The sequence below is a fragment of the Rhineura floridana genome, chromosome 9, assembly GCF_030035675.1.
Source record: "Rhineura floridana isolate rRhiFlo1 chromosome 9, rRhiFlo1.hap2, whole genome shotgun sequence".
NCBI lineage: Eukaryota > Metazoa > Chordata > Lepidosauria > Squamata > Rhineuridae > Rhineura > Rhineura floridana.
In genome coordinates, this window is record NC_084488.1 from 49,193,977 (window position 1) to 50,347,409 (window position 1,153,433).

Here is a 1,153,433-nt window from a genome sequence, read left to right on the forward strand (position 1 = left end):
CATAGCCATAGTCATATAATAAGAGTCTGATGGGAATTTCCTCTATCCCAAATATTTTCTTGCCATCCATTCTGAATAAGTTGCTGAAATATTGTTGTAAAGTCATATCTGTGTTCTTCTTTTTTACAAAATGCACTGGCTCATCTCTTGAAAGTTTTTCCATTGTCACATGGCTGCAGTTAATTCCATAGATTTTCTCTATATCAAGCTCCATCACGTCATTCCAGTCCAGAAAATTATCCAAGCCATTGATAACTTTATCTCTAATATCTTCATTAATTTCTTCAGAGATAACGTTAAATTCCAAACAGTAGATTTTATTTCTAATATCCATAAACTCCAGATCTTTTTCCAATTCCACATTTGTTCCAATCTCCAGGGCTTGTATCTTCCCTTTATTTTTTCTTTTCTCATCTCTGATCTCATTCTCCTCTCTCACAGGATCCCCTATTTCTTTAAGCTCCTGCGTCATTTTGCTCAGTTCAATTTTCAGCTCCTTACTGCCCTGTCGCAGGGTTTGTTTCGTTATCTCAATCTCATCCATTATTTTCTGAAACATAATTACTTCCAGATTCTCAGCCACTTTCTTGATTGCCATTTTTAAAACCACGAAAACAAAACAAAACAAAAATAAAGAAGAACCACTTCTTATTTCAGCAACAATTGGGTTAATATTCCAGGCTTGATGACATCACAGTATAAACAGAGCAGCCTGCCTTATCTCTCTATGTTCAAGAATACAAAACAAATTTAGTTCCCAGCATCAAAACAGTTAGTGGCGTCGTGAAGAAGCAGATTCGTCAAAATAAAATAGATCAAAAAGAGAATAGTCCCAGACAATATAATGTTCCAAAGTCCATATTTTTTATTTTTTTCTCCTCGGAATAGAAATCCCTCTTCTGTTTATATCTTTAGAATGCACTTCCAGGACAGCTTTTTGCAATAGAAACAGAGATAAGCTGTTAATTTCGTGAATAACAGAGAAGAGTTATAGCTCACCCAGAAGTTCTTTAAAGCTGATTCATTTGACAAATCTCTTTTTGCTGCAACAATTTAAACCAAGTAAAAAAAAAGATAGAAAGAAGGGTGCTTGCCTGTTAGTCCGTTTTGTCTTTGAAGAAAAGATAAACGTGTCGCATTAATCAGATAGAGCTTGTTCGGAAGTCCGTCCGGCATTGCTGGCTGGACCTTTTCTCATAAATTAATGAAATCCAGTCCTCCCAATAAAAACAGGCTTTTGAGGTTGATCTCTACGTTTCTCCCTGCCCGGGAGAAATTTCATCAGTCAAAAAAAAAAATGTTCTGACTGATTTATATCTGAAAAAGCTTCTTCTGAGGCGGGAGCCGGTCTCAAAAGCAGGCACAAGCGAAGTCACCCTTCCCGGAAGTGAATTGTTAAAACATTTCTGAAGGAGCAGACACACCACCGCCTCCTTCAAGGCAGATGGTATCTCCCCCTCCTCTTGTGAAGCATTAATCACTCCCTGGACCCATCCAGTCACCATCCTATGGCTAGCTCTAAGAAGCCAAGATGGGCAAGGGTCAAGGGGGCAGGTGATTGGCCATACTTCAAGCAGATTGTCCACATCCTCAGGCCACAATAATTGAAACTGATCCAGTACGGATGGAACAGACAGTGCTCTGGATGCCTTTGTTGGACTTGCTGTAATTGTGGCATCCAACTCTGTTTGAATCAGTGATTTTGTCCCTAAAGTGCCTCCCAAAGTTGTTACAGTAGGCCTCCGTCAGAGCAACGCTCTTACCCAGATGACAGAAGCCCATTTACTACTCTGAAAAGCTCTGCCAGATGGCTACTTGCGGATGCAATGGTGGCAGAGAAATAAGTTTTCTTTGCCGCCATCATTGCCATGTGGTAGGCATGATGGTGCAACCTTACCCATGTTCAGTCAGGTTCAGACTGAGATTTATGCCACCTGTGCTCCATCTGCTGATCCTCCTGTTTCATCACTGACAGGTCACTGGAGTACCAAGGAGACCTACATGCTCCACAGCAATGGCACTCAGGAGCTATCGTGTTGCATCTTGCCATACCACAGTGAGACAAGAGCCTCAGCAGGAACATCAGCTGTGTCAGTCACAAAATCTCCCAGAGCATTCTGGAATCCATCAGATTCCATAAAGTCTGAGGGTGGGCCATCTCAATGAGTCCCTCACCCTTGCAGAGTGGAGTTGCTACATTCAACCCATACCTTACTAGGGAATGATCCATCCATGACAATGGACTCACAGCAAGTGCCCCAATCAATGGAATAATACCAGTCCACTCTGTGACAAAGACCAGGTCAAGCGTATGCTCAGCCACATGTATTGAGCCACTGGTGTATTGAGACAGCCCCTTGGTTGTCATGGAGGCCACGAAGTCCCAAGCTGGACCATTTGAGGCAGTCTCAGAGTGGATATTGAAGTCCCCCAACTCCACAGTGAAAGGGTTCTATATCCAAGTTTACCTCCAACAGCTCAGCTAGGGAGGTTGTAGTGCAGTGTGGTGGATGGTACACTAACAACATCCCAGTTCTGTCTCTCTGGCCCAATACTACAAGAATACCTCAAACCCAGATACGGTGTGGATTGGTTTCTTGGAGAGGAAGATGGAATTTTTATGGACGATTGCAACTTCCCCTCCTCGCCCCTCTCATATGGAATGCTCCTGCACCCAGTACCCAGGCAGACACAGTTTATTTATTTATTTATTGGATTTTTATACCGCCCCACTAGCATAGCTCTCTGGGCGGTGTACAACAAATATAATAAATACAATAGAATCACATGGAACAATACAAAAAATATAAATGCAAATCCATAATCTAAAACCAGTTAAAACATATTTAAGAAAAGCTAAAATGCCTGATAAAATAGGAAGGTTTTAACTTGGCGCCGAAAGAATAGCAATGTCAGCGCCAAGCGCACTTCTTCGGGAAGACTATTCCACAGTTTGGGGGCCACCACTGAGAAGGCCCTAGTTCTTGTTACCATCCTCTGAGCTTCTCTATGAGTCGGAACTCGGAGGAGGGCCTTCGATGTTGAGCGTAGTGTACGAGCAGGTTCATATCGGGAGAGGCGTTCCAAAAGGTATTGTGGTCCCGCGCCGTATAAGGCTTTATAGGCTAAAACCAACACTTTGAATCTGGCCCGGAAGCATATAGGTAGCCAGTGCAAGCGGGCCAGAACAGGTGTTATGTGTTCAGACCGCCTGGTCCTCGTTATTAGTCTGGCCGCCGCATTTTGCACCAGCTGTAGCTTCCGAACTGTCTTCAAAGGCAACCCTATGTAGAGCGCATTGCAGTAGACCAATCGAGAGGTTACCAGAGCATGAACAACTGAAGTGAGATTTTCTCTGTCCAGATAGGGACGTAGCTGGGCCACCAACCGAAGTTGGTAGAACGCATTCCGTGCCACCGAGGCTACTTAAACTAATTAAACTAAACTACTTGAGCCTCGAGTAACAGAGAAGGATCTAAAAGTATTCCCAGACTACGAACCCGCTCTTTCAGGGGGAGTGTAACCCCATCGAGAACAGGATGAGCATCCACCATCTGATCAGAGAAACCACCCACCATCAGCATCTCAGTCTTCTCTGGATTGAGCCTCAGTTTATTAGCTCTCATCCAGTCCATTATCGCAGCCAGGCAACAGTTCAGCACATTGACAGCCTCACCTGAAGAAGATGAAAAGGAGAAGTAGAGCTGCGTGTCATCAGCATACTGGTGACAACGCACTCCAAAACTCCTGATGACCGCACCAAGCGGCTTCATGTAGATGTTAAAAAGCATGGGAGACAGAACTGACCCCTGTGGGACTCCATATTGGAGGACCCACAGCGTCAAGCAATGTTCCCCAAGCACTACCTTCTGGAGACGACCCGTCAAGTAGGAGCGGAACCACTGCAAAGCAGTACCTCCAACACCCAACTCCACAAGTCTCTCCAGAAGGATACCATGGTCGATGGTATCAAAAGCCGCAGAGAGATCAAGGAGAATCAACAGAGTTACACTCCCTCTGTCTCTCTCCCAACATAGGTCATCATACAGGGCAACCAAGGCTGTCTCAGTGCTGAAACCGGGCCTAAAACCCGATTGAAATGGATCTAGATAATCGGTTTCATCCAATAGCGCCTGGAGCTGGCTAGCAAACACTCATTCCAAGATCTTGCCCAGGAATGGAACATTCGCTACTGGTCTGTAGCTATCAAGATTTTCTGGGTCCAAGGAAGGTTTTTTCAGAAGTGGTCTCACTATTGCCTCTTTCAGACAGCCAGAGACCACTCCCTCTCGTAAAGAGGCATTTATCACTTCCCTGGCCCAGGTAGCTGTTCCATCCCTGCTAGTTTTTATAAGCCAAGAGGGGCAAGGATCTAGTGCAGAAGTGGTTGCACGTACCTGTCCAAGCACCTGGGTCACTGAGCTCATCCACCCAGGTCTCACATACATGCCAGGTCTGCCCCTTCATCCACAATCAAATTGTGGATGATAGATATTTTATTTTGGGCATACCTGGCATTTAACAACACCATCACCAGGTGTTGGGTATCCTGTCAATTTCAACGGAAAGAGACAATCCTGGAATACAAAGGAATGGGAGCATCTTGTTCAGTCGAAATGAATGGAATGCTCTATACCAGTTGTTCCCAATATTTTCCCCCATGGACTCCTTTAAATACATAAAGGTCCTGGAGACCTACTTAATTATTTTTCTGCCTATTGTAACAATTTTAAGTTCATAGATTTGAAATAATAATACTATAAAATACAGTTTAAGAAATAAAAACAATAAAAATACAATTAAAAATCAGTTTGAACATTCAGTGCATTGGATGTGCCATCTCCCGGCTTCAGCCTCCAATCCACAAACATGCCATGAGCCACCCAAATGAAACTTACAGTCCTCCGTTTGGGAACCTCTGCTCTATACAAATGGAACAGATCGCTGAATTATGGTATTTGTCTCTATACTGCATGAAGTCTTAGCATGGAACTACACTTTATGCATGGGACAGGACCAATACCAAACAAATGGCATTCCTGTGTCAGGTTCTCTCCCAGTTCCCTGTAGCATAAAGGATCACTTACCTTCATATCGCAAGATCATCACATTATGTGTTTTCTTGTTCTTGCTCCACATCATTGGTTGTCACTGATGGAAAGTGGACAGAAACATATCAAATGGTGATGTCATAATGAATGGAAAAATATCCTACATGTTATGGGAAATGAGGAGAAGTTGACACTGGAATACCTTTTTCATAGTATAATATGTAACTTCACCCTTAGAATAGTTCTGGCTGAATTTGAGCTTCAGCCTTGTAGTTCTGGTATGTCCCTCACAGTTCACTTCTTCCTGTACCTCTCATGCATTTTATTTTACTATATCCATATGCATTAGGTTCTGCCAGACTGTCTGGACAATTTGTCAGGGTATGTGAGCAGACACTGCATCCTTCTTGCTCCATTATAGTAAGAGCCTTGAAATTACTGTAGCAAATTTCAAAGTTTCAGATTTGGATGGACAGGCAGTCGCACAAGAAATAAAAAAGTTGGGGGAACCCACCACAAACTAGGCAGAAAACAAAGATGATTATATGCATTATTTTTTATTCAAGGAGAGGTAATTATACAGCCACAAGAGTGGCTGTATACTATAGCCAGCGGGGGGTTTTCACATTCCGCAATGTTAAATTGAAAATATCCCCCATGCCATTCTGATGCTTCCCATAAGCTCATTTCAAAACAAAACCTTACAAAACATAGTCCTTAACTCAGAAACACTTGCTTAACAACCCTCTCAATTTTCATGGTGATGCACAAAACAGTCGGAGAGAATAGACAGTTCAAAGTGTAAAAAGACAGAAAAAACCTCAGAGACCTTTAGACTTTTTCTCTGAGAGTTCTCATAATCTGTTGAACTTCATTAAAAATCAGCCATGTTCACAGGGTACCTGTAATCCTAATACTGACCTTGCCCCATACTCTGACCTTCATCTTCTGAAGTTTAAAAGTTAAAAAAATGCCTGGCTGATTTTTAATTAATAAATTTTGTCTGGAAGCCAGTGATAAGGGCGGGCATGCTCAGTAAGAACCAACTGTCAGAGTTCTAAAAGCCTCACAGCTGCTGGGCTTGGCTAATTAAGGGGCCACACCCACACCAGACTTTGATTTCACTTAAAACAGTCATGGCTTCCCTCAGAGAATCCTGGCAATATATAGTTGGTGAAGTGTGTTGAGAGGAGACTCATGTTCCATTGAGAGAGCTTCAGTGGCTAGAGTAGTTTAACAGTCAGCCACTCTGATTGAAGTCTGTGAGGGGAACTGGGTGTCTCCCAGCAACTCTCAGCACCCTTCCCAGGATTCTTTGAGAGAAGCCATGACTGTCCAAAGTGAAATAAAAGCCTGATGTGGATGTGGCCAGGGACAGCTTTGGTTTAAATTTGGGTTGGAAGCTACATGTGTCTGCTGTAGAATAAAAGGGTGGGGGAAAGGCTGAAAAGCAATGATACTGTTCACAATGTTTTCCTTTTGGGAAGGAAAGGGGCTTCCCTTCTGCCCAGTGCCCACCCACCCAATCTCCTCCCCTCCCCTCCCTGCCCCTGGTCAGTGTTGGACTATGTCCTGGGAGACCAGAGTTCAAATTCCCACACAGCCATGAAGCACACTAGGTGACTTTGGGCCAGTCACTGCCTCTCAGCCTCAGAGGAAGGCAATGGTAAAACTACCTCTGAATACCGTTTACCATGAAAACCCTATTCATAGGGTCAACATAAGTCGGGATTGACTTGAAGGCAGTCCATTTCCATTTTCAAACATGATTGCACAGAAATAAATCCCATTGACCTCAAAAAGTATGCAAATGATCAAACCCACCCTCCCTTCTCCTTCCTCCTAACCCCCCTCTTGCCCCTTCCCTCCCCCTTCCTTTGCCCCTCCCTATCCATCCCCATCCCCTTCCAATGCCCTCCTTCCCTTCCCCCTCCTCCCACTCCCCCTTCTCCCGCTCCCCTTCCTCATCCCCAGTTTTACCTATCTAAAGCATGACTGCAGGGAAGTAAATGCCATTGAACTCTATAAGCGCGCAAATGATCAAACCTGCTCTCCCCTCCCCCTTCCTTTGTCCCCCTCCAATACGCTCCTTCCTGCTCCTCCTCCCCCATGGTCAGTTTTTCCTATCCTAACCATCATTGCATAGGAGTAAATCCCATTGAACTCAATAAGAATGCAAATGATCAGACCTGCTTTTCCTCTCCTTCCCCTCTCCTCCCCTCCTCCCCTCCCCTCTTCCTTCTTTCTCCTCCCTGCCCACTCCAGCTCTCCCTCCCTCCCCCCTGGTCACTTTTACCTATCCTCCCCTCCCTCCTCTCCCCATCCCCTGTGGTCAGTTTCACCTATCCTAAGCATGATTGCAGAGGAGTAAATCCCACTGAACTCAATAAGCATGCAAATGATTGATCCACTCTCAGCAAACTTGCACAGGATCCCATTTCTTACCTCCCGGATTAAAAAGCAGGGAAATTCACTAATAGGCAAAAAACCTTGCTGTTTAAGAACATACCTATAGCCAAGAGATATTTCTATCAAACTTTAAAAAGCAGGGAAATTGCGCAGCTATAGTGAATGCACCAGGGGAGCAGGAGACCTGACCTCCTCTCTGAGATATTGGACTGCCCTACAAAGTTGTCAAAATGCAAACACAATTTGTGTTGGTCTTTCACAGTGCAATCCACTTCCTATGTAGCTTGGAAGAATTTGGTAACATGTGCCTCTGAGCATATGGTGAGTGGTGGCAACACCTGTAATTAGCCCAAATAATAGAAAGAAGATATGTCCTGTGCTGATCTTGTTTTAGCTGGGAGGAAGCAACATTATTAAGACAGTTGATATAGTTCAGATGGTCACTTTAAATATGTCTGATTTACTTTGCAATTTTAGTGAAGTTTCCTATAGGAAATCATTTTCTTTTGTTTCTGTTTCTGTGAAGATATGAAGTACAGCAACACTTTGCAAAATTTAAACTAAAAAAACTCCAAACAGCTTACCTGAGGAGATACGCCTGGCGCCTACGGTACTTTCTTTTAGGCGCCAGGTTAAGACCCGGCTATACTCCCAGGCATTTTAATGTTTTTACGTTTAATTTTTTTGTTAGTTAATTTGCTGCTATGTGTTATTGATTTTATTATATTATTGTATTTTAATCCAGTTTTGTACACCGCCCAGAGAGCTACTAGCTATGGGCGGTCTAGAAATGAAACGAAATAAAATAAATAAAATAAATAAATTATCGTGGAATTATTTGTTTATTTATTTATTTATTACATTTGTATACCGCCCCATAGCCGAAGCCCTCTGGGTGGTTTACAACAAATAATGGCACTGACTTCTGCAGAATAGTCTCCAGTGGACCTCAGGAGTGTCTCAATTTGCACAAGGTAAAACAGTGGGAGGTGAAATATATTGTAGCAAAATTCTAGGTGTGTTCTATGTGCCCACCTTGCCTTAAATAAAGTGGTGTAAACATAGGAGGCTGAAAACATGCACCCTCTTTTTTCCAACAGGTAGAGTCATTGAAGTAGCAACATATTGTAATCGGTCTGATTTTACATCATACTGCAGTTTCAGATTCAACTGTTAATGCACCCAAAATAGAAATAGAACATAACCTCCAATTTGAAACACAAAAGGCTGTCTTCACCATCGTATGACATTGACCAATAAAAAGGCTTTGAAATTAATAAAAATACATTTGACACAGATTTCACAGATGAATAATGAGGGAAATAAAATTTTCTAGTTAGATTCTCTGTAGAAACATTAGTAACACAGGAAAGAAGCAAAGAAAGAAGAACACCAACAAACATACAAAAATATAATTATCTTTGGAGATGACAAGTGTTGCCACCACTCACCATATGCTCAGAGGCACATGTTACCAAATTCTTCCAAGCTACACAGGAAGTGGATTGGACTGTGAAAGACCAACCCAAATTGTGTTTGCATTTTGACAACTTTGTAGGGGAGTCCAATATCTCAGAGAGGAGGTCAGGTCTCCTGCTCCCCTGGTGCATTCACTATAGCTGCCCAATTTTCCTGCTTTTTAAAGTTTGATAGAAATATGTCTTGGCTATAGGTATGTTCTTAAACCACAAGGTGTTTTGCCTATTAGTGAATAAAGACAGAGAGATAACAATGTACTATAATGGGGATCACCAACCTTTTTGGGCCAGTAGGCACATCTGGAATTTTAAGAGAGTGCCATGGGTGCCAGTCACAAAATAGGTGCCATGGGGTTTGGCATACCACAAAATGACTGTCACATCTAAAAGAGCAGAAAAAGAGGCAGGACTACAAAAAGACTTGGGCATACCCCTTATCAGCTCCCTCCCTCCACTCAAAGAGAAAAAAGCACCTAGATCAGCCATCACATACTCATAGACAAAAGTTATTTGCACCATAGGAGGAACTGGTAGGTGCATTGGTGCCTGAGGGTCCCACGTTGGTGTCCCCTGTACAATATATACATGTTGAGTGAACTTTAACCTTTCATTGTAGGATAGTTTTAATTGTGGTCACATCTTTGCAGGAGATCCACATCTCATTTCTTATTCTGGAGGGTTAGCCAGTTAGCAGCAAACCCCACAAATTATCTTACATCACCTTAAAGTTGTTACACTAACAAATTTATTGTGGCATAGGCTTTTATATGACAGAACCCACTTCCTCAGATGCATGTAATGTTAACCTTAGTTGGCAGGTATAGATTCACAGAGGAGTAGAGAGACAAAAAAGCTTGGTGCTTAATGGGGTACAACTGCCCCTGAAAGACCAAGTCCGCAGCCTGGGGGTCATTCTTGACTCCCAGCTGTCCATGGAGGCTCAGGTCTTGGCTGTGAGCCGGGCAGCGTTGTATCAATTCCATTTGATATGCAGGCTGCACTCCTACCTTCCCAACCATCTGCTCCCATCTGTGGTACATGCCCTGGTCTCCTCTCGCCTAGACTACTGTAATGTGCTGTACGTGGGGTTAGCCTTGAAAATGGTCCAGAAGCTGCAACTGGTACAGAATGCGGCGGCTCACCTGATTAAGGGTAGCCGCCGGCGAGACCACATTACTCCAGTGCTGAAGGAGTTGCACTGGTTACCAGTTGCTTTCCGAGCCCAATTCAAGGTGTTGGTTTTGACCTTTAAAGCCCTGTACAGTTTCAGCCCAGTCTATCTGAAAGAGCGCCTCCAGCATCATCAGTGTTGCCGCCCAACAAGATCAGCCTCAAAAGACCTCTCCATCCCACCAGTTAAAACAGCTAGACTGGTGAGAACAAGAGAGAGGGCTTTTTCAATCGTGGCACCCAATTTATGGAATTCCCTCCCAAATGACATCCGCCATGCCCCCTCCATGATGAGCTTCCTCCGGACCCTGACAACCTGGCTCTTCAGGCAGGCCTTTGGAGTGGGTTAGATTTTAGTGTTATTGTTGGAATTTTAAGGCTCTAATGTGAACTGAATGTTTTTATGTTGTGCGTCGCCCAGAGTGGCTGGACAACCAGCCAGATGGGCGACTAATAGATTAGATAGATAGATAGATAGATAGATAGATAGATAGATAGATAGATAGATAGATAGATAGATAGATAGATAGATAGATAGATAGATAGATAGATAGATAGATAGATCAACGGGAGATGTAATGGAAGAAAGACAACTTCTAGTCATTTCTCCTTTTTTGCCATTTCTGATGTCTCTCATCTGTTCCTGAGCTGTTCTTTGTTCTTTTAGAGCATGTGGTCTTAGCTGACTGCTGACCGTCTTGACTATTGACTATCTTGGCTCCTGCAGTGAAATGTGTAGGTTGTAGACATTTGATACATTTCCTTGAAAAACCACAGACATGCCCTGGTTTTGTACTGGAGAGAATATTGCTTTCCTGTGCCTGCCCAAATGAGCCATTGTGAGGCCTTCATTTGCCTCCTAATCTCTTGACATATGATCACTGTGCCTCTGTTTTTGTCCCTGTTTTTGCTCCATATTGACATTCCTGTCATAAAGTCTAGTCTTCTAAATTCTTTCATGACTCATACCTTTTCACTTTCTGAATCCCCCTCCCACAACATCACCTCTAGCTCACCCCATATTTCACTGTCTCTTAGTAGCAATGTGTATTTTTCATTTTTGCATTTTTCTGTAGACTGCAAGCTGTCAATCTTGTGATGTGCTTCCCCCCCAATAGTGTGTAGTTGTTAAGACATATGGGGTGGTGTGGGGTGGAGGTAAAGGAAATCTAAAGAAATGTTCTGCAATTCTTTTTCATGGATTGGATAGCCATTGCTTAGCTGAATGTTAAGCACAAATATTGATGTTTAATGTCACTATTATTTTTGTAAATAGTATCTTATTTTTTCAAATGCAAAGCTGTATCACTGAACACTAAAGTCAGGATCATTCAGACCATGGTATTCCTGATCTCTATGTATGGATGTGAAAGTTGGACAGTGAAAAAACTGGATAAGAGAAAAATCAACTCATTTGAAATGTGGTGCTGGAGGAGAGCTTTGTGCATACCATGGACTGTGAAAAAGACAAATAGTTGAGTGTTAGAACAAATTAAACCAGAACTATCACTGGAAGCTAAAATGATGAAACTGAGGTTATCATACTTTGGAGACATAATGAGAAGACATGATTCAGTAGAAAAGACAATAATGCTGGGGAAAACAGAAAGGAGTAGAAAAAGAGGAAGGCTGAACAAGAAATGGATTGATTCCATAAAGGAAGCCACAGACCTGAACTTACAAGATCTGAACAGGATGGTTCGTGACAGATGCTATTGGAGGTGGCTGATTCATAGGGTCGCCATAAGTCGTAATTGACTTGAAGGCAACAACAACAAATCTTGATTTTTAGAGGAAATTATGTTACTTGCTAACTTCATTTTAGACAGAAATTCAAAGTGTATAAGATCATTCATTTTTATTCTCTAAGTGTTGCTAACATGGTGGCTGCAGAGCACTTACCTGGTGCCTAAAGAATCTCTTCTCTCTGCCGCTACACTGCTGAAATTGGGCTTGAAAGAAGCATTCTAAGGTTGCTGCAGGATACTGGTTCACCCTGAAGTTAAATGACCTTTAGAGGTTAGTTGTTACAGATCTAGTCAAGGAAAGACTGGAACTACTTTTCTCTTTTGGATGGAAGAGAAGACTGAAGAACTGAACTGTTCCCATGGGGAATACTTGAAAGAGAGAATTGCTAAGCTTTCCTAGCTGAATTGCTACTTGCTGAAATCACACCTAGAAGGGGAAGCTTAGAGCTACCCTAATACAGGCATACCCCGCTTTAACGTTCGCAATGGGACCGGAGAGTATACTTTAAGTGAAAATCTACTTTAAGTGAAACAATTGTCTTCACTTGTACTGCACGCAGTCACCACTAGATGGCAGCGGCGTCATGCCAATAAAATGTACGTTATTGCGAAGCGCACGAACGTTAAGCGGGGTATGGGGACGTATGGAGCATGTACGTTATAGGGAGGCAACATTAAGTGAAGCAACGTTAAGCGGGGTATGCCTGTACCTTGAACCTGGCTCAGCAATTCCTATTGGCTTGAAGCTGCAGAGCCACAGAAGCCTCTCTGCTGCCACCTGCTGGTTGGAGTTTCTTATTATCACCTACTACAGTTGTTGCCATCTGCTGGTTGGAATACCTCATTGCAACATAATAATAATAATAATAATAATAATAATAATAATAATAATTTAATTTTTAGGCCGCCTATCTGGCCGAAGCCACTCTAGGCGGCGTACATATTAAATTCAATAAAATACAAAATACAGTAAATACAATAAATACAATAAAATACAAATAATCATCAGTGACAGAATAGCAGCAATTGTAATACATAGCAGCGGGGATTGAGTATATAATTAGCCCATACCGATAGTCTCAAAGGCCTGACCAAACAGCCAAGTTTTTAATGCTCGGCGGAAGGTATCCAGGGAAGGGGCATGTCGAAGATCGAACGGGAGGGAATTCCAGAGAGTGGGGGCCGCCACCGAAAAAGCCCTCTCTCTAGTCCCCACCAACCTAACTACTTTTGTTGGTGGGATTGAGAGAAGGCCCTGCGTGGCAGATCTTGTCGGGCGGCATAGTTGGTGACGCTGGAGGTGCTCCTTCAGACAAACCAGGCCGAAACCATATAGGGATTTAAAGGTTAACACCAACACCTTGAATTGGGCCCGGAAAACTACTGGAAGCCAGCGTAGATTAAATAATACTGGTGTAATATGATCATGGCGACGGCTGTTTGTAAGTAAATGAGCCGCCGCATTCTGTACCAGTTGAAGTTTCCGGACCATTTTCAAGGGTAACCCCACGTAGAGCGCATTGCAGTAGTCTAATCGAGAGGTGACCAGGGCATGTACTACCAGTGGGAGCTGATGAACAGGGAGGTAGGGTTGCAGCCTGCGTATGAGGTGTAGTTGGTACCAGGCTGCCCGGCTCACTGCCGAAATCTGAGCCACCATGGACAGCCTGGAATCAAGAACAACCCCCAGGCTGCGGACCTGGTCCTTCAGGGGCAATTGTACCCCATTAAACCTCAGGTCAACAGAACCCAGCCTACCCCTGTCTCCCACAAGCAGTACCTCGGTCTTGTCAGGATTTAGCTTCAGCCTGTTCCTTCCCATCCATCCACTCACGGATTCCAGGCACTTGGACATGGTCTCCACAGCCAACTCTGGTGAAGACTTAAACGAGAGATAGAGCTGTGTGTCATCCGCATATTGGTGACACCGCAGCCCAAATCTCCTGATGATAGATCCCAGTGGCTTCATGTAGATGTTAAATAGCATGGGAGAGAGGATAGAACCCTGTGGCACTCCACAAGTGAGGGGCCAAGGGTCTGAAACCTCATCTCCCAATGCTACTTGTTGGTGCCTGTCAGAGAGAAAGGAACGGAACCACTGTAAAACAGTGCCTCCAATTCCCAGTCCTTCCAGGCGATCCATCAGGATACCGTGGTCAACGGTATCAAAAGCCGCTGAAAGATCTAGGAGGACAAGAAAGGTGAATTCTCCCCTATCTAATGCCCTCCTCATATCATCCACCAGAGCGACCAAGGCTGTTTCAGTTCTATGTCCAGTCCTGAAACCCGATTGGTATGGATCCAGATAATCCGTTTCATCCAAGTGTGCTGACAATTGGTTAGCCACCACTCACTCCATGATCTTGCCCAAAAATGGTAAATTCGAAACAGGGCGGAAGTTGTTCAGAACTTGGGGATCCAAGGAGGACTTCTTTAAGATAGGTTTTATAATTGCCTCCTTGAGGGCCAGTGGCATCACACCCTCCACTAAGGATGCGTTTACCACTGCCCTAATCCCTTCGCCCAGTTTCTCCTTGCAATTCACAAGGAGCCATGATGGGCATGGATCAATCAGACAAGTGGTAGGCTTCACAGATGAAAGCACTTTGTCCACTTCCTCAGAAGGGAGACGCCGAAACTGATCCCACTGGACCGGATTGCAAATGGTCAACTCTGGTTCATTCACTGCATCCACGGCGTACGGAATTGAGCTCCTTAGGTGTTCGATTTTATCAGCAAAGTGTTTTGCCAATTTGTCACAGGAGGTCTTAGAATGTTCCAGGGGTACCTGAGCAACTGGACCGACCAGGCTTCGGACCACCTGGAACAACCTCCTGGGACAACACTCTGCGGATGCAATAGAGGCAGCAAAGAAATCCTTCTTTGCCGCCTTCACTGCCACCTGGTAGGCAGCTACTGCTGCTCTGACCTGTGTCCGAGCACCTTCGGAGCGAGATTTCCGCCACCGGCGTTCTAGTCGTCTCACCTCCCGCCTCAGATTGCGCAACCGTGGTGTATACCATGGCGCTATCTGAGTTCTGTTCAGGGGGAGAGGACGTTTCGGGGCAACTCGGTCCAATGCCCTGGTGATCCCCTCATTCCACTCCATCACCAGGGTTTCGACCGAGCGACCTTCAGCAGGTTCCAATTCCCCAAGCGCAGTCAGGAATCCATCAGGATCCATCAAGCGCCTGGGGCGGACCATTCTAATAGGTCCTTTGCCCCTGCGGAGAGCGTGTGGCAACGAGAAATCTATGTTCACCAGATAGTGATCTGACCATGACACAGGGGTATAAGAAATAGCCCCCACTTTCAGAACACTTCCCTCCTCTCCCAGGACAAATACAAGGTCGAGAGCATGACCGGCTACGTGGGTGGGCTCAGTATTATTAAGGTGCAGTTCCCAGGAAGCCATGGTTTCCAGGAAATCCCGAGGGGCTCCAACGAGAGTGGTCTCAGCATGCACGTTGAAGTCCCCGAGAATTAATAGCTCTGGGGACAACACTCGTACATCCGAGATCACCTCGAGCACCTCGGCCAGGGAGTCTGCTGTGTTGCAGGGTGGGCGGTACACAAGCAGAATCCCTAAACTGCCCTTCGGGCCCAACCTCCCATACATGCAATCAACAAACTTGGTCCTCGGGAGGGGAGGTCTGGTAAAAACCAAAGATTTCCGATAGATACATCAGTTGCTGCAGCCTCTGCTGAAACAAAATATTGTTGATGGACATGTTGGACTACAATATTGTTTGTAATGTTCCCTGTATTGCTAATCTGTTGTTGACTCACTGTTTGTTAGCTGAATAAATATGATTGCTTGCACATACCTTAGGAGTGAGTGTGTTTATTTTATTTATAAACGTATTGGTATACTGCTATTTCATTTAAAAAACATCAAAGCTCCTCTCCTGAGGGCCAAACCTTTACAATCGCTTTTGGGATTGCATTGATTGGATTGCCAAAGGCCATATCCTGTGCATATGTCTTGCAACATTCTCTTATTTGAGATGACAGACTTAACTCTTTCAGCTGCTTTTTCCGTCGGGTCTCAAGCAGCCTTTTTGAAAAATGAACCAAATCAAAGCCATTTTAAAAATCATATAGGCCATGTTAGGGTGGAGTGTCTCTCAGGTTTATAGGCTCGTAGCTAGCCTGCCAATACTGTGCCTCCTAACTGCCTGGTTGCAGGGCAGTAGAATTGCACATCCTTCCTTCGCCTTATGGCCTTTGCCTTTTACCTGGCAAAAGGATGGTTGTTAGCAGTTTTGTTGCTATCTGTATTTGTCCTGCCAGGGAGTCCTGGAACTTGTGATGGCATGAGCTGCTGTTTTCCTGGCCACTAGCCTATGGTATTAGCTGTGCAGGTGCTATGGGCTCTTCCTGACTGTGCACTTGTGCATTGTGCAGGAACATGCATGGAACCATTTCTGTGATATCATCTGATTCTTCCCACAATCAACACATATTGAGTGGTGCCTTCAGTGCATGGCTGTTTGAGACATTGGCTGCAATGATGTCATGATTGCAACAGAATTGGCAAGGATGCTATGAGGGGGTTTGTCATTGCTGCTATATTGCCTCATTTCTCCCACTGCTTTTACTGTGTTTTCGAAGTTGCTGCTGGGAGAGCATCAGATAGCTGTGCCAGAGTAAGCTCAAAGTGTAGTGGTGGTCATGATTAGAATGTGCTTTACCTGAGTGTCATATTTTTGGATGTCACTAATACATCTCACTGTTTTGCTCTAGTGACATTCTTTTTTACCCTGTCATATTTTTTTGGGATGAGTCAGTAAACACACACTCCTGTTTTCCTGTCACTACATTAATTTTTCATCATGTTTTCCATTTAGGCAGAACATTCAATTCTTGAGCTTCCACCCAAACATTTACTGTGGATGTATTCTAAGCTCTATCAGCATGACCTTATCCTGCTATCGCTTTACACTGTCACTTGGATCCTACATTAACTTAAAGAAAGTATAATTGATTTCAGTACAGCATACTTCCAAGTAAATGTGCTTTGTATGGCAGACCTAGAGTTCATCGTGCTGTTCCTAAAAAGTTGATTTATCAGTCAGTGGTTCTCCTTCTAACTAAAGGTCTTCATGCTTAGATTTCAATTATGGATTGGCACCCATTCATTACTTGGAAGTAGGTCCCATTGATTTCTCGAACTTCCATGTGTCTGGCAGTGCATGCATTTCATGATGAACAATGTAAGAGCTGTACTCATCTTTTTTTATAAAGCACATATACATTGTAAGCACATGTATACACTGCATATACCACAAGCTGGGTTTTTTGGCGATGTGTATACATAGTCTTCTTTGCAAGGTATAGGGAACACCAGTGCTACATGTGAATATCTATTACATGTGTGAAGAAAGTGGGTAGAGAAGGTTTTCTCCCTCCCTCATAATAATAGAACTTGAGGACATCCAATGAAGCTGAATGTTGGAAGATTCAGGACAGAGGAAAGAAAATGCATGGAATTCACCCCACAATAAGTATTGATGGCCACTAACTTGGATTAGACAAATTTATGGAGTATTAGGCTCCCTCCACTGTCAAAGGCAATATGCCTCTATATACCAGTTGCTGGGAATCACGAGTAGGGAGAGTGCTGTTGCATTCAGGTCCAGCTTGTAGGCTTCCCATAGGTAACTGGTTGACCACAGTGAGAACAGAATACTGGACTACATGGGCCTTGGTCTGATCTAGCAGGTCTCTTTTTATTATTTATAAAAATATTTGTATACCGCTATTTCGTTAAAAACATCAAAGTGATTTACAATATGTTAAAAATGACCACAGAATAAAACATTAAAAAATACAATAAAAACAAAGGTCAACTGTTGCAAAAAAAAAGCATCTTCTTAATTGCCTGCAAAAGCCTGGGGGACCAGAAAGGTTTTCAGCAGGCGCTTAAAACAGAAGGCACCTACTACATCTCTGTTGGCACAGCATTCCAGAGCAGTGGGCTGATGACACTGAAGGCTAGATTTTGTGTTGATGTTAAATGAGCCTTGCCAACTTGGGGGACAACCAAAGCCACTCCTGCCGATGATCCCAGTGATCGAGCTGGGATAGAAGGGTTCAGGCGGTCTTCATCCCTATATCTATATATGCATCATGTTTACAAAAGGGGGAGCTTTGGCAACCTGTGGGGGGGCAGGTGGAGGGCCTTCACAACCAGTTAAGGGGAAAGGGGGAGGGCTCTAGAGACCCAGGGGGAAGGGTGTAGCTTTGGTGATGGTAGGCGAGGTTGGTGAATGAAGCAAGCAGGCGCAACTGCCCATAGTTCTTACTATCTAACTTCTATAATGTGAAACTCAATCCTAACAAGACTGAGATGCTGTTGGTGGGAGGACCCTCTGCCCAGATGGTTGACGTTCGACCTGTCCTAGATGGGGTTACACTCCCCCTAAAGGAACAGGTACGTAGTTTGGGGGTCTTATTAGATCCGCTTCTGTCACTTGAGGCTCAGGTAGCCTCGGTGGCACGGAATGCATTCTACCAGCTCCGGCTGGTAGCCCAACTACGACCCTATTTGAGCAAGGAGCATCTTGCCTCAGTTATCCATGCTATGGTAACCTCTAGATTGGACTACTGTAATGCACTCTACGTGGGGCTACCTATGAAGACGGTTCGGAAACTTCAGCTAGTGCAAAATGCTGCGGCCAGAGTTCTCACTGGGACAAAGAAATTTGACCATATAACACCTGTCCTGGCGCAGCTGCACTGGCTACCGATATGTTTCCGGGCCAGATTCAAAGTGTTGGTTCTTACCTATAAAGCCCTAAACGGCATCGGACCGCAATACCTGATGGAGCGCCTCTCTCGCTATGTACCTACCCGTTCACTACGCTCGACGTCGAAGGCCCTTCTCCGGGTCCCAACCCATAAAGAGGCCCGGAGATCAACAACTAGATCTAGGGCCTTCTCGGTGGTGGCCCCCGAACTATGGAATGCCCTCCCAGACGAGATACGCCTGGCGCCTTCTCTGTTATCTTTTCGGCGCCAGGTAAAAACTTACCTTTTCGCCCAGGCTTTTTAAATTTTGTAAATTTTTAAATATTTTAATTTAACATTTTAAACTCAATATGATCTTAATTTAAATCTCAATGGCAATTTTATTAATGTTTTATAATTGTACTATATATATATATATTTTCCACACTTGCTCATATTTTAATTGTGATTTTATTTGTTGTACACCGCCCTGAGAGCTTTCTGCTATAGGGCGGTCTAGAAATGTAATTAAATAAATAAAATAAATAAATAAATAACCTGGCACAGAAAGTGCCTAGGATATCAGTCTCTCTTTTATGTGTTTCACATAAAAACTGGCAATTCAAATGTTTTGTTATTTTGTCTCATAGAGTAATACATTATGCGACTCATAGATCTAATGGACTGATTACCTATGGGGCTGTCAGCATGTAAATATCAGTAGGGATGCGTTGTTAGTACTGATGAAGAATATGAACAATCTAAGTTTATATCTGTTTTAAAACTGAGGTTTAGAACTCATGACAAAAATATTATTCATATTTATCTCTTCTTATACTTTTTCTTCTTGACAGTGTCTTGCGACATTGACAGATGTAGCCAAAGAATACTTACTCAAATATTTGTTCCCTTAATCCCAATGGGGACTACAAAGTGTGTTTAGGACTGCAATAGGGCAACGTTGCCCTGCAGACTGCCAACAAAAGCGGTGACTTGCTTTGCTGCAACTATTGCAGCACCCTAACCGATCAGATCTGCAGTGTCTGATCCTCATATGTCAGTAAGTTATTCTGTAATGAAGCAGAAAAAACACACAGTTATAGAAGCAGCCTTGCTATGTGTGGGTTTGTAGACTAGGAGGAGCTGGAACAATGAGATGTAACTCGAGTCCCATTCCTCGACCCAAAGGGAAATATGCACAGACTATTTCAGAGACATTTACACATATGCCCCATTTGCCCCTAGCCAGGGCTTTAATGTATGCTGGATGGACAGCAGGAGAAGCAAGATGGAATCAGAAATTACACATGAAGCATGGTCAAATCAGGGTCAAACAACATGTTAAGCATAATGCATATTTATTAATTTATTACATTTATATCCCACAATTTCTCCCAGTAGTAGCCCAGGGCAGCAAACAAAAACACTCTAAAACATCATAAAAACAGACTTTCAAATGTATTAAAACATGTTTAAAAATGTCTTTTTAAAAAAAAGCTTTTAAAACATCTTAAAAAGCAATTCCGACACAGACTGGGATAAGGTCTCTACTTAAAAGGCTTATTGAAACAGGAAGGCAGCCTTGTCTCTTATTTTTCTTTAATTAATTGCAGCCATGCCCCTCCCTTGTTATCTGGATCACAGTGCATGGGGAGGGGAGGGTTAATTCTTCCTTCCTCAGACACAATTCATTTCAGAATTATCTCCCACACAGCTATGAAGCTAAGGAAAAAGGTTTCCATTGGCAGCTGCTCAATGGTGACTTAGGGGAAGGATGTAGCTCAGTGGCAGAGCACCTGTTTTGCATGCAGAAGGCCCCAGGTTCAGTCCCTGGCATCTCCAGGTGGGGCTAGGACAGGCTCCTGACTGAAACCTTGGAGAGCCACTACCAGTCAGTGTAGACAATACTGAGCTGTATGGACCAATGACCTGATTCAGTGTCAAGGACTGACCACCAGTCCACTCTCACAGGACGGCACTCACCGCTTTCAGGGAGGTGGCCTACCTTTCTCTTCTGAGGGATGTGCCTGAGGAATCAGGCAAATGGCATCTCAGCCCTTTTACCTAAGCTAGCGGGGGGAGGGGGAGGCGGGCTGAGCTGGCCCCTTCCTATACTGCGCGGGACATTATGGAGTGGAGGACTGGGGCCCATAGCTTTTGTGGTAAGCCGCCCATAGAGTATTCACTGATGGGCAGCTAGAGCCATCTGATAATTAACAGCAAGAGCAACGTGCAGGATTTCCACACTTCCTCTTGACTTGGTTAGGGACCACCCAGAAGAGCTGGATGGCTGCTGGGGATGGGCCTACTTTTCGCCTCCCCAGATGGCTGGGCATAAAGCTTCCCCGTAGAGAGATGGTTCAGGATTAAGCCACAGCATCCAAGGGCCAGTTGCATCTAGACTACCAGATCAGTTCCTCAGAGGAAAATGACTACAGAGAAAGATGTCCTTCTTCCCCCCTCCCCCCGATACATACTGGTCCCAGTGGGTCATTTGATGGTTGTAATTAGTCAATAAATCCAATTGAAATCCCAAAGTCAGTGCCCTCAAACCCCCAAAATTCCTTTCTATCCACAACTGGATCCTGGCCGTCTTCCAAATAGTGCTCTTTCCTGAAGCAATCTCATGGGAACTCTTGCAAAAGGGAAACTGTGTTAACCTCATTGAAACGGCATTCCATAGGATTCCTCTTCTACTCAAAGACTAGCGGGTGCAGGACCAGGGCGGGATCTGCATCCCCACTTCAGATCCACCTTGCTAGTAACATTCCTTGACATCCACTGTATTCAACAAGAAGCCAACGTCGCACTCTCCTGTTTCCCAATTGAGATTCAGGGAAGCATTTCAGGCCGAGCTTATGTTTGCATCTGCATGGAATAGCGTTATGTCACACCTACTTGTCCTCTGGGAATGGAGAGTGTTGGAGATCATACAGTGTGTGTGATGTCGTTCATTCCCATCAAGCATTGTCTTAAACCTCTTGCCTGATATGCCCTCTAGTTCTTTTTATCTACGTAGAGCTATATAACAGCTCCCTGGTCACCTTTTACACACCATTCATGGCCGTATGTATTTCTCTCAAATCCTTTTCTCAGCAATCTCTTTGATGAAAAGACCTTATGGCACATGGGCAAGCACTGTACTAAATCAAGGTTTCTTGGGAACTGGAATCTGAAGACTGAAATAAAACCTGCTGACGGTCCCTTTTAAAAGAGGATGGAGGCCATTCTAAACCTCTATACATAATGGATTCAGGACTCTTATTTACAATTCAGCTTTGAAAAGGGAAGTGCTATCTTAAATGGAATGAAATATTGACTTTGACGTGATGAACCCTCCAAAAATGGGTTGGAGAGAGGCTAGCCGATGGTGGCTGGTGTTCATTGGGATTGGCAGGGTGGGAGGCATGGAGCGAAATGGAACATGGAGCCACCCAATGACAGAGGGAGTCAACTAATTCTAGGTTTGTCTCCATCCTCCTCCCTGTTGAGTTCTACAAGGTCAACACCTGAGTCTAAGGAAAAGAAAGCCGACAGCAGTGCCACCCCTTAGACTGGTTGTAAGTAAGAAGACAAGCAGAAAGGGGATGAAGTATTGTTTTTTATGTGATGAACATCCCAAAAATTGGTTGGGGAGAGGCAAGACACTGGAGTTTAGGTTCTGCCTTCCAGTACATTTTGGACTGGACCCCAAACTCTTCAAGTTCAAGCCAGTGTGGATCGGTAATCGCCAGAGTCCTGTCTCAGCATTTCATCAAGCCTTCCTCACCATCCCTGTTGGAGGTTGAAAAAAGAACATGGAAGTCAGAGGCAGAGAAGGCTTCAGTAAACAGAAGCCGCACGCAACTGGTCTGCAGTAACAAGGATATCATCTTGTTGCAGAAGCTATTGAGCCAATATACCTTTCAGTTTGGATACGTTTTTTTTTGTCCTAATGACAACACTGCAATTGAGCGGGCCTTCTCATCTCTAAATATGAGGGTAAGGATTATTTTGTTTTATTAAAAAATCAACAAGCCCCAAATGTTATCAGAGAAGCCACCAAACATAACATGACTCAGTGGTAAATAGTGGCATTCACATTTTGAAATTTTGCATGAAGGAAATCCTGACCCGACTAAACAACATTCTCTATAACAAAAATCAACAGAATTTACCTTTTGATTCCATCACATTGAACCCCTTCCAGTAAGATCCTGCATCTCCAGGATCCAACCGGATTGGCTCCTTTTTGTATGGTTCTCCACAGAAAATCTGAATGAAGTGCTGCTGGAGTCCACAATGCTTTCCATGTTTCACCAGCAATCATTGCTTTACTTTTGGTTTCCACCTGTGAAAGTGACCTCATTTTAATATGTATATAAAAGCAGTGCTGAGATAAGTCTGAGTAAGTCTTATACTGTGTCTCTTCTTGGCTATTACCCCACCTATGTTCCATCACTGCAACATTAACTGTATCCCCTACTCAATTATTCACACATTTTTCTTCCTTTGAAAAATAGTTGCAGTGAATTTGTGCCATTGCACCTGTGTACTATTCATTCCTTTTTTCTTGTGAAAGCAACTAGGCTTCAGCATTTTGGAAGCTCGGTAAGTTCCCTCACCAGTTGGTCCACAATTCTTCAAATTTGGGGGCAAGCGTCTTTCTCAGTGCAAGCTTTTATGAAAAATGGTGGGCCTCCAAAACTGATAGGAAAAGGTTTCTGCACATGGGAAAATCCATGGAGATAGATAAAAGGACAGTGAGAGACTGAAATGAAATTGGTGTGAAACATGGCAGCAACCCTTGTTTGGATGCATGAACAAAACACCAGAATAAATACCCCTACAGACTGCCATGAGCCAGTTTGGTCACTTGCATGCAGTGCTAGTTTCAGTTTTTGCAGGGCCCTTCGGCTAGATGCTCTCAATGGCCCCCCTTCCTGGGCAAACATCCTCCTCCTCCTCCTCACTATTGTTGTCCAGCCCCCACCACCTCCCAGAGAGAGAGGGGAAAGCATGCAGATTTCCAACTCCTTCTCCTTGCACTCAGAGAGAGTGTGTATGCAAGTGGCTAGGTAACAACTGCAAGGAAAATCAACAGCATGCTCCAGGGATCAGTAGTGAACCCCTTACTTAGGTCATGGGCCTCCACAGGTACCCAAACATGCCCACCCATGATGCCATCCCTACTTGCATGTAATAATACTTGATATCAGAAGGAGGTGATACATATTCAGAACCTAACACAGATAGTTTGTGGGCTTTAGGAAACAAAGGGCCCCTCCTTTTTACTGGGGTATTCTACAACATGACACCGGCACGATAATAGTGCTGTAGTGATGGATTTATGCTGGACCACCCACACATCATTCTGCTTTAATTGTTCTGCAATGCTTCCCAAATTTTACCACATTGTGCCACCTGGAGGGGCACACTTGCGCTCAACAACAACAACAACAACAACAACAACAATAATAATAATAAATTTAATTTCTTCGTCGCCTATCTGGCCAATGGCCACTCTAGGCGACTTACAAAATTGTTAAAATACAATTGATAAAATACAGTAATACAACATAAAAAACAACACATCTGCAGCAACAATATTAAAACTGGGCAGGAGGAATTTCAGTTATAACAATTAACCCTCCCCGGATACCCCGAAGGCCTGCTGAAAGAGCCAGGTCTTTAAGGCTTTCCGAAACACATTTAGGGAAGAGACGTGCCGGAGATCTTGTGGGAGGGAGTTCCAAAGAGTGGGGGCCGCCACTGAGAACGCCCTCTCTCTTGTACCCGCCAATCTGGCTGTTTTTGTTGGCGGGATTGAGAGAAGGCCCTGTGTGGCCGATCTTGTCGGGGGGCATAATTGGTGGCGTTGAAGGCGCTCCGTAAGATAAACTGGGCCGGAACCGTGTAGGGATTTAAAGGTCAATACCAACACCTTGAATTGGGCTCGGAAAACAACTGGTAGCCAGTGTAGGTCGAACAACACTGGTGTGATGTGATCTCGGCGGCGACTATTCGTAAGTAGTCGAGCCGCCGCATTTTGTATCAGTTGTAATTTCCGGACCGTTTTCAAGGGTAACCCCACGTAGAACGCATTACAGTAGTCCAAACGAGAGGTGACCAGGGCGTGTACCACTAGTGGGAGCTGATGAACAGGAAGGTAGGGTTGCAGCCTTCGTATGAGGTGTAGTTGGTACCAGGCTGCCCGGCTCACTGCTGAAATCTGAGCCTCCATGGACAGCCTGGAATCAAGCACAACCCCAAGGCTGCGGACCTGGTCCTTTAGGGGTAAACTCACCCCGTTGAACTTCAGGTCAATGTCGCCCAACCTTCTCTTGTCCCCCACAAGTAGTACCTCGGTCTTATCAGGGTTCAACTTCAGCTTGTTCCTTCCCATCCATCCACTCACGGATTCCAGGCACTTGGACAAGGTCTCCACAGCCAACTCTGGTGAAGATTTAAACGAGAGATAGAGCTGAGTGTCATCCACATATTGATGACACTGCAGCCCAAATCTCCTGATGATTGCCCCCAGCGGCTTCATATAGATGTTAAATAGCATGGGAGAGAGGATAGAACCCTGTGGCACACCACAATTGAGAGGCCAAGGGTCTGATACCTCCTCCCCCAACGCTACCTGTTGGTACCTATCGGAGAGAAAGGAATGGAACCACTGTAATACAGTGCCTCCAATTCCCAATCCCTCCAGGCGAAGCAGAAGGATACTGTGGTCGACAGTATCAAAAGCCGCTGAGAGATCGAGGAGGACAAGAAAGGTGGATTCTCCCCTATCTAATGCCCTCCTCAAATCATCTACCAGAGCGACCAAGGCTGTTTCAGTTCCGTGACCAGTCCTGAAACCCGATTGGTATGGATCCAAATAATCCGTTTCATCCAAGTGTGCTGACAACTGGTTGGCCACCACTTGCTCAATGACCTTGCCCAGAAATGGCAGATTCGAAATTGGGCGGAAGTTATCGAATACTTGGGGATCCAAGGAGGGCTTCTTTAAGATGGGCTTTACAATTGCCTCCTTGAAGGCTGATGGCATCACACCCTCTTTCAAGGATGCGTTTACCACCGTTTTGATCCCCTCGCCCAATTTCTCTCTGCAGCTCACAAGGAGCCACGAAGGGCAAGGATCAGTAAGACAAGTGGTTGGCTTCACAGATGAAAGCACCTTGTCCACTTCCTCAGAAGGGAGAAGCCGAAACCGATCCCAATTTACCGGCATGCAACTGGCCAACTCTGGTTCATCCACTGTGTCCACGGCGCACGGGATCGAGCTCCGTAAGTGTTCGATTTTATCGGCGAAGTGTTTTGCTAATAAGTCACAGGAGGCCTTTGACTGTTCCAAGGGTTCCTGAGCAACTGGACCGACCAGGCTTCGGACCACCTGGAACAGCCTCCTGGGACAGCACTCCGCAGACGCAATAGAGGCAGCAAAGAAAGCCTTCTTTCCTACCCTTATTGCCACTTGGTAGGCAGCTACTGCTACTCTAACCTGTGTCCGGACATCTTCGGAGCGGGATTTTCGCCACCGGCGCTCTAGTCGTCTCACCTCCTGTCTCAGACTACGCAACCGTGGTGTGTACCATGGTGCTAGCTGAGTTCTATTCAGGGGGAGAGGACGTTTCGGAGCCACCCGGTCTAATGCCCTGGTGATCCCCACGTTCCACTCCTTCACCAGGGTTTCGACCGGGCGACCTTCAGCAGGTTCCAATTCCCCAAGCGCAGTCAGGAATCCATCCGGATCCATCAGGCGTCTGGGGCGGACCATTTTAATAGGTCCTTCACCCCTGCGGAGGGGGCATGGCAACGAGAGGTCCATATTTACCAGGTAGTGGTCTGACCATGACACAGGAGTGGCAAGAATCACTCCCAACTTCAGACCACTTCTCTCCTCTCCCAGGACAAATACTAGGTCGAGAGCATGACCGGCTACATGGGTGGGCCCAGTATTACTTAGGTGCAGTTCCCAGGAAGCCATGGTTTCCAGGAAATCCCGAGGGGCTCCTATGAGAGCAGCCTCAGCATGCACGTTAAAGTCACCCAGCACTAACAGCTCTGGGGACAATGCCCGTACAGCCGGACCACCTCCAGCACCTCGGCCAGTGAATCTGCTGTGCAGCGGGGTGGGCGGTACACCAGCAAGATCCCTAAACTGCCCTTCGGGCCCAACCTCCAGTACATACAATCAACAAATTGAGTCCTATGGAGGGGAGGTCTGGCAAAAACCAAGGACTCTTGATAGATGACTGCCACACCCCCTCCCCGCCTTCCCACCCTCGGCTGCTGTGCGTAACGGAAACCTGGAGGACACATGGCCTCAAGAATTGGAGCAGAGGCTTCGTCCAGCCAAGTTTCCGTAATACATGCCAGGTCTGCGCGCCCATCCAAGATCATATCATGGATGCGCGAGGTTTTCTGAACCACAGACCTGGCATTACATAACAGCAGTCGAAGGTGAGTAGGAACCTTGCGTCCCCCAGTTTTCATCTGGTTCTGAGCAGACCCGGAACATGGGATGGATATAATGCATCTGTCCCGTGTTCCCCTATTCCGGCGTGGTCTGCTAGCAGCACCCTTCCAACGCCTGCCGCCCAAGCTTCCTATAACTTGGCCCCCCACCTCCCTCTCCGGCTTGCACATGCCTCTATCCCTACCTGCTTATCAGCAGGCCACCCACCCTAATAAAATTCGTCCGGAGACCCGCCTCCGTACCCTATAGCAGCAGTATTTACCAATTTAAAATAAATTAATTAAACCAATTAATTAATTAATTAAACTAATTAAATTACATCAAATTAAGTTAATTAACTAAAACAAAAACAGGACACCACCCCAGCCATGGTACATTTGTGGTACAAAAAGTTTCAGGATTTCAGTAGGATTGTACAAGAGATGCACCAATTGGAAACATGAGTACACTGGTCCCAAAACTTTTGCAGATACAAATAGTACTGAAGCAGGATCTCTTATAACTGACCTGATGCCATCATGAGCACAACTTATTTTGAATACACAATAAAAAGAATGTCTGGAGGGGCTCAAAGGCTTGCAGCTTATTCCTTTGTATGCTTACACAGAAGTAGGTGTCGCACGGTTCAGAATTATTCCTAGGAAACTGTACACAGGACTTCATTCTTACTTTGCAATCCTATCCATCCCACTATGTATCATGGGGCTAAACATGTTTTAAAAAATGTTCAGTGGTGCTTACTTCCCAGTAAATATGCATAGATTTGTGTCTTTGATCTTGCAAATTGCGAAGCACCTCTTCCCCTCCCCAAAAGGGCACAGCTCTAGCTCTTCCCAAATAACGATATGGAACAAATGCTTGGATAGCTATGGTGGCATCATTTCCAAGCAGCCAGCCCATTCAGCTTAAGTAGTCAGTCAAATTATGCAATCCCTTACACATCGGGGGAACTGCCTTTTTTGTATTCAGAAACAAACCTTGACATCCATAAATTGACATACCGCTAAACCAGAGTAGTTGCTTATATCTGCTTCCTATGAAGCTACAGGAGTGCACCTGCACATCTCGAATAAAGCATAGTTTTTTTTAAAAAAAAATTATTCATGTATTTACCAGTAAGAAAGGCTTATTTATTGTCTCAGGATATGTGTCTTAAGTGGTAAATGCAATGGGAGGGTCTGTCTGTCATCATGGAGGATGGAATAAAGGGGTCTGAATCCAACAAACACTCCCTCCTCTGAGCAAAGATATAAAAGCAACCCTCTCTGTAGAAAAGGCTGCAGCATTAGTATTTGCAGTTTTCAGCCCTGCTCCCACCCTGTTAAATGGTGCTTGCTCCCAAGTAAAGTTGCATTGGAATGCAGCCTTGCTCATCCTGTTGCCCAGCAGAACCTTTGTTCACCAATTGAGAAAAGGCTAAAAAGTATTTTTTTGATACATATCCTTCTTCCAAATGACTTGCAGGCCTCTCCCTACCAAAGATCACCCTATTTCATTTCCTCCCTAGGGATGGATGGGTGGGTGTGTATGTTTGTGTGTGTACATATATACACATGTGTACATATATACTGTACATACATATAGAGAGACTATTCAATGCAGTGGGATGGTGTAACCTTCCCCCCCAAGACCTGTAGGAATGGCTTTTCTCCCCTTAAGACAAGTAGGAATGGAACAGCTGCCCTGTCTAATGCTAGCACAGTTTGCTTGGTCTCTAGAATTCACTGCATTATTTATTTATTTATTTATTTTTAAAAGAGGTGTCAGCACTCAATTCTCCATTAAGTTCCAGCGTTTATCATAGAAGGCTGTGTTTTCCCTCTCCCTGATCTGGTATGTGAGACTCAGTGTGCTAAAGACACTATTTACATGCTCAGACACTACTCTCTAGTTAAGATGATTGACTGAACTAATAATAATGAAATCTTCATTTCTATCTGCATTACAAGTTATAGTGGTGTGTTAATTTCACATTTCCTAATTGTTGGTAAACAATCTCTAGGTCACACAATATTGCTTTTAATTGATGCTTTGCTGGCTTTTTGTTTCATGCTGGATTTTTATACTGCTGCATTGACTTGTTCTATATTTATTTCTGTTTTGTGTTTTTATACTGATTGTGTATTTTTATTGTTTTTATTATGTTTGTAAGCTGCCCAGAGCTTTGTTTTTAACAGTGGAAGGGCAGGATATAAATTCTCTTAATAAATAAATATTCCATAGTGTTGGAAAGTAGAGTCTAGCCATTTAATGCTGAAAATGTAAGTTTTTTTTTAAAAAAAAGACTCCTCATATCCTCCCCCAGTTTTTGGTAGAAATTACAAGGCACAAAATTACTAGGCACAAAAACAAAACAACTGGACAATGCAACCATGAATATGCTTAATTTGCATAATTAGTAAATAATCTGCATAATATGCAAATTAGCATGACCTAACTTGTGGAACTGGAATATGGCAACTCTATAGTGAAGGCACTACAGAATTATTTGAAGGCACTACAGAATTATTGCTGGTGAATGACTATTTGAATGCTCTGGCACATCACAGACAAGTGAAATGATTAAGATCCATGTCCTGACTCAACTCGGATTTTGTAAATAGTAGAAAGGGGAGGAAGGCCAGTGATTGGGCCTTGCCCTGGCATTGTAATGGACTAAATCAGGGGGAGGGAATCTTGGGCCCAAGGCCCAAGTGTGGCCCCCTAGGACTCTTTCTTTGGCCCTTGGAACTCTCTCTCTCTCTTTGGCCTTGGGACTCAGGCTACACCTGCTCCCACAGGCCACCCTCTCAGTGCATGTGTTTGCTTGGCTTGGCTGTAACCTTGAATTGTAATAATGCCACTTACTTGCTGGGAAGGGAAGATATATGGGGTGGGTGTCTTTGTTGAATTTTTGCATGGCTGGAATGTAACCTACTGTACAAAAGCAAGAGTCACATCTATTGCTCTGTCCACTGTTGCATCTGGCCCTAGTCACTACTGGTATGTGGCCCCTGGAAGGTTGACCACAAGGGAATGTGGCTCTCACCCTCAAAAAGGTTCCCAATCCCTAGACTAAAATGTAGAATCCTAGTTCTGGTAACATTACTGTCCAGATGACACATGGCATCTAGAATTTGAGCTGATCCCTTTGGTTCAAGTTTGTGGGATGGATTCTGTAGAATTCTGCCTTGTAACTTAAAATTAACCCTGGCACATAATCAAACTGTGATTTCTTTGGCCAGCGAGCACAGGGTAGGTATAACAAAAGGAAGACTCCTGCCTTGCCCCAGCAAAACAAATGTCCATCATTAAAATGTCACTAGAAGTCCTCCAGTCTGAAAGCAATGTGGAAGGTTGCCAGTGTGATCTAGTGGTTAGAGCTGTCTTTCTCAACCTGTGCTCTCCACAACTCTCATCATCCCTGACCATTGGTTATGCTGGCTAGGGATGATGGAGTCCAAAAACATCAGGAGGGCACCAGGCTGGGAAAAACGGGGGAGATTCTGGCCATGAAAGTGACACTGGGCCAGTCTGTACCTCTTAGCCTAACCTATCTCACGGGGGGAGGGTGTATGTTGAACAAAATATTGGATATAAAGTAAACAAATACAATGTTCCTGAAGGGTATTCAGGCTTGGGTACTGATGAGTCTGCACTGAGAGGGAATTCCTTAGATATAAACGACCACCGATGGGTCTCAAGATGGCCTTGACTGCTGAAGGTGATGTCCAGGTGGGACCACTAAGACCCAGTTCAAAACAGGTACTTAATAATTAGTGACATATTACAAATTGAATCGTTTTAACTGTCAGTTGTGCACAGGAAGACACAACTAGCACCAAAATTGTCCCACCTCCCAGTTTGCAAAAAGCCCTCTGTTATTTTCATATAAATGATGCATATACATTTAAAATAGCTCATTTCCTAGCACTGATACTGAGCTAGGGAAAAAAAGATAACCTGGTTAGATAAGAAAAACCAGCTTAACTAAAATCAGACAGAAGGTAACCCTTATTACCGCATGTACCTCTTTTTTTTTAACCATTGATTTATGAAAGCATTGTATTTGGAAATGTTCCATCTCTTTCTGTAAGGAGAAAAAAGCACCTGTTTTAAATGTCTATTAATTACGCATCAAAATAACAACAACCCAAACATTTTTGTAGCATGTGTGATTTTTATATTTCCATGACACTTTCTGTTTTGAAATGTATCAAGGAAATCTCAGGAGTTATTTTTAATCAAATGTTTTTGTTGCATGTTAAACAAGTCAGTTGTCAGAGTTGTCAGAAAAAAGTGCTTTAAATAGCTTCAGGTGCTGGCTTTTTGAATTGAAAAATATTACAAATGTAAATAGGATGCAGATTGTTTTACAGACTACTTATGCTTTTCCCCATGTTGTTTAGAGACAGGAGAAGTGATTAAAATATTAAGATTTCATGGCTGCATTTCTTTAACTGTCAAATGTCAGGAGCATTGCAGAAAAGAAAGAGCAATCTTACTGCAACAAAGTACAATATTTTGCCTAAGTAATGAGTGTAATTGAACTTGAGTATGGGTCCATATGCCATTAACAACATGAAAACAGTTCAATGTGCTCATCACAGTCCCCTTGAATTCAAGTATACTATGTAAACAATGCATTTCTATTGACCTGCATATTGCAGTTGCAGGTACATGCTGCATTCATATGGAAGTTGGCAGGTAACACCTCTGCTCAGAGATCTGCACTGGCTGCTGCTTTGTTACTGGGCCAAGTTCAGGGTGTTACTATTGGTATATAAAGCCCTTAACAGCTCAGTACCAGTATACTTGCAGATGTGCCCACTCTACCACTTCGATCTGCAGGATTGGCACTGTTACAGGTGCCACATAATACTCATTGTGCACTTGTAAGAAATTGTTCTTTCACCGTGGCAGCACCCAAACTTTGGAACTCCCTCCCTAAGCAGGCACCTTCACTGCATCCTGCTTAAAACATTTCTGTTTAGGTAAACCAATCCAGATGTAGATGTTAATGTGTTTTAATCTCTTTTTAGTTTACCACTGTTTTTAATTATCCTTTAGATGTTTTTATTACTTATCTTTAACTGGTTCTATTGATAATTTAAATGTTTGTTGTAAACTAGTTAGCATTTTTGTGGGGGTTTTTTTACAGTCAAGTGGCATATAAATTTTGTTAAATAAATAAATACTCCACAACACACACCTCCCACTGCTACGTGAAGCAAATAAGACTCATTGAGCTCAACATGACTGTTTGTGACTAGTTGCATCATTTTGGTAAATGACCAATCAAACATGGGATTTTCAGCAAACATATTTAGTATGTTTGTATTCACATTTCCTCCAAGAAACTCAAGGTGGTGTAGACAGTTCTCCTCCCCCTGTTTTATCCTCACAACAACCCTATGTGAAGTACAGTAGATTAGGCTGAGAGATACTGTCTAGTCCAAGGTCACTCAATGAGCTTCATGGGTGAGTGGAGATTTGTCCCTTGCCCTAGTCTATTACATACCACACTAGGTATTACAGTTAGTGAGATGTGTGTGATATTTATATGCAATTCATTGGGTCCTTTATGTTTGTTTATATGTATTTGGTTACAATATTTCTATACCATCCAAACATCAAGCTTCTCTGGGCAGTTTACAGTAAGTATTTAAAACCAGAAGAAAAATACAGCCATGAAGTCTAAAATAGAATAAAACCACAGCATAACACCAAAATAAAACCAGCAACATGAGATAGCATTAGTGCAAAGAATGTTAAAGCATTACACTTTTTTTAAAAGCCAAAATGCCTGGGGGAAAAAAAAACTGCACCTGGCACAGAAAAGGCCACAATGAGAGCACTGACCAAGTCTCCCTGAAGATGGCATTCCCCAACCAGGGAGCCACCACTGAAAGTCCCTCTCTAGTAGCCACCAGTCACACTCATTTGGAGGATGATACTCAGTTCTTTCACATGCACAATCCTATGTATGTTTACATAAGCACAAGTCTAACTCTGCCTAGCAGGGCTAACTCCCAGTGTGCAGAGGACTGTTGCCTTAAATCACAGCCATTTCCTATGGTACCATTCAGTCCCTTTCAGCTTTCTTCTTAACATTTTAAACTTTGTAATTCTTTCCTTCCAAATGCACACAGATCCTTCTTGCCTTTTTTAAAAAATTAACTAATTGTTAGAAATGGTTGTAGCTCTTTGAAATCATGTTCCTGACTGTTCTTTGGTATGTTGACTTGGAAGGCTAAGCAGCTTTTCAGATAATACAATTTGCCTGCAAGGCTTACATACATTGCTTTGAAGATTTGCACCACTAAAAAACTTTCCCAGAAATCTGTTTCTTTGCAATGGTTCTTCGCTGAGTAGAAGGCCACTATGAGGTGATCAGTAGAGAGATTTTTCTGATACAATCATGCTCATTGGAAAAATGTGTAGTAGAGCCTGTGATCTTTGGGAGTACCGTCCCCTACTGTAAGGTTCACCAATGCTACTATGAGCACCAATGTGCCTGACAGAATGTCTTATGATGCCAATGACAGGTCTCAGTAAATATCCCCACAAAAAGATACAGTGCATGAGAGACTGCTCTTCCTGCTCAGTTCCTTTGCCCTGACTCAGCCTCTCCTACATCCCCCTCCAAGCAGCCATTTTGTGTTATGTACACCCCACAGCAGCCATTTTGTGATTGGCACCCACGACACTTCCTGAAAATTCCAAAAATGCCCATTGGACCCAAAAGGTTGGCAACCCCTTCCCTACGCCTGTATATCTTTTCAAGAGAAGTGTAGAGTCTTTTTCTTCCAGTTTAATTTTTGTTGCCCAATTTTCCTACTGTTTGTTCACAAATATGTTATAGGCTGGGGTAGCCAGCATGGTGCCTTCAGGATGTTGCTAGACTACAATTTCCATCATACCTGACTAAGGATGGGCGAGAATTCAGCTGAATTCAGATTTAGCATTGGATTTTTCAATGGTCCACTAAGGGCTCGTCCAAACTGACATTGATAATCCATGTTTTCCATATGTGCTTTGTCATCTGACAGTCCCCACTAGCCTGTTTGTTCTCTCTTTGCCGATATAAAAACAGCGCTTTTTTGCACCCGCACACGCAGCGGGGAGGACCCGTACTTCTTCTTGCTTTTTCCCAGCTCCGCTCCTGATTGGTTCACTTTTCCCGGGCCTCTTCCTCTGTACATTCGCGCACATGCACAAAAGTGATTGGACAGGAATGATGGAAGGGGTGTGGGGAAATGGCCAAGGACCACCCATGAACCGCCTACATCACTAATGTACATCGGGGTATTGCATCCTAGCGCTTTGTTGAAGCGGGTGATTCCCGGTTTAAAAAAAGGAAATCACATTTTTTGCAATACTGCAGATGCGGATTTAAACAATATAATATCCGCAAAAACAGGCGATGTCGTATGGACCATGGGAAATTAATGAAGACACAAAGCGATCGTGTCGCTGATTAAACAGTCGTTTGGATGAACCCATGTTCTCCATCTTTGCAAATTGATCCCATTTACTCTGAACTTCAGTAGCTTTCTCCCAACACCAGATTTTTTCCCCTCCAATATTCCCTGGGGTTCTTTTATTTATTTTACTTACAGCGCAGCACAGCTGTCTCTCTCTCTGTCACCACCCCATTCAAATAATCCAAGCTCCAAGTGTGAAGAAGCAAGCCAAACCTGTAATAGAGATTAAAAGGCAATCTTAGCCCTAGAGAGTCTCTAGAGAGTCCTTAACATGGGTGAACAATGGAGGCTGGTGGAATTTAGAACTGGTGGGGTGTCTATGAGGTCACACAGGCAGAGCCCATGAGGTCACTCCTTGTGATGTCCCCAACCTTCTCTGTTGCATAAAAAAACAAAAAACAAAACAGTAAACACTTAAGCAATACTGTTGTACAAATACAGAGCACTGAAAAGTTGTGCAGGGGGAAAGGGAGAATTCCACCTTGTGGTTTTTCCCATTACAGGGTTGCAAGAACATCTGCACTTGGCTGACTTTCTCTTCTCCTAAAGATACAGGATCATTCTCAGGCCCTGAACCTGGCAACCCTAATTGCAACCAAGATTTCTTTTTTTAAAAAAGCTTCTAAACAGCTCTCCTGTGTCCCTTATGGTACGTACTCATATCAAACTGTTTGAATGACTGGAAAATATATAACTTACGTAGAAAACCTATCAAGGTATTTTGTTCTACAAAGAGAAGTTGGTTAAAAGGGCTGCCTTTTGTGGGTTCAGGTGGCAAGTGAGTAAGGGTCGGGGAGGTGTTGTAGCTCAGTGGCAGAGCATGTGCTTTGCATGCAAAAGACCCCAGGTTTAACTCCTGGGAATTGAACCATGTCTGAAACCCTGGAGAGCTGCTGCCAGTCAGAGTAGATAATACAAAGCTAGATGGGTACAATGGTTTGACTTAGTTTAAGGCAGCTTCCAAGAGTGGACCTGCCCACACATGTAATAGGAAGAAAGGAACACTGACCTACCTTATAAGGTTGTTGTAACGTTTACAGCCAAAGTGTATGTGAAACACTTTGATTATTTAGGGAGGAACATGCTATGTAAATAATAAGCAGTTAGTCTGGGCTGCTGGATTGCTGCAGATGAAATGTGTAGGAGCCAATGCTTGCCCTTCCTTTTAAAAATATTAGCAAGAATGTAGGTATGTGACTGGCATCAGAGACAGTTTATAGAGTTTATGTTCTTCTCCTTATGCCCTAGGATTTGAGTCTTTAACACAGCAGAATTCTGTTTAAAGCCTGGAACAACAATAACTATATCCTCCTCCTCCCCCTCCTCCTCCTCCTCATTATTATTATTATTATTACATTTGCATAGTGCATTTTGTGTGTTCAAAGTATGTCACATACATTTTCTCTCATCAGAAACTGCTGTGAAACTGGTGCTGCTTTGTACATGCTTCTGATTTGACACCTGCAAGCTGTGCAAGCCAAACATCTTTTCCCTGAACCAACTGCAGATTTATCAGACTTCTTATGAACAACAACTATGGTGAGAAATGGGAGGATAATGATGGGACAATGACTGCGGCAACACAATCACCTTTCTGCAGATGTCGTGGAATCTTTGCAAAATATTCTTCATCCAGAAATAATCCTCCACACAAAGGAGACAGGAATAAAACAAAAAAGGGACAGAAATGGAAACCTCAGTGTGGGGTGATTTAATGCACCTTGGCTGGCCTTAGCTCATTTCCACGCTTCTTTTATTTGATTTCTTCTCACTCTGAACCTATTACAGGTGTGACCTTCTTTTCTTCTTAAACAGCTACAGTAGTCTGGTGATCTTTTAAAAAAGATCCTTAAGATTTTATCTTACAGCTAAAAGGAACTGCTGCCCCCCCTTTTAAAATCTTTTATGGCAGATACACATATCTATTCCCACCATTTTGCCTAGAGATCAGCAGTGTTTCATAGATAGATGCTCAAAATCCAAGCAACATATCAGAATGCTTTTCATGTGTTGGGAAATTAATATTGTGATGCTAAGAGTTTGCTTTAGCAGCAACTGAGCAATCTGGGCAACCTGAGGTTTACTGCTGCTCTGCAGCTAAACTAAATACAGCCACTGGCTGTGCTCCTCAAGCTATAAACTGTCCCACAACACATTCATTAAACTCACAGTGAAATGCCTCCACCGTCATAAATTGTGCCGCCCTGCAAGATCTGCCACACAGGACCTGCTCTCAGTCCCGCCAACTAAAGTGGCTAGGTTGGTGAAGACTCGGGAGAGAGCTTTCTCTGTGGCGGCCCCCTCGATCTGGAACTCCCTCCCAATAGATCTTCGACATGCCCCTTCCCTCGAAATATTTCGCTGGGGCCTGAAGACTTGGCTCTTTAACCAGGCCTTTACAACCTCTGAGACTTCTAGGGTAAATTAGCCTTGTATTGAAATGCTGATAATTTATTATACTGAACTTGTATGTAATGTATTGACTATATCTTACTTATTGTATTTTATCATATTTTACTGTAAGCTGCCTAGAGTGGCCATTGGCCAGATAGGCGGCCTATAAATTAAAGTTTATTATTATTATTATTAATGCCCTAAATCTTTAACACTGTTTTGCACTCAGTCTTATCAAAGATAAGAAAGCTCTACTGGATCAGAGCAAGGATGCATCTTGCACCCGGTTTTTCACAGCCAGATGCTTTAAGAAAGCCTTGAAGCATAGCATAAAGTAGGAGCAGCTAATGTGGAGTCTTCCAGACATTGTGGACTTCTCCCATCTGCTCTGAACATTGGCCACGCTGGCTAGGGCTGATGGGAGTTGCAGTTCAGAGCCCATGAAGACCCCTGTTGGTCCCCCCAGACAGGTGCCTCAGACTCTGAACTTTTTTTTTAAGTATGTCTCTAGCTAGCCCTGCTAAGAAAAGAACTATGAAGTAGATAAGAAGGGCATAGGCAACCTTCTAAGTGATTTCTTTGAAATGAGTCAGGCTGGCTGCTCCAGCTTAGCAGCGTTTTTAGCCAATGAGTGAAATCAGAGATGTGATTGATAAGTGACTTGTTTGGACACCAGGCAATAGGAATCCCTCAGGTCCCAAAGAACTTCTGTTTTCTCCTCCCCTTTAGTGGACTTTTCTTGCTTCTGTCTTATTTATGGGCTCCTGCTGGAAGGAAGGGCGGGATATAAATCAAATAATAAATAAATAAATTTTCTAGTAGTCCTTGGAATCTCCATATTTTATTCTTCCTTTTTTCCTAGAAACCAGGCTGCTTCTTTTCTGTGGTGGGTTCATCTGAGATTCGATACACCCTAGAAGTTATTTTCTGCAAATACCACTACACAATAAGTATGGAAGGATGTTAAAGAATATCCTCTACAAACGGTAAATGCAAAATGTGAGAAGTTTCAGAAGATGCTTCGGCATGTCTCTGCTGTGCAGGAGCGGATGTCCAGGCACTTAAGAATTCACTGTATAGTTAACTTACAGTACAATGGTAAACATGTCCACTTCAGAAGTCTCTTTGTGTCTAATGGGCCTTACTTCTAGGTAGGTGCAGACTACACTTAAGGATTGGCATTGGGGAAAATAGGGTTCTTGTGGCTTTAATAGCTATATTCCCACAATCAGGACCAGCAGGACACAGCTGATTTCCCATGGTGAGCTTGAGGTTGTCCAGCATTGAGAGTGGAAAATCAGCAATAACTGTACTCTCTCTAATTTTGTGTTGTGCCATGCCCACCACGTTGGTTATTCCTGGCATGAAGACAACAGCCTTCTAAAGTTGCTCTCCAGCAAATGGTATATGCTGCCTCTGAATATAGAGGATCCATATAGCCATCATGACTAGAAGCCACTGATAGGACTTTCTGCCATGGATCTAATCCCCCTTTAAAGCCACCGAGGCTAGTGGCCATCACATCTTGTTGGGTTCATTTAAATGGCCATTCTTGCCACCAGTTCTGCCTCTAGCACAGGGGTGGGAAACCTTTTTCAGAGTGAGGGCCACATTCCCTTCTGGACAATCTGGAGACCACATACCAGTAGGAAAAAGTGGGTGGAACAACACATGTGCATTTTATCTTTGTACAGTAGACTAGAGAGGCCTTGAGGGTTGCATTTGGCCCCCAAGCCTGGCGTTCCCCACCCCTGGCCTAGTACATCTGCAGGCCTAACTACACATGATGTTAACTGTGTGACTTGCAGCCACAGCAGGGGATTTAAAAATGTAATCCTAAGTGTGCTGCCTACACCAATGTGCCTGCGGACTGCAGCATGTGGGCAGGTGAGTTTTCACCCTTCCCTCTCCCTAATCCTGACAAAAATCAATTAGTGAGAGGGCCTGGTTTTTCTTTTCTATAACTGCAGCAAGGGAGGGTTTCCCATCAGCATCATGACTGGGGAATAAAGAGAGAAGGGTTAAACCTTCCCACATGCCCAGTGGATATGGGGGGAAGGGGGAGTGTGTCTATGATTATTATTTTTTAAGCCTCTGATGTGGCTTTAAGGCATGCAACTACTGATGAGTATTGCATGAATGGGGCGAGTTTTAAATAAAAGAGGATATTTGAGGCCTCTTGCACCGGAACTTTACACCAAATCCCAGGAGTTGTTAAAAAAGCCTGCAACTGTTCTTGTAGCGCACAAGAATTTATTGCATATGACGAGCAGTTACCTGACACAATATTAGGTGCCAGCAAAAAGGAGTGAATCCTGGTTCCTGTTGAGAGTTCCGTGTTTAGAGTTCAATAAACAAAGGTGTGTTCTGCAGTTCTATGAATAAAACCTGTCCTTGATTTAACCTTTGTACTCCTCTAATGTCTTATGTGGAAAGGAATGTGCATTATGCTTCTTCCTAGTAATGACAGTTAAAAAGACATTGAAAAGTGCTTTTGTGTACAGCTACATAATAAGCAACCATTATCTCACATTTCTTTTTCCTGATGCACAAAAATAAAATGTGTCATCATCACACAGAACATTCAACATTACTGACTGTCTGTGCATAAAACAGTTTCTAATTGCTAGTCCTATGTTACTCATAAAGTGAGGATCATGGCCCTTCTGTAAAGAGATCTCCTTATAGCCCCTTGCTATACGGCAAGGGTGAGGAATCTTTTCTGTCCGGGGCCACATTCCCTCAGAGGTAATTGCTAGGGGCCACATGCCGGGGTGGTTGAGGCCACTCCTTTTTTCTCACTGTCACTCTGCCGACTTTCTATCACCTTGTGTCTGTCTCCCTTTCTGTCAACCTCCTCTCTTGTAAAATATGATGCAAGAGATTAAGGGCTTATCCACAAGGGAGCATTACTTCGTGCTAAAGATGCTGTTTTTACCTCTGTTTTCTATTTGCACCGTCCACAGTAAGGACTCAATGCCAGCTGAAAACACGATGTTTTCTATTCACAGTGAGGGGAAGGATCAATCATACCATTTCTTAATGACCACACCGTCTAATTTCACATTTCTACTCCCTCTGGTTACCTGGCAACCAAGTATGCTCAGTTTGTTCTATCAGTTCGTTTCATTTAAAAAATGACAACCCAGAATTGTAATTATTTGTATTTTCACTGGTACAATACAGCTGAAATACACATCTTTGTATGAGCAGTGTTATACTTTTGCGCACAGGTTGGGGAAACAGAAAATAAAGGCACAGTTTACAGCAACATAAGAAAGGCTTGCAGAACAGGAGAAAGCAGCCATAAATTGCTCTTCAGCCCACAGGAAATGAAATGAACAAAAGGCGGAGGAGGGAGTGGGTACAGAGAAGGGAACAATTGACACACCCACCTAAAAGCATCAGAGCAAAGCGTCTTGCAAGCACTAGAGATACAGACTGAATATTTTTTTTCTTCCCTTTTTGTATTATCAGAGGATTGGGTTAGTACAGATTTACAGGGGGGAAACTGCGTGATAGCTTCTGTTTGCCAGTAACGTTATGTGAACCATGCGAATTAAAAGGGGATGTGAGCAGCACCAAACACACACTAAATCACCGTGCTTCAACACATGCAGGTGCCATCACAGCATAGGATAAGGTCATTAAAGGAAAGAGGGTTTTGTATGTGTGAGTATTGCAAAATCATTGATCTCAAGTTAGATTTTTTTTAAAAAAAATAAATGCTAGCTTTGTCTTCTCCCCTGCTTCCCAAAGCAAACCAGCAGGGCCGGATTATCCATTAGGCTTAGTAGGCTGAAGCCTAGGGGCCTGGAGCTCTTGGGGGCCCGTGCATAAGCTAAAAAAAATTATCGCAAGACAAGAGCTTCCGAACCGCCCGCCATCCCCCCTCTTCACTTACCTTTTTCTCCACTGCTTTTTGCGGTTTGCCATCAATCAAGATGGCGGCCAAGGTTTCCTTAAGGGGCAGAAGCCTCTGTTGCCATCTTGGCTGACGGCACACATGCGTGCTACACGCGCGCATTGCTGCCATCAACCAAGATGGTGGCAGAAGCTTCAGCCCCTTAGGGAAACCTCGGCCACCATCTTGATTGATGGCAAACTTGCGTGAAAACAAGCAGAAAGGTAGGGAGAAGAGGGCCCCAAATACCAATCAGCCTAGGGGCCCTCCTCAGCTTAAACCGGCCCTGCAAACCAGGGCTCCTTCTGGGAGGAAGGGTGGGATATACATTTAATAAATAATAATTAAGAAGTCCACTTTTGTGGACTGGGAATGGTGGGGGACAAGTAGTATTAATTCAGCAGTCATTTTTCTGCATTATTAGTTCATTAAAACCCTAAACTAGGGGTGTAAGGAGGCATCAATTTCCATTCTAACCCATGTTTGTCACACATAGTGCTGTTTTATTCCGCTGCAAGTCAGCTTCCAACAAAGACTACATTATTTGTCTTGGTGTCCACTGCGGCAGAATTTTATGTAATTAATTACATAATTGTTATGTTATTCCACACCATTCAGTGCAAAGCAAACACAATGCAAATAGGGAGAAAGTCATCAATTACGTATTGTTTGTGGACTGAAACCAACAACAAAAGCAAATATAAATTGTATTGGCTGGACTGATTTCCATTCTGGGCATGGGATGAATAAGCGAATACTTGCAATTTCCACTCCCATTTCCATTTCTGTCAGTATCCTCCAACATCCCTACTCTAAACCAACCCTGTGTGTCCTCCTAGTAATGACTTAAGAACACAGCCTGGCAACTTTGAAAAGTGTGCTGTGTGCTGCCTTCTCCCTGGAAATACTTTGATGGCTTTACAACTGAATTCAAATGTTGCATGTCACTAATACTCAGGTAGGAGGAAACATATTTTTCCCAGGAAAAAATGTCCTATATTGATATTAGTACAGAGCAAAGTGCTGTAGAGGAACTACAAGTAGGCCCTGCATCAAAATGTTGCAGTGTGGAGTGTGGTTACTTAGGATTCCAGACATTCCATTTGATTCCCCTCTTGCCGGTTTTCCATCTCCCCTTACCCTGCAACAACCTGTTAGTATTCCATGGACACTGAGCATGCTCATTCCTAACTGAGGTATTTTGGAGGACTTTCTCCATTTAGGGATCTTCCCCCAAAATATGGTGTGTGTTTTTCTGCAAACCTTGGAGTTTCCCCAAGCCAACACTACAGCCTCCTTTGTGTGCCAGTGGTTACATAAGCAATTACAACCCAGAAATAGCGGGACTCCTGTTTTGGGGATGGGTGGCAATTCTCATCATTTGAAAATGTTCTGCTGTAAGTCACTATACACGACACTATCCAGGTGAATAAGAATCATCCTGATGACTACTGTGGCACTTTGAAGAGCAGTTATTTTCTCTTTAGCTTGACCTTTTCCAACATCAATGATTGTCCCAGCATGTCTCATTATCCTGCTTGGAGAAGCAGTCATACCAGCTATGATGGAAACTACTGGCTTGGCATTCTGGCCAAAATTAACTTCCTTTAAGATAGTAGCAGCATCCTTTTTGGCACTGCTACTGGTTTCTCCAATCAATATAATCCTCTCTGTTTGAATATCACACAGGAACACATCAAGGCAATCAATAAAATTCATTCCACTGAATGGATGTCCTCCAATTTCAACCCGAATAGCTGGCCACAATCGAAACTTATGGCAGCTGATGAACAGCTTCGGCTGTGTCTGCAAGGTTCTCCAATTATCTTTTGTGTTTTCATTGCCTTTTGTCCTTTTCCATGCATATGTAGCCAAGCATCTCTCTTTTATACATATAAGCCCAAGCTGAGTGATTTCAGAGTTACCCCGCTGTTCCTCTGAATGTTTTGTTCAGCTGTTACTCTCCTGGAGTGACCTTTTAAATATTCACACAATAATTTTAATTTAATTAATTAATATCACATCTATCCTCTAAGGAGCTCAGGTGGCTCCCTTCCCACCCCATTTTACTCTCCCAACAACCCTGTGAGGTAGGATAGGCTGAGGGAGAATGACTAGCCCAATGACTAGCCCAAGATCACCCAGTGAGCTTCATGGTTAAGTGGGGATCTGAATCTGGCTCTCCCCAGCCCTACTCCAACACTTTAATCACTCCTGGTTATAATAATAATAATAATAAAATTTTATTTCTAGGCCGCCTATCTGGCCGAATTAACGGCCACTCTAGGCGGCGTACATAGACTAAAATATAACATAGAGTAAAATATAACATATAATACTAAACAAAACCCCAGTAGTCTATAGACATCCCGAGCAGCAGGTTCACGCACACATACACACACACGGTCTCTGGCCCCTTCAGCACTTGCTGCTTTTGTAGCTGGAGAGAGACAGGGCCCCACCCTTCCAGGCCAGGTGGAAATCAGCCAGAAATGCAGGGAGCAGGTCTTGCAGAAACTCACACAGGTAGATGGTCTCTGGCCCCTTCAGCAGTTGCTGCTTTTGTAGCTGGAGAGAGACAGGGCCCTGCCCTTCCAGGCCAGGTGGAAATCAGCCAGAAATGCAGGGAGCAGGTCTTGCAGAAACTCACACAGGTAGATGGTCTCTGGCCCCTTCAGCAGTTGCTGCTTTTGTAGCTGGAGAGAGACAGGGCCCCGCCCTTCCAGGCCAGGTGGAAATCAGCCAGAAATGCAGGGAGCAGGTCTTGCAGAAACTCACACAGGTAGATGGTTATGCTGTTATATAACAGTAATTGTACTGTTAACATGATCACCATTGATTTTCTTAAAAAAACTGCATTAGCATTTGATTGCCAATGTGCATGGAGAAATGTGAAACAGGTGAAAAATGCATGTACTCACCAGGTTCTTGAATCAAGGAATTTTTTCATAAATGGAAGGGAAGGCTGGAGAATAAGCAAGGAAAACAGAGGACAACATCTCTCTCGTACCAAGCTGAAAACAAAACTTTTTTTTTTTACTTTAACTTGCATGCTTTTTTAAAAAAATGACTTTTCAACCAGTTTTGGAAATTATTTCAATTACACATATGATTGCCCCAATCCAGAGGACTGCAAGAACAGTAGCATTCATGGGCCTCTCACTTCCTCTGCTAATGGATGATGATGGGAGATAGAAAGGGAATGTTTTGCACTGAGATCTCCCATCCCCAGCAAGCTGGAAGGGCTGGGACTTCTTATAACAAAAAAAGAAGGATAGAACAGTAGCTGGGAGGGTGGAAGTTCCAGGATGTTTGTCCTGATTAACAAAAGGGATCTCGCAGGAAGGCAAAAATCTTTTTAACGAGGCAGTAATTTTTACAGGAAGAAGGCAGGAGGACTCTTATTTAACATGAAGAAAGCCAGGGACAGGATTCTAGATACAATGTTGATTGCACTCAGCAGCTACAGATCATAGGACCAAAAAAAAAAAAAGTGTGCATGGGGGGGGAGGCATAACTTTAATGGGCGCTGTGTGAAAGCTAGAAAGGATGTCTGCTTATGTGGGATAACTGGAGAACGGCCTTTAAGGACCCTTGTTTCCACGTTCTATGTACGTGCCAGCATTAGCTGATAGCTGAGGAGTTTCCATTGTGAGTTTATGCGTATGAAAAACAGGTGCAAGATAAAGCGTGCATTGACTCTACTTATCCAAGCTTAAAAACCTGATAACATGAATTTAATTAAAAAGAAGGCAGGATGACTTCCGGGAAGGGTGACTTAGCCTGTGCCTGCTTTTGAGACGGGCTCCTGCCTCAAAAGAAGCTTATTCAGATATATCAGTCAGATTTTTTTTTTTTTTTGACTGATTAAACTTCTCCCGGGTAGGGAGAAACGAAGAGATTAACCTCAAAGCCTATTTTTGTTGGGACGACCAGATCTCATTAATTTATGGGACGAGGTCCAGCCGACGAAGGTGGGACGGATTTTCAACAACAAGCTCTATCTGATAAAGCGAACGTTCATCTTATCTTCTAAGAGAGAACGCACTAACAGGCAAGCACCCTTCTTTCTATATTTTTCTTTTACTTGACTTAAATTGTTGCTGTTTAAAAGAGATTTGCCAGATTGATCGGTTTTTGACATCTCACTGGGGAGCCATAACTTCTCTCTGCTACTCACTAATTAATAGCTTATCTCTGTTTTTGTTGCAAAAAGCTGTCCTGGATTTGCATTCTAAAGATATACACAGAAGAGGGATTTCTATTCCAGATTTTTATTTTGAAGAATATTATATTGTCTGAGACTACTCTCTTTTTGGTCTATTTTATTTTGACGAATCTGTTTCCTGACGACCGCCATTAATTGTTTCGATCCTGGGAACTGCATTTTGTTTACTTAAGCATGGAGAGATAAGGCTGTCTGCTCTGTTTATACTGTGATGTCACCAAGTTTGGAGTATTAACCCAATTGTTGCTGAAATAAGAAGTGGTTTTCCTATATTTTTCTTTTAAAATGGCAATTAAGAAAGTGGCTGAGAATCTGGAAATAACTATGTTTCAGAAAATAATGGATGAGATTGAGATAACGAAACAAAACCTGCGACAGGGTTGTAAGGAGCTGAAAATTGAATTGAGTAAAATGAAGCAGGAGATTAAAGATATAGGGGTCCCTGTGAGAGAGGTGACCCTGGAGATTGGAACAAACGTGGAACAGGAAAAAGATTTGGAGTCTATGGACTTTAGAAACAAAATCTATTGTTTGGAGACACAGGAGATTAAAGACATAGGGGTCCTTGTGAGAGAGGAGACCCTGGAGACTGGAACAGGGGTCCCTGTGAGAGAGGAGACCCTGGAGACTGGAACAGGGGTCCCTGTGAGAGAGGAGATCCCGGAGATTGGAACAAACGTGGAACAGGAACAAGATTTGGAGTCTATGGACTTTAGAAATAAAATCTATTGTTTGGAACTCAATGTTATCTCTGAAGAAATTAATGAAGATTCTAGAGATAAAGTTATCAATGGCATGGATAATCTTCTGGACTGGAATGATGTGATGGAGCCCAATATAGAGAAAATCTATGGAATTAACTGCAGCCATGTGACAATGGAAAAACTTTCAAGAGATGACCCAGTGTATTTTGAAAAAAAGAACAGAGATATGATTTTACAGCAGTATTTCAGCAACCTATTCAGAATGGATGGCAAGAAAATATTTGGGATAGAGGTAATTCCCATCAGACTCTTACTATATGACTATGGCTTTGACAGCAAGATTATTATGGAATACTGATAATGGAAGATTGGATACTGAAATTACTGGACTTAACAAGACTACTGAAGATGGAAGATGGAAAATGGAACTAATAGGGATAATAGAACAATGGCTACTGAAATTACTGAACCTAACAGATTCTGATGTGATGGATTAATTGAAATGTTTATTTTGACTATGGTTATGACAATAAGATTATCATAATTAGTAATGAGATGGATTAATCGATATGCTTATCTGGAAAAAAAAATTGATAGATATATTTCTTAAAGAATTGAAACCTCTCTTTGACTTTTTGTGGAAAGAATAAAGTAATGTTTATGAGATTTGATGATTAAGTAAGATAACTACTGGAGGAAAGTGATTTTATAATATGACTTAAGAGACAGGATTGTTATATATTATAGACTTATAACTGATTTGATCTTTGACAAATGGGAAGTCAATATTTTACTCTTTATTTTTTATTTTTGTTTTTTTTTTCTTTTTTTCTTTTTGTTTAACTATTTTTGATTTTGTTTTTTGTCTTTGAATGTTTTATGATTTCGTCTTGTATGTTTTATGAAAATCTGAATAAAAATTATTGAAAAAAAAAAAAAAAAAAGAAGGCAGGATATGTGCATACCAGTGAATCTCAGCTTCTTTCTTCACATGTCCCGGCAGGCTGCCAAGTCCAAAGAAATTGACATATTCCAGTACTAGAACAACATTTTGGCCTGTTCTCAAAAATCTGGAAAAGGATCCCTGCTGCAATTTGCTGTACCTGGTGATAAGTGCCATTAAAACAACCCACCTGCATTTATCATGCTAGACTACTGTAGTTTGCATTTCCAGCTAAATGGCAAATAGATTTATTTCCACTTTCTCTCTTTCTGCCTGTAGTCTTCTCATGCCCCATGAGGAAACTGCGTCATATTCCAAGCCCTCTAAGATGTATAGGATTTCCCTTAGACTCAGCACCATGTTTCTATGGGTCTCAGCAGAGCTTGGAAAAGTTACTTTTTTGGACTACAACTCCCATCAGGCCAATCCAGTGGCCATGCTGGCTGGGGCTGATGGGAACTGTAGTTTAAAAAAGTAACTTTTCCAAGCTCTGCTCAGGCAGGAACTTTGATGAAACCTCTTGCGGACCAACAGTATCGCATCCCTGAGCTGACATAACACAAAAGGATATCCTTTGATGCAAATCTTTCTGCTGCTCCCTCTCTTTAAAGCTGTGCTGATTTTCCCCGGACAAATGAAAGAGGACATCTTTTAAAATGTAGAAAGCAGCTTTATACCGAGTCACACCATTGGTCCATGTAGCTCAGTACTGTCTACATTGACTGGCATCGTCTCTCCAGGCTTTCAGATGATGGCTTCATATCAGCCCTGTCTGGTGGAAGCTGGTCCATAAGGGTGAATGGGGCACTGCCTCACCAACCTTCCTCTGCCTTCAGATAACCCCCTTCTGCTTCCCTTCTTCCAATCTAAAATGTACTGGAAGGTAGAACCTAAACTCCAGTGTCTTGCCTCTCCCCAACCAATTTTTGGGGTGTTCATCACATAAAAAACAATACTTCATCCCCTTTCTTACAACCAGTCTAAGGGGTGGCACTGCTGTCGGCTTTCTTTTCCTTAGACTCAGGTGTTGACCTTGTAGAACTCAACAGGGAGGAGGATGGAGACAAACCTAGAATTAGTTGACTCCCTCTGTCATTGGGTGGCTCCATGTTCCATTTCGCTCCATGCCTCCCACCCTGCCAATCCCAATGAACACCAGCCACCATCGGCTAGCCTCTCTCCAACCCATTTTTGGAGGGTTCATCACGTCAAAGTCAATATTTCATTCCATTTAAGATAGCACTTCCCTTTTCAAAGCTGAATTGTAAATAAGAGTCCTGAATCCATTATGTATAGAGGTTTAGAATGGCCTCCATCCTCTTTTAAAAGGGACCGTCAGCAGGTTTTATTTCAGTCTTCAGATTCCAGTTCCCAAGAAACCTTGATTTAGTACAGTGCTTGCCCATGTGCCATAAGGTCTTTTCATCAAAGAGATTGCTGAGAAAAGGATTTGAGAGAAATACATACGGCCATGAATGGTGTGTAAAAGGTGACCAGGGAGCTGTTATATAGCTCTACGTAGATAAAAAGAACTAGAGGGCATATCAGGCAAGAGGTTTAAGACAATGCTTGATGGGAATGAACGACATCACACACACTGTATGATCTCCAACACTCTCCATTCCCAGAGGACAAGTAGGTGTGACATAACGCTATTCCATGCAGATGCAAACATAAGCTCGGCCTGAAATGCTTCCCTGAATCTCAATTGGGAAACAGGAGAGTGCGACGTTGGCTTCTTGTTGAATACAGTGGATGTCAAGGAATGTTACTAGCAAGGTGGATCTGAAGTGGGGATGCAGATCCCGCCCTGGTCCTGCACCCGCTAGTCTTTGAGTAGAAGAGGAGTCCTATGGAATGCCGTTTCAATGAGGTTAACACAGTTTCCCTTTTGCAAGAGTTCCCATGAGATTGCTTCAGGAAAGAGCACTATTTGGAAGACGGCCAGGATCCAGTTGTGGATAGAAAGGAATTTTGGGGGTTTGAGGGCACTGACTTTGGGATTTCAATTGGATTTATTGACTAATTACAACCATCAAATGACCCACTGGGACCAGTATGTATCGGGGGGAGGGGGGAAGAAGGACATCTTTCTCTGTAGTCATTTTCCTCTGAGGAACTGATCTGGTAGTCTAGATGCAACTGGCCCTTGGATGCTGTGGCTTAATCCTGAACCATCTCTCTACGGGGAAGCTTTATGCCCAGCCATCTGGGGAGGCGAAAAGTAGGCCCATCCCCAGTAGCCATCCAGCTCTTCTGGGTGGTCCCTAACCAAGTCAAGAGGAAGTGTGGAAATCCTGCACGTTGCTCTTGCTGTTAATTATCAGATGGCTCTAGCTGCCCATCAGTGAATACTCTATGGGCGGCTTACCACAAAAGCTATGGGCCCCAGTCCTCCACTCCATAATGTCCCGCGCAGTATAGGAAGGGGCCAGCTCAGCCCGCCTCCCCCTCCCCCCGCTAGCTTAGGTAAAAGGGCTGAGATGCCATTTGCCTGATTCCTCAGGCACATCCCTCAGAAGAGAAAGGTAGGCCACCTCCCTGAAAGCGGTGAGTGCCGTCCTGTGAGAGTGGACTGGTGGTCAGTCCTTGACACTGAATCAGGCCATTGGTCCATACAGCTCAGTATTGTCTACACTGACTGGTAGTGGCTCTCCAAGGTTTCAGTCAGGAGCCTGTCCTAGCCCCACCTGGAGATGCCAGGGACTGAACCTGGGGCCTTCTGCATGCAAAACAGGTGCTCTGCCACTGAGCTACATCCTTCCCCTAAGTCACCATTGAGCAGCTGCCAATGGAAACCTTTTTCCTTAGCTTCATAGCTGTGTGGGAGATAATTCTGAAATGAATTGTGTCTGAGGAAGGAAGAATTAACCCTCCCCTCCCCATGCACTGTGATCCAGATAACAAGGGAGGGGCATGGCTGCAATTAATTAAAGAAAAATAAGAGACAAGGCTGCCTTCCTGTTTCAATAAGCCTTTTAAGTAGAGACCTTATCCCAGTCTGTGTCGGAATTGCTTTTTAAGATGTTTTAAAAGCTTTTTTTTAAAAAGACATTTTTAAACATGTTTTAATACATTTGAAAGTCTGTTTTTATGATGTTTTAGAGTGTTTTTGTTTGCTGCCCTGGGCTACTACTGGGAGAAATTGTGGGATATAAATGTAATAAATTAATAAATATGCATTATGCTTAACATGTTGTTTGACCCTGATTTGACCATGCTTCATGTGTAATTTCTGATTCCATCTTGCTTCTCCTGCTGTCCATCCAGCATACATTAAAGCCCTGGCTAGGGGCAAATGGGGCATATGTGTAAATGTCTCTGAAATAGTCTGTGCATATTTCCCTTTGGGTCGAGGAATGGGACTCGAGTTACATCTCATTGTTCCAGCTCCTCCTAGTCTACAAACCCACACATAGCAAGGCTGCTTCTATAACTGTGTGTTTTTTCTGCTTCATTACAGAATAACTTACTGACATATGAGGATCAGACACTGCAGATCTGATCGGTTAGGGTGCTGCAATAGTTGCAGCAAAGCAAGTCACCGCTTTTGTTGGCAGTCTGCAGGGCAACGTTGCCCTATTGCAGTCCTAAACACACTTTGTAGTCCCCATTGGGATTAAGGGAACAAATATTTGAGTAAGTATTCTTTGGCTACATCTGTCAATGTCGCAAGACACTGTCAAGAAGAAAAAGTATAAGAAGAGATAAATATGAATAATATTTTTGTCATGAGTTCTAAACCTCAGTTTTAAAACAGATATAAACTTAGATTGTTCATATTCTTCATCAGTACTAACAACGCATCCCTACTGATATTTACATGCTGACAGCCCCATAGGTAATCAGTCCATTAGATCTATGAGTCGCATAATGTATTACTCTATGAGACAAAATAACAAAACATTTGAATTGCCAGTTTTTATGTGAAACACATAAAAGAGAGACTGATATCCTAGGCACTTTCTGTGCCAGGTTACACATTATAGAAGTTAGATAGTAAGAACTATGGGCTGTTGCGCCTGCTTGCTTCATTCACCAACCTCGCCTACCATCATGATCAGGATTACTGTCTGTAGTAGGGGTTATCCCTCCTCCCTCCAGGCAACTTAGGAGCATGAAAGTTGCCTGACATTGAGTCAGACCATTGGTCCATGCAGCTCAGTATTGTCTACACTGACTGGTAGCAGCTCTCCAGGGTTTCAGTCAGGAGCCTGTCTTAGCCCCACCTGGAGATGCCAGAGACTGAACCTGGGGCCTTCTGCATGCAAAGCAGGTGCTCTGCCACTGAGCTACACCACTTCATCTTTGCAGTTAATTCATTCCTGCCATTCTAGCTGCTAGCCAGGAGACCTCTTACTTATGTCAGCGGCCTCCATAGTGGTCTCCAAGGAGGGCACTACAAAGAGGCTCTTCCCAGCATGAAGCCTACTTCCTTGGTCACAAATGTACTGCCTATAGTCCTGCTTGATTTCCCAGAGTGCTGTGTTACTTCCTTTTGGGCAGCATTCCCACTCAACTGGACAATAGTTTTGATTCCAGCTACTTGATAGTATTTCCATTTCAGGGTCTGTTAAATTCTAGTTACTGAACAAGAGGTGAATTAACTATGATTAGTAAACGATTGACTTCTGGATTGCATTTATCAGTACTATATAAAGAGGCATGTGTAACAGGCAATGTGGTATGGAAAGAGTATAAGGCTGCAATCTTAAGCACACTTAGGCTGTGAGCACACTAGTCACCAGATCAAAGCATTTCCATTAGCCACTCCTGGAGGGGGAACAGGTTGATCTGCCGATCAGTTGCAAAATCTCTGTAAAGCTTAATCTTTTTTTTAAAAAGCACTCAAGCGGATCTCACCAGGTGTTACAGTAAAAAGTGGTGGGGTTTGACTCGAGTTGTGTGCCCCTGTTTTCAGGTGGAGAAGCACTGAAACCGGTAGAACAGGGAGTGTGTTTCTACCCCCAAATTCCAGGCCCTGCTCAGCTATGACGCTCATAGGGTAACTTTGAGCCAGTAATTTTCTCTCAGCCTATCCTGTCTCATGGAGTTGTGAGGATAACCATTGGGAGGAGAACACTGCATGCTATCCTGTGCTCCTTGCAGTTAAGGTGAAATACATATATAATAAATAATAATATATATCAGGTTTATAATGGTTCCTCTTCTTAATGTCTATCTTTTTTCCTCTCTCTCTCAAGCTTGCCCTCATCTATAAGATTCTTTCCCAAGGCTTTCCCTAAAAGGCTGCTTTTCTTACTAAAGTAATTAATTAGAAGATAACTTTTTATCTAGAGAAGTTTTTCTCCTTACATTTTGCACAATCAGTTTATCCAAGCTATGAATTCCAAACCACACAGAAGATGAATGCTTTCATTATCCTAATATGGTCTACTTCAAGCTTTGTTATTCTCTTAACTGTTTTAGATAGATCTGATTCTAAACTAGATTGTTATTATTTTCATAACTGATCTTTCTTCCTACTTATTAATTTGTGAAAGGAAGCTGAGCAATCATAATTCCTCCGGCTTCCTTTGGGACCCGCTGCATATTTTTGTGTTGGCTTTGTTATTCACAAAATGTCATTGTTTTAAGGCAACCACAGCGATATTAATCAAGGCAAACACAATTGAACTGCCTATAACAAATTAGGCATAGACAATTGAGTAATTGGAGTGATTAAAATGGCTGTCAACTTGATAGTTATCCTTCATGACTTGCTGATATTTTTAGTTAGTGTTTGATTACAAGATCCTTTATGGGTGTCTAGAAAAGCATCAATGTGTTATCTTAATGGGAGTTTCTAGCTACCTATATTTTTAAAAGGTATTGATAACCAATGCTTGCTTAATTGAGGCTTCAGGAAAAAATGCTGCTTTAAACAAGCAGTAGCTAAAACAATGCTAAGTTAGTCTATGAAGTCTAACTGAAGTCAATAGTATAGGGAACTGCCATCCCCCCACTCCTGGGGAAATATAAAGGGGTAGAGCAGAAGGCACGTCAAGAACCAGGAATTGTCTAGCACAGCTTTCACCAACCTGATGCCCTCCATATGTTTTGGACTACAACTCCCATTGGTCCACACCAAACAGCATGGACAATAGTCAGGGATGATGGGAACTGAAGTCTAACAAGAGCTGGTGAGCATGAGGTTGAAGAAGGCTGCTCTAGCACTAGGCTTTGACATGAGCTGCACTGCTTTATGCAATACTTGCTGTTCCACCTGCGCTGATGATCTTTCTAAGTCTGTTACAAACAGCAGTGATCAGCATGGGAACTATCCAGTGACATTTAGAGCAGCCTTTCCCAGCCTTTGGATCCCCAGATGTTGTTAGGCTGTAAGTCCCAGCAGGTCCAGGCAGCATGGGCAATGGTTAGGAATGATGGGAATTGTAGTCCAGCAACATCTGGGGACCCAAAGGATGGGAAAGGCTGACTGTAGACATTTCTACAAAAAGCTGGGAAAGAGCCCCCCCCTCCCTGAGGGGAAGCACAAATGATCAGACAACAGGCAGCAATTGGCCTACAGGCTTGAAGATGTGCATACCTGCCATAGATTCCGAGATTGGCATTATTGTCCTCTGTTGTATTGCTAATGTTTTTATCATTTTGCATGTGATTTTTTTGCCATTTTATTCAGGGAAGGGGGAGGGTTGTAAACATAAGGAGGAGGTTGCAAGCAAATTGATTATACATATATTATGAACACTTTGTAAGGAACACAATATGCTTGCAGCGAACAAATGAGTTTCAGTCTTTTGCTATCAGACACTCTAATGTAAACATGCCTGTCATCTACAGATTGTAAGAGGTTACCATTGAATATATTCAAGACACACATGTTAGTGGGACATGGGGACTTTCTGCACTAGCTATGGTGTAGCTATTCTGTTGGAAGGTTTGCATCAAGGAGGGCAGAAATGCCTTTCTGAGCAAATAGTTTCAGGAACAGAGAGAAAGCAAATGAGCTATGGAAGGTGGTGATGAAATCTTGGATAGCCACAGTAGAAAGCTGTCAATATTCAAAATCATTTATCTGAACAGTTATCTTACTGCTATAGAAAAGCATACACTGCCCATATGTTTTGTAAGAAGGCAGTGTATTAATACATTTATAACTATATATTTAACCTGGAAAGAATAAATAAATATTCTGATTTTGGAGAGGTATTCATTAATTCAAAGCACATCTTGCAAACTATCCTTAAATATTTTTACTCCTTTCTCCTTCATCTTAACACAGTCATATATAAGATGAGGGACAGAGTTTTTATTCCATATTTCAGGATGTTCAGTAAGAATCTAAAACAGGAATGTGCTCTTGCTTAATCCTTTAAGCTTGTCATTAAAATGTTATTTTGAAGCAACCATTCGTCATTGATCAGTTCTCCTTCATCCATTATTTGCACTAACGTCTAAGCCAATTCGCCAGCCAATCACACTTGGGTATGTTTTCATGTTTTGCATTACAAGGTCTATGTGACTGGACGGAAAACATTCTAACACCTTTAGTGTATAGTCCTGAAAAATTACATTTCCCTCCCCCATATCACAAAATTGTATCAAATAAGTTGTTACAATAAAAAATTGCTCAACTGGTTTGGACTCACAATGGGCCAATTTGTTTTTCTGAAGGGCACCAATCCAGGGAGACAAATGAAACAACCTGGATAGGATCTGACCTGGGCTGCAGTCTTTACAAATGGACCAGAATGTAAGCCCCTTTGCAGTTAACAGGATTTATTTCTAAGTAGACTTGCATAGAATTGTACTGTTAATTCCCCTGATTTCATCAAATGAAGCTGCTTTATACCGAGGCAGACTAGTGGTTCATCTTGGCTTGGCTTGTCCTGTGATGCCTATTCAAAGCAGAAAGGACTCGGGCGTCTTCCTTGGGCCTGCTATCTAGGATCCTTTGTAAGTGGAGATGCCAGGGACTGAACTTGGGATGTTCAGCATATGAAGCATGTGCTCTTCCATTCAGTGGTGGCCTCTTCCTGTTTCCATACAGCGGCTTTTCATACATCTACATTGGCTCAACTCCAACTCAAGATGATTTGAACCAGACTGTGGACAAGGTTTCTCCGCAGCTCTCTGCCTATGTTGAATCTCTCCTAGATAGTGTGCTGCTTTGGAGTAAGACTGGGCTGAAATCCCCTCTCTGTATCCTGAAAATATCCCCCTCCCCTTGAAACAGGCAGGGGGTGTTCTGCTGCTTGTGTGTTTGTGTGTGAATAGAAGAAATATCTCCTTTGGGGAGGCTGCCACTGACCTTACTAGGGATTCATACACACCACACATTTAAAGTACCCCCCTCTCAAAAAAGAATACTGGGACCTATAGGTGTGTGAGGGGTAAAATACAATTCCCAGGATACCTGGGGGGGGTGTGCATTAAATGTGCGTTAAATGCAGCCTGGGTCTCACCAGGAAGCAGCTGGTAGGAACCTCACCCTGTTTCCTGCCAGCCCACTCATTAGCTTCCCATTTTCTTCTGCCTTTTTATCTGTGGAACTCCTGGCACATCTGTACAATGGCAATTTGGGGGGACAGGTTCTGGGAGGAGAAAGGCATAATCACTTTGATAATTTATTAGGTGGGGCATGGATCAGGTAAATGTACTCTGATTGGTCTGGGGAATAGCAGACTCTGATTAGCTGGAGGTTCCAGCCAGTTGAAAGGTGACTGTCAGTGGGAAAGAGTCAGTTGATTTTGGTCAGTTAGGGAATCACTTGGGAATTGACAAGACAGGGAGTTGGTTCACAAGGGTAGGAATAGACCAGAATAAAGTTGAGGAGAAAACTGAGGCCTGGATATTTACTCACCAATAGGAAAAAAAACCCTTGTAGTTTAAAAACGTATGTATAGCCAACAGATATTTCTATCAAACTTTAAAAAACAGGGAAACTGGGCAACTATAATGAATGCACCAGAAGAACAGGAGACTTGACCTCCTCTCGGAGATATTGTATTGCCCTACAAATTTGTAAAAAATGCAAACACAATTTGGGTTGGTCTTTCACAGTCCAATCCACTTCCTGTCTAGGGGAGGGGGAAGGAGAGGAGATTGGGTAGGTGGGTGGGCACTGGGCAGGGGGAAAGCCCCTTTCCTTTCCTAAAGGAAAACAACATTAACAGTATCATTCTTTTTCCGGGTTTCCTCCACCTTTTTATTCTACAGCAGATACATGTAGTCTCCCACCCAAATTTAAACCAAAGCTATCCCTGGCCGCATCCACACCAAACATTTATTCCACTTTAAACAGTCATGGCTTCCCCCAAAGAATCCTGGGAAGTGTAGTTTGTGAAGGGTGCTGAGAGCTGTTAGGAGATGCTCTATTCCCCTCATAGAGCTATGGTTACCAGAATTCTCTGGGAAAAGGGGCTGGCTGATAAACCACACTGGCCACTGGAGCTCTCTCAGGGAAAGAGGAGTCTCCTAGCAACTCTCTGCACCCTTCACAAAGTACACTTCACAGGATTCTTTGAGGGAAGCCATGATTGTTTATATAAATGTCTGGCATGGGAGTGGTCCCCTGATTAGCCAAGCCAAACAGCTGTTAGTCTGGTTTTTAGAACACCGACAGTTCATTCTTATTGAGCATGCCTGCTCTTATCATAGACTCCAATATTAATTTTCTTAAATTAATTAAAAATCAGCCAGGCAGTTTTTAAACTTTTAAACTGCAGAAGATGAAGGTCAGAGTATGGGGTAAGGTCAGTAATAGGATTACAGGTACTCTGTGAACATGGCTGATTTTTAAATAATTTCAACAAATTATGGGACCACTGACAGAAAAAAAGTCTACCGGGTCTGAATTTTTTTACTTGTGTTTCAGACTTTGAACTCTAGACTTTCTCTGAGTGTTTTGTGTATCACCATGAAAACTTAGAATTGTTAAGCAAGCATTTCTGAGTTCAGGACTATAAGTTTTGTAGGAGTTTGTTTTGAAATGATCTTATGGGAAGCATCATAATGGCATGCATGTTATTTTTAATTTAAAATGGCGGAATGTGAAAAATCCATGCTGGCTATTGTATATATACAGCTACTCTTGTGGCTGTATAATATCCAATGAGTTATTATTAGTAGTACTTGTCTGGGAATGATCAAGGGAAGGGAACTGTTCTGTGTAAAGATCTTATGAGAGGAAGGTGACACAAGTGGGGTTTTAAAGTTGGCTAAATTTTTCCAAACGGCTAGGAGTACAACCAGAGGAGTTTTGGGGTGCAGAGACAGATGGTTCCCAGTAGCTGAACTGTGCTGTGGGAATATTTGGCTAGGGTGGAAGTTTAGGGAAATTGGCCTGAATTAAAAGCTACTTAAAGATTGGTATTAACAACAGTGTCTCCCGAGTCTTCAGAAACTGGCAACAAGCACTTTAAAGACCTAATATATGTATCAGTATTCCCTTTTGTACATAGTATCCCTTTCAAAAACCAACAAGCTTAATTTAAGGGATGGGATCTGTTGCCCGGTGGTACTTCGAAAGCATTCCATTGACCTAACAGGCAGTATCAATTTGAGTTTGTTCTTCGTCCTCTATCCATTTTTTTTCCAATCTGATTTTTCCCCTCCCCCAAAATATGCATAAAGCAGATATTTTGAAAGGAATTATCGATATTTTGAAAGGAAAGCTGCTTTGCATCCTCCTCATCGTCCGCTATTATAGGCTTGGCTTGCTGCCTCCCCACTTGGAACTTGGATTATTTGAATGGAAAGGGGTGGCAGAGAGCAAGAGAGACCTGTGCTATGAGTAAAATCAATTAAAAAAATTCAAGGGAATATTCAAGGGGGAAAATCAGGTGTTGGGGAAAGCTGCTGAAGTTTGGAGAAAACAGGATTGCTCTGCAAAGATAGAGAATATGCAGACCATTGACAAATCTAGAGTGGCCGTTAACTCGGCCAGATAGGCGGCCTAGAAATAAAATTTTATTATTATTATTATAAATCTGGTGCTAAATCCAAATTCAGTGGAATTCTCACCCATCCCTCCTTGTCTTTAGTTGTTATCCATCTCAAGCCTAAGCCTAAAGCCTGCTATATACACTATTAGGAGGTTTGGAAAGCAGTCTGAGTGAACTGTGGCAGTGGAAAATTAAAGAGGTGCAGATGCCTAAACGGATGTTTACATAAAGTGAGGCTGAGGGAACTGGAATACCTGACATGTCCCCACTGGCCAAGTTTGATAGGTGAGTGTGGTTTGACCAAAATGGCCTCACTGGGTAATTGGGAAGGCTTAGAGGGCCTAATTAGGTTCCCTACCCCCATCCTAAATCCTGGAAGTTCTGTGTGGTTTGCTCATACATGATGGTGGTTGCCCACGTGGGGTGAGATCATTTGAATTAGTCAGCCACATTGGAGATTAATTAGACATCAGAGCAGGTAAAAGGTTTCATATGGAATATTTTCACCTTAATTTGACAAAAAGATCGATTTATCATGTTTTGCAGTTTCTGCAGAGCACAAATTGAAACCTCCACCAGGGCTTGATTTCCAATTTTATTTTATTTTAAAGAAATAATTGTAACTGTGCAGTCTTTTTTCTTTCTCAAAGAAGCCTGCTGGATGTATGGGCTACTGCCATTTCTCTCCATGTTATTAACGGACTAAACACAAAAGCTTTATAGGACAAATAATTCAAGTTTTCAGGAGTTAAACTCTAGGAAATGTACTCTTTACATAAAAAGATCTGTGATTCATCTGCTCTTGCTGCCTTGGCTCTCTGTTCTTCCATGTCATCTAGCAAGTTGCAATCATAACCACCCACATTTAATAAAGGCTTCAGTCTAGGTCAGAGATTATTGAAGCTGGGTGCATACTCTTATTCCTGAAGAGCAAATGGAAGAAACTTCCTCTTTAGTGTTATTGTGGCAATATTGCTATCCAGCTACGGTAAACTATACAGACATAATTGGGGGAAGGAGAACCTTGCAAAGGCTTAATTTCTAACTGTAGCCACTTTGCCTGGGCCCAGTTGGATATAATTGAACTTAGAGTTATTTCTCCCTCTCCCCAGCAAACATTTTATATTTAATAACACTGAATCACACTTCCCAGTGTAGTTATTGTTTCATATTTATTATATTGAACCATTCAGAGAAATCAGAGATCCAAAAATATAAAAATCACTCATTGGAGAAAAAATAATATTTTTAAAAAGATGACACCCCCCCCAAGTCTTGGTTCCAAGAAAGTAATATTAGGCAGGCTGGAGTGGATGAACATTCCTCTTCCAAACACTCCCCTTATCCTTTTGGATCAGACCTTAATCAGACCCTGCCTTTCATTTAGCCAGTGCCACTCAGAAGACTCACCAACACCATTTTGCAAACAGCAATGGCTTCTCACCTGAAAGACCTCTGTGATGGAGACATCTCCAATAGAAAGGCTTTTATATTCAGCTGCTCTCTGCATGATTCCGGTGACATCAAACATACCCACTGCTATTTTGCACATATGTTAACCTTGGCTCTTTGCATCTTCAGGAGTAAAAGTGCAATCTGCTTAACCTCTTTTTGTACAATTTGTCTTCATTTCAATAGGACTCATAAGGGAGTCTTGCATAGGATCTATTGAAATGAATGGAGATTGCAGTTCAGCAGTAGTATTTGAGGGAATTGCATCCTAATTTGATAAACACATTTGGCCTAGTTCTGATATGTATTGCTAAACAATGGTTTAGTTTTATGTGCATGAGCCTTGAGTTCGTGAGGTCTCTATCACCTTTCCTCCCCTGGCATGGCTGTGAGGAGATCAGAAGTTTTTGATTCACTTCAATTAACACAGTTTAATGTTATGCCTGTAAATGAAGGTTTATTTTAATTTTGATTTATTAACTTTAATTAGCACAATTTAATGTTATGCCTGAGCTGTAAATGAAGATTTATTTTAATTTTGATTTGGGGGGAAAAGCCAATTTCATAAACCACAGTTTGAAGTTCGCCTGTTCAATAAACCTTAATTAAGACTAACTGCAGTTTGGGTTTGGACACTATGTTAAACTATGGTTAATTAAAAATGGGAGCGAAGGCTTCTGATCTCCTCACAGCTGTACTAAAGGAGAGGGGAGACAACAAGCTCAAACTTCACTTATGTAACACTAAAACTTATTTTAATGTTACCTCTGAAGAAAGCCTTTAGGTTGAATCCAAAGGCTCCCACTCTCTGACAGATGAAGATGCTTTCCATGCATAGAATGGAACATATGGATCCAACCCATTTATTAAACAGAATTATAAATAATAATGTGCTTTTGACCATGAGCACATGGACATAATTTAAAAGTCGCATAGTCTTATTGCTTTAAACCCTTTCATGTTCCATCTGTTGGTCTGTTACTTTCTTCATTATATAATTAGGCTTCCAAGTGTTAGGGTGTGCAACTATAGTTTCTTAACTTTGCAGTGAGGCACCTATATGATCTAATAGCCACCATGAAAAGAACAATGATAATAGGTCTTTTACAAAAGCCTGTGACCTCAAAGAAGATCAACTTAAGATTACTACCTACTTCAAGTAAAAGTTGCTTCTGTTGATAGAGACAAATGCTAAAGCAAAAGTATTTGATAAGGACTTATCCTGTGTGGATGTAGCTTGTATCATTACCACACAAGACATGGAAGCTACCATTACTAGCAATCATGATGTAGTAGCAAAATATCCTCGACGCTGCCCTCTCAACAACATGGAGTTTTGGAAGCACCTGGAGTATCTTTTGGTTTGTCTCTGGGCAAACATTTCTGCTATGCTAATGGGAGGGCTGAGGCATAAATGCTAAACTGTGTTTTAACATTACTAGGCAGAGCCAACAGGAGCCTTGGACTTGAAAGTGTCACCTCTCTCCTTTTCCAGCATGATGATGGGAAGATCAGAAAAAGATCAAACTATTATTCATAGTTTAACATTAAATCTGCATTCTAAATTGTGGTTAATTTTAACTATGGTTTGTTGAAACAAGCTTCTTAAATTACAATCTGAAGTTAGCTTGTTTGAACAAACCATAGTGAAGATTAACCACAGTTCATCTGGGTTTTGGATAACACAGCAAGCCTGTGAATTAATTGAAAATGAAAGCAAAAGCTTCTGAACACCTGCTCATGGCTGTGCTAGATGACGAGGGGGAAGTGCATGAGTCTGAGATAGCTCTTCTCACTGTTAGAATCTAACACTAACACTATATGTTAGTGTTCCATCCAAAGCACTCCACGTTGTTCTTACCAAGTTATCTTTCTCTGGGTTGCATACATAGACTAATTATAGAGGGCTGAAATACAAACATTCAAACATTTAGTTGTTTCACAAACTTCAAATAAAGTTGACTACTGAACATGATGATTTACGCCATCTGCTAAAGTTCTACCATACTGTGATATAGATGCAATGTACAGTTCATATACCCCTTCACATAAAAAAAAGTTCAGTGATCCAGAAAAAGATTCCTTGGGTGGACTCAAAATACGATGCATGGGGGGAGCTTTGGGCTCAAGTTTTTTGAACAGCAGTGCACAGCAGAAGCTGCATGCAAAACTTCTTTTGAAATTAGAATTTCAAAAGCAGTTAGTGATGTGGCACAGGGGCTCAAATTTTTTTAAAAGCTTTAAAATCCCATTGTACACACTGAAGATTTTGGATTTATTTAACATAGCTCTTTGTATCCCAGTCTATGTGCTTATCTGCACCATCCTATATACATATCTATAGGATGAATGGGACTTTCTCCCAGGTAAAGGTGTACAGTATAGAATTGCAACCTTAATCTTATGGACATTAGTGAGATTTAGGAACACGTAGCTCTCTCTGGATTACAGCCATTATTTATGTAGTTATAGGGCTGCATCCAAAGAATTATAGCGCACTTCCAGACTCACTATTTTTGGGCAGAATTCAGTCACATCCTGACAAATTCAGGTTGTGCAGTTAAAGTTGACTTGAAGCTCTTGTGAAACAAACCCACTTACCCAAAAGATCAGACTTTTTCTGATAAGGAAAGTGATGGGAAAATGCACTGGAAAATGTAGGATAACACTTGCTTTGATGCAATGTTGTCTAGCCTCCCCAAAAACAAATCAGGATGAATGCTCATCAAATAGCCAATGCCTTCTAATCCCTCCATAAACAAATCAGACTGAATGCTCATTGAACAGGTCAAGCAAACATAGATCCATGATTCGTGGATGGAAAATAGCTGCTAGTGTTCCATATATGCTTGTGTGACAGACAGGGGCAGGTTCTGCCCTTTCCCGTCATTAGCCAATCCTGGAACTAGAATGTTCAGAAGGGGAAGAGTGTAAAAAGACTGTTTTGTCAGTTAAGCACGGGAGTTGAGATTGGGGTTGTAATGAAGTTATTTAGATGAGTTATCAGTTTGGGTTGGGATTAAAGGTAGAGAAGGGAATAGGCAGGAATGACAAATGTTAGGAGGTACTAGGATAGGGGAAAGGTTAAAAAGGAAAAATTGAGAGATAGGATTCAGGGAAAGGTTGAATCTGTAACAGTGTAACCATCATGCTTATGTGCCAGCTATACCTGGTTGTCCTAAATAAGTACTTGGTTTAAAATAAAAGTTTTCTCTTTGCTTTACCATACTGTCTGGATCTTGTTAATGCTGGGGTTTAACAAGTTTTAAAAATAATACGGAGGCACATATAGTCTTGTTCACGCACATAAAGACATTTATATTACTGCTCCTATTTTGGGCAGTCATCTCATAGGTTATCAGTAACCTAGGAGAGGTTACAAAAGGCAAGTGAGGTGAGACAGCTAGCTCCAGTGAGGGGAGAATATAACGGGGGGGGGGGCAAAGCTGGTTGTACTCACTTGGGGCTTAGAAAAGGGCTATCACAGCTTGTTCATGAGCTTACGTTATAATTCATGCAATGAAATAATAGGTAGGTTCTATAGTAGTTCTGATGCTCCTGTTTGCCAAGAGGCTGGCCAAACTGTTGCTTAAGTGGAAGAATGTCTTTGGCTTTAGTTTCACTTTTCTTACACAACACTCAAGTGTGAGGTGTAAAAATAGCCCTTCCATAAGCAGATGACATCTTCCACATGCAGAAGGGCACCTTTGGATCCAACCCAATGCTCTTCCCTGGAAGACATTATGGAAATGATGTTTGCTGTACACGAACCTACCCTAGAAACGGGAAGACAGAATTTTCTTGGTAAACCAAAATCACATCCATACTATACGTTTAAAGCACATCACTTTCCCCAAAGTATCCTGGGAACTGTAGTTTATTAAAGGTACTGGGAATTGTAGCTCTGTGTGAGGGGTAAACTACAGTTCCCAGGATTCTTTGTGTGAAGTCACACACTTTAAATGTTTGGTGTGGGTGTGACTCAGCACCACTATTTGCAGTTTTACTATCACCATCTTCAACATAGTCAACCTTTATGGCAGTCCAGTTCTCCACCCAGTTAAGCTTGAGTACTTGGATTTCATGTTGCATTACTCACCACAAAATGATTGGGACTATAGTATAATAGGTCATGTTCCAACACTTTAACCTAACTGGGGTGAGAACAGACTCATTTGGAACATTTACAATTCTGTCTTGAAGTGGATGGGAGCTTTAAAAAACATTCTAGCCTTTGTGCTTTTTGTGCAAGCAGATGTAAAACAAACCTGGGCAGCCACTAGGCAAGCAACGTTTTCTTACAATTTTTCCTGGCTTGACCTACATTACTGTACAGACACAACAGGAATAGAATGCTAGCAGTGGCTACAAAACAAAATGCTGTAGTTTATTTCTCAATTTCACTATTTTAAAGAGATGCCCTTGTAGCCTACAGAGGTTGCTTCTCTTTAAAACATATTTAAGATTGCTTTTTGTTGGGTTTCCATAGAAACAGATGGACATCAATATGATATCAAGACAGTTTCAACTTAAGGAAGACATCATGAAGTGTGTAAGCAAAAGAACGGCCCTGCCCCCAACATTGCTCTGTGATCTGTTGTCTCCCTAAACCTGGCTACTCACTGAAAACAGGTATGCATTCCTTTCGTTTATTTGCTGCTGGTGATAACACCAGGAAATGTAATGCCTAGTTGGTGCTTTTGGATACCTGTCCATGTATAATAGACTAACAACACCATATTCATTTCACTGAGCTAGTATACAACCGTTGTAAAGGTGTCAACTTGTCCAAGAAATCAATGGCAATTTTATCAGTGCCTATCTATTTTAAGAGAATCATTTTTATCACTGAAAACAATTCTGGAGAATAAACACTCATTTCTTTAAGAACATTTCATCTATACCCTGAGCACTGATGTGTGAATTGCAATTCACTATTCAGGTATCCAAGCATGACACGTGATATCAATGCCGAACAGATTGTCTTAAAAAACACTTTAACTTTTCTACAGTCAAATCATTGCTAATAAGTATGGAAATCTTGTTACAATGTCATGACCTGGATAGCAAGATAAGCTACCTTGTCATGCCAATCACTTGCACAGTTTAAAAAGTTGTTAGTATTGCCTAACTGAAAACATTTCAAGTGTTTTATGTTATTTGCAGGATGGAATCTTTGCAACAAAAGAAAATCCCCATTTCTTAAGTGGTTCAAGATTTATGCCTATCTCACATTCCTAAGGAGCTTTTTCTGGGTTACCCTAGGATTTCAGCAGTAATCAGCTTGGATGCCACACATCACACTGACATGGTTAATAGGTATGAGGAGCTGATAGAAGTGTATGAAATAAAACGTATAGTGCTGCACCAGTACCAGAACACCTTTAATGGTGGCAGTATTTAGATATCATCATCTCAGACAGTGGCTATGATCCAACATGGATCATGTAAAGCTCACTGAAGTCCACTGACTTCAGTAGCCCTAAGCAAGCCAAACATTGATTTGGAAGTGCATAGTGTGTCTGTGTGTTCAGTGGGTAAACTTGATTATTGTAAATGAATACAAATGAGTGGTTATGGATATTTTGTTTCTAAGTATGATAGTTCACTAGTCACTTATTGGGTCTCCAGATGACATATTTCTAATCTTAAAATTTTGACTTTTCCACTGGACTCTAACTCTACTATCCTTCCATCTTTTTCTACTATGTCATAGTGACATTAGAGATTCATTAATGTTTTCTAATCTCAGGAAAAACTAGAAGCCATAATTTAAGGAACAGTTTTCTGATACGAGGTGTACCTGTTTAACTCCCATTGTAATTTATGTTTAAGAAAGTGAATTCCTGCATCGAACAGGGTATTGGACTAGATGCTATACGAGGCTCCCTCCAACTTTATGATTCTATGAGTCAGTCTAAAATATATCCACAGCCACTGTTTGAAAGGGTGAAGCTTGGGGGTTTCTATATTACTTTGACGAACTGGCTTTCTTTTGGGGTTCTTCTGAAAGGCTTATTTTAATGTTGAAGATGGCTAAGATTTATGCAGGGTTTATCAATTCTGCACATAGTTAAGCTGCTTAACTCCCATCACTTCTATGGGACTTAAGCATCCCATATGCAGGATTGCACCCTGACTTGATAAATATGTCTCATGGTGATTTGATATAAAGCTATACTTTCTTGATGAAATAGTTAATCTCACTTTTTACATTGGGTATTTGGACATTCTAGCATACGTATCTGAATGACATAAATATAACACCCTCCTACAATGTGGTGACCTAGGGTCTATGCCCACCCTGCCAGTGTTATAGAGCCTTCTGCCTGGGCACTTCCTGTTTCAATTTATTTGCCACAAGCAGAATCTGCTATTGCAAATCTCTTCTATGTTGTACTCAAATCTGTGTGTCCTGTTCATGGCAAATGAGTCAGATGAGCCACTAGGGGTAGAAAGGGGAGAATGCAGTTGCTGTGAACAAATGGGCTGCGTGTGCCAATCCCAGCAATCTGGAAATTCATATATTCTACACCACATGCAAAAGTTTGACCAGCACTGCTGCTCTATAGATATAGCCATTGCCAAACATGTACATGACTAAGGAACATAGACAGATGTTCACAATGAATTTGACACATGATTATAAGTGAAAGTAGCATTTTACCCATCTCTAATGTCAAATTATCTGCATCCTTGGCTCTTTTAACTTTCAGCTTTGGATTTCAAGGACAATTGAGAGATGTGTGCTCTGCTCTTAATTTTAGGAACCTCAAAGCTGTTTGCTCATTCGTCACTGCCAAGGAAGGACAATGGTATTGCCAAGCAATTTTTAGCCTGCTTAAAAATGAATGCTTAAAAATATGAAGTCTCCAAGATATGAAGGCTTTAGAGGAAGACTTCAAATAATGGACTATTAGAACAAGAACATTCTGACTTGAATTGGAGCAACTGAAAGTCGAAATTACCTTTCAGATCTACAATTTGGTTTGATAACTGTACCATTTTTCACTTCCAGCTTCTCATTTTGCCTGAATCTTAGGGCAGCTTCAGATGTGCATTTACTGTGCTATAATCCACACTTTTTGCATCAGTGGTTCTTCCTACCACATATGCTACCACACAGCCAAAGTGAATGTCTCTGTAACAACATGCTTAAAGAAAACGGGCACCCACAATCAACAAAATCACATGGTATAACTTCTCAGTATCCATATTGCAGACTTGGATGCTCACTCAAGCCAAGCTGCACAATCAGCAAAGTCATGTGATGTAACTCATCAGTATCACTTGACATTGCAGATATGAATGCTCAACCACATAAAATCCTCCCTACACATGTGGGGGAAAATAACATCAAGAAAGTTAGGCACCAGTTGTTCTTATATACTTACTTTACACAGGCAAAATGATATTTTTTAAAAATATGGAGCATTCAAATATGATCCCCTACCTATGGTGTGCAATGGTATTGTTTAATAAGTGCACCATGTAATTCTGCTGATTGTGAAACTTGGTTCTCAAAAGCAGGTTGCTTTTCAAGGGAGCAATATCTTTAAACTATTCCCAGAAAAGTCTTGAAACGTGTACTTAGGATGTTCACAATCTGCAGCTATAGAAAAGCTGCAGACTGATATGCTAAATTTATTTCTACCCCTACAATGGCATTAACGGAAACTTTTAAGTTGTCCAGAGTTTCAACTGCTATTCTACATAAAGCCCAACTAGTTTCATAGAAACTCCACAACTGCCTATACGTACCTTCTATAACCATTCCTGCAGCTCTGAGTTAATACTGGTAGAAGCCAACATCAAGACAGTATATCCATGCATAGTTGGCTACAAACCTGCTTTGTCATGCCTCTTCTATTGGTGATCGTATTGATCTAAGTCTACTTATACATCTTTTAACAAAAGGTGCCAGGAAAGAAATGCAGACTTCCAAGCTGAAATCCTTTCTGCAAATCTTCCATTGTGCTGCTATTACAAGTAACATATCCCTTTTTTAATGATGGAGGATGTGGTCCCTTTTGGCTCATCGCATTAATGATGATTGATAGGTATGAATGATTTCAGATGATTTTTCAGCAACGTGTAAAATGGATGGAAATTTATTTAATTGCTTTGATGGAAATTATTCTTTCTTCAACTGCAGAAGAGAAATGGTTGTTTGACATCTTACAGCCATTTTCATGCTTCATTCAAAATGCAACTCTAAAATTACTCTTACATTGTTTTTAACCATTCCCATTTCAACAGTGAAAGGAATGTAGGGAGGTTCTTAACATTATCTGCTATAACACCTTATTTAAATAACCCTCTTGAACCTGATTTCCACCACGGGAATGGAATGACACTAGAACATATGTCTTGTTTACAGTTCTGAGACACGAACAGTATCCCATTAGTGTTGCTAGTTCTATACCTGTGGCATCTCAGGAGTCCCATAGCACTCATGCACTCCATACATCCCCCATAAGTAACAGCAACTATTCATAGCTACTCACTATAGCAGGGTTTGACCTGAGAAACTCTAAAACTTTTTAAACTTTATTAACACTGAGAATTTGGAAACTTTTTTTAAATAAAGTTTTCCCTTGACCAGCAAGGGAAATTACCAGCCAGAAGGCAGCTGGTGAGGTTCTCAGCCAAGTTCTTCAGATATTGTCCATCCACACTGACAGCTTGTTGGCTTCTGCCCTGGCATTTACTTAATCTTCAGAACAGATTTCTTGGCTCTAGGAAACTTAATTTCTGACTTTTTTGACCCAGATGCTGGCCAAAATGTTGTTTGCAATCTGTACAGAACAGTCTGTTTTCTTCTCTCTAAGAGCTGTTTTTTTTGCTGTTAAATTTGTCTAAAACAGTCATATTAACATGTTCAAAAATCCACTGTTGAGTTTCAGATAAAGGATCACATCTGTTCATGAAAATCTTCTTCTCTGCCGGGTTGCAATCAATGCAGCTGCTGCTCACCGGATGGAACAAAGTTTTGTCCTGTGGGGATGAGAACAAAAAAGCATTAAGAAGCAAATGCCAGCTGACTAAAAATGGCCATGTTTTGGGGAACAGATTTAGCACAACTCAAGTTAAGCTTCTTTAAGATTTGGACAGCTATTCTGCACAGAATAACATAGTGGTGGGAAATGCTCCCAAATTATTTCCAGTGTATTGTATGTAGGTGGCATTTACATTTATGAATGAAGCCACTGATACTAAATACAAGTAGTAAGTTCTTCTTTTTACTTGTAAAGGATCTACTCCCCTATTTTCCACAACCTCTACTCTGTGGCAACATTCCTCATCACTCTGTGCTGGGTTGGTTTAACTCCTGTACCATGTTTGTAGTCTCATACCTTTTAAAATTTTTGTTCCCCTTCCATATACTTCCAAATCCAAGTCTGTAGTGCTTCAGAGAGCCAAGGAAGTGCAACTGACTTGCTCTACCTCCAGAAGCCCTCCAGCATAGTAAGGCAGCTTCATTTTGGAAAGCCAAATTTAGTTATGATTTGGTTTATATTGTGTGAGGTATCTCTGTTCTCCACGGATAGCAAAGCTAGAACATAATGCAAAGCTCCAGATGCTTTTGTAGACTATGTCCTCTTCAAAGTTACTACCCTCTTGCTTCAAAACAGCCTCTTAAGGGAGATATACCATGATCATAGGGTCCAAATGCACTAAACTGAACTGAAACAGCTGTTGAAATGGAAGGCATACAGAATGGTGATGGGAAAATGCAGGATTCTTAATATAAACAGATACTGATTTTTTTCAAATGGACAAGTCAGCTGAAAATGCACTGTCTTAAGATTCTCATTTGTCACAATGAAATTATACTCATATATCTATGAGTTGGGAGATTTTTAAAGGTTTAGGGGGTGGTTCACACATGTATATATGCATCATTTGATCATTCACAATGGAATGTGTGAAGCGACTCCATTGAAAAGCTCTCTGTGTGAGGAGATACGACCAGCTGTGAATGTTCTGTTGTGATGTTCAATCTGTGATGGCTCTTTTGACCAAGCAAGCCACTATCTGATGCTGCAGCCACAAAGTAATGCACATGTATGCGTGAACCAGCTAATATTTGTTAAGTTGATCATAAAAAGCCTATTGGTTTCACCTGGGAACTTCCTATTCTGCAATAAATTATTGAAGAGCAGTCTTGTCCGTATTGTCATAGGACACTTAATCCCATTGGTTCAACACTAAGGAAATCCAAGTATTTCATTCAGACCAAGTTAGGTAGTGTCGCATTCTTTCCAGAACACCCAACTAATTTCACAGAAATTATACAACTGAGTTTACATGTCCTAAGTAAGGTTTAGGTTTGCACAATATGTATCATTTATTTGATTTCTAAGCTAGTTTTGCAAGCACTAGGATGACAGAAAGTAATCAAAGAGATGTGAGTAAAAGCGGGGACAAGAACCATTATCCTTTGGGGTGGCATCCTGAATCCTGTCCAGTAAGCCCTGCCCTCTTTATTTATCAAGAACTGCCTGTGCATTTTAAACCTTTTCCTCAAAAACTATCCTGAGGGTGTTTTTTTTTTAAAAAAAACCCCGAAGGTCCTGCTTGAGGGCTTCTGGTTGGCCACTATAACAAGAGGATGCTGGACTAAAGGGGCCTTTAGCCTGATCCAACAGGACTCTTATGTTCTTATGTTGGTATTGTTCTAATCCCCATTCCTCAAACTCAGAATCAACTATGCAAAAAGAGACTGTTTCTTAACATCACATTCTGTAGCCACTACTGTGGTCATACAAGTGTGGCACACTCTCCTATTCAAACTCTTTGTCTGGTTTCTTCAAAAACTTCAGTTTGCAGGCATTCCAAAATATGCTGCAGTCATTTCTTTCAGACCCATGTCACCAGGTAGCATCCTCAAGCAGTTATCAAGGGCCCACTGCTATTGTCACCAATGCCTTGGGGCCCTTTTTCCAGCACTCTGATGAACCCCAGCCAGCTGCCATTTTAATTGTGTCAGGAAATGATGACCACTGCCCCATGTTTATTTGTTACATGTCTCTTCTCTTCCTTCCAGTCTGGAATTCAAGGACATATATTTAGGGTTTCCAGGTGGTTTGGTATCCAGGCACTAGCTAGATTCAGACCAGCTTAGCTTTAGCAGACCATGCTCTGGGACTTGAATCTTTCTCATTTGAATATCTTCAAGGGAACAGACTCTAAAGCATTTCAAGCCCTATTTGGGTGTTTCACTCAGGTGTAAATCCTACACTGCAAGCAGGATGAGTGTGCAAAGCTCTGTCCCATTGTTGCTACCCCCTTGTCCTCCACAAGTTGGAGAATGAAGTGAGGAGCCTCTTCTGGTTGTGGAGGCTTCCCGCACTATTTGGAACCCTGCTAAATACAGGGCTGTAAATTATGCAGGGAGCCTCCACAAATAGAAGAGGCTCCCTGCTTCAGACATTGCCCTTGTGGATGGCAAGGTGAATTGCAACATGGACGGGCAGACCTTAGTGTATGTAGAATTTCCATGAGAGCTGTTGACTCAAATAGGGCTGGAATGATGTTCCTCCACACTGATGGTATAATGTGCCTCTCTTGAGTGCTTCCTTGCACATTTCCACAACAATCTCTTTCCGTTCAATAGTGGATTAAATTAAAAGCTATCTCTAGGGTGCTAACCATTTGAACACAATATAACTGATACATGTGGATAAGGAATGTGTTTGCTCCCTCCTTGATCTCCCCACCTTTGCCAATTGAATCACAGGAACAAAGAGGTTGCAATCTCTGTTATCTTTTTGGTACTACTGAAGACCTTCCTCTTTCAACAAGCCTTTTAAGTAGAGACCTTATCCCAGTCTGCATCTGTGTTGGATTTGCTTTTTAATATGTTTTTAACACTTTTTTAAAAAGATGTTTTTAAAGCTTTTTTAAAAATGTCTTTAAAATTTTTTAAAAATATGTTTAAAGAATTTTTTGTTTTAACATATTTTAAAGTTTGTTTTTATGATGTTTTAGAGTGTTTTTAGTGCTTTTGTTTGCCACCCTGGGCTCCTACTGGGAGGAAGGCTGGGATATAAATCTAATTAATAATAATAATAATTCATAACCAAGCATTCCACGTAGAAAAAAATGTAGTGATCAGAATGTCGGACTGGGACCTGGGAGACCAGGGTTCAAATCCCTGCTCAGCCATAAAGCTCACTGGGTGATCTTTGGCCAATCACTATCTCTCAGCCTAGCCTACCTCACAGAGTTGTTGTGAGCATAAAATTGGGAGGGGGAGAACCATGTTTGTATGCCACCTTGAGCTCCTTGGAGGAAAGGTGGGATATAAATGTAATCATAAATAACCAACCAACCAACCAACCAACCAGTGTGGATAAAGGAGACTGTCTCAATTTCTACCTCTTCTCAACTACACTTGTTTCCACTTACTACTCTGGGAATGCCTAGCTTGGAGGGAATGGCTGGCTGGCACCCTGACAAGGAACAATCCTGTTGGAGGTGAGGATATATGACATTTCAGGCTTTTCATAGACATCTGGTTGGCCACTGTGGGAACAGGATGCTGGATTAGCTGGACCACTGGCTTGATCGAGCAGGCTTTTTATGTTATTTCATTAAAAGTTCCATGTGTTTAAACTAGTATTACCAACAGTCTTTTAAAATTGTCATTTCACAATTATGAAGAAATAAAATGAACAAAAATGAAGCTATTTCATGTCAAGAAATGAACATGTGCATTTTAAACTAATGTGTGTTTCTTTCTGGATTTTTTTTAAAATCCAGGCAGTTACAAGATGCTTTTAACAATCCCTCCCACCTCCCACTTTTTAGCAACACTCCAGCTGACTTTGATGGAAGCAGAACCAAACCCATGAAGATGGGCAGCATACTCAACCACAGCCAATGCACTCCAGGAATAAAAAGCAAGAAGGAACTGCAAGCATTTCCTCCTGTAAATTTCAATTATTTCTGTGAAGGGCAAAGAGTCCCCCTCCCTTATTTCTGAAGAGAAGGTAGATTATTTCAGAGTGACACCCTTTCCATAGGATAATGGACTTACAGACAGGCCTGGGCAGTTCAGGTAATTGGTAATGAGACAAGGTTCCTATCCTTTCTTCTAGGTCATTGCTTTAACTATGGCCAAGGTCAGTAGTCAACGATAGTCATTATCAGCTGATGGTTGCAGTCATTTCTGTGAAATGAGTTGGTAGACTCACTGTAGTCCCAATAAGACCAAATGTCCACATGATAAAACGCACCATTAGAACTGATATTCACATCAAGAACCTTAAGCAGGGAAGTAAGGTGCGATCCGCCAGCCACTGCTGCTATGCATCCTTCTCTATTTGTTACAAGAGAGTTTGATTTAATGGAGCTAGAGATGGAGGACATGTGGCTGCAGTGCTTGGTGGGATTGCAACTTAAGAGCCTAGCATGGTCTGAATTGCTTGTCGTTGTTGCCTCTGCAGCTCTCTCAGGAGCAGCATAAAGAAGTCATTCAGCCCTCACGAATGAATGTCTGAATTTTCTCTCACAACTTGTCAGCACATTCAAAGCAGAATGAGATTATATAGAAATTGTGTTGTACAGAAATAAGAAATCATGTGGCAAGCATTTGTCATGGGCAAGCCTATCATATGGAAAACCATCTTAAATGCATATGCCTTAGTCTTACCATACAGTTCCATCATGGGATAAAAATCCAAGGCTGCATGTTCAGTGATCTTTGCTGAATTGGTTCTGCACACAGTCCTCCTAAAACATATTTGGTGTGGTAAGCTTTGAGCTTTGCTGACCATATGGTCGTAATAAAAACTATCTATCTAAGCTTTGAGGGCATTGAGGACTTGTTTGGGGGGTAGTGCAGGGACTGAATCTAATCTGGCTTTCACCTCCCAATGGGTTATTAAGATTGACTGGATTGAAAGCATTGCCCATCTTTGATGGATAGGTGTATGAAGGTCCTCATATGCAACAGTCTGTTATGTGTGATGACTGGTGCTATTAACAAAAGAGATGTACATAGATTACTGAAAAGAATGACATCAGAACTTCACACTCTTCCAGAGGTGTCAGGTAGGATTAAAATTTTGATTAGTATTTAAAAAATTAAATATGTAATTAATGAATGAATATAAGTTATTATTACTATTTGACTTATTGCCTTATATCTTAATGCAATGTATACTATAAAAATAGCACATTTCAAATGCAGAACACAAATGGTTCAAAATGATAAACACAGAAAAATATTCCATTCCAATGAACACACACTACAGTTCACCTAAATTGACATGATCACTAGATAATTAATCTTTAAGACTGACTCTGCCCCAAGAAGCAACAGTCAAATGCTCAGCAATACAGAAAAGTTTTTGCATGGCACTAATATGATGTCAGATGGGTGCCAGGCGAACCTCCCTGGGGACAGCATAAATGAGGGACTGTGACTGAAAAGGCCCTCTCCTTGTCACTACTCTACAAAGTAAAGGCTCATATGGGAGAAGGCATTTTGTAAAGTATTGCTGTCTCAAGCCATGTAAGGCTTTATTTTCAACTCTTATTTAGTATGTGAGTCTTTCTGTGACTCAAATAATTTTTTCATTATTACAATAGACTTCTTGAGAACTGAATGTAATAGAGTATCTCATTCTTATGTTATGTTTCAGGTTCTTACAGAGATTTCAGGGACCTTAAACATTTAGCAGAATAAATTACTAGACCATTACAACTTTATTCAAATATGATTTGAATACCATGATAGTCAAATGATATTCAAATGTGTGTGTGTGTGTGATGCAGTTTTTCATGCACTGTTGACACACCTGACTTGCCATGTGTTCAGGTGAATGGCTGCTTAGGTAGACATGATGTGTGCACACTGTACAATTGCAGGTTTTGTACAACTCAGAAGCCTGGAGAAGCAGGATTCCTGGTTGCATGGAGTGTCCCATGTTCGAGTGATTAGTCCTTTGGAGTATAGGCAGGATAAAAATGAAATCCATACACATGAGCGATACAGAAGCATTCATAAGGGAAAGTGCTTGATTCAGTTCACATTTAAAGCTGAATTTATAAAATTCACACTTTCTGAAACAATATGAAAACACAGCTATCCTTCCAAATTTGTACTTAACCAAATTTTGCGATGCAGTTCCCCAACCAGTGTTTATTAAAGGACATATTAGGGGGAAATGTGCATAATGATTATATTAGTGAAAATATAATACAAAAATACATTGTATTAGGAGAAATTGCTTATAAAATGTGTATATTTGTCAAAACTGCATACAAAAATTGTGTTTATTAGGTGAAATTCACACTAAAATGCTGACGAATTTTCATGAGGATTTTTTTTTTAAAAAAAATAGATTGCTACAGAAATGCAAAGAACTGAATTTAAGACTGGAAAAATATGAAATGGACAGAATCAAAATCGGTAACAGGGACCAGACAGTAACAGGGACCAGATGGTTTGAACACATTAAACCGATTCTGGCCCGCTTGCATTGGCTGCCTATATGTTTCTGAGTTCGATTCAAGGTGCTGGTTTTAACCTATAAAGCCTTACATGGCTTAGGACCACAATATCTGATGGACCGCCTCTCCCAACATGAACCCACCCATACACTATGCTCAACATCTAAGGCCATCCTGTGGATGCCTACTTGGGGAGAATCTGGGAGGCTGGCAACAAGGGAGAGGGCCTTCTCAGTGGTGGCCCCCAAATTATGGAATGATTTCCTTGATGAGGTGTGCCTGGTGCCAACACTGTTATCTTTTCGGACCCAGGTCAAGACTTTCCTCTTCTCCCAGGCATTTTAGCATGTGTTTTTAAATTGTTTTTAATTTTTTTGTGTGTTTTTAATTTTTTTTGTGTGTTTTTAAATTTGTATATTCGTTTTTATTGTTTTAATTTCTGTAAACCACCCAGAGAGCTTCAGCTATGGGCCGGGATATAAATGTAATAAATAAATAAAATTAACAGATCCTTCCATCCCTACTGATAAGCAATCAGCTTTTCAAGACTAGCTATCCACATCTTATCTTAGATGCTGGATACTATCCACCTCTAAACCTGCATCTGTAAGACAGCATCGTGTAGCACTTTTTGTTTCTGTATGTGGAATTGCCTATACACAGCTGGATTTTGTGTGTGTGCATACATAGCTTATAATCACATTATCTATGCACTGAACATCCGCAGCTCATCTCTCAGCTCAGCCATATACTCAAGGCCATGAGATTGGGATTGGGCAGCCATTACTTCTCAGCCTCAGTTGTAACATGGGAGAATAATAACCTACCTTTAATGTTGTAAGGGTTACTGAGAATTCTATGGATGCTCAGAAAGTTCTGTATAAACATGACATATCATTGTCTATCAGATATGTATATTAACCCATATTACAAAAGTTTTAATAATGGGCTGATGTAAGTGAGGTGAACAGAAAACTGAGAAAACAGCTTAGACCAAAGACCAACTAAGCGATTTAGGCTCTATTTTTACAATGGTTGTGGCTCCTTGTCTGAACAATTTATAGCCAATCATAAGCATTTGCCAAACTATATACACTAGTTTGAGAGGATTGATCGCTACCAGATCAATGTGATATAGCTCTAATTGTGTCAGCAGTGCACTTTCTTTATAAAAACAATTTTTGAATAATTTCTCACTCACAAATATAGATTTTGCCTTGCAGCAAGAAACTTCATGTAGTGTCTCAGCCCCACAAGGAGTAAAAATAAATCAGCAGAGAGAAGAGTGCTTTATTCATTGGCCACTGTCATATGTTGCATGGTTGTTAAAAGTGCTGTTATTTCATTGTGATCATCTACTGACTTCCAGATTAAAAATATGATGGGCCAAAATCAGAAGACAGTGCAAGAATTGTGCCTTATCTTTACTCCCCCTGCCCATCCACCCCACCCCACAGCCACAGCCACACACACACACTCCCCTGGTAAATTAAGTACCAATGAAGTGTTTCAAGTCATCAGGCTTCTTTCCAGCAGCTTGGATTAGCAAGGAAATAAATTGACTTTGGTGTTTGAGCAAGAGGCTGCAGCTGGAGCAGTACAAAGTCAGATCCTATCTGGCATAAATGGAGCTTTCCCCTCTGACTTCAAAGGAACTGTGCCAGTTTGTGTAATCTGAGAATCCAGGACATCTCTTCTAGCTGCCTTTCAGATGGCACCTTAGCTGGAATGAGAATTCAATCCACCCTACAAAGTCTGATCCTTCTCTGACTGCAGTGTAGATACACTAAACAAACTGATCAACCAAAGGCATAGGCTGAATGGCAATAGAGTCCCCTCTGTGTAACCTGCACAAAGTTTTCATGGGATTCATACTTGCAGACAAAAAACCTCCTTTCCCTTCCCTTCCCTGGTTTCAGACAATATTAACCTTGAAAGATTCACCATCTGCTATTTTCCTCCTCCTCTGGGAATATCACATCTCATCCTAAACCCCTCTGTATGCTAGGGATGGGGGAGAATATCTGCTAAATCAGACTTAGTACCAGATTCTGACAGAATTCAACAGCCTGCTATCTTTTCGGACTGGCACTAATTTCTTGCAGTGGGCTGTGGCTGTAATCGGCACAGATTTTTTGCGGCAGGCCATGGCTGTAATTGGCACGGATTTCCCCCCCGAATGTTTTTTCCAATTTTACGTAATTATCTTCATAATTTCCTCTAAATTGATGCATTTGTAACAGTGTGTAGGTGTGATAAATAGGAAAACATAAATCATGTGGAACATCGTGATCATTTACATAGGTGTTTATGTTAAAAATTATGCAATTTTTTTTCACAACCAAAATCAACAACAACAGTGGATTGAATCAGCAAGTGCCAAAGCAAGTGGGAACAAAAAAAGGGAGGATCAGAATTGAATGATGGACTGTCGGAATACAAGCAGATCAGAACTAGGCAGAGAACCCCATCCCTACAGTATGCTCCCTTGATATCTTAAACTCCATTTATACTGCTTAATCAGTTATTCTCTCCCTTCATCTAGCTGCACAGTAGTAGTCTTATTCAACTTTCACTTCTGTGGCTTTACCCCCGAAAGCCTGGAGAACTGTAGGCTGGTGAAGTGTTGATAATGTGGTTCAAATTCCCTAGTCCCCATCTACCCATACCACAGATCTAAAATTCTCATGGTTCCTTGGAAAGAGTTAATGGCTGTCAAGAAGTCTGAAGTGTGTAGTGTAGAGATCTACATTTAATCTATTTCCTTATTGATGAATCTTTGGTAAACCAGAAAACCCTGGCACGATGAAAGCCAAAATTGTTTTCTCTCTACAACTTTAGGTATGAACCGGTCCCAAGAAAGATACAGCACTCATGTACAAAGGTTTCCTATACAGCTCAATAAAGTGCTGCCCTGTTTCAAAGCAATGAAAGAAACCTCAGTGCACATTGATATCATGTGCTCATATCCCCATCCAGCCCACTGTCTCTGTAAGAGGCCATCTGGGGCCAGGGGGCGGATAAAGAAGGTGATACAGACCTCCCATGCTCTGTAACGACCCACTGGACTACAGATGTTTGAGCTTGTGTGCACATATCAAGGGGCATATAATGAGGAAACACCAGCGCACATTGCAGTGGTGGCGGTGAGGACACTATTGAACTCCTTGGGAATCCTTCACGTGAAGGTGCTACGTCTAAAGCTGGACTGGATCAGATCCATGCAGTACAAGCCTATGTATGTTTACTTGAAAGTAAGTCCCACTGTGTTCAGTGGGTTTTACCTCCCGATAACTGTACATAGGATTGCAGTTTTAGTAATTTGAAGGTAGTTGATGCTAACAATGTTGTACTATGAGATGGTGATGGATAGATGAAAACAGAGCACCCGAATTTCAAAGACTACAGCCATCTAATGCAGCTCCACTGAGGCCTGCAATGAGAAGGTTAATCAAGGTCACTTGCTTGGTACCTATTTCAAAAGCGATCAGTCATGTCACTCCAAAGCACTGTTATGGTAACTAGTAAAATGTGAAAAAGTAAAGGTCATGCACAATTTCTGTCACAGCCCACCTATTTTTAGTGCTATTTACAATGGCTTGAAATGCAGTCAGCATCTTGGCCCAATGACCCTTGAACTGTAAACCATTTTGTTTCATTAGATATACAGGGCTGATTTTTCCAGTATTTTGTGTATCTGCCAATTGCAATCCTTAAAGTACGGAAATATATTATACTTAATTCATTAGAAGCTTTTCTTGTGCCTGTCACATGAAATTAAAACATTTTCAGGGCTGCCTTTGTTAAAATGACTCACGTGTCTTGAGGTGCCAGAATGATAAAGCATCTTTCCGAGGAGAAGTTCTTCATTTTATATTGGATGAAATCCATTTTAATATTAACTTTGACCTATATAACGACAGACCTTCAGGAAGCCAATAAATAGCACTTAAAGGAACATATTCCGTAAAGATTCACATTTCAAGTGCTTTTGTTTTTAACTGAGCCAAGATGGGGTATAACATGAATTATTTTGATGGAACAAACATAGCATTCTCTTCTGTGAGTCACCCAAACCCAGAAGTGGCCAGCTGGTAGGGGTGCCAGTATGGACTTGACGTCCCACCAGCAGTGTCATGGCTGTGCACTAGGATGGTATGAAGGCAGTGCACAGGTGAGGGTGCAAAGGTGCACGTGTACTGGTGGAACCAAACAAGTGTTCCTGCCAGGGCGCTTGTCTCCCTTGACAGCACCTCTGTCCTGCACCAGCCTCACTATTCTGATAAGCAGCAGCGACTCTGGTGCCAGGAGGCCAGGTCCATGGTCCCATCCATCCCTGCCTGTCACTGCTGCCAAAAACTCAGGGTAGCTGAATGGCTTTGAAACAATCTAATACCGACCTTCCTGTAACTCCAGTGCTGGTTGCCCTTCATACCGTGGCAGTCATAAAGTGTGACAGGACTACTGTGTGAAACAGCATCAAAGCAGAATTTTCTGGTGTGAAGAGGTTCTCCTGGACGGATGTCTTCTCTCCAACCAAACGTGAAGAGCTAAGAAAAAAACATTCAAGCAAAGCAGTGCTATAACGTGGCCTTTGAATGAGAGACCTGATAACAGGACAGTAAGCCTTCTAGTTTGGCTTCACTTGCGCATAACGTGATAGTTGACTCCAACCAACCATTAAAAGTTATTTGGCTTCAGTGTAATAATAACAGCCCAGAATACGCCTAAGGAACAGAGGCTAGGTTTTGGCATGGAATCAGAATAATTAAATGGAAAAGATATCCTCAGTATAAAAAGGTGCACAATGAACACAAAGAAAATGGGTATTCCACTGAACGAGAAATTAGAAACAGCAACCATTCTATAGAACTAATCCAAAGACTGTCTAGACAATGGGTGATAAAGCTGGGAGACAACCCCGAAGGGTAGTGAAGGACCTCAGAGATGAGCCCTCACAGAAAGAACTGAGGCCTAGTTCTCAGTGAGGTAATAAATCTGTGTCTAGGCAATACTACTTCAGACCAAGGGGAAGGAGCTTATATTATTAACTGGTCCCCCATGCAAGCAGTATCCTCCGTGTAGAAAACTAGGTATCAGGGTTGTAGCCTAACCTTCCTGACATATAGGAGATTTTCAAATTTTGTTTTCATTTTATTTGGAACAAGGAAGCATTAAATCACATGAGACCACACCTGCTGTCTGAAGTGATGCAGCCCAGTCAGAGATTTGCCACCTCAGCAGAACTAGACATCAGCTTATTCAAGAAGTGGGACAGATCAGTGTCACCTAGATGTTTCACCAAGAAGGTGCCCTCCTGGTACACACCCAGAGGCTTATTACAGTGACTAAAGTCTGTTTATGCAAGGTGGTTTCCAGCAGGGAGAACCGTGCTCAGTCTTGCCCTTCCTGAGCATGACTAAGAGATGAAAGCCAGGAATTCATTCACATATACGCACAATTTCTTTTAACAGGCATCACATCATGCAGCAACAGCTAAGTGCATACACAAAGCTAAGATTTTCTTTGTTTAGCACAAGTCATGTTTCTTAAATCTTCACTCTAAGCATGTTCTCTGAAAATAGTTACCTTGGCAAAACATTGTGGATCAATGAATGGTAGAAAGTCCATGTATACATCCACATTAATAAACTGCCTCACTAGCAGGGGTCCCCAACATATTTGGGCCTTGGGACACATTTGTAAATCTAAGAAACTGTCATGGGCACCCCAAAATACCCACTTCAGAGAACTGGCCATGCTCAGATACCCACACACACACACTTCAAGCAACAAGGAAAATACCCACAGACGCTCAAAACAAATAAAACACTGACAAAAAAGCCAGTAAAAAAACCCTCCCCTCAACAGGAAACCCTCTCAAACAGCCAACCTTCCCCCAAAATTCAATAAAAATGAAATAAAAAACAGAAAGGTCAGGGGCCTTGGCGGGCACCAAGAGGGATGTCTGAGAGCCCTGTGGTGCCCACAGGCGCCACATTGCAGACCACAGCACTACTATGGGTTGGAATATTTGATATAATTGCAACACTGGTTGATCACTTGTAATGTGGACAAGATAAGACTTCAATGTATTTTAGCCACTCTTTCATTCACATAGTCAGGTTGGTTAAAGTTTGTCAGAAAGATGGATTTTCCTACTCTAGCAAACATCCAGTGGTACCACAGGGCCAGAGCTTGGAAGTAACTAGTTACAAGTAATGAATCACTTGTAATTTATTACTTTTTTGAGTAACGAGTGGGTAACTTCATTACATTTTGCTGGTAATAGAATGAGTAGTAACTTCATTACTTTTGAGGAGTAATTGTAATGTTTCTAGCATTACTTTTGCGCATTACTTGGGGGGGGAGCAGGGGAAGTCTTCTGCTCCTCTGATTTGTGAATAAAAATCATGTGCTTCAAATTGGGCTTCTGTGCAGCGTTGTTCTTCCTTCATGCTCTTTGGGTGCTTAGGAGGCGATGAGGGAGGAGGTGGAGAGCGAGACTGGGTGGAGAAAACAATTGTTTAATAATTGACAGGAGTGGAAGGAGAAAAGAGCTGGAGGCAATATATATATATACAAAAAATATGTGTGTTGGGGTACCATCATTCCTGGGGGTGGGGTGAGGGGATGTGAGATTCTGTTATGCCATTCTGTTAATCTTATGGGAAAAAATTCTACTACCCTCTGTGTGTGTGTGTGCTTATTTTTAATGTTGTTTTAGGCTACTTAGATGTGCAGCAGCCAAGGCCAGCACCTTGTAGGCGTATTTAAAAAAAAGTAACTGAAATGTAATTGTAGTGATTACTTTTGAGTAAAAGTAAAGTAATCAGTTACTTTCAGAGCAATTGTAATTGTAACAGTAATTACTACTTTTTGGGGCCATGTAACTGTAACTGTAATTTATTACTTTTAAAAAGTAATCTTCCAAGCTCTGCACAGGGCACAACTGAGGTAGATTCCAGAGCCCCACATTTGGAAGTGAAGCAACACACATTACCATGTAAAGAGGGGGTGGGCCATATGACCATTCAGTGTCTATAATTACCTATCTGCAGTAGTGCAAACACTGTGAGTCATACAGGGCCTTATATATAACCATGTACATCATTTGATATCTGATCACTCTTTGGTAGGGACAGGGGCACACATTATACAAAGACAACTTGAAACAGCTTTTGAATGATGATTTTGTTTTTTGTGGCTGCAACAAATAGTGCTAAGCACTGGCCTAGTTCAGACACAATGATCTTGGTCCAATAAACCATGATTTAGCAGACCATTCTCTCTCAGTGAAGTGTGAAGTGGAGCTAGAGAACTGGTGGGGCCTACACTTTAACCTCACACATATTCATGTGAACACCTGAATAGGGCTCGTATCTTCCTTGAAACCAGTGCACAAAGCAAGGAGGAAAGGAGGAGCAATTTGGGAATATGGGGGGGGAGGAAGAGTAGAGCCGTGACTGATAGAGCATATGCTTTGCACGCAAAAGGTCCGGGATTCAGCCCCTGTTCAGGTAGAGTGGGTGATATTCCTGCCTTAAACTATAGAGAGATCTGCCAGTCAGCATCAACAATACTGAATAAAATGGACCAATGGTCTGACTTAGTATAGGACAGCTTCCTATGTTCTTATCAATATAAACCATGGTTTACCAGTGATTTTGTTATATCTAAACCAGGCCAATGTGTCTTTCTGGTACTTGACACAGAAAGTTTCAGTACCAGGACTATCACTTCTTGGTGGAGGTTTAGATTAGTATGGAAATTTCCTGTAGCAGGGGCTTGGAATGAGCTGATTGGCTGGTGTGAAGAATAATGTTGCACCCATGGCAGAGCTTGGAAAAGTTACTTTTCTGAACTACAACTCCCATCAGCCCAATCCAGTGGCCAAGCTGGCTGGGGCTGATGGGAGTTGTAGTTCAAAAAAGTAACTTTTCCAAGCTCTGGGCAGACCCCAATCTCAGAGAAGTGCAAGACTTCCAGGGGTTCCTGTGTTTACCCAGGGTTTGCTTTTCTTGGAATAAAGGTCAGTGGAGACTGATATATGGTTCATTTACACATGCATACAACCTGAGTGTAAGATGGAAGGGTTCACAGCATTAACACTCCAACATATCTTGCTTCCCCATTAAGTTTCTAGGGGACTCTCCAAAACCATACTTTGGAGTTCAGCACAGGGAACAAGCAAATCCCTCTGTCTCTCTTCCAACTTCCCCAAAACTAGCTCAAAATCTATCTCCTGCCCAGCCAGGTGAGGGGGGAGGGATACCCTAGTTCCTATGGCAACACATTGTTCTCATGGCAGAGTTCTTCTACCATCTGTTGTCATGTAGATCAGCCACTTAACAGGCTCATAGACTCACGGCCTGGTCTGGCGGAAACCATTAGCTTATGAAAAGAACTAGTCTGAGCCCTTCCGCAGGTCTCTCTAACATAAATGGTATCTTTTACAGGCACATGATTATAGGCTGGGAGGGTGATCCATAGAAAACATCCATCCCAACCCCACAAGCCTATAACAATAACTTTATGACTGTAGTGGGTGGTGTTGGACAGCCACAAGACAGAAGTTGTTTCCAATTTGTAATGTCTGCTCAGACTCAAAGGCTTTTTGATGACTCAGAGATGATAATGATAATAATAACAACCTATAATAACTAGAAGGCCTGTCTGGTGTTTGATCTACAGTGGTCACTGCCACAGAAATTGGCAACATATGTGTGTGAACTCACCTTTCTTCAAGATAAATTAAATTAGAGTGTTCCTAAAAGCATTCTTTACCCTTCACTATTTAAAATTTAAAGCTTAAACGCTCTTTGGAAAAGTGAAAAACACACCACTGCCCTTTTACTAATTTAGCTGTCCCTGATGGTGTGCCATAGCGGGTCAGAAAAACGGACTAATATGTGTTAAGAGCTAATTAGTCCACCTTAAATAGTCTAGTAATTCTGCCCACTTCCCAGCTGCCTTTCTGCTTTCCTGAGAGAGATAAGGTTCCACATGTAGCCTACAGTTTCCTTTATTCCAAAGGTGCTGCACATTGCTGAGCTTCATTCAACCTTCTCCTCTAAATTGTGCTGGGATCTCTCAAGGCTATGAATTGTCAGTTTAATTTCTCTCTGTTGTCACTTCCCTCTCTGAACCACAGCTATAAAACTCACTTAGAATACCCTCTTCTGCAGCTCCTGACTCCATTATAGCTCATTAGGGCCTTTCATGTGCTCGTTTGAGCGATCATAGAGGTTTATGGGGTAGGAACAGCATCCCACTCTACCAGGCATTTTAGCAGGATGCATCACAAAACTTATAATTAAAAAATGGACGATGGAGATCTGTTGACGCTGAATTTAAAGTTTTGTCATGGATAATGTGGGACAAACAACAATGCATAAAAACAAACAAAAACAAACCTTTGGACCTTTCTTTATCTGGACTTACATCCCTTCTGGTGTTTACAATTAGATATGGACTACATCTGCACTATACACTTAAAGCACTCTTAAACCACTTGAAACAGTCGTGGCTTCCCCCCCACGGGCTGGTGCCAGGCATGCTGGGGCCCTTAGGCACCAGCCTGCTCCGGGCCCCAGCACACGCACACATGCTCCACCTACCTACCTTTCCCTTGGTGCATGCTACCTGCACTGTGCGTGCATGCCTGCCATCAACCAAGATGGCGGCTGAGGCTTCCCTAAGGGGCTGATGCCTCCGCCGCCATCTTGGTTGATAGCACGCATGTGTGCTATGTGTGCGCATCCCTGCCATCAACCAAGATGGTGGTGAGGCAACAACCCCTTAGAGAAACCTTGGCCGCCATCTTGGTTGATGGCAGGCTTGTGCCTGCAGTGCAACCAACATTTACGTCAAGGGAGAGGTAGGTGGAGCATGCAGGCGGGTGCAGCAGGCCTGGGTGGTAGTAGGGGGGGTGTCTGGGAGCTCCGTCTCGCGATCTGTGGCAGAGTTGGGAGCCGACGGTGCCATGGATTGCAGAAGGGAGCGCTACCCACTCACCCTAAGTTTTAAAGTGGCTTAATAGTGCTTTAAATGTATGGTGCCGATGTGAGATCACTAACCATGTCAACAACACTAGTCTACCATTGTTATAATTCTATGGCAACTTTCTAGACTTACCAATTTATAGCTCTATAAATGCATGATAAATTCTTCATTTGTTGTCTGGGTTTAAGGTGTGTTTCTGTAAGTGGTTGCCACATTTTCCTAGCCACTCAATCGGCAAAATCAGAAAATGCAATTTCTTCCTCATCTCCTGGTGAATGCTTCTATTGTTATTAAGTGCTACTAATGAAAGTCAGCAATGTCTGTGGTATAGTTACAAAATCTCTTTTTCTCTCTGTAGATCTATATTTTATTATTTCATTATTTATATTTATTATTACATATCCAACCTTTCACCCAAGGAATTCAAGGGAGCATACATAGTTTCCCCACTTCTTCTTCATTACATTTATACCCCACTCTTCCAGAAGGAGCCCAGGGCGGCAAACACTAAGTGATAAAACACTAAAAAAACTTTTAAAACATCTTAGAAACAAACATCTAAAAAGAAATCTTTTTTTAAAATATTTAAAACATTTTTTAAAAACATCTTTAAAATCTTCTTAAGCATCTTTTAAAACATATTAAAAGCAATTCGAATACAGATGCAGACTGGGATAAGGTCTCTACTTAAAAGGCTTGTTAAAAGAGGAAGGTCTTCAGTAGGCACTGAAAAGACAACAGAGAAGGAGCCGGTCTAATATTTAAGGGGAGTGAATTCCAAAGGGTAGGTGCCATAACACTAAAGGTCCACTTCCTCACAACAACTCTGTGAGGTAGATCAGGTTGAGAGACTGTCACTGGCCCAAGGTCACTCAGTGAGCTTCATGGTGGAGGAACTAAACTTGGTGTCTCAGGCCATAGTCCAAACCTCTACTACTACACCACACTGTCTATTTGCATATTCTAATTGCTGTGAAATGCCTTGAGTATTTTTTTCCTGAAAAAGGCATCTAAGAGATTTAATCTGAGAGCTTTCTGCTATAGGGCGGTCTAGAAATGTAATTAAATAAATAAATAAATAAATAAATAAATAAACCAAACTAAACTAAACAATATCACTACTGTGCCTAAACCAAAATGGCATCATTCTATCCTCCCACTAGCAAACAGCTTTTCTGTATGGACAGCCTGGATAACATGTCTTTTTCTGATGCTTTATCATACTGTGAAAGCCAGGCTTATATTATCTTGAACTGATCCTCACGTTGTGAATGCTGTGACTATTTTCTCATTTTTCTGTTGGCATCTGAGAAGACAGCTCAACGGAATCTGCTGAGGTTGTTTATCATGTCTACAACAGAGAGAGCACCGGCAGCATATGAGCCTGAAGATAGCAATATGCCTTTTTTTCTGTTCCCATTTAGTTCTTGCATGATTTCTCTAGCACTGAAAGTAAAATAAAGCTACATATAGCTTGCAGCATTGTTATGGCGATAGTAGATAGCCTAAGGCTGATACACTGACAGTGCAGGGCTACAGCAATAATGAATCCCACCAAAGGTCTTTGGCTGTTGCTAAATGGCTGTAGAAGTGCACAAATCCCCAGAATGCATTGGAGTGGGGATTAGTACCCAAGATGCAAAAAAGATCCAAACAAAATATTGCCTGATGGGTTGAACTTGTCCCAGTTACGATCAGTGTTTTCCTGACTGAAGAATAGTAAATTTTCTATTTCCAGGAGCAGAGCTGGTTCCAGCGGGTCCTTACCTTAAAAAAGGACTGTTTTGGGACAAGGCCCAAATTTGGCTTGGATTGAAGACCCCAGTTACAGTGCGGTGTATTTTTCCTCAATTGGCTGTGGCCGGGTTGGAGCCTTCCAACCCTACACAGTCATAAACATCTATAGCTTTATGGGCAACCTGTGGGTTTCTGGATGTAGTTAGATTACAACTCCCTGACCATTGACTATGCTGGTTAAGGCTTATTGGGGTTGGAGTCCAACAGCATGTGGAGAGTCACAGGTTCCCCAGTCATGATTTAGAGGGACTCTACTTGATATTTCTTTGCGGATGGCCCCTTATATAAAAAGAGGTGTTAGTTGGACTGTTGGTCTAATAAGGATTGTTTCACACATCACAAACTGTCCAGGGGCTCTGACCAATACTGGCTCCCTGGTGGGTGTACCTGTTTGAAGGTTGGAATCCCCACACAGCCATGAAGCTCCCTGAGTGACCTTGGGCCAGTCACTGCCTCTCAGCTTCAGAGGAAAGCAATGGTAAACCACCTCTGAATACCGCTTACCATGAAAAGCCTATTCATAGGGTCGCTATAAGATGGAAATCGACTTGAAGGCAGTCCATTTCCATTTTTCACCAATAAAATGTGCAATGTGTGAAATGGCCCCAAGGTTAATCAGCTTCTGAACTGAGAAAGACCAAGCCCCAGAGAACCTCCAACCACTACTCAGAGAACATGATATACATGGTCTGGACCAGCTTTCCCTCAACTTGGTGCCCTCCAATTCTTTTGGATTACAACACCCATTATCTCCAGCCAGCTATGATGTAGTCCAAAACAACTGGAGGGCACCAAGTTGGGAAAGGCTGGTTTGGACAATTCAGTTTTCCTAAATTCTGCCAGGCCTCAACCAAGGTCCAAGAGGGGCTGCAGCTGGGGGTCTAGTTCTGGCATTGGCAGAATGCCAGAGGTAGAAGGTATGGTTGAAGATAAGCTGATGGTTACATTCTGGATCCAGCCAGCTCTAGGCTTGGCTGTTGTTGTCATATGCCTTCAAGTCGATTACGACTTATGGCGACCCTATGAATCAACGACCTCCAATAGCATCTGTTATGACCCACCCTGTTCAGATCTTGTAAGTTCAGGTCTGTGGCTTCCTTTCCGGAATCAATACATCTCTTGCTTGGTCTTCCTCTTTTCCCACTCCCTTCTGTTTTTCCCAGCATTATTGTCTTTTCTAGTGAATCATGTCTTCTCATTACGTGTCCAAACTATGATAACCTCAGTTTCATCATTTTAGCTTCTAGTGGTAGTTTTGGTTTAATTTGTTCTAACACCCAATTATTTGTCTTTTTTGCAGTCCATAGTATGCGCAAAGCTCTCTTCCAACACTATATTGCAAATAAGTTGACTAGGCTTGGCAGGGGAGTCTATCCAACCAGAATAGGTGACCTCAGAAACCAACTGTTGGTCCAGGCTTGGTTCCCCAGTCTGAGAAACTCATCTAATAGACTAGGCTTGGCAGGGGAGTCTATCAGATGAATTTATCAGACTGGGGAACCAAGCCTGCACCAACAGTTGGTTCCTGAGATCTCCTATTCTGGTTGGATTCATGAGCACAGGAAAAATCAGGCCAGTCATTTCTTTAGCCTATGAGCTGTCCTGATGGCACAGAGAGGTGGCACTTGGGCCCTGCTGTTTATGTCCCCGGTGCAAATACCTGTTGCCTTACAAATTCTTAGTGTAAAAACTGTTGCAAATTATTTCATGATGAAGGATCAAAACTATGTATCATGTAAAAGAAAACTCATTCTGATTTCCAAGGTGATAAAGACAGCCTGGCCAGTATTCATGTTCTGGTGACCTACAGCTTAGACGACTACAATGTGTTGTACATGGGGCTGCCTTTGAAGACTCACTTCAGTTGGTCCTGAATTGTGCTGCAGGACTGTGAGCAGCCAAAGGGAACACATCACACCAATTTTCAAACAATTTGGTTATCTACCAGTCTGTTTCAGGGTATGAATTGCTAGTTCTAACTTTTAAATCCTATAAGACTTGAGAAGGGCCACAGTTCAGTGGCAGAACATGTGCTTTAGACACAAAAGATCCTAGGGAGCTCCAGGAGACTCCTGTAAGAAATCCTAGTGAATCGCTAAATATTGCACCCCTCCAGAAGTACTACTGTTGCTCTGAAAATAAAAAGGGGTGAACATCACGTACACGCCTAAACATATTAAGCACATGACTATTGTGCTTTTAATCAATATGTCTATATCATTCCAAGCAATGACAAACTTTTGTTAAATTTATACTTCAGAGTATATAATATATTATTTTAAATCAGAAAGCCTGAATCAGCATAGCTTCTTATCACTGACTTTGGTACAACAGAATTCTGTGTTTGGCTGCAGAGAAGGTTTTGTTTACTTGTTGAAAAATAACGAAAGACTATATTAACCAGATTCATATTAAATTGAATTGTATTATAACTGTTTTACTCACTGTCTCTTCCCACACCCAGTCTGCTTTAATCTTGGATAATCCCTCTTTTGTGGCTTTGGAATTTGAAAATCTCCATTTTAAAAAACAAACCAACCACCAAGTTGTCTATATCATATTGGTCCAGAGTGGAGCTCTTCTTGTCTAGCAGTGCCCTCTGCTGATAGTTTTGGAAACTACATGCATCAAATCAAAATTGCAGGTAGCCACACATTATGTAACTGGAAAAGGGAAAAAAGAAATGAGGTCATCTAATCAATTGTAAAGTTCAATTGCTTGAATACATGAAACAAATTGGTAAGGTAATTTAGCACACCAGTAATTTCTAAATGACTAAGGCAAAAATATTTTGATTATGTACACAGAATTGTGTTTTACCTGCTCCTGATTGTAATTTATAGTTTGCAAATTAATTCAGCTTAGTTCATGAAAGCTTACTCATTATTCTGTAACATTTTAGTTAGTCCTGATAAGGAAGTCACCATAACATTACAGACAATAGACCAAAAATTAAAACATTACAGCAACTGGTTACAGCTGCTACATCAAGGAACGAAAGACAGATGCAACACAAAACAAACTGATCACAGCAACCCATAATAACCTCCACAAGGGAAGTTTCCAGGATGAAGAAAATTGAGCTATCACTGAACAGCTGCTTCCTATCCTTTTCTGCTACCAACAGGGATTTTGCCACTGTCAAGGAAACACCAGGAATTTTATCTGCTAATAGGTAACTTACTTTAAAAAAACTTCGCTGACTTATCAGGCAAAGAGGCCAAAACAGGGACAATCAGTTGCTTACAAATTCCAGAGTAGAAATTACTGAAAAGGAAGACATAACCCCCACCCTTCACAGAGGATTAGACAAATTCTGGCAGGATAAGGCTATCGCTGGCTGTGTCCTACTTCCACTGTCAAAAACAGTGTGCCTCTGAATACCAGTTGCTAGGAACAGCAAGTGGGGAGAGTGCTGCTGCACTCAGGTCCTGCTTTCAGGCTTCGCACAGGCATCTGGCTGGCCACTGTGAGAACAGGATGATGGACTAGATGGACCTTTGGCTTGTTCAACAGGGTTCTTCTCACATTCAGCCTGTGCTGTACATCGTGGCATGAGCAGTGCCTAATCCTAGGAATTCCTAAAATCCTAGGAATGCCTGCATATCTCTCTAATAGAACTTGGGAAGGCAGGACATTAAGGCTGCACTAACCCTGCTTTCCTGGGAGCTGGAGTGGTTTGTCTGGTTGGAGAAATGGAAGTAATAGCCTCTCGGCAGGGGCATCACTACCACTTACTGGGGGGAAATGGCAGCATGGCTGGGGCTATGTAGATGTGCCGGCAAGGCCAACCTGACAATCCTGCCAGTGTGCCTGCACAGCCCCAACCTCACCACCACCTCCTCCCTCCTCCTCCCAGTAAGTGGCAGTGATGCCCCTGCCGGGAGGCTATTACAGGTCAGCCGTTCCTATCTGGAAGTAAACCCCATTTAATTCAGTAGGATCTACTTCTGATTAAACATAGTTAGGATTGCAGTGTAAGTCTAGCTGATGAAAAGCCATAGACTATCTTGCAACATAACAATTCTTCAGATGACCACACAGTTGAAAACAGTCTATCATACAGATGCCAAAAAAAGAAAGAAAAAAGCAGTGATCAGAACACGAAGAGCTGCCTTACACCATGCCATGCCACCGGTCTACCTAGCTCAGTATTCTTTATGTTCTCTGGCAGTAGTTGAGCCTCCCTTATGGAGCGACTCCCTTACGAGGAAAGGTTGCAGCATTTGGGGCTTTTTAGTTTAGAGAAAAGGCGGGTCAGAGGAGACATGATAGAAGTGTATAAAATTATGCATGGCATTGAGAAAGTGGATAGAGAAAAGTTCTTCTCCCTCTCTCATAATACTAGAACTCGTGGACACTCAAAGAAGCTGAATGTTGGAAGATTCAGGACAGACAAAAGGAAGTACTTCTTTACTCAGCGCATAGTTAAACTATGGAATTTGCTCCCACAAGTTGCAGTAATGGCCACCAGCTTGGATGGCTTTAAAAGAAGATTAGACAAATTCATGGAGGACAGGGCTATCAATGGCTACTAGCCGTGATGGCTGTGCTCTGCCACCCTAGTCAGAGGCAGCATGCTTCTGAAAACCAGTTGCCGGAAGCCTCAGGAGGGGAGAGTGTTCTTGCACTTGGGTTCTGCTTGCGGGCTTCCCCCAGGCACCTGGTTGGCCACTGTGAGAACAGGATGCTGGACTAGATGGGCCACTGGCCTGATCCAGCAGGCTCTTCTTATGTTCTTATGTTCTTATGTTCTCTCCAGGGTTTCAGATAGGGGTCTTTCCTCCGTGGAGATGCCTGAGAATGAACCTGGGGTGTTTTGTATGCACAGCACATACTCTGTTACAGATACGTGACTCTTCCCCAGGCTGTATTGGCATGAGCCAAAAGCTCTTGAAAGGCCACATCCCTAGGTTTTTGTATGATTAAATCTATTGCATAGTTTAATGCAGCCTGAAGAAAGAATAAGGGGAGGGGGAGTCTAAAGCTAGAGGGAAACAGATTTCATCCATTGATTGTTATAACTGTTACTTGGAGCCACTTCAAGCAAGGCTTAGATGTCCTGAGATATTCTTAAAAATATGGATTCTGAGCCAAAGCATGCCCTAATCTCTAAGGGTGATTAGTCAGTTCTCAAATAAAAGGTATTAAACTACTGTTGCTTTTGGACATTTCTAATAGCTGTCATTAAACAGAGAATGCAAAACTTGACTTGGTTCCAACAATAAAGGAAAGCCATGGCTTTTACAAATCATAGCAATTTGCATGAAGCACTATTTCATCTCCACAAAATAGAAATGGAAAGAGTTTGTCAAATGTTGCCAGGTTTTGCTATGCTTAAAAGGCACTTCTTCCTTCCATTACAGTCCATCATTTTGCCTCAGTTCAGCATGGACATTTCTCCTGCAGACTACACATTATGTCACGCAACACATGCTTGTATTAAATCTCTTACTATTGGCAGCAACCTAAGAAGCATTTCTATCTGTAGCGCAGCTGTTTCACGCAACCTTTTAGCTCTTCAACCAATTTATATGTAACAAAACACAGCTCATGTGTTTGGGACTCTACACAAGAGGGTGTACATGTTTTATTCTAGACGGGTGGTTAATGTATCGGGGGAATGTTAGCACAAGGGAATAATCCTGAGAAAGCTCTTTAAAATCTTGACAAGGGAAGAAACCATGTGATACCTGTTCATGTGACCAGGTCCGTTCAGAGCCATCCTTCACACAGATGTCCAGCCTGAGCTCGGTGCCGGTGCCTCCATGCTTACTGTCCACGCAGAGATTTGCTGCTACATTTCGAATCTGCAAAAATTAGCCAACCAACATTATTCACTATGACACAACTTGGAAAATACTGATTCCTTCAAAAAGGAAGAGAATAAATTATCCTGTGGGGCACCTGTCTAGCACCAGTGCAGACATTATCTCTGGTCTGATATATATTTTAGGGTTACTGTAAGTCAGAGCTGGCCCTGCCATTAGGCATTGAGAGACAACTGCCACAAGCAACAGACTTTGGGTCACGAATATGGTTAGTTTTCAGTGTATTTGTAGTTATTTCTTTTGTAGTGATCATGTTAACTTAATAGATCAATTAATTAATTTTGATTAATTAAAATAATTAATTGTGTGGTTTAGTGGTTAGAGTGCTGGACTAGGACCTGAGAGACCAGTTCCAATCCCTACTCAGCCATGAAGATCATTGGGTGACCTTGGGCCAGACACTGTCTCTCAGCTTAAAACTACCTTGTAGAGTTGTTGTGGGGATTAAATGAGGAGGAGGAGAACCATATATGCTACCTTGAGCTCCTTGGAGAAAAAGTGGGATCTAAATGCAATCAGTCAGTCAGTCTATCAATCAAATGATTAATTACTGTATTTTTACTTGGGGAAAGGGATAGGTCAGCTCTATAACCAGCCTTCCTTGTTAGGTGGGACAGCCATGTTTCTAGGGGGGCATTTGAGGGGGCAGGCACATAACACAAGCCATAAACCCCCCCCACACACACACATTGGTAGAGAGGACGTGAGGGTCAGGACATGGGAAGAGAAAGGCAGTGACCTTCCCTTCACTCCTCCTTCATCCAGAGAGTGTGTTAATTTACATGAATGAAGTTTAATCTGTTGAACTGTCTCATCCTTTTTTGAGAGATCTCCAGGAATACCAGACTCAAAAGCTTGACTGCCTATAGCTACAGTTTTCCTTTGCCTGTGATCTGTCCCTGTGTTCTGATTCTTCATGAACTGAACTTCTTTGGTAATGACAATGAGCTCCTGAGCTTGGCTTTGATGCTGCATTAGTAGTACAGGGCCGGTTCTAAAGGGTGGCCAGGTGGGGTACTGGGTGAGGGCCCCTGGGACTACAGGGGCCCCTGCGGAGCCCCTGAGCTCCCGCAATCCGCAGCAGGATTGCTACAGTGGATAGCAGGGCAGGAGCTTCAGAGCCGCCCGCCATTCCCCTGCTTCACGTACCTTTCTGTCTGCTGTTTTTTGCAGCTGCATGCACTGCGCACGCAGGTTTGCCATCAATTAAGGTGGTGATTGAGGTTTCCCTAAGGGGCTGAAGCCTCTGCCGCCATGTTGGTTGATGGCAGCAATGTGTGCATGTAGCACACATGCGTGCCATCAACCAAGATGGCAGCAGAGGCTTCAGCCCCTTAGAGAGACCTCAGCCGCCATCTTGATTGATGGCAAACCTGCACATGCAGTGCGCGCCACTGAAAAAACAGCACAGAGAAAGGTAAGTAGAGCAGGGGAATGGTGGGTGGCTTGCGATCCGTGGTACCAATCCTGCCACGAATCACAGAAGGGGAGTGCCGGGGCCCAGCGCAGGCTGGTGCCCAAGGGTCCTGGCATGCCTGGGGCCAGCCCTGATTAGTAATCTCAGTTTTTCTTTCCACTTGAAAAACAAACTTGTCCATGCTATAAATTTAGGGAAGGCAAAAAGAAAACAAATCCTTTAGGTTGTGATTGTTAACTCCTTGAGAGTCTCTCCTTCTAATCTTGTTCCAAACCTTTAGATTTTCCTTCCTTTTGGACAATCAAGGGAAAACTTTTTAAGTGGCTGTTACATAAAGGACTAACAAAGCAATTGGAAACTAATTGTGGAAAGTGATTGGATTTTTTTTTACTGGTTGCTGGATTGATTTTTCTGTAGAGAAACCTGAAAAGGTCTCACACTGAGCTGCATATATTGGGAAAATCAGAAAATAGGCCTGAGTTACAGCCTAGGCGGCTAGCCGGCCAGCCAGCTAACTGTAGTGTATACAACAGTATTTCTATTCCTCTATGGCTGTTTTCATCATTTGCCATCAAGTACACAGGAAAAAGAAGAAAAAGTAGCCACTATGACTGTGAGTACAGTGAGTGCTTTAAAAGCATAAAGGGCAGCCACTTTTTTCAGATGACTTTAAATTATCTCTATATTGTACCCTTTAGCAATGAGTACCCAATCCTGTTCTGCTCATAATAACTATAGAATAAACAAACTCTTACTTTTTACTGCAGGCGAACAAACATGCTTCTTTATTGTTGGATGGATAGAGAACACAACTGAAGCTAAAACTGGAAAAGCATAGCAAAGGAAAGTCCAATGGGTAGAATTTAACTCTAGCCAATAATACAAAGTTCTAATATTTAACTCTTCAATGGTCATTCAGAGTGGTTTTTTCAGGATCACTTAAGTTTTCATTATTATTATTATTATTATTATTATTATTATTATTATTATTATTATTATTATTATTTCTATCCCGCCCTTCTTCCCAGAAGGAGCTCAGGATGGCAAACAAAACAAAACTCAAACCATCTTAAAACATCTCAAAAACAAAAATCTTTAAAACATTTAAAAAATAAAACATCTTAAAAACATCTTTTTAAAAAGCTTTTCCAATTTCAAAAAACAATTCCAAAACAGATGCAAACTGGGGTGATTGTGTTCATAAAAAATCAATTGTCAGTGAGGGAAAGACTTGAGTGACCAGACTTTGGGGGCCTCTTCCAGATAAGGCTTTCATTGTGCCCTCTTCCTGCACTGAATTTTTCAGTGTCCTATTGTTAAGTTGCTCCTGTTTTTAAAATAAGCTATCTTTCTTTAAACGGAGGATGTCACTGTCTGTTATATCACAAATTAAAAAGACAATTTTCCCTAACCCGGCCCCCGGGGGGGGGAAGCACAGCTCTTGGGGATGGTGAGCACAGCTCTTGGGGATGGTGCCACCATTTGCCCCCTCCTGCCTACAGGCCTGGAATTGATTCTGTGGGATTTTATGTTTCAGCTGCTGCTATTTGGCTGGGCTTTGGGTGCTGTGGATCTTAACCTGCGAGGTAGTGGTGGGTGTGAGGGACGCCATTTGCTGCTCTGTCTCTGGTAGCAAAATGTCTTAGGCAAGCCCTGCTGTTAAATTGACTGGTGAATATGCATAAACACCAGCAGCTATGAACATTCACATTAGTGAGTAGCACCAGCCTACAGGATTGTCAGAGGATTTTGTACCTTGCCTGGTCAATATGGATAAAAACCAACAGATTTCAGAAAATGTGAATGGAGTGGATCAGTGCGTGTGTAAGTGCAGAGGGGGGCTGAAAATACAGCATGTCTGGAATCTAGTCCCAAAACAATTGATATTCATTTAGCTTTCATTTCCATTACTTTAGAACAACATATTCTTGCTAAGGGGTAAAATGTATTTTTGGCCTTTTAGGATTAAATCACACACAGAAAAGAGGAACTGGGGCACCATTTCTTTGTATCGAAGCACTCCTTGGAGCAAAGCTACTTTATAAATTCAAATACGTTTAGCATCATAGGCACCTTTCCTTCATAATTCCTCCTAATAACTAGAGCCTCCCACAGCTGTTATTCAACATAATAATGATGGTGGCAATTATAAATAGGAGACTGTTCACATAAATTTGATGCGTAACTCCTAGTCTGTTCCTTGGGTGCTCAACAATTAAGAGCACTCCATAGAATTACACCAGGAGAGGGGAACCTTTTTTCAGCCCAAGACCCACATTCCCTTGGGAAGAAATGTCTGAGGACCACATACCAGTGTGTGTGTGTGGGGGGAGAAGAGGCAAAGGTAGGTGGAGCAATGGATGTGACTCCTTCATTTGTTCAGTGTAAGTCAGAAATTTAACCACGCCACTCTCCCCATCCCCGCAAGAAAGAGGCATTGTCAGTTGAAGGACGCACTCCACTCAGGCAAAAGCAGTTAAGGAAAGCATGGAGCAGGATTGGCCTGGGGAGGACCATGGCCCAGGGAGAGTCCTAAGAAACCAGATGGAAAGGCCTGGAGGGCTGCATTTGGCCCCAGGGCCTGAGGTTCCATAACCCAGACATTTATGTAAGTTAGTGGCCAACCCAAATTACTAACTGCTATACTGATCTAGGAGTAAGCAGTTCTAGTTCAGCAATGTTCTCTTAATAAACAATGAGTTAACCACACACAAGGTGCATAAGTTTTCCCATTTTCCCCCAACCTTGTTTTTAGCTGCCAAGGTTGAAGTCGTCTACCAAGACTTCCTCGCCAGATTATCTACCTGATTGGGAAGGGCATGGAGCAGAACCGCCTGAGAAATTTGCCCTTCATTAGCCAGAGGGCAGATCTGAACAAGTATGATCACAAAAACACCTTTCTGAATGGATCAGAGTAGCTATGAAGCTGAGGCACAGGGCTTATCCTTATTTTGTCATTACGTCCCCTGTACATTTGGCTGGATCCCACTGTGAATACATGTGGAGGTTTACAGAGCAGACAGTGGATATGTAATGAAGTTGTCTTTGGACCGAGGCTTGCCAGATGCCTCCAGATAAAAGTCTTGAGAAAGGGCTGCTTGCTGCCATGGCTAGGCTTGAGAGGTGGCAGGGGAAGATTGCTAGGGTTCAAGGGGGAGGAAATATCAGAGCTTGGAAGATTACTTTAAAAAAGTAATAAACTACAGTTACAGTTACATGGCCCAGAAAAGTAGTAATTACCGTTACAGTTACAATTGCTCTGAAAGTAACTGATTACTATACTTTTCCTCCAAAGTAATCACTACAATTACATTTCAGTTACTTTAAAAAAAACGCCTACAAGGTGCTGCCTTGGCTGCTGCACATCTAAGTAGCCTAAAACAACATTAAAAATAAACAAACACATACAGAGGTAGTAGAATAATTATTTTCATTCATAAGATAGCAATGGTGGTCTCTCTGCTGGTAAGGGTGGTGGGGAGGGAGGCTGAGGCCACTACTCAGATCTTTGCACGTCAAACCAAGTGCAACCCCCCCCCAGCCAGCCAGCATAATCTCTCTCATTTAACCACCTCCCAGACCCTGCCCTGCCACCAACTAAGAGACACTCACTCAAGCAAACATATTCCCCTGAGATGCAAAAAAGTTAAAATACTGCAAATGCAGCACAGTAGCCAGAGAGGGTGGTGGAGGCCACTTTGTGTGCCAAGTGCAAACACAGTATTCTCTCTCTCTCTCTCTCTCTCTCTCACACACACACACACACACACACACACACACACACACACACACACACACACACACACACACACACACACACACACACACACACACACACACACACACACACACACACACACACACACACACACACACACACACACACACACACACACACACACACACACACACACACACACACACACACACACACACACACACACACACACACACACACACACACACACACACACACACACACACACACACACACACACACACACACACACACACACACACACACACACACACACACACACACACACACACACACACACACACACACACACACACACACACACACACACACACACACACACACACACACACACACACACACACACACACACACACACACACACACACACACACACACACACACACACACACACACACACACACACACACACACACACACACACACACACACACACACACACACACACACACACACACACACACACACACACACACACACACGTTGCCATCTTTCACCTCCACAGTTCTTTATCTCCATTCTGCTAATGCCTCCTTCTCCTCCTTTATCCATGTTCTTCACCTCCGGATCCTTTTTCCCTCCACTCCATTCTTCACCATCACTATCCGTATTTTAAAATAATTGTTTTCTCCACTCCACCTTGTCTCACTCTCCGCCTCCTCCCTCGTCGCCTCCTACACATCCACAGAGCATGAGGAAAGAGCGACACTGCACAGAAGCCCAGTTTGAGGCACATGATTTTCATCCACAAATCAGAGGAGCAGAAGACTTCCCCTGCTCACCCCCACAAGTAATGCCCAAAAGTAATTCTGGAAACCTTACAATTACTCCACAAAAGTAGTAAAATTACTCCTAGTTCTATTACAATCAAAATGGAAAGGAATTACCCACTCGTTACTCAAAAAAGTAATGAATTACAAGTAATTCGTTACTTGTAACTAGTTACTTCCAAGCTGTGCTCATGAGAAATTTGACACAATGCTGCCCAAAGAATTGGCAGTGCTGGTGAGAGATCAAAAGCCTAAGTCGGTGCGGGAAGCAGGGTTAATTGCAGATGAATTGGCCTCCCACCGAGAGAGAGCCCCAGGCTTGCTTTTGTCCAGAAGTCGGAAACTTCAAAGGTAGCCAACCTGTGGGGGAAGGAGCAGATTGGAGAAGGAAGACCTGGCAGCCCCCGTGAAAGCCGAGAGAGAGGGAGAAGGATCCTCTTCGGTTCCAGCAGCAGCTATAACATCAAATAAAGCAGCTATGGAGGGTTTATGTTTTCTGTGCCATGCCCTGGGTCATTGTAAGGATGCCTGCCCACGTTTGGTCAAGACTTGATGTAATAATCGGAGATTGTGCCATGAGGTGTAGGCTATCAGAGCCAGCCCCAGGTGATCCCTTTTCCATATCCCTCAAGTCTGTAGTTACCACCTGTAATTTGTTTGTTATCAAGGAGCTTGCCGAATTTTCTGCTTGCGCAATCTCCTGGGCCAAAGAGGGAGTTAAAAAAGCAGGACTTTTCAGTTGGATTGCTCCATTTAAATCCAGAGACCAATCCATAGGTGTATCCAAGAGAAGGCCCTTTACAGTCTCTTTCCTTGTATTGCTGCTTTCAACATTAGTCCAAGTTTTAGCAGACTCAGGGCCCTTTTCCTCCAAAGTAAGCTCTTGGCCTTTTTCTTTCATCGTACCAGATAAATTTGTCTGCTCTTTGGGAGAGAAATACTGGGTGATTTTCAACTTTTGGGCTTTTTTTCTACTGTTGATAATTCCAGAATATCAAGCCCCTGAGTCAGGTAATCTCTTCTCGTGTATACCATGTTAGAGTGTTTGGGTATTACCCCAGTCTAGAACTGAGTTTTTGGCCAATTCTAGTTAAAAAAGGTTTAACTTCTACTCACTTTCTGGTGTCTCCAAACCTTCTCAGAGCCGGGAATTTCCTTTATTTTCCTTTTCCGTTTGTCTGTTGGTTAAGTCCAGATTTTTATTTTCACAGTCTCATTATTTTCTAAAAGAGCAGCTATCTTTGTTTCTCCCAGACAGCCGGTTATAGGAAGCAAACAAACACCAAAGGAGATAACGGGAGACAGACCTGCAGAATCTAAACGCCCAGCCAACAAAAACATCCCATAGAAAAAAGCAACAAAATGAGTGGGACAGAGATTATTCCCCTAATTCAGTTTGGTTTAGCTTGATGTTTTATATCAGGGTTGAGAGCGACCAAACTTGCTGTTATCTGCCAGACGCCATCTTTTCCAAAGCACTGTAGGAATGACAATATATTCATCCCACATATCTCCTTCCTGGCCTACTAGCCTACTTCATCCCCACCTTCGGGTAAGTCTCTTCTCTTGCTTCCAGGCCCACTTGCCTCCTTTCACCCATACCTTTGTGTCTCTTCCCTTACCTTGAGGCCCAATGGCTTCCTTTACCCCTACTGTGGGCTCTCTTCTCTTCTTCTGGTCTCCTCCTCCCCTGTCCTGGGGTTGCTTATCTTGCTTCCAGGCACTCCGGCCTCCTTCATTCTGCCCTGTGGTCTCTTCCTGTACTTGCTATCTCTGTTCCATAGAATAAGGTCTCACACCAATGTCCTCTACCATAGATTCCAAAGAACAGCCATGGATTCTGCAGCAGTGAAGACATCTCTGTCAGAGTCTGGGGATTCCACTGATATTGTGAGAGAGTCCATTTGAAGCTTGTTTGCTGAATTACCTTTGGAATCTCACCTTCCCTGAAACAAATCAAAGGTGATCCTGCAATTGCGTGGCATCGGAAACCTGTGATATCATCATCGCACATGCCAATGAACAATTTGTATTCACCAGTCATCTTTCAAGTTCATCACTGATACAGGGGACTTTGATTCCAACACACAGCCAAAGATTTCCACAGCAGGCATTTATTGCTGGAGAAAGATTGGTTGAAGACAGAGCTCTTCCTCCTACACCAGACAACAGAACTGTACAAATGTAGGGATGTTTCCATGCTCCTATACCTTCTTTTGGAGAACAATCTGGAGCCAGCATTGGAGCAAACATTACTCAGAATCCTCATGACTATACCTATGACAACAGCAGAAGCAGAAGACGATGAAGCTCTGAAGAGGATGAAGACGATGAAGCTCTGAAGAGGATGAAGACGATGAAGCTCTGAAGAGGATGAAGACGATGAAGCTCTGAAGAGGATGAAGACGATGAAGCTCTGAAGAGAATGAAGCTCTGAAGAGGATGAAGACGATGAAGCTCTGGAGAGGATGAAGCTCTGAAGAGGATGAAGACAATGAAGCTCTGAAGAGGATGAAGAGGATGAAGAGGATGAAGCTCTGAAGAGGATGAAGCTCTGAAGAGGATGAAGACATTCTAGAGGAACGCTGTTTCAGATGACAGCCTTGGTAATGCTGTCAGTTGAGAAATGACTGAGCAAACTTTGTATATATGACATCATGAGAAATCTTCTGAAGAATTGGAGGATAGGGGTGGCTGTAAGGGGTGGTGGAGGCCACAAACCAATAAATAAATAGCCAAGTGCGACAGCACGGAAACCTTCTGAACCAATGCTCCAAATAGTGGAAAACTTGGAGGAAAGGGGTGGCTGTAAGGGGAGGTGGAGGCCACACACAGTTTCTCCCAGCAGAGAAGCAGCTGTGACAGCAGAGACCCCTTCTGAACCAAGGCAAGACTCTTTAAGGAACCTTGAAAAGAAATGCTAAGCAATTGTACTATTGCACTACTTGTCTACTGTTTCTTGAGAAGGGAGAAGGAGGATAGAGAGAGAACCAGAAGAGGTAGAAGCCACACACACTTTCTCCTCAAATATCTCCTCAAAAAATGTTAATAAAAATAACCAGGATTAAATTAACCTGAAAAGGAAATAAATGTATTGATAAATACTTTTTGACTCCTTTGCCTTTTTCATTATATGATCTGTACAAAGTCTGGGTTTATTTATTTATTGCATTTATATACCGCCTCATAGCCGAAGCTCTCTGGGCGATTTACAGTTAAAAACATTAAAAATAAGTATACAAATTTAAAACCATACCAAATTACAACCCATAAAAACAGATAGGCAAGTTAAAAACGTGCTATTTAAATGCTGTTAAAAATGCCTGGGCGAACAATCTTAACCTGGCGCCAACACTGTTATCTTTTCGGCGCCAGGAACACCTCATCAAAAAGATCATTCCATAATTTGGGGGCCACCACTGAGAAGGCCCTCTCCCTTGTTGCCAGACTCCCAGCTTCCCTCAGAGTAGGCACCCGGAGGAGGACATTTCATGTTGAGCGTAGTGTACGGGTGGGTTCGTGTCAGGAGAGGCGTTCCATCAGGTATTGTGGTCCCAAGCCGTGTAAGGCTTTATTGGTTAAAACCAGCACCTTGAATTGGGCTCGGAAACATACAGGCAGCCAATGCAAGTGGGCCAGAATCGGTTTTATATGTTCCAACTGTCTGGTCCCTGTTATCAATCTGGCCACTGCATTTTGCACAAGCTGCAGTTTCCAAACTGTCTTCAAAGGCAGCCCCATGTAAAGTGCATTGCAGTAATCTAACTTGCAGGTTACCAGAGCATGGACAACTGAAGCCAGGTTATCCCTGTCCAGATAGGGGCATAGCTGGGCCACCAACCGGAGTTGGTAGAAGGCACCATTCTCCCAATGAAGGAATGTAGAAAGCACCTCCCCCAAGAATTAGAATTTGCATCTGCACTTTTAAACTTGTTCATAAACCACCTGGAGTTTGGAGGCAAGCAGTGAAGTTTCTTTCTTTGCTGGTGACAGCAAATTGGTCAAGGTGTTTAAAACAAAATTGGAATGCGAAAAGTCACAAAAGGATTCTTCACTAAACTGGGTGAATGGGAAGTAAAATAGAAAAGGCCATTCAATGTAAGCAAGTGTAAAATGATGTATATCGGGGCAAACCTCCAGCATTTTAGTGAGAATTTCTCCTACTAAATATATTTTTGTAGGCATTTTTCACCAATGTACACATTTCTGCAACCAGTTTCTTGTCATATAATGCATATTTGCATGTTATTTTCACTCCTGTGTTCATTTGTATGCACACTTTCACCTATGCCCTTTGGTAAACATTGTTTGATTAGTGAACTGTGATGCAAAATTTGAATAAGTATGAACTTGGAAGGATGGCTGTATTTCAGTCCTCATATTGTTTCAGAAAGTGTGAATTTGTTAGAAATGCAATCTGAATTGAATTTCTCACCCATCCCTAGCCCTCCCTTGGAATACTGTACACAGTCCTGGCTGCCTCACCTCAAAAAAGATATTGTATTGTTGGAAAGGGATCAGAAAAGGATAACCATGTTGGTCAAGTGGTTGGAGCAATTTGCTTATCAGAAAAGGCTATTGTATTTGAGGCTTTTCAGTTTAGAAAAAAGGCAACTGAGAGGGGACATGATAAAAATGTATAAGATTATGCATGGAAAAGCAGGTAGGGAGAACTTCTCTCTTTCTTACAAGACTAAAACTCATGGACATCCAATGAAGCTGAATGTCAGAAGATTCAGGACAGACAAAAGGAAGTTCTTTTTCATGCACAGCCCAGTCAAACTATGGAAGTCACTCCTACAGGAGACAGTGATGGCCACCAACTTGGCTTCAAAAGAGGATTAGACAAATTCCTGGGGGATACAACTACTATGAGCCACAATGGCTATGTTCTGCCTCCATTGTGAGAGGCACTTTGTCTCTGAATACCAGTTGCTGGGAATCACAAGCAAGGAGAGTGTTGTTTCACTCAGGTCCTGCTTGTGGGCTTCCTATTGGCTTCTGGTTGGCCACTCTGAGAACAGGATGCTGGACTAGTTGGGCTATTGGCCTGATTCTTATGCTCTTATTAGCCTATGCAAATTCTATGCAGACCTGTGTCTCCTTTTGGCCTCTTTATGCTCAAGTGACCACACTATCTACAGCAGGGATGGGAAGCCAGTGTCCCCAGTAGCATAGTGGCAAATTCAGAAGTGCAGGGTCCCTTCATGATAGGCACAGCCACACCCCCTTTTCAGATTATCCATCCTAAATTTATAGAATAATCTGGCTAGGCTTGACTGTTGCTTTCTGCTTCTCTACCACTGTCACCATGTGACTGTCCTTTCTCACTGTCAAAGATATTGCTTGAATTACTGAATGTACTGGTAGCTGAGATTTACTTCCACACTGACAATGGGCAGTATCCTCCAGTTCACTTGAGGGCAGCAGATTAGCCTTCTCCCACAACAGCAGACATCCCTAAGAGCCAATCAGCATGAAAGGGGAGAATGTTAGCTACTACAAAGAGTCTTCTCAGTGGATATCTCATCTTCTTTTACTCTGATTTTACTCTTTCTCTCTCTCTCTCTCTCTCTCTCACGCACTCACGCACGCATGTCATCTTTCACCTCCACAGTTCTTTCTCTCCATTCTGCTGCTGCCTCCTTCTCCTCCTTTATCCAGGTTCTTGACCTCTGGATCCTTTTTCCCTCCACTCCATTCTTCACCACCACTATACATTTTTTTAAATAATTGTTTTCTCCACTCCACCTCGTCTCACTCTCCGCCTGCTCCCTCGTCGCCTCCTACCCATCCACAGAGCATGAGGAAAGAGCAATACTGCACAGAAGCCCAGTTTGAGGCACATGATTTTCATCCACAAATCAGAGGAGCAAAAGATTTACCCTGCCACCCCCCAAGTAATGCCCAAAAGTAATTCTGGAAACGTTACAATTACTCCACAAAAGTAGTGAAATTACTCCTAGTTCTATTACAATCAAAATGTAAAGGAATTACCCACTTGTTACTCAAAAAAGTAATGAATTACAAGTAATTCGTTACTTGTAACTTGTTACTTCCAAGCTCTGGGAAATATGTCCTGCTTTATAAGCTTTGGTCTGTGACTTCCCAGGGCTTTGCATGGCTGTGAGTGAGTGATGGGAATGAGGGTTGTCAAAGCCTGCTACCCTAGAGTAAGCAGCTGGATTGGGGAGGGAGTTGGCACAGAAGGGCAAACCCTGGCTGGCTGAGCCTCAGTACCTCTTCCTTCCCTTTTGGCAGAGAAGCTTCTTTCTGCCTGGATGGTCTCTTGCTCATCTCATTGTGCTTTCTTACCCAGCACATTAATTGTTCCCTCCCCTCCAGTCAGATTAAAAATCTTGAAAATATACCTTGACCTTTGGATTGCACGGTCAGTTGAGCCCATACTACTCAAATCTTGATATCTGAGCCTCTGGGGGGAAAATGAAGCTACTTTGCATAAGTTACACTCATGCAGCATTTATCATTTGTTTAGGTTCCCCAACGGGTGGGTGCTTTGTTCCTATATCGTAAGAGAAACTGGCTGTAGTTCCTCCCTGGATGATTTTTTTGCTTTGCAAGAAGTGAATTATCTCTTGTCACTACTAAAAGTAAGCTGGAAACTAATCAGAAAGAATCAGAGTTACCCTCTGGTAGGTATTTAAGAAGGCACTGTTTTCTGTTCCACCTTGCATTTGTCACATGCAGCACTATTTCCATTCTGCTGCAGTTCATTTTCTGCCAAAAACTATGTTAGTTGTCTCACTGTCTGCTGAGGTAAAACTACGTAGCTCACATAATTTATGTAATTATGTTGTCATTAAGTTATTCCACCCCATTCATTTCAATGTAAATGGGGGGGGGAGTAGTCAATGACACATGTAACCCTGGAGAGCTGCTGCCAGTCAGCACAGACAATATTGAACTAGGTGCCCCATTGGTCTGACTCAGTATAAGACAGCTTCCTATGTTCCTGTGTATAATTGGCAGACCAAAAGCTAGACTGATTTCTGTTCTGGACATGGGATGAATAGGCGAACATTGGCAATTTCTACTCCTATTTCTATTTTTGTTGGAGTTCTCAGACATCCCTATCTACTGGGTATGACAGGGGTGGGGAACCTTTTTCAGCTTGAGGGCTGCTCACAAGTGTGGGGAACCTTCCAAGGGCCACATAACGGGGCTGTGTGGGAGGAAAAAACAAAACAAAAAGTGGGTAGCTGTGACTCTTGCCTTTGTATAGTAGGCCTCCTCCCCCCCTCTCTCCTCCAGGCAAGCTAGAGACATTACCACAGTTCAAGGTCACATTGACACATTCCAGAAATGCATTTGAGGAGAGTGTGGACTATGGCTGGTGAGGGGTATGTCCTGGACAGAAAATATGAGGTCTGGGGTAGATGGGTGCAGCCTGAGGACAGTCCCAATGGTCAGATAAAGAGGCCTGTAGGGCCAGATTCAGCTGCCCCCAGGCTTGAGGTTCCCCATGTTATGTACTGAGAGTCCAGTTGAACAAGCTGCCTAACTATAATTTCTACATCATTTCAAACCCTGTGTTCTGTGTATCCCAACAAGAGGGGATAGGTATGGCCGCTGAATTTCCTATCATGCATTGATGTATACAGGAATACCTCGCGTTAATGTACTCAATGGGACCAGAGTGAGTACGTAAACCGAAAATGTCCTTAAAGTGAAGCACTACCTTTAAAAACTTTTTTTACCTCTCCTTCATGCGGAGCCTCAAAGCCTGGCACTAAAGCCTCTGCTGCTGTGCTGCCACGCCTCTCAGCTGATTGCGATTGCGTCTCCCAGCTGATTTGTGGTGGCATGATCGCGTCTATTTCCACCCCCATGCACTGTTAAGTGTCCATAAGTGTGAAGCAAGCATACGTAAACAGGGGCATGGTGGAGTATGGAGTATGTCCGTAAAAGCGAGTGTACGTTAAGTGAAGGTCCGTATAGCGGGGTATTCCTGTAATAGACATCAAGCAGTGTTAAGACTTTGTTGAGGAAATGGCAGCTTAGAATTAGATTTACTAGGTATCTAGGGCTGATTCATGCAAACTTTTAAAAAAATAGTATAGCCATGATGAACCTATCTAGAGATAATCACAGTTAACCCTCTAGGGGAATCCTGTTCCACAAGCCACCTAAACTGTACTTTTTGCAAGATGACTATTTGTTTTAGTAGATTTTGTTCTGTGGGACTGATTTTCTGTGTCCGTAGCGAAGATGGACTTATAACATTCTGAAATGCCTGTCTATTGACCCAAAGACTGTGAGTCATGATATGGGTGCCTGTTGAGGGCATTCATATAACTCATTCCATGGGGTGGGGGGAGCATCAATTGAAAAAATAAACTTGTGTTGACTTCCTCTGGCATGCTTGGTAAGCCAAAGTGTCAGTCATGAGCTGCTTGTGGGTCGAGGAACCAAGGGGTCATGGATAAGTGTGAACACACCTCAAGGCTATAGTGCCCAGTATATTTAGATTGAAGATTGATTTCCACATGACTGCAACCATATGGAAATCATTTTATTACATGGGAAGCCATTTATTTAGATCAGCTCACAAAGTGGTTGAGGTGATTTTTTTCCCCCTGCCATGTGGCAACAACCATCACATCAAGAGATTTAAACTGCCCTCCACCTGGAAGCTGTAACAGGGTTTGGGAACCTCAGGCCTAGTAGCTGAACGTGGCCCTCCAAGCCTCTCTTTTTGGCCCTTGGAACTCTTCCCAGGCCACACCCCCTGTCCACAGTCCCAGTGGCCCTGACTCAAACCCTGAATAGTTTTGCCTGACTAGAATGTGTCCTTGAATGCTGATAATGCCTCTTGCTTGTCTGGATGGAGGATAGGCAGTGGTATATGAAATGTGTAGAAACTAGCCTTGCTGTATGAAAGTAAAAATTACATTTCTTGTTCCACCCAGTTCTGCTTCTGGGCCCACCCACCAGCGGCATGTGGCTCTCAAGAGGTTGTCTAGAAGGAAACGTGGCCCTGAGGCTGAAACATCTTCCTCACCTCTTCTATAACATGTAAAATGGCTCTTAGCAACTCATGTGCAATATAAACAGTTTCTGTCAAGGAAAATTTCAGCCTTAAGGCAGTCCATTGTTGAGAGCTTAATTGGCCCTATAACTTGCAGACTAACCACATCTGAGGCTCAGAAGCTATTCTAGGGCGAGACACTTTAAAAAAATAACTGTGTGGCAAGAATGGCCAGGGCCAGGTTTATTGTATAATTACACACATGCACTTTTTTGAATTATGTAACTATCTCGATCCTTACACAGCCAAGGAATGGTAGTCTGACAACTTTCCAGGCCAGCGCAAAGTTGAGATAGCACAAGTTGTGATAGCATCTTGCAAGGACATGCTCAGGAAATGCACACTCTTTGGCTCCTTGGGAACTACTTTTGCAAGATGCAGCTTGGGAGCGGATGAAGGATTACTGATCTGTAATTCTGAGTAGAAAATTGTGTAAGCATGTCCTGTTGTCAGCCAGCGTTAAGGAGATGAAAGCACATTCACTTTAAATACTACATATCCATGAAATCAATACGCCAACTAAAAAAAAAAAAGAGTATAGCATCTCTTGTTGCCATTTGTCAAAGATGATGGGTACTGAGTAACAGCTGCACAGAACAAGAATCACAGATTTGTAGGAGATAAATGGAAACTAATCCAGCCTCATGAATAAAGGTGAGGTTCCATATCCAAACATTCCCCAACGTGGGGGAGCTGTGACCTGCAGATGTTGTTGGACTTCAGTTTCCATCAGCCCCAGTCAGCATGGCCAATGCTCAGGGATGATGGGAATTGTAGTCCAACTACATCTGGAAGGCCACAGGTTCCTCATCCCTACCTAATAGAAATGTCATATCCTCATTCAGTTCATATGAGGTACTATGAGCAAAAGATAAGATACAACATGGATGACAGGCCAATAATTGGATGCTGTTGCTTCACTACAATCTAAGCATTTGGCAAATTAGTAGAAATAGGTTTCCCCAAACTTTTTACCCCACAGACCACTTGAAAATTGCTCTGGGTCTTAGTGGACCATTTAATGATTCCTTTGTCTGTTCTCCAATTGTAGTTCCATAGAATTAATATTGTAACACAATAAAATACAATATAAAAGAAGTAATAAAATACAATTAAAAACCACCATGAATATTTAGTGTGATGGATGTGCCATCTCCCATCTTCAACCACAAATCTACAGACACACTTGAATGAAGCTCGCAGTCCACTGGTGGTCCATGGACCACACTTTGGGAACCTCTGTGTTAGGATTATTTGCAGCAATGTTTGAAATCAAAATTAAGGCCAAGAGCATCCAGTCATTCTGTGAGACTAGCACGGCTACAGGTACTTGCTATAGTCAACATAGCAGTAGTTAAATAGTTACAGTTTCTATTGAGAATTCTGTATTTCTTTTCTCTATCCACTTTCTCAATGCCATGCATAATTTTATACACTTCTATCATGTCTCCTCTGACCCGCCTTTTCTCTAAACTAAAAAGCCCCAAATGCTGCAACCTTTCCTCATAAGGGAGTCACTCCATCCCCTTGATCATTCTGGTTGCCCTCTTCTGAACCTTTTCCAACTCTATAATATCCTTTTTGAGATGAGGCGACCAGAACTGTACACAGTATTCCAAATGTGGCCGCACCATAGATTTATACAACGGCATTATGATATCGGCTGTTTTATTTTCAATACCTTTCCTAATTATCGCTAGCATGGAATTTGCCTTTTTCACAGCTGCCGCACACTGGGTCGACATTTTCATCATGCTGTCCACTACAACCCCGAGGTTTCTCTCCTGGTCGGTCACCGCCAGTTCAGACCCCATGAGCGTATATGTGAAATTCAGATTTTTTGCTCCAATATGCATAATTTTACACTTGTTTATATTGAATTGCATTTGCCATTTTCCCACCCATTCACTCAGTTTGGAGAGGTCTTTTTGGAGCTCTTCGCAATCCCTTTTTGTTTTAACAACCCTGAACAATTTAGTATCATCAGCAAACTTGGCCACTTCACTGCTCACTCCTAATTCTAGGTCATTAATGAACAAGTTGAAAAGTACAGGTCTTAATACCGATCCTTGAGGGACTCCACTTTCTATAGCCCTCCATTGGGAGAACTGTCCATTTATTCCTACTCTCTGCTTTCTGGCTGCTAAGCTTCCTCAGAAGTCTTTAGTGAGGTACCTCGTCAAAAGCTTTTTGAAAGTCTAAGTACACTATGTCCACTCTTGGGCTATTGTTCTTCTATGCACAAGATGACTTCCAGCCAGGTAACGGAGGGGGGGAGGCCTACTCCCTCCTAAAAGAGCATCACCAGCCAGTTGTTCCTATAGCAAAATGGCCAACTCTTTAGTCATGCAGACAAAGTACTTTACAGACTTGGCCAGGGCCATTACCTTAACAAAGGAACTGGCTTACCAGTTTAGTGGTTCCTTCTGCTACAAGTTCCACTCTTACAGATACAGAATTTCAGGCTTGGAGGGGATGCAAAGACATCATCCAGCCACCCCCCCAATCCTATAACACTATAATCTAACAGACTAACCAATTCAATCCAGTTGTTTCCATTTACTCCAGGTACAGTGTTCCACAGCAACTGACATTTCAAGTTGACATCAAGTAGAATGCATTGCAGCAGTGTCATTACAGATCCCAACTACAATAAACTGGGATGGTCACATGACTACAACTAGGCCTGGATCAGGGTAATTCAAGACCTGGATCTGAATATCTGAACTAGCCACAAAGCGGGCATAGATCTTGATGTAGATCTTGCCAATTGCTACTCTAGGCATAGCCCATATGTCAAACTGCTATCCTGGACCAATTCGGAATATTGTGTCTATGTGTAATATATACAAAGGTTGCTGTGGATAAATGTATTGGAATAATCTATATCTGGAATATGTATGACAGCAAATGAACAGTGGAAATAGCTGCAAGTGTACCAGAAGCACAGCAGTGGTCAGGAATGGTGGCACAGAGCAGTGGATAGGTGGCCCTGGTCTGCAGTTGGCATAGAGTTGGAAATCTCACACACACCTCAAATGCTCTAAACCAGAAGCGGGAAACATCTGGAGAACCTTCTGGAGACCACATCCTAGTGGTAGGTGAGGCCAGAGGCAAAAGTGGGTGAAGGAATGAATGTACATTTTAGCTTTGTGCAGAAGGGTAGTATCTATACACACTCTCACACCCCTCTCTGTCCTCCATCTAGACAAAGAAGAGGCATTATCAGAGTTCAAGGACATGTCTCAACCAGGCTGAAGCACTCAAGGAGGATATGAAGTGGGACTGGGGAGGGATGCGTCTGGGCAGGGTGTGTGGTCTTCAGAGAATCCTGAGGGCCAGATAGAGAGGCCTGAAGGGCCATATTTGGCCCTCATACCTGAGGTTCCCCAACCCTACTCTAAACCATAATTTTACTTTCCCCTCCCTCTCATCATATCCCAAGGAAGTGTCATATTTTAACTATAGGTGAAAATAGGTGTTATTTTGGTCTTCATAATTTTAAAATCTTAGGCAATTTATGGTCTTTCAGTGCAGTCCTGAGTGAAAAGTAAGTCCCATTGTTTTCATGGCTAAAGGAGTGCAATCTTTAAGTATTGCCTTATTTGCCAAAGGCAGACACATTCCTCCAGACAACCTGAGTACTTCTGAAAACCTCTCAACATGCGTCCCTAAATTCCTTAATTATTTTAAACCTCTGTCATAAATCCTTCGGAAAAAATTGATCCAATAACTATAAGTGAGTGTTCTGCATTTAAAAATGATGATCCACAACATCAGCCAGCTAATCATACAGTGAGAGCCATACATTCTTTGATTTATTTTGAAAAACCAGTGTCGCACCCCAACTATGGTCCTAATTAAGCAAATTTGCTTTAATTTAAAACAAAAAATATCTTGCCAGAAAACAAAAACAGAACTATCAGGCCACCAGTGGTAACAACAGTGAAAGGTTCCATTGATTAGATGGAAATATTAATGATTGTGTTTATAATCCAACGCTTTTAAATGCTAACATTTTTGTTTCTCCCCCCCCCCAACTTTTCCAGGTTTTTTTTCTGGGCCTTCACATCTCTACTCTGACTCACTCTGCCATGTGTATTTTAATCTCAAATATTTAAAGCCTGAATCACACTCTCAAGAGTCACTTCCTGAGTAGAAAAAGACATGATGAGGATATAAATGAATTATGGTGGCCAGATGCAAAAGATAGGGCTCCTGCATCTTTAATAGCAGTGTAGAAGTCAGAATTTTACCAGATGCAGTTTGTCATGCAAGCTACACCTCCTGATGTTCTCCCTTCTAAACAACTATTAAAGGTGATGGAGCCCTATTCTGTTTTGCATCTCCCTACCCTATGGTGAAAACAAGATTAAGCCAGTTTGTATGACTGGTTGTTCCTTAGCTCAATCCAGTCATCAGTGTGGATCCATGAGAATATACATATCTATGTTGTAGCCTTTAAATGGAATTGCCCATTGTATGCTAAACCTGTCCATTTCCTGACATGAAGCCGCATAGAGTAAATGACACTTTTTGTTCAGTAACTGGGAGTGAATTGCAATCCATGTCATAAAAAGGAGACCCCATTTCTTCACTTAATTCAGCTCTTAAAAACTGCAGCAAGAGGGCAAAGGAACCATTTAATGTAAAGGAGACCTGAGGAGCCTCTCATCATCTCTAAGACAAACCCACCTCCCAGGACCATTATGAGGAATAGTCTCCTTGGGAAAAGGGTAGTATATAAATGTGATAAATAATAATCTCAGTGGTAGTAATCTGAAACCCCAGATGGCTGGTTGCAATCAACACAAGCTCCATTTTTAAGCAATGATCAACCATGAATTGGTCAATCAAAGTGACAGAACCGTGACTGTTTTCCACCCTGATAAAATTAATTGAAACCAAGCTTACACCGTATTAAAAAAATACCAGGCTTCTGTCTAGCACCATTTAACAATGACAAACACCAGATACAGCAAAGGGCTGAAGCTTCTAAATGAAGCAATCTCTAGTGTCTGCAATGCACGGCAAATCAAGTCAGAAATGCCGTTCAATTGAATAATCTGTTCAAATAATGTATTGTCCTTGACTATCAAAGTCGGCGCCTTGACTCTCTTGTCAGTGTCGCCACAGTGCAATCTGGCATCATAAAAGGCTTCCAAACCCCACAAATATACAGAATGCCTTTCACATAACAAAGCAGCAGTGACTTGAATGCACAAGTGGCTGTGTTGCAATTGGACAGCATTAGAAAGATTTTCAAGGGTGCATAATACAAAAGAAGGAAGGCTGCCACCACTTGCCCTCTGCATTTCAATTTGAAGCAGCGCACAGACTGCTTTAACTGACTTACCGACAATGATTAGCGAGAGAAAGAAAGCCGTACATACTTCAGATACCAGCATCTATAGGCTCAGTGCCTAGCAGTAAGCCATTTTTTAAGCCAACTGGCATCTAATAACTTTCTAACACACACACACACACACGCACGCACACACGCATGCACGCACACGCTTTGTGCAAACCATAAAAAGGAAGAAGCTATAAAAACAAAGATGTAGAGACCAGAAGCTGAAACACAGATAAAACAAGGGGCTCTGCCATTCATAAGGACATCAGGTTTGATAGTGGGGATATGAGTGTCATAGAGGTGGTGCAGCATTCAAGATGCGATTCTTTTTAAACTACTGCCTTTATACCACCACAAATGTGACAACTTGATGGGCTGAAACTGAGTCATTAAAGCAATTGAGCTTGTGTTGAAACTAATGTCGTAACAAAGGAGTTAGTCAGGGTCTAACACTTCGATCCTTTCCTGCATTTGTTACTTGTTTCAACTTCAGAGTTCTCCCTTCTGGACCTTCACATCACTGCGGTACAAAAAAGAAAAGAAACGAAACAGTCATGAAATTCATGAGTTGAGTTGTCTGTAAAGATGAAGCTAAAGTGGCCTATTTTCCTTACATTCTGCTCTAGGCAAGTTTGGAGAAGCCAGTGGGATTTCTCACTTGACCCAATGGGGCTGGGCATTGCTGAAGGCAGGAGAGGCGCAAAAGAATACAGAAAGGTCTAGAGAAGGGAAAAGGCCCCAAACCAATCCTAATTGCACTTTGTTGCTTGGGACAATTGGCCTTGGATGAGGATGTACATCCTCACCCGCATCAGATGCAACTATCAGGTGCAATGAAGGCTGAGTGAGCATCTGTAATCGGAAGGGCAGAAGCATTACTTTTGCTGTCCAAGCCTCAGTAAGAGCAAGGGTGCCCCCACACTGTCACTATTCAAATGCATACTGTAAATGTAGGTTTGTGCAATTAAAGTGGATTAAAGTGCTCTGTTGCCCTAACGTAACAAATGCACTTTAAAAGAGAAACTGACTTTTTGTGTTTAGGAAAGTGACAGAGGAACACATTGAAAAATGTGGGGTGAGCAAATGATTAATGGGAAGAGGCACTCAACAACCTCCCCCACAAGTAAATCAGGATGAACACATATTGTCGTATAACCTCCCCACAAACAAATTGGAAGGGATGCTTAATAAAGGCTGGACGTAGTTTAACCTCCACATAAGCTTTGTACAAGCATGCATGCTAAAGAACAAAAAAAGGTCACCAGGCATAGTCCCAAGAGCTGGATGACAGAGAAAAGCAATTGCTGGATGAGTGTCAGCACCCTATATGCAGGCCAGCACACTGCAATGTGCACAGACCGAGGGTGAGGCAGTAGGGAACTTTGGTAACCTCTGTGTCAATCCTTCCAGAGGTTGGCAGTTGCATTCATGCCAGGATGAATCACGCCGTTGCTTTTTAATGGAAATGCTGAGATTCTGAGGAATCCAAATTTTGTGGCCACAGAATCACAGCAGGCACACATGCCAGGGTCTAAGTCTGCTGTATGTCAAATGGATAGCAATGAATTCATCAAGTAGTGACTATATTTCAGGTCACATCCCTCTGTAGATCCATCTGCCTATCTGCATTTGCTTCAAGCGATGAAAAGGCAAAAAAGAGCAGATGCAGCATGTTCCCTTCCAGCACATCATGGCTAGAGGCTCAAAGAAATCCAAACGAGCAGGTTGCCTCAAGGGTACACTTGGCTATTTTCAACATTCACTTTAGCCTTTGCAAGAATGCATAGTGGCCATCGATCTCTCATTTGCACCAGAGAAAGCTTTGCAAGAAGAAAGGCAAAATTTCATAAAGGGGTTGCAGATTTGCCACTCAGGTATCAAACTACTACCCTGACTCAAGCAGGGACAGCACTTAGCTTTTTCCCCAAATGGAAATGGAGAAGGCATTGAATGAGGGCCCATCTAGGTATGAAACAGACTCCTGGTGGACACCAGCTATTACGTGCCCTTGAGAGAAGGAGGGATAGATATTTCCTCTCTCTTTCCAGTTTCTAATTATAACATCTATTGATCTTCAAAGTCAAAATCATTCATCATTGGAAGGGGAGACAATCAAGCTGTCAGATTAAAACAGAGGCATCGGAGATTATGTCAACTGAAAGATGGGGAGTAAAGGGGGAAAATGTGCCATCCTGTGCTCCTTCTGGGAGGAAGGGTGAGATATTAATACATATATGCATATGTACAACATCCATCCATCCATCCATATTCACTAGGTGCCACTATTTAGGCTAGGAACAAATAACATTTTAAAGATCTGTGAGAAAGCTTTGCGCTGCTGTTACCCAAGCCCCAATACTGCAATGGCAGTACAACCATTAGTTAACTGAAATGGAGGATGTGCACATAAACACATTCCACGATGGAAAAAAACCAAGCAAACTGACCATCCCATTACAGGTGGAGAAATGTGGGGCCCCTTGTCTGTGTCTGCCACTCCCCTCCTGTTAATGTGCTAGCATGATCGGGCAGCACACTTAAGTTCAGGCCACCCTAGCCTTACAGCAGGTCTACAAAGCTGGGAGGGGCTGCTATGGGTCATGAATCTACTTCACTGTTGTGAGTGCCAGGCTATGCCCAGTGGGAAAGATGTTTGGTTTGTTCTGATACATTTCCTAGGTATTCAGTTGTGCACTACAACACCAAAAAGGTGTTTGCATGGTATCTTGATATACAGTAAGTGCTTCACAGATAGTCTATGAGGGGTGGTTAACCTGTGGTCCTCCAGACATTGTTGGGAGTCCAACTCCCCATCAGTCAATGGTCGGGGGCAATCAGAGTTGTAGTCCAGCAACTTTTGGAGGGCTAAAGGCCTTCCTTACCCATGCTACCAGCTTATAAAAAATGGTTGATATATGGGCAGGAGAGGGAACAAAAGTAATCAGCTGAACCTTGTTCATGTGCATATGGGTTATGCTTTAATCACTTACTATTCTCCCCTACCCAATAGCTCTCTGCCTTTATTTAATACACAGTATATACAAAGAAGGTAACATTACAATTATCATTTTGGCAAGATTTCATTTGGCATATCTGAATGCCAGACTAGACACAAGGTTACATGCATCTTTGCATTTCTTTTGTTTTACAGTGCAAAAGCGGCTACTGGAGTGGGACTGACAATGATAAGGATCACAGCAGGAAGGGAGATAGAGTCTAACTCTTTCATCCCGTCTTGTGGTCCTGATGAAAACTCCCAGTGAGAACTTTCTTCCCAATGCAAACAACAGCTTTGAATGTGGGTTAAACTCTCCTCCCTGCCCTGTGATCCCAATAATGATCAATTCTTCTCCAGCAGCTGCTATTTGCATTTTAAAAAGCATGCATATGAATTGCAGAGACACATTTAATGTCACATCTAGTTTGACTTGAAGAGGCAGTTCACAAATACATCTGATGACCATTTCCTCCCATGCCACTATTCCTGAGCATCCCACGCAGAAGAATGGAACCTGTGGTCAGAAAGTAATTTCTATGATTGCTGCAGCCCCCCACAAAGTAACACTTGACAGCAGAAACTGCTCCTGGAATGTACCATCAAACCACATGTTAAATTTCTCCAGGTATATTTGGGAGCAATCAAGTGGGGAAAAGCCAGCGGGAAGCAGGCATGAATTGGCTCCATATTTACAATCTAAATAGTGTTCTTTCAAAAGACTTCCACCCAGCTAGAACTGTGACTTTGAAAACATCTTCCAACTATGGACTGAAACCCTAATAGAAAACCACCAAAGGTCAAATGTCAGAAGGGACACAGAACTCGGTGGAGCAATAATATGGCAGTCTCCAAAGTCCTCGACCCACCAGTTGGAGTGCATTTGGTGGGGCAGAGCTGCCCTCCTCACACCTGCACTGCTGCTGTTTATCTGGATGAACCAGGGTGGTAGACAGGTTGGGGCAGGGCGAGTGCACCGCGGGAAGGCCCTTGCCAATCTGGCACTCCCACCCATGCACTCACCCCACCCCAGCCTCACCTCAACAAGCAGCAGTCATGTTGGGAAGATGGCTCTGCAGCCCCGCCCCACCACATGTGCTACTACTGCAAGTCTGCGGCCCACTGCAGTAAGTCTCTGTGCATATTGAAAACCTTTCTGCTTGTGCCCACAGTGTGGTGCTGCTAGATGGTGCCCAGATAATTATAATGGATCACACATAAAAGTTTCTTATTTTAACAACGGCTTCCTCAGAGGCTCCAATTGCTCCCTGCTCCCTTAAAGATCTTGCTGGTCCTGGAAGCTGGAACTGATTTTGTGAAAGCTTTGTCATAACAGCAGCAGCTTTGCTGGGAATGCAGTGTTGCCCCTGGCTGCGCTTGATGCCACTAGCTTGTGTTCAAGTGTATTCCTCACCTCTCCCCAGGAAGCAGGTGGAGGCTCCACCGGAGGGAAATATTTAGGAACATCCCAAGCCACCGCAGTCATGAACCACTTGAAGTCCTTGCACTTAAGGTGCTTGCGAAGCTCCTTCTGGGCTGAGATATCACCGGTGGAGAGATGCCTGTACTCGGGCCGCCTCTGGTAAACGTACTCTGCGAACTCATCCATCCATGTTTCTGCCACACGCTTCAGGTTCTGAGCAGCAGAAAGCAAGAGTCAGTCATCTCTTCAAGCGTAAGACTGATTGTTACCATTGATACACACATAAAGTTACAATATGCCATTCTCTTATGTTTGGATGGTTGTGCATTAAGCGAATTGAAGCCTTTCACATTGAAAGGCTATTAAGAGCCCTGATAAAATTCAGACTGATGGCTTCATTCCTCCTTTTAAAAAAAACTTAAAACAAAACAAAACACTACCTCCACACACACACACAAACACACACACACACTACATTGCAATTGCTGAAAGGGATTTAATTAAGTAGATACACGTAAGGGCTCATTTAATTATTTCAACAGGATCTTACTGCAAAGATCTCTCTCGCTTGTTTTTTGATTGTCTGAATTGATTTTCCACATCGTTTCCATGCAGAAATATTTTGGAACTTGAGGTTCTTTTCTGAAAGGTAATACTGAGTATAATCTTATGTCTTAATGTTTTCTCTTCAAAGCCCCAGATATTCCTGGGCTTGCAAAAAGCCTAAGTGAAGAAGGCCTCTGTTTCATCCCTCCAATTAACACATCGCTAGCTAGTCATTACAAGTGGATGCTGCAACAAAATGTTGTAATGTGGACTGCTCCTGTTCAGAGTTCCAGCCAACTAGTCATGTTCCCTTTTTCAGGATGCTCCATTCTATTTCCCCTCAAGCACTTTGGTTTTGCATCCCCCCTTCCTACAATTCTGTGGTCACTGAGCATGCTCAGACCTCACTGGTTGTTTTGGGGCTCTTTGTCTCTTAGTCTCTCCTCCTCTCTCTCTGTATTTCTGCAAATGATTGGATTTCCTTGACCATGCTGATATCTTCCTCTTGTTTATCAGTGGCCCTGTTTTGCTATATAGGCACTGGCACTCAGCACCTGAGTTCACTATTAGAAAAAGTTATTCCAACTTATATGAGACTTGCTCTGTACCAGAATTCAGCATAAAATAGAGATAAACTCCATGCCCTGAATTTTGACCGTTTGATACAAAACATCCCTTCAAAAACCTATTCTTATAATAAGGGTTTCGTGAACTACATGTGAACCAAATTTTAAAAGCAGCCAAACCATTTTGAATATATTTAATGCCCACATTACTATACGTTTTGAAATGTTCTCTAGTAATCAAAGTATTTTGGATGTGTTTACCCAAGTTCACCTCTCTGGGCATTGTGTGAGAATAATCGAACAACTAGCTCCTGTGAGTGAGTTGGTCAATGAGTGAGCATGGCCACTGGATTGGGCTGATGGGAGTTGTAGTTCAAAAAAGTAACTTTTCCAAGCTCTGAGTGAGGCCAACAGAGAGATAGAAAAGAAGCTTCTGACTAACACTTCTGACACAGTGAATATTCACTACTATATAGTTAAACAATCTGGGAGAATAAGCTAAAACTGGATGTGCACATAACAGGAAACCAAGGTTTCCTACTATGGCACTAAATTGTAGCAAGCTTTTGCTTTCCATTTTAAACTAACCACAGTTTCCTGTGATCTCTAAACACAGGAAACTATGGTTTGAAATAGGGCGATTGAGATGGGGGCACAGGGGGTACTGCTATACTGGAGCCAGGGCAGGCAGGGGCCCAGACATGAGCTTTCATTTTTCTTTGTTTCTTTTTAAAAGTGTCTCTAGCCCTTGTAGAATAAAAGTTATAAAGTGCTTTGTGACACGAGCCTGCTCCCACCTTTCAGTGTTTTTAGTCAATGAGTGAAATATGATTGACAACTATTATACATAAATTTACACTCATACAAGCCAAAGGGAAGACCCAAAAATGGCTTCAAAAAAGAAGTCCTCCTGACAACAGAGTCTCTTGCTGTAGTGTCTTTTATAAAATTATTTTTAGGGAATTGTAATTACTTTTTCCCACCCTTGGGGTGGAACTAGGGAAATTCTTGGGGTGGAATGTTGCTGCTGGGTTCCTAAAGGTGGGATATAAATCTAATAAATAAATAAATGGAGTTATTTACATGTGACACTGAATGAGTGTATAGTCTGCGTGCCTGCATACACCATAGCTGAGCTGAATAAATCAACAAGGGTACACTCACTCACACAAAACATTTGTTTATGTGTAAAGACAACATGTACCCATGTTCAGTGAAACATGCAAACAAGCCTTATGTCATGTGCCTATATGATGGCATTCTGTGTCCCCTGCTGTGAAAGGTTAACAATTCAGTTTAGCCTTCCATTTTACCTATGCATTTCAGCCAATGCAAAGCATTCTGAGTGCATGGCATGTTTTTCCTTCTAGAGACCCCAGTGAAAAATGTTGGAAGTGGGGCAAGAGCAACTCCTGTTTGGGTTCTTTTGTTTGTATTCCAGAAGGAAAATAGAGTTAGGGTCCTCCAGCTGGCTAGGCTTGTCTACCCTTACCTGTGCTCTTCTCTACCTAACTTCCTTCCATTGTAAACTGATATGCTCAGCGAAGCTGACCTGCCCCTTCTTCCTGTGTCTTTTTCTTTGATTGTCCTAGGAGAGAGGAGGCATCTCTGTCTTTGTTCTCTCTCCTGAATCATGAGGGCAATACCCACGTCTGAGCACTGCACCTCCAATTTAGGTGCAAACACAATAGGAAACACATCTCAAACTGCTGGGTTACTCTCCATATGCATAACAAAAAAGTTCAGCCTATGTATTCAAAGCTATCTTGCTGGCTCACAGCTTTTATGTTTCCAGAAGTGGGGCCTGTTGCAGTGTGGAGTGTTCTGTTTGAATATTTCCATCAGTTTGCCATACCCTCCTCTAGGATACTTCATTCCATTCTGTCTTAAAAGCATTCTGCAAAATCCACATCTAAGTGCAAATTCTCTGGAGTTTAGACCAGAGGATAAAAGATGTGAGTCAATTCTAATGTATTTTTATTTGATAGAAGAATATCCATCAGGATAGATTTTGCATTTGTGCTTATTTATTTATTCAGGATATTTCAATCCCATCCTCGGACAAAGTTTTCAGGGTGGATAACAATGAAATACTAAAGTTAAAAACAGAAAGTACGAAACATCAAACATGCAAAATAGAAGACAAAAATGCAAGTTTTGCTAGCATCCAAAGTGTGAAGTGTTTTTCCTCACTGTTCCAGGTCAGCCAGCTGTTCCCTCTTCTGGGGTACTCCATTCTACTCCCTCTCAGACCCAATTTTCCATCCTCCCTCCCTGAAGATTCAGTCAGTATTCTGTGGGCACTAACCATACTCAGTTTTCATTGGGCCAAGCCTCCCCTTGTGGGTTTTTTCTTTTAAAAAATGTGCAATTCTGCAAACTTTAAGGTTCTACTAACTCTGCCGCTATCTCCCCTCTTGAGTGTGGGTGGTACTGTTTTGGCAACATAGGCAATGGCACTCTCAGCCTAAATATCAGAAATAGAAGGAATGATGGTACAGCAATATTCACGACTAGTTTCAAAGAAAAGATCAAGGAACAGAAATAGTTCATGGTGGTAACAATCCTACCCTCATTATATTTCTTACTGGGAGGAAGGGCTGATCTACACTTTCAGCAAAATTGAGCTGTACCACATCATAAAGCAGGTGGGAGGGTCATCTTTTTGAATGGGTCCCTCCATTTTTTAAAAAGCAAAACATCTCATTGTGACCAGGGAGCTAACACATCAGAGTTCTATCTTAGAATTTTCTACATGCAGATTTTTAAAAAAAAAATCCCCGATACAACCTTCAAAAATTTAGTTCCCTACCTGTCATCTGAAGTAGTACAGTCCGCGAAGGGCTCTGTAATTTACCTGAATGTGTAGCTCACCTCTAATTTAAAGGAGCACTTACAAATTCTAAAAATGAAAATGTGGCAAGTGTTAACTCCAATGTTGCTGTTCTTCTCTCTCCTTGTTTTCTCCCCACGGGATGAAGTACATTTTCATAAAATTATTTTTCTTCTTAGTCAGACTCCAAATCAAATCATTACATATGGGGAATGCATCACATACAACCCCACTACAAAAATAGCACTTGCAACCTTGATAATGTTAGTTCTTTAATAGAGTACCAGTCAATGTGCACTGAAAGGCATCTTCTGCAGGAAGATGAACAGCAATGCAAATCTCATAATTTGTGGCACAATATAATGTTTCTCCTTGGAATGGATTCTCCCATTGTGATTTGCTTCCAATGTTCATTTAGAAGCAGCTCTCCTGAATTTAATTAATTTGCTTTTCTCTGAGCATCTGAACAAAGCTAGATATCTCAAAACCAATAAGACTTATCTGCACACAAAGAGAGTGAGATACAGAACAAATGGAGCACATTTCATCTGGCACAGCAAGATAGGTTGCCACCTGTTTTGTCTCCACAACACAAAAAACAGTAACACCAGCAGGAATTGGGTACGTGCAATCAGAGCAGTTTAAGAAATATCCTGGGAGTCCTTATTCCTTAATGACTTGTGCCTCACATCAGGTTGTTTTTTGTTGCATTGTTGTGAGAAACAATACAAGTTGATTCTTCTGAAAAATTTCTGAGCCAGTAGCTTTCAATAGTATAGCCAGAGGAAGGCAAGGGGACAAGAGCTAGAAAGCGCATGGCATCTACCCGTATATCTCTTTCAGATTATTGTAATGCAGAATTCTTCAAGCCACCTGAAGATGCCATTGGGCCAGGCTTGCATATATATGCTTGCAACAGTTTGGACCTCTTGAGCACATTCACAAATGGAAATCTAAAATTACTTGTGTCATGTTATTTTTGCAATTTGCCAGTCCCTCATAGTTTTGGTGCTCGAGAATAGGCACATCTTACCGTTTGACAGTTATTTAACACATCAAAACCATGTGCAGAACCCAGGACTGAAGGAGCCCCTCTCTGTGAAGCCTAATATCTACATTAAAGTGGCCAAAACAAAAACACCAAAAAGGCAGAAGAGAGGCTGGGATCAAGAGCCAAGCTTTGAATATAGGAGAATTTGATTCCCGTGGAGGGGGGAGGCAAATGAGTGGAGCTTTGGCTATGAGGCGGTATATAAATGCAATATATAATAAATAATAAACTATTCTTAGAGAGGTTGGAGAAAGAAAAAGCATTGCTGAAGAAGTGAGATTTGAAGAGGAGGAGAGAGTTGGGCTGATTGGCTAAAACTTTTTTTTTAAAAGGCTTGATTGATAAAATCAATGCAGCAGTGCCAGTTCGAGTTTTATTGGAGCCCTTGGGAAAGGCAGGGAGGAGGTGCATTGAAGCCTTGGCCTCCCAGCAGCAGTATTGCTGCCACATAGCAGGATGGTGTAGAGGTGGAGCAAGGTGGTGGTGGGGTTGGGGTATTGTGGGCAAAGCCAATCTGGCGCTCTGGTGTTCCTGCTGGTGCATGGGGAAGGGCCGTAGCTCAGTGGTAGAGCATCTATCTTGCATTCAGAAGGTCTCAAGTTCAATCCTTGGCATCTTCAGGTAGGGCTGGGAGAGAACCTGCCTTGAAATCCTTCAATAGAAGGCAGTTTCCTATGTTCCACTTGCTCACCCTAACCTCACTACCACCCTGCCCTGACCCTGCAGTGTCCAGGTAAGCAGCAGTGACACCAGGGCCAGGAGGCCCAGCCTTCAGCACCACCCCTCTCCACCGACTGTTCCTGGGGAAAGATGTCTTAGGACTCAGGTGGACCCTCTCCTGGAGTGAGACCACTTCCTTCTCACTGCTCTCCCCACTGCCCATTTACTTGTCTTCTCCCTTTGGGGCAAAACTGCCCAGGTGCCCAAAGGGAGAAGGCCAGGTGAGCAAACGCTGCTGCTCCTTCTTCTTGCTCCTTGTTTAGAGGGGACAGGTTAATAGGCAGAGACAGCAAGGAAAAGAAAAAACTGGGGCAGGGGTGTCCAGTGGTTGGAACTAGGTGGACTCTTGTCTGTGTGTGGGCCTCGACAAATACCCAGCAATGCCAACTGCTGCTGCTGGCCCTGCTATCCAGTGTCTAATCACTGTACTGGAGTTTGTTCTATACATTTGGAACACCTAAATGCAAAGAAAAGTAATGCAAACACAAGTCATGACAGAAAGAGCTAATAACATTAATGAACCATTCCTAAGCATTTTCCAGTGCAAAATGCAAGATAACGTTGCATTGGCTGAAGTGTGTTAAGGAGACTACATATCCCAGCATATTTTAACTCTGATCAGCTCTCCCCTGTTGCTTTTGCCAAGTCTGGCTTAAGATGATTTGCAAAATGAAGGGTACTTTGTGAAGTATGAGATTTTTCTTTCATAAACTGATTTTACGAAGGCAGCAGAAGAAATGTATTGAATTTTGCTCTCTCTGCTTTTCTGTGCTTTAGAGTGCTGCCTAATCCACATGTACTATGTGGAATATGTTTGGAGGAGGCTGACTTGATGGGCCCAAGGAGTCATTCATAAAATATGACATTCATGAATGGAGAGGATGGGGGTAGCAAAGTTATGTTTTGTGTGTTATGTTCGTGTATATGGGGTTCCTTGAAATGTGGTGTCACACTCAGGTCTGTGCTTCTCCAGTATAATTTAGATAGCTGAGCCACAGAGCTGCAGGAAAATATATGTTGCGCTCAAAGCTGCTGGCAGATGCAGCCAAGACTGTGTGGTGGCTCCATGTTCACCTTCCATGTGGAAACGCTAGTTCATAAAATCACCTCTGCATAATCCAGTCATGGAACTGTCAACAGCCCCATATGCCCCTCAGAGACCATCATTTGTTGACTCTCTGAATTAGTCAAGAGTGTACAGTACATTTCTTTATTTCCTATCTACTTCTTCACATTACCATCCTGATTACTCATTCTTTCTGTGATCTGTCTGTCTGCCACATGGATATTTCTGTCATTCTCTGCAATCACATGCAGCTGTAATTCAATCAGGATGTAACATATAACTGTAGCCCAGTCAGGATGGAAGAAGTGATGAGTGGGAAGTGGGTACTCAAATCTATCCCAACCCACTTTTCCCCTGCTCTAGACTTTCCCCTCAACCAGCTTTATTGAGGGGAAGGTTGTAGGCAGAGCAGAGCTTGGAAAAGTTACTTTTTTGAACTACAAGTCCCACCAGCCCAATCCAGTGTCTATGCTGGCTGGGGCTGATGGGAGTTGTAGTTTAAAAAAGTAACTTTTCCAAGCTCTGAGGCAGAGCTAGTTGGGGACTATTTGGAGTGGGAACACTGTGGGTTAGGAAACAGCTAAGCACCTCTTCTCTCTCTGATGCTATTCCAGTCCCCATTGTCCCTTACAGAAGTAGCTTTTCCTCTACAAAAAAGGGCTGTCATGCTTGAGTTATGTATATTTGCCTGTGCATTAGGTCCACAGTTATACACTGCAGGCATTCAAATATGTATTGGAGCTGCCATGATACTGTGGCATACTTTTGTCAAAATGGTGTTTGAGCCACTAGACCACAGGAGGCCAGACTATATCCCTAGGGCCACATGGGGCTCTCTACCTATTTACAAGTGGGCGGCAAGGAGGAAAAATGGGGGAGGGAGGGAAGAGGGTGGAAGAAAGAGAGAAAGGAGGGTCCTGTCCCACTTTTGGCTCTGGCTTCTGCCCACCACTGGCATGTAGCCTCTGATAGATAAGCCCGGAGGGAATGTAGTCCTCAACAAACATTCCCTCACTAGGCTGAAGTCTTTATCCAATATGGCAGTTAACTGTGTCCCAACTGTTATTTTAAGTCTAGCTGAAGCCTTCTGTGGAAAGTCAGAATAGTCAAACCATGGGTGGGGAACCTGTGGCCTCCAGATGTTGTTAGATCTTCACTTCTTTCAGGTTCTCATTTTTCCAATGTTAAGTTTAGTTCTTCACATTTCTGAAGCAGTTTGCAATTTTTTTAAAAAAAAATCCCCATGAAAAATTTTCAGCCTCAAATTTCTCCTAACAAACACATTTTTGTATGCAATTTTGACTAATGAACATATATTTACAAGCAATTTGTCCTCATATGAAGCATTTTTGTGTGTTGTTTTTACTCATATATTCATTTTTATGCACACTTTCCCATTACATAACTATTTTTGTAAACAATGTTTGGTTGAAGAACTGCATTGCAAAATTCTCATAAGTGCGAATGTTGAAGGATGGCTGTGTTTCAGTTCTCATATTGTTTCAGAAAGTGTGAATTTGATAGATCTGTATTGAAATGTGAGCTGAATCAAATTTCTCCCCCATCCCGAGTCCCAGTCAGCATGGCCAATGGCAAGGGATGATGGGAGATGGAGACCAACAACATATGAGGGTTGCAGGTTCCCTATTTCTGGCCTAAACGGTAGACTTTGCCACAGAAAGATCTTACCGTTCAGAGGACTATTGTTGTTCTATCAAATGTGTGGCAACTGAGTGATAGTAGCTGAAGTCAAGCATCAACTGTCAATGTTTAAAGACTAAATGATAATAAAGGCACCTCCTTCTGTAATCTTACCCAAAATATTCCTTTTTCCTTTTGGACACAAGCCTTGAAAACACATTGATCGATGAGTTTGCATTTCATTGATTCAATAAAGCAACCTTATGAGATTGCTTCATGTTAACTGAAGCTCTTTTGTTCGGCAACTGGCTCAGGAAATGGAGCATGTGGGAACTGATTGGACAATCAGCTGAGTTTTTACCCTCCTGAACTGAAACCAAACAGAGCATCAGAGCAAAATGAGACTTGCTGACTCGGGGCAATTTCTAGCATAACCCTTCACAAATTGCAGCAACCTGTGCCAAGGTTGTTACATCCAATTGGGATTGATTTGGAGGTAAGTACCTATCACTGACAAAAGTAATGTTAGAACCAGCCTTACACTTAAAATTCTATGGAAGTTTTTGTCAAGCCATAAGTCAGGACTTAGTCCAATTCAAGGGCCAGGCGCACATCTGCTGCAACCTTTCTCCCAGGAACCACTTTGTCAGACTCACTTTGTGGGTCCTCTGCTTAAGGTGAACTGTCTCCTTAATTATGTTGAGTAGCTTCTAGGCAATAAATAGAATATTTTCTATCCTGCTTATCAGTCGTTGTTTGTGCTTCCAAGCTACTCACAGAAGATATAGCCCATGTTGACCAATCTTGCAACAATGTACTTTGGCCAGAATACTTTTTCCTTAGCAAAAGCAAATTAAATCAGATCATTTGGTAGTCATGAAAATGGAGACAATGGCCATATTTATTCCCCATTCTCCAAATCATGGTTCAGAGGATTGGGAATAAGCACCAAACAAGTGCGCCATCCTTGCACTTTGTGTGTGGCTTAGTAGAAGACTGCCTATTTCCTTAAACCACCATTTGCCATGTTGCTCAAAATGGCAAACTATGGGTTGAGTGAACCATCCATGGTTTGTAGTCCTGATTTGGAGGGAATGTGCCAATGCTTGAATTAAGGGGGAAAGAGGATAGGTGGCCTAGCATCCTTACTTACTTAGCTACTGTTCTAGATGGTACAAAAGGGCTATAGTTAAAATTGTGAGGTTTGGGGTGAACATACAAAGCACCCTGCTGGATCAGGCCAAAAAGCTTATCATTGCCACAGTGGCCAACCACTTTAGGGTTGTAGATACCCATAGCTTTTCTGCCATAATGGATCACTCATGCTACAGTTAACCAGTTTGGATGTCATGACAAACTGTGGTTTGAGGAAGTCATCTTTTGAATTGCATGCAAGAGGGGAGGAAGGAATGGAAGGAAGGAGTTCTTAAGATTGTCACGTGTTCCTGCTCCAAACTAAGGCTTGGAAGTTAGGACTGTGATGTTTGAAGGTGACCTCTATGTTGGGTTACAGGTTTTCTGGACAAAGCAACTGATTTATACAGTCAAGTGCTTCCAGCTGAATAAACAGCAAAGCCTAGTTACTTACTCTTGCTAGGCTGGTGCCAGATGGGACTTTGTAAGGGACATATTTCCTGTAGATGTGCCCAACTCTAGAACATGGTACATCAAACATCCCACCTCCACACATCCAGACCTGAGAGAAAAACAAAGAAGAAAGTGAAGAGTGTGAATGTGAAAAAGATGGGAATGTGGTTTATCAACAGCTGAATGAGAAAAGTCAATGGCTGAAAAGCACACATGTATGAAAAACCATTCCATTGTGAGCGGATTGCTCTTTTTAATTATTTATTTAGAAAGTCAAATGTCAAAATATGCAAAAAGCAAGCAAACAAAATAGTACGTATAGACACCTAGTTAAGCACAAATATAAGGTCAAAAAGAAAAGAGAAAAGGAAGCTAACAAATAATTGTAATAAACTGAGCCTGATAACTATTGTTAATATAAGAATAGAAGTCACATTTTATAAAATAGGTATTAGAAACACTAGAAATATAAGAAATACTGAAAATATTAAGAATAGTATATTGAAGATACTAAGAATACTGTGGTTATTGCTGTTGTAATGATGATTAGGAGTGGGGACTTATTGCTTTGAGAACAAAAATGTTTTCTGCAAACAAGTTCTTTTTTTTTTTTTAAAGTAGCGCGATAGACAACATGCAAGACAACAATTAATACACAACCAATTTTGTTTTCTACAGGATAAAGAAGTGGTCTTGTGGCCTGGCATTTTGAAATCAGAAGGTATCAAACACAACCTCCTGACTGAGCACTTGAATTGTACTGCAAATATTGCAGCATCTTCTGGACATACAGAGAGTGACAGAGGTATTTCTGTCATTCTCTTGTTTTCTGGCCAATCAGCTCTCTGCACCACTCAGCCAAACCTAATCCAAAAGTATAGCTATAGTAAAGAGAACCATCCCATGACTTCTAGCTTTTCAGTCCTACTCCATCTATTATTATGCAGGCTATCCAGAACAGCCACTATAGCAGATTATGGAGGAGTCAGGACTGCTTCAAGAACATCCGCATGTAGCTTTAGCCTATATCAGAATCATACATTGGTTCTGAGCATGCTCAGAGTGTTTTCTTGAAGGCTGCACCTACCCATCCTAGGAGTGTGCTTGTTCCCTGAGCATCCTTCATGCTGGCTTCTTTTTATTTCCTGTTTTTGTGAGTGACAAAGCACCTCTGGATACACAGTAAATCTTGTTTGTGTTTTTTTAAAACGTATACCATTTTTGTTTCATGGATGGGGATGTTGGGAGGATTTATTATTTTTAAAATGTGGTTGTTGATCCTGTAGCAGTTTAGCCTGATTCAAAGCTCATGTAATTAAAAAGCTGAGACTGAGGGTAGAAACACTCACTGTTCTGCCAGTTCCAGTGTACTTCCACCTCACTCTTCTGAAAAAGGGGGCACATGACACTAGTTAACCCCTGCCCCTTTTTATTGTAAAACCTGGTGGGATCAGCTTGAGTGCTTTTTTAAAAAAATTCAGCTGCAAAGAGATTTTGCAATTGATCCGACAGATCAGCTGGTTCCCCCTCCAGGTATGGCTAATGGAAGTGCTTTGATCTGGCGACTAGAGTGTTTACAGCCTGAGGGACAGGTAGATTTTTAGCCTGCCCCATCATGAAAGCTTAGGCAGGGTGACAAAATAAAACAGAATAAAAGAAAAATATAAATTGAATCATGTTAATTGTTACCCCAACCTTTCTCACCTTAACTCTGAGACCCAAAGGTGATCCAAAAGAGGTGGGTTTCACAATGCTTCCAGTAAGTGCTTAGGATTGGACTTGGAAAAGTGGGAGGCAATGCCTGAATTAAATTGAAAGCAGCCACCATAAATGCTTTTTGTGTGTGTGTCATTGCTTTCAGAACATAAAAACATAGGATCCCTGCTGGTCTAGCCCTGCATTATGCATCCTGCATCCCCACAAGCAGGCCATAATTGAGCATAACACTTTCCTGCTCACGACCCTCAGCAACTTCTTCAAAAGCATCGTGGGTCATGTATTTCTTTTTGGCCCACAAACAGATGTTGCGGAATCATTTTATTAAAGACAAACAGAGATTTTCCATTGGTGTACAGGTGCACTCTGTACACACTCATGCCATTTATTTCTGCAGCTCATAATTCCTAAACATGACTGCACATAACATGAAATTCATCTTTTCCACAGCTGCCACACGCTGGGTTAACATCTTCATCAGGCTGTTCGCTATGACCCCAAAGTCTCTTTCCTGGTCAGTCACCCCCAACTCAGACTCAATTAGACTATATGTTGAGTTAGGATTTTTTTTGTCCCAATGTGCATCACTTTACATTTGCTTGCAATGAACTGTGTTTGCCATTTTACTGCCCATTCACCCAGCTTGGAGAGATCATTTTGGAGCTCTCCACAATCCCTTTTTGTTTTTGCCACTCTAAACAATTTGGTGTTATCAGCAAACGTGGCTACCAGATACATGTAATAAATACTGTAAAGAACTTTGAAAATCACAGGTGGTGTAAACATTATAAATCGGACAATATTGTATATAGCATCTTCTTATATCAAAGTACTAGAATTAGAAAGGGGTTGATGTAAAAAAAAACAATTAGTAGGAAATATCATTTGGCACATGTACTAGATATAAAACAAAAATCCAAACTGTAGGACACATCTAAGGTGCATTTTGTAGAGTAATTGAAATCATTCTCAGACTGGCTTGTAGGACATTTAGCAGGTGTTTCTGTTTGCTTATTAGTTTCAGTAAGATTCCAAAGATTTACTTCTTATTTCTTTTGGAAGATCAGTGCTCCTTTAAAATGTGTCATCTGGACTACACACAGCAGTAAAATGGAAAAGTAGCCTGGATTTACAAACCTCTCATGTTCAGTGTAACAGACCCAAGGGGACTTCTGCTGTGTGAACCTATTGACTTAAACCATAGAGCTGACATTTTGGATAGTCTACCACATTCACACCAGACATTTATTCCACATCAAACAGTCATGGCTGCCCCCCAAAAATCCAGGGATGTGTAGTTTGTGAAGGGTGCTGAGAGCTGTTAGGAAACCCCTATTCCCCTCCTAGAGCTACAATTGCTAGTGTAATAGTCAGTCCCTCTTCCTGGAGAATTCTGGGAATTGGAGCTCTGTGAGGGGAATAATGGTCTCCTAACAACTCTTAGTACCTTTCAAAACTACACTTCCCAGGATTCTTTGGGGAAGCCATGACTATTTAAAGTGGAACAGTAGTGGAATAAATGTTTGGTATGAATGTGGCCTAAAAGAGCAATCTGAAAAACTCACATATTGTCTTTTATAGCAAGGAATCTGCAGCCAATATAAATAATGAAAGATGTTTTCCTTAAATCCAGCTTAGAATAAAGGCATTTGTCTGTGTAGACTGCAGAACTGTGTCACAAGTTATTATCCTGTTCTTTATGGGCAGAACAATCCAAACCAGCCCCTGCGGTTCTGCAGAGGGCAGAGCTACCACTGTATCCACAGTCCAGCCACTCATGGCAGAAGAAAGGGAGCAGGCAGAGGGTTTTCCATTCACCTGCATGTTTGTTGGGCAGAAAACACTGCAAGTACTGCACATGAGCTAGGAAAACAAAACAAGACTTTCAAGACAGAAAGTAAATCCAAAACCAGGCTCAGCTTTCTAGATTTGTCATAAACTTTAGCCATTTTCAAACACTGACGGGACTGAGTGAATGTATATGGAGGGCATGACATTGGGCAGCAGCCTCTTTTTCTGACCTATATGTGTTCGCTCATTACATCATGTGTAGAAAGTCCCCGCACATAGGCTGGGAAAGCAGCCTGCAGTTGTGATGCCACTCCTCACCACTGCCATCACAAGCATTCATTTAGCCCACCATAATGTTACCAACTTGGATTCTGTATTCTGAAACAGACGAAGTTTACAAACGGTTTTGAAAGGCAGCCCCACATAGAATGCACTGCAATAATGCAACCTGGATGTTACCAATTCCTAAACAATTCTGGCAATTTCCCCCCCTTTCTAGAAGGAGTTGAAGTTGAAACACCAACTGCCATGTGAGCTTCTAAGAGGAAGGGATGGATCGAAAAGCTCTCCAAAGCTATGGACCTGATCCTGGAGGAATTCAGCTTCGAGGTACTTTGGCCCAGGACTAGAAAGCCACACACTCTTTCTTTAGCATTGTTTCTGGAAGCGTTGGGGAAAAAACCTGGCTTGATTTTCAAGTTGTCTGTAGCTTGGGAAACTCAGTGGCGCTGTCAGGGCAGGACTCCCCTATAAGACCATTCAGTCCAGTGTCTAAAATTACCTAAATGCACCACTGAGGAAGTCTGCAGGAAGAAAAAGACATTGCTCAGTTTTGACACAGTAGCCTTTACCCAAAAAACTCGGATGCGGCTCTCTGCCCTGAGCTGACCTGCCTCACCAACCTGCTGCTTGTGATTAATGTGTGCTGTTTTCATTGGTTTTCCACCAACAAAAGCAATATGTCACTACAAGCGTACACCTTGTGGCAATAATAAAGATATATCCCTCTAAGCTAACCAGTTTCACTGTACATATTTGGGGTGGGTGGGTGGGGAGACCCACAGCCCCCTCTTATCGATTTGCATAGCAATTTTGCTAGCCTTTCCTAAAAAACAGTTGGGATGCAGAATTAGCATTTTTATGCTGTTTGCTGTATTATGCTAATGAAAATATATGCCGACATTTCAGTGCCTTTGTAATTGGCTTCTGCTAAATAGCGGTGCTGAGGTAGGACTGATAAGGGGAGAGAATGCAGTTTGGCACCTAATACGAGAAAAGTTGCTGCAGCCCTATAGAGGCTGATCTAGGCTACTGCCTGACACTGGGGACATCAATCACCACAAACTACAATATATATTAATCTCTTGCCTACCTGCGATGTAAATGCAATATAAAGAGAATCAGAGCTGGGGAGGGGGAGAGCTACTTATGCCATCTTGGAGGCAAGCTGGGATATAAATGGTCTACAGAACTTCCATCTCTGACACCAGGAAATCACTCTGTCTCGGAGCCGGCTGTGAGGGCCTGTACCTGGTGTCAGGCCAAGAAGACAGTAAACTAGGGTTGCTGCTGGTATACTGTTCACCTTGCTGCCCAGCAGCTTTTCTGACTGAGCTGGCAGTGGCTGTCCATGCTAAGGCGGCCTTTAGTGTTCCAGCTTGGGACTTCATGGCCCCCATGATGACCATGGGTCTGCCTCAAGTTGTCACTGGCCCAACACATACGGCAGGGCACAACCTCGACTTGGATTTTGCTCCAGATGAAGGAAGGGGTGTTCTGAAGATTGTGGGGTGGATGTCACTCCATTGTCATAGTCAGACCACTTCCTGGTGAAGTAAGTCTAGCTCTTATCCTCCTCTGCAGGGGTGGTGGACATATTAAGATGGTATTTAGGATTCCTGAATGCCCTGGGGGAGTTCCCAGTAGATAGAGCAAGTGACCCTGTTGAAGCATTTGTCATGCTGTGGAACAACAAGATGCATGAGGCTCTTAACATGGTTGCCCCTGGGTGCCCAGTCTGGCATTGTGCAGCCCGGTTTGCACCTTGGTACACCAGTGAACTAAGGGCAATGAAACAGGCTGGACGACAGCTAGAGTGCAAGTGGCAAAAAATGTGTTGTGAAGCTGATCGGGCATGAGTAAAACATCATAACCATGCCTACTGTATGGCGCTGATGGTGACGAGGAAGGATCATTTCTCTGCCACTATTGCATACTTAAGTAGCTGTCCAGTGGAGCTCTTCCATATTGTCAGGGGTCTGTTGACATCAACTCCAGAAAATGGAGTTTTAGATCCTTTGGAGGCCCATTGTGAATTGTTTGCAAGGCACTTTGAGGGTAAAGTTGCTTTCCTCTGTAGCAATCTTGATGACCCATCCACGATCGCTCCCGACGAATGCAATTATGCACTGGTTTGTGCTTCTACCAAGCGGTATGTAGGTGCGGTGAGGGCGTCGAAGAAACAACATTTCGCCGCCACTGTTAAGTCATCTCTCTCCCGCCCAGCGGAGCTTTTTAGAGTTGTCCGAGGGCTACTCCACCCTGGCCCACAGGACATGGTAGATACATCGGTAGCCCGCTGTAATGAGTTTGCTAAGCACTTCCAGCATAAGATCTTATGCATTCGTCGGGACCTAGATTCCCATTTTATGACAGTTAGTCCTAATGAGGTGTCTGGAACACAGTCTAGTCATGTTTTGTTGGATGAGTTTCAGTCGGTTCAGTTCGAGGACGTGGACAAGGTGCTTGGACAGATACGTGCAACCACTTTGGTACTTGATCCTTGCCCCTCCTGGCTGATAAAAACTAGCAAGGATGGAACAGCTGGCTGGGCCAAGTAAGTGATAAATGCCTCTTTACGAGAGGGAGTGGTCCCTGGCTGTCTGAAAGAAGCGGCGGTGAGACCACTCCTGAAAAAACCTTCCATGGACCCAGAGGACTTTAACAACTATAGACCAGTGGCAAATGTTTCATTCTTGGGCAAGGTCTTGGAACGAGTGGTTGCTGACCAGCTCCAGGTGCTATTGGATGAAACCGATTATCTAGATCCATTTCAGTCGGGTTTCAGACCTGGTTTTGGCACTGAGACGGCCTTGGTCGCCCTGTGTGATGACCTATATCGGGAGAGAGACAGAGGTAGTGTAACTCTGTTGATTCTCCTTGATCTCTCAGCGGCTTTTGATACCATCGACCATGGTATCCTTCTGGAGAGACTTGCGGAGTTGGGTGTTGGAGGCACTGCTTGGCAGTGGTTCCGCTCCTATTTGGCGGGCCATCTCCAGAAGATAATACTTGGGGAACATTGCTTGACCCCGTGGGTTCTCCAATATGGGGTCCCGCAGGGTTCGGTCTTGTCTCCCATGCTCTTTAATATCTATATGAAGCCGTTGGGTGCAGTCATCCGGAGTTTTGGAGTGTGTTGTCATCAGTACGCTGATGACACGCAGCTCTACTTCTCCTTTTCATCTTCTTCAGGTGAGGCGGTCGATGTGCTGAACTGTTGTCTGGACGCGACAATGGACTGGATGAGAACTAACAAACTGAGACTCAATCCGGATAAGACTGAGATGCTGCTGGTGGATGGTTTCTCTGGTCAGATGGTGGATACATACCCTGTCCTGGATGGGGTTACACTCCCCCTAAAGGATCAGGTTCGTAGTTTGGGAGTCATTTTAGACTCTTCCCTATCACTCGAGGCCCATGTAGCCTCGGTGGCACGGAATGCGTTTTACCAACTTCGGTTGGTAGCCCAGCTACGTCCCTATCTGAGTAAGGAGGACCTTACATCAGTGGTTCATGCTCTGGTAACCTCACGTTTGGACTACTGCAACGCGCTCTACGTAGGGCTACCTCTGAAGATGGTTCGGAAGCTACAGCTAGTGCAAAATACGGCGGCCAGACTGCTAACAAGAACTAAGCGGTCTGAGCATATAACACCTGTTCTGGCTCGCCTGCACTGGCTTCCAATATGCTACCGGGCCAGATTCAAAGTGTTGGTATTAACCTATAAAGCCTTATATGGCGCGGGACCACGATACCTGCAGGAACGCCTCTCCCGTTATGAACCGGCTCGTACACTACGGTCTACTACGAAGGCCCTCCTCCGGGTCCCGACCCATAGGGAGGCCCGGAGGGTAGTAACAAGATCTAGGGCCTTCTCAGTGGTGGCCCCCGAATTGTGGAATAGTCTCCCTGAGGAGGTACGCCTGGCGCCGACACTATTATCTTTTCGGCACCAGGTTAAAACCTTTCTCTTCTCTGAGGCATTTTAATCTAAGTTATTTATGTAAATGTTGTAATTGGTATTTTAGATGATGTACTTTTATATTTGTTATATTGATCTTGTAATTTTATTATTGTATATGTTTCTATGTTTGCCGCCCAGAGAGCTGTTTGCTAGTCGGGCGGGATATAAGCTGAATAAAATAAATAAAATAAATAAAATAAAATCTACTGTAGTCCCCAGTGAGGTGTCCAGCTGCAACATCTTGGGATCAGTTGATGTGGCATGATGAAGTGGACAAGATGTTTGCGATGATGTGGCCAGCAACATGTCCTCTCGACCCTTGCCCTTCTTGACTTATTAAAGCTTGCTGAGGGGGTGTGACTGAGTAGTTCCAGGGTGTGGTCAATGCATTGGTGCAGGAAGGAGTGGTCCCAGCTGCCCTGAAAGAAGCGATGATTCAACTGCTCCTGAAAAAGCCCACCCTGGATCCATTGGTTTGTGACAACTACTGTCCAATCACAAATACCCCCCTTTTAGAGAAGGTGAACAAGAGGGTTGTGGTGCAGCAATTGCAAGTACTCTGGGATGAAACAGATTATCTTGACCCATTCCTGGTTACAGGACTGAATCTGCCTTTACTTCCCTTTATCAGGAGAAGGACAGGGAGAGTGCAACCTTGTTATTCTTACTTGATCTCTCGGTGGCTTTTGATACCAGTGATCATGGTATTCTTCTGGGCCAACTTGGTGAGATGGGTATTGGAGGCACTGATTCCAATCCTATCTCTGGGGTCATTTTCAGATAATAGCATTGGCTTGTAATGGGAAGATCCGGATAATGGCTTCAAATATGCATATACTGTAATGTGATTAAGTCATTTACACATGCTTAGATTTACTTAGAAGATGCTTAAGACTTATTGAATTAGTGTATAAAATTCACTATAGGTACAAGAGCAAACAGTGAAAGAGGAGTAGTTTGAAATTGCCCCCCCCCCGAGTTGGAGAAAAGGCATTTTAAAAAGACAAGCATTTCTGTACCTCCAGGAAGTCTAGGAGTACAGCCAAGATAGCAGATTCAAAATAAACAAGTCTGCATTAGAAAGTAAACAATGAAGAGAACAAGAAAAACCTTGATAAGATTTTCTGAATGGCCAGCAGTAACCTGGCCAATTTACCTATGAACTGATATGAATCTCTGAGGGGTTGTTTATGAAACTAAATGTCTATGAGAATAGAAAGATGTTTGTAAAACTGTCCCACGACAATGTGTATGACCAATCTGTGGGAATGAATTCGTGAGAAAAGACCATGGGAACACACCTTCCCACAGAAAAGAAAGTGTACAAAAAGCCAGGTTTCATAGCACTCAGGGCCCCCTCAGCTCTGCTAGAGTGGGGCAGTCAAAGAAAGGAGAACCATCCATCTATTCCATCCATAACATCTGATGGGTGATGTATCATGACATGTATTCCTATGTCCTTTGTACTTTGGCTCTGTGATATGACTTAGAGTTTAACTCAGTCCTTCAACTATTGTACCTTGTTTTAATTAAGATGTGCCTTCAGAGTTTTATACTTTGACGTTACATGCATATCCAGCAATTTCTTTCATGCTGATATATATATTTCTATTTTTCTGTTTTCTGTTTCTGCAATGATGACTAAGGCCACCTAGAATGTATTGTATTACTTGTAATGTGCAAGATAAGAATAAATAGCATATATTTGTTCTGATGTCTGACTTCCAAACAGAAAATTTCTGGTACCTCCCAAGATTCAAGAATTCTTCAGTGAGGTCTCCTCTATTCTATTCTCCACCTACACTAGACGACTGCTGATGATAACCTGTGAGCTTAGGTGACCAAATGTTTGACATACAAGGACTCTGTGTAGATACAGGGGTAGGGAAAAAGCAAGAACCCTCAACCCTATGCATATACTAGCAAGGGGGTAGTCTTGCCGGTAACTGCTAGCCATTCAGAAAATCTTACTAAAGTTTTTATTGTTCTCTTCATTGTTTACGTTCTAACGCAGACTTGTTTATTTTGAATCTACTATGATGAATACTACTATAATGATTTCAGCATATTATATGCATATTTTAAGCCATTATCTGGCTCTTCCCATTACAGGATGATTTTCTTTCAGCCCCCTCGCAGTTGTGCTGTGGGGTGCCGCAGGGTACCATCTTGTCCCCGATGCTGTTTAACATCTAGAGGAAGCCCTTGGGAGAGGCCATCTGGAGATTTGGGGCAAGATGTCAGCAGTACACTGATGATACCCAGCCCTACTACTACTACTACTATTGAAGACCTTTCTCTTTCAACAAACCTTTTAAGTAGAGACCTTATCCCAGTGACGCTTACAGTGTGTAATAGACAGATAATGCATACAGTATGCAAGAATTGTTCATATTCTTAGAAAAACCTTGCTTCTCAGTGAGATCAAGGAGGGAGATGGGCATTGAAAAATATGTGAGAATAAGCCCAACACTTAGATCTTCAGAAAATCCCAACCCTATTCTGAGCAGCGAATTGTTGGCACAACCTCTTCTATAGCACAGAAGGGCTGCTCACAAGAGAGCCTTCCACATGTAGAGCCAAAGCCAAGTGTGGAGGAAGTGGGTAGCAGGTCCACCGCCCCTCTCCCATCATCTGCATACCTAGACCAGGAGCCCAGTCTCACTGTCTGAAATCTGTATGTCGAGTGGAACACTGGCAAAAGGATACATATACAGCTATATGTACACAGGCACATGTTCATGAGTTCTCTATGCTGTGGGAATTCTGACTACACAGAATAAGCACTAATGTGGAGATATTTCACTCATACAGGTGTATGCATGTAAGCTCTCCTTTGGCATGTTCTTTTCAATACCCCAATATTGGAGATGCGACTAGCAGGCATATCCTGCTAACCCCTTCCATGAGGTTATAAACATGAGTGGGACAGAGAGAGAGAGAGAGAGAGAGGTATGTCATCCCATGTGACATGTTCTCTCAAGAATGATGTCCCAGAGTCAGCGGAGGCTGGTCATTAGGGTGAGTGGAGCACTACACCACCAACCTCAGCCTGCCCTCTGCCTTCTTACTCACAACTAGCCCAGGAGGCGGTACTGTCTGTCAGCTTACTCCACAGTCCCTGTAGAACTCAGCAGGGAGGAGGATGGATACAAAATGATTTTACTCCACCTGTCATTGGCTCATGCTCTGCCTACTGTTGGCCTGCCTGCTTTCCACCCTACCAATCCCCATGGGCACCAGCCACCACTGCCAGAGTTCCTTAATTCCTGCTAGCATTTTCTGCTAATTGTAGGATAGTGGACTGGCAGTAGAAGGTAGGCAAAAGAACCATACAAATCAGGGGTATTGAGATCCCAAGGACAGCAGGAGTAATTGTTGGTGACTGGATTGGCAGGCTTCAAATCGTATAGTACATGAGCTAGGCCTCTTGTCTTCAGAGTGCATTGATGGGCTGATGCTAGATCCCAAGGACAGGAAACAGTAGCTGAAAAGGCATTTGTCACTCATGTATAATTAAGATACATACTGCTGTCTCTGGCTATAATTACAGATCAGGCAACCATAAATGTGAGGATCTTAAACAAATGGAATCCAAAGAAGCTGAACTACATTAATAAATCCTTCCAATTGTCAAAACAGAGAAGGAATGGAAGGGATCATAGAATCAGAGAGCTGGAAGGGGCCTATATGGCCATCAAGTCCAAACCCCTGCTCAATGCAGGAATCCAAATTAAAGCATACCTGACAGGTGCCTGTCCATCTGCCTCTTGAATGCCTGCAGTGTTGGAGAGCCCATCACCTCCCTAGGTCATTTGTTCCATTGTTGTACTGCTCTAACAGTTAGGAAGTTTTTCCTGACGTTCAGTTGAAATCTGGCTTCCTGCAACTTAAGCCCATCATTCCGTGTCCTGCACTCTGGGATGATAGGGAAGAGACCCTGGCCCTCCTCTGCGTGGCAATCTTTCAAGTACTTGAAGAGTGCTATCATATGTCCCCTCAGTCTTCTCTTCTCAGGGTTAAACATGCCCAGTTCTTTCAGTCTCTCCTCAAAGGGCTTTGTTTCTAGTCCCCTGATCATCCTTGTTGCTCTCCTCTGAACCTGTTCTAGTTTGTCTGCATCCTTCTTAAAGTGCGGTGTCCAGAACTGGGAACAGTGCTCAAGATTAGACCTAACCAGTGCTGAATAGAGGGGAACCAGTAGTTCACACGATTTGGAAACTATACTTCTGTTAATGCAGCCTAAAATAGCATTTGCCTTTTTTGCAGCCACATAACACTGTTGGCTCATATTCAGCTTGTGATCAACAATCCCATGATCATTCTTGTATGTAGTATTGCTAAGCCAAGTATCCCCCGTCTTATAACTGTGCATTCAGTTTCTTTTTCCTGGGTGTAGAACATTGCACTTATCCCTGTTAAATTTCATTCTGTTGTTTTCAGTTTGTTGCTCCAGCTTATCAAGATCCCTTTGAAATTTGTTTCTCTCCTCTAGGGTATTAGCTATCCCTCCCAATTTTCTCTCATCGATAACACTCTCAACATACTACATGCCATTTAACTTTTTAGTATTGCATTGTTCTTTAAACCTTCACACTTTAGCTTAATGCCAAATTGCGTGAGACAATGGGACTATGATAGTATCTCTTGTCTCTTTAATATATGGCCGATATTAGGTGTGGGGACCTGCTGTGCTTGGAGAGGGTGGTGGGAGTTTGCCTTGTACTTTTCTGATGATGAAAATGTTGCTCCAATCTGCTATCTGCTCCTTTAGAGAAAATATATGTGAACTAAGCCCAGCAAGATGGTACAGATCTGGATTGCCTTCTCCCCCACCCTGCAGCTAACATTTGCCATTCATTCATTCATTCATTCATTCATTCATTCATTCATTCATTCATTCATTCATTCATTCATTCAACTTCTATCCCACCCTTCCTCCCAGAAGGAGCCCAGGGTGGTAAACAAAAGACAAAACATCTTAAAACATCTCAAAAACAAAACAGCTTAAAAACATTTTCAAATAAAACATTTTTTAAAAATTAAAAAAACAATTCCAAAACAAACACAGATTTAAAAAGGTGGGAGCTCTGATCATTGATCTACATTGCTGTTTCTAGTTTGGCACTTATTTATTTATTTATTTTGTATATTTGTATGCTGCTTTTCATCATCAGGTGACCTCAGCGTGGCTTCCATAGCAAAAACAAAATATGATAAAAACAATTCAGAAATAATAAAAAGTACAACAGTATCAATAAATAATACCACAAAATATAAAACAGGCTGAAATATCAAATCAATCTAGTCTGCAAAATCTAGAGATATATATGGAGAGAGAGAGAGAGAACAAATATACAATAATATATATACTTAATAATATACTTATTTTAAAATAATATAATTATTTTATGAATTTGTTGAATAGTGGATTCAAGGACAAGGACCTGGCTAAGTTCAAGGTTCTGGTTTTGGCATACAAAGTCCTATACAGGTTGGGACCAGGATACCTGAAATATCGTCTTACACCTTATATACCCAGTCGATCACTGTGCTCTGCAGGTGAGCTCCATTCTGCATAACATAGGAAGTGGACCTTTCCTGTTATGGCATCTACCCTTTGGAATTCCCTTCCCTTAGATATTAGAGAGGCACCATCCCTGTTATCTTTTTGGTGCCTACTGAAGAGCTTCCTCTTTCAACAAGCTTTTTAAGTAGAGACCTTATCCCAGTCTGTGTCTGTGTTGGAATTACTGTTTCAGATGTTTTAAAAACTTTTTTTTAAAAAAGATGTTTTTAAAGATTTTTAAAAAAAGATTTTTTAAAAGATGTTTTGTTTTAATATGTTTTTAAGGATGTTTTGTTGTAATATATTTTAAAATCTGTTTTTACGATGTTTTAGAGTGCTTTAGTGCTTTTGTTTGCCGTCCTGGGCTCCTAATGGGGGGACGGGCAGGATATAAATCTAATAAATAAATAAATAAATAAATAAATAATAAGTAAGGGCAAAGTACATATTACGTGTGCATTTGTGTAATAAAACTCAACACTTTTTAAAATGAAAAGCAGTTTCAAGACTCCACACAAGTTTGAGTGGAAAGGGAGAAAGGGGGAAGAAAGGTGATGGTGAGTGCAGCTTAACCCTTTCCCCTGTGTTTCTGCTGAAAATGCTACTTTTTTGTTGCTTTCCCTAGGGAGTTCCATATGGAGAACCGAGGGGTGGGGAAAGCAGCTAGGTGTCCAGTTTGAGCAGAAGAGCAGCAAGCAGAAAAAGGATTAAGCACTTCCTAAACCCTCCCCCCACTGGCTTCTTCTCTAAACAGTATCTCAGCCTCCTGAGTCATGAAGCTTTTTCGTAAAACAATATCACCACAATGTCAGGGTGTTACATACATTTGTGTATAATATGGTTTGACCCTAAGTCTCCCATTAATAAATTCTTTTAGGCCTTTCACAGAAAAGTAGTTGGGTACTTAATTATGTAGAAAAGATAGAAATGGCTATTTCTGGTTTACAAATTTAGTCCTTTCCCTGCATTTCCAAAAGAGTGTTCTGAGCCACTATCCAAACCACAATACAGAAGTTTGCTAAATATCTTCTTTGTATGATCAGCATGCCTATTAATAGTACAGGGAGCCTTTTAGAACTTCTGCCTTTTCTTTGCTTACTGTGGAATTAGCACATCAAACTTCTCCTTCTATATATGTAAAAAAAGTTGCTTGAGCAGTCGCTTTGTGTTAGTTACAATAAAACTGTATGAAACATATTTAACCTGGAAGTTTTAATCAGCTTTTAAACAAGATTATTTCAGGAAAAGACTTTGAGATTTTATTTAACTATTCAGCTGAACAATGCATTGGGCTAATGCTAAAGGTAGAACCTAGTTTGTTATTCTGTGCTCTGCAGTTACTTCCTTAAACATGTATCTCAGGGGCGGGAAAGTGGATTCAGTGGTGAGCTGGCTCCACAGTGAGTGGCCCACCTTTTGCAGGACACTTTGCTGAGCAGGCCACTATACTGAATCAATGTTTTGTTCGTTTGTTTTGCTAATCTTCTACTTTGCAAACACTCTTTCATCTCCAAACTGGAAAATGGTAATTACCTATCAGTTTGTCTTCTTCAAAACATATGGTCTTGCCCATAACATATTCTCATCAGTTTCTTTACAGCCAGAATGAAACCCTCTCATCTTGCAGATAGGTTTGATCATGGCCTTATTGTGTGCTGACAATGAACATGTGTGAAGTCTGATCTGACTTGAAGGTAGTGAAGCGTAATGATATGAGCAGTGAGCCAGAAAGTCTCCAGCTGAAATTTTTGTCTCAGTCATAAATGTACCATGTAAGCAACCATTGTCCCTTGGTCTCCCATTTACAATATGTAAATGATAGTGCTGGGTTACCTTGCAAGGCTGTTGTAAATTCAGATAACATGTGAAATGTTTTGAAGATTCAGTGCAGGGCTCCATGTCTGAAGTGCAGAGCTTGGAAAAGTTACTTTTTTGAACTACAACTCCCATCAGCCCCAGCCAGGGCTGATGGGAGTTGTAGTTCAAAAAAGTAACTTTTGCAAGCTCTGCTGAAGCGGCATGTCCTGGCAAAGTACCCTGTTGTGGGCCACCTTCTAGCAGCAGCAGCAGTAGTAGCAATAGCACTCTAAACATAGCTGGAAGCTGCCATTTTAAATGCCCACAATATCCCATACTGAGGTAAATTAAAGTGGTGGCTCTCAGACTCAGCCATTTCACCTGAGGGGCTCAGGTTGGAAAAATAATTAATTGCTTCACCAAGATAATCAGCAATTTTCAAGTGGTCCAAGGGGAAAAACAGTTTGGGAACCACTGGTCTACACAAAGAGATGGTTCTCACACAACACTAAGCCAAATCATGGCTTAGCATGAACACATGTATGTGAGGGTTCCTAGAAAGCAGACAGTAGCCCTTCTGCTCCTCTGCCATTTCTGCTGCTGTAAGCTAAGGCAACGTTTGGCTTGGTGTGTTGTCTGAATCTGGGTTTGTGGTTTGTCTTGCCCCAGACAACCACAAGCTGTAATCAAGGTTTGTTCTTGGGTTGACAACTCGTGTTTTGTCTGGAGAAGACAAACTATGAGTCCAGGTCAGATGACACACTAAGCCAACCCATGGCTTAGCTCAAGGTAGTGCTGCAGCAGCAGGAGGACTAAAGGAGGAGTGCAGCAGCTGCATTCTCTCTGAGAGCCTTCTTGAGGTTGCATTAAGCCATGGTTTGGCTTAGCATTACATGTGAACCACCTCAATTTTAGTTCACTTCCAAACCCCATCACTTCACCCCATCTGTTCTCCAGGAAAAATAGTGCCTTTCTGCATCCATTTTCTTTCTGTTGAGCTGCCTGCCTACCCCCACCTCAGAAAGAGTTATTATTTCTTCTAGCCAAATGCTACAAAATTCTGTTGAAAGCTGTTTCCATATATATTCATGCAGAAGGATACAGACCCTTAGTTCAACTCACGGTAATGAGATTAATGAAGAGATATGGCTGAAATGAGGCCCTAGTTTAGCACAGTCCTCTCCAAAGAATCTGTCATTTGGACAAAATAGGTTGGGACAATTTAGTATCTAAGCTTTCAGTACCGTTACCATGGTTTCTGCACAGAGAGGAATGGACTGCCTTGCAATTGTATTCCTTCCAATGACAAATAAAAGAGAAATAGGAAATGGGATAATACAATCTTTAGACCTCTTGTCAGAACTGTGAGATGCAAGAGGCAGCGTTGATTTATCTCTGAAACACCCTAACAAGAGAGAGTGCAAACTGATGTACTCTAAGCAAACGGCTATCCGTTTAGCTTGTGGGTTCCTGTTGTCTTTCAGATTTTGTTTTCTTTTAGTATGGAATTGATTCAAAGTTATATGACACCAGTTCAGTTCATGCAGGTCATTTTGATTCTGCTGAAAACACCCTCAAATCCACACCGGCAGTCTGGAGCAGAGATATCCCCTGGCAGCTTCTGTGCATTTCATTCAGTGCATCTTCTTGACTTCAGTGTGTGGGTGCACATAGTTGTAAAGGAAGGGCTTGTTTTATGCCCCTTTAATGCTCAAAGAAAATAACTGGATTTGCAATAAAGCCAATGACTTACGTACTAAATTTATTCAGCAGTAAACACAAAGCAGGCATCACGGAGGATTAAATCAGGTGATGGAAGGTCTTGGAGCTATAAGTGAACCGTTGCCACAGAAATGTATTACAGTATAGGAATGCCAGATGTGGGTGTCATCAAGCCTGGCTGTTGTTTTTTCAGATGGTACAATATGGAATGCTATGGGTTGTATGAAACTAAGTCCTACTCAGAATAGACCCATTGAAATTAATGAACCTAGGCTAGTTGTGTTTTTAATGGGTCTACTCTGAGTAAGATTAGTATTGAATACCACCCATACCCTACTACATAATAATTTAAAACAATTCTGCTTTTAATTGTGACACCACTGGATTTGCCTTGTGTACTTTCCTAATGTGTACGGCTTAAAAACCACATTGTTTTGCCTTGGCTACTCTCTGCCTTACAAGAGACACAAATGATACTTACAGATGTTCTACACTTCCATAAATGTATTCAAATAACCAGGGTTATAGCTAGGAAGATAGGACGCTGCCAGTGGTGGCTGATGGTTCCATGGGAGTGGAATCCACTCCAGGTTTTAGTCCGAACTTTCAAGGAGCTGTCCAAGGTGCTTCAGCTTGAAAGTTCAGTCTAAAACCTGGAGTGGATTCCACTGCCCCACTGACATGGAGCCACCAGCCATCACTGGAAGCTGCCTCACATCAAGTCAGGCCACTGGTTAATCAGCTCAGTAGGATCAACACTGACTGATAGCAGCTGTCCAGGAATCTTACTTAGCCCTGCCCAGAGATACCAGGAATCAAGCCTGGAACCTGCATGCAAAGCATGTGCTTTACCTCTGAGCCAAGGCCCCTCATCTAGAATTGCAGCTGCTTAGCCCTCAGATGCATATCAAGGGCTGATTAATTGTTGCTGTTTATTCAATATATTGTTTTCAATAAATATTCAATAAATGGGTTTTGAACCCCCCTGTTTTTTGTAATTGAGTGTAACAAGTTCCCTTATAATAGATTATACTATTCATCCATCAAGGCCAGTATTATTCCCTCTCATGACTAAAAGAGTTGTGCATTGAAATACCTACCAGGCAGCCTCACACTCTTGTTTTTCTTTAGGAGCCCAATTCTATTGCATAGGCAGCTGTGTTGTAAGGGAAAACTTATATCTTAACACTTTTCCTGAGACTGGAATGGAGATCCCCCTTCAAGGCTTGGAGTGTTTTTTTTGGGGGGGGGTAACCCCTTCCCATTGACACCTTCTGCCAGTCTGCCTAAGGTTCAGACATTTCCACCTATGACTCTGCACATAGATGAGTGAGTTGTTCATATTCACTTGAAAACATTCTGTATGCACAATGTTATCTGAGCAAAAGTATCATGGTGGAGGATATCTATTACTGCTATTATTACACCAACTACTAAGTTTATATCCCAGATTTTTTCCAAATAACTCAAGGTAGCATATTTCAATTTATATACAAAATTCTCTTCAGAAGTTCAAGGTCTCCTCCCCCACCGGTTAACCTCAAAACAACCTTGTAAGATAGGTTAGGTGAAAATATAGGGACTGTCTCAAGCTCACTCTGAAAGCTTTGTGGCTGAATGAGAATTTGAACCTGGGTCACCCCAGGACTACTCTGAAATTCTAACCCAGGGATAACCAATGTGTTGCTTTCCAGATGTTGCTGGACTCCAACTCCCATCAGTCCCTGCCAGCTTGGCCAATTATCAAAGATCATGGGAGCCATCGTCCAGCAACATCTGGAGGGCACCATATTGGCTACTCCTGCTCTAACCACTACACCACAGTAGCTCTCGCGTCTCTTCTCATATGGGAAAGCAGTCAGTGGAAAAATACACTTGACTGCATCTCATTTAGTTTGGCCTCTAGAGATACTATATAATGCATGCCCATACCATACAAAAGCAGTGTGTACCATGAAGAAACATTTTGACTGCTTACCTTGAAGGAAATTTCATACTGCTCCCCTCCCCAGATTTCTAAACCTGGATCGTAGCCACCGAGATCCCAAAACCACTTTCTGTTAACAGCAAACAGACCTCCAGCCATAACAGGGGATCTGACGAAGGAATATAACAAACTGTCAATGACAGGCATCATCATGGCATGCTTGAAAAGCTGAAAAGACTGGCAAAATGTGCTTGACAGAGACTGATATTGTAGTAAGTATCAGTATGGTATGTGTATGGCAGGGACAGCCAACATGGTGCCCTCCAAATGTTGTTGGACTCCAATTCCCACCACCTCTGACCACTGACCATGCTAGCTGGGGCTGATGGGAACTGGAGTCTATCAACATCTGGAGAGCACTGCATTGGCTGTTCTTGGTGTATGGTGTGGCTTTCATCAGCATAAAACTTGGGGAATGGGAATTTCAACCATGAGAAATAGTGCAACATTTCTCCAAGCAAAAATAGATGGGGTGATACTCAACATTAGTCATACTCAGAGTAGACCCATTGAAATCAATGCACTGTAGTGTATTGATGTTGATGGGTCTGTTCTGGGTATGGCTTTGTTAAATGCCCTTTGTTAATTACCCATGGTATGCAAAAGATAATTCATCACATTCAGACGAAGCTGAAACACAGATATCGTGGTTAATGGTTGCACATCATATCCATGGAATATTAATGGTGTTTCACCTTGATTGGCTTTTCTAAATACTGAGGACCTTTCCTATATATGAATACATTGAGTGGCATTTTACTGAATGATTTTACATAGAAATTTCGATTTCAACCTCACATTTTCAACTCTAGCTAAAGTAAGCAAGTGACATCATGTTGTTTTTAAATGCCATTGAGCCTCAAAATAATACAAATATTATGCCCATTTTGTTCACAGATGAGCATGTAGCCTTTGGCACAACCCTTAGTTCCTGAGTCAGCCTACAAGTATGCCTAAGCATGTACAACTAAAACAATCACATAAGCTTTCGCTGTTTACTAATAATAGCTAATGATGCCCTCAATCCAGCTATGGCTTGCACTTGAATCCAAGGGAGGAAGTGACTTGCAACCAATTCAAGGCTATTGCTTTCAATGGATTGGGGTCAGTGTGTTAGTTACCCTTTTTCAATGGAGTCAGTCACCCTCTTCCATCTTTCACAGCTGCTATAAACCAAAAGAAATACACCGAATCTCCTCAATTGGCATCCTGGTTTGATGGTTGACTTAATGTGTTATGTCCACATTTAAAATACTAGTTATTTATTTTATTTTATTTACAGATCTATAAACCACTTCATGCCCTTTTAGGGATATTTAATCTCATTTTATTGTATTGTATACCGCTTCGATGGGTATAAAGCAGTGTACAACACGATGAAATGAGACAAAATACAAAAAAGAAACCCTCTAAAAACAATAAAATCATACCTATGAAGTCTAAAAAAAATCCTACCATTTCTACAGATGTACAATTAATATTCCATAAATGACTGGGTCACACCTCAGGGAAAACCTTCTTAAACACAAGCATCTTCAGTAGGTGCCTAAGCATCATGACATTAGGTGCCTGTCTAATTTCACCTGGTAATTGATTCCAGAGCGTTGGAGCTGCAACACTAAAAGTACAAACTAAGCCCACCTTGGGGGCGTGCAGTACTCTCAGAAGTCTCCTTCTGAGGAACGCACTTGATGGATGGGGATATATACAGAGCAAAGGGGTCCCTTAAGTAACCTGGTCCCAAGTTGTTTAGGGCTTTAATGCTACAAGCAAAACCTTGAACTGCGCCTGGCAGCATACTGGCAGCCAGAGCAGCCCTGTAGAGGTGTTATATGGTGCCCATGGTTCCCAAAGTTTTTCTCCCTGCAGACTCCTTGAAAATTGCTGAGGGTCTTGATGGACCACTTAATGATTTTTATGTCTGTGATGGCAATTTTAATGCACTGTGCTAGGTGCTATATGATTTTTAATTGCATTGTTATTGCTTCTTTTATTTATTATAATGTATTTCATTGTATTACAATTTGAATTCCAAAGAATTCAAAAGGTAAGTGTTCTTCACTGACATGCTACGGACCACATGAATGAAGCTTGTGGTCCACGGTTTGGGACCAGACAACAACCTAGCAGCTTCATTTTGCACCAGCTACAGTTTCCAGGTTAAGCCAAGGGAAGCCCCACATAGAGTGCACTGTGGTTATCCAGTCTTGAGGTCACCAATGTCAAGAACACAATGGACAAGCTATCTCAGTCCAGGAACAGCTATAGTTGTCTTACTGACTGAAACTGGTAAAGGCACTCCTAGCACCAAGGCCACTTGTGCCTCAAAGATGGAACTACATACCTGGGCTCCTTTTGGGACAAAGGGTAGGATACAAACTTAAATAAATACACAAACACCTGTTCCTTTAAAGAAAGAGCAACTCCATCCAAAACTGGTAACCGTCCCACCTCCGAGACGTGGGAACCACTCACTGACAGGGCCCCTGTCTTGCTCATTTATTGGCCCTCATGCAGCCCATCAGTGCCCAGACACTAGCCCAGAGCTGTGTTTCATCAGCATAATGATGATACTTGGGTTCAAATTCCCTAATGACCACTCCCAATGTGACCCTATATATGTTAAATATGCCAGAATAGCAGCGTTTGGAGGTAATTCATTACTTTTTTGAGGAACGAGTGGGTATTTCTGTTACATTTTGAATGTAATAGAATGAGGAGTAATTTTATTACTTTTGAGGAGTAATTGTAATGTTTCCAGCATTACTTTTGGGCATTACTTGGGGGGGGGGAAGCAGGGGAAGTCTTCTGCTCCTCTGATTTGATGCTGAAAATCATGTGCCTCAAACTGGGCTTCTGTGCAGGGTAGCTCTTCCCTCATGCTCTGTGGGTGGGTAGGAAGCGACAAGGGAGGAAGTGGATAGTGAGACAAAGGTAGAGTGAAGAAAACAATTGTTTCAAAAAATGGACGATGGTGAAGAAGAATGGAGTGGAGGGAGAAAAGAGCCGGAGGGCAAGAACATGGATAAAGGAGGAGAAGGAGGCAGCAGCAGAATGGAGATAAAGAACTGTGGAGGTGAAAGATGACAATGTGTGTGTGTGTGTACTGTGTTTGCACTTGGCACACAAAGTGGCCTCCACCACCCTCCCTGGCTACTTTGCTGCATTTGCGGTGTTTGAAATTTTTTGCCATCTCAGGGGAAAATGTTTACTTGGGTGGGTGTCCCTTAGTTGGTGGCAGCGCAGGGTCCGAGAAGTGGTTAAGTGAGAGAGATTATGCTTGCTGGCGGGGGGGGGGGGGTTGCGCTTACTTTGACATGCAAAGATCTGAGCAGTAGCCTCTGCCTCCCTCCCCGCCTCCCTTACCAGCAGAGAGACCACTACTGCTATTCTTATGGATAAAAAGAATTATTCTACTACCTCTGTATGTCTGTGTTTATTTTTAATGTTGTTAGCACCTTGTTGGCATTCTAGGTTTTCTTAAAAGCAACTTAAGTGTAATTGTAATGATTACTTTTGAGTAATGGTAAAGTAATCAATTCCTTTCAGAACAATTGTAATTGTAATGGTAATTTATTCCTTTTTGGGGCCATGTAACAGTAATTGTAATTTATTCCTTTTTAAAAGTAATCTTCCAAGCTCTGAGTGGGTCTACTCTAAGCATGACTAAGTCTGGATCCAACCTGATATTGCAGGGAAGACATGGCCATAGGAAAGAGAGACTGGAAAGAACACATCAGATACATATTTCCCCTTGTGTGTCAAAGTTGGGAAAGGCTGTGGCTCAATGGCAGAAAATCTGCTTTGCATGCAGAAGGTCTCAGGATCAATCCCTGGCTCAGAGAGACCTCTGCCTGAAACCCTGAAGAGCCCTGCCAGTCAGTGTAGATGGACTAATGTTCTGACTCAATCCTATATAAGCCTTCATCAAAGATTGGGGCAGAGTGAGAGAAAGATATGTCTCTTGCTTGCACCTTCATGTTCTTCAGATTGTTATTGTTATGTGCCTTCAAGTCAATTTTGACTATTGGCGACTTTATGAATCAGCATCCTCCAAGAGCATCTGTTATAAACCACCCTGTTCAGATCTTGTAAGTTCAGGTCTGTGGCTTCCTTTATGGAATCAATCCATCTCTTGTTTGGCCTTCCTCTTTTTCTCTACTCCTGTTTTCCCAGCATCATTATCTTTTCTAGTGAATCATGTCTTCTCATGATGTGTCCAAAGTATGATAACCTCAGTTTCACCATTTTAGCTTCTAGTGACAGTTCTGGTTTAATTTGTTCTAACACCCCATTATTTGTCTTTTTCACAGTCCATGGTATCCGCAAAGCTCTCCTCCAGCACCACATTTCAAATGAGTTGATTTTTCTCTTATCCGCTTTTTTCACATCCATGCATAGAGATCGGGAATACCATGGTCTGAATGATCCTGACTTTAGTGTTCAGTGATACATCTTTGCATTTGATTCAGTCATTTGATACATCTTTGCATTTGATTCTTCAAATAGTTCCATCCCTTTGCAGTCTCTCCTTCCTGCTACCCAGGGATATGAGGTTGCCTAAACTGTTCTATTTGGAACATATCACAAACCATAAAAAGATCATTAACAAAAGGGTGTGGGTGTGTGCATGCACACCTGCACACACGTACGAATCTGAGACAACTAGAACAGTGCAGTGAATAGACTGGTGGGCTTGGAGTAGGGAGGCCCAGGTTCAAATCCTCAGTTAGCCATGAAGCTGACTGGGTGATCTTAAACCAACGACCAAAGCCTAACCTACTTTGCAAGGTTGTTGGGGATAAATGGCAGTAGAAGAGGAAGAACAAATGTGCAACACTGAATTCTTTGGGGAAAAGGTCGAACAAAGCGGGGAAATAAACAAATAATGTACGCGTATGCACAAACACACGCACACTGTGTGGCTATCAAGTTTCAGAAGCATGGGCAAGTGGTTGGCCCAAGTTCGATATTAAAGTTCCCATTAGTTAGATTATGGGAAAGGCTTTCTTAGTTCAGGAGGAGGCAAAGATAAGGAGCATAGCACAGTTACTAGCATCTCCTCTGTCTATTGAAATATCAGGCTGGAATGATAATGAAATGCCGAAGTACATGTGAAAAGGAAGAAACAAAAAAAAAAACACTTCTAGTTAAAAAGACAAGCCTGTAAATGATTTTTCATTATACCCATGTCCCCTTAAGACTAAAGTTCTACTGCCCAATACAAGTAAGGCCAGCAATTTTCTGGTCAGATGATCCATCTTTAGTTGTAGGATATTAGCTCTCCTCCCCTTACTGTGCTACAAGCCTTAAGAAAGATGATCATAACTAAGTAAATCCCATCAATATTATTAATAGAATCAATGAGAGAGAGAGAGGGAGAGAGAGAGAGAGAGAGAGAGAGAGAGACTGTATTCATGGGGATTAATATCCAATTACAACAATATCTACTCTTAACTGTAGAGAGGAAATGAATATTTCAAAGGACTATCTGCCTTGCCCAGAGGTTTCATTTTGCTTTGTTTAAGATTATAGGTACCTCATAACAATTTCATGAGCAATGCTTAGACATGCAGATAGACTTGGGAAGCTTCTGCTGAAAATGGTTCCCTGCAAGTAAAACAATACCCAGATTAGGGTTGCCAAGTAAGAAGCATCCCAAATCCTGAGATTTCAGAAGGGCGCCTAGTGATGCCATGGGGCAGACCCTAAATGATGTCGTTAAACATTTATTTATTTTTATTCATTATTTAATTTGTATACCGCCCTTCCTCCTAGCAGAAGCCTATGCAACAAAATCTGGCCGAGGGGCTGCAGTTAGGGCAGAATGCTGCGGCATGATTGCTGACATGAGTGAGACCTTGTGATCACATAATAGCTCTGCTCTGAAATCTGCTCTGAAATTTGCTACTAGGCCAAGTTCAAGGTGTGTTTTCCCTGTGATGGGTGCCACATAGTACTTGTTCTGCTCTTGAAAGTGATTGATCTTTTAGGGTGGCAGCACCTATGCTTTGGAACTCCCTGCCTACCTGACATTAGGCAGGTGCCTTCATTGTACTTTTTTCAGCACCTGCTAGAAATGTTTTTGTTTAGGCAAATCTACCCAGGCATGTAGATGCTATTATGTTTTTATCTGTTTTAAACTCGTTGGTTTTATTTTGAAATACCTGTCTTTAACAACTTTTGCCAATAATTTTATTATTTTAATTCCTTCTGTAAATCTCTTTGAGGTTTTTCTTACAATAAAGTGGTATATAAATGTTGTAAATAAAATACATATATAAATTTTGGAGTCACTGTGCCCCTTGGGTGACTTTCCTGTTTTAAGGACAAAGGAATCTGCCTTATACCTACTCAGGCCATTTGGTACCATCAGGCTCAGTACTGATGACATGGACTAGCATTGGCTCTCCAGGATTCCAGGCAATATTCTTTTCCAGAGACTGAATTTTGAACCTTTGCATGCAAAGCATGTGCCCTACCACTGAGCTACAAACCTTCCCTTGTTTAAAAAGTATCTTTTTAAATTACTCTTTTCAATTCATTAATGAACGTACAGCATACCTAGGGCAGATCCACACCACATATTTAAAGCACATTCCACACACATTAGAAGCATAATAATTCCACCACAGAATCATGGGAACAGTAGTTTGTTAAGTGTGGTGGGAACTACAACTCTGAGGGGGACACTACACTTCCCAGGATTCTTTGTGGGAAGTCATGCACTTTAAATGTGAGTTGGATGTGCTTTAAATGTATGGTGTGGATCTGCATTACTTCATAAGCTTTGCCTGCATATACATTGTTTTAATTAATTTTTTAAAATGGAAATCAACTACAAAGTTTATTGGGTAGCCATGGGCTACTCACCATGTCTCAAGCTAATCTTCCCCTCAGGGTGAAAACAACAGAGGGGGACCATGACCACCTGAAGGAAGAAGGGCATACTTAAAATGTAGAGGAAATAATAATGTACAATAGCGTGACATCAGATACTTATCGAGACACAGTATGGAGAAATATTTACATAAGTACAACTGTCAAAGATGTTTATTATTTAAATAACCCATAAATATATTTATAGTGCAATCCTATGCATGTTTACTCAGAAGCAAGTCCCAATGTATTCAGTGGGGCTTTCTCAAACAGGGAAGTGTGCACAGGACTACAACCTTGAGTGACAAGGAACTTTACTCACCCAACCCACAGCCACACAGGGCCTTCTCTCAGTCCCGCCAACTAAAACAGCTAGGTTGGTGGGGACTAGAGAGAGGGCATTCTCAGTGGCGGCCCCCACTCTCTGGAACTCCCTCCTGTATGATCTCCGGCATGCCCCTTCCCTGAATGTATTCCGCCAGGCCTTGAAGACCTGGCTTTTCAGACAGGCCTTCGGGACTTCCGGGGAGGGTTAATCCTTATGACTAATTGCCTATTACTCTGAACTGTCATTGTTTTATAATTTTATCGTTTGTATTGTATTATTATGATGTATTTTATTGTAACTGAGTTGTACGTCGCCTAGAGTGGCCACCGGCCAGATAGGCGACACATAAATTAAATTATTATTATTAATTATTATTATTAACCCAAAATTCAGAATCAATCCGCTTTAAGCTGTTTTGCAATTGTTTTATACTTCTTTTTATGTTTATTGGATTTTAAATACATTTATGTCTTGTGAACTGCCTTCATTTCCAATTGGCAACCCTACTTCACAGGATTGTTGGAAAGGCTCCATATACACACACACTGGAGTTGTAAAACTACATACACCCCATATAATAGTTTATTATCAAAGCCAGTTGGTCATTCCACAATTTGTTTTACAAAATTTGTATCTCTTTTCTTATATTAAATTTTGCAAACATTCCTGCACAAAACTCAAAGTTACATTTCCCTGAACTTGAAGTAAATTAATTTTTCCTTCATATTCTGGAGAAAAAGTATTGAGCAAAAGGCCAATCTTAGCTGGCTCAGGTAAATTTATCTCCTGTTGCTCCAGTTCTGTTACTGTTCCCAAGAAAGAGCTGATATGCTCTGATAGATAATTTGGATCTTTAAGCCTCTTGTTACAGAGTTTGAGCATCAAGGAAACTTGAGTATTCATTGTATTTTGTTGAAAAATTTGCCTCACCCTTTCCCACATTTCACTTGCAGTTTGCTTATCTGCAATATGGTAAATTAAATTATCACTTACAGCTAGAGAGATATGTTGCATGGCTTTCCTGTTTGCAGCATCCCATTCATCTTGCTTATTTCCAGATGCCTCTGGCCTTGGTTCTTTGATGACAAAGGCTAACCCCAAAGTATTCAGCAGCATTTTCATCCAAAAGGACCATCTTCTGTAGTTTAAGTCATTTAGCAGCTCAATGGCATCAGACCTCCTAGCAGATTCAGAAGTAGCCATCCTTTATCTAATCTGTCTGCATTACAGACTCCACAGACTCCTTTTTCTTTTTCTAAACCTCCAATTATGTCTGAGCCCATAACTCTATGAAAAGAGCGGCTTTATGCAGCAGAGTTCATTGGAGATATAAAAAGGATATGAAAGGGAGTGGTGTTTATTGTAAACAAAATAAACTCATTTTATTAAGAAAGTACACGTGGATAGGAAAATCTAACCATCTACACTAGCTGAATTCAAAGGGTAGGGAGAAAGAGAATTGTGGGAAGAAGGAGGAGGAACTGGAAATGAGAATATGTCTAACCAATCAGAGGCATGCTAAACTTGAGGAAAGTAACAAGGAGAGAATTCAAGCAGGGGCCCTTTCAACTGACTAACTATATCTATTGCCCCTAATGGTCAGTAGATGCAGTGCACACAGCGAGACAATGCATTGTTTGAAGTGAAACTTTCAACAGGTGCCACTACAGACTGCAGGTGAAGCTTACTTCTTTTGATAGAAATAGAGACCTAACACAACAAGGAGAAAAGTTCTAGCCCAGTCCTCTGCCCACTATGCTGGCCTGGTTTTCTATCTGCAGTGTGTTTTTGCAGTCTAAAGCTGCTCAGTCCATATTACCACCTTAGCATTCTACCGTCATCTTCTGCAGCATATATAGACTACACTACCCAATGTACATTGTGTAGCAAAACTCTGAAACACAGCAGTTCCTATAGCTTTCTGTGATGTGTGCTATAGTAGCACTGGATTTTCGATATATATACCATGGAGTTAGCAAAGTCCTTCCAAGAGAAAATAATAAAAAACTAAATTCTAAGATTCCTCAGAAAAAATATTTAAGAAAAAGAAAGACTTCAGATAAAATACCTTTGTGTGTGTGTGTGTGTGTGTGTGTGTAGGGGGCAGAGAGAGCACAACCATATCAGCTATAGGGCTTGAGTTACCAGACATTGCATATATCAGCAGGATGGCCACATTGAGTTTGTAACAAAGTTGTCTCCAACTAGAAGGATACAAAAGGGTTCATTCCATCTCTATCTTCTTCTCTCTCTCTCTCTCTCTCTCTCCCCCTGCCAGCCTATTTCTTACTTGAATAAAGTAAAGCTTGATCAACCCACTCTTTTTCATCAGAGGAATTCTTTTAAAACGAGTTGTACCGCACACATTTTCAGACTGACAGAGCCGGTCAACCTTTTTTCCAGGCACTCTCAAATCTGCACATGGTGACACTGATTCAAGCCGACAAGGGCCTCACACTTTGCTAAATGGATGAGACACACAGTTAATGATCTGGCCTGTGATCTGCCACGGAGCAGAGAACGTGGGGGAATATTGTCCCTTTGATCAGCAATATAGTCAGGGACTGCAAAGGCACTGCATCCCCACTTCTTTGCCCTAGGCCATACTGGGGGGGACAGGGACATGGGAATAAAAGACAAATGTTCATATTTCATTTACTTCGAAGTCTCTGGAGATTAATATAGCCATCAGAAGCAATTATGTGATGGCAAGGATGAAGACCAAAGCTCATGCTGCTCCATGTCGCAGCTACATAAAAGTGTGTCAGCCAGTTATCACTGGGTAGAAGAAAATGCTGTAATTAGGCTGTGGGAAAGGCAGCAGCCAGGGTGAGATGAGAAGGCAACTTGGTGGCCCAAAGTAATCTGGCTTCTTGACATGTGCTCTTACCATCATACTTCCTATTTTGTTAACGCTCCATAATACGCCCTGTTACACTGTTATGGAAGGTAATAGGGAGGCAGGCACTTAACTGTAATGAAATTAGATTCCTCCTCCTTTGCACCAGAGGCACAAATACATTTTCTTGTAAAAGCTGTGAAAGCAGGTTTTAAAAATGGAAGTGACAGAAAAAACACTGGTACCCACTTCCTGGCAAAGGATAAAGGAGCTGAAAGCTGATGAGGTTGAGCACTTAATTGTCCGAAGCAGCATCTGCTTTTCATTTGAAGATGAGGCAAAGATGGCTAGGCAGTGCTCTCGACACCAAACGAAATAAACCTTCCGCTTCTATCACCCCACAAAGAGAGATTGTTTTCCCATTTCCAATAAATAAAATAAATAAAAAGGGGCTCAGTTTTGTAATAAAAATAAAATGAAAGCCATCTCTCTACATTTACACAGGCTTATTTGGCTGGATGTGGAAATAGATGGAAATAACCTTACTAATGGCATGTGTTATGAGACAGAAAGGAAGAGTGGCACAGGTTCTACACAATGATGCCTGGCATGTGAATGCCTCTGAATAACACCATCCAGGATTTTAAGCTACTGCTGAAGGGTTTCAATAGTGCTTCATTAAATTTGACTAGAATATCTATGCCTTGTGTAGGACAGCCAGACCAAAAGATCTGCTGCATGGCAGCGGTAGAGTAATGGATCAGGTACTGGACTCAGAGCCCTGGCACAAAGGAACCTGCCATTTGTGTCTTTGTCCTGGGAGGTGGCTCTATTCCCAGATGACAGGGCAGAAGCATCCATCAATATTGTTCTGTCTGCACCTACAAGATGAAGAAACATTGTACAAACAGATTCTGCCCACTCTCCGTGGAAGGGAAAGTAGGTAGGCATATGACATGTATGGTACAGCAGCAGCTAGTAGGTATAGATCAGGTATGAGGAACTTTGTCCCTTCAGGTTTTGCTGAACTACAACTCCCACCATCCCTGGTCATTAGCTATGCTTGCTGGAGTTGATGGGAGTTGTAATTCAGCAACACCTGGAGGACACATTTTCCCTGCTCTTGGGATAGATGAATCTGTCAGTTTTGGTTTCTCTCAGTTCTTCACTTTTCCAGGTTCAACTCATTTTCCATCAGTTTGTGAACTTTTTGTTTAAAAAGTGCATCTTTGTGTGCATTTCTAATATATGCACTTTTGCAAGCAATTTCTCCTAATAGAATGCATTTCCACATTACCTTCACCAAAACAACATTTTAAGGCATGCTTTCCTCTGATATATGCTTTTTTAAATTGGAGAACTGCATTGAAAAATTTGGAGAAGGGCAAATTTTGAAGAATAGCTGTGTTGCAGTTTGTGCATTCATTCAGGAAACACACATTAGGTTTGCATTAAAAAGTGAACTGAACAAATTTCTCCCCCATCCCTAGCAGCTAGTCCATATTTATTACCCCTCACATTGGTCTTCTTACAAATGAGGGAGAATACTTTCAGTGGTGACATCTTAATTTTGAGGTTCCTGAACTCCCCACCCCCATGAATCACTTGAAGTATGCTGAGGGTCTTGGTGGATCACTTTATGATTTTTATTATTTATTTATTTATTTATTTATTTATTAAACTTATATATCGCCCGACTAGCAATAGTTCACTGGGCGGTGAACATTTTCTACCTGTTGAAGCAATTGCAATGTGCTGTGCTACAAGCTGTATGATTTTTAATTGTATTTTCTTTCTTTTTTCCTTATATATAGTGTTTTATTGTACTACAGTTTGAGAGCTAAGGAATTCAAATTGAAATACAATAAAACACAATATATACTACAATTTGAATTCCATATATTTCAAATTGTAACACAATAAAATACAATATATAATAAATAAAAGCAATAAAATGCAATAAAATCAGTATGGATATTTAATGCAATCGATGTGCCATCTTCCATTTTCAGTCACAAATCCACAAACATGCCATAGTGGACCACCTGAATTAAGCTTGTGGACCATTGATGGTGCATAGACCACAGTTTGGGAACCTCTGTCTTAATTCCAATAGTTTTTACCAGACTCTTTAAAATAGCCAACAGAGCTCAAGAAACGAAAGAAAGCTTACTGGTCCATTAGGGTGAGTGGGACATTGCCCCATCAACCTCATTCTGCCCTAGCCATTCTCAGCCTGTCTGCCTTTTTACTTACAACCAGTCCACCACAGGGTAGCATCCCACCTCCTTAGTCTCAGCATTGCCCTTGTGGAACTCTACAGGGAGGCATATGGGAACAACACTAGAATGAGTGGGCCCTGCCTGTCATTGGCTCTTGCTCCAACTCCTGTTGGCCTCCCTGCCTTCTGCTCTACCAGCCCCAGTGGGCACCAGCCACTACTGAAAGCTTATAGATCAATACCACCATCCAGAATTGACACTAAATTCTACTCAGGGAACTGGATATTCAGAAAAGCCTGTGGCACAGTTGAGAATTGAGGGCACTGCAGCAAGATGGATTTCACAGTGGGGGAGTGTTCTGCCCTTACCCGCCATCATAATGTTTGTAGCAGATGGGGACACATTTATTTACCCAACACACTCTTATAGCAATGCTGCTACTAGGGACTGTGCTATATTCCCTCAGCCCTTGCTATAAACAACCAAATTTACAGGCAAGCCTCACAATCCTGTGTCACTTTGTCCTTTTAGAAGATCACAGCTATGGACTGCTCCCTTAACCTGTTACTGTTTCTCTGAGGTAAACTCCACTGCCACCATTGATACTGTTTCAAAACCCTTGTTTATGTTTAGCCAACACTTATGCCCTTTTTGATAGCTGACCAAGAACTTGTTCGGTATTATGAAAATACCAGAGAGAAATAGGAACTAATTTGGTTGGTCCTATTTCTTAGCAGAGATATAAAAACACAAGCAGCAGAGTGAGAATGTAACCAGCCCCACCTTTCTCTATATAAATAACAACAGACACAATCTTCTTACGTAAAAGACAAAAAACATTTACTCACGACCTCCTCATATGTTAGAAACATAGGCTGTAGCTTAGATGAAAGAAAACAGAAGCTATTCAGTCCATCTTAGTCTTGGTATTGATACTCTCAGCAGAGAGCATCATTTGCCATGCGGCCTGTCCCAATGGTGGATTGATCAGCAATGGAGAATATGCAAGAAATCCCCCAGGACAAAGGAGGAGGAAATTAGGTAACTAACCCCACCCACTAGGAAGTTACATCATGGTAAAACAGGTACATGGGATATTCCCCAGAACTAAGCATGTCTGAAAACTAAACAGACTTTATTGAACAGAAAAACTAAATAAGATTACTTTAACTCAGTTCTTAAATGTGTGGTTACAGTTAGTTGTTCTTTAGATCAAAAATAAAACACTTAATAAATTCCTTAATTACTATGCCAATAACCTATTTCACTACCCCAAGATAAACCACCCAGGTCCTATCTCTAAAACAAGCAGCACCCTCTCCACTCACAAACTTTTTCCTGTTTCACTCACAAACCTGTCTGTCTCACCTTCAAACTATAAACATTCAACTCTCAGACACTCAGCCAATCACCATACAGCACACACCAACATTCTACTCACTCATTCTCCCCTTCCAACCTAACTACTTACCATATACACTCTAATTTTAAAAAATTACCCTATTTTCTCTATTACATAAGCAGAAAACATTAACAAAGCATACAACATCACAGGGCGGATGGGTGGTGTTCAGGGAAAGAAGAAGAGTAAGATTGCTAGAACAGCAGTGAGCATTTGTGGAACATTGCATTAAATCATGACAACCTGGTGGATGCCAATCACAAGTGTCTTTTTTTGGGAGGGGGGTTACAGGAAAGTGAGGCGGAGCTTAACAGTGAATGGAGAGGCCAGGATCAAGCTGAGAACGTAATTCCTCATCTGACAGGATTAAGCTGTAAAGCAAAGGGATTATAAAGGATTATGTTAGTTAATAGAAAGGTATTCACTTTCTTCTGTCTTTCTGTGACAGCTATAATTCCCAACGCTTACAGCCTTGATGTCACCCTTTCAGTCCCTGGAATAAGGTGAGTTACTAACAAAAAATGAATTCATAAATGAAATGGCTAGGTCACTGAACCACCATCAGGGATAGGGAAGCTTTTCAGCCTTCTGAAAGGCACATGTCACTAGTGGGTGGGGCCAGAGGCAGAAGTGGGCAGAGCGACAACTGAAAAATTTACTTTTCTACAATAGGATGCATTCTAAACACACTCACATAGCCCTCTCTCAGTCTTCCACCCAAGCAAGCAAGCAAGATCATACTTCAAGGACACATTCCAGCCCGGCAAAAACACCTGAGGTGCAAAGCAAGGCCAGTGAGGGGTGTGGCTTGGGAAGAGGGTATGTGGTCTGGGTAGAGTTCCAAGGGCTAGATGGGGAGACTTGGAAGGGCACATTTGGCCCTAGAGCCTGAGATCCCCCACCCCTGGTTTAAAGGTATCTAGTACCCTTCAGGTCAAGTTGTCATTCTTTCCTAATGCTGGCATGACAAAGTGAAGACATAGCAATGACATCCACAAGTTGATGCACCCCAGTACCCTTGAACTATAGATAAAGGAGAATGCAATGTAACATTTTCCAGTATGCATTTATGTGAGATTTATGGGCCAATGTTCACTTCCTCAGTGAACAAATTTTGTTTCCTAGCAACAAGAGCTAAAAATTGAAATCATCCTTTGATGTAAATATTTGTAATATATTCAAGACAAATTATGAATAAAGTTGAGAGGAAAGTCCAAATCAGATGACATATCTAGTGTGAGTGAATAAGCATGATGGACCCATATTCATGTCCAGTTGAATGTCTGCATAGACCCTATGTTCATACAACTGTATGTGCAAAGGCACTTTGCCTATGATCAGAAACTCAGCTTTTCCAGGATTCCGTATCACTGTGAGTTGTATGCACATAAGCACCAACAGGCAGACATTCAAGTCACATAGGTTGGGGGTGGGGGCTACTGCACCAGCCCTGCATTCACTCAACCTGGGTATGTTACCTGAATAGAGTTGAAAAATATTTAGACATTTAAAGGCAAGTTATGAAGGGTATCAATGCAACACCAGTTCTTGAAGTTTATGTCAATTTCCTGAAGTGTGCATTTTGTTTTCTCATAAGAATGTAATGTGGTGGTGTGTCTTAAGTCTGTAAATGTGGTTTCTGCATTTTTCTCAAAAATAATTGAATCAGATCAGATTTTAAAGGCAACCACTCATGACGAATAACACAATTGGCTCTTTAATATCTACTTCCTGGTCTTATGCATATACTTGTTCGGGATCTACCCCTGTTGATTTAAAAGAGTGTTCACAAGATTATACCACATTGATCATGATATGCAGGGTTATATATTTTTAATTAATAAAATTATTTGTATGCTGCTTTTCAGCTCTTTCTGTCCAACAACAACCATCCAAGCATGCCACATAAAAAACAAGATAAATACATTAACAACTAATGTAGATATTTAGATTTAGAGTTAATATTTATACCCTAGTTCTCTCTTACAGTAACTCTCAAAGCAGTTTACAATACAAAACAAATAAAATACAGCATAAAACAAATGCAATATAAAATACTAAAATTACATATTTGGGAGTAATATATTTCAGCTGCTGTTTTTCTTGTTGCCAGCAGAGCAGTCTCTGGGATTCCAATCCAGTTTCCCGAAAGGACCACCCCATTGTGGTGTCCTCCCTGGTATTGTCATGAATGTAAATGCAACAAAAGTTAGAACAAAAAACAAAGCAGCCTTCCCAAACCTGGTGCCTGCCAAATATTGTTGGACTACAACTCCCAGTGTCCTTGACCATGCTGGCTGAACTGAAGTCCAACATCTGGAAGGTATCAGGCTTGGAGTGCACCAAAGTCTATCAGCAAAAAGAGACAATTTTTCCCAAACTAAAAGCTGATTGAAATTTCCAAAAGAATATATGTTTCTATTTTACTAGCAAAACGTTTTGGTATCTGCCTTCATCAGCTGCTAACATACAAATGCAGCATTAGATGGGCTTCATTCGCAGAAGCTAAGTAACGTTTGTACTGGCCTCAAGGTTAAGACCTTGTGATGCCAATGTGTCCAGGGAGTATATCCAGAAGTTCTCCCTCTTAGTCAGTACTGTTGGATCTGTGGCCCTTAGTGTTAAAATGTTTTGCTACTGATTGCTCCACTTTTGAAGTCAAAATTGCCGATTTGTGGTTTCTAAAGAGTGTCCATAGGTCAGTTGTAGTTTTTCCTACATATTGGATATGACATCCTGGATTTTTGCATTCAATGACATAAATTATATTGCAGGACCTGCAGGTGATGTCCTGTTTGATGTAATATGTTCTGCCTTTTGAAAGTAGTTTTTGCTTTTGAAAGTAGTTTTGAAGATTATATCTGTATCTATCTATATCCATATATCTCTATATACTGTACAGACATAGTATTTGAAAGGTACAGTGCCCCAGATCAAAGCTTTTTGGATTATAGTGCAGAAGCCAACATTTTAAGAATCAAATAACAGCCTTCCTCAACCTGGTGCCCTCCAGATGTTTTGAACTACAATCCCTATCAGCCCTAGTCAGCAGCACAGGTTGGGGAAGGCTGAACAAATGCAATGCTCTGTTGCTGAACTAATACTACTTTGTTGCTTTCTTTCATCTCAGTTATATTATTTGCAGAACAATCCCATTCTATGCTGTAAATGCAGACATCATTGTTAATACTTAAAAAAATGCATGGAGAATATCCACACGAGAATGATGTCAACAAAACTTAAAATAATTCTGTATGGAATTAAAGAGTCCTTATTCATAATGTTGTCTGCCAGGGCTCAAGCATTCACTGGAGACACAGTCAAAATTGAGTTGTCTTTTGGGGTCATTTAAAGTGTATTCTCAACAAAGTCTTCCCGTCTTTTATGGGCACAATGGTCCTAGAAAGGCAAGACCTTTATTAGTTGGAAGACTCAGTGCCTTGGCAAAGAGTAATAGAAGGAAAGAGATCAACTACATTTTCTTGGAGAAAAATTAGTCTGGCCGAAGTCAGAATTCTGTCTCTGTCTGTTCTGTTCCCAGGAAAGAGACAACAACTACAAGCAAATCTGACATAGCATGCTCTGTTTTAGTGATTTTTCTCCCCTCATATGTCACCCTGTCGGCACCAATACCCTTTGGATACCCTTCCTTTCTTATGGGAGTGGCACGGAGACATGCATTTCCCAAGGTGACAACTCTGCCAAATCAAGAGCTCTCTGCATAGAAATCTAAAATGAAAGAGCCTCCCCTTCTCCCTCTGCTGAGAAATTCATCCTGAGGCTTGATTTCAACATCTTGCTGTATTGGCAAGATTAGCAAGCAATTAACCATGGGGACTCATTAGTCTCTTTTCCTTTGGGTTCCATTTTAGAGATCAAATGAGAATACCTAGGAATCCAATTCTGGTAAATGTGAACATGTTTTCCAAATGAACATGGAAATAATAATAACAAAAAAGATACAGTAAAGGCTTATTCAGTGCCATCTTCTGTAACCTGAGTCTACGCTTCAGGTGGGATTTAAAAGCCAATAGACAGCTTGTTGTGAAACACGAGAAAAGTGATAAGCAGCTGAAAGCAGCAGCAACAGACCCACTGTTTTTCTAGGAAGTCAAGAGAATTAGTATCCAGATATCCTGTAGCCATGGAACATCAGCTAGGACAATTCCATACATGACCCAGAGCAGAATTTCCCAAAAGTTATGTTCATTGTAACTATGTGTGTCACCCTGGTCCATGGGCAGCAGCAAAGAGTGGTCAGTGTCTGGGACAGAGGTAGGTAGGGTGAAACAGAACATAAGAAGAACCCTGCAGGACCAGGCCTAGTCCAGCATCCCATTCTCACAGTGGCCAACCAGATGCCTGTGTGAGGCCCACAAGCATGACCTGAGTGCAACAGCAGTCTCCCCACTTGTGATTCCCAACAAATGGTGTTTAGAGGCAGAACATAGCCATTGTGGCTAGTAGTTATTGATAGCTTTCAAGCTGGAAGATCAGAATCAATGACCAAAGGATCCAGCCAGAAAATCAGAAGCCAGGACTATGTAGCATTGCCAGGCAGAACTGTAGGACAGAGTCAGTATGAGGACTGAGCCAAAAGTTCAGATGCAAGGCCAAAACAATACACATATGTGCATGTAGGTGTTTTTGTTTGTTTGTTTGTTTAAAAAGACCAAGCCAGGAGTCAGGATCACAGAGGGAGAGCCAGTCTGCATTCAGAGAACTGACAGTGACCAAACAAAGATCCTAGCTATCTTTGGGCTTCTTATACTGTTTCCCACAAGAGCTGGCCAATGGGAGCAAACTCTAGATATGGAGCTTGCTTGGGAAATAGGAAAGACCCAGATCTCAAGAGTGCTGTTTCAGTCTCTTCCCATGGATTTATCCCAGAGGTCTGAAGTGCTGAAATCCAGAGGCATGAGACCTCAGTACATCAACTGAAATCCAGAGACCCCTTCCCTCAATAGTTAGACAGTATGTGTGTGGGAGAGGGGTGGGGACAGTGATTGCCACGGGATAGCCAAACGTTTCAGATACGAAGCTCCGCTCGCCGCGCAGCTGACGAGCGGGGCATGATTGCAGGTGGGGGTGAAGACGCTGTCCCCATCTGTTAATGGGGCAACATCGCACGTCGCGCCCGTGACGTTAGCGCGACATGCAGTGTAAGGGGCGGGGTCTATAGGACTATTTGAGTCCAGCCGCCCCTTCCACCTTCCTGTCTCTCAGGGCTTTATGGCTCTAGGGCAGGATATGGGCTGCTTCTGGGGCCAACTTATCCTCATCTACCCAGGGGTTATATGGCCCTGGGTGGGGATGATGTGGGAAGGCCCCCCTACTCACCTGCAGGGTGTGGCTGGGGTAAAGGGTAAGCAGATGGGCTTGCCCTTGCCCCAGCAGGGGCTGGTCGTCCGAGAGCTGTATGGCAAGCTACTTGCTTATAGACAGTTCCCGCACCTAGGTTTCCCTCTGCAGGTCACTTTAAATTGGGTTTTGTTCTATAATGTAAATAAAGTGGCCCTTGTTCAACCCAAGCTGACGTCTCTGTGTTTTATTTCACCCCTCAACTGCAATATGTATATATTTAAAAATTAACACCTGAAAGCTCTGGATACTTCATGCCAGTCTCCTGTCTTTCTCCCCCCCAGTTTCTCATTTTTCCAATCTCAGATTCTGTTCTCCACATATCTGCAGCAATTTGTGTTGTTTTTTTAAAAAATCCTCATGAAAATTCTTCAGCATTTTAGAGTAAAGTTCTACTGATAAACACATTTTTGTATGCAGTCATATACAGTTTTGCAATTTCTCCTACTATAATAATTTTTTGCATGTTATTTTTACTAACAGAGACATTTTTATGTGCCCTTTCCCCTAATATATGAATTTTTGTAAACATTGTTTGGATGGAGAATTGCATCGTAAAATTCCAGTTAAGTGCGAAGGATGGTTGTGTTTTGGTTCTAATATGGGATCCTGCTGGGAGGAAGGATGGGATATAATAACAACAATAACAGTAACAATAATAATAATGTTTTAGAAAGTGGGGATTTGATAGATTCGGCTTTAAATGCAAACTGAATCAAATGTCTCCCCCATCCCTAGTTAAAAGGAAGCAGGAGCACATGTGGTGAACTATATGGCCAGGCTTCTTGGCAGAAGATCTAGTTACACATTTCCAGACAAGCTATAAAATACTCAAGGCAAAGTCCTTTCATTGAATAAAACAGGTGTCTGGCCACACCAAGGGGCAACCCCCCCCATCTCCAAGCTGTGATGTTAATACATGACAACAGGTTCAAAGGGATACTTTAAATGCAACATGTGGAAGCTCTTCCATGTAGCAAGCTATTCGCTTGTGTGGCTCACCATGTGAATTTGGCTGCTAATGAATGCCCATCACAAGCCACCCAAAAGTGGTTACATTGTAGAAAGTTGCCAGTTCATAGTCATGATCCACTGCATATGAAGATCTTATTGCATGAAACAGCTTCCATGTGGTTGCATTTCAAGTGGCTATAGATGCTTGAAGAATTTGATTTCTGTTAATACTGATGTGAAATGACCTGATCTCTACCTACCATATTAATGTGCAGATTGGAACGAAATTATTCTTTGGATTTAGAACTTCTCTAGTTCTCAGCTCAAATTTAAAAAAAGTACCAAGATGAATTAAAATATGTATTTTAGGATAAAATACTTTTAGAAATGCATACATTGAGATAAAATATATATTGAAATAAGCATTTTGTAATAAAATATTTATTTAAATACAGATTTGCCTACAGATTTTTAAAAAAGTAGATCAATGTGAATTCATACTTATTAGTTAACGCATGTGCAATATATTCATTAATGCACACATGTAAAATTGATCAATGAAGCTCCAAGTTCTTGTCTAGAAGGCATTTAATCCAGATTTCAAAGAAGAATAGATCCTCTCGATTTGGACAGCGTTAAAAATGAAAACATAGGCAATAACTGTATATTATTTAATACCCTAATGATCTATCAGAGATTCCATTTGTTTCCCAGGATGTAAGTAATGTCCATTTTCTTTCAAGGAACTCCCTACTTCTACTTGGATAATTCATCTTTCATTATTTTCAAGCGCAGACAAGTGCATCTGGGGTGATACAGAATGCACATTGTTGCTGAAGATAAATATAGCTTCTTACATTTTTCTAAATTAAAAACTCATTATCACCCTGCTTAATGCAGCACCATTTAGATATATACGATAAAAGAAACAATACATTTGAAGAGGCCCATTGCTAGACTAGCAAGGCCATTGCAATGATACTTCCCACACATGCTAAAATTATCCTTACAATATCTTACTGGGCACTTCAGATTGGTATTTCGATTTTTAATCTTAAAAATATCACTTTGTGAAATAAAAGCTTTCACAGAGTGGTGAACTCTGTAGGGTGGCTACAACTCAGAAGGTCTAATTGCTATGCTGGACTCCCTCCCCCTTGGAGACATCCTCCATTAATAAACTGTTTTAGTGATTTCTGAAAGCTCCATTCACACAAATCTATTCCAAATTATGTTCCTTGATTGTGTTAAATAGCTTAACAAATCACTACAGGCTGTTCTTTATTAAGAAAAGAAGGTTGCATTCTTCGTGAAATGCATGGCAGTCTGATGTGAATTAATGACATTAGAAACATCAGCCCTTCAGGCAACACTTTTCAGATACCACCTACACAAACTCAGGGTTCCTACCTTCAGCACACCAAATATTATTTTGCCTCCATGTCCTAAGTTGGTCAAACTCTACAGTGCCAGCCACAATTACAAATGGGTATTAATAGCCTACTTAAGTACACCGATGTATAGAGACTTCAGACCTTTGCATCTCAGTTGAGCTTCTTGCTATCCATTTGCCTTGACATCCCAGTCTAGTTGAGTATTGTACCTGCATGCAGTTCATTCTTCTTCCTGCACATGGTAGCATTTAGCTTTCCAGGGTTGAGGGTACAATGATGGGAGTGGAAGAAATGAAGAGGACCTCTGTAGATGTGTTTTGCATTCGATCTGTAGTACTGACATGGGCTTCTCCCTTTCATAAACAGAAGGTCCAGTAATCTGCTGAAGTGCCAAGCAACAAACCAAGGTGCTTATCACCATGGTTTGAAAAGTTGAAAAACCTGACAACAAATATATATCTGCACTATCTGGCCCTGAGGACTCTCCCTAGGCTGCACTCCTTGCTAGCCCCACCTCCATGTCCCTTTGGGGCACTTTTCCTGGCTGGAATTGGTCCTTTAATTGTGTAATGTCCTTTCATTGTCTGGATGGAGGAAGGGGAGACATGGTGAACTTGTGTGGGGGTAGAAACCACTGACTTTTGTGTGGCTGGAGTCTATCCACTGTTTAGTTTAGTTTAATTTCATTTATAAACCGCCCATAACCAATGGCTCCCTGGGCGGTGTACAACATAAGATAATACAATAAATCAACAAAAATCACGAAATATAAAAAATACAGATACATAATAACAATAATGTAATATTAAGATCACTAAACCATTAAAACATTAAAATACTTTAACATGAATTAAAATGCCTGGGAGAATAGAAAGGTTTTAGCCTGGCGCCGAAAGGATAACAACGTAGGCGCCAGGCGTACCTCCTCGGGGAGACTATTCCACAATTCGGGGGCCACCACCAAAAAGACCCTGGATCTTGTCACTACCCTCCGAGCTTCTCGATGAGTCGGTACTCGGAGGAGGGCCTTAGATGTCGAACGAAGTGCACGGGTAGGTTCGTAGCGGGAGAGGCATTCCATCAGGTATTGCGGACCCGCACCGTGTAAGGCTTTATAGGTCAATACCAGCACCTTGAATCTAGCCCGGAAACAAATCGGCAACCAGTGCAAATGGGCCAGAACAGGTGTAATATGTGAGGACCGATTGGTCCTCGTCAACAGTCTGGCTGCTGCGTTTTGCACTAGCTGCAGCTTCCGAACCGTCTTCAAGGGCAGCCCCACGTAGAGTGCATTACAGTAATCCAATCTAGAGGTCACCAGAGCATAAACAACTGAGGCGAGGTCGTCACTGTCCAGATAGGGGCGTAGTTGGGCTACCAACCGAAGGTGATAGAACGCATTCCGAGCCACCGAGGCTACCTGAGCCTCCAGTGACAAGGAAGGATCGAAAAGAACCCCCAGACTACGAACCTGTTCCTTCAGGGGGAGTGTAACCCCATCCAGAACGGGATGAACATCCACCATCTGTGCAGAAAAGGCATTCACCAACAGCATCTCGGTCTTGTCTGGATTGAGTTTCAGTTTATTAGCTCCCATCCAGTCCATTATCGCGGCCAGGCAACGGTTCAGCACATCAACAGCCTCACCTGAAGATGAGAAGGAGAAATAGAGCTGCGTGTCATCAGCATACTGATGGCAACGCACTCCAAAACTCCGGATGACCGCACCCAGAGGCTTCATGTAGATGTTGAAAAGCATGGGGGACAGAACCGATCCCTGAGGGACTCCACAATGGAGAGTCCAGGGTATCGAGCAATGTTCCCCAAGCACTACCTTCTGGAGACGATCCGCCAAGTAGGAGCGGAGCCACTGCCAAGCAGTACCCCCAACTCCCAACTCCGCGAGTCTCTCCAGAAGGATACCATGGTCGATGGTATCAAAAGCAGCTGAGAGATCAAGGAGAATCAACAGAGTTACACTCCCCCTGTCCCTCTCCCGACAAAGGTCATCGTACAGGGCAACCAAGGCTGTTTCTGTGCCAAAACCGGGCCTAAAACTGGATTGAAACAGATCTAGATAATCGGTTTCATCCAAGAGCGCCTGGAGCTAGCTGGCAACCACCCGTTCCAAGACCTTGCCCAGAAATGGAACATTCGCTACCGGTCGATAGTTGTTCAAATTATCTGTGCAAAGGTAAGAGTCATATCAATTGCTCCACCTGCTATTTTCTTCTGGCCACACCCACTTTGCTCTGGGCCTGCCTACCACTGGCAGACAGGGCCCAGAAGGTTGCCTATGAGGGAATGCAGCCTCAGACTGACAAAGATTAATGACGGTAAGTTGGCCGATTTCACCTAGCAATAATTTCTATTCAGCTGTTTTCTGATATATGGAGTTTATCTTCCTATATTATATTTTTGTAAGCATCATACTTACAAAGGGAAGAGCTTTGGTGACCTGGGGGGGGCGGGAGAGGTCTGGTGACCCATGGGGATGGGGGGAGCTCTGACAAGCCATGGGGGGAGAGGGAACTATGGCAAACCATGGGGGAGAGCTCTGGAACCTGTGTGGGGAAGGGAAGGGCCTTGGTGACTTGTGGGGGTGGGGGAAGTCTTTGGTGACCCATGGGTGGTGGGGGAGCTTTGGCAACCTATGGGGGTCGGGGAGAGCTATGGTGACCTGTAGGAGGTAGGAGGTGCTTTGCCAACCTGTGGGAGGGGAAAAGGGCAGCTTTGGTGACTCATGAGGGGGAAGAAGGTAGCTTTGGTGGCCCATGGGGGGAGGGGGAGCTTTGGTGACAGTAGGTAGGGTAGGTGAGAAAAGCAAAGCAAGCCCTTAGTTCACTTTATAAGTACATGGGGAAGACATAAAACAGACACATGATGATTTTCAATATGCCATTTGCAGCTGAGCTGTGGTCAGTCCCATTCATTGGTTATGGAGAAAATGATACGTCACCCTGTATTCCACACAGGCACGGAAGCTGCACAGTTCATGGAGGAGTTAGGCCAGAGGATCTCACAGTACTGTGAAAATTAATGATTCATTTGCATATGTTCTATTTTTCTATGTGTACAGTAATAGAGGTCATTTGGCTGCAGAGATTTACAGAGGCAATCTTTTTTTAAAAAGCCATGACAACTTCATGAGACTGCACTGGCAATGAAGGGATTTTTCTTTCTGTGATTTTAAGCAAGCAAAGATGCATTTAAGGCAACACTGTAATTTTTTTTTAAAAAAACAATAGATTTTCTGAGATTCTTTCTAGCTTCAGAATTCAATACTGTCTCTAGGCACCCTTGCTTATTTAGCCTCAAGGCATTCTGGGATGGCTTGTCTTTTGAAAGGGCCCTTTAAAACCTGTTCAAGAATTCACACTATGCCTATAGCATCTGTATTAAAACGACTTTACTTTAAAGCTTTTCTATGAACAGCATATTGTTTCTAACTGCTTTATATGTGAACTTCAAGGGTGAATTCATTTTTGAAGTGGAAGAGTCACCTCAAAATAATTTTGCTCCATTGTATTGACCTTGCCAAATGATCTTGTAAACCACAGTTTTCTTTTACACATTGGTTACCTCATAAGTCTTGCAGATGAAGATGTTTTCAAAATGTTATTCACCTTGCTTACCTATATCCACCTCTTTTTTCCTTCTTCAAAGTGCTCCCTCTATTTTTTTAGGCAGTAGATAAATGGGTTTTTTTTGTCTAACATTACATATCCATGCATTAGTGACATCTAGGTTAGATTCCTCTAATGCGCAGTACATGGGGATGCCTTTGAAGACTGTAAAAAAACCTGAAACTACACATCAGCTGGACTGTTGATGGAGTTGGCTTATTTGATCATTTCTCACCGTTTTAAAAGTTCTACACTTTCCAGGGGCAATCTGAAGTGTTAGTTTTAAGCTTTAAAGACCTAAAATAGGTAACTGAAGGACTACATTACCCCATGCAGACCTACCCAGACTTCAAGGTCTACAACACAAGTTATTCTCAGGGTTCCTTCAGTCTTCAGAGGTCAGGCATGTAGTGATTAGGGGAGCCTTCTCAGTGACGTCACCACATGTATGGAATGCCCTCCTCAGAGACATTAGAGGTAAATCTTATTTTAGGTGCTGGTGAAAACTATTTTGTTCACTAGGGAGTTTAACAGAATTTCTGCAATCTGCTGTTTTACTTGTTTTTGCTATTTTACTGCTTTTTTGGGTTATACAGTACTGGTTTTTCCCCCTGGCATTGCTTGTTTGCTGCTTTGGTTCATTTTTTTCTTTGTTCTATGGTTCCATTAAAAGGGATTTAGGTTTTTTTTGTGTGTGCGTGATTTAATGTAATTATTAATTTCACTGCACCCACAGGCACCAATTTGCCACCAGTACTTCCTATTGTGCCACAAAAGATCTCAGTAAACATGCCCTCAACAATCCACAATGAATGAGAGACTGTTTACTCCTCCTGCTCAATTCCTGTTTGCTCTGTCTTGGCCTCTCCTACATTGAACCCCCCCCCCCTTAAGCATGCTGACATTTCATTGGATGCCAGGACTGGACACCCACCCTACCTTTCATTCTAAACAGAGGAGAGATGCAAAAAGCTTATCTGTATGAGTAAGCACAGAGATGGCTGCTGTAGGTGCTTTTCCCCCCAGTGATGGGGGCATGTCAGCACCATTTCATGATTCTGTCTTTTTCTGCTCTCTTAGATGTGGCAGACATTTTGTGTTATGCCAAATCCCCCACCATTGCCATCTTGTGTTCTTCCATACCCCCATGGTAGCCGTTTCATGCCTGGCACCCATGGCACTTTCTCAAGGCTCCACTAGCCCCAAAAGGCTGGAGACCCCTTATAGGTTGTGAGCCACTTTGCAGAGTGTAATGCAGAAATGCAGCACACAAATACTGCAATAAATAAAGCTGCATGATTTTTGAACTTCACTTGGGAGACAAAGTTTTTCTTGCCAAATGGTGGATGGAAGCATTTATGTGTCTAAGTAAATTGTGCATGGGAGATTTTTCAAATTTGTTGAGAACTCTTTTACAGTGAGAATTACTTAACAGCATTATGGACTTGGATTAAATTTTGGGTGTGGTCCGCTTGTTTTTTTAGGATTGAGAGGGGCCATGGCTCTTGCTGTGCTGTCTGCTCTGTGTGAAGCACAGGAAGTCCTTGTTTCTCCTTTGTCCTTGCAATTATAATGATTCGATATGAGGCTGCTGTGCAAATTCACGATGGAAGAACTGCCCCATCGCACATTGTCTTAAATATGTTCTGTTTACTCCAGAGAGCTTGTTAATGTCACGAGAAGGATGTGAAGAGCTTAAAAAAGAATGCCTAAAGACTAAGAATCTAGGAACACACTCCCCACTGAGAAAGGACAGAGGAACAATCAGCAGACTCTGTGCGCTTTCCTTAAGAGAGGAAGAAAACAACCATCTTGACTCAGACAATATCTCATTAGAAGACTACCGAGTGGATAGAGCGACCTGCTTGCTCTTCCTGGTGCTGGGAACATCAGATCACACAGTTCTAGCACTGCGTAGCAGCAGCAGTTTTCCTTATTGCCTAGCCACTCCAACTACGCAATGCAATCCTGCATTGTTTAATGGCTACTAGTTATGATGCATGTATATTCCCTCTAGTTATCAGAGGGATACTGCCGCTGAATACCATTTGCTAGGGGACACGAGCAGGAGAATGCCATTGTGCTCATGTTCTTATGGCTTTTCCATAGGCTTCTAGTTGGCCAGTGTGGGAACAGAATACTGGACCAGCTGGATCTTTGGTCTGATGCAGCAGGGCTCTTCTTATGTTCTACAGGGCACACTCAGAATGTAGGTGCGGCAAGGTCACTGCCAGACCCCTTGCAGTATCCAAAGAGCTGTTGAAGTGGCCCCAGAGCCAGTGAGCTAGTTCCATGCTATACCAGGGACCTGTTTTCTGCTCTGCAGCCCCATGTATGTGGGCTTGTGTATTAGTCCCATTTAGTGGAGCTGGCTCTTAGGAAGAAGTGTATAGGATGGCAGCTTCAAAATATTGGATATTTTATGGGTTTGCTGATGGCAAATGGGGCACAGATGCCTCAGCTGCCTATCAGAAGATATTACTGTTAATTACATCTGGGACTATCCATAATAAGGAGGAAACAAATCATTGACATAGTTTATACATATATTTGGGACGGGTGGAATAAACTTTAATAAGCTTATTAAAAAATCCAAATAAACTTCAATCCATTCTGCCTTCAATATCAAAATACAGGTACAAGAGGAGTGGGGAAGGACTTCTGGAGATAGACCAACAGAAAGTATGCTTTTAAAATAAAGAATAATGAAGCTGGGTTATTTGTAGAATTGCATAGTGATGCTACTTTGTATGCCATACCTACTCTGAAAAAAAAAGTGCCTATGCTAATAAGAAACTGTAACAACCATTAGGCAAAAGTGTTCTGTTTTCTTTCTCTGTAAATAATAAAAATAAGTAATTCATTCTATATTTTTGTCATATTTTATCTCAGAATATTCATTTCTCAATGTATTTTATATCAAGATATGCATTTCAAGAGTATTTCGATACATATTTTCAGCCAAGAACTGCATCTCAAGATTCAGAGAAGTGCAATATCAGAATAACTACTGATCTGGACTTTGGTGTGGGAGGTGTGGATCAGGTGAACTGGTATCAAAATTTGCAGAACCCAAATTTCTCAAGAATTCCTACTGGACTCATTAATGGCAGTGAAACTGAGCCTTCAGCATCAGTTAACCCTTCACTTTATGCTTCAGGTGAGTATTTGTCAATCAGTCTTAGTTGCATTTCCTCACTCAAATGGTATGCTGTGACTGTTCAGTTACTGTAGGGGGCACCAAAGAAAAGCTGATTAATCAAATAAGGCTGCCCTGGAAGACCTCTTCTAACAGGTCATAGTGAAAGGTATACGCACATGCATGGAGCCAATAAACCAAAGAGCTTCTCTTACACGTAGTTCCCTTTGAAATCACACGAAGAAAAGCAACACAAGTCTGGAGCCTTAAAGACAGAATAACGATTCCCTTAAAATGCCAGACGACTCTCCTGAGAACACTTTCTTCTCTTGACTGACTGCATATACTGTGCTGCAAGCCAGAATTTTAAAGGACTGAATCTTTAATGGAGTGGATTTGTGCCGAGAAAGTCAGAAGTAGCATTGAGGGGTCTGGATAGCCCATTCCACATCTTGTTAACACAATTGCAGGGCCAGTCCAGTGATTCGAATGAAGGTCTCATTCCCGGAATCTTTGGACAGTCTTACATTTTTAGCAATCCTGGATTACCTATTGCTAAACAATAGTGCCACAAAGGTTTAACTCAATATAGGGTTGATTTATTAAGCGCATTCAATCAAAAAGGAGAATTTGACATTGTCTTCTGTAGTTTAACTAATTTCTAGCTCCTATCACTATGGGAGGTTCTTTATATTTCAAGCAATTGCAGCACTAAATAATTTCAATGCTGGAGGGCACCAGAAGATGAAAACACAAGATGCCATGAGATCCATTTGATATTCTGTCCTGGGCAAGTAAAGCTACAGACACTGCACTTCCAATAAACAGCAAAATGAATGGCAGTTTCCCCCCAGGGCAAATAGTGGGTGGCAGGGGAAGCAAGTTGAGGAGGGATCCAGATCAGGATTGCACAGGGGCAAAGGGTTAATGTTTGCCCCCCTCTCACACACACACTGTGGTCTCTACCCGGATGCCCCCAGCTGCTATTTAGTGAAAGAAAAAAGAAGCACGTGAGAAAGATCAGCCGCGCCATTAATTATGTCGCTTTGCTTTGCTGACACATTGCTTTGCCATGCAGCTGTTTGGGATCAGGGTTCCCTGTACTGCATGATGCTGGATTTTACTTTAATCAAGGTGGTTCATGTCCCTACACGTATAGCCCAAAGCCATAGGGGTGAATCCAATGGTGTCATTCTGTTCACAGGACAACCTTTGATATGGTGCTAACAGAAGAGAAGGAGAGTGATTTTTGCTCTGATAATGTGGATCTGGGAATCTGTGGAACAGAGTGAAAAGTGGCACAGGAGGAATCAAGCAAAATCACCTGCCTTCCTCTCCTGTTAGTGAAGGCCTTCAAAAGATTAAAGACTCTTCTGCAAACAGAAGGACTCTCTGGGTGATGTCTAGTGTTAGTCATATTCATATTTAGAATAGACCCACTGAAAGCAGTGGACAAAAGTAACTTAAATTCATTTATTTCAGTGGCCTACTCTGAGTATGACTTAAGATGGACATCACCCATGAAAGCTAAAGCTAGCCTACAGTATTAGGCATTAGTTCTCCAATGACTGAGGCCACATCTGTTATACATTTAAAGTGCTATTATACCACTTTAAGGGTCATGGCTTCCCTCAAGGAAACCTGGGAAGTGTCGTTTGTTAAGGGTGCCGATAGCTATTAGGCGGCTCACCGAATTACAATATCCAGAGTTTCCTGGGAAGAGGGATTCATTGTTAAACCATTCTGATAACTGTAGCTCTATGAGGGGAACAGGGGTCTCCAGATAGCTCTTAGCATCCTTAACAAACTACAGTTCCCAGGATTCTTTGGAGGAAGTCACGACTGTTAAAGTGGTATCATAGCGCTTTAAATGTATGGTATACAAGTAGTCTACTGTGCTATCTGGCCTAATATTGGCTGATTTGAAAACAGCTCAGACTCATTGCAGAATCTCTTCTAGTTTGGTCGATTTCGTGTTGACTCAGGCAAATAGAAAGGAATTCCAGTGAGCAAAGAAACAGATCATGACCTTCTGCTTAACACCCCACTTGACTTGAGCACATTGAAAATGTACAAGGTGAGCCAGAGTCTCATAGCATGTTTCATTATCAAAACCACTCTCATATAATAATATTCTCCCAAGCACATTTCCAGCTGGCAAGATAATATCTGCAGTGAGCCATTGGCGCAATGTGTCAACGTTGTCACCACCTTTACAGCCTTCAGCAAGATGAATGGCCATAATTCTTTCTTCACATAACTGTACAATATTAACATGTGATAGGTATAAAATACTGTTGCATGCCACCCCAATCTCAGAGCGGTGAGAGATCTCCAGGGGTCCATGCGCTTGCCCAGGCTTTGTTTCCTTGGAAAGAAGTTCAGCTGAGTCTGTGGTGTCTTTATGAAATATGGTTTATTTATTTACACACATTCCAACCTGAGCTTAAGATTGAGAGGTTCAAAGCATCAGCAGTCCAATATCTTGCTTTTTCATCAGGCTTACAAGAGGCACCCTAAAGCCGTGGTGCAAGGAGCTAGCCTCTCTGCTTGTCTCCAGCTCCCAGCCTTTCCTCAGATTCAACTAAAAACACAAGCCTCTCTTTTGGCCCTGGCTCTCCTGAATGAGTAGTTTTACCCTGAGTTTTTCAACTTCCAGCTAAATTTTTTCTATAACTGCTCAGAGTAGTGGTGGCTCTACTGGTACTTCTCTATATACCAGTGGCCACAGAATCTCTCTGAGGCAGTTTGTAATCTGGAAGAAGCAGAGTTCACAAGGTGATTAGAAAATCTAGCTGAATCCATTATGGCAATAGGCAAGTAACTACCCTTTCTGAATGAGAATTCCACTTTAAATTTGGTTTTGTAATATTAAAAACCAGACTGATTTTTCTGAGTTTTAAATTAATGTTTTCCTTTTTCGCCAGTAGGTGGGGGTATAACCCCATCAATTTGACACTCTCCAGTTTTCTGGTAGCCACCGCTGCCTTGCGTCCACAATTGGACATGTGAAAAATAATTGAGTTTAGACTTCCTTACAACAAATAGTTGGGGAAGGTGAGCTTTGCCTACAATTTAAGCTTGTGAGTCATATGTGGTAAATATTCTGACACATCACCGAGACTTCTTTTCAAATTCAAAGTAATTGCTCTGATTTGGGGGCAGGAGGATAATACCCAATAAGTCAGATGCTTAGTTCTTAGGTTTAGGTCATGTGTTATATGTAATTCAATGGCCTTACAAGTGTCAATGTAACTTCAGAGTCATCTTGAATTAAAAGGGGTGCTGCCTGAAGACCAACATTTATGAAGCTCAGATGGTTGAAATGGTTTACATGAGTTCCTAACAGATACTTTGTCAGCTTGGAAGAGGCCTTAGGGATGGTCCTGCCTAGTGAAGCAGCTCCCTTAGGTGTCATGAAAAGGCAGCAAATATTTATTTGTTACTGGATTTGTACCTCCAGCTTCTGGGATTTTCTGACTTAGGTGCCAAAAATAACATGACCACCTTTGAGTTTGATACTCCTTGACTCGGGGGGGGCACACTGCCATTTTGTTTCTACATCTCAGACAGCAAAATCTCATGTCCCATCCCTGCACTTATGCCCTTGTATAGTGCTTCATATCTGCAGAATGGGCTGTGCTGTAGACAAGCCATTTTCTCATTCCTCCAGTGCTGAAGATTTGATTTATGCTGGAGGCCTCAATCCTGACACACACCAGTAGTGACTAATGTCCACCTTTCCACTTCAGCACCAGTAATTCCCACCCCTCACTGCTTTCCAGCCAGATCTACCCAAACTCAGATGCCACTTAGGGTATTGACCAGGCCAGTAAAAGAATGGATGCAGTCTGTACATAACACATGAAGTGGAGTCCTTGCAGATTTGCACAAAAGTCTAATTTCCATAGTAATATTCTGCACAAAATAGAAATGACTGAGCAGCAACAATAGCAATACATGCACAAATACTTAAGACAAAGAAATAAGCAGGAGCTTACACACTCCCACTTACTCAGCATCCGTTACTCTCACAGCTGGATTGGGAAGCGGTGTACATACGTTAGCCATATCTGTCCTATTGTTTCTTATGAAATACAGTGTTTTGATGTGTTTCCCTCAAAACCAGCTTCAATCCAAAATGAGAAAAAGAACAACCTAGCTGCATTTTAAGCTGGTCATTGCCTCACTCCCCTTCAGGAGACTGCGGAGCTGACTCTGTCAACAGGAGTTAGATTTCAGCCTCAGCCAGTCAGTTGAGCAATGGCAACATAGAGGAAGGAATATCCGACAGCTCTGTACAAATAATGTTTTTGGGGGGTGGGTAGGAGGACAACCTGGAACTCAGTTAATTTGAATGGGCTTCCCTGAATAACAAAAAGAAGTATCCCTGCAAGGATTGTTCATTTTTCTTCTAGTTCTGCATCTTTCTATCTGTTTTGTACAGTTGCTTAGAAAAGATATATATTGGTGAAAGTCTCAAATATCATATCCTCTGTGTTTCTGGAGTGATTCCTCTCCACTATTCTAAATCAAAGCATAGCCCACGTGCATACACTCAAGGGATCACAAAATCCTTTATGCCTTCAGGAAAAAACAACAACTTGAGCAATTCTGCAGGATCAGCCAATCTTTTTTTTGCTGTGTGCAGGCAGAGACAGCGAGAGCGAGACAGAGCGAGAGAGCGCAGATATGGGCAATGAGCTTTCCCTCTCATTACCCACAGGTGCTCGATGGGTGACTAATTGAACCAATGGGTAATTAAAAGCAAACAATGGCTTCAGACACTAGAAGGAATGTGAATACACAAACACAAAAATTAAGAGACAATGAGACATCCCAGACGTGCTGATCCTTAAGCTTTTGTTCATCTTCTTGATGTATGCAGAGTTTCAATAAACTGGATTTTTAGAAATGCAATTAGAGCACAGTAGAAAGAAAAAGAACACGAAAGAACAACGACAAGAGAGAAAGTTACACACACAGATGAATGGCCTTTCAGTTGTATTCATCATCATCATCATCATCATTGGAAGCTGCTCAGGCAGTGGAGCAGAGCCAAAGCACTAGCCTCCTGGCAGAAGTGTCACTACTGCTTACGGGAGAAGGAGAAGGAGGGAGAGGGGCGAGGCAATGGCAAGGTTGGGCCTATGCAAACACACTGGTTGGAGTGCCAGATTGACTCTGCCAGTGCATCTGCACAGCCCGTCTTGCTGCCATCTCACCCCCCTTTCTCTATAGTAAGTAGGAGCAATGCTTCTGCTGGGAGGCAATCGCTGCAGCTCCACCCCAATGGTTGAGCCACTCCTGATCACCATCTAACACTTCTGTTGTGCTTTCAAGTGTTCAGAGCACTTCACATGCATTGCCAGGTTATAATTCTTAAACAGCCCTGTTAGGCAGGTGTGGAGAACTGATGGCCATCCAGACTGATGGAGTCCAGCTCCTGTTAACCTCAGGCAGCATGGCCTATGGTCGGTGATAATGGGAGTTGGAAATCACCAACATCTCGAGAGCCATGGGTTCCTCATCCCTGACAAACAAGAGTGTTTGTAATGCTTCTGGTTAAGAATACTTAATGTGATTGTTACATACTGATGTTGGGATTTACAGCCAGCCTTCCAAGAGTGCCAAGCTAAGTCAGTGTTATTATCTCCCAGTATTACAGCTGAGACTGAGAGAGAGTGGCTTAGCTAAGGGCACATAGTGAGCTCGTGGCAGAGAGAGGTGATATTCACATGGGAGAACTTCTCATTCATAGCTCAGTCTCTTGGCCACTATGCCATGCTGTGTGCTATTATGGTGTGCAGTAGGGCAGGAAGTGATCTAGATCAGGGAGTTCCGTTCAGGCAGAAGCAATAAAGGAAATGGAGATTTAGACCCTTTGGAGGCCCACTGCAAGGCTCTTTTGAATGTAAAGTTGCTTGCCCCATAGCAAGCTTGATGCCCCATCTTAGAACTCATCTTAGAATCCAAGCTGCAGTAACTAAGTAGGCAAAAGCTTCTAATGAACAGCAGGGAACTCTGCATTTTGAAAACTTCCTGCAGATCAGCAGAGAAAGCCCCGGTATAAAGAAGGGCTTGCCTTCCAAACATTGAGCTCTTTCATAGGATCACATCATGTAAGGAAAATGCTGAGTCTCTCCCTTTAATTGATAGCTATTTCTGCAAATCAGCAGAGAGCAATGTTTGGGAGAGGAGGGAGGGTTCTTTGCTGTCCAGTCATGCTTCATATGGCTGGATGAGACCGATTCTTACTTTCTCTGCATGGCTCAGTATGCTGTAAGTTCTCCCTCTGAGCAGAATGCAATGCTTTAGCAGAGCCCCTGTACTGTAGCAATAAATCTTGTCTCTTAAGACCATCAGCTTTATCCTTTTGCCTATTATAAATGTGTGTGTATTTGTGTTAATGCAGTGGTGTCACTAGGGTTGGTGTCACCCGGTGCGGTAACTCATGGTGTCACCCCCATGGACCTCCTCCCATACCAGACCTAGGGTGCCTAGGGGCAGGGCGGCTCTGGGTGACACCCCCCTCCCATGGTGTTACCCTGGTGCGGTCCGCACTCCCCGCACTTGGTTAGCGATGCCGCTGAGTAAACCCATTGAAGTTTAACAGGCACAACTACCTGTAGGCCATTAATTTCAGTGGGCCTACTCCAAACAGGGCTTCACTGGAGACAACTCACAGGGTTCAGCTAAATCCTACTCACAGCAGACACTCTGAAGTTAATGCATCTAAGTTGGCCATGTCTACTAACTTCAATAGGTCTACTCTGAATAGGCCTAGCATGGAATATAATCCATGGTGTGTATGCTGCCCCCTCCAGCCATTCTTGCCAGTACCTTTCAAGCACCTTCCCACCCCTTGATGCCACCCCAATCCCAACATGGTGTAGCGGTTAGAGCGCCGGACTGGGACCTGGGCAACCATGGTTCAAATCCCCACTGGCCCATGAAGCTCACTGAGTGACCTTGAGCCTGTCACTGGCTCTCAGGCTAACCTACCTCACAGGGTTGTCCTGAGAATAAAACGGAGAAGGAGGAGACCCGCATAGGCCTCCTTGGAGTAAAGGTGGGATAGAAATGTAATAAAGAGATAAATAAAAAAACAAAGGTGCGAGTTGCCCCTTGAGCACTTTCCTACAGAACTCCTGCAGGTTCTTGAAATACTCATCCTCCTCGTCCTGGTCGTGGACGAAGAGCGAGTCAAGCAGCGCTTTCCGGCCACACACCTCCAAGGCCCAGCCCAGGTACCTCTCCAAGTGGCGGCATAGCGCCTCCAGCTCTGCCTCAGCCAGCACCGGACTGCTGGGGAAGAGCAGCGCCCACAGGCCGCTGGAGCCGCCCAGGGCCAGGGCCAGGGCTGGGAAGCAAGGCTCCAATGGCGGGTTCAAGGCTGCCAGCTGCCAGTGGACGCCCTGCAAGGCCTGCGGGGAGTACAAGCCGGCCCAGCTCATCTGCTGTGAGTCACCGCCGCCGCTGCTTGCTCCTCCTGCAAGGTCCGGTTGTGGCAGGTTGTCACTGCGAACTTGCTCTCGACACCGTTCGTGCCATTCCCTCACTGCGTTCACTCCTCCCTCACATGTTAGCATGCTATGTGCGCCTGCACAGACAGGGCAGCTCTTCGCCGTCCGCCTGCCCCGCTTCCCGGTGCCTAGGGGCGGGGCAGCTCTGGGTGACACCCCCCTCTCATGGTGTCACCCTGGTGCGGTCTGCACTCCCCGCACCCGGCTAGTGATGCCGCTGTGTTAATGTGTGCATCTTTTTAAAAAGTTCCTAAGTTTGTTTTCTTTTCTACCACCCCCCTTCACTGTTCTGAATCTGATTTGTTTTTGCAGCCTAATTCTTTCATGTTTTAGGAGCCAGCCACACAATATCAGCCATGTTTGTTAGTCAGCAACACCCACAGTTGTAATCTTTTTCTTTTGTCCTATTTACAAAAAATGTTAATAATTTTTTCAGAGGGTACCTGTAATCCTATTACTGACCTTATCCCATACTCTGACCTTCATCTTCTGCAGTTTAAAAGTTAAAAAAATGCCCAGCTGATTTTTAATTAATTTAAGAAATTTAACATTAAAGTGAATGATAAGCCTGGGCATGCTCAGTAAGAACCAACTGTCAGTATTCTAAAAGCCGGACACACAGCTGTCTTGACCCATTCCAGTCTGGGTTCAGGCTTGGTTATGGGACTGAATCAGCCTTGGTTGCCCTGATGGATGACTTTTATCAGGAGACAGACAGGGGAGTGTGACCCTGTTATTCTTACTTGATCTCTCAGGGGCTTTTGATATCATTGACCATGGTATCCTTCTGGGCCGACTTGGCGAGATGGGTATTGGAGGCACTGTTTTTCAGTGGTTCCAATCCTATCTCCAAGGTTGTTTTCAGAGAATAGCACTGGGTGATTGTCTTTTGGTCCCCTGGCAGTTGTGCTGTGGGATGCCACAGGGTACCATCTTGTCCCCTAATGCTGTTTAACATCTATATAAAGCTGTTGGGAGCAGTCATTAGGAGATTTGAGGCAAGGTGTCAGCAGTATGCTGATGATACCCAGTTCTGTTTAACATCTGAATCAGGAGAGGCCATGCAAGCCCTGGACTGGTGCCTGGACTCAGTGGTGGGCTGGATGAGGGCCAATAAACTGAGTCTGAATCCTAGCAAGACAGAGGCATCATGGGTTGGTGGTTCCTGAGTTCAGATAATTGGTCAATTGCCTGCTTTGCATGAGGTCATATTACCTCTGAAAGAGCAAGCTGGTAGTCAGGGGGTGCTCCTGTATCCATCTTTGTTGCTAGAAGCCTGGATGACCTCAGTGCCTAGGAGTGCCTTTTACCATCTTTGGTTGGTAAGATAACTGAGGCCGTTTCTGAACTGGGATAGCCTGACCACTACTGTAATGCGGTCTATGTGGGGCTGCTCTTGAGGTTTGTCCAGAAGCTGAAGCTGGTGCAAATGCTGCGGCACGACTGTTCACTGAGGTAGGGTATTTCCAACATGTTACCCCGCTGCTGAAGAATTGTACTGGCTGCCCATTGGCACCTACTGAAGACCTTCCTCTTTCAACAAGCCTTTTAAGGAGAGGCCTTATCCCAGTCTGTTTCTGTGATGGAATTGCTTTTTAAGATTAAACTTGTTTTTTTAAAGATGTTTTTGTTTTGTTTTATGATGTTTTTAAAGGTGTTTTGTTTTAATATGTTTTAAAGTCTGTTTTGATTATGTTTTAGAATGCTTTTAGTATTTTTGCTTCTCACCCTGGGCTCTTTCTGGGAGGAAGGGTGGGATATAAATTAAATATATTTTTAAAAAAACTTTAAAACCTCTTGGGCTACCCAGTTGAGATCTGGCACCCTTGTGCTACCCTGCTGAAATCTGGCACCCTTAACCCCCTCTTTAGGTGCTACCATGTCTCCAAATTTCATGTCCCTATGCTAAAAAACAGCCATTTTTGTTTTGCAATGCACATTAATGGGATTTCTAGATATTTGTAATATCTGGATCTAGATTGGGTCAGAATGGATACAAATATGTACAGATTAAATTGGGCTTTACTTGTGTTTACAAATCGAGGCCACACATTGGGTTGGGGGCTCTATGCACAGCTCTAGCTTCTAAATCATGCCACTTTGAAAACAATATAATTTAGCCCCAAATTTAGTTAAAGTTTTAGGCCAAAGTTCTTAACAAAGATTTATTTTAAAAGTGGTATACTTTACCTTTATTCTTAAAGGAGATTGCAAATCTTATTTTCTCTATCTGGATTTATTCATTCTTTAAATTTGGAAAGCCAAGCCACATAAATATGTTATTGATGGATCCAAGTAGTTTCCCTATGGCAACAGGTCACCTATCCTTGTCTGAATGATTCCCCCCCATTTCAGCAGAAAATGTGTTTGGCTCAAGTAATTACTCTGGCTTCTTCAATTTAGAAGGCATTCATGACAGTTTAGGCAACCAATTTTTTAAATGTATCATTGCATAAGGAAAATCATCCTTGGGTTCTTCAATTTAAAAGGCATTTACAAAAGCTTTAGGATACATAATATAGTATAAAGAAAACCAATTTCATTATGAGGCAAATCTTGTGATTTGGGATCTTGACATGGAAGATCAGCAAATTGACTGCAACTGGTCCCTTGACCACAGTTTTATAATTCAGTGGAGTATCTGTCCACTACTATTCAATACTACTACTAGGTTTTCAGTGGTTTCTAGCTACCAGTGCATAGTTAGCCAATGCCTGACAGTAAAGCCACATGAACCATTGCCAGTCAAACAAACCCAATGGTTATCATGAGAGCCACCTCATATAGCAGAGCAGCAACTTTACTGCTTTGATACACACAAAAATTGGCCAGTGGAGTGCATGTGCTGAGCTGATTCAATGCCAATAGCGTGACATATGAAAGTACCCCCAAATATCCTTCCAAGTTAATGGAATGTAGCAGGAAATTGACAGCTCTGGAAAGAAGCAATTTATTTTTACTTAGAAAGGGAGAAAGCAGAGCCATGGAACCATGGAGAGTAGAAACAGAAACCAGGGAAGCTTCAGTGCTTTCCCCAACCCATCAACTTTTTATCCAAAGGGCATGCTACCACCGAAGAGTTTTGGAAACCTTAGCTTCTGAGTGTACATTTTCCTTTTATTTAGGAAACAGATTTTTTTTACACTCTATTTTATTACTTAGCAGATCTTATCAAGGTAGCCCCCATTAAATGAGATTTTCAGACTCTTCAAACTTACTTTGTAGCAAGGCACTTCAGTTGCTTGGCAGTACAATCTTACATATCTACTCAGAAACAAGCCCTGTGGTGCCTTCAATGACATTTAACACAGTGGTGAGAAAATGGATATTCTACTATCCCAGTGGATGCCTGTGTTCCATATGCTCCAGGATCAGAGCTTGGAAAAGTTACTTTTTTAAACTACAACTCCCATCAGCCCCAGCCAGCATGGCCACTGGATTAGGCTGATGGGAGTTGTAGTTCAAAAAAAGTAACTTTTACAAGCTCTGTCCAGGATCACCTACAACTATGATGCACACCAGTAACTGGTAGAGACACAGTGGGAGAAAAATGCCCTAGCACACAAAAAGACATAGCATACTGTCCTGCTGGGCATAAAGTACTGCATAGTCTTCAAAAAGTGATCATAAAGTTGCCTAAGCAGACTTAATGATTGATTTCATGCAACACACTAATTAACCTAGACAAGGAACAGTAAGAAGATGAAATGACATGGATAACAGCTCAAACCAAGCTTTTTATGGCTAAGATTGACTTAGAGGAGTGACTTTTTGTTTGTTTGTTTGTTTGGGACACTGTGGGCTAGCAGCCCTAAGGAGAACCTGTGTGAGCCTCCAAGTGTGCTGCACACAGTCTACTAGAGGATCTTCTTTTCTACACCTCATTGCCTCCTATCACAAGCTGTAACCAGAGTGATACATTCTGGAATGCCTGAATGCCTGGATCTACATTCCAGCATGAAAGAGTACATAATCTGGACAACAAATATTCAACCAAAACTCTTCTTTTATCTTCTTTATAATTGCACATGCATGGATCAAATGCTTACTTACTTAAATGCAATTTTTCAGAACTGTTAATATTTCACCTAAAACATCTTTGAGCAGATCATACAAGGGGTGGGTGGGAAACCAAGACCAAAACCATTTTCTGCAGCTGGGCTCTTGTTTGCTGTGTAATCAGGAAGCAATCTGCTATCTGAGCAACAATGTGGATGTAAGTACAATATGAAGTAACAATTTGTATTTCAAGGGCTAAAAGTATCCCAATTCTCTACAATCACACATTTTTGCACAGGAATAGTGTCCAGTAGGAAGCTGCTGCTCCCACTGGTCATCAGCTGCCAAACAGGATGATGGTCAAAAGAGGTAATTTAATTCCAAATGTTTCCTCCCCGGCTGCCCGTGGTGTTCAGCAAGCTGCCTAGGACTGTCATAGCAAAAGTTTATCTCGCAAAATAGCTCTGATTGTCTGTGTAAGTGCAAGACATATTCATACAATTTTTTCTGCTGGCATCCTCTGCAGTAATAGTTGGGCAGACAGTTATCTTTTTTTTTTAAGTGACCAGACACTGATTGTTGTCCCTTTTCAGATGCATGACACATCAGAAGTTGATGGTGTGACCTTCTTATGTTGAGGCATGCCTTGATTGCAATATCTATTTTAAAACAAAACATAACCCACACTATTCCACGCTTCTCTCCAAACACCAGGCTTTCACTAGGTTTGAGCCACAGTAGGATAATACCTCTATTAGAACCAACTAAAATGTGCCAGGGGCTTCTACGCAGCACTTTATTGTGGTCTTGGTGTTGCATACACACGTCTTTTTTTTTACAATGGCCATACATCATCCTCATCAAAATCCCTCCACCCCCTTTAATATAGACCTACCATTTTCATATCAGATTTCCTGCCAAACAGGAAATCCAATTTAAATGGATTAAATCAGGAAATGGGGAAATAATATGACAGCATTTTGATGAGGGCAACGTCATGTAGAGGTTGCACAGAACTTGTATACATGAGCCACACCTTGGCCACAATAAACTGCCAAGTAGAAGCACCTTCAAAGTAGTGAGCACGCATTAGAGTTCTCCAGGAAGCTTCTTTAGCTGGGAGGTTTTGCATAACAACAAAGGGCAGGGGACAAAAAGCTGGGCATGGTGTTGAAGTCCCAAAGTCTGCAGATTATAACAAGCTGCAGTCGTCAATACACTTGCTAGAAAGTAAGCCACATTGAACACAGTGGGACAGACTTCTGTGTAAACATGCATAATATTCTGCTGCACAGAGTTCTGGAGGTGTTAGGTGGACTCAGTAGATTAACCTTCTGCCTATTTTTCCCTTCTGCCCTTGCTGTTTTGCTTAACATCCAATCTAAACAAGTGTTCTGGAGAACAAGATAGCCTACTCACTCACCATGGTCCTCATAAAGGCTTTATTCTATGGCTACATGTGATTTTTGTGTTATTATGTTTAAGAACATAAGAAGAGCCTGCTGGATCAGGCCAGTGGCCCCTCTAGTCCAGCATCCTGTTCTCACAGTGGGCAACCAGATGTGCATGGAAAGCCCACAAGCAGGACCTGAGTGCAAGACCACTCTCCCCTCCTGCGGCTACCAGGAACTGGTTTTCAGAAGCATATTGCATCTGACTATAGTGGCAGAGCACAGCCATCATGGCTTGTAGCCACTGATAGCCTTATCCTCCATGAATTTGTCTAATTTTCTCTTAAAGCCATCCAAGTTGGTGGCCATCACTGTATCTTGTGGGAGCAAATTCCATAGTTTAACTATGCATTGTGTGGAGAAGTACTTCTTTTTGTCTGTCCTGAATCTTCAGCTTTGGATGTCCACAAGTTCTAGCGTTATGAGAGAGGGAGAAGACCCTTTCTCTATCCACATTCTCCATGTCATGCATAATTTTATAAACTTCTATCACCTCTTACTTGCCATTCTCTAAACTAAAAAGCCTCAAATGCTGCAATCTGTCCTCATAGGGGAGTTGCTCTAGCCCTCTGATCATTTTGGTTGCCCTTTTCTGAAACTTTTCCAGCTCTACAATATCCTTTTTGAGATGAGGCAACCAGAACTGTACACAGTATTCCAACTGCTGTAGCACCATAGATTTATACAACACCATTAAGGTATCAGCAATTTTATTTTCAATACCTTTCCTAACGATTCCTAGCATGGAATTTGGCTTTTTCACAGCTGTTAAACATTGGGTCGACATCTTCATTGAGCTATCCACTATGACACCAAGGTCTCATTCCTGATCAGTCACTGTCAATTGAGACCCCATGAACATATATGTGAAATTAAGATTTTTGCTCCAATATACATAATGCTACACTTATTTACATTGAATTTCATTTGCCATTTTACCACACATTCACTCATTTTGGAGAGGTCCTTTTTGTTTTAACAACCCTATACAATTTAGTGTCATCAGCAAACTTGGCCACCTCACTGCTCACCCCAACTCTAGATTGTTTATTAACAAGTTAAAAAGCAAAGGTCCCAATACCATTCCTTGGGGGACTCCAATTTCTACAGTGGAGAATGATCCATTTTTCCCTACTCTCTGCTTCCTGCTGCTTAACAATTCCTGATCCACAAGAGGGCCTCTCCTCTTATTCCATGACTGCTAAGCTTACTCAGGTGTCTTTGGTGAGGTACTTTGTCGACAGCTTTTTGAAAGTCTAAGTACACTATGTCCACTTTGTTGTTGTTATGTGCCTTCAAGCTGATTTCAATATATGGCAACCCTAGGAATCAGCGGCCTCCAATAGCATATGTTATAAACCACCCTGTTCAGATCTTGTAAGCTCAGGTCTGTGGCTTCCTTTATGGAATCAATCCATCTAGTTTGGCCTTCCTTGTTTTCTACTCCCTTCTGTTTTCCCCAGCATTATTGTATTTTCTAGTGAATCATGTCTTCCCATTATGTCCAAAGAATGATAACCTCAGTTTCATCATTTTAGCTTCTAGTGATAGTTCTGGTTTAATTTGTTCTAACACCTAATTATTTGTCTTTTTCGCAGTCCATGGTATCTGCAAAGCCAGGGCCGACCCCGGACATGCCAGGGCCCTTGGGCACCAGCTTGCCCTGGGCCCTGGCATGCACACTGGAGCCCTTGGGCAAAAGCCTCCCCCAGGCCCCAGCACTCCCCTTCCATGACGTGTGCACTGCGAGAGCTTCGGGATCCCACCATTCCCTTCCTTAACTTACCTTGTTCTGCAGTTGCGCACGCAGCGGTGCCCTTAAGAAAGATGGCAGCTGAGGTTTCCCTAAGGAGCTGAAGCCTCTGCCGCCATCTTGGTTCATGGCAGGGGTGCGAGTGGTCAGAGATGATGGGAGTTGGAGTCCAGTAACATTTCAAGGGCCATAGGTTCACTATCCTACCAAGATAATCCCTAGCAGAAAGATTATTCAAGACCTAAGTTTCTCTAGGTTGTACTTACTGAGATTCCAAATTCTGTCTGTGTTTAACTGAACCTGAAGCCCCTTTTAAACATAATTCTTAGCAAAATAAGGCACTCTACAAAATTGTTGTTTTGAGTTTTTGGAGCAAAGCCAGAACTGGAAACAATATTTGCTATGTGCCTTTTCTCTATTTTTTAGAATAGGAAATTGTGTTCTGTTAATGTATTCCGTTTTGCTTTTGTATTCATTAACAGATTACCTTTGTGGCTGAATCCTAGTAATTTTTTAAAATAAAGAAACCAATTAAAATGTGTGTGCTGTCATTAGGCTTTATTTTTAACTTCTTTATTTAATTTTTTATACCATACTTTAACTAATCCTATTAGAAGTTTGAAGCCTGCTATCAAAAAGTGGGAGCAACCTTTTGAAATTTCGGAATCCTTAGTAAGCTTATTAACCAAAGGAGATTTAATTAAATAGAACCAAATGCAGTGTTTAGCATAAAATCAAAGTAAATTTACAAAACGGTGATATTAGATCTATTTCAACTAATTACTTCCTCTGCTTTATGTTGGTAATAAGGACAGGGTAGAATAGTTAGAATTAGCAGGTTTTATACTGAGAGCTTCATTTCAAAGTCAGGCCTCATGTTCTAGGATGCAGCAGACAAAGAAGTGCTCTAGGCTGGGTCACACAGAGCCAGTAGTACGGGTCTGGAGCTACTCACAGCCCCTTTAAATTTGCATGGATTACACGACATTGCACGCAATCAGCAGGTAGACCGCAGTTTCCCCCTTGAAATCCATAGTAAACCAATGCTCTTTAAATCCGAAAAGGGAAGGTAAAAATGACTTCAGTTCATATCTCTAAGTGCTTGTAGACGCTCTACTTCGATGCTTTAGGTGGGCATGTCAATCGTTCCCCTCTCCATGCCCACTACCTCCTCCTCCCTTCTTTCATTTCATTTCCTGTTTCGCTGCTGGCTCCCATTCCGTAAGCTTGCTGCAAACTGTGCTTTATTTTTCTTTCTCCCCTAATTTGTGCACAAAAGCATAACACTGTTCAAACAAATATTTGCATTCCAGCTGGATTGTAGCATTGAAAATACAAATAATCACACTTTATGAAACTCTGGAACAAACTGAGCATGCTCAGTTGCCAAGGTAACCAGAGGAAGTGAAATTTTGACCTTAAGAGGGTGTTGTCATTAGGAAGGTGCGTGATTAATCCTTTCCCTTCAGTGTGAATGAAAAGCACTGGGTTTGCAGCTGGCTTTGAGTCCCTTATATCCCCTTTGGGAGTGGGAGGGACTGCATGGCAGTGGTTCCGCTCCTACTTGGCAGGTCGCCTTCAGAAGGTGGTGCTTGGGGAACATTGCTTGACACCCTGGATTCTCCAGTATGGGGTTCCGCAGGGGTCAGTTCTGTCCCCCATGCTGTTCAACATCTACATGAAACCGTTGGGTGAGGTCATCCGGAGCTTTGGAGTGCGTTGCCATCAGCATGCTGATGACATGCAGCACTATTTCTCCTTTTCATCTTCTTCAGGTGAGGCTGTCAATGTGCTGAACCGGTGCCTGGCTGCGACAATGGACTGGATGAGGGCTAATAAACTGAGGTTCAATCCAGACAAGACTGAGATGCTTCGGGTGGGTGGTTCTTCTGACTGGATGGTGGATGTCCAACCTGTCCTGGATGGGGTTGCACTCCCCCTAAAGGAGCAGGTTCGTAGCTTGGGGGTTCTCCTAGAACCATCTCTGTCACTTGAGGCTCAGGTAGCCTCAGTGGCATGGAGTGCCTTCTACTAACTTCGGTTGGTGGCCCAGCTGTGTCCCTATCTGGACAGGGATAACCTGGCTTCAGTTGTCCATGCTCTGGTAACCTCCAAGTTAGATTACTGCAATGCGCTCTACGTGGGGCTGCCTTTGAAGACGGTTCGGAAACTGCAGCTTGTGCAAAATGCAGCAGCCAGATTGGTAACAGGGACCAGACGGTCCGAACATATAAAACCAATTCTGGCCCACTTGCATTGGCTGCCTGTATGTTTCCGAGCTCGATTCAAGGTGCTGGTTTCAACCTATAAAGCCTTACACAGCTTGGGACCACAATACCTGATGGAACGTCTCTCCTGACATGAACCCATCCATACACTACGCTCAACATCAAAGGCCTGCCTCCAGGTGCCTGCTCGGAAGGAAGCTGGGAGTCTGGCAACAAGGAAGAGGGCCTTCTCACTGGTGGCCCCCAAATTATGGAATGATCTTTTTGATGAGGTGCACCTGGCGCCAACACTGTTATCTTTTTGGCGCCAGGTCAAGACTTTCCTCTTCTCCCAGGCATTTTAGCATGTGTTTTTAAATTGTTTTAAATTTTTAAATTGTGTTTTAAATTGTTTTTAAAAGATGTGTTTTAAATCTGTATATTTATTTTAATGTTTTTAGTTACTGTAAACCACCCAGAGAGCTTTAGTTATGGGGCAGTATATAAATACAACAAACAAACAAATAAATAAATTATGTGGACTGTGGAAACAGAAAACGGTGGTAAAAGCAGTGTCTTTAATATGATGCTTTGCTCCCATGTGGATAAGCCCTCTGAAACAGCCCAGCAGGTGAGGCAGACCTATTTTGCTAGCTTCTCTGCAGGTGGCTCACTGTTGCTTTAGAGGAGAAAGAGGAGGAGGGGCAAGGCGTTGGGGAGGATGATGTGGTACAAACCAGGGTATAGCTGTCCAGAGTCTCAGGGGTCTTAGACCCCTTACATTTTTGGGAGCCAGGTCCCAGCAGGGTCCTTATATCTCCAGCACCCTATGAGCCAATCAGCATGAAAGGGGACTTAGCCACTGAGAAGAGTCTTCTAACTTGCTTTCTTATCATTTCCTGCTGATTTGAGCCAATCAGTTCCTACTTCAAAAAGCCAAGTTGTGGAGAGTGAGAATTCTGTAATTGCAGACAAAGAGTGACTCCTGATGATAGCACCCCATCTACATCATCAAGCAGTTTGGTAGCAGCAGGAGATAAATGTGTAGACGCTGAATTCAGTAATTCAAGCAATATCTCTTGACAGTGAGAAAGGACAGTCAAATGGCAATCATGACAGAAAAGCAGTATTCAAGCCTGGCCAGATTATTTTAGAAGTTGTATAATCTTAGAAGAAGGTGTGGCTATGATTGTTATGAAGAGACCCTGCTCTTCTGAATTTGCCACTATGCTGCTGGGTTCAAATACCCTGGCAGGAGTGCTGGATCAGCTCCACTGATGTGTTTATACCAAGCCAACCTCCCTCCTCCCCCTGTCTTCCCAGTAAGCCACAGCGACCCACCTGCCAGGAAGCTAACGTAGTGGCTCTTCCCATGCTGCTTCTGGACTACACCATCCAAAAGCACACAGAAAATTAGGGAAATGAGGCTTACTTTACATACTTCCTCTCAAATTCACAACTGGGAGTTCTCCTTCAGTTGTTTGGAATCCAGCTTTCAGAACTGTCTCACAAGACTTTGGGAACTGGTTTACCATCTTCTTGCTAGTATTCTCAAAAAGAAAAAACAAGCTGTGTCATCCTAATGCAGCCTGATTCACACTCCACATCCTTTGTGAATATGTTCCAAAAGTATCAGTTCTTCCCACCCCACTTCTTTGCTTGCTTCACCAGCAGCTGGACCCCACTCTTATTAAAGATGGACGATGCTGACATAAGCAAGGGGCTTCTACCTATTCTGTTGTTTTAAAACAGGACCTACACAGGGCCAGCTGAGATATTTTGCTGCCTGAAATACAAGATGGCACCAACCTCCATTCCATGCAGGCCTCTGTCCTCTTATTTAAGAATAAACACAGTGGGGCTTACTTCTGAGGAGGCCTGCATGGAACTGGGAATTCTAAATTAGCTAATCTGAAATACAGACTGCCTTGTTTCAGTTTCCACTATGGCCACCTCAGATGAGAATTCCCATTTCTGGTGAAAACTGAAACAAGGCAGTCTGTATTTCAGATCAGTTAACCCAGAATACTTTAGTCTTTGGCACCACCCATAATTAACTCTGGATCTGTCCTTTGTCAGCATGTTCCCCACCCCACCCCCACCCATTATTTCTGAGGGACTTCATCCTTAAAATGTCATTTTACAAGTGGAGGTCGGGAAGACAAGGAGGTTGCCTTGTCTCCAGCAGGACTTCTGCCTTGCCTCCAGCCTGAGCTTGCCTTGTCTAGCTTTGCATTCAGCCAGACTTCCAACTTGAGGCTACCTTGCCTTGCCTGACCTTGCATCCAGCCTAGGGATGGGGAATATGTTCATTTCATTTTCTCTCATTTTTAGTTCGGTTCTTCAAACCTTCACATCAGCTTGTGATTTTTTTAAAATGTCCTCATGAACATTCATCAGCATTTAGTGCCAATTTCTCCTGGTACACACATTTTAATGCAATTTCGCCAAATATACACATTTTTGCAAAACAACTTCCCCAAGTATAATACATTTCTGTATCTTAGTTTCACTAATATATACATTTTTATGCACACTTTACCTTAGCGTATGCATTTTTATACACAATACTTGGCTGGAGAACTTCTTTGCACAATTCAGAGAAGTACAAATTTTGAGAGATGGCTGTGTTTTGTTCATGTATTCTTTTGGAAAGTGTAAATTAGGGAGGTTTGCCTTGAAGTGCACACAGAATCAAACTTCTTCCCCATCCCTAACCCTGATAAATTTGGTTTGAAATATGAACTGGATTGAAATTCTGGCCCATCCCTACACCAGGCTTTGTTTTGCTTGACATCAGTGCTCCCCTCATAACAGTAGGGGTGGTAGTGAGTAGTGTTATTGCTGCCACCATGGTGGCAGTGGCAGAAGAAAAATTCTTTTTTGGTCATGTTGGATGGATGTGTCTGTGTGTTGAGGGCTGGGAGCCCATCTGCGGCACCATGCCAAGGACCCCCCAAATTCTGGCACCAACCCTGCTTCCATTCACAAAAGCCAACTGGATTGGCAACTGAGTCTTACTTCAACACTAGCAACAGGACTGCATTCTCCACTGCAACTGAGAGCAGAAATCCAGCTTAGATGATGCAGCCTCACCACTGTGCCCCATCATCTGCTGCCTAACGTGAACACCACACTCTGCATAATTTGAGGGCTGGATCTGATGACTTGCGTAAGAATATATACCATACTGTTTGAAAATGAAAGGATGGTCTGGGTGGAAATCAAAGCACATAGATTCCATATATTCAGTACAATGATATTTCTGACCTTGACATGTGACCATTCCTTTCCTGCCAATTATTCCAACTTTTAATAAAAATAAATTTAAAAAGGGCTATGTGTCTGTGGAGGGTGTGTGTGTTGCGTGGTGAAGCTGCATATTGTTTCACTGCTGTATCTAACCAAAGCAAAGGAAATTATTTTAAGACCAAACTATCTCTTGATCATATTGGGCAGAGTTAAGTTTGCAATATAGTTAATCTTGCTTTATTGCACCGGAGGTTGAGCTGCATGATCTTTGATTCTCCATTCAGCTCTATGACCTTTTAGAAAGCAAATGAATATACAGAGCTTTGGTGTACAGGATGTTGGTGCTATTTAGATGCCCTGCAATTGTATGCTTCTTATTTTATTGCAGCAGGTAGATCTATTGAGAAGTGAAATGCAGTTAAAAGCTAGAAGTGCCTGGGGAGGCATTAATGGTTCTTGGATTTTGAAACAGAAGAAACAGATTTTAATCTCCCTTTTAAGTTTCATTTTTATCTCCACTGGGAGTTATGTACTATCAAACATTAGGAAAATAATGTAAATCTGAAACAAGGAAAACTCCAGTCTGCATTGCTTCCTTTAGGAAAAGAGCAAGCCTTGATAATCCCAAACAAATTGACTGATCAATTGTGCTTAAGGCAATCGAGCACACATTCTGACAAAGTGCAAGCTTCAAGGCTTGGAGATGAAATTTTCTTGATGTTCTGGAACTGAACTTCAGCAAGGTAGTCTAGTGACTAGAGACCATTGGATTAGGACTGAGGAGAGGCTGATTCAAAATTTCCACTTAGGGCACTATGTTCCCTCCATCCTCGGTGTCTGGGAAGTGGGCACACCTCCATCCTCTGACTGAATGCTGATTTCAAGGAGCACCGGCAGCTGGAAGGGGCATCCCTCTAATTCCATGCCATGTCCAGAGTTAGCAGGAGGCTTCTCACCCACAGTACAAACCTCTGGAATAAGGTACAGCCCCTTTAAGCCCACATAGTTTTTCTCCAAGGAGGAAGAAATTGGGATACTTGCTTTCTCATAAGACTACTTAACCTTGGAGCTGGCTCCAGACCTTTGCTGAAGCAAAAAGCTCCCTGCTTGTCAGTTACATCCAGCTTTATCTTGTAGTCTTCTCTCTTGTCCTGACCGCTGGCAGGCTACTCTGGACTTTGTCAATATGGTATGGGTCAATATTTGCATTGGGCTAGGGATTCCCTGCTTTCCCAGAGCCTCAATATTCTTGCTGTAATTATTACAGGAATGCAGAGAACTTAACCCCAGAAATCATATATTATTGCTTACCTAATCATAATTATAAAATGGAAAGGAACTAGGAAGATTGGCAGCAATCATCTCTGAATGCTCTTTGGTACACCAATAACAGTAACTACAAACAGTGTCTATGCACAGATTAATGGTGTTCAATTACATTCGTGTTATTTAGTTGTCTGTATGGGACTTCATTTAATTAGAGCATCTTGACCTTTGCCTGATTTAGTCCCACTAATATAAACAGACCCAAATCAGCCTTTGAATACTAGCACTTCAGTTTAACTGGGTTGTGGTTTCACTAGCCATAACTTCCTCTCCCTTGGTGCCCTTTCACTTTGTCGGCTGATAAGGATAAATCACCTTTTGCATGACAGGCAAAAATATAATAAAATAAAAATGGAGTCAACTTTGTGGAGTCTTGGGAGATTGTTACTGTGAATTATCTGATTCACACAATGCCAGGGGTAAGACGATGGTTTATCTGAGATTATTCACACATCAGTTGCTTTATACCCCTGTGTTTAAATTATAGCAAGATGTATATGGTAACAATACCACCCTACTGGGAGGAAGAGCGGGATAGAAATATAATAAATAAATAAATAAATAAATAAATAAATAAAACACCATCAATCATTCATAGAGCCTTTGCTAGTTGAAAACAAGCTAACTTTTGATTCATCTGTTGCATCAGTCTCCAGCAAAGAAATAATAAACTAATGTCTCTTCAAAGGCTACTCTATGGAATAGTAAAGAAAATCAGCACAGATACATTTATTCTTCAGTCTCTACCAATATTTCTTTCCTGCTAACTGTAGAGAAAAAGTATTTTGCTAACTGGATCCTTCCCAGCTCAAACAACAGTACCAGAGGCAGTGGAGCTGTAAAGATTAATCAACCAATTTTTGGTTCCACATCTTGACCTTTCCTACTAGAACCCTGCTCATTGCTGCTTTCCGTTTGCCATCTTTAATCTGAGGTTAATTTGCTGGTAAGGCCCTGACTCTATTGCTGCAGCCACAGTTTTCACAACTGCCGTCTGTGTTGTCTCATTCCAATGCTTGGTATCGCTGCTACTTACTCAAAAGGGTCACTGGGATCAGTCCTCTGGAGCTCTGGCGGAATTGGTATTCTTTTGTAGTACATTTCCCAGTCGAAGGCTCCTCGCATGGCATCTCCCGCTTGCGCCTCGTACCCAAAGTGATTGTGGTCAATGACATCGATCATGGGACACACAATGGTTTTATGCTTTAGTGCAATCTGGTCTGAAAGATTAAAGCAGAAAAATACAAAACGATAGCCTAGTCAAGCCATCTATCACATTACTGCAAAGTGAATTAGGCTTCGTTTTTCTCCTTTTTGTAAAAGATTGCCTAGGCATCTCACCATGGCCCTAAAATAATTTCAGTTTTCAAATCTGCATCCGGACTCTATCTCGAATAGGCTTGATATGCTTGGCCAGTGATTAGAAGCAATTATAGTTCTTCAAAGACAGTAACATCCTGGCAAGACCCAGAGAAGTCAAGTTGTCTATATCTCTGTCACTTTGCTGCTCTAAGCTGTCCCCAATCTGTCACCCAAGGAACCACTGAGAAAGCAAAAAAATAAAGAGAAGCAAAAAAGGTCATTTTAGCTTTCAGCATGAACAGCAAGGACATGCTGAGAAAAGCTGCACATTCTTGCTCTTAAAATAGGAATATCAGACTTTGATGCAACTTAGCTTTTTCTCATTGAGGGCAGAGGTTAGAGATGTGGGAATCTGCCTCTTTACGCCCTGTGTCACTTTAATATTTTATCCAAATTCTGTTCTGTTAGCACATTAATCTGCATTTTAAAAATATAATTCAAATATAAATATAACAATATATATCAAACTGAAATGTTTATTTTGTCTCAAACATTTCCATCTTAATATTTAAAAAGCATATTTTTCTCCCCCAAAACATATTTTGATAGTTAAACTGCTGAAAACTGCACCGAATCATTCGTAAAAGTGCAAAATCAGGTGGATAGATAAATTTTAATCTGCACATTAGTTCAAGAGGTGTAGATTAGAGATGGGGAGAAATTCGATGCAGGTTTCATCTAAAGTCGAATCTATTAAACTCACACTTTCCAAAACAATATGCAAAACAAAACACATCTATGCATAGAAATTCTTACTTGCAGCTTGCCAACCAAAGAATGTTTACACAAATGCAGATATTAGGGAAAGGTGTGCATAAAAATGAATATATGGGTTAAATAACATATAAAATTGCTTGCAAAGATGTGTTCATTAGTCAAAACTGCATACAAAAATGTGTTTCTTAGGAGAAATTTGCCTTAATAATGCTGACTAATTTTTTAAAACATCACGAATGGTTGCAAAATTTAAGATCAGAAAAATGAGAGAACTGAAACTGACATATCCATTCATCCCCAGTGTACATTAGGTCATTTCATGTAGGAAAAAAGATCTGATTCTCTTTCTTTTAAATGGAGCTACTAATTTCATGTTTACTTTATCCAAGCTCTATCTATCTATTCCTCTACTTTAAACTTCTGGGTGCCTACTCATATGCTCACTTGCCAGGGAGCAATCCAACCCCCTTGTGTTGGGCTGGGAGAGGGGGTTGAGTTGGGTGGAGGTATCCATCTGCCCAGCTCTCTCAGCTCAGCTGGCCTCCCACAAGCCCCCACCAATGGACCTGCAGAAAGAGAACATCGCCGCCCAGGGAAGGAGAGTCTGCTGCTGCTGCTGCTGTGGGATCACCACCTCCACCACCCTTCCCTGTGGGACTTCTGCCTGGCAGACCTGCATCCTGCAGGACCAGGCCCCAGGTACCCAGCCAGCTGGGACTGATTGCTACCACCTGTCCCTCTTTGGAGGGATACATAAGCCGGCTGGCTGGGGTGGCCTGGGAGACCCAGGGCCTGCAGAAAGAGAACATCGCCGCCCAGGGAAGGAGAGTCTGCTGCTGCTGCTGCTGCTGCTGCTGCTGCTGCTGCTGCTGCTGCTGCTGCTGCTGCTGCTGCTGCTGCTGCTGCTGCTGCTGCTGCTGCTGCTGCTGCTGCTGCTGCTGCTGCTGCTGCTGCTGCTGCTGCTGCTGCTGCTGCTGCTGCTGCTGCTGCTGCGGGATCACCACCTCCACCACCCTTCCCTGTGGGACTTCTGCCTGGCAGACCTGCATCCTGCAGGACCAGGCCCCAGGTACCCAGCCAGCTGGGACTGATTGCTACCACCTGTCCCTCTTTGGAGGGATACATAAGCCGGCTGGCTGGGGTGGCCTGGGAGACCCAGGGCCTGCAGAAAGAGAACATCGCCGCCCAGGGAAGGAGAGTCTGCTGCTGCTGCTGCTGCTGCTGCTGCTGCTGCTGCTGCTGCTGCTGCTGCTGCTGCTGCTGCTGCTGCTGCTGCTGCTGCTGCTGCTGCTGCTGCTGCTGCTGCTGCTGCTGCTGCGGGATCACCACCTCCACCACCCTTCCCTGTGGGACTTCTGCCTGGCAGACCTGCATCCTGCAGGACCAGGCCCCAGGTACCCAGCCAGCTGGGACTGATTGCTACCACCTGTCCCTCTTTGGAGGGATACATAAGCCGGCTGGCTGGGGTGGCCTGGGTGTTTGTTTGTTTTTTGTTTGTTTTTTGTGTGCTGCTTTTTTTTTTTTTTGTGGGATTAAGGAGGATTAATTTTATGATGTTTTAATTGGAAATTGGTTTTAAATTGTTTAGGACTGTGGTTTGTTTTTGTATATGTATATTATGTATAGCTTTTTGTTATTGTAAGTCGCCTAGAGTGTCCACTAACCTGGACAGATAGGCGACCAATAAATAAAATATTATTATTATTATTATTATTATTAATGCAAACACTACTCCCTTTCACCCACCGAACGTTCAGGTAGGCGATGCCTGCTGGTGGTAGCCAGCAGAAGGCTCCAAAATGGTCCAATCTGGAGGCAGGAAGGGGCAGAGCTGAGCTGTCCTGGGATGCTTTGGCTCCTAAGCCTAAGCCAGCTTTACTGGGGTTGCACAATAACTGGCACAGCAAACTTCCTGTCCTCCCATCTTCCACCTTGGCTGACATGCGTGGCAGCACTGAGGATGCAGCAGTGGCCCTGCCACTCCATATAGTCCAAACACAATGAGAGGTGGAGGAATTTGGATTGCACCCTAAGTCCCATTGAACTCAACGGAGATTACTTCTGAGTAGATATGTATAGTATTTAACTGTAAGGCTATAATGCTGTACTCACCTGGGAATAAATCCCACTGAACTCAATTGGGGCTTAGTTCTAAATAGACATTATAGCTTTGTACTGCAACCTTTTTGGGCTTTGGGTATCCATCTGCCCAGCCCAATGTGAATTAGATAAACACATATTAATGCAAACACTCATCAGAAAGCCAAGCCTGGCTGACTCAGACTACACACTTCCTTGGAGTAAGCTCCACTGAACTCTATGGGACTTCTGAGTAACAGATGTAGGACTGAGCTGTTAGTTGCAGACCTAGAATTGCCTACAATGTATGAAATAGCTTCTTATGTTTAATACCAGTTCTGAACTCAAATAAATATGGAAAGGGAGCTTCTAATGCACATTTACATTGTGATAACTCCTGCCCTCAGGGTTTTTTTTTTAAACAGGCTAAGGAATATAAACCGAATTCTATAACTCTTAAATAGTAATACAGCTGTCATACCACCCCTTGTCAAGGACTCTGTAATTGGAAAACCCCAATACTGTGACTTGAATAAATTATGGAAACTTGTGTTTATTTTTTTATTCCCTCAGCTTCATGCTAGGTTTAAAATGACACAATTCTTTGTAGGCTGTGGGGTTTCTTGTGTTCATTTGGTTTGGTTTTGGATGCTGAAGAAAAAGGATTTTTGATTTTAAGAAAGGAGAGAAAAAAGGAAATAGATCTGAAGTGACATTTACTGGGAATAAAAAGAATGGGCTGATAGTTGTCCTAAATGAAGAATCCTATTCTGTCATTTAATTACTGAAAATCTCACTTGCTTTCTTGTCCCCCATTTTATTTGACTACGAGAGCCAACATGCTTTCAATTTTTCTCCTGCGACATGCATAATAGTGCATTATCTGTTATTAGTAACAGCTGCAGTTACTAATCCTGTTTGGGGAAAGGTCATAACTTGATGGTTGAGCACATGCTTTACAAGCAAAAGATCCCAGTTTCAATCCCAGGCATTTCCAGGTAGAGCTGGGAAAGACTCTTTTCTGAAACCCTGGAGGACTGCTGCAAATCACTGTAGGGCTCAAGCCTATAAGCCATATAGCAGTCTGTGTTGCTTGAGCATACCATACAAGGCCCTTTTTGGACATACACATGCCTGATGTGCAAGGAAGCTTTGTGTATCCAGGTTGCTGCTTTGGATAACCAACTACCTGGCGATGTTGAAGGCAAAATGAAAGTTGTCCTCATGCTATTTAACATCTATGTAAAGCCGCTGGGGGCCATCATCAGGAGATTTGGGTCGCAGTGCCACCAATATGCGGATGACACTCAGCTCTATCTCTCATTTAAGTCCTCACCGGAGTTGGCTGTGGATACTGTGGATACTATTTCCAAGTGCCTGGAGTCCGTAAGTGAATGGATGGGAGGAAACAGGCTGAAACTGAACCCCGACAAGACCGAGGTACTGCTTGTGGGAGACAAGAGAAGATTAGGAGACATTGACCTGGTGTTGAATGGGGTAAGATTGCCCCTAAAGGACCAGGTCCGCAGCCTCGGGGTCATTCTTGACTCCCAGCTGTCCATGGAGGCTCAGGTGTCAGCAGTGAGCCGGGCAGCTTGATATCAATTACATCTGATACAGAGGCTACGACCCTACCTTCCGGTCCATCTGCTACCGCGGGTGGTGCATGCCCTGGTCTCCTCTCGCTTAGACTACTGTAATGCGCTCTACGCTGGGCTACCCTTGAAGACGGTTCGGAAATTACAGCTGGTACAGAATGCGGCGGCACGGTTGATCAAGAACGGCCGCCGGCGGGATCATATCACTCCGGTGCTAAAAGATCTACACTGGCTACCAGTTGTCTACCGAGCCCAATTCAAGGTGTTGGTGTTAACCTTTAAAGCCCTATACGGTTTCGGTCCAGTTTATCTAAAGGAGTGCCTCCAGCATCACCAAATATGCTGCCTGACGAGATCAGCCTCACAAGACCTTCTCTCGGTCCCACCAGTGAAAACAGCTAGGCTGGTGCGGACCAGAGAGAGGGCATTCTCGATTGTGGCTCCCACCCTCTGGAACTCTCTCCCATATGACCTTCGCCATGCCCCCTCCCTGGTAGGTTTTCGCCAAGGATTAAAAACGTGGCTGTTTCAGCGGGCATACAGGATTCCTAGGTAATTTTAGTTTTATAATGTACAGATGTGGGTGGGCTGATTAACTGAAGACTGATGTTATAATTGTATTTATATGTTGTATCTTATTTTAATCTATGTACGCCGCCTAGAGTGGCCATTCGGTCAGATAGGCGGCCTAAAAATAAAATTTTATTATTATTATTATGTTAGTAGAGGGCCTCGCTGAATGAAAATAGGAAACAGCAAGAGGATGAGGGGTGGGAAGGCATTGGCCATAAGGAACACAGGGAAGCAGGAAGGAAGATGAATGGGAAAATAAGTATAAACCAGGACACAGAATGAAATAGTGATGAAATGAATATAGGCACAGACAAGTCATGCAGAAAAGTTAAGGAACCAATTCCTATTGGGAAGTTACAAAATAAAATCACTGTTAAATTTTACATTTCTGACTAATTGACAGATAAAATTACATGAACTCTTGTTGACTTGCTGAATCTCCTCTTATTCTTCCTTCTGTTTTCTCACTGACTAATATTTCATGATATAGCTGTAGAAAGAGGAAATGGGCACCTGTATTTAGAAGTATGCAACTGAAGCAAACCCCAAAATATAACAGCTTTGAATTATGTTCTAGGCAAATGTAGCAGAGTCATCGAAGGATGAATGTCGTCTTCCTAGTTTTATTGTGCTGTGTTTTCCACTGTTCATCCAACCTCACCAGGGCTAGACTAGTGGAAAATAACTGAATTAAATTAAATGGAGAAATGTTGAAGTTTTAAGTTTTTCTTAACAATGTGTACTGCCTTCAAGTTGAACCGACTTATATCGACCCTATGAATAGGGTTTTCATGGTAAGTGGTATTCAGATGGGTTTACCATTGCCTTCCTCTGAGGCTGAGAGGCAGTGACTGGCCCAAGGTCACCCAGGGAGCTTCATGGCTGTATGGGGATTCAAACCCTGGTCTCCCAGGTCGTAGTCCAGCACCTTAACCACTACACCACACTGGCTCTCCTCTACAACACAAATAAATTATTTTACAAATAGCACAATATGTGGCCAAATGTTCTAAAGACATATTTCCTTAAACCTGCTGTCCTCATGATGTTTCAGACAACAGCTGTGCTGGCTGGGGCTCATAGGAGTTGCAATCCAAACATTCAGAGGACACCAGGTTGGGGGAACCTGATTTTAAAACATTTAGTGCCTCCTCCAGATCCACTAGTGGATCACTGAGGCTACCAGTGCTGGATCCATCCCAAGTGATCAACAGTTCAGTCCTAAGCATGTTTAGTTAGCTATAAGTCCCAGTGAGTTACTTCCTGATCACCAAGTTTTGCATTACAGCCTAGGACATTTCACTTCCCAGTTCAAACATACAGGTGAATCATAAACACACAATGCTGCAATGCTCTTGGTGGGTTGCCCTAAATAAAAAATTGGAAGTCACATTTTACATCCTAAATAGATTCATGAGATATGGTATATGTTTGAATACCATAAAAATCCTAATGTTATAAATGGCAGTGTCACTTACTAAGTAAAGGAGGCAACCAGTTCACATTGACTTCACAATGGGAGTCCAGAAAGGTTAAGACTTCTCCTTTAGCTATTGAGGCTCCAAGGAGTCTGGTGCGAATGAGCCCTTCTCGCTTCTTGGTGCGCACAATTCTCACTTTGACAAAACGAGCCATATATTCCTCCAGTTTTTCTTTCAAGTGTTCTGCAAAAACAGGGAGAACATGAAAAGTTTGACTGTGATGGGTTGAGCTGAGAACATACAACATTGTATACCACCTATCTATAGCACTAAATAGCTTTTTTTCCTAGTTCACTCAGAGTTCCTCATTATTTGCAAACCCGTTCTGAGATGCTTCATAAATTGCAAATGTTCTTTGTTTAAACACACAGAGGATGCCACTGACATTTTAGACCTTTTCACGGCACATTCGCTGCTGGCAACCTTCCATCTACTAGATAATCACAGCCCAAATGACTGCAGAATGTTCATTGACCCTCCAGTGCCTTCTGCCCAAGGCCAGATGAACATTCTGGCATATGCTTTTGTAAAAGATGCCCTTTCCAAGTAGGCTTCCAGTCCTATGCAAAAAGATATATATACAACTTTACTGAGTACATCTATAACAAGGAACAACACTGCATGAAGCCCCTCTCCTTATCCAATTCATTTTCCTCTTTCAATAGAGCAATCTGTATGTGTCCCCAGTCACCAAGGGCCAAACTACCCATGACATTAATTGGGTGAACGCAATTAATGTCTACACTTTTTGTTACCAAATAGCAGCTACCAAGATGCCTGAGCTGCCTCTAGACTGTGGAGACTTCCCACATGATTTAGAAGTTGTCATACTACACTCATTTGATATCATTTTAACTGCCATGGTTTCCCTCAATTGTCCTTGAGAATAGTTGTTTGGTGTAGTAATTCAGGGTTGTAGCCAACACAGCACTAAGTAAGCAGTTCCATCAGCACAAGGATTTCTGCTTGGAAAACAGAACTTCCCTCTCTCCAGAGCAGATGGGGGCAGGGGAGGGAGGAAAGGCGGGAAGTCCCATTGCACTAGCAGTAATTCTTGTGCGGAAGGGATGAGTTAGTCAAATACCACCCTAGATTTTTGTTAGCACTCCTGAAGTGTTCCTGCTTAACATACACCTCACAGATTTATAGTTGCCAGTTGTCTCTGGCAAGAGGGAGTTTGTTCAGAGCATAGAGTGTTTGCATGGAAATGTCCCTAACCATTTCCACGGGATGTACACTCAAAGCTGCCAAAATCTAGTGTTCCAGTAAACCTACACCCTCTCTGTCAAGAGCAGAGGGAGAAGGGAAGGAGGGAGGTAAATGTCCGGACACATATTCTGGAGAAATTATATTGTTATGTGGAAACGGGATAGCGATCTGAAATGAAATGATCATTAAATCTTCGGGAGACAACACATCCAGGCTATTTATTCTCAGTGGAATCCATTCAGGAAAACTTGCCATGACAACATAATATTCAGCTAATATGCTTTCATTTATATGCTGGGTCACTGCATAAATTTCATTTTCAGGGACAGGATGAAGAGGGGAGAAACCAGGCAGTATTGTCCTCCCCCCTCCCCCTCGGGGCAATAAACTGTGCACCTCAAACAGAGAAGCCAGGGCTCTTGTCAGTAAAAAATGGAGAGAAGGTTCCTAATTTGTAATTTTAAAAGAAAACATCTCATTCTTTCCTTCATATTGTGTATTAAATGAGGTAATAAATCATACGGCTGATATATGCCAGGCATCTGCCAGGGTATGAGTTGGCACAGGAACAGACAAATAAAGAATTATGCAGGAGCAGAAGTTTTATAGGTTGTCAGTGGTATGACAAGACATGATAAAGGGCAGCATTATGGCCCCTATACTGATAGCCTATAAACAAATTCTCCATTGTAATTTTTGTGTGTGGCCCTCTTTATCTTTATTTAAAACAGGCAGGAGTTTGCCGAAAGAATAGGCAAGAGGCAGTTGCCTTTTCTCCTGGTAATTAAGTGTGCCCAAGCAAAATGCTGAAATGCTTTATTCGGATACCCAAGATGCTCTTAAATCAAGGTTGCCAGCTTATATGTTACTGTTACCAACTCCCCCGGCCCCAACATGGAGTCTTGGTCCTTTAACAGCAACATTGTCAGTAAAAATTAAAATAGTGCAGCATGACACAATCGTGAGAGTTTGTTGTTGTTATGTGCCTTCAAGCCGATTACAACTTATGGCCACCCTATGAATCAGCAACCTCCAGTAGCATCTGTCGTAAACCACCCTGTTCAGATCTTGTAAGTTCAGGTCTGTGGCTTCCTTTATGGCTGAATTTCTGCCTGCCATGTAGGTGTTAAAGGCGCAGAGGTACCAAAAGGAAAATTAGTGGCAGCTTTATTTGAAGTTTCCTCTCATAATTAATCTGAACTGAAGCAAATTCAGCAAGAAAATGGCTCCTATACATTTGTTATTATTAATAATAAATTTATGTACTGGGCAATTCTGTAGTGACCAACATAATATTAGTAAGCTTGTTTACATAATATTTTGCGTTTTAGCTAATATTATTTGAACTCCAATTAACATTAAACTATTTGTTTGTTAACTGGACTGATCTTCCCTACAAAAATAATTACGAAGTATGGCACAGGTAATTTAAATACTTCTTAAATTGTGTTTTAAAAGATGTGACCAGCACAACAGGTTTGCAGCCTCAAGAATTTATCTGTAACTTGAATAATTGTATTCTCTAATGCATGACTAATAATAATAATGAAATCCAACTGTAGCAATATACATAAAGAGCTAATGTTTCATGGACAAGTGTCAAATGTATGGTAATGTTTATTGGAAACTATGGGAAAAGGTTTTCTGGTAAATGACTTGTGACCAACATAACATGACCAACAAAACATGTGACAATTCATTGACAGACACCCACAAATAAAGGTCTCCAAAGAAAGACCCTGTGCATATGACACATTACCATACATTCATAAGTTGCAGGGCAGCATCAAGTCCATATGGGAACTTGAAATGCCCACAGGAATTTACATGTGGCTGTGGCAACACCCTAATTATTTGTTTCTTTTCAACCCAACATTTATCATCATTTGCAAAGAAGATAAATGTCACAGAAGTTCCCTTTTAAAAGAAGAGGATTTAATATTGATTATCAAACAAATTTTCACATAAATTTTTGTCAATAAATTTTCATTTTCCCTGTCTCAAACTCAGCAATAACAAAGCCGCCAATTGACCCCAGTACTTCAGTGGATGTTTTTGCTTCTGCACTTTCTTTCAGGATAATAATATTTCCTGTAAGGGCACTTTTCCCTGTATTTATGGCATTTATTTTAAATTATGTGAAAAATTAATTTGTGTTCAAGACTGCCTTGAACTTTCTACAGGGTTGTGCTGTTCCCTGATGCAAAGCAAGAGACCTTCAGTACCTGAGTGAACTTTGTAGCTCTAGATGATCCCACCTGGGGATCGGCGATCCATCACCCGCAGGCACCATGTCACCTGTGAAGGCCTTCAGTGGTGCCCCCAGCAGGTAGCCCAGAAGCTGAACTTTCTTTTTTTAAAAATTTTTTAAAAGTAACTCTCTAGCCCTCCAGAGAGAAAGATACGGAGCAAAAAAATGTGCAGATACCCTTTTAAGTAGGGTTACCAGGTGTCCCATTTTTGGCTGGATTTTCTGGTTTTGGGGGGTCCCCTCTGGGTCTCCGGCTAACTCACTTTAATCTCTGGACTCTCAACTTCAATTAAAAAAAAATGTTTCTAGGTGGTCTGGTTCCTGAGATATACACCAAAATGTCAGCCATCCGCCCACAACTGTTAAATCTGTTCAACGGATCTGTATAGCAGCTCCTAGCTCTAACTCTGCCCTTTCAGGATTGTAGCCAATAAGTGAAGCCAGGGTTGTGATTTGTTGACCCAGGCAGTGTCTAGACTTCATTGCAATGTCAGGAAATGGTGTCTTTGAGATCTTCAGTTTGAATAAGTAAGAACATGGCTTAAAGTTTTTTTTCTCTTGTGTGCAAGAGTCAGACCGTGGGCTGTTGGGCAGTGCTTTGAAAACCTTGGCAATATGAACGTATTTAATCCAATACTTGCTTTTCTGGGAGTAAAGCAATGCTAATCCCATGTACCTGGAGTAAACCCCATTGAATTCATTAGGACTTACTTTTGAGTAGACATGGTTAGGATTGTGCTGTAAATTAATGGGACTTTTGAGTAAACATAACAAAGAATTGTGTTTGTGTTGTAAATCTTTCCCTCCTTCTCCAATCCTATTTTTAAAGCAATTAGGCAGGATTTACCTAGGTATCACATTTTTTATTATGTAGGAAACTAATACTGATTTTTTAAAAAGAATGTTCTGCAATGACCAACTGGTTTGACAATAAACTATTATATGGGGTGTATTTTTACAAGTGTGTGTGTGTGTGTGTGTGTGTGTGTGTGTATGGAGTCTTTCCAACAACCCTGTGAGGTAGGGTTGGTGATTGGAAACCAAGGCAGCTCACAATAAGAAATAAATCCCTTTAAAAACCAGTAACCATAAAACAAGTATAAACAGTTGCAAAACAGCTTCAAGTGGCATGATTCTGAATTTTGGGTTGGGTGAATGAAGTTTATTTATTTATTCTTATTTATTATTTGATTTATATCCCACCCTTACTCTCAGTAAAAGCCTAGGGCGGCAAACAAAAGCACTAAAAACACTTTAAAAATCATAAAAACAGACTTTAAAATATATTAAAACAAAACATCTTTAAAACATTTTTAAAAGCTGTGACTCCAAAATTTATTTATGTATTTTATTTACAACAGTTATATACTATTTATTGTAAAAAATCTCAAAGCGGTTTACAGAAAGAATTAAAACAATAAAATTATTGACAAAAACAGTTAAAGACATGTATTGAAAAACATTCAAATTAATAAAACCAACAATGAGTTAAAAACAGATTTAAAAACACTATAGTTTCTACATGCATGGATAGGCTTGCCAAAACAAAAATGATTCTAGCAGGTGATGAAAAGAGGCTTCTGCGTAATGTCAATAGGCAAGGAGTTCCAAAGAGTAAGGTGGTGCCACTTCATTGTTGTTATGTGCCTTCAAGTCAATTTTGACTTATGGCACTCCTATGAATCAGTGACCTCCAACAGCATCTGTCAAGAACCACCCTGCTCAGGTCTTGTAAGTTCAGGTCTGTGGCTTCCTTTATGGAATCAATCTATCTCTTTGGTCTTCCTCTTTTTCTACTCCCTTCTGTTTTTCTGTATTGTCTTTTCTAGCGAATCATGTCTTCTCATTATGTGTCCAAAGTATGATATGTGTCCAAAGTCAGAAGAAGGCAATGGTAAACCACCTCTGAATACCTCTTACCATGAAAATCCTATGAACAGAGTACCCAAAATTCTGCCACTTTACAGGACTGATTTCATACAAGAGCAGAACAAGTACTATGTGGCATCCATAACATAGAAAGCACAACCTGAAGTTGCCCTGGTAGCAAATCAGCAACCAATGCAGATTTTAGAGCAGAGGTATTATGTGCTGATAGGATGTCACTCATGTCAGCAATCATGCCACAGCATTCTGCATTAACTGACTGGCTGCAAGGATTTTTTTAGTTTTGGTTTTTGGTTATAAATTCTGACTGGTTGTAGGATGCTAAGTTGTCTGCCTTACTCATAGGAATCTTGTTGTGTTTGGTATGGTATTGCATTTAGGAAAGCATCACTGTATTTTCATTGCTAAAATCATTTCACTTCTTTCCATTTTCTGTTTGCATTTCATATACCTTTAATCTCATTCCCTTACATCCATAGAAGCAACAGCAGTGGTTGCATGTGCTCAGCTCAACCCCCTAAAATCCACTGATGATGCACCTTGTTGGTTGCATGGCAGTTTGTTTCTTGCCCAATAGTGGTAAAAGAGAATTCACATATTTGAAAGTGTGGCTGCAGTTGTTGTTCCCAAGCTGCTGCCTGTGAAGGTAGACCAAACCACGTGTGTTTTCTCTCTGTCAATTATTACTCACTGGAATTTTGTTGGTTGTCAAAGTGAGTTTATAGCAGCCCACAGGGTAGACAGAAAGGGTAGAGAATCTTCATACTCTTACTCATCTCTCAGACCTCTTTCTGAAGTGAAGGGTCAAATCTGTAAAGAAGTCTGGAGTAGCCACATTAAAAGATAAGGACAGGGCATTCCGGGCAGGGCATTCCAGACAGGGGGTTGCCAACCCTGCTTGGATATGGATGTCTTTGCAGAGTATCCCTAGTCAAGCTTTACCAACAGCACAATCCAAACTATATCTACTCAGAAGTCAGTCCTGGAGTTCTATGGGGCTTAGTCCCTTAGTAAGTGTGTTTAGAATTGAAGCCTTCAGGGGCATCCATCTTTACTCCCGAATGCTCCCATCTAACATCTCCACAATACAAGGCTCCTTTCTTCCTACAGTGGCCTTCTGGTGACTGGCCTGGCCCGAAGGCACTTAAACCCTTCTTGCCGAAAGCAAGTAGGCTAGATTAAATGTTCCCTACCCAGGCTCCATCTTTTAGCTAAGATTTCTAGCTTTATTTCTAATCAGATATATTTTTTTAATTGTATGCTCCAAGCAACTGTGATTGATGCTTAATGTATCATGCTTAATGATATCACCTGGGCCCGCTCCATGACATCACCTGGGCCCGCCCCATGATATCACTCGAGCCCGCCCCCATGACATCACTCGAGCCCACCCCTAAAATCTCAGGTTTTGGGATGCTTCTGACCTGGCAACCCTACTTTTAAGTGATTTATGTGAAATGAGCAGCCTGGCTGCTCCTGCCACACCAGGCAATAGGAATCCCCCTGGGGACCTAATGAGCTGCAGTTTTGGCCTCCCTTGTAGTGCAGTTTTTCCGCTTCTGTCTTTCCCCCCCTAGTCTTTGGAATTTCCATAGTTTGCCCTTACTTTTCTCTCTTGCAACCAGGATGCATCTTTCCTGTGCTGGGTTTGCCTGAGTTCAGGTAATGCCTAGAAGATATTTTCAGCAATTACTACTACACAACAAGTGTGGGTGAATGTTAAATAAGTCCCCCTCCCCACAAAATGCAAATGTTCAAACTTTGCAAAGAGGCTTAGGCACGACTTCTGCTTTGCAGGAGCTACAGACCAGGGACTTATTAAAAGTTCACTGTATAAACTTACAGTACAATGCTATAGATGTCTACAAAGAAGTAAGTCTCTTTGTGTTTAATGGGGCTTACTTCTGGGTAAGTGGGTACAGGATGGCAGCCTATGTTTTGTTTTATGGTTGGCATTGGAAATACATGGTTCCTCTGCCTTTAACAGCTGTATGGCAAGCAGAAATACAATAAATCAAGCATTTTCTAGCATGGACATTCAATCCTGGGAAAAGCTTCAGCATGAAGTGTGGTTCAGGATGTCATGGCCTGCATGACAACCATGGGGCTGTCTCAAGTTGTCACCAGCCTGACACATAGGGCACAGCACACCTTTCACTTGATTTTTGCTCCAGATGGAGGAAGGGGTGGTCTGGAGAAAGTAGGGGTAGATGTCACCCCATTGTCATGGTCAGACCACTTCCTGGGGAAGTTTAGATTTACGACTCCAATCCTCCCCTGCAGGAGTGGTAGACAGATTAAGATGGTCCACCCTGCAGACTAACCGAATTCACAGGATTCTTGAATGCACTGTGGGAGATGACCCTGTTGAAGCCCTTGTCACGCTGTGCAACAATGAAGCATGTCGGGCTCTTTACACAGTTGCCCCTGAGGGCCCTCTATTGCATTGTGGGACCTGATTTGTACCTTGGTATCCCAGTGAACTAAGAGCAATGAAACAGGCTAGATAACATCTAGAGTGCAAGTGGCAAAAGATGTGCTGTGAGGACAGGGTTCTGTATTGTGCATATGCTCCCCCTTGTGCATTTGCTTACATGCAACTAAACTGCATGCCTGATACAGGGCTAGAATCTCTATCTCATCTGTAATAGCCAGCTTGTAAGAGGTTGCATGCCAAGATAGATTGTATTTTTAGGACCAGTGCAGGCATCACCAACCCTTTTAGGTCTGTGGGCACACTTGGATTTTTGAGCAACTGCCATAGGTGCCATCCCCTCTAGCCATTTCCAGTAGAATTTTTTATTTTTATCTCTATTATTGTTGTTATTGTTGTTATTGTTGTTGTTGTTGTTGTTGTTGTTATTATTATTATTATTATTATTATTATTATTATATCCCGCCCTTCCTCCCAGGAGGAGCCCAGGTCCAGGGAATTAAGGTGAGCATTGTAAAGTATATGGAACTGAAAGAGGAAGAGGGGAAGAGAGTCATTCTTCTAACTTTCTAGTTTAGCTCTCTGCACTTTTCAAGGGAGAAAAGGGTAACCACCCTCACCACCTCATGACCAAGGGATCAATGAGTGGGAGAAGGGGGTTGAGGCTTTGCAGGCCCCAGGGGAAGATTTCAAGGGCACCACTGTGCCTACCTGTGCCATGTTGGCAATCCCAGAACTAGTGGTTTGGAGATGAAAGTATCTGCCTTGGGCTAAGGGGCTCTTGGACTCATAAAGTCCCTGGTATCCTACTGCAATCAAGACTACACTTTACTACTAATTATTTGGTTCTTATGTGATCTTCCAATTAATCCAAAAATGCTCCCACCTAGAGTAAAACAGGGGTGCCAAAAGGATTTCCTGGGCCTGGTACACTGTATGTAGATTTGGCCCCCTACATTCCCATCCACCTCCCTGCAATCTATGTACATATTTATGTACTGCTGCTTATGTACATACATTGCTAACATGAACAGTTATTTTGAATCCACAGTTTTGAATTAAAAGGTATTTATTTAATAGATTTTTAACCTGCCTTTCAGAGTTCCTGCCCTTACAAGACATTTTGAATAGTTCAAAATGAATAGTTATGAACAGTTCAAAATATAATCATGTAATTATTAAATAACATTTAAACATTAAAATAGCATTAAAAGGAGCAGCTAAAAAATACTTGTGCAGCTTGACTGAACCAACTCTTAGCTTAGGCTGCAATCCAGTACATGTCTAGTCAGAAGTAAGCTCCATTGGGTTCAATGGGACTTACTCCAGGTAAGTGTGTACTGGACAGCAGCCTTAGCCTACCTGACAGAGCTGTTGCAAAGATAAAAGGGCAGGGGAAGGGCCCAGAAAGAAAAGTGAGGTGCAAACATGTCATGTCATATTCACAAACCATGCAGTGAAGGAGAAAAAACATGCACAAAAACATACCCCCCAACTGCTTTAACTGTAACATTCCACAGTAATTGTACAGCAAACTACCAACAAAAAACCTTGCCAACTCTCTCTCTCTCTCTCTCTCTCTCTCTTTCAGCCTAATCTACCTTACAGGGAGTTGGAAAGACTCCATATACACAAACATTGGAGATGTAAAAATACATATACTTCATATAATAAAACATTGTCAAAACTAGTTGGTCAGTGCAGACCGTTTTTTAAACAGCGTTAGTCTCCTGCCACATAACAGCAGTGACACGTAAATAAGCCTGCCTAATTGCTTAAAAATAGGATTGGGGAGGAAGAGAAATATTTACAACACAATCTTTTGCTGTGTCTACTCAAAAGTCCCAAGAATTTACAGCACAATCCTAACCATGTCTGCTCAAAAGAAAATCCTATTGAATTCAATGGAGTTTACTCCCAGATATGTGGGATTATTATTTTAGCTTTACTTCCAGAAAGGTGAGTCTAGCATTAAAGCTTCAAATTGGAAAGGTTTTCAAAACAGGCTATGAATTAGACACATAAATTACCCTCTTCAGCAGCCCAAGAAAATTTAGATTTGTTTAACTCCTTATATTTAGAAAACTGTAACACATTGTAATGGCATCATAAGCGGCATGTACACATTTTATTTCTGTTCAAAAATAATTTAATATGCTATTTTTTTTTTTTCAATAATTTTTATTCAGATTTTCATAAAACATACAAGACAAAATCATAAAACATTCAAAGACAAAAAACAAAATCAAAAATAGTTAAACAAAAAGAAAAAAAGAAAAAAAAAAAAACAAAAATAAAAAATAAAGAGTAAAATATTGACTTCCCATTTGTCAAAGATCAAATCAGTTATAAGTCTATAATATATAACAATCCTGTCTCTTAAGTCATATTATAAAATCACTTTCCTCCAGTAGTTATCTTACTTAATCATCAAATCTCATAAACATTACTTTATTCTTTCCACAAAAAGTCAAAGAGAGGTTTCAATTCTTTAAGAAATATATCTATCAATTTTTTTTCCAGATAAGCATATCGATTAATCCATCTCATTACTAATTATGATAATCTTATTGTCATAACCATAGTCAAAATAAACATTTCAATTAATCCATCACATCAGAATCTGTTAGGTTCAATAATTTCAGTAGCCATTGTTCTATTATCTCTATTAGTTCCATTTTCCATCTTCCATCTTCAGTAGTCTTGTTAAGTCCAGTAATTTCAATATCCAATCTTCCATTATCAGTATTCCATAATAATCTTGCTGTCAAAGCCATAGTCATATAGTAAGAGTCTGATGGGAATTACCTCTATCCCAAATATTTTCTTGCCATCCATTCTGAATAGGTTGCTGAAATACTGCTGTAAAATCATATCTCTGTTCTTTTTTTCAAAATACACTGGGTCATCTCTTAAAAGTTTTTCCATTGTCACATGGCTGCAGTTAATTCCATAGATTTTCTCTATATTGGGCTCCATCACATCATTCCAGTCCAGAAGATTATCCATGCCATTGATAACTTTATCTCTAGAATCTTCATTCATTTCTTCAGAGATAACATTGAGTTCCAAACAATAGATTTTATTTCTAAAGTCCATAGACTCCAAATCTTGTTCCTGTTCCACGTTGGTTCCAATCTCCGGGATCTCCTCTCTCACAGGGACCCCTATTCCAGTCTCCAGGGTCTCCTCTCTCACAGGGACCCCTGTTCCAATCTCCGGGGTCTCCTCTCTCACAGGGACCCCTTCCAGGGTCACCTCTCTCACAGGGACCCTTATATCTTTAATCTCCTGCTTCATTTTACTCAATTCAATTTTCGTTATCTCAATCTCATCCATTATTTTCTGAAACATAGTTATTTCCAGATTTTCAGCCACTTTCTTAATTGCCATTTTAAAAGAAAAATATAGGAAAACCACTTCTTATTTCAGCAACAATTGGGTTAATACTCCAAACTTGGTGACATCACAGTATAAACAGAGCAGACAGCCTTATCTCTCCAATAGTTAAGTAAACAAAATGCAGTTCCCAGGATCGAAACAATTAATGGCAATCGTCAAGAAACAGATTCGTCAAAATAAAATAGACCAAAAAGAGAGTAGTCTCAAAACAGTATAATATTTTTCAAAATAAAAATCTGGAATAGAAATCCCTCTTCTGTGTATATCTTTAGAATGCAAATCCAGAACAGCTTTTTGCAACAAAAACAGAGATAAGCTATTAATTAGTGCGTAGCAGAGAGAAGTTATGGCTCCCCAGTGAGATGTCAAAAACTGATCAATCTGGCAAATCTCTTTTAAACAGCAACAATTTAAGTCAAGTAAAAGAAAAATATAGAAAGAAGGGTGCTTGCCTGTTAGTGCGTTCTCTCTTAGAAGATAAGATGAACGTTCGCTTTAACAGATAGAGCTTGCTGTTGAAAATCCGTCCCACCTTCGTCGGCTGGACCTCGTCCCATAAATTAATGAGATCTGGTCGTCCCAACAAAAATAGGCTTTGAGGTTAATCTCTTCGTTTCTCCCTACCCGGGAGAAGTTTAATCAGTCAAAAAAAAAAGAAAAAACTGACTGATATATCTGAATAAGCTTCTTTTGAGGCAGGAGCCCGTCTCAAAAGCAGGCACAGGCTAAGTCACCCTTCCCGGAAGTCCTAATATGCTATTTTTGTAAATAACTTTTGCAAGTAATTAAAAAAACATGATTGTATACTTTCATTATCATCATCACTGAAATTGTGTACTGTGAATGCCTACCAAGATCCTGCTGTGATCTGTTCTGGATGTGGTGCTGGATGTATGCATACAGAGAGAAAACGGAGAGTGGGCAGGGACATGTGCTCTTATGTGATGTGCAGACAAGCAGGAAAAGGTAGCTATTTTCAGAACTTCCAAGGGGTTCTAGCTATTGTCTGGAGATCAACAAATCCCTAATAAATCACAACTCTGACTTCACTTATTGGCTAAAATCCTGAAAGGGCGGGGACTGGAGCAGCCAGCTACTAATTCAGTTTTTTAACAGAAGTGGTGGTGGTGGTGGGAAGCTGACATTTTGGTGTGTGTGTCTTGATCCAGAGCACTTAGGTACTTACTTTTTGTTTTAAATAAAAGCTAAGAGTCTGGAGCCCCTAGTGGCTCTGGGCCCAGGAGAAACTGACCCTTTTTACCCATCTGTCAGTGGCCTTGGGTATAATTTATTCAGAAAAGAGAATAAGAAAGTGCAGAAAGATTTAGTACTTCCTTCTGTCCACAATTAATTTTCTTCTGCAAATGTTCTCACATTAATCAGCTGTAGGGTTGCCAGGTCAGAAGCATCCCACACCCTAAGATTCCAGAGGCAGCCCCTAGTGATGTCATTAAGCATGATACATTAAGAATCAACCACAGCTGTTTGGAGCATACCACTCAAACAAAAACAATTCTCTGACTGGAAATTATGATATAAATCTTTGCTAAACAAGGGTGTTCCCAGGTCCAGCTGAAGTGACAGGATAATTTCTTTTCACCTGCTTAGGGAGCCTGGGTAGGCAACATTTAATCTAGCCTACTTGCTTCTGGCAAGAAGGGTTGAAGTGCCCTCAGGCCAGGCCAGTCACCAGAAGGACATTGTAGGAAAAAGGGACCCTACAGTTGTGGAGATGCCAGATGGGAGTACTCAGGAGTAAAGATAGATGCCCCTGAAGGCTGTAGTTCTAAAAACACTTACTGATGGACTAAGCTGCATAGAAATCAACAGGACGTACTTCTGAGTAGATATGGATAGGATTGTACTGTTGGTAAGACTTGACTAGGGATCCTCTGCAAAGATATTGATATTAAAGTAGGGTTGGCAATGCCCTGCCTGCCTTTTATCATGGCTGCTCCAAATGTCTTTACAGACTTGACCCTTCACTGCAGAGAGAGGTTTAAGAAATGAGTAAGAGTTAAGAAGATTCTCTATCCTTTCCTGCCTAACCTGAGGGCTGCTATCAACTCCCTTTGACAGCCAACCCAATTCCAGTGAGTAATAATTGACAGAGAAAAAAGACACATGGTTTAGTCTACCTTCCCAGGCAGTAGCCTGGGAACAATAGCTATGAAGCCACACTTCCCAGTATGTAAATTCTCTTTTACCACTATTGGGCAAGAAACAAACCATCATGCAAATACCAGGGTGCATCATCAGTGGGTTTAAGGGGGTTGAGTTGAGCGCATGCAACCACTGTTGTTGCTTCTATGGATGTATGAGAGTGAGGTCAGAGGTAAATGAAATGTAAATAGAAAAAAAAAGACAGTGATAATTTCCTAAAAGCAGTACCATACCAACCACAACCTATGAGTAAGGCAGAAAATTCAGCATCCCACAGCCAGCCAGTGTTCCCAACAAAAACTAAAAAAAGCCAAGGATATAGCCTGTGATGTTCCTATATTAATGTATATATGGTAAGTGTTGGTTGTTTAGAAGATACATGGTAAGTGGAGTGAAAGAGGAGGGGGAGTGAATGGGCAGTAGAATGCTAGATTTATTTTATTTATTTATTTATTTAATTTAATTTATATACTGCCCTAAGCCCGAAGGCTCTCTGGGCGGTGTACAAAAAGATAAAAAACAAGCAATATATAAATACAATAAATCAAGAAAACAAAACAAACAAACAATAAAAGAACCAAACAACATCCAAAAATACAAATAATGATGAAAATACCATTAAAACACACATTAAAATGCCTGGGAGTATAAAAAGGTTTTCACCTGGCGCCGAAAAGATAGTAGCGTCGGCGCCAGGCGCACCTCATTGAGGAGGCTCTTCCACAGTTCGGGGGCCACCACAGAAAAGGCCCTGGTTCTAGTCACCACCCTCCGAGCTTCTCGATGGGATGGCACTCGGAGGAGGGCCTTAGATGTTGAGCGCAGTGTCCGGGTAGGTTCATATTGGGAGAGGCGGTCCACCAGGTATTGCGGTCCCATGCCGTGTAGGGCTTTATAGGTCAAAACCAGCACTTTGAATTTAGCCCGGAAACAAACAGGAAGCCAGTGCAGACGGGCCAGAACAGGTGTTATATGAGCGGACCTTCTGGTCTGCATCAGCAATCTGGCCGCTGCATTCTGGACTAGTTGTAGTTTCCGAACAGTCTTCAAGGGCAGCCCAACGTAGAGCGCATTGCAGTAGTCCAGTCTAGAAGTTACCAGAGCATGAACAACTGAGGCGAGGTCGTCACTGTCCAGATAGGGACGTAGCTGGGCTACCAGGCGAAGATGGTAGAAAGCATTCCGTGCCACCAAGGCCACCTGGGCCTCAAGTGACAAGGAAGGATCAAAAAGAACCCCCAAGCTACGCACCTGTTCCTTCAAGGGGAGTGTAACCCCATCAAGAACAGGATGAACATCCTCCATCTGGGCAGAGAAGGCACTCACCAACAGCGTCTCGGTCTTGTTTGGATTGAGCTTCAGTCTGATGATTGGCTGAGTGTTTAAAATGGCTGAACGTATAAAAGGAAGAGTGAGAGTGGAATCTGGGGGGGAGAAGAGAACTGAGTGGGTTGCTTGGTGGGGTTTAGAGAGTTGTTTGCCAGGAGAGAGTGGAGAAGGAGTGGGGTGGAGTTCGGATTAGTATTGAGTAAAACCATATGCTTATGTGCCTTAAGAAGAAATCTTGTTAATCTTGTTAGCTTTGTTATCTTTAATAAATACTTAATTTGGTTTACCAAAGGCCTGATCCTTGGCTGGGGTTTCACAGACCAGAAGGGAGGGTAAGGTAATGACCAAGGCTGAAGAGAAACTGTAACAAATGGTGGCAGCGGTGAAGAGAATAACAATACCAGTATTCAGAGTCTCTGGGAATACTAGTATTAGGACGTGACTGGTGGTTGCCTAGCAGGGGGATCTGTTGAGATCTATGCTAGAGCGGGGAGAGAAACAATAAAAAAGGACAGTCCGGACTGGTGGAGTCCCTGGTGGTGCCTAGTGACAGGCAGTAGCCACGCGCAGGTAGGAACCTGACAGGGAGAGCCAGGAAAGGTTGTCACATAGCCCATGCAGCACAACCTGACCTGGGGGCTGCAGTTAGTGCAGAAGGCTGTGTCACGATTGCTGACATGAGTGAGACCCTATCAGCACAGAATACCTCTGCTATGAAATCTGTACTGGTTGCTGATTTGCTACCAGGCCGAGTTCAAGGTGTGTTTTCCATGTTATGAGTTCCACATAGTACTTGTTCTGCTCTTGTAAGAAATCGAACCTTTAATGTGGCAGCACCTACATTTTGGAACTCCGTCTATTGATATCAGGCAGGCACCTTCATTGTATTCTTTTGGGCACCTGCTAAAAACATGTTTGTTTAGGCAACCCTACCCAGGCGTGTAGAGAAGCTATTATGTTTTTTATCTGTTTTTAAATTGTTGGTTTCATTATTTTGAACATTTTAAAATATGTCTTTAACTGTTTTTTCCAATAATTTCATGGTTTTAATTCCTTCTGTAAACTGCTTTGAGATTTTTTACAATAAAGTGGTATACAAATGTTTTAGATAAAATACATAAATAAATTTTGGAGTCACTCTGACCCTTGGGTCTCTTTCCGATTTTAGGGATAAAGGAATCTGCATGTGCTTTAAATTTACTGTGTGGATCTACTTAATAAACTTTGCATGCATGTATATCGTTTAAATTTATTTTTTTTAATGGAAATCAGCTACAATGTTTACTGAGTGACCATGGGCTACTCACTATCTCTCAGCCTAATCTGCCCCTTAGAGTGAAAACAACAGAGGGGGACCATGACCACCCCCAGGAAGAAGGACACATTTAAAATGTAGAGGAAATAATAATGTTCAACCATAGTGTGAAATCAGATACTTATCAGGACATAGCATGAAGAAATATTTATACAAGCATGACTGTCAAGGATGTTTATTATTTACACAACTGGTAAGTATATTTATAGTGTAATCCTATGCATATTTACTCAGAAGCAAGTCCCAATGTATTCAATGTGGCTTACTCAGACAGGGAAGCATACGTAGTACTGCAACTTCAAGTGATAAAGAACTTCACTCACCCAATCAAACATTCGGAATCATGCCAATTTAAGCTGTTTTGCATCTGTTTCATACTTGTTTTATGGTTATTGGATTTTAAATGGATTTATTTCTTGTTGTAAGCTGTCTTGGTTTCCAACTCTACCTCACAGGGTTGTTGGAAATATTCCATATACACACACACTGGAGATGTAAAAATACACACACCCCATATAATAGTTTATTGGCAAAACTAGATGGTCATTGCAGAACATTTTTTTAAATAAAATCAGTATTAGTTTCCTACAAAATAAAAGCAGTGACATGACGGTAAGCCCTGCCTAATTGCTTGAAAAAATAGGATTGGTGGGAGAGAGAAAGATTTACAACAAAAATACAATCTTTTCCTATGTTCACTCAAAAGTCCCATTGATTTCCAGCACAATCCTAACCATGTCTACTCAAAAGTAAGTCCTATTGAATTCAATGGGGTTAGCTTCTGGTATGTGGGATTAGCACTGCACTTTACTCCCAGAAGGGTGAGTATAGGATTAAAGGTTCATATTGGGAAGGTTTTCAAAGCAGACTATGAATTAGACAAATAAACTGCCCTCTTAACAGCCCAGGAAAATTTAAACAAGTTGCATATACACTTTTAAATTTGTTCAAAAATTAATTGAAAAATAAAATGTATAATATGCTATTTGTGCAAGTAATTTGAAAACCCTGCATGTACACTTTTATTATAATCATAACTGAAATTATTTATAGTCAACAATTGTCTACCAAGATTCTGCTGTGATTTTTTTATTCTACATCTCCTGATCTGCACAGAAGAGACTTTTGCTACTGTTGAAAGGTATAAACCAGGAAACATAACAGTTTTCTGGCCTTGAAATGGGTTCTAGCTATTGCCTCGAGGCAAACAAATCCCTTGTCAATCACAACCCTGACTTCACTTATTGGCTACAAACCTGAAAGGGCGGGGTTAGAGCAGCCAGATACAAACTTATTTAACAGATGTTGTAGGGGGCTGGGGGCTGATGTTTTGGTATATATCTTTTGAACCTAGAAACTTAATTTTTTTAAAATGAAAGCTGTGATTGGGTGACTCAGCTGGAGACCCAGAGAGGACCCCAAAAATCTGGAGTCTCTGGGTGATACTAGAGACCTGGCAACTCTAATCAGCTTATACATACTTGGGGAAAAATGGGTTTTCAGGTATAATATGTAGTTCTACACAAAGGAAAATGAAGGTGTATGTATAGGTGTGAGAAACTTATTCAAAATCTTACTCCACATTAGCTATTCAAATAAACTGAAAGATTAGTAAATAAACTTTTGTTTCTGGGATCAAGACATTGCTAGGTTATCAGTTTACAGTAGCAGACAAAATAAGCAAAGTGGCAGTATTAATGTAATGTTATAAAGTAATTGGGGAAAAGCAAATTTGCAAAACATACTTAAAGGAAAGGAAAAAATGGCCAATGACAAATGAGCAGTTGCATAAATACAGGGCATAAACCAGCCAGAACTTAGAATAATTATCCCTTGGTTTCAATGGAAGAATATGCTGAAATCGTTATCCTCAAAATCAATGAGAGTTTGCTTATTTTGGCTGGATAATGCCCTCCCATTTTTTTTATTTATTTCTTTTTTAACAAACAGCTGAATGTTCCATTCTAGGAATAATACTTCATATTTGTCCAGATCTTTCAAGCATTCAAATGTACTTCATATGCATTATCTAATTGGGAGTCACCAACACTAGCACGGGTAGTGTTCCTGCCATAAATATTCCCTCAAAAATTCACAATAAACGTTTGGGTCTTCCTGCTCTGATCCTATTTACACTGGTTCAGCCTCTTCTACACTGGACATGCCTTCTTAAACAGATTAGATTCCCACCTTACACAAAGAGCTTTTCTCTTTGTGAGAGCATATTGATGGCTGATGTAGGTTCTTTCCCTCCATTGATCTTGTGGCTGATGGGGGTAGAGGTGGTATGCCTGCACCATTTTGTGGACCTGTCTGTTTTTCTGCTCTTTTAGATGTGGCAGCTGCTTTGCCATGCCCCCATGGCAGCCATTTTGTGCTATTCCATACCCCTGGAACAGACATTTTGTGACTGATGTCCACCACAATTTCCCCAGATTGCAAATGTGCCTACTAGCCCCAAAAGGTTAGTGACCCTTGATGTAGCTGTAATCTGAATCCATCGTATTCTCCATATTGCAGATGGGAGGGTGGAAGCTAGGAAATAATGTCTTGCCTAAGGTCACTGAGTGAGTGAGAATAACAGAATCATAGAATAGTAGAGTTGGAAGGGGCGTATAATGGCAGAGATGGGGTTTGAACTGGGGAGTTCCTGATTCATAGTTCCATCTCATAGGGTTGTCATTAACTAGGTTCTACTCAGAGTAGTCCCACTGAAATTAATGCACATAAGTTGGTCATGTCCGTTAACTTCAATGTGTCTACTCTGAGTAGGACTAGCATTGAACAGCACCCTTAGCCACTACAGTACACTAGCTGAAGAGAAAATGTCAATACAAACACATGAGGACTATTACAGAGGGACCAGGGAGGAATATAAATGAATATAAAATGTGAGAAAAGTGATGGCATGGACACAAGCTGAATTTTTTTTAATGTAAAGCTAACGTTTTAACATTTCTATTAACAACCAGTGTCAAAAAGTGCTTCAGGAATTGCATGTGGCCTGTAGGGCAAATAACTTCCACCTCAGGGCTACTATATGATAAATAAGAAAGAATACACAATAAGAACATGTTAACAAATAAGGTCTGTAGCTGGCCCCATAGGCCTCTCTCCACCTGAGGACAATTATCTAACATAAGCAGATTCATCATTCTTCGTTTCTAAAGTGTGTGTGTATGCCCTACTCATTATACAAGTAATTTCTACACCAGCTCTTTCCCAAGGAGTTCAGAATCTAAGGTGTTTCAGGACACAAAATTAACCAAACAATTGTGTGACCTGCAAAACAGAGGAAACATGGTTTTCTGTGATAGAAATAAATACTTCGTAAATATCATACATACATTATTCAATCACTGTAACATGCAAATGCCTAAATAGCAACCATATGACATAATTAATGGTAACAATTTCAAATTGTTCTTGACAATAACATGTCAACTAAGCCAAGCTTTACATATTTATGACATTGTGAAAAGTCACTCCAATTTTGCAACCTGTCATTTTGCTGACATTTTCTTTGCTTTACCTGAAACCCTCTGACATATTTCTAGTTTTTTCCCTCTCTCTCTCAAATGTACCTTAAGCTACTCCTGCATTGGAAAGAATTGTTCCCTGCACTCACACCACTCATTTAACTCCTTAAAATCAAAACGTACTCAATGTACACTCTACAAATTTCTACCATCCTACAAAAATTAACAAAAATTGCTGACAGAAAAAAGACAAGCTAGTGTTTTAAAATGTTTGTGTGGGTGTATGAGAGAATACCTCTTCCCAATACCATATGTAGAGATAATCAAAATAAAAACGGCTCCCCCACATAACCAGTCCTGAGAAATGTTGGCAATTTTATTGAAGTTATCTTAACTTCCATCAAAACTCCTACAGATAGTTTGCCTGAGCAGGGCTATCCAAATTTGCCTTGAACTTTGCTCTAGTCGAGTTGTGCTGAATTTCACCACATTGTTTTTATTTCTTTATTTTATATAGTAACCCCACGATAATAGGTGTTTGAGAGGCTCACAAATTAAAACAACTTTTTAAAAAAGTTTTTTTGTTTTTTAAAAAAAGATGATTTGTTTTTAAGATGTTTACTGTTTTGCCATTTGTTTGCTGCCCTGGGATCCCATCATCATCATCATCATTAACAACAACAACACATTAAAATACAGTATTATACAACAAAACTATTACAAAATAATGTAAAAGCTGAAGCAATTAAAACACAATTTAAAATACATTTCAATTTAATTTGATTATGTGATCCTAAGTGTTAAAAAACAAACCCCCGCTATCATTCAACTTTTTTCTAAGATAAAAGGAAAAAAGGTTTATCTTTTTTCTAAGATAAAATAAACACATTTATTTATTTGTTTAGGTAAATTGAATATTGTGTTTTTTCAATCTTTTGGGCAAAATTCTGCAATGTAGTGGCTAGAGGTTAGACTTAGGAAAGACACAGGTTCAAATCTCTGCTCAGTCACAACACTTACCAGTGATCTTAGGGCTGCATTATCTAAGCCTAACCTCCTTACAGGATTGCTGTGAGGACAAAAGTTTGTGTGGAGAAAATAATGACATCTTCCTTGGGGGAAGAACTGGGCAAATGTAGGATTTTACTGAGCATTTCTGCACAGCTACTATTTTTGTGCAAGCCTATATATGTTTGCTCAGAATAATTCCATGAATGTTTACTCAGATGTCCCACTGTGTTTACTGGGGCTTACTTTTATGTAAGTGTGCAATTGCCCTTTTCTGTAGCTTTGCCAGCTCTATGACATCCTCAGCAAAGCTTCTTCCATGCTATATTTGTGATTCTTGACTTGTGGTTAGTTGATGACACCCTTCCCCCCCCCGAGATACAATTAAGAGGGGAGGTTTCACAAGAAAAGATATTTGTGTGCCAGACTAAAGTTTATTTTTACACAGACACAAACTATAAATACATTTTAACTGTAAAACAAAGTTCACTTTTAATAGAGCTCTTTAATGAGACATTCATGCTTTTTGGCATGGGTTCATTCCTTTATGTTGGGTTGAATCAAAGAAACACACGGCAGCAGGTTATTCTCCACGGACAGTTTGTTTCATTGCTTTTTTTTTATTGCAGCTACCAATGAGGATCCCATTACGTGTGACATTGCAACTGGGATCAAAACTTTCAAAGCTTCAAAGTTCAGCATACTTGTTCCTTTGCGCCATCCAAAATATGCACAAATCTTCTTATGAAAATGAATATCCCAGACCTAGTGTTTTCCAGACATTGTTGGACTCCATCTCCCATCAACACCAGCCACTATGGCTGATGGTCAGGAATGACAGGACATGAATGCCAGCAGCATCTGGAGGGCCTCACAGTAGCCACCCCTTGTCTAAAGCCTTCTTCCTATTAAGCATGTGCATACATATTCTGCTCAAGAAACAGGGTAGTGTTCTCATTCAACAGAAGATCCTAGGAGTAGGGATGTATGAATGTGCCTCAGTCTATTCTGACATCCATTCACACTTTCAGCTGTTACTTTCTGTTCCACTGCAATTAGTTTATTTTGCACAAGTTTTTCTTCTGTTTCATCATCCGCTGATGCAAAAACGTATGTATTTGTTTATATATATCACAGTGCACAATGGATGCACATGCCTCTGCAATCAATAGATAGAGTGCCTTGCAAAAATACTCAGACCCCTGACCCATGCTGTCATATTACTAAATAACAAATGGTACATTGTAATTTCGTCCTGCATGATATTTTATTTTGAAACACTGAAACTCAAATCAATTATTGTAAGGCAACATTGGTTTATGTTGGGAAATGTTTGTAAGAAACATAAAAAACTGAAACATGTTGCTTGCATAAGTATTCAACCCCTGTGCTGCAGAAGCTCCCAGTTTACACAGATGAAAGAAATTGCCCTACCGAGGACCTTACCATTGACCTCCAGCTGTGAACCACTGAAGTTGCTGTCACATTGTCAAGATAAACCCCCCACTGTTGATGGATCATTGGTCAGGCTGTGGATCTAAAGGAAAATGAAGACTAAAGAGCATTCTACAGAAGTGAGAGATAATGTAATACAAATGTATGTATTAGGAAAAGGGTAGAAAATAATATCCAAGTGTTTGGCTATCCCAGTGAGCACAGTTGGATCAATAATCAAGAAGCGGAAGCTGCCTCACATCAGCCAGGCACTGCCAAGAAAAAGCCATCCCTCAAAACTCAGTGCTCAAACAAGGAGACTTGTGAGAGAAGCCACAGAGAGGCCAACAATCAATTTGAAGGAGCTATGGAGTTCAGTGGCTGAGAGTGGAGTAATGGTGCACCAGTCAACCATATCAAGAGCTCTGCATAATACTGGCCTGTATGGGAGGGTGGCAAGAAAGAAGCCATTACTCATAAAGTACCATCTAAAAGCACATCTGGTGTTTGCCAGAAAGCATGAGAGTGCCCCAGCTATGATGTGGGAAATGTTTTTGTGGTCATATGAGACCATGGTAGAGCTTTCTGGCCAAAACTCAAAGCACTATGTGTGCCACAAACATAACACTGCCCATGCCTCAAGACACACCATCCCTACAGTGAAGTATGGTGGCAGCAGCATCATGCTGTGGGAATGCTTTTCATCAGCAGGGATGGGGCATCTTGTTAAAAAATTGAAGAATGAATGGATGGAGCAAAATACAGGGAAATAGTGCAAGAGGACCTGCTTCAGTCCACTAAAAAACTGAAGCTTGGGAGGAAATTCACTTTTCAGCAAGACAATGATCCCAAACACAAGGCCAAAGCAACACTGGAATGGCTGAAGAACAAAAAAGTGATTGTCCTACAGTGGCCCAGTCAAAGTCCTGATCTCAATCCGATTGAGAATCTGTGGTGTTATTTAAAAACTGAGAACCACAAGAGACATTCAACCAACCTGAATGACCTGGAGCGAATCTGCCAAGAAGAATGGGCCAAAATCCCTTTGACACTGTGTGCAAAACTGGTACATACCTACTACAAAAGACTTAAAGCTGTTGTTGCATCGAAAAGTGGCTCTACCAAATATTAATGTGTGGGGGCTGAATACTTACGCAAGCAACATGCTTCAGTTTTTTTATGTTTCTTACAAACATTTCCCAATATAAAACCAATGTCACCTTACAATAATTGATTTTGAGTCTCAGTGTTTCAAAATAAAGTATCATAGAGAATGAAATCACAATGTACAATTTGTAATTCAGTAATATGAGAGCATTGGTCAGGGGTCTGAGTACTTTTGCAAGGCACTGCATTTACAAATCAGTTTACTTTCTACATGCACAGATAAAATCTACAGATAACAAATAATAGAGATCACTTCTTTCCATGTCAAAAGAACAATAATTATCAGTGCATTCCATTGGTCTTTAAAATGCACAGTAGAAAGCAGATTAAGGCTGCAATTCCAACTTCACTTACCTGGGGAATTCCACTGAATTCAGTGGGATTTATTTCTGAGTAAACATGGTTAGGATTGCAACCTTACTGCAAATCAAAGATGCGAAAACCTAGAAACCCCCCCAGAAAAGTTCAGAAAAAAACTTTTCCTCCCACCAATTTTTCTGGAAAAAGCAAACAAACAGAAAAATGCAGAAAAAACAGGGAAAACCTACCCTCCCATTTTTCCAGTTTTTTCTGAGCCTTCATATCTCTACGCAGAGCTTGGAAAAGTTACTTTTTTGAACTACAACTCCCATCAGCCCCAGCCAGCACGGCCACTGGATTGGGCTGATGGGAGTTGTAGTTCAAAAAAGTAACTTTTCCAAGCTCTGCTCTACTGCAAATAGACTGCCTCCAGCAGTGAACAACTTACACAAAGTCAATGACCAACACTTAAAAAAAAGGAAAACAATGAGGAACCAGTCAGTATAGCAGCAGTAATATCTCAATGAATATGTATATAACATATATTGCAAAGCAGTTTATGTATCTATTTATGTATGCATGTTTTTAAAAAAACCTTTTGTTGTAGAGAACTAAGCTGAAGTGCATTCATAGCAACAGTCTATTGAATGCATGGATAGAAGGGAAAGTCTTCTGGCATCCCTGCCCACGAGTATGCAAACAAACAAACAAACCCTTGTTCTGATGCTCTATTTTTTTGTATAAAAATCTGGTTTTATTTTGTTATTCACTTGTTAAAATCATCTTTCTTTCATTTTGTCAGACTCGCACACATTTTATCACTTGTATTTGTTCCCACCCCCTGCTTTGCCTTGGATATTATCTATGGCTATTTCACTTTATTTTACCAGAATGCCTTAGATGCTGCATTGTTCCAGGGAATTTGAGGAGGAGGAGGCGGAAAGGTGGGCATCACAAATAATAGATCCTCAACTTTTTTTTCTTTAGAAGGCTTTGGAATAATACAGTATCTGGGGCATCCTGGGGAAAAAACAGAATAGTGGGTGAAGGAACACCCACAGAAATAAGGCATGGTGCCACAACCATTGCTGTAGAAAAATAATTATTTGGCTCCTGAATATACACCTGAATGAGTACCAAATGGGTATAATTGCAAGTAACATAAATCATACAATTTCACATCCATTTGCTACTTTGAGCAGCCTTTGGGAATGAATGAAAGTTGAACTGAATGGACCCCATTTGGTTCAATTTTTCATTCATTTTGTAGGAATGCACACACACCTAGAAGGTCTTGGCTTTCTAGAAAAGGGGCACAGGTAGCACTGAGAACAATGAACGGCAGTTCACTAGGTTGGCGTGTTGCCCCAGCAACCCCTGCTTCTGGTGTCAGCCCATTGGGATATGGATTTCTCTATCTTTATTTGGGAGGAGCACACTACATGTTATGCTATAGCCACATATAATGAAGCCCCAACAGAAACATGAATTTGGAACCCCAAGAGGTAGGCAAAAGTGTCTGGGGAAGGATGTGTGCAGGGGGGGGATTATGGCCATTTTAATGCTGGGCACCAATCTCTGGGCACAAAATATATTAGCAACCAAAAAATTTATAACATTCTGCAATATGTTTAATTATAATCAGAAAAAAATTAAGCTACCTGCAACAGACAATATGGAATTGCAGTCATTTCTAATACCAACAGTCCTTACTATACTCTGATATAAACTTTACCAAATGCCATACTTTTTATCAACCCCTTCCTGACAGGTCTTTTTTTTGCAGGGGATGTAATAGCAGTGGGAGGCAGACTGGCCATTACAGGGGAAGGGATACAAGACATCTTCGTGCTAGCATCCCTTCCGGTCCCCTTCCAACCCCTGGGACACTGGTAGCTATGCTGGGTACTCCCTAGATCTAACTGTCCTGCTGATGAATGCAAGGTCAGTGACTAATAAAACCACTCTAATTCAGGATTTAATTCTGGATGAATGCGCTGACCTTTCTTGTATTACCAAAACCTGGCTAAATGACCAAAGTGGAGTAGGTCTCTCCCAGCTCTGCCCACCAGGTTTTGTGGCACTCCAGCAGCCTAGATCCAGGGGATGGGGATCTTAGGGTCGCAATTGTCTTCAGGGAATCCATCTTCCTTGTCAGGAACCCTGTCCCTAACATCTTCAGTTTGGAGTATGTGTGCCTGGGTCAGGGAGACAGAGTGGGGATTCTGTTGGTATACCGTCCACCCTGCTGCCCAACAGTCTCCCTCCCTGAGCTGGTGGAGCTGGTCTCGGTGTTGGTGTTGGAGTTCCCCAGGCTGGTTGTCCTGGGTGACTTCAGCATACATGCTGAGGTTAGATTCATAGGTCCAGCCCAGGACTTCATGGCTGCCATGACAACCATGGGGCTGTCTCTAATATCACCTGGACCAACACATGTGGCAGAACACACACTTGATCTTGTATTTTGTTCGGGACAGGAAGAGGTTGATCTGAGGGTGGAGGGATTCTTAGTGACTCCTTTGTCATGGACAGATCACCACCTGACTTTGTGCCCCTGTAACCTTCGCAGCCTCCTCTTCGGATGCACACCTTAACATAGTGAGGGGGTTTGAGTGTGTTGAAGAAGCTGAGAGCAATGGCGTCAGGAGTCTAGACCAAGAGGCTAGACTCCTAGCAGGTGCAACTACAAAATATTTTATGCAGGAAATGAGAAACTAAGAAGAAATGGGGTTGCTTTAATAGTGAGAAGTGCTACAATGCAAGGTCTGAGCGAGTGATATCAATGAGATTAAATGGGAAACCTATCAACATAACCATCATCCAAGTCTATGCTCCGACAGCAAACACAGAAGAAGAGGGATTGGAGAGATTTTATGCAGAAGTACAGGAAGAAATTGATCACACACCAAAACAAGATGTGCTGATAATCATGGGGGATTGGAATGCAAAAGTAGGGAACACACAAGAATTGTGGGGAAATGGGGCCTAGGAGACACAAAAGAAGCAGGAGAAAGACTTATTGAATTCTGTGAAGCCAATAATTTGTTTCTTGCAAACACATTTTTTGAACAACTGAAAAGACAACTGAAAATACATGTGGACATCACCAAATGGTCAGTATAGGAATCAAATTGATTATATAATTGGTAGCAGAAGGTGGAGAAGTTCCATACTTTCTGCAAAAACAAGACCAGGAGCAGACTGCAGTACAGATCATGAACTAGTCGTATCGAAAATCAGAGTAAAGCTAAAGAAGACCAACAAAGCAATCATAATGCCAAAATACAATTTAAATAACATCTCAGAAGCATATAAAGATCAAATAAGGAACAGGTTTGAGACTTTAAACTTAGTTGACAGAGAACCAGAAGAACTATGGAATGAAGTCAGAGACGTTATCAGAGAAGAATGCAAAAAGGCAATACCTCTAGTTAAAAAGAGAGAAAGACCTCAATGGATGACTGAAGAAACTCTTCAAATGGTTAAAGAGAGAAGGAAAGCAAAAGCAAAAGGAGAAAGAAACACAGTCAGAAACCTAAATGCAACAATACTGCAACTAGTACGTAGGGACAAAGAGAACTATTACAATAGTTACTGTATAGAAATAGAAAACAAAAAGGGTAGAACAAGAGCCCTGTTCCAAAAGATTAGAGAAATGAAAGGGAAATGTAAACCAAGAGTAGGGATGTTGAATAATCAACAGGGGAACACACTGAATGATGGAGATGAAATAAAAGGATGGAAGCAATACGCTGAAGAACTCTATAAAAGAGATGACAGGATGACATTCATTCACGGAGGAACCATATGATGAAGAACCAGAAATTTTAGAATGCGAGGTGAAAGCTGCTCTTAAAATACTTGGAAGAAACAAATCATCAGGAATAGATGGCATACCAATAGAGTTGCTACAAGCTATTGAGACTGAATCAGTCCAAATTTTGACTAAAATCTGTCAAGAAATATGGAAAACTAAACAATGGCCCACAGACTGGAAGCATTCCATATACATCCCAATTCCAAAGAAAGGGGATCCCAGGGAATGCAGTAATTATCAAACTATGGCCTTAATATCCCATGCAAGTAAAGTAATGCTCAAGATTCTACAACAAAGGCTCTTGCCATATATGGAGCGAGAAATGCCAGACGTCCAAGCTGGATTTAGAAAGGGAAGAGGTACCAGAGATCATATCGCAAACATACGTTGGATAATGGAATGGACCAAGGAATTTCAGAAGAAAATCACCCTGTGCTTTATAGATTACAGCAAAGCCTTTGACTGTGTAGATCATGAAAAACTATGGAATGCTTTAAAAGAAATGGGGGTGCCACAGGAACTGATTGTCCTGATGCGCAACCTATACTCTGCACAAGAGGCTACTGTAAGGACAGAATATGGAGAAACCGATTGGTTCCCCATCAGAAAGGGTGTGAGACAGGGGTGTATTTTATCACCCTATTTATTTAATCTACACGCAGAATATATCATATGGAAAGCAGGATTGGACCAAGAAGAAGGAGGTATGAAAATTGGAGGGAGAAATATCAATAATCTAAGATATGCAGATGATACCATACTACTAGCAGAAACCAGTAATGATTTGAAACGAATGCTGATGAAAGTTAAAGAGGAAATCACAAAAGCAGGACGACAGCTGAACGTCAAAAAGACTAAAGTAATGACAACAGAAGATTTAAGTAACTTTACAGTTGACAATGAGGACATTGAACTTGTCAAGGATTATCAATATCTTGGCACAATCATTAACCAAAATGGAGACAATAGTCAAGAAATCAGAAGAAGGCTAGGACTGGGGAGGGCAGCTGTGAGAGAACTAGAAAAGGTCCTCAAATGTAAAGATGTATCACTGAACACTATCATTCAGACCATGGTATTTCCGATCTCTATGTATGGATGTGAAAGTTGAACAGTGAAAAAAGCTGATAAGAGAAAAATCAACTCATTTGAAATGTGGTGTTGAAGAAGAGCTTTGCGGATACCATGGACTGCAAACAAGACAAATAATTGGGTGTTAGAACAAATTAATCCAGAACTATCACTAGAAGCTAAAATGATGAAACTGAGGTTATCATAGTTTGGACACATAATGAGAAGACATGATTCATTAGAAAAGATAAGAATACTTGGAAAAACAGAAGGAAGTAGAAAAAAAGGAAGGCCAAACAAGAGATGGATTGATTCCATAAAGGAAGCCACAGACCTGAACTTACAAGATCTGAACAGGGTGGTTCATGACAGATGCTCTTGGAGGTCACTGATTCATAGGGTTGCCATAAGTCGTAGTCGACTTGGAGGCACATAAAAACAACAACAACAACCTTCGCAGGGGTGAAGGGCCAATTAAGATGGTCTGTGCACAGAGACACATGGATCTGGATGGTTTCCTGAATTCTCTGGGGGATGTTTCCAGCATGGCTGGAGATACTGCCGAAGCCCTGATCAATCTCTGGAATACAGAGGTGACCTGGGCGATGGACACTATTGCTCCAAAGTGCCCTCTCCCACCAGGGAAGGCCTGTAATACACCTTGGTTTACTCAAACCTTGGGCCTGATGAAATGGCAGGGATGACGGCTAGAGCGATGATGGAGAAAAACTCAATCTGCTTCCCACTGGACACAGGCTAGAGCTCATTTTCGAGCCTATCATGTGGCAGTGATGTCAGCGAAGAAAGTTCACTTCTCTGCCATCATTGTGTCTGCTCAGTTTCGTCCAGTGACACTTTTCTGGGTGGTCTGGGGTCTTCTGGACTTTGCCCCTACATTGGACTTTGAGCCCTCAGTCACTTCTTGTAACATGTTTGTGAGGCACTTTGCAGATAAAATTGCCCACATTCAGACTGACTCCTCATTAACTACCTTTGTGCCAGATGTCCCCGAGGCTTCCTCTGGCCATTTTTCTATGGATACTTTTCAGCTTGTAAAGTCTGAGGATGTGGACAGGACTCTGGGAGAAATGAGGGTCACTACTTGTTCTCTTGACCCTTGCCCATCCTGGTTAATCAAAGCTGCCAAAGGGGGAGTGGCTGACTGGTTGGCCTAATTAATTAAGACCTCTCTAAGGGAAGGTTCTATGCCAACATTGTTGTAGCAGGCTGTGTTAAGACCTTTGTTAAAGAAGCCTTCATTAGACCCTGTGGATTTTAACAAACTGAAACTTAATCCAGACAAGATGGAAGTATTGCTGGTCAAGGGGATAAGGTTGCAACCTATTCTGGATGGGGTTGCACTCCCCTTGAAGGGTCAGGTCTGCAGTTTGGGAGTCCTCCTGGATCCTGCCCTGCTTCTTGAACATCAGGTGGCTGTGGTAGCCAGGAGTGCTTTTGGCCCGCTCAAACTGGTCTACCAGCTGCATCCATTCTTGGAAGCGGTTGACTTGGCCACAGTGACACATGCATTGGTGACATAAAGGCTTGATTACTGTAACACACTCTATGTGGGGCTGCCTTTGAAAATGGCTTGGAAATTACAGTTGGTTCAAAATGCAGCAGCCAGAATGTGAACTGGAGCATGGCTCAGGGAGTGTATCACCCCTGTGCTTTATCGACTCCGCTGGCTCCCAATTTGTTTCCGGGCCCAATTGAAAGTGCTGGTTCTGACCTTTAAAGCCCTAAACGGCCTTGGACCAATGTACCTGAGGGACCGCTTACGCCCATATGTACTTGCCTGGGATTTAAGATCATCTGCCTCTGGTCTCCTCTGTGTGCCTGGAATGACTGGAATGAAAGATGTTAGACTGACAGGCACGCGGGAGAGAGCCTTTTCAGCTGTGGCCCCCAAGCTTTGGAATATGCTACCTCAAGAAGCCTGCTCTGCTCCCTCCCTGTTGGTTTTCTGGAGACTTCTGAAAACCATCTTGTTCCAGAGAGCCTTGAGGAGGGACTCAAGGTAGAGCCTGAACTCATTTTAGCCTTCTATTTTAATTTTACCTCTTTAGTCCCTTCAGTACCACTCCACTATATATGTATATATATGTGTGTGTGTGTGTATAATTTTATGTATTTTAATTTATTTCAATGTTTTTGTGATCTTTATTGTGTACAATTTTATTATGTATGTGTTCGATTTTATTTGTAAGCCGCCCTGAGTGCCCTATTATAGGGTAGAAGGGTGGGATAGAAATATTTTAAATCAATCAATCAATCAATCAATCAATCAATATTTTAAAAGTTTTTTCCACCAATCTGCAGAGGTTTATGAAGACTGATTGACACAGAAACATCACTGTTTACTTGTGGGAAACACAAAGGTTGCTGTCCAAGTTTGCAAGTAAACAACTGAGCTCCAGCTGATGTTAATGGGGCTACACCTATGTTATGAATTGCCAATCAAAAGTGATATTTGTTCCCAAACATGAGGATTGAGACAAACTATGCCAAGTCAAAACATATCAATTTAAGTTAAGGCTTTACATGGATAAACCTGAGTTTTGGCAAGATGAAATTCTTCACACAGGAGCTTTGTTGTGCAACTGCCTTTGAAGAACCTCAGCATATTTGGGGAAGCTGCAGGGTACATGAGGCAACTTTTTGATCTGTTGCGGTTCTCTTTGAATGTGCAGCCTTTTGGTTTTCAAAAGTATTTATTCCAATAATACTGCACAGGGGATTTTAGCTTCCCTGGTTTGTAGCAAAGTATTACAGAATGTTATGAAAATAAAAAAATCAGTAACACCCTATTCCATCTGATCCATCCATTCCAGTATTACCCTGATTTGCCACCACACCAAAGAAGACTCGGGACACAGATATGGTATAATGTTATATTTATTAAAATATAATAAATATTAAGCCAAAATCCAATTCAATCAAATTAATCCAATTTAACTCCTTCGGGCAGGTGAGGTGCAGACTAACTAGTAGGGAATACTCCCTCAATCTTAAAATAGGTCAGTCACCTTGGACTGTAACTCCCCACCAAGGAAGGGGGAAAAGCCATCCCTCCTTGCTATTGGAGTCAGGTATGTGGTTCCAACTTCCGCATCCTGGGCGTTCACCATGATGCGGAAGCCGGTCCCACTAGGACACTCCCCAGATCCGCACCAGACATTAAGCACTGATGGTTCCCTAGGGAGTGCCCTTTACCAAAATGGCTCAGCCTCCTTACTTTTTCCCCAAATACCTCACCTGCCCGAATTCCATGCCAGCCAAAGCAGAACAACCCGAACTGCTCCCAGAAAGCCAATCAAATCAAACCAAGCAGTATGGAGTAGGCAAAACCAAAGGGATTCTGAAATCAGGCAAAAAAGGCAGGTCTTCCAGGGAGGAGCGGTCTTATATACCCGCTGAGCCCTGCCTCATAATTGGCCCTAAAAATACCACCTGACCCCCTTTGCTTTCTTCACAAACCTTCCCGAGCCTTCTATTAATTATGGGTGGCGGCAAACACGCCCCCTCAAATCGGGGATGCCATTTTTCAAAGCTCTGCAGTCACAGAACAAGACACTTGATTTTATCAGATAGTGGTGTAGCAGGGGATGGTTCAGAAACTTCAGAATCTTGTTAGAATGGAGATCTGCTATGAGCAACATAGATTTTCTAAAAAAAAAGGTTAGTCCATCATATTTGAAGAAGAGACTGCCTGCCTCTTTAAATAAGACATTTATGAAGTCCCTTTAAACAACAGGATTGAATGAAGGCAATTCATATAGTTGTTAAGGACTTGCCTACTGTTGCTTTTTAGCAAAGTGGCTGAGCGTGTGCTTGCAGGATGCAAACTTTTTCAGTCCTTTCCAATCTGGCTTCTAGCCTGGCCTTAAGAAGTCAGTGGAAGATGATAGGGATAATATTACTCCATGGATTATTAGCAGACCACCCAGTAGCTTTTGATATGATCAATCACCAAAGACTGATAGCATCCTATAGTGCACCATGGACAAATCAGACAGGAAGGAACCTAGTCTCTCTATGCTAGTCACTGCAATCTACAACAAGGCGGATAAAATTGCTCTTACTGTAAAGAGTTATAATGCCTTCATGCTTGGGTTTCTGATTCATATAATATGGAGTTAAAAGATTATTGTTAGGGAATAGGGAGATGGTTGTAATGGTTCTGATCATCATAAGTCTTTAGCTGTATAGATATTCTCTCTGCATACACTGCGATTACAAACATCTGCCTGAAACAAATTCATATTAGAAAATAATTAAAGCAAACTTTAAAAAAAATATAAACTACATATATGGCTGCCACAAATCTGGAAACAATACTGTGAGAACAAATCCACATGGAATTTATGTTTTTCATGGAAACGTTCAGTCTCCATAAGCTGATGAGTGTAGCTTATTAGAGGAGGGGAAGGTGGAAAAAGAACAACATTCATTGAAATCTAGATGCTCTTTTAGTGATGTTGTTGCTGATAATAGCAGCGATTCCAAAACAGTTAAGGCATCATCAGTATGAAACAGCTGTGCAAAAACCTCATTAGACCTGAATGGTCTGATCAGCCTTTAACTGGCTGTGCTATCTGTAATAGTCTTCCAAATATTTCACTGAAAGTATTTTGAAGATTGCAGTTACCAGTTCGCTAAACCCTCAATTTGATTAATTTCATATTTTATTAGCTTCCTTTTCAACAGCTAATAGAGGAATAGGCAGCTTGTTCAGACATAAGGAACACTGGGATTAAAATCATGAACTGGGGAAAGATGAAAGGAGAGTGGCAGCTGATCTGTATATTTCAATCTTTTTAATGTTCCTGGAGAATGCAAGGCCTCCCCAATGGGTATGTTACATTTAATCTATGACCTTTATATTCCTTTCTCAATAGATGGGGATAAACACATTAATTTACTCCTACAAATCTCATGAAAGAGGCATAGAAATCATAACATTGAAGAAACACAATGTATTTGGATTTGTGTTTACTTTCTCTCCCCACTTCTCCGCTTCATATCTCAAACCACTGAAACTGCTCCAATGAATTACATTGAGGTCTTGTGTGAAATCCCAGGAAGTCAGCACATCCAGTCATGTTGGCACCAGGATGTTGACTATAGCCAGTGCTTTTTTTGGTGATGAGTACCTGCACCTCATTTTTACCAAAAAAACACACTGACCACAGCCATCATTGCCTGGTATATTGCTGAAATATCACACGTGATGGTTGCATGACAAGCATCAGATAACGCCCTAAAGGCATTTTGGAGACCATATGTTTTTATGAAAATATATATTCATATAGTGTTTACACAAAAGTAAGTTTTTGCAATGATATCAGAAGATCTGAAGGTACATGATGCAGCAAAGTTGCTGGACCATAGTAGACCTGGATTTGGTCAGTGCCTTGATGAGAGACTACCTGAGACAGTTTGTATGCTACCTTGAATTTCATTGTGCAAGAAAGATGGGGTATACACGTATAGGTAAATAAAACTGCAGGACAGATCTATCCCTCTCTTCTAAAACAGGGAGCTGAAGGGGTACTACCACTACACATTGCATTGTACACTTCAAAAAACAACAGTGTCATGGTCAATTCACCACATGTCAAGAGGCTACTCTCCAGTCTCCACCACATGGTAAATGCACTGGCTGGCCCTCATGAAAGTTGCCTGACAGCCATACATATGTGATTAAGGCAGCATCATTTTTGGCCATATGTATAGCCTTCTTCATGGAGGCATCTATTCTTATGAATGGTTCCTCTGTGCTGCTTGGTGATGGCTGCCATGCACTCTCAAGGCATTTGTGTGGGCAACCATCAGTGTAAACTAGCCCACTGTTAGTAAAGAAGCATTGTTTACAAGAAAATGCTGTAGTTTCTAATAAAGAGTGTCTTCTCACTTTCAGAGTATGTAAAATTCTTTCTATGGGATAGTAGGGGTTAATATCATTTCCTCTTAGTTCTTCTAGGAACCTGAGCTTTCATAGGGATAATCAGCACGTAGTGGGTTATCACACTTGATGTTTCCCCTTTAGTTTTAAGCTAATTGCAGCAGCATCCTTATTAGTCCCAATTACTTTACTTTAGGCTTCTGTAGAAATACATAAAAATAAGTAATGGTAGGAAATCCTCATAAAATATATTTCACTGGAGATTATCCAGTACCACAGATCAATGCACATGGTAGTTACTGGAGGAAACAGATAATATATTCCATTGTTGCATTACCATGTTCTGTTAGAGACTTTTTATTATATGGTGCTAAATCCTATATCTAAAGACATGTAACACAGAGTAGTGGAAGGAAAGCCTCTTTCTTCTGTATCTTTTACAGATCTTTATGGATTATTAAAACATTAGTTTCAAGCTGATTAATTACACTTAATGTATTTTATATTTTCCATTATTAAACATAAAGATCAAACAGGCCCTTTAAATGAGATTTTAAGATTATGCTATTATGGCAATGATTCTCAATAGCAAAGTGTCAGAGGAGAGTCCTCAGTGGCTTATCACCATTTGTAAAAACAAAAATAAAACTTCTGGGGATCAGTGGCAAATCACTCAAAATATCATTGTAATAATAAAAAGAGATGTTAGCAACTACCACAAAGAAATGGATGGTAGTAGCTAGTTGCCTCAGAAATTATACACTTATAGAAAACTTATCTTGATGATCCATGACTTCCTTGCTCCCCCACCTCCAATGACTGAAGGTCTGTGCCACAGGCAGTAGCATGACAAATTCAGCAATACATAGCAACATGTCACACACAAATACATGCAGCAACATGCTCCTACAGGTCTGTTGCCTATCTTATGGAAGAGGAATAATCAGTGGAGGGAGTTTATCTCTAAACCCTTCTATGTTCATTGAAAATGTGGAGGGATTCCTTTGAACACTCCTCAAGATGCATTTTGGATAGGCACAACAACTTTTGTCTTCCAATGAAAACATTTTAAGCTACTGTAATTCATCATGAGCATTTTCTGAAATCACTTCTCTCACAAGGTATTCACCTTAATTGTAGAGCCACCCCTATAAAATAGAAAAGCCAGTTCCCACTATTTCATCATGCAGCAGAATGATGTGGTAGAATCCTGAAGGTGGTGAAGTGGACATGAATACATCAGGCTGCAAGGTAGGAGATGCTGATCTGGAATCCTTACTCATCTGCATTCTAAAATGGTGCAATCCATTTTACCACTTTAGACCTCATTCTTACCTTGGTCTGCTACACATGTAGAGCAAGCCCAAGATGAAGGAGCAAGACTATGCAAATAGAGAGCAGCTAAGTTCTCAAAAGATCCCATTGAATTTTACCATACAAAGTAAGTGGGCTGTAATTCAGAACATGCTATGAGTGTGTTGCCCTTATCTATTTTAGTTCCCCCACTGAGAACAGGTGTTTGTCCAAGCAGGATGGAAGTGGAAATGCCTAAGACTGACTAAGTCAAGGTCAGGACCCTGGACAAGGACCAATGTGCTGATTAGGTTCAGGACCATGTTTAGCAGTCCTGCAGCTGAGGAAGAAGTTATCTCAGCACTTTCCTGAAACAACCGCCAAAGCTGTATAATCTGAGCTAGGTTGTTAAGATTAAAGCGTTGCCCCCGAATGCTGCATATAGCAAGCTAAAGGGCTGTTGCCTTTTTCTGCAGCCTTTTCTGCAGTGGGATTTCAAGTTGTGGGGCCTTCTTGGGGGAAGATGCATAGAGCTATCCTGAAATCTAGTGGCAGAAGTGCCTTCTCAAACTTCAGGGGACAAAATGCTGGCTCAGGTGCCAGTGGATCCATATGGGAAAAATTGGGGAATACATCCACCTCCTCCTCAGGACAAGGAGAACAGGCCCAAGGAGGTCTTATTATATACACTTATCCTGTCCCTCATATGTGCAATTCACTTGCCTTAAATATTACCTGTGATTTAATCAAGCCCCTGAGATAGCCAGCATCACTTACATCCCACTCTCTATAATACAATGTCTAAACTTGTCAATCAATGAGAGAAAGAGCTGCAAGAATGGGCAGACAGTATCACCCACCCACTGATTTGGCTTATTTGTTCCAGTAGACACACAGTATGTGCAATTGCTATCCAACATTAGCTTCTCCCTGAAGGCAACATTCATCTGCAACATTTATGCACAATTGTTCACTATCTCACCCTCAGATCTCAGTTCTTTGACCTGAAAATGCATCTTGTATCTCTCAGACCTCTTTGTTGTTATTGCAGTCCACCAGGGATTGCAGTTCCATTAGTTCATCCACACTTCTTCAGTGATTAAATTCTTGGGACTCTGGAGGGCTGGCTTGCTAGTCCCCAGCATCAGTCGGTAATGGTCACACCAAATATTCTGAACTAGAAGCATTGCACACAGTCCTATATATGAGGGATGCAGAACCTCAAGATGTTGCTGAACTACAACTCCCATAATCTCTGACCATTTGTGAAGGTGACTGAACAATTAAACATAACATAAATTTGTTGGTACATTTTTTTCTGACTCAGATCTCCCAAAATCATATAGAACTTGATTCTTTTATGGTAGAAAAGTCTAAAAATGTTCCTTTAATCCCTTACAAGAATTAACAACAGCCCAGTCCTAAACACACTTATGTGAGAGTAAGCCTCACTGAACATAGCATGTCTTCTTTTTGAGTAAACATGTATACGACTGCCCCACATAGATAATTTTGGAAATTCAGCTTAAGCCTATTGCTGAAAATAATTGCTTCCAGTTCCAAAGATTCAGTCTATATGTAACATGAAACGTGCCTTTGCATCTATTGTGTGCCTTTTTAAAAACTCAAATTCCATCAGATGGGAGGGGCTGATAATTAATGGGATCTGAGTTGGAGTGGTAAAATAATTTAAACATTTTGTTTCCTGCTATAGTTCTGAGGAAACATTCTCTTTTGAAGATAGTATTTGCACTGGGGAGAAATCCCTAATTGGTAGCTTCAGTGGAAAGATTTTCCTCAGGATCATAACAGGGGTAGATAGGGTTAAATTACTCCTTGATGGTGTGCTGATTCAATTACTTATCAACTTATCTCAGCTGATGCAATTAGCATTTTTAAAAACCTGCATTTAGATACAAAGATGCATTTAACAGTTGTCCATGCTCTGGTTACTTTCTGTCTGGACTACTGTAATGTGCTGTATGTGGGGCTGCCCTTGAAGATGGTCTGGAGGCTGCAGCTAGTGCAGAATACAGGTGCCAGGCTGCTAAGTGGGGCAGCCTGATAGGACCATGTGTCCTGAAAGTGCTGTACTTGTGGTGGGCCCTGCTGGGAGGAGGTGGACGGATATGGACAAAGAAGGGGGCGAGAATGCAGAGTGGAATGTTCAAGCCGGGAGGGGCTGAGCAGGAAATTGGACTCAGGGGTGCACCCACTCCAGACTTTGACAGCTCAACCCCCACAGCTGCAGAAGTCCCTGTGGAGAGCCAACCTGACCAGCCGGTTGGCTCCCAGCCAGATGCTTCCCATCTCCCTGTGCCCAGCCTCCGTCGTTCAGAGGGGGAAGATGGAACGGAGATGGAGGCTCCGCTCTCGCCTCGCGCTAGGAGGCGGATGTGACGGGAGATTCAACAGACAGTAAGTAAATAAATTTATAAGTAAGTAAAACAGACACAGTTAAGGCGGAGTCTTCACCTGCAGGAGTGCTCCTGACAGTGACCATTGGCACACATGGAGCCTTCACCTGTGGGCACTCTCCCAACAGTGACAGTTGGCACACTCAAGCAGGGTGCCTTCCCAGCTCTGCTTAAGCCAAGTTGGGAGGGGGGAGTAGTTGCTGAGTCAATGTCTTAATGCCACAAAGTAGTGCCTAGATAGTCCTAGAGAGATGCTGAGTACAGAGTAAGCTGTAGGTAGATTCATGAAGCACACTGAATTGAAGCTGTCTCTTACTGCAATAAAAGAAAGAAAGCACAGCCGTTTCTGAGTGCGAGTTTTTCGAGTATGGGCAGGACAGTACTGGGTTCCAGTAAGCTATCGGGCACAATTCAAGGGGTTAGTACTAGCATATGAAGCCCTAAATGGTTTGGGACCAAAGTATGTAAAAGAGTGTCTTCCCCAGTATTGACCATCTCAGACCCTATGCTCAGCAGGTCAGCCCTTGTTGATAGTGCCGCTACCAGGAGCTATCTGGTCAGTGCTGATCTGTGACAGGACACTGTCAGTGGTGGCTCCCCATTTGTGGAATGCCCTTCCCAGTGAGATTAGGCTGTCTCCATCATTGTTGATTCTTAGGAGCAATTTGAAAATATTCCTATTTACCCAGGTATTTGATGGCAGAAGTAGAGTGTTCCTGGCAATCACTGGATGAAAGAATATTTTTAACTGTAAATACTCTTAGAATGCTTTTAACCATAACTGTGTTTAGATTTTTTTTATTGTTTTTAGAATATTTTTTGTTGTTATTGCTAATTTGCTTGGTTGATGCATTTGCCACCCAGAGCTCCTTCAGGAGGAAGGGTGGGATATAAATTAAAGCAATGACTATGACAACAAAACCAACAACAATAATGCCTGCTTTGGCCCTAAGTCAGAGGTGGCTAACTTGTGGCTCTATATATGTTGCTGAACTATAACTCCTATCAACCCCAAACAGCATGGAAAATAGTAAAAAATGATGGGAGCATAGTTCAGCAACATCTGGAGGCCGCAAGTTAGCCACTGCTGTCCTATGTGATTGCTCTTTCTTTTCATCTTCTTGGTATTTATCCTGAACAACTGTTGCCTTCACCACATTCGCCATGTACATCAACTCATTTCTCATTGCCCACCTGACAGCCTCTTTGAATTAAAGCATCACCAATTAGCTACTTCTGTAGGCACCTTGCTCTGAAACATATCCATTTTTCACATCATCTGTATCAGGTTTGATTTGAGAAATCACTAGCACTGGCAGTGGCAATGAAATTTTGACTGGAAGTTAATGCATTAACTAAGACTAGTTAAGTTGAGCTCTAAATACTTCAGAGCACACTCAGCAGTAATTTTAGCTGATACATCATTGAGCAATTACACAGAAATTATGCCATGAGGGCAAGTCTCTCTCTCCCTCTCTCCCTCTCCCTCTCCCTCTCCCTCTCCCCCCCCACACACACACAACACACACACACACAACACACACACACACACACGGCAGATATACTTCGTAAATGGCTTCATTCTAGCAGATTGAATGTAGTTTTTATTCTTTTTATGAAATGGCTCTGATCATAGAAATAATACACAGAATAACTGCATTTGTCTTAGAAGGAGGTTGCTGAATTTCTACAGAAATTTCAAGATACAAGTCCATATACTAAGGACCAAAGCAATGTTTGCTAGATACATAGTATGTACCTATATATCTTTTCCCCCCATAAATCACAGGTGTGCAGAGGGAATCTGTAAAGTACAATGTGTGGGGAGGGCAGGCTGATCTTTCCTTCCCAGTACAACCAAACTACCCCCACTCCCCCACCCACAGCTGTGCAGAGCTAAGAGCCTCTGGGGGGGGAGTTCCCATTGACACCAATAGGGATGTTTTCCCTAAGGTTCCTAGCCACATACCAGAGTTATGGTGATGTTAGTTTCATTAATGCTCGGGGGGGGGGAGGGAAGATGCACACCTCCTCTCCCTGTATGCTATGTTCCTGGTACAGATTACTCTCCCATGCACCTGTAATTTAGGAAGGAAAAAATGGCATAGTTACATAGCTGCACACTATGTAGTAAATGTCTAGTTTAGCTGTAAAATGAAATTCTACGTAATGAGCAGCCATTCTGTAATTGTCATATGATACAGTCTACAGTACAGGATAGCAGAAGCAGGAAGCGAAAGAGAAGGAATCCCTATGAAGGAAAACAATAAAAAAGAAATGGCACAAGGAAATAAAGGCTGCTTCACATATGACTTTTCAAAGAGATACATGTGTATTGTACCTGAATATTTTGATGTGGTTTTACACATTAATTGTAATGTGCTTTTGCTAGAAACATGTGTTACTACCATGCCAGCAGTCTAAGGCTCTGCCTTAAAACATTATAGGAATAAAATAGGAGTTCAAAATGCCAATGAGAAGAAAAAGTTTTTTGCTGGGTACCAACACTTTAAAGCAGGCACCAGTGGAACCTCTCTGGGAAAGGGATTCCATATCTGAGGGACCGCTGTAGAGAAGGCCCTTTCTCTCAGGGCCAGCTGCTTCATCTCAGGTTGGGTTGCCACTTACCTTACTGTCAGTCAGTCAAATTTGTTTGCTAAAACCATAGATTAGCACAAAAACACAAACAAATCGATGTGCATTTCCCTTTCTGGGTCTTGCCAGGAAGTGCAGCTGGTAGAAAGCTGTGGAGAGAGGCATGGGACTTCAACAAGAAACATCATGTCCACTTTGCAAGGCTAAGGAAGGTAAGCAGAGAAATTTCTCCCCATGATTTTTCAGGAGGGTTTCATTTTGCCCTATCCAATCTATAACTAGCTGGAAAAGAATTTTGCAGCTGAGCTTTAATCAAACCACTTGCTGAAGATATGCTTGCATGTCTGAAAATCAGTCGAGCATAGGTTACTTCAGAACCACCTGCATGTGTGTATTTTTGGCTACAACATGTCTATAACATGTGGAGATGGTGACTGGATGACAGTAGCTGTGATCTATCAACCCACATAAATCCACAACATTTGCATCTGTCCCATCACATAGTTCCCCCATCTTTAATGTATATACGGAGAAACCATTTGAATGCCCAGCCTATATTACAATCTGGGATTAAACAGGTAAGAATCACAGAATACAGTAGAAAAATAATGATGATGTATTCCATAAATGTTGCCTAAATAGGATGAAGAAACAAATATGTGCCCATGGAATTATCTCAGTGGCTTCTTGACCCCTATTAATATTGAGAAGGCACTTTTAAAAGGAAAGTCATTTGGTTTAGGAAAGAGAATTCTCAGATGTTGTGTCTCTTTACGATTTCTGTTACACCACAGTTTTATTCTCAATCTGGCTTTGAGACAGCTTGTTGTAGCAGAGCAGCTTCATTTGTGATTTGAGAACCCTGTCGGCTGATACCACACTCCCGGCAAAAACAAGATCAAAAGCAAAGCTTAAGCTGCTTGGTCTTCTGAAACCCTGCCAGAATTGTGCGATATGCTGCCCCTTTTGGGGGGGGGGATTCTTATTGCTCTGCATTCTGTGTTGCGCACATCATTAAAGGAAAAAAGACACAGAGTAGCATTCTAAGAACAAAACTACCTCCAATGACTCGCAGTGATAGAAGAAAGAAAAGAAGAACAAAAATCAAGTCACAGACTGTATTAACTATTCAAAAGCCATTCCTCCCACTCTATATTCAGTGTCAGACAAGGGGTTACAAACTCTTTCAGAATAAGCCATTTAAGAACATAGACCTGGGGGAGTGGGAGAAACCTTTGTAACCTCTGAGTTTAACCGGCACCCTGAGCTCAAGATGCCACAGCACAACTAGCAGTGTGAACTACTGCAACTGAAACACAGTACTGTGAATGGTATAGGCAGCCCTGAGAGACTTGTCCATTATCAAGGAATCCTCTTCTCTTTTACTAGCTCTCTGTTATTGATCACACAGATCACACACAATCCCACACACACAGGAGATTTGTGCCAGCCTCTTTGAGTCCTGGGTGAACAAGTCCATCAGATGCTACACAAAGAGTTTTGGGGACACTTACAAAAGCGTAGAACTGTATTCATATCTCTGTGCCACATATTCTTATTGTATTTCATATTAAATAATCAAATATAATATGAATATATGGCAAAGGGATATAAATTTTAAAGGTCTATGGGCCAAACGATATGTGACATTTATCATGTACTCTACCCTTGAGCATAAGCTTTTTCTTTCATAAATTGCCAGGGAATCTCAATCAGCTCCCTTATGCCTGCAATTTGCACTGGAAAAAGCTCCTAACACTTGGATGAAGCAGATTATTTGGATCCATTCCAGTTGGGCTTCAGGACTGGACATGGAACTGAAACAGCCTTGGTCGCTCTGGTAGATGATTTAAGGAGGGCGTTGGATAAGGGAGAACATGCATTTCTCGTCCTCCTGGATCTCTCAGCGGCTTTTGATACCATCGACCACGGTATCCTTCTAGATCGTCTGAAGGGAATGGGAATAGGGGGCACTGTTTTACGGTGGTTCCGTTCCTATCTCTCAGACAGACATCAACGAATGGCATTGGGGGATGAGGTTTCAGACCCTTGGCCTCTCAATCGTGGTGTGCCACAGGGTTCTATCCTCTCCCCCATGCTATTCAACATCTATGTAAAGCCGCTGGGAGCCATCATCAGGAGATTTGGGCTGCGGTGCCACCAATATGCGGATGACACCCAGCTCTATCTGTCATTTAAGTCCTCACCAGAGTTGGCTGTGGAGACCATTTCCAAGTGCCTGAAGTCAGTAAGTGAATGGATGGGAGGAAATAGGCTGAAAATAAACCCTGACAAGACCGAGGTGCTGCTCGTGGGAGACAGGAGAAGGTTGGGAGACATAGACCTGGTGCTAAATGGGATAAAATTGCCCCTGAAGGACCAGGTCCACAGCCTCGGGGTCATCCTTGACTCCCAGCTGTCCATGGAGGCTCAGGTCTTGGCAGTGAGCCGGGCAGCTTGGTATCAATTACATCTAATACAGAGGCTGCGACCCTACCTTCCTGTCCATCTTCTCCCACGGGTGGTACATGCCCTGGTCTCCTCTCGCTTAGACTACTGTAATGCGCTCTACATTGGGTTCCCTTGAAAACAGTCCAGAAATTACAGCTGGTACAGAACGCGGCGGCGTGTCTGATTAAGAACAGCCGTCGCCGGGATCACATCACTCCGGTGTTAGAAGATCTACACTGGTTACCAGTTGTCTACCGGGCCCAATTCAAGGTGTTGGTGTTAACCTTTAAAGCCCTATATGGTCTCAGCCCAGTTTATCTAAAGGAGCGCCTCCAGCATCAACAAATATGCCGCCTGACAAGATCAGCCACTCAAGACCTTCTCTCGGTCCCACCAGTTAAAACAGCTAGGCTGGTGCGGACCAGAGAGAGGACATTTTCAATTGTGGCCCCCACCCTCTGGAACTCTCTGCCTTATGATCTTCGCCATGCCCCCTCCCTGCCAAGTTTTCACCAAGCCTTGAAAACCTGGCTATTCAGGCAGGCCTATAAGACCCCTGGGGTAGCCTAATTTTATCTGTTATAGCTGTGGGTGGTTTTAGTTTAATTTTATATTAGATTTTCAGTTTCTATGTGTATTTATATGCTGTATTTTACTTGATTTTGTACGCCGCCTAGAGTGGCCGCTGGTGCGGCCAGATAGGCGGCCTAGAAATAAATTTTATTATTATTATTATTATTATTCATCTACAGGTGTGCAGAGGGGGAGCATTAGATGGAACATGCTTTTGTCCTTCACTTTGTATCATCAAGAAATGATCTCTTTATTTTGATCTGCCATTTAATAATTATGTGTGTAGTCTACTGAAAACAGTAGATTCATTGGGACCCCGTAGATCATGCTGTGTTTTTAGTGGAAACCTAAGTCCTTACTATGTTACCCATTCGTTCTCTATCATTCTTTCTCTATCCTGTTTTGTAATGCCCTTTGTATAATAAGTAGTTTCCCCAAAGGTACATCCTTTATAAGCTTCTAAAATTCCTTGTAATCCAAAGTACTTAAATATATTTGCCTCCAGAAGTAAGTTCTTAAGTGTAGTATTCAACCTTTCCCATCCAGCTAATATAGTTAATAATCCACAGCCGGCTTTATCTGGTTGAAAAATGTACAAAGAAAATAAAAGTTAAAAATAAACCTGCATTCATTTTAAATCACCCTTTTGCATAAATCTCTGGCTTTCTGATAAATGTGGTTGATGCTAAAAGGATATTTCCCAATCAGGGGAGACTGAGATCTTAAAGCTATTAACATGACCTCCAGAGGGAAGTGTGCTGACATTTAACTTTAGATAGGAAGGCACTTCCATGGTGATATTTTTGAAGGTTGACTTTAACATGTAAGGATGTATTTGTCTACAACTGCAAAGATATGCAGTGACTTTTTCAGCAAGTCATATGGCAAAAAAAAAAAATCTTTATTGAATCAGCTTTCCTGCTGTCTGAAAAACAATACAGGGCCCTAAATTCAACACAGTTAGGCATTCTTGTGCCCAGTGATTTCAGTGGGCTTAAAGAAGCTTAGCTCCATGTTGAATTTAGACCACAATCTATATCAATTATGGCACTAAGCTGCACAGCAGTAGTGACCCATTATGTATAAACCCCTCCCCATGGACCTAAAGTAATGTGTCATGCAGGTACTTAGTTCATACATATGATGGCCTGGTTTATGTGAATCTCACCCTTCAAAAATTGTTCACTGGCTATGCACCTCTGCAGAGGATAGCTGAACAATGAGAGTTGTGGTGTTATGATGGTACCTCAAAGGATAGGTAAAAAGAGATTAGCTCATTATGGCACTGGTGAATGGAAAGTTACTGACTGGCCAACTATCCCATTTAAAAAGTCAGTGCCTTCCTCCCCCCTGCTTTTTTAAGCTATAGATGGAGTTGTGATGACAGAGGAATTACTTTAAGTCATATGACAAAGCTGCAAGAGTTAAGGTGTGGAGATAGCCAGCCTAGCTGATGAATGAGGGGGGAAATTTCAGCACCTTGGACAGCTCCTTGAAAGTTTGGACTAAAACCCAGAGTGGCTTCCAGTCCCCACATGGATCCACCATCTGCCACTTCCAACAGGGCAGCAGGCTAACATAGGGAAAGCAGGACAGGTTGTGTGGCCCCTGTCTTCCAACACCTCACCACAATTTCCCAACCGCCAGCATCAGCTGCCTGAGGTGGATGCCTAATGGCAGGGCAGCCCTATGGCAAAATGCATAGGGTAGTCCTGAAGTGTAAACTGTGTGTGTGTGTGCGTGTGTATGCAAGGCACACACTACCAAAGGGGTGACACATGTGTTTTTTTTCTACTGAGCTGACAAACGGGAACTACATGGGAAAGCAGCATTCTGGTTGATTATTTTTTCTATCTGTACATGAAGAGAGCACCTGCACTCTGAGAAAACTATTTATTATTTACAGTGTTTCATCTTGTCCCCAAATATCAAGCATTTCCTTCTAATTCTCCACACAACAGCTAAGCTGCTAATAGTTCCATTTTAAAGAGGAAGAACTGGGAAAAGAAATCAGTCAGTTCTTTTGACAGGGCTTCTAAGGCTGTAGTCCTATAACATTTATCTAGAATAAGCCCTGTTACATTCAATTAGGATTACTTCTGAGTAGACGTGTTTAGGTTTGCAGTGTGAGTATATCAGTAGTTGAACCAATACTTATATCCATCTCTCTCAGCTCTGAGCCCAAGCTCTACCCACTGGACCACATAAGTTGTGAGCTCAAACTATTCAAACGTGGCTTTCATGTCGCCCTCCTGCCCCCTCATTCATCCAGGCGCTCATCATTGACTCTTTGCATTGAGAGATATTCTGGTCAAGATTCAAAGGGAGGCAAAGAGCTCAGCAATATTTCTGTAAGAAGCCTTTTTCATTTGAAACATTAACACTGCAAAAGTAAACACTGTAAGAAATGACACATAAAACATAAAACACACACATCTTTGAATAGAAAATTGCACATTTTGCCAATGTTATTTAAATAACAATACATTAATATTAGTGTGAGAGCCAGTGTGGCTCAGTGGTTAAAGTGTTGGACTATGACCTGGAAGACCAGGGTTCAAATCCCCACATAGCCATGAAGCTCACTGGGTGACCTTGGGCCAGTCACTGCCTCTCAGCCTCAGAGGGAGGCAATTGTAAACCACCTCTGAATACCACTTACCATGAAAACCCGATTCATAGGGTCGCCATAATTCGGGATCGACTTGAAGGCAGCCCATTTCAATTTTCAATATAGGTGTATTGCTTCATTCTCTACTGAATGCAGTATTTCACTGGCAGAGGATTTTTATGCTCCTTGACACAATTTCCTCCCACAGTTGTTCATCATGGATTTAAACAGTCCTATACATATCCAGAACTATACAGTTCTATCCTAATAGGATAGAATCATTTCCCGAGAGTGTCATGAATTTTAGGGCCATACTAGATGAGATGCCACTCATACAACTGAATGAATTGTTTTTCAAAAGTAAACAGCAGGTGGTGGTGGATCTAATACAGATCAGGACTACAATGGAGGTCAAAAGATGACTGTCTTATGCCAGGATTCCGAACTAAATTGGGGCTCCCATGTCTTCTATTTTTTAAAAGGTTTTCACAGAATTGCTAATTGGATAAATGGTGACTCATCTAGTTTAGCCTTTCAGAACCATGCTGAAGCTAAGCAGGGTCAGGTCTTGTCAGTGCCTGGATGGGAGACCACCTGGGAACCATATGTAAGCCGCCTTGGATTTCTATCATGAAAGAAAGGCGGGGTATAAATGTAATAAATAAATAAAGATTTGTTGAGTTCTATTATCTTCTTTATCAATATACGCAAATAGTATAGCCACACTGTCATCAAACATACTTTTGTTATGACAGGAAGTCATAGCAACAGGCAGATAGGTAAGTCATGGCAACATGAAGATGGAATTACTAAAGATCACAGCTAGGGAAAAATGCAATAAAAATGCAACCATAAATCTTTGAGACCCTTTGTTTTCACTGCTGTCCTGAATGGCTTATCAAACCGAAGATATGATTCTTCATCAGAGGTCTAGATATAATTAAACGTTAGTCACAAAACCCTAGGCTTTCTCAGGAACAGTGAAAAGTCTTATGAACCAATAAAAAGAAGAGTCACTGAGGGCTCTTAGTAAAAAAAGGGGGGGAGATTGGAGGCTATGAATTTTCTCCCCATTAAATGTTTATTTGGAAGTACTACTGGATTCAGTGGGAGAGCATGCACAAATCTAAATTATGAGTAGGAACTCATGAGAAAAGCATATAATAAAACAATCTTCTGCATGTTGCTCAGAAGTAAGTTGCTCCTATTGTGTCACTGTACCTTATTCCAAGAATTCACAGAACTATGGCCTAAATTTTTTCTGCATTCCATTTTTGATGCAGCAAGGATTGCATGAGGTAAAATGCAACTTAGAAAGTGTTCTTAAGCTATGGCTTGGCTCACCTTATGGCCTGTGTAACACAGAGAGAGTGCAAATGCCTGGAGGATAATCCTGCAAACACGTAGTACATGTGCACGTGCCCTGAGACTAATACCTTAAGAGAATAATTTTGGTTCTTAAATTTGAGTGAGGCTTTAAAAAAAGGTGTTATATTGTATTAAGGATGCCCCTTCATTTAGAAAGATTAGATGGGTGGAATGAGTAGATGAGTTGAGTTCTTGACTCAAGTTTCCCAATTAAATATAACTCTGCCTATAAAAAGGTCTCTGAAATATTTTTGCAGTGAGAACAAAACAAGTAAACACTAAAAAATGAAAAGAAATAGCCTATAAGTATTAGTCAGCAAGTGCCTGGACTTAGAGCAATTTGAGAGGTAATACCTTTAATACTGATTTATTTTATTCTATGTAACATGATACTGGAAGAAAGCCTTTTTTTAAAAATGTTGACAATTCCACCAAGAGCAATCGAGGTCAGTTATAAAATTGGTGACTATGGAGTATCCAGAAGCCAGGTTTTGCCAATGTTATATTGCCAATGTTATTTCAGAGGTTCAGGGATGCAAGCCCACTTGCAAATAATATCCTCAGTACTTTAATATTTCTTAAATTAGCAAAGTTGGTAGTGTTATCTAGTAGCAGTTTAACAAAACTAGAAACATTGCTCAAAGCATCCCACCCTCCACCTTGCTGAGGTTATCATTGGATTTTGCCAGCAGTCAAATTTGAATACACGTGGAAATTCTTCCTTGAGCAAAAGAATTAAAAGGATTTAGGCAGAAGCCCAGAGACTTTGAGATGAGCAAAAATATTTCTGAGGAAGATTGTGCACATTCTTAATGTCAGCACATCATTTCAAGAACTCAACATTATAATTAATTAATTAATAGCTTGGACATTGTAGAGTAACCAGTCATCAGTTGCTCCGACAATCTTGTACTTCTGTCAAGAGCTGTGCTTTATTAGCTCAACATTTTGACCACCTATCTAGAGCCCCAGGCCATTTATTGTCTTTGAAAGAGGCAATGCTTCATGCAAGTATTAAAATATGTATTGCTCAGACTGACATAATCCAACAGAGTGGAAAGCAGAAACTTCAAAGCCAATGACACACAAGGCTTAAAGAGCTCTCTCTCTCTCTCTCTGAAATAATTCAATGTCTAGTTAAGCAAGATCTCCAAAAAGACGGGAAAGCCAGTTTTTGGTTGTTATAAAAAAAGAATGTCTTTAAAAACCTGGAAAGTAATAGAATTACCCTGGGGCTCAAATATTATAGCAGAATAAATGCAGGGGTTGCCTATTATAGGCAGGAAAGGATTTGAATTGCATGTGTCACTAAAACGAGTAAGTTCCTGACACTGAGGCAGAGCTGGCTCCAGGTTTGAGCAGGCAACGTGTTTGGCTTCATCCTATTTTGATGGGACCTGTCAGGCTTACTTGGCAGTGCCAGTGGCAGCAGCAACACTGAGGAGGTGTTACTGGAGCTGCCATTTTAATTTCCTATAATATTCTCATCTACAGAGTGTCATTCTGAAGCACTGTGTAGAAATTAAGATGGAGGGTTGCAGATCCAACTGCCTGCTGTGGCAGGTGTAAGCATAGTTGGGCCCTGGCAGCTGTCCTAGGATGCCAGACACTGACACTGGGCCTGCCCTGATGCAGAGAAACAGATCTAGACAAGCCATGAAGAAAGCTTTTCTTCTTCACCAAGTCATTAGTATACTGAAAAGCCATCAGCAATCAGCAAAACACATCTTCTGCCATATCTCAAAACAGCCAAAAGGTATACCTAGTTTTCTTCTTCATAGTGGTTAGAGCGTTGGACTACGACCTGGGAGACAAGGGTTCGAATCCCCACACACCCAGGAAGCTCACCTTGGGCCAGTCACTGCCTCTCAGCCTCAGAGGAAGGCAAGGGTAAACCCCCTCTGAATACCGCTTACCATGAAAACCCTATTCATAGGGTCGCAATGAGTCAGAATTGACTTGAACGCAGTCCATTTCCATTTTCATAAGAGCATACGAAAATCCCTGCTGGATCAGGCCAAAGGCCAATCTGGTCTAGCATCCTATTCTTACAGCGGCCAATCAGATGCCCATGGGAAGCTTGAAAGTGCAATCTCAGTGCAATAGCACTCTCCCCAGTTCTTTCCCAGCAACTGGTATTGAGCAGTATACTACCTCCTCAACCCATATATATACTGTTACCCAGAAAGGATGTCTGAACAGAGCTGGTGTTCTGCTTCTAGTAGAACTTTATTACATTTCTCCCTACATATAAACCAACACTTTAATTACCAGCATTAGTGCCAAATTTTAGCTTCTTTTTATCTTCCACTCGTCTCTGATTCTTTTTGCTGCTCTGAGCTAAAGACGGCAATTGAGGAAAAGCTCATGCTGAGTGTGCTTGGGGCTCTGTTTACAGGTCTGAAAACACACAGTTGTGTTCTAGAAAGAGAGGAAATCAAGGGGTTTTTAATATTTATGAAGCTGTGAATATCACAGATCATTGTTGTCCTCAAGTGCCTTCACACAGCCTTAAGTAAAGGAAAGAAATGTGATATTCTCTGGTATTTGGCAACAGTAACAGCAAAAGAAAAGGAAAAAAAGAGACAGGTTATCTTAGCTTTCCTACTCTCTCAAAACAGTTTGTACAGCCTGAAGAAGAAACCAAAGATTTAAATGCTCAACAAGTCTGTCAGAGAAATGTTTGAAGCTCTTGTAGGGCTCTCTTATTGTATGCACTGCACAGCCACATGTTAATCTATGCTCTGCATTGAAACCAACCTGCACAAGAGATATAAATAAACAAAAGCCAACAGCCTCTTGCTTTCTTCAAGAAGTTAAAGGCCATGTATACATAATATGGCCTTCTTTAACTTCCTGAAGAAAGCAAGAGGCTGTTGGTTTTTAATGTATATGTCTGTATGTATAGTCAAGTCACTTTGAGACTTTTTAACTGTATAAAGTGACTGATAAATAAATAAATGTTTATTTGCTTTGACTTGACTGGATATTTGTTATATGAGGAATTCAGGTCATAACCTCAAGTAAATAACCCTATATTTATTTATTTATTTAAAATATTTCTATCCCGCTCTTCTACTCTACAATAGGGCACTCAGGGCGGCTCACAATAAGATCATACACAATAAAACCATACACAATAAAATAACATTTTTAAAAAAAACAGATAAAAATACATAACATACAGTTAAGAAATATAGGGGAGTGATATTAAAAGGGACTAAAGAGGTAAAACTATAAAGGGAGGAAATAAATTCAGTTTTAGGCTCTACCTTCAGTCCCTTCCAAAGGCTCTCCAGATCAAGATGATTTTCAGAAGTCTCTGGAAAACTACCAGAGAGGGAGCATAGTGGGTTTCTTGGGGTAGAGTGTTCCATACTTTGGGGGTCATGGCTGAAAAGGCTCTCTCCTGTCTGCCTGCCAGTCTGACATCTTTCACTGCAGGCACACAGAGGAGACCAGAGGCAGCTGATCTTAAATCACAGGCAGGTACATATGAACGTTAGCGGTCCCTCAGGTACATTAGTCCAAGGCTGTTTAGGGCTTTAAAGGTCAGAACCAGCACTTTGAATTGGGCCCAGAAACAGGGAAAGGATAGAATTGCTTTTAGGGTGATTTTGTCTACCCATGGTTGGTGGCAGCAAGTGGCTAGGTGGAACATTGTCTGAAGGCCCAAGGACTCAAGAGGGACCGTAGCACATTGGGAATACCGCTGCTAATTCTGAACCATCTCTGAACATGGAGATTCCATTTAGCTATAATGGCTAAGATACTGATCTCATTCTCTAAGTTCCTATCTTTATGTAGATAACACAGTACCATCTGCACACAAGAGGGAGGCTTAGGGAAACCTCAGGTACTTTTGAAGAAGTACAAAAGAAACATTGAGGAAAAAACCTAGGGGGTAGAATCCTTGTGCTTATTAGAAGAATACGCATGTTCACTGTAAGCATGGATCAATTTATTTAAGACATTTATATAATGCTTAATCTTTTGCATTTCTAACCTGTGTTCATAAAAACAAACCATACAGAAAATAAAACAACAAAAAGTTATCATGAAATCATTCACTGCCTACTGGAACAAGAAAGTCTTAGTCATGCACCTAAAGTTCAACAAGGAGAATTTATGAGGAGGGGGGAATGCAAAACTAGGAGGGGGTACGGGGAATGGAATAGCCTCAAGACGGGCATGGCTGGTTGGCTAGCGTGGAAGCACTGCAACATTTTGTTGCAGTCTCTTATATTGGCTAATAACCAGTGGCAGTCATTTTCTCTATGAATTTGACTCAGCACCTTTTAAAGCTACCTTAATCAGTAGCTGTCTCAAGTATCTTGTGCAGGAAATACCACAAACACTTACTAGGGAGTAAGCTCTATTGGTCACAGTGGGACTGACTTCTGAGTAAACATGTACTCTTCATTATGCACTTCTAAAGAAGTACTTTCTGTTGTCTTTCCTGAATCCAGTGTCATATCCATTTCACTGGGTGACTACAACTGCAACCATATCTTTAAAAAGAAAGACCTTGAGATTGAGGAGGGAATAGGGCTTTGCCTAGTGAAAGAAAATAATGATAGAGGCATGAATCCACATTTCTATGTTTTCAGAAAGGTTCATGGTAGAGCACACAGTGAACAGAATGCAATCAGTCCTTGGTTCATCTGTGGTTGCCTCAGTTCAATGTACAATTGGTTTCAGTAACTTTTGCTGCTGAGTGATTTAGGTTAGATGGAGGAAAATACAAGATTACTGGGGTTTCTTTAAGTTTGGGAGAGCAGTCATATATTTTCCTGCACTTTCACTACTGGCATACAGTGGCTAAATATTTACTGCCAATATTCTTCACAGAACACTTTGTGAATTTAGGTGAGATGCTAATGTACTTTTTGCTAAAGAATCATGCAAAGAAATCAGACATGAGTGTCCAAATCACCGATCAAGTTTGCACTCAATTAATGAAGTTTTCATAAAAACACTCTGAGAGCTGCAATTACAGTCGCTCGGATGGTACTTGCCTTTGTTCCTCCTGCACCCATCCCACTTCAGCATGGTCCTTGGGAGTCTTCTATTAATTATTTGATTATAAAGGGCTTTAAAAAATAAAATACACTTACACGGCTAAGTAGTTAAAGTTTAATTTAAAAACACCAGACCATGGCATAATTTGAGTTGAAAATGAACCTCCAAGCTGAGGCTAATTAAACTAACTTCTGGGTCACGAGGTACACACTTCAGTACTTAGAGACTACTTATAAATAGCCTAACACATTTTGCCTTTGGGCTCTTTCATTTTAAACAGAAGAGAGCTCTGTTAATCAGAGGAGATTCATGCACTGCATTATTGACATTCTTGAGCTAATTTTCACACACAAAGCTTAAACAGGTTTCTGCTTAAATCAATCTGTAATGCGAATGTAAAACATGCAGACACATATAAGCGATTTCTTCTCTGCATTCTACCTCACGTTAATGACATGCATTAGTCCTCATTCTCCCTGTGGGTGAGTGGGCTCCTGTTGGGAGGAAGGGTGGGATATAAATCAAATAATAAATAAATAAATAAAATTCTCAACTTTACCAAGCTTTTAAGTATGTGTAACAGCATTTCTCTTCCTGTTCCATCTCTCCCTCCCTCTGTTATTTCCCCATTCTCTATTTAAGACTACACGCTTTTTGGACACAAGGATCTGTTGCCCATTCAACTCTGTAAGGCACCATGTGATGTGATGGTGTGATAATAATGATAAGTGGGAACTGCAAAAAATATTGCAGTATGGAGTGCCCTGTTCAGGATACTGCATTCCACTGCATTCTGCAAGAGTCATTGAACATTCTTTGCCCACTGAGTATGCACACTCTGCACTGGGCTTCCTCTGTTTAGTTTCCCCTTTCCCCTTCTCTCTCTCTCTCTCTCTTTTGGGGGGGGGATGTGTGGTGGACACATTCCCAATCCCAGCTACATTAAATTCTTTAATTTCTCCATTGGTATCTTTCAGCTGCTCTCTCTGCTGCCCCCAGAGGTTATTGAAAAATAGCTTCTTAGTGTGAACCATGAAATGATCTATCCAGATAACAAGAGAGCTCTTTCTACCCTGTACATCTATATTGTGTCGTAAGTTCTTGGATACCTTTGGGTATCAAGAGACTAATTAATCCAAACAACAACAACAAATTTCCCACTCCCATTCAGTTCTCAATGTTTTCCTCACAGTCTCAACATTTACTTATTTTATTTTAATTTATTTCAGAGTTTATAAAAAGCTCTACATTTACAAAATACTCAAGCTGTTTACAAAAATTTAATATAAAACATAATACAAATAATGAAACAAATAGGGCTTTATACACAAGTATTAAAACCTTGAATCTACCCCAATATGAAATTTGCAGCCAGTGCAATATTTTCAGCAGAGGTGTCACATGTTGCCAAAAGGTTCCCCTAGATAATAACCATGCACTAACATTTTGCACTAGCTGCAGCTTTCAAATGAAATTCAAGGGCAACCCCACATAAAGCTCATTGGAGTAATCAAGTCTAGAGATTACCAATGTGTGGGTCACTTTCTGCAAGCTATACTTGTGCAGGAATGGTCATAACTTGCGTACCAGTCAAAGCTGTCAAAAGGCACTTCTAGACAATAAGAGGTAGTGTACTGCACTCACATCCCTGTGAATAATGTGAATGCTGTGCATGTCTGCCTGCCATCAACTTAGATGGCAGCCGGAACATCAGCCCCTTAGGAAAACATCTGACTCCATCTTGGTGGATGGCAGGTATGTGCATGCTGCATGCATGTCTGCCATTAACCAAGATTGCAGTGGGGTCATCAGCCCCCTTAGGGAAGCCCACCACCACCATCTTGGTTGATGGCAGGCATGCGCACACAGCATGCTCGTCATTCACAGGGACAAAAGAGATATGTGGGGCATGCATGTGGGCATGGACTGTATTGGGGAGGTGCATGGGAGCTCCCTCTCTGCAATCCGTGGCAGGATCTGGAGTGGGTGCTGCCATGGATTGCGGAACAGGAGCCCTACCCTCCCATTCTATGGAAGGGACCTTCAGGGGCCCCTCTGGGCTGCAGGGGCTCTCGGCCAGGGCCCAACCTGGCTGCCCTTTGGTGCTGGCCCTGCCCCTAGGTTGCTGTTCTTGTTGTTTTGAAAACTCAGTGGCAAATATAAACAAGAGGTTTATAACAGCAATTTATTAAGAGCAGAAAAAAATAAATATTTGCAGATAATAAATGTATTCTCACCAAGACCTTGCAGTCAACTATGCTATTAATTTATAAAATGGAAATGGAAATGGACTGCCTACAAGTCAATTCTGATTTATGGATGACCCTTTGAATAGGGTTTTCATGGTAAGCGGTATTCAAAGGGGTTTACCATTGCCTTCCTCTGAGGCTGAGAGGCAGTGAGTGGCCCAAGGTCACCCAGTGAGCTTCATGGCTGTGTGGGGATTCGAACCCTGGTCTCCCAGGTTGTAGTCCAACACACTAACCATTATACCTCTCTCTCTCTCTCTCTCTCTCTCTCTCTCTAGATTCTCCTACACTCTTAGGGTGCATTTTCAGACTCTGGTGGTTGGGACACACATGCAGGGATTCATATGTACACATGTAACAGTATCCTTCTTAAAGTGCGGTGTTCAGAGCTGGATGCAATACTCAAGATGAGGCCTAATCAGTGCCGAACAGAGGGGAATCAGTACTTCACACAATTTGGAAACCATATTTCTGTTAATGCAGCCTAAAACCAGAGCTTGGAAGATTACTTTTAAAAAGTAATAAATTACAGTTATAATTACATGGTGCAAAAAGTTAGTAATTACCGTTACAATTACAATTGCTCTGAAAGTAACTGGTTAGTTTTTCTCAAAAGTAATCTCTACAATTACATTTCTGTTACTTTTTTAAAAAACACCTACAAGGTACTTGCCTTGGCTGCTGCACACCTAAATAGCCTAAAACAACATTAAAAATAAACACACACATACAGAGGTAGTGGAATAATTGGTCTCTCCGCTGGTAAAGGAGGTGGGGAGGGAGGCAGAGGCCACTACTCAGGACTTGTCAAACCAAGTGAAACCCCCCCCCCAGCTAGCAAGCATAATCTCTCTCACTTAACTACCTCCCGGACCCTGCCTTGCCACTAACTGAGGGATACTCTCCCAAACAAACATTTTCCCCTGAGATGCAAAAAAGTTAAAATGCTGCAAATGCAGTTACAGTAGCCAGAGAGGGTGGTGGAGGCCACTTTGTGTGCCAAGTGCAGACACCACGCACACACACATGTTGTCATCTTTCATCTCCACAGTTCTTTATCTCCATTCTGCTGCTGCCTCTTTCTCCTCCTTTATCCATGTTCTTGCCCTCCAGCTCCTTTCTCCCTCCACTCCATTCTTCTCCACCACCATCCATTGTTTTCTCACCCTCCACCTCATCTCCCTCTCCACCTCCCCCCTTGTTGCCTCCTACCCACCCACAAGCACGAGGGAAGAGCGATGCTGCACAGAAGCCCAGTTTGAGTCACATGATTTTTATCCACAAATCAAAGGAGGAGACTTCCCCTGCTCTTCCCTCCCAAGTAATACCCAAAAGTAATGCTGGAAACATTACAATTACTCCACAAAAGTAATAAAATTACTCCTAGTTCTATTACAATCAAAATGTAAAGGAATTACCCACTCGTTACTCAAAAAAGTAATGAATTACAATAAATTCGTTACTTGTAACTAATTACTTCCACGCTGTGCCTAAAACAGCACTGTTGGCTCACATTCAGCTTGTGATCAACAATTCCAAGATCCTTCTCACATGTAGTAATGCTGAGCCAAGTATCTCTCATCTTATAACTATGGATTTGGCGTCTTTTTCCTAGGTGTAGAACTTTGCACTTATCCCTGTTAAATTTCATTCTGTTGTTTTCAGCCCAATGCTCCAGCCTATCAAGGTCACTTTGATTTTTTTCCTGTCTTCCAGGATATTAGCTACCCCTTCCAATTTGTATCATCTGCAGTGATCTGTATTATAAGAAGTCTCATCATGTAACCAATCCTGTAGCCAGGGTGTGGCAAATGGGTGCACCACCACCTCTAGAGCTATGCTTCCCTCCCCCAGATTTTACTTTTAATTGTCTTTTTAATTTGTGACATGACAATGCTCCAGCCTATCAAGCACACTTGGGATTTTGTTTCTGTCTTCCAGGGTATAGTATCCCTCCCAATTTTGCATCAACTGCAAATTTTATAAGAATTTCTTCACATCCTCATTTGTGTCATTCATAAAAATGTTGAAAAGCACTGGGCCCAGGACTGAGCCCAGTGGTGCCCCGCTTGTTACCTCCCTCCCATTTTGAGAAGGAACCACTGGTAAGCACTCTTTCAGAATGATTTTGTAACCAACTGTGGATCCACCTGATAGTTATTCCATCCTCTAAAATGAAACCGTAGTCCATGTCACAGGGTACAGGGTTGTGATGTGGGCAGCTTTCATGCATTTAGATTATAAATAACTTTGCACAATTAAATGTGGTACATAGGAGCATTGCACTAGTGGCTCTTTCTTCACACAAAAGGCTATCTCTTTTATTCATTCCAAAAAGTTATATAATAATACTCCTGGAAACTTTGTCTCTTTTTTAGTTTTCCACAAGATTAAAGCTTTGATCTGTACCCAACTCAGTGGGATGGGTCTGCAATTCAACAAATCTATAGAAGTTTTCTAAGAAACAGAGTCCTTCATCTTTTAAATAGGCTCTACATTGTTAAACAATAATGCTTTGCTCTGGTGCTGCACGATATTATCATACAGATGTTGATCATCTTTGTGTTCAGCAACTGGCTCAGAGACCTTGCAACTTTGATGCAATCATATGCTCCAGTGGTATCTTGATGTGTCAGTCTCTCCACCACACATTTCTCAATTGCTTTCCACATTATGAAATTCATACTGAAATAGTTGTGAGAACAGCTGTTTTTCAGCTTCAAAATATTTTCGCTTGAATGTTATCTATAATTTAAATACAGTGCTCTGCTGATCCATGCATTTTTAACCTCCAGACTTAATTAGTGCCATTCTGTCTGATGGACTACAGTACACCAGTTCCAATTAATTCAGGATCCGGCAGGTCAGAGTCTTCCATTCTTAATGCAGCTGCCACATTGCTACTTCACTGCCATCATCTCAGAGGTTCAGGTTCAGAAACAAGTCTTGCAGTAACCCTCTTCAGTACGGCTCGATGAAGGGCAGAGAAGTAGCCTTCAAGATGCAGTCTCGCTTTTCTTGCAGCTATGCTAATAGTCAAGAGAATTTCAAAAGCACGCAAGAGACAGAAAGAAATTGAGAATACGAGAGAGAGAGAGAGAGAATTTTATGGTTGAGTACAGGAGAAGAGAATTTGAAGCTAATTCACAGAACAATTCACTGATTAGAACTAAAATTATCTGGGCTGTAGTGAAATCATAACTTCTATAATTGGTGATGCCTGCTTTAAGTGTTCCTAATGCAAGTTCAAGGTTTCTCTATGCCCCTTGAAATTTCAGTTGGTATATAATTAAGGACTCTGCAGCTGATCAGTTATAGAGCACTTTTAACTTGTAAAAATCTTGTAGTAGTTACTCCTTATAGCAGAAATTCAAGAACCAGCTATTTTCTTGCCCATGAGGCAAAGCAAACAGGTGATGCTGCCTGTACCTGATCCTGGACTCTATATTTAAGTTTCCCCTATATTAAGTGAGAGAGCCAGTGTGGTGCAGTGGTTAAGGTGTTGGACTATGACCTGGGAGACTAGGGTTCAAATCCCCACATAGCCATGGGGTCACTGGGTGACCTTGGGCCAGTCACTGCCTCTCAGCCTCAGAGGAAGGCAATGGTAAACCCCCTCTAAATACCGCTTACCATGAAAACCCTATTTAAAGGGTCACCCATAAGTCAGAATTGACTTGAAGGGAGTCCATTTCATTTTTTCATATTAAGTGAGTTCCACATCACTTCTGAACTTCCTTACAGGAAAGTTAATAAAACTGCTTTAAAAGAAGTGCAATGTCATATACACAGGGATACTGGGAGCTGATTTATACCATTGGTCAGACCATTGGTCCATCTAGCTTAGTATTGTCTACAGTGGCAGGAGTTCTCTAGGATTTCAGAGTCGCTCCCAGCCCTACCTGGCGAAGTCAGTGGTTGAACCTGGGACATTCAGCATGCAAATCAGATGATCTACCACTGAGGTTTGGCCCTTGCCCATGTAATTCCTGCTAGTCTAAATGACAGACCAGGGCATAAGCTGTGTCGGCATGTAGGCATAATCTAAAAATGCACTGTGACAGAAATATTGAGCCAAATCCCACACAAGCATATAAACCTTTTTGATGGTAATGCCACATATCCAACTTAGTGCTATAAAGTATGCAACCAGGAGTGCAGAAAGATGCCTACTGTATTTACCCACACAGTTGTGTATGGCTCAGCTCTGAACTCACTTCTGACTACATCTGTCTGGCTGAAAATGACAGTCTTCTCAGGGCAAAATCAACCTATCTCTCACTTTCCTCCATATCTAGTTTCTTATAAAACTAAAAGTTCACTACAGAAATGTAAATGTATATAATTATTTCTGTTAATACATGAGGTAAGCCTTTACGTAAATTGGTATTTGTATGCCTAGCACAGAGTGGTGCCATCAGCACAGGACTTTGGGGCAGATGTCCAGGGATTCACTCAGCAAAATGAGGAAGGCCCCCATATGTGGCAGGGCCTTCTTACTGCATTTTGAAGTACATAAAGTAATACTAATTATGATCTAAAGAAGATGTCCCCCATAAGCTAGAGTCTAAAACTATCCAACTGCCCCATTGTTCACACAACCTATGATAATTTACCTATTTATTGCATTGGAGAAGAGGAGAAAGGAGAGGCAGAAAGGAGAGGCAGAAAGATCAAAATGCTCAGGGAGACCTTGAGATGAGATATGAAATTGAGGAAGCATCCAAACTAGGAAATGTGGTAGTAATGGGTGACTTCAACTACCCGGACATAGACTGGCTGCATATGTGTTCCAGTCATGACAAAGAAGCAAAGTTTCTAGATATTCTAAATGACTATTCTCTAGATCAGTTGGTCATGGAACCGACCAGAGGGACGGCAACCCTGGACTTAATCCTCAGTGGGGACCGGGACCTGGTGCGAGATGTAAGTGTTGTTGAACCGATTGGGAGCAGTGACCACAGTGCTATTAAATTAAACATACATGTAACTGGCCAATTGCCAAGAAAATCCAACACGGTCACATTTGACTTCAAAAGAGGAAACTTCACAAAAATGAGGGGATTGGTAAAAAGAAAGCTGAAAAACAAAGTCCAGAGGGTCACATCACTCGAAAATGCTTGGAAGTTGTTTAAAAACACTATATTAGAAGCTCAACTGGAGTGCATACCGCAGATCAGAAAAGGTACTGCCAGGGCCAAGAAGATGCCAGCATGGTTAACGAGCAAAGTCAAGGAAGCTCTTAGAGGCAAAAAGTCTTCCTTCAGAAAATGGAAGTCTTGTCCAAATGAAGAAAATAAAAAAGAACACAAACACTGGCAAAAGAAATACAAGAAGACAATAAGGGATGCTAAAGAAGAATTTGAGGAGCACATTGCTAAGAACATAAAAACCAACAACAAAAAATTCTATAAATACATTCAAAGCAGGAGACCATCTAGGGAGACGATTGGACCCTTGGATGATAAGGGAGTCAAAGGTGTACTAAAGATCGATAAGGAGATTGCAGAGAAGCTAAATGAATTCTTTGCATCTGTCTTCACAGTGGAAGATATAGGGCAGATCCCTGAACCTGAACTAACATTTGCAGGAAGGGATTCTGAGGAACTAAGACAAATAGTGGTAACGAGAGAGGAAGTTCTAAGCTTAATGGACAATATAAAAACTGACAAATCACCGGGCCCGGATGGCATGCACCCGAGAGTTCTCAAAGAACTCAAAGGTGAAATTGCTGATCTGCTAACTAAAATATGTAACTTGTCCCTTGGGTCCTCCTCCGTGCCTGAGGACTGGAAAGTGGCAAATGTAACGCCAATCTTCAAAAAGGGATCCAGAGGGGATCCCGGAAATTACAGGCCAGTTAGCTTAACTTCTGTCCCTGGAAAACTGGTAGAAAGTATTATTAAAGCTAGATTAACTAAGCACATAGAAGAACAAGCCTTGCTGAAGCAGAGCCAGCATGGCTTCTGCAAGGGAAAGTCCTGTCTCAGTAACCTATTAGAATTCTTTGAGAGTGTCAACAAGCATATAGATAGAGGTGATCCAGTGGACATAGTGTACTTAGACTTTCAAAAAGCGTTTGACAAGGTACCTCACCAAAGGCTTCTGAGGAAGCTTAGCAGTCATGGAATAAGAGGAGAGGTCCTCTTGTGGATAAGGAATTGGTTAAGAAGCAGAAAGCAGAGAGTAGGAATAAACGGACAGTTCTCCCAATGGAGGGCTGTAGAAAGTGGAGTCCCTCAAGGATCGGTATTGGGACCTGTACTTTTCAACTTGTTCATTAATGACCTAGAATTAGGAGTGAGCAGTGAAGTGGCCAAGTTTGCTGACGACACTAAATTGTTCAGGGTTGTTAAAACAAAAAGGGATTGCGAAGAGCTCCAAAAAGATCTCTCCAAACTGAGTGAATGGGCGGAAAAATGGCAAATGCAATTCAATATAAACAAGTGTAAAATTATGCATATTGGAGCAAAAAATCTGAATTTCACATATACGCTCATGGGGTCTGAACTGGCGGTGACCGACCAGGAGAGAGACCTCGGGGTTGTAGTGGACAGCACGATGAAAATGTCGACCCAGTGTGCGGCAGCTGTGAAAAAGGCAAATTCCATGCTAGCAATAATTAGGAAAGGTATTGAAAATACAACAGCCAATATCATAATGCCGTTGTATAAATCTATGGTGCGGCCGCATTTGGAATACTGTGTACAGTTCTGGTCACCTCATCTCAGAAAGGATATTATAGAGTTGGAAAAGGTTCAGAAGAGGGCAACCAGAATGATCAAGGGGATGGAGCGACTCCCTTACGAGGAAAGGTTGCAGCATTTGGGGCTTTTTAGTTTAGAGAAAAGGCGGGTCAGAGGAGACATGATAGAAGTGTATAAAATTATGCATGGCATTGAGAAAGTGGATAGAGAAAAGTTCTTCTCCCTCTCTCATAATACTAGAACTCGTGGACATTCAAAGAAGCTGAATGTTGGAAGATTCAGGACAGACAAAAGGAAGTACTTCTTTACTCAGCGCATAGTTAAACTATGGAATTTGCTCCCACAAGATGCAGTAATGGCCACCAGCTTGGATGGCTTTAAAAGAAGATTAGACAAATTCATGGAGGACAGGGCTATCAACGGCTACTAGCCATGATGGCTGTGCTCTGCCACCCTAGTCAGAGGCAGCATGCTTCTGAAAACCAGTTGCCGGAAGCCTCAGGAGGGGAGAGTGTTCTTGCACTCGGGTCCTGCTTGCGGGCTTCCCTCAGGCACCTGGTTGGCCACTGTGAGAACAGGATGCTGGACTAGATGGGCCACTGGCCTGATCCAGCAGGCTCTTCTTATGTTCTTAAAGTTATCCTGATGGTGGAATTATTTTAAACCTGCGCCATAGTATTTCTTGTTGTAAGCCCTCATTTTTCAATGACTTCAAAGGCTTTGGATAGAATTTCAAAACTAGAGAGGAGAGGAGAATTAAGTGTTAACTCTAACCTCATTATATCTTTTGCTCCACTCTGTCTTGTCCTCTAGAACATGTATTTCTTTGCTGCTGAATTGTTGCTGCTGCTCATGATTAATTATACAAAGCCATATACAAAATCCACCATGATGGATCACCTTCTGACATCAGCATAATTACTGGCTATAATCATTGACAATTTTTGTACCGCTGAGAAGGCACTTGCCAGCATGCAAAGTTGAGGGGAAACAAGAGCTCAGGAAAGAGGATAAAGTTAGGGAATCCAGTTTTAATTAGACCCATCTACTACAGACATCGAGAGCCAGTGTGGTGTAGTGGTTAAGGTGTTGGACTAGGACCTGGTTCGAATCCCCACACAGCCATGAAGCTCCCTGGGTGACCTTGGGCCAGTCACTGCCTCTCAGCCTCAGAGGGAGGCAATGGTAAACCCCCTCTGAATACCGCTTACCATGAAAACCCTATTTGTAGCATCGCCGTAAGTCGGAATCGACTTGAAGGCAGTCCATCATCATCATCACTACAGACATCATGTACATTAAACTGTACAGCTCCAGTAATCTCTCCCCAGCTACAGCAACAATCTCTCTTTTGACTGTGAGAAGTGCAACTTAGTGTCCCAGCACAAGAACATAAGGAGAGCCCTGCTGGATCAGATCGAATGTCCACCTAGTCCAGCAGTCTTACATCCTCAGAAAGCCCGCAAGCAGGACACGAAGGCAACTGTTGCTGCTCCCTAGAAACTGGCAGCAACCTGAAGGGTGCATATTGTCACTATAACCACTGATAGCTTATTCTCCAGCTCTGCTCTCTCTAAAAAGCTCTCTCTCTTGTCTGCTCTCTCTGTAAAGCCATTTAATCTAGTGGCCATCACCACATCCTGTGGAACTGAATTCCATAGATTAACCTTTTCTCTATCCTAAATTTCCTGCCAATGCATAGATGACTTCCCACACTCCCCCAGTACTAGTACAATGAGAAAGGGAGATAAACCTGTCTACTTTCTCCACACCATAATTTTATAAACCTCTATTATGTTCCCCATTAGTCATCTTATTTTCACTAATATATGAATTGTTATGGACACTTTACCCTAGTATACGCATTTTTGTACACATTACTTGGCTAGAAAACTGCACTGCAAAAATGGGAGACGTGCAAATCTTGAAGGATGGCTGTGTTTTGGTTCATGTATTGTTTTGGAAAGTGCAAATTTAGTAGGTTCACGTTTAAATTCTATTGGTGTATCCTTTATCACAACCTACCCTGAGCTGATGGGACTGAATTGGCAATAAATCTAAGGGAATATATTACTAAGTCAAAACCCCCACATCAGCTGTTTGTTCTGGGATATATCCATGCTCAACAAAGTTGAAGACCCCTGCTGTCCAGGGGGAAAATCATTGTCAAAGATGTAAGAATTAGTAAGGTTTTTTTTGGGGGGGGCAGTTAGCTATTTTTTAACAAGGTGCAGAATACACTTAAGACAACATTATCACCCCCATACTACAGATGAAGAGAGTGAGCCTAAAAGATGGTGGCTGGCCTGAGAACTTCCACCTCATAGCATTGTCATGTAATCATTTTACTACACTTGCTTTGCATGCCTAGTGGCAATATATTATTGCTAAAATAGGCAATCCATATGCATAGGTGTGAGGGTTTTTGTTTTATAAAGTGCAAATTTAATATTGGATTTTATTTCTAAACATCTGCTAAGCCAACAAATAAATTAGCTGTGATGAAATCAAAATGTTTTGAAGGCTAGATAATGAGCAATCATCCTCTGAAAAGTGACTGTAATAATGTTTCTGAAACTGACAGACTTGGGTGTTCTAAAAATGTTAAGATATGATTCTGTTGCTCTCTTGTCAGACCTGTATGAAGACATCAAATGGGGAGACTGGAGCTTACTAGAATGACAGTATTAAAGATTTGTGCTGCAACTTCATAACAAAATTAATCTCATGTTTTACTTCATAGTAGGCTGAATGATTTTTCTCTGTAGGATTATCACCCCTCTGATTCCATTGCATGTTGTCATTTGAAGGATTTACTTGGCAAGGAAATTCATAGTTTTGAAACTGAAGTTCTTCCAAATTAAAACTGTCATCATTTACCCTGTGATCTGCCTAGACTGCAGCCCATGAGAGAGGTTGTCAGAGGGAGTGGAATGCTGCCAGAACAGGTGCACGTAGGACCATATGAATATCGAGTGAAACCAGTGCCAGCTCCAGAGCTTGGGGGGGGGCTTTGGCAAGGCACCCTCCATGGCCCTCCCCCCTTGCACAGTGAGTCTGCCTCCTAGCCACCATTATGACCAACTGCTCCTGCTCTTCTTCCTCATCATTGCTACTACCTGTTTGCTTGCCAAGCAGAGAGCTAATGAGCAAGTAGGCACTGTGGGCCAGATAGTAGCAGCCGAAGGTGCAGTACAGAAGGGGCTGTTTTGCTCTCTTGGCTTCCCAGCGCTATGCATTGCTGCCACGTACCAAGAGGGGGAGGGCTGAGGAGTGGGGAGTTCAGTGTGGTGTGATGTGTTGTGGAGCCAGGAGAGCAACACAGCCCCATCTGTGCCACACTGCCAGCTGCTACTGGAGCCAGAGAGATGCAGGTGAACAAATAGGTTTCAGTGGTGAAAAGGAAGAGCAGGTCCAGTGGGTTCTTGCCAGTGGTCCCCAAGCAGGGATTTGGGCCCTGGGCAGATGTCCAACTATGCCAACCTCTGATGCTGTCTCATAGTATTGGTCTATGCAGCTCTGTTAGCAGCTGCTCTCCAGGTTCTCAGGCAAAGGTCTTTCACAGTCCTGTTAGCTGGAGATACTAAGGCAGAGATGGAGAATCAGGGGCCTTCCCAATAATGTTGGACTCCAACTCTCATCACTCCCAGCCAACATGGCTCACAGTCATGGATGATTAGAACTGAAGTCCAGCAACTTCTGGAGAGCCATGGGTTCCCCATTCCTGTATGTGAGGACCGAATCTGGGATCTTCTGCCTACAAAGCATGTGCTCCTGTCATTGGCCTATGTCTCCTCTCTGTGCTCTCCCTCCCTCTTTCACAGGTCCTACAGGTAGCATGAAAACATGGTGGTGAGGGTCCCTGCTTTGCTAGTAATGTATGACTGTTTTAATCATATGGATAGTCCAGATAACAGTAACCATGACAGAAGAGGAATGCTAGTGTGGAAAGAAATCATATGGTCCAGGCTGCATAATGCTCAGAAGAGTCTTGCCGCAAGTGCAGTTATGAAGCTTACTTGGCCACACAGTTGTTATGAAGCCAGTTGTTATGAAGCTTACTTGGCCACACAGGTATCAGACACCCATCTACCATTGATTCCCTCAAGAACAATGGAAACCTTTTGCTTCTGTACTTGATTACTGTGGAAATTAAAAATATTGAAATGTTGATCCTGGCTAATTAATGACACAGCAGAATTCTGCAATGCAGGCAGGGGAGAGAGATAGAGATAGGGGCAACTCCAGGCCATATATGATTGAAGAAAACCTCAATGACTTTTGTCCAAAGTCTGGCAATTTAATCTCCTCTACCATGCGATCTCTTGCAGAGGAGACCAGATGGAAATGTGAAGTTCACAAGCAGGTATAATGGAGGCACACTGAAAATCATCCACAGAATCTGATACACTGCCTTGGAATTTGGAAGTTTTGTTTTAATCACTATTGCTAAAAGCTACTGAAAGACCCTTTTCTCCATCAGCAACCTTTCAATTACACAATTAAGAGCCTAAGAAGAGCCTGCTCTATCAGGCCAATGCCTGTCTAATCCAGCACTCTGTTCTCACAGTGGCTCACCAAAAGCAGGACCTGAGCGCAACAGCACTATACCCATTTGTGATTCCCAGCAACCAGTATCGGCAGTGGAGGAAAAACATAGTCATCGTTGCTAGTAGCCATTGAATCTGCCTAATCACCTCCTCTTGTGGGAAAACATTCTATAGTTTAACAATGCACTGTGTGAAGGAACACTTTCCTTTGTCTGTCCTGAATCTTCCAACATTCACCTTCATTGGATGTCCACAAGTTCTAGTAACAGATCCTTATAGGGGAGTTGCTTCATCTCTTTGAATATTTTGGTTGCCCTTTTTTGCACATTTTCTAGCTCTACAGTATCTTTTTTGAGGTAAGTCAACCACAACTATACACAGTATACCAAGTGTGGTTGCACCATAGAATTGTATAATAGCATTAGGATATTGGCAGTTTTACTTTCAACCCCTTTCTTAATGATTTCTAGCATGGAATTCACCTTTCTCACAGATGCCACACACCAGGATGACATCTTCATCGAGCTATCCACTACGACCCAAACTTCTTGTTCCTGGCCAGTCACCTCCATTTCAGACCCTATATGCATATACTGTATCTGAATTGCATGATATATCTTTGGATATATTCTAACCAACTAGGAATTGTGACAATTGCCCAGATGTTATGAAGGTAAAATGGCATGTCTTTGTTTGACAGTTAGGCATAGTTCTCATTGAAGTGTATATCTGTGTCAACCACTTCAGGTTGCAGGTAGGGGATCATATGACTGAATGTATTCCTCCATATAAAAAAACTTCCCTATACATAGACAAGTGGTGTTAGGAAGAACACTTCTAACATAGCCTTCTTCGTGACATCTAATTTATTATAAGGAGATCACAGAGAGAGAGAGTGAGAGAGAGAGAGAGAGAGAGAGAATGTGTATGCATGCTCCCACTTGCAGTCTAAAATGTTACAGACTACCAGCTCGTAGAGAACTGGGACTCTGTGAGCTAACTCAACAGGAATTCACTATAAAATCTATTGCACATCTAGTTCTAAGTGTTAGAGATGGGAAAGGTCTTTAAATATCACCTTGGATTAACTTAGAAATGATCCAAATTCTTCTGGAAAGAAATTGGAAGAATTTGGATTATCTCAGGATTGGAAAAATGACACTTCTCTGTCCCTGCCAGCTCTTCCCATCCCTGAAAGCCATCTTTGCCTTCACCGATAAAACATACCTCCCTTGCCCTGGTGGAATCAAAAGTGGTGATGCACAGAGAAAAAAAGAGGAGAAAAGTTTGTCACTTCCCCCCCCTTCTTGTTTATTTGAAAGTACTTACATACCGCCTTTCACAAAAATTATTACAAGATGGTTTACAACAGGGGTAGACAATGTGGTGCCCTCCAGATGTTGTTGAATTCCAAGTCTCATCAGCCTAATACAGTTATCTCAGCTGCCAATGGGGAGCCCTGACCTGGTCACCACCCTGCCTCAGTCATGTCCAGGTAAGCTGAGGAGATGTTGTTGTTGGGAAGGCAGCTCCACAGCTCCACACTAACTGCTACTGGCCAGGAACCTTTCTCTTGGAAAATCTTGATATTAGTGTAGGAGGATCCTGGTGCTCTAAGTGGGTTTCTATTCACCCTGAAGTTCTTTTCTGAGCCTGGTTTGGCAGAACTTTGCAGCAACTCTGCTTAGTTCTAGTTTGTTTTAGTACCTATTACCAGAGCTTGGAAAAGTTACTTTTTTGAACTACAACTCCCATCAGCCCTAGGCAACATGGCCACTGGATTAGGCTGATGGGAGCTGTAGTTCAAAAAAGTAACTTTTCCAAGCTCTGCCTATTACCTACCCACGCACACAGAGCACAGTACAAAGTGAGATACAGGGATGATTTCTGGTTGCTTTCCAAACTGCTTTCACAAAAGGGAACAAACTTCAATGGATATTCTTGTCTCCTCTTTTCTTTTAAATAAAAGTGAAACAATGATGTGCGACTCTTTGTCACAGCCCTGGAAATCAAGTGATTCAATATTAATCCATGAAGAGAGTCACATATCTGAAGACTGACATCCCCAGCAATATACGCTATTCCTTTATGAAGCCTACGGTTGACTACAGGAAGAACAAAGCATAGCATTAGCACTGCAGGAGCTCAGGGATTGCTGCAAGAGATCAGGCAGACAATTGCTGCAGCTGGATTTTTTCCCTTGAAAACACACACACACACAGAGGATAATTGTATGGCACTGTATAATGGTGCAAGCTAGGATAATAAGGGTAATCAAATCTCATACTTCAAGGTGTGAAATAATTGCCTAACGATCAGAGCAGAATTCTTTCTCCTCCCATGTCTACAAAGATTGAGCATTGTCTGAATTAATCGTAGGGCTGTAAAGATAAGAGCTTTTTCAGGATGGAGGGTGGTGTCATCAGTAATATTTGCTTTATAGGTCAATCCTAAATATGATTTCTCGGAAGCAAGTCCTACTGAATTAAATACAAGTTACTTCTTATAATAAGCCCTGTTAATTGTGGCTACAGACTTTGTCAGTTAAGTCTGGCACACTGACGGATCTGGTCCCAGCAATACTACTGGAATAGAAGTAGCATTTGGCACTCCTATAGTATTGGCTAGTTTCTGCCAGAACCACTCTATACCTATGCCTCACTTGCCCAGGTAGCCTGGTCTTTGGTAAGCAGGAAAGAGTAGCTCTCTCTTTCTAACCCCTTGCAAAAATGACAATGCAAATATGGTGGTGATGCTTTTCCAACAAGGAATGGGAGGGGAATTTCCTGACAAACTGGACAGTCGGTTGATTCTGCTTCATCTGCGAGGCATGGACTAGGCTGTAGTCTTGGAGTTTATTGTTTCTATTGTTGTCATTAAAGCTGATCCACAAAGAGCAAGGATATCCTGGTTGACATCTCTGGCCCAATGACTAACCAACAGGTAGGAGTTTGCAACCTTCCCCTTTTTCCCAATAACAGGAGGTATTGCAACTGCCAGCTGGTCTTTGAGAGCTGCTTCTTACTGGATTCTTTGTATTTGTATACGTAATACAAAATCTACACACTGCCAATGAGTATGAAGGGAATATTTCACATTAAAACGCATGCAGACAGCAATTTGTTGCAGAGAGCACATACAAAACCCAACACATGAACGTTTCTTCCCTGACTGATAGCTAGACCAGGCGGAATTCCTCTGCCCCCTTGCCGACGGCATTCTTACTGAGAGAAAGAGGAAGACTGTACAGTCCCAGGAGCAGCTCTCCTTCTTTTGGCAAATGACTGGGGGCTATTTTGGGGTGGGATTCAGTCATATGCTGGCAAATTCAGGTTGTGGAAGTATAATGGATTGGGAGGTCTTTTGCAATTAGGAAAATGATGGAGATCAGTTGGGGGTTTGGATGGGTTTTGTGAGGGATGCAGGAAGAGTTCTGTTGTGGGGTTTTGAAAAGGGAGAGAGTTGGGTGCTGGGTAAGAGTAGGTTAATATAGAAACATTGAGAAACAAAGTTCAGAGAAAGGTGAATAATTGTAACATCATAACAGTCATGTTGGTGCCAGCTGAAAATGCTTGCTTTAAAGAACTTCTTGGTTTACAAATAAAAGTTCTCTTTTTTGTTTCACGCTAATGCCTGGATCATTTGAATGCTGGAGGGGTGATGTTAAAAATAATACTGGGACCCATATAGAACTTGTCATGCATATAAGGACAAAATGCGACACACTCTTAACATTTATAACACTGTTCCTATTTGGGACAGACACCTCATAGTCTGTTAGTAACTTGGCAGAGGTTACAAAAGGCAGGTGATGTGGGATAACCAGTTCCAGTGAAGGGGAAATTGTAACTAGGGGAGCGGACCTGGTTGCACTCACTTGGGGCTTGGAAAAGGGCGGTCACATGGACATTTTTTTTAAAAAAACCAAATAGACACCAGGAAGGTTGGTAAATTTTGGGATAGCAGCAGAAGGGGAAGGGGGGTTAAACCCTTTTCTCTCCTGCTGCAGACCTGATGAAAATTGTTCCTTTATAGAAGCTCTTTGTATCAGGAAGAAAGCTGCAAATGGCACCAATCAGAGCCTTACGGGTATCAACTGAATAAATGATGAGGGGTCATAGCTCAGTGGTAAAGCATCTGCTTTGGATGTAGAAGGGAGACAGGTGGGTCTGATGTCAGTGCGGCAGTTAATCACCTCTGAGTTTTTGTCTGAACTTTCAAGGAGCAATCCAAGGCACTCTCAGCACCTTGGACTACTCCTCAAAAGTTTGTACTAAAACCTGGAGTGGATTCAGTGCCTCACTGACATTGGAGCCACCCATCTCCATTGGATGCATAAGGTCCCAGGTACAATCCTAGGCATCTCCAGTTAAAAAGGAGCAGCTGGTAGGTGGTGAGAATGACCTCTGTCAGTGACCCGTGGAGGGCTAGCCACTGCCAGACAAAACCACTAGATAAACCACTATATGGCAACTTTTTATCTTCATAAGCCTGAATCATAAACTGATCTGGAGTCCCCACCAGACTATATAGATAAATGTTATTTGTTAATTAACATTTTGCGTGGCTTTAGAAATGACAGTCATGGTCAGCTCTCCCAGGTTTTAATGGAATTGAACTGCACCATTAATGAAGTAGGATTGCATCCTTTGTGTCTGTACAAAACATTAGAGTTACATTGTTTATCCTTATTATAATTGTACCTATCTAAAGCCTGGCCCTATTAAGAAAACATAACTATTATGCCCGTCTCAGCAAGAGAAAATAGGAATCACATTTATAGTATGCTAGAGGTCAACCCATCTTCATGAAAACCCACACTTGAGTGGACTTGTGGCCTGAATCCAAAATAGGCTAAATAATGTGGCACTTTTATTTTAGAACATACCGTTACAATTGAGTGTATTTTTGTGTGACAAGCTTCATCATGGTCTGAGCTGATGGCTTAAAAAAAAAAAAAATAACGGCTGTAATTTCTCCAGTCTGTGGAAACCACATACCACACCACCTTCCTGAACCTTTGTGCTGCTGGATACACTCAAAGCCATTCCCTCTGAACAACCCCTTGACTTCAATACATGCTGTCTTTTCTTTTTTGTATTTAAGGAGAGGGAAAAATACCTTCAAGGACAAAAGGAGAAAAACATCTTTTCCTCCCGACATAATCTCTCCTCAATGCTACATTTAGGCCTTTTTGTCCTAGTCATGTTTTTGTGGCATCTTTTTTACAATGTTAAATGATACAAATGTGGCAATCATGGTACAACTTATGCAGTTGGAGGATTCTACTGACTAACTGGGAACACTTCAGAGTAAATGTTTTCTGCATCAATCTTTTTGCTTGTTTTCCATATTTCGCAACTGAAGCAGCTACCTTTAATTCAAGCAGATTTGAGTCTCCCAGACAGCTTTGGTTTCCTTTTACCCTTTCACCCTATTTATAAAGCATGTTAGAGCTTTGCATACCTTGATATTTAAATCCTTCTCATTTGTTTTAAGGATTCACTGTGCTTGGAGCTCTTTTTCCTACAAGCAAAATCTCACCCTCAGAAGAAGGACTGATAGTTAAACCACTCTGGAAATTGTGGCTTTGTGAGGGGAATAGAGGTCTCCTAACCATTTTCAGCACCATTAACAAACTACAGTTCCCATGATTCTTTGAGATAAGGCATGACTGTTTAAAGTGGTATAACAGTGCTTTAAATGTATGGTGCAGATGCCACGATAGTTTTAGCTTCAGCGAAGTAACGTGTCTATCCTGAGCAAGACTGTATAGATTGCCAGTGCAATGTGGTCCCTGCATCCTTATCAGGACCAGTCAAAGACATTTTGTTGTTTGAGGGAAAAATAAGGTAGTATCTCCCTCAATTCTACTTACAGAAGCAAACCAGACTGGCAGTTGAATCTTACTTCTACTGCACCTGAGGGTACCAGGCTAGCTTAGAAGGTTTAGGGTTGCCAACACAGCTGTCTTTCAAAACTTGCTGCCATTATTTGCCCCTAGCACCTGCTGCCTGTTAGTATCACTCTGCCCTGATCTGTATTTGTATACTCCCAAAATTGGAGAAATGTAGTCTGACATGAAACAGAATAGCATCGCTATAGATGAAAATTTGCTGTGGAAAGCAAATAACTGGCATTAACCATTTGTTTTGGACTCATCTCCTGCTTTCTAACTGCAGTTTTCTAGGTGATGGTGACCAATATGATTAGAGAGTGGAAATATATTGTTTAGAGAGCATGAGGTACTTTTGCATATTTGTGGGCTGTTTACAACTAAGTTCTACTCAGAGTAGACCCATTCAAATTAAAGGACCTAAGTTAGTCGTGTCTATTAATTTCAATGGATCAGCTCTGAATAGGACTAACACTGAATACCACTCAGTATCTCTGATGAGACATGCCATCCCTCTTTGACCTTCAGATAAATGAACAACAGTTGCACACTTTGCACAACATCAAACCTATTTTCCCTCTACAATCCTTCCTGCTGAACAGCTGGTGGCCAGGAGGAGACTCAAGGGGCTGGATGGAATCCAGCTGTGGGATGTACCAGCCCCACCCCAATCTAACTACTATGATGTTTAGGGCATTTAGAGCATCCTGGTTTCTGAATGCAACAGAATTAGAGGGTTGGATTTTCCCACCCTTTCAGAAGAGGACAGTTGATGAACTGGAGATCCTAAACTTTTTTTAAAAAAATATTATTTATTTATTATTTATTTAGTTAGTTAGTTTCATTTATAAACCGCCCATAACCAATGGCTCCCTGGGCAGTGTACAACATACAAAAGTACAATATAAAATACAAGTGCGCTAAACAATATCAAAAACAACTAAAGCAATTAACACATCAAAATACTTAAAAATATATTAAATATATTTAAAATGTATTTAAAATGCATTTAAAATGCCTGGGAGAATAGGAAGGTTTTAGCCTGGTGCCGAAAGGATAACAACGTAGGCGCCAGGCGTACCTCCTCGGGGAGACTGTTCCACAATTCGGGGGCCACCACAGAAAAGGCCCTGGATCTTGTCATTACCCTCCGAGCTTCTCGATGAGTCGGTACTCGGAGGAGGGCCTTAGATGTCGAACGAAGTGCACGGGTAGGTTCATAGCGGGAGAGGCGTTCCATCAGGTATTGCGGGCCCACACCGTGTAGGGCTTTGTAGGTCAGTACCAGCACCTTGAATCTGGCCCGGAAACAAATTGGCAGCCAGTGCAAATGGGCCAGAACAGGTGTAATATGTGAGGACCGACTGGTCCTTGTCAATAATCTGGCTGCTGCGTTTTGCACTAGCTGCAGCTTCTGAACCATCTTCAAGGGCAGCCCCACGTAGAGTGCATTACAGTAATCCAATCTAGAGGTCACTAGAGCATGAACAACTGAGGCGAGGTCATCACCGCCAAGATAGGGGCGTAGTTGGGCTACCAAACGAAGATGGTAGAACGCATTCCGAGCCACCGAGGCTACCTGAGCCTCGAGTGACAAAGAAGGATCGAAAAGAACCCCCAAACTACGAACCTGTTCCTTCAGGGGGAGTGTAATATATTAGATATATATCCTGCCCTTTCTCCCAGTAGAAGCCCAGGCTAGCACTTTAAAAACAAAACAAAACTTTTTTTATGTTTGAAAAGTAGGTTAGAAATAATAATAATAATAACAATATAGAAAATATAGAAAATAGTGATAAAATATAATGTATTAATTTTTATTTAGGACAATAATAATAGTGTAATAATAATTATGATAATTATGACACATAAACATGGAAGTTTAACACCACCTTATCAAACATGAAATGTTTGCACTTAAAGGCACCATACTTTTATTATTATTTTTATTTAGAAATCAAAATTAAAATATCCACTGCCCACAGGTATATCATTATAACAGCTGTGAATTAACAGAGAAGCGGGTGCTGGGCTGCTGGAAGGGAACAGCTACAAATACTTGGGAGGAGCCTTTAAAGAATCTGTTGTTAAAAGATGAACAAGCTGAAAAGATGTGCAACAGAATAATATAACTGTTGCAGTTGCTTGAAAGCTGACCATGGTGATAACCCTATCTCCTTAGCAGACCTCTGAATAAAAGTGTTTGTAATCAAATATTTATTGAGCAAGACATGACATCCTGGAGTGGGAATTTACAGAGATATTTACAAACTGTATTAGCCTGAATTCACAGCAGCAACAAAGGGTGACAAGTCAGGCAGGCCCTATGTTGGCAGGATGTAGCCATCAGCAAGGATGGCATTAATACCGTATTCTGCCGCTCTGAGACAGATCAGAAGGCCTTTTTTAAAAAAACAATTATTTTTTAGCCTTTTTAAAAAAAGATGTCTTCAAAGCTTTAAAAAAAATGTTTTTAAAGTTGTTTTGTTTTAATGTATTTTAAGGTCTATTTTTATGATGTTTTAAAGTATTTTTAGTGCTTGCTTTGCCGCTCTGGGCTCCTGCTGGGAGGAAGGGCAGGATAGAAATCAAATAAAAAATAATAAATAAATAAATAAAATAAATAAGGAAAGAGGGCAAGGCTACCTCCAAGCTCCCTGCTGTTATACAAAGAGCCTTGCAAGCAGCTTCCTTCAACTGTACCCTATTTTCTCATTAGAGAAAGCTGCATCCCATGTTGATGGGACAGAACTGTTCTATAAAGGGGGCCCTAGGAATTTGGGACCCATTGCATGAGAGGGAAGAAGCACTCAGTGGAGGCTAGTCCATTAGGGAAGTGGGCACTGCCCCACCAACCTCATCTGACCCAGCCAGTCCCCACCTGCCTGCCTTCTTACTTACAACCAGCCCAGGGGCAGCACAGCCTGTCAGCTTCCTTCTCCTTAGTCTCAGTGTTGGCGCTGTAAACCTCAGCTGGGAGGAGGATGGGAGCAAAGCTAGAATTAGTTGGCTCTGCCTGTTGATGGCTCTGTCTCCACCTACTGTTTGGGCTCCCTGCACTCCCCTATTAGTTCCAATGGAAACCAGTCACCAATAGAAACATTGTGCCAAGGGAAGTTGGCCTGTGGGGAGTTGGCCTACAACATGCTTTGGCATTACTACAATAATGAGAAACATAAAACATTAAAATTTTAAAACTTTTTCTTTCCTCTTCCATAGGAGGTGGAAAGGCCTGGGGCAAGAATTGCTTGGGGCAAGCCTATCCGTGCACTCTAAGTCTATTCTAATGGAGATGTTTAAACATAATCTACAGACATGCACACAAACACACATACAAAACATTGATTCTAACATCCCAACACTCTGACCATCACAATGAATTAAAAAAGAAGCTCAGGCCAACAGAAACAACATCCATGAAGAATCACTAGGAAGAGTAAATAAAAATCGGCAAGGTGATCTGATGAAAATATATTTATCAAACCATTATTTTCTCAGAAGAAACCCTTCTAAAGAGCCTGCAGGCATTTGGTTCCCCTCCCTCCTAATCAAGAGATGCTCTTTAGCAGAGGCAGTGCCTCTTCAACCTCTAAGCATGTTTCTGACCACATGTGTTTATGTCAGAAGAACACCTTCAGGTCTGGTGGTGAAATAATTAGTGGGCATTATTGAGAACTTTCCTCCTGTTGCAGATGGGAGGAGTGTGCAGCCCCCCTGACAAGTGACTTTTATGTATAGGATCAGCATGTTGAATGGGAGTTTGGCTCGGGGCTATGCATTTTGCACCACTCCAAAGTCGCACTCCTCTGGTCCCCACCTTTGCTGCAGTCATTTATACAGAGAGGCTTCCTGAGTGATTTAGAACCTTTGCTAATTACAGTTGCAAAATTGCACAGGGAGTCAACACACATAGAGAAGGCTTCCTCCTGCAGGCAAAACTGTTGTGTCCCACCCTGGGACGTTTGGGTGAAGGGCGGGCACTAAATCTAAATAAATAATCCTGAACATGATTATGATAAAAATGGGGGCAGGAAAAGAAATGCAGTTTTCGGGGCCACGGCTAAATGTGTGGCCCTGAATCTCTGATTACCATTCTGACCATCTACATGAAGGTAACACATTAAGAAGGCTTATGTGTGATCATAATTGGGATGACAACAAGGGCACAAGGTGAATGTTTCCCCAGTTAGAAATTTAAGGGATGCATTTTGAGGGAATATGCAGCATACATCAGCTGATACACTTAGCATATATAGACACAGGTAAAGGCTTCATGATGTGAGTTAGGCCTGAGTTGGCATATTACTGTAAAAGGCAGAAGCAGTAAACAATTACTGGAAGATATGACAAAAGATTGCAGCTGTGGTCAGAACACAGAAACTTTGGTCAACTTTAACCATAAGAACTTCGGTCCTTTGTTAAGATATAAAGGTCACATTACTGTCAGGAATGGGTTGAAATTAATAAAGGAGGAGATGTTATTTAACCAATCAAACTGGCATGTTTGCATTAAAATAATAATAACAACAGCAACAACAGCAGCAGCAACAACAACAATATTTATAGTGATTATGAGGTGCATTATAAAAGGTGCAAGCACACTGGCAAAAACATTCCTTTGCCATCCAAGCCTTGGGCATAGTCTTCCACCTGTTGAAAATGTCTTCTTAAATGGCTTTTGCTCTGCCTAAATCTTGTGTTAGTTCTTGCTATGAAAGGGTGTGGAAGGTATGTGTTTATTAGTTTTCTGGCTATGAAATAAACTTCCCAATCAGCATTTACCTTTCAGCGTTGATTGTGTATCTACCCAGTGGATGTGTTTGCTAAACCCTGACTCCTACAGAACTGGGGAGTTCCTAGTTGTCCCTTCCAGCTCAGGGACAATCAGTGACTTAACTCTTACACCCTCCCTCATGCCATAGTCCCAGTCTGCAACTCCCTTGCACTGGCTCTTTAATAAAACAAAACCAAAGGAACAACCACTGCCACCCCAGGCTCCTACTGGGAAGAAGGGCGGGATGTACATTATTGTTGTTGTTGTTGTTGTTATTCGGTACTATAAACTAGGAATGCTTGCCAAAAGCAAAATCTCTTTGCTTCAAAAAAGGATGCCCCTTTGTCCTGTGCTGATAATACATTGCTATGGTTATTATGAGAAAGAAAGAAACAAAGAAGAAAGAAATCTTGTAATCTTTAATACACTTCTTTTTCATAATTTAATACATCCAAGAGTAGGGCTGGAAAGATTGAGAAAAAATGGGATGGTGGAGGGGGAGGAAAATTTAGGCAGCAAAGAATCAACAATGAGTCAAGTTTCCATTATGAGCTAGGTAATGATAAACTTCAGCAACATCCCTAACCCAAAGCTTCCACAAATCAGTATCTCTAAGTTGCTTGTCTCTGGAGTAGGGATGGATAGATCTGTCAACTTAAGTTCTCTCAGTTTCTTATTTTTCCAGTCTGAAATTCAGTTCTCCGCATTTCTACAGCAATTTGCATTTTTTTTAAAAAAAATTGTCATGAAAAATTTCCAGCATTTTAGTGCATATTTCTTCTAGAAACACATTTTTGTAGGCAGCTTTGTCTAATGTACACATTTTTGCAAGCAGTTTCTCATCATATAATACATTTTATGTCATTTTCACTTATTCATTCATTTGTATGCATACTTCCCCCTAACGTATGCATCTTTGTAAACATTGTTTGGTTGGTGAACTGCATTGCAAATTTTGAATAAGTGCAAATTTCAAAGGATGCCTGTATTTGGTTATCATATTGTTTCAGAAAGTGCGGATTTGATCAGTTCAGCTTGAAATGTGAACTGCATCTAATTTCTCACCCATCCCTATCCAAGAGTATGAATTATTGTATATGATAGCGTCAAGTGAGAGTGGTAGAAATATGTCTGAAACTTGTCCTGCTTTAACAAATAAGCCAGTAAAAAGATCAGAGATGCAGGCATGGATTAATCAGACAACACCACCCCCAGGAACTATTGTGATTCTCCCCAATACAAATCCTAGATTTGGAATATCTCAAAGATATGTAGCAGGAGCATATCAGACCTCGGGCGTGACCTTTAACTGAACCAGACTCATCTCCTCTCCCTCCTGAAGGGTTGATGTGTTAAGAAATATAAAAAACAGCTTCAGAAACTCCAGATCTAACAGGAAATAATGTGGTCCAGCTTGAGGTAGCAACTTTTTAGAAAAGTAGGAAACAGCTGGTTTTTAGTATTATGCTAGCTTTATGCAGGAACCGCAAGATGAACTTTGAATGACAGCAAACTGCTTGACCGCACTCTAAGAAATAGAACCTTTTTCATCTTAGTGGTTTGATGGCTTATTAGGTAAAGAAACCAATGTCTTAACCACTTTTTATAGGAATATTATTAGCACTATGTAGTGACAAGTTATGTTGAGGTGGCTTTTAGACAGGGGAGAAGAGTATATAAGGAGCTTTTTAGATTGTAAGGGTGCTCTGCTCTCTCTCTAACTTGGTTGCGAGATGGAGACCCAGGTTGGTAAAGTATACTTTTATATTGTAAGACCTGATCAATGCTCTTTTAATCATTCTTAGGGAAAGTATTTTCTGTATTAGGGATAGATAAATAAAATAGAGTTGTATTATTCGTGGTTGTACTTGCTGGCTCTTCTTCAAAATAAGTTGTCTCTCCTATAATACCAAGGAAGGTATCGGAGGCTCTTTTATAAGGCCTTACTTACTGACAAAGGGAACCATTGTTCTTAGGAACAGTAACACAATTTAGGGTACAAGTTCCTGAATAAGAGGTTACCACGACAATATTATTCTTCGTTAAGAAATAAAAAATAAACACCAATAATTTCAGATTGAAAAAATAATTAGCTCCTTCAGAAAAGAAGTAAAAGCAAAACAAGTGCCTGAGAGCAATTTCAGTGGAGCCTCTTTTTACCATGGACTTGGGTTTGAACTTAGATTGCAGAACTTTAATGGTAAAGAACCTTCTAAGAAGTTGAGTCACTTTTTGCCTCTCTTCAAGTTATGTGACATAGCTATTTTGAGCAGTAGAAAGCTTCATAGCCACAAATCTGCAGGGCTGTTGGAGCCAATGTTTCTTTTAAAAATAAGCATATCTAATAATAATAATAAATAATAAAATTTTATTTGTTAGTCGCCTATCTGTCCAAATTAACGGACACTCTAGGCGACTTACAGCAGCAACAAAATACAATACACAATACAATACACAATACAATAAAATACAACCACATTCATCAATTAAAACTAACATCAAAAACATCAGTTAATACATTACAAACTAATCTAGCTCGAAGTTCCTGTAGGCCTGCATGAATAGCCAGGTGTTTAAAGCTCGGCGAAAACTCATCAGGGAATAGGCATGTCGAAGATCATAGGGGAGAGAATTCCAGAGGGTGGGAGCCACTACCGAGAACGCCTTCTCTCTGGTCCGCACCAGCCGAGCTGTTTTGGCCGGTGGGACCGAGAGGAGATCCTGCGTGGCTGATCTTGTGAGGCGGCTTAATTGGTGATACTGGAGGCGGTCCTTTAGATAAACCGGGCCGAAACCGTATAGGGTTTTAAAGGTCAATACCAACACCTTGAATTGGGCCCGGTAAACCACTGGTAGCCAGTGAAGATCTATCAACACCGGGGTGATATGTTCCCGGCGATGGCTATGCGTAATCAAGCGTGCCGCCACATTCTGCACCAGCTGAAGTTTCCGGACCGTCTTCAAGGGTAACCCCACATAGAGCGCATTACAATAGTCTAAGCGAGAGGAGACCAGGGCATGTATCACTCGTGGGAGTAGCTGTACAGGAAGGTAGGGTCGCAGCCTCTGTATCAGATGTAATTGATACCAAGCTGCCCGGCTCACTGCCGAAACTTGAGCTTCCATGGACAGCTGGGAGTCAAGAATGACCCCGAGGCTGCAGACCTGATCCTTCAGGGGTAATCTCATCCCGTTAAACACCAAGTCGATGTCTCCCAACCTTCTCTTATCACCCACGAGTAACACCTCGGTCTTATCGGGATTTAGCTTCAGCCTGTTCTCGCCCATCCATCCACTAACGGACTCCAGGCACTTGGACATGGTCTCCACAGCCAACTCAGGTGAGGACTTAAATGAGAGATAGAGCTGAGTGTCATCCGCATATTGGTGACACTGCAGCCCAAAACTCCTGATGATGGCTCCCAGTGGCTTCACATAGATGTTAAATAGCATGGGGGAGAGGATAGAACCCTGTGGCACTCCACAAGTGAGAGGCCAAGGGTCTGAAACCTCATCCCCCAATGCTACCCGTTGGTACCTGCCTGAGAGATAGGAATGGAACCACCGTAAAACAGTGCCCCCCATCCCTAATCCCTCTAGGCGGTTTAACAAGATACCGTGGTCAACGGTATCAAAAGCCGCTGAGAGATCCAGGAGGACAAGGAAGGTGTATTCCAGGTTTTGCCCCTGTGCACTTTATGCACCCATACCCACAGGGACTCCCCAAGACATACACATATATGCAGAACGAGGGACTCCCAAACATACACACACATACACAGAGGCAACTCTCAAAATGTCCCACCTACCCCCAGACAACCCTTAAAATGTCCCTCACCCCCCAGCAACTCCACAAATGCCCCCACCTGGGCAACTCCCAAATCGTCCCCTACCCCCAGGCAACTCCCAAAATGCCCTCACCCCAGGCAACTCCCCAGATGGCCCCCAAGCACTTGCTGCTGCCCTGTTTAGGCAGCTTACCAGCCTCCTGCCTGACCAGGTTGCTGCCCAATGCTACCTTCTCAACTGCTTACCTGCCTCCTGTGCTGACACTGCCACCTGCTTGCCTGCCCTGATGTTGGCTTGCACCTACTGCTGATGGTCACTCGACCCAACACTCGCCTGCTTGCCCCCGATGTTTGCCTGCCTGCTCACTTGCTTGCCCTCCTGCCCCGACACGTGCCCAGCTTCTCACTCACTCGCCTGATGGCCACTCACCGCCTGCTTGGCACTCGCTCACCTGCATGCTCACTCACTTGCCCACCTGCCATCCTTGCTTCTCTCACTCTTTCGCCTCAGTTGCCTGCCATCCTACCACCACTCCCCACCCCCATGTGTGATGACTTACAAAAATATTGCATGGTTAGCCATGCCAGAGACCTGGGTGTCTCTTCTTCATTGCACCACAAAATCATTCCAGGACTCACCATGTCAGGCCAAGTCCATGCCAAGTCCATGCCATCTTTTGACTCACAAAGTTATTAAAGATGAAATTACTTTAAGCACTTGCCCGATTTAAGAAAAGAAAAAGGACAGATTATGATATTATGATTTAGGTCTATGCAAGGTACTGTGAATAACAGGATGATTTTTCTTAACCACCTTCTCTGTTGGACACGGAGCATACACAGCGGAGAACACAATCTGCGTCAGCTTTTTGAGCAGTGCAATAAAACTCCCTTTCACAAGCCGTGGTTTGTATGAAAATGTTCCTCCATACTGGAGAACATGTCTCTACTTTTGTTTTCAAACTCTCTGAGTAATATTATCTATCTATCTGTCTATCTTTTAAAAATTCTAGTTTACATTTAGGTGCCCTTTGTTAATTATGATTAATTATATACAAGAAGCAAACCTCAGGCCTGTTCAGAACAGAAGATAAATGCTGGGCTTAGGGGAAGGATAAATGTTATAATTAGCACCACAGAATAACAATGATATTAACCCTCAGGCTGTGAGCTGACATTCAATTACAGGTTAAGTGGATAAAAAAGTGGATAAAAATTACAGATCGCAGATTTCACTTCAGTAAGTACAAGGAAAAGATACAACAGAAATATCAGAGGAGCAAACCTTGAACCTTAGCTTACCATCTGTATATTCCTGTGATTTTTAACTGATAAAATGCTTAAAGGGCCTCTGTACAACTGTGAGTGACCATTTATTCAGCCTTAACACTACAAAGTCCATTATGCAGTAAAAACATGGGTGCCACATACATTGGCAAAAACATCCCGTGTCTTTTAACTAAATAAAAAATGGGTAATATTGAATGAATTAATGGCAAATGTAACTGGATTACTATAGAAATGTGTGCATAGAATAGGGACACTTTTATTCTGCACCAAAATAACTCCAGTGATACATTTCAAGTTATATAAGATAAAACAGTTGGTGAGAGAAACAAAGAGCTATGAAGAGTATGAAGTCCCATTATTTGTTCTCTAAAAGACCTAGTTGGTACTCTTCTAGCTACTGATATTTACAAGGATGAACCGCTATAATGCAGCTTCACAGGATTTCAAGATTATCTCTACAGACTAGAGATCTGTTTCCCATTAAAAAAAATGAATTATGCTAAAATTGATTCTATATTAGAAGTTATGTTCTACACATATATTATACCAGAGATAGGGAAACTGTAAGCATACCAACATTGAACTCCATCTCCCATCAGCCCCAGCAGAATGGCTAATGATCAAGGATGATGGGAGGTGGTCAATAACAATATCTTGAGGGCTATAGATTCCCCATATACATTTGATAAAAAGGATGGACAGACCCAAGAGTTGATCAAATCTTACTAAAGGGCATGCAGTATTTCCTTTGATGAGACTATGAGACTATGGCTCATGAGATGAGACTATGGCTGCATTCAGACAGCACTTTATTCCATTTTCTCATGTTTCCTTATCTGTTAATTTCCATGTGTTGTGTGATCTTGCACACAATATAAAAGCCAATTCTGGAAATTTAGTGGAATTAAGTGGAAGGTTAGTGCTCATTTCCGTGTTAATTGCTTACAGCAAAAAATCCATTTGCAACCCTGTTAACTTGGAAAATTATGGGAGCTTGGTGTTTTATTTTCCCTGTGGTTTTCTTGGGATCATAACACCACCACTCATGTAACAAAACTTGGGGCAGTGTTCTGCAATATAGAAGCATGCATGCACATAAAGGATGGAGGGAGTGACACATCCGATGACATCTGCTGTTGTAGTGGCACATCATGGCCACTGGTGTGAATGAAATTTAACATGACATGGCTGTATATTGATGAAAAAACCAGAGTTTCATAATGTGACAGGTACTGCAATGTGAAAGTAACATTAGAAATTGGGACAGAAGTGCTAGCATTATAATAAGGAAAAATAACACAATAAACCCCACGTCTGAATGCAGCCTCTGTCTTATTTTGCAGAAAATGTGTGTCATATTGAAAGAATTCTGCCTCCTCCAAAGTTCAATGCAACATGAGACTGTCCCCCTCCCCACTCTTTAGTATTCCAGCACATACAGAGAACTTGAGAGATGGGTGTCTCTTATGCTACACTTAGAGATGAGCAAATCTGTCAACTAGTTTCTCTCAATTTCTCATTCTCCCATCGTAAATTCAGTTCTCCACATTTCCATATCAGTTTGTGATTTTTTTTAAAAAGTCACCATGAAAATTAATTAGCATTTTAGTGCAATTTCCCCCTAATATACACGTCTGTATGCAATTTTCTCTAATATACACATTTTTCCAAAGCAATTTTCCCTAATGTAATGTACTTTGTATGTTATTTTAACTAATAAATGAATTTTTATGTGCACTTTACCACAATATATGCACTTTTGTATACATGACTTGGCTGGAGAACTGCAGAAAAGTGGGCATTTCAAAGGACAGCTGTGTTTTGATTCTCATATTGTTTTGGAAAGTATGAATTAGGGAGGTTCACCTTTAAATGTGAACTGGATTCTCCCCCATCCCCAGTTGCAGTGAGTGGTAGAGCAAGCAGAAGCACCAGCAGCAGTCTCTCATGCTACTTCTGCCCACTCCAAAGCTCTGCAGAATATCAACAGCAGAATACCAACTCTGACCTCCGTGTGTGAGAGAGATTACTCAGGAGAGGTGAAGTGGTAACAGTGCCTGTGACAATCCCACCCGTGGCTACCACCAGGGAGAAACTTAGTTTTATTTTTCTCTAGCTCGCCCTAGCACAGATCTCGCAAGACCCCACTGCTAGGCAGCACTACCAGCCACTTCCTGTAAACAATACTGCCTGAGACTTCGCCTTTAGTCTCCTTCTGGCTTCTTGTTACTATGTGTCTGAGTGCCCTTGCCGTCCACAACCCCCCTTGTATCTTTGTCTATAAAGCATACAATCCTGGGTTGCTCTGGATACTTGATGATGATACAATATCTCCCTTCACCATTTATTTGATACTGTTTCCCTCCAGCCTTGGTAATTACCCTGCCCTCCCTTCTGGTCTGTGAATCCCCAGCCAAGGATCAGGCTTTTGGTAATCCAATAAAATATTTATTTGATAACACCAGGAAATAACAAGATTACTTTAGGAATGTTCAACAAGCGTATGGTTTCATATAGTGTCACTCTTTATGTTTCCAGTCTTATATATTCTGCCTAAATACCAGCCAAATATAATCCAACCCACGACCAACTCTAATCCACACTCCACAACCAATTGCCAACAACTCCCCCCCAACTCAACTGTCATCCTCTCATTTATACCTTCAGGCATTCAAACACTCAGCCAAACATCATCCAACATTCTCCAGCATTCTAGCCCATGTACTCCCCCCTCTTACTCAGTCACTTACCATATATCACTTAATAAACCCACACTTACCATATTTACAGATATTAAAATACAGGGACATCACAGTGCCGAAAAATAAGTTCTAGACACTGCACTTTAAGGATGCAGACAAATTGGAATGGGTTCAGAGGAGGGCAACAAGGATGATCAGGATAGAAACAGCCCTATGAGGAGAGACTGAAAGAACTGGGTATGTTTTATTTATTTATTTATTTTATTTATTTATTAGATTTTTATACCGCCCGACTAGCATAGTTCTCTGGGCGGTGTACAACAAAGTGCAAAAATATACAAAAATTCCATAGTAAAATACAACAACAATGTAAAAGAATAAGAAAACTAAAAGCAATTACAACACATATTAAAACTAAATTAAGTTAGATTAAAATGCCTTAGAAAAGAGGAAGGTTTTGACTTGGCGCCGGAAAGACAGTAACGTTGGCGCCAAGCGCACCTCATCAGGGAGACTGTTCCAGAGTTCGGGGGCCACCACTGAGAAGGCCCTAGTTCTAGTTATCACCCTCCGAGCTTCTCTATGAGTCGGAACTCGGAGGAGGGCCTTCGATGTAGAACGTAGTGTACGGGCAGGTTCATATCGGGAGAGGCGTTCCAGCAGGTATTGTGGTCCCGCGCCGTATAAGGCTTTATAGGTTAAAACCAGCACTTTGAATCTGGCCCAGAAGCATATTGGAAGGCAGTGAAAGCGGGCCAGAACAGGTGTTATGTGTTCGGACCGCTTGGTCCACGTTATCAGTCTGGCTGCCGCGTTTTGCACAAGCTGTAGCTTCTGGACTGTCTTCAGAGGCAGCCCTACGTACAGCGCATTGCAGTAATCCAATCGCGAGGTTACCAGAGCATGTACCACTGATGTGAGGTCCTCCCTGTTCAGGTAGGGACGTAGATTGGGCTACCAACTGAAGTTGGTAGAACGCATTCCGTGCCACCGAGGCTACTTGAGCCTCAAGTGACAGGGAAGGATCTAAAAAGACTCCCAGACTACGAACCCGCTCCTTTAGGGGGACTGTAACCCTGTCCAGGACAGGGTGTATATCCACCACCTGATCAGAGAAACCACGCACCAACAGCATCTCAGTCTTGTCTGGATTGAGCCTCAGTTTGTTAGCTCTCATCATCTCCACGAGCTAGAGGGAGCCCCAGCTGACGAAGCGTCAAGGCGAGTTAAGGCGAGTTAAGCAGCAGAGCGAGTTCGGCAGCAGGCCGAGGAGGCCAGGGCCCCCTACTCTGCCCATCTGTTCCCTGACCTCAACTAAACCGCAGTCTCCAACCCATTGACATAATAAACCTTAAACAAAACTATGCAGGTAAGAATATGTGGGGGCTTTCCAGTGTTTTGCACCGCCTGCAGCATGTACGACTATCTGCCTGTTGGACAGAAGTCGTGGGTGTGCTCTCGGTGCAATGAGCTCCTGGCTCTCCGAGAACGACTTCATTTCCTTGAGGCCAAGGTGGCGGACCTGGAAAAGCTGAGAGAGGCAGAGAGGTGTGTGGAGGAGGCCTTCAGGGATGTTATAGCTGTGTCCCACTCCAACGATGATAGCTCTCCTGCTATCATGGAGAACGATGGTCTCGGGGAAGGAGAGCATCCAGCTGAGGAAGAGGGAAACGATCCCTTAGAAGGGACCCATTCCTTGGGGGATGAGCAGCTATCCTCTCGTGCCGAGGATATATCTCCAGGGGGTGGAGGGATCCTTGTAGTGGGTGATTCGATCATTAGGAACATAGACAGTGGGGTGTGTGATGGGCGTGTAGACCGCAAGGTGTTTTGCCTGCCTGGTGCGAAGGTTGCGGATATCGCCCGTCGTTTAGATAGTTTGGTAGACAGTGCTGGGAAGGAGTCAGTGGTTGTGGTGCACGTTGGCACCAACGACATGGGGAAATGCAGCCGTGAGGTCTTGGAAGCAAAATTTAGGTTGCTAGGTAGGATGCTGAAAGCCAGGACCTCCAAGGTGGCTTTCTCTGAAATGCTACCAGTTCCACGCGCAGGACCAGCCAGACAGGCCCAGCTTTGCAGTCTCAATGCGTGGATGAGACAATGGTGTCGGGTGGAAGGGTTCGGATTTGTTAGGCACTGGGGAACATTTTGGGACAAGCCGGGCCTGTACAAAAGGGACGGGCTCCACTTGAACCAGAATGGAACCAGACTGCTGGCACTTAAAATTAAAAAGGTAGCAGAGCAGCTTTTAAACTGACTGAGGGGGGAAACCCGACAGGAGCTGAGAAAGGTCCGGTTTGGAATAAACCTCCCCCCTGGGATAAAAACCAAAGGAATGATGAACTTTTAAAAGGGGTAGGCCTAGAAGTAGGCATTGTGAGAGCAGGGGCACAGGATATAAATTCAGAAGAGCAAAATTACCACAGGCCTAACCACAAGTGCCAAAGACACTTGAAGAGAGACACTGCTTACAAGTGCCTGTACGCTAATGCTAGGAGCCTCCGAACCAAGATGGGAGAACTGGAGTGCTTGGTCTTAGAGAAGAGCATTGATATAGTGAGCATAACCGAGACCTGGTGGAATGGAGAAAACCAGTGGGATACGGTTATCCCTGGATATAAACTATATCGGAAGGACAGGGAAGGACGTATTGGTGGCGGAGTCGCTCTATACGTGAAAGAAGGCATTGAATCCAGCAAGCTCGAAACCCCAAAAGAGGCAGACTCCTCCACAGAATCATTGTGGGTGGTGATACCGTGCCCCAGGAGGGACTTAATACTGGGAACGATCTATCGTCCCCCTGATCAAAATGCTCAGGGAGACCTTGAGATGAGATATGAAATTGAGGAAGCATCCAAACTAGGAAATGTGGTAGTAATGGGTGACTTCAACTACCCGGACATAGACTGGCTGCATATGTGTTCCAGTCATGACAAAGAAGCAAAGTTTCTAGATATTCTAAATGACTAATCCCTAGACCAGTTGGTCATGGAACCGACCAGAGGGACGGCAACCCTGGACTTAATCCTCAGTGGGGACCAGGACCTGGTGCGAGATGTAAGTGTTGTTGAACCGATTGGGAGCAGTGACCACAGTGCTATTAAATTAAACATACATGTAACTGGCCAATTGCCAAGAAAATCCAACACGGTCACATTTGACTTCAAAAGAGGAAACTTCACAAAAATGAGGGGATTGGTAAAAAGAAAGCTGAAAAACAAAGTCCAGAGGGTCACATCACTCGAAAATGCTTGGAAGTTGTTTAAAAACACTATATTAGAAGCTCAACTGGAGTACATACCGCAGATCAGAAAAGGTACCGCCAGGGCCAAGAAGATGCCAGCATGGTTAACGAGCAAAGTCAAGGAAGCTCTTAGAGGCAAAAAGTCTTCCTTCAGAAAATGGAAGTCTTGTCCGAATGAAGAAAATAAAAAAGAACACAAACTCTGGCAAAAGAAATGCAAGAAGACAATAAGGGATGCTAAAAAAGAATTTGAGGAGCACATTGCTAAGAACATAAAAACCAACAACAAAAAATTCTATAAATACATTCAAAGCAGGAGACCATCTAGGGAGACGATTGGACCCTTGGATGATAAGGGAGTCAAAGGTGTACTAAAGATCGATAAGGAGATTGCAGAGAAGCTAAATGAATTCTTTGCATCTGTCTTCACAGTGGAAGATATAGGGCAGATCCCTGAACCTGAACTAACATTTGCAGGAAGGGATTCTGAGGAACTAAGACAAATAGTGGTAACGAGAGAGGAAGTTCTAAGCTTAATGGACAATATAAAAACTGACAAATCACCGGGCCCGGATGGCATGCACCCGAGAGTTCTCAAAGAACTCAAAGGTGAAATTGCTGATCTGCTAACTAAAATATGTAACTTGTCCCTTGGGTCCTCCTCCGTGCCTGAGGACTGGAAAGTGGCAAATGTAACGCCAATCTTCAAAAAGGGATCCAGAGGGGATCCCGGAAATTACAGGCCAGTTAGCTTAACTTCTGTCCCTGGAAAACTGGTAGAAAGTATTATTAAAGCTAGATTAACTAAGCACATAGAAGAACAAGCCTTGCTGAAGCAGAGCCAGCATGGCTTCTGCAAGGGAAAGTCCTGTCTCAGTAACCTATTAGAATTCTTTGAGAGTGTCAACAAGCATATAGATAGAGGTGATCCAGTGGACATAGTGTACTTAGACTTTCAAAAAGCGTTTGACAAGGTACCTCACCAAAGGCTTCTGAGGAAGCTTAGCAGTCATGGAATAAGAGGAGAGGTCCTCTTGTGGATAAGGAATTGGTTAAGAAGCAGAAAGCAGAGAGTAGGAATAAACGGACAGTTCTCCCAATGGAGGGCTGTAGAAAGTGGAGTCGCTCAAGGATTGGTATTGGGACCTGTACTTTTCAACTTGTTCATTAATGACCTAGAATTAGGAGTGAGCAGTGAAGTGGCCAAGTTTGCTGACGACACTAAATTGTTCAGGGTTGTTAAAACAAAAAGGGATTGCGAAGAGCTCCAAAAAGATCTCTCCAAACTGAGTGAATGGGCGGAAAAATGGCAAATGCAATTCAATATAAACAAGTGTAAAATTATGCATATTGGAGCAAAAAATCTTAATTTCACATATACGCTCATGGGGTCTGAACTGGCGGTGACCGACCAGGAGAGAGACTTCGGGGTTGTAGTGGACAGCACGATGAAAATGTCGACCCAGTGTGCGGCAGCTGTGAAAAAGGCAAATTCCATGCTAGCAATAATTAGGAAAGGTATTGAAAATAAAACAGCCGATATCATAATGCCGTTGTATAAATCTATGGTGCGGCCGCATTTGGAATACTGTGTACAGTTCTGGTCGCCTCATCTCAGAAAGGATATTATAGAGTTGGAAAAGGTTCAGAAGAGGGCAACCAGAATGATCAAGGGGATGGAGCGACTCCCTTACGAGGAAAGGTTGCAGCATTTGGGGCTTTTTAGTTTAGAGAAAAGGCGGGTCAGAGGAGACATGATAGAAGTGTATAAAATTATGCATGGCATTGAGAAAGTGGATAGAGAAAAGTTCTTCTCCCTCTCTCATAATACTAGAACTCGTGGACATTCAAAGAAGCTGAATGTTGGAAGATTCAGGACAGACAAAAAGAAGTACTTCTTTACTCAGCGCATAGTTAAACTATGGAATTTGCTCCCACAAGATGCAGTAATGGCCACCAGCTTGGATGGCTTTAAAAGAAGATTAGACAAATTCATGGAGGACAGGGCTATCAATGGCTACTAGCCATGATGGCTGTGCTGTGCCACCCTAGTCAGAGGCAGCATGCTTCTGAAAACCAGTTGCCGGAAGCCTCAGGAGGGGAGAGTGTTCTTGCACTCGGGTCCTGCTTGCGGGCTTCTCCCAGGCACCTGGTTGGCCACTGTGAGAACAGGATGCTGGACTAGATGGGCCACTGGCCTGATCCAGCAGGCTCTTATTATGTTCTTGGTCCATTATCGCGGCTAGGCAACGGTTCAGCACATTGACAGCCTCACCTTAAGAAGATGAAAAGGAGAAGTAGAGTTGCATGTCATCAGCGTACTGATGACAACGCACTCCAAAACTCCTGATGACCGCACCCAACGGCTTCATGTAGATGTTGAAAAGCATGGGAGACAGAACTGACCCCTGTGGGACTCCACATTGTTTGGCTTTGAGAAGAGACAACTGAGAGGAGATGTGATAGTACTCTACAAACACATGAAAAGGTGCCACACAGAAGAGAGCCAGGATTTCCTCTTGATCATCCCAAAGTGCAGGAATAATGGGCATGGAATAATGCGCTCAAGTTACAGGAAGCCAGATTTCAACTGAACATCAGGAAAAACTTCCTAACTGTTACACCAGTATGACGATAGAACTAATTACCTAGGGAGTTGGTGGGCTCTCCAACACTGGACGCATTCAAGAGGCAGCTGGGCAGCCACCTGTCAGGTATGCTTTAAGTTGGAAACCTTCATTGAGCAGGAGGTTGGACTCAATGGCCTTGTAGGCTCCTTCCAACTCTACTATTCTATATTCCCTCACCACTACTCCTGACATTCCCGAGAGAGGTGGGTGAAAAATAAGAAGTAGCCTCTTCCTACCATTAGAAAACTATGTTTGAAGAAGGGAGGTGAAAATAAGTATATTTATTTATTTACTATACCATGAAGCTAAAACTTGGACTAGTCACTGTTTCAAGATTTATCCTGTAGGTGGTATTTGGTACTGGTCCTACTCGAGTAGATCCACTGAAGCTAACAAACATGACTAATGTAGTTTCATTAATTTCAGTTGGTCTACTTTGAGTAAGGTTTGGTGGAATACAAGCATATGCTTTTACCATATAGGTAATATTATATAACATACCTAGTATTTCCTAAGTATGTAATGTAGTGTAGCTTGAAACTTGCCTTATAGGCAAACTACATGGTGTAACTGATTGCCACTGAAGCAGAACATTGTTCTGCCATTTGTAATCAAGAGAACAAACTTGCACACACTTGTAAGTCAGAAAGTAGAAAATTCCCCTGGAACATACACATTGCTCATAATTTCCACTCATGCTTGACCTCATCTCTTTTGTTTAACAAAACTCATTAATCAAATATATCCCAGAGGCAGCTAATGATCTTTGAGAATTCTAATAGAAGAAGAAAGTCAAGGTCAGCACAAACTGATCCACATCACCTAAACTGTTAGGTCCCTGGACAGACAATGCTTTCCATACCTTACTTCAAGCTGCAGCCCATCTAGTTACTCAACTTGTTATTTTAACAATTAAATATTTTTCATGAAATAGATTTCCAGCAAAGTGTGGGATAACTTTCATCTTTTATACAAAATAATATACAGCTATTCTGCTGCGTTGGTTGGGCCACATCTGGAGTACTGTGCTGAGGTCTGGTTGCCACCATATGCTCAGAGGCACGTTACCAAATTCTTCTAAGCTACACAGGAAGTGGATTGGACTGTGAAAGACCAACCCAGATTGTGTTTGCATTTTGACAAATTTGTAGGGCAGTACAATATCTCAGTGAGGAGGTCAGGTCTCCTGCTCCCCTGGTGCATTCACTAGAGCTGCCCGATTCCCCTGCTTTTTAAAGTTGGATAGAAATATCTGTGGGCTATAGGTATGTTCTTAAACTGCAAGGTTTTTTGCCTATTAGTGAATTATTTCACATTTGCAGTGTCTAAAAAGTAAGTGTGTGTGTGTGTGGGGGGAAATGACATACTCTCATTCCAAAGCAGTAGTGAAAACTGAGCTGTACAATTTGAGCAAAAAAGCTTGAACTTCAGTATAACTGACAAACAATGGAAGCCTTAATATCCTTCACACCCAGTGTACTTCTTACATTTCAAAAACTCATCAGTCAGTCAGCTGGAAGATGAGTAGGAAGTTATCTGCTAGAAAAACACCTAGTAGCACAAAGGATCTAAACTGTGTGACTAATTCCCGCCTTCAGTGCATTGGGTTATGTAGGCAAGACAGTTCAAAAACATTCCATGACTTCACACTTACAGTAGCTTGGTTCAGAAATGTGAACCATGTGAATGAGTTGAGCGTTATGGAAAGAGGAAAATCATTGTAATCAACACACTATTCTGCAAACTTTATGTTGCATAAAACAAACAAACCCACAAAACCTGTTTCTGCTTTCAAAGAAAAAAAAATCTAGAAACAAGAAGCCACACTTTTAAATGCCATTTTTCAAAAATGTTAGCTGTGTTGCAAGATAGGATTAGCACTGGGAAGTGCAATTCCTCAAGGAGGAAATTTCATAGCTGATATTTTTGCTTATATAACAATTGATGCAAAGCAGCTACAGATTTAAGATAACAGAAGTAACACAAACCATTCCTTGACAAGTTCCTGATGTATACATTACATACTTTGTGCATTGCAGACTACACTCAATGTTAAAATCCCATTAACATCCTTTGCTTAAGGAGAATCTAACTTGATAGGTGGTATTAGCCTTTAAGTCCAGGTCTTCAATATGGCTGAATAAGCATTTGATTGCTTTATCTACTGTTTCCATCAAATGCCTGAAGCAGGAACTGATGGTAAAGGGCAAACAATTCCTCTGCTGCTGGATATGTATGGGTGCATACCTGCTGAGTATCTAGTAGACTTCTCTGAGCTTAAAATCCTGGTCCTTATCATACTACCTTGTCTCTGCAACTGAGCAGCAGCCCATTATCTATAAAATGGCGATGCTATGCCAGTGTAAATTGTAAATGTTCAGAGTCTGGAATACATTTAAAATATCTTAGGATGCAATCCTATGCACTCCAGCTCAGAAGTTTTGTTGATTCAATGGAATTCACATCTCAGGAAATTGGACTGAGAAATAAACAATATGGGGTTGCATCAACACTGCTGTTGCACAAGCAGAACAAACCTCTGCTTATGCAATAGGATTTTTCCTTTCTAGCCTCCTCTCTGCAGTTCTCCATGTGCCCCCCCAAATCTGCTCTGAATGGTCCCCCAACCCTCTGAAGTAGATTTTGAGGGTGTGGATGTGTGTGTGTGTGGGGGGGAAGGGGCTGCAGGAGGAAAGAGAAGAATGGGAGGTCTCTTCTGCTTGCTCAGTGGCATTACAACCCATAGATTTCATGGATTTTTTAAAAAAATGAAGATCTCTTGCTGTATTGCAGAAAGAATGCATATAGTTATTATTTAAAGAGGTTAACAGTGCAAACATAGGCATATCTACTTAGAAGTAAGTCCCACTGAATTCAGTAGGACCTCCTTCCAAGTAAGTATGCATAAGATTGCACTCTAAATGCTGTTGTGGTTGTCGGTGATTCAAGAAACAGTTTTGGGGGGCTTTGTATGATATAACATGATTAACAATCTGTACTAACCCAAATGCAAAATTAAGAAGTATTTTAATGAGAGAACTGTATTCCAGCATGCATTGAGAATAATTTGATATAAAGCAGTTTCCAGAAACAAATGGAAAGTAATCAAGTTACAAAAAAAACAACAAAATAGAGTTGTGCACAGAAGAGAAACCATGTCATGCCCAATTAATGTCCCATGGTAGCACATCTATTAGGTTGCTAAATAAAGCTCATAGGGAGGCACACTAATGAGATGCATGAGATATTAATTATGTGTAGTAATGTTTATAGAATTAATATTCACATTTATATTATTAAACTACAATTTTCTGCTAGCAATTTATTTTGGAAACTCCACCTAAGGACAAAAGGAAGAAAAACAATACTTTCTAAAAAGAAAAAAAATCTAAGGAGTTAAATTGCCACAGTCCTTGATAATCAGAAACAAAAAACCATAACCCAAAATTCCTGGCTCCACATTAGTGCTTTGGGCTGCCATCAACCCTGCTAAAGTTCTGAAGCCCTCTTTTTCCTAATGAGCATCAAATTGTTAATGAAATAATAAAGCTTAATTAGAGCATAGGCTTACATTATGAAACTCTGGCTGAGTTAATTGAAGATAATCTTTCATAGTTTTTTTTACTTAATGCAAGATGATATAAAAAAGGGTCATTAGGCAAACTTTTAAATAGCTGAATCTTCTATGTTATTAATAAATCACCTATATCTCTTTCCTCCCACAAACCACAGGCCAATTACTTGTGCTTTATCACTGTTTAGTCTGCAGAGTAATGTGACTTTGAATCAAATGCAAAGGCTTAGCCAACTTAATGTTACTTTTTGTACAATGAAGATTCATCTCGATGTGGGAAAAAGTAACATGAAACAATGCTCAGCTCTGCCAAATCTCTTCAAACAGCCATCAGCTATCTAGTTAAATTCAATGTTTACATGTTACACAACATGTTACTTTTGAAAGGGTCTTAAAAATGGCTGTTGTTGTGCATGTGAGCAATATGCGACAGTAGCAGTGCAATTGTGACCACATGCTAGGCCATAACTAGAACACAATCCTATGCATGTCTATGCAGAGAAAAGTGCCACTGTGTTTAATAGGGTTACTCCAAAGTAAGCATGAATAGAATTGCAGCTGTTATATTTATTTATTTTTAAATTATAAATATTATTTATTATACTTATTAGGTTACCTAAAAACTCTCCAAGCAACTTACATTTAAAAACATGAACACGGGGAAAATAAATAAAAACATTCGTATTAAACTACTTGTACAGCACCTACAATTCATTAATATACATCTAACACATATAACAAAACTAAACCTCCCCCCTTCCTATAACAGCCACAGAAAGCTTTGGCAGCACAATAATGGTAAAACAGTATCAGTTCAGTTTATCAAAGGTCTGGAAAAAAGGGTAAATCTTGACCTGGCACCAAAAAGTTGTCAGGGAAAGTGCCAGGCAGACTTCACTGGGGAGAGCATTCCAGATGGGGAAGCAGAACTGAAAAGGCCCTTTCTTTTTTCATTAGTACATTACTACTACATTAATACCCCACATTTCCTCTTTCTTGTAACTCAAGGCAGTGTACATGCGGTTCCTAGATGATCTTCTATCCAAGCACTTATCAGACCCAGACCTGCTTAGCTTCAACAAAAAGGTTAGTCCATGTTACCTCCGACCGTACCTGGGAATCTTATGGCTCACTACAAATCTTCTATTCCCCCCCCCCAGATATTTTTCAATGACATTTACAAGGAATAGGGCTGCCAGGTGTCTGGTTTTTGCCTGGAGACCCCAGATTTTTAGGGTACTCTCCAGGTCTCTGGGTGAGTCACCTTAATCTCTGGACTCTCAGCTTTCATATTTAAAAAAAGTTTCTAGATGTTTTGGTTCCTGAGATATACACCAAAACATCAGCTGCCCACCCCACAACTTCAGTTAAATGAGCTCATAGCTGGCTGCTCTAATCCTGCCCTTTCAGGTTTGTAGCCAATAAGTGAAGTCAGGTTTGTGATTGACAAGGCAGTAACCAGAGCCCTTTGCAAGTCAGAAAACTTGTTTTTTCCTGCTTTTCTGAAAATCTCATCAATTGAGTAAGTATATAGCTTTCAGCCTTTTTCTCTCTTGTGTACAGGAGTCAAACAAGTTTAAATTTTCCTGGGCTGTTGAAGAGGGCACTGTTTTGAAAACCTTTCCAGTATGAAGCTTTAATACAGTACTTGCTTTTCTGGGAGTAAAGCTGCGATGCTAATCCCACATTAGCAGTACGGCCCCGCTTTCCGGCGTTCTGCTTTCTGGCATTCCGTTGATGTGGCGGCTTTCAATCAGGGGAAATTCCCCGTTTTAAAGCTGATTTTGCAGCTTTACGGCATTTTCGCATCATTTTTGTGCGGTGCAACCCATTAAAGTAAACGGGTTCCGCTTTACGGCGATTTCCGTTTTACAGTTGGGGCCTAGTCCCTAACCTGCCGTATAAGTGGGGCCCTACTGTACCAAGAGTAAACCCCATTGAATTCAATAGGACTTACTTTTGAGTAGACCTGATTAGGATTGTGATGTAAATTGATGGGACTTTTGAGTGAGCATAGCAAAGAATTGTGTTTGTGTTGTAAATCTGTCTCTCCCCCTCCAATCCTATTTTTTCAAGCAATTAGGCAGGGCTTACATAGATATCACTGCTTTTATTATGTAGGAAACTAATACTGATCTTATTTTTTAAAAAATGTTCTGCAATGACCAACTGGTTTTGACAATAAACTATTATATGGGGTTATGTATTTTTACATCTCCAGTGTGTGTGTGTGTGTAGATGGAGTCCTTCCAACAATCCTGTGAGGTTGCAGACTGGAAACCAAGGCAGCTCACAATATGAAATAAATCTCTTTAAGATCCAATAACCATAAAAACAAGTATAAACAGTTGCAAAACAGCTTAAAGTGGCATGATTCTGAATTTTGGGTTGGGTGAACGAAGTTCCTTATCACTTGAGGTTGCAGTTCTCTGCACGCTTCCCTGTTTGAGCAAGTCCCACTGAATACATTGGGACTTGCTTCTGAGTAAACAAACATAGGATTGCATTATAAGTATCTTTACAGGTTGTGTAAATAATAAACATCTTTGATAGTCATGCTTATATAAATATTTCTTCATACCAGGTCCTGATAAGCATCTGATTTCACACTATGCTTGTACATTATTACTTCTTCTACATTTTAAGTGTGCCCTTCTTCCTTGGGGTGTTCATGGTTCCTCTCTGTTGTTTTCATCCCAAGGGGCAGATTAGGCTGAGAGATGGTGAGTAGCCCATGGTCACCCAGTACACTTTATAGCTCATTTCCATTTTAAAAAATTAACTAAAACAATTTACATGCAGGCAAAGTTTATAAAGTAGATCCACACAATATGTTTAAAGTACATCCAACTTGCATTTAAAGCACATGACTTCCCCTAAAGAATCCCAGGAAATGTAGTTTCACCCTCACAGTTATAGTTTCCACCACCCTAAACAAACTACAGTTCCCATGATTCTGTGGTGTGATTCATGTACTTGAAATATGTATTGAATGTGCTTTAAATGAATGGTATGGATCTGCACTAGGTATTGTTAGGGTGACTTTTTGTTCCCACCTAAGGTGGGCTTGCTCACCTCAGTATCCCGGGAAGGAGTGCGAGCAATGGGGATTCCAATTACCTGCTTTGGATGTTCAGCCAGATACCAAGTAAAGACACACGTACACTTCTTGATCAAAAAGTGGGTCTCAAGCTCACACAGACACGACAGTCTGGCGAGGAAGAGAGCCCTGTTTATTATCTGTTTCACCATTTTATAGGTTTCTTAAGCAAAAATATTAGCAGACAGAATATAACATAACATAAAAGAAAAATAACAAGCTGAAGTTACATATCACTTGTTATATTTGGAAGTCAGGATGTTGTTTCTTTGAAAATCAGGACTATGAACAGTATTCTAAAGTAAGACAATGAAGAAGGGGCTTGGATTGATGCTTAGAGATCATAAACATGAAAACACATACATACAAAGGGTCACTCTAACTGCTACAATTTTAATGAGAACTATGGAATTGTTTTGCTGAATTTGCTAGAAAGAGATATGTGGGTGTGAAAGGAGTGTAAAGGGCAAGGAGAGTAGAACAGAATGTAGTTATCTTCTCAAAACAATGTTGCCGCCTCGGAGGCACCTCTGAGGCTGGGTTCCCACACAAGGGAAAGACGAAACCCAGAGAGCTTAAGCTCCCTGCCTCCTCTGTGTCCCGTTGACCCTTATAGCTTGGTTCAGGATGTGCTGATTAGAGTCTCTGAGGTTTTTTTGTATTTCAGGCCCTGGGCTCAATTTTTCCCAACAGTATGATGTGCATTCGTTGTTGTGGTGGTTATGTGCCTTCAAGTTGATTACGACTTATGGCGACCTTATGAATCAGCGACCTCCAATAGCATCTGTTGTGAACCACCCTGTTCAGATCTTCTTAAGTCCAGGTCTGTGGCTTCCTTTATGGAATCAACCCATCTCTTGTTTGGCCTTCCTCTTTTTCTACTCCTTTCTGTTTTTCCCAGCATTTTTGTATTTTCTAGTGAATCAGGTTTTCTCGTGATGTGTCCAAAGTATGATCACCTGAGTTTCATCATTTCAGCTTCTAGTGATAGTTCTGGTTTAATTTGTTCTAACACCCAATTATTTGTCTTTTTCGCAGTCCATGGTATGAGCAAACCTCTCCTTCAACACCACAATATATTTTTTTAAACAGGGGAAGGGCTGTAGCTCTGTGGTAGGCCATATGTTTTGCATGTAATGGTCCAAAATTCAATTTCTTGAAAAGACTGTTGCCTGGAATGCCAATGCTAGTCCATGTCATCAGTACTCAGCTAGATGGCACCAAATGGCCTGAGTCAGTATAAGGCAGATTCCTTTGTTCCTAAAAATGGAAAGAGACCCAAGGGCCACAGTGACTCTAAAATTTATTTATGTATTTTAATTACAACATTTATATACCACTTTATTGTAAAAAATCTCAAAGCAGTTTACAGAAAGAATTACACAATATAATTATTGGCAAAAACAGTTAAAGGCAGGTATTTAAAAATATTCAAAATAAAACCAACAAAGAGTTAAAAAGAGATAAAAACACAATAGCTTCTACATGCCTGAGTAGGCTTGCCTCAGCAAAAATGGTTTAGCAGGTGCCAAAAAGAGTACAATGAAGGCACCTGCTAATATCAATAAGCAGGGAATTCCAAAGTGCTGGTGCTGCCACATTAAAGGACTGATTTCTTACAAGAGCAGAACAAGTACTATGTGGCACCCGTAACACAGAAAGCACACCTTGAACTTGGCCTTGTAGCAAATCAGCAACCTGTGCAGATTTCAGAGCAGAGGTATTATGTGCTCACTCATGTCAGCAATTGTGCCACAGCATTCTGCACTAACTGCCGCCCCTGGGTCAGGTTGTGCTGCATGGGCATCTCTGTGACCTTGGCTAACTGGCTGCCAGAATTTTTTTAGTTTTGGATTTTGGTTAGGAATCCTGACTGGTTGTGGGATGCTGAGTTTTCTGCCTTTCTCAGAGGAATCTTCTTGTGGCTGGTATAGTATTACATTTAGGAAATCATCACTGTCTTTTTCTATTTGCATTTTATTTACCTTTATCCTCACAAAAAGTGGTTCCAAACAAAAGTGGTTCCATGTGCTCTGCTCAACCCCCTTAAACCCACTGATGATGCACCTTGTTGTTTGCATGATGGTTTGTTTCTTGCCCAACAGTGGTAAAAGAGAACTCACATACTGGGCAATGTGGCTGCAATTGCTGTTGTTCCTAAGGTGTTGCCTATGAAGGTAGACCAAACCATGTGTGTTTTCTCTCTGTCATTTGGAGATTGGGCTTGGACCACCCCCTTTTCTATGCCAGGGTGTCCTCACCTAATTGGGTAAGATTTAGGTCCCACATTTTTCTCTGCAGATCATTTGTGTATGCAGGGTGCCTTTAAGAATAGCAAATGTTAAGTAATGACCAAGGTCTAGAGCAGAGCTTGGAAGTGTTACTTTTTTGAACTACAACTCCCATCAGCCCCAGCCAGCATGGTCACTGGATTGGGCTGATGGGAGATATAGTTCAAAAAAGTAACTTTCCCAAGCTCTGGTCTAGAGTTCCACATCTGTAGATTTGTATTTTAACTATTGGCATGAGTTCACCACATAGTATTAAAGCACAGATTGACCAAACATTTTATAGAGTACGTGAATTTCAGCTGACATACAGTTCAAACCAGCATACTTTGAAATCAGTCCCTTTGATATCAGTGGAGCATTGGTGATATAAATGGAGCTAAAACCCAATACTGAGACTTAGTGCAACAGCAAAGAGATATCATAAAGCATGATATCCTAACATTGTGGGTAGAAATATTGCAACAAATGTTTAAAATACTGGGTGTATGATCACATTGTGCCATTACTTTATCAGTTGTATTGGCTTCAGCTCTGTTTCTAGACCCAATTGAAAGTGCTGATTTTAACCTACTAAGTTCTAAACTGCTTAGGACCAGGTTATGTGAAGGTCACCTCCTCCTGCATATGTCTTCCTGAACCTTAAAATGCCTTTCATAGGCCTCACTTTAGGTGCCCCACCCACCAAGTATAGCAAGGCAGGCATCTATCAAGGAGATGGCCTTTTTGGTATTGGCACTCCCAAATGGAACAGCCTCCACAGAGAGGTTTACCTAGCACCTTCTATGTAGTCTTTTCAGCATCAGGTGAAGACTTTTTTTAATTAACCCAGGCTTTTAACCTGTGTTTTAAATCCAGGCTGTAAATTATCTTATGCTACATTAATGCATTTTTGCTGTTCTTTTTAAGTGCTCATAGCTGGTTTTTAATTATTACTGTGTATTGTGATTTTTCTGTTTTGTTGTAAGCCAATAGGTAGATATATAAATCTAACAAATACATACATAAATTGGCACAAAACTAAGTATTCCATTGGTTTGTGGACTTACTGCTCAGTTTTTTTCAGTGTCTTTAAGAGCCATGATTCTTAAGGCTCACTTCGGTTTAACAAGAACAAAATGTTAAATGAACTTGCAACAGAGAACATTCAATTTGCTTTTCAATTTCACAGTAAAATATTAAGCAATGAGTGGAAAATGTTAAAAAGTATTCTGCCACACCAAATATGATTTTAATATTTAAAATGTTTACTTACCTACAGCAAATGCTCAGAAATGAGGTCTCAGCTATGTGTATGTTAAAACTACAAGACTTACTTCTGCTTGGAAAACATCAGAACTATTCTGATAAAGAAGAGAAATTGTAGCTTTGATCCAATCTAAGAAGTTCGTACACAAAGTTGGATGCAGTGATGCATGATGCACATAAAAGAAATCATACAGGTTCTGCCTTGTTGAGGCTGTACCATCAATTAATCTGGAAATGCACAGAAAGATAGAGAAAATAGAAGGAACACAAGCACTCGTGAACAGCCACCTATTGAATTCCCAGAATATTTGCAGAGCTTGAAATAAGAAATGCATGCCCTGACAGCTCAGTTTGCTGATAGAACCAATATAAAATAGATTGGTACTCTCTGCCCCTCACTCTTTTTTATTGTACAGAGTTTATTAAGAGTAGGAAAAATGATATTTCCATCACCTTCAACTTCGCTCTAAGCATCAATATTTCCAGACACCATAGGCTTGACCTGGAGTTGCCACCATTAAGAGCATCCTCCACCTGTTGAGTATAATGTTTATAATGTGTAGATAAATGTTTTTTTGGAAGTACCAGTAAATTGTTTGAAAAATTATTATTAATATTATTAATAAGTTATATCCAATGTCCTCCTTTTCATGGAAGGTCCTTTGCTACAGCAGATTTTTCCATGAACCCAAAGAGAAAATTAGGTAGCACCTTCCTTCACCCCAATTGCCTATAGAGTGAGGAAGGCCAGAACTATATCATTGTCTAGTTCAAACTGATGTACAATCCGTCTCTAAAGCCTCCATCAAGTTGTGCCCAAAGTCTCCTCTCTTTCTCCCGAGGTATGTGTTTGTGTATCTTGGCCCATGCCTCCCTCTCAGATTGGACAAAGCTCTCTAAGGATGAGTATGAGGTGATCATCCAAAAGGCCAAGAGTCCCCATTAATTAGGTTTCATCAAGAGTGACCAAGCTATGTAAAAACTGAAAGGAACCTCTGAAAAACAGCACGACATAGCTCATAGCACTACCATTCATTTTAGTGCATGCTATACCAACTGAGAGAACTAGTGTGGCATAGTGGTTAGAGTGTTGGACTATGACCTGGGAAACCAGGGTTCGAATCCCCACATAGCCATGAAGCTCACTAAGTGACCTTGGGCCAGTCACTGCCTTTCAGCCTCAGAGGAAGGCAATGGTAAACCACCTCTGAATACCACTTACCATGAAAATCCTATTCATAGGGTCGCCATAAGTCAGAATTGACTTGAAGGCAGTCCATTTCCATTTTTTCATACCAGCTGAACATGACAGAGGATTTCATTTAACAATGAGACTGCCCAGAACATTAGTAACACTTCAGACATAAAACATGTTTTCTCAATAACTGTCATAAAGAACAATGTGCACACATTATTCTAAATACATGGGAGACATTATGTGCACCATCCTTGTTCCTGACCTCCACATGTTCAGCTCAACATATATATAGATCCTACTACGTGCATCCTACAGGCTGTTTCTGCACAATTAGAAACCATGGAAAGATGTGAATGGTAAACAAAATGTCTATCCACTAGAACAGTTATAGCCTAATTATAAATTTAATTAAGCACAGAACAACAGGCTGATATAGTATCTTGATCATCTTTTGCTATAATTTTAAACTGCTGATGTAAATAATTATAAAAATAGGATCCATGTTATTTTTAAAAAGAAAATTTCTATAGAATTTTATCCCGCAAAATTTTCTGTAGACATATAAAAATTATTTCCCCTGATGCTATGTTATTTCTCTGACATTCTTCCAGCTGTTGAAACATGTTTCATTACCAACCACCCAATTCTTTGTTTCTGTTGAACAATGAAGATTTTGAATAGAATGTCTTCCTTATCCAACTCCATTGTCACTTTGTTCTCTGAGTACTTCCCTAGTAATGCAGTTGGTTGTCATGCATACATACACATTACTGTGCTTCACACACACACACACACACACACACACACACACACACAAACACACACACACACATATGCGCCAGAGTAGGATCACTTTCAAAGCCACTTTAGACGTTATCAAGATTAACACCTGATACAAGGTACAGCCCTGCATGAGAAAAAGCAGTCTTTAGCCCACAGTGTACACTGCAGAATCCATTCATTTTTCATGCAGTCCTCACATCAAGGGATGAACATGAACTGAAACATGCACTGGTGTCTTCGCGATACCTTTTTTAGATTAATGATTCTGCTTTAAAGACACCTACCACTGCATATTTTATTCTCCTTTTTTAAAAAAAGAGGCAGGAGAGAGGAAACTGTAGAAGCAGATAAGTAAAAATTCATTCAGCTTGAAGAGGATTTTCACATAAATATTAGAAACTGGAAGGGAGGGATGGACAAAAATGAGCCACGTATAAAATTTTTCTGCACTGAGATCCAGTAGGTTGTATCCAAGGGTGCATGAGCAGTGTTCTCCTTGTGCAATGGGATTTCCTCTTCTTGCCGCATGGGGGGCTGCAGGAAAAAGGAGAAGAGGTTCCATTGCAAAAGTAGAAGTCTGTTGAGTGAGCACTAACTTTTCCAGGAACATAACAGAATTCACATTAGCAGGATGGGTCTCCCTCTTCCCTCTGCAGTCCCCCATTCCATGATCTCAGAAAATCTGTATCTGGAGGTTGGGAGACTCTGTCAAATAATGTGGAATATAGGGGTAGGAAGGGTAGGGGTGAGGAGATGGTTAGGATGAATGTACTGGCTGAGATAATCTGGCACTCCCAAGAGTGTGCCCACATAGCTGGGACTTCGGCCCTTCTGCAGCAGCAACATGCTGCTGGGAAGGTAGCATGAAGGCTCCGCCACACTAGATGAGCCACTTCTGGAAAGCAATAATATTATCCTGGAGTATCACCTGGACTAGTGTCCAGTTCTGAGTGCCACATTTTAAGGATAGTGGCAAACCAGAGCATATCCACAGGAAGTCAACCAGTATGGTGGTGAGGGGATCTGGAAAATAAGCCCTGTGAGAAGTGTTTGAAAGAAATGGGATTTTAGCCTTGCGAAGAGAAGAATAAGGGAGATGTGATAGCTGTCAAATATCTGCAGGGCTGTCATACAGAAGATGGAATAGACTTGTCCCACCCACTAGAGCAATCTTTCCCAACCTTTGGGTCCCCAGATGTTGCTGGACTACAGTTCCCATAATTCCTGTCCATTGGCCATGCTGGCTGGGGCTGATGGGAGTTGTAATCCAACAACATCTGGGGACCCAGTGGTTGGGAAAAACTGCACTAGAGTAACAAAGAACTAGAACTAAGGTGGTAATTGCTGAATAAGCTGAACATAAGGAGAATTTTCCTAAGAATAAGAGCTGTTCTACAGTGGAAAAGGCTGTCTCAGAAGGAGTTATCTCTTAGCAGGATTATTTAAGCAGAGCAGGGATTTGACTAGATGACCTCCCAGATCCCTTCCAGCTCTAAAATTCTACAATTCTATCCAACTCTGTGAGAAGGCTGGAAGGGGACACAAGAAAATAAACAAAGTTTTTTTTGGGGGGGTGCAATGCACTATTTCAGAAGCAGTTTTCAAAGTACTCTTTTTATGCATCTATCAGCTTGAAACCACAGTCTTCTGATCTAACTTTCCAGAGCAGTGTCCTCTCCTCACTACTCTCTTTCATCTGAAGTCCATAGCTTGGACAGCAAGGGATTTATTTCACGTTTGAAAGCCAAATAGTAGTGTTAATTTGGTGTCTTTACCTGGGTGCAAATTTGCACTTTTATTTGTTATTTTGTGTAAGAGATGTATGCTGCATTTTACTTCTGTGAAGAATTATCAAAGCGGTTTACAACATAAAACCAGCAATACACTGTATAATAAAATCTAATCAATAAATCCAATGAAGCAACTAGGGGGTGAAGTATATCCAGCAATAAAGTGCACACCTTGTTTCTCTATTTTGAGAGCTGAGGAATACAGATTTATCTATCATTTCCATCAGTGTCATCATTTAAGTGCAAATCCATACTCAGATTAGATCACAAAATTAACAAACAGTTTAAAGATATGAAGTAAATACTTTATAGCACTTGTGATGAATGACAGTACTTAAAGCAGAGTACTTTCACTTAAGACAAATAATGCAAGTGAGACTTAATTTGTCTGAAGAGGATGGTTGAAAGAAGGGACTCTGTGACTAGACCAAAATTTATACTGGGTTTCACAATGATGCTCTTTGTATGTTTGCAGCTGGCGTCAACTGAAAAGTGAGGTGCTTCTGACCTTTTTTCATTTTTTCTGAAGGATACATTAATCTTGATCTTGCTGACTCATGAAACAATGAGTACATTACTATGTCTTGGTTATTTCAATGGTACACTGTCAACAGCAAGGTTTATGGATGTGATGAATGTGCATTCATGCACAATAAGGAAAAGGCCACATTAGCATGGAAATTCAAATTTTAATTGTGCTTTTTTATTATTGATGTTGGATGAATTGGCTGTGTAAAGTGCCATTTCCTCAGCTGAAGAAATTTGACACATAATCTAGCTGTATAAACATTTTCAGCATAATTATAGCACTAATTAATGTCTCTGACACATAAGAAAGAGCAGGCCAGGTTTACATTTCTTGTTGGAAATACACTTTGCCATGCTGAAAAATACCCACCCCAAATGTACTCCTCTTACCCTCCCAAATTGCCACATTTCTAGCATGCATATAGGATCCATGGAAGTAGTTTGCATAGGATCCTAGGAACATAGGAGGCTGCCTTATAATGAGTCAGACCATTGGTCTATCTAGATCAGCCTTTCCCAACTAGTGGGCCACCAGATGTTGTTGGACCACAATTCCCATCTTTCCTGACCATTGGCAATGCTGGCTGAGGCTGATGAGAGTTGTGGTCTAACAACATCTGGTGGCCCACTAGTTGGGAGAGGCTGATCTAGGTCATTATTTTCTACACTGACTGGAAATGGCTGTCCAGGATTTCAGGCAGGGAGTTTCTCCTACCAGGGATTAAACCCGGGACCTTTTGCATACAAGGCAGATGCTCTACCACTGAGCTATGGCTTGGTGTAGAGATTGGTGGACTGAAATTCTTCCCTCTGTCATTCCCCTTGGCTTTGTAATGTATGCTTCTACTGTTTTTAATCTTCCTGCCTTTTCTCTACAACAGATATAGCTATAGATGCACATGCAGATGTGTGCATACAGAAAGATGCCACAGATGGGAGGGTCAAAGAAAGGGAAGAACACTTTCTTTCCTTCTGTTATCCTGGTCTTCGTCCATCTTGTTGTGTGTGTATCTATGATTGTGCGAGAGTGTTATCCATGTATGTCCAAGAGTCTATGATTGTGTCTGCATGTGGAAATGGGTGTGTGATTGTGCCAGAAATTGTATGTCTGTGAGCTTATGGAGATAGTTCTTACAGAGGCACAATCAAACTCAAGTAATGTTTTGGTGAAATGGCTTCTAGAGACCTGCCAGTGAGGACTTGTATGGTGAGTGGAAGAAACTGGCAAAGGAAAATGAGTTCTTCTCTTCCCATATGCTTTTCTTCCATCCACTCTCCATAATTTAACTTGTTTAACTTGCTTGTTTAACTGTAGATTTGTACTATTTGTAGTTGCAGATATTACTTTGGGTGCTTTTTGTTCTATGTAGTGCTAGACTCCATTTCTAGGCCCTATCTGCACTATTTAAAGCAGTATATCACTTCCCCTAAAGAATCTTGGGGACTGTAGTTTGTTATGGGTGCTGAGAGTTTTAGGAGACTCCTATATACCTCACAGAGCTACAGTTCCCAGAGTTCCCTGGGAAGAGGAATTGACTGTTAAACCACTATGAGAATTGTAAGTCTCTAAGGTCAATACGGGTCTCCTAACATTACAGTATGTTACTATAAAGTGTAGTACAAATGGGACCCCAGATGGATAACCATATTACAAATGGATGAGATGGACATATACCTTTGTAAAGTAATGCTAACCAGAAGAAGAAGAAGAAAAGTTTTTTGCATATTAGCCAGAAGGAAGAAAGCAGATGGTTGTCACTACCCAACATCCTTCCTCCCCCACATATCTCAACTTTGTAATTCCGCTTCTAGATGCAACAGATGAGACTCAACATTCTTTATCCCTTAACATTATTATTAATTACCTGTCCAGATTAGCTGTAGAGATGTGTTTAATTAGCACATACAAGTGTTGAGTATTTCAGGAGCAGAAATACAATTAATCTTTTAAAACCTTAGAGGGCTGATGTATAGGATAGTCTAATGGGGGAAAATAAAGCTTAATGATGCACAGTAATGCACATGGGTATATTAGCATTATCAGAGAGAATAACAAATAGACTGTGATATTAAAGAATAAAGGACTGATTAGAATACTAAGGTGAAAAATGAAATCCAAGCCATTGCATTCTCACATAAACTAAGGATTAGTTGTTAAAGTTTCCCATTTTACTAATGCTACTTTTGTAACCTTCACACAAGAAACTCAGTATCTTGCCAATATCACAACTTACTCTTAAATTTTATTATTTTGACATTTTACCATGAAAATCCACATTACTACCATAACCATAACATGGTAAAAGTAGTAATTTACCATGGTAATGTATCATCTACCATAACATGATAAAGGTAGCTCTCTACTTACAAGCAAACAATCACTTCTATACGTCATGAACATTTTTTTTACCAATGTATTCTAGGTAATGATTGTACATTTTGCTGCTGAAACTTTAAAGTTGAAATAAGCAGTTATCCTCTTTCTGTGATCTCTCAAAATGGTCTCTTGACCACTTATGGACATTTTCAAATATGAGATGTATGACTTTTTTTCTTATTTCATTATTAGTTTTTTGTAGGAATCAGTTACAAATTTTTATCTTTGGGGGTGGCAGAGAGAAGTAAGCCGTGATAATTCATGGTTTTCACCTGCCATCAAATCCATATACTAAGATAAATTATAGAGTGCATGAATGTGGGAAACATCCATGTGTTTCTGCTTCATGCTTTCATTATTTTTTTTCTGACACATAAATGTACAATTCCCACATTGCCAAAATGCAAATTGGTTCTAAGCAATATTAATGGTTGTGATTTGCAGTCAGCTCAATGAAACATCAGCTCTTCACTAAATTTGCTTTACTGAAGTTGGTTCCATTTAAATATACCAAACAGTGGACAGCAACACCTGCCCTACAGTTCTTACATTGGCTAGAAAGCAATGCTATTCAGACTGTGCGCATTCTAGTTAGGGGTATCACCAGAATCCAAAATTAATTGCATTCCAGTGGCAGATGTTGGAGTTCTGGTCCATCAGACTTTTCCTGGGGGTTCTCCATATTCTGGAATAAGAATGTGCTAGAATTCTACCGAATTTAGTACTGAATTTTGGTACCGAATTTTCCATTAATTTGCTTGGTCTCTATAGTTGTAGATCAATTTATTATGTAGCGATTTTCTGTTTTGAAAATGGATTTTTTTAAAAAAACAAATCTGCCTCTAAAATATTGATATTAAGAATGATAATTTTATTAATATTTCTTTTCAAAATATTGAAATTAACAAATTTTTTTTGAGAGAGAAAAAGCTAATAGGTTGGAAAAGCAGCGGCTAGCAGATTAAGAATGAATGTGAATCAATACTGGCTTGTTAGGTTGATGGAATGCTTCAGAACCGTCACCAGCCAACAGATTCCTTCCCTACTCTGGAATGCATCTAGGAACTTCTCCATTCCCTCACTATTCCTGGGTAATGGCCTGGGTTGCCAAGATAGGCTGATGTGTAGGCCTAAGCCTAGCACAGACAATGACAGTGTACCAAGACTCCAAGCAGCCCTTACTTCATAGTATTTGACAACTGAATTCTAATAAACTGGGGTGGGGAGGATCTTAAGACTTTTTTAAAAATTTGTTTACCATCTAGCCCCAGGAAGAGTTCTGTAGAACTTGAAAGTTTGCACATGATTTTCTGACATTTTTGTTGGCCAAATAAAGATATTGTCGTAATGTGAATTTTATTTTATTTCTTATGGGACTTGGCTTTTTGTGTGACTTGGAAAATACTTTCCTACATTATACTTCATTAATGCTTTTTCACGAAACAAATAAAGTGTTCACTACAAACAGTCAGCAAGAGCCAGTCGGACTTGGTAGATGAAACAAGACATTCTCAGCGGTCACATATAAGTTGTGGAATTTCCTTCTCACCAAGAGACCAATTTTCTCTTTTTTTTAAAAAAAAAAACACTGTGAAGATCTGTATTTGCATGATGTCTCTGAATCCTGGCTTTTATTCTGATGGTATAAGGTATTTCTGTCTTATAATGGAAGTCTGTAATTTTAATTTATTTATTTGACTATATGTTGCCTACTGATTTCATTAAGTTATTTCTCATTGGTTGCAAAGTCATATGTGTGACAGAAAAGCAACATAAAATGCTGATATAAATAAAATAAATTCCATGTCAAATGCAACTTCTTTAAATTTTTCACTATAGAACATGCTAAAATAAAGCTCTACATTTATAACTATAGAACAGGCTAAAATATGAAGTTTTAATTACATTTATTAAACAAAGCATTCCTGACAAAATAAACAGGTGTACACCACGATACATTTCAAGCATAATTAAAGCACACGCCCTCCCCCAAAGAATTCTAGGCACTGTAGTTTGTTAAGGGTACTGGGAATAATAGTACTGTGAGGGACAAACTACAGTTCCCTGGATTCTTTGGGGAACATAATGTGCTTGAAATGTATGGGGTACACATTGTTATAATGTAGGAAAGAAAAGTGTGAGGAGAAACAGGTAATTCCAGAGGGTTTTTTTTTTTAAAAAAGTAAATCTGAAAAGCAGGGGAGCATAGTGTGAAAAATGAAGAACCTAATCACTTTCCTGGGGGTTAGCTGGCCTCTACTGACTATTATATAGTTCCTTCTGAAGACAGTTGCTGACATTTTTTGCCACCATGTCTGTCAACAGAACTGAAATTCTGCAGCCATCTGTTGGAAGTTATTTGCTACTTGCATCTAGTACATAGCAAGCTCTTAACAATTACGACTCCGTTTTCCCACAGAAGACATCCCTTGTGCACTGATAGCTCATGTTGTTTGGATACAAATGGTCTGAATTTCTCCTCAAGCTTTCCTACTGTCCATCCCCTCTACACCCAATTGAAAACACAGGCAAGAACAGGGCCCTTGGTTGATGCAATGGCAATATCTGCAGCACAGAGGGGTGGCTCAGGTAACGACTCCAACAGTAGCACCTCTAGAGGAGGGGATGCATCGACTGCAGCATAAAGGAGAGGAGGTGGCTCATAGAATCAGTGAGGGCAATCCAATTGCCAGGGTGATGTTGCAGGGTATAGTCACACGCATTCAGGAAAATCATCCACTGCGGCATGCGTGGAGATAATATTTGAGACAGCTGATGATTAGGGCAAACCATCCCAACAATGGCTTGTGATCTATAGCAATAGTGAATGGGTGACCTTCGACATAGTCATGGAATTTCCACAACAGCCAGGGCCACCTTATCAATTTGGGCATAGTTCCGTTCTGTTCAAGACATTGTTCTGGAGTAGAAGACGACAGCCCCCAATACCATATGGAGATGCATTATATCTCTTTATCATAGTAGCTCAACACACTATCAGATAACAGACATTTTACATAATGGAAAACCTTATCATATTGGGCTGTCAATTGCTATGCAGGAAACCTGTCAAGAAGGAAATGCAATGGTTCTGCTACCACAGACGTATGTTGCAAGAATGTGTGATCAAAAATCCCAGGAAAGCTTGGAGTTCCTGTTTATTACGAGGCACTGGGGCTTCATGAATTGCTTTAACTTTTGCTGGGGTAGACCAAATGCTCTCAGCATTAATAGCACAGTCAAGGAATTCAGTCTGGGAGACACCTAAACACACATTTCTCATATTTAATCCATCAGCAAATTGGTGCAATACCTCCCACACTCATGTTGCAACTTCATCAATGGATCTGCCAGCAATCAAGGCATCATCAAAATATGGAATGACACTTGTTATTCCCTTAGCAATGTCCTCTATTAAACTCTGAAAAATGCCTTGGGACACACAGACACCAAACAGGAGGCGCTTTACTTTGAAAGCTCCATGATGAGTGATGATAGTCTGGGCATCAGCAGTGGCATCATTCACAGACAGCTGCTGATGGGCCTGGGCCAGATCTTACTTGACACAGATTTTCCCTTGGGATAGTGATGCCAAAAGATGATGCACCACTGGATTTGGACAGGGATGCTGATGCAGGGCCTAATTGATAGTACACTTGTAGTCACCATAAATACAAATATCACCATTGGCTTCAAAGGGGTGACAATGGGCATCTCCCAGGCAGAATGTGTCACTGACTCCAAGATAACTTGCTCTATGAGATGATCACATTCAGCATCAATCTTTACTCATAGTGTCATGCACCAGTGCCACCACCCTGGCACTCTGTGCAGTCTCAGGACTCAACTTCCCACCCAGGGCAATTGATCCTGGCAAAATATCTCCCCTTGTCAGGACAAAGTAAGCCAACAACAAACCTGCAAGGTAGGTAGACTGCCACCCCTCCTTAAACTGGCAAGCACTCTGAGTCAAGGGAAAACCCAGACCCCAGAAATAAACCTGCCAGGGATTCCAAAAAACAAGAGCCAGAAGAGCACTCCTTGTCCTATAGCCTTAGTCAAACCAAATACACAGTAGACTGTGGTCAGTGGCTCAGGTACCAGATTCAGAGCCAATTTCCCCTGCAATGAATACACACTGGTAAATAAGAAGTAGCTTTATTGAATAAAATATAAGTGCACAATTAAAGGCAGCAAAATGGTTTCTAAAACCCACACCCAAAAAGGGCCAGGTAAAAATAAAAAGAGTTCAATCACAAACATAAAACAAGAAAACTAACTAACCTATTCTCTACAGTGTGGCGTAGTGGTTAAGGTGTTGGACTATGACCTAGGAGACCAGGGTTCAAATCCCCACACAGCCATGAAGATCACTGGGTGACCTTGGGCCAGTCACTGCCTCTTAGCCTCATGAAAATCCTATTCATAGGGTCGCCGTAAGTCGGAATCGACTTGACGGCAGTACATACATACATATTGTGAATTCCCACATCTCCTTAGAGATGCACAGCTTGGGTAGTAGATGGCAGTGGAACCCACACAGGTACCCACCTATAGGCAAGATGGAACCCAGGGGAACAAAGGCTAAAGATTTTACTCCTATATGTATGGAAAAGTCCCTAGTAACAGTCCAGAACTAATTAGCCAATCAGGGGGCTTTCTCATGATGTAATACTTCTTCAAGTCTTCGAACCTAACTGGCACGTACTCCCCACCATTCCCAGGCCAGGCTGACCTTGGGTACCAGGCTCTTAACAGATAAGCAGGTGTTCTCCTCAGGCCTTCTAATTAGCTGCAGCTGGGATCTTTGCTCTCATCCAGAGGCCCCATTTTTAGACAAGATGAAATCCCACAGTACTTTGCACAAGAGCCATGTTATATTCAAGTGTTCTTGACATACACAGCAAAACAGGACACAGCAGCATTTCATAAGGATGGGGCCACAGTAGGATCTATGAACAATGAAATGGGGGGTGTTGTACTGTCCAAGGCCTTTCTCAAATATGGCTTTGAAATCAATTTAGAACGCTATCAAACCTGGTGGACACCGGTGAGACCAAACCCAATGGCTCAAACCAGTCTAAGCTTGGAGATTGGTACGAGAGCCTTGAGCAACCAACAGTTTTAAGGTCTGATGGAAAGCTTGGAAATGCATACCAATTTCACAGTTGCTTTGTGTTAGCACTTGATTTCTTGGTAGTCAGAAAAATTGGAGGGGAAAAGAACAATTTCTTGTCCCTCACATGGAAAGATTTGCTGGTACATTTCTGATGAGACAATAGCGTATCCTGGACCAGAATCAACTTCCATGATGCAGGGAGTGTCCTGGATAGTGACAGTCATCCTCACTTTTTTCACACTGGCAGAGTACTGCAACCTTGTTTATCATCTCCTCTGTGTTCTCATATGTGGAAGACCTCTGTACAGTGTGTGTGGTACTGCTTGGTGTCCTTGATGTTGCTTTCCCTATTACTGCACTCCTAAGGAAGGCTGATTTCACCTTGGCTTGACACACACTCTTAATCTGCCCAACTTTTTGACAATATTGTCCCTGTGCATCTCTGAAATGGCGAGCACGCCATTCATGGAATCTGCCACAACTCTTACACTGTACTGGGAAAGTTTGTGTGGATATCAGAATTCCTGCAGTACCTCCTCTGGTTGATGAACTGTTGCGCTACACCCTAGGGATGTTCAGAAGTTATTAAGATCTTTAGCCAGCTAAGTTTCTGAGCATGATGAATTCTTTGCCAAACACACTTCTTGGATGCTTGCTGCTTTGGCTTCAGTAGTCAGAGCTTCTTCTAGTGGATTTTTGAATGTGAGCTATCTTTTTGCAATGCCTCATCATACCTCATCATGCAGGCCACAGACCAGGCAATCAAGCATCTCCTGAAGGTTTGGAAAATTACAATGCTGTGCAAAGCGTCTACAGTCAGCAACATACAGTGAGCCACTCTCTGTTGGGCCCTGGTTACATTTGTAGAAATAATTACATTCTGTTATTTCAGCCAGTTCGGGGTAGGTGATGTCGTTATATCATCCATAATTCTTTCATAAGGAATATTTGCAAGTTGTGCTAGTGGTAGGAGGGCTTGGGCTAAGTCAAAGGTGTTTGCTCCACGGACAAACACAGCCCACTTCTTATCTGAATCTGTAATGCCATTTGCTGCCAAGTAAAACTCCAGCCTGGCTGCATAGCTTTCGCAGTTGCTGGGACATGCAGGGTTAAATTCTTCAACATGCCTTCAGGTAGCCATATTCCACACAATATGCACACTGACCTGGAATGCTTTGCAGTGACTTTCACAAGGCTCAAGATGCTTGCCTAATCAGGACTGTTCTATGTTTCTCTCTCTCTCCCCAATCTCTAGTCCATGGGGGAAAAGCACCTCTGTATGCCTCAAAGGTATTTCACCTCTATTGGCAGTGAAAGTTATCATGAAAAGGAGGCTACATAGAGAATATATGAGAACAACTCACTGCTTGTAATGCAGAACTGACACTAAACAGCATACTGACTGAGAGCTGACTCAGCATCCTTGTATGGCAAGGCAGAAGAGCCAATACACTACAGTAGATATGATCACCAATTTTCAATGTCTTACCTAGTTTGGCCTTAGTTTCTTACCAGAGATTAGACGCAGTAATGCCCCAACAGGTCCATGTATAGTCTCCTTCTGCAGAGTAGTTGGAGAGTTACCTACTTCTTCTATCCCAAAAATTCCCTTCATTGCCTCCTAAATGCAAGAAATCCAGGATTCATATGACCCACCTATGTTTACTACTTACCAAGCGGCATTAAAGCTATATAAAAGGGAAACTGTGTGAAATACCATAAAAATAAAATATATTGCATTTGCTTAAAAAGACAGTGGTACCAATTCAAAAACAGAATAATCAGGAGTACTCACATTAATGCTAACACAATTTCTTGAGAGTAATTGGTTTGAGTATTGCTTTGGAAATATAGTAATTAGGCATTTAATGCATATTATGCACCTGAAACCAGAACATTTCTTTATGAGCCTATCTAATCTATGCAGTAAAAAGGCTTTATCACTCTTTTGGAGGCATCTCTGATATTTGCTTGAAATATGGAAGGCCAGGGGAGCCGTTTAAATCTAATAGGAAAACACATGTTTTGGTATTGTAAAGAAAAGTTTAGGCACAGAGCATTTTCAAATGCCATAGGTGACAGATATACTTTGCAATGGTTTAAGGAACCTGAATGCTGCAAATCAATCAAACCCAGGGGGTTGGACTCGATGGCCTTGTAGGTCCCTTCCAACTCTACTGATTGTGGCATCCAATGATGGCTTTGCACTAACAGAAAGCACTTGTACTCACAGGGAAGGATACACTATTTCACCAATTTACCTTACTTACTGCAGCTTTCTGCATCATATCCAATACTGTTTGAGAGTTCCCAATTCACAGGAACAGCTTTTTAAAGAGGGGGATGGTTAGGGGCAAATCACTGAAAATCAGGTGCCTACCTCATGCAAGCTGAAGTTATTTCAGCCAGTGTCAAGTCATTATTAAATACAACCTGATATATTTATAATTTTAGAAACAGCATAGAACAGAGTTCTTATTTTTACAGTAGACCAGTATAACAGTCTTGTGATTTTCTGTCACATGTGCGGGGCTCTTTTGTGTAGGACTGCTGTTCCACATGCAGAAGGCCATGCAGGATTCCACTGTGCATGTGGAAAAACATAATGACAAAATCCTTGTCAAAATTCATGTAATTCACAATTATGATAATTAGAAATATTGTTAAAAAAAACCTTCATTTAAAATAATTTCTCAGGACAGCATACAAGAAAATATCTGATCAAAAAGGCATTAAAATCCAACCGAAAACAAAACAAAAACGAATTACAACAGGAGCAGCTATCCACAGTAGCAACAACCAGTCATTTTTTTAAAAAAAAATCACTAAAAGCTGAGTGATTAAAAAAGCAGCAAATGCTTGTATGAACAGGTAAGTCTTTAAAAGGTGCCAAAATCATGCAACAGGTGGGACCTGTCTAACCCCAGGGAAGAAGTAATTCCAACGTCTGGGCAACACAGCAGAAAAAGCCTGCCCCCTGGTTACTGAAAGATATACCTGCGGAGGCAACAGGACAACTAGGAGGTCCTGAAGAAGTTCTCAGTAAATGGGTAGACCAACAAGGCATTCTCTCAAGTAACTGGCTCCCAAATTGTTTAGAGCCTTACATGTTAATGCAAAATTCTGACCCTGGTTCAGTAACAGACTGGCAGCCAGTACAGCTCCTTGAGCAAAGGTGTAACAGGCTTATAGTAGGTCGCCCCAGTCAGCAACCCAGCTGCTGAATTCTGCATCAGCTACAGCTTCGAGCCCATCCTCAAGGGAAGCCCCACATAGTGCATTGCAGTAATTCAGTCTTGAGGTTACCAGTGCATGGACTACTGTGGTAAGGCTATCCCAATCAAGGAATGCCTGCAGCTGGCACATCATTCGTAGTAGGTGGAAGGCACTCCTAGCTGCTGAGGTCACCTAGGCTTCTAATGACAATGATGGGTCAGCAAGTACCCCCACAGTCTATAGGCAGGGATATTTTACAGCTTTGGGAAACTGTGACCCTCCCAATGTTGCTGGACTACAATTGTCATCATCCCTGACAATTGGCCACAGTGGCTTGGGATGATGGAGCTGGAGTCCAATAATATTTAGAGGGCCACAGTGCCCCATCTCTTCTTTTACCGGAGATGCCAGAAGTTTAACCTGAAGCCTTCAGCATGCAACACATGTTCTTCTACTGAGCTATGGCCCCAACCCAAAAGATATCATGTCCCAGTTGGATGGACCCCTCTGAGATACAAACCTGGGCCCTAACACCTGAATGAAACATGGATCTTGCTATAGACTAAAAAGCTTCTTGCTTCCATACCATGCAAGCATTCATGTATGCAGTCTAGGAAGTACATCATCACTCCTTGCTGGAATCGACCATCTGGGAGCATTTTTGGCTGAAGAGCAGAGTATAAGTTCTTTAAATAAATATATATGGAATAATTACTAACAGTACTATTAACATATCTAGTGCATCACTTCACACATTTCCTTCTCTTGTTTTTAATCAGAGCACACTGGACTTTGATATCTTTATGTTGCCATTTCATTAATGCACTGTCTGCTTTGGGGCTATACCACTTAATAATGATAGTACTGTGGTTTCTCCAGCTCTGCTCAATAAATTATTAGAAACCAGCAGAGAGCAACTTGCATTCATCAAGTAAATTTGTTGAAAAGATAAAAGCTGCAATCAAGTGCAGGATAAGCATGCCTTAATTCCATTGTAAATAATATAATTAATAGGTTTAACAATATGGATAATTTCCACTTGTTTAAAATGAGAGAACCAGTGTGATGTGGTAGTTAGAGTGGTGGCTTAGGACCTGGGAGACCAGGGTTCAAATCCACACTCAGCCATGAAACTCTTGGGATACTCACTGCCTCTCATGTAAACCTACCTCACAGAGTTGTTGTGGGAATTAAATAAGGAGGGGGAGAACCATGTACACCACCTTGAGTTTCTTGCAGGAAAGATAGGATACAAATATAATAACAATTTTGGCATGTGCAACTTTTGCAGACTTTTAGATCACATTATAATGCTGAAACACACATATGCATTAAAGAAAGAGAAGACAAAAGGAATAATGAAAGAAAATAGGATAAGATTACAGAATAAAATATTTGAAGTAAATCCTACACAGTGTTGAGTTGTTGCTTTTTTAAAAAAAAAAACCTGGCATTTCAGCTAATAAGTGTGTTTTTAGGATTCTATGTGTCACTCTCAAAACCAATTAGTTAAGACACAAGTCATTGAGCAGTCATGGAATGCAAACAATTTAGAAGAAATATGTCAAACCTGTGTTTCAGAAAAAGCAGGTTTATGACCCATGACAACATTATAATCTTCCCACTGCAACTAATAGGTGATTAGCTACAATTAAATTATGGAAAGAATCACAGCTCTGTGTTTATGATAGGACATGACAAAATAGCAAGAAGGAAAGAAGAGATAGAAGCATGGCTTGAATGGTAAACACAGAGGTTTCAAAACCCTTCAGAAATCCTCTGCGCACGAGACCAAAGCTAGACTAGGCCCAAATCATTGCACTACTGTGACCAAACCAATGCACCAAGGCAGGAGTGGCTCACCTTTTTTGGCTCAAGGGCTGCAGTCCCCTTAGTCAACACTCCGGGGGCTGCATGCCTGTGTGGGTATTGCCAACCGCTCTGTCTCATGCACATTCTCGCATGCACAGAGAGAGAGAGAGAAAGAGAAAGGCAGACATACACATTGGCACACAGTCCCTCCTTGGCCTCTCTGCTCATCATATGGCCAATGTGAAGATCGAGGAGGGGTGTGATTTGCATCCCTATCAGGATGCTGAGCTTTACCACCTCAGCACCATATCTAGAAATGTGAAGGCCCAGGAACACCCCCCTCCCCCAAAAAACAGAAAAACACTTTCTCCTGAATTTTTCTAGTTTTTTTCCAGGCCTTAATATCTTTAACCATACCTACTTTTTTCTTTTTGCTGTTACCACCAAAATTGGTGAGCTCTTGGGAGAGCAGAAAAAAATGCTTGTGCGTGCTGGTTCAGGTCCTGGAACTGGGGATTAGGCACCTGTGCACCACAGCTACTATTTTTATGTTCACTTGGCATAAAATGTTCTTTTGCTGTTAAACATTAGTTGAGAATCCAATGTGACATCATCCAGAACCTTTTGCCACCCCAGCATCAGATTCTGCCTCAGTAGGTGGAATTTCTGTAGGCATCCAAGGCACCTTCATTAAATTCTTTCAGTGTGTGTGTGTTTGTGCGTTATACATCCTTGCTGCTAGCAGTAAAAATGTTGATTGCATGTAGCAGTTTACAGTAGTAATCAGAACAAAAAAGACTATCTCAAAAAAGAGAGAGTGAAGGAAATGGTGGAGCTTTTTCTTATGTCTCTAATCTTGCATTCTAAAGAAAACCAAGGAACATGCAACAGTTGTTTTGCTCCAAGTACTATTACTAAATATCTGATTTATGTTTCCAAATAAGCCTTGGTAAGTCCTTTGAGACAGTGCCTGTGAGGAGCCCTTTCATTTCTTCTGCATGACCACCTCTGTTAAACCCGACACAGCTTTGGTGTATGAGAGATAAATTAGCCACAGATGATAACAATGAGGTGCTTTCCTAAGAAACAGCTATACTGCAGACAGTTTTTTTAAAAAAGCCTATCAAAAGGTTGAAGCCCTTCTTGTCTGCACAGGGATGATAACTTTGCCTGTTACTGTTGTCACCAAACTACTGTTTATATTTTAAACAAGGTCTGCAAATTGGCAAAGGTCTTTTTTTTCTCACTCTTCAGCATATTTCTTTTCAAGTACGTATTTCCACAAGCACTCAAAAGAGAGGGTGGGAAGGAGGGACAGAGATCAATGCAGACACAGTACAGCAAAAATAAAACTCCTAGATGCCTTGTCAGCAACTAAATTTTCAACAGGGCCCATATTTTTAATTGATCAAGGAGCAAAGGGCTAGGAATATTGGCTTTGATTCCAGAGAGACTCTTGCATGGGCAAAGATCCAGGCAAAGAGTTCCTCAACCTACTATTTATCAGAGAAAACCAACACAGGCTTTGACAGAGACCTCCCTCCACATACACCTCAAGCTGGAGCCACACTTTTATGGCTGCCTACATTCTAGTCTTTTCTCTAGAATTGCCATGCATTATTCACACTTCTTCTTCATGGAGAATCTAGACAACATCATTATCAAACAGATGCAGTGCAATTAGCCTTTGACAAAAGTGGGGGTCACACAAACCCCTCCACTCTTCAAAAGAATTCATGGAAAAGGTTGGGGGACCATATAGGCTGGCTGCACCCTCAGCCACTCTGCTCCCCCCTCATCTATACATTTGATGTACGTTGGAAGGAGTATTAACGGTATGCGTACCAGGATAAACACATGTAGAATTCCTTCCAGTATATATCAAATGTATACATGTTGGGGAGTGTGTCTGCTAATGGGATGGTGGAGATGGCTCACATGGCCCCCATATCCTTCTTTTCATATGTTAGTGCCACCAATCAGAGTAATTATTAGTACTGGGGCCCTCTCCTCTGGTAAACAAATGAGGTGATAACAAGGCTTTCAAGGTTTACTATTGTTTGTAACAGATTACCTCCAATTCAAAAGGCGTAAAAGCAGAAGAAGCCAAGCCAGTATTTCTGTAGGAGATGTTCAGTTATCTTATCCATTCTGATCAGTTGCAGCAAGCAGAGAACTCAGATTAAAAACATGGCAAATGGAATGGAGATTGGACCTTGATTCTGTCTTTCGGTCTGTCACTCATGCAGTCGCTGAGAAAACTGAAGGTATATTACCTAAGTGATGGGATTCCTACTTCAGGCTAGCAGCTTAAATGGAAATATTTCACTCTGTAAGATTGTTTGCTGGGGAAAATCCTTTGTTAAATGTCAGTGTGTTTTACAAATTGAACTTATGCATTCAGAAGTAAACATCTTGGAGCTTACTTCCAGGTAAGTATACATAGAATTGCAAAAACGCTTAAGGCACGTCACACATTCTTCCTTCAATTTTGAAGGAAAAAAATTATTTAGGCAGAAAATTAAAGAAGCAAAACTACTAGCCAAAAACCACATTTCCCCATACTTTGGGGTTTGTACTAGAAAAAAACCATTAAACTGTTTAATATTTAATATTATTATTTGAGCATATATATTTGTATGTGAAGAAAAAATACTTCTAAATATTTGAGGGCAGGTGAGGACTGTCAAAAGCCATTTTATTTTAAAAGGAAAATAAAGGATTAAAAATATAATCTGGTAATTGATTTACAGAAAGTCTTTCTGTGCAATCCGACACATCCTTATTCAGATGTAAGCCAAAAGAGTTAAATGGGGCTAGCTCCCAGTATAAAAAATTGCAAACTAAGTGATATAACTTCATCAGCTTCAAAAAACAGTATCTGTGTTAATAATATAATTATTATATGTATATAATATTGTCACACTATTATGGTGGGACTGGATTTTGAAGTGGCTAGTAGAAACAAATGTTTGGCTACCAGGTTCAGCCATAATATATAGAGTTTTCTCCATTGACCTTGGGTAGTATTCAACTAAGCTCTGTTCAGAGTAGACCCATGGAAATTAATGAACCTAATTTCAGGCTATGGTCTGAAGGCACATGAGACCTGCGCCCTGCTGAAGCTAAGCATGGTGAGGTCTGGTCACTGCCTGGATGGGAGACTGCCTGGGAACCATCTGTAAGCTGCCTTGGGTTTCAGTCATGAAAAGAAAGGTGGGCTACAAATGTAATAAATAATAATAATAGTTTAATTATGTCTGTTAACTTCAGCGGGTCTATTTTTATTTTGAGTAGGACTGACATTGAATACTACTCCTTGTGCTTTTTCAGACTGGATTTGTGATTTGTTTGAGAGGGAGTGGAATGGCAATAAATGTAATTGCAGAAACAGGGTGCTCAGTGGGGACAGACAGGGATCTATTGAAGCTATTCAAGGCCTCCTCCCTGAACAAAAATAGACACTGGAACAATCAAGAAAGTGCATTCAATTTAGAGGGGCAGTTTAGAGACTATTTGTCCCTACTCCCATAGCTGCAATCAACAGAAAACAATAAAACAGAGGAAACTTTTAATTAACATTGGAAAGGGAATGGGACTTACCTGCACACAAACATTATAGAAGGATTTCAGCCAAAGAGAAAGGAATTGATAGATAATATTGTTGCATTAACTGCAGTGTGGAACCTGTTTTAATTCTACTTCCAGCCAATTACAGAAAATCAATGGCTCAACACCTCTAAAAGGTTCTGTGGTAGAAGCAACATACCAGAAACCCACAGCTGCTGCCAAAAACAACAGTCTCATTCTTCCTACCCCTGCTCTTCAATATGCAGCACAAATTACCTTCTGTTACATCCTCAGGATATTGTACATTTCCCTACTCTCTGTTACATTGGCTGCCATTTGTGGAGGCAGAGAAAGAGTCTTGATGTCCCAACAAGAGATGAGTAGTACTAAAAAGTTACAAACTAGGGAAGAGGAATAGGTCTGCCTGACATTTTGGTGGATGATTCACAGTTTTAGTAATGTCAGCCTCACATTCAGGCAAAATAAACAAATTTCTTTCTCTCTCTATTCCCCAGTATGGATGCTAACAAAGGTTCCATCAGAATTTTCTCCATAGCCCTTTCACACAGCATATCTGACTGAAGATACATGAAGGAAAGAGGGATTGTTATAGCAGGGCTTGCCCTGACCTCTGTTATGTGTTGCTCAGTGGGCGGTGTGAACAAACCTTATGTACAAAGAATATGCATGCACGATCAGAAATCCTACCAAAATCCTCACTCTTGCTGACAAGCCTGTGTGCAGTATATTGCACACATATATACACATATAGCACACTGAACATGCATAGGTAAGGGATGTACCCTACTGCCATATACTTGTCCCTACCATGGATGCTCAGACATCCTAGATAAGGTATGTGAAAAGGCTTATTTGACCTAGAATAGACATACAGCAGTCATCCAATCCTGTCAGGCAAAGGGATCCTACTATCTCACTAATAAGCTATGTAAAGCAATGATTGCTTTGCATTCACCACCTCAAAAAGTCTGCAACTTTTCAAAAGTCCTACCCAGAAGACCATTATATTTTTCTGACATAGAACATGTCCAAAAAATGCAAAACAATTTCCCCCATGCTAGTATACTGATTGGGCAGTGACTGTCCAATCTATGTAGTGAAAACAGTAATCTCCTTGAAGGGAAAATGTTATATTATGTAGTGGTTTTCAGTGACCATTTTATCCACGTACAATGCCGTTTAAGTAAGCAAAGTAATTCATTGATCATTTGAGCTCTGTTTTAAGAGTATAAACAAAAAAACTGAAGGATTCCTTGTGTAATTACAAGGTCATAGAAGGGGCTGCCAAAATGTCAGAGTCACACAATCCCTCAAGGATTATTTTAAGTAAAAAATAAACTAACAAAGACATTCCCAGCCAGCAGCACTCAGCAAGGTGTCAACATTTGTAGTTCAGTGTAGGAGAGCATCTGGCTTAGATTAACCTTTTACAACTCTGCTGTGGAATGAAATGAGAGTCCTCCATTTAATAACCATTACAAGTAAAGCAAAAAATTAAAAATTAAAAATAAAATAGAATGAAAGCATCTCAGCAGAAGTAATTGAAAACATGTAAATAAATAATAATAATAAAAAGCCCATTAGGGTGACAGTGTCCCATGGCTGAATTTTTGTATTGTTGTATTGTCAAAATATGCAGAGGTTCTTATCTTCTAGAAACAAATGTCATATATAAGGAATCAGATTTGACTACACAAAAAACCTTTAAAATAACAAGATGAATTTTCCATGAGACTGAACTCAACATTTCTGCATGCTTGAGGCTTCGGTATGGTTGCAGCACCATGTCATAGTGGTAAGCAGTGATGGACAACTGTATTTTCCATGGGCCACTCACTCTCAAGAGGGGAGGAAGAGATCAGATCCCTCCTTCCTTTTTCCATGGCCAGGCACTGCTGCTTCCCCATCCGGGTTTGATTTAAGGGGAAAGGGGAGAGAAGTTTAGGGGTATTATTTATTTATTTATTGCATTTACATACCGCCTCATAGCCGAAGCTCTCTGGGCAGTTTACAACAATTAAGAACATTAAAAACAAGTATACAAATTTAAACCATACCAAATTAAAACCCGTAAAAACCAACAGGCAAGTTAAAACACATGCTGTTCAAATGCTGTTAAAAAAAAATGCCTAGGAGAAGAGGAAAGTCTTGACCTGGCACTGAAAAGATAACAAGTGTTGGCACCAGGTGCACCTTGTCAGAAAGATCATTCCATAATTTGGGCCACCACTGAGAAGGCCCTCTCCCTTGTTGCCAGACTCCCAGCTTCCCTCCGAGTAGTCACCCGGAGGAGGACCTTTGATGTTGAGCGTAGGGTACAGGTGGGTTTGTGTCGGGAGAGGCATTCCATCAGGTATTGAGGTTCCAAGCCATGTAAGGCTTTATAGGTTAAAACCACCACCTTGAATCGGGCTCAGAAACATACAGGCAGACAATGCAAGCAGGCCAGAATCGGTTTTATATGTTCGAACCGTCTGGTCCCTGTTACCAATCTGGCTGCTGCATTTTGCACAAGCTGCAGTTTCCGAACCATCTTCAAAGGCAGCTCTGCGTAGAACACATTGCAGTAATCTAACTTGGAGGTTACCAGAGCATGGACAACTGAAGCCAGGTTATCCCTGTCCAGATAGGGACACAGCTGGGCCACCAACCGAAGTTGGTAGAAGGCACTCCATGCCACTGAGGCTACCTGAGCCTCAAGTGACAGAGATGGTTCTAGGAGAACCCCCAAGCTACGAACCTGCTCCTTTAGGGGGAGTGCAATCCCATCCAGGACAGGTTGGACATCCACCATCTGGTCAGAAGAACCACCCACTAACAGCATTTCAGTCTTGTCTTGATTGAGCCTCAGTTTATTAGCCCTCATCTAGTCGCAGCCAGGCACTGGTTCAGCACATTGACAGCCTCACCTGAAGAGGATGAGAAGGAGAAACAGAGCTGTGTGTCATCAGCATACTGATGGCAATGCACTCCAAAACTCTGGATGACCACATCCAAAGGTTTCATGTAGATGTTGAACAGCATGGGGGACAGAACTGACCCCTGCAGAACCCCATACTGGAGAGTCCATGGGGCTGAGCAATGTTCCCCAAGCACCACCTTCTGCAGCCAACCCACCAAGTAGGAGTGGAAGCACTGCCATGCAGTCCTTCCCACTCCCAACTCAGCCAGTCATCCCAGAAGGAAACCATGGTCGATGGTATCGAAAGCCGCTGAGAGATCAAGGAGAATCAACAGAGTCACACTCCCCCAGTCTCTCTCCCAACAGAGGTCATCATAAAGGGCGACCAAGGCTGTTTCTGTGCCAAAGCCAGCCCTGAAACCCGACTGAAATGGATCCAGATACTCGGTCTCATCCAAGAGTGTCTCAAGCTGGCCTGCCACCACTCATTCAAGGACCTTGCCCAGGAATGGAACATTTGGTACCGGCCTATAGTTATTAAGATTTTTTGGGTCCAAGGAAGGTCTCTTCAGGAGTTGTCTCATTACTGCCTCTTTCAGGTTGCCAGGGAGCACCCCCTCTCGCAGAGAGGCATTAATTACTTCCCTGGCCCAGCTGGCTGATCTGTCCCTGTTAGCTTTTGTTAGCCATAATAATAATAATATAATAATAAATTTAATTTCTTCGTCGCCTATCTGGCCAATGGCCACTCTAGGCGACTTACAAAATTGTTAAAATACAATAGATAAAATACAATAATACAATATAAAACAATACATCTGCAGCAACAATATTAAAACTGGGCAGGAGGCATTACAGTTATAACAATTAACCCTCCCCGGATACCCCGAAGGCCTGCTGAAAGAGCCAGGTCTTTAAGGCTTTCCGAAACACATTTAGGGAAGAGGCGTGCCGGAGATCTTGTGGGAGGGAGTTCCAAAGAGTGGGGGCCGCCACTGAAAATGCCCTCTCTCTAGTACCCGCCAATCTAGCTGTTTTTGTTGGCGGGATTGAGAGAAGGCCCTGTGTGGCCGATCTTGTCGGGCGGCATAATCGGTGGCGTTGAAGGCGCTCTGTGAGATAAACTGGGCCGAAACCGTGTAGGGATTTAAAGGTCAATACCAACACCTTGAATTGGGCTCGGAAAACAACTGGTAGCCAGTGTAGGTCAAACAACACTGGTGTGATGTGATCTCGGCGGCAACTATTCGTAAGTAGTCGAGCCGCCGCATTTTGTATCAGTTGCAATTTCCAGACCGTTTTCAAGGGTAACCCCACGTAGAGCGCATTACAGTAGTCCAAACGAGAGGTGACCAGGGCGTGTACCACTAGTGGGAGCTGGTGAATAGGAAGGTAGGGTTGCAGCCTTCGTATGAGGTGTAGTTGGTACCAGGCTGCCCAGCTCACTGCCGAAATCTGAGCCTCCATGGACAGCCTGGAATCAAGCACAACCCCAAGGCTGCGGACCTGGTCCTTTAGGGGTAGACTCACCCCGTTGAACTTCAGGTCAATGTCACCCAACCTTCTCTTGTCCCCCACAAGTAGTACCTCGGTCTTATCAGGGTTCAACTTCAGCTTGTTCCTTCCCATCCATCCACTCACGGATTCCAGGCACTTGGACAAGGTCTCCACAGTCAACTCTGGTGAAGATTTAAACGAGAGATAGAGCTGAGTGTCATCCGCATATTGATGACACTGCAGCCCAAATCTCCTGATGATTGCCCCCAGCGGCTTCATATAGATATTAAATAGCATGGGAGAGAGGATAGGGCCCTGTGGCACACCACAATTGAGAGGCCAAGGGTCTGATACCTCCTCCCCCAACGCTACCTGTTGGTACCTGTCGGAGAGAAAGGAATGGAACCACTGTAATACAGTGCCTCCAATTCCCAATCTCTCCAGGCGAAGCAGAAGGATACTGTGGTCGACAGTATCAAAAGCCGCTGAGAGATCGAGGAGGACAAGAAAGGTGGATTCTCCCCTATCTAATGCCCTCCTCAAATCATCTACCAGAGCGACCAAGGCTGTTTCAGTTCCGTGACCAGTCCTGAAACCCGATTGGTATGGATCCAAATAATCCGTTTCATCCAAGTGTGCTGACAACTGGTTGGCCACCACTCGCTCAATGACCTTGCCCAAAAATGGTAGATTCGAAATTGGGCGGAAGTTATCGAATACTTGGGGATCCAAGGAGGGCTTCTTTAAGATGGGCTTTACAATTGCCTCCTTGAAGGCTGATGGCATCACACCCTCTTTCAAGGATGCGTTTACCACCGCTTTGATCCCCTCGCCCAATTTCTCTCTGCAGCTCACAAGGAGCCACGAAGGGCAAGGATCAGTAAGACAAGTGGTTGGCTTCACAGATGAAAGCACCTTGTCCACTTCCTCAGAAGGGAGAAGCCGAAACCGATCCCAATTTACCGGCATGCAACTGGCCAACTCTGAATCATCCACTGTGTCCACGGCGCACGGGATCGAGCTCCGTAAGTGTTCGATTTTATCGGCGAAGTGTTTTGCTAATAAGTCACAGGAGGCCTTTGACTGTTCCAAGGGTTCCTGAGCAACTGGACCGACCAGGCTTCGGACCACCTGGAACAGCCTCCTGGGACAGCACTCCGCAGACACAATAGAGGCAGCAAAGAAAGCCTTCTTTCCTACCTTTATTGCCACTTGGTAGGCAGCTACTGCTGCTCTAACCTGTGTCCGGACATCTTCGGAGCGGGATTTCCACCACCGGCGCTCTAGCCATCTCACCTCCTGTCTCAGACTACGCAACCGCGGTGTATACCATGGTGCTAGCTGAGTTCTATTCAGGGGGAGAGGACGTTTCGGAGCCACCCGGTCTAAAGCCCTGGTGATCCCCACATTCCACTCCTTCACCAGGGTTTCGACCGGGCGACCTTCAGCAGGTTCCAATTCCCCAAGCGCAGTCAGGAATCCATCCGGATCCATCAGGCGTCTGGGGCGGACCATTTTAATAGGTCCTTCACCCCTGCGGAGGGGGCATGGCAACGAGAAGTCCATGGCAACGAGAAGCCAAGAAGGGTAAGGATCCAGTACAGAAGTGTTTGCATGAACCTGTCCAAGCACTTTGTCAAAGTTCTCAAGTTGTACCAACTGAAACTCATCCAAGAAATCAGGACAAGATGGTGCTCTGGATACCTCACCTGATTCACCTGCTATAACACTGGACTCTAAATCCTGGCAGATGCCAAAGATTTTATGCTGGAAGTGCCTAGCTAATTCATTACAGCAGGCCTGTAGGGTAGGCTGAATAAGATGCCAGTTTTCCGACTCAGTAATTCAATCTGAACCAGAGAAGAATTCAGGGGCCTTGTAATGCTCATCTTTTCTTTGAGGTGATAATAACATGTCTCTACAGCTTGTATTTAGGACTGAGCCTGTAAAGCTTTGAAGGAATCCTGTAAAGCTTTGAAGGAATCTCTTGTGGTAACATCTGCAACCAGCAACCACATTAAAATGGGAAATGAATTAATTGCCCTCCGCCATGCCTATGCACACCAGAGGCAGTTTCTCCATCAGCAGTTCTGGCACCACTCTCCCACATTGCTCTTTATAAACACAGTTGACATATTTTCTAGAATGGAAACTACATTGACTTAATAGTTCTTTTGAAGGAATATAAAAATATTACAATACATGAACATTAATAAGGGGAATGGTGGGAGGGAGAATCGATGACAAGGAAACATTTAACTGGCATTGGCATGCTGTATGCATTTTGGAATTGACCCTCAGAGTTGTGATGTAGCCAATTATTAACCTTCTATTTGTGCCATTATTGCAACCAATACCATGGGTACATTACTGAAAAAAGCATATGGAAATATCACAACAGTTGTTGTGGAACAGGTACAACCTTAAATGGCATTGATTGAACTTAATAAGCTTCCATCGGAAATCTTTTTATGTTGTTTTGAATAGAAATTTACATATTCTCCGTGACTATCTGCACTTTAAACAGTTTACCATACCACAACCTAATCATATCATTTCAGAACCAACTGAAATGTGAAAGCTAGTTTAAAGAACAAAAGTGAACATTTAGCAGCTGAGAGATAATGTATGAATGTAGCCTATATACTTAAAATATTTCTATACTTAAAAAAGAAAAGAAAAAAATGGCTGAATAGTAATGAAAACCAATTACACCAAAATGGTAGGGTACAAAATGTTTTTGGTCCAAGGTAAGATATGTAAAATAGATAAGATTCTCTTTCATTTCTTTCATTACAACAGTGTATTTTGGTGACAATATATGCATGAGTGAAAAATAGGAGGGCCAACACTGAAAATTAAAAGTTCATTGGAGAGCAGAAAGATGGTCCTTGATGCTGAGAAGAACAGGAAAACTATTTGGACAGATCAGAAAGCAGAAGGTGCCCAGCTCATTTAAAAATCTTTCTTGTGGCAATGCAAAGAAAACTTTCTTCAGATGCTCTTTCCTAGAATATTTATTCAATCAGAAAAAGCCATGCGGGCCCTGGACCAGTGCTGGGTGCAGTGGTGGTATAGATGAGGGAAAATAAGTTGAGCTGGAATCCTGGCAAGATGGATTAGTAGTTCCTGTGTCCGAGAGTCTGGTTAATTGACTGCCCTGGATGGGGTTGCACTCACCGTGGAAGGCTTCTCTGGATGCGGTGCTCCCATGGACCACCGCAAGCAGTGGGAGCTAAACTGGCATGCTGGAAAAAGTCCCTCCTGTACCAGCTGGTTGTGGCAGAGGCCAAGACTGAGCTGTACACCCAGGCTGGGAGCATTGCCAAGCAGTGGTGACACAAGTGGTTTGGCACCGCCGTGGCCCAGATCACTGCTCTTGGCAGGGCAGTCTGCATGGCCGAACCCTGCCACCACTCCTGGAACCATACCTGCGGGAACATCTGCAGGTGTGCCAGGGTGCCTGTCCAGGAGACCATGGAGCAAGTCCTGTCTCAAGATGGAGGAGATCCTTGGTCCAATGCTGACTGCAAAAGCTGTCCATGGTATGGGCACAGATTCTCTCACAGGTGAGTGCATCTGCACTGGGAGGGGAGAGGCATGTTAATGGGAAGCAGGGCTTTTGAGTTGTTGGCAGCTGCATGGCATGGGGAGCCCAGAGTCATGTTAGCTTGCCTTCCCTCCCCCTTCTCCCCCATATGCATCTCCCCTCCAGCTGGTCCCCAATGGAAGCAGTAATGACAGCTAGCCACTTGCCAAGGACCCAACGCTTCTGGCCAAGCAGAAAGTGGCTCCTGCAGTTGCCCAGAGGGCAATTCCAGGCAGGAAGCACCCTGAGCAGCAGCAGCAGCAGCAGCAGCAGCAGCCATGATCGTGGGAGTAGCACAAGTGATGGCTCTGGGAGTGGTGGAGCAGGGCTTGGTGGTTGCACCTTCTCCACTGCCTCCCCATGAGACCCAGGACATGGGGGTGGGGTCTGACTATGATGACGATGAGGTGGAGGTGGATGAAGATGCTGATGTCAACAATGAAGCTGCAATGCTAATGATGAAGATGAGGGCAACAGGGAGGATGAACTGCATGCCAGGGGTCCTCACCCTGTGCAGCCCCTCCCTCAGACAGTGGCTGGGCTAGGAGAGAAGCTGGGCGCCTCTGGCAGGATGCCACCATCGCCTCAGCCATAGCAATGCACACCCCCTGTGGCAGCATTGGGGAGGTGGCAGCCCAACTACAGGTGATGGTGATGTCTGTGCGGGGTGTTCAGGGTGCGGTGGATGGAGGCTCTGCCCCCCGCAGCCAGTCAGTGACCCTCCACTGCCGTGTCCTGAAGATGCACCAGGACATGACTGTGGCAACTGCAGGAATCCAGGAGTTGCCCTTCTCCTCTGCACTCTGATCCAAGTGGTGGTGGTGGTACAGGGGCTTGTTGTGGCCTTGGTGTGCAGACCAGAGGTGAGGTCACAGGAGCAGCAGGCCAGGGAGGTCACAAACACACTCCCGTTGCTGTCACATGGAAGGAGGTGGAGGTGGGGCCAGCTGCTCATCCCCAGGGCCGTCCCTACCATAGTCACCTCACCCCTGAGGTCTGGTGTTTTTGGAGTGAGCTGCGTATATGTATTTTCTGCTCTCTCACTGTCACTTGTGTATCTTACTTGTGTATCCTGAAGGAGCGGGTTCGTAGTTTGGGAGTGTTTTTAGATCCTTCCCTGTCACTCGAGGCTCAAGTAGCCTCGGTGGCACGGAATGCGTTCTACCAACTTCGGTTGGTAGCCCAGCTACGTCCATATCTGGACAGGGAGGACCTCACCTCAGTTGTCCATGCTCTGGTAACCTCTTGACTGGATTACTGCAATGCGCTCTACGTAGGGCTACCTTTAAAGACGGTTCGGAAGCTACAGCTTGTGCAGAATGCGGCGGCCAGACTGATTACGAGGACCAGGCAGTCTGAACATATAACACCTGTTCTGACCCGCTTGCACTGGCTGCCAATATGTTTCTGGGCCAAATTTAAAGTGTTGGTTTTAACCTACAAAGCCTTATACGGTGCAGGAACACAATACCTGCTGGAACGCCTCTCCCGATATGAACCTGCCCGTACACTATGTTCAACATCGAAGGCCCTCCTCCAAGTTCCGACTCATAGGGAAGCTCGGAGGATGGTAACAAGAACTAGGGCCTTCTCAGTGGTGGCCCCTGAACTGTGGAATAGTCTTCCCGATGAGGTGCACTTGGCGCCAACGTTATCTTTTCGGCGCCAAGTTAAAACCTTCCTCTTTTCTCAGGCATTTTAGTCTTTTAAGTATGTTTTAATTGATTTTAGATCTGTGGATTTTTACTTACGTGTTCCTCGCATTGAATTATAGGATTTTATTGTATATATTTATATTTTTCTGTTGTACACCGCCCAGAGAGCTATGCTAGTCGGGCGGTATAGAAATTCAACAAATAAATAAACAAATAAATAAATAAACTTTTACTTTTGCATCTCAGCCTGTTCTTCAGGGTTGGTGGGGTGGTGGCGGCAGCAGCCTGTGTGTGTGTGATTGGGATGCTTGCGGGGTGTGCGATGTGGGTGCAGTATGGGGTGCAGGGTGTGTTTGTTGGGTCCATGTGTGTTTGTTTACCTGGTCGTGCTGTGTCACACTGCTTGTGCGTGTGGCTGTGTGATTGGCAGAGTATGTGGTGGGCATGCCTAGGGTGCATGGCATGCTGATTGGCTGCCAGGGTGGTTGTTGCTATGACTGCCATGTGTGCCCCGCTCGGGATTTGTTTAGATTCATGTGCTGGCGCTTCCAAGTTGTTTCCCACAGGCTATCTTTGCACACTCTTGCTCTTTGTACACAGCAGATACACGTGCTTGGGAACTTTGTGCACAACATCAGGTGGCTAAGGTTCCCATGGTAACGCTGGTTTAGCCAGTGCTCTGGCTTTTGCTGCTTTTATTTTCATTCCACTGGGCCCTGCCAGTTGAGCCAGCATTCTGAATGGAGTTAGGATGTGGTGAACTTAAGGCAATGTAATTTCAGACAGCTTACATTACATCGGCTTCCTTGGTGTAGTATTGCTCTGCCTGTCATGTCCATTCATTTGAATAGGTCTACTCTGAGTAGCATTGGATACCATGCTGTATTGGCTGTGAATTATAGAGCATAATTCAAAGGGGTAGTACTACTCTGGAGAGCCCTAGACAGAGCTTGGAAGATTACTTTTAAAAAGTAGTAAATTACAGTTACAGTTACATGGCCCCCCAAAAGTAGTAATTACTGTTACAATTACAATTGTTCTGAAAGTAACTGATTACTTTACTTTTACTCAAAAGTAATTGCTACAATTACATTTTTGTTACTTTTTAAAAAAAAATTGCCTACAAGGTGCTGGCCTTGGCTGCTGCACATCTAAGTAGCCTAAAACAACATTAAAAATAAGCACACACACACAGAGGGTAGTAGAATAAAAATTTTTATCCATAAGATTAACACAATGGCATAACAGAATCTCACATCCCCTCACCCCACCCCCAGCAATGATGATACCCCAACACACATATTTTTTGTATATACATGTTGCCTCCAGCTCTTTTCTCCTTCCACTCCTGTCAATTTTTAAACAATTGTTTTCTCCACCCAGTCTCGCTCTCCACCTCCTCCCTCGTCGCCTCCTAAGCACCAACAGAACATTAAGGAAGAACAACGCTGCACAGAAGCCCAATTTGAAGCACATGATTTTTATTCACAAATCAGAGGAGCAGAAGACTTCCCCTGCTCCCCTCAAGTAATGTGCAAAAGTAATGCTGGAAACATTACAATTACTCCTCAAAAGTAATGAAGTTACTACTCGTTCTATTACCAGCAAAATGTAATGAAGTTACCCACTCGTTACTCAAAAAAGTAATAAATTACAAGTAATTCGTTACTTGTAACTAGTTACTTCCAAGCTGTGGCCTTAGATGACCTGGGACCCAAATACTTTAAGAAGTGCCTTCTTTAGTACCTTCCAACCCAGATTCTGCAATCTGGGGGAGAGGCCCTATTCGTGGTCTTATCTATAGAAATGGCAAGTACAGGGCATTCTCAGTGGTGGCACCGAATTTATTGAACTCCCCATCAGGTGAAATCAGGTGAAACCTTACAGCATTGTTTGGAGTGCGTTTCAGTACTGAGGGTATTAACTACTGATGAATGAATGAATGAATGAATAAATAAATAATACATACATACATACCAGCACCTAGAACAGCCAACTCTAGTGTAGAGTGACACATGAAAAATCCCACTATATTAAATGGAACTTTGGTTGTAAAAACTCTTTGAGCACAGTTCTAATACATTTGAACACTTTTCAGTGTCCTTCATTTGGGGGTCATAATACTTACATTTCACCCCAAGACAGGCTGCTTCATCTGTTTATGCTTCCATGGCAAGAGTTTAGTATGCTAGCAGGTCTCTCTCTCTCTCTCTCTCTCTCTCTCTCTCTCTCTCTTTCTCTGAATACTGGGAACATACTCTTCTGTATTCACTGAATAATACATGGAAACCAGGGTGCTGCACTTCTGGCTGCTACAACAAAATAAATAGTCACTTTTGGATAAAAAGCCACTTTTTAATCTCACAGTGTCACTGTATTACTTTCAAGATAACAGCACAGCGAAATAATAGATCTGGAGATTAATTTATGAAAGCTAGCACCATGACTGAGAGAGAACAAATATGTGAGGCCATATTTCACATGGTGATGGTATTCCATGCCAAAACTGTAATTTGAGGAGAAAAGAGTACTTATAAATCTGTAACCAATGCGCTTGCCTTCCAAGAACAATGAAATGATGAAGCGCTGCTGGTGGTTCTATATATTAATATAAAGCTGTTAAACTCAAATAGAAAGAATATTTAGAAGTCATGTTCAGGATACGAATTACAGGAGGAAAAGTTAAACCCCAAGAACCTTCTGTTTTTTAGTTTTTCTTCTGAGGAAGAGGCATTTGTATGACCTTTATTGTTGCATCTCTGCTTTTTTTCTGTTACTAACGTATCTGATCAAACCCTGTCTTCTGTAAGTTTCATCCATGTTTGGAACTGCAGTGGTGAGGATCCAATATTTCACTCAAGTGATTGGATTTTTGGCACATGGAAACACAGACATGCCCTTGTCACATATAACTTAATTAAAAGAGCTTAGCTGAACTGTATCTAGTATAATCAGACATGTCTATTGGGATGTGATATAGATTCAGAGGAAATCTTGGCTGCACGTATTTATGGCTTAGAAGAAATGAGTTTAAGGGAAGAATAAGGATTTTGATGAAAATGGCATGAGGATTTCTTTCAAATTCATTTATTATTGCTTTAGTAAGAAAGGCTTTACAACAACCTTACTGCTATCACTGGCTGTACCTGACTTTATTTTGTAGGAGAAAAATGAAACACTAGAATGACAATGTGCTTGTAGCTCTGTGTTCAGTATAATTTTCTTTAAAAAAAAAAGTAAAAAGCAATTAGTGTCTGCTTCAGTTCCTTTTACCTCTGTTTTTTGAGCTGACAATTAACGACTGGGCTAAAGTCCCAGTAATATAGTACACAACATAATTGTTTCCTCCTATGATTGTGCTAAAGAAAATCAAATAAGATGAATTCTAGTGGAAACAATAAGTATCCATCACCTCTCCCCATATTACACTGACTGCTCCATATAATTTCATTTCAGAACCATTTAACATAAAATAAAGAATTCTATTATCTGTGCCAATGCCATTTCTCTTTATATTTGAAATATATTTAATTATATGTGGTCACATCTGAAGAGATAAGAGAAAGAAATTGAACTTTTCCGTATCAGATCTATTCTGTCTCTCTCTATATAAAAAGAAAAATGCTTTATAATGCTAAAATTACATATGTCTTATTTTTGTCTTGCACATTCCTGGAATTAGGCTGGAGGATAAAAGAAAATGAATTGTTTGGAGAATTGGCTGTTCCAAAGAGTACACTCCTTCATTACTTATTCTTTTTAATTGGCAGTCCACAGCAGGAAAAGAAAGATTATGCCCATTGCATTAGGAGATCAGAGGTATGACCTTTTCTTTATGATGTAGCATAAAAAATTATAGCAAATTATAACAGCTGTTACGGATGTGTTAAAACTGCCAACATTCTGTTTGTACTAAAAGATTTCCTTCCAAATTCTAAATTTAGAGAGAATTTGCCAAGTACTGAAAATACTCCAAGCTTAGAAACATGTCACTATTAAGAAAACCACTAGAAATGGCACAGCAGGATAAAAAAGAAACCCATGCTCCCATTTTTTAAATTGAGAGTACATTTTTTCTTCTCATGTTGAGTAGCGGAAGAGTAATCTAAAGCAAAAATGGGTGATGGTTGCAAATAGCAGCAGCTTTTCCATCACAGAGACTTCACCTGTCTAATTAAGAGGGCCAGCACACTACACTGGTTTCCACTGGAATTCTATCTGACGTTATCTATCATGTTTTTAGAAGGAAGCAATGTAATATATAATGTATTGTTGCTTGTAGACTGACATTTAGCTACATTAATTCTGAAAGAGAACACACATAAATCAATACAGAACCTAATTGTTTGTTATTAGAGTAATTTCCAAAACAGATCTGTCAAGTACTCCACAGGAGGTGAGAAGTGCTTGTTTTACAAAAGGCTGTGAATTCACAAGAAAGAGTGTCTTTAAAAAAACACAGCTGTGGTATGTTTGTGTCTATATTGAACATATTTATTTAGTAGTTTAGACTGTTATTGACAACTTGTTTCCTGAGAATCAGACTAACAGCCTTTTCCTAAGGCAATTTTCATGTGGGATATTTATATTGGTTTGTATCTCTCATTTGTAATTCAAGTGTAAAATGGCTAGTGCTGTGAGCGAATGTTTTTAGATACAGTGATGGCCAGGAGGAGAGGGACTTGATGCAAATCAGGAGTAATCTGTGATGGAGGCTTTGATTGCTCACAAATATTGATGACACATTCCTATTGCGAAAATGATGGTAGTCTTGAGGAGGTTTCAACCTCTGATTGTGTTCCCTGAAGCCATTGAGCTGAGACAATCAGGTTAGGATCTCAAACTCTCTTCTCCATCAATATACCACACACACAAGGTCCATCTCACATGTAGGCTTCTGCTTGAGAAGCTAGAATTTGAACCGGCAGCCACTCAGCAGTGGAGTGCAAGTCTCCAAGCTTGAGCCCTTAACAGAGATTTATCAGTAATCTGGCCTGCTCCAGGGATTGTTTAAGGCAGGTAAAAACATAATAATATAAGAAGAACATTGCTGGATCAAGCTAAAGGCCCATCTAGTCCAGCATCCTCTTCTCACAGTGGCCAACAAGATGCCTATAGGAAGCTCCCAAGCAGGACCTGGTTACCAACCATACTCATTTAAGAGTACATGTACTCTTTTTGAGATGGTGCAACAGCATACTCTTACTTTTCACTTATCGAAGCCAAATGTACTCTTTTTGAAACGACAAAATGATGGTAACCCTACCTGAGTGCAACAGCACTCTCTCCACTTGTGATTCCCAGCAACAGGCATGCAGAGGCATACTGTCTCCAACAGTGGAGGTAAAGCACAGCCATCGTAGCTAGTAGGTACTGAGGAACTGATTGTTGGAATACAGTTCCTACCCCCTCTGACCATAGGCCATGCTGGCTGGGGCTGATGGGAGTTGGAGTCCAACAACTTCTAGAGGGCTGCAGGTTCCCCTTGATTCTCATAGCAACATCTGTGTTCCTTGGGGAGTTCTCTGCAGACCATTCTTCTGACCGACTGGTTTCATGTCACCTTCTCCTAATGACTGATTCTCTTCATTCTTGAGTTTCACCCAGCAATTCCATGGGCTTCAGCTGAGTAATACATATTTGCTTTATATGCGTACAATCTCTATTGATTTATGTACCTATCTATATCATACAGCCCAGAACCTAATTGCTGAAGAATATAATTTTGCCAAGTGTCAGAAAAGTTTAATGAGTAAATGAATGAATTATTGCAATTTAACATTTTCTTTTCAGGCAAAGTCATCCAGTGTTTCATACTATTCTTGTGCCCATACCAAACATACCTTAAATCTATCTTTTTGGCAGTTTAGATGATGTCACTAATACAAGGGTATTACAGTTAATTCCCTTTTACCACTTTAGTACACAGCATCTGTGTGTTCTTAAAGATATCATACTAATGGGGAATTCTTATATTCAAGCAATAAACATATATACTTGGGAATTATAAGGTTATAATATTTTAATAGGATAGTAGGCCAGAGCTAAAATCCTCTCCCCCTCTGCTTGGTGCTGTCTCCTTAGGGCCTCTTCTTGGTATGCATAGTATGCTGGTACAGCTTGGCCCAGGGAGATAAGATAAGGAGAATAGGACCCTGGTACAGCACTCTCTGTGCCCTCCAAGGCTTAAGAGGCGTCAGCTCTGCAATGTGTTAGGTCATAGAAGAAATGGGCTGGTATTAAATGTACTGAATATTACCTGGTTGGCTAGTACATAATGTAGGCAGCATAATATCTATGTAATGCTTATGTGTAATTTCTTCATTGGTATATGCTAATGTCTTTGTCCTTGAGTGTATAAAGGATCCAGGCAGCAGTGCCATGGGGTAGAGCTCCACCAGCATCATGGGAGGCTGACCATGCGTACGCTCACTGCTAAATAAAGGGCTTTTTGCTGCAAGCCTGTCTTCAATTTCCTCAAGGACCCCCAGTCCATTGGACCCCAAAATTCCCCATCAATACAAATATCAAGTATTATTGTGACATAGGTATAAGAGTGTCTGAATGTTAAGACTGGATGTGTTTTTAAAGGTTCTAACATTATCCTGCCTCAACATTCTATTCTTTACTTAAAGACAGACAATTTCTCCTGTCAATATGACATTTGGCATACAGAATATGTCTGAATACACTACATTTAATGCACAATGGTACAGCACTCAAAACAATAGCTCTATTCATGTTTACTCAGGAGTAAGATACTCACACGTAGCAGCTGGAGTGGGACCACACTCTGGGCCCTCAACCTGCCACTGTGCTACCTCTGACCTTCATATCTTGAGTGCAGAGATCTGCAGAAGGAATCTTTAGTGTGAGCAGCTTCTTGGGCATATAGGCTTCACACAAGCAGCAGACCCATGCAATTGCATGTCCTGCTCCTGTGGAACACCTATATGTGAGCAACTGCTCAAGCGAAAGGTTCTCTAGTTCTCCAGCAAACATGCAGAGATCAGGTGAGGTGCAGCAAAGGGGATTGCCTTGTTAGGGAAAGGGCTACAATTGCTGCTGAATGTGAATGCCCTTCATGCAAGTACAAGCATGAACGGGGCTAATATTAGGAAAGAAGAGACATCTCAAAGGCCAAAGCTGCAACTAAGCTGATCCAGCATTGTGACAGTCACTGTCTTAGTTCTGCAGATCTCTAAGGGATAGCATGACTTTTGTTGTTTAACCTCTGGTAACCTCTGTTGTTGTTATGTGTCTTCAAGTCAATTTCAACTTATGGAGTCCCTGTGAATCAGCGACCTCCAAGAGCATCTGTTATAAACCACCCTGTTCAGATCTTGTAAGTTCAGGTCTGTAGCTTCCATTATGGAACCAATCCATCTCTTGTTTGGCCTTCCTCGTATTCTACTCCCTGCTGTTTTTCCCAGCATTATTGTCTTTTCTAGTGAATCATGTCTTCTCATTATGTGTCCAAAGTATGATAACCTCAGTTTCATCATTTTAGCTTCTTGTGATAGTTCTGGTTTAATTTGTTCTAACACCCAATTATTTGTCTTTTCTGCAGTCCATGATATCAGCAAAGCTCTCCTTCAACACCACATTTCAGTTGAGTTGATTTTTCTCTTATCCACTTTTTTCACTGTCCCAACTTTCACATCTATACATAGAGATTGGGAATACTATGGTCTAAATGATCCTGATTTTAGTGTTCGGTGATACATCTTTGCATCTGAGGACCTTTTCTAGTTCTCTCATAGCTGCCCTCACCAGTAGCCTTCTTCTAATTTCTTGACTATTGTCTCCATTTTGGTTAATGACTGTGCCAAGGTATTGATAATCCTTGACAAGTTCAATATCTTCTTTGTCAACTTTAAAGTTACATAAATCTTCTGTTGTCATTACTATAATCTTCTTGATGTTCAGCTGTAGTCCTGCTTTTGTGCTTTCCCCCTTAACTTTCAACAGCATTCGTTTCAAATCATTACTGGTTTCTGCTAGTAGTATGTATATGCTATCCTTTCGGCGTCAGGTGAAAACTTTTTTATACTCCCAGGCATTTTAAAGTGTATTTTAAACTGTTTTTAAAGTGTATTTCTAATTGTATTTTACTAGTGTTGTATTATGATGCTGTTTGGTTTTTGTTGTTGTTTGTCTGTTTTTGGCTTTTGACTTTTATATTTATTGTAGTTATATATTCAGCTGTTTATCTCTTATGTACACCGCCCAGAGAGCCGTTAGGCTTAGGGCGGTATATAAATGAAACTAAATAAAAATAAATAAAATCTGCATATCTTAAATTATTGATATTTCTCCTCCAATTTTCACACCTCCTTCATCTTGGTCCAATCCCGCTTAGGGTGATAAACTACACCCCATCTCACACTCTTTCTGATTGGGAACCAATTGGTTTCTCCATATTCTGTCCTTATAGTAGCCTCTTGTCCAGAGTATAGGTTGAGCATCAGGACAATCAGATGATGTGGCACCCCCATTTCTTTTAAAGTACTCCATAGTTTTTCATGATCTAGTTTCTGGGATCAATTCAAAGTGCTGGCTTTGACCTATAAAGCCTTATATGGCTCAGGACTCCATTACCTCAAGGACTGCTTCTCCCCATATGAACCAACCTGGGTCCTGTGTTCAGCATCTGAGGCCTTTCTTAGTGTGCCTCCTCTGAGGGAGGTGAGGAGGATGGTTACACAAAAAATGGGCCTTCTCAGTGGTGGCTCCCTGCTCATGGAATGCTCTCCTCAGTGAGGCATACCTGGTGCCATCAATATCTATCTTTAGGCACCAGGCAAAAACATTCCCAGACATTTGGATCTTAAATTTTGGAGAGTTTTTGACATTGTAGCCTCTTTTAGGAGGTGGGTTGTTCCACTATCTTATCCATATATTGTGTTTTTTTTTAAAAAAACTTTTTTTAAATTTGTGTTAGTTTTATATCGGTTTTATATTGGGTTAATTTTTATGAGGAAAAGCAACTAATACATCTAATACATAAATAAAATATAATAAATAATGAAGGAAATGATCTCTAACTTTCAAGATTTTTTCTAATGGAGATAACTGAGGAACATAGAGCACTTCCTCTGGGCCCTGGTATCTTTTCTCACCCAGGATTCTTCATGTCCTTTCACCCCCGAATCTTTTAGGAGGAGGGATGAAAAGCGAATTGATCCAACATTGTTGATTTCTGCTGCACTCTTGCTATATTCATATTTCAGAACATTGTTCCTCTTTACTGCCAGCTTCTCTGAGAAGTGCAGTGCTTCTTTCACAGTATATGTATTATTAAAAGCCAGCCTGTCTTCTCTGTGTTTGATTCAAGCCAGTGGAGATTCAACACATTAGTTCATGCTTTGAATTCATTGTTTCCCCCATTTGTTTCTAAACTCAGTTAATGCTGTTTTTCTCTACCCCTTAATATCCATGCAACAGTGACATAGTGTACACAGGTGACTTCTAACTAGGGATGAGAGCAGAGTTCCACATTCAACACAGTTCAGACCAGACCAGTTCTAGTGAGGAAAAAACATTTCTGGATTGGGCACTGCTGCTTTCCAGCAGATTCCGGATCTGCTCCAAAATACAGGGATGGGACGTATTTTGCTCTCCCATCCTGCCTCAGAGGCTTGGTCATGTGAAGCAGGGTTCTAGTGCAGACCCTAGGCTGAGCTATTGCCCTCTTTCACATCTCAAAAACCTTCAATGTCTTGATGGATATATAAAAACATTGCCCATTATTGAGATACCTGTGAAGGAGGGGGGGGGTAAAACCAAGGAGACATCTCCCTTTTCCCAGTTTTCCTCCAATCAAGTGAGAATGTGGTTTTCATTACCTACCCCTTAAACCATTTACAAAGGTACCATTTGGGACAGGGAAAATAGCTAGGCTGAGATGGTGGACAGACCATACTTAACAGGAAATATGTTAATAGTTTTATTTATTTTTTTATTTATGGGCTAAAAAGATTCCAAAAACAGTGAACAACATATTTTCCCCATCCCAAGGGGGTGGTGTTACCTTTGTTTCCTGACCAGGCTCATCCTGAGTGGAGATGTTATCATCCTGGTGAGCTGAGCCTTATAGAGCTAGATATACTAGATGAAAAGCATGAGATTGAAATGAGTGAGATGTTTCAGAGCTTGGAACCTCAAGAAGAAGCCTTCTGAGACGGGAGTATCATAAAGAGATTTCACATTGTGGGATAACGTCATTCCATACCATAGACTTTGCACCTGTTGGCCCAAATGGACTCCCTGTGATGGAGCAGCAGATCCTGAAGAAAGCTATGTTTGTGTTTGGACTTTCCGGTTATATGAGAAATGAATACCATTTTTTGTTAGTTATGATCTGGTTGTATGTGGGTTAACGGTTACAGGAGGCTTTCAGGTGCCCCTCGCCTGGAGGCATTATAACTACATTTAAACCCTGTGCAGATGATCATCATGTAGCAATAATCAATGTGTGGAGGAAGGAATTGGATCCTGCCCTGCTCCTGACCTCTTCCTCTTAACATCAATTCCAGGAAATGGAGTTTTAGACCCTTTAGAGGCCCACTGTGAATTGTTTACAAGGCACTTTGAAGGTGAAGTTGCTCGCCTCTGTAACAATCTTGCTGCCCATCCTACATCTACTGTAGTCCCCAGTGAGGTGTTCAGTGCAACATCTGCTGCAACTTCTTGGGATCAGTTTCACTTGATGTGGCCTGATGACATGGACAAGGTGCTTGTGGCAATGCGGCCAGCAATGTATCCTCTCAACCCTTGCCCTTCTTGGCTTATTAAAAGTTCCCAAGGGGGTATGACCTAGTGGATCCAAGGTGTGGTCAACACAACTTTGCGGGAGGGAGTGGTCCCAGCTGCCCTGAAAGAGGCAGTGATCCAACCACTCCTGAAAAAGCCCACCCTGGACCCATTGGTTTGTGACAACTACCACCTGGTCTCAAACACCCCCTTTGTAGGGAAGGCGATTGAGACGGCTGTGGTGCAGAAATTGCAAGTACTCTTGGATGAAATAGATTGTCTTGCCTCATTCCAATCTGGTTCAGACTTGGTTATGGGAATGAATAGGCCCTGATCACTCTGATGGGTGACCTTTACCAGGAGAAGGATAGGGGGAGTGCAACCCTGTTATTCTTGATCTCTCAGCAGCTTTTGATACCATTGACCATGGTATCCTTCTGAGCAGACTTGGTGAGATGGGTATCAGAGGCACTGTTTTACAGTGGTTCCAATCCTATCTCCAGGGTCATTTTCAGAGAATAGCATTGGGTGATTGTCTTCTGGCCCGCTGTTAGTTGTGCTGTGGGGTGCTGCAGTGTTCCATCTTGTCCCCAATGCTGTTTAACATCTATATGAAGCCCTTGGGAGCAGTCATCAGGAGAATTAGGGTGAGGTGTCGGCAGTACACTGATGATGTCTAGCTCTGTTTCTCTGTAACATCTGAATTGGGAGAGTCCATGCAAGCCCTGGACCGGTGCCTGGACTCAGTGGTAGGCTGGATGAGGGCCAATAAACTGAGCCTGAATCCTAGCAAGATGGAGGAGCTGTGGGTTGGTGGTTCCCGAGTTTGGATATTTGGTCAGTTGCCTGCTTTGGATGCGGTCGCATTCCCTCTGAAAGAGCAGGTTCGTAGTCTGGGGGGTGCTCTGGATCCATCTTTGTCACTAGAGGCCCAGGTGACCTCGGTGGCTAGAAGTGCCTTTTACCAGCTTTGGCTGGTAAGACAGCTGTGGCGTTTTCTGGACTGGGATAGCCTGACCACTGTTGTCCATGCACTGGTAACGTCCAAATTCTTCCAAGCTACACAGGAAGTGGATTGGACTATGAAAGACCAACCCAAATTATGTTTGCCTTTTTACAAATTTGTAGGGCAGTCCAATATCTGAGAGAGGAGGTCAGGTCTCCTGCTCTCCTGGTGCATTCACTAGAGCTGCCCAATTTCCCTGCTTTTTAAGGTTTGATAGAAATATCTGTTGGCTATAGGTACGTTCTTAAACTGCAAGATTCTTTTGCCTATTAGTGAATATATAGTTTTGTTCTGTTTTTACTTAGTTTTTAGGAAATTATTGAATGGTACTGTTTATTCTTTTACATGAATTGATACTGATGTTTATTTTATTTTTTTATGTAAACTGCTTAGAGATTTTTATTATACTAAATTGTATTTTTATAAATACTTAAATAAAATAATCCTGAACATTTGTGCTGTGACAAGTATTCCTACAGTCAGCCTTCTAGAAGGAACTACTGGGTCCACTGATTAGGGGACTCTTAACTGATCCCGATGTTCCCCCCTCCAAAAAAAGTCTTTAGATTAAACACAGAAGAGGGAAATTTGCTATTATTTCTGAATGCAGGACTATTCCTTCCCAAGACACAATCTGGCAAAAAGGAACAACTCTCACTCCGCTTCTCTTGCCAGTACAACAAATTTGTTCTGCAAATGAAGTGGAAACACCCAGGCTTGTGCAGGATTCCTATCTACCTCTGCTATCTTTTTTCAGGGATTTGCCTGCAAATTCAGTGTAACAAAAATGCCATGCTTGTGACATTACAGTTGTGCAGGTATGTGTGTGCCCATCTTATGTATTTCTTACCTCCACCTTCATCCTAAGTATTTATGTACTTTTAGGATGACAGTACACATAAAATCAAGGATTAAAAGAAAGCCTTCTATTGAAGAAACAAGCTAAGGCACCTACAAACTCTCTTAGATACAAAAAAGCAAAGATAGTATCCGGTTGTGTCCCTCCACTCACAGAAGATGCTTCAACCCAGAGGGTTCCATAAACAGAAGGGGGAAGGCAATTTTTGCCCAAATCCCCATGCTTCTACAGCCCCTAATACTCCTCCTTCAGGCAATTCCAGAGGTGTGGAGACTCTTTGAAATATCATGGGATAGGTCATAATGGGCTGCAGGAAAAAGGAGGAATTTGCAAAAAATACACCCTCTCTCTTCTGTTCATGGAAGCCTCCATGAAGCGACAAGCCTTCCATGAGCAGAGGAACATAGTTGGACACCATGATCACACAACAAGGCTAGAGTTGCTCACATATGCATTTAAAATGGATTAGCAGGATTCATGGAGGATATGTATAGCCATGAAAATGAAATGAAACCTCCAAGTTTAGAGGGCACAAACTTGGAGCAACAGGTTGCCATATGCTGGGGGCAAACAACTGGTAAGCAGCCATCATTTTTCATAACTTGCTTATGAGCTTCCAAAGACATTAGGCAGGCTGCTGTGGGAAAAAGCATGGTGGATTAGCTGAACCTTGCTCTGATCCAGCCAGGCAAATTTTCATTCGTACATTCATCTGTTAATTTGCATGCCACTTTAACAAGATTGCGCCCAAAGCAGTTCACAACATATAAACAAACCGCAATAACTGTTTTAATTTTTTTTAAAAAAAGAACAATTACAAATAACAAGTAGGGATGGGGAACCTGTGACCTTCCAGATATTGTTGGACTACAACTCCCATCATCCCTGAACACTGGCCATGTTGGTTGAGACTGATGGGAGCTGGAATCCAACACCATCTGGAAGGTCAGAGGTTCCCCATCCCTGACCTATAGTGTCAATAAGTAAATACTTCATTGAGAGAAATCAACTCATTTAGTCAGCATGTAAGATTTGTGTTCTGTTTCCATGGCAAACAAGAAATACTTGATTACCCCAGACATCATGCCTGAATCCCTTTCATTTGTATCTTTCATCTGTTTCATTCCATTTGTATTTCTTTTGCACATTCTGCATGCATATCAAAACCTAGATCCAATATACTTTATGCCCTTTCATGAACAGGAACCACTGAACCCCCTTAAGAGAGAAGTTGCGGATAATAGGAGTCATGTTACTTTGCTTGGACAAATGTGTCTTTCTAACGCACTGATGGACAAAAACTATAAACAAACCCTTCCACTTGTGTGCATGAAACAACAGAACAGGAGCAAACAAAAACCTACAGCCAACCAGGCCAAAACCTCCAGGACAAAGGCACATCTTGCAAAAGCAATATGTAATTGGCACTCTGCCAAACACCTATTTTCTTTCTGCTTGATTTCTCATGAACAGTGTTTTCTCGCTAATGGGCTCAAAGTATTCAAATAGAAGAATTCACATTTAACTGTCTAAGTGCTCTGAGCTGGAGGGGGTGGGTGGCTGGGAACAGCATTTATGTTAAATAAAACACACATTTCAGGGGGAAAAAATTCTAAGATCTCCATTAGGACCATTTATTTCAAATTAGAATGCACTTTATTTTTCGGTACAGAAACAGCATAACTAGAAAGCAAAGAGAAATGTGTGACACACTGTTTTATATACTGATTGATAATGCTGGCCAAAGGCATTTTGACTTCTGAAATGAAACTGAAATTGTGCCCACCCCTGCATGTTAGGTCCAACACTTTTCAAAGTCTTTCTGCACTATTCAGACACCAATTTCTGACTTCACCTATCCCCTGATTACTACTTTCTAAAGCTGTTATCCTGTGAACAGTTACCTGGGAGTAAATCCCATTGAATTTCTACACAGGACTGCACCGTCTCTCTACCCCCTCCACATCCAGAGACACCATTTGTCACTCACTTATCCAGGTGTCTTGCTCTCACCCTTATAACATGCCACAGTCACTCCCTGGCAGCACCTAGTTCCTCCTTCCCTCTGCTAGTGCTGGTTGCTAAGCCCAAATACCTCCACCTCCTCACTGGATCAGATGGAATGGCTGATTGGGAGGTTTGAGGAGCATGTAGGAAGTGGAGCTTTAGTGTTGTGGCACCTCCCCTTTGGAATTCCTTCCCCTTAAATATTAGACAGGCACAATCTTTGTTATATTTTCAGTACCTATTGAAGTTTTTCCTCTTTCAACAAGCCTTTTAAGTAGACACCTTATACCAGTCTAAGTCTGTGTTGGAATGGCTTTTAAAGATGTTTTCAAAGATTTTGTTTTTTAAAAAATGTTAAGATGTTTTATTTTAAAAATGTTTTAAAGATGTTTTGTTTCTGAGATGTTTTAAGGTGTTTATAGTGTTTTGTTCTTTGTTTGCCCCCGGACTCCTTGAAGGAAGGGCAGGATAGAAGTTTTTATTATTATTATTATTAATTATTATAATTAATATTATTATGGGCAGGATATAAGTTTATCATCATCATCATCAATAACAACAACAACAATAAAGCACCACTGCTTTTCATGCCTTGTGATTCACCACTACTGTCCATGACAGAAAATACAGAGGCATTACCAGGGTGCCACACTGCCCCTCTCAAAAATGATGCCATCTGAAGCAGGTTGCTTCCTCCTCCTGCAAGGCAGGGCTGGCTCTATTGAATGCTACCAGATGTAGAACTGTGTGTTCAATTCTGGAATATCTTTAAAATACAGGGAGGCAAAGGCTGTGACCCTTGTATCTTGGAAAGGACATCTGCATTAAAAAAAAAACAGCCCAAACCACATTCTCATAACAGACAGCTCTCCATATAGATGGATGGTTTCGCAGAGTTGATTCACGTGAACTCCTACACAAAAGGTCTTTCTTTATACAAACAGCAGGTAGTCTGTGCATGGATTGTCATGCTTACTGATCTCACATACATGTATTTTACTGGGAAGTTAGGAATAGCCACAGCTTCCCAGTATATGTACACAAACAAGTGCAGTATGCAAAATCAAATATGATGCCGCACATACTGGGTTGTATTCAACTAAGTCCTACTCAGACTTGAAATTAATGAGTTTACGTTAGTCATGCCTATTAACTTCAATAGGTCTACTCAGAGTAGGGCTAGTATTGAATACCACCATTTACTTGCTGCATCCTGGATGGAATTGCCTTCCACCTATAAATTGTGTTATGTTTGCGGCTGTCCCCAGTCCCAGGATTAATATGACAAATCTTTTGATATTCCGGAGGTGGGGCAGGACGTAAAATAAAGAACTCAAGAACTGTATAACGATTAGCCAATATGCTGGGGTGAAACAAGAAAAGATTATAATTCACCTACTACAAATACAAACATTGGGTTTAAATGCTATGGTTCCCTTCCCCCCAGCCAACCTCTAAAATGCTTATTTCTTTCTGGGTGAGAATGGGAAATCTCAGTAGGAAACCATAGAGCGCATATATTATTCATATATCTAAAAACCTGAGGTAAGAACCCTATGGATTCTTTTTCAGAAATTGGTCTCCAGAGGCCTGGAATGCGCCATGCTCTAGAAGTCCTTAAATATCATGGGAACGTAATTCCATCTGTTTTGCCAGTTGCATATGATGAAACCTACAGCGGTATCAGCAGCTTCTTTCCCCCCATGTTTTTACACCTTTCCACCAGAATCTAATTATTCTATCTCTTACGTGCAGTGCCCTACAATTTAAGGTAGGCTAACACAGCAGCCACACACAGTGCACAAATGAGATGATTGCTGCATTATTTAAAAATCCATTTAAAAACTCTCCAACCACAAAATTCGTATATATTAGTCACAAACTGGTAAGGTGTCTCATTGGTTTCAGACTAAGTACACTGTTGCAAGCAAATTAAATGTCGCAGGTGTGTTTATAAGGTGTTCACACAAAGGACACCTTACCTTTACAGGAAAGGATTTGTAAATATTTGCTCTCAGGATCTGATTTATTAAGGCACTTAGTGAATGCATAAATTAAAGAATACGCCTTCCATCTGCATCTGTTTAATAAAATGTGTGCCGAATCTTATTGTACTCAAGGACGTTACTGAATTAAAGTGCCTTAAACCATGACTACTCTTCTATTTCTCACTTAAATAGTGAAATATATTTCACAGAGTAACCTTTCAGACAGAAACTTCATTTTCCATTTGCTTGTTTGATGCTTTCAAGCATTCACATGTTCTAGCTGTGAGAGCTCAACACACAAAGATATATCAGATCCTGTCAGCAATAAGCTCTTCATTTCTTTTAGGTGCTCTTCAGGGGCACTATTTAGAAAGGCGAGAACTTCCTCCCTTCTCATCACATAGCTCTATCACTTTCTTTATTCCAAGTGTCTTCTAAAGAGCTCAGGGTGGGTAAATGATTATTTCCTCTATTTCTTACAACAACCCTATGAGGTAGGTTAGGCTGGGCAGGATATTCTTTAAACATAAAAAAAGAAGTGGGGAAATTCCCTAGCCCTAGTGAATTCTTTGCTAGTGATCTTAAATGTCCACACCAGTAAAGTGCCCTTTTCAGTTCATTCATAAACCTGAGGACGACAATCCCTTTTCTCCATCTGTTCAAACAGGTGTCATCTCTGTTATCTGTTATCATTTTGGTGCCTACTGAAGACCTTCCTCTTTCAACGTGTTTTAAGTAGAGACCTTATCCCAGTCTGTGTTGGAACTGCTTTTTAATGTTTTAAAAGCTTTTTTAAAACAGATGTTAAGCTTTAAAAAAATGTTTTTAAATATTTTTAAGGATGTTTTGTTTTAATATATTTCAGTCTGTTTTTATGATGTTTTAGAGAGTGTTTAGTGCTTTTGTTTGCCGCCCTGGGCTCCTACTGGAAGGAAGGGCAGGATATAAATCAAATAAATAAATAAATAATGCTCTGTCAAGTGCCCTTTTCACACTGCTCTCCTCCAAAATTTATTGTTCTGACAGGGCTGTAATAACTAGAAAGCCATTTAGAAAAAAAACCCTTGTATTACTGTCTCTTTCCTACATTTTAGTGATGAAGGGGGACAACTAAGGAGAAATTTAATCTATGGTCAAAACGAAGGCTCTCTGACATGTTTGCAGGCAGCAGTGAAACTGCAATGGTACTACCATGATTTAATTTTGAGTACTAAACAATGCCACTGCATGTTGCACTATACAGATTGAATGAATGGCAAAAGCTACTTTCAGAATGATAGCACTAAAAATTCTGCTACGAAATGAGTCAAAATGGAGGAGAAACATTGTACTATAGTGCTATACAGATGCTCAATTGACTCACCTCATACCATGGAACATAGGAGGGGAAGGCAGAGAATGGATTCTATGGTGTCCAGATCTCCGGTTTTTGTCCAGAGATTCCAGTTTTTTGGGCTCCTCTCTGGTCTCTGGGTGAGTCACCTTATTCTCCGGACTCTTAGCTTTTTTTTTTTTTTATTAATTTGCTAGGTGGTCTGGTTCAAGAGATACACATCAAAATATCAGCCCCTCCCCCTCAACTTCTGTTAGAAGCCGGCTGCTCTAATCCCGGCCCTTTCAGGTTTTTAGCCAATAAGTGAAGTTAGGATTGTGATTGACAAGAGATTTGCTGACCTCCAGGCAAGAGTCAGAACCATTGTAAATCTTGAAAACAGTTTCCTTTTCCTGTTTGTCTGCACATCAGAAATTAAGTGAATGTATAATATGTTATACTTTTCTAATTATAAGGAGTCAAACAAGTTTAAATTTTACTGGGCTATTGAAGAGGGCAGTGTTTTGAAAACCTTCCCAATATGAAGCTTTAATCCAATATTCACTTTTCTGGGAGTAAAGCTGCCATACTAATCTCACATACCTGGGAGTAAACCTCATTGAATTCAATAGGGCTTACTTTTGAGTAGACATGGTTAGAACTGTGCTGTAAATCAATGGGACTTTTGAGTGAACATAACAAAGGATTGTGTTATAAATCTTTCTCTCCCCCTCCAGTCCTTTTTTAAAGCAACTAGGCAACTTAGAACTATTATTAGAATTAGAATTTATTACCCGTCCTTCACCCAAAGGTCCATGCTTATATTTGGTAAGAAACTAATACTGATTTTAAAAAAAAAAATCTTCAATGACCACCTGGGTTTGACAATATAGAATGTATGTATTTTTACATCTCCAGTGTGTGTGTATATGGAATCTTTCCAACAACCCTACGAGGTAGGGTTAGAAACCAAGGCAGCTTACAATAAGAAATAAATCCATTTAAAATCCAGTAACCATAAAATAAGTACAAAACAGTTGCAAAACAGCTTAAAGTGGCATGATTATGAATTTTAGATTGGGTGAGTGAAGTTCCTTATCATTTGAGATTGCAGTCCTGTGCAAGCTTCAGTGTTTGAATACACTGAATACATTGGGAGTTGCTTCTGAGTAAACATGCATAGGATTGCACTATAAATATCTTTACAGGTTAGGGTTGCTAGGTTCAGGGCCTGAGACTAATCCTGTATCTTTAGGAGAAGAGAAAGTCAGCCAAGTGCAGGTATTCTTGCAACACTATAATGGGAAAAACCACAAGGTGGAATTCTCTCTTCCCCCTGCACAACTTTTAATAAAGATACAGAAGACCTCTTGGAGCACATGGCTTTCCCTAAAGAATCCTGGCAAGTGTAGCTTCCCCCTCACAGTTATAGTTCCCACCATTCTTAACAAACTACAGTTCCCAGGATTCTGTGGTGGGATTCATGTCCTTCAAATGTGTGTTGAATGTGCTTTAAATGAATGGTGTGGATCTGTCCTAGGTATATTGTGCATTCATTAGTGAATTGAAAAGAGCAATTTTAAAAGATAATTTTTAAACAGGGGAAGAGCTATAGCTCAGTGGTAGGGCACATGTTTTGCATGCAAAAGTACAAAATCCAATCTCTGGAAAACACTATTGCCTGGAATCCTGGAGAGCCAATCCTAGTCCATGTCATCAGTACTGAGCTAGATGGTACCAAATGGCCTGCATTGATATAAGTCAGATTCCTTTGTTCCTAAAAGAGGAAAGAGACCTGAGGGCCACAATGACTCTGAAATTTATTTATATATTTTACCTACAACATTTATATACCACTTTATTGTAAAAACCCTCAAAGCGATATAAAGAAGGAATTAAAACAATAAAATGATTGGGAAAAACAGTTTAAACAGCTTTTTAAAACATTCAAAAGAATAAGACCAACAATGAGTTAAAAACAGATAAAAAGCATAATAGCTTTTACATGCCTGGGTAAGCTTGCCTAAACAAAAAATGTTTTTAGCATGTGTTGAAAAGAGCACAATGAAGGCACCTGCCTAATGTCAATAGGAAGGAAGTTCCAAAGTGTAGGTGCTGCTACACCAAAGGATCAGTTTCTTATAAGAACAGAACAAGTACTATGTGGCACCCATCACAGGGAAGGCACACCTTGAACTTGGCCTGGTAGCAAATCGACAACCAGTGCAGATTTCAGAGCAGAGATATTATGTGCTGACAGGGTCTCACTCATATCTGCAATTGTGCTGCAGCATTCTTCACTAATTGCAGCCCCCAGGTCAGGTTGTGCTGCATGGGGATTTCTGGGACCTTGGCTGACTGGCTGCCAGGTTTTTTTAGTTTTGGTTTTTGGTTAGGAACCCTGACTGGTTTCAGGATGCTGAGTTTTCTGCCTTGCTCATAGGAATCGTGTGGTTGGTATAGTATTGTATTTAGGAAATCATCACTGTCTTTTGTTTTTCTTTTCTATTTGCATTTCATTTACCTCTGACCTTACTCCCTTACATCCATAAAAGCAGTAACAGTGGTTCCATGTGGTCAGCTCAACCCCCTTAAACCCACTGATGATGCACCTTGTTGTTTGCATGATGGTTTGTTCCTTGCCCAATAGTGGTAAAATAGAGAATTCACACACTGGGCAATGTGGCTGCAATTGTTGTTGTTCCAAGCTGCTGCCTATGAAGGTAGACCAAACCATGTGTGTTTTCTCTCTGTCAATTGGGAATTGGTCTTGGACTACCCCCTTTTCCATGGCAGGGTGTCCTCGCCCAACTGGGTTAAGATTTAGGTCCCACACTTTTGTCTGCAGTTCATTTTTGTATGCAATCAAGCACTTGATTTGCTTTGTTTAAATAAACATGGCCCTTGATTTACCCACACTTCATCTTGTCTCACCTTTTCATTTCCTGACTATGGCTGCAATATTATTCACTGGAATTGGGTTGGCTGTCAAAGTGAGTTTATACCAGCCCACAGGGGAGACAGGAAAGGGTTGAGAATCTTCTTATCTCTTACTCATTTCTCAGACCTCTCTCTGTAGTGAAGGGTGAAGTCAGTAAAGAGGTCAGGAGCAGCCACATTAAAAAGCAGGCAGGGCATTACAAGCAGGGGGTTGCCAACCCTGCTTGGATATGGATATCTTTGCAGAGGACCCCTAGTTTATTTATTTATTTATTTTATTATACTTGTATACCGCCCCATAGCCGAAGCTCTCTGGGCGGTTTACAGTAACTAAAAACATTAAAACAAATACAATTTAAAACAGATCTTATAAAAACAATTTAAAACACAATTTAAAAATTTAAACAGTATAAAACATATGCTAAAATGCCTGGGAGAAGAGGAAAGTCTTGACCTGGCGCCAAAGAGATAACAAACATCATTCCATAATTTGGGGGCCACCACGGAGAAGGCCCTCTCCCTTGTTGCCATCCTCCAAGCTTCCCTTGGAGTAGGCATCCGGAGGAGGGCCTTTGATCTTGAACGTAGTGTACGGGTGGGTTCGTATCAGGAAAGGCGTTCCATCAGGTATTGTGGTCCCAAGCCATGTAAGGCTTTATAGGTCAAAACAAGCACCTTGAATCGAGCTCGGAAACCAGTCCATTGTTGCAGTCAGGCACCGGTTCAGCACATCGACAGCCTCACCTGAAGAGGATGAAAAGGAGAAATAGAGCTGTGTGTCATCAGCATACTGATGGCAACGCACTCCAAAGCTCCTGATGACTGCACCCAAGGGTTTCATGTAGATGTTGAACAGCATAGGGGACAGAACTGACCCCTGCAGAACCCCATACTGGAGGGTCCAGGGTGCCGAGTAATGTTCCCCAAGCACCACCTTCTGGAGGTGACCTGCCAAGTAGGAGCGGAACCACTGCAATGCAGTACCTCCCACTCTCAACTCAGCCAGTCTCCCCAGAAGGATACCATGGTTGATGGTATCGAAAGCCACTGAGAGATCAAGAAGAATCAGCAGAGTCACACTCCCCCAGTCTCTCTCCCGACAAAGGTCATCATACAGGGCAAACAAGGCTGTTTCTGTGCCAAAACCAGGCCTGAAACCCGACCTGAAACCTGACTGAAATGGATCCAGATAATCGGTCTCATCCAAGAGTGTCTGGAGCTGGCCTGCAACCACTCGTTCAAGGACCTTGCCCAGGAATGGAACATTTGGTACCGGCCTATAGTTATTAAGATTTTCTGGGTCCAGGGAGGGTCTCTTCAGGAGTGGTCTCACTACTGCCTCTTTCAGGCAGCCAGGGACCACCCCCTCTCGCAGAGAGGCATTAATCACTTCCCTGGCCCAGCCGGCTGTTCCATCCCTGCTAGCTTTTATTAGCCAAGAAGGGCAAGGATCCAGCACAGAAGTGGTTGCACGAACCTGTCCAAGCACCTTGTCAACGTCCTCAAGCTGCACCAACTGAAACTCATCCAAGAAATCGGGACAAGGCTGTGCTCTGGATACCTCACTTGATTCACCTGCTATAAGTCCTGGCGGATGCTAAAGATTTTATCCTGGAATTGCCTAGCAAATTCATTACAGCGGGCCTCAGATGGTTCTACCTTGTCCCTGGGGCCAGAGTGTAATAGCCCCCGGACAATTCTGAAGAGCTCCGCTGGGCGGCAGAGTGATGATTTGATAGTGGCAGCAAAATATTGTGTTTTTTTGCTGCCCTTACTGCCCCTAAATACAGCTTACCATAGGCATTTACCAGTGTATAATTGCATCCACTAGGAGTTCGTCTCCATCTGCACTCAAGCCGTCTCCAATATTGTTTCATCGCTCTCAGCTCTGGGGTATACCATGGAGCCGTACAATCTCTACACAGGAGAGGGTGCTCAGGAGCAGTCATGTCAACCGCCCAGGTCATTTCTGTATTCCACAGCTCAACCAGGGTTTCAACAGGAGCGACAACCCTATCAGCCGGAAAACTCCCCAGAGCCCTTTGGAAACCATCCGGATCCAGTAGTCTCTGGGGGCGGACCAACTTAATAGGTCCCCCACCCTTGCAGAGGGGAAAAGCTGCTGTAAGTCTAAACTTCAGCAAGCAGTGATCTGTCCATGACAGAGGGACTGATGTAAGGCCCCCCACATTCAGATCACCAACTCCATGTCCAGTTGCAAAAACCAGATCTAGAGTATGCCCTGCTACATGTGTTGGGCCAATGGCGTATTGGGACAGTCCCATGGTTGTCATGGAAACCATGAAAACCTGAGCCGCCCCGGATAAGGCAGCCTCAGCATGAATGTTGACATCCCCCAGAACCAACAGTCTGGGGGATCTCAACAGTACACCCGAGACCACCTCCATCAGCTCAGCTAGTGAGTCTGTTGGGCAGTGGGATGGGCAGTACACCAACAGAATCCCCAGTCTGTCCCGTTGACCCAACATAAGGTGCAAACACTCCAGACCAGTAGTCACATGGACAGGGTGCTTGCAGAGGGAGATGGAGCTCCTATAGACCACAGCAACCCCCCCCAACCCTCAGGTCTACCCTGATGCTGAACCAGGTACCCTGGTGGACATAGTTAAGTCTTACCAACAGCACAATCCTAACCATATCTACTGATAAGTAAGTCCTGTTGAGTTCTATGGGGCTTAGTCCCTTAGTAAGTGTGTTTAGAACCTTCAGGGGCATCCATCTTTACTCCTGGGTGCTCCCATCTAGCGTCTCCACAACACTAGGGTCCTCTCATCCTACAGTGGCCTTCTGGTGACTGGCGTGGTCTGAGGGCACTTCAACCCTTCTTGCCAGAAGCAAGTAGGCTAGATTAAATGTTCCTTACCCAGGATCCCTAAACAGGTGAGAAGGAATGATCCCATCACCTCAGCTGGACCTGGGAATACCCTCCTTCAGCTAAGATTTCTATCTTAATTTCCAATTGGAGAATATTGTTTTGTTTGAGTGGTATGCTCCAAGCAACTGTTGTTGATGTTTAACATATCATGCTTAATGGCATTACTAGGGCCCCACCCCCATAACATCACTAGGGCCCACACCTGAAATATCAGGGTTTGGGATGCTTCTGATGTGGCATCCCTAATGGATACCTTTTGAGCAATTTTTAAAAATTTGCTTACATATACTATTTAAATATTGCCAAATAAAAAAGGTTCTCTGGATAATATACACTAAAACAAAGAAGAAGTGAAATAAAAAGATGACATGAACATAAAATCTAAAACCAGCAGCAGAATAAATTCAGATATAAAATCAGCAACAGAAAACAACACCAGGACAATGTTTTTTCAAAAAGACTGGTTTCCAAACATCTTTTTTGGTACATTTACCTGAATGGAGTAGTACAAAAGGATAATCCAATATTGGGCTCTTCCGCCTTACACTTTGTCACTGCCCCCCCCCGGTGCATGAAATGAATCCTTATCTACCAAACCCTAATTATATACCTATAGGCTAATCTTTGCTTTTTGCTGGAAATGTATATCCCCATCCAGCCTCAAGTTTCTGTGTGTGGCAAGCCACTCCACAAATAATTGTACTGGGACACTTGGGACATTGACTTTGAAGAAAGTGCCATTGAAAAGGAAAGAAAGGAATATTGATGTGATCACATGCATGACATGAGCTACAGTTGTGAAAGGGAGCTATAAAGGAACACTGATACAATGGTACACAAGTGCATTTCAAATAACAGTGTGGTATTTCATTCAGTGCATGCAATTGCTTATGCAGCGTTATAGGAGGCATCCAACTGACATGTCGAATCAGTGCAAGGATGTATGATGGTCAAAAGGAACTCCCCCCCCCCCAAAAAAAGTCAAATCGGAAGTCAAGTTTTTTCTTTTTCTTTTTGCTGTATTGTTTTTGTTGTTTGATTTTGTTGTGTCTGTTTTATAAAAATTTGAATAATAAAAATTATTACCAAAAAAAAAAAAGGAACTTTCCCCATGTCTCTTCCTCTCATGCCTACCCTCCATCCTCCCCAAAACTACTCCAGAAAGATGGGGGAACCCATAGAAGGGATTTAGGGGGCACATGGGGAGGAGGAGAGGAGGAAAAGTTTGGTTGCATAAGCATAAATCCTTGTGCTGATAGAGTGATAGTTGCATACTGCCCTAAGGTTGGCTTAGAAGCTGCAGCTAGTGCAGAATGCAGAGTGGAGAAACCTCCCATCAGAATGTAACACCCCTGTTTATCTATTTATTTACTTATTAAATTTATACCCCGCCCTTCCTCCTAGAAGGAAGCCCTAAACAACTTACAAGCAGGTCACCTGCGAAGACGCCTTGTCCCTTATAAATCTGCTGGGTCTCTAAGATCATTAGAGCAGGCCCTCCTGGCAGTGTCACACTTTCATGAAATTCATCTTGGGGTCACTTGGAGCAGAGCCTTGAATGTGGTGGCACCCATCATGTGGAACAGCCTCCCACAATAAATACTACATGTGCCGTCTAAAGTCCTTCCTGTTCATCCAAGCACTCCCGCGTTACTAATAGTGGTTGGTGCACTTGTTTGGTTGCCATGGAGATTAGAACTGTATTACTGCATTTTATAGCTGGATTATGTTTTTATTGTTCATTGTATGATTTTTCTCTTTTGTAGAGAAAAAAACATTCAAATGAATGGAAGGAACAAAAAGCTGCAGCGAGAGCAAAATGTGCCTATGCCAATTTGAAAGTATAGAAATTTTCTATGAACAAACTGGAAGCCTTCCAAATGCAATGATGGAAATCCATCCACCCCTGGGAGATGACCGTGTACTACTTTTAGTGTGTAGGCACCTTTCTGCCTATGGGAAAAGGCAGTTGTTGTTGCTACAGTAGGGATGGGGAATCTGTGGTCCTCCAGATGTTGTTGGACTCCAACTGCCATCAGTCACAGCCAGCAAGGCTAATGATCAGGGATGGTGGGAGTTATAGTCCCGCAACAGCTGGAGGGCCACAGGCTCCTCCCCATTCTGTTACAGTAAGCCAGACATTGGTATCTCTTAATGTAGGGAGATATTTCCATCTCAATTCTTCAAACACATGGATTAGGTTTTCTTGCTTGTATTAGTGAGTTCCCTATCTTTTGTGAATTTTATTTCCTTTTATAACAAGCAGACCGTTCACTTTTTGTTTTGTATTGAGAAAATCTCCCCCTTTAAAATAGAGACTGAACTGCCTGCTTTTCATTCATGAAAGGAAACAGCCAATGTAACACTCAACAAGGAAGCAGGAAGCCACTATTAGAGGAGAGATTTATGTGGCTGAGGGAATACAGATATGAGCTGAGTTGAATACAAGATCAGGTAAGGAGACAAGATGTCCTACAATCATTTTATATCTCTTTAATGACAACACAGTAATAGAAAACTGAGCTAAAAGCAATCAGATTCATTTACAGTGCTGCCAAAGTATAAAGCAAGAAGGATAACACTGGCAACAGGATGCAAATATGTAAGTAAATAATTAGTTTCCTTTGCAGGATTGCAAAATAGAAGCAAATAAATACTGAAAGAGAAAGGGGAGAGGCAGTGAGGACGTCGGCATTGTGCAGACACAGCAGTGGGAACTCCTCACTGCCTTGCCCTTGCCCTTCTCGGTTACCAGCAGCAACCTCCATATTGAGAAGCCAGGTGACCAACATTGCCCAACTCTGCTCCGATGAACACTATTGCACATATTCGATTATCCACATATATGTGTCTCCAGGTAGAGGTGGGCAAGAATTTTGATTCAGTTTGCATTTCAAGCCGAATCTGTCAAATTCACACTTTCTGAAACAATATGAGAACAGAAGTGCAGCCATTCTTTAAAATTTGCACTTATTTGAATGTTGCAATGCAATACGTCAGCCAAACAATGTTAACAAAAATGCTTATGTGCATAAAAATGAATACATGAGTGAAAATAATATGTAAAATGCATTATACGGTAAGAAATGGCTTGCATAAAATGTGGACATTAGTCAAAACAACCTATAAAATGTATTTATTAGGAGAAATTCACACTTGAATGCTGCAGAATTTTCATGAGGATTTGTTTTTTTTTAAAAAATGCAAATTGCTGCAGAAATATGAAGAACTGAATTTCAAATTGGAAAAATGAGAAACTGAAAGAAATGAAATTGACATCCCTACTCCAGAGACAAGAAACTGAGATACACTGATGTGTGGAAACTTTGGGTTGGGGGTGTTGCTGAAGTTCATCATTACCGAGCTCATAATGGAAACGTGACTCACTGTTAATTCTTAGCTGTCTAAATTCTCCTCTCCCTCCCCCATCCCATTTGGTCTGTGGTCTCTCTTGTCTGAGCTCCTTACAATCCTCCCTGCCAGCTCCCTTTCCTATTCACTTAGCTGGCAGTGAGGGAAGGACTCACTGAAGGCCACAGTGTGATGCTTCTTTCTTTTGTCCCATGGAAAGTATCCTTGGGAAATCACATTTCTCAGGGTCCCTGGGATGTTGCCATTGTAACATTTCAGGAGAGAGAGAGAGAGAGAGAGAGAGAGATCTCCAACTGCTGCCTCCTGGTAAGTGGGACAGGAAAAGGGCTATGGAGGAAGTGGGGGAAGCACTCTCATTCTGTGATGGAGGTCAATGGGGGGGGGGCACACACAACCTAGTGTAGTTTGCCAAGCTGAACTTCAAATCAACTTGGTGGAATTTTTCCATAACGTCTAATTCTGAACTTGATCTATAGCTTTGTGGCTGACTAGTGATTTGAACTTGAGTTTTCAATATCCAAACCAAATATTTTAAGGACTGGGCTACACTGCCTTATCATAAGAGATATTCCTTGGCCAATCTATGCATTTACGAAAACAAACATATGCTTCTCTGTCTCGCCAGCAGTGGATTGAGCACTATGCCACCCTGGGCTCCTGCTGGGAGGTAGGGCGGGTTATAAATCAAATAATAAATAAATAAATAATATGCAAATTTTACTATAGACGGTTTCCAGGGCAGTCGGGAGGCACTCACTATTTTGTCTTTGGATTAAATGCACAGCTCTTTTGCAATCTAGAAATGGATTCAGTGCCACTATGCTTAACCTCTCATCAAAATACTTACCTGGTCACCTATTAAAAACCAATAATCAACATGTTTTACAATGGTATAGCTTGCTGGTCATGGACCGAAATAAACATTCATTCATTCAATGGTATAGCTACATACTCATTTAGCTTCTGCAATCAATGGTTTCTCATTAATTCTCCTTTGATTGTGCTTCCATTTACCAATAGTCCCATTACTGTAATTACTTACAGGAATCATTTTCATCAAGTAATGAGCAGACAAGAACTGTAAAACATTAGCACACTCCTAATTAAGATTGATATTAACATCCAGTTACATTAGCCACATAGAACAGCAAAGAGAAATAAATGTCCCCAATCTTTTGTGCTGCAAGATCTATCTTACACTTATTGCTAAGAAAGTAGTAGAGAGCTTCATAATACCAGTTCAAGGCATGGAGGCCATCTACATAACAATGATGGCAGCAAAGAAATGTTTCTTCTCACTACCAATTGCATCTGTGCAGTGTAGAGGTATTCTGAGTAATTTACATATGCAAGTCCCACTGAATTCAATGGGACTAAGTTCTTAATATGTAAATTGAGGACTGCAGCCTTGTTCCTCCATTTTATAAGGTATGACATCACTGGTTTGATTCCTGAACACTGTGGATAAAACTGTCATGTCTGCAACCCAGCATCAGAGGGGGAAAGAACAGACAAATGCAGGGGTACCAGTTTCCAAAAATGATTTATTCATTTTGTTTATTCAAGACATCTCAATCATGCAACATACTCACACATGCTCTGCAGGGGTATAGATAGTTACCAAAGATAATTGTTCTATCTAGCTAGATGGCCAGTCTAGTGTCACACAGGCAGGACCAGCACCAGCCTGCCCCAGGTGTGCGGCACCTGCCTTTTCCACCTACCTCTCTCCTGTGTTCTGATGCTGTGCGCACAGGGCTGCCATCAACCAAGATGGCAATGGAGGCTTCTCTAAGGGGCTAATGCCCCTGCAGCCATCTTGGTTGATGGCATGCATGTGTGGTATGCAACGTGCCTGCCATCAACCAAGATGGCGTTAGGGGCATCAGCCCCTTAAAGAAGCCTCCGCTGCCATCTTGGCATGTGTAGCAGCAGAACAAAGGAGAGGTAGGTGGAGCGAGCAAATGGGAAGGTGGCCTGGAAGCTCTGTCCGTGCGATCCTGCAGCAGCTCGTGGAAGGGGAGTGCTACTTTTCCACCCTAACAAGTGGAGCCGGCCCTGCACAGAGGGATGGTCAGAGGGTGGACTGCTCCTTGGGGGTTTTGCCTCCAAATGCATATTCTTATACATGGCTGTGTCATTTGATAATGTGACATGGTCTTGATTGCAGACATTCTTTGGATTTCAAGTCTGTTGCATTATCTTTTAGGCCTTATAAGGGTACCTCTAGGCAAACAAGTCACACAGTCATGAAATGTGACATTTCTTCTCCAAGGAACATTGTTTCATCATTTCATCATCTGATATTTTCCACTCCTGTTTATTTAAGATAGCCATCAGCAACCATTCCCTCTTTTGTAAGATCACATTCATTCCAAATATCCATTCATCCTCCTCAAGCATTCAGTTAATAATTATTTACATTAAAATAGCTGCTTAGTTATTGCTATTAATTTATTTAATTTATAAATATATATTCCTTTTGGGAGGAAGGGTGGGATATACATTTAGATAACAGCACCACAACAATTGAATTGCTTCCCATGAGGCATCCTGAAGCAATTTACAATTAACATAACATATGAGGGCACATAACAACAACAAATAAAACAGTTACCTATATATAAACACTTTAAAACATCAGCACATACATAAAATCAATTCAATTCCAAGATAGACACCAAATGAAGTAAAGTTTTTAGAAGGTTCGGTGAAAAAGGAGCATCTTTAGCAGGTGCTGGAAAGATGAAAGAGAAGGCGCCTGTCTGACATACAATGAGAGTTCCAAAGGGTAGGTGCCACCACACTAAATGCCCAATTATGGCATCATGTGGAACAGACCTCCTGACAGGATGGTATCTTCATGATGCTTTCTCCTGCAGAACACAGTGGTTGGTTATGTAGGCGATGAGGCGATCTTTTAGGTAACTTGGTCCCAAGTTGTACGGGGCTTTGTACACCAATACCAGCATTTTGAACCTAGCCTAGTAGCTAATTGTGTTTGCATATATACACACTTTGTACACACAATGCAATCGTGGTGGCTGATATACGTATCCATCTGTCTGCCTATCTGTCTATCTATCTACATTAAAAATAGCAATAAAGCTTCCAAAAGATACATGAATGTATTCGCAAAATCTTCAGAAACTCGTTGTGCAAAATCATAAGTGCATGATAAAGCCACACACATTTAAAATATTGTATGCCAATATTCAGTGCTTTTTGGGGGGGGGGTAGAAAATGAGATGCCTGTACTCATATCTTGATAAAAGTGTTGTGGATACCAGCACATAATGCCTCCCATGGGCAGCAAAAAAGATGTGCCGGTACTCCATACTGGCGAGTACTGTCACAAGAAAACCCTGCCAATATTTAAGTAGAACCTGGACCAAATGTATGCATGGTGGCTATTTATTGTAGGGCTGTTGTTTTTGTTGTGTGAGGCTCTGCTGGGAGAAATGCAGCCAGCTGTATGCCCCACTTGACCCTTGCCTATCTATCAGATGTAGGGTCTCTAACTGTTCTTTGGTTTTCCATGATGATGAGACAGACAATGTAGGTGATGGTCTTATCAAATGAATAAAAGCTAAATTATTTAAATTAGAGGTATGAATGCTTAGCATTAATATTAGTCTGACATATGCAATAGAAAAAGATGTGTATGTATCAGGGTGCCTCTGGGTAATGTAGTGTTTTGGAAATTAATATATAAATAAGAAACAAGTAAGCACAGCAACACTGCCAACAGTTTTAATATTAATGATTGTCCCATTTCCATCTAAAATAGAAAGCTGGGTTTGTGTTTTAAAGGAATTGTTGCCATAAAATACCCAGCTGTACAGGCAGTGCTTTGATAAGCCAGAACAGTAGCATGACACAGTAAAATTCACAGCTGAAGCTAACCTTAAGCAACAGCTTTTGAAAATAACAAGTAAACAAGTACAGAAGATATAGATCCAGAGTCATGGTACTGCAAGTTCAGTCAATACATTATTTGTCAATAAATGTATTGACACAATTCCCACATTACAAAAAAAATAAAAGGGGGATGAAAGATGTGAGATTCTCATATTAGCTGAATAAAGGAAAATCTGGAAATTCACCTCTAAATTGTCATGGATGGTGCGAATGTAAACTTTCCAATTCTGTATCCAAGATTAAGAGATCAGGGCTTGGGACATAGGAGTGCACATTCCCCCAATATGAATTCCCTCTGGCTCACAGCTGCTGGCCTTAACCATGGTTAAAGCATGAATCCAGAATTTACTATTAACTAGAATTTGAAGCTAGTTGCCATGGTTTAAGCTGGTGTTGGTTTAGGCCAATGTGGGGATTTGTACCTGGAGATAGGAAGGGCTGCTGGGAGGCAGCATGCAATCATGTGGCTTATTATCAGTTCTTTAATAATAAGGCAATAAAGAGTGCTAGATCGGCGCCAGCCTGCCAGAGTTGATCATCCCATTAAAATCTCATAAGTGCCATGGAATATTTAAGCACGCAATATGTAAGCATGCAAAAGCACTTTAGAAATGCATCTTTCTTTCTTTCTTTCTTTCTTAAACATGTTGGCTATTAAACCGAAGAAGCAGAGGTTAAATTTCCACAAGTGAGCTACGTGGATTAGAAGCGAAAGTTGGCAGAGCTCGAGCCATCTTCAAGGACACGTTGCTATGCAACCTAGGCTCGGGCAGCTGGCTTTATCTATATAGAGGGCCAGCAGACACTTGTAGAGTGTGGGGGTCGAGGAGTTTGTACAGAGAGAGAGCTTGTGATATATTCTATTGTCAGTAAAGTGACTCTTAAAACTTATTACTTGTCTGGCTCATTGCTTCAACTGGCATCTAGCCTGTCACTATACTGTTCTGCATCCTGGGCATCTGCTTGCACCAGATACAACATCCAACAAGTGTTAGCAGAGGATGGTTACCTGGTGCTGAGGGTTACCTGGTGCTGAGGATTACCTGGTGCTGAGGATTACCTGGAGCGGAGGATTGCAGAAAAGCGGCAGAGAAAAGCCAGGATTGCAGACCAGCGAGTAAAACAGCAGAGAGACAGAGAAACCGAAAGCTGAGCTGAAAGCTGTGAGAGAGCCGTGGGAAAAAAAAAACCTGACTGAAGGACAGAGGTGAGAAGCTCTAATTACAAAGGCGGTGAACACTGGCCAGGCAAACTACAGAGTTCCATAAGTGGTATTCACAAAGGAGGAACTGCTAAATCTCATGGCCTCAGATGGCAGGAGTACTTGCCAATGTTTCCTCTGATGTTCTTCAAATATAGAGACAGCGGCAGCAGCAAAGGGGGGGGATAGAAGGAGAGATGGCACTCCTCAAGATAACCTAAAAACAACAGCACCTTGATTTGTATCTGGAAGCCAACAGTTAACCAGCTCTTTCAGAACTGGTGTAATGTAGTGTGCTTCTAGACAGCAGTTTATTCCATCTTTCTTATTTTTTCTCTCCCCCCCCCCGGATCTTTCAGATGACATAACACCCAGTTCCAGAACTGTAGTGCAAGTTTGCCAATCATTTGCATGTTTTCAACTCCCCCCCCCAAAATAAAATCTGTTTTTAGTCCCAGGAAGTGCAATTTGTGAGTTTTGTGACCTAAATTGCCCAAGTTTTAAAATATCGCACACACACCATTGCCCACCCAACATGTATTTACAGCAGACATGATTTTTCAGTATACCGCACATAAATTCATTAAAAAAAGGGGCTGATCTGCTCAGGCATGTTGCAAGGAATGTTACCTTGAAGATTGGGTACCTGTTGTTGCAAGAGGAGAAGTGAGAGGTGGGTAGGGAAAAAGTCATCCAAAAGTGGGAAATGGGCAGCAAGGAAAAAAAACGAAGATCACGTTCCTCCCATCTCTGGTTTGCAGTTGAGGGGTGAAATAAAACACAGAGATATCAGCTTGGGTTGAACAAGGGCCACTTTATTTAAATTATAGTAAACAAAACCCAATTTAAAGTGACCTGCAGAGGGAAACCTAGGTGCGGGAACTGTCTATAAGCAAGTAGCTTGCCATACAGCTCTCGGGCGACCAGCCCCTGCTGGGGCAAGGGCAAGCCCATCTGCTTACCCTTTACCCCAGCCACACCCTGCAGGTGAGTAGGGGGGCCTTCCCACATCATCCCCACCCAGGGCCGTATAACCCCTGGGTAGATGAGGATAAGTTGGCCCCAGAAGCAGCCCATATCCTGCCCTCGAGCCGTAAAGCCCTGAGAGACAGGCCTCTGGAACCGCCAATCACCTCCAAAGGTGCCTAAGGGGGCCACCTAGCTGTCCTTACCTATTTCCCTTCCCGCACCTTCCCACCACAAAAGGGGGACAAATATCTATTTAGTCCCCCTTTACCCCACTGCCAAGAAACATCTCTCGCAGACACCCCTGCAGGTCGCCCAAAATAAGTTGTTACCTGCATGAGACAGGTGAACACCATCGGCCCTGTACAGTTCACCCTTCCAGTGCTGAATGCGGGGATGCAGAATGGCCAACCCCCCCTGCCCAAGAAGAGCCCACCGAATTTGCCGGTTGACCTTCTTCCATGCATGATCAATTCCAGCTGGATCCCATATGCCGCGCCATGTCTGACCACATCAGACGCACCAAAGGCCAATGCTGCCTTATCACTTGCATGTCCTTACATGCCTGTACGCTGAGGGCCTTGCCCTGCTTCACGCTGCGGTCATTACCACCGAGGTGGATGACCATTGCCTGCGGAAATATCCGCACCACACCTTGCTAGAACAGAGCGGGTAGGAGCCACTCCCCATGCATTCCTTGCCGGTCCTGCCACTGCACAACAGCCCCTCTACTGAGGCCCAACTGCGAGCCCATGCTCGAATTCGCTGCCCTCCAGGGTGCCCGGAAGACCATGCTGTGGCCGCATATTAGGATGTGCATCTGCTCTATCCCTGTCCAGCAACCTGTCAAAACAATGAAGATTGTGAGGCCGCTACATTCCCTTGCCCTCTAAAAGTGGGAAATATAGCCCTTGTACGCATCAGAGGACCAAAGTCCCACGCCCTGTACCAGTGCCTGTGGGAAACTAAAACCTGCTGCCATAAAAGCAGCCCCAATTCAAGATGAATAGGTTCCAACTGTAAGGTGTCGTACCCCAGCCCCTACAATGTTCGTTTGTGAGGCCGCCGCATCCCCCTGCCCTCTAAAAGGGGGGAATATAGCTATTATATGCATCAGAGGCCCAAAGTCCCACGTCCTGTACTAGTGCCGGGAGGAAACCAAAAACCTGCTGCCATAGAAGCAGCTCCCATTTTAATTGAATAGGTTCCAGACTGGAAGGGGTCATACCCCAGCCCCTGCAATGCTTGTTTTGTTAATGCCAAAACTGGTATTGTTGATCCAGATAGGCATATATGGCCTATAGCTAGGGGGTCCAGATTAGCCTGGGTGAATAAATATCCTTCGGCAGAGGTTGGGTGCTGAGGCAAGGTCAACCGTACATGCCTTCCCTTACACCTGTTCTAGACCTTCCACGTTGAGCAAGCATAACACCCCCTCCTTGGAAACATCAAAACTGGAGGGCATGTCGAAAGAGGTCTCACGTAGAGCCAGCCACCACCTCTTTTCTCCTGAAATCCCCAAAACAGTGTATGAGCCACTGCCTGGAATAGCTTGGGTCTTAACTGAAGGCACAGACCGTTTCCCACTGGTCCACTACACCCATAAAATGTCCATCGAGAAGGGTCGATGGGGATAGGGAAAAAACCGCCAGCCTGGCTAAGAAAGCTTACCTTGAAGTGTTCACACTGCCATGCCCCTTCTCCTGCCGTGCCGTCTATCAGGAATATCAGCAGGTGACTCACCAGAAAGGCCACTCTGGCATATAGCCCTTGCCGGCCCAGAATTCCTGAATACCTGTTTTCTAGAAGCTGGCGAGCACGCTGGGGTAATGTAACCCATTGAATCCAAGGGAATTCCAGTGCGCAGCTCACGGGATTAGCCCCCCTTCACACTGCCCCTGCTGCCCTATTCTGCATTCTGATAGCTGGTGATCATGCTAGGGCAATAGATAGGCTTATGGCCTTCTCAGACTCCCTGCATAAACTTCTCCCAGAACAACGGGACAGGCAAGGGCCATGAATCCTAGTGTTCCTAATTATAAGAGAGTTATGAGACCCGACACCAGGCCATGAGCCCTTCTGTCCAAAAGTCGCCTTCCAACCCCGGAAAAGAGTTAATGAAAGGTAACATTCATAGTTAAAACCCCTTCCCGAATCCAGGCTTGCAACCGCAGGAAAGGGAACCACACGGCCAGGTCGGTGCATAAGGCAGCCATAACCCTGAATTCATAGTATGGGTGTTCAAGCCCCATCATAGCATAATAACCCCCTTAAAAGACCCCTAACATCAAGAGGGCCGAAAGGAAACACTTCATGGTCCCAATCCAGGATCTCATCTGGGCCGGTTCAAGCTTGTCCCTGTGCAGCTTTCAGCTGCCATACCTATGAACATCCACTCAGACAGATAGTGCCCCACTGCTTAGGAGCCCACTTGTCTCCTGACTGCCCCCTCACGGAAGGCTCTGAAGCACTCCATGCGAGAATTATAGCATTCTGTAGGTAATGTTCTGCCACTACAAATGCATAAGGCCTATGTGCGCACTATGATGATGAAGTGCAGCTCACTGACCCTAGACTAACTAGTGTGAACCCCTCACTGCCTGCCCCTTTGAATAAGACTGGCGTGACCAAGTGTACTTCTGTACATTCTGACCACAGCCGTTATTGCCATGACTAAACGGGGTGAAGATTGTAGGCCATGAGGGCCAGCCGTGAGTTGGAGGCCATGAAGGCCAGCCAGGAGTTGGGGTATGAGACTGGGAAACAAAAGGCAAACACCCTAACATAACAAACCTCCCCTTAAACCGGGTAGCCTGCTAACCAAGTTCATAGTACCCGGAGTCTAACTGGGGAAGGGACACCTGTCCCTAAGCAGCCGGTAGCTCCTTCTTACCCTTTTGAAGGCCTCTTGCCTCCTATCTCCCTGTTGCCCATATCCGTCTGCAAAAAGGAAGGAAATCATTTATGAGTAAGTACACTTTATCAACTATTAGTTCATTGCAGCTCACCCAGTTGTGCTAAATCACGGAGACTAAAGATAGCCCTGTATCCCAGCCTTGGTCCCCCCTGCCCCAGCTTTCTCTTAGCGGGTGTCAAACGCCAATCAAATACAAGTATCCATGTAAGGGTTGCATGTTATGCATGACATCAAGTAATTGTGGTGAGAAATCCCACACAGAAAGGTTTTGTTATTGTGAAATCCTCAGGAAGGGGTGAAGAGTCTGCCTGGATCTTAAAATGCAGCCTCCGCATCAAACAGCATCTAAGATTCTGTCAAGGTAACACATGTTTCAGAACGTCTAAGATCCCGTAAATGATCAGAATCCGATAAGTATTCTGTCTTTTCCTCTGTATTCCTGTCTACTGCTCCAGCCATACTATCGTCTGTTAGACCTTCAAATCCCTGCAGACATTTGCATGTCCTTCCTTAAATATAATTAATGCCATAAGCTTTGTTGTTGATATGAGCCCAAGTTCTTGGGACCAAATTCGAATAAATGCCAGTTCTGCCACAGAGTTAACAAGAAATGTGTAACTGACACTTGAAAGGATCACTGTCCTTTCAGCCACCATGTAATAAAATTAATAGCACAAAGTACCTTGAACCTAATATAAGCCTAACCAAATAGAACTCGCATCCAAAGGCTTGTGCCGCCTTCTCTCTCGTAATTGATTCCAAGCCTACAGCTGTCGTATGGGGGGTGTGGTTCAAATTGCCCAAAGGCCCGCATTTTATGAGGGGACCTTTGACCCCCCCGTTTTCCTGTCTTGGTGGCATTACTGCTTTAAATTATTATCTTTTCGGCGCCAGGTAAAGACCTACCTCTTTGCCCAGGCATTTTAAATGCTAAATTTTAAATTTAATCTATCTTAATTTTAATTTTTTGTCTTAATTTTGTTTTCAATATGTTTTCATATTGTATTGTACCCACATCTGTATTTTAATCTGTTTTTATCTTGTTGTACACCGCCCTGAGAGCTTGTTGCTAAAGGGCGGTCTAAAAGTGCAATAAATAATAATAATAATAATAATAATAATAATAATAATAATAAATCCACCCTTGACTTATAATTATAACATTATTATTATTAATTTTATACCCAATGACTGTATGTGACTCCCTCATTACCAGTCCTTGGCTCCCACTTATAACTATGAATTCCATTATGATAGTATTATTATTAATAATACTAATAACATAAGCCATCGACTGTCCTGACCATAGAATAATGGATACAATTACAATCATCAGTCATAAGTATTATAAACAGTGCATATAAAGTAGGATTTCTCTAATTAAACCCCCCCAGCTCCTGTTATCCAATCCTTAGTTCAAAACCACATGTACATTATTATTATTTATTATTATTATTAGCCACAGAAAAGACAAGCACAATTTAATATTAGAAACTACCAACTGTAATAAGTCACTGCCTGCAAAGTATGATTAATCTTGCAGCTCTTTCGCTTAAAATTATTTTGGTTACTTATACTACTGTAGGTGTGTGTAATCTTGCTTAACCAACTGGCTAAATTATAGTTATAATATAATTACCTATGTGAGGACTATACTAAGTTAATTACTGTAAAAGTATGAGCCACCACCCCTGAAGGTGTGATCTTGCTTAAACCAGCTGTTACCAGCAGCCGTGAAGCCAGAAGCCTCAAACCAGCCGTTGGGGGTTGTTATGATCTTGCTTAAACCGGCTGCTAAAAGCCGCCGGGTAACAGAAACCTCAAGCCAGCAGGGGGTGAGTGAGTTCCATCCCTGTCAAGCCTTGCAGGCCTCGCTCATGAGACCCGCTCCAGCCGCAGCCGCTCCTTCTACAGCACCCCCAAGCTGGAGCCGGCTCTACCCCCCCATGGGGAAGCAAAGCAGCTGAAATCGGCCCCTAATGAGGCCCATGTGCTGCAGAAACCAAGTGCCTAAAATGGCGCCGACCGTGCGGCCTTAACAGAACAGCCGCTGCAGTTTCACCGTGCTGCATTCCACTCTGTCCCTCGTCGTCCATGTCGTCCACGTCGAGCAGCAGAAGAGGAAGGTGGAAGGGGCGGCTGGACTTAAATAGTCCTATAGTCCCCGCCCCTTACACTGCACGTCGGACGTCACGGGCGCGACGCGCGACGTTGCCCCATTAACAGATGGGGGCAGCGTCTTCACCCCACCTGCAATCATGCCCCACTCGTCAGCTGCACGGCGAGCGGAGCTTCGTTTGTAAAAGTGTGTGCCTTTTTGTGTATAAAAGTGGACACAGAGAGAGGTTTCTCAGGGAATGGGAAAGGCTACAGTCCAAGTCCTGCACATGTTTTAGCATGCTCTTCCCACTAGTTTGAATACTCTGCTCATCCAGTGCTAACTTTAGGACAACATCAAGACCTTTGTACTCTTTTCCTATGACTTGGATTAGACAGCCCATCAAATAGAGGGCCTTCAAACAGACAACTGTCCTCTGTAATACAGATTACATGCCCATCCTACTCATCCAATGGAAACTGGAGCTAAAAAGTTGGGTTTGGAGGGACAATTTTCAAAATGAAAATAGCTATGAAATAGTCATACCAAAAGCATTTACATAGTTAATTATGTTATACTGAATGCATATATACTTGTCTTAAAATGTAGATAATTATTGTACAACATATTTTTATTAGGCAAGTATAACTGATACGTAAACTTTAGCATCGATATGCATAGGAATTTCTTTGAATGTTTTTGCCAAATGAAACACATTTATCCTTATTTTCAGTATCAAGTTGTTTAGTGTACATAGGGTAAAGACAAATGCCTCCTTGACATAATCATTTAAAACTGAAGAAGAAATTTTACTGCTGCCATATTTTCTTAACACACAATTGAAATTTATAGTTTGCAGTTGTTGGCACAGCAAGACTCCTTCACTCCTAATAGCGCTTAGCAGGTAGTGTATATTAGGACTGCTTCACACACTATAGGAGATGAGCATTTTTAATGTGATGTGAACAAATTGCCTTGTAGATGCATGCAATATGAAATAATATTCTGTATACATGGAGCATTCACTGAAATTGAACACATTAGCCAGCATGGTATAGTGGTTAGAGTGCTGGATTAGGACTGAGGAGACCAAATCCCCACTCTGCTATGAAGCTTACTGGATGACCCTAGACCAGTCACATCTCTCAATGTACCATACTTCATAGGGTTGCTGTGTGAGGGGTAACTCGCAAGTATTCAGAGTATTGTTTGTAGCACAATAGCCAAAAATGGCTACTCTTCTGGACAGGGCCTCACTAGACCACCACAGGCCCTCGGACAACAGACTGCCATGGTCTCCCTGCTCACAAACACGCATGCTTTAATACACCCGTTTGCGATACCTCTTGTCAGTGTGCATGCCTGCTATCACCCAAGATGATGGTGGAGGTGTCAACTCACTCCCACCGCCATCCTGAGTGATGGCAGGCATGTGCTCTGATGCGTTGCCACCATCTTGGGTTATGGCAGGCATGCAACAATGCACAATGTGGTGCACCTGGGCATATTTAAGCTCATGCCAGCTGTGCACACATGCAGGGTGGTATTGCCACCCTTGCTCTGCGATCCATGCCACTGTTTGGTCTTGGCACATAACCCGATGCTGGTGGGGATCATGGAGTGGGAGCTTCATCCTCCAGCCTCAGGGGCCCTCGGCCACTGCAGGGGCCCTCGGCCACTGCAGGGGCCCTCGGCCACTGCAGGGGCCCTCGGCCAGTGCCTGACCTGGCTTCCCGCTGGAGCCAGGTCTGCTTATGGAAAGTAAGTAATTGCACGCACAAACTTTACTTTTGAAATACCAATACTGATTTCCTCATTTGGGGGAATTAACAGGAACCAAATGTTAATCTAAGTGAATACAGAGTGTTTATTTACACAAAAGGATAACCACTGAGTAAATAGTTTAACGGCTTGAAGCACCAGTACAATAAGGTAGAATAGCAAGTTGGTTTATTTTTACAAGTTACAGAGGCCATGCAAACCCTCATTGCCTGGACCATAAGGTTGAGACATATCTCTGTATCTGTAATAAACAGAGATAAGTAGCGATGTGCTTCATATATGTAGATGGGCACCAGGGAATCAGGCACAGTGCAATGGAGGGCTAAGTGCAACAAGGAGAAATGCTTGAATGCAAATGACTATGGTTTGGCCTAACATAGCAATACTGGGGAAATAAGAAAGGTAGAGAGAAGGAGGGCAAAGAGAAGCAGTTTCTCAAGTTTCACCATGACCTATAGATGTACAACCATAGCTAGATCTGGGGTTACAGGCAAAGGTTAAATATGAATTCTTTGGTGGATAATCTACCTGGATATCATTGATAGCAAGCATTTGGGCTGTCAATAAATGTTGACAAAACAGTTTGTAGAACCAAATAATGATGGTGTAGCTGAAGGTAGTCTAGTCTTCACTAGTCACACTTGAGCTAAGTCGGCTCACCATCAAGTCTGCTCCAAGAACCTCCCAAAAGCTTTTAATTTACATAACACTGGCTGCTGCTTCCCACAGGGGTCCTGATTAATCCTGAGAGAAAACAACCAGCATGACTGAGAAGCAGGGGAATTGGCAGAGGAGGAAAGGATGAATGATCTAGCTAAACAGAAGAAGTCTAGCTCCCAGAGGCATCCATGGGGTTGGAGAAGGCTTGAAGAAGAATTCATGCTTCTTTTCAATCAATGAGTGCAATAACCAAATGACTAAACAAATCAGAAGACCTCTGGGCAGAAGACTGAACAAAGTGGAGACTGAAAGGGGGCCAATTATAGGAGTCTTCCTGATAAATGTTAGCTTGAACACAAAATATGATCTCATTAAAGAGAGGGCTGGATAAAAAGGACATTAAATGTTAATTAACTCAAGTGCCAGGTCATATCATATTTCCAGTTTCCTGATGCATAGCGACAGAATGACTACTCACTGTTAGGTGACTAAGGTGTTCCTTGTAGGGAAAGGTAGAGACTGAAAATATATCAGTCACATAGCATGCAAAGAAGTCCATATCTTTCAAAACAGCATTTCACAAATATTGCATGGAGCTGAGACAATAACAAACCTTTCTGCGACTAAACATAATTTTATATTTGAAGACTGTTTTACATTTGCACCATTTAAACATTTTATCTAGAGATCTTCTAGTAAGCATTTGTTCATTCATTAATTTAATGCATTTTCACTACATATGTACATACATATGTGCATACATACTTATTATATATATATATATAAAATCTGCTCACAAAATCAAAAGAGATAAATATTCTGCAAAATAATATCTGTGAGTTGTGACATTCTCTGATTGAAGCTCTATGCAGAAGGATAAATCACATATTATTTGCATTGCATTGTCAGAATGCTATACATAAGGGATGTTTCCTACAAAAATCTCACTTATTGTTAGTTTATAGCGAGCCTTAGTTCTATTAATCGGTCAGTTCATAGCATTATCATATTGTTGATTAAAAGACAGATTTTCAAGCACATCTACATGAAAAAACTTACAAGATAATTAATGCAGGGGCTGTAGCGTTTAATATTTTTTTTACTGTGTGTACTTGGGCTATTTTTATAGTTACTGAAAGCATGTTTCCATTAGATGCACAGGGTATAGTGAATTTAGACAGTGAAAAGGTCCCCATACTTCACTTTCTCCTGCATGGTGTAATTCCCCAAGAATGTATGCCTGACAGTATCTTTAGTAATAGCTGTCTTTCTTCTTCATATTGGAATTATGCCATTAACTAAATGCAAATCTTTTTAACGCGATCTTTTAAACCTACAGAAACAAAAGGAAAAAGCACCACGTAATGGATAAAAAAGAGAGGCAGGCTCTGGTGCTTGGTAAATTTATTGAGGCTCAATGCGTTTTGGAGTAATCCTTCCTCAGGAGCTACAGACATTAAAACAAACTAAAATCAACAACATGGAGACAACATCGTGGTCTGAGACTTATAGAAATATATGGCAAAACACTTTTAAAGACCACATTCCATATAACATATTTCACATATGTAGAAAAAAAATTGTCATAACGTTAAAACTTGCATCTCTTGCATCTGTGTAAAGCAGCTCAAACAAAGCGAATGCTACTGCTAGCCAGCTACAACATGAAACTCTCCCGCCCTCCCCAAATACAACAAAGATAAGACCCTGTACTGACCAATGGAGATCTGTTTCTTTTTCTCTGCCTGCACAGTTCAAATTCTTTATCCAGCTCCACACAAAACGAACACCACAGACCGAATTCTGATACCGCTGTTATTTATATTGGAAGTACGGATCAGCTCAGCTGCTTAAATACTGCATTTGCGAATACAGCTGGTCCTGCAAATACTTGCAGAGAGTAACTGGCATACTCAGAAGTTGTAGTAAATCAGCCCAACTTTCATATAGGACCCTTTTTGTAGATTTCATTTGTATTCAGAGAAATCCAATTCCTCATTTAACCCCAAAGGAACCAGACTTTTTAAAGAGATAATCCAGAATAATCTGCCTTTGCAATCAGATTTATGTTGGGAAGACATCAAGACCATTAAAACTCCAAATTGGTGAACATCTCTGCAATTTAAGACATCGAAGAGTGGGTGCTCCATTGGTGAGACATTTTGTTGAGAAACATCACGAGTCAAATGACATAATGTTTTGGGGCATTGAAAGAGTTGTGGACAATGAGAGACTACTCAACAAGAGAGAATTATTCTGGATCCATTTATTTTTGTCTTTCTGCTGTTGTTTGCTCCAGTTATGATTCTTGCACTAATACAGGTTTAGCTTTGAATATCTCAACTGTACAAAGTGCCCTGATGAAAATCAAATCAGTCTGACTTCAATACCGGGAAAGATATTAGAACAGATAATAAAAGAGTCCATTGGCAACTATCTAGATGACAATGCTGTGATTAGAAGGAGCCAGCATGGGTTTGTCAAGAAAAAATCCTGTCAAACTAATCTCATCTCTTTTTTTGATCAGGTCACTAGCTTAGGAGATGGTAGAAATGCTGTAGATGTCATCTATCTAGATTTCAGCAAGGCGTTTGACAAAGTCCCCCACGACCTTTTGATTAGCAAACTAGTCAAATGCGGACTACATGGAAATACTGTCAGGTGGATTCACAACTGGTTGGAAAACCGTACTCAAAGAGTGGTCGTCGGTGGCTCTGCTTCGGACTGGAAGGAGGTCTCGAGTGGAGTGCCACAGGGTTCTGTCCTGGGGCTGATACTCTTCAACATTTTTATCAATGACTTAGATGATGGGGTGGAGGGAAGTCTTATGAAGTTTGCGGATGATACGAAACTGGGAGGGATAGCTAACACAATGGAAGACAGGAATAAAATCCAAAGGGACCTGGATAGACTAGAAAATTAAGCTGAAATTAATAAAATGACATTCAATAAAGACAAATGCAGGATTCTGCATTTAGGCCACAAAAACAAAATGCACGGGTACAGGAAGGGAAATACCCGGCTTAGCAGTAGTGCGTGTGAGAAGGACCTTGGAATTGTAGTGGATCGCAAGTTGAACATGACTCAGCAGTGTGATGCTGCGGCAAAAAAGGCAAACGCAGTTTTGGGCTGCATAGACAGAGCTATAGTTTCCAGGTTGAGGGAAGTAATAGTCCCACTATATTCTGCATTAGTCAGGCCTCATCTGGAATACTGCGTTCAGTTCTGGGCGCCTCATTTTAAGAAAGATATAGACAAGTTAGAGCGGGTTCAGAAGAGGGCGACGAGGATGATAGCCGGTATGGAGAACAAGTCTTATGAGGAAAGGTTGAAGGAACTTGGCATGCTCAGTCTGGTAAAGAGAAGGCTGAGGGGCAACATGATTACACTCTTTAAGTACCTAAAGGGCTGTCACATAGAGGAGGGTACAGATTTGTTCTCTGCTGCCCCAGAGGATAGGACTAGGTCTAATGGTTTTACGTTGCAGGAGCGTAGATTCAGATTGGACATTAGAAGGAACGTCTTGACAGTAAGGGCAGTTCGGCAATGGAACTGACTGCCTAGGGAGGTGGTGGGATCCCCTTCGCTGGATGTCTTCAAGCAGAGGCTGGACAGCTATCTGCGGGAGATGCTCTAGCTGTGGATTTCCTGCTGTGAGCAGGGGGTTGGACTCGATGGCCTACAAGGCCCCTTCCAACTCTATGATTCTATGATTCTATGAAATCAACTAGCTACCAGAACATACATTTCATAAAACTGTACATTAGATTTTTGTATTGCCTCCATAACTCTGATCAGTGAAGTCAAAATTGTACCTGGCAAGATCACTTTCTTTCTAGCACCACAACACACTCAGAAAGACAAGGAGAAAGTAATGGGTCTTTTTAATTAATGGTATTATGTATGTTTAGCATGGGTAGGCTTTAAAAAAGCAAAAGGAAAAAGAAAGAACTGCAAGTTTTTATTGTACTAGAAAAATGGATCCTTTCACTGGGAAGGTCTGTCTTTTGCTCCAGGCATCCTTGAAGCTACTGAACTAAGCAGCTGAGAGGGGACTGTTGAGCTGCACTTTGATTCCCAACATGAAGCTACACTTTATCGCTCTACTGAAGGGGCCTGGGGCAGGCTCACAAGAAGCACAGAAGGAACCTATGGAAGAAACCTGCAGCAGGTTCACTAGGTATGTATCATACTGTCTTGGGGTAGCAACAACTAAAGCAACCCTTACACACACACACTTCAGGAAAAAAAAGTTATACTGTGAAGAATTAACCCACCCTTGCTCCGTTAGTAGTGATAGGCATGGATAAAGAAGAGCCTTTGGTCTTCAACATAATGCTGTTATTCTCCATTCAATCTGGGGAGATGTAAAATGTGGGACACAGAAGTTACAATACAGTGTAGGTGGGCATTCAGGGAAGCCAGATACTTTGTGGCAAACTCTGATCCAAACAATCACTGAAGCTGTTAGGTTAAAGCTTGCACTTCTCTGTACAATTCACAATGATCCTGAATTAAGTTCTATGATACATAGTTTATTATAGAAATTTATTCTATATATTCTATACATTTTTAATGCAACTCATCCTGGGAATTTTTATTGAAGGTCAATATAGAAATGTCTATAACATAAATGAATAAATAAATCTCCATGAAATGTTGTGGCAGCTTCTACTTAGAATACGTTTTAAAAGTATTGATCCAATAAATGTTGGAAAAATCTATTAATGACAATGTTTACTGGCAATATATATTTCACGGCTGGAGGCAATCCCCAGTGGAGGCTGTCTCTATGATGCCTAGAGAGGAACATCACACAGACTTCTGGCAAGCTACTGTTGGAAACTAATTAGACTGACCTATGGTTTGTTTGGTCCAGCAGAAAGACTTACATTCTCCATGTACTTAAATATAGTACATGGCTACAATATCAAGGGCTGTGTGCAGACCCTGAAGTTTGTTGTAGGCAGTGGTGGGAGGTGCCCACTGAGATTGGTAGGTTGGAAGGTAGGGAGGCAAATGGTAGATGGAATCAGTGACAGGTGGACCCAACTAATTCTAGTTTGTCCCAATCTTCTTTCCTGATGAGTTCTACAAGGGTAACAATGAGACTAAGGAGGAGGAAGCTGACAGCCAGGGTCATCCCTTCACTGGTTGTAAGTAAGGAGACAGGTAGGTTGGGGCTATCTGAGGGCAGACTGACGTTGGTGGGGCATGTACCATTTTCCCTAATGGTCCTGCTTCCATTGATTGCAGGATATATAAGCATAGTCTCATCCTGATCAACAGATTCCACCCCACCAACATGAGGCAGCTTCACAGATATACAGTGTGCTGTTGGGTGAAGAATAAGTTGCCTCAATGTATACACTAGGTGTCAAAGCATTTTCATGTGAGAGAAGACTCTTCTTAAACAAATTCACTCACACATGTGCTATTCCATGAGTGTAACAGCCATAGCCTGAAATATAGCATTTTATTTCTGGTTTCAATCTGTATAATGAAAACAACAATGGAAATGGTCTTAAACAGTTGAACATGGACACAGACAAGCATTTTAATTATACAACAAGCTTTTTCTGTAATTAAAAATCTATACCATTTCAGTGATCTGAATACTAATTAATTCCTTTAATTAAAATCTGTTGAATAACAAGACTCTGGTGAAATATAGGAGGAGAGTAAAATCTGGAATAAAAACAAAGCAGCAGCGATATAGATCTTCAACCAAATTTTCCCCCTCCTCACAGCAAAATGTGCCTGTTTTTAGTGCTGCTGATTTTAGTGGGCCCAACTTTGGTAACAAGCATGGACTTTTGTGCCCTAGTTTTTCATTAGATCAAGCATTCCCCATATATTTACAAGACTAAAGGAACACAAATAAGAACTTTGTAATCTGGGCAACTAATACTATTTCATTAAAAAAAAAAAATCCAGATTCTAGTATGACCCAAATGCTTCTCCCCCCAATAATTTCAAAAGGACACTATTCAATTCAGAACACAGGGATCTATAGCGTGTTTCTAAAGACTCCCTTGAAAACCTACTGCCCAGCACAAAATTATTGACAATGCTGTGTGTGAGAGACTTACTGCATGCAGTTTAGCCAGAGATCAGTGAAGCATGTGGAGACCACAATTCTACTTCCCTGACAGAACTGACACTTTTCTACTCAGAACAGATTGCGCTAACATCTTAGGCAAAGGGCCCCAAAAGTCCTAAGTCAGGGCTGGGAAATCTGTGGTCCTCCACATGTTGTTGAACTACAACTCCCATTAGCCCCAACCAGCATGGGAAATGATTAGGGGTGACAGGAGTTATAGTTCAACAACATCTGGAAGTCCCAGGTTCCTCATTCCTGTTTTAGGTGATCTATGCTGCTATTAGTGCCTCACTGAAATCCAGATTAGCTTTCTTAACTCACATGTGAGCCCAAAGGGGGGATGTCTGCCTGTGGGGTCACCTACAAACATTGTCAATTGCCAATATATTCTTATATTCAGGGAGCATTCTTCGAGTTCAGTGCACAGTTGCTTTGTACAAGAGATGAAACAATGAAGCATTAACACATAATAGTTTACCTTTTGAAGGTCAGCATTCTAAATCAGAACATAAGGTTGCCAAATTAAGTTATGTAATTAGTTAATATTATATATATTTCCTGAAGATTTAATTTAACACTTTAAAAGTGCATTTGAATTTCCTCATTCGCAAACAGAGAAAAACATGTCAGTGTGCTGAATGAAATATCTTCTCTGCTGTTAATGGATTTTTATAATTCTGTAATTGCAGTTATTACATTATGATAAATTTGAGGGTGCACTTTGCATGGAGGATATACTCTGACCCACATTAAGCAGCATGTTCTTTTCTCTACCTTTAATCTTGAAAAATCTATATAACTACTTATATAATGGCCTCTTGAACTCAGGATAACACAACACACTGAACCATTATTCTTGCATTCCAATTATGAGCCATAAAAGCATTTTGTATACTTCAGAAGACTTCATAAAACCATCATTTACATTTACTAGTCTTAGCTGGATAGATTTATTATGGCAAGAGTTATGCCACCCTTGCACTAAAATAAAGGTATACTCCCCCCTCCAACAGTACTAAGCTTTTACATCTTATTCTAAGTTATTTCATATTAAATTTTATATTAAATTAAATAATACAGTATTAAATTAAATTACATCATATATTAAAATCTTACAAAATATGATGTCATGTGTTTTCTGTATTTTGTACTGGAGTCTGGGAAAGTTTTTTTAACCATTTATTTGAAATGGTTTTTATTGCTGCTTTAAAAATCATATTAGATATTCTAAAAGTTCTTTGAAATTATATCTTGTTCATTCAGCAGTTTCCACATGTTGTATATCCTACTGATACAGTATCAGCACACAGTAAAGCACATTATAAGAAAGTATGTCCACTAAAAACTGTTGAGCCTGTGACAAATTAGTTAACTATCCAATTGAGAAGGAGAAATTAAGCACCATTTTCAGGGAAGAACTGCTCAATGTAGTGACCCCAGACTAGGAATCTGGGGTTCCTGGTCTGGAAAGGGGTTCCTGGTCTGCCTACAACAGTAGCCCTGAGGAAGAGATGGATCCAGTCCTCAGTTCTTCCCCTGTGAATCCATTGGCATTGGAGATTGCACCTCATCCCCTAAACCCTGAAGTGCCACCACTGCCACCAGATTCCAATGAGTGGGCCACAGACTCTTTGGATGTGCAGGAGAGCCCGTAGCAGCTTCCCCATTGAAACCCCACTGCCAATGGAGTACCCTTCATATTCTGTTGGACTCCCAATTCCCACAATCCTTGGCTATCCGTCATGATAGCTGGGGTTGTTGAGAACTGTAGTGAAACAACATCTGGAGGACACCATGTTGGCTACTCCTAGCCTAGAAAAAATGTATTATTGAAATAAGTCAACAGCCCTTTAACTGGACAGATGCAGCACTCAGGTGGAGCTCCATCTTGACTACCTAGTTCAGAGTATAAAGTTCTGCCAGTTGCCCCAAGGCACTACTGAGATAACTGGTATTTTCTTCCTCAGCTGCAGGGCCTTTAACATTTGGTTCTGATCTAGCACCCTGATACTTATCCAAAGTCCTGATCTTGTCTTGCCTTCCCATCTGTTCCAGATCCCGGGCCTACTGATCTCCAACTTGCTTACAACATCCCCTTCGCTAAGTGGTGTACATCACCCTGGGCACAAGGGCTAACAAACATGGTTTGCTGCTGAAAATAGCAGTCCCATGTCAAGTCCTGCAATAAAGCATGCTGTGATTTTGTGACACCGGTTCTCTGGAATTCTTTTCTCCTAGAAGTGAAGCAAGCCCTGACCAGGGATGTGCTTGAATTTTACAAAATTCAAATTTGACACCGGATTTCCCGTATAGTCACTCTTTTCTGGTGCTTGTGGATCTGGTTTTTTCTAGCAGTTTTTCGTGGCTGACCCAGATTTTAAAAAAAATTCACCTCAAAAATATCTATATTAATATTGATATTTTCCTAAAAAAATAAATATTAAACAATATCAATATTTTCCTCAAAATATCCATATTAATATGAATATTTCATTTAAAATATCAATATTTTTAAAATGATATTTGAAAAATAAAAATATTGATATTAGTATCAATATTTTTGCGGGGGGAAAACACACATTGGTATTTATAGCAAATAGCGAACATTGATAGCTGATGAAGCAGTACTGGAAGTAATGTCGACTGAGTGAAAATCAAAGTGACACTGAAATGCAGATTCCATCCCTAGCCCTGACATGGTTATGTTGTTGACATCTGTTGAAAACTTTTCTCCCAAGCCTTCCCAAATTAGTCTATTTTATTTCTGCAGTTTTTAATCCTTGATGGCTTTTAATGTTTTAATATTGTTTTATGATCTGTATTGTGGTTTACACTCTCTTTCTATACTTCATTTTTTATGTTGGTTTATTGTTTAGTTTTATATTTTCTGTTTTTCTATTGTTATGGGGAGTTGGTTTTTACTGGAGAATTTAGACTGCTTTGTGGGGAAAGTGCCTAAAAAAGTGAGGTATATATATATTTTAAATAAATAAAAGCTCCTCTAGTAATGTGTAGTTAAGGAGAAACAGGACATAACCATGGGGCTATTCATATGTATGTAGCAATATTGTGCCGACTGACCATGCTTGTCCAATACCATGCCTACTTGCCATACCCCTTGGAGGCTGTACATTTCGCATTAATGAAAAAGGGGCTATAGGTACGTAGGGCTCCTCCAAGCAGTCAGGAACCCTGATTGAACTGGGTTCCTAATCAGATGAAGGAGCTCTATATGCATATAGCTGTGTGTATGTACGAATATCACAGGAAGCTGCAAATTCAGCACATACAATAAAGTGGATTTCTGTTTCTTCTCCTCCCTCCCCACACCCCCAGATCTGCTCTGGAGGGTCCCCCTAACCTTTGGAGCTGATTTTGAGGGCACACAGTTGCTGGAGGGGACAGGAGAGGAAGAGGAAATTCCATTGTGCAAGCGGAATGCTATTGCACATGCGGAGCTGCAACCCTGGATACAGCTTAGCATATTTTTATACTTCAGTACAGCATATTCACATATCTCCCTCACAGCTTTATTTTATGCCTCTTGAAACCAGCTCCACATAGCCTGAGGTTAGGCCAAACAGAAGCAAGTTAGTGATGTTTTAAGTAAACCAATTCTCATTTTTAGTTTTGCTGATATATTTTCAATTAGCTAAAACGAATCCATTAGCAACTCTTGAACTGTGGCTCGGTAGCAGTCATTAGCTGTAGGGTGTCCACATTTAATGACCCAGAATCACTTTTAGTCTGATGGAGCTCTGGGCAAAAATTGCTGACATATCCATCCACATCCAGCCATGTGCATTACTTTATGAAATTGTGGTTTGTCTGCTTTTAGAGCCTTTTAAAACTATTATAGGTTAACAGACTTCAGAAAATTTGTGACAAATGCTGTGCTCTTTGGCTTCTCTGTTTGATTTCAAAATATGCAACAGGCAGGAAATGAACACGCTTCAAGGAGAGGTATAAGTCACGGTCCAAGAATAGTAAGAATGGGTACTCCTGTCTTGACTGACAGGAATCCTATCAAATCCTAGGAAGTGGATGGGAATACTATTGATTGATAGGAAACGGTAACCCATTCTATTCACAAAGGCTCAGTGGATGAGAATAGGTGCTTAGTTTCTGAAAAGGAGATGACGAGAAATAAAAATTGGATTTTGGCTTTGCTCTTAAGTTGGCTAGATCTGGAACATACACATATATTGCTTTGGGACTAACACTGTCTGAAATGACTGCTTCAACCTTATCATCCTTTCTCAGTTTGTACATTTGTAAATAGAGTTTCACATACACCATAAACTGTCCATTGGGTTCTCCTCCAAATGAAACTAATGGGGGGGGGGAAGCTGCCTTCAGCTTCTGAAGATCTGGGCACAAAGCATCGCCTTTATGTCGAAGAGGGAGAAAGAGACCACTACCTGACTCTCTAGCATTTCACTGCAATAAAATATCTTGTAGTCCAGAGCACTAAAATAATAATAATAATAATAATAATAATTCAGAATTTTCTAATTTGCCTCTGTGACTGTTACGTTTGAACTCACAATAGCATCTAGCTTTACAAACAACGTAGTTGGTGCCTGCTTTTCTGAAAACAATGCAGGAATAGCAACATATCTACAAAGTCATTTACAGGGACCTATCTGAAGGAGGCTAAATATTCAAATAGCAGTGCTCTTCTTAGCGGCACTGTATTTTCAGCTACTTCGCCAGCAAGAGTCCCGCAATTGTAAAAGGTACTCATGTTTTTAATGAACTTCTATTTGATGCTTAGAAATATTAATATATAAATGTGTTGAAGGTAGACACACACACAAAATGTAACTGTTGTAAGGAATTAAATATTGGGGATTTTTAATCTTTGATTCACCTCACTGAACCAGAGTTTGGAAAACCTGCAACAGCAAAGATTCCTGGAAAACATCCTCTCTGTGACCCCGACCCCTGAGCACATATCTTGAAAGCCTGATGATATAGACTTCCTGACTCCTATGGAAAAGTTGCCCAGTAAGAATCAGGCGCTCTTTTCAAACAGTTTACATAAGGATTATCATAATCTTAACCTTTAGGAGAAGACAGGATAACGATTACCTGAAACATCAGGAATTGTCAGCAGGGAGATCACACCTATTATCTGGGAACTTATCAGGGAATGGTTTCTGGGGGAAAACAGACTCCTTCACCAGTACTCCTAAACTCTTTCATTGTTCTTATCTGTCATGTCCACATCTTCCTGGGGATATTTACATTGGGTTTATATTGGGGTCAGTTTAGTTAGAAAAAGGTATAAAACAAGAGGGATTTGAAGGGGTCAGCTGTTCCTCTTCTGGAGGGTCCCAACAGCTGTTTTTTAAAAAAATCAATGCTACCTAGCATCTTTGGGACAATTGCAGGCCTTCAGAGCTAAGGACTGGGTGAAATCTTTCAAATCTAGCGCTGGTTACACAAGGGTAGAGCTTTGGCTCATTGGGCTAGATACAAAAGTCTCTCTCTCAGCCTTAGACTTCCAGCAACTCTCCAGGAAAGGTATACACAATTTCTGGGTTTCTTTCTTTCCTTTTCTTTCTGTGTGCGTGAGTTTGATGTGAAAGTGTGCATAAGTTTAGTCTCTTTGTTTTAGTCTATCCAGTGTTCCTGAATTAATGAATAATAGCTAGAAAGCTGCTCATTGTTAAATTGTAACTGTACACTGCAGTATGTTTCCTTGTTTCTTCTCTTAACAAAACCACTCTTTATTTTACTTTCTCCCTGTGTGTCATTGGGTTAAGGGTAGATTTATACACACTGTAGGTAACTCCAGAAAAAGATCCTGCTGCACTCACAATAGAGGAACTTGCATTTCTAGTGAGCTATGCTCCTGAGGAAGTTCAAGGTCCATTCATAACACTGTGTCATGTTCCAGCTGTGGAGGTATCTTTGAGAGTACAAAGGTCTTGCCCTTGTGTGCTTTGCATACCACCACCCCAACGATGTCCAAATCTCTCTCTCTCTCTCTCTCTCACACACACACACACACTCACACTCACTCTCACACTCACACACACACAACCAGGCAACTCCTAAAATGCCCTCCACCCCAGGCAACTCCAAAAGTGCCCCTCGGCACTTGCTGCTGCCCCATTTAGACAGCTTACTGATCTCCTGCCTGCCCAGGCTGCCACCGCCATGTCTCAACTGCTTACTGGCATCCTGCATTGTCGTTCCTGCTCAGCCCCCACTTCTGCTTGGCTCCTCACTTGCTCACCCCCTGCACTCACTCACCTGCCCCCTGTGCTCACTCTTCCATGCACTCTCATGCTCACTGACTCTCCCCAGTCCCCCACTTGTTCCCTGCTCACCACCCGTGATTCCCTCACTCCTTTGCCTCGCTTGCCTGCCATCCTGCCACCATGCCCCATCCCCATGTGTGATGGCATGACAGCTCACAAAAATATTATATAATTAGATAGACAGACACTCAGGCATTTATCACTTGTGATGTCTGAAAGTGCTTAGTAGCACAAGGCTATTCATTTCAAGAAGGTTTCAACAAACAGCATGCCCATACATATTCAAGACCCAAGTGTTAGAATAACCCAGTTTTACTAGTGGAACTAGAAAGTGTATCTAAATATGTTGTTTGCTTCACAGCTGTACAATTTATGGCAAATGGAGCATCAGTTTGGAAAGACAGAATTGCCAGATAGCTAGTACACCAATCTTGCACTATAAAATGGCTGCCTGTTGCTTTCCACATGCCATTGATGCAATTTACACTGATCTAAACAAATGTATTTGCAATAGCTTGTTAACGTGAATAGCTCTTAAGAGAGAATCTCTCGAGTTTTGGGGAAAATGCCTTTGATAGTTGATACTAGGAAGTGTCTTCAGTAAATTTCATTTCAGGGATAAAGAAAAAGATTCTGCATTGGACACCAGTCTTCAGTGATATTGCAGGCAAACAGCAGTTCACATTCAATCCTGCAGATAAGACTATCACACTATTTCTCTTAAAGCTATACAGAAAGGAAGAGAAGGGGAAAGCAGATCTTCTATCCTTTGCCACAAATCACTGCATAATAGATGGGCTCACAGGCCTTGTAAAGACAGATAAGTCCTTATAGGTAAACCAGTTCTTCGGTTTAATTTGGAAAGCATCATGTTCCTTCATTTTAAAGAAATTAACAAGCTGGTCTGAGCTAAAAAAAACCATCCTTATTAGAAATTTAGAAAATGATACTGTATTGGCTAAAGCAATAAAACAAAAATCTTTTAAAAACCACTTTTATAACATCCCACTTGCCATTCCTTATCACATCACAGTTGGGTTCAGTGGTTTGATACATTTAAAATGGTACCTGTAATATTGTCAACATATTTCTTTATAACCATTTGCATCTTGTTTTTCCTTTCATCCATAAATCAAAATATACTTCCTTCAAAGGAGCCCCATAATTTCATATATAGTGGCAAGACTATAGTAGATACAAGAGAGGGAGGACTCATTTATATACCTCAATGTGGATTGTGTGGTGGGGTCATAATGCCAAAACTAAAAAAGCCTTTGTACTCCTGCCCAAATTTAACCTGCTCAACTGGATAAAAGCTATTTGTTTTAGATCATGCATTGAATCAATATTAGCTATGTTAAAATGCCATGTTATACTGAAAAAATCCATTAGCTTTAATTCTGCAAAGCACAAGGAGTAGAAAAACTTGCCACTCACCAGCATTTCTATTGGAGCTAACAAACAAATTGTCACTGACAGAGCAGCATTCAAAGGGGTCTAACAACTAAATGCATTGCCAAAATACTGAATAATATACTCACTTCTCTCTTATGATCATCTTATTAGCAGACGTTGCATGAGAAGCCTTGTGAGACACAGGAGTTCTCCAGGGTGGCCATTTTGACAATTGGAAACCTTCATGCAATTCATTAATTCTGATAATTACACACTTTCAAATCCTTATCTCCTTCAAGCAGTGTTCCTGTGAATGTCTCAGACCTTTCAGTGTGAAATGGACCTTTGAAAAGATAAAGTAAACTAAAACATTTTCCAACCTTGGCTGTTACTGGCCAAAGGACTAGATATGCATATGCAGCAGGTGGGCTAAAGCCTGGCGGCATCAGTTTGCTTGGATGAACAGAAACCTACAGCACAAACAGAGTGACACAGATGGATGATAGGAAATGCACACAGGTCTGGCTGTGCAAGTATGTGCTCAGCTGTTCAGCAAAGGGCTCTGTTAACTAAAGTCAGCAGGGACCCATCAATTTCACACATGAGAAGACAGAGCATCTTTATGCCAAACCTTCTCAGAGCAAGAGTTTGAATTTGGCGTGTCCCTATTTTTGTTAGACTAGACTCTGCTAATGTTTCTCAAGGGTGAAGCATATTAATCAGGACCCTGATTAAAAAGGATTAGGAGACCTTCTACTAGAGCTTTGGAGTACTGCAACACATGGAATCTTTTCGACAATAGGACCAGGGCCAAATACTACTTGATATGTCTTGATTCAACTGACTGTAAGGATACCAATAAGCACTGTATCCAGAATTTTGTGTGTCTGAGAGAGAGACAGGGAGAGAGAGAGAGAGATCTATAAGATTAGAAGTATATCTTAACATTCCATCAAATATGCAATAAGGAATTAAAAATGATTTTTCTGAATTATATGGAATAAAAGATATATATGTAATATACAAAAATAAATGTCATATAAATTAAGGCACTGGAAAGCAATATTAATAATGTACTGCTTACAATTAGATATTGCTTGGAACATATACCTGCAATGCTTAACTGAAAATTGTATTATGCCTATGCTGGCAAATTTCTTTCCTGACTAAGCATGTTTGCACTTATTTTTCTTTTCCAGATATAGTTAAAAAATTGCATTGTATCAGCATTAGATATTCAATTTCCTTAGCATGTCTCAAGGAGAAGGGCTCCAGTACAACCTTTCGTCTGACTGGCTGGTTTTCTATGTACCACCCATATTCTCAAATGGCTCAGTCTCAGTTGGTTCATAACATGTGATTTCACTGAATGTGCAGAACAGTTATAAGTTATTTATTCTTTGATTCCCTTATGGGTAAAGGCTACCCTACAATTAGATGAAATGGAGACAGAGATGGAGAGGGGGGAGAGGATATGAAAGCTTCAATCTTTATACCAGTATGGAGAATTTACCACTGTTGTGGTTGAACTGTAAAATAAATCACAGGTCTTGGGGATTACAGGACAGACTATGGGAAGGATAGGAAGCCCCAACTCTCAGTGTTTGTCAGCAGGGAAATATGGTGGTAGAAATTGATCAGACAATTAAGGGCTGTTTTCTAACCCTCTCCCAGACAAGGCAACACCAGTTGTCATGTTAGCTGTCGACCAAGTCTTCAGATGATGTTATGTGATGCCAGCTTGAGCATATTCTAAAACACTTTTCATCCAGGTCTTGATCCTGGATGCCAGATTGGCTGGTTCATGGATTACAGAAACCTGGCTGGATGAGTTGCAAGGAGTGAGCATATCTGAGTAGTATACAGGTGGGTATATAAACATAGGTTCAACCTATATAAACATAGGTTCAAACATCAGAGAGGTAGAGCTCTTGTAGTCCAGCCTTGGACCACATAGTGTCTTTGTAATTTTGAACTACCACTCCCATTATTCCTGACTACTGGCCATGCTAGTTTGGGCTGATGGGATCTGTAGTCCAAAACATCTGGAGGATATGAGGAATATAGAAAGCTGTTGTAGTCTGTCTGAGTTCCAACTCTCCATATGTCACATCTGGCAGAAGCCCAGCTGGTTTAGGCCCCAAACTAAAAGAAAATGGTGGCTTGGTCTTCACTTAATTTTGTGGACTTCCATATTTATTTTTTGCTTGACATGAATCAAATTAACTAGACATGAATCATATGAGCACTTAATGACTTTGTGCTGCAATTTCTTTTAATAATGCTGTGTCACAAATTTTATGGCTCTAATCCTGTAAAGGTAAAGGTGTCCCCGCACTTGTAGTGCGAGTCGTTTCCGACTCTTAGAGTGACATCTTGCGACGTTTACTAGGCAGACCATATATATGGGGTGGGATTGCCAGTTCCTTCCCTGGCCTTTCTTTACCCCCCAGCATATGACAGGTACTCATTTTACCGACCACGGATGGATGGAAGGCTGAGTGAACCTCGACCCCTTTTACCAGAGATTCTACTTCCTCCTTCTGTTGGAATCGAACTCCAGCTGTGAGCAGAGCTTTGACTGCGTTACCGCCGCTTACCACTCTGAAATATTTGACTCTATTGGTTGTTGTCTCTAATATTTTTCATCTTTGTGGGCTTTAGCTCTTATGGAACAACTTCCTTCTTTCTCTTTTTGTTTTGATAGCCAACAACAGCTAAATCATTTCTGAGGAATAATATTCAGTGTGGTAAAACAGCACTGATGCTAGAACTACTCTAGGTCATCTTCACTTCTTCCAATTCAAGTCATGAGCCCAAAGGTCAATAGTGACATTGCACAGGATTCTGAGATCTAACTTTTTGCTCATGTACAAACATTTAGCTACGTATGAAGCAAACAGAGAGCTGTACCTCCCTCTCTCATAATACTAGAACTCGTGGACATTCAAAGAAGCTGAATGTTGGAAGATTCAGGACAGACAAAAGGAAGTACTTCTTTACTCAGCGACTCCCTTACGAGGAAAGGTTGCAGCATTTGGGGCTTTTTAGTTTAGAGAAAAGGCGGGTCAGAGGAGACATGATAGAAGTGTATAAAATTATGCATGGCATTGAGAAAGTGGATAGAGAAAAGTTCTTCTCCCTCTCTCATAATACTAGAACTCGTGGACATTCAAAGAAGCTGAATGTTGGAAGATTCAGGACAGACAAAAGGAAGTACTTCTTTACTCAGCGCATAGTTAAACTATGGAATTTGCTCCCACAAGATGCAGTAATGGCCACCAGCTTGGACGGCTTTAAAAGAAGATTAGACAAATTCATGGAGGACAGGGCTATCAATGGCTACTAGCCGTGATGGCTGTGCTGTGCCATCCTAGTCAGAGGCAGCATGCTTCTGAAAACCAGTTGCCGGAAGCCTCAGGAGGGGAGAGTGTTCTTGCACTCGGGTCCTGCTTGCAGGCTTCCCCCAGGCACCTGGCTGGCCACTGTGAGAACAGGATGCTGGACTAGATGGGCCACTGGCCTGATCCAGCAGGCTCTTCTTATGTTCTTATGTTCTTATATTCTTATAATCTGCATTGTGACAAGATTTAATAGCCTAGGATGTATTACATCATCCCACCTAAATCAGGCCCCTCTACAAATCTACCACCCAAGCAGATACAGTCAAATCATCATCAGATGACCCACAATGAGAAAATTCTGTCAAATAAAAGGGACAGCCCTAACACTATGTTGGCATATCTTTTATAGAATAAATGGATGTGACTCCATTCCAGTGTACACACACCTGATACATAAGTGTGTCCAATGATAAGAGAAACCCAAAGTATCTGGAAAACAATTACAGCTACAAAGCACAATCTTCTCTCTGTTCTCCTGTTTATTGCAACACAAATGTCATGCCTGTTGCTAATCAGAACTTCACTGCCATGAACATAATTTACAGGTCAATGACTGGACAATTTAAATGGTGTGTGTGTGTGTGTGTGTGTGTGTGTGTGAGAGAGAGAGAGAGAGAGAGAGAGAGAGAGAAATTCATTATCTGTTGCTATAGTCATGTATTTAGCTAACAAAGTGAATGAGAACTACCACTTCTAACTTTTGCTTATTCTGGCTTTCCACCTTTAAACATCAATATACAATAAGCCCGGATGCTGGCACATCATAGATTTATAACCTACATATGTGAAGAAAGAACCACACCATTGGCCTGAGTCTTGATTCTCATGCATGTTTCTATGTTCTTCACAGCAGAAGAAGAGAAAATGTCAACAGACTTCATGGGAGGTGAGAAAGACCTGGGGGTGGAATAAGGCCCTCCATGCACCTCTGTGCAGCCCTCAGGACACTTCCCAGCCCACAGTCTTACTGCTCTGCACCTTCCTCAAGGTTTTGATCGGCTGGAATGTGCCCCTGAACTAATGCATCTTTCTTGTCTAGAGAGTGGATGGAGAGGTATGTGTGTGTAGAAATGTGTGGCTGGCTGGAATGTAGCTGTACAACCACAAGTCACATCCTTTCCCCTCTCCACTTTTTGCCTCTGGCCTCATGCACCACTGGCAGGTGATCCCCTGGAAGTTTGCCTGCAGTGGAAGTTGGTCCATTTGGGCTTATGGGACATCACCCCACCAACCTCAGTCTGCCCTCCACCAATCACCACTTGCCTGCCTTCTTACATGCAACCAGTCCAGGGGTTGGAACTGCATGTCAACTTCCTCCTCCTCAGTCTCAATGTTTCCCTCAGCAGGGAGGAGGATGGGGATAAAATTTGAATTAGTTGGCTCTATCTGCCAATGGCTCTGGCTCCACCTACTGTTGGGCTCCCTGCCTTCCACCCTACCAGTCTCAATGGGCACCAGCTTCCACAGGTTGCCAGGGAGGAAATGCTACCCTTAGGCTGAAAAAAAAGGTCTCTACCCCTGCTCTACATAAATTGACTGACACAAGTATATTATATTTCAAGAGGTCAGAGGGAGTCAATACCATTTTGGACTTTAGAAACATAAAAGATACATGTTTGGTTACAGGTTCTTATTATCATCAATTTTTCCATCATACTTAAGATTTATTATTTATTTATTTATACTGCATGAAGAGACCAACACCATGTACCAAAAGATAAGATGGCAAATTCCCTTCTTAGGATGCTGAGCTGAATCATTTATTGAAGTCTAGGTTTTTAGAATGATCACATTACAAATTTAAATGAATAATTTAATACCTATTTTATTTCACTGTGAATAATCAAGATAGTTAAAATTCTATTATGCTTCTGTATAGATTCAATAGCTGTCAACTTTAAGTTATAATTAGAAGGAAAGAAATTTCCATCCCTTTCTATAATCAAAATGATACTTATTGGATGCAGAGTCATCAAAAGCTGTTATCTATTATTTGAACTGCTAAATTATTATGGCCAATTCAAGTAGTCTGTGACTTCAGTTTGACCATATAGGAATAATTTTGTTGAGTATTAGCAATGTTTTAATGGGAAAGCTTTATAAATAATAAATATTCATTTGTCACTGAACTAATATATATTTATTTATATTTATTTATTAAATTTTTATACCGCCCCATAGCCGAAGCTCTCTGGGCGGTTCACAACATCAAAATATCAACATACAATTAAAACCACACATTAAGCAATTTAAGAGATTGTATGTAGCTGCTGAAGAAATGTATCATGATCTTTCTACTCTGAATTGTGTATAAAGGGATTAAAAGATATGCCAGAAACAAATTATAACAATTTAAAGGTACCTTAAAAAACAAAACACTATTTTATTATTTATGCATAGTATCTGAATGCTGCCCTGTAACAATGTTCTCTTGCATAGAGAACATGTTAGAATGTTAGACTATGACTCAGAAGACCCAGGTTTGAATTCCCACTCAGCCACGAAGCTCCCTGCACAGTCACTATTTCTCAGACTAACCTGCCTCATAAGGTTCTTGTGAAGATAAAATGGGGGGGGGGTTGGAGACCATTTATATTGCCCTGAATTCCTTGAAGAAAGGTAGGATATAAATGTAATTAAATAAAATTAGTATATTCCCATTGGCTCAGTAGGACAGAGTCCGTCAAATAGAGAAGCCTATGATAAATATACTCCTCTGCCAAATATGGTAGGCTTCAACCTCAAATGACGGGAAGCCTAATTACATGTAATTGTATGTTTTCATTCTTACTCTAAGACAGTAGCATAGTGGCAAATTCAGAAGTACACAGTCCCTTCATGATAGTCACCCACAGCCCCTGACAGCCAAGCCCCAAGGATTTACTGTCTTTTCTGCAATTAAAGAATTGTAGAACCAGAATAACACTGTTGTGTGCATAGGCTCCCTCCCCCCAACCCCAAATCTCTCATTCTGGGGACTAAAGGTTGCCAGAAAACTTTGATTGTAAGAACTCTAAAATAAAGCCAAGTGTGGGACTAGGATTTGGGAGACCAAGGTACTTGCCAGTAAGTTCACTTCTTACTTACCCTAGGAGCCAATCAGCATGAAAGGGGAGGCATGTGTAAGCTACTGAGAAGAGTCTTCTCAGTGACTGACTCACCTCCTTTCATTCTGATTGGCTCCAATCAGCATGAAAGGACAAGGAAGCACGTTGTTAGCCAAGTGAGAAGACTCTTCTCAGTGGTTAACATTCTCTCCTTTCATGCTGATTGGCTTGCACATAGGGACCTACTGGGACCCTACTCCCCAAAAAGTAAGGGGTATATGACCTCATGCGACTCTGGATGACTACACCCCAGTTTTAGCATTTCCAATGATTCAAGAGTGACCATCCCTGATGTAAAAATAATTCTTATCTGAACTTCAGGGAACAATACATTCTAGTTTAACAAACATTGTAAGAGAAGCTGAATAGTAAGCAGGCTGATGTAAGAATTTAAGCCTTTAGTCACAAAATGTGTTGTGAGTACTGTAGTCAGGTAAGTGTAACTGAACAACAAAACATTTTAAAAGGTCACAACTCATCCTCCATTTTTCCAGACATAATTTAATTTCTCCGTTAAATGCACCCACGATGACTATCAAGTACAAATGATGGGATTAGACCCAATCAGGCATTTTAGCAGGTAAGTACAATCATTCATTTGAACAATCACTTGCAGGTGCAAAATTGATGACACACTCTAAATCATGAAGCTTTTTCTTCTTCTGCAATTGACACAGTTAGAAACCAGATGTAATTTATCATCCAACAGTTATTCTGAGCATGGGGGTGGCAGCACCTAAAACTAGAGTAAGGAAAATTTAAAATATATATATTTTCAGCTGCATTTTTAAGTTGCATCAAGTTTTGCAGTTTTTCTTTGCCATGCTGCAGGCTGGGTGTTAAACAGTGAAAAATAAATAAAATAGGTATGGATATAAAACACGGCAAGGGAAAATGTACCTAGCTGTGCATGATTACTCATTTGAAGTTATTGTAATTTCCCCATTACCTTCCTATAGCAGATGGTAGCAGCTTAGTTTTTAGTATTTATGGCCAATCATGCTTATCATACAGTTTAAGTTTTGAAATTCACAGTGATGTAGGTGACTGGATGAGACTAACTGCATCTGTGCAGGAAAATGCAAACAGAAATACAGTAGGGTCCCGCTTTCCGGAGTTCCGCTGATGTGGCGGCTTTCAATCAGGGGAAATTCCCCGTTTTAAAGCCGATTTTGCCGTTTTGTGGCATTTTGCAGCATTTTCACACAATGCGACCCATTAAAGTCAATGAGTTCCGCTTTACGGCGATTTCTGCTTTACGGCGGGGGCCTGGTCCCTAACCCGCCGTATAAGCGGGGCCCTACTGTAACATCCTTGATTTGCTGTACTAGGAGCATTCGCATAACCGGTTTCATATCATATGTGCTTTTAATAACAACAAAAATAAAAACCCAAGACTCTGATAAGGTGGTGAATAAAGATGGACAATTATATGCATCCAGTGCCTGATTAACAATCTTCTTCTACTCAGTGCCTTTTTGCCATGTATTTGAGTAACATAAAGAGAAATCAACCTTGTTATTAAAACATAAGATTACCAGCTTCTCCAGAAGCTTTTGTCTATCCAGGTTTATTCAGTTCATGGGAATCTTCCCAATGCTTTTGGAAGGGCATTCATTGACTGCATTGATAATCCTTGGTCATGAAATGTAAAAGGGAATTGCATTTTGGTTTTTCAAGAAGCAATCCCACCTCAACCTTTGCCCATCCTGGAGTGCTGTTTTAATGCTTATCTTTGAATTTAAAATAGATAAAAAAATTGTTTTTAGGGTCGTCAGACTGCAATGTTGAAAGTCTGTCTTTAAACATTCTAGGACAGCAGGAGAAGATGCATCTGCTAAAGCTGTCCCAGGAAGCTTTTTCATTCATTCACATTCCTTCCCCACCTGTTGGAACAAAACTGAGTTTCAGAAGCTGTTTTATACTGATTCAGACCTATGGTCTATCTAGTCCAGGACTGTCTACTCCAGGGGAAGGGAACCTCAGGCCCGGGGGGCAAATTTTGCTGTCAAGTCCTCTCTTTGGCCCAGAACCCTCCCAGGCCATGTACCCTCCTTGAGTGCTTTTGCTTGGCTATAATGAACTATGATCATGCTTCTTGCTTGCTTAGAAGGAGGGTGGAGAGGTAGATATATGTGCCTGTATGTATGTATAAACTTCTTCATTTTGCATGACTGGAATGTAACCTACTGTAACAAAGGTAAGAGTCACATCCATTGCTCTGCCCACTTTTGCATCTGGCCCTGCCCACTATTGGTATGCGGCCCCAGAAGGTTATCAACAAGGGAATATGGCCCTCAGAGAAGTTTCCCAGGCTGTCCTGCCCACAGCCCAAGGTTTACTTCTTGCTTTATTAGGGTGATGCTTACATCCAAATCAGTGCGCTTCATAAACCTGTCTACTCAAGCACACTACTTTCCCTAGCTAAACTACATAAACAGTCTCTGCAGCATGTGGGGAGAGTTGAATCAGCACTAGAGCCTGGGCAGGCACCTGCTTAAGTAGGGAAGGTCTTCGCCCATAACCGATGGCTCCTCTGAAGTTCCACCCTCTCAAGGTCCGTTTTCTCGCGCCGTCTCGAGCGGGGTGGGGTGGGGGTCAAGCCTCTGAAGGCACATCTGACAGCGGGGCTTCACTAGGTGACGGCTCGGCTTCAGGGAGCGGGTTAGCGGAGAAGCGTTTGAAGTGCCCGGCAGGGATTCCTGTGGGGGTGTGGTTGGCACACGAGAGGGATCACTTCCTAATGGCTCAGGTGAGGGCTCTCAGGCAGAGTGGGAACTGCCTTGATGGCGGGGCTGGCCGAAGGAGTCTGTGGGTCAACCGCACTCCTCCTTCCTTCAATGCTCCCAGGGACCTCGTCCTCATCTGACTCCTCTCCCTGAGCTAACTCCTCTTGCGCCAGGGGCGCAACACAGGCATACTACTTGAAAAAATTTCACTGAGGCCCAAACAAGGCATCATGCGGGACATCACAATCAGATCGTCCAGCATAATTTTCTTTGTTTAAGAGGAGATGAAGGGTCCCAGTCTGGACTGAAGTTACAGCACCATGGGAGGGTGTCCTTTTTAAGCCTTCCCAAACTTGTTAGACACATCAAATTAATACAGCACTATAGGGGACAAGAGCAGTGAAGGCTGCACTAATATTGTGGCACACGTTGCTCCGTGAAGCGGAGACTTCTCTGGCAGTCTTTCACTGGTTGGTAATGATACTTTATTTCAGCAGGCTTTTGCCTGCTACATATTTGCTGAAAGGTCTTGTTTTATCAATAGCCTCTGCCTTTGTTGTATTTTTAATGTAGTATTTTCAATGCATTTGTATTGTTGCATTTTTATTTTATGAAACTGTGACTTTAAATTGTTGAAACCTATTCTGAGTAGTGCACAGGCATAGGAAGAGTGGGACAGAACTCTTGAATATATATGGGTCCAGCTGAGGAACTGGAAAAAAAGAGACTCCATAAATGCATCCTACACCATTGAGCATTTTAGTTACAGAAAATCTAGCCATGTCCTTAACCTGCGGCTTATGAATACTCCAGTCCTATTGCTCCATCAGAAAAAAAATGTCCCACTTGAAGGTCATGGATTTCATGGAATGGAAGTGCCATGGGAATTGCTGATGAAAATTCTGATCTATTTAATACTACACATACATCTCTTGGGTAAGCTGATTTTCTATAGAAAAGGCTATCAGACAAATCTTGTGCATTATACAAAATAGGGAATGGTAAAAGCTTTTATCTTTTCACTTCTAATAAATTGGCTGCACTACTGATTTTGAATCCAATGATTTTCCAGTAATTGAAGTCATTCAGATCCTAAATGATGCACACTTAAGTAATACATGTAAAGAATCTGCCTGCAGCAGCTGTCTAAAATTATTTTCTAGGATCCTGCCAAAATGTGATAAGCCTTAAAATTGGTATTACAAGGTAAGAACCCTACTCATTAAATGCTAATGCAATAGACTTTGAAGCTGTATTTGTCTCTTTGAAGTTGTCCAAGACTTCCGTTAGAAGCTCTAAACAATCACTTAATCTTTGTATATTTTCCAAAGGAGTGTAGTGTCATAACATAATATTTTTTTTCTACTATAGGTTAAAGAAGCTTTAGTTTGAAAACAATGACATGAATGAGATAGGTAAGTAGTGAGACATTGTTATGTTGATAGTAAACAGACCATTTTTTATTATTATTTTCCTGGTGTGTGGTTTTATTTTACAATTGATAATATAAAAGTATACAAAAATTGCAATATGAAATAAAATAAAGCATGATAGTTAGAATAAAGAGCATTATACATACCCCAACCATATAAGTATAATTTTTAGAAAGTGAATGTTAAAGAGAAATTAGGGCTATGATGCTAAGTGCAATTAAAAGGAAGTGTGTTTTATTTTAGATCCTCCGTGGCGCAGCGTGGTAAGCGGCGGTAACGCAGCCAAAAGCTCTGCTCACGGCCGGAGTTCGATTCCAACGGAAGGAGGAAGTCGAATCTCTGGTAAAAGGGGTCGAGGTTCACTCAGCCTTCCATCCATCCGTGGTCGGTAAAATGAGTACCCGTCATATGCTGGGGGGTAAACAAAGGCCAGGGAAGGAACTGGCAATCCCACCCCATATATATGGTCTGCCTAGTAAACGTCGCAAGACGTCACCCTAAGAGTCGGAAACTACTCGCACTACAAGTGCGGGGACACCTTTTCCTTTTATGTTTTATTTTATGTTGTAAGCTGCCTAGAAAACTTTGTTATGGGGCAACCAAAAAATCCTATCAATAATATAAACAAGTCACGCTGAAATCAATGGAATTTTCTTCTGATATATATTTTTATAAGCAGGTTCCATCCACTTGCAACATGAAATAGCATGCAAACTTAGGTCCATCTGCAGTATACATTGAAAACAGTATCGTATCACTTGAAACAGTGATGGCTTCCCCCAAAGAATCCTGGGGACTGTAGTTAAGGGTGCTGAGAGTTGTTAGAAGACCCTTAGTACCCCCATGGACCTACAAATTCCAGAGGTCCTGGGAAGAGGGATTGGCTATTAAACCACTTTGGAAATTGTAGCTCTGTGAGGAGAACAAGGATCTTCTAACAATTCTCAGCACCCTTAATAAGCTACAGTTCCAATAATTATTTGTGGGAAGCCATGACTGTTTAAAGTGGTATGATTCTACTTTAAATGTATAGTGCAGATGGGGCCTTATATGAACTAAAAAACCCAAGATGTTGACAAAACAGTTCAAGTTGCCTTCATTGGCATGCGTGCTTGTGTTTCTATTAAATCAAGGGCCACAATTCAACTACAAAGGCCAGTGGTCTAATTTTTGCACTGTTTTTGGTAGACTACTTCTACCAAACAGTGGAAATGGAAATGGACTGCCTTCAAGTTGATTCCGACTTGTGGCGACCCTATGAATAGGATTTTCATGGTATGCAGTATCCAGAGGGGGTTTACCATTGCCTTCCTTTGAGGCTGAGAGGCAATGACTGGCTCAAGATCACCCAGTGAGCTTCATGCTGTGTGGGGATTCAAACCCTGGTCTCACAGGTCATAGTTCAGCACTCTAACCACTATGCCACACTGGCTCTCATATTAAACAGGTAAGCAACTGTGCAAACTATGTGCAAATTGTGGTGGGAAAATCATATATCACTTATAAACTAATCAATCTATAATTTAAAGGAGGGGTCACGCCTTCCTTTAAATTTATAATTGGGGGGGTTCTTTTACTTTACCTTAATAATCTATATAAAGATTTCAATGGGAATAAATACTTTGGTAAAGCAGCCTTCTCCAACCTGGTGTTCTACAGATATTTTGGACTACAACTCCCACAATCTGTGACCATTGGCCATGCTGGCTGGGGCTGTGAGAATTGTCTTCCAAAATGTCTGGGGGCACCAGTTGGGGAAGGCTGATCTAAATTATGAACAATTGCTGCAAAGTTATATATTGCAGTGCTTGCTTCTTCAGCGTGTTTTAATGAAAAAATGATATTGGGATCCTTTTTATTATGTACTGTTTATCCTCCTTCAAAACACTGGATGCATTGTAATGACAAATGTACAAGATCCTGAATAGATGAAGTAAAGATGGCACAGTAATATGTCAGATATGGTTTCAACACAAGAGCTGTTGCTTCACAGGCACAAACAAATTCCCTTCAATCTGCCTTATTTCTAGTTCTATCTGATTTTTACTTCATTTGATGAAAAATGTCTGCAGCTGGATGTGCAAAGCTTTGCACAAACTAGGTGGAGAGGGGAAAGGCCAAGACTGTCCCTCCACCCAGCTCTCCCAACAAAGCTGAATATGTGGGTGGATGGGAAGTCTGCTGGTAGAAATCTGCTGTTCCGAGGACATAGAAGGAGCGGGGCTGAGCTGGCTGATGTTTTTCTGGATCCACTGCTGTCATGAGATGGGATCAGGTCTGGATCAGGCCTGATCATCCCGCCCTTCCACTGCAGTCACAGTGAGTGGCTGGGCTGCAGATGCGGCAGTGGCTCTGTTTCTCCGCAAAGCCCTGCTGGCAGAGGATGGAAGTTAGGGTTGAACCCTAAATGATTAAATGCATGCATAATACTAATACACCAAGCAATTTTTAGCCTAGTTTAAGAGCTGCACAGCTTGCTCATTGTGAAACTAGGAAGTTTCCCTGAGCCTTGCCCTTCTGAGCTGCAAGGGTCATTTATCTGTTGAGAAAGGGCTCCATCTCATTCTCCTTCCGATTTGGCTCTTAGAAAACATCACCTGGCTCTTACATTTTGCAAACATCTTTGCACTCCTAGTCAATATGAAATAGAATTCTAGTTTTATTGTGAAACAGAAAGGCAACACATTTCATAACCAATTAGCATCTATTTAATAGTTCTCTTGGTAAGCGGCGGTAATGCAGCTGAAGCTCTGCTCACGGCCGGAGTTCGATTCCAACGGAAGGAGGAAGTCGAATCTCTGGTAAAAGGGGTTGAGGTCAACTCAGCCTTCCATCCATCCGTGGTCGGTAAAATGAGTACCTGGCATATGCTGGGGGGTAAAGAAAGGCCAGGGAAGGAACTGGCAATCCCACCCCATATATACGGTCTGCCTAGTAAACGTCGCAAGACGTCACCCTAAGAGTCAGAAACAACTCGCACTACAAGTGCGGGGAAACCTTTTCCTTTATTCTCCAATGAAGAAAGAAATGAGTCAACTGTTCATTGGGTCAGGTGGTGCATCCTCTCATAGAGCTGCACCACAACTGGCAAGGAACTCTTTAAGAATCCTCTGAGGTATTCAGCTTTGTGTGATTTTCACATTGGAGCACTTTTGAACAATTCCCACGTGGGGAAAAATGAGTTTGTAGAGAGAGAACTGTACCATTCATTCAGGAATAATCTAATTCCAAAATGAAAAAGATGGTAGCCTGAAATAGGGAAACAGAAATCCATTTTGTTGTTTCTCCAACAGAGTGCTTAAACACACACACACACCACATCGACTAGAGGTTACAGTCCATCAAACGTTAAGATTCAGTTTACTACAGTGTCGGTATTTCTTTAGCAGAACCGTATTGCATATTTTTGGTTCTTGTTTGAGATACTTTTTCACTTTTGGTTATATGTTTGGAGGAAGAGATCTATTTATTTTTAAAAAGTAAGCATCTTGGCAAATGCTTTTGTCAACAGAATGTTCATGAAGCTAATGTCAGAATCAGAGACAAGCTCTCAACAACACATCTGTTATTTTTAAGAGTCCAGTCACCAGTCACTTTAGAGCCAATGTTAGATTTAGCTTTTATAATGCAGGATGCAGAACAAGACATTTCTGCATGTTAAATTTATTAAATGTCTTCATATTGTATTTATTATGTTTTCTTAGCATATTTTTAGCATAACCTTGGGGGAAGAACAAGAGTGCTTAAATGTACAGAAATCATGGACTTGACTATTTCTTTTAGAATGTTGGTGTATTGCTCCATTGTACCCAAGGGATTGATTTTACTGTAACTAGAATATTACAACGTTGAACTACAGGTTTGATGGTGCTATCAAATTCAGCAAGACTTGGTATTTATGTTCCATGAAGGAAATTGACATTTGACTTTTAAAAAAAATTCAAAGTATAGGAAAAATCTTGTTGCAGATTATTTTTACCATCAAGCAACTAACCTTTGAAGATCTATTCCAATAGGAAATTTCATAAAATGCAATTTTGCATCATGGTCCTAGTTATACTCAAAGACCTTTTAACCTTGTGGAAATTACATATTGGAATTAAGAAGTAGGCCATCATTTAAATAATAACTCAAGAAATATAGTACAGAAGCAGTGTCAGGGTCAATGTAGTCTGAAAAGATGCTTAAGTTGCAGGAAAGACAACAAAGAATCATTGGGCTCTTTAAAGATGAACTTATTTGTTGCAGCATGAGCATTTGTAGGCAAGTGCTTATTTAATCTGATGCATCAAGTGGAAAGTGAAGGCATGTGTCTGTATAGTGCTTGCACCAAATCAATGGCTGGCAACTGCTCAGAATGTATGAGCACTCTGATGCATAAGTGGAGCTCTCACATGCCTCAGAAGAAGGCCTGACAACGTAAATGTTAGATCCATTTTGACCCCAACTTCTAATGCTCTTGTGGCAATAAAGACCATTTGAGATTCACTTCCTGGGGATGCAGAAGCATAATTCTGAATATTCTGCAGCATCAGAGCAATGCCTCAACTTCATGATGTTGCCCTGAATCCTATACACTTTTGCTTTACTTTTAGTCTAATCCTGCCACTCACGTGTAACCTTCCCACGTGCAAGATCTTGTCATGAAGACATTTTTTAAATAAGTAATTTGTACACACACACTCACTTTGACTCCCATTCATGGTGGTATATCTTGTGTCCCCAAACATCTGAAATAGAAGTTAAGCAGTAGCAAAAGCTAAGGAGACTTCCCAACCATCTTTTTATATTTGTTCTGAAGAATATAACATGTGGAAGTCCACAAGTCCTTATGCTATGCTTGTTTTTGCATTTTAATGGGAAACTGCAGGATCTCTACAATCTTGAAACATGTCCTAGTTTGTGTGTATCTGTACCAGAATCCTGAGTCTCTAATGAATACGTAGTCACTGCAACAACATCTAGAGGAGGGCATTGAGGCAAACGTATAGAACAGTCACTCTGCTGATTAAGCAGCTCCCCTCCAAACAAACATAGTCACCTAATTCTCACTGTCTCTCTTGCCTCCTCTCCTTTAGATTGAGCATTTGCACCTCTTTACCTCCTCCTGGTTGGCCTGGAATGAGAGGAGATGTGTGGGGCACACACACAGCAGCGGGAAAGGAGGAAAACACTGGAAGGGAGGAAGCAGCAGCCCTTGACTCTCTGTCTTAACCTTCATCCATGTCTGTTCTTTCATTGGCTCTCCTTTCACTTTCCATCCTGCATAATAAGTGGGTGCTGTGCAAAATCAGATGAGCAGCAGTGGGGAAGCGTGTGTGGGTGTGCATTCATTCACACATGTTTGTGCATGTGAGTGTCGGGGGTAGCCTGGCCAGCAATGTCTCCCAGCTGTCTCCAACAAGTTCCGTGGGGCTGCTTTGGCCTGTCTGTGGGGCTGCTCATTTCCCACCACAGAGCTCTTATACCAAACTCCAGGCAATCTCACCCCAACTTGCAAAGAAAGCTGATGGGAGGAGCTTAAGGAAATCGCCAATGAGAAAAGCCAAAGAAAGTGAGAGAGCCGGTGACAAATATCTGCAGTTTGGTCTATATAAAGAAAAAAAGTCCCTTGGAGATACAGTAATATAACCTTTTGAAGTATTACATCAATCCCTCTTGCAATGGGAGCGTCAGGCTAATCATCACATACGAATACCTCTCCAGACAGTTTAGTGAGTATTCATCCTGATTTGCTTCCACAAAGCTTATGCAGTGGCTAGATTATATGAGGGTTTTATTGAGCTTTTTGTGCTGCTTTGTTTACAGGGCAGTTACACGACAATGCACATTTGCTTGTGGTCTGTCTTCCTATTTATTAGTTTTCCTATTAGTTATTTCTTTATCCCACACTTTTCAAGGCATTTCCTCATCAATTTCCTAATTTCAAGGTCCAGTTTTTTCTAAAGTGGATTTGTTGTGCTAGGGCCAAAGAACCCTTTAACCCACTTTAACTGTGTAAACATAAAATTCTGGTAGGTGCTTGAATCCCTCCCACAAAATAGTGACAGTCTGGAGATGCCCTGACAGATCCACTTTTAAAAATCCACTAGAAGAACAACAGGGCGGGGAGGAAGATCACTAGGAAGGTTGGGGGAAGCGGGACACAAAGGAGGACCTGTATTTAAAGTATGCTCCCCACTTACCAGAAGAAAACTGGTGATCCTGAGGACCTGTGCTCTGGAAGACCTGAAGCGGTCTTAAAAAATGAAACAAAAACTGGCTACCTGCCTGGAGAGTTGCTGCATGTGAGAGTAAGAGATGGTAGGCATGACCCTATGTATGTTCACTCAGAACTAAGTCCCATTAAATTGAAGGGGACTTACTCACAGGTGTCCAAAATTGCAGCCTGAGAAAGAAGGAAGGAGGGCAATGGATGAAAGTGTTGCAGAAATACAGGATGTTGGGAAGTTTTACAATATTATTTATTTATTTATTTATTATTTGATTTATATCCCACCCTTCCTTCCAGCAGGAGCCCAGGGCGGCAAACAAAAGCACTAAAAACACTTTAAAACATCATAAAAACAGACTTTAAAATACAGTAAAACATAACATCTTTAAAATCATTTTTAAAAAAGCTTTAAAATATTTATAGATTGCATTTTATTGTCCTCAGTTAAACTTTCGGGTAAATTTTTTGCTGTTGGTTTGGTAACCCCATCCTCATACTAGTTAGAGTACAGGTGTAGGGCTGCGGAGACCCAGTTCTGTGGTTCCACTGATGGTCACCTCCACTAAATCAGGCAAACTTTCTAGGAGGAAAACTAAGTACATAGCTAGAGACACCCATTTTATGTTCCCAGCCCTACCTGTTGATGCCAGGAATTGAACCTGGGAATTTTTGCATGCAAAGCAGAAGCTTCGCCCTTCTCCTGCCTAGCTACACCACTGTGCAGCAATATTTGTTGCATGCTCAAAACAGTGCATATACATAATCAGTTTTCTTCTGTGGGTCAGAACACTCACATAATGATAGCCAAAAGCAGATAAGACATGTATTTGGTATGCTTTGCTAAGACAGTTCCTGATTGCATTGTGAATTCAGTTATAGACTCCTGATGCTTTCAAACATGACATAAGCATCACAAAATAACTAAAGTTCAAATGGACACTCAGAATCAGTGCTGAGAGCAGTGATGGTATCATCTAGCCAGACACTATCAAACTCTACTCTAGGAAGTACCTCAAGTTCCCTGAAGTATTTCCTGTAGCATTTCTTGTCTTGGCACTCATCACTGAAGGAGCTGCTTTCTAGAAGTGACCTTATATTCCTTCAGAACCCATTGATCATGCTGGATAAACAGAACAGATCTCTCAATGCTAATACAAATCTTTTCACTCCTGCAAACAGAGCTGTCACAACCTCAACTCAGCTGTGTTGTCAGAGCATATATATTCAGAAATGTTAACCTGATGCCCTTAGCTCTTCTATTCATGCCATGAATATGCAGAAGGCCATTTCATTAACTGGTAATATTTAATCATGCCAGAACTCTTACTGCATTTCTATTTTTCATCCTAAAACACAGAGGAACCTTAATCAGATTTTTGTATTCTAACTTGTTAAAAATGTAAGCTAGTGCGATTTTAATTAAGCCATTTTAATACATCTTAATTTTTTTATCCCAAATATAGTCAGTTTTCAAATTTGGAGATACGTTGTTATTCCTTTCTACAGAATGACCAATTATTTACCCAAATTGTCCAGGAACAATTATTCTTACTTAAATTTCTGTTTTTTGAGGGGGGACTGTCTGTGATGTGTGTCTGTCAGCTTTGCAACTATGATAACATCTGCTTTTTAAAAAAAGATGGAAAAAGTAAATAGAGTTCCTAAACCAGTGATGTCCGTCTTCTATACTGAGATCAGTCTACTGAAATTAAATTGTTCAATACTGTTTCAATGAGGTTTCATATATAGGGCAAAACCTTAGATTTAATTAATGTTAGGATTATGATTTAATTAAGATTTCCAGTATATGATGGTTATGAAATCTGCTCTCCCTGGAAGGATTCTGCAGATATCATGGGATGGTTTGCTGACGTTTGCATGCCATTTAATCAAATGTGTATTTAAATTCTAAAGGATGGATCAAAATCTGTATCATGCCTCATTATATTTCAGGGTCAGGAAATTAGAACGAGAGCTGAGTTACTCAGAACTAAGTAAATTAATTCAATGGGAATTACTCCCAAGTAGTTGTGCATGGAATTTCAGACTAAATGTCACATCACTTGATAAGTTAAAGTTGCACACATGAACTGCATCTGTTGAAAAGTATTTTCTTTTGTGGTAAAGTAATTTTTTGTGATGAGGCAATTCAAAACAAAAGAAACTGCCTTATACTATACTAGCTCAGCATTGTCTACACCAGTGTTTTTCAACTTGGGTCCCCAGATGATGTTGGACTACAACTTCCATCCAGAGCTTGGAAAAGTTACTTTTTTGAACTACAACTCCCATCAGCCCCAGCCAGCATGGCCACTGGATTTGGCTGATGGGAGTTGTAGTTCAAAAAAAGTAACTTTTCCAAGCTCTGCTTCCATCATCTCCAGCCATCTTCACCAATGCTCAAGGATGATGGGAGTTGTAGTCCAGCAACATCTAGGGACCCAAGTTTGAAGAACACTGGTCTACACTGACTGGCAACAACTCTCCAGAGTTTCAGACAGGACCCTCTCCCAGCCCTTTTTGGATATTGAACCTGGGGCCTTGTGTATGCATACCATATACTCTCCCACCATATCCTAAAATATTGTCTCTGATATTTAATCAAGAATGGATAATTTGTTCAAGCAAAACATCACTTCATATTGCAATCCCTGAGCGCTTGAGTACGTATTCCAAGTCTTCTGTACTGTACACTGTTTCTTGCAAGTTATTTTTCTACAAAGATTGGCTTGGATGCAAAGAAATACATGTGGAATTCTGATCATGTAGGAAGTCTTTCCTACCCCATTTTTCAGTGCACTCCCCAAAAGTAGCTTCAGAGGATGGGGGGGTGTCTCTCCATAATGGTCCACTATGCAGTGCAAGGGCTACAGCTGTGGGGTGGGGGAATCAGCAACCTTTTGTTTATAAAAGTGTCAAGCCATTTGGATCTAGGTCATGAAGTGCACTCAATAAAGATAAGACTATTAAGAGATTGACTGCCTTCACATGTTGCAGTAATTCATTGTTAATGGTTTACCATAAATGTGTTGATGGATTTTGCTTTACTAATCATGAGTGGGAGCAACAAACCACACATAGTTTACTCTGGCTTAGTGTTATGTCCTAACTGGAGATCAATTTATTTAACTCCAAACAAATTGCAGTGTAAAGCCAACATTTGTGTTTGGTTTACCAATCATGGGGTTTGTTTGGAGCAAAACAAAACACGATCTCTGGTTGGGATGTAGCACTAAGGCAGGGATTATCACTAAACCAAGGATTGTGGGAATGATCTCCGCATTCACAGTAAACCATTAACTATGGATTATCCTGATGTGTGAACTGGTTCATTATAAACTAGGCATAAAATCCTAAATTTGGAGTATATACAATCTATATTAAGTCATAACTTGTTCACTAAAAATAGTTTTTAAAATTTAAATAATGGAATTTAAAACTACCTCCCTATACTTGCTCTTCCCTCTTTGTCCCATGGGAATATCGGACTGCCACTATGAATTAATTTGTCATGACTTCCCGGAAGTGAGTGCTCAGCTGGTGACTGTCTCTGAGAGATCTCTGCCTCAGAGGAAGCTTTTTTCAGTTTAAAAGCGAGCCAAGAGGAAACTTTGACTGGCTTCAATGTTCTCCAAGGTATAGGAGAACCGATCAGATTTTCCACAGGACTTCGTTGAGCTGTCGGCTGCTAGAATTGATCAGGAAATCCCTGAGATAAGAAGGCATGCCGATCGGCTGAAGATGGAGTCAGGACTTCCAGCAAGCTGTACTGGAAAAAAGTGAAGCGTTTTTTCTTCTTCTTAAAAAAACGTCCTTAACCAGCGAGCCTACTTCTGTCTAAATCTTATCATTTGGCTTAAATTACTACAATAAAAGGGATTTGTTTACGAATCAGCAACTGAGAAATCTGGGTGAGTCATACTTTTTCTCTTTTAAATATAATTAAGGAAGAAAGAAAATGTAAACAACTTATATTTTTTTTTACGACAAAAAGCTGGCCTGAATTTGGAGTTTTAAAGTTTAAAAACAGATGAGAGGTATTTATTATTTGATGGAAATATATTTTGGACTATTTTTCTCCTTGGACTATTTCTTTTTGGACGAATCTGCTGTTCGTATATGTTACTAATCGTTTGGTGTTGTGAACCAGAATTGTTTTGCATTCCTGGACGTAGATAAGAACTGTGCTGTGCTGGCCGGACTATAATAACAGGCCTGGAATATTAACTCTTTTGTTGGTGGAGGAAAAAAAAAAAGAAATAGACTGCCTCTAGGTTTTGGAACAGTGGTTAATATCAGAAATTAAAGTCTTCTTTCGAGAATGACAACTAAAAAAGCAACTAAGGCCCAGGAGCGAAGAGGTTCAATTGATCCACAGGAAGGGGCTATACCCCCAGATATGTTTCAAAAAATAATGGAAGGGATTAGTGATATAAAACAGGAAATGAAAACTGAATTGACAGATATAAAAGACTATATTAAAACACAAGTGGATGTGATTAAAGGGACAATTGGGCAAATAAAGGAGGATGCAAAAAATACTAAAGAAAAGGTACAAATCTTGGAGAATAGAACAGATATATTAAATCTGGAATTAGAAAAAAACTTGGACTATATGGCTGTGACTGAAATGAGAAATAAAGAACATTGTTTGAGATTCCGTGCAGTCCCTGAGGAAACAGGTGAAGACATCAGAGATAAAATTGTTAATGCTTTAGTAAAATTTCTGGATTTGAATGAAGATCGGATGAAATTTGAAATAGACAAAGTTTATAGAATTAATTCCAGATATGCAACAATGAAAAAAATTCCAAGAGATGTGCTTGTTCACTTTATAAAGAAGATGACCAGAGATATGGTATTACAACAACACTTCAACAATACCTTTAAAATTGATGGTAAGGAAATACTGGTGATGAAAGAAATTCCTATTAGACTTTTACGTAAGAGAAAAGAATATGCTTTCTTTACAGAAAAACTTAAGCAGTGCAAAATTCAATTTAGATGGGATGTTCCAGAAGGAGTGATTTTTACATTCAGACAACAGAAATATAGATTGAATACTGTTCAAAAAGCAAGGGACTTCTTGAGAAAAGCTTCAAAAGACATGGAAGAAGATAAACTCAAAGATATGGATATAATTCCTGGGAAACAAAGTCAACAAGAACATGGAGAGGAGGGGAAGGAAGACGATGGATTAAAAGGAGCATCAGGCACATTTTAAAATACACGCTTAAAGATGGATTACAAATATCTAACTTGGAATATAAATGGAGCCAACACGGCCCAGAAGAGAAAGTGTTTCATTATTTGAAAAAATTAAAATTGGATATAATTTGTTTACAAGAAACTCATATTAAGAAGAAAGATTCCAAATATTTGATTTGTAAAAATTTGGGTGAAGAATTTATTTCGGCTGGACCAAAAAAAAAAAAAGGAGTTGTTCTTTACATTAACCCACAATTGCTTCCTAAATTGGTATTACTGGATGATAGTGGTAGATTTGTGGGGGTTGAAATTACTTTACAGGGTACAAACATTTTGATAGTGGGTATTTATGCCCCCAATGAAGATAAAACAAGGTTTTACACAGGACTTATGGAAAAATTGTCAGAGTTTTCATATGATCATTGGTGCGTCATGGGTGATTAGAATGGGGTAATCTCACCAAAAATTGATAGACTTTCTGCAAAAAATATTAAAGAGACGCAGGGTAAATTACCGAAGATTTGCTTTGAACTGATGGAACATTTAGAATTGGTGGATACCTGGAGATATATAAATGATGACGCAAAGGAATTTACTTACTTTTCAGAAAGACATAAAACATTCTCGAGGATTGATATGATTTGGATGTCTAAAATTCTAGCGAAGGATATTTTTAAAATGGATATATTACCAAAAACTTTTTCGGACCACAATCCTGTGATATTAACTTTAAAAAAAAAATCTTGGATTTAGATGGAGACTAAATGAATCTTTATTACAGAATGACAAAGTAGTACAAGAATGTAAGAAGAAATTAAAAGAGTTTTTTGAACATAATTTACATAAAGGAACAAATGAAAATATCGTTTGGGATACAAGTAAGGCATTTATGAGGGGATATTTTATTAAATGTAACTCTGAATTTTAAAAAAAGAAACAACAGAAAATGCAATTAATTTTGGAAGAAATAAAACAAAAAGAGGAAGAATTGAAAAAGAATCCAACTAAAGTTTCTATTGTAAATCAAATTAAAATGTTACAGAATCAAGTATCAATGCTGACAGAGAAATTGAAAGGAAACTAAATTTTGCTAAACAAAGGACTTTTGAATTTGCAAATAAACCAGGGAAATGGTTAGCATATAAATTAAGAAAAGAACGTCAAAAAAATATTATTTTAAAGATACAAGAAGGAGATGAGACGCTGACAGATAATGTAAAAATCAAAAAGATTTTTCATCAATATTATTCAACATTGTACAAGTGTCAGGAAATTCCATCTGAAAAAATAGAAGAGTATATATCTAAACAGAATTTGCCTAAAATTACAGACTTTCAGAGACAAGCTATTAATGGCCCTATCACGTCAAGAGAGATATCTGAAGCTATAAACAAAATTAAATTAGGAAAGGCGCCAGGACCAGATGGGTTACCTGCAATGTACTATAAATGTTTGGAGGAAGAACTCTTGATACCTTTACAGTCTACAATGAATTCTATTCTGCAAGAGGGAAAGATACCGGATAGTTGGAAAAATGCTAACATAACATTAATACCTAAAGAGGAGCAAGATTTAACTAAAACAAAAAATTATCGGCCAATATCTCTATTGAATAATGACTATAAAATTTTTACAATGATCTTGGCAGAAAGAATGAAAATAATATTGCAACAATTTATCCAGGAAGATCAATCAGGGTTTTTGCCTAAAAGCCAACTACGTGACAACGTCAGGAATGTCTTGAATGTGTTGGAATATTTAGAACAATGAAATGATAAACAAGCAGCTTTGATTTTTTTAGATGCTGAAAAAGCATTTGATAATTTGAATTGGAAATTTATGTTTCAGGTTTTGGAGCAAATGGATTTTGGAGACAATTTTATAAAATGGATTAGATCGATTTATACATCTCAGAAGGCTCAGATAATTGTTAACGGAGATTTAACGGATTCATGTGAAATACAAAAGGGTACAAGACAGGGATGTCCATTATCTCCCCTTTTATTTATTCTGGTCTTAGAAGTGCTGCTTAGAGATATAAGGCAAGATAAAAGGATTTCGGGATTAAAGATAAAAAAAGAAGAATATAAATTGAGAGCATTTGCTGATGATTTGATAATTGTACTAGAAACCCCTTTGGAAGGAATTAATGTATTGATGGACAAATTAAAAGAATTTGGACCATCAGCAGGATTTAAGATCAACAATCAAAAAACAAAGATGTTGGTGAAAAATTTAACTTTAAGGGAACAGAAAGAGTTAATGGACAAGACAGATTTTACAATAGAGAAAAAGTTGAAATATTTAGGTATCATTATGACAAATAAAAATTCAAAGTTGTTTCATAATAATTATGAAAAATTATGGACAGAGATTAAGAAAGATTTGCTAAAATGGGATAAACTACAATTGTCATTAATGGGTAGAATATCTGTGATAGAAATGAATGTATTACCGAGAATGATGTTTTTGTTTCAAACAATACCTGTAATATCCTCTGATTTACCTTTTAAACAATGGCAAAAAGATATCTCTAAATTTGTATGGCAAGGAAAAAAACCAAGAGTTAAATTTAAACTACTACAAGACGCCAAAGAAAGAGGAGGACTGGGATTACCAAATCTGAGACTTTATTTTGCTGCCTGCTGTCTAGTCTGGATAAAGGAATGGATCTTATTGAGGAATAAAAGACTATTGGATTTGGAGGGCCATAATTTGAAGTGGGGATGGCATGGATATCTATGGTATGACAAAGTAAAAGTAAATGTAGACTTTAATAAGCATTTTATAAGACGTCCTCTGTTGAAAATATGGAATAGATATAAACCAAGGTTTTATTCGAAAATACCATTATGTGTCTCAAGTCAAGAAGCGTTTTACAGAAGAGAAATGGCTGGAAAAGAGAAATGGTTAACTTATCAAGAACTATTAGAAAATGTACATGGAGAATATATAATGAAAGAGAGAGAACAACTGACAAAGGAAGGATATAGTTTTCAATGGTTTGCCTATTTACAATTGTTAGAAAGATATAAAATGGACAAGAAAATGTATGGGTTTGAAATAAGTAAATCTGATTTTGAAATAGGATTGTGCACAAATGATGAAAATATAATTGCGAAAATGTATAAACTCTTACTGAAAATGGATATGGAGGAAGAACAAGTAAAAGAGTGTATGGTAAAGTGGGCAAAATTTTTTGGTTATAACATACAAATGGATCAATGGGAAAATATGTGGAAAAAAGGCTTGAGATTTACACTATGCTATAATCTTAAAGAAAATTTCTATAAAATGATGTACCGTTGGTACATGACTCCAGAAAAGTTGTCAAAAATGTATAGTAATGTTTCTAATGTTTGTTGGAAATGTTAACAACAAGAAGGATCATTTTATCATATGTGGTGGCTGTGTAAAAAGGCAAAATCATTTTGGGCACAGATAGGTAGGAAGATGCAAAAAATTCTAAAGATAAATATTCAGTCAAAACCAGAATTTTTTTTATTGGGTTTTATGGATAAACAAATAGAAAAGAAATATGGAAGAATAATATTATATATGATTACGGCAGCAAGATTATTATATGCACAAAAGTGGAAAATGGAATCAACACCAACAACGGAAGAATGGCTATTGAAATTAATGGACTTAGTAGAAATGGATAAATTGACATGTCTACTTAGAGAAAAATCGACAGATACATTTCTTAAGGAATGGAAGCCTCTCTTACACTTTTTGTTGAAAGATCAAAATAAAATGATGATATTGGGATTTGACGATTAACTAAGACAGCCTATGGAGAAAAGTGATCCTGTATGTATACATTAAGGGACAGGTTTGATATATATTATATACTTATAGCTGATCTGCGACAAATCGGAAGTCAACTATTTTATTTTTATTTTTTTTATTTTGTTGTATTGTTATGTTTTTTGACTTTGTTTTGTTTGTCTTTTGAAAAATTTGAATAAAAAATATATATAAAAAAAGAATTAATTTGTCATTACATTTTCTTTCCAAGATGGCTCTTATATCTTGCTTTGTAGGTAGTCACAGGTGGCTCCTTTCCCCCTTTGTCTTAAGGATCCTTCCCCCCCCGGCAGGTAAACTTCAATTGATATTAAGAGAAGGAAAGATATGCTTAGTAACACTGTCAGAATGTATTGGCTTCATGTAGCAGAGATCTCACCTGCAGCATTACATAAATCTTTTAAAAAAGTATCTCACTACTGATGGCAAGTGAGCACTGTGCCATAACCACAGAAGGACATGAGTGCTCACCACAAATCAACATGTAGTATAACTAAATGTGATTAAAGGTACAGCTGTTATTTGCAGAAATCTACATGCTGTCAGGGTTGAATATAACACAACAGATCTACCTCTGAGCAGAACTAGCCCTCACTAAAGGTGCAGACAAGTGGATATTTTGACTAATCTGATAAAACAGCAGAACTGAATAGGTAGAAGACAATGCAACAACTAATCCCCAAATACACCTGGAAATTTGAATTTGTGCTGCCTTTTAAAAATTATATTTTATTTATTTATTTATTTTTATTATTTGATTTATATCCCACCCTTCCTCCCAACAGGAGCCCAGGGCGGCAAACAGAAATGCTAAAAACACTTTAAAACATCATAAAAACAGACCTTAAAATACATTAAAACAAAACATTAAAACATTTTTTTTAAAAAAGCTTTAAAAACATATTTAAAAACAGGGTTAAAATATTATTAAAAAACACATATTAACAAGCAATTAAGAAGCAGTATGCTGATGATACCCAGCTCTATTTCTCCATAACATTGGAATCGGGAGAGGCCGTGCAAGCCCTGGACCGCTGCCTGGACTTGGCGGTGGGTTGGATGAGGGCTAATAAACTGAGTCTGAATCCTAGCAAGACGGAGGTGCTGTGGGTTGGTGGTTCCCGAGTTCGGATAATTGGTCAGTTGCCTGCTTTGGATGGGGTTGTACTCCCTCTGAAAGAGCAGGTCCGTAGCCTGGGGTTGCTCCTGGATCCATCTTTATCGCTAGAGGCCCAGGTGACCTCCGTGGCTAGGAGTGCCTTTTACCAGCTTCGGCTGTTGAGACAGCTGCGGCCGTTTCTGGACCAGGATAGCCTGACCACTGTTGTCCATGCACTGGTAACCTCCAGGCTGGATTATTGTAATGCGCTCTAAGTGGGGCTGCCCTTGAGGTTGGTCCGGAAGCTGCAGCTGGTGCAAAATGCGGCGGTGAGACTGCTCACTGGGGCAGGGTATCGCCAACATGTCACCCGCTGCTGAAAGAATTGCACTGGCTGCCCATTTGCTACCGGGCCAAGTTCAAGGTTCTAGTTTTGGTGTACAAAGCCCTATATAGTTCGGGACCAGGATACCTGAAAGACCGTCTTACCCCTTATATACCCAGTCGATCACTGCACTCTGCAGGTGAGGGCCTTCTGCAGATACCATCTTATCAGGAGGTTCGTTCTGCACAATATAGGAAATGGACCTTTAGTGTGGCAGCATCTACCGTTTCCTCCCTTTGAATATTAGGCAGGCGTCATCTCTGCTATCTTTTTGGCGCCTTTTGAAGACTTTCCTCTTTCAACAAGCCTTTTAGGTTGAGACCTATCCCAGTCTGCGTCTGTGTTAGAATTGCTTAATATGTTTTTAATAATGTTTTTAACCATTTTAAAAAGTTTTTTTAATGTTTTTAACGCTGTTTTGTTTTAATGTATTTTAAGATCTGTTTTTATGATGTTTTAAAGTGTTTTTAGCACTTTGTTTGCTGCCCTGGGCTCCTACTGGGAGGAAGGGAGGGATACAAATTAAATAATAAATAAATAAATAAATTCTAACACAGACACAATTGATAGCTTTAATTAGGATATTAGATGTTTATATGCATGCATTTTTACTCACAAGCACAGATCATCATTGAATTTGTAAGAATTTGGGTTGGTCCACACATATTGCACTGCCACTGGACCTCTGGCCAAACTGATCTCTGCACTCTGCAGGTGAGGGCCTCCGGCCCATACCATCTTATCAGGAAGTCTGTTTTGCAAAATATAGGAATTATGGTTTTAGTGTTGTGACACTTACCCTTTGGAATTCCCTCCCCTCAATTATTAAGATAGGCACTGTCTCTATTGTCTTTTGGGTACCAAAGACCTTTCTCTTCCAACAAGGTTTTAAATAGAGATCTTTCCCAGTCTGCATCTGTACTGGATTTTTTTTTTAGATTTCTAAGTATGTTTTTAGATGTTGTAATTGTTTTATCGTTTGTGTATTTGCCACCCTGGTCTCCTTTGGGAGGAAGGGTGGGGTATACATTTTAAATAATAATAAGGGCAAAGGCTTCCCTGGAATCTGGACCCTGAAGAATCACAGTCAGATTCCATGGAAGCTTTTGTGCCTACAACTGTATAGACATTTGTGCTGTAAGTGCAGATGCCAGTGAAAGGGCTGGATTGAACACCCAATATCTGAGTGCAGGAATGTAGGAGCTAATAACAGCTCAAGGGGGCACGAGAAGGGTGGCTTGGCTAAGTCCTGCTGGTGATTGAGCCAACATATTAGAAGGGGACTTCCACCTCAGCTCATGCTGACTTAAACTACACTGACATGACTGGCTACACATGTGTTCCAGTCATGACAAAGAGGAAACATGTCTAGATACCCTAAATGACTGTGCCCTAGAACAGTTGGTCACAGAACATACCAGAGGAGCAGCAACCCTGGACTTGAGCGGTGCCCAGGATCTAGTGTGAGATGCAAGTGTTGTCAAACTGATTGGGAACAGTGACCATAGTGCTATTAAAATAAACATATATGTGAATGGCAAATTGCCAAGGAAATCCAACATGGTCACATTTGACTTCAAAATGAGGGGACTGGTAAAAAGAAAGGTGAAAGACAGAGTGAAGAGGATCAAATCATTCCAAAATGCTTGGGACTTGTTTAAAAACACAGTATTAGAAACTCAACTGGAGTGTATACCACAGATCAGGAAAGGTACCATCAAGGCCAAGAGAATACCAGTATGATTAATGAGCAGAGTCAAACATACTATTGGAGGCAAGAAGGCTTCCTTCAAAAAATGGAAGTCTTGTCCAAATAAGAATAAAAAAGAACACAAACTTTGGTAAAAGAAATGCAAGCATTGCTAAAAAAGAATCTGAGGAGCACACTGCTACAAACATAAAGACCAACAACAACAAAATCTCTTTAAATACTTCAAAGGAGGAAACTGTCTAGGGCAGCCTTTCCCAACCAGTGTGCCACCAGATGTTGTTGGACCACAACTCCCATCAGCCTCAGCCAGCATTGCCAATGGTCAGGAAAGATGGGAATTGTGGTCCAACAACATCTGGAGGTTGGGAAAGTCTGGTCTAGGGAGATCGTTGTACCAACACAAACATGAAACTGCTAGTCTTCTAACAAAAGTATGTAACTTGTCCCTCAGATCCATGTTCATACCTAAGGACTGGAAAAGGGCCAATGTAAAACCCAATTTTTAAAAAGGGAACCAGGGTTGCACGGTGGGAATTCCAGAAATTACAGGGTGGATTGCTTAATGTCTGTCCTGGGAAAACTGGTGGAAAGTATTGTTAAAGATAAAATAGCCAAGTCTATAGAAGAACAAGCCTTGCTGAAGCAGAACCAGCATGGGTAGAGTGTCAAGAAGCATATAGACAGAGGTGATCTGGTTAACATAGTTTACTCAGACTTTAAAAAAACTTTCAACAAGGTACTTCACCAAAGCCTTCTGAGTAAGCTTAGCAGTCATGGAATAAGAGAAGAGGTCCTCTTGAGGATCAGGAACTGGCTAGGAAACAGGAAGCCAAGAGCAGAAATAAATGGATAGTGTAAGGATGTATGACATACTGGGGATTTTTAATCTTTAATTCATCTCAGTGAACCAAAGTTTGGAAGCCTTTAATAGCAAAGAATCCTGGAAACAGCCCCTCTGTATACTCTGAGTAGCTACATGTCTTCAAAGCCTGAGGGGACAGACATTCTGACTCTCATGGAAATTGTGGACTATTGCTCCAGTGAGAAACAAATGTTCCGACAAACAAAAAAATAGCTTGCATAATAATCTTGACCTTTAGAAGGAGACAGGATAGCTGATTACCTGAAGCATCAGGAATTTACAGTTGGGAGATTGCAGTCATTATCTGGGAATTGTTGCTGGAAAGAAACAGATTCCTTGACCAGTAGTCTTAAATCCTTTTATTGTCTTTACCTGTCACGTCTGAATCTCCCTGGTCACATTTACATTGGGTTATTTTAGTAAGAAAAAGTATAAACACAGGAAGTTTGAAGGGATCATCAATTCCTCTTACTGGAGGGTTCCAATGGCGGCCTTACTTCACAACGCACCTCACCTATATCAGGACAAACATTGAACTTCAGAGCTAAAGACTTGGGTGAAATCTTTAAAATCTAGCACAGATTACACGAGGTCAGAGCTTTGGGTCATCGAGCTAGATGCGAAAGTATCTCTCTTAGCCTTAGACTCAGAGCAACTCTTCAGAAAGGTATACCCAACTCTTGAGCTCCTTTCTTTTCCTTTTCTCCTCTCTGTGGATGAACTTAACTCTGAAATGGGTGAAGGGTTTAGCTTCTTTATTTTTAGTCTATCTGGTACTGTAGAACAAATAAATGAATAATAGTTAGAATGCTGCTCGCTATTGATTGTAATTGTAAATTGCAATATTTTCCCTTGTTTCCTCTTTTAATAAAACCAATCTTTATTTTGCTTTCTGTGTGTTTTACTGGGTTAACCTTCCAGCAAAAGGTCTTGTTACCCTTGGAATAAGGGCACTTGAATTTCTAGTGAGCTACGCTCACGAGAAGGTTCAAAGGTCCATTCATAACAACAGTTCTCCCAATGAAGGGATATAGATCCCTAGGGTCCCCCAAGGATTGGTATTGGGGCCTGTGCTTTTTAACTTGTTGACAGAGTATTCAGTATGCTGGAAACAGCATGAGGAGAGAGTGTTCTTGCACTCAGGTCCTACTTGTGGGCTTTCCTTAGGGATCGGGTTGGCTACTGTGAGGACAGGATGCTGCACTAGATGGGCCACTGGTCTGATCCAGCAGGGTTTTCTTATGTTTTTAAGCTAGGGATGCTTCTTTGCAAATCCTGATATAAACTGTCCTAATATGTTTTTCTCAGACTAGGGCCAGATTGGATCTTAGTTACCCATTGGCTTTCACACTTCCAGAAAGCTCTGACACAACTGTCAGCACAAAAAAGTATCACAATAAATGTGCATGTTTGGAGAGAAAATACACTGAGAAATATGTATTTAAATGCAAAAATACATGAGGATTTTGGGTTGTATCCAACACTGCTGCTCCACTAGCACAGCAGATTTTTGCTTGTGGAATGGAAATTTCCCCTCCTCTTTCCTGTAGCATGGCCTAGTGCTCCCTCAAAATCAGCACCAGAGGATTGGAGAATCTTCCATAGCAAATATGAGGGTGCACAGGGACAGCAGAGGAAGGAGAAGTCCAGTGGTGCAAGTGGAAGTCCACACGAGCAGTCTTGGATTGAATCATTTGTTTTTAAATCACACATTAATGTAATTATGGATGAACACATGCAAAAGAGATGTAACCAGAAATAGATTGGTTTGTCCACCCTTATGTTCTACACTCAAAAGCAGAAAATGTTTAAACTGATCCCAGACCTATACTTCTATTCTTCTATTAGTAATAAACCTGTTTTCCCCATAACATGCATTTTTTCTACTAGTGAAATGTTAACTTCTTAGCACAGGAATCTGATCCTCTGAAAAAATAAATGTAATGTGCTTTGTGCTCATAAATGCTGTGTAATACTATTACAAAATACTCTTTAATTAGGGATAAGTTGAATGGGGACAGACACGTTACTGAGACATCTCCCAGGAAACTGATTTAGCTAATGATAGCAAATGGTAATAACAGTTGTTTAATCAGGACACCATTAGCATAAATTCAGTTTAATGGGGATACATTTAGACTGTGGTAAGTGGAGTTTAAGCAAGTGAGACATAGGTAGGATTTGAGAAACTTTTATCTTTTAATCTAGTAATCATTGAATGAATACTGAGAATTTCAATTATGGAGGAATTGGCAATTAAGCACAACTAGCAAAAGGGGGGCAGATGCCCCAAGAACAAAATTCCTCATGGAAGCCCTCTCCAGTATAGACTATTTTTAACCAATACTTTCACCACCTGAAAGGTGCTCTTAAGGCCCTTCATTCTCACTTCTTTGCATGGGATTTCCTCTAGGAGGTTCTCCCTTTACACAGAATTCCTGAACCCTCTTTCCTCCCTCTCTTTAACCTCTCAGTTTACTAGGATATTTCTACTATTTGTTGACCAGCAGTGGGAAAAAGAGAAGGCATCTAAAAAGAGGGAAAAAAACCCTAGGGATAATAGGTTTAAAGAAGAGGTAGAGTGAGGATACACCTTGGACCTCAGTCAGAGGGAAATGTTTTTTTTTTCATTCACCCAAATTGTGCATTGTAGATCTTTAAGTCAATATTTACTGAGACCTTTTGTGGGCACCATAGGAGGTACTAGTGGTCACATTGACACCTGCAGGCACCAGACTGGTGACCAATCACACATTGGTGACTACACTAGACTGTAGGCATTTCAATACACATCCCTTTGGCTTTTCCCTTTCTTTGTTTTTAATAGTTGGCTTTCCAACAACGTCTGTTCTGAGCTTAAGTTGTCTTTGTCATGAACAGACCTTTATCCATGGGAATATTTTTTCATTCACTGGGAGGCCTGTCTTGGGATCAAAAGGAAATGGCCAACAGGAGGAACCAATAGCCTGTCACCTCTGCAGCAAGGGTGCTACTTCCCCTGTTGATCCTTTCTCTGCTCAGTTTTCCCATAGCTTGTCTTCCCTGCCCTCTCTCAGGGCTCCTGCTCTTACTCTGTGGGGATGGGTGGAAGGTAAAAGTGCCACCTGAATCCCCATATTAATATTAGTTATTTCTCAGGCTGTGACTATAAGGTACTGCCATGCAGTAAATTTACCACCTCATTTTCATGTGATGTGGGCAGTTGTCTTAAGTCCTTTCAATGTGTAAATTTCCAAGGGTACCACAAAAAAAGAGAAGATATTTCAAAACCAGCTACTACATTGAACTTGGAGATTTTCATGTAAGAGCTGCTTTAGGCTTTGGTTTTTTTTTAAAAGCTACCTTTTTGAAAATTAAGTTGTAAGATCATTACTTAGAGATTTTTCTTTATTATGAATAGACACATAACTTGATCCTTAGCTGTAAAAAAACTGGCATGTTGGACAGCACTGAGGAAACAGCTCTTTCATAGAGGTAGTTAACCAGTAGGTCCTATTTCTGTGATAGGACTAAAGAATCATGCATGACCCACTGAAAAACGAATGACACCATAACCCAAATGGCTTGGAATCTAAGCACCTAAATGAGTGCCTCCCTCAATATCAACTATCTTGGGCCCTACAATTAGCAGAGGAGGCCCTGGTGCTGCCTGGCTTGCATTGACCTTTGACAGGGCCTTCTTGGTGGGGGTTCCCAATTAGTAGAATGCCCTTCATGGTGAGGTGCTTCTGCCTCCCTCATTATTAATGTTCAGGAGGTGTTTAAAAACATTCCTGTTTATCGAGGCATTTGATGGATGAAAGATATTGCTTCGAACAACCTTGACTTCATTAGCTGTGAGAGTATGTGATTGTTTTTAAATGTTTAAACTGTCTTGAATATGTTTAAAATATGTTATTTTATGTTTAATTGTATTGTTTTATCTTTTTGTACTTGTCATTCTAGGCTCCTTTGGGAGGAACAGTGGCATATAAATTATATAAATAATAATAATCAACAACCTGGGTCCTTGGCTTCTAATGGGAGGAAGGGAAGTATATAAATCTAATAAAAAAAATAAACAACAAACCTATGAAGTGCTTTGTGTGTACATGCTTACACACAGGTTACAAGCTGAAAGTAGGAGCCAAGAGCAGAGGTGGACAGGAGGAAAAAGGCTCAATGGGCAGCAGAGGAGATGAGGAAACAACTGGGAAGGGAACAACGAGGAGCCTATAAGTTCTTCTGTAGAAACTAGAATATCCGTTGGTTGAGAAGACACACTTCCCTCTTCATGAAAAGGTTCTCATATGCCATTTCTCCACAAACTGAGGAGCCACAGCTTAAGTAACAGTCACAAATGGGGATACACTGCAACATTTTGTTGTAGGGCCCCACTTGTTTTTAGGTATTAGCCCTATGAAAGTCTAGAAAAATGTTAATCTGCAAATCCAAAGATAACAAATCAAAAAAAGTTTGTTGTACAATGTTGGCTGGTGGCTCCCGTGTCAGTGGGGCAGTGAATCCACTCTTTTAGTCCAAACTTTCAAGGAGCTGTCTAAGGTACTGAAATGCATTCTTTCCTCCCCTTCTGTTAATAATTTACTACAGTTTCTGGGGGAAAGAAGAGATCTACTATACTGTTCATGGAAATTCTACCCAGTTGCTCCCTCTAGCATGAAAATCCCAAAAAGCTCTATAAGGTCTAGCTCCACCTATAAACCTTCACCCCAAATAGCACTTCTGTTTTGAAAGAACTCATCCAATCAGCTCAAAAGTAAGACTGTTAGCTGCTGGAACTTGGATATAATTTATCTGGGAAAGAGTTGAAATATGACATTACAAGAAACTCCACATATACAAATGTATACAAATCAGAACTCTACAGGGCCATATAACCTGCTAAGTACTCAAATAATTTTGAATTCTTAAGCATGCATTTGTCTTCACAGTGCTGGGTAACAGAACTTACAAAATAAATGGTGCTTGATACACAGACCAAAGATTAATCACTCTTGTTATGTCATTCTTTCTTTCTTTTTTCAGCTGCAAGCCTAGTGTGAGGTATTGATTTTTTAAAGTTCACATAAGATGTAATCATAAGCATGTAACTCAGAAGACTGGAATTAAGGCATTGATTTGGTGAAGTTCACAATAGATGTAATCATATGCATTGAAATCAGAAGGTTGAAATTAAAAGGTTATAAGTGGTTGAAAGCTGAAAGTTGAAAATATAGAACAGATGTATCATGCTAAAAGTGCATAACATGATGTGGCTGACGTTGAATGATGTTCCACCTAATCAGAGTAAGACAAAATTTCATGGATCTCTTCCACAAAGGCCTTCCCAAATAGAACAAAAAGGGTATGCATTATTATTAGCCCACAATGCCTTCTCATTTATTTTCTGTGCATTATTTAGACAAAGTTTCTTAAAAAGGATGCTTAAGAACCAAAACCCTTCAATTTAAAGAGAAGAATTAGGTACTTACATATTTACCCATGTGGCAAAAACCATGGAAATGGCAGGTTAGGGCACTCATTCTTAACTTCCATGCCATGCAAGCAATAAACACACAGTCTCAAAAAATATGCTCACTTCCATTTCCAACTTAGCATCCAAACACTCACACTTTCCCTTGGTCTTTCATAACTAATCCTCTTCCTCTGCAATTTAAGGGACACTGTATCAGTTCAGCTGAATGCTTTTACATTCTAAATTAATTACACCAGTTCCTTGGTCTTTTCAGACCCACAGTGCAGTCTTCACATGGATACATATTTAGGGATGCTTGAAGTATTCAGTCTTTTTGAATTCATATATGAAATAACCTGCTCTTTGCCTCTCAGCCTAATGTGTAGACTTAGTTAACTACTGAATTTATTTTGCACTTTTCAAAATGATGGAGGAGAAATTGGATTTAGTTTGCATTTAAAGGTGAACTTACCTAATTGACACGTTTCAAAACAAAATGCCAACCAAACACAGCCATCCTTTAAAATTTGCACTTCTCTAAGTTTTGCACTCCATTTCTCCGGCCCAACATATGTGCAAAAAAGCACATACTCAGGTAAAATGTTCATAAAAATGCATATTTTAGTGAAAATAATATACAAAAATGGGTATAAATTAAGAGAAATCGACACTAAAATGCTGATGCATTTTAATGAAGGCTTTTTAAAAATGCATACTGACGTTGACATGTGGACAACTGAACTTAAGACTGGAAAAATGGTAGTCAACCTTTATTGCTTAGCCATAGGCCATCGGAAAGCATACAAAATACAAAGTATCTAGTTTCCTCCACAAACATATTAAAATTACATAATAAAATATAAAACGAATATGGCGCAATCTAAAACTGTACTATTTGTCCTATAGCGTCTCTGAGCAATTGCATGTCTGCTCTTCTATGTGCTTCACGTGGAGCTTTTGCGCCGCGAGTGCAAACTGAGCAACTCTGTACATGATCGTGTCATCCTTATCTGATAAAAGAAGGGAAATAATATGTGGGTCCAAAAGCGCTCCCTGCCGTGGCAGAAGACCTCCCAAAAATTTGATCCGAGGATTGGAGTACAAAGGGCATTCCAATAGATAATGAGGCAGATCTTCAACCACTGCCGCTTCCCATATACACAGCCGCTGAGACCATGGAACCTGCTTGTATAGTCCGAGCAGCACTGCAGCATCGTTTGGAATCTTAGTGCTGTAAAGGCCTGCCGGAGATTTATCGCAAGGGGGTAGGCCAAATAACTCACTCTAAGGTGGTCCTGCTTGAATACTCCATACCACCTGGAGAATTTGGAGTTAATAATAGCCAGCCTATCTAGCCAAGAACAGTGCCTAAAAATAGCCTCACGCAGCCTTGCTCTATTAGAAAGCAATGGGGAGTCCTGGACTGGGATATGGTACAAATGATAAAAGCCAGATAATCTGGACGACCAACGTTTGTCCATAGAAGCCAATTCATAGGAAGATTTCAGAATTGGTTTGGCTGTGGCATTTTTAGCTGACTCCCAAAAATTAAGTAGAGAGCAGTGTGCTCGGGCTCTAACTGTAGGTAAACCAGACTCTGTGCGTAAAAGCGCCGCTGGGGTACCAGCCGGTAATCGGAGGAGTTTTTTCAGGAAGCTGTTTTGAATTGCTTCTAGGCTGGAAAGATGGTGATCCTCCCAGCCCCAGACTGGAGCTCCATACAGGATCTGAGCAAGGACTTTACCTTGATAGATTTTCAGAGCAGGGGGGAAAAATGAGAAACTCAGAGAAACCAAAATTGACAGATTCGCTAGTCATAATGCAGTTCTCGGCAATGTATATATGCATTTGATAGAAAAAAAACACAAATGTACAGTACAATCCTAAGCAACTTTTTCTAGGGGTAAGTCTCTCTAAGTCCAATGAAACGTACCTGTTAATAAGCAGGCTTAAGATTTCAGCCTTAAATAAGTATTTTAGGATAAAACACACATATAAATACATATTTGGAATTGCATTTTTCTTTTAATTTGCTGATGAACTTGGAGACGGAACAAAATTATGGGTAAGACCATATAAAAGTGACAATGTCCAGAAATCACTTCACCGTTTGTGGTGCATATTTGCTGTAGGGGAAGAAGCTCAATGTCCTGCTCACATTGGTTCACCAAGCCATGGTGAATGATTTATACCTTGAACTGCCACAAACAGGATCCAGTTACTTCACACTACCCAAAGCAACATGACTTTGCAAGAATCAAGGGGTCTATGACAAAAGCTGGGCCCTGTGAATGCCAGTATCTACACACGATATGCCAAAGTGGGTGTGTGAATAGGCCCAAGCTCATTCCAACAATGGAAGGAAACTGGCAAAATAAAATAGATTTCTTATGGAGGGTAAAATGATAACATTCACTTGTTGCCAACCACTAATCATTTGAAACAGCTTCCATAAATAATGCATGTCAAATATATGACTCATACAGACATGGAACCACTGAAGACCAGTGAGAAGGTTTGACAAACCATTTTGTTTCTCATGGCTGCCTTTCTAAAAATGTTAGGGTGATACCCAAATTTTTCAAAAAATGTCAAAAAACCAAACACTATTTTCTCAGCAATTATATGTTCAATGATGTAATAAATGTAGCCATCTCAAAGCTGTGAGGATGCTAGCCTGGCACTGGGCAGCGTTCCATTGTTGCCTTTGTTAATGCAGTAATGAGGCATTGTAACACTGCAGCCAACCTGGCATTAGCAGTTACAATACATTTACTGCAAGAGCACTGCTGTTTGTAATTAGCTCTTCATTACACAATCAGGCTGATTTAGAAAAACTCTCTTATGATTTGCTCATCAAATGAAGCAATATAATTACACCTCACTTGAAATCAACAAATTAGGCTGCTGTTTGCAATTGGCTGTATTACCTACTATTACCACTCTTGCAATTGCGAGCCAGTTGCAGCCTTTAGAGTTTAAATAAAAGTATCCTAATTAAAACACAGAATATACTATTAAAATTGCTAGATGAGTTTCAGAGTGGTCACAAGGTTTTACATTTAAAGAAGAAGCCAAGATTCATGCTTGAGACTTCCTGCATAATTTAGAATTTTAACCCCTCTGAACCTGAGTGATCTGTGTTAAAAAAAAAAAGATAAAAACAGGTTTGGGGGTGGGATAAACATGCTGCCCCCCCAACACAATGTACTACTTAATCAGGAAACTGTACTATTAGGGAAAAAAGATGTGTATAGATCTGTCAGTTGTTTTGTTTTTAAAATTACATTAAAAGATTACACTATTAGAAAAACATCCACGCTGGGAAAAAAATCATAATTCCATATAAATACTGAAAGATGTTTTACTATGGGGCTTGATTCCGGAGTTCCGGTGAATGGGACTCCACACAGGAGACCATTATGTTGGAGGAGGGTGTATGTGATCTTTTAGTAATACCTTCTTCTCCCTGAAGCCCCCATGCTCCTTGAAAATGTAATATCAAGCTATGCCTTAAGATCATGGTCTGATGGCTGCTTTACATGGTGGATTTAAACGCATAGAATCCAAGCCCTCTTCATTCATTCTCTCTCCCCCCCCCAAGCAATTATTATCACCTGAGTAGTAGAGTAAGGATGAACCTCTTGGCCTTACCCCCTCTGATGTGATCCTGTCTTCAGTTTCATCAACTTCCATATGTAGGCTCCTTGCATGATGTAGAAACCTGATTTTCTAGGGTTCTAAACCTTATGGAAGTAGAGGAGGATCCCACCTGCACAGGTTCCCTGCCCAACACATACAAAGTGATGAAGCTGGTGGAGGGGCCAGGGCTGTCAGACTTATTCCCACTCTCCCCCTCATCATGTGAGGCCTGAATGACTGAAGAGAGCTATAGCCTCTGCAATCAATCAATCTTTATTGATACGGTCATAGACCAAAAGACATTTATAAATAAAACTACATACATTTATAATAAAAGGTTACAAAGTTGCAGTCATGTTAAAACAGTAAAACAATAAAACAACAAGGAAAACAGTTACAGTTGGGTGGCGGAAGCTTCTGAAAGGATAGATGCCTTCCGAATTGATTGAGCCGCAAAAATAAATTTAGCAACTGACAAGATAGTATCCTTATTAGCTGCTGACAAAAGATGTAAAAGTAAACAGTTAAGCAGTTTGTAGGGGTATTTATTTATGATGGGGGTTATGAATTTGGAGCGAATATCGTCATATAGGGCGCACTCAAAGATGACATGAGAGAGAGTTTCTATGGCGCTGACACCACAAAGGCATAATCGGTTTGCATACGGGATACGTTTAAATCTCCCTTCAAGTAAGGCAGAGATAAGACAGTTAAATCTAGCCTTTGTAAAGGCTAGACGATATTTGGGGATCGTAAGAGTTTCCAGATAAGGGGCACTGAGCATAGGCACAAAGCTCAGACCAAAGTGAATAGGAGAGCAGGTCGAGGTGGCTGCAGTTATGGAGCGTTGGAAGTCCATATCGTTGATACGAGTCCGGATAGAATGTTTAACTGTCTCTGGAGCGAGGGACATCAGATGTTCAATTGAGAGGCCAATACTTGCAAGGTAATTTGTAAACGTACGGGCCCATTTCGAGGTAAAAGAGTCTTCCCAGAGTAAAGGGAGATAGCCAGTAGATTTTTCATAAGACATTTTAAACCAGAAATTTAGGGCGGCCAACCACGCTTGAGACTCAAGTGAGACTAGGCCAGATTCTAACCTAAGGACCGCCGCAGGAACGCACCTGGGAACGCCAAAAATTTGTCTGAGAAACAAGGAGAGAACTGCCTCCGCAGAAGAGTTGAAGGCGCCAATCCATAAAGGTACCCCGTAGAGAAGTTGAGAAATAGTTTTGGATCTAAAAACCTTTAGGGCTGCCGGAATGTATTGTCCTCCTTTAGTGAAGAAGAACCTTCGAATACCACTGGCTGAGTTGCGAGCAGTAGAAATAGCCCCTCGGATATGGGGATTCCAGGACAGAGAGGAATGAAAAAGTATACCAAGGTATTTGAAATGAGAAACCTGTTCTATTTTATGGGTATTAATTGTCCATGCGTGAGCAGGAGAGTGCTTGGCAAAAGCATCCGGAATTATTGATCAGAGTAAAGAAATTTGCTAGAAGAGGGGCCCACCAAGCTTGGTGCGCCTTCAACATTTCAGAAAGTATGTTATCAGGTCCAGGAGCTTTGCCGGATTTCAAGCTAGCAATCAAATCAATAATTTCTTTTTGGGTTACAGGTGGCCAAGTGGGAAGATTTGTTAAATTATCAATAAAGGAAACAGCATTTACAGTCTCGTTGTTTGCAGAAAAATATTTCTCCCAGAGGTATGGGGAAATGTGGCAAGGGGCCGGATTTAGTGGGCTCATAGAACCAGAAATCAGCTCCCAAAAACACTTCGAATTATTTGATCTGGAGGCTTGAATTAAGGCTTCCCAATCTTCATGCATCACCTGCCTTTTTTTTATGACTATCATATGCTTGTAGTATTTTTTGATAATAAAATACTCAGGGGGGAGGGTGGTTAAATTTTGGTGTCGATATTGAAGGTATAGCCGTCTCAGCTGTTTCTTAGCATCAAGACAGTCCTTATCAAACCATCTGGGAAAACCAGTGGTAGGAGGAGCCCTGAAGGAAGAAGATGGTGGGATAATAGAGGCTTTAAGTTTGGTAATTAAGGAGTTATATGCTATTGACGCTAAATATGAATCAGAAGCATGCATGATCTCCCTCTGTAAGGACAGGGCAGAGGGGGAAGTGAGAAATAAGGCCACATTAGAGGCTACTGTGGGAGTCCAAAATGTCCTTTTATGGGTAGGGTGGATTAGATTTGCCATTGGTTTATGGGTAAGGAGCAAGTGACCGCGTTCTGGTAGATAAAAGGAAAAGGTAAGGGGAAGGTGATCACTATCCTGTCTGGAGCCGACAGAAAAGTCCAAAATAAACCTGAACAGGGAATGCGAGATCAAGGCGTAATCGATGACACTGCACCTGAGGCCAGAGATGTAGGTAAATTCCGCACATGAATCTATCTGCTTATGACCGTTCAACATTATTAGGCTGTGTCTAGCAAGGAATCGGTATAAACATATTCCACCATAATTTATCTTGGGGTCCTTGGAAGTCCTAGCATAGCCTGGGAGGTATGGGGCGGTGTCCTCGCCCCCCCAGAGGTTTGAAGCAAATAGCGCATCATTGTGGGGGCCAGACCTGGCGTTGAAATCACCCATAACAATGAGAGGCGCTTTGGGGAATTTAGCCTCGAGTGATGTTAGATAATTGGTAAGAACATCCCAGTCACAGTCAATTTGTGCCCAAGAGGCATGAGGGGGAATATAAACATTTACTAACAGAAGAGAAAATGTGCTAAAAGATAATAAAACAGCCTGTGCAATGTTTTTACAAGGGGTTAAACTTATAGAGCGAGCTGTTACAGAAGTAGAAATGAGTATGGCTAGGCCTCCTTTGGGTCTGCCTTTGGAACTGGGTTGGGAATAGGTCGCTGGTAAACATGAACAAGAGAAACCATCCACTATTAATTTAAGGGTACACCACGTCTCCTGTAAGAAAATTAAGTCAAATTTGTTCAGAAAAGTAATAAAGTCAGGAATTTTTTGTTTGGCATTCCACCCTGCAATGTTCCAGGAGAGAAGGTGGAATGTAAAATTAGGTGAGAGAACAGAAACCTGGCATGCATTAATAATTGGATTCGTAGGATGAGAAATTTCCTTTGCTGTATAAGATTTGCAGAGTGAGTGCTGTGGTGTCCTGAAATGAGGGTTTACCATTTTTTCAGGAGATTCACAGGATAGAATCGGGTTTTTAGAATTGAATAAGGGTTGTCAAGTCAGTTCAGGAACCTCATGTACTATCACATCACATATTGTGCTAGGTCTACAAACATTTGAGTAACAATGTGGCAGTACCTTTAAGGGAACTTTCAGAGGAGAAACTTGAATGCTGGATGGTGAGTTCAGTTCATAGTCCTCCAAGTATCTGGAACATGTCCTTTTTGCCCTTAGATTGTTTAACAGATTCTGCATTTTGTTTATGACCTCACTTTGTTCAATCTCAGTGAATGTATGGAAACTATTTAATAGTTCCTCCTCTCCCTCACAAGCAAAGTCAAATGCAAGATCTTGATTTTCCTTACTGTTTACCAGAGAAGGAGGTGACTGTAACGGAACAAAAATGGGAGCTGGTGGTGGGGAGGAGCTTACTTCATCCAAAATAATAAGATCAGAGTTTATGGAGTTAAGTGTTTCAAAGTTTAATGTTTCTTGTGCTGGGGGAGTCAAAGGGGATAAATTCTTTTCCAGCATAGTTGGTCCTAATGATAGAGAAGAGCAGTTCATGTTTAATGTGCTTTTAAGAGGAAGCTGTTCCAGGAATGGATCCAAGTTTCCAGAGTTTGATATATTTTTGCTGCTGTTCGAGGAAAACTTCCTCCTCTCATGTGAAGAGATAAGGTTTGTTGTTGGAGTTCTCTTTGTGAACAAGGAAATTGGACTGGCCAGGTTTGTGAAATGTCTCTGAACGGATATTCCATGGTAGCTGAGAAGGGATTTATTTGCAATTATCCGTGCTGTTGTCTCAGCCGATTTAAAGGTAAGTAAAGCAGACGTTTTTGTTGAGGGGTTGTAAAGGAATTCCACATACGAGATATCGTCAGGCCGTAAATCCATTACACCTAACGACTGGAGGGCGTAACACACTCTTTGCTTCCTGATGTTTACTTTTTCTTTGATGTTAAGAAGAGGAAGATTCAGCAGTGCAAGTTTGTTTGAATTATATTTGAGAAGCCAATTCCCATTTGTATTCTCTCGTCGTGAAATCTTGTTATTGGTAGAGCATATTCCGCTATAGGACCTCGGGTTGGGGTGAGTAAGTAGCTCTGGGAGATTTGGACTTTTTTTGCTTTCTGGTAAGGCTTTGCAATAAGATCTAGGGGGTGTTCTCGCTGTAGATGAAGCAGATAAATTCTTTGTTTGCGAAGCTGTTTGCTGTTGAGCTTTAAGTACTTTAAAAAGTTTCTGAAAGTTCATCTTCTTACTCCTTGGCGGTTTGTAATTTTTTATGTTTTTGGATTTTTTCTCCTTAGGTGCAATACGAGGTTTCTTTATGTTTGCACACTTCAGTGTTGTTGTTGTTTTGTGGGGGGGAAGAGTGTAGTTTAGGCTCAAATATAGTTTGGATAGTTCTTCCATAAATGATTTTAGAAGGTTGTTTGTTTCTTCCAAAAAAGCTTTGATGTTTTCAGTCTCTTTTGCCACAATGGCTAATTGTAACTGCAGACATTTTTGGCCAGTTAGAAGTAGTTTTTGGCCAATTTGTGCCAGTTCCGTGGTTTCAGTAACTTCTGTAGAGCAGGCAGAAGATGGCTGTGATTGAGTAAAAATGGGAGTCTGGCTGTCGATGTCTGTAGCATGCACAGTAGACAGAATGTCTAAGGGGGAATGTAAGTCAGTGTCCTTGTACAGAGAGGAAGATGGCGTCTCCTTGCTTTCAGGTACCTGCAGCAGAGAGTTCTATAGCCTCTGCAGATTTCACAGGTATGTAGTGGTTAATCATTTGCAACCTAAAACGTGAATAAAGAGTCAAGCACAAAAGCATGGGTTGAACAATGGACCACTTTATTTAAAACAAAATTACCTGCTGAGGGAAAACTATTAGTGAGGTAACGAAGTATAAATGTTATCTGGCACCGCCTGCAGTCAATAGGGCGACAACCCTTGCCTGTGGAAAATGGAGTACAGTGTACTGCCTGCCCCCTTCTCCTGGCCACACCCTGGCCAAGGTAAGGAGGCCTTCTGCATCACCCCCTGGGGGGCCATTACTCTAGGCAGGCAATACAGGTTAGCTTTAAAAGTGGTCTCTCTCTTGCCTTTGGGTCCCAAAGCCCTGAGCGGCAAGCCTCAGGGCCCATCCATCACCCTGAAAGATGCCTACAGGTGTCACCAAGCTGAACTTAACTGTCCTAAACATTTTCCCAAACTGACCAAATTAACCTATTTAGGGAAAAAGCAGAGTGAAGCTAACTGTAGCACACCCCAGCTTCACAGTGTGGAGTAGGCAAAAAGACCAGCCTTCCAGAGCCAATCAGCAAAAAGGCCAAAAATTCCTACTCAGGCCCAAAGTAACCAAAATTACACTATAAGCTAGGGAGTGAGGGTAGCCACTGAGAAGAGGCAGGGGGGAGGCCAGATAGAGCTTAAATAGGCTCAGTCTGTCTCCCTATGCAATGTCCAGCATGTGTATGTATGACACAGATGTATCACACCACCTTCTTGCATGCCCTGCGGCCACAGCTACATCCCACAGCCCAAACCAGGTGGACTGGGCTGCAAAACAGGCATTGTGGTGGTTATATTGATCCAAATGATTTCACCCCTTTCTAATGGTAAGCATACCACAATACAAATGTAACAAAAATAAATTTGGGGATGGACAGTAGCTAGTACAGATGGGAAGCTTCCCCCCCCCGTTACAAATCTTCCCCAAACGTTTTGTCATGTATCAAGAGATGGAAAAGCATGCTGAAATAGGAAAGCCATATTATTTCCTTTCCATTCATTTGGTTGTCTTTTATGTGTGCTAAACAAAAACAGGACCGGTTTGCCTGCAAATGCTTTGTAAAGTGAGATACTGTCATCTGTGTGCTTCAATGAGCTACATGCTTCTTGGCATGCAGCCAAGCTTAACTGTTTTGGTTGTTTGTTTATTTTAAAAGACCCTTTTTTATTTACAGAAAAATGTTCCAGTAAATTATATTTGAAAAATAAAGATAAGCAGTGACAAAACAGGTGGCAGTTTGCAAAGCATGTTTCATTAATCACATGAGAAGATTCTAAACAGGAAAGCTAGGTGGCAGAATGGTTTAATATACTAAGACTTTTCAACTCGGCCAAGGGAGGGGTGGGTGACTCTTCACAAACAAATAATTTGTTTGGGAGGGAGAAACTACACTGTACATTGAGACAAGTAATCATGATTACCTAATTTTGGACATGTATAGAGATCTAGGAAAGGACTACATCATGAGGTATTAACTAAAATTAACTGCTGGCTTCAACCCAGAGGCTGAGTCCATACTTTAAATAAAGATCTATACATAAAATGAACTGGAAACTGATGGCAATTCTCTAAAGGGAAATTATCCCCCTGCCCCCCAAGATAAGAAGTGCAAATATGTAATGTTCACACAGAGGCTGTTTATTGTGGTTTTGGGAAAGAACCAAATATTTGAACTTGTTTTGAAAACTGCCAGTCAGTATCTTCTCTCCCCTACTCCCAAATGGATGGACACACGCACACTGCTAGACAGCACTGCATTTTAATCAGGTTTGAAACCAACTTCAAATCCAAGTTAGAATTAACTACAGTTACTGTCCCCATTTGGATGCTCACATTTTGGTTTAATAAGCCTTTTGCCTGTGTGCACAGCCCCTTTGCATGAACCACAATGAAACCTGGAAACATCTATTTCTTATTTTGTTCAAACTGAGATGCTATAGCAACCACCTTTGGAACCAAGTCAGTGGTTAAATATCCTGGCTTGGTTTGAACTTGATTCCTAGTTGGGACAAGATAGACTTGGTTTAGTTATGGTTCACACAAAAGGGTCTGCATACACAGGCAAAAGGCTCATCAATATGTTGGTTTATTAAGCCAAAACACAGTCATCCAAATGTGGCCAATGTCAATACCAACATGCTTAATAGGCGAAGGAGAAAGAGGAAGATTTTTAATCAGGAAGGACAAGCTGGGGACTAGAAGTGCATGATCCTGGTAACTCTTCCTATATAATATAATAATCTAACTCAAATATAATAAAGAGATGCCAGTTATTACTACTTCACATTAATGAGTTAAGGAAAACTACGAACCGCTACAAAAAAGAAAACCCCAAACCCTGTAGCTTTGTATAGTACAGGAAAAAAATGAAACACCACCCCAGTAATAAGGTAGTGTAAGAGAGCAAATATATAAGTCTTCTATACAGAATTTATAAGAAACTTGCTTTTTATTGGGGAAGGGATGTTTCAAAACATTTCTCACCTCTCTCCCTCTCTCATTTATTTATTTATTTATTTATTGCATTTGTATACCGCCCCATAGCTGAAGCTCTCTGGGCAGTTTACAACAATTAAAAACATTAAAAACAAATATACAAATTTAAAAACATATTTTTAAAAAGCAATTTAAAAACACATGCTAAAATGCCTGGGAGAAGAGGAAAGTCTTGACCTGGCACCGAAAAGATAACAGTGTTGGCACCAGGCGCACCTCGTCAGGGAGATCATTCCATCATTTGGGGACCACCACTGAGAAGGCCCTCTCCCTCGTGTGTGCATCTATATATTTATATTTGTGTGTGTGTTCTATATTTGTGTGTGTGTATCTATATATCTATATCTTTATATGTTCAGAGCATGAGATATGTAACTAACATCTACGTGGATGACAATTAAATACAGTATCTAGAAATGGAAACAGCATCAGATTCTTCTGACAGTTCCTTTTGTACAGTGTTAATGTTCCAGTGAATTTGTTTTCTTTTTTCACAGTCTACAAGTTTGTTCATGACCTATGAGTTGTCTGAATCCCCCTCCCCACCCTATCAACCTAGTGAGAGCTATAAAAACACCAATTAAATACCTGAAAAAAACTCAAAGACAGTTTATCAGCACCACAGGACCATTTTGCATTTATTACGGGGGGGGGAAGGCAGTGCAGTCCATTCTCACAAGGTTTTCCTGGACCAAGCCATCATTTTGTGTCCAGGAAGTCAAAGAAGTTCTTGGGGAGGGTGAATGGAAGGAGAATTTAGAGTTCCATAGGGAACAGAAATGTAAAGGTATCATAATCAAGCTGCTTACATACAAAGGCTGCAGTTCCAAAGAGAATCAAGAGTTCTTAAGCTCTCTGAAAGCACTGGGTATAAGCATGGCTTGAGGGCAATGACTAACAATATGATCCTCAAGAAATTGCATCACACTACTGAGACTGAAGCTGACTTAATACAACAGGGCGGACAGCAGACAGGGCAATCCTATGGTCCTGCTACTAAGGATGGGCTAATCCGTCTATTTTGGTTTCTCTCAGCTTATTTTTCCAATCTTCAGTTCTCCATATCTCCATACCAGCTTGTGAACCCTTTTTTTTAAAGTCCTCATGAAGATTCATCAGAATTTCTCCTAATATACACATTTTTGTATGCAATTTTGCCTACCATATAAATTCTTGCAAAACAGTTTTCCTAATATAATGCATTTTTGGATGCTATTTTTGCTAATATTTATCCTAATATATGCATTTTTATACACATCACTTGGCTGAAGAACTGCATTTCAAAATTTGGAAAAATATGAATTCCGAAAGATGTCTATGGTTTGGTTAGCACATTGTTTTAAAAAGGGCACATGAGGTCTGTTGCCTTTAAATGCCTTTAAATGCAAACTGAATTGAATTACTTCCCTGCCCCTACCTGTTACTGTGGCCAACCGCTACACCACGGCTAACTACAACTCCCATCAGCCCCAGCCAGCATGGCCACTGCATGGGATCTCTATGCATGAGATAAGCTCTTTCAGATTGTATAATGGAGACTAGGTGTAGGTGTATGCGATTACACTCCTCCTCCCTACTACCACATACATTCATATTATATCTGAAAAAAGACTTAGGTCAAAATCTTATGCACCACAATAACAGATGAAACACCAAATTCAACACTGCTATACATAGTAGCAGATGTACCCACAAAATCCTTGGTATTACTTCTGCCATGCAGGTTATACTTGCAAGAAATCAAACAGGGAAGCTTGCTTTTATAAGTACCCCTATTTGATTTCTCATGGTAACCATGTTCCTTCTTCTCCGCATTTATGGATCCAAGAACATCACAGTGCCCTTGATAAGTCACACACTTCCCTCCAGAGCTTGGAAAAGTTACTTTTTTAAACTACAACTCCCATCAGCCCCAGCCAGTATGGCCACTGGATTGGGCTGATGGGAGTTGTAGTTCAAAAAAGTAACTTTTCCAAGCTCTGCTTCCCTCCCCTTATTCTTGGAGGTGTTTTAGAACTGTTGAGAAAAAGGGGGGCAGTGCAACATCATTTACTTACCCAAAGACCCAATATCCATTTTTCTTTGGACATAGAAGGTCCCTTCTTTTTGATACTAAGGCTATTATGTCTCCCTAAGTAAAAGGGTTTTTTTTCTCCCAGCAATAAGGCTAATAACCTTTAATACTTTCTGCTTCATTATATTTATATGCCAAGAATCAAGTAGGCCTGGAACCAGTGTTGCCACAGCATCATGTATATTGTCTGTACATGCACAGCACTGGACAAGATCAAGGCATTTGAAAACGCTAATATGATTGTCCACTACATGTACGGTCTCCTACTAACATTAATATACATAATATCTAAGTAAAAGAAGCTCATTATTCACTGTTTATCCAGTGCTTTGGTACTTTCAAGATGCTTTGCTTTTATTAAAAACAACAAAGAGTCTTCTGGCACCTTAAAGTCTAACAAATTTGTTATAGTATAAACATTCATGGGTTACAGCCAACTCCATCTGTTGTCCACGTATATTTGCCTCAGTGCCGAAATGCAGAGCCATTACAGTGGGCTTTGAGGCACAATAACCAGAATCATTTCAAGTGCTGAATAATAATCTGCCAGACAGTCAAAGGCTCTGATTACAGAGCCAAGCAAATGGTGCAGAAGTTTAAAATGTAGAACAAGCATCAAAGTATGTTAATCTTATGACCGAACTAAGAGCCTCTCTACAGAGATTTTCCTGCTATTCTGCTCATATTATGTTAACAATCTAGTCTCCAGAGTTTTTAGAATATCTTGTGTAAAGCAACAGCACAATCTATTTAGAATGAGGCTTCTCAAGTGCACAATCTTATCAACTGGGTTCAGAATACTCTAGGTAATAAGATAATCTGAGTCAATCCAATGAAATAAGATACTCTGTCTCTTTATAACAGCAGAATATACTATAATTGAACTGGATTGTACAGTTGAGAGAAGCTAAAATTCTGGTCTATCAGGTAAGTGTCAAATTTGTTTTTGTGAGGAAAAATCTAATAAAGCTGAACTGTGAATCATGTCCAATACACCCAAATCATAGTGTTTGAGATAAACAAGATATATGATGTTCAAAGAAAAGCTAGACAAATAATGTTAAAGAATCCATTACTTAGTTCTGAAATGGTTTATTAAATAGCAGCAATTTATATTTAGTGACTTCCAAAGGTTCTACCGGTAGCGATTATTGAGTATTTAATCCAGTTTTCATTTCTAAGTGAAGCAGCCGGATGCACACTTCCTGGACTAATACATCAACCAGAACACAGTTATCCTTCAGGTTATTTCAGTGCAGTTGAACTTTTTTTAATACAGCTAGCTTCAAAAATGTAATTAACATGTTTTAAAAATGCTGATTTTAGGTTAAAATGCCTGTTTATGGTAAAATGCATATAAAATTGCATATTTTAGAATAAAAATAATGAGGATATTTATTTATCTATTCATTACATTTATATACTGCCCCATAGCCGAAGCTCTCTGGGCGGTTTACAGCAATTATGCAGATAAATGTGTGAATAGATGAGAATGGATTTATGAATGAACACATGAACATGGAGGCCCTGCTTTACGGTGCTTCGCTTCTCAGTGCTTTGCTAATGCAGTGGTTTTGAATTCTGTCCATGCCCATATGTTTGGCGCTTGTTCCATTTTTGCGGTGATTTTGCGGCATGACATGAATTGATGGCGCCCCATGCCCTGAGTGCGTCGTCAGAGCTTGGAAACGTTCCTTTTTTAAACTACATTTAGGCTGATGGGAGTTGTAGTTCAAAAAAGAAACATTTCCAAGCTCTGATGACGCACTCAGCAGCTGAGTCCGAGAAGGGCATCCAGCGCCATTTTATTGTCAAGGGAGGCGGTGGAGGGTGAGTGAGTGAGTGAGCAAACAGGCAGGGGGAGAGCGAGCAGGCAAGGGGGGGACAAGCGAGGGAGGTGGTGGAAGGCAAGTGAGCATGCGAACAGGCAGGGGGAGAGTGAGCGGGCAAGCGGGGATGACCAAGGGAGGTGGTGGAGAGCGAGCGAGTGCGTGAACAGGCGGGGGGAAGGCGAGCGGGCAAGGGGGACGAGTGAGGGAGGCAGCAGAGAGCAAGCGAGTGAGCAAACAGGCAGGGGGAGAGCAAGCAGACAAGGGGGGATGAGCAAGGGAGGCAGCAGAGAGCACGTGAGCGAACAGGCAGGGGGGAGGGCAAGCAGGCAAGGGGGGATGAGCGAGGGAGCCGGCAGAGGGTGAGTGAACGAGCCAGTGGGCAATGGGGGGGATGAGCCAGGCAGGCAGCAGAGGGCAAGTGAGCAGGCGCGGGTGGGCAGGCAGCTCCCTCCCTGCGATCTGCGGCAGGGAGCCTGATGCGGAAGGGGAGCACTACTCCCCCAGCATAATGAGGGCGAGACAGCCGGGGGAGACAGTGATGCACGGAAAAGCAGAACATTGATCAGCTGTTGCGGGGGGGAGTTTCAGGGGCCAAGCGCTGTCAGCTGGAGCTCCCCGCACTACAGCTAATTGATGTCCCGCTTTTTGGCGATTTTTGCTTTACGGCAGGGGTCTGGTTCCTAACCTTCCGTATAAGTGGGGCCCTACTGTAGACTGATCCATTTATCCCTAGTCACCAGTCAGTCTGATTGTAGCAGCAGCAGCACACAGCAGCATAGGATACTATCATATGCATTCAGACCACTGGTTCATCGTTCAGTATTGTCTATAATGCTGTCAGCAGCTTTCAAGAATTTCATACAGGTGTCTCTCCTAGCACTACCTGGAAATGCAGGGACCTTGTGTATGCAAAGCACATGCTCTCGCATTGTCCTTCTCCAATGTAGTAGTAGTAGTAGTAGTAGTAGTAGCAGCAGCAGATGTTGTTTGCATTTTCTGCTTGTTTTGGTGATTTTCTTTCTGTGTTATTTCTTCACTTATGTATTTTCCCCAAAATCCTAGCCTCAGCTTCTTGGCTTATTAGATCTAGCTGAAGGGGATTGACTGGGTTGATCCAGGGAATCTTTAGTGCCTTACTGCAGGAGGGGTGTGGGTGCTACCTGCTTTGAAGGACGTGTGGTGGTGCACCACTCCTTGGACCCAGAACTGTTACACAACTATTTCCCAGTTGCAAATATCCTCTTCTTGATCAAGGTGCCAGGAAAGGTGGTGATAGTCTAGCTTCAGGCATACTTATTTATTTATTTATTTAGTTGCATTTCTAAACCGCCCTATAGCTAGCAGCTCCCAGGGCGGTGTACAACATGATAAAACCACAATATTTAAAATACAGCAAGTGTGTATTGCGCAGACAATATAAACATTATATAAACAAAGTGAAAGAAAACTAAAAATATAAGATTAAAAGCTTAAATACTTTAAAATGCCTGGGTGAAGAGGTGGGTTTTTACCTGGCGCCGAAAAGATGACAGAGAAGGCGCCAGGCGTATCTCATCTGGGAGGGCATTCCATAATTCGGGGGCCACCACCGAAAAGGACCTAGATCTTGTTACTGTTCTCCGGGCCTCTGTATGGGTTGGGACCCGGAGAAGGGCCTTAGACGTCGAGCGGAGTGAACGGGTAGGAACATAGCGGGAGAGGCGTTCCATCAGATATTGCGGTCCAGTGCCGTTAAGGGCTTTATAGGTAAGGACCAACACTTTGAATCTGGCCCGGAAACATATTGGAAGCCAGTGCAGTTGGGCCAGAATAGGTGTTATGTGGTCGAATTTCTTCGTCCCAGTAAGAACTCTGGCCGCAGCATTCTGCACTAGCTGAAGTTTCCGAATCGTTTTCAAAGGTAACCCTATGTAGAGAGCATTACAGTAATCCAATCTAGAGGTTACCAGAGCGTGAATAACTGAGGCTAGGTTCTCCCTGTCCAGATAGGGTCGTAGTTGGGCTACCAGCCGAAGCTGGTAGAACGCATTTCGTGCCACCGAGGCTATCTGGGCCTCAAGTGACAGAAGCGGATCTAATAAGATCCCCAAACTACGGACCTGTTCCTTTAGGGGGAGTGTATCCCCATCTAGGACAGGTCTCACATCAACCATCTGAGCAGAGGGCCCCCCAACTAGCAGCATCTCAGTCTTGTCAGGATTGAGCTTCAGTTTGTTTGCTCTCATCCAGTCCATTATCGCGGCCAGGCAGCGGTTCAGTACAGCAACAGCCTCACCTGAAGAAGATGAAAAGGAGAAATAGAGCTGCGTATCATCAGCATATTGCTGGAAACGCACTCCATAACTCCTGATGACCTCACCCAGCGGCTTCATATAGATATTAAAAAGCATGGGGGACAGAACTGAGCCCTGCGGGACCCCATACTGGAGCACCCAGGGACTCGAGTAGTGTTCCCCAAGCATCACCTTCTGGAGACGATTCTCAAGATAGGAGCACAGCCACCGCCAAGCAGTGCCTCCAACTCCTAACTCCGCGAGTCGCCCCAGAAGGATACCATGGTCGATGGTATCAAAAGCCACCGAGAGATCAAGGAGAACCAACAGAGTTACACTCCCTCTGTCTTTCTCCCGACAGAGGTCATCATACAGGGCGACCAAGGCTGTTTCTGTACCAAACCCCGGCCGAAAGCCGGATTGAAATGGATCCAGATAATCAGTTTCATCCAAGAGGGCCTGGAGTTGGCGAGCGACCACGCGCTCTAGAACCTTGCCCAGAAATGGAACATTTGCTACCGGCCTATAGTTGTTAAAGTTATCAGGGTCCAAGGAGGACTTTTTTAGGAGCGGTCGCACTACCGCCTGTTTCAGGCAAGGTGGGACCACTCCCTCTCGTAACAAGGCATTAATTACCTCCTTGGCCCAGCCGGCCGTTCCATTTCTGCTAGCTTTTATTAGCCACGAGGGGCAAGGGTCCAGAGCAGAAGTAGTCGCCCGTATCTGTCCAAGCACCTTGTCCACATCCTCGAGCTGTACCAACTGAAACTCATCCAATAAAACAGGACAAGACTGTGTTCTGGACACCTCATTAGATTCAACTGTTACAATATTGGAGTCAAGGTCCCGATGGATGTTTATGATCTTGTCTTGGAAGTGCCTCGCAAACTCATTACAGCGGGCTATTGATGGTAATATTGCGTCCGGAGAACCAGAGTGTAAAAGTCTCCGGACAACCTTATAAAGTTCCGCTGGGCGGTTACAAGATGACTGAATGGAGGTAGCGAAGTATTGCTTCTTCGCCATCCTCACCGCCTTCACATAGCGTTTCGTGGAGGTCTTCACAAGTGCATAATTACAGCCGTCGGGAGTTCGTCTCCATTTACCCTCCAACCGTCTCCTTTCTTGCTTCATCACTCTTAGCTCCTCGGTAAACCAAGGGGCCAATTGAGCTCTGCAATGGAGAGGGCGCACCGGGGCGATTGTGTCAACTGCCCGGGTCATTTCCGTATTCCACAGAGTGACCAGGGTTTCGACAGGATCGTCAGTTTTATCAGCCGGAAAATCCCCCAGAGCCCTCTGAAATCCTTCAGGATTCATTAGTCTCCGGGGACGGACCATCTTAATTGGTCCTCCACCCTTGCAGAGGGGAGAAGACGATGTGAGTCTAAATCTCAAGAGGCGATGATCTGTCCATGACAAAGGAATAGATGTAAGATTCCTCACTCCCAGATCACCTTCCCCCATTCCAGTGGCAAAAATCAAGTCTAGAGTATGTCCTGACACATGCGTCGGGCCACCAACAAATTGGGACAGCCCCATGGCTGTCATGGAGGTCATGAAGTCCTGAGCCGCTCCAGAGGCGGCCTCGGCATGAATGTTGAGATCCCCCAATACCAAAAGTTTGGGAGATCGCAACACCAAGTCCGAGACCACCTCTGTCAGCTCAGTTAGGGAAGCTGTTGGGCAGCAGGGTGGACGGTACACCAACAGTATTCCCAGTCTGTCTTGCTGGCCCAACGTAATGTGCAGACACTCCAGGCCATTAGCCACTTGGATGGGGTGCCTAACAAGAGAGATGGAACTTCTATAGACCACAGCAATTCCCCCTCCCCGACTCTCGGATCTACCCAGATGCTGAACCGAATACCCAGGTGGGCACAACTGGGAGAGATTAATACCTCCCAGATCGCTCACCCAGGTTTCGGTAATGCATGCCAGATCGGCCGCCTCATCCATGATTAAATCATAGATGAGGGAGGTTTTATTATTTACCGATCTGGCATTAAAGAGCAGCAGCTGGAGATCCGAGAGTTGGCTGGTAGAACTACCAGCAATCCTGTGGATGTGAGGAGGACCGGAACACGGCACAGCCACCAGTTGTCTGGGCCGAGTTCCCCTTAACTGGCAAGTCCTCCTCACAGCACCATACCTCCCATTACCTGTCACTGCGCTGATTGGGGCCCCCTCTGGTCCTCCCTCCCAACACCCTATCCTCTCCCCCAGGCACATAATAAAAATAAAATAAATAAAAAAACTCATACTCCATACACAATCACACACTCATTCATACAACCATTCATACACCCAAATAGCACAAATAGCACAGCAACAACAGCAGGGTCCCAATAGCCACGAATCACAACAGTGGGAGCTGTAACATCAGGGGCTCAGAAGCGATGAGCAGCAGCAGCAGCGGCAGGCAGGCAGGCAGGCAGGCAGGCAGGCAGGCAGGCAGGCAGGCAGGCAGGCAGGCAGGCAGGCAGGCAGGCAGGCAGGCAGGCAGGCAGGCAGGCAGGCAGGCAGGCAGGCAGGCAGGCAGGCAGGCAGGCAGGCAGGCAGGCAGGCAGGCAGGCAGGCAGGCAGGCAGGCAGGCAGGCAGGCAGGCAGGCAGGCAGATGGCTCTCCCTCCCTGGGCAGCAATGGTCCTCTTCCCCTTGCAGGCAGTGGGTCTCCCAAGCCCCCTCAGCCAGCCGGCTTATATATCCCCTCCAAAGAAGGGACAGATGGAACAGTATCAGCCACAGCTGGCTGAGTACCTGGGGCCTGGTCCTGCAAGGTGCCACGTGCAGAGCAGGAGCCCAAGAAGGAGAGAGCAGAGATGTTATCCAGCAGCAGCGCAGCAGCAGCAGCAGCAGCACAGGCAGGCAGATGGCTCTCCCTCCCTGGGCAGTGATGGTCCTCTTCCCCTTGCAGGCAGTGGGTCTCCACTTGGAGGAAACAGATGATCTAGACCCATTTCGATTCAGCATCAGGCCTGGTCATGGTGCCAAAACTGCCTTGGTCACCCTGATTCATCATCTTTTGGGAGCAGGATAGAAAGAGTGCAACCCTGCTTGACCTCTCTGCTGCTCTTTGCTCCACTGATCACTGTATCTTCCTGGAATGACTCTGTGGGGTGGGAGTTGGTAACCCCATTTTGTGGTGGTTCTGCTTCTACCTCTGGGCTTGCTTCTGAAAATAGCAGCAGAGGATTATTATTTGGAGCCATGAGATGAATTCTGTAGAGCTCTGCAGGGATCCATCTTGTTCCCCATGCTATTTAACATATATCAAACTGTTGGGAGATGTCATTAGGGTATTTGGAGTGAGTTGTCACCAATATGCGAATGACACAATTCTATCTCTTTGTACCATCTGAATCAAGACAGATGGCTTGGGTGTCAGACTGGTGCCTGGAAGTGATGATAGGATAGATGTGGGCTGGCAAATTGAAACTGAATGCAGAGAAGACAGAGATGTTATGTGTTACAAGATCTTGGGTCCAAGATGTGGGGAGGTGGCCTGCTCTGGATAGAGTTGAACTCCTCTGGAAGGAGCAAATGAGTAGCTCAGAGGGATTCCTAGATCCAGAATTGCCGCTGGAGGCCTCAGGAGCTTAGGATTGCTTGTTTTCAGCTAAGCTTGGTTTGCCAGCTATGGATCCTTTTGGACAGAGATGACTTGGCCACTGTACTCTGTTGGGTTAAGAAAATATAGGTTTCATATAGACATGATACCTGTTTATTTCCCCCTGACCTGACCCCACACTCCAGGTGGCTGGGTAAATAAAAGCCTGAACAAACTGGAGATGACTCCCTTCCTTTCTTATGTGTTTAATATCAATACCCTATAGATTGTATCACATTGCTGACCCTGAACATAAAGAAAGCTAATGTTTCCTTTTACATGTCTTTAGAGTTTGACACATATCTGTTTGTAAATGCAGAAATGTAACCTGAATGTATCCCCCACTGAATGGCCTCTCTTATTGCAATACTCCCCCTTTTCCCATCTGTGCTTTGTTCTTCTGGCTCCTAGCGCTTATCTCAAGGTTGCACAAACTATGCAAGTGAATGTCTGCAGGAGAAGCAAGATGTTCCTAGCTTTGTTACTTTAAGCACCCCCCTTTACATATCTAAAAAGTTACTTTGTCTACAGTTATTTTTCTTGTAGTTTATGACATCTGCTCCCCATTTTTGTAACCACTGGGGAATCTACATAATCTACTGTATTTCAATAAATGGGGTTCCCACTTCTGAAAGGCAGCTTGCTAGCAGATTTTGGGACCCCTTTGCAAAGGTAATTTTGGCAACTTATTTCCTGGTCTCTGGCAGTGGGTTATTGCTCTCAACTCCGCACCCTCCCAGGTGGATGTGAGCTGAGTAGACAGTGACGGCTTGCGTGTTGGGTTTGGAAACAATTGGGGGCTCGTCTGGGATCTCCTGTGCGAACCTTGTGCTGCCGACGGTACCCCTCTTCCTCGGGCAACAGGCGCCACGAGAGTTATTCTCTTGGTTGCTAGAGGAGAGGATCTGGTTGACTGCACGTGGGTAAAGTAGCAGTTGAGAAATCTCTGCCAGACATCATGGGGCAGAGGGGGAGTATTCCGGTGGAGGAAGGCCCTCTGGGGGTGATGTGTAAGTTGTGGGAGGAGAAAAAGTTGCCGGTGTTAAAAGGCATGAAAAAGAAAATGATTGAGCTCTGCGGTGAGGTTTGGCCGCGGACAACTGCAGTTTCGGCCCCTAGTGAGAGGTGGCCGAGAGGTGGTTCCTTTGGAGCTGTTGCGTTAAGGGGAGTGAGGAGACGGATTGAGGTAAACCACCCAGATCAAATGGATTTCTGGCTCCTGTGGCAGGCAGGAGCGTAGAAATGGAAGGGATTCACAGTTATGGCAGTAAGATCTTTGACCAGTGAGGACCCTCCTCCCAGTTATTTTGCTGATGAAGAATCAGAAAGGGGAACAATTTTAAGTTGTTCCATAATACCCTCTGCCCCTCCTCCACCTCCCAACCCCAGAGCTGGAACTCCTCAGGCGAGGCAAGAGGATACTTTTTCAGATTCAGATGATGAACTGGAAAAGGGGAAAGGAGAAGGGCCCTCAGGGGGAATGGTCACGCACAAGCAAACAGAAGAAGAAAAGGAAAGAAATACAGGAGCTTGAGGTAGAGAATTGCCTTTGGTTGTGCGCGACCAACCGTATCTGGACTCTACAGAGAGGGTCCAGCACACGGAGATTGTCGAGCACAAGACCTGGCTGGAATGGGATCTTAAGGAATGGAGTAAGTTTGCTGGCTCTTTTGGGGAGCACCTGAGAAGGGTAAGAGAGTTGTTGAGCAGGTTGTTTGAGAGCCACAACCCTACTTATGCGGATGTGGAACACCTGTTGAGAAGGGTGTTGACGGGAGAAGAACGCAGTAGGTTGTGGGCAATGGAGACGGCATGGGCCGCGGAGTCCCTTACTAGGACGACCTGGAATGCTAGAGTGCAAGTAGCTTCAGCTTGGAGTGCGGGAGACTGGACGCAGCCTCACCGCGCTCAGCTGCAGACTGATAGGGACCGGATTTTGGGATATCTGAGATAAATGTCACAGAAGCCCCCCAACCAAGCTAAATTTATGGCCATTAAGCAAGAGGCCAGCAAGTCTCCAAGGCAGTTTTGGACGCGCCTGTTAGAAGGAGCTCGCAGTTTCACTAATTTGGACCCAGAAAAGGTAGAGGATCATCCTACATTAATTTCTTCTTTTGTTCACCAGGCGCAGGTTCCAGTCCGTGACTATTTTCTAAATTACCGGCCTGGATGGGGGGGGGAATCTGTGACAGTAATCTTAGAGGTGACTGATTTCATTTGGGACAAGGAGAAGGAACGTAGCAAGAAGAAGGAGAAAAAGGAGGATTTTCAAATGTTGGCATTGGCGATTCGGGGCGGCCAGGTGGGTCACGGGTTCAGAGGCCGGGGGAGAGGGTTTCCAAGAGGACCCCGCGGCGGAGATCAGAGGGGAAGGGGGCAGGCACGCCAGTCTTGGCAAGGGGATAGAGCGTTTTACCAATGTGGAGATTTCACTCATTTTAAACGGGATTGCCCTTGGAGAACCAGAAATTCTAACCAAACTATACAGTATGCTGATAATTCGTATTCACATTTTTCAGGTGTGCCTGCGGACTTCCCTCCTCCACCACCTCCGGTACAGCAGCAGATGCCGGCCGCTTGGGCACAGTACAATCGCCAGCCCAATGCCCAAAATGCCCCACAATGACTAACCGTGGAAGATAAATCTTCCCGTATTTCAGGATTAATGAATCTTATGTCTTAAGCTGGTCTCTTTCTCTCTCTTTCTTCTCCTACTTCTGAACCTCATCTCTCCCTTAATGTACAGGGAACATAATTGTCCTTTTTGATTGATACAGGAGCCACCTTCTCTTTGCTTAATGTTGCTCCGCCAGAATGGTTGAGCAAGGATGTGAAATTAACAATGGGAGTGGATGGGAATGCTACACTGATGTGTCTTACATGCCCTTTGACTGTTACATATAAACAAAGGACTTTTGAACATGTCTTTTTGTATTCTGCGTCTTGTCCCATCCCTTTGATGGGGCGGGATATGCTGTGTAAGCTTGAGGCCACTTTAACTTGCACTCCTGAAGGGGTGGGTTTGCCAATGTGTGTGTTAGGAACGGTGAATTTTGGGGGGAAAGCCTTAGGATATGATTTGCCTAATGATCTTGCTGATCTACCTAAGGAACTTTGGGGTATGGAGGACACAGATGTGGGACTGCTTCGATCTGCACACCCGGTAAGGATACAAGTGAAACCTTTCCTCCCTCCGCCCCGGATTACCCAATACCCATTGTCGTTGGAAGCAAGAGAAGGCATCAGGCCTATAATAGAGGGATTCATAGTGAAAGGCATTATTCGACCTCAGCGGACCCCGTGTAATACACCCATTTTGCCAATTAAGAAACCCCCAAAGAAGCTGGGAGATCCAGTCCGCTGGAGATTTTGCCAAGATTTAAGGGCCGTGAACAGGTATGTGATTCCCTTGCATACAGTTGTGCCTGATCCAGTGACTATTATCAGCCAAATACCATGGAATGCCAAGTGGTTTACAGTGATTGATTTGAAGAATGCTTTTTTCAGTATCCCTTTACACCCAGATTCGCAGTTCCTTTTCGGGTTCACCTGGGACCAGAAATCCTTCGTCTGGGAAAGAATTCCACAGGGCTATTGCCATTCACCCGGAATTTTCAGCCAGTGCCTTCGAGAAGATCTTGAGGGGTTCACTGCGGAATGGGGTTCAACCCTTGTTTTGTATGTAGATGATATTCTGATGGCAAATGCACAACAAGAACACTTGCGACAAGACGGTAAGGCATTTTTGTTATACTTGCATTCAAGGGGCCATAAAATAGACCCGAAGAAAATACAATGGCTATCCCAGAGGGTGAAATATCTGGGGTTCATTTTGACGCCGGACGGTCGACAGATGGACCCAGGAAGGGTGGCTACAATTCAGAATTGCCCACTTCCACAAACAAAATGACAACTTAGAGGATTTCTGGGGCTGACTGGGTTTTGTAGACCGTGGCTGCCCTCTTGTGGGGAACTAAGCAAACCATTACATGCGTTAACAGAAAATAAGGCACCGGATTGTATACAATGGGACACAGACACTGAGCGAGCCTTTCAATTGCTGAAATAGAGTGTAGCCACATCCATGTCTCTAAAACCTCCGAACTATAACAAGCCGTTTCACTTATTTGTGCATGAGAGGGCTGGAGTAGCGAGCGGAGTGTTAACCCAGTTGTATGGCTCCAGTCACTTCCCAGTGGCTTTTTACTCACAACAAATTGACAATGTGGCAAGGGGAACTCCCACTTGCACACATATTTTGATGGCTGCAGCCCTGCTGTTGACAAAGGTAAAGGGGCTCACACTTGGACATTTCACTACTGTTTGGACTTCACATGCTCTTTCAGCCTTATTATGTAAAGGCACCACACAGGTTTTCTCCACCCAGAGACAGCAGCAGCTGGAGGCAGAGCTGCTGGAAGATCTGAATATTTGGTTTGAACGTTGTGGGCCATTAAATCCTGCAACACTTCTACCTGATCTGCCCACTCCAGTTCCGGATCATGATTGTGTTCAAGTCCTGCAGTCAACGTTACAGGTCAGACCGGATCTTTCTGATGAGCCATTACCAGATTCGGAACTCATTCTGTTTACGGATGGCAGCTCCTATTACCAAAATGGGGTAAGGTATACAGGCTTCGCCATTACGACTCAGTGGGAAACGCTGGAGGTGGCCGCTCTGCCTGGAAAATGGGGTGCGCAAGCTGTGGAGATATATGCCCTTGCACGAGCTTGTCAGCTTGCCTCCGGAAAGAAGGTGACTATTTACATGGACAGCAGGTATGCTTTTGGGGTTATTCATTGTCATATACACCTTTGGCGTTATAGAGGTTTTACTACAGCAGGGGGAAAACCAATTCAACATCTACAGCTGGTACAGAAATTATTACAGGCTATTCTTGAACCGATCGCCATATCAGTTGTTCACTGTAAAGCACACACAAAGGATCAAGACCCGGTGGCACAAGGAAATGCCTTGGCTGACCAAGTTGCGAGGCAAGCGGCCTTGCTGCCTTTAACATTACCAACATTGGCATTAGCTACAACAGCTTTTTTGCCTCCACTAACTGTTTCTGTCCCCCCCCCCGGAAGTGAAGAAATGGGCTGTCTTGGGTCCTCAACAACAACAAGGCTTATGGATCATGCCTGACAACAGGGCATGTTTACCACGTTCTATGTATCGAGTAGCAGCTGGATGGCACCACGATCACGGGGGACATTATGGCATGCATGCCTTAGTGGAAGCAGTAACCCGGTCCTGGTATGCACCCAGTATTCAACCCATTTGTACTGCAATAGTGAAAGCATGCCACACTTGTCAAGCAAATGGCCCAGCACTTTCAAATAGGGCCCCTCAAGGGGGTAGACCGATGCCCGCCGCTCCATTCTTACATATACAAATGGATTGTGTTGATTTACCCAAAGCAGAAGGAAAGCAACATTTACTTGTGTTGGTATGCCCACTGACTGCATGGATAGAGGCATTCCCCACTACAAATGCAACAGCAATTACAGTGGCAAAAATATTATTGAAAGAGATTATTTCTCGCTTTGGTGTACCAGCTTTGATTGATTCTGATCGCGGAACACACTTTACCGGGCAAGTATTGACCAAAATTGAGGAGGGTTTGGGTATAAAATACCTTTTTCACACTCCGTATCATCCACAATCATCAGGAACCATGGAGATATATAAGCGCAAAATTAAGGCGGCTTTGGCTAAATATACACAGGAAACAAGGTTAAGATGGCCTCAGGTACTCCCTTCGGTTTTGTTTCATTTACGCACACGCCCCACACGAGCACTGGGGCTTTCTCCCTTTGAATCAATGTATGGGAGGCCCCCTGCAAAAGGGGGCTACTTGCCAAGTGTGGATGTTTCCCTATTGGGGGGGAATCATATAACTGTATCTCAGTATCTTTCTTTGCAGCGGAGGCTAAGGGAGCTGTGGAGGACATCCCAATATTCCAAAACAGTGCCCCTCGAGGACCAAGTTCACCCGTTCCAGCCAGGAGACTTTGTCTGGGCGAAGAAGTTCATCCGGGAGGATTCGCTTCAGCCACATTATACCGGGCCACATCAAGTCCTGTTATCAACCCAAATGGCGGTCTTTTTAGAAGGATGGAAGTCTTGGATTCATCACTCCCATTTAAAACCAGCTGTGATAACGGCTTCTCCGCCGCCTCTTGTGCCTAAGCTGAGGCTGCGAAGGAGCGAAGAGACAGGACAGTGGACTCCAGATCAGCTCTCCCTCCAGGACGCCGATATTTGCTGAATACTAAGATGATCATGTTTCTTGCTTTATGGGGGACCCTATCCCTGCTTTCCTTTTTTTCACATGTAGAGACTCTATGCTGTCCCCAAGGTGTTAAAATCTGTGACTCATCAGACTATCGCAAACTTGTGGACTGGGGACGTACGGTTCCAAAAACCCTCGATTGCCCGGACTCCTTTTGGTACAGCATAGACATGATACCTGAACGGTTGATAAAGGCTGAAATAGCTGGCCGTTTGTGCAAGGCAGCAGTGGTGCTTCAACATAACCATACAGGAACAATGGCCACGCATTGTACACAGGTAGAAATGGAATGGCCTATTTGTTTAGCTTTAAATTGTGTTAAACCCCGTGTGTTGCCTCAACTACAGGGATGCCCCCCTGATGTGGATGAGGCTACTATAATGAGAGAGTATAATATGATTTCTTATAGGTCCAAGAAGAACAAAGGACCGAAGGTTTGCGTAGGGATTGGTGATTTAATGTGTTATAATGATTTAAAAGAAAAACTTGAGAAACGGGGAAATGTTCCACCTCTCCCTCCCAAAACAAAGAAAGTCCAAACATTGTTACAGGGTGGGGTGGAAATACTTTTGTGGCATTATTAGAAACAGCAGCCCCAAAAGAAGGAACTTGCTATGTTTGTGCTCACACCCCGCCGCATGGACAAGCGGGACTCCCCCTCATTGGGGCCCCGCTCCCGCTTCAAGAATATGTTTCATTCTCTAGTCACTCCAGTTCTAAGGAAATAGAGGGGGGGCTGGTAATTAGCGGCTCTATCAATAGTGAAGTATGCATAAGTAATCAACCAAGGGTGCAGGGAGGGATGAATTGTAGTTATGTTATTTTTCCCTCTGGACAAGGAAATTGGACTCTGTTAAACAGAACACATTTGTCAATGAATGCGACATGGCTTTCTATATGGTGATTTTTATTACATTTACAGATCACTGATTATCAGTTGGTTCCCTTTTTGCTTGATCTTGCCAATCATCAAACACCTGTTGACCTTTGGTGGCTCTGTGCACATTCTGCCTTACATAAGCTCCCGGAGTTTGGCCTATGGACTTGCGCTTTGGGCAGGGTAGTCCCGGGGCTTCGGGTGACTTCCTTGCTTCCAGTCACTCGCCATAGATACCGGAGAGCTATCGGAGAAGCGATAGCCAGAGGAGCCTTTCCCCATTATGGGGCTGCACAGAATTACCAAGAACTAGTTAAATTGTCTCAATCTTTTGAAAAGTTTCTAAATGAAACTACAGTTTCTTTTTCTGATTTGACCAATGAACAAGGACAGATCAGAACTGTCATTTTACAGAATCGATTAGCCCTGGATTTTTTATTAAGCTCAAATGGCGGTGTTTGCACGTTAATTGGCAATGAGTGTTGCACCCACATCACAGACAGCAAGGCTGATGTGTTAAAACATTTGAACAACATTGGACAGATTTATCATGAAGTAGAAGGGATTGAAAAATTTTCTTTGTTCTCCAGCATATCAGACTGGTTTTCTAGCTGGCCAAGGTGGCATAAAATATTGTTCTATGTTGTAGTTGCAATTTCAGTACTCATTATGTGCTGTTGCTGTATACAATGCATTCCAAGCATTGTGCAATTAGGCTCTACATGTATGTATAAGGTTTTCACCGCCCTTTCTCCAAAACCGAAACCCACATTGTTGGAAATGGCATTGAGACCTGTTTGGGAGCAAAAATAGGATATGCAGCTTACTGAGTGAAATATTAGTTCACTCAGTGCTGAGAGGGGGGACTGTTGGGTTAAGAAAATATAGGTTTGATATAGACATGATATCGGTTTATTTCCCCCTGACCTGACACCACACTCCAGGTGGCTGGGTAAATAAAAGCCTGTACAAACTGGAGTTGACTCGCTTCCTTTCTTATGTGTTTAATATCAATACCCTATAGATTGTATCACATTGCTGACCCTGAACATAAAGAAAGCTAATGTTTCCTTTTACATGTCTCTAGAGTTTGACACGTATCTGTTTGTAAATGCAGAAATGTAACCTGAATGTATCCCCCACTGAATGGCCTCTCTTATTGCAATACTCCCCCTTTTCCTATCTGTGCTTTGTTCTTCTGGCTCCTAGCGCTTATCTCAAGGTCGCACAAACTATGCAAGTGAATGTCTGCAGGAGAAGCAAGATGTTCCTAGCTTTGTTACTTTAAGCACCCCCCTTTACATATCTAAAAGTTACTTTGTCTACAGTTATTTTTCTTGTAGTTTATGACGTCTGCTCCCCATTTTTGTAACCACTGGGGAATCTATATAATCTACTGTATTTCAATAAACGGGGTTCCCACTTCTGAAAGGCAGCTTGCTAGTAGGTTTTGGGACCCCTTTGCAAAGGTAATTTTGGCAACTTATTTCCTGGTCTCTGGCAGTGGGTTATTGCTCTCAACTCCGCACCCTCCCAGGTGGATGTGAGCTGAGTAGACAGTGACGGCTTGCGTGTTGGGTTTGGACCTAACAACTCCATGCTCTGACAATCTCTGGCTACTGCAATGTGTTTTGTGTGGGGCTGCCCTTGAAAATAATTCAGAAGCTACAACTAGTGCAGAATGTAGCCACCAGACTGTTGGCAGGGATAGCTGGGAGGATGCAAATAACACCTGTTCTAAAGCAGCTGCTCCAGTAGTCTATTACTTTCTGAGTTCAGTTTAAGGTGTTCATATTAGTGTTTGAAGTTCTAAATGACTGAGACCCCAAATATCTGAAAGAGTGCCTCATTCTCTAAACCACCCTGGGACCAAGGATAGGTAAGAAAGGCAATAAATAATAATTATCAGCTGGTGGCTCTGATGTCAGTGGGGCTGGACTAAAGCCCAGAGTGGATTCACTGACATCAGAGCCACCAGCCTCCACTGATTTTCAGAAAAGGTTCAATTTTTTAAAATGGCTTACATTAAATAAACTAATGTATGTATTTAGCAATAGTCCTTCTATTCTCTTTGGAAGAAGGGTTGAAGTTTCATTGTGTCCTAAAGAAATGTATAATATTTTGAGGAAAATTCCTGCTGTTGTGTCCTTGGGAGAATTCGATGTCCAATTGCATGATTTAAGGACCGCTTCAGAGTATATTTTTGTACTCTGGTACAGTATCTGCTCTGAAGTGTACTTATGTATCTTTAACAGCTTAGCTCTTTAAAATTCACACAACTAGTTACCCTCTCCTAAGTGTGCTAAAAAATACACACTTGTGTTCACTTCCTACCTAACAGTCCTTGTGTGCAATTTGTACTCAGGTATCAAATCTTGACTATAGTGGCTCTGGAAATGGCTTCATGTGCCATGTGTGAACTACAAGCATGTTAAAGTAGTTCTCAAGCATGCCCACAGATATTATTTGTTGCTTGCCCCTTCAAAATATATGGAGACAGGATCCTGACTTTTTCCCAGTTCCTGTGATCTCGTCACAATTGACACTGTATATTTTTGCATTTGGATTTCCACACCAGAAGTTTTTTTGGGTGTGTGTGTGTGAAATCTGCATGATATGCAGTACCTAACTTTGCTGGCCATTAGCTGATTCTTTTTCAACCACTAACAAATCTTCACTCTATGGTAAACCCATCATGCATAATGGGAAATGTAACTTTTACATCTTGCTCTTTTTAGAGGTTTTTTACACAGTGCGATGTGCCATTCCTATGATTCAAAGATGCACTTCCAGAAATGTGTGTTCATAGGAGAGAAATCTACAAGCGCATAAAGCGTTGGGATGCTACATTAAGAACAGATGTTGCATGCCACTGAATAGTCCTTCTGAAGTCACTATAGGCTGTCAATAAAAAAATGTGCTCAGAAAGTAATTTTTACTCCACCAAGGTAGTGATTTTTTCACTCTGCTGGTTTAAGCATTTGGGAGTTAAAACTTTCACACTTCTTGCTTAATTTTGGGACAAGAAAACTCAGCATGACTGGAAGAGATCTACAATGTAATGAAATCTGAAGCATAACATAAAAGTGGCAAAATAAACACTCCAAAATATTAGAACTAAGACAAAATGTCTCAGAATACTTTTTTTCTAATACAGTAGGGCCCCGCTAATATGGCGGGTTAGGGACCAGGCCCCCGCTGTAAAGCGGAAATCGCCATAAAGCGGGGCCACAAAGACTATAATGGGCCATATCGTGCGAAAATGACGTCAAAATGGTGCGTGATGGAAAAAACCCACTGTATTAGTGGAACAAGCGCTGTAAGAGCGGGCCCTTTCCCTAATTGAAAACCACCACATGAACGAAGCGCCATAAAGCGGAACACCGTAAAGCGGGGCCCTACTGTAACTTTTTTTCCAGAATTTTTTTTCTGAGGATATTCTCTCTCTGTTTTGGGGGGTGTGTGCGTGGAAGGTGCTATTTCCTTCACCAAGACCACAATAATATTCTGGAATGATATTAGGTCCAGAGTTTTCTAGAGGATGCAAAATGATGGCAAGGCTGCCATTGTAGTTGCTGCCAACACGTATTGCTTCAAGGGCTCTTAAACTTTTAAATTGTTCCAAGAAAAAAACATTTGGAATTTAAAATAAAATTAATATACTTCCTGGAAAAATAATATGGAATAAAGAGGGCAAGGATTTCCCTTCTGACAATAACCACTTTACTTTTTTTTCTTAGATATTTCTACACATTTTAGAACCTTATCCCCAATGCTTAGGGACTTTGCACTTATTTAAATATTTGGCCCTCATCCAACTGCAGCTACAGAAAACTGGTCATTTGTTACAACTGCAGATGGCACCACTGGCATCAAAAGAGACATCCCATCAGTTCAGTTGGGCTCACATGAATGTCCTGGTCTAGATGGACACATACATCTAGAAACAGGGGTGTAATTGTCCAGGGATGTGGGGGGTCGTAGAACTGTTACTTTCTGAGAGCAGGGTCCTAGCCTATGTATCAGCCAATCAGAATGAAAACAGATCATGTTAGCCATGATCCTTTCATGCTGATTGCAGCAAATCAGAATGAAAGGAGGTGAGCCAGCCACTTAGAAGACTCTTCTCAGTAGCTAACACACAGCCTCTACTTTCATGCTGATTGGCTCATGAGACAACAGGGACAGCAAGGGAGATGAGGGAAAGTGGAAAAGGGGGCATGATTATGAAGGGCGTGTGGCCTAACTATCATGAAGGGACCTTGCACTTCTGAATTTGCCACTACACTACTTTCTAGAGGTCTGTTTATGTGGGCAAACCATCTTGCTGCACTTGTGTAATGCTGCCAGACCAAGCTCACAGAAGCCATCAAAACTATTGCCAGCATTCTGGACAAAGTCAGAAAAATGGAAAATGCACAGCCAACTGCAAATTTTTGTTGCTTCTGCAGTCAATGAAAACTGGAGGTTATAAAATGAAAACTGCAATCATCTCATTCCTTGTTTTTTCCCATGCAATAAATCTCTCATTTATACCTTGCCCTAAGGTTGCCTGGATTTCATTATCATCACTGCTATAGATTTTTGACCCACTTTATAAAGGAAAGTGTCTAGATGAATACTATATTCTCTTGGTTAATTCTTCGAGCTCTACCTCATACATCATCAATCTCCTTTAAGCCTTTCCTTGTAAAACAGCCAGAATACCAAGAAACAAGGTGCCTACTGGGATAAAGATTACATCACTGAATTTTTACCTTATCCATCAATCAATCAGTTGCAATTCTTCTTGACAACTGCTAGTCTCCAGAAGCAATGCAACAGGGGTGGGGAGAAAACATTTTTTTAAAATCTTTCTAAAACTTCTGCACCAGACACACAGAAACAATCCACTGTGAATCTCTTTTATTTATTGTGGCTCACCTTAAGTATTTTAATTAGCCCCTGCACTTTCCTGACTCTAACACAGCAAAAGATTCAGATATGCAGTTCATCATTATTAGCTATGCTAATCCCTTTCTGTGTGCCTATTAACACACTTGCAATATTCATGAAAATTTAAAATAACCTAAAATTGGCCAGTTCTGGATTGAAATCTAGCAATAAACACTTCCCAGTGAAGTTGTGATAAGCTTTATCTTGTTAAGGTTGTGGAATCAAGGGACTTAATGCATGACTATTTTTTTAAAGCAGGTTATGTGGTGTTTTGCATTTAATGAACACAATTTAGACACATTGACATCAGTGCTGACTAGGATTATTTCTATTAAACCTAACAGCTTTGTCCATGGCCTCATATGTTGAAGTAAGATGAGACAAATACATAATGAATGCCTAGGTAAACTGGGTTGACACATCTGAGGTGCAGCAGCATATGTAAACCCACCCACACACATACACCAAGATACATAGTACTGATGGTAGGTAGAATTATTTTGGCATCTATGGCACAAAATCCCACAAGTGTCTGTCCTCGTCTCTGGCAGTAAAAATCCAATGATGATGATAATCTGACAATGATGATAATAAATTAAATAAGTGAAAGCATGCTGCGCTACCATGATACTCAAAACCAGTTGCCTCTCTCTGCCTACTGGCAGGACTGGCCCTGTGATGGAACATGATTGCTCTCATTATCATTGGGGTGTAATTCACAGCAACTAATACCAAAGGGATGTATGTGAGAATCACATACCACACACACACACACAACAGATGGATTGCCAGCAGTGTTGCCATTAAAAGGAGAGGTGATTGGTGCCCCCTCTGACCTGTGCACTTGGTGCTCAGAGCCAACATGCTGATCAGTTCAACTTATTCAGGGGAGGATATACATGCAGGATATACACACAGAGGAGCAGCAGGAAAAGCATTCATAGCATATAGTCAAACATTTCATGGAACAGGAACATATTTGGCAAATAGAAAACTCTTGCAAGAGGGACACACCCCTGTTCTGACTTCAAAGATCAGTGCCCTTACACATTGCTGAAGGATCTTTACTGGCTGTACATTAAACCACAGACAGACAGACAGAAAGTAATGGGGGGTATGGGATGGAAGGGAGGAATAGGCTTCCTTAAGTTATGATCTTTACCCAACACACACAAGTAAGATTGGAAGTATGTCCTATTAACTTAATGGGACTTACTTCTGAGTAGACATGTCTAGGGCTAAAAACCCAAGGGCTCCAGTGCATATCAAAGACGTCCCCATCATCTTCCCTGAACTAGGGACCAAATCGATGGAGTATTGACCATAGACAAATGCCAGAGAACAGGGCTGTCCTTTATAAATATGACTGGAATGTATGCTATGGGATTATGGGATGGTGTGGGTGGAAAGTCAAGGCTTAGATCATCAAAAGCAAACAGATATCCTTAGAAGGTAAAACATTTAGCATTTTAAAATACTGATTTCATAGTTTGCAATACTGGATCACTGTTAGATTCAACATATCCTGTTTTATAATATCAATGATTAGATCATCAAAATGAAATCTAAAATGGTTGGTGAAATATTTAGGCCCTCTGGCCCTCCAGATATTGCTTGGCTCCAGTTTTCATCAGCCCCGGCCAACAAAGCTAATGGTCAAGGGAGTTGGAGTCCAAAAACATCTGAAGGGCCACGGGTTCCACAGTGGATTCAGGGCCAAATTAGATGTGACAATAAACAACATTGTTGCAATTATGTGTCTAGCTTTTAAAAACTGAAATAGGAGCCATGGAGGAGGGGAGGGAATAAGATTTGGGATTGCAGCACACAAAACACTTTTCCCCACACCATATTCCCAATGGAAAACCCTCCATTGGTACTGAGAAACAACAGCTTTTTCATGAGAACCACAGTGCTATGATGAAAAGGGTTAAGCCCTCTCCCCCCCCACACACACTGTGGTTCTAATCTGAATTGGGGAGAGCAGGGTGGTGGCCTGCGGCTGCTATTTATATTTTGCAAAGTAGACATGGTAGTTGCAATCACACAATAACTAGAAACCTAAATCTTTTGAGCCTTAGTTGCCCTGGTTAGCAAAGGCATGCAGAGAATTTTCAAGAATGATTTGAGAGCCTTCTGTCAGCTACAACCATTCCTTTTATTAAATATATAAAACTGAATGGCTGACTCTCTTCCATTTATTGTAGTTTTAGAAATATTTCAGTTTTATATACCTAATATACTTCAACATATTTTAAACAGATATCAGCTCTATCCTAAACCTATGAATAGGAGAGGCTATGTGTGAACAGATAAAAGAGCACAGACAAGAAAAAGAAGGCTAATGGTTACCTAAGCGGTCAGAAAATCTCAGCTGAAAAATTATTGTCATACTTCCCAGTCTGCCAGGAAATTAAATGTCATGCAAGGGACAAAAATATTTGGCTGCCATAAAGACACACCAGATAGTGATAAAGAAAATATTTCCTAATTTTAAAGACAGGCTATTTTGTGCAGATCTTTTTGCCATTTCACTCAAGGATCTATCTGGTCACTCTTAAATCTCAGAATCAGAAACTGCATATGACTCAATAGCATCTGCAAATCTTAATGAAATAATGGTAACTGTAACTTATAAAGTGAGCAGCTTAGGTGCCATCTACTACCTCCATCTCATCATAGTTTCTGAAGTTGGCTTCCAATGAAAAAGATTATACACAGAGAGATTGTATGTATGTAACCAATGCTGCTGTTCCTCTAGTGCAATAGATGTTTGCTAGCAAGAGAACTTCCCCCTTTTCTCCTCTAGAGTCTCTTCCCCTGGCAGCCCTCAAAATCTGCTCCAGAGGGTTGGAGAACCTTCCAGAACAGTTTTTGAGGGTGTGCAAGGAGAGGAGAGGAAGGGGTAGTCTTGTGCAAGTAGAACTCTATTCTTCCACAGATTGCCCAAGTATTCCATAAAATGCCCTGCACTGTGTCACAATGAGTGGAAGAACAGGAATCTTAGAGGCAAAGTTCAAGATCGCAGTTATTGCAAGAAAAACCTCATGAGTTTAGAGGCCATCCCAACACCTAAAGAACTGCCATTGCATTCTTTTGGAACAGAACAATCTATTAGAACAGAATAAGATTTTTTTAATGTATTTATAAGACTGTGTTGCAAAATCAAAGGTGCTTCTGTGATAAAAAATAGTGTTCGGTGGAATATAAAAATATTATTCTGTTTTTTCCTTTCTAGGAGGATGGAGCAAAGAAACCCCTGTCAATGGGATGGACAGGATAAATTTCCCTGAACATGGAGGATTTGACTATGCTTGCCTTGATTAATATTACAAAGTGGCAAGGGTTCCCATGATCGTTTAACTTTATTTTTTAAAGCTTTGACTGTTCATAGAAACATGAGGCAGAGACATGATTCCTGAATCAGCTTGGACCAATTCAAAGGCAACCCAATTTGGGCTCAGGGATTTGAGTCCATCCACCTTGTCACCCTCACTCACTACTGACAATTCTAAAAACAGCTGTAACTTTTTTCCTTTTCACAGAAGTGAATAAAATTTGCAGGCGTAGTAGTCCCTCAAGAATGAATAAAGCCTGCCAAATAATAGACAAAAAGGTGCAAGGGTTTTTGTGATAGCCACTTTTACAATTGATTTTGGAGTGGAAACAACTAAAAGGAATTTGCTTTCTGTGTAAAATCCTTTGTTCAGATTACAAGTCAGATCTGTAAATCACAACTGAGCTTTTCCTCCACATCCTCTCCCTCTCTAGTGTTTGCTTTCTCTTTTCCCATCATTTCACCTGGCATTATGGCAAGCTCAGAAGCATCACTTTCCTTTTCATTAGTCACTTGTCTGCAGAATTTTTTAAAAAATGTTTAGATCACTGTGGTGCCACAAAGCAATTCAGGGGTCCCTGGTTTGTCTCATGCCATATTGACATTATATATATATATACAAACAAACAAACAAATAAATAAAAACTTCTGTTTTGTTAATCAGTTACATGTGTTGTAGTGTTTAGAGTGTTGGACTGAGACCTGGAAGATCAGGGTTCAAATCCCCACTCAGCCATGAAGCTTATTGGGTGACCTTGGTCTAGTAGTCACTGTCTCTCAGCTTAACCTACCTCACAGGTTTGTTGTGAGGATAAAATCAGGAGGGAGAGAACCATGTTTGTATGCCACCCTGAGCTCCTTAGAGGAAATATGGGATGTATACCGTATCCCAGTCTGCGTTTGCTTAGAATTGCTTTTTAAGAAGTTTTTAGAGCTTTTGTTTGGTTAAAAATATGTTTTTAAGATGTTTTAAAGTCTTTTGTTTTTAAGATGTTTTAGAATGTTTTTAGTGTTTTTGTTTGCCACCTTGGGCTCCTTTCTGGGAGGAAGGATGGAGTATAAATTTAATAAATAAATAAATACATGCAATAAAAATAAATACAAAATAAAATAAAAAATAATTATTGAACTAAGTTTATTTTTTTTAAATTGCAATGAATGCACTCCATGATATGTTCTTCTTCATGAAAACGTTAAAACAGGTAAGGAATTATTTAAACTTGACTTCTTTTGGATAATTAGTTTGGGTATTGCCAGCCACCTCATTCGCAAAAGCAAAAAGACTGTTTCTATAATAAATGTTGTTCTGAATGTTCTTTTTTTCCTTTGTTTTCCAGACTCTCTCTTCCCAAATGTGTTATATAGATATGCCCTAAAAAGCCTTGAGTTCCAAATCAGCCCTGTGGAAGAAGGGCTAGATAGTTGTGATCAATAACTGAAAGTGGTATTTCATTTAAGGAATCACATAGACTGAGAGAATGCAAAACAGTGTATTCAAAACCAATAACTCAAATGAGTAGCAATCACATAGGCATAAGACACTATTGGACATGCTGATAGCATTATCACATCACAAAACTAGTGTGTAGTTGATTTTTTTTCTGGGAACTCACAACTTACAAACCAATTAACCTCATTATAATAAAGATATAGAATAAATAGTGAATCAAGACTGGGCTTGTGATGCTCCTTATGTTCAGAGCATTCTCCCCACCCCCACAGAACCATGTAAGCATAATGGGATTGATTTTCCCCCTCCAAAGCAGGTCTCTCAAACTCAGACAGTTGTGTGCAAAATTAATTAGATGTCCAACATGAGATACAAGCCATTTCTTCATAGATTTTCCAGTCAACATAATTGTTTTATTACTAGGACAAGCACATTCCTTCTAATAGACTTTATACATGAATTCTAAATGTATTAAAGTAGAGAAAGCAAAATGCTTGAAGCAAGACAAGGGTGCAAGTTAAAAGTGAGGAAATAGAAGTGGACTAAAATGGATCACTATTCAATGACATTTTCGTGGATTCTAAAAATATTATTTTTCTTTCCAAGAGACTTGGGGCACAATCAAACTGCAGTCAACAGGGTTGGGCTGCACTCTAAAGCTGTGTTCTCCAGCTTCCCAAATGTACCCACAAGTAGAGCTATGTGTGAATCACTTCTCAAAGGCTACACCCTATTTAGGGATAGAGAAATTGGTGGAACCATTGCATGACATTTATCCGAGTGAAAGAGAAATATTCCAACAGTTTCCCAAAGGGATGGGGTTCATCATTCGCAGTGGCTTCCTGTCCCCATTTTTGGCATCCTCTACAATGCCCTGGATCAAATATTGTCTCAGGATGGAGTAGGGAGGGGGAAATAGTGGCTGCTACCATATAAAATGATGGATATTTAGTTTCTGCAATGCCTCCTTTTTCTAAAGGAGTTAAGAAAGACAAAGCTCAAAAACCTTCATGAAAATGTCTTCTGAAAATTTTCACCACAGCTCCACCTGATACAGTGCACCTGCTCCCCGTGTGACAAATAGTAGCCATGCAAAACCCACACTAATTTCCCATCATGGCAGTTATGGTAATACACTTGAGTCTTGGCCACAAAGAAGGAAAAATACCAATGGTTAAAAGGCAAAATATCACATTTCAGTTTGAATCAACCAATGCTTGACTAGGCTGTAGATCAGACTGAAACACTGACATACAACTGGTTGCCTATGGCAAGGTACATGCAACCAGGCAGGAAAGTAATAATTGGTTAGGTTCTTTCCTTTCAGGCCACTGATAGACCTCAAATGGTAAGCACAGTCTTATTTGAGAGGACAGGCTAGTATTACGCTTTGTGGGCTAGCAACCACATGGACATGTATAAGACTGCTAAAGAAAGAAGCTACTTATTCCAGCAGGACTTTTGAGATTTTGACAGGTCTGTTTTAATCTGATGTTGGAATCCATTTTTGCAATCTCTGTTCATAAATCTGTTACTGTTTTACTTCCTTATTCTGTTTTGCTGCATCAAAATGTTATTGTTTTAAGACTGTAAGCCCTGCATAACTTGTAGAAAAGTGAAGTAGAAAGAACTTCAGGGCAAACAAGCAAGGTCTCTGTTGAGAGGATGTAGATGAATTCCTATACATATGTATTAAATCACTCAGTGGCTACTGTCTGTGTGATGACCTGCTTATGTGAAACAGCCATCACAGGTCAAACACTGGAGATAGAACTTCCATGTCACTTTACCTCCCCTCAAACACAAAATATTTCAACAGGAGAGATCCACACATTCCACTACAAGTAACACTTTCATCTTCACTACTGGATTGTTAAGTGCTCACTTGCATGTGCAAATGGGCCGTAACACAGCTATCATTACACACAGAACTCACAATAAGCAACATTTTTCAGTGGAGTAGGTTCACATACACATCTGGCAGTCAGGAAACAGGTAGAAGCATGTCTCAATCACATGCTTACACATATTTTGTTCTCTATTTGATCATCCTTACGTATCAATGAATTGAATGATGTGACATCAAGAAATGTTCACACATATGTGAAACAGCCTTTAGAATGATTACATGTATTGGAGGTGTTTATACTATATTGGAGAGGGACTGTATTGGACAGGCTGGGACTTAAGGACTGCCTGATTCCTTATGTTCCATCTCAATCACTGAGATCTTCTTTTGATGGTCCCTATGCTCCTGAGGTTCAGTCAGCTTTCACCAGGGACTGAGCCTTTAGCGTGGCAAGCCCTGCCCTGTGGCAATAGAAGCCCTTCAGGAGTTGTCCTTGTGTTCTTCTAGATGCCTTTTTTAAAAAAAACTGTACTGTTTAGACAGGCCTTTGGAACTTAAACATTTTGACCAACTAGTTTTATTGAAGTGCTATTGATGCTTTTACTGGTGTTATTAATTATTATTATGTTTTCTTGTTGTACATCTCCTTGTTATATTTTCTATGAAAGTGTGGTTTATAAACATTTAAACAAAATAAATAAATAAAATAGAGAGAGCTCTTAATCACACATCCATCCCTTATCCTTCCTAGCAAATTTATCTCTGCTTGCCATTCTTTACCTTTGGTCCCTATGACTTTTCAACTGCATGTGAACTTTCTGCAATACTGAAACCTGGAAACTTTTTCTGCAGAGTAAAGGCCTGTAAATTCAGAACAAATGAACAGCGAACAAAGAACTTGTTAAATCACATCCATATTCATAAGCTTCCTGCATTATCTCTCCATATGACAAAAACAGAATCGGGCAGAGTGTGTTTGCAGGGGATGGGGGAAGCGTACAAATATCTAGATAAAGACTTCATAACAAAACCCTAAGAATACTAAAAGCATTATTTCGCCTTCTAGAATCTGATCAAAATGATAATTACTGTTATTTGAACAGATGTGCAAATAGAATATCACACATTATTAGTGTTTCTACTAACTCTTCAGCAAAAAAGGACACAAATTCTTTGTTTTTGTCTATGTCTGCACAGAAGTAAAAATGTATTTGCATACTGTAAAGGAAAAAGATTAAGGTGTGACTATGACCTTTATTTTTATAAGGAAATAAATATTATGGGATTGTCTTCCCTTAAGTAGGGAAGAGCAATCAAAAAGGAAATGCTGTCAAACTATCTATGGCAGCACTCTGCAGAAGGTAGCAAGAACAAATAAATTTGGAGATAAATTATGTTTCCATGCTTATCCACCACTGTAAAGACATTAAGCTTATCTTGGGTGTTTCATAGGACCAGTATATAAGTACTACTGGATGCTGTTAATTGTCTTCAATAATACCCAGAGACGAAAGTCTTATTAATTTATTGTATTTATTATTTATTTATTATTTGATTTCTATCCTGCCCTTCCTCCCAGTAGGAGCCCAGGGTGGCAAACAAAAGCATAAAACACTTTAAAACATCATAAAAACAGACTTTAAAATATATTGAAACAAAACAGCTTTTAAAACATCTTTTAAAAAAGGTTTAAAACATCTTTTAAAAAAGGTTTAAAAACATCTATTTCTTAAAAAAGAAGGTCTCAACTTAAAAGGCTTGTTGAAAGAGGAAGGTCTTCAGCAGGCAATGAAAAGATAACAGAAATGGTGCCTGTCTAGTATTTAAGGGAAGGGAACTCCAAAATGTCAGTGCCACTACACTAAAGGTCCGTTTCCTATGTTGCGCAGAATGGACCTCCTGATAAGATATCTGCTGGAGGCCCTCACCTGCAGAGCACAGTGATCGACTGGGTATATAAGGGATAAGATGGTCTTTCTGATATCCTGGTCCCAAGCTGTATAGGCCTTTGTACACCAAAACTAGAACCTTGAACTTAGCCTGGTAGCTAATAGGTAGCCAGTACAATTCTTTCAGCAGTGGGGTGACATGTTGGTGATACCCTGCCCCTGTGAGCAGTCTTGCCAGTGGGGAAGCCATCTCCCCCTGCTGCAAGAATGCCCCTAGGAATGAAACAGTGGCACTCCATAAGGCATTATGTCCCAAATTAGAAGGGGAACACAGCTGGACTGTGTTCAAGCTACCTTCAAGTAGCAGTGTAGCTTTTTCTTTTCTATTGAAAAGGAGGACGACCCATAACTATTTTAACTTTAACAGGAAGCTGACCCACCCAAAAGTTCTGAAAATTCATCCATCCCCTGAAAGTCACCAATATCCCTCCACCGTTGTGGGGAATGAATAGCCCTTCAAAAGGCTATACAGGGCCTCCCTCCACAAATTTTCCTGTTAACGCCTAATATATTCTTACCCGGAAAGGCCATGTGTGTTGTTATTATACCATGTATAAAATAGGAGAGTGGATTTGAACATTTCTCATTTCATTTGTTTCTGTCAACCCAATTTCATTTCATTTTTCATTTATGATGGTCTTGTCTGATTTTCATTTCTTACCCATTTTGCTTCTGTATTGCCTACAGTGGAAACCCATGGACACCTAGCCTGTTCTGATAGTCCTATAACTTTTGAGTTTGCCATCCAAATGACAATGTGTTTTCAGGTGTTGTACTACTTTCTTACGTTTCAGCTAAAGTGTCCACATTGTATAAGCAATTAAAAAGGAGATGATATCCAGTCTAAGCTCTCAATTGCTTTATGCTTCAGACTTCATAGTTCTCAAGTCCTGTCACTTTCAGAGCACTCCAGGACCTCCTCTTTCCACAGAATCATCTCTGGTGGTAATAATATGTTTCACTGTGCTCAGCAGTGCAGTTCAATTTCTGTGGTCAGTTTGGAAAATCCATCCTATAAGAAATGAATGGAAGAAATGAAACAAAATGTTTTTCCTCTCTCTCTCTCTCTCTCTGTGTGTGTGTGTGTGTGTGTGTGTGTCATAGAAACTAATCAGAAATTAGTGGGGGTGCATTTGTTTTTAAAAACAGTATGGGTGTGGAATATAATACATCCAATATTCTTATACTTCATTGGGTACAATGGATTGTGTTCAACTACATCCTATTCAGATTAGACTCATTGAAATTAATGAACCTGTTAGTCATATTCATTAATTTCAATGGGTCTACTCTGACTAGTAGTGTATACCACCTAATGTTTGTTCTGACATGCTAATTTAGTAACCCTGGCATGAATCTCAAACATATTAATTGGTTTCAGAGACCACAGCAACCTCACTTGTGGACTTTTGTTATAGGCCTATCGATATAGACCCTTGCCCTTCTTGGCTTATTAAAGCTTGCCATGGAGGTTTGACTGAATGGATTCAGGGTGTGGTCAACACATCATTGCAGGAGAGAGTGGCTCCAGCCTCCTTGAAAGAGATGGTGATCTGACCTCTTCTGAAACTTGATCATGGTATCCTTCTGGACTGACTTGGTGAGATGGGTATTGGAGGCACTGTTTTACAGTGGTTCCGATCCTACCTCCAAGGTCATTTTCAGAGAATAGCATTGGGTGATTGTCTTTCAGCTCCCTGACAGTTGTGCTGTTACCATCTTGTTCCCCATTCTGTTTAACATCTATATGAAGCCCTTGGGAGTGGTCATCAAGAGACTTGGGGTGAGGTGTCAGCAGTACGCAGACGATGCCCAGCTCTATTTCTCTGTAACATCTGAATTGGGAGAGTCCTTGCAAGTCTTGGACCGGTGCCTGGATTCGGCAGTGGGCTGGATGAGGGTCAATAAATTGAGCCTGAATCCTAGCAAGACGGAGGCACTGTGGGTTGGTGGTTTGCGAGTACAGATAATTGGTCAGCTGCCTGTTTTGGATGGGATTGTACTCCCTCTTAAAGAGCAGGTTCGTAGTCTGGGGGTGCTCCTGGATCCATCTTTGTGGCTAGAGGCCCAGGTGACCTCCATGGCTAGGAGTGCTTTTTACCAGCTTCAGCAGGTAAGACAGCTGCGGCCACTTCTGGACCGGGATAGCCTGACCACTGTTGTCCATGCACTGGTAACTTCCAGGTTGGATTACTGTAATGCACTCTATGTGGGGCTGTCCTTGAGGTTGTTCGGAAAGCTGCAGCTGGTGCAAAATGTGGCAGCGAGACTGCTCACTGGGGCAGGGTATCACCAACATGTCACCCCACTGCTGAAAGAATTGCACTGGCTGCCCATTTGCTACGGGGCCAAGTTCAAGGTTCTAGTTTTGGTGTACAAAGCCCTATACAGCTTGGGACCAGGATACCTGAAAGACCATCTTACCCTTATATACTCAGTTGATCACTGCACTCTGCACGTGAGGGCCTCCTGCAGATCCCATCTTATCAGGAGTTCGATTCCAATGGAAGGAGGAAGTCGAATCTCTGGTAAAAGGGGTCGAGGTCCATTCAGCCTTCCATCCATCCGTGGTCAGTAAAATGACTACCCGGCGTATGCTGGGGGATAAAGAAAGGCCGGGGAAGGAACTGGCAATCCCACCCCATATATACGGTCTGCCTAGTAAACGTCGCAAGATGTCACCCAAAGAGTTGGAAACGACTCGCACTACAAGTGCGGGGACACCTTTACCTTTACCTTTAAATATTAGGCAGGCGTCATCTCTGTTATCTTTTTGGTGCCTTTTGAAGACTTTCTTCTTTCAACAAGCCTTTTAAGTTGAGACATATCCCAGTCTGCGTCTCTTTTTTAATATTTTTTTTAAAAAAACAAAATGCTTTTTAACCCTTTTAAAAAGATGTTTTAAAAGCTTTTTTTAAAAAAAAATGTTTTTAACGTTTTGTTTTGGTTATTTTAGGGTCTGTCTTTATGATGTTTTGGTGTGTTTTTAGCGCTTCTGTTTGCTGCCCTGGGCTTCTGCTGGGGGGAAGGGCGGGATATAAATCAAAATAAATAGATAAATAATGCCTGACCTCCAGCCCATCTGTAACCATGTCTATTGCACTTTGACTTTCATCTGCCTGCAGTGAACCCTGACTTCAGCCTATCTTGGACCTAGACCAAGAACTGGTAGGCCCTAACTAACCATTAGGGACAAATGGTTAGCAACAGTCACATATCCCTATAATGTTCAATTATGGTCAGAGAATACGTGCAAATACACTGGGTTGGATCATGTGTGAGTGAAAAGGCACTCCTACTTGTTTTTGTGAATTTCCCCTTCCTGCTGCAGCCCTCTGTGATACACTTCAACTAGTTCCATCACAAACAGATTATTTATTTGGGGTGTGTGTGTGGAAGAGGAGGCATCTAGAACAGGAAAGGAGAATCAGTAAAATCTAATTCTATGAGTGGAACATCTCTCATTGAAGTTGGGATCCGTGCCACTGTAAGAACTGCAAGAGAAGAACTATGAAGTATTGACATCCTTGTTCCACGCATCATGTATGTCCCTTGGAAACGTCATTTCTGGGCCACATTGACTATACAAAAGGGGCAGGGAAGACATGAGAAGTAGACTGTGGCCAAAATAATATTCCAAGTTCAGTAGTAAATTTCTCAAAAGATCGACATATTATTTAACATTTTATAGCTGAAAATAGGGATGTTCTTGTAATATACAATTCTGACACTAAATGATCAATCTCTAAGCTCCCTTACCCAAATGTTTTTCTCCCACAATATATTGCATTCATTTATTCACTGTAATAGCCTGATCTGCTTTAGCTTCTGAAGCAGGCAGGTTCATAAACTGCCCATGACATCTCTTCTGTCCATAATCACTTGGAAAAAAGTTCCACCAAACTCAGAGGAACTGAGTTTATTCTGAGTAAATATTCACAGGGTTGGGCTGTACACCTTTGAACACTCTGGAAAACACACCACTTTTATTATTATTTCTATAAAGAGCCACAACCCAAATACATTCAGCAACATTAAGTGTATGGATAGGCAGTTATGACAGACAAGGGCAGAATGAAAGCGAGTGCATGTGTATACAATATATCCGCTCGCTGGATCGTCACCTTGTAGTGGTGAGTGGGCTTGCGTGTTCCAATGAACCATGTGAGCGATGCTGTTGGGAGTCATGTACTCCCAGCAGGGTCACCCATGGCGGTAAGGTCAAGGGAGAGGAACCAGACAAAGAACGATCCAAGAAAGTCCTCAACGGCAGAACAGGCGGAGGATAACAATGTGTATGTTACAACGGCTGTGAAGGCAGATGAAGGCTGCAGCAGATAAAGGACTTCCAATCGTCGTGGTTCCCCTGCCATTGGATCAAAGCCTTTTTCTGTCAAGATTGTGTGTTGATCGTGGTGCACTGATCTCCCCACATAAAACAAATTCACGCACAGGCATCTTCCATAACAAAAGTCCCATGGCGATGGGCAAATGGCGATGGGGGCAGGACTGTGAAATCCAGAAGCCCCTAGTCATGGTCTGGTACATCGGCAGTGGATACAGTTTCAGATGGATCCATTGTTAAAGGCTATATTTTGGAAGACAATCTTACTCGGTCACGAGTGATCGCCAAGAAGAATACAATATATATAAACTTCTCACCAGAATAGGGAGAATGATTTCAGCTATCAGAAAGCAGGTATTGTTCCTGATAAACAGGGACATTTGCAATGTATTTATCAAACCTGCTTAGAAATCAGGCTTCCTGACCTCAAAATCTGTCTAATCCAAACTGTAGAAGAGGTTGTTGTTGGTTCAGTGTTGAGCAAAGAGTATATTCTAATTGTTCTGAATTGCATCCAATGGTTGTGCAAGCAGAAGGCAGCTTGTGTAACTTATCTTGCTCTTGTCCTCTCTGCAGCACCCCGTACCCCTAGAAACCATATCTGAAGGGGGCTGGTGCAAGATCCCTCTGCCCAGTTTCAGTGATACCCACTACCATTGGACCTCTGGACAACACAGATCCTACTGTTCAGCCCTCTGGAGTTTCACATTTTCCAATGTTCAATTCAGTTCTCCACATTTCTGCAGCAATGTGCAATTATTATCATTATTATCATCATTATTTTAAAAGAAATCCTCATGAAAATTCATCAGCATTTTAGTGTGTATTTCTCCTAATATACACATCTTCTTTGTAGTTTGGACTGAAACACATTTTTGCAAGCAATTTTCCCTAGTACCATGCATTTTTATCTTGTTTTCATTAATTTATGCATTTTTAAATAAATAAATAAATAAATTTAATATTTGTGTCGCCTATCTGGCCGAAGCCACTCTAGGCGACGTACACATTAAAATACAACAGTACAATGTAAATACATAATAAAATACAGTGTAGTCAACAAGAATCATTTTAAAAAGCAGCAGTACAGAACAGTTTAGGGCCATCACTAGACAATTTTAAAACAATATAAAGAAATTAGCCCACCCCGGGGATCCCAAAGGCCTGTCCAAAGAGCCAAGTTTTTAAGGCTTGGCGAAATGTATCCAGGGAAGAGGCATGGCGAAGATCGAACGGGAGGGAGTTCCAGAGAGTGGGGGCCACCACTGAGAATGCCCTCTCTCTAGTCCCCACCAACCTAGCTGTTTTCGTTGGTGGGACGGAGAGAAGGCCCTGTGTGGCTGATCTAGTCGGGCGGCTTAATTGGTGGTACTGGAGGTGCTCCTTCAGGTAAGCTGGGCCGACACCGTATAGGGATTTAAAGGTTAACACCAACACCTTGAATTGGGCCCGGAAAACAACTGGAAGCCAGTGTAGATGAAATAACACCGGCATAATGTGATCACAGCGGCGGCTGTTTGTAAGCAACCGCGCCGCCACATTCTGCACCAGTTGTAGTTTCCGGACCATTTTCAAGGGTAACCCCATGTAGAGCGCATTACAGTAGTCTAATCGAGAGGTGACCAGGGCATGTACCACCAGTGGGAGCTGATGAATAGGGAGATAGGGTTGCAACCTCCGTATGAGGTGTAGTTGATACCAAGCTGCCCGGCTCACTGCCAAAATCTGAGCCTCCATGGACAGCTTGGAATCAAGAACAACCCCGAGGCTGCGGACCTGATCCTTCAGGGGTAGTCTTACCCCATTAAGACTCAGGTCAACAACACCCAACTTTCCCCTGTCACCCACAAGTAGCACCTCGGTCTTATCAGGATTGAGCTTCAGTCTGTTAGTTCCCATCCACCCACTCACGGATTCCAGGCACTTGGACAAGGTCTCTGCAGCCAACTCCGGTGAGGATTTAAAGGAGAGAAAGAGCTGCGTGTCATCAGCATATTGGTGACACCGCAGCCCAAAACTCCTGATGATGGCTCCCAGCGGTTTTACATAGATGTTAAATAGCATGGGAGAGAGGATAGAACCCTGTGGCACTCCACAAGTGAGGGGCCAAGGGTCTGAAACCTCATCCCCCAATGCTACCTGTTGATGCCTGTCAGAGAGAAAGGAACGGAACCACTGTAAAACAGTGCCTCCTATTCCCAATCCCTCCAGGCGATCTAACAGGATACCGTGGTCGACGGTATCAAAAGCCGCTGAGAGATCCAGGAGGACAAGAAAGGTGAATTCTCCCCTGTCTAATGCCCTCCTCATATCATCCACCAGAGCGACCAAGGCTGTTTCAGTACTATGTCCAGTCCTGAAACCCGATTGGTATGGATCCAAATAATCCGTTTCATCCAAGTGTGCTGACAACTGGTTAGCCACCACTCGCTCAATGATCTTGCCCAAAAATGGCAAGTTCGAAATGGGGCAAAAGTTGTTCAAAACTTGGGGATCCAAGGAGGACTTTTTTAGGATGGGTTTTATAATTGCCTCCTTGAGGGCCGGTGGCATTACACCCTCCTTCAAGGATGCATTTACCACCGCCCTGATCCCTTCGCCCAATTTCTCCTTGCAGTTCATAAGGAACCATGATGGGCAAGGATCAGTCAGACAGGTGGTAGGCTTCACCGTTGAAAGTACCTTGTCCACATCCTCAGAAGGAAGAGGCCGGAACCGATCCCACTGAACCGGATTGCAACTGGTCAACTCTGGATCCTCTACTGTATCCACAGCGTACGGAATCGAGTTCTTCAGGTGTTCGACTTTATCGGCAAAGTGCCTTGCCAATTTGTCACAGGAAGCCTTAGAATGCTCCAAGGGTTTCTGAGCGACTGGACCGACCAGGCTTCGGACCACTTGGAACAGCTTCCTGGGACAGCACTCTGCAGATGCAATAGATGCACACTTTCTCCTAATATGTGACCTTTTGTCCACATTTTACAGCTGGGGAACAGCATTACTAAATTCAAATAAGTGCAAATTTCAAAGTAGACTTGTTTCGCATATTGGTTTAAAAATTAGATAGTTTCTCACTAAAATGCAAACAAAATTAATTTCTCCCCAATGTCTACTCTGGAGTGGGTTATAGGAAGCTGAGAGGAAAAGAGAGATTGGTTGTAAGAGCTGCCTTCAACTTTCACAACCATTTTATATAACCCACTCAAAAATACCTGGTGGTGGTGATATTATCTGCTACTTAGGGACGGAGAGGAAGTGTGATCTAGTTTGCATTTAAAGGCAAACCTACATAATTCACATTTTCCAAAACAATACACGAACTGAAACACAGCCGTCCTTTGAAATTTGCACTTCTCCGAATTTTGCAAAACAGTTCTTCAGCCAAATAATATGTATAAAACAGCATACCTGTAGATCAGGGAAAGTGTGCATAAAAATACAGATATTAGTGAAAACAATATATAAAATACATTATATCAATTAACATTTCTTTGTAAAACATGTATATGAAGCAAAACTACATACACAAATATGTATATTAGTACAAATTTACACTAAATCACAGAAAAATTTTCATGAGGACTTTGAAAAAACCCTGGAAACTGATGTGGAAATGTGGAGGACTGAACTGAAGATTGGAAAAATGAGAAACCGACATTGACAAATTCATCCATCCCTACTGCTACTGAAATAGATTTCCAGGCTCCATGCGGAGCCTTGGCCCAATTCATCTCTGTTCAATGGGCTAAGCTCCTGCACTGGAACTGAGAAACATACTAGCATATTCAAACAATTCTGCATAGTGCAATGTTTTGTTTTTCCTTTTCCTGTTCACTTTTCAAAGGCCTGTGCTAGGGCAATGCAATGTTTCTAATGGGCTTCTTTGATCGCGTAAGTTTTCTTATTCTTATCAATATATTTAACTTGGAGATCCCTACTTGGGGGTGCAATCAGCTGATGCTGATCAAACATGCTGTTTAGGTAAGGCGGTATTTCATTCTTGCTCAAGAAGCAAACTCTCTCAATGCCCCTTCTTTCTGTGCAAAGCTAAAAAGTTATGTATTTTTCAACATAATGGAAGTACAGAAATTATGGGTGGTATTCAATGTCTACTTTGAGTATGATATAGTTAAATACAACCCTATACACAGTTTCATTTTTTTAATAGTTGTATACCACTATTTCGTTAAAAACATCAAACTGGATTACAAGAAGTTAAAACAACCACCACCACCACACAATGAAAACATTAAAAATACTATAAAAACAAAGGTCAGCTTTGCAAAAAGACTTCTTAATTGTCTGCACAAGCCTGGCGGAACAGAAAGGTTTTCAGCGTGTGCTTAAAACAAAAGGTGCCTGCAGAATCTCTGTTGGCAGAGCATTCCAGAAAACTGGGCCAATGACACTGTAGACTCAATTTTGTGTTAAATGAGCCTTGCCAACTCGGGGCAATCTTTCACATGTAGCATTTTCAAAAGAATATGAAATTTTACACATTGTGAGTGTAATCATACTGAAATTAATGGGACACAGCATGACACATTCAGAATATTTTTGGCCACATGACTTTTGAGAATATATAAGTATTATAGCTGTGCCATAACATTGCTGCATGCCTAGCAAAGTGGGGAACAATGAAACGAATAGAAATTTACACCATTGTAAAGAGGAACAGTGTATTGACAGTGTCAGTCTTATAGTCTGTGGCCTCCTGCAAAACTCCATCTGCAGGCTTCCTCAGGTGTCAACTACTACTCCCTGCAAGGCCTTGGGTGCCAGTTGAAGCCAGTTGGGGCTAACGAGGGAGGGAACAACTGCCAGAGGGTGGGGAAGAGAGCTCCCTTCATAAGAGCCACCTCTATTCATTTGTTTTAATTTTTAAAATATGTATATATTCCGTATCAGGCTTCTTTTAACGTGTCGGAGTAGGACTAGTCGGGGCCTGCCACTGAGGTAATATTGGGCAGGGGATGTAATAGCAGTGGGAGGCAGACTGGCCGTTACAGGGGAAGGGATATAAGACATTATCATGCTTGCATCCCTTCTGGTCCTCCTTCCAACCCTTGGGACACTGGTAGCTATGCTGGGTACTCCCTGGATCTTACTGTCCTGCTGATGAATGCAAGGTCAGTGACTAATAAAACCACTTTCATTCAGGACTTAATTCTGGATGAATCTGCTGACCTTGCTTGTATTACCGAAACCTGGCTAAATGACCAAGGCAGAGTAGGTCTCTCCCAGCTCTGCCCAGCAGGTTTTGTGGCACTCCCGCAGCCTAGATCCTGGGGATGGGGAGGTTGGGTCACAATTGTCGGCAGGGAATCTCCCCTGTCAGGTACCCTGTCCCTAATATTGTTGGGTCAGAGAGACAGAGTGGGGATTCTGTTGGTGTACCGCCTACTCTGCTGCCCAATAGTCTCCCTCCCTGAGCTGGTGGAGCTGGTCTCAATGTTGGTGTTGGAGTTCCCAAGGCTAATTGTCCTGGGTGACTTCAACATACATGCCAAGGTTAGACTCACAGGTCTGGCTCAGGACTTCATGGCTGCCGTGACAACCACGGGACTGTCTCTAATATCATCTTGACCAACGCATGTGGCAGGACACACACTTGATTTTGTGTTTTGTTCGGGACAGGAAGAGGGTGATCTGAGGGTGGAGGGAGTCTTAGTAACTCCATTGTCATGGACAGATCACCACCTGCCAAGGTTTAGACTTTGTGCCCCCCGCTAATCTTCGCAGGGGTGAAGGGCCAATAAAGATGGTTCGCCCCCAGAGACTCATGGATCTGGATGGTTTCCTGAATGCTCTGGGGGATATTCCAAGCATGGCTGGTGATACTGCTGAAGCCTTGGTCAATCTCTGGAATACAGAGGTGACCCAGGCGGTGGACACTATTGCTCCAAAGCCCCCTCTCTCACTAGGGAAGGCCCGTAATACACCTTGGTTTACTCATATGAGCTAATAGATATTGTTATTAGCTTGGTCGAAAGGAGAGCTCAGTAAAGACTCACCCAGCGTCCATCAGCAGCCAACCTTGGTTTACTCAAACCTTGGGCCTGATGAAACGGCAGGGATGATGGCTAGAACGACGATGGAGAAAAACTAAATCTGCTTCCGACTGAACACAGGCTAGAGCACATTTTCAAGCCTATCATGTGGCAGTGATGGCAGTGAAGAAAGTTCACTACTCTGCCACCATTGCATCTACCCAGTGTCGTCGGCGATGCTTTTCCAGGTGCTTCGGGGTCTTTTGGACTCTGCCCCTATATTAGACTTTGAACCCTCAGTCACTCATTGTGACATGTTTGCGAGGCACTTCACAGAAATAAATTGCTCACATTCGGGCTGACTTGGACTCCTCATTAACTACAGTTGTGCCAAATGTCCCCGAAGCTTGCTCTGGTCATTTTCTATGGATACTTTTCAGCTTGTAAAGCTTGAGGATGTGGATAGGATTCTGGGAGAATCAAGGGCCGCTACTTGTTCTCTTGATCCTTGCCTATCCTGGTAAATCAAATTAACCAGAATGGGAATGGTTGTCTGGTTGGCATATTTAATTAACACCTCCCTATGGGAAGAGTCTATGCCAACATTGTTGAAGGAGGCTGTGATAAGTCCTTTGTTAAAGAAGCCTTTGTTAGACCCTGCAGATCTTAACAACTTCTGCCCAGTCTCTAATCTCTCCTTTTTGGGCAAAGTGATTGAGACGGTAGTGGCTGCTCAGCTCCAAGCTTTCCTGGATGAATTGGACTATCTAGATCCTTTTCAATCAGTCTTCAGGTCTAGTCATGGGGCAGAGACTGCCTTGGTCGCCCTGCTTGATGACCTATGCCAGGCATCAGACAGGAGGAGTGCATCCCTGTTGGTACTTCTGGACCTCTTGGCAGCCTTCAATATGATCGACCATGGTATCCTTCTGGGACATCTAGCTGGGATGGGATTGGGAGGCACTGTTTTACAGTGGCTCCAGTCCTACCTGATGGAAAGGACCCAGAAAGTGGTGCTTGGGAGACTACTGCTCGACTCCCTGGCCATTGGCCTATGGGGTACCACAGGGTTCCATTCTGTCTCCCATGCTCTTTAACATTTATATGAAACTGCTGGGAGAGGTCATCAATATGCTGATGACATTCAACTCTATTTCTCCCTACCACCTGATCGCAGGGAGGGAGTGCTCATCCTAAACCGGTGCCTGGAGACTGTTAAGGGCTGGATGTGGGCTAACAAACTGAAACTTAATCCAGACAAGATGGAAGTGTTGCTGGTCAAGGGGATAAGGTTGCAACCTATTCTGGATGGGGTTGCACTCCCCTTGAAGGGGCAGGTCTGCAGTTTGGGAGTACTCCTAGATCCTGCCCTGCTTCTTGAACATCAGGTGGCTATGGTAACCAGGAGTGCTTTTGGCCCGCTCAAACTGGTCTACCAGCTGCATCCATTCTTGGAAGCAGTTGACTTGGCCACAGTGACACATGCATTGGTGACATAAAGGCTTGATTACTATAACACACTCTATGTGGGGCTGCCTTTGAAAATGGCTTGGAAATTACAGTTGGTTCAAAATGCAGCAGCCAGAATGTGAACTGGAGCATGGCTCAGGGAGTGTATCACCCCTGTGCTTTATCAACTCTACTGGCTCCCAATTTGTTTCCGGGCCCAATTGAAAGTGCTGGTTCTGACCTTTAAAGCCCTAAACGGCCTTGGACCAATGTGCCTGAGGAACCACTTACTCCCATATGTACTTGCCTGGGATTTAAGATCATCTGGCTCTAGTCTCCTCTGTGTGCCTGGAATGAAAGATGTTCGACTGACAGGCACACAGGAGACAGCCTTTTCAGCTGTGGCCCCCAAGCTTTGGAATACTCTACCCAAAGAAGCCCACTCTGCTTCCTCCCTGATGGTTTTCTGGAGACTTCTGAAAATGATCTTGCTCTGGAGAGCCTTTGGGAGGGACTGAGGGTAGAGCCTGACACTGATTTTATGCCTTCTATATTAATTTTTACTTCTGTAGTCCCTTCAGTACCACTACTTATACATATATGTATGTATGTGTAAATATTGCATTTTATGTATTTAAATTTATTTTAATGTTTTTGTGATCTTTATTGTGTACAATTGTTTATTATGTACATATTCAACTTTATTGTAAGCCACCCTATTATAGGGTAGAAGGATGGGATGGGATGGGACGGGACGGACGGACGGATGGATGGTCAGCCGGCCCCCTCCTCCCCCCCCACACAGTGACCTTCCCCCTCACTCCTCCTCTGGCCTGAAGTATAAAATTATCTCTATCAATCTATGCCATTTTAATGTAAAATCCTCTGCTTTCATACAACAGAATGCAGATTCAGTAAATATTACTTCATTAGTAATGTGGCCTAAACATTCAGGTACACACCAAGTGTATCTTAAGAGGAAAATTGCTTATATGGATCTCTTCTGTATACAGTACACATAGATCTCATTCTGCATACACTACACTCATATCTTCTAGAACCAATTTTTAAAAGTTGTTCTGAGAGGGATATTTCCAGAACCAGAGAAGAAAAATGCATCTGTTACTATTGCTCTCTTGTGAAGTGTATACCTTAAATGTTTCTGCCATTAATCCCTAGGAATGATGGTAGGTAGACATAAGCTAATTTTACTTTTATTTTTACTTCAAAATGAACAGGATGTGATGACCCTAGTTTATGTTTGTGGTAATCAGTTTTTAGCTAGATTTAAGAAGAACAGATTAGTCAATTTATGAAGTGATTAATTATAATATAGGTAGGCTACAATAACTGTTTCTTAGGTTATTTTCAGTTTGGAATCCATCTTGGAACCTCACCCTGAAAGCACAGGCCTCAGGCATGTTCAGATCCAACCTTTCTAAAAAGAACACTTTACCTTTTGGGCCACTAGGAGACAACCACATGAACATATTTTACACTCCTCCCCCTTTAGTTTATACTATCAACATACAATCTACCAATATTACTCAACACCAGATACATTGGTCTTAACAACATCCCTTCTGTTTATAAATTCAGCCTCTCCCTGGGCTTAGGAATTCTTTTTGAACAGCATAGTGCAACTGTGGGTATTCCTGGCTTGTCCACCACTGTCACTGGATGTTCTATCTCAGCAGTGTTAGGATCGGATGCAGAAATTGTGGGCCTGCCAATTTTCTCTGGCTGTATCAAGTGGGCAGTGTAATGGTTCCACATAGATTTGCTCTTCTACTTCAGTCTGTGGACCCTCTGCAGGAAACTCTTCTCCATGGTATAAATGCACTTGATTTTGGTGTCACCGAATATGCCTCCCATCTGGTAATTCCACCACCCATGTGAGGAGCCCTGCCTGTCAACCTGCCAGCCAACAAGGTCCAGTCCCAAAATTAAGAGTTGCCCACTGTTAGGGTTGTTGATGCTTTTTAAAGTCATAGTAGAATTGTTGTGCTTCCTGCTTCTCACACACCTTAATAGCCTCCTCAAGGTGTAGGATGTCCAGGTGTGTACGCAATTTCCTACCCATTAGTAGTTCTGCTGGTGATTTTCCTATGGTGGAATGTGGTATAGCATGATACTAGAAAAGGAATCTGGCTAATTTACTCTCTAAGGTGCCACATGTCACTTTTTTTTTAGTCTGTCTTTCAAGGTCTGCACAGTTCTTTCTGCTAGGCCATTGGAAGATGGGTGATGTGGAGCAATTCTTACATGCTTGATGTGGTTTTTCTCCAAAAATTCTTGGAAAATTACACCTGTAAATTGTGGCCCATTATCACTTACCACTACTTCCGGCAATCCAAAAGTAGAAAAAGACAGGCAGAGTTTATCCACTGTTGCTTCAAAAGTAGTGGATGACATGATGTGAACTTCAAACCATTTGGAATGTGTATCTGTTATTATTAAGAACATTTTTCCCATGAATGGACCAGCATAATCAACGTGAAGTCTTGCCCAGGGTCATTGTGGCCATTCCCATGGATGTAAGGGTACTTTTGGAGGAGCATGGCGGCTAGATTGACATGTTCCACACTGTCGCATCACTGTCTCAATCTGCTGGTCTATTCCAGGCCATCACACATAACTACGTGCTAATCCCTTCATCCATACAATGCCAGGATGTGCTTCATGCAACAATTTTAGCATAGCAGACTGATTCCCTGGTGGTACTACTGTCCAAGACCCCAATAATAAACATCCATCCTGGATACTCAAAGATTCCCTATGACGATAGTAAGGTTGTAAATCTGTGTTTCCCCCCTCAGTCCATCCATTTGTGACCATTCTTTGCACTCTAGATAACAGGGGATCTTGGTATGTCTCTCATTTAATCTTTGCTGCATCTATCAAGGATGTGGACATCAATTCAATTAGAAGAATGGTTTCAATAGGCTGAGGTACTGACTTTGGGCAATCTCAGGGCTTGACCTGGTTTATATACAAATTTGTAGTTATGTGTAGACAACATCAAGGTCCATCTCTGGATTCTAGCAGATGCCATTGGGGGTCCTGGCTTGTTCTCTTCCAGCAGACCCTGAAGGGGCTTATGATCTGATTGTATGACAAAACATTTGCCATATAGAAATGAATGGAATTTCTTTACTGCAAAAACCACTGCTAACCCTTCACGTTTTAGCTGTGAGTAGTTTTTTTCTGCTGGGGCTGGGGATCTTGATGCATAACTAAAGGGACACTCTGATCCATCAGACATTTGGTGGGCTAACACTGCTCCCACTCCATATGGAGAAGCATCACAAGACAAGAGAAGTTCTTTATGACTGCTATAATGAATAAGGAGCGTGGATGACTTCAACAAGTTTTTTGCTGCTGCAAAAGCTCTTGCCTGCTCTTAACCCCAATGGAATCTTATCCCTTTTCATAAAAGTCTATGTAATGGTGCCAATACTGTTGCCAAATTGTGTAAGAATTTGCCATAATAGTTTAACAACCCCGAAAAGGACTTCAGTTCTGAAACTGACTTTGGTGCATGTGCTTCAGTAATGGCACATACCTTCTCTTCCACAGGGTGTGTGCCAGCTGCATTAATTTTGTGTCCCAGATACACAACTTCTGGGGCCTGAAAAATGTACTTTTCTTTCTTGAGACACATGCCTGCAAATGACAGCTTTGACAGTACTTGGTCTAGTTTCTGCAAATGTGCTGCCTCTGTTGTTCCTGTAATCAGAATATCATCAAGATACACACAGACATGCAGCATACCCTGGAACAAATTGTCCATAGCCCTTTGAAAGATTCCAGGGGCAACAGAAATGCCAAAAGGGAGCCGATTGTAACAAAACAGTCCTTTATGAGTATTTATTACATACTGTTTTGAACTTTCTTCAAGAGGAATCTGAAGGTACGCATCACTTAAGTCAATTTTTGTGAAAGATTTTCCTCCAGCCAGGATGGCATATAGATCTCAATTCTAGGAATGGGGTATGTGTCCAGCTGTGCTACACGGTTCACAGTGACTTTATAGTCTCCACAAATCTTTACAGTACCATCTGGCTTCAATACAGGGACAGTGGAGAAGCCCACTCAGAGAACTGATCTAATTCTTGCTCTACTTTGTGACACATAGCATATGGTACTGGCAGGGCTTTAAAAAAGTGGTTTAGCATATGGATCCACAAAAATCTTACCATTTACCCCATTTAGAGTACCCAACCTATGTCTGAAGAGCTCGTTATGTTTTGAAATAATTGCTTCTGTCCCAAGTGAGCTAATTTTGTTGGCCCGTGCCCAGCTGAGGTTCAGCTGTCTTATCCAGTCCCAGCCCATAAAACTAGGGCCTCTTCCTTTTATCACAACTAAGGACAATTGAAAATACTCTTCTGCATATGTCACTTCTACATTAATACTGCCTCTCATTGGGACTTCTTGATCAGTATATGCGAGTATCATCATTTTCAGTGGTCTGAACTCTGACCCCTTATTCTTTGGCCACAAACAGTTATAAGTGGCTTCACTAATTATAGACACAGACACTCCTGTGTCTACTTCCATGGTTATGCTTTTCCCATTAACAATAGCATCCACCTGCAGTGGTTTTTCTTTATAGCCTTTTCTAACAATGTTGCTCATCTGTGCCCTTATGCTCCCCTGTATTTGCCATCTGGTGTGTCTGCTTCTTGCTACCTTCCTTCCCCTTTGTCTGTGCCCTTTTTCTATTGCACATTTTGGCTAGATGGCCTTGTTTCAAGCAAACCCAGCACTCACTACTCCTGTGGGGGCATGGGTGGCCATCACGTTTCCCTCCACAGCGAAAACAGGGAGTTGCACCATGTAAGGATTCCTCTCTTCACATGGACAGTCATTTTTAGCCAATGTGGTACTGGATAATTTTGCATGGTGACAGTAAGTGTCTGGGCATCACTTGGATGTTGAAAGACCCCCTGTAAATCTAAACCGTGCTGAGCTGCAACCTCCATGCTTTGTGCAATTTCCAGGGCTTTTTAAAAATCTAAACTGGACTCTGCCAATAAGTGCTTCTGAATCCTCTCACCATTGATACCACAGGCCAGCTGGTCCGTCAGCATGGCATTCAAGGTGTCTCCAAACCCACAGTTCTTTGACAGGTGACACAGTTCTGCTACATAAACTGCCACAGACATCCCAGGAGAGCATGAAAAACTGTTGAACTTAAATAGCTGCACAATTTCAGATGGCTTGGGGTTGTGGTGATTTGAGACAATCCCAATCAAGTCCTCATAGGATTTGGCACTGGGTTTTTCAGGAGCTATCAAACTCCTAATCAGTCCGTATGTCTTTCCTCCACAAACACTCAGCAAAATAGCATGCTTCTTGCTATCATCATTTATATTATTAGCAATGAAGTACTGGGCCAGTCTCCCTGTATACTACACCCAGTCCTCCTGATCAGCATCAAATGCCTTCATAAGTCCATAAACAGCCATTTTCCTATCACACTGCTACTCACAATGTATGAAGAAATCCAAGGAGACCAATGCATCCAGTTTACCTTTGTCGCCAGTATAATATATGTAGCTACACCAGTAAGATGCAAACAAAAACTGGGTTTATTTCTCAGGTTCTTTTCACCAGAGCTTGGAAAAGTTACTTTTTTGAACTACAACTCCCATCAGCCCAATCCAGTGGCCATGCTGGCTGGGGCTGATGGGAGTTGTAGTTAAAAAAAGTAACTTTTCCAAGCTCTGTTTTTCACAGTACTCAGTTTGGAATCCATCTTGGAACCACACCCTGAAAGCACAGGCCCTAGGCATGCTCAGATCAAACCTTTCTAAAAAGAACACTTTACTTTTTTGGCCACATGTACATATCTTACATTAACATGGGATGCATCATGCAATTTTCCAGGCAGCTAGCCTCACTCACACTGATGGATGCTTTATATTTGTGATAAGGGTTGTGGAAAGCTGGAGGGGCTGGACTCCAAATGGTGCAAGACCTGAGGGGCTTGGACCTAGTATTCTTCCTTCAGCCTGATGATAAAATTGTAAATTTGTTACCTTCTACGCTAAACTAAATAACAAATGCTACTCTAGCTATAGCTCCCTAAACTCATCGTATTTTAAACAGATAAGCAATTTCAGTCAATTCAGATATTGTGAAATTGAGCAACTATAGAAAAAGCCAATAGAAATGCCAGGTCTTATCAGAGAAGTCCTATTAACATGCCCTTTGCTGTCCCCACACTCTCTTTTCTGTTGTCACCAGACACCCCAGAAAATCTTTTTGAGAGAGCTACAAGCTGCTTTCAGGATTTCTGCTGGAGGGCAAATATTTTTTCAAGAAAGAATATACTAAAGAAACTCCAAAAAATAAGCCAACTAGATTCATTTTTATTTTTATTTTTTGACATAACCTGAAGACATTTACAGGAAACAACAAACACCTAAAGCAGAAGAAATTTGAAAAGAGCTTCCATTTTAGCCATACTGGACAGTACAATCTTATGTATGTTTACTCAGAAATAAGTCCCACTGTGTTCAATAGTAGTGAGAGTCAAATACCACTTAACTGGCTATACTTTTGTATTAATTTGTTATACTTAACTTTGGATTTAAACTGCTAATCCATGGAAAGCTATACCTCCCCACCTGCCCTGCAGATCCCAGCGACATTGATGGCTCAGTTCCGGAGTACCTCTTTTGTCAGATAGAACACTTGCATGAGTACGCTCCTTGCGACTCAACTCCAGGTTCCAAATTGAGAAATTAAATGAGTCAAGAGTAACAGCAAGTGGGAAAAGATAGGTTACATTAAAAATAAAAAAGTGAAATCAGCTAGGTAATATTTCCACTGAGTTTAATAGAGCCTCCGTCAATGAGGGAGGACCTCAGGTCCCAATCATGCACAGCTTCAGTCAAAGGCAAACAGAGACAAAGACAGATCATGTTCAAAACCTAGCCAGTTTTATGAGGATTTTCTTTTGGGAGTGGGGGTAGAGAGAACCCAAGGATCCAATCAGAATTCTGGAATCTGTGTCAGATTCAGAACATACATACAGAGCAGAACTGGCTCAAGATATTTCCTTTCCTCCCGGATACTCTAAGTGGAATCATGCAAAATGATGAATATTGCTTGCTTGCTTTGGGGTCTATGGTTGACCAAGGCTTTGGGCAGGAAAAAAGGGGGACAGGGTTTGGAGCTTTCATTACAAAGGACTTTTCCACTTCTCCATGCATTCCTATCCTTTTTTGTCGATTGAATGTAGATGGTAGCCTCTCTTGCCACCAGCTGCATCACATCATTGTTGGTTTTATAAACAAGTACTACATTCCACCAAGTCCTATGCTCCCAAGTAAATACATATTGAAAAGCATATGCAGTAATTATGTTTAGGATAGCTCAGTCTCATTAAGTTATATTAAACTAATCTAAATAGACTCTGCTCAAACTAATTATTTCAGTACTTTGGACAAAGTAATTTAGGAATTAGTAATTTGTGCTTACAGTTTTCTACAAATTAGCTTATACAGGTAAACTTAACTTGCACTCAATCTTTTACTACTGTATGCAAGTTGAGACACTGGAATGGGTCTTTTTGGGGTGACTTGTATACTGCACAGGAGTATTGGTTACAGGAAAAAATGTCAGCCTCAGACATTTTCACCTTTGTAAATTTAATCATGTTTATATTATTCAGAAGGGACAACTTGTTTTTATTGGTAAACTTAGCATAGAGGATAATTGATTGGCCTTGACACTTTAAAATGCACATATAATTGTGTTATTGTCTTTCTAAATTAAAAAAAAGTTGATGGAGAGGCTCACAACTCTCAAGTGGGATGGATGACTGATTATCCCTTCCAGATTGCAATGAGTTGTTCTCAGGCGGCTATCCTTGATAAAATTAGGACAACTTTTCACTGGTGTATGAAACCTATAGGCTTCACTGCCTCTCCCAGAGCTATGGCTTCAAAATAAAATTGCATAGTTAAACAAAGCCTATCCTGGCAACTTATGCTTTCTTGGGAGCATTGACAGGCTGAGTAAATTAGATTAGATAATTTAAATTGTAGTAGACAACCATGTACACAGCAGCAGGAAGAGGTAATGCTCAAGTGGATCTTAAAGTAACATAATGCTCAAATATAGAGATTTATCAGCAGTGTAATTAAAAATGCAGCCAAACTGTTTGCTAGGAAAGTACATTGCTTCTAGTGGTATGCAAGACTGCAGGTGCAAACATATATGTACAAGTACTCAACTAGTTATTGCTTATGCAGCCCAGTTCTATGCATGATTACTTGGAAGAAAGTTAACTTAAGTTTATGTGCGGCTCTTTCCTAGATATATGAACATATACACACTTATCTGAGATTAAGCCTCACTGAATTAAATTACATCTGAGTAGGCACAGGCTTGTGCTCTTAGTTATCTAGTATAGTGACAAAGATCGATCTATGAATCAGGAAGCCTCTGGTTCAAACCCCTTCTCTGCCATGAAGTTGCCAGATGGCCTTAGGCAAGCCTTTCTTTTTTATCCTCATCTCACTACCCATAATATGGTGATGACATTATTGACCCACCTTACCAGGTTGTTATAAGGGTTATGAGAAGTCTTTGTGGCCAGGTCGGTCTATTGCAGCAGAAACAAAGAGACTATCAAATGTTATGGAAGCTTTTGTGGACTTCAGTTCACTTCAGCAGATGCATGTATTGCTATTCTTAGTTGGTAGTAACATCTATGGATACGTACATAAGGGCCAAAAGACCAACAAATTCAAGAGATAAAGCAAGTCTGCAACATTTCTATGCGAAGCTCAAATGAATACAGAATCAAAACAGTGATATGACTACTGATAGTAAATGGTGATGACAGAATTTTCTTAGCTTTGTTACAGTATTTTAACATCTGTCCTGAGAAATAAATTCATAATCTTGATTATCACCTAAGATACATGTGAAGTGCTTTGAACACTCAGGATTTCCACTGAGATGCTATGCAATAATATTAATCATCATATATATGCAATAATATTAATCATCATCATCACTGCCAAATCTGTGCCTCTGCATGTGTCAACATGATGCACAGTTGATCAGTTAAACCAGGATGAGAACTACCAATGAGACAACCTGGGCAGCAATCTCAAACCCATCTCAGGGCAAGGGAGATAGAAGCTTCTTCTAAAAGGGTCCTCTAGATGTCACTGCCTGCTGCTAACACTACTGTATGCTCCACTAACATGTTCTGGGAAGGAACTGAGAAATTTAAATGAGCTGCTGCCTATTATGATCTGGGAATAGCGGGGACATGCTTCCTGGAGAACTATAAAGCAACACAGTGACAGTTACAGAAAAAAAATATTGTTAGCTCTGGTTGTATTGTACTGTGGCTGCATGGATGCACTGGTGCAAATGTCTCTGGGATGAAGTCCTAGGCATGGGGCAGTTATACCCTGTACTGCTTCTGAAAGGAATCAAGAAGTGAATGTATGTATACTTCCAGCACTGTTGCTACTATTAGGTAGAGTGAATCAGTCACCTCATGTGACAGATGCTGGGTGGTGGTCGCATTACTTCCCCAGGCATTCTTCTTGAACCTGCCCCACCCCAATCTTTCTCATCCTTCTAAGCCAGTACCCCAGCAGTGACAATGCTTGCTTGTAGCTATCCTGGGCTGGCTGCAGTCATGCCTAGTCACCTTTTTCCCAGTGTGTCACAGACTGCACCATTGGGAAAATCCCCTGGCTCAGTGATCACTGAACAGGCAGAGATGCAGATAGGCAGGCCATCCAGCACTCTGTGCATGTGATATACACTGGCACTGGGGCTACTGTTGTACTGCAAAATGTGTTTGAGCAGGCAGCAAGCAACTGTCAGGCACAGCAGAGAGTTAGCAGTGGTGAAGTGCTGGGCCAGACCTGTGAATTTATTGCAGCTCCAAATCTAAAGCATGCAATTCCACATGCCTCTTTCTCAGATGACAAAGAAAAAGGAAGAACCAGCAGTTGCCCCTGGCAATAGTAGCATTATGATAAGATGCTGCAGACTCTTTTTATTAAGTGTACAAGAAGGAATATATACCAAAATGGATTACAAACTCTCCCACAATAGCAGTGGACAGCATTCTGCAACAGGGGCTTGCTGCAACTCAATGAATGATTGTAAACGTTTTCATTGCATCAGAAGCAAATATGCTTGTCTATCGCTTGAAGGCAAGCATCTAGAAAGTGTGTCACATCAATGGCATATTGATCAAAGAAGCTGTCTGAAAGTAAAATAGAGAGGATTTCATTTGCAATAAAATAAGCCATGCAGCTAATTACTGGGGAAAAGGATTCATTTCTGACTTTTAACCAGGATCTTTGGCTCTTCCTAACTACTCAAATCATTACATTGTTTTGATGAGAATACTTCTCAAATGATTAGCTGTTTTGGACATGTCAAATTAAAACTGGTGTTCTATTAAAATGCCAAAGGTGGTGATAGACGATTTACCCTGCCCCATGAAATCTTCAATGTATGATATTAAATGGACTTGATATGCGTAGCCTAATGGCTTCCCTGAAGGATCAGTTTGGCCACTGTAGAAACAGTATTTAGACTAGATTATTTACAGATCGAAACTGGGTGTACTCCTGTACATGAGAGGGGAAGGTGGAGTTGGACAGCCCAGTAGCATTTCCTGGTGGACAATGGTGGGACCAACAGAATCCTTTCTCAAAGTATGCCACAGGCAAAAAGTGAGGGATAAAAGTGCATGCAAGCTGATGGCTCCAGATGTGAAAAGGAGTAAGGCAAGCCACACGCTAAAAGCAAGTCAAATCATATAATATAAATATATACACTATACTGCATTTACACTATTTAGAGGACACTGGTACCATTTTACAGATCAGGAAAGCTAAGGAACATTGATAAGTGACTAGCTCAAGTTCAGGTAGACAGGAAATTATTAAATAGAAATAACAATTACATAATAACAGAATGCCTGTGAACATATACAGAATGCTTTCCCTACCACCATCCCCACTGCTGATTAGCTGTTGGCTCTCCCTGCAACAGAATTAAGAAGTAGGGGTAACAGGTTGATGGTATGTCTCCTTCATAGATGAAAGCATGGGCCCCATCTCCATTGCCAGCAAACTGTAGCCAGAGAACACATACATTCTGTTCTTTTACACATAACAATGACTAAGAAGGGGGTTAATCAAAGGAGTTAGTGGTGGGAATAAAAAGTTTTAGCAAGAACTAGTGGAACCTGCAACAAAATGTTGCAGTGTGGAGTGCTTCTGTTCCAGCCTGCCAATCTTGCCAGGTTATTCTATTCCATTACCCTTTCCTGCCACAGAGACATTTCCACACATACACACACCAACAGCCAATCAGCATTCCATGTCCACTAACCATACTCAGTCCTCACTGTGTTATTTTGGGACTTGTTTCATTCTTAGGACTTTTTTTTTTTAAGGGGTTATGTAAATTGTAAATGGAACTCCATCTAATAATCTGCCTGCTGCATTTTGTACCACTTGAAGATTCTGAGTGGTCTTCAAATCTTTATCCCCACATGCACCAAGTTGCAATAATCCAGTTTGGAAGTTGCCAGAGCACGGACTATAGCAGACAAGTCATCTCTGTCCAAAAGGGGTCACAGCTTGCAAACCAGCCAGAGCTGGAAATAAGTATTCCTAGTCACCGAGGCCACCTGAGCCTCCAGTAACAATGTTGGATCCAGAAGAACCCCTGAGCTATGGACCTGTTCCTTCAAAGGGAGTGCAACCCTGTCCAGAACAGGCTATCTCCCCACCTCCGAGACTTGAGAACTTGGAACACAATCATCTCTTTTCAGCCTCGTGCATGATATATTTACTCCTTAAAGTATCATTGGGCCCCAAGCCTGTTTATCTCTTCAGGTTTCATTCTATGCTGCCTCTTCTAGTAACAGAGCTGCCTAGGTCCCTAGAAAGGTGCTTAGCAACTTTCAGACATTTGAGTGTTGGCTGCTTGCTCCTCTAGCACAGGGGTAGCTAGTGTGGTGCCCTCCAGATGTTGGGAACTCCAGTTCCCATCATTCTTTACCATTGACCGTGTTGGGAATTGGGAGTCCAAAATATCAGGAGAGTGCCATGTTGAGTACCTCTGGTAGTAGAATGGAAATGTGCATGTCTATTTAACAGATATGTGTTCAGCTGAAAGGTTAGAGAATGGACAACCAGGTGAGGATACTTTTTCATGCCAATTAGTAGCTCAGGGTGAAATTCAGAAAATAAAGTTTGATACTCTTGCAAAGAATTCACCAGTAATAGTGCCTTTTCATCCAATTAACAACATGTCTTAGTTGAAAAACTGCTGCAGAGAACTAAAAGTAGTGAAAGACATAGCTGCTTGACAAATGGGGATTTCAAGATTACTCACTAAGCTTCCACTGTTCACTGTTGACAAGACTGGCAGTGCTAATGCAGACATTAAGGGGGGGGGAAACAAAAGGCTGACTTGCAAAGGTCATTATTAGCATATCATCGAAGGCTAGGTTTCTGACTATTCTGTGACCACCATAAAACAGATTTAATCCCCTTAAAAGCAAGCTAAACCAATTATGTCACAAGGTCTGCTTTATGTCAATTAGATGTTATAGTGTCCTGGAATGCAAAACAAAAAATGGTTGCAATAGATTAGACAGCTCATAAATGGAGAAACACACTAAGAGACACAAAAAGCAATCTTTTTAAAAACATAATTAAATACAATCTAATCTTAACATCAGCACAGCCATATTATTTATTTATTTATTAAATTTATATACCGCCCGACTAGCAATAGCTCTCTGGGCGGTGAACATAAAATAGCATAAAAATACAATGAATAACAAAATAATACTAAAATACAATCAACAATCCAATACAATAAACATTTTTAAAAGTAAATCAGTGTAACTTAAAATGCTTCAGAGAATAGGAAGGTTTTGACCTGGCGCCAGAAGGAGAGCAGAGTCGGCGCCAGGCGTACTTCCTCGGGGAGACTGTTCCATAGTTCGGGGGCCACCACTGAGAAGGCCCTAGATCTTGTCATCACCCTCCGGGCCTCCCTGTGAGTTGGAACCCGGAGGAGGGCCTTCGTAGCAGAACGTAGTGCACGGGCCGGTTCATATCGGAAGAGGCGTTCCGCAAGGTATCGTGGTCCCGCACCGTATAAGGCTTTATAGGTTAATACCAACACTTTGAATCTAGCCCGGAAACATATTGGCAACCAGTGCAAGCTGGCCAGAACAGGTGTTATATGCTCGGACCACTTGGTCCGTGTCAGCAATCTGGCCGCCGCATTTTGCACTAGTTGTAGCTTCCGAACTGTCTTCAAAGGTAGCCCTACGTAAAGCGCATTACAGTAATCCAAACGTGAGGTTACCAGAGCATGTACCACTGATGTAAGGTCCTCTTTACTCAAATAGGGACGTAGCTGGGCTACCAACCGAAGTTGGTAAAACGCATTCCTAACCACCGAGGCTACTTGAGCCTCAAGTGAGAGGGAAGAGTCTAAAAAGACTCCCAGACTACGAACCCGCTCCTTTAGGGGGAGTGTAACCCCATCCAGGACAGGGTATATATCCACCATCCAATCAGAGAACCCGTCCACCAACAGCATCTCAGTCTTGTCTGGATTGAGCTTCAGTTTGTTAACTCTCATCCAGTCCATTGTCATGGCCAGGCAACGGTTCAGCAAATCGACAGCCTCACCTGAAGAAGGTGAAAAGGAGAAGTAGAGCTGCGTGTCATCAGCATACTGATGACAACGCACTCCAAAACTCCTGATGACCTCTCCCAACGGCTTCATGTAGATATTAAAAAGCAGGGGGGACAAAACTGACCCCTGCGGGACCCCATATTGGAGACCCCGCGGTGTCGAGCAATGTTCCCCAAGCACTACCTTCTGGAGACGACCCGCCAAGTAGGAGCGGAACCACTGCCAAGCAAAACCTCCAACTCCCAACTCCGTGAGCCTCTCCAGAAGGATACCATGGTCGATGGTATCAAAAGCCGCTGAGAGATCAAGGAGAATCAACAGAGTTACACTCCCTCTGTCTCTTTCCCGACATAGGTCATCGTACAGGGTGACCAAGGCTGTCTCGGTGCCAAAACCGGGCCTAAAACCCGATTGAAATGGATCTAGATAATCAGTTTCATCCAATAGCGCCTGGAGCTGGCCAGCAACCACCCGTTCCAAGACCTTGCCCAGGAATGGAACATTCGCCACTGGCCTGTAGCTGTTAAAATTGTCTGGGTCCAAGGAAGGCTTTTTCAGGAGTGGTCTCACCACTGCCTCTTTCAGACAGCCCAGGACCACTCCCTCTCGTAAAGAGGCATTTATCACTTCCTTGGCCCAGCTACCTGTTCCATTCCTACTAGTTTTTATCAGCCAGGAGGGGCAAGGATCCAGTACCGAAGTGGTTGCACGTACCTCTCCAAGCACCTTGTCCACGTCCTCGAGTTGAACCAACTGAAGCTCATCCAACAAAACAGGACAAGACTGTGCTCCGGACATCTCACTAGGATCTACTGCTATAACTTGAGAGTCTAGGTCCTGGCGGATACATGAGATCTTATTCTGGAAGTGATCGGCAAACTGATTACAGCGGGCCTCCGATGATTCCACCGTGTCCGGAGGGTTTGAATGGAGAAGCCCCCGGACAACTCGAAAGAGCTCTGCTGGGCGGCAAAGAGATGATTTAATAGTGGCAGCAAAATGATGTTTTTTAGCTGCCTTCACTGCTCCTACATAGAGCTTAGTCGAAGCACTAACCAGCGCATAATTGTATCCGTCGGGAGTTCGTCTCCATTTCCGCTCAAGCCGCCTCCTATCTTGCTTCATTGCTCTCAGCTCCGGAGTATACCATGGAGCTGTATGAGCTCTACACAGGAGAGGGCGTGCAGGAGCGATCGTGTTTACAGCCCGGGTCATCTCCGTATTCCACAGAGCGACCAGGGCTTCAGCAGGAGCGCCAGTCCTATCAGCCGGAAAATCCCCCAGAGCCCTTTGAAAACCTTCAGGATCCATTAGTCTCCGGGGGTGGACCATTTTAATAGGTCCCCCACCCTTGCAGAGGGAAGAGGTTACTGAAAGTCTAAACTTCAGCAAGCAGTGGTCTGTCCATGACAAAGGGAGTGTTGTAAAACTCCCCACATCCAGATCACTTTCCCCATGCTCAGTAGCAAAAACAAGGTCTAGAGTGTGCCCCGATACATGTGTTGGACCACTAACATATTGAGACAGCCCCATGGCTGTCATGAAAGCCATGAAGTCCTGAGCCGCGCCAGACAAAGTGGTCTCGGCATGAATGTTGAAATCCCCCAGTACTATTAGTCTGGGGGACCTCAACAATATATCCGAGACCACTTCCGCCAACTCAGTTAGGGAAGCCATTGGGCAGCAAGGTGGGCGGTACACCAAAAGGATTCCCAGCCTGTCCCTCTGACCCAACACAAGGTGCAAACACTCCAGGCCAGTAACTGCATGGACATGGTGCTTGGTGAGTGAGATGGAACTCTTATAGACCACAGCAACCCCACCTCCCCGACCCTCAGATCTACCATGATGCTGAACCAAGTACCCCGATGGGCAGAGCTGAGAGAGACCAACTCCTCCCTGCTCACCCACCCAGGTCTCGGTTATACATGCCAGATCGGCTGCCTCATCCACAATCAAATCGTGGACGAGGGAGGTTTTATTATATACCGATCTGGCATTTAATAACAGCAACTGGAGATCTGAGAGTTGGCTGATAGGACTACCAACGACCTTGCGGGTGTGGGAAGGACCGGAACAAGGCACAGCCACAACATGTCTGGACCGCGTTCCCCTTACCTGGCACGTCCTTCTCACAGCGCCATACCTTCCTTTGCCCGTCACTACGGTAACTGGGGCCCCCTCAAGTCTCCCCGCCTGATGGATGAAACTCTCTCCGAAGCACATAATACAACTAAAATATACAACAATTAAACGTATAAAAACAGCCATATATACAGCATATAAACATACACACTCACTCAGACATACATTCATATAATCAGGCACCCATTCATCTCAAATTGCATCAACACACCAACAAAAAAGTAAAAAAAAGAAAAAGAAAACAGCAGCACAGCAGCAAGAGCAGCAGCCTCTCCTTCCCTTGGGCAATGGTTTCTTCCTCCTGCAGGCACTGGGTCTCCCAGGCCACCTCAGCCAGCCGGCTTATGTATCCCTCCAATATATTGCCCTGTATATAAGATAAGGTGTTGTTGCAATGTAGGATTTCTGGCTAGTGGTAGCATAAATCTTACCCAGTCACCTCACAGCGTAATTTTTAATGGAAAGATACTGGATCATCAAATGGTCTCAGCAGTTATTCTGCCTTCCACTCTCCAACTCCAGCTCTCTCATTTGAGTCCTATCAAGATTTCAAAGTGCACTTGTCCTTCCAATTTCCTATTATCTAAATGCCAGAATTTGTTGCTAGTTATGCATGAACAATCTAAAGATTTTTGGGTTGGAAAAAAATGTGTATAAAATCAAGGCATACAAAATAGCTTTTCTGAAGTAGTTTGGCAGAATACTCAGCGGTATGCTATGCGGTAAAACCTTTTTTTTTGTCTGTCATCGAAGGCCCTTTAAATGTACTTCAATGTTAGTATTAGATAAGAATATAAAGTAGGAAATGCACAACCATTCCCTTCATCTATTTTTACAGCCTTTTCAAGGTGCTAAACATTTTACTGCCTTGCCAAATAACTGCAGTTCTGACTAGTTTGCTTGTCTCTTAGCACTTTCTTCTCAGTAGACTTTTGCAGAAAAGTTTTTGTAATAAAAGGTCTTACGAGACAATAATTAACTCTTAATCATTTAAAAAACATTTTTAAATAATGTGAATGCTATAAAAGCTGCTGAGGTATTTTCCATTAAGCACAACAGACTCCAAAGCAGCACCGTATCACAGGGAGAAAGCTCATCTCCTCAGGATTGCAGAAAACCGAACAGTTACCTGAGGGAGGTTCCACACCTGCATTTAGGAAGCCATGGCTATTATGCACATATGTGAAGTGCATTGCCATGTGTTACCACAGTAACATGTTTCAATGCTGTGGGGGGGATGGCTGCTTTTTTGCTGATGTGGTACGGTGAAGTGATGTCTAGGGAGCCACTCTGGTAACAGGGGGCGACACATATGCTAACCTTTCTCATGAGGGACGCTGTGTAGACAAAAGAAGAGCAGCTGGACCAGACAGGCCCTACTACACAAAAATTTCAGTTTGACACTTGGGTGGCGTATTGTTAGGAACAGCAAATTTGGGATATATGGGGGATTTTTGATTCTTGGTGTCAGAGGCTTCAGGCCCAGTTTACACAATAAAGTTAGAAAGGTTAAATGGTAAAAACCTTCTTGCAATGTGCCCATTTACCCTGCAAGTGAAATATAATATAGTTAAATGATTCCTCCACAAGAAAATTCCATGCACATGTGTGTTAAAAGTCCAATCTGAGCCCTTCTCCTTAATGTGCTAGTTTTCTCTGTGCAATAAATTTTTAAAATATTTTGAACCTAAAGTATATGTGCAGATAATCCATGATTTTCTATTTCTCTTGAAACGTTCACTGAAATTATACATAGCTATCTTATGTTTATCTACTCCCCCAAAGCCTTTGGTCACTGCATAGGCATTTCAAAATATGCATAATCTTTTTTTATATGGTTGACCTTAAGCTACCTAATGTGAAGTGAGACAGTCAATCAAAATTCACACTGCAAGGGGGCTGAAATTGATATGAAAGAAAGATGTGTATGTTGCAAGTCAGCTTTAGCTTCAAAACTGTAAAATGAAATTCTTTCTGAGACATACTTTATCACAGTGTTGCTTTACTAACGTTTCTATGAACTGCCTTAGTGACAGGGCTTAGCATCCAAAAACACTTTCAAGAATTCCATTTTCTTCTACAACTTCTACCAATATCATATAAATGTCAAAACAATCCATTTCAAGTGCATCAAGAGTTCTGATCAACTGTCAGAAAAGAAGGTTCTTCGCATGCACCACAATCCTTCTAATTATACAGCCACAAGAGTGGCTATATACTATAGTCAGCATGGATTTGTTATATTCCGCAATGTTAAATCGAAAATACCCCCATACCATTCTGATGCTTCCCATAAGCTCATTTCAAAACAAAACCTTACAAAATTTATAGTCCTGAATTCAGAAACACTTGCTTAACATCCCTCTAAATTTTCATGGCAATACACAAAACAGTCAGAGAGAATTGAGAATTCAAAGTGTAAAAAGAGAGAGAAAAACTCCAGAGCCCTTTGAATTTTTTTTTGTCAGAGTTCTCATAATCTGTTGAAATTAATTAAAAATCAATGTTCACCCAATGTTCACAGAGTACCAAATCAAATAATTTTATTTACGGTCATTGACCAGTCATAGACATACATACAAATACTCTGAGCATATACAAAATACGGCATAAAACATATACAAGGAGAAGAAGAATCTTTTAGTCCTATTTAGCTAAGAGCATAGTGCCTTTACCATTTGCTTCCTTGTGATGCATGCACCGGCACAGAATTTTGCTACACTAAGGGTTGTTTCCTTCCTGAGATCTGAGAGGAGGAAAGAAACGTATGTTGTATCAGAACTATGGGGCAGGGTTTGTAAGATTGGGGCAATATAGAAGGCACAAATGTCCTTGTAATATGAACAGTAAAGGAGAACATGGGTGATTGTTTCAGCCTCCCCCGACTGGCATGGACATCGGCGTTGAAAGTATGGGATTTGCTGGTACCTCCCCTCCAATAAGGCTGACGGGAGTGCATTTAAACGGGCCAGGGTAAAGGCTCTATGAAGCCTAGGGATGTCCAAGGCGTAAAGGTATGTTTTGGGGGCAAATTTGATATTAAAGTTTACCGGAGACCAGTAGTTTGCCACCCGAGCTTTGTCATTTTGCAGGGCTACATCCCTTATCCTATTTTTGATCACTTCTTTGGCCTTAATAGGGCCCAGCTGGGCCAAGACTGAGGGAGAGAACCCATAATGGTGTAGTTTTTCCTCAACTTGGCTTGCCCACCCTCGTGTCAGATTGTCTGTTAGGATCAGCGGAGTTAATCCCAGCGAGTTAGCATTTACATTGATCCAATAATTGAATATATTTATCCACATTCGGGCTTCAAGGGGAATTAGCCTGGCTTCCAATCTAAATATGGCGTTGGGGATGCCATGCGGGGCACCAAGAATAGAGCGTAAGAATTTTGATTGAACTGCCTCCAAGGGGCGGACATCTTTATAGATGCATACCTGTGAGCCATAAAGTAGTTGCGCCATTACCTTACCCTGAAATACTTTAATAGCCGACGGGATGTGGGCACCTCCCTTCGTATGGAAGAACCTAAGTATGGCAGAGGCGGTTCTACGGGCGTTCTCTGTTTGGTGGGCAGTTTGTGCTCTCCAGATGCCAGTTGATTGAAAGACTACACCCAAGTACTTGTATATCTTGACTTGTTCAATATCATGTCCATTGATAGTCCATCTGCGATTGGTATACTTTTTAGAAAAGACCAAAATTTTGGTCTTTTCATAGTTTATTATAAACTCCTCTTCTTCGCAATATGCCGTAAAGGCACGGAGTGCTCTTCTAAGTCCCACTTCAGAGCAGGATAATATTGCTGTATCATCCGCGTAAAGAAGGGCTGGTATGGGTCGATTCGCTAGTTTAGGAGGGTGAATATCAGTTTTCAAAAGGGTTGGGACTAGGGCATTGATGTAAAGGTTAAAAAGAAGAGGGGCCAGGATACAGCCCTGTTTCACTCCTTTATTTAGTGGAACTGGAGCCGAGAGGTGTCCCTGTGGATTGCATCTGACTGTCAGGAAGTTTTGTTCATGCAGAGTACGTATTAATAGCAGTAATCTGCAATCCAAAGAGGAGGCTTCCAGCTTTGCGCACAGTTTGTTCCAGGGAATGCTGTCAAATGCGGATTTAAAATCCACAAAGGCTGTATATAGCGCTCCTTTTGGTCTGCAGCTATATTTCCTGATCAGGTGGTGCAAACCAATGTTCACAGAGTACCTGTAATCCTATTGCTGACCTTGCCCCCATACTCTGACCTTCATCTTCTGCAGTTTAAAAGTTAAAAAAAATTCCTGGGTTATTTTTTAATTAATTTAACAAATTCAGCATTGAACTCAATGATAATATCAGGTATGCTCAGTAAGAACCAACTGTCAGTGTTCTAAAAGCCCAGTTTCACAGCTGCTCGGCTTGCCTAATCAGGGTGCTAAGAGGAGACTCTTATTCCCCTGACAGAGCTCCAGTGGCCAAAGTGGTTTAACAGTCAGCTGCTCTGACTGAAGCTCTGTGATGGGAACAGGGCCTCTCCTAGCAACTCTTAGCACTCTTCACTAACTACACTTCCCAGGATTCTTTGGGAGAAGCCATGACTATCTAAAGGGAAATAAAGGTCTGGTGTGAATGTGGCCAGGGACAGTTTTGGTTTCAATTTGGGTGGGAGGCTACATGAGCCTGCTGTGGAAGAAAAAGGTGGGGAACACCCTGAAAAAGAATGATACTGTTCACAATGTTTTCCTTTTGGAAATGAAAGGTGCTTCCCCTCTGCCCAGTGCTCATCCATCCAATCTCCTCCCCTACCCTCTCTTCTCCATTCCTCCCTCCCCTTCCTGCCCTCCTTCTCCCCTCCCTGCCCTTCCCCCAGGTCAGTTTCACTTACCCTAAGCATGATTGCAGAGGAGTAAATCCCACTGAACTCAAAAAGCATGCAAAGATCAAATCTGCCCTCCCCTCCTCCCTTCTATCCCCTACCTCTTGCCCCTTCCCTCCCCCTTCCTTCACCCCTCCCTTCCCCTCCCCTTCCCCTTCCAATCCCTTCCTCCCCCCTCCCCACCCTCCCCCTCCCCAAAGACATTTTTACCTATGCTAGGACTATGACGTGGGAGATTAGGGTTCAGATCCCCACACAGCCATGAAGCTCACTGGGTGACCATGGGCCAGTCACTGCCTCTCAGCCTCAGAAGACAGTAATGGTAAACCACCTTTGAATACCTGTTACCATGAAAACCATGTTCATAGGGTCGGCATAAGTTGGAATCGGCTTGAAGGCAGTCCATTTCATTTTCAACCATGATTGCATTGGAGTATATACCATTGAACTCAATAAGCATGCAAATGATCAAACCTGCCCTCTCCTCCTCCTCCCTCCCATCACCTCCCTTTTGCCCCTTCCCTCCCCCTCCCTCCCCCTCCCCCTCTCCTTCCAATCCCATCCTTTCCCCTCCCCCTCATTCTGCTCCCCTCTTCCCCCCTTCTACTTTCCCTCTACTCTCCCCTCCTCCTCCTCCTCCTCCTCTCCCATGGTCACTTTGAGCTTTGAGATCTGACAGATAGTAAGCAGTGTATAAATGGAAATATAAATAAAAATAAAAAATTGTCAGTTTTACCTATCCTAGCCATGACTGCATGGGAGTAAATCCCACTGAACTCAATAAGCATGCAAATGATCAATCCATTCTCAGCAAACTTGCACAGCATCCCATTTCTTACCTCCCGGATTAAAAAGCAGAGAAATTCACTCATAGGCAAAAAAAAACCTTGAGGTTTAAGAATGTACATATAGCCAACATTTTTAAAAGCATGGAAATTGGGCAGCTATACTGAATGAACCAGGGGAGCAGGAGATATTGTACTGCCTTACAAATTGGTAAAAATGCAAACACAATTCGGGTTGGTCTTTCACAGTCCAATCCCCTTCCTGTGGAGCTTGGAAGAATTTGGTAACATGTGCCTCTGAGCATATGGTGAGTGGTGGCTGATGGGGAATTTTATATATACATATATGTATAGCTAATGGGGAACTCAATATACATAATCAATAAGCAAAAACATTCTTTTATAGGGCTATAAAGCTATAAAGGTTCATAACGTTTTAATAGTTTAGTAGGAAGCCAGATCTTTTTCTTCTTGCAGCTGTCTCCCTGACTATGCTGGTCATTTGGAACTACTTGTACTCAAAACAATTGATAACACTGTGCTGAATATCTCGGTATCTCTAAGACGTAGAAAGAATTGCAGAATAGCTAAAATGCTTAGCTCATTAGCTGGAGTGCTTAGCTCACTATGAAAATGTACTTTCATGTGAAGTACTCAACATTGCCAAATTCATTAGAACACCAAATTCACTAGAACACGATGCAGAGAAGTACAGTACCTATGCAATGCCTATGCAAAATGCCTGTGTAATACTATCATGTCTATGTCATTCTGATGCATTAAAGTACAACGTACCTATGCAAAATGCCTATGTAATACTATCATGACTAAGTCATTCTGATGTGTTAAATCCTGATTGTTAGATGCTAAAGTCTTTGTCCTGAAATGTATAAAAACCCCAGGCAAAGAGTGCCAAGTTGCAGTTCTCCACTCACTAGGAGTGATTTTATATGTTTATATGTTTTATATTTTTATAGGTTCTTAATGATGTGTACTTGTTTTTATCTGGAAGCCGCCTTGAGTTCCAGTTTGGAAAAAGGGCAGGGTATAAATAAAGATAATAATTATAATAATAGGAGGGAGACTGACCAAGTGTACACTTGTCATCCAATAAAGGCCTACCTTTTTGCTGCAAGCCTGTGCCTTTAACAATTTTATTCAAGGACCCCCAGCAAAAGAACCCAAGGAGAAATACAAAATTCTCCAACAGTGGCAACACCTGCAATTAGACCAAATAACAAAAACTAGACATGTGCTGTGCTGATCTTGTCCTAGGGAGGAAGCAACAATATTAAAACTGGTGGTATAGTTCAGATAGTCACTTTAAATATATTTGATTTACTTTGCAATTTTAGTGAAGTTTCCTATAGTAAATCATTCTCTTTTGCTTCTGTTTCTGTGAATATGTGAAGTACAGCAACACTTTGCAACACTAAAAAAAAGCTCCAAAAACAATAGTGAAATAATGGCACTGTTCTGCAGAATAGTTTCCAATAGACACGAGGAGTATCTCCGTTTGCACAAGATAAAACAGTGGGAGGAGAAATATATTCTAGCAACATTCTAGGTGTGCTCTATGTTTTTAATTGACCATGCCCACCTTTCCTTAAGTGGAGTAGTTTAAGCATAGCAGGCTGAAAACATGCATCTTGGGCAGTCCAAGTTTGTTTTTTCCAACAGCTAGAGGCATTGCTTAAGTAGCAACATATTGTAATCCAGAGCTTGGAAAAGTTACTTTTTTGTACTACAACTCCCATCAGCCCCAGCCAGCATGGCCACTGGATTGGGCTGATGGGAGTTGTAGTTCAAAAAAGTAACTTTTCCAAGCTCTGTTTCACTCTGATTTAACATCAAACTGCAGTTGCATATTCCACTGTTAATGCACCCAAAATAGAAATAGAGCATAACCTCCAGTTTGAAACACAAAAGGCTGTCTTCACCATCATATGACACTGAGCAATAAAAAGGCCTTGAAATTAATAAAAATACATTTGACACAGATTTCTAGGATGACTAATGAGGGAAATATCATTTTCTAGCTTAGATTCTCTGTAGAAACAGTAGTAACACAGAAAAGAAGCAAAGTAAGAAGAACACCAACAAACATATAAAATGTAATTCTCCATCTTTGGAGATGGCAGGTGTTGCCACCACTCACCATATGCTCAGAGGCACATGTTACCAAATTCTTGCAAGCTACACAGCAAGTGGATTGGATTGTGAAAGACCAACTCAAATTGTGTTTGCATTTTTACACATTTGTAGGGCAGTACAATATCTCAGAGAGGAGGTCAGGCCTCCTATTCCCCTGGTGCAGTCACAATAGCTGCCCAATTTCCCTGCTTTTTAAAGTTTGATAGAAATATCTGTTGTATAGGTACATTCTTAAACAGCAAGGTTTTTTGCCTATTAGTGAATAAACTTGTAAAATAATGAACAATAAAAACCAAATGCAAAGCACCTTAGAGCAAATCCAACAATTCATGCACATTTGTCACAGAAAGAAGTCTATTTGATGTTTACAACATCAGAATGTGAAGCAATAATGGCTGACTTGTACCACCACCAGTTAGTTTGACTGATGTGCAGCACATACAGTAGTTTCATTTGTGTTTGTTAGCCACTCTTGATACTCTAACAAACTTACCAAATTGATGATAGAGAGAAAGACTATTTTTTAAAAAACAGTTGAAGGCTCTTCACAAATCACAATACTCAATCAAAGTTAATTAGGCACATCTATCAACCTGTTTGAAAGTGTGTTTACTGGAAAGCAAGTACAACTGAGTTAAATAGGAAATTTAAGTAGGTACACTTAAGATTGCAGTCAAAATACCACTAAATTAATGGAATGTGCAGAAGAATACTATTCATATTTACTCTGAAGTATATATCATTGTCTTCAATGCGGCTTACTCTGGAGTGTAGCAAGGCAATTTTCATTGGGTGGGCAGACACAAAAATTGGGGGGCAGAAGGGTTGGGGCATCACTACAAAAGAGGTTTCTGGGGGGAATTTTCTTAGGTAATGACAAAAATAAACCTCAGTTTATGCATTTTAATTAGGAACTATGACTTGTGAAGTTTACAAAAAAGCAAATAAATTCACAACACAGTATTTTCCACATGCAAAATAGTTGTGTAAACAACAGTGACCAGGAAGTAAATGTATATTGTGCAAATCATCCTACCATTATGATCTGAACTATTAATGGAGTCTAACGCATCGTGATTTCTCTGCAAACTTGGAGGAGCCATTCACTTGAATTTCCTTCAAATATGTTACCTTCAAAAGCCAAGTTTGCTTTTCTCTGATGAAAAATTTAACTCTTTTATAGTGTCAGCACATGTTTTCAAAGTTAAGAAAGAATTTTCACACATAGCTGTAGATACACCAAAGATTAGTCTTGCAGCATGCAAAGTGTACATGCTTGGAAAGGCTTCTTTGTACAGGTACAATGTTATAGTAAGCTTGTGCACTGCGAGTTCAGTTATCTTGAGGCAGCTGCTTCCCGGAACTAACTACCCTGTTCTCCTTTGCTCTGACAGGAAAGCAGTTAGTGGAAGTTTCATTTTAAAAATTAAATTAATATCTATAAACATCACTTTTCATAAGTAAATGCTTGACAACATGTCACATAGAAATTCTGATGGCTCTACCAGCAACTCTCACACACACGCTCTTTTAGTAGTACATAAGTTCGCATGAGAAAAGTTAAATAAGGTGAATTAATTATAATGATCATTTGCACAGTTGGGTGGAGGTCTAAAACTGTTGCAACTAAGGCTCTAGCTATGTTATACGCTTCAAAACCATTTTGAAATAGAACCAGCTTGAAATGATATATTATTCAACTTTAACAAACTAGGGAAGAAATGCCCCCCAGACATGCACACACACACAATATTCCAGCTTCCCATTGCCTGGACTAAATTAATAAGGTCTCATTTGGCTTCATGGGCTTTGGAGAGCCAGCTCACTCATCTCTCTGCTTCTTCCCAGGCCCTGTCCTGGACTAGGCTAGGCTGCTGCACAGTCTAGGCCCAAAAGCCTAGGCACACGCACCAGACCATCAACATCCACCATCACCAGAGGCTGGATGAGTACTATAGGAGAGGGGGAGATGCTCTGCAGTGCATAACAATACTATCATCCACACCTTTTCTTCCTTCAATTGCAAACCCTTAGGTTTGCCAGCTCCCTCCCCCATCCATCACTTCATTTACACTTTTAACACTCGTATCTGCCATCTTCGCAGTCCCTTGATAACTTTGTCCTGCCCTTCTCTTTGGATGCCTAAACTATATTTCTAAAAGCTCAACTGAAGTTTTAAGTTACTGGAATGTTACAAATTTGGGGACTGAAGGAAAATTTCATTTGGGAGAGGCAGAAGTATCATTTGGGGGAGGGCAATGCCCTCATTTGCCTCCCTTGTTGCTACACCCCGGGCTTACTCCTAGGTTAGGGTGACTAACATTGCAACCTTAGCACAGTAATTATATATTTACAGATGTGACCCTGCAACAAAATTACAAAATGTTGCAATGTGGAATGCTTCTGTTCAGATTTACAGCCACTCCATTCCACTGCAACTTCTGTCTTCTTCTTCTTCTTACTTCTGAGTAGACATGTATTGGATTGTAGCCTAAGTGAAGATTTAAACCTGGGCCTTCCCAATCCTAGTTTGATACTGCAGCCACTAGGCCATACCATGCTTGCTCTCAACTTTAAAGGAAGTAGCGAGTCCCACTGAACTCAGAGTGACTTTTTCTGAGTAAACTTGCACGGGGTTGCATTGTTAAGCACAAAGTTAAGCAGATGGTGGTGCATCTGACTTTGCCTTGTACCCAGTTAATCAAAGGGAGCCCATAGTTTGAAACAAGTTTTGCTTTCTAGCTCTCAAAATACTAAATTATAATATTGTCATACTAATGTACTGCTATGCTGTTCTGGCATTACAGTTAAGTCAAGCTGTCTCGTGCAATAAAGAACAAAGTGGGAATCTGATAAACAGCTTCCCCAAAAGGTCAAAAGTTTTTTTACTCAGAAGAAAAACAGTGAGCAAAAAAGATATTTTCAGCATTAGGTATCTGGAAAACTACAGATACAATGCACCAAATCAGCCATGCTATTTTAGGAAAAAGATATAGGAGACACCTAAACCTTATTTTGTCCTTGTAATAAAATATATCAGACATTGGATGAAGACAAATGAACAGAACAATCTTACCATGGACACTTCATCAAATACACAATTCTCAAGCAAATCATTGTAAAATGGCATTTCCCCCCAAAGAACTAAATTCTATAACTGATGAAGGTATTTGTCTTACCTCTGTCACTGAAGTCATCCACAAGAATGATTTCTGCTATTAGGCTATTTGGAGTCCTGTTGACAATGCTGTGTATGGTTCGCAAGAGTGAAGTCCAACCTTCATTATGAAATGGGATAATTATACTAGTGTTTGGAAGCTTCTCCAAGTATACCTTGTGCTTACAGCTGTGGAAAGGGAAAAAAAAGACTATGTAAGAACATGATAGAGAAAGAAAGGCTCAGCGCCTCTCAAATATTTAACCAGCTTAACTATTGTTTCCCTTATAAAATAAATAAGGAGCGCAAAAAATCAAGTCGTTCGAATGTTTTTTTACAGTGAGGACCCTCCATTGTCAATTTGCTTGTCTTGACTATTGATATTTTGGCATACACCTTGTCGAGGAAATCAGATAAATCTTTTGTTATAACTGACAGATGGTAATTTAAGGTAAATCCCCTATTTTAAGGAAATACTTCATATTTCAGATAGCAAAACCTTTAATAAAGTAAACATGATTCACTGCATGCTGACTTGGAAGTGCGTATAAGGATGCTGCCATAGGTTCCCAGTGTTCCTTATTCTTGATATTCTGTCTATCCTACCTACATATATATTGACCCCCTATAATTCCCAGCTACCCATAACCTACCAATCACTTCTATGTTGGTTATTTACTGATATAAATTTGCATCCTATTCTTCCTTAAAGGACTTGTGCACATGCAATTTTAAAATAGATATAAAATATAAAGTAAAAAGATGCCAGTCATGGCTGTTATATGTACAGCACTCAGGCAGAAGCTCACAAAGATGATGCTTCCACACAAACATGGCCTAGCTGCGCTGACAGTGAATCCATGTGCTGACAGTAGAATCATGTGAACTGCCATTATGTGTGAACCGGCCACCAGATTTGGGATTTAATTAACCAATGTGTTTGGTGTAGCCACAAAGATGACACTATTTTGGTTAATCTTATTCATCAGAATTATTCATCAAGAAGGAAGAGGTCTATAACACTTGTAGGCTACATCAGCTTAGGATCTCATGACTCACAACCAACATCTACTGTTTGCCTTCAAATATCTGATTCAGTTTCTTTTTTATATCATTCATATTCAAAAGGATAGATAGAGCTAATGCAACTAAATGCTCAGGATAATCAGGACCATTAAATGTAAAGTGTAACTGCAAATATGCCTCTGGAGATAAAAGCTTATATCACCAGGCAAGTGCAAGTGAACATTTAAAAGTAAATAGAAAGACATAAAAGTATTTCACTAACTTCTTAATTAGACATCAGATACATTTCTATAATGCCAGCTACAAAATTAGACACTTAAATGTCCATCATATTACAAGAATGACATACAAAGCAACTCTGAAGCCAAGCAATGGTCAAACAGTGGATATTTGTCACTGGCTATGAAACTGATGCCATACAGGTCTGTCGATCAAAACACTAGCATTCAATAACAACATAATGTGTTTCTTGACTGATTCACTTTTAGTGACCTATGTTAAGGTAGACAAACAATGGAAATGGTACCCATCCATTGTCCTTGCCTAAACTGCAGCCAAGGAGTTTAGCTGCATCTGATGAATATCTTAGCTAAGCTGCCTGGTAGAGGTAATGGAAATGGACTGCGTTCAAGTCGATCCTGACTTACGGCTACCCTATGAATAGGGTTTTCATGGTAAATGGTATTCAGAGGGGGTTTACCATTGCCTCCCTCTGAGGCTAGTCCTCCCCAGCTGGCTAGGGCCTGCTCAGCTTGCCACAGCTGCACAAGCCAGCCCCTTCCTATACCGCAACTGCCAGCTGGGGGGCAACTGGGCTTCTTGGGACTATGCAGCTTGCTCACGGCTGCACAGGTGGCAGGGCATGTAACCTCTGAGCCACTCACTGTGGGGGTGGTCTTTAGCTGGTCCTTTACAGCCAGGAGACACGAGTGGGAATTTGAACTCACAGACTCTGGACTCCCAGCCAGGCTCTCCTCCCCACTGTGCTACATCAGCTGTGGCAGAGTTAAGAAGTGGAAATGGACTGCCTTCAAGTTGATCCCGACTTATGGGCAACCCTATGAATAGGGTTTTCATGGTAAGAGGTATTCAGGGGGGGGTTTCCATTGCCTTCCTCTGAGGCTGAGAGGCAGTGACTGGCCCAAGGTCACCCAAGGAGCTTTATAGCTGTGTGGGGATTCGAACCCTCATCGCCCAGGTCGTAGTCCAACACTCTAACCACTATGACACACTGGCTCTCGTGGTAGAGTTAAGACCTCTGCATATTGTGTTCTGAAAACAGCCAGGTACCATGAACTTCAGGGAGTTATGTGTAGGGCAAATTAGAATGGAGTCAGAAAAACTCCCCACCATTACTTGGCCCCACTCTTCAAGGCAACTGCTAGCATAGTGAACCTGCCCCTTCTATTTGAGCTTTGATGCACTCAACACTAGTACTAATGGAATGAACATGAGAGGCAGGATTAAGTACTGTATAATAGGACTGAGTCTAGGAATTATATATCCCACCTACCTGTTCTCTGACCTGTGTTTCTGTCTTGGAAAAGAAAACGTGAAAAGGAAAGGAAAGCAAAGAAACTAGGACCAAATGGCCTACAGCCTGGAACAAAGACCGTGAGATCTAATGAAGCCTTAGGGAAACTCCACCTTATTAGCCGAATGGAAACAAAGGCAGTCCTGAAATTGTTGTTAAACCATCTGTATGGGTTGGAACCTCCCTCCCCCCAAAAAATGGGCCTGAACCTAGGGAGGCAGGCCACTGTTGAACTGATAACCACAAAAAGCTGATTAAAGAGCTGACAATCAAGTTCTTATGTGCCACCTCCTAAGGTGGCTGCTAACTTTTCTGTTTAATCAACCGTATTAAAGCACCTGTTGTTAGATAGCAGGAATCCACAAGTACAAAGGTTAGGGTAGGTCACTAACCTTGAACTGCCTTCAGCACTTACTTCCAATCCTGACTGCATAGGAATGCAACTGGTTTATACTCTTATTACAACAGCTTGCTAATATTAGAGACTAGAAGAATAGGGTTCTCAGGTTAGTAACTGTCTGCAAAAAGCTACTATGCTGATTATTGCAAGTTAAAAATATTTCAGGACATGCTGGGCTGTCAAGTCAAAAGCTAATTAATATAAAAATAATAAGGGTTGTTTAGTAAGAAAGAGAAAAGAAAACACAACATGATTAGCAAAGAAGCTTGTGATAAATTGTCAGTTTTGATCTTTCATTCTGTGGAGCATGGCATATCAGTCAAACCATGTCAAAATAACTGGCAGCTCATACATTTTTTTGAATTTATGATGACTTCTCTCTACAGAAAAGCTGTTTAAATTTATTCTATAAGAATAAATAGAACTATTCTAGGGCTCCATATATATATTTACTTCTTTTAAAAAGAAGCCTCAATAATTTTGGTACGGAAGGACAAATATACAATAAATAAAACAAACCAATTCTCAACAGCTGCTGTTGCTCTTTAGCATATCAGACAGCACCTGTGTAATTCCCCATCCAGCTAGAGATAAACATCTCTGTGTCTGAATTGTGAAACATTGTTTTTGGTTGATAACTATTAAAAGTGATAATTTGAATTGAAATGCTATACATAATTAGGTTAAGTGATAGTGACTGGCCTAAGGTCTATTCCGTGAGTTTCATGGCTGAGTATGGATCTGAATATGGGTCTTCCCAGTTGTAGTCCATCATATGATCCACTTACACTGCACTGATTTAGTCCATGCTGCTCACTCCTATTCCACCAGATTAATAGGAACATAGGAAGCTGCCTTCTACTGAGTCAGACCATTGGACCATCTAGCTCAGTACTGTCTACACTGACTGGCAGTGGCTCTCCAAGGTTTCAGGCAGGAGTCTCTCCCAGTCCTACCTGGAGATGCCAGGGATTGAACCTGGGACCTTCTGCAGGAAAAGCAGATGCTGTAGCACTGAGTTATGTCCCTTCCCCTAATTCACAATATGTAACCAGGATAAATCTAGCTGCTGTTCAGGGGTTTGAAAGGAGGTCCAAATGTAACAACAACACAAAAACAGCCCTGCTGGAGAAGACCAAAAGACCATCTAATCTACATGCTGCTTCTCTTAGTGTCCAAACAGATACCTCTAGGAAGCCCACAAATAGGATGTCTCTCATTGTGGGCACTCACAGTGACAGTATTACTTCTGAACTTGGAGGTTGCATAGAGCCATAATGGCTAACAGCCATTGATAAATTGATTGTCCACCATGAACTCATCTAATCCCCTTATAAAGTCATTTAAGCTAGTGACTATTACTGCTTCTTTTGGCAGCCAATACTTAGTTTACTTTCTCACACAATATATAGTTAGTTTCTTGTGTATATTCTGAATCTCCTGCCAAATCACTTTCACTGGATGGCCTCAAGGTCTAGAAATATGAGATATGGGGTGGGTGGGTGGAAATCACTCTATCGACTTTCTCCATGTCATGCCTAATTGCATAAACCAGGGGCTCCCAAACTGTGATCCATGAGCTTCATTCAGATCATCCACGGCGTGTCTGTGGATCTGTAGTTGAAGATGGGAGATGGCACATCCATCATATTATATATTCATATTACAACTGGAATTCCATAGAATTCCAATTGCAACAGATATAATACAATAGAATAAGCAATAAAATACAATTAAAATTGTACAGCATCTAGCACATTACAATTGCTACAACAAGCAGAACAATAATTAAGTGGTCCATCATGAACCTCAGCAATTTTCAAGTGGTCTTGGGGGGGAGTTTGGGAACCACTGAAATAAACCTCTTGTTCATGTCCCCCCTTCTGTACTGTCTTTTTTACCATAAACTAAAATAATGGATACAGTTCTGTGCCTCCATCACTTGCTCTCACCCTCACTTTTGTGTGCCAGCACAGGCAGCTGAGCCCTGGCAAACTCAAATTGTTTCACTTGCTACTATTTTTCTTTCTTTCGGTAACTGGAGAAAACCGACATTGCACAAAGGTTTGCTAAGTTCAGGAGTCAGTAATAGCGTAAATGAGTCTACCTGAATGTACCCAGGCATTGCTTAGTAAGGTCACAACTTTTTAGATCAAATCATGTTAGTTACTAAACCTAGGCTTGTTTTTACCTCACAGTTTTATTAACAATAACACAGTATTAACCTTTGGGCATTGTCCAACTTTAATATATTTCAACTTTACAGGTGAAAGTTTGGAAAAGCTACTATGAGTGATTTCAACAGAAGGAGTTAGTATAAAATTCATAACTTTTCCTTTGCTGCAGTAGTTGTTATTGCTTCCAGTACTATAAACATGTGATTAATATTTTTTTTCCATATGGGAGATCATTCCACCTCAAGCAAGAAATGAGAAATTTTTAGGGCTATTGAGCACTGCAAGTTTCCACAGTGAATGAAGAAGGTCATTTAATATGGGTATCACCAACTGTAATACATTTCAAAATATTCAGAATTTCCATTGGACCTTCGCATTCCCCACTTATACTCAGTAGCTAAGTAGGAAGCTATTTAATAAAAGATGTAAAAATAATGCCTGGTCAAGCAGTTAAAGGATTCTGCACCTACACTCTGTACTTCATTGGGCAGCAAAATAGCATCATACATCCTTCTTGTGACCATACTATGATTTAGCCAACAAACAGCTAGGCTTGCATTAACCAGACTTTGCTGGACAATACAATTAAATGCTAGCTGACACAACTCTTCAGTACTCCAAGAAAACAAGCCACGTGAGTTGGAATTCTTAACTATGAAATCATTAAACGGGCATAAGGCAAACATTAGAAAGGACTACAACAGTCTGTGCAATATAGCACCAGGATTTAGGGTGTTGCTTGATGGGGCTTTCTTTGGGTCCTTCAATCTAATGCACGCTTACATACGTTCTAAGTTTGTGAGTACTTTGCCTTAGTGTCCTCATTAAGCAGCAGTTCTCAACCAGCAAATTTTATGGGCAATGACACACCAATAACTATGCAAACAAAACCAAATCCCTTTCCTCATCAGCTTTCTTCTTCTTGCACCAAATCACCCCAATTTTGCTTTTCCTCCTATGGATTTTCAGATGTCTGTTTTCCTTGCAAATGTCAGTAAACCTGGTTGAGGGAAGCACCGGGTGGAGAGGATAACTGGCAGAGAGAGGGTGAAGCATCACTCCATTACTCTGCTTCTAATGTCCCCCCTCATGTTACTGTCATTTCCATTGTTCTTTCCCCCCCCTTTTTAAAGGGATTCTGTAGATACCTTTAAACAAAATGTTTTGGTGAATACATGCACCCTAGATTGTACTAGCTTCCTTTCTATCCCATTAATAGCTGCATATCCAGACATTATATGTTGCTCAATGTGGTTCCCCACCTTTATGAATATGGAACGCTCTCTGTAACCTCAAAAAAATTCACTTCCCCTACATGCTAATTGTTGCTCCTCTTACTGCTGTTGCTACTCTGGACAACACAACAATTTACATACAGGCAGAGAAACAGAGGCAGAAGAGAAAGAGAAATCCACCTGGCAGGAAATGAAAGCCCATTAAATAACATACGGGTCACACAAGCCCACAGGCAAAATCAAAACAGGAGCAAACTTGGGTGCTAGGGATGGGGTTGGGCACGTGGGCAAAGAGAGAAGAAAAAGAGATAGAAATAATGCAAAGGGAGGGGGCAGGGTTAGAGGGAGAAAAGATGTGTCAAGTTGTGGGTGGGGGAGAGATTTGGTGGGTGGCAAGACGACAGCAAGTAAGAGGAAGAGGAAGCTGAAGAGTGAAAAGGGGCAGATGCGGGGGAGGGAGGGCACTCGGGACATGAGGACAGGGGGAGAGGAAGGAAAGGAGGGAGGGTTGGAGTAAAGTGAGGTGTGTGCCTATTCCAGGTGCTTTCTTTTCTTTCTCTCCCTCCTCAGAGTGGCCTGTGGCAGCAGAGAGGCCTTAAAAAAATCCACATAGTCCCACTCCTTTCCTTACTCCCCCCTCCTGTCCCCTTACACAAAAGGGAGGGTGTCTCATGGAGGGGGAAGGGGAAAAAGGAAGTAGACAGTGAGCACAAGGGTGAAGTCCTCCTCAACCTCTGTCTCTTTTCTCTCCCTCTCTTTCTGAAGCAACGGAGTCACGAGTGACTTCCCTTTTTTCTTTTCTCTCCTTCACCCCCCCCCATCACCACCACCTTCAATTCAGCCTAGTAACTGCCTGTGTGGGGACTACAGGAAAATGCCTGGAAAGGGGAGAGTGTGCTGCTGCTGTTTCATGCCTCTTTCTGTGTCATTCGTACTTCAGGAGTCAGGTGAGTTGTGGGAAGGGATTGCAAGGACCCCCCTTCCCTACACACACACACAACACACACACACACCCCTCCCACACACACACACACACACACACACACACACCCCTCCCACTCTGGACATGTTGGCCACCATGTCAGCTCTCTCCTCCTGCTATTGCTGCTGCCGCCACCGGTCCTGGCAGTGTGCAAATGCTGGGGCTACCCTTCTCCATACAGGGTTAAGGAGATGGGAGCTCAGGAAGAGCAATCAGCAGCAGGTCTCCTTGGGGGGCACGGCCAGGAGCCAGGAATGAAAGTCGCTCACATATGCTCAATTTGTTTCAGTCAGCATGAAGACTTTTTAAAATAATAATAATTATTACTTGAATTATTAATTACTTCAATTTACATCCCACTTTTTCATATAAATATGCTCAAAGTGGCTTACAATAGCACAAAAATCAATAGCAATCATTCTGAAAACATAACAATCATTTCAAATCATTTCAAGATATAATAACCCAACAATAACTCCAACTGTTTAACTAAACATTATCACATTTAAAGTCATCATAAAACAAGCTCTCGATCAATTAAAACATATCAAATTAATAACATAACATTTCAATATAAAAGCGTAAGAAAACAGTTTTGTCACTCTAGCATTGATGTTAAAGCCTCTGCTGATGGCTGCTGTTGTTATATGGAGCCTCCATATTCAGAGGCAAATTAACTCCGGACACTGGTGGTTGGAGAGAACCAACAGTGGGAGAAGGCTATTGCTTATGGGCTTTCCTAAGAAGCAACAGGATGGACCCTGTAGGAAGGCAGACGTTGGACAAGACAGCGTCTAGTCTATTATTCTATTATTAGTCTATTATTCCCTTGCCTCTTTGCAACCTTCCCCCTGGATGACTTACTGATACCCCTGGGAATTGTGGCCTCCAGGCTGGGAACCACTGTGCCGTTCTGTGAACAAATACAATCAGATCCAGACATCTAAACTATTTGGTATACAGCTGGCTATTCATTATTGAATGATGGAACCGATTCCTATGGTAGAGGTTAATGAAATGCCAATTATTATTATTTTCAGAATGTTAATGGAAGTTATGATCAATATAATTCAATATAAACTCAAAAATCAATTTTGCTTTCAATATTGTGCAATGGTGATAAATATGCCATGAGAATTAGTAGGAACAGTGTATTTAATATTTGCATATTTGTCTGGAGGACTTTGAGCAGATGAATCACAGGCCACATCCACTGGAGAATCTATTTTAAGGCGTTCATATGAGAATTTTAACAGTTATTCAAAATAGCACAATCAAGCAAAACAAATGGTAGCCAATAGTGTTCTGAGAACAAGGAAACAATAGTTGTTTATCATGTTTGGCATCAAGCCTTGAAAAATGAAAGCTGCTTCTCTTTACTGAATGGCATCAGCTACTTCCATGGGAAATTAGCAACAGCTTTCTCTCATGAAGCATCTTAGCAACAAAATAGATTGCTATAAACATGCAAAATGCAGCTATAAACATTCTTGAAATTGAGGACACCAGTACTTCCACAAGCTGAAAGGAACAGGTTGTGAAGATGTGGTTCTACAAAATGCTCCCATGAGACAGAATGGGCAGCAGTGCTGCTGCCTGAACTAACCTGGAGAATAAGGGTTAGCTACACAGCTGTTTCAACAGCCTAAGCACTGACACCTTGTCACAATGTTTCAGATTTGTGTGTGTGAACATGCTATAGAATATACTATGTTTTTAATATATAAAGCAATTACAATATTTATATTCTGCCTTGCTGTCATCATGGAACATATGGTTCTCATGTGGTCATCTATCCAAGCACTGACCAGACCTTGACCTGCATAGCTTCAACAGCAATATATCTTCAGACTATGGCAACATCTGTAGCTTACATGTAAAGGCGTATTATACCACTTTAATAGTCATGGCTGTCATGAACCTGTATATGTTCATGAGTTATTAAAATCCATAAATGTAAAATCTTGGCTCAAGCAAAGAACTCTGGGAGTTTAACCGTTAAGAAAGACAGGCCTCTGACAGAATAACATATTAAGTTTCGGTTTCCAGCTGAGGATGGTTAAGAAGAAGCCTAAACAAGAAGCACCTGGCTATCTGGGCTGATTAGCAAGTGCCTGGCACTCAAGGCCATTCTTGGCCTGTGAAGTTTGAAACACCGGTTGGGAGGGGGGCCTGGAAGGCGCAAAAAAGTGAGAAACATCTAGAAGGGGGTTACATCAGACATTTTCTGATTGGTTAATGAATCCTGGACCATTAGGATTCTTTCCCTTAAGTATAGGGCTAGAGACCCATAGCCTTTGTTCCTTGGTTCGCTGGTTCCTTGCAGTTCCCTCAGGAAGGTTCTGAAAAGTTTCTTCGGAGTGTTGCCTATGGGAGGTAACCTATGCAGGGTTCCATTGCTTTGTGTTTAACATCCATCTCTCTTAGGAGAGATGCCACTTCAACCATCTACCTCATGTGTAAGTATTAGGTTAGAAAGGTTGTTATTTTCCTGTTGTGTGTATGAACTCTCTTGTATGTACCTAAACCCCTGTTTTGGTGTATGGTCTTAAAGGATTACTTGCTGCTATATTTTGAAGTGCACTTATATATATTTTTAATAAAGCTACTTCTATTTAACCTGGTGTGTTCATTGAGAGAAAGGGTGGTTCTGAATTCAGCACCTTGACCATCTCAGTCACGTAACTACCGAAGAGAGAAAAAGAAGTTAAAAGCTTGATTCTACTTTGTGGGTTTTACCAGAGGTTTCCTGACAAGGAGTGTAAGTTTGGCTCTTGTCTTTTTAGGACCTTGGTTACCTATTGTCTGGGCTCAGAGATCCCCTAGCTCTGAGTGGAACCAGTAAAAGGGGTGGTGGCAGCCTACCTTCTACCTTGCAGGGTTCGTGTTGGATTACACAGCCTTGACAAGGGTGAAGTGGTATATTTTAGTTCCAGAACAATTGCCCTAAGGGTGGGGAATTGGGTCTGACGCATGGTCCTTGTGCCTTGACGGCTGGGATCCATGACAATGGCTTCCTGGGAAGTGTAGCTTGTTAAGGTGCTGAGAGTTGTGAGGAAACCCCTATTCCCCTCACAAAGCTAAATTCCCACAGTGGATTAAGAATTAATCCCTCTTCCCAGGAACTCTGGGAGTTGTAGAGGGAAATAGGGGTTTCTCAGCCTCCTTAACAAACAAAAGTTTCCAGGATTCTTTAGGGGAAAGCCATACATAGCTGCTTTAAATGTAAGCTGCAGATGTGACCTATACCCTAAGACCTTGAAATCTTTACTACAGGTTTTCTTGTTTGGATGGGAGGCTTGCTGCTGTGACTATCGCTTTCTCGTAAAAATCAATGCCCGAAGTGGCCTAAGATTTATGAGTCCTAAAGATACACATAGTTGACTTTGTGCACAGATTGACTTGACACAACTAGTGACATGCTAGGACTGTGCCAATAAATCCCCTGCTCTACACATTTTCCTTTTAAAGGCAGTGATCTCAGTTGGATCACTCAGTTGGAATGCATGGTTGTGCGCACACGTGCGTGTACTAGGAAGAGAAGCAGCAGCAGCCAGAAAGGTGACACATCATCATCACCACTTCTTTAAATAAACTATGCTCTTTGCTACCTAACCACATGCATTTTTTAAATGGGTTATTGCTTTTATGGACCATATGTAAGTCACTCAGAGAGCCTCATCAACTAAAAAACAGGGAAATAAATAACATACATTATGGCAACACAATTTCTTGGGTTATTCCTCATAACAGTGATGCAAAGCCACAAATCATGCTGTTGCTCCAACACTAGAGTGGCCCCCATTCCGAGGGATCCTTTGCTTGTATTCTGAAGAATTAGAACTTTAGAGCAAGATCTTTTGCAAACCACTAAAATAGTTGAGGATACAAAAACCAGTTAAAATAGCTTCTGTAGAGTAGGAATGGAAAGATCTATCAATTTCAGTTCTGTCAATTTTTTACTTTTCAAATCTTAAATTCACTTTTCCACATTTCTGCAGCAATTTACAACTTTCGTTTAAAAAATCGTCATGAATATTCTTCAGCATTTTAGTGCAAATTTCTCCTAACACACACATTTTGTATGCAGTTTTGATTAATGCACACATTTTTGCAAGTAGCTTTTCCTGATATAATGCATGTTATGTTATTTCACAAATACATTTTTATGCATACTTTCCCCTATTAAGTGCATTTTTGTAAACATTCTTTGGTTGGAGAACTGCATCTCAGGATTCGGATATGTGAGAATGTTCAAGGATAGCTGTGTTTCAGAAAGTGCTAATTGGATAGATTAGGCTTTAAATGTGAACTGAATCAAGTTTCTCCCCCACCCTACTGTGAAGTAGCTCTGTTTTAGGATGTGAAAAGTGCTTTCTGTACCCCTACATTTCCCTACAGTGCATAGCATTATTATTAAAATAGGAAATGGTTTGTGTTTAAAATATCAGCCTAAATAGAAATTTAATCATTACCACTGTAATTTCAGTGTAAACAATGTGCCTTGTTCATGTGCAGTTTCAAACCAACAGTCTTTTGCAGCCCTTTGTTAAAACGTCTGTAGGAGAACATTTTGAAACAGCCTGAGCTTTTTAAATGATGAGAAAGGAGGGGAATGTTGGCACCATTTGAGTCAGTTTATAGAAAAAGCCAATTCATAAAAGCTGCAATTTGTTTGACCCCATGGTTGTAGCAATAATATTTTATGCACATTACAGGAGACCAGTGGCAGAACCTTGGCCAGTGACCAGATTTTATGCCTTCTAGACATATCAACAGGCTTGTAAATTGCTGTTCCTGGTGGAAATAACTAGAGAAGTGAAATGTGGTGCAGGCTGTCTGCAAAACATTTCAGAAGCAAGAAAAGAGAGAGAAAAGACTGGTGCAAGAGGAACTCAAAGATGATAAAAGCAGAACCCCTCCTTTCCACTTAAAAAACATCTTACAAAAGAGCATGCCACACAAAGTCAGAACAAAAGGAAAAAGTGCAAGTTTCAATTTTCCATTCAGTTTTTGTCAGTGAATCCATTCTTAGCAGAGGATTAAAAAAAAAGAAAAGAGCTGACCTTTTCTCTCTCTTTATCCGGGGACTACAATACCTACCTGACATCAAACTAGTGACAAGCACGCAACAGAAAAATACCACCCTAAAACGTTTTCAAGCAAAGATTTACATAGTAATTGTCTCAGTGTGTCAAAGTATTCAATTTACAGTGGCCAGCTTCAGTCATACTGCATTTCTATTCCAATCTAGACTTGTCAGCTGAACTCGATAAAGCAGTGATAACCAGTAATTTCCATGACCATTTGACAGGTCTGTAAAATTAGCTTGAAGGTGGGAACAGGAGGGAGAGGGAAATAATATCCAGCAATGATGGCGGCTCACAACTTCAGAACTTTCAGCGAGGATAAATGTTACTGAGTACATTTGCATCAAACTGGAAGCTACAATGCTAATATAAAGCCTAAGGTACAGTTAAGCCAGAGAAGCTGGACTGAACTGGTTCCGGAATCAGTTTTAAATCTAAAACTTATTTATATACCATATATACTTACCTATGACTAAATCACATTAAATTCTATAGGGTTTACTTCCACGTAGGCATACATAAGGCATAGGACTCAGTGGTTTGTGGATCGCAAGATTTTATTTATTTATTTATTTATATATATACCGCCCCATAGCCAAAGCTCTCTGGGCTGTTTACAATAACTAAAAACATTAAAAACAGACATACAAATTTAAAAACACATCTTTTAAAAACAATTTAAAACAATTTAAAACAATTTAAAACCTACACCAGGTCCAAATGTTGTTAGACTCTTAATTACCATCACTCTTAACCAGCATGGCCGGTGGTCAGAGATGATGGAAACTATCCAGCATTTTCTGAAAGGGCATAGGTTCTCTATCCCTGATATACTCTTTCCAAGTGTACAAGTTTCATAGGCATTATTCAGTAACCCTATGGTTAAGAGTACTGGTTTGTGCTAACCGACTTACTCATATAAACCATAGATATTACAATCTACAGTTCCCATGTCAGATATTCAGACATAACACTATGGTTAGTTAAGAAGGAAAATTAATGTTTCCAATCTCATCCCAGCTATGCTAGTGGAGGGGAGGGGTGGGGGAGAACATGAGACTGAGACTAAACTATGCTTTAGCATTGCGTGCAAAACCAGACAGTGAGTAGTTTAGATGTAACAAATCTAAGGGTGGGAAAATCTGCCCACTCTTCCCATCCACATATGAGGGATAGTGGGCAGTTTGAGTTTGTGGTGGAGGTTGGAGAGAGAGTATGTGAGCCTAAGTCTTGTTTATGTTCATGCCTAACCATGGGCTGACGTAATACCAGAACTATGCTAACATGTGCAATGACCCTAAATAAAATGCTTAAATGCCAAATGCTAAACCCTGCCTATTACATAAATTGTGAACTGCATCTTCACCAGCTCCCTCAAAAGAACAGATCAAGCATTTTATGCACCTGTACACAACCCTTTAATATGTTAATTCACTCATCACATGATATTTCAATGAACCTGTAACACAACCCATTTATATGTTAATAAACCCATCACATAATTTCCATTCTGCTGATAGCTACTGGGAGCAAAGGGCATCATGGAGATGACATCTTCAAATACCTAGGCTGTCATATTATAATTGCTAACATTGCATGTATTACACGGCTGTATAAAACAGACCTTTGCAACAAAGCTTTCATTTGTTAAGTGTAGATGTTAAATATGTTGCACAGGAAATTGTTCTTCCTTAACATGCATTTATAGCATTTTGCACACATGCATGCACACACTATAAATATTTGAAGCAGGGATAGCACCCTCCAGATGTTGTTGGATTCCAACTCCTATCCTCCCCAGCCAGCATGGACTATGGTTAAACAAGATGGGAGTTACAGTCCAGAAACATATGGAGAACGTCACACTGGCTACCGCTATTCAAAGCAGATATTAATGATGGATTCATTTACTCTACCGTATGCAATGTCTCACAAATATGAAAAAATGCACTGCTTATTCACATGAATTATGAACATCAAGATAAGAAATGAAAAGATATGCTTAGACTGTCTTGTATAGTTCTAGTGGCAAATGGATGGATGTGCAAAGAAAGAAAGAAAGAAAGAAAGAAAGAAAGAAAGAAAGAAAGAAAGAAAGAAAGAAAGAAAGAAAGAAAGAAAGAAAGAAAGAAAGAAAGAAAGAGAAACTCTGCCGACAGGTAAAAGGACAACACAATAGCAGAAATGAAGAATATCATAAAACATCTGTCCAAGAAAATAACAAGACACAAGGGGGACAGTGGCACAAATTTTTACTCGTAAGACTGTGAAAGCGATGTTCACATGGCAGGGAGCTGCAGAAACTGTCTGTGGTCCTCCAAGTACAAATCACCTGGAAATGTGCTGCCCTTTATATAAGGCTGCAATTCAGAACACTAGTTAAATTGGAGTACTTGGATTGTAGTCAATTAACAGCCTAACCTCAAGCCTTGCTGCACCAGCATACAGGTGCTTATGATGGAAGAGCTAAAGCAATGGCAAAATAACACCACAGAATAGGATTTATTTATTTATTTATTTTATATCCCACCCTTCCTCCCAGAAGGAGCAACATTATACCCACATCTGATAAAGATTCATCAGTGTAAATGGTTCAAGTTAGGGTGACAGATTCATTCAACTTTATGGAACCCTGTAGTACTCTTAAGACCTGTTCATGGAATCAATGTGGGTAAGATGAACATGTGAAGGAAGGGAAGGAAGGAGTGGATTTGTGACAGCAACTTCCAGGTATTCATTGGCTTTTCTGTCCAGAGTCTGTGCGTGGTCAAGTTGCACATGTGTGTTGCAGAGACTCTACTCATGCAATAGGGTTGCCAGGTCAGAAGCATCCCAAAACCTGACATTTCAGGGGCGGGCCCTAGTGATGTCAGGGGGTGGGCCCTAGTGATGTCACAAGGGCGGACCTGAGTGAAGTCATGGGGCGGGCCCAAGTGAAGTCACTAAGCATGATACATTAAGCATCAATCACAGTTGCTTGGAGCATACAATTAAAAAAATATTTGTTTGGAAATTAAGATAGAAATCTTAGCTAAAAAATGGAGCCTGGGTAGGGAACATTTAATCTACCCTACTTGCTTTTGGCAAGAAGGGTTTAAGTGCCTTCAGGCCAGGCCAGTCACCAGAAGACCATTGTAGGAAGAAAGGAGCCTAGTGTTGTGGAGATGTTAGATAGGAGCATTCAAGAGTAAAGATGGATGCCCCTGAAGACTGCAATTCTAAACAATTACTAAGGGACTAAGCCCCATAGAAGTCAACAGGACTTACTTCTGAGTAGATATAATTTGGATTGTGCTGTTGGTAAACCTTGACTAGGGATTCTCTGCAAAGACATCCAAGCAGGGTTAGCAACACCCTGCCTGGAATGCCCTGCTCTTATCTTTTAATGTGGCTGCTCCAAACTTCTTTACAGATTTGACCCTTCACTTCAGAAAGAGGTCTGAGAAATGAGTATGAGTAAGAAGATTCTCTACCCTTTCTATCTACCCTGTGGGCTGCTATAAACTCACTTTGACAGCCAACCCAATTCCAGTGAGTAATAATTGACAGAGAGAAAACACACATGGTTTGGTCTACCTTCACAGGCAGCAGCTTGGGAACAACAACTGCAGCCACACTTTCAAATATGTGAATTCTCTTTTACCACTATTGGGCAAGAAACAAACCATCATGCCAACAACAAGGTGCATCATCAGTAGGTTTTAGGGGGTTGAGCTGAGTACATGCAACCACTGCTGTTGCTTCTATGGATGTAAGGGAGTGAGGTTAAAGGTAAATGAAATGCAAACAGAAAATGAAAAACAAAAGACAGTGATGCTTTCCTAAATGCAATACCATACCAACCACAACAAGATTCCTATGAGTAAGGCAGACAACTCAGCATCCCACAATCACTCAGGATTCATAACTGAAAACCAAAACTAAAAAATTCCTTGCACCCAGTCAGTTAATACAGAATGCTGCAGCACAATTGCTGACATGAGTGAGTTCCTATCAGCACATAATACCTCTGCTCTGAAATCTGCATTGGTTGCTGATTTGCTACCAGGGCAACTTCAAGCTGTGCTTTCCATGTTATGGGTGCCACATAGTACTTGTTCTGCTCTTGTAAGAAATCAGTCCTGTAAAGTGGCAGCACCTACGCGTTGGAACTCCTTGCTTATTGACATTAGGCAGACGCCTCTTTTCAGCACCTGCTAAAATCATTTTTGTTTAGGCAAGCCTATCCAGGCATGTAGAAGCCACTGTGTTTTTAAATCTGTTTTTAACTCATTGTTGGTTTTATTATTTTGAATGTTTTAAAATACATGTCTTTAATTGTTTTTGCCAATAATTTTATTGTTTTAATTCCTTCTGAAACTGCTTTGAGATTTTTTTACAATACAGCGGTATATAACTGTTGTAAATAAAATACATAAATAAATTTTGGAGTCACTGTGGCCCTTGAGTCTCTTCCCACTTTTAGGAACAAACGAATCTGCCTTATATTGACTCAGGCCATTTGGTACCACACAGCTCAGTACTGATGACATGGACTAGCGTTGGTTCTCCAGGATTCCAGGCAATAATCTTTTCTAAAAATTGAATTCTGGACCTTTCCATGCAAAGCGTATGCCCTACCAATGAGCTACCAGCCTTCCCCTGTTTAAAAAAGTATTTTTTAAAATTGTACTTTTCAATTCACTCTTGAATGCACATCATACCTAGGGCAGATCCACACCATTCATTTAAAGCACATTCAACAAGCATGAACCACATGAATCCGACCACAGAATCATGGGAACTACAGCTTCTTAAGGGTGGTAAGAACTATAACTGTGAGGGGGAAACTACACTTCCCAGGATTCTTTTGGGTTAGTCATGAGCTTTAAATGCAACTTGGATGTGCTTTAAATGTATTGTGTGGATCTACTTAATAAATTTTGCCTGCATGTAAATTGTTGTAATTAATTTTTCAAAATGGAAATGAGCTATAAAGTGTAGTGGGTGACCATGGGCTACTCACCATCTCTCAGCCTATCCGCCCCTCTGGATGAAAACAATGGAGAAACTTGACCACCCCAAGGAAGAAGGGCACACTTAAAATGTAGAGGAAGTATTGTACAACCATAATGTGAAATCAGATACTTATTGGGACACAGTATGAAGAAATATTTATATAAGCATGACTATCAAACATGTTTATTATTTGAAAATGGAAATGGACTGCCTTTAAGTCAATCCTGACTTATGGCAACCCTATGAATAGGGTTCTCATGGTAAGCGGTATTCAGAGGGGGTTTACCATTGCCTCCCTCTGAGACTTAGAGGCAGTGACTGGCCCAAGGTCACCCAGTGAGCTTCATGGCTGTGTGGAGATTCGAACCCTGGTCTCTCAAGTCATAGTCCAGCACCTTAACCACTACACTGCACTGGCTCTTTACACAACCTGTAAACTAAGTAACTAAATCATAGTCCAGCACCTTAACCACTACACCACACTGGCTCTTTACACAACCTGTAAAGATATTTATAGTGCAATCCTATGTTTGTTTACTCAGAAGCAAGTCCCAATGTATTCAGTGGGGCTTACTCAACCAGGGAAATGTCCAGAGAACTGCAGCCTCAAGTGATAAGGAACTTGTTCTTTTAACAAGCCTTTTAAGTTGAGACCTTATCCCAGTCTGTGTTGGAATTGCTTTTTAATATTGTTGTGATTTTGGGGGGTTGAGATGGATAATTCCTATGAGTCCCCTTCCAGCCTCTGATTTGGAGACTTGCACCTGGGAGGTGAGAAACTCCCTCTGCTGGTCAGATGAGTTTCTTTTGTTAATCTAATAGAGTGGCCAGGTGGGTTAATGGGTCTATCAGGTGCCCATCATCTGGTGAATGGGCCAGGGAGATCCTTTTGTCATTGAAACTATTCAGGAGAGCCCCCCCCCTCCTGGAGCCTAGGAGAGGCTTGTGTTTCAATTTGTGTCTGAGAAAGGCTGGGAACTGGAGGTAGGCAGAGAGAATGGCTCTTTGCACCATGGCTTTGGGGTGCTTCTTGTAACCCTGATGGAAAAGCTGGATATTGGACTGCTGATGCTCAGGTTGGAATGTGTGTAAATAAACAAACCATATTTCATAAAGACACCACAGTCTCCGCTGACCTTTCCAAGAAAACTAAACCCTGGGCGAGCACAGGGACCCCTGGAAATCTCACTGCTTGGAGATTGGGGTGGCGTGCAACAATATGTTTTTAAACCTTTTCTTCTTTTTTTTTTTAAAAAGGATGCTTTTAAAGCTTTTTAAAACATTTTTAAAGATGTTTTGTTTTAATATATTCTAAAGTCTGTTTTTATGATTTTTAAAGTGCTTGTAGTGCTTTTGTTTGCTGCCCTGGGTTCCTGCCAGGAGGAAGGGTGGGATATAAATCAAATAATAAATAAATAAATAATAAATAAACCTCATTCGCCCAAAATTCAGAATCATGCAACTTTAAACTGTTTTGCAACTGTTTATACTGGTTTAATGGTTATTGGATTTTAAAGGGATTTATTTCTTATTGTGAGCTGCCTTGGTTTCCAGTCACCAACCCTACCCCATAGGGTTGTTGAAAAGATTCCACACACACACACACTTGCAGGTGTAAAAATACACCCCATATAATAGTTTATTATCAAACCAGTTGGTCATTGCAGAACATTAAAAGAAATCAGTATTAGTTTCCTACATAATAAATACTGTGATACCTAAGTAAGCCCTGCCTAATTGCTTTAAAAATGGGATTGGAGGGGGAGAGATTTACAACACAGTCATAATTCTTTGCTATGTTTACTCAAAAGTCCCATTAATTTACAGCACAATCCTAACCATGTCTACTCAAAAGTAAGTCCTATTGAATTCAATGGGGTTTACTCCAGGTGCATGGGGTTAGCATTGCTTTACTCCCAGAAAAGCAAGTATTGGATTAAATACTTTCATATTGCGAAGGTTTTCACTGCCCTCTTCAACAGCCCAAGGTCTGACTCTTGCACACAAGAGAAAAAAACCCTGAAAGTCACATACTTACTTACTCAAACTGAAAATCTCATAACCACCATTTTCTGTCATTGCAATGAAGTCTAGGCACTGCCTGGGTCACCAAATCACAACTCTGGCTTCACTTATTGGCTACAATCCTGAAAGGGCGGGGTTAAAGTTATGAGCTGCTATAACAGATCTGTTAAACAGATTTAACATTTGAGGGGGGGCGGCTGACATTTTGATGTATATCTCAGGAACCAGACCGCATAGAAACTTTTTTAAAAAAAAAAATGTAGCTGAGAGAAAGGTGAGTCACCCGGAGACCAGGAGAGGACCCCCAAAAGCTGGAGTATCTGGTCAAATTCCAGACACCTGGTAACCCTATCATGCAACCAACAGCCCCCCAAAAATCAAGGTTCCTTAACATGTGAACTGCCAGTCTACATTGGTTCGGTTCCAAACAGCCAATTAAAGCATGGACCCTGATGGCCATTGTGATCCCACACACACCTACATTTGACACACCCAGGTTGGTTGTGTAAATAGGACTGTAAAGTTTACAAGATACAGATCTGAATTGCAGTTTTTATTCCATGTAAATGTTGCCCAATGTATTCAGGACTGTTCTGAGTGCTGTAGTGCTCTTGGCAAGCATGAAGAACAGTGCAGGTGCCAAATAGGTTCATGGTAGGAAGACAGTTTACAAGGAAAGAGCAAACACTGTAGTGCTGACTTGTTCTCAATGAGACAGTGCTGACAATGCCCTACTTCTGGGTTTATCCTAAGAAATGTCATGGCCCATGTGGCTAGCAGTGAGTGAAAAACAAATTAGTAGTAGATATATTGACAAACACAACAGGGAAAAGTGGCAGTTTAGCCTCATTTTGTCCATAATGATTTTCTGCATTGTTTCCACTGCCACTGTTTCGAGCACCAATAAAAATCAGGATATCCTTTTGGAGCAGAAGCTGTTGTGCGGCACATATTTAACATGCCAACAATGCAACTGAATGTAACTTTAATGCTCTGTAATTATGTATTAAAATCCCATCTAACTGAAGAGATTCCTGGCCAGTGGGAATTGCTGCAGATAATTTCAGGTGACCTGGGGATCATTTTGGCAGCCAAAAGTCGAAAACAAAATATTTAAAACAGATTAGATAAAACTGAGTCAGTTCTTTGCATTAATTATATGCAAATCAACACTGGGTTATAGAGATTAATATAGGGATCTCCAAGGGCATGTTTAGCCTTTCTTAAATTAACTGTTAATATGCTTCTTAAAAAATGACTTGAGCATCACGTCAACCCCCTCCTTCCCCCACAATAAGCAGCAGATACAGTAAATAAATATGTGCTATATTAAGTGGCTGACACAGGGCATAATCTGCTGGAAACGTTTTTTGTGCCAGACCCATTGAAGTCAATAGGAGCAGCATAAGAAAATGACAGTGTTCTTGAGCAGCACCCATTTATTTCAGTGTGACTTGTTAGGAAAATTTCCAAGTGAATTGGACCCACTAACATTTTCACCCAGTGTTTCTAAAGAAGCTATTCAAGACAGATAACTATTATATTCAAGATAAAATAAAAGCAATACTTCCCTAATAACCAAAACCTCCCCCTTAGTCTTCTTTATCTGTAAACATACAGCTTTTATAAAAAGTAATCAGAAACAGAAAGTGAACAATCTTCACTTGGAGCCTGGCATACTGCAGCCTTATGGCCAAACATGTTTTCTTAAAGGGGAATTTCAAAGCCACCACTGAAGTGGCCATAGGATTCCTCCCCTATTCCTCCATATCAGAATGGGGAGACTTTAAGGAGGACCTCTCCTGAAGATTGTAAAAGACAGGGGGAGGGAGGAGAAGGCAGTTTAGTGTTACGTCCAAATAAAGGCAATATGTGGCCAGTTACTATACATTTCTGCAAGATGTCCTGGACATCACCAAATACAGTGATGGAGCACACCTTGAAAAGCTCGTCTTAGCAAACCCATGAAAGTGCATCCCATTCTCCTCAGTCAATATATGGTGTTGAGTATGTCAGTGGGCAACCCTTTTTCAAATCTAGCAATTTTGCTCCTTCTCAGAACATGATCTCACACAATAGCTTTACTAGACACTCATCTCTGACTAATAATGTAGCCTTGCTCCTGAATGCTCTTACAACATCCTGAGTATGGCTAGGCCTTGAGGTAAAAATCAAGTCAATTGGACAGTCAAAGGAATTGCTTTTTGGTGCCTTTTTTGACTTCCAAAGCCATTGGATTGACAACCTCCAAAGCTACAGCTCTGAGCAGACTACCTGCCTGTTTGCCAGTTCTTCAGTATTATCTGTTGAGTATCTTCCCAAATGACTGCAGTTTTTTTAACCCTGAGAAACTTCCCCACATTACATGCCTCCAGACCAATAGTGTTGTATCTGTTAATAACATCCTTATTGATCCAACCTAGCAAACAAAATGCAACAGGACATGCACTCACAAATTTTGTGATGACAAATAGAACCATTACTGGTACAATATCACTACCAAAGTGAATAGAAGGGAATAGTTGTATCTGATTATTTCAGGCCTTCTGTTTGTCACTTTAGAGTAGCTCTTTGCATCTTGCAATCCCAAGCAAAGACTTGGCAAGGTTGTTTAGTGCCATTCTCCTGCCGCCCGCCACCAATATCTGTCAGCAGAAACCTCACATCTCCCCAGTCTAGAAGGCAAAACAACATGTACAGTGGAGCCCACTATCTTCTTTTGTTCCTCACTCCAACAGCAGGGAGTGAAAAAGGATAGCATAGCTACAGCAGCTTCCCACATTTCCTCATTTTCAATTAAATCAGGATGATTCTCCATAACAAGGAGGCATGCTGTTAAACAGTCAATCATATTTGGTATACCTACTTAGGATGTCGAATGTCTGGCAGTGATCGCTCCAAGGCTATGTTGTTGCTCACAAAAATATTGAAACCATTTTCCCGATATGCAGAATCATCATTGTCTTCTTCTGTGAGAGGGTATGGTTTTCCCTGTTCACCCTTCCCTGGAATGGCATGAAAAACAAAACATAGTTACCAATCACTGGTGCTTGAGAGCTCAGAAGTGCTTAACAATTTGTGGTGTGATGTTCTGTAATGAAAACCTTTTTAACAAGCATGCTACAAATCACATCTGAAGTATGAAATAGTGGCACTCTAGTGCACATTACAGTACATGTGCAGCCCCTCTGAGCGTTAAGGAGATTTCCCCTCTGGTCTAACAAGCCAGAGGAGCAGCAACCGGAACTGCTATGGAGAGATAATGAGAATGTAGCATTGGCCTAATTCTATAACACAGCCAGGCCCATAGGACCTCCTGCTGTAAGTGTACAACAGAAATTTCTGCATGTGGTTGTCTACCCATGCAATTAATGGACCAAACCCAAACAAGCAGTTCTATCAGCCTTTGAAAGAGAACTGATATAAGCCCTATTCAAGCACTGGTACCTGCATAAGGTTTCCTCCATGGGAATGGGATCCCTGATTGATCAGGGTTTATAGTGTAGATTAGAAGAAGCACTCTTCACACTGTTTTCAATCATGCATCAGCTAGAGGGCATGGCCAACCTATATGGTGGCACTGAGGTATAGGGCATTCCTAGTGGCCTGTTCACCCACACAATATCCCTGGGTACCAAACACCTGAATAGGGCTATTGATACAGATGGATGGCAAAGTAATACACTATTGACATTTGGAATAGTTTGATCTAGTCTCCATTCTGCAGTGGCTCTTTCAGCTTTTTGCAGCAAGGCTAGGAGGATCCATTTTTTTGAATCCATCTTGCCTCAAATGGCTTCTTATCCACAGAGTTGAGGAAAAGATGTCAGTGTAGCTAATCAAATGAAAACAGGCATGGTATCTTTCATTAATCAGCATTTATCCCAAATACCAGGCAATTTTGTGTAGTGTCAAACTGTAGTTTCTTTGAACCCCACCTGGCAAGGGGAAATTCTTCATAAATGAACAGCAAAGCCTTTTATATTGGGCTTGCTTTTAGTGGTCAGAAAAAAGCTTCTGTTTGGCTCATAGGTTGGTGTTTGTTTTTTCAATGAGTGGGAAGGAATTTTATATAATTCAAACCTTTAAAATAGTTAATATTTTTTCTCTCAAAGTGTTATCAGAATTTTTAGTGCACTTTAAAGTATTTTTGTTTGTAATATTAAAACTTGCCCTGAGCTTTAGGAAACCTGCATCTCCTTTGCATGCAGAAGGTCCCAGCTTTGATCCCCAGCATTTCCAGGTGGGTCTGGGAGAGATCCTGGCCTGAAATCCTGGAGAGCCACTAATGTTCCTAACAATATTCAATCTTAAACTTTACCAGTTGTATCCTTGTCTTGAAGTCTTTGGGTTTTTATAGATAATAACGCATAGGTTTGTAGGCAGTTGTCTCCCTTTAAAGGGAGTAGTTAGTAAACAGATTTTCTAGAAGCCATTCTGAAGAAGCAATAATCCCTCCATCTGAATGCCAACCCCAGAGAGAATGCTTTCTGTCTTCATTTTTTGTGCTTCTTACACGACTCTCTCCATGCATGAAATGATGTGGGGAAAGAGGAAGGCTATATGCATATGAAGCCCTCCTGCTCCTTTGAAAGAGAATATTGCCAGAGCACAGCACACAATGTACTTTGAAAACAAAACAAAACCCTGAACATTCTGTGTAAGGGTCATAGTAATAGAGTCATAGGGTTGCCATCTGGCCAGAAAAAGGCCTGCTCTGCCTCTGGCCCTTTAAGAGAGGTGTTAAAATCAGCAGGTGAAACTTTTCATAGGATGAAGCAAAACATGATCACCAGCTAATTGCTGTCAATCAAACTGCTAGTAAAAAGGCACTATAGGAGCCAGAACAAATTTGGCAAGCACAGAATGTAACCCAAATTCTGCATCAAGTTAAATTCTGATATGCAAATATGTCTGCAATCATTACTTGAGAGTCATCTCTGTGAAACTCAGCCAGCCTCACTTTAGAGTAAACTAGGGTTGCCAGGCGCAGGGCCTGAGAATGATTCTGTATCTTTAAGAGAAGAGAAAATTCAGCCAAGTGCAGGTTTTCTTGCAACCCTGTAATGGGAAAAACAAGGTGAAATTCTCCTTTCCCCCTGCACAACCTTTAAAGATACAGAAGACCTCTTGGAGGCTGGGCACACCAGTAATTGCTGCTAAAGATGACGTAACCAGATTTTGAGTCTAAGGGAGCAATTACTTTTTCACACGGGGAAATTGGGTGTTGCTTAACTTTCTTTAATAAATGAATGAAATAAGTATCAAAATTTTGTGTTATTTGTTCACTCAGGTTCCCTTTCCCCTAACATTGGTTTGGTTCAAGATCTGATAACATTCAGTGCCAAAAATATGCAGCCATGCAGAAAATCAGACAGGGGGCAAATACTTTTTATGGCACTGTAGCACAAAGTGCTCCACACACTTTTATTTCAGTAATCTTTACAACAATGCTGTGAAGTATTCCAGTATGATATGGCACATGGGGCACAAGCCAGGAAAGGGCTTTTTGCCAACCTAGGTTGGGTGTCTGTGTGCAACCTTTGTGCCCTCAAAACCCTTGTGATGTCACAAAGGATTCTAAGGTACACTCAAGTTTGCATAGGGAGCTGCCACGTCAAAAGATGTGCAAATTTTGTACTCATGTGCAGCTTCTTGTGTAGTGGGGACCCCTGGAATGAATCATGTCACTAAGGAGGTTGTCTAATTCACATTTATGGAGGATGAGTCCTGGTGACCTTCTGCCCCTAGTATCTCTTTGGGAAGTACACAGTGCTGCACATCATTTTATCTTCAATGTAGCAAATAGAACCTTTGTGTAGTGGATGAAGAGTGAGACGATGTGCATGTCCTGTGACTGATCTGCTACCACCAAGCAAAGAGACTGTCAGATTAAGAACATAAAACGAGTCTGCTGGATCAGGCCAATGCCCCATCTAGTCTTACATCCTGTTTTCAAAGTGGCCTATGGGAAGCCCACAAGCAGGACCTGAGACCATCAGCATCTGCACTTGCTCTTCTTATTCTTTTAGCCCAATCCTTTGCATGTTTACATTGGAGCAAGCCCCACTGAGTTCACTGAACTTGTTACCAAATAATATGGGATACAACTTCATTCTCAGAGAGTACTGGTGCCTCCTTGAAGTCAACCAAATACTACTCTACTGTTGCAGACGTATGATGGAACATAATACAGAACACAGGACGCTGCCTTATGCTGAGTCAGACCATTGGTCCACCTCACTCAGAGTAGTCTACACTGACTGGTAGCAACTCTCCAGGATATCAGACAGGAGTTTCAGAATTCACAAAACAACAGGATTCAATCAGTTGCAGCTTTTTTTTGCAGAAGATATTGCATAAAATATGAAAAATGCAATATAAAAAAGAGGTGCCTGTTCAAATTTATCAATAATGTCAGATTAAGCCAGTTTGATTACACATTATGGTTTAGTCAGCTTAGGGAATGGTCATCAGCTAGACTTGCTATCAGAAAACACTGAAGCACAGATTCATGATCACTGGAAGTTATTACTCTATACAGATATGTTTTAACCCAGACCTTCTACTAACTTTAGGTAAAATGCAGACTATTGTGGTTCTATGGGTAGAACATGCACACTAAGCTATGGTTAATAGATGGAAAACAATAAGGTAAGGATGGGGGGTAAACCAGACAATCCATGCTGTGTAGCAGGGTGTTGATACTAAACAGTTCTACAAGCTAATCCTATACACATTTGCCTTAGAGTAAGCTTCACTGAACTCAATGGATCTTACTTCAGAGGATCCAGGCACAGAACTGCATTGTTGTTTGATTTCCCCTGCCTTTGATCAGATCAATTAATTTATTAAATTTGAATAAATGTGCACACCACCACCATCTCAATAAAGATGCCTTTTTGCATATACTGATGGATGTGCAAGAAAACTTAAAATTAGTAAGTAAATGTTAACATTCATTGGGCACAACCCAATGTCAAGCACTTCTAAGCCCAACTGATTTCAATACAACCAGAGCCACATGCTTAGCTGTTTCTTACTGAAATCAATGTGACTTAAAACTGCTTTACTTTGGCTGGATCATGCTCATCGTCTGAAGGGATGACAATCTTTAATATTTTCTTTTTCATGACATTATTTTAGTAACATACTGGAATCAAATTATCTTGACAAAAATTGCCATTAATCTTTAGCCTTACTGATTTTTTTTAAAAAAAACTCTTTATGGATTAAAACCTGACCCGATCTACCTATTCAATCAAACAAAGGTGGTAATTCTATACATGCTAGTGGGAGGAGGGATAGGGATGGGGAAGAAATTTAGTTGGTTCACATTTTTATGTGAACCTACCCAATCTTGACTTCCTGAAACAATACACAAACTGAAATTCAGCTATCCTTCAAAATTTACACTTCTCTGAATTCTGCAATGGAGTTCTCCAATCAAAAAATTTATACAACAGGTGTATATTAAGGGAAAATGTGCATAAGATTCCATATATTAGTGAAAATAACATGCAAGAGTACATTAGGGGAAATTGTTTGTGAAAACGTGCCTTGAAGGAAGTAGTTGTGCAGCCTGTGCTGCAAAAAAGTCACCCTGTACCCAACGGTATTTAACAAATTCCACCCAGTCACATACACCCCATTTTGGGGCAAGGTACTCAAGAGTGCCATGGTGGTGCAGTTGTAGACATTATTGGAGGAAACTGATTATAGACACATTCTAATCTGGGTTCATACCTGGGTTTGGGACTAAACTGGCCTTGGTCTCCCTGATGGATGACTTTCGCTGGGAGAGAAATGAAGGAGGTGGTGGTCATGCTGCTTTTGTTCAATCTCCCATTGGCCTTTGATATCATCAAAGCTGGTACACTCCCCTTTGAATAGGGTAAGTGCCTACTATTTAAACTTTCCAGAAACAATTGAAGACATATTTTCTGACAAGCTTTTCCAGCTGGATTTTTTTTTGTAAAAAAAAGTTTACGTTTTTGCCTTGGATGTTTATTTGTATAGTTTTAAAACCTATTTTAATTGTTTTATTTGCACAATTATAAATGGCACATAAATTTAAAAATAATACTACTAATAATAAGAGGCAAAATTGCATATAAAACATATATTAGGAGAAATTCCTACTAAAATGATGATACATTTTCATGAGGATTTCCCCCCCCCCCAAATTGCAAACTAATACAGATAAGTGGAAACATTAGAAAAATGAGAAAAAAACAGAAACTGAAATTGACAGATAGATAAATCTGTCTTTTAGTGAGGGAAAGGGTCATACTGTTGTTTTCAAAGCATGTTTTGAAACATAGTGTGCATTATCTTGTCTACTATACCACAGCTTCATTTTATGTTCACAGGGGAATAAAAGAGGGTGCAACGGTGGTGATAACCGCATCTCTAAATCCTTGTTTAAACCCTGCTCCCTAAGCAAACAAATCAGTGCTTTGAAACACCACACTTCAGCTGCTACAATGGGAAGTACAAGTACATTTTTGAGAACAAGAAAGGTTTAATCTAGCCCCTTATACCAACATATTGTAATGTTAGATTGGAATAGAAATAAATGCCGGCAGTAGTGTGTGTCCAGTGTGTTTGGAATGCCAGAGTGTGCGATGGGAGATAAGGAACCCTACATGCTCTGATTTACGTTACACAGCACTATCACCATATCCAAAGAGACTGTGTTCTCTGCAGCCAGCTGAAACTAATCACAGCTTTGTAGCCAGGGGATGCACAGTATATCTTCTTTTTAGCCCAGCCACTTATCACCAAATGCCACAACCGCTAGAATGCCCTTTCCCCCATTTAACATAAGAACAGGCTGGCAGCAGGTTGCTTCCTAGAGCCAAGCCTTCTAGAAAATAAACAAACCAGCTTGTGAAAAACACAACTTATCTCAACATTAAAAGCATTTGTGGTTCAATCATTCAATCACTGACTGACCTGCATAGATAAAGGAATCCAGTGCGTGCTCAGATAATTTGAAGGAATTCAGCTTTACATGAAGAAGGCTGCAGTGTTTAAACAAACCAAGTGACATACTAGGAAAGGTATGTGTTGTAGCAGAATGACTACATTAATTAAATGATGCTGCAAAACCAAACTGGAGGAGGTGAAGCTAAACCATCGCTGACACAGAATAGAAGAAATAATCTCAGTGCAATATTTAAAGTTGCAAAATTACAATTCGAGAGACAAACATAAGTTACAGTCTCTACAGTCAGTCTGAACTTAGGTCACCTCCAGATAGGGATGGGGGAGAAATTTGATTCAGTCTGCATTTAAAGCTGGATCCATCAAATTCACACTTTCCAAAACAGTATGAGAACAAAACACAGCCATCCTTCAAAATCTGCCCATCGAATTTTGTGATGTTTACAAAATATATATATATTAGGGGAGAGTGTGAATAAAAATGAATATATTTGTGAAAATAACATACAAAACTGCATTTTATTAGGAGAAATTGCTTGCAAAAATGTGTATATTAGTCAAAATTGCATACAAAAATGTGCGTGTTAGGAGAAATTCACACTAAAATGTGTAAGAATTTTCTTGAGATTTTTTTTTTAATCTGCAAATTCCTGCATAAATGTGGAGAACTGAATTTAAGATTGGAAAAATGAGAACTGTGAGAACCAAAATTAACAGATCTTTCCATCCCTACTTTCAGACTATCAATACCTTGTAGGAGGAACTCAAGCAAATACTAGAAATTAAGGTTTGCACAACTGAAGTGGATAAAAGTTTACTGTTGCCCTTCCTGCAACAAATTCACTTTTCAAAAAAACCCTGGAGTTTTATGGTTAGGAAAGTGATAGGAAAATGACCGAAAAGTGTAGGATAAACAAATGATTTCAGGGAAGACTCATAAACACCACACAAGCAAATCAAGATGAATGCTCACTGTTGTATAATCTTCCTGGAAACAAATTAGAACAATGCAGGAATCCAAATTAAAGCATACCTGACAACTGGCTGTCCAGCTGCCTCTTGAATGCCTCCAGTGTTCGGAAAGCCTACCACCTCCCTTAGTAATTGGTTCCATTGCTGTACCACTCCAACAGAAGGTTTTCCTGACCTTCAGTCAAAATCTGTCTTTCTGAAACTTGAACACCTTAGTTCATGTCCTGCACTCTGGGACTATCGAGAAGAGATCCTGGCCCTCCTCTGTAGTATGGCAACCTTTCAAGTACTTGAAGAATGCTATCATATCTCTCCTCAGTCTTCTCTTCTCAAGGCTTAACATGCCAAATTCTTTCAGTCTCTCCTCATAGGGCTTTGTTTCCAGTCCCCTGATCATCCTTGTTGCCCTCTTCTGAATCTGTTACAGTTTGTCTGCATCCTTCTTAAAGTACGGTGTCCAGAACTGGACACCGTACTCAAGATTTATTTATTTATTTATTTATTTATTTATTTATATATTTATTTCATTTTTAAACCGCCCATAGCTAATAACTCTCTGGGCGGTGTACAAACAGAGTTAAAATACAATGTTACAATAAAATCACTAACAAGTATCAGCAAAATTTAAACTAAAACATTAAACATAAAAATTAAACATTAAAATGCCTGGGAACATAGCCAGGTCTTAACCTGGCGCCTAAAGGAAAGTACTGTAGGTGCCAGGCGGATCTCTTCAGGTAGGCTGTTCCACAATTCGGGGGCCACTACAGAAAAGGCCCTAGATCGAGTAACAGTCCTCCGGGCATCTAGATGGGTTGGTACCCGGAGGAGGGCCTTAGATTCTGAACGAAGCGGACTGGTAGGTTCATAGCGGGAGAGGCGTTCCACAAGATATTGCGGTCCCACACCGTGTAAGGCTTTATAGGTCAACACCAGAACCTTGAATCTGGCTCAGAAACAAATAGGTAGCCAGTGCAAACAGGCCAGGACAGGTGTTATATGCGCGGACCGATCGGTCTTCGTCAACAACCTTGCTGCCGCGTTTTGCACTAGCTGAAGTTTCCGGACTGTCTTCAAGGGCAGCCCTACGTAGAGCGCATTACAGTAATCCAATCTAGAAGTTACCAGAGCATGAACAACTGAAGCGAGATCATCACTGTCCAGATAAGAGCGTAGTTGGGCTACTAAACGAAGATGGTAAAACGCATTCCGTGCCACCGAGGCTACTTGAGCCTCAAGCGACAAGGAAGGGTCAAAAAGGACCCCCAAACTACGAACCTGTTCCTTCAAGGGGAGTGTAACCCCATCTAGAACAGGACGAGCATCTATCATCTGGGCAGGGAAAGAGCTCACGAACAGTGTCTTGGTCTTGTCTGGATTGAGTTTCAGTTTATTAGCTCTCATCCAGTCCATTATCGCGGTCAGGCAACGGTTCAGCACATCAACAGCCTCACCTGAAGAAGGTGAAAAGGAGAAATAGAGCTGCGTGTCATCAGCGTACTGATGGCAACGCACTACAAAACTCCTGATGACCGCACCCAGAGGCTGCATGTAGATGTTAAAGAGCATGGGGGACAGAACCGACCCTTGAGGGACTCTACAATGGAGAGTCCAGGGTGTCGAGCAATGTTCCCCAAGCACTACCTTCTGGTGACGATCTGCTAAGTAGGAGCGGAGCCACTGCCAAGCAGTGCCCCCAACTCCGCAAGCCTCCCCAGAAGGATACCATGGTCGATGGTATCAAACGCTGCTGAGAGATCAAGGAGAATCAACAGGGTCACACTCCCCCTGTCCCTCTCCCGACAAAGGTCATCATACAGGGCGACCAAGGCTGTTTCAGTGCCAAAACCGGACCTAAAACCGGATTGAAACGGATCCAGATAATCGGTTTCATCCAAAAGCGCCTGGAGCTGGCCGGCAACCACCCGCTCCAAAACCTTGCCCAAAAAAGGGATATTCGCCACCGGTCTATAGTTGTTCAGAACATCTGGGTCCAAAGAAGGTTTCTTTAAAAGAGGTCTCACAACTGCCTCCTTGAGACTACCAGGGACTACTCCCTCCTTCAAGGAGGCATTTATCACCTCTTTGGCCCAGCCGGTGGTTTCAGCCCTGCCAGCCTTCACCAGCCAAGATGGGCAAGGGTCCAGCACAGACGTGGTCGCCCGCACCATTCCAAGCACCTTGTCCACTTCCTCGAGCTGCACCAACTGAAACTCATCTAATAATAAAGGACAAGGCCGTGTTCTGGACACTTCAATGGATTCATCTGTCATAACATGGAAGTCTAAGTCCCGACGGATGCATGCAATCTTGTCCTGGAAGTGCTCCGCAAACTCGTTGCAGCGGGCTTCAGATGTCTCTATAGTATCATGAGGGCCGGAATGTAAAAGCCCACGTACCACCCTAAAAAGCTCCGCTGGGCGGCAAAGAGATGATCTAATGGAGGCAGCCTAACTAGTGCCAAATAAAGGGGAACTCATACTTCACATGATTTGGAAACTATACTTTTGTTAGTGCAGCCTAAAATAGCATTTGCCTTTTTTGCCGCCACATCGCACTGTTGGCTCATATTCACCCTGTGATCAAAAACAATCCCAAGATCTTTCTCACATATAATATTGCTGAGCCTAGTATCCCCCATCTTATAACTGTGCATTTAGTTTCTTTTTCCTAGGTGTAGAACTTTGCATCTATCCCTGTTAGAGACTCTGATCCAGAGGGTTTTCCAACTATCCAGAACATATTTGCGGGAGATGCAGAGGGATTCAGCAGGAAGGTGGAATTGGCAAAAATCAACTTCCTTCATTCCTCTTGCAGAAGATATTATTATTTATTCATTGCTTTTTATACTGATGTGTGTCAACATGATGTACAAGGTTCTGCTTACAGGAACTCTGGATCCAACCCTTTATCACTATGATAGAACTAATTTGCAGAAAAAGTCTTGATTTTGCTTTATTCTGCCATCTGAAAATTGTACCTGGTGGAAATAATCAATCCATTAATAATGCACAGATGTATGCACCAATCATGCATTAGAACAATTTTCAATAATTTCAGTGTATTTTCAATAATCTAAAATGCATCATTTTACACAGGTATACATGAATCCTTATTTCTTTTTCTTCTTCATATACACCAACGTACATTCTCAAGCATGCACAAATACCCCAAAGCAGTAAAGTACTCAGCTCACACCATCACCATGTATCTTACAAGTACAAGTACAAGTACAAATCTTTATTGCATGGCCATAGGCCGTCGCATCACAATTACAACACCAACACACATATTAAAATCCCAAGATAAAATACCTAATACATAATATACATAAGATCCATAAAATGCATAAAATGGTTCATCAGGGCCCATGGATGGCCAGACAGGAAGCTATATACATTTTGTTTACCATTAAACAATCACTGGGCAATTATTCACCCACTCTGTCGATCAATTACATGCCAGCTCTGCAACACGCTTAGCTCGGAGCTTTTGTGCCGCCAGGGCAAAGTGGGCAACCCTATATGTGACCATATAATCTTTGTCAGATAGAAGGAAGAAAATGATATGAGGAACCTGGTAAGCAGCCTGCTGAGACAGCAGACCACTCAGGAATTTAATCCGAGGGTGAGAGTACAAAGGACACTCCAGCAAATAATGGGGCAGATCCTCAACCACCGCTGTTCCACAAATACACAACCGCTGGTCCCATGGGAGCTGAAGGTAATGGCCTGACAGGACTGCAGTCGGCATTGTCTGAAACCTGAGCGCTATGAAAGCTTGTCTTAAATTTATTGATATGGGGTAGGTCAGGTATCTTGCTTGCAGATGATCCTGTTTAATTTCTCTGTACCACTTGGAGAATTTAGCATTAATAATCGCCAATCTATCTATCCAGAAACAATGCAGGAAAATTGTCTCCCGCAACCTCGCTCTATTGGGCAGATTTGAAGCCTGGGCTGGCATATGATACAATTGATAAAAACTAGAAAGTCTGGATAGCCAGAACTTATCCTTTGAGGCCAGTTCATAGCAGGATTTCAATATTAGCTTCGCTGGTGCATTTTTTATAGATCCCCAGAAAGTAAGAAGGGCACAGTGGACACGAGCTCTGACTGGAGGTAATCCGGTCTCTGCTCGAAGTAGCGTTGCCGGAGTACCAATAGGTAAACGCAAGAGTTTTTTTAGAAAGTTATTTTGGATAGCCTCAAGATTGGAGAGATAAGAATCCTCCCAGCCCCAGACTGCTGCCCCATACAAGATCTGTGCGAGAACCTTACTCTGAAAAACTTTTAGTGCTGGGGCAATAAGATTGCCACCTGCTGTCCTGTAAAAATTGAGAATGGCTCCGCATGATCTTAATGCGGTGGCTTTGGTAAGTTCAATATGCTTTTTCCAGGAGAGGGTATCCTGGAAATGGATACCCAAATATTTAAATACCCGACATTGATCAATTGGGTGCCCTCCAATTGACCACTTAAGATTGCAGTGCCTTTTCCCAAAAAACATTACCTTGGTTTTAGAGTAATTAATCTGAAGTTTTTCTTTTGAACAATAGACATTTAGGCTCGCCAGTAAACGCCTTAAACCTTTGCGGGTGATGGATAATAGGACCATATCATCCGCATAGAGGAGCATCGATACTTTCCTATTCCCCAGTGAAGGGGGGGGAAGTCTGGGCCCGCTAATTCTGTAGCTATATTATTAAGATAGAGATTAAAAAGAATTGGGGCTAACAGGCACCCCTGTTTTACCCCCTTATTAACAGGGATGGGATCGGTTAGGGAGCCGGAATGTCCTACTCTTATTCTTGCGTTAGTGTTGGAATATAGTTCCTTTATAAGAAACAGAAGCCGCCTATCGATATTAGTTTTGGCAAGTTTAGCCCACATCGCTGGTCTGTCTATGGAATCGAAGGCAGCTGTGAGGTCCACAAAAGCAACATAAAGGTGTTTCGTGGGACCAAGCACACTCTGTCTAGCTACGAAATAGAGTGTGAGGCAGTGATCGGTGGTACTTTGCCCTTTTCGAAAACCAGCTTGTTCAGGGCAGATGACTTGGTTGGCTGCTTCCCACTCTTCTATTTTAAGCAATAAATATTTGCTGTAGAGCTTAGCGCCGATATCCAGGAGGCTGATTGGCCGGTAATTATTAGGATAAAACCTCTCCCCCTTTTTGTAAATGGGTATGACAATACTTTGTTTCCATCCCTCCGGAAAAATACCGGTGGTGTTAAGTTGGGTAAACAGTTTGGCCAGAATAGGAGCCCACCACTCAGGAAAGTTTTTGAAAATTTCTGGTGGCAACATGTCCTCCCCCGGCGCTTTGCCTGAGGGCAGTTATAAGCGATTTTACTTGATTCACAGTAACCGGGGGCCATTGTGGCAGGTTAGACTCCTCTAGTGAGAGGCTGGTCTCGATGTCTGTAACCGGGGACACATAAAGTTTGCTGTAATGCTCGTGCCAGACAGTGGCAGGTATTTGGCCAGTGATTAGATGTCTGGGAGTTTGCATCCCTTTTGCCACCAAGTCCCAGAACTGACATTCATTTTTATCCGCCACCGCTTGGTCTAATTGTTGCCATTGCGATTTTGCATACAAGTCCTTTTTCCGTTTTAACAGTAGCTTGTATGCAGATCGCAGAAGCACAAGGTGGGCATGTATAAATTTTTCCGGATTTCTTATTGCCCTCCGGCCATAGTTCGCCAACCGTCTCTTAGCACATTTACATTCATAATCGAACCATCTGTTACCCGAGAGCCAAGAGGTCGTAAATTGTTTTTTCTGGGTCAGCATGGGTCTAAGGAGGGACAGAATAAGTTGGTATGGCTTCAAGGCGTCTATCTCTGGGTCTAATATTTCTTGTCTAAGGGAGTGGAGAGCACTGCTGGCCAAGAGATGTGTAACGGATGAGTGTAAAGCAATGGACCAGCATACTCTCCGTTCTGCAACTTGAATGCCCTCAAGATTTAGTGGAGGAGGCTGGGAGATAGGTTGCAAGAGCCTTAATGTCAAGAGGGGGAAATGGTCACTTTCGGTCCTATTCACAACATCAAACCTACACACATCCGGAAGCAGAGCACTAGATACAAAGACAAAATCTATTACACTGGCACCCCTGCTGGTTAGGTAGGTAAAAGCTCCTCTGGTCACGTCCACAGAAGAGCCATGCAAACATTCCAGATGGTGCAACTGCAAGAGATCCACTAACCTTCAGCCCTGTTTGTTAGACATTGACCATAGTATTTTCAAGTGCTCACTTAAAGGATATTAAAACATTAGAGGCCCTAGGTGAGAAGGCACTGAAAAGCACTTCTGCCCCTTACAATGTGCGTAAAGTCACAATGCCTCCATGCTAGCATAAGTCACTGGTAAACATGCATGAAAACAGCATGGAATTATTGCTGCATTAAAGCAATATACTTGGCAAGAGGCTTGAAGACTCCACCTGCCATGTAGAGCACCGCCATATACATTTGGTTGGCCTCCATGTGGCAGTTGTAGTAATTAAACTCTACTTTCCTTAGGGAAGGCTGCAAGGTCATTAATCTCTCCATTTGGAAACAGTTATACATGTATGAGGCTGAACTTGAAGGTATGACATGTATTATAGGTAGAGACCAAATGCAAAGAATGACAGAATTCCTGTATCAGTAATGATTAAAGAGGATTTGGGCTGGTGCAACTTGTCATGAAAAACTTGCTATGAAAGAAAACTGCAACTGCTGAAATCCCCTCTTCTACAAAATATTTGCAAGTACTGCAACTCTGTATTATCTGACAAGGAACTCTTTCCTTTGAAAATGGTTCTTCATGAGAAAACACAAGTTAACCATCTTTAAGACTAGCCAAAAAGGAGCTATGCTGACAGTGGCATTCTGAGAATGGAAGAAACAGCATTTGCAGCTGGCTGCCTTGGGATTAGCTGGAGGAAATCACATGCTTGAAAATGGATTTCTAATCAATGTTGGAACACTCACCTGGCACCATAGCTGACTGGATAAACCAGTCAGTCCTACCTTGGAGGAACAGAGGCTGCCATCAAAGGAATTGCATCTGAGCCATGGGGACCCCAGCCTGTAGCTAGCCTTCCTTGTTAGGTGGAGCAGACACATTTCTAGATGGGACATTTTTGAGGGAAGGTGCATAGCACCAGCCAGTCCCCCCCCTCACTCACTGGTGGAGAGGATGTGAGGGCAAACCAGGGGACAGAAAAGGCAGTGACCTTTCCTCTCACTCTTCCTCCATGCAGAGTATGTGTTAACTTACTGAATGGGCTATGTAAAGTTCAAATTTCCAGAAAACTGAGTATGAACGCCAGAATTAAATGACTGGCTTTTTTTTTTCATAAGAAAAAAGGGTGTTAAGGATACAGTGAACAAGGGGATACTAAAAGGTGTAAAACAAATGAAATGGTTTATGCTATAACTAAGAAGTTAAAGACTAGTGTGGAGCTTGTTTTCTCAAAATTCAGTTTTAATCTTGTATCATGACAACACCAATACAAAAACAAAATCAGATTTAGAAACACAGTAAGAGTGCATTACAATGCAACCATGGTCAAGAGTTTAAGGAGGGTGGTGCTGAGAAAAATATGCATACCCTTCTTGTTGAAGTCAATTAGACTAAGTCCTGACTTCCTTTCATAAATTTATAAAAATGTATGATAAACATGCAAGAAAGCTTTCTTAATGGTAGGTTCACAATACACCTTTTCAGAGAGAGAGAGAAAATGCATAGCATCTAAAAGTCATACTTCAGAACAGTTGCAGTTTTTGGTTTTCCTAAAATTAAAGTAATGTAAAAATTTATCAAAATAAGGTTAGCTGTCCTTCCTTCTGCAATGTAAGAAAACCCAAATTTGCTAAACTCTTGTGTGACATTGAAAGTCTCTGTAGCTGATTGATCCAAGTTAGAACTGAAAATGTGATTTCTTCCTTGTGTTCTGATTCTTCACGAACAGAACTACTTTGGTAATAACAGTGATCTCCTAAACTTGGCTTTGATTCTGGGTTAGGGGCAGTGGGGAAAACAAAGGGATACTACTTTGCTGCCTTCATTGTGTCCTCGAGGAGCTGTCTGGCTGAGTTGCTCTATGTGGTCCAGAGCTTGGTCACTCCTGACTGGGGGGGGGGACCTCTAGAGCACATGGTGTCCAGCTATAATCGGCTGGCTAAGAAAGTTGCTCAGCTCCGCAGTGATTTAAATGCTGCTATTGTGGCAATTCCAGCTAATTTTCAAATGCAATGTCAAATGTCAAACCCAGTGTTGTTGGAACTGGAATCAATTCCAGTTAATGTGGCATGATGTGGACAAGATGCTTGCAGTGATGCACCTGACCACCTGCTCATTAGATCCTTGTCCATCCTAGCTTATTAAAACTAGCCAGAGTGGGCTTAATAAATGGGTCACAGGTGTATTAAACACATATTTGTGTGATGGTGTGATTCCCACTGCCCTTAAAGAGGTGGTGGTGTGTCCACTTCTTTAAAAGCCCACAATGGACCCAATGGAGTGTAACAACTATAAACCAGTCACCAACACCCCTTCCTTGGCAAAGGTAGTGGAGAAGGTGGTTGAAGAGCAGTTGCAGGTATTCCTGGACAAGACTGATTATCTAGATCCATCACTCTGGATTCAGATCTGGTTTCAAAACAGAATCAGCCTTGGTCGCCCTGATGGATGACCTTTATCATGAGACAGACAAAGGGAGTGTGACCTTGTTACTTCTGCTCAATCTCTCAGTGGCATTTGATACCAGTGACAACGGGATCCTCCTGGACCGACTCAGTGGGAAGGATATTATGGTGGTTCCACTCTTACCTTCAGGGTCATGTCCAGACAGTAACACTGGGTGAGTGTTCCTTGACTCCCTGGCACTTGTTCTATGGGGTTCCGCAGGGTACTATTCTCTTCCAAGTGCTATTCAATACCTATATGAAGCCATTGTGAGTGGTCAACAGGAGTTTTGGAGCAAAGTGTCAGCAATATGCTGATGACATGCAGCTCTATTTCTCCATAACATCTGAATTAGGAGAGGCCATGAACATTCTGGTGTTTGAATGCTGTAGTGGGCTGGATAAGGGCCAATAAACTGTGCTTGAATCGTGGGAAGATGGAGGCTCTTTGAGTAGGTGGTTCTCATGCCCGGGTGATAGGCAGGTTACCTGTTCTGGATGGGGTCGTGCTCCCCCTGAAGGACCAAGTCCATAGCCTAGGGGTACTCCAGGATTCATCTTTGTCACGAGAGGCCCGAGTATCCTCACTGGCTAGGAGTGCCTTTTACCAGCTTTGTTTGGTTTATCAGCTACGGCCATTTCTGGACAGGGATAGCCTGACCTCTGTAGTCCATATGTTAGTAACCTTGAGGCTGGATTACTGCAATGCACTCTATGTGGCTTGTCCTTGGTTCTGGTTTGGAAGCTCCAGCTGGCAAAATGCAGTGGCCTGATTGCTGATGGGAGCCACATCACTTTTCAAACTTCTGCACTGGCTGCCCATCCACTACCAAGCCAGGTTCAAGATCCTTGTATTAATTTACAAAGCCCTGAACAACTTGGGTCCAGAGTATCTTAGGGACTGCCTGAACCCTTATGTCCCAGCTTGATCACTGAGAACATCTGCAGGAGCAGCTTTGGTCATCCCAAATTGGCAAGGCTCATTTAACAATGAAATGAAATCGAGCCTTCAGTGTCATTGGGCCAGTTCTCTGGAATGCTCTGCCAACAGAGATTCAGCAGGTGTCTTCTGTTTTAACTTTTAACCACCTGCTGAAAACCTGTCTGTTCTGCCAGGCTTATGCAGACAATTAAGAAGATGATTTTTTCGCAACAGTTCACCTTCGTTTTTATTGTATTTTAAATGTTTACATTCTATGGTTTTTTTAATGTGCTGTAAACCACTTTCATGTTTTTAATGAAATAGAGGTATACAAATATTTGTATAAATGATTACACCTGAAAAACAAACTTGTTCATACTACAAGTTTAGGAAAGGGTAGAGAAAAAATAAATATTTTAGGGTGTGTTTCTTAACTCCTTCTTGAGGGTCCCTCCTTTTTGCTTTGTTCCTGACCTTTAAATTTTCCTTCCTGCTGGACAATCAAGGGAAACATTTTAACTGGTCACTATATATTGGTCCCAGGCTATGGTTTGAAGACACATGAAGATACCACCTTGCTGAAGCTAAGCAGGACTGGGTGTGGTCAGTCCCTGGATGGGAGATGGCCTGGGAACTACATGTATGCTGCTTTGGGTTTCTATAATGAAAGAAAGGAGGAGATAAATGTAAATAAATAAATAAATAAAATACAATGGGCTAACTAAGAGATTGGAAACTAATTGTGGAAAGCAATTTGTTTTTTGTTTGTTTTTTATTGGTTGCTGGGTTGATTTCCAAATTCAAGGGCTGTTTTTGTCCTTTGCCATTAAGAAAAAGAAGAAAAAACAGCCACTATGATTGTGAGTTTAATGAGAGCTTTAAAAGGGTAACTTAGGTTAGATGTTTTTCAGATCACTTTAGCAATAAGCATCCAATTCAGCACTACTCATCATAATAACTGCAGAATAAACAAACTCTTCTTATTACTGCAGACAGACAAACATGCTTTTTCATTGTTGGCTGGGTAGAAAACACAACTGAAACTAAAACTGAAACGCACAGCAAAGGAAAGTCCAAGGGGTGAAGTCTAACTCGAGCCCGTAATACAAAGTGTTAATATTTAGCTCTTCAAGGGTCATGATACTATACAGGCTTTTCCCCCCAGGATCACTTAAGTAATTATAGGTGATTGTGTTTATGAAAAATCCACACTCAGTCAGGGAAAGTACTTTGGGGTATTCTTCCAGCTGAGGCTTTTGTTGTGCATTTGCCCTGCCTTATTCACTGAATGTTTCAGAGGACTGTATTCTTAAATTGCTCCTGTTCTTAAAACAAGCTGTCATTCTTTAAATGAAAATTGTCATTGTCTGTCATATCAGAAATTAAAAAGAAAATCTCCCCCCCAAAATGGGGAAGGAGCTTGGGGGGCAGTGCACCCATTTGCCCCACCCTGGCTACAGGGCTGGAGAGACCACCAACTTTATGAAATACTTTATGAAGTATAATCCATCATAAAAATCACTACTTTATGAAGTACCATTCATCATAACAATGGCAGAGGTGTGTGTGTATGTATGATAGGTATTTAAGCATTAAGAAGGTTCATAATCAAAGAAGTTAAAATAAAACATTTTCACAATAGGTCTTCTCTTGAATCTCTTCCATATGTTCACAGGCTTGGTACTTATTTCATTTATTTTCACTTCCATTGGTACAGAAAGATAATACTACATTTTCAAGCTCAACTGCATATTTGATTGCAAACTCTTGTCAAGGAATCTCAGGTGCATCAGACCAAACACTTCTGCATTTTTGGACACTCAAATGTATGTTGTCCTCTTACATTTCTAATATAACTGATTGGAATGAGACGGAAAAGATATTTGATGTGTGAGACTTTTTCATAACCTGTTGAAGGTGAAAATAAAAATATCTGAAGCATGTTATTGGCAGCATTTTGTGCAATATGAACATGACTAAGCATGGTAGAATCTCATAACCTCAACTGTGTGTGTGTGTGTTTTGTGTTTAAGGTTTCAAGTTGGTTGCATTTATGACTTAATAAGGTTTAACCCTTGCTGAACAACCTTCATTTGTCTAAGCATAATCGGAGTCCTGGAGCCAAAGCTTTGGCTGATTATTTCAAATCAATATAGAAAACTCTTGGACTGGTATAAATACATATGGACAGGAGCTTTTTAAACCAAACTGACATACTTCAGAAGATCAAGGAAGAACTCAAAGAGATGAGTCTGTTAGAAAGTGGGCTTTTTCATCACTCATTGGATTGATATGCTTCAAGTCTTGTTTTAACTTTTTTTTAGTGGATCTGTGATCATGCTTACTATAAATTTTGTACTTTTATAGCCCCACTTAAAAATCAATTTGTGTCAGCACTTGACCATGCCACAGATTGTAGAGATGAAGCTCCCAGGCACCCCCCCCCACAGACTGTGCAGGCTTCCATAAGCCCGCAAACATGCCCCAACTAACTCTTCCATTGCTGTGAATGTTTTGCATGCTGGTTGCACATGCCTGCCATCTACCAAGATCGGGGTGGAGGCTTCCCTAAGGGGCTGATGCCCTTGCTGCCATCTTGGTTAATGGCAGGCATGTGTGCCATCAACCAAGACGGTGGCAGGGGCATCAACCCCTTAGGGAAACCCCTGCTGCCATCTTGGTTGATGGTAGACATGCGCGCACAGAGTGCATGGCATTCATAAGGGGCGATGGGAGATGTTGGTGGGGCATGCAGGTGGGCATCATGGGCCTGGGGCAGGCTGATGCCCAAGGGCCCAATCATGCCTGGCGACAGTCCTGACTCAATACTCCAGTATTTTGGATTACATTGCTCTAAAATCTGAAGAAAGACCCTTAGCAGGGAAATAGGAACACAAATCTAACTACTGAAGTTTGCACACAAAGATGTGAGTTTTCAGAACCATGTTTGTGAAGTGGTTGTCACTGTGACATAATTTTGTTTGTTCAAAAAAAAAATAAAAGGAAAGGAAATATAAGTCCCTAATCAAGAGATGCAATTCCTCTTATTAATTTCAATCCTTAGGGGATACAGCTAAGGATTATTTTTAGGTTAATACTGATTTCTCATTAGAAAGAAGCTGTGATACTCCAGCTGCACTAAAATGATTGACTTTTGTTTACTGCAACAAACAAGTTTGGTTAGAAGATGACGAAATTAGGAATAAGATTTTAGAAAATTTAAATGCAGCTAATCAAACATCTGATGTTCTGTGGGGTTTTTTATTAAGAAATGCAAGTGATCTTGTCAAGTACTCTTCTCTTGTATTTCATGTCTTGCTATAAGAGGAACTGTTAATTATATTTTCCACCAACCCTTCTTTGAAGGAGCTCAACATACACATCCCCACTATGAGAAATTTTAGGCTAAGAGATGGTGACTGGCCCAAACTCACCCACTGAGGTTCAGGACTGAGCATGGATTTTACCCTGGTTGTGTTGGGCTTTTCCTGACAATGTATCTAGTACTTCAGGGGTGGGAAGGCTAATAAGAACCTTGAGATTCACCAACTGGAGCCTGGTGCAAAAGATGCTCAGAATTTAAAAATTCTGAAACCATAAACCTGCTTTGAGTACCAGGACTGAATGGAGCTCACAGACCCTCCATACAAAAACCCACTCCTGATCACCAGAGTTCCCCCCCCATTCTCATTTCAGCAATATCATTTAGGGCAGATGTTGTATTCCAACTCCTATCATGCCTGACCATTGGCCACACCTGGTTGGGTTGATGAGCACTGGAGTTCAACAACATCAGGAGGGCATCCTCTTCCTGATTTAGTTGCTGCTATTTTATTGGCAACCTGAAGATCACTGATGAAAGAATGTTTTTAAGCTGTGTTTTAGAAAAAAATTAACTTTGCTTTACTCTATTTTAACTGTGTTTTAGGACGCTTTTAACTGTAATTGTGTTTTTGGAATTTTTAAATTGTTTTTACTATGTTTTTTCTTCTTTTTGTTAAATATGTTTGCCACCCTGGGCTCCTTTGGGAGGAAGGGCAGGATATAAATTCAGTAAATAGATAATGATAAATAAACAAACAACTGGGAGGCAGAAATCCTTGTTGATTCACTGTAAATTACCCAGAAATCTAGCAGAAGATCCAGATCTAAATTCTGTCCATCCCTGCACAACATCAGATTTTTAATGTCTATTATATTTGTATGCCTATTTTGTACGTCGCCCAGAGTGGCTGGATAGCCAGCCAGATGGGCAACTAAGAAATTTAATAAATAAATAAATAAACACCACACTATCGCTCCTTAAGTCTTGGGGGAGGGGGAAGATACCATCATTATTCCTTTGGAAAATGTGAGCCTGAAACACTGCATTTTCTGTGACTATTCTACCTAAATTTATATATTTCTTTTACTGCTATTTTCCCTTAATGCTTTGAACAGCCAGAGATGTGTTATGACAATTAGCTAGCAGCTTCTTTTTTATGTCTCACCAGCAGTTGGTTCCTATCATTCCTCCCAAATGTCAACTATGATGAAGTTGAACTCAGTTTAATAAACAACAAGTGCCAGCTATGACCTGGAGCTAGGGTTGCCAGGTTGGAAGCATCCCAAAACCTGAGATGTCATGGGGCGGGTCCCAGTGATGTCACGGGGTAGGCCCTAGTGATGTCATGGGGCGGGCCCTAGTGACATCACGGGGTGGGCCTTAGTGACATCATAAAGCATGATACATTAAGTATCAACCACAGTGGCTTGGAGCATACCATTAAAAAAAAAATGCCTTTCCTGTCCAAAACACTTTCTCTCAACTTCTGTGCAAGAACCCAGTAAATTCTTTGCAAACTTCAAGAGATGGACACCTAGGGATATTGGGAGGGGTGTGTGGAGAGGGGGGGGTTCTCTCAAGGACAGATCCGTCCTGTTTACTTGCTGTCCTGGGCTCCTGCTGGGAGGAAGGGTGGGATATAAATATAATAATAATAATAATAATAATAAATTAACATTAACACTAGCTCCACCAAATAATATAAATTAATGAATTATTTAAATCACTCATTGCATCTTAGAGGAATACAGGAGCATGAAATATGGTCTATCCAGATAATAAATCCAATCTCTTGCACAAATAACTAGAAGTTCAGATTTGATGAAGATCAAAGTACTGCAGGAATTATTTTAGGTAACTGTGATAATCCTTAGGAGAAATAGTTCTTCCACTATATACACCACGTTGTACATTCCCATTACCCTCTGCTTAAGCCAATAACATTTTTCTAAATCCTGTGATGTTAAAATCTAAAGCTCTCCTATAAAATTTTACATTTTACAGATGATATATTATAGATTAATTACAGAATTTCTGAAATATATTTTCCTTATGCTGGAAGCACTAGTTAGTCTCATTTAAAAAACCCTCCACTTTTTACATTTTCTAGGTTTATTCACTCTCCCACACATGCTTCTTATTTTAAAATGTGTTGTCCTGGAGTGCTTCAAGCACTAGAGGCCTAAACCCAAGTATGGAACACATCTCTTCTAGTCTAGCACCGGAAAGCACACCAGGGCAGTTGTTCCACAGAGTCTACAAACCTATAATAATTATAGATATGCCATGCATTAATTAGTGCATGGTGTGTGCACATCACCAGCAGCATCTTAAGGCAAAAGGAGGGGCCATGTACCTGAGCCTCAGTGTATGAGGTGCAGTCAATGAAGGGGGGGCATAGGGAGCTGCCTGCCACCAAGTCAAACCATTGGGTACATCTATCTCTGTACTGCCTACACTGACTTGCAGCAGCTCTCCTGCATTTCAGGCAGGTAGTCTTCCCAAGCCCCACCTGGAGATGAACCTGGGACCTTCTACATGCGAAACAGGTGCTCTGCTCACTCAGCCACAGTCCTTCTCCAGGGAGTGGGGAGAGTTCCGAAGGGGGGAGAGGATGCCAGGGGTGGCTCAAGGCATGTTTGAGGGAGAAGGGAAACTGGGGGAAGGGGGGCTCTTATGGCAGGAGCCCAAACTGAAGTCAACCTGCAAGAAAGTGTGGCATGAGGGGGTGCCCTCCTGCATTGACCCAAGTGTGCGAGGAGGGTTTGGTTCAGTTTTGTTTTTTGGGATGGGGGGATGGGAGACTATCAGAGGGTGGTTAATCCAGGCAGTGCCCTATCAGTCCTGGGGAGGGAGCAGCACCAGGAATCAAGGGTGGCTCTCTAGTCTTCATGGAGGATGGTGGGTTAAGAACCTAAGAAGAGACCTGCAGTGCTGGATCAGGCCAATGTGGGCTCTTCCAGGCCAGCACATCCTCTTCTCACAGTGGCTGACCAGCTGTGGGCCCCCTGCGCTCCCCTTCCACAATCCGCAGCAGGATAGCAGGGCAGAAGCTTCAGAGCCGCCCACCATTCTCCCGCTTCACCTACCTTTCTCTCTGCTGTTTTTTGCAGCATGGGCAGGTTTGCCATCAATTAAGATGGCAGCCGAGGTTTAGCAAGATTTGGTGGGGCAATTATATTTCCCCAAATCACCATGGATGTTCCAGGCAATTTGCTAAATTTGATTATTGGTCAATGTTCTACTCCCTTAAACTGCATACCGCTTTGTGATTCTTCCAAACGCTTTCTAGCAGAAGACCACATCCAGGGTTTAAGCCCTAAGATTTTATGTGTAAACCCTATATAGTTCCAATGGTTAAGAATCTATATAGAGCCCACTTAGTCATGGTCTATATGACTGGGTCTGAGGTAGGGCTAAGCGACAAATTCAATTCAGTGTGCATTTCAAGTCACATCTGTCAAATCCGCACTTTCTGGAACAATATGAGACCCCAAAGTGGTATGCAGTTTAAGGGAGTAGGGCATTGACCAATAATCAAATTTAGCAAATTGCCTGGATCATCCATGGTGATTTGGGGAAATATAATTGCCCCACCAAAACTTGCTATCCATCTGCCCCCTCTACTTTATGAAATAAAACTCTGTGGTTTATCACACCAGCAGTAATCAATGGGGCTGTGAGCTGTTTGGAGTGTGACCTATTACCCTCGCTACTGCTCAAGCAGCTGATGATTTTTAAAATGGGTTTTTAAAACCCATCCCTTTCAAACCACCTTTTACTAAAGGTTTGCTTTTTTCCCCTTTTTTACAGAGCTATGCTACAAAATGTAACTCTGTTTAGCTTGCATTAGCCTTTATAATGTGAAAAGTGATTCCATGGATGGAGGCAGGAGCATGCAGATAAGCTCCATTTCAATGTCCCAGTTATGAAACGCCCCTCACTCTGTTCCTGATCTTCCACATGCTGAGTGCAAAAGGTCTGAAGGAGGTTTTTACTCACTTTGATTTGAACGTGAATAGAAACCTCTGTCCCCACAAGGTGTTTAACTTGCATTCAAGTGAACATGAATAAAAGTCCCTGCATATCTTCCTTATTCAACATAGGTTGGGGACTGAGCAAATGAGGCCAAAATCCCAGGGATATTAGGGGTGGGGCTTACATGTGTGCCCCTGTCCGCTGTCACAGTTTTAGCCCACGTATGTTCAGGCAAATAGCTGAGCATACCATATGTAACTGTTTTAGCTTGTCTTTTTAATTAGTGTTAATGCTGCTACCTGTTAATTTTGATTGTTTTAGATAATTGTATTTACTGTACATTGATTGATTGATTGATTGATTGATTGATTGATTGATTGATCGCACTTGTATACTGCCCCATAGCCGAAGCTCTCTGGGCGGTTTACAGCAATCAAAAACATTAAAACAAATATACAATTTAAAACACATATTTTAAAAACAATTTAAAACACAATTTTAAAATTTAAAACAATATAAAAACAATTTAAAACACATGCTAAAATGCCTGGGAGAAGAGGAAAGTCTTGACCTGGCGCCGAAAGGATAACAGTGTTGGCACCAGGCGCACCTCATTGCTAAGACCATTCCATAATTTGGGGGCCACTACTGAGAAGGGCCTCTCCCTTGTTGCCACACTCCGAGCACCCGGAGGAGAGCCTTTGATCTTGAACATAGTGTACGGGTGGGTTCATATCAGGAGAGGTGTTCCATCAGGTATTGTGGTCCCAAGCCGTGTAAGGCTTTATAGGTCAGAACCAGCACCTTGAATTGAGCTCGGAAACATACAGGCAGCCAATGCAAGCAGGCCAGAATCGGTTTTATATGTTTGGACCGTCTGGTCCCTGTTACCAATCTGGCCGCTGCATTTTGCACAAGCTGCAGTTTCCGAACCGTCTTCAAAGGCAGCCCCACGTAGGGTGCATTGCAGTAATCTAATTTAGAAGTTACCAGAGCATGGACAACTCAAGCCAGATTATTGTGAGTCCCCCTGGGTGGACTATGCCTCAAAAGTAGTCATATATTGAGTGCTGGGATGCTTTTGAAAGTAGGAAGTTATTGGCCTAAGTCCTGTTCTGCAGAGATCATGGGAGCCATATTCAACTCCAATGATCTCAGATAGAAAAAGATCCTAGCAGCATAGTTATGATATTAGCATCTCCTGCAGTTTAGGGGAAAAAATATTGCAAGCAAACTGCAGTCACCACCTTTTATCTCATCCTAGGCCCCTAGGGAAGCTTTTTCAGATCTTGAATTAGTGGCCTGAGGGGATTGTCAGGTGGGGAGTTAGTCTGTGCTTCATCACCCAGCCTGATAAATAGAGGGAACTGCATGGAGATCAGTGAAGGAAGTCTCATTGTGCCAATAGATCAGAGTACTTCATGTGGTGTTCAGATATGTGTGAATTTCAAAGGATGGCTGGGTTTCAATTCTCATATTGTTTCAGAAAATGCAAAATTGATAAATCTGGCTTTAAATGCAACCCCCCCCCATCCTTAAACCCAACAAAGTCCACAGCCATGGCTCTCAGGAAAGTTAAAAAAATGCAGGCAGCTATGTTGATATCTATCTAATATACATATAAAATGCAATTAAAATTAGTTTAAAAGTTGAAGAAATGCAAGTGTGTGTTTGTATATATGTATATATACACACACACAGAAGTACAACTATAATACTCCAATTATTAGGATCTGCTGACAGACACAGAAAAGTAAGGCGGCAAAGGCTGGTGAAGAGGCTAGCATGTTAGGCTTTGTCTAGGAAGAGCTTGCCCCATATCCCTGATATCATTCATGAAGTTTGTGGGTGTACCTTGGGCCAGTCTTCTTCACAGTCACAGGATTGATATTATGAGGATGCCGACACTGTTTGTGCCCTCTGGCAAGGAGGAAAGAGATGGAAGAGGCCAGCAAACCCACCAGCACACCCCTCCCTAGCAGCCTTACATTTGTCCAGACTGAGAAGGAGACAGGAATGCCAGCTGTGGCTTACTGCCACTCTCTTTTTCTTTGGTGGTTTTTTTTTTTTGCACTATTGCTACTGTGGACAAGGGGTGGGAGGTTCTTACTGCGGATGCTTGTGGGCAACAGTTCATTCCATTTATTACACCACATCCACACCAGACATTTATTCCACTTTAAACTGTCACGACTTTCCCAAAGAATCCTGGGAAGTGTAGTTTGTGAAGGGTGCTGAGAGTTGTTAGGAGATCCTTGTTCTTTCCCTCACAAACCTCCAATTCCCAGAATTCTCTGGAAAGAGGGGCTGACTGTTAACCCACTCTGTCCAGTGGAGCTCTGTCAGGGGAATAGGAATCTCCTAAAAACAATCAGCACCCCTCACAAACTACACTTCCTAGAATTCTTTGGAAGATGCCATGACTGTTTAAAGAGGAATAAATAACTGGTGTGGCTATGGCTTTAGAATGAGAGCCTGGATGGGCTGGAGATTGAAGTTGCTCAAAAGCCACAGAGAGCCAGAGGAGGAGAGAGTGAGCTGCCATAGCAGATAAACGGGGTGGGACCTCTTGCCAAGATTGTTGCTTAATCTGTTTGAATGTCCTTTGTTTGTGCCTACATTAAATTGGAAGCTTTACTTTTTGCCCTTATTGTAGTTTTGCTTGCCTGCCTTCTGACAGAAGTGTTAATTTGTTGGCTGGACCTGTTGATATGATTTTGTAATTCTTGTATTTTTTCTATTTATCTTTAATTGAGTAATTATTCAATGAAGAGCAGGCCATAAATACTGTAAATAAATAAATGTGGAGTGCACCACACCCATGTATACTACCGACCTCTGGCAGATAACATTGTGCTCTGCTCTAGAAAAAGACTCGGAGCTGAACTCAGAGCTCTCCCATGGCCCTCATTCCCATTTCACCACTGCTGACCCATATAAAACGTCAAAGTCACTTCAATAAAATGTACAGGTCCTTGCTGGTTGGAGCAAATGGAGGATCAGTTTGTCTAATAAAAGCCATGTTAATCTCAACACACAAAACCCTTGGGAGGAAAACACAGATGTACCATGCTCAGTGTGGTGTTGTGGCCGCTGTCGGACCATGACTGGGGAGAACCAGGTTAAAATCCTCACTCAGCCGGAATGTCATTGGGTGATCTTGGGCAAGTCACCTTCTCTCAGCCTAACCTCACAGGGTTGTTAAGATGAAAAGGGTTAGGGGGGTATGTGCATCACCCTGAGCTCTTTGGAGTGCATAAAGACATAAAAATAGCTGAAAAGCTTAGCCTAAAGTAAGGGAGAATAATGTGGAGAATGTGGAGAGGAGGGCAGATTTTTTAAGCTTTTCCAACTTGGAATAGTGTTATACAAGAATTTCGACTACTGAATAATGGAATTGATACAGGTTTTATTTTCCTCTTAGGAATTGTGGCAATTCAAGTGGCTACTATTTCTAACTGTTCTTAATTCTTTCAGTGGAATCTATTTTATATGACAGAGTAACTTGAGATATAAAAATATTTCATAGATTTCAGCAGATATTGCTTTGCCAGGTCTAATGCAGAAAAAGTAGCAGTAGCAGAAGTAGAAGAAAAAGATATCTCAGTGTGTAAAGGAGAAGTTAAACACTAGTTTATTCTAAACATCCCACCTGAACGCATGGCATCTTTTTGAATACTTTCATAGTCATGCCAGTCCTTTCTTTTCAAGCCATCTGTCCAGGTATACAGCTGTCCATCTCCAAGCCCCATTGGGAATGTCTGTAGAAACAGGGGGGAAAGGTATAATTAAATGCTTGCCTTTTCTAACGAAACCCAACTCATTCACAGGCAAAGACAGATACCAGCCAGACTCCCTCTATGCACTGCCACAAACATATGGACATATGCAGGCTGGCTTTCCTATCCACTTCAATGGTAGCCCTGAGCATGTGGAACTCCTTCCAGGCAGAAATTCACTAGACTCCTTCTTACACCTCTCTTTACCTGGTTAGTAAATGGGCCCTAAAGCAAAATGAAACGAAAGTAGCAGAGAGGCAGCTCTGTTCACATATCTCTTTGAAATTTAGTTTAGGATAGTGGCTGGACTGTGTTGCATTTGGAGAACTCAAGGTCCAAATCAAAATTCCTATACAGTTGTGATGTTTTTGGTGTGGTTGCTCACATTACAGGATGCTCAAAATGATGGGGGAAAGATAGGCATTCTCGTACTGTAATCCATAAACCCCACCCTGTCTTCCCTAATTTTAGTCAAATCATCCCCACTCCCAATACACAAACTTTAGCTTTCTAAAAACAGTAGCTAAGGGCTCTTCACAAAGAACAAGGGGGGGGGTGACCAGGCCATCTCTGATCTCCTGTAAGTTAAAAGCACTGGCTTTTAGCAAAGCCATTAAGAATAAATGAGAGAGTCCAGTGTATTCCACTCTAAGCCCCTTGGAGGAAAGTGAAACATGACAAATAGATAAACATTTCCAGAAAAGCAAACACAGTGCTGCTTTAAGACAGGTTAGTAAGCATCACTTGCAGGTTCACCATATGTGGAGGCTTATCTGTAGAGCAGCTAGCATAATAGGGCAAATGCCAGGGGCCACTGTAGCTGACCCTGGCTTACCTTAAAGCACGTGAGCACGCACACACACAAAAAACTAAAATAAAAGCTAGAATGCCAGAGTTTTATGTCCTGATGCTGTGAAGGGAAATGCTGGGTGAGGTGGCTACCTCTTTGTTAACTAATTATCTTCATTATCTCCAGTGCCTCTAGGCCCTACCTGCACTATGTTGGCGGTTGACATGGGGGAGCAATTCAATTCAGATCACATTTAAAACCAAATCTATCAAATTCACACTTTCTGAAACAATATGAGAATCAAAACACAGTTATCTTTCAAAATTTGCACCTATCCAAATTTGGTGAGGCAGTTTTCCAACCAAACAAGGTTGACAAAAATCCATACATTACAGGAAAGTGTGCATAACAATGAATATATTAGTGAAAATAACAGAAAAATGCATTATATTAGGAGAACTTGCTTGCAAAATTGTGCACATTAGTCAAAACTGCATACAAAACTGTGTCTATTAGGGAAAAATGCACTAAATGCTGAAGAATTTTCATGAGGATTAGTTTTAAAAACACACGCAAATTGCTGCAGAATTGTGGAGAACTGAATTTAGGACTGGAAAAATGAGAAACAGAGAGAACTAAAATTGACAGAGCCTTTCATCCCTGGTTGGAGGTGAGATACTGGGGATAATGGAAATGGTGGTGTCCGCTGCTGCCTCACCAACTGCTTCTCTTCACAGCACTGGGGGAGGGAGTACCAGATGGCTAGAGCTGCAATGCTTTCAGCGCTGCTACCCATACCTATTCCTTTCCTCTGCTCTCTGGTAAGATTTGGGATGGCATGAGGGGCACACCACAGGCCACCTTGCCTAGGGCCCTCTTAAACGTGTTGCCAGCCTGGATTATGTGGGTCTGGAAACCCCTGTGTCCAACACATATGGCTGAACTAGGGCAAGTGAAAACCATATCCAAGTCTGTAAAAACTGTCACAAAATTCCCATGATGAGCTGAATTACTTTTGAAGAGTGATGTCCAAAAACTCAATGGGTTAAAAAAGAAAAAGGGAAATTATTGAATTCAAAAGCCACTAATCCACTAATAAACTGTCATTTAAAATGTCTTACAATCATCAGGACTGAAACTGATGCTGAAGCAATTCCAGTATCAAGAGACCAAATCAGCCCTCCTATAGTTGCGTAAAGAAAAAAAAGGTAAACAGTAAAATACTGAGCTGTATATTACATTACATGCTAATTTGTTCTCAGCTTTTATTCATGTTTGCATATCTTCCTCTTATTTACCTTTATTTATTTATTTACTACTACTACTACTACTACTTTGTGCAATGTATTGGGTCTAGTCTAGGGACTACATTGAAAAACAGCCACTACTGAGACCTTTGTTTCTAACCCAGAAAGAGTCACCCTTGTCTGAACTGTTAAATCTAAATTTAACTAACTGTGCCATTGTACTCACTTTGAGGCTTATGTATTCATTTTATTAGCATTAATTGATTATGTCCATGTACAGATAACCATTACGTTTAAAAACCATTAAGTTTTAAATGTTGAGAAGGGGTGATTAACCCTGTGGACCTCCATATGGTGTTACGACTCCAGTTCCTGTGAGCCCCAGACAGCATGGTCAATGGTCTGGGATGAAGAAAGTTGTAGTCTAACAACATACGGAGGGCCATAAGTAGGTATGGGGGATAAATTCAATTCAGTTTACATTTTTTGGAGGGGGCTACAAAATCCACATTTTCCAAAACAAAACACGAAACAAAACGGAACTATCTTTCAATATTCACATTTCTCCAAATTTTGAAATGTAGTTTTGCAGCCAATTAACATGTATAAAATGCATAAACCAGGCTAAAGTATGCATTTAAATAGTGAAAATAACAAACAAAAATACATTATATTAAACAGTTTGTAAAAATGTGTATATAATATAAAACTGCACAAAAATGTATTAGGATAAATGTATGCTAAAATGCTGATTATTTTTTATGAGGACTTTTAAAAAAATCAGAAACTGATCTGGAAATGTGGACAAAGGAACAGACTGGAAAAATGAGGAACCTGAAATAGACTAATTTATCCATCCCAAGCCTAGAGATGTGAAGACCTGGGGAAAAATAGGGGGAAATCATTTTCTGTGCTGTAACAACTGTTACAGCACAGTAAATGAATTAACACAATTCCATGTGCTCTCATGTCAGTTAAGTTGAAAATCATTGTTTGTTCCAAGAAATTCTCTTGCCCATGTTTTGAGTGTATGACTAGAAATAACAAGCTGCTGATTAAATGTTGTAAGACCAAAGGGGAAATAGCACAGCTGCATTCATTCTCTCAATTTTTATTAGTATTTTTAACTGCTTTAGCTGTACATTAAATAGTCCAGTGTTCTACTAGTCAGCTTTAGGGAAAGCAAATGAGCGTGACTGACAACCCTAAAGCTAACTAGCAGGTCAGTCATGCTCATTTGTTTCCCTTGATCTCTTGAAATAGCTTCTTTTTCCCTAATGACACAAAACTTTAGTTTAACTACTCAGCAAACTCCCTGAAGTATTTCAAATTTCCCTGGATAATATAGCAATTTTGGCTGTCCAATATTAATAAGCCCAAAAGCCTGATTTCAGCAAGGAATGGAAATCTTCATTAACAAGAAATAGTCAAATATTTTATATTAAGTCTGCCTTTAGGAATTTATGTACTGATAAATAATTTTTATACATATTGCCGTTATTCTGATAGAAATGACGAGTTAAAATACCAGATCAGTCACTGGAAATACAGTGTATGTTTATGACTGGAGGAACTCCTGCAACTCAAAACATACTTGACTATAAGTGATTAGATGTACTTATGATGTGTTTTACCTGCCTCTACAAACATCTTTTATCTAGAAATCATATATTTTCCTTATGAAATATATTACAGATTGCAATGGCTTGAGAGCTAATGACTGTCTTTCTTAGAGCCCTAATGTCTCCAATTCAAGACAGGCTATTACTGTAACTCTCAGAAAGGAAGATTAGTTTGAATTATGAGTCAAAGCTGTGAAAAGTTAGAAATGAAGCTTTAAGTACTAGACTAAGTGAGGCTGTCTGTCCTGTTTTAAAATATGCTTTAAATGCTTTTAAATGAACAAATTAGACATATATTAAGCAACCTCACATTCACTTCTTTCTTTACTTTTCTGATTTGAGATTTGAATGTTTGCCCATGTTAATACCACAACGTGACTATCTTGTCTTTGTCTGTTGTTATGCAAGTAACTAAGGACCAAACCATACATTATTTTCATTGCATAGCTAGCAACCATGGTTGGAATTTTGAAAAGAATAATATTTGGCATGGGGATGGCAATTTTCATTGGGACCATAGCAATTTCTCACAGCCATGATCATGATGGAAATCCCCCCTTATGGCAATTTGCATTAGGGAAAAAAACCGCCCATTGACACCTAAGAAGTTCCTAATTGTTGCACAATGGGATGAGGCTTGAGAGGAAAGTGTTTAACAACTCTCCATGCATTGCAGTCCTGACTGGCCCCCATGCTGAGCATATATATAGGCATGGTTTGTAACCACATAGTAAAGATAACATCTGGTTTGGCCCTGAATCAATTGTGGTATTATCTCTTAAGCCCACATGCTTCTTGAACAAGATATATTTAGCATCTGCCTTATATTCCAGTCTCTTCAGCAAACAACAGGTATATAATTTGGATGCAATACATGGGATCTTAGTTAAATAATGTTTCTACATGTAGCCAGACTTTCTGTGGCAAAAACAACAGTCTTGTGGCATTTTTACATAGGGATGCTTCAGGAATTTGATTTCTGTGAATTCAGATGTGAACTGACCTAATCTGCACATCCCGGACTATCATGTGGATCAGAGTATAATTATACTTTGGATTTCACACTTGTCTGCATTTTACAGGTTTTTTTAAAAAAATGTCCTAATGTGTTTTAAAATATGTATTTTAAGATAAAATACATTTAGAAATTGAGAGTTTATTTTGTTAAAATACATACATAAATATGTATTTAAATGCGAATTTTCATGCAGAGTTAACAATGCAGATTAATGTGCAGATTGGTTTTATGAATGAACTTATGAAGCTGGCAAGGATCAGAAAGGGTCTGATTCATCTATTCCTTCTTTAAAGACAACCAAATTTATTATTGTGACATGAAATGTTGTAGACAAAAGACTCTGGCATTGGATAACATGTAATTCAAAGTTATTAGAACCCATGATTGTGCTATGGCCAATGACTATACAGTAGGGCCCCACTCATATGGTGGGTTACGTTCCAGACCTCCGCCTAAAAGCAAAACCCATCTAAAAGTGAAACTCCATTAATAAAATGGTTCCCGACGCCCGAAAAATGCTGTAAAAGCGGAACAAGCGCCGTATGAGTGGGGCCTTACTCTAATTGAAAGCCGCTGTATCAGCAGAACGCCAAAAAGTGGGCTGCCAAAAAGCGGGGCCCTACTCAAATCCCTTAAAGCAGGGGCTGCAGCTGTAGGCTGGATTGCAATCCAAATGGGCATGTTCAGAGATAAAATGAGCAACATGCAGAAGATAATGAAAATGTTAATATATCAGGATTTAAATTGACAGTGTTGTCACCATTTCCCCTGACATGGCTCCTGTGTCATTTAAAGGTAGCATAACAGACAGAAATGAAACAGGTGAAACCTCCCTCATCACTGTGTCCCCATGATAGTATAGGCTGCACCAGCTACTAAAGACACAAGGATCCAAGAGAAAAGGCATGCCAAAGAAAATCATTGTTCAATTAATAACATTAATGAAATAGGACACAAAGCAATTGACCCAATAATTATTTGCCTGAGTGCCTGGCGTAGATATAAAGAACTGTCTGGGCTGCACCAGGGAAGGGGATTGTTCTTTGTGGAACATTTGTCCCCATTATCCGTTGCCTCCACTGCCAAATAGGCTCCAAAATAATTACAATGGGGCAAGTAAAGGACAGTGTTGCATCCACCTCCACTCCTGTCTAGGGAGCTTTTAGGTTCTCTCAGTTTCTCATTTTTTTGGTCTTAAATTCAGTTCTCCACATTTCTGCAGCAGTTTGTGATTATCACATGGATGTTGGTGGCAAAATCTGCCACCACAATCCCAGTTTCCCTCTTTACACTGATTGCACAAAACATCTACATATCTGCACAGGGTGATGGATAGGAGGTACTAGGTGTGGATAAAAAGGGTGATAACTTGACTGTGTAGATGAACACTGAATGCCAAGCATGTGACAGCAACTCAGTGGAGCCATTCACGTATCCCCTACTGGATCAAGAACTGCAGGCACAAACTAGTGGCACACACACCAATGGCTGGATCCTCCACCCATTGCTTAGACAGCCGTTTTTGCTCTCAGCTCAGGAACTGGGCACCAACTTAGGGATGGAATTTTTTTTGATATTAGTTCTTTCAGTTTCTCATTTTTTCAATCTTAAATTGAGTTCTCCACATTTCAGCAGCAATATGTGCATTTTACTTTCAAAATCCTCTTGAAAATTCATCAGTATTTTAGTGCAAATTTCTTCCAATAACCCCATTTTTGTAAGCAGTTTTTATTAATGTACACATTTTGCAAGGAATTTATCCTGCTATAATTTTTGTATGCTATTTTTGGTAATATATTCATTTTATGCACACTTTCCCCTAATATATGCATTTTTGTAAACACTGTTTGGATGGAGAACTACATTGCAAAATTTGGATAAGTGCGAATTTGATAGACTTGGCTTTATATGGAAACTGAAATGAATTTCTCCCCCATCCCTATTTCTGTACTTGCAAAAGGAAGGCCTCCCTACATTCCTCCTCCTCTTCCCTACTATGGAGTAAAAAAAAAATTACACACACCAGCCTAACAATGGGTAAATTGCTCTATATCTGGCCTGTGTTCCTTTTGCATATGTTCATTCATAAGTCTTTTCAGGCCCATTTTCACATTAATCAGCATTTAAAAACACAGAAAGACAAATTTAAATGCACATATTTAAATTAATATTAATAAAAGCATTTTGTCCTAAAATATGCAAATGTATTTTGATGCATTCTTGAGTGGAACTGCATTAGAACCTTGGGGATGTGTGAAAACTGCATTAGTCCAGGAGGCATGGATCAGGTCAGTTTTTGTTTGCAAAGATCATATCTCTCAAGCATCTCTCCATCCTCTCTTTCCCTCCCTGCCAATCACACTGAAAGTGCATGGGTAGTGCTTTGCATAGCATTTTCAAAGCTTCCACCATAAAACCATGTTGTTCAACACTGTGTAGAAATTTGCCTTTTTCTTATTTCCCACAGTAAGCACAGTAAAGAGTGGGTGGGAGGAAATCAGTATAACAGTAACGTTTCTGTATCCATTAATTTTATAGAGGAATTAAGCACAATGACCTAGGAAGTCATTGCTGAAGAGCAGAATTCAGGCATAGTAATTCTTCTAATAAGTCCTGTTGGGGAGAATAAATATTGGTGACCTCTAGGAAACTAGATTTAATGGAATTTTCTCCACGTACAAATAGTAGGAGATTTTTTCCCTTATTAAAAGAGGCTGGAGTGGATTTTTAGGAGTTTCCCAAAACTTCATGTTCTAAGAGGCAAGCAAAGAATTTAAACTATGGGGGTGCAAAAATGTGAAGCTGTCTGAAGTTTCTTAGCTACTGATTTGCCTTGTCAGCAGCTGAACATCTACGAGGCCTTTCCTTTTGATGTTGTTCTGTGGCTTAACAAGATTATTTTAAATCATCTGAGAAAAATAATTTCCTTGACTTGGTGATGCCTAAGGGCAGAGGAACTTCCCTTTGAGAAACTCAGTTACTGGAGTGTTATTTCTGTGGCTGGAAGTCTTACAACAGCAATTTCTATTCAATATTTTATAACAAAACAAAGAAGCTACAATTAAAAACACAAACACACACAAATATAATCAGACTGTATGCTTAAATATCTGCAGCAATGCCTTTGTAATTTGAGCCATCCCTCCCTATTCCTAAATCAAGGTTAGCCTGTGACCTTTTGCTGTACTACACCTCTCATCATCCATGACTATTGGCCATGCTGGATGGGCATTATGGGCAGGGCTGGCGCCAAAGGGTGGCCATGTTGGGCCCTGGCAGAGGGCTCTGCAACCTACAGGGGCCCCTGAAGGGGCCCTCATTAGGGTGGGGAGGTAGCGCTCCCGCAATGTGCGGCAGGCTCCCTGCCACGTATCACAAGGAGGGAGCTTTCAGGCCACCCACCCATTCACTTGCTCCACCTACCTCTCTCTCCTGTCTTCTTAGGCTGTGTGTGCAGGATTGCATCAACCAAGATGGTGGCGGAGGCTTTTTTAAGGGGCTGATGCTCCTACTGACATCTTGGCTGATGGCAGGCATGTGCATGCATGTGCGTGTAGCGTACCGTGCATGCGTGCCATCAACCAATATGGTGGCAGGGACATCAGCCCCTTAGAGAAGCCTCCACTGCCATCTTGGTTGATGGCAGCCCTGTGTGCGCAGCATGCACAGCAACAGGAGATGAGAGAGGTAGGTGAAACAGGCAGGAGCCACACACCCACAGCAAACTGGTGCCCAAGGGCCAAGTCATGCCTGGCGCTGGCCCTGCTCATGGGAATTGGAAATCAACAGCTGGAGCAGATTTTAGATCTGAAGAGCAAACACTTCTGAATCAGGGATGGAACGATCTATCCATTTCAGTTTTCTAATCTTAAATTTAGTTCTCCACATTTCTGCATCAGTTGGTGATTTTTTTCCCAAAAAACTCTTGAAAATTCTTCAACATTTTAGTGTGAATTTCTCCTAATAAATACATTTTTGTATGCAATTTTGTCTACACATTTTTGCAAGCAATTTCTCCAAATAGAATGCATTTTTGTATGTTATTTTCACTAATATATTCATTTTATGCACATTTTCCTCTAATATATGCATTTTTTGTAAACATTGTTTGGTTGGAGTTGTGCATCACAACATTCGGATAAGTGCAAATTTTGAAGGATGGCTCTGTTTTAGTTCTCATATTGTTTTTGAAAGTGTGATTTTGATAGATTCAGCTTTAAATGCAATCTGAATTGAATTTCTCCCCCATCCATATTCTGAACTAAGTTTAAACAGGTAAGAGAAATTAAGGATGACTGGATTTCTCCAGCATGTCTTTATTTTTCTATGATTAATAATTTCTCTATCCCTTTTAAACAAATATTGTTGCTGCCTTTGTACATCACAATAATGGCAGAGCTCTTCCTAGCAGCCATTGCTCCTCCCTTTCCTACAAGCCTCCTTGGACAACACTTTGTTATGGCATAACATCATTCCAAGAAGATAGTTTTGGAGGGGCCAGAAATGTCTTACCATCAGGGGCCAATATTGTCCCCTAAGAAACCTTAATGGAATAATGATGTTACACAATGTAGCATTGTTCCAAGGGGCTTGGGAATTGGGAGAAGAACAGGACTTTCGCCGTTGCCACATGGCATGGGTTAAAAGCATCACTTAGAAGATTTTGGTGAGTAGGTCCCTCCATAAAATGCATCTAACTGGATTGTGAAATCTGGTTTTGGCCAGAATTCAGCAGCGTCCCAAGAATCAAAGCTGCTACTAATATATTCTGGCACTTTCCAATTGCTTTTCTCAATGGATTCTTAGAAAAACAATTTGACTGAAATCTTCACAGTTGTGTTCTTTGAAGTTCATTGGTCAAACATAAAAGGACAATCATGATACAAATGTGCACGAGAACATTGAAAAGCAACTTGTGTATGGGTTTTATGAACTGTATTTGAAGCAAATATTATGCTTATGACCTTTCTTAACCAAATAATAATTTCAGAAAATGCATCAAAGCAACACTTGAAGCCATAATAAATGAGCCCAAACTGAGGGTAGAATATAGCTTGTGAAAGCCAAATGAATTATATTTAATTCAGCCTAGTTATTTGCCAGCATATATTTTGTGAAATCTAATAGTGATCTTATTTGTGAATTAAATTTTTATGCTGCAATAAAGACAAGTGTTCTTCAGTAACTGGGAAATATATGTTTATTGCTGTCAGCAGTTTTTTGCCTCCATTAGCAATTGCAGAATTATTCCAGGATCCATGATATCAGGAAAAGTATTTACAACCGAGTAAACAATGGCAGTCATGCGAGATTTAATTCAGATTTAGTCATGCCAACTATGCCAAATATTGTCCACCAGCCAGGTATTGTGGTGTACCAGGGCTTCACACACTCAACCTACAATCCCAGGCTGACTATAAAAACAGAAGGGCATATGTGGGCTGGTGGGATACGCTGAGTTTGACTGTTACAAATTGTATAGTTTTGCTTTAAATAAAGCAGCCTTTCCCAACCTTTGGATCCCCAGATGTTGCTCGACTACAGTTCCCATCAGCCAGCATGGCCAATAGTCAGGAATTATGGGAACTGTAGTTCAGAAACATATGGGGGCCCAAAGGTTGGGAAAGGCTGAAATAAGGTATACCATACCTAAAGGACTGGCTGATGGATCTTGATGCTCCACTGGCAGAAAGGAGGTCTATCGGGAGGGCAGCAATTATGCTCCTAGAGGTGCTTCTGTTACGTCCATGGAAATGTCAGCCATCACAGATGTATTTAATTGCAATAAGATAGGAGAAGGGACATGTTGGGGTGGTTCAGGAGAGGCCTTGATGCTCCAGAGCCAAAATAAAATAAATTCCCTTATTTCTGTGACACATCTCCAAAGGGCAAAGTGTCAGTGGGAGACAAAAATATTAAAAGGCCTAACAAGGGAAAATACACACAGTACTAAATATGAAAATAAACACAGACCTTCTTTTCTGGCCAGCATGTGCTAGCAGAACTTAGGAAGCAGCCATTTCTCTGCCATGGAATCTCATCACCACCACTTTAGGAGTGCTCTGTTAGAGACCATGTCTTTCTTTGTGTTTTGTCTTACATTCTGTTATGAGCTGAGGTCAGTTTTTTTTTCTTTTAGAGGTGTCTCATGACACCTAGGATTGGTAATAGCACACCCGAGGCCCTGGTTGCTACTCATCAATTGCTACTCATCAATTGCCAGTTTCTTTTTAACCCAAGCTACAATGAAGTCCAATACTTTATTACTTCTGAGTTGACTCAAAGTGTTTCCATTTGGACAACACACACATGAAAACCATAAAAACCAACAGTATCTATGAAACAAGGATCAAAATGTCAGAAAACAAAAAATCCAGCAGCAACCTAGCTCTTACATCCATCATTTTGATACCCTGAATAAACAAATACATCCTAAACTTGACACCTAAGGTAGCTAGCATAGAGGACAACTGTATCTTCCTGGGGAGGGACTATGTACAAGAAGGAGTGGGAATATGGAAGTAAATGGCAACAGATCTGTATCTTCTTGCATTTGGAAAGCTAACGAGGAGGAAAGTGAGACTAGAAGCCTTCTCTCAGATATGCTAGCATTTGTCTTATTTCTGCATCTAAAGAGATTTAACACCTTACACACTCTCATTTGCAATTTTAAAAGTAAAGTCATGTGAAGGACTGTTTCACATGCCCACCTCAACATTTGAATTGGAACTCAGAGGATTATTAAACAATAGGAAAATCACGAAGAATAGGTCTGTCAAAATTCCAAGGCAATATGCTTTGAATTGTTAGATGCTTGGGGCCAACAGGGACAGACCAAGATAAGGTGAAATAAAATGCTAATAAAGAGCAGCATTTATGACAGGGTTTTCCCTCTTTACGTTAAGTTCTTATGTAGCCCACATGCCTGTGTAAGTACCAAATGTAGTATACACAAAATCTCAGCTTTGCTTTTAGAATTTCTAGCTGCTGTTCCAGTAACGAACAGAAAGGTGTGAGTACCATTTGTCTGTGCTCAAAAACCTATGAAGAATGGGCAATGCTGCTCTTGCATTCAAAGGACAAAGAGTTCAAAGGGTTCTACATGCATATCCCTGATAAGATCCCTGATAAGATTTTTGTTTTTTGTGTGTGTGTGATTAAAATTGGAATATTTCTCTTTTTTGTTTGAACTGCTTTATCAACTCTCTGTTTAGATATGCATGGACTATGAACACAACAATAAAAATACAACAGTGTATCATTCCCTCTATTTGTGATGCTCAGGTTTTGAGTACCGTTGCTTATATAGACAAAATAGGGTGGTGTGAGTAAGCTTGGGTGAATATCTTCTCCATCACTTGTGTATATGTGGATTATCTGATCACCACTGATGTGCATAGAAATCATGTGGTTGATTTGCAGTTGAGGGGTGAAATAAAACACAGAGACGTCAGCTTGGGTTGAACAAGGGCCACTTTATTTAAATTATAGTAAACAAAAACCCAATTTAAAGTGACCTGCAGAGGGAAACCTAGGTGTGGGAACTGTCTGTAAGCAAGTAGCTTGCCATACAGCTCTCGGGCGACCAGCCCCTGCTGGGGCAAGGGCAAGCCCATCTGCTTACCCTTTACCCCAGCCACACCCTGCAGGTGAGTAGGGGGGCCTTCCCACATCATCCCCACCCAGGGCCGTATAACCCCTGGGTAGATGAGGATAAGCTGGCCCCAGAAGCAGCCCATATCCTGCCCTCCAGCTGTAAAGCCCTGAGACACAGGCCTCTGGAACTGCCAATCACCTCCAAAGGTGCCTAAGGGGGCCACCTAGCTGTCCTTACCTATTTCCCTTCCCGCACCTTCCCGCACCTTCCCGCCACAAAAGGGGGACAAATCTCTATTTAGTCCCCCTTTACCCCACTGCCAAGAAACACCTCTCGCAGACACCCCTGCAGGTCGCCCAAAATAAGTTGTTACCTGCATGAGACAGGTGAACGCCATCGGCTCTGTACAGTTCACCCTTCCAGTGCTGAATGCGGGGATGCGGAATGGCCAACCCCCCCCTGCCCAAGAAGAGCCCACCGAATTTGCCGGTTGACCTTCTTCCATGTGTGATCAATTCCAGCTGGATCCCATATGCCGCACCATGTCTGACCACATCAGACGCACCAAAGGCCAACGCTGCCTTATCACTTGCATGTCCTTACATGCCTGTATGCTGAGGGCCTTTACCCTGCTTCACGCCGCGGTCATTACCACCGAGGTGGATGACCATTGCCTGCGGAAATATCCGCACCACACCTTGCTGGAACAGAGCGGGTAGGAGCCACTCCCCATGCATTCCTTGCCGGTCAAGCCACTGCACAACAGCCCCTCTACTGAGGCCCAACTGCGAGCACATGCTCGAATTCACTGCCCTCCAGGGTGCCCGGAAGACCATGCTGTGGCCGTATATTAGGATGTGCATCTCCTCTATCCCTGTCCAGCAACCTGTCAAAACAATGAAGATTGTGAGGCCGCTACATTCCCTTGCCCTCTAAAAGTGGGAAATATAGCCCTTATACGCATCAGAGGACCAAAGTCCCACGTCCTGTACCAGTGCCTGGGGGAAACTAAAACCTGCTGCCGTAAAAGCAGCTCCAATTCGAGATGAAGAGGTTCCAACTGTAAGGGGTCGTACCCTAGCCCCTACAATGTTCGTTTTGTGAGACCGTCGCATCCCCCTGCCCTCTAAAAGGGGGGAATATAGCCATTATATGCATCAGAGGACCAAAGTCCCACGTCCTGTACCAGTGCCGGGAGGAAACCAAAAACTTGCTGCCATAGAAGCAGCTCCCATTTTAATTGAATAGGTTCCAGACTGAAAGGGGTCATACCCCAGCCCCTGCAATGCTCGTTTTGTTAACGCCAAAACTGGTATTGTTGATCCAGATAGGCATATATGGCCTATAGCTAGGGGGTCCAGATTAGCATGGGTGAATAAATATCCTTCGGCAGAGGTTGGGTGCTGAGGCCAGGTCAACCGTATGTGCCTTCCCTTACACCTCTGGTCTGTTGTAGACCTTCCACATTGAGCAAGCATAACCCCCCCTCCCTGGAAACATCAAAACTGGAGGGCATGTCAAGAGAGGTCTCACGTAGAGCCAGCCACCACCTCTTCTCTCCTGAAAGCCTCAAAAACAGTGTATGAGCCACTGCCTGGAATAGCTTGGGTCTTAACTGAAGGAACAGACCATTTCCCACTGGTCCACTACACCCATAAAATGTCCAGCGAGAAGGGTCGATGGGGATAGGGAAAAAACAGCTAGCCTGGCTAAGAAAGAAGCTTACCTCTAAGTGCTCACACTGCCATGCCCCTTCTCCTGCCGTGCCGTCTACCAGGAATATCAGCAGGTGACTCACCGGAAAGGCCACTCTGGCATATAGCCCTTGCCGGCCCAGAATTCCTGAATACCTGTTTTCTGGAAGCTGGCAAGCATGCTGGGGGCAATGTAACCCATTGAATCCAAGGGAATTCCAGCGCGCAGCTCACGGGATTAGCCCCCCTTCACACTGCCCCTGCTGCCCTATTCTGCATTCTGATAGCTGGTGATCATGCTAGGGCAATAGATAGGCTTATGGCCTTCTCCAACTCCCTGCATAAACTTCTCCCAGAACAACGGAACAGGCAAGGGCCATGAATCCTAGTGTTCCTAATTATAAGAGTTATGAGACCCGACCCCAGGCCATGAGCCCTTCTGTCCAAAAGTCGCCTTCCAACCCCAGAAAAGAGTTAATGAAAGGTAACATTCATAGTTAAAACCCCTTCCCGAATCCAGGCTTGCAACTGCAGGAAAGAGAACCACATGGCCAGGTTGGTGCATAAGGTAGCCATAACCCTGAATTCGTAGTATGGGTGTTCAAGCCCCATCATAGCATAATAACCCCCTTAAAAGACCCCTAACATCAAGAGGGCCGAAAGGAAACCCTTCATGGTCCCAATCCAGGATCTCATCTGGGCCGGTTCAAGCTTGCCCCTGTGCAGCTTTCAGCCCTGGGCCAGAGTCAATCTTGTTACAGAAATGTGAACACCGGGGCAGGATCCTTCATACTATAAGCTGAAACCTCAGGTGCTAACGTGCCTCCCACAAGCTGCCATACCTATGAACATCCACTCAGACAGATAGTGCCCCACTGCTTAGGAGCCCACTTGTCTCCTGACTGCCCCCTCACGGAAGGCTCTGAAGCACTCCATGCGAGAATTATAGCATTCTGTAGGTAATGTTCTGCCACTTCAAATGCATAAGGCATATGCGCGCACTATGATGATGGAGTGCAGCTCACTGATCCTAGACTAACTAGTGTGGACCCCTCACTGCCTGCCCCTTTGAATAAGACTGGTGTGAATCAGGTGTAATTTGCCCACTACATCTTAGGGCCCTACACTGCCTGGGGCATCCAGAAAGGGGCCAAGAAACCTGACCAAGTGTACTTCTGTACATTCTGACCACAGCCGTTATTGCCATGACTAAATGGGGTGAAGATTGTAGGCCATGAGGGCCAGCCGTGAGTTGGAGGCCATGAAGGCCAGCCGGGAGTTGGGATATGAGATTGGGAAACAAAAGGCAAACACCATAACATAACAAACCTCCCCTTAAACCGGGTAGCCTGCAAACAAAGTTCGTAGTACCCGGAGTCTAACTGGGGAAGGGACACCTGTCCCTAAGCAGCCGGTGGCTCCTTCTTACCCTTTTGAAGGCCTCTTGCCTCCTATCTCCCTGTTGCACATATCTGTCTGCAAAAAGGAAGGAAATCATTTATGAGTAAGTACACTTTATCAACTATTAGTTCATTGCAGCTCACCCAGTTCTGCTAAATCGCGGAGACTAAGGATAGCCCTGTATCCCAGCATTGGTCCCCACTGCCGCAGCTTTCTCTTAGCGGGTGTCAAACGCCAATCAAATATAAGTATCCATGTAAGGGTTGCATGTTATGCATGACATCAAGTAATTGTGGTGAGAAATCCCACAAAGAAAGGTTTTGTTATTGTGAAATCCTCAGGAAGGGGTGAAGAGTCTGCCTGGATCTTAAAATGCAGCCTCCACATCAAAGGGCATCTAAGATTCTGTCAAGGTAACACATGTTTCAGAAAGTCTAAGATCCTGGAAATGATAAGAATCCGATAAGTATTCTGTCTTTTCCTCTGTATTCCTGTCTACTGCTCCAGCCATACTATCGTCTGTTAGACCTTCAAATCCCTGCAGAAATTTGCATGTCCTTCCTTAAATATAATTAATGCCATAAGCTTTGTTGTTGATATGAGCCCAAGTTCTTGGGACCAAATTCAAATAAATGCCAGTTCTGCCACAGAATTAACAAGGAAACTGACACTTGAAAAGGATCACTGTCATTTAAGCCACTATGTAATAAAATAATAGCACAAAGTACCTTGAACCTAATATAAGCCTAACCAAATAGAACTCGCATGCAAAGGCTTGTGCCGCCTTCTCTCTCGTAATTTATTCCGAGCCTACAGCTGTCAGTGGGGATTAGAACCCTGGTCTCCCAGGTCGCAGTCCGAACACCCCAACCACTACACCAAAACCTATTCCAGGCGTATGGGGGGTGTGGTTCAAAATTGCCCAAAGGCCCGCATTTTATGAAGGGACCTTTGACCCCCCCTTTTCCTGTCTTGGTGGCATTACTGCTTTAAATCCACCCTTGACTTATAACATTATTATTATTAATTTTATACCCAATGACTGTATGTGACTCCCTCATTACCAGTCCTTGGCTCCCACTTATAACTATGAATTCCATTATGATAGTATTATTATTAATAATACTAATAACATAAGCCATCGACTGTCCTGACCATAGAATAATGGATACAATTACAATCATTAGTCATAAGTATTATAAACAGTGCAAATAAAGTAGGATTTCTCTAATTAAAACCCCCCAGCTCCTGTTATCCAATCCTTAGTTCAAAACCACATGTACATTATTATTATTTATTATTATTATTAGCCACAGAAAAGACAAGCACAATTTAATATTAGAAACTACCAACTGTAATAAGTCACTGCCTGCAAAGTATGATTAATATTGCAGCTCTTTCGCTTAAAATTATTTTGATTACTTATACTACTGTAGGTGTGTGTAATCTTGCTTAACCAACTGGCTAAATTATAGTTATAATATAATTACCTATGTGAGGAACAATACTAAGTTAATTACTGTAAAAGTATGAGCCACTGCCCCTGAAGGTGTGATCTTGCTTAAACTAGCTGTTACAAGCAGCCATGAAGCCAGAAGCCTCAAACCAGCCGTTGGGGGGATTGTTATGATCTTGCTTAAACTGGCTGCTAAAAGCAGCCGTGAAACAGAAACCTCAAGCCAGCAGGGGGTAAGTGAGTTCCATCCCTGTCAAGCCTTGTAGGCCTCTTTTACGAGGCCCGCTCCAGCCGCAGCCGCTCCTTCTCCAGCACCCCCAAGCCGGAACCGGCTCCACCATCCCCCATGGGGAAGCAAAGCAGCTGAAATCGGCCCCTAATGAGGCCCGTGTGCCGCAGAAACCAATCGCCTAAAATGGCGCCGACCGTGCGGCCTTAACAGAACAGCCGCTGCCGTTTCACAGCGCTTCGTTCCACTCTGTCCCTCGTCGTCCACGTCGAGCAGCAGAAGAGGAAGGTAGGAGGGGCGGCTGGACTTAAATAGTCCTATAGTCCCTGCCCCTTACGCTGCGCATCGCGCTGACGTCACAGGCGCGATGCGCGACGTTGCCCCATTAACAGATGGGGGCAGCGTCCTCACCCCCACCTGCAATCATGCCCTGCTCATCAGCTGCGCGGCGAGCGAAGCTTCATTTGTATTGAGTGCAGGCAACTATTGGTATATGTATCTCAGTGCATACAGGTGGGGATGCAGGATGTGGGGATTGTGTGCCATGTGGGCAGGGAGCAGCTGTGGATGCTTGCTTCACTCTACATCTTGGGCCAGACTGGGCTCCCCCTCCTTTATCTTCCTCTTTTCCCCTCTTTCTTTGCTCCCCATCTTTCTCTGTCCTTTTTTTCTAACAAAACAAAAGCAAAAAGAGATCAGCTGATGGTACTGCTGATGCGACCCAACTTGGCTGAGGCTGTAAACGTGGATTACATATAAAACTTAGATAAAATGTGCATAAATTTGTAAGCAGACACAGTCTGTAGCTGTGGTTCAAATATCTCATATTTCAGATCATTTTCAATGTAAGCACGGGTTGGGAAGGCAGAGGGCTGGTTATTATAGTTCTTGTAAGAATGAATCACTGTTGTGCATGCAAATATCTTATTTTTAAGTGGTTCTCAAAAATCCCAGAATAGCATATCCTCTAGCCATTTGTTACACCTGGTAGACATCTGCAGCCAGCACGTTTTTAAGTGTTTTGGGCCAGGAGGGATTACCATCACAGCAGCATTACATCCAACGTCTGTCTCACCATTTGATTTTTACATTAACCCGCAAACCCTATGGGATGCCAGTCTAATAAAATACTACATCGATTCAGAAGATCCATCTTCTCTGAACAAGTTTTAGCATCTGGTTCAATTACAGAGAAATATGATGAGCCAAAAAGGTGCATGATTATCAAAGAGACTCACGGATTTTTATCAGATTCCTCCGAGAAACAAAACATGGCCTCTTTCCCTATGACATTGAGTGATGAAGTTTAGTAACAGCTGTGTTTCACTGAGTAATTAATTTGTTTTAATTTCATTCCATGAAGGTACATATTTGAAGGCACTTCTTTAGCTAAAGATGTTATCATGGAAATTCAAGTTTTTAAAACTCAAAAGCATTTATGTAAGGCTTTTTGTGAATCTTTTCTCTAGTGGAGCAAGAATCAGGACATTCATATTCACTTACATTATCATTTTATAAAATGGAAGACTAAGTGTGGTTCATTTTGCAATAATCTCATCTAACAAGATCAAGTTACACTGGCACTTGGTGGATGCTGCACTAGATGGGTCATTGGTCTGATCCAGCAAACTCTTCTTATGTTATTAATCCCACTGCCAGAGCACACAGACATATAGGCGGTCCAAGAAGCAAGGTGAGCATCTGATTACATTCTTAGCTAATGAGATCACACATTTTTGCACTTCTCAGTTTCCAAGTTGTGATTTTTCAGAGATAGTTTCCTGCCCCACCACAGAACATCATCACAGATTAGTGATGCAGTGTTAAACAATTATAGAACCATTCTATAAAAATGATAATTGTAAGGTTTATTACAGAATATTCTGTTTTAATTATGTTTATCTCCCCTCCCTAAGACCTAGCAAGGAAAATTCATAGCAAATGTTCCATTCCTGGGAAAGGTCCTTGAACGAGTGGTGGCAGGCCAGCTCCAGACACTCTTGGATGAGACCAATTATCTGGATCCATTTCAGTCGGGTTTCAGGCCTGGTTTTGGCACGGAAACAACCTTGTTTGCCCTGTGTGATGACCTCTGTCGGGAGAGAGACAGGGGGAGTGTGACTCTGTTGATTCTCCTTGATCTCTCAGCGGCTTTCGATACCATCAACCATGGTATCCTTCTGAGAAGACTGGCTGAGTTGGGAGTGGGAGGGACTGCATGGCGGTGGTTCTGCTTCTACTTGGTGGGTCGGCTCCAGAAGGTGGCGCTTGGGGAACATTGCTTGGCACCCTGGACCCTCCAGTATGGGGTTCCGCAGGGGTCAGTTCTGTCCCCCATGCTGTTCAACATCTACATGAAACCGTTGGGTGCGGTCATCCGGAGCTTTGGAGTGCGTTGCCATCAGTATGCTGATGACACACAGCTCTATTTCTCCTTTTCATCTTCTTCAGGTGAGGCTGTCAATGTGCTGAACCAGTGCCTGGCTGTGACAATGGACTGGATGAGGGCTAATAAACTGAGGCTCAATCCAGACAAGACTGAGATGCTGTCAGTGGGTGGTTCTTCTGACCGGATGGTGGATGTCCAACCTGACCTGGATGGGGTTGCACTCCCCCTGAAGTAGCAGGTTCGTAGCTTGGGGGTTCTCCTAGAACCATCTTTGTCACTTGAGGCTCAGGTAGCCCCAGTGGCATGGAGTGCCTTCTACCAACTTCGGTTGGTGACCCAGCTACGCCCCTATCTGGACAGGGATAACCTGGTTTCAGTTGTCCATGCTCTGGTAATCTCCAAGTTAGATTACTGCAATAAGATCTATGTGGGGTTGCCTTTGAAGATAGTTCGGAAGCTGCAGCTTGTGCAAAATGCAGCAGCCAGATTGGTAACGGGGACCAGACAGTTCAAACATATAAAACCGATTCTGGCCCGCTTGCATTGGCTGCCTGTATGTTTCCGAGCTCGATTCAAGGTGCACGTTTTAACCTATAAAGCCTTACATGGCTTAGGACCATAATACCTGATGCAACGCCTCTCCTGACATGAACCCACCCGTATACTATGCTCAACATCCAAGGCCCTCCTCCAGTTGCCTACTTGGATAGAAGGTGGGAGTCTGGCAATAAGGGACAGGGCCTTTTCAGTGGTGGCCCCCAAATTATGGAATGACTTTTTTGATGAGGTGCACCTGGCACCAACATTGTTATTTTTTCGGCTCCAGGTCAAGACTTTCCTCTTCTCCCAGGCATTTTAGCATGTGTTTTTAAATTGTTTTTTGTTTTTTAAAATTTGTATATTTGTATTTAATGTTTTTAACTGCTGTAAACCGTCCAGAGAACTTCGGCTATGGGGCAGTATAAAAATGTAATAAATAAATAAATAAATAAAATTGATTTCCTATTCAGATTTCTAAGCACTGCTATTCAGTATTACCTCTTTCAAATTTTAATATGTGTAGTAGCCTAGCTGAGACCCCTGGGGTTCTTTAGAGACCACTTTTCTCTGAAAGACGGTCTACCCACCATTCCAATCTTTCCCTCTATTGTGCAGCCACAGGGGTGTGTTGAGTATATTATAAAGTGCACTCATTTCATGTGAAACCCAACAGACCAAATGCTTTACCTGAATTGAGCATGCTCCCGGGAACATGCTCCAGAACACTTCCACGTTCAGTGCACAAGGGCTTTTGCAGGGGATAAGTTAATGTAAATATTGTTCCCCGAAGGAAGAAATATACACAATCATTGTAGTGGCCTATGAAACTTACAACAGAACTCGTGGACAGTAGTGGCTATAAGATAAACACTCACATTTTTTTACCACTTATAAATCAGACAGAGTGAAGAAAGTGTTGCTAAGTCAGCCTTCCTAGCTGCAGGTATCCACATACTTAACAAATAACGTTTGGTCAGCCGTGGCTGGTAAATATTTATTTGCTTCCTCTGAAATTTCCTGTACCATTATTTATTCTGATTTATTATCATTTAGCCTACTGTTCAATCACCTGGCATTTAGATTAGTAGAAATAATTAACCTAGCACATTAAAAAGGGCAGTCTTTGATATATACCATGACATCTAAATAACAACATAATTTTTGAAGCTATGCCAATCCTATGTTTTATTTTGTATCATTGACAGCACTTCAGTTGTACTCTGTCAAGGGAACCATGCTATTGTTGTTACATTTTAAAATTCTCCATAATATAACTTAAAATTTTATAAAAGTGCAAGAGTTAACTACGTACAGACAAAATAACAGTCTAGTTAAATAATGAATGTAAGCTGCACTGTTAGAGACACAAAAAGCCATACTTCTAGTTGTAAACACAATAAAACCTTTCTGCCTGATTTTAGAGTGCACTATGTGGGCAAGTCTAGAAAAAAAATCATTTGTGGGATAGCAAAGACCATTATCACGGAACAGCAGATTTTGCTACAAACTTTATTGAATGGGGATGTTGCCAATAGTAGTAGTAGTAGTAATAATTATAATTATTTATTAGATTTATATCCCGCCCTTCCTCCCAGTAGGAGCCCTTCTTAATTATGTCAGATATGCCTGTTGTGATGAGAACAAGCAAGTCTGTCTGCAGCTCTCGTCAGAACAAAAGATTATATCCAGCTATTTCTCTCTCTCTGTCTCTATATATTTTCAATGGCCACGAGAACCTGCAATTACTTGCTTTTCTTTGAAGCATTTTGTTTTTTCAAAAACTCTGTCAGTGATGGTTTATATGATTCCCCCCCCCCAAAAATCTATTTTACTCTTTAATCACAGAACAGGGCCTGACTTCACTTATACCCTGCTGTGTTCTTAGAGTAGGCTTAACTCCTAGTCTGTGTCTCCTAGGTTAGCTTTGTAGTAGCAGGGAGGCCTTTGCCAGTTTAAACTTGCAGAGGAGGATCAATGGACAAATATCTCTTTTTTTGCTCTCTTTGGGGCATTGTTGAATTCGCTTACTCAGGGACAGCAAGTTAGGGGATTGGACTGGTCCAGCTGGGGAGCATGGAACAACAATGGCTTCTGCTTGCTGAAGGATGAGAATCAGGGTGGTGCCTGTTTATTGAGCATTCATCCTGATTAGTTTGCAGGGAGATTAGACAACACTGGCTATTCATTCAGATTTGTCTGCAGGGAGGTTAGATGACTTTGTGTCAGAGCAAGTGATATCCCACACTTTCCAATGCATTTCCTAGTTTCTTTTTCTTTATCGCAAAAAGGCTGGTTTTTAGGGGAAGCGAGTTTGTTGTGCCAGTTCTCCCAATCAACTGTAATTAAACATCCTGAATTTGCCAGTATGTGATGAAATGCTACCTTTAGAAAACCATAGACTGCAAGCGCTCTTAATGTATGAATGAATGAGGCTTCTTTAACCACTTGCTGGTTTTCTAAAAAAATAATAATTGATGTTATAGGACCCTAATGTAGTGTCACTGAAAGCTTACAGGGCAAGGAAATATTTGAGTGGAGATCCCCATTACCACTTAGAGACATTCTTATTTAGGCTGCAATCTTAGCCCCACATACCTGGGAGTGAATTCAATAGCACTTACTTCTGAGCAGATATAATTAGCATTGCCCTGTTAATCAGAAACAGTCAGTAGCAGTCAATAGTGGCCAGTGGTGGGGCTGCGTGTCTCTCCTGGCTTCCCAATGCCATTTGCCACTGCCAATTATCAAGAAGGAGAGGGGCAAAGGCAAGGCAGTAGGAAGTTCAGGACCAGTGTGGCAGGGGAGCCAATCCAACACCCCTGACACTGTGCCTGCCTTGCCAAGTTCCTGCTGCCTTGCTCCTCCCCTCTCCCTCTCGGTAAGTGACAGTAACGAGAAGCCAGAGAGCAATGAAAGCCCACCCCACAGACCACTATTGGACAGAGTAAAATACAAACCAGAGAAAGTCAGCCAGCCTCACTAAAATATTTCTGGAATTGATGACTGTTATCAGGGCTCTTACCATATATGGAGCGAGAAATGCCAGACGTCCAAACTGGATTTAGAAAGGGAAGAGATCATATCACAAACATATGTTGAATAATGGACCAAGGAATTTCAGAAGAAAATCACCCTGTGCTTTACAGATTACAGCAAAGCCTTTGATTGTGTAGATCATGAAAAACTATGGAATGCTTTAAAAGAAATGGGGGTGCCACATAGGGTTTCCAGGTTCTTGGCCTGAGACTGAACCTGTTATCTTTAGGAGAAGAGAAAGTCAGCCAAGTGCAGGTGTTCTTGTAACAATGTAATGGGAAAAACCACAAGGTGGAATTCTCCCTTCCCCCTCCACAACTTTTAAAGATACAGAAGATCTCTTGGAGGCTGGGCCTGGCAACCAAGAGGTCTTCTGTATCTTTAAAAGTTGTGCAGGGAGAAGGGAGAATTGACTGTGAATAATTGGGTGTTAGAACAAATTAAACCATAACTATCACTAGAAGCTAAAATGATGAAACTGAGGTTCTCATACTTTGGACACATAATGAGAAGACATGATTCACTAGAAAAGACAATAATGCTGGGAAAAACAGAAGGGAGTAGAAAAGAGGAAGGCCAAACAAAAGATGGATTGATTCCATAGAGAAAGCCACAGACCTGAACTTACAAGATCTGAACAGGGTGGTTCATGACAGATGCTATTGGCGGTCACTGATTCATAGGGTTGTCATAAGTCAAAATCAATAATAAAATAATAATAATAAAATTTTATTTTTGAGTCACCTATCTGGCCGAATTAACGGCCACTCTAGGCGATGTACATTGACATAATAAAATAAAATACAATATAAAACCAGTACAAACCACACTCAATAATCAACTAATCACCCCTCTTCCATTAATCAACAACATTAAAAACTAACCCACCCCAGAATTCCCATAGGCCTGCCTGAACAGCCAGGTCTTCAAGGCTCGGCGGAAACCTATCAAGGAGGGGGCATGGCGAAGATCGAAAGGAAGGGAATTCCAGAGGGTGGGGGCCACAATCGAAAATGCCCTCTCTCTAGTCCGCACCAGTCTAGCTGTTTTAACTGGTGGGACCGAGAGAAGGTCTTGTGAGGCTGATCTTGTCAGGCGGCATAATTGGTGATGCTGGAGGCGCTCCTTCAGATAAACTGGGCCGAAATTGTATAGGGCTTTAAAGGTCAACACCAGCACCTTATTTATTTATTTATTTTATTTTATTAGATTTTTATACCGCCCGACTAGCATTAGCTCTCTGGGCGGTGTACAACAAAATATAAAAAATACAAAACATCTCAAAATCTCATAATAAATACAGCATAAACATATATAAAAACAAGGAATCAGAAAACAATTACAACAAAATTTAAAACTAAAACAAGTTACATATTAAAACGCCATAGCAAAGAGGAAGGTCTTAACCTGGCGCTGAAAGGACAACAATGTTGGCGTCATACGCACCTCTTCGGGGAGACTGTTCCACAATTCCGGGGCCACCACTGAGAAGGCCCTAGATCTTGTCACCGCCCTCCGAGCCTCCCTATGAGACGGAACTCGGAGGAGGGCCTTCGATGTAGAGCGTAGTGTACGGGCCGGTTCATATCGGGAGAGGCGTTCCGACAAGTATTGTGGTCCCGCGCCGTATAGGGCTTTATAGGTTAGAACCAACACTTTGAATCTAGCCCGGAAGCATATTGGCAGCCAGTGCAAGCGAGCCAGAACAGGTGTTATGTGTTCCAACTGCCTGGTCCCCGTTATTAATCTGGCCGCCGCATTTTGGACAAGCTGTAGCTTCCAAACTGTCTTCAAAGGCAGCCCTACGTAGAGCGCATTGCAGTGATCCAGTCGCGAGGTTACCAGAGCATGTACGACTGATGTTAGGTCCTCCCTGCTCAGATAGGGACGTAGCTGGGCTACCAGCCGAAGCTGGTAGAAAGCATTCCGTGCCACCGATGCCACTTGGGCCTCAAGTGACAGGGAAGGATCTAAAAAGACTCCCAGACTACGAACCCGGTCCTTTAGGGGGAGTGTAACCCCATCCAGGACAGGGTGTATATCCACCATCCGATCAGGGAAGCCATTCACCAGCAGCATCTCAGTCTTGTCTGGATTGAGCTTCAGTTTGTTAGCTCTCATCCAGTCCATTATCGCAGCCAGGCAACGGTTCAGCACATTGACAGCCTCACCTGAAGAGGATGAAAAGGAGAAATAGAGCTGCGTGTCATCAGCGTACTGGTGGCAACGCACTCCATAGCTCCTGATGACCGCACTCAATGGCTTCATATAGATGTTGAAAAGCATGGGAGACAGAACCGAACCCTGCGGGACTCCACATTGCAGAGCCCACAGTGTCGAGCAATGTTCCCCAAGCACAACTCTCTGGAGACGACCCGCTAAATAGGAGCGGAACCACTGCCAAACAGTACCCCCAACTCCCAACTCCCCAAGCCTCTCCAGAAGGATACCATGGTCGATGGTATCAAAAGCCGCCGAGAGATCAAGGAGGATCAACAGAGTTACACTCCCTCCGTCCCTCTCCTGACATAGGTCATCATACAGGGCGACCAAGGCTGTCTCAGTGCCGAAACCGGGCCTAAACCCCGATTGAAATGGATCTAGATAATCAGTTTCATCCAATAGCGCCTGGAGCTGGCCAGCAACCACTCGTTCCAAGATCTTGCCCAGGAATGGAACATTTGCTACAGGTCTGTAGCTATTGAAATTTTCCGGGTCCAAGGAAGGTTTTTTCAGGAGTGGTCTTACTACCGCCTCCTTCAGACAGCCAGGGACCACTCCCTCCCATAAAGAGGCATTTATCACTTCCCTGGCCCAGCCAGATGTTCCATCCCTGCTAGCTTTTATTAGCCAAGAGGGGCAGGGATCTAGTACAGATGTGGTTGCACGTACCTGTCCAAGCACCTTGTCCACGTCCTCGAGCTGAACCTACTGAAACTCATCCAATAAAACATGACAAGACTGCGCTCCGGACACCTCATTCAAATCATCTGCTATACACTGGGAGTCTAAGTCCCGGCGGATGCATAAGATCTTATTCTGGAAGTGTCCAGCGAACTCATTGCAGCTGGCCATCGATGACCATACCATGTCCTAAGGGCTAGTACAGAGTAACCCTCGGACAACTCTGAACAGCTGCACTGGGCGGGAAAGAGATGACCTAATAGTGGCAGCGAAATATTGTTTTTTCGCCACCCTCACCGCTTCTAAATACTGCTTAGTGGAAACACTTACCAGCGCATGATTGCATCCATCAGGAGTTCGTCTCCACTTCCGCTCAAGCCGTCTCCTATCTTGTTTCATCGCTCTCAGCTCAGGGGTATACCACGGAGCTGTATGAGCTCTACACAGGAGAGGGCGCGCAGGAGCAATCGTATCAACAGCCCGAGTCATCTCCGCATTCCACAGTTCAACCAGGGCTTCGACAGGAGCGCCAGTCTTATCAGCCGGAAAATCCCCCAGAGCCCTTTGAAAACCTTCAGGATTCAGTAGTCTCCGGGGGCAGACCATTTTAACAGGTCCCCCACCCTTGCAGAGGGGAAAAGCCACTGTAAGTCTAAACTTCAGCAAGCGGTGATCTGTCCATGACAACGGGAGAGATGTAAAACTCCCCACATCCAGATCACCATCCCCATGTCCAGTTGCAAAGACAAGATCTAGAGTATGCCCCGACACATGTGTTGGGCTGCTGACATATTGGGACAGCCCCATGGTTGTCATGGAAGCCATGAAGTCCTGAGCCGCCCCGGATAAAGTAGCCTCAGTGTGGATGTTGAGATCCCCCAGTACCAGTAGTCTGGGGGATCTCAACAGCACCTCCGAGACCACTTCCGTCAGCTCAGTTAGGGAAGCCGTTGGGCAGCAAGGTGGGCGGTACACCAACAAGATTCCCAATCTGTCCCTCTGACTCAACAATAGGTGCAAACACTCCAGGCCAGTAACTGCATGGACATGGTGCTTGATGAGTGAGATGGAACTCTTATAGACCACAGCAACCCCACCTCCCCGACCCTCGGATCTACCATGATGCTGAACCAAGTACCCTGGTGGGCAAAGCTGAGAAAGACTAACTCCTCCCTGCTCACCCACCCAGGTCTCGGTTATGTATGCCAGATCGGCTGCCTCATCCACAATCAAATCATGGACGAGGGAAGATTTATTTTGTACCGATCTGGCATTTAAAAGCAGCAACTGGAGATCCGAGAGTTGGCTGATAGGACAACCGACAATCCTGCGGGTGTGAGAAGGACCGGAACAAGGCACAGCCATTACATGTCTGGGCCGCATTCCCCTTACCTGGCACGTCCTTCTCACAACGCCATACCTCCCTCTGCCCTCCTTTGAATTGGGCCCGGTAAACAACTGGTAACCAGTGTAGATCTACTAACACTGGAGTGATATGGTCACTGCGACGGCCGTTCTTAATCAAACGTGCCGCCGCATTCTGTATCAGCTGTAATTTCCGGACCGTTTTCAAGGGCAGCCCCACGTAGAGCGCATTACAGTAGTCTAGGCGAGAGGAGACCAGGGCATGTGTCACCCGTGGGAGAGTAGGGGAAGGTAGGGTTGCAGCCTCCGGATCAGATGGATTTGATACCAAGCTGCCCGGCTCACTGCTGAGACCTGAGCCTCCATGGACAGCTGGGAGTCAAGAACGACCCCGAGGCTGCGGACCTGGTCCTTCAGGGGCAATCTTACCCCATTAAACACCAGGTCTATATCTCCCAACCTTCTCCTATCTCCCACGAGCAACACCTCAGTCTTGTCGGGATTTAGTTTCAGCCTATTCCTTCCCATCCATCCACTTACGGATTCCAGGCACTTGGACACGGTATCCACAGCCAACTCTGGTGAGGACTTGAACGAGAGATAGAGCTGAGTATCATCCGCATATTGGTGACACTGCAACCCATATCTCCTGATGATGGCCCCCAGCGGCTTTACATATATGTTGAATAGCATGGGGGAGAGGATAGAACCCTGTGGCACTCCACAATTGAGAGGCCAAGGGTCTGAAACCTCATCCCCCAATGCCACCCGTTGATGCCTGTCTGAAAGATAGGAACGGAGCCACCATAAAACAGTGCCCCCTATTCCTAATCCTTCCAGTCAAAATCAACTTGAACGCACATAACAACAACAAATCAATATACAAGATAAAACCAATGATAACTGTGATTGTAGCTTTCTTTTTGCCAGTGGTTTACAAATCAGCAGTTATTGCAGTATAAACCGTGTTCCAGCCTGAACTTGAGTGTTTTCCATGAAATATGTGTTGTAATGTCAACCATGTCAACACTGGATAACACATTTCATGAAAGCATTCAGTTCTACTTTCCAGGTTTTGAAACAATGGAGTAGTAATCATCACTGGAATTTTGTTCAGGAAGTAATTAGGTGAGGAGTGTAAACAGTATTGTAAAGCTATTCTTCTGACTTCTCACATTTTGGACAATCTAGCCCTTTAATTTAAAGAAAAAAGCTCAAATTTAAATTAAATTTAAATTTAAATTTAATTTGCTCTCTTTTCCCTTCCTTGTCTCTTTATAAATATTCCATGACTACTTAATTTATTAATCCTTTCTTATTTTCTTTTGACTCATATTGTTTATTTCCATCTTTCTGACTTTCTGAACATTTTGCCTCTGTGCTATTGTTATGCACTGATACAAAAAGATGGATAGGTAAGTTCATAGAGGCCTGGGTAATATTGCGTTAACCAATTTGGAAAGTCAGTGTTAAAAATTATAAGATACAGATGTGATAGAATATCGCTTCCTGTCCCAACCATAGGAACATAATGATACAAGCGTATTTTCCCCTATATTTTAAGACTTATATTTATAGAGCAGGTATAATACAGTAGTTTTAAACACAGAGCTATGGGCTCCAAGTCTCCCAGTTCACATCTCGGTTCAGTCATGAACTTACTGAATGCCTTTAGGCAAGCTTTACAATATTTCCAAATCCCAGTGGGGACTGCCATCTTAATTTCCCACAATGCCTGGAATGACACTACATTAGACATTATGGAGAAATTAAAATGGTCACCTGGTACTGCTGATGTTTGAAGTGTCTTGAGCTCGCTAGCAGTTCCTAAGGGCCAAGTGGGTTGTGCTTCAGGCACCCTGTGGAGTCTATATCTCATGGTCTTATACTTGGATTTAAATGCATTGTTAAAGATGTATCATGTTCAGACCACTGTAAAAGTTAAGAACTCATCTTCATTCAAGTGCGACTTTTTAAGCAGAAGTTGAATTGCTGACCTCTAATGGCATCCTACAGTCTCTCAAAGAAATAAAAATAATGAGTGCTATCAAATACACCACCCCTCCAGTTATGACTAACAAAGATGGAACTAGAAACAAAGCTACAGGTAGTTGCCTTCACTTTCCTAAACAGCCTGTCAACATCACTGAAGGAAAAGGAATGAAATTCATCCAAGTAATAGTCTCTAAAAGCTCCAGCTGACGCATGGAATTCTAATCAGACTGAAAATATTCTTCAAGTATAACTTAATAAAGTATATTTCAAGTACTATTATTTCTTCATTCTTCCACTGTTAGAAATACAGATCATTCAAATGCAGCCAAACCTTTAACTTGCAGTCCTTTATGCATTTGGATGTAATGCCCACAAAGTGCTACTAAAGATGATGGGACTCCAAGTATGGAGAGGTCTATCCGTCATTGAGGGCCACACTATGACAATAAGAGATTAACAAATAATTATCTGGTTCTCTTAAACATTTGCAAACAGCAGCTCATAGGGACTGAGGAATCTGATCAGGACAAATGCAAGCATTTAACCAGTTTCCCAGTGAAAATTACCCACTCCAAAGCTGTTTGCTCCACTAGGAAAACGTTCATGCAGATAAGTTGCATGGTTGTAGTCTCTGAGCAGAAGAATTGCTGAACATATTCGTGTGTGTGAGAGAGACAGGGGGGGATAAAGGTAGGACTTACTGCCACAATCCTTCTCCATTTCATGCTTTCAGTAGCCAGTATTAGGTCACATGAAGAGTGCACCAGCAGTTGCTTTGGTACTCATGCTAGGTCTCCCCTGACTGATCGTAGAAACCTAGCTTGTGCAAGCCTCTGTGTGCTGTAACCTATATTTTTATTCATTTATTAAATTTGTATCCCACCTTTCCATCAAATAGAGCTTTTACTGGTTGCGGTGTCAATTGACAACTGATCTATAATAGCTTTTGCAATGCCAGTGGAAGCTTTAGTCACACACACACACATTAAATGGAGAGGATGGAAATACTTAAAATGTAATTTTGGATTTAACAACATAATGTTGATTTGGTAAAAATAATTACAAATCATCCTTTCTACTAAGTAAGCATTCACACTGGATTGGAAGACACTAGAGAAGAAATTTACTCAATTTTTCATTCCCTTAACGGTCTTTCTTCACTCCTTCTACAAACACATGCCATAGGCAGAGGAATGCATATTGGACACAAATTTATGATGTGTATTAACACTGAATTTTACTATATTGAAATAAAGGCAACAAAACAATTGTATATGTAAAAAATTAAAGTTAATGCCACTTCTTCAGAAAATAAAAATATTAAATGATTTCTTTTTGAAATCAAATGGCTTCTTGATAAACTGCAAAAGCCAACACTACCTAGTAGTTTAAATTTATGTGTCATTTCCAGTGTCTAAATTCTGTCCAAGCATTTTTATCAGGCTGTAATCTCTGCTCTATAACAGACGTTCATTTAAAGACTATTAGCTGTTGAACATAAAATAATTGTCAGATTTACATTGTTGCTATGTCTCATTCATACTCTGGCTAGAAAATGGCTTGATGAAATAATCTCTCAAAATCCCAAGGCATTGTGGCTATAATCCTATATGGTTACCTGACAGTAAACCTGTTGAACTCAATAGGACTTACTTTTGAGCAGATATATATGGATTTAACTATATATCAGATTACTAGAAATAGTTACACAGTTCAACCTGGAAAATCAAGGCTCTCGTCCATAATAAAGAGCAAAGGAAGTCCATTTGGCATTCTATGCAAAACACTAAATTTCTCCATTTCTGCTCACTGGATTCAGGAGTTCTTGAATGTGATGCCCCTTGTTAACCATCCCATCCAGTCAATGAACTGGTGAACCTGTTTGGCCTTTAATATTGCTGATAACCATGGTGGCCCCAATAATAAAAAAATATATATATTGAAAATCTGATGTAAAACACACATGGATTTTATGAAGTGAAACAACTTTTGCTTGCAGCTAGGGATGGGAGAGAAATTAGATTATGTTCTCATTTAAAGATGAATGTATCAATTTTGCAGTTTACAAAAAAATAAAAAATAAATGAGAACCAAAACACAGACATCTTTCAAAATTAACAGTAATTTGAATGTTGTGATCAGTTCTCCAACCAAACCAATATTTATATTAGGGTAAAGTGTGCATAAAAATGAATGTATTAGTGAAAATTATATACAAAATTACAAATTAGGATTAGCTTGCAAAAATGTGTATATTAGTCAAAAGTGCATATAAACTGTTTTGTTAGGATAAATTTGCACTGAAAGCCTGAAGAATTTTCATGAAGATTAAAAATCGGAAATTGCTGCATAAATGTGGAAAACTGAATTTACCTCTAGAAAGATGAGAAGTCGAGATAACTGAAATTGAAAGATTCTTCAATCACTACTTGCAGTGCAGTCCTCAGTTTCTTGTTATCAGCACCAACTTTTTAAAAAGTAACTGTCTTCTAAAATGGTTTGATCTTTGATAATTGTATTACGCTCACAATTTCAGAGTGGCAGATATCTTGTTTGGAAGGTTAAATAATGAACACAAGAATTTGTGATAAGCAGTAGATTGGTACCTTCTTTAAAATTAAAAAAATTCTGCAATCCTATTGTGTATTTCCGAGAGCCAGTGTGGTGTAGTGGTTAAGGTGCTGGACTATGACATGGAAGACCAGGGTTCGAATCCCCACACAGCCATGAAGCTCACTGGGTGGCCCTGGGCCAGTCACTGCCTCTCAGCCTCAGAGGATGGCAATGGTAAACCCCCTCTGAATACCGCTTACCATGAAAACTCTATTCATAGGGTTGCCATAAGTCTGGATCGACTTGAAGGCAGTCCATTTCCATTTTCATTGTGTATTTCCATGACAACAGTCTTGCGTCAAGAAATAATGTATGAATGAAAAAGTAGTAAACTATTGCTACAGAACAACACTCTGCTGATCCGAAAGCTGCCACCATGATTGTGGTATTACAGTACAGCATAGCAATGTAGAAATGATTCACTACAGGTCCACAGAATACAATAGATAGAGGTAAGCCCAGTGCAGAGAACTGACACCATCAATGTATGAACAACTTCTCTGTTATGGCTTTTATTTGTTCATTCAATGTATATACCACCCTTTCTCCAAAAGGTGTCCATGGCAACATGCTGTTGTCATACCTTGCATGCAGAACATTTGTACGTGTGCGGCCCCATGTAATCTGTATCTGGTATTTTTGTAGGACACAGATTACAAAAGCAGTTCTTACCTGAGGAGGCTCTTTGCACAAGGCATGATTATCACATGGGTGTTGGTGGCAAAGTCTTCCACCACAATCCCAGTCTCCCTTTTTACACTGCTTGCGCAAAATGTCTACTTACCTGAACAGGGTGACAGTTAGGAGGTACTAGGTGTGCATAAAAAGGGTGATGAGCTTGACTGTGTAGATGAACACCAAATGTCAAGCACATGAGGGCAGCTCAGCGATATCTCTGAACCATTCACACATACCCTGCTGGATCGAGAACTGCAGGCACAAACTAGTGGCACCCCACCCCAATGACTTGATCCTCTACCCTTTGCTTTGACAGCAGTTCATGCTCTCAGCTCAGGAATTATGCACACAGCATCTATCAGACAGCTGCCAGTACTGTAAGCTTTGTCTGTGTAGATCATCTGTTTAGAGAGGGCATAGGAAGATGCTGGAAGACACAGGTATCAAGACAGCTCACAACTGTGCTCTCTTATCTCTGGAACTGGGCCAGTGATTTTATTAACTGATTTTGTGTCACACCTGCCAGCTCTCCTATCTGATATAAAAGTAATTTTGGAAATGATGCTAAGATAAAATTAGACATTCCCTCAACATCTTAACTCCATTTAATTTCCATTGTCACTGTATTCCGGTATTTTCAGTTGATCATTCTAATAACAATATACTTCACTACACAGAATATTGTGATTAATTATATATAATTATATAAAAACAGATTAGATGGCAGACAAAATGGGGATGAAAATAGCTTTGACTTATACTTTGAGTTTTAGTTTATATTTCATCATCTCTCTTGAGCTCTTCATTGTATAAATCAGTGGAAAGTCTAATTTACAGTAATTCATGGTTGGGAATCTCAGGTTTGGGGGCCAAATGTGATCCTTCAAGCCTCTCTATCCAGCCTTTGCAACACTCCCTAGATTGCACCCCTTCTCCAGCCCTTTTCAACACCATCAGCTGCTTTTGCCTGGCTGAAATGCATCCTTGAACTTTAATAATGCCTCTTGCTTTCCTGGATGGAGAGGCATGTTTATGTGGGTGTAGAAACCTCTGACTACAGTAATGGTGGAATATAACCAGTGGCAGCTGGTGGGGTTTTTATTATTTTTGTTTCAAACTGTTTGCTAAGTTTGTTTAACAGGTGACGATTTAAGTTGCATGCCTTAAGTTGGATTCCTGCATTGAGCAGGAGGTTGGACTCCATGACCTTATAAGCCCCTTCCACACTATTGTTCTATGATGGCAAAACTGCAATCCTTCAATATTCTTATGTTACAGTGAAATAACTGCGGTTCTGGTCTGCATACACATGCTATGACTGTTGAACCAAAAAAATTCATGGTGTGAAGAAAGCCTTGCATTGCCAGTATTTGTCAAAATGAAAAACTGCTTTCTGGAGATCTATTGCATAATAGATGTTTTCCAAATGCTGTCTTTTTACTTGGGAACCACTTAAAAGTGCTGAAGTTTAATATTATTAGCCTCTTTCCCCTTAAATTCATCAAGCTGAACTTTTTAAAATGTCTTGGTTCTGGGGAACATGAAGATTAAACTGTCATAACTCAGAAAGCATAGGGGGTTTTTCATTAAGAGATATTAAACATTAATGAGGTCTCAGGTTTAAAAGATATTAAAATAAAGCATCAGGCTGATGTGAGTTAGCACATGCTGGAGGGAGAGAGTGCATGAGAGAAGCTAATAAAAGGCACAGCCAGAGAATCGCCATAAAGCCCACCCTCAAAAAAGGGTAAGGTGGCAATGTAACTGTGATTAAAGTAGCAGATGACATATCAAACGAAGCTTCCCACAAGTAGTTCAAATGTGAAATACAGAGAAGTAATATAATGAAAATGTATGTGCCATTTCAGGGCAGCGGGGAAATGTCATGAACACTCCTTGTTCAAAATGTATTAGGGATCAGGTTTATATACAAACCCATTCTAAACATTCTAAAGGTACCTCACCAAAGGCTTCTGAGGAAGCTTAGCAGTCATGGAATAAGAGGAGAGGTCCTCTTGTGGATAAGGAATTGGTGAAGAAGCAGAAAGCAGAGAGTAGGAATAAACGGACAGTTCTCCCAATGGAGGGCTGTAGAAAGTGGAGTCCCTCAAGGATCGGTATTGGGACCTGTACTTTTCAACTTGTTCATTAATGACCTAGAATTAGGAGTGAGCAGTGAAGTGGCCAAGTTTGCTGATGACACTAAATTGTTCAGGGTTGTTAAAACAAAAAGGGATTGCGAAGAGCTCCAAAAAGACCTCTCCAAACTGAGTGAATGGGCAGAAAAATGGCAAATGCAATTCAATATAAACAAGCGTAAAATTATGCATATTGGAGCAAAAAATCTTAATTTCACATATACGCTCATGGGGTCTGAACTGGCGGTGACCGACCAGGAGAGAGACCTCGGGGTTGTAGTGGACAGCACGATGAAAATGTCGACCCAGTGTGTGGCAGCTGTGAAAAAGGCAAATTCCATGCTAGCGATAATTAGGAAAGGTATTGAAAATAAAACAGCCGATATCATAATGCCGTTGTATAAATCTATGGTGCGGCCGCATTTGGAATACTGTGTACAGTTCTGGTCGCCTCATCTCAAAAATGATATTATAGAGTTGGAAAAGGTTCAGAAGAGGGCAACCAGAATGATCAAGGGGATGGAGCGACTCCCTTACGAGGAAAGGTTGCAGCATTTGGGGCTTTTTAGTTTAGAGAAAAGGCGGGTCAGAGGAGACATGATAGAAGTGTATAAAATTATGCATGGCATTGAGAAAGTGGATAGAGAAAAGTTCTTCTCCCTCTCTCATAATACTAGAACTCGTGGACATTCAAAGAAGCTGAATGTTGGAAGATTCAGGACAGACAAAAGGAAGTACTTCTTTACTCAGCACATAGTTAAACTATGGAATTTGCTCCCACAAGATGCAGTAATGGCCACCAGCTTGGATGGCTTTAAAAGAAGATTAGACAAATTCATGGAGGACAGGGCTATCAATGGCTACTAGCCATGATCGCTGTGCTGTGCCACCCTAGTCAGAGGCAGCATGCTTCTGAAAACCAGTTGCCAGAAGCCTCAGGAGGGGAGAGTGTTCTTGCACTCGGGTCCTGCTTGCGGGCTTCCCCCAGGCACCTGGCTGGCCACTGTGAGAACAGGATGCTGGACTAGATGGGCCACTGGCCTGATCCAGCAGGCTCTTCTTATGTTCTTATGTTCTTAACAACTTCTTAAATCTGTTTGCCACTTAAGAGTGTGAAACATTCTGTATTTAGGACAAAGAAAAATCCAAATGAGGAAAATGTTCACTAGAAAAAGTTTGCAAGTGAAACATTCTAATGCTGGGCTGCAACTTCTCTCCTTCCATGCATTCACACATACACGTTTATATCTCAGCAACTTGTAGAATAGTACCTGTCTGTATGTACAGATTTGCCATGGATGCTGTTTCTGCCTGGTTGTAATTTAACGCCATGATGATGACATCTGAAACTATCATCCATATAGGCTGGGTAACACATGAGGAATACATCCATCCTAAGTGCAGTTACACATGCTCCAACATGTGTTGGGTGGCTTGCTGCTCACTTCCCCTTTAGCCCTTAATGAAATCCAAAAGTACCATCCTATTATTTCCCCAAAGTCTAGCCAATTCATACCCCCCTCCATAGGCTTCTAACACAGTAGTTAAGGGGATCATCAAAAAAAGAAAGGAGTGACCCCCTCTTAGACATGGTGGAAGAATCGACCAAACTATATGAGCGCAGGTGGGGAACACCAGTTTTGAATGAGGGCCAGTCACGCTGAGCATGTGAGCACTGCCTGAATCATCATTCTCATGGCTTTCCAACTCACAAAAGCCAAAGATCTGAAGTGGGAGGCCTTCCGTACTCACAGAGGTTTCTTGCACATTAGAACCCTGGAAATTCAGGATTCTAATATGTGGGCAACCTCTATGAGTACAGGAAGCTCCCCAATTCAGATCTTTGACTTCTATGAGTTGGAAGGTGACTAGGGGGCAAAGCTACTCATCCCCACTGCCATACTCCCATGTTTATTTTGGCCTAATTGTAATGCCTGAAGATGTGTCATGTGTAAAAACATCCCTGCATAAAGTATTACACCAGGAAGATTTTTTTAAGCATATCCGTCTAGAGGGGATGTGTCAACTTTTTGTTCTTTCTGTCTGAAAATACTTCTCAAATATTCCAATCCCCACTGAGGCACCCTGTTTAAAACCACAACAGACCTTGACTATTGTTAAGAGACTCTCCAAAAAACAGAATCACTGTATTTATTATTATAAATAATAATAATACCTACCTATGATAGATATGAAGCATGGACAGTACTGTAAGTATTTTTCAGCAAAGGAAGGAAGTGTCTACTAACTGAGCTTCTCTCCTGCTATTCATGAACCCATCCATTGCAATTAGAATCCTTACCCATCTGCACAAGTTGCCTGGGGTCATTGACAGGATAAGGATAAAACATTGTACCTCTTAAATTCTCTCCTAAGTTCTACTCGGTTATTCCATTTGTATACACAATGAAAACAGCACAAGGGAGAGCAACAGTGTGTTGCCAAGCCACACTCCATGTGGTGCATCACTTCATGTTGGAGGGAGCTCTTCTGCAGTAGGGAATGACAGCATGATTTAGAACCCTGCACAATCAGGGCTATAAACTGACAGAGAGCCTCCAGAAGTGCAAAAGGCTCTCTGCTGGAGACCTTTGTCCTCCAGCCCAGAAGGATGAAAGGATATGAGCTGGAGGGGGTGGGGCAGGGCTTGTCAGCACACTTTGTGCGACTTTCTTCATATGTACAAATTGAAAGCCAAATAGCTTCTCTAAAAGCAAATATATTTTATATCCATGATTTATAGGGATGGATGGCTTATCATCTAGTAGAACCTGGCACTAAGCAATATATAAAGTTTATATATAATGTTTAGATAATTTCATTCCTTAATATTAGGGATGGGTGAGAATTTCGATTCAGTTTGCATTTCAAGCAGAATTTATCAAATTCGCAATTTCTGAAACAATATGAGAACCGAAATACAGCCATCCTTCGAAATCTGCATTTATTAGAATTTTGGGATGCAGTTTGCCAACTAAACACCATTTACAAAAATGCATATATTATGGGAAAGTGTGCATAAAAATGAATACGTGAGTGAAAATAACAGGCAAAAAAGACATGATGTGATGAGAAATGGCTTGCAAAAATGTGTACCTTTGTCAAAACTGCCTACAAAAATGTGTTTATTTGGAGAAATTCACACTAAAATGGTGAAGAATTTGCATGAGGATTGCTGTAGAAATGTAGAGAACTGAATATTGGAAAAATGAGAAACTGAGAGAACTGAAATGACAGATCTTTCCATCCCTATCCCTTATACACCCAGTCAATCACTGTGATCTGCAGGTGAAAGCCTCCTGCAGATACCATATCACCAGGAGGTGCATTCTGCACAACATAAGAAATGGGCACCTCTCTGTCTTGGAATTGGGACCTGTTTACCCTTAATGTCAGAGGTTGCACGCACCCTGGATGCAGATGGCCCTTCCTTGTCACAGAACGTTCACACCCAAATGGAGCCTCACCCAGGGCTGAGTCTATGGCTGGAGCCTCCCGGCCATCCTCTGATAAGGACTCCCCCAGCTGACATGTAGCACCTACCCTATGGAATTGCCTCTTTTTAGATATAAGACAGGTGCCATCTCTGTTGTTTTTTTAGAGCGTACTGAAAATGTTCCACTTTCAACAAGTCTTAATCCCAGTTTGCATCTGTATTGGAATTGTTTTTAAGATATTTTGTTCCTAAAATATTTAAGCTGAGTTTTAGAAATTATCTCTAGATTTGTCTGTTTGATTTGATGCTACTGTTTAAAAAACAAAATTGGAAGCTAATCCTGCCTCTTTTCTTTGAAAGTAACATTGAGCTTTTATGATTTGGATTTGCAGTTTTAAACTAGAGCAGCAAAGTATAAGGGATTAGTTCCACAGATAAATGTGATTGCCTGAAATTGAGTACCATGGTGGACTTAGCCACAAATAGAATGTCTTACTGGAATTCAGTCATACCTAGAGATCCTAATTAGGGCTACATCCTTTATGGCAGCCTTCACCGACCTCCACCCTATAGATGCTTTGAACTACAATTCTCCTCAGTCCTAGTGTGCACAACAGGCTGGGACTGATGAGAGTTGTAGTCAAAAACAGCTGGAGGGTGCCAGGTTGATGAAGGCTGCTTTATGACATGAACTGGGCCTTCCCAGTCAGAAATGAAGGGTGAAGTGTAGCACCTTATCCTATGCAGGGCAGCTCACAGCCTGTGTATGGGCATCTAGTTGCCAGAGTAACTTCATGAGCTGGATAGAACCTGCTGCTGATTCTAGTAAGCAAAAATACCATAATCTGTGGAACTCCAAAATCTAGCTTGGATTTTGCCTAACTCCCAGGTTATGGTCTGAAGGCACATGAGGCCAGCTCCCTGCTGAAGCTAAGTAGGGTCAGGTCTGGTCAGTGCCTGGATGGGAGACCGCCTGGGAACCATATGTAAGCGGCCTCGGGTTTCTATCATGAAAAGAAAGGCGGGGTATAAATGTAATAAATAAATAAAATAAATAAATAAGTAAAGACTTGCTGACAGCTCTGAACTCAGAGCCATTTCCCAGATGTTATGAATTCAACTTTTAAGTGTATATATTGAAAGACTCTCGTTTCATGCCATTTATTGTAAGGTTTATAATAGCCAGTAATATGCAGAGCAGGCTCTTTTATTGCTTTCCAGCTGTCATCCTCCCAGCACTTCTTCTCTTTTTACTTTCATTGATAACTGTAGCAGAATTTGCAGATCCGTTTGTAGATCTGTGTGCCAGAAATGTTCTTTACTGTATACCCAATGACTTGGGGCAGGGCAGGGAAAGTCTTATGAAGCTTTCTTTAACAAAGATAGTTTCAGGCAGTCAGCCAACTAGCCCAGCAGTCATCCCTACATCAAGCCACGCCAGTGAAAATAACACAGGCTACTTAAGTAGCCAGTTCAGCCAGCAGGAGGTTGAGTGCAGAAGCAATCTAAATAGACAACACTTGGCACATTTCCTCCAGAAGAAGTTAGGTGACAATCAGACCTATAATGATCTACTCAACTGGCTCAGCAAATGAATTATTCACAGTCATCTGTTAAGGCAACAACCCTTTAGAAAACAGTTAGCTTTAGCAGGAATGATGCTGCAATTCATCCATGAAGTAAAGAAAACAAAACTACTATAAGCCCTTATTTCATTTTATCCTCACAGCAACCAAATCAGGTGTGTTTGACTAAGAAATAAAGGCTGTGTTTACACATAACAATAAACCATTCCTTTTTCACATTATCAGTTAGTTTATTGTGAACCAGCAGAATGCTGATACATGTTACCCAACTGCTCACGCTTGACTCCTCCCCTGGCACAAGCAGGCGAAACAAACAAGCCTTGGCTTCCCATTACATCTAAACCAAGGATTGTAGCTTGTTGTTCTCTTAACGAACCACAATCCTTAGTCAACTGTAAGCCATGGTATGTTGTGAGTTTACTGACTGTGACTCAACTCCCAAGTAAATGTGTATAGTAGTGCTATACCAAAGCCACCCATCACTTAATGAACATTTTTACTCTCTGTAAGAGAGACATTTTTTTCTGCATCTTCCACACAGAGCAAAAGACCTTCATAAAACATTTGGGAGATGGCTGGGTGTGATGATGTCTGCCTACCATCTAATCTATTAAGCAGATTTCCTTATATACAGTGCACATGTTAAACAATGGCCTGTTTCACACCTAATACTAACCATAGTTTATCACCATGGGACAAGCCTTGGTGAGCCTTGGGTTTGTCTGGTGCCCTCTCCTTTCCCTCGCTGGTGAGGCTGCAAAGAATGAAATTAGAAACATCTGCTTCTGCTTTTAAACTAACCAGAGTTCCTCACTGCATCCAAACTTGGTAGAACTCAAGTAGTTTAAGCTATGCTTTATTCAAATATCCTAGGATCAAATCATGGTTTATGATCCTGGGTTATTAACTATAGTTTATAAAGTTGGGGACTCTAGCTAGTTTAAAAGCAGAAGCACATGCTTCCAGTCCCTTCTTTGTGTACCAGAGGAGGAGAGGGAGGGTGGGTTTACAAGCTCATTGATCCTCATTCCAATAGCACATGGCTTATCATCATGTGGAAAATGGGCCAATGGATGTGCTAGACTTCTATCTGTGCCACTGTTCAATACTGAATCAAGCAGAGAGGCTGCTTTCACACATGGGGCTGATAGCGTTAGTTTAACGGATTAAGAAGGAAGTGCTTCTGTCCTGATTTCTAAAGCCCCTTTCACACTGCAGTACCTGTTGCGCCAAGGAACAGCAGTTTTTGCAGCCGATATACCGGCATTTCACGCAACGGTCTTTCACATAGCTCCAATGAACAGAGCCTCGTCTTCATCCCTCTCCCGTTATACACATGCACACTAGTTCCTCCAGTAGCAGCACATACTTCAGAGTTTTTTCAGAGTTTTTCTCCCCTTCATTTGTTTTAGGGGGTTTGGTATATTCTGCCCCACATCTTGGCTTTTGGGGCTCACAGTGGCAGCACCTGCTATTGCGGCCACTGGGAGCTCATGGAGGTGGCTCCCCTTACCATCACTGTTTATTTTGGGATCTGCGGTTGTGGCCGCGGGGAGCTGGGGGTGGAGCCGCCGGCTTTAGCAGCCATTGGGAGTTTGCGGAAGCAGTTCCCCTTACCCTTGCTCTTATCCATACCAGAGCTTGCAGCTGTGGCTCTGGTCAATGGTGCAGTGGGGAAGCACCTGATAAAGCAACCTCCCTTCACCCTTCTTTGGCCCCAGTCATTTGGTAATGGCAGCGCCTGTTAAAGCGGCTCACCTTGAGCTCGCAGCTGCAGCTCAGAGGCAGTTCCTGCTCATTTCCCCCCTCTGTTTTAAGGTGGCTCCTGCTCATTTTCCCCCTCCGTTCCACACTGCATGTTGGGATGCCTGTCATGTGAGCGGCTGAAGCTAGCAAAAAATTACCAAGATGTTCCGTGTTCCCAGACTTGCTAACGGATTATTTCTGGTATCATTTGTCACAGAAATTAGCGCTAAACTTCCACTACATTCCACCAGAATTCCGGAGCTACCAGGTATGTCGTGTGAAAGGTCAAATATAATGCGGAAATTAACAAGTAAGAAACTGTCAGAATAACGGAATAAAGTGCAGTGTGAAAGCACCCAGAGACACTGTCTTATAGGAATACTTAGGAACATTTCTGGTCCTACAGTGGCAGAAGTACAGACAAAGAATATTTTCTTTACTTATTATAACAACACACAGGCTGCATTCAGACATGGTGTTTATTGTGTTAGTTTTACTATTATAATGATAGCACTTCTGTCCCAATTTCTAATGTTCCTTTCATACTGCAGTACCTGTTCCATTACACGCTAAATTTCATTCACACCAGTGGATATGGTGTGACACAACAATGAATGCCATTGGACGTGTTGCTACTCCCCTACCCTTTCCGCAATGCACACTTCTGTTCCCCCATGATAATGGTGTAAAAGAACTGCATACAGACCCAAATTTTGTCACTTTACTCCCACAATTTTCTGGGTTAATGAGGTTGTAAACAGAATTTTCCTGGAAACAATTAACACAGAAATGACAGCTAAACTTTCACTGTATTCTGCTACATTTCCAGAAATGGCTTTTACGTTGTATGAAAGATCAAATAAAATGCAGAAATTATCCAGTAAGGAAACATTGGGAAAATGGATTAAACTGCTGTCTGTATGCATCCCCATTCTTATTCTATTTAACTGCTTTCAAACTCTTCAAAAGCTTTTAACTGGATCATAATGCTCAGTAAGATACTTAGAAAAATTGTTGGGTGACAACTGATCTCCTGTTTTTGCACACTGATAAAGAGACGTTTGATGGAATATTTTTGTGTTTTCATTTTACAATTAATCAGATTTGCTCAGCAGAAATCAATTTTGCTCCTTTATACCACCTGCAAAACCTTACTAATAAATCCAACCCAATAACTTTCAGCTTAATGCAGTGGTGGCTGGTAGCTCCATGTCAATGGGACAATGGAAACCACTCCAGGTTTTAGACTGAATTTTCTAGGAGCTATCCAAGGTTCAGAAACTTCACAACAAAAACCTGGAGTGGAATCCACTGCCCCACTATCATAGAGTCATCAGAGACCAGTGAAATCAGACATTAGAGAAATGCAAACATTTTATTTGAGTGTATTCACATGAGGGTCATACAGACTAATTCTATGCATAATCCCATGAAAGAGTATCCCCAGATTCCAGTGGGATTTATTCTGAGGTATGTTTGCAGAGGACCACAGTCCTAGACACCTTCCGACCAGCTTTAGGTTCCTCTACGTCTCTCAACATTAACATCTTTACCCAAGCCTACAGATATTTTTTTCAAAAACTATGTTTGTTGTATAATCTAGGCAGGACATATGTAACTGTACGGACTCACTTTAGAATGCTTTCCTGAAATTTTTATTTTCATATTTGTGTACTGTGAATTTTAAATGCTATATTTTGTGACTGCATATGAAATCTTGCTAGCCGCTTGAGCAGTCCTATAGAACGATTACAAATGTTCATATGACAAACCATAGACATACATATTTGATAGCAAGACAAAAACACTGATGACTCCATCAGTCAGACTTGTTATCCCCTTCCTGTTTAAAGTTAAATGACATTAGAGATGCACAGAACATCCCCCCAGCACAAAAAAGTGGCCCCATGTGCATCATACATTCTCATGCTAATTTAAAAAGTCATGACTTCCCACAAAGAATCCCGGGAACCCCTATTCCCCCCACAGAACTACAATTCCCAGAATTCTCTGGGAAGGATTGGCTGTTAAACCACTCCTAACAACTTTCAGCACCCATAACAAACTACAGTTCCCAGGATTCCTTCGGGGCCATGGCTGTTTAAAGTGATATGATAAGGTTTTCAGTGATCACCAGAGGCTTGTTGGAGGGGAAGCAGCAGCTGGAACCACTTAGCCCCACCTACACGCTGTTGCTCTCCAGGAATTCTCCCTCCCTGCCTGATAACACCGGCCTTTACACCAAGTAAAGAGAGAAAACGTTTTGCTTCAGGCTTGAGGAAATCTGCTTGCTGTGTCAAGCATTTGGCATGTTTGAGGAACTGGCTGCTGCTCATTTTTTTGTTGATATTTCACTGTACTGGAAATGTTTTTCATGTCTGACTCTAGTTCATATGTTCTGATAGTTTATTTTATAATGTATTTTAAATGTTGTAACATTTATATTATAAAAATGAATGATTTGCTTCATTTGTGATATTGTGTTTGAACAGACATTGTACTGCTATTGTAATGTTATATTGATATGCATTTTTATTTGTGTTGTGAGCTCCTTTGAAAGCATTTCTGTGGAAAAGCAACACACAACTGTAATCATCATCATCATCATCATCATTGTATACAGTGCAGATGGGACCAGAGTTTTGCTAACTACAAAAAAAGTTTACTTCCTTAGTATTTTGATTGAGCAAGAACCCTAAAATTCACCTTACACTTTTGCTCATGGTAAAAGTTGGTTGCAGCAGAAATCTTAGAATCTCCACTGAGAAATTTTGTTAGTCTTAAGAAAGCTCCCACCACCACCCGTGGCTACCTTAAAAACAAACAAGCAAAACCTTTCCTTGAAATTCTTTGGATACTTTGCTCAAATATGAATTTCCAGTTTTATCTTGAAAGTTTGATTTAAAGTGATGTTAGGGCACAACTCTATCTGAATTCTTAGGGCCAAACGATACATTATTTCAACTTTGTCTTTTTGAACATTACTTTTACAAAACAGCAATCACAGGAAGCCCTAGTCTGGATCAGAACTGAGGCACTGGGGAGATTTTAAAAACATTTCCCTTGCTTTGCTTCTCTTAAGAAAATCACCTATCAGAAGCTGCTGTTTGCTAGGATGAGATGTGTGGAACATTTGGGTGCCCGTTAGGGTTGCCGGTTCATGGCCTGAGACTGATCCAGTTGGTCATGGAACCGACCAGAGGGACGGCAACCCTGGACTTAATCCTCAGTGGGGACCAGGACCTGGTGCGAGATGTAAGTGTTGTTGAACCGATTGGGAGCAGTGACCACAGTGCTATTAAATTGAACATACATGTAACTGGCCAATTGACAAGAAAATCCAACACGGTCACATTTGACTTCAAAAGAGGAAACTTCACAAAAATGAGGGGATTGGTAAAAAGAAAGCTGAAAAACAAAGTCCAGAGGGTCACATCACTCGAAAATGCTTGGACGTTGTTTTAAAACACTATATTAGAAGCTCAACTGGAGTGCATACCGCAGATCAGAAAAGGTACCGCCAGGGCCAAGAAGATGCCAGCATGGTTAATGAGCAAAGTCAAGGAAGCTCTTAGAGGCAAAAAGTCTTCCTTCAAAAAATGGAAGTCTTGTCCGAATGAAGAAAATAAAAAAGAACACAAACTCTGGCAAAAGAAATGCAAGAAGACAATAAGGGATGCTAAAAAAGAATTTGAGGAGCACATTGCTAAGAACGTAAAAACCAACAACAAAAAATTCTATAAATACATTCAAAGCAGGAGACCATCTAGGGAGACGATTGGACCCTTGGATGATAAGGGAGTCAAAGGTGTACTAAAGAACGATAAGGAGATTGCAGAGAAGCTAAATGAATTCTTTGCATCTGTCTTCACAGTGGAAGATATAGGGCAGATCCCTGAACCTGAACTAACATTTGCAGGAAGGGATTCTGAGGAACTGAGACAAATAGTGGTAACGAGAGAGGAAGTTCTAAGCTTAATGGACAATATAAAAACTGACAAATCACCGGGCCCGGATGGCATCCACCCGAGAGTTCTCAAAGAACTCAAAGGTGAAATTGCTGATCTGCTAACTAAAATATGTAACTTGTCCCTTGGGTCCTCCTCCGTGCCTGAGGACTGGAAAGTGGCAAATGTAATGCCAATCTTCAAAAAGGGATCCAGAGGGGATCCCGGAAATTACAGGCCAGTTAGCTTAACTTCTGTCCCTGGAAAACTGGTAGAAAGTATTATTAAAGCTAGATTAACTAAGCACATAGAAGAACAAGCCTTGCTGAAGCAGAGCCAGCATGGCTTCTGCAAGGGAAAGTCCTGTCTCAGTAACCTATTAGAATTCTTTGAGAGTGTCAACAAGCATATAGATAGAGGTGATCCAGTGGACATAGTGTACTTAGACTTTCAAAAAGCGTTTGACAAGGTACCTCACCAAAGGCTTCTGAGGAAGCTTAGCAGTCATGGAATAAGAGGAGAGGTCCTCTTGTGGATAAGGAATTGGTTAAGAAGCAGAAAGCAGAGAGTAGGAATAAACGGACAGTTCTCCCAATGGAGGGCTGTAGAAAGTGGAGTCCCTCAAGGATCGGTATTGGGACCTGTACTTTTCAACTTGTTCATTAATGACCTAGAATTAGGAGTGAGCAGTGAAGTGGCCAAGTTTGCTGATGACACTAAATTGTTCAGGGTTGTTAAAACAAAAAGGGATTGCGAAGAGCTCCAAAAAGACCTCTCCAAACTGAGTGAATGGGCGGAAAAATGGCAAATGCAATTCAATATAAACAAGCGTAAAATTATGCATATTGGAGCAAAAAATCTTAATTTCACATATACGCTCATGGGGTCTGAACTGGCAGTGACCGACCAGGAGAGAGACCTCGGGGTTGTAGTGGACAGCACGATGAAAATGTCGACCCAGTGTGCGGCAGCTGTGAAAAAGGCAAATTCCATGCTAGCGATAATTAGGAAAGGTATTGAAAATAAAACAGCCGATATCATAATGCCGTTGTATAAATCTATGGTGCGGCCGCATTTGGAATACTGTGTACAGTTCTGGTCGCCTCATCTCAAAAATGATATTATAGAGTTGGAAAAGGTTCAGAAGAGGGCAACCAGAATGATCAAGGGGATGGAGCGACTCCCTTACGAGGAAAGGTTGCAGCATTTGGGGCTTTTTAGTTTAGAGAAAAGGCGGGTCAGAGGAGACATGATAGAAGTGTATAAAATTATGCATGGCATTGAGAAAGTGGATAGAGAAAAGTTCTTCTCCCTCTCTCATAATACTAGAACTCGTGGACATTCAAAGAAGCTGAATGTTGGAAGATTCAGGACAGACAAAAGGAAGTACTTCTTTACTCAGCGCATAGTTAAACTCTGGAATTTGCTCCCACAAGATGCAGTAATGGCCACCAGCTTGGATGGCTTTAAAAGAAGATTAGACAAATTCATGGAGGACAGGGCTATCAATGGCTACTAGTTGTGATGGCTGTGCTCTGCCACCCTAGTCAGAGGCAGCATGCTTCTGAAAACCAGTTTCTGGAAGCCTCAGGAGGGGAGAGTGTTCTTGCACTCGGGTCCTGCTTGCCGGCTTCCCCCAGGCACCTGGTTGGCCACTGTGAGAACAGGATGCTGGACTAGATGGGCCACTGGCCTGATCCAGCAGGCTCTTCTTATGTTCTTATGTTCTTATGTTCTTATCTTTAGGAGAAGAGAAAGTCAGTCAAGTGCAGGTGTTCTTGCAACACTATAATGGGAAAAAACACAAGGTGGAATTCTCCGTTCCCCCTGCACAACTTTTAAAGATACAGAAGACCTCTTGGTTGCCAGGCCCGGCCTCCAAGAGGTCTTCTGTATCTTTAAAAGTTGTGCAGGGGCGAGGGAGATTTCCATCTTGTGGTTTTTCCCATTACAGAGTTGTAAGAACACCTACACTTGACTGACTTTCGACTTTCTCTTCTCCTAAAGGTACAGGATCAGTCTCAGGCCATGAACCTGGGAACCCTAGTGCCCATATGTTTTCTTCTCCCCCCCCCAAAAAAATAGCAGCTTGGAAAGGCATTTTCATCTGGAAAATGGTGCAGGAAGAAAGAGATCTAAACATCCCTCCCCTGTCCTGAAAGCCTGATTGGCTTTTTTATTATTATTATTTTTTTAAAGAAGTCCATAACAACTGAAACAGAAATGCATCAATGCATTTATTGTCTTGTTTGGTTTGGCCTTTACAAGACAGGAAATACATTATGCTTAAGATAGCTTTCCAGTGGAACTGTGGATACCTGACCAGTTTCCTAACTCAGAAATATTAAAAGAGCACAAGAACATTGAGTTGGGTTGGAAGAAATATCCTGAACTGTGCATATGTGGGGATGATGGCTGGCCTCTCAGTTCCAAATTTCAATAAGCTAAGCAGTTCCTGGAATTTGAAAATTTAAATACACCTCTACTCTAGAATATGCTCTGTGAAACGGAAAGTTCAATACTTCCTTAAAATGCATGTAAGAAATAATTGCTAAGGAATGTTGGTATTCAGACTGAGGAATGTTGCCAGGAATAGGCCAGTGAATAACCTAAAGTACTCCAGAGTATTATATGCAAAGGCCCATCTGTTCTTGTTATTTGTAAAACACTTCCTCTGGGAATCTAAAACCTGATGTGAATGGGATTTGGCCAACAGTTGGAGGTCAATTTCCTGTGATTGTCAGATTTCTCTTGGAGAACCTGAGTTAGCTGAAAATGGCTTAGAGCATTTTTTTCAATCTGTTTCTGATGAAACCTCATTGTTCATCAAGGTCTGGACTCGACATGAATCATTTACAAGGAGAAACATCATACAGCAAAGGCCATAATGTGCTCAATTAAATTAATGTACCTGAGAACAAATGCTATAAACATTAGTCTGCCATTGTAGAAAGGAATACTACTTTGTGTGGCACTTGCTAAAACACGTACATGCTGGAACATATGAGGAATATGATTTGCTTCAGTAATGACAAGTGAGGCTGTTTTGTTATACAATACACAGATAGAAGTGATTAAAGACTGCAACGTTGAGTAAGTGTAATCATAATTTCAATGACAGATTTTAACCTCAAAGTCACTGATACTGATACTAAATGAAAACAATGTCTATATGTAACTTAGTGCAGTGTTTGTGCCTGAGGGCTGAAATAAACACACGGGCACATATAGCTGGGTTAAAATATGGGCCACTTCTATCAAGCTTAACCAAAAACCTGCAGATTAAAGACTAAGAGCGGGAACTAACTATAGATATCAGGCAATGCCTTCAGCTATTCAGGCAACCAAACCTTGCCAGGGGAAAGGGCAAGTAATTTAGTTTACCCCTTCCCCAACCGCACCATAAAGGTGAGTAGGGAGGCCCACCTGCATCATCACCCCCCAGGACTTTATAGCTCCAGACAGATAGACAAGCTGGCCCCAAATATGGTCCATATCCTGCCCCCAGCCCCTATAACCCTGAGTTGTAGGCCTCAGGAGCTGCTCATCAGCCTCAAAAAGTGCCTCAGGGTTTCACCTGACTGACCTTGCCTGTTTCCCTGCCTGCACTTTCCTGCCAAGGTAACCAAATTAACCAATTCAACACACACATACCCAATTTAACCATCCGAACAGCCACAATGTTGAGTAGGCGAAAGAACCTGCATGCAGAAATAGCATGGAGGCCAGAAATTCCTGTTCGACCCTGAAGCAACCAAATTAATCACACTATGACAGACAGTGGGTGGGTGGGCACCACCAATCAAAGGAGAAGGATGGGTAGGCAGCATGCTGACAGCCCCCTAGTGTGAAAATATTATCTGGACACAGGTCTATAGTCACATTCAACGAATAAAACAGGAAAGGCAATGTGGTGCTGGCAATCTCCACTCAGTTGGGAAATTCCCTAGATAGCACTGCAACAGGGCTGGGAAACCTGCGGTCTTTTTTTTTAGATTGTGAAATTTGATTTTAGACTGATGTTTTTGTATTATATTGTATTTTATTGTATCTATGTTCACCGCCCAGAGAGCTATTGCTAGTTGGGCGGTATATAAGTTTTAAAAATAAAATAATAAATAAATAAAATCCTGTTGGATATGGAGCTGGGGCTGAGGTGAGTTGTAGCCCAACAATACCTGGAGCTTAGTAAGCAGGTTCCCCATCCCTGCTTACTAACATGACAAACACACATAAAGGCTATACTACCCTAACCCCCAAAGCTGAACTCAAATGCTGAGGAAAAACTAAGTACACCTAAATAGTCTGGAAAAAAATACAGCCTTAATCCCACATATTAATGCCTCAAGAGTATAAAATAAAATTACACCATTATTAGGGAGAAAATCCATATTTTATACCAGCACACACATCACCATGATTATCACTTGTGCATAAACATTTCATGGTTATGAGGGGTGAGTTCCTATCTTTCTTTATTAAGGTTTATAGTTTTTTTACAGAATCAGAATTAATTATAGATTATTTTGTATTGTATTTATTAGAGGTTAGCTCACTGTACCAGCCAGCCAGATTAGCCAAGAGGCTAAATATTCTGTGACATGCTATAAATCTTTTCACCGCTGAGGAAGACCCATAGGGTTGAAATGTGTTTGGTCTTAGGTCTAATTCATTAATTGTCATGTCAGATTGTTGATCAGACATTGCCAAGGATAGATGAGCCCATTTACTATTGTATTTTAGCAATTTTGTTTATATCCTTATTATATTTCATCATTTTTAAAGTTGCATTTTAGTGATTAAAGTTGCATTTTAGCTTTTCATACTATTTAGAAGTACTTAGTATCACTCACAAAACTCAGCGTAATCCAAATCATACTCTCTCAACTCAGCCTTCTTCACAAGATTGCTATAAGACTAAGGTGTCATGCAGTAATTCCACTAAAAACTATCAGATTGGTTTCTTGTAGTGACTGAAAAAAGCTTGCAGCTTTGCAGGCTTGGTATAAACTAAGGATAGATGGGGTGGGGGAATGCTGGTTGGAGGCTGTTCATTTTTGTGGTTCAGCTGCAATGTTTGTCTAGGTGAAAGCAAGGTTAGCAAGTAGTTCTCTCCTTAAGCAGCGATATGGAGATTCAAGCATGCCCTGAACCTGATTCTTCCACTTGACATCATGGCCTGAAACCAGAGGAAGGGCAGGTCCAAGACCTCCAGAGCCAGCTAAACAAAGCAAGGATGAGCTCATTAGTACCAAACTAGATGTGACAAAGCGTGATTACAATCTCCTATGTTTTTCTTTTTCTTTTTGCTAATTAGAATCCCTTGGTTATTGCTTTGAAGAGCCGAGAAGCAATGCCCTAGGAGAGGGTGTGTAACGCTTTTCTCCCATGCTCTTTCCGCAATGGGAATATTTTCTCCAAACAGCTGTGAGGGGAAAAGTCAGAACCAGATGTTCTTGTTATTCTCGCCCCAACAAATTGAATAGCAGCTTGGGAGGGAAGCTTACCTGGGGACACGATTTGAGAGGACCTACCTTCCAGAGCACCACTTCCATGAACTCCAAAGCAGCCGCCTGGATCTGCTAATTGGCTGTGCATTGTTGCTTTTTAAAGAGGCATCCTAAGAATGGATCGCCATGATCATGTCAAGTTTGGCCCTTGTAGTTCAATAAGACAGTCGTTGACTTTTATTTATTGACAGGCACATGGGAGAGAGCTTTTTCAGCTGTGGCCCGCAAGCTTTGGAATACCGTACCCCAAGAAGTCAGCTCTGCTCCCTCCCTGTTGGTTTTCTGGAGACTTCTGAAAATGGTCTTGTTCTGGAGTGCCTTTGGGAGGGACTGAAGGCAGAGCCTAACACTGATTTTATGCCTTCTACTTTAAATTTTACCTTTGTAGTCCCTTTAGTACCACTCCCTATATATGTATATATATGTGTGTTTGTGTGTGTGTGTGTGTGTATATATATATATATATATATATATTGTATTTTAATTGTATTTTATGTATTTTGATGTTTTTTCTGATTTTCCTGTTTACAATTTTATTATGTACGTTTGATTTTATTTTTGTAAGCCGCCCTGAGTGCCCTATTATAGGGTAGAAGGGTGGGATAGAAATATTTTAAATAAAATAAAATAATAAAATATAGGAACTTACAAGGTACATTGAGAGGTCCTGAGAATAATGATGCATTTTAGCTTATTTGGTTGACAAAAGAGATTTTAAAATGTCAGGACATATAATATTTACTGAAAAGGAGACAGTAGCACATACATAAAAACTACTTATAAAAAGCCTATAAAACATTGGAAATTTGTAATGCTAAACTAGATCCAGGCGTCTCCAACTGCTCTAATTATAAAGAATATTCTGGGTCAATACATTACAACAATTAAAAGTCAATTTAGAGAAGAGCTTTTTTTTTGCAACAGGATGAACCCAGTTCCAAGGAGAGAAAATTCATGTGCATATCTGCACAATTAATACATTTTAATCATATTGCTTAAAAGAACTGTTTATCCTTTTCCTCATTTTCTCTCTTGCTTGCCTCATCACCATCCCCCTGCCTCAAATTTACATTCCATTATCACTCATGTCCCCGGCTGTGACATAATTAAAAACTGCATACTTCACCGAGTCCAATGTATTAATAATAAAAAAGAGGAGCAAGTCTGTCCGCTCATTAGTAAAGACAACAAAATAGTATCTCTTATCTATGTATTGGAAGATACCAATTTTAGTGATTCCTTAAGCTTCAAATCTATGTGGGAATGAACCCTTTCCATACCTTCATCAGTCAGAGCTTCCAGCATGTGTAGGGTCACGATGATATAGAAAGCAATACAAAAACATATCTATTCATCCTTCTGTACAGATACTTACTATGCAGATGACTGTTACAAAATTCCACTTTGCTTCTATTTATTTATTAGATTTATATCCCGCCCTTCCTCCCAGTAGGAGCCAAACAATCTATGTAATGTTTGCTCTCTTCTAGAGAGACCATGGTATTTCTGATCTCTATGTATGGATGTGAAACTTGGACAGTGAAAAAAGCAGATAAGAGAAAAATAAACTCATTTAAAATGTGGTGTTGGAGGAGAGCTTTGCGGATACCATGGACTGCGAAAAAGACAAATAACTGGGTGTTAGAACAAATTAAACCAGAACTATCACTAGAAGCTAAAATGATGAAATGGAGGTTATCATACTTTGGACACATCATGAGAAGACAAGATTCATTAGAAAAGATAATAATGCTGGGAAAAACAAAAGGGAGTAGAAAAAGAGGATGGCCAAACAAGAGATGGATTGATTTCATAAAGGAAGCCACCGACCTGAACTTACAAGATCTGAACAGGGTGGTTCATGACAGATGCCCTTGGAGGTCGCTGATTCATAGGGTCGCCATAAGTCGCAATCAACTTGAAGGCACATAACAACAACAACAACAAGAGATGTGCAAGTCCTCTTAGAAATGTAGTTTAATCTTAGAGACATGTTTAAACTTCACTTGAAATACCAATAGACTTTTTGCCTGAGGGGGGACCTTCCATGTTATTTACGCATGTATTTATTTAAAAATATTTCTAAGCCATCCTTAGCTATTGGGATTAGTAGCAGCTGTATTCAGATAGCCACAAGACACTTGTGACTCTCTATAACTGATCCCCATAGGCACATGAATATACATTCAGATCTTCAATGGACTGCCTGCTCCAGGTGTCCCCACCATCTGAGGTGAGGCAGGTGGCTACCAAAGAGTACAGGAAGTATTCATTTGTAGAATTCAGCAGCTCAGTATATCCCAGTGGAGACTGGTCCATTGGAGCAAATGGGGCACTGCCATACCAACCTCAGTCTGCCCTCAGTCAGCTTGTTACTTGCAAGATATCCAGGGATTGGCACTACCTGTCAGCTTTCTCCTCATTGGTGAATGTCTTTATATAAGTCAGCAGTTACAGAGAGTCACAAGGGTCTTATGGCTACCTAAATATAGCTGCTACTAATCTCAATAGCTAAGGGAGGAGGATGGGGACAAAACTAAAATGAATTGGCTCTGCCTGTCATTGGCTCTGGCTCTACCTACTGTTATCTCCCTGCCTTTTGCCCTACTATTCCCAATGGGTACAAACCACCACTGGTCCACCCTAGCAGAGAGAGGGCCTTCTGTAGTGTCCCCCCACCTTGCCGTACAACACTCTCCCCAGAGTTGTTTGTCTGAATACTACTTTATTGTCATTTCAGTACCAGGTAAGGACTTAAAAAAAATCTATCTATCTATCTATCTATCTATATCCCGCCCTTCCTTCCAGTAGGAGCCAAGGGCGGCAAACAAAAGCACTAAAACACTCTAAAACATCATAAGAACAGACTTCAAAATATATTACAACAAAACATCCTTAAAAACATATAAAAACAAAATATCTTTAAAACATCTTTTTTAAAAGAAGCTTTAACAACATCTTAAAAAGCAGTTTCAACACAGATACAGACTGGGATAAGGTCTCTACTTAAAAAGTTGTAGCAAGAGGAAGGTCTTCAGTAGGTGTCAAAAAGATACCAGAGATGTCGCCTGTCTAATATTTAATTCCAAACAGTAGGTGCCACTACACTAAAGGTCTACTTCCTATGTTGTGTGGAACAGACCTCCTCATAAGATGGTATCTGCAGGAAGCCCTCACCTGCAAAGTTTAGTGATCGACTGGGTATATAAAGGATAAGACGATCTTTCAGGTATTATACAGCCATGAGAGTGGATGTATACTATAGCCAGCATGGATTTTTCACATTCCGCAATGTTAAATTGAAAATATCCCCCTGTGCCATTCTGATACTTCCCATAAGCTCATTTCAAAACAAAACCTTACAAAACTCGTAGTCCTGAACTCAGAAACGCTTGCTTAAGAACCGTGTAAATTTTCATGGCGATAAACAAAACAGTCAGAAAGAATCGAGAGTTCAACGTCTAAAGAGAGAGAGAGAAAAACCAGAGCCCTTTTGGACTTTTTTTCTGTCAGAGTTCTCATAATCTGTTGAAATTCATTAAAAATCAACCATGTGCACAGAGTACCTGTAATTCTGTTACTGACCTTGCCCCATACGCTGACCTTCATCTTCTGCAGTTTAAAAGTTTAAAAAATGTCTGGCTGATTTTTAATTAATTTAATAAATTTTGGCTTGATGTAGGGCATGCTCAGTAAGAACCAACTGTCAGTGTTCTAAAAGCCTCACAGCTGCTTGGCTTGCCTAATCAGGGGGCCACACTCACACCAGACTTTGATTTCACTTGAGACAGTCATGGCTTCCTTCAGAGAATCCTGTGAAGTGTAGTTTGTGAAGGGTGCTGACAGGAGACTCCTATTCCAGACAGAGCTCCAGTGGCCAGAGTGGTTTAACAGTCAGCTGCTCTGAATGCCAACCCATCCAATCTCCTACCCTCCCCCTCCTCCTACCCTCCCTCCCCCTTCCCCAAGTCAGTGTTGGACTATGACCTGGGAGACCAGGGTTCGAATCCCCACACAGCCATGAAGCTCACTGGGTCACCTTGGGCCAGTCACTGCCTCTCAGCCTCAGAGGAAGGCAATGATAAAACCACCTCTGAATACCATTTCCCATGAAAAGCCTATTCAAAGGGTTGCCATACATTTGGTCGACTTGAAGGCAGTCCATTTCCATTTTCAAACATGGTTGCACAGAAATAAATCTCATTCAACTCAAAAAGTATGCAACTGATCAAACCCAGCCTCCCTTCTCCTTCTTATCTCCTTCCTCTTGCCCCTTGCTTCCCCTCCATTCCCCTTCCCCTCCAATCCCCTCCTTCTCCCTCCTCCTCCCCATGGTCAGTTTCACCTATCTTAAGCATGATTGCATGGGAGTAAATACCACTGAACTCAATAAGCATACAAATTATCGAACCTGCCCTCCCCTGCCCCTTCCTTTGCTCCTCCCCCTACAATCCCCTCCTTTCCCCTCCCCCTACTTCTGCTCCCCTCTCCCCTCCCCTTCTCCTTCCCTCTCCTCTCCCCTCCCTCTGCTCCTCCCCCACGGTCAGTTTTACCTATCCTAAGCATGATTACATAGGAGTAAATCCCACTGAACTCAATAAGCATGCAAATGATCAGACCTGTCCTTCTCTTCCCCCCCTCCTTCCTGCTCCCATCCCCCTCCTCCCCTCCACCCTTCCTCCCATCCCTCCTCCTCCTCCCCATCCTCTGTGGTCAGTTTCACCTATCCTAAGCATGACTGCAGGGGAGTAAATCCCACTGAACTCAATAAGCATGCAAATTATCAATCCATTCTCAGCAAGCTTGCACAGGATCCCATTTCTTACCTCCCGGATTAAAAAGCAGAGGAATTCACTAATAGGCAAAAAAAAAAAACAACCTTGCGGTTTAAGAACATACCTATAGCCCACAGATATTTCTATCAAACTTAAAAAAGCAGGGAAATTGGGCTGCTATAGTGAATGCACCAGGGGAGCAGGAGACCTGACCTCCTCTCTGAGATATTGGACTGCCCTACAAATTTGTCAAAATGTAAACACAATTTGGGTTGGTCTTTCACAGTCTAATCCACTTCCTGTGTAGCTTGGAAGAATTTGGTAACGTGGGTTTTTGTCAGGAACAGCCAGATCACCACCTCTTTGAGGGCAGCAAGAACCACTTCCTCCCACAATGACATGTTCACCACACCCTGGATCCACCTGGTCAAATGTGCTTAGCAAGATTTAGTAAGCCAAGAAAATCAAGGGTCAAGAGAACACATTGTCACAAGCATGTTTTCCACATCATAAGGCTGTATCAACTGAAACTGATCCCAAGACGGACTACAATAGATGTGGATGGGGCATCAAGATTAACTTTACCCTTAAAGTGCCTTGCAAATTCCGAAGGGTCTAAAAGTCCATTTCCTGGATTTTATGTCAACAGACCCCTGACAATACAGAAAAGCTCCGCTGGACAGCTACTTGAGGATGCAATGGTGGAAGGGAAGTGGGCCTTCTTCATTGACCTCACCGCCACACAGTAGGCATGGTTATGATGTTTTATGCCAGATCAGCCTCACAGCACGTCTTTTGCCACTTGCATTCTAGCCATCGTCCAGACTGTTTCATTGTCCTTAGTTCATTGGTGTACTAAGATGCAAACTGGGCTCCACAATGCCAGAGAGGGCACTCAGGGGCAACCGTGTTAGGAGCCTGACGTGCCTCACTGTTCCCAGATATATCTACTAGGAATAGGGTTGCCAGGTCAGAAGCACCCCAAAGCATGAGATTTCAAGGGCGGGCCCTAGTGATATCATGGGAGCAGGTCATTGTGATGTCATAGAGGCGGGCCCAAGTGATGTCAAGGGGGGTCAAGTGATGCCATTAAGATGATACATTAAGCATCAACCACAGTTGCTTGGAGCATAAAATCCAAACAAAAAACATTTCTCTGATTGGAAATTAAGATAGAAATCTTAGCTGAAACATAGAGCCTAGGTAGGGAACATTTAATCTAGTCTACTTGATTCTGGCAAGAAGGATTTAAGTGCCCTCAGGCCAGCCCAGTCACCAGAAGGCCATTATAGGAAGAAAGGAGCCTAGTGTTGTGGGGATGTTAGATAGGAGCACTCAAGAGTAAAGATGGATGCCCTTGAATGCTGCAATTCTAAACACACTTACCAAGCCCTATAGAACTCAACAGGACTTACTTCTGAGTAGATATGGTTTGGATTGTGCTGTTGATAACCTTGACTAGGGATCCTCTGCAAAGATATTCATATCCAGGTAGAGTTGGCAACCCCCTGCCTGGAATGCCCTTTCTGTACCTTTCAACATGGCTGCTCCAAAGTTCTTTACAGATTTGACCCCTCACTTAAGAAAGAGGTCTGAGAAATGAATAAAAGTAAGAAGATTCTGTACCCTTTTCTATCTACCTTGTGTACTGCTATAAACTCACTTTGACAGCCAATCCAATTCCAGTGACAGAGAGAAAACACATGGTTTGATCTACCTTCACAGACAGCAGTTTGGGAACAACAACAATTGCAGTCACACTGCCCAGTTTGTGAATTCTCTTTTGCAACTATTGGGCAAGAAACAAACCATCATGCAAACAACAAGGTGCATCATCAAGTGAGTTTAAGGGGGTTAAGCTGAGCTCATGGAACCACTATTGTTGCTTCTATGGATGAAAGTGAGTGAGGTTAAAGGTAAATGAAATGCAAACAGAAAAATATAAATAAAAGACAGTGATGATTTCCTAAATGCAGTACCATACCAACAACAACAAAATTCCTATGAGCAATGCAGAAAACGTAGCATTCCATAACCAGTCAGGATTCCTAACCGAAACCCAAAACTAAAAAAATCCTGGCAACCAGTTAGCCAGGTCACACAAATCTCCACGCACCACAGCCTGACCCAGGGGCTGAAGTTAGTGCAGAATGCTGTGGCATGACTGCTGACAAGAGTGAGACCCTATCAGCACATAATACCTTTGCTGCAAAATCTGCACTGGTTGCCAATTTGCTACCAGGCCAAGTTCAAGGTGTGCTTTCCATGTTATGGGTGCCACATTGTACTTGATCAGTTTTTTAGTGTACCAGCTACACTTTGGAACTCCCTGCCTATTGACAATAGGCAGCCACCTTCATTGTACTCTTTTCAGCACCTGCTAAAAACATTCTTGTTTAGGCAAGCCTATCCACGCATGTAGAACCTATTTTTTTAATCTGTTTTAAACTGATCGTTGGTTTTATTATTTTGAATGTTTTTAAATATCTGTCTTTAACTGTTTTTGCCAATAATTTTATTGTTTTAATTCCTTCTGTAAACCTCTTTTAGTTTTTTTACAATAAAGCGGTATATAAATGTTGTAAATAAAATACATAAATAAATTTTGGAGTCACTTTGGCCTTGGGTCTCTTTCCACTTTTTGGAACAAAGTAATCTACCTTATACCGACTCAGGCCATTTGATACCATCTAGCTCAGTACTGATCACATGGACTAGCATTGGCTCTGCAGGATTCCAGGCAATAGTCTTTTCCAGAAATTGAATTTTAGACCATTGCATGCAAAGCATATGCCCTACCACTGAGCTACAGACATTCCCCTGTTTAAAAAAGTATTTTTTAAAATTGTACTTTTCAATTCACTCTTGAATGCACATCAAAGCTAGGGCAGATCCACACCATTCATTTAAAGCACATTCAACAAGCATGAACCACATGAATCCGACCACAGAATCATGGGAACTACAGCTTCTTAAGGGTGGTAAGAACTATAACTGTGAGGGGGAAACTACACTTCCCAGGATTTTTTTGGGTTAGTCATGAGCTTTAAATGCGAGTTGGATGTGCTTTAAATGTATTGTGTGGATCTACTTCATAAATTTTGCCTGCATGTAAATTGTTGTAATTAATTTTTCAAAATGGAAATGAGCTATAAAGTGTAGTGAGTGACCATGGGCTACTCACCATCTCTCAGCCTATCTGCCCCTCTGGATGAAAACAATGGAGAAACTTGACCACCCCAAGGAAGAAGGGCACACTTAAAATGTAGAGGAAGTATTGTACAACCATAATGTGAAATCAGATACTTATTGGGACACAGTATGAAGAAATATTTATATAAGCATGACTATCAAACATGTTTATTATTTGAAAATGGAAATGGACTGCCTTCAAGTGAATCCTGACTTATGGCAACCCTATGAATAGGGTTTTCATGGTAAGCGGTATTCAGAGGGGGTTTACCATTGCCTCCCTCTGAGACTTAGAGGCAGTGACTGGTCCAAGGTCACCCAGTGAGCTTCATGACTGTGTGGAGATTTGAACCCTAGTCTCTCAAGTCATAGTCCAGCACCTTAACCACCTTAACCTGTTTTTAACTCATTGTTGGTTTTATTATTTTGAATGTTTTAAAATACCTGTCTTTAACAGTTTTTGCCAATAATTTTATTGTTTTAATTCCTTCTGTAAACCTCTTTTAGGTTTTTTACAATAAAGCGGTATATAAATGTTGTAAATAAAATACATAAATAAATTTTGGAGTCACTTTGGCCTTGGGTCTCTTTCCACTTTTTGGAACAAAGTAATCTACCTTATACCGACTCAGGCCATTTGATACCATCTAGCTCAGTACTGATCACATGGACTAGCATTGGCTCTGCAGGATTCCAGGCAATAGTCTTTTCCAGAAATTGAATTTTAGACCATTGCATGCAAAGCATATGCCCTACCACTGAGCTACAGACATTCCCCTGTTTAAAAACGTATCTTTTAAATTTGTTCTTTTCAATTCACTAATGAATACATATCATACCTAGGGCAGATCCATACTATTCATTTAAAGCACATTCAATACATATTGAACTATAACTGTGAAGGGGAAACTACACTTCCCAGGATTCTTTAGGGGAAGTCATGTGTTTTAAATGAAGAAACATTTATATAAGCATGATTGTCAAATATGTTTATTATTTACACAACCTGTAAAGACATTTGTAGTGCAATCCTATGTTTGTTTACTCAGAAGCAAGTCCCAATGTATTCAATGGGGCTTACTCAAACAGGGAAGTTTGCACAGAATTGTAGCCTCAAGTGATAAGGAACATTCTCCCAACCCAAAATTCAGAATCATGCCACTTTAAGCTGTTTTGCAACTGTTTATACTTTTTATGGTTGTCAGATTTTAAAGGGATTTATTTCTTGTTGTGAGCTGCCTTGATCTCCAAACGGCAATCCTACCTCATAGGGTTGTTGGGAAGACTCCATATATATACACACACTGGAGATGTAAAAATACATAGACGCCATATAATAGTTTATTGTCCAAATGATATCTTGTTCCCCTCATAATACCTTTTAAAATGAAATTGTTTTTTTTTCTTGGCAGGAACAGGTTTCTATGTGATATTGGGTTGCTAAATATGTTAAGCTAGCCAAGGGCTGCTTGCCAACATGAGGCTTATTGTGTTAGCAGCGCTTCTGTCCCACTTTCTAAAATCCCTTTCACACTGAAAGTGTGCCTTTTTATTATTTATTTATTTATTTATTAAATTTATATACCGCCCGACTAGCAAAAGCTCTCTGGGAGGTGAACATAGAAATACAATAACATAGGGAATACAATAACAACATACAGTCTAAAATCAATACAGTAAAATTTTTAAAATTAAATTAATTTAAATTAAAATGCTTCAGAGAATAGGAAGGTTTACAGATATACCAGCATTTCACATGAATGTCTTTCATACTGCAGCAACTGGAAACACCAGGATCAGCAGAAAAAGCCAAAGAGGAAAAAAAGCAAGAAAGGAAAAACTGCAAAAAGAATGCACCAGAAATGAAGCACTGAGGAAAAGGAAAAGAGTGGTCACTTTAAAATACAAGCTTCTGCAGCCTTGGTGCTGCTACTGTGGCTAAGGTGAAAAAGACTCCTGAGAGAAGGAGGACTTAAAAGACAATGGAAAAGGACTTCAAAAGACTTGAAAAGCAACTTCAACAACTAACTAACACATTGAGCTTCATGTTTGAAAGCAGCCAGAGTAAAGTAGCTGGAACAAACTGAACACAGAGAAGAGAAAGGCGGGGTAAGATCTTTTAGATCCTTTAGCAGTCACCCGGCTTCAAGGGCAGGGGTGAGGGGTGGGAAAGAATGGGACTTCCAAGGCACAAATCAGAGGGCAAACTGAAAAAGAATGCAAAGCAAGACTCACTAAGGGCAACAAACAGCAAATAGGGAATAGCATAGGTAGGAACGAGTGAAAAAATATGGGAAAATAGCGAGGTTAGAGAGAGGAAGCTTGTCATGTGACAGGCAGGCAGCTAGTGCAAAACTCCCACGATTTTCCAGGTTTATTATTATTTCTGGTATTATTTATCACAAAAATTAGTGCTAAACTTGCAGTATATTTCATTACAATTCCAGAACTAGCTTTTATGTCATATGAAAGACCAAATATAATGCGCAAATTACCAGGTACAAAATTGTCAGAATAATGGAATGAAGTGCAGTGTGAGAGCAGCCTTAGAAAGGAGGAAAGTTGCTATTCCCTCTGGTGATAATATACGTTTCTACAGCCATTTTAATTAATCTACTATTTTAAATAATCTTTTAACTATTTTAGTATGTTTATATAACTACTTTATCATATTCTTTTTTAATCTGTTTTTAATCTGTGTTTTTTGTATATGTCTTTGTGTGGCATATTGGCTATTATGCCAATAGTTGGCTATTATGCAATAAACTAAACTATATTTCTGAGATCTAATTTAGTAAGGAGTGTATAAACAAAAACAAAATACCCATCTATTGTTCATACGAGTCCCTCAACTTATTAATGAGCATGGAAAAGTGAGCATGGCAAGCTGTCTGTGTAATTGCAAAATACTTATTTTTAAAAGAGCTGAAACTGGCTTTTAAGTGCTCATCTGTTACATTTTTATATAATGAGTCGTTACACAGTACAGCTATAGCAGCTTTGATGGGAGACTGCTAAGCTTTTATAAAGTGCCCTTAAAATGTACTGCTTAGGGAACTGAGCTGCCCATATGGCTCCTTTATCTCACCCCCAAGGGACAATTAGCAGCTGGGGAGTGAAGTTTTCATCAAGAGCACAGCATGGGGGAAAAGAGTTAAGTCCTCCCAGTGTCATGTTCCCATTCTGAACTGGGAATGTCCAAGGATGCAATCAACCCTTTAAAAACTGCAGAAGTTCCATTCACAGATCTCTGCATCATGTTTAATCAAGTTTCTTCTCTCACAAATCTAACAAGTCTCGGTTGCTGCCCTAAACATGGGAAAGAATAATAATAATAAAAAAACATTTTATTGTTTATTTTTCTCAGCGATCCACACTTCTGTCTCTGGTTGCAGAAGTGCACACAGTCTGGTATGTGAAACAGAATTTGGTCCTATCCTGAGAAGTTAGAAGCCTTTTAAAAGCAAGTTTCTAGCCCTCACTGAAATTAAAGAGGAGTTCATGGAGATGTTTCCATGAAGACTGAGAAAGCAGATGAAGAAAGTGGGCAAGACTTTCACTGCCTAAAGGGTATTTATTTTACTGCATTTCTAGCTCCCTTTTCTTCCATGATGGAAATCAAGGAGGTATACACAGGGTTCCTAGGCATTCCCATCTAGACCAAGTGCTGCTTAACTTTTAGTTAGGTGAATGCACTGTGTGTCCACAGGTCTAGGTAGAAATCTAGGACCCTACAGAGGTTTCCCTTCTCACTGCCTTCGTAGACCCAGCATCCCAGTCATCCAGTCATGATTTACTTTCCACTAATCCCATCCAGCACACCCCAAATTACAAAGTAACTATAAATCAAATCTCAGGTGTAGATTTAAACTAACACATAGCGCAAATGTTGGATTTGTTTGGTACAAAACCTTTCAAAATTTGTACTGACCACAAGATTACGTTTGGTCCCTGATTTGGTGAGTCAGAAAACAGCCTGCCTCAGTCCAAGTACTTTGTAGACTACCCAGTTCAGCTCAGGATCCATCCAAGTTTGCTTTGTCCTCCACCCCTCTCTCTGCCTTACTACTGGGAAATATAAAAATGGCTATATTTTTCTTGTTTTGACAGAACTGGATGAAATTCACAGGCATAGTAGCCCTTCTGTATGAATAAAGCCTGACAAATTACAGGCAAATAGGTCCAGAAGCTTTCTTGCTGTGCACAAGAGCATATGCTTGGCATGCAAAAGATCCCAAGTTCAACACCTGTCATCTTTAGTTAGGGTTGGGAAAGACTCTTGTCTGAAACTCTGGAGAACTGCTGCCAGTCAGCATTGATAATGCTGTGCTAGATGGGCTAATGGCCTGACTCAGTTCAAGATAGCTCCCTATGTTCCCATATTTTTTTAAAAAGAAACATGTATAACTTTTTTAATTTGGGGGAAGAATTGGATGAAATTTGCCAGCAAGGTCACCCTTTGAGGGCATGTATCTTGTCAAATTTCAGAAGGATAACTGCAGTGGTTTTCCCTCAAAGACAACTGTTTTAGTTTGAGGGTGAATAAAGTGTATGTGATATGCTATGTTAATCTTTTGTAAAGATCAGTAGAAGAATTTAGTATCACCAGCTGGTTTTTAGAGGTTCAAAGAGCAGCACAGGGCTACTTGCAAAAGGACTTTCAAACAGATCTGCACTGCTCTTTGAATCTTGCTTTAGGAAGGGAAAACGGCTTCCACTAAACCCGCTGTTAGAATAGAGGGGAACAATCTCCATTATTAGTCAGATAACATCCTGTATAGGGCTTTAAGTAAAGTTGGATGTAAGGATGGGAGTGCAAAGAACACTGCTCAGACTACATGGTGGCAGAGAGTACCCAGCTCCTTTATGTTTTTAAAGGCCACGCTAGCTTCTATTTTTAGAAAGCTATGGAGATGCTACAATCTGGCTAAGACTGAGGGCTGTCAGGCGATGGGGCTTGTGGATTTCATTAAGGGCTTCTTTCCCTCTATAAACTACGCACCAACAAAGAACGTACATATAGCCTTCATTATAGCAATTTGGAAAGTGGCAGATATGGGTGAGCAGCCAGAGATTAAACCAAATTAGTGTCTGATATAAAAGTGCACTGTGGATATGAACAGGGATATGTTATTACTATACATAAAGTCCATTTCAAAATCTAATTTATTTTTCAAATCATCTGGAATGTAGATTCACATTAGCATTGCCTGAGTAGCTAGCAATTGTATTTTTTTTTGGTAGTGCTGTAATTAAGCTGTAGTTGCTTATTGAAATCAGATACCGGGAATGATGATTTAAAGCTTTTTCCATACCTTATGACTTGCATCCTAACCTTTCTGCATGCCTGAAGTGTGAATGTTGGTGATAACAGGACCAAAAACAATCATAAGCAGACACATAATGAAGATAACTATAATAATTCTCCTGTTTATGCTGTTGTTTACATTAATATTATCCATGTTTGGTACCTCCAATGAAGATGTGATTGCCCATACCAGAAGATAGAATGCACTATTCCATCAGCAAGTTAACCTCTGTATTATTATGTTAACCTCTGTGTAATCTTTGAGTGGGGCAAGATCATAGTGTAGTGGCGAATTTAGAAGTGCATGAGTCATGCCATGCCCCCTTGCAGCCACCCTCCTTTCTCTTTCTCTCTCTCTCTCTCTCACACACACACACACACACACACATACTACTTGAGCAACCCCCGCATCCCTGAGGTAAGGAAGCAACTTCCACCAGCTCCACCTTGCTAGCAGAGACAACAGCATCCTGAGCATGCAGGGACACCTACTTCCCTCCACAACTTTTTTTTTTAACAAGCAAGCCCCAGTCTCCCCAAGAGCTGGCTACTGGCTGGCAGCCTGAGCTTGCAATGATATCCCTCCTTAGCCCCCAGCACAGCTGTTAAAAAAATAAATAAAGTAAGCCCAAGCCATGGGGCCAGGAGACACGGACCACAGTTTGGGAACCTCTGCCTAAAACATTAAAGAAAGTAAATACCTGGGCTTGTCTGTCCACCTTCCTTGCCTCTCTGTCAGCTTCCCTCTCTCTGAACTCCTTGTGACTCCCTCCGTCGTGACTCTCTCCTCCCCGCAACAGACAGAAGGAGCTAATCAGCATGCAAGGGGATTCTAGTGATGTGATCCACAGCTGCCATGGATCCGTCACACCCGTCACCACAGAGAAGAAGGAGCCAGGAGAGGAGCCCCCCTGGGCCAAACAACAGAGCAGAGGCCTCAGTGACAGCCTCTCCAGCAGGGCCAAACAGCAGAAGAGGAAGAGAAACATCTACTTAATTCTGTCTTCCCAAATTTTTCGCCCATCCCAGCCTGTCTCTTGCCCCGTGGTGTGGTCCTCCTCTTCCTGTTCCTCCTCCATAGTCTGGCCCTACTTGGGGAGGCTACTGCTGGGGCCTCTGCTCTATCATCCAGCCAAGGGGGCCATTCTCTCCTTCCTTCTTCTCCATGGTGCTGGTGGTGGTTGATCCAAGGGGACCAGGAGGGGGCTGCCTGCAAAAAAAAAAAAAAAAAGCAAAAAGCAATGGGATGGTGTTCCAGAGCATCCCAACAGGACTACACACCGGGCCAAGATATAGCCATGCTTGTGGTGGGGAGGGGGAGAACCTGAGAATTTTCAAAGTGATCACCAGGAAAACCTTTTGTGGGGGAGTTCATTGAGAAACAAACAATTCTCTCTCTTTCTTTCCCATGCTCTGCCAGTTCTATCATAACAATTCAACAGCATAATCCTTTCATTGACAACACACCTATATAAGGTAAATGAAAATACAGATTGGCAGGAACTGCAAATTAAAGGGCTATGCTTCTATCAAACATGCTACTGAAATCATATACCATGAAGAGTAACATTAATGATTTGTGTAGTCACCAGTAGGACTAGAACGATAGGCTAGTTCAAAGCAGGGCTGTGGAGTTGGAGTCGGAAGCAATTTTGGGTGGAGTCGGAGTCAGTAGAAATGTACCGACTCCGACTCCAGCTTCAAAATAAAAACTTTCATAGGAATTTAGGAAAGTTTTCTTGTTCAGAAATTTCAATCAAATAAATACATTTTATGTTCTATCAATCTAGCCTGATGATTCACGTGGTGGTGATGGAATGCTTTGTGCTACACTACAGTAAATTTGTTATTACTAGTTAATATACATTTGCCATTTATGAAGGAGTCGGAGTCAAACAGTAGAAAAATAGAGGAGTCGGAGTCGAAGGTTTGGAGTACAGACTCCACAGCCCTGGTTCAAAGTGTTGTAGGGTTTAGAACCCACAGTATGCTTTCAGTGTAAGGCTTTTAGGAAAGTGTGTCATGGATCCAAAACATTGAGCTTCTGAATATTGCTACGTTTTCACTTTCAAATATTATAAAGAGAAGGGAGTTAAATTATCTGTTAACAAAAGTCAAAAGCATCTGCTAGTTTGACTGATAAGAATGGAAAAAAGCAGAGCTTGGAAAAGTTACTTTTTTGAACTACAGCTCCCATCAGCCTAATCCAGTGGCCATGTTGCCTAGGGCTGATGGGAGTTGTAGTTCAAAAAAGTAACTTTTCCAAGCTCTGGAAAAAGTTATATATATGTTAAGTACTATGGACCAGCAGATGGCATACAAGTTTTACTTGTAAAGCAAACAATAAAAAGTGCAACATCATCCCACATATTCTTCTAAACTTTGATCCTATGTGCTATGCTACCAGAGCCCACAGGATAAGACTTAAAACATGAGAGCACAGTAGCTTACTGTTTTTGTTGCATGCCAGTAAAGCGAAGAAAGTGACTTCTATTTTTTTTTTAAAAAAAAATCAGCCTTAGTATAAATGCTGACCTCATTATGCTGAAGACAGTGCTGTGCTAAGGATAGGCATACTAGCTGGGCTAGAATGGTATTTTAAGACAGAGAGGAGATCAATGATCATATTGATTCAAGAATTACTTAGCAGTATTTGGAAGCAAGTAATTTATTCTTTCACACCTATCTCGTTAAAGTGCTGTGGCTGGGCTGTTCTGACTGTAGTCTAACACTAATCTTAGGGGAATCCTTTTGCATTCTAGCTTATCTAGAGGAGTTTGTGGGGTTTTTTTTAATTGCCTCTGTAGTTTTCCAAGGTGGGATATCTATCCAAGAGATGACTTAAAATAAAATAGGATACAACTCATTTACCTGGGAGCCACTCTCACTGAAACTCAGTGGGCTTACTTCTGAGTAGAACTGCATAGGATCAAACTATTAGAAATAGTGACAATTCATGTCGTTATGAGTAGAATGATCAGTGTTTGGATATTTCGGCTCATGTACAGATGACGATTTAGGTTCTGTAGGGACGTTATTAATTGGATGCTGCTTCGCATCATTGTTCCATGAAGAGAAGTCTATGTTGTTTCCTGGATTAAAATGAGTTTTTCTAAGTGAAGCTTGATCCAAAAGTTTAAATAATTTATTAAAGTTCATTTTATTCCCTTTAAGGTGTTTGTAGTTTTTAACATTCTTTGACTTTTTGATGTTTGTCTTCCTGGGCCGTCTAGAGGATTTATTCGTCTTTAATTCTGTGTTTTCTGGTACTGTAATCGCTTGAAAAGGTGAATAAGTGGGAGGGAATTTGTGGGTAAATAATGCAGATCGTTCTTTGTTGTTTTGGTTTTGGTTGTCCAGAACATTTAAGACCGATGTTAAAAGACGATTAGTTTTTGACATAGAGTCTTTCATAGCATCTAGATCAAGAGCTAGCATAAGAAACCAGCCTGTAATAGTAGGACCAATTTCATCTGGAGTTCGACTTTGGGACATCAATTTGTTTAAATGGTTTTCCTTCCCATTAGGCAATGATTTTTCTTTAATTGTGTCTGGGTTAGATTCCTTCCATATATCAGTAGGGGCTTTGGGCAAGTTATATAAATTAGTGTCCTTAGGTATCGTTTCGAAAATCTTTTGTTCAGCTGAGTTATTAGTTTTAATTTTATCCACTGTTTTGTTGTTCGAATAAGGACTCAGAGTAAGTTTGTCGTCCTGAGCAGGATGTTTGTAAACAAGTTCTTCCGCTTTAGCAATTTACTCAGCCAGACTAGGGACATTTCCAACAGTGTGTTCGAGCTCTTCAGTGGGTATATAGGTAGTAGACCAGTCATTATTTATGTCAGTCATATTAAAAACAAGGGATTTCGGCAAAGGTTCATTCTTATTAGGATCGTAAAACTGGGTAATCCGAGATTGGCCCTTTAAATCTGGAGAGGAAGAAGAAATTTGTTGGAGAGCTGAGGGCTCGCAGCCTTGAGTCAAAGTTTTATTCTTTGCATTCTTTATTTTGTTTTCCATTTTCCTCTGTTTGCAGTTTGCATTTTGAAGAGCTTTCCCCGCAGTCCTCGTTTGGACCATGATATCTTACACACTAGTAAGAAAAGCCTGCAGCTGATGCAGCTTCGTTAACAGTAAATAGCATACAGCCTGAGGGGGCAGGCGGAGAGGGAAGTGAGTTTGAAGCAGATAAAGTAAGATAGTTCTTTGATCTCTTATCAGTCTTGCTGGTCTTATTATCCCCTCATTACAGCTAGTTCTTACTGGTAAATAAATGTTGTAAATGTTGCAAGGCAGAATAGGCAATTAACCGAAGAGGAAAGAAAAACTAGATGCAGAGCCCCTAACTAAGCACTCTTACCTAATCGCCATTTTGGATTTAACACCATTGGCTCAGATAAGAAACTACGAGAGGCAGTTATTCATCATTGTGAATATTTAGATCGACTATCTCTACTTAACTGCAGATCTGTTCCATGGTATTGGAGATTCAAAGTCGATCACAGATGCTCTCCATATCTCACTATAGTTTTCCCGACCAACCTTAGGCATGCATTTACTTCAATTAGATTTTTTACTTTGCCTAATGCAGAACGGGAAGGGAGAATTGCTAATGTCCCCAAAGAACAAAGACATTGTATTTGTGAATCTCAAAGGGCGGAGGACCTTCCACATATCTTATTAGATTGTCCAATTTACCATAACCTTAGAATTAATCTCATTTCCAAGTGGGTAGACCTTTTTGAAATGGCCCTGATAGCTGATAAAATATCATTTCTAATGTCCGACCAGAATTTCGAGGTCACACATAATGTAGCCCTATTCGCGTCTGCAGCCAAGAAATTAAGAGCCAGATATCTCTTAGAACTCGACCCCAAATTGAAACTCAAATAGGTGTTATTGATGTAGTGACCAGTATTTTAATCTGGCCAAGGCCAGCAATCAGAGTTTTTAGAATTGAGACACAGGAGAAACATATTGATATTATTTTAATAAATAGTATTTATTCTATTTTAACAATCTCACATCCCTCAATGTTATACCTTGGTTTTTCTTGTAAAATGTATATTTTGTGTTGGCCAGTGGCCCTGCAATAAAGATTGAATGAATGAATCCTGTTTATTTTCATTGCCTGTTCTACATCAGTACATCCTTGTGGAAAGGAGTGGTCTCAGCCATCTTGAAGGAGGTGGTGATTCAACCACTCCTGAAAAAGCCCACCCTGGACCCATTGCTTTGTGACAACTACCGCCCACTTACAAACACCCCCTTTTTGGAAAGATGATCAAGAGGGTTGTGGTACAACAGTTTCAAGAACTCAAGGATGAAATAAATTATCTTGACCCATTCCAATTGGGGTTCAGCCTGGTTATGGGACTGAATCATCCCTAGTTGTCCTGACCTTTATCAAGCCAAGGACAGGGAGGGCCCTGTTATTCTTATTTGATCTCTCAGTGGCTTTTGACATGGTATCCTCCTGAATCAGCTCTGTGAGATGGATATTGGGGACACTGTTTTACAGTGGTTCTAGTCCTATCTCCAGGGTTGGTTTCCGAGAATAGCATTGGATGATTATTCCTCAGCCCCCTGGTAGTTGTGCTGTGGGGTGTCACAGGGTACCATTCTGTCCCTGATTAACATCTATATGAAACCATCGGGAGCACTCATTTGGAGATTTGGGGCAAGGTGTCATCAGTACACTGAGGATTCCCAGCCCTAGTTCTGTGTAACATCTGAATCGGGAGAGGCTGTGCGAACTCTGGACTGCTGCCTGGACTGGGTGGTGGGCTGGATGAGGGCCAACAAACTGACTCTGAACCCTGGCAAGATGGGGGTTCTGTGGTTGGTTGGTAGGGATAGAATCTGTGCCCGTCTCTCCCCACCACCACCACCACCATGGAGAAGGCAGTATCCCAATATTTAAACCTGATCTGTCTCTTCCCACTGTATGTATTGATGGAGTTTCCTTTTTTACCCCTTCTCCAAAACTGGAGTTTAGCCTGGTTTACTGTGTCCACTCAAACTTTCCTGATAGGGTACCATTGAAAATGAGATTTCTATAGACTTTCTACCTCTAGAATTCGGGTTCTAAGCTATATGTTCTTTCAGGATTTAGCGCTTAGCTCATAGTGAACTTACAGTGCTCTTACTACTTAACTGTTTTAATTAAATAATTTGGTATTAATTACCCTCTTTTCGCTCTGCTGCTTAACTCGCCTTGACACTTTGTCAGCTGTTGTTGATGTTTTGTCATCTGAGGCTCCCTCTAGTTTGTGGAGCAGGCCACTAGTAACTTCCACGCTAGATTACTGTAGTGCAGTGGTTCCCAACCTGGGGGCCGGGACCCCCAGGGGGGCCGTGAACAGTAAAGAAATGACTTATTTATTAATTTTTTAAAAAAGTCTTCACTCCTTCTACACTGTCTGCTTTCCACTGCCGCTGCAGATGACACCTCCCCCTTGCTCCAAACGAGAGGGGAGGCCTTTTGCTGAAGCGCCAGAGTGTTTTTCAGGTGCACTAAGGGCAGGCATCTGCCTATAAAATACATGGCAGATGCCAAAGGAGGCTGAGTGAGAGTGGAGCTACCAGGAAGAAGAGGGGATGACTATCACTGATTCCCATCTCCTTGCACTGCCGCTACTGGCAATGCCCTTACTTAGAATGAGGGGAGAGGGCTTTTTGTGAAGGAAAAAGAAGCAAGCCTGCAAAGAAAGGCTGCTTTCCCCCTTCCTTCCTGGCAGCCAGCCTGCCTCCCTGGGGGGAGAGGGTCACAAAAAAATTTCAGCTTATAAAGGGGATCCCACGCTCATAAAGGTTGGGAACCACTGCTGTAGTGCACTCTAAGTGAAGCTGTTTTTAAAATTGGTCCAGAAACTTAGTTGGTACAATATGTGGGCATCCGGCTATTGGTTGTGTCAGGCCATCACAACATTTTACACTGATATTGTACCAGCTGCACTCTTACGAGTCATTATTTATTTATTATTTATGTATCACTTTTATACCCCACCTGCCTTTCACCATGGAACCCAAGGTGGCATACATGTTCCCAAATGGTCTCTCATCCGGGCACCAGTTGTACATTGTGAGCTGAGCCTGCACTTGGAATGGTGTGTGTAGGAAAGAGAGGCATAGATATCATCACATTGGTGCTGACTTCAACATCCTAGTCCCTTAATTTGTGTGCATGACTTATACAGTTCCAGGATGCACAATAAATGAAAATGCGTCTGCTGATAATTACCTCTGTGTGTGTGTGTGTGTGTGTGTGTTTTAGATCTGGCAATTAGCCATTTCTGGCTTTTACCCAAGATGTTCTAGCAACCAGCCCAAATATTATTATTATTATTATTATTATTATTATTATTATTATTATTATTATTGTCTTTATTTATACCCCACCATCCTTCCAAAACTGGAACTTGCGGCGGCTTCCAGATAAAAAACACATATAATTAAAACATACAGAGTCTAGATTAAAATTAAATTAAACTAATTCCAATATTAAAACCATTCATACTTATAGCTAAAAGAGAATAAAAAAAAAAACCCCAAAGACAATAAAGCCAACAAATCCTGAATTGCAGCTGGATCAGTTTATTCTGGTTCTTTGGCAACCCTCTTCTCCTGCAGATTCACAGTTTGCACACATGCTGAATTTTTGTATCATAAGAATGTAAGAGTCTTGGTGGATCACACCAAAGGCCTGTCTAGTCCTGTTTCCCACAGTGGCCAACCACACACTGCATTTATGGGAAGTCCACAAGCATGACGTGAGTATAACAGTCACCGCCTGCTGTTGGTCCCCAGTGACTGGTAGTATTCAGAGTCATGCTGCTTCTGTTCCTGGAGGTGTCCTCTGAATTCAGCAGTTCTTCCTGATTTACCATTAACATCAAAGTATTGCCTTGGTAGAGCTCAATTTACATTTATATTAGGAAACCATGTCCTAAAATAGTTTCATCTACATAGCATGTTCTCTGTTCAAACATATTGTTACCCTTAACCTGTAGGCTTCTGGAAAGTTTGGTATTTTCTAGCTTTTCCAGAAAGACAGTAAAGGGTTAACATGTGCAGCAGCTCAAGGACAGCTCACAGAAGAAGCCACAGCTGGCACAGAGTGAATCATGTGTATAAAGCCTTGAAAAAGAAACCGCAAGGTGTGGGGGGTGTTAGTAGAAGAAAGAGAGTTGAATCATTGAGTACTTTGCCTAAAGAAACAGTAAAGGATCTTTTCTACATGACTCACTGTGGTTCGTCTTTATTCTATTTGGCTACGGACATAAGGGTGTGCTGGACATCGGGCATTTAGCTTCATCATTCACACGCTACGCAACATAACCATCTTCAGTCATTTAAAAACCAAGCATAACTAATATATGTTGCTGTTAGAGTCCCCCTCCCCTGTACCCATGATGAATGTGCATTATTCAAGTTGTAGAAGCAGAATTTTAATCCTTGATCTTAGAATTTCTTAAAGTCAAACTGAAATTAAAACATTGCTCACATGGCTATATAACTAAGCATATTTTTGCCTTTAATCTCAAATTCTCAACCTGGAGTATTATTTCTATCATTAAAATTGTTCTTTTAACATGATGTTTTGGAAATGTGACGTATATTGCACAGCAGTGTTTTATACTTTTCTTCAAGACAGCAGACCACTTTAAACATGAATGACAACTCTTGGACTGCAATCCTATATGCACCCTGGGAGTTAATCCCATTGAATTCATTGAGACTTACTCCCAACTAGGGATGGGAAGATCTGACAATTTTCAGTTCCCTCAGTTTCTTATTTTCCCAATCTTAAACTCAGTTCTCCACATTTCTGCAACAATTTGCAATTAAAAAAAAAAAACCTTACAAAAATTATCCAGCATTTAATGTGAATTTCTCCTAATAAACACATTTTTGTAGGCACTTTTGATTAATGTACACATTTTTGCAAGCCATTTCTCATCATACAATGTATTTTTGCATGTTATTTACACTCACATATTCATTTTTATGCACAGTTTCTCCTAACATATGCATTTTTGTAAACATTGTTTGTTTGGCAAACTGCATCATAAAATTCAAATAAGTGTGAATTTTGAAGGATGGCTATGTTTTGGTTCTCATATTGTTTCAGAAAGTGTGAATTGGATAGATTCAGCTTGAAATGTAAATTAAATTAAAATTCTTGCCTATCCCTACTCACATATATATATGCATAGGACTGAGTTGATCTGTCTTCAGTTTATTATTATTACATTACGTGCAAGAATACCTGCAGGAATGCCTCTCCTGTTACGAACCGGCTCGTACACTACGGTCTACTACGAAGGCCCTCCTCCGGGTCCCGACCCATAGGGAGGCCCGGAGGGTAGTAACAAGATCTAGGGCCTTCTCAGTGGTGGCCCCCGAATTGTGGAATAGTCTCCCTGAGGAGGTACACCTGGCGCCGACACTATTATCCTTTCGGCGCCAGGTTAAAACCTTTCTCTTCTCTGAGGCATTTTAATTTAAGTTATTTATGTAAATGCTGTAATTTCTATTTTAGATGGTGTATTTTTATATTTGTTATACTGACTTTGTAATTTTATTATTGTATATGTTGCTATGTTTGCCGCCCAGAGAGCTGTTTGCTAGTCGGGCGGGATATAAGCTGAATAAATAAGTAAATAAATAAATAAAGAACATTTATATTGTACTGATGTGCTGTGTGACTGAAGTTCTGCAATAACCCATTTACACATGCAAGTTACCACTTGTAGTCATCAAGTGATGAAAGCATGTGAAAACAGCCTCCAGATACCACCATATATTTCAAAACCTGCCTTTAATGTAAATAGCCTTAATATGAGCGAGCATCTGAAGTGAGCAGTGGTGAAGCAGTCAGGTTATCATAAGACAGATCGAAGATGAACACATCTCCAGCAATCAAACACATGCTAAAGTTATGTATACATTGACACTCCCAAATTCTCAATTCAACTGTGTGTAGCCTGCTTTTCAGTTCAAATTTCTTCTCATTCTAAAGGTTAGTTAAGATGTAATTACATTTGTCCACAAAGAATGGCCTGGTCATTTCTAGGGAAACAGCCAACAGAGGAAGTAACACTTACAGACGTAATACCTCTACAGGTAAATCTGCTGCTTCCTATTTGAATGAGTGACATTTTCAGCCTCTGCTTTCATGAAAATTAACCACTGCTAAAAATGGTGGCAGACTGGGAAATCTCTCTAGACAGGTATTGCTTCTCCCATGTGGCAGGAATGCAATACCTATCAGAATACATGGAGAACACATTATCTGGATATCCTTTTTATTCATCCTCATTTGCCCTTTTCAGACGTTCCGTTTGAATGCACAAAATGGAAAGTGGGAATGTGTGGGATGAGCTCTGTCCCCCTCAATGATATTGTGTACATTGTGGGTACACCCCCTGGTCAATGCATGACTGGCATCAAGTCTGAAGGGGGCTGCCTTATGCGTTGAGTTTTGAACATGGGAATCGGAAGCACTGCCCCTATGCTGGAAATCCAATGTGTCTGTAAGGCAGCCCCATTCAGACTAATGCAGGCTGAGGAGTGCACCCAGCACATGCAGCACCAATGAGGTGGCAGGGCTTACTTTACTACTACTACTACTACTAATAATAATAATAATAATAAAAATAAATTTAATTTATGCGTCACCTATCTGACCAATGGCCACTCTAGGCGACTTACATGTGAAAAATTAAAACACAATACAATAATACAAAATACAAAATAGAACAGTGCGACAGCAAAAGCAATAATAATACAGGGCATGAGGTATTTAATCATAACATTTAGCCCTCCCCGGAAATCCCAAAGGCCTGTTGAAAGAGCCAGGTCTTTAAGGCTTTTCGGAAGACATTTAGGGAAGAGGCGTGCCGTAGATCTTGTGGGAGGGAGTTCCAGAAGGTGGGGGCCGCCACTGAGAAAGCCCTCTCTCTAGTTCCCGCCAATCTAGCTGTTTTTGTTGGCGGGATTGAGAGAAGGCCCTGTGTGGCTGATCGAGTCGGGCAGCATAATTGGTGGCGTTGAAGGCGCTCCTTTAGATAAACTGGGCTGAAACCGTATAGGGATTTAAAGGTTAATACCAACACCTTGAATTGGGCCCGGAAAACAACAGGAAGCCAGTGTAGATCGAACAACACAGGTGTGATGTGATCCCGGCGGCGACTATTCGTAAGTAGTCTAGCCGCCGCGTTTTGTATAAGTTGTAGTTTCTGGACCGTTTTCAAGGGTAACCCCACGTAGAGCGCATTACAGTAATCCAAACGAGAGGTGACCAGGGCACATCCATACTGAATGCCTGAAGAGGGCTACTATGTCGTATCACTTTATTGTGAAGGCCTAGCATCAGCATTTGATACCCTCAGGCAGCTGTCAGTGTCTCAGCAGTGTGACAATGTCCACCAGTATTGATGTCTGCCTTGGGCCCCCAACTAAAGACTTACCTGGTGACAGCAACAGAGGGTGGCCATTTTAAATTCCAACAGTGTAGTGCAGGGGTCTCCAACCTGATACCCAAAGGTGCCAGTGTGCCCACCAATACCTTCTATGGTGCCCATGAAAGTTCTTAGTAAATATCACATCACAAATCCAAAATGTATCCCTGTCTCTTTTGCTGTTTTAGAAGTTGCAATCATTTTGTGTTACACCATGCCCCAACACTTGCTTTTTATGTGAATCTATGCTCCCACAGCTACTATTTTGTGACTGGTGCCCTTGGAGCTTTCTCAAAATTTCATATGTGCCCACTGGCCACCAAAGGATGACAACCCCGATGTAATATCATGCTGGAGCATTGTAGGAAATTTAAACGACTGCTTACCAAAGCTACCGGGTAAGCCTGTGGAGGGGGGACCCATCAGATGGTACTTTGCCAAGGTTCCTCTCAAAATTTGAGTCGGTCCCAACATTTCCTGCCACAGGAAGTCTGAATGTCCAATTTTTTAAAAAAAATCTTGTGGCAGTATCTGTGCAATCCTAACCCAACTTACCTGGGAGTAAACTCCACTAAATTCAGTAGGACTTTATTTTGTGTAGACACGGTTAGGATTACATATATTGTGACATGAACTTCCTTAAACTAGAACCTCTATGCACCTGAAGCAGGCTTTTGCCTATGAAATTTCATTCTGCAATAAATTGGCTAGTCTTTCATGTGCCACAAAACTTTGTGTGTGTGTTATTTGTACTGCAACAAACTAACAAAGCTAGGCTTTCAGAATTTATCTATATGACTAATGTTCCTCTAGCCGCTCAGATGTATGTGCACACAAGGAGTGGTTATGGAACATTTGAGGCTATTTTTCTTGCATACCATTTGTTTAAAATATGTTAGTTGACTCTGGTCAAATGTTATCATAAGCATCCTAGTCTGTTTCTGCACTGTTACTCAAATTATTTCCACTGTAGGAAGAGTTTACAGTCTTAATGGCAACTTCTGCACAAACGGCGGTGTGAAAAGAAAGATTCAGGCAGACCAGCAGGTGACACTGTCTGCCTCGGGCGGTCCTTGCAGGAAGAAGATGGCTTCCACAACAGGTGATGTCAGCTGCCCCAGCATCCTCCTTTCAGACCACCTGTCTTTGCATCCGGGTGGAGAGCAAGGAAGATGTGGCAGTGGCCAGTAGCACCCATTGTTGAAAGTCCTCCTCCCTGCAAGCCTGTAGTAGCCACCCGTAACAGCAAGAGTCCCTTGCTGGTCTGCCTGTGTCTTTCTTTTCACAGCAGGATATCTTAGAAACAGGCTGTGAATATTGATTTAAAGCTTAAAAATAATGCCTCACTGAAAACCCTTGAGGGAAAGTGCTTCAAAACATATTCATAGTAAGAATTAAGAAATTATTTGGAGAGTTTAGTGCCTTGGAACCTCCAGTGTCCATGCCAATATAGCTCTTGAACAGCAGTTCCAACATCAGACACTACGGTAATTGACAAAACGTTTATGCAAATGTCTGATATGCACCCCTTTGTCTTTCAGAAAAAGACTTACTTAGAATGTGCTACTTTTTTATGCATAACAATATCTTGTTGCACACACTGTAATGGAGTGAAAATTTAAACAAAAAATGAATAGCCATCTATTGAAATTTTAAAAAGACATACATTCGCTATAGCAACAGTTCAGAATAAAAGTTATCTTCCTGAAAGGTAAAATGGAAGTCTAAAAGGTGGGAAGTCATATTCCCTTACACACTTCCTGTAGCCTTTAGCCAAGAGAGGTCCCTCTTTCTCTTCTTTCCTGATTGCTGAAATCCCAGCATACATTTGGAAATTGGATGAATGTACACCTGTCACCTTAGCCAGAAATGTTGTGGCAGGAAGCGAAGGATGTTGTGGGAAGGTACAAAGTGTTATGTGTTTATGTATTTATTGAAATTATTTATGAGCCACTCTTCAGCAAAAGCTCTCAGAGTAGCTGGCAAAGATAAAACAATCACTCACAATAAATATCAATAATAAAATAAATTGGCTACAGATCACTAAAAATTTAGCACAGAAACACAAACAGCTAAAAGGCTTGGACAAATCAAAGGTTTTTTTTCTTCCTTGCACTGAAAAGAAAGTAAAGATAGTGCCAGGTGAACCTCTTTTGATTGTTGTGCCCCCTGTCTAAGGGTGGCACAACTGAAAAGGGCCTATTTCTGGGCCCTGTGTGCCTCATTTCAGATGGTGGGAGAATTTCAGAGCCAATCTTAACATCTGGGCAGGCACACGCAAAAGTCCAATACAAGGTTCATACAAGAATCACATAAGTCAATGTGAAACAGCCAAAAACCTCAATGCACTTAACCTAAACCTTTCCCGATTACTCGCCCCTGCCTTAGCTAGAAGTGTGGTGAATGGGCTTTCTATGTCAGTACGAGTTGGCTTGATATCTCAATGCTCTGGAGAAGCTCCTGCTTCAGCCTCTAGTGAGCACACTCCATGGAAGGCCTGGCAGGCCGATAGCAGTTACACTATCATATTCCTGGTACAAAGCAAACCAGAACTGAAACGGAAGCACAATTGTTGCATTAGACTGTGGGTAACTGTTGGAAAGGAAAGAGAATCAAATTACCATATGCCAAATACATTACTATTATGGCATTAGACTGATAATTGAAAGCCAAGTTACATATCAAGAACTGATTTCATATACTATGATACCTTCAGAAAATAAGATGTAAATTTTGGAATATGGAGCTAAAGTATATTTCTCTGAACATATTTATATTTCCATGCCAATTATAGCAAAAACTGAAGATTGCATCTTAGTGCAGCATTTTTAAAAATTGCAGGTTGGCACTTTCTTGTCACATTCTTGCAGAAGCCACAAACTTATTCACTGCTTATCTAATACTGTCATCCTAAAGCTTTCCTGTAGTTATGGGATAATCCCTACAATCAGGCCATGGTGAATGGTGCAATTCACTATGTCTTCTTATAGTCACTGCCTGTCTGTTTACTCAGCACTAATCCCATAACCTTTGACACACAATTTGAAGAGTTGGAGAGGACAAACTCATTGTGGAACTAGCTACGGGCCTCTACTTTTCAAACGACCACACATGCCCAGTACTCAGATTATCCTGATGGTATGGGTGCCATGGAAACACTGGTTCACCCATCATGAGAAAGGAATGTGAAAAGATCTGGACCACACAGGAGGTCCAGCATCCTAGTCCCAGGGGTTATTCACACGAAGGATGAAAACATGGTAAATGTGGCATGTATTTAGCACTATCCCCAAAGTCCTGTGGCTATTCCTGTGTTGGGGCATAACTTCTGACATGAGAAGCCTGTTTAACATAAGTAAGAAGGGCTAATGTGGAAGAAGCTGCAGCATGGGCTCCTCTGATTCACTCTGAAGCTCCTCACATTACAGCAGCAGTGCGAGTCACTGTAGTGGCTTCCAGATTGCCAAGATAATGGCTGCGTTGTCCTACAATCTGTGCTTGGAACTGAAATACTTATAGGTGTAATAGGGTAGGTACAGTAGGGCCCCGCTAATACGGCAGGTTAGGGACCAGGCCCCCGCCGTAAAGCAGAAATCGCCATAAAGCGGGGGCCCATAGAATATAATGGGCCGCATCGCGAAAAAATGACGCGAAAACGTCGCAAAACGGCAAAATCGGCTTTAAAATGGGGAATTTCCCCTGCTTGAAAGCCGCTGCATCAGCGGAACGCCGTAATGCGGAACGCCGTAAAGCGGGGCCCTACTGTATGTACAATGGAAACCGGTGGCTCTGATGTGCTCAGCACTTTGGACAGTTCCCTGAAAGGTTGGAGAAAGCCCAGAGTAGATTCACCCGACTGACATTGAAGCCACCAGTCTTCACTGAGTATATCCATCCTAACTTGGTCCTAACTGACAATACCATTTTCTACAATACGTCTAGAGCCACTAGTACTGCCCAACATTGTGTGTCAATTAGAGGGCTCTAGGTGAATAAGCAACTAATAAATGTAAATAAGTAAATACATTTTGGCAGCTTTCTCCCTTCCAAAATTCTCCCTTCCACAATCTAGTCTAAATATTATATTGGCATAACAGGTTGTTAGAGTACTGCGTAAGACATGCTAGACAGCTCTATTACATTATAATTGTCAAAGCTGACGAAAACAGCTCTGTCAGAAATACTAAAAATCATATTACTGAACTAAAATGATATGACACATGGAACTAAAATTATTTTTCTTTAAAAAAGCAGCACAATCTAGGACACTTTTACATGTTTTGTACTATCATCTATTTTGGAAAGTTGCTTTTCTGTTTGCTTTGCACTTGGACACCTTATAAGATATCATAGCCAAATTTTGCATGACAGTTTCTGAGATCAGGGAACAGGTTTTCATCTATGTTTGGATACAACTGGATTCCATTTTGAATAAATATGGCAGACTAAACCTTTCAAAACTGCATTGATTTTAATCACATTTTGCATTATGGTTCCTAAGATCAAGGATCAGGTTTACGTCTATGTTTGGATATAACTGGATGCCATTTTGAATCAAGATGGTGGAATAAACCTTTCAAACCTGCATGAATTATTTTTTTGGGGTTTCTTAGAATTGCCAAGCAACACTTGGGAATGAAACTGCTAATCTTTTATGTTTTGATTTAAGCCAAAACATACAGGTCAGAGCCTTGTGTAATGTGTCTGTCTTTGAAATGTATCACTTTTTAGACTCTCGGTCTGAAATGTTTGAATACTTGAATACTTCCTCATGTAAGAATGCCAGCCTGGGCTCCTTTTGGAAGAAGGGCAGGATATAAATGTAATAAATAAATAAAAATGTTGATGCACGTGTAAAGCCAGCAGGTTGAGAGAAGGCTAGCCTTGAACCTTCAGCCTGGCATACTTCTTTGGCTGTGTACGACATCTTGTGTTCAAAATTCAGTATTCCATCACCAGCGTGAACAGGTACAGTCCAGCAACAAATCCATCAGGTGAAGCTGCTGATCATAATCTCCTTGATCTTTTTTCACATGAACTCTTCTGTTGCTTTTATACACACTTAATTTGAATATTAGGTTTGAATTGGGAGTTTTAGAACTATCACTTCAAAGTAAAATATGTAAGCTATTTAGCATGGAGGTGAACTTGTAAAAGATCCAACCTTCTGTTTAAAGTACGGCATTTCAAGGAAAAGTCTGCCAAAATACCTATGAAATGTTGACCTATTTATCCAGTTACTTTAAAATACTTTCCCGGCATTAAACAATTTTTACCCAGCTCTTGAGCTAAACAAGGCTCCCAGAGTGCCTTACAAAGATCAGTACTAAGACAATTCCTACCCTCAGCCTTATGATTTAAAAGACACATCACAAAAGGATTGGATTGGGAGTGAGGAAGAAAAAAAGGTATTAGTTCTTTATGACAAAGTTTTCATAAGGACCAGCTGGGATGGAAACAATTCAAGGAGAAGAGGGGCCAAACGTTACTGGCTTCCCAGCAGAGGTGATCCTCCCTCCTTCACTCCCTTTGCTATAGCCTGCTCAGGCTGCTCATAATTAATGGCACTGATTCATCTGTTGTGGTACCACATGAATGTATTGAATGTGATTAGCAGCAGCATGCAAGAGTGGACCGGTACGTGGTATATGCCTATCCCCACTCACAATGTACAACTAGCAATGTGCATCTGCATCCACATCTGACTTAAATGCACAGGCAGCCTGCTACACATGTGGATTTCCCTTGTTAAGACGTAAGTCAAGAATATTTTCTCTAATGTATCTAAAGAGATTTGACAGATAGCCAGTGCAGATCCTAACTCCTCTCAAAGGTGCATCTGATTCCTTTTTGGTCAGAGTAATTTATTTTTATCCGGAACATTTTATAATAAGACATAAGTAGTGCTCTTGGCCATGCTTTGGAAAGTTTTAATTCTCTCTTGTTGCTTTACAACTTTTTAATTATTATTCAGGACAATCCTATGCATATCTACTCAGACCAAGGTCCCATTAAACTATCCTGTACAGGTTTATTCAAAAGTAAGAAGTAATTCCCATTGAGACTGAGCTCAGCTAGGTAAATATAGGAGCACAGTCTTACTATGTTAAATGTAAATGGCATTAAGGAAGCATAAAGGGTGTATTATTGAAAGGAAATAGACATTCATTCATCCAAATCCATGAATTGTAGTTTAAGTGCATTCCCTAAATTGCATTTAAAGAGTACTTGTTGTGCGCTAAATCTATTTCAGGAAATAAAGTTTAACAAATAAATTCAACAAATAAATTGATTCCCCCCTCTCTCTCTTATATAGGGTGGGCTCTGCCTCCCTGCTCACTTTGCTCGCCAACCCCCACCCCAACACACACACACAACTGTCACCACCAAATACACACACACCAGGTTCCCCCAAACACACACAGGCACACACACACACAGGGACGCACACACACTCACAAATATGCCCCCAGTCATTCGCAAATGCAGCCCCAGACACCCACCCCCCTTGCCAACCCCCTATGCAATTCACTCCAGTGCCTCCAGGCATTGGCACGTGCCAGCCATGAGGCTGCTTATGCTCCTCACTTGTTCCTGCACTGCGCTGCTGCCTTCACAACTTGCCCCATACCACTGCTTCCCCCTTGACAAATGGCAGAGCTGCACAACTCTGCGCAGTGTGCCTTGGCCACCTCCCACCCTAGCGCATTTACCTGCCTCCCAACTTGGCTGCTGCTGCTGCCACTTTCCCCCTGTCCACCCACCCTCCCTCCCAGCCACTTGCCTGGTTGCTCCACCCAGTCACCTCACTCACCCACCTGCCCTCCAGCCAGCCACTTACCTCACTTGCCCTACGCCCAGCTGCCCAGCTCGCTTGGTCACCTGCCTTCCCGCCAGCCATCCTTGCATCTCTCACACCCTCACATCACTTGCCACCCTGCCACTTTGCGCCCCACCCCAACATGATGCTGCATGATGGTGTTAAAAATGTAAATGTACTGCCTTCAAGTCGATTCCGACTTATGGCGACCCTGTGAATAGGGTTTCCATGAGGCTGAGAGGCAGTGACTTGCCCAAGGTCACCCAGTGAGCTTCATGGCTATGTGGGGATTTGAACCCTGTTCTCCCAGGTCATGTTAGAGCTTAGGAAAATATTGTTTCATTAGATAGATACATACATACATTTATTAATGAATGAATTTGCTCCGTCACAAAGGTTAACAAATTATTGGCTCATGAAATCTGGGACAATTCATTCGGTAAAGAAGGTCAAGAAAGAGATTAATGATTTTACTTCTGATGCAAGTATACGATAACAGGAAAACAAAATAGAAAATACCTTCCTATAGTAACAGGCACAAGTTCAGTAAGTAGAAAATAAAAGAGCAATTCACATCCAATAATAGAGAACTAGGCAAGTGACATTAGTTCTTTTCAGACACGAAATACTTACAGCATGCATGTGAGTAGGGATGCAGTATCACTGTGGCAGTCACTGCCACAGGACTTATGCACCTTCATTCATTAGAATGCATATACAGTTACACACTTGGAGGCTTTGTTCAGACATTCCAATGAATGCTTGGGAACTGGGGTGGAGATTGCTGTTTTTATTTATTTATTTAGTATTTAAAAGCATTTCTAAACCGCTTAATAGTTCAAAAATCTCTAAGCGATGTACACTATGTGCAATATAAGAACAATATCCATTAAAACAAAAACACAACCTAAAACCATTAAAACAGTAGTATAAAAACATATTCTTGCGCGCCTCCCCAATCTCCGAGTGGTATGATTTCGGGGGTCCCTGCGCCCATCCAAGGTTTGGTTTCCTTTGGGAAGAAGGTCAGCAGAGACTGCGGTGTCTTCATGAAATATGGTTTGTTTATTTACACACATTCCAACCTGAGCTCAAGGATGGAGGGATTCAAGGCATCAGCAGTCCAATATCCAGCTTTTCCATCTGGGTCCAGGGGCATCCTATAGCCATGATGCAGAGGGATAGCCTCTCTGTGTGCCTGCAGCCCCAGCCATTCTCTAGAACACACTAAAACTACAAACACAAAAAACTCTCCTAGGCTCCGGGGGGGGGGGGGAATGCTCTCCTGAAGAGTTTCAATAACAAAAGGATCTTCCTGGCCCATTTCACCAGTTGCCTGGGCAACTAAATAGGCCCATCATCTTACCTGGCCACTCTATTTGATTAACAAAGGAGATTCATCTGGCTAGCAGAGTCAGCCCTCAGGGCATAAGATTCCAAATTAGAGGCTGGAAAGGTGACCCATAGAAATTATCCATTCCCCCCCCCCCCGCTCATAACAATATAAAAGCAAAGAAAGCAGAGATGCAGGAGATCCATACACATAAAACAGGGTCCAATCTCATGGGCCAGGAAAACCTGGGCAAAAAAGTAAGTCTTTACAAGACATCTAAAGTAACTGATGGTTGCTGCTGCACGTATGGCAGAGGGAATGGCATTCCACACTACAGGAGCAACAGCACAGCCTACCCACATACATTCATTATGTGTGATTCACACTTGAAAGGGGCTTTTATGAGTTTTTGCTACCAGGACCCAAGGGCAGAGGCAGGATTGGGCCAAGGGTCTTAACCAAAACCAGGACATTCTGGTGGTAGCGTTGTGTAAAACTACAGACATGGTCAACAACAGTGAACATTAGGGAGACAGAGAGATCCAATGTGTACTCTGTCAATATAACATTTTCAAGAATGGTTTTCTCTCTGGGTGCTGCAGATGCTGGGAGCTGAATCTGGGACATTCTACAAGTAAAGCAGGTACTCTGAGTTGTGATCCCTTCATACTATCTTTTACAGCCACATATACAGCCAAATTTGGTCCAGCTGCTGCCTGCTGATTTTTGCTGATTCCAATTAACATACATGGGATGTGAGATGGGATACAGTCACAAGTGTAGCAAGCCGAGAGGAAGATCATTATTCCAGTCTGCTCCCAAACTGCAGTTAACTGAAGGATGGAACAAGCTTAGTCATTTTCATCTATGACACCAGAATTTTGGATGCAAAAAATGTAGCACATCCCATAACACTAGAATCCAGAAAACAAGCTGTAAATTCTTCCATTTTCATTCTGTGCATGTGTGTGTGTGTGCTTGCGTGTGTGTATTGATTGATTGACTGGAAGGAAAAATGTCATGTAGTCCATAACACTGTAGAATTCAATGACTGGCTGTAAATTGCACATTGTGCATGCACATACACACACAGAGAGAGACACACAAACACACTGGAGCACCCCTTCTTATATTTTTTGAAATGTAAAAAGTAGATGTAAAAATAAGTCATGTGACTATTCAATACGCAGTAGAGATGGAGAGAACCACTTGGTTCTCCATTTGTTATTTACACCAGTTTCAGAACTGGGAATATTTTTGACAGATTGCTAAATGAAAGTTTTTACAGGAGCAGAAAAGGGAAAGTCTTGAGGAAGCCACGAACTGTTAATGGATTTTTAGCTGACATTTTCATCACTTTTAAATAGATGTCAAATGCCTGTTCTTCAATAAAAACAATGAAGAGTCTTGTGGCGCCATAAAGATTAACAAATTTATTATGGCATAAGCTTTCACCAGGATATCTTTGTTAGGCTTTAAGGTTATTTTTGCTGCAACAGACTAACACAGCTTCTTCTCTGGAAATTGTTTTCAATAGTGAATGAACATTTCTGACCAAGTAGGTCAGTACCATGGGTGAGATTCAAAAAATTACTTTAGACATATCCAAGGATTTGGGTTTTTTAATTTTCTCTTATTGAACAGCAGATTTTTATGCCACGTCACAAATGGTGTTCCCTCATTTTCAAAAATAATTTGTTACAAAGTTTGGGGAAAGCTGTTGTTTCAGAAATAAAAGCCCAGAACTATTTTTTGTGTGTGTGTTGAATTATTTATGTATTTATTTGGATCCCAGCCATTGTGTTTATTCTGTACCCTTTCAGGGTTGGTTAACATCAGGATATATCACTGTTTGTTTAGCATGTGACTGACTTTTGCTGAAAGCATTAGTGATAGTTAAAGCCAATTAAGGTTGGATCCTCTACTCTGTTTAGACAATCTGCATAATTAGCAAACAACTTTTCTGCATCTCACGCATCAGGAGGCTTGAAATGTTGCACTTTTGCTATCATTTCATGTGCCAACTTCTATAACACTGATGTGCTAATAGCATACTTTCAGCATAATGTGTACCAGAAATTCTCCACGTGCTAAAATTCAAAAGAACAAGAAAAAGAAAAAGCTATGAACTTGTTAAAACAAGTAAAGCCTCACTTACTTTTAAAGGTAAACATCAAACAAACGTGGTTGGATTTTTTGAAATGATTCACAACAAATAGTAGTGGTGTTGTTACCATCAGAGTCTGGAACCAAATGAATTACATAGTACACTTTAAGAAATGGGTTATAAAGTATACCTATTACAACCTATACACATTTTTGTCTGTAAAACACAAGCACTTAATGAGGTCTTAAAAAGGGCTAGCCTTTGTATGTTAATTATAATGGAGTAGGGAAATGGAGAAGCTCGCAAATCAGCATAGAATAGTGTATTGGTAAAGAATAATCCCCAACACGTCAAACTTATTTATTCTTCATCAGGTCCATTTTCATCAGGTACAATGAAGTTTTACTCAAACTAAGATGAGGAGTAATGCTCTCCTTTGTTCTATATTTAGACATCATTTTCTGAACCCTGATAAGTTTTGCATTGTGTCACTTGGGTCAGTTCCACAAACTGTACTGTTTCTCTTGGTGATCACATACAACTGCATAGTGAAAAGTCACCATGGACCAGACTATATACCCAGTGACCTGGCAGCATTTTCATGAGGGTAATGCTGGGCAAGGAGAAGAGATGTCTGCCAGCTCACCATGTGTACAGTACAGTCCGCCTGATTTACACTGAGCTTTCTCCACTCCCTTGTGTATCTTCAGATGTGATCACACAGAAGAGCTAAAAAATGTCAGCTGGCCCATGGCATAAGGAGTCAGAAGTTGGGGAAAAAAATGATATGAGAAAATGGCAGTATTTGGCAGTGACTGATGATGATGCAGCAGGAAACAGCATTTGTTGGCATCCAGCAGCTGACATGTTATAGCATTAAATTTTTGTGTGTTGATTTTACTCATTAAACTAATGAATATCTGTATTTCAAAACAACATTCAATACTCAAAATCAAATTTCACTTCCAAAATTAGAAATTGAAATGTCATCAAATTTTTATTTTCCCCATACTGTTTGGCATGTATACTGAATTAATGAATTCAAAGCATGCAGAACATATTGTGCGAACTTGCTCCTAGGCCTGAGTCTGGGGGTGCCTATTTTAATAGTAACATACACAGAAACTCCAATTTAAGAGACAGAGTGTGTGCATAATGCCATCAGATAAATTGCTTACAATTGTGCCAATTGGCTATTTGGTTGGGAAGACTAAATGAGCCCCTACTCACAGGCTGTGCACAATCCTCCCTATCTACCCTGATCTGTGGACCCTGGAGAGGGCCAATCCGCCCTGTCCCAAAGAGGGGACCACCTGCCCTGCCCCAGATCCATCTGTGAAGCTATTTGGGGGTGGGACTAAGTTTTTTTAAAAACAAATTTAAAAATATGGTCAGGCAGAAGAAGGAGATGCCATATCTCCTTCCCTCCCCACTCCCGACTGAGAGCAAGCAAGTGCAACCAGCATGCGCAGGATGGACCAAAAGGTAAGCAGGACAATTCTATCCTGTGTGTTGCTGATCGTTGCTCCTTTGTGAGCAGCTTCTCTTCAGGCAGGGAAGCTATCCACAAATGAGCAGCAACCAGCACCACACAGGACAAATCTTCCTGCTTATCAGCTCATAAGCAAGAGGATTCCATACTGTGGGACACTGCTCTTTTGTGTGCAGTTCTCCTGCATGTAGGGAAGCCACTTCATGAAGGGGATTTGGTGGTGGGGCTTGGGGAGGCTGGGCAGGAAGGAGAAGTGGTTAGGCAAGAAAGACCTTCCCTGCAAAGAGGTGCCCCCTTTTCCTTTTTTTTCTCTTCCTTCCTGCACACGCTTACCTCTTCTTTCTGTCCTACACCCCATCTCCTGATAGCCCCAGATCACTCTGGGCTGCCATACCTGACTCGTAGAGATCCAGGGCTATCTCAACCCGACTCAGCTAAGGCCCAAATGCCTCCCCAAAGGCCCAGTATGGCTCAGGCCTTGGCCAAATGCAAAGCACAGCCCTACCCTACTTCCTCTCCCAAACAACTAATCAGCACTATTGCAGACTGTATGTCATGCCCTACGGAGGCATGCAGAGGAATAGCCCTGTTTGCACCCATGATTTCCCATTTAGCTAAGTATACGCAGGCAGGGTGGCTTCTGAGCACATATGACATCTAACTGAGCTTGGACAAGAGAATTTACACCCTGGGATAATATATAATGGTGGAGGAAATGAAGAACAAAATAATAACTGTCCAAAGAATTATCCAAAGGAAAGTGAAGGTAGCCAATTTAAGAGCATTAAACCATTGCTTTAAATAAAAGACGAAACATCTGACTGAAGCCAAATCAATACAGCAAGAGGTAAAGGGAATAATTAGATGTGCCTGTAAAACCATACAGGGAAGCATCTAAGCTAAATAAGGAACGTTAAGCATGTTTCTAGTATCCGAGACCCACTGGCTCTCTGGCTCCCAATCTCATCTGCATTTGCTGCCTTTCCTTTCCCTTCTCCCACTCTTTTTGGAACTGCCATTCCCTCACCCAGAAAGCAGCCACTCTCCATGATCTTAGAGGAAAAGATCCACCCCACCCCTCCGCAGCTTCTTCCCTTTATTGAAAGATACCTCCTCCTGACCTTGCACTGCTGCCCTCTCCTTTGGATGTTTCTCCACGCTTTACCCTGAAGACTGCTGGGGTTGTGTTGGCTTTCTCCTTCACAAATTCTGGCAGTCCTTGATCCTGCACAGTTATCCTATCTTCCAGTTTATCAAGTTCTTCTCAAGGAGCAAAGCCAGAGTTGCTGTTTTCTGTGGTAGCTGGTCATCAGGGCTAGCCCAAGACATTTTGCTGCCTGAGGCAAAGGAGATGGCATATCTCCGATTCCATGTACAAAAGCCCACCAGACTAGTAGTTAACTCTAACACTGGCAATAGGACTCTACCTGAGGACAACAGACTAGTTTAGGGGGCAAAGGACAGGCTGCATGGCTCCCACAGTCTTGTCCACTCTCTGCCCCTCAGCATCTGCTGCCTGGGGCAGCTGCATCACTCTGCCTAATGGTGGGACCAAACCTGTGTATACTCTATAAATGGAAGGATAATGTTGGCCGAAATATCACTGGAATTCTATCTTATTTACTTTGAAAAAACAATCAGTAGATTTCTTTTATTTATTTTCTTGTTATCGTACATCTGTTCTTCACTGGAACGCAGATGGCGATGCCTCTGAACAGGTTTTGTCAACAAAATATTTTGATTTCAGAAGGTAAATAACAGTGCAACAAAATTATCCCCCAACAATGGCAACGCCATTAGGAACACGTAAGGCTTTTGAGATTCTGAAGCTCACAGGTTTTTTTAAAAAGCATTTCTCAATTACTATAATCCAAATACCTTGCAATTCTACAACCATGGACTCCTGAAAAAATTGGGGCTATATACAAGTGTTAATTAGGATAGTGATCTCATACAAATGATTTTGGTATGCTCACACAAGTTTAGAAAAGGTTAAGGGCAACAAAACTCCTTGTTATTCCCAGAGCGATAGAATTGTGAGATACAAACCACAATACATATTTCCAAACTAGTAATTTGTTCTGTGTGCCTTGGAAGAACTCCTGCACTCCTGAAAGACTTAAAGCTTGTTCTAAGAAACAGGATACCCTTTCTTGGTTACCAGGCTTGAGATTGGGCAATAGTAACACCGCCTACACTTGCAACCTGTAGTTGCTACGTAATTTCCTCTTTATAAAGTAACAGGCTTGATGTATTTGAAGATGGAAACGTTGGACAATACTGATAAACAGAGTGTTCATGTTACTTCACAGTTTTGTTTTTCCACATGGTTAGCTTCACAGTCAGTGAATCCAAGAACTGCAGTCTAAAATAATTACTATGATTACATGATACTTGCAATAATGGAGGTATCTTGGCTGCAGATCCATGCAGTAGATAGCACACTGCTTCACAAAGTACCTGCCTCACAATTAATGTCACATTTACTGAGAAGCCAACAACCCACTCTCAGGACCACCACAGGAACCAGAAACTGAGTGCATATTCTCCCACCCAGGTTCCTGCAGTCAGAAGTCAGCACTGAGTTTTGAACTGAACCTCGACTGTAGTCAATGGGAAGAAATGACCATTCTCTCTCTCTTCCCTGAGCATTAGTACTGCTGCAGCATGGAGCCAGGCACCAGGAGTGCTGGGAAAGCAAGATTCTTTTCAGAGCTTATGCATCTGGAGCTGAAGTCTGGGAAGCAAGCTTGTGGGTGAGTATGTAGTGTTCATTCAGTGGCTGGTGGAGTGTTTAGAATCTATTAACTCTAAGTAGCTTGGAATAAATGCTGTTTCTGTATATACCTATATACATACAGTAGCAGCCAGCAGGGCAGGTCAGGCAGGGCTGCATTGCTGATCTGACTTTCCAACACCACACAGGACTGCTGGTTACTGAGAGAGAGAGAGGGTCAAAGCAACGGAGATCTCAGCGGAGTGAAGACACAGTGTCAGGAGTCTCAGATTGGCTCTGCCACTGCACCTATACTGAGCTCCCTGCGGCATTGCCCTTCCCTCTCTTCCTTTTGTGGATGGATGGGAGAGAATAGGCTGAAGCTGGACCCTGACAAGACTGAGGTATTACTTGTGGGAGATAAAGGGAAGTTAGGGATTACTGACCTGATGCTTGATGGAGTAAGTCTACCCCTGAAAGACCAGGTCCGCAGTCTTGGGGTCATACTTGACTCCCAGCTGTCCATGGAGGCTCAGATTACAGCAGTGAGCCGGGCAGCTTGGTATCAATTACATCTGATATGGAGACTGCGTCCCTATCTTCCTGTTCATCTGCTCCCTCAGGTGATACATGCCCTGGTCTCCTCTCGCTTAGACTACTGCAATGCGCTCTACGTGGGGTTACCCTTGAAAACAGTCCGGAAATTACAGCTGGTACAGAATGTGGCGGCGCGTTTGCTTACGCATAGCCGTCGCTGGGATCATATCACCCCAGTGTTATTACATCTTCACTGGTTACCAGTTGTCTACCGGGCCCAATTCAAGGTATTGGTGTTGACCTTTAAAACCCTATACGGTTTCGGCCCAGTATATCTGAAGGAACGCCTCCAGAATCACCGATTGTGCCGCCTGACGAGATCAGCCTCCCAAGACCTTCTCTCGGTCCCACTGGTGAGAACAGCTAGGCTGGTGCGGACCAGAGAGAGGGCATTCTCTGTTGTGGCCCCCACCCTCTGGAACTCCCTCCCTTTTGATCTCAGACATGCTCCCTCCTTGTCCAGCTATCGTCGAGCCTTGAAGACCTGGCTGTTCAGGCAGGCCTATAAGATTGGGATAGATTAATTTTATGTTATAATTGAATTGACGAATGGTTTTTTAGTTTAAAATTGATTATGTTGATGTATATGTATTGTTTTTATTCTTGTTGTTCGTCGCCTAGAGTGTCCCTAACCCGGATAGATAGGCGGCTGAAAAATAAAATTTATTATTATTATTATTATTATTTTGGTGCAGACATGTCAGTGACATGCAGCATTGGGAAGCCAGATCAACAACACTACCCCACCCACACCACCTTGCTATGGCAAATATTCATGTAAATATGCACATGAATACACCCACAACTGTGTGAAAGTGCACGGGTGATTCTGACTCAGTCCACGGAAACCCGGGACGGAGATGAGTGGTGTTGCTCATCACTCCCTACTATTTAAAAAGTGCTTCAGTGTGTCAAAAGATGCTTAGATTAGCCATACCAGCAGCCTCACAAATCCTTTTCAGTTATTTATTTTAGTCACTTAGGAGACCTCAGCAAGCATTCGTAAAGGATTCATAGCCAAGATGAGAGTGAACCAGACTTGTACTTAGAAATTGCCTTAATTTTCTTCACAACACATTTATTACATTCTGCTTGCACTCAGAATCAGCTGTCACTCTCAGCTGCCCTCAAGCTTTCACTCTCTCCAGAAAGGTTTCAGTGGTCTCCAACAACAACTAAGCACCCAAGTATTCCATTTGTCTGCAAATACAAATACTATTCATACTGTCTACTTCAAAGTTTCTTGCACCATTTTTTAAACAATTACTAATTGCTGAGAAAATGCTAGCTAGGCTAGATGGAATACTATTGAGATTTTTGGACATTTCCTACCTCATAAAACAATGTATATATGACATGCATACTACCAATTCATAGTCTAATATACTGCTACACATGATTCTGGAAAGAGAGGATGACGAGGCCACTGCTGAAGAGGGCAAGTTTGACATGCATGATTTTTACACCATGAGAAATGTCCCCACGTTTCCTCACACTCAGCCTGGCACTCACCATTCATATAAAGCACATTACACACACACACACACACACACACACACACACACACACACACACAAACGAATCCTGGGAACTGTCGTTTACCCCTCACAGAGCTACAACTCCAAACACACTTAACAAACTACAGTTCCCAGGATTATTTGGGGGGGCATGTGCTTTAAATGTATAGTGTGTGTGCAGCCTCAGACAGCAGGAGGAACTCAGTCTTCCACAAATGAGAGGCATCTTTCCTGCAAAGGAGGGGGAAAAATTGTGCTGGAGAAGAAGATTGCCTTCTTCCACCTACCTCAGGTCTGTCCTGGCCCTGACTGGTTTACTCTCATGCTATACTGAAACCTATCATCCAATTTCTCAAAAGTTTTCTTCCTCCTGCTGTCCTGCCCGAAGCCGATGAACGCAGACGCACTCAGTTCTGTGAGTTTTTCTCTTTTTATTAAAGTAATAGGTACATCAAAAGCTTTGCGACTCATCAATCTATCTATGCTTTCTAGGAACTATTGTCCTCACTAACGCTGACTAAGCTGGTCTTCGCAGCCCAGAGACATTGACTCAGCAACAAACCCCTCCCCGAGCCCCTTTAAGTAGGCTTGCTTTCGTGCGTAAACAACTGCTTATCTTCAGCTTTGACTGCTGAACTTCGTGCCTCTGAAACCTCTGAGTGTGGCGCAAGGGGGGCTGGATCTCCATCTCCCCATCTGACTGGTGAGGCTTATCTATCTGTTCAAATGTGGTAAGCTGTGGAGAGCTCAGATGGGAAACATCAGGTTGACAAGGCAGAGACTCCGGCACAAGCAAGGGGTGTGTTTTCTTGGAGCAGTCTTTGACAGGGCGGTCTCTGACAGTTCAGGTTGTGCTCCAGCCAGGCGACTGGGCACATTGTGAATTCTCCACACAGCTCGCCCCCTCCCTCAACTCATTGCCCCAGTCCTCAAAGTCAATGTCACCTTCATCAGTATCTCCCCTCCCATCCTGGGTCACAATACCTGCTAAAGGGGCTTCCATTATTCTCCTTCATTCTTAGGGCACTTTAGAATGCATTTAGAATTTTGGGGGTACAGTGTTTTGAGTTTGCCCTGCCACTGCAAGTTGGTGGAGGGTGCTGTGTGTATATTTCTAGTACACGTATCTACTTTGGAGGCCACTCCCGGTCGCACACACTTCCTGATCTGAAAAAGGAAGGAGCTGTCTTCCCCTGGGTTTTGAGTTTGCTCTGCCATTGCAGGTTGGTGGAGGGTGCTGTGTGTATATTTCCAGTACACATATCTAGTACTTTGGAGGCCACTCGCGGTTGCACACACTTCCTGATCTGAAAAAGGAAGGAGCTGTCTTCCCCTGGGCTTTGAGTTTGCTCTGCCATTGCAGGTTGGTGGAGGGTGCTGTGTGTATATTTCCAGTACACATATCTAGTACTTTGGAGGCCACTCCTGGTCGCACACACTTCCTGATCTGAAAAAGGAAGGAGCTGTCTTCCCCTGGGTTTTAATTGAAGCATGAGCACCTGGGAAGTCTGCAGATCATAGACCACTGATGAGATAAAAGAAATGACACTAACACCCTTCAGCCATCATTAAAGTAAGGAAAACACAGTAAAACCCTGCATCCCACCCGTGAAAATTTCACCAATATTTTCTCTCCCCTTTGATAATTTTCAAATGCAATTTCTTTTCTCATTAATTAAAAAAGAATGGTAAAATATCCACCTTCCTACAAGATACTTTAGTTGACATTGTGGATTTTATGGTAATATTATAATTTTAATAGTTGTAAGCCATCCTGGGTTGTGTGTAGAAATTGTGTGTATGTGTGTGTGTGTATATATATATATATATATATATATATATATATATATTGTTTGTCCTCCTTGTTTATTCTAATGCTTCAATCCTATACCCACTTACCTGGGAGAAAGCCCCAGGTAAGTGAATATAGGATTGCAGCCTTAGAATAAACTGCTGAGTAGATGCATTAAGAACTTTCATTAAAATCCACATGCTGTTTCTTAACAATATGCTTTGCCAAACTGGCTTGCAAGCTATACTCGTTCCCCACCCCTTTAAAAATATATTGGTGGAAAAGAAAGGAAACGCTGATGTAGCCTCCAGAAGGAGATTGTCTGGGTAGACTGGCTTTTTCACCGCTCTCCTTATGCTGGGAATTCATGCTAAGCAGTAGCAGCCAGCAGGGTGAGGTGAGCCTGCATTGCTTACCTGGCTTCCCAACAAGGAGGTGTCTGCCAGGAGCAGAGAGGGGGAGGGGCGAGGCAGTGGGGAAGTCAGCATGGTGCAGGTAGAGGGCCAATCTGACACTCCAGATGCTGCACCTGTACTGCGTCAACCTCCCCGTTACCGTCTCCCTGTTACTTACTGGCAGCAATCTCCACATTGGGAAACAAGGTAAGAGCCCCAGCTCACCTCGCTCTCACCCGCTGGCTGCTATTGATGCTAAGCATGCTTTTGCTGGCCTGACATTGCATGCTTTTGGTGACATTATTGGCCACACTCACACATAACACTAGCCATTTCTTAGCATGAGCAGGCAAATTTTCCAGTTCCCAGGGAGAGGATTGCAGGTATGTACTTTGCTACTGGTCATAATTAAGGAGGAGAGACCTGAGCTATGATATCAGGTTTGGAAAACCCACTGAGCCACACCTTGGCTTATCTACAGCATCACATTGAGCTAAAGGAACCAGGTCCCGGCAGAGAGAAGGAACAGGAGGATAGGAATGAGAAGAGGATGAATGCAGAAAGCAGTGTTTGGAGTGTGAGGAGAGATTTATGAGTAAAGATAGAGGAGGTAGAGGGAAAAGAAGTGAGCTACAAAAGGGAATTTGTGCTGCCTCAGCAAGGGCAACAAGGCGGGGGGAAATGGAAGGGTCTGGGGTTGTCAACCCAGAAACAGGGAGAGGGGTGTAAAGGCTGGCTGGAAAAGAAACTGTATAAGGAGAGAGAGAGGAGGAAAGATATATGAGAAAACAGACTGGGAAAGAAGGAGATGGGGGTAAAAATAGACAGGAAAGAAAACATGGGATGTAAAATAAAACAGAATGGCATCCTCTGATGAAATGGGCAACTGAACCCTTGATTAAGGTTCCCACCAGACAGTTCTCTAAGGACAAGTGATCGCCTGGGGTTCTGAGGACTGCTGGAACTGCATTCCTTCAATATCAATTGGATTCATTTATTTATTTATTTTAAATGGGATCGAATTGAGATTGTTCATATCAAGAAAAGTAAAAGTTGTCCAAAATATGGAGACAATCATCCTTTCTTTAAAAAATCACCACGTTCATTATTTTCCTATCTAATATCACTCAGAAAATATAGACTAAAAACATATTCCATATCAGTTTCGTAATTCACATCAGTTAACAAGCTGGTTTGCACACCAACTGTTGGAAGTGGGATACCTCTGAATGCCAGTTACTGGAAAGCTGTTGTGCTCAGATCTTCCTTCTGGGCTTCCCATAGGAATCTGGTCAGCCACTGCAAGAACAGGCTGCTGGACTAGATACACCATTTGCCTGATTAAGCAGGCTCTTTTATGTTCTTATGTGACACAGTAAAGCAAACTATGATTTAGTAAGACCATGCAAATATGCATGCTCTGGTAGAGGACCATTTAATCTGAACCAGGACTCATGATTAAGCTCTCTCCTCACTAACCAAGGGCTGTAGCCAAGAACAAACCTTGGCTTAGCTTGGTGTGACAGTAAAAGGACTGTGGAGGAGCAAAGTGGCTGTAGCCTGCGCATTTGCACAGTCTCACTCAGCCACAGTTTGACTGTGTCATGTAAAATCAGGTCAATCACTCCAGCCAGATCATTTTTTAAATATTATAGTCAGAACCAAAACATCCAATATGAATTCTAATTTACAATATTATGGGGAAATGCTTAGTTCCTAGTCAATATTAGCAAAGCCAAAGAGTTCATCATTTAGTGTCCAGAACCTTTAAAAAAAAAGATTGCCTATTTGTAAAATATATATGCTAACTCATATTCTCAGAAATGAAACTGATACAAACAGTGGTGTGGTGATCATTTGAACACAACTGAATGCACAACTTATTCCATATTTATTTATTTATTTATTACATTTATATACCACCCCATAGCTGAAGCTCACTGGGCGGTTTACAGGAATTAAAAACAAATATACAAATTTTAAAACACAAAAAACAGTTTAAAAACACAATTTAAAAAAAATAAAAAACAATTTAAAAACACATGCTAAAATGCCTGGGAGAAGAGGAAAATCTTGACCTGGCGCTGAACAGATAACAGTGTTGGTGCCAGGCACACTTCATCAGGGAGATCATTCCATAATTTGGGGGCCACCACTGAGAAGGCCCTCTCCCCTGTTGCCAGACTCCCAGCTTCCCTCGGAGGAGGCACCCGGAGGAGGGCCTTAGATGTCCAGTGTAGTGTACAGGTGGGTTCATGTCGGAAGAGGCGGTCCATCAGGTATTGTGGTTCTAAGCTGTGTAAGGCTTTATAGGTTAAAACCTGCACCTTGAATCGAGCTTGGAAACATACAGGCAGCCATTGCAAGTGGGCTAGAATTGGTTTTATGTGTTCAAACCGTCTGATCCCTGTTATCAATCTGGCCTCTGCATTTTGCACAAGCTGCAGTTTCCGGACCGTCTTCAAAGGCAGCCCCACCTAGAGTGCATTGCAGTAATCTAGTTTGGAGGTTACCAGAGCATGGACAACTGAAGCCAGGTTATCCCTGTCCAGATAGGGACGTAGTTGGGCCACCAACTAAAGTTGGTAGAAGGCACTCCGTGCCACCGAGGCTACCTGAGCCTCAAATGACAAAGATGGTTCTAGGAGAACCCCCAAGCTATGAACCTGTTCCTTCAGGGGGAGTGCAACCCCATCCAGGACAGGCTGGACATCCACCATCCGGTCAGAAGAACCACCCACTAGCAGCATCTCAGTCGTCTGGATTGAGCCTCAGTTTATTAGCCCTCATCCAGTCCATTGACGCAGCCAGGCACTGGTTCAGCACATTGACAGCCTCACCTGAAGAAGATGAAAAGGAGAAATAGAGCTGTGTGTCATCAGCATACTGATGGCAACACACTCCAAAGCTCCGGATGACTGCACCCAACGGTTTCCTGTAGACGTTGAACAGCATGGGGGACAGAACTGACTTCTGCAGAACCCCATACTAGAGAGTCCAGGGTGGCGAGCAATGTTCCCCAAGCACCACCTTCTGGAGCCGACCTGCCAAGTAGGAGCGGAACCACCACCATGCAGTCCCTTCAACTCCCAACTCAGCCAGTCTTCCCAGAAGGATACCATGGTTGATGGTATTGAAAGCCGCTGAGAGATCAAGGAGAATCAACAGAGTCACACTCCCCCTGTCTCTCTCCCGACAGAGGTCATCATACAGGGTGACCAAGGCTGTTTCTGTGCCAAAACCAGGCCTGAAACCTGACTGAGATGGATCCAGATAATTGGTCTCATCCAAGAGTGTCTGGAGCTGGCCTGCCATATGACAACTCTTTTATGTGCAAAGGCTCACCTCATAGATCCAGATATCTTTCCTTTTTATGAACTCTGAGCATGGCACTGTCTTTTCAACATAACAAAACGTACCCAGTGCTGGCCGTGGCAAGGGAGGCTCTAGGTATGTTCCCAATGACATCATTGGGAGCACAACTGGTCTTGGTTATGAATGTGCTCCAATTGAAGTCAAGTTAATCTCAAACATCCATTTGGCAGACTCAGTTAAAACAGGCCATTAAAATTAGTCTGCTGTCTTTGAAGAGTTTGCCCTTCACTGTGGCTCATCAAATGCCTAAGTGATGTGCAAGAAGGGAGTATACCTTGCTCTCTGTGCAAAAGGGAATTATGCTTTCCTGTCTATGAGATGCCCTCTGTGACATTGAAAAATAGCCAGATGTCTGGGAGAAAAGCTGCTGCACTCAGAAAGAGTTTGCCAGGTGGAGTAGCTATCATACTGATATAGTTTAAACTGAAATGAATTAGACCTGAGAGTCACTAAGAACATTGTTTTCATAATCACTGGAGAAATGCACATTCCATAATCATTCTAACTGCTGACAGTAACCAAGTATTTTCATGGTTTCGCTGTGCTGTTTACTACATCCCTGTAGTAAACATAATTAATTTAAAAAATAAGGTAATGAGTGGGTGGAGTTTAATCTAAGTTTATTAATTTATTATATCTGGCAAAAAAAAGGAACAGGGGAGTTAACCATCTGTTCTTACTCAGAGAGATTGTACAATGAAAAGCCAAGTCATAAAAGTAATTTGGCTTTAGTTCCTAACAGTCACAACATTAGAGTCTCAGTCATCCATCTACTGCCTAATCATGGCTTTTACTCAAAAAGAGTATATCATTTAAATCAAAATTTTAAGTAGCCTAATTTCAAAATGGAGGAATGCGCAGAATCCTATTTAAATGTTTTGGTCAAGCAAATACTCCAACAACAATTGCAGAATGTAAGAAGAGCATACATCAAAATTGTCAAGGGCATAAAAAGGGTTATTTACAATGGTATAGACAGGTTATATGCTCTTAAAGTTTTACACCATGTAAGTAAATCAAGAATATTAGCTTCTGGATTCTGAATATGGCTCACTGACAAGGAAGATCTGTCTTGCTCAGAGTTTAAACGTAACACATTTATCTAAAGATTCTACACAGAATTAATTGCTTCGCTTATATGCACAAAAAAATTACAAGATATGAGCTTTGTTTCACTTGTCACCTTAGTGTGAACAGCTAGACAAGATTTCCTTAAGTGTGGTATTTTATTTGTATATGTTTCTATAATATATGTATGTGTGCACATGTGTTAGATTGAAAATGCTTATTTGGATGAAGGGTATAGCGTATAGCAGTTTCTGAATTCTGTTGGGGCATGACAAGACTAGCTTTATTATTATTATTATTGTTGTTGTTGTTGTTGTTGTTGTTGTTATTGTTGTTGTTATCCACTTAATTCCAAAATAGGTTTCTATGTAGTTTACAGACAGGTAAATTGATATAAATAGAAAAGCAGATGCTTGAAACATCTTTATCAGTGGTAAAGAACTTGTGCCTTTTCAGATATTGTTGGATTCCAACTTCCATCATTCCTAGAAAGTATGGCCAATGGTCAGGAAAGATGGAAGCAACATCTGGAGGGACACCAGTTCCTCAATCCTGATCTGCTGCTGAGGTTACAGCACACTGGATATATCCATGCATATGAATGAGTCCCAGCCTACTTTTCAAAGCGCTCATGCCAGCTGAAAACACACTACATTACACCATTTAATACACATCACCACACATATGACATAGAAGTCACATGATCCTTGTCTAGGGATGTCTGAAATCTTAGTAAGATATGCAGGACAAAAGAAAAATGTAAGGTTTGAGATTAATAAATAAAAGATAAGGCAGAAACTACCTAGTAGTGGACACTGCAGAAGAAGTCATTCTCTTGGGTTACTAAAAAGATGATGATGTGGTAACTGGGTGAATCAAAAGAAGACTGAGTTGTGATTATATGGTTTTGTAGTGGTAGTCCACAGAACCATAAGTGAAGGCCTGTAGCTCAGTGGTAGAGCATCTGCCTTGCAGGTTGAAGGTCTCTGGTGTCTCTAGGTAGGGCTGGGAATGTCCCAAGCCTGCAAAGCTGGACAGCCGCTGCCAGTCAATATAGACAATACTGAGCTAGATGGACCAATGGGTCTGACTCAATATAAGGCACCTCCCTATGTTCCTATATATACTAGTCAATGATCACAATCTGGGGTTTCTCTAGATGTGTTATAATGATTAAATGTGAAGATGAACAGCTTTTTAAAAAGGCAAATAGGAACATATTTATTATTTCTCGTATGTATCCTGATAGCAAACACTGTTTGTACCAAGCACAGGACAGGAAAAACAGGAAGGGATAAGAGAAAAAGGAAAGGGAAAATTGTTTTCTTTAATCCCTTTTCATTCTTTGTGTCATCCTCACACACTTGTAACTCAATTTTAGTTTAGGTTCATCTATATGCACACTCACTTCAATCCATTATCCCATTATCCTCTAGAAGCAATTATTTCAAGTTGTAAGTGTCATTTTATGTTATTCTTCGCATCTATTGAGAAATATGTTATCAAAGAAAGTTTGATAACATATCAAGTTGCTTAATGATCTAGGACCTGTGTAATCTTCATTCACGGTTCATGTTCCATTCATGTTCATGCTCCATGGAATTCACCAGAGGAAGTCACCAAACATAACCACATAAAAGTGTGCGGAACTGAAGCCATATGTACTTCTACATGTATGTACAGGAGTATATGTGGATACTCCCTTCATTTAAAAACAAACACAACACCCTTGAAGAGGCAACTCCACCTCTGTGGAACGTTCTCCCTATTGAGGTGCACCAAGCCACATCATTGTTTTCTTTAAGGAAACATGTGAAGAAGCACCTCTTCCATCAGACTTTTGGATTCTTAAGTACAGTGGAAACTCATTGTAATGCAGCTCACTGTATTGCAGATTCAGATATATGACAGGTATGACAATGTCCCCTGAGTAAAATACTGTATACAGTAAGCAGCGTTCATTCTAACGCAGAACCCCTATAACTCAGGTGCATCCTTTGTCCTCCCAATTCCTGTGTTACAATGAGCTTTCGCTTTGTGGCTACTATGTTGTTTTTATATTGTAAACCACCTTGTGGTCTTTTGGAAAAGGGCGGTATATAATAAAATAAATAAAGGTTCCAGGTCCTGGAGGTGCTGTCCCTGAACATTTTGTTAAACAGGTGAGATTATTTAGAAAGCTCAGTTATACAGCATATATAGAAGGTCCCAGGTTCAATCCCTGGCATATGTATTTAAAAGAGAGTCAGGTACCAAGTGATGGGAAATGTCTCTGCCTGAAACCCTGGAGAGCCACTGCCACTTGGTGGCATATGTTAGTTTTAGCTCTTGATAGTGTAACATCCCACTATAGTGGTACAGATCTTATGGTATGTGGAGATTTTAATACTCGTGTTGGCTCAGATTTTCTCCCAGGAAAAGAGGAACTATGGGAGATACCTTCCCAATGGCGCATAATTCAATGGACACAACTCTGAACCCTTTTGGGCGACAGCTGTTGAAAACTGTTTATAAATTTCATTTAATGGACTTACATGAAAGTAGTTTAAATAAGACCGAGGGCTATTATACCTTTTTGAATAACAGAAGAGAGAGTATAGTTGATTATATATTTATATCGCCTAGTTGTTTACCACAAATTGTCAATTACAAGACTGGAAAGCAGACAGAGAGTGATCATTTTCCAGTAATAATGACCATCCTAATAGAAAGTGGGCTCAAAGTTAACCAGCGAAGCCATCAACAGTATAGAATGATAGTAGGTCAAAGACAACTTAAATGGTCATTAGATTTAGAACAGGAAATTCATGAATTCCTATATGGATCGGAATTGACTCAGCATAGAACTAAGGTGGTATGTACTCTAGAACAGCCTTTCCCAACCAGTGTGCCTCCTGATGTTGTTGGACCACAACTCCCATCAGCCTCAGCCAGCATTGCCAATGGCTGAGGCTGATGGGAGTTGTGGTCCAACAACATCTGGAGGCACACCAGTTGGGAAAGGCTGCTCTAGAAGATATTATGAACAATTATTTAAGTATAGTAAAAATATTGGAACCTTACCTGTACAAAACGTCCAAAGCCCCCAAAATTGGTAATGTCCCAATAACATTAGGGTTTGATCAAGAATGCAGGCAAGTCAGGAAAGAATTAATGAGGTTGACTAAGGAAAGTAGGCATCACCCTAATAATCAGAATACAAGTAACTTAGTTGTAAAATGGTATTTATATCATCATCTCTTGAGAAAAAAGAAGATTAAATATGCTATACAATTATGGAAGGACTTGGGGCAAGCCTATGTTCAGAGCAGAGCTTGGAAAAGTTACTTTTTTGAAATACAACTCCCATCAGCCCCAGCCAGCATGGCCACTGGATTGGGCTGATGGGAGTTGTAGTTCAAAACAAGTAACTTTTCCAAGCTCTGGTTCAAAAGAATGAAAATAGATTCTGGGATCTAATAGCACAAGAATAGAGAAGTGCAAATGAGAGCAGAATCTCAAATCACACCCTATGGATAGGTCAGGCATTTCCAGACCATTTTTGGAACCTCTGAAGAATGTATAGACCTAGAAATAGGCACTAAGCATATGCTGCAAGATCTGCCTGAGTGGCCTCCTGTGGTGGTAAAAGAAGTTAAAGATTTGATAAGACAGTTAGTTAGTGATAAGGCACTTAGTGAAGATGTGCTCCCTCCAGAACTATTCAAACTGAATATGGATTGGTGGGCTTAGCTAAACGTTTCGCTAAACTTTTCACTGATATCAATGCTAAAGGCTGGATGCCACCAGGATGGAAAAACAGCATTGTATTTCCTGCTTTCAAAAAGGGAGACAGAACTGATCCCAGTAATTATAGACCAATCAGTTTGCTAGATATAAGCTCCAAACTTTATTCTATATATTTAATTGAACAAACACCATGATTGGGCTGAACTCAATTAAATTATATCTCCTGAACAAGCAGGGTTCAGGAAAGGTTTTTGCACAATAGATCAGTGCTTTAGTTTGCAACATTTAATTCAGAAATCATTATGTGGGCCTAACAAACAACTACATGCAGCTTTTGTGGACCTTTCATCTGCCATAGACATGATGAACAGATCAAGATTATGGAGCAAATTAAAAACAATCAATATACATAAAATATTTTTACTCCTCATTAAAGAACTTCATACAAATACAAGGATGTAGGTTCGTATAGATCACTTGGAACATTGATAAGGAAGATCAACATGACTAGGGGAGTGAAACAGGGTTGTTTATTGGCACCATTTTCATTCAGCGTTTATATTAACAACCTTGTGGAGGATTTAACAGCTCCTCATTATTTCCCCTTGTTTATAGAGGATCGCAAAATTTCCATCCTTTTATATGCAGATGATATGGTTCTTCTATTGTCCACCCAAATAGGGACATGCAGATTATTGAGGAGGTTTGGAGAATATTGTAAAAGTGAGTATCTTAAAATTAATTATTCCAAAACTAAAATAGTAGTGTTTGCTAAGTGACCAAGAAAACATAAATTGACCCTAGATGGCCAGCCTATTATGCAAAGCTCTTCCTTTAAGTATTTAGGGATCCACTTTTTGGAAACACTTTCTTGGCAGTGTCATAAAGCTGCAGTCAAGTTAACAATAATTTGATCAATGCAAGCTTGTTATTCTTTTTTTACAGGGAAGGGTGGATATTTGGTATCACCAGTAATAAAAATATTTTCAGGGAAAGTGCTCACTCACCTTCTTCATTGTGTGGAAATATGGAGTTAGGATGGGCTAGAAGATTTAGAAGTTATCCAAAATACATTCTTAAGATATATTTTAGCTCTAGCCCCAAATACTCCAGCTGCTTTGCTCTGCACTGAAGCGGGTCTACCCTCAATTGCTGTGAGGGCAAATAAAGCCCAGTTTTTATATCTTAAAAGACTGCTGGATATGCCTGACCATCATATAGCAAAATTATGTTTCCAAGAACAAAATTATACAGGAGGTTGGTCCCATGACACTGTTGGAAAACTTGCTCAGTACTCTTTGTCAGTGAATTCATTACTTCAGGAGTGGGACATTAAAGTAAAATTTCGGGACTCGCTATATTTTATGGATGCAACAGGATAGAAGGACTATTTAGTTATCAGGATTTAGCCGATGGTATAGCAGCCTTAAAGACACTAGATGTTTATCCCCCTACCTTTATACATTGACATTATTTCCTTTAAGGAAAGCATTTAATGAGTTATGCTGTCAGACAATGGCTTCTGCTTTTTTAGATGGAAGATATGCTAAATTGCCAATTACTCAGCATTTATGTATTTGTGAAGCCCTACAAATAGAGAATATTGTTCATTATATGCTGGTATGTGAGTTGTATTCATCTGCTAGATAGAAATTTATAGTCCCTCTGTTAAATTCAATGTCTGGCAGAACATTATATGAGAAAATATTAATTCTGCTATCTGATAATGATCCACATGATACCAAGCAAGTGGCTTTGTTTGCTATTGCAGCCAAGAAGATCAGAGCAAAGCTCCTAAGATCTCTCTCTACCATTGCAAAGGTGATGGTTTCATTTAGCTTACCTTTGTTTTAAACTTTTTGTAATAACCTATGGTTTATACAAATAAAACTAATGTCGTCTACACTGCTACTCAAACAATACCAAATGAGATAGACCAATGGTTTGATTCAATATCAGGAAGCATCATATGTTCAGACAGGCTATTTTCTGATAAAATGATAACCTGAAATATTTGACAGGTTTGACACAAAAGTAGTGGCCAGTGTGGTGGGTAAGAACCATGCAGCCACCCTCCTGATACCAGCATCATTTTTATTTATTTAATGCATTTATTTATCACCTTTCTGCCAAGGCTCCTATGGCAGCTTACAATGTTAAAATACAAAACAAAAATGATATAAAGTATGGAGCTGTAGGCCAACTGATGGCACAAGCTCCATAGCCTGGTTTTCCTTGCCTCTCCCTTTCTTCAGGTCTTAAGTAGCCCCTGAGAAGATGAGAGGAGGCTATCCGAACAGTTTTCTCAGGCCACTGATGGTTCTGTCAGGAGCTAACAATATCTGCTGCCTGTCCTAGACTTCCTCCCTTCTACAGCTTATCCGGCAGCCCTGGAGCCAGCCTTCCTTTTTAGGTGGGGCAGTTTTGGGGGGAGAGGCTCATAGCACCAGCCAATCTCCCCCTCCACACACTGGTGGAGAGGATGTGAGGGCTAGGCCAAGGGAAGGAAAAGGCAGTGTCATTCCACCTCCCTTCCTTGCAGAGAGAGTGTGAACTTGCATATTGGGTTATGTTAATGTCAAATTAACAGAAAATTTAGTATGAACACCAGGAATTAAATGACTGGCATATTTTTTGTATCAAAAGAAAAAAGGATTTTAAGGATACAGTGAACAAGGGATGTCAAAAAGTGTTAACCCCTCCTTCTAGCCTTGTTCCTGACCTTTAGATTTTCCTTTCTGTTGGGCAATCAAGGAAAAATTTTTTAACTGGTTGCTATATAAAGGACTACCTAAGCAATTGGAAACTAATTGTGGCAAGCAATTAGATTTTTTTCCTGGTTGCGGGTTGATATTTTTCTGCCCAGAAACTCTGAAAAGGCCTCATGTTGAGCTGCACACATTGGGAAATTAGGCCTAAATTATAACCTAGGTGGCCAACCAGCCAGCTACCTGTAGTGTGCACAGCAGTGTTTCTATTCCTTTATGGCTGTTTCCATTCCTTACCATTAAATACTCAAGAAAAGGGGGGGAAATAGCCACTATGTGAGTATAGTGGGTGCTTTAAAACAGTAAAGGGCAACTTAGGGTAGCCTATAATGCAAATGTCTAATATTTACCCGTTCAAGGCTCATGTTACTATATTGGCTGGGTATTTTCAGGCTCACACACATAATTATAAGGTGCTTGTGAAAATAAAAAATCCACCATCGGTCAGGAAAAGTCTTGAGTAAGCAGACTTTTGGTGTCTCTTCCAGATGAGGCTTTTATCTTGCACTTGTCCCGCCTTATTCACTGAACTTTTCAGAGGGCCTCTTTTCTTAAATTGTTCCTGCTCTTAAAACAAGCTATAATTCTTTAAATGGAGGTTGTCATTGTCTGTCACATCACAAATTAAAAAGTAAATTTCCTAAACAAATCAGGGGAAAGCACAGCTGTGGGAGGGGGTTGCATCCATTTTCTTCACCCAGGGCTGTTACCTGGGCAGTGTGACAGTGAGGTCAGGGCTGCGTGGATGCACTGGTGGGGATACCAAGTGCACTCTGCCAGAGTATCAGTGCTGTTACCCTGCTCCACCCCAGCACCCTCCAGGTAAGCTGTAGCAATGCTAGTATTGGAGGCAGTGGCTCCATATTGCTCCCCAACACCAGTTCCTACTCTTGACAAATATACACCTGTACACAGAGACAAATACACTTTATTTAAATATTTATAATGCAAATTCATGAAGATCTGAAGTACATAGACATCAAAAGAGTTGGCACAAAGAAAGTGTATTGCACCCTTGACCAGGGCTGAAGATGGGTAAACATCCACTTGTCTAGGTTACTGCACTTTAGACTTTCTCCACTGTCAGCACTTTACCAGAACTTTCTGCTGATAATGCAATTGTTGTTTCCCCCTTAAAAATCAATACATGAGAAATTTTCAGATCTTCTCTTCTCAGATCTATGGATTGTTCCAGAAATAATTTGCTCTGTAGCTTATGTGTCCATCTGTATTTTTTTTCTAGACACTGTATGCTCTCAAGTAAAAGACAGCCAAGTCAAGCCAAAACCAAAACAACGATATAAACAAACAAACAAAAAATCACAAAGGCAAAATTCTACTAATGCATCATTTTGACATATTTGTTGTTTAGCCAATGGTGCACACTCTGCTATTCTGATAATAAATGTATACTGGTTTCAAGTTTAATGAGTGCTCCAGGCTACTGCAATTATTAATATACATCTGCAAAATGTTCCTGTGCCAAACAAGACCACAGAGCGGTCTATTTAAAGTAGCAGAGAAGAAATTTGAATGGGGAAAAACAATTCCAAGTGCAGCCGTCTCAACGAAGCTTTGGCAAGCATCAATAGAGAGCTGCAGGGTACATGGCAAGTGAAGAGTGGCAACTGCTGGGTCAGTCAATTAAAGTGGTGGCATTGCAAGCAACTTCTTTTAGGTGTCTAACTCGGCATAATGATGTGTGGGCAACACTTGATTCCTTTTTAGAAGCTCTAGCTGCAGAGCTGAGAAACAGCCCTTGATTAAAAGTCTTCATTAAAGGCAAAACAGAAGCTTTACTCAGTATTGTAGGCTTTGACTCAGAAATCTGAGGCATCTTCCATGAAGGCATATAGGGTTACAAATTTGTCAGAAAGATGGGCTGAGAACCATGCATCACTCATGTTCTGTAGGGAACTTTTGCAGCATCAATCCTGCCTTCACTGCACTGTGAGAAGCCCTGGGGAGGGGAACATTTTCAGCCTGAGGACCTCTCTGGACAACCTTCCAGGGACCACAGGATGGGGCCAGAGGCAAAAGTGGGCAGTGTAAATTTTAGTGCAAATGTTACCTTTGTACAGTAGACTAGTTTCTATGCACACTTACACACTCCTCTTTGTCCTCCATCCAGGCAAGCAAGAAGCATTATCAGAGTACAAGCAGCACGTTCCGGCCAGGCAAGAATACTCAAGGAGAGTGCAAAGTAAGAGTCAGTGAGTGGAGTGGTGTGGGAGGGTGGGTGGCCTGGCGAGAGTCCCAATGGCCAAATAAAGAGGCCTACAGGTCTGCATTCGGCACCCAGGCGTGAGCTCTAGAGTATGCTCTAGACTATGGAACAGGAGGAGCCTGTGCTGGTTTGACAAACTTTGGAAATCTAGGCTAGTATTATTTACATTGGATGTTTTAATTAATTATGTTGTTAGTCGGTTAGAGGCCTCAGCATGAAGTGCCTCATAAATTTAATGATAATTAAGAAGAAAAACAATGCTGCAGCTGCCATGCTACTGGAGCAACACAATATATACATATTCAGAGTTCTTTGGAAATTACAAATGAATGAAACAAACACAGTCGCCTGATGACCAACTGAAAAATAAATTAAATAATCAGCAGAGGGAGAGAGCGACCGAAAAGCATATGGTCCACCCTTAGCTGTGCACATATTATAGATTTTGAAAGACTTGGAGGTGACATGATAAAACAATTGCTATCTGTGGTACAGGTGTTCTCCTCCCCCTCCCCATACTACTCCTGTACCAGGAAAACCTGCAAAAATGTGTTTGACTAGAAGCAATTAGCAGGATGGATAGCTAGGAAAATATCCCTGCATCCTGACCAATGATGGAGAGCATCACATCACCTTATAATCTCTGAAAGATTTCTTCTTAACAGACTTAAGTCCTCTGTCACTCCTATATGCATTTGCAAGAAGGATGGTTTGAGCTGATACAGCTATGAGCCATTGCATAGTTTTTTGGCTCTCTTCTGGGCCAAGGAAACCTTTCTTCCCTGAAATGTATTGTTAAAACAAACATGTAAGAGCATAGTCGTAATGCTGTACGGCTGAAAGCATATTAGGGACATGGAGCAACATAATATGCAGCAGACTCAAACAGTCTGAATGCCTCAACTACATTTTATCAATCACACAACATTCCTATAAGCCCCAAACCTGCAAGCTATGCCTAATCTGTGTATGATGGACCAAATGTGGCAAAGGGATAGCTGCATGTCAAGGGGAGCATCATGTTGGAGTCTAGACCCTCTCCACCTTATATGGTGGAACTCCAATGCGGCTCAGAAGAGGAATTCACAGTCTCTAAAGAATCTTTTTGAAAGCCCTCATTCCTAAAGGGTTGGTACAGACCAGAGATGGGAAACCTCATGCCCGGGAAGCAAATGTAGCTTTCTAGGCCTCTCTGCCTGGCCCTCAGGACTCTCCCCAGGTGACAGCCCCTCCCTAACCACAACCCAAGGCAACACCCCTCACTACAGCTTCACCTCCTCTGTGACTGTTTTTGCTTGGCTGGAGAGTGTCCTTGCAATCTCAGCGTGTCTCCTGTTTGCCAGGATGGAGGACAGAGAGGGGTTTATTTATTTATTGAATTTCTTAGTCGCCTATCTGACTGGCTATCCAGCCACTCTGGGTGACGTACAAAATAAGCATACAGATACAATAAATATTAAAAATCTGGACACAAGATAATAAAATCTAGCCCACCCCAAAAGCCTGCCTGAAGTGCCAGGTCTTCACGGCCCAGCGGAAACTCGGTATAGAGGGGGTATGGCAGAGATCATTTGGGAGGGAGTTCCACAGGGTGGAGGCCACAATTGAAAAAGCCCTCTCTCTAGTCCTCACCAGTCTGGCTGTTTTGACTGATGAGATGGAGAGAAGGTCTTTTGAGGCTGATCTTGTTGGATGGCATAGCTGATGATGCTGGAGTCGCTCCTTCAGATAGACTGGGCCGAAACTGTATAGGGATTTAAAGGTCAAAACCAACACCTTGAATTGGGCCCAGCAAGCAACTGGTAACCAGTGCAACTCTTTTAGCACTGGAGTTAAGTGATCTTGCCGGCAGCTGCCTTTAATCAGGCGCGCCGCTGCGTTCTGTACCAGTTGCAACTTCCGGACCGTTTTCAAGGGTAGCCCCACGTAGAGCGCATTACAGTAGTCTAGGCAAGAGGAGACCAGGGCATGTACCACCGATGGAAGCAGGTGATTGGGAAGGTAGGGGTGCAGCCTGCATATCAGATGGAGTTGATACAGTGCGGCTTGGGAGTGCATGTAGAAACGAGCCAGCTCTACAAAGGTAAAATTTCCATTTGTTGCTCCAACACTTCTGGCCCTGCCCACCACTGCCATGTGGTCCCTTAAAGGAATGTGGCCCAATGAAATCCAGGAGCGTAAGGCCCTCAGTCTCTCCCCAGTGGAAGAGTATGCAACCAAACAATTTTTAAAAAAGTAGTTCACCATCTGAGGCAGGTAATGGATGGTGTGTGTGTGAACTGTGGTGCTTATACTAATAATGACAGTCTTGTTCCATTTATGCACTTACATCCAAACAGACTAGGGATGTGGAACCTTTGGCCCTGTTCCTCGAGACTCTCCCTAGGGCACACACTCCTCTTCCAGGGCACACCCCTCACCAGCCCTGCTTTGCACTCTCCTTAAGTGGATTTGCCTGGCTGGAATGTGTCCTTAAATTCCAATAATACTTCTTGCATGCCTGGGTAGAGAACAGAGAAGTCTATACGTAGAAACTATTTTGCCATACAATAGTCAAATTCATGTTCACGGTTCTGCCCACTTCTGCCTCTGACCACTTCATGTTTCCCTCTGGCCTCACCTACCTGCAACATGTGATCGCCATAGGGTTGCTCAGCTTTGGAGTGAAAGTTAAAGAAATGCTGATAAATAATTGTGTTTTAAATTGTTTTTTAAAAAGATGTATTTTAAATTGCATTTGTTTTAGTTACTGTAAACCACCCAGAGAGCTTCGGCTATGGGGCGGTATACAAATATAATAAATAAATAAATAAATAAATAAATAAATAAAATGCAGCCCTCTGAGGGAAAATATATGCATTATGTGCCACAAAGAAGTAATAAGTGTGAGATTGTGTCCTGAGCCTTAGTGTGTTCTGCAATCCAACTCCTTTTCTCCACATTTATTACTTCTTTGTTGTGCACAATGCGTATATTTCCCCTCAGATTTTGTGTTTTTTCTAGGAAATATATGTTACATTTTCTAATCGCTGAAAGATTTTCTGCCATGGGACAAAGTGATTGCCTCCCAAATCCCACCTGTCCAGGATACACATCTATGGCTACTTGTACTGTCTATATGGGGGGCAGGGTGTAGTCCCTTTTTGAGCCTGTGGGAAAATTAAAAGGGTGCTGTGAATCAGGGAGAGACAGCAAGACAGTTTGGCTCCCCACCCATCACCAGCTTGCTGGAAGTAAGCCCAGGTAGGGTTGGAAAGAAGTGAAGGATGAGCAGGAGGGTCCACTTTCCCTGTGTAAGCAGCAGAGAATGGTGAGGATGAAAGACAGGAAGAGGACTTAACAGGAATTGCAACGGAGTAAATTTATGAGCATCAGCACCAGAGAAAAAGGAAAACCGTAGGATTAATTAGTTGATCTGCAGGAGGGACAAATAGGCATGTCTTCAACTCTCCCATAGGATGAGCTGGGGATACTAGATCCTAGAGATGAGATCAGAAGTGGATCCAAGCCCTGTCCTCTGACATTGAGAATACTCTGAGGGGGTGTGGTCTTGTGCAGAGTTCCACAGGTGTCTAGGCCCAGCACTGCTCATGTGCAGCCACTGCAGCCAGGTAAACCCACCAGTGCCCACTGACAAAGGCGGACCACCTGACAGCACTTTGACTGGATCCCCTGGGTCCCACCTCTGGCCCTGAATGAGTCCCACCTCTGACCTCTCTGTTCAGCCAACCTCTCTTCAGAGCCTTCACATGTACCTCTTGTATGTGTGTGGCACTGGGTGGGGAACCAAACTGTCTTGCTGTTTCTCCCTGATTCATACCACCCATTTATTTTCCCATAATGCTCCAGAGTGACATTAGGCTGGGAAATTGTGGGATAATAGGTTGGTTAGACCTAGCCACCTGGCCCTGCTTGAAGCACCAGGCTGGAAAAAAGAACTGAGGGAGGCCAAGGGCCAGTATAACCTGAATCTGATGCCAGGTGCTGATGCCAGCTCTGGTGGGCTTTCTAGTCGTGATCCTGCTTTTCTCTTCCAGGCATTCAGGATATTCTGTTAATTATGTGATCAGGTCTATCGTGTGACAAAATCTTAGTTCAAATATATTTTGAATCTTTCATTTCAAACTGAAACTGTTAAAAATCACACGTGACTTCTTTACATCTTTGAATCAAAGGTAAAAGGACTATGATGATTCTTTGATATGACTTATTAGCTAGCGTTATTTTCCTTTCTGTCTTTTTAAAGCCATTTTATGGGAGGAAGGTTAGAGTTAGATCCTAGTCTTGTTTAGTATTCAGACGTTGCCTCTTTCAAATTATGTTTTCCAACCAACCATCACAACTCCTGATTATATGCCATAGCAATTTTACAAAACTCAACATTTAAGCTAAAAAGTAACTGCTTTGGATTCATACCCAAATAATTTGTGTACCTTGTCCTTTGGTTTCTAACCTCAGAGCTTTTAACCTTTTAGATGGTTTTAGCATTCCCCCCCTGCTGACTCCACGGACTATATGGACAGCTACAATATACAATGAAATTGCCTCCTCTCCAGTTTGTAGTCTTGCGTCCATATGACATTAACAATCTCTGCAGTAATAAGACTTCATAAAAAAGGTCAGAAATTGCCATTGGCAAAGAAAGAGCTCAGCTTGATGACTTATTACATACAATGCTAAGTACGTCGTATATCTGCTCCTATGATTAATGACTTATTGATTACCAATATGCAAGCTTACTCCATGGGGAGGGATCCATCATTTATTTTTCATAAGACAAAAAAGTCATTTAAGTTATCTTATTGTAAGATTCCCTTTTTTCATCCCTTAGCCACTCCCTTACAATAAGTTCATTCATTTGATAAAAAAAAAAAAGATCCATACAACAAAACTGAACTTGAAGCCCATTGGTAAGTCATACAAGAGGTTGACATTAGCCTAAAACCACACAAATACAGGCATTAAAGTGAAGGTAACCGCTTTGGACTTCTGCCATATTGGAGTACACATCTGCTTAGAAATGTGGCCTGCTGAAATCAGTGGGATATATTTTAAAGCAAGTGTGCTTAGCTTTAAAATACGTTTTTCATATTTCTTCATATTAAGGCTCTTTGGGTTGAATGCAAAGTTCTGACAGCAAAGTATGCTGTCCATCTACCTTCTTTCTGCCTAACTCCTGACTGTGATATATGCTGGAAGAGCGCTGATAAAACTGAGCCAATGTCTCTATTTGTATTGAGACACAGCAGGACAAACAGAGAATGTGCTGAATGTTGCCCTCCAAAGGGCTATTTGTCAGAAACATGTTGAGTGTCATTTGACATTGGCATCACCTTACATTGTCTAGTACAGGAGTAGCCAACATGGTGGCTTACAGAAGTTGTTGCTTGCTGGAGCTGATGGGAGTTGGAGTCCCATAATCTGGAGGGCACCGTGTTAGCTATTCCTGGCCCATTCTATCTTTCAATTAACTATCATGAGTGGAACTTCTAAGGCTGGGTTTGCAGAGGTAAACCTTAATTGCAGTGGTGGCTGGTGTCCATTGGGACTGTAGGACAGAAGGCAGGGAGCCCAACAGTAGGTGGATCCAGAGCCAGTGACAGGCAGAGCCAACTAATTCTAGTTATGTCCCCATCCTTCTCCCTGCTGAGCTCTACAAGGATAACACTAACACTAAGGAAGAGGAATCTGACAGGCCGTACTGCCCTCTGGACTGGTTGTAAATAGGAAGGTGAGGACAGACTGAGGTTGGTGGGGCACTGCCCCATTCACCCATATAGACCAGCCTCCACTGCTACATTGGATCTTTTTAGATATTAAGAAAAGCTAACCCAGGAGGCTTACTACAGAAACAGAGTCAGATGCAAACATTGTTTTAAACGTGAATCAGCCTGACAGAATTAAGTCAGAAAGATCAAGAGGAGAGACAAGGTGAAACCAAGGTGAGACCATAAAGAGATGTGAATAGGAACAAGGGGCAGAGTTCAGAATAAGGAGAGCTAACAGGAGTTTGGCAGCAGTTTTTGGCAGGAGAGGTAAAGGGGGAGGTCCCTAACAAAACATTTCTTATAGTTCGCACCACCTGGTAACCATCAAGGAGGACAGGACAAAGCACAGGCCATTCCAACAGAAGTAGAAAAAAATAAACAGAGTACTAGCGACTATGGACTGAAAAGACACTCCAGTGGCCATTACCTGCAAGGTGTGTGAAATATTTGTTTTCTTGCCTGAGAAGAAAATGGCATACATGTGCAACAGGTGCAAACTGGTTACACTGTTGGAAGAAAAAATGTGAGGCCGCGGGCAGCGGGTAGCTACACTCAAGAGTATAAGAGAAGACGAAGAGTTCTTAGATAGAATGCTGGAACAACAGCAAAGAGAAGTAGAGGAGGTGGAAGAACTACAGCATGTTGAAGCAAAAGAAGAGAGTGTTGAGCAGAGGAACAACAAAGTGGATGAAACTTCATAGAAAAAGGTGACAGTTTGGACTTCCGGGAAGGGTGACTTCGCTTGTGCCTGCTTTTGGGACGGGCTCCCGCCTCAAAAGAAGCTTATTCAGATATAAATCAGTCAGAACTTTTTTTTTTTGACTGATGAAATTTCTCCCGGGCAGGGAGAAACGTAGAGATCAACCTCAAAAGCCTGTTTTTGTTGGGAGGACTGGATTTCATTAATTTATGAGATAAGGTCCAGCCAACAATGCCGGACGGACTTCCGAACAAGCTCTATCTGTTTAAGCGATACGTTTATCTTTTCTTTAAAGAGAGAACGGACTAACAGGCAAGCACCCTTCTTTCTATTATTTTTTTTACTTGGTTTAAATTGTTGCAGCCAAAGGAGATTTGTCAGATTGATCGGCTTTGGACAACTTCTGGGTGAGCTATAACTCTTCTCTGTTATTCACGAAATTAACAGCTTATCTCTGTTTCTGTCGCAAAAAGCTGTCCTGGAAGTGCATTCTAAAGATATAAACAGAAGAGGGATTTCTATTCCTGATTTCTATTCCGAGGAATATTATATTGTCTGGGACTATTCTCTTTTTGGTCTATTTTATTTTGACGAATCTGCTTCTTCACGACGCCACTAGCTGTTTTGATGCTGGGAACTAAATTTGTTTTGCATTCTTGAACATAGAGAGATAAGGCAGGCTGCTCTGTTTATACTGTGATGTCATCAAGCCTGGAATATTAACCCAATTGTTGCTGAAATAAGAAGTGGTTCTTCTTTATTTTTGTTTTGCTTTGTTTTCGTGGTTTTAAAAATGGCAATCAAGAAAGTGGCTGAGAATCTGGAAGTAACTATGTTTCAGAAAATAATGGATGAGATTGAGATAACGAAACAAACCCTGCGACAGGGTAGTAAGGAGCTGAAAATTGAACTGAGCAAAATGACGCAGGAGCTTAAAGAAATAGGGGATCCTGTGAGAGAGGAGAATGAGATCAGAGATGAGAAAAGAAAAAATAAAGGGAAGATACAAGCCCTGGAGATTGGAACAAATGTGGAATTGGAAAAAGATCTGGAGTTTATGGATTTTAGAAATAAAATCTACTGTTTGGAATTTAACGTTATCTCTGAAGAAATTAATGAAGATATTAGAGATAAAGTTATCAATGGCTTGGATAATCTTTTGGACTGGAATGACGTGATGGAGTTTGATATAGAGAAAATCTATGGAATTAACTGCAGCCATGTGACAATGGAAAAACTCTCAAGAGATGAGCCAGTGCATTTTGTAAAAAAGAAGAACACAGATATGACTTTACAACAGTATTTCAGCAACTTATTCAGAATGGATGGCAAGAAAATATTTGGGATAGAGGAAATTCCCATCAGACTCTTATTATATGACTATGGCTACAACAGCAAGATTATTATGGAATACTGATAATGGAAGATTGGACACTGAAATTACTGGACTTAACAGGACTATTGAAGATGGAAGATGGAACTAATAGGGATAATGGAATAATGGCTATTGAAATTATTGAACCTAACAGATTTTGATGAGATGGATTAATCGAAATGTTTATTTGGACTATGGTTATGACAATAAGATTATTATAATTATTAACGAGATGGATTAATTGACATGTTTATTTGGAGAAAAATTGATAGATATATTTCTTAAAGAATTGAAACCTCTCTTTGACTTTTTGTGGAAAGAATAAAGTAATGTTTATGAGATTTGATGATTAATTAAGATAACTACTGGAGGAAAGTGATTTTATAATATGATTTAAGAGACAGGATTGTTATATATTGTAGACCTATAACTGATTTGATCTGTGACAAATGGGAAGTCAATATTTTATTTTTTTTGTTTAATTATTTTTGTTTTGTTTTGTTTTTTGTCTTTGAATGTTTTATGATTTTGTTTTGTATGTTTTATGAAAATTTGAATAAAAATTATTGTAAAAAAAAAAAAGAAAAAGGTGACAGTTTGGAGCAGAAGAGCTAGAACTATTGAACAGTTTTCAGGCACTTGAGGATGAGACGGGAGGACAGCCTGCACAGGAAGAATTACAGAAGACCCATGTGACAGCAAGCAAGCAGCTGGCGCTCAGTCAAACAGACGCAATGAAATCATGCCCCACAACAAGAAGAGAAGAGTAGTGGCAGTGTGACGTTGAAGGGGCAGGATTACACCTTGAGACTGATAGACAAATGGCCAAGGAATATCTAATCACTTAGAATGAGTTCAAATCTTCAGGGCCCAATGAACTGCATCCTGGAGTACTGAAGGAACTGGTTGAAGAACTCTCAGAACCACTGTCTATTATCTTTGCGAAATCGTGGAGGATGGGTGAAGTGCCAGATGACTAGAGGAGGGCTAATGTTGTCCTTATCTCCAAAAACGGCAAAAAGGAGGACCTGGGAATGACAGACCAGTCAGCTGACATCAAATCCTAGGAAAATTGTGGAGCAGATTATAAAGCAGTCAATGTGTAAGCACCTTGAAAACAATGCAGTGATTACTAGAAGCTAGCATGGATTTATCAAGAACAAATCCTGCCAGAGTAATCTTATCTCAGTTTTTGATCAGGTAACCTCCCTGATAGACTGTGGGAATGCTGTGGACATAATATATATTGACTTCACTAAAGCTTTGGACAAAATGCCCCAAGTTATTCTGATTAGCATGTGGGCCAGATGGAACAACTATCAGTTGGCTAGAGAATCCTGAAAGAGTATGATCAATGGTTCCTTCTCAAACTGGGGGAAAGTGCTAAGAGGGCTTGGTCCTGCACCTCTTTACCATTTTTATTAATGACTTGGATGAGAAGGTACAGGAAATGCTTATCAAACTTGCAGATGATACAAAGTTGGCAGGTATAGGTAATACCCTGGAGGACAGAAACAAAATTCAAACTGATCTTGATAGGCTAGAGCATTGGGCTGAAAACAACAGAATGAAATTTAACAGGGATAAGTGCAAAGTTCTACACCCAGAAAAATTTATTTAATAAATTTAATAAATGAAACCAAATGCACAGTTATAAGATGGGGCATACCTGGCTCAGCAATACTACATGCGAGAAGGATCTTGGGATTGTTGTTGATCACAAGCTGAGTGTGAGCCAACAGTGCAATGTGGCTACAAAAAAAGACAAACGCTATTTTAGGCTGCATTAATAGAAAAATAGTTTCCAAGTCACATGAAGTATTAGTTCCCCTCTATTTGGCACTGGTTAGGCCTCTTCTTGAGTAATGCATCCAGTTCTGGACACCACACTTTAAGAAGGATGCAGACAAACTGGAACAGGTTCAGAGGAGGGCAACGAGGATGATCAGGGAACTGGAAACAAAGCCCTAGGAGTAGAGACTGAAAGAACTGGGCATGTTTAACCTTGAGAAGAGAAGACTGAGGGGATATATGGTAGCATTGTTCAAGTACTCAAAAGATTGTCACACAGAGGAGGGCCGGCTAGACAGCCACCTGTTGGGTGTGCTTTAAGTTATTATTATTATTATTATTTGTTTATTTGCGGTCAAAGACCCGTCCTATTATAGGCAAATAGTAGAATACAAATCAATCGAACTTTAAAAACAAGCATAGGAAAACAGTGGAATTCATCCTTCAATTTAAATATCATATACATTAAAAACAAATTAGTCAGGCCAAACTTTAGATCGCAACAATTGCGCGGCATATATAAATTTAGCAACTCTAATTGTAATTTCTTTATTGGAACCTGATAGAAAATAGCGAATCATATTATCTGGGGCCATTAAGGAGATATTTTCCATTATGTTGGATAAGAATTTATATCGAATAATTTCATATGTTGGGCAATTAAACATGACATAGAAAAGTGTTTCAATATTGCCTTTACCACATGGGCTTAAACGCTGATCGTAAGAAATTCCTTGATATCTCCCTATAAGTAGTGCAGAGTGAAGGGAGTTAAATCTGGCCCTAGTAAAGGCTAAATGGAGATTTGGAACTGTGAGAAAATCCAAATACGGAGCATGGTTGTAGGGTTCAATCTTTAGTTTAAAGTGAATGGGAGAACAGATTTTGGTAGCCATTGTAATGGCCATTTGTAAGTCTATATCCTTGAGTCGAGTTCAGATAGCAAATTTGGCCGAATTAATGGTTTGTGTTGATAAATATTCGAAGGATAAACCTATTGAGAGTAATTTACTCCTAATTTTATTGTTCCAACTTGATGAGAAGGAATCACTCCAGAGATGTGTTAAGTATCCCTGAAGATGTTCGTAGGATAATCTGGCCCAATAATTAGAGGCCATCAGCCACACTTGGTATTCGACGGAGGGAAGACCTGCTTCTATTCTGAGAGCTGCTGTCGGAACGCATCTCGGTATGCCCAGTAGCCTACGTAAAAAGAAGGAAAGAACTGCTTCTACTGTGGAGTTAAATGCATGAATCCAGATGGCCGTTCCAAACAGTAGCTGAGGGATAATTTTTGTTTGAAAAACCTGAATAGCTGTGGGCACGTAGCTTCCTCCTTTATGGAAAAAGAAACTGAGGATTTTTTTAGCGGTAATACATGCATTTAGAGTTGCAGCCCTTATATGTGTAGCCCAATTCAGCGATGCATGAAAAGTAATGCCTAAATATTTATATTGCGAGACCAGAGCAATTTGTTGTCCATTTACTGTCCAGGAACCGGTCAATTTACGTCTCGAAAACACTAGAATTTTTGTTTTTATGTAGTTTACAGTTAGCTGGTTCTGTTTACAGTAGAACATAAAAGCGCTTAGTAAGCGTTTAAGTCCAACCTTAGAAAGAGAAAGGAGTGCCGCATCATCCGCATACAGAAGAAGGGGGCAAGATTGGCTCCCAATTTTAGGAGGGTGGTAGTCTCTGGATGTGCAGTTAGAATTTAGATCATTAAGGTATAGGTTAAACAAAAGGGGAGCTAATGTGCAGCCCTGTCTGACCCCTTTTCTGGTGGTAATTAGGTTCGTTAAACCTCCGTCACGGCCACAGCGAACCCGCAGAGAGGTGTGTTGGTGTAGATTGTAAATTAGGAAGAGTAATCTTTTATCAATTGAAGATTTTGCTAGTTTGCTCCAAAGATTATCTCTTGGAATGGAATCAAATGCAGATTTTAAATACACAAATGCAACATAGAGACCGTTTCCCCTTATATTCATATATTTTTCTGCAAGGAAATGCAGTAATAGACAGTGGTCAAGGACGGAACTTTCTTTTCTAAACCCTGCCTGTTCTCCTCCCAGTATATTATTTTCCTCTATCCAATTGTATAGTTTTACTTTTAAGTATGACGTGTAAAGTTTGCCAATTACAGACAATAAACTGATTGGCCTGTAATTTGAGGGGTCCTCTCTATCTCCTTTTTTATAGATTGGAACAACTATTGCTTCCCGCCAAACCTCCGGGATGTAACCTGTATCGTTAATTTTTGTAAAAAGGTTAACTAATATCGGGACCCACCAGTCAGGGAAGTTTTTCAACAATTCCGGCGGCATATTATCTGGCCCGGGGGTCTTAGCGGATTTTAACCCCGCTATCAAATCCAATATTTCCCGTTGTGTGACAGGAGGCCAGTGGGGAAGATTGGAGAAATCTGGGGAGATAATGGGACTTAGAGAGTTTTGTCGGTCATCCTCATAAAGTTCTAAAAAATAACGTTCCCATTTTTGAGGTGGGATATTGCATGGGGTGTAAGGTATGGACCTCAGCGAATTAGAAATGATTGACCAGAAGTTTTTATGATTTTTAGTCCTGGCAGCGTTGATTAGGGACTTCCAATCCTCCTGAATGGCCAGTCTCTTCTTAGTGACCAAGGCCATCTTATATTTCCTTTTGATGGCATAGTATTCCGGGGGAAGGCTTTTAGAGTTTTCTTGGCGGTATTGTAAATAGGCATTCCTTAACTGGCGTTTGAGCTCTAAACACTCGCTATCAAACCATCTAGATTTTATCATATGGTTGACTCTAGTGGTTTTGGGTAACAAAATAGAATTTAAGTATGAAAGTAACTGGGTATAGCCAGTGAAAAGGGTGGTTAAATTATAGTCCTTCATTAACTGTTCTCGGATATTCAGGGCCCATGACGTATTGAAAAAGGTTGCAATCCTCGCACCTAGGTGAGGGGTCCAAATCGTCTTTTTGTGGGTGAAATACATATTGTTAAGGATTGGGTTGTACTCAGAGTTTAAATGGAATTTCTCCGAAAGATGGCATTGAAAGGTAAGGGGTAAATGATCACTGTTTTGTCTAGTTCCCACCTCAAACATAATTTTTAACTTCAATAGCTGTTTTGATATTATAACATAGTCTATCACACTGCTTCCTCGGTTTGAGATGAAGGTAAATTCCCCGCTATCTGCTAGAAGGTTAAGGCCATTTAGTATCAGCAGATCATGACTTCCCACTATCCGTGTCAGACATATTCCCCCATAATTGATCTTAAGATCTTTCAATGTTCTATCACTAAGAGGGACGTACAGTTCAGTGTCTTCACCACGCCACAGCTTGGAGGCGAAAAGAGTGTCAACATTAGGTCCGGTTCTGGCATTGAAGTCGCCTGTAAGGATCAATTTCGTATTTGGAAATGTGTGTTCAAGGTCTGTTAAATATTTGTCAAAAGCATCCCATATCGTATCCGTATGACACCTCAATTTTGAGGGAGGGATATAAACATTGATAATCAACAGGGTCTCTGTTTTGAATGTCAAGAGGACTGCCATAGCTATATTTTCCATAGGCTTAAGTTCACTATGTTGGACCGACAGCGAAGTGGAAATAAGGATGGCCAATCCTCCTTTTGCTCTGCCTTTCCTGTTATCTGAAAATAGCGCAGGAAGATGGTAAGAGGAATATCCATTCAGGGTTGGTATGAAATTTACCCAAGTTTCTTGTATAGAAATTATGTCGTGTTTACTCATGTAGGAAATAAAGTCTGGGTCGCTTTGCTTGGCTTTCCAGCCGGATATATTCCATGAGAGAAGATGAAAAGTATATTTTTTTGGAAGGCAAATCGAATTATACGAAGTCAATAGGGTCAAAATGTTAGGCCCAGATCTTTGGTCACCGCTGTTGGGGGGCAAATGTTGTCAAGTTGCTTCCTCCGTACGGGCTCTTGCAACATCCATGGATATTTCTCCAATGTTAGAGAGGAATTTAAGATTGCTATTCAGATAAAATGTATCGCTTTGCTGGGAGGGGGAGCCTAGTTCTTCCGGATATAAACATCTGGCTTTATCCCATTCATCTCCTACCAGAATCGGCTTATACAGTGTTTTGATTCTGGACTTTTTATTGTCGACAAGAGGAGAGCTCCTCAGTCCTGATGGAATGCTTTAAGTTGGATTCTTGCATTGAGCAGAGGCATGAGTTCAATGGCCATATAGGCCCATTCCAATTCTTCTCTTCTATTATTCTATGGCTCTACAAGTGGAATGAAGATTGGGTGAGAAAGGAGTCCAATGCCAGAATCATTAATTGCTTAGTAACAGTCTGACAACCTCCTGAAGTCTCTCTGGAAGTTCATCTTTGGAGAGGTGAACTTATCAGATGTTTAATCAAAGAATGCAGAAGAAGAGTTACTTATGAAGGAACAGTGGTTTTAGTGTTATACTAGCAACATGTTTTTTTGGTTTTTTTAACTGCACTGCTAGCGGAAAACTGAGTTCAGCTTTGGGCAAATGATGAGAAAATAGTACTATGTGAAAAAACTATGTCAGCGAGGTCTATGTTCTTTTATACTTTGGACACATAACGAGAAGACATGATTCACTAGAAAAGACAATAATGCTGGGAAAAACAGAAGGGAGTAGAAAAAGAGGAAGAACAAACAAGAGATAGATTGATTCCATAACGGAAGCCACAGACCTGAACTTACAAGCTCTGAACAGGGTGGTTTATAACAGATGCTATTGGAGGCGCTGGTTCATAGGGTCGCCATAAGTCATAATCTACTTGAAGGCATATAACAACAACAATTTTTAAAATGCTGTTCCATACCCAGATTATGGATTAATTTAGGATGTCAGAATAGGGCTATTTTTAGGCATCAGATGTGCTTACAGCATCAAGGCCTAAAGCATTTTTATCAAATTACAGCATGTGAAAAAGACTTGAAGAATAAAAATGTTTTTGCCTGATGCCAAACGGATCATGTTGGCATGAGGCCTAGTAGTTTTCCATCAAGTCTGCAAAACTGTAACTAGGGGGAGTTATGTCTTAGCCCAGTCTGGGAACGGGCTGTCAAGGCCATTGCTATGGTAACCATCTGACAGACTGGGAAAGTTCTAACAGAGTCTGTAAGTTGTGTCTTCTTTTTTATGCCTCTGATCTGAGAGGCTGTCTTACTTTTGCTTTTGGAGAGAGATGTGCTGTAGAGCTAGAGGGGGGGGAAACTGCTGAAAAGCCTTAATGTCTTAATAAAGACTCTTACATGATTTAAATGCTCTGAAGAAGTTTCTTGCTCAACTTAACTCCAACGTAATGTATGCTGTTTCACGCAACAACGCACACACGCCAACAGGGGTTATGGGCCCAGATCCACAGCGCATTACACGGGTGTAAGTTGCTGGTCTGAACGGCAGACGGAGTTCCAGAGAGGGCAGCTTGATTGATTGAACCAGATGGAGGTGAGCAACATGGCTGTAAACCTGTCTGGGGGAGGCTTGCCGATGGAACGACTTAATGAAAAGAATTATGGCAGCTGGAAGCCGAGGATGCGGGCTTTGCTGATAAAAGAAGATTTATGGGACACAATAGATGGACCCACTCCGGCGGTACTGACTGCGGCCTGGACGCGTAGAGATCAGAAGGCACAGGCTTTTATACTTCTGGCTCTATCTGACTCTCAACTGCTACACGTGAGAGATGTTACAAACGCTAAACAGATGTGGGACGTGTTGGAGGCTCTTCATGTGCAACAGACTGCGGGATCTAGATTGTGTTTGGCATGGAAGCTTTATCAAATGCGCTTCACGGGTGAGTGCGACATGAGTGAGCATCTCACGGAATTCAGACACCTGTTTGCTGAGCTGACAGACCGAGGCGTTGAACACTCTGAACTTCAGAAGACCTATCTGATCCTGGCTTCACTTGATGGGACTTGGAATAATATGGTCATGGCTTTCGAAGCCATGCCTGACGAAGGTCTGAACATTGCGTTTATTGAGGAAAAGCTGACCCAAGAATGGCAGCGGAGACAGGAGGCGAAAAGAGCCGAGTCGATGGAAGCTGTCAGGAGGCAAGAGGTGAAAAATGCCGTGCCGAAGGATAATAAACAGGAGCAACAGCAGAGGCTGTAGGCTTGTTTTATTTGCGGAGATCGACGGCATCTACAGCGGGAATGTCCAGTCAAGCGAAACTCCAGGGAAGGAGGCTTGAAGCAAGGCAGTGTGAACTTTGTTTGTAAACAGCAGTCTCAAGATTTAGCACCTGTTAATTGGCTTCTTGACAGTGGGGCAAGCCATATATTAATCAAAGACAGAAGTTTGTTTTATGCTTCAGAAGAAGTGCAGGACTTTGTGCACCTGGCAGATGGATCACGGAAATCTGTGGAAGCTAAAGGTCTGGTGAGATTTGATAAACTTGGGATAATGTCAGAATGTTTATTTGTTCCTGAATTGGCTCATAATATTTTGTCAGTGAGCAAACTGGTGAGTTGTAATTATTCAATTTTGTTTTACAAAGACCAATGTTTTGTAATGAGGGGAGATCAAGTGTGCATGCAGGGAAGCCTGAATGATTCACAGTTTGTAACAAAGAGCAGTCAAGCAGGGTGTGCTGTGTTAAATGCTGAGGCACAGGTACATCAGGGCTGCGTCCATGAATGGCATCAAAGGCTGGGGCATGCAAACCTTGACACGATAAAGAAAACCCCTTTGCACAGTGAAAACATGCGTTTAAAGGATTGTGGACAGTTAATGGACTGTGATGCATGTAATAAAGCTAAAATGACTATTGCACCAATAAACCGGGAGGCTGAGAGAACCACAACAGCTCCCTACCAGCTAGTTCATGTTGATTTATCAGGGCCAATAAATGCTTCACGAGGAGGTGCAAAATTCTTCATGGTACTGGTAGATGATTTTTCAAGATTTTGTCATGTTTTTCTGTTAAAGCATAAAAGTGAAGCTGAGCAGAAGCTGAAACTGTTTATTAAGAGAATCAAAACTCAACACGGCGTCACGGTGGGGGCTATACGCTCAGATCAAGGGGGGGAATTCACGAGCAAAGCGTTAAGTGACTTCCTTGAGAGTAAGGGAATAAACCAGAATTTCACTGCTCCATTTAGCCCGTTTTCCAATGGAACTGCTGAGAGAAAAAATAGGGTGCTGCAGGAAGCAATGAGAGCCATGCTGATGAATTGCTGTTTAGGGAATTCTTTCTGGGCAGAAGCAATTCTTTATGTGAATTGCATTCACAATAGGGTGTTACACAGTGCTATTGGAATGTCTCCTTATGAGAAACTTACTGGCAGAAAGCCTAAAATAGAACACATTCAAAAATTCGGGGCAAGGTGCTGGATCCACATTCCACAGGGAAAAAGGAGGGGCAAGCTTGCGCCCAGAGCACAGCAAGGTTTTGTTTTGGGATTTCAGAATGCATATTTCAGAGTTTGGTGTCCAGAAACACAGCAGTTAATTCTGAGCAGAAGCATTAAAGTCTCAGAAAAGCCTTGGGATCAAAGGCAGACAGTTATTCTTACAGGAACAGATGACACACAAACATGAACACAATCACAGACATTTAAGCCAAACCTTGACATTAAAGTGGAAGGTACACAAATTCCTCTCAGAGATGCATTAAATGAGCTCATTTGTGGGAAACGCAGATCAAAGAAACAAAAAGCTGAGGAAATGGAAGATCCTGGGCACGCGGTGCCAAGCACAAGCACAAGTACAAATGGGGGGGCAGAGAGAGCCGAAGCTCTGGTTCCTTTAAGACGCTCTACAAGAGCAAATTTAGGCAAACCGCCTGAAAGATTTACTGTGGGATTAATAACAAGTCCTGGAATAAATAAAGTTGTAGAAATGGATCCTGAGACACTTTATTTGACATGTGTTCAACCAAAGTTTGAGTGAATAAAGTTTTGAACTGTACTGAGATGTAATTTTGAACTGTACTGAACTGAAAATGTATGATGCAATGTACTGAAATGTATTGCAAGAGGTATTGTAGAAATGTATTAGTGTATAACTATGTATTGTGGAGATGTATTGTTGAGATTTCTTTGTAATTGACAGACATGATGGGGAAAAGGGGGGCTTGTTGGCATGAGGCCTAGTAGTTTTCCATCAAGTCTGCAAAACTGTAACTAGGGGGAGTTATGTCTTAGCCCAGTCTGGGAACGGGCTGTCAAGGCCATCTGATAGACTGGGAAAGTTCTAACAGAGTCTGTAAGTTGTGTCTTCTTTTTTATGCCTCTGATCTGAGAGGCTGTCTTACTTTTGCTTTTGGAGAGAGATGTGCTGTAGAGCTAGAGGGGGGGGAAACTGCTGAAAAGCCTTAATGTCTTAATAAAGACTCTTACATGATTTAAATGCTCTGAAGAAGTTTCTTGCTCAACTTAACTCCAACGTAATGTATGCTGTTTCACGCAACAACGCACACACGCCAACAGTTTGTACCACTCAAACCCCTCTTAGGAGGGAATTTTACCTATGGGGTCCCACTCTAGGAGCGCTTTTTCACTGGTTGTCACCCAGCCTACCTTAGATGATGGGGGAACCTGGATCGCAGATGATGTGTCTGTTGATGACATGTTGATATGGGAACCTAACCTATATGCAGCTCTGAAGGTAAGCACACACCCTTTGAATTGGTCCTAGAAATGGCCCAGAAGCCAGTGAGGTTCAATACCAGCAATATATGTTCTTACCAACCTCGTATGTTCCCACTTACCTAGTGGTTGAATTAGAGCTGCAGTTTCCAAATTGTCTTTACAGGCAGCCCCATGCACAATACATTATTGTAGTCAATCTTATATGTTCCTTTTCCTCTTTCAACAAATCTTTTAAGTAGAGATCTTATACCCGTCTGTGTCTGTGTTGGAATTGCTTTTAAAGATTTTTTAAAGATTTTTTTAAAAATGATGTTTTTAAAGATATTTTGTTTTAATATATTTTAAAGCCCAGGGAGCAGCAGCTGAGCGAGCATGAGGACATGGAGAGGAAGACAACATTGAAACAGCAAACAGCTTTGCTGTAACAAATGCCTATCGCAGGGGACTTGGCCAGCTCAGACCTGTAAATGGATCCCCTGTTGTCTTCAGGTCTTCTGGGGGGGGGTGAGTTTTATAGTGCTTAGAGTGTTGGACAAAGACCTGCGAGACTAGGGTTTGAATCCCTACTCAGCCATGAAGCTTGCTGGGTGATCCTGGGCCAGTCACTGCCCTTCTGCCTAACTAATCTCACAGGGTTGTTGTAGCAATTAAACAAGAAGGGTCAGAACAGTGTACTGCACCTTGAGCTCCTTGGAGAAAAGGTGGGATTTAAATGCTGCTGCTGCTGCTGCTGCTGCTGCTGCTGCTGCTGCTAATAATAATAATAATAATAATAATAATAATAATAATAATAATAATAATAAATTTCCCAAGGAAGAGCTTCCTCCTCAGAAAATAAAAACACACCTCTTTTTGTTTTGTTTTGAGTGCCCTGTTCTCTGTGTCTTGGTTAAGGTGCATATCCAGCCTTGATGTGCTTGTGGAAGGGGTGTGCAAATAGTGACCCCCCCAAGTGTGAAGGCCTGGACAAACACTGTGTTATGGAAAACCAAAGTCTGTGTGAAAGTACATATTTGGAAATGCCATTGGTGTGATCCTAAGCATATTTACTAAATGATGTCATATAGAACTTGAACTTCACAAAGTATTTTACAGTGACGTCCATAAACACCTATGCAACCTTGTGTCTGGAGACCTAGAGCAGATAGCACATTATTAAGAATCACTTTCCATAACTGTAAAGAGATGTCTCCACATGCGTGCATGCCAGGCACCTAAATGAGGGGTGAGAGCAGAATAGGAACATAGGCAGATGCCTTACACCAAGGGTTCCCAAACTTTTCTTGAAAAGTTACACTTTTACTGTTTTTATTACATTTGTAACCTGCCCTGAGCTCTGTTTTTAACAGTGGAAGGGTAGGATATAAATCTTCTTAATACATAAATATATATTCCATAGTGTTGGAAACTAGAGCCTAGGCATTTAAGGCTGAAAATGCACATTAAAAAAAAAGATTTCTCACATCTTCCTTCAGTTTTTGTTGGCAATTACTAGGTACAAAAGCAAATCAACTGGATAATGCAACTATTAATATGCTTAATTTGCATAATTAGAAAATAATTGGCATAATATGCAGATTGGCCTGCCCGGATTTGTGGGACTGGAATATGGCAACCCTGAGATTGGGGCAGTGTGACTCTAGAGCTCCAAAATGTGTTGAAGGGCAGAGGGTGAAGAAACGGTTCCTTCTCTGCTTTTAGTTGCACATCAGAAACTGTACAATGCCATAAAATATCTTATTTGCAAAATTAATTTATGCACAGGAAAAAATGGCCTTTCTGTAAAAAGAAAGTACAACTCCATGGAATCTCAGTTATTTCTGAGTTTTACAAATATGAATGGCAAGTGGAGTCCTGCAAGAATTTTTGGTAGGTATTCATGCTACAGGAAGATATACATGCATTTACACAAAACGGCTGCCAACATTTTACCATTGCTGAATTTGGGGCAACATCCAACTCCCACAATTGGTGGATATATTCTGAAAATATTGGATATCTGGCTAGCATCAGTGAAGCTTTTGTAAAATGCATTTCTTCCCTCCCACTTCCCATAGTCTCTGGGAAAGTAAGTCAAGCAAGAGACAGAATGAGACCAGACAGTAAGGGAAAAAGAAAGGACCTTCACTCCTTCCCACATCTCAGCTGTTGGTGTGTGCAAAATCATACCCCACGCCTTCAGAGCAAGCTGACAAGAAAAGCAGTAATAAGACTTATCAGAGAGACGATCACCCATCTTCTTTGACCTCTACGGGAGGAGAAGGGTCTGCAAATGGAAAAACTTTGTTGAAGAAAGACTGCACACTCATTTCTCTATCCTGTTGCCTGCAAAAGTGTGGAGGCAGGAAATCAGATGTACACTTCACAAGATCCTGGAATAAACTATGACAGTGGAAGTGTTTTTGAGCTCTTGCATCTTTCCATTACTCTACAGATTCTTCCTCTCTTCTCCAATCCAGGAAAGAAGCAGAGACACGTAAGAAGTGCACGATGCCTCCAAGTCTCACACGCTGTATCTGGCAACCATCGAGGATGTGCATAGGCCATAAATATTCTTTTGTCAAATCCCAGACTCTGCCCAGGTATTGCCTTAAGTCAAAACTTACATTAATCAGATTACACTCTTGTAACTATATTTATTTTATTCTTGGATGTTCCAGCATTTTTCTGCTCACTTCATATTGCACATAGTCACTTCTTGTTTGCTGTTAGTATAAGGAGAATGGGATCCACAACAAAACGTTTCAGTGAAGTTGCTCCTATTCCAGCCATGTCCTTTTCCCAAGATACTCCATTCCATTCCCACCTTTCCCCAAATTTTCCATGCCACCCCTCCCAAGAAGACACACAATATTCTGTAGCCACTAAGTGTGCTCAGTTTTCATTGTTTGGGGATTTTATTCCCTTGGGGGTCCCCCTTTTTTTGAATACTTCTGAAAACCTTGGTGTTCCCCAAGCCTACTGATGCCTCCCTCTTATGTGCAGAACAGGAATGGGGAACCTGAATCCCAGGGGCTGAATGCAAGTCCCCAGGCCCTTCTGTCTGGCCTTTGGAGCTCTCGCCAAGCCACATCTCTCAATGGTCCTGTTCCACATCCTCTTCAATTGCTTTTGCCTGGCTGGAATGTGTTCTTGAACTGTGATGCCTCATGTTACCTGGATGGAGAGGTTTATGCATAGAAACCCCTGTATTTTGTGTGGCTAAAATTTAGCCTACTGTACAGTCACATCCCTTGTGCCACCCACTTTTTCCCTCTGACCCCACCCAACACTAACATATGGCCCCTTGAAGATTCCTTAGGAGATAATGTGGCCCTGGCAAAGCGGTACCTGAATGCATAATGCTGTACATGTATGAACTGTACACATTAATACATTAATGTTTTTAAAATAGACATTGCCATTTTGGCCACATAAGAGTCATGTCCACACCATACATTTAAAGCACAATGGCTGCCCCAAAAGAATCCTGGGAACTGTAGCTTTCCCCTGACAGAGCTACAATTCCCATCACCCTTAACAAAATACAGTCCTCAGGACTCTTTGATAGAAGCCATGTGCTTTAAATATATGGTGTGGATGTGACCAAGGATCACCACTTTATAGAATGAGTGATGTTTTATATTAGAATATAAGATTTTCATTTCCATATATCCTTTATATGTCCATAAAAATAATGCACATTTTGTACCCCAGAATGGAAGTGTTCAGAACCAGCCTCTTCAGTTGTTGACCGTACTGAGGTATAAACATAAATCCTGCTCAGTTGCATTTAGGTGTATGCTAGATGGCTTTCTATACATTTACTAAAGTAGAAAGGAAGGGTTGAGAAAAATAAGAAGACATGTAGTTATTGAGTTATAAAAAAGCAACATTTACTTTTAAAACAGTAATGTATCACAGTAATGTGCACAGTACATACCCATATAGCATTAGCAGTCATGTACGACTGGCAGGGGTATTAAAATAATTTCATGGAATACAGAAGGGAAAAACAAGAATGTAAGAAAGGGATTGTCAGGCTGTAATCATGTTTCTTTATACGGACGACTGAGAGCTGAAAATCGCAGGTCAGGTTCCACGCTGATGAAGCTATTTCTCTAGTTGACAACTGTCAACTAGATGTCTCAGGAACCCATGAATATTCAAGTGCTGTTCTGTGGCACATTTAGCATTTTGAAGCCAGGAAAATAGAACTCCTGAAATATGAAAGGACTGTTCCATGTTGCCTTGTAGCAAATGTTTCCATTAAGATGATATATGGACAAATTCATACCTTCATCTTCTCAGAGTGCCCTACTGTATTTTCAATCAGCTGTATTACTTTGCTTTGAAAGCATTACTGTTGGTCTGCATTTGCTTTCCTGATAAGGGGGTCTCTAAGGCTAGTGTTGCAGCTAATGTGTGGAAAACAAAGTGTATTCTCTCTTTCTTTGTATATATGTGCTGTGTGTGTGTATATCAGTCGAATTGTCTGCTAGAAGGAACTTTCTAAAACCAGGGTGTCCTCCCTAAACATCTAACAGGCCCCCAAGTGGCAGCCAGCTGCTTCTAGCATCATTCCGCTCTTCAGCTCTGATCATTCTGAATATTCAAAAATAGCAATGGAGAAAGTACCAAAGGAAGATAAAAGGCCAAATCCACAGGAGCAACATGGAAGGGGCCATTTCCCCCCCTTAGTACTTCATCAGCCTAAAAAAAAAAGAGTGCCTCCTATGTTGACCCTTAGGCTATACTACCTCTGGTTATTTTCATCAAGTCTGAAAGCCTAGAGCAAGGAAGAGTTTTTGTTATGTCTTTGTAGGAACTTGCAGGCTGTCAAGGTCAACACCTAGGTTCCTAGGCAACGGGAGATAAGAGCTGGAGACAGAGCAGCCAGCTTCTCTGGGTTTCTGTGGGGGGTTTTGTTCTTGAAGGAGAAGCAGCTTTCTGTGTGAGCTCTTGCTATGAGAAAACAAAACTGCTTAATGCCTTAATGTCCAAAGTAAATGGACTCTTAACACTATGTCGTGTTCTTGGATTTCTTGACCACTTACACTCTAATGTAACAGCGCTTACAACGCAAATACCGCACACATCAACAGGGTTATGGGCCCAGATCCAGCGCGTGTTACAATGAAGTAAGTGGTCTGAGCTGCAGACTGAGTTCCAGAGAGCAGCGTGATTGATTGTGCCAGACAGAGGTGAGCGAAGATGGCTGTAAACATGTCTGGAGGCGTGCCCATGGAAAGACATATGGAAAATAATTATGCCAGCTGGAAGATGAGAATGCGGGCTTTCCTGATAAAAGAAGATTTATTTAATGTGATTGAAGGGACCCCACCGGTACCACCAACAGCGGCCTGGAAGCGCAAAGATGAGAAGGTGCAGGCTTTTATTACCTTGGCTCTATCCGATTCTCAACTGATGTACGTGAGAGATGAACCCTCAGCCAGACATATGTGGGACGCGTTGCAGGCTTTGTCCCAGGAGTGGCAGTGGAGACAGGAGGCGCAAAAGGCCGAGCCGAAGGAAGCTGTCAGAAGCAAGCAGGCAAACTACCAGGAGCAGCAACGGCTGAAAACTTGTTATTTTTGCGGAGCGCGTGGACACATGCAAAGAGACTGTGCAGTCAAGCGAAACACCAGGGATGGAGGCTGGAAGCAGAGCAGTGTGGACTTTGTCAGCGCAGAAAAGCCTCATTTAATGGAGACAGATTGGATTTGTGACAGTGGTGCGTCCCATACACTCATTAAGGACCCTAGTTTATTTCACACGGCAAGAGAGGTGCAGGACTCTGTTCTTTTAGCTGATGGATCGAGACAAACTGTCAATTTCAAACATGAAATTGACAGATTGTGGTCAGTTAATTGATTGTGATGCCTGCCATAAAGCTAAAATGACAATTGCACCCATAAACTGGGAGGTGGAAAGCTCAACAACCGCTCCCTACCAGCTCATTCATGTTGATTTATCAGGGCCAATAAACAGTTCACGAGGAGGTGTGAGGTACTTTATGGTAGTGGTCGATGATTTCTCCAGGTTCACTCATGTTTATTTGCTCAAAAGGAAAGATGAGGCAGAGCAGAAGTTGTGTCTGTTCATCAAGAAAATTCAAACGCAACATAATGTCACTGTGAGGGCGATACGATCAGACCAGGGGGGGGAGTTTACAAGCAAAGCATTACATGCATACCTTGAAAGTGAAGGTATAGAACAACATTTAACAGCTCCATTTTCTCCGTTTTCTAACGGGATAGCGGAGAGAAAAAACAGGGTGCTTCAGGAAGCTTTGAGAGCCATGTTGGGGGACTCCAGTCTCACACACTCTCACACACTCTTTCTGGGGAGAATGTATTCTGTATGCAAATTACATACACAACAGGGTGTTGCACAGTGCCATTGGGATGTCACCATATGAGAAACTCACTGGGAGAAAGCCGAGGGTGCAGCACATTGAAAGGTTCGGAGCCAGATGTTGGGTTCACATTCCACAGGGAAAAAGACGTGGCAAACTGGCACCCAGAGCACAGGAAGGGTTTGTGCTGGGTTTTCAGAATGCATATTACAGAGTGTGGATTCCACAAACACAGCAGGTTTTTCTGAGCAGAAGCATTAAAGTCTCAGACAAGCCTTGGGATCAAAAGCAAACAGTTATTCTCAATGGTTCAGATGAAACTCCAACATCAACACCTACACCTACACAAGGGGTGAAAGTGGAAGGAACAGATATTCCACTGAAGGATGCATTAAATGAACTGATATGGGGCAAACGTAAAACAAAGAAACGTAAGGCTGACGATATGACATATCCTGAGCAAGCCATGCCAGGAACAAGTTCAGGAGGGGGTGCAGCAGGAGCCGAAGCTCCAGTTCTTTTAAGGCGCTCTGAGAGAGCTAACATTGGGAAACCTCCTGACAGATTTACTGTAGGTGTAGTCAGCAGCCCAGGTATGCACCAAGTCGTGGAGATGGATGCAGAAACGTTATACCTGACTTGTGCACAACCAAAGTTTGATTAAACTGGAAATGTAATGTATGCTGCAATGTACTGATATGTATTACTGGATGCCTATGTATATGTATTGTATTGTAGAAATGTACTGTTGAAATGTACTTGTATTTTGCAGGCTTGATGAAAAGGTGGGAACTGTTGACCCTTAGGCTATACTACCTCTGGTTATTTTCATCAAGTCTGAAAGCCTAGAGCAAGGAAGAGTTTTTGTTATGTCTTTGTAGGAACTTGCAGGCTGTCAAGGTCAACACCTAGGTTCCTAGGCAACGGGAGATAAGAGCTGGAGACAGAGCAGCCAGCTTCTCTGGGTTTCTGTGGGGGGTTTTGTTCTTGAAGGAGAAGCAGCTTTCTGTGTGAGCTCTTGCTATGAGAAAACAAAACTGCTTAATGCCTTAATGTCCGAAGTAAATGGACTCTTAACACTATGTCATGTTCTTGGATTTCTTGACCACTTATACTCTAATGTAACAGCGCTTACAACGCAAATACCGCACACATCAACATCCTATTGATCCTAGCATTAGCATACTTTACCCCTAGGGTGTCCGGTGAATTGAAGAGTTTTAAACCCAACAGACCTCAAGCCTCCCCTGATCTGTCCCCAACACCAACATCCAATGCCTCATATTTGATCTCTCTGTGTTGGTATTCCGATGGTGGAAGACACCTACAGAGGTTTCTGTGACTGCAGACAGATTTCCTCCAAGAGTGGATTTCCTCTTTCACTTGGAGGGGAAGATATACCCCCAGGACCATAAGATTGCATCCTCAGTTTACACAAAAGTCAAAATCTGTTGTATCCATGCCAGAATCTCAACTGAGTTTGATTGTCACAGGTTCTGGATTAAGTGTAAGACTATGGAGGATTACCAGATAACTTTAACCCTCTTGTATACTTTTACCTCAAATATTTTAGGCAGAGGATTTGGGAGACTGCTTGAGTTCTAATGTTTGTTTTGATAGTATAATCCACCTGAGCCTAAGAAAGTTGGCCAGGTAAGAATTTAAGAAAAAATATACAGAGGTATTTCAGAGGTATTTCTTCCCTCCATGTATCTCTTTAAGAGATATAACCATAACTGCAAAAAGATTAATAGGGAGTCAAACAATGCACGGAACATGAAGCTTTGTTGAAAAATACTAGTTTTGCTATTTAGCAGAAAAAATAACAGGAACCCTAAAGGGGACAAATAGTCATTCATTCATTCCTAAGATCACCTGCATTAATGGCAGAAATTAAGAAAAGAAATGGGAAGAAAGAATGGTTTAACTTTTATGCACCCCTAGAAGCCAATTAAAAAGAAAGAAAATCAGTCATAATATATTGTCAAGTTTTGGTTCAAAGTTTGGTTCACATTTAATAATCGCATATTACTAATTGATAGAAACAGAATAAAGTGTTTTTAATGCACCCTTTCTTCTCCCCCCTTCCCTCTTTATTTTTCTTTCTTTTTTTATTAGTGGCATGTGAATAAAAACTAGCACCCAAAGTTTGCCATTCCCCCAATACTTTATTAGTTAGCTAAAACAATAAATAATTAAGAGAGACTTGCATTTTAGGCTCTGCTGAAGACCCGAGGACTATGAGCTATTAGCAGTGAAGGCTCCAAACATTTTTTTCTGCCTGACATGAGGCCAAATCAATAGGATTTACTTCTGAGTAGACACTGTAAGTAAGGCTCCAACCCTGTGTTCATATCCATACACTTCTATCTAGCTTGTTCACTTCCAAAATGAAGATTGCCCAAAAGCTCATGTAATGATAATAAAATAGACACGGCATTGCCAACAGAACCATACACTTTTCAGGCTCACCACCATTACTACATCATCATCATCATCATCACCACCACCACCACTATAATTTTAAAAGCTGAAGATTTAAATGCTTTCAAAAATATTGACAAAGCTACATATTGAATTATTTTAACTATGCTTTTATCTGATACTAGATGTACTAAATGTTACACATGTGAGAAGATTGATTTCTGTCAGCGTTCAAAATCTGGTGAACTTTTAGAATACAGATTTTGAATGGCTAAATCAATGTCAACATTTCCAATTTTGGCAGAGTATGTGAAGAAAGAAGGAGCTTATAACTGAACTGGCAATGTTAACATTTTTAGTGTGCAATACATCATACTCTATTGAATGCATGTGAAAATAAAAAAGCTATTTCTGACTGCACAGGATTGTCCACTCAAAGGTCAGGAATGTGGCAATGCTACTCTACAGCTACAAAAGAGCAGATGCAACCCAACTATTTTATACTTGTATGTCAGTTTTCCTCTGCATTGAAGGAGAGAGACTACTGTGGCTGAACAAGGAAGGAGCATGGATTAGTAACTGGCAGTAGAAATTGCATTATAGGAATGTTAAATAACTCTGCCTGAGAATAATTGATTTTATTACCCAGGAGCCCTGGATAGAGGTTCGTTGAACTACATGCAACCAGAGTGAGTATGACTTTGATGAAAAAAATGAATAAATGCTCTTTTGTCTGCATTTTTTCATTCAAGACAAGAGCATCTCTACTAGATACAACTTAAATAGTTGGTCTGTTTAACAAGCATCTGTCAGCAATGACCTGAAAAATGTTAGGTCATTCAGCCATCAGTAGCACCTCTTCAGGGACTGGGAACTTTTTTCAGCCCAAGGGCCGCATTCCCTCCTGAAAAACCTTATAGGGGCCACACACAAGTGGGGGGCGGGGGTAGGCCAAAGGCAAAAGGAGATGGAGCAACTAATGTAAATTTTACCTTTGTACAGTAGGCTAGTTTCTACACACACTCTCTTACCACTCTCTACCCTCCATCCAGGTAAACAATAGACATTTTGAGAATTCAAAGACATATTCCAGACAGACAAAACACTCAGGCCACATTCACACCAGACATTTATTCCACTATTATTCCATTTTAAACAGTCATGGCTTAGAATCTTCAAAGAGATACAATTTCAGAGTTTTCTGGAAAGAGGGACTGAGTGTTAAATCACTCTAGAAATTGTAGCTCTATGAGGGGAATAGGAATCTCCTAACAACTCTCATCACCCTTCACAAACTACACTTCCCAAGATTTTTTTTTGGGGGGGGGAGAAGCCATGACTGTTAAAAGTGGAATAATATTGGAGTACAGGAATTGTGTGAATGTGGCCTCAGAGCTGCATCCAATGTAAGTTCTACTAACAGCAGCCCCATTGACATTAATGGATAACTTAGGTCCACTCATTTGAATGTGTCTACCTCAAGGAGGTTGTGAAACAGAGGAGGTGAGGGTATTGCCTGGAGAGAAGGAATGTGGCTGGGGAGGGCATGTGATCCAGAAAGAGTCACAAGGGCCTGAGAAGCCTTGAGGCTACTCAGGTTCTGGGCCTGAGGTTCCCCACCCCTGAGTTAGATGAGTGTATTTTATATTGGCAAATCAATATTTATATGAGTACTGAAAATTATTATTATTTTATATATTATTATTAATATTATTATTTATAGAGAAAAGTTCTTCTCCCTCTCTCATAATACTAGAACTCGTGGACATTCAAAGAAGCCGAATGTTGGAAGATTCAGGACAGACAAAAGGAAGTACTTCTTTACTCAGCGCATAGTTAAACTCTGGAATTTGCTCCCACAAGATGCAGTAATGGCCACCAGCTTGGATGGCTTTAAAAGAAGATTAGACAAATTCATGGAGGACAGGGCTATCAATGGCTACTAGCCATGATGGCTGTGCTGTGCCACCCTAGTCAGAGGCAGCATGCTTCTGAAAACCAGTTGCCGGAAGCCTCAGGAGGGGAGAGTGTTCTTGCACTCGGGTCCTGCTTGCGGACTTCCCCCAGGCACCTGGTTGGCCACTGTGAGAACAGGATGCTGGACTAGATGGGCCACTGGCCTGATCCAGCAGGCTCTTCTTATGTTCTTATGTTCTTATGTTCTTTATTACATTTATACCACGGCTTTCTTTCATGATAGAAACCGAAGGCAGCTTGCATATGGTTCCCATAAGGTCTCACATCCAGGCACTGACCAGACCTGACCCTGCTTAGCTTCAGCAGGGTGCTGGCCTCAGGTGCCTTCAGACCATAGCAGGTAGACATGCTTTTACCATCACATGTGTGTGTGTGTGTGTGACATTTTATTGACTTAATTTTCCTCTGAAATAAGTTCTTTTAAACTGAGAGAAGTGCCTCATATGTGCCACCAAATCCTGTGAAGAATAATTACCCTTCACAGCTGAAACCACGGTTCATCAGCCTGATGTCCTGCAGATGTTTTGTATTACAATTATGGTAGATGAGGGGTAATGGGAGTTGTAGTTCAAAACATATGAAGGGCACCAGGTTGCTGAAGGCTAGCCTAAACTTTCACAGGGTTGGGTGAGAACTGATCTCAGAGAATACATTTCCTATCCTTCCCTTTACACAGGAAATTTTCAAGGGTACCCATTTGTTGATATATGCTTTGCTGCAAGGAATGTAAATTCTTACAGGATAGCAGGAAGCCACAAAGTGTCTTCAAGGCCATAATTAGTGTTTCCTCATTGAATCAACTTCTACCGTCAGGCATTCACTACCTATTGGAAAAGAGTCTTCCGTTATTATTATGGCTTATTTCCTTTCCATACGTCATTCCTGCAGCCCCCTGTATACCTCCCCAGAGTGTCAGGCAGAACCTACTGAACATTGCGGGCTGTGTCTTACAGAGCTGCAGTGAGAAGGGTGAGTTGTTTAAAACAGGGCAGAGCAGTGGTTCCCAGACCTTTTCCCCCCATAGACCGCTTGAAAACTGCTGAGGGTGGATGATTTTTCTACCTGTTGTAGTCATTGTAATTCCATTATAATACAAGTAAGCAATACAATTACAATTAAAAATGAATATGATTTTTTAATGATATGGATGTGAAGTCTCCCATCTTCAACCATAAATTTACAGACCTGCCATGGACCACCTGAATGAAGCTCTCAAACCACTGGTGGTTCATAACCACAGTTTGGGAATCCACTATGTGAGAAAACACACTGAAAAGAAAGCTAGTGTGGTATAATAGCTAGAATGTTAGACTAGGATCCGGGACACTAGGATTCAAATCTTCACTCAGACATGAAGTGTGGTGGGTAATCTTGGGCCAATCCGAGTCTCTCAGCCTAACCTATCTCACAGAGTTGTTATGAGGATAAAATGGAGAGGGAGAAGACCCATGTACACCATCTTGAGTTCCTTGGCAGGATATAAGGTAGGATATAAATGTAATAAATAAATAAACCCCTGAGGTAGAGGAATCTTACACTGCTCATACAAAGCATGCAATTTGGCGGCAATTCCTTCCTTTCACTGCAGCCCTGTATGACAACTCACAATGTATGGTAGGTCCCGCAACATTTTGGAGGAGTTCTTCAGAGGTTACAAGGAGCTACAGGCAGGAAGGTGGGAAGTGAAAGATCAGTGGCAAGAGCTGCTTTCTGATCATGCAATATTAGAAACAATCCTATTATTTTATTAGGAACATAATAAGTTGCATTATTCTGAGTTGGACCATTCATCCATCTAGCTCAGTATCATCTACATACCGTCTTACCAGTTATATACCCAGTCGATCACTGCGCTCTGCAGGTGAGGGCCTCCTGCAGATACCATCTTATCAGGAGATCTGTTCTGCACAACATAGGGAATGGACCTTTAGTGTGGCGGCACCTACCCTGTGGAATTCCCTCTCCTTAAATACTAGACAGGCGCCATCTCTGTTATCTTTTTGGTGCCTATTGAAGACTTTCCTCCTTCAACAAGCCTCTTAAGTTGAGACCTATCCCAGTCTGCATCTGTGTTTTATGAAGTTTTAATGTTTTTAGTGCTTTTGTTTGCCACCCTGGGCTCCTGCTGGAAGGAAGGGTGGGATATAAATCGAAGAAGAAGAAGAAAAAGAAGAAGAAAAAGAAGAAGAAAAAGAAAAAGAAAAAGAAAAAGAAAAAGAAGAAGAAGAAGAAGAAGAAGAAGAAGAAGAAGAAGGTTGTTGTTGTTGTTGTTGATGATGATACATGGACTAGCAGTGGCTCTCCAGAATTTCAGGCAGTTTTCTTCCAGACCTATCTGGAGATGCCAGGGATTGAACCTGGGATCTTCTACATACAAAGCAGATGCTCCACTACTGAGCTACGTCTCTTCTCCCATTACCTGTTTTTATCTAATGTGTTTTCATTTCACTGTGTTTTCATTTTTATCTTTGACTGTGCAGTTTCAAAAGCCTCTGTCAAAACATAGAGACCAATCTCAAATGAACATCAGACAGAATCTGCTATCTGATTCTGAGGCAAAGGTTAAGTATTATGTTTATATCAGCACTAATTATAGGATATATAAACATGGACATTTATTCAGTATATTACCCCTTTCAGTATTTTTATACCAGAGCAGATGGCTATCAGAGATTTTCAGTTAATTAAAACATTTCATGCATTGCTCAAATTTAAGAGCTGTAATTGCATACAATGTTCACATGTCTACCTTTTTCAATAACTTAGAGACTGAATAAAGAAAGATACTTTCCCCTCACATGATAATTTGTAGTGGTAAATATAAGAATTCTTTCCTTCATCCAGATAATACTCTGCATCCTATTTCCATATGGATGTGTAATCATTCAAAAATGTTACTGCTTAACCTAGAAGCAAAACAAGTCTCCTTCTGTCCATGAAAGCCTTTTGGTCCAGGGAAAGAATCCTGCTTGTGGACGGGGAAGGTGAATTTTCTCCCCTCCCCTCAAAGAACTCCAGGGCCAAATCCTGCAATGTTCTAGAAGGTCCCCCACCCTTCTAGAACAGTGTGGGAGGTGGCTCTGGGAGTAGCAAGGGGAGACAAATCAGCAAAAATCACATTCCCCTTCTGCAGGCAGGATGATCACCTGAGCCAAAACTCTACTCAGGATGTTCTGGCATCTGGGTTCAACCAAATGCCATCAGAGATAGTAAACTTGTCACTATTCAATTTCCTAAGATTGCTCAGTAAGTGAGCTTCCTTAGGGATATTACATTTCCTTTGCCATTATCATGGGAAAGCCCAATGATGATTAACCTATTTCTGCTATCATGTGGATGTGAGGAAGGGTCTCCTCCTTTTTAGAGGTATATGCATGGAGAGATGTAAGGAGGAGACAACCATGTCCCACTGGCCCTGGCACCATGTGATCAGGAGTCTCAACACATGGAGCACCTATATATGGATCACTGTATATTATTATTATTATTATTATTATTATTATTATTATTATTATTATTATTATTTATTCAGTTTCTATACCGCCAACAGCCAACGGCTCTCTGGGCGGTGAACAACATAAATATAAAAATACAATAAGATAAAATCACATAATAATTACCACACACAATTCTCAAAGCTAAAAACATATTACACAATTAATTTAGTATACCAGAGTGTTATAAATATACTAAAATATATTAAAATGCCCGGGAAAAGAGGTACGTTTTAACCCGGCGCCGAAAAGAAAGCAATGTTGGCGCCAGGCGCACCTCGTCAGACAAACTGTTCCATAGTTCGGGGGCCACCACTGAGAAGGCCCTAGATCTTGTCGTCATCCTCCGAGCCTCTCTATGAGTCGGGACCCGGAGGAGGGCCTTCAATGTTGCACGCAGTGTACGGGTAGATTCATATCGGGAGAGGCGTTCCATCAGGTCTTGCGGACCCGTGCCGTGTAAGGCTTTATAGGTCAAAACCAACACTTTGAATCTGGCCCGGAAACATATAGGCAGCCAGTGCAAACGGGCCAGAACAGGTGTTTGTTCCTAGTCAACAATCAGGCCGCAGCGTTTTGCACGAGCTGCAGTTTCCGAACCATCTTCAAAGGTAGCCCCACGTAGAGCGCATTGCAGTAGTCCAGTCTTGAGGTTACCAGAGCATGGATAACTGAAGCGAGGTCGTCGCTGCCCAGATAGGGACGTAGCTGAGCTACCAACCAAAGTTGGTAGAACGCACTTCGTGCCACTGAGGCTACCTGGGCCTCAAGTGACAATGAAGGATCTAAAAGAACTCCCAGACTATGAACCCGCTCCTTCAGAGGGAGTGTAACCCCGTCTAGGACAGGTTGAGTATCCACCATCTGATCAGAGAAACCGCTCACTAACAGCATCTCAGTCTTGTCTGGATTGAGTTTCAATTTATTAGCTCTCATCCAGTTCATTATTGCAGCCAGGCAACGGTTCAATACATTGACAGCCTCACCTGAAGAAGATGAAAAGGAGAAGTAGAGCTGCGTGTCATCAGCATACTGATGACAACGCACTCCAAAACTCCTGATGACCGCCCCCAGCGGCTTTATGTAGATGTTAAAGAGCATGGGGGACAGAACTGACCCCTGCGGGACCCCATACTGGACAACCCAGGGTATCGAGCAATGCTCCCCAAGCACTACCTTCTGGAGCCGACCTACCAAGTAGAAGCAGAGCCACTGCCAGGCAGTGCCTCCAACTCCCAACTCCATAAGTCGCTCCAGAAGGATACCATGGTCGATGGTATCAAAAGCCGCTGAGAGATCAAGGAGAATCAACAGGGTTACACTCCCCCCGTCCCTCTCCCGACATAGGTCGTCATACAGGGCGACCAAGGCTGTCTCAGTACCAAAACCGGGCCTGAAACCGGATTGAAATGGATCTAGATAATCGGTTTCATCCAATAGCACCTGGAGCTGGCCAGCAACCACTCGTTCCAAGATCTTGCCCAGGAATGGAACATTCGCTACTGGTCTGTAGCTGTTGAAATTTTCTGGGTCCAAGGAAGGTTTTTTCAGAAGTGGTCTCACCACTGCCTCTTTCAGACAGCCAGGGACCACTCCCTCTTGTAAAGAGGCATTTATCACTTCCCTGGCCCAGCCGGCTGTTCCATCCCTGCTAGATTTTACCAGCCAAGAGGGGCAAGGATCCAGAGCAGAAGTGGTCGCACGCACCAGTCCAAGCACCTTGTCAACTTCCTCAAGCTGCACCAATTGGAACTCATCCAATAAATGAGGACAAGACTGTGTTCTGGATGCCTCATTAGGTTCAACTGCTGTAATATTGGAGTCTAAGTCCTGGCGGATGCATAAGATCTTGTCCTGGAAGTGCCTAGCAAACTCATTGCAGCGAGCTTCTGATGACTCTATAATGTCCCGAGGACCAGAATGTAATAGCCCTCGGACAACCTTAAAAAGCTCTGCCGGGCGGCAGAGAGATGACTTGATAGTAGAAGCAAAATATCCCTTCTTTGCTGCTCTCACTGCTTCTGAGTACCGCTTAGTGAAGGCCCTCACCAGTGCAAGATTGCATCCATCAGGAGTTCGTCTCCATCTGCACTCAAGCCGCCTCCTCTCTTGTTTCATCACTCTCAGCTCCGGGGTATACCACGGAGCTGTATGAGCTCTACATAGGAGGAGGCGTGCAGGAGCGATCGTGTCAATGGCCCGGGTCATTTCCGTGTTCCACAGTTCGACCAGGGCCTCGACAGGAGCACCAGTCTTCTCAGCCGGAAAAATCCCCAGAGCCTTTTGAAAACCTTCAGGATCCATCAGTCTCCGGGGGCGGACCAACTTAATGGGTCCCCCACCCTTGCAGAGGGGAAAGGCCGCTGTGAGTCTAAACTTCAACAAGCGGTGATCTGTCCATGACAAAGGAATAAATGAAAAATTCCCCAGCTCCAGATCACCTTCTCCATGTCCAGTGGCAAAAATCAGATCTAGAGTATGTCCCGACACATGTGTTGGGCCTGTAACAAATTGGGACAGCCCCATGGTTGTCATGGAGGCCATGAAGTCCTGAGCCGCTCCTGATAAAGCAGCCTCGGCGTGGATATTGACATCCCCCAATACCAATAGTCTAGGGGATCTCAACAATGCCTCCGAGACCAGTTCTGTCAGCTCAGTTAGGGAACCTGTTGGGCAGCAGGGTGGGCGGTACACCAACAAAATTCCCAGTCTGTCCCTATGGCCCAAGACAAGGTGAAGACACTCCAGACCAGTAGTCACATGGACAGGGTGCTTGACGAGAGAGAAAGAACTCCTATAGACCACAGCAACCCCACCTCCCCGACCCTCGGATCTACCATGATGCTGAACCATATACCCAGGTGGGCAGAGCTGGGAGAGAGTAACTCCTCCCTGCTCACCCACCCAAGTCTCGGTTATACATGCCAGACCGGCCCCCTCCTCCACAATTAAATCATGGACAAGGGAGGTTTTATTATGTACCAATCTGGCATTTAAAAGCAGCACTTGGAGATCCGAGAGCTGGCTGAGAGGACATCCAGCAACCCTGTGGATGTGAGAAGGACCGGAACAGGGCACAGCCACTAATTGTCTGGGCCGAGTTCCCCTTACCTAGCATGTCCTTCTCCCACCACCATACCTCCCGCTACCCGTCACTATGCTAATTGGGGCCCCCGCAAGTCTCTCCACTCGGTGCAAAGTCCTCTCTCCCAGGCACATGATAAAAAAACACACATACACACACACTCATTCACACCTAAACAGATACAATCTGACCACTTATAAAATGGCGGCCAATCACTCCCCCAATTAAGTAATAAAAACTACCAGCCGCTAGATGTTGTAAAGCGCCATTATATTTACCACCCCCAATATAAACCGTATTCCGAAAAAGAAAAAAAAAAGGGGGGGGACAGGGAAACAAATCACATCCAGTCTCTGATCATTCTCCACGGCGTTCTCCCGCTACTCCGAGTCGCACCCACGCTCTGATTACTCCTCGTGGCGTTCTAACCCTCCGCAGTGTTCTCCTGCCGCCACCACTGCCGCCGCTGACAACCTGGCCTCCTCCCGCGGTGCTCTCACCACCGCTGGGCCAGGGTGTTTCCCACGACCCTTCACACTCAGCCGCTCCATGTAGTGCTCTCCCGCCGCCATTACTCTGCGCCGAGCTGCACCTGGCCACGCCCAAAACTTAGCCGACCTCGTCAGTGCTCTCACCACTGCCGGGTTGTTCTGCGGTCCCTGGACGTTCACTCAGGCGCCCGCATTGTTCTCCACACCCCGGCCGTCCCGTTCCTCCCGTTCCTCCAGTGCCACTCTGCGCGGTGTCTTCTGCGCCCCGAGCCTGGTCTCCTTCCGCGGTGCTCTCACCACCGCTGGGTCCAGGCTCTCTATATCCTCCGCACACAATGCCCTGAGCTCAGCCGCCTTCCTCAGTGCTCTCACCACTGACAGCAGGCCGATGCTCACAGCGCTCCTTCGGCGCCACCACTCTTGCTCCCACTCCACGATAAGGTGGACAAGCCGCATCGAAAAAAGGGGGGGTGTAAACTAAATTACGCACTCACTTAAGAAGATGTAAAGGCGGTGGGTTAGCTATTATAAATTCAGTTCGTGGAGCACCGAATTAACACGTCTGCCCACTATGCCGCCATCTTAGATATATGCAGGCACTCCTTTTGAGATGTCCCATTGAATACATGGGTGTCAAGTTCCAAGACCAGTGGAGTGCACAGTGTCAAGTGTGGGGCCATCAGGCACGACCTCCCTCCTCGCACAAAGTATAATCATGGAAGAAAACGTCTTAAAAGATTAAATATGCACTGCTGATCAATTAGAAGATCTGATTATGAAAACCAATCTGCTAGACTAATTTCTTCAATCAGTTGTCCTATAGCTTTGGTAAAATACTATGGGTTGTATTCAACTAAGTCCTATTCAAAGTAGATTCATTGAAATTAATAAACCTAAGTTAGTCCTGTTTATCAGATTCATCATTCTACTCTGAGTAGGACTAGCACTGAATACCATCCCATGCGATCTTTTATTTGATCCTTGCTACTATAATGACACTCAAAAAGGCAGATCTTCAAGACAAGATCATAAACATCCGTCGGGACCTTGACTCCAATATTGTAACAGTTGAATCTAATGAGGTGTCCAGAACACAGTCTTGTCCTGTTTTATTGGATGAGTTTCAGTTGGTACAGCTCGAGGATGTGGACAAGGTGCTTGGACAGATACGGGCGACCACTTCCGCTCTGGACCCTTGCCCTCGTGGCTAATAAAAGCTAGCAGAAATGGAACGGCCGGCTGGGCCAAGGAGGTGATTAATGCCTCGTTATGAGAGGGAGTGGTCCCACCTTGCCTGAAACAGGCGGTAGTGCGACCGCTCCTAAAAAAGTCCTCCTTGGACCCTGATAACTTTAACAACTATAGGCCGGTAGCAAATGTTCCATTTCTGGGCAAGGTTCTAGAGCGCGTGGTCGCTCGCCAACTCCAGACTCTCTTGGATGAAACTGATTATCTGGATCCATTTCAATCCGGCTTTCGGCCGGGGTTTGGTACAGAAACAGCCTTGGTCGCCCTGTATGATGACCTCTGTCAGGAGAAAGACAGAGGGAGTGTAACTCTGTTGGTTCTCCTTGATCTCTCAGCGGCTTTTGATACCATCGACCATGGTATCCTTCTGGGGCGACTCGCGGAGTTAGGAGTTGGAGGCACTGCTTGGCGGTGGCTGTGCTCCTATCTTGGGAATCGTCTCCAGAAGGTGATGCTTGGGGAGCACTACTCGAGTCCCTGGGTGCTCCAGTATGGGGTCCCGCAGGGCTCAGTTCTGTCCCCCATGCTTTTTAATATCTATATGAAGCCGCTGGGTGAGGTCATCAGGAGTTATGGAGTGCGTTTCCAGCAATATGCTGATGATACGCAGCTCTATTTCTCCTTTTCATCTTCCTCAGGTGAGGCTGTTGCTGTACTGAACCGCTGCCTAGCCGCGATAATGGACTGGATGAGAGCGAACAAACTAAAACTCAATCCTGACAAGACTGAGATGCTGTTGGTTGGGGGGCCCTCTGCTCAGATGGTTGATGTCAGACCTGCCCTAGATGGGGTTACACTCCCCCTAAAGGAACAGGTCCGTAGTTTGGGGATCTTATTAGATCCGCTTCTGTCAGTTGAGGCTCAGGTAGCCTCGGTGGCACGAAATGCGTTTTACCAGCTTCGGCTGGTAGCCCAACTACGACCGTATCTGGACAGGGAGTACCTAGCCTCAGTTATTCACGCTCTGGTAACCTCCAGATTGGATTACTGTAATGCTCTCTACGTAGGGTTACCTTTGAAAACGATTCGGAAACTTCAGCTAGTGCAGAATGCTGCGGCCAGAGTTCTTACTGGGACGAGGAAATTCGACCACATAATAATAATAATAATAATAATAATAATAATAATAATAATAATAATAAAATTTAATTTTTGTGTCGCCTATCTGGCCGAAGCCACTCTAGGCGACGTACAAACTAAAATTCAGTAAAATACAATACAATACAGATAAAATACAATGAAGTCATTAATCACAGCAGCATGAGATCAGTTAGGGCAATCAATAGATAATAAGTATCCCAAAAAAGTTAGCCCTCCCCGGAAATCCTAAAGGCCTGTCTAAAGAGCCAAGTTTTTAAGGCCCAGCAGAATGTATCCAGGGAAGGGGCATGGCGAAGATCGAATGGGAAGGAGTTCCAGAGAGTGGGGGCCACCACTGAAAATGCCCTCTCTCTAGTCCCTACCAACCTAGCTGTTTTCGTTGGTGGGACTGAGAGAAGGCCCTGTGTGGCTGATCTAGTTGGGCGGCTTAATTTGTGGTACTGGAGGGGCTCCTTCAGGTAAACTGGGCCGAGACCGTATAGGGATTTAAAGGTTAATACCAACACCTTGAATTGGGCCCGGAAAACAACTGGAAGCCAATGTAGGTGAAATAATACTGGCGTGATGTGATCACGGCGGCGGCTGTTTGTAAGCAACCGCGCCGCCACATTCTGCACCAGTTGTAGTTTCCGGACCGTTTTCAAGGGTAACCCCACGTAGAGCGCATTGCAGTAGTCTAATCGAAAGGTGACCAGGGCGTGTACCACCAGTGGGAGCTGATGAATAGGGAGGTAGGGTTGCAGCCTCCGTATGAGATGTAATTGGTACCAAGCTGCCTGGCTCACTGCCGAAATCTGAGCCTCCGTGGACAGCCTGGAATCAAGAACCACCCCGAGGCTGCGGACCTGATCTTTCAGGGGTAAACTTACCCCATTAAACTGTAGGTCAACAGCACCCAACCTCCCCCTGTCACCCACAAGTAGCACCTCGGTGTTATCAGGATTGAGCTTCAGTCTGTTCCTTCCCATCCACCCACTCACGGATTCCAGGCACTTGGACAAGGTCTCCACAGCCATCTCTGGTGAAGATTTAAAGGAGAGATAGAGCTGCGTGTCATCAGCATATTGGTGACATCGCAGCCCAAAACTCCTGATGATAGCTCCCAGCGGTTTTACATAGATGTTAAATAGCATGGGAGAGAGGATAGAGCCCTGTGGCACTCCACATGTGAGGGGCCAAGGGTCTGAAACCTCATCCCCCAATGCTACCTGTTGATGCCTGTCAGAGAGAAAGGAACGGAACCACTGCAAAACAGTGCCTCCTATTCCCAATCCTTCCAGGCGATCTAACAAGATACCGTGGTCGACGGTATCAAAAGCCGCCGAGAGATCCAGGAGACAAGAAAGGTGGATTCTCCCCTATCTAATGCCCTCCTCATATCATCCACCAGAGCGACCAAGGCTGTTTCAGTTCCATGTCCAGTTCTGAAACCCGATTGGTATGGATCCAAATAATCCGTTTCATCCAAGTGTGCTGACATAACACCTATTCTGGCCCAACTGCACTGGCTTCCAATATGTTTCCGGGCCAGATTCAAAGTGTTGGTCCTTACCTATAAAGCCCTTAACGGCACTGGACCGCAATATCTGATGGAACGCCTCTCTCGCTATATTCCTACCCGTTCACTCCGCTCGACGTCTAAGGCCCTTCTCCGGGTCCCAACCCATACAGAGGCCCGGAGAACAGTAATAAGATCTAGGGCCTTTTTGGTGGTGGCCCCTGAATTATGGAATGCCCTCCCAGATGAGATACGCCTGGCGCCTTCCCTGTCATCTTTCCGGCGCCAGGTAAAAACCCACCTCTTCACCCAGGCATTTTCATGTATTTTATGCTTTTAATCTTATTTATTTTATTTCTAGTTTTCTTTTACTTTGTTTATATAATGTTTTATATTGTCTGTGCAATACACACTTGCTGTATTTTAAATACTGTGGTTTTATCATGTTGTACACCGCCCTGGGAGCTGCTAGCTATAGGGCGTTTAGAAATGCAACTAAATAATAATAAATAAATAAATAAATAATAAGAATAAGAATAGGCTCTAGACTGTTCATCTTCCAAGTGTTGGGTTCTTTCAGACTGTTTTGCATGAAATGTTGCATTGTATGCTGGAAATAAGTTGTTCCATGATGCCAGCCTTCTCCTTGAGATACCAGAGGTGCAGTTTTCTTCTCATTGATGGAGGCTTCTAATACATTCAGGACACCAATGCCACTCTATAGTAACATGAATACATCCCAAGGCATTTCTAGATGTCCTTTTTAAGGAAGCCTGCACAGACCGTATTGCCCCAGCAAGTACTCTCAGTATCTGCAGATCACTGTTTCATGGAACTCAAATTGCTAACAGCAGTTGCTATGGGAACTTGCCTCTGGAAGCACAGCTATGGAAGATCTCCCCTGCCTCTCACTCAGAATCTTTCCACAATCTATCTGCCAATTTCATGGAGGGAGCAGTTCTTGCCCCCTAGTGCACCCCCAGAAGGGGAGGTCATTATCCCTTTGGTGTCTCCCACTCAAGGTGAACCTCACTGGTGCCAGTCAATTGCTGGGCAGCCCATGGCTTGCAGCATACCCTGCTTCTCTCTCCCCTCCTGAAACACATGCTCAGGGTGGGTAGAATCTGGTTTTCCTTTCTCTGCACAGCAGCAGCTATTTAACACTGTCCCATGTACCAGACTGATGGGGAAATTAATGTAAAAAGTTAAGGGGTCTTAGAGGGTAGTTTCTGCTATAAAGGGCAGAGAGCCAGATATTTGAAGTTCACCTCCCTGTTCTTTTTTTGATAATCCGGCTGCTGGCACCTCTGTCATTGCTGTCAAGATGTATAAGGCAGCTTCCTATGTTCCTCTGCTTTGCATGCAGAAAGTCCCAGGTTCAAATCCTGGCATCTCCGGGAGGGGCTGGGATTATTCTGAGTCTGAAAGATCACTGCCAGTAGACAATGCTGAGTTAGATGGACAAAGGGTCTGACTCGGTGTAGGGTAGATTGCATGGGGGGTGAAATCTTACTTTATTTTTAAGGAAAGGCCCATAATTTAGCGGCAAAGCATTTGCTTTGCATGCAAAATCAGTGGCTACTAGCTCTGCCTCCACAGTCAGCGGCAGTATGCTTCTGAATTCTAGTTGCTGGAAACTGCAGGAGGGGAGAGTGCTGTTGTCCTCAGGTCCTGCTTCCCACGGGCATCTGCTTGGCCACTATGAGAAGAGGATGCAGGATGAGAAGGATCATTGGCCTGCGCCAGCTGGCTCCTCTTATGTGTCTCTTAATTAGAGCAGAGATATAATGGGACAGCACCTTTATGCTTCATGCAGACCTAGCAGGAAAAAAAAATCATACTGGCTGACTTTGGGATATATCCAGATCCCAATATGATTTCCAATGGAAGGATGGGGTCACTCTGTCCTGAAGAGACTTTTGGGGGGGTATCACAAGTGTGCTTGGCACTACCAAAATACCTTGAGGCAGAAACAAACAAACAAACAAACTTATTCAGAGGAGGTAGAAGCGGTATCTGTTGGTCCCTTCTCCATGCATATTGAGTAAACAACACAATTTCTTGGGTATTTTTAGATCCCAGCGGTCTTTTTGTTTCCAGAAGGAAAATAAGTGGTAACTGGCTGAAATGTGGGGGTGCTGTATGGGTGACAGTTTGTGACGACATCCTAGAAAGAGAACCCTTTAGGTCTGCTCATGAGTAAATTACACAGTAAAAGGCGTACATTTGCCTCCAGAGTTCCTAGGGTATTTTTGGTCCCCAGTAGTTTTTGTTTCAAGAAGAAAATTGGTAAGTGGTAACCAGCTGAAATTTGGGGACATTGTACAGATTACAATTTGTGGCAATGTCCTAGGAGGACATCCCTGTAGGTTTACTTGTGTGTAAATTACACAATGAAAAGTGCTCCTGGGTCCAAAAAGCACCCTACAAGTCTGAAAAAAGGCATCTTTCTTTTCAACAAATGTTGGTGGTATAAGCAGGGGAGAAAGTGCTTACCCATTTAGAGAATGATGAAGTATCCTGCCCTCATTCTGATATGCAGTACCAGTTGCTGTTCCGTATTGAGAAAGTCAAGGCAGTGCAGTTCAAGCACTGGCACAGCCAATCTGGTGCCCCTGCTGGTGTGTTTGCACTGCATCAATCTCACCACCACCTCTCCCCCCACCCTTGCCCTGCTGGTATGCCACAGTGACGGCAGTGACTGCAGGTCAGGTAAACAGCACCACACTTCCAATCACTGCTGCTGACATGGCTTTGTGATCATGTCATTATGTACTTAAACCTGATTGGCTAAGGGGCATCATAGGAGCCTCACATTTACTATAATATCACCAATCAGCTAGGATAACAGTCTCGGGACCAAGAAAACAGTTTTTTTAAAAAATGACATCAGAACCAAAGTTGAGAAGGGCTGGGAAGATCTACAAACAGATGTATTAAAGATAAACACTGGGAGATATATGAGTGACATTTTAGGAACCTCATATGCCCTTTCAAGTATGAACTGTTTGCTTACAAACATTTGCAAACCAGAGTCCTGGTTTTACTTGCTTTTTCCAGCTTTCCTTTTAAAACGGAGTGTGCGTGATCACCCTCTCCACAAAATAAGCACAAGGTATCCATTTGCACCTCATCCCAAACAAGTTTGTCCCCAAAGGAAGATTGGCTCTGGTTTCTTACATTACATCAGATGCACATAGTAATATCACATTATGGACCCAGTTGCTACTACCGTGCTAAGATCAGGATAGATAATGAATCTCTGAGAAGGTGAGCAATTTACAGAAATAAATTCTTCAGCCAGTGCATTTTAGGGCAAATTCTCTTAATGTTTTCATTATAGGTTGCTAGCAGAATGTGCATTAGGTACACATCAATAAACTGTTTAAGCAGGAAGGATTTAATTAAGATAAACAGGCTACTAAATATTTGTTTCCTTATCTAATAGATATTCTTCAGACTAGGTGATATCTTAGTGCTCTTACAAATGATCAGATATGGGAACATAAAGCAGATCCGATACAGAGCTTTATAACCTTGCATAAATTTGTTGAAATGACTGCAAAAAGTCTCTATGAAGTCTCTATTAATATTTAGCAGCCAGTTTATTTTGGCACAACACTAAATATTTTTGAAATGCATGCTGGAATGTGCAGTGTTACAAATCTTCTACAAATTCATGTTTGGAAAAGCAACCGCCTGAACACCAGTCTGAATGAGGGGCTTCCTGCCCTCTAGCATAAACATAGTTGGTATGAAAAGCTTCTCATATATCTTTTAATAATTCACTTTGAAAAGCCAACCATAGCTGGAGCCACAGACTTATAACTAAGGTCAGGTCTAGTGTGTAGGAAAGAAGCAATCATCTATTGGGTATCAATGGCATATGGGCCCTGGGAATTTTCAAGGTCATAACTTCTTTCTGGAAGTTCATCTCATGTTAAAGAGTCATAACACATTGCCCATGCTTATAGGAGGTGTCATGTTTGTTGCCTTACAGTGTGCTTCAAAAGACTCAGCAAGAAGCACATGGATTTTTTTTAACGTAGAAGCCAACTGAAAGTCACATAGATATTAGCCAAGAAACAGTTTGCAAAATAATCCAGCAAATGTAAGCCTCAAAAGCTAGGAAGATGTATCTAACTACAGTTGGAAGTAGTCCGGAAAGTGAGATGCTAATAAAAATCAGAAGAATTGGGAACTGTTTGAAAAAAAACCCCAAAGCCTTATTTTCTACAACTGTTTTTCCAAACAGCTTAAATAAATGCTGGATCACCTTTGCTGGTGAATGCTTCACTCTCAGCTTCCCTAAAGTAAATATCTAGAACACCACTCAGATTATTGGCAAACAGCATCCTCTGCAGTTTAGCATAAAAGAAAAACCAGCAACACGAGCAGTTCTTTATGTATCCTTTTTTCCCCCTCTAGGACAATCACATTACTATAACAATGATTACACATAAGCCATACACTACAAATGTGTTCAAGCGTAGGTAATTATTATTATTTATTTTATTTATTTATTATACTTTTATACCGCCCGACTAGCAATAGCTCTCTGGGTGGTGAACACAGAAGATACAATAAAATCACACAATATAATACAGCAAAAACATAAAAAACAATCTGAGATCAATTAGAACAAAATTAAGTTAACTTAAATGAAATGAAATGAAATGAAATGAAAATGCCTCGGAGAAGAGGAAGGTTTTAACTTGGTGCCGAAAGGAAAACAATGTCGGCGCCAAGCGCACCTCTTCGGGGAGACTGTTCCACAATTCGGGGGCCACCACTGAGAAGGCCCTAGATCTTGTCACCACCCTCCGGGCTTCTCTATGAGTCAGAACCCGGAGGAGGGCCTTCGTAGCAGAGCGTAGTGTACGGGCCAGTTCGTATCGGGAGAGGCGTTCCAACAGGTATCGTGGTCCCGCGCCGTATAAGGCTTTATAGGTTAATACCAGCACTTTGAATCTGGCCCGGAAGCATATTGGTAGCCAGTGCAAGCGGGCCAGAACAGGTGTTATATGCTCGGACCGCTTGGTCCTTGTTAACAATCCGGCCGCCGCATTTTGCACTAGCTGTAGCTTCTGAACTGTCTTCAGAGGCAGCCCTACGCAGAGCAAATTGCAGTAATCCAAACGCGAGGTTACCAGAGCATGTACCACTGATGTAAGGTCCTCTTTACTCAAATAGGGACGTAGCTGGGCTACCAACCGAAGTTGGTAGAACGCATTCCGTGCCACCGAGGCTACTTGAGCCTAAAGTGAGAGGGAAGAGTCTAAAAGGACTCCCAGACTACGAACCCGCTCCTTTAGGGGGAGTGTAACCCCATCCAGGACAGGGTATATATCCACCATCCGATCAGAGAAACCATCCACCAACAGCATCTCAGTCTTGTCAGGATTGAGCCTCAGTTTGTTAGCTCTCATCCAGTCCATTGTCGCGGCCAGGCAACGGTTCAGCACATCGACAGCCTCACCTGAGGAAGATGAAAAGGAGAAGTAGAGCTGCGTGTCATCAGCATACTGATGACAACGCACTCCAAAACTCCTGATGACCGCACCCAACGGCTTCATGTAGATATTAAAAAGCATGGGAGACAAAACTGACCCCTGCGGGACTCCACATTGGAGAGCCCATGGTGTTGAGCAATGTTCCCCAAGCACTACCTTCTGGTGACGACCCACCAAGTAGGAGCGGAGCCACTGCCAAGCAGTACCTCCAATTCCCAACTCCGCGAGCCTCTCCAGCAGGATACCATGGTCGATGGTATCAAAAGCCGCTGAGAGATCAAGGAGGATCAACAGAGTTACACTCCCTCTGTCTCTCTCCTGACATAGGTCATCATACAGGGCGACCAAGGCTGTCTCAGTACCAAAACCAGGCCTAAAACCCGATTGAAATGGATCTAGATAATCGGTTTCCTCCAATAGCACCTGGAGCTGGCCAGCAACCACTCGTTCCAAGATCTTGCCCAGGAATGGAACATTCGCTACTGGTCTGTAGCTGTTGAAATTTTCTGGGTCCAAGGAAGGTTTTTTCAGAAGTGGTCTCACCACTGCCTCTTTCAGACAGCCAGGGACCACTCCCTCTCGTAAAGAGGTGTTTATCACTTCCTTGGCCCAGCCTACTGTTCCATCCCTGCTGATTTTTATTAGCCAAGAGGGGCAAGGATCCAGTACCGAAGTGGTTGCACGTACCTGTCCAAGCACCTTGTCCACGTCCTCGAGCTGAACCAACTGGTAATGTAAGGAAGCGTAGTAGTTGTTCAGTTGACGGTGTCCTTTGTAAAAACCAAACGCCAAAACACTTTACAAAATTAAACTCAGCCAGAAAGCAAGAGTCCATATAAGTAACAGACTGCAGCGTTAAAGACACTATTGACAATGAAAGTACAGAACATTAAACAAATGCTATAGTACAAAATCAATCCAGAGTCCTTGCGTGTCAGGCTTCAGGTCTGGACCCAATATCTTCCACTCTTATCTTTAGAAGTCTTATTCTATATTGCAGGGATGGACAGAAGACAGATGGGGATCTCCTGGTAGAGCTCTGGGTGATTTGCAGTAGATCAGCAAGCATTTCTGATTCCCAGTCATTTTAACAATAGAAACAAAATTACTTTTTCACTTGCATAAATGAAGAAAGCTAACCAGGAATGGACTTTTGTGCAAAAGTATTGTGAGTTCAGTTTAGGTACAAAAACAAATCTTTACGTGCAAACTGTGCTCCAAGACACCATATTTGTTCATTCTAACTGGATTTCTTTTCCACCCAGCTCTGGTTTGTAGAATGGGGGAGGGGGTCTAATATAAAAAGAAGTAGTTCAACAAGCCTGAAGTTTGCCTACCCCACCTATATGGCACTTGTGGTGATGAAACGGATCAGATATTCTCGTGTGATGGAACAGAATATTCAAGAACATTCTAATTACTCCAAAGACGAGTTTGTTGGAATGTGTGAAGTTCAGTGAGGGAAATCTTTTCTATTCATTGTCCTGCGATTAAAGCCTCCCATAAATCATACAAATAGATGGAGCTTTGTGGAGTAGGCTAATGGCAGAGGAAAATATTGAATTCTAAATAATGGCATTTGGGAAGTCCTCTAATTCACTTGTTTCTTTTGTCTCTTTAGATGGAAACTAGGCTCCCAACTGCATGTGATGTTGGAGGTCTGTAACTGGATCTACAGAGACCTTTTTTCTTTTACTGAGGCATGGTTTGGGAGAATTTACACTTTTCTACCCTATACAGATTTTCCCATTGCAAAACACACTTGTGTGCCCGTCAGGTTTTCACTCCAGACTAGTAGCAGTTCCAGGTGGAGAGCAATTTGCATTGGGGAACTGGTGCAGGGGAAAAGTGCTAACCCCCCTTCACCTAATGCTATGGCCTCAACATGTCTGTTTTAGGGGCAAAGGAAACATTAAGATATTCAGTCACTAACCTTTGGTGTTATGCGTAGTTTAGTCTTTAGCATCAATGCTATCTTTCAGAATATAGAATATTGGTCTCCATGATGGCAGATTGATAACTGGTGGAGAAATCTGGTGCAAGGAAGAAGGATGCTAAGTATCTAGACCTCAAAAGTTGCTAGAGCTGGCTGTCACCTCACTACCTCTGTGAGGGCTGTCAAATATTCTCCCACCAGAGACCTAACTGCACAAGCTCAACTCATCACACAAGAAATTTGTGTCCTTCAAGTTTTGCAAAAGTGTTTTGCAATTATTGTTCTAGATGAGATGTTTCCAAATATCCTAAACAACTGTCTGAGGCTGCCAAAGCATTATTATTTATTTTTATTTATTAGATTTATATCCCACCCTTTCTCCCAGTAGGAGATGGCTTCTATTTGTCAATCATTTGTCTCCCTGCATCACAGGGAACATAAGCATCAACCATAATTGTCCCTTTCATGATTCTATGAATTAAAAGGCCTCTGGACATCAGAGATGCAAGAGTGGGAAATGAACTGGCATACTGCATGGACAGTAGGGGCAGATAATAGAGGCAGCATTTCTTCGTAGAGGAATACAAAACACTTATTATACTAGGGTACTGAAAGGTTAACAAAGTCCCTACAGAAAAGAGCTGTCATTGACTAATACATTTTCAGCTTCCAGAGCCTATCAGTTTGATGTACTTTTACCCTAGGGTGAATCCAACGTGAAACTGTGTTGTTATCCCTACAGCTGATCAATCTTTTCTGTTTCTAAAGTGTGTATGTGTAGGAGGGAATCCTGTAAACCATTGTCTAGTTTATACACACCTAACAGGCAAGCAAAACACTGCCTGCTCATAGAGAACATTAATCTTAATAGCTAGCTATGATTAGGGACAAGATATATGAGCAAACATAAAGCAATACATAACTCTGAACCAGAAAGGTGGCAGGATTTAAACCAGAGAAAAGAAATCTGTCAACAAAATTCCTTTGTGGGAGTCCTTTGGTGATGTGCACATTGACTTGACCAATTTGAGGAAATTTTCATTTTCCCTTGGCGGCCAATTATTGTGGGTAGGCTTAGGGTTTTTCAGTTTTCATCTTAATCAAAGAACTAAGGATATTCTGGCTTAACCTGTGCACCAAGTACATACCTCCAAGGAGGGAAGGAGGGGGAGAGAAAACTGTGGCCAGAGATGCACATTTTCTGTGATTTCTCAGTGTATTTGTACAAAATTAGGTACAGGATGATAAATTCAGCTTTGCAAGATTTTCAGCTTTTTATTAAAAAAAAAGCTTTCAGGGCTTTGAACATGGCCTCGGAAATGCATGAACAACTTATGGCAAGATCTCAGAAGCTTGGTGGGCAACTAAAAGAACTTAAAGTATTAAGGGATAAGGTTGCATCACTCTTGTATACATTTTCATGTCATATGTATAATCTGTTGGTTTTTTTTCCTGAAGGAGACCCCAAGTGGTTAACGGGGGAGCAGGGAACCAAACAATACAAATATGACAACATGCATAAACTAAATGTGAAGTTTGAAAAATCTAAAGGTCACAGTATTGCCTATTTGCCTAAATACTGCTTGTATCTGTCTGTTTGCTTAAAAGCTTAAGGCTCACATTTTGAAATAAGCATGGTCAGTGGACTGTGACCCACTGTTTAACATACGCTTGCAAAAGTAAGGATTAACCGTTTGACCTTAGGAAAGAGTAACTATACTATTGATTAAGCAGAGCATAATAAACGATGGGTGTAAAATTAACCAGCTTGTTTTGTAAAGGGTATAAAAATCCCTGTTTGGGGGGGCTCGGGGCTCTCTCATGCCTCACCCCTTGTGTGAAGTGTATGGTTTGCCTTTACTGCAGTAAATAAATAAGGAGCCTTGAACTCAATTTTACCCACGTGTGTGTTATTATTCTCCACCTGGGAGAACTTGTAGCATTTTTGCTACAACACTAAATAAATAATTGTACTCTGGCAACAGAAACCAAATCTTTTCAGTGACGTACATGTGTTACCTGGGCACATAATTTTTATTTTAAAAACAGCAGGCTATTCAACCCTGAGTACAACTTCCCCATGTGTGTGCACTAGGGATGGGGTTTGCTATCTTATTCTGTTCCATTTTTCAATTCGACAAATGGGCTGCCAGTTCCTGTTTACTATAAATTGTGTTCCTCTCATTTTTGCAATTCCCTGTTCTCCCTTATTTTTTCTGCCCCTTATTTTTTCTGAAAAATTACTTACTATTCTCTGTTATTGCATATGCTGCTGCATATTTACATAATGTATACAGCAGCAACAGATTACAAAAATAATTACATAATTCTCACTGCAGATTTTTTAGAAAAATTACAGTGTCAATAACAGCCGTGAATGCACACCAAGGGTAGGAGCCTGTTCGACGATGAGACAAACTTGAGGATTATTCCAGAATTCGATACTGTAGTGTATTGGGTCAGTGTTATTGTGACTGTGATTGTTTGAGGATTTCTTTAATCTATTGTTCTGCCAGTGATTATTGCGGCCTGCCTGGAAAACACATTCAGGTATGCCCCCTGTGAGTTTTTCTTCCTGTTCTTGTTCTAGGATATTCAGTAAAGAGAATGCTGGCAGCAGAAAACTTTGATTCCTGTGTCTTTTTTGGCTAAAGGGCAGCAGCAGGACTTAACAGTGACGACCAGGATAAAAACATTAAAGCTCTAGGCCTAACGTCATCTCTGGGGAGAGAGAGAGAAAGAGACTAGATCACAGTAAGTAAAGAGAAAAAGAAAGGAAAAAAACAAGGCCACAACAGGATGGCTAGTATTGGAAAGACTGAAATCTTTGATTGTGCAATAGATGATTGGACACTATACACAGAGAGGACTGAACAATATTTTGAAGCAAATGAGATTGCTGCTGAAAAAAGAGTGCCTGTTTTACTGAGCTTTCTGGGAGGCAAAGCATACAGTTTACTGAGAAGTTTAACTTCTCCTTCACTATTCAGCTTTGCAGAATTAGTGAAAATAATGCAGAAGCATTTGGCACCAAAACCATTACTGATTGCAGAGCATTTCAGATTCCATAAACAAAACCAGAAAGAGGGAGAGTCCATTGCAACATATGCAGCTGAACTTAAAAGGTTATTTGAGTATTGCCAATTTGGGAGAGGCTAAATGATGCACTGAGAGACCGGCTGGTCTGTGGAATCATGAAAGAAAGCATCCAGAAAAGACTCTTAACAGAGGCAGATTTAACATTTAAGAGAGCAATTGAAATTGCTATATCTATGGAAACTGTTGCCAAAGATGCAATAGAGTAGCAGTCAGGAGTGAAAGCAAACCTGAACAATCTTGCAATAACATGTAAGCAGATGACAACAGGTTCAAATGAACTGTGCTATCATTGTGGCAAGGGTTCACACACACCAGCTCAATGCAAATTTAGAAGTGAAATGTGCAGAAAATGCAATAAAATGGGACATATTCAGAGAGCCTGTCGCTCAGGTAAAAGGCAACCATTGGCTAATGACAGAGACAAAGATAATTGATCGAGCCACCACTTTAAAAAAGGTGCAGAAGTGCATGCTGTAGAGGAAAAACCTGATAATGGAGGTGAAACAGGGCTAGCTAGCCTGGAAATCTATAAAATAAAGGGTGGAATAAGGCAAGCAATATGGCGTACACGAGAAGTAAATGGCAAAACAATATCAATGCAACTGGACACTGGTTCGGCTGAATCAGTTATATCACAGCATGAATTTGAGCAGCATTTCAGGCATGCTAAACAAAAGGCTTCAGAACTACAATTGCAAACATAGACTGGAGAAAAGACCATTCCCATTGGAATGACACCTGTAACCGTGAGATATTATAACCAACAAAAGATATTGGACTTATATGAAAGGTGGACCCACACTCTGGGGTCGTGATTGGCTAAGGAAGCTGCAGCTGGATTGGAGTGCCATCAACAGTATGCACACCACACTCCCCATGTTAGAGTTGACTGGAAGTAAGCTGGAAAAGGTGTTGGATAATGCTGTGCCTGTGTTCCAAGCTGGCATCAGTACACTAAGACACATCAAAGGTAAAATAGTGTTACAGGAGGATGAAACACCCAAGTTTCACAAGCCCCGTCCAGTTCCATATGCCATATGCCATATGCCAAAAGGTGAAAACTGAGCTGGCTTGCATGGAAGCCAAGGGAATTCTATCTAAATGCTCCATGAGCTAGAGGGAGCCCCAGCTGACAAAGCGTCAAGGCGAGTTAAGCAGCAGAGCGAGTTAAGCAGCAGAGCGAGTTCGGCAGCAGGGCGAGGAGGCCAGGGCCCCCCACTCTGCCCGTCTGTTCCCTAACCTCAACTAAACCGCAGTCTCCAACCCATTGACGTAATAAACCTTAAACAAAACTATGCAGGTAAGAAGCCAGCAGGGGTGTGGTGACTTTCCACTGTTTTGCACCGCCTGCAGCATGTACGACTATCTGCCTGTTGGACAGAAGTCGTGGGTGTGCTCTCGGTGCAATGAGCTCCTGGCTCTCCGAGAACGACTTCATTTCCTTGAGGCCAAGGTGGCGGACCTGGAAAAGCTGAGAGAGGCAGAGAGGTGTGTGGAGGAGGCCTTCAGGGACGTTATAGCTGTGTCCCACTCCAACGATGATAGCTCTCCTGCTATCATGGAGAACGATGGTCTCGGGGAAGGAGAGCATCCAGCTGAGGAAGAGGGAAACGATCCCTTAGAAGGGACCCATTCCTTGGGGGATGAGCAGCTATCCTCTCGTGCCGAGGATATATCTCCAGGGGGTGGAGGGATCCTTGTAGTGGGTGATTTGATCATTAGGAACATAGACAGTGGGCTGTGTGATGGGCGTGTAGACCGCAAGGTGTTTTGCCTGCCTGGTGCGAAGGTTGCGGATATCGCCCGTTGTTTAGACAGTTTGGTAGACAGTGCTGGGGAGGAGTCAGTGGTCGTGGTGCACGTTGGCACCAACGACATGGGGAAATGCAGCCGTGAGGTCCTGGAAGCAAAATTTAGGTTGCTAGGTAGGATACTGAAAGCCAGGACCTCCAAGGTGGCTTTCTCTGAAATGCTACCTGTTCCACGTGCAGGACCAGCCAGACAGGCCCAGCTTCGCAGTCTCAATGAGTGGATGAGATGATGGTGTCGGGTGGAAGGGTTTGGATTTGTTAGGCACTGGGGAACATTTTGGGACAAGCCAGGCCTGTACAAAAGGGACGGGCTCCACTTGAACCAGAATGAAACCAGACTGCTGGCACTTAAAATTAAAAAGGTAGCAGAGCAGCTTTTAAACTGACTGAGGGGGAAAACCCGACAGGAGCTGAGGAAGGTCCGGTTTGGAATAAACCTCCCCCCTGGGATAAAAACCAAAGAAATGATGAAATTTTAAAAGGGGTATGCCTAGAAGTAGGCATTGTGAGAGCAGGGGCACAGGATATAAATTCAGAAGAGCAAAATTACCACAGGCCAAACCACAAGTGCCAAAGACATCTGAAGAGAGACATTGCTTACAAGTGCCTGTACGCTAATGCTAGGAGCCTCCGAACCAAGATGGGAGAACTGGAGTGCTTGGTCTTAGAGGAGAGCATTGATATAGTGAGCATAACAGAGACCTGGTGGAATGGAGAAAACCAGTGGGATACAGTTATCCCTGGATATAAACTATATCGGAAGGACAGGGAAGGACGTATTGGTGGCGGATTCGCTCTATACGTGAAAGAAGTCATTGAATCCAGCAAGCTCGAAACCCCAAAAGAGGCGGACTCCTCCACAGAATCATTGTGGGTGGTGATACCATGCCCCAGGAGGGACTTAATACTGGGAACGATCTATCGTCCGCCTGATCAAAATGCTCAGGGAGACCTTGAGATGAGATATGAAATTGAGGAAGCATCCAAACTAGGAAATGTGGTAGTAATGGGTGACTTCAACTACCCGGACATAGACTGGCCACATATGTGTTCCAGTCATGACAAAGAAGCAAAGTTTCTAGATATTCTAAATGACTATTCCCTAGACCAGTTGGTCATGGAACCGACCAGAGGGACGGCAACCCTGGACTTAATCCTCGGGACCGGGACCTGGTGCGAGATGTAAGTGTTGTTGAACCGATTGGGAGCAGTGACCACAGTGCTATTAAATTAAACATACATGTAAATGGCCAATTGCCAAGAAAATCCAACGTGGTCACATTTGACTTCAAAAGAGGAAACTTCACAAAAATGAGGGGATTGGTAAAAAGAAAGCTGAAAAACAAAGTCCAGAGGGTCACATCACTCGAAAATGCTTGGAAGTTGTTTAAAAACACTATATTAGAAGCTCAACTGGAGTGCATACCGCAGATCAGAAAAGGTACCGCCAGGGCCAAGAAGATGCCAGCATGGTTAACGAGCAAAGTCAAGGAAGCTCTTAGAGGCAAAAAGTCTTCCTTCAGAAAATGGAAGTCTTGTCCGAATGAAAAAAATAAAAAGGAACACAAACTCTGGCAAAAGAAATGCAAGAAGACAATAAGGGATGCTAAAAGAGAATTTGAGGAGCACATTGCTAAGAACATAAAAACCAACAAGAAACAATTCTATAAATACATTCAAACCAGGAGACCATCTAGGGAGGCGATTGGACCCTTGGATGATAAGGGAGTCAAAGAACGTACTAAAGAACGATAAGGAGATTGCAGAGAAGCTAAATGAATTCTTTGCATCTGTCTTCGCAGTGGAAGATATAGGGCAGATCCCTGAACCTGAACTAACATTTGCAGGAAGGGATTCTGAGGAACTGAGACAAATAGTGGTAACGAGAGAGGAAGTTCTAGGCTTAATGGACAATATAAAAACTGACAAATCACCGGGCCCGGATGGCATACACCCGAGAGTTCTCAAAGAACTCAGATGTGAAATTGCTGATCTGCTAACTAAAATATGTAACTTGTCCCTCGGGTCCTCCTCCGTGCCTGAGGACTGGAAAGTGGCAAATGTAACGCCAATCTTCAAACAGGGATCCAGAGGGGATCCCGGAAATTACAGGCCAGTTAGCTTAACTTCTGTCCCTGGAAAACTGGTAGAAAGTATTATTAAAGCTAGATTAACTAAGCACATAGAAGAACAAGCCTTGCTGAAGCAGAGCCAGCATGGCTTCTGCAAGGGAAAGTCCTGTCTCAGTAACCTATTAGAATTCTTTGAGAGTGTCAACAAGCATATAGATAGAGGTGATCCAGTGGACATAGTGTACTTAGACTTTCAAAAAGCTTTTGACAAGGTACCTCACCAAAGACTTCTGAGGAAGCTTAGCAGTCATGGAATAAGAGGAGAGGTCCTCTTGTGGATAAGGAATTGGTTGAGAAGCAGAAAGCAGAGAGTAAGAATAAATGGACAGTTCTCCCAATGGAGGGCTGTAGAAAGTGGAGTCCCTCAAGGATCGGTATTGGGACCTGTACTTTTCAACTTGTTCATTAATGACCTAGAATTAGGAGTGAGCAGTGAAGTGGCCAAGTTTGCTGACGACACTAAATTGTTCAGGGTTGTTAAAACAAAAAGGGATTGCGAAGAGCTCCAAAAAGACCTCTCCAAACTGAGTGAATGGGCGGAAAAATGGCAAATGCAATTCAATATAAACAAGTGTAAAATTATGCATATTGGAGCAAAAAATCTGAATTTCACATATACGCTCATGGGGTCTGAACTGGCGGTGACTGACCAGGAGAGAGACCTCGGGGTTGTAGTGGACAGCATGATGAAAATGTTGACCCAGTGTGCGGCAGCTGTGAAAGAGGCAAATTCCATGCTAGGGATAATTAGGAAAGGTATTGAAAATAAAACAGCCAATATCATAATGCCATTGTATAAATCTATGGTGCGGCCGCATTTGGAATACTGTGTACAGTTCTGGTCGCCTCATCTCTAAAAGGATATTATAGAGTTGGAAAAGGTTCAGAAAAGGGCAACCAGAATGATCAAGGGGATGGAGCAACTCCCTTACGAGGAAAGGTTGCAGCATTTGGGGCTTTTTACTTTAGAGAAAAGGCGGGTCAGAGGAGACATGATAGAAGTGTATAAAATTATGCATGGCATTGAGAAAGTGGATAGAAAAAAGTTCTTCTCCCTCTCTCATAATACTAGAACTCGTGGACATTCAAAGAAGCTGAATGTTGGAAGATTCAGGACAGACAAAAGGAAGTACTTCTTTACTCAGCACATAGTTAAACTATGGAATTTGCTCCCACAAGATGCAGTAATGGCCACCAGCTTGGATGGCTTTAAAATAAGATTAGATAAATTCATGGAGGACAGGGCTATCAATGGCTACTAGCCGTGATGGCTGTGCTCTGCCACCCTAGTCAGAGGCAGCATACTTCTGAAAACCAGTTGCCGGAAGCCTCAGGAGGGGAGAGTGTTCTTGCACTCGGGTCCTGCTTCGGGCTTTTTGGCAAGTAAAGGGTTCCTGAGAGTATTTTTTCCATGGCAGAGTTACAAGGCCAAGAAGCTCAGAGTCCGTGCAGATCTCAAGGACAAGTATCCAAGGCAACCAGCTGGCCTTATCTATAAGACTTGGCAGATCTGGCCAGTCAGTGTGGGGGCAAAAGAAAGGAGAAAAGCGTTTGTATAGAGAGAGAGCTTGTACTGTATTCTAAAAACCTCTAATGTCAGTAAAGTGACTCTTAAAAACATATTACTGGTCTGGCTCATTGCTGTACACTGGATCTAGCCTGTCACTATCCTATCCTGCATCTTGGATGTTTGTCTGTGCATTGTCCAAACATCCAACAAGTGGTAGCAGAGGATGGTTACAAGGCGCTAACGGATGTCCGAAGAAAAGACAAAAGAAAAGTAAAGAGGACAGGCGTGTGAAGAGCAATAGACGGTGAAACTGAAAGCTGAGCTGAAAGCTGTGAGAGAGCCGTGGGAAAACTGACTGAAGGACGGAGGTGAGAAGCTCTAATTACAAAGGCGGTGAACTGTGAAAAGTGAAAGTATGTCTGTTACATTATCGGCCGGGATTCCCCTGGAAAGGCTGACAGGGAAAAATTATGGCAGTTGGAAACAGAGAATGCAGGCGCTGCTAGTGAAAGAAGGAGTTTGGAATGTAATCGCAGAAGACCCACCCGCTGTGGTGCCAATACCAGCAGATTGGAGAAGGCTGGATGAAAGGGCAAAGGCGTTAATTGTTCTTGCTATTGATGATTCTCATTTACTGCACGTGCATGACGCAGCAACAGCTAAAATAACTTGGGACACTTTGAAAAATATTCATGTGAAAAAGACTGCTAGTAGTAAAATATATCTTGCAAGAAGATTATATCAGATGCACTTATCTGAGGATACAACAATGTCAGAGCACTTATTAGAGATGAATAGACTATTTGCTGAATTAACAGAACGTGATGTGGAACATTCTCAAATGCAAAAAGTCTATATCGTGTTATCATCTCTAGATTCAAGTTATGACGCTCTGGTGAGTTCAATGGAAGCGATGAATGATGCAAACCTGACCATGGATTATATTGAAGGAAAACTTTTACAAGAATTTCAAAGAAGACAAGAAATGGCAAAGCAAGAAAGGACTGAGTCTAAACACGTGGGAAAGCTGGACAACAGAGCTGAACAGGAGAGACTGTATGAACATAAGGCATGTTATTTTTGTGGTTCCAGGCAACATCTTCAAATGAATTGTGAAGCAAGAAGAAGAGAAAGAGGAAGAAAACCATTTGTACAGGTGATATGTGCTAGCCGAAACATGCAAAGTAAAGCTAATGACAATAAATGTGATGATTTATGGGCTCTAGACAGTGGGGCTACAAATAGCATAATCAAAGATAATTCAATGTTTCATACATATTGTGACGTAGAGGATTATGTGATAATGGCTGATGGATCTAAGAAACTTATCAAAGGAAGGGGTACAGTGAAATTAGCAGTTTTTAATACGATTATGACAGACGTGCTGTTTATTCCAGACATTGAAAGTAACATAATGTCGGTTTCTAAACTCAATGAAATGGGGTTCAATGTGTTGTTTCAAAGGGACTCATGTCAAGTCATGAAAGGAGACAAAATGTTCATGAAAGGGATAGTAAAGAACTCATTGTTCTACTTACACTTGAAACAAACTAATCATGTGCTCATGTGTGCCAATGAGAAACCCCACAATAATTGTGTACATTTATGGCACAGAAAATTGGGACATATAGGATATCAAAATGTGGTGAAAGCAACTGAAAATAGTCAAGATGTGACATTGAGAAATTGTGGTAAATATGTAGCCTGTAATGTGTGTCAGCAAACCAAAGCAATTGTGTCAGCAAGAAACACTGAAGCCAAGTCTAATACAAATGCACCCACAGTACATGACAGAGAAACAGGGGTAAAAGAAAAAGACACTGAATACCTTGGTAAAAGTGACAAGCAAATGTTGAGACGTTCTGGAAGGGCAAATTTGGGTGTGCTGCCTGACAGATTTAGGATTGCCACAGTAAAGGGGATTGAAGCACAAACACACAGGGTAATGGATGCTGACACATTATACTTGGAGTGTGTAAAACCCAAAGAGATAAACTGATGATGTTTGTAAAACCTCTGTAAAATAAAGGAACAAAGAAATGTAGATGTACACTGAACTGAACATGTAAACTGAAAAAATGTATCATGTGGAAGAAAATGATATAAGTAAATGCAAGAAATGTAAATGTAAATGACATGAAAAGAAGTGAAAATGTGAATCTGTAACATAATCTGAAATGTATTGTTGAAATGTGATATAATGTGTGAAATGCTAAGCAAGAAGGCTATGGAAAAAATAGGTGGGGGAATGTTGGCAAGTAAAGGGTTCCTGAGAGTATTTTTTCCATGGCAGAGTTACAAGGCCAATAAGCTCAGAGTCCGTGCAGATCTCAAGGACAAGTATCCAAGGCAACCAGCTGGCCTTATTTATAAGACTTGGCAGATCTGGCCAGTCGGTGTGGGGGCAAAAGAAAGGAGAAAAGCGTTTGTATAGAGAGAGAGCTTGTACTGTATTCTAAAAACCTCTAATGTCAGTAAAGTGACTCTTAAAAACATATTACTGGTCTGGCTCATTGCTGTACACTGGATCTAGCCTGTCACTATCCTATCCTGCATCTTGGGCGTTCGTCTGTGCATTGTCCAAACATCCAACAGGGCTTCCCCCAGGCACCTGGTTGGCCACTGTGAGAACAGGATGCTGGACTAGATGGGCCACTGGCCTGATCCAGCAGGCTCTTCTTATGTTCTTATGTTCTTATGATTGGAGCCCATGGGCTACACCAGTGGTTCCCATAGCAAAGAAGACTGGTGCTGTCAGAATCTGGTGATTTTAAAGTTACCATTAATCCAGTATTATACGGTGAGCAGTATCCATTGCCCAGAATAGAGGACATTTTTGCTAAACTTAGCTGGGGGACAAAGTTTCATCAAAATAGACCTAGCAGAGGCATATTTACAAATGGAAATGGAAGATGATTCTAAGATGTTTCTCACCATAAATACACACAAAGGGCTATATCGTTATAACAGACTTGTTTTTGGAATAGCATCAGCACCAGTGCTTTGGCAGAGAGCCATGGATCAGGTGCAACAAGACTGTCCAGACACTCAGTGCTATTTAGATGACATCATTGTCACCGGAGAAAATGATGAGATCCATCTACAAAACCTCAAGACATCTGTGCAGAGATTGGCAGACTACGGACTCAGAGCACGTGACAAATGTGAGTTTTTTTAAATCTAGCATTGCATAGTGTGGTCACACTATTGATGCACAAGGCCTACACATGTATCCACACAAAATCCGAGCAGTCGTAAATGCTCCAAGGCCAAAAGATGTGTCCCAGCTATGATCCTTCTTAGGATTCATTCATTGTTGTAACAGATTCCTGCCAAGCTTAGCTTCTGTGCTACACCCCTTGAATACCTTGTTACAAGTAGGGAGAACATGGCAGCGGACAAAACAGTGTGAACAAGCTTTCAAGGAAGTGAAGAAAAGGTTGACATCAGATACTGTGCTCATGCACTATAACCCACACCTACCAGTGAAACTAACTTGTGATGCTTCACCACATGGCATTGGTGCAGTTATAGCACGTGTCATGGAAGTTGGCAGCGAGTGCCCAATAGCTTTTGCATCATGTTCACTCACTGCTGCAAAGAGAAACTACGCACGGATAGACAGGGAACCACTGAGTTTGGTTTGGGGAGTGAAACATTTCAATCAGTACCTATATGGGAGAGAGTTTACCCTCATCACTGACCATCAGCCACTACTGTCCATCTTCAATCCATAAAACAGCTGACAGCAGCTGCCGGAATATGTTATGACCCAGGACTGGGGAGGCTTCGAGGAGAGAGATTCTGACTTTGAGGACGGGGAAGATGACTTGAGGGAGGAGGGCTCACATTTAAGAGGACACAGTCATTCAAATGCAGATGGATAGTCTCGTTTACCTCTAAAGCAGCCTTTCCCAACCAGTGTGCCTCCAGATGTTGTTGGACCACAACTCCCATCAGCCTCAGCCAGCATTGCGAATGGTCAGAAAAGATGAGAATTGTGGTCCAACAAAATCTGGAGGCACACTGGTTGGGAAAGGCTGCTCTAGAGGATGAAAAATCTGAGAAATACACATCAGTTGGAGATTCTTTTCACATGTTTTCTCTCACTGAGATTGAGAGTCTTCCCATCACAGCAGAGATGATACAAAGAGAAACTAGGAGAGATCCTACACTGTCACAAGTCTACACAGCAACCCAAAATAGCTGGAATGAGCAGCAGAAATCTCAGTTCATGGAGTTCTATCACTGCTGTGAAGAACTTACACTTGACAGTGGTTGTATTCTGTGGGGACCAAAGGTCATCATTCCACCCAAACTAAGAGCTTGAGTGTTAGAGGAGCTACATGTTGGACATATAGGAGTAGTAAAGATGGAGGCATTAGCCCATAGTTGTTGTTTTTTTGTGTGCCCAGGAATAGACCAACAAATCAAACAGCTTGCAATGAATTGTTTGGGTTGTCAGCATTTCCACAAGATGCCAAAAACAGCCCCACTTCACCCATGGGAATGGCTTGCCTTGCCCTGACAGAGAATTCATATAGATTCATATAGATTTTGCAGGACCATTTCTGGTGGATGCATGTTCCAAATGGCCAGAAGTGTTTCCAATGACTTCAACAATGGCCATGCATACCAAAGAGGTATTGTGAAACCTCTTTGCAAGAACAGGTGTTCCTGAACATCTGGTGAGTGACAATGGACCACAATCTGTACCTGGACAGTCTCAGGCATTCCTGAAAAAGAATGGTATTAAACACATAACATCAGCACTGGGCCTGGCAACAAAGAGGTCTTCTGTATCTTTAAAAGTTGTGGAGGGGGGAGGGAGAATTTCACCTTGTGGTTTTTCTCATTACAGTATAGCAAGAACACCTGCACTTGGCTGACTTTCTCTTCTCCTAAAGATACAGGATCAGTCTCAGGCCAAGAACCTGGCAACCCTACTCAGCCAAAACGTCTTAGAAGACTTTTTTCTGGAATTTTCCTTTTTCTCACATTCTTTGTGAGAAAAACTGCATCACAAAATTCTCATAATGGTGAATTTCAAAGGACGGCTATGTTTCAGTTCTCATATTGTTTCAGAAAGTTCAAATTTGATAAATTTAGCTTTAAATGTGAACTGAATCAAATTTCTCCCCCATCACTACTTGATGCCAGGCCCGGCTCCAGCAGTAACCCAGGTGGGGCACTGCCCAAGGGCCTAGGAGTGCAGAGGGGTCCCTCACTGATCCCAGTGGAATGGGATCTGCTGCTTGTTGCCAACCCTATTCTATTCCAATGGAGAGGAAGTGGGGGGGGTTTTCTGCTAGCTTATCTTTTTATCCAATTCATGAGGGTGGAGGGAAAATTGAGAGGTCAATACCATAGAGATATGGTATTAACCCCTTAAATGCCATTAATTTATTTATTTGATTGATTGATTGATTGATTGATATTCTGCCCTTTCTCCCAGTAGGACCCCAGGGCAGCAAACAAAAGCACTAAAAACACTTTAAAACAGCATAAAAACAGACTTTAAGATATATTAAAACAAAACATCTTTTAAAACATTTTTTTTAAAAGCTTTAAAAACATCTTTTTGAAAAAAGAAAGAAAAGGGCTTTAAAACTTATTGAAAAGTAATTCAAACACAGCCTGGGATAGGGTTACTATTTAAAAGGCTTGTTCAAAGAGGAAGGTCTTCAGTAGGCACCGAAAGAATAACAGAGATGGCACCTGTCTAATATTTAAGGGGAAGGAATTCCAAAGAGTAGGTGCCACTAAAGGTTCACTTCCTATGTTGTGTAGAACGGACTTCCTGATAAGATGGGATCTGCAGGAGGCCCTCACCTGCAGAGTGCAGTGATTGACTAGGTATATAAAGGATAAGATGGTCTTTCAGGTGTCCAGGTCCCAAGCTGTATAGGGCTTTGTACACCAAAATTAGAACCTTGAACTTAGCCCAGTAGCTAATAGGTAACCAGTGCAATTCTTTCAGCAGTGGAGTGACATGTTGGCGATACCCTGTGCCAGTGAGAAGTCTTGCTGCCACATTTTGCATCAGCTGCAGCTTCCACACCAACCTCAAGGTAGCCCCACACAGAGTGCATTACAGTAATCCTGGAGGTTACCAGTACATGGACAACTGTGGTCAGGCTATCCTGGTCCAGAAACAGCCATAGCTGTCTTATCAGCCAAAGCTAGTAAAAGGCACTCCTAGTCACCAAGGTCACCTGGGCCTATACTGACAAAATTGGATCAAGGAGCACCCCCAGACTACATACCTGCTCTTTCAGAGGGCGTATGATCCCACCCCAAACAGGCAACTGACCAATTATCTGAACTCAGAAGCCACCAACCCAGTGTCTCCATCTTCAGATTCAGACTCAGTTTATTGGCCCTCATCCAGCCCACCACTGAGTCCAGGCAGCAGTCCAGGTCTTGCACGACCTCTCCTGATTCAGATGTGACAGAGAAAGACCATCTTAATCTGTCCATCACCCCTGGAGGGGAGGATAGGTCATAAGTCTAAACTTCACCAGGAAGTGGTCTGGCCATGACAAGGGGATGACATCCACCCCACCATATTCAGACCACCCCTTCCTCCATCTGGAGCAAAAAACAAGTTGAGGGTGTCCCCTACCCTATGTGTTGGGCCAGTGACAACTTGAGACAGCCCCATGGTCATCATGGTGGCCATGAAGTCCCAAGCTGGAACATTAGAGGCAGCCTCAACATGGATATTGAAATCACTCAGGACTATAATTCTGGGCTGCTCCAATACCACCGCTGACATAGCCTCTGCCAGCTTGGTCAGGGAAGGCGACGGGCACCAGGGACTGTACACCAGCAGCAACCGTAGTTTACTATCTCCTTGGCCCGACACCAGGTGCAGGCCCTCACAGTCAGCTCCAAGACAGAGTGGTTTCCTGGAGACAGAGATGGAAGTTCTGTTGACCACAGCAACTCCCCCCACATCCCTGCAGCCTGTGCAAGTGTCGCACCGAGTATCTAGGTGGGCAAAGCTGAGTCAGATCAACTCCTCCCAGCTCATCCACCCAGGTCTCGGTAATGCACACCAAATCAGTACCTTCATCCATGATCAAATCACTGATGAGTGTGGTCTTATGGTGTACTGATCCGGCATTAAACAACAACACACACAGGCCAGTAGGCACTGCAGATGAACGAGGAACCTTTCCATGAGAGGAGTGGGAGTGAGGAACAAGGCATAGATAGCCTTGCCCTTGTCTTCTACGGTAGGTCACCACCTCCCTATGGCCATACCTCCCTCTACCCATGATCACTGAAATTGGGGTGGCATCACCCATGTTCCTCCTTATAAAGAATCCTCTTAAAAACACCTGATATGGACCCAATAAGAGCCCACCAACAAACCCTACCTGAACCAATTGTCCCAGTAGGCCTCTGAGAGAATTGGGAACAATCAGATCCACTCAATATCTTTCACACAGGGCACATCTACTCTCTCCCCCCCGTCTCCCAGGGAGGCCAGCCTTCTGCCAGTTGCAGACTCTCACTCTGAAGGCATCTGGCAACTTTCTCTTATTGTTCAGTTCACTGCACAGGCTCTCACTCTGTGCAGGAACTACACATGTGCTATACACCCTCCCCACTACCAATCTCCTCTAGACTGGTTTTAAAAAATGGAAGGAGGTAACGCCCTTGGGACTCCATAAGGGGTTCCCCATGGGCAACCAGGCTTTTATGCCTCCTGACCCAGCCAGGAGCTGATGCATAGGGTTGCCAGGTTCAGGGCCTGAGACTGATTCTGTATCTTTAGGAGAAGAGAAAGTCAGCCAAGTGCAGGTGTTCTTGCAACACTGGTTGCAGCCTCCAAGAGGTCTTCTGTACCTTTAAAAGTTGTGCAGGGGGAAGGAAGAATTCCACCTTGTGGTTTTTCCCATTACAGTGTTGAAAGAACACCTGCAATTGGCTGACTTTCTCTTCTCCTAAAGATACAGGATCAGTCTCAGGCCCTGAGCCTGGCAACCCTACTCCAGAGCCATGGCAGAAATGCCCCCAGTGCACTGGGGAGGCAGAGGTTTGGCATTCCTCTTCTCTCTCTCTCTCTCTCTCCTGTCTGATTTCTCTGTCACCCCAGTCTTTCTGTTCAGGTTTTGTTTTACTTTAAAAGGTTGAGGTCATAAGGGAGGAGTGTGGTTTGAGGAGGAAGACAAGAGGGCAACCCCCCCCATAACTTTTGCCCATGGGCCCCCAGAAACCTGGAGCCAGCCCTGCTTGATGTACATAAATATGATTATTTGTGGTCAATGAGAGTTTGGAACCTTGTAGCAATGAACCTTTTCTGTGCCAGCTGAAGATTCTTCTTGTTCATTTGTTGAAATATGATATCCCCTGCCTAGAGTTTTTAATCATAATTAACCCAAAGGTGTGCTCTGTCATGAACTGAAAATAAAGAAAAGAATAGCTACTGTCTGAATGTCCTTTAGTTTAACAAAGCTTAGTTGAAGTTAGTGCACAGGGCTTATTCTCAGATCCAGCATGTAAAATTAAAGCAGCAGAAATTTAATTGGCAGTCCTTTCATAGCCTTCTAATAGATAACCATCTTTTTATGAATTGTAACGAGAATTGCTTTTAGAGCCAGTAGCATCTTATCTAAATAGCTCTAACCAAAGAAGCTAAAATTGCAACCACAATGTTTTGTTTAAAAGAGATAAATATTTTCTTATATTTCTTGATTAGTCACAGCTTCACAATAATCATGTCGAAACTGCATTTTACACCCTAATAGATCTGGCTCTTCTACTACATTTTGAACCAGTGGAAATGTTGCAATTATCAAACAGAAACAAAACAGATACCATCTTGCTTTTCCTGTTTCCCTAGCTCTACACCTACAGTATGTTTGTAATATCTAGTTCTCCAGGATTTTTTTAAACAATTTTGTTCAAAAGGAAAATAATTTCTTGCATATCTAAAATCATAATCTGACTGATAATTAACTAGCATGGCAGTGACTAGAAGTATATATTTATATTAGGGAATAATTATGTTTACTCAGAAAAAATGAAGACTTCAACAGGGTATCCTTATGATTAATTTGTTTTGATTTGTTTAAAAAATCCTTAGATAGCAATGTTACTTAGAGCGCGTTAAACTTGGAAGCTTGAGGTGTTTTTGTCTCATGTCTAACAACATTTACATATCTTGACATCTTTCTATTGGGAAAACAAATAAATGGTTCAGAATGCAAAACTGTCACGTTGGCAGAAAGGTAGAGCTGAGCTGAATTTATGTTTTAGTTTTTGGGGCATTAAAATTTGCATGTGTAGCAAGGAAAAACATTAGCAAACAGTTAAGCAAAGCACATGGAAATCAAAAGTGTGTCTTTACTTTTCATACAAGTTCTGGACACTAACTGCAGTTCAACGAAAGCTGTGTAACCCACCACTCTCCATTAGTTGTCCAGGTCTCTGAGTTACTGGCACAGCTCAAAGATGTGCCTGATCTTTCCGATTTTGGTTTAAGATGAGATAGGACTGAGCATTATGCCTGTGTGCCCCATCCTTCTATCCTCACTTCTCAGTAAGTGCTGAACGTGATTTTAGATCCTATGATCACTCCCACCTCCACACCACCAGGACCTACTAACTGTAGTTTTCTAGTTCAGATGTAATAGGAAACTTGGTTTAATCAAGTCAAGAAATCTTCAACTGCAGCATGCCCAGAAATAAGGAAGAGTTGGGGCATGGCAGCAGACATCATGTGCATATATCAGCTTAATAAACCATGATTCATTAAGTCAGATTAAAGCTTAGGGCAGGGCCCCTTTATGTATTCTTTGTAAATTCTCACTTCAGCCCATGTGACTGTAGGTAGGCCTAAGAGCAGGGCTCGCACCAGTCACATGGGCTAGGAGGGAAAGGATTGCAGCATATATACAGAAAGAGACTCTGCTTAAACTTTTCTTGCTTACCTGACCAAGCTTCCCTGAGCTGTGCCCTGATCAAGGCCTCCAGTTATCTGAAGCCTTAACATCCAGCCTTCAGGGGCTTTTGCAGAGCTATTTCAAGGGTTTAAAAACTCACCAAAAAGGTGAAGTACTTTCCCCACAATAACAGAAGTGAAAAGAAACAAAAAAGGCTATCTCTCAGCTAGGGATGTAAGAAAGCAGTGATTTCCATTCTGATCTGTATTCAGCACAATCAGCGCTGTTTCCATTCTACTGCAGTTTAGATTCTGCCAAATACTATGTTATGCTATGTGGTATAGGTTATGTAACTTGCATTCAATTCAATGTAAAGGAAACATAAAAACAATGTTTAAAAAGTCATTAATTATGTATCACTGATGGGCCTAAAAAGAACAATGTAAATGAATACCAATCCTCTTGACTAATTCCCATTCCTAATCACAAGGGAACACACAAACTGCAACAATTTCCATTTCCTTGTTTTCGTCAGAATTCTCTGACTCCCTAGTTACAGCTCAGCTTTACTACAAAGGTTGTATTAGCAGCAATTCTTCTATTCCATTTAAGTAGCATTTCTGACACTACACTTTCATTGACTCCTATGAATCTTATTATTATTCACAAACAGGCAAAAAACCTTGCAGTTAAGAACATACCTATAGCAACAGATATTTCTATCAAACTTTAAAAAGCAGGGAAATTGGACAGCTATAGTGAATGCACCAGGGGAGCAGGAGACCTGACCTCCTCTCTGAGATATTGTACTGCCCTACAAATTTGTCGAAATGCAAACACAATTTGGGATGGTCTTTCACAGTCCAATCCACTTCCTGTGTAGCTTGGAAGAATTTGGTAACATGTGCCTCTGAGCATATGGCGAGTGGTGGCAACACCTGCCATTTCCAAAGATGGAGAACTACTTTTTTGTATGTTGGTGTTCTTCTTACTTTGCTTCTTTTCTGTGTTATTACTGTTTCTACGGAGAATCTTCGTTGTTGTTGTTATGTGCCTCCAGGTTGACTACGACTTATGGCGACCCTATGAATCAGTGACCTCCAAGAGCATCTGTCATGAACCACCCTGTTCAGATCTTGTAAGTTCAGGTCTGTGGCTTCCTTTGTAGAATCAATCCATCTCTTGTTTGGCCTTCCTCTTTTTCTACTTCCTTCTGTTTTTCCCAGCATTATTATCTTTTCTAATGAATTATGTCTTCTCATTATGTGTCCAAAGTATGATAACCTCAGTTTCATCATTTTAGCTTCTAGTGATAGTTCTGATTTACAGATAATCTAACCTAGAAAATTATATTTCTCTCATTATTCATCCTAGAAATCTGTGTCAAATTTATTTTTATTAATTTCATTGGTCAATATCATATGAAGGTGAAGACAGCCTTTTGTGTTTCAAATTGGAGGTTATGCTCTATTTCTATTTTGGGCACATTAACAGTTGAATCTGAGGGTTTTTTTTAACACATTTTATTTATTCTTTGCCATACAAATATCAGCACAGTATAAAACAATACATAGCAAAGAAAGAAAGAAAAAAAGAAAGAAAGCATTATTCACATTGTTACATATGAAGATTCCTTTTTGTGCTAAATGCCCTTGTTAAATAATTGTTCTCTTTTCCACTTTGAGTTTTCCTGTATAGTCTTTTAAAAGTGGTCCATGTACATACACACACCCTCACTCACTCACTCACTCACTCACTCACTCACATAACCCCATATACAATAGGACTTAACCAAAATACTCAAAATATTTCTACCACATTTCTTAAATTCTTTCTTTCTCGTCTTTTCCTTTTTTTAAAATCAACTTCTCAAGTATATAAATCAAAAACTTCATAACAATTTAAATGTCTGTTACAATGTACTAACATATATACATAAATAAATTAGTAAAGGAAGAAAAAATAAAATTAAAATATTTTAAAATTAAAATAAGAAAAATAAGAAATCAATAAATAAAAAAGAGGTGTAAAAGAGTTACTGAGATTAATGTTAAATCAGACGGATTACAATATGTTGCTACTTCAGCAATGACTCTAGCTGTTGGAAAAAAATAAACTTGGCCTGCCCAAGATACATGTTTTCAGCCTGCTATGCTTAAACTACTCCATTTAAGGAAAGGTGGGCATGGTCAATTAAAAACATAGAGCACACCTAGAATTTTGCTAGAATATATTTCATCTCCCACTGTTTTATCTTGTGCATAATGAGACACTCATCATGTCCATTGGAAACTATTCTGCAGAACAGTCAGTGCCATTATTCCACAATTGTTTTTGGAGCTTTTTTTTTTTAGTGTGGCAAAGTGTTGCTGTACTTCACATATTCACACAAACAGAAGCAAAAGAAAATGATTTACTATAGGAAACCACTAAAATTGCAAAGTAAATCAAACATATTTCAAGTGACTATCTGAACTATATCAACTGTTTTAATATAGTTGCTTCCTCCCAGCTAAAACAAAATCAGCACAGCACATGTCTTGTTTCTGTTATTTGGGCTGATAACAGGTGTGGCCACCACTCACCATATGCTCAGAGACACATGTTACCAAATTCTTCCAAGCTACACAGGAAGTGGATTGGGCTGTGAAAGACCAACCCAAATTGTTTGCATTTTTGACCAATTTGTAGGGCACTACAATATCTCAGAGAGGAGATCAGGTCTCCTGCTTTCGTGGTGCATTCACTATAGCTGCCCAATTTCCCTGCTTTTTAAAGTTGGATAGAAATAGCTGTGGGCTATATTTATGTTCTTAAACTTTAAGGGTGTTTGTCTAATAGTGAATTTCTCTGCTTTTTAATCCAGGAGATGAGAAATGGGATCCTGTGCAAGTTTGCTGAGAATGGATTGATCATTTGCATGCTTATTGAGTTCAGTGGGATTTGCTCCCCTGCAGTCATGCTTAGGATAGGTAAAAGTGACCATGGGGAGGGAGGCCTGGAGTGGGCAGGGGAGGAGGAAGAGAGGAAGGGCAGGAGAAGGAAGGGAGAGGAGAGAGGAAGGAAAGAAAAGGCAAGGCAGGTCTGATCATTTGCATGCTTATTGAGTTCAGTGGGATTTACTCCCATGCAATCATGGCTAGGCTAGGTAAAACTGACCATGGGGGGGAGCAGGGGGAGAGGAGAGGAGAGGAGAGGAAAGGAGGAAGGGGAGAGGGGAGAGGGGAGCAGAAGGAGGGAGGGAGGAGGGGATTGGGAGGGGGGACGGGAAGGAAGGGGGAGGAAAGGGGCAAAAGGGTGGTGATGGGAGGGAGGAGCAGGGGAGGGTAGATTTGATCATTTGCATGCTTTTTCTGTTCAGTGGAATTTACTCCTGTGCAATCATGCTTAGGATAGGTAAAACTGACCATGGAGGAGAAGGAGGGGGAAGGGAAGGAGGAGGGTAGGAAGGAGGGGGTTGGAAGGGGATGGGGAGGAGAAGGGAGAGTTGAAGGAAGGGGGAGGGAAGGGACAAGAGGGAGGGGATAGGAGGGAGGAGGAGGAGGAGAGGGCAGGTTTGATCATTTGCATGCTTTTTTCAGTGGGATTTACTCCTGTGCAATCATGCTTAGGATAGGTGAAACTGACCTGGGGGAGGGGCAGGGAGGGAAGAAGGAAGGCAGTAAGGGGATGGGGAGGGAGGAAGGAAGAGGGGAGGGTAGGAGATTGGGTGGGCAGACACTGTTCAGAGGTGAAGCCCCTTTTCTTTCCAAAAGGAAAACATTCTGAACAATATCATTCTTTTTCAGCGTTTCCCCCACCTTTTTATTCTACAGCAGGCACATGTAGTTTCCCACCTAAATTTAAACCAAAGCTATCCCTGGCCACATCCACACCAGACCTTTATTTCACTTTAGAAAGTCATGGCTTCTCCCAAAGAATCACAGAAAGTGTAGTTAGTGAAGGGTGCTGAGAGTTGCTAGGAGATGCCCTATTCCCCTCACAGAGCTTCATTCAGAGCGGCTGACTGTTAAACCACTCTGGCCACTGGAGCTCTGTCAGGGGAATAGGAGTCTCCTCTCAGCACCCTTCACAAACTACATTTCCCAGGATTCTTTGGGGGAAACCTTGACTACCTAAAGTGAAATAAAGGTCTGGTGTGGGTTAGGTCCCCTGATTAGCCTAGCCAAGCAGCTGTGAGTCTGGCTTTTAGAACACTGACAGTTGGTTCTTACTGAGCATGCCCAGCCATTAAGTTCAGTGACAAATTTCTTAAATTAATTAATAATCAGCCAGGCATTTTTTTAACGTTTAAACTGTAGAAGATGAAGCTCTGAGTATGGGGCAAGGTCAGTAATAGGATTACAGGTACTCTGTGAACATGGCTGATTTTTAATTAATTTCAACAAATTATGAGAATTCTTGCAGGAAAAATAGTTTTTACACTTTGAACTCTCAATTTTCTCTGACTATTTTGTGTATCACCATGAAAATTTAGAGTGTTGTTAAGCAAGTGTTTCTGAGTTCAGGTCTATAAGTTTTGTAAGGTTTTGTTTTTAAATGAGCTTATGCGAAGCATCAGAATGGCATGGGGGTATTTTCAATTTAACATTGCAGAATGAGAAAAATCCATGCTGACTATAGTATACAGCCACTCTCATGGCTGTATAATTATAGTAATGTATAATGGCAGAGAGGTATGGTCAGCTGTCACACTCACACTAAAGAACCACCAAGACAAGAAGCAAGGATGGAAAACTGGAAGGATCTTCTCAGAGATATTTATACTTGCAGTAATCAATTCCAAGTAAAGATGGGTGAGCCCTCCAAATATCTTTTTGAACTGGCATAGGTTCTGTCAGCATTTCCCAGAAGAAGAAGACAATTGAGGAAATCCAGGAACATTTTCCAAGGCAACCCGAGTTGAAAAAGATGATATCCCACACCTGCCTGTCACCTCCTGCCCATCTCTACTGCCTTTCCAAACTTATTCCCCCTTCCTGTTCATTGGATGCAGAAAGCAACAGAGGTGGCGGGGGGGGGGAGAGTTCAGGGACTGTTTTTCTTCCCTCTCCACTCCACTGTCCTATCACACTTGGCAATAGTGTGATAGGGAACAGGGGACTATGAGAGATGTAGTTCTCCCAAGGATTCCTGCAATTGCAGAAGATGCCACAGAAGAATGTTGTCATATTTTAGAGCAGGGGTGGCTAACCTGTGGTCCTCTAGATGTTGCTGGACTATAAGTCCCATCACCTCTTCCTAAAGGCCATTCTGGCTGGACTGATGGCAACATCTGGAGGGCCACAGGTTAGCCACTCTTGTTTTAGGGGAAATCTATTTTGCAGCTTTATCATTTAAAATGATTAGGAAGGAAGTGTACAGCAGGACAATAACACCTCAAGGTATTCCTTTTCATAAAATGAATTGTGAAATATAAAACTCATGCTCCTTAGTCATGACTGTACTGAACCCATTACAACCTCACTTTTATGAGCCTGTATCCTGTTTATTATTTCAGACGGCCAAATTATTCATCACAAGCAATTTATCTGTCACATTCATCATTCCTTTCTCTTCAAATTTATCCACAAACACATCACATTTTTTACAAACGTCTTCATTAATCAAAACAGGTATGCTGGCTACTCTGTGAGAAAGCAGCTCATTTAATGGAGTGTTTTCATTCTGCTGAATTCATAATAGACACTGGAATTTGCAACTGTAGCTGAGCAGTTGATTTAAGAAACCTCACTGGCTTTTCCTTTACTGGGCCACTCCCAAGGGTGCAGTGGGGGAAAGAGCATCAGAGGGCTTCGGCTTCCCTCATGTAAGCAGAGCTGAAGCAAAGGCAGAGCAGCTTGGTCTTCAGGTACAAGGGTTATCAGGATAGACGAAAGTGACAAATTGGAAAAATCCAAAGGGATAGTGTTGTAGTTTTGCTTGCTAATTCATCACACGACCTCTCCCAGGTGTAACCTTTAAGTGTAGAGAAAGCACATGGGGAGACAGTGGAGATGAGCATGCTCACTCTACCCCCTTATCATTCCCATTATCCACCAGCTGATGGAGGGAAACTGTGGGTGCTTATAGACAACAGTTTATTCCACCTATCTTACTTTTCTCCCTCTGTTTTTTTCTGGAGCTTTCAGACGACATAACATCCATTCCCAAAATGTTATGTCAAGTTTAGTGATCATTTGTGCATTTTCAGCTTCCAGGAAAAAAAAACTGTTTTCAGCCCCAAGAAACACAACTTTCATGCAAATTTTCTGATGTAAATTCCCAAGGTCTAAAATATCACACAGCTCTCCTGCTGCCACCTGACATGCATTGGCAGTAGGTGTGGTTTTACAGTCATCCCAATGTGGGAAAGTGGCAACCAGGGAAAGAACTAAGATCACGTCCTCCCTTTTCCCTCCCCCTCATTTATAAAAAATCTTGGGCTTTTTGTGAAGAGAGGTTTCCATGGGAAGGTCTACTGGCGAAATCCTGCACAATAGTTTGAACAACAACAACAAAAACAGTGGAAAGAGGCAGGATATTGGACAGGCAGTGTAAAAGGATTGTTAAACCCCAATAGCAATAAAACCAGCAAAATGTGTGTACTAAGCTTCCCGTCTAGGAGCACCCTGTGTGAATTAAGGAGCATTCTGTACTCATAGAGGCTCCCCAAGCATTTTGAAAATAAAATGAAATGGACTGCCTTCAAGTCAATCCCGACTTATGGTGACCCTATGAATAAGGTTTTCATGGTAAACTGTATTCAGAGGTTGTTTACCATTGCCTTCCTCTGAGGCTGAGAGGCAGTGACTGGCCCAAGGTCACCCAGTGAGCTTCATGGCTGTGTGGGGATTTGAACCCTGGTCTCCCAGGTCGTAGTCCAACACTCTAACTACTACACCACACTGGCTCTTCCCCAAGCATTTTAGAATCCTGGAAAAGCAGAATTCTAAAATGCACAGACCTCATCCATGAGGCGTTACACATTATTCTCCTCCTTTTTTTCCTCACAACAACCCTGCAAGGCTAAGAGAGAGAACACAACTGGGACAAGTTCACCCAGTTGACTTTATGGCTGAAACTGAACCCAAGTCTCCTCAATCTTAGGCTAGCTAAAATTCATACAGTTTTCAATCAAGTATGATTTCTTTAATCAGGTGAGAGCCCAGCAGATGAAACACATTTGACAAGAGTCAGATTTCACTGAAATCCACTCGGATCAGCGAAGCCCATCTGCAGAATAATTCATTTTGCTTATTTGAAATTAAATAAATGGTTTCTTCAGCACAGTGGTTTTCTTCAAGACGAAATTGAGATGACATTTAAGGAAGAATTATTATTGATCTGACATAATGGGTTCATTCATTCACAGATCCTATATTGCTTAATAGGACTATGTTTTCTCCCCTTGCCCTCTTCAGGTTTATCAATTAATTAACATTTTACTATTTGCAAACTATTTTGCTGGTTTTCAGGAATCATCCTACTTACTAATTTGTGTTCTGTGTGTAGAAAGCATATTTAACCTTATTTTCATTAAGGTTTAGCTGAATTGACTGTTTAGCTAATATTAGACATTTCAGAGTAATGTGGATGAAATAAGATTGGCTTCATCATGAGGACATATGGGAAGCTGCTACTGGATACATAACCCTTTTCCTACCTACCTCCTGGGTCCCTCTAACATAAACAATTCTTATATTAACTAGTATGTTCGTAGGCAAGGGACTACACCTATAGGATCAAATGTTCTCTTTGATTTACCTTTCCCAGGAATGCTCAGAGAAAGAATTTGTTGTCAGGAAAAACTAACACAACTGAGTTAATAAAATAGCAACACCCCTGAAATAGCACGCTTTACAGACAATAACTTCTTAAATGTTTAACATGTTATCCCAACATGGCTCTTTTGTGCTCCCTCTTCTAAAAAACCTGGAGGAAAACCTTTTGCAGGATGCAATAATTTGTCATACAGACACAGAAGCAAGCACCCAGGTGGATAGTACTGGATTCACAGCACCATCAATTCCAAAGCAACAGCAGAACAAAACACCCACACCCACCTTCTTTCCCTCAAATTTCAGTAAACCTGAATGCACACCCCCACCTACCTCTCCCGTTGCTGTGAATACCGTGCACGCTGTGCGCGCATGCCTATGATCAACCAAGATGACGGTGGAAGCTTCCCTAAGGGGCTGACGCCCCCGCCAGTATCTTGGTTGATGGCAGGCATGCATGCACACTGCACATGGCATACGCAGGCTGGTGCCCAAAGGCTTAGTCATGCCTGGTGCCAGCCCTGACTCTAGGCCAAAAATTCCTCTTGTAGATGTGTGTATCCTCTATTTATTTATTACATTTATACCCCACCTTTGTTTCCATGCTAGAAACCCAAGGCAGCTTACATATGGTTCCCAGGTGGTCTCCCATCCAAGCACTGACCAGACCTGACCCTGCTTAGCTTCAGCAGGGTGCTGGCCTCATGTGCCTTCAGACCATAGCCTTTAAATGGACAAGGTGATCAGCTACATGGGTTGGATCTAAATCAGCACCCATTGTTTTGCTTGCTTGCTTGCTTGCTTGTTTATTAAGAGATTTGTATACTGCCCTTCACCTAAAATGGTCAGAGGGCAATTTATAAAAAACAAGATAACAGAATATAAAAACATCATACATAATTAAAAAAACCATTAATATAATTCTCATCAATGACATAAATAGCATAATTTTTTTAAAAAAACATAAAAATGACTTAACTCATCAGCCGCTAAAAGCCCAGCAAAAAGGGTGGTTTTTTTCCACCAGCTAACTGAAAGCTTATAAAGCTGAGGTGAAATGCACATCAGTGAGGAAGTCATTCCACAGGTAAGGAGCCACTAGTGAAAAGGTTCTTCCACAGCCCCTGTACTATGCAACTTCATTTAATTCAGGAACCTCAAGGAGAGCATCTTCCACTGATCTTATTATATGGGCAGTTTGATACAGGGAAAGGCATTCTTTCAGATATTTGGGTCCCAAGCTATTCAGGGCTCTAAATGTCAAGATAAGCACCTTGAATTAGGCCTAGAAAATAACTGGTAACCAGTTGAGAATAGGAGTTATATGCAAGTGGCTTGCTGTTCCCATAAACACCCTGGCTACCACATTCTGCAATAGTTGCAATTTCTGGATCATTTCAAGGGTAGCCCCACACAAAGCACATTACAGTAGTCCATTCTGGAGGTTGGCAGAGTGTGGCCTGAAAGCACCATCATTGATTCACTAACCGAAGCCAGGCATAGCACTTGAGGTCACCTGGGCCTCAGTGACAATGATGGTTCTAGATGCATCCCCAAACTGCAAACCTGCTCCTTCAAGGGGAAATCAACCCCATCTAGAACAGGCCATTCCACAAAATCCCATACCTGGAAACCACCCATCCACAGGACCTCTGTCTCGTCTAGAAAGCAAGCCACGCTAAAGCTAAAGGGAGGTTTCAAATAATAGGATACCATAGTTCATGCCTAGTCCAGGGGTCATGTGGGAGCTGCTTTGGTTTTTTTTTTTTACTAAAAATTGAGATCCACCACTTGGAGCCAAGTGCAAAAGATATGCAAAAAGGAGGAAAATTAAAGAATTCTGAGCCCAGTAATTTGTTGTTGGGTGCCAAAACTGTGTTAAATGTATAGTCCTTCCACACAAAAATCCACACCTGACCATACCCTCCTGGAAGCATAATTTGAGGTGGGTAATTTTGTTGATGCCATTATTGTAACATTTGGGAGTCAGAAATCTTTGCTGATCTACTTCAGATCCCTCAGAGATCTACCAACAGAACCTTGCCCTTCCTTTTCCCACCCCGCTTTATGCATTGTCAGTATGCAATCAGCATGCTGGAAGCAGAAAACCCAGATAGCCTGATATACAGTAAAGCAAGCGCTGAACACCAAAATAAATGCTGACGCCGGTATTTGAGAAAGGAGAGTGGGTGCTATATTTTCTTATATCTCTTTTAAAGCATCCGAAATTGCTGAGTGTCATCCGCACATTGTAAAAAGAAAAAAGAAGAGCCTCCAAACTTTGGACAAAGTGCTGAAACGTGAAAAGTGTGGAAGAAGTGCAAATTCAAAGCTAGTAACCCACTAGCCAAAGTGCTTGGCAATAACTCATCATAAATCATGGGCAAAAATTGCTTCTGCATTAAGCATACAAGCCTTCAGCTATCTGTAGCGCTTCCGACTTACATTGCCATTTCAAAAGAAACAAGGTGGATAACACAGCCTAGCTTTAATAGCAGACTTGTGGTGCTGTTCTTTGGAAGTGAGAAAGTAGCTATTTGTCAGGAAATAATGATGTGTCTCTTAAAATCTTCTTTGTTCTTAACATTTTTGTGTTATTTTGTATGCCTTGAAGCCATACCCAAGATGGTGTGGGTAAATAAGAAGGGTTTAAAAGTCCCTCTGTATTTTCAGATAACTGGCTGTATAGGATGCAATCAGTTTGAATGAAGGCACCATCTTTTAACCGTTCAGATAATAAGCTTTCACCGTATGTCCTAAGGACATCAGTGGACCTGGGAAAAAGTACTGGTGCCTGGGTTGCTAGCATAGCAAAAATGACATGAGGGGAAATATCAGATCCCACTGTGCTCCTCATGATGATGCTCTGACTCAGAATAAGCTAAACTATTGGTAAATTGTTTGGGAAGGAAATAGCTCAGTTTGCTGAATCCAGTTAGTACAAATTGAAACTGGGGAATTGTGGACATTGCAACATCTCTACTTATATTTAACTAAAGTCACAGCTGTAATGTCTGAACTGCAAAGAAAAGTTCGTATCCAGAGCAATCTCTGTCCCTGAGAAGAGGCAACAGCCCACACAAGATGGTGAGAGGAGGCCCAGGGCTGCCCAAACTGGCTTCATACTGAAGTAAGGTTAGGATCCTGGGCAGGGGCAGGAATGCTGGGTCAGACTATAGATGCCAGAAGCTTAGGATCAACCAGTAGCATTCCTGCAGCTGAAAGAGGAACAAGTTGCCTCAGTACTGGTTTGCTACTGCAGGCAGAACTTTATAGTCTGGCCTGGAGATTCAAGACTGAAGCCCTGACTTCTGAGTACGGCAATATGGCAGTTATAGGATCAGCGTCTTTTGGTGCAGCCACTGGTTCTTATTAGGTAGTGAAGTTTGGAGGCGAGGGAACTTAGTTAATGGAAGCTCTGTGGGGCTTTCTGTTCCCCAGAGGAGTTGGCAATCCATTCCTCAGCATCCATAGGCAAAGATATATCACTCAGAGGGCTGGATATGGAATCAGACAGCTGGGAATAGGCAATTCTACTTGGGGTGGGATGGGATGGGGAGCTCCATCTCCTTGGAGCTACTACTGATCAGAGATATATTGTGACAAAATAGAGTCACAGGCACTAATGCAGGTGCTAATAGGTAATGCAGTTCTATCCAAACATTTTCAGTGTCCAAAGAATTGTTTCATAATAAATAACCTTTAACAAACCACAACACATATGTCTTATGAACCAGCAGTATAAGCCAACAGATAAAAATAGTATTACAATCGGATTTCATGAAAAAGATCCCCAAAGGCCCCAACAGAACTCGTAAGAAGAGCATGCTGGATCTTTTCAATAGCCCATCTAGTCCAGCATCCTGTTCTCACAGTGGCCAACCAGATGCCCATGGCAAGCCTGCAAGCAGGGCCTGAGTGCAAGAGCACTCTTCCCTCCTGTGGTTTCCAGTGACTGTTATTCAGAAGCATACTGCCTTCGACTGTGGAGGCAAAGCATAGCCATCATGGCTAGTAGCCACTGACAGTCTTATCGTCCATGAAAACTCACATGGCAAGCAGTAGTAGACAGCATGGTGGGGCACCACTGCTCACCTGAACTCCGCTTGATCACATTGCTGATGCTTACCAGAAGGGAGAGGGAAAGGGATGAAGTAGTGGCAAGGCTGGTGTGTTGCAAGAGCACAAGTGGATCCATATTCATATCCCAGATAACTTTACTTCAAGTGATGTTGTCATGACGTGGGTGTGTTCACGCGCACACAGTTTTAAAAGTCTAAACTAGGTGTGGGGAACTCTTTTCAGCACAGGGCTTGCTTCTGAGGGCTATAAGCCAGGGGTCAGCAGAGCCAAAGGCAAAGGGTGATAGAGCAAAGGCTGGGACTCTGCTTTGTACAGAAAGCAACATTCAGACACACAAAAGACACCAGAGTGAGAACAGAAGGCATTCCCATTAGTCAGATTTGGCTTCAGTTATCATCATATACTGTAGTCAAACCAAACCTTTTTACAAATGAACAGGTTTCCCCCCCACTATTTCCTCCCATCTGTCCCAGTGACCGCAGATTCTTAATACTAGCAGGTAAAATCATATATAGATTTGCCCAATACAAAATTAAGCTTGAAAATTAACCCCCCCCCTCTCTCTGTGTGTGTGTGTGTGTGTGTGTTTCTTATGCATGAACTTTGGGTCAGGCACTTTTTCATCTGTTGTAGAAGGAAGCTAAGCAGGAATGTTCGTGAATAATATGTTGAACTTAGCACATTACCCCTTATTTAACATAATTTAATCCTGTCATATTTACAGTTTGGATAAATGAACACCACATGTGGATTGTTTATGCTTGATAGAGTATCAGAAGAAAACAAATTTAAGCACAAGTGTAGTTTAAATTGTAGATGACTCTGATCTTTTTTTCTTTTTTCTTTTGCTCCACTTCAAGCCTTTCATATGCTCACAAAGAGACTAAATAGATAAATTATGTATTTCAGGTGTATATAAAGAGGCCAGAAAAAGTGCATCTCCTTATTGCCAGTGTTAAGAAAACAGTTTCTTGGCCTAAGAAAATGGCTGTATACTATAAAAATGTGAGTAAGATCTTGTTGCTGAGATGAAGTCTCTTCTAATTAGGAGAGAAATGTTTTCATGCTGGGGACACCTCGGTTATCTCAAGACATCAGTGCTTCAAGGCCAAAGCTGGAGTCTTTCCACAGTTAAGTGTGGGAATGCATGTACTCTATGGCATAGAAAAATACTTCCCTAGAAGCCTTCTGATTAGCCCTTAGGCTTAATCTTAGTTGCTATTTTTTTTCTGTAAAAGTTAGCTCTTTCTTTGTCCTGGTGCCCCACATCTTTCCTGACACCTTGCAACACCTTGGATGATGTGGTCCATGTCCCTATGCTCTGCTGGTATGTACCAGAGTTAGGCACAATTATTCTTGTTTTATTTTGTTGTATAATTCCCAACAGTATTATTCATAATGGTGTTTTCTAACTGTATTTCTTATTAGTGTTCTGGTTCTTTTTATGCTGCTATTCTTAATTAAATGTTTTTAATAACTGTTATCTTTTCGGCGCCAGGTCAAGACTTTCCTGTCTCCCAGGCATTTTAGCATGTGTTTTTAAATTGTTTTAACTTTTTTTTAAATTGTGTTTTTAAATTGTTTTTTGTGTTTTAAAATTTGTATATTTGTTTTTATTGTTTTTAATTGCTGTAAACCGCCCAGAGAGCTTCGGCTATGGGGCGGTATATAAATGTAATAAATTAATTAATAAATAATAAAGCTACTTCATAATTATTTGTTTTCTTTCAGATTAAGCCCTGGTACTAAATCCAGCATCTGGGCAAACTCGGCTAATTGCTACAGAGCAATCTGTTTGCTTGGGGCTCCAGGATGCAAAGAGTCTGGTCTCTAGCTCTAGCTTTCATAGGAATCCCAGGGACATCGTTTAACTTTAGATATGGGAGTCTTCTGGCTTGAACTAGTGGGCACAAGGAGTTGTGGCAGCATTCTAGCTTGCTGGGTTGGTATTAGACCCTGCTAAGTTGGCAACTTCTGTTTGCCTACAAGAATAGCTTGGGACCAACTGGTCTTGACAACCAGCACTGACCACCCACTCAAAAAAGAACAAACTGAACAATTTAAAATATCAACACAATCTTGAATCTTAGAATTCATGAACCATGGAAAGATATGAAGAGCCAGGATAAAAAGTGCTATAAATCATGAGCTGCCAAAGCAGCTCATGAGTGTGCATATGAACCACATAGATCTTCCCTGGTGCCCACAGGGTTCCAGTCACCCACACTGTCCCTCCTCACAGCTGCATCAGACTTGAAAGAAGTTTTCCACTGTAGCCAATAGAAAGCTGTTTTTCAAGCCTAATTGTAGAGTTAACTCTACAGGTGTGACTCCCTCATAGAAAATGGGCTCTGGTCATCTCACCCTTTCCTCTCTGTCTCCACCAACATCCAAGAAAATTCTCTGAAAAGAGCCCACCGGTGGTATTTAAACCCGGTTTTGCTGTCTCATGTGATGCAATCAGGATCTCCTCTTTGTTGGTGGGGCTATAAGGAATGAAGCACTTATTTCCACACAATAGGGGATTGTAAACATGTTCAGGAGTTTTGGGAGCTGGTTTTCAAAGATATTGTTTTAATTATTTGCTGGGAGGTTTATTTAGACCCTAGACCAGCCTTTCCCAACCAGTGTGCCTCCAGATGTTGTTGGACCACAATTCCCATCTTTCCTGACCATTGGCAATGCTGGCTGAGGCTGATGGGAGTTGTGGTCCAACAACATCTGGAGGCACACTGGTTGGGAAAGGCTGCCCTAGACTGTGCTTACTCTCCTTGTTTGTTGCTTGAGGTTCTGGTTTACCTTACAAAGTATTAATCACCTATTTGTTGACTGAAGCATGCTTGGCAAAAGAATGGAAAGACGCCTTGACGTACCAGCTGGATAAGTGTCTTAGAAACATTTTATTTATAGCCAGCTCCGAGAAGCTGACTTATCAAGTGCATGGGACTAGAGGAGAAGCCGATCCAATGGATTTTGCTGCCATTTGGATTTTACATGGCTAAACAACCACACAGATGGACTATTCCCATGAAGAATGATTTCATTTGGTGCTCCTGGTGATGTGATTTGTGATGTTGTTAGATCTTTTGAATGAGTCATACCCCCCTTTTGATTCGTATATGTATCGCACTGTGTAGTATTTTTTAATAAAGTTTGAAACAAAGAAAAGAAAATGCCCTCGAACCACAATTAGTCTTCAAAGAATTCTGTTGGCTACATGTCTATTGGCATGTGCACATGCTTGTGGTGTTTGTGTACATGCCTGGTTGCAGTGCGTAGTTGTGGTGCATATGTGTGCAGGAGGGGTGACCACAATAATTTATCCAGCTTGCAAATGTGTCCGTGGGCCCAAAAGGTTTGGCAACTCCTGATGCAAGTAATAATTCTGGTTGTGAGGAAAACGTACTATTTATATTCTAAATTCATACAGCAAATAGTGCACATACATGTTGGCGTGTGTGCGTTGTTGTGTGAAACAGCATACATTACTTTGGAGTTAAGTTGAGCAAGAAACTTCTTCAGAGCATGTTAAGAGTCTTTATTGAAAGACATTAAGGCCAGAGGCTTAAGAGTAAATACATGTAGAGATTCTTCAGTCACCCCCCTTCTGGTACATCTCTCTCCATAGATAAACACAAAAGACAGCCTCTCAGCTCAGAGGCATAATTCAGAAGAGGACAACACACAGACTCTGTTAGAACTTTCCCAGTCGCTATCAGATGGCTACCATAGCAACGGCCCTGGCAGTCCGTTCCCAGACAGGGCATAGACATAACTCCCCCTTAACCACAGTTACGTCTTCAAACTTGCAGGCTTCATGGAAAACTACTAGAGACAGTAATGCCTACTGGTCACCAGCCCAACAATACATAGGCATTCTTGCTTATTTCTCTATAGGAATGCTGAAATTTCCTCTCCAGGAAAGCTCAAGATATATATTAGATATATCTTTAACTAAACGTTTAATAGCATTTAAAAATACTATTGTTTAAAATTATATATGTTTTTAAAGTATTTAATAAAATTAGTATTAAGCTGGGGGACCCTGGTTTTCAGCAAGACCATGCTATGCTGGGATAAGTTGTTGCTTCCACATTCATGATTCTAATGAAGATCACATGCACACCCACTGGGCCAATGAGCTATTGGTACCAATTAAAACTTTTTCTAATGCTGACTGCCATAATGGTGTGTGTGTGTGGTTTTCATCAACATCACGGCTGGGAAGGGATCAGTCCCCGCTCCCTAAATGCTGAGGCCCTGAGGAAAATTGGGGTCCCCCAGTTTAATATTATTTATTTGTAAAACCTCTGCCATGCCTGCTAACTATGGGTGACATTTAATGCTAGTCCTACTCAGAGTAGACCCAATAAATTAATAGACATGACTAACTTGGGTTAATTAATTTAAATGGGTCTACTCTGAGTAGGACTTAGATGAATACAACTCCATGCAATTAAAGTACTGTCTGCAAATTCAATGTGCTGCCCAAAAGATACTTCTGTCTGCATGTTTCCATGTTCCTGCCCATATTTTTTAAAAAATCCTACATATTAAAGCTAACACATGGGGGGGTAGCTAAGAAGTGTGGTTTTTTCCTACATGGGGACAGCAATTGAACATGTGACCCTACAACTGATGTCAGAAGTGTCATGCCTTATGCATTGTGACCTTAGACATCTTGAAGTGTTTGAAAAAGGCATGGAGGTGGGGGTTTTTCTTTCTTGTCCTCAAGTTGCGGATAATTAAGTACCCAGAAAACATTGTAGCTTTTTTAATATTTCACCACCACCACCACCATACATACACTTCTAGTACTTCTCTACTCTTGGTATTTCTCTATCAAGCATCTCTTTTCCATAAAATCTACACTAAAATCATTCAGGGAACTACTGAAGACTTACACAAGGTACTTCCAGACTTGTGCTTATTGTGGGATCAGTGGCCCTCATTCTTGCAACTTTTTTTGCAGCTTCTATATGATGTCATTAGTATCAAAATGCCAGTCAATATTTTCCCCCGTTTACCCCAGATTTAACCATCTGTGCACCAACACAACATCATTGGCATAAAAAGCAAAGCCGACGTCAGAGATGACAGGAATCTTACTCCAACAACATCTGGAGGGCACCCCCCCGCTAGAATATATTGAAATAGGGAATACTACTAGTTTTCTGATCCAGCTGGTATAGCACAGTGGGGAGGAGACCCTGGCCGGGAGTCCAGAGTCTGTGAGTTCAAATCCTCGTTCATGTCTCCTGGGGGTAAAGGGCCAACTAACGATCAACCCCACAGTGAGTAGTTCAGTGGTAATGTGCCCTGCCACCTGTGCAGCCGTGGGCAAGCTGCATAGTCCCAAGGAGCCCAGTTGCCCCCCAGCTGGCAGTTGCGGACAAGGAAGGGGCTGGCTTGTGCAGCTGTGGCAAGCTGAGCAGGCCCTAGCCAACTTGGGAGGACTAGCCCCAGAGGGAGGCAATGGTAAACCCCCTCTGAATACCACTTACCATGAAAACCCTATTCATAGGGTAGCCATAAATTGGGATTGACTTGAAGGCAGTCTATTTCCATTTCACTAGTTTTCTGATTAAATATTTGACACATGTGCCAATATACAATGTACAATATTCGATTTGGGGGCGTAGCTCAGTAGCAGAACAACTGCTGTGCATGCAGAAAATCCCATCTCCAGGTAAGTCAGGGTGTGTCCCCAGTCTAAAACCCTGAAGAGCTGCTGCCAATCAGCGTAGACAATACTGTGCTAGATGAACCAATGGCCTGTCTCGGTATAAGGGAGCTTCCTATGTTGCCATAATGTCACCAGAAAATGTAACTGTATGTAGATCTTGGGTAGTCTCATGTTCTGACAGCAGGCAGCATTCCTCCCTCCCCCTCCTTTATTCTATTAATCACTTATCCCAGTGTTACTTGATACAGCCTTTGGCACCTTTGTTGTGGAGCTATCTTATATTTGGTTAGATTTGACAAGGGACTCGTTTTGGTAATGTGGTAATTAAGACTTGAACAGATGTCAGCATTAATAAGAGACACAAATGAGGTGTAGGGAGATGAATGTACTGTTTTAGCTGTGCTGGCGGGCTAGCCATCACTAATAGCTGTGGATGGCACCGATTCAACAACCCTTTGGTTGAAAGAGCTTTTGGCACAATGTCCTGAAATCAAGTTTATGGACACCAGTAGCTATGGGAAAATGAAGCAAATAGATGAAAGAAAACAAAAAGCTAGAAAACGTATGCAGAGTCAAAGACTTTTGTTCTGGCAAGCACAGAAGCTCCAGAACCAATAGAGCATCAATACAAAAACACTGATGTCTTTCTATTTAGGGAATTACAGCAATTCCTCATTATAAAGCAATTAAAGAATGACTTTCCCCTTTGCTTAATTTCCAATATTTTACAGAGGTTTCATCTTATTAATACATGTCGCTGCAAAATGTTTCTGTCATTATAAGTTCAGTAGACCCCCTGCCATGATTTAAAACAAAAGGCAATCATCACTAATTATGTTGTCACCATAACTCAACCTGATTTTACTGTCCTGCTTTCAAAATAATCTCGATTATTTTATTCTCTTTTTTTAATACCTGTCCCAAGCTACTCTCTGGTCCCAAACATAATGGGGTTCCAGTCATACATGATCAGAATTTCCCATAATCCATCACTGAGACTCACTGCTGCCCATTTACCTAGTATGACCGTTTTTATGCCACACTCTCCCAGGCTGTTGCACATGACCATGGACTACATCAGCACCTGGCATTCTTGAACAAACGCTGGGACCCAAGAACTCTGGCAGTCCCCAGTGGCACCTATTCTGAGCCCCCTTTGTCAGGTACATGAACTGCCATTAAAAAAAAATCCTATACTGCCCCCAGAGCATCCAGTGTGGCACTATCCTGGCGTGCTGTTGAGAAATTTAAAATTGCAGCCACCTGACACCAAGTTCAGAGCCTTCTCTTGCTTATTTCTTTATAAGCTGCTCAAAGACAGTCCATTTTAAGGATCTTACAGAGCAAAGCTCCTACAAGGATGGTCTTTGAACAGCTTATAAAGAAATAAGTGAGACAAGCCCCTGGAGACGGCTCACTTTAGCCAAAATGCATCAGGATGACATAATAATAAACAGTCATCCTTTCCAGCATCTCAGATACACTTCTCCCTTTTTTTTTGTTTTATTAGATGCTTCCTGTATTTTGTGTGTTACCAATCAGAGTGTGGACTTCTCCAGGGAAGACCATTCAGGTGTGGACATCTGTTCTGATACCCCCTCAAGCTTGGGGCTGGCCCTGCACATTGCAGTGTGTCTGGTCAAACAGAAGTGAGAGCTAGGTCCAATGCATTTTATTTTGTCAGTCTCCGAGTATGATTCTTTGCAAGGGTTTGTGCTTTACTCTTGATTTTATGTCCACTTTATTCTTCCCACAAGATAAATGGTTTCTAGCAGAATCCTAAACCTTTAGTTCCATCTGAAAGAGAACATGCGCATATATTTTGGTGGGGACAGACAACAAGCCCAACTTGCTAGCTCTGCAATGTAAAGCAAACATGACATGTCTTTCTGATCTGATCTGATATCCAGGTAGTCAGAAGCAGCACGAAGTGATGAAACACAGTTCAGCCTAAATCCACTCACAAGAAGAGTGTAGTTTCCCCTTCACTAAGCAAAAAAACTTGCCTGTCTCAGTGAGCCACGGCCTTCATCTTGTGGACTGGCAACACAGCTTCTTGGCAGCCAAATGAACATTCTGAAGGAAGAATTAAGCTTTCAAATCACTATTCAAATGAGGTTCAGTGCATCTCATCTAATGATCTTCCTGTTCAGCAGCTGGCAGAGGTCAAGGGAGAGGACTGGATGAAGTATCACTGCATTATAACATCCTGCCCGCTGGCAGTGTCGTGTACCAGATACTAGCATGAGCTTTACAGGTGGGCCCTGGTTCCAAACTAAAGCTAACTACAGGCAAACCATTTTTTCAAAACGCTTCCCAATTTAAGACAACAGAGAGAGAGAATCATCTACATGAACATTCAGTTATGTAGTTGCTATTCTTGCCACTGCTACAGTGGGAGCTAATGCTAGGCTATTACTACATCTGGGTTTAAAGGGCATCTCACACTGATCTGAACCAGTTTGCCAGTTTTCCTGGGAAATGAAAGTACTCTGGCACAGGCACAGCCCACTGCCACTCTGCTGCAAAACAAGGGAAGGAGGTTCTATTCTTAAGATATGCCCCCAAACAAACCTTCGCCTTCTATAATCGTTAGGAGAAGAACGACTGAAATCCACAATCTCGTTCACCTAAAGCAGCCTTCCCCAACCTGATGTCCTCTAGATATTTTGGACTACAATTCCCATCAGAACCAGCTAGTATGGTTAGTGGTCAGGGCTGATGGGAGTTGTGGCTCAAAACATCTGGAGGGCACCAGGCGGAGGCTGAGGAAGGTTGATTTCAAGCATAAGAACAAATAGTAAAATGCACTCATCACTAAGAGCTAACAATAATCCAGGGCCAAAGAATCCTAAATTCTGGTTGCTTAGGACAGGGGCAGACAGATATAACAGGGCCAGACAGATATAACAGGGCAGAGCCTGGCAGCTTATTTATGTGGTTCATATACCAGACCAGAGTGGCATGTGGGGGGAAGTCACCCCCTTCTCTTACTCATTGACATGAGTTTAAAACATACATCGCATGGAGACATGAATGGATAAGGATCAGAAAAACAAAATGTAGCTGGGTGGAGATCCTTGACTGCGACAAGTGCTGGCTGGTGCCCATTGGGACTGGTAGGACAGAAGGCAGAGAGGCCAACAGTAGGCAGAGGCAGAGCCAATGAAAGCCAACTAATCCTAGCTTTGTCCCTAACCTCCTCCCTGATGAGTTCTACAAAGGCAACATTTGAGACTATGGTGGAGGAGGAAGCTGACAGTCAGGGCCACATCCTGGACTGGTTATAAGTGAGAAGGCAGGTATGGGGGGCTGGTTGAGGGCAGATTGAGAATGGTGGGGCAGTGCTTCTGAGAACAAGCTCAGCCCAGGAATGTGTTTTCAGTACTAAAACTGAGCACACTTTTCACACAAAAATCTACACCTGGCCCCTAGCCCCCCCCCCAGTTCCTTCGTTTATGTAGCTTAACTTAGAATGAGAAAAGTCTTTTTTGTTATTTCTATTGTTAAGCAATTGTAAGTGAGAAATTTCCTGATCTACCAGCAGAGAGAGAGAGAGAGACAGAGAGAGAGAGAGAGAGAGAATTTATTACATTTATATCCTACCTTTCCTCCAAGGAGCTCAAAATGTTGTAGGTTCTTCTCTCTATTTTATCCTCAAAACAACCCTGTGAGGTAGGTTAGGCTGACTGATTGATTTATTTTATTATGGTCAAAGACCAGTCCATGCAGTCCATAAAAACAAGAAGACCACATAAAAGAGTTCCTTGTAAAACATAAAAATATTAGAGATTAAAATAACAAAAATATTATTTAATCCTTACTCTCTGACACTCAATAGAAGCTGCAAGGAAGCTGGCCACTTTCATTGTGACCCGGGGGTTCCGGCCAGACAACAAGTACTCCAGATAAAATTAGTCGGATCTGCCGGGAGTTTTTGTTAGTATCGGAGTAATAAAAATAGCTCTAAAATCATGTTAAAAAGAGCAATAGAATGACACATGGGCAATTAGCTCCACCTCTCCTGAACCACAAGGGCACAGTCGCTCTCGACAGGGTACTCTCTTACATCTGCCTTCTAAGGAAGCGGAAACTGAACTTGGCTAACATAAAAGCTTTCCTATATTTAGGGATTTGTTGTTGTTATGTGCTTCCAAGTCGACTGCGACTTATGGAGACCCTATGACTCAGTGACCTCCAAGAGCATCTGTCATGAACTACCCTGTTCAGATCTTGTAAGTTCAGGTCTGTGGCTTCCTTTATGGAATCAATCCATCTCTTGTTTGGCCTTCCTCTTTTTCTACTCCCTTCTGTTTTTTCCAGCATTATTATCTTTTCTAATGAATCATGTCTTCTCATTATGTGTCCAAAGTATGATAACCTCAGTTTCATCATTTTAGCTTCTAGTGATAGTATATTTAGGGATAGTCAGTTTTATTACATAATTTGAAGGTGCAAATGCTGCCATATTATCCCTAGTCTGGGTAAAGTGTGGCCAACCCTAAATATTCTTGAAGTTCAATATCCCGAATGCGCTGCTTTATAACTGCTTTGGCTTTGGTATATAGTAAAGCTGATACAGCATCAGGCGAAAAACCCAGCTTTTGTAATTTGAGTGTTAGCGCCTTCCTCCATTTTGATTGGAAGATGTCAATTAGCATCAGTGGGGCTAAACCCACTGGACAAAACATTAACTTCAGCCAATAATTTATCTTGATGATTATTCCTTATTGAGGAATTATCAGGAATTTAGTTTGAATTACTTCAAATGGAGCAAATTTGCAATAAGCACATAACTGTGAGCCATATAACATCTGGGCTATGATTTTAACTGCAAACACCTGAATAGCTGAGGGTACATGTTGACCCCCTCTGGTTAAAAAGAAGGAGAGGAGGGCCTTTGCACTCCTCTGTGCATTTGTAAAGGCATTATTTATATGAGCATTTCAGGAGCCTGATGAATGAAAGTTTACTCCCAAGTACCTATAGGATGTAACCTGCTCAATTGAGAGTTCATTTATCTGCCATCTGTGCTTAATTCTCTTCTTGGTGAAAATCAGTACCTTGGTCTTAGTATAATTGATGAACAGTTTGTTTTTGCAATAGGAGTCTAAGGCTCTTAAAAGACGTCTCAGGTTAGGCTGAGAGATAGTGATTGACCCCACTCTACTTTCTGCCCACCTCTGGCTTAGGAAAGGCAGAGGGGGTTTTTTTAAGGGGGGTAGGGGCTCTGGAGGAAAGTTAATCTTTCCTTCCTTTGCCCTTCTATGCCCCATGGAGCTGATGGATTAAACAACTCAACAGGTAATTCTCCTGCTCTGTTAGATTCCAGAACACAGGGCTTGTACACCAGGCTTGTGGCAGCATGGCAACAGTACCAGGTATCTTACTTAGGGATGCGGAGGATTTAAGTTTGCTCCACAATTTGAAATGAACCTCTCCAATCCACGCCTGAGAGAACATGCCCACACCTGACAGAATGGAGGCATATGAATGTCTACAAACCTTTCCAAACACGTTCTGCTTCTACTTAGATCTTTGTTGTTGTTTTACAAGGTGATCTGATAGTTTCTGGCTCTTTTTCTTTTTTAAAAAAACCATGTCTAGCTGCTTGGAGTGTCTCAAAAGCATGTTGCTTATTGCACACATTGAAATGTTTTAAGGAAAAAGCCCCTCAAAGTGGCAGTGAAGACCACCACCTATATTTGCCTTAAAAATCCACAATCATTTGACAGAACAGACCACAGACTTACTGGTTTACTTGTGTGCAAGAGACATGAACAAGATTACGACCATTCCATCCATCCCTAATGTTATTTCTCATTGGATCATGAGCTGTATGTAGCTGAGCAGATTTATCTCTTCATTCCTGGTCACAAAGGCATGGGCTCAGGACAAGCTATTTTTTGATAAGCCTGGGATTCCTTCATGCAATGACTGCTTAGTACAATGGGCACCAAATCCATGTTATTCCATAGCAACAAGCAGAGGGAGCACTGTGACCCCATAAGTGTCAACGGATAGATCACAGTATCAAAGGATGTTGTCTACAAAAACTCACAATAGATCTGTCAGTATGAATGGTGCCATGATCCATACAGTTTTCTCCATTTTAGAAATAAAGATATTCACACGAAATTGCATGCAAAATTCACAGATAATTGTCAACAAACCAATCTATTCCTTGATGAGATCATTCAAGTTTCACAAATCAAAAGTTTTACAAAAAAAGAAAAAGCCCCACAAGTGATAACACATACAACAATGTTTGAAAGCTGTTAGACTATATGACACAGGACATCTGCTGGCAATTAATTCAATTACTGAGAAGTGTATTTGATTTTGCTTCACATTCTGCTTTTAGCTATTTTGCTTAAGGGTCCTGATTGGTTTCTACGATGTACTGTTTTCTTTTTTCTCTCTTTCCCACCCCTTTCACTCATACTCATTTCTATTCAGCTAATACCAGGGATTCAGACATTGGAAGCCATGGTAGGAATTGTACAAACTGGCTTACTGGAAATAAAATAAAATGTATATAAAATAATATGTATGAAAACAGTTAAAACAATTGTATATATAAATAGCTTAAAACAATAGAGAGGAAGGGAAGAGAACAATCACTTGCTGAAGCTGGCTTCTACTCACAAAGGGTAGAGATACACTTACTATTGTGCCGGTTCCAGTAAATCTTCACCTCTGTTTTCTGACAATGGGGGCACACAACACTAGTCAAACTCTGCCCTTTTTCACTCTAAAACCTGGTTGGATCAGCTCGAGTGCATTTTTTAAAATCTTCTTCAGATAAGATTTCACAAGTGATTGGTAGATCAACTTGTAGCCCCTCCAGGTGTTGCCAATGGAAACACTTTGCTGTAGGCTCAGGCAGAGACAGTGACTGGTGCAAGATTTTGCTTTGGATGGTCCTGAAAGGTCTGAAGTCAGCAGTAGAGAAGGGAGGTGTGTCCATCTGAGGGCAGAGTTGCTTCAAAATGCAGCCAGAAAAACCATTGTTGCTGCTTTTGAAGTGACTAGTGTGCCCACAGCCTCAGTCACTGGATGCAGCCCAAGGAAAATATCTTATTTTTTTTCTGAATGTGAACCCTCTAATGCTCCCAATTGTCTTTGACAATTCAATGTAGTCTGGACTGCATGCCCCCAAATCCCCCTGCAAGCCTCTCACCCTACTGTGAATCCTTAAATCCTGTCTGGCCACATTGTTCCTTTCCCCAAACTTATCAGCTAGAACTGCATCAGCAGCAGTTGCGACTGTGAGTGGAAAGTCTCAGTGGAGGCTTCTGCTGGAGCCCTCCGTCCCTATCAACTAGAATCCTGCCACATCAAGTAGTCTATACAAGGTTGTCAGGAACACTGGAAATGTAAGAAAGTGGGGTGCATGGAAACTCACAATGGAATGACCCCAACCCAGGTGGTGAGTAGTCCTACAGGTAATGGACAGATGGAAATAGTTCAACAGCAACATCCCCATGGAAATCTGTTCTTCATCTTTTAGACATCCACATATGTTGATTTATGAACAACAGTCAACAAATGTGCAACTGAATGCTATAATGTTAACAAAATTATTTTAATGGCATGTTCATAGCAGTGCTGAACAAGGGATATAATTCTGGAAGATGGTGATAAAATAATAATGAAGATGCGTAAAACTTATTTCTTCTTCAATGCTTACTACCAAGGTTTGTGTCTTTTTTACATATTAGAACCCAGGGCCCAAGCAAGACAAATTCCCTTTTCCCCCTTTTGGTAGGGATTTCTGTTGTTAAGGGTCAAATCTTCAAAGATCTAGCAGAGGACAGGAAAAGAACAGCAGCACACACACACCCTGTTTTGCAGAAGCTGTGGTCCAGATTATCCCATTCTGCAGCACCAAATCTTAAACATGATGCCACTGTTGGCATTCAGCTCAGGAGAGTTTTAGATAAGCTGGATGCCATTTATCAAACTGAAATGCATCTTACACAAAAGTGATCACCCAAGTAAAGCTTGATAGTGCAAGCAGAAATGTAAACAGGGATGGGAAGATGGCTGTTGCAATACATTCAGAGTATTTTTGAACTACCACCGATGGATTACTCCTCATACTTTAAGGCTTTTTAGCCTCCCTTAAGTAGATTATGGATGAAGCATCTGTTCCATTATACTTCTTTTATGCTGCCCTGGTTATTACTGTAAATATGCCTTATATTTCAGGTGACTTACAGAATTGTTTGGGGAGATAATTCTTCCTTCTCAGAGCGCCGTAATGTACTGACAAAAACATCGCACTTACCAAAGGTACCTGTTATGTGCCTTTAGATCTTCTTATTCCCTTTCACTTGTAGTTCAGCTCAGTAGCCAGCAAATGGTTTCTATTCAGTTTTATCTTGTACCAGTTCGGCTGGCAGAATACGCAAGCAAACTCTATCACATGCTAATCCTCTTTTCCTTGTTCTCTTCCTGTAGTGTGTTCTTTTGGACATCCAAGGCACAAATAAAAATGTTGAAGAGCACTAGGTCCAGGACCAAGCCCTGCAGCATCCCACTCATTACCTCTCCCCAGTTTGAGAAGGAACTACTGATAAGCAATCTTTTGAGTACAATTCTGGAGCCAACTGTGGATCTACCTGATAGTTGTTCCATCCAGCCCACATTTAGCTAGCTTGCTATCAGAATATCATGGGGCGCTTTGTCAAAAGCTTTGCTGAAGTCGAGATATATTATGTCCACAGTGTTCCCACAGTCTATGAGGGAGGTTACCTGATCACATGGGCACACAGACTTTACATTAGTTGAACGTTGCATGTGAATAACTGTACAAGTGTACAGTTGCAGTACTTGTGTACACAGATTGTACACTCATTGAATGTAGCTTGTGAACACCGCTGGCGGAATGCTTGAAAGGAGTGCATCAGTATGCACAGCTGTCTGCAAAAGATGTTCCACCTGACTGAGAATCCAGACCATACAAAGTTTTCTATCAGATGAGAAGCCACCTCCTTTACAAGATTCTGCTGAATGCAGAGATGTTGGAGGGCAGGGCCAGAGGGCACACTACCAGGGGGGAGCTAGTAGGCATAGTTCCAAATCCCAACTCCACATATATGGTATAGGCTTAGAGGGTTAACAAGTGAATAGCTCTTTTCTCTTTGCTACCTCATGCTCCAATTTTTGCTTATTAAACTCAGCATTACAGCTACAGACATTTGCTCACTGTTTTGCATTTTGTTAATGGCACATACATTTATACCCACCATACATTTATACCCACTTCTATAAAACGGAATTGTGGTACCCATTTCTAAAACGTAAGCACATATCTAACACTATTATCCTATATTGTCACTATATCAAGCCAAGTTCAAGGTGTTGCTGTTAGTGTATAAATCCCTAAACAGCTTGGGACCAGTTTACTTGCGGGATCGCCTTACCCCATATATGTCCACTCAACCGCTTTGATCAGCAGAACGGGCCCTGTTACAGGTGCCACATAATACTCGTTCTGTGCTTGTAAGAAGCTGATTTTTTGGTGTGACAGCACCTACACCTTGGAACTCCTTGCCTTCTAGCACATGCTTAAAACATTTTTATTTAGGCAAGCCTATCCAGACATGTAGCAGTTACATATGTTTTAATGTTTTAGTTTATTTTCATTTCAAACAGTTTTTGAATATTTAAAATGTTTGTAACTGTCTATGACTAATAATTTTATGTTTTATTTTACTTTTTGTAAACTGCTTTGAAGGTATAGCATAAATCTTGTTAAATAAATAAAATATTCCAGTTTAACCATCATAGCTTCCCCAACAGAATCCTAGTAACTGGAGCTTGCTTGTTGTTAGCTTGACATCTTTGGATAAACATTCCATGCTACAAATTGCAAAATAAATACTAGTTATAGTCAGCCCTTCCCAACCTGGTGTTGTGGGACTCCAATTACCATCAGCTCCAACCAGTATGACCAATGGCCAGGGATGATGAGAGCTGTAGTCCAACGGCATCTGGAACGTACCAAGTTGGGGAAGGCTGAGTTATGCAGTTCCATATGTGAATGAATGCTCTGCCACATTTGGAACAGATTCTCTAGGGGGAACCCCTTGCTCAATTTGTTCACCTCTGTAGCCCAGCCTTTTACTTGAAACTAAGACCCACTGGCTTCAACAGAATAGCATTTTTCAATACAAACTCACATATTTCGCTAAAATATCAGCATGGTTTATCTCTGTTTCTGTAAAAGAAAGTAGAACTATAAAGAAATGTGATCATTCAAAGGCAGAAATAAGGAATCTATGAACACTTAGGTAATGTTCCTACATTTTCTGGCACTTCACACTTAACATTATTATGGATAAGAGAATTTCTGTAAAATACTGATGAGGCCAATCCGTTACTAGTTCCAATTTGAAGACTGCATCAAGTCCAGTGAAAATGGGCAAGTCCATCCCAATTGTCAGTAATCTGAAACGGTGATTGATTTCCACCATAGTAACGATGCTGCTGATTAACCTGACTGTGGAGAGGATCATTTTGACCACATTTTCATCAGCAATATGAATCTGGAGGCTGTAGATCACTTTGGATGGCCTGATAACCTCTTGCTTAAGGCAGTTGCTGAACAAGGTATGGGTGACAGGACCTACTAAGAATGAGACTGATTTATAGTTGCTTCCTACACAAAGAGGAGATATGTGTGGTATTCTGTAGAGATCGCATGCAGCACAGAAAGGAACAACAAAGATTACCTGGGAACCTTTTTAATGGCACTTACCAGTCAAACAAAGTAACTTAGTTAGTTAGTTAGAACTAGATATGCCTTTCTATGTACAATGTATTTCTATAAATAAAGTAGCTTTTCATATTTTACTAAGTCTTAAATTTCAGTGACCCTGATGCAGGGTAAAAGCCTGCTTTCTTAGGTAAACACACACACACACTGGCACACTCGCATTTCAGACCGCTGTTAATCTCTGCTGTGCTGCTTAAACAAATTTAGCACCAGCAACACAGTACAATCCCATGCATGTCTTCTCAGAAGTAAGTCACATCAAGCTCAAGGAGACTTTCCCTGGTAAGGGCACATAGGATTGCAGCCTGAATTATGACATCTATATGGAACCTTCACGTTCAGAGACAGCATACCTCAAAGTATGAGGTACCTAGGAGAAACAACATGCAACAGCCACCATTGTTGTGCTCTGCTTTTGAGATTCACAGCTGCTGCAGTGGAGAACAGTTGTAGCTCTGTGGTAGTTTAAATGCTGGTAAGTAATTAAAATCCATTAAAGAAAGGAAGAGACATCACTACACGGTACACATTAAGTGTAAAAGTATAATGAACCTGAATATGTTGGAACCTTGGAAACTTACTTTGACATCCCATTCATGTACTTGTTCTGTGTCACGTGCAAAACCTAGGCAGGGTCAGTCTTTTGCAGGTGCTAAATCTTAAATCATGAATACTGTTTAGGGTCCTAATGAGGATAAAGTATTGTTGTACACCACCCCAATCTCCAAGCGGTGAGAGATCTCCTGGGGTCTCTGCACTTGCTCAGGGTTTGGCTTCCTTGGAAAGAAGGTCAGTGGAAACTGTGGTGTCTTTATGAAATATGGTTGATTTATTTACACACATTCCAACCTGAGCTTAAGATGGAGGGGTTCAAAGCATCAGCAGTCCAATATCTTGCTTTTTCATCAGGCTTACAGGAGGCACCCTAAAACCGTGGTACAGGGAGTCAGCCTCTCTGTGTGTCTCCAGCCCCCAGTCTTTCCTCAGATTCAACAAGTCTCTCTTTTGGTCCCTGGAGGGGGGGCTCTCCTGAAGAGTTTCAATAACAATGGGATCTCCCTGGCTCATTCATCAGTTAATGGGCACTTGATAGACCCATTAACCCCACCTGGCCACTCTATTAGATTAACAAAAGAGACTCATCTGACCAAGAGCAAGTTTCTCCACTGCAGAGCCCACCTCCAGGTGCAGGGTTACAAATCAGAGGCTGGAAGGGGACTCATAGAAATTATCCATCTCAACCCCAAACCCATAATAGTATTTACTTGTGCTCTGAATATTTCAAAACACACAGCCCAGATGTGTGAAGTGCCTAGAGGGCTGTCAGTAAATAATATGGTGATGAATGACAGGTGTCCATAAGGAACTGGGAAGCCTCTTTGAAATATAACATTTTAGGCCCTAGGGAGACCTCTACATATGACTTCCTTTACATACATTTATTTTTCATTTTTGAAACCTACAATTCCAAAAGAACGAACAAATTTACCTTTCCCTGCAGAGAACTGTACAACAAATGACTTTAGGAACATTGATTAACATTCCTTTCTTTTCAGGTTCTATCCATGGTGAATGCAATTAATCCATCCTCACCTGGGCAGTTGGTTTTTCCATAAGAGCAGTATGCCATAATTTCCCATACCATTCTTCCACTATACATGTTCCAGATCCCTTCCAGTTTTTAGCAATGGTGATATGAGTTGCTGTCATCAGAAAAAATACATATGACTTCCTCATTGTTGTGTCCCTGTCAACACTCTTGGGATCTGCAGAGAAGCAACTAAGGCCAGAGAGATGATTCAGTGATGGTTCCACTTTCATGAGCCAACAGATGGGAATCATTCCTGAAACTTCTGCACTTCCTTCTAACTCCTTCCTGTCTGGACCTTCTGGGGGTGAGAGCCCCAAGGATCTGCTTGATTGTTATTTGCTGTATTTTAATTGTGGTGGTAGGGTTTTGGTATTGTATTTATTATAAACTGGCCTGAGAAGCTCACACAACATGCGGTATATAGTTTGATAATGAATGCATAAATAAAAATATTCTGCAAAAACTGGGGAAGCTACAAAGAGCAAATGTAACCACATATATATAAAGCATTGAAAGTTATTTATTTATTACATTTATAATAAATGTATATTTCTTTTCATGAAACCCAAGGCAGCTTACATATGATTCCCAGGCGGTCTCCCATCCAGGCACTGACCAGATCTGACCGTACTTAGCTTCAGCAAGGAGCTGGCCTTCAGACCATAGCCTGGGACTATGAGAGAGGAACCATAATATCTCCTGCATCACTCCTGCATCGGTATACCTCACAATACAGAAATAATGTTCATGACTAAATGATAATAACATGCCCAACTGTATATGCAGTCGTTTACTATGGGTTGGACACAAAAGGTTGTATCCAGTGCTAACAGACATTCATGCAACAGGACTTCCCCTTCCTTTCCTTTCCCCTGCAGCCCCTTACACACCCAAAAACCTGCTCCAGAGGGTTGGGGACCTCTCTGGAACAGCTTTTAAAGGTATGCAGGGGATACAGTTTTCAAGAACTTTTGGCATTGCTATTTGCTACATTGAGACCTATATTTTAAACAAATGCTTTGTATTGCCAGCGCTGGAACCAAGGTAGGCATGACTGAGCATCTGCCAAGAACCCACATCCCAGCAGGAGCCCACTAACATGTTCCTCTTCTTCACCATTGCAAGGTCCATTTTAGCACATACTATGTTCTCTTTAAAATTCCAGTGAAAACATGACAAGAAGCCCAGAGAAAAGGTGATTTCATACTTTATAATGATTAGGGGCGGGGGAGGGAGACAAACCTTACGTCAATTGTGTTTCCTTTTTTTAACACCTCCATCTAAATGTATAAAAACAAATTTGCAAGTGGAAGACATGTGAGCTGTTTTCACATCTTACAATTATGCATCTCTTCCTTTTAATACCACCTGAAATGAAGGAAGTGCAGATTGCTTGCTTCATATTCATGTGTCATGCTGATCAAAGAGTCTCACAGAAATCACTCACTACACCATTAGTATAGTGGTGAACTTTGAAGTGCAGGAACTCATCAGGGCAGCCCCCACAGCCACGCCCTCAAGGAGAGTCTGAATAAGTGGGTTGATTCAATATCACACACACACACACACACACACCACCCTCATTCTCTGATTTCATCTATCTAATCTGCCACAAACAAACTTGAAAACCTCATTATGATCTAATTCACTTCTCAGAGAGAAGAGTGTATCAATTATCCTAGAGATCTGGCAGAAGACTCAGAACTTGTGGTTCCTTGTAGTCCCCAACCTCCACTACACCCCTGCTGTTCACCTGAGGATAAACCCAGGAACATAGGAAGCTGCTCATTTGTCTAGCTCAGCATTGTCTACACTGACTGGCAGCAGCTTTCCAGGTTTTCAGACCGGAGTCTCTCTCAGGCCTACCTAGAATGCTGGGGATTGCTCTAACATTGAGCTACAGCTTTTGCTAAAGGCTTATCTCCTCTCTTCTGTATAGTGTCCTGATTGTTACCACAAAACATATTTCAACATTACGGGCATTAGCTCCTTTATGTCATGTCAAAGAGCTACCAGTGGAGGGGTACATGGTGCGAGTATATTCCTGGACAAGGTCTCTGACCCCTCCAGTCTCTCTGGCACAGGGCTTGCCCCAAGCTTTCCTATAGCCACTCTTCTCCAAGTTGTAATATTACCGTGTGTGTGTGTGTGTGTGTGTGTGTGTGTGTGTTTGTGTGTGTATAGAAATAGAAATGTATAGTACTGCACTACTTTTAATCAGTTGTTTTGTTTTTGTTTTTTTGTAAAAGTGATGTGTCAGTACTCATATCTTGATAAAAGAGCTGTGGGTGCCAGCACAAAATAGCTGCTCTGGGCTACAAAAAAAGAGGGGGCTAGTACTATGTACCAGTGAGTACCTTCATCATACAAAAAAAAGCACTGCTCTTAATACTTATCTATTATTTATATATTAGATTTATATCCCACCCTTCCTCCCAGTAGAAGCCCAGGGCAGGAAACAAAAGCACTAAAAACACTCTAAAACAGCATTAAAACATATTTTAAAATATATTACATCCTTAAAAACATATTAAAACAAAACATCTTTAAAAACATCTTTTTTTAAAAAAAAGCTTTAAAATATCTTTTTTTAAAATATCTTTAAAAACATATTAAAAAAGCAATTTCAACACAGACGCAGACTGGGACAAGGTCTCTACTTAAAAGGTTTGTTGAAAGAGGAAGGTCTTCAGTAGGTGCCAAAACGATAAGAGATGGTGCCTCTCTAATATTTAAGGGGAGGGAATTTCAAAGGGTAGGTGCCACTACACTAAAGGTCCATTTCCTATGGTGTGTGGAACAGACCTCCTGACAAGGTGGTATCTGCAGGAGGCCCACACCTGCAGATGCAGTGATGGACTGGGTATATATGGGGTAAAATGGTCCCAAGCTGTATAGGTTTTCTACAACAAAACTAGAACCTTTAACTTACTCTGGTAGCTAATTGGTAGCCAGAGCAATTATTTCAGCAGCAGGGTGACAGTGAGCAGTCTCACTGCTGCATTTTGCACCAGCTGCAGCTTCCGGACCAACCTCAAGGGCAGCCCCACATACAGCACATTACAGTAATCCAGCTTGGAGGTTTCCAGTGCACGGACAACAGTGGCCAGGCTGTCTTGGTCCAGAAGTGGTCACATCTGTTTTACCAGCAGAAGCTGGTAAAAGGCACTCCTAGCCATGGAGGTCACCTGGGCCTCTAGTGACAAAGATGTATCCAGGAGCACCCTCAGACTACAGACCTGCTCTGTCAGAGGGAGTATGACCCCATCCAAAGCAGGCAACTGACCGATTATCTGAACTGAGGAACTACCAACCCACAGCGTCTCTGTCTTGCTAGGATTCAGACTCAATTTATTGCCCCTCATCCAGCCCACTACCGAGTCGAAGCACCAGTCCAGGGTTTGCAGCTGGGGAACAAGATGGTACCCTGCAGCACCCCAGAGGTACGCAATACGCTGACAATACCCAGCTCTATTTCTATGGTGTCTGTCTAATATTCGACCCAGATATGGGTCAAAGTAGTTTTTGGTAATGCAATGAGATGTCATTAGCTATTATACTTTCTCCATAGATTTGCATTATTTTCATCATTTGACTTACAGACTCTTTAGAAAGCAAACACACATTCCAAGATGACAGTGTTTGTTCCTTTCAAAGTTTGAAAGATTTCTTCTGAGTTTGCTCCAAATGCATAAAGCTATTACATCCATAATGTTTTGGCTCATAACCATGAATTGTATAAATATGCAAATTAGGTTAGTGGTTTTATAAACTATATTCTTTTGTTGGCTGGGAGGGAAAGCTGTGCAAAGTTACTCAGCTGCATTATCTGGTAAAGACAGTTTCAGTTTCCCTATGCACATCTGTGGATCAGCAACTAGAGGACTAAGGCAAGATATAGCAGCAAACTCAATGTGCATTTGTGATGGAAGCTAGCTTGGAATCCATTGCAGGGACAGAACCTTGGAACAAATATGGAACAGTCTTTCAGTATCAGTAAATTAACTTGTGTAACCCAGAGTAGCTTTTACACTGAGGGTTCTGCAAAATCCATAAGATTTTTCAGTGGTGGGTGGTAGGTGATGGGTGGTGGGGGTGGGAGTTGACAATTCAGGGAAAATAGGTAAGATTTATCTCTTGGTTACTAATCAACAGCAAACAGGTATTATCCAAGAATTTGTAACACATGTTTCTAAACTATGGAGGTCAAGTCAAGTATATATACTATCTTTCTGTCTCTAATTTTTAAAGGCTATTACCATCCAATTTTTAACTAATTTTAAGTAAATAGCCCCCCCCCCCAAAGTAGGATATAGCAGACACTGGCCAAAGAGCGGGTCTCTCTCTGACCACATTTGCATGTCACAGCAAACCAAACTATGGCTTTCTAGGACCACGCAAATGTACTAGCTATGGAAGACACACATTTGCTTGGCTTCTTTTAGCACAGCAAGGTGAGGCAGCTAAGCCAAGGTTTGGGAACCAAAGAACAAACCTTGGCTAGAGATTGTGCTTCAGGGTTCATATCTTCACCTGTGTTAGAGACTGACACACCAAGCCAAACCATTACTTTGATGCTGCACCACACTATGCTAAAAGGATCAGGGGAGAGCACAGTGGGTGAAGGCCATAGCTTGGCTTACTGTGAGGTGTGAACGAAGCCTCTCTATCTCCATCTCGACTAGGATCTAAAGAACTATTTTAGATGTGCAGAAGAGTTCAGGAATGCTGACTGTGATTTTTGACATTTTCCCTCTGAATGGCATACTTTCATGCTTGTCACAAAACAGTTTTGAAAGCCCAATTTCAAAAGGCGGTTTGCTATGTATAAGGAAGTTTGAGGAATGCAATTTCTGCAAATTCCAGTACAAACTGACCTAATCTGGATCTCCCAAACTAATGTGCAGATTGGAATGTTGTGATCCTTCAGTTTTGCACTTCTCTGGATTTTGTGATACAGTTCTTGGCTCAAAAAAGGACTAAAATGGGTTAAAATACACATTTTAGAATAAAATGTGTTTAGAAATGCAGTCATGAGATAAAATGTGTTTTAAATACTAATTTTGTCAATTTTTTAAAAAATGCAGTGGCAGATTAATGCAGAAATGGAAAAGAAAGAACTTAAAATATGATTGCAAAATGAACACAGACCAGAGATAGACTTATCCATCTGTAATATAGGGATGCTGTTTGAAAATCTAAGCCCAGAGCTCCCTTAGGTGTGCATGATGCTCTGCATCCTTTGGTTGCTGATCCTCATTTTCAGGAATTCACTACTATTTTTCCAAAGGCGTTTTGAACAGAGAACTTTAGAAGTATCCCTTGCAGTATTCTAAGTATGTGGCATTAAACAAGCTTTTAAGATGACCCAGTGCCTTCTGAAAATAAAAACTGTAGGAGAAAAGTCAATGAAATCATAAAAGTTCATGAATAATGTATGTCACCAGAGAAGAGAGCTACATATTGATTGCTTAATCAATAAAAAATCATTAAAACATTTTCTGAAATCAGCTTCCTGAAAGGCTTATTTCCTGCTGTGAACTATAATGCCTTATACTGGAGATTTGCAACAACAAAAAAGAAATTTTAAAAGGATTCAAAAGACGGTAGAAGAAACCTACCTTAAACTTAAAAAAAACCACATCTTAGTGTATATCCCTGATTGGCCACTAATTCTCCACTGAGCAACGGCTGAAGCAACAGGTGCCACTCACTTTGTCCATTGACTTCCGGTTAAGTTAAGACATGGGAAAGAGGCTCTCCTTTCCAGAAAGTACAGTAACACAGATGTAGATGTACTGCCCTCAAGTTGATTCCGACTTATGGCGACCCTATGAGGGTTTTCATGAGGCCGAGAGGCAGTGACTGGCCCAAGGTCACCCAGTGAGCTTCATGGCTATGTGGGGATTTGAACCCTCAGCTCCCAGGTCGTAGTCCAACACCTTAACCACTACACCACACAGTAACATAAGCTTTGGCAAATCCCTCTCCATATGCATGCATGCCCATTTGACTTAAGGACCATACCGACTGTTTGGAGTGGTACAGCAGTGCTTTAGATGCGTAGTGCAGATGGAGTCTGTATGAGGTTTAAAAGTGTTCATTTTCAAAACATTTAAATATTTTGGGAAATTATTCTGGGAAATATTCTGGGAAATAATTATTGGGGGATGCTGACAACAAACGGGCATTCAATATCAGAAACACTATGTGAAGAATAAAATTGAAGAGCTCCCAATGGACTGGAAAGAATCGCCCATCAGTTCCCCTCTTTGATGCTGTGCTCAACTTTGAACATTTTTTTGAAAGTATATCCACAGATGAGAGAACAAAGTGAGGTAGCCCAGTCCTAAATGTGGGGACTACAATGCTCAGTGGTAGAGCGTCTCATGTGCATGCAGGAGATCTCAGGTTCAATCCCTGGCATCTCCCGGTCGGGCTGGGAAAATGCCCCCTGTCTGAAATCCTGGGGAGCCACTACCAATAGACTGACTCAGCTTCCTATGCTCCTACTATGTGTTACATCTTTTTTTTTTAAGTGCTTAGAACTGGCTTTGCCTCTGTCTTTAGAAAAAGCAGCAGCATACCTTCCCTCCATATGGACAGGGGGCCTGGTACAGTAGGGCCCCGCTTTCCGGCATTCGGCTTTCTGGCGTTCCGCTGATGTGGCGGCTTTCAATCAGGGGAAATTCCCGGTTTTAAAGCCGATTTGGCCGTTTTGCAGCATTTTCGCGCCGCACGGCGCAACCCATTAAAGTCAATGGGTTCCACTTTACGGTGATTTCCGCTTTACGGCAGGGGCCTGGTCCCTAACCCGCCATATAAGCGGGGCCCTACTGTATGGTGATAGGAGTTTAAACGCTTTCTTCTCCCTTTTTTTTCCCTGCAGAAAAATCATTCCTCAAAGCTGCTGTTTTTCCTTTTGGGAGGTGGGGGTGGGGAAATAACAGCCAATGATTTCCACCAAGAAAACGTCTTGGGAAGACAGGGTTACAAACCGCTCTTTTCATGTGGTGGTCCCTGTCCAGATTGGAGGCGGGGCACATGTTGTTTTTGTAAGAGATGTGATCTGTTCTGAGCACACAAGTTGGAAAAAGCACACACTTTTTTGCCCTGCCTGTCTTGGTTAGAACACAGAAGTTATGAGCTGAGGTGGGAAAGGGAAGACCTGCACCACTCTTGCTGATCACACGTGAAGGGAGATCACAGCCTTCTGCCTCTGGCAGCATTCCTCCAATGGCCAAATCACTTCCTTTTTCTTTAGCATGTCCTGTTTCACTTAAGTCATGAACCAAGTGTGTATGACCATAGTGAGCGCCTTCACGTCATGTCCACACACAGCCTAGCATATCTGGAAATACAATACAGCCACTTTCACTAACCTGGTGCACTCCGGCTGTTTCAGACAACATCTCCAATTGTAGTTGGAAATTTTAGTCCAAAATAATATTTGGAGGGCACCAGGCTGGCAAAGGATGCAATGCAGATCCACAGAAGACTGACCCATAAGCTCTCTTTGGGTGCTCCAAAACAGCAATTACAACTGAGTGGGGCAGAACAGTGGGAGTGCATTTGCTGCCTCCACACCAGCATCCCTTGCCAGTCCTTCTTCACTGGGGAATTTCCGGAGAGGAAAACCTGCTCAAGGCACATATGCTTCCTGTGATTTGGAATTCTGATTATGCATTGCAAGTTCTAAATCTGCTGGGGGGGGGGAGTTGTAGTGGGGTCAGTGGACATAGACAGTTCTGCTCTTTTGTTCTACACAATTGTAAGCATATGCTGAAGGCACACCTCTTTGCCCTGCCCTTTGACACCTGAGATATATGTTTTTAGGACCCACCTTATTCCTGTGATTGTAATTTGTTTTAAACTATTTTTAATATTGAATTTTAAATTGTTGTAATCCGCCCTGGGATCTTAGGATGAAGGGCAAGTAAGAAATCACTACTACTACTACTACTACTACTACTACTACTACTACTACTACTACTACTGTTGTTGTTGTTGTTGTTAAAACTAATACTAATAATAATACCAATACTGCTGCTGCTGCTGCTACTGCTACTGCTACTGCTACTGCTTCTGCTACTGCTACTGCTACTACTACTACTACTACTACTACTAATAATAATAATAATAATAATAATAATAATGTCTATGCTTTTGGAGCCCCCAGATAAGGACTTTTAAAATTCAATTTCTTAGATTTGATTGAGTAGACAAAAGGATTAATTCAAGAACTGAGAGTGAACTGAGATATGTATCATGCTGTTTCTATAAAAACAAATATACCACCCCACACCTGCAAACCTATCTAATGATTAATTCTTGAAGAATAATGCTTCTATCCACCAAATATAGATTGATATTGTTTTATTTGATTGCCCAGTGATAGATGATAGTCTAGGATGGGCAAAATGGAACCAAATATTGGGAAATGAAGGATAAAGAAGAGTAAAACTTAACTAGTAGAATTGTCAGAGAATCTCTACAAAGAAACGTACCCTTTGAAAAATAGTGCTAACAACAAGCGTATCTGCATTCTAGATATTAACTACTATGACAACAGCAAAAGAGGTTAAACATAAAATGCAAAGCTTACCAAGACATGAAACAATTTTAGCAAATGTCATGAGTTTAAGACCATCTATCAACAATCATAGTATGTTGTTGGTAATATCTCTGTTATTTCCATAGTGCCCAATGTTGATTTTTAAAAATATTATTATTATTATTACTATTATTAAAATGTATACCCTGCTCTTCCTCCCAAAGGGAGCCCAAGGCAGCAAACAGATGATAAAGCAGTGGAGGCTGATCTATTACGGCAAGTGGGACACTACCCCATCAACCTCAGCTGGCCCCACCTGCCTGGTGTCTTACCCTGGCTGTCAGCTTCCTCCTCCTTTAATATCAGTGTTGCCTTTGTAGAACTCAACTAGGAAGAGGATGGGGCAAAACAAGAATAACTGGGTCTGCCTGTCATTGGTACTGGTTCCACCTACTGTTGGGCTCCCTGCCTTCCACCCCACCAGTCCAAATGAGCGCCAGCCGCCACTGGGCTCAAGCACTAAAAACATCTTTTTAAAAAATCTTTTAAAACATCTTAAAAAGCAATTTCAAAACAGATGTAGACTGGGATAAGGTCTCTACTTAAAAAGCTTGTTGAAAGAGGAAGGTCTTCAGTAGATGCCGAAAAGAAAACAGAGATGATGTCTGTCTAATATTTAAGGGGAGGGAATTCCACAGGGTAGGTGCCACCACACTAAAGGTCTGCTTCCTCTGTTGTGCAGAACGGATTTCCTGATGAGCTGGTATCTGCAGGAGGCCCTCACTGAGTGACTAGGCATTTAAGGGTGAGACCATCTTTCAAGTATCCTGGTCCCAAGATGTGTAGGGCTTTATACACCAAAACCAGCTCCCTAAACTTAGCCCATTTTACTAGATACTTTACAAATAAATACAATACAACAGTTCCCTGTCCTGTGATACACCAACAGTGGCTTGTAGCACACTGAAGGAAACACAATGGTTTGAAAAGAATAGAAGAAAATTAGGAAAAGCCAGATATGCAAAATTACCAAACCATTTAGAACAGGGAAGTAGATGAGAAGCCGCTTGTTCCAAAATGAAAACCAACTTTTCTTATTTAAGGTAGATTTTGTCCACTGCAAGAGGCTGCCCTTATAGTAGGCTCATTCAATTTGAATGGAGTGCTATTTGCGTCAGCCTCCTTATCCTGATATTTTCAAAAGGTGTATGTCATGTGCTGATACCCTTGGTGGCAAAACAGGGGGAAAGGGACAGGGCCGAAGTGGGTCCTTACAGATAAGAGGCATCTGAATTACACAGAAAAAATTGCTTCAGAAAACATAACACAACCTCCAAATCCAGCAAGAGTTGAATGTTTCTGTTGCCAATTAACGTGAGCTGCAGAGAACAGTTTTCAGGCACAAACTCTCACCTAGCCAGAGTGGCAGTCAGGCTGACAGTCAGTCACTTGCTTCCCTTCAGCCTGGGGTCTAAAATCTAGCCGTTAGGCAGAGAAAACTTAGCCATTCAGCAGGCATTCTCCAAACTGAAGTCCCATACTCCTAGCAAGTCCTCTCAGCTGCAGCACACTGCCCCCTGCCAATTTCCAAGGGGAATCTGCATCAGAGAACATGTGCCCTGTTGCGTTCATTGTCTGAGCTTAATCCCCCTGTGTCCCTATCCTCAGCAAAGGAAACCTACTTGGTATCTTATAAAGTGCCAGCTATAGTCTTGGAAAACAGTCTGCAGCAAATTCAGCAAACTTAAAGGATACATAAGCACTTCTGGGGTGGGGATGGACCATTGGTTTTAATAGGACCAAAGAGCACTTAACTTTCTTTCACTTATACACCCTTCATGATTATACTCTTGAAGATTATCACAGCTGTAACTTTATCCCATTTAGATTTGGTATAAACCTTCCTTTCCCTGTAATGAGTCATGGCTGCATTCCATGTCGCTTTCATACTAGGTAGGTTGGCCATGACAAGGTGAATAACAAAGACATATTTGTGCCTAATTTTTTTGAAGGGTACTGATTACCACAAAGAATAATTTAAGAACTAATTTTACACACACACACACACAGAGTGCAGTATCTAACAATAGATCTTATGTAAATCCTATTCAGTCTTCGGTGAAAATATTCTCCTGCACAATTATCCATTTTTCTATGATGATGATGCTGGTTACCAATTCATTGGAACTGTAAATTATTCTGTTGAACAATGAGTTATTTAGAAACACATACATAAGGCAAAATAATAATATAGGATTGATTTTTTTAACACTCCAATCACGTTAAATATTTCAACTGCATTCACTAAAAAAAGAATTTAAGCATTTTCCACTGTGCACTGAATGATAAGTGGGCACAGTATGTCATATTCATTTGAGGGGGGGGCATAACTGGGAGCAGATAAAACAGCTACTTTCATTGTTAGTCATGTCTGTCTGCCCTATTGAGATATCAAAAGGAACTCTATTCTGGAGTAGGAGAACATGGTCAATTATTTTTAGCACAGAGAAAACACTAAAAGCATATTGAGATTGTATGCATATAGAAAGTCAAATCAAGATAAACATGAAATATACCAATAATGGCAACAATACTATTGGCACTGATAAACAGCGGGACTCATATGGAAGCTATTGTGTCTATAAGAAAACGCCAAACAGGCAAGAGAGAATTTTCATGCAAGCATAGTATGTAATCTTTCCAAGAAGAGAACAGGAAATCCCTACTCATGACTATGGCCAACGTATGCTTAGCATGCATGCTCAAGTGAAGCACAATAGCATCCTAACAACTATAGCCCATTGGGGTCCTCACTCTATTACTTATGAGGAAAGTGACAGATATTGAGTCTATTTTGTATGTAACCATGTAGCTTCTCTATAAGGAATACTCACTGCAATTCTACACATGTTTACTCAGATGCAAATCCCACTGTGGCGCTTACTCCCAGAAAGAAGTGCATAGAATTAGAGCCACAATATCTATATTGGGGGAAGAAGGGAAGTGATAAATTCTAACCATGAGTCACAGCTAGGGATGGAAAAATCTGTCAGTTTGGTTCTCTAAGTTTCCCATTTTCCAATCTTAAATTCATTTCTGAAGCAATTTGTGAATTAATTTTTTTTAAAAAGTCATCAAAATTCTTTAGCATTTTAGTGCAAATTTCTTCTAATGAATGCATTTTTGTATGCAGTATTGACTAATGAACATATTTTTGCAAGAAATTTCTCCTAATGTAATGCATATTTCTAGTTTTTTTCACCAATATATTCATTTTTATGCACACTTTCCCTTAAAAACATTGATTGGTTGGAGAACTGCATCACAAAATTTGATAAGTGTGAATTTCATAGGATGGCTGTGTTTCAGTTCTCATATTATTCCAGAAACTGCAAATTTGATAGATCTGGTTTTAATGTGAACTGAACTGAATTTTTCTCCCATCCCTACTAACAGCCAATTTATGGGGTCACGGAGAGGAGCTGTGATGGCTGACAATTATATTCTGATTGTCACTGTAGTTGGGTCAGCATTTACTTTCAGAAGCCTTGAGAGAAATTATTGGCATCTTAATAGATTAACTGTGCAACCCCATGTATGTTTACTCATTGGACATAACCCCGTTGTCTTTAGTGGGGCTTATCTTCCAGTAACTATGCATTGGACTGCAGACGATCTTTGGACTGCTGAAATATATACAAAGTCCCAATTAAACCCTGTGTTTCTTTGACTCTACACAATGCCTTCTCTTTTCCTGCAATTAACATCTGATTATTCAAATAATGGAATTTGATGCACTGTCACATTTTTAATCATATTAAATGAGCTATCAAAGGATGCTGGGTTATTTTACTGCAACTGCTTATGGGAGGTGTTAATATTCTTTTCAGCATGGAAGTATCTGAAGATTTTTTTTCATGATATATAAAAGGGAAAGAATAGACAACTCCTTTCAAAAGGTCTCTAGAAATGAAGAAGAAAAAGTCTTGAAGAGTCATAGGGGAATTCATTGGCATGACAACTCAAAATGAATACATTTCCTGAGTGGGCTCTCACAGACAGACTTGCATGCAAAAAAAAAATCATAAAAGAACTTACAAAAGTGATATGCAGATTGACTAGCTATCCCAAGCTTCCCTATTAAATCTGTTCCATCTGTTTAGGGCATCGTTTCCATATAATCTCCGTGCAGTCTATTTTTGAAAGCTATTTACCAAAAAATTCACAAGAGACTGGATGAAAGAACTTTCCTTGCTTGGTACAAGTTTAGCAACTATCTTTGTAGCTGCCTCTTTGACAGAAGCATCCTGTATTTATTTCTCTAAATTATTTAAGACATTTATATACCACTTAATCATTCACATTTCTAAGCCGTGCAGGTATTGTGTTACCTCCAGATCTATTTCCAGCATGGTAGATCTGTTCATAAACCAATGCAGCTTCCATGTTTTGGTAGATATTGGGCTTGCACTTAATGTTAAACTCATACAGAAACAATGAACAAATTTGATGCTGCAATGCTTTGCACACTTTCCTGAGGCTAGGTCCCATAAAAATCAATGGTACCTCCTTGGGAGTAGACTTATATAGATCGCACTGGAAGTCTATTGCCCACATGAAAGCTAGGCATTCTGGATCAAGTAACTGGGGGGTAACTGGTACTGCACCAACAAGGACTAGATAGAAATAAACCCTTTTCAAGGAAAGGAGAAGCTGTGCCTATGCATATATCATCTTTTCCCTTCCCTTCCTGTGATCCACTATGAAGTTAAGAGAACATTTTTCAAGACTAACAGAGCAATCCTGACTGACAGCCAGAAACAGCAGGGCACAGCGGAGTAACAGAACTTCTGCCATACCTGAAGCCCTGCCACAAGCAATGGCCAGGGAAAAAGGATTTTTTTATGCCCATTTTTCACCGTGCCTCCTCCAGGTTGGTACAGTTCAAGGGCCCAGGGACTGGGGCCTTCAGGTATCTTAAAGGGCAATGGACAGCCCTGTAGCTGGGTGTGGGTTGTACTTTGGGGAAATTGTCTTCTTTTTAATTTGTGACATGACAGGCAATGACAACCTCAGTTTGTTTTAAGAACAGGAGCAATTTAAGAACAGGACCCTCTGAAAAATTCAATGAATAAGGCAGGGCAAGGGCATAACAAAAGCCTCATCTGGAAGAGCCCCCAAAAGTCTGCTCACTCAAGACTTTCCCTGACTGAGGGTGGAATTTTGAAGATCACAAGGAAGGTTGGGTATAGGGCTAGCTATGGATCCAGCAAAACCAAAGAGCTTTCTGCTGGCCAGGGTGAAGCTGGGGCCTCTGCTGCTGTGGAATCCCCCTGCCCCACACACCAAAGGTGCTCCTCTCCACTGGTGAAGGCCAACCCCCCCCAAAAAATGCCTATGTGCCATCCTAACTGTCCTATCCATCAGTGTAGGGTTAGAATTGCACTCAATGATATGATTGATTGCAGTCTCAAACACCTTTGCTATGCCAATGATAAATCACAATTTTCTATTTTCTTGTGCATTTAATATTGTCTTTATTAATTATTTTTGTAACATATAAATATAATACCACAAAGTGATACAAGAAAAGTATAAAAGAAAATATCCACTTCATTCCAAAACTGTCTGAAACACAGCTAGCACTTTCAGTCTGGTCTGTTCTCACAGCATAATGCTTTTTCAATAACATTTTCGGAAAAAAATTACAATCCAATGCAAGGAGATTACAATGTGTGTTCCAATAATAAACTAAAGGTGCCAATTTATCTGTTCTGAAGACTGAAGAGATAGATTTATTTCTCCTACACAATCTGTTAATTTATCAACTTCTGCAATTCCTCCAGCTTTGATCAACCATTCTCTCAACATCTAGCGAGAAGGTAGCTCCAACATATACATTCAGAATGATGTTCCCACCAAGGCAGAGGTGAGTTTGCCTTCACCTCACCCCCATTCCTCAAAGGAGGCTCATGAGAGAGCCTATTTGGGGAATGGGAGAGGGGTCATCACATGGGGGCCTGTAGGATGGGGTTGGAGCTTGAGCTTAAAAGCTAGCTCTGCCCCCAAATTCTCCCTCGTGCGCTTTGCTGCGTGTGCAAGGGAAGGCGGCGTTCTGCTCCGGGGATTAGGCCAGTGCTGAGCCTTACCCGGTGTTTGCCTCTCCTGGAGCGTGAAGGCCTGCGGGGACGTCAGCTTCCTTCTTGCCGCCTCACTTTATTCTTGTGAGTGGCAGTAGCGATGGCATGCGAGAGTGCTTGATTGGGCAATAGCCCGATCTTCTCCCCGCCGCTTCCATGCCTCCTCCTCGGCTCTGCTTCCCATCATGCTGGGCCATTGCAGGCAGTGGCAGGCAATCGACAGACGGATCTTTGTTGCTCCTGTGGGAGCTAGGGGAAGTTAGGGCTGTTGGGCTGTGCTTGGCCTATATTATGCCCGCGCCTTTATCATGCTGCTCCCTCTGGGACCCCCCATACTTCACTTCTATTGAGGGTGTGGAGATTGCTCCCCTTCTTTTTACCCCTCCGTTAATTCCTAAGACTGCTTTAGCCCCTTTACACCCTCCTCTGCATGCTATAGGGCAGAGGTTGTTTTTCCTTTAGCCTCTTCTTCCCTGCGTAATTCAGTCCCCACCCCACCCATGTTGCCAGCAGTTTTTGCAGTCATGGCGCCTCAGAGTGCTAAACGGAAATGGGGGGGGTTAAAATGGTCAGGCAGGGTTCCAGATGCCCGCCCCCTCAACCACTCTGCTCAGATAAGGATGATTACTCTGGCATGGTGCCTGCATTAGTCACCAGGATTGAGGCTTTGGAAAGCAGGCACCCAAGTATCCGGGGATGAGCTCTAGTAAGCAGGGTCCAGTGAAGAAATCAGCCAGGCTGGCATCCAGGGCGAACCTTTTACATGACTTGTATGCCAGGGCATCAGCTTTGGAGGTGGAGTTTGCTAGCAAGGATGTGTCTGGGGCACGAGGTCCAGCTCCTCCCACGCCGACACTTACCAGCTGTGTGCCTTTGGTGGGCCACGTTCCAGTTGAAGTGCCGCCAGGGGCAGAACATGTGCCAGTGCCTGTCACTAGCCCTGATGCTACTACCTTGCCCGTATGCTGGGGTTACAACAGTTCGGGCCGCTGCACCTGGCAACCCTGCAGGTTCAAGCATATCTGTGCTATTTGTGGAGCTGGTCACCCATGTTTTATCTGTAGCAAGCCCAAGCAGTCTTGACAAGAGGAAGGAGATCAGCATCACCCCAAAAGGGGTGGCAGAGGTGGTGGGGATAGACCACAAGGCCAGTAGCCCAATCAGGCTGGCACCATTGGCAGCTTGGCTGAACTTATACCGATAGGCAGACAGCTGCATATATTTGGGAGGGGTTTTCTTTTTTTTTTTTTACAATAATTTTTATTCAAATTTTCATAAAACATAGAAAACAAAATCATAAAACATTCAAAGACAAAAAACAAAACAAAACAAAAATGATTAAACAAAAAAAATAAAATGTTGACTTCCCATTTGTCACATATCAAATCAGTTATAGGTCTACAATATATAACAATCCTGTCTCTTAAATCATATTATAAAATCACTTTCCTCCAGTAGTTATCTTAATTAATCATCAAATCTCATAAACATTACTTTATTCTTTCCACAAAAAGTCAAAGAGAGGTTTCAATTCTTTAAGAAATATATCTATCAATTTTTCTCCAAATAAACATGTCAATTAATCCATCTCGTTAATAATTATAATAATCTTATTGTCATAACCATAGTCCAAATAAACATTTCGATTAATCCATCTCATCAGAATCTGTTAGGTCCAATAATTTCAATAGCCATTATTCCATTATCCCTATTAGTTCCATCTTCCATCTTCAATAGTCCTGTTAAGTCCAGTAATTTCAGTGTCCAATCTTCCATTATCAGTATTCCATAATAATCTTGCTGTTGTAGCCATAGTCATATAATAAGAGTCTGATGGGAATTTCCTCTATCCCAAATATTTTCTTGCCATCCATTCTGAATAAGTTGCTGAAATACTGTTGTAAAGTCATATCTCTGTTCTTCTTTTTTACAAAATGCACTGGCTCATCTCTTAAGAGTTTTTCCATTGTCACATGGCTGCAGTTAATTCCATAGATTTTCTCTATATCAAGCTCCATCACATCATTCCAGTCCAGAAGATTATCCAAGCCATTGATAACTTTATCTCTAATATCTTCATTAATTTCTTCAGAGATAACGTTAAATTCCAAACAGTAGATTTTATTTCTAAAATCCATAAACTCCAGATCTTTTTCCAATTCCACATTTGTTCCAATCTCCAGGGCTTGTATCTTCCCTTTATTTTTTCTTTTCTCATCTCTGATCTCATTCTCCTCTCTCACAGGATCCCCTATTTCTTTAAGCTCCTGCGTCATTTTGCTCAGTTCAATTTTCAGCTCCTTACTACCCTGTCGCAGGGTTTGTTTCGTTAACTCAATCTCATCCATTATTTTCTGAAACATAGTTACTTCCAGATTCTCAGCCACTTTCTTGATTGCCATTTTTAAAACCACGAAAACAAAGCAAAACAAAAATAAAGAAAAACCACTTCTTATTTCAGCAACAATTGGGTTAATATTCCAGGCTTGATGACATCACAGTATAAACAGAGCAACCTGCCTTATCTCTCTATGTTCAAGAATGCAAAACAAATTTAGTTCCCAGCAACAAAACAGTTAGTGGCGTCGTGAAGAAGCAGATTCGTCAAAATAAAATAGACCAAAAAGAGAATAGTCCCAGACAATATAATATTCCTTGGAATAGAAATCAGGAATAGAAATCCCTCTTCTGTGTATATCTTTAGAATGCACTTCCAGGACAGCTTTTTGCGACAGAAACAGAGATAAGCCGTTAATTTCGTGAATAACAGAGAAGAGTTATAGCTCACCCAGAAGTTGTCCAAAGCCGATCAATCTGACAAATCTCCTTTTGCTGCAACAATTTAAACCAAGTAAAAAAAATAATAGAAAGAAGGGTGCTTGCCTGTTAGTCCGTTCTCTCTTTAAAGAAAAGATAAACGTATCGCTTAAGCAGATAGAGCTTGTTCGGAAGTCCGTCCGGCATTGTTGGCTGGACCTTATCTCATAAATTAATGAAATCCAGTCCTCCCAACAAAAACAGGCTTTTGAGGTTGATCTCTACGTTTCTCCCTGCCCGGGAGAAATTTCATCAGTCAAAAAAAAAATGTTCTGACTGATTTATATCTGAATAAGCTTCTTTTGAGGCGGGAGCCCGTCCCAAAAGTAGGCACAAGCGAAGTCACCCTTCCCGGAAGTCCGGGAGGGGTTTTCTGTAGGTTTCCATATTCCCTATTCCAGTCCACAGGTTTCAGTAGTTTCTCCCAATCAGGCATCAATCAGAAAGCTCAGCCCTATGGTTTTCACTGAATTGGCCAAGGAGATAGCAGCTGACAGGATTTTGGTTCCATTTTCCATACACACCCTTCTATCTCTGCGGATTTCTCCTTTGGGTATTGTCCCAAAGAAGCAGCTTGGGGAATATCACCTGATACACAACCTGTCATTCCCCAGAGGCAGCGCAGTTAATGATGGCATCCCCCAAGAGCTGGGCACTGTCAGATAACCTTCATTCGACTAGGCAGTAAGGGTTGTGCATCGGGCAGGGCAGAGGGCTTTGCTGGTCAAGTGCAACATCGAGCCAGCATTTCACTTGCTGCCGGGACATCCCCAGGACATGGACCTTTTAGGTTTCACATTCCAGAGCCAGTATTTATTTTATTTTATTTTATTTATTAGACTTTTATACCGCCCGACTAGCAATAGCTCTCTGGGCGGTGAACACAAGAAATACAATAAAATACGCAGTATAATACAACAAAGACATATAAAAATAAAACAATCTAAAATCAATTACAACAGATTTAAAATTAAGTTAGCTGAATGAAAATGAAAATGAAAATGAAAATGCCTTGGAAAAGAGGAAGGTTTTAACTTGGCGCCGAAAGGATAACAATGTCGGCGCCAAGCACACCTCCTCGGGGAGACTGTTCCAGAGTTCGGGGGCCACCACTGAGAAGGCCCTAGATCTTGTCATCACCCTCCGGGCCTCTCTATGAGTCGGAACCCGGAGGAGGGCCTTCGTAGTAGAACGTAGTGTACGGGCCAGTTCGTATCGGGAGAGGCGTTCCAACAGGTATCGTGGTCCTGCGCCGTATAAGGCTTTATAGGTTAATACCAGCACTTTGAATCTGGCCCGGAAGCATATTGGTAGCCAGTGCAGGCGAGCCAGAACAGGTGTTATGTGCTCGGACCGCTTGGTCCTTGTTAACAATCTGGCCGCCGCATTTTGCACTAGCTGTAGCTTCTGAACTGTCTTCAAAGGCAGCCCTACGTAGAGCGCGTTGCAGTAATCCAAATGCGAGGTTACCAGAGCATGTACAACTGATGTAAGGTCCTCCTTACTCAAATAGGGACGTAGCTGGGCTACCAACCGAAGTTGGTAGAATGTATTCCGTGCCACCGAGGCTACTTGAGCCTCAAGTGAAAGGGAAGAGTCTAAAAAGACTCCCAGATTATGAACCTGCTCCTTTAGGGGGAGTGTAACCCCATCCAGGACAGGGTATATATCCACCATCCGATCAGAGAAACCATCCACCAACAGCATCTCAGTCTTGTCAGGATTGAGCCTCAGTTTGTTAGCTCTCATCCAGTCCATTGTCGCGGCCAGGCAACGGTTCAGCACATCGACAGCCTCACCTGAAGAGGATGAAAAGGAGAAGTAGAGCTGCGTGTCATCAGCATACTGATGACAACGCACTTCAAAACTCCTGATGACCGCACCCAACGGCTTCATATAGATGTTGAAAAGCATGGGAGACAAAACCGACCCCTGCGGGACCCCACATTGCAGAGCCCACGGTGTCAAACAATGTTCCCCAAGCACTACCTTCTGGAGACGGCCCGCCATGTAGGAGCGGAACCACTGCCAAGCAGTACCTCCAACTCCCAACTCTGCGAGCCTCTCCAGAAGGATACCATGGTCGATGGTATCAAAAGCCGCTGAGAGATCAAGGAGAATCAACAGAGTTACACTCCCTCTGTCCCTCTCCCGACATAGGTCATCAAACAGGGCGACCAAGGCCGTCTCAGTGCCAAAACTGGGCCTAAAACCCGATTGAAATGGATCTAGATAATCGGTTTCATCCAATAGCGCCTGGAGCTGGCCAGCAACCACTCGTTCCAAGATCTTGCCCAGGAATGGAACATTCGCTACCGGTCTGTAGCTGTTGAAATTTTCTGGGTCCAAGGAAGGTTTTTTCAGAAGTGGTCTCACCACTGCCTCTTTCAGACAGCCAGGGACCACTCCCTCTCATAAAGAGGCATTAATCACTTTCTTGGCCCAGCCAACTGTTCCATCCCTGCTAGTTTTTATTAGCCAGGAGGGGCAAGGATCCAGTACCAAAGTGGTTGCACGTACCTGTCCAAGCACCTTGTCCACGTTCTCGAGCTGAACCAACTGGAACTCATCCAATAAAACATGACAAGACTGTGCTCCGGACACCTCAATGGGATCAGCCGCTATAAATTGGGAGTCTAAGTCCCGGCGGATGCATGAGATCTTACGCTGGAAGTGCTCAGCAAACTCATTACAGTGGGCCACCGATGATTTTACCATGTCCTGAAGGCCAGAATGGAGTAGCCCTCAGATAACTCTAAAAAGCTCCGCTGGGCGGCAAAGAGATGATTTAATAGTGGCAGCAAAATGCTGTTTTTTCGCTGCCCTCACCGCTCCTACATACAGCTTGGTAAAAGCACTAACCAGCGCATGATTGCATCCGTCGGGAGTTCGTCTCCATCTCTGCTCAAGCCGCCTATTTTGTTTCATCGCTCTCAGCTCTGGCATGTACCAAGGAGCTGTATGAGCTCTACATAGGAGAGGGCGCGCAGGAGATTTGTGTCAACAGCCCAGGTCATCTCCGCATTCCACAGATCGGCCAGGGCTTCAACAGGAGCACCAGTCCTATCAGCCGGAAAATCCCCCAGAGCCCTTTGAAAACCTTCAGGATTCATTAGTCTCCGGGGGCGGACCAATTTAATAGGTCCCCCACCCTTGCAGAGGGGAAAGGCTACTGAAAGTCTAAACTTCAACAAGCAGTGATCTGTCCATGACAAAGGGAAAGATGTAAGATTCCCCACATCCAGATCACTATCCCCATGTCCAGTAGCAAAGATAAGGTCTAGAGTATGCCCCGACATATGTGTTGGACCATTAACATATTGAGACAGCCCCATGGTTGTCATGGAAGCCATGAAGTCCTGAGCTGCCCCAGACAAAGTAGCCTCGGCATGGATGTTGACGTCCCCCAGTACCAATAGTCTGGGGGATCTCAGCAATACCTCCGAAACCACTTCTGTCAGCTCAGTTAGGGAAGCCATTGGGCAGCAAGGTGGGCGGTACACCAAAAGGATTCCCAGCCTGTCCCTCTGACCCAACACAAGGTGCAAACACTCCAGGCCAGTAACTGCATGGACATGGTGCTTGGTGAGTGAGATGAAACTCTTATAGACCACAGCAACCCCACCTCCTCGACCCTCAGATCTACCATGATGCTGGACCAAGTACCCCGGTGGGCAGAGCTGAGAGAGACTAACTCCTCCCTGCTCACCCACCCAGGTCTCGGTTATACATGCCAGATCGGCTGCCTTGTCCACAATCAGATCGTGGACGAGGGAGGTTTTATTATGTACTGATCTGGCATTTAGGAGCAGCAACTGGAGATCTGAGAGTTGGCTGAGAGGACAACCAACATCCCTGCGGGTGTGAGAAGGACCGGAACAAGGCACAGCCACTACATGTCTGGGCCGCGTTCCCCTTACCTGGCACGTCCTTCTCACAGCGCCATATTATGTATTATGTAGACAGAGCTATGCCAATGGGATGCTCCATCTCATGCTCAGTTTTGAGGCGTTCCGCACTTTCCAGGAGTGGGCACTGAGGGTGAAGTCAGGTTCTTCCCTCACTGCACATTACCTGGGTGATTTTTTATTTGCTGGAACAGCTGGTGCTTAGGATTAGTGGACACCTTTACATCATTTGCTGAAGAACTGGGTGTACCCTTGGCCACAGAGAAGTCAGAGGGCCCAACCACCTGTCTGACATTTCTGGGCATTGAAGTTGATACAGTGGCACAGTCTTCCTGATTGCCTACAGATAAGCTGGCAGAACTGAAGGCTCAGCTCCGTGGGGCGGTGATGGCCAAGAAGCTTACACTGCTCCAACTCCAGGAGGTTATGGGTCACCTGGTGTTCACTTTGAGGGTAATTTCTCCCGGGGAGGGCCTTCCAGAGGCACTTCTGTGATGCCATAATGGGTGTGCATTCTCAGTCTCATTTCATCCAGGTCTCTGCCGCTATGCATGACTATCTAGAGATGTGGTTGCTGTTCTTGGAGGAGTATAATGGTCTCTCCTTTTGGGTGGAAGATTTGCTCCTGGAAGCTGAGTTACAGGTAAGCTCGGATGCAGCAGGTGGATTGGGCTTTGGAGTTATTTTTAGGAACCAACGGTGTGCTGAAAAATGGCCTGAGGCATGGCACAAGGCTGGGGTGACTGCTGATATGACATTTCTAAAGTTCTTCCTGATGGTAGTGGCTGTACACCTTTGGCCCTTGGCCTATCAGAACCATACAGTGCGGTTCCGATGTGACAACCACGCAGTGGTCTTGGTGGTAAATTCGCAGACATTCAAGTCGGTCTGGGTGATGCACCTGGTGTGTGCATTTGTTCTGCAGTGTTTGCGTTACAATATACTGTTTGTGGCCCGGCATGTCCCAGGCCTGCAGAACTGTGTGGCTGATGCCCTCTCTCGCTTCCAGATGGAGCATTTCCGACAGGTGGCCCCAGGCACATCACACAAGCCTGTATTGATGCCCTGTGGCACCTTGGGAGGTAGAGTTGGAGCAGCAATCTTTTCTGCCCTAGCACCCAGCACTAGGAGTGCTAATCAGTGTGGCTGCAAAGAGTTCAGTGAATGCCGGGTGTTGCTGGGCCTCCCTCAGGAATGGCCCATCCCATTGTGCCATGCCATGCAGTTCATGGGGTCCTTGGTGGACCACTTAATGGTTTTTCTGCCTGTTGTAGCTATTGTAAAGTAATTGTGCTAGATGATGAATTATTTTTATTGCTTCTTTCATTTCTTATATTGTATTTTATTGCAGAATTTGCATTCCACAAAATTCCAGTTGTAGTACAATAAAATACAATATAAGGAAGAAAAGAAGCAAATACGAATTCAGTGAAAAACTCAACGTGAATATTTAATATGGACATGCCGCAGAGCACCTGAATGAAGCCCAAAGACCACAGTTCGGAAACCTCTGTCCAGGAATTAACTGCAATATGACATACTTAATCTTAATAAAGTAGGTATGTTATTCTATCAGAGGAGTGATGTTCACATGGAGGCCTGCTGACACCTGGATCACTATGAGCTGCATAGGTCCTACTGGTGCATCAGCTATATTAACTTCCCAAGTAACCAATGAAACTACAGTTGCCAGGTCAGAAGCATCCCAAATCCTGATATTTCCTCCCCTCCAGCCCCCCTCTTCTCCCAAGATGCTACTGCAAAGCGCATCTCCTCTAAAGGAGGAGGATCTTGATGAGGTGCCACACACACACCCCATCACCTCAGACATGCAGAAAACTGTGACGGCAGGCTCAGCTGGCCCCAACTTTCTGGCCTAGGAGGAGCACTTGCATGCACGTGCATTCCCGTTCTGTGACACCTTCCTCACACAAGTAGAAAGTGCCTGCCTGAACCTACTGAAGAGTTGTAAGGTTGTGTGTCTCATTGCTGCGACAACATCTTAGCTTTGAGTAGTCATGCCTAGTTATTCTGTGCAGAGATACAGAATCTTGTGTGACCGGTAAACTGATCCATGAAGCACTCTAAACTGAAGTTTTTCATTAAAAGTACTGGAGAAAAATACACCAGTGAGTCTGAGACTGATTCCAACAGGCTTGGGCAGGACACCCAGACACTTTCCCACCCACTCCCACATTCCCCCAGGCACTTTTCCCAACCTCTCCACTCATTCCCTAGACACTTTCCCACCCACCCCCATCATTCCCTCAGGCACTTTCCCAACCCTCCCCCCACTCACCATGTTCTTTTGTCAGTGACTTCCCGCTTGACCTTGGGGGAGGCCTAGACTCGCTCAGCATCATTGCCTCTCACCCACGACTGTTGCCTCACCACCCCTACCTCTCTCCAGCCTGGTGCCAGCCCCTGGGGCTGGGAGGGTGGAGCTCTCACTCTGTGATCCCTGCCAGCATTGCAACCAGACGATGGCAGGGATTACACATTGGAAACTTCACCCTCCCAGGGAACATCAGGCAGGCAGCGCTGCCTATCCATATCCAGTTGCACCATGTCATCGCATTGGTGTGCGATGACTTTCATCACCCAAGATGGCAGCGGAGACATCAACATGCCTATCACCATCTTGGGTGATGGAAGGCATGCACACTAATGTGGAGACACAAGAGGTGGTATGACCGGATGTAGGTAAGCCGGAGTGCCCGGGTGTCGTGTTGCCAGGTCACTGGGTTACTAGGCCAGTCACCCCAGAAACTGGATATTTGGGTGACTTGGCTAAAAAAAAACACCCTGAGTCCCTGAGAAAAAGCTTGAGACCTGGCAACACTAACTGAAACTCAAGAATAGCGTTGATCTATGATTTAATTAGAGAGCAGGGACTCAAAAGTTGAAGAGCACTGTTTCATTTCTGAAGTATGAAGACAAGCAATAATACCTTGCTTTTCTAAAATGCCTTTCATCTGAGATTTCCAGAGCACTTGATTTATAATTATTCAATTTTCTTCATGTCTTACAGTGCTCATTACAGAAAAGGACAAACTGAGGAACACAGACTTGCATGAAGTCACATGAATCAGTGGGCTGATCTAGGAATATGACAAAGTAGCTTCATCAACTCCTGTTCACATAAGATTCCAAACTAATCAGAGAGTTGCTGAATGTTGATATACTCTCTATGTCCAAAATGCATACCCCTTGTTACCATTCTGATGCAAGATTGCTTGTATTTTGTTTTCGTTAAAAATTACACAAATCAGCAGATTGACAGTGAAATCCTATACATATCAATTCAGAAGTAAGTCCCATAGAGTTCAGTGGGACCTACCCCTAGGTAGTTTTGTACAGGCTTGCAGCCTTAATCTTATTCTGGCATTCTGAAGTCACTGGTCAAACCATAAGTATCTGCCTCCCTTTATAGATACAGCTAGCTTTCCTATCTCTCTTGTTTGCCTGTTCCGTCTAAGTCATATTTATTGATTAGATTTCCCATTTGGGCCTCTTCAGAACAGACAGGCTATGACTGCAATCCTTGCATGTATATTTTTCACAGAATCCAACCACTGGGAAGGACCCAGAGTCCAACTAGTGTATCTAATCCAATATTTTGCTGCAAGGCCGTTACAGATCATCCTGTACAGTAGGGATGGGATGCCTGGACTGATGCCACTTCCAAAGCACTCCATCAATCTAACAGGCAGTATCATTTCAAGTTAATTCTTTGCCCGTTAGCTGCTGCTATTACCGATCCATTTCCCCCCTCCAAAAATATTGATATTAATATCAATATTTTCTTTCATGTATTGATATTTCAAAAGAAAATACTGATATTAGTATAGAATAGAATATTTATTGCAGCCAAAGGCCAATAAAACATTATCATACCATTAAAACCATATTTACAAGAAATAAAACCAACCAATCAAGGTTCATTATATAAACCATTAACAATGTTCTACGAATTGACATAGCCGTGGCACAGAATTTAGCGACAGCAAACGTAATCTGGGGTTGTCGATCTTGCAGAAGATATCTTGTATAATATAGAGTGTCTCAGCCGGGTATCAATTGAATGATAGGATTGATACTGAGCAATCGAATATCGTGATAAAAAGGACAATAGAAAAGAATGTGGGATATTGTCTCAATTTCTCCGATTCCGCACGGGCACAGCCTCTCTGAGCGCGGAATCCCTCGACCCAAACAAAGATTTTTTTTTGAGGTGCATTTAAACTGGTGGGTCCTACCTTGGTTAAGAATTAAGGCTAAACTGGCACTGATTCTTTGTATTGGGCTGTCATTTGTTTCTATTGGTGTCTTCACTGTCTTACAAGCAATATTTGGTTGTAAAAGTTGGAACCAGAGGTTACAGGTTGTGTATCTGAGAGATTTCCTGTGGTGTAGAATCACTCTTCGTGTGTTAATCTTTCTTCTTACTCAACTTCATACTTTCATTGCATGTTTTTTGGTTGCCATTCTAAAAATGGATGCACAATCCACCACCCCCACCTTCTTGCCTTCTTTAAATGACATTTATCTCCCTGTAGCCCAGCTGGGCTGACTTGGTTGATTTTTATAAAGTGGAAGTTGATATTAGTATCAATGTTTTTGAAGGGGGGAAAATGGATTGGGGGGCACTGAAAGCTGCTTTCCTCCTTCCTTTTCCAAGGTGAAAACTGATCAGTCCCAGTCACAGCGGAGGAGGAGGCAGCGGACCTGCTTTCCTTTTCTGTATCAATATTTTATTTCAAGTTGTCAATATTTTGAAAGAAAACATTGATAATTTGAAAGAAAATATTGATAAAATAGGCTAGACTCTGGCAAGGAGTCCCCAAGCTGAGAGTGAGGGAGGTGGGAGGATTGCTGCAGAAGCCCAATTGGGTAAGGATGCTTGAGGGGTGAAGTGGGCTCAGGAAATTGAAAAGGGAGGTTCAGGAGGGAGGACAAGAAGAAAGAGGGGGAAAACCCCTCTTTTATCTCCCCTCCTTCCCAGACCCCCAGCATACATACACACATATGCACACACACACACACACACACACACACACACACCATTGATCAATATTTAGTTGTCTTGCTGACTGAGCAGCCTCTTTTCTTTGCTTTACTGTGCGAAACTGACAAAACCTGCTTTTTGCTTGGGGGGGGAGATAAGATAGGAGGAGGATGGTGTTTTGGCAGGGGGAAAAACGTAAAAAGTTTAGAACATAAGAAGAGCCTGCTGGATCAGGCCAGTGGCCCATCTAGTCCAGCATCCTGTTCTCACAGTGGCCAACCAGGTGCCTGGGGGAAGCCTGCAAGCAGGACCCGAGTGCAAGAACACTCTCCCCTCTCCCCCCTTTGCTGAGCATAGCCTGGCCTCGCAGCTGTTGGAAGAAAAGAAAAAGCAAGTCTCCGCAATATGGGTGGGGCTTCATTTTACTGGGCTGTAGGTTGGGTTAAAAACGCAGCAGCCCCTCTTTCTTTCAGATGGGCAGGAGGTATCAGATCAGGCGGATGCTGCAGTTTTAACTTCTCATATTTGATCCTCCCCCCAAGAAAGCAGGCTTGTCAGTTTCACTCAATAAAGGGCATTCTCTGTGGCAGCCCCTAAGCTGTGCAACTCCCCCACTGAGGTGCACCTAGCAACTTCATTGTACAACTTTCAGCGAATGCTGAAGACACACCTCTTTACCCTGGCCTTCTATACCTGAGATGTATGTTTTTAGAACTCACCCTATTTTCTGTGATGTTGCTTAGGTTGTTTTTAACTGTTTTAATTACGTGTTTTAAAATAGTTGTACCCTGCCCTGGGACCTCTGGGTGAAGGGGGGTAAATAATAATAATAATAATAATAATAATAAAGCAAAGAAGAGAAGCTGGTCAGTCAGTTTCTTATATCTGATGTAGTTTAATATCCAGTGTCAGAAAAAGCAGCAGAAGCTCATAGTATTCTGTACTGTTCCGCACAGATTTTGAATATGCAAATTGTTAGGGAGTCTGGTTTTATTTTCAATTCCAGTGAAATCCTTGCCCATCCCTACTGTACCAGATTATCCTGCATGAACACTAAGAGATGTTGCTAAATTCTGTGCTGAATTTTAATACTCTGTTTCAAACAGCTCTCTAACAAAATATCAGCTTACCAATATTTAGTTCAGTTCTCAATGCAGGTCTAGAGTCTTCCTGGCCACAATAGGCTACACAGTGCATTCTGGGAAGTTGTTTCAGGATCTTTTGGAATCCAGAACAGATTGGCTGCAATTGTTGTGTATTTCAGTGAAGTATTAATTGTCTGCTAGACCCATCAGTCTTTCTTCCCAGATAGATATTACAAGAGTAGATGGTCACGATTCACCAAATAAGTGGTAGGATACATGGAATAAGGCAACCTGTTAGCATCCACAGACAGCAATAACTAAAATTTACCTAAACACAAGCAACTGAATGAATCTTGGGAAAATCCCATATTTGTACTAAAAACATGGCATCTAAATCAGAGCATGTGCTGTTGCTTATGTTTTATTGCATCTTTTATTACTTGATTGCTATTGCATTATGTCTTATTTTAAATGATGCTGCAAGCTCCACTGAGAATGACTGAAGGTGGGATAAAAATATTGTAAATAAACAAACAGCGTTACAACTGTTCCTTGTGATAGGAAACAGTATGGTTCTGTTAGTAAAACCATAAAACCTTGCATCCCACATGATCAAAGAAAAACATCTATAGTGGAACAAGTATGTATCTGAAGATAGGATGGTAGAGTAAGTGAAGCAGGGGCAGAGATTTAATACCATCAAAGACATGCCAATGACTGTAGTAGTGGACAGCAAAGGACATTGCCCTATCTCCACACTTTGTGAAGGTAACAAAAAAACTAAGAGTAAATATACAATAAAGCTGAAATCCAAACATAGATTAAAGTGAGAAATAAAAAAGCAGTCTGTTGAGTGAGCAATGAATGAAAAATTGTTTCATTACCAGTTTCTTAGCAAGTGTGGATAATTGGAGAATACTCAGTAGAAGAAATACTTGAGATCACCATCCTTTTAAAAAGCAAATAAACATAGGCATAAACAAACTTGAAAAGAAAGAAGCATTGAGAAGGAACAGAGATGGTATCCTGAAGGATAACATCTGCTCCAAGCAATCTTTAAAACTCCTGTGAAATTTATTGTGAGAACGCATCAATTTGAGAAAATTAGAATCATAAGAAATAATTGGCAATAAAGAATCATTTTAGCAATAATTGGCAATCAGCTGATGAAATTCATAGCTTGGGGTTGTTGAGGCTGAAAATTACTGCAGTTTTATCTAGAATACTATTTATAAGGTGATGGTATCTTTTAACATGTTTCATTAACTCACATGATGACGATTTTACATAGGTACTAGTACCTTTCCTGCTATATTTTGTTGTATGCTTGGAAATATGAAATAAGTAAACTTAATGTGATTGAACAAACAACAACAAAACATAGACACAAACTTCCTATACCAAAGACACTATTCAGTGTTATGATGGTAAGAGTTCTTTACATATATTTCTAATAAAAACTTCAGTGTTGATTAAATGAGCCATCAATCATCAATGTTAACTTATAACTATAACACAGTAAACGTATCAGAAACAATCAAAAAGACAATTAGTACAGTACAACTGAGATAAGTTATTGCCTTGAAATCACTGTGGACTAGACCTTCCGCCCAGGGAAAATGGGTTATGTAAGGTGGGGAAAATCCTGAGTGTGTTCTGATTTCATATACGCAGTCTAAAATATAGATTTAGGACCTCTAAAATAGAGGACTTCCATGGACTCTTGATATTATCCATCGTACATGGTTTCACATAAACCCCACTGGAATTAAGGGCCTTGTGTTTGGTTTATTACATTGTCTCCAGTGTCAGAAGGGACACATTATGATAACAATTCTTAATAAAAACTTTTAGTATTTTCATCCTCAAATATTCAGTACTGTTTTAAAAATCTTTCTAACGGCAAACACAGGGTTTCATCCTCATATCTTTCAAACAGCATTTGAACTGCTACAGGTTACAGCTCATATTTTAATCTTGTCTTTAAATTATTCAAGACTGAATGGAAGTCTCCATTACAATTTGGTCAAGGAAAAATTGCTGATGATTACAAGATATGCAATGTGATGCATCATTAGTATTTCAATGCTGAGAATGCGTACCTTTTCAAATATAACATGTGGTATTTAATTAACAAAATTAGATAAGGCAAAATGTGAAATGAATTTTTATTACTGCCAGATATTTTTGTAATGATACTGCGTTGGAATGAACAACTAATACAGATGCTGCATGCAAAACCCCATTGGGATACAGATTAAAATTTTCAGAGTTTTTTTCCTCCCTCCAAACCTGAAGGTTATATTTCTAATATTAAAATCACAGTGCTATTATCCTTCAGCTCATTCTCTCTGAATACCTATAAAATAGTAGACATTAATATAAAATTACTCATTGTGCCCAAAGCCATGTATTAACAATGGCCCTTAAGGTTAAAATGTAAAAAAAATATACTCTATCAATTTATCTTTTATAATTTCATGGTTTTCTGCTTTCATTAGATATGAGATTGACAATAATTAGATATTGTGTAATTGAAGCAGAAACATTATGGCACATTGATTCAAATTCTGCAAACCTAATGTTCTCCTAGACAAAATTTATTACATATTTTCCAGCATTATTTAAAATGAAACTTCAAAAGTTGATAAAAACATCTGAAAACATTGTTTGTTTCAGAACCATTATTTTAACTCATGCAAATCTAATCAATGAATTGATTAATTGGCTAAGACTCAAATCCTGCACACATTTTTCTCAAAGCAAGTTCCATTGCATTCAGTGGGGCTTATTTATGAGTAGGTATGTATAAGTTTCAGTGTAAAATCTATATAACTTATTGACTAAAATTTCTTTAATCAGGAGACAGCCCCACTTTTCCAACAGGTTAGCACCCTTATATACGGCATCAGAGTCAGAAGTCTGACCCATGATGGATGATTTTAGGGAAGGGCTGTAGCTCAGCGGTAAAGCATCTGCTTTCCACACAAACCATACCAGGTTCAATCCCCAACTTCTCAAGGTAGGGCTGGGAGATAACTCTTTCTGACATCCTGGGGTGCTGCTGCCAGTCTGCATAGACAATACTGAGATAAATGAACCAATGGTCTGATTTGGTATGAGGCGGCTTCTTATGTTCCTATGTCTCTAATGGTCATTAGTGCTACAGGAAGGAGACCATGACTTTTAAGAAGATGGTTTCTGAATGGAATCACCCTCTCCACCATGCCCTTTAATCTTGTACATATTAATGCCATTGACTCTTGATCCGCAAACGTTTAACAGTGACACGACTAAGGAAAGGAGATCTTTCAATTGTCTGCATTTCACACCTTCAGACGAATTTCCAGAGCTATACTGCAATCAAATAAGTTAACAAAATAGCTCAAGAGTGTCTAAAATGAATGTGTCGCTTTGAAACAACACATCTGTGGAAGAATTTTATTACAGCATCCATATGTATCCTAGTTTGTTTGCCCGAGAGATTTTGCTGCCTGAGACAAAAGGTCAATGAGCACTCCCCTCCCACTCACCAATTCCATGTTCAGAAGCTGACTGAACTGGCAGCTGAATCTTATTTTATTTCTTAAATGTATCTATTTATTAAATTTATTTCTCGGCTTTCCTTCCAAAGGAGCCTAGGGCAGCAAACACTTCTGTGGGAAATGTAAAATACAATTAAAAATAAAATAAAAACATATTTTAAACATTTAAAAAATGTAAAAATTTTGTAAAAAAAAAATCATTAAAATGTCTAAAACAAATTTAAGAACAGAGGTAACCAAATCGCATTGTCTGGAAAGGCCCACCAAAACAGAAAGGTTTTCAACAGATGTTTAAAAGAGTACAGTGATGATGCCTCCCTAATATCAATAGTGCCTTGAACAATAGCAGTGTCCTCAATTGCAGCCGAGGGTAGCAGGCTAGTTTGGAGTGCAGGGCAAGGAGAATGGCACAGACAGCTCTGTCCTCCAACACTTTGCCACTGTCCCCCACTCCTAGCATTTGCTGCCTGAGGCAGCAGCCTCACTCTGCTTAATGGTAGAGCTGGCCCTGCTCACATCCACACCATACATTTAAAGCACCCTTATGTAACTTTAAGAGTCATGGAGAACCCCGAGTATCAATGGCAGCTGGTGGCTCCATGTCAGTGGGCCAGTGGAATCCGAAACAGGATTGAAGGTGCTTAGGCACCTTGGACAGCTCCTTGAAAGTTTGGACTAAAACCCAGAGCAGATCACACTGTCCCACTGACATGGAGCCACCAGTCACAACTGCTGAGAAGTGTAGTTTGTTAAGGGTGCTGGGAAATGTATGTATGTATGTATGGATGGATGGATGGATGGATGTATTTATTTATTACCCACCCTTCACCTTGAGGTTCTAGGGCAGGTTACAACAATGTAAAATACAACCTTAAAACCTACAATCATAATTGCAGGTCTGTGAGGTCAGCAATCTTAATACATTACAGTTCCAAGGATTACTTTGGGCGAAGCCATGACTATTACAGTGAAATAAGTGTGTTTTTAATGTATGATGTGGATGCAATTCCTGCTTGCTTTTTTTAACTCTCACAATCACGATCTTCCAAAAGGCTTTGCCAGTTTTTATTTTTTCCTGCCCTGCAGATTCAATTCTGTGGTTTGCTTCTTCTCGCTACCCAACTCTTCCCATTATATTGCCAGTGTCCGGCTTTCCCTTTATCTGGAAACTTGGAGATTTTAAACAAATAAATAACTATGAAGCAGCTACCCTTGATTCTTTGTGACTGCATGCATCTTTTCCTTTCAGGAGGTGTTTTCTCCTCCTCAGTGAATACAAAATAGGATGTATTTGTCTTCCTGATACTTTACCTTCTCTGTTATACTCTAAATGCACAGCTTTATTACAACCCACAGCAGTTCTTTTATAGTTTTGGTCTATGTTAGCCACCAGGTCTTCCAAAAACCTCAAAGCCACTGCAGGTTTCATTATGTCTTTACTCAACTCTCTTGTGGAACTATTAAAAAAAAAAACCCTCCTTGTGCTTTTGTTACTTTTTGTTCAGAAGCCCTTTTTATATCTTCCCCTGCTTGAAATCTTGGCTCTCTGTTATCAACTTGCCTCCCACCTTCTTCATGTCAAATTTCCAAATGTTTTTTTGTGACTTTCTAGCTCACAAAAGGCTTATTCCAAATATTGCTGTGGGCAAACCTTGGAAGCTCTTTGCCTCTCCTCAGTTTTGCTTTTGGGACAATGGATCTCTAACAGGCAGGGCTCTCTTTTCACGTGGCATGGCTCACATGACATGTATGTTTGCTGCTACCTGAACAGTCTATAGCTCGTAGGTCATCTACCTTGTACACATACAGTTTTCTCTTAATCTAACTCCTCTTGAATCTTTTTTTAAAAAATGGAGGGCAGATTATCTGTATTGGGCTAATATAACTCCATTATTTGTTAAATGGAATTATGTGAATAAATTATCTGGGAGAAAAACCACTACTGAACAATGCAGGATGCATCCTATCAGAATCTACTGTATATTTTGGAAATTGTTTGTCTTATCTCACGGTGTGCACTTGTTCACCTCTTGAGATATCATAACCAGTTTTGCATAATGATTCCCGAGATCGAGGCACAGATTTTCATCTAAGTTTCAATACAATTGGACACCATTTTGAATCAAGATGGCAGACTGAACCTTTCAAAACTGCACTGATTGTAACCAAATTTTGCATGATGTTACCTGAGATGAAGGAGCAAGTTTTTGTCCATGTTTGGGTATGTATTTGGGCACCATTTTAAATCAAGAGGGCAAACGGACCCTTTCAGCATTACCAGGGCTTCCATTCATAGTTCTTTTGAGAGGGACACAAAGGAATACATCAAAAACCCTTTCAGTACTCTTTCCTTGTTGTCCTATTAAGAGTAGGGAAGCCTAAATAGTGGAGCTCGTCGTTGGTTTTGTGCAGTGCTATCTTTAAGCCTTTCTTATTTCAATTTTTTCCTTCCCTAAAATGCATTCCAATCCCTTGTATCCTAATTTTTATCCTTACTTATTGTTTGTATCTGTCTTGAGTCTAATCTCTGTTGTTGGTTATAATTCAATAAATCACCTCCCTTCACTGCACATGCCCCATTCTGGCCCTATTTGCATTTGATTTAATTTCAGTGCCTTTGTAGGTTTCTGTGTGTCTATAACAAAAAGTGTGGTAGCATCAGACAGTTGTTGGGTGTATTGCGTGAGTGTGTTGCAAATAGAACTTGAAAACCTCATTATCACCTCATATTTGCCAGAGCAAAGGTTGATCAATTATCTCGGTGTCCCAGAATTGTGCTCCCCTGAATTCACCTTCCACTGTGCCACTGCAGACTTGGGCTGCTTTCCCACATGGGGTTGATTGCGTTAGTTTAACGGATTAAAAGATAGCGCTTCTGTCCTGATTTCTAAAATCCCTTTCACACTGCAGTACCTGTTGCATTAAGGAACAGCAGCTTTTTCAGCCGATATACCGGCATTTTGCACAGCTGTCACTCACACGGCTTGCTTTCCTCCCTCATCCATACAGTGTTCCCCACTGTGTAGGAGGTCTAAGATATCTTCCCATCGCCATGCAAGCCCTCTCCCTTTAGGATCTGACTTTTCAAATTGTTTTAGTTGTATCAAGACAGGAGTGTGGGGGGGAAAATGCTGCTCCTATCTGCACCGATGTCAGAATATCAGTACAACGTTCGTCAGGCAAAAAAACCCCGCAGCGTGACTAAAGGGTGGGAATGCACTGCATGTTGGGATGCCTGACATGTGAGTGGCTGCAGCTAGTGAAAAACTCCTGCAATCTTCTGGGTTCCCAGCCTTGCTAATGGATTATTTCTGGTATCATTTATCACAGAAATTAGCACTAAACGTCCACTATATTCCACTAGAATTCTGGAGCTAGCTCGTGCATCGTGTGAAAAATCAAATATAATGCGCAAATTACCAGGTAAGAAATTGTCAGAATAACAGAATAAAGTGCAGTGTGAAAGCAGCCATAGTGTGTACCTACGTAGGGTCTTCCCGATGGTGGTTTTCCATTTCTGGAATGTGCTTCCTGGCAAGGTGCATCTGTTCTCCCTCATTATTGACTGTTAGGAGAAATTTAAAAACATTCCTATTTACCTAGACTGAAAGATACTGGCCATGGCAACCTTGAAATTAGTAACTGTAAAGTATATGATTGCTTTTAAATGTTTTTAGATGTTCTAAATGTTTTTAATTTTTTAAAACATTTTAATTTCTTTAATTTTTTTAAAAAATGTATTGTTTTAACATTTTTATGTTTGCCACCATGGACTTTTTTGGGAGGAAGGGTGGAACAGAATTTAATAAACAAACAAACAAACAAATTATACATGTTTTCATATATTTCAACAAAGTATCCACTCCATCAAGGATGAAACAGCAGCATGGATAATTGTGTTTCTTCCAAGGTAGTTTTTGGAGGGATCCTAGAGGGAGGAGGCAACAGGAGCAGCCAGATTAGTTCTCTCCCCTCATCCCCCAACCATATGCACATCGTTCAGTGCAGTCAGACAGAAGTGCTCCATCCTAATTATACAGCCACAAGAGTGGCTGTATACTATAGCGAGCGTGGATTTTTCACATTCCACAATGTTAAATTGAAAATACCCCCATGCCATTCTGAAGCTTCCCATAAGCTCATTTCAAAACAAAACCTTACAAAACTTATAGTCCTGAACTCAGAAACATTTGCTTAACAACCCTCTCAATTTTCATGGCAATAAACAAAACAGTCAGAAAGAATTGAGAGTTCAAAGTCTAAAGAGAGAGAAAAAAACCCAGACCCTTTTGGACTTTTTTCTCTGGGAGTTCTCATAATCTGTTGAAATTAATTAAAAATCAACCATGCTCACAGAGGACCTATAATCCTGTTACTGACCTTGCCCCATACTCTGACCTTCATCTTCTGCCGCTTAAAAGTTAAAAAAAATGCCTGGCTGATTTTTAATTAATTTAATAATTTTTCATTGAACTGAATGATAATGTTGGACATGCTCAGTAAGAACGAAGTGTCAGTGTTCTAAGAGCCAGACTCACAGCTGCTTGGCTTGGCTAATCAGGGGGACACACCCACACCAGACTTGGATTTAATTTGAGACAGTCATGGCTTCCCTCAGAAAATCCTGGGAAGTGTAGTTTGTGAAGGGTGCTGAAAGGAGACTCCTATTCTCTTGGCAGAGGTCCAGTGGCCAGAGAGTCAGCTGCTCTGACTGAAGCTCTGTGAGGGGAACAGGGTGTCTCCTAGCAACTCTCAGCACCTTACACTAACTACACTTCCCAGAATTCTTTGAGAGAAGCCATGACTGTCTAAAGTGAAATAAAGGTCTGGTGTGGATATGGCCAGGGACAGCTTTGGTTTAAATTTGGGTGGGAGGCTACATGTGCCTGCTGTAGAATAAAGAGGTGGGGGAAACCCTGAAAAGCAATGACACTGTTCACAATGTTTTCCTTTTGGAAAGGGGCTTCCCCTCTTCCCAGTGTCCACCCATTCAATCTCCTCCCCTCCTCCTCCCCTCCCTGCCCCTTCCCCAGGTCAGTGTTAGACTACGACCTGGGAGACCAGGGTTTGAATCCCCACACAGCCATGAAGCTCACTGGGTGACCTTGGGCCAGTCACTGCCTCTCAGCCTCAGAGGAAGGCAATGGCAAAACCACCAATGAATACCATTTACCATGAAAACCCTATTCATCGGGTCAACACAAGTCGAGATCGACTTAAAGGCAGTCCGTTTCCATTTTCAAACATGATTGCACAGAAATAAATCCCATTGAACTAAAAAAGTATGCAACTGATCAAACTCACCCTCCCTTCTCTGCCCAACTATCCCCTCCCTCTTGCCCCTTCCCTCCCCCTTCCCCTCCCATCCCCTCCCCCTCCTATCCCCTCCCTCTTGTCCCTTCCCTCCTCCTCCCCCTCCCATCCCCTCCTCATGGTCAGTTTTACCTATCTTAAGCATGACTGCACGGGAGTAAATACCAATGAACTCAATAAGCATGCAAATGATCAAACCTGTCCTCCCCTGCCCCTTCCTTTGCCCCTTCCCCTACAATCCCCTCTTTTCCCATCCTTGTGCTCCCCTCTCCCCTCCCTTTCTCCTTCCCTCTCCTCTCCCCTCCCCCTGCTCCTCCCCATGGTCAGTTTTACCTATCCTAATCATGATTACACAGGAGTAAATCCCATTGAAATCAATAAGCATACAAATGATCAGACCTGCCTTTCCCCACCTTTCGCACTCCTCTCCCTTCCTCCTCCCCTCCCCTCTTCCTTGTTCCTCCTTCCCTGACCACTCCAGTCCTCCCTCCCTCCCTCCCGGCCAGTTTTACCTATCCTAAGCATGATTGCACGGGAGTAAATCCCACTGAACTCAATAAACATGCAAATGATCAAACCTGTCCTTCTCCTCCTCTCCCCCTCCTGCCTGCTCCCATCCCCCTCCTTCCCTCTACCCTTCCTCCCCTCCTCCCTCCTCCTCCCCTCCCCATCCCCTGGGGTCAGTTTCACATATCGTAAGCATGATTGCAGGGGAGTAAATCCCACTGAACTCAATAAGCATGCAAATGATCAATCCATTCTCGGCAAGTTTGCACAGGATCCCATTTCTTACCTCCCGGGTTAAAAAGCAGAGAAATTCACTAACAGGCAAAAAACCTTGTGGTTTAAGAATGTACCTACAGTCCACAGATATTTCTATCAAACTTTAAAAAGCAGGGAAACTGGGCAGCTATAGTGAATGCACCAGGGGAGTAGGAGACCTGACCTCCTCTCTGAGATACTGTACTGCCCTACAAATTGGTCAAAATGCAAATACAATTTGGGTTGGTCTTTCACAGTCCAATCCACTTCCTGTGTAGCTTGGAAGAATTTGGTAATATGTTCCTCTGAGCAGAGTTTTTTGCCTATTAGTGAATCAATTTGGCTTTTCTTGATTTTGTTCCAAATTGAGCAGAAATCAAAGTAATTGTTTTTTAAAGCCTCAAATAAAGTTCTTTATCCATAACTCTTTATGCCCTGCACATATTTGTCTCATATTTGGCAGGCTTCATCCCCTTGTAAGGTCTGCTATATCTGCAAATTTCATCCAATTCTGCCTAAAAATAAAAAAGGTTACAGGTGCCTGTTGAGTTTATCTTTTTAAAAAACCTCAAACATTAGTACACCTAGACAGCAATCCCTGCACCTTTTTGTCTGATATTTGGCAGGCATCACTCCATTAGAAGGAGCTATAACGCCTGAAAAGTTCATCTATTTGCGCTAAAAAATAACAAGAAAAAGCTATTTCTTGATTTTGCTCACTAAATGACCCTCATTCTCATGCTTCTGGCCAATGTGAACCTCATTTTGAGCCAGTTAAGTGGGTTTCAACGTGATTAAAGTGATTCTATTTTTTACACAGCCCTAATTGTTACTGTGTACGGATAGAAAGGAATATATTTTTTGTAATGTTAACCTGCTAAATAAAATATGTAAAAAAGAGTAATAGTTTATTGTTAATCCTTACCCAGTCTACATATGGCACATAAAATCATATTATTTATTATTCAAAATATTTAAATATTTGATGGCAGTGTATAAAGAAAAAAGGGAGAGTAATACAAGTTCATGAAATATCCAGCCTAAAGAAAAAGATAAAACTACAGAAAATACTTATTTTACATTTTTAGCCTCAGAGGAAAAAAAGGATTAAACAGCTTCTGAATAATCCAGTACAATCTGTGGAGCAAGATAAACTTGGCATATGAAGATGTCCCAACTTTCCAATGATATTTTATTCTGCCATGTACAGCAACAATGAGGACGGGGGGAGCAAGGTGAGACCAGGTTAAAGAATCAAGAGAAACACAAATGAGAAACTAACAAAGGAACATCTTCTTAAATTAAGCCTTGAAAATCCAAACATTTGACCGACTTTCACATTTATTATTTATTTATTTTAAAAACTGACAGCATCAGGCTTGGCCTCCATTCTTTCTGAGTATTTAATAAATCTTCCAAAAAGAAGGACTTTGCCATTTCCCTCTAATCCATCAGATACCTTACTAATATTAGGGCCAGATTATGATTTAAGAGTATCATGGGTCTTAATTTACCTTGTCTGAATAAATATCATACTCTCTATGGAGATGTCAGTTTAGTCCTGCACCTCTCAATCCTCTCCCTTTGGTTCCATGCTGTCAAGCAAATTTAACTGAAAGGCACAATTTGAAATTTAATATACACATATCCTCCTATGTATTAATTTGCCTAGGTTTTTAACAATTTGATTTTATATCTCAGAGGCAGAAAACAGGGGCACAACTAGGAAACAGATTGCGACACCCAACAACAACAACAACAACAAAAAACCAACTTCACGGTAAAGTTAAGCTGATTGCAAAATCTAATTCCAAAGCCAAGCTAATGATCAATGGCAAACTACAAGCAATGCTCAGGAGCATATGACTGCCAGCTCTGCTTTCATTCATTTAGGGCCATCCGTCAAGTAGCTTTTCCAATAAATTGTCTTGGTATGTTTCTAGCTTTGTTTCATTTAACATTTGAGGGATAGGATCAATGTTTGTTTATAATTCAGATTTTATTAGAGTGTTATTGACTGAAAAAATTAAAGCTGCTATCTTTATGCAGCTGTAAACAACCAAGTGCCCTAAGTTTGTAATTTATATCTTGATACAAATGATCCATGTAAGAATTAGGGAGGCGCAGATGTTCCCCATTCCAATTGTTCCATGGGTTGGCTCTGTCCCTTGCTCCTTCACCTACCCTACGATTGTGGAACTCCCTGCCTCAACAGATGTAATTGGCCTTGCCTTTTCCTAGCTATTGTTTTCTAAAAACCCATGACTGCTGTTAATAAGAATATGTAAAAACCAGGTAGCTCTATTTTTATTGGCCAGGATTGGCTTGCATTAGAAGCATTTTTTTGTTATTGCTGCCATTATTACTGGTGTATTATTTGATAGTCTATATGGTTTTATATGTTGTGAGTTGTCATGAGAAGTTACTGGGTGGTATCTGACTAAAGCTGCAACTCAAACCCCTGATCGACCATGCTGGATGTGTGGATATGGGGCAGAAAGTCTCCCTCTCCACACAGCTCAAAACAGCTGCACCAGCCTCTGTTCTTGGAGTGATGCCAGTGTCAGTCCTCCAGTATGGAGCTCCCCATTCTGTCCATCAATGGGATTCCCACCCAGCAGTAGCCCAAGGAAAGTCACAAAATGGAGCATTCTGGGGACAGGCATGGACTGAACTCCCCAGGATACACTGGATCCTGAGATTCCCCTTCTGCTGTCACTTGACATTCCCAGTTGCTGTACCAGTTCCAGGCTAGCATAGTGCATAGCAGAGTTTTGCCTGACCCCCATCTTCCACCCCAACCAGCATGGAGGGGGAACACTGTAGATGCAGCAAGGCTAAACTGCTCCCTGACTGGGGTGTTAGTATTGCTCTGTAAGTCATACTCAGAACATACTCACTAAAATCAATGGACTTGTTTGTCAAGTTCATTTATTTCATTGTGTCTATTCTGAATACAATTTATCTAGATACTGCTCATGACATGGTAGCAGATAAATTCATTAAACAATTAATGAATAAATGCCCTCTTATGGAGATTTCCTAACCTTAATTTTGTACTGCTGCATATGCAGTCTGCTGCCATTTTCATCTGTTATCATTGCTTCCTACCACCACATATACCAAACATATATAGGGTTTTAATCATACTCCTGATGTAAGCATCCCTACTGGCAACATCCCCAACTTGTGTGCATTTTAAAGGCACATGAGGCCGGCACCCTGCTGAAGCTAAGCAGGGTCAGGTCTGGTTAGTGCCTGGATGGGAGACCACCTGGGAACCATATGAAAGCCGCCTTGGGTTTCTCTAATGAAAAGAAAGGCGGGGTATAAATGTAATAAATAAATAATAATAAATAAATCATTTAGCTGAATGTATGACACATAAGAGCTTCCATATTATGAGAAGCCTGGATATACTGCCCTGTGCATGTGCAGTTCCAGAGTCTGCTTTCGTAAATTTGACTAAATGTGTGGAAGCCATGTGAGGCCATGGGTATGCCCCACTTCCTCTTTCTCACACTGGATGAAAGCAACTGTACAGGGCTCGTGTGTTTGATAAACACCCAGTGCAAAAAGAAATCCTAATGTGATTGCATCAATGATGTGTTCTATTCAATACACACATGCACTTTTATAGAAATATAAACTGAAAACTGTAACAAGCTCCACACATTCAGCAATCTGAATAAAATCTGGAAACTAAAATTAGATGAATTAGCAAATACTGCCATTTGAAACCCCAAAATTTGAAGCCCTAAAAATTTGGACAGAAATTTGGGTGGGAAGAATTTCTTAAGGATCTCTAAAAATAACACTACTATTTGTGCCTGATTCAAACATTTCAAACACAGATTTGACCTCCCCATCTTTCTCACACACAAATGTTCTCTTAAAAAAAAAAAAAAAAACATTTAGAACATATTGTTCTTGTGTGTTTTGTCAGCTGTAAATCCCCTTACTCGAAACCACAGTCTGATCCTCCATTTTACAATGAGAGCACCGCAGATGATTCTGTATGCCCAGCATAGTTTTGACCAGCCCCCTTCCCCACATGCTACGCAGACTCTTTGAAACTCAGTTGAATTTCAGCATACTGACCCCAAGGATATGCTGTATCTCATGACTAATGTTTATATATCACATTATGAAATCCTGAGACTTTTTTTGGGGGGGGATAGTTTTTTATGCTTAACCTTTGAGTACATAGCAAATATATTTTCTCATCCCCCCCAAAAAAAACCAGTCACTTTTTTAATTAGAAGTCTCACAGATCAAAGCTTTACAAAACCTCTAGCGCAAGAGTCATGACAGAATTACCGGAGGTAGAAAGTACAAGTTTCTCTTAATTGAAACTATTTGCCACCAGTTTACAGGACAAGCAAAAACTGACCTTTTCTTCATTGTAATCAAGTCCTGCTGTGCCTACTTGGAGTCATGCCAGTTATCTGCTGTGGACAGCTTTTTATTTCACTCCACAGGAAGACAAATCTCTCATGCAACCCCATCACTAGCAACAGCAGAGATATAAGAACATGTAAGGATGTAAGTGATGCTTTGTATTAATTGAACATTGTACATTACTAGCTTTAAACTTCCAGGTTCAATACACTATTTGTGTGTGCATACTCTGAAAACCAAACTACCACCCACTGTTTCTCTTTAAGTGTCCGAGCTTTGATTGAGTTTTCACCACAAAAAATGCTCTCTCATTAAAGAGGCACACACCTTGCTTCTATTGGTCTGAATGTGATGATCTCAAGCTGTTCCTCAGCCATTGTCCCTATGGGAAACCAAGGGCCTAAGAGGAGTTTTGCATTAGCCTCCTTACCTTGTGCACGTTGGCAATTCCCAGTTAAATAGCAAATCCATTTGGTTCCTAACATGTGAAGGGTACTGCACGAATGTGTGGAGCTAGCCCCACTTCCTAAATAATTATGCATGTGCTGACCACATCCTCAGCCAATACATGATTGGTGTCTGTCTGAAGGGGCCGCTTCTACACATGAATTGTTTTCAGTGCAGGGATGGGAACACAGTGCCTGCGCCTGTGCTGTGCAAAGAGGGTTGGCTCCTTCAGACTGAGCTGACCATGTGTCACCTGAGACCAGCTCTGGCAGCTGTGTAATCACTGTAATCAGCTGGTTAGTCCCATGTGTACCCCCAGGTCACTTCATACATTCAGTACCCATGGGTACCAAAAACCTGTAGTGGTCACTTAAAACCCCACAGGGTGGTCTGATATGCAGGATATTCAGAGTTGATGAAAGACAAGTATCTAGACAGGAAGAACGGGTGAAGGGGAAAGATTAAGGTTCTTTTTGTTGTGCACTAAACAAAAAGGGAGGGCAAAACCGCAACTCTTTAGGACTGCAGGGATTCCTATGACTTGGTGTCCAACAGCTCGCTTATCAATCACAGCTAATAACACTGACAGACAGAAGAAGCCAGTCACATAAATCATGTAAAAGGATACTTCCATATTTTGCTCCATAACCTTATTTCTAGGAGGGCTAAAGATTTTCTTTCTTTATTTTTAAAGAACGCTCACATCCTAGGCTACCTACTGGGGGTGCCTCTTAAGGACTTCACACGTGACAGGTTAGAGACCCCTGGCTTACAGCATCAAATTATTAGGGGAGGTAGGCTGGGCAAGCACAATTGTATTCAAGCAAGGTCTAATAGGAAATGAAATTGAAAGTATCTTCATAGGTGCACCATTGAAACAACAGGTTAGTTTCTATAGAGGAGAAGTCTCAGCAACCAAAGCCATACAGGATCAATGTTTGGCATATTTTTAATCAACATTTCCATTTTGTTTCCTTGTCTTTCTACTATTTCTATGAAGTGCATTTTTCAATTGTGTAAAATAACTGATGCAGAAAGATAATGGCAGGACCATTTATTACCAACATACTAGTCCTTGCAAAGTCATATTTGTAATAAAACCATTGGGGCCATCTTATTTATCTTGGTTTTGTTTGTGGCCCACTATGTGTGAAATACAAATGTTCTTGGCTACTCAGAAAATCCCACCCAGAGCTGACACCCACCTCCTTTTATTAGTTTTCTAATTTTGTGCCTGTGCTATCCAGAAACAATTTGACAGGGAGTTGATTCTCTGCTTCCTTGATGTGAGAAAAATCTGTAAATAAGCAATTATAGAGCAATCAAAGCCTGAAGTCCTTTTTATGAATGTGATGGGAGTTTAAAAAAAAAACTTTCATTTCCCTAAGATTGCAAGCTCTGCAAGTCAAAAGCAGTACAGATTTGTTCCTAAAGAGAGATTGAAAAGATTGGAGTTGTTTATTTTAGAAAAGAGATGAGAATGTGATCAAAACTGTATCAAATAATTAATGGCATTGAGAAGACAGATAGGGGACCCTCTCTTCTCATACCACAACAGGGGAAAAAGGGAAATGAAGAACTGATAAAAAGAAAATTACATTTCCATACACTTTGCAGCGGATTGCGGAAATCATCTTGGGAGATACCAGATATTTGGAAAGATCCAACAAAGTGGACATTTTGGAAAGCCATAGGAATATAAATTTTGTAGGCTGTTTATGAAGGGTATATATGTATGCATGTGTGGGTGTGTGTATGTGGTGAAAAACAATATCCTTCTATGTAACCTCCCCTGTCCCACCAAGGATCAGCAGTTTCTCTACAACAACGTAAAAACTTAGATTAGAAATGGGAAAAACTCACCCATTGCAATTAGGACTGGGCTGGAATGTCACCTTTTTGGAATGTTCTATGAAAAATCTCACCCTTTCCCAAAGAATCCCCCAAAATACGGCACACAGACTGGGAAGCTCTAGTGTCAGCACGTCTAAAGTGTGCCAGGATATTTTCTCTCCCTTCCATGAAGCTACAAAGGTAAAAGTTTCCTATGTTCTAACTCTTTGAAATCAACATTTTTGCCTATGCTTAGACTTTCAAAGTCTGGGAATTAGACACTTCCTAGAGATATCAAAGCAGGCTCTGAGTAAACGTATTTTATTATTTATTTCTTTTATTGCATTTATAACCGACCTTTCATCATAGAACCCAATGGTCCTGGGTGGCCTCCCATCCAGGCACTAACCAGATCCAGACCTGCGTAACTTCAGCAAGGTAGTGACCTCATGTGCCTTCAGAGCATAGCCTGGGACCACGTCTGAGAACACTTCTCAGCTTAACTCCAGCAGCTGTAACTTTTTTGTTCCTCCTAGATCAAGGAGTCAGGAGAATTTTTTAAAAAATATATACAGTGAAAGCTCGTTTTAACACGAAAAACAAACCAAATCAGGCCTCTCCGGGACTTTATTTTGATGTTACAAATCAGGCTCACTCATTCACGGCCTTTTACATGGCAGACAAAGCATTTCCAGATATTCATTTAAGAAACTAAGCCTTTTTTGGATTTTAAAAAAGCTATGCTCACATGTTGACATCTCTGATTATTTTGCTGGCTGTTGGGCTGCATTACATCCCACACACATACACACACCATGGAGAGACACGAACAGCAAAAGGGGGATGACACTGTGTTTTGCAAGCTCTTCCTGCAAATCAGTAGAGAAAGCCCTGAAGGAGAGACAGTCTTGCCTTCCAATCATTGTGCTCTTGGGTGGGATCACACCATGTAAGGAACATGCTGAGTCTCTCCCTTTAATTGACAGCTCTTCCTGCAAATCAGCACAGAGAAATGGTTGGGGGAGAAGGGAGGGTTCTTTGCTGGCCAATCATGTTTCATGTGGGTGGATGAGATTGGTTCTTATTTTCTCTACATGGCTCACTCTGCTGTTAGTTCTCACTCTGAGCAGAACGGAATGCCTTAGCAGAGTCCTGCTATTGTACTGTAGCAATAAATCTTGTTTCTTAAGCCCATATCATATCTTTTTCCCTATTATAACTGTGTTAAACTGTGTGTGTGTTAGTAGTGTGCATCTTTTTTTAAGGTTCCTAAACTTGTTTTCTATCACTCCCCTTCACTGTTCTGAATCTGAATTGTTTTTACAGACTAATTCTTTCATGTTTTAGGAGCTAGCCACACAATATCAGTTGTGTTTGTTTGGATTGTTTCACACTTATCTCTTGAGTGAGTTTATTTTTTGACAAGCCATTTTCAGACTATTTTATCTTCATTGTATTTTGTATTAGCATCCCAGTGGTCTTTTTTTCTTTTGTTTAAAACAATCTTGTTTATCTCAGAGTTTGGACTACCAGACATTTTGCAATATTAATTTTATTTAAATTATTGATAATGTTCAGTCATTGATAATGTTCAGTCATTATCAGCATTAAGAAATATATTAGCCAACTACATCCACATTTGTGGTCTTTTTCTTTTGTCCTATTTACTTCCATACAATCTATTTTAATTTTTAATAATTTTCTCCTGGCTCTGCTTAGAAGGAATATTAGCTCATCCTACAATGAATTATAACTTAGATGGGACTCAAAAAGACAAATCAAATTACTACTACTACTTCAATGTGTAATATAGCCTAGGACAGTACACACTACACAGTTGTATTATTACCCACTCAGCTAAACCTTGAGGGCATTTCTTCTTAGCCCAAGAATTGGCCTAACTGAATGAGCACAGTCACACACAGTCTTGATTAAAAAATATTTTTGGAAAAAGCACAAGTTTAAAGGTGGCTAGCATGAACACACACACACCCGGAGCTGCCCAGCTGAAATTTGGCAGGGTTAGTTCCCTCCATAGAGGCTTCCATGTCCCCATGTGTGAAAAAACAAGCAAATTATGTCCATTTTAATTTTAAATCATTTTATTTATTTATTTAATTTAATTTATATACCGCCCTAAGCCCGAAGGCTCTCTGGGCGGTGTACATAAAAGGTAAAAGCAAGCACAATATATAAATACAATAAATACAATAACTCAAGAAACAAAAACACACAAACAATACGAAAACCAAACAACATCCAGAATACAACATAGTAATAAAATACTGTAAAAATACACTTTAAAATGCCTGGGAGTATAAAAAGGTTTTCACCTGGCGCCGAAAAGATAGCAGCGTCAGCGCCAGGCGCACCTCATCGGGGAGACCATTCCACAGTTCGGGAGCCACAACCGAAAAGGCCCTATTTCTAGTCACCATCCTTCGAGCTTCTTGATGGGATGGTACTCGGAGGAGGGCCTTAGATGTTGAGCGCAGTGTACGGGTAGTTTCATATTGGGAGAGGCGCTCCACCAGGTATTGCGGTCCCATGCCGTGTAAGACTTTATAGGTCAAAACCAGCACTTTGAATTTAGCCCGGAAACAAATAGGAAGCCAGTGCAGACGGGCCAAAACAGGTGTTATATGAGCGGACCTTCTGGTCCGCGTCAACAATCTGGCCGCTGCATTCTGGACTAACTGTAGTTTCCGAACTATCTTCAAGGGCAGCCCAACGTAGAGCGCATTGCAGTAGTCCAATCTAGAAGTTACCAGAGCATGAACGACTGAGGCGAGGTCGTCACTGTCCAGATAGGGACGTAGCTGGGCTACCAATCGGAGATGGTAGAAAGCATTCCGTGCCACTGAGGCTACCTGAGCCTCAAGAGACAGGGAAGGGTCGAAAAGAACTCCCAAGCTACGAACCTATTCTTTCAAGGGGAGTGTAACCCCATCCAGAACAGGGTGAACATCCACCATCTGGGCAGAGAAGGCACTCACTAACAGCGTCTCGGTTTTGTCTGAATTAAGCTTCAGTCTGTTAGCTCCCATCCAATCCATTATCGCAGCCAGGCAACGGTTTAGTACGTTAACAGCCTCACCTGAGGAAGATGCAAAGGAGAAATAGAGTTGCGTGTCATCAGCGTACTGGTGACAACGCACTCCAAAACTCCTGATGACCGCACCCAGCGGCTTCATATAGATGTTGAAAAGCATGGGGGACAGTACCGATCCCTGTGGGACTCCACAATGGAGAGTCCAGGGTGTCGAGCAGTGTTCCCCAAGCACTACCTTCTGTTGACGACCCACCAAGTAGGAGCGGAGCCACTGCCAAGCAATACCCCCAACTCCCAACTCCGTGAGCCTTCCCAGAAGGATACCATGGTCGATGGTATCAAAAGCAGCTGAGAGATCAAGGAGAATCAACAGGGTCACACTCCCCCTGTCCCTCTCCCGACAAAGGTCATCATACAGGGCGACCAAGGCTGTTTCGGTACCAAACCCAGGCCTAAAACCGGATTGAAACGGATCAAGATAATCAGTGTCATCCAAGAGTCCCTGGAGCTGGCTGGCCACCACCCGTTCCAGAACCTTGCCCAGTTTAAATTTTAAACTTTAAAGGTGTCTAACCTGAAAACCTCTGGGGCTGCTTAGCTGAAATTTGGCAGGCTTAATCACCAATATGCTATATATAGGCTACAGGCTAGCATATCCCCAAATTTCATGTAGCTATGTCCAGCAACAAGAAAGTTACGGCCATTTCTGTTATGCAATGCAAGTTAATTTGTGATATTCGTATCCAGATCAGGTCAGAATGGCTACAAACATGTACAGATTGAATTGGGATTTATTTGTGATTACAAATCAAGGCCACAAATTGGGTTGGGGGCACCACACACAGTCCTAAGCTTTACATCACAACCCAAAGCATATGTACGCCCTTTTAAGTTTAACAGGACTCATGTCCCAGGTAAATGAGAACAGGATTGCAGCCTAGGGATTCTAGCTCCAGCAGAAGACACTCATCACTTCATTGCTATCCAAACCCAAGATCTGCCAAGGTGAGCAGATATTGGACAATTCCAGCATAACTTCCTCAGCATGGCGTAGCCAGAGTTACACTGGCATAAATCCCTTAACCCTAACTTGCACAGACGTAAATTCCACTAGCTTTCTATACTTAGGATTACTCTGTAACACTACTTCCAGCCGCAGTGCAAGTGCTATTTTGCAACTCAGACAAGGATAGGGGACAGCTGGCAGAATGTTGTATTAGCCACAAATGTGATGATGATTTGATTTTAAATCACACAATTAAAGTGCTCATAGCATTCTATGATAAATGGTCAAGCCAATGATCAAGCAAACAAAACAAAGCCCATCTCATATAGCATGCACTGTAAACTTTCCACAGAAACTAGTAATAAAACAATGCGTAATAAACTCACAGTAACGTTAAATGTTAACAAAATTAGCACATAAATAATAATTAGGGCTTCAATAAAACCACACAGTACAATGGATAACAATAATCTCTCAAATAATGTCCTAAAAAGAAAGGTACAAGTGAGACCTGCAATAAAATGTTGCAGTGTGCAGTGCTTCTGTTCAAGGTGCCAGCCTGCCAGACATACCCCTTTTCAGGATACTCTTCCATTTTCTGTCCCCTCCTAACAGTTAGTCAGCATTCTGTTGCCACTGAGCATGCTCTGTCTTTATTGGGCTTTGTGGGGGTCCTACCCCTCCCCCAACCTAAAGAGTGGTTGTACTTCTGAATTCCCACAAGGCCTGTGGATGCCTCCCTCTTGTGTGTGGATGGTGCCACTCTGACTACATAAAGACCAGCACTAATACATCACAATTAGTATATAGGGTTGCTTTCTGAATATACACAGCAGGGATGCGCAGCTTGCTGCCTCTGGCCTAATTTCATGTGGGTAGCAAGGAGGGGGGAAATGAAAGAAAAGGGTGTCAAAAAAAGAAAAGAGGGTGCCCTGCTCACTGTTGACTCTGCTCCCATTCACCATTGACTTTGGCCCCAGCTCATGACAGAAAAGAAAAGTTTGCTATCCCTTATATACAGGCTCAAGGTTTAATGGTTTTAAACTCCAGTGGGTAGGTCTTGTATGGGAACTGCTCTGTTCAAACATTTAACACTTTGTGAGAGATGCTCAAGGAGTTTTTTCAGTGTGAATTTTTAAGTGACCCTATTCACATTTCCCAGATTGATACATGAATTGGAATGTAGTTATCCTTCGTTTGTCACACTTGTCCAAATTTCAGGAGAAAGTTATCCAGTCAAAAAGATAGCAAAATCTGCATCAAAATGTGTTTTAGGTTAAATTGCATGCAAAACAGCATATTTGGAGGATAATGTACACACAAAAATTTATATTTGAGGGGGAAGCATACCAAAATTCATACTTCATGAAAAACACATTTAAAATACTCTGGTTTTTGTGTAGGGTGTGTGTGTGTGTGTGTGTGTTTGCAGATAGATGTGGAAATGAGACAGAACAGAGTTATGAATGAATATATTAAAAACTGATGGGAAGTAGACTGATTTGCCCAACCCTAGTCCTGCTGAAATCACTTTGCCACTCAGTGGAATTCAACATTGTAAACACATGTCTCCCTGCAAGAAATTTAAGCCAAGATGGCTATAGATTCTGCCGATTTATTTTTCCCTCTTTAACTATAAATGAACCTTGTGTTCATTTGCTATGAGGCACTTTCCTGCTGTGTGCGTGTGGTAAATATTTTCAAAACAAAATCTGTTTTGTTGATTTCCATGAATGGCAGCAAGAGATATTTTCCTGAGACAGGACTTGGTTTCAATGAGAAAAGCAATATTTAAAATGACAGTAGGAAACATACCCTGCATCTCAACTAAAACATTGGATTAATTCTCTTAAAGCATATACATTGGTATTTAATGATAACCAGGTGGTATCCAATTACTGTTAATCTATGGCATTTTTTTTGATTGACCACATTCCTGCTGCCAACTGAATCAATGCAATATGGCAAATATAATGAAACTAGATGTCAAAGAGAAAAGTAATTAGGCATAATTTCAGAGGCTTTCATTAAACATTTTTGCCCATATCTTCAAGTTGTTATTTAAATTAGACGACTTTAATCCAGTGAATGTTTTAAGATGATGTACCATGGCTAATATAAAGCCATGACTATTGGCATGGCAAGTTGACCAGAGAGTGTCTTGGATTACATATCATAATGCTGAAAACATAACGCATACAGCACAGGACAGCTGCCCATACTTCAGCAGGATGCACCTGCATATGCTAAATACAGTTTCATGTTGACACTGGAAATGCCTACACAACAGACATATGACTTCCCTCTATAGGCAAAGCTCAGGCACATTCAAGGATGATGAATTGTGTCATAATTCAGTGGGGTGAGCCATCTACTGCCTAGGACCAATATTTTAATTGACAACAATTCCAAAACACCATTCCACTTACAGTATCAAAGTGCTGCTTTGACATTCACAAGTTGAAGGTGAAGTGGCACAAACAAGCCAGGGAAAGCATGATCAGTGAGTTTTGGACCGTTTTCTAATTTCCCTCATAGAGAGGAGGCATAAAAAAAGATGAATGGGAGGATGCAAGTAAGCATGCTTGGACTGCAGGCTCGTATTGGATAAAAGGGCTTCTTTGTGAATGAGGGAATATTAACTCAGAAAGCCATGTGTGTGTGTGTGTGTGTAAGTGTGTGTGTGTACATACTATGTGCACATATGCATATATGTTTGTCTTTCTAAAGGAAGGTATTCTTCATATATGTAGAGAGGCCTGTGAGTATGTGAAAAATAATGAAGTGGGGAATCAGAAAGCATAATGCATGTATTACAAGTAAACATTTACTTCTATGCACAAAAGAGCATATGTTTAAACTTGGATTGTGTGCACATGCACAAATTAGAACAGAAACTAGAGAGAGCATTTCATTTTGGATGGAGGGAAAGAGGCAGGACATTTCCTGACCTGTGGCCTGCTGAGAACAGGCTAATTATTCCCTAATATTGGCAGTAAAACAGATTCTAACAGAATCATGACTCTGTTTCCCACCATCTTCCTTTCATCTACTTGAAGTCAACACACGAGTGAAAATCATTTACATGGCAGACTAACGGCTGTTAGGTTAGAATCCCATATGAAGGCTGAGGGTGAGCATAGTACTAGAAGTGTAGCTGTTCTTCAAAGTTTGGTAACTTAGCTTAGATGATACCAGAGTGAATTCTGGGTAGATATAAAGTTTTGAATGTTTTGTTTGTATTATAGAACATGCCATACATATGTAACACTCCATGCTTTGGGGGTCTATTTGGGTTCCTGCTGGGAGGAAGGGCAGGATATAAATCAAATAATAAACAAATAATAAATATTACTCCAGTTGTATTATATAATGGCCATATAAATAACTCTGATCTGATCTGAGTTGAAAAGTAACCTGAAATATAATGATTCTGACTTAGTCACTGCTATCTGTATCTTAAAATCCTTTTGTAATGGAGAGAAAATAAAGGGGCCAGCAACACAGAACCATTAGGAAGGCATGCCTTAGACATTTTTATAATGTTCTTTAACACATTTATGGCTCTAGAAAAGGGGCAACAGAAAAGTGATGTCTTGTAAAACTGGCAGAACAAACTCTCATTCCTTCTGGTTAGTATAGCACTGATGCCTCTTCAGAAGCCACGTTGCCCCCAGTCTCTGGGTAATATGGTTTAATTCCCTATATTCTTGATAAATCAGTTTTAACAACCTTTCCTCTAATGCTTTCTCTGTTTCCAGATTACAACCTTTTCAGCCCCTTAATCATAGTTTTTGGATATCTAAGACAATAAGTTAAAGATGTGTTGCTTTTCATCATGTGAAATACACTTTTTGCAAACGGAAAGCAGCCCTCCTTTTCACCACAAGTAAGTGTTATCAATCACTACTGTGCCTCCCCTGAATATTCCTGGGCAATTAAAAAAAAGTGTTGCTATTCTTTCACTTGGCATTCTATAAAACCAAATTATTCATCATTATCCCACCAGCACACGCAAACTATCTTTCAAGCTTGCTAGCACTTGGAAAATGAATTCTTTCTTTACTGAAGCCACTGTCTTGCTCTATGGGGCTGTTTGTCAGTTTCTCCAGAGTAACATTAAATCAAGTTGCAATGCACTGTTACTGTAAATCACCATCTAATTTACTTGTCACCGTGTTGTGACACTTGGTTAAAAATGCTTTTTAATTGCAACTATAAATTATGCATTAACAATTCCTCATGGCAGCCTTAATATGACATCAGAATATTTTTGTCCTGGGGAAAGTAAGACTGAACAACAGCAACAACAGCAAATTGGGATTGAAATTTTTAAGATGGATATGATGAGTATGAGTGTGATGAGTCTGTCCATCCCCACCCACAATCCCTTAGAAAACTAATTAAAGTATTTTTATTGTGTCATACAGCTCTTAATAGAATAGGAATTCTGTCCAAGATGGAATCAGGTAACCTGTGTGTCATTTCTATCATTTCATGGATCATGGTGGTTGTGTGTTCTTGCTAATCTCAGTTTACCTGTCTTTTCAGCTCACTGTTAGCCCCGGAAGTTTTCTAATTGACAGCTGCTGTTTAGCCAGGATAGGGGCAACTCCATTAACATTCCAATGCACTCCTTTAATAAAATCAGTTCTTGAACTTCATGGTTCTACATTTTCTCAGCAGCTATTTCTCACACTACATATTTAATATTGCATCTAGAAAAGCTTTCCATAGCTTGCCCAGAAATCATTACAGCAGGGGTTCCCAAATTGTAGTTCAGAGACCATCAGTGGTCTGCAAGGTTCATTCAGGTGGTTCATGACATGTCTGCATTATAAATTTATATTTTAATTGTGTTTTTATTGCTTCTTCTATTTCTTATATTGTATTTCATTGTATCACAAACTGATTTGCAAATTGTAATACAATGAAATACAATATAAGAAATAAAAGAAGCAATAAAAACACAATTAAAAATCATACAGCACCTAGTACAGTGCACTGCAATTGCTGCAACAGGAAGAAAAATAATTAAAAGGTCCATCAAGACCCTCAGCAATATTCAGCAAGTGGTCTGTGGGGAAAGAAGTTTGGGACCCACTGCAGTATGGTATGAGTTTGCCATAAGGACATAGGAAAGGTGAATTTGATTGTTCTAAGGAATGCTACTGAGATTGAAATATAGGGTCTGAGTGGCTTATTCATAGACAATGTGCAAGTCTGCTAATCTTTTTATTTGACATTCTGGACCTTTCAACTTTAAGCAACCATGACACTATGATAAGCTATTTTTTGTTGTTCTTTTTAAGGTATTGCGGGATATAAACAAACACATTAGGAGATCATGAAGATTTTGCCCCCTTCAGCCTCTTCACATCTGCATCCCATTATGATCACGCAGGATTTAAGCAATATATAATTTAAAATAGATTTTATTAAGATATATTGATCTTTTAGTGTTGAATATTTCATACATTTTGTACTTGGATTTCGGGTAAATGACACATTGTGTATAACATGTAGAATGTAGCAACATCTCCCTTTTTTTGCCTTACTTTTTCTTTACCCAATCATCATCAGGACTGGGTCACACAGGGAGAGGGCAGAACTTCTACTATGCAAGAGAGTCAATTTTCAGGAAGATCATGGCTGGGAAGAGAAGGGATAAGCCTATCTTCTCCATGTGCTGCAGGCCCAATAAAAAGCAAGCCATCCTTCACCTGTTAATTAATACAGAAAAAATGAAGATGCAAGTGCATACTATGCATTACATTTAAATTGTATGCTGACCCTCAGTAACTCATTTTGAACAATACTTGGAGAAACAGAACATAAATTATCAAGTAAACTAATAAAACTATGCTAGATACTGATAAAGTTCCCATTCTCATGGGAAAAAATGGGAGCAAATTAGATTTGATGGAGGCAAGTCTTTCACCTTCATTGGGAGCAGCTTGCCCAGTGGAGTGGAGGTGCAACAACAACTGTTTACCAGGAGAAATGTCATGTTCACACCCAATTCTAGATCCTACAGAGAAGAGGCAAAGCTAATCAAAGGTTATTGGACCATGGATAGCTCCAGGTGGGCAACGTGCTCCAACAAAGGTTGGCACCAGATTGAGGCCTTCTAAGCCTCTGTCTCCAGGCCACCCCCTCCAGGCTCCATCCCCTTGTAGAGAGCTCCAGAGCCTTTAAGTACCAAGCTTCTGGCCCAAAGACAGCGCTTCACCTCTATTCCATAGCATCCAGCTCTGATGCACTGTGTGGTGGGAAGCATCTAGTTTTTCAGGCTCAGGGGAAGTTGACTGTGAGGGTCCAGGCTCTGGACCCATAGGCCCTCATGGTCTGGGAGCTTCCTCTAGACCCTCCTGCCCAACAGATGTAAGTGCACAGGCCTCCCTATGTCCAGCAGTCAGTGCTGAGTCATGAACCTGACCCAGCTCCCCATCTGGTACCCCTGCAACCTCTGACTCCATGTCCAGATCACTGCTAGATCCATGGCTCATGACAAGGAAGAGTGGGAGGGCTGTATGGGAACACTGATGGGAGTGGCAGGTTGGCTCTGCTTTTGTGTCTGCACAGCACCGCTGCCTCACCCACCTCCTCCTGGCAAGTGGCAGCAATACTGCTACCAGGAGATCATTGCTACAGTTCTGCCCCACTGATCAAGCTGCTCCTGCCTTTCATTAGTTAAAATGGAAGAGGGGAGGGAGAGAGGGAAATCCGATCATATGTTACATTAAAAGGAGTACATGAGTGAGCCAAGATGAACCCTCTCTACCTGACTTCACCATGATCATTTGCTTCTGGCAATTTTTGTCCAGTGCAGCTCACTGAAAGAAAAATGTCTGGGGCTACAGAAGGTGGAGAGGTAATGGGAGGCCCTGGCTTCCCACACCCAGATGTCCCCCTTTAGTGTAATTAGACTCTCACCCATTTTAAATATATATACAGAAAGAGAAATGAACAATAAACATGCCCCCCCATCATGTCTATTCATTTCTTTATTTCGATAATTATTATCCCACTCTTCAATACAAATGCTCAGAGTGGCTTCCAATACACATTTGACTATGTGAGATTTGGCTATGTGACAGTAAAAATGAGGGCAAATGAAACTAATGCTAAGCAAAGAAATTGCCCTCACTTCATTTGCCCTCACTGACATCAACTGGTTCCAACAGAAACTTCCCTTGAAATGCAAATCGCAGATTTGAATGGGGGAGTTTTCATAGGGCAGGGAGAGAAAGGGTTAAACAGCCCCGCCCCTCTCTGTGGTCAGGTTTTCCCATGGTTTCCATTTACATAACAAAAAGTGTGTGCCATATTTGAATCCACACAATTTGCTTGCGTCTAGTTTGGCCCTTTGGGAGTGGGGATAAGAGTGCAACTACCACCTCTGCCCAAATGGTACTGGGAAAAACCGATATTCGATAGGGATATCTGTCAGGAGCATAGCTTTGTGCATATGTGTATGTGAACATGTATTTTCTCTTTTGAGCCTTTTTTGCTAGACCCCCCGAGTCCAGCAAGACATTTGGAATCAATCAGAATTCAGCAGCATCTCTGGTGCAGAGGATGTAATCCTATATCAGTCGAAAGGAAAGTGATTTATAGTATTGACTGTAAAAGCATTCAGATATCTCCATCTATGTGAAAAATGGCTCTTTGAAAGAGGCAAACTACACATCTGTCCTTATGAGGAGAGATGCAAACAATATACTCTCTCTCTCTCTCTCTCTCTCTCTCTCTCAGGCAGCCAGAACAAGTGTCTTAAAAAGAGATTCCATATGCACCATCAAAGAAGTTACATTATATACAGCTATGCACATTCAGGATCTCCCCCTTCACTCAGTGCCAGAAAAGCTCCTGAGAAAGAATTATTTCTTTTTAAAACCTTTGTCAAACGGAGGATTGACTGCATCTGTCTGTGTGACACACATCTTCAAACGAGTGGTTTGCTATGATACATCATTGTGTGGGCTAATAGCACATTATCACTTGGATGAAGCAAAGGTTTACAGGCTCACAAAACCAGTAATTCACCACAAGGTGACTTTGAGGTTGCACCTGCATGGCACAGAACCAGGTAAAGCCCATTCTAGGATATGGGCTCACTGCATCTCTTATGTAAGAATGGACAGATCAGTCTATTTTTATTCTGTGTCACTTATGCATGTACTGAATCACAGATCTGTTCTGTCATGGGTTTTTGCAGATCTTTTTTTTAAAAAAAATCATAAAGAATTATATGTAAATGGTACGTGTTTTATATACAGTATATATGCATTCTTCCCCTAAAATACACATTTCTGTTTGCTTTTTAAAGAATTTCCATAAACTATGCATTTTTGTGCACGTTTGTTTGAACCAAAACTAATTTGCAAAATTCTGAGAACTGTGCCAATTGTTAGCTACATTTTGACCCACGGTCACCTAAGCTAATATGGGAGAAACATCTGTTCTCCATCCCCAATCCTGTAGCCCTACAAAGCATTCAGATCAGGTTTAAAAAGGCAAGAGGACCCATTCAATAGATTAGATTCTATAAGATGTTTCCCACAAGTCATCTGTCCAGAAGACCCTGGGCATTTTCCCTTGGAATAACCTTCCTCATAGGATTAGAGTGAAGATAAAAAGGGTGAGGCAGAGGATTTCTACTCAGGAATTCCTGTTTGCAATGGATTAGTTGTCATTATTTGCCCATTTACAACAATTTAGTCACACTGGAAGCATTAGAACAGGCGAAAGCCTTCAAGTTCTGTTTACAAAATTATTGTAAGAATGATATCTAAAGAATTAGAGCAACTGATTGTGGGTTATTTTGAACAACAGTGAGAGATTCCAGTTTTTAGGATTTCCAAAGTCTCTGGCTCGTCCTCATATATGATGATTCATTTAGCAGGAGAAATGACTTTGTTCAGTCCCAGGAGGTTTACCTTGTGGGATCAGACCCATCTTTACTGGCATGATAGGATCCATCTGACGTAGGGTTGCCAGGTCGGAACCATTCAAAAACCTGAGAAAATGGGGGCGGGCCCTAGTGACGTCATGGGGCGGGCCCTAGTGACATCATGGGGCGGGCCCTAGTGATGTCATGGGGCGGGCCCTAGTGACATCACGGGGCGGGCCCTAGTGACGTCATTAAACATGATACATTGTATCAACCACAGTTGCTTGGAGCATACCATTCAAAAAAAATTCTCTGGAGATTAAAATAGAAATCTTACCTAAAATAGGGTGTTCCTCGGTCCATCTGAAGTGACAAAGTCATTCTTTCTCACAAGCTTAGGGTGATGCAAAATGGAAATGGACTGCCTTCAAGTTGATCCCAGATAGGGTCTTCATGGTAAGCAGTATTCAGACGGAGGTGGTTTACTATTGCCTTCCTCTGAGTCTAAGAGGCAGTGACTGGCCCAAGGTCACCCGGTGAGCTTCATGGCTGTGTGGGGATTCCAACCCTGATCTGCCAGGTCACAGTTCAACGCCTTTAGGGAACATTTAATCTAGCTTACTTGCTTCTGGCAAGAAGGGTTTACATGCCCTCAGGCCAGGCCATTATTGGAAGAAAGAAGCTCAGTGTTGCAGAGATGTTAGATGGGAGCACAGATGGATGCCCCTGAAGGCAACAACTGTAAACATGCTTATTAAGGAACTAAGCCCCATAGAACTCAATAGGACTTACTTCTGAGTAGATATGGTTGTAGCCATGTTAAGGACAAGGGAGGGCATTCTAGGCAAACAGTTGGCAACTGCCTGTCAGCATTGTGCTGTTGCTAAGACTTGACTGGGGATCATCCACAAAGTTATCCATAAGGCACTGCAACTTTATGTGTTGGCTGGCTACTGCAGTGGGTGTCCCCTAATATTTATGGCCATACAAGCAGGGTGAGTGTAGGCAGCAATTGCCTTTCTACTTTACGAGGCCTTATATAGGACCGACAGGCAGCAGGAGAGAGGGGAGGACCAGAAAAAGAACAAAAATAAAAATAAAGGAAGAGAGCGCCTCCTCCTAAGCAATAAGCATGTGCACTGTGCAGAGCGCCTGCCTCCGTTTCCCCCCGAAGCCGCCCCACCCAGCCTCGACGCCAGCGCCTTCTGGGCCAGGCAACCTTGGTGATCTCTGGGCCGCTTCAGCCCCGGCACCTCTCTGTCCTCCCCCCCCTGAGAAAAATCAACTCATTTGAAATGTGGTGTTGGAGGAGAGCTTTGCGGATACCATGGTCTGCAAAACAGACAAATAATTGGGTGTCAGAACAAATTAAACCAGAACTATCACTAGGAAGCTAAAATGATGAAACTGAGGTTATCATACTTTGGACACATAATGAGAAGACAGGATTCACTAGAAAATATAATAATGCTTGGAAAAACAGAAGGGAGTAGAAAAAGAGGAAGGCCAAACAAGAGATGGATTGATTCCATAAAGGAAGCCACAGACCTGAACTTACAGGATCTGGACAGGGTGGTTCATGACAGATGCTCTTGGAGGTCACTGATTCATAGGGTCACCATAAGTTATAATCGACTTGAAGGCACATAACAACAACAACAAACCTCCCTGATAGACTGTGGGAATGCTGTGGACACAATATATTTCAACTTTAGCAAAGCTTTTGACAAAATGCCACATGATATTCTGATTAGCAAGCTAGCTGAATGTGGACTGGATGGAACAGCTATTGGGTGGATCCACAGTTGGCTACACAATCATATTCAGAGTGCTAATCAATGGTTTCTTCTCAACCTGGGGGGGGTAACTAGCGGGCTACTATAGGGCTTGGTCTTGGACCCAGTGCTCTTCAACATTTTTATTAATGACTTGGATGAGGAGGGGCAGGAAATGCTTATCAAACGTGTAGATGATGCAAAATTGGGAGGAATACCTAATTCCCTGGAAGACAGAAACAAAATTCAAAGGGATCTTAATAGGCTGGAGCATTGGGCTAAAAACAGCAGAATGAAATTTAACAGGGATGTGCAAAGTTCTACACCTAGGAAAAAGAAACCAAATGCAGTTATTAAGATGGGGGATACTTGGCTCAGCAATACTACATGCAAGAAGGATCTTGGGATTGTTGTTGATCACAAACTGAATATGAGCCAACAGTGTGATGTGGCTGCAAAAAAAGCAAATGCTATTTTAGGCTGCATTAACAAAGTGAGTGAAGTACTAGTTCTCCTTTATTCAGCACCGGTTAGGCTTCATCTTGAGTACTGCGTCCAGTTCTTGACACCACACTTTAAGAAAGATACAGCAAACTAGAATGGGTTCAGAGGAGGGTAACGAGGATAGTCAGGAGACAGGAAACAAAGTCCTATGAGGAGAGACTGAAAGAACTGGGCATGTTTAGCCTGGAGAAGAGCAGACTAAGAGGAGATATGATAGCACTCTTCAAATACATGAAAGGTCGTCACACAGAGTAGGGCCGGGGTCTCTTCTTGATCGTCTCAGAGTGCAGGACATGGTATAATGGGCTCAATAATGCTGGAAGCCAGATTTCAACTAAACATCAGTGCATTAAATTGAGAGAGAGACAGTGACTGGCACAAGATCACTAAGAAACTTTTATAGCAGTGTGAAGCTTTGAACAAAAATCATCCTGGTTACTGTCCAAATACTTTCTAGCTGATACAAGTACAGTGGCTATTTATTGTCCTGGTTCTACCCTACAGATCCTCCACCTGCCTTTCATTTCCTCTAACCTCCATAGTCTCTCCAGTCAATCCCCCTTTTTAAAAGGTCTTGTTCCTTCCCACTCTATTTTCTATATTTTGGTACATGCATTTTCTTTACTGCTTGCCTTTTTAAAAAAACCAGTACCGCTGGTTTGGACTGAGGAAAAGGTGTGTGGCTTTGCTCTAACTCCCGTCTCAATAATAATAAACGGGCAGGCAACCTGTCAATTAGTACAGGCTCCATCTACGCAAAACAGGAATGTGTAATGATTATTTTCTTCCGCCGGCTTTTCTTGCTAGGTTACTCACTGCTCCCCCAAATCGCCCCCGTTCCCATTTCTCCCAGGTAGGGAGGAAAGAGCGCGCTGAGTCTCCTACCCGCCTGCTGGGAAGCCTCAGCTGAGGCGTCGCGTGATCCGAAAGAGCACCGGAAGTGCCATCTCACTGACGGGAAAAATCGCCAAAATAAAATAACGTTTGATATTGTTTTTAAAATAAATAACTTCGTTTACGCTAGGCAGGATTTCATTTCTTTTTTTTTAAAAAGCAAAACGTTAAACATGTAAAAGTGAGCTATTTTACTTTTAAACCATTTAGGATGGCAGGCGGGGGGAGAGAATGGGGGTGCGGGCAGGGAGAGTGAGTGATCTGATCTCTTACTTTTAAACCATTTAGGAGGGCAGGCGGGGGGAGAGAATGGGCGTGGGGGCAGGGAGAGTGTGCGATCTGATCTCTTACTTTTAAACCATTTAGGAGGGCAGGCGGGGGGAGAGAATGGGCGTGGGGGCAGGGAGAGTGAGCGATCTTACTTTTAAACCATTTAGGAGGGCAGGCGGGGGGAGAGAATGGGCGTGGGGGCAGGGAGAGTGAGCGATCTGATCTCTTACTTTTAAACCATTTAGGATGGCAGGCGGGGGGAGAGAATGGGCGTGGGGGCAGGGAGAGTGAGCGATCTGATCTCTTACTTTTAAACCATTTAGGATGGCAGGCGGGGGGAGAGAATGGGCGTGGGGGCAGGGAGAGTGAGCGATCTGATCTCTTACTTTTAAACCATTTAGGAGGGCAGGCGGGGGGAGAGAATGGGGGTGGGGGCAGGGAGAGTGAGCGATCTGATCTCTTACTTTTAAACCATTTAGGAGGGCAGGCGGGGGGAGAGAATGGGGGTGGGGGCAGGGAGAGTGAGCGATCTTACTTTTAAACCATTTAGGAGGGCAGGCGGGGGGAGAGAATGGGGGTGGGGGCAGGGAGAGTGAGCGATCTTACTTTTAAACCATTTAGGAGGGCAGGCGGGGGTAGGGAATGGGGGTGGGGGTAGGGAGAGTGAGCGATTTTACTTTTTACTGCTGGGGGGGGTCCCTGCAGGGGCGGCGGCTGCTCAAGTCCTCCTGTCTGTCTGCACTGCAGTCCCTGCTGCCTGACTGAGAAAGAGCGGGAAGGCGGCCAGCTATAGCCCAACAGTATGCGTGTGTCAATCACGCATGCGTGGCTGAGGGGGCCAATGAAAAGCCGGAGATCCTCCAGTTTAAACAAAATATTGCCAGAGGCCGGAGATGGCCCCCTTTTGCTGGAGACTCCGGCAGAAAAACGGAGACCTGGCAACCCTAATCTGACGAGAGGTGGAATATTTGCACATTAATGCAGGGTTTGTCCTTTTTCATTGCTCAGGTAACTTCTTAACTGTTGTGGGGTTCTTGTTGTGCTCTGAGTTGTGGTTTCAGGGATGGCTGAAGGCAGCCAAACAAAGCTGGCCACCTCATGTGTCATGTGGACCGGTGCGGGAGAAAAGTCAATTAGAGAGAAGTGAGAGGAGTCACAGCATATGAGAGCAGGTAGGGTTATTTAAGCAGCTGGAGGACCTGCCTTGCCTTCCAGAGATGGGGAGGGAGTTAGCAGCTGGACCTCAGGAATCAGCAGCAGCTGTTGGTTGGCTCCCTTCTTTGACAAAAATGCAAAGTTGCCTGATCTGGGACAGCTTAGAACGGAAATGGTCATTCACTGAAACATTCAGGCCAGGCCCAAGGAGCATATCAGCCATATTTTGTTATCGTGTTATTTCTGGGTTTGCAATCAGGGCCCCTGCAGGCTAGGCAGAAACTGGCTGGATTTGGCCCTGTGACCCTCAGTGGCTGATCTCTATACTAGGTTGTTGTAGGTGAGCTGGGCAATTTTTTCCATTCCATTATTCCCTCATCAGCCAAGATGCCATCAGAGCAGTAACATGCTCCCTAGAGAACAGGACCACCATTCATCACTTAGGGCAACAGGAAAGCTTATTTATGTAGAGGATAAATTGTCTGAGAAGAACAGGAAGAATACAGACTTAGTCAGAAGAATGAAGAAATAAGAACACATAAAAGTGTATGTTAGCCTTCCTCTGCTCTTAATATCTGCAAGCTTATACTGATGGAGCTTGTTTTTTCTTTGTTCATACCCCTGAAAAAGAACTGGAAACCAAGTGATGATTTGGAGGAATGTTATGCAAAAACAGAACAAACATGAGTTCCAAAACCTCCAAACGCTCTGGGGGCATCAAGAGGAGAAATGATTTTCTTTTGTGTTAAAACTGAAAACACAGACGGAGGAACAGTCGCAGGTAGAACAAAGAACAGCTTTGCTGACTCATATTTGCTTCTAGGGAAGGGGTGATAAGGCTCAGACAGAAACAATGAATCAAGGTAGCTAAAATGGGATTTAGCAAACCCAGCAGCCCAGTGGGAGCTGGCAAATCGAGGTCTACAGTTCCATTGAAGGCCTTGATCACAGACACACCAGCAATGAAGCTACACCAGTATTTTATTGCCTCTCTTAAATAAGAACAGGACAACAGGAGATCAGCAACGTACATAAAAATAGAAGATAAGCATGCACAACAATGGCATGAAGACACACCAAGACAACAAGAAAGAAAGAAGAAACTTGAAGTTCATAACGGAGTTCAGAAAGGAAAGCAGTAATTTACACAGCAGATGTAAAAAGAGAAAAACCAGAGATAGTTGGGAAAAGACTGATTCAGACACAACTTCAATTCCACTGTGATAACCAAGGAAAGAAAATTAAGAGGAAAGAGAATTACAGATATGACACACTGGTCATAATTCACTCATAAATCCTGAGTGCAATCCCAGGTAAAAAGAATGGAAGCTGACTAAAAACATATTGCTCTTGTGCTGTTGCCATTTGAGTGGACATTCCAAAGAGAACTTCCCAGTGGATTGCACCTCTGTGTGCAAGTCTTTATACATCAGCATTGTGTAATACTATTAGCCAGAGCTTGGCAAAGTTACTTTTTTGAACTACAACTCCCCTCAACTCAATCCAGTGGCTATGCTGGCTGGGGCTGATGGGAGTTGTAGTTCAAAAAAGTAACTTTGCCAAGCTCTGCTATCAGCATTTGTCTAATACCAATCATATTGTAGGTGAAGTAGCAAGAGTGGAGAAAGAGGAGGAGCTTTATGCAACTTTAAGAGTTCATGGCACAAGTAGTAGTTTTTGTAAAAAATGATTTTTGCTCGGTTTGAACCATCATGAACTGCATTGTTGAGGGGGTATTTCTTAATTATCCCCAAAGCCCACCAAAATGATCTCTGCTTTCCTATTCAGCCCACTGTAAGTAATTCTGAAAATGCAAACAGGTGACACCTAGGAATACAATGGTTGCGCCAATGTACAATTAATCTTTGGGAATTGACCCTAAAGATACTGAGGACAGTGTGGAACATCCTTTAGGCTACAGTTAATCCGGTCTAGACATGTCTGTCTTCACAGCCCTGCTTCTTTCCTCTTTGCACCAACATGATTTTATTTATTTATTTATTTATTTATTTATTTATTAAATTTATTAGTCGCCCATCTGGCTGGCTGTCCAGCCACTCTGGGCGATGTACAAAATAAAAACATACAAATACATTAAAACATTAAAAATCTCAACAACAATAATAAAACCTAACCCACCCCAAAAGCCTGGGTTAGGTTTTATTATTGTTGTTCAGATTTTTAATGTTTTAATGTATTTGTATGTTTTTATTTTGTACGTGATAGCTGATGGAACTGGAGTCAAGAGACTTATAAGCAAGATGGGGCCCTGCACAGCGAGAAAACATCACCACTGGAACCAGGCTCCAGGACACAACTGTTGAAACACCAAGGGACCTATGATTCCCTAGAATGAAGGGGAATTTAGAATTCCCTGGTACAAAGGGGAATATAGGAGCTGAACAGGATAGATATTCAACCAAAACCAGACAGGAAGCAACTGAGTATTCTGAATATGCCTTACCAACTCACCCTTCCTGGTGAATCAGTGGAAGCCCTGAACCTGAAAGTACTCAAGTCAGGGCCTCATCCCCAAGAGCAGTGCACTGTTGGAGGCAGTAGGCTTCTGAATACCTGTTGCTGGAAACCGCAGGAGGGGAGAGTGCTATTGCACTCAGGTCCTGCTTGCAGGCTTCCCACAGGCATCAGGTTGGCCACTGGGATAACAGGATGCTGGACTAGATGGACCACTGGCCTGATCCAGCAGGGCTCTTCTTAGGTGAGGTGAAGCCTCATGCTGCCAGGTTAGCACTCTACCTTCTGTTGGTAGCTTTCCATGCTTCCACAGTTCATTTCTCACATGTGTGAAATGTGAATGTGATTCCTAGTTGTCTGCGGCTACCAGGCTAATGCTTAATTACAAGATGGACCTAAGTGCTGTGAGTTGTCCTGTCACACTTAACAGATTGCTACACTGAGAAGCATATAATGATTCTATAGATGAGTTGAGAGTTATCCCGAAGTCTCTGGCAGCACTTAACTGTAATGAAATTTTCAATATATCCACTCATTTTAGAAACTCAGTGACATAAGGGGGAAAACCCCACTTCACAATCCAAATGTTCACCTTGTGCCCCACTTGTAATTATTGCTGGTATTAAAAGTTCATTACCTTCCCGCATTACTTTATACCAAGAAATACTGAATTAGCCAAAATAACCCTTAGGCAATTTCAAGTCCCACTTAAAAAAACCCCAGTTCAACTCATTTTCCTGTGTGATTTCAGCTTGTGATACTGTTTCAGCTTGCGTAATAGACAAAATGAGCAGCATGCAATACTGGAAATGGCATTCAACAAAATAGAGAGGTCACTTCTTTTTTCAAAACTTTTGTTCCATTATTTAATACTTACATGATAACTATTTACAAGTGGAGAATGTCTTTAAGTGGTTGGTTGTTCATCTGGGGAAGCCTAATTTTAGCATGCCATGGCAAACTCACCTAAACGTACGCTTGTGATGAACAGTCATAAATGGGGAACTGCAGTTTGTCAAGAATGATGAGAGTTTTTAGGAGACCCCCATTCCTTTCACATAACCATAGTTCCCAGAGTTCCCTGGGAAAAGAGATAGACTCTAAACAGTATAGCTCTGATTGGGGAACTGGGGTCTCCTAACAACTCTCAGCACTCTTTACCAACTACAGTTCCCAGGATTCTTTGGGGGAAGTCATGACTCTTTAAAGTGGTTAAAACCTGCTTTAAATGTATAGCACAGAAGGGGCCTTGGTTTGTACATTCCATTTGTCCAAACAAGCACATGCCCAAGGTTACTCGGGCACAAAGCAGACAGGACGAGGGCAGGCTATGTGTACTTATGCACATGTCTGCCCCATTCACACATGAAGTGGGATGGTGGGAGATTCTTTTTTTCTTTAACATGAAAAGGAGTGAGCTCTCCCTTTAGCTTGAAGTCTGTTGCTTGAAGCCGTTTCCCCCCAGCCATGGTATGATCATCTGAAACTGAGGAGATCAAGGCTTGAGGCAATGGAGCACTGCAGAGTAAGACACAAGTGGAGAGAAGGATTTGTTCCTGTTCCTCATGTGCTCCTTTCTGTGTGAAAAACACTTCCCCACTGCTACTTTATACATGACTAGGGGAGGCTGCCCCAAAGCATCTGGTCTGCCTTTTAGGGACCAATTGTACATATAGAACAGGTATTGTGTGAATTGACCCTTTGTGTCAAAACTACCACAGTTTGCAGCAAAGTACTCCATTTGTTCGTCTGTTATTTCATGGACAGAGCTATGTTAGCCACCTGTTATACCAAGTTAATAATCAACCAACAAGACAGGATGCTACAATTAACTTTCCAGTCAGAGCATACACTGAATTGATTGTATTTCAGCACATAGAAATTTTAATGACAGTTCTAGAAGTCTGCTCTCTAAGGTGCTAGAGAACTGAAAATAATTATACAAAGATAGGAATTGTGCCAGTCAGAGTCCTCATATATAAATGGCTGAAGCTCTGAACATTTCTTTGGGATTTATTTGCACCAAGACATAGAAACTGCTGTAAGGTAGAGGCCAGCTTAGCCTAGCGGTTCCTTCACATGCCAATCAGTAACACAGAAACTGCTGTAAGGTATCCCCTAAGTCAACGTGAGTCACGTACCTCATACTTAGCAGTTACATCTATAAAATGCCCTATAGAAAGAATTGTCTGAGAACCACTCCTGTTCATGTTCCACCTTGATAAACAGGCACAGAGACTATGAGGCTTGTATTGGAAGCCTCAGGGTCTGAAGCTAACAAAACTATAATGAACTGTAGATGTTCAGACCATAGAGCCCTCTTAAAATGCAGAAGGGAATAAGGGTATAGGCCACCAGGTCCTGCTATTGGCTGGCAGTATGAAGCGCTTGCATTGGGCAGACTTCATATAAATACTAGGAGCCTAGCCGTCCATCCCCTTTGTCCCATTTAGTACAACAGTGCATTCTGGCACTTGATTCTGTCCCCACCTCATTCCTGTAGTTTCCCAGGTATTTATCTGCAGCACTGGATTCAAGGGAACATAGACCTTCCTAAAGTCTCACCATCCAGATCACAAATTCTATGATTGACGGTGCTGACACCAACAAAACATTTAGTCCAATTTGGGTTGAAACACCACAGTCTACCTCTATATTGTAATTATTGTAGCCTTTCCCAAAATGTATTATTTCATTTCTTTTACTTCAAACATTTATAACCTGCCCTTCAAGCAAATATCCCAGAGTGGGGTACAACATACATTTTACAAATCACAACAATATATAAAACCAAAGCAAATTTAACAATAAGATTTCTATCCTTATGAATCCAAGATCAACACCATTATGTTGGAGGAGTTGTCAAACAGTGGGCACATACATGCATATGTAGTGGGAGTGTTTAAAATTCCAAATATTTTGGTCACCAGTAGCATGAGAAACAGGAGTGATAACTCACCAACAAATTAATTTGACTGTGCAGCTAGCACTTTTAAACCTCTTCCTGAATGAAGATGCAGACTTGCAAAATAAAACCTTAATTGTTTTCCTATTATTAACAGCACACATCACAATTGCACATTTTTTGAAAGATCTAGCAGGGGCAAATGTTGAATTTGGGTATCAAATAGTATGGGATATTGCACTTTTTGAGAAACTAACAGACAACTTAAGGTCGATAAGAGGACCGGGAAAGGGAGGACATTTTTTTATCTATTTGGTTTGGTTTTATTAATTTTGTAAATATACAATATGGAGGACAAGCCCTGCCTCTGGCATTCAATCAAATCTAGAACTACTAAATCAAATGCTGTATATTTCTGTTGCCCCCACCTTTCTTACAAGTCTGATCATTACTTCACAACAATATAATGAAATGTTATGAATGTAAACAAAATGCACATACAATGAAATGTTATACCTTTTAATAATTAAAGTTATTGATATGTAATTGAAGATAATCTATATTTTCCCCTTTTTGGTATTATGATTTTATGTAAATATTGTTTGGAAAATTAATTTAAAAGTTATATATATATATATATATATATATATATATATATATATATATATATATATATATATATAAACAAAGCAATCATAAATCACCGTCAAATGGCAGCAGGGACAAAATAAAAAATACTGCCTGCAGAAAACAAATGACAATACACTTTCCCCTTCCCCAAATGCCTGGCCACCTGCCTTCATCTGCCTTAAAAAAGACAGCAGTGTTAGAGCATGATGCACCTGAGAGGGGACTATGTGTTCATATCACACACACACCCACGTGAGAATAACACACACACACCAGGAAGCTATTGTGATCTAACCAATTTTAGAATAAAAAAGATGAGAAAGGAAAAGACTAGAAAAGGAGTCACCCCTGTTCTGAAATATTAGATTGTACCTTAATATTTAATAATAATAATTAATATTTGGTTTTTAATATTGGTTTTTAATTTTATCTTGTCTTTGCATGTTGCAAGCCACCTTATTATACTTTTATGAAAAGTGTGGCTTATAAATACTTTAATGAACAGTGGAGGCTGGTGCCCACTAGACTTGGCTGGGCTGTTATGGAGGCATGGCCAGCGAGGTCATGGCCAACTGCTGTTTTTTCCCCATTCCTCCTCCCTTGCAAACATACTGTGGACACTTAAGCATTACAGTTTTACAAATAGTACCAAACTAAACTGTAAAGTGTCTTACTTTGGTTATAAATAAATAAATAAATGTCTCTTAACTCTGATTAGGAGACCGTATATACCATGCCTGGATTCAGATTATAATAATTTTATCACATAGAAGTTTCCTATTCTTGGTTATTGCTTTTAGGAGATGAACAGTGCACTGCTGTCATTGTGTACAATAAGACTTACTCCCAGGAAAGTATGCATAGGGCTGCAAGCTAAAATGCTATGGAAAAGGCTTCCAACAACAGTTCAGTCACCGTATGAATAATGTGCCAACCATACCCAAAGAAACTGTGAAATCATCAATTGAAGAATGTTTAAAAGAAGAATGAAGGGGTGGGATCTTAACCCAAATTAGTGATGATGCATGTAGAAGCAAAACGTACTAGTTATTTCAGATTAACAAAATGTGAAATACATGGGGGTGTGATCATGTTCATGTGTGAAACTGTATTCCAAATGCCACAGTTTCTGCTGTGAAAACAGGAAGGAGTAGCAGTGGATACCCATATATCCAGAATCAAATGGTTGCATATCTTTCCAATAGTACTGACAGCTTCTTGGTGGGTACTATCTGAATTCATTCCATTTTATCATCCTCCTCTACCTAATGTAATATACTTGTAGCATAGCACAAGAAACTTTAATATATCAGGAATATTGCCATCAATTCTCATTGCCAGGTCCCTGCTGGCAGAAAAAACTGCAGCTTATTTCTCTTCCAAATAGATGTTTCCTTCGATATAGATGCATGTTACACGTGAGGCTTGAGGGAGGGAGGAGTTTTCTTCTTATAGTGCTGAAATGACTGTGAAAAAGCAGAAATCCTATTTTAATCGCATACTATAAATACTGTGAACCAGTGATTTAACACCACAGCTCAGCTTTCACTGTGCTTCTAACAACCAGATTTTTTTTATGATCCAGTATACCACATAATTTTGGAAACTTCAAGCATTTGTGTTGGACATAGAACTGCAATATGGCTTTAGAAAGTGTTCCTTTTGGTATGTAATAAATGGTGTGCAATTAGTGTTATGGTCTGGCAGGAGACTGATCGCAAGATTTTCTGAGCAAAATATAGGGGGAGAAATCCTCAGAAAAAAATTTCAAGGCCTAATTATTCTATCATTCTCCAAACACATTTACCAATAAAACTGTCTTCTACATTTAGAAGGAGTTAGTACTATTGCCCCTAGTTCATTCGCATCCTCTGATAAAAATGTTTCAAATTTGACTACCTTGATTATTGTGAATGGGCCTGTAACTATGGTTTTGCCTCCTTAGCATGGCACCTGACAGGCAATCAGTCTAACAAAAGGGTTAACTGATGTGTAATGAGTGGAAATCTCTCTCCAGCCTTTTGGATGTCACCAGGGCTGAACTGAAAGATCAGCTCCAACTTCATATTCCTTTTTATAGGCGGTAAAGTTGGACCTCGACTTTGATCAAACCAGAGTGTTGGCAGGGTTGTGGGGAACATGGGTGAATTCAGGAACATGGGAAGCTGCCAAATACCAGATTGGACTATTTGTCACTGAGTCCAGTAGTGTCCCTTCTGACTGGAAGCAGTTATCGAGGGTCTCAGCTGTCTCAGCACAGCCGTTTCACTTTTCCTGCTACCAGATTCTTTTTTTAAAAAAAACTCAGGGATGTGAACTCTATGTGAAAAACATATACTCTACCATGGAACTATGGCCTCTCCACAATTATTTGTGCCCAGTGTGCCAGGGACAATGGAGCAGGAAAATCTTCCCTGCTTTGTGTCAGCAATGCAGTACACTATCTACCTTTTGACAGGTTGGGCAGCTTCCCCCACAATCCCAGAAAGTAAGGAAGCATCAACCAGGGATGGGTGAGAATTGAGATTTAGTTCGCATTTTCAGCTGAATTTATCAAATTCACAATTTCCGAAACAATGTTTACAAAAATGTGCATGTTAGGGGAAAGTGTGCATAAAAATAAATGTATCAATGAAAATAACATAAACACATTGTATGATGAGAAATGCCTAGCAAAACGTGTACTAAAACTGCCTACAAAAATGTGTTTATTAGAAGAAATTCACAATAAAATGCTGGAGAATTTTCATGAGGATTGTTTTTAACAAAACGGCAAATCGCTGCAGCAATGTGGAGAACTGAATTTAAGACTGGAAAGATGAGAAACTTAGAAAATCAAAATTGACAGTTCTTTCCATCCCTAGCTACAACTCTCATCATCCCTTAACATTTGCCATGTTAGCTGAGACTGATGAGGGCTGGAGTCTAACATCATCTAGAGGGCCACAGATTTCTCAGCCCTGGCTCAGGCAAACTACATGATGCTACCTTGTCTTTTGTGTACTATGTTGAGAGACACAGGGAAGACACAGCTTGTTTCAGCTGTCATCATTAAGAAGCATTCTGAAATTCTGCAAATGGTTTTAGAGGATTTCTTTCCCACCTATCCCTAAATTCTAGCTTAAGTTTGTCTCTGCAAACTCAGTTCAGTTCAAGATGCTACAGGTACTAGAAACAGAGAAACGGGGCTGCAGGTTGAATTTAGGCATAAAGAAACCACACCAGTCAGAATCAATTCTTTGGGAATCTGATCAGGATTAATGGTTGTGCTCCCTGTTTATTTTTAGTTTTGTTGTTATGTGCCTTCAAGTCAACTACGACTTATGGTGACCCTATGAATCAGCGACCTCCAACAGCATCTGTCATGAGCCACCCGGTTCAGATCTTGTAACTTCAAGTCTGTGGCTTTCTGTATGGAATCAATCCATCTCTTGTTTGGCCTTCCTCATATTCTACTCCCTTCTGTTTTTCCCAGCATTATTGTCTTTTCTAGTGAATCATGTCTTCTCATGAAGTGTCCAAAGTAGGATAACCTCAGTTTCATCATTTTAGCTTCTAGTGACAGTTCTGGTTTAATTTGTTCCAACACCCAATTATTTGTCTTTTTCGCAGTCCATGGTATCCGCAAAGCTCTCCACCAACACCACATTTTAAAAGAGTTTATTTTTCTCTTATCCACTTTTTTCACTGTCCAACTTTCACATACATACATAGAGATCGGGAATACCATGGTCTGAATGATCCTGACTTTAGTGTTCAATGATACATCTTTGCATTTGAGGTCCTTTTTTAGTTCTCTCATAGCTGCCCTCCCCAGTCCTAGCCTTCTTCTGATTGCTTTTCTATTGCCTCCATTTTGGTTAATGACTGTGCCGAGGTACTGATAATCCTTGACAAGTTCAATGTCCTCACTGTCAACTTTAAAGTTACATAAATCTTCTGTTGTCATTACTTTAGTCCTTTTGACGTTCAGCTGTAGTCCTGCTTTTGTGCTTTCCTCTTTAACTTTCATCAGCATTCGTTTTAAATCATTACTGGTTTCTTCTAGTAGTATGGCATCATCTGCACATCTTAAATTATTGATATTTCTCCCTCCAATTTTCACACCTCTTTCATCTTGCTCCAATCCCACTTTCCGTATGATATGTTCTGCATATAGATTAAATAAATAGGGTGATAAAATACACCCCTGTCTCACACCCTTTCCGATTGGGAACCAATCCATATTCTCTCCTTACAGTAGCCTCTTGTCCAGAGTATAGGTTGCACATCAGGATAATCGGATGCTGTGGCACCCCCATTTCTTTTAAAGCATTCCATAGTTTTTCATGATCTACACAGACAAAGGCTTTGCTGTAATCTATAAAGCACAGGGTGATTTTCTTCTGAAATTCCTTGGTCCGTTCCATTATCCAACGTATGTTTGCAAAATGATCTCTGGTGCCTTATTTTTAGTTACATATGTAGAATCCACACTTTCATAAAAACATATCAAGGTGGTATACAACATATAAAAATAAAATCAGCAAAAAGCATCCATAAGAACCTCATTAAAAACATCAATACATCCAGGTTGATTAAAAAGGGAAAATTCATATTGCAAAGGTCTGTCCAAACAATATAGTTTTCAAAAGACTTCTGAAAGACAGGAGGGATGGTTCCTGACAAACCTCTACTTGCAGGGAGTTTCACAGGGCAGGACTTGCCACACTGAAGGCTTGGTCCCCAATAAAGGCCAGCTGAACATCAGGGGCATGGGGAACCACCAGAAGTATCTTATCAGAGGACCTCAGTGATCGAAGTGGAGCATAAGGAATCAGGCGGTCCTCCTTCTGTTTTAGGAATCAGCTTGCTTCAAGCTACCACTCTGAAGAGTCTCCTAGCTCTCAGGAATGGTATTATCAAATGCATGAGGGGTTATGGTGGAAATGCAGTAGCCTCAAAATCCTTGGCACGTGTGGAACACTGCATGCGGGTGAACCTTTGGATTCCACTGATCACACTGGGTGTCCTGGGTGTCCCAATGAACTTTCCACATCATAATCTATTGACAGCCTCAGCATTTCACATTTTGCTACATTTTTTACCCAATTACTCCCTGCAGTTAAGCCATTTTGAATTTATAGCACATCAAATTTTCCTCAAAAGAGTTACAATAGCACAACCCTATTACTTCAGTAGGATTACAAAGATTTCATAATTTGGCCTGTTAGGGATATGCTCTACTTAGCTAGCAGAATACAGGCGACAAAGCTGGAGAGTGCTTGCTCTTCTTATAGTAACTTAGCAGTTGCTCATTTTATTCTCTCTCTCTAAAGCTATGATGAGAAGCTTTGACAAGCACATTCTCTTAATGGATTAGACTAAGGAAATCTGACAAAATACATTCCAGCAATAAAAAACTGAGAGTTGACACAATGAGCCTAAGCAGTGGCAACTGCTAAGGTTTCCACAGAGCACATTTTATGGAGTCAGTTTGACAACTGCTTGGAGTGTTGCCAAACTAATAGCAAAATCTGAAAACATTTGGTTTATTCAGAGTCAACAGAGGTTTGTCTTAATACTTGCTCAGTACAAACTCACTCCCTACTCCAGATGAATTCAACAGAGTGGTTCATTCAGAAAGCCACTTTGACTCAGCAAGTGGCATGAAAATATAGCCACTGGGTGATTTCTTTAGCAAGAGACCGGCCACCAGCATGATTTGACATGTCACAGAAACATAGGGTGACTGAGACTCCTTGACATCCTTACTCATACCAGATTTCATAATGCTCCTGGTGTGGTAAATTCTGATTTGGTAACATCAGCTTCTGCAGAGCCTTTTATAAAGTATATCACACTTCAAGAGAATGGAGAGTGCAGAGGAGGGAGTAGCTCCAGATGCTGTGGGCTAAAAATTCCATCATCTCTGATGGTTGGCACTGGTGGGGTTCTAGTCCACAACATCTAGAGGGGACAATGCTGTCTATTCCTGGTGTTGAAATTTTATGACAATTTAATCAATGTCAGCTTAGCTTTTGCTTCAAATGTGATGTCACATCAATGCACTCACTTTTACGTTCATCCACTTGGAACATTGTACCATGCCAGTGGGTAGTACTCAATGCTAGTCCTATCCACAGTAGACACACTGACATTAACAGACTTTATTATTATTATTATTATTATTATTATTATTATGTAAACTTTTCTCCTGCCCTTCCTCCCAGAAGGAGCCCAGGGTGACAAAGAACAAAACACCAAAAACACCTTAAAACATCTCAAAAACTAAGTATCTTTAAAACATTTTAAAATAAAGCATCTTACAAATCTTTAAAAAGCAATTCCAACACAGACACAGACTGAGATAAGGCCTCTACTTCAAAGGCTTGTTGAAAGAAGAAGGTCTTCAGTAGGCACCAAAAAGGTAACAGAGATGGCACCTGTTTAATATTTAAGGGAGGGAATTCCAAAGGGTAAGTGCCACAGCACTAAAGGTCCACTTCCTGTTGTGCAGAATGGACCTCCTAATAAGATGGTATCTGCAGGAGGCTCTCACCTGCAGAGCGCAGTGATCGACTGGGTATACAAGGGTAAAGAAGGACTTTCAGGTACTCTGGTCCCAAGCTGTACACGGCTTTGTACACTTAAACTAGCACCTTGAACTTGGTCTGGCAGCTAATGGGCAGCCAGTGCAGTTCTTTTAGCAGCTGGGTAATATGTTAGCGATATCCTGCCCCAGTGAGCAGTCACTCCACTGCACTTTGCACCAGCTACAGCTGCAGCTTCTGGACCAACCTCAAGGTCAGCCCCACATATATCCAACCTGGAGTTACCAGCGCATGGACAACAGTGGTTAGGCTATCCTGGTCCAGAAAAGGCAGCAGCTGTTTCACCAGCCAAAGCTGCCAAAAGGCACTCCTAGCCACTGAGGTTACCTGGGCATCTAGTGACAAAGTTGGATCCAGAAATACCCCCAGACTACAAGCCGGCTCTTTCAGAGGAATTCTGACCCCACCCAAAACAGGCAATTGACCAATTATCCAACCTTGGGAGCCACCTACCCACAGTGCCTCTCCCTTGCTAGGATTCAGTTAATTGGCCCTCATCCAGCCCAGCACCAAGTCCAGGAACTGGTCCATGGCTTGCATAGCCTCTCTCAATTCAGATATTACAGAGAAAGATAGCTGGGTATCATCAGCATACTGCTGACACTTTACCCTGATGACCACTCCCAGCAGCTTCATATAGATATTAAACAGCATTGGGGACAAGATCATACCCTGCAACACCCCATAGCACAACTGTCAGGGGGGCAAAAGCCAATTGCCCAATGCTATTCTTTGAAACCAACCCCAGAGATAGGATCAGAACCACTGTAAAACAGGGCCTCTGATACCCATCTCACCAAGTCGGCTTAGAAGGATACCATAGTCAATGGTATCAAGAGATGCTGAGAGATCAAATAAGAATAACAGGGTCACATTTCCCCTGTCCTTCTCCCAATAAAGGTGATTCATCAGGGCAACCAAGGTTGATTCAGTCCCATAACCACGCATGAACTCAGACTGGGATGGGTCAAGATAATCTATTTCATCCAAGAGTACTTGCAATTGCTGCACCACAACCCTCTCCATCACCTTCCTTAAAAAGGGGGTATTTGCGACAGGGCAGAAGTTGTCACAAACCAATGAGTCCAGGATGGACATGTTCAGGAGCAATTAGATCACCACCTCTTTCAGGGCAGCTGGGACCACTCCCTCCCACAAAGACATGTTAACCACACCCTGGATCCACTTACTCATACTCCCTCAGCAAGCTTTAATAAGCAAGAAGGGCAAGGTTCAAGAGGACATGTTGCTTCATTCATTAACTTCAAACTTAGCTTAATTCATTTCAGTGAATCTACCATGAGTAAGAGTTAGTTGAATACAACCCAGTGTCTTGCTTTCTAGTAACTTTCCTTGTTTCTACATGATCCTCCCCTTCAAATTTTGACCATGCCTGTTTCCTCTCTGCCATCCCAGACGTCAGGTTATTTTCTGTGCCTCTTCCCTACAATCTGTTCCCAGTCCTCCCTCACACAGAGATCTCAGCCTTCTATTTCCTCTGGATAATGTGAGAATCTGTAAACACACAATTTCACATACACCTTCTTGACAAGCCACTAAGGAAAGCTATATATAGAAGATCACTCAGGCTGTTGTTATTTCTGTGGCTTAAGTTTTAAAAGGGCTCTTGCATCTAAAGCTGCAGAATAAGAACCCCAAAACCTTGCTTGATCAGGTCCAGGTAGGGATGCTTGATGAATTTGATTTTTCAGAATTCTGATACAAACTGCCCTGATCTGCACTTTCCAGATAAATGTGTGGACTAGTACATAGCTCTTGGATTTTATACTTCAGATTTTGCATTGCAGTTCTCAGCTCAAAGAATACATTTTTTTTAAAAAAATGCTTATATTGAGAAATTATATTTTGATATTTCGTGAGGAAATAAATCACCATCCATTTAATCCAGCACTTCATCCCTGCCTGCTACCAGCAGATATTTCTTTGAGGCTAGTCCGTCCCCTGGATCATTGAAGGTTACAATGGAAATAGGAGGCAAATCCATAAAACTGAGCCCATCTTAAAGTAAACTGGACTCAAAGCAGGTGCAAACCTTTTGAGTATGGGAGAGTTCAAAAACTGAACTCCGTCTCCCTAGCTGAAGTCCCATATCATCTCTGCTTTCCATATCTTATATGAAAAGTCATATGTTGCTATTTCTGTGGTTTTTAGTTTGTGAACATTTAAATGCAAATAGATTACAACTTTCATGTTCCCTTTTCAGGAATGCTAGCTGAGTTAATAAACCTCCACAGAAATGAAGAAAATAATACTGACCAAAATGTTTTAGATTGATCAGTGAGTCCACTATAGCAAATGATAATGAGAATAATCCACACCATTAGACTGATCATGGTGCATTCTAGGTAAAGATCCGAAAGTTATTTGTGCTGCCCTGCAAATTCTAATGAAACGTCACACAATGCAAGTTATGTTGCCTTGGCTAACCATCTCAGAGTATTCACTACCCACATACATTCACCTGCAAAAAACAAAACAAAATCCATCAAAGGAAAACTAAATGGTACAACAATGTTCACTCTAGTGTAACTCTACTAAGGTGGAATGGACAGGAAAAAGAAAATGGACAGAAGAGCAAGATGAGAAAAAGTTGGCCCCACAAACCATAATGAGTATCAATCAGAGCCACACAAAATAAAATATGTATGCTTTAAAGCAAAATGTCAGCCTTATCTTACAATCCATTATTTCATGCTACAATAGTTGGTATAGATGAGCTTTGTTGTATTGGCCAACAAAATAGCAAACATATTTCCAAGTCAAGTTTTTGTGTCATGGTAGTGCTAGAAGTAAAATACCATGCAAAAAAAAAAAAGTTAGACTGGGCTTTACAAGTTTAAAGCAGGTGACTCAGCAAGCAAGTCCAAGGTACGCAAGGGTCCAATTTTGTTGGATCAATAACTTATCAACAAAAGATAATAGGAAAATAAAAGATCAAACATATCCAGTATCCAAAATAGGAACCAAACTAAAAAGGTACAGAACACAGGTGCACAACTACTGGACAGCTGAGAAATAAACTAAAAAGAGTTTACCTTGTTTGAACCAAAGAAATGGAGCTTGTTTGCATCCGTTCAGTACCCTGCAAAACCGCTTTCACCACCCTCATGCCCTCCAGATGTTTTGGGCTATAATTCCCATCAGGCCTAACCAGCACCACCGCTGTGCTTGCTGGGCTCATGGAAGTTGTAATCCAAAACATCTGGAGCATACCAGAGTGGTAAATGCTGCCATATCTGTAAAAGAACAATATACACACTATCCTGAAGTACTGTTGACAGATATTTAAGTATTCTTACAGCTTTCATGGTGTATCTGGATTGTGACATGGATTTTAACTTGAGAATCAGTTCTTTCCTCCTGTGCATTCCAGCAAATATGATATATGTATGGCGAAGAAGTAAAAGAACAGTACTACTTCTAGAGATAACATATCACCAGAATCAGCATAACATTTGAGGTTCCTGAAAAGCTGTAGTGTATAACAGAGCAGCACTTGCAAATATTTTGAGACCACACACATTAAAGCCATTCATACATGTCAACAATTTCCAACTTTGTATCTGCAAAAACACTGTGGAAGTGTCTCCTTTATAAATTGCCTTTGTCTAGGATAGATATGAGAATTCAAGGATGTGCAAGGGAACAAGATGATGCTGGACCCAGGAAGCATGGACTTCTAGATTGTTTTATGCCAAAGAAGAGGAAGGATTTTATCAGAAATGTCACTATTTTTGCAGGATGAGCCCTCTTTATAGATTTCATTACACATGTTCAGACAGTAACTATCATGGATAATTGAATTCAAGATAGTGTCAGGGTTTAGACCTGGCCAGAGTTAGAACCTGACATCTTCTTGGAGTAATTGCTGAGGAAATACTCCCAGCAGATCTCCACACTGCGAGGGACTCTGAGGAGCTGTCAGATCCAGATATTCCAGGATAAGAGCTGTCAACATGGCTTGTCTGCATTCCTGGTAGGTTCTCAGACCACAGGAGCAGGTGAGATGGCAATCTAGGCAGGAGCTTCAGGGCTGCCAGCAAACTGCATATGCAGCTGTGTGTGTTAACCCTAGCCTAAATCAGGGCCTTACTGAGAACCAGGAATGGGTGGAGTCTGCAGCTTCTATATAAACCCTTGGTCTGAGCTGCTTAGCTGCTGAAGCAACAGCACTATTAGAACTCAAAACCTTCCTGACCGGAAGAAATGGACAGACAGAATTAATGCTACTTCAGAGATTGGGGAGGGCCACTTGTACAGATCATAGAGAAGCAAGTAATACTTCACCTGAGAGACAAGGAAGAAAACAGCTTCAAAATATGGTAATATGTACATGAATGCCTGTGCAATTGTTCTATACACTGCCTACTATCTGTTTCACATGTTCTTTAATGCCTTAACTTGTAAAGCTGATGTGTATTTTCATCTGTGTATTTTAAGACTGTTTTTATTCATTTTGCTTTTTTACAAATTTGTTTTAATATTAATTTTTATTGACAATTTTAATGTATAATTCATATTCTTTGTAAACCACTTAGAGGTTTTATTTACAGTTAACCAGTGACAAATTGTGTTAAATAATTATAAAATAAAAATTATACTGGGTTGTTCTACAATCAAAACTAGTTATTTTTCTATATTTTCCTTCAGTTTTCCATTATTATCCCCCTCGCTGGATCGTCACCTTGCAGTGGTGAGTGAGCTTGCGTGTTCCAATGAACCCTGTGAGCAATGCCGTCGGGAGTCACGTACTCCCAGCAGGGTCACCCATGGCGGTAAGGTCAAGGGAGAGGAACCAGACAAAGAACGATCCAAGAAAGTCCTCAACAGCAGAACAGGCGGGGGATAACAATGTGTACGTTACAACAGGTGTGAGGGCAGATGAAGGCTGCAGCAGCTAAAAGACTTCCAATTGTCGTGGTATCCCATGCCATTGGATCAAAGCCTTTTTCTGTCAAGATTGTGTGTTGATCGTGGTGCGCCGATCTCCCCACATAAAACAAATTCACACACAGGCGTCTTCCATAACAAAAGTCCCATGGCGATCAGTGAATGATGACAGGGGCAGGACTGTGAAATCCAGAAGCCCCTAGTCATGAACTGGTACATCGGCGGTGGATACAGATCCTTTGTTAAAGACTTTATTTTGGAAGACAATCTTACTCGGTCACGAGTGATTGCCAAGAAGAATATCCATTATTTTGCTAGTTGAAGCTCTGTATGATATATTGTATAACATATTTGTCTATAACACAAATATTAAAATGATTCAAGTACATAAAATTTGCTTACTCAAATATATTTTAATAGTCAAAGAAAGATTTCTTTATCTCAAAATTATAGAAATGGTATCATACACATTCCTGTATATGATATGGAAAGGGTTAAATATAAAAACCAACAAAAAGGCTGTACTTTTAATTCCCACCATATTGGAATCTGTGCATTTTTCTAAGACTGTGCCATATTTAAAATTGAATAACTTATATCTACAATCCTGCTGCAAAAGGGGACCTTCTTATCACAATGTGCAGTTTTCTTATCATTCTCAGCCACATCTAAGGGCTCATATATCTACACAGCTTTCTAAAGCAAACATTTGCTGGCAAGCATTAAGAGAAAATGCATACACCGACCTTAGTCCCAGATAGTATTGGGGGGAGGGGGAGAGGTTGCAATTTTGCTCCCCCTTCCAAATGTAGCACCTTCCTGTCTGTCTTAATGGATTCACTCTTGACCTGTCCCTTCTCCAGTTATTTATTTACTTATTTGTATACTGCTATTTTCTTTTTAAAAAAAACACCAATGGTTTACAACAAATAAAAAAACATGCATGTCTCTAGAACATCCTGCACATTGACTTTACATTACATACGTGGGGGTGCCCCTAAAAATTATTTGGAAGCCAACTGTTTCAAAATATACTGACCAGACTGTTAAGTGGAGGATTCTGCAAGTGATCATATCTCACCAATATTGGAAGGCCTAACCTGGCTTCCATCTTGTTTCTGGAAACAAATCAGCATGGTGATCTTTACCTATAAAGCCCTAAATAGTCTGGGACTAGAATATCTAATTGGATCTGCTCTTCGTTTAAGATAATCTACAGCTCATTTCCAGTTTTACTGGCCTTCAGAGGTTTGGTGAGTGATATTGGAGAAAAGGTCTGCTCTGTGGTGGAACCATAGCTTTGGAACTCCCTCCATGGATATGGCATAATAGCCAGGTGGAAGTTGAGACCTCAGAGGTTGACAGAGTTGTAATTCTCAGAGAAGCTACTGGCTGGGAAAAATTAAATTTCCAGTAGAATCAGAGAGCTTCATTCTAAAGAATCCTCAGCAGATCTAATGACTGGGGAAAATGTTGCATGTGCTTTTTGGACATCAGAGTCTTGACTGCAATGTGAGCAAATATTACATTTGCTCCACCCATCACCCAATTATACTTTATGTAATGGCATTTTCCAAGTCATGACGTTATATCATTTGGGATTCCTCACAATAACTCTTTAAAGAACTCTTCAAGATGGCAAAGCTCATTGGAGCTTCAAGATGGCAAAGCTCATTGTCCCTTGGGTCCTCCTCCGTGCCTGAGGACTGGAAAGTGGCAAATGTAACACCAATCTTCAAAAAGGGATCCAGAGGGGATCCCGGAAATTACAGGCCAGTTAGCTTAACTTCTGTCCCTGGAAAACTGGTAGAAAGTATTATTAAAGCTAGATTAACCAAGCACATAGAAGAACAAGCCTTGCTGCAGCAGAGCCAGCATGGCTTCTGCAAGGGAAAGTCCTGTCTCAGTAACCTATTAGAATTCTTTGAGAGTGTCAACAAGCATATAGATAGAGGTGATCCAGTGGACATAGTGTACTTAGACTTTCAAAAAGCGTTTGACAAGGTACCTCACCAAAGGCTTCTGAGGAAGCTTAGCAGTCATGGAATAAGAGGAGAGGTCCTCTTGTGGATAAGGAATTGGTTAAGAAGCAGAAAGCAGAGAGTAGGAATAAACGGACAGTTCTCCCAATGGAGGGCTGTAGAAAGTGGAGTCCCTCAAGGATCGGTATTGGGACCTGTACTTTTCAACTTGTTCATTAATGACCTAGAATTAGGAGTGAGCAGTGAAGTGGCCAAGTTTGCTGACGACACTAAATTGTTCAGGGTTGTTAAAACAAAAAGGGATTGCGAAGAGCTCCAAAAAGACCTCTCCAAACTGAGTGAATGGGCGGAAAAATGGCAAATGCAATTCAATATAAACAAGTGTAAAATTATGCATATTGGAGCAAAAAATCTTAATTTCACATATACGCTCATGGGGTCTGAACTGGCGGTGACCGACCAGGAGAGAGACCTCGGGGTTGTAGTGGACAGCACGATGAAAATGTCGACCCAGTGTGCGGCAGCTGTGAAAAAGGCAAATTCCATGCTAGCGATAATTAGGAAAGGTATTGAAAATAAAACAGCCGATATCATAATGCTGTTGTATAAATCTATGGTGCGGCCGCATTTGGAATACTGTGTACAGTTCTGGTCGCCTCATCTCAAAAAGGATATTATAGAGTTGGAAAAGGTTCAGAAGAGGGCAACCAGAATGATCAAGGGGATGGAGCGACTCCCTTACGAGGAAAGGTTGCAGCATTTGGGGCTTTTTAGTTTAGAGAAAAGGCGGGTCAGAGGAGACATGATAGAAGTGTATAAAATTATGCATGGCATTGAGAAAGTGGATAGAGAAAAGTTCTTCTCCCTCTCTCATAATACTAGAACTCGTGGACATTCAAAGAAGCTGAATGTTGGAAGATTCAGGACAGACAAAAGGAAGTACTTCTTTACTCAGCGCATAGTTAAACTATGGAATTTGCTCCCACAAGATGCAGTAATGGCCACCAGCTTGGATGGCTTTAAAAGAAGATTAGACAAATTCATGGAGGACAGGGCTATCTATGGCTACTAGCCATGATGGCTGTGCTCTGCCACCCTAGTCAGAGGCAGCATGCTTCTGAAAACCAGTTGCCGGAAGCCTCAGGAGGGGAGAGTGTTCTTGCACTGCTTGCGGGCTTCCCCCAGGCACCTGGTTGGCCACTGTGAGAACAGGATGCTGGACTAGATGGGCCACTGGCCTGATCCAGCAGGCTCTTCTTATGTTCTTATGTTCTTATGAGTTGGACTGTTCCTCTAGCATTTATGTTTGTTCATTTGTTTGTTTATTAGATTTATATCCCACCCTTCCTCCTAGTAGGAGCCCTACTACAAAGGAAAAACAAAACACCAATAATCCAATAGGACATGAATAAGGAGAAAGCATATCATGACAATAAAAAGCCCTGAAAGCTGCCACATAGAAGATGACAAACAGAAATAGCAGGTGTCACTTTCTGAATCTAATTGGAGCGTCTCTGCACAGTGCTCTTCAATTTTATATTCTCCTGCTAACATCTGCTTAGATGTTCCCAAGGTACTGCTTTAAAGCTATGCCTTAAACAGCTGGCAAATTTCTCTTTCTCCCCCGCCCCCCTCACCGTTTTTGTGGAAGCAACGCAAATACATCTCCTTCATCCGTGACAATTTAACACAGAAGAAAGAGCATTTACAGCTCGCCTCTGATTACAGGAGAAAAAGAATGTGCACCATTATTTTCTCTGTTGACTTGTATTAACAAGGATCAAAGTTGTCAATTAATGCACTTGGTCCTTTACACATATTGCCTTTGAAAAGATATGTCATCCTTTTTCAAGTGCATTCCAACAGAAGTAGTCTGATTTCTCAGAACTTTGTGCAGGAAATGGAGCAGGAGAGCAGGTCAATCTGATTAAACACCCCACACCCCTGAAATTAAATTAAAGTGCTTTCCTTTTTAAGTGCTACAAAGCTTATGATTAAAAACCAGAGCAAGTGACACTCTAGTTCTGGCTCATAAATGTCATTAAACACTTAATAAAAGCTACAGGTTTTTTTTCAATCTAGGTCACTGGAAACAACCACCAATTCTTACTAAGATTTTCCCTCATATCTGAAAGCCAAACTCTTATTTTTTAAAAAACAAAAAGTGCTACTTGAGAAGAAAATTCCTTTAATAATAATAAATGAGAAGAGAATGTGGAGTATCTCACTCTCTTAAATTAAGTTCCATCACCAAGCATTTCTGCTATTTTTCATGTGCAGACTCGATTTGAAGAGAACAATAGACTCTAAAAATAAACATAATATATAACTGTCTCTCAGGCGACATCAAATGCAATGGGAAAAGAATGATGAGAGTTCTTCAGTTAGTATTTTAATGAACCTTCTCTCTCGATTCAGAGTATCATTTATTTTTAAAGCAATCGGTCAAAGCTTTCCTTGAGAATGATGCCCACCTGACTGTTTCTGCCAAAGTATTGAACAATAAGGAATAAAAAATTTGTCCAAGTTGGAAGCCAGGAATAAGAAAATTTGTTCTGAGCTAAAATAAAGCACTCTGAGTACATTTGTTTGGAGGCGCAATATATGGACTAAAACCCTTGATGCTTTAGGCTGTTAAGGCAGTCAGTGAAGAACCTTTCCCAAAGAGCTGCTTACTTCATAACTGACTATTCTACTGCAAAATTCACAGCGCAGGAGCTAATCAAGTAAGTTACGAATCAGGTAGTTCCGAGATAAAATTTCAGTAAGTGACCTTAGGCATTCTTTCTCAGCCTCTCCCCCTCCCCCCCAGAAACAACATAGAGGATAATAATACTAATTTACTTTGCATGGCTGGAGTACAACTAGATCAGATGCTATGATATTAATAATGTGATGATTATGTATATGAGCAGATTGTATTTTATATTGTATTTTATATTGTACGTCGCCCAGAGTGTCCGTTCAGTCGGACAGATGGGCGTCTGCTAAATAAAATTTTATTATTATTATTATTATTATATGAAGCATGCAAAATGCTCTGAAAACTTGAAAGTGCTGGACAAAAATCATTATTATAGTCTTCCAAACCACGTGACATAAGGTTTCTAAAAGTGAGATAAAGCAAGGATAGTGAGCTTTGTTGCACAGACCCTGAAGATTCCTGACTCGCATTCTGACACTTAGCCAGTCATTTGTTGGAACTGACTTCATTATATCCTCTTCCCAAAGAATTAGCTTAGAACCGGTGTCCAAAGTACGGACATTACTCTATTTATTTATTTAATGAGAGAGCTCTTCAAATAAATTCTCTAGCCGTTGTACAAATAAAACACTTGGATTTGTTGTCATTTGATTACTCAGTCACAGGTTCCTCTGCAAATCTGCAAAATGACTCTAATTAAAAGCATTGCTTGTGCTGTGCATAGGATCATAGGAACCTTATCCTAGTCAGATTATGACGAGATTATATCCATCTAGCCCAGTACTGTCTCTGGCCTGTCTGGCAGTGACTTTTTCAGGCAGAGGTCTTTCATACCACCCGCTACTTGATCCTTTAAAACACACACACAAACACACCCTTGGAGATGCAATGGACTGAATTTGGGAACTTCTACATACAAACCATATTGTGACACTGGACTTTATTTGCTTAGTTAAAAATGTATTTTGCTTACTGTGGCCTTGTTTACTGAAATGAATATTGTGCCTGCTTTGAGATAAAAATGATGCTGACCGCATAGACAGTGCTCTGATAACAATGAGGAAAACAACTGTGCTGAAGTGAAAAACAAGTGAAAAACAACACCATAAAAGGGCAATGGAATGTTATAGGGAAGCAACATTAAGAAAGATAGAAACTGCACGTACTGATTTCTTGTAAAGCACATGATTTCTTGTAAGGGGCATGTATTAGAATGATGCTTGATGATGCTGATGTAATTAACATATCAAAGTTAATAAGAAGGCTGGCTGTGCTCAGCTTGGTCAGAACTAGCCTTGGCTGCTTCTCCACGTGCACATGTTAGTAAGAAATATACTCTTCCTCCATCTTGTTTCGTCGTTTCTGAACTCTATTGGGGTGAGTATTGGGAGCGAACTCAAGCCACCAGGACACCTAAAAGGGACTGGGGCGTTTTGTTTGTAACAAACTGGCGACTTCCACCGGGACTCATTTTTCACGCTCCTCTGTGTGTCTCGGGCGTGGTCCACAGGAGGTTGGGAAAGAGCGCTCTGGGCCGTATTGAGCCCGCCAGAGCCTGTGAGAGCGATCCGAGGCGCTGAGGAGGCGCCAAAATGACTCCCTTTTAAAATTGAAACAAGGTTGGAGTGGAGCGGGGGATTGAACGTTCCAACGTCTCTGGTCGACAGTGGTAAGGAGCCCAGTGGGCTTAAATGTGAAGAGAGTGACGTGTGAAAGTGTGTGTATGAGACAGGGCGTATCCCCAGGTGGATTACCCTGAAGTGAGTGCGGACCTGCAGTAGTGCGTTTCCCATACCTCACGAGAGGCTGGGCCACGAAAACAGGGAAACGAGTGTTGTACGTCATCTGTCCGTCGTTTCGTCTCAGACATCTCCCCTGGTAGAAGGCAGGTAGGCTACCCGAGTGTCGTACGTCATCTGCAGAGGGCAGAGGGGACTGGACACGGGAAGGATGCGGAAAGGTGCATCGAAACAGGAGGGGGCAGAGGGGAAGAAGGTTGCGAGGAAGCCTGCAAAGAGTCAAAAGAAAAAGGGCGATTGGAAAATGACCCCCCTTGAATGTGTTTTGCAAAATTTTCTTAGATTTAAAACAAGTGTTATTCCGGAGGGCCCATCCCGAACGAAGAACTATTGTCAACGTTTTGTAATGAAGAATGGGTGGGGCTGGGAATTGGTTGGGCATCGGGTGGGACATTCAATCTCACTAAGGCTAGACAGTTGGAAGCCACCCTCTACGAGTTGCTACCAGATGAGGCAACCTCATGGTGGTATGCACGGGGCTGGAGAGCCATCTGCCTAGACCCCCCACAAGAATGTGTGCTGGCAATGGCGCTGGCTCAATGTAAAATTAATGAGGGGAAGAAATTGAAAACTAAGCCCCCAGTCCTCCAGGCAGAAGAAGAGGAATGTTTAGTTTCACCTACAGCCCCACCCATGATTCCTTTACCACCACCTCAGGCTCCGGTGATTCCCCTACCAGCACCAGCACTACCAGTGCCACTACAGGCGGTTCAACCGCCACCAGTTCAGACTCTGCCATCAGTTCAGACTCCGCCACCTCAAACCCAGCCCCCAACATACCAACAGTCGACTGCCCCGCAAACTCAGTCTACTAGTTTTGGAACTCCGTCCGGAACTGCAGTAACGTTCCAGGATTTAAGTCAATCTTTAAGGCGGCTAAGACAAGAATATGATATTTTAGACCGTTATACCCATTCTGTACTACAAAGCCAGGATTTAGGAGCCTCGCCTCAAACAATACAACCACGCCTTCGCATAATTGAGGAAGTTAGGAAAGAGAATGAGGGAATGACCCTGCGAAGTGGCACACAGTTAACCTCCACTTTAAAAGGCACAGATAGAGGCAACCCCGAATCAGAAGATGTTTTGGCTGGCGGTACCTTTATGGGACCGATGCGACAAATGCTTGATGGACATGGACAGATTGCTTATGTGCATGTGCCTTTTACTACATCTGATCTGTTTAATTGGAAAAATCAGATGCCAGGTTTGAGAGAAGATCAAGATAAGCACTGCCAATTGTGGAAGACTATTTTTGCCAGCCACCACCCCACTTGGACAGATATACAGACATTAATGAATACCCTCCTCAGTCCGGAGGAGAAGTCATTGGTACTTTCCCAAGCCAATGCTCTCGCATTAGAAGAGCAGAGACAAGGTGGCAACGTGCCCGGTTTGGCCCCAGCACGTGTTTTACCAACAGTAGAACCTCGTAGGTGGATCCAAACCCCAGGAGCAGCGGCCCCTGAAATCACCACGTATAAACAGCTGATTTTATATGGACTTAGGCATGCCATCCCTAAACCAATGAATGTGGCAAAATTATATGAAATTCATCAGGAAAAAGAGGAAACTCCCTCTGCTTTCCTTAACCGCCTCACTACAGCTATGCGGAGATTTACTACCCTTAATCCCGAGGCTGCTGAAAACCAAAGGCTCCTAATTTCCTTGTTTATTGGCCAAAGTTCTACAGACATACGAAAGAAATTGCAGAAGGTGGAAGGAGTGATGGGTATGGGACTTGGACAAATAATAGACATTGCGTTCAAGGTCTACGTAAATAGGGATGAAGCAAGTAAGAAGGAAGAGGGAAGACTGATGAAGAAACAATGTAGTGTGCTTGAAAGACAATGTGATATGATCGCAGCGGCGGTTGGAGTGAAGCAAGGGAATGTAAAAAGAGGACCAAGGAGGCGACTAGAGAAGGACCAGTGTGCACAATGTTTGAAGAAAGGCCATTGGGCAAAGGACTGTAGAAGTGAGAGGGTTCCTAGGGCCCGTCAAGATGGACGTCGGGATGGAAGAGAGGTCCCTGTTTCTCGGGACTGGTATAAGGAACCCAGGACAGTTTCAGGTTCTGACCCGAATCCACCCTATGTTTGGATTGCGGCCGCTAGAGGGCAGGACGAGGAATCAGAATGAAGGTGGACGGGATATGAGGGCGGCTCGTGGGAAGAACCATATGTGTCTCTTACCCTCAATAACTTGGCAGTCCAAGGACTAGTGGACACAGGAGCGGCCTTCTCTATGATCTCACGAGCAATGTCCCGTCTACCCTTGACCCTCAGCAAAGAAACTAAAGATGTAATGGGAATAGAAGGAAAGCGCCGTCGAATCCCTTTGTCCCAACCCATACAGGTACACCTTCCAGGAAGAGAAGATAAACAACAATATTTTACACATCAGTTTTTGGTTTCGGATGGTTGCCCTATTGCAATATTTGGAAGGGATCTTCTAGCAAAGCTCCAGGCCCAAATTACTTTTAGAGGAAACACCTTGGAAGTGGTGATACCAAAGCGGCAAGAATGCGCTTTCCAAATGATCTTAAGGGGGGAGCCGGAAGTTAAAGAGAAACAACAGTGGGAACCTCCGGAAGGAATTCACCCTGATGTTTGGGCCAGAAAGAATAATCCTGCTCGTGCGGTCAATGCTGAACCAGTGAAGGTTAGATTGAAGCCTGGGGCAGGCCCAACTCCAGTACGCCAATTCCCTTTGAAGCCAGAAGTACGCCTGAGCTTAAAGGAATTAGTGACAGACTTCATCCAATACCAATGGTTACATCAAACTACTAGTCCACACAATACCCCCATATTTGGAGTTCCCAAAGAAGGCCGCCCAGGACAGTATAGGTTGGTGCAAGCTGTGCTCAGCTTGGTCAGAACTAGCCTTGGCTGCTTCTCCACGTGCACGTGTTAGTAATAAATATACTCTTCCTCCATCTTGTTTTGTCGTTTCTGAACTCTATTGGGGTGAGTATTGGGAGCAAACTCAAGCCACCAGGACCCCTAAAAGGGACTGGGGCATTTTGTTTGTAACAATATGGTATGCTATGAAAAATTCTGTTGTCATTTCATCTATGAAGGCTCAGTCATATATGCACTACATCACTTGATGCTTTGTTCAACAAATAATGAGCACAGATGGGCACACTTACCCTTAAAATGCCACCATGAATTCTAATTCTACAGATAGGCTAACTCTGCAGGAGGGCAAATAACAGTATGCATTAAAGAATGAATCAATTATTGGGAAATAAAGCAGTGTTTCTAATTCTGCTTCGCGGGAGATCCCTATCACTTGTGTCCAAGCTCAGACCCTATTGCCATGTTTTACTAATGCAGCAGCCTATAGGGCCCCACTGCTAGACTATGGTCTGTTGCCAGGGATAGGAATGCTCATAAACAATAAATATCAATTCTCCAAACAAATCAGTCTTTCATACAAACAGATGCATTCGTGCAGATTCATTTTGTCTGGCATAATCTAATGGATAGTAGCCCATTTCCATCTCTCTAACAAATGCTTAAACACTTCACATCATGTATTTATGGAGTAAGCCCCATATGGTATGCATAGATTGCATTCTGGCACACAAAATATCAAGTCAGTCCCCCAAAATTAAAATATCTCAAGCTGAAAAACATCACAGCTGTTACATAGGATCATGTTGCAAAACAACAACAAAGCAGTATTGCAGTCTGCTGTGCAAACTATATCAATAATTCTTTATTTAAAAAGTTTTTTGACATGTCATTTTTCCAGCTGAAATTCCTCTATCCTTTCAGATGCATGAACTTCAGATTTTCTGAATAGTTTATACTCCAGATTAGATCCAACCTCTTTGAATTATCACATTCATTAGAAGCAGCAAAGTAAATAGAAGCTGTAAATTTGTAGGAAGTCATTTGCAATCAAAAGAACTTGGAATGGCTAGATTTCAAAATTCACCTGTTTTTATTAATTCATGTATGTGCTAGAATACCAAAATAATAGCTGTGCTTGGCTGCCTGCAAATCACTTCCCCAGGAGTCAGTTTGCTCATGGGAATATCAAGTAGGTTGGTCTCTTCTGATTTATTAAAACACTCGTAGCAATTCCACATGCTAAAAGCTCCAAAGCTGCAAATGGTCCATGTAGTCAGTCTTTGCATGTTCTAAATCATGGTGGGCAAATATAAATTTGTTTTGTTATCCATTAGACATTTTAGTAAACATCATATAAGGGGCCATTGTCCAAACTCACAATAGTCCATCTCAGCCCATTATGTAACATTCTTCATAAAAGCAAGCAGGTCTGGCACAAACTGGTGCATTACAGTAAATAAACTGTGACACAGGGCCTTCAAGACATGCAGGATGTGGTGGTATCTACAGTTGGGGGAAAACGAAGCTGTGTTTTCAGCAGGGATCAAGCAAATGTAGAAGAATCTCTCCACCCCTGCACCTCTGAATTGATTTTATAATTATTGAAACAGACATCTGAATGGATTGATTAAAAACAGCTGCTGGCAACACAGTAGTTTGGAAACTGACACAATCAGGCCATTGCCTTCCTTAACCTGAAACATTCCAAACTGAAATAGCATATCATAGTGTTTTAAACAACCTTTGCCATCTTTGTGTTCCCAGAAGTTGTTGGGACTATCATCCTAATCATCCCCAACCACTAGAGACTCTTCACTGGTAGTAGGACTGTAGTCACATTCTCTCTTGCGGCCCAGGGGTGAAATAAGACACAGACACAACTATGCATTGGGTTAAATATCGGGCCACTGTATTAACCAAATCCATATCAGAATAATGAACTTGCAGAGGGGAACATAAGTGCGGGATTATCTTGGTGAGTCAGGCAAAGCCTGCTTGCAGCTACTGGGGCGATTCAACCCCTGCCAGGCAAGGGGGTGCCAATCTGCCAACCCCCTGCTTGACCACACCCATGTGGTGTGTAGGAAGGCAAACAGGTGTCACCACCTTCCCCCGGTGCCCTGAAACTCCGAGTGGATGAGACCTGTTGGCCCCAAAGGTGACCCGTATCCTGCCCTCGGGCCATACAACCCTGAGCTGCAGGCCTCCAGAATCGCCTATCACCTCCAAAGGTGCCTAAAGGTGTCACCTAGCTGCCCTTCACCCTTAACCTTTCTGCACTTCCTTGCCATAAAGCGACCAATTAAAATATTAAGTCAAACAGCCAAATTAACCTAATAAACACAGAACAACACCCATGCTAACCCTGAGCACCCTCACCGCTAACCACAGTGTGGAACAGGCAAAAGAAACCCGCCGGCTAAAGGCGCAGGCAAGCCAAAAATTCCTAGTCGGCCCCGAAGTGACCAAATTAATCACACTGCAGCAGAGGGAGGGTAGGGTGGGTGTCAAATAAAGAAGAGGGAGAGGAGGAGCCGGCGCGAGCTTAAATAGGCCCGGCCGCTTGCCTTGATGACATCATGCCAGTTCAGGCGCACCTGCCCTCTTCGTTGATGGCTGCTGGGCTTCACTCCAGGCCGCAAATCTCACCCCGCGGCCCGGTAAGTAAACCGAGCACAGAGCGGGGGTTCCCTGAGAATCAGCTGTTTCCTGCCAATCATCTGAACACTGCAGAAGGACAGATAGTGGGGGAGATGAGGTATCAACTTCCCCTCCCCACAATCTACCCCTGCTACTCAGATGATCAGCAGAAACCATTGAGCAGTGGGGGAAATCAGGCTGAGGAGGGCAGGGTCTGGGAGGTGAAGTCAGAGGACCAGAAGTTCCCTACCCCTGCATGATCAGGAGACACATGAGCATCACCAACCCACATTAACTGCACTGACAAATAGCTAAAATAATGAAAAATGTGTGATGTGACATCATTTTATTTATTATTTATTTATTATTTGATTTATATCTCGCCCTTCCTCCTAGCAAGAGCCCAGGGCGGCAATTGTGTTTAGGTTTTCCAAAACCCCACTCAACTTCATTAGAATAATTGGTCAAGCAGCAGGGATGGAGGAAGTGCTAACAATATTATATCACACAGTGCAGTTTTCTTATAGGCGCATCACCATGGAACTGCAGGAAGGAGGCATGGGTCCGTATCATCCTCACTTCTATGTGCAATGTTTCATTTTGGCCTCGCTTGATGCCCCTTGTTGAGTCACATCTTTCAGCCTGAACCCTTCATCTGCAATATGGGGATAAAAAAACAAGCCTATTTCACAGGATAAGCCATATTGTTCATGTATGCCATGACCTATGAACACTACATAAATATTGTTTGAAACTACTGAATTCAGAGATTTGTGTACAGGGATAAATAAGCCAAGTCAACTGCATGTGTACTGGGGAATCTGAGATCAGCTTAGGAATAAAAGGATGTGTAACACATTTGTTTTTCCTCTGCTCCCATTTGTTTATCTCAACCAAAGTGACTCTATGTGCAAATGTATGGATGAAGTTGTCAGTGCAGATTTAATTTACTTTCTCTTCTTTCTAGAAAAGACCATAAAGACTCAACCTGAATGTCCTGTTTAAATTGCTGTTTTGTTTTAATGGGATTGTTTATTGCATATTTTAATTATGGATGTTTGTATTTTAATGGGGCAGTTTTATTGTGTATTTTAAGTAACTGGATGTTTATAGAATCACAGAATCATAGAACACTAGAGTTGGAAGGGGCCTATTAGGCTATCAAGTCTGAGTCCCTGCTCAATGCAGGAATCCAACTTAAAGCATACCCGACAGGTGGCTGTTTAGCTGCCTCTTGAACGCCTCCAATGTTGGAGAGCCCACCACCTTCCTAAGTCATTGGTTCCATGGCCATACCGCTCTAACAGTTAGGAAGGTTTTCCTGATGTTCAGGAGAAATCTGGCTTCCTGTAACTTGAGTCCGTTATTCAGCGTCCTGCACTCTCCTGGCCCTCCTCTGTGTGGCAACCTTTCAAATACTTGAATAATGCTATCATATCTCCCCTCAGTCTTCTCTTCTCAAGATAAACTTGCCCAGTTCTTTCAGTGTCTCCTTATAGGGCTTTGTTTCCAGTCCCCTGATCATCCTTGTTTCCCTCCTTTGAACCCATTCTAGTTTGTCTGCATCCTTCTTAAAGTGGAGTGTCCAGAATTGGACACAGCACTCAAGATGAGACCTAATTGGTGCTGAATAGAGGGGAACTAATACTTCACACAGCTTAGAAACTATACTTATGTTAATGCAGCCTAAAATAACATTTGCCTTTTTTGCAGCCACATCACACAGTTGGCTTATATTCAGCTTGTGATGAACAACAATTCCAAAGTCCTTCTCACATGTAGTATTGCTGAGCCAAGTTTCCTCCATCTTATAACTGTGCATTTGGTTTCTTTTTCCTAGGTGTAGAACTCTGCACTAGAATAAAAATTTCAGAATGTAACAGCTCAGTCCACAAACCCTCACTCTACCCTTACAGCTGAAGGTTGCATTATAATTATACACTGATCCTTCTCTTGCACTTTGCAATAACAATGACTGAAATTCCATTAGAGAGAGTCCTATACTTTTTATGAGCTCCACAGTGACAAGCAGTTAATCAAAGGGCAGCTTTAATTCAGATCTGCAGAAGTATTCAGTGATTCTATCTTTCATAGCAGGGATTAAAAAACATGTTTATTTTTCCATTTTCCATTACAGTAAATAGGAAGATAAGTAAAAAGCAAATGGCCAAGCATGAGGGAGGAAAACCCTCAAAACTCCACACAAACATCTTCTGCCCTGGCCAGAGTCAGCCAGCCAGGCTATGGATGAAACTGACATCACACCATGAATCTTTCCCTCCAAGGTACCTGGCATTGCTTTATTGATGACTTGGAAAAAGACATACCTCTAGTGGGGGGGGGGACCCATCCATCTAAGGTGAGGTTTGCAAATTTGTAATTGGTTACCAATCCTCCAAGGAGTTCCTCACATATGACCAACAGTCAGGTATATCAACTAGGGATGGGGTGAGCAGCTAATTCCATTCTGTTTTGGTCTCACTGGCACTCAATCATACATCCATGCTGTCTCGTTTCATCCTGTTGCCTGCAATTGCTCCCCATCCCATGGTACACGGTTTGTGCATACTTTTCACGTAAAATGCACACTTTTCAATAAAATTCACCAGTAAAATTCTAATTTTGTATGCATCTTTCACATAAAATATGTATTTTGTAGGTGCTTTTTGCACACCAAAAATGCAATGCAAAATTCAGATAAATGTGTAATCCAAATGGGAGCTGCATTCCAATCCACAAGCCAGTTCAGGAGCATCAGAGTGAGTAGGACCACTGTGAAAAGCAGACCAAACAAATATATTTGGGGTATGGAGAAAATGATTGTTTCATCTGTTCAGCTTTAGTCCTCAGCGGAGAATCTGAAAGGTGTATCAGAAAGTAAGTGTGTGTGTGAGGTAGAGCAAGAACTAAAACAGCTATAATGCTTCCTTAGCAAAAATCAGTCACTTAACTACAGACCCATTCTGAAGCTGCTGAAAGCTGATATAATAACAGGGACTGGTTCTGTCAGTTTATACCAGCTGTGATCCTCTTCCCATTGAACACACTGGGAGGAGGAAACCACATTGACTGTGATGCATTAGGACTGCACCCTCTAAGTACTAACACGGTCTATGAACAGCCTCTTTGGTTTTAGAAAGCTGAAGGAAATGACAATATTTTCCCTTCACATCCAGATGCAAGTGAAAAATGCCAATTTTCTGCCAGCTGAAGATGCATTTTTATGCAGGACAGGAAGGAAATTATCTTAAAATTGAAAATGCCTTGCTTTGCTACCAATGCACGAGAACAATTTCTCACTAGGCTTGCTGGCAATGAGAGTTTGTTTCGGAGGAAAAGGTGAAACAGTGCAGCTTAAAGTCAGTTCCTTAACACCACACTGCTAAAGCCACCAGGCAGACCAATCCAAATGCTGGAGAGGCATTGGAAGGGGAGCTGGCAGAGGAGGAGCCGGCTTAATGCTCCACAGGATCTTCCTCCCTCTCGGAAGCCACTGGTCCAGCTGAACGCTGGCTCCTTTGGAAGCTGCCTGCATGAGCCAGCCAGGAACCGCCAGTTCTGATGAACAGGCCTCCCAGAGAGTAAGCTCCCTATAGGCCACAATGGAAATTTTAGAGTTATTTTACTGTGCTGGCCTTTTGGCCGGCGAAGTTTGGGGGGATTGGGACCCAGGGGTCTGAATGTGAGAAGGATCTCAAGTAAGATCCACCCTGTGGCTCTTCCCTGCCATGCCCTCAGAATGCCCTGTTTTCAGGGCTTCCACCGGCCCGACTTCCGCCAGGCTGGCCACCCATTAGAAGAGCCTTGCTGGATCAGACCAAAGGCCCAGTCTATCCCAGAATTCTGTTCCCACAGTGGCCAATCCTTGTTCCAGGAATTCAGACAGAAGTGATCACCACATTCCCACACCCATTTTAATTTGATATACAAATGCACACATGTACGTATCAAAATGGCTGCTCTGCACAGAGAGACAGAGAGAGAAGATGGCTATAGCGAGAGCAGTGGGTTGGGGAATCTGAAAGTGGTATGCATTATTAGTCACATGCAGCAAAATGCAGGAACAAAGGTCAGTTTTCAGTAGCAATGCTATAACAGAAGCCTGTTGAAGTAGAATCAGTCATATTTCTAGTTCTTTAATATATTGTGGTTTGCAAATTTCTCACAAAAGAACAATCATAATCTCTGAACTCCACATAGAGTTAAAATGAGACCAAGTAATGTTCATATGGTTACCTCTGAATAACAGACTAGGGTTGCCAGGTCAGAAGCATGCCAAACCCTGAGATTTTACGAGGAGACCCTAGTGATGTCACGGGGCGAGCCTGAGTGATGTCATTAAGCATGATACATTAAGCATCAACCACAGTTGCTTGGAGCATACAATTCAAACAAAAACATTTCTGTGATTGGAAATTAAGATAGAAATCTTAGCTAAAAGATGGAGCCTGGGTAGGGAACATTTAATCTACCCTACTTGCTTCTGCCAAGAGGGGTTTAAGTACCCTCAGGCCAGGCCAGTCACCAAAAGGCCATTGTAAGAAGAAAGTCTAGTGTTGTGGAGATGTTAGATGGGAGCACTCGGGAGTAAAGATGGATGCCCCTGAAGGCTGCCATTCTAAACACACTTACTAAGGGACTAAGCCCCATAGAACTCAGTAGGACTTTTCAGTAGATACAGTTTGGATAGTGATGTTGGTAAAGTTTGACTAGGGATCCTCTGCAAAGATATCCATATCCAAGCAGGGTTGGCAAATCCCTGCCTGGAACGCCCTGCCCCCAACTTTTAACACGGCTGCTCCAAACACCTTTACAGATTTGACCCTTCACTTCAGAAAGAGGTCTGAGAAATGAGTAAGAGTAAGAAGATTCTTACTTTTCTGTCTACTTTATGGGCTGCTATACACTCACTTTGACAGCCAACCCAATTCCAGTGAGTAATAATTGAGTTGACAGAGAAAAAACACACATGGTTAGGTTTACCTTCATAGGCAACAGCTTCGGAATAACTGCAGCCACACTTCCCAGTATGTGAATTCTATTTTACCACTATTGGGCAAGAAAGAAACCATCATAAAACCAACAAGGTGCATCATCAGTGGGTTTAAGGGGGTTGAGTTGAGTGCATGGAACCACTGTTGCTGCTTCTGTATATGTAAGGCAAAAACCAGAGACCTGGCAACCCTATAATAGACTCAGAACAGAACAATCAACTTGTGTCTTCTGTTCACTAGGAATGGCTTCTTAGAAGCTAGTAGACAGCAAGTACATTTTCTCACAGAAAGCAACAATTAAGGCTATTAATTATATTCTAATGCTAATTCAGTGTCCTTTCTCTCAACAATGTATTTTCAGTAGCTTAAGAAGGATAAGCAATTGACTTCCTGGAAGGAGTGCTGGCTGGTGATTGTCTCTGAGTGAGCTCTATCTCAGAGGAAGCTTATTTCAGTTAAAAGCCAGTCAAGAGGAATTTTTGACTGGCGTAAATGTTCTCCAAGATAAAAGGGGAACCGAAGAGATTATCCACAGAACTCCGTCGAGCTGTAGATTGCTAGATTTGATCAGGAATCCCCCTGAGATAAGAAGGCATTTCTAGCAGCGGAAGACAGAGTCTGGATTTCCAACAGGCTGTGCTGAAAGTAAGCGAGACGTTTTTTTCTTTCTCTTTTAAAAACGTTTTTAACGAGCTAGCCTCCTTCTGTCTAAATCTTATCAACTAACTTAAATTACTATCGTAAAAGAGACTTGTTTACGAATCGGCAACTCAGAAACTTGGGTGACTCACACTTTTTTCGTATTATACAAAGCTAAGGAAGAAGGGAGCAATTCAAAGAACCTGCTTTATTTTTTATGACAAAAAGCTGGCTTAAAGCTGGAATTACAAAGATTAAACGGATAAGAGGCACCTTATTAGATAAGATGATTTGATTATTTGAAGGAAATATATCTGAGAATATTTTTTTTTATTTTGGATTAAATTTTTTTTTTGAACGAATCTGCTGTTCGTGTATCTTACTAACTGTTGGATGCTGAGAACTGGATTTGTTTTACATTCCTGAATGTGCTGGAGATAAGAACTGTGTTGGTTAAACAGGCCTGGAATATTAACTTTTTTTTTGCTGGGAGAAAAGAAACTGTTTGCCTCTACATTGGCTAATAATAGAAAAGGTTTTTTTTTTTTTTCAAGAATGACAACTAGGAAAACAGCCAAAGTTTTGGAGCGAAGAGTTTCAATTGATACACAGGAAGGGATGGACATGTTCCAGAAAATTATGGAGGGATTTAGTGATTTTAAACAAGAGTTGAAACAAGAGATGAAACAGGACAGACAACAACTTAAAGATGAATTTTGCAATATGAAAAAGGATTTTAAAGATTTACAAGATCATATTAAAACAGAAGTGGGTGAGATTAAAAATAACATTGGGCAATTAACACAGGATGTAAAAAATGTTAAAGATAAGGTGCAAACCTTAGAGAATAGAATAGATATTACAAATATGGAATTGGAAAAAAATTTGGACTATATTGCTGTTATGGAACTTAGAGATAAAGAACATTGCTTGAGATTCCGTGCAATTCCTGAGGAAACAGGTGAAGATATCAGAGAGAAAATTGTTAATGTTTTGGCAAAATCCTTTGACAGGAACGAAGATCAGATGGAATTTGAAATAGACAAAGTTTATAGAATTAATTCCAGATATGCAACAATAAAAAAAATCCCAAGAGATGTGCTTGTTTATTTTTTAAAAAAGAGGACCAGAGATATGGTTTTGCAACATCATTTTAACAATGTCTTCAAAATTGACGGTAAAGAAATACAGGTGATGAAGGAAATTCCTGTTAGGCTTCTACGTAAGAGAAAAGATTACGCTTTCTTCACAGAAAAACTTAAACAATGTAAAATTCAATTTAGATGGGATGTTCCAGAGGGAGTGATTTTTACATTTAGACAACAGAAGTATCGATTAAATACTGTTCAAAAAGCAAGGGATTTCTTGAGAAAAGCTTCAAAAGACATGGAAGAAGATAAACTCAAAGATATGGATATAATTCCTGGGAAACAAAGTCAACAGAAACAGGTAGAGGAAGAAAAGGATGATGATGGATCAAAGGGAGCAACAGGCACAGACTTTTCTAAAATACATGCTTAAAAATGGATTACAAATATCTAACGGAATATAAATGGAGCCAATTCGTCGCAGAAGAGAAAGAAAGTATTTCATTATTTGAAAAAATTAAAATTGGATATAATTTGTTTACAAGAAACTCATATTAAGAAGAAAGATTCTAAATATTTAATTTGTAAAAATTTGGGTGAAGAATTTATTTCGGCAGGATTAAAAAAAATGGTGTGGTTCTTTATATTAATTCACAATTGTCTCCTAAATTGATATTATTGGATGATAGTGGCAGATTTGTGGGAGTTGAAATCACCATTCAGGGTACAAAAATTTTGATAGTGGGCATTTATGCTCCTAATGAAGATAAAACAAGGTTTTATACTGGACTTATGGAAAAATTATCAGAGTTTGCATATGATCATTGGTGTGTCATGGGTGATTGGAATGGGGTAATTTCACCAAAAATGGATAGACTTTCTGAGAAAAATATTAAAGAGACACAGGGCAAATTGCCGAAGATCTGTTTCGAATTGATGGAAAATTTAGAATTGGTGGATGCTTGGAGATATATAAATGACAATGCAAAGGAATTTACTTACTTTTCAGAAAGACATAAAACATTTTCGAGGATTGATATGATTTGGATGTCTAAAAATTTAGTGAAAGATATTTCCAAGATGGATGTGTTACCAAAAACCTTTTCGGATCATAATCCAGTGATATTGACTTTAAAAAAAAAAATCTTGGATTCAGATGGAGACTAAATGAATCTTTATTACAGAATGATAAAATAGTGCAGGAATGTAAGAAGAAATTAAAAGAGTTTTTTGAACACAATTTACATAAAGGAACAGATGAAAATATTGTTTGTGATACAAGTAAAGCATTTATGAGGGGATATTTTATTAAATGTAATTCTGAATTAAAAAAGAAGAAACAACAAAAAATGCAATTGATCTTGGAAGAAATAAAACAAAAAGAGGAAGAATTGAAAAAGAATCCAACTAAAGCTTCTACTGTAAATCAAATTAAAATGTTACAGAAACAAGTGTCAATGTTGACAGTTAGAGAAATTGAAAGGAAATTAAATTTTGCTAAACAAAGGACTTTTGAATTTGCAAATAAACCGGGGAAATTGCTAGCATATAAATTAAGTTAAGAACGACAAAAAATCTTATTTTAAAGATACAAGAAGGAGATGAGATGTTGACAGACAATTTAAAAATCCAAAGGGTTTTCCATCAATATTATTCAACTTTGTACAAGTGTCAGGAAATTCCCTCAGAAAAAATGGAAGAGTATATATCCAAACAGAATTTGTCTAAAATTACAGATCTTCAGAGACAAGCTATTAATGGTCCTATTACGTCAAGAGAAATATCTGAGGCTATAAGTAAAATTAAATTAGGAAAGGCGCCAGGACCGGATGGACTATCAGCAATGTATTACAAATGCTTGGAGGAGGAACTTTTACTACCTTTACAGTATACAATGAATTCTATTTTACAAGAGGGGAAGATACCGGATAGTTGGAAAAATGCCAATATAACATTAACACCTAAAGAGGAGCAGGATTTAACTAAAACAAAAAATTATCGGCCAATATCTTTACTGAATAATGACTATAAAATTTTTACAATGATTTTGGCTGAAAGAATGAAAATAATATTGCAACAATTTATTCAGGAAGATCAAGCGGGGTTTTTACCTAAAAGACAATTACGTGATAACGTCAGGAATGTTTTGAATGTGTTGGAATAACTAGAACAACGAAATGACATACAAGCTGCTTTGATTTTCTTGGATGCTGAGAAAGCATTTGATAATTTGAATTGGAAATTTATGTTTAAGGTTCTAGAGCAAATGGACTTTGGAGATAATTTTATAAAATGGATCAGATCGATTTATACATCACAGAAGGCACAGATAATTGTCAATGGGGATTTAACGGACTCATGTGAAATACAAAAGGGTACAAGACAGGGATGTCCATTGTCCCTCCTTCTATTTATTCTGGTTTTAGAAGTGCTGCTTGGAGACATAAGGCAAGACAAAAGGATTTCGGGAATAAAGATAAAAAAAGAGGAATATAAATTGAGAGCATTTGCTGATGACTTGATAATTGTATTAGAAAATCCCTTGGAAGGAATCAAAGTATTGATGGATAAATTAGAAGAATTTGGACCATTAGCAGGATTTAAGATCAATAATCAAAAAACGAAGATGTTGGCGAAAAATTTATCTTTAAGAGATCAAAAAGAGTTAATGGAGAAGATAGATTTTAAAATAGAAGAAAAGGTGAAATATTTAGGTATCATTATGACAAATAAAAATTCAAAGTTGTTTCATAATAATTATGAAAAACTATGGACAGAGATTAAGAAAGATTTGTTAAAATGGGATAAATTACAGTTGTCATTAATGGGTAGAATATCTGTAATAAAAATGAATGTATTGCCGAGAATGATGTTTCTATTTCAAACAATACCTGTCATATCCTCTGATCTACCTTTCAAACAATGGCAAAAAGATATTTCTAAATTTGTTTGGCAGGGGAAAAAACCAAGAGTTAAATTTAAATTATTACAAGATGCCAAAGAAAGAGGAGGGCTGGGATTACCAAATTTGAGACTTTATTTTGCTGCTTGTTGCTTAGTCTGGATAAAGGAATGGATTCTATTGAGGAATAAAAGATTATTGGATTTGGAGGGTCACAACCTGAAGTGGGGATGGCATGGATATCTATGGTATGATAAAGTAAAAGTTAATGTGGATTTTAATAATCATTTTATAAGACGTCTGTGACACTGAACTCTACTTATTTGTACAAATCTTGTTTAATTATTTGCTTGATTAGAGTGAAAAAGAATACTAGGCCTATTTTGAATCCATAGGATAAATGAACTAAAATTACCTTGTTTGTGTGCTAAAATGTAAAATGCTGACAGTTAAGTTACTTGTGTGTGTGTGGAAAGAGAAATGCTAATATGCTGAATTGTAAAAGCATTGTTTGTGTAAAGCTGTGTCTGCAAAATAGATAACTGTGTTCTCACAGGCTTTTAGTTGCAAATGCACCTGTGCCCAGACTATGTTGCAAACTATGTTGCACATGTACAAGGTCAATATGAACATAACAAGTTTGGAAAAACAACTTCTAAATATGGTTATTAGGAGGAAATGGGCATGGATTAATGATGTAGTTATGATGTAGATGTGATGAAATTGATGCATGAATAATTAGTAAAACAAAGCTTATAAAAGGGCCAGCACAGCAGAGTTTGTCAGAACTGGCTTGGCCCTTCTCCACGTGCACGTGTTAGAAATAAATATACTCTATCCTCCATCTTGTTTCGTTCGTTCTTGAACTCTATTGGGTGAGTATTGGGAGCGGATCCAAGCTACCAGAATCCCTAAAAGGGACTGGGGCGTATTGTTTATAACACGTCCTTTGTTGAATATATGGAATAAATACAAAACAAGGTTTTTTTCAAAAATACCACTATGTGTTTCAAGTCAAGAAGCATTTTATAGAAGAGAAATGGCTGGAAAAGAGAAATGCTTAACTTACCAAGAACTATTAGAAAATGTGCATGGTGAATATATAATGAAAGAGAGAGAACAACTAATAAAGGAAGGATATAGTTCACAATGGTTTGCCTATTTACAATTGTTAGAAAGATTTAAAATGGACAAGAAAATGTATGGGTTTGAAATAAATAAATCTGATTTTGAAATAGGTTTGTGTACAAATGATGAAAACATAATTGCAAAAATGTATAAATTTTTATTGAAAATGGACATGGAAGAAGAACAAGTAAAAGAGTGTATGGTTAAGTGGGCAAAAAAATTTGGTTATACTATACAAATGGATCAATGGGAAAATATGTGGAAAAAAGGTCTGAAATTTACATTATGCTATAATCTTAAAGAAAATTTTTATAAAATGATGTATCGTTGGTATATGACTCCAGAAAAGTTGTCAAAAATGTATAGTAATGTTTCTAATGTATGTTGGAAATGTAAACAACAAGAAGGATCTTTTTATCATATGTGGTGGTTGTGTAAACAGGCAAAATTATTTTGGGCACAGATAGGTAGGATGATGCAAAAAATCTTAAAGATAAATATTCAGTCAAAACCAGAATATTTTTATTGGGTTTTATGGATAAACAAAAGGAAAAGAAATATGGAAGAATAATATTATATATGATCACGGCAGCAAGATTACTATATGCACAAAAGTGGAAAATGGAATCTATTCCAACAACGGAAGAATGGCTTTTGAAATTAATGGACTTAGTTGAGATGGACAAATTGACATGTCTTATTAGAGAAAAAACGACAGATACATTTCTTAAGGAATGGAACCCTCTTTTGGGCTTTTTGTTGAAAGAAAAAAATGAAATGATGATAATGGGATTTGATGATTAATTAAGATAGACTTTGGAAAAAAGTGAATTTCGTATGTTCTAGGAGACAGGTTTGATATATATTATATACTTATAGCTGATCTGTAACAAATCAGAAGTCAAGTTTTTCTTTTTATTTTATTTTTTTTGTTGTATTGTTTTTGTTGTATTTGTATTTGTTTTTATAATAATTTGAATAATAAAAAAATATTATATAAAAAAAGGATAAGCAATTGCAAAGATCAGAGAAAATACATCTTTCTCCATGGCAGAGATGAAAGACAGAATGCATCTCTTGCCCGCTCCCCCACCCTGGCTGCTTCAATATGGTCTCTACATTTAGCATGCATTAAATTTTAATGGCTGCATTCTTAAATAAACTTCAGGTTACTGAAGCTTTTACTCTTGGTCTCACATCCAGAAACACAACACTGCATTGGAGGCAAACGAGTACCTGGAAACTTTTAAGGGTTGCTGTTTCTCAATCAGGCCCCAGCCATTGTACATTTGCAGTTTTCAAGGTAGGAGGGGACAAGTTGGTGTTTTGTTCCATGCTCCAAAAAGATGGAGGTAGAATCTGGCTACTTTCCCTGCCCCTGAAACCTTATAAAACCAAGCCTACAGGTCCTCCGAACGCATAAGCCTCTCCAAATAAGCAGGAGGAAAGTTATTGTTATTGCCCCTGAACCTCACACATGGAAGGGTTGACACAATGCCAAACAATACATTTCAACTAGGGATGGCAAAGAAATTTTTAGTTCACATTTAAAGATGAATCTACTTAACTGCACTTAACCATATGAAAACCAAAACACAGTAACCTTTCAAAATTCTCTGAATTTTGCAGTGCGGTTTTCCAGCCAAGAAATGTGTACAAAAATACATATACTTAGGCAAAGTGTGCATATATAAAAGTGTATAAGGAAAACTGCTTCCTCCCCCAAAAATGTGTATTTTAGGAAAAACTGCAGACATGTATAATAAGAAATTCACACTAAAATGCTGATAAATTTCCATACAGACTTTTAAAATAAATGAATAAATAGATCCGCAAACTGATGTGGAAATGTGGAGAACTGAACTTAAATTAAAAACAATTGAGAAACTGAGGGAAACCAAATGAACAGATTTGCCCATCAGTAACTTCAGTACAAAAAAATGACAATGATACAGGAATTTGTGAGAAGGAAGTGAAAACCTCCAATTAATATTCTGCCTCTGGGCCTCTCACAGCCTTAACAGGGCTCTGTTCCTCCCCTCCTGGCCTATAGTCTCACTTGTTCTTCTTCACATCATGGTTGCCTGGTTTTCTTTTCAGATGGGCTTACACTGCCATCCTAACCATGTCTACTCAGACATACATTTTTTTTTAATGATACAGTATATTTATGTGTGTCCACAGACATCTAACACACCACCTTTGATGCCAAACAACATTTTGGAGCAAAGACAAAATTCTACAGAACAACTCACCCAGCAGAAATAACAACAGATTCTCATATCCATGTGCAGGTGTGGTTTCCCTATATAAAAAACTCAACACTGTAGATATATAGGAACTTTGAAGTATTTGACTTTGAAATATAGTCAATGCTATTTCTATCTATGCAGAATGATGCAAAATCAGGCTAGAATCACAACTAAAATGTCATCCTCTTTCCGGGCCTTGACTGTTCCCATTTGGCTCCTTTGCTTGTATTCGGCTTCCTATTGATAAATTTATTTATCCAGGTGTTCCTACGTACATCTTATTGTAATAACCGAGCACCCGAAGGGGATGGCAGGCGGATCATAAGACTGCAGTAAACTATTTCCCTGGTGGTCCTTGAGGCTCCCCTACCCCTTCCTCAGTTGTTTATTCATCTTTATTCAGCTGCTGGCTTCCCAATATAACTCCTAAATTCCCTACCAGCTTCCAAGGTATCACCAACTGTTGATCTCTGTGTTCTCTAGATGTGCATTTTGGCTGCCTTGGAACCTATAGCTTCCTTGCACATCACTGCAAGCCTCTAAAACCTGTCTGGATAACAGAGGCAGTAGTAAATATAGCTCTTTTTATATTTTAAAATGGCTAACAATATATAATTAAAACAATGGGTTGTAGCCAACTAAGTTCTGTTCAGAATAGACCCATTGAAATTCATGAAATTAAGTTAATAATGTCCATTAATGTAAACGGGTATATTCCGAATAGGACTAACATGGAATTATAGAGCTACAAGAGTGGCTGTATACTATAGCCAGCATGGATTTTTCACATTCCACATGTTAAAACCGAGTGCCATTCTGCTGCTTCCCATAAACTCTTTCAAAACAAAATCTTACAAAACTTACAATCCTGAACTCAGAAACACTTACTTAACAACCTTTTAGGTTTTCATGGCAATGCAAAACGCTCAGAAAGAATTTAGAGTTCAAAGTTTAAAACAAGAGAAAAAAAATCCAGACCCCTGTTGAACTTTGTCACTATTCTCATAATGTGTTGAAATTAATTAAAAAATCAACCATGTTCACAGAGTACCTGTAATCATATTACTGACCTTGCCCCATACTCTGATCTTTCTTCTTCTTCTTCTTCTTCTTCTTCTTCTTCTTCTTCTTATTATTATTATTATTATTACTATTATTATTGTTATTTATACCCCACCCTTTTTCCAAACTGGAACTCAAGGCGGCTTCCAGATAAAAGTAAGTACATATCATTAAGAACATATAAACATATAAAACATATAAACATATAAAAATCAGCATTAAAACAGAATTAAACTATTAAGATGTTAAAACCAATTAGACATACACTTAAAATACTGCAACCCAGTTTAAGAGCATACAAGTAAAACAATAACATACAGCACCCTCTTCAATCACTACCCTTAAAGCCTTCAGTTCCAAAGGCCTGCCGGAAGAAAAAAGTCTTTAGCTGTCAGTGGAAGGACTGCACAGAGGAGGCTATTCTTGCCTCCCTAGGGAGGGAGTTCCAGAGCCTAGGGGCAGCCACCGAAAAGGCCCTATCTCGTGTCCCCACCAGTTGCACTTGTGAAGGTGTTGGGATTGCGAGAAGGGTCTCTCCTGAAGATCTCAGGGCCCAGGCAGGTTCATATAGGGAGATACAGTCTGACAGATAGCCTGGACCTAAGCCGTATAGGGCTTTATAGGTCATAACCAGCACTTTGAATTGTGTCCGGAAACAGACTGGCAGCCAGTGGAGCTGTTGCAGCAGGGGAATTATATGATCCCTGTAACCAGCCCCAATTAACATTCTGGCTGCAGCTTGTTGCACCAACTGAAGTTTCCAAACAGTCTTCAGAGGCAGCCCCACGTAGAGCGCGTTACAGTAGTCTAAGCAGGATGTAACTAAGGCATGTGTCACCGTGGCCAGATCAGACGACTCCAGGAATGGGCACACTTGGTGCACTAGTCTTAACTGTGCAAAAGCACTCCTGGCCACCGCAGAAACCTGGGCCTCCAGGTTTAAGGCTGAGTCCAGGAGCACAAACTGTGAACCTGCATCTTCAGGGGGAGTGTAACAGCGTCTAACACACGCTGAATCCCTATTCCCTGATCTGCCTTTTGACTGACTAGGAGCACCTCTGTCTTGTCTGGATTAAAATTCAGCTTGTTCACCTTCATCCAGTCCACCACTGCTGTCAAACACTGGTTTAGAACCGAGACAGTTTCCTTGGAATTAGGTGGAACGGAGAAATAGAGTTGAGTGTCATCTGCATACTGATGGCACCGAACCCCAAACCTCCGGACGACCTCTCCTAGCAGTTTCATGTAGATATTAAATAGCATGGGAGACAAAACTGAACCCTGAGGGACCCCACAGGCCAACGGCCAAGGAGTCGAACAGGAATCCCCCAGCACCACCTTCTGGGTTCGCCCCTCCAGGAAGGAACGGAGCCATCGTAAAATGGTGCCCCCAAGTCCAATCCTGGCAAAGCGATCCAGAAGAATACCATGGTTGATGGTATCGAAAGCTGCTGAGAGGTCCAACAGAACCAACAGGGACACACTCCCCCTGTCGAGTTCTCTGTGTAGGTCATCCACCAAGGTGACCAAAGCCATCTCCATCCCATAACCAGGCCTGAAACCAGACTGAAATGGATCTAGATAATCCATTTCATCCAGGAATCCCTGGAGCTGGGAGGCCACCACACACTCTATTACCTTGCCCAGAAATGGAATATTAGACACTGGTCCAGGGAGGGCTTTTTCAGCAAAGGCCGTACAACTGCCTCCTTTAGGCACATTGGAACTCTTCCTTGTTGTAGGGAGGCATTGACCACTCCCTTCACCCACTCGGCCAGGCCCCCTCTGGCACTTTTAATAAGCCAGGAAGGGCAAGGGTCTAGCAGACATGTGGTAGGCCTCACCTCTCCAAGGATCCTGTCCACATCCTCGGGTTGTACAAGTTGAAAAGAATCCATTATTATTGGACAGGCAGGAGCCAAAGTTACATCCACTGAGCCTGTATCAACGATAGCATCCAAGTTGGAACGAATCTGAACAATTTTATCTGCGAAGTGCCGTGCAAATTTTTGACAGCGGGCTGTTGAGTGGTCTGTATTACCCTCTTGGGGGCCAGAATGTAAAAGACCCCTGACCACTCAAAACAGCTCTGCTGGTCGGCTCCCCGCAGACACAATGATGGCTGAAAAGAATAATTTATTTGCTGCCCGCACTGCCATGGAGTAGGTCTTCAAATAGGCTCTAGCCCGTGTTCGGTCAGACTCGCTCCGAATCTTCCGCCAATGTTGCTCTAGTCTCTGTCTCATTTGTTTAATCACCATCAGCTCCCTGGTAAACCAGGGGGCTGGTTTGGCTCCATTCCGTGAGAGGGGATGCTCAGGAGAACATAAGAACATAAGAAGAGCCTGCTGGATCAGGCCAGTGGCCCATCTAGTCCAGCATCCTGTTCTCACAGTGGCCAACCAGTTGCCTGGGGGAAGCCCGCAAGCAGGACCCGAGTGCAAGAACACTCTCCCCTCCTGAGGCTTCCGGCAAATGGTTTTCAGAAGCATGCTGCCTCTGACTAGGGTGGCAGAGCACAGCCATCATGGCTAGTAGCCATTGATAGCCCTGTCCTCCATGAATATGTCTAATCTTCTTTTAAAGCCATCTAAGCTGGTGGCCATTGCTGCGTCTTGTGGGAGCAAATTCCATAGTTTAACTATGCGCTGAGTAAAGAAGTACTTCCTTTTGTCTGTCCTGAATCTTCCAACAGAGATCATGTCCACCGCCCTTGCCATTTCCCCATTCCAGAGGTCAGCCAGAGCTTCAACAGAATTGCCTGCCGAGGTGACAGGAAAAACCCCAAGAGCTCTCAGGAAACCATCTGGATCCATCAGCCTCCTGGGGCAGACCATCCTAATCGGTCCCCCCACCCCTGCAGAGGTTTTGAGTCCCAGTGGATCTAAACCCAACCAGGTAGTGATCTGTCCATGACAACGGAACTACAGAGAGTTCCTCCACACCAAGATCACCATCATCCCATCCAGCACAGAACACAAGGTCCAGAGTGTGGCCATCAGCATGAGTGGAACCAGATACTACTTGGGACAGACCCATGGTTGTCATGGAGGCCATGAAATCCTCAGCCACTCCCACCAGAGCGGTCTCGGCATGGATGTTGAAGTCCCCCAGTACAACAAACCTAGGTTACTCCAACACCTGGTCAGGGGAATGGTATCTTCCACAGTTTAAAAGTTTAAAAAATGCATGGTTGATTTTTAATTAATTTAATAAATTTAGCATTGGAGTCTATGATAGCGCAAGAATGCTCAATAAGAACCGTCAGGTGTTCTAAAAGTCAGACTCACAGCTGTTTGGCTTGGCTAATCAGGGCTCCACACCCACTCCAGAAATGTTTTTCCACTTTAAACAGTCATAACTTTCCCCGCAAAATCCTGGGAAGTATAGTTTGTGAAGGATGCTGAGAGTTGTTAGGAGACTTCTATTCCCCTGACAGAGCTCCAGTGGCCAGAGTAGTCTAACAGTCAGCCATCTTTCTGATAATTGTATCTGTTACCAAATCCTTCAAAGCTACACAGGAAGTGGATTGGACTGTGAAAGACCAATCCAAATTATGTTTGCATTTTTGCAAATTTGTGGGGCAGCGGAGACCAGGGTTCAAATCCCCACACATGAAGTTCACTGGGTGACCCTGGGCCAGTCACTGCCTCTCATCCTCAGAGGAAGACAATGGTAAACCACCTCTGAATACCGCTTACCATGAAAACCCTATTCATAGGGTCGCCATAAGTCAGAATCGACTTGAAGTCAGTCCATTTCCCCCCCACAATATCTCAGAGAGGTGGTCAGGTCTCCTGTTCCTCTGGGGCATGCGCTGTAGTTGTCCAATTTCCCTGCTTTTGAAAGTTTGATAGAAATATCTGTGGGCTATAGGTATGTTCTTAAACCACATAGGTTTTTTGCCTATTAGTGAATATATACAATAGCTGATTGTGAAAACACAATTAACAACTCAGCCTACCTCAACATAAAAAAACAAGGAATCCAGCATCATTAAAAATATTTTCAAACCCAGAAAACTAAAACAGTAAACACATTTATAAATCAAGCAGCAACAGAATCAAAAGCTTGTTTCACATGAAACATGTTCTGATGTCAGCAGAAGAGAGATAGAGGGGAAAGTGACTCTGATTTTGTCATATACATAAGGGCACAACTATCTGATTTCGTGGCAAAGAGAACAGTGTTGCAAGGCAGCGAGACATAATGGTAAGGACTGCATTTTTGTAGATCCCAACTGGTCAAGTTAGACCCATTGAAGACATGACTAACGTAGATTTGTTAATTTAAATGGTTCTACTCTGAGTAGGGCTTATTTGAATACAACCCATATTGCCTGTCATGGTGGTGATAATTATTATCATCATGTATACCATGTGAGGATCATGCATAGTCCTTCTCAGAATAACTTAAACAAGAGACAGATCACTGTCCAAAAAGCTTACAATCTAGATTAATGGAGATATGAAAAGACAGACATTAAAAGAAGGGCTCACAACAGTGGGAGGCAATGATGGGAGAGGGAGGCAAGAATGGTAACAGATGGATGACATTGTCCATGAATTGGTGTATGCAAGAGTTTAGTAAGAAGCATGTACAAAACGCTAGGAAGATCTCAAGTGCCACAAGACTTTTATCACATGCAGCTACAAGCTGGTGATTGGGGAAGATGAAAATGCAGAGACTGATTAAGTTAGAGAGGTATCCAAGGTGATGACTATGTGTTTCCCCACCAACCTTAGAAATGTTTCAAAGTCCTGATATACTGAAAATTGAGCTTTCAACCTAAACGCCTGCAGATGAAGACTAATTCACATAAAGTAATAACAGATCCTTCAATGAATCAGATTGTGTCTGGCTGGAGGCCAAAGCTTGTATAGCCTTTGCTCAGGCAAGATATATACTGCCACTGACCTCTGATATCCACTTATAACATATTAGTTATAAAGCCAGGATACTTGCTTTCTTAAGATTCAGATGGAGTAGAATTATGTAGTCATTGGTGGGTAGGTTTGCCATATTGCCCGGTTAGCCGGGTTTTACCCAGATTGTATGCATGCCACCCAGCGCCCGGCTAGCCCCTTAGGTGGCCTGGATTCTCAGCTTTAATTTAAAAAAAAATTAAGTTCCTAGGTGGTCCGGTTCTCGAGATATACATAAAAACATCAGCTGCCCCCCAACTGTTAAATCTTTCTTTAAACAGTAGTACTATAGCACTTCGTAGCTTTAACCCTGCCTGTTCAGCATTGCAGCCAATCAGGGATTGTGTTTCAGTTTCATTCACCTGAGGCAGTGTCTAGAAAACAAAATGGTGGTTTTCCCCCCTGTTTATCTGAAATCTCATAAATTGGGTAAGTATATATATTTCAGTTTCTTTTCCTCTTGTGTGCAGGAGTCAGATCCTGGGCAGTGTTTTCAAAACCTTCCCAATACTTGCTTTTGTAGGGGTAAAAGCATGCTAATCCCATATGCCCAGAGTAAATCCCATTGAATTCAATAGGACTTACTTTTGAGTAGACATGGTTATGAATTTGCTCAAAATCAATGGGACTTTGGGTGAATGTAAAAAAGAATTGTGTTTGTGTTCTAACTCTTTCTGCCCCCTTCTCCAGTCCTATTTTAAAGCAAGTAGGCAGGGCTTACTTAGGTATTACAGTTTTTATTCTGTAGGAAAGTAATACTGATTTTTTTAAAAACTAATACAGATTTTTCTGCAATGACCAACTGGTTTGACAATAAACTATTATATGGGCTGTATGTATTTATACATCTGCAGTGTGTGCATGTGCGTGTATGGAGTCTTTCCAACACCCCTGTGAGGTAGGGTTGGAAACCAAGGCAGCTCACAACAAGAAATAAAGCCATTTAAAATCCAATAACCATAAAAACAAGTATAAACAGTTGCAAAACAGCGTAAAGTGGCATGATTCAGAATTTTGGGTTGTGTGAATGAAGTTGCTTATCACTTGAGGTTGCGGTTCTGTCCCTGTTTGAGTAAGCCCCACTGAATACACTGGGACTTGCTTCTGAATAAATAAACCTAGGATTGCACTATAAATATCTTTACAGTTTGTGTAAATAATAAATATATTTGATAGTCATGCTTATATAAATATTTCTTCATTTATCATATTTTTGGTTTTTGGTTAGGAATCCTGACTGGTTGTGAGATGCTTAGTTTTTTGCCTTACTCATAGGAATCTCGTTGTGGTTGGTATGGTATTACATTTAGGAAAGTGTTACTGCCTTCTGTGTTTTTTTTTCCTATTTGCATTTCACTTATCTTTAACCTCACTCCGTTACAGCCATAGAAGCAACAGCAGCATATGCAAGATAATTAACTCCCATTAGTGATAAGAACAAGAATTTATAATTATTATTTCAATTAAAACAAGAGGCTTATCAATACTTTGAAGAGGAGCAGATATTTATTTTCTTTCTGAGCCCAGGACTGGGTCTTTCATGATGCCCGGTGGGGGGGGGGGAGCAGGAGAGTAGTTGATAAGACAGACATCCTGGCATTGGTAATCTAATTAGCAAGGTATGTGTGGAGTTGTTGCACACTTCCAGGCCCAGTTTCATTTTGAGTATGGAGGTGGAACCTGTGTAGATGTGGTTGATCAAAGGGAAAAGAAATTTTGAGTTAAGCAAAGCTCTGCTTTTATAAAACCTAAGAAACATACAAATACTTTGAATGTCTGAGTGCCTGCACCAGTGGAATACTGGAGGAACTTGTAAAACTTGCTGCAACAGTATTTAGAACTGAGCATGTGGTGTGAAAGACTCCTTTTCCTAACATTTTGGCTTCTTGTTTTTCTCCACCCACCACATCTTTGAAATATATCGTATATGGTTAACTGTACTGCTGCCCTGACTTACTTTGTTTGTTGCTATTTTGTGTTTTTATTATGTTTTTATATTGACTGTGTATTTTTATTGTTTTTATTATATTTGTAAGCTGTGCTGAGCTCTGTTTCTAACAGCAAAAGGGCAGGATATAAATTCTCTTAATCAATCAATAAATACTCCCTAGTGTTGGAAACTAGAGTCTAGGCATTTAAGACTGAAAATGTTGCTTTTTAAAAAAAGATTTCTCACATCTTTCCCCAGTTTTTGGTGGTAATTCCTAGGCACAAAAACAAAACAACTGGACAATCCAAATTTTAGTATGCAAATAATATGCATAATATGCAAATAATATGCAAATACTTTACATAATATGCAAATTAACCTGCCCAGATTTGTGGAACTGGAATATGGCAACCCTATTGGTGGGGGGCAATTCATACCTCATTTTGGTCTGTAGCAAACCAGTTGACTTTAACAGAAACAGACTGCACCACTTCATAGGCCGCATGACTCAGTCAAGGCCATTTTTTTCCTCTGCTCTCACTTCTGAAGTGTATACTCAAAATTAATAGGTTGAATGGGAATCTCTTATATTATTGTGTAAGAGAGAGTGACAGTAAAGTTATTTTCATCATAAGCATCAGCTGATCGGAGAGCATGTTTGCCTTCGTGTGAGCCAGTTAAGCTTTAATTAAATTTGTCTGCACCTGAACTCAAGAGAAATCATGAAATTAAGATGCAATACCTACAGGGACTACACTCGCCCTGAATGCAGAAATCAACTAACAGCAGAAGAGCTATGCTGGATCAGGCTGAAGGCCTATCAAGTACAATATCCTGTTGGTCAACCATATGACTATGGAAAGCCCACAAGCAGGACCTGAATACAACATCTAGGGCCGGCCCCAGGCATGCCAGGGCCCTTGGGCATCAGCTTTCCCCAAGCCCTGGTGTGTGCATGTGTGTGCATGCATACATGTACATGCACGCCCCCACACACACTCCCACCTACCTGTCACCTGTCTTTTAGCATTGCCATTAACCAAGATGGTGGCCATGGTTTCCCTAAGGGGATGAAGCCTCTGCTGCCATCTTGGTTGATGGCACGTGTGTGTGCTACGCACGTGCATCTCTGCCATCAGCCAAGATGGCAGCAGGGGCTTCAGCACCTTAGGGAAACCTCGGTCGCCATCTTCATTAAGGGCAATGCTAAAAGGTGGGAGACAGGTAGGTGGGGGGAGGGAATGGCAGGCAGGCGGAAGCTACTGCCCTGCAATCCGTGGCTGCTGCTGCAGATCACGGAAGGTGAGCAGAGAGGCCCCTCAGGGCCCCCTGTAGCTTCAGGGGCCCTCAGGCCATTGTCCCACCTGGCCGCTCTTTATAACCGGCCCTGACAACATCACTCTCCCACTGGTGATTCCTAGCAATGGGTATTCAGAGGCATACTGCCACAATATCACAACATCAACTGGACCATTTCTGTCTGAATGCTTGTTGACAGGATTGAAGAAATCTAAAAGGTTAGTGAGATAGGACTTACTGTTGCAGAAGCCCTTGCTGTTTCAGCAGCTGGAAGCTTGTTTGCTATACTATTATACAAACGCTGAACCCCTTTCCAGATATCACTAAGTCAGCTTAATGATTAGGGAACAGCTGTAGTACTGGGGGACTGGAAAAGACCTGCCCTGGGGATGAGGACCTAAGCATCAGGGTGCTTGCTGGCTCACTCCTCCGGGTTGCTGTCTCTGGAAACACCTGAAGTCCCTGGTAAGTGCGTCAAGGACTGGGACCCCTTGCCTGACCCTGACTCCAGAGAGAGGCTGCGGTCAATCTTGCAGTCTCTTGTATCACCTTCTGGCTGGGTCAGGGACATAAAAGCCTGGCTGCCCTTGGGGAGCCCTTTAGGGAGTCCTGAGTGTGCAGGCACTACACCCTTCTATTTTTTTTTAAAAAAAACAATCTAGAGGAGATTGGTAGTGGGGAGGGTGCATGGTGCATGTGTAGTTCCTGTGCACAGTGAGAGCCTGTGCAGTGAACTGAACAATAGGAGAAACTCACCAGATGCCTTCGGAGTGAGAGTCTGTAACTGGCAAAAGGCTGGCCCTCCCTGGGTGTGAGATGGGGGGGAGTAGATGTGCCCTGTGTGAAAGATATTGAGTGGGTCTGACTGTTCCAAATTCTCTCAAGAGGCCTACTGGGATAAGTGGTTCAAGTAGGATTTATTGGTGGGCTTTTGTTGGGTTCACATCAGGTATTTAGGAGGAATCTTAGTAAGGAGGAACATGGGTGATGCCTTATTTCAGTGATCATGGGTAGAAGGAGGTATAGCCATGGGGAGGTGGTGAACTACCACAGAAGACAAGGGTAAGGCTATCTACACGTTCCTTGCTTCCACTCCTCCCATGGACAGGTTCCTTGTTGTTCATCTGCTGTGCCCTCTGGCCTATGTGTACTACTGTTTAACTCTAGATTGGTACACAATAAGACCACACACATCCATGATCTGACCATGGATGTAGCTGCCGATTTGGTGTGCATTACCAAGACCTGGGTGGATGAGTAGGGAGGAGTTGATCTGACCCAGCTTTGCCCAACTGGATACCCGGTGCAACACCAGCACAGACTGCAGGGATGGGGGGGGGAAGAGAAGTTGCTGTGGTCTACAGAACTTCCATCTCTGTCACCAGGACACCACTCTGTCTTGGAGCTGGCTGTGACAGCCAGCACCTGGTGTTGGGCCAAGGAGACAGTAAACTAGGGTTGCTGCTGGGGTACCATCCACCCTGCTGCCCAGCAGCTTTTCTGGCGGAGGCCATCTCGGTTGTGGTATTGGAGGAGACCAGAACAATAGTCCTCAGTTATTTCAATGAGGCTGCCTCTAGTGTTCCAGCTCGGGACTTCATGGCCTCCATGACGACCATGAGGCTGTCTCAAGTTGTCACCAGCCTGACACATAGGGAAGGGCACACCCTCCACTTGGTTTTTGTTCCATATGGAGGAAGTGGTGGTCTAGACCACTTCCTGGTGAAGTTTAGACTTATAGCTCCGATCCTCCCCTGCAGGAGGGATGGACAGATTAAGATGGTCCACCCCCGGAGACTCCCCCTGGGGGAGTTCCCAGTAGATAGAGCAGATGACCCTGTTGAAGCCCTTGTCACACTGTGGAACAGCGAGGGAAACATGAAGTGGAAGGGGTAGGATTGGAGCTGAGATTGATAGACAAACAGATGTGGCTGCAAAAAAGGTAAATGCTATTTTTGGCTGCATTAAGTATAGTTTCCAAATTGTGTGAAGTATTAGTTCCTCTCTATTCAGCACTAGTTAGGCCTCTTCTTGAGTACTGCGTCCAGTTCTGGTTTCTGCACTTCAAGAAGGATGCAGACAAACTGGAACAGGTTCAGAGGAGGACAACAAGGATGATCAGGGGACTGGAAGCAAAGCCCTATGAGGAGAGATTGAAAGAACTGGGCAAGTTTAGCCTGGAGAAGAGAAGACTGAGGGGAGATATGATGGCACTCTTCAAGTACATGAAAGGTTGCCACACAAGAGGGCTGGGATCTCTTCTCGGTCATCCCAGAGTGCAGGACACGGAATAATGGGCTTGAGCTACAGGAAGACAGATTTCGACTGAACATCAGGAAAAACTTCCTGATAGAGCCATACAACAATGGAACTGATTACCTAGAGAGGTAGTGGGCTCTCCAACACTGGAGGCATTCAAGAGGCAGGTGGACAGCCATCTGTCGGGAATGCTTTGATTTGGATTCCTGCAGGGGGTTGAACTTGATGGTCCTATAGGCCCCTTCCAACTCCTATTCTATGATTCTGTGAGGCGCATCAGCCTCTTGACACGGTTGCCCCTGAGCACCCTCTCTGGCACTGTGGAGCCTGGTTTGCACCCTGGTACACCAGTGAGCTCAGGGCAATGAAACAGGCTGGATGATGGCTAGAGTACAAGTGGCAAAAGACGTGCTGTGTGGCTGATCAGGCACAAGTAAAACATCATAACCGTGCCTACTGTACGGTGGTGAGGGCGACGAAGAAGGCCCACTTCTCTGCCCCCATCACATCCTCAAGTAGCCATCCAGTGGAGCTTTTCCCTATTGTCAGGGGACTGTTGACATCAGCTCCAGGAAATGGAGTTTTAGACTGTGAATTGTTTGAAAGGCACTTTGAGGGTAAAGTTGCTCACCTCCGTAGCAATCTTGATGCCTAATCCATATCTACTGCAGTCCCTAGTGAAGTGTCCAGTGTAACGTCTGCTGCAGTTTCTTGGGAATGGTTTCAGTTGATGCAGCCTGATGATGTGGACAAGGTGCTTGCAACAATGCAGCCAACAACGTGTCCTCTCAACCTCTGCCCTTCTTGGCTTATTAAAGCTTGCTGAGGGGGTTTGACCGAGTGGATCCAGGATATGGTCAACACTTTGTTGCAGGAGGAAGTGGTTCCAGCCACCCTGAAAGAGGCAGTGATTCGACTGCTCTTGAAAAAGCCCACCTGGACCCATTGGTTTGTGACAACTACCGCTCGGTCGCAAATACCCCCTTCTTAGGGAAGGTAATTGAGAGGGTTGTGGCGTAGCAATTGCAAGTACTCTTAGATGAAAGATTATCTTGACCCATTCCAGTCTGGATTCAGGCCTGGTTATGGGATTGAATTGGCCTTGGTCTCCCTCATGGATGACCTTTATCGGGAGAAGGACAGGGGAGTGCCACCCTGTTATTCTTACTTGATCTCTCTGCAGCTTTTTACCATTGACCATGGTATCCTTCTGGGCCGACTTGGGAGATGTGTATTGGAGGCACTGTTTTATAGTTGTTCCGATCCTATCTCCAGGGTAGTTTTCAGAGAATAACATTGGGCAATTGTCTTTCAGCCCTCTTGCAGTTGTGCTATGGAGTGCCACCGGGTACCATCTTGTCCCCCATGCTGTTTAACATTTATATGAAGCCCTTCAGTCATCAGGAGATTTGGGGCAAGGTGTCAGCAGAACGATGATGATACCCAGCTCTATTTTTCTGTAACATCTGTATCAGCAGAGGCCATGCAAGCCTTGGACTGCTGCCTGGACTCTGTGATGTGATGGCTGAGGGCCAATAAACTGACTCTCAATCCTAGCAAGACAGAGATGCTGTGGGTTGGTGGTTCCCGAGTTCGGTAATTGGTCAGTTGCCTACTCTGGATGGGGTCATACTCCCTCTGAAAGGTCTGTAGTCTGGGGGTGATCCTGGATCCATCTTGTCGCTAGAGGCCCAGGTGACCTCCATTGTTAGGAGTGCCTTTCACCAACTTTGGATGGTAAGACAGCTGCGGCCGTTCCTGCACAGGGATTGCCTGGCCACTGTTGACCATGCACTGGTAACCTCCAGGTTGGATTACTGTAACACACTCTATGTGGGGCTACCGTTGAGATTGGTCTGGACGCTGCAGCTGATGCAAAATGTAGCAGCGAGACTGCTCACTAGAGCAGGTCATCGCTAACATGTCACTCTGCTACTGAAATAATTGCACTGATTACCTATTAGCTGCCAGGCTAAGTTCAAGGTTCTAGTTTTGGTGTACAAAGCCCTATACTGCTTGGGACCAGGACACCTGAAAGACTATCTTATCCCTTATATACCTAGTCAATCATTGCGCTCTGCAGGTTAGGGCCTCCTGCAGATACCATCTTATCAGGAAGTCCATTCCACACAACATAAGAAACGGACCTTTAGTGCAGTGGCACCAACCCTTTGGAATTCCCTTCCCATAACTATTAGACAGGCACCATTTCTGTTATCTTTTTGGTGCCTACTGAAGAATGTCCTCTTTGAACAAGCCTTTAAGTAGAGACCTTATTCCAGTCTGCATCTGTGTTGGAATTGCTTTTTAATATATTTTTAAACCTTCTTTTTTAAAATGTTTTGAAAGGGTTTTTAAAAATGTTTTTAAAGATGTTTTGTTTTGATATGTTTTTGATGGTTGTTGTGTTTTAATATATTTTAAAGTCTGTTTTTATGATGTTTTAAAGTGTTTTTAGTGCTCTTGTTTACCGCCCTGGGCTCCTACTGGGAGAAAGGGCAGGATATAAATAAATAAATAAACATTTGTACGTATGCGCAGGGTAAAGGAACAGCATCATAGTATCAGATGGCTTTCCCTGCCTATAGATATTCCTAAGAATATGCAAAGAACCACTGTGCATAAGGATGTACATATGAACCTTTGCAGGGTGCCTGATCATTACTATCTTTTCGGCGCCAGGTAAAAACCTTCCTCTTCTCTCAGGCATTTTAGTATTCAGTATTTTAGTATTTTAGCAGTACTCAATTTTAACAGGCATCTCAGTATGGATATAATTATGTTTTAAGTTATTCAGATTATTAATGTATGTTTAAATTGTTGATATTTGGTTTTAATTGTATATTAGATGCTTTTACGTGTTGTGCACCGCCCAGAGAGCTTCGGCTATGGGGCGGTATATAAATTTAATTAATAATAATATAATAATAATCATGTAGACAGAGTCCTTCGTGCATATAACTGATCACACATGAGCTCTCTGCAGACATTCTAATGCAACCTTGCCCAACCTAGTGCCTTCCAAATGTTTTGGACTACAACTGCCATCAGCCACACCCAGCATGGCCAACAGTCAGTGATTATTAGAACTATAATACAAACAGTAGTCACCTAGTGTGTTGGGGGGTCTTAGACCCTTACATTTTTGGGCACAGGATCCCAGCAGATACCCCATATCTCCAGCATCCTACGAGCCAATCAGCATGAAAGGGGAGTGTGTTAGCCACTGAGAAGAGACTTCTTGTTCTTTTCTGCTGATTGGTGCCAATCAGAGTGAAAGAAGGTAAGTCAGCCACTGAGAAGACTCTTGTCAGTAGCTAACAATCTGCCCTTTCATGCTTATCAGCTCCTAGGGATGTCTGTTGTTGTGGGAGAAGGCATTAACAAGGATCTCATTCTCAGCTCAGCACAGAAAAAGAGGGGGAGAGGGCAAGGCTGTGACTGAAGGGACCCTGCACTTCTGAATTTCCCACACTAATGAGTGCAAACATCTGGAGGGCACCACGTTGGGGGCAGGTGTTTTAATGAATAGTAATGGTAAGGGAGTAGGGACCTGCTGCCATGATGCCCCTCCCTGCCTCTACATTAACAACAACAACAAGATCCGAAAAGGGCTTGTATGTTTTGTGGGACATAAAAAACAAGAGCAGAGCCCTTACATTGAGGATTTCCACAATAAACATCATGTTCACTGTGGAATTTGGCTCCTTTCACATTTGAATAGACCTGTAAATAAGAAATGAATTAAAATCCCAAACCTGCTTTGCCTCAGGGCTGGTCTCAGCTGAAATATACACAGTATAATCAGCATCATATTAAAAAAACACACGAAGAACTTGAAATTTTCCTCAGCCTACATAAACCACTGGCCAACCCCCCCCCCAAATGTCATGGGAACACACACACTTCACAGATTTATTCTACTAGCTGTGAGAAAAAGAAGCAATAAGTGGGTTTTGTTAGTTCTGTTTTGTTAGTTCTGATTCTCCCCAAGTCCTGGGATATCAGAGGCCTAGTGACAACGGAAGCAGAAAAAGATGCAGTATTGCCTAAGTGGTCAGAAGCACACCCGTGTCCCAGTAGGCTGTGACCTTTCAATCCAAAGCAGCTCAGACAGGCTTGCTCAGCTAAGAGAATTGGTTCCATAGGAACAAATGCACAGTTCAAAGAATAGAATGGGTCTCATGGGCCAGTCTGCACTCTGGATCTCTGGTGTAAGCAAATGTTTCAACCTATTGCTATGAAATGATATTATGCAAGCTTAACATTTGCACCTTTTGAATTCTCTGCAGCATTTGAAGGCTTGGAGAAGTTCCTCCTAAGCTAAAATGATAGCAGGATCCAAGTGCTCCATGACTGGGTGCCATTTTGTAAGAACTGCACAGGGTGGACCGAAGGGTTTTTTTCATGCTTCAACCTCCCATGGCATCATTTCACAAAGTCTGCAGCAGGAAATATTACACAAGCCCCACTGAAATGAATTAGAGGAGTGCAAGCAATATACTGTAAAAATAATAGTGAGTTTCAATCAAAAAAAACATTTTTAAATAAAATATTTTTATGGCACTGTTGTACTATCAGAACAAGTCTATGACTATTTCAGAACAGTTTCAATTAATTTCTAATCCTTGCTAGTTCACGAAAGTTTTATTAAGATGCTTTACTAAATTACATTTGAAAACTAATGGTGGCTTGAAGTCATGCAAGCTCACAAAATTATGAAAGGTCGCAGCGACATGCCAGTTATATGTAGTAGCAAAGGCATCTTTTAAAAACTAAACATGCAATTAAGAAAAATTCAAATTATGCACTTGTTACTCTTGGTACTTCTCATCTTCTTTCTTTGCTGGTTCAGCCACTTGGACATACTCCTACTCTCCCTGATGAACACTAAAGAATGGTAAAATACACAGAGCATGGAAAGTCACTGGAGTTAACTTTTCCAAAACTGATGTGAATCTAATGGAAGGGTTAGTACACCTATTCTCAAAGAGAAGTTGATTGTCATGCAAACTCTTTCAAGGACATTTGGGTAAAGTCTATGCTACTCTTCACTCATTTCAATGGAAGGTTCTGCAACTGAATGCTCTGAGAAAAAAGAGCCTTGTTTAAATAAGTATTCCACATCCAGGACAGAATGGGCAATTGACTACAATATATGCAGTTACATGTGCATAACTTCATTTGAAATCTATGGATCTTCTCATAATGAGCAGGCCCAGCACTAGTGGGCAGGCAGGTGGGGCACTGGCCGAGGGCCCAGGAGCTCACAAGGGCCCATCCCTACCCTGAGCCCAACCCTGCCACACCGGTGCTCATCCTCCTTTCTCCACCACATCATTTCCTCTCAGGGCCAGCTTTGTCCTTCTGTGCCCTGATACCGAGCTCAGCGGGGCCTCCCCTGTGTTCGCTTGTTCACCCGCTCACACAGATTGACAAAGCCCATGACGGTATCACCCCATAGACAGCCCGGCTCCTTGGGGAGGGAGCTCTGCACCCAGCCTGGCAGTGGCTAAGGGCTCTCACCATCCTCAGCATTGTTCCTGCTGCCGGGGCACAGCCATGGCACCTTCCGTTTCTCCCCTTCTTCCCAGACTCTGCAGGGATTTGTGTATACACTTGTATTCTTACCTCCCACCCACCCCCACATGTCTTAAGAGGAGATACTTTTTTATTTTGTTTTTGGTCCATATAGTAGAACACGTTTTCTTTTCTTTCCCCTTCTCCCTTCTTTCTCCCATATACATAATTTTTTGTGCGTCCCTCCCAAGCAAAGTCCAGTGGATTTGTTCTCCCTTTACCCAGCCACCCAAAGTGACTAGTGAATTGGGTTCCCGTTGCTGCAACTGTACATCCTGAGCAGGTTTACTGGGGGACTAATGTTTCTTGGGTTCTTCGTAGTGGGGCTTTCCTTTTTCCTCTTTTTTTTTAAAAAAACTCCCAGTTAGAAGCACATGCATAAGGACTGAACTGCTGTCCCTTACAGTCCAATTCTCTGAGCAGGTTCACTGGAAGTAAATCTCACCAATATTAAGTCATGATGCTTACACCCAAATGTACCCTGGTAGAGTTGTGACCACTCCCCAGACTGATCCTTCGTAGTTTTGGAGGGGAGTAAGCCTCCTGGTTCAACCATGGGGCTTTACTTGTAGGTAAATATGTGCATAGGATTGCGTGAGTTTACTCAATAGTCTCACTGAGAGCATAGGCTTATTACAGCTTTTCAACTAGAGCCTTTGTTTATTCAGGAGTAAGAATGCAATCCCCATTCCATTTACCTGGGAGTAAGCACCTTTGAATTCTGTAGGACTTACTTATGAGTAGATGAAGTTAGGGTTGCACTGTAAGGCTTGCTTACACATTGACTAGCCTGTCTGCCTGCTCACTCACTCTGTAGAGCTACAATCCAATGTATACTTACCTGGGAGTAAGTCCTATTGAACCCAATGGAGCTTACTTCTGAGTAGTCATGTATTGGACTGAAGCCTAGGTCACTTACCTTCCCATCGTCTGCCCATAATGCTTGCTTAGAAGGAATAGCCATTCAATTAAATGGGACTTACTCCAAATTAAGTGGGTTTAGGACAGCAGCAGTATAGCACAGTGGGGAGGAGAGCCTGGCTGGGAGTCCAGAGTCTGTGAGTTCAAATCCCTGTTCTGGGTGTAAAGGGCCAGTTAAAGATCAACCCCACAGTGAGTGGTTCAGGGGTTACGTGCCCTGCCACCTGTGCAGCTGTGGGCAAGCTGTATAGTCCCAAGGAGCCCAGTTGGCCCCCAGCTGGCAGTTGCGGAATAGGAAGGGGCTGGCTTGTGCAGCTGTGGCAAACTGAGCAGGCCCTAGCCAGTTGGGGAGGACTAGCCTCAGAGGGAGGCAATGGTAAACCCCCTCTGAATACTACTTACCATGAAAACCCTATTCATAGGGTAGCCATAAGTCGGTATCGACTTGAAGGCAGTCCATTTCCATTCCATTTCCAGGACAGCAGCAAACAACTGCTGCCTATGTTAAGTTCTGAGGATACTGAAACTTTTTCAGATTTATTTTCTGTACGTTATATTGGGCAAGTTGACACAAGGAGACAGCAGATAGACAAGTGGTTGTGAGAGAGGAAAAGAAAGGCTTCTATAGAAGGTGACAGAAAAAGAAAAAAATGCAGTAAAGTGAGAAGAAAATTAATTCCCCAGATAAGGAGATCCTTAAATTAATAAATAAATCCTATGCAGTAAGGTCTCCTCAGAGTAAGGTCAGTTTGTTTTGATGGAACTTACTGTTATGCAAATGTGCATCGGACTGCAGCTTTAACATTTCAGTGGTGATTTGGAGTGAAAATAGCTTGCGGCTTTTTTAAAAAGAATTGTAAAAGGGCAAGATTTTGTAAACTGAAAGAAAAAATATTCCTTGGCTTGGAATTACAACTATAAATTGTGTCAGTGTGAGAAAATCTGGGGAGTTCCTTCAAACTTCATCCAGCAAAAAGCAACTGTTCTGAGGGTGATGAATCTTCCCCAGATTGTCTGTTCATTTTTATTTCAGGCAAGTTAACACTGCTGTTGTTGTTGTTATGTGCCTTCAAGTCAATTACGACTTATGGCAACCCTATGAATCGGTGACCTCCAAGAGCATCTGTCATGAACCACCCTGTTCAGATCTTGTAAATTCAGGTCTATGGCTTCCTTTATGGAATCAATCCATCTCTTGTTTGGTCTTCCTCTTTTTCTACTCCCTTCTGTTTTTCCCAGCATTATTGTCTTTTCTAGTGAATCCTGTATTCTCATTATGTGTCCAAACTATGATAACGTCAGTTTCATCATTTTTGCTTCATGCTGTTTTGTTTTAATGTATTTTAAGATCTGTTTTTATGATGTTTTAAAGTGTTTTAGTCCTTTGTTTGCCGCCCTGGGCACCTGCTGGAAGGAAGGGCGGGATACAAATAAAATAAATAAATAATAAATAAATAAATAGTGATAGTTCTGGTTTAATTTGTTCTAACACCCAATTATCTAGTTAACATTAGGAGGGGCCAAGAGCCACAGAGAGGTGAATTAAATGACAGAGATGACACAAGATGGAAGAAAGTGAGCAAAATGAAAAGAAAGGTGAGCAGGAGTAAAAAAAAAAGGCAATACCAGCAAGTAAAGGAAGTACAAGAAGGTGAGAGAGAAAAAGGATACAAATATTTGACAACATGGAAGAAGGCATAAGCAGAGAGAAAAAGGTAAATGCAGTAGTATAGTGGCAAATTGAGAAGTGCAGGGTCCCTTCATGTTAGCTATAGCCACAGCCCCACCCCTTCCCTGCTGCCGCTGCTGCCACCATTTCATGTTGCAGGGTTGAGAATGAGATCTTTGTTAATGTCTTCTCCCACAACAACAGAAATCCCTAGGATCCAATAAGCATAAAAGAAGAGAGTGTTAGCTACTGGAAGACTCTTCTCAAGCGGCTAACTCACCTCCTTTCACTCTGCCTCCAATCAGCAGGAAAGGACAAGGAAGTATATAACACACTGACTTTTCTCGGTGACTAACACATTCCCCTTTCATACTTATTGGCTCATAGGATGATGGAGACATATGGACTCTGCAGGGACCCTGTTCCCCAAAAAGTAAAAGGTCTAAGCCCCCCCCCCGAGACCCTGGATGACTATACCCCTGGGTAAGTGGTGGGGCAAGGAGTGAGAGGGAGTATGGTTTGAGGAGGAAAGGAAAGAAGGGGCCCACTGGTATCCTGTGCCCATGGGCCCCAAGAAACCTGGAGCCAGTCTTGATAATGAGGTACGGGATTGTTCTTATATTCATCACTGAACAGGATAAGCAAATAAAAAATTGGCAGAGCAGTCAGGATGAGAAAGGTGTGTGAAAATGGTGCTGTGAAATTTAAATGATCAGAGAAGCTTCTTCAGGAGGTTATTTAATAGATCATCTTGGAGAAAGTAAGGACCATAATGTAGAGAATGATTATTGACCAAAAAGCCAACACAAAAAATGACCATGCTGACAGAATTGGGTTATAGGGTGATATAAACAAAATCACACAACCATTTTGTACAGTTGAACAGTCTTCAAGATTAGAGTGTTTTCAGTGTTTTCAAAGTAAGTTTATGATATTTTCAAATGAAGTCCCAGGCTATGATCTGAAGACACATGAGGCCAGCACCTTGCTGAACCTAAGCAGGGTCAGGTGTGGTCAGTGCCTGGATGGGAGACCGCCTGGGAACCATATGTAAGCTGCCTTGGGTTTCATGAAAAGAAATGTGGGGCATAAATGAAATAAATAAAGCATCATCGTTTTCATTATCTTTCTAATCACCAGGGGGCAAGTGATTTCTAATAAGAGTGCAGCTATTTCTAATAAATCTATTTTGCTAGTCCATAGCCAAGTAGCCAAAGCACATGACATTGTTTTTGAAAGAAAGAAAGAAAGAAAGAAAGAAAGAAAGAAAGAAAGAAAGAAAGAAAGAAAGAAAGAAAGAAAGAAAGAAAGAACAGGGATGTGCCTTGGGTGAAAAGATACCTGTATTTTCTAATATTACTTATTATTCATATATTTATTTGAATATTTATAAACTAGGAGCTCATAAAACATATCCTGGTGGTGTACAATAAAATCATGAAAACATTATAAAGCTATAAAACACAGAACAAATGATGAAGACTGAATCAAATTAATTCTCTTAAAATATTTGGAGAAACAAGTACATTTTCAGCAGATGACAAGATATCAGGATTGTAGGAGCCTATCTGTTTTTGATAGGGACCGTGTTCCAAGTTACAGTTGTCACTCCACTGGAAGCCTTAGGGCTCATCCATACCTAACCACAAAATCCACATTTTCCATATTTTGTTGGTGGCCTCAAGATCCATACAAGTCCTGTTTGTGGTCGGATTATTGTGAAAACCTGCTTTGGCCGCTCCCCTAAGTCCACCCCTTTTCAGTGATTGGTCCACAACGGTCATTAGCTTTTCGCATGCTTTTTCGGAAGAGTGCAGAAATGTATATCTTTTTTTAATTCCCATGCATGCACAGGTTTGTGGGTGTGCGAAAGGGCAACATTAATGCCCCCCAAGTGCAAGCAAAATAAACGTCAGGTTGTTACATATAACATAGTGCATACTAAGCATAGGAGCCTCTGGTTACTCCAGATTCCATTGAATTTGTCGAACTGGGAGGCAAATCCCTTTCCGTGTTCGATTGTTTCCCACTATCTCCTGCTGTTACCATTTTGAAAGGGCCCAGCACACCCACCAAATCTCCTCTTCATGCCTCCTCCCCCCAAATTGTATTAGATCGTTCACTGGCCATCATGGGAGAAAGCAAGAGATCATCTGTCATTCAGTTTCAAGTTAGCAAAGGGAGGACCGAGATTTGTCAGTTTCAGGCTTGGAGGAAAAGAACACAACTTACAGTGCAAGTGCTCACAGAGAGAGAGAGAGAGAGATCTGGCTGCCTGGAGGGAGAGAAGCTGATCTCCCCTTCTTCTTGTTCCCAATTTTTGGCTCTTGGGTATGTTTGGCTCCCACTCCCATCCCCATCAGCTGTTGGGCAGAAAAAAGGAGGTATTGCCTGCTGCTGGATCGGCTGCAAGATCAATGCCACATTAAAGTACTAGCGCTTGCTCCTCTCCCCTCCCTTTCCCCATATCAGCTCAAGGAAGCTCAGTTAAAAACCTCCTCCTTTAAACTCAGTGTTTTCAATAAATTGTTTCTGTAATATCACAAAATAGCTTTTAAGTGGAAATATTATTAATTAAACATTTGATTTTCTGTTTGATTGCAAAATAGTAGATTTTTTAAAAAAAGCAATGAGATACAGTTACAAAAGCCAGAAGAAAGTATCCCAGTTCGCTACCAGAAGCAGGAACAAACTGTAAGAAAGAAGGAGGCATGGACAGAAGGCAGGAGGAAGGAGAAGGGGCTTGGCACACTACGGAGGAATGCCCATGGACCACCTTGTGCAGGAAAGTTCACAGCATTGCATCCGAGCCAAGGACGTTAATGTGATTGATTATTGGTTTAAGAAATCTTAGCGTTTTGGGGGGGTTAATTTTAATGCGGATTTGTTAACGCAAAAATCCATACTAGCTTGTAACATCATATGGACGACGATGAATTGATGAGAACACAAAGCAATTATATTGCAGATTATACATTTGTATGGACGGTCCCAACGTTTGCAGAGAAACTAAGCAAATATGAGATAACTGTGGGACAGTGCTTATCCAGATGATCACAGTGATTTTGCCGGGGCAGTCCTTCAGGTAACATGGTCCTTTACCGCTGTAAGGCCGTTTACTGCTTTATACGCTAACAGTAATAGCTTGAACCTAGCTCAGTAATATATTGGCAGCCAGTGCAGAGCTTTCAGCAGCAGTGTAATATACTGATCTAGTGGAGGTGTTCCAGCCAAAATCTGGGCAGCAGTATTCTGCACTAGCTGCAATTTCCAAACCAACCTCAAGAGTAGCCCCATGTAGAGCACATTGCAATAGTCTTGTCTAGTCTAGAGATTACCAAGGCATATACCACTGTGGTCAAGTTATCCTTGTCCATAAATGGTTGTAGCTGGCATACCAGTCAAAGCTGGAAAAAAGGAGTCTTAGCCACTGTGGTCACCTGTGCCTGCAGTGACAGTGACAGATCTGAGAGTACTCCCAATCTACGTACCTGCTGCTTCAGGGAAAGTGGAATCCTGTTAAGAACAGGCAACCTGCCAATTTCACAAGCTTGGGAACTACTCAGTCACAGGGCCAACATTAGTTTATTAGCCTTCATCCAGCCCATCACTGACTCCAGACGCTGGTCCAGGACTTGCACAGCTTCACCTAGTTTAGATGTTCTATATTAGTAGAGCTGATGACACCTTGCCCTGGATCTCCTAATTATCACTCCCAATGCCTTCAAGTAGACGTTACAAAGCACTGGAGACAAGATGATGTCTTGAGCACAAATTCCAAGAGGTCAATAGCCACCCAAAGAAGGTCCTGCTTCCCATAATTCTGGCTGTGCACCATTTCCCCGAGTCTGGGTCAAGTTCCAAAGGACGAAAAAAACAGCAGTTTCCATGCCATATGACAAACAGCTTTTGACACTGGTAATTTTAAAACTACTATGTGATGTGGAAAAAAAATCAACTGTCTAAAGAAAAGAAATTTAAAAATTCCACTGGGCTAACACAGGTCCCTTGTGTGAGCCTAAGCACCTCCATTGATCCAAGACTGGAGGAAAATCTTCTTCAGCTAAAGAAGTAAAACAAGGTTTCCTTGATTGCTGTAGGTTACAACACTGTAGATATTTAGATAAATTCTTCCCCTACATATCACCAACTGTTGAGAAATGATGTTGGCCTGCCGTCACAGCAGCAAGGAAACCTTCTCTTTATGCAGAACAACACTATTTTGTATGCTGTACAAGTTAATGTGACTCTGTTCATACATTGCTATGATGGGTTCCATGTCAGTTTTTAGATGCATCAGATGACTTTGAGCCACTATTTTATTTTCCTGTGTACTCTGCAGTTATTGTTTTTTATTTTTATAGAGTGCATTCTTAACTTTATTTAATGGTTTTCCAAGTTCTAGTTTTATATTTTGCAAGAATATTAAAAATTCATGAGCAGTCTGATTGTCACTTTAGTGTGTTTGCAAGCATTCTGCAAACTAACATCCATTCAAGCTTGTCATTCATTCTGTGTACATATCAAAGGCAACTTAAACTGTAGACATTTATCAGAGACTGGAAAATAGCAATACACTTTTTCTGTTGCGGAATTAATGTGTGTTGTTCATGCACACTCCATGGCAATGAGCAATCATCAGTCCTGGTAAAATGCAATCTAAAAAGTTTGGAGATGAAAAATAATCCAATATGATAATAATTTTCTACAGTCAAATGAATACTCAATAAAGAGTTAATAAAATGAGATGAATTCATTTTCAGAAACAATTTGTGGTATGCTAACAACAGGAAGACAGGAGTGGTATCCCAAAAATTTATATGACTTTTTCACAAAATGTATTGCCAAAAGAGTAAGTACAGAAATAATATTTAAAAGTATATTTAAAATCTGAAATGTTTAAAAATTTAATGTTAATAAAAAGCAAAAAGACAAAAGAAGAGCTTATACTCAAGATTACCAAATGAAGATTAATTACTTCCTAATGTCCTGTAACCATCTAATTGCACTCACAGAGTGGCTCATGTGTGATGAAGAGAGTAAAATTTCTCCCCACTCTGAATGTATGATTATGAGAGAAATGGGGATACTAATCTAATTAGATTATACAGCCACGAGAGTGGCTGTGTACTATAGCTATCATGGATGTTTCGCTTTCCACAATGTTAAATTGAAAATACTCCCCCATGCCATTCTGCTGCTTCCCATAAGATGCTCATTTCAAAACCAAACATTACAAAACATATAGTCCAGAACTCAGAAACGCTTGCTTAACAACCCTATAAGTTTTTGTGGTGATACACATAACAGTCAGAATCGAGAGTTCAAAGTGTAAAACAAAAGAAAAAAAATCAGACCCTGTTGGACTTTTTTCTGTCAGTAGTCTCATAATATTGGAGGTCACTGATTCATAGGGTCACCATAAGTCGTGATCGACTTGAAGGCACATAACAACAAGAAGTCTCATAATATGTTGAAATTAATTAAAAATCAGCCGTGTTCACAGAGTACCTGTAATCCTATTACTGACCTTGCCCCATACTCTGACCTTCATCTTCTGCAGTTTAAAAGTTAAAAAAAAATGCATGGCTGATATTTAATTAATTTAAGAAATTTAACATTGAAGTCTATTATAATGTTAGGCATGCTCAGAAAGAACCAAGTGTCAGTGTTCTAAAAGCCAGACTCACATCTGTTTGGATTGGCAAATCAGGTGGTCACACTCATGCCAGACATTTATACCACTTTAGACAGTCATGACTTCCCCCAAAGAATCCTGGGAAGTATAGCTTGTGAAGGGTGCTAAGAGTTGTCAGGAGACTCCTATTCCCCTGACAGAGCTCCAGTAGCCAGAGTGGTTTAACAGACTGGTTGCCAGGTTCAATCCCTGAGACTGATCCTGTATCTTTAGGAGAAAAGAAAGTCAGCCAAGTGCAGGTGTTCTTGCAACAATGCAATGGGAAAAACCACAAGGTGGAATTCTCCCTCCCCCCTGCACAACTTTTACAGATACAAAAGACCTCTGTTTAATTTTCCACAGGGTTGGTGGATTCAGATCTCAACTCTATCATGAAGCTCAATGGAAAAAGCCAGCATGGCCCTGAGCATCTTGGAGAAAGGGTGATACAATTGTGACAAATCAAATCAATGAATCAGCTGATAGCAAGATGCACAAAAAACGTGATGCCTATTAAGGAAACAAGGTGTTGCACGCATTGCATGCTATATGGTATAAGGGATCAGCCCCATCATTAGTTAAGAGTGAGACAACACCTCATTGGGGGGTGGTGAGCAGCAACAAAATGCCAAAGGACAGAGGACACAGTCTACTAGAGTACACAGCCTACATTCCTCTTCCTATGCTAGTCTGTTGCATTCAGGTTTGATGAAGGATGCTGGCCCTTCACCAGTGTTGAAGTGAGATTCAATCACCAGTCCAGTCACCTTACGGATATAGAGAAACAGGGATCACAAGGCACACAAATATCCCCAAAGACATGAAATACTCCATCAGGTTGTGAATGGACTAAAATCATGTTTCAATGGCCACATTTTCATAAAGATAAACTCCCACTGCAAGACGTCGTTTTAATTAAAAGGTGAGCAATTTAAACAAAAAGTTGCAGCGATTTTCAGTTAAGATTCCCCGAGCTCATCTATAATGAGAGGAAACTTGATTAAAATGAGATGCTGTGCAATCCTTCTGTTTCCCAAAATTACACTGGAGGATTTAAAAAATTGTTAGCTTCGCTTCTATGGAAAAGGCGTTCACATACTGACCCAGTTGCACGTAACACTAAGCCAAGCTATGGCTTAGCGCAAGTGAGCTAACATGTAGGTTCTGAGAGTGAAGATCTCAGGTGCAGTGTTCCTCTCTTGGTCCTGCTGCTCTTGCTGCACTACCCAGGGCTAAGCCATGGTTTGGCTTAGTGTTACATCTAAACACAGACTCATGAATTGTCTCACTCTAGGCAAACCGGGAGCTGCAGCAAAGGTTTGTTCTTGGTTTACTTGGCCTAGCCTCGGGTAGCAGAGCAGCATGAAGACTAGGCGAGGAGTACTATGGCCATGATCTTTGCACAATAAACCCGTACATTTGTTCATTTGCACTAAGCAATGGTTTGGCTTAGAATTATTTGTGAATTCAGCTACTCTTATCTTTCAGGTAATTTCTTAGTAATTGTCAGGTGTTTCAAATACTTGCTGGGATCATGTCTCCTGGAATCACATTGGCCACAGTCCCTCCACACCAATCAGCAACACTGCCTCCATGGCAATTGGCCATACTGGTCAGTAGTTCTATGTTCGGGCATACACATGTAGGACTCCTCTACGCAAAGGGAAATCCCAGTTGGCCAAGGATTTCCATTAATGTGGACAAGACCTGTAGGGTCTATTCTCACTGAGGCTGGATTCATGACTGCCAACTGACTGGTTTGTCAGTGTAGAAAGGTTGTGGCCTGATGACATAGTTTTACTTCCCTCCTCAACATGTATGGGGTTTGTCTGAAAATCCTTCGGCAGATCACATATTTATACAAATTAGACGAGTAAGCAAGTTCAAAGTGCTTGTCTCCACTTATAAAGCCCTACAGGGCTCAGGACCTAGAGATCTGATAGAATGCCTTCTGCAATATGTACCTGCCTGGACATCGAGGTCTGGTGGGGAAACTCCCTTGAATGTGCCGCATTTGCCAGGAATTCAGTATGTGACAACCTGAGGAAAAAGCTATACCTCTGCCCCCCAAAAAACCCTATGGAAGTCCTTTCCCATCCAAATAAAATCTGCAGTTTTTGACACCAGTTTAAAACTCAACCAGATTGTTGGCTCCCCCCCCCCGTTTATACTTTGTATTTTCATTTGTACTCAGTTCTGTGGATTATTTGATGTGGATTTTAATTAGGTGGTATGAATTTAATTTGTTCAGATTGTTTTAATCTAACTATATAATATTTCTGTAATTCACCCCGCAGTCACGCATGGGGGTGTGACATGGCAGCAGGATGGCAGGCAAATGAGGCAAGGGAGTGAGGGAGGCAAGGATGGCGGGCGAGTGCACACGTGAGTGTGGGAACAAGCAAGCGGCCATGAACACAGGGGCAGGCAGGGGGCGGGGAACGAGTGCAGGAGCAGATGAGTGGGTGGCAGTGACAACAGGGCAGGCTGGTAACCTGCCTAAACAGGGTGACGGCGAGTTACCCCCCCCTCTCTCCGTGTGTGTGTCCGTGTGTGTGTCCGTGTGTGTGTCCGTGTGTGTGTCCGTGTGTGTGTCCGTGTGTGTGTGTCCGTGTGTGTGTGTCCGTGTGTGTGTCCGTGTGTGTGTGTCCGTGTGTGTGTGTCCGTGTGTGTGTGTCCGTGTGTGTGTGTCCGTGTGTGTGTGTCCGTGTGTGTGTGTCCGTGTGTGTGTGTCCGTGTGTGTGTGTCCGTGTGTGTGTCCGTGTGTGTGTGTCCGTGTGTGTGTGTCCGTGTGTGTGTCCGTGTGTGTGTCCGTGTGTGTGTCCGTGTCCCCATCCCTGGGGGAAGTGGCACACAAAGTGTGTAGAGATGAAGTTCGTAATAAACTTAATAAAATAACATGAGAAGCAGTGATATGCTGGAACATGGGCAGCAAACACAGTGCCCTCCAGATGATAGCAACTTCCATCAGCCACAGCATGGCCAATGGTGAGGAATGATGGGAGTTCTACAACATCTGGAAGACACCACTTTGGCTATCCTTGCTTTTCTGCATACTTTTCAGGTAATGTATTCATTGGCCCTCCACCACTTTTAAACAAATCTTATGAATATGATTGGTGCAACCTAGAAAGTACAAGATTTTTCTATTCACATTTCAGTCACTACAATGTGGCTACTTAATTGGAACTGATAGATGACATATTTCCTATTCCCTAACATCACACATGATCTTAAAGCTGTCTGCTAACAGTTACTATCACTATTTTTTTTTTGCCAAAGAAATACTCTAGCTATGCTCTCAATCTGAGGGCAGGACTCCCTGGCCAGAAAAGGGTCAATCACATACTTCTAAGACAAAAAAAAGAAGAAGGTATAAACCTTAAATGCACATAAACTGAGTCAGTAGACCCATTGTGCAGTATGTTTGTGCCTAAACTGAGAAAATATAAACCCCAATTAAAGCATGAACATGCTGATACAGTAAATATAAGAGAATGCAAAAAGGGCTGAATCACCACAGTAATTTTTAACTTCCCAAATATGTTTTACACTGTCCCTGCAAATTAGTAAGTATTAAATTAGCCACAGGAGGGCTCCCTCTAGCAAAACTGAGAACAACAGAAATATCTGATTAATTAATAAAAACAGTAATTTGTGCTCTGGGGATTAATAATGGCACTAATGTTTTAAAAGTTGCTTGTTCAGTAAATATTTGCACTGTATGGGAGATTTTGGAAGACTCTACAAAGCCTGTATACCTATAAGTTCCACATGATAGGCCTAGCTCTTATGAACAGCCCTTGAAGTGGTAAACCTGTGCCTGGACTCAGTCTACAGGTTTGAGTTCACACAATGAAATTCTCCACCACTCAAGAACAAAACAGAAATGCATTCCTAACACAGAAAATTAGCATTTTAAAGGGGAAGGCTACCAAGTTTCCACCCAGATGTAGAATTTGGGACAGGGGGAGTGGGGGGGGGAAGAGAGTGAGAAGAAAGTGTGAGGGAGAGAGAGAGAAGGATGCAGAAGAAGACAAATGAGTGTCTATGTATGTGAGCATGAATAGCTGTGAATGTGAGCATGTGTCTTGTGTTGAGCCAACTAACACTGTCAGTATGCAGCCCCTGAGCAGCCAGCCCATGCTGCACGTGGCCCTTGGGTGGAAAAGATTGCCCACCCAGGAGTAGACAAAGGAGCAAAGATGACAATTTACTGTCTGACAGAATCACGAAGCCATAAATGCTTAGAACTCTTGCATTCCCTTCCAGGATACAACCCCTAAACAGGGTTGCCAGGTTCAGGGCCTGAGACTGATCTTGTATCTTTAGGAGAAGAGAAAGTCAGCCAAGTGCAGGTGTTCTTGCAACACTTTAATGGGAAAAACCACAAGGTGGAATTCTCCCTTCCCCCTCCACAACTTTTAAAGATACAGAAGACCTCTTGGAGACTGGGACTGGCAACCAAGAGGTCTTCTGTACCTTTAAAAGTTGTGCAGGGGGAAGGGAGAATTCCACCTTGTGGTTTTTCCCATTAAAGTGTTGCAAGAACACCTGCACTTGGCTGACTTTCTCTTCTCCTAAAGATACAAGATCAGTCTCAGGCCCTGAACCTGGCAACCCTACCCCTAAAGGCAATATGAGAGTTGGTGTAGCAGCTGAGAGCATTAGCAGTGAGCTGTGAAGTGCCCTGTTCAATCCTCAAAATTAAGGCATGGTTTCTTACAGCTAACCTGTAGGCAAAGTATTTATTAGACAGCTCCCTTATATATTATTGGAAGTGTGGTAAGAGCAACTCCCATTTGGTTCTCTTTGCATACCTGAGGGAAAACTGAGAGCTAGTCATCCAAGGTTAGGCTATCACTGACCTGTACTAATCTTACTTGTTTTCCTTCTGTGCAAACTGATACTCTCAGGTAGCTGGCCTCGCCTCTGACTCTCCTTCCTGTTTACCTTCTTCTTCTACATCTAGCCAAGAAAGAGACGACATCTTGTCTTTGTTCCTCTCCTCTGTGGCCATTGTGCTTCCAACTTAGAAAGTACTGTAGTTCTATCAACTCTGTATTTCTATAAATAAAGTAGCTTTCTTATTTTACAAATTGAACGCAGGGTAAAAGCCTTCTCCTTTCAGGTAAATCACACAGCACACACTGCTTGACTCCACTGAGCTTAAACTGCATCACAGCTGATTTTCTGCTAATGCACAACATGCATAACATGGGAATAACAACACTGTCACTGGGGATATCTTACAGGGTTTTTTTGTTAAGGTTACTGATACAATGTATATGAAGTACTCAGGAAGCAGGCATGGTCTGAAAAAGAAGTAGTACAATAGTAAATTTCCAAACAGTTTTCAGGCTGCAGAACAGACAGAATAGCTTGCCATGTCAGAAGTACATGAAACTTGGCTTTACAAACAGGGACTCCCAGGGACTACAGGCATTGTTCCAGTCCACAGAAAGCACCATAAGGCTATAAAAATGAGTTAAACAAATTGGTTCAGAGAGTAAAAAATTAAATTTTAAACCACCTATTTTATATGGTTCATTTATAAAAGTTCTCTCTCTCTCTCCTCATGCATCCCTGCCCTCTCCCCACATGATTACCATGGGATTCCATGCAGTTTAGAACCCTGGTCTTCCAAGAGTATAAAACATGTGGGGAGCCTACACAAACAGAGCAGGCTCCTTGCTGCAAGGAGTTCAGCTCCCAGCATATGGAGGGCTGTAGGAGTGGTGGCAGTGATACAAGGGAGGGGGCTATGCCAGGAAATGTACCTCCCCATGCGACAGTAATTGTGTCAGAAGAAGAACTTCTAAACCGGGCTTCTCTTTCTTTCTCTCCCCTCCCCACAACACACAGAGCTGAGACACTTCAGTAAAGAAGAAGGTCTTCTCTTTCTGTTAATAGTCCTGGAAATGGTTCATGAAAAATGTGATTAAAGTATCTGTAGTAGAGATGCCAGCATTTTTCCCAAGCCAGGCATGGAAAATAACCTCAGGGGGCTTGTTAAAGCCAACTCAAAGAACAAGTGAGGTTTACAAGCCCTTGAATTCTCTTCTGTCTCAGTTTAAAATTTGAGCTGGAGAAGAATTGCCCATTTCCATGGCTGACAAATGCTTGCAGCCAGGAAAGAGAGCTCTCAGGTAGCCAGCCTCAGAGGTTCCCTACAGGAGCCTGCAAGATTGAGCTTGGCTGTTTTTGCAAATGATGATTACAAGGGATGATAGCTGTTGTGCATGAAATATCCAGCTGCCAATCTAGCCTCTAGCAAATGGGAGGCGGGGAGAACATATGCTCTGTGGGTAATCTTTTGGGATGGGCTTCCTGCTACCATTTTGCTTTTTTGTTCCTGATGCCTCTAACTTGTCCATGATACACTAATGGAGTGACTTTGGGGGGGAAGGCAGATCTCAGATACTTTCCAAGTTACTCCAAAATGGGAGTGCTCACTCTTCTCTAGTCATAGCGAGTATTCAGCATTAGAAAACCTTTCCTGTTGCATCAAAGATTTCATGAACATGAGAGATTTACACACGTATCAGCTCCACCATGACACACACTAGTGTCTCACTTGGAATCCTTTTGACACAACACTGGAAGTCCAGTTTTCCAATACTGACACTTTTATGACAGCATATCTATAACACCTGAAGACTGTTGAATAAATTTCCTCTTCCTTGTTGAGCTGGAGTTTTCAAGAGGGTAGCGCCGCAAAAAGCCCCTTAGCTTTATGTGCCATTGGAAGATCTCTCTTTGATGGTCAGTTGTATCTAAAAGCTACTTCCTCTGTGTCTCCCTAGGACAGCCTTCACTAACCTGGTGTCCTCCATATGTTTTGGACTACAACTACATAGGGACAGCACTAGGTTGGTTAGGGACGCCCTAGAAGCTTTGCGCTAGCAAGGAAAGTTTGACCACTACAAAGGAGGTCTTCCCATGGGCATGCGAGAAAGAAATTTAGCCCAGAAGCGCTATGCAACATGAACACTAGCCTTGTTTTTAGATAAGGTTAAGGGCTTGAAAGCTAAAGATTCTGCTGACAGCACTGCTATGTCAACCTCTTCTTAGGAATTGGTTGTTTGTAGAGAAATTTGGAGGTCAAACTTCTCACTGTTGAGACATAGACAAAGATGTAAGAATTTGGGGCCATCTCTTCCATAATCTTTGGAATGTGATGAGACAAGAGATGGGAGTACCTGGAAAGCGAATATCTCAGTCAATGAAGTGATGTGATCCCAGAGGGAAACATAAGAAGCTGCCTTATACTGAGTCATCTAGCTCAGTATTGTCTATACTGTCTAGTAGCACCTCTTCAGGATTTCAGGCAGGGGATCTCTCCCAGACCTACCTGGAAATGTCAGGGATTGAACCTGGGACCTTCTGCATGCAAAATATATGTATCGCTGAGCTATGGTCCTTCCCCTAAAATGAAGGCCAAACTATTTTTTATTGACTTTTATTGCAAATTTATTAAAGAAAGAAGGGGGAAAAACAGAAAAGGGGGAGAAAAGAAAAGAAACCCATCAGCTCATTAAAGTGAGGGCCAAACAAGACATGATGCTAAACACATCATGAGCAGTTTAAAAAAACAGGTGTGGGGGCTGTTTCCTGATATTCATCAGGACTACAGCTCACGGGAGGGGATGTTAACCTTTTCCTCTCCCACCACAGCCCCACTGAAAATCACCCAGCCCACAATTCCTATTATTCCCAGATGTGAAGCTCCCATTGATCCCATGGGGCTGAAATTTTCACTGGGTGTATGTATGGCAGGAGAGGAAAGGGTTAAATCTATCCTCTCTGCATGGTGTCATCCTGATGGCAATTATGATTAAGCTAGGTGGTGTTTGGTTTTATTAATCTGATGAAGTTATTTAGGCAGTGTTTCGCATCCTGCTTAGTTTGGCCCTGAAAGAAAGGGTAGTGGAACTGCACCAAAGGACCAAGTAGGGGTAAAAATGAGAACACTAGAAACAATGGGTGTTAGCCAACTCAGAGTAAACCTATTGAAATCAATGAGTATGAATATGACTAATGTTGGACATCACTCAATCGCAACAGTGAATAATTTAACACACGCACACAAAAATTAAATAACCACTACAATAAGGGTACAAAAACAAGCATGTAGCAAATAGTCATTGAGAGGTATATCACTTCCTCTTCATCCAATTTCTCATCACCAAATTCAATCACAAGAACCTTTCCACCACCCACATGCCTCTGGGATAGTTAGCACATGAAAGGCACCATAGGTGAAATTACATTCTGTTATGTCATGAGGAATATCTTTTGTACGCTGCTGAGGAGCTAGATGGAATAAATATAGTAAAAACTCATTAGAGATGCACCGAAAGAGTATTGTCAAGGTTACCTAGCCATTATTAAGAGGGACTGCCAGATTATTATTTTTTTAAAGTGCTAAAACAAGAGAAAAAGAGAAATGCTATTATAAAAAATCACTTAACATCCCAAGTCCCTGTCTTGGGGATTTGCCAGGCAAAGATCTGCTAAGGCATTTAAATTCTTTTATATGAATGCTCCTGTGACAAACAATATGACAGAGAAAAAAGAGTCAGAATAGAATAAAATAAACGGTACAAAAAATTGTAAAACAGAACTCAAATGCACCAATCAGAATTTACAAGGCTATAAAAGAAATAAGTGTAAACTATCCTCAATTACTTTTCTTGGGTTTTCATGGTATAACGGGATGATTGATTTATAGAAACTACAAGCCCTGGGCTCCTTCTGGGAGGAAGGGCAGGATATAAATGTAACCAATAAATAAATAATAAAATACAAGTTCATGTTGAGGCTGAATCTTTATATTGAATCGTTTGGATTATCACTTTAGTTCCAAATTTTTAATGAGTCCCAGGTTGTTCTTGTCTCATTTCTTGCTTTGTTTTGCTTTAAAAAACAATCTTATTGCATGTCAGACAAGAATACTTAATTTGGGACTACTTTGCTTGAGAACTTTCTATTAAATATCATACTCAAATTACAAAATATAAATTTACTGATAATGTAAGCTATCACCTGAGCAAGAGAGAAACAGATTGGAAGAACTGAATGAAAGAAAGTGAAATAAAAAACTTAGGTGTAAAGGCATAGCATCTAGTGCACTTCTGATCACCATGTTTTAACAACATTTTAAAGGTAACTTATCTGGCCTGCATTTCAGTGTGATTCAGGGGGCATTCCTTTAAAAAAAATGAACACGGGTGTTACCCAGACTTATTAATAGAATAAGGACATTGATTACAGTGGAAATCACAATAGGCATGACTAACTTAAGTCCAGTTGATTTCAGTGGGTCTCCTCTAAGTAGAGCTCTAATGCAACGCTATCTCTGTTTATCTGTACAGATACAGGAGATACAGAAGAGTTTGAAAATACTTACTGCTTACTGAAATACTATTCTTTTTAAAGGACAGCTTACGTCATTGGAGAATTCCATTTGGCATGTCTCTAACAAGGACAAATCTTCTGCATGCAACCCCAAGAACCAGGGCTTCAGGGAGACCTGGCAATGGGTACCACACTCCATTTTATTTTCTTCTGCTACCACCTCAGCACCACCACTCTCCCTGCAAGCCCCCCAGTGGTGGGTGAGTGGCAATGTTTCTTTCGAATGGGAGTCAAAGCTTGGTTCACCATCTTAAATTACTCAAAATGCAATGCCCCAGCCTATTGATTTATAAGATTTCACAGATCTATAAACTGAGTTTTATAGACTTACACACCAGGGCATTGTATGTTGGGCAGATGAAGATGGCAGGTGGCCACCGTGGATGGAAGTGGAATTTTACTCCCATTCCAATGCAGCACTACCACACATCCAACACTAAAACAGCCATCCATCCAGAGATCTCACATAGAAGCGGGGTCAGGCTGGTAAGGGGCCCTTCTGAGCCAGTGGCCGACCTGGCTGATCGCAGATGTTGAGCCTGCCAAGAACAGGTCTCACAGTGTTACGAAATTCCATCTGTTCAGTGGCTCCTAGGCTACTGCACAAAGAGAGATGACAGCAGATAATTGATCCTTAACCATACAAAACCCAATTCAAAGCATTCCTCTGATTTACAAGCATTTACTCTTGGCTGCTTCTGGTTCCTAATGCTGATGCTTTGAAGAAGGGGATGGTATCAAACCCTGAAGCTATAACAAGATAACAATGCCTCCCTTATTGGCACTGAATATACTCCTGAATGCAGTCCTATGTTGTAAGTAAGCTATGTAATCAGCAGAGTGCAGGATCAGTTTCTTCACAGAATATATTGGATAGTAAATGACTCCAGCCACTATAACTTCACATAGCATGTCCACCTGAGCATGTCATCCCTGACTGTTGTCATCTGGAGGGTATGAGGCTGGCTATTTCATTCTATATAAAAAGAGCACTGCGTGATCAGACCAAAGGTCCACCTAGTTCAGATGATGAGCCAGATCCTGAGATTATGGGCTATCCTTTTCTCAGCATAAAGGTCATTATTACCCTCTGTTGCTATTTGGTCCCCATCAACTGGCATTCAGAGGCACTGTGTCCCCAGTGGCAGTTCTATCCACTTAACATGGTTAATACAATGAATAGGCCCATCCTCGACAGATTTATCTAAGAACATTTTAAAAGCCATTTAAGCGAATGGCCATAACCACATTATATGCAGCATGTTCCATAACTGTGTGAAGAAGTGAAATAAATTTTTCAGAAAACTATGTGAGGAAGTTCTTTTTTTTGGTTCAGAATCAAAACTGTGTATCAATTTCAGTGGATGCCCCCTTGTATTTTTGTATCTGATTTTTATGTGGAATGTTTATTTTGCTGCTAAAGAGGATGCTCTCTTTAATTGTTAACTGTGCTATATAGAATGTGGATTTTTTTTGTATTATTTTATTTAATTTTATTAATTAATTTTATGTAACTTACATTGTACGCCACCTAAAAATTTAAATATAAGCGGTATATACTGTCCAAATAAAAATAAAATAAAGTAATAGTGTTAAGGGGGTATAAAGAAAAATAACTTTTTCTATACACTGTAAAACCTGTAACATTGCCCTCCGCCCGCCCCCTTACCTTTCATTGTGGTTGTTCTTTTATGCGCCTCTTCTCAGCTCTAGGAAATCCTTTTAGAGACTGGGTGACCAGAACTGCACATGATTTATTTATGAGTAGGAATTTCTATACTGCTCAACATTTAAAATACCAGAGTGGTGTACATTTTAAGACCTGACAGTATATACAAAATGAAATATCCCCCACCCCCAAAAATCCAAACCAGTAATGCATCTACAATAGCCCAATGTGGCTGGGTAACATTACAGGGAAAGCCTTCAGGAATAATAAAGGTTGTAAGCAAACTTCTGAAGCAACGCAGGGCAACCCCAAGCCCGAGGACCAAATGCAGCACTCCAGGCCTCTTTACCTGACCCTCAGGACTCTCCTCCGGTCACACACTACACTGACGCTATTTCACACCCACCTTAAGTAATTTTGCTTGGATAGAATATGTCCTTGGCCTCTTCTAATGCCTCTTGCTTGCGAGGATAGAGGATGCAGAGGGAGAGGGGAGCTGAGGGCGCCTATAAACGAGCCTACTGTACAAAGGTAACATTTGCATTCATTGCTTCACGCACTTTTGCCTCTGGCCCTGCTCACCACTGGCAAGTAGGCTCCAATGGTTGCCCAGAACAGAATGTGGTCCTCGGGCTGAAAAAATGCTCCCTAGCCTCGGCCTACAACATAGCACTGTAGATGCTGGCTGGAAGTCCAAAGGGAAGGAATTAAAAAAAAAAAACAGCCCTGAAAGTCCTGCTCCATGGATCACGGAGTAGACCTCAGGCAGGGGCATGTGTCATGGTCAAACATGTGTTTCCCAAAGACCACAGTTTTGTTCCAAAAGCAGCTATAATATTGTTCATATACAAGGGTGTTCCACTATTGGCAATATTATCTTGAACTCTCAGACATGACATTGTTGTTGTGCTAAGGTTTTTTTCCTGATTAGTCACTGCCAGTTTAGACCCCATAAGTGTATATCTGAATGTTACTTTTTAAAAAACTTAAACTAGGAAACTACCAGAAGCAACTCACCATGTGCATTTGCACCATGCAGACCTCCCTGCTGGCTCACCCCTCCCCTTCCTGGTAAGCAACAGCAACCCACCTGTAGGGAGAGTTAGCATAGTGGCTCCACCCCACCCGTAAGCCGCTTCTAGAAGCTGCCATACACTGAGTATATACTGAGTCCAACTAGCTCAGTATTATCAACATTTACTAGTACTGGTTCTCCAGGCTTTCTTTCTTTCTTTCTTTCTTTCTTTCTTTCTTTCTTATTTGATTTATATCCCGCCCTTCCTCCCAGCAGGAGCCCAGGGCGGCAGCATTCCCAGCCTTACCTGGAGATGCCAGAGTTTGAACCTGGGACCCTTGTACACACAAAGCATATGCTCTACCACTGAGCTATAGCCCCAAGACAGATGGTAGGCTAATGGGCCTGTAATTTCCTGGCTCCCCCTGGACCCTTGCTAAAAAATAAACAAACACTAAGTTATGTTGGCTATTTTCCAGTCCTCCATTTGGATGCCAGCACTAGTGATCAATTATTTCACACTTCAGCTCTTTAAGAATTATTGGGTGTATGCCATCCAGACCTGGACACTTGTTAGTCTCTAATTTGTCAGTTAGCCCTAGGATTTCGTGTCTTGTCACTTATATTTGCCTTAGTTCTTCAGATGCCTTCTGGACATAGTTCATACATGGGTATCTGTCCAACATTTCTATAGTGAAGACTGATTAAAAGTATTAATTCACTTCTCTCTAGTTAGACTATTCTTTCAATAATCCTTGCACACTTGCTGTCTAATATATCTTCACAAGCTGGTTTTTCTGTCTCTTGATTATTCAAAGAACAGATCTGTCAGTGATTGTGATACAATTTGACACTACTTACTGCTTTTTTTGCCAGTCAGTGGGTCAATCAGTCAGCTATTATTTCCCTATATATTTCATGCAGTAAAAGCAGTATATACCAATTATAAATGCATGTAAGTAATACAAAAACTGAAGGTACACAATATCAATTCCTTTCGAATGGGAATGATAAGCGAGTCCATACAGCCTAGATCATGAACCCTTCAAGTTTCACTATTTTCCAGCAAAAGTCTATGTACGTCTACTCAAAAGTAATTCCCACTGAGTTCAATAGATCTTACTCCCAGGTATGTGGATATAGGACTGCAGCCCTAACATCCTATGATACGCATACATTACAAACTTTAAACAAAAACAGACCTCTGTGTATAAAAATGCATTCACAAATAGAAGAGATTTATAAAGTTTTTAGTCAACAATCAAGAAGCTACACCAAGGGGTACTGTGCAGTATGACTGATAGTTGTTCTACATAAGCACATTCTCCTTAATAGTGTTATGAGCATGGGGGTTGGGAGGGATGATTCCTGTGGGTCCCCTTTTCCAGCCTCTGATTTGGAATCCTGTGCCTTGGAATGAGAAACTCTGCTGGTCAAATGAGTCTTTTGTTAACCACATAGATTGGCCAGGTAAGATAATGGGCCTAGCAACGGTGAATGGGCCAGGGACACTCTTTTGTCATTGAAACTCTTCAGGAGAAGATCCCCCCCTCCTGGAGCCCAACAGAGGCTTGTAGTTTGAGTTGTGTCTAGAGAATTTCTGGGAATTGAAGGCAGGCAGAGAGAGACTGGCTCTCTGCACCATGGCATTTGGGGTGCCTCCTGCAACCCAGATGAAAAAGCTGGATATTGGACTGCCGATGCCTTGAACCCCCTCCATCTTGAGCTCAGGTTGGAATGTGTGTAAATAAACAAACCATATTTCATAAAGTCACCGCAGTCTCTGCTGACCTTCTTCCCAAAGGAAACCAAACCCTGGAGGAGCGCAGGGACCCCAGAAATCTCACTGCTTGGAGATTGGGGGAGGCACACAACAATAGCATTAAATAGGGTCCCAATGATGAAATGCACTGCAACCACAATGAACACTTGTTTTGGTCACTGGAATTAGCCACTCCTAATTCAGCCAATGGTTGGCATACTACCCTTTCTTCTGGATCCTATAAATCTTAAATAGCAAGCACACTCATAAGAAGCTAAAAATGAAGTGTACTTTTTCTTATAGTACAAGACCCAACTGAAATCTGAAAAGTTGTGTTCTGCAATATATTCTTAATCAGGTTGAAAAAGGACAATCCATTTTGCCGAGATCAGACTCAGGTCCATTCGGATTAGAAACTGATCAAGTGAATGTTAATGTTAAAGCCAGACACCTTCTTAGTATAATAGGCAAAAAAAAAAACGCAATTCAGGTATTATTGGCACCACTTCTTGAAGCACATATTCCTGAGATTAAGCTATAGAATGAATAGAATTTATTACGGTCGAGGACCAGCAATTGATTAAGCTATAAGTAAATGATGATATGTAAATATCTAGAGTCTTAGAATCCAAGTTTGTTGCGTTCCATTTCTTGCACCTTTTGCTGCAAAGCAGGACACATGAAACTAGTAATTCACACCAGAAAGCACATATCTTACACAGAAAATGTATATTGCCAAGCCTCATCTTGGTATACTGCTCCCCACTAGTTACGATAAATACATTCCATTGCACACCCATTAGGAAATTGAATTACAGTCATCTGAACAGCTCAAAACATTTTATTAAAAGTCTTGTTTTACTAATGGGGAAATCATATTGCTTCTCCAGCAGAGCCAAGAACAAAGTTACTCAAGCAAGGTGATTTCTAAAGACCTTATTAGCACTAATTTCACCCTACATGTTCCAGCAAGTGATCTCCAAGAACTCTAGAGCTCATCTCTTCATTGTCCATGCATTGATTTTTAAGAGGGAAGTTTTTATTGCTCACTTCTGTTGTTGTTGTTGAAGCTCTGTGTCTGCTGTTGCAATTCTGAGCCCACTTTCCCATATATCATTTTTAGTAAGGCCCACTGAACTTGATGAGGCTCAACTTCTGTTCAAACATGTCTAGGGTATAAGTCTTGCTTCTACTCAAGATAATGCCTTACCCTGCAATTCTATGTATGCTTACCACAGAGCAAGCTGTTAACTATAGCTTCTGAGTTTACTTCTGAGTAAACATGGATAGTACTGGGCTGACAGTTAACTAGAACACTGTGTATCAGCCATTCAGAAGTGCATTTCTCACCCCCAAACCCCTTCAACCATGTGCTAAAAAAAGAGTTATCTATATTCTAATATACTCTTTTTAAAAAGTTATTTATAGTCTAATACAGTCAAGCACATTGAGCCTTAGCATGAAAAAATATATATATTATTTGCTCTAAGGCAGCAATACTATGCATACTTACCAAGGAGCAAGCCCTATTGAACCTACTGAGAGTTACTTCCAAGTAAAGAAGCACAGGATTGTAATGTGAAAGTCTTTAAAATCTTGCAATGCTTTTCTGAAGAAGGAGCAGTTTTCTCAGAAAAGCGTGATACCTTATAAAGCTCTTTTAAAGTGGTTACTTGATTCAGAGCACTTCATAACTTAACTTAGGATATAAAAAATGTGTACAGCAAATGTCAACAGCAGGCTATCAATCAACAATTTGATGTCCATTAGTGTGTCTTCTATTGATCAAACTAATTTACCAACATTCACTCTGTGGAAAAGATATAATACACTTTGAGTGATGGCCCTTGAAATTAAGGATATTAAACTAATGATGTATGCTGCTGCCCAATACATTCTAAGTGATAAACAAGCTCCAAGATAGACATTTTTCTTTCTTTTTTTCTTTTCCAGCTCTTGTCCTTATATGCGAGTGAAATGTTTAAAATCTATATGGAACACTTTGCAGTTAGGACCACAGCAATATTTGCAAAAGAAATACAGCCTTTCCTCATTTATCAGCAGCAGTGATTTAAAGATTTGCATTAAAGCAACTCTCTAAAAGGCACTTAATTTAATGCAAGTCTTATTTTGGTTTACGAGCCATAGATAAACTTAATGAGTTGAAAATTATGACAAAAAATATAGGTTAGATTAACTGCTGTTAATCTCAGATGACGAAGAGGACTGTAAAGTAGAGATGCTTAAGAGCACATTATGACATCAAGCATACAGAATGGTCCATGGACAGAGAGTATGCTTGCATACTTTTGTATATAGAATCTGACCCACCAGGACAACATTTGGTGAAATGGGGAATCTGGGCACTTGGAAGTGCACAGTAGTAAACTGAGGGGGAGACAAAAGCAAATTGTAGCAGGAAAACATAAAGGACTGTACTGATCAGTCAGAATGTTAAGTTTGCCTGCAAGACATCCCCATTTAAATGGGAAGTTTACTGGGTGGCCTTTTACTAGTCGCCATAAGTCTTAATCGACTGGAAGGCACATAACAACAACAACAACAACAGAGGATGTATCTTTCACTTTAATCTACTTACTGGATTGGCTAAAGGGTAAGAATCATAAGGCATTTTGTACAATGCAAAATGCAACAGAAATCAGTACTGATCACCATGTGACAGTACTGATAAATATGTTGCTATTTCTAAAACCACATCACGGGATTTTATATATGCCACATTGCCGTGGTTAGGCACAAATGCATTCTACACCATACAATCGATAGATGAATTCTGATTAGGAGAAAACTTTTTATGCTCATACCCAGCCACACCCACGTCCAAACTTTGTGGATCATATTTAGCCCTGTTGCACACCATAGGCTATGCTTAATGCAGGATAAGAAGGAGTGGGCTCCAATTTCATCTTTCACACCCATGCCAGAGTCAATGACCATTCAGGCAAATCCAACAAATTAGCCTCTTACAACTTTCTCCCTTCACAATATACAATTGTCTTTCTTCCAGATCACTGTAGTACCAAAACCTCCTCTTCATCATGGGGACTTTGCACTGTGCTCAGCAATCAGAGGAAGGCACTCAAGTTCAAAGAATGCATCACAAAATTAAGAGCCAGCCCAGCTTTTTATAGCAACTAAACAGATGCTTTAACTCTCCACTTCACACACCCAACTCTCTGCTTTGGCTCCTATTGTTTCCACTTACCTGCTGCTCTCCCAGCATTGTGGATTTCAGGAGGTGCCTTTCCCTGTAGAGAGACCAGAGTCCAATGTTTGGCAGGAAAATCAAAGTCACCAAGAACAACAACGTCATTTGCAGAAATCTTTTCTGTTTTCTCTTCATGGCCAATGGCAATGGATGTCAGAAAAGAACCAAAGTGATGGGTATCCTTCTTTCCGCTCTTTCCTTTGTGATTAGGGGGTCCCCCGACTTCCTCTTGCACCCCCTCAGTCTCACCGATTCACCCCCAAGTAGTGAACAGAAACTTCAGTTCTGTCGCCAGCTTGGTCACCCCTTCACGGGGGAAGTCTGTAATCTATGAATCCAAAGCAAAGCCAGGAATTACCTCGTGCTATTCTCTGGCACAGACTGCCAGCCACAGTACTGCTGCCCCATCCTCCAAGGAGATCCTAAAAGCCTATGGATCGATTCCTCTCCCACCCACCTCCATTCACCCAAACCAATGGAGTCAATATGACTGGCTGCGGAGCTGCTGCTGAAGACCAGAAGTTACAGAGAGCAGATTGGGATAGGGTGGGAAGGAGGGAGAGGAGTTGAGTCATGCAACTCAGGGTGGCCATTCCTCAATTCACGGGAGCAGAATTTGGGGAGAAGAGGCGGATAGGGAGAGAGGCGCAATTTGTGTCAGATCAAAGATCCCTCCCATTCCTTCCCTTCCCAAGTAGTAAGAAGGGGCACCTGGCATTGATCCATCGCCCAAGCACCTTTTCTGCCAAGGAAATGGATCCCACTCAGTGGAGCCTTACCTGGCTTGGACCCAGCACAAAGATGACTCCAGCTGGAAAGAGATCTTCCAACTCACTCACCCACCCATCCTCCCCCCCCAAAAAGACCATCCCTCCTGCTCCTTTCACTCCCCTCCCCTGCAACCTCGCTGGCAGAAGGAAAGCACTTTGACAGACTACAGTTGGCATGACTTCTAATTCTCTCTCTCTCTCTCTCTCTCTCTCTCTCTCTCTCTCACACACACACACACACACACACACACACACACACACACACAGAGAGAGAGAGATCTGCTCGGAGGCTTACCTCTCCATTCACTCCTAGGCAGGGGCTAATAGGGTGTAGACTATTGCCGTGTTATGTGTGTAAGAGAGGCAAGAGAGCGGTCCAAGGTTTTAAAAAAAGAGAAAAATCACCCTCTTACACTCATCAGGTTACCATTCTTCAGAAACAAATATTTAAGATGATGATGATGATGATGGGGGAGGCTACAACAACACACCAGGCTCTGCCAGCCCCACATCAGAATAAATATGTTGTTAAAAAGTAGGCAGAAGGTGGGCAACCCTCTCTACCTCTCCCCCCTCCCCTCCCCTCCCCTCCCCTCCCCTCCCCTCCTGACACAGTCGCCTCTTTTCCCTCCTCACTGTGATCTCTGCCTTGTCTTTCATCCGACAAATACTGGCTGGCGGCGGCTCACACGTGCAGGAGATCTACTGTAATTCAGAAATGGGGTTTCGGATAGGAGGGAGAGGTGGGAAGACCGCCCTACTCCAAAGAGTCTCCTTCGCTCACTCTCAATCTAGAGAAATAAGGGGGGGGGAGACTTCCCTGGAGAATCGGTGCCCTGGAGAGCCACCTCACCTGATCCCCCAGTCTAGAGCTCCACACTCCAGAGAAGGAGCAGCAGCTGGGAAGAAGCAGCGATTTTCTCCTGGGCTCCTGTTCTTCCTCTCTTGTTCCTTCATGATCAGTCGCTCGCAGCAGCAGCAGCAGCAGCAGCAGCAGCCAGCTGGCTTCTTCTACAAGCCGCACGGAAAAAGGGGAGGTGGATAGGGGGGAAGGGTTGGGAAGAGGCGGCGGCAAGGGAAGAGGCTACTCGCTCTAGCCGATCTTTTTCCCGGAGCCGCGTGAATCCCGTTCTAGGCGAAGAAACCGGGCGGATTCCCGCGCGGAATTTCCCCGGCGGCAACAACGGACTCCGAAGCCGCCAGATCAGCTGTTCTCCCCGAGCCGCTGCCTGCAGGTGACTAGGGAGTTTTGCAGACCGAGTTGCTCTAGGCAGGCGCTGGAGGGGGGATGGTGCGTCATGTTCCTTGGCTTCCTAGCGCAAACCTTGCAAGTTGGAGGTGAAGAAAACCAAAAGCGGGACCGAGAGAGGCCTCCTGGAAGCTGAGCCGTTTGCAGAGGAGAAGGAAAAGTTGGGCTAGTAGGTGAATGATGACCTGGTCGAGGCTCGGACTCTCTTAGAACAAAGAGGCTTCCGACGATGGGCTAGTAATGACTAAGCTAGGCCCTAGTTCTCTGAAACTGCCGATAAGGGGGTTAAACCTGTACCACTTCCGTCTGCAAATAGAATTGTTCTCCATGGGCAAAGATAGACAGAGAGGTGCCCTGGAGGATGCTATGATTAAAAGACAGTATGGTGCTGTGGTTAGCATGCTGGAGATGCAGGTTCAAATACCTTCCCGCCAACAAAAACAAAACAAACCAACCTTCGGAGAGTTTCTGTCTTTTTTGCCTTGCCTACCTCATAGGATTGCTGTAAGAATAAAATGGATGGGAGAGATGGATGTATGCCATGTTGAGGTCTTTGGAGGGGTTTCTCTCCCAGACTTCTTCCTGGCATGTTAATTTTCCACCTATATGAATGCCCCCAAACAGAGAAGAACTCAGTCATGTCTTAAGTGGTACAGTCCAACAGGCAGGTTTACCACCTCCGCTGTTTATATAGCAGTATTACTAAAGAGTTTAGACTTTCAGAGGACAGGCGGGGGGGGGGTGCAACAAAAGTGATGCAGTCACTAGTCTGTAAGGCATTTGTTCAGCCCCAGTCCCATTTGAGTCTTTGTGCAGTATGGTAGAAAACAGAGTAGGCAGAATATAGTTGTTGTGCCAGCAAAGGTTATGATATTTTAAAAATCACATTTGAAGAAAAGCTGTCAAAGCAGACCAGCAATAAAACACTTTGCTCAGGGAGCTGATGAATCTTCTTCCTTGTAGTTTTCAAAGAAAGGTTAGACAAGTAAATCTGGGAAAATTCTGGGTAGTGAGTATTGTATTTCTGGGCCACAAAGGTTGGACATGGAAAGCTAGTATGGATATGGAAACAGATTGTAGTCACTATGGGGAAGCTGCTGCAAATGGTCTGCCCATGGTGAGCAGTTCTCATCCTGGCAGTAATATTTGCAAGATCTGCCATCACTAGTAATATTTGCAAGGTCTCACACCCATCACATTTTGATGTCACAGTATGCCATAAACCATGAATTTCGCCCATTTCACTCCACTTCCCCTGGAGCCAGGAGCAAAACCAAGAATGAACGCTGCTCATTCACAGTAAGCCATGGTTTACTGTGGCATGCAAACACCTCCATGCTGTCTCCTTTGTCACACAGGAATGGAAAGTGGCAATTTATTTACTTATTTATTACATTTATTTACCACCTTTCATCCAAGCAGCTCAAGGTTGCATGCACAGTTCTTCCCCTTCACATCTTATCTTCACAAGAGATCTGCAGGGTAGCATAGACTGAGAGATAGTGACTGACCCAAGGTCATCCAATTCTCTGGGAAGAGGGACTGACTGTTAAACTGCTCTGGCAATCATAACTCTGTGTGGGGAATAGGGGTCTCCTCCCAGCATTCTTCACAAACTACACTTCCCAGGATTCTTTGAGGGAAGCCATGACTGTTTAAAGTAGAATAATAGTAGAATAAAGGTATGGTGTGAATGTGGTTAAACACCTTGCACAAAGGTCAGATTAAAATCTGGAGCAGATTTCACTGCCCCACTGACATGGAACCATCAGCAGCCACTGACTCAGGGAGGTATTTGCTGTTTCATCTCAGGCAAAAAAAATGCCTTGGGCCAGCTCTATTCACCAGTGTTCCTGGGAGAAGACCCCTCTTCCATACATATTCTTGCACCCTGCTTCTTCCCCTTCCCTCATACACATCTGATGTTGAATAATCCATTATGAACTATATCAATACTCAACTGTATCACTGAATAATCCTTTATGAACTGTATGCAGGAAGTCTTTTTTTCAAATTAGCTGAGAACAGTAATGATACATTTTATGTCAATTCCTGCCATAGTGGAATGACTTTATGCAGAAGCCCCATGTGTCTTTTAGCTGCTATTAAGGGGTCTTCATGGAAGCATCATGTCTTCCCTTAATGCTAGCATGAAGCAACACACCATGTGGGTATTTCTGCTATTTTGATTTCTCTTTTCCCTCCTTGTATAAAGCAACACATATAAGAATGTAAAACAAGTGTTTTCCATCCAAAAATGAAGGTGTCTCCACAACATTATCCCCATTCTACAAAAGATCATTGAACAATGATAGAACAAAATCAGTTATGTTACTTGAACTGTGCAGAATGAATTTAGCAAATTCTTGCCTAAAGTGCATCTGGAGGAAGCCAGGTGGAGAATTACTGATCATGACAATGGGTTGCAGATCCTCTGGTTTAAAGCATAACTATTGCCACAGGATTGCCATCCCTGCCCTGTTTCAACATTTACTGTTTTTTAAAGTATGTACTTCATCTCATGCTGAAAAGCAGTTTAGAACACACAACACATAAGAACATTAAAACATATTGAAATGATTGTCATTTCAGTTATATTACAGTGGGTCACTAACACAGCACCCGCTGGCATGTGTGCCCACCAGTACCTCCGTCGGTCTCAGTAAACATTCCCTCGGACATCCACCATGCATGAGATGCTGTCTGTTCCTCCTATTGGGGTAGAAGAAAATTCTAGCAGAGCTTGGAGCACGAGCAACATTTCATACTGCAAGCATAGGCGCAGCACTTACAAGTCTGCAAAATTATGACCTGTGTATATTTGCTCGTCCTGCCGCCTGACCCAACATGATCAAGAGCAGAAGGAAAAGAGCCAACAGCAGCTTTCCTCCTGGAGTGAAGTGAACCTTTGGAGTATGGCAACTGTCATCAGGAGAGAAGTTAATGTCCCATTCTGGTATTCAAAAACAAGGTATCTCAAGTGTTGGAGACAGCATGCCTCCAAATACCACTTGCTGGGCAGCACAAGTAGGGAGAGTGATGTTGCACTCATGTCTTGCCTGTGGCTGGGGATGGGTGAAGATGTCAGTTTTAGTTTCTCTCATTTTTCAAATCTTAAGTTCAGTTTTCCACATGTCCACTTCAGTTTGAGAATTTTGTTTTTTAAAGTCCTCATGAAAATTAATCAGCACCATTTTTTTCTGTGTCTCATTTACCCTCTGTCACAGAGTAACTAATCAAAGCAGGAATGCTTATCTTGCCTGTGCCAGAACTGAGTTGGCAGAGGAAGGGTTCAGTATTTCCTTACCCTCTGCTCCTTCTTCAGTGTGCCCCTGTTGTGGGCACTTTGCAAAGGAGAAGAAGTGGTCAGGGTTTCATTAGATGTAACTATGCTGTGTAGCCCAAAGACTGCAATCATAGCTGGGAGTCCACCCCACTAAATTCTGTGAGTTGTACTACTTGAAACATTGGTGTGAATACTTATTAATGTTACATTATGAGAGGCACAAACCTGTTGCAGTACCCACCCTCACTAGATATCCCCCTTCTGTGACCCAAATCTAGAAAAGTATAGAGCGAGGGCAGGAAACCTGTACCTCTCCAGATGTTACTGAACCTAGCTTTCAACATCCCTGGCCATTGGCCAAGCCGGCTAGAGCTGATGGGAGGTGGAATCCTTCATCTTGAGGGCTACAGGAACAGGTTCCCCATTCTTAATGTAGAAGGATGGCAAGGTGAAGGGAGAGGCAGAGAGAAAGTAGCAGCAGGAGAACAGGGAAGTTGAAGCGTACCCAGAAATGAAGGGGGGGGAATTAGCAGATTTAAGAATTTGAACAAGATACAATTAAATTTTGTGCTAGTATCACACCTGTTTGATATTTTTCATTCTTTGACTGCCATGTTCAGAAGCTCTGTGTTTGCTTGATGTTGTCCAGTGCTGGAGAGTGACATTCTTAGCTATCATGGCAGATTGCAAGATCTAGAGTGAGACTCGCTTCTAAATAGACATGCATAGTATGCCTCACATAATGTATGTTGTAAATAATATTCGCTGATAAATATTCATTGCCAGTAGCTTGTTTGTATATATAAAGTTTTAAAAAACATTTTAGGAGACCATGAGTGTTTGCAATTGTTCATTGTTGATCTGATCTTGTTTATGATGCTTCATTCTTGGTTTACATCCAAGAATATTTTCAAAAGTGTATTTCTTTCTGTTACCACCATCTGTCGAGGTGGTAACAAGAGTGGTATGAACTGTAATGCATGGAATCAAACAGCTAAGTAGTCATGCAGAAGGCAGTGTGAAGATACTTGCTGTAGAAAGCAACCTTTCCCACCATCTAGATATCATCCTGCTCATCACAACATTCCTTGTGACTGGTTCCACAGAGAAGTTGTCAACAACACTCTTTCTGAATACACAGTAGTTATAATCTGTCGCACCATACAACAGTGTTTCATCTGTCAAGAGAAATCTCTTACTGAATCAGTGAGTTTATATATCCTACCTTTGAAAAACCAGTACCATGTGGAACATTTCTTCTTTTTTTACTGTTCTTTATCAGTTAATAAGAATTTGCTTTCAATGGGGAAATTTCATGGATGGGGTGCAGGGTTTCTGCTGCACTTACTTTATTTTGGGGTTCTTTTGTGAACATCTTTTGTTTCATTCTACATATCATCTCTCCAGTGATCATTCTCAATCTTCCCGGGTCTCTGATCTTCCTGGAAACCCCATGATGTCCCTGGCTGAGTCTACAGTGCTCCTGACAGCTGCTCATTATTGTTTATTTTTTTTAAGTAAAGTCTTTTTACATTAAATAAAGGTAAAAGGAAGGACTTTCCTTAAAAACAAAATCAGTAAGTATACTGATTTAGGGACTTTGTTTATAGAAGTATTTATATACCACCCTCTCATAAAATATCAGGGCAGTATATAAAAATGTTTAAAAATTAAAAGCAATATAGAACAATCATTACAATGATTGGCTACTAGAGAAACATCTTAACAACTGCATAGGCCTATCATAGAATCATACAATAGTTGAGTTGGAAGGGGCCTATAAGGCCATCAAGTCCAACCCCCTGCTCAATGCAGGAATCCAACTTAAAGCATACAGTAGGGCCCCGCTTTTCAGCATTCCGCTAATACGGCAGCTAAAATTAGAGTAAGGCCCCATTCATATGGCGCTTGTTCCACTTTTATGGTGTTTTTCGGGCGTCTGACACCAGTTTATTGAAGGAGTTCCGCTTTTCAGCAGGTTTCACTTTTAGGCAGGGGTCAGGAACGTAACCCATCGAATGAGTGGGGCCCTACTGTACTTGACAATAGCTGTCCAGCTGCCTCTTCAGTGTCTCTAGTGTTGGAGAGCCCACCACCTCCCTTGATTATTCGTTCCATTGTCATAGCGCTCTAACAGGAAGTTTTTCCTGATGTTCAGCTGAAATCTGGCTTCCCGTAACTTGAACAAATTATTCCGTGTCCTGACCTCTGGGATGATCGAGAAAAGATCCTGGCCCTCCTGTGTGTGACAACCTTACAAGTACTTTGAAGAATGCTATGATATCACCCCTCAGCCTTCTCAAGGCTAAACATGCCCAGTTCATTCAGTCTCTACTTATAGGACTTTGCCACTTTGTAGATAGATTTCCTTGCTTCTAATACTGGCATTATAGCCAAGACAAAGACACCATAACGTGACTCCTCCCAGAACAGGAAATGTAGGATAAATGTTCATTGGAAAGAAAACACATCCTACTGTCAGCTACCTCATAACTGAGATAAGCTCAAATCCACATCCACTGAAATTATATAAAAAAATCCTAAAGTGTTGTCAAAATGAGGCATAGAAACAAGATTATTTCATGGAGGAAAATAACATTTGAGAAACTGGAGGAAAGATTTCAGCACACTAAATAAAATAGGCATTAGGATAATTGCTTAAAAGCAAATTCGAAGCTATCACAGAACATGGAGCTACAATTGCTTATCTAAAAATAAATACGACACTAACTGATCTGTTACTAACTTGGATATCTTTTGAAAGAGCAATGAACCCAGTCTAGAATTCCTGAATCTTTATTTATTTCAAAAGCCTCTTTAGCTCAGAGCTCTTGTTGGAACTCTCATTGGATGCTGAGCAAGCCTTTTGTAGTTATTGTAGTTGTAGTTTTATGTACATGAGTAGACATGTGCACAGAGCTTCTTTAATATAATCTCCTTACTCTCAGTGACATTACTGTTTGATGTGAACCATGTCACCAGATAATCCAACCGAATAGCCTTTTTGTTTCTTTGCTATCTTCCCTCTCTGTTTGGGTCAGTTCTCTTGGGCGGCAATCCTACACACATACCTAGGGGTAAGCCCCATTGAATCCAATGGGACTTACTTCTAAGTAGACATGTATAGGATGTTATTGTTAGTTGTATCATTCAGACATTTTATATCCTCTGTACGATCTCTTTTTATGGAGCAGGGATTGAATTTCCAAGTACCACTCAGCTGGCATAGGAACTTATTCAAAAAAGGCAATGTGATAAGAAGTGTGCACATGGCACCATCAGTGTGCACATCACAAGCTGGGAGACACCTCTTAGGCAACAAGATCACTTTGTTCAAACAGAGAGATCATTTATAAATACCAAGCTAATTTGATATTGTGCCAAGAGAGTTCGCCTGTCATTAGTAGCCAATGGATTTGAGTTCCTTCAGTGATCTTTAAACTTTGGAGCAATACAGAGACAGTAAGAGAAGCATAAAGTGCTTCTTATCCCACTTCCTTCCAATCATGCAATGGTTTGTTGATTGGCAGTCAATCTGCTGCTAAGAGATTTGATGCCAGTGACTAAAGACTTGTTCACATGATATCACCATTAAGGATACTTCCCAAGAGGTCAATGTTCCTCAAGTAACAAAACTGCCTTTGCAACCAACAGCATTATAGTTTCAAATGTATGCTACAGCTGAGCAGATAGGTGCCAGCCCCATTGACCCCCTCAACATTCTGATCATACCACCCAATTCTCTAAAGCACATTCTTGCCTTTTTCACTAGTGTGATAGCTGGCTCACACATGAGTGCATACCTGCATGTGCTTGAGTGACCCAGATTTGCTTGAGCAGAAAAAGACTCGAAAGTTCCAAAGTGCTGCATGCATTGTTGTCTTTTTTAAGGGGAAAGTGTTTATCTTACTTAAGACTGAGCCTCAAAGTTTTCACATTTGCATTATTCCATTTCTTTATTTATAGCTTCACTATTGTGATGAAATACTCAGCAAGCATAAATGAAGGAAATGATCTAAAGGTCAACAGATGGTAATACTGATAAACTTATATCGCTTTCAGATTTTATCACCATTCAGGAATAACTTTTCTTCCCTGTAAAAAAAAAATGGCTAAAATGCAGAAGCATTGTCCTTGTGGATTGTGAAATGAGGAATGAAAGAAAAAACCAAGCAGTTTGACCTCACAAAAAGGTTTACAGATTGTAATAGCTGGACACAAATTGTAGACTGATGCCTAGTTACTTGTTGGCATGAGATGCTTTCCTTTTCAGTTTTTTCTGTTTCTCTTGCTGAATTTCTCTATCATACCTAGTGTTAGAATGCTTAACCTTTACCTTCCCTCTTATGTTTCATGTCGTTAATTATATTAAAAGCCTACAGGCAGAGCCTTGTTATTGCTTTTAATTATTGTATAGCAATAGCACCTGGTAGATATTAGGTGCCGCATATTACTGTGAAGAGGTAAAGGGAGTGTGACGTTTGTATTCATGTGGCAACAGTGTGTGTGCTTGTTTTTGTTTCTGTGTATGTTTGAGGAGATGTTGGGTTGTTGTATGGGTCATAGAGCCAATTACCTGAAAGTACATGGAAGGCTTTTTGGTGAAGAGAAGGAACAGAAAATAGAATGTTTGAAACAGTCGTTCTTTTGGAGGTGAGTGAAGCTGGAGTAAGCTGTTAGGAAGAGCAGTAGAAAGAGTAAAACAAAATAAAATGGGAGAAAACCTTGGCTTTTATGAAAAGAGTGGATTTCTTCTCTTGAGATATTACTGATGTGGTTGAATTTTGGACATTTGTCAGTAAAACAAGTTTGTGTGGGAGAGATAGTTCTCAGAAGAGGGCCCTTGCTCGGTGGCAGAGGATGCAGTTTGCACACAGGAGGTTCAATTCCTGATGTCTCCAGGTAGGGCTGGGAATGTTCCGCTGTCTGAAACCCTGGACAGCCACTGCCAGTCAGCTAGATCGACTGGTGGTCTGGCTCAGTACATGGAAGCTTCCTGTGTTTCTTTGTGGTGTAGCAGAGAAAGAAGGCAGCTGAGCACAGTGCCAGAACTTCAACAAAAACAATCAAGCAGAAGCTGGATACTTCCTTTCTTTGATGGGGTTCCTACTTCAGTGCTAGTGGCTTAAATGGTAATACATCTTTGCAAAATCACTTGTATTGCTAGTGAAAAGCCAGAGGTTGCATTTCATCTGGCTGAAAATCTTTTGTTAAATCACAGTGTGTTTTACAAGTTGCACCTATTTATTCAGAAGACCTCATGGCTGATTAGTTATGAGAATTCCTGTCTCCCCAGTGAAACATGCTTACCACTATATCACCCTTTGCTATCTCAGCAACTGTCTTTTGATCCTAATAAATTGGGCATTGTGCCATGTACTTCTGCTCTTTTGGGTGTGGGTGTGTGTGTGTGTGTGTGTGTGTGTGTGAGAGAGAGAGAGAGAGAGAGAGAGGGAGAGAGAGAGAGTGAGGCCTGCATCATTGGATGTGCAGTTATGGGGGCTGTCAAGCTGAGGCCTGCATAACACAATTGACCACACCACTACTGCTGAGCATGCTGCTTATTTAAACTGTCAGATCACAAAGAACATCTTTCATTTATGGAATTAATTACTATTACAGTAAGAAGTGTGATGGCTGCTGGTCTTAAATGGCTTTAAAGGTGGTATTTTACAAATTCATAGGGTTGGATTCAGACTAGGTTAGCTGAATTTAGTCCCTCCCCATTGAAATAAACTGAATTCAAGTTAAGTCATAACTTAACTGTCCCTCTGATTTCAGTAGGGACTAACTTCACCAAGATCTAGCCCAATGTCATCTATGAAGCGTGATACCTAAATGAAATCTCTATGGTCAAAGGCAGTATTCCACTGAATACTAGTTGCTGAGGGACAATAATGGAGACCTATTGCCTTCATGGCATGCCCTGCTTGTGGACTTCCTAGAGGTATCTGCTTGATCTCTGAAGGAAGCAAGATACTGGACTAGATAGACCTTTGGTCTGATCTAGTAGGGTACAGAATGGGCCTGGGTAGATAGGAGCAGCCAGGATTCTCAATGGTTGGGGGTTTAGCCTCCCACTCCAATTGCGTCTTTCAAAACATCCCTTGACTTTGCCTGATATTCTACTCCACTTGTAAAACTAAGTGTCCTCTTTGTCACCCTGCAGAGGACCCAAGGTGTCTTAAGAGCAGCCACTGCACCTCCAGAGATCTTTGCAATATACAAGCCCTTCCTCCCCACTAACATGTAATGGTAAGGGGCATTTTGCCACTAAAAATAAATTATGACGACATGTGGAGGTGGCCTGTTATGGCGGCATATGTTTGGATAGTGTGGAAGATGCGTTATCTAACTGCATCTGTCTTGTTGGAAAACAGGTGACAGGACATGAAACACACTGAGGATAAATGCTTGTGACAAATTATTAGAGATGCTGGAAACTACTTTCCTAAAAGTACAACAGGAGCCTGTTAGCTGGTAAACCATACTTGTATGAAGAAAGGTTAAATTTTGGAAAGTATTTCCAATTAAAGCAGCAATAAGGATTAACATTATTGTGAGTAAAGTACAAAATGTGTTTAAATTAAGGGGAGGGGGTTCTCAAAAAATTAGAAGAGCCCTTTGAACAAATTCAAGTAAGAAATTTGTCCTTCAGACTACGTCACTTAAATTCTGGACTAGCAAAAGGCTGCATGTTCATTTATTCTTATCCAATTTGAGTCTTCAAATTAAGACATCAGAAATACATTAACTTTAAAATGATATTTATAGCAGTTGATTATATAAACATAATTCCAGTGTGTTTGTGTATAATTCTTGTGTGCTTTAAAATATTTAATGACTGTCTATCACAGTTTTCACTCTTTCATAGTTTTGGGGGTGTGGGAGAGAGGGAAGAAACATTTTTAGATTGAAGTTCAAAACACCACAGCTGCTGTAAATAAGATTAATGTTATTTGATGAGAATTTCAGCTGCAGTTACACAAGCCAGCTCCATGGTGGAGGCAAAGGTATCTCTTAAAACGTATTTCTCAAACAAAAACCCCAACCAATATTTTGATAATATGTAGTTATTCTGTTAGGCAATATACAGTGAAATGTCTGGCTCCGTTACATAAGAATGCTTGAAAGTTCCCTTCTCCCAGATTTCTTTTACAGGTGAAATAATACAATAATTAATTAAAATTGATCTGGTTTTTTCAAAAAGTAGATTCTGTTTAATGAAATTCTGATGTTACATACAGTTCTATCTTTGTAAAACATATATAGGCTATCTAAACAGGAAAGAATTCATGCTGGGGTGAAATTCACCCCTTTTTAGATTAATATTAATCATATCTTGCATTCCTTGAAGTTGTTTTATTTGAAAATGGCAGCTAGGTAAAAGAAATTCATCATAAATACAAGACATTTTTTAAAAAATGGTTCTTGAAAATAAAGTTAAAAAAACTTTTGTAAAGCTAACAAACAGAATTGATTACCAAATAATTATCATGGTGACCCATGTATGCCATTTTTTAAAATAAAAGGATAGTTTCCCCAAAATTATTTCCCTGAACTATAGCTACCATACCATGTCCCTCCTGATGCATAACAGAGGACCTGTTGAAGCCGGGTTTCCTTCAACCTGTCAAGGCCGTATTCACAAAATTCATTATCATTCCTTGCTGGCGATTCAGTAGGTGCCAAATATCCAGGGTGTAAAACCAACACTGCAAGGTAGTATATTGCCACCATTATGTATAATCAGCTTGGGCCAGGAGACTCTCAGACTTTATCATACATCCACAAGATTCCAAGAAGAAAGTATTAAAAACCAGACTCTCTGCTTCTAGAGAATTAAGCTCACAAAATTATTCAGTAGCCATTAACCAAGAAATTTGAAATGGGTTTCAGTACATTGGCTTTACTTAAAGAAACACACCAGGTATAATTGAAGTAGATTTTTTTAAAAAATAGACTAAAAGGAGAACCAAGAAACCATTAAGAAATGCAGCTAGAAATTATAAACCAGAATAAAACAAGAAAGCTAACTTGTCCTAGCTCTAGATACATACCAAATGAATATTTGGCCTCACAGGAACAAAACACACAGAGATGACATTCACATATCAGGTGAAAGTATGAGGCACCAGAGGAAAGAATGAGGGTATATTTATACTAAAAAGCATACCACCTAGGGTGAATCTTATTAGCCAATCAGAAGGCTTCTAGACTGGAACTTTCCAGTGCATTTGTGGATTGTGTTCCCACAGCTGAACCAGCTTTCCCAATTAGCAGGTCTCATGACTGTTCTAGGGGCACAGTGAAACTCTACAGGGAAACCATTTTCTTAGCAAGATGCCTAAGCAAATAAACCATTTTCTTGACACAACCAACCAGTTATTTCTATCTGGAACTGACCCCTTTATTGAGGGGTACAGGTAAAAGTAGGCTTGGCGTGCATTTAAAGATCCAACCTCTAGACTGGATTATTGCACCATGTTCTATGTAGGACTGCCTTTGACGTCAGTTTGGAAGCTGCAGGTGTAAAATGGAACAGCTAGGATGCTTAGGGAAGCATCCAACTATGTATGCATTACACTTGTCCTGAAGGACTGGCACTGACTGTCTATTTGCTACCAGGCCAGGTTTAAGGTTTTGTTATTGAGTTACAAAGTCCAAAAGAGCTTGGAACCAGGATATCTAAGAGTTCCTTCTGTCATATAGACCAGCCCATTCACAGTTGTCCTTGTTGGAAGCTTTTCTAGCTGTGTGTGTCTGGTAGAGGTAAGTTCTATGGCAAACTGCAGGAGGAATTCTTCAGTGGTGAACCCCACATTGTGGAACAACCTCTAAGAAATATGACAGGCACTTATACAGGTGTCCTACTGGCTGGTAAACATCTGTTCACATAGGCATTCTTTGGCACTGATCCTAACTTGGCTCTGCTGAACTTTAGATAATCAGTTTGCATATTTTATTGTACTGGTTTAATTTTGTACAATGTCTTGTTATTTTTACAATGGAAGTATGGCTACAACTGATTTGAATAAAAATAGACATAAGATGTTTTTTATTCTACATCAGACTGTGACACTTGTAGAATTCTAGAAATGGTTTTATTGCTTTTAGTTTATTGAGTTGCAATGCTTTTCATTTTATCTTATTTAATTTTATTGTATGCTGTTTTGGTAACTTTTATTTATTTATTTATTTATTTATTTATTTATTTATTGCACTTGTATACCACCCCATAGCCGAAGCTCTCTGGGCGGTTTACAGCAATCAAAAACATTAAAACAAATATACAATTTAAAACACATATTTTAAAAACAATTTAAAACACATATCTATGAAGCTGTGTAAAAGCTGTAGAACTCCAAATGTGCAAACTTCAGCATTACATAAACCCTGAGATTACACAACCCAAAGTTGAGCAGGCCTCAAAATTACACAGTCCCAAATCTGTACTCAAATTACAGAAAAACCTAACTTGCACAGATGCAAGTTATTCATCCTTTTCATTTGAAATAATTCATAATCACATGATGTAAAAAATTATCAGATGTTTTATAATCTAACATATAGAATAGAATCCTAAATCAGTTCCATATTATGATGAATCTAGAGTACTGAAGTCCAAAGTGAAACAATATATATCCTTCGCTGCAATATTTTGTTTACCAGTTTTCAGTGTTGCTTGTACACCTTTGTACTTACATGAGAAAAATATTATCTGTAAGCAAAAAAGCAAAAACAGGACAGTCCTCTATCACCCTCCTCTGAGGACAACTCCAAAGAAGGTTTTTGTCAGTTGACCTTCACCACCCAGCTACAGTGGCCTGGTTTGCATGTTGTGCTAAGCCAAACCATGGCTTGGCACAAACACATAAGGGTTCAGGTTCTGGGAGAGGAGATCTTGACTCTTTTGCTCCTCCCCGATTATTCTCTTGCTGTGCTGTCCTGAGCTACGCCATATCCTCCCCTGGACAAACCATGAGCGCAAACCATCAGACAAGCCTTTGTTTGCAGCTCATAGTTAGTCTAGACTAAGCAACTATGATCTCCTCCTCAGGAGCTTGTACACTCAAACATTCACAGCAAGCAATGGCTTGGCTTAACATGATGTGCAAACCAGGCCAGTGTGTGCTAAAGGTGTTACTCTGCCACTACTGGTAGAGATATTGGATGGACCCAGAAGAAAAATCCTGTTATTGGCAAATCTATGTTTATTCCTGTATGAAGTGTAAAACTGCCATGACACACTGGACAAATGTGCTTCACCTATTTGGGAATTAAAGGTAACACAACCATATGTGTGAATAATAGATAGCAACCTTGAAATAACATGTTGGCTGAGAAGCTACTATATCTCTCTTATGCTGCTCAAATTGCCATCATACAATTCTAACTAAAAATAGTTTTATAATACCCATTGTGCATTGTAAAAAACTGAAGTATCACATGCACCTACATTTTTAGACAAAAGTTTGTTATGAGACCATCATGTGCCAATGGAAAGTTTTTTAAAAATACCAGTCAAATAATATCTTGATTATGAAGCAGTTTATAAATCTGCAAATAAATAAAATATGAGGTTTTCACATGTATCTCAGTTTTAAAATTCTATGTAAATGACAATTTTGTTTATATACTATAACATCTGACTGAAATATGTTTATTGATCCAAAGACCATTACAGACAGTCGAACAAGCATTACAAAGCCAGCTACTCCATGGGTTGTTAATCTCCAAACATTTTAGCCTTAGTGTCAATAACAGTACTTAAAAGTTTGGCAACAGTTGAAATGACATAAGAACTATTACCATTTAAACACACTTTCAAAAGAACATATCCAGTTCTACCAGAAAACTGTTCCAAAATGGGGTGCAACCTGTCCCTTGCACCCTTGTAAAAATTACAATACAAAAGCATGTGTGCTATAGTCTCTACAGCACCTGAGCCACATGAATTCCTGGTCATGAGATATACCTTGGAAGCATCCTCCTTCATCATAGAAGGCATAGCATTAACCTTAGCAAAAAAAAAAGAGAAAGATCTCCTATACTTCAGCACAGATAATTTGCGATAATAAAGGGCACATTCATTGCTAGGGGGGACATTTAGTCCTAAGACTACAGGGGAGCAGGAGTGATTTGACAAGGCTATCAATACTCTGTCTGTCAACATCCAAAATTATCTGCTTGATCAGAAATTTAACATGCAATCTGTTATGTCTGCACAGGTATGCAGAAGAAAGGCCAAGAGAAGAGGTCTTTTGTGACAGAGCCTTCTTCCGTAAGGAGATGTATGAATAATTCAGTGTCAGGTGAACATATGAATCCACAGCTTCCCTAAAGAAAATCAGATCCAGTGACTCCAAGCCAGACTTAGTGTGTATAAGCCCACTTGCAGACTAAGAACTGAACCAGCTACACATTTTGGGGCACCCATAATAGATCTCAGGAAGAAAAGCTGGGCCTTTTTATAGAGGAATGCAAGTCCATAACCACACTGCAACTCCATACTGAAATTGGTTTAACCTTGAAAACATTGACTGTAGCTCAATGTGGGGGGGGAAAGTGAAATTGATTTTGACCTATAGACATCTCTTGTAATTGCAACCTTTCTATGCACTGCCCAATTAGTGAATCTATGAAAGTGGATATCCAGGTACGTATAAGAATCAACCCATTCAATCATATGGTCACCTACTTTCCAGCCAAATCTGGATTGCTTATTGGAGAAAATCAGCACTATGGTCTTGGCATAGTTGATAGTCGGTTAGCTCTATAGTAGTCTCCAAAGCCAGCTAATGATCTCTTTCGACCCAATCTTGTCTTAGACAATAATGCTGTAATGTCTGCATAAAGAAGACTTGAGATCTTTACTGCAGCCAGCTTTGGAAGGTGGGAATCTGTTAAGCACAGTACCTGTGGTAAATCACCAAGATAAATGTTAAATAATAAAGGGGTTAACACACAGCCTTTTCTAATCTCCTTAAATGAATGAATAACATAAATGAAGTGCCCATCAGAGCCACATCTGACTTGAGCTGTAGTATTATAGTGATCTTATTAAAAACAGCAGACAAGGCTCAACAGATAAAACTTCTGATTTTCTTTATAGGATTTCCCAAGAGATTGTGTCAAATGTTGAATGAAGATCTACAAAAGCCACCAATAATTTTCCTGACAATAATTTGCAATATTTTTGACAACTTGAAAGGGGGTCAGGCAATGATCCAGTGTGGAAGAACTTTCCTTAAAGCCAATCTGTTCCATACCAATAATGTTAGAAAACTTAACTGAGTCTCTCAACTTAATAGCAAGATAAGAAGCATACATTTCCCCAATAACAGAAAGCAGGTTTATAGGACGATAGTTATTAGAGTCAGACCTTGTGCTTAGGGTAGTGATAATAATAACTCTGCTCCATAAAGAAGGAATATTCCCAGAATTGGTAATCAGTGAGAAGCGATTAGCTAATAGAGGGCCCACCAATCCAGATTTCACTTCAGGACCTCAGATGGGATACCAACTGAACTGGGACTGGCTGTGCAGGCCTTGGCCCAGTGTCTGGATGCAGTAGTGGGCTCAATAAGAGCTAACAAACTGAGCCTGAATCCTGGCAAGACAGAGGCTCTGTGGTGAGTTGTTCCTACATCCAGGAGGTAAACCAGTTGTCTGACCTAGATGGGCTTGCGCTCTCCCTGAAGGAGCAGTCTGGGGTGTTTCTAGAACCAGCAGTGCCGCTGAAGGCACAGGTGGCCTCAGTGGCTAGGAGTGTATTTTACTTAGAGTGGTAAGATATCTACCCTGTGGAATTCCCTCCCTTCTATGTTTTTTAATAATGTTTTTAACCCTTTTTTAAAGTTGTTTTTTAAAAAAATGTTTTTAACGCTGTTTTGTTTTAATGTGTTTTAAGATCTGTTTTTATGATGTTTTAAAGTGTTTTTAGCACTTTGTTTGCCGCCCTGGGCTCCTGCTGGGAGGAAGAGCGGGATACAAATTAAATAATAAATAAATAAGATATCTATGGCTGGATAACTTGACCACCATTGTCCATGCATTGTGGATTGATGTAAGGCTGATGCTGGCCCAGACACAAGTTATTTGCAGTTTCTAGAAACAATTTAAGACATTTTTGTTTTGCCATGGTTTTTCAGCTGGCGCGTGCGCACACACACACACATGCACACACACACACACACACAGAGAGGGAGAGGGACGGGGCGCTCACCTTTTGGTGTTTACTTGTGTTAAACCCTATTTTTAGTTGTTTTTATTGTATGCTTGTAAATTGCCTTGAGGCTTATGTGGAAAGTAGTAGTAGTAATGATAATAATGTCTAATATGGTATACACCAAACCGACAGAAGTAAAAAATGTCAAATAATTACTGTACGACATCTTAATGGTTTAGAATGCAAATTCATAATAAGGCACCACACAAATATCAGAATTTCAGGTAATAACAATCCATTAAACAATTAAGCAAAACAACTTTATGCACTTTCCCCCCTAATGTATGCATTTTGTAATCATTGTTTGGTTGGAACCTGTATAACAAAATGTGGATAAATTCAAATTTCAAAGGATGGCTGTGTTTTGGTTTTCTTGTTGTTTTGGAAACTGCAAATTTGATAGATTCAGCTTCAAATGCAAAGTGGATCGTATTTCTCCCCCATCCCTGCTAAGTAAGCTCCATTGGGTTCAGTGGGATTTACTCCCAGGTAAATGTGTAATGGATTGCAGCCTAACTTTCCCTTCCTTCTCACTGTGTCTTCAATATGTGCTCTACAAATGACTCAAATCAATCAAGAACTGGTAATTCTTTTTTTAAAAAATTACAATCTGAAGTTTCCTTAGACTGCGTCAGACTTCTGTCCCTCTAGCTCAGTAAAAGTCTATTCTAGCTGGCATCCAGGGCCAGATTATCCATTAGGCTTAGTAGGCTGAAGCCTAGGGGCCCGGAGCTCTTGGGGGCCCATGGGGCACTGGCCTGAGGACCCCTGAAGCTACAGGTGGCCCTCCGTTCTCCTTCCGCAATCCGCGGACTGCTATCCCCCCGCTTTACCTACCTTTCCGTTGTTTTTTGCAGCGCGTAGATTTGCCATCAATAAAGATGGCGGCCAAGGTTTCCTTAAGGGGCTGAAGCCTCTGCCGCCATCTTGGCTGATGGCACGCATGCGTGCTACACACGCGCGTTGCTGCCATCAACAAAGATGGTGGCAGAGGCTTCAGCTCCTTAGGGAAACCTCGGCCACCATCTTGATTGATGGCAAACCTGCACGCGCCACAAAAAACAACAGAAAGGTGAAGCATGGGGAAAGGGCCCCCCAAACACCAATCAGCCTAGGGGCCCTCCTCAGCTTAATCCGGCCCTGCTGGCATCAACTGCCTTTTAAGATCTCAGACTGAGGTCTTTCTCAGCACTGCTTGCCTCAGGATAGAACTAGACATTGCAAGGACAGAGCCAGACATCACTCAGTCCCTTTTCTTGTCTGCTGATTCTCTCTTGCAAATGTTCTTGTAGGCTGTTTTTAATTATTTGGTTTTATCCAGTAATCCTAACTGAAGAAAAGCTGGCTCGGAGACTTTTGAGAGGAAAACTGATGGGCATGGGAAAGCTTGAATGCCTCTTCCTGACTAACAGCCCTCTCCTGTAATCTGCCTGCTGCAACCACCACCACCACCACCACCACCACCTGGTGATCTCAGCAGCAGATAGTTTGGTACTGTGCATTGTCCAATATAATGTCTATCTCTGCTTGGAGATCCTTTAACTGGAGATGCTAAGAATAGAATGTAGGATCTTCTAAATGCAATGGGCCCCTACCCCGATCAATAATATTAGAATGGTTGGGGTAAAAGTCAGAGTTAATTTACAGTATTGCCTGCATTCACCGCTTAACTCTGGATTGTGGTCTACATATACTGTAATATATTTCTGTCCTAAGTGTATCACTCCGACCTAGGGGTGGCCAGGTGAAAAAGAGGGCAAGTCTCCTGCACCTTGTGTAGTTGTGTAGAAAATGGAATTTCAGCAGGTATAGCTTGTCGTGCAAGTTATACCACTTGATGCTTCCCCTTGTACACAACTGTTAAAGGTGTAGGAATTCTGTCCTCTTTTTCACCTGGCTATCGTATTCCTATCCCAGCCTTGCAAAACAGGGCTGGAAGAGCATTGCACATTTTCCTTTACACTCCTGCCATCCTTGCTCTTGAATGGCATTTTAGAAATGTGCAGATCTTTTATGAACTGAGATGCAAAACCATTTTAGTTTATTCAAGCTTTTACAATTGCCTTTCCTGCTGATGGGCCTGTGTTGGCTGATGACAACAACACATTATTATTGAGCTTTGTGTGCCTGTAGAAACATGCAATTGAAAGAAACTCCATTGTTGTTTAAAGAAGGTTTATGAAATTACAGCCAAAATGTGATAACTAGGGTAAATAAAATAATGTTTTAAGCGGAATGAGAGTGACAGCCTACTGGAAGGCATTGTGTGCAATTACTAAAGCATTTTAAAACTCCATTTATTTTAGTGAACCCAAATGATCAAAGTGCCTTTTTTGGTAAAATTTTCTTCCTGCAGTGAAAATGTCCCCCATTTGGTGTTTTTCCCTGGGTGCTTTATTCATTTTCAAGGAATCTGTTTATTTATTAATTTATAAGATTTTTTTTTACCTTCCTCATAAGGTCCCAGGGCAGATTACAACTATAGACTATGCAATTATAGAAAGAAAACATTTCCAAATAGAACAGATCAGTATAAGGGTGCTATAGAAACAAGGCACTCCCCAAAACTTGCTCCCACAAGACGCAGTAATGTCCACCAGCTTGGATGGCTTTAAAAGAAGATTTGACAAATTCATGGAGAACAGGGCTATCAATGGCTACTAGCCATGATGGCTGTGCTCTGCCACCCTAGTCAGAGGCAGCATGCTTCTGAAAACCAGTTGCCGGAAGCCTCAGGAGGGGAGAGTGTTCTTGCACTCAGGTCCTGCTTGCGGGCTTTCCCTAGGCACCTGGTTGGCCACTGTGAGAACAGGCTGCTGGACTAGATGGGCCACTGGCCTGATCCAGCAGGCTCTTCTTATGTTCTTATATTCAAAACATGTTCATGCAGTTCATGCACCCAACAGAAAAATATGCCTGTTAAATAATGACCACAGCAGTCCGTTGTGAAACCTTAACTGACTGTAGATTCAGTATAATTTCTCTCCCTTCAAATTGCCTTCTTCCTAGAAAGAGTGATTATTTCCACATAGCCGGTCAGATTTGTCTATGTGATGTCACTGAGGGCAAAAAGAGGTAAATCAGAGTGAAGGCAATGCTTCCAGAACAGGTATTAACCTCACTCTGAATAAGCTTAGTTTGCTCACAATGACCATTATTTAGCCTGCCTATGTAACAATATCATTGTGCTAGAGGAAAAAATGCTGAGACGCTTAACAGTTAATCAGGGCTAGATACACGCTGAACAGAGGAAAATGGTAAGCTTTGGGGACATATTTTTTAATTCCCCCAAGAACTCCCTTTTTATAGAGAAAATGTGATTAGCTTTAAATGAGGTTTACTCCTGAATGTTTTGAGAAATATAGCCTGTTTTTCTAACATAGAAGTCCTAAGATTTGAGAGTTCATTGGGGCTTATTCCCAGGTAACTGTGTATAGCAGCTTTCCCCAACCTGATGCTCTCCAGAGCTCTTGTACTTATACTCCCATCATCCCCAGTCAGCATGGTCAGTGGTTGGAGATCATGTGAATTGTAGTTCAAAGCACCTGGAAGGCATCAGGTTGGATGTATACAACTGCAGCCAAAAGCACTTTTAAAAATATATAATACCATAAAATTGAGATGTCAGCAATGAACTGTATTGAGAAATCTACAGACTTAAATCAACAAAGTGGGAGGGGGAAACCCACTAAGATGGTTGGTTAAGCTGCAATCTAGAAAGTCTTGCCTCAGAACCCTTTGGAATTCCCTCCCCTTAAATATTAGACAGGCGCCATCTCTGTTATATTTTCGGCGCCTACTGAAGACCTTCCTCTTTCAACAAGCCTTTTAAGTTGAGACTTAGCCCAGTCTGCGTCTGTGTTGGAATTGTTTTTTAATATGTTTTTAAACCTTTTTTAAACAATATGTTTTAAAATATTTTTAAAGATGTTTTTAAACCTTTTAAAAATGTTTTGAAAGATGTTTTGTTTTAATATATTTTAAAGTCTTTTTTATGAAGTTTTAAAGTGTTTTTAGTGCTTTTGTTTGCCACCCTGGGCTCCTACTGGGAGGAAGGGTGGGATATAATAAATAAATAAAACTACTGCCATCAGCCCCAGCAGGAATGGCCAATGATCTTCTGGAGGACCATAGGTTCCCCATCCCTGAGCTAAGCTCATATCTGGTTTTGGATCCTCCCTGGGAATGCAAATAAATTTCTGGATGCTGCATTTGGAGGGGATGCATGATGGGAAGTGGAAGGGGTTAAGCACCCCTTGCCACCTGTTCATTTGCCTCTCCAATTGTCTCCTTTAGCCTGTGTTAGTGTAATGAGGGGATTGGGAGCTGTTTGTTTCTTTCATAGTGCATAGTATGGCCCTTCAAAACATCCAAAACCATTTTAATACTTTGTTGTCATTCGGATTGCTAGAGGAGATGACTTTCTGAGGCATATGCAATGGCTCAACTTCAACTTGCATTTTTTTTGTTCAGTTCCCTTAGAGAATTTATTTATTGAATGTTCTACGAGTCCCTGAACTTCAGTTTCCTTTTATGCCTTCCTTATACTTTCTATGCATCTCAATTTTTCTGCTCTGTCTCAAAAGGAGATATTTTATTTAATATTTTATAAGTCTGTGGTCTCTTTGCTGTCCTCTTAAATATCATTTGTTTGGGGGAGTACATGTTGTGGGGAGAGTTTGAGCCTTTTCTTCCTTTCAAGACTTTGATAAAAATTTCCCTGGAGGTTTTTCAGAAAGTCCTTGAAGCAATATTTCCTGGTTTCATACAGTTCCTTTTCTTCCTTAACCTACACTGGCAAATAAAGATTTCGTTCTCTTTTAGGATAGAAAAGTTTTGTAGAAGTTTGCTTTTCCCAGTAAAACTTTTCTTGTTCTGTCAGTCATTACTGGATTTTGTTGTGTTCAAGCAGTTCAGAAGTGAGTCAAATTTTCCTGCCTTTTGGTTTGTGGCATTCAGCCCATAATTTTAGAACTGAAAATATTGCTGATGAGAGAGATACATTTGTAACATTCCTTGAATGGCAAGGGAAATGCCATTGTAAGCAAGATCTGAATTTGGGGCTTCTTCCTTAGGTGAAACATCTGAGGAAATGAGAAAAGCCAAAAGAATTTTGATAAGACTGACAAAATTTCTCAGAGTTTCACACATCCTAAGACATCAGGTGCCAGTTTGCTATAGTGGGTAGAGTGATGGATTAGGTCTAGGGAAACCACAGTTTCAAATGCTTACTTAGACATGAAGCTCATTGGGTGACCTTGCACCAGTCACAGTCTTTCAGCCTAACCTACCTCACAGGATTGCTGTGAGGATGAAATGGGGACGGAGAGAACCATGTACACTGTCTTGAGCTCTTTGTAGGAAATTTGAACTATACATGTAATAAATAAGAGCCCCTTCCTCCTCCTTCCATCCAAATATGGGTTTGTAAATCAAGGGTGAGGAACCTCTAGTCCAGAGTGATCTAATGTAGTCCTCCAGGCTTTTCTGTCCATGCTTTGGGACTCTTCCAAGACCACAATTACCTCTACAGGCCATAACCCCCTTTCCAGGCTACATTCCTCACTAACCCTCCTCCACTCCCTCCTTGAGTGCTTCTGTCTGGCTGGAATGTGTCTTTGAACTGTGATGATGCCTCTTGCTTATTTGCAGAGAGAGATGCAGGATACTTGTGTGGGATGTACAGACCTGACTTTTATGTGGCTGGAATGTAGCTGTGAAGGACTGCTTGGATGGCTGTTGCAAGCTTCACTAGCACTAATACGGCCACTTCACACATGGTTGATGGACATGCCAAGATGTCAGTGGGAAGGGCACTTATGGTAGGAGAGGACATGGAATGTTGCACTCCTGCTTATGGAGGGTAGGACAGTTTCTAGTTTCAGTTTGTTAGAGTGGATGGAGCAGAAATTTAAGGAGGGAATAAAACAGGAAGAGAGGCAGAAGCCGGGTGGCAGCCCATTCCAGGAAGGAAGAAAAAAGGAAAGCTCCCCAGGAAGGTACAAGGGGTGCATCTTGGGAGATGCTAAGCAACATCTCAAGTGATGCCAAGGGAAGAGGGATAGGGTACAGAGTTTGCCACAGAGAGAAGAGAACAGAAGATATATGTCAATGTCGAGCATTATCTATTGACTCACTTTTGGTGCCAAGGTAGAAGATAACCCAGGATTCCACTCCCAAAGTGCTTACATATGTATGGGAGGGCAGGATTTTTGGATATCCTGAGAATTCCTGTGTCAATGGAAAGAGGAGAGGATCAATTAAGGGTACCTGTGGGCAGAAAAGACAGACAGGCATTAGACTGGGACCAGACCCACTGCCACTTCACAGATGCCTAGATATCCTACTTAACTGGGCTTGCCACAGTCAAGGGAGCCACCTGCTCTAGAGTAGGTCCAGTAGTGACCAGGCTTCTCAGATCCCCCTGTCTGGGATCCAGGCAAGGAAAACTCAGAATGAGAACCAGCCAGGAAATCCCTCTATCTCTCTGAAGAAGAGGAACTGTTGCTGTACTTAGTGAACCCCATTGTGACTGCAGATCTTCCATTCTATGAAGGCTCACAGAAGCCTTAGGGATATCTAAACCAAAGAGCTTTGTATCTCCCTTGTGACAGAACAAAAAGGGCCATTAATGTGTATCAATAATATTTTGGGATTTGGGACAAAAGGATGTGAGAACCATGGATTCACCCCTCTGATCTGTCCCTCTATATGAAGTCATTGACAAAACCTACTGTACAAAGATAATAGTCTATCCATTGTTCTGCTTACTTGTACCTCTGGTCCTGCTCATTCTTTGCCTCTAGCCAACCCACCACTGGTGTGTGGTCCCTGGAAAATTATCCATAAGGAAATTTGGTCCTCGGGATGAAAAAGGTTCTCCAACCCTGTTATAAATGGATAATTCTAAAAAGGGAGAAAAGCTTCATTCCTGAAATTCTGGTGAGAATATCTTTCTCTGACCTTGCCTTCCATGAACATTTGTAAGCTGATATTCAGAAGTGGAAAAATCTAAATTTGCATGTCTTTCTAAATGAGGGCTTTAATATTTGCATTTTTCAATAATCCCTTACTATCACCTACTTTGGAATAATTTCCAGATTACTTTCCCATAAATCAACATAAGTACCTCAGATTAATCATACTGAAGGTTTCCGTGGTATTTCCACATCATAATGCTTCATTTTGTCAGTCTGTTTTTCCTTGCGAGATAGCAGAATATTTGGGTACAAGGTTTTTCTCTTTCTACAATCTAGCCTAGTAATTTCTCCATCTTGGTGACCTCATGTTCAGAACTTGCCTGATTCAAACACGCTATTTGTTTTATAACAAGATGTGGTAAAGTACATTAGATATGCACAGCTTTTTCTAAGCAACATGGGGAAACCAATTGTACCGAATAGATTTAACAATTTGCATTTGATACTCATGTTTATTTATTTATTGTTTGATTTATATCCCACCCTTCTTCCCTACAGGAGCCCAGGGCAGCAAACAGAAGCGCTAAAAACACTTTAAAGCATCATAAAAACAGACCTTAAAATACATTAAAACAAAACAACGTTAAAAACATTTTTTTAAAAGCTTTTAATTTTTTTTAAAGGGTTAAAAACATTATTTAAAAAACATATTAACAAGCAATACTTAACACAGACGCAGACTGGGACAGGCTCAACTTAAAAGGCTTGTTGAAAGAGGAGTCTTCAAAAGGCACCAAAAAGATAGCAGAGATGGCGCCTGTCTAATATTCAAGGGGAGGGAATTCCACAGGGTAGGTGCCGCCACACTAAAGGTCCATTTTCTTTTGTGTTCAACCATCCACACTTCCCTATGTTACACTGCTGTAAGAATGTGTTTTGAGCTTCTGATTCTATATAATTAAAATAGTTATTGATGTGGGATCTGTGTGTGGCTGCTCCCTGTGGTGAATCACTGAACTGCAAGCAGAAGGCTCTGGTGAAGAACCTTCCAGTGCTGGGTTGACTCTGTCCACTTAGGCTGGCGTTCTTGGTGGGAATGAACATAAAGGGCTTTCTGTTCCATCTGAGCCTTAGCTGAGCAACAAGGTCTTCCTAAGTGCTTGTGTGGTCCTGAGGTTAGGAAGACTTTGTTGACCCCTCCTTGACCCTGACTGGTTCTTCTGTTCTGACTACTGCCTTATCCTGGCTCCTGCTTCGTCTGCTACCCATGACCCAGCAAGATAAAGGATAAACCTCTTCTTTTCTCTTAGAGATATTTGGGATGGATTATTTAATATCTAGCACTGATTGAGCCTGGGATCTTTGCAGCTTGTAAGCGTTAGGGCTTTATACAGACTAATGATGGAGCATTGTCATCATTATATGTTATAATGTACAGCTTTAATACAGTCCTAATGCGTATAAGGTTAGTTTGAACTGGTGATTTAGGTAAGCTTTTTCCGCTTTTCAACTGGAAAAGCAAAATTGTATGGTACTATGTAATGTTTGCTTTGGATATAAAGCAAAGATATGGAATGCAATAGTTTCTGGAAAATTTTGCACTGATATATTTTTCTGTGGAAAATTATTAAAGCTTTTTTTTAAAAAAGATGCTTTTTAAAATATGTTCTGTTTTAATATGTTTTAAAGTATTTTGTTTTCAAGATGTTTTAGAGTGCTTTTAGTGTTTTTGTTTGCTGCCCTGGGCTCCTTCTTGGAGGAAGGGCAGGATAGAAATTTAATTTAAAAAATTATTATTATTTAGCAATGCATTGTTCATAAAAATGAATCAGCAATATAATGAATGGACACAATACAACCCAAATTGGGCAATTGGAATAGATATAATACTTGTCAATCCTAAATCAAGGTTGACTATCTCTAGGAAGCATGTATATTGATGTGCACAGATCTTCTTGCATGATAAAATTAGTACGTTTTAATCCTTTGAATATGAATATAACATGTAATTCATACTAACAGTGCAATCTTATGCGTGTGTCCTCCAGTGTTGGAGAGCCCACCACCTCCCTAGGTCATTGGTTCCATTGTCATACCACTCTTAACAGTTAGGAAGTTTTTCCTAATGTTCAGCCAAAATCTGGCTTCCTCTAACTTGAGCCTGTCATTCCATGCCCTACATTCTGGGATGATTGACAAGAGATTCTAGCCCTCCTCTGTATGACAACCTTTCAAGTACTTGAAGAGTGCTAACCCATCTCCTCTCAGTCTTCTCTTCTCAAGGCTAAACATGCCCAGTTCTTTCCGTCTCTCCTTACAGGGCTATGTTTCAAGTCCCCCGATCATCCTTGTTGCCCTCTTCTGAACCTGTTCCAGTTTCATGAGGCTTACTCCTAGGTACATAAGGTTCCAGTTTCAAAGTGCTTATTGATTCCCTCCCCCCTGTCAAATCCACACCACACACTTAAAGCACATTCAACACATATTTTACAGCACATGGGAAACTTGGGAACTGCAGTTTGCTAAGGATGCTGCAAACTGTAGCTCTGTGAGGGGTAAAATACAATTCTCAAGATTCTGTGCGGGAAGCCATGTGCTTTAAATGTATGATGTGGGTGTTATTAAAGATTCTGATTCAGCTTCTTTTAGCTATTGATAAAAAGTTTTGAGAAATTTATATATACAATTAACATAGGATAGTCGGTTAGTTTTGGCCCCTAAATATAACTTGAATTTAGGCCAGTGGAACATTTTTCTGGGAAACACACCTCACTAATGTTAAGATGGACATATATTCTAAAACAGGAGTTCCCAAACTATGGTCTATGGACTACAAGTGGTATACAAGTTTCATTCAGGTAGTTCACAACACGTCTGTAAAAATAGAATTAAAAATCATATAGCATCTAGGATAGTGCATTACAACTGCTACAACAGACAGGAAAAATATTAAGTGGTTACCAAGACCCTCAGCAGTTTTCAAGTAGTCCATGGGGAAAAAGTTTGAGAACTGCTGTTCTAAAATTTTTGGAAGTAGTTGCACAAACATTCACAGCACTGTCTTTCTCTCAGTTTCTCATTTTACCTGTCCTAACCTAAGTTCACCACATCAGGTTGTGATCATTATTTTTAAAAGACCTCATGAAAATTTGTCAGCATTTTAGTCTGCATGTCGTCTAATATACACAATGCAATTTTGCCTAAAATAGTATATTTACAAGCATTTTTCTTAATGTATTTTTGTATGCTTTTTTCATAAATATATGCATTTCATGCACATTCTCTTTGGGAAGAACTGTGTTGCAAAATCTTGAAAACCATGAGTTCTGAAGGATAGTTGAGTTTTGGTTTGCATGTTGTTTTGGGAAGTGCAAATTAGGTAGTTTTGCGATAAAATGGAAACTGAATCAAATTTCCCTCCCATCACTACACTATTCCCTGGTAAGAGTTACTACAAAATACACATGAGTACTGCCTCAGATTCCCATTTGAAGTACACAGTTTGATGGGAAGGATGTGTATTTTATAACTGAGAAAAATGTCATAGAATCACAGAATTGGAAGGGGTCTATAAGGCCATCAAGTCTAACCCCTGCTCAATGAAGGAATCCAAATTAAAGCATGGCTGCTGAGAAGACCATCCCTAATAATCCTCTGAGCTTTATCTAATGGAGTTGGACATCAGAGCTGAGTTAAAGCCACTTCCTCAGTCACTGTTGTTGTTATGTGCCTTCAAGTCGATTACGTCTTATGGCGACCCTATGAATCAGTGACCTCCAACAGCATCTGTCATGAACTACCCTGTTCAGATCTTGTAAGTTCAGGTCTGTGGCTTCCTTTATGGAATCAATCCATCTCTTGTTTGGCTTTCTTCTTTTTCTACTCCCTGCTGTTTTCCCCAGCATTATTGTCTTTTCTAGTAACTCATGTCTTCTCATGATGTGTCCAAAGTATGATAACCTCAGTTTCATCATTTTAGCTTCTAGTGACAGTTCTGGTTTAATTTGTTCTAACACCCAATTATTTCTCTTTTTCGCAGTCCATGGTATGAGCAAAGCTCTCCTCCATCACTACATTTCAAATGAGTTGACTGTTCTCTTATCCGCTTTTTTCACTGTCCAACTTTCACAGCCATACATAGAGATCGTGAATACCATGGTCTGAATGATCCTGAATTTAGTGTTCAGTGATACATCTTTGCATTTGAGAATCTTTTCTAGTTCTCTCACAGCTGCCCTCCCCAGTCCTAGCCTTCTTCTGATTTCTTGACTATTGTCTCCATTTTGGTTAATGACTGTGCCGAGGTATTGATAATCCTTGACAAGTTCAATGTCCTCATTGTCATCTTTAAAGTTACATAAATCTTCTGTTGTCCTCAGTCACTAATTCAACTATTTTCAGTTATTTTCTATTCTAATCATAAAATGTGATTCACAAGTATAAAATAAAATTATAAAGGGCTACATTCATAATTGGAGGTAACTCAGCAAGCTGCTCCCATTTCTAAACAAAGCTAAATGAAATTTCAGCCCAAAACAGCTACAGGTAGATTATCATAGACCTAGAGAGTTGGAAAGGATCTTGGTGAAGATCTAGTGCAACCCCCTGCTCAATGCAGGATCTAAAATACAGGATGCAATAACAATATCCATGACAAATCAATATCCAGCATCTGCCTAATCCTCTCTAGCAATGGAGAACACATTGGCCATATCCACACCATGCATTTGAAGCACATTTAACTAACATTTAAAGCAAATGGCTTCCCACAAAGAATCCTGGGAACGGGAGTCTGCCCCTCACAGAACTGCAGTTCTCAGCACCGTTAACTAACTATACTTTCCAGGATACTTTGGGGGAAGCCATGTGCCTTAAATATATGTTAAATGTGCTTTAAATCTATGGTGTGGATGTGACTCATTCTTCTTCCAAGATGCTCAGGGTGATGGGGAACTTTTTATATACAAACAATAAGCAAAATGTATTCTTTTATAAAGCTACTATAAAGGTTTATAATATTTTAATAGTTTAGGAGCCAGCCAGAACCTCTTTTTCTTTCCAGAGTTGTCTTCCCCGACTGTGCTGATATGTATGGTACAGCTTGAACTCTATAAGATAACACTGAACAGACACTGAACATCCCTGTACTCTCCAAGACATAGGGATTACATTAACTTAAATGCTTAGCTCATAGCGAAAATGTACTGGTATGTGAAGTGCTGGACATTGCCAAATTGACTAGAACATAATGCAGTGCCTATGCAATGCCTATGTAATGCTGATGTGTAACCTCCTGATTCATTAATGCTAAAGTCTTTGTCCTGGAATGTATAAAAGCCCAGGCAAGCAGTGCCATGTTGCAGCTCTCCACCAACATAATGGGAGACTGACTGTGTGCACGTAACCAATAAAGGCCTAACTTTGCTGCAAGCCTGTGTCTTCAATTTCATCTAGGACCCAGTCCAACGAATCCCAGAATTCCCCGTCAAGGGAACCACTCATCTAACAACAAAAGCCTCTTGAAAGATAGGTTAGGTTAAGTCACCACCCTGAAAGCTTAATGGCTGAACAAGGGATTGACTTTGCTCTTCCCATGTCCAAGCTGAACATGTTAGTCAACACCACATGGAAACTTACTGGTATGTTATAGGAGTAATGCTGATATTAGCAAAGCACTTGCTCTTTGTGTGTGTTTTATTATATAAGAAAAGGAAAACAGGATAAAACAAAAAGAATAGAGATAGCATTCAAACTGGATAATACAATCATTAGAGTGCATCAATAAGGTAATGACACATATACCAAAAATGAAAGAGGCAAATATTATAAATAATATTATTATATCTATACTTTGAGCATCATTGTGGGGATCAAATCTAAAATATTAGTAACCGTAACATAAGGAAGAGATTTCTACCAAATTGCGTAAAAATTCTCAGGGTCCTCTGTTTCTAAAAAACACTTGCTTTTTGAGGCAAGTGCTATGGAGCTTCTGTCCAACCAGTTTCATCCAAAGCAGCTCACCATCTCAATTTGCTATCCTGTATGACAGGGATAGAAGCCTCTGTGCGCCTTGAATAGCTGTTGGACTCCAGTTCTCATAATGGAGCATGGTAAATGGTCATGGATGATGGGAGTAGTTGTACTCCACTGTAGGGCCACATGTCCCCCATGCCTTCCATATGACATCTGTTCTTTTACTGCAATTGAACTCACAGAGATAATAAGCAGCTCATTTTGTAGAGATAACAATACAGAGGGAGGTGTGTTATGGCTTCGACCCCATCCTTTCAATCCATTTTACATCACTCAGGACAGCTTACAATTAAAAACACAATCCTATAAAAATAATGTAAAAGCATAAATAAAAACAGACTTGGCAGATATAAATATTCTAAACATGAGGGTCTACCACATAGAAATCATCTACCCTGCAAGGCAAAGTCCTATAGGAACAGGAACATCTTAATCAAACAGTGAAAAACAATAGGAGAGGGGACCAAGTAGAACAATCTGGGCATAGCCACTGAGAATGCTCTTTTTTTCTCATCCTGACCAATAATGCTTTAACCCCAAATGGGACACAGCGAAGGATCTCTAATAAATAATATATCTTAAGAGTGGGGGCATTCTGGTATGGGAGAAGATGGTCTTTTAGGTATCCCAGACCAAAGCCATTTAAAGGTAATCATCAATGATTTCTATTGTGTCCAGATACAAATTGGTAACCAGTGCAGCTGCTGCAGAGCAGGTATAGTGAAAAAAAGGAAGCTGCCTTATACTGAGTAAGATAATTGGTCTATATGGCTCAGTGTTATCTATGCTGTTTGGTAGTAGCTCTCCACGATTTCAGGAAGGAATGCCAGGGATTGAAACTGAACTATCTGAATGCATGGCGGCTGCTGTACCATTGAATATGATCTTTCCTCAAGGGGTGATGCTAGGGGTGGGTGCTCTCTAACATCCTCTCTACCACATTCTGGACAAATAGAATGTACTGAGGAGTCTTTATAGATAGTCCAACGTAGAGTGCATTGCAGTACTCCATCCTGGATGTAATTAAGCTGTGTATTGCTATGGCCAGATACCAAGCCAATTTGTATAATGCTACTTATTTTGCTTCATTCTGCTAGCCAAGGGAACAACCAAGCAATTGTCCCAACTTTTGACCACAGGCAATATTATTTAGCCATCTCACTGGTTTCTCAGAATTAAAAAATAGTTTCTAAAGTAGATTAGTGTGTTAGATCCAATGATTCCCTTACCTCAGTGAAAGAAGTCTTCCTCTTGCAGAGGAAGGGAATCTTTAAATCCAACCCATTGATCCTTTAACACTGGTCATCATGGAGTCTACACAGATGGGGAACCTATGGCCCACCAGATATTGCTGGACTACATCCCTGACCATTGGCCATACTGGCTGGGGGCTGATGAGAGTTGGATTCTAAAAATATCTGGAGGGTCACTGGTTCCCCATCCCTGGTCTTGATCAACAGTAGCCAATAGTGCATTTTCAAGTTTCAACTAATTCTACAAGGCAAAACATCAGCAACACAGACATGACTACCAAATTAAAGCTCAACTCCTCAACTCTGGTACAGCTGTACTAAATGTGTATGGTGAAGCAGTGGCAACTGATGGTTCCATGTCAGTGGGGCAGCTCAGCACCTTGGACAGTTCCTTGAAAGGTCACACTAAAACCTGGAGTGGATTCTATTGCCCCACTGATACAGAGACACCAGCTGCCACTGTGGTGAAGTGAAGCTTGCTACATTTGTGCACTCTCTGTCTTGCTGAACTATCGATAAATATTCTAATTTTTTTAAGCAGCATCTAAATTCTATGCATGCATTAGCCATGTGTAGGGCAATGCTGTGTTTACTGGGGAGCAATCTCAACACTGACATCACATGAGCTTCCTTCAACAATCACACATGTCCAGATTGCACAGATGCTGCAGTCATGCAGAGCCCTTATACTTGGGCAGGAGCTCCCGCATTGAAATTCCTTTATGGACAACTGCATGCCATCCACCCAGAGTTGCTGAAGAAAGCTGATGTGATGTCAGAGGTGGGGCTAAAAATGTAGCCCTCCTCTCCAGTAACCACAGCATTGCCCATACATGAGTATTGTGTGCATAGGGCTCTATTCACCAGTGTTGTTTATCTGTCATGCTAATTTGTAACTATTTCTTACATGGTTACCATAAAGTAGGGAAATATGGTATTCCACAAAGAGAAGAGTCGTTTCAAATACAACCAAGTTTAAGAATTACTGGAGCAGGACAAATTATCTAGAAAAATACTGAGTCCCCTTGAGAGGTTATTCCTCCGTGGGTCCAAACAATGCAAGGAGGAAGAGTGAGATCACATATACTACTCAACATGGGAAGGTCATTGGAATGGGAATGTACCAAAGTACAACTCATCATCTGGGGGGCAGGGCTAGCTTCATGCATTCCTACTTGTCCCTCTTGAGTGACAGGGATCTAGGAGAAAACTAAAAAGTATCCTAGAAGACAAGCAGAACACAGACTACAGAATACTGTATTATCCACTCTGTCACAGGAGGTTTGAATCTGGTGAAACTGATAAATTACATAGTGTTTCTCTACCCAATCACTTGTCAGAAAGTGTATCCTTTTGTAGTTTGTCTCATTAGCATTTTGTTACCTGTATTTCAGCTGAGCTCATGGGAATGTCACTAAGGCTAATTTCCCCTTACCCACCCCCCCGCCAAAACAAAGAAAAGTCTTCATGGTTTTAATTCTATGGCTGAATAAGTATTGGTGTAACTAACTGAAAGCTATTTCACATGTTAATTGTAATATATATAAGTGTGGTGCAACTGTAATTGTGCTGTTTCACTCTGCAGTAATACACTGGTTGAACAGCAAATATGTGCAGTGGTTCAACATCTAAGCAGTAATCTAGTAATAAAGAAGTTTCTCTTTTCAGGTTTTTAATGATGCAAAGACCACATTCAGGGGAAACATTAAGGAGTTTTGTGGAACCTTAAAATATTATGACTTTTGTGGACTAGAATCCAGTTTATCAGATGTGACACATTGATTTTCTTGATAGCACATGATCAAATAATGCTAATGCAAGGTTAGATCACCTGGCGGATATTACTGTGTTTGTGCTGATTCCTACTTGGGGTTAAAATGTTCCAGCAGGATGTGTACACTTAGTGTGATTTCATGTACTGTAGAAACCTCACAATCACAAGTAAACCCACATTTAATGTTGCATATAGCAGATCAGCCTAAAATTAAAATAAGTGATGGATCCACTGCCTAGAATGCCATAAGTAGCATATTTGAGGTTTATCTGAGTACCTGGTAAGATGTTTTGCTAGTTCACTGGTAAGAAAATTCCAGCCCACAGTCCTAATTAGGCCTACCAGACCTCCCCATTTGGCCCGTGAGACTGTTTTGGTCAAGCTACACCCACCTGTCCTATACTTGATGTCATATATTATATCAGATGTGGAGGAGGTAATGACATGGCTGGGTCAAACAGTGTTTGCAAGTACCACTGGTCAGCTGATCAACGGCACCTGCAAAGACCTGTCCATGTGAATGCAGAGGACATCGACGCCCCACAATGTCCAGGAGGAAGCAGAACACACCCTGGCAGATCAAACAGAGCCAAGCCGAGCAGCCGGGAAAGCGAGGATGCGAGAAGGAGCATCTTCCCTCGCTTCGCCTCACCTCTCCTCGGGCCGGGCATGGCGACAGGGGTGAGTTACTTGCCACCCTGGTGGGTGAGCCTCTTGCACCACCTGCCCCACTTCAACCTGTGCTGGGAGGCCGTCACCAACAACTTCCGACCCAAGGATGCCAAATACCAGCAGAGGCTGAATACATCAAGGACTCCCCCAAAGAACAAGGCACTAGTCCCTTCAAAACCAGAGTCGTCCCATCATTTTACCGCTGCAGTTCAGGAGCAGCAGAACGCAGTGAAAGAGATTGTTATTGCCAACATGGCTGCTGCATACAAACAGGAACACAGAAGCGTGAAGAGAAAAACAAAAGGTCTCTTGTCTCTAAGTTACAAAATGGAGGATGGCAGTTTTGGGAGTCTCGAAGATCAGGCCCTGAAAAAGCTGAAGAAGAGCCAATTTGTGTCCTTTCAAATTGAGACTGTCTTACCTCCGGAGCAGAGCACATCTAGTATAAAAAACCTGGCTGAATGCAGTTCTCTCATCGTGACACATTTAAATGGGTTTTTTTTCTTTTCTTTTAATAATCTTTTGTTATTTAATTTTGAGAATTGCATTATTTTATTGATGTATGTATTGCTATATTTGTGTTTTTGTAAGCTGCCTTGAGGGCCTTTTGGCCATAAGGTGGGGTATAAATTTAAATAATAAATAATAAATGTGCAAATATCCTCTCTCCTGAAAACCCAGCAAAAGCAGGAATCTGAAGCAAGGCTGATTGTTTGAAAGAAGAATTTTATTGATAATAGGAAATAGAAGCAAACACACTCTCCACACTCTTCAGCAACCAAAGTAAACTTAAAACTCACAAACACTAAAAGACAACAGGGATCCTTGGGCCACCTCTCCTTCCCCAGTCAGACAACCCAGAGGTGTGGCTTGACTTCGTAACTCCCAATCCCAGGTGAAGCCATACCTCAAGACAGAAGGGCTCTGTTCACCGATCTCTCTTTTTCCTTATCTTGAAATTGAGTGTGTCAGATGATAAAAAAACCCTGAAATTACAACTTGCTTATTGCTTTGGTTTACACTAGCTGACTTTGCTGCCGGCTGCTGTAATGATCAATGTTGTCAGAAGGGCCAAGTCCTCCTCCTCCAAACAGGCAGGGGTGGGAAGATTGGGGAAAGGGCACTTTAACTGCTGGGAGCTGGGATGGAATGCACTTTTGGCTTAGTTAACTTATGGTCAGCTTGGCTGGATGGAATGGGTAAAGGGGGCCCTTCTCAATAAAAAGGGGGAGAGTTTCTGTAACAGCAAGAACTGCCTATCCCCCCATGCACATAAACTACACTGGCCATGCCTTTTTTAAAGTTATTTTTTTATTTTGATTGATGTGCAGAACAGCCTTGCAAGGTAGGATATCCCAAGGAAGTACAAAAGAGGCTTCAATTAATAACTTCTAAAGTCCTACCCCCAGGTTCAGAACAGGCATAGCCAATCCAGATGAGCACAATTCACTTCTCCCTTACTCTTTCTTGAGTCTGTCAAAATCAAATATTCAAAATTAAATGGTTTTGCATCTCTTTGGGGATTGCTTATTGCATAAGCATTAGCAGGCCAGTTCTCTCCCCACTGCTACAACTGTCATCAGTGTTGTCAGAGACATATTAATATTAAGTAATATCCCTGTTAATCTTAATGTAAATATTGCTCTGTGGCGTGCTTTTGTATTCTAAACTTAAACTTTCAAAATTACATCACATATAAAGTCAAATGTACATAAGTCTCCTGTCATTGCAGAGTAGTGGTGGTGGATTTTGTTGACTGTGTTTGTAGCAGAAATACAAAGAGAGACAAACAGTAAGCCTGAAACAACAGACAGACTTGATGGGCAATTATCTGCCTCTTTTACATGTGAATACAAGTGTAAACACACCATAAGTAGAGACAGCAGGAAAACATTGGTCAACCCTTGTGTGAGGATCAATAAGAATATCAATATTTCCCCCCCAAAAAAAATCCTGAAGTGATAATTATAGAAAATAGTGAAAAGTAATCAGTGATGGACCAGGACCACCAGCCAGTCCAACAGAGTGAAAAATTGAACTGGCACAAAAATGTGGATTCCATCCCTAGGCACACCTCTTCAGTTGCAACTCTCACCAACCCCTATTTAAATAAATGCTTGTATCTGTGAGCCACAGGAACAATAACATGTATTTATGTGTAGTACATACTGTGATGCCCCTTGCCAGTTTCCTAAGAGATAAGTTACTTGTGTGAATTGAATTGAAATCTAGATCCCAGTTTTGCCTCAAAGCAGGAAACTCCCAATTAAAAAAAAATTCTCTAGGCTTGTAATTCATTACTTTTTTGAGGAATGAGTGGGTAATTCCTTTACATTTTGATTGTAATAGAACTAGGAGCAATTTTATTACTTTGGTGGAGTAATTGTAATGTTTCCAGCATTACTTTTGGGCATTACTTGGGGGGGGGGAGAAGCAGGGGAACTCTTCTGCTCCTTTGATTCATGGATGAAAATCATGTTCCTCAAACTGGGCTTCTGTGCAGCTTCACTCTTCCCTCATGCTTTGTGGGTGAGTAGGAGGCGACGAGGGAAGAGGTGGAGAGTGAGACGGGGTGGAGTGGAGAAAACAATTATTTTAAAAAATGGATGGTGGTGGTGAAGAGTGGAGTGAAGGGAAAAAGGAGCTGGAGGGCAAGAACATGGATAAAAGATGAGAAGGAGGCAGCAGCAGAATGGAGATAAAGAACTGTAGAGGTAAAAGATGACAATGTGTGTGTGAGAGAGAGAGAGTGTGTGTGTGTGAATACTGTGTTTGCACTTGGCACCCAAAGTGGCCTCCACCACCCTCTCTGGCTACTGTGCTGCATTTACAGTATTTTAACTTTTTTGCATCTCAGGGGAAAATGTTTGCTTGGGTGAGTGTCCCTTAGTTGGTGGCGGGGCAGGGTCTGGGAGGTGGTTAAGTGAGAGAGATTATGCTTGCTGGATGAGTGGTGGTGGGGTTGCACTTGGTTTGACGTGCAAAGATCTGAGTAGTGGTCGCTGCCTCCCTCCAGCAGAAAGACCACCATTGCTATCTTATGGATAAAACAAATTATTCTACTATGTGTATGTATATGTGTGTATTTATTTTTAATGTTGTTTTAGGCTACTTAGATGTGCAGCAGCCAAGGCCAGCACCTTGTAAAAAAAGTAACTGAAATGTAATTGTAGTGATTACTTTTGAGAAAGAGCAATCAGTTACTTTCAGAGCAAATGTAATTGTAACGGCAATTACTACTTTTTTGGGCCATGTAATTGTAACTGTAATTTATTACTTTTTAAAAGTAATCTTCCAAGCTCTGAGCTAGATCCTAGTCTGGACACCGATATTTCCTAAGTAACAATTTATAAATATTCAGTAACTTATAAAGGTGCCTGTTACTAAAAGTGATTGCCCCTAGATTTAAACCTGTGTTAATGGGAACTATGTACTTACATAAATGAAACTTAATATTTGTTAACAAGTTATGGGATAAAAGGCTATCTAAGGTAAAATATAGTTACGGAGTAAAAGGCTGACTAAGCCACTTAATTTTCCATTGCTTGTCAAAAAGCCATTGAATGAACAAATGCTACAGAAACCACCAGTGATACATAGAGGGCACCCTAGACGCTGGTGTAGAGAGCTGACCTTGGTTTCTCAAATACAAATATTATGACTGAAGTCAATGTAGAGACTCATAGGTCTGAGCAAAAAATGGCTGCCTCAGACAATAAAAACGAGGAGCTGGATTTGGGTGATTATTTTTAATAGGTTGGGAATAAAAATGTGAGGTGCAGAATTTACCTCAGGTAGTGCAGCAGTAATTTCTCTCTAGGTGGCTGTCACTGGCAGCTGCCATCCCCCACTTCCAAAGTCCCTCTGTGCAACTCTATCATGACATAGAGTTGTGCAGAGGAGCTTCTGGGAGAAAAAATGGTATCTACTAGCTGGCAGCCACCTAGAAGGATATTGTTGCTATTGTTGCAACTACCTTGTAACACAGGGTACGGCAGCAACAGTAAGACAAAGTGGAGTGAGTAGTCTTACCACCGTTTGCCCATGAAATTGTCCCAGACTTTGCCCAAAAGTTCTCTTTTGGAGAATGTTCAGCATGAGCTTTAGCTTCAAAGGGTGCTTTCTTAGGGCTCATCTACATGGTGGTTTAGTGTGTGCTTAGTGCTACTCACATCTCCTTTTAATTCACATGGTTCACATGATGCTACTGGCGAACAGAGGCTATCATACAGTATCCCCCTGTAAATCCATACTAACCCAATCTGCTGATAATATGAAAAGTTTAGAACAATACAGCTCCACTCTGTGCCACAGATTGGGTTAGTATGTGCTCAGGTTGTGATGCTTACCAACACTGTCCCACACCTAACCTTCCATGTAGCATTAGGTGTGGGACAGATGAATACACACATGCACAGGGACAATTGGGGACTTTAAAGAGTGCTCCCAATTGGCAAGCGAGACTTGCTGATCAGGAACCCTGTATTGCAGTTGATTCCTGCCCAAAGCAGGACTTGCTGTAACTGCCAATCAGCTGACCTGTACAGCTGACAGGAAAACACTTCCTTTGCTCATGCAGTTTGATCAGCTGATTGGTGGCTACTGCAAACCCTGTTTCCTTTGCCCACATGGTTTGATGCCAAATTGTACAGACAAAGGAAGCATAAAGGGAGACACTTCCTTGCCTGCACAGTTTGAAATCAAACCTCAGGGGCAAAGGAAAATTGTAACTGTTAAATGAAAGTGCAGAACCCTTCCCACTTTTAAAAGGGATGATTTCAGATCAACTTGACATGAAAGAATAATCAGAATGTTTCTTGCAATTGAGATCAAATGTGAGTTTCTGGGCATTCTCATGCAGGCAATTGTATGAAGGACTCTGCACCACCATTACAAATGCTCTCCCCCACAAAAAGGGAGGTTCTCTTTCAGGAAACAAAGATCAATATTAAATATAGCAGATGCACTCTTACCCTGAGGAATTCCCTCTAGATCTTGGTAATTAAAGGTATTTATTTCCTTCTAATAATGCTCATAGAAAATCAATAGCTGTTCTCTCTTTTTAAAAGGGGGTTCTGTACGGCAATAAAATAGAGCTAATTACAAATGCTAATAGAATAGTGGGGTTTGTTGTCATTTTAAAAAAATAGTATTGGGATCTTATGGGCACTCTTACTACAAATCCATATATGTTTTAAATATTTTAAATTTTTCATTGCTGTACATTTCATGACACAATGGTACACTATGTATTTTTTAGCATTCCAGTTGCCTCTGAAGAGTGGTTACACTACAAGTGTATTTTGGAGAGCTTCCATAAATAAAATATAATATAATTTCCTTTAGCTTCTTTTGAGGTTCACTTCCTTGGGTTTTGGCGGGTGCTGCCCCCCCATTCTTTTTCCAGACCTTCCTTGCTTTGACTGCACCTAACTTCCAAGCATTCTTCCAATAGCCTGAAAAGAGACTACACTTATGCAGCCTGTTCCTGATATATGGAGAGAGCCAATGCACACACAGCTTCTTTGTTCACTGACTCTTTTACATCAGATGAACAGGTCAGGAACGGAGAGCACGGACATGATCCTGATTCCAGTGAATGCCTGAGAAGGGTTACCACAACCATTGTTTCTGCCCAGGGTGAGAGTGATTATTATAAATTCTGACTTAGTGCCAGGCATTTGGAGAATGCCGGTAATGATTTGGAAGGATCCCTGGACAATTTAAAATCAGGTGATCTGCAAATGCTCCAAGATTATGAGCATTCCAAATGCAGAATTTAAAACAAAGAAATGTGCGTGTAAATGCACATTAGAAGCTGGAATGGGTTAAGTTGATCCAATGCCCTGTGATAAATGAATCTCTGTCTGTGGATTCCAGCGTCTCTGGTAGTCTGTAGATCATCAGCAAGCTCTATGGTAGTTATGACTTGAACCTTGGTCTTGAGTAATAAAAACTATGCAAGCTCACCCACTATGCCTCCAGTGTTTATAACAAGGCACACTTTGAGAGACTAATGTGAAAGATGCTCGTAGCAATGTTCTATGTTAGATGAGCTGAACATCATACATTAAAACAAACAATTAATTTGTTCTGCTTTGCCGTAAATCAGCTGGGAGTGTTTGCTGCTTTTAATTTGCCAGAGTTTTGCTCTTCTACAAATCAAATTAGTAATCATGTATCTTGTTAGGCAAAATTCTTAGGAAACTGCAATTCATGGGCAGTTAGGCAGCAGTGCCTGAGTTTTTGCTGCTGGGGGTCTGCTTTTTGCTAACAAGATGCAATCGCCAGAAAAAGACAGTGCCTAAGGGCATGAATGCAACAGACATGAGAATTATACATTCTGTGAAGCTCATTCAGCCTTCAGAACACTGTACTTTATGAGCATATTTGGATCCTTGCCATGTAGTTTTATGCTCTTGATTGTGTCTCATTATGCAGTAGCATCAAAATAACAGGAGCAGAGAAATCGCCTCTCTTTCATGTGGATTATAGAGTAGCTACACAGTCATTCAAGTACTGATGGGCTGATCATGAAAAGTCATACTCATATGAACAATATTCCTTGGGATGACTTATGATCATGCTAGAAACTCAGCTAACAGGGCACTGTGGCAATTCCTTTAATGAGGAGTCCACAATCTTCCCACCTTCAAATGTGTTGATAGTCACATTGATTTTCACAATGAAATCTTTCAACTTTACTGGCTAGGCATGCTATTTCTACAGTCTAGTGAAATATGAAAACAAAGAATGAAATAAACTGACTAGCATTATAGAACAAAGCAAGCAAATATATCTTCTGGAAAGAAACATCACTCAATTCAAACTTAGCAACCTTCCCCGCCATGGACATTGTTCAGCCCCTCTCTAATCAGTAACACAATCTGTATTGTCTCACAGACCCGGGAGAAAGCCCCATTGAACTTTAACTGGTAGCTATATAAAGGAGTACCTAACTGTAGAAAGCAATTGGATTTTTTTTTTAACTGGTTGCCGGGTTGATTTTTCTGTCCAGAAATCATGAAAAGGCCTCATGCTGAGCTGCACACATTACGAAAAACAGAAATTAGTCCTGAGTTACAGCGTAGGTAGCCAGCCAGCCAGGTAGCAAACTGTAGTGCACACAATATTTTTATTCCTCTAGGGCTATTTCATCCTTTGCATTCAAGAAAAAGAAAAAATGGCCACTATGATTGTGAGTATAATGAGAGCTTTAAAAAAGTAAATGGTAATTTAGGGTAGCCATTTTTTCCAGATTACTTTAGCAATACACAACTAATCCTGCTCTAATCATTATCATAACTTCAGAATTAATAAACGTTCACTTCTTACTGCAGGCAAGCTAACATGCTTATTTATTGCTGGATGGGTAGAGAACACAACTGAAACTGAAACTGAAAAGCAGAGCAAAGGCAAGTCCAAGGGTTGGAATCTAACCCATAATACAAAGTTCTAGCACTTAATTCTTCAAGGGTTATGTCACTACACAGGCTGTTTTGTTTCAAGATCACCTAAGCAATTATAGGGTGATTGTGATAATGAAAAAAATCACTCTCAGTCAGGGAAAGTCTTGAGTGAGTAGACTTTTGGGGGCTCTTCCAGGTCATAGAATCATAGAATAGTAGAGTTGGCCATCAAGTCCAACCCCCTGCTCAATGCAGGAATCCAAATCAAAGCATTCCTGACAGATGGCTGTCCAGCTGCCTCTTGAATGCCTTTTGATGAAGCTTTTGTTGTGCACTCACACTGCCATATTCACTGAATTTTTCAGAGGGTCCTACTCTTAAATTGCTCCTGTTCTTAGAACAAGTTGTCGTTTTTTAAATGGAAGCTGTCATTGCCTGTCATGTCACAAATTAAAAAGATAATTTTCCAAAAGATTCCAGAGGGGGGGAAGCACAGCACTAGAGGATGGGACATCCATTTGCCCCACTCTGGCTGCAGGGCTGCATGGGAACCTATGGCCTTCTAGATGTTGTTGGTCTATATGAGGCGTCCTTCCCTGGCTCTCCCTGTCAGGTTCCTACCTGCTCGTGGTTACTGCCTGTCTCTAGGCACCACCAGGGACTCCACCAGTCCGGACCGCTCTCTCTTATGATTTCTCTCCCCGCTCTAGCACAGATCTCAACAGATCCCCCTGCTAGGCAACCACCAGTAATGTCCCAATACTAGTATTCCCAGAGACTCTGAATACTGGTATTGTTATTCTCTTCACCGCTGCCACCATTTGTTACAGTTCCCCTTCAGCCTTGGTCATTACCTTACCCTCCCTTCTGATCTGTGAAACCCCAGCCAAGGATCAGGCCTTTGGTAAACCAAATTAAGTATTTATTACAGATAACAAAGCTAACAAGATTAACAAGATTTCTTCTTAAGGCACATAAGCATATGGTTTTACTCAATACTAATCCGAACTCCTCCTCCCTCCTGGTAAACAACTCTCTAAACCCCACCAAGCAATCCACTCTTTCTCTTCTCCCCCCAGATTCCACAATTCACCACCTCACATTCACCCAGATTTACCTGTCATCCTTTCATTTATACTGTCAGCCATTTTAAACATTCAACCAATCATCAAGCATTCTATTGCCCATTCACTCCTCCTCATCTTTCACTACTTACCATGTATACTCTAAACAACCAGCACGTACCATATATACACTAATATATAGGAACATCACAGTCTACAACTCCCTTCATCTCTGATCACTGGCCATATGGGCTGGGGCTGATGGTTGTTGGATGGACTGCCTATCTCTGCAACAGAGACAAGCCCCACCAAGGCTATCTGTCTAGGATAAATAGCAGTGCAGCAGAATCTTTATAAAATAATGGTTGTACACAGATGATATTGCAATTTATTTGGCTAATGCAGTGAAACTTTTTCATAATCTTTTATTTATTCTAGAACAATTTAGCAAAGTCTATGGGTATAAACTAAATCTGAAAAAAATTAGAATGTTTGGGATATAATATTGATAGGACTGTAAAAAACAGAGTAGCAGAACAGCAAGGTATACCATGGAAAGAGATTCTGGTAGATCTCTAGGAGCTTGGACTGTGTGTGTGTGTACTGCCTTCAAGTCGATTCCGACTTATGGCGACCCTATGAATAGGGTTTTCATGAGACTGAGAGGCAGTGACTGGCCCAAGGTCACCCAGTGAGCTTCATGGCTATGTGGGAATTCAAACCCTGGTCTCCCAGGTCGTAGTCCAACACCTTAACCACTACACCACACTGGCTCTCAAGGAGCTTGGACTACACCACATTTAGAAGATCTAGTAGAATTTAATCACCAAAAACAACTTCTACATGAAGTTCCAAAAAAACTTACAGGAGTGGGTACATCTAACTATATCTTGAATAGGAAAGATAGTCACCTTAAAAATGGCAATATTGTCCAAACCTTTGTTTCTGTTTTTAAATATTCCGTTTCAGGTACCAGCACTCGTATTGATCACATGGCAAAATTTATTAAGAAATTTTGTTGGGGGGAGGGGAAGAGACCCAGAGTTGCAGAAATAATACTGTACAGATCTTTTGAGGGTGGAGGCCTGGCATTCCCTTGTATTCTAAAATATTATGAAACTGCCATGCTATTGGATTTAAGATTCTGGTGTCAAGTGGATAAGGCACTTATTCCTGAACAACAAGGTATAACCACTCAGCTGAAAGTTGTGGTATCGGAAAAAGCATGATAAGCAACAGATCACACAAAATGACTGTTTTCCAATTTTACCAGCTATTTGGAATAAGTAGTTTAAAAAACAGTTAGTGCTGATCTGTCCCCATGAACAATAATATACAATAGCATTTATTTATTTATTATTAAATTTATATCCCACCCTTCCTCCCACAAGGAGCCCAATGTTATCCAACTGGGAAATTTGCTCCTCTGGAAAAATGTTAGTTAACAGAGAGCAAATTTGACACATAATGGAATATTCAAGCCTTATGAGGAAATTGTTAACTTGATGGAGCAACATTGTCTATTATTTTTTTATACCTTCCATTCAGAAATATTATAATAGCAGGACTATGGTTTGATAAGAGAGAAAACAGAATTGGAGGAATTATTAACAAAAGATGAGGTCTCCAAATCTTTAATTAAGATGTACAAGATAATTATAAAGCTAAATGTAATACCACATATTTATCAGACAAAGTAGGAAACAAATTTGGGATTTGAGATTCCTGTCTCTGTGTGGAAATGGCTTTGGAAAAATATTCCAAGGCAAAGAATCAGTGTGGTGTTAAAAGAAAACTTTTATAAACTTACATTCAGATGGTATTTAACCCCTGCTAGACTGAATCAAATATACCCAACGGATAATAATGTTTGTTGGTGGTACAGGAGCATACATGCACATATAACCTATATTTTCTGGTCATGTCCCCAAATAAAATCTTTTTTGGCAAAGGTTTTGTCAGAAATAGAAAATATGCTGGGTTATATTTTACCTGCTAAACCTTTAATAGTACTGCTATAATAAATAGAACACCAGGTACTAAAAGACAACAGAGAGACAATCACTCATTTATTGAATGTCCAGGCTTATAATTACTTTACACTGGAAGAAGAGAATCCCACCTCTGTTAAATAATTGGATAATAAAATCTCAATGTTAAAACTAACAAACATTGTTAGAACTAGGAAGGTGACAAACAGACAATTGTTTTATAGAGAGATGGGCACCTCTTGTGATGTACTGTGCTAATAAAGTTCAAGAACAAGTGGAACCTCACATATTGCTGGGTATATTGTATTTATTTATATTCAGGGTAGTATAATCTTATTTGGAAGAAATAGGATGTATAAATATAGAGTGGCGTGCCTTTGTGGGGCTGTGCACAGCCCCTTGAACAATGGAAGGGGGATTCCTCATCCCACCCACTCTTGCTCTTGCAGGTTGCTGGCAACCTCAGGCAATCTTGAAAGAGCTTCAGTGGGGCAGAGACAGGACCAGACCTTAAAAGGCCTTGGCCCAAAGGATGCCGACCTCTTCCTTCATGTGCCAGCTTTCCCACCCTCCCATCCTCTGTTTTAGTGCATCACCGAGCTGTGCATAACAGGGACGCTGGTTGACGGAGCCAGATAGTAATTGGCCCCCGATTGAGTGGTTTTTTTCTACCTATCCTTCAGTGGTTCACTGGCTAATGGTTAGGTGTTCATTGCTTCTGTCACAGCTTAAGGCGGAAATGGCATTGGACAAGATCAAACATAGGGGGACTCCCACAAGGGGTCTAGTGGGGTACGTGCTAGCCATGCCTCTAGCTCAGGAGGGGCCAGGTCTCATCCAGCTTGCAACTATCCCCACTGGTTGGCCAGCAGGATCAGAGGCAGACAGGCAGATGTCTTGCCTGGGTCTAACGCTGATCAACCCCCAAGGGAGTTTCCCAACTGCTTGTTGGACTGACTCAGCATTTCTCAGTGCAGGCTGATGAAACGGAAGCAGATCCTTGCCCTGCTGCCATGACAACCCCACCTACTTGCTCTAATCAATAAAGGTGTGGTCTATTTCCCCCCATAAAAGAGTTGTTGTCTGCTTTATTCCCATGTAAAGTGGGAACATATCATGTGCCTGCCTCACAATGGAATTATCAGTTTATTAGCTGCTTAAATATATTTATTTTGTTTCAATAAGTGTAAATAATAGCCTCTTCTGTCTTTTTTTAATGATGAACAGCTTTCTTTTTTATATGTTATCTTTTTGTATAATTTTTGTTAAATAAAAAATACAATGTTTTTTAGAAGGCCTCTCCTTTGGGATTGTACTTGGACCGTGCCCAGAATTCTATATCCCTGAATGCATATGCAAAAATAACTTAAGAACATGTAAATATTTAATGGAAATGGGGAACATCTGCAATTCCCTCCCCCGTCTCTTTCCTGGTGTCACATTACATTTTGGTGATATTCTAGTGGAATACAATTGATGAAGAAAAAAACTTTTATGGATATCTGCATTTAAAAACATGTGCTTCAAAATATACTGTAGTCAATATGACTGTGCAATAGCGACTGCAGCCTTTCAAGAAAATAATTGCATCTTTGTGCTCTCTTGTCTTTGGCTGACAAAATTCTGAACACTGTCCTGATAAACCATTTGCTCACAGTTGCTTTATCTTCTTGCTTTGTTGAATATTGATGACCTCCTGTGGTGGCATCCTTACTTTTCACTCCATTATGCAGCCTACAGGATATCCAGCTTTGCATATTTTCCTAAATATTTTGTTGAAGGTCATTACTGACACCTGGAAGACAACACAAATAACTTTTATTATGTGCTTCACTTGCCAAAGCTAGAGGACAAACTAACAAGCAAAACCCACTTTCTGTAATGACAACTGAGACCTGCAATAAAAAGTGGCAGTGTTGGAATGCTCCTGTCAGGGTTCCAGCCAGCCATACCCTTTTTTCAGGATAGTCCATTCAATTCCCTCCTGCACTTGGATTTCCTTATGTTCTACCAGGCACTGTTCTGGAGCCACTTAGCATGCTGACTGGGTTATTTTTGGATGTTTTTCTCCCTCTTTTGCACAATTTACTTTCTTTGAAAGGCAGGGTAGAAGTATATTTTCAAATACAGCAGTTCATCTTAAGGATCCACATTTGGAGAATGTGTTTGCTATTAATATTATATATACCCAGAAGGCCTCCTGCAGATATCTTATCAGGAGGTCTGTTTCACACATATAGAAAGCAGATCTTTAGTGTTGTGACACCTACCTTTTGGAATTCTCTCCCCATAAATATTAGACAGGTACCATCTCTGTTATCTTTCTGGTGCCTACTGAAAACTTTCCTCTTTCAACAAGCTTTTAAGTACAGATCTTATGTCTGTGTCTGCGCAGGAACTGCTATTTAAGATGTTTTTAAAGTTTTTTTTTTTCAAAAAATGTTTTTAAAGATGTTTTGTTTTAATGTTTTTAAAGATGTTTTGTTTCAATGTTTTACAGTCTTTTGAAGATGTTTTAGAATGTTTTTAGTGTTTTTGTTTGCCGCCCTGGGCTCCTTCTGGGAGGAAGGCTGGATGTAAATTTTTAAAATAAAATAATAAATAAATAAATAAATAAATAAATAAAATTTTGCAGGCTTCTAAACTTCTAAACTCTACAAATAGAGGAGACTTCCTGCTTCAGACTTTGCCCTCCAGTTCGTGGAGGATGACAGCGGGGCAAAGCTTAGCTTGCTCATCCCCGTTTTGCCTGCTTGCATGTAGGATTTACATATGAGCAGGATAACCAAATAGGGTTTAAGACAGGCCTGGATTCAAGGTTGTTGCAGGCTCCTTCTCCAATAGTGGCCATGAATCCTCATTTACACCAAGACAATCCACTATTTGAAGAGTTGTTTGAGGAAAAGTCAAAATAGTTTCATTTGTTTGGTAAAATCCTTCCCTCAAAAGATCTGTAGGCTACTTCTCTTCCTCCCCACGCCATTTGCAAACGGAGAGAAACCCAGCAGCAGCAACATGTTGCTGACTCAACGTCTCTCTATTTTGGAGGCACAGGGTTTGGAGAAATGGATGGGAAAGGAAATAGCATCTGAGACTTTGTACCAGTTGCAGTCTTGCAAAGGAGAAAGTGGTGGAGAAGGTGGGTCTCAGAGCAGCGTAGGCATGGACAAATGTGTCAGCTTTGGTTTCTCTCGGTTTCTCATTTTTCCAGTCTTAAATTCAGTTCTCTACATTTCTGCAGCAATTTGCAAGTTGTTGTTTTTTTTTAAAAAAAGAAACCTCATGAAAATTCACCAGCATTTTAGTGTTTTTCCTCCTAAAACATTTTGCTATGCAGTTTTGATGAATGCACACAAATTTGCAAGCAATTTCCCATAATATAATGCATTTTTGTATGTTATTCACATATTGTTTGGGTGGAGAACTGTATTGCAAAATTCAGAGAAGTATGAATTTCGAAGGATAGTTCCGTTTCAGTTAATGTATTGGCTTGATAAGTGTGAATTGAGTAGTTTCTTATTTAAATGCAAACAAAATCCAATTTCTCCTCCATTCCTAGAGAGAGGTGCATGGGGGTGGGGAGTCTTCTTTGTGCTTCATATGGGCAAACTTTTCCCCGCACGATACTGGAAGGGGCCTTGGGTATTGTTCTTTAGAAACACTTCCTTTTCTGTCCTATCACCCAATAAGGAGTCAAGAATGCAGGCATTTTTTAAAAATACAGAAATGGTTTTATTTATTATTGTTTTATGAATGGGCATAGAATGTGAGGAAACTAAAACACAAGCAGACTCTACAGAAAGGGTCCTTTCTCAGGTTTACACTCTTCTCTTGTTTGCCAACTTATCAGTTGGGTGTGACAACGAGCTCTGAAAAAGTAATGGAGAGATGTGATTGGCCACATGCTAAATGGTCTCTGTTTAGGAATGAGGAGGTGGAATTGGCCATATTTTAATAACTATAGGCCGGTAGCAAATGTTCCATTCCTGGGCAAGGTCCTGGAACGAGTGGTTGTGGGCCAGCTCCAGACACTCTTGGATGAGACTGATTATCTGGATCCATTTCAGTCGGGTTTCAGGCCTGGTTTTGGCACAGAAACAGCCTTGGTCGCCCTGTATGATGACCTCTGTCGGGAGAGAGACAGGGGGAGTGTGACTCTGTTGATTCTCCTTGATCTCTCAGCGGCTTTTGATACCATCGACCATGGTATCCTTCTGGGGAGACTGGCTGAGTTGGAAGTGGGAGAGACTACATGGCAGTGGTTCCGCTCCTACTTGGCAGGTCGCCTCCAGAAAGTGGTGCTTGGGGAACATTGCTCGGCACCCTGGACTCTCTAGTATGGGGTTCCGCAGGGGTCAGTTCTGTCCCCCATGCTGTTCAACATCTACATGAAACCGTTGGGTGTGGTCATCCAGAGCTTTGGAGTGCCATCAGTATACTGATGACATGCAGCTCTATTTCTCCTTTTCATCTTCTTCAGGTGAGGCTGTCAATGTGCTGAACTGGTGCCTGGCTGCGACAATGGACTGGATGAGGGCTAATAAACTGAGGCTCAATCCAGACAAGACTCAGATGCTGCTAGTGGGTGGTTCTTCTGACCAGATGGTGGATGTCCAACCTGTCCTGGATGGGGTTGCACTCCCCCTGAAGGAGCAGGTTCGTAGCTTGGGGGTTCTCCTAGAATCATCTCTGTCACTTGAGGCTCAGGTAGCCTCAGTGGCATGGAGTGCCTTCTACTAACTTCAGTTGGTGGCCCAACTACGTCCCTATCTGGACGGAGATAACCTGCCTTCAGTTGTCCATGCTCTGGTAACCTCTAAATTAGATTACTGCAATGCACTCTACGTGGGGCTGCCTTTGAAGACGGTTCGGAAACTGCAGCTTGTGCGAAATGCAGCGGCCAGATTGGTAACAGGGACCAGACGGTCCGAACATATAAAACTGATTCTGGCCCACTTGCACTGGCTGCCTTTATGTTTCCAAGCTCAATTCAAGGTGCTGGCATTGACCTATAAAGCCTTACACGGCTTGGGACCACAATACCTGATGGGACGCCTCTCCCGATATGAACCCACCCATACACTAATTCAAGATCAAAGGCCCTCCTCCGGGTGCCTACTCAGAGGGAAACTTGGAGAATGGCAACAAGGGAGAGGGTCTTCTCAGTGGTGGCCCCCAAATTATGGAATGATTTGTGTGATGAGGTGTGCCTGGCGCCAACACTGTTACCTTCTTGACGCCAGGTCAAGACTGTCCTCTTCTCCCAGGCATTTTAGCATGTGTTCTATATTGTTTTAAATTTTTAAATTGTGTTTTAAATTGTTTTTAAAAGATGTATTTTAAATTGTATTTGTTTTTCGTTATTGTAAACCGCCCAGAGAGCTTCGGCTAGGGGACGGTATACAAGTTTAATAAATAAATAAACATTCAGTTGTTTCCTATATGGAATTGCCTTCTGGAAAGCTTCAGTCCTGTTCCTTTCTCTTTTCTGTAAGTATGAATACATACATACATGAGATCATGAATTTGTGGGAAATTGATTTCAGGGTGATCTCGGTAGGATATTAATTTGTGGGAAATAAATTAAGGAATAATATAGAGGTAATTTGGGGAGTAATGATGAACGGAATAATAAATTTAAGGGGAATTAATTTTGAGATGACTCTGAGTGGGAAACAATTTGGAATAAGCACTGGGTGGAAAAGTCATTGAAGAGAAATCAAATTTGTGTTAATTGGATGGGATATTAGTTTAGGGTGAGGGCAAATTATCTGAAGAATTTATTTGGGGTGATCAGGATGGGTACTTAATGGGAAGTAAATTTGTTGAAGAAGGATTGACTTGGATGGGAAATTAATTGCTTTCTGTAAAATGGGTGTTCAATTGCAGCAGAAAAATGGGGAAGAAAGGAGTGGTTTTGGTGTTTTGGGGCTCAGACCACATCTCTGCCTTGTACTCAGTTTCTTGGGCATTCAATTACTTATCTCTTAGTCTTACCAGTTTGCCTTCTGTGAAATGCATATTTTGTTGCAGCAGCAAATGTGTAAATGAAATACTTGGATTGGTATTTGGAGTTCAGACTAGGGATGTGCTAGAATTCCACCCAATTCAGATTTGGTACCAAATTTTCCATTAATTCACTTATTCTCAATCCCTGAGGATCAGATTTTAATGTAGTGAATTTCTGCTACATTTTTACAACAAATTCTTTTTTAAAAAAAATCCATCTCTAAAATATCAATTGTAAGAAAGACAATTTATTGATATTTCCTTTAAAATATTGATATTTTCTTCAAAATATAAATATTTTAAAAGGAAGTACAGATATTTCCTTCAAAATATCAATGTTCTTTACAAATATCAATATTAATATCGATATTTTTCCAAATGAAAATAATGGATTGATAAAAGTAGTGGCTAGAGGATACAGAACAAGCTCAAATTGATGCCAGCTTATTAGGTTGGTGGAATGCTTGCAAGTTGCCAACAGATCCCATCCCTAGTTCAGACCCAAGCTCTGCTTTTTACTTGGTTTGTGGTCTTCAGCAACTCTTCATCTAGTCAAAGACTCTGTAGTAGTGGCCAACCAAATGCCTTTGGGAAGCTTAAGAGAGCAGAGTGAGAAGACAACATCCTTCCCTAACACAGTGAGATGTATTGCATTTCTTTTTAATTTATAGCAATAATTTATATTTTTTCCTAAATTTGCATCTATACATATACATTAGAACAAGCAAATTTTATGCAGTTTGCATCCTCTTCTGGTGAAGCTTTTGTGGCTGTGCATTCTCTCCTCTTGGCTTGCTGTAGTGCTGATACCCAGCTGTCACAGCTATGTTTTATTCATTAAATCTACATCCTGCTTTGCCACCAAATTACTCCCTTAGAGAACCAGCTAAGCTGTTTCTGGCTTAGCTGGATCCCCTTAGCAAACTGAGAGTATGTGCACCCTAAAAAACCCTGAAACAGCTTAATGCTGTAGCTTATTCACACAGTTAGTGTGGGGAGATAAATTGACAGAAGCAGCCTGACTGGCCTCTGCAGCAGACTGAGAGTGCAAGAAAATATGTATTCAGGGACCTGATCCATTTATGCTTTTTTCACTATCCCAAGACAAGATTCTGGTAGCTTGTACACTTCAGTCTATTCCTGTTCATCCACAGTTGGAATAAAGAGTGGAGGCACTTAGATTAGGTTAACTAGGCCATTTGTTGAATTCTGCAATGAGATGTAAAGTGGGCAGGAACTGTCCAGGGCAGAGCATTCTCCTTCTGCTGTCTAGGGAAGAGTGAACTGACCTTGCCCTGGGTCTAGAAGCAGGGCTCTGCCTGCCCCACAAGTTTCAAAAAGATACATGGCAAGTCTAGGAGCAGGGCCTTTTCAGAATTTGGGAATTGGCTCATAGTACCGAACAGTTGGCTAAGAATCAATCAATTAATTATAATAATGAATTCTGACTACTTTGTCAGTCAGAAGGCATGAATACACAATAGAAAAGTCATTTTAAGGTAGTGAATGTTCCCATGAAATCCTCTGAAATATGAAATCGTCAGGAGCTTCATATAATACCAGTCTTAGATTAGCTTCTTGTAATTATAGCCCCCAGAGTTTACTTTAAAGCTAGCACAGAGATGTTGTGGAGATAAGTGTGTATATGTTGTATTAAAGGAAGACGGAGGGATCTCTAGAAGTGGTTTTTACCAGAATGAGACTTTAATGTTGATTAATTCAATGGGCAGTCAACCAACTGAACAACTCCTTAATTGAAGTATATTTATAATACAATGGGCTGTTGAATTAATCACCCTCAAGAACAGGCAGTTCAGGGTAGTTCCATTTTGACCACATTTATTCTAATTGAGATCACTTACTTTCACTTTGTGAAAGTAAAAGGGCCTATGTTTAATGTATGGGCTTCAATTTGAAAAGCCAGTGGATAATGGGTGATTATGGATAAGTCAATACAAATTAGTTTGGACCTTACACAGGTAAGAGAGAAGGGCAGATGAAGGAATTGTTGTGGTAGGGCAAAAGGTGTGAACTTTACTGTTACTAGATTCACTACTGCTAAAATGTAGGAAACTGTGTGTGTTCATGTGGCCCAAGAATAACAATGAATGTACAACCCTATAAACACTTGTCTGGGAGAAAGCCTCATTTAACCTGAGGGGGCTTAGTGCTGAACAGATATGCCTACTATTGTGCAGCTATTTTTTCAGTGTCAGATGGCACAAAACTGGAAGAAATAGCTAACACAGAAATAAAATTCAAAGTTATCATGATAGTTTCAGCACAGTTTTCCATTCTAACAAAATAAAATCAGAGAAAGATAAATGCAAATGTGGGCAAAAACCCCCAAACAAAATGCACAGATATAGGATGGGGGAAGACCTGGCTTGGCAGCAGTACATGTTAAAAGCATCTCAGGACTGTAGTCAGTCACAAGATGAACATCCTTGAGTCAGCAGTGTGATGCAAGACAGGCTAATGCAATTTTAAGCTGTATTAATAGAAAGATTGTTTCCAGGTCATGGGAAGTACTAGCTCCAGTTTAGTCTGAGGAGAAATAGTTTAGCTTTACCCTAAACTAGCCTGATTTCATCAGGAGAACCATGTCCAGTTCTAGGCACTGTACTGTAAGAAGGTTATGGACAAATTGGAACAGATTCAGAGGAGGAAATGAAAGTGGTCAGGGATGTGAAAAATATATGCTATGAGGAAAGGTTGGAGGAACTGGATATGTTTAATCAGGAGAAGAGGGGAAACATGATAGCACTCTTCAAATCAGTTGGAGGGTTCTCAAACAGAAGACGTGTCTATTGCTCCAGAGCATAGGCAGATATCTGATGGGTTTAAGAGACTGATGGGCTTAAATTTTGGTTGAACATTGGGGAAAAAAACTTTGAAGAGTAAAAGCAGTTTGACCATGGAATCAGTTTCCTAGGGAGGAGCTCTCCTTTGTTTGAAGTCTTCTGGCAGAAGTTGGATAGCTGTATGTTGGGGATGCTTCAGCTCAGCTGTGGATTCCATGCATTGAGCAAGGGCTTGGATTAGCCCCCCCACATATGAATAGAGATATATGGGAACACCCAATTTGTCTAGGCTGCTGGTACTTCACTGGTACTTCAAAATATACATCTGCAGCTGTACTGGGTGAAATGGCAGGCCCTGCTTTGTTTAGAAGCTCCACTGTATTGAATCAGGACTTTCTTTTAAGCAAATGTGCATTGGATTGCATTCTCAGTGTTGATACATTATACAGCCACAAGAGTGGCTGTATACTATAGCCAGCATGGATTTTTTGTTGACCATTGAACCGCAATGTCACTGAGTTTGTTTTCCATCAAGTCTGAAAAACTGTAGCTAGGGGGAGTTATGTCTTTGCCCAGTCTGGGAACGGACAGCCAAGGCCGTTGCTATGGTAACCATCGCGATAGACTGGGAAAAGTTCTAGCAGCTATCTGTGTTGAGCTGAGTCTTCTGTGTATTGCCTCTGAACTGAGAGGTTGTCTTCTGTGTTTACCTTTGGAAAGAGATGTACCAGAAGGGGGGTGACTGAAGAAACTCAACATGTATTTACTCTTAAGCCTTTGGCCATAATGTCTTAATAAAGACTCTTAACATGCTCTAATGCTCTGAAGAAGTTTCTTGCTCAACTTAACTCCAACGTAATGTATGCTGTTTCACGCAACAACGCACACACGTCAACAGGGTTATGGGCCCAGATCCACAGCGCATTACATGGGAGTAAGTTGCTGGTCTGAACGGCAGATGGAGTTCCAGAGGGCAGCTTGATTGATTGTACCAGATAGAGGTGAGCAACATGGCTGTAAACCTGTCTGGGGGAGGCTTGCCAATGGAAAGATTGACGGAAAAGAATTATGGCAGCTGGAAGCCGAGGATGCGGGCTTTGCTGATAAAAGAGGATTTATGGGACATTATAGATGGACCACCCCCGGCGGTATTAACCGCGGCCTGGAAGCGCAAAGATCAGAGGGCGCAGGCGTTTATAATCTTGGCTCTATCGGATTCTCAACTGATGTGTGTGAGAGATGAGCCGTCGGCTAAACAGATGTGGGACGCATTGCAGGATTTGTCCCAGGAATGGCAGCGGAGGGAGAAGGCGCAGAGAGCCGTGCCGAAGGAGGCTGTCGGAAGCAAGCAGGAACAGCAGAGGCTGAAGGCTTGTTTTATTTGCGGAGATCGAAGGCATCTCCAGCGGGACTGTGCAGTCAAGCGCAACTCCAGGGACGGAGGCTTGAAGCAGGGAAGTGTGAACTTTGTTTGTAAACAGAAGTCTCAAGATTTAGGACCTATTGACTGGCTTGTTGACAGCGGGGCAAGCCATATATTAATCAAAGACAGAAGTTTGTTTTATACTTCAGAAGAAGTGCAGGATTTTGTGCAACTTGCGGATGGATCACAGAAACGGGTGGAAGCCCGAGGACTGGTGAGATTTAATAAACTTGGGATAATGTCAGAATGTTTGTTTGTTCCAGAATTGGCTCATAATATTTTATCAGTTCAAAAACTGGTGGATTCTGGATATTGTGTAACGTTTGATAGAGGAAAATGTTTTGTGCAGAGAAGAGGCAAAGTTGTCTGTCAGGGTTTTATGACACAAGGGCTGTTTAGAATGTCCATGGGTGTGAAGTGTGCTGATGCCTTGAGTTTAATGGGGCGGAAAGAGAATGACAGTCAGGGCTGTAAACAGACTGCTGTTGTGACACCGTCAGCATTAACCATTCAAATGAAGCACGTGGAATGTGCGGAACCAACCTCATTTAATGAAATTAGGCTGATGCCTGAGGCAGAGAAAAATAAGTGGCAACAGGCCATGCAGGAAGAATTGAAAGCCATGGAACAGAATGGCACGTGGACATTAGTAAATTTACCTATGGGGAAAAAGGCCATAGGTTGCAGATGGGTGTTTAAGAAGAAGAAAGCAAGTTCCAGGGAATGGCAGAGACGACAAGAGAAGAAAAAGACTGAGCTGCAAGCTGTCAAAAGTAAGCAGACAAGCTTCAAAGAGCAGCAGGGCACTAAAACGTGTTATTTTTGTGGAGCACGTGGGCACATTCAAAGGTACTGTGCAGTCAAGCGAAAAACCAGAGACGGAGGCTGGAAGCAGAGCAGCGTGAACTTTCTTAGCACAGAAAAGCCTCAAGTTGAGACAGACTGGGTGATTGACAGTGGTGCGTCCCATACACTCGTTAAGGACATAAGTTTGTTTCACACATCTACAGCTGTGCAGGACTCTGTTCTATTAGCAGATGGTTCCAAATGAACAGTGAAGGCAAGAGGGACGTTGAAATTATGTAAGATTGGCATTATTACAGATGTTTTGTATGTCCCTGAATTGTCCAACAATATCCTGTCAGTCAGAAAATTAACCAGTATTGGGTTTAATGTGGTGTTTGAAAAGGACAAATGTTTTGTGACAAAAGGAGGCGAGGTCACCTGCAGGGGATTTATGAAGCAGGGGTTGTTTAGAATGACCATGGGTGTGAAGTGTGCTAATGACTTGAGTTCAATGGGGCGGAAAGGGAATGACGGTCAGGGCTGCAAGAAGACTGCCGTTGAAAGCCCACCGTCGGTGTTTACTGCCCAAATGGAGGAGCTGGAGGAACCATCCTCATTTAATGAAATAAGGCTAATGCCTGAGGCAGAACAGAACAAATGGCAGCAGGCCATGCAGGAGGAATTGAAAGCTATGGAACAGAACGGCACGTGGACGGTAGTTATGCTTCCCATGGGTAAAAAGGCCATAGGTTGCAGATGGGTGTTTAAGAAGAACAAAGCAAGTTCAGGGGAAGTACAGAGGTACAGGGCACGTTTGGTTGCCAAGGGATTCACCCAGCAGCATGGGACAGATTATGATGCTGTTTTCGCCCCGGTTGTGAAACATGAGTCCATTCGTGTGCTGCTGAAGCTGGCAGCGATGCAGAACATGAATGTAAATCACTACGATATAGGGACGGCATTCCTACATGGTGATTTAAGAGAGGAGATATATATGGAACTGCCTCCGGGTTCTGTGTCAAAGGAAGGGTTCGTGTGTAAACTGCATAAATCAATATATGGACTGCGGCAAAGTGCACGCTGCTGGAATGAGAAATTGGACAGAGTGTTGCATGGAATGGGATTCCAAAGATGCAAGGCAGATCCATGTGTGTATATAAAGAGACAGGGGATGAAAACCACGTTCTGTGCAGTTTACGTTGATGACATCATGTATATTTATCATGAGCAGCAAGAGGAACGAGAATTTAATGAGCAACTGAGCAGGCAGGTGGACACAAAGAATTTGGGGCCTGTCACACACTATTTAGGCATGGATATTGTGCGTGCAGAAGACGGAAGCATAACATTGAGTCAGGAAAGTAAAATAAATCAGATTATAGAAGAATGCAACATGACAGAATGTAATGTTGTGAAGACACCAATGGTTGTGGCATTTCAACAAAACGTGCAAGAGACACCCTGTACAGAACCTGAGTACAGGCGCATAATAGGGAAATTGCAATATTTGGTGAAGGTGTCTCGCCCAGACATATGTACTGCAGTCAGCATTTTAAGCCGGAAGGTAGAGCATCCTTCAGAGGCTGACTGGCAAGGGATTAAAAGGATAGTGCGTTATCTGAAAGGTACGAAGACAAAGAGTCTGGTTTTGTCAGGAGCAAAGACAGGAGGTCTTGAATGTTTTGTGGATGCAGATCATGCAGGGGAACTGAGCAGTTGTAAGTCAACCTCTGGCATAGTTGTGATGTGGCACGGGTCATGTATTGACTGGAGCAGCAAGAAACAAAATGTGGTGGCAACCTCAAGTGCAGAAGCAGAGTATGTGGCTCTATCACAGGCCTGTAATGAGCTACAATGGTTCGCAATGCTCATGCAGGAGATAGGCATAGAGTTCCGGGAAGGGTGACTTTGCTTGTGCCTGCTTTGGGGACGGGCTCCCGCCTCAAAAGAAGCTTATTCAGATATAAATCAGTCAGAACATTTTTTTTTGACTGATGAAATTTCTCCCGGGCAGGGAGAAACGTAGAGATCAACCTCAAAAGCCTGTTTTTGTTGGGAGGACTGGATTTCATTAATTTATGAGACAAGGTCCAGCCAACAATGCCGGACGGACTTCCAAACAAGCTCTATCTGTTTAAGCGATACGTTTATCTTTTCTTTAAAGAGAGAACGGACTAACACGCAAGCACCCTTCTTTCTATTATTTTTTTTACTTGGTTTAAATTGTTGCAGCAAAAGGAGATTTGTCAGATTGATCGGCTTTGGACAACTTCTGGGTGAGCTATAACTCTTCTCTGTTATTCACGAAATTAACAGCTTATCTCTGTTTCTGTTGCAAAAAGCTGTCCTGGAAGTGCATTCTAAAGATATAAACAGAAGAGGGATTTCTATTCCTGATTTCTATTCCGAAGAATATTATATTGTCTGGGACTATTCTCTTTTTGGTCTATTTTATTTTGACGAATCTGCTTCTTCACGACGCCACTAACTGTTTTGATGCTGGGAACTAAATTTGTTTTGCATTCTTGAATATAGAGAGATAAGGCAGGCTGCTCTGTTTATACTGTGATGTCATCAAGCCTGGAATATTAACCCAATTGTTGCTGAAATAAGAAGTGGTTCTTCTTTATTTTTGTTTTGCTTTGTTTTCGTGGTTTTAAAAATGGCAATCAAGAAAGTGGCTGAGAATCTGGAAGTAACTATGTTTCAGAAAATAATGGATGAGATTGAGATAACGAAACAAACCCTGCGACAGGGTAGTAAGGAGCTGAAAATTGAACTGAGCAAAATGACGCAGGAGCCTAAAGAAATAGGGGATCCTGTGAGAGAGGAGAATGAGATCAGAGATGAGAAAAGAAAAAATAAAGGGAAGATACAAGCCCTGGAGATTGGAACAAATGTGGAATTGGAAAAAGATCTGGAATTTATGGATTTTAGAAATAAAATCTACTGTTTGGAATTTAACGTTATCTCTGAAGAAATTAATGAAGATATTAGAGATAAAGTTATCAATGGCTTGGATAATCTTTTGGACTGGAATGACGTGATGGAGTTTGATATAGAGAAAATCTATGGAATTAACTGCAGCCATGTGACAATGGAAAAACTCTCAAGAGATGAGCCAGTGCATTTTGTAAAAAAGAAGAACAGAGATATGACTTTACAACAGTATTTCAGCAACTTATTCAGAATGGATGGCAAGAAAATATTTGGGATAGAGGAAATTCCCATCAGACTCTTATTATATGACTATGGCTACGACAGCAAGATTATTACGGAATACTGATAATGGAAGATTGGACACTGAAATTACTGGACTTAACAGGACTATTGAAGATGGAAGATGGAACTAATAGGGATAATGGAATAATGGCTATTGAAATTATTGAACCTAACAGATTTTGATGAGATGGATTAATCGAAATGTTTATTTGGACTATGGTTATGACAATAAGATTATTATAATTATTAATGAGATGGATTAATCGACATGTTTATTTGGAGAAAAATTGATAGATATATTTCTTAAAGAATTGAAACCTCTCTTTGACTTTTTGTGGAAAGAATAAAGTAATGTTTATGAGATTTGATGATTAATTAAGATAACTACTGGAGGAAAGTGATTTTATAATATGATTTAAGAGACAGGATTGATATATATTGTAGACCTATAACTGATTTGATCTGTGACAAATGGGAAGTCAATATTTTATTTTATTTTGTTTAATTATTTTTGTTTTGTTTTGTTTTTTGTCTTTGAATGTTTTATGATTTTGTTTCGTATGTTTTATGAAAATTTGAATAAAAATTATTGTAAAAAAAAAAAAAGAGATAGGCATTGATATTCAATTTCCGATTACTGTATATGAAGACAATCAGACCTGCATCAAGATAGCCACATCAGAAGCTCATACCAAAAGAACAAAACATATTAGTGTCAGATACTTTCACGTAAGGGATTGTGTGCAGCAGGGGTTCGTTAACCTGACATTTTGTGACACTAACAACATGGTGGCTGACATAATGACCAAGCCGTTGTGTGAGGAGAAATTTGGCAAACTGGTGACAAGGCTTGGAATGAGTTGAAAGTTTGATTGAATAAAGTTCTAGCTAAATGTACAGAGATGTTTTGAACTGTACTGAAATGTAAGCTGTATTGCAAGATGTATTGGAGAAATGTATTGTTGTTATTGTTGTAATGAGTTACAGACATGATGGGAAAAAGGGGGGATTGTTGACCATTGAACCACACTGTCACTGAGTTTGTTTTCCATCAAGTCTGAAAAACTGTAGCTAGGGGGAGTTATGTCTTTGCCCAGTCTGGGAGCGGACAGCCAAGGCCGTTGCTGTGGTAACCATCGTGATAGACTGGGAAAAGTTCTAGCAGCTATCTGTGTTGAGCTGAGTCTTCTGTGTATTGCCTCTGAACGGAGAGGTTGTCTTCTGTGTTTACCTTTGGAAAGAGATGTACCAGAAGGGGGGTGACTGAAGAAACTCAACATGTATTTACTCTTAAGCCTTTGGCCGTAATGTCTTAATAAAGACTCTTAACATGCTCTAATGCTCTGAAGAAGTTTCTTGCTCAACTTAACTCCAACGTAATGTATGCTGTTTCACGCAACAACGCACACACATCAACATTTTTCACATTCCACCTTATGAAATTGAAAATACCCCTCATGCCATTCTGCTGCTTCCCATAAGCTAAGTTCAAAACAAAACCTTACAAAACTTATAGTCCTGAACTCGGAAATGCTTGCTTCAACAACTCTTAAGTTTTCATGTTGATGCACAAAATGGAGAGAATTCAGAGCAAAAACAAGAGGGAAAAAATCCAGGCCCCTGTTGGTCTTTTTGCTGTCAGTGGTTTCATGCTTCGTTGAAATTTATTAAAAATCAGCCATGTTTACAGAACACCTGTAATCCTATTACTGACCTTGCCCAATACTCTGAACTTCACCTTCTGTAGTTTAAAGGTTAAAAAAAATGCATGGCTGATTTTTAATTAAGAAATTTAACATTGGAGTCTATGACAGAGAAGGCATGCTCAGTAAGAACCAACTGTCAGTATTCTAAAAGCCAGACTAACAGCTGTTTGGCTTGGCTAATCAGGGGACCACACCCACACCAGAAATGTTTTTCCACTTGAAGCAGTCTTGACTTCCCCCAAAGAATCCTGGGAAGTGTAGTTGTAAAGGGTGTTGAGAGTTGTTAGGAGACTCCTATTCCCCTGACAGAGCTCCAGTGGCCAGAGTGTCCTCACAGTTAGCCCTTCTTCTGGTAATTGTACCTGTTATCAAATTATTCAAAGCTACACAGGAAATAGATTGGACTGTGAAAGACCAACCCCAATATTTGCATTTTACAGATTTGTAGGGCAGTACAACATCTCAGTGAGGAGGTCAGGTCTCCTGTTCCCCTGGTACATTCACTGTAGTTGCCTAATTTTCCTGCTTTTTAAAGTTTGATAGAAATATCTATTGGCTATAGGCACGTTCTTAAACTGCAAGGACTTTTTTTTACCTGTTAGTGAATATTACTAGCGTCAATGCATTTGCCCTTCCACAATATTTATTATTTATATATATCCCACATTTTCTCTCCCCACCCCATCCATTTTATCCTCAGAATAGGTAGGTTAGGCTATGAGAAAGTGATTGTCAAAAGGTTACGCGGTGAGCCTGATGGCTCAATAAGGACAAGAACCCACTTCTCCCCAATCCTAGACTGATATTCTAACCACTATATTGGAATATCTAGAATATCCACTTCTAGAGGAAGGAGCAGAAGAAATAACTCTAGCAATTTGCATTACATTTTTGAATAAGGTATCCTTATAAGGCCTTTGACTTACCAGGGACTGTCACCAGAAAATAGAAACTGTCCCTGGCATCTGAGGGAACAATATCTAAACTGGACAAGTGGTTCAGAGTGTTAGACTAGAATAAAATAAAAATTAACCCAAAATGGGTGAGATCTTTAAAATAAAAACTACCAATGAAGCTCCTTAATGGCAACACTTAAGAAAGCTGCACACATACATTACTTTGAAGATGGGAATTATCTTAATTTGCACAATGTTGAAACTTTTAAAGGTATTTTCCCACTGGCATTTTATTTAAGCACCACTTACAATTAGCTCCTTTCACAGGCTGAGAAGGTGCCATTTTTACAGCAGAGAATATGAAACTGAGAATGAGAAAGCACTGAAGTGTTAGGTTAATCAGCAAAATTTTCCATGGTATTTTTTTTTAAACCAGTTTGGGCTTTCACCTGTAAATATACAATAGTTCAGAGGTTCAGACAATAAAATATAAAAATAAAAGCTCCCCCCCGAAGATTTATTTATTCATAAAAATACTTGTATACCACGATTTCATTAAAAACAACAAAGTGCTTTAAAACAATTATATATTATATAAGAATGTATTTCAGATTGTTGTGACCCTCCTTGGGAGCTACTGATGAAGAGCGGGTCATAAATGCCAATAATAATAATAATAATATACACACACTAAAAACCATGTAAATTTTTAAAATCACAGATCAGCTAGCTATTATAGAAGATGCTTTCCTCACATACTCCAAAGTTCAGCATGGCTACTTTCAGTAAACTTAACATATGAGGAGCACACAGTTGCACTGCTCCGAGAGTGTGTGAGGCAATTTCTTCAAGTTAAACCTAAATATTCCATCCTGCAGTACAAACCCATTGCTTATTGTTCTACTGTCAGCCAACATTATGAAGAATTTTCCTCCCCCTTTAAGGCTGCGATTCTACATCTGCTTGAGAATAAACCTTGTTGAACTCAGTGGAATTTACTTCTGAGTAGACATGTGTAAGATTGCCCTGTAAGAGTCTGAATCCTGTCATCACCTGCTTTTTAAAATATTCTGCTATCCAGGCCAGTGGTGGAGAACCTTTGTCCCACCAAATGTGATTGGACTTCAGCACCCATGAGTCCTAGCTGGCATGTTTGGTGGTCAGGAATAATGGGAGTTGCAGTTCAGTAACATCTGGAAGACTACCAGTTCCCCAGCCTTACCATAGCTTGCCAATTCTTTTAGCATTTTGCTCAAGACTAGCTTCCCTAGATGGCAGACTGATGTGTGCTGAAACTACCCTGCTATACTAAGATCAACTTTACAGGAATTGCTCTGCCCTCTCTTTCTTCTGGCCCTGCCCATCACCAGCAGCAAGTGGCCCTCAGCAGGTTGCCCAGAATGGAATGCAGCTCCCAGCCTGAAAAAGGTTCCCCACCGCTGCCTTAGTGGGTTGTATCCAATGATGGCTTTGAACCAGCAGAAAGCACTTACATTGGGTACGAACCAGGGCATTCAATTTTCTCAGATGTCCTCTATCTACTGCAATTATTTGTACTGCATTCCATACTGTTCTGGAGAGTTCCCCACCCTCAGTTCTGGAAGGCTGCAGTGGAAAGGAAGGATCACTATGCAGGAGTAGAAGTGCTTCCCGCTGGTGCAAAGAACGTGCATGTGCAGACTGGGGCGGCCTCTCTATTGTACTGCCTTATGCGCCTTGAAAAGCCGTAACAGCAGTGTCGTCTCCTGATTTGGGGGCAAGATGTTCACAGTAAGTCTACTTCCTTCACACTACTGTCACTGTTGCCCCACTCACTTGCCCTTGACCTCTGGACCCCAAATCGTGCACCTGTTGGAGTTAGGAGTACAAGGCTAAGTAATTCTGCCAATTTCCTCTTTCTTGTGACTGTTTGCATGTTTGTGGAGGGCAGGAAAACAGGCAGCCACATTTTTGTACATATTGTTTGGTTGGAGAACTGCATTGCTGAAGTCAGAAAAATGAAAATTTTGAAGGATAGCTTTGTTTTCAGTTTGCATATTAGTCTGAGAAATGCAAATTAGGTAGTTTCTTATTAAAATGCAAACAAAATCTAATTTCTCCTCCATCCCTAGGTTCAATACAGTTTCTTTGGGTCCTGGTCCATATTGCAGTCTGTGTCAGTTGTATAACTGTGAGATGAAGACTTTAGAAATAAAGAAAAATTGAAAGTGTGTCACTAGAAGGATGAATTATTGCTATGTTTATGGGAGCATGCAGCACGTTAGATGTTCTGAAGAAGCACAAGAGATTTGCATTTTGGGCCACTCCAGACGACCTGTTTATCAAGCATCTGATTTGCTTGCAGAATGCTTATGTGGTCTTTATTGAGCATTAGTTCTGAACTGTTTACAGGACGGTTGTGTGATAATTGAGCATTTGTCCTTCATTCATCTCGTTTTTCTTGCTCGGTGTTTATATAGCTTCCTATTAGTCATTCATTCATCTCACACTTTTCAATGCATTTCCCCAAGTCCAATTCTTTTCTAAAGTGGATTTGCTGCTCAAGGACAACAGTGCCTTTTAACCTACTTTAAGTGCACAAACCTAAAGTTCTGGTATGTGCTTGAATACTTCCTGCAAAATAGTAACAGTATGGAGGCATAATGTCTCTGCATTTTAAGGTCTTTTCCAATGCACTTTCTCCTAATCTGGGGACAGAAACAATTTCCTTTCGTTTGAAAAAGATCTAAATATTGGAAAAGGGAACATAAAACTACTTTGGTCACTTCCCATCTGGACTAATGTAATGCACTGTATGTGGGGCTGCAGATATTGCAGAATGTTGCTGCTAGGCTGGTAAGTGGGTCACCATCTTGGGCCCTATGTTTGGCAGGTGAGGCCTTATTGGTGGTGCTGCCACCGAGTGCTGCCTGACTTGTGCTGATCCACGACAAGGCCTTTTCAGTGGTGGCTCCCCATTTGTGAAATGTCATCCCCAGTGAGGTGTGTCTGTCTCCATCTTTATTAACTTTCAGGATATATTTGAATGCATTCCTGTTTATCCAGGGATTTGATGGCTGAAGGGCATTGTTCCTGGCAACCTGACGTTTGCTGATGAAATGATGTTTTTAAGCTCTGTTTTAGAATATTTTAAAATGTGTTTTAGAATATTTATAACTGTATTTTAGAATATTTTTACCTATGTTGTATAATATTTTTAATTGTAATTGTGTTTTGGAATGTTTTTAACTGTTTAAATTCTTTTGTTTATGTTTGCCACCCTGGGCTCCTTCAGAGGGAAGGGAGTAATATAAATTCAATAAATAAATTCAATAAATAAATAAGAGGTTGATCCTCATGAACATACTACAGTCCTTCACAATAAGGTGCATCCTTTGAGACCAACTGGTAATCTGTACCTCTCCATGAATTCTCTAGTGAATCATGACATGAGTTAAGCAGATCTGAATCACTAGACCATTAAAAAAAGGGCTAGCCTATATAAAAGGATGGAAGGATCAATGAATTTCGGTTCTTCCTGTTTCTAATTTTTCCAGATTTAAGTTCACTTCTCCACCTTTCTGCAGTAACTTGTGTTTTTTTTAAAAATCCTCATGAAAATTCTTCAGCACTTTAATGCAAATTTCTCCCAACAAACACATTATTGTATGCAGTTCTGACTAATGCATAAATTTTTGCAATCAGTTTCTCCTAATATAATGGATTGCTGTATGTTGTTTTCACTAATGCATTTATTTTTATGCACACTTTCCCTTAATATAAGCATCTTTGTAAACACTGGTTGGAGAAGTGCATTGCAAAATTCAGATAAGTGTGAATTTCAGATAGCTGTGTTGCAGTTCTCATATCATTTTGGAAAATGCATATTTGATAGATTTTGTGTTAAATGTGAACTGAATTGAATTTCTCTCCATCCCTACCTATGCAGCACTAGATTGCACTGATTTTACATGTCTTCATACTATTGAGGAAGTTCACTTAAATCATATCCTCCTCTGTTGTCTCCAACAATAGGTAGACCCTGCAGTTTCCAACAAAAAATGGTTAGGTCATCTGTGTGTACATTTGGATGGGTAAGTACAGACAGTACAAAATTCTGATTTCCCTGTTCAGTTTTGGCTTTATTTGTATAATTTGTAAACTTAACAAAATGCTGCCTCCACTTTATTTTGGCCAACACAGTTTTAATTATTTTGACCCTATTTTCCACTCCAACAAAAACAAAAATGGAGTAATCGACACAAGTGTTTAATGTTCTTTTTTAAAAATCTCATTTAATTTTATTGCAGATTTTTCTTTTAAGTCCTTAAATGTTTATAGAGCAATTAAGCTATCTTTTCAGGTTTTTGGGGAGAGGGGGAGCAGAGAGAGATTAGAAAGCAGTGAGTTGCACAGTCTTTGTCAAATTGAAATCTTGTTTTCATTAGAGTTGACAAACATTTCATTGTTTTGCATGCAACTTTGGCACTAAGGCAAAACAAATTCTCTCTCTCTGTCTCCCACTCACACACACACAGAGAGACCAGAATTTCAGCTTTTATTTGATGGGATTCTTACTTTATCCTTGCAGTTTAAATGAATACACTTTGTAAGATTTGTTTGTATTTCTCATTAAAAGAAAAAAGGTTTCAGTCCAGCTACCTGAAGATGTAGCTCAATGTGTTTTGCAAGCTGAATCTAAGCAGCCAGAAGCAATGGAGCTTACACCCTGGAAAGTATGCACAGGATAGCAGTTGTGGTGATCCTAATAAATTAGGTTTTATGGGGTGTGCGTGTTGGGTATTTGTATATCTGTCTATTGTTTGGATTACACAACTTCTTCCATTTTTTAAAACTCTCTTTACAGGGGTAATTATGGACTCTCCTTGAAGACCAGGCTATGGGAACTGTCATGATGAGCTCCTACTGCACTCCTGTACCTTACCATTTTGCAGTTTACTACTGCACTCCTGTATCCTACCGTTAGGCAGAGCCAACATGGGGAGGGGAAACACCATTTGCTGTTCTGGCTCTGGCAGCAAAATATGTTTGGATAGCCTTAGGTCAACCCACAAACAAGACCAAATAATTCAGAACTCCAACAGTGCTCCAACAGAACTGAACAGTAATTCAGATGGAGAATTCAGTATCTCTGAAATACTATAGTTCCCAGTAACAGTGTGAACAAATAGTACTTGATACCTGCCTGTCTCTTATAAGCATAGTTATAGTGGGAAATTATCTTATTCATGGCCTATGAAGTAAGTAAGATCTGTACAGAAGCACAATAGTGCCCACTGTTGTTTAGTCAGGTTGGGGACAACATACGAGTACAAGAAAGGTCAGGGTGAGTAATAAGTTTGAAACAGTGGGCTGTTTTATAATATTGAAGTCTAAATGTCACATTGTGTAGGAAAAGGTCGATTTTAGCAAGTCATATTTAAATGTTTTCCTAAGCATCAAGGTAAATCAACTTTGACACCATGTAGGAGTAAATATTGCAGGGCACATAGAAGATTAAATATCAAATGATCAGCTCCACTGTTCATCAAATGATAACAAAATCTGTTATTTGGTTAAAGTGCAAAGAAAGACCACCAAACTCTGTCCTGCAGAGTCTTTTACAGCACAACATCTACTCAAAAGTAAGTTCCACTATGTTTAGCTGGGTGTAGTCACTGGTAAATGTGTTTAGAAATGCAGTCCAGATCCCTTTAAGGGATTCCAACTGTGTTCAGGATTGCAGTCTAAATCTTCTAGGGTTTGTAAGTTTACTGATGAATTGGTGTTGTTACTCTATTACATCTTTACAGATTCAAATCCCCCCCCCTTATTAATTGGTGGGGACTGACAAACAGTGAAGGGTATAATTCAGTGTGCTCTGTACACACAGATGAAGGGAATGGGAGGATTCTAATGATGGTGAGTAATGTCACCCCTTCCTCCCTGCCTGAAGGCACAATGCCATAGGTGTGTGCTGAGAACACATTTTGAGACAGGGCCTCCCAGACCTTATAAAACAACTTTATTTATTCATTTTACAGCTATTTCAGCATTGCAAAGTTCATTAATTTTACCAAGTTGAACATATTTCAATATTTATCCAAAGTTCATCTGAATAAAAGAAAGCCATGTAGACTTGCAGTTGCACTCAGATCAACACTGGAGACCCTGCTATAGGTCTCTCCATTGCTAGTGATGCAACGAATGGCCACATGAAACAGAGCTGCCCCCCCAGGGCAGCCTTTCCCAACCTACTGCCATCTAAAATGTTTTTGACTATAACTCCCATCATCAGGGCCGGCACCAGGCATGACTGGGCCCTTGGGCACCAGCCTGCCCTGGGCCCCCTGCTCCCAGCTCCCCCAGACCATGTAGGACCACTCCACCTACCTCTTCTCTCTTTCTGTGAATGGCCTGTGCGCTGGGCATGCAGGTCGCTGCCATCAACCAAGATGGTGGCTGAGGCTTCTCTAAGGGGCTGATACCCCTGCCGTCATCTTCATCGATGGCAGGCATGCATGCTACACTGCGTGTGCACACATGCCTGCCATCAATCAAGATGATGGTAGGGGCATCAGCCCCTTAGCGAAGCCTCTGCTGCCATCTTGGTTGATGGCAGCTGCACGCACAGTGCGCAGGGCATTCACAGAAAGGGAGGAGAGGTAGGTGGAGCGGGTGGGCACCATGGGCCCACACAGTCTGTGTGGGGGGCCTGGAATTTCCATCTCTGCAATCTGCGGCAGGGTCAGAAGTCGACCCTGCCAAGGTTCACGGAAGGGGAGCACTACCCCCACACCCTAATGAGGGGTGCTTCAGGGGCCCCTCTGGGCTGCAAGGTCCCTCAGCCAGGGCCTGACCTGGCCGCCCTTTGGTGCCAGCCCTGCCCATAATCCCTGACCATAGGCTAGGCTGACTGGGGTTTGATAGGACCTAGTTTAAGCTCCTGCCTCATCCACCTTTTGGTAGATAGCAAGGCTTTGGTTCTTTCAATAAGCATTTGTCATTAATTCTGACTTTTTGTATCTTTTTTCTTTTTGATAGCTAAACTGGTGATAATTTTATGTGCTTATCCATTTTATGGTTTCTTGGGTTGTATTCAAAGGAGTGCTAAAGTGAACATTCCATTAGCACAAGGATTTCTCCTTGCACAGTGGAATGTTCTCCTTCTCTCCTTCCCCATACACCCCTTCATCTGCTCTGTGGAGCAGACTTGGGGACAGTGCAAGGGGAAATCCTGTTACGCTACTGTAAGGATTAGGTAAAAGACTGCCCTTTGTTTTGTATTGTTTTTGCATTGTTAGCCCTTGGGGGAGTACTTAATTGGGGGAGAAGTATTTATTTTAATAAATAATAATTTCCTCTCCAATGGGACAATACACCACAGTATTCATTGTTGGGCTCCAATGAGTGTCCTCAGGGCTCAGAGTCCCAGTCAATATAAGCCACTCACCAATATGGGTAGAGTTGCAGTTGTTTTTTGTTTGTTTTTGTTTTAAATTTTATTCAAGATAAAGTAAAAGTACAAAATGTTCCAATTCGATTACATAGAAGCATTACAAAATAAAGCAACAACAACAGCAAAAACAAATATGAAATGAACAAAAGTATTAATAGGTAATTATTAAGGTTAACTTCTTAGAGTTGCAGTTGTAACACAGTCTAAACCAGCGTTACCAAACCTTTTTTGACCCAACGCCCCTTTGCAAAATCTTTTTGTGCCCAACGCTCCCCTCAGATTAAGTATATGCCAATGCTTCCTATTCTTCCCTTAAAATATATGTAATGCATAAAAGGTATTTTCAATGATTATTACTGATCATTTTTATCATGCCTTTTTATTGCACTTAGATTACACACTGAATTCTTAGTATGATTTATTAATATACATACATAGTTATAGAAAAGTAAATAAAATGAGATTTATTATAAAATACTAGTGTGATCCTTGAGCTTGATGAGTTTTGGCTAACTCCACAATATCTGGAGTATACTTGGATAGTAATAGTCTTAAGTCACCACGACTAACAATAGCCAGACGGTTTTGATTCTTCACTAGTATGCGATTCACTGCACTAAATCCTTGTTCAACGAGATAAGAAGATGGAAAGGCAATATAAAGAAGTTTTGCTTTTTTCCATAGAGCAGGAAATTTCACATGTTTCAGCCACATAACTTGATGTCCTCTGCTGTTGAAGATTTGCTTAGATTCTTCATCACTCTGAAGCTCAACAATTTCTTCTTGCAAATAAGTTCTTGGTCTTCTGCTTTGCAAATGAATGGATTTGAAACAACGGGTAGCGGGTGTGTCCCATTCCTGAAGAAAACCAGCGAATAACTGACTGCCTGCATCACCTGTTTGCACACGGCACTCATCCATTGGAAGAATGCACCCTCCACCAATACACCCAGCTTATCAAACACTCTCTCGTGATTGGTTCCAACATCCCTCAAGACAGTATTGGAACATTACCTAGTGCCAGGGTGTGGCTAATATCCCCATTCCTTGATATGACACTGGCCGCTATTCAGAATTTCTTTACTAAAGAGCACACACTATTTATCGTGTTATTTCCATGAATTGAGTCTATTAAATACATTCTAACTGGGGACAAAACAGTTTAAAAATTAATTATTTGTGTATTAAATGAAATTAAACTTAAATGCTTCAACTGTTGCATCAGACCGCCAAATGTCAATGCCCCCCTAATGAACCCAACCCCCCCCTAAAGTTTGTAGTCACACCAACACCCCCCTGAAAGACTATAACGCCCCCCAGTGGGGTGCTACCACCCACGTTGGGAATCGCTGGTCTAAACAAACTAAGGTCAAGCACAGATAATCAGCCTAAGTCCAATCATAGTTCAGAAGCAAGATAAAAAAAACTTTCAAATTTCAATATCACAAGGATATAATCAAGAAAGTAGAACTGGAATCAGGACCAAGGCTACAACAACCCAGAGGCCTACATTATTTTTAGTTACTGAAAGGCCAAAGAGGGCCTTATATACTCTGACCTTCCAAACCACTCCCTAACCACAGCTGCTGACAATAAAAAAGCATCTGAGTTTGCTTATTCATGAATAGTCCCCTTACTCATAAGCTGACCCCTTATTCATGAGTTACCTAAAAACTCTGGGTCTGTAGACACATACTTTGTTGTTTCTTTTCAGCCTGGACCTGGACCTTTTTGCACTGGCATTCTTGAGGACTGAACAGTGGCTCTTCCTCCTCCTCAATCAATTCCAAGGGTTCTTCAGCAGGGCTGTCACTGGAGGAGTCCTCAAAAGGATCCTCACCACTGGCTCCAGGAAACCCTGCCTGCTTCTCAACATCCTCAACCTTTGAAATATTGGGTTTGTCCTCTAAGGACTCAGTGTCTGGAACCAGGTCAGGGCTAGGCATGACATCCATCTCTGGTTAAGAATGTGGGAGAAATAAAACTGAGTTAGCATTTAAAGGCAAGCCTACCTAATTCACACTTTCTGAAACAATAAAAGAACTGAAACACAGCCATCCTTCAAAATTTGCACTCCTCTGAATTTTGCAATGCAGTTCTCCAACCAAGTAATGTGTATAAAATACATAACTAGGGCACAGTGTACAGAAGGGCCCCGCTTATATGGCGGGTTCCGTTCCGGACCCCCGCCGTAAAGCAGAAAACGCCGTAAAGCGGAACCCCATTGACTTTAATGGGCCGCATAGCGTGAAAATGACGCGAAAATGTTGCAAAACATCGCAAAAGGGGGAAAAAACCCTTTAGAATTGAAAATGAAAGGCGCCGCATCAGCGGAACACCTTAAAGCGAAACGCCGTAAAGTGGGGCCCTACTGTACATAAAAATGCATATATTAGTGAAAATAACAGAAAATGCACTGTATTAAAGAAAATTGCTTTGGAAATATGTGCATATTAAGCACGTGCATTAGGGAAATGTACACTAAAATGCTGATGGGGACATTTTTTTTAAAAAAAGTTGCAAAGTGATGTGGCAATTTAACACTGGAAAAATGAGAAACTGAAAAAAACCACCAAAATTGACAGATTCATCCATCCGTAAAAAGTGATTATCCCTCACCAGCCGTTAGCAACAACCATCAACTTCCTTAATCCTTGGAAGGCCCATTATTTTAAGGCAAACACCCTAGAAGGAGATTGGTGGTGAATTGCAGCTTCCTCCTTTAGGGTAGTTGATCATTTATATCACTATGATTTTAAAAACAACAACACCATGCTAAATTAAACGCTCTGCAACTATATTCAACATCTAATATACCCTTTCCTTTTCATAATTATGCTGGGTTCCTTAGCATTAGTGCAACATCCAGGATTTTTGGGGGGGGTTGCGTGGGGGAGACTTGGCTAAGGCATCTTCAGTGATGGAGTATGTAAACTGAATTTTTCCACACTACCCATTAGCTTCTTGGTTGCTTCATGAAAAGAGAATATATGGCGACACAGTTTGCCAAAATTGGTGGATTTTTAGCAAATGTCTCACCTTGTCGTCTTTTGAAGCCCACATGCTTTGAAATGTGTTGTGATTATATAAAGAAGTGTGCAGCTTTGTGTATTATCTCCAGTAATTATTTTATAATGTATTGCCATCTCCTGGTCACAAATGGCTACATATGACTTTGAATTGGGTGCTTTAGCTGGAGCTTATTGCCATGTGAGATATTACAGGCTCCATTACTGTTTAAGTGCCAATTGTTAAAGCTCCAGTTTCTCTTTCCCTACTCCTATCTCTTATTCTCCAGATATCATCATCACCACCTTCTTTTCTGCATCTTTTGTTCTAAGATATGGGAAGAAAAGTCAAACATTGTACTGTAAATAAACAAAATCACCCAAAACAAAGCCCAGGTAAGCAGATGTGCCCATGGCTCAAAGACTTTAAATGATTTGGACCATATCACACAATGGATTCTAGAACTCCCAGTGATACAGCCAATTATCTCAGCTTAGTGAGATATAGGATTTCAGATGCATGCCCCTTGCTTATAAACGGAATGTATTATCTCCCTCATGCTTTATCTATCTCTGCTGGTTAACAAGGTATGCTCTATTCTGCTTTGGAAACCTCTGCATTATTAAATGAAAATAAATGTTAAAAACGCTCAGTGCAATGATACGACGGAGTATAATGTTATGGCTAGATCAATAAGATGCATTGATGTGAATACTGCCGTAGATTGCATGTGCATTATTTACTTCAGCATGGGTCACAGCTTGCAAAAATCCCCTTTTCATCATGGCTGAGTGTGCAAGAATTTGATCTTGTTTGCAAAATATTTCATTAGTCTAGTTGTGAGAGATCTGTGGGCCACAGAGAACCTTTCATATGGCTTGTATCATTTGATGACAACTGGAGTTTCCTGTCTAGGTTAGGTTTATTAGTAGCAGGAAAATTAAGAAGAAACATAGGGAGACAGGCTGTAATCATAATTCAAATTACCTGTGAGTAAGCCCAATTGATTTCAATAGGACTTACTTCTGAGTAGACATGGTTAGGCTTGCACTATTAGATTTAGCTATGTCTTGGAAATAGTTATAATCTTGGACTACACCTCAGGTTGCTACATACCAATACTCATGAACTTTTAAACTCAAACCACTAGTAAGAATGTTAGGTACTATGAAATCGTTATTAGTTAAAACTTCCTGGGTGCATGAAACTGCCAGCTGCCTTGGGACATCTTCATCTCTGGCCAGAGAACTGCTGGGGTAAGATGCAACTAGGGCTGCCAGCTTAAGGGCCTGAGACTGATCCTGTATCTTTAGGAGAAGAGAAAGTCAGCCAAGTGCAGGTATTCTTGCAACGCTGTAATGGGAAAAACCACAAGGTGGAATTCTCCATTCCCCCTACACAACTTTTAGGGAGAATTCCACCTTGTGGTTTTTCCCATTACAGCGTTGCAAGAACACCTGCACTTGGCTGACTTTCTCTTCTCCTAAAGATACAGGATCAGTCTCAGGCCCTGAACCTGGTAACCCTAGATGCAACACTTTTAACCAAGCAAGAACACAGCATGATCAGCCTGTCCCAACTGGATATGGATATGAATTCTTTCTAAGAACATAAGAGCCCTGTTGGATCACAACAAAGGCATATCTAATCAAGCACTCTGTTCACACAGTGGTCACAGTGGCAAGCCCGTAAGCAGATCATGAGCTCTAGCACTCATCACTCATTACTCATGTTTCCTAGCAACTGATATTCAGAGACCTACTGCCTCCAATCTTGGAGGTAAAATAGAGCCATCAAGACTTGTAGCCATGGATTGCGTTTAGGGTTGCCAGGTTCAGTCCCTGAGACTGATCCTGTATCTTTAGGAGAAGAGAAAGTCAGCCAAGTGCAGGTGTTCTTGCAACCCTGTAATGGGAAAAACCACAAGGTGGAATTCTCCCCCCTGCACAACTTTTAAAGATACAAAAGATCTCTTGGAGGCTGGGCCTTGCAACCAAGAGGTCTGTATCTTTAAAAGTTGTGCAGGTGGAAGGGAGAATTCCAGCTTGTGGTTTTTCCTATTACAGGGTTGCAAGAACACCTGCACTTGGCTGACTTTCTCTTCTCCTAAAGATACAGGATCAGTCTCAGGGATTGAACCTGGCAACCCTAATTGCATTATCCAAGTTGGTGGCCATCAGCAGTAGTGAATCCCATAATTTAACTATGCACTGTGAAAAGAAGTATTTACTTTTGTCTGCCCTGAGTCTCCCAACATTCATCTTCTCTGGATGATCCCCTAGGTTCTAGCATTAGGAGGGAAGGAGAAAAATGTTCTTGTTTACAGCTCCCCACTTGTTCAGACTGATCTCTTCCTTTGCTTCCCCCCCCCAGCCTGTCCGTTGTGCGTTTTGTCTTTTAAAAATTTTAACCAGAGGGGAGGGCCCATATTTCGTTTTCACTGATACACAGTGCCTGCCACTGCCACTGTCTGTTGCATATTTCACTGGTGTGAACTTCTTTGGGAAGCTCTAAAAATAAATTAAGAATGCCACCAACAATGAAGGAAAAGGTGCTTGTAAACACTAGTAGTAACTACAATAATTACTGTTATACTTCTGTGAAATACTATGTCCTGGAATGCAACCTAGTTGAGTATAATCCACTGATCTTTCACCTTTTCAGGTCCCCAGGAAGTGTGATAACCATGTGAAGATAGTTTTGCAGAGCTTTCTTCACCACTCTGATGCCTTACCACTCTGATTGTCTATTTAATGAATTTCTTCTCCTTTCCAATGCTCCATGCTTTCCTTAAGGCAAGGGCAGAAAATGTGGTGCCTTCCAGATACTGTCAAACTACAACACCCATTGGCCCCAGCCAGCATGGCTAATGGTCAGGGTGATGTATCGAACAGCATGTGGAAGGAACCACATTGGCTGCTTCTGCTCTAAGAGGTGGAGATAAAAAATGCCACCTGCCACATGAAGCAGGCAGAGGAATACAGTTGCCATGAGTTCCTTTTTGAACATTGCATTACCTCCACGAAAACAGATAATGCAACTTCTTATCCTGCCCATCTACCCCCTTATAGGTAACAATCACAGCTTCTTTGACCACAGATACCAATGTGATAATATTTTAATTTTATCCTGGAAGTACAATAGCTGGGCTCCATATACCAGCGATAATATTTATTAATTAGAAGGATCTTATCATCTGAGAGACATCTGAAAGAATGTCTTGTTCCATACAAACTTGCCCATGCAGAGGAAGCCCTTTTGGTGGTTCCCCTGTCTAGTGAGATCTGTAGTGCAGAGGCCTATGAGAGGCCTTTCTCTGTGATGGCTCCACACCTATGGAATGGCTTTCCCTCTGAGGTGTGTCATGCTTTGACGTGGTTCTCTTTTCATTGGCAGGTGACAGCTGTTTGGTTTTTAAATGAAATAGGAACAATATGTAGTCCTATTTCTTAGCAAAGTATAAATGCAACAGCGGATTTTGAGAATAACCAGTCCCACACCATCTCTCAATATACTAGTTGATCAATAACTAAACAGAAACAATCTTCTTAGGTAAAAATAATAAAATAATATTTACTCACAACCTTCATATGTTTAAGAAAACATAGGCTCTAGCTTAGACAGAAATAATCTGTAGTCAGTCCATTTACAGTCATTGGTGAGGATACTCCTGGAAGGAGCGTCTGCCTGCTCCCTCTGCTAGAGGTAAAAGAATATGCAAAAGGATCAATATCCCTAGACAAAAGATGAGGAAGAAAAGGTAAATAACCCCACCCTTTAAGGAAGTTGCATCATGGTAAACAAACATATAGAGATATCCCCAATATTGATTAGAGGGAAGATCTCCCTATCAAAGGGGGCAGCATGCAAGCTTGCTTAAACCCAACAAAAACACACCTCTTTGTCCAGGCCTTTGGAGAGGTGAAAGGTGCATTGGAGACTGAGAGTGCTTCTGCCTTGCTGCTACTTTCTGGATTTGTTGCTGTGATTTACTGTGCATTTTATGGTTAAATGTTTTACTGATGCTTATTTTAGTTTATATTTTCCACTTCAGGATTTAATATATATGAATTCTACCTCCTAGGACCTTTGAATGATGGGCGGCCTAGCTTGTAATAAACAACACATAAATGTGTGTGTTATGTGCCTGCAAGTTGATTACGACTTAAGGTGACTCTAGAAGGGTTTTCATGGTAAAGGTATTCAGAGGTGGTTTACCATTGTTTTCCTCTGAGAATAAATAAATATTAGTAATCAAATTAAATGGGGTTCGTGCAGCAGAATTTGGATAAATATCTTTATACAGCAAGTGAGTGAGATACTAGTATAGCATGATTTACAGTTTGTTATGATACATCTCACCCAAGCAATAGTTATACTTGGAATAAGTCCCAGTGGCCCTCTTTTGCGGGACGAAATACAACCACTGATGGTTTTTTAAAAATGCTCTACTTTAAGCTCTTTTATCTTTACTGCATTTTAAAAGATTAGAAAGGCAGACTGTGTGGGTATATAGACAGCGTTTTGGGAAACATTCATGTTCTGTGAGTTCTATAAAATTTCATCCTGGATGAATGAAGTTTTACCATGAGAAGCACTTATTTGAACAGCTATTGAGAGTTGTTGTGCCTATGCACTTCTAGGATGTGTTACTGCAGCACTGGAATCACACCTGTATGAGCAGGCAGGTTGTAGTGACTTGGGGAGACCAAATTTCAACTTGGCCACAAAGCTCATGAGGTGACTTTGGGCCAGTCACTCTCTGTTAGCATAACCTTCCTCATTGGGTTGTTGTGAGGTTAAAATGGAGGGCAGAGAAGCCATTCAGCTCCTTGAAAGGTGGGATATAAATGGTGTAAGCATGCTTAGGATTTCAGTCTAAGACTGCCGTTAATAGCAGCAATAGAATATGATAGCTACTCACCTGAGGAAGCCTAATTGAATTCAGTGGGACTTTCTTCTAACAGGCGTGTATAGGATTGCTCTCTAAAACTATTTCATTAGGTAGAAGCTACAGATTATTGTTAAACTACTTTTAAAGTACTTAGCGGCCATCAGATTTCCCAATATCTTGCTGAATGGGGAATGGGATTCAGTATGTGGGAATGGGAAATTGTGCTAGAGGAACTGCATTACACATACTTATTTGATTATTTTAAGCCCTGTTCAGGGTTTGCCTGAAAGCGCAGAGTGAGGAGTGGGGCTGTGCATGTAGCCCCGCTCCCCACATCTCACATCCCCCCAGCTGCATATTTAGACCTTCATGTGTTGAGCAGAATGTCTGAAGGGCGATTCTTTGGACATTGGCTGAATGTGCTTAGAATCTTCCCTGCATTCAGAGACAAAAACACTGTGAAGAATCCTCCTTTGGACCTTCCTGCTGAATATAGGAAGATCACCTGTGGCCAGCATGCATTGCAAGGGAACAGCAGAGGTGGGGCCAGTGTACATCACTATTATAGTTAATAGACTTCAAATTGCTAGGTGAGGTCACACAGTGAACTCCAATGCATGCTCACTTGGAAACAAGTCTCACTGTGTTCAGTGGGTCTTACTCCCTTGTGTCTTTAGGATTGCAGTTTTGAGCAATGATGCAGCAGGGTGTCCTTCAAAATGTTTATTTCTATGGAAAAAATAGATGCGATGTAACAGCTCATGTATAACTGAGGGTTCCCCCCCCCATTTGATTATTTTTTTCATTTTTACCAGGAGAGTTGTGGCAGCAAGTGGGGCAATGGTTCTGATTAGATTACTATTAAGGTTTTTAAAACTGATGGATGCTACATTTTATTGCTTATTACATTATGTTATTTGCAACAGATCATTGATGTTAAATATGATCTATTCGCTAACCAATAATTTTCCCTTTGATAAGAGGAAGGTCATTGCATATGTCTGAAGTGTGTGTGTGTGTGTAAAGGGGGAGGCAATGTTAGAAGGAAAAGATATTACGAGCCAGCTATGTATCTCCAGTTATTTTGGTGATTAATCACATAGCTACATAGAAGAATCAATTGTTCATTCAGGTGATAATGTTGGTGATAATGAGTCACACAAGGGACTAAAGAACAACTTTTCACATTATTCATTTAATGATTACAAACATGGAATCAAATGAAGTTAGAACCCTCACATTGGACACTGAAAGAAAAGAATGACCTGTAGTTGTAAAAAAGTCTTGTATCTCCCCCATCCCCATAGGATGTAAGTAGGAATTGGCAGATCTATTAGTTTTCTCTAAATTTCTCATTTTTTTCAAATCTTCAGTTCTCCATATTTCCACATCAGTTTGCATTTTTTTTTAAAAAAAGTCCTACTAAAAATCATCTGTGTTTTAGTGTGAATTTCTCCTGTCATACACATTTTTGTATCCAATTTTGCCTACTATACAAATTTTTGCAGTTTTCCCTAATATAATGCATTTTGTATGTTATTTTCACCAATGCATGCATCTTTATGCACACTTTATCCCAGTATATGCATTTTTGTACACATTACTTCACTGGCAAACTCACTGCAAACTTCAGAAAAGTGCAAATTTTGAAGGATGGTGGTATTTCAGTTCTTTTATTGTTTTGAAAAATGTGTATTAGGGAGGGTCACTGTTAAATGCAAACTGAATCAAATTTCTCCCACATCCCTAGCAATAAAATAGATCACCCCCAAAGGTAGGGAAGCAGCAGATCTTGAGCATACAAATGGCAGGAGGTTAAAGGCTAAGCTGCCTCTCTCCTCCTGCTCTTATTCTCCTAACAACAACCTAACGCGCTGATTTTTAGCTTTTTCTTGCAGGTAGGATCAGAATATATTTGGTGACACTAGATGACCTTTAGTTGTCTCTGATGGTAACATTGTACTTTGTACTTCGATAAACATTTCAGGTGTTGTTTATCTTCGTTGTCAAATTCTTCATACGGTATTGCAACTGTTTTTGGGAAATGCTATCATTATAATTAATTCAGACAGGGACCCACATCATTGCCTTCACGCTAAAATGCACACAATCCATAGTTAATCTTGCATACAAGTTAATAATTGAGTTATTTATGATCACCATATGAATGTGAATGATGCATAGACAGAATGAGACCCAGAAGGTTCCTCAACTGGAGTTAGAAGTTTTGCAACATAAACAAAAAGTGACAACATTTAATGAACACTTCAAATGTTATTATATTCATATGAAGAGATATGCACGTACATTACCAAAGAAAGATTTGATCCCATGTAATTTTCATACTTGAGAAGTACCTCAAGTTGATATTCATTGACACCTTTTTTTATACATACATACTTAACCATGGAACACAATACACAATGGAGAAATGAAAAAACTTATTGTCCATGACTATCCTTGTTGGATAACATAACAGTTTTGTGTTCCCAATCTACTCCAAACCCACAAACATTACACTACCCCATGTATGATATGCCATTTCCAAAGAGTAATTCTTTGCAGTAATCACATCTTGCATACACTCAAGAAATTTGCGTAGTGAAACGACGTAGCCAGATGCCATCTTTGAAATCCCTTTCTTAACAAATGTATCTTATTCTGTCAGTCTATTGGTCTGTCTAGCTCGGTATTGCCTATCCTCTTCAGGGTTTCTGGAGATGTTGGGGATTGAACATGGACTTTCTGTATGTAAAGCATGTCGTCTGCCACTTTCCCCAGGAGGATACTGAGTTAGACCATTGGTTAATATTGCCTACACTACTGTTCTTCAACCTTGGGCCCATAGATGTTCTCGGACTACAACTCCCATTAGCCCCAGCCAGTTTAAAGGTGGCTAGCATGAAACCCCCTGGAGCTACCCAGCTGAACTTTGGCAGGGTTAGTCCTCTCCACAGAGGCTTCTATACCTCCCTATGTCATGCCCCTATGTGAACAAGTAAGAAAGTTGAGGCCATTTTAATTTTAAAGCTTTTTAAATTTTAAAGTTGGTTAGCATGAAAACTCCTGTGGCTACCTACCTGATATTTGGCAGGGCTAGTCCTCTCCACAGAGGCTTCCATGTCCCTAAGGCTCATGTTCATGTGTGGAAAAACAAGAAAGGTATGTCCATGTTAATTTTAAAACATTTTAACATTTAGAGCTGTCTAACATGAAAACTCCTGGGGCTACCTATCTGACATTTGACAGGGTTAATCCCCTTTTTAGGGGCTACCATGTCCCAAATATTCATGTCCTATGGCAAAAAACCCAAGAATGTTATGGCCATTTTTGTTTTGGAATTATTTATTTATTTATTAGATTTATATCCCGCCCTTTCTCCCAGTAGGAGCCCAGGGCAGCATTGCATTTTGCAATGCAAGTTAATGGGATTTCTGGATATTTGTAATATAGTGAGTCCTCTTGCTCAGAGCAAGAAGATGTCAGTGAGGTGGCAGTGGATCCTTCAAATTGTGCTGGAACTACTCCCTCATCACTAAAGGACAGCAGTGGTGGTGGGTGGAATTGGCCATGGAAAATATATGCCCTATGTGTGCATGCTTGGAGTCCAACATGTTTCCTGACAACTGATTAGAGCCAAAGTGAATGGATGTTCACCCTGTGCGGATGGTCTGTCTGCAGTGTGCTGTCCAACACAAATCTGATTGTGCATCCCATTCCAGTGAAAGCAAAGAAGTGCAATAGAAAACATCAGCATGGGGATGCACATTTGGATGTGCACCCTAAATCAGGAAGCAACAACAGGAAGTGGCTAGCATCCAAACCAAGAAAAAAAGGGGGACAAAAACCAAGATGCTAGAAAAGTAGGAATTTATTGTGTATTTAAACCCAACACGTTTCAGCCTGTTGATTTTCAGGCCTTCATCAGGGGCTATAAATAAAACAGCAGAGACAAATTTGCTAACATAAACATGTAAAATCATACATATAAAATCTATATAGATCTTTTTAGACATTGAACTCTCTATGCTCTCTGACTGTTTTATGTATCGCCATGAAAATTTAAAGGGTTGTTAAGCAAGTGTTTCTGAGTTCAGGTCTATAAGTTTTGTAAGGTTTTGTTTTGAAATGAGCTTATTGGAAGCATCAGAATGGCATGGGGGATATTTTCAGTTTAACATTGCGAAATATGAAAAATCCATGCTGGCTATAGTATACAGCCACTCCTATTTATTTTCTGGTCCAACTAGTACTAGGTGGCTGGATCTAGCTAAAATGCCCCTGGCTCAGGCTGTGTACACAGAACAGTTTGTTCTACAATTATTGAAGACTGAGTTCTTGTGTTTTTTTAAAAAAATTATTCAAGATAAAGTAAAAGTACAAAATGTTCTAATACGATTACATAGAAGCATTACAAAATAAAGCAACAACAGAAAAAACAAAATATGAAATGAACAAAAGTAATAATTATTAAGGTTAACTTCTTACCCCTTCATATTTAAGCGTAATAATATAATACAACAGTTTCCTATATTTATTTTATTTATTTATTTATTTAAAAAGTTTATATCCCGCTTCAGTTCCAAGGAATTCTAAGCGGCAAACAATAGCATAATAAAACAACATAGTACAGTATAACATACCAAACAAGTTATAAAACATTATAAGAAATATACAGTATATCACACATTACAATTCAAAAGCTAACCGAAATAAAAAGGTCTTAACTTGGCGACGGAAGCTAAACAGAGAAGGGGAAGAACGAATTTCCTGCGGAAGAGCATTCCAAAGAGTTGGTGCCCCCACTGAGAACAATTTATTCCTAATGCCCGTCTGGTGAATTTGGGAAAAGGAGGGAATATTAAGACCAGAGTCTAAAGAAGATCTTAAAGGACGGGCCGGTTCATAAAATGACAAACGATTTGATAGATAACTAGGACCTGAGCCTGATAGAGCTTTAAACGTTAAAACCAGGATTTTAAACTGAACTCGATAGGAGATTGGAAGCCAGTGTAGTTGTTTTAGAAGCGGAGTAGTGTGAGCTTGGACGTCCGCCCCAGTTAGCATCCTAACAGCTGCTCTCTGAACCAATTTCAATTGGCGGAGTATTCTAAGGGGAAGACCTAAATAAAGTGAGTTACAATAATCTAGTTTAGACATGACCAAGGCATGGGTAACCATGGTCAAGTGAAAAGCTCCAAAAAAGGACGCAATTGGCGAACTAGCTTCAGGCGGGCGAAAGCGCTTCTAGAGATTGCAAGAACATGAGCCTCTAGAGTCAAGGCCGAGTCTAGGAGAACACCGAGACTACGGACTTGAGTCTTTAAAGGGAGTACAACTCCGTCTAATATTGGAACATTCCCTATTTCAAACTTAGTTCAATGTCCAACCACCAGCACCTCTGTTTTATCTGGGTTTAGTTTAAGTTTATTCTGCGTCATCCAGGTCTTTACTGCTGTTAGACAATTGTTTAATGGGAGGATGGCATCTTTCGTATCCGGAGGAAAGGAAAAATAAAGCTGGGTATCATCAGCGTATTGGTGAAATCGAATTCCAAACCTCCGGATGATCTCTCCTAGTGGTTTCATGTAAATGTTGAATAGCATCGGTGAAAGCACCGAGTCTTGTGGAACTCCACATGATAACGGCCAGGGATCAGAACTAAATTCCCAAGCAACACTCTCTGTGATCTGCCCTCCAAGAACGAGCGGAACCACTGAAAAACAGTGCCTCGCAAGCCCATCTCGAAGAGGCGGTCTAGGAGGATGTTATGGTCGATCGTGTCGAATGCTGCAGAAAGATTGAGGAGAACTAGTAAGGACACATTCCATTCAGTATACCTGAAGGAGCACCTCCACTGTCATAAAGTGTGCCGCCCTACAAGATCGGCCACTCAGGGCCTTCTGTCGGTTCCGCCGACTAAAGTGGCTAGGTTGGTGAGGACTCGAGAGAGGGCTTTTTCTGTGGCGGCCCCCACGATCTGGAACTCCCTCCCAATGGATCTTCGTCATGCCCCTTCCCTAGATATATTTCACTGGGGTCTGAAAACTTGGCTATTCCATCAGGCCTTTATGACCTTTGAGACTTCCAAGATGAACTAGTCCTAGAACTGTAAAAACAATCTACTAAATATTGTAATTTTTGTATTATACTGTACTGGCTATATTGTTTATTGTTTATTGTATTTTATCATGTTTTATTGTAAGCCGCCTAGAGTGGCCATTGGCTAGATAGGCGGCCTATAAATTAAAGTATTATTATTATTATTATTATTATTCCCCTTGTCTAGCTCTCTCCGAAGATTGTCTACTAAGGCCACCAATGCAGTCTCAGTTCCATGACCTGGCCTAAAACCAGATTGAGATGAGTCAAAGTAATCCGTCAGCTCCAGAAAACTCTGGAGTTGCGCGGCTACAACTCTCTCAATGATTTTACTTAAAAAAGGTAAGTTAGAAACAGGACGAAAACTGTCTAAACAGGAAGGGTTCAAGGAAGGCTTTTTTAATAATGGAATAACAATTGCTTCTTTTAAGCTTCCTGGAAGGTGACCTTGCTGGAGGGAGGCATTAATCAACTCACTGATCCAAATTGCGAGTCCCTTTCTGGACTGTTTTATAATCCAGGAAGGGCAAGGGTCAAGTAGACAAGTGGTAGGTCTCATCCCTTCCAAAAGGTTATTTATATCTGCTGGATGTACGATCTGAAAAGAGTCTAAGGTGGCAACGCAGACATGAGTGGCAGGGAGGGGGTTGGAAATTATAATATTCTTAGTGTCAAGGTCGAAACGGATCTGAACAATTTTAGTACTAAAGTACGTGGCTAGTTCTTGGCAACGAGAAGCAGAATGATCAGGATTCGGCTTATGCTGGTCTTGGTTAAGTAAATTCTTAACCACCCGGAAGAGTTCTTTTGGTCGGCCATCAGCAGATGCAATGGTGGCCGAGAAAAAGGTTCTTTGAGCCGTAATTCTAGATGACATATAGTGTTTCAGAAAATTTTTTGCCTGAAGATGGTCGCAGGGGCTCCGTGTCTTCAGCCAATGGCGTTCTAAGCCCCTATAGGTCCGTTCCATATCAGCCAACTCCTTAGAGAACCATGGGGCAACTTTAGATCGAGAGTGTGTGAGAGGGCGTAACAGAGCAATAATATCTATAGTTCTGGACATTGTATTGTTCCAGAAATCTACTAGATCAACAATAGACTCGTTAGGTCGAGGAACTAGGAGTTTTTCAGCAGTAGATAAAAAAGTTGTTGGATTTAATAATCTTTTTGGACGAATCATTTTAATGGGATTCTTTCCTGTAGAAGGGGTAAATAGTGGTGGAATTTTTAATTAAATAATGATCCGTCCATGGTAATGGACGAATAGATAAGTCAGAGACTGCTAAGATCTCTTCATCTGATCCTGTGTAAAAAACAAGATCAAGAGTGTTTCCAGCTCTATGTGTAGGTTCCTTAATTAGTTGAAGAAGTCCTAAGGTTGACATAGTCATCATAAACTCTCGAGCCGCACCATATAAAGAAGAATTAGCATGAATGTTGAAGTCACCCAATACTAACAGTTTGGGGGACATCAACATTAATTCCAGGATCGAATTCAATAGATCCTGCAATGTGGACGTGGGGCAGCATGGAGAACGGTAGGTCAATAAAATTACCAAATTATCCTGGTTGCCAGATTTTAGACTAAGGACTTCGAATCCAGGAGGAGATGAAAGGGGGATCCTAGTTAGGGAGATAGTCTCTCTATATACTATTGCCACCCCGCCTCCAGGATCGCCAAGTCTAGGTTGATGTATAACCACGAAGCCAGGCGGGCAAAGACTAGTCAAATTAACTCCGCCGGCTTCGTCTAACCAGGTTTCAGTAATACATAGTACATCTACTTGTTCGTCCACAATGAGGTCTTGGATAATCACCGATTTCTTATTTACAGATCTTGCATTAAGGAGTGCGATTTGGGGTCCGAAAAAGTTGTTTAAGGCAGGAGTCTGTCCCTCTTTTTGAGTTAATTGTACAGGGGCAAGTAGATGGCGATGTACTATGCCTTCTTTGGAACAAACATATGGTGTTAATTGGTTGTACTTCCTTCTACCTAAGATCGTAGGAATAGGGTTGCTATCAAAGACCTTCGGTAGGTACCCGCCTCGATTCTTCAATATCAATTGCGATAGAATTCAAAGAGGTGGCAACATCAGATTCTAATGGGGGTCTGTATTTAGGGGAGTCTGTCTGAGATAGATTCCCAAAGGGGGCAGAGAGTGCTGAATCTGTCACAGCAGTTTGTTCTGAGAAACTGCAGGCAGTTTCAGCTGCTAAATGATGGTTAGAACTTTCCTTATTCTGTGGCAACCTATGATTCTGCAGCAGTCTAAGGAGACTATGTAGGTCATCAATGATATCTTGTTGGGCTATATCAGAGAAACTAGGAAATTTAATCATTAACTCTTCAACCTGGGGCTTTTTTAATATAAGAGGATGATCAACAGGCTCCATGCGATTAGAATTCTTAATAATAGGCAAGGATATATTAGCAGAAGGCATCAATATCCTATGATCACAACAATTCATTAAGGAATCCCTAGGATCATCTGGGCTAGATAATAAAGGGACAGCATAGTCCTGACGTAATTCTCTTAGAGGTGGTTGTTGATCATAGGAACTTAGCGAAGTTCTTGGCCGTTTAATAATCAAAGGGGGAGGAGTCGCTAAATTTAAAAAGTATCTATGGACAGAGATGCCCCGCTCCCAAAGCCAGAATTTCTTAGCTAAAAATAAATTGATTGAGGTAAATAAATTAAATGGAGCTATTTCATCTATCACTTTATCATTCCAGAACTGTAGAAATAAAGCCCATTTCTCTACAAATTTATTTTGGTGGTTATAATTCATCGCATTTCTATTATAAGTCATTTTTATCATTAATACTGTCTCCCAAGTTTTTTTCAACCAATCCATCAATGTTGGGGGTTTGTTATTGTTCCATTTTTGTGCGATACATATTTTTGCCACTGTGAGCAAAGTAGCAACTAATTGAAAATCTACATTAACAATCTCTTCACGAAATAAGCACAAAAGAATTGTTTTAGGATTTCTGGATAACGTCTGACCTGTAATATTCTTTATTATATCTAAAATTTTGTTCCAAAAAGGTTTTATTTTAACACAGCTCCAAAAAAGATGTATAAAATCCGCGTTACTTCTTCTACATCTCCAACAGTACATATTTTGATTAAATATTTTGCTTAGTCTATGTGGTGTTAAGTACCATTGATAAACTGCTTTAAAAAAAATTCTTTCAAATTACTATTTGATAATGTGGTTGGGATATTCTTAAACAACCAAATCCACTCTTCTTCCGATATTGATAAATTAAATTTCTCTAAATCTCTGCTCCATTTCTTTTTATAAGTTGAATGTAATTGTTGCATACTTAATGAGGAGAGGATTTGATATATTTTAGCAATAGCATTCTTTTTCTCTGATTGTAGTAAAAAAAAGTCTCAAAAGTCGTAGGAGGACGTGGGTTTCCGTGTTTTGTTTTTATTTGTTCTACTACATGCCTTAATTGAAAGAATTGAAATAATGGAGGCCTCTTATTATTCAAAATTTCAGCTGCATTTTCATAAGAAATAATAAATCCTTGTTTAAACCAGTCACTATACTTGAACAGTTTTCCACATGTATGGTAATTAATAGCTGATAGTTTACAAATTCGTTTCTCAAAATTGAAGTCAGAGGGGAGAAACCTGGGGCCAGCTTTTCTACGCAATAAATCCATACTTTAAATACTGTGTTTGTAGATGTAAGGAAATTCTGTTTAGTTATTATTGTTTTTGGCTTAACCCATAGTAGTTCCTGTAATCTTCTCCTATACATTTCTTGCTCCGCTTTTAATAAGATACTATCGCAACCTTCAAACCAATCCATAATTAACAATAATTTGACTGCTTGGTAGTACCTAATAATGTTGGGTACTCCGAGTCCTCCATTACTAATTTTTTGATACAGATGTTCATTTGCTGTTCTACTTGGCTTGTTTGACCAGATAAATTTCAATATTTTTTTCTGTATTTCAATAAGTTTGTAGTTTTCTATTTCTAATGGTAAGGTCATCAAAATAAATAAAATCTTAGCTAGGATCAGCATGGATATAGCTGCTATTTTTCCTAGCCATGACAGTCGTAATTTTCCCCATTTATTTAAATCTTCCTCAATCTGTTTAAGCAATCTTTTATAATATATATATATACATTATAATATGTATATATATATATATACATTTTAGTATGTGTAAAAATGTTTATGTTTTTAAATTTAAATTTTAAGCTTTAAAAAAAACTGTTTTAAATATGTGTTTTATTGTATTTTATGCTGATTGTTGTGAACCGCCCAGGGAGCTTCGGCTATGGGCGGTATATAAATTTAATAAAATGAAATGAAAAAAAATAATTATAATCTTTGATTATTTGAAGATTAGGATGTAGCCAAATGCCTAAGTATTTTATTGGTTTATCTTCCCATTGTAAACCCGTGTCCTTTAGCTGTTTTTCTATATGCCTTTTGTATATATTAACTCTGAAGCACTCCGATTTATCTATATTTATTTTATATCCAGATGCTTCACTATATAGTTGTAACACCTTAAAAGTGTTTTCAATCGATATTTCTGGGTGTGTTAAAGTTAAAGCTATATCATCTGCATATTTATTTTTTTATTTTATTTTATTTCATTCCATTTCTATACCGCCCCTAGCCTATGGCTCTCTGGGCGGTTCACAGCAAGGAATAAAATACAATACAGTAAAAAAAAAATCAGATAAAATCCCTAAAACAGACAGCTTAAGCGTTTAACAACTTGATATAAAATTAACTTAACATTAAGCAATTAAAATGCCTGGGAGAATAAATAGGTTTTAACCTGGCACCGAAAAGATAGAAGAGTAGGCACCAGGCGCACCTCATCGGGGAGACTGTTCCACAATTCGGGGGCCACTACTGAAAAGGCCCTAGATCTACTAACAGCCCTCCAAGCTTCCCTATGGGACGGGACTCGGAGGAGGGCCTTAGATGTTGAACGTAGTGAGCGGGTAGGTTCATAGCGGGAGAGGCGTTCCACAAGGTATTGTGGTCCCGCACCGTGTAAGGCTTTATAAGTCAAAACTAGCACTTTGAATCTGGCCCGGAAACAAATAGGTAGCCAGTGCAAATGCACCAGAACAGGTGTTATATGTGCGGACTGTCTGGTCCTCGTCAGCAGTCTGGCTGCTGCGTTTTGCACTAGCTGTAGTTTCCGAATTGTTTTCAAAGGCAGCCCCACGTAGAGTGCATTGCAGTAGTCCAATCTCGAGGTTACCAGAGCATGGACGACTGAGGCGAGGTCAACATTATCCAGATAGGGGCGCAGCTGGGCTACCAACCGAAGATGGTAGAACGCATTCCATGCCACCAAGGCCACTTGAGCCTCAAGAGACAGGAATGGATCGAAAAGGACCCCCAAGCTACGAACCTGTTCCTTCAGGGGGAGTGTAACCCCATCCAGAACAGGTTGAACATCCATCATCTGGGTCAAGAAGGCACCCACCAACAGCGTCTCAGTCTTGTCAGGATTGAGCTTCAGTTTGTTAGCTCTCATCCAGTCCATTATCGTGGCTAGGCAACGGTTCAGCACGTTAACAGCCTCACCTGAAGAAGATGAAAAGGAGAAATAGAGTTGCGTGTCATCAGCATACTGGTGACAACGCACTCCAAATCTCCTGATGACCGCTTCCAGCGGCTTCATATAGATGTTAAAGAGCATAGGGGACAGGACCGATCCCTGCGGGACTCCACAATGGAGAGTCCAGGGCATCGAGTAATGTTCCCCAAGCCCTACCTTCTGGAGACGATCCACCAAGTAGGAGCGGAGCCACCGCCAAGCGGTACCTCCAACTCCCAATTCCGTGAGTCTTTCCAGAAGGATACCATGGTCGATGGTATCAAAAGCAGCTGAGAGGTCAAGCAGAATCAACAGGGTTACACTCCCCGCATCTCTCTCCCGACATAGGTCATCATACAGGGCGACCAAGGCTGTTTAGGTGCCGAAACCGAGTCTAAAACCGGATTGAAATGGATCCAGATAATCGGTTTCATCCAAGAGTACGTGTAGCTGGTTGGCAACCACACGCTCTAGAACCTTGCCCAAAAATGGGATGTTCGCGACCAGTCTATAGTTGTTCAGATTATCTGGGTCCAGGAAAGACTTCTTCAGGAGTGGTCTCACCACCGCCTCTTTCAGACAGCAGGGGACCACTCCCTCTCTCAAGGAGGCATTTATCACTTCCCTGGCCCAGCCGGCTGTTCCAACCCTGCCAGCTTTCACTAGCCAAGAGGGGCAAGGATCCAGTACGGAAGTGGTTGCACGCACCAGTCCAAGTACCTTGTCAACGTCCTCAAGCTGTACCAACTGAAATTCATCCAATAAATGAGGACAAGACCGTGCTCCAGATACCTCATTAGGTTCAACTGCCATAATATTGGAGTCTAAGTCCCGGCGGATGCATGAGATTTTATCTTGGAAGTGCCCAGCAAACTCATTGCAGCGGGTTTGAGATGGTTCTAAGATATCCGGAGGGCTAGAGTGAAGAAGCCCTCGGACAACTTTAAAGAGCTCCGCTGGGCGGTTGAGAGATGATTTAATAGTGGCAGCAAAATATCGCTTTTTTGCTGCCCTCACCGCTTCTATATACCGTTTAGTGGATGCACTTACCAAGGCATGATTGCATCCGTCGGGAGTCCGCCTCCATCTGCACTCGAGCCTCCTCCTCTCTTGCTTCATCACTCTCAGCTCTGGGGTATACCACGGAGCTGCATGAGCTCTGCAAGGGAGAGGGCGCGCAGGAGCGATCGTGTCCACGGCCCGGGTCATTTCGGTGTTCCATAGTTCGACCAGGGCTTCGACAGGAGCGCCAGTCTTATCAGCCGGAAAACCCCCCAGAGCCCTCTGGAAACCCTGTGGATCCATTAGTCTCCGGGGTCGGACCAACTTAATAGGTCCCCCACCCTTGCAGAGGCAAAGGGGTGCTGTAAGCCTAAACTTCAGCAAGCGGTGGTCTGTTTATGACAATGGGGTTGTTGAAAGACTCCCCACCTCCAGATCATTATCTCCATTTCCAGTGGCGAAGATCAAATCAAGAGCGTGCCCTGACACATGCGTTGGGCCAGTAACAAATTGAGACAGCCCCATGGTTGCCATGGAGGCCATGAAGTCCTGAGCTGCCCCTGTTAGAGCAGTCTCGGCATGAATGTTGAAGTCTCCCAGTACCAATTGTCTGGGAGACCTCAACAATACCTCCGAGACTACCTCAGTCAGCTCAGTTAGGGAAGCTGTTGGGCAGCAGGGTGGGCGGTACATCAACAGAATTCCCAGTCTGTCTCCTTGACCCAGCACAAGTTGAAGACACTCCAGACCAGTCGTCAGCTGGACAGGGTGCTTGATGAGCGAGAGAGAACTCCTATAGGCCACAGCTACCCCACCTCCCCGCCCCTCAGATCTACCACAGTGTTGAACCGTATAGCCAGGTGGGCACAGCTGGGAAAGAGCAACTCCTCCCTGATCGCCCACCCAAGTCTCGGTTACACATGCCAGGTCGGCACCCTCGTCAACAATTAAATCGTGGACGAGGGAGATTTTATTAGATACTGACCTGGCATTTAAAAGCATTTAAGTTTAAAAGCATTTAAGTTTATTTTAAATTCTTCCATACCATATTTGACTCCTGTTATTTGCTGGTCATTTCTTATTAATGTTGCTAATGGTTCAAAAAAAATACCAAATAATGATGGCAAGAGTGGGCATCCCTGATGAGTTCCACGTTTCAGCCAAATAGGTTGTGATACTTGATTATTAACATATACTTTTGTTGTGGGTTTCTGATATATTAATTCTATCCAGGATTTAAATATCCCTCCCAAGTTCATTTCTTGTAGGGTTCTAATCAGAAACAACCATTCCACCCTGTGAAATGCTTTATCTGCATCTAAGAACAAAAATAACGCTTGTAAATTTTGCTTTTGACTTATTTCTATGCAATCAACATTTTTTTTAATGTTATGTTGTAGTTTCCTATTTTTTATGAATCTTTATGGTCTTGCTTAATGTAGCTTGGTATTATATTATTAAGCCTTTTTGCTATAATGGAGGTCCATATTTTTGCATCTTGATTTAATAATGAAATTGGCCTATATGATTCCAGCAAGGTGGGATCTTTGTTTGGTTTTAATATAACTTTAATAATGGCTTCTGATCATGATGCTGGTAGTTTTCTTTGTTGCGTTGATTCATTTATCATTGTTAGATAATGAGGCATTAATGTATCCACAAATATTTTATAAAATTTGCTTGTTAACCTGTCTGGTCCAGGAGCTTTATTTCCCAATGCTTTAATTGTAGTTCTTATTTCTTCTTCTAATACATTTATCTCTAAGGTTCTTAAATCTTGTTCTGTTACTTTAGGCAAGTTGATATTTAAAAATATTTTATCCATTTGTTCCCCTAATGGTTTCTGCGAAGAGTACAATTGTTGATAAAATTGTTGAAAACATTCTGCTACTTCTGTTGAATTCATCGTTTTTCTGTCTTTATATTTAATAGATGGAACTAGAGCTTTTGTTTATCTTTTAAAAATTTAGATAGTGCTCTAGATGGTTTATTAGCATATTCATGCCATCTTTGCTTCATACTGTTAGTGTATTTTTCTAGTTTTTCAGTTTGCATTTTTTGATATAGCTGTCTCAATATATTTAATTGTTCTAATATTTCTGATGATTCAGTTAGTTTATGTTCAGTTTCTTTTTTGACGATCAACAAGATCAAATCTTCTTTTTGCTTGCGTTTTCTCCTTTGCTCAATTGTTTTTTGTATTAAGATCCCTCTTATATATGCTTTAGCTGCATCCCATATTGTTGACCAGTTTACATCTGGAGTTATGTTTTGTTCAAAATATAATTCCAAATGTTGTTTGATTGTTTCTCTAATATCCTCATGTTGCAAAATAGTATTGTCTAATCGCCATAATCTATTATCTTGACATTGTTGTAATTTTAGTTTTATCTTTATTGGGGCATGATCTGCATATGTCATAGGTTAAATCTTAATTTCTTCTATTTGAGTGAGTAAATATGGAGTTGTCAGAAAGTAATGTATTCTTGAATATGAGTTATGTACATGAGAGAAATATGTATAATCTTTATCATCTGGATGACAGAATCTCCAAGTTGTTCTGCTTCATCATTTCTATAAACGTTTTAGGTAATTTTCCTTGAAATGCTTTTTTTAAAGATCTATCCATTGTAGATTATATTACTCCATTTAAATCTCCTGCAAGAATGATTTCTCCTTGAGCATGATTTTTTATTAAATTGTTTATTGTTCTATAAAAAAATTTTTTGTCTGATTAATGGTGCATATACACAGATTAAGCTGTAATTATGATTAGATATCTGTACATTCAAAAGTATGTAATGCCCATTTTCATCTTTTTCAGAGTTTATTACGTTAATATTTGGATTTTTAATCATTATTCCAACTCCTTTTGTTTTAGTTTTTTCACTTGCTGCATTTGTGTTGCCCAATTTTAGTTGCTCCAGATAAACTTCTTGTCCTTGTTTTATATGAATCTCTTGTAAAAAGATTATATCTCCTTGTTCTTGTTTCAGTTGTCTGGCATATCTTTTATGTTTTGCTGGAGAATTTAAGCCTTTAATATTAAGTGATATTAATTTTAATGAATTCATTTTAAAATATAAACAATTTACACAAATAAACAATAAAAAGGAAAGAGAAAAAAGCAAGTAGTAAATAACTAATTTCAAATTTAATATTTACATTGAGTATCTATTTTTACTTTGTTGGAAAAAATTGAGTAAAATTTGGATCTTCTAATGCCATAGCTAACTGTTTTGCATCATTCAATGTTCTAATCCAGACTCATTCATTCTTTATTAAGATATTTAACTTGAAAGGAATGCTCCAGTTGTATCGTATCCCCAATGATTGTAATTTTTCTGTTAGAAAATTAAATTCCCTTCTTCTTGACAAAATTTCCGGGTGAATATCATTAAATATCCGAATTTCTGAACCTTGGATTATTAACTTTTTCTTGGCCCACATATTTTGTTGTATTGTTTCTTTAACTCTTAAAGTGATAAATGTAACTAGAGTATCTTGAGGTTTATTCATTCTTTTTGCTGTTCTTGCACCAATTCTTATAGCTGTCTCAATTCCAACTGCTGCAGGATTGTCTAAATTTAAATAATCCTTCAGTTTGGTTGAAAGGAAACCTATAAGGTCTTCTTGCTCTATTTTCTCTGGCAGACCTCTAAATTTAAGATTATGTTTCCTTGATTCAAATTGTAGTTCTTGTATTTTATCTTCTGTCTTGTTTAGATCTGTTTTTACATGTTCATCCATGGTTTTCAATTCTTTAATTTGTTTACTTGTTACATCATTTAGCACTTGTTCTGATTCTTGTTTTCTCTGTAGGTCTTCTATAATTTTATCCTGTTTTTCCAGCTTTTATTCCAAGTTCTTCATTTTGTCTGTTATTATATCCAGTTGTTCTTCTAGTTTTTTATCACGTTCTTCCCACTTTTTCTTAAATTCAGAGTCTCTTTGTTGTAATAATTCTAAAAAATTTTCATCCCTTTGCTCCAGAATTTTATTAATTCTTGCTTCTGAGTTTTTCTGTTCTTCTATTAGCAAAGATTTTAAAGATAACACCAGATCTAAGTTTTTTTCTGCAAGTCCTTGCTCTGTTGTTAACAAGTTTTCCTCTGTAATTTGCTCTTCTATCTCTGTTTCTTGTGGAGGTTCTTTATTTGTGTTCATTTCCTCTTGGTTTAATTTTAAGTCTTTTGTTAATAAACTTTGTTTTAAGTCCTTGGTTTTAGCTGTTTTCTTTCCCATTTTCTTAATTGTGATCAGAAGATGTCACAGTTCTATCTTTACTTCTTTCTGTTGTTGTTATTCCTTCTTTAAAAGTAGGGTTATAGTAGAGTAAAGTAGTGGTTATTAAAAGATAATATTCCAGTAGGGTTATTAACAATAGATGCAGTAACAACCAGTTAATTATATATTACAATATATTACACATAATGCTTGCATATATCATAGCCCCCAAAGATATAAAACTTATCTGGTTTAAGTACCAACTTAATTCATAAGTAGATATATAAATAAACACTGATATTATAGTATCTTTGTTGCTCATGTTCTTCTTCTTAAGTTCTTTTAAATTTTCTCATTTCCATCACACACCTGCAAAAACAGTAATCATACAAAAAAAATTGGGTACTAAGACAAAGTCAAGAGCAATAAAAAGCAGGAAAAGAGAAAAATTAAGGTTTAGTTAATGATGACAGCATGTTAAGAGAAAGAAATAAAGAAAAATATGTCTGTTTATTTCTCAGCTCAGATGTGAGCTCACCGGAACACTAACTCTCTTCAAACATTGTTGTAAATGTTGAGTCCAAAGTGAGTTAGCATCTCAGCTTCTAATCAGTACAAACAGTATTCAAACAGTACTTCAGGGAGGGTGGGGCGTTTAAACTACAGCACCGTGGAAAGGCAAACAACTAGATGAAATATATGTTGCTCAATTCCTTCACGTTCCCACTCTCCTCTCCAGCCGTTACTAATATCAACGGTAAGTTGGCGTCTCGGAAAGTGAGGCATTTGAGCTGCAGCAGTTCTTCTGCCTTTCTTCTCTCCTTTCCCCTGTGGAGGGATGGCAAGGCATTTTAGCTGCAGCACTTAGTAAGGGCGAGCAATTAAATATAAATTGCTCAGCTCCTTGCTGGGTATGGTAGGCGTGAATGATGAACGAGATTATATTGCCTTTCTTATTCCCCCCTTCCCATAGGGGAGAAAGTGAGGCGTTTGAGCTGCAGCAGTTCTGGAAGGGCAAGTAATCAGATAAGATGATATATATGTTACTCAACTCCTTCACATTTACACTCTCTTCTCTAGCTGCTGCCGCTGCTTTCAATGCAGCCCCATAAGGGTGCTCTGCTCAGCTGTTTCGGGTTGTTACTGAGCGTGGGAGGCATAAAGGGTGGATGGATGAAATGCTTCTGCCTTTTTTCTCTCCTTTCCCCTGTGGAGGGATGGCAAGGCATTTTAGCTGCAGCACTTAGTAAGGGTGAGCAATTAAATATAAATTGCTCAGCTCCTTCTCTCCTTCTCGTTCAGACTTTCTTCTTTAGCCGCTCAACGTAATTAATTTATATTTATCTTAATCTCAAAGTGGAGCAGCCTCCCCTGTCACCATCTCCGTCGCCATCTCGAGTTCTTGTTTTTTCTACCTTGTCCACACTCAAGTCATAAGAACATAAGAACATAAGAAGAGCCTGCTGGATCAGGCCAGTGGCCCATCTAGTCCAGCATCCTGTTCTCACAGTGGCCAACCAGGTGCCTGGGGGAAGCCTGCAAGCAGGACCTGAGTGCAAGAACACTCTCCCCTCCTGAGGCTTCCGGCAACTGGTTTTCAGAAGCATGCTGCCTCTGACTAGGGTGGCAGAGCACAGCCATCATGGCTAGTAGCCATTGATAGCCCTGTCCTCCATGAATTTGTCTAATCTTCTTTTAAAGCCATCCAAGCTGGTGGCCATTACTGCATCTTGTGGGAGCAAATTCCATAGTTTAACTATGCGCTGAGTAAAGAAGTACTTCTAGATCTATTGCATATTTTTTTGCCCCTGAAAAAGTGCTTCTTGACAAGCTCATTGCCGGTTGATTCTGCATTACCCCACAGTGTGTCCATCTGAAAATGGATGCAATATGAACAATATGAAGGGAGAGGGCCTTCTCAGTGGTGGCCCCCAAATTATGGAATGATCAGTGTGATGAGGTGCGCCTGGTGCCAACACTGTTATCTTTTCAGCACCAGGTCAAGACTTTCCTCTTCTCCCAGGCATTTTAGCATGTGTTTTATACTGTTTAAATTTTTAAATTGTGTTTTAAATTGTGTTTTAAATTGTTTTTATAAGATCTGTTTTAAATTGTATTTGTTTTAATGTTTTTAGTGACTGTAAACTGCCCAGAGAGCTTCGGCTATGGGGCGGTATACAAGTATAATAAAATAAATAAATAAATAAATAAATATCCACACCTGTTCAATGATGTTATGGGTGGACTTATACCAAGATCACAAGAGGAAGGTTTTCAAAGGTGTTATCTAATCAAGGGGAGGAGTTTCAAACACATATCAAGTAACCACACCCACCTGTCTGGACAGCAGGATCTACAATCAATCTAGATTCTAGATTGAAAGCAGCATGTTGAGGATGACCATGAAGAATTCCACACTGAGAAAAACTCCTTTTTTGCACTACAAGTGGGTAAGTGTGTACACAGCCCTATGGACACTCTGGGGCACTGTAGAAAATTAAAAGGGTGGCTAGGCCCAGACACCCAGTGGTGCTTAAAGAACTCCATCACATCCAGGTAAACCTACCAGGGCCCACTGACAGACCAACATGGGCAACCCACAGACATTTTGCCCAGAGCCCCCACAAATCTGGCTCCAGCCCTGTGAAAATGTAAACATAAACACCCTCCTTAACAAATACCTTGTGAATAAGGAGTAGATTTTTTATGAGTTTATGCAGGCTGTATGAAAATCAGTTGTAACAGAAAATTAATCATAAATACCTTGATCTAAAGAACTTTTTAAAAAATGTATTTTTATGTATTGTGTATTGTGACTGTATTGTGAATTTGGCAAACTGCTTCACAAGTCTGCACGTTATTTCCGATATAAATAAGGGGTGGGGGGAGAGAATTATTATCGTGTTTTGTGTATGTGAGAGAGATGGATGTCTTTCTCTTTGCATTGTTTTGCTTTCCACTTTTATATATATTATCGCTAAGGCAAAATGTTCCTCAGACCATCAGCATGACTTGTATTCATGTGTATTATCAGCCACATCGTCCACAGATTAAATTTTCCCTGGCTCTGACTGAACATTGTGACTCAATCAGAGAATAAAGAAAGAATCAGAATATATAAGAGAGATAATAAACAATGACCACCTAGGGAAAATAATGATATAATCATCAGGTAAATTCATGTGCAATGCATGGTTATTTTATTCCTGACAGCCTGTTAAAATCCTCAATATTGTTATTCAGATTATTTGGAATCTGTATTGTCCATTTGCTGCTGGTCTATTTTTATGTATGAAAGCTGTGGCTCAAGGATGTAAATATATGCAGGGTTGTTATTGCTATTCCGCTGTTTATATATACTGGCTGCTTGGAACTTATTCAAGAACTTTCATTAACTTCGACATTTTCAGACTATATTGAAAGCTTGAATAAATTGCCTAAGCACTGAATGCCAGTAGAGCTTCGGCACTGTCTGAAGACTTGGTGAAACGAATGACTCTGAAATTAGACATATGCAGGACTCTTTAATTAATTGCCATATACAATATAATTAGCATGCACCATTTATTTGAATACACACAGTCAGGTTTTGTTCTGGTTTTTTTTGTACGGGTGTTTAAATTAAATTTGTCTTCACAGTTCACGGTTTGGAAAGAAAGAGGGAAATCCCACAGGCTAATGTCAGTCAGAACCAGAAATGAGTAAGGCTTCATTTCTATACACACTTACCTGGGAGTAAGTCCCACTAAACTCAATGAACCTTACTTTGAATATCTGGATCCATTTCAGTCTGGTTTCAGGCCTGGTTACGGGACAGAGACAGCTTTGGTGGATGACCTTCGCAGAGAGCTGGACAGGGGGAGTGTGTCCCTGTTAGTTCTACTGGACCTCTCAGCGGCATTCGATACCATCGACCATGGTATCCTTCTGGACCGCCTTGCTGGGATGGGACTTGGGGGCACTGTGTTACGATGGCTCCATTCCTTTCTGGAGGGATGAACTCAGAAGGTGGTGCTGGGGGACTCCTGTTCGACTCCTTGGCTGTTGACCTATGGGGGCCCTCAGGGTTCAGTTTTGTCCCCCATGTTGTTTAACATCTATATGAAACCGCTGGGAGAGGTTGTCCGGGGTTTGGGGTTCGGTGCCATCAGTATGCGGATGACACCCAACTCTATTTCTCCTTTCCACCTAAAGCCAAGGAAGCTGTCCTGGTCCTGAACCAGTGCCTGGCATCAGTGATGGACTGGATGAGGGCGGACAAATTGAAATTAAATCCAGACAAGACAGAGGTGCTCCTGGTCAGTCGAAGGGCAGATCAGGGAATAGGGATTCAGCCTGTGCTGGATGGGGTTACACTCCCCCTGAAGACACAGGTTCGCAGTTTGGGTGTGCTCCTGGTCTCAGCTCTGAACTTGGAGGCCCAGGTCTTGGCCGTGGCCAGGAGTGCCTTTGCCCATTTAAGACTAGTGCGCCAGCTGCGCCCGTTCCTGGAAATGCCTGATTTGACTATGGTGATGCATGCCTTAGTTACATCCCATTTAGACTACTGTAACGCGCTCTACGTGGGGCTGCCTTTGAAGACTGTTCGGAAACTTAAACTAGTACAAAGAGCTGCAGCCAGAGTATTAACAGGGGCTGGTTACAAGGACCATACAACTCCCTTGTTAAACAGCTCCACTGGCTGCCAGTTTGTTTCCGGTCACAATTCAAAGTGCTGGTTTTGACCTTTAAAGCCCTATACGGCCCAGGTCCAGGCTATTTGTCAGACCGTATCTCCCTATACGAGCCTGCCCAGGCCCTGAGATCTTCAGGAGAGGCCCTTCTCTCAGTCCCAACACCCTCACAAGTACGATTGGTGGGGACGCGAGATAGGGCCTTTTCGGTGGCTGCTGCTAGGTTCTGGAACTCCCTTCCTAGGGAGGCACGAATGACCCCCTCCTTGCCATCCTTCCGTCGGCAAGTAAAGACTTTTTTATTCCGACAGGCCTTTGGGATAGAAGGTGTTTAGAATTGGGCTTTACAAGGCTTGTTTTATTGTTTTACATTATTATCTGTATTATTTTAAATTGTTTTTAGATTTTTAAGTGCCTTTTACGGTTTTAAGATTGTGCACAGTTTAATTGTATTTTAATTGTATGTTTTTCTATGTTTTTAATTACATGTAGTTTTATTTGTAAGCCGCCCTGAGTTCCAGTTTGGAAAAAGGGTGGGGTAAAAATAAAGTTTCATTCATTCATTGAATAGGCTTTCTTAAGGTTGCATTGTTAATTAGACACTGTTTTACTGTATAGCAAATGCTTGTTTTTTTCACTCTTGCTTGGTAGATTTCTTGGCATGGACATACAAAAATTATGCATGGCATGAAAATACAATAAAGACATACACATAAAAAAACCTCCTCCATAGAATACATCCTAATCCATATTAAACAGATGACTTTTATAAAGGAAGGTTTCTCTATTCATAGAAAGAGCAACATTTCATGTTATTGTTAGTACCATAAAATAAGAGAGGAATAAAGAAATGCAAAAGCATGTTCACATATAAAAGGACCGAGCCATGGCACAGCCTAAATCTCACTAGGCAAGGGCTCAATTCTGGATGGTCACATCTCCTGAGAGGTAGCTTACTGTGGTGGGGATGTGTAACCATTCGTCAGGCTGGTCCTGCCAAGTTATTGTCTGGATTTTACCACCACCATTCTCCTTCCCCAGATTTATAATCAAATCTGGAACCATGATACATTCTTTTAATCTTTGTTGTAGGGTGTTACAACTACCAGTTTATTAACTGCTAACATGAGTTGTAGAGTTGGAGGGGTCCCGTAGGCTCTCTAGTCCACACACACTCTCTGACTGTTGCATTAAATCCCATCCTAAAGTATTCTCAACAGATAGCTGTCCATCCAGCTTCTGTTTCAAGACCTCCAGGAAAGGGGCTTATTCTTTGTATTTTTATAATTTTGTCTTACGATAGGACAGCACAGGGAAAGCTGGTGCAGTGTGCTGTGCCACCACCCTACCAACAGCAGCCTCATTGCGCTTACTTGGGATGGGATGGAGCAGAGGTGTGGCAAGGTTGAAGATGCACTGGTGCACTGGCAGGAGTGACAGGTTGGCTCTGCCAGTGCACCCACACAGCCTTGACCTCACCACTGCCCTACCCCTCCCCTATCCCAATAAGCGCTGACAGGCTGTTGGGGTGTACGGAAACATTCCCCGGATGAAATGTTTATTTTGGTTCCACATAACCTCGACAGCTCTCTGTGATGAGCTAGTCCCTCTTGCTTCTTTCTTGATTTTGCAGCTTTCCAGGAAGAGAGGTGAAGCATGTTAAATAACAAATGAGAGACTGCACAGACAATTGAAACTTGGACAGTTCTATTTCTATAGGAGCAGCTGATTGGCTCCCACCCACGCTCCGTGCCTCAACACACTACATTTTGATTTTCTAGTTTAGCCACTACATGAAATGTGAAAATATATTTATCTTATTAAAAATGTGAAATATATTTATTAATTTGAGAAATAAAAGTAGGCTGCAAACCCTCAAAACAGAGAAGTATTTGGGGGCAGAAGGGTGGGTGAATGATGCCCTTTTATTTATCATTTAAATACACACAATTGGCTGCTTTGATTGATGCTACCTGTTAATTTCCACTGCTGGCCATAATTATATACTTCCAACTGCTGTTTGTTTAGTAACGTCTTCTTTTCTTAAGTGAAAAAAGGGACATGAATATTGAAATCTTCCTCCCTAGATAGCTGGCAATAATGCTTCTTTCTCCTGTTGAGGTCTTTTGAATACACACTTTGTTTCAGACTGACTGTATGCTTGTAAACTCTCTGGTGTGCTGTGAATAGATCCATTCTACACAAACACCCCTCTTCTTTGGGTGGGAAGTGTGGAATAAGCATAAAGGGACAGGTTGATTTTGAGGGAGAGGTGTTAATTATACAATTAGCACATCATGTTTCTCAGTAGCAGGCAGAGGGAGAGGAGCCCATGATAAATGGAGAATTCCATGAAAGCACGTACAGGGCAGTTCTGAAACATAGCCAGCAAGGAACACTTTCATACATGCGTTTTTTATTGCATGTATTTTATTGCATGTATTTTATTATTATTAACTGCTTTATTGGAACTCAAAGTGATAAACAAAGCATGAAACCATGATTAAATGTGAATATCTCTTTCTCTTTTGTCATACATCTCTCTTCTTCATCCCAACAAGAATGTTGACGTTTTTACTTCCTTGGGCAAACTGTAGAGGTCAATGTCACAAGTCAGCTACTACCTTTATTTTTTAACTTGTTGCAAGGCTGAGGCAGACAGCAAATGTCACCTGGGCAATTCTAAAGAAGCAAATGAGTTCATACTAGGGCTGGAAAGATGTGTCAATTTTGGTTCTGTCTGTTTCATATTTTAATAATCTTAAATTCAGTTCTCCACATTTCTGCATCAGTTTGCATTATTTTTTAAATCCTCATTAAAATTCTCCAGCATTTGACTAAGAATTTCTCCTGATAAACACATTTTTGTATGTAGTTTGGACTAATAGACATATTTTTGCAAACAATTTCTCCTAATATAATGCACTTTTTATGTTATTTTCACTAATATATTCATTTGTGTACTTACCTTTTCCTATTATATGTAAGGGTGGCTGCAGTTGGTACTCCCCCCCCATTTTCTAGTGCAACAGGGTGTTGGGTAGTCCATGTCTGCCCATCTGGGAAGATCATTTACCCACCCCCAGCAGTGGCCTTAGGCATTTCCCCCTCCTCCACCCTTCATACTTGCTTGGTTAGTGGGCATCCCTGTTGCAGCATATAATTATATGCCTGGTGGTTTATGTTGGAGTGATAGATAGATAGATAGGTATTCACTCATGTTGTGCCATTTACTGTTTGTAATTTCATTGCCTGCTGGTTTCACAACTTGTAGTGTTTTTGTTTAAGATTTATTTATAAATATATTATTTGATTTATATCCTGCTCTTCCTCCCATTAGGAGCCCAGGGCAGCAGTAGGAGGTTCTTTCTGGTGTGGTCCAGGATAGTTCCTATGGTGAAGCAAAAGAAAAGGGTTTGAGTAATCAAGCAGGCTATGAAGCCTCCACCCTTGCAGCATGCTTATTGAAATGACAAGGATGATATGGGCACTATGCAAGCACTTGAACATGACCGTGCAGCTCCTTCAGATCTTGGTGCTGGTCCTAGTGGGTCAGTTCCAGTAAAAAAAGTCTGCCAGGCTGGCATCTCAGGCTAATGTTTTGTGTGATCATCTTGCCAGGGTCACCATCCCAGACAGCAAGGCAGTAAGTCGGTCTCCTGCCATCACGTCAGCTGCTCCTGTGATGCCAGCTGACCTAGTTACTACTGCCATGCATGTTTCCAGTTCATCTTCAGCCTCAAGTCTGCAGTGAATGCCTGTGACTCCTGCCCCACTTCTGGAGATAGCAGTTGTTCCAGCCGCTGGGGACACCCTGCTTCTCACTTCGCCAGCCTAGTTGTCTGGTGAGCCATCTACTACACCTACACCGGCAAGCCTAGCACAAACCACACTCATTGCGAGTGCTGCTGTGCCCTCACCTCAGTTAGTATACATGGGTGGTGTTTTAGTGCCAGTGCAGCGCCAGTTGCCCTAGCTCTCTGTAGCAGTGGCCTCATGGCAGCTTCGTCTGGCTGAAGCTCAGTCACTGGCTCACCCGCTGCTCCTTCCCAGGGGAGTGTACCCACAATGTGATATGTCATTCCCCCTTAGGTGATCTGGAGGGGGGAGTATATTAATCTTTTGGCTTTGTTGTTTCGTGAGTTGGAGGAGAAGCCAAAAGAAGGCATGGTGTCAAAGGTTGATGAGGCTATTAAGAAAAAGAAGGTAGACCAGGTCTAGCCCAATTGGTTCCATGTCTACCATATATATGGGTGTCATAACACAGGCTTACCCATCAAGAGCTCTGTCAATGAAATCGTTAAATACCAGGATATCATCCACAGGGCTTTTCATGACTTTGCTGGCACTGCATGGCTGTGTTATGATGAGAATTTTCATCAATGGGCAGCCCTTGATCCCACACTGCACTGGGATATTGAATATCAGGTCATGTAGCTGTGTTGCATGATGCCCTCACGGCCCATAAAGGGTGAGCGGGCTGATAGTGGCCATCCCTTGGTAACAGCACAGATGACAGTTCCTGGCTGCTGCCAGAGGCTGCAATGGATTCATTCCCATCAGGTGTGCTAGAGTTACAACATTTCAGGTCGATGTACACATCGCCCCTGCCGTTTCAAGCATGCCTGTGGGATCTGTGGGGTGGGAAATCCCAGCTTATCCTGTGGCCATGCTCACTAGGCAACACCCATTGGGGGAGAATAGCACACACCCAAAAGTGGAGGTACAAGCGTGCCACAAGGCCAGTAGCCCTATACAGCTTGGCCCTCTTTCCCACCTTCTTGAGACATATCGCAACAGAGCAGCAGCCTTTTACTTGTTGGCTGGTTTTTCTAAAGGCTTCTGGATCCCTTACAGGAGACTCTGTGTCCCCCTCTAGTCTCTCAATCAGGGTGCAATCTGAGGCCTGGAGGAGGTGGTTCAAAGTGGCTAAAGAAATTGCAGTTGATAGAATATCAGGTTCTTTTCGCTCTCCCCCTGCTGCCTGACCTGCAGATTTTGCCCCGGGTATTGTACCAAAGAAACAACAGGGTGAATACCATCTTATTCATAGCCCATCCTTCCCTAAGGGTGGATCTGTCAATGATGGTATCCCTCCAGAGGTGGCCTCAGTTAGATATACGTCTTTTGATGAGGCAGTTAGAGTGGTCAGGCAGGCAGGTAGAGGGGCGCTATCCGCGAAATGCGACATAAAATCAGCCTTTTGCTTGTTGCCGGTACATCCCAGTGATGTTGATCTGCTGGGATTTCATTTTCGGGGCAGTACTATGTGGATCGAGCAAGACCAATGGGCTGCACAATTTCTTGCTACGCCTTTGAGGCTTTTAGTACTTTCCTTGAGTGGGCCGTTTGAGAATCGTCCAGTTTCCTCTTTCACCGCCCATTATTTAGACAGTATTTTGTATGTAGGAGCTGCTAGCACTGATCAGTGCAGCTGCTTGTGACAGCATTCACCGACCTTACTAGTTACTTGGGCGTGCCATTGGCCCTGGAGAAATCCAGGGGGTCAGCCACTCAGTATTGAGCTGGATTCTGTTGCTCAGTGCTCAAGACTTACCTTTTGAAAAGGTTCAAGTTTTGGGTATCAGGCTGCATGCTGCTGTAGTGGCTAGGAAGCTTACTCTGCTACAACTTCAGAAGATTGTAGGGCATCTAGGCTTTGATTCAAAAGTCATTTTGCCTGGCAGAGCCTTTCTTCAACATCTCTGTGATGTCATGAGAGGGGTTCACCACAGGTCCCACTACTTCAGGATATCAGCTGGCATGCATGAGGACCTTCACATGTGGGTCATCTTCATTAGTGGGTTTAATGGCCTTTCATTCTGGCACCAGGAACTGTTGCTTGAAGAATGTGTGATGCTGCAGGTGGTCCTAGCTTTGGGCTCATTATCCGGAACTGGTGGTGTGCCGAGAGGTGGCCCCAGGCTTGGAAGGCGGATGGGGTAACTTCAGACATGACTTTCCCGGAATTCTTCCCCATCGTAGTGGCTGTTTATCTCTGGCCTCTTGACTTCCAGAATTGCACGGTCCAGTTCTGGTGTGACAATCAGGCCACTGTATATGTTATGAATACCCAGACTTCACAGTCAGCTTCAGGGATGCCTGGTCAGGGCTTTTGTTCTGCAGTGCTTGCAATTTAACATCTTTTTTGTGGCACAGCATGTTCCGGGCCTCTAGAACAGCAGTGCTGATGCCCTTTCTTGGTTCCAGATGGAACACTTTGGGGAGTTGACCCCTGGTGCCTCCCCTAACCCAGCCAGGATGCCTGAAAAGCACTGGAGTGTTGGCAGCTAGAGACGGGAGCCACCATTGCAGCAGCATTGGCTCCGTGTACCAGGAAGGAATATCTACATAGTTGCCGGGAACTGTGGGACTTTCGTGAGGAGCATGTCCTCCAGCAACTGTGGTCCAATTTCAGTGGGTCAACTCATACATTTCCTTGTTGCCTTGAGGACTAAAAACAGGGCAAGTAGTATCCTTGCTGGCCATCTTTCGGCACTGGTATTTTATTCCAAGGCTGGTGGATTCCCAGAATATATTTGTGACTTTTGAATCTACAAAATGTTGGAAGGTGAGCACAGCTGCTCCAGACAGGGGGCATCCCTTCACACCAGACATTATATTGCAACTGTTACCTCAATTACACAAGTTCTGTTTTTTCACTTACAAGGTCACCTTGTTCACAGGAGTAATACTTACTGCCTTCTACAGTGCCTTTCACCCCAGTGAGTTGCTGGTGAGCTCCAGGTGTGATACTTCTGCCAGAGTGGTGTTGTTGGGGGATTGTTCAATATCAGAAGGAGCTGTCCAGCTTCGCTTATGGACATCCAAAACAGACCAGAAGAGCAAAGGGAAACTGGTTCTCTTTGGTTGTTGCCCCATGGTGCAGTTGTGTCCTGTGGTGGCGCTGAGGGCATACCTGGAGGTTCAACCGCCTGGTCAGGGATACTTGTTCATGCATTTGAATGCAACTGTTTTAACTCAGTTCCAGTTTTGGCTGTGTTTATGAAGGCCTTGATGGCCTGTGGGCAGAATCCTGGGGCCTGGGGCCTTCATACTGGAGAGGCTACTGTTGTGGCCTTGGCGGCTCTTTCTCCTGCCAACATACAGGAGATTGGCAGATGGCTATCTATGGCATTTAAGGATTATGTTCGGTCTTGAGCACATGGGACAGTTTTGTCAGGGGCAGATAGCGATCTGCAATGTAATCAACCGGTGTGACAAAGGCCCATCACCTGTGCGAGGTCCAGTGGTGGGCAGATAGCAATCTGCAGTCTTTCATGGTTGTGTTATTCTGTTCACATTGTTATAGTTTGACCGTTTCTTTTGTTTCCTTAGGTGTTGGCCTGCTTCCCGATCCAGTGCAGGTGCTATTTTATGGGCATTCTATTCTGTTCTGGGCCCTTAGGCATGCTTCTTCTTCAGACTTCGGAACCCAGCTCCACTTCTCGGCCTAGACTACCTTGCATTGGGAAGCCAAGCATGGAATGCTTTGCGGGCAGCTTTTGCCCACAATAGGTTGGGTCTTCGCGGCATGCCCCCCATTTAATATTTTAGTCATCCATTTGGGGAAGAATTATTTCGTTCAGCATTCTAGGTTGGACCTTTTCCATATGGTCCCTTGTGACCTATCATGGTTCAGGCACAATTTTCCTAGAGTGTTGGTTGCTTAGTCCACCTTGTTAGGCAAGTTTGGAGGGGGCCTGTTCATCCCAATAAAATAGATGTTGCTCGGCATGGGAGTGAATAGGAGGGTGAAAAGGTTAGTGTTGGCAATGGGTGGGGCTTACATTCCCCATCAACGGATCCATTTCGATCTTCTACATCTCTGCAGAGATGATGGGGTCTATTTGTCAGAGTAAGGGTGTGATGTGTTTCTGGAAGACCTTCAGAAGGGGCTGTCTTCCCTCTTCGGTCTGGTAGGGCCGAGCTATGCACTGCTATACATGCCCAAGGGTTTGGGAGGGGGTAACTTCCCTACCAGAAGTAGTTGAACTCCTCACCTGCCCATATGTTTTGATTTGGTCAATTGGAAATATTTAATTCTGATTCAAATATTGTTATATTTTAATATATTTTAATAAATATAACACTCACACAATGTCTGGTTTCTGAGTCTTCTTCATGTGTGTGTGGGGCAATGGCATTTCCCCAATAATGGGGGTGTGTGGATTTGCCCTCTCCCTCTTCCTAGGAAGAAGACATGGTTGATCTCTCCTGAAGGGAGGGATGAGTTAGAGGGGACATTTGGTGGCCCACAGCCTATGGGGAGGGCTGCAGCAGGGCTTAAAAGCCTGCTCTGCCCTACCAAACCTCCTCTTGCATTTTCTTTGTGCCTTCCCTCCCTCCCTTCCTCCTTACATGCATTATGGGCTATGCTGGTCATCTTTTTGGAGCCAAGTAGGATTTTTTTTGGGGGGTCCCCTTTGTTAGGGACCTTCACGTTTTGCCTACTTCATGCTGTTGTGTCTAATTTGTTTGGCTTTAGGGAGAGACGAGGCAGATGGCCCATTATGGCATTGAGTTTAGGCAGGTGAGGAAATTGGGGGTTGCAGTTAGGTATACTGAGGCATAATTGGGTATGGGCACCCTTCAAGGATCCACCAAGCCTTTGTCTGGGGTGAACTGGGGAGTGCTCCTTTCTGGACCATCATGCGCATCGGAATGAACCCGAGTACAGCTCACTTAGCAAGGAGGGAAAGTTATTTCACATCCTTGGTTGGGGGGTCACAGCTACATGCAGCAATACATGCCTAGGAGTCTGGGGGAGACTTCCCTACCAGAAGCAGTTGAATTCCTCACCTGTGTATTTTTTTTATTTTGGTCAATTGGAGATATTTAATTCTGTATTTTTTTATTTGGTCAATTGGAGATATTTAATTCTGATTTCAATATTGTTATATTTTAATAAATATATCATACAACCCAATGCCTGGTTTCCAAGTCTTCATCATGGGTGTGGGGGCAAAATACACACTAAATGGCTGACAGCTTTTTCTGAGGACTTTACAAAGAAATAAAACTGCAAACTGAGGCAGAAACGTGGATATCTGAAGATTAGAAAAATGATAAAACTGAGAGGAACTGAAATCCACAGATTTGTCCATCCCCATCTGGCACTCATCTAGGAGCTTGAGAAGTGTCCCAACAGAAGCTGAGTACTTTCTGCCTCTCCTCAGCACAGTGTATCACCAAGCGTATCCCTGGAACCCAGCTGATATTGGTCTCAACAGTCCTATTAGCGTGTTTGTTCAAAAGAACATGGACAGAAATGATGCAAAGAACATAGGAAGAATCTTGCTGAATTAGAACATAGGTGCATGGGATTTACAAACTTCAGATACGTGAATAATCTGTCTCATAGGAGAAGTGAGCTTTTAGACCACCCAGGTTCTTTTGTCTCCTCCAGATAACCTATTGACTGAACATTCATCCTGATTTACTTCCACAAAGCTTATGCAGAGGTTAGACCATGTCCAGTCTTTATTTTGCATTTGTTTGTGGGGAGGTTATATGACAATAAGCATCCATTCTTTTGCTATGTTATACATCTTTCTGTTAAGCAATTGTTCATCCCATGTTTCAGTGTATTTCTCCATCACTTTCCTAACTGCAAAAACACAATTTTTTGAAAGCAGATTTGTTGTTCTAGGATGACAGAGCACTTTAATCAACTTTAACAGCACAAACCTAAAATTCTGGTATATACTTGAATCCCTCCAGCAAAATATTAATAGTCAGGAGGTGACCTTCCTCAACTTTAATCCCAGTGGAAATTGCTTACGTCTGGGTAAACGTATACAAGATTGCACTGGCATATCTGACTATATTTTGAAAGCAAAAATACAATATTTTGTTGAACTTTGCTTACAATAGTCTGTGATTAGGTGCTTGATTTTGTTGTCTTTGTTTTTACATGTTTTATGCTGATTTTATTGTGACATTTTCTTCTACTCTATTGCAATATCAGTCTATTAGATTGTTTTCTATATTCTGCCTTATAGTGCAATCCTATACATGTCTACTCAGAAGTAACTCGTAATTGTGTTCAATGGAGCATACTCCCTAATAAATATGTTTAGGGTTGCAGCCTTAAATGGCATTCAATCCAGTAAATAAATAAAAGACTATATTAGATATATAGTTGTATTTTTAATTGTATTTTTAAATGTACAGTGTTGCTTTCTATTTAGCTGACCATTTATGTTCAGTCCTTTTTTCTCTTTGAAGTGCTGGCAATTATTCTGGTTCTGAGAGCAGTTTAAAAGCTCCCGTAGGATTACTGGTGTTACCTCTCCATTACTGTAAACTTGTATGGGTTTCTGCTTCAGTCAAGCCATTCTGTGTTTCATTGGTTGGGATAATATTATTCAAACTCAATGCAGGTAGAGTGTAGCCAGCTGTGAGTGATGGGCTGGGCTTATTAAAGAAAGGAGAGGAGTCCCCCAAATCCCAACAGGTTTGTGAAAATGATGAGAGCTGTCACAACCCTTTTGCACAAACAACAACAAAAATAAGCTCCATTCTATGGCACTGTACACGTGTCATGGTAAGCCAATCTATGACTTATCCGGATCACATAAATGGGCTGACTGGTGGAGAGGTGCTTCTACCCACTGTGCTCCTCCCTGTCCTTTTAACACAGTGCAGATGCTAGGCCAAGATTCGGTTTAGCGTGTTGTCTGAACCAGGGATTGCAAGTAAGATCTCTCCTCTTTAACTATGCTCTGTAACCATAGAACAATCCTTGGCTACTGGAGGAGGAGACCTTAACCACAGTCTGCACCCAAGGTTTGTCCTATGTTTACAGACTGAGGTGAAGGAGAGAACTGTCCTAGGTTGCCCCCAGAGGGTGGGAGGAGTGTTTGACCAGCAATACCTACAGTTAGAGGTGAGGAGAAAATCTTGATTTGTGGCAGATTGCTGAATGACTGTGTCTGTGCAGTGAGCAGCAGTAACAAAAAGGGCAAATCCCATTTATTGATAACTAGAAAAAGGATTTAAAATTTAAAACGGAGCAGTACAAATTATGCCATTATATACATCTATAATGTGGCTGCATTGAGAATGTGTACAGATCTGGTTACTGCATTTCGACAAAGGAAAATAAAGGGAAAGGAGCTGGGAAAGGTACAGAAAATGGTAGCTAAAATGAATCCTATGAGGAAAGACTAAAGCATTTGGGGCCTGTTTTTGTAACGTTGTTTAACATAGGTATGTCACCTTTTCTGTTAAGAAGTTCCAACATGTGTGTGCTCTAAACATGCTGACTTCATCTTTGAAGGTTTTGCAAAATTCAAAAACTTTAACATTTTTCTTTAAAAACGACAAAGATGGTTTGTAAAGTTGCTGTAGTGAATGAAAAGGAACTTTACTAAACCTAGCCTCCTCACCCTGCTGCTCAACTTGCACAGGTGCTTAACTTTCCTTGATACTTTGCTACTGCTATTGTATTTGTGAAGTTTCATTGCTGGGGTTCCTTTGTGAAGAAACAGCTTAGTCCTGGGTCCTTACACCAATTCATTCTCTGTGTGTCTTATATAACTATAAAAATATTTTGCTATTTATCTTGATATTCTGCTTGAAATTGAATTCTTCCAGTACTAATATTTAACACTCCTTCCTTCCTTCCTTCCTTCCTTCCTTCCTTCCTTCCTTCCTCCCTCCCTCCCTCCCTCCCTTCCTTCCTTCCTTCCTTCCTTCCTTCCTTCCTTCCTACATTTCCTAAATTTTTACTTACATCTCTCAGATCATTAAGAGAACATCAAACAGCATAGACCTCATGACTCATCCTTGCATAACTACTCTAGTTATTTTCAACATGAAGGTTTCCTTTCAACATAATCCTATGTCTTTTCCCTTATTTTTATAAATGCCAAGATTTTTTGATTGAATAAATATTTCCCCTTGTGATGTGTATGCAGCTGCTTTGCTGAAATCCCAACACATTAGGCCAACTTCAATTCCCTTGGCTGTATAACCTGTTATCTTCAAAGTTGTCTGATTAATCTCACATGCTCTACCTTCTGTGAACCTATTCTGTATTGCATCCCATTTGTCATTTACTTTTCTGACTTTGATTGTCCTGTCCTTTAATATATATATTTTCAAATTAGAAAACATGCACACACAAAAGAACAGAAGGAAACTCAAAAGGGAAAGAGAAGAGGAGAAAACCAAAGTTTACTATCTGCTATTATGGATGGGCTAACTCGTTCATCTGGCTTCATTGACTCACACACTTTCTTGGAGAGAAGTCAAGTTATTTCAAAGAGTAACACTGGTGTATGTATGTATGCCTTCTTGCAGCATCTCATTTGTGAACATTATCACATTGGCCCTTGGAATTTGTAGTGTGATGCCTTAGTATGTTCTATTTGTGTAGCATTAATGTTCATGGGCCATATAACCTTTTCCATGCATGAAGCCACCCTTTGCTCCCACTGTCCCCACTTGCCTTACTGTGCTGCCACTGCTGTCCTATCCCATAAAGGAAGTTCCTTTGGAACTCTACTTCCTGTGTTGCTCTGTTCCAGCTAGGAATGGAAAGATCTGTCTATTTTGGTTCTCTCAGTTTCTCACTTTTCTAATGTTAAATTCAGTTCTCTACATTTCTACAGGGATCTGCAATTTTTTAAAAAAAACTCATGAAAATTCTCCACCATTTTAGTGTGAATTTCTCCAAATAAACACATTTTTGTAGGCAGGTTTGACAAAGGTACACATTTTTGCAAGTCATTTCTCATCATTTCATACCTTTTTGCATGTTATTTTCACTCATGTATTCATTTGCGCGAGTAGGTGGGAAATAAACAAGCCAGACGCATGTATGGGGTAAACTAGGGCCACTTTATTAACTACAACGTAAGAACTTAAGAACATATGAACTCAAGAACTTATAAACCTCTGACTTCTAAAATGCATAGGTAATTGAAACGTGTGGGAAATCCATTAATCCTTGTCAGGCTCCTAAGCCTGTCATGTCCGGGTGAGCCTACCCCGCAGGGAGTCAGGCTGGGCATGCTTCCAGCTCTTTCCCCCTGCCATACCCTTCAGGTGCAGAGGAAGGTTTTCCTGATTCACGCCCCCCTGAAGACCCATAACTCCGGGTGAGTGACACAGGTTAACCTCAACAATGTCCATATCCTGCCCCACAAGGTCCCACAGCCCTGTGTGCAAATCTCGGGGGTAACTGTTCACCTGAAAAGTGCCTCAGGATACTCATCGCTTGTACACCCCTCTTCCCTTTCCCACATGCACCTGCCACAGGAGGAGGACAAGTCTCAACTTAGTCCTTCCCCCACCTGGCCCAAATAGCCTCTTTCAATCCCCTATGCAGGTCTTCTAAGAAAATGTCATTCCCTAAGTCGGAAAGGTGAACCCCATCATCTCTATAGAGCTCTTTCCTGTAACGCTTGATCTCCAGATGAGGAATTGTTCCATCACCTACTTTCAGCAATGCCAACCTGAGCTCTCTATTAACTTTCCTGCCCGCCTTATCTAATGCCCTAGGATTCCCATCACCCCTCCAAACTTGCCGAGGCAAAATATTTGACCATAAAATAACCACTCCAGGCCATCTTTGCCCAATTCCAAATCCCTGAATGCCTGCAGAATGAGGGTCTTTCCTTTCAACAGACCGAGGTCATTGCCACCAGTGTGTATGATTAGTATTTGTAGAGTTAGTTTGACCTTACCTGGATGAAAGAGAAGAGGCAAAAGCCTATCCCAAGTTAATCCTCTCCGGCCCAACCATTGGACCACTGCCATCTGGCTGCATCCCAGCTGGGTCCCCAGCCTAGAGCACCATGCCCTATGACTGGGCCAGAATATGATACTGTGGCTGGTGATGAGAACCCAAAGGCGTTCACTTCCATCCCAGCCACTTGCAAGAGAAGGAACAAAATTGTCAGTGTTGGGCCTGTCATGACCCCCAGACCCTCAAGGTACTGGGTTCATGCATCAGACTCAGACCCCCACCCTTAGGGAAATGAGACTGGAACCAAAAAGCTATCACTTCACCCTTGCCAAGGCTGTGTACGCTCACATCAACCCTGCAAGGTAGAAGGTAGGCTTCCACCACCCCTGTATACTGGTCCACTCAGAGCCAGGGGATCTCTGAGCCCAGAAGATATATAAAACCAAGGTCCTAAAAGGCAAGAGTCACAGTTACACTCCTTGTCAGGCACCGCTGGTTTAACACTTAAAATCCAAGCCTTTAACTTCTTAACCTTCTTTGGTAGTTAGTGACTGAGATTGGTCAAGTTACTGAATCCAGAACTACCCCTTCTCTCAATTGAACACACCAGGTTAAATAGAAGTAGCTTTATTAAGATATATAAGTGCACTTAACATATAGCAGCAAGTAATCCTTTAAGACCATTCACCCAACAGGGGTTTAGGTTCTTACAAGAGAATTCATACACACAACAAGAAAATAACAAACTAACTCACCTAACTACTTACACACGAGGTAGTTGGTTGCGTGGCACCTCTCCTAAGAGAGATGGATGTTCAACATAAAGCAATGGAACCAGACATAGGTTGCCTTCCCATAAGCAACCCCTGGAACCATAAGGCAGAAAGGTTTGGAACTCTGGTGCCAGTCAGCATAGGCAGAGAACAGAGAACAAAGGCTATGGGTCTCTAGCCCTATACTTAAGGGAAAAGGATCCTAACGGTCCAAAATTAATTGACCAATCAGGAATTGGCTGATGTAACTTTCTTCTCGATGTTTCTCCCATTTTTGCGCCTTCAGGCCCCCCTCCCAACTGTGTTTTCCAACTGTACAGGCCAAGGATGACCTTGGGTACCAGGCACTTCCTAATCAGCAAAGATAAACAGGTGCAGCTTGTTAAGGCTTCTCTAACCATCTTCAGCTGGGAAGTGAAACTCAAATTTGCAAATTGGCAAAGGCTTGTCTTTTCTAACTGTAACCGTCTCCCAGAGTCCCTTACTGGAGCCAAAGTATTGCTATTAGATTTTTAATAACTCATGACCATTACAGGTTCATGACAGGGCCTATTACTTCTGTGTTTTCCCGCCCTTCAGGGGCCACACATAAGCCTTATAGGCTGCTGACTTCCATCTGCTGATGCTCTGAATATGCATGCTGGCATACCAGCCTATGCAGCTGATGAAGCTGCCTCAATCCAAAACGAGTGAGTACCGAAATTGGTGGGACTCATGCCCAGGCCCTCCAGGGCCCTCTTAGTTAGGGCCCAAAATTGATACTTGGTCAACGGCCAGCCATCCTCATGGCGAAAAAGGTAGCATCTCCCCTGTAAGCCCCGTATTCCTCCAGCACCTTTACTGGACATATGTCTCCTTCTGTAGATAGCCCCAAACCCACCACAGATCCCCTTCATTTCTGATCTGTCTTGGGCCATCGAACTCGAAGCTGCACCCCCTGGCCTATGAACAAAATATCCTTGAACTGCAGCACCCAATCTAACAGGTCAGCTCTCAATTCCACTACCAATTCCCCTATTCTAAATGCTCCAAAAAAGGCTGTCAATGCAGCCTCATGGAATAACGCAGCCTCATATGGAGTAGTGCATAATTTGTTCCACTGTTGCCTCATTCCTTTAAGTAAGCTTGGTGAGATGGGTGCCCTCTGATCCTGTGTCCTGAACCGCTCCCTTAACCACCCCTCCATCATTTTCTTAATGCAGAAATCTACTTAAGTATCTTGTACCCTTTTCATCTTAGCTATAAAAGCTAAACCCGCCAACTTGCCTCTTATTGTGCTTACGGATAATCTTTGCGCCCACAAGCATACACTGTACTCCATCAACTGGTCCACTTCAATGGGCCATGCCTGTGGCCACCCCTTACCTGCTCTAAATTCTGCAAATTCCTTACCTGCCCTGTCATAGGCTGCTCCAGAATGAACTAAAGCACTCAAATGCAGCACAAGATATAGAGCAACACATGGGAAAGGCCCTATCAACGTAATACTGCCCTTCATAATAGAAATCTAATAAATCAAAATCCTTTGGATGAATTGGAAGGAGGTGGAAGGCCGACTTGATGTCGCACTTCCCCATCTGTGCCCCGTGCCCGCACCTGAGCACCACCTTCACTGAACTGTCAAAAGACGTGTAGCGAACTGAACATAACTCTTTCGGAATGCTGCCATTCACAGAATCATCTTTTGGATATGACAGGTGGTGACCCAACCTAAATTGCCCTGCCTCCTTTTTTGGAACCACAAACAGAGGAGATGTGTGCAGCATTGGTAAAGGGGGGGGGGAAGAGAATGGACCCAGTACTCTACCTGCATGCACTTCCTTATTTATCTTAGCTCTAATTACCCATTGCATTCCTTCAACTGATCTCAAATTCCTATTAAAACAAGCAACCCTTGGCCTCTGATAGGGTATCCTAAACCCTTCCTTAAAACCTTCCCACAGATAACGCCTATCCCCTAACTTGGGATAGTTCATTAACAATCTATTCAAAACTGATAACCTAATGGGACTGAAGGCCCTAGCTTTCAGCAGGGCCAGCTGCCCCTGGTTTCCTCCCTTGGTTATCCCTGAAATTCCTGCCCCTGGGGCAACTGGTGAACGGGTGACACCCCCCCAATGGAGCATTCATGCCTGAAGTGGCATGGGTTCCTAGCACAGTGTCCATAGGAGCTGTACTCTCAACAGAGCAAGCGAGGTTGAACCACCTGTCCCGTGCTTCCATAGGCTGTGCTGGTAGCCTGCAACTTAGATACCAGATGACCACTATCTGACCTATCCCCAGATATAGCCTTTGCTCCGGACATGAATTGTAGCCACAATTCTGGCTCCTGCCTGTCCCATCTCAAACTTGAGTCAAAAGCTACCTGCATCCTAAAGGCCTCATCATAAGCCAACCAGGCCCCACCCATGAATTCATTATATGCTCTAAATACAATATCAGTGTATTTCATGAGCACAGCCCCTTTATTGGGCTGTTTTTCTAATACCACCCCTGCGTAAGTCAGGAAGCCTGCCAGCCAATTAGACCAATTCCGATCCGCTTTCTTCCTTTTATACCTTTCTTTCTCCTTTTGTTCCCCTGCGTTTTTATCCACTTGCTCCGGTTCTCGAAAAAGGAGTGAGAAAACATCCACAAACTCTCCCTTCCATATCTTCTCCTTAGTTGCTGGAACAAAATGATACCCCAGATGACTAGACGCTCTGCCATATGGGATGTCTGTATCTCTGACCTCTGCATATGCATCCTTAACCTCAACTCCTGCCTTCTCTACTCGTTCTGCCTCTCCTCCTGTGTACCTGCACTAACTGTTGTAGCCGTGATTAGCTCCTGTTCAGTTGTTGTATGTCCCCCTGATGGCCTCTGACCTTCCCCTGGCACAGTTCCCACAGCTGTACCTAATGATGGCTCTGTAGCCCCCCAATACGGCCATCCCCACGGGGGAGACTGGCATGAAGTCGGCCATCCCCACGGTTGTGCATGTGCATTGGCATCACCTGCGGGGGGGTTTCCTGGTGGCTGTGGCTCCTGAGGTCTCCCCTGTTTGCAGTTGCTGAGGTCTCTTCTCCACTTGCTCTTCCTCCACAGGCCTTTCCGCTGAAGGGGTAGTTTTGCTGGTAGAGGCTTCCAGCACTTCCAGGCGTGCTGCAACATCCAACAACATTTCCTTAGCAGAAGTCTTCCTCAGCTTTGCAGGCTTCTTTCCCACTGCCCGGACGGCTGTGTTTCAGTTCTCATATTTTTTTCGGAAACTGTGAATTTGATCAATTCTGCTTGAAATGCAAACTGAATAGAAATTCTCATCCATCCCTAGTTCCAGCTGTCCTGGCTCATATCCCTCATCAAACTGCCAGAGGGGAAGATAGGAAGCTGCCTCGAACTGAGTCAGACCATTGGTCCATCTAGTTCAGTACTTACACTGACTGGCAGTGGCTCTCCAGAATTTCAGTCAGGAGTCTCTCTTACACCTTTCTGGAGATGCTGGAGTTTGAACCTGCCACCTTCTTCATGTGAAGCAGAAGCTTTGGTTCAGCCCTTCCAAATGAACTTACCAAGCATGACTCATTCCTATTCCTGTTACGGAATAACCCACAGTATGGAGGTTCCTCTCCGGGCACAGTTATCTGACATCTTTTTTATCATCTCTTATGTGCTTCAGGTGTTCTGCCTAGTCACTGCTGCCCCTGTTGGGAGACGTCCCTTCCCACTCTGTGTGACTGTGCACGCATTCCTAAGCATGAATGCATGCTCTTCTTGCAGCTGTCTCCTGCTGACTTTCCATTCAGTCAATCCGATTGGATCTTTGGAAGGGATCAACAGACTTTGTAATGAGCAATTGTATTCCACAAGTCATCAGGGAGGATAACTTTGCTGAATTCCCCTCCCCCCCAAACCATCAGTCATATGAATGCACCTTTAAAAGCCCAATGCTATACACATCTTCTCAACAATCAAGTTCAATTGGTTTCATTGGGGCTCACTCTCACATGTATAGGATTGCAGCCTAAGGGATTTAGTGAAAGCTGGCAAAGGTAACTTGATAAAGACCTAGGCATATTTATGGGATATTGGACTATCCCTTAGGAAGGATGGCGGTCTGTGTTCATACATATGTATGCAGTACAGTGGTGATGACCCTATGCTTATAACTACACACCTAGGTCCCTCTTATTAGAGGAGGTGAATCTCAAGGGGCAAGAAATATTTTCCCATGTATGCTGATGGTTACTTGGGTCTGCTTAATTTATCCTGACAGATACACTTGCCGATACAAAAGCTGTATGTGACCCTGCCCAGAGACATTGCCTGAAACATCATTGATAACAGATTGTAGAGTATGCCACAGGATGAGGTCAGATAAAAGTTAATGTCATATTCATGTGATTTAATTTCATGTAGCTTGAGCATGTATAGATCTAGGCACAAAAGCTGTTGATAATCGTTGCCTGGCTTCTTTAATTGTCTTTGTGCCAAAATGCTAACCAGCAGAATTAAAAGGTTTCACTGCTTACTGTTGTTTTATTTTGATTAGCGGGCAGCCTCTTCAAGGCTTTTATTCCAAGAATCTAGTTTGCATGTAACTGCAATGTATTAAGCAATGTGACAGTCTTCACAAAGGGTAGTAGTTTAGGCTCCTACTAAGCCTATTTATGAGCATGCCCAGATCCCTCAGAAACATTCATCTTCACAGATGTTGCAGCATAAAAGGTTTGAGAGATCACCTCTTCTTGCATCAACCTGCTCATCTTCTAAGTCCCTTCTCTGTGTTCTGCCACCCAGGCAGGTATGATTAGTAGGGATGCTTGCTCTTCCTCTCTAGGAAGGCTCAATGACCAAGCTGGGCTGGTGGGGCCAAGAGAGTACTGTTCATTGCCAGAGAGATACTTCAGTTCTGATAGCTCACTGCATGGAGGAGGCATACACAGAACCAACTTGATTCTTGTCCTGGCAATTGCTGATATAGGCAGTCCTCCACATATTCAGCATTTACAAGGCTATTTTTGAACTTTACAGTGAACACATGTAGTTTAGGAACAGATGTCACCTCCATGCACACTAAATTAATATCTGAAAAGGGCTTTAGAGTGTGAGCCAGGAAATACTTATCTCAAACTTCTCCTTGGTCATGTACTCTCAGCCTCCAATTCCCAACTGGGATATGGAGATTAATAAATAATATTCACCTAACTTACAGGGTTGTTGTAAAGATGATTAACATATTGCATTTGAAGTGCGCTGAACACTCTGAATGATTTGCTCCTGGATTTTTCTTTTCAGCTTGTGAGGGCTGAGGACTGCTGCTATATTTGGACTGATTATGTAACCTTACATGATTTGATTCATTCTGTGTCATTAACAAGCTTTGATAAGCATCAGCCTATTTCATCAGATACATTGGTGAACTAAAAAGGAGCCATAATGACATGAGTTTTAAAAGCAAGCTAGTAAGGTAAGAACTAAAGGGAACAGAGAAAACATCCAACATATCTGGAATGCTGGAGACCTGAACATGTATCCTGTATATAACTATTATGTAGTGATGAGCTTTTTCAAAAATCCTGATAGCCTTTTAAAATTGAACTAGAATTGTGGGCCTCCACCTGCCTCATGGGTGTGTGTGCATCTTTGCCTTGGAGGGATGAAGCATGAGAACAAAGTTGTTCGACATCCCCCCCTCAGCAAAAAGCATGGTCATGCATGTTTAAGGCAGCCTCTCTGAGGTTTGTGAGTATATACAAGCCACCTCCATGATGTTGTGGGTGTATCAATGGGGTACCCAAATGGGAAAAAAGAGAGGCCTAGTTCTGTTTAAGCTGGTAAATGTATCTGGTTTCACATGATAAACTGTTCATACCAGCTTTCACAAACCTGATGCCCTCCAGATGTTTTGGACTACAATTCCTATAAACTCTGACCATTGGCTGTACTGATTAAGGCTGAAGAGAGCTTAGTTCACAACATCTGGAGGCCACCAGTTTGTATGTAATTCCATACATACATACTTTGTGCATAATATACCAGCATGACAAGATGAGAGAGGAGCATCCGATCACTTGCACTCCAATCTATAGTCTTGAGATGGTATAGTCCAGACAAATGTTTAGGCGGTTCCAGTTCCGGTTTGGTCGGCACTGGGTGAGTTTTTGTTACAAGCCCAAGGAATTCTACCTTATCTTCCAATTAATTCATCCGACAGTGCTCTCAGCAGTATACTTTTACAACTAAAAAATAACAATTGAACTAGGGCATGCTTTCAGCCGGAATAGAAGAAACTGAATGGCTAACTGCCAACATTACTCTTTGCCCTTGAAACGCCGAGAACTGTTGAGAAATTAACCCCAAGGCTGATAACTAAAACATTTATCTATTTTACACCATGGTGCTAACAAGAAATGTAAGGAAAGTGTTGGATTCTCCACCTCCTCTTGAGTGCTTACCTGAAAAAAAACCTAAAATAAAGAAACAGAGAAGCTCGAGAGCACCTCAAGAAAAAGTTTCAAAACAGCTCGATTTACACTCATCTAGGGATTTAAAGGGGCAGCTGAAAATTACAGACTTTCATGACATAATAATACAGCAATCCTCTGAGATAGAAATAAAGAAAGCTGCAACTACTCCTCTGGATTGGTCCCTCCCGATTAAGGCTTATTCATTCAACGCAAGGAGTGTCCCAGATTTGCCGGACCTAGCCACGGAAATAGAGCTAGCAGACAGGCAAAATTTAAATCAATCAAAGTCTCCGAAAGACCGTAACAATAAAGGCTTAGAGTCGACCTCTACAACGTCCCTACCTGGCAACTTTCCACAAGAGCCTACTCCCCAGCTGCATGGCTCCTTCTTGGAAGCACATATTTCACTTAGAAAATCACCAGAGGTGACCCCCTCTTTTGATTACTATCCTGATCAACCTTTGGAAGAGACTATCAATCAAGTGCCATTGGTTGCCCCCTCCCCTAGAGATGATATTTTATTAGGCTCGATTTATACGATCGCAGTGGATTTAGAGCATATTAAAACCTTCTTAAGTGAATGTAATTCATTATTAACAACATTAGTTGCTCTATCTCACGATATTCAGACCCTGTGACGGATTACCACTCAGACCTATTCCTTAAATCATCCTCCGGCCAAAAAGACCGCCCTCTTAAAATCTAAACGGGGAAAGAAAAGGGGCCCAGCATTACATCAAAAAAAGACTAAAAACATCAAAAATATCAAAACTCATAAAACTTCTAAAAATAACAAGATGAACTTTAAGAGACTATTTAAGATAATGGAAAATCCATTGATGAAGGACAATAAGAAAACCACGTCTGAGCGAGAGACCCCCCTAAATAAGGGGTTTTCACCAAAACTCACGGACGCTGGAATAAAATCTTCTCTTCCTACCTTGGTGCAGGAGAACCAGGATAGTCTTGGCATTCCTTGCCCGATACATAGTCCTCTACACCAGGACCCATGGAATGATGTTTTAATGGGTGCATATCCCCTACAAAATTCCCCAACCTTTGAGACACTGCAACGATGGAATCTTGTTCTTAATAGATCAAAATTGGTCTTTGAAAACTATCCAAAGCCATGGGGCTTTATTCATTCCTCTCTTAGGAAATCTCACTTTCTTTCTATTGTTAACAAAGTCATGACAATGCCCTTAAAGAGTAGAGATATCACTCAGGTGGAATATCTTTATTATAACAACTTTAGAGCTAGGGCGGTGGTCTCCTTTTCCTCTTTGGAAACAACAAATCAGGTATGGTACTCTAAAGACAAATTGGTTGAACTAGGTCTATTTGCCTTAAGATTTTTTGAGAATCTGATGCCCCCAACGAGACTAACTTTCCCCCGTGCTTCTCCCCAAAGTGCTATGAGGTGTTCAACCTATGGTGATAGTAAATTGCTGATCGATTTGGATTCACGAGAACAACGGTCCAATGGTCCTAGCCTACCCAAACCACTTGAACCAGCAGTTTTAACTAGAAATATCGGATCTACAGTCTGATCGTACTCAAATAACTTGAATATCCTGACATCACACCCCTCGATGCCTTCGTCCTTGGAACGCGATAGCCTATCTCCCCTTCCACAGGTCCAGCCACAAATTTTAACTTCTAAGGACTGTTCCCATGAGTTCTGGAATGTTAACCCACCGATTGAAGAGGAACTGGCCCTGTTCCAGTCGTTCAGTTTACTGCCTTTGTCTGACAGAGATAAAATCCTGGATAGACTGGTCCAACTTACTTTGCGCCTTTCCCTCATTCATGAACAGCCAACGGAAAACACGTGTAATGAGATTGTCTTGAACGTCGAGGAAAAGGCTGAATCGGGATTGCTTACCAATATTGACCTGCTATCTACTAGCAAAAGCCACTTCGTAGCTTCCTCCCAACTTACGCCTAATAGTGCGAACTCTCTACCATGGACCACGTCCTCGTTACATTCTTCGCCCTGTGATACTCATTCTTTAAACAATATGAAATTATCTCCCATAAACTGACAGCTACAAATACTTTCATGGAATATCATGGGTTGGTCCAATAAATTTAAGGAAGAGGATCCATCCCCCTTTCTCCTCCAATATGGGATCGTTTGTTTGCAAGAAACTTGGTTGACTTCAGATACATCTATTTCTCTAAATGGTTTCTGAGCCTTTACGCTTCCCACGATAAAATCTAAATCTAAGGGTAGAGGGAGTGGGGGTCTTTGTATATTTATTTCTGTGGATCTTATGGTTGATATACAGGCTCTGACCCCAAATTGTGATCACTATGTTCAGGGGGTCCGGCTTAACGGACCAATGACGGGTGACTTGATTATTATAAATGTTTATTTTCCCCCTACTGTGGCAAGTAATCTGGTTCCAGGCAGTATTTGGGATCACCTCTCGGAATACCTAACCTTCCTGGAATGTCAACATCCTTCTTGTAGGATAATTATATGTGGAGATTTTAATGCCAGGATGGGACCTGGTTGGCCTAGTTGGCCTGCATCTAACCATGACCCCTCCCCTAGTACCTTTCTGAATGATAGAGTTTCCCAAGACCAGGTAACGAACAAACAAGGCCTGAGACTCATTGAACTAATTCAGACGCATAGTTTAGAATGCCTCCATGGCTCAAGATTAGATCATTCAAAGGGAACCTTTACTTACTCTTCCCATCAGGGAGCCAGCGTGATAGATTTCATGCTGGTGTCTTGCACGCTTTTTAAGGAGGTTTATGAGTTTAATGTATTGGATAGAATCGATAGTGACCATTTTCCCTCCTTGACAGTGTTACATCTGCGCCACCCATGGTCTTCCCCAATTTTAACATCTATCGAGGGCTTCCAACTAGCTGAACGCAGACTTAGATGGTCCCCGCCTCTACAAACTGCAATAGCAAACTTACTTGAGAGTATTGCTATATCTCCCCTCATTAGGGGAGAATTGAGTGAGCTGGATGCTTTCCATTCTTACCAGATTATAATCTCCCAGCTTAAACCAGTGGTGAGTTTCTCAGGCCCCCAAAAACCTCCTCCCCCCAAAAATAGGAAATGGTTTGATTTTGAATGCAAAGCGGCTAAGCGTCATTTAGTCAATTACGCTAGAAAAAGAAGAAGTGATCCTTCCGCATTTAATTATGACCATCTTGTTTCTCTGCGTTCTTCATATATAGGCTTCTGCTGAGACAAAAAAAGCTTTCACATGCATGTGCACAATGGCAGCTATTAAATCAAGCTCTCCTGGAGGGGAATGAACGACAGTTTTGGTATATAGTATCTAACGGTTCATATCCATCTAGATCTTATGATTCTGGTCAACTATCCCCCTCCAGATGGATTGATCATTTTACAAAACTTTATACTACCACAGCCGTCTCAAATACCTTCTGCCCATGGCCAATCCAGGATAGCCTTCCTAATTGGCCACCAGTTTCAACAGGCCAAATTACGTCTCTTATCTCCTTATTAAAAAGTGGCAAAGCCCCAGGGGAGGACATGATACCTCTGGAACTTTTTTCTAACTTTTCAGATTGGTGGGCTCCGCTCCTGGCAAATTTATTTACTTATATCAATGCCACAGGCAATATGCCCGAAGGTTGGAAACAGAGTATTGTCATCCCTATTTTTAAAAAAGGCAAGAAACAAGATCCTAACAACTATTGCCCTATTAGTCTTCTAGATGTAGGAGCTAAACTGTATAGTAGATTTCTCTTACTTAAGCTGGAAGAATGGGAAACTGCCAATATGGTTATACATCCTGAACAGGCGGGATTCCGAAAAGGTCAGTCCACCATTGACCACTGCGCTACCCTTCTCTTCTTGGCTCAACAGTCAATTAATGGGCCCACTAAACACCTCTACGCCACCTTTGTTGACTTAGCGGCTGCTTTCGACTCTATTGACAGAAATCGTTTGTGGGCCAAATTTGCCTGTACCAATATTGACAAACGTCTCCTATATCTGATGAAAGAGCTATATTCCAATAACAGCTTGAGAATTAGGGTGGGTAATAATTTAACCGAACCTATATCGGCTAATAAAGGTGTAAAACAGGGCTGTCTTTTAGCGCCTGCCTTGTTTAATCTTTATTTAAATGATATAGTTACTGACCTGGCGGGACCGAAATTCCCCCCCCCCTTCGATAGGATCTAGGAAACTATCCATTTTACTATACGCAGATGACATGACTCTGCTCTCTTTGACCCCAATTGGTTTAAGGAGGTTATTGGTAAACCTAGACGCATATTGTAAAAAAGAGTCTCTTCAGGTAAACCACCAGAAAACCAAAATCATGGTCTTTGGGAAAAAATACTCTAAACATAAATGGTATATAGGGAACCAACCCATAGCCCAATGTCGTGCCTTTAAATATCTTGGCATCCTCTTTCAAGATACCCTGTCATGGAAACAACAAATTGACGCTGTAAAACTTTTAGCAGTAAGATCAGTTGGTCACATCCTCCGTTTTTATAGGTCTACAGGTGGCCACTTAGTGGCCCCCGCATTGAAAGTTTTTCTGAACAAGGTTCTCCCCCAGATTACCTATGGGGCAGCTATTTGGGGATGGTCAGTACCTTCCTTTCCTTCTTTAGAAGTTATACAAATAAATTTGTTAGAGCGCTCCTGAATCTCCCCCCTTCCTCGCCGGCTGCTTTCTTAAGAGCTGAAGCGGGGCTTCTCCCGCTCAGCGCCTGGATTCACCACTCACTGTTAACGTATTGGTACCTCTCAATAAATTCCTCCTCAAAGGTCTTGGCGAAGGCTTGTTTTGATAGGGTCGTCAGGGATGACAAATGGAATTCAAAATTACAGGCTATCCATCTACATTATCACATCCCACTTCACTCGCCCTTATTACTATGCAAAGCAAAAACCCAAATCCAGATAAAAGATTATTGCGAGTGGATGGATAGACTGACAATCATTAATTCTAAGTTTTCCACCTGGTTTAGGCTATATAAATTAGATCATATAAGAGCGAACTATTTGTCAATCCCTTTACCACCACATTTACGATTCGCCTTTACTGCCTTAAGATTTCAAACAATGCCATCCGCTCTCCTAGCTGGTCGTTATCTTCAGACTCCTTTGGAACAGAGGAAATGCATATGCCAGTCGGGAAAGCTGGAAGACCTTTCTCATTATCTTTTAGAGTGCCCCCTTTACGACCACCCAAGAACTAAGTTTCTTAACATTTTAATTAATTATCGAAAATCCCTTAGCGTTGACCAGATCGTGCATTTACTCTTAGCTGATACTAACTATTGGATTACATACCGGGTAGCCCTTTTTGCTTTGGCGGCCCAAAGGCTGAGAGCAAAATATTTGCTTGAATTGGAAGCTAAGGGGAATTAAACATACTTTCCAGGCTTTTAGAAGTAACTTGTTTAGTCTATAAGCTTGTTTTATACTGCCGTTTTAACTGTTTAGTTTTAAGTTTGTTTTATACTACTGTTTTATTATAGGTTGTGATTTTGTGATATTGTGTTGTTGTGACGACCTATGGTCTGACAATAAAGTGATGATGATGATGACAAATGTTTACCTCCTCTGGGGTAACTAGGAAGGAATTTGTGCATTATGTGTGCACAGTATACATGCTCATGCTTCCCCAAAGAGCAGGGCAGAACTGTAACCTCTAGAGACCACCAGAGTTTGTGAGTTCACTCATCTACTCTGCTCTCACCCACTGACTGGCACTATGGAAGCAATTTAGGCTGATTTTTAATCCTTGTTCTTCTAGTGTTCCTCCCTGCTGGGAGTGGGGTGGGGAGACAGGAGAATGTCAATATTCCCAGAGAGACTTCAATACCCTTGCAAAAGAAAGCCACTCAGTCTCATGGTATTATCAATCAACAATATGCCTGAAAAACCTTTGCACCTGGTTGGAAAGCTATTACTGAGAATGACCCCACAACAGGTCAACACCAATGAAGAGCTGCTTGGCCAAATGAATGTTTCTCAAGTATGTGTTGAAGATGCATGTTCACTGCTGCTAGCAATATTGTCACTGACATCAGAGCATTAGGAAAGAGAGACCATATTGAATGCTTTCATTTCCCCATAAAATCCCTATCATGATAGTTCAGATATGCCACATGGCAATAGCAGTGATAAATGGTGTTGATGCCTCAGGAGAAATTAGGTACTAAAGTTACATTATATTCAGCTTGGGTCTTAAACGTGTAATATCATTACAATTGTTATTCCCTTGCAGATTGTACACCTCATATTTCAATAATGTCTCACATGTGGAGAAAAATGTTTGACCTCATGACTTTTAAGACAGACTTCTCTTCCTTTATCAAAATTGCTATTATGTGACTGCAGGACCATCCAGATAGGGATATTTGAAAAGATCAATATTTCACTTTCACATTCTGTGCCTGGTGAAGGTTTTCTCCTAAATGAGAAACTCTTTTTGTTCCTTTGAGATGAGGCTGTTGACAGGCAAAGTGGAACTACTTCTGTGCCAGCACCTCTGAGATTTGCTGTCTCTATGTTAAGAACATAAGAAGAGCCCTATTGGATCAGGCCAAGAGCTCATCTAGTCCAGTGCTCGCCAACCAGATATCCATGGGAAGTCAGCAAGCAGAACTTGAGCACAACAGCACTCTGTCCACCTGCGATTCCCAGCTACTGACATTCAGAGGCATACTGCCTACAACAGTGGAGGTAGAACATAGCTATCTTAGCTAGTAGCCATTGATAGCCTTATTATCCATGAATTTGCCCAATCCTCTTTCACAGCCATGCATGTAGCTGGCCATCACTAATGCTTGTGGGAGTGTATGTTGGGGTATAAATGGTAACCAGGGAAATAGCATTTTCATGCATTCTGAGGAAGGACTCCTAAGCTCCCAGATAGGGCAGCTGGGACGCTATTCAACATTACAGACCTCTATCTCCATGGTCGGAGAGGGAGGTCTGCAGTTGGGAGACGAGGCCTGTGGTCAGGGGCATTCCTAGTGCATTGGTGGAAAGTTCTACTGCCATTGCCGATCGCCAGGACACTGAGGGCAGTAGGAAAAAGGGGGGGCATTCTGAGGGCATGTTGGGACAGATTGGGGAGGTTTTTGGCTCTGCCAGATCCAAAGCCCCTTCATTCCTTAGACACACCTACAAAGCTGGGGTGGGGTGAGGGAGAGACTATGCCAGTCCTGGAAGTGGTATAGTAATTTCCTCTGCCATTGGAACCAAAGAGAGGGGGAGAACTAAAGCACGGAACAGATGAGGAAAAAGGAAAAAGAGCACAACTTCTGACCTGACAGGACTTTGGAAGTGGCTGTCCTCTCCCTGCTCCCACCTCTGTGGGATTGCTCTGCCCGACTGCTATGGAATTAGCTAGAACCCTACAGCTATCTTTCTATAGTTGGATATAATCAAGATTAAAAATGATTTATCAGGGACAGTTCATGCCAGAAGGCAGAAGGCATTCCGTGAGATTCTCCTTGGCAAGCCTCCTTCCTTCCTTCCTTTCCTACAACAGGTCAAAAATAATGGATCAGTAAACACGAGTACTATAGAAAATTAACTGCATAAGCTTAAATTAGAGACCAGTTTTAGAATGCATTACTTTTTAAGCTGCTGAATCTATAACCATGCTTTATTTTTATCTGTCCTATGTTTTTAAATTTTGTTCTGCTGCCACTTAAATTATCTGGTTTTTAAAATTGTATTGTGTTTTTATGATATATAAGCCACTTTGCATGAGCTATGGTAAAAAGAGAGACTTTGAATATGATTATAAATAAATGTTGCAGGCAGAACATTCTATCTTGTATTTGTTGTGTATTTCACACCACTCATTTATTAGACAAATTCATACTTTAATTAGTGCCACCACAATGTTTAATTTCTACAGTAAGGGATGCTAAGAACAAGCCGCCCTAGAAGTGTTTATTCCTAATGCTAGATAGACTTCAGAGTTTCATTGCAATCACTTGAGGGGTAGTTCATGCATCAGCCCAACAAACAGACTGGTGTGATAGTAAGTCTTAAGACTAAGTACGCCCTCCCCATGCAGATTTAAAGTGTGTGATTGAGCACATCCTTCATCATGTGTCTCCATATGATCCAGCCACCATAAATGATGGATTGTATGATAAGGGTTATGTACGTATGAATGTGCATGTCATTGCATACACTGAACCACAGGAACATCCTATATGTGGTGTGTCATGCAAGAGCCCAAGATTCACTTCCATGTCACACCTTTTTTACACTAACATCAGGTTTCTATGTTAACTGGCCCCTAAGTGGTGACTCTTTATTCTTTACTACTAAGTTCACATAAGTTCTTTGGTTGGATGCCAGCACTGAATAAGGCTACAGAGTTAAGCCTTGATGCTGAGCTATTAGTAACAAGGATGTGAGTGACATTCCTGTTTCTGCTTTGTCCCCCAGGGTATCTTAATCAATGTATCACCTTTTCTGCCCACTTCATGGATCTGAAGTAGACTATTGCATAGAGAAGCTCAAGGCAGAACAAAGCAGTGGAGCTACAATCCTGTGCGTAGTTAGGCTGCTTAAATCTTACTGTAGTTAATGGGAATTAACTTGTAATCAGACCAGCTAAGGTGTCGCATCACTCTCATGACTTATGTGGGATCCTGAACGTCAGGAGAAGCAGCAGCAACATTGTTATGAATTCTGAAACACAGAATATGTTGCTAATTTCATTACTGCTATGCAGCTTTTCCCAACATGGTGCCCTCCAAATGTTGTTGGACTACAACTTCAATCATCCCTCAGTCTGACCATTGTATGACTGGGGCTGATGGGGATTGTAGTCCAAAACATCTGGAGGACAACAGGTTGGGGATTTAAGGCTTAATTATGCATCCCTACTAGAAAAGATACCTCTGCAAGCTAGAGAAACTCTTCAATTGACAATGAAAACATTGCTAATTGGATTTTGAAACAGGGCCAGATCCATATATGCTGGAATGTATTAAATGAATACTGTTAACCCATTAATTTGAATGTATATCAGATTTTATGGTTTTAAAGATTGTTTTGGTTTGTTTTATTACTATTTGTTGGCTACCTTGAGTCTCTTTGGAAAAATAGGTGTGGTAGAAAAATGTGAAAAAGTACAATAAATATATTTATATGACAGGTCTTATATTTTTCAAATTCAGACTTTCACTATAGCAAGGAAGGCAAGCTGTGAGATAAGCTTGGAGCCTGGAGGATCACAAGTAGGAAATAACAATGTCAGGAAGGACAGACAGGTGCTTTTTAAAGGACTTCCGGGAAGGGTGACTTAGCCTGTGCCTGCTTTTGAGACGGGCTCCTGCCTCAAAAGAAGCTTATTCAGATATATCAGTCAGTTTTTTCTTTTTTTTTGACTGATTAAACTTCTCCCGGGTAGGGAGAAACGAAGAGATTAACCTCAAAGCCTATTTTTGTTGGGACGACCAGATCTCATTAATTTATGGGACGAGGTCCAGCCGACGAAGGTGGGACGGATTTTCAACAGCAAGCTCTATCTGTTAAAGCGAACGTTCATCTTATCTTCTAAGAGAGAACGCACTAACAGGCAAGCACCCTTCTTTCTATATTTTTCTTTTACTTGACTTAAATTGTTGCTGTTTAAAAGAGATTTGCCAGATTGATCGGTTTTTGACATCTCACTGGGGAGCCGTAACTTCTCTCTGCTACGCACTAATTAATAGCTTATCTCTGTTTTTGTTGCAAAAAGCTGTCCTGGATTTGCATTCTAAAGATACACACAGAAGAGGGATTTCTATTCCAGATTTTTATTTTGAAAAATATTATACTGTTTTGAGACTACTCTCTTTTTGGTCTATTTTATTTTGACGAATCTGTTTCTTGACGATTGCCATTAATTGCTTCGATCCTGGGAACTGCATTTTGTTTACTTAACCATTGGAGAGATAAGGCTGTCTGCTCTGTTTATACTGTGATGTCACCAAGTTTGGAGTATTAACCCAATTGTTGCTGAAATAAGAAGTGGTTTTCCTATATTTTTCTTTTAAAATGGCAATTAAGAAAGTGGCTGAGAATCTGGAAATAACTATGTTTCAGAGAATAATGAATGAGATTGAGATAACGAAAATTGAATTGAGTAAAATGAAGCAGGAGATTAAAGATATAAGGGTCCCTGTGAGAGAGGTGACCCTGGAAGGGGTCCCTGTGAGAGAGGAGACCCCGGAGATTGGAATAGGGGTCCCTGTGAGAGAGGAGACCCTGGAGACTGGAATAGGGGTCCCTGTGAGAGAGGAGATCCCGGAGATTGGAACAAACGTGGAACAGGAACAAGATTTGGAGTCTATGGACTTTAGAAATAAAATCTATTGTTTGGAACTCAATGTTATCTCTGAAGAAATTAATGAAGATTCTAGAGATAAAGTTATCAATGGCATGGATTATCTTCTGGACTGGAATGATGTGATGGAGCCCAATATAGAGAAAATCTATGGAATTAACTGCAGCCATGTGACAATGGAAAAACTTTTAAGAGATGACCCAGTGTATTTTGAAAAAAAGAACAGAGATATGATTTTACAGCAGTATTTCAGCAACTTATTCAGAATGGATGGCAAGAAAATATTTGGGATAGAGGTAATTCCCATCAGACTCTTATTATATGACTATGCCTTTGACAGCAAGATTATTATGGAATACTGATAATGGAAGATTGGATATTGAAATTACTGGACTTAACAAGACTACTGAAGATGGAAGATGGAAAATGGAACTAATAGAGATAATAGAACAATGGCTACTGAAATTACTGAACCTAACAGATTCTGATGTGATGGATTAATTGAAATGTTTATTTTGACTATGGTTATGACAATAAGATTATCATAATTAGTAATGAGATGGATTAATCGATATGCTTATCTGGAAAAAAAAAATTGATAGATATATTTCTTAAAGAATTGAAACCTCTCTTTGACTTTTTGTGGAAAGAATAAAGTAATGTTTATGAGATTTGATGATTAAGTAAGATAACTACTGGAGGAAAGTGATTTTATAATATGACTTAAGAGACAGGATTGCTATATATTATAGACTTATAACTGATTTGATCTTTGACAAATGGGAAGTCAATATTTTACTCTTTATTTTTTATTTTTGTTTTTTTTTTTTTCTTCTTTTCTTTTTTTCTTTTTGTTTAACTATTTTTGATTTTGTTTTTTGTCTTTGAATGTTTTATGATTTTGTCTTGTATGTTTTATGAAAATCTGAATAAAAATTATTGAAAAAAAAAAAAAAAAAGGAAGGACAGACAGGAGAGAGAGAGAGAGAGACCAGGGAGAATCTATTAAAGTGTTGTATATAAATATTTATAGGATTACTTTTATTAATTACATTGCAATCCTAGTGTGTCTACTCAGAAGTAAGCCCCAATGAGTTCCACTGAAATTGCTCCCAGGTAAGTGATTACCAGGTATAGGATTAGGATTGCAGCCTTAGTGTACTGAAAATAAAAGTTTCTTTTCAGTCATCCAGGAAAGCCAACCAACCAACCAACCAACCAACCAACCAACCAACCAACCAACCAACCAACCAACCAACCAACCAACCAAGCAACCATCTATCTGACAGATTCAGGCTGCAATCCAATACATGTCTACTCAGAAGTAAGCTCCATTGAGTTCAATGGGACTTACTCCCAAGTAAGGGTGTATTGGATTGCAGCCTCAGTGAATTAAGCACTGTAGCTAAATGGCATACAGAAGGGAGTCACATGAACATTAACCTTGATATTGCTCAGTTAATTAGATTTGCTAAAGGTAAGTGCAAAAGGCAGGTTGTTGGAATGTCATTGTCCACAGTAGTTAATACATTTGGAAAGCCCACTTGCAATGGCTCAGAAACTAGAGAAACATTCCATAAGTGTGGAAATACGTACAAGATGCTGAATGTGCTAGAAACTGGAAGAAAAATACACCTGTAAGCATAACTGGAGTGTAGCCAAGACATTGTTAAAAACTGTCTATGGGAAACACGTCACCAGAGGTGTGGTACAGTATAATTCATGTGCCGGCAGGAAAAAAAGAAGAAAATGTTGCTCTTTCTTTCCATCTGGCAGTTTATGTGGCTCAGAGGACAGCTTCGCTGTTGTTTTACTCTGTCTTTATTTCAAGCCTTGGGCTTACAACATTTTGAACAGTCATACTCCCATTCAGGCACAGTTCTTGCCCCCCCCCCGATAATAAGAGTAATAGGCCAGATGCTGATCTGAGTTGCATCGGTCTCAGTCTGGAGTAGTTCTATTAACTTATATGTCCTTCATGAAATATTTACAACTGACACTGAAATGAAAGCTACATTTTCACAAAGATCCCAGGAGCTATGTCTGTACTTTCTGCTTCTTCTTATCAGCATCTGGCAAAGATATGTGCAGAGAGAGAAAGAGGGAGAGAATGGGGAAAACACTCTTTCCCCAAATGGTCCCTTAGAGAAGATGTAGTTCTGACACATTCTGTTTGCTTGATCTGCCTTTGAGTGGTAAATATTTTTGCAATGGGGTCCCCCCCCTTTCATATTTACAGTCCAATGTAAGTTCATACCTCTGCTGGGGTTATTACACAGGGAGGCGTTGCTCTGTGGTCTAAAACCAGTGTGGCTAGGGTTGCCAGGTCCATGACCTGAGACTGATCCTGTATCTTTAGGAGAAGAGAAGGTCAGCCAAGTGCAGGTGTTCTTGCAACTCTGTAATGGGAAAAACTACGAGGTGGAATTCTTCCTCCCCCCCTCCACAACTTTTAAAGATACAGAAGACCTCTTGGAGGCCAGGCCTGGCAACCAAGAGGTCTTCTGTACCTTTTAACAGTTGTGGAGGGAGAATTCCACCTTATGGTTTTTCCCATTACAGAGTTGGAAGAACACCTGCACTTGGCTGACTTTCTCTTCTCCTAAATATCAGTCTCAGGCCAAGAACCTGGCAACCCTAAGTGTGGCATAGTGGTTAGAGTGTTGGACTAGGACCTGGGAGACTAGGGTTCAAATCCCCAGTCAATAGGTGACCTGTCTCTTAGCCTTACCTACCTCACAGGATTGTTGTGAGGATAAAATGGAGAAGGGTACAACCACATACACCACCTTGAGCTCCTTGGAATAAAGGTGGACTACAAGCATAGTAGTAGTAGTAGTAGTAGTGGGCTCCTGCTAGGAGGAAGAACGGGATATAAATCAAATAATAAATAAACAAAATTGTAGTAATATGAAGAAATATTCATTAGGGAATGTCATGATAAATCAAATAGGAGCAGGACCTGCTTGATCCACACCTCAGACATCCACTGAGCTCATGTTAATTTGTTTATTTATTATTTATTATTGCATTTATATCCCACTTTTTCTCCAGGGTGCTCAAAGTGGTGTACATGGTTCTCCCCCTCCTAAATTAATCTCCACAACAACCCTGTGAGGTGGGTTAGGCTGAGAGGCAGTTATTGGCCCAAGGTCACTCAGTGTGCTTCATGGCTGAATGGAGATTTGAACCCTTTCCCAGGTCCTAGTCCAACACTCTAACCACTACACCACATTGGCTCTCAATGTTGCCAATGCCTACCTTCCTCTGCCTCCTCAAGGACCCACCATTCTTACCTGGGCCAGGAAAAGGGAGGGAAAGTGGTGATGAAGGCAGCAGGAGGTGCTCCAGCTCCTCAGTGGAGTATCTTTTCCCACTAAGGAGGAAGCTGGGACTTCTTAGTAGAAATGTATGTGAATGGCATCATGCCCTCTTCACCAGGGATGCTTGGACTTGTAATGCCAGTCCCCATTGCTGGAAAAGATGCTCTGTCAAAGAGTGGGAGTGTCTGACATTGCTGCTTTCCCCTTTTATTGCTGAGGAGGAGGAGGAAAGACAGCATGGGTGAAGGCAGTGGCAAATTCTTGTTGGATGTATATTATCATTTTTATTTATTAAACTTCTATTCTTCCCAGAAGAATCCCAGGGTGGCAAACAAAGAACAAGGCACTAAAAACATCTAAAAGTATGTTACAAACACACACATACACACACAAAAGTCCTTTGCATCTGCATACTTGGAATCAGAGTGAACACAGGGATGTTCATGAATCACCAGCTATCACATTTGTATCCTACTCTTGATTCCAGGCAAAGATAGACACCTGTGACCCACCAGATGTTGCTGGATTCCAGCTCCCCTAAGTCTCAACCAGCATAGCTGATATGGTCAGGGATGCTGGGAGTTCTAATCTAACACCAGCAACATCTGGATGGCACCAGGCTCCCCATCACTGCTTCCAGAAGCTTAGATGTTTTGTACGGTGTCTTCCAGTCTTAACTTCACAGCTACTTATTAGGAAAGGTTATGGTGAGAGATGGTGAGTCACCTCATGACTTTTTAATGAGCGTAAAACAGGATCAGCCTATGTCACTGAGTTCCTTGGGATACAAAGGTGACCAATTGAAACGATGAAATTATAATGATATGGTTCCCCACAAAAATGCCATGTGCTGATGTGATCAGGCACTGCCATCTGTCTGTCCACAACCCATAAAAAGGGAACAAAGAAAGGACAGAGAGAGGACAACACAGAAAACGAAGAAGCCGCACAGTGTACCAAAAGCTATCCAAAACCATAGGAGGCTAACTAGGACTGGGATGTGTGTGTGAACTGGCTGCCTGTGTTGTTTTTATTTATTTATTGACATGTTAATCAGAAGAGAGCTGAACTTAGGTAGAGAAAGATATAATAGCTGAGACCTTGGACCAGTCTATCGTAGACGATTAATATAGTCATTTGAAAATGTATATTGCTGTGTTTTATAGCTGACAATGATACCCAGCAGATGGTCATGAGGATTTACCCTGGCAAGAAGCTGTTAAAATGTCAATATGTATATACTGTGATCGAGATTGCAGAACATTATTTTCAAATGTTAATCACTTTCCCTTTTTGCATTAAAAATTACAAGGAAAATGTATTCCAAAAGCCTAAACCAATGAGCAAAAGGGGGGGGAACTTATATAGTGCGATCCTATGGATGCTTAAGTGAAAATAAGTACTGTTTTCACTGGGGCTTACTCCCTAGTTAGTGTATTTAGGATTGCAGCTAGTAAAGTTTTTGTCTCAGTTCTTTTTTAGCTTCCAAAAGGAGTGTTCTATTTTATTGCATTCTGACAACTATTTCCACCCACCCACACACATTCATTCATTTCTAAAGCTGGGTAAAAAGGCTATTAGGTGGCCAGCCTGAGTTTCTCTTCCTTGGATGGCATATATCTCACTACTATCCATAGATCTGAAATACAAATAGAATGAGATTTATTCACTTTTTTTACATTTAATGCAGGCAATCTGGCTTTCACAAATTTTCTCCCTAGACTTTACTTTTTAAAAGAGTATCATTTATTTTTGTTGTAGATTTTTCCTACTGGGTTGCACTGATGCAAACTTCTTGAATACAGTGAATGCAAATGAGTCCTAGACACAGGTGTATCTGAAATTCAGTTGCCATGTAAAACATGCAATGACCACCAATAATCTTGATAATAAGGGCATTACAGATTTATGGTCCATTATTGGGAGCCATTGGGGTTCTTCCCATGCATCATAACATTGCTGAGCTGAATGGTTTCTGGAACCCCAACTATGCCTGTGGCTTTTCTGGGGATTGGTGCCGCCAGAGAGTCCATCATGGCAGAAGATTTTCAGATTTCATTCCTAGTCACATAAGATTACTTGTTCACTCCAGTTAAGAGGCAAAGTGGCATAAAAAAAGGATAAGTTATAGATGTTAGAGTTTAGTCTGGTGTGGACACTCAGTGTATTCAAGTGGTGGCCTATGGTGGAGATTGTGGGGAACAGGGGCAGGCACAACCCAGCAATAATTGTGAGAAGGGGTAGCTGCTAAGATATGCATAATTATGGCAACTTGACTAAGGGCTGCTGGAGTTAAAGAAATCATTCCAGTGGCATGCATAGGCCCCACATGGAATTACCAGTTACTTCTGTTGTGATCCATGCCATGTCCATTCTGGGCACCCTTCTGAAGCAGTGGTGGGGCAGACTTAGAGCAAAATGGCATGGCAGAGTGGGCAGAGCATTAAATTTGAATTTTAGTTTTGTACAGGAGGCTTGTTTCTTCACACTCGCACATCCCTCTCTCTCTGTCCTCCACCCAGGCAAGCAAGCTGCATTATCAGAGCTCAAGGACACATTCCAGCCAGGCAAAAACGTTTGAGGCAGGGCCAGTGAGGGCTGTGGCTTTGGAGAGTGTTTGGCCCAGGGAGGGTATCAAAAGCCAGACACAGAGGCCTAGAGGGCTGCATTGGACTTTTGGGGCTGAGGTTCCCCATCCCACAGCTTGTTAAACCTCACCCACCAGACTGTTGCTGTTGTGAGTAGAGTTTCTCCCACATTTGTTGTTGCTGTTATGTGCCTCCAAGTCGACTACGACTTATGGATACCCTATGAATCAGCGACCTCCAAGAGCACCTGTCATGAACCACCCTGTTCTTAAGTCTAAGTGAAAGCAGATGTGAATGTATTTTGATTTTATCTAGTCTGTGCTTCTGTGATGTTCCTATATATAAGTGTATATATGGTAAGTGCTGGTTGTTTAGAGTATACATGGTAAGTAGTGAAAGAGGAGGGGGAGTGAATGGGCAATAGAATGCTTGATGATTGGCTGAATGTTTAAAATGGCTGACAGTATAAAGGAAAGGATGACAGGTAAATCTGGGTGAATGTGAGGTGGTGAATTGTGGAATCTGGGGGGAGAAGAGAAAGAGTGGATTGCTTGGTGGGGTTTAGAGAGTTGTTTACCAGGAAGGAGGTGGAGTTCAGATTAGTATTGAGTAAAACCATATGCTTATGTGCCTTAAGAAGAAATCTTGTTAATCTTGTTAGCTTTGTTATCTGTAATAAATACTTAATTTGGTTTACCAAAGGCCTGATCCTTGGCTGGGGTTTCACAGACCAGAAGGGAGGGTAAGGTAATGACCAAGGCTGAAGGGGAACTGTAACAAATGGTGGCAGCGGTGAAGAGAATAACAATACCAGTATTCAGAGTCTCTGGGAATACTAGTATTGGGACGTTACTGGTGGTTGCCTAGCAGGGGGATCTGTTGAGATCTGTGCTAGAGCGGGGAGAGAAATCATAAGAGAGAGCGGTCCGGACTGGTGGAGTCCCTGGTGGTGCCTAGAGACAGGCAGTAACCACGAGCAGGTAGGAACCTGACAGGGAGAGCCAGGGAAGGACGCCTCACAGGTGGTGGCAGTAGCGGTGGGATACGAACAACAGAGAATCCAGATATGAACCAAAGAGAGTCCCAAAGACACGTGGTGACAAAGGAGACTACGTCACAGGTGTTGGCTGTAGCAGTGAGATACGAATACTAGACAATCCCTAATAGTTGTGTGGCAAACAGAAATAACAAAACAAGATTTCTTGTGAGAGTGACTGGCAAAGAGTGTGTGGCAAAGAGTGAGTGAACTCAAAGACCATGGCTGAATACATAAAAATGAAAAGAGAGGAGCTGGTGGAGAAGTGCATAACATTCAATTTACCTCATGAGGGTAAAGGGGTAGATGAATTGAGGGTAGCACTTACAGGATTTGCAACTGCCCAGCAAAAACAACCTGTCAGAGAAGAGACCCCAGAAGGATATTTAAGCAATCCCGCTTATATAGAGTACTTGAGAGAGAAGTTGAGGATGGAAGGTGCAGAGAAGGAAAAACAGAGAGAGTTGGAAGCTGAGAGGTTGAGGATGGAGGCTGAGGAAAAAGACAAGCAGAGAGAGTTGGAAGCTGAGAGATTGAGGATGGAGGCTGAGGAAAAAGATAAACAGCGAGAGTTGGAAGCTGAGAGATTGAGGATGGAAGCTGAGAAAATGAGAATGGGGTTTGAGGAGAGGGAGAAACAACGAGCAGTGGATGCCGAATTACAAGTAGAAAAGTTAAAATTTGAAAGAGAGAAGTTTCATTCTGATGAAACAAGAAAGGACAGAGATGGAGCAAGAATAAAAATTACTCCAAAGGACTTTGCTGTCTATGAGCCTGGTTAAGATCCTCAAATTTACCTCAGTACCTTTGAAAAAGCAGCTCAGTTGTGGGGGCTACCTGAAGATAAATACATGCAGTATTTATCAAACCTGATTAAAGGGGAATTGGCTGAGGTATACCAATATTTCCCCTCAGACAAGCCCGTCACCTATGCTGAATTCAAAGAAGCAGTGTTTAAAAGATTCAGACTGGGGCCTGATTATTTTAGAAAGCTTTTCAGAAATTGCCAGATACAGACAGGGAGGTCTTTTGTGGAACTGGGAGCAAAGTTGATGGATATATTTGGAAAGTGGATGAGTAGTGCCAAAGCTCAGTCAGTGGAAGAGGTGAAAAGCCTCATGATACTGGATCAATTATACCATCAGTTACCACCAGAAATAAGGCTCCTGGTCAAAGACTGTTCCCCTACATCTGTGCAGGAGGCCGCAGAGATGGCGGATCACTTCGCCTCCAATAGAACTGGCTGGGTGGGGAAAACATCAAGAGAGTTTAAACCCAGACCATATAGTACTGGCAGAAGGGATGTGGTACCACAGCGAGTGAGTCCTCCATTAAAATCTGAGGGGCACAGGACACCCCAGAGTGGATCTGTGTACCCTAAAAGTGAGGAGAAATTATGCTACAAATGTGGTAGACCAGGGCACCTACGTTTTCAATGTGAGGTTGCCAACCCCATTAGTGTCAGGCCCAGGATGTGACTCAGGAACCAGACCAGCGGCTGTAGTTAATTCGTGTTTTATTAGGGTAATGTCCAAACAAAGACTGTGTTTTCTCATGAAGCAATACAGGGATACAGGTCCTGCGGCATTGGGAGAAAGTTGACAGAGCAAGGGACTTCTTCCCGCCTGTTCTTTAAGAAGGGGCCAAACGGGCGCTCAATCTTTCGCTCCTCCTTAACTGCCCCTCAGGTACTGCCCGCCTTCCCCCCCTTCTCTCCTGTCTTTTCAGCTGTCTGCGTGTGCGCGGTGAGGGGGGAAGCATCACCCCTTCCTCTTCTGAAGTTTCCGATTCCAGGATGGGGGATAGGGGAGGAGCTGATGGTAAACTGCCTCCCTGCTTTTCGGCTGTGAGCAGCCCTCCCTCTTTCCCCTCTTGCTCTGAGCCTGAAAGAGGGGGAGGCGTGAGAATGTCCAGGGAGGGCTCAGGCTCCCCGTTGCTAAGCGACCTTATCACTGGCAGTTCCTCTGTTTCGTCTTCGCTCCAAAGGGGGGAAGTTCCTCCCCCTTCCCTCTGCCATCCATCCAAATACTCTTCTCCCAACTCTCCGGGATCCAGCTCCCTGGGATTGGGACCCCAGCTCTGCCTTCCGACACCATCCCCCCTCCCAGGCTGTGCCCCCCTCCCCTTGTCTGGCTTGGGACAGTGGGGAAAATGTTGATGGAAAAGTTTTACCAATTCTGGAGCATGCACATCAGCTGCATCTTCCCATGATCTGTCAGCCACCCCATAGCCTTTCCAGTGAATCAAGTACTGCAGCTTGTGGCGTCTGATCCTGGAATCTAAGATCTCCTCAACTTCAAACTCAAGCTGCTCATTTACCAGGAGTGGAGCTCCGGGAGGTTCCTCCGGCCGTAACTCACTGGGAGGGGCGGCTTTCGTTAAGAGGGATCGATGGAACACAGGATGTATTTTAAACGTGTCAGGCAGCTTCAGTTGGTACGCCACAGGATTGATTTGAGTTTCTATTTCAAAAGGACCCACCCTCTTGTCTTGTAATTTTCTACATTTGCCCGTCATCTGGAGGAAGTGGGTGGACAGCCATACCTGGTCTCCCGGTTGAAGGGGGGGCCCTCCTTCCTGTGCAGGTCAGCAACTCGCTTGTACTCCGTTTTGGCTTCGTTTAACTGCTGTTTCAGTGTCTGTTGCGCCGCTTGCAATTCCTTAAGGAAGTTCTCAGCTGCCGTACCAGCATTCCTTCTGAGCTGCTTGGAAAGACTTTAGGATGGAATCCATAATTAGCGAAGAACGGGGTTTGGTGAGTGCTGGAGTGCAGAGAATTGTTGTAGGCGAACTCTGCAAAATGCAAATATGATACCCAGTCAGTCTGTTGATAGGACACATAACTTCGTAAATATCTTTCCAAAACGGCGTTCAAGCGTTCCGTCTGCCCATCTGTCTGGGGGTGATGGGCGGAGGAGAGTTTTAATTCCGTCTGCAACTGTTTCCACATTGCTCTCCAAAATTTGGCTGTGAACTGAGTTCCTCGGTCTGAGACTACGCTGTTTGGCAATCCATGCAGCCGGTAGACTTCTTTGATGAATAACTTGGCCGTTTCTTTAGCCTCTAAGGCCCCTGCACAAGGAAGAAAGTGTGCCATTTTGGTAAGTAGATCCACCACTACTAAGATGGCTGTCATTCCTTGGGACTTGGGTAGATCAGTTATAAAATCCATGGAGAGGTCCTTCCAGGGTTTGTGTGGGACAGGCAACGGTTGTAACTGTCCTGCTGGTGTCCCTGTTTGTGTTTTTGTCCGCAGACAGACAGAGCAGGACTTTACATAACTCTCAATATCCCGACGCATTTTAGGCCTTGGCCACGTTCTGAATGGTCTTGTAAATCTCAAAGTGTCCCGCTGTGATGGAATCATGACACTGGCGTAGGATTCTGAGCCTTAATTCCCCTTCTGGCACATATCTGGCGGTTTTGAACCATAACAGTCCATTTCTCCAGTGAAAGGTTACTTCTGAGTCTTGACCTTGTCCCGTCTCCTGCTGATATTTTAGCATGTCTGCATCTTCTTGTTGTGCCTTTTTGAGTTCCTCTTCCCATGAAGGCTGGCATACTCCCAACGTTAATTTCTCTGGCGGGATTACGTACTGAGGCTGGTCCTCGGATTCACTTTCTTTGTATTGTGGCTGTCTGGATAAGGCATCTGCTCTCTGGTTTTTGGCTTGGGCATGGTAAGTAATCTGGAAGTTAAACCTAGTGAAGAACTGGGACCATCTTATCTGTCTCTGGTTCAGCTTTCTGGCTGTTTGGAGGCTTTCAAGATTCTTGTGGTCGGAGCGCACTTCAATTCGTTGAGAGGTCCCCTCTAGGTATTGTCTCCAGTTTTCAAAAGAGTCCTTGATGGCCAGCAGCTCCTTCTCCCAAACTGTGTAGTTCTTCTCTGCAAGCTTTAACTTCCGAGAGAAGTACGCACAGGGGTGCAGCTCCTTCCCTTCTTGGTCTAATTGTATCAGGACCCCCCGATGGCAAAATCTGAAGCATCTGCTTCCACTACGAAAGGGCGGTTCGGATCAGCAAAGCGCAGAATGGGCTCAGTAGCAAACCTTCTCTTCAGCTCCTCAAAGGTCTCGGTGGCGTTCTCTGTCCATTGAAACTTCTTCTTCCCCCTTAAACAGTCAGTCAGAGGAGCTGTTAATTTGGAAAACCCTGGAATGAACTTTCTGTAATAATTGGCAAACCCCAAAAACCGTTGTACATCCTTTTTGGTGACAGGTTGGCCCCAGTCCAATATGCAGCTTACTTTCCCTGGGTCCATCTCCACGCCTTCCGCTGAGATTCGATATCCAAGGAAGTCTAGAGACTTGAGGTCAAATCCACATTTCTCTAATTTAGCATACAGGTGATTTTCTCTCAGTCTCTTCAACACCGTCTTCACATGCTGGTCGTGGTCTTCCTGGTTCTTTGAGAACACCAGGATATCATCTAAGTAACAGATTACATACGTGTCCAACAAGTCTCTAAACACGTCGTTCATGAATTTTTGAAAAATTCCTGGTCTTCCACAAAGCCCGAACGGCATGACCAGGTATTCATACTGTCCGTAAGCGGTCAAGAATCCTGTTTTCCATTCATCTCCCTCCTTCATTCTGATCAGATTGTACGCTCCTCTCAAATCCAACTTCGTGAAGATTTTTGCAGAGCACAGTCGGTCCAGCAACTCTGAGATCAGGGGCAGCGGGTAGCTGTTGGGGATGGTGATCTGGTTCAATGTGCGATAGTTGTTACAGGGTCTGAGTTCCCCCCCTTCTTTTTCACAAACAATAGTGGCGCTCCAGCAGGGGATTGTGAGGGGCGTATGAATCCTCGCCTCAGGTTTTTATCCAGGAATTCCTTCAGGGCCTCCCTCTCATTCTCTGTGAGAGAGTAGATTCTCCCTGATGGGATGCTGGCTCCTGGGACTAGATCAATCGCACAGTCGTAAGGGCGGTGGGGGGGTAAAGTCTCTGCCTCTTTTTCATCAAACACATCTTTGAATTTTTCATACTTTGGCGGCAGGGTCACTTGCTCGATCTCTTGCACTGCCCCCGCTAGGGTGTTCTTGATTCCTTCAGGTTGACAGTTCTCCTGGCAATACTGTGAGGTGAACCACACCACCGCCTCCTTCCAACTTATTTTGAGTTCATGCTTTGCTAGCCAGGGCATTCCCAGAATCACCTCAAAGTTCGAGAGATCTGACACGTATAGCGAAATGAACTCTTCGTGCCCAGGGATTTGAAGTTTCACTTCCTCCGTGGCTTGTGTCACCCCTCCTGACTTCAGGGGTCTCCCATCGATAGTCTCCACAGCTAGGGGAGCGTCCAGTTTCCACCGGGAAATTCCATGACGCTTGACTAACTTTGCATCAATAAAATTTGTGGAGGCTCCACTGTCAATTAAGGCAGTGGAATTAAACACCACTCCTCTGGAAGTTGTAATCTGAATAGGCAAGACCAACACCCCCTTTGAGGGAGGTTGGATCACTGGGGGGCCTTTATACAACGCTGCCCCCAGTCCACCGGCCTGCACGTGGACTGGGTGTTCTAGTTTCCCGACGGCTCGGCTTTCCCCCCTTTCAGTCCACAGTCTCTGGCCACATGGCCCGCCTTTGAACAATAAAAGCATAAATGTTCCCGGTGTTGTCTTTCCTTTTTTTCTTCCGACAGTCTTGGCCTAGCCCCTCCCTGTCCCTCAGTTGCATTACCTGCCATCCCTGCAGTGGGAAGGGTCTTGTTGCGGGATGCTGAGGCTGAGTATCTCGGGACCTCCTGCTTCCTTTCCAGGCGCCTTCCTTCCATCCGGTGATCTATCTGTAGGCATAGCCGGATGAGCCCTGGTAGGTCAGCGGGGGGGGGAGGTCCTGGCCAACTCATCCAGGATTTCAGCATTTAATCCACTCCGGTACATAAACATCAGGGCGGCGTCATTGTAACCAGTTTCCTGGGACAGAATTTTAAAAGCGTTAGTGTACTCGGAAACAGTCCCTTTAGCTTGCTTCAGAGCGCCTAGTTGCCGCGCTACTGTTTCAGCCCTTTGCGGGTCTTGAAACATCTCGGTCATCTCCTGTATAAATCCTCTGTACCTTCCTAAGACAGTATCCTTTCTCACGAGATACGGAGTCACCCATTTTGCAGCTTCTCCCTCCAGGAGGCTAATCACGAAAGCTACTTTAGCCCCATCGTCTGGAAATTCCGTGTGCCTGACATCCAGATATAACTCACATTGAGCCACGAAGGTTGCCAACTGATCACTTTGTCCCGCGTATTTTGGGGACAATCCAATGGGAACCTTTACTACGGCAGCTGGAGGGGCTGTTCGCATCTGGTCTATCGTGGCCTTCAAGGTTTGATTATCCGTCTTCAGCGCCTTGACTGCTTCTAGCAGGGCTTGAACATCCATCTGCAAATCAGCTACCTTAGTCCTCAAGAGTTCCACTTCTTCTGTCTCAGAAGTGGGGTTCATCCCCCCCGCTGCTCCCTTTGACATCTTGTCCCAGTCAAGTGAAGAGAGCGTTGAGGGTGATTTAGGTGGCTCTGTCAAGCTGTCAGGCCCAGGATGTGACTCAGGAACCAGACCAGCGGCTGTAGTTAATTCGTGTTTTATTAGGGTAATGTCCAAACAAAGACTGCGTTTTCTCATGAAGCAATACAGGGATACAGGTCCTGCGGCATTGGGAGAAAATTGACAGAGCAAGGGACTTCTTCCCGCCTGTTCTTTAAGAAGGGGCCAAACGGGCGCGCAATCTTTCGCTCCTCCTTAACTGCCCCTCAGGTACTGCCCGCCTTCCCCCCCTTCTCTCCTGTCTTTTCAGCTGTCTGCGTGTGCACGGTGAGGGGGGAAGCATCACCCCCTCCTCTTCTGAAGTTTCCGATTCCAGGATGGGGGATAGGGGAGGGGCTGATGGTAAACCGCCTCCCTGCTTTTCGGCTGTGAGCAGCCCTCCCTCTTTCCCCTCTTGCTCTGAGCCTGAAAGAGGGGGAGGCGTGAGAATGTCCAGGGAGGGCTCAGGCTCTCCGTTGCTAAGCGACCTTATCACTGGCAGTTCCTCTGTTTCGTCTTCGCTCCAAAGGGGGGAAGTTCCTCCCCCTTCCCTCTGCCATCCATCCGAATACTCTTCTCCCAACTCTCCGGGATCCAGCTCCCTGGGATTGGGACCCCAGCTCTGCCTTCTGACAATTAGTAATCCTGCTCAGACAAGGGCAGTGAAAACAGAGCCCAAGGCTTTAGAAACAGCGAAAAAGGTTCAGTTTTGCCAAATAAACTGGACAAAAGTAACAGACCTTGATTCAAGTCTGAGAGAGAAAGTGAGAGTATAAGGGGCAAATTATTGGGCATTGCTTGATACTGGTGCCGCTCAGACATTACTGAGGCCAGATTTAATAAAATCTGAGGTAATATTACCTCAGGAAACTGTGACTATCCAAGGAGTGAGGGGTCAACCAGAAAGTTTGCCTGTGGCCCTGGTGGAAATGACTTGGAGAGGCCGAGAGGGCCGATATAAAGTAGGCATTAATGCCCACCAACAAGAACCAGTAATACTGGGAAGGGATGTAATGGGCGCCCAAGGAAAGATCTATGTAGTGACCAGACAGCAAATTGGCAGAGAAAAAGAAGCCATATTAAGGGGGGCTGAAACAAACAGGGTGGAATCTGTTAACCAGCCTCAGGTCACCATAGCAACCACTAGCAGGCCTGCTGAAGGAGACAAAATGTATCAAGTGGTCTCTGGGGAAGAAGCAGAGCAATTCAGGGAAGAGCTGCATCAAGATATAAGTCTGAAGCAGATAAAGGAACAAGCTCTGACCCAACAGATTCCTTTCACTGACAAACTGAGGAATCAAGTTGTGTGTGAGAATGGGATTTTATATAGACTGTGGATGCCTGCTGAGAGAAAGGATGAATGTGAACCAGTGAAGCAATTGATAGTACCTAGCAAATACAGAACCAGATTGCTAGAGGTAGCCCACGATGTCCCATGTGCAGGACATCTGGGAATAAAAAAGACCAAGAGGAGATTGGCTGCACATTATTATTGGCCAAGTATCTCCAAGGATGTAAAACAACATTGTCTATCTTGTGGAATATGCCAAAAGGTGGGAAAGAGTGGAGTAAAGACCAAGGCACCCTTAAAGCCCCTTCCTATAATTGGACAACACTTTTATAGAGTGGGAATAGATTTGGTGGGCCCTTTTTCCAAACCCACAAGGCATGGCAAGAAATATCTAGTGGTGGTGGTGGATTTTGCCACCAGGTACCCAGACGCAGAAGCACTGAGATCTGTAGAAGCCCCTGTAGTGGCAGAGGCTTTATTAAAAATCTTTATGAGGCTGGGTTTCCCTCATGAAGTGCTGACGGATCAAGGCAGTGTATTCATGGGAGAAGTGATGCAATGTATGTGGAAATGTTGTGGTCTAAAACATCTAAAGACCACTACTTACCATTCCGCCACTAATGGGCTAAGTGAGAGATTCAATGGAGTTTTGAGGGGCATGATAAGAAGCTATGTTTAGAATCGACTACGACTTATGGATACCCTATGAATCAGCGACCTCCAAGAGCACCTGTCATGAACCACCCTGTTCTTAAGTCTAAGTGAAAGCAGATGTGAATGTATTTTGATTTTATCTAGTCTGTGCTTCTGTGATGTTCCTATATATTAGTGTATATATGGTAAGTGCTGGTTGTTTAGAGTATACATGGTAAGTAGTGAAAGAGGAGGGGGAGTGAATGGGCAATAGAATGATTGATGATTGGCTGAATGTTTAAAATGGCTGACAGTATAAATGAAAGGATGACAGGTAAATCTGGGTGAATGTGAGGTGGTGAATTGTGGAATCTGGGGGGAGAAGAGAAAGAGTGGATTGCTTGGTGGGGTTTAGAGAGTTGTTTACCAGGAAGGAGGTGGAGTTCGGATTAGTATTGAGTAAAACCATATGCTTATGTGCCTTAAGAAGAAATCTTGTTAATCTTGTTAGCTTTGTTATCTGTAATAAATACTTAATTTGGTTTACCAAAGGCCTGATCCTTGGCTGGGGTTTCACAGACCAGAAGGGAGGGTAAGGTAATGACCAAGGCTGAAGGGGAACTGTAACAAATGGTGGCAGCGGTGAAGAGAATAACAATACCAGTATTCAGAGTCTCTGGGAATACTAGTATTGGGACGTTACTGGTGGTTGCCTAGCAGGGGGATCTGTTGAGATCTGTGCTAGAGCAGGGAGAGAAATCATAAGAGAGAGCGGTCCGGACTGGTGGAGTCCCTGGTGGTGCCTAGAGACAGGCAGTAACCATGAGCAGGTAGGAACCTGACAGGGAGAGCCAGGGAAGGACGCCTCACAGCTTCCCTCTCTCAAAATTATGTATCTAACCAATCTTGTAGGATTTAGGGAGAGGTGAAGGATGTGTCATATTTCAAAGCCAAACGTTTGTTCTTCAGAGGTATTTCTAGGAGCAGGCAGGGTAAGTTGTCACCAGCAAGAATGATTTGGTAGCATCCAGGAATGGAGAGAGAAGGGAATTCATCTCATACAGTTGTTTAATTTGTTGTGGAGATTTAAAAATGACTATCCCCTATCGCATGTAATATCACTGTAGTTTGGCAGATATTGTGACAGCTATACCCAGAGTGCTCTTCCTTCAAGGTTTCAGAGAGAAGACAGTGGGTTTTAATCAACCAACATATAATAAATGGATACTATTTTCCTTCTACCTTTTCCCCCCATTGCTGTTCTTCTGAATCTATGTTAAAATCTCAGCTGTAAAACCCAAGTACAGGCAAGGAAACATTAGAACTGGAGAGAGCAGCCAATTCAGTTACTAAGGCAAAGGACTGGCAGGAATAATCAGGTAGCAACTATGGGATCCAGCAAAAGTAAGTAAACTATTGGGGTCAAGGTGCAGGAAAAGGAAGAATGCTAGATTGCTGTAAATAGGCTGGGACCAGTAAATCTATTCTCTATTTTCAACTCCTGGGCATACAGTTTTCGCATCTGCCCATGCAGTCATTGTTTTCCTGAACTGATTCTTTTTCCATGCCATTTTTTACTTGAAAGGACTTCCTTTCTGCATAATCCATTGCACAATTAATGTGATGACATCATGCCCCCAAGTAGCCAATCAGTGATGATGTCACTGAGAGCAAACAAATCCCTTCCACAACCATAAATGTTAGACTACTATGCTAATACTCCGGTATTAGCATGCTGGCTAGTGGTTTTGTTGCCTATCAGAACTGCCTGGCCATACTTCGCTCAGTCCATCTCTAATCCTGTGTAATTATCAATTGACAATTGGAACAGAATGGGGACCGTGATGAGCATCCAGATGTCCATCAAATGCTGATCCAACTGAAAGTAATTCATTGTAGAGAGATGTAGTCCTGACTGCAGGAGGCAGCTGGTGAGTGGGAGCTGTGCAGCGGGGCCAGGCTGGTGGGCTCCTCAGAACTCGTGGGCCCTGGGCCAATGCCCCACTTGGCTGCCCCCTGCCGCTGGCCTTGATCATTGGTCTAGATGCTCTTCTATAGTTTCTGGAAAACACCTCCTTTGTATAACAAGAGTCTTAAGGGGAATCCAAGACTATTATTCTAGATTCAGTCATGCTCAACCTTGTTTATGAGGTTTTCCTGCCCCAGTTTCTCCCTTCTCCAATTTTCCTTTCCCACCTCCATTTTTTTGTTTTCAGTTTGTTCGAACTCCAAGAGAATGTACTACCTGCATTCCCCCTTCATAGATACTCATCCAGGAGCATTTCATACCATACAGAGTTTTCTTGAGCCCACCATGGCTTAGCCTACCTTCAGTCCCCCATCACAGCCTTTCCCCTGGATGTCTGTGGAACAAGAGGCATCTTGTTATCTAAGAGCCAGGATGTCTGACTATCAAGTACTCATAACAACCCACCTTTTGCCGCCAATGAAAACTTCCCTTCTTTCTTACCTTTCACCCTGAGTTAGGTACACACACATTTAGGTACACATGGTAACATTGGTTGTTAGAAGCCATTTATTTAAAAGGGTTGTATAACACAGCCTGTAAAGGTGAAATAATGTACGCGTTTTAAAAAATCACAGAGAAAGAAAGGGTGATTTTTTGAACTATGATTGCCATGATTATACTTTGCAAAAATATAATTGCTACCCAATTACACTGATTCTGACTAAATGAAATTACATTTTCTTGCGATAATAAACATGTAGCAATATGGTTCTTACCACCCCCCGCTGTAAGTTGTTATGCATAATATGCCTCTGAATTGATTAGCAAGCATTGTGGTCATGCTACATGAGTTTTGACAATCACTGATAATTAGTCCAGTGGCAGAAGGCACTTGAATGTGTATTCATGATGTTTTTAAAGGATACCTCTGGAATTGTATGCCAGTGTGATGGTCACACTTACTGATGGTGTTTAAAACTGTTTTGAGAACAATGCAAAATAGTCTTGTCTCAGTCATATGATTAAGTAGTTTTTCATGTCCAGGATGTTCATGCATGACTATCCCATCCATATGTATAAGTACAATACATTTCCTGCTGTCATTTTCATACATTATTGAGCTGAACAAAACTCAATAAAAGGCAGACTCCATGGTTCACTTGTTGACATCAACTATGCTTTGCACAAGTTCCTCTTGCTAATTCAGTTGAATGTAATCCTTCATTTCTCTAACTACTGCTTATTGTCTTATTGAATAGCCACATTTATTTAAGTAAGACTAGTGCTGATGCTCCTTCCAGAGAACTGTTCATACTATTAAATTGGGGAGGGTACATGTCAATTTTTGATAATTTTGAATGTTTAACAATGCCAATTCAAATGTCACATGTTCAACAAGAAGTGTTCCTAGGAATCAGCCAAAGCTCAGAGTATTTTGTGGAAAATTTCATCCCCCTGCAAAAGCTTACACACCCTTTCTGTGACTGGATGTGCAAATGAAACAGAAATAAATTATTTGCCTTTTCAGAGTGAGGGCTAAACATGCTTCCCACACTCTGACGTGGCTTCATGACATTATCACATAGCCAAACCTGATGTATTGCATAATGTAGAAGAAAGGCATTAATTAAAGTTTCCCACCGACAGGTATCCCTTTCTCCTCATCCATGTGGGAACAAATGATACTGCCAAGCAGAGCTATGAAGAAATCACATCAGACTTTGAAACTCTGGGAAGGAAACCCACGGACTTTGGGGCCCAGTTAGTTTTTTTATTCATCCTCCAGTACTTAGGAGTAGAAATGGAAAGAAAAATACTCCATGTGAATAAATGGCTACGAGGGTGGTGCCGACGTGAGAGATTTATATTCTGGGATCACGGGCTATGCTTCCTGGAAGATGGACTGCTGGCAAGTGATAGGTTGCATCTCACAAGGACTAGGAAGAATGTGTTTGGCCATGGCATGGATAAGTTCATCAGGAGGACTTTAAACTGAATCCTAAAGGGGAGGGAGACCTAAACTTGGTGGTAAAGACTGATGAAGGCTTGTGCACAGTAACGGGACCAGAGAGATCGGCTCTAATAGGGCCCAGTAACAGTCCTCAGAAAAATGTAGTAAGGAAGCCAAGCCATAAATCACATGGTCTTCGATGTCTGTATACTAATGTGCAGAGCATGGGAATACAAGCAGGACAAACTTCAACTCTTAATATAGGAGAGTAATTATGACTTGATAGGTATAACTGAAACTTGGTGGGATGATTCCCATGACTGGAATACAGCAATTGAAGGATATAACTTGTTCAAAAAGAACAGAAGGAATAAAAAGGGAGGTGGAGTCATGCTTTATGTTAAAAATACATATCCCTGCACAGAAATACCGGAAGATGAGCTTGGTAGCTCCACTGAGAGTAACTGGATTAAAATTAACGGGGCAAGTAATAAAAGGAATGTGGTGCTTGGAGTCTACTACAGACCACCCAATCAAGGAGAAGATAAGAATGTAATTTTTGAAAAGCAAATTGCCAATGTCTCAAGGAGGATGTAGTAGTAGTGGGGGACTTCAGTTGTCCTGATATCTGTTGGAAGACAAATTCTGCCAAACATGGCCCCTCCAAGAAATTTCTGACTTGTGTTGGAGATAACTTTCTCCTACAGAAAGTGGAGGAAGCAACCAGAGGATCAGCTATCCTGGACTTGATTCTAACCAATAGAGATGATTTGGTGGATGAAATGGCAGTTACGGGAACTCTGGGGAAAAGTGACCACTCCATACTTGAATTCTTGATTTTAACAGAAGCAAAAGCTGAGAGTAGCCATACGCGCACCATGGACTTCAGGAAAGCTGATTTTAATAAACTCAGAACTATTGTAAGTACGGTCCCATGGCAAGCGACCCTAATGAGAAAAGGAGTACAAGATGGGTGGGAGTTTCTAAAAAGGAAATTCTAAAAGGGCAATGGCAAGCAATTCCAACAAGGAAAAAAGTGGGAAAACAGCAGAAGAAGCCAATGTGGCTTCACAAAAAAGCTTAGACATGACTTGAAAACAAAAAAGGATACATACAGGAAGTGGAAAGAACGCCAGACCACAAAGGAAGAGTACAGGCAGGTATCACGGAATTGCAGGGATGGCATCAGGAAGGCTAAAGCTGAGAATGAGCTGAGGTTAGCAAGAGATGCTAAAAGCAACAAAAAAGCTTTCTTCAGGTATGTCCATAGTAAAAGACAGAGAAAAGAAATAGTGGCACAGCTACTCAATGAGGATGGCAAAATGACAACAGATGACAAAGACAAGACAGAAGTGCTCAATTCCTACTTTGGCTCAGTCTTCTCCCAAAAAAGGGTCTATGACCCTCCCAGGAAACATGAAGCGGAAGGGGCAGGCTTGGAGCTTGAGACTGATAGACAAATGGTCAAAGAATACCTAATCACTTTGAACAAGTTCATATCGGCAGGGCCCGATAAACTGCATCCTAGAGTATTGAAGGAACTGGCTGAAGAACTCTCAGAACTGCTGTCTTTTCTCTTTGCGAAATCGTGGAGGACTGGTGAAGTGCCGGATGACTGGAGGAGAGCTAATGTTGTCCCTATTTTCAAAAAAGGGCAAAAAGGAGGAATATGGGAACTACAGACCAGTCAGCCTAACATCAATCCCTGTAAAACTCTGGAGCAGATTATAAAGCAGTCAGTTTGTAAGCACCTTGAAAACAATGCAGTGATTACTAGGAGTCAACATGGATTTATGAAGAACAAATCCTGCCAAACTAATCTTATCTCATTTTCTGATCGGGTAACCACCCTTGTAGACTGGGAACCCTGTGGACAAAATATACCTTGACTTCAGCAAAGCTTTTGACAAAGTGCTCCATGATATTCTGATTAGCAAGCTAGCTAAATGTAGGCTGGATGGAACAACAATCAGGTGGATCCATAGTTGGCTCCAGAATCGTACTCAAAGAGTGCTTATCAATGGTTCCTTCTCAAACTGAGTGGAAGTAACGAGTGGGGTACCACAGGTCTCGGTCCTGGGCCAGTGCTGTTCAACATTTTTATTAAGGACTTGGATGAGGAGGTACAGAGCATGCATTTCAAATTTGCAGATGATACAAAATTGGGGGGGCATAGCTAATACCATGGAAGACAGAAACAAAATTCAAAGGGACCTTGATAGGCTGGAGCATTGGGCTGAAAACAACAGAATGAAATTCAACAGGGATAAATGCAAAGTTCTACACTTAGGAAAAAGAAACCAAATGCACAGTTATAAGATGGGGGATACTTGGCTCAGAAATACGACATGTGAGAAGGATCTTGGAACTGACATTGATCACAAGCTGATTATGAGCCAACAGTGCGATGTGGCTGCAAAAAAGGCAAATGCTATATTAGGCTGCATTAACAGAAGTATAGTTTCCAAATGACGTGAAGTGTTAGTTCCCCTCTGTTCAGCACTGGTTAGGCCTCATCTTGAGTACTGCATCCAGTTCTAGTCTCCACACTTCAAGAAGAATGCAGACAAACTGGAACAGGTTCAGAGGAGGGCAACAAGAATGATCAGGGGACTGGAAACAAAGCCCTATGAGGAGAGACTGAAAGAACTGGGCATGTTTAGCCTGGAGAACAGTGAGGGGAGATATGATAGCACTCTTCAAGTACATGAAAGGTTGTCACACAGAGGAGGGCTGGGATCTCTTCTCAATCATCCCAGAGTATAGGACATGGAATAATGAGCTCAAGTTGCAGGAAGCTAGATTTCGACTGAACATCAGGAAAACCTTCCTAATTGTTAGAGCCATACGGCAATGGAACCAATTACCTAGAGAGGTAGTGGGCTCTCTGACACTGGAGGCATTCAAGAGGCAGCTGGACAGCCCTCTGTGGGGAATGCTTTGATTTGGGTTTCTGCATTGAGCAGGGGGTTGGACCTGGTGGCCTTATAGGTCCCTTCCATCTCTACTATTCTATGATTCTATCACAATTTATTAGAGAGTATTCTTTTATTTGGTACAATTGCTTCATGCTTTGAGGTAAACTGGGGACTGGCTATGAATTAACTATGCTATATCATCATCCCTGGAGTTCAGTTAGCTTTCATTTTTACCTGTCATTTCTGTACACTCAGAAATATCTCTTATTTAGTGTTTATATCTTTCTTTGGATAATGACCCGAATTTACTTTAATTTTCCTTTGGAAACTTCTTGAATTGGTTCTGAGCTTAAGTATTCCAGTGTGTGCATGCTCATTCAAAGCAATGTTCTATTTAGTGCTTTGATTACTTTGAATGATAAATGACTAATTTTATTTACATTCATTTAATGCAAAATTACTTTATGACTAGGTGTGGGTTGCAGCCAGCCAGCAAATTTCACTTGTGGGGTCAACCCTGGTGGGTGTAACTTAAAATATTGCAAATTTTAATTTTTAAATCATCAGTTTTCTATCCAAGCAATAATAATAAGCAGTGGAAAAGGCTGCACAGGCTGTTACTCCACTTCTCCTGAAATCTACAGGAAGAAACTTGTATATAAAGAAAGGGATGTAGCCCAGTGGTAGAGCACATGCTTTGCATACAAACGCTTTGTTCCCTGGCATGTCCTGGTAGGGCTTAAAAAGACTTCAGTCTGAAAGTCTAGAGGCTTTAGACTGCACTGCCTAAGGTGAACTTGCTAGCCCCTATACTGCTGTTTAGTCTAGCAGCATGGGTGCTGACAATCCCAGATTGCAGGTGTTAGAACAGTACAATTCACACACAAAACACATTGTCTGAAAGTGTCTATGGCATCTTTCCTTATCCTAGTGTCCTTATCAGTCAGTGTCAACAGTACTAGAGTAGCTGATCCGAGCTGCAGTTTCTGAACAGTCTTTTATAGCAGCTCCACTTAAAGCATGTTGTAGTAATCCAGTCTAGTAGTTACCAGGCCATGGATAAATGTGACCAGACTGTGGCTCTCCAGGGGCATTGAAGTCAATGTATATATGTGTCACACCTTGGACTGGTTATTGTATGCACAGTATAGCTACCGAGCCTTGGCACAGTAATTACTCATTACTGACATGCAAAGTCCTGCAAGAAAACCCCAATGGCCACTTTTAGTAGAACAAAACAGCTTCAGGATGGGATTATTTGAAGTCAAGAAGCGACAGGGAATGAATGCGTAACTCACAAATGGGAACCTTTTTTCAGACTGAGGGTCACATTCCCATCTGGTGGAGGGGTTGCATGTCAGTGGTGGGCAGGGCCAGATTCAAAAATGGATGGAGCAATGAATGTAAATTTTACCTTTATGCAGTAGGCCAGTTTCTGCATACACTGACCCAGTCCTTGCTATCCTCCATTCAGGCATCCAGGGAAACAAAAGGCATGATTAGACTTCCAGGGACACAGTCCAGTCAGAAAGACACACACACATGCACACATGCACGCGCGCACACAACACACACAAAAGCAGGATACAAAGTAGAGCTGTTGAGAAGTGTGGCCTGTAAAGAGGAGGTGTGGCTGAGTAGGGGATATGGTCTGAGAAGAGTTCAGCAGGCCATACAGAGAGGCCTGGAGGGCCACATTTGGCACCCAAGCCTGAGGTTCCTCACCCCTGGCTTCACTCCTACACTGCCCACTGCTTTGCTGCTGTAACGCTTCCCCACAAGCTGTGTTTCTGTTATGGGGTTCCAGATGTGTGTATGCAAGGCTAAGCACATGTACAGAAGCCTGGAAGGGGCAGCTGGTGAGGAAAAGATCCAATGGAAAAATGGGAGGCAAAAAAGATGATACCTCCTTCCCTGGCTGCTTCTCTGCTCTAGATTATCCACCCCAAAGCTGCTTTGCCTTAAAAACTGTCAGGATTTGTTATACTTGTTTGGATGCACGCAGTTGTGCCCTAACAAACTGGGGTGCCGTGAATAACAATGGTGGTGGATTTTGAGTCTATTGAAACCTTTAGTTCCTAGGTATGGGTCTAAATACGAGAAACATTTGGGTGTAAAATGAGTAGGGGAAAAATAGATTGCAGATTCTGACATCATTATGCCTGCCTGCTGGAGGAAATGGAGGAGCCCATTCTATCCTTCAGGCTGAGGATTCACACCTCTAGGAAACAACAAGCCTCAGGAAATAATATGGCTATACTATGAACAGGTTAAAGGATACCATAAGGTATCATCCAGAGGCAACTCTCCTTATACCTCTTTAGCATTGTGGTTCATGGAAGATGAAGCTATCAACGGTGACTAGTCATGATGGCTATGTATTCCCTCCAGTATTCAAAGCAGTATCCCCCAAATACTGGTGGCTAGGAATCACAAGCAAGAGAGGGCTAGCATGTTTGTGTCTTGCTTATGGGCTTCCCATAGGCATCTGGTTAACTACTGTGAGAGCTGAATGCTAGACTAGATGGGCTTTTGGTCTGATCCAGCAGAGCTTTCAGCAGTATGTATTATGGGTTTGCACAGCAGATCCTGCTTTATACTGCATCGCCTAAGGTGAACTTCCTAGCCCCTGTACCGCTGTTTAGTCTAGCAGCATGGGTGCTGACAATCCCAGATTGCAGTTGTTAGAACAGTACAATTCACACACCCTTTGTCTGAAAGTGTCTATGGCAGCCTTTCCCAACCAGTGTGCCTCCAGATGTTGCTGGACCACAACTCCCATCAGCCTCAGCCAGCATTGTCAATGGTCAGGAAAGATGGGGATTGTGGTCCAACAACATCTGGAGGCACACTGGTTGGGAAAGGATGGTCTATGGCATCTTTCCTTATCCTAGTGTCCTTACCCTCTCCTTACATTGGCAACCCAAAGGTTATTGGTTAAATCGGACAGTCTAGATCAGGCATTAAAATCCAATGGCATTTTGTTAACTTCAGTTGCAGAATAATTAACAACCAGCTCAGCTGAACACTTACAGGAAAACTTGGCTGTGAAGTAGTCTGGAAGTACAATGTGATCCAGGAAGACTGAGCAACAGACCAGAACCGTACACATCAGTGAATAATTTCAGCCACTTTACAAGTGTTAAATAATAATAGCACCTGTAAAGCACCTAATGTTTTCTAAGAGCTGAACATATATTAAAAGTCCCAACCTGCAGGTTCAAAATGTAATTAATAGACATGCCACAAAAGAGAAAAAAAAAGGATGGGGAAGGAAGAGAAAAGCATGGACTGAAGCAGCTCTTTCTTCACTGGCTGATGGGGTTCAGATGGTCTGCCTCCTGCCATGATGTTCTTCCTAAGGCAAGAGGTGCAGCCTCCCAGTGACTTATATGGGCTAGTAAATGAAAATGCCAACAAACAATGGCTACATGCAGCATGATCTATAGAAATGAAGTCAATGCGGATACATATTTTACAACTCTAGATGAGTTTATATAGAATTGTCTTACCCTTTGTTTCAGTGTCATTATATATTGGCATTTGGGGGGAGAAGCTGGAGACAATGGCATATTTTAGTTGGCTTGAGATATCTAGGAGGGAACTCAGTGAAATGTGCTTTTATTTCTACCATTAAAACCAAATATGGTTCGCGGACTCCCTATCAATATGTTTCATCCCTGTGATATAATTTTATTTCAACCTTATTATATTATTTAGTTCTGGGGGGGAAATCAATGCCCTATGAAATTCTTCATCTGTTGTCCCCGTTGAGCAAGGATGGGTAAAATTCACTTCACAGCCCACAAATAACTTTTCACTACTTGCTAGCACTTTCCTTATGGGTATCCTTTGTGGCAGGAAAAAATGGGATTTTTTTGTTTGTAGTTAGTCTGTTCTAAAGAGACTACACAAAAACATTTCCCTTGAGTGATTGATAAAAGTTTAATAGTATACTAGGCCAATCCCTCGTGAACAAAATCTCTTTCCAGGGAGTCTCATAACAATTAAGGATCCTTCAGCCGATGAAGGAGGGCATTCCCCCTCTTGAATTTTAATTGAATACTCCTGCTGTTCTTTTCTCTCTCTCTCTTTAAATACACATACCACCTGTGTGGCATATACTTCCAGCAGAGAATAGTTTTGAATTCTCTTGGCAATGTGTGCAATAAAGACTTTAAAAGTCTTAAATGGTTCTAGTTTAATGTTGAACATTTGTCATCTCTGCTCTGGTGGTTGTCATAATGCATGCATAAAATAAAAATCATTTCTTAGCAACACCTAACTTCAAGAATCTTTTCTAGTATTAGATCTAGTTCTAACCTACATACACACAGACAGACAAACAAACACACACACACACACACACACACACACACAGAGAGAGAGAGAGAGAGAGAGAGAGAGAGAGAGAGAGCAGAATGCCTATTAAGCCTATTAGTCAATTTTGTGAATGTATTTTTTTCTGTTTGAAAAGCCCAACAAATCATTCATACATGTCACTAGTAATCATATTGTTCTCCATTATTAGATCTTACAAAAGTGAAAGCTTCAATTCAAAGGTTGTTTTTCCAGGACTTACAGGTATTTTCCCATGCTGACCTATAGTTGTGTAGTTTAATCCTAATCCAGAACTCTAGGCATCTAATAGTAAGAATAAATAAATAAATAAATAAATAAATAATTCTTACCTGCCTCTTTACTGTGGCCAAAGTAATCTCTGGGAAAAAAGGATCATAACTGGTGAACCAGACATAGCTGAAAATAGGCACTCCTAGTCACCAAGGCCACCTGAGCCTCCAATTACAACGTTGGATCCAGGAGTACCCCAAAGCTACCAACCTGCTCCTTCCAGGGGTGTGCAACACCCATCCCGAACAGGCTGTCTTGAGACTTGAGAACCTGGAACATATAACACCTGTCTTTTCAGGATTCAGCTTCAATATATTGTCCCATATCCAGCCTATCACCACCTCCAAGCATGGATCTAGCACCTCAACTGTCTCTCTCAATTCAGATGGCACAGAGAAATGGAGCTGGGTGTCAACTGCATATTAGTGACATCTCACCAGTATGAATATGGAAAGAGATTAGTGGAGTGGAGAGAGAAAGAGTCTTGGATCATCCAGTGTCACATCTGCTTTCCTTTTGAGTACACCTTGCACTTCTTCTTTTGGGGAGATATGTGATGGTCCCCATATGGAAGAAGCTTTATAGGAGGTGCCTTCTTTGTATGACATTTAAAGGTGTTAGTAGGATCTCAACTATGATGTGAAGTGATCAAAAAAGCCAATGGAACACATATGGAAGAGGCCCTTCTCTGTGCCGGCACTCCAGCTTTGAAAAGCTCTCCCAAAGCACATAATGCATGGTGTCAACATTCTGATCTTTCTGGCACCAAGTTAAAACCTGTTTTGTTTTCTGGGGCAATATATATAATTGCATTTTTAACTGGTTGAATAGTTCCCCTGTTCTGTTACCCCCCTGCATTTATAAGGGGGGGAAGCAGATGTTCTTTTAGATGAGTTCAAATAAGCACGAAAGATTGACACCAGCTGTGTTAATTAGGTTGCTTTTATTCAGCTAACAGATTATGATTTACAGAGCAGATAATATATGACCTCAGTCAGCTTTGGGGAGGAGACTCCCCTCCCTTATGGTACAGGGAAGGAAGCCTCTGGTGGGTTGGGTTGATGGCTTTTCCCAGGCCTCCAGGCCATTGTGCTATTGATATTCAATGGCTTAGGTCTGCTGTCAATGTGTCCCAACGTGAAGTGAAGTGCGCTGTACTCTAAGCTCCCTTATAAGCAGAGAAATGATGTTTATAAGTCATTTCTAGTCTTGTAAGTGGCCAATAGGAGGCACTGCCCCATCAAGGAAAACACTATTTACTATTTTGTTCCCACAGTTCTCATGATATGACTTTCATAGCCATAACATATTGATAAGACACCTGTGGTCCCTTAACTCATCCTTTGTTCCCAGGCTAATGAAAGCTAACCACATCAAAGCAAGCAAGTCTACATGACCAGCTGGATGTCTGACATTGCCTAGTAACCCCCACTCCTCTCTTATGGCAAGAGGTGATGCTATGTGTTCTTATGCAAGTCTAACAAGCTTGTACTTTCACTATGGCATATAAGCAGTTGCAGACCCACCAAACAGGCTACACAGGCATTAAAAGAATAAATTGCTGGATTCCTGATATCTCCAGACAAAATGGCATCATATCCCCCCCTCAACTTTGTTGTAGTTTTGTTTAATGTTGCATTGTGGATTTTAAATTCTTATGTATTCTGAGCTGAAATCCACTTTTAGATGACGGTGTAGTTTATAATTTTAAAAAACTAAATAAGCAAGAAAGAGAATAAGGCTCAAAGCAGATTAGAATTACTGTTGTATGTCACTGTACACAGTCAATCAATCAAAATGTATTGTTGAAATCATATGTCATAGCAACAGCAACACTGCTGGTGTTGCCATCAGTCACCATATGCTCAGAAGCACATATTACCAAATTCTTCCAGGCTACACAGGAAGTGGATTGGATTGTGAAAGACCAACCAAAACTGTGTTTGCATTTTGACAAATTTGTAGGGCAGTACAATATCTCAGAGAGGAGGTCAGGTCTCATGCTCCCCTGATGCATTCATTATAGCTGCCCAATATCCCTGCTTTTTAAAGTTTGATAGAAATATCTGTGGGCTATAGGTATGTTCTTAAACTGCAAGGATTTTTACCTGTTAGTGGGATTTACTCCCTTGCAATCATGCTTAGGATAAGTGAAACTGACCATAGAGGATGGGGAGGGGAGGGAAGGAGGAGATAGGAGCAGGCAGGATGGGGAGGAGGATGGCAGATTTGATCATTAGCATGATTATTGAGTTCAGTGGGATTTACTCCCACGTAGTCATGCTTAGGATAGGTACAACTGACCATGGGGAGGGAGGCCTGGAGTGGGCAGGGGAGGAAGAAGAAGGAAGAGGGGAGGAGAGGAAGAAAGGAGGAGGAAGGGAGAGGAGAGAGGGAGAAAGGCAGGTTTGATCATTTGCATGCTTATTGAGTTGAATGGGATTTACTCCTGCACAATCATGCTAGGATAAGTAAAACTACGGGGAAGGGGAAAGTAGAGGGAAGAAGGGGGGAGAGGGTTACCAGAAGGAGGGGGAGGGGAAGGAGTGGATTGGAAGGAGAGGGGGAAGGAGCAGATTGGAAGGGGAGGGGTGAAGGAAGGGTGAGGGAAGGGTGAGGGAAGGGCAAAGTGGAGGTGATGGAAGGGAGGAGGAGGGGAGGTTTGATCATTTGCATATTTATTGAGTTCAGTTAGATTTATTCCTGTGCAATCATGCTTAAGATAGGTGAAACTGACCTGGGGAGGGGCAGGAAGGGGGGAGGGGAAGGGAGAGGTGGGGAGAATGGATGGGTGGTCACTGGGCAGAAGGAAAGCCCTTTTCCTTTCCAAAAGGAAAACATTGTGAATAGTATTGTTCTTTTTCAGGGTTTTCCCCACCTTTTTATTCTACAGCAGGCATGTGTAGTCTTCAACCAAATTTATACCAAAGTTGTCCGTGGCCACGTCCACACCAGACCTTTATTTCACTTTAGACAGTCATGGCTTCTCCCAAAGAGTCCTGGGAAGTGTAGTTAGTGAAGGGTGCTGAGAGTTGCTAGGAGATGCCCTGTTTCCCTTACAGAACGTCAATAAAAGTTGCTGACTATTCAACCACTCTGGCCACTGGAGCTCTGTCAGTGGAATAGGAGTCTCCTCTCAACACCCTTCACAAACCACACTTTCCAGGATTCTTTGAGGGAAGCCACAACTGTTTAAAGTGAAATCAATGTCTTGTGTGGGCGTGGTCCCTGATTAGCCAGGCCCAGCAGCTGTGAGTCTGGCTTTTAGAACACTGACAGTTGGTTTTTACTGAGCATGCTTGGCCTTATAATTGAATTCAATGCTAAATTTCTTAAATTAATTAAAAATCAGCCAGGCATTTTTTTTTTAACTTTTAAACTGCAGAAGATGAAGATCAGAGTATGGGACAAGGTCAGTAATAGGATTATAGATACTCTATGAACATGGCTGATTTTTAATTAATTTCAACAAATTATGAGAACTCTGACAGAAAAAAGTCTAAAAGGGGTCTGTTTTTTCTTTCTCTTTTACACTTGAACTCTCAAATGTCTCTGACTGTTTTGTGTATCGCCATGAAAATTTAGAGGGTTGTTAAGCCAGCATTGTGCAAGGTTTTGTTTTGAAATGAGCTCATCAGAAGGATCAGAATGGCATGGGGGTATTTTCAATTTAACATTGCAGAATGCGAAAAATCCATGCTGACTATAGTATACAGCCACTCTTGTGGCTGTATAATATCTGTTGGCTATAGGTACATTCTGAAACTGCAAGTGTTTTTTGCCTGTTAGTGAATAAGAGCTTTATGTGGGAATCTAAAGCATTCCCATTTAGTAGAAAATTGTATTCTCAGCATTTTCCTACTTCTCTTCTGAAGATACTATCTTTTTGTCACAAGTGTGTATTTCTTGGGGGGGGATTAAACATAGGATATTTTGTAATTCTCCCAAGTTCTACATTTAGAGCTTTGGCAGCAGAATTTTCTAACCTATAAATTCACATATGGTGTTGGTCAAAATCTGCCTTCACTGCTAGTCTCTCTTAGGCCTTGGTCTGGTCTTGACACTTCTTTGTACTCGTAAGACTATATAAATACTTAGGTCTTATTCACACATACATGACTACAACATTAAAACCCTAAACAGGTGTCAATGGCCTCGCAGTTAGAACTGTAGCCACATCCACACCAGAGATTTATTCCACTTTAAATAGCCATGGCTTCCCCCAAAGAATCCTGGGAAGTGTAGTTTGTGAAGGGTGCTGAGAGTTGATTAGTAGATCCCCTATTCCCCTCACAGAGCTCCAGTTCCTAGAATTCAAGGCGAAGAAGGGCTGACTGTCAAACCACTCTGACCGTTGGAGCTCTGTCAGGAGAATAGGAGTCTCCTAATATCACTCAGCATCCTTCACAACCTACAGTTCCCAGGATTATTTGGGGGAATCTATGACTGTTTAAAGTGGAATAAATGTCTGTTGTGGATATGGCCTATATGTGAGGAGAGTGAGGAGCTTAATCTGCTCCTTTCGTTGCATCCACATCACCTTCCATGTGTTGAAGAAAGTCCTGAAGCTGGGATCCAGCCATATATAGGTTCCCAAAACCCTGCATGACCAGTCCTGCTGTGGACTTCCAGTGCATGGAATGCAGTGGGACTGGGCAATGGGGATGTGACAGAGGGGGCTGTCATGCCCACCAGACCCTCAAGGTACTGGGTTCATGCATCAGGCTCAGACCCCCACCCTTAGGGAAATGAGACTGGAACCAAAAAGCTATTACTTCACCCTTGCCAAGGCTGTGTACGCTCACAACAACCCTGCAAGGTAGAAGGTAGGCTGCCACCACCCCTGTATACTGGTCCACTCAGAGCCAGGGGATCTCTGAGCCCAGAAGAGATATAAAACCAAGGTCCTAAAAGGCAAGAGTCACAGTTACACTCCTTGCCAGGCACCTCTGGTTTAACACTTAGAATCCAAGCTTTTAACTTCTTAACCCTTTTTGGTAGTGAGTGACTGAGATGGGTCAAGTACTGAATTCAGAACCACCCCTCCTCTCAAATGAACACACCAGGTTAAATAGAAGTAGCTTTATTAAAAAAATATATAAGTGCACATATCATATAGCAGCAAGTAATCCTTTAAGACCATTCACCCAACAGGGGTTTAGGTTCTTACAAGAGAATTCATACACACAACAAGAAAATAACAAACTAACTCACCTAACTACTTACTCACGAGGTAGTTGGTTGCGTGACACCTCTCCTAAGAGAGATGGATGTTCAACATAAAGCAATGGAACCAGACATAGGTTGCCTTCCCATAAGCAACCCCTGGAACCATAAAGCAGAAAGGTTTGGAACTCTGGTGCCAGTCAGCATAGGCAGAGAACAGAGAACAAAAGCTATGGGTCTCTAGCCCTATACTTAAGGGAAAAGGATCCTAACGGTCCAAGATTAATTGACCAATCAGGAATTGGCTGATGTAACTTTCTTCTCGATGTTTCTCCCATTTTTGCGCCTTCAGGCCCCCCTCCCAACTGTGTTTTCCAACTGTATAGGCCAAGGATGACCTTGGGTGCCAGGCACTTGCTAATCAACAAAGATAAACAGGTGCAGCTTGTTAAGGCTTCTTCTAACCGTCTTCAGCTGGAAAATGAAACTTAACTTTACAAATTGGCAAAGGCTTGTCTTTTCTAACTCTAACCATCTCCCAGAGTCCTTTACTGGAGCCAAAGTATTGTTATTAGATTTTTAATAACTCATGACCATTACAGGTTCATGACACGCCCCTTTTTGGGAAGATGATGTCAGAACTCTGGATAGTTCCGCGTCATCGCCACAGCAACCAGGGATAAGGGAACAATCAAAAAATTCCATCACATTACACTAAATACAACATAAAAAAAAAAGAAAAAAGAAAAAAAAACAAGTTAATACATTTTAAGCAAGTGAGCTACTTCTTGACTTATGCCTTCTGGATATATTCATAAAATTCAACAAAGTTACAAAGTAACAATAAGAAAAAAAATTAAGGGACCCCTGAAACACCCAAGAAAAGAAGACTTTATTATATATAAAAAGAAAATAAAGAAATAAAAATAAAAAATGGGGTAATCCAAAAGCTGGTCCGGGTTCAAAAAAGGTCATAAGCCATAAAATCTTTAAAAAGTCCATAAAACATGTTAAAAGCGTAAAAGAGTAAAACAAGGTCTAAAAACAGTCCAGAGGTCATCAGAGCCGGGAAATCAGTCCGTGGAATAGGCATGAATCAAATGTCAGTCAACTGGAACAGGTAAACGAGATAAAGTGTCCTCAGCAACCTCCAAAACAGGAGTGCAAGTCAAAACCAGGTGTTTCCTAGAAAAATATTGCTTCATCATATTCACATGGTATACTTTAGGTTTCTTATGGGATTTAGGGTCAATTAGCAGATAATTGGTGTCGCTCAACTGGGCCTTGACAATCAAAGGGCCTTCCCAGGCCACTGATAACTTATTGTCTACTTGGGCCTTTAGTACCAAAACTTCTGACCCCTCAACAAAGTGTCTTTCTTTAGCTTGAGCATCATAATGGGCTTTCTGCTGTTGTTGAGCCTCCCCCAAATTCTCATGAGCGACAGCCAAAACATCTCTTAGAATATTCTGTAACTTCTGGAGGTAAGTTACTACCGACACAGGCATAGCTTCCAACCTTCCTTCCCACTCATTCTTGAGTAATGACAAAGGCCCCACCAGATCCCTTCCAAAAACTAGCTGGTTGGGGCTATAGCCCAAGCTGGCAGAGGGAGTAGCCCTATAGGCGAACATCAGGAAAGGTAAAGCTACATCCCACTCTCTAGGATGTTCTAACACATACGCCCTTAACATTTTATTAATAGTGGCGTTCATTTTCTCACATAACCCATTCGAGGAATGGTGACCAGCAGTCGTAATGTGATGTTCCATGCCAGCAAGTTCCCAAAGTTTTTTAGTTAACTTGGCCACAAAACTCAGCCATCGGTCTGACAAAATAGTCTTGGGAAACCCCCAACGCAAAAATAACTCTAACAGGGTTTTAGCAATGACTGGGGCAGTGATGGAACTCAAAGGAATAGCTTCAGCAAATCTCGTGGCAAAGTCAATTACAGTCAAAATAAATCTTCTCCCAGTCTTAGTCGGATTGAAAGGGCCAATCACGTCCACAGCCACTTGAGCAAAAGGTTCTGCCACAATCTGGGACACTTGTAAGGGTGCCTTGGGGTGATCACGCGCATACCCAAGTTGTTGACAAATATCACAGGATTTTACATATTCTTTAACAGTCTTAGCCACTAAGGGCCAATAAAAATGTTGGGTAACAGAAAACAAAGTCCGTTTCACACCCAGGTGCCCCGCAGTCACAACATCATGGGCCAGCCGCAATACATCCAAGCGAAAAGGTTTTGGCACGACTAATTGTCTGACTGGTTGCCAGTCTGTAAAATTCCCCCCAGGAACATGTTCTCGATAAAGCAAGCCTTTGTCCCAATAAAATCTCACTTTCACAGTCTCTGATAAGGCAGGAGGGCTTCTCTCGGCCTCTTCCCTGCAGTTTTGCAAACTCTCATCCTTCAATAAAGCTGCCTTAAAGGCTTGAGAGCTGGCTGCCGGTAATTTACATTCCTCTGTCTCCCCCACACTGGGTTGCAAGGAGTTTTTTCCCTGTTGTTCGGGCAGGGTCCCAGCTCTCCCCTCGGCAGCCCTCTCTTCCTCGCCCTCCAGAGGCCATTTCTCCACACAGTCTTCTATAGGTTGTGACAAAGTTTGAGACCTGGTAAGAGCGTTTATTTCCGCTTCACGTACAGTCTCTTGATGACTTAGGAACAACAGATCAACTCCTATTAAAACATCCCATAAATGGTCATCCGAATGAACTATAACTCTATGGCGTCCAGTCCAGCCTCTGTATGAAAGCACCACATCAGCTACGGGCACTTGCACTGTCTGCTGTCCATACGCTGTGACAGCCACTTGTAACTCTGGAACATATTGCTCCGGCTTGACCAGCCGCTCCGCAATACTGGTAATTTCTGAGCCTGAATCTATTCGCCCCTTGACCTTAATACAGTTAACATATATGGGTTTGGAAAACTGCGTTTGAACCCATTCTTTACATTCCAATGAAAGGGGTCCTGGGGAGTCTTTCTCTGGAAACAAACTGTTCTCTACTCCTCCCTCTCTGTCCCCTGACACAGTTTGTACAACACTCACCGGCAGGGCTCTGACTACAGATCCACGAGGAGTTTCAGGACAGTCTTGTGAATTTGAGGCAGAAAATACAAAGTCCGATTCCGCTCCTTCATTCTCCTCTGCTGACGACCAAGAAGAAAGTTCAGGGGGTTCCACTCCAGGGGACGCTAAGTCTCTTACATGCGCAACTGGAGCAACCTTTGGATTCTTCCTTCCAGCAGGATTGGACTTAAGCAAGGTTTCAGAACAGGAATTAGCCTTATGTCCACTTTTCCCACATTTAAAGCAAATTATTTCTACACGGGGCTTCTCTTGCACTGCAGCCTCTGTCCGGGCGGAAGATACTTTGAAGTAGCCGGCAGGCCCTCCCTTCACTTCCCCCGGCGGTTGCCATGGTTTCTGCATACCTGCAGTCTCTCGCCCCGGCGGTTTCACAGGAACGTTCTCCGGTCTCCGAAACAAAGTATACTTTTCTCCAGCTCTGTTTTTAAACATACGATCTGCTAGCACGCCTGCTTCAGCCAGCGAACGGGGCTGCTGGTCTCTGACCAGAGCCATCAGATCTCGAGGGAGGCGTCTGTAAAACAGTTCTTTAGCAAACAGATCTAAAACCTCCTCTCGGGTTACAGCTTCAGCCGTGTCTGCCCAGCGCTCCACATTCCTGCCCATCCGTGCAGAAAACGCTGAGAAGCTTTCCCGAGGCTTCTTTTGATCTGCCTCTAAACGACGAAAACAATCCTCTGCTGTTAAAGCAAAGTGAGACCTGGCCAGAGCATAAAAGTAGTCAAAATCATCTGCATACTCCACTGGCAAAGAGTTCAACAGTTCTCTCAACTCGCCTTCAGCGTTAATGCGTAAAGCACTCATCCAGTACTTTTTAGGCACCCCTTGATCTCTACAAGAGTGAGCAAAAACTTGGAAAAAGGTAAAGATGTCATTTGTCTCACGAAAGGTCAGAAAAGATTTTTTATGGAGGTCTGGTCTTCCTCCTCGCGGTTGTTGCATCTCACAAGCAAAACGTTCCCTACTCCGGCGATCGTCTTCCATAGCCTTGAACTGTAGGGACAACAACTTCATTTGCTTAGCTAGGTAGCGCTGCATGCTCCTAGGCAGCTATTCCTCATCCGAATCTTGTTCCTCCTCATCTTCGCTATCCTCAGTTTGCTTAAACACGATCTCCTTGTCATCCACAGAAGGCTGAGGTATAAACGACAGAGCAGCATCGCCTTCCTCCAGCTGAACAAGCTGACTAGGCAACACAGTGTCTGCCAGGAGCACATCCTCGGCTCCATTCTTTTGAGATCTGGTTTTTATCTTTTGCGACATTCTGCACTAACCTTACTACCCAAAGTAACAAACAGTTGTGTCAGAAGTCTCTTTAAAATTTACAACTTGCTGCAATGCACTTATCTCACACAGCGCGTTCACTTAAGAGCAGGAATGGCTTCGATCCCACCTCTGCCACCATGTCATGCCCGCCAGACCCTCAAGGTACTGGGTTCATGCATCAGGCTCAGACCCCCACCCTTAGGGAAATGAGACTGGAACCAAAAAGCTATTACTTCACCCTTGCCAAGGCTGTGTATGCTCACAACAACCCTGCAAGGTAGAAGGTAGGCTGCCACCACCCCTGTATACTGGTCCACTCAGAGCCAGGGGATCTCTGAGCCCAGAAGAGATATAAAACCAAGGTCCTAAAAGGCAAGAGTCACAGTTACACTCCTTGCCAGGCACCTCTGGTTTAACACTTAGAATCCAAGCTTTTAACTTCTTAACCCTTTTTGGTAGTGAGTGACTGAGATGGGTCAAGTACTGAATTCAGAACCACCCCTCCTCTCAAATGAACACACCAGGTTAAATAGAAGTAGCTTTATTAAAAAAATATATAAGTGCACATATCATATAGCAGCAAGTAATCCTTTAAGACCATTCACCCAACAGGGGTTTAGGTTCTTACAAGAGAATTCATACACACAACAAGAAAATAACAAACTAACTCACCTAACTACTTACTCACGAGGTAGTTGGTTGCGTGACACCTCTCCTAAGAGAGATGGATGTTCAACATAAAGCAATGGAACCAGACATAGGTTGCCTTCCCATAAGCAACCCCTGGAACCATAAAGCAGAAAGGTTTGGAACTCTGGTGCCAGTCAGCATAGGCAGAGAACAGAGAACAAAAGCTATGGGTCTCTAGCCCTATACTTAAGGGAAAAGGATCCTAACGGTCCAAGATTAATTGACCAATCAGGAATTGGCTGATGTAACTTTCTTCTCGATGTTTCTCCCATTTTCGCGCCTTCAGGCCCCCCTTCCAACTGTGTTTTCCAACTGTATAGGCCAAGGATGACCTTGGGTGCTAGGCACTTGCTAATCAGCAAAGATAAACAGGTGCAGCTTGTTAAGGCTTCTTCTAACCGTCTTCAGCTGGAAAATGAAACTTAACTTTACAAATTGGCAAAAGCTTGTCTTTTCTAACTCTAACCATCTCCCAGAGTCCTTTACTGGAGCCAAAGTATTGTTATTAGATTTTTAATAACTCATGACCATTACAGGTTCATGACAGGGGCAGGCTAAGCAAGTGCATTCCACTCTCATCTTATGAGCCCTTGAACAGCTCAACAGGACTTAAGTGGTTAACTTTCATGTGCAAAACAATACTATATCAAATACTTTCATATCTCCACAAGTACAATGGAGACTATTTCAGTACAGCCACTTTGCACATTATCTCAATTTGGATAACTTTGAGGTTACTATATTGTTCCTATCTTAAAGCTGGGAGCTGAGTATGAGTAACTTGTCTCTAGGGTTATCATATCTAAGTCCAGGCAAGGACTGAAACATGGAAAGTAAATTTCAGTAGGGGGTGGCTTTCCACACAACAGTCCTGCAGCAACCAGATGAACTCCAACTGGTGGACTTTTCCTTCCCATGCAATTCTCAAAAACACAAGAACCTTCTCATGATATGGACTCTGGGATCTTTATTCTTATAACAACATGGTAAATTTAATGGCAAATAGCCCAATGTGAAAATAATAATAATAAGCTGTCTTAAATTTTCCACAAATAACTTTTCAAATCAACTTTTTAAGGGTCACCTTCAGCCTTCTACATTCAGAATGGTACTGGAAGAGTTACCACATAACTATGTTTGAGGCAAGACCTCAAGGTCAGGCTTGAAGGGTTGCTGTGCTGTAGTTTGTTCTGTAAAGAATATGAATCCTATGCACTCTGTTCTTCATATGTTATGCTTAGCCCTGAGTTTGATGCAAAAACCCGAGCCAACATTTAGTTAGCTCAAAGGCACAATGTGCAAGAATCTCTCCCCCCCCCAATAAAAAATGGAAGAGGCTTCATGATGCTGTTTCCTGCAGTAATAAATTATGTAATGGGTTTTTAAAACTGTAAGCAAGTGGACAATTGATGTAGATAATTGCATTTTTCTGTTTTTATCTAATTCAGAACATGTAATTCATTTAGTGAGATTTATGCATTTCTAACATTGAATGCACGCCAGAAGTTTCTTCAGTACTAAAGGAGCCCCTAGAATATGAATGTTGCATAGAATCTAGATTGTGAATGGGAAAAAAAGAAACACAAAGCTATAATTCAGAGTTACTGTAAATAATAACAGCTCACAGAAATGTGCTTATATGAGCAAATTAAAATACATGATTTATGGTGGTGCCATATAGATTTATTAACAGCCAGCTTAAATAGAGACATTTTAGAATATGGAAAACAAGAATCATTGGCTTTTTATTTAAACATGTTTTGTAGGACAATTGTGTTTCTCCAAACTAAGAGAATAATTCACTAATAGGCAAAAAACCTTGCAGTTTAAGAATGTACCTATAGCCCACAGCTATTTCTATCAAAGTTTAAAAAGCAGGGAAATTGGGCAGCTCTAGTGAATGCACCAGGGGAGCAGGAGACCTGACCTCCTCTCTGAGATATCGTACTGCCCTACAAATTTGTCAAAATGCAAACACCATTTGGGTTGGTCTTTCACAGTCCAATCCACTTCCTGTGTAGCTTGGAAGAATTTGGTAACATGTGCCTCTGAGTATATGGTGAGTGGTGGCAACACCTGCCATCTCCAAAGATAGAGAATTATATTTTTGTATGTTTGTTGGTGTTCTTCTTACTTTGCTTCCTACCTGTCTTACTAATGTTTCTACAGAGAATATAAACGAGAAAATTTTATTTTCCTCATTATTCATCCCAGAAATCTGTGTCAAATTTATTTTTATTAATTTCAAAGCCTTTTTATTGGTCAGTGTCATATGATGGTGAAGACAGCCTTTTGTGTTTAAAATTGGAGGTTATGTTCTATTTCTATTTTGGGTGCATTAACATTGGAATCTGAAACTGTAGTTTGATGTAAAATCAGACTGATTCCAATATGTTGCTCCTTCAGCAATGACTCTTAGCTGTTGGGAAAAAGAGGATGCATGTTTTCAGGCTGCTATGTTTAAACCACTTCATTTAAGGCAAGGTGGAAACGGTCAATTAAAAACATAGAGTACAGCTAGCATTTTGCTAGAATATATTTCACCTCCCACTGTTTTATCTTGTGCAAATTGAGACATTCCTGAGGCCCACTGGAGACTATTCTGCAGAGGTCAGTGCCATTATTATGTCTGGAGTTTTTTTAGTGTAAATTTTGCAAAGTGTTGCTGTACTTCACATATTCATAGAAACAAAAGCAAAAGAAAATGATTTCCTATAGAAAACTTCACTAAAATTGCAAAGGAAATCAGACATATTCAAAGTGACCATCTGAACTATATCAACTGTCTTAATAATGTTGCTTCCTCCCTGCTAAAACAAGATCAGCACAGCACATCTTCTTTCTGTTCTTTGGGCTGATTGCAGGTGTTGCCATCACTCACCATATGCTCAGAGGCACATGTTACCAAATTCTTCCAAGCTACCTGTTTGGTCTGTGACCATATTAAACTTTACTACTACTACTACTACTACTACTTCCAAGCTACACAGGAAGTGGATTGGACTGTGAAAGACCAACCCAAATGGTGTTTGCATTTTGACCAATTTGTAGAGCAGTACAATATCTCAGAGAGGAGGTCAGGTCTCCTGCTCCCCTGGTGCATTCACTAGAGCTGCCCAATTTCCCTGCTTTTTAAAGTTTGATAGAAATAGCTGTGGGCTATAGGTACATTCTTAAACCGCAAGGTTTTTTGCCTATTAGTGAATTTCCCTGCTTTTTAATCCGGGAGGTAAGAGATGGGATCCTGTGCAAGTTAGCACCAGCAGTAACAGAAATAGTTCAGCAGTGTATTTTAAATGTTATATTACCATCAAGAATGCCTTTACCTTTACAAGAGGGTCATGGCTTAGTGGCAGAGAATATGCTTTGCATGCAAAAGTCCCTACATTCAATACCCAGCATCTTCAATTAGGGCTGGGAGAGATCCTTCTGTGAAACCTTGTCAGTCAGTACTGAGCTAGATGGACCAATGGTCCGACTTGGTATAAAGCAGCTTCCTATGTTTCCTATACTCTACAGGGGATACACAAAGAAATATGCTTGAGACCCTTTCTTTAAACATTGTGCATCTTGCAATCTATATTACTTTGCAAAGTATCAGCAGTTACTACCTCTTCTGCTTTAATCTCTGAATGCCAGTCATAGGGCTCACTGTGACAGTTATGCACCTAAGAAGCAATTGTGTGTTCTGAGATTCTTAAACGTGACTTTTTAATTTGCTACTGCACTACTGGTCACAAACAGAAAAACCACTTGGCCACCTCATTAGTGTAATATGGTATTACACTAACTGCAAATGTTTGATGCACATACTAGTGTGTGTGTGTGTGTGTGTGTGTGTGTGTGTGTGTGTGTGTGTGAGAGAGAGAGAGAGAGAGAGAGAGAGAGAGATTTAAGAACCAAGAGCTAAAATCAGGATTAAAGTGTTACAAACAAAGAGTCTCATACAATCTCAAAATAACTACAATGTTATGAGCACAGGTCAAACAGCCACACACACTGCAAACAAAAAGTATTTGAGCTTTTGTCATTTATAAACCCATTTAAGGATAGGGGGTAGCGGGTGGGGGGTGGCAGGGCGATTGAGCCAGCGGAAAGAGCAGGCTGCTGGAGACAGCGGGGGTGGTAACACACACACACACACATCACTGTCACTCACCTCCATTCTGCTGCTGCCTTCTCCGTCATCCTTGCCCTCTGGCTTTCTCCCTCCACCGTCCACTTATCTCTCTCTCTCTCTCCTGACCGTCTGGCTCTCTATTTCCTCCCTTGTGCTTCCTCACACAGAGCATGAGGGAAGAGTAATGCTGAGCAGGCCAGTGTGAGTCACATGTCTGTTGCCCACCAATCACAGGAGCAGAAAACTTCCCTTACCTCCTCCAAGTAACTGGAAGGGGAGGGGAGAGGGGGAGTGAAATGAAAGAACTCCTGGTTTCTACTGCGCCTGCGTGACGTTATCACCCACGGTAATGCATTTTTTTAATCTATTAATTAAAAACAAACCATGCCGTTTTTTAACTTTAAACTTACTGAAGATGAAGCTCTGTGTTTGGGGCAAGCTCAGGGATTTGATTAGAGATACCTTACAGTCATCTCTGAATTTTAATGAACAACAACAGATTATGAGAACTTCTCAAGAAAAAAGTCCAAACGGCTTCTTGTTTCTCTCTCTCCAGTTTTTCACTTTAACCCGTGGATTCTCTGTGGCGGGGTTGTGTATCACCAAGAAAACTTTCAGAGTTGTAGAGCAAGTGATTCTGAATCCAACAGTATAAGACTTGTAAGTTTATGTTTTGAATTGGGACTATACAAAGCACCAGAAAGGTGTGTGTGTGGGTATTTTCATTTAACATGGTAGAAAGCGAAAAATCCTTACTGGCTATAGTATACAGCCACTCTAGTGGCTGTATAATAATAATAGTTATAACACTATTTGAAGTATGCTATCATTTCCATAAATATTGAATGGAAAAATGTTTCTAACCTTGTCTCATATGCTTAAGATGAGCTCAAGGAAGTACTGGTCTCCTGTAACTGTTGTGGAAGTAGATTGCCTAGACTAGGGATGGGGAACCTGAAGCTCTCCAGGTGTAGTTGGACTACAGCTTCCATCTCGTGATCATTGGTCATGCTGTTTGGGGCTGATTAAGTTGGAGTCCAAGAACAACTGGAGAGCCATGGGTTTCCCGTCCCTGACCTAGGAGGTAAGAATCAGAGAAAATAGGTCATGAAGAAGGTATAGCTCTGAACCAACAGTAAAAATTGCACATCCCTAGTAAAAAAAGAAATATGGGTCGCAACTTTGATTCTCCACTCTTACTTCACTATCTGCCTATCTATCTGTCCAGTTACAATTAGTATGAGAAAATAGTTCTTTCACTTTTTGTGTCCTGTGCAGACTACTTGCATGTGTATGTGGGGCTATCCTTGCAACTGATCTGGAGGCAGCAGCTAGTGCAGAACATGGGAGGTAGGTTGCTTGTGGAGGCAAACTACCAACATCTTGCTTGTGGGATTTGCACTGGCTTCTAATCTGCTACCAAGCTAAGTTAAAGGTGTTGGCAATAGCATATAAGGCCCTATACAGCTCAGGACCAGGTTACTTGAGAGACCGTCATATTCCTTATATACCCAGTAGGTCACTGTGGTCTGCAGGAGAGCTTCTCCTGCCAGTTTCACAGGTATCAGAAAGCCACTCCACAGTAACTCAGAGCAGGACTTTCAGTGAGACTGCCCCTGTTCTGTGGGATAGCATTCCTGTCAGATATGACAGATACCGACTATCTGCACTTACTGGAACCAACTGGAGACATATTTGATCCAATAGGTTTTCCCAGCTGGATGAATGGGTCTCTGCTAGGGGTATCTCCTTTGTATTTTTTAAAAAAATGTCTATTGTTTTTTGTGACTTTTTTGCTGTTTTAATTGTTATTGTACATTGCCTTGAGATGCATGTGTGGAAGGCTTTGTGTGTGTGTGTGTGTGTGTGTGTGTGTGTGTGTGTGCAAACAGCAAACACAAAATGTTCCCATCTACTGGGGAGCAACTGTCCCTGCTCATTCAATGTTAAGCAGGGGTGGCTAACCTTTGGCCTTTCAGATGTTGCTGGACTATTGACCATGCAGAGGGGAGCTGATGCGAGTTGGAGTCCAACAACATCTGTAGGGCTATGAGTTAACCACCCCTGGTCTCAAGGCTTATCATCTTCCTGCCATTTCACTTTTCAGTGTGGTATGACTGGAAACGTGCGAGAATACATTTTACTGAATGTTATAAGGCAGTGCCATTTTGCCTGAATTTTCTTTGTGCTCCACATGAAACTTAATATTCATGCAATAGCCAGTGAAGACTGGTGGTTCTGATGTCAGTGGGACAGTGAATCCACTCTGGGTTTTAGTCCAAACTTTCAAGGAACTGTCCAAGGTGCTCAAACTATTTTGGGAATCGGTTTCAACTCCTTGGGCAGCTCTTTGAAAGTTTGGACTAAAACTCAGAGTAGATTCGCTGCCTCTCTGACAATATCCTGTGATTGGCTTCCTTCCTTCTGCAAACTGAAGTCATCTTTTAGTCAGAGGAGAGGAGTGCAACCATAGGATCCACGTAAGCACAAAGACTGGCTATGCCACATTGTCTTTGCTCAAAGAAGAATAATGTGCTATGTTCCTATTAATCATGACTGTGAATATAAAAGATCATGAATTTTAATAGTGCACACATTTATTTTTTGTTAAAAGCCCACCTACAACTGAGTGAAAGTATATACATCTGGTTCTGTAAACACAGAAGTTGTGCTCCTACTCACACTGAATATGTGTATGTCACCACTTACGGGGACCAAAAACATGAAATAAGAGCAAGTTGAATTCAAATCACTTCCAGTTCTGCTATTTATTTAATACTATATCAGTTGTTCACTTTAATTCAAGCCTCAGGTGTTTATGTACATGTGTTATTTGTTTGTGCTCACAATGAATCACAGGTTTTGTAGTGCATATTTAGTCTCTTTCACATGTATTTTGTTCTATGTCCTACTACACCATGGGTTTTCTAATCTTAAATTGCATAAATACTTGCCATTTTTATATTTATATTTCACTGTGATACCAGCGATTGGTGAAATTACATGAGAGAAGCTGGTGTGAAATGCAGATGATTCATATAAGCATGATGCCAACTGAAACTTCCTAGTCCAGGGTGATTCTGATGTGGCAACCAGAATTTACATAGTAGGAATTTGTAATATTCAGCTCACAAGATGGATTTTCTGAATTTTGACAATTGATCTCTCTGTGACAGATAATGCCTGTGGTATGCCCTTGTACTGTTTAATGCAATCTCTACTGATGACAGTAATGGGACATTTTTATCCCCTTTCCTTGCAAAGCTGATAAGAAAACCTGTAGCCAGAAGATCAGAACCCATGTTGTGTGCTGTGAGCCTGCAATCCAGATAAATGAAAATAAATGAATGATAAATGATAATGAATGATAACTTCAGGATAACTGTATTCAGTGCATTAACTATTAATCAACCAATGGAACTAATTATTTGAAAGAGAAAGCAATTTTAAAAAGGCAGTCTTGTCATAAATTATGGAATAAAGAACTGGGGCTACGAATGGCCAACATATAGTATGCAACATAGTCTGGCCAGAAGTTACTATTACAGTACATCAAGCATGCTCAAATGAACTAAAAGGAAATCACAAGCAATTTAACGGCAATAACCCAAATTAAGTGAACATGAACCTACTAATTTTGTACAGAATGTCAAATGGAAAGTTATTTAAACTATACTATCCAGACCAGCCTTTCCCAGCCTTTAGGTCCCCATATGTTGCTGGATTACAATTCCCATCATTCCTGACCATTGGCCCTGATGGCTTGGGCTGTTGTGAGTTGTAGTCTAACAATATCCAAGGACCCAAAGGTTGGAAAAGTCTGATCTAGACCCCATTTAGCAGTAGTCTACAATAATATCCTGCTGTACCTCCATTAGTAATGGAAACTATATAAATTTTTCAATGTCATTGAAAAAGACTTTTAATTATGGTTTTTAAAAGAGCATAAAGGTTAATCATTGACTTTAGTGTCCACTTTTAAGGAAGTAGTTTTGAGGCCAAACCTGAAATAAGGCTACTTGGACTGCAACGATTATAAATAAGCCTTTCTTGGGAAGGTACTTCAGCAGATGGTTACCATGCAGCTCCATGCACTATTGCAAGAGTGGAGAACCTATCTGAGCCTGAGAGCTGCATTCCCTTCTGGACAACCTTCTGAGAGCTACATGCCAATGGTGAGCATGACCAGGCACAAGCATGCAGAGCAACAAAAGTAAATTCTACCTTTGTACAGTAGGCTAGTTTCTACATACACTCACACACCTCTCTCTATCCGCCATCCAGGAAAGCAAGAGACATTCTCAGAGTCCAAGGACATATTCCAGCCGGTAAAAAAAATTGGGGTATGAAGCAGGGTGGGGTGTCGCCTAGGGAGAGTTCTGAGGACCTGACAAAGAAGCCTTGGGGGCTCCATTTACCACTCCTCCCGGGCCTGAGGTTCACCACCCTTGTGCTGTTGGATGAAGCTGAATATCTGGATCCATTTCAATCTGGCTTCAGGTTGGTACAGAAACTGCCTTGGGCAATCTGACTGATAACCTGCACCAGAAGTACAGAGGAAATGCAACCCTGCTAAGCCCCTCTCACTAGCGTTTGATACCATTGGCCATATAATCTCTGAATTCAGAATTAGGGCATGGGGTTTCAGTGGTTCCACCTCTATGTAGAGGGCCAGTTCAAGAAGAGGAATTTTGCTATATTCCATGGCATGATAGGTTCTCACCACAGATGTCTTACCTTATCCTGATACCTTCTAACAACATGAAATCAAAGAGTGAGGTTATCTAGAGTTCTGAGGTCGTGTCATGAAAATGGCACTCAGTTCTATCTCTCCTTTTCATTTGATTCAAATCAGGCAGTGGAAGTGAGTAATGATTGCCTGGATGCAACTGTTGTGGTGCATGAGGTGCAGTGCTACTACTGCACTGTCCTCCTGGCACACCTGTCACTACTGACAACACAGTGCTTTCCTTGTCCTTGCTGCTGCTCTGCCCAACCTCATTCTGGTCCCAGAGAGCAGCAACATCACCACAGTTAGGAGGGCAGCACATTAGCACCACCCCACATCACATGCCACAACTGGGAAATAGTAATGGACTTGATGTTGACCAACAAACTGAAGTTTGATTCTGAAAAGATGAATGTACTGATAATTGGTTCAGAGAGGTTACATCCAACTTGTTTGGAATTCTATTGTCCCCTCCTGAAGTTCACCGTGTGGGTGTGCTCATTAATCCAGCTCTATTGCTAGAGTTCCAAGTAACTTCAGTGGCTCAAAGCAGCTTTCACCAGCTAAAGTTGGTGTGCCACCTAGCACCCTTCCTAGAAGGGTTACCAGAGCCTGGCCACAGTTATCCATGCTCTGCTAACCTCCAGGTTAGATTATTGCAATACACTGTATATGGGGCATCTTTGAAGGTTTCCCAGAAACTGCAGTTAGTTCAAAACACAGCTGCTAGGCTACTAGCTGGGATCTGACACTGAGAACACATTTCACCAGCGCTGAAAAAGCTCCATAGGCTACCAATTCATTTCTGAGCACAATCCAAGGTGATGTTGCTTACCTTTAAAGGCCTGTATGGCTTAGAACTTGGATACCTGAGGGAACATCTCCTGAACCTGGCCATTAACTAAAATATTATTTGGAGGCCATCATCCAGGTGCGAAGTTGGTGATCAGAGAGAGGACTTTTTTGGCTATACTGTCCCACTGTAGAGCTGTTCTCTCACAGAGGTTCACTTGGCACCGATGCAAATATATTTTAGGTACCAAGTGAAGACCTTTTTTATATTTCAATGTTTTTCATTTTTGATATATTTTTATTTCTATTTTCCATTTACTGTTGTCAATGCTTACTGATAATTATTTCACTGTTTTATGACCTGATGTAAACCATCCTGTACATTTTTAATTGCAGGGAAGCATTAAATGTTTCTGACAACCAAAACATTGTGGTGTAAAATAATAAATTAATTTGGCATTTAAACCAACTGTCTTTATTACCAAATGCTACAAAGGTCCACCGAGCACATTAGGATTCCTCTGGAAATTAAGAGCCAGACTTAAACTGCATCATGTGGGATTCTGGGATTCTTCCCTTTGTCTCTCTCTCTGTGTTTTTGAAATCCAAAGTAGCACCAAGCAAGTTGTGCCTGAATAATCATGATAATCATCTTCCCTTAGCTGCTTGTTTTTTTAACCCTCAGGGGAACAGATATGAGAAAGCTACAACAACCCTAAATCTTCTCCCACCTCCATATGAGTGAAAGATGAGGCTGGAGAGATATTCTAAACAGGGAAAGAGCCGAAGGTGAAAGGGGTAAGGTCTGCAGCCTATCTCTATGTTTCCTTCCAGTTAGATCTTTGGGTAAGAGTTAAAATGAGCATGGAGAAAACCATTATATAAATTGGCACAATGTGTAGTTTCAGGGCAGAAACACACTCACTGTTCTGCTGGTTCCAGTGCATCTCCAGCTCTCTCTTCTGAAAACGGGGGGCACATGACACTAGTCAAACCCCACCTCTTTTTACTGTAAATCCTGGTGGGAGCAGCTTGTGTGTCTGTTTTTTAAATTCAGCTTCAAAGAGATTTTGCAACTGATTGGCAGATCAACCTGTTCCTCCACCAGGTGTGGCTAACAAAAATGCTTTGATCTGGTGATACTGTGTTTACAGCTTCAGCCAATGAGTTACTTCAGCAATCAGTGAGTTCTCGAATTATAGAGGAGCCCTACTTTTTGTCATGGCTTCCTTAACTACTGTTTTAGAAGGCTTGAGAGCATGATTCAGAACCTAGATTGCCCCTTTCTCTGCCAGAGCTTGGAAAAGTTACTTTTTTGAACTACAACTCCCATCAGCCCCAGCCAGCATGGTGCTGGCTGGGGCTGATGGGAGTTGTAGTTCAAAAAAGTAACTTTTCCAAGCTCTTTCCACTATGTCTCTGGTCGTATGCCTACTTGGTCTTCAGCTCTCCCTTCAGTTGGTTGTTCAGGCTGTCTATCCACAACCACACAACTTCAGTGCTTTATATACTTCAGGGATTGGGGGGGAGGGGGAGCTGTTGCTTCTCAGATGTTGTTGGACTAAACTGCCATCGTCCCACTGGCAACGTGTTTAGGATTGATGGGAACTTGAGTCTGATAACATTTTGAGTGCCACAGGTTCCCTATCCCTGATTTACAGCTATTTTTTTAAAGTCTATGAAGTAGAGATTTAGAGAAAATCAGGAGTCAGACATATATTTGTTGTTAGGTGTCTTAAAGTCGATCACGGCTTATGGTGACCCTATGAATCAGTGACCTCCAATAGCATCTGTCGTGAACCACCCTGTTCAGATCTTGTACATTCAGGTCTGTGGCTTCTTTTATCCATCTCTTGTTTGGCCTTCCACTTTTTCTACTCCCTTCTGTTTTTCCCAGCATTATGTTATGGTCTTTTCTAGTGAATCATGTCTCTTCATTATGTGTCCAAAGTATGATAACCTCAGTTTCGTCATTTTAGCTTCTAATGGTAGTGCTGGTTTAATTTATTCTAACAACCAGTTATTTGTCTTTTTCGCGGTCCATGGTATGCGCAAAGTTCTCCTCTAACACCACATTTCAAATGAGTTGATCTTTCTCTTATCTGCTTTTTTCACTGTCCAACTTTCACATCCATACATAGAGATCAGGAATACCATGGTCTGAATGATCCTGACTTTAGTGTTCAGTGATACATCTTTGCATTTGAGGACCTTTTGTAGTTCTCTCATAGCTGCCCTCCCCAGTCCTAGCCTTCTTCTGATTTCTTGACTATTGTCTCCATTTTGGTTAATGAATGTGCTTAGTTACTGATAGTCCTTGACAAGTTCAGTGTCCTCATTATCAACTTTAAAGTTACATAAATCTGTTGTCATTACTTTAGTCTTCTTGATGTTCAGCTGTAGTCCTGCTGTTGTGCTTTCCTCTTTAACTTTCACCAGCATTTGTTTCAAATCATTATTGGTTTCTGCTAGTAGTATGGTATCGTCTGCATATCTTAAATTATTAATATTTCTCCCTCCAGTTTTCACACCTCCTTCCTCTTGGTCCAACCCCGCTTTCTGTATGATATGCGTATAGATTAAACAAATAGGGTGATAAAATACAACCCCGTCTCACACCCTTTCCGACTGGGAACCAGTTGGTTTCTCCATATTCTGTCCTTACAGTAGCCTCTTGTCCAGAGTATAGGTTGCGCATCTGGACAATCAGATGCTGTGGCACCTGCATTTCTTTTAAAGCATTACATAGTTTTTCATGATCTACACAATCAATGGCTTTTCTGTAATCTATAAAGCACAGGGTGATTTCCTTATGACGTTCCTTGCTCCGTTCCATTATCCAACATATGTTTGTGATAGGATCTCTGGTGCCTCTTCCCTTTCTGAATCCAGCTTGGACATCTGGCATTTCTTGCTCCATATATGGTAAGAGCCTTTGTTGTAGAATCTTGAGCATTAGTTTACTTGCATGGGATATTAAAGCAATAGTTTGATAACTATTTATAATAGTTTGATAACAGCGGAGCTCTTCAGAATTGTCCGGGGGCTATTACACTCTAGCCTCAGGGACATGGTAGAACCATCTGAGGCCCCCTGTAATGAATTTGCTAGGCACTTCCAGGATAAAATCTTTAGCATCCGCCAGGACTTAGACTCCAGTATTATAGCAGGTGAATCAAGTGAGGTATCCAGAGCACAGCCTTGTCCTGATTTCTTGCATGAGTTTCAGTTGGTGCAGCTTGAGGACGTTGACAAGGTGCTTGGACAGGTTCGTGCAACCACTTCTGTGCTGGATTCTTGCCCTTCTTGGCTAAGAAAAGCTAGCAGGGATGGAACAGCCAGCTGGGCCAGGGAAGTGATTAATGCCTCTCTGCGAGAGGGGGTGGTCCCTGGCTGCCTGAAAGAGGCAGTAGTGAGACCACTCGTGAAGAGGCCCTCCCTGGATCCAGAAAATCTTAATAACTATAGGCCAGTAGCAAATATTCCATTTCTGGGCAAGGTCCTGGAACGAGTGGTTGCAGGCCAGCTCCAGACACTCTTGGATGAGACCGATTATCTGGATCCATTTCAGTCGGGTTTCAGGCCTGGTTTGGCACAGAAACAGCCTTGGTCGCCCTGTATGATGACCTTTGTTGGGAGAGAGACAGGGGTAGTGTGACTCTATTGATTCTCCTTGATCTCTCAGCGGCTTTTGATACCATCGACCATGGTATCCTTCTGGGGAGACGAGCTGAGTTGGGAGTGGGAGGTACTGCATTGCAGTGGTTCCGCTCCTACTTGGCAGGTCACATCCAGAAGGTGGTGCTTGGGGAACATTACTCGGCACCCTGGACTCTCCAGTATGGGGTTCCACAGGGGTCAGTTCTGTCCCCCATGATGTTCAACATCTACATGAAACCATTGGGTGCGGTCATCCAGAGCTTTGGAGTGCGTTGCCATCAGTATGCTGATGACACACAGCTCTATTTCTCCTTTTCATCTTCTTCAGGTGAGGTTGTCAATGTGCTGAACCGGTGCCTGGCTGCAACAATGGACTGGATGAGGGGTAATAAACTGAGGCTAAATCCAGACAAGACTGAGATGCTGCTAGTGGGTGGTTCTTCTGACCAGATGGTGGATGTCCAACCTGTTCTGGATGGGGTTGCACTTCCCCTGACAGAGCAGGTTCGTAGCTTGGGGGTTCTCCTAGAACCATCTCTGTCACTTGAGGCTCAGGTAGCCTCGGTGGCACGGAGCGCCTTCTACCAACTTCGGTTGGTGGTCCATCTATGTCCCTATCTGGACAGGGATAACCTGGCTTCAGTTGTCCATGCGCTGGTAACCTCCAAATTAGATTACTGCAATGCACTCTATGTGGGGCTGACTTTGAAGACGGTTCAGAAAGTGTAGCTTGTGCAAAATGCAGCAGCCAGATTGGTAACAGGGACCAGACGGTCCGAACATATAAAACCGATTCTGGCCCACTTGCATTGGCTGTCTGTATGTTTCCGAGCTCAATTCAAGGTGCTGGTTTTCACCTATAAAGCCTTACACAGCTTGGAACCACAATTCCTGATGGAACACCTCTCCCAATACGAACCCACCCGTACACTATGTTCAAGATCAAAGGCCCTCCTCCGGGTGCCTACTCCAAGGGAAACTTGGAGTGTGGCAACAAGGGAGAGGGCCTTCTCAGTGGTGGCCTCCAAATTATGGAATGATTTTTCTGATGAGGTGCGCCTGGCGCCAACACTGTTATCTTTTTGGTGCCAGGTCAAGACTTTCCTCTTCTCCCAGGCATTTTAGCATGTGTTTTAAATTGTGTTTTAAATTGTGTTTTAAATTGTTTTTAAAATATGTGTTTTAAATTGTATATTTGTTTTAATGTTTTTGATTGCTGTAAACCGCCCAGAGAGCTTCGGCTATGGGGCAGTATACAAGTGCAATAAAATAAATAAATTACTGCATTCCCTGGGATCCACTTTCTTTGGATTTGGGATGTATATTGAACTCTTCCAGTCTGTGGGCCATTGTTTAGTTTTCCATATTTGTTGACAAATTTTTGTCAAAATTTGGACAGATTCAGTCTCAGTAGTTTGTGGCAACTCTATTGGTATGCCATCTGTTCCTGGTGATTTGTTTCTTCCAAGTATTTTAAGAGCAGCTTTCACCTCACATTCTAAAATTTTTGGTTCTTCATCATACGGTTCTTCCAGGAATGAATCTGTCATCCTGGCATCTCTTTTATAGAGTTCTTCAGTGTTTTGCTTCCATCTTCCTTTTATTTCATCTTGGTCAGTCAGTGTGTTCCCCTGTTGATTATTCAACATCCCTACTCTTGGTTTAAATTTCCCTTTCATTTCTCTAATCTTTTGGAATACGGCTCTTGTTCTACCCCTTTTGTTGTCCTCTTCTATTTCTATACAATAACTATTGTAATAGTCCTCTTTGTCCCTACATACTAGTTGCTGTATTGTTGCATTTAGGGGTCTAACGGAGTTTATATCTCTTTTTGGTTTTGCTTTCCTTCTCTCTTGAACCATTTTAAGAGTTTCTTCAGTCATCCATTGAACTCTTTCTCTCTTTCTAATTAGAGGTATTGTCTTTTTGCATTCTTCCCTGATAATGTCTCTGACTTCATTCCATAGTTCTTCTGGTTCTCTGTCAACTAAGTTTAAAGCCTCAAACCTGTTCCTTATTTGATCTTTATATTCTTCTGGGATGTTATTTAAATTGTATTTCGCAGTTATGATTGCTTTGGTCATTTTCTTTAGCTTTACCCTGATTTTCGATACGATCAGTTCATGATCTGTACCACAGTCTGCTCCTGGTCTTGTTTTTGCAGAAAGTATGGAACTTCTCCATCTTCTGCTACCAATTATATAATCAATTTGATTCCTATATTGACCATCTGGTGATGTCTACGTGTACAGTTGACTTTTAGGTTGCTCAAAAAATGTGTTTGCAAGAAACAAATTATTGGCGTCACAGAATTCAACAAGTCTTTCTCCTGCTTCATTTCTGTCTCCAAAGCCCCATTTCCCCACAATTCCTAGTTCTTCTCTGTTTTCTACTTTTGCATTCCAGTCCCCCATGATTATCAGCACATCTTGTTTTGGTATGTGACCAATTTCTTCCTGTACTTCTGCATAAAATCTTTCCAATTCTTCTTCTTCTGTGTTTGCCATTGGAGCATACACTTGGATGATGGTTATGTTAATAGGTTTTCCATTTAATCTCATTGAGATCACTCACTCAGACCTTGCGTTGTAGCTCCTAATTGCTTTTGCATCATCACTTCTCACTATTATAGCAACCCATGTCTTCTTAATTTCTCATTTCCTACATAAAATATTTTGTAGTTGCCTGATTGAAAATGTCCTATTCCTGTCCATTTTAATTCACTCACACCAAGTATTGTAATGTTGATACATTCCATTTCTTGCTCAACAATTTCTAACTTTCCCTGATTCATGCTTCACATTCCATGTTTCTATTGTGTGCATCATACAACTCCAGACTCTCCTTTTGCATCTATGTGCATCAGCCTCTGGGGTTACTTTTGGCTTTGACCCAGCTATGTCATTAGTCACAGCGTTACTTGTACTTGTTCTTTGTTCTTCCCCAGTAGCCTGTTGAGTGCCTTCTGACCTGGGGGTCTCATCTTCCAGCACTATCTCATGTTGCATTTTGGATACTCTGTTCATAGGGTTTTCATGGTAAGAGGTATTCGGACGTGGTTTACCATTGCCTTCCTCTGAGCTTGGATGCCTCTTAGTCTGGTGTCTCAGCTTTGACCATTCCGTCTTGGGTGCCCCTGCTAGGAGTCTAGCCTTTTGGTCTAGACTCCTGATGGCACTGCTCTCAGCAATAAATATATGAACAGAAACTTCATATATGAATACATATATGAACAGAAACTTCATAGGGAAGTTCAACCTAGGTGCAATATTTACCTGCACACTTTCCTTTCTTTAGCTTTGTTCTGATTTACTTTTCAATATAATAGACAGAGACGGTGACTGAAAGATAATTGCTAGAAGAAGCCAACACTAAACATACCCAATGGCATATTTTGTGTTTTCTGCAACAATTGGATACTGGCTGAAAAATTCTGTAGCTCAGCAGTCTCTCTTTCTCTTTCTCTCTCCCCCCCCCCCACTTTTCATTTTGTGAACTTACAATTCTGTTTCTATGTTGAAAGAAGATTATTTGGTTGTATAAATGACAAAGTCTATTAGATCTGAATAGGCTCACAGCCCATTTTTTACCAAATATTTCCCTCCCTCACTGGCTTAGAATAAGGATTGTGCTTTGTTGCAGTTCAGAACTATGAATCACTAAGAACAAACCTGTTATTTTGGGGGAGTGCAACTATGTTGACTGACATGTTAATAGATAACACTGCTTCTTGTCCACTAAGGTATGATTCACACTAAAATGTTCTTGCTTTTTAAACAGATTATAAATAAGCATAGGGAGAAAAGGGTAAATGTTAACAGTGATTTCTTTGTAGCAGTCAGCTTAGAAACTCTTGGACTAAATGCTCAGGCCTTGGTTTAGAGAAACATTATAATGACATTCCTCAGTGATTTGATAAGAATCAGTAATTCTGGAAAACAAAGCTTTAAAGTGTTAGGATTCAGAGCTTTATTTCCTCTTCTGCATGAAACACGGGGCTCATTCACACGGTAGTTTAATCTGAGATCAAGCCTCCCCGCATACCTATTAAATTCGCAGGGATCACATGATGTAGGAGGCAAAGGGGAGGCATCCCGCTGCTTTCCCCTTTAAATCTGAAGCAAATGAATCCACTTTAAAACCAAAAAAGGAAGGAAAAACGGCCTGTGCTTCGCTCTCTAAGGGCATGTAGGCGGTTAGCTCCAATGCTTTGGCAAGTTCCCACCCACTTCCTCTTCCTCCTTTTGTTTTTTTCCCTCTGGAACAAACTGAGCATGCTCGGTTGCCAAGGTAACCAAAGGAAGAGATACTTTGACCTTAAGAGGGTGTGATCATTAGGAAGCTGCGAGATTAACCCTTTCCCTTCAGTATGAACGGGAAAAACGGTTTGAGGGCTCATATAAGGTAAGAAGTGTGAACCTAAACCCTATTGCAATGAGAAAAGCTTTGTCTTTAATCCACAATTCAGCTGATGTCAGCTGCAGTGTAAACCAGGCCAAGGTCGATCAGCATTTGGGACTATGTCTCATTGCACAATGGATAAGAGAATGGCTAATGTACCTGGAATCCCCACTTCAAGTCATAGTTTCGCTTAGAATCACTGGAAGGCCTTAAACTAGCCACTACTTCTCAGCCTTCTCAGTCCTCCATCTATGGAAAAAAAAGAGTAATATATTCTGCTTTCCCTTCCCTGTGTATCACCCAGCACCTCCTGAAAGTCTCCTCCTTGGGTTTAGGTACCCTCAGAAGTGATGTTGGAAGTTGAGGCAGGAAGCCACAGATGGAGGAGAGAGATGGAAGGAATTGCCTTCTCCCTTTATGTGAATGACAGAGCACCTTAGGATCCAAAGCAATATACACTGAAGTGCTATATAAATTGTAAGGATACGGCACACTCCATGATCCCTGAAGGATGTGGATAATATCCCCATCAGTTTAACAGAGCTCTCTTTTCTCCCTTCCCTCACCACCCATCTATGCATGTGTATACAAAAGAGCAAAAGGAGTACAGTAGGGCCCCGCTTCCTGGCGCTCCGCTTCCTGGTGTTCTGCTAATGCGGCGGCTTTCCTCCCCTCTTTAAAAGCTGATTTTGCCACTTTTGCGGCATTTTGCAGCATTTATGCGCAACGCACCTCATTAAAGTCAATGGGGTTCTGCCTTGCAGCGATTTCTGCTTTATGGCAGAGGTCTGCCGTATAAGCTGGGCCCTACTGTAGATGCATGTATAGTGGGCATACAATCTCCTGCTACAGACACCTCTTTGTTAAAATGAAAAGTAAAATTAGCTTTACTAGGTCGCAAAGTTCAGCTCTCCTGAAACATAATAATCCAATGACCTAGATGTATGTTGTCTGTAGAACATTTATTTTATAATATGTTGTCTGCAATAGCAGTTCATTTCAAAATCAGTAAGCACTAGACCTTCAGCTTGTCTGGAAATAAATACTTCCCGAAGATACAGGAAGGTTATTATAATCATCTTGGCAACTTACAGGGCTTTTAAGACATTTCCCTAGTTGTGTAGGATCCACTTTTCCTGAAGCAGCTGTCATGCTGCTGGAGCATTAGTCAAAGAAATCTGTGATATTAGTGGGAGCTGATTATGTGGACCCTGATGCCATTGAATTAGCACTGCCAGACTAATTCCATGAAGAAGGCATTTGTGCTTGGGTTAATGTCACTAAGAGTGGGAGCATTCCACAGTTGTGCAGTTGATGATGGTGATCATTATATCCCGCCCTTCCTCCCAGCAGGAGCCCAGGGTGGCAAACAGAAACACTAAAGCACTTTAAAACATCTTAAAAACAGACTTTAAAATGTATTAAAACAAAATAAGATGTTAAAATTTTTTAAAAATCTTAAAAAGCAGTTTCAGCACAGACGTAGATTGGGTTAAGGCCTTTACTTAAAAGGCTTGTTGAAAGAGGGTTTTCAGTAGGCGCCAAAAAGATAACAGGTGCAGCCTGTCTAATATTTAAGGCGAGGGAATTCCAAAGAGTAGGTCCCACTACACTAAAGGTCCACTTCCTGTGTTTTGTGGAACGGACCTCCTGATAAGATGGTATCTGCAGGAGGTGCTCACCTGCAGAGTGCAGTGACCGACTGGGTATATAAGGGATATGATGGTCTTTCAGGTATCCTGGTCCCAAGCTGTATAAAGGTTTGTACACCAAAACCAGAACCTTGATCTTGGCCTGGTTTTGGCTTCAATACACCTCCACATCTGTTTTCTGAAGCTGGAGACACCTGACACTTGTCAAATTCTGCCCCTTTTACTCCAAAATCTGGGGAAATGCAACTCCAGTGTGTTTCTCCATAAAATCAGCTTCACACAGAAATAAAAACTGTTTGGTAGATCAACTCGTTGCCACTCTGTGGTGTGTCCAATGAAAATGCTTTGCTGTAGTTGGGCAGAGACGGTGACTGGCCCAATAACTTGCTGTGAGTGGTCCTAAAAGGTCTGAGATCATCAGCGGGGAAAGGAGTTGTGTCCAGCCATGGGCAAAAGTGTTTTAGACATGTTTTAAACCAAAGTCAGGGAAAACAGCCTGGCTGCTTTTGAAGCAGCTAGTGGGTCTGACTTTTGAAGTTGCAATTAATGCTACAGCACAGTGAAATGATGATGATGATCAGAGCCGCCCCTAGGCACTGGGAAGTGGGGCAGTTGCCCCTGGCCCCACGCTTTGGAGGCCCCCGCACTTGGCGATCTGCATAAATGTGGTGCCGTGCGTTCCCTCCCGCCTGCAGGGCTTTGCCCATTGTCAGGCTGGGAAGCTGAAAGGCACAATCCTTGGAGGCATTTCTTGGCTATAAAATAAACGTACACAACATGTACTGCCTTTACAGTTAGATTGCAATGGACAATTAGAGATGGAAGAAAACTGTTCATATTTCAATTGGCAAAACAATTCAAGGAAAACACAGCAACCGGAAGTCGGACATATTTTTAATTAATGAGCTACATGTTATTCCCAATGCCAAACTCCACTTTGTATTTTTGGTCACAAATCATTGAATCATAGAATAGTAGAGTTGGAAGGGGCCTATAAGGCCATCAAGTCCAACCCCCTGCTCAATACAGGAATCCAAATCAAAGCATTCCCCACAGAGGGCTATCCAGCTGTGTCTTGAATGCCTCCAGTGTCGGAGAGCCCACTACCTCTCTAGGTAATTGATTCCATTGTTGTATGGCTCTAACAGTTAGGAAGTTTTTCCTGATGTCCAGTCGAAATCTGACTTCCTGCAACTTGAGCCCATTATTCCATGTCCTGCCCTCTGGGACGATCGAGAAGATATCCCAGCCCTCCTCTATGTGACAACCTTTCATGTACTTGAAGAGTGCTATCATATCTCCCCTCAGTCTTCTCTTCTCTAGGCTAATCATGCCCAGTTCTTTCAGTCTCTCCTCATAGGGCTTTGTTTCTAGTTCCCTGATCATCCATGTTGCCCTCCTCTAAACCTGTTCCAGTTTGTCTGTATCCTTCTTGAAGTGCGGAGACCAGAACTGGACACAGTACTGAAGATGAGGCCTCACCAGTGCTGAATAGAGGGGAACTAATACTTCACGTGATTTGGAAACTATGCTTCTGTTAATGATGGCTAATATAGCATTTGCCCTTTTTGCAGCCACATCACACTGTTGGCTCATATTCAGCTTATGATCAATGACAATCCCAAGATCCTTTTCACATGTCGTATTGCTGAGCCAAGTATCCCCCATCTTATAACTGTGCATTTGGTTTCTTTTTCCTAAGTATAGAACTTTGCCTTTATCCCTGTTGAATTTCATTCTGTTGTTTTCAGCCCAATGCTCCAGCCTATCAAGGTCCCTTTGAATTTTGTTTCTGTCTTCCACGGTATTAGCTATGCCCCCCAATTTGGTATCATCTGCAAATTTGATAAGTATGCTCTGTACCTCCTCATCCAAGTTGTTAATAGAAATGTTGAAGAGCACTGGGCCCAGGACCGAGCCCTGTGGTACCCCACTTGTTACTTCCACTCAGTTTGAGAAGGAACCATTGATAAGCACTCTTTGAATACGATTCTGGAGCCAACTGTGGATCCACCTGATAGTTGTTCCATTCAGCCCACATTTAGATAGCTTGCTAATCAGAATATCATAGGGCACTTTGTCAAAAGCGTTGCTGAAGTCAAGATATATTATGTCCACAGCATTCCCACAGTCTACAAGGGAGGTTACCCGGTCAAAAAATGAGATTAGATTGGTTTGGCAGGATTTGTTCTTCATAAATCCATGTTGGCTCCTAGTAATCACTGCATTGTTTTCAAGGTGCTTACAGTTGACTGCTTTACAATCTGCTCCAGAGTTTTTCCAGGGATTGATGTTAGGTTGACTGGTCTGTAGTTCCCCGGTTCCTCCTTTTTGCCCTTTTTGAAGATAGGGACAACATTAGCTCTCCTCCAGTCATTCGGCACTTCACCAGTCCTCCATGATTTCGCAAAGATAATAGACAGTAGTTCGGAGAGTTCTTCAGCCAGTTCCTTCAATACTCTAGTATGCAGTTTATCGGGCCCTGCTGATTTGAACTCATTCAAAATGATTAGGTGATCATCTTTAGCTAGTCTATCAAAGTATATATATACTGAAAGTCCTACTCGATTGTTTCCATCTAGCTTTTAAAAAATGAATCCAGCTGTTAGAAACATTCACTAATTTCCTCAGACTGAAAGGATTTTGAGAATTTGAGGCTTAGTCTTTAAATAACTCTGATATTAAGCCTCTTAATGATAATATACTTTTTAGAATTAGCATATTTAAATGCTTACCGTGAAATATTGTAATTGTTGTAGAGCAAGAAGCCTTGCAATTGTTGTAGAGCAAACAAGCCTCAGGGCCAGCTGTTTATGTTGATGATACAGATGAAGACAGGGCTGTTTCTACCATCACCACCACCACCACTAAATTTCCTTATTTAACAATGTATTCAATATCCCTTTAGATAGATAGATAGATAGATAGATAGATAGATAGATAGATAGATAGATAGTTTTGAAAGCAACAAACAGAACTTCACCCAAGCTTGCTCTAGATCCCTATAAAGATTCTGTTAATCACCTGAAAATATATGCATGTTATTGTGATTAACAAAAGAGAGGTTTTTATTGTAATACCAAAACATTTTGGCTTCCACCTTCATCAGCTGCTAACATACAAATGCTGTTACCAAGGTGGCAGTTATAGAGCTTTGAGGATGGAATGCTCAGAGGGGCTTCATTTGCAGAAGCTAAGTGATGCTAGTACTATCCTTGAGGTTCAGGCCATGTGGTGCCAATGTGTCCAGAGAGTATATCCAAAACTCCTATTCCCCAGACAGAGCTCCAGTGGCCAGAGTGGTTTAACAGTCAGCTTCCCCTCTGCCCAGTGCCTGCCCACTAACCCAATCTCCTCCCCCCCTTCCTACTTCCCCCTCCCTTTCCTGCCCTCCTCCCCCTCCGTCCCCCTCCCTCCCTCTTCCCTTCTCCCTGCAACTCCTCCAGGTCAGTTTCACCTATCCTAAGCATGATTGCACAGAATCAAATGTATTTCAAGTGACTATCTGAACTATATCAACTGTCATAATATTGTTGCTTCTTCCCTGCTAAAACAATAGCATGTGTCTTGTTACTGTTATTTGGGCTGATTGCAGGTGTTGCCACCACTCACCATATGCTCAGAGGCATGCTTCCAAATTCTTCCAAGCTACACGGCAAGTGGATTGGACTGTGAAAGACCAACCCAAATTGTGTTTGCATTTTGACAAATTTGTAGGGCAGTACAATCTCTCAGAGAGGAGGCCAGGTCTCCTGTTCCCCTGATGCATTCACTATAGCTGCCCAATTTCCCTGCTTTTTAAAGTTTGATAGAAATATCTGTTGTCTGTAGGTAAGTTCTTAAACCACAAGTGTGTTTTGCTTATGACTGAATTAAGCTTTAGTTTACTGGCATTTATCCAGTCCATTATAAAGGCAAGCCACCAATTTAGCACATCCACTGCCACACCTGCAGATTTAAAGAAGTACATCTGTGTGTCATCAGCATATTCCTGACAATGTACTCGAAAATTCCAGTTGACCCCACTCAGCAGTTTCATGTAGATATTAAATAGCTTGGGAGACAAAATCAAACCCTGCAGGACCCCGTATTAAAAGTTCCACTGGGCTGAACAGCATTCCCCAAGCACCACCTTCTGAGAACCACCACCCAAATTGCCAGTATCAAAAGCTGTTGAGAGATCAAGGAGAATTAACAGGGACACACTCCCAGTCTCTCTCCCGACACAGATGATCATGCAGGGTGACAGAGGTAGTTTCTGTGCCAAAACCAGGCATAAATCCCAATTGTTCAGAAAATTGTTTCATCCAAGAGAACCTGGATGTGGTCTGCAACCACACGCTCAAGAATCTTGCCCCAAAGGGAGAGATTGGTAACTGGCTTATAATTATTTAAATTTTCTGGGTTTCTTAAGGAGTGGTCTTACCACTGCCTCCGTTAAACAAGCAGGGACCATCCCCTCTTGCAGGGAATCATTCATCACCTCCCTGGCCGAGGTAGCTGTCCCCTCTCTGCTGTTTTTAATCAGCCTTGAGGGGCAAGAGTCAAGAGCACAAGTGGTTGCCTGATCAAACCAAGCACCCTATCCATATCCCCAAGCCTTACAAACTGAAAGTTATCAAATACAAGACAAGGCAGTGGTCTGGACACCTCATGAGCCTCATCCACTATTTCTGTGGGGTCAAGGTCCTGGTGGATACAAGCAATTTTATGCTCAAAATGCTTTGCAAACAAATCATAGTGGCCACCATTGGTTCTACCAACTCCAGTGCGCCAGAGCATAAAACCCCTCAAACAACCTAGGAAAACTCCTTCTGGATGGCACAATGAGGATGTCATAGAGGCAGCAAAGTATGCATTCTTTACTGCCTTCGCTGCCTCTTCTTTATTGAGAAGGCTGAAGAAACAGCAGTCACCAGTGTAATGTGAGTAGGAACTCAAGTGAATTAGAAGTAGTTGTATGGGGGAATCAGTTGGGGGTGGGACCAGTAGGAAAACAAAAGTAGAGCTCTTGGTTCTGCACCAAGAGACTGTTCAATAAAGTTTGTTCCTTCTACACAGTGTTTGGAGTTCATTTCAACACTTGCAAATATTACATGGTGTCAGAAGACTACCTAAAAACATAAGGCAGTGAAAAATGGACCAGCTGAAGCCTCCAGGAAAGTTGGTGTTTGAAGGAAATGCAGCAGAGAATTGGAGAAGATGGAAGCAAGGGTTTGAACTGTACTGCATTGCAAGTGGAGCAGATAAGAAAGATGAGAGACTCCAGTCAGCATTATTTCTGCATGTGGCAGGTGAAGAAGCAAGAGAGGTATTAAATACTTTCCAGTTTGATGACAATGCAGATAAATATAAAATTCAAGTTTTGATGAATAAATTTGAAGCATATTGTGTGCCCAGAAGAAATGTTACTTATGAAAGGCACAGGTTCTTCACTAGAATACAGAGTGAAGGAGAAAGTATAGACCAATATGTGACTGAGTTGAAGCTTTTGGCTCAGATCTGTGAATTTGGGAAGCTGTGCGATTCTCTCATTAAGGATCACATAGTGTGTGGCATTCAGACAGACAGATTGAGAGCCAAGTTACTGAGAGAGAGTGATTTAACCCTTGAGTGTGCAGTGAATATATGCAGGGCAGAAGAATTGGCTGGAAAACAGATGAAAGATTTTGGGGCAACAGAAAAACAAATGGATGCCTTACAGGGCAAAAGTACCTTTGAAAAGCCAAAAGTAAGCCAGCCTCAATGCAAATGGAGCCTTGGCACTACTACCAGCCCCCAAGAAAAGGAAATGCCACAGAGGCCTGTAGAAGCAGCAAAGGCCTGCTACAAGTGTGGTATCAGTCGTCATGACATAAATGCTTGTCCTGCATATGGGAAGGAATGCAGAAGATGTGGCAAACTTAATCATTTTGCTAAAATGTGTAAAACTAGAGATAGAAAACTTCAACACAGAAAAATGTTCTCAGTAGTAGATACAGCTAAAAATGCTCATGATTTCTTCATTGGCACATTGAATTCTACAGCTCTGGAAGATGAAGGGTGTGTGGATCTTCTCATAAATGATCACAAGTATGTGACCTTTAAGATTGACACAGGAGTACAGGCTAATGCAATGTCTTTAAAAACATACAAAGCCTTGCAAGCTGAACCACTTCAGCATTCAAATACCAGATTAATAACCTGCTCTGGAGAAAGACTGCATGTGTCTGGTAAATGTAACCTGGATTACAAATATAAAGATCAAAGAGCTGAGTTGGAATTTCACATAGTAGACTTTGATGCACAAGCTGTACTTGGTCTCCGGGCTGTGACTAATTTAAATTTGGTGCAAAGAGTTAATTCAATGAAAAGAGCTCCAGTAGATCAGTGGGATGTTGCAGTTGAATACAAAGATGTATTTGAAGGCTTAGGTTGCTTACCAGAGAAATACGCCATCAAAATCAACCCACAAGTTCCACCTGTAATTCATGCACCTCGGAAGGTTCTAGTGGCACTAAGGGATAAAGTCCAAACGGAGCTGACTCATATGGAGCAATTAAAAGTCATAGTTAAGGTAGAAGAACCTACAGAGTGGGTGAATTCAATTGTGGTTGTAGACAAGCCTGGCCGGGACCAGATAAGAATATGTTTAGATCCAAGAGATATGAACAGAGCAATTTTAAGAGAACATTTTCAATTGCCTACTGTAGAAGAAATTACCAGTAAGCTAGCAGAAGCAGAATTGTTTGCAGTTCTTGATGCCAGTAGTGGATTCTTGCAAATTCAGCTAGATGACAACAGTTCCAGGCTATGCACATTTAATACACCTTTTGGCAGGTACTGATTTACAAGAATGCCATTTGGTATCTCTTCAGCTCCTGAGGTCTATCAGAGGATGATCCAACAGACATTTGAGGGTATTGATGGGGTCACATGCTACATAGATGATATCCTGGTTTGGGGGAAGACCAAACAGGAACATGATGAGAGACTGAAGAGAGTTCTGGACAGTTGCCGAGAGAGGAATCTGAAACTGAACAAAGTGAAATGCAAATTTGCCATGACTGAAATAAAATATCTAGGACACATCTTAACCAAAGAAGGACTAAAACCTGATTAATCTAAAAGAGAGGCCATCACTGATATGCCCAGTCCAAGTAACAAAGCTGATCTTCAAAGATTTCTAGGAATGGTGACATACGTAGCAAGTTTATCCTATATTTGTCAACAGTAACAACCCCTTTAAGACAGCTGTTGGCCCAAGATGTTGAATTTTGGTGGATGTCAGTTCATGAAACAGCATTCACACAGTTGAAAGAACTATTAACAAAAGCTCCTGTTTTGAAATATTATAATGTGAAAGAACCTGTAACTCTGTCAGTGGACGCTAGTTCTACAGGCTTAGGTGCTGTACTGTTGCAAAGAGGTGCACCTGTTGCATATGCTTCTAAAGCAATGACTGCGGCCCAACAGAACTATGCCCAAATAGAAAAGGAAATGTTGGCAATAGTGTTTGGATGCACAAGATTCCATCAATTTCTCTATGGCAAAAAAGTGACTGTGGAAACGGACCACAAACCATTGGAGGCAATTTTCAGAAAACCTTTGCATAATGCACCTCCAAGAATCCAAAGATGGCAGTTAACACTGCAGAAATATCAATTACAAGTGCGCTATAGACCAGGCAAAGAATTAATAATTGCTGATACCCTGTCCAGGGCATATCTTGAACAGGGTGAAGGAATAAGTTCTGAAGAAGCCGAGGTTGCTGTTAACCTCATGTTCTCTTATTTACCAATCTCCAAATCAAAACTGAAAGAATTTCAAGTGGCTACTGAAAATGATAGCATTTTGCAAATTCTGAAAAATGCCATTTTGCAGGGGTGGCCAGATAGAAGAGTAGAAGTTCCAGAGTGTATACGTGTTTATTGGAATTACAGAGAGGAATTAAGTGTTCATGATGGACTCATTTTTAAAAGTGACAGAATTGTAGTAGCACAAGTTTTGAGGAAAGAGATACTGAATATTATACATGAGAGTCATCTGGGTGTTGAATTATGTGAAAAGCGGGCACGAGAAGCTGTATATTGGTCAGGTATGTGTGCCCAAATTGAAGAATTGGTACTGTCATGTACCACATGTCACACCTTCAGAAATAACAACCAAAAAGAACCAATGTTACCTCATGATATTCCAAGAAGACCTTGGCAGAAGCTAGGAATAGACTTGTTTGAATTTGAAAGAAAGGACTATCTACTTCTGGTTGATTATTATTCCAAATATGTGAAAATATGTTTGCTTGAAGACACTGCAAATTTATATTTGCAAGACATGGTATACCTGAAGAGGTTGTCAGTGATAACGGCCCTCAATTTTGCTCTAGAGACTTTAAAATGTTTGCCAAAGATTGGGACTTTGTTCACACAACATCCAATCCACTATTTCCTCAATCAAATGGAATGGCAGAAAGAGCGATCCAAACAGTAAAGAGGATTCTTAAGAAATCTAGTCTGAATAACACAGATCCTTATCTTAGTTTATTGGAGTACAGAAATACGCCTACAGTAGATACAGTCTCACCTGCACAACTTTTAATGGGGAGACGTTTAAGAACCAGGTTGCCTACCTCAGCACCGTTGTTACTACCTCAGCAGGTAAAAGGTGACATACAGACACATCTGAAGAGAAGACAAGAAAAACAGAAGCTTTACTTTGACAAAGGTTCAAAGCCTTTACCACCTTTGCAGGTTGGTGATTCTGTTAATGTTCGGCAAGATAGAGTGTGGAAACCAGTGAGAGCGACTGGACAAAACATGACTCCAAGATCATATTTGGTTCAGACTGATGATTTAGCTGTCTACAGAGGGAACAGAAGAGATCTTCAAAGCACTCCAAGTTATGAACCAAAAATGGATGAGACTACTGAGACTGCAACTGCACCTCCATCAGAGGTAGACCTATCAGAGTCTCAAGACAACGAAAGTGGAACAGCTGTAGCACAAAGTGCCAGTGATATACCAGAAAAGATTTTGGACTCTGAGTTACCTGTTACTACATCAAGAGGCAGAGTGATCAGAAAACCAATTCGATATAGACAGTAGTTTCTATCTTTTTCTTAAAAATAAAAAGGGAGATGTAATGTGAGTAGGAACTCAAGTGAATTAGAAGTAGTTGTATGGGGAATCAGTTGGGGGTGGGACCAGTAAGAAAACAAAAGTAGAGCTCTTGGTTCTGCAGCAAGAGACTGTTCAATAAAGTTTGTTCCATCTACACAGTGTTTGGAGTTCATTTCAACACTTGCAAATATTACAACCAGTGTTCAGTTGAATTTGTCTGGAGTTTTTCTTCACTTGCATTCAAGCCACCTCCCTGCTTGTTTCATTACCCCAAGCTCTGGTGTATATCAAGGAGCTGACCAGGCTCTACAAAGTGGGAGAGGGTGCTCAGATGTGATCATGTCCACAGCCAGGGCCATCTGCATATTCCACAGATCAGCCAGAGCTTCAACAGGATCACCAGTCATATCAGTTGGAAAATCCCCCAGAGCCATCTGGAAACCAATTGGATCCACCAGCTTCCTTGGGCAGGCCATCCTAATAGGTTCTCCACCACTGCAGAGGGGAAAAGATGCTGAAAGCCTAAAATACATTTAACCTATTCTTTAAAGCCCACTCTTAGAGGCAGGAAATCACTGCAATATCAGGGCTGGAGTTGCTATGCTTTTCCATATACAGTATCTTTGTGCTGTGGCACTCTAGTGACTTTAGATTTGCATGTGGCAACTTTTGAAGCATTCAGAGCCAACTATTGCCCTCTACCAATCTGAGGCCAGGAAACAAGCAAATCTGGCTCATATGAATATGTATCCAATAGCCAGTCGGTGCATAGACTAGGGAAGGTCTCATATGCAGTGACAGAGGATTGTATACCACTCATGCAAAGTCTACTTGTGCAACAAAACTTCCCTTCCCTCTCCCCTCCCCGTGCACACCACAACCTAATCCGTTCAGAAGGTTGGGGGACTCCAGAACCAATTTGTGGAGTGCACAGGAGGGAAGAAGTGAGGGAAGCAGAAGTCAGTTGTGCATTATCCTTGTGGTAATGCCTTGCCTAGTTTTATTATTTATTAAAATATTTTAAAACCACCCTATATCAATTAGATATCAGTGCAGTATGCAAAATAAGACCAAAGTGGTCTCATACCTGTTAGAATAAGCCAAAAGTCAGCAATCTCTGTGTGAGAATTGAGAAATCTGCTGGAAGAGAAGACAATAATAGGAAAGATAGACCAGTTGTCTGATTTCACATAATACAGAGCCATATGATATACTGTAGGTAGGTATGAATAAATACAGCAGATATACAAACACAGCTGTTGCACAGAGTGTATTGAAAAGCCTTTTTATTCCATTCTTATTCCAAGTCATAACCTTGCTAACTTTCTATACCAGCAACAGAATACCATTAATCGCTTTAATTTGTGTTCATTTGCCCTATCTGACAAGGGCAAGTTTTGTACAGCCAAGAAATGGGAAAAAATCAGCTGAAGAAGTCATTCAAAACTCTCCTTAGGTTCTTATTTTTTGAAGGGCAGATTTGTTCATAGATATTCAGTTCACATGACTAAGTGGCATCTATTCCCTAGTTTCACCAAAGGCAGATTCTGACTGCTAATGCTCCACAAGCTTTGCTTTTTGATCATTAAGTTTGCACGATATTCCTTGGCATTCTGTTTCCATTCAGAACTTTTCCTTTAGATGTTTGTTCCCATTTAAGAGAAATGATCTTCAAATCTGGTCCAATGTGTAACTTACTATATATTTCTGGTGCTACATTTGTTTAGGGGTTTAAATGTGTTTTTTGTTGCTGTATTTAAATTTTGCATTTTATTTCTCATGAGCTACCCCAGAAAACATGTTATTGGGCAGTATACATAAATATAGCAAATAAATGAATAAACAAAGATAACATTTGTTCTTATTTTTATATTATTGTATGTAGACTTAGTCACATATATTGTTTTCTCTAAGGAGTGAACATGATATGGATTAATGTAATTTATATATGAAAATTATATAGATTCACAAGCTGTATCAATGTCATAGTATCACCAGTTAAACTTTAGCATGGGGGGTTGGATTTTTTTGGCTGAACCTACAAGTTACTGATTTTTCCTGTAAAGACCAAGATACATGGAAAATAATTTATCACCAACAAGCTGAACAGCAGTTTTAGTGAAAAAGAAGGATTTTTACTAGAAATATTTGTTGGCTATCTACATATTTAAATAGAGAATACATTAACATGTATATCAGAAATTGACTGGCTGACAAATGAAGAAGCCCCAACATCCTGGTTAGCATTTAATACAGTGTTGTATATCTTTATAAATCAAACATCCACACATGAAAAGACAGTTTGCCATGTATAAAGCAAGAAGCTAGAGACAGGATAGCCTTCCAAACACAGTGTTAAAAATGATACTTGGATGACCAGTGATAGCTAAAATTGAGCTGGCATGACTGCTTCCATCTTAACACTTTCTTTACGGTAACAGACCATTTATTCCCACCTGTTCTTGATCAAAGGGGATTGCGTCTGAAATCTGAAAAAACAACCCCAAGTTATCCTTATTTGAAATTTTAGATGGTGATCTCATTAGTGAATTGTTTTGTAAGGACTTGGCTGTTTTGTTTTACTGGTAGCATGTTTAAATAGTGTTCATAAATGGAAAAGTAGGGATCCACTTCTGCTTGTTCAGCAGTACACAAGCAGTACATTTTTGCAAGTAAGTGGATTATTATTATTATTATTATTATCATTATAGCCTCATGAACAAATTGAAACAAGTTCTTGCATCTAATGGACAAATATTGAAATATCATTTATGTTTATTTCTTAACAGTAATTCTTCTTGCTTGGATAGAGAGATAAGGGGAGAGGATGGTCAGATCGAATATGGCCGGAATATATTCTTCTGTACATAGGTAAGAGTCCTATCTGTTGCACCACCAACATTTGCCTCTGGCCTAGAGCTTGGAAGATTACTTTTAAAAAGTAATAAATTACAGTTACAATTACATGGCCCAAAAAGTAGTAATTACCGTAACAATTACAATTCCTCTGAAAGTAACTATTTACTTTTTCTCAAAAGTAATCACTACAATTACATTTCAGTTACTTTTAAAAAATGCCTACAAGGTGCTGGCTTTGGCTGCTGCACATCTAAGTAGCCTAAAACAACATTAAAAATAAACACACACAGAGGTAATCGAATAATTCTTTTTATCCATAAGATAGCAATGGTGGTCTCTTCACTAGTAAGGGAGGTGGGGAGGGAGGCAGAGGCCGCTACTCAGATCTTTGCATGTCAAACCAAATGCAACCCCCCCAGCCAGCAAGCATAATCTCTCTCACTTAACCACCTCCCAGACCCTGCCCCGCCATCAACTAAGGGACACTCACCCAAGCAAACATTTTCCCCTGAGATGCAAAAAGGTTAAAATATTGCAAATGCAGCACAGCAGCCAGAGGGTGGTGGAGGCCACTTTGTGTGCCAAGTGCAAACACAGTATGTACACACACACACACACACACACACACACACACTCACTCACTCACTCACTCACTCACTCACTCTCACTCACTCACTCTCACTCACTCTCTCTCTCTCTCTCTCTCTCTCTCTCTGTCATCTTTCACCTCCACAGTTCTTTATCTCCATTCTGCTGCTGCCTCCTTCTCCTCCTTTATCCATGTTCTTGCCCTCCAGCTCCTTTTTCCCTCCACTCCATTCTTCACCGCCACTATCCATTTTAAAAACAATTGTTTTCTTCACTCCACCCCGTCTCACTCTCCTCCTCCTCCCTCGTCACCTCCTACCCACCCACAGAGCATGAAGGAAGAGCGACGCTGCACAGAAGCCAAGTTTGAGGAACATGATTTTCAGCCTCAAATCAGAGGAGCAGAAGACTTCCAGTGCTTCCCATCATCCAAGTAATGCCCAAAAGTAATGCTGGAAACATTACAATTACTCCACCAAAGTAATAAAATTACTCCTAGTTCTATTACAATCAAAATGTAAAGGAATTACCCACTCGTTCTTCAAAAACGTAATGAATTACAAGTAATTAGTTACTTGTAACTAATCACTTCCAAGCTCTGCTTTGGCCCCAGCCACCACTGGTATGTGGCCCTCCAGATGGCTGCTGCTGAGCGAATGTAGACATAGGCATGGGGTGAATAACAAGGTCTCAGACATGTTAAACCAGAACCAATGTAGCTTTTACTAAAAGTCTGAACAGTTAACTGTAGGAGCAAATGAAAACATAGGAAAATGCATTCATCTTAACCTACTCTAAACTAATTCACTATACAAGCCAGTACTTAGCAGTAAGGAAGTTTTCATCTCTCTCAGTGTTCAGCTTTTTCAATTCCTGGAGTCTGAATCTACTAAATCTCTCTGTCTTCTACTGATTTCAGCTGTTTCTTCACTAGTGCTCTAAAGTGAACTAACTCTCTCAATGGACTGCCTTCAAGTTGATTCCAACTTATGGTGACCCTATGAATAGGGTTTTCATGGTAAGCAGAATTCAGAGGGGGTTTACCATTGCCTCCCTCTGAGGCTGAGAGGCAGTGACTGGCCCAAAGTCATCCAGTGAGCTTCATGGCTGTGTGGGGATTCGAACCCTGGTCTCCCAGGTCGTAGTCCAACACCTTTGCTTATATATATTATTTCTACTTTCCCTCCTGACATCTTGCCCAATCAGATGGGTGGTAGACTTTTGTTTGAGGACCTTTTTCTCATAATTTCTTGGGTTTCTTCCCCATGCTGCTTTAATTTTATTTTTCCCTAAATGCCAGGTCCCTGGGTTGAACTTTTGACTCTCCTAGTCAGAATAGAATCTGAAATAAACAGCAACAATTTTACAACCCCAAAACGCAAAGTTTCCATCTCTTCATAGAATCTCTGTTCAGATGTTTACCTGAACATCTGAATGTCATTACCTGGGATCAGACTCTTTGAGGAATCTTTGAGGAATTGATCTCAGGGCCAATTCTCATGTTGTGTCTGCTAGCCAGAAGTATTTGTGCAAGAGGTGCCCATTGTGCCAGTACCTCTCCACCACAACAAGGACACATCCTCTGATTCCAAGGACTACACCTCAGAAGCCCAAGTGGAATTACAGTCTTTTCTATTCTGTCAGAACCAGTGGCTGCTAAAGCACATTGGGTCTTGTCTCACAGAAGGCAGAGCTAGCTACTAGCATAGATCTCAAGCTGCTATTTAAGGCTTAGTCTGAGATTGACATGTGCTGCTGCTGCTGCTGTTGCTGCTGCAACATTCAAGCTCTGCTCTTTATAGAATCTCAAGTCAGGGATAGTGTGCATACAGCCCCACCTGCAACATCTCTGGTCTCCTAAGTGCAGAATGCTCTTCATACCTTTGTGTTATTAGAATTTTGTTAAACATGCTTAGAACCTCTGCAATAAGGAACCCTGATAAGACAGGTTTTCTGATTATGGGAAAAGGTTAGTATCTGTGTGTTTGGGAGAGAGAAAGCAGAAACTGGAAGGCCCATCAGATTAGATTCAGAGAGTGACAAGCTTTCCTAGATATTTCTCAGGTTTCAAATAATGGCATTTTCACCCCTCCCCTGAGTTGCAGTAGCACAGACAGAAGCCCATTCTACAACTAAAGCAGAATTCTGTGCAATTCAAACAGTACTCAGTGAACAAGTCCCCACCTTCTGCTCCTATGGCAGATGCTTGTTGCAGCCCCAGTGCAAGAACAGAGCCTGCTCACAACACTGTCACGAGGTCATCCCTAGTGCCAGATCCTAATGCCACTACTTTGGAGGATAGTGTTTAGCTATTACAGCAACCAATTCAACATAGCTTTTGACACATCTCCTTATTCAAAATCTAAAGTGATTAGGCAGGGTCATTTAAAGGAAGATCAGTGAACAAAATGAAAAAAACTCTTTATTGTTATTATTTTGGATGTCAGAATGGAAAGATGTGGGAAGGCTCATGACTTTTCAGGACTGGTTGGCAGAAAGCCAGCTGCTAAATAGTGCCAGTTGTCTTCTTGAACTCTGTACAATAAAAATGTCAAGAAGAGCACCTGTTTGCTTAAGGGGTATATATCCTGATTCAGAGCCATACAGAGAGACCTTGACTGAACTAATCTAAGTTACAAAAATAAATTAAGGGCTTGTCATTTGCCAGATGGGGTCCACATGAACCCAGGTGGTGATCAGTCATTGCTGAGACCTTTGCCAGGAACAATTGCCCCAACCATCTTACATGAACTCATTTAAAGAACTGATTGATGGTTGCAGAGGACTGCAGGAGAAACAAACAAACAGAAACAAGTTGCTTTATAATGGAACTACCAGCAATACTGAGAAGCTGATCTGCCTCAACTGAAATAAGGCTGTATTTTTGTTCTTATTTGGTTACAATTATGTCACAATATGGATTTTGTCCCTTTTAAGAAAATTTAGGGCTGCCAGGTCAGAAGCATCCCAAAGCCTGAGATTTCAGGGGTGGGCCCTAGTGATGTCCTGGGGGCAGCTCATAGTGATGTCATGGGCTGTAGTGATGTCACAGGGGTGGGCCCAAGTGATGTCATTAAGCATGATACATTAAGCATCAACCACAGTTGCTTGGAGCATACAATTCAAACAAAAACATTTCTCTGATTGGAAATTAAGATAGAAATCTTAGATGAAAGATAGAGCCTGGGTACGGAACCTTTTATCTAGCCTAGTTGCTTCTGGCAAGAAGGATTTAAGTGCCTTCAGGCCAGGCCAGTCACCAGAAGGCCATTGTAGAAAGAAAGAAGCCTAGTGTTGTGGAGATGTAGATAGGAGCACTCAGGAGTAAAGATGGATGCCCCTGAAGGCTGCAATTCTAAACACACTTACTAAGCCCCATAGAACTCAATAGGACTTACTTCTGAGTAGATATGGTTTGGATTGTGCTGTTGGTACCGCTATACTAGGGATCCTCTGCAAAGATATCCATATTCAAGCAGGGTTGGCAACCCCCTTCCTGGAATGCCCTGCCCTTATCTTTTAATGTGGCTGCTCCAAACTTCTTTACAGATCTGACCCTTCACTTCAGAAAGAGGTCTGAGAAATGAATAAGAGAGTATTCTCCACACTTTTCTTGTGGGCTGCTATAAACTCACTTCGACAGACAATCCAATTCCAGTGAGTAATGATTGACAGAGAGAAAAACACACATGGTTATCTACCTTCACTGACAGCAGCTTGGGAACAAGAACAACTGCAGCCACACTTCCCAGTATGTTATTCTGTTTTGACACTATTTGGCAAGAAACTAACTGTCATGCAACCAACAAGGTGCATCATCAGTGGGTTTAATGGGGTTGAGCTGAGCCCATGGAACCACTGTTGTTGCTTCTATGGATTTAAGGGAGTGAGGTTAAAAGGTAGATGAAATACAAAAAAAAAAAAAAGACAGTGATGATTTCCTAAATGCAATACCATACCAGCAACAACAAAATTCCTATGAGTAAGGCAGAAAACTCAGCATTATACAACCAGTGAGAATTCCTAACCAAAAACCAAAATTAAAAAAATCCTGGCAACCAGGTCACAGAAAGCCCCATGCAGCACAACCTGACCCAGGGGCTGAAGTTAGTGCAGAATGCTGTGGCACGACTGCTGACAAGAATGAGACCCTATCAGTACATAATACCTCTGCTCCAAAATCTGCACTGGTTACCGATTTGTTACCAGGCCAAGTTCAAGGTGTGCTTTCCATGCTACAGGTGCCACATAGTACTTGTTCTGCTCTTGTAAGAAATCGGTCCTTTAGTGTGGCAGCACCTATGCTTTGGAGCTCCCTGCCTATTGACATTAGGCAGACACCTTCATTGTACTGTTTTCAGCACCCGCTAAAAACATTCTTGTTTAGGCAAGCCTCTCCAGGTATGTAGAAGCTATTGTATTTGTTATCTGTTTTTAACTGATTGTTGGTTTTATTATTTTGAATGTTTTAAAATACCTGTCTTTAACAGTTTTTGCCAATAATTTTATTGTTTAATTCTTTCTGTAAACCCCTGTTAGGTTTTTTACAATAAAGCGGTATATAAATGTTGTAAATAAAATACATAAATAAATTTTGGAGTCACTTGGGTCTCTTTCCACTTTTAGAAGCAAAGGAATCTACCTTATACTTACTCAGGCCATTTGATACGATCTAGCTCAGTACTGATCACATGGACTAGCATTGGCTCTCCAGGATTCCAGGCAATAGTCTTTCCAGAAGTTGAATTTTGAACATTTGCATGCAAAACATTTACCTACTACCACTGAGCTACAGCCCTTCCCCTGTTTAAAAAAGTATCTTTTAAAATTGTTCTTTCACTAGTGAATGCATATCATACCTAGGGCAGATTCACACCATTCATTTAAAGCACATTCAACACTCATTTGAAGCACATGAATCACACCACATAATCATGGGAACTGTAGTTTGTTAAGGGTGGTGGGAACTGTAGTTTGTTAAGGGTGGTGGGAACTATAACTGTGAGGGGGAACATACACTTCCGAGGATTCTTTAGGGAAAGTCATGTGCTTTAAATGAAGAAATATTTATATAAGCATGACTATCAAAAATGTTTATTATTTACACAACCTGTAAAGGTATTTGTAGTGCAATCCTATGTTTGTTTACTCAGAAGCAAGTCCCAATGTATTCAATGGGGCTTACTCAAACAGGGAAGCATGCACAGAACTTCAGCCTCAAGTGATAAGGAACACTCACCCAACCCAAAATTCAGAATCATGCCACTTTAAGCTGTTTTGCAACTGTTTATACTTTTTATGATTATTGGATTTTAAAGGGATTTATTTCTTGTTGTGAGCTGCCTTGATTTCCAATTGGCAATCCTACCTCACAGGGTTGTTGGGAAGACTCCATACACACACACACACACACACACACACATACACACACACACACACTGGAGATGTAAAAATACATACACCCCATATAATAGTTTGTCAAAATGAGTTGGTCATTGCAGAACATTTTTAAAAATAAAATAAAATCAGTATTAGTTTCCAACATGATAAAAGCAGTGATATCTATGTAAACCCTGCCTAATTGCTTTAAAAATAGGATTGGGGGGAGAGAAAGATTTACAACACAAACACAATTCTTTGCTATATTCACTCAAAAGTGCCATCAATTTACAGCACAATCCTAACCATGTCTACTCAAATGTAAATCCTATTGAATTCAATGATGTCTATGCTGGTGTGTGGGATTAGCATTGCAGCATTACTCCTATAAAAGCAAGTATTGGATTAAAGCTTCATATTGGGAAGGTTTTCAAAACACTGCCATCTTCAACAGCCCATAGTAAAAGACAGAGTAAAGAAATGGTGGCACAGGTGGCCCAGTTCTCTTCAATATGAGGATGGCAAAAAACTGATGACAAAGGAAAGGCAGAAGTGCTCAATTCCTACTTTGGCTCAGTGTTCTCCCAATAAAGGGTCTCCCAGGAAACATGAAGTGGAAGGGGCAGGACTGGAGCTTGAGATTGATTGTCTATCAAGGAATACCTAATCACTTTGAATGAGTTCAAATCTGCAGGGCCCGATAAACTGCATCCTAGAGTATTGAAGGAACTGGCTGAAGAACTCTCAGAACCGCTGTCTATTATCTTTGCGAAATCATGGAGAACTGGTGAAGTGCCGAATGACTGGAGGAGAGCTAATGTCCCTATCTTCAAAAAGGGCAAAAAGGAGAAATGGGGGAACTACAGACCAGTCAGCCTAACATCAATCCCTGGAAAAACTCTGGAGCAGATTATAAAGCAGTCAGTCTGTAAGCACCTTTAAAACAATGCAGTGATTACTAGAAGCCAACATGGATTTATGAAGAACAAATCCTGCCAAACTAATTTTATCTCATTTTTTGATCAGGTAACCTCCCTTGTAGACTGTGGGAACGCTGTTGACATAACATATCGCAACTTCAACAAAGCTTTTGACAAAGTGCCCCATGATATTCTGATGAATAAGCTAGCTAAATGTGGGCTGGATGGAACAACTAACAGGTGGATCCACAGTTGGCTCCAGAATTGTACTCAAAGAGTGCTTATCAATGGTTCCTTCTCAAACTGGGTGGAAGTAATGAGTGGGGTACCACAGGTCTCAGTCCTGGGCCCAGTGCTGTTCAATATTTTTATTAACGACTTGGATGAGGAGGTACAGAGCATGCTTATCAAATTTGCAGATGATACAAAATTGGGAGGCACAGCTAATACCTTGGAAGACAGAAACAAAATTCTAAGGGACCTTGATAGGCTGGAGCATTGTGCTGAAAACAACAGAATGAAATTCAACAGGGATAAATGCAAAGTTCTACACCTAGGAAAAAGAAACCAAATGCACAGTTATAAGATGGGGGATACTTGGCTCAGCGATATGACAGTTCTGGTCTCCGCACTTCAAGAAGGATGCAGACAAACTGGAACAGGTTCAGAGGAGAGCTACAAGGATAATAGGGCAAAGCCCTATGAGGAGAGACTGAAAGAACTGGGCATGCTTAGCCTGGAAAAGAGAAGAGGGAGGGGAGATATGATAGCACTCTTCAAGTACATGAAAGGTTGCCACACAGAGGAGGGCCTTAATCTCTTCTCGACTGTCCCAGAGTGCAGGACACAGACTAATGGGCTCAAGTTGCAGGAAGCCAGATTTCAACTGGACATCAGGAAAAACTTCCTAACTGTTAGAGCCTTACGACAATGGAACCAATTACCTAGAGAGGTAGTGGGCTGTCTAACACTGGAGGCATTCAAGAGGCAGCTGGACAGCCCTCTGTGGGGAATGCTTTGATTTGGATTTCTGCATTGAGCAGAGGGTTGGACTTGATGGCCTTATAGTCCCTTTCCAACTCTACTATTCTATGATTCTATGACAGCCCAGGAAAATTTAAACGTGTTTGACTCATTAACACAAGAGAAAAAAAGACTTGGCACTGCTGAAAGCTATATACTTATTCAGTTTATGAGATTTTCAGATAAACAGAAAAAAACAACAGTTTCTACCTTTGCAATGCAGTCCAGGTACTGCCTACAGCCCCAGAAATCCCTTGTCAATCACAGCCCTGGCTACAAACCTGAAGCGGCGGGGTTACAGAAGCCAGCTAAGAGATCATTTCACGGAAGTTGTAGGGTGGCGGGTGGCTGATGTTTTGGTGTATATCTTGGGAACCAGACTACCTTGTTGCTGTTGTTATGTGCCTTCAAGTCGACTTTGACGTATGGTGACCCTATGAATCAGCAGTCTCCAACAGCATCTGTCGTGAACCACCCTGTTCAGATCTTGTAAGTTCAGGTCTGTGGCTTCTTTTATGGAATAAATCCATCTCTTGTTTGGCCTTCCTCTTTTCTACTCCCTTCTGTGTTTCCCAGCATTTTGTCTTTTCTAGTGAATCATGTCTTCTCATTATGTGTCCAAAGTATGATAACCTCAGTTCCGTCATTTTAGCTTCTAATGCTGGGGTTGGTTTAATTTATTCTAACAACCAACTATTTGTCTTTTTTGCGGTCCAAGGTATGCGCAAAGCTCTCCTCTAACACCACATTTCAAATGAGTTGATCTTTCTCTTATCTGCTTTTTTCACTGTCCAACTTTCACATCCATACATAGAGATCAGGAATACCATGGTCTGAATGATCTTTAGTGTTCAGTGATACATCTTTGCATTTGAGGACCTTTTCTAGTTCTCTCATAGTTGCCATCCCCAGTCCTAGCCTTCTTCTGATTTCTTGACCATTGTCTCCATTTTGGTTAATGAATGTGCTTAGTTATTGATAAACCTTGACAAGTTCAGTGTCCTCATTATCAACTTTAAAGTTACATAAATCTGTTGTGATTACTTTAGTCTTCTTGATGTTCAGCTGTAGTCCTGCTGTTGTGCTTTCCTCTTTAACTTTCATCACCATTCATTTCAAATCATTACTGGTTTCTGCTAGTATTATGGTATTGTCTGCATATCTTAAATTATTAATATTCCTCCAGTTTTCACACCTCCTTCATCTTGGTCCAACCCCACTTTCTGTATATGTTCTGTATAGGTTAAACAAATAGGGTGATAAAATACAACCCTGTCTCACATCCTTTCCAATTGGGAACCAATTGGTTTCTCCATATTCTGTCCTTACAGTAGCCTCTTGTCCAAAGTATAGGTTGCGGATCAGGACAATCAGATGCTGTGGCACCCCCATTTCTTTTATAGCATTCCATAGTTTTTAATGATCGACACAGTCAAAGACTTTGCTGTAATCTATAAAGCACAGGGTGATTTTCTTCTGAAATTCCTTGGTCCGTTCCATTATCCAACATATGTTTCCGATATGATCTCTGGTGCCTCTTCACTTTCTGAATCCAGCTTGGACATCTGGCATTTCATGCTCCATATATGGTAAGAGCCTTTGTTGTAGAATCTTCAGCGTTACTTTACTTGCATGGGATATTAAGTCAATAGTTTGATAATTACTGCATTCCCTGGGATCCCCTTTCTTTGGAATTGGGATGTATACAGTAGGGCCCCACTTATACGGCGGGTTCTGTTCCGGACCCCGGCCATAAAGCGGAACCCCATTGACTTTAATGGGCTGCATTGTGCGAAAATGACGCGAAAACATCTCAAAACCTCGCAAAAGGGGAAAAAAACCCTTTAAAATGGAAAACAAAAGCCGCCTTATCAGCGGAATGCCTTAAAGCGGAACGCTGTAAAGCGGGGCCCTACTGTATTGAACTCTTTCAGTCTGTGGGGCATTGTTTAGTTTTCCATATTTCTTGACAAATTTTTGTCAAAATTTGGACAGATTCAGTCTCAGTAGCTTGTAGCAACTCTATTGGTATGCCATCTGTTCCTGTTGATTTGTTTCTTCGAAGTGTTTTATTTATTTATTTATTTATTGTATTTGTATACCGCCCCATAGCCGAAGATCTCTGGGCGGGTTACAGTAACTAAAAACATTAAAAACAAATATACAAATTTAAAACACATCTTTTAAAAACAATTTAAAAAATTTAAAACAATTTAAAAAACACATGCTAAAATGCCTGGGAGAAGAGGAAAGTCTTGACCTGGCACCGAAAAGATAACAGTTTTAAGAGCAGCTTTCACCTCACATTCTAAAATTTCTGTTCTTCATCATACAGTTCCTCCAGGAATGAATCTGTCATCCTGGCATCTCTTTTATAGAGTTCTTCATGAAAACCCTATTCATAGGGTCACCATAAGTCGGAATCGACTTGAAGGCACTACATTTCCATTTTTTTCAGTGTATTGCTTCCAGCTTCCTTTTATTTCATCTTGGTCAGTCAGTGTGTTCCCCTGTTGATTATTCAACATCCCTACCCTTGGTTTAAATTTCCATTTCATTTCTCCAATCTTTTGGAATAGGACTCTTGTTCTACCCTTTTTGTTGTCTTATTTCTATACAGTAACTATTGTAATAGTTCTCTTTGTCTCTACTTACTAGCCATTGTATTGCTGCATTTAGGGTTCTGACCGTATTTCTATCACCTTTTGCTTTTGCTTTCCTTCTCTCTTGAACCATTTTAAGAGTTTCTTCAGTCATCCATTGAACTCTTTCTCTCTTTCTAACTAGAGGTATTGCCTTTTTGCATTCTTCCCTGATAATGTCTCTGACTTCATTCCATAGTTCTTCTGGTTCCCTGTCAACTAAGTTTAAAGCCTCAAACCCGTTCCTTATTTGATCTTTATATTCTTCTGGGATGTTATTTAAATTGTATTTTGCAATTATGAATGCTTTGGTCATTTTCTTTAGCTTTACCCTGATTTTCGATACGATCAGTTCATGATCTGTACCACAGTCTGCTCCTGGTCTTGTTTTTGCAGAAAGTATGGAACTTCTCCATCTTCTGCTACCAATTATATAATCAATTTGATTCCTATATTGACCATCTGGTGATGTCTACATGTACAGTTGACTTTTTGGTTGCTCAAAAAATGTGTTTGCAAGAAACAAATTATTGGCGTCACCGAATTCAACAAGTCTTTCTCTGCTTCATTTCTGTCTCCAAAGCCCCATTTCCCCACAATTCCTAGTTCTTCTCTGTTTTCTACTTTTGCATTCCAGTCCCCCATGATTATCAGCACATCTTGTTTTGGTATGTGACCAATTTCTTCCTGTACTTCTGCATAAAATCTTTCCAGCATACACTTGGATGATGGTTATGTTAGTAGGTTTCCCATTTAATCTCATTGAGATCACTCACTCAGACCTTGCATTGTAGCTCCTAATTGCTTTTGCAACATCACTTCTCACTATTATAGCAACCCATGTCTTCTTAATTTCTCATTTCCTACGTAAAGTATTTTGTAGTTGCCCAATTGAAAATGTCCCATTCCTGTCCATTTTAATTCACTCACACCAAGTATTGTAATGTTGATACATTCCATTTCTTGCTCAACAATTTCTTACTTTCCCTGATTCATGCTTCTCACATTCCATGTTCCTATTGTGTGCAACATACAACTCCAGACTCTCCTTTCACTTGTTCTTTGTTCTTCCCCAGTAGCTCAGTGAGTGCCTTCCGACCTGGGGGTCTCATCTTCCAGCACTATCTCATGTTGCACTTTGGATACTCTGTTCATAGAGTTTTCGTGGTAAGAGGTATTCAGAGGTGGTTTGACATTGCCTTCCTCTGACTTCGGATGCCTCTTAGTCTGGTGTTTCAGCTTTGACCATTCTGCCTTGGGTGCCCCTGCTAGGAGTCTAGCCTCTTGGTCTAGACTCCTGACGGTATTGCTGTCATCTTCTTGAACACTCTCAAATCCCCTCACCATGTTAAGGTGTGCATCCTGGAGGGAGAGACCACCTAGAAACTTAAATTAAATGAAAGCTGAGAGTCTGGAGATTAAGCTGACTCACCTGGAGACCCAGGGAGGACCCGAAAAACCCAGAGTCTTCGACAGAACACCAGACATCTGGCAACCCTAGCAGAAATGTAATACACTATACATATGGTCTATGAACGTGTTAGTCCTGATATGTCCACTGGAGCTAAGGGTGATATTCAATGTTAGTCCTACTCAGAGCAGACCTACTGAAGTTAATAAGCATGACTAACTTAGGCTGCCGTCCAATGTACTGTTACCTAGGACCCAATGGAGCTTACTTCTGAGTAGACATATATTGGATTGCAGCCTTAGACTCATTAAATTCAATGGGTCTATTCTGAGTAGGATTTAGTTGAATACAACTCTACTTATGTTTCTCTTCCATTCTATTTATTTATTTATTAGATTTATATCCTGACCTTTCTCCCAGTAGGAGCCCAGGATGGCAAACAAAAACACTAAAAACACTTTAAAACAATTTTTTGATACTTTTTACGTTTTAGTAAAAATATCAAGCATTTTTTCCTTATTTATCATGTTACTGATCTTAAAAGTTAAAAGTCTTCTTCATGGAAAGTAACTTTAAAACTGATTATTAATACTACATTACATACATCAAAAATGTGCAGTCTATCAAGTAGAGAAAACAGACATCTCCCTTAAGATATGGCATGCTATTCATGGTATAAAATGAACACTTAATGACCAATTGAACAGTCATTTCTCAAGACATTAGTATGCTAACAATTCCAAATACAAAATCCTCATTCTTAATGAAATTATTATAGATGTTTTTAAAGGTTAAGTATGCAATAGATTCATATTGCTACTTTAAATATTTTATTCACTAATAGGCAAAAAACCTTGTGGTTTAAGAATGTACCTGTAGCCCACAGATATTTCTATCAAACTTTAAAAAGCAGAGAAATTGGGCAGCTATAGTGAATGTACCAGGACAGCAGGAGACCTGACCTCCTCTCTGAGATATTTATTTATTTAAAATATTTCTATTCCGCCCTTCTACCCTGTAATAGGGCACTCAGGGTGGCTTACAAAAATAAAATCAAACACTTACATAATAAAATTGTAAACAATAAAATCACAAAACATTAAAATAAATTAAAATACTTAAAATACACACACACACATATAAGGTGTGATACTAAAGGGGACTACAAGGGTAAAATTTAACATAGAAGGCATAAAATCAGTGTCAGGCTCTATCTTCAGTCCCTTCCAAAGGGTCTCCAGAACAAAATCGTTTTCAGAAGTCTCCGGAAAACCATCAGGGAGGGAGCAGAGCAGACTTCTTGGGGTAGGGTGTTCCAAAGCTTGGGGGCCACAGCTGAAAAAACTCTCTCCCGCATGCCTGTCAGTCTAACCTCTTTCACTGCAGGCACATAGAGGAGACCAGAGGCAGATGATCCTAAATCCTGGGCAGGTACATATGGGCATAAGCGGTCCCTCAGGTACCTTGGTCCAAGGCCGTTTAGGACTTTAAAGGTCAGAACCAGCACTTTCAATTGGGCCCAGAAGCAAATTGGGAGCCAGTGGAGTCAATAAAGCACAGGGGTGATATGCTCCCTGCTCTGTGCTCCAGTTAACATTCTGGCTGCTGCATTTTGAACCAACTGTAATTTCTGTACTGCCGTACAAATTTGTACTGCCCTACAAATTAGTCAAAATGCAGCCACAATTTGGGTTGGTCTTTCACAGTCCAATCCACTTGCTGTGTAGCTTGGAAGAATTTGATAACATGTGCCTCTGAGCATATGGTGAGTGGTGGCAATACCTGCAATCAGTGCAAATAACAGAAAAAGATGTGCTGTGCTGATCTTGTTTCAGCAGGGACAAAGCAACAATATTAAAACAGTTGATATAGTTCAGATAGTCACTTTAAATATGTTTGATTTACTTTGTAATTTAGGAGGGGATTGGAAGGGGATGGGGAAGGGAAAGGAGTGGTGAAGGAAGAGGGAATGAAGGGGCAAGAGGGAGTGGAGAGGTAGGAAGAGGAGAGGAGGGCAGGTTTGATTATTTGCATGCTTTTTGAGTTCAGTGAGATTTATTCCTGTGCAATCATGCTTAGGATAGATTAAACTGACCTGGGGGGGCGGGAGGGGAGAAGGAGGGCAGGAATGGGAGAGGAGGAAATTGGGTGGGTGGGCACTGGGCAGAGAGGAAGCTCCTTTCATTTCCAAAGGAAAACATTGTGAACAGTATCGCTCTTTTTCAGGGTTTCCTCCACCTTTTTATTCTACAGGAGGCACATGTAGCCTCCTACTGAAATTTAAACTAAAGCTGTCCGTGGCCACATCCACACCAGATCTTTATTTCACTTTTATTTCACTTTATTTTATTTATTTATTTTTAAAACTTATATACCGCCCGACTAGCAATTAGACAGTGATAGCTTCTCCCAAAGAATCCTGGGAAGTGTAGTTAGTGAAGGGTGCTGAGAGTTGTACCCTGTTCCCCTCACAGAGCTTCATTAAGAGCGGCTGACTGTTAAGCCACTCTGGCCACTGGTGTTCTGTCAGGGGAATAAGTCTTCTCTCAGCACTCTTCACAAACCACACTTCCCAAGATTCTTTGAGGGAAGCCAGGAGTGTCTCAAGTGAAGTAAAGGTCTGGTGTGGTTGTGGCCCCCTGATTAGGCTAGCCTGGCAGCTGTGAGTCTGGGTTTTAGAACACTGACAGTTGGTTCTTACTAAGCATGCCTGATGTTACCATTGAGTTCAATGCTAAATTTCTTCAATTAATTTAAAATCAGCCAGACATTTTTTTTTAACTTTTAAACTGCAGAAGATGAAGGTCAGAGTATGGGGCAAACTGTAATAACATTACAGTTACTCCGTGAACACAGCTGATTTTTAATTAATTTCAACAGATTATGAGAACTCTGACAAAAAGAAGTCCAAAAGGAGTCTGGTTTTTACTCCCTCTCTTTTTACACTTTGAACTCTCAATTCTCTCTGACTGTTTTGTGTATTACCATGAAAATGTAGAGGGTTGTTAACGTTTCTGAGTTCAGGACTATACGTTTTGTAAGGTTTTGTTTTGAAATGAGCTTATGGGAAGCATCAGAATGTCATAGGGGGTATTTTCAATTTATCATTGCGGAATATAATTCCCAATAGGTAATTAAGTGATTGAATTTGTATCAATTTTTGATAGCATTGTACGCGTTTAATGTTTTGGTTCAGATTGATGTATTGCCTAACTTGTCCCTCAATCCACTTTTTAGAAAAGGTAAGATTTAGTCCTCAGGTCCTCTGTCATCCATATCTGTAAAACATTTATCCAACCTTACAACTTTTTCACCTACATTTGATTGCTGCCAGTTGTCCTTACTATTTTGACATGAAGAAGAAGGGAGCCAAAGCCACTCCTGGACTGTGGTCAATATGGCTGCCTATATTGGTTCTCAAGGGCATTGAAACAACAATAAAATACACATGGGTTAACACCAGATCTCATGCATCCACTGAATTTTGTTGAAATGAGTTTCTCTAGCTTTGATCTTACCAGGTAATTCCATGTGAGGGTTGTTTGTTTATTGTTGGGAAAAAAACCAAATACTTTTTTTGACCATAAAATTCACTGGGCTGCCTTAGGCAATTCACCTAGTCTAACCAATGTTTCAGTGTGTAAGAAGACAAAAAATGCTGATTTGAACTCTTTGGTAGAGGTGTTATAAATCACATTTTAAAAAAACAGATACCCCCAACTCCCTAGTAAAAATGGTCAATATATGCCTTGCAGAGTCTATAAACCATAAACCTGTTTACAGCAAGGTTTCATATGAAATGGATAAGGAGTAAGGAAAGAAACCAAGTACTCCAGTTTCTTGGGGAGATGAAGCCCTTAGGCTGCCTTGACCACAACCTTTACATATGGAAAAAATGTCTCAGCAGCATTAATGATTCTTTGTTTCTTAAATGTCAATTAAAGAATGATCCAAATGACTTAACAGAATCTAGTACTAGGAGTCGACTTACACAGTACAATAGGTGCACTGGATTAATCAAGTTAATTGATTATGAATTGGGGTTGTCACCTGTGGCTAGTGAGTAAAATTATTCCCCCATCAGACCTCCTGTACCTGAGTCACTCATCATTCTCTGTGTTGCAGACAATCTCACTTTTGCTTTACTTCATCCTCTTACATAATTTTGCTGATCACCACCTTGATCTTATCCTGACTTTTAAAATAAAACTCCTTTCCCCAAATAAATAATCTGAGAAAACTAACTGGAAATAACAAAAGACATTGGCCTAATAATAGTCTTTGATTCTTGTGCTCTCACCTTTTCCACCACCACATTAAACTAGAGGCATCCTCATGTGGATACACAGTGAGCTTGAGGCTGCTACACGATGACCAGCACTCTGTACTTGCACAAAAGCTTCTGTATTCTCTGTACACTAAGGTATATATCCACCCACAACTATGTGGTTTCCTCAGAACCTTTCCTAGCCTCACTAGCACAGCACTATATTTCCTCATTTGGGAAAACATGTCCCATTTCAGAGACATAATGATAAACTGTCCCGTCCAGAGCCGGAACTATGAGGCTGAGATGCAGGTGCAATTAAATCTCATTTTGTTAAAGTAATGGATACATCAAAGGCATTGCACTTCATAGAAAAACCTGCACTAACTCACTAAAATCCCTAACTACACTCTAGACATGCTCTGCGGCTTATGAAGGAAGTTGACACAGCAGCTCCCCACTGTAAGCGGCAAGCTTAAGTAGGGAACGTTTTCAATCGTAATCTCCGACTCCTTTGCAAGTCCTGTCTCTGCCCTGTCCGTTTCTTGCGTTGGCAGGAGTGAGGTGATGGGGGACATGTCTCTAATGGCTCATCAGAAGACACCTGCTCCTGCGTAACTGACTCGAGGTCAGGGGGCTGCATCACGCTGGTGGCATCCTGGGAACTGCTTGGTAAGGGAGGAGTTGGCACTTTTGCTGGAGCTTCCCCCAACAGGTCCTCAGCAGCAACTGGGGGCGGCGCACTCTCCTCCTCGGAGATTGCGCCATCCGTGGGAACTGGCTAGAATTCAGGCTCGCTTCCCCCCCAAGGTCTCGCTTAGACTCAACAACTCCCACGTCTTCTGTGTCTCCTGGCAGCGGAGGCACCTGAAACTCATGCCTCCCCCCTTCCTGTCCCTTCTGGGAGAGCTGAGGCTCAACATAAACCATGGTTTATCAGATCAAGAAAAAGGAGTGTACCTGCACATTCCCTCCTCCTCTTTCCTTCTCCTTTCTCTAATGTACCTTAATGCAGGAATCCTGGGTTTTGATAAACCACAGTTTCCTGTTATGTCCAAACCAAGCAACTGTGGTGTGACACTGAATTTTGTTTATTTAAGTTAAACATAAAGATTGCTCATTTTGGGAATTGTAGCACAGTTAATTTACAGTTAATTTACTTGTGTGTGTGTTAAAAAGAAATGCTAATTTGCTGACTGACCTTGTTTGTTTAAAGCTGTGCTTGCAGAATGAGATATTAGATTTTGTTGCAATATGCAGCTGTGTTTGTAGAAAAAGGTATCAGATTTGGGTGAAACATCCAAGGTTGAAATGAGAAAAACAAGTGTGAATAACAACTTCCAAATATGGAGCTAGGAAGAGAAGGGAAGTTACCAGAGGAAAATGGGCATGGATTAAAGTGATGTAAGGAAAATGAAAGTGATGTAGTTATGATGATAATGATGTGTGCAGAATTAACATATCAAAGTTAATAAGAAGGCTGGCTGTGCTCAGCTGAGTCAGAACTAGCTTTGGCTGCTTCTCCACGTGCACGTGTTAGTAATAAATAAACTCTTCCTCCATCTTGTTTCATCGTTTTCTGAACTCTATTGGGTGAGTATTGGGAGCAAACTCAAGCCACCAGGACCCCTAAAAGGGACTGGGGCGTTTTGTTTGTAACAATCTGGCGACTCCGCTGGGACTCATTTTCTGGCGCCCCTCTTTTGCCTCAGGCGTGGTCCACAGGAGGTTGGGAAAAGAGCGCTCCAGGCCATATTCAGCCTGCCCAAGCCTGTGAGAGCGGACCGGGGCGATGAGGCATTGCCATAATGACTCCCTTTTAAATCGAAACAAGGTTGGAGCGGAGCGGGGGATCGAACGTTCCAACGTCTTTGGTCGACAGTGGTAAGGAGCCCAGTGGGCTTATATGTGAAGAGAGTGGTGTGTGGAAGTGTGTGTATGAGACAAGGCGTATCCCCAGGTGGACTACCTTGAAGCGAGTGTGGACTGTGAGTAGCGCGTTTCCCTACCTCCGCGAGGAGACGGGCCGCGAAAACCGGCAAGCGAGTGTCGTACGTCATCTGTCCGTTGTTTCGTCTCAGACACCCCCCAGGTTAGATGGAGAGGCTACCAGAAAATGGGGCAGGGTGCTTCGAAACAGGAGGGGGCAGAGGGGACAGGACACAGGAAAGTTAAGAAAGGTATCTGGAAAGAGTCAAAGGAAAAAGGGCGATTGGAAAATGACCCCCCTTGAATGTGTTTTGTAAAATTTTCCTAGATTTAAGACAAGTGTTATTTCTTCTGGAGGGCTGGTCCTGAATGAAGAACAATTGTCAATGTTTTGTGATGAACAATGGGTGGAGCTGGGCATTGACTGGCCACCGGGTGGGATATTTAATCTCACTAAGGCTCGGCAGTTGGAAGCCACCCTCTTTAACATGCTGCCAGACGAGGCAACCTCGTGGTGGTATGCACGGGGTTGCAGAGCCATCTGCCTAGACCCACCACAAGAATGTGCACTGACTATGGCGCTGGCTCAATGTAAAATTAATGAGGGGAAGAAATTGAAAACTAAGCCCCCAGTCCTCCAGGCAGAAGAAGAGGAATGTTTAGTTTCACCCACGGCCCCACCCGTGATCCCTTTACTGCCACCTCAGACTCCGGTGATTCCCCTACCAGCACCAGCACCACCAGTGTTACCACAGGCGGTTCAACCGCCATCAGTTCAGACTCCGCCACCATCTCAAGTTCAGCCCCCAACTTATCAACAGTCGACTGCCCCGTAGACCCAGTCCACTAGCTTTGGAACTCCGTCTGGAACTGCAGTAACGTTCCAGGATTTAAGTCAATCTTTAGGGCGGCTGAGACACGAATATGATATTTTGGATCGTTACACCCACTCCATACTACAAAGCCAGGGTTTAGGAGCTTCGCCTCAAACCATACCACCACGCCTTCGTATGATTGAGGAAGTCAGGAAGGAGAATGAGGGAATGACCCTACGGAGTGGCACCCAGTTACAGAGTGGCCCCCAGTTAACCTCTACTCCCAAAAGCACAGATAGAGGCAACCCCGAACCGGAAGATGTTTTGGCTGGCGGTACCTTTATGGGACCAATGCGACAAATGCTTGATGGCCATGGATAGATTGCTTATGTGCATGTGCCTTTTACTACATCTGATCTGTTTAATTGGAAAAACCAGATGCCAGGTTTGAGAGAAGACCAAGATAAGTACTGCCAATTGTGGGAGACTATTTTTGCCAGCCACCACCCCACTTGGGCAAATATATAGACATTAATGAATACCCTCCTCAGTCCGGAGGAGAAGTCATTGGTACTTTCCCAAGCTAATGCTCTTGCATTAGAAGAGCAGAGACAAGGTGGCAACGCGCCCGGTTTGGCCCCAGCACGTGTTTTACCAACAGTAGAACCTCTTAGGTGGATCCAAACCCCAGGAGCAGTGGCCCCTGAAATCACTACGTATAAACGGCTGATTTTATATGGACTTAGGCATGCCATCCCTAAACCAATGAATGTGGCAAAATTATATGAGATTCATCAGGAAAAAGAGGAAACTCCCTCTACTTTCCTTAACCGCCTCACTACAGCTATGCGGAGATTTACTACCCTTAATCCCGAGGCTGCTGAAAACCAAAGGCTCCTAATTTCCTTGTTTATTGGCCAAAGTTCTACAGACATTCGAAAGAAATTACAGAAGGTGGAAGGAGTGATGGGTATGGGACTTGGACAAATAATAGACATTGCATTCAAGGTTTATGTAAATAGGGATGAAGCAAGTAAGAAGGAAGAGGGAAAGTTGATGAAAAAGCAATACAGTATGATTGAGAAGCAATGTGATATGATTGCGGCAGTGGTTGGAGTAAATCAAAGAGACAGAGGAAGAGAGCCAAGGAGGAGACTGGAAAAGGATCAGTGTGCTAAGTGCCTGAAGAAAGGCCATTGGGCAAAGGATTGTAGAAATGAGAGGGTACCTAGGCCTCGCCAAGACGGACGTCGTGATTACAGAGAGGTCCTTGGCTCTCGGGACAACTATAGGGAGCCAAGGACAGTCTCGAGCTCTGACCCAAACCCACCCTATGTTCGGATTGCGGCCGCCAGAGGGCAGGAGGAGGAATCAGAATGAAGGTGGACGGGATATGAGGGCGGCTCGTGAGAAGAACCATATGTGTCCCTTACCCTGAATAATTCGGCAGTCCAAGGACTAGTGGATATAGGAGCGGCTTTCTCCATGATCCCACGAGCAATGTTCCATCTACCCTTGACCCTCAGTAAAGAAACTAAGGATGTAATGGGAATAGAAGGACAGCGTCGTCAAATCTCTTTGTCCCAACCCATACAGGTACACCTTCCAGGAAGAGAAGATAAACAACAATATTTTACACATCAGTTTTTGGTTTCGGATGGTTGCCCCATTGCAATATTTGGAAGGGATCTTCTAACAAAGCTCCAGGCCCAAATTACTTTTAGAAGAAACACCTTGGAAGTGGTGATACCAAAGCAGCAAGAATGCGCTCTCCAAATGATCTTAAGGGGGGAGCCGGAAGTTAAAGAGAAACAACAGTGGGAGCCTCTGAAAGAAATTCACCTTGATGTTTGGGCCAGAAAGAATAATCCTGCTTGTGCGGTCAATGCTGAACCAGTGAAGGTCAGATTGAAGCCTGGGGCAGGCCCGACTCCAGTACGCCAAGAAGTACGCCTAAGCTTAAAAGAATTAGTGACAGACTTCATCCAATATTAATGGTTACATCAAACTACTAGTCCACATTATTCCCCCAGGCAGCTAAGGTTCTCAGTCCGAGCCGGCTTACCCAGTATGAGCAACAGCTGCTGGGGCAGCAAGATTTACGCCTAAGAGCATGTAATACTTTGAGTCCAGCGACATTATTACCTCAACCAGGAGAGTTGGTGCATGATTGCATTCAGACATTAGAATGTTCATTGAAACCCCGAGTAGACCTGATCGATCAGCAAATAGCAGGGCGACATTTATATGTGGATGGAAACTCGAAGGTGATAGATGGACAACGGTATGCAGGTTACGCCGTGTGTGAGGACCTGAAGGCCATAAAGAGCGTTAAGTTGCCAATTACCTATTCAGCCCAGATGGCAGAACTGGCTGCAGCCATAGATGCCCTGCGAGAACTGAACCAGCAAGAGGGGAATATATACACTGATTCTAAGTATGTATTCCAAACTGCACATGCTTTCGTTATGCTGTGGAAGGAAAGAGATTTTATTAAAAGTGGACACAGAATTGGGCATCAACAAATGATAATGGAATTCCTGGAACGTGTTCAACTATCAAAGAAAGTAGCTATTATCCATGTGAAGGCTCATGGAAGAGAAATGGATCCAGTTCAGCAAAAGGGAAATCATCAAGCAGATGAGGCAGTAAAGGAAGCAGCGCTGAGTGGACGACCATTGGAGAGGAATTTAATGAATATTATGATTCCATGGAAGGAGTTGACTCCTCAATATTCTAAGAGAGAGGAAGATGCTGCAGTACAATATGGGGCTCAGAAATTACCTAGCGGTATATGGATGTACTATCTGTGCAGCAACTAACCCTGCTCCAAAGCCACTACCGGCCATGGGAGGAAGACCATGGGCCTACTATCCTTTCCAGAGACTACAGATAGACTTTGCAGAATTATTAAGATGTGCAGGGTACAAGTATTTACTTGTCATAATAGATCAGTTGACAGGATGGATAGAGGCCTTCCCCACGTGAATGGTGACAGCCATTACAGTAGCAAAGATACTGTTGAAGTAAATTTTTCCAAGATACTCCATGTCAGAGACATTTCAGTCGGACCAAGGTCTGCACTTTGTGAGTAAGATAATTTGTGCTGTAAGTGCGGCTTTGGGGTTCAAATGGAACCTTCATATTCCTTGGAGACCACAATCATCCGGTTAAGTTGAACGCGCCAACCGGACAGTTAAGACTTTGTTGACTATATTGTGCCAAGAAACCAAGTTGAATTGGGTGACAGCACTGCCATTGGCTTTAGCCGTTATGAGAAACACTCCAAGGGGAAAAACAAAATTGACTCCTTTTAAGTCACTGTTTGGCAGACCTCCCGTTGAGCCTGGGCCTCAGACAGAGATTAATGGGGAGTTAGGGAATGGACAGTTATTGAAGTATGTTACTGCCTTGCAGGGTGTTTTGTCCTCTATTCACAGGCACAATCATGAGTTTCAGAGGTTACCCCTGGATGTGGCGATCCATCAATACCAACCTGGTGATTGGGTACGAGTTCGGAAGTGGAAGCAAGAGTCCTTGCAGCCCACGTGGGGACCGCCGGAGCAGATTATCTTAATTATCGAATTGGCAGTAAGGCTCGTAGGCTACAAGCGATGGATCCCTGCTAGCCGTATAAAAAGAGCCAAGCCTGTAATTATCCAGGAACCCGAGCAGGGAGTAGCCAAGGACTCCCCACCTGGAGGGGTGAAGGATCAGACACCTGAAGCCAAGTGGCTGTCGGAAACCGTACCGGGTTTCAGCCTGAAGCTTAAGCTCAAGAAACAATAAACTTGAATGGGAGGCTCTGTACGACCTTTACCTTTGAAAACAGCTGTACGAAAGTTTCCAGGAGATAGCCGACCAGCGGTAGATGCGATAGTATTGTACGCTCGACCTAGGTTAAATCAGAAGGGCTATGTACGAACAAGATACCGTTGGAAAGTGCTGACTTGGGGCTTGTTAAAATTTTGGAGATTAGGGTTAGAAGATATTAATATAGAATTAGATTATAATTAGTTATACTTTATGTTAAAATGGGTTGAACCCACACAAGTACCAACTCCTTTGGCTTTAAGCCTGTTTGGTACTATCTTGTGTCTTGCTTCTCTATATATGGTATATGTCTGCTTCCCAACCTCTTTTCCCGCACAAGAAACGAGAGTATGCAGTCGTCAAAGGCGCTCATTCCAGGAGAAAGGGGAAAATGTGTTTGTTAAACTTGCCCAGGAAGTAGCAGAAGGGTTTAACCTTAGCAATTGTTGGGTCTGTGGCAATCCAAGAGGGTTTCCACAGTGGCCATGGATGGCAATACCTCTCAACGCCAAGTGGTTATTAAGTAACCTTAGCGAGGTACATAATGGAACAGGAGTTTGGGGAACGAGTCACTGGTGGTATTTAAATTGGATTCCTACCGGCCAGTATTGTGTTTCACAGAACTCTACCAAGGCAATGCATTGGCTCGGAAATAGTAAGTGTAATTGGACTCTCCAATATGCTACTCGACATTAGCCAGGACCTGGAGAGATTATCACTCCTTGTGCCCTGTGGAGTAATGGGACACATGTGGCATTAAAGAATGGTACTTGGGCACCATGTATTCGGATGAAAAAGGATGGGACAAACGACTCATATTCATGTCGTACCCATTGGAATAATTTAACTCAAGAGGGACAGTTATTTGCCTGGTTCAAAAGTAGCAAGAATCAGTCCCTCAATAGAAAAGAATGGGTTTGGCACCATTTGAATGGGACAGTAGTGAGTGGATTCCAAAACTATTGGGCAGTCACTAACCATACAAAACCAGGATGTGTCTGCAAATGGAAAAATGAAACAGGGTTATGGAGATGTACGGTAACCCAGGGAGGTGCTAGTTTAAGCCCTCTTGGAAATGAATCATACTACATCCCATATCAAATTAATAAATCTATGTTTAACAGAGAGGCACTTCCAGCATTAAAAGGCCATTATTGGATTTGTGGATCTATAGCCTACTCAATTTTACCAATTAATTGGACAGGCACATGTTATATTGGGATTATACAACCCCAATATGCAATAAAAGGTGGAGGTTTGAATCCCTTAATCCCAGTGTTTGATGAAGAACAGTCTGAAAGAAAGAAAAGGGCACTTGATCTTTCCCTGACGAAGGGCCAAGGTAATGGTTGGGGGGATACTTGGCCTCCGGAACGTATCATTGCAACTTATGATCCTGCCTCATGGGCACATGATGGTTCAGCAGGGTACCGAGGTCCCATATACATTTTAAATAGACTTATTCGACTACAAGCAGTAGTGGAAATCATTACTAATCAAACAGCAAAGGCTCTGATGCTACTTGCGGAACAATCAACACAAATGAGGGAGGCAATACTCCAAAACAGGCTGGCCTTGGATTATTTGTTAGCCAAAGAAGGAGGAGTCTGCGGACTCCCCAACCTAACAGGATGTTGTTTAAAAATTGATGATAATGGTGAGGTAGTAAAAGACATTGCCAATAAAATCAAAAAGCTTACCCACGTCCCAGTGCAAACTTGGAAAGGAATAAATCTTGGAAACTGGGGAAGTTGGTTTAATTGGTTTGGAGGAATGAAAACAATGATTGTATTAGTTGTTCTAATTTTATTGGGATGTATGCTTTTGCCTTGCTTATTACCTATAATCGTGAATGGTATTCGCAGTATAGCAGATAATGCAGCAGCAAAAAGTAGTATGCAAATGTATGGCAAAATTATGTATCAACAAGTTATTCAGAATGAAGAAGCTATATGATATAAATATCAAAAAGCTTCTAAGGGGGGAATTGTGACACTGAATTTTGTTTATTTAAGTTAAACATAAAGATTGCTCATTTTGGGAATTGTAGCACAGTTAATTTACAGTTAATTTACTTGTGTGTGTGTTAAAAAGAAATGCTAATTTGCTGACTGACCTTGTTTGTTTAAAGCTGTGCTTGCAGAATGAGATATTAGATTTTGTTGCAATATGCAGCTGTGTTTGTAGAAAAAGGTATCAGATTTGGGTGAAACATCCAAGGTTGAAATGAGAAAAACAAGTGTGAATAACAACTTCCAAATATGGAGCTAGGAAGAGAAGGGAAGTTACCAGAGGAAAATGGGCATGGATTAAAGTGATGTAAGGAAAATGAAAGTGATGTAGTTATGATGATAATGATGTGTGCAGAATTAACATATCAAAGTTAATAAGAAGGCTGGCTGTGCTCAGCTGAGTCAGAACTAGCTTTGGCTGCTTCTCCACGTGCACGTGTTAGTAATAAATAAACTCTTCCTCCATCTTGTTTCGTCGTTTTCTGAACTCTATTGGGTGAGTATTGGGAGCGAACTCAAGCCACCAGGACCCCTAAAAGGGACTGGGGCGTTTTGTTTGTAACAGTGGGTTATATTCCAGCTATAATCCTAGCTTGCAAGCCAAGATCAAACTGAAGTTTGCCTTTCAACTCATAGTTAGAGATGAAACTAGAGTTTCTAGATCTGAATGTAATAGGACACTGTGGTATAACAAATCCTGGAAGTTTTGTATTAAGATGTAAGAAAGAAGGCAGGAGGGATGCTTCGGGCACAGTTCTAATTCTTGTTCTGACCAATCATCATTAATTGGAGCAATATCCTTCTACATGAACTAGGGATGAATATATCAGTCTAAATTTGTACCAACTTCCTTTTATTTTTAAGACCATTCCAGCCCATTTGCACAATAATGAGCATTTAAAGAAATGCATAAAATTATTATTTTAAAATATATTTAAACAACTTAATGATTCTGAGTCTTCATGAGTAGTCTGCAGGCTGCTTTTACACTTTATTTTAATGGAAGAGGGTCTTTTCGAAGTCACATTTGCAATTTTCCACTTTCCCATTTGCCTGCATTGCTGGCACTGCCCTTTCCTTCTAGAGAAGCCATGTTTTTCCTGCATAATGATGCTGGAGGGATATCATATCATCATCGCTCTTAGGGACAATTGTAGCCCCAAGTGGCTATTACCTGTTTTTTTAAAAAATGTTTAAAAGACAGTCTATGAAGAAAAGCGGTATATATGGTTGTTTATGTTTGTTTTTGAAGTAAAAAGAGTCATTTGGGAGTTGAGGCGATATAGCTGAGGGAAAAATTGAGACCTGTATATTAATTCCCAGTGTGTTGATAATACTTGTCTAGGGAAGATCAGGATAAGGGAGTCAGTGACTGAATTGTTCTGACAGGCTGCCCTGTGAAAAGATCTTTCCAGAGGAAGTTGACACAAGTGGGTTTTTTTTAAGTTGGCTAAACTGTCCAAGCAGCCAGGAGCACAACCTGAGGAGTTTTGGGGCACAGAGGCAGATTGTCCTCAATAGCTGGACTTGGTTGTTGGAGTATTTGGCTGGGGCGGAGGTTTAGGGACATTGGCCTGAGGTGAAAGCCACTTAGAGGCTGGTGTCAGCAACAGTGTCTCTGCAGACTTAGAATCCTTCAGCAAGTACCTTTAAAGTCCCAAAATAAGTATCAGTATTCTCTTTTGTACATAGTGTCCCTTTAATAAATTTAATGTTTATCCTGTCTCTAGTTTTTGCCTCAGTCTCATGTCTAATGCCTTCTAAACATACTACTAGGAGGTTTTGAAAATATTCTGAGTGAATTGGTGGTGGTGGAAAATTAATGAAGCCTGTGTTTATAGGAAGTGAAGCAGAGGGGACGTGGAATCCCTGGCACAGCCCTTGGACCACCTGTTTGGAGTGTGGATTCTGAAAATAAATACATTCTGATCCATACATTAATCCAGGAAGTGTGAATCGGGTTCAGTCTAGAAGATGGTCCCACCAAATTCCTCAAGTATCCTTAGTCTGAATCAGGCAAGTGTAATGCAGTGATTTTGAAGGCCATAAACCAGGACTGGGAACTGACAGAGAACTGCCTCTTTCTTCCACTGGGAACTGTCAGTTCTTTCTTGAAAGGCTAGAACAAATGACAAGGATTGCTCCCCAGTGGCAGTTGCTTCTAACTCTGGCAAATGGGGAGAGAGGGAAATTGCAAATAAAATAGAAGCAAAAGTTCCTGCATATTCATATACATTTCCTTGCTTGTAATAAGGAGTTTCTGGGCTGAGATGGCAGTGTTTTGCTCTGATTTTCCTATTAAGGAATTTTAGCCACAATTGAATGTTTCTCCCCAGATTTTGTGGTATTTTTTCCTGATTATATAAAAAAATGAAACTGAGGATGAAAAACAAAATGCCCAGGATAGTTTTCTTTAACCTTAGATGAGATAGTATGAAAAAATAATCAAGGTGGAATGCTGTTGAACTGCTCTGTCTAAATCAATACAAGGGTAGTCTGTCTTTGCAGTGATAAGGGAGGAAGATACAGTCTTTCCACTGAGGCTTAAAGCAGGAGAAGTCATGGGTTGAAGCATAATCAAAAATGAGCTCCCCCTCTTTTTTTCTGGGATGAAACTTCAGTCGATGATCTTGGAGCTTGGAGATTATCTATCAAACTGAGAAAAGCTGTTCCAGGCAGCAAGGACCTCCAATCAAATATTGACAGATGAGATATTTAGGTTGATAAAAACAGATTTAACTCCCAGAGTGATGAGAATCATAGTCTACCAGTTAAAGTCTGATATAAAGCATCTGATACAGTCTAAGCCTAGGCATCAATGTATTAGATTTCCTAAATAATAATAATGCTTATTTAAAGCCAACCAAAGCCAAATTAAACCCATTAGTTTAACCTTATTCAGGCTGCAATCACATTCACGCTTATTTGGGAATAAGTCCCATTGAATTCAATGGAACTTACTTCTGAGTAGCCATGCACACAATTGTGCTGTTAGTGAACCCTATCTAGAGCAATAAGACATTAATTTACACCTCAATGGATCATTTTAAAAGGTTATATAAAAGGCTATTTAAGAAAAATGCCTTTTCTATTTGGGGTGCTGATAGAGTGAGAAGACTTGAAATTGTAAGCTGGTGTTTAGTACTGTATAGTGTTTTTGGCATACTGATTATTCTTGGGCATGTAGCAGCCATTTAATTTTTGCTTGCCCAGTGGGTCCCAGCTTTTATCAAGCTGGTCACATGAAGCATTTGCCACCCAGAGAAGTGGCCTGTTTTGCATGCTGTTGCTACATGGTGTCCAGTGACTTCAGCTTTTCTGAACTTTAGTGGTACATACAGAATGGGACTTTGACAAGGAAGTGGAAGACCTATTAAGGTTAGGGATGCCAGGTCAGAAGCACCCCAAGCCCTGGAATTTCAGGGACAGGCCCTAGTGATTCCATGGGGGCGGGCCCTAGTGATGTCATTAAGCATGATACTGTTGTGCACCACCCCAATTTCCAAGTGGTGAGAGATTTCCAAGGGTCCTTGTGCTTACCCAGGGTTTGGTTTCCTTGGAAAGAAGGTCAGCAGAGTCTGTGGTGTCTTTATAAAACATGGTTTATTTATTTACACACATTCCAATCTGAGCTTAAGATGGAGGGATTCAAAGCATTAATAGTCCAATAGATCTTGCTTTTCCAACAGGCTTACAGACAGAATCCTAAAGTCATGGTGGTGATGTGTCCATGACAATGGAGTCACTAAGAACCCCTCCACCCTCAGATCACCTCCTTCCTGTTCCGAACAGAACACAAGATCAAGTGTGTGTCCTACCACATGGGTTGGTCCAGATGATATTAGAGACAGCCCTATGGTTGTCATGGCAGCCATGAAGTCTAGAGCTGGACCTGTGAGTCTAACCTCGGCATGTATGTTGAAGTCACCCAGGACCATCAGCCTGGGGAACTGCAACACCAACGCCGAGACCAGCTCCACCAGCTCAGAGAGGGAGACTGTTGGGCAGGGGGTGGACGGTACACCAACAGAATCCCCATGCTGTCTCCCTGATCCAACACCAGGCACACACACTCAAAGCTGGAGGTGTTAGGGACAGGCTTCCTGACAGGGGAGATAGATTCCCTGTGGACAATTGTGACCCCACCTCCCCGTCCCCTGGATCTAGGCTGCTGGAGTGCCACAAAACCTAATGGGCAGAGCCGGGAGAGACCTACTCCGCCTTGGTCATTTAGCCAGGTTTCGGTAATACAAGCAAGGTCAGCGCATTCATCCAGGATTAAGTCCTGAATGAAAGTAGTTTTATTAGTCACTGACCTTGCATTCTTCAGCAGGACAGTAAGATCTAGGGAGTACCCAGCATAGCTACCAGTGTCCCAAGGGTTGGAAGGGGGACCAGAAGGGATGCAAGCATGATGATGTCTTATATCCCTTACCCTGTAATGGCCAGTCTGCCTCCCACTGCTATTATGTCCCCTGCCCAGTATTACCTCAATGACAGGCCCCCGACTATTCCTACCCCAGCACATGTTAAAAGAAGCCTGACACTGGGGGGAGGAAAGCCTTTGCTAGAGGTGGATGTTATGAAGGGGAACTCTCTTCCCCGCTCTCTGGCAGTTGTCTTCTCCCTTGTTAGCCCCAACTGGCTTCAGCTGGCACCCAGGCCTTGCAGGAAGTAGCAGCTGACACCCGAGGAAGCCTGCAGATGGAGTTTTGCAGGAGGCCACAGCAGCAAGGTGTAGGTTCTGCTGGGTTTCTCTCACCTTCCTCAGGGCTTGTCTTGGCTAGAGGTGGATGTTATGAACAGGAGCTCTCTTCCCCACCCTCCGGCAGTTGTCTTCTACCTTGTTAGCCCCAACTGGTGTCAGCTGGCACCCAGGCCTTGCAGGGAGTAGCAGTTGACACCCAAGGAAGCCTGCAGATAGAGTTTTGCAGGAGGCCACAGCAGCAAGGTGTAGGTTCTGCTGGGTTTCTCTCACCTTCCTCACCTTGTTTGAGTGGTATGCTCCAAGCAACTGTGGTTGATGCTTAATGTATCATGCTTAATGACATCACTGCGGCTGCCCCCTATGACACCAATGGGCCCACCCCTATGACTTCACTAGGATCTGCCCTGATATCTCAGGGTTTGGGATGTTTCTGACCTGGCAACCCAAATTTATAATGATCATTTGCACAGTTGGGTGGAGGTCTAAAACTGCAGCTAATGCTCTAGCCACATTATACCTTTCTTCTTCTCAGGTCCTACCCTGAACTAGGCTAGGTTGCTGCACAAACTAGGCCCAAAAGCCTAGGCACACCCACCAGATGCACTAATAACAACCACCACTTGTAGAGGTTGGCTGAGCACTACAGGGGAGGGGGAGATGTTCTGCAGTGCAAAACAATACTGGCCTTCCAGCCTTTCCCTCCTCCAGTTGCAAACACTTTGGTTTGCCAACTCCCTCCCCCATTGTAGGCCATCTGTAGGCAAATATAATGTATAGCCAAAGGCCAATGTAGAAAACATATTTGCTTTTAGCCTGAAGGTCTGTATCCTCTTCAGGGCCCCAGCATTTCTCAGGTATTTTAGCTTAGTGTTCCTGGCCAAGGGATGGGTCAGAGTACGGTCAATGAGAGAAGATGCCAGGAGAAGTGCAGGTGTCTTATCAGTTGTTTTCTAGCAAAGTTTGAGATAAATGTAAGGTAAGTGCATAGCTTGCCAAGAGAAGATGCCAGGATGCTTTAGTTACCTGTATCAAGATGATATAGCTTTTTTAGCTATTAGTATCTCTTTGAAGTTGTACTGTTAACTCAAAGATCAGTAGAATATTATTCTGAGAGGCAATGATTTAATGCTTTGCAGTGATCAATCATTTATGTAATTTTCATCATTGACATGTATGTTATAAAAGTGTTTCTGGTGCCCAGTATAAGTGTTCAGTCCGACACCAGCTTCTGCAGGGCTGTGTCACTGACCCACTTTTATTGAGGGCACCCGCTGTGTGCTTTGTAAGTAAACTCAATAAATTTTAACTCTTTGTAAGCAAACCTCGTGTCTGCATCTCATCTCTGGTACCATTTGACAACCTGAAGTGTTACATTTTTGGCGCAGCGAGCAGGGTAACAGATCTGAGCATGTTTACATTTCGAGGGAAAGAGGAGTTGACGGAGGTCGAGGTACAGAATCGGCTCCCAGGCTGGCCGCAACATGAAAAATGGGGGCCAGTGGCCAAGAAATTATAAGTCCTGACTGGACCGATTGCTTGGCCAGAGGTAGAGAAAGACTGTACACCAGCTGGTCTGGTGGCAGTAATTGAGTCTCTGAAGCTGGAGAAATGGTCAGCTAAAGAGAAGCAGCGTGCAGGATCTCTAGCTTGGCTTCTGCTGACAGCTGCGTGAGCTGCCAGGTAGAAGGAGCTGGAATGGAATCAGAGGGTAGGAAGGCTCGAAGATGAGCTAGGAAAAGAAAGAGATATCAGAGTCCTGACTGGAGAAACCTTGTAGGACAGCCTTGCCACCAACGAGGCATGGGAGTGCAAAGCAGAAGATCTGGCAGTTAGACTCATCCACCGAACTTGAAAGAGATGCCCAAAGTGCGCCAGAGTGTGCAGCATCATCACATCGCCCAATTGGGACCTGGAGAAGTGGGACCCATGGGATGTTGAAACCTCAGAAGATGAAGACCCAGATGATGATGGGAGCGAGGAAGAGGAGGGGGTAATGCCTGAGGCCAAGGCTAGACCCCTTGTGGAGTGGAAAGCTCATCAAATAACGGTCCCAAGGCAGAATGTGCCATTGGTGGACGCAATGCGAATTGTGAAAGATTACAACAGTCAGGAACTGATTGCTTTGCAGCAGCAGTACCAGCAGAAGAGGGGTGAGTCTATTCTGGCTTGGCTGGTTCGGCTTTGGGACACTGAAAGCGACTCTGTGCAATTGACAGGGGAAGAGATGATGAAGCTCAGTGGGGTAACCATCCAGCCAGTCCAGAGACAGCTTCTGCGTATGGCCCCCTCAGTGCAAGGCATACACAGTCTCATAGACTGGGTCATCAGTGCCATGCGCCAGACATGGCCAGACTCCACAGAAGATGAATCAGCCACGCATCCCTGGAGAACATTGGGAGAAGCGCAATCACAGCTGCGGGAGTTGGGAATCCTGGCAGCTTGCTATAGCAATGCTTTCTATGGACCAGATCGAGAGCCCTTCCCCGCAGGTATGCGAATGAAGCTGCTTCTGCAGGGCTGTGTCACTGATCCACTTTTATTGAGGACACCCCACTGTGTGCTTTGTAAGTAAACTCAATAAATTTTAACTCTTTGTAAGCAAACCTCATGTCTGCATCTCATCTCTGGTACCATTTGACAACCTGAAGTGTTACACCCATCTATCAGGATTTGTATTCACTTCATTCACACTTTTAACTCTCATATTTGCTGTGTTCGCATTCCCTTGATAACTTTGCCCTGTCCCCTCTTTGGATGCCTAAACTGTATTTCTAAAAGCTCAATTGAAGTTTTAAATTACTGCAATGCTAAAAATTTGGGGACTGAAGGAAAATTTCATTGGGAGAGGCAGAATTATCATGGAGGGGTAATGCCCTCATTTGTCCCCCCATTGCTAAACCCCTGTCTTTCCTCTATGTGCAGCTCTCTACAAACAGACTAGGGTTGCAAAGAGAGGGAGGATCAAAAGGAGCAAACTTTTGCATACTGAGCAGTGCATGCAGGAAGGGACCTGGGCAATCAAACCTGCCCCCCAGTGTTTGTACTTAATTTTATTTAGAAATCTATTATGACCTAGTCTAGGCCCTTCAGGGACAAATAGTTTCTGTATATTGACTATCACCTACCTTGTGTGCTTTGATCCTACCTACGCGTGCACATCCCTGCCATCAGTCAAGATGGCGGTGGAGGCATCAGGCCCTTAGGGAAACCTCGGTCACCATCTTGGTTGATGGCAGACATGTGCCAGCAATGCAATGGGCCCTTACGTGCCTGGCACCGCCCTGGCAACCAGCATTTACTCTGAGAGATAGGCGGAGCATGTTGTAGGCGGCCATCGTGGGTCTGCATGGCAGTGGGGGGGGCCTCAGAACTCCCTCCCGCGATCCTACCCACCCACCCTAAGGAGGGGCCCTTCCTGGTTGCCCTCTGGCACTGGCCCTGGATCTTTGGGTGAAGGACCAGTAATTTATGATGATGATGATGATAGGTTAAGTTATATATAAGGATGGGCAAATCTGTCAGTTTTGGTTTCTCTCAGTTTCTAATTTTTCTAATCTAAAGTTCATTTCCACATCAGTTTGAAAGCATTTGGGGCAAATTTCTCCTAATACACACATTTTTGTATACATGTTTTTTAGACAATTTTCCTAATATCCACATTTTTGCAAAGCAATGTTTCCTAATATAATGTATTTTATATGTTCTTTTGTGCAATATATACATTTTATGTACACTTTAATCTAGCACATGCATTTTTGTTTTATACATTACTTGGCTGGAGAACTGCATTGTAAGATTTAGAGAAGTGCAACTTCTGAAGGATATGTGAGTTTTGGTTTGTGTACAATTTGGAAAGTGTGAATTAGGTAAGTTCACCTTTAAGTGTGAACTTAACTGAATTGCTCCCATATCTCTAGTTATGTGGAGTGAATGAAAAGAGCAGCACAGAATGGGAGGAGGAAGAAAAGTGGAGGTGGAAACAAGCTGGTGATGGGTGTGGGGAGAGAGAGAAATGAGAGGGGGGAAAGAGAAGAAAGTAGGGAGATGACTTTCAGGATGAAAAGAAGAAACAGGGATGTACATCGCAATCCTAACCATGTCTGCTCAGAAGTAAGTCTGTTGCATTCAATGGAATGCATTGTGGGGTTAGGACTGCTGCCATAGGAATAAATAGTGATAAGAGAACTTTTCTTTACAGAGAATTCTTATATCTAACCATGAAATCAGAAATTACTTGGCATTGGGTTGACTCATTTTCCCCACACTGTTTGTTGTCATTGTTTGTTTGTTTAAAGTTTTCTGAGTTAATTCATGATATAAAGAAATAGTGCTTTAAGTATTCATCAGTTTAGACAAGACTGGTTGCCTTTGCTCATATTTATAGCTGGAAGACTCTATAATTATTTCTTGTGTCCTTGAAAAAGAAAAAGCAATAGATTTAAGCAAAACAAAAAGTGGGGGAGCGAGAGAGAGAGAGGAACAGGCAGGGAAGAATAGATAAAAACATTTTGCATTTCTATACAGTTACTAGTTTGTGTGCTATATCGGATTATATAAGTGAATATCAAGATTTATTTGCTTTTACTGTATTGTGCTGACCTTGATGCTGTTTTGTTATCAGCATTGTTCAGGTTTACAGTAACCTGTTAAAAATCAATAAATCATTGTCTAATAAACTTGGGGCAATAATGGTTTTCAGAACCTACATATTTTCTAAGAAAATAAGTTAAATAAATCGGACTTTATATCGATTTCACAGAAGGGCACTAGCTGCCAGATGGAGAAGGCCTGTGTTCCCATTCTGTTCATTGTTTGGTTTTTCATACATTGCTGTTAAGTTCTTTTTAAAATATATCCTTGTCAGTAGCAAAATAGTACAGGAAAAAAGTGAAGCTAGTGATCACTAATTTATTACCAGAATTTGCCAAGACATATCCACCAGATATGCAGGGCTGTTATACTAAACACTTTGCAACTAGGATGCCAGTTACCCGGAGATCTCTGCTGTGGTTTTAACTATTTGAGCATTTTCAAATACATAATACTCCCTGCACTGCGTTTATTTAAACGTCAACATTTCTACTCATAACATAGAGTGCAATATTTATTAACTTTATTTATACTCTGCCGTTTTTCCAAACTGGAACTCACGGCAGCTTCCAGATAAAAGACACATACAATTAATGACGTCCTAGCTGTTTCTTCTCAGAAGTGAGTCCTATTGAATTCAGTGTTAAGTGGGGTTAGAATTGCACCCATGGTGTCTATTGCCTTAGTTAAAAGGAGTGTGATTAATGTCAATATTATTGTCAGAAGCAAAAAAAAAAATGCTCTGCCATACTTTCAGCACTTTTCTAGAGATTGTTGCGAAAGGTAGTGACTTTTCAGTGACATTGTCCTCTGAATGGGCTTCATTTGTTCTTGTAATGTACAGAAGTAAATATGTGGTTGATATTGTACTCCTGGTGTATGTGTGGTGAGATATGTTACTTAGTCAGTTAAGTTTCCAGCAGTAGTGGATGGCCTTGCGGGTCGCCACCACTCACCTGAACTCCTGACAGCTGAGTCGCCGCTAATTACTGAGAGGGAGAGGGTGAGGCAGCAGGGAGGGTGGTGTGGTGCAAAGACGCTGGCAGCCAGTGTTTGTGCACTCTGCTGACCTCCCTGCCATCATGCCCCTCCCCCTCCCAGTAAGCAGCAGCAACTCAGTGGTCAGGTGAATGCCTGTGTCCCACCACACCATCCACTTCTGGTTCCCAGGTTTTAAGTAGATTCTACAGTAAGTGTAAAAACCCCTCACAGTTTATGATCACATCCCTTGGGTAAGGGTTCTTATACAATGATGTGCAATATTTGCCTTCTTGTATGCAAATATATGAGATTTTAGTGTTGCTCATCGCAGCACTAGCTTTGGCTCCAGTTGTTCACTGGAGGTGAAGGCAAGACAGTAGCAATTATTATTGAAGACAACATGTTTTAAGTAATAAAGTCTTAGCAAAGCATGCTGAACAACTAGAGAGGGGGCAGAATTTTTCAGTTCTATCACTGGGGAGATTTTGTGGAGCATGTGGTAGATGGGAGCTTCCTTCCCTGTTTTGTACACATGAATTGCAAGATATCATTATTGTGAGACACCTCAAAAGTGCCACATAAATATTTGAATAAATGATCAACACAGAATAGGGCCTCTGTTTCAAAAAAAAGTTTAACGGTGGGGACAATTAGCTGAATTAGAAACAAGGAAAAGTACTATTTAGAGTTAGGTCAAATGCCCTCTCAAAATTCTCCACCCTACTTGTTGACAGAGAAACTTATGCTCCCCCAACATACCTCTTTCCTGTTGTTGTAAGTGACAGCAACAATTGTGTCAGCAGCCTGATAACTATTTTTCATCCTCCACAATGTCCCAGAACAGAGGTAGGGGTGTGTGTGTGTGTATGCCAGACACCACAAAAATGGAAAATTTGGAATAAATTCTACAAAATTCACATATTTTTCTGTATGTGTGTGAGAGAGAAATTTCTGAGAAAAATGTTTTCTGACGAATTTCACTGCAGCTCTAATATTATTGATCTATCTGCAGAAATCTGTTCCTCATATAGAAAGGAAAACTGTTTGCCAAGCACAAAATTGGTCAGCATCTGAAAAATTACCAAAATGGAATGTAACAAAGTAAGCATGCTTCAAAACATCAGGGTGTCTAGGCTGGCTTATGAAAAAATAATGATGTATAATAAGTAATATATTTGCATTTGCTGTTGGAAGGCAACACAATGCTTGAGACCTTTCCTCATGGCATATGCATCCTGGTATTAATGAAGCGGTAGCTTGTGCTTTTGGAAAGAGCTGGAGGTGTTTTGTTTTCTTGTGAAAAAATAGTTTGCTTTTCCCCCTGACACTTTGCCTAAAATTAGAAGGAAGGCTGTTATTTTAGTGCTAACACAGAAGCATGAGAAATGAACCCTGCAAAAGGCAGAAATTGTATGGCATGAGTGAAACTCACAATTCTTCCAGCCATGCAGGCTCTGTTTATCATGTATAACTATGTCCATCTTTTTCTATGTAGAATGTGGGAAACTGGCTGTCAGGATTGCTCCACCCCTCCCTGCAAGTTCCAAGCATCCTCAGAACCCCAGGGTGTCACTTACTTTCAGAGACCACCTAATAAGCCCCTTACTTTCACAAGCCTGGGTGCTCTTGTTGTCACTGATCTTGTTTGTTATATGCTTTATTTCTCAGTTAAGTACTCCTGATTTGACTTCCACAGCTTTACTGTAGTGTAGGTTCCCTGCCGAATCCTTCTCAGCTCCTTTAAGCTCACCACTGGAGGTTTCCTGGACCTCAGACCTTCCTCACCAGCTCCTTTTTCTCTCCACCTTTCTAATTTACCTCTGTGGCGATGCCTGCCGGCACCTTTCATCCACATCTCCTTTTATTTCTCTTCTCTTCTATTTGCTATCTCCTTATCTTCTGTTCTTGTCTCCTCTCCTGCATTCCCCCCTCTCTCTCTTCTTCTTAGTGGCTCCCTTTTCCTTTTCAGGACCTGCTGAGGGTGCATAGCCAGTCATTCTTTTATATCCCAGCTCGGCGTGGGCATTGGCTCCTGCTATGTCACTAGGTCATTTCCCCACTTCTACTCTATCTTGACCAGCTCCCAGTTGGGATCCATGATTAAAGGAGCAGCAGGCGGGTTGCTGTAACACTGTATCCCTACATTGACACCAGTAGAAATTTGGCACAGTGTAAACCGTACAACATATCCCTGTGTCCTAATACTTTTTTCTAATTTGTGAATTATACTTGCAATATATCAGTAAAATTAGCATTAAAAGTGCCTGTAGACATGTGATGATGAGCTCACTATTCAAGAGGTGTACTTCAGCAGAAATGTGTCTTAGCTGAAAAGAAGCATGCCCTGAAAGGAAACTTCAAAAGAGTCAGTATTTCTTATTACTGCACTTCAATCTCCATTGGCCAAAATCTCATACAATGTCTAAAAACAATTACATGTACAGAAGTCTTCTCCTCCTGGCATCTTAATGTCAGGATGCTGTTAATATCTCTGGAACAGAAAAAAAGTGGCAACCCTATGCGTGAATTACTGTGGCATTTCTTGTAGAAACTACCTTCTGCAGCTCTCCAAACTCTTGTATACATTTGTGGTCCTGGTGTGTATTTTCTTCTCTAAATGCCTTCCCTCTAAAACTGTTAACTATTCCATGTTGTGGCATCCCATCTTGCAGTCTTCAGGGTCTAACTTGTTATTGGCTTCCACCTCAACTAACGTACTGAAATGATTGCTCTTTGCTAGGCTGTGTTTTGATTGCTCTCCAGTGTTCTTCAGGCTATTCAAATCAAGGCAGCTGCTCCACATTGTCTTTCACAATCCTATAAGCCTGAAGGCTCATGTTTACTGTCAGAAGCAGGAACTGGTGATTGTACATGATTTTTCCTCTTTAGTTTAATCTCACATCACCAATACTAATATTATTTCCCTTCCAGTAATGACCTTTACAGTTCATTCATCTAAGTATATTTTCCCATGCAGCTTAGAACATAATATTTGTGGATGGATTAATCTCTATGACAAAACCAGGACTTTTCCAATAGTCTCCCTCCACCCACCCATCCACACACACACACACACACACACACAAAATTTTATACTTACTTTGAACTGCATTTGCCATTTTATAGCTCATTCGCCACATTTGGTAATCATTTTGGAGCTCTTCACAATCCCTTTTTGTTTTTACTACAAAAACATCATCAACAAGCTTGGCCATATCACTGCTCATCTATCACTCCAGATCATTTATAAACATGTTCTAAAACACTGGTACCAATACAGATCCTTAGGTTACCTCACTTTCTACTTACTCCGCCACTGAGGCTCCAGTCCTAACTATGTCCACTCAGAAGTAACCTCTGTTGAATTCAGTGGGACTTACTCCCAGGTAAGTGGGGTTGAGATGGCAATCTTTGGTGAGGGAATTTGCTAACAGTGTTTTGAACATCCAAGTACATAGTGTTTACCAGAACATTCATGCTTGGTGGCATTCTCAGAAAAATCTAAAGAACATTCATATTTTGATATGTACTTTAACATTTTTGTGCACCGCCTTGAATGAGCCTTAGCATGGTTAGCAGTACAGAAACGTTTTAAATAAATAAATATTGAAAGGTTGGTGAGACAGGACGTGCATTTACAGAACCCATGTTTATTCACCTTCAGCAAAAGGTGCTTGAAAATTTATCTTTAATAATGATTGCCACCAGAACAGATGTTTAACTGGCCTGTAATTTCCTGGATCTTTTTTGGTGTTATATTGGCTGTTTCCAGGCATCTGGCAAGGAAGCCAATCTTAGGGACATATTTTAATTAGAAGATACTATTTAGATTGGTCCCATGAGATCTAGATTCTGACAAATGCTTCCGATTATCTGTAATATTTGTATAAATTACTTAACTGTTTCTATCACTGTGGCCAAATTGTGAAAAATATTTGTACTGAAATGAAACATTGCCATACTATGTTGTATATCCAGCTCTAGACATAATTTTCATTAAAAAAAATCTCACCTTTTGACCAGACAAGGTCTTCAAGGTGGCTATAACAAGACAATTAAAGTTAATTTATTGTATAGTTATTGTAATCCTACCAAAAGGATTGGTAGGCAGGTAGTAGACCATTCCAAATTCGATAAATAAGGCTGAGAGAAAGCATAATGTTTCAAGCCAAACAAGAGCTGAATGTTCACTAAGTTTGGGTGCAAGAGGCCTTGTTCAAATTTCCTTGAATTTTGAGATTATAGGAAAAGTCAGACTGCAAGATTGTTTTTATAAACTGGCAAAATTCTGCAGTAATAAAAGACGTTTTGTGCTGTTTATACAATAGTTTCATACAATCAGTTATTTAGGTTTGTATCCAACGCTGCCATTCTGTTTGTGCAACAGACACCTGCTTGCACAATGGCACTTCCTCCTCCTCACCTCTTCCCTGCAGCCCTCACACCTTCAAAATCTGCTCCAGAGGGTTGGGGGACACTCTGGAGTAGATTTTGGAGGCACACAAGGAGGGGAGAAATCCCTTGTGTGAGTAGAATGCTGCTTCTTGCACAGTGTTAAATACGACCCAGATTTAATAGCTTCTAGAGCTTCACATATAGGGGATGGGGTATCTAGAATCATTTGCCTCCACCTGTAGATCTGAGATTATCAGCAGAGGCCCATTTCAGTAATGGGTCTCCCTTGAGATGTCTTTCTGGTGCAGAGTTGAGTACTTTTTATTTTCCCAGGCTTTTACACATTTGGCAGTCTGTTTTATTCTGCCTTGTACTGATGCTGTTATTTGCTGCTTTTAGCTTGTGTTTATGTCCTTGCTCTTTTATTATGTTTTAAAATATAATATTATAAACCACTTTGATAATTTGATTGAAGGGTGGGATATATAAATCTAAATAGATTATATCTATTAACCTGTATGGGGCCTTGTTCCTCGGGACAGATCACACGAAAAGCTTATTTAGAAAGAGATGGGTCAATGATTATCCCACAAATATCTTTTAATAGCTAGCTATAATAATGTCAAAGTAAAATGGGAGTTTTGGCACACTTTTAGATGTTCTAATGAAAGTTTTTTTCTACACATCTGATCAAAGGCAAACTAACATTTTTCTAATGTATATTTGGGTTTATATATTCTTTTAAACACCAGGCAGAAATTACTGTGAAATGTTATGACTAATTTCAGCCTCTAATAAATGTGCATGGCTACCAATTTGATTTCTATGTAAAAACTCCATGTGAGTCTTTACTTTGTTACAGTAATCCATGTGAAGTCTGCTAAGCTCTATATGATAGCAGATTTCTGCCCTTGCATTTCTATATAATCACTAATAGCACAATTTATCAAACAACCTATAATGAAAGCCTGAAAGTGATGAACACCTGATGATATTGCTCTACCATCCTATCTTCTTTCATCTAAGAAATGAAAAAGAAATATTAAAAGCTGGTCAAAACGCTGCAATTTCTCCGATGATTTGGAAAGTTTAAAATCACAGTACAAGTGCCTCTCAGTTTTTATATCCTGATGTGAATGGTTAGAAAAATAGTAAATGTAGCAGAAGGAATAGCATGGAAGTTATAGTACCACAGAGTCATGTAAAGACAACTCTTTAAATACTGTCATATGACATGCTACTGTTACTTTTCAGTAATAACGTGGCCCCAGTCTGAATGTTGTGTTTAGTCAATATATTTTAAGACAATCTGGACAAATTGGAAAGATTTCAAGGTACGTATCGAACAATCATGTTGACTTAGATATAAGACCAAACAAAGGGGTCTCTGTATATGTATAGAAATTTGGCAACAATCAATCAGATCTTGACTGAAGCTGGATCAGCCCAACAAATCTGAAGGGTCCATCCTATCTGGCCAGTAGGAGAGTCCTAGGCACCTTCTGGAATGGGTGAAGTCCACTTTGTTGCTCCTCCACTTTGCTACTTTGTTCCACTGCATACCAGGGATACAGGAGATGATGGAGAAAGTAAGGAGACCTTGGATAAAGTTCAACTTGCACAGTAGAACCAAAGTAGATAGGCATCATGGAAAGTGTCCAAGGTCACCTTAGTGCTTTTCCATTAAATACAGTGCCCCTATCAGGCACTTCCCTTTGTGCTACAAGTGGGATGGAGTGCAAACCGCTGTTTGTTCATGCTAGGAAGATTGGTGGTCCCCAAAAAGTCTTGGATTGCTATCATGCACTGTAGTTTTGCATCATAGAATGTTCTCATCCTAGTCTATAAGGCAGAGGTAGAGAACTTTTTTCAGCTCAAGAGCCACATTCCATTCTAGGCAACCTTCTGGGGACCACATGCACTGTTGGGTAGAGCCAAAGGCAAAAATGTGGGTGAAGCAACAAATATAAATTTCACCTTTGTACAGTAGGCTAGTTTCTACATACACTCACACACCCTTCCCTGTCCTCTATCCAGGCAAGCAAAAATGCATTATCACAGTTCAGGGACACATTCCAGCCAGGTAAAAACACTAAAGAAAGATGTGAAAGAGAGCCAGTGAGGGGTGTGGCGTTGGAAAAGGGGGTGTGGCATAAGGAGCATCCAGAAGGCCAGATAGAGAGGTCTAAGTTTCCCCACCCCTGCTATAAGGCATCTGTTGAAAATGTCCTAATCTTAGACTTCTTTTACCTATATCTTTCCTATTTCATTAAACTCAATTTTTTTATGTTAAGAGTTTCAAAATTCCTATTTATTTAACACTGGTTGCAAGACCATAATCTGTTATTTCACCACAAAGTATAAAACAGATGTTTTATGTCAGAGATGGCATCTACTGTTTTTTGACTTTATTGAAGCATGACAAACAGCTTTTTCCACAGAAAATCTAAAAGAAGCTAAAAACCTTCAGGTTAATGTTTGAAGGGCAGAGAAGATATTCATAGAAATTCTGGACTTGACACTGTATGGAATTCACTGAGCAAAAGACAAGACATAATTCCTGCATGTATTTAAAACTCAGCTGATAAGGAACTGATGCTGATAATAAAAATCAACTTCAGAAATATCAGGAAAATCAACTTTAGAAATATTATGACAATGTGTTTCTTGATGATGGTTTAAAATAATGTATATATATTTTAAATCTAACAAGGAAAATCAACTTTCTTGTGCATTTCCTAAGACACTAATTCTGCATAATTTTGCTTTAGGATACTTGTTTCTAATTTTCCATTGTCAGTTCATCAGATAGAGGCACAATAATTTTATTACTCTGATTTGTGGAACAGCAACATGAAAAGAAAATACTCCAAAGCTTGTAAGAAGACAGCATACAAATATGGTATATATGCATTTCAAATATGTTAATACTTTATAGATTGCATTAAATAGTAATAAACTAATACAAAATTTATGTTATTTATATAACGCAGTAGACACTCTGGAGAAACAGAGAAATGACTACATTTGTTTTTAGTATTTCCAAATTAGGAAAAAAATGTCTTTTTCCTCAATCCTGAAATAGCTCTGATTATAATTAGGAAAAATGTACAAAATCTGGTTGTAAAATTGCCAGACATCAGTTAAATGTCCCCTCAGCCAGTAAAACAACAAGATTTTTTTAAAATCAAAGATAAAATCTTTATTATTTAACAAAATCTGCAATTAGAGCAAACAGCTTTGCTACAAGCTATGAACCCCTGCATTCCAGGTGAATGGTGGGGAAAGGACTCTCCTGCTGTCATCTGTCATCTCTCCAACACTGGAGGCATTCAAGTGGCAGCTGGACAACCACCTGTCAGATATGCTTTACGTTGGATTCCTGCGCTGAGCAGGGGTTTAGACTAATGATTTTATAGGCCCCTTGCAACTCTACTACTTTGATTCTATGAGTGATTCCACCTTGAGTTTGAGCGCCAGATCAGACAGTTGACAGGTCTATGCTCTCCCCTTTGGTCCACTCCAGTGATTTAAAACGGGATCCTGGCCCGGACTTTTGCATTGCCATCATAACCAGTAAAGTTGTGGCCATTTTCAACCCATTTTCTGTCTTAAGTGTGATTCTTGCTCTCTCACTCTGTCCGGTCCATGCTGTGAGTGCAAGTGTATGCTACCTTTTCCATCTGCATTCTCTCTTAGTGCCTCTGCCTCAATTTTTTGTTCTGCATCTAGTCCTTTAAGACATTTTTGGCTTTTTTAATAGTCCTTATGGTTACCCACATCTATTTTCATTCAACAGGCATTTTGAAGGGGAATCCCCATACTGAACCGCTGCCTCAAGTAGATATAATATATCCTTTTAAAAAAAAACCCATGAGGATTTGAGAACCTTTGTTTTATAAAGTGTTTTATTATTGATTCAGTATGCATATCATGCTTGTATGTTTTGAATATACTTTTTCTGAGAAATTTACTACACCTCAAAATATAAATTGAGAGTCTGCAAATGTACAGAATGTGATTTTCATTTAAGTCTTTTTTGTCCAGGTTTTGGAGACTAATCTTAGTTGACCCGGGCAGTTGACCTGATCGCTCCTGTGCACCCTCTCCGGTGTAGAGCTCATGCAGCTCCACGGTATACTCCGGAGCTGAGAGCTATGAAACAGCATAGGAGACGGCTTGAGTGCAGATGGAGGCGGACTCCTGACGGATGCAATCATGCACTGGTAAGTGCCTATACTAAGCTGTACTTAGGGGCAGTGAGGGCAGCAAAAAAGCAACATTTTGCTGCCACTATTAAATCATCTATCTGCCGTCCAGAGGAGCTCTTTAAAATTGTCCGAGGGCTATTACATTCTGGCCCTACGGACATGGTGCAGTCATCTCAGGCGCGCTGTAACAAATTTGCTAGGCACTTCCAGGATAAAATCTCGTGCATCCGCCAGGACTTGGACTCCAATGTTATAGCAGTTGAATTGATTGAGGTGTCCAGCGTGCAGTCTCGTCCTGATTTTTTGGATGAGTTTCAGTTGGTACAGCTTGAGGACGTTGACAAGGTGCTTGGACTGGTGCGTGCGATCACTTCTAGGTTGGATCCTTGCCCTTCTTGGCTAATAAAAGCTAGCAGGACTGGAACAGCCGGCTGGGCCAGGGTGGTGATTAACGCTTCTTTGCGGGAGGGAGTGGTCCCTGGCCTCTTGAAAGAGGCGACAGTAAGACCACTCCTGAAGAAACCATCCCTGGACCCGGAAAATTTTAACAACTATAGGCCGGTAGCTAATGTCCCATTCCTGGTCAAGGTCCTGGAATGAGTGGTTGCCAACGAGCTCCAGACACTCTTGGATGAAACAGATTATCTGGATCCATTTCAGGCAGGCTTTAGGCCTGGTTTTGGCACGGAGACAGCCTTGGTCGCCCTGTACGATGACCTTTGTCGGGAGACAGACATGGGGAGTGTGACCCTGCTGATTCTCCTTGATCTCTCAGCGGCTTTTGATACCATCGACCATGGTATCCTTCTGGGACGACTCACTGATTTGGGAGTGGTCGGTACTGCATGGCAGTGGTTCCGCTCCTACTTGGCGGGCCGTCTCCAGAGGGTAGTGCTTGGGGAACATTGCTCGGCACCCTGGGACCTCCAATATGGGGTTCCGCAGGAGTCAGTTCTGTCCCCTATGCTTTTTAATATCTACATGAAGCCACTGGGTGCGGTCATCAGGAGTTTTGGAGTGCGTTGCCATCAGTATGCTAATGACACGCAACTCTATTTCTCCTTTTCATCTTTTTTCAGGTGAGGCTGTCGACGTGCTGAATCGATGTCTAGCTGCGACAATGGACTGGATGAGAGCTAACAAACTGAGGCTTAATCCAGACAAGACTGAGATGCTGCTGGTGGGTGGTTCTCCTGACCAGATGGTGGATGTTTGACCTGTTCTGGATGGGGCTGCACTCCCCCTGAATGCTCAGATTCGTAGCTTGGGAGTTCTTTTAGATCCATCCCTGTCGCTGGAGGCTCAGATAGCCTCGGTGGCACGGGGTGCTTTTTACCAACTTCGGCTGGTGGCCCAGCTACGTCCCTATCTGGACAGAGAGAACCTCGCTTCAGTAGTTCATGTGCTGGTAACCTCGAAATTAGATTACTGCAATGCGCTCTACGTGGGGCTGCCTTTGAAGACGGTTCGGAAACTGCAGCTTGTGCAGAATGCAGTGGCCAGATTGTTAATGGGGACCAGACGGTCCGACCATATAACACCGATTCTGGCCCGCTTGCATTGGCTGCCTATATGTTTCCGGGCCCGGTTCAAAGTGCTGGTTTTAACCTACAAAGCCTTACACAGCACAGGACCACAATACCTGTTGGAACGCCTCCCCTGATATGAAACTGCCCGTACTCTACGCTCAACATCGAAGACCCTCCTCCGAGTGCCTACTCATAGGGAAGCTCGGAGGGTGGCAACACGAAAAAGGGCTTTTTCAGTGGTGGCCTCCGAATTGTGGAACACCCTCCCAGAGGAGATACGCCTGGCACCAACGTTACTATCTTTTCGGCGCCAGGTTAAAACTTTCCTCTTCGCCCAGGCATTTTAATTATTTTAAGTATGTTGCATTTATTGGAAGTGTTTTAATTCTTAATATTTTGTACTTTTAAATTGTGTTTTTGTATTGTATATGCTTATGTATTTCTAATGTTGTTCTTGTTCTTGTGAACCGCCCAGAGAGCTTCGGCTATGGGGCGGTCTATAAGTTTAATGAAATAAATAAATAAATAAATAAATAAATAAATAAAATTCATATAGGACTAAACAAACTCCCAAAGGATTATTTAGCTCAAGAGCAGGGATAAGGAACCAGTGGCCCAACAGTTGTTGATGGACATCAACTCCCATTAGCTTCAGTCAGCATGGTTATGGAGGTTGTAGTCCAATAACATCTGAAGGGCTATAGGTTTCCCATCTGTGATCTAGACTTACAATTCCCATGCTGGACAACAGTTCCCATCATACTTGATGGATGGTGATGTTGCCAATCAACTGTGTCTTCTTTGTGGTTCCCTTTTCTGTACTACATTGTGATCAGAGTGCTTTACTGAGAATAAATCACTTGGGAGTAGCTACTGTTATTGGTAGCATAGCGTATGATTTGACAGACCTACAGACTAAGATCTCTGTGCAATCTCACAATACTATTTAAGAATCCTATTTGAAATCACAAGAACAATGCATAGGCACTAGGAGGGTAAGACAGATATTTCTGTATAAATAAATACATAAAATAAATGCACATGTGGTGAGTATTACTGAATAGTAACTGCAAATGACAGTGGACTCATGACATATTGGCAGGTGGAATTTGGTGAAAGTAGTGGTAAAGGGCCAGTCCAGGGAATGCAAATGTCATCATGGTATGTTTATACCATTGTCTTAAAAAATGAATAGAAACTGGTGTTCGTATTTAAAGGTGAACTCCCTAATTTGCACTTTCCAAAACAACATGTGGACTGAAACACAGACATTCTTCAAAGTTTGCACTTCTCTGAATTTTGCAATGTAGTTCCTTGGCCAAGTAATGTGTGCAAAAATGCATATTTGTGAACATACCATAAAAATGCATTATATTAGAGAAAATACCATTGCAAAATGTGTGTTAGGTAAAATTGCATACAAAACTGTGTATATTAGGGAAAAGTCACATTGAAAGGACTTCAAAAAATTGCAAACTGTGAACTTGAGACTGGAAAAATGAGGAACTGAGAAAAAACCTAAACTGACTGATTCACCCACCTCTACAAGTTAGTGAAGATAACTGGGCAAGTATATCTCAGTGGCATCTGCACTTCCTTCACCAGTTCCCTTTACCCCTTGGCATGTACATAGGACTCTTTGCCCCCTGAATTTTTGTTTAGTATTAATAGCTAAGTAGTACAATCTCCTCCCTCAACACCTCCTCCCCGACACAGGAAAAGAGAGACTGCCATGGACTATGAAGTCAAAACGCCTATATATAAATATAGAGCATTAAACTTACAAGGAAAAATATTTTGATAAAGTTTATGAGCTCAGTCTAGTATATTGTGTTGGCAAGTGCTGCTTGCAATGCTTGGTTTGAGGCCCAAATTGCTTGGTTTGAGGCACCGAACTGTTTGTTTGATGGCATCAAAGCTAAATCAGAAGATGAAGTTTTAAAGTTTTCCTATGCTTGATCTGTATGCTCTGTGGGATGCTCATAGAGTAAAGCCGGAAATGGTCTCTCCGCCCCCCATTTATCATACTGCACCTTGGGGAGGTGGAATGGCCGTTTCCTCCCTGAGCCATCTCTCCCTCCTTAAAAACATGGACCTCCTTGGCCTCATTCGCCCTCAGTTGTGACCTGCCTCTCCTGTATGTGATTGATCATTTATTTGTTGCATGTCTTTGTTTCTATATAACTTCTCTTATCCCATTTCTTCTTTCCTCAATTCTTGGCATAACAAACATCCCTCTCCCTTATCAGTCATCCTACCAAGTCTTTTCTACTCTACCCAGTCTGTTCAACTGGCTTCTGGAACAGATCTAGACTTGACTTTTCATGGATATATCTTGTCCTACAAATTAGGCTCCTCCACCTACCTCCCTTACTTAAGAAGGTCACCTCTGGCAGGCAGTAATGTTGCTCCTACTCCTGTTTGAGGATACCGGGAACCAACCTCCAAGGGATAACTTTGTGTCTCTTATTTGTGCAAATGTTTCAGGCTCTAAAATAATAATAATAATAAAATCTTCTGTGTCCTGCAGTACTTCTCTGTAAAGGCTGCTTCTCAGTTGTCTATATACATCCTCAAGTGCCTCATGTCATTGTCCCCATATATTTAAATATAGGCCATTTCTAACATACAAGTTTACCTGAACACCAGTGGCTAACAGATGAAAACGTCTAGAAAACATTTTTCATAGATGACTGTGCTGAATGAAGAAACTTTAGAACTAATGTCTTAATGGACTGCATCTCATTGCTTTCCCTGACAGGAACTCCAAAGAGTATAGTTTCAAAGATTAGTTATTTTTTACCTGCATTTTTTCTTTTGTTTCCATATCTAGTTCAGTATCTAGATTAAGTATGTTTAGCCTGTTGTGGAGTTGGCCTGTGACATTGTGCTATCAAGGTTAAGGACAAAATCTCCCCCTTTCCATGTACAAAAGCTGACTAGATGGAAAGTTTATTCTTTTGACACTGCCAATCAGATAGTGTTCTCCATTGCACCTAAGGGCAGCAGTCTTGTTTAGAAAGTACAGGACAGGCTTTGTGAGTCACACAGTTTGTCTTCCAATACTTCATCATCACTTTCTTCATCCTTCAACGCCTGCCACCTGAGATGGCTGCTCCACTCCTCCTAATCATGCTAGGCTGGCCCTGGCCTATTACAATGGTGGCTGGTGGCTTGTTGAGTTGGTGGAGCTGTATAAATCCTGGCTTGCTAACAGAGGCAATTGCAAACCCTCCCCAACTCAAGTTTTGCCAAGAATGGGGTCAGTGGATATTATCCTTTTCTTGTCCCATGTGTTCAATCAACTCATGGCTAGAATATGAAAATAAGACCATATTTTGGTTTTTTTAAAAAGTGACCAATCAAAATACTACTCTCATAAAGAAGTGAACATCAGCAGACACATTCTTGTGTTTTATAAGAAGATAACAAAGCAGTTTACAGCATATAAAAACAAAATCAGCAAAAAGCAACCATAAAAACATTAAAAATCAATAAAGCATCAATAAATACAGATTGGTTAAAAAAAGAAAATTCAAATTGCAAAGGCCTATCTAAACAATATAGTTTTCAAAGATATCGGAAAGAAGACAGAGATGATTCCTGCCGAATCTCTACTGGTAGGGAGTTCCACAGGGCAGGGCCTGCCACACTAAAGGTTTGGTTCCTGGTGAAGGCCAACTGAATCTTAGGGGCTTGGAGAACCACCAGAAATGTCCCATCAATGATCAAGGTGCAGCATAAGGAATCAGATGGTCCTTCAGGTACTTTGGGCGTAAGTAGTTTAGGGCTTTGTGAATTAACACAAGTACCTTGAACCTGGTAACACATGTACCTTGAAATTGGCATACAGTCAGCTCTCTCAGCAGTGGAGTGACATGTTGCCAATAATATATTCCTGTGAGCAGTCTGACAGCTGCATTCTGCAGTAGTTGGAGCTTCCGGACATGATATAAGGGCAGCCCCATGTGAAGTACTTTAAAGTAATCAAGCTTTGTGGTTACCAATGCATGGACCACTGTGGTCAGACTGTTGTGGTCCAAGAATGGTCACAGCTAGTGTACCAGCCAGAGTTAGTAAAATGCACTCCTAGTCACTGAGGTCACTTGGTTCTCTAGAGACAGAGATGGATCAAGAAGTACCCCCAGACTGCATATCTGCTCCTTCAGAGGGAGTGCAACCCGACCCAGAGTAGGCAATTGACCTGCCTCCTGGACACGGGAACCACTTACCCACAAAGCATCCATCTTTCTAGGATTCAGCGTATTGACCCTCATCCAGTCCACCACTGCAATGGTCCAAGGCTTGCACATCCTCTCCTGACTCAGATATAATGGGGAAATAAAGTTGGGCATCATCAGCTTCACTAGTATAACTCCAAGAGGCATGATGCAATAGTAATGGGGGACTTCAATTATCCCGATATCTGTTGGGAGACAAACTCTGCCAAACAGGGTCCCTCTAAGAAATTGATGGATTGCATCTCAAAAGGACTGGGAAGAATATGCATGGAGAAGTACATCAGGAGGGCTTTAAACTGAATCCTAAGGGGGAGGGAGATGTAAACTTGGTGGTAATGACTGATGAAGGCTTGTGCACAGTAACGGGACCAGAGAGATCAACTCTAATAGGGCCCAGCAACAGTCATCAGAAAAATGTAGTAAGGAAGCCAAACCATAAATCACATGGTCTTCGATGTCTGTATACTAATTATACAGAGCATGGGAATACAACCAGAATAGACTTGAACACGAGGGCAATTATGACTTGATAGGTATAACTGAAACTTGGTGGGATGACTCCCATGATTGGAATACAGCAATTGAAAGATACAACTTGTTCAAAAAGAACAGAAAGAATAAAAAGGGAGTCGCACTATAAGTTAAAAATATATATCCCTGCACAGAAATACAGGAAGATGAGCTTAACATTAATGGGGCAAGTAATAAAAGGAATGTGGTGCTTGGAGTCTACTACCAACCACCCAATCAAGGAGAAGATGAGAATGTAACTTTTGAAAAGCAAATTGCCAATGTTTCAAGGAGGCATGATGTAATTCTAAAAGTGCCATGGCAAGCAATTCCAGCAAGGAAAAAAGGGGGGAAACAGCAGAAGAAGCCAATGTGGCTTCACAAAAAGCTTAGAGATGACCTGAAAACAAAAAAGGACTCATACAGGATGTGGAAAGGCCAGGCCACAAAGGAAGAGTACAGGCAGGTATGATGGAATTGCAAGGATGGCATCAGGAAGGCTAAAGCTGAGAATGAGCTAAGGTTAGCAAGAGATGCTAAAAGTAACAAAAAAGCTTTCTTCAGGTACGTGCATAGTAACAGATGACAAAGAAAAGACAGAAGTGCTCAGTCTTCTCCCAAAAAGGGGTCTATGACCCTCCCTGGAAACATGAAGTAGAAGGGGCAGGATTGGAGCTTGAGATTGATAGACAAATGGCCAAGAAATACCTAATTACTTTGAATGAGTTCAAATCGGCAGGGCCCGATAAACTGCATCCTAGAGTATTGAAGGAACTGGCTGAAGAACTCTCAGGACCACTGTCTATTATCTTTG

General features: G+C 41.7%; 1 protein-coding gene and 2 long non-coding RNA genes across 16 annotated transcripts; 1 reads left to right on the plus strand and 2 right to left on the minus strand.

Moving 5' to 3' along the window:
• Positions 1-22,179: 22,179 nt before the first annotated feature.
• LOC133364119 (uncharacterized) lies at positions 22,180-43,465 on the minus strand. Its single transcript, XR_009757839.1, has 4 exons — positions 43,345-43,465; positions 34,658-34,737; positions 22,746-22,918; positions 22,180-22,362 (listed from the first exon to the last, which is right to left on the minus strand). It is a non-coding gene; the product is annotated as an uncharacterized LOC133364119 (long non-coding RNA).
• Positions 43,466-65,850: 22,385 nt separating this feature from the next.
• Positions 65,851-905,578, minus strand: GALNTL6 (polypeptide N-acetylgalactosaminyltransferase like 6). 13 transcript variants are annotated; one of them, XM_061584008.1, is made up of 16 exons: positions 904,636-904,905; positions 903,568-903,898; positions 553,846-553,954; positions 526,236-526,374; positions 503,925-504,091; positions 203,246-203,431; positions 196,475-196,658; positions 145,772-145,889; positions 126,954-127,061; positions 116,934-117,155; positions 92,020-92,136; positions 78,925-79,074; positions 78,342-78,433; positions 73,870-74,014; positions 72,720-72,799; positions 67,971-68,056 (listed from the first exon to the last, which is right to left on the minus strand). In XM_061584008.1, exons 2-15 carry the CDS (start codon positions 903,703-903,705, stop codon positions 72,761-72,763), a joined length of 1,914 nt encoding a protein of 637 aa, XP_061439992.1. In that variant the 5' UTR covers positions 903,706-903,898; positions 904,636-904,905; the 3' UTR covers positions 67,971-68,056; positions 72,720-72,760. The 13 variants fall into 13 exon arrangements, 12 of the variants coding, with proteins under 12 accessions (XP_061439990.1, XP_061439991.1, XP_061439989.1 ...); XM_061584006.1 differs by lacking the exons at positions 72,720-72,799; positions 904,636-904,905 and adding an exon at positions 905,194-905,578 and having other exon boundaries at positions 65,851-68,056; XM_061584007.1 differs by lacking the exons at positions 72,720-72,799; positions 904,636-904,905 and adding an exon at positions 904,977-905,092 and having other exon boundaries at positions 65,851-68,056; positions 903,568-903,610.
• Positions 905,579-913,372: 7,794 nt separating this feature from the next.
• Positions 913,373-921,651, plus strand: LOC133364226 (uncharacterized). 2 transcript variants are annotated; one of them, XR_009757879.1, is made up of 3 exons: positions 913,373-913,528; positions 920,107-920,190; positions 920,991-921,651. It is a non-coding gene; the product is annotated as an uncharacterized LOC133364226 (long non-coding RNA). The 2 variants fall into 2 exon arrangements; XR_009757880.1 differs by lacking the exon at positions 913,373-913,528 and adding an exon at positions 915,049-915,130.
• The last annotated feature ends 231,782 nt before the right edge of the window (positions 921,652-1,153,433 follow it).

Bases quoted from the DNA above. Each gene is read 5' to 3' on its own strand.
- GALNTL6 (XM_061584006.1), bottom strand. From the start codon at position 903,705: ATGAAGAGAAAACAGAAAAGATTTCTGCAAATGACGTTGTTGTTCTTG. The intron at 553,955-903,567 runs GTAAGTGGAAAC...CTGTTTCTACAG, and splicing joins CAATGCTGGGAGAGCAGCAG to ACATTCCCAATGGGGCTTGG. The intron at 145,890-196,474 runs GTAAGTAGCAGC...TTCCTTCGTCAG, and splicing joins GATCCCAGTGACCCTTTTGA to ATCCCCTGTTATGGCTGGAG.